The sequence below is a fragment of the Malaya genurostris genome, chromosome 1 (genome assembly GCF_030247185.1).
Source record: "Malaya genurostris strain Urasoe2022 chromosome 1, Malgen_1.1, whole genome shotgun sequence".
In the NCBI taxonomy this organism is placed as follows: Eukaryota; Metazoa; Arthropoda; class Insecta; order Diptera; family Culicidae; genus Malaya; species Malaya genurostris.
The window spans coordinates 119542674-120696106 of record NC_080570.1 but is presented as its reverse complement, the minus strand read 5'-3'; the positions used below and the strand labels follow the sequence as shown (position 1 = coordinate 120696106).

Genomic DNA, 1153433 nt, shown 5'->3' with positions numbered 1-1153433 from the left:
CAACGTTTCGGAACACTTAAATCCATTTGCAACACAAAATTTGATGCACGCACGTTGTTCTAAATATTCATCCATTATAAAAATCGCCACACGAAAATTTTTCAACTTCTTTGTATAGACGCCAAACAAAAACTATTCGTACGATATGCGTCAAAATTTGACAGAATGTGTATAAAAGTGTTACCAACGTTGAGAGAATAAAAGTTTACCGATTGGACAAGCGCGGGAATTTTAAAATGAAAATTCCGGTTCTTTTTTTATTATAAGGTACACTGAGGTCTTTTTTTATGCGGTTTTTATGCTACTTTTTTATACGAATTTTCAGAGTTACGTGGTTTTTTAGGCGAAGTTTCAGAATTATGCGGCTTTTGTTTATGCGAATTTTCACAGTTATGCGGTTTCCCTTCTGCGGTTTTTTTATGCGAAGTTTCAGAGTTATGCGGTTTTTTTATGCGAATTTTCAGAGTTATGCGGTACGTAAACTCACATAAAAAGACTTCAGTGTACACAAAAACACCGCAAAACTTCGGTAACTCGCATAAAAGAATAAATTAATTTATTTTTTTTAGATTTTCAAAATTTTCAATTTCATAACTTCTCAAATCTATACAAAAAACTTTTTTTTTTCTTTCACCAAGTGATGTGAACAAACATACGTTTTGTCGGTTACGTCACTTATACAATTATATCTCCAGAACCTGAAGCGACAGCGTATTGAACTTCGATCTTGATTCACATCCCAAAAGTGGCTATGAAACGAGCCTAAATTTGTTGAAGTCGGTTCCGGTATCTCCGAGAAAATTGAGCGAAGACAAAACAAAATTGCGTTTTGTCGGTTACGTCACTTATACCATACTATATCTGGAAACGAAAGCGACAGCCAATTGAACTTCGAACTTGATCCACAACCCAATAGTAGCTTTAAAAGAGCCTAAGTTTGTTGAAATCGTCTCAAGCATCTTCCTGTTCAAGAAATTTTCCGATCTCGTCGAGCCGAGTCGAACGATATATAACACTATGGGTCTCCGGAGCTCGGATCCATAATCGATTTCTCTAGCAATTCTATTATTTTTCTATAGAAAAATGTAAGACTCAAAAAGGTGAAAAACTGCTATAGTTTTTAAAAACTCGTATAAAACAGGCGGGCGGGTAATGACAGAGACACAACTGAAATACTTGTCTTGAATACGAATAAAATTGACACACATCGGAATATCTAAAATCGTTCACATTAGTTGATTGATTGTGTTTGCTAAGTTCAGATCAATTTAATGGAGCACCCCTCATAAATAAGCTAGAAAACCAATCGAAGCCAAATAAATAGTGAGTTGATAATTAGTTATGGTAATATTGAATTTTTTGCTCAATTTATTATTTTATTTTTTTAGTACTTCGTTAAGCTTATGTGAATTTTCCAGAAAAAAAACTCTCCTGAATAAGATTGAAAACAAATCGAAACACCGTGAGGCATCGGTTGCTAGTTCCGGTAATTTTGAATTTGTTTCTGAATCTATTTTTTTAAATTTTTTTGAGTACTTCGCTAAGTTCATATTAAGTTAACGAAACACTCCTCATAAATAAGCTTGATAACAAATTGGAACCCAGTCGATAATTTGTTGCAAATTAGTAACGATTATTTTGAATTTGTTGCTCAATTTTTGTTTCAGTAGTTTGCTAATTAATTATGGTAGTTTTGAATTTTTGGTCAATTTATTTAAATTTTGTTCGAGTATCTCGCTAAGTTCATGTGAATTTATCTAAGCACCCCTCCAAAATAAGCTTGAAAACAAATAGTTACGGTGGTTTTGAATTTGTTGCTCAATTATTTTTGTCATCTTTTAGTACTTTAAGTTTATATGAATTTTATGAAAAATCTCTCCCAAATAAGCTTCAAAACAAATCGAAACCCAGTTGATACTTTGTTGCTAATTAGTTGCATATTAGTTACGGTAAATTTGAATTTGTTGTTCAAATCTTTTCAGTACTTCACTAAGTTTATATGAATTTAACAAAGCACCGCTTCTAAGGAAGCGTGAACACAAATCGAAACCCAGTTGATAGTTTGTTTCTAATTAGTTACGGTTATTTTTAATTTGTTGCTCAATTTATTTAATTTTTTTTAATATTTCGTTAAATTGATATGAGTTTATGGAAAATTTCTTCAAAATAAGATTGAAAACGCTACGTTTATGTGAAGTTAACGAAACATCCCTTAAAATTAAATCGAAAACCAGTGGGTAATTTGTTGTTAATAAGTTACGCTAATTTCAAATTTGTTGCTCAATTTGTTTGGTAGTTCGCTAAATAATTACAGTAATTTTGAATTTTCGCTCAATTTATTTAAATTTTGTATGAGTATCTCGCTAAATTCATCTAAGCACCCCTCCTAAATAAGCTCGAAAACAAATTAATACTCAATAGATAATTTGTTACTAAATAGTTACGGTGGTTTTGAATTTTTTTGCTCAAACATTTTTTTTATTTCTCAGTACTTTAGGTTTATTCGAATTTTATGAAAAACCTCTCCTAAATAAGCTTGAAAACAAATCGAAACCCAGTTGATACTTTGCTGCTAATTAGTTGCATATTAGTTACGGTACATTTGAATTTGTTGTTCAAATCTTTTCAACACTTCACTAAGTTTATATGAATTTAACAAAGCACCGCTTCTAAAGAAGCGTGAACACAAATCGAAAACCCAGATGAAAGTTTGTGGCTAATTAGTTACGGTTATTTTTAATTTGTAGCTCAATTTATTTCTTTATCTTAGTATTTCGTAAAATTGATCTGAATTTTAAGGAAAATTTTTCCAAAATAAGAATGGAAACGCTACGTTCAAGTGAAGTTAACGAAGCATTCCTTAAAATCAAATCAAGACCCAGTGAATAATTTGTTGCTAATTAGTTACGATAATTGAGTTTGTTGCTCAATTTATTTATTTATTTATATATTTTTAGCACTTTGCTATGCCAATATGAATTAGACGAAGCACCTCCCTAAATAAACTTGAAAACAAATAGAATCCCGGTGGGTAGTTTGTTGCTAATTAGTTGTTGATTAGCTACGGTGGTTTTGAATTTGTTGCTCTATTTAATTTTTATTTTTTCGAGTACCTCGCTAAGTTTGTATGAATTTGACGGAGCACTCCTTCTAAACAAGCTAGGAAACAAATATAAACCCAGTGGACAATTTGTTGTTAATTAGTTACATATTAGTTGCAGTAATTTTGGATTTGTTGCTAAAATTACTTTTTATTTTTTCGAATACTTTACTAAGTTGTTGATGTTAACAAAGTATTTCTTCCAAATAAGATTAATAACAAATGGAAGCCTAGTCAATAATTTGTTGCTAATTAGTTGCGGAAATTTTGAATTTGTTGCTCATTTTATTTTTTAGTACTTAGCCAAGTTCATATGAATTTAAAGAAGTACCTCTCTTAAATAAGCTTGAAAACAAATAGAATCCCGGTGGGTAGTTTGTTGCTAATTAGTTGTTGATTAGCTACGGTGGTTTTGAATTTGTTGCTCTTTTTTTTCGAGTACCTCGCTAAGTTTGTATGAATTTGACGGAGCACTCCTCCTAAACAAGTTAGGAAACAAATCTAAACCCAGTGGACAATTTGTTGTTAATTAGTTGCTTATTAGTTGCAGTAATTTTAGATTTGTTGCTAAATTTAATTTTTATTTTTTCGAATAGTTTACTAAGTTGTTGATGTTAACGAAGTATTTCTTCCAAATAAGATTAAAAACAAATGGAAGCCTAGTCGATAATTTGTTGCGGAAGTTTTGAATTTTATGTTCATTTTATTTTTTAGTACTTAGGCAAGTTTATTTGAATTTAAAAAAGTACCTCTCTTAAATAAGCTTGAAAACAAATCGAGATCCAGTGGTTAATTTGTTGCTAATTAGTTAGGGTAGTTTTTAAGTTTGTTGCTCAATTGAAGAACTAAGTGCTGCTCATTCAGTGCGTCAGTGAGTGGTGTACGTATTTAGTGTGACTGATCGACTGTGTGTATGACATTTCAATTGGATGAAATGATACACGAATTAGCTTGAATTCAAGTAGTGTATGCGTCAAAGTTTACCGATCGTGCTTCGCTTTATACCAACTTTAAAGTTTTTTTTCCTCTGTAGAATCATTAGGAACTGTGAAATTTGTGCCCCGGGTAGCATTATCAACTAGTTCATGTGGACATGTATTGCCAGCTCTCATTAATGTCACGTGGTCTTCATTCAAGTCTCCATTCTACGCGATACTCTAAGAAATAGAGACTGAAAGGTAGATAGCTGCGATTCTATTCTACGAGGTATTCCACGGTTTACTCAATGTATAAACTTTTGAAATATATCGCACGCGGTACTCTCGCAGCGGTTGCAAATCCCTTTCGATGAAAACAACGTCTTAACGGACTATATTATAGTTTTTTTTTTATTCAATAATATAATGTTCAATGCACACTGCTTAAGCTCTAAGATGCCAAGGGTTTTTACTAATTTCAATTAACGACTAACTTAAAACTAGGGTTGTATCATTGGGTAATGTCATATTTGGGTCGCAGTGGTCGACTTTGGCAGATCCAGCCTCGGCATCGGCAGTGACCTGTGAATTGAATATTGCAGTCTTCCATACGGCGTTGGTGAATATCCATGTTGGCCGCATTCTTCGGTCCGTGTGGGTCCGCGGGGACTATATTATAGTTGTAATGAAGAGACCTTTTGATGTACTTGACTCTTAGTAACTGGACAAGCTCGATAAGAAAGGGGCATGCAACGCCCCTCATTTTTAATAATGCTAAAGTTATGAGAAATAGTTGAATATCTCGGATTTTGTAGCTCGAGGTTACTAAGCTCTACTTGGTTTAGTTTAATGATTTACTATTCAAACCTAAAACATATAAGTAATTTGAAAAGCAGTTCTACACAATCAACTGTGTGACATCGACACATAAATTATTCGAACTCAACAAATGTTACAATTTGACGACATGGGACAACCGATCATTAATCAAACCCACGGTGACGGTAGCGATTCGAATGGAATCTTTTGCGACTGTAGAGCATCAACCGAGACAAAACGTTTCTAGACTCATTGATACCGACCGCCGAAGTGCGCATCTTTCATGCGGTCACTGATTCGACAGCCGGCACCACGTAAATGTCGGTCTCACTCCCTTTAGGTGTTCCTACCGTCGGTGGACGGACATTGCTCCGTTGCTCAATGAAAATGCAAAAAACCATAAAACAAACAAAACGATGTCATTTGTCAAATGTGATTTCTTTTTTTTTCTTTTTGGTTGTTTGTTCAGATTTAGAAAATTTCCCATCCGGTCTACCTACTGGCCCTCTAACGATTGTCCACTTCTCCCCCCTGCTTCGGCCAGGGATTTCATGTGTCGGATCGAAGATCCATTGATGACACCGAAACTGTTTCGCAGAATTAGGGCCAGCAATTGGCACAGAAATTAATCACACAAGTGTCTCATTTTGCTATTCCCCGTGACAGAGAAGGCCAGGCTCACCGTCTGTCTGTCTGTACCTGACTGACCGAGCCTCCCTTAGACCTAAGCGGGTGGGCAAAATTCGCATCGAACAGGACCAATCGATTTGCCCGTGTCCTGGCTACGGATCGTTTATCTTTGGTTTGTCCTTTCCGATATTCGCACACACTCAGTGTCCGAGGATAAAAGCTGATAATGACGTTTTTGGTCAAACTGATCCGGCTCCGGTGCCAGTGTGTGCATAAGTGAGAGGGGAACAGAAAGCGATGCACTCTTCGACCTTCGGTCGAATGTGATTAATTGTTGTAAAGCTCGATGTTCGGACTCGATGTCGTAATCTATCGGAGGGAATATTTCGGATATTTACCGGCCCATATGTCGCAACACAAAACGCTTATCATTAACCAAACGCCACCGTTGGAACAGGAATTTCCCTGGCAAATCGTTAGATTTGTGGTGTGAACTTAGGAAGGTTTGGCTTTAGGGATTTTGGGTTGTTCAAACTGATAAATCGTATTCACTCGGAAGGTCGTATTCGGATCAAGCCGAGCTTCAGAAAGTGGAAATTCTAGCATCTCCAATAATAATTTTAACAGAAAAGCTTGAAGAAAAAAACAAACACCCGAAAGATTTCACTTCCGGTTGGGGTTTAAAGGGTTTCGAATTCTAAAGAAATTCTAGTCAAACAACGATAGCTGCCCAGATAAGAACCCACATAATTTACGACCGAGAGATTGACCTGCGATTGCTCAATTCAATGGTGGTTGTTGCTGTCGTAATAATTTCGGTGGAATCTTTTCACGTGCGGTTATCAGTTTCGATTTATTCCTTGACGCCAACCAAGAGTTGGGAACTGCCGAGAACCTTGAGCAGTCATAAAATACGTGGCCGACAGATTAGCGGTAAATTACACTTCGTCACCTTCCAATCTAAATTGGCTGATGAATTTTGGCGATAGTGTGCGGTTAAATAAGAAGAAGGGGGAATTTCCTTTTTGATTGGTAGTCTGCTACCAATGGGCAGTAAAAATTACACACAGCTGCGTAACTGCGGGTCGGTGGTTATCATATTCCCGACAAACGAAACGAATTTTGTCGTTGCAATAGGTTTAATCATCAGATAGTCGAGAAATCAGAAAACGCTAACTAAAGCTAACGTTTCTTCAACTCGCTCCGCCTAGATGCAATGTCTGCATCAAATGGATTCAAACAAGTCAGAAACCACACGAAACCGACGGAAACTAAGTGTATCTGTTTCGCTCCACGTTAGACACGTAGTTGGTTTGTACTAACATATCGACTTGTTTACACGGCTAAACAAACAAAACAAATTATTTAATTGATTCTCTATATCAGTGATTTCCAAACTGGTCCCTACTGCCCACCACTGGGCACTAGTTCAATTTTTTGCTCGGATGTAGGCGCCATTTTTTTGTATGGACAAGTTGGGGTTCCTTTTGTAACGTTGTGTCGACTTTTTTGCGATATCCGGCTTTCGATTTCCTCCAAATCTAAATTTGTTGGCTGTTCACGAACGATCTCCGAATACTTTCATTACATTAGTAACAGTTAATTCGATCACATTCTTCAATTTCGATAATTTTGCGAGTCAGTAGTATGAATTTTCACGATGCGCAAGCAAAATTTTGATATATCTTTGAGGCATTAGGAACATATCATAGCATCGGAAATTATATCGATATATTCTAAAAATGCTTTCTGAAAATGTCAATAAAATACAGATTTACAGAAGTTCGGTAAATGTAAGTTGATTTTGAACTTTATACTGTGATAACTTGCATAATTAGTGTAGGACAAAATGATTTTTTCTTATGTTTAGAGAAAACTTTCGCAAAAAAAAATATCGAACAATTAGATTAAATCAAAGAATTTTATGTGTAATTTAATGAGTTGAATTAAATGTCGTTTTTGGTTGAAAGTCACCAAAACTAATGTCGTTTGCTCTTGATACTGCTCCAAGGTAATTTCATAAAACGAACAATTTTCACGAAACTGAATCTCACGAGGCTGGGATCAAACCCGATATAAGAATAAGGTTCGAAACTAGCTCGAATTTCAGTGCAACTAGGTTATGGTGGAAACGGGGTTAAATTTGGCATTAAGCAAAAACGACTCAACTCAGCTGTGCAATTTTAGCAACCTGTAGCAGATCATCAATTAACCTTGGCACACATCTTCAGTAAGACAAACCATTTATTTTTCACGAGTCGAGCGACCAATCTGGCTCAAGAGAGACTTAGAAAAAGTGCGAATGATTTTTTGGATGCACTTTTTTCATATCATATTCTAAAAAAATATACACTGATAAAAAAAGTCCAACATATTTTTAAGGAAAAAAATACAGACTTTGTCTGTTCAATTTTTTAATAGTTACTAATTATACTGAAACTTTATATTAAACTGAGGCTTTTCCTTTGTTCTGTAAAATCATTTCATTACTTCTATGGACTATTTTTCAATACCATTAGGTTCAGCTCGACGAACTGAGTAAATGGCTGTGTGTATGTGTGTATGTATGTAACAAAATATCCACTTACTTTTTTCAGTGATGGCGTGTAACCGACTTTCACAAACTTAGTTTCAAATGAAAGGTCTTATAATCCCATAGCTTGCTATTGATTTTCATTTGAATCCGATTTCCGGTTCCGGAGTTACAGGGTTATATGTGAAAATTAAGGCAAAAATGTGATCACAATTCTCTCGGAAACGGTCTAACCGATTTTCGCAAACTAACACTTGAGTGAATGGTCTTGAAGATCTTTAAAAATTTCTGGAACATTTAATCCGTCTTCGAAACTAAAGCGCGATAAGTGGAAAATTTTCGATTTCTTGAGTATTATTTTCACAGAAGATGGTCAAAAACAGTTACATATTCCATAAAATTTATCAGTCAACTTGCAGTTCGTAGGTATAGGAAAACTTAATTCGGTACTACTAGTCTTCCTTTCCCTGTTCCGGAAGCACCGAAAGTAGTGAACAAAAACTCCAACTTAAACCGATTTTCACCAATCTTGAGTGAAATTAAAGGTCACATTGTCTCCAAAGATATTGCAAAATTTCATCCGGATTCGACTTCGTTCCGCAATTCCAGGGCGATGAGTGTCAAAACATTCAAACCGTCATCTAAAATGACGATACAAAACCGGTACGCACCGGTGCGTGCTGGTACGGAAGAAGAAAACACAACATGCCGACTGTTATATATCGTTCGAATCAGCTCGTTGAGTAAGTAAAATTCCTGTGTGTACGTAACATTGTTGTGAACTCTCTTTTCTCGGAGATGGTTAAACCGATTTTCTAACTATAAGAATTAAATAAAAGATTTTAATATGCCATAGAAAATTTCAGAATTTTAAATTCATCCGACCTCCGGCTCCGGAATTATAGGGTGACCTTGTCTGACCGATTTTCACAAACTTATGTCTGATAAAACTTGATAAAGTGTGACCGATTTACACAAAATTAGGTCTTATGGTCCTATAAAAAACTTTACAATTTCATCCGGTTATGATTTTCGGTTACGGAATTACAGGATGAAGGGCGTTAAAAATGTCACTTAAAGTGGCAAAGTAAAAAACTGGACTCGAAACTATTCCAATCGTTAGTCATTGTTAGTAGATAGTGTGCACCGCAAATATTGTTCAAATTCCCAAAATGGAGCTCGGTCTATTTTCTCAGAGATGGTTTGATCGATTATCACAAACTTACCCTATGATAAAAAAAGAACCGGAATTTTCATTTTAAAATTCCCGCGCTTGTCCAATCGGTAAACTTTTATTCTCTCAACGTTGGCAACACTTTTATACACATGCTGTCAAATTTTGACGCATATCGTACGATTAGTTTTTGTTTAGCGTCTATACAAAGAAGTTGAAAAATTTTCGTGTGGCGATTTTTATAATGGATGAAAATTTAGAACTACGTGCGTGCATCAAATTTGGATTGCAAATGGATTTAAGTCTTCCGAAACGTTGAAAATGTTAGAAAAGGCCTTTGGTGAATCGTGTCTAGGAAAAACACAGGCAAACGAGTGGTATAAACGCTTCAAAGGTGGTCATACAAGCTTGGATCATGATGAGATCCCTGGCAAAAGAAGGAAACATTGAATCGGCGAAGCAAATCGTGTTGCAAAATCGTTCTGTACCGATTAGAGAGATTGCTGTGTTGTTGGGCATCTCTTATGGATCAGCCGAACACATTTTAACTGATGTTTTGGGTTTGAAACGCGTCGCTTCTCGGCTGGAGCCAAAAAAGCTGAATTTCATTCAAAAACAACGTCGTGTTGATGTGGCCAAAGAGATGATTTCCAAACGTAGATAGTGACCCCACATTCATCGAATGCATCATAACTGGTGATGAGGTGTGGATCTATGAATATGACGTCGGAACCGCACAACAATCGACCGAATGGCGCTTCGAAGGCACGCACGTTGTTCTAAATTTCCATCCATTATAAAAATCGCCACACGAAAATTTTTCAACTTCCGAAGTTTACCGATTGGACAAGTGTGGGAATTTTAAAATGAAAATTCTGGTTCTTTTTTTATCATAAGGTATGTTCAAATGAAAGATCTTGTGGTCCCATATCGAATTCCTGATTTTTATCTGTATGCGACTTCCAGTTCCGGAACTACTGAGTTAACTATTAAAAATTTTTACCGTCACCTAAAGCGATGAAGCAAAAGGGGGTAAAATTCGTTTTAACTAGGCTCAAAACTGTTTCAATTTGTAGGTCATATTTGTTGCTTGCCATACAAACCAACTTTTCCGGTCTTTGGAATCCAGTTAAATTTTGCCTTTTTTCCATTGAGTAAAGAACAGTTTTTTTACAATTCCACAGTAGTATTTAAGATGGTATGAGTAATATGAGAAAGGCATCATTACACCACTAGGTGGATTAAAATAGGTTTTTCATAGAAAGAAGGTGTTCGATTTTTTTTTAATTTCAAATAGTAAAAACCACTGCTCAATCGATTTCAAATAACAGTTTAAGAAAATATTTATTATGGAACTCAGAGAGCATTTTTCGTTAAATAAATACTTGAATTAATGATTTATTTTAAGTTTTACGCTATTGCACTTACTCTTTTCAGAGACCGCTGAACCGATTTTCACAAACTTAGATTCAATTGAAAGTTGAAAATTGAAAATTCATTGGGGTCCGACTTCCGTTTCCGGAGTTATGTGTAAAGTAAGATTAAAATTTCAAACCATCATTTATTGCGACGATGCAAAATAAGTAAATTCCTAATAATTTTATATTTTACCCTGTTGATCGTTTTAATAGAATCTACGAATCCACGCGACAAACGACCAAAATTTTGTATGGAATTGGTTGGAATTACCAGAACTGGAAGCGTGTGTTCGAACACAAATTCTTACTGAAATAATATCCTCGGCTTTATTTAACAAAGCCAAAAGCATAACTCAATGGTTTTCTACTACTAGGATCCTTGTAGTGCGTTAAACTCAACTAAGCCAAAAGCAATATCGGACTCAAATGGCAGTAGGAAAGTGCCATCGAATAAACAACAAATGAAAATTTGCCAGTAGGGTGAAAGGTTCCAATAATGGAAAATTTACATCACATTATCCGTATCAGGCAGCTGCTGAAAGCAGCTTCGTTCGCCCAAGGATGCCGTGTAACCACAGAACTTGCCAACTCACGTCACGTTCGTTCGCAAAAGTCGATTTCCAATTCCGCTGAGCTACTGCAAAATTCGGAACAGCGTTTCTTTATTACTATTATTTTCCAATTCCCGGATTGCTGTCATCTGAAATTTATCCCGTAAGGCCACAGAGCTTGTTCCGCCGAAGGGTTTTGTGGTTGATTTATGGCCCGGTCCCTCGGCCCTCGGTATCAATTGAGAAGCCGTATGGTTGGAGTTTACTCGAAGGGGTTGGAGTTCCGACGTTTTTTTTCTTCGTTTCTTTAATGCGAAAAGTTTCAATCGAATTTCATGCCGGGATGACATTTGCGCTCAATAATCCCGGATCGCTGGGTAATTTAGTTTAGAATGTTGCACCAACAATGAAACATCGATTGGTCAAAGCATTGAACGATGCAACGGATCAAACTCTAGGCTCGATTTCATAGCCAGCAAATTCCTGCTGCAGCTCTGAGTTGAGCTGAGCTGAGCCAGGCAAGTTTGTTGTGCGAGAACAAACAACGAACGTAATCTGAGAGCTTGCCTACCGATGCAACTTAGTAGTGAAGTTCCGTTTCGATTTCGGACGGCTTCGGGAATGGTCCGTTGCAAGCTTTAGCTTTAACTTTCCGAGCATATCAAGTTCACCGTCGGTGCCCTCTGTCGCAGCAGGTGTAAGAAAACAAAAATCTATACCTAATCCACCTAGTGGTGGGATAATGGCTTTATCTTTTATCGAGTCTCATTAAAATATTTTTTACCTTTTTATTGAGATAATTTCTGACAATAATTTGGACTCAATTTTGACATTAATTTATTTACATTGAATCGGGTAGTTCACAAAAGTATGTCATATATTTTGGAACATTTCTCAGACCAAAAGTATCAGCAATAATACATTTGAACGTGATTAAAAATAACTATAAGTTAGAAGTAAAAATGCCATATCGTTCTGCATCCATCGGAACAATCAGTAATCAGAAGGAGCAATTACAGAAGAGTACGGTGGGTGCGGCAAAATGTGCCACTTGAGCATTTCCAAATATTTTTTAATGATTTTTACGACATGAGGCCGAGCGTTGTCATGCAGAAGTATAACATCATCATGTCTTTGTTTATTAGCTTAAGCGGCTCAAACGCAGCAGTTGCTACTTTTACTGATCGTCCGTTATATTGTCAGATGAATTTCATAATTATAAATAAATAAATAAATAAATAAATAAATAAATAGTTTCGGCTGGTTGTAGCAGCTCATACTACACAACACCCTTTTGAACCCACCAGATGCACAACATAACCTTAAAACCATTAATATTCAACTTTGGTGTTGATGTTGAGGTCGATGGCAACAATTGACCGGACATAGCGTAGTATTTTTGCCTTTCTCATATAGAAAGGTTATGCAATCACTGTGAAAACCGACTTTTGAACCGAGGCCCGGAGGGCCGAGTGTCATATACCATTCGACTCAGTTCGTCGAGTACGCAAAATGTCTGTGTGTGTGTGTGTGTATGTGTGTGTGTGTGTGTGTGTGTGTGTGTGTGTGTGTGTGTGTGTGTGTGTGTGTGTGTGTATGTGTGTGTGTGTATGTGCGTATGTGTGTATGTAACGTTTTTTTGCACTAACTTTTCTCGGAGATGGCTGAACCGATTTTCACAAACTTAGATTCAAATGAAAGGTCTTGAGGTCCCATACAAAATTCCTGAATATTATTTGGATCCGACTTCCGGTTCGAGAGTTATGGGGTAAAATGTGCAAAATAAAGAAAATATGTGTTTTAACTTTTCTCATAGATGGCGCGACCGATTTTCACAAACTTAAGTTCAAATGAAAGGTCCTGTGGTCCGATGCGTTATTCCTGAATTTCATGCGGATCCGACTTCCGGATCCGGAAATATAGGGTAAAGTGTGTTAAAAATTGTACACCATAACTGAAAATGGGGAAAAACCTTAAAAAATTTTCTAAATCGACCTCAAATCTTTTCCAATTTGATGGTTTTTATCAGTAGACGGTCAAACAAACCGAACCGATAGGATCAAATGAAAGTTCCTGTGTTCCCATACGTAATTCCTGAATTTTATTCGGATCCGACTTCCGGATCCGGAAATATAGGGTAAAGTGTGTTAAAAATTTTATACCATCACTGAAAAGAGCGAAAAACCGTAAAAAGTTTTCTAAATCGACCTCAAATCTTTTCCAATTGATAGTTTTTATCAGTAGACGGTCAAACAAATCTATTTCGATTATTCTTTTAAGAATAGAAGAAAAATAATTTTGAAGAATACCACAGTATTATATTGGTATGATAGTATTATTGATATGAGAAAGGCATCATTACACCACTAGGTGGATTAAGACAGGTTTTTCTTCTTGGGATTAGATATACTCTTAAAAGTTCGTTTTAGACCAATCATTGCACCGTTGTATCCATAATTAGTACGGCTTAGTGCTACAATAAAGTTGATATGCTGCTTGTAGGACAATTGCTTGTCTTAAATTGCACCCCGTGATCCTTAACACATGCTGTTATGTTGATTACTGCTTCACCAAGGCAGGAACTTTTTTGCATGTACCACGTTGATAATTGAGCCTTTGACATTGTTCAATGCCGTTCGATTTATCTCACACCACTTTAAAACAAAAACAAGCTGAAGTTGGAGAAAAACGGCATCCCCGTTACTTCGAACCATTTGGAATAGGTTGGGATCATCAGCGAAATATAGGCGTGGACATTCCAAAAAAAATCACAGTTTTAGGCAATTCTGTCGTGCAGTTTTTCGAGCAGTTCGCGAGCAGTTTTTGGTATGGTTTTAGAGCAGTTCTCATAGCAGATTTTAAAACAGTCTTATAGTAGTTTTTAGACAATTTTGCAGCGCAGTTTTTGGAGCAGTTTTTTCGAGCTATTTTTGGGACAGTTTTCGAACAGTTTTTTAGCAGTACTTGAAGCAGCTTTCGTGCAGTTTTATAATCAGTTCTCGGAGTAGTTTTAGAGCAGTTTTCAATAGTTTTTTGCTGCAGATTTTGAGGCAATTTTGCAGCGGAAATTTTGTAGTTCAGTTTTCGAGCAGTTTTTGGAGTTTTCGAACTGCCTTTTAGCAGTTTTGGATAAGTTTTCGTGCAGTTTTTAATCAGTTTTTAGAGTCGTGTTAGTTTTCAATTGGTTTTTTAGCAGTTTCCGTAGCAAAATTTTAAAGCAGTCTTCGAACAATTTTTTTGCAATTTTGTAGTGCAGTTTTTGAAGCAGTTTGCGAGCAGTTTTACGAAGTTATCGAAAAGTTTTTAAGAAGTTTTTGGAGAAGTTTTCATGCAATTTTCAATAAACTTTTCGAGTAGTTTTAGAGCAGTTTTCAATTGGTTTCCAAGCAGTTTCTGTAGCAGATTTTGAAGCGGTTTTCGAGCAGTTTTAGACAATTTTGTAGTGCAGGATTTGGAGAAGTTTTCGAAAAGCTTGATTTTTCAGGCAATATTATAGTGCAGTTTTTTTTAGCAACTTTTGAACAGTTTTCGAGCAGTTTTTGGAGTAATTTTCGAACAATTTTTGAGCAGTTGGAGTAGTTTTCGAGTAGCTTTTTAACAGTATTTGGAACAGTTTTCTTGCAGTTTTGTAATCAGTTTTGTATCAGATTTTTAAGCAGTTTTCGAGCAGATTTCAGACAATTTGGTTTTTGAAGTAGTTTCTAAAACCTCCTTGAACAGTTTTGGGATTAGCTTTCGGTGCAGTTTTCAAACAGCTTGTTAGCAGTATTCGGAGCAGTTTTCGTGCAGTTTTATAATCAATCGAGCGTTGTTAGGCAATTTTGTAGTGCAGTTTTGGAAGCAATTTTTGAGCAGTTTTTGGTGCAGTTTTCGAGCAGTGTTTAACAGTATCTGGAGCAGTTTTCGTGCAATTTTTGAATCAATTTTCGAACAGCTTTTTAGCAGTATGTGGAGCAGCTTCTGTGCTGTTTTATAATCAGTTTTTGGAGTAGTATTAGAGACGTTTTTAATTGGTTTTCAAAAAGTTTTGTAGATGATTTTTACGCAGTTTTCGAGTAGTATTTGCAATTTTTTGTGCAGTTTTTAGACCAGTTTTTGGAGTAGTTTGCGAGCAGTTTTCGAACAGCTTTTTAGCAGTATTTGGATCAATTTTCGTGCAGTTTTATAATCAGTTTTTGGAGTAGTTTTAGAGTAGTTTTTAATTGGTTTTTAAGCAGTTTTTGTAGCAGATTTTAGGCAGTCTTCGAGCAGTTTTTACAAAATTTTGTAGTGTAGTTTTTAGAGTAGTTTTCGAATAGCTTTTCAACAGTTTCCGAGCAGTATTTGGAGCAGTTTTGGTGCAATTTTATAATCAGTTTTTGGAGTAGTTTTAGAACAGTTTTTTAATTGGTTTTTGTAGCAAATTTTGAAGCAGTTTTATACTTAGTTTTTGGAGTAGTTTTCGATTAGTTTTCAATTGGTTTTTAAGCAGTTTTGTTGCATATTTTGAAGCAATCTTCGTTTTTGAGCAGTTTTTAGAGTAGTTTTTGAGCAGTCTTTAAAGTAGTTTGCAAGCAGTTTTCGAACAGCCTTTATTAAGTATTTGGAGCAGTTTCGAGCAGTTTTTATAATCAGTCTTTTTGTAGTTTCAGAGCAGTTTTCAATTGGTTTTTATGCAGTTTATGTAGCAGATTTTGAAGCTTTTTTTTCTTCGATAAGTTTTTTAGGCAATTTTGTAGCGCAGTTTTCGAGCAGTTTTTGTTGCAATTCTGGAACAACTTTTTAGCAGTATTCAGGCAATTTTGTAGTAATTTTCGAGCAGTTTTTGAAGCAGCTGTTGGAGTAGTTTTCGAGCAGTTTTTGAAGAAGTTTTCGAACAGCTTTTTAGCAGTATTTAGAGCAGTATACGTGCAATTTTAGGAGTAGCTTTAAATTGGGTTTTAAGCAGTTTTTGTTGCAGATTTTAAAAGTAGTTTTAGAAGTAGTTTTCAAAACGACTTCAAACAGTTTTTCAAACATTTTATTCGAGCAGCTTTTGGAGCAGTTTTTAAACGGCTTTTTAGCAGTATTTGAAGTAGTTTTCGTGCAGTTTTATAATCAGTCGAGTAGTTTTTAGATAATTTTGTAGTGCAGTTTTTGGAGCAGTTTTCGAGCAGCTTTCAAGAAGTTTTCGTTTTAGAGAAATTTTCAAATGGTTATAGCAATATAAGCGATATTTGAAGCAGATTTTGTAGCAGTCTTCAAGCAGCTTTTAGTCAATTTTGTAGTGCAGTTTTTGGAGCAGTTTTCAATTGGTTTGAAGGCAGCAGTTTTTGGCAATTTTGTAGTGCCGTTTTTGGAGCAGTTTTCGAACAGTTTTTTGAACTGTTTTTCGAGCTGTTTTTGAACAGCTTTTCAGCAGCATTTGGAGCAGTTTTATAATCAGTTTTTGCAGTAGTTTTCAATTGGTTTTTAGGTAGTTTTATCGAAACAAAATTATTTTAAACTCGAAGCAATATAAACTGAATAATAATGACAGTCTCAAGAAAGACTATCGACATTAGCTGGTACTGTTCCAATATCTTCGAAGCTTGGAATGTTAGCTAAATGATATTCGAGATCGACCCAGAGCTCAAATTCATTCTCGGAAGAACCTAAATTGATATCGTTAAATCCACATACAAAAGCCTAATCTTAATCCACCTAGTAGTGTGATAAGAAGCGGGTCATTTCGCCGAAAGCCATTTCGCCGAAAGTCGTTTCGCAGAATGCCATTTCGCCGAAAGTCGTTTCGCAGAATGCCATTTCGTCGAAAGTCATTTCGCAGAATGCCATTTCGCCGAATAGGTCATTTCGCCGAAAGTCGTTTCGCCGTACAATTGTAGGTCAACAAAACGGGCGTTAACGCTATCATCTTTAAATGACTGATTCGGGGAAATGGCATTCGGCGAAACGGCTTTCGGAGAAACGGCTTTCGGCGAAATGACCCTGATCCGTGTGATAATGTCTTTCTCTTGGCATTTAAATAGTTTCATTAGAACATTTGTAAGATTCAAGACCATTAGTACTGCGAGCTAATCAAATAACCTAATAGGTAGGTTTCAAACGAGTCTAAGTCTTTCAATATTGATTTTTTCATATCCGAGAAATTCGTTTGCTTTGAAAAACACTGGGATTTGTCGGTTACGTCCGTCGAACCAGAAATATTCGCCATATCTCTTCCAAATTTGATTGGCATTGTTAGCTTTCAAATAAGTTTATCAAAATTCATTGAGTCATTTGCGAGAAAATTCAGCCGATGAACAATGTGCGGTCAGTCGGTTACGTCACTTATACTATTATACCTTCAGAACCAGAAGTGAGAACCATTTTGTTTTCGAACTCCATTCCCGATTCAATAGAAGCGAATGAGCCTAGGCTTGTTAAGATCGGTTTTGCCATCTCTGAGAAATATAAGCGGTAAAAGAGCAATGTGTTTTGTCGGTTGCGTCACTTATACCATTAAATCTTTCAGCAGCTTTCCAATAATAACACTATGGATCTCAAAGGCTCCGTGCGGAGGTCGGTTTTTCCAGTAATTCTATTACTTTTCTATAGAGCAGAAGGGTAGAAAAACTGCTGGCCCACCCGCCGGTGTCGAATTCGATCGGAACGGCTGGGAATGCAACAGCAACAAGCACGGAATGCTACTGACGACCCCAGCTCCGGGGTTACGGGCACGGGGTGCGTCGTTAACCTGTGGTCAACCGAACCGATTCCGTTCCGAGGAATTTGTTGAATCGAGTGAAATTCGACTAAAATGAAAAAAAAAAAAAACGTTTTCTTGCGCAGTAGAGCTCCGAGCCGACAAGCCGACTGAAACATTTTTGAAAATGAACTGCTTTGTGATAATTTTGCTAAAGTTATCGGTGAAACGTACTGACGCGCAATTCCCCAGTCGACACGCGAACGTCGGCAAATTCCACGGCGGCTCGTGGGGACCTTGTTCCGATAACCTCTGGCTGACTAGCTGGGACTGGCTGACATGAGCATATCACCTTCTGTGCCAGCTCCGGTTGCCGGGGACCGATGCGGTCATTTGAAACTGTGTTTCCTCTGAATTATCGCACAAACTGCAAGTTTGTTGCATTCGCGGCCGTGGCTACATCGGTCGCCATTGCGCGGTTGCTACACGTGACGTGAGTAACGACCTAATCGCAGCACCGATGCACCGTTCGTTGTCGCACCACTCTAAATAAGCAAGCACACACAAAAACACCTGCCGAATTTAAATCCCGGCAGCTGTGAAACCGTGGAACAACAAACGCCAAAACGGGCATCATTATCTGGTGATGTGCTGCTGCTGCTGCTGGTGGTGCCCAGTTTCCCGGTCGAGGAAACCGGTTTAAATTAAATCCACAGCCCGCAGTTCCCAAAACGAGAAAAAAAAAGCCATCACGACTTTCCCTGTGCTCTGGACCAGCTCTGGACCAGCATCCTTTCCGGGCAGAAATTTCGCAAGATAACAAAACTGCTGCTGCTGCTGTGGCTGCTTCGGCGGAGGCTCCAGCGGCTGTCGTCCTGTTCTGTTTGCCTGCTGCCGGTCAAAAAGCCCATCAGATCAGCATTCAGGAAAGTGGCAGCTGGCGATTCGAGTTTTCGATTGCATGCGCGTAAACAAGCACATTTGGCGGATGAAGCCGCAGAAAAGGAACAAAAAGCCATGTAGTTGTAGTCCCCAAAACAAAAACATTGCGTGGCGAAAACACGCACCTCCAAAGGCAAAAAAAGTAACCCCAGAAAATTAAGTGGGTTTGAAGCTTACGGGTGGGAGGGTGTGGGGTAGCTTTATTCGACTTCCTTTTGAACAGCTCATTTTCGTCGTCGTCGTCGGCAGCTGGTGCATCTCCTGCATGAGTCCTGTTCTGTTCGCCTTGACCGGTACCTATGCGGGTCGGTCGGTGGCATCATTTCAATGCCGTATGTTTTGTTTTTAACAAACATCACAGGCAATCACCGAATGACATGTGCAAAAACAAAGCCAACAACTGGATCATTTTTTTTTTGTTTTGAGTTACCTTTCCTAGCATCAAACTCGTCACCATGGACGCCTACCTGTGGAAGAAACAAGAAAACAAAACTAATGACTCATTGAGGAAAACAATTTGGGAAAAACAAATTTTTTAATAACAAGTTGCAGAAAAATTTCGCCATCAGCTGCCCACAATTGACACTAACCAAGTTAATCATTTGTCCCCTTCCCTCCTCCCGTACGTTCTTTGTCCGTTCCGTTTGACAGTCATGTCCATTTTCGAATGTTGTTTGAATATTCAAAACCCCTTGGGAGTTCTCCACCCATTTCTAATTAGTAATTATTAGGGCTAGTGGAATTGTTTTTGTGTATGACCAATCATCCTGCCTTCCTTGTTCTCCTGAGTGCGATCTAAACGGGTCTAACTTCTTATACTGCCAATTGATGCCAATGTTTTTGTTTACATTGGAAAGAGCAAAAACAAAGTGCGAGGGGCGATGGTCCGATGGTAATAAACTGAAGGCCAAAATTCGGCAGATGGTTTTGGCATGCACTGGCTAAGACAGTGGTGTCTTTGGTTTTAGCATAGCCTGGAAAGTGATGGAAAATTCCAGAAGAAGAATTTGGTGAAATAGTTGCCCTCAATATCTCATTTCATAAGGCTCACGAAAAATTTAACTAAAGCAATGTCAATTTCTACAAAAATGGTTGCAGAACTCGGACGAGTTTTTTTTAGATTTCCCGTCAAGAAATGATAATCTTTCATGTAACCATAAGCATAAAGCGACAGCACTAAACTGGCATTAAATCAACACTAATACGATATAAATGTCGCATTGCAACCTTAACATTGCGTTCGAACCGGGAGCAGATCATTTCGTCGAAAGTAGTTTTGTTGAAAGAGTCGTTCCGCTGAAAGGGTCTCTTCTCCGAAAGGGTCATTTCTCCGAAAGAGCCATTTCGCAGAAATTCATTTATTTGTTTCTATGTCTCCTAGATAATTATTGTAGAGCAGTCTCATAACCGAAGCCATAATGGCTAAACGGCACGAAGCCACCGAAGTGAAGCCAGTTGAGTTGACCGCCGAACCGCTGTTCAAGCATTCTCTGTGAATTCGAAGTTAGTTCTACTTTTGTAGTTTTTCTATTAGTGCCGAATCAAGTTTATATGCCCACAAACTAACAAGTTCTGCAAATTAGAAGATGGATTTATGGGATTTGTACTTGTTTTTGTCATCGTTTGTGAAATAGAAAATTTCCCACTTATCGCTCTCTAGTTCCGAAATAAAACGTCGAATCCGGATAAAATGTTCTTGAAAATTTTAAATAATTAAAAGAACTTTCGTTTGAATTTTATTGTGAGAAAATCGGTTTAGCCATTTCCTAGTAAATTAGGTGCACATTTTGTACTTAATTTTTAACATATTACCCTATAACTCCGGAACCGAAAGTCGAATCCAAATGAAATTCAATAGCAGGCTAAGGAGTGTATCGAAAATGAGCTATCCACATACATTTGTGTTGTACGCGTTTATTTGTGGTGGTTTTTTATGCTCAGATCAGAGCATGCTGTGCGCTTGGCTGTCGGCTTTCGTTTGTTTACTTGTTTGTGCGGTTGAAATTCTGCATTTTCAAAATGTCGCGTATTTAAAAGGAAGTGAAAATTAAGGTTCTGAACACATGGCTAAGTGAGAAGGGTATTACTATGCGAAATTTGACGAAGCGGTTCGGAATTCATCATGCCAGTGTTAAAACCATCATTAACAAGTTTGTGAAACCCTATTCTTTGGATGAGCTACCAGAAAGAGGTATCCCAGTTCTTCCAACCCGAAACTGGACCAGAAAGTGGTATCTCTAATCATGAAGAACAAATTAATGTCAATACGTGATTTGGCCAAAAAAGCAGGAACGAGTGTCGGAATGATCCAGCGTATCAAGCGGGGAAATCACCTGAAGACCTACAAGCAGAAGCAGAAAATCTCGAAACAAAGTGTAGAACAGAAGAAGCGTCTTTTGCAGTGTCCAGATGCATGCGTTTTGATGGATGGTGAGACTTATGTAAATGAGGACTCAAAAACCCTTCCAGGTCCACAATACTTTACTGTCGTCGTTGGGGAGGATGTAAGCGATGCGGACAGGTCGATTCAAGTGGAGAAATTCGTTCGAAAGGTAATGGTATGGCAAGCAATATGTTCCTGTGGTTTGAAGTCAACCATTTTTTACACTACCGGAACTATGAATGCAGAAATCTATCGATTTGAGTGTCTCCAGAAGAGATTGTTGTCTTTATGTAAGAAGCATAGTACACCTCCACTGTTTTGGCCGGATTTAGCGTCGGCTCACTATGCCAAAACCACTCTCAATTGGCTTGCGGAAAAAGGTATAAATTTCGTTGAGAAAAATATCAATCCACCAAATTGCCCTCAGCTTCGACCCATCGAACGTTACTGGGCAATCGTGAAAAGGGTCTTCAAGAACTGGGAACATGCAGGAGTTCAAAAAAAAATTGGGCTCAAGCATCCCAAAAATGCGTTGCAACACTTGTCCGGAATTTGATGAAGAGTGTTCGATCAAAAGTTCGAATTTAGGGTCTAAACGATGAAAAAATGTTCATTTTTGTGATTTTTTTCCCGTATTATCGTTCAACAAAAAAAATTCAAATGTTTTGCATGATAAAAAGCATCATTCGAACAACATTTTGTATTTTTTTCATGGAAAAATATTGAGAATAAGTCGAAGAAGAGGTATTTTTCAGGACGCTTCTTAAAAATCATGATTTGCGGTGTCCACTGTATCTCAACGCAGCCTAATCAGAAGTGAACAAATCAAAGCAGCATAGTTAGAATAGAAGTTTTTCTAGACCCCAACGTTTCTGTTTGAGTTTTTTTTTAATTTTTTAAATTTTTGGTGGTTGTTCAAAGTGAAAATTACGATTTTTCACGAAAAAATTCGCCATTTTGTAACTGTTATACCTCCCCAAAGTAACAAACAACGAAAAGGAAGACGTTGGGGCCTGGTTTTTTATATGTAGAATGTGTGTGCAAAATTTGAAAAAAATTGATTCAGTAATTTTTGAATTACGATTGACACGGACGTTCAAAACCTACTTTCGAGAAAAGCGCGTTTAAAGTTTTTTGTCTATAAAGTCAATGGCCCGTAGGATCTAAACTTTTATAAAATTCATATTTTTCAAAATAATTTTTTATAATGAAACATTACAAGAATGTTTTGTCAAGTTTTGAAGTTAATCGAAGTAGAAATCTTGGACCTGTGCGCCGAGCTTTTGCTTCTTCGTTTCTTAAAATGTTTTACTATAAGAAAATATAAAGAAAATAATAAATGATTTTTCAAAAGTGTTAGACCCTAACTGCCCCTTAAAAGAACTGTACGATTCGGCGAAATGACCCTTTCGACGAAATCACACTCGGTGAAATTGCATTCGGCGAAATCGCATGCGGCGAAATGGCATTCGGCGAAATGGCCCTTTTGGTGAGATCGCATTCGGCAAAATGGCATTTGACGAAATTATCCTTTCGGTAAAATGACTTTCGGAGAAACGACTTCCCAGTGAAATGACCCCGAATCATATATTTTACATTGAAATGCCTAAAACACAGTTACGGAATATCATAGTTAGCTTGACATGATTATAAATAACTGATATAAAATGAAGAAGCATTAGCGATTTTATGCTATGAAAAAAAAATTAGTGCTTATACCGACCAGGTATAATGTTGACATGATGCCGATATATTGCTCAGGATTTTTATTTCTGGAAAATTTAGACAGTTCCGGTTGCCAGACGAAGACATAGCGCCTGTACGTGGAAAATACATTGACAAGTGGAGCAAACCCAGAAATGATTAGCAAATCATCAAACTTCACATACTTCGATTCGGATGAAACTTGCACGGATGCAGAGACCAATTCGACTCAAGACTGATTTTTAAAAAGGGTGTATGTATTTTTGCATGTATGTGGTTGTTTACATGAAATTTTCGAAATCGATAAAAAAAATTTGATACCAAAAGGCTTACAATTGCATGAAACGTCGAGATTCAATGTCATCTCGAAAAAATTTTTTTTTTGAAAAAATCGACATTTTGGGACTTAGAAAAAATATAATTGCCCCTATGGTGCTTTTTCAAGATCAAAAATTTTCAAACTTTAACCACTGGGCAGCACCCCTTACCCATGTCCGATTTAGCCCAAATTTTGCATGAGGACTTTTTTCGAGGTGTTTGAACTTTTGAACAGTAGCGCTTTATGAAATTAAAGGTGATCCCAAAATATTGGCACCCTTATATGTATAAGAGCGGTAAAAATCAACGTGTTTTGTCGGTTACGTCATTTATACAATCATATCTCCGGAACCAAAAGTCACAGCCATTTGATCTTCGAACTTTATCAATGATCCGACAGTAGCTTTCAAACGAGCATAAGTTTATTCAAATCGGTTCAGCCGCGTATAAATATACTTACCTAAAACACACATTTTGCTGCAAATTTTGTTAGTATGAATTGAAAAATGATGAAGTTACGGGTAAAACAATTTACCAATATTTAAAAAATTTCTCTTGTTTATCCAGCTAATTCTACTGTTTCAACAGACTCCGAAGCCGATTCATACCGTGGAGAACCATTGCACGGCTAGTATCGGTGTCATTTGATCATTAGGTTAGCTGATTTTGATCTTACTGTAAGCGGTTTACTTTGACAACTGTTTCGGACGAGGTATGAAAACGAACTGGACATTGGCTTTGAAACGAAACATTCGATATTATTACAGAAACCATAGATATGGATATTTGATCTTCCAATAGGATGAGATTTGGAGGTTGATAAAACTACGGTTTACAGGTGGTTGAACATGTAGCGATAATGCCGAAAATTCTTTATTAGTACAGTTTTTGCAATAACTATGTCCAGCCAGCGACTGGCACCATTAAGAAGGTGACAAGCGATTATAAATACACTCTCCTACTCAATACTTGATCGGAGAAATAGGTATAAAGCGAGAAGACTAGTGTTTGATGGACAGAGAAGATGTTTGGATGTAAGGTATCGGTCGGGTGACGGCCAGGATGTAGACCATGTTCGATGTACGTTGCTACTATGTCTGTTTCGAGTTCTGGAGTGGCTAAAACAAGATCAGAGTGGCGAAATGGTAGCGCGTATGCACGGATTGCATAGGAACGCAGGTTCGAGTCCTGTCTCTGAGCGTATCTTTTTCCAAAAATTCATCTTTTCTGTTAGTTTTTCTTTCACTTGGCTTCTCCAATATATATTTCCGCTCAGTCATTGCAAAAACTGAACTTAGTCATGGCGGCTTTACGTCAAACTAAAAATTAATAAATCGTCTTTATTAGTGTTTTTTTACAGAAACGATGTTGAGATGCTGCCGAATCACATTAAGTCTAGAGGTTCTGATAGGACATTGGATGCAAACTGCTTGTCATCTGCAGGAGATCGAAAATCTCTCTGTAATCGATTTGATGCAAACTTTTTATTGAGGCGGGACTGTTCGGTGGAAAATATTTGAATTATGCTTAACATAAATAATGAGAGAGCTTTTATACATTACAACATTAAATTTCGTTCTAACGCGATAATAAAATGATTTAAAATAATATTAGCTGTTTGTAGACTGTTTGAATATAAAATAAATAATGAAGAACACGTGTTTGAGTTCGTAAGAAGCATTTAATGTAGGTTTCAAATAAACGTCGGCTTGAAATTATCTGCATGACTCTCGGTAGGCTGTTATATTTTGCCGAACCTTATAAAAGGATTTTATTCTCACCAAAACTTGAATTTGCACGAGGCCGTGAGAGATGATTATCCTGTCTGTAAAAGTTGAAGCTTTTTATGTTTTGATTTTCATGCTCTACCCCAAAAAAAACAATCAAGTTGTTCAAGCCAGAGTGCATGTTGACAAAATAGAACGTAGTAAGATCTTTCGCGGGAGACAGCTTTCAGAGCTCCATACAAGTATGAAAATTTTCTTATCAATTTCTTTAATATGATATTCCCAAGACAACTTGGAATGACATTACCGCCCATGATAAGATTTTGAAGATTTGGAAGAATTTTTCTTGGCGATCTGAGCAGTTTTTTTTGTATGTTCAGAGAAAGCAGATTTTCAGAATATAATTCTTGTCGGGTCTGTAAGGTCTGTTCATATACTATATTATTGAGTTTCGGTTGACACTGGGCTAAAACAAAGCCGTATCATTCGCCAATAAGCTTGGAATACCAGAGAAATGATTTTTTCTAATGTTATTGATGTACAGTAGAAAAATCAAGGGTTCAATATTGCTTCCTTGGGGAACGACAGCGCTTGCTTGTCTTCACGAAATGGATTTTCCATCAAAAGAAACATATTGGGTTCCAAGTAACTACGAATTATGCAGTTAGCAACTCCTCTAAGTTTATTCTTTTTCAGTTTCTTTAGTAAAATTTCATGATTGGCATCGAAAGTCTTTATCAAATCTAAAAACGAAGCACCTACCTATAATTTTGTCTATGAGCTTCGTAATCCGTATTGCATATTATAAAGTATTCTATGTCTGTCCAACATGTTCCAGATTCGACTTATCAGTAATTTTTGAATTATTTTTTACGAATACTGAGATAGTAGCTATGGAACGACAATCATCAGGCCTTATTGGAAAGTTGTTTTAGAAACAAATCGTTTGTCTAGTGGAAGATGACTTAGAATGCCTTGAATTATCATTTTAGTTGAACTCCCAGTCGTTACAATCACTGCAGATAATGAAATTAGGCATTCGTTCAAGCATTTCCCGCAAAGAAACGATACTGTCTCTTATTGTGAAATTCAGGGATCGCGTAATATGCACTGCTAGGGATATGCGGGCATCGATATGCGATTAATACCAGTATTCATTTCAGATAAACACTTCCATCGGTTTGCATACTGGACCAACCACCTCGCTCTATGTCGTTGGAGCTTATTTCGTTCTGGTTTAAAAACCACGACACCAACCTGTCCTTCGGTAGGTCCGTAAACAAGACATAGTTCGCGATGAGTCACAGTAGCTAAAGGAACTTTTGCACACAAATGCCTATTACAGAGGAAAACCTTCAAGCTGGCGTCAATAACGATTATCGCGAAAAATGTGTACTGTACGCACTGATTGGCAAATGATTACGATACGAGGAGTGCACGCACAGATAAGCGTATTACGACACATCGATTTGGAAAAACAGCGAACGACCGTTATTTTTTTTACGCTTCGTACGTGCAACAAGGGGAAAACACACAACAACGTTCTTGGGAAGCGGATTAAAATATACTCTGTACATCTACCTGTTCAATTCAAAAGATGCCACTGAAGTCCTGAAAAAGCTACAGAAGTTCGTGGAATTTATTAATTAATACTTATTTTTAAATTCATTAAAACACATCTGTTATCAAGCGGTTCCGTGTTTCAACCGTTTTGTTAATTTTGTTCTTTTCACATTTGCCGGTGTTCCAACACCACAAAAAAACATTCGATTATCCAGACAAATTGAATACAACATTCACCACTAATTGCCGAACTCCGAAACACCATCTCTCTCTCTCCGGCCGCAATATATTCCCGAGGTGAGTACCTTCCCGGGGTTTTCTCGGAATTTACCACCATCAAGGAGTAGTAATTGGAGTACTATCATTAAAATTTTCGCAAGCTGCAACTTTGGTCAGGTTTTTGCTGGTTGATGAATTACCTTGATACCGAAAACAAAGTCTTGGTTCCTAATGGGAAGGAAGGGGTAGGATCAGGAAAGGATTCCTTCGAGTCGTGAATGAACTCCACCTTCTTTGCATGGTGTGTTATGTGGCGAGAAAGTGAACACTTGCCTAAGTGTCCATCTTCTGACTAAGCTAGTTTGGTTCATGTCCAGGCCGGCCAGGTCAGGTGATTCAGGGTTTCTCCTATTAGAAAAATTTGATTCCATCTTAAACAGCGATTCAATTGAGCAAATAAGCAAAAGTACAGACCGAACAGCTTTCAAACGCTCATATTTTTTCGTACCTCAGCGTCTCGCCATCCCGAGGTCCGTCCGCTAGGGGGTAAAATTTGCAAAAAGGAAATTACACATTAACGATGATGCACACCACACACACGACTTGGTGGTACTTGGAGAAGTAACACAAAGCCGAAAATTTCGCAAAACATCTGCTCTTCTTACGTTACACACGTTTTGCTTTCGACTTTAGTTGATGAATGTTTTTGTACTGGACCTAACCTAAAATACGCCTCTCTCCGAACACACCGTCGTTGATTCGGGTTCGGGTTGTGGATTCCTTTGACTGCGAAGGATTTTTCCCCTGACGGTTTGCAAAAATAAGAAAGCAACAAAAACAACAAAAAATGTGCAAAACATAAGAAATGAAACGATGCTGAAGAATAAAAACATTAATAAGGAAACATGCCAAGAATAAACAGAGCTGGTGAGTGGAAATTGGAGAAAGAAGTTCCTGGTCGTTGTTGCTATGTGCCACGGGTTCTGTCCTAGGAGAGGGGGAGGGGGTAGGGTGAGGCAGCAGGTACGGGACCATCGGTTATCGGTGCCGGGCTACCGGCTATCGCAAGGGTACGCAAAAAGACGAAAACAGTCCTTTTGAATTTTTGTAACGAAAGATGAGCTGGTTCTTGGACGGTTTTTTTCTTCCTATTTTTCTCTCTTTCTTCTGTTGTTGCTTCATTCGCATGTGTGTTTTTGGAACCGTTTCGAACGTAATGCTTTGTGTAATACTTTTTTTTTTCGTTCGCTTCCTTATGGGGCCCGGGTTTATTATGTTTTGTTATTACAACATTTTTTTTCGTTCTTCGAATTCCCTTCCTGGCGGCTCAGATGGGCGAAAAAGGAGGGCTTACTTTATTCCAATTCGAAAAATTGCTTCGTTATGAGCTCTCGGGTACAGTACCGGCGGCGGCAATGCATCGGAATTTGCGAAAGGATATTGCAGGTAAATTCGCTTGTTGGATGTTGGATGTTGGATGAGTGCCACTCGCCAAACATTGCTGCAATGTAAAAAGGTTTTGCATCCGAGGACGGGATGGCGGTGTCAGGAAAAAAAGTTTCTCTTTTTAACATTTCTATCCATAATTTTGTTGACGGTTCAGCCCGTCGTCTTTCTAAGACTAGGAATTATTCTCATTGTATTGGCACATCGAAAAACAAGATTAGAAACCTTTTTTTATCCACCTAGTGGTGTAATGATGCCTTTCTCAAATTACTTATGTTTTCAAAAACATCACTAGAAGATTCTGTCAAGTTTCTTTTTTTCAAACTTAAATAAACTTAACAACTTTCTTCGGTATAAACTACCATTACCTTTTCAATTTGTGAACATTTATGTCAAGATAATACAGATTTAAATGTGGCAACCCTGCACGCTATACAAATTTGAACAAAGTTCAAGCACATGCGTACCGATTTTGCATCATTTCGTATGACAGTTTGAAAGTTTCGATACTCATTGTCCTATAATTTCGGAACCGGAAGTCAGGTCTGGATGAAATTGAACAGTATCTGTTAAAACAATGAGTGTTTTAATTTGAATTATGATTTGTGAAAATCGGTTTAACCGTTGCTAAGAAATCGAAGTGAGTTCCATTTTTGGAGTTTTTCTTCATAATTTCTGGTGCATTCGGATGTGGAAACCGGGCACTAGTAGTCCCAAAGTAGATTTATGTATCCACAAACTAACAAGGTCTGCCAACTAGATGAATTTACCAGTAAATTTTCTAAAAATATGCATATGCATCGTTTCGTCATCGCTTGTGAAAAAATCCTCATGACATTGAAAATGTTTACTAATCTCACTGTAACGCCGAAACCGGAAGTCGGATCTGGATCAACTTTTCGAAGACTTTTTGAAAAATCTCAAGACCTTTCATTTGCATCATAGTTTGTAAAAATCGGTTGGGTAATTTCCGAGAAAAATGAATGCGCATTTCTCATAGATTTGCACATATTGCCTTGTAATTCCGGAACCGGAAGTCGGATCGGGATAAAATTCATTAGCGATCTATGGGACCATAAGACCTTTCATTTGAGTCTGAGTTTGTGAAAATCGGTTCAGCCATCTCTGAGAAAATCGAGTGACATTGTTTGTCACATACACACATACATACATACATACATACACACATACACACACAGCCATTTAGTCAGTTCGTCGAATGGTATATGACATTCGGCTCTCTGGGTCTCGGTTCAAAAGTTGGTTTTCACAGTGACTGTATAGCTTTTTTATATGAGAAAGGTAAAAATATGCACTCAATTTTCTTGGAAATAGATTATTCTAAAACTTGGAAATAGATTTTCTAAAACTCAAACGAAAGGTATTGAAGTATTTTGAAAATTTCTATAACATTTCATTCGGATCCAACCTACGGTTTCGGAACTATAGCGCGATAAATCTTCAATTTCATGAGTATTTTTTTCACAAACGATAGCAAAAAACATGGATCAGGGTCATTTCGCCGAAAGACATTTCGCCGAAAGCCGTTTCGCCGAAAGTCATTTCGCCGAAAGCCATTTCGCCGAAAGGGTTATTTCGCCGAAAGCCATTTCGCCGAAAGGGTTATTTCGCCGAATCCTGAAATCGTCTTGAATTCGTAATTAGAATTGATTTAAATTAAAGACAAATGAAAGATGATAGCGTTAACGCCCGTTTTGTTAACTTACCATTGTACTTCTTGAATAATGATTGATTGTTGTACTCTTGACTAAAGATTGATTCATGAACCTCAGAAAGTAATTCCCAAGAAAACTTGTTGACAATTAGCTAGTAAGCATGAAAGCATAGGTGTATCTACCAGGCAAATGTAGGTGGTATTTTCCGTTTATTAAGTGAAAATGAAAAAATACTAATGCGGCTACGCCACATCGTTCTAGTTCATGTGCTAACTAAAGCAAGGAAACCTAGCTTTGAGTAGACCGAGCAAACGAGGCGGTTACAGGTTTGTGTGCAAGTGGCCGCCGCTTCCGACGGCGGGTCGGCGGCCGACTCAGCTGGCGTCGGCTGCGCCACATCAGTTATACAGGAGACATAACATGCAGGAGATATGACCCTTACTGCAAAATGACCCTTTCGGCGAAATGACCCTTTCGGCGAAATGACCCTTTCGGCGAAACGACTTTCGGCGAAATGGCATTCGGCGAATTGGCATTCGGCGAAACGACTTTCGGCGAAATGGCTTTCGGCGATATGACCCGCTCCCAAAACCCTATAAAACTGACTGATAAATACAACTAGTTTGCTCTTGATTTAACTTAAAGCTCATATTGTCTCAAAAAGAAAATACTGTGTTTCATCTGGATCCAGGCGATGAGTGTTAAAGCCTTCAAACCGCCATATAAAATGACGATAAAAAGCCGGTAAGCAACGGTACGTGCTGGTACGGAAGAAGAAAACACAAAACACCTTTACAAACGATGCACGAACCGAAGCTGATTTCTCACTCACTTTCCTCATATATAGCGTGACCGATTTTCACGAACTTAGATTCAAATCAAAGTCCTTTCATCCGGATACAACTTTTGGTTCCGGAGTTACCGTAAAAAAATTCTAAACTGGGCTCGAAACTATTCCAACCGTTAGTCATTGTTAGTAGACGGCCTATCAAACTAATTCCGGCTATCCTGGTTCCCGATTTCCGATTCTGGAAGCATCGAAAATAGTGTTGAAATACTCCAAAATGGAACTCAGACTATTTTCTTAGAGATGGTTTGGCCGATTTTCATGAACTTAGGTTTAAGTAGAAGGTGTTATAATCCTATATGTTATCTTGTCATCTATGTTATGGTGTTATCCTAAACTTAGCGTTTAGTCTGATAGATAGAAAATAGATCCATTGATCAAACGTTCCCAGAATAATCGACGGAGTTTAGTTTAACCCCATTTTTTAGTAAGGAGAAATATAATAAGATATCGTAAACAAGAAAAATGTAAAATATCTCTAACAAACGATCTCACCAGTGTCATGCTTCTCCTATTCGCAACGCGAGATGACACACCACTACTGAACAAACATAAATAAAATTACACGATTGATTAGTAAATCTTTACATTCCATTTAAATCTGATAACACCGACATAGTTTAATTTTTGGGCGGTAAATTAGCAGTATCTGTCGCCTGAACACACATCAGCATTACTCAATGAATAACACTTTTAACACTTTTCACCAACCAAGACACACTTACCACAGTTCCACTAGCACTCAAACTAACTGTTTCGACAAATGACTTTACTATAAGTTGTTTGATACACTTTGAAATTTTTGAGAGCAACACTTAGGCACCGCATCGTACTCCCAGTGATGCCAATTCTCCTCTTATAAAATAATCAAATAATGGCTTTCAAACGCATCCAAAATTTTAGAAATCAATATTCACCAGAAGAACCCTCCCTTTTGAGATTCACAAAACTACGTATATAAACGAACGACTTTTTATACCAAAAAAAGGTCTTCCTTACAACAATCCGAAAGTTATTCTAATCGAGATATGTTAGGTCAACAGAGGACCAATAGTTCATCTATTCGCAAACATAGCTGAAAAAATCATTAGATTTGAAGAACAGATAGCACACCACCTTGTGCGGCTATGTAAGGAATAATTGAGTAAAACCTTTCTACCTAGAATCATCTTCATCCCAAGAAGCTGGTTGCGGAATCGTTCAGAAATGTCACCCTCAAGAGCACCACACTTGACTAAATTGTTCGCTTACTTGTTGCCTGTAAAACGATTCATTTTGAACAGTCCTGTTTATTGATTTGATTGAGCTCAAACTATCTGTGAAGAAGAAATAATGGTTCGGATTCCACGCATTTTACACTGCAAAGATGTATCACGAAAAAAAAAGTTGGAGCAAAAGATATTTAGATAAACATGAACATAGCGAAGCACCTATCTGCAATAACAACGTAAATAGGTGAATAATTTGTTGCGATGATTTGGATTTTATTGCTAATTTTTTTCTTCAAATTTCATGAATGCTTCACTAAGATTATATTAAGTTCACGAAACATACCTTCTAAAGGAGCTTGGAAACAAATCGAAATCCAGAAATAATTTGTTGCTATTTAGTGACAGTGGTTTTGGAATTGTTGCCCAGTATTTTTTGATTAATTTTACGAGTGCTTCCAGTTCCAGTTTATTAAGGAGGGGTGCTTCGTTAGGTGCAATTTACCTAGCGAAGTTTCGATTTGTGTTCTTCTTTAACTTCATATAAACTCGAAATATTAAAAAAATGAGTCACAAATTTAAAACCACCATAACTAATTATCAACCTATTTACATTATAACGGTTGTTCGCGATAAATTCTGGACAGATTAAATTTGGAATAAAACAAATTTGCTAATTATCTAAAAATTAACTACAGTTATGTAATTAGATTCCATGAAGAAAGTAGGAACTTTTGAGTTAACTCCAGCCATTGGAGTCTAGTATAGTTGTAGCCTGTTTTTTATATTGATAGAGTTCTCTCACTCTCACGAGAGCCAAATACCGCTCGGTAGGTCGCCTGTTTCGGTACATCATGGACTCCATTCGCTTACAACCATTTCGAAGCATCTCTGACGTAGTGACAAGATGCCAAATTAGGCCAGAATAGCGAGGGAGCTTCATAGCTGCGTATGAATGACAACAATCGCTTATTTAGGCATTCTTCACGATATATTTCCATGATAGCCATTGTGGTAGTGATGAAGCTTTGCCTTGTTCGACCGCAGCTGCATATTACCTGCTAAACCAAATTTTTTTTTTGAGAAACTTGACATTTTCTTTCGACCTGAAATGCTTCTCTACACCGTTCCGTTGCATGGTAGTATAAAAAGAAATTCCGGGAAGAAATTCAAACTCTGTCGGCACAGAAGTTTAATCGTCCATTATCACACAGGAAAACTTCGCCAAATATTCGCAATACAACTTGCTAGAACGGATTTTAGCCATCATATCATTACGGTTCGGTACATTATTCACCTTGAACGACTTCATACTTTGCCGGTGCTTAGAAGTGTGCACGAAAGTTTAAGATATTTTAATTTTTCTAGCCAAACTATGTACCGCTTGTTGATTAAATATTTAAGATGATATACGTATTTAAAGGTGTCCAGATTTTGTTGCGAACAAACCTTAGTTAGTTATAATATGCACTGAAAAAAAACAATACATCATCTTTGTCAAGATCAAATTTGTCGTTTAATAGCCGTAGTTCGACTCAAATGTACTGTCAGTTTATTAGTGCTACCAATACCAAAACTACTGGATTTCGAACAAAATTCAGCGGTCGTGTTATTTCTTGTCGACTGTAATCATTTTTGGAGTTCGACATAAACGTGGTTCTCAGTGTAAGGAATTGTATGCATCAGAAATATTCAACGATCATTCTGTTTATTAAGTTCAATTTGTCATTCAGAAACTGACAAAGTATTCAAAGTTACAATAGTCTCAGTTCGAAATAGTCAACAAAATCCGCAAATTGTATGGTTGTTAGGAAGAAGTTTGCAGAATCGTATTTTTTCACGGCAAGGTAGAAATAGTACGCACCATAAATACTCGGTACTATTGTTGTTCAAAGAATTCAATTGGTTTGTCGGAGTCAATTAGAAACTGTCGGAGTATTCAAAGTAACAATTGTCGGAGTTCAGTGTGTTGTTATACAGTTTACTTCTGTCATCGACACTAAAATGTCACATTCGGAAAAAATTATGTGAATAATACTTTCAATGTTTCAAATTGTACGTAAACACTCAACTAAGCTTGTCACCTTAAAATGGTCGGAGTATACGAAATTAGAATTACACATTACGTCATACGATTTTTGATATAATTTTATTCCTAATATTGTGTCTTAACGTATATAATTGTGAAGTAAAGCTCATTTATTCATTTATCTGGGAGCTGGGAAAAGCCCGATAATGTTGAAATTTGATAACCTCTTTCTCCAGCAGGCATGAAACCTCCTCATTATTTGTATCAACAGATAACAATGGCCCAACAAATACATTTAGACTTAACACTAACAATTTAAACTAAATTTATAACCCTATAACTGGATTAGGATCTCAAACAAACCTAACAAATTTATGTTGAATAACGCTCTATGTCGATTTGATAATGAAGTGTTCGGACAACAAAGCTCTCAGTAATGCGAAAAAAAAAACGAAACTTAAAAGCTTGGAAATCACATAAATTTGGTATCAAGAATGATACCTAAAGCTTTAACGGTAAACTCACGTTTCAGTACATTCTGCGAGGCTTTTAAAACCCTTCTATTGTTAATACACCAGTTCCCGAATAATTCAAATTGTGACTGCAAAAATCTTGTGTCGTCGGGAAATTTTACTAGATAATATAGCTTGAAATTATCTGCGAAAGATAGTTTGTGGCATTTAAATAGAAAGTTGAGATCACTGAGGTAGAGCAAGAATAACAATGGTCTCCAATGACTGTCTTGAGGGACTCCAGAGTCCACGGCAAACGGTGTTGTAGTGCAGTCACCGACATTTCACTGACATTTCCCGACCAATCAGATATGATTTAAGCCAGTTGAGTAAAGATCCACTGAATCCAAGGTTTTCGAGTTTAGCTAATACAATTTGGTGGTTTATCTTGTCGGAGGCTGCGAAGAAATAAAAACGTCTGCACAAACTTTCCAGGTTGTCACTGAAAAGTAAGCTGTTTTTGCCATCTGTTTTCTAAATTATTTCCCATTCCACAGAAGTGAAAAATTTATCATTATTTTGCAGATTGTGCAGGTCAGGATTTGGAACTGTCACTCTCCTAACTACTTGGGTGTGTAAAGATGAACTGACAAAAGTTATAAAAATCGAAAACATAATTAACACTTACTAAGACAGCTTCGGTAACAATGACGACTTCATTAGACTGTCGTAAAAATCGATTTAATGACTCGAAAAAAAATATAAAATAAAATAACACGCCAAGTCATTCCCAAAAGAACCCATTTATCATGCAATGCAAAGCTCAAAATCCAATAAAACCACTCATAAATGTCATCTCGGTGACAATGGACAAGCGGCAAAGAGGCGGCAAGGACCGCCGCTGTCAGAAATGAAAGGAAAAAAAACCATTCCACTCAAAGACTGCTTTCTAGTAGAAGTTTCCGAACGAAGTTTCCATTCGGACCCGGGGCCAAAGTGTCAGGCATCGCAGTGTGACATCTAATTTGAAAACAACGACGCCGCCGAACGAACGAACAAACGAACGCCCGGTAAGCCCGGGGTTATTGATTTGTAACTTCTATTTCGGTTTCGGAACCTTTCACCCATGGGGCCTCCTTTTCCGTCCGTCTGCCGCCGTACCGGTTGGTTATGGTTTTCCTGGAAGAAACCAAGTGGAGGCGAAAAAAAAAGTTTTTTCTCCACGATCATGAAATGGTACCTGCAGCTTGAACCGCAGGATGCATGCATGCATACATTTCTCAGTCAGCCCACAAGCCGTGCCCGGAAAGTGATGTGTTGCACAATTGAGTCACTCGTGAATGCGTGATTTTAAGGGTTGTTGGCAACACTCTCTTAGACAGCTGAGACAGAATCCGTGGAAAACTTTTCAAGTGGACACGTGAATTTTTTCACCTTCGACAGCATGACTACCGTTCAATAGGTGACTTGAGGAGCATGACTTGCTGGAAGTGTTTGTTGTTTTTTTTTCGCTTGTCACGTCACGTCATCAAAGGTGCTGCGTGAATTGAATGCGACCGCAGACAGGAGACAGAAAAAAAACTTTCCTGAGACAATTTCGTTTGGGTCGTTGGAAATTGGATGTGTCATGGCAGCTGATTTGCGTTTGTCATGTGTTTACGGTTTAAGAACTTCGACAAGATTCTGTGTTTTTTTTGGTTTGGAGATTTCTGTCCCGTGACTTTTTTTTTCCTACCAGGTGGACATGTCTCGAAAGAAAGTTCCGACTCTGATCAAATCTATCTTTGATGACAATCTTCGCAGCTGGTACACGATTCGGGTTATTGACATGACGACACTTCGTCTAGGAGGGAGAAATGTTCACCCTTCGTCGTCTTACAGACAACGTAAAACACAACAAGTTCGTTTCTCGTCTGGACGTGAACTATCTTGACGGAGAGACGGTCCAATCGCATAACAATTATGAACCAATTCGCAACAATATCTTTCAAAAATAGAAAAAAAACTCGATCCTGTTTGAATCCGCTCCGCTTCTTCCGAGAGCACCGATAGAAGTTTATGCAAATCTCGTTGTAAGTTTCTCTCCTTTTGTTCGATCGACCCTAGGCAACCCTTGGCTAAATATTTATGCTCCCTGACTAGCTAGGAATGGGGAAAAACTCCAGCTCAGACAGACAGACAGACAGACTGGCAAAACAGAACACAGGGGAACACCATTCAATCCGAGCGAAAAATAATTGCGCGATGGTGTCTCTAAAAACCGGAAACCGAACCGGTAATATTAATACGATGAAAAGCGAAAGTTATCCTCGGCCCCAGCCCCCTCTCAGTTCCAGCCGCATTGTTGTGTGCTTCGCTATCGCGCTGATCAGACTTCCAATTGTCCTTACGCTTTGTGTCGCGCCAATCTGCCCTGCAGTCACTTATTAGCGCATTTCCGGTTTCGGTTTTCCGACGGGTTTTCCTAGTCACAACCGATAAGACGAACACACACACACTGACATACAAGCAGACAGGAAATGTGGGAAAAGAGAGAAAGGGTTCTTTTCGGATTCTATTCAACGAGGAATCACGTGTTTACGAAATACAGTCTCTTAGAGGGTTGTGTGACACCATTATACTGTGATTTGAAATTAGTAATTTTTCAAATAAAATTACTCACTTACTAAAAAACTATAATCTGTTAACTGTAACGGGGTGAGGTACTGCGTACCAACCGACCGAACCTCGGACGGCAATGCAATTGCCTACTGCGACATTGTCATCTGTCACGTACTGCGACATTTCCCGCAGTCCCCGTCGCAGTGAGCGCTTCCCATTGGATGTGTGGTGACCGGGCTGGCTTGAAAATGGGTTGACCCAGCACTAGTTCGGTTGGCTCTAGCTAGTTCCTTCTCTGTTCGTCGGTCCGGAAATGGAAATTTAACTTGTTGGACTGCTGGGTTCGTCGTTGGCGCCAAGCCCGTGGTTGGATAGTCGATGGAAATGGTTCAGTCAAAACATGTGTCGAATGTTTTCTAAGGCTTTAATCAATCACATTTCACGATAATAATGTGCTCACAAGTTCCTATCTCATGCCTTACCATGTGCCTATATATTTATCTTTTACCTCAAAATAGGCCTAAGTTTCATTCGTGCGAAATTTCGTACCGGCGAACATTTTTTTTCAGGTCTGCGAACAGCCAGCAGTCACTGGGAGCCACATCAGGCGAATACGGTGGATGTGGAAGCAATTTTAATTCATGTAGTTTTGACATTGTTTTGATTGACTTGCCTCGTTTCTTTGCAATTTCAGCCTTCAAACGCTCCAATAACGCTATATAACATTCACTGTTAATGGTATTTCCATTCTCAAGATAGCCGATAAATATTACACAACACACATCTCAAAATACCGAGACCATAACCTTTCCAGCCGATTGTTGTGCTTTGGACGAGGTTCACCAGTTGCTGTCCACTCAGATGACGAACGTTTCGAGTCCGGAGTGAAGTGATGAATCCATGTTTCATCCATTGTCATATATCGACGCAAAAATTCCGGTTTGTTATGTTTAAACATTGCCAAACACTGCTCAGAATTATCAACACGTTCTCATTTTCGGTCAACAGTGAGCAAACGCAGCACCCGCATTGAACTTGAGCTTTCTCATAGTCATATGCTCACGCAATGTAAAGTTTTGAACACGTTCTTTTGATATCTTTACAATGTCAGCTAACTCACGCAACTTCACTTTTCGATTATTCAAAACGATTTTGTTGATGCTTTTTTATGTTTTCCCACGTTTTATTGTTGTTTCTGATGGAACGGAGTCTTGATAACACTTTTCAAGCCATTGCTTCGCTTGAACGATGTTTTTTTTTCATCAAGAAGCAGTGTAAAATTAAAACACGACATTGTTTTTGATCCATTGTTGTGAAAATAACAAAAGTAGCATCACTAATGAATGGAATATCATGAATTTTTTCCGGCTGTCTTTTAAAAGTAAGTAACACATGGATCAATAAGTCCCGAGACTAACAATGGAAACAACATTTTTTTCGCAAAATTTTTTTTTATTCATCAACATAATCACCTTTTAGGGTGATACAATGGTTCCAACGTTTTTCCAATTTTTCAATACCATGTTTATAAAAAAATTTATCTTTCGCTTCAAAATAAGCTTCAGTTTCAGCGATGACCTCCTCATTTGAGCCAAATCTTTTTCCCTGGAGCATTTTTTTAAGAACAGCAAAGAGCCAATAGTCACTGGGGGCTAAATCTGGCGAGTATGGGGGGTGGGGAAGCAGATCAAAGCCCAATTCGTTCGATTTCGCCATTGTTTTCATCGACTTGTGGCAGGGTGCATTTTGTTCTATCCCTTTTTCATGCTCAATTTTTCATGAAGGATAGTAAATACACTCCCATATGATATCTGTGTCATCTCAGCAATCTCACGGAGCTTCACTTTACGATCTTTTATTATAATTTTTGTCACTTCACTCACATTTTCCGGTGTAACGACTTACACAGGTCTACCCGAGCGTTCCGCGTCATTTGTGTCGGTACGACCACGTTTAAACTCGGCGAACCACCAACAAATCGTTGCTTTTGATGGACAAGAGTCCGGATAACGTTTTTCAATCCATTGTTTCGCTTGCACGGTGTTTTTACCCATTAAAAAACAATGTTTTATCAAAACATGAAACTCGGTTTTGTCGTGAATACGACTTACTTTACTATGGGGCGCCTTTTCAAAATTAGCCATATGGAAGAATGGGCAGAACTTAATCGTGAATATCTCGACTTGTATTAATGGTAGCAACATAATTCTTTCACCATTTCATCAAAAATATGATCAGGAATTCAGGATAATATTTTGAACAGTGTGCGATAACCACAAACAACTCAAAAATTAAGTTTTCTTAAAATTTGAAAACAACACGGAAAACACCTTACTTTCGCTTGGGTTTTCCGCGCAAGGACGACGATTTTGAGGTAGTCAGGCACATATCTTCAACTGAATGCGTATAAAAGGGGAATCGTGGTCGAAAATCGATCATTTCTTTTCGTGCGTTCGATGGAAGCAGACGTCGTGGGAGTGGAATCATCAACCAGCAGCGACGGACCAAATTGAGTTCCTCAATTTGGTCCTTGTGAATGCTAGAACCGAATCCCTACAGCATATTGATAATTTTTTTCAATAAATTATGCAAATCCGAAATGAAATAATCGACAATAAAATTCTGTATGCGGCTATTTTTATAGCCGTTAGGACCGCCCATTAGTGAAAAAGCTACAAACGAAATCACATAAAAGGAAATCTCTTAACAAAAATTCAATCAGTTTGGATTCAATCGCCACTGCGAGCAGATGTGTTGTGTGCCGTCTGCACGCTTTCGACAAGAGCGATTACGTCACAGCTGCCAGTCATTAGCATTGGGAAAAAAAAACAACGGTGGAGAGCATTGCACAATATCAGCCGTTCTAATGGCTCTAAAAGTTTTCTAAAGAACTATTAGGATTTGTTGTTTGCAAATCGTAGGGAAATATCCTCAGTTTACTGCAAATCAAGAATAGTTTGCTTAGATTTGTGCACTTTTCGCTGTGTGAAATTCACAGTAATCGAGATCAAGTGAAGCTTTCTTTGTTTTTGCGAAAAATGTGAAAAAGGGGAATGCGTGCATAATTCATACAATTGATATTCGGAAGTGTTAAGGAACATGTCAGTTGTTTTCGTATTCACGACATCCAGTTATGTCTCTGACATTACCCACCCGCCTTTTTTCCATTTTTTAAACAAACTACAAAACGACTTTACTCAGCTGTTTCGGATCGACTTAAAATTTTGACCCGTTTCAAACAAAGGTTAGTACTCTAGAAAGACGTGGTTACTGGTTTACTACGACCGCCATCTCTGCTTTAGTCTCGGGACTTATTGATCCATGTGTTATTAACTGAAAAAAGGTGACTGTAATAAAACTAGCGCCATCTATGTGTTAGCCTCAGGACTTTTCAATCCATGTGTTACGTTCTAGCTCATCTTAAAATTGCGAAATTGATGAAACGTATCTAGAACGAGCCAAACAAATCGTTTTGCCTTTCTCATATAGAAAGGTTATGCAATCACTTGAAAAACCGACCAGTGAAAATTGGCCCGGAGGGCCAAGTGTCATATACCATTCGACTCAGTTCATCGAGCTGTGTGTGTGTGTGCGTGTGTATGTGTCAAATAATCTCACTAGGTTCTCTCAGAGATGGCTGAACCGATTTTGACAAACTAGGATTCAAATGAAAGGTCTCGTGGTCCCATACGGAATTCCTGAATTTCATCCGGATCCGACTTCCGGTTCCGGAATTATAGGGTAAAGTGTGTTCAATATTGTACACCGTCACTTAAACCGGCGAAACAAAACACGTAAAATTTTTTCTAAACTGGTCTCAAAACTACACAAATCGATAGTCATTATCAGTAGGCAACTAAACAAACCGATTCCGGCTATCCTGGTTCCCGGTATCCGGTTCCGGAAGTACCGGAAATAGTGGTCATATATACCAAAATGGATCTCACTCACTTTTCTCAGCGATGGTTTCACTGATTTCCACAAACTTAGATTCAAATGAAATGTCTTCCGGTCTCATACAGAATTTCTGAATTTCATCCGGATCCGACTTCCGAATCCTGAGTTATAGGGTGCGTACTAGAAGAGTTTGTGTGTCATGTTAGTTGGTGGTAGTACGAACCGACTTCGATTATACCGGTTCTCGGGTTCCGGTGCCGGAAGTGTCGTTCTCTTAAGGATGGCTTACGCAATCAAAGCACTGTTTTATTATGTATGTTATGCATAAACAATCACTTGGTTTCTTTCAAAAATAGAAAAGAAAATTTTTCAATAGAATACCACAATATTATATGTACATGAGAAAGGCATCATTACACCACTAGGTGGATTAAAACAGGTTTTTCTTTGGCATATTGAATGCCGTTTTAATTCTGGTCTTTTTCGCGCTGAAAGCTGAAACGAAGGTAAAATCTAGATCGACTTTCTTCGGTCAGTCTTCAGTTTGGCAAACCATACTTGACGGATAGAGAGTCCGATTCGAGTTAAGCCTAATTTTTAAAAAGGGCGAATGCATTTTTTGTACGCACTTTTTTCGTATATCGTTGTATCCCGAAAACTTTTACTTGTACAAAAATGATGCCTAAGCTGTAGAAAAACTTTGAGAAGATTAAACATTAAAAAATTGAGTAGAATGTTTAATTAAATTATTATACTAAACAAAAAAGTAAAATACAAAAAAAATAAATGCTTCACCGTAACTAATTTGCAACTAATAAGCAACAAGTTAATCAATAGTTTTCGTTTTGTTTCAAAACTTATTAAGGAGGGGAGCTTCGTTAACTTCACATAAACTTAGCGAAGCACTCGAAAAAAAAAACAGCAAAAAAGCAAACCACCGTAACTAACTAGCAACTAATTATACTCAGCTAAGCGAAGCACTCGAAAAAATTCATGGAAATTTGAGCAGCAAATTAAAAAAAAAACTAATTAGCAACAAATAGTTCTCTGGACTTTGATAACTTTTCAAGCTTATTTCGAAGAAGTGCTTGTAGTGAAGCACTCGAAAAAATAGAAAAAAATTGAGCAAAAACTCCAGAACCAGCGTAGCTAATTTTCAACTAATTATTAACTGAGTTTCGATTTGTTTTCAAGCTTATTTCGAAGGGGCGCTTTGTTCATTTTATATGAACTTAGCGAAATATTCAAAGAAAAATTTGGGTAATAACTCCAAAACCACCCTAATTAATTAGCAACTAATTACCATTCGATTTGTTTTCGAACTTATTTAGACGTTATCTTCATATGAAAAATAAAAATTGAGTAACAAATTAAAAACCACTTGAACTAATTCGCAACTAATTAGTTACAAATCATTCACCAGGTTTTTATTTGGTTTCAGATTTACTTAGCATCGGCGCTTCGTTAATTTCATACGACTTTAGAGAGGAACTCGGAAAATTAAAAAAATTGAGCAACAAATTCTATTTATATTTTAGAAGTGCGATTCTAGGTCAACAAAACACTCATCTTTCAATTGGCATTATCTTGAATCAATTCCAGCTACGATATAGATGCAATTGCAGGAATTAACGAAATTGCCCATTTTGGCTTTCGGCGAAATGACATTCGATGAAATGACCCTTTCGACGAAATGGCTTTCGACAAAACGGTTTCCGTCGAAATGATTCTGATCCGAACTTAGCGAAGCACTCGGAAAAATAAAAAGAAAACTAACAACAAATAAACAAACCACCGCAACTAACTAGCAATTAATTATTCACTGAGTTTCGATTTGTTTTCAAGCTTATGTAGGAGAGGTGCTTCGTTAACATCATATTAGCTACAAATAATTCCCTACGCTTCGATTAGTTTTCAAACTTATTTCAAAGAGGTGCTTCGTCAATTTTATACAACCTTAGTGAAGCACTCGAAAAAAAAATAATTGAGCAACAATTAGAGACCACCGTGGCTAATTTGCAACAAATTAGTTTCGATTTATTTTCAAGTTTATTTAGAAATGGCGCTATGTTAATTTCATATGAGCTTAGCGAAGCAGTCGTAAAAATAACAAGAAGCAACAAATTCAAAACCATTGTAACTAATTAATAACTAATTGTCCACTGAGTTTGGATTTGTTTTCAAGCTTATTTTGGAAGGGTCCGTCGTTAACTTCATATGAACTTAGCGAAGCACTCGAAAAACTAAATGAAAGTTTGAGTAACAAATTCAAAGCCACCGTAAATAATTTGCAACTAATTAACAACATTTGCTTCCAGACTTATTTAGGAGGGGTGCTTCGTTAACTTCATATGAACATGGCAAAGTACTCAATAACATAAATGAAAAAAAAAATGGAGCACCAAATCAAACAAAAACCTCAGCTAATTTGTGACTAATTAGCAACATATTATTCAATGGAGCTCGATTAGTTCCAAAATTATTTAAGAGGGGTGCTCCACTAACTTCGAATGAACTTAGTAAAGTACTTGAAAAAATAACAAACAAACAAAAATAGCAACACATTCAAAACCTCCTCGGGAAAAATCGCATCTGAACAAAAATTGATGCAACCAATTCAAAACCACCGTAACCAATTAGAGACTAACTTGCAACAAATTAGTCACTGCGGTTTGCTTTGTTTTCAAGCTTTTTCAGGAGAAGTACTTAACTTCATATGAACTTAGCGAAGTACTGGAAAAAATAAAAAAGTTATGAGCAATAAATTGAAAACCACTGAGACTAATTAGTGACTTATAAACAACAAATCATACACAGGGTTTCGATTTGTTTTCATGCTTATTTAGGAGGGGTGCCTCGTTAACTTCATATAACCAAGCGAAAAAACAAATGAAAATTTGAGCAACAAACTCAAAGCCATCGTAACTAATTTGCAACTTATTAACAACAAATTATTCTCTGGGGTTTCATTTTTTTTTTCAAACCTATTAAGGAGGGCTGCTTCGTGTACTTTATATGAACTTAGCGAAGTATTCGAAAAAATAAATTCAGCAACAAATTCAAAACCACCAAATACACCTAACAGTGAGATGATACCTGTTTTGTTAATCTACATGTAATTTTTGGCATGAATATTCGTCGGTGTTGTTGGTTCTTAAATTAATTTCAAAGATTTTTTAAACTTTTTAGTTTTATTATAAATTATAGATTTTTTAAACTTTTTTTGAAGAAATTAAAATTTTCTTCTACATTTGAGGAAAATTTTTAGTACCTTATAATTTCGTTCCGCAAAATATGTTGTTTTTATTCATGCATTGCAACTTTTTAATGGATCTGGTTGTAACCCGTTTTCTTGTGAGGAAAAGTTATTCTCGTTGCTCTCCAACATAGGTTGGAGGGTTGTTGGCTCGCAAATCACATCTTTGTTTTTTGGTGTGTTTGGTGTCGTAGTTTTTGCGTCGTCTCTTGATCATGTCTTGATTAGTACTATTCGAAGCTCTCGAGTCAATGTTAGTTGAAGCAGTGGGTTTGCGTTGTTTCATAATAATTCAAGGTGATAGTTTAGGGAAGGGGAGACGTGATTGTAATGTGATAAAAATTGTTTTTGTTTAATTATAATGCTGTACTGGATTCGCTAGGTACCGGTGCAGTATCTTTCGCGGCTGTTTATAAGATTGACATGTAATCAGCTGATCCTCGTAGGTTACCAGTAATGCACAGATATGTCTACCACTTCGACCAGAATTAAATAAGATCACCTTATGTAGCCGTACATGTAACAATCGCATGTCATTCCGGAAACCAGGGAAAAATCCGCCACACGTATATTCTGACATATTTCCTCGAATGCAAAGATCACTAACGTGTGGAGGCAGGTCGAATTTTGACCATAACTACATATAGCTTGCCAATTCATATAATTTGTTCGGGAATTGGGACAGCTTCTTTGTCCGGAAAACGTCGGCAACGGTGTTCCTTCGTATTGCTGTATACAAATTAGCTGTTCCAAATCTTCGAGCTCATATGTTTTATCATCCATTCGGTAAAAAAAATGTTTTTGCAAAATAAATGTTTTTGTGAATAAAAAAATGTTTTAGCAAAAAATAAAGTGGTGTGAGCTTCTTTGCTCGGCTTTTTGCAGTAAAATCTTACTAATCATCACCTTTTTCACATTGTACGTCTTCAGTTCTTGCCTCTGCTGCTTCACTTGCTTTTTGTGAGGCAATTGATTCACAGATCGCATCTACGTCCATTGCTTCATTGTGAGGGTTGTTCTCTTGTCGTATCTCTGTTACTGTTTGCAATGAAGGTTTCACCACATCCTCAAGGTGACGTAATTGATAGAGCAGTTTCACAGATTGAATAAGGTTTGAATTTAAATCTAACAGATCCATACTCGCACCGCACGACAACTCCGTGCTGTCAGATGATGATATCTTATTTAAACTATTAAACAGCAATATTCATTCCAAGGGGGTAACGGAATAAATATGAAATAAATCAATCGTGCCGCTTTTTGTTTTGATCTACTGGCGTTGTGAAACAGATTTCCCGTGGTTGAACCAACTGTTTCAATATTATCAAAATTTAATTTCAAGAACCGATATGCGGTTTGCGCTTCGTCGAACTGTTACGAAATTTCCCATGGGGCACATAAGGACCGTACGGGAAAACCGGCGCTCGTATGAAATATTGTCCTAGCAGACTGACGACACTGGATGTGGCTGGCCGTATTTCGAACCTGCCACCACGAACGGGAGCACTCACTCGAGACAATGCCAGAGCTAGGCGGAAACTAGGAAGCCCGAAGAAAATGAAGGGGATCGATATTGACTATAAATATTTGACTTCCGAAGTTATAAATGTAATATTTAACGATCGTTTGATTAGGGTTTATGCGTTTTATAGTCGGTCGCTGCTGGGTCGCATAAAATGCAACTAATCCCCTTTCGGGACCGTTAGAAACCGACAGTGCGACAGTGCGCTTGGGGTGCGCTAATAACAACGTACAAGTGCCTCGCCGCACCCTTGCGTCATTTGGTTGTTCTTCTTGTTCTTCTGTGACCCAATCCATTCCCTAATCCTACGGGGACCGTAGGACTCCGGACAGACACCGGTGAGCTGCGTGCCGTCATGTTTTCCACAACTCATAAATCCCATCAAATTGTCATTAGCCTGCGGTTTACTAAATTTATTCAAACAACCATTGGACGTATTATTTCAACAGTAATAATCTTTAAGTTACGAGGATTAACACGACAGAACGTTCCCGAGTTGGTAGGGGGAAACAGGCAAATGGTTCAAAATTATGAGATTAGTGGTTTTTTATAGTAGGAAGTTCATTAATGTCTTACCAACTGCTCAAAAGTGTGGGGCTGTTTGAAAAACCAATTCATCGGTGTAGTGCAAAAACACTAAAGACTTCAAGCTACTACCTTGCGGGCTGACGGGGCTCAAAATACTTTCTAGACGAGTTTGCCAGAGTAGTCTAGAAACCGCTAATATCTTCATTTTATTTCGATTCCCATCAAATCCAACGAAAGGAAGGGAAACTCGACCGTGGAAAGGCAATCTGTCAAAATCAAACAGAAATCAATCGTCTAAGTGAACAAAAAAAAACAGCAACCTTCCGAGGGACGCTCGATTGCAATTAGTTCACTTTCTCCTGCGGAGCTTTCCCAGCAGTAATTTACCAGTACAAGTTGGTGAGGAGGGTTCAGGTAATTTCGAGGACAATAAAAACGTAATCAGCAGCTCGCTCGCATGCAACGGAATCTACCGCCGTCGGAGGGTCCTGTTTTGTTGGTACGCTTTGGCGCCTTTCTTCGAAAGTAAAAGAAACAGAAATCAAACAACAACAGCGAATTTGCTCCTAGCGCCGATTATGATGATGATGTTAGGAAATTTTTTGACGATCAACAAGCTCGAAGGGGTCCTAATCCTGAACCTAAGTTTTTCCGGAATCTTCGACTCGCAGCCATAATCCCCGTTTAATTAGTTGCCTGATTTTCGTTTGTTCTCGCTCATTCGTTCTAAAATAATTACTATAAATTCCAATAATCCGAGCTTATGCTAATGCTCGGACAGCTCGGAACTGGATTCGATTGGTTTTGCACGTGTAACCACCATTTGACACGGCAATATTGCTGTAGGTTAGGTTCTGAGGGAAGGGTTCGATTTGGGCAAATTTTCCGCAAATAATTACGTCATAAATTAGGCCAATTGCAAGCTGTTTTTGGAACGACGTGTGACATAACATTACTGTTGTAATGTGAATTCAAGCTGTTATGAAATTAAGATTATTGAAATCATCTATCAACTAGTTCCAAGTATAATTGGCCCAAATATAGAGGAAATTCCATAGGGTATGCGACAATTATGCGTAGAACGGCAGTTTAGGTCAGAGTGAGACTGCCGAAACAAATAAAATAGTGAACAAATTATTGGTTTCTAGTTACAGAGCAACAGTTTTGAGCAAAACAAAAACACATTTTTTCATTTTCTTCACGTTTCGCCTTGGTCTCATCAGTGCATTAGCAGTTCAACTTGAGCTTCCATTACCACCTAGCAGATCAACTTGAAGCATTAAGCAGACGCAAAGTTTACTCTACTTGAGTAATGCTCTAGAAACATAACACTGAAGCGTTATATCCTTTCTGATGGAATGGAATAATAAGCAACATCTGAAAAGTGGAACATATAGAATCTGGAACGCTTGGAAAATGGAACATTTTTGCGAATATTTAGGAAAATGGAATATAATATGAAATATTTAGGAACACCTAGTTACTGGAGCATTATATGGAAAAATAAGGAACACCTGGAAAGTGAAAAATATAGAATCTGGAACACCTGGAAAGTTGAAAATCATTGCGAATATTTAGGAAAATGGAATATAATATGAAATATTTAGGAACACCTAGTAAGTGGAGCACAATATGGAAAAATAAGGAACACCTGGAAAGTGAAACATATAGAACCTGGAACACCTGGAAAATTGAAAATCATTGCGAATCTTTAGGAAAATGGAATATAATATGAAATATTTAGGAACACCTAGTGAGTGGCGCATTATATGGAAAAATAAGAAACACCTGGAAAATGAAACATAGAATCTGGAACACCTGGAAAGTTGAAAATCTCTGCGAATATTTAAGAAAATGGAATATAATATGAAATATTTAGGAACACCTAGTAAATTGAGCATTATATGAAAAAATACGGAATACCTGGAAAGTGGAACATTATAGTGAATATTTAGGCAAATGGAATAATGGCCATTAATAAACTGGTGAGCCGAAGACGAAACGCCAAAAAAAATTAAAAACAGGTGCTTTTTGCACAAAACGATTCATTCAGTCAGAGTTCCTATATTCGCCCGGAGAAAATGGTTAATGTTTTTTGTCAAATGTTTATAAAACGACTTTATTCTAAAAGTCATTGTAAAAAGAAATTTTTCTGTCGCTTTTTTAATAAAACAATACCATTATTCAATAAATTAACAAATATATAAATGAAACTTAAACATATCGCAAATAGTACAACAAGCTGAAACATATTGTATTAGGATTGTGAAAACATAAATTATCATTTTTCATTTTTTTGTTTCAGTAGAAATGATTTTGAAACTTATGATACTAGCAATTTTAATAGAATGACTTACATTATAGTGCTTTCGCACGTACCAGTGCTTGAATGTTTTTCTAATGTTTCTTTCGGCAAATTGTTTTAATGATCAAATATACTGAGGTCTTTTTTTACGCGGTTTTTTATGCGATTTTTTTGTGTGACTTTTTTCGCGGATTTCCGAAGTTATTTTTTACGCGGATCTCCAAAGTTACGCGGTTTTCTTGGTTTGTCTAAGAAATCCATAAAGCGTCGAGATCTGGTATTATCCCGACATTTTTTTTAAGTCAACTTACTGACATTAAGAAAATTTTCGTTTTTTTTTTCTAGATTACATATGATCTCGACTTTTCGTGCATTTCCAAGACATTTGGCACGTAAAAAAAGTCGATTTAAAAAAGACTTTTTTTGAGATTACACCAAATCTGGACGTTTCATGCATTTTTAAAATATTTGGCATCAATTTTTTTTTGTTTTGCGGTTTTTTACACTAATTTTCGAAGTAAACGTTTTTTTGTTGCAGATTAACGAAGTTTCGTGGCTTACTAATCACAAATTCTGATTCTAACGTCATCCACAACCCCCAATTGTCCCCTGCATACAGGACACCTAAAAGGATATGGGACAATTAAGCGTAGAACGGCAGTTCAGGTAAGAGCAAAACTATCGAAAAAACAGAAATAAAAATAATGAGCATTCGCTGTATCCATCCTGATGACTCAGATGCTGGTCGTTTATGAACTGATGAGCCAAGGCAAAACGTGAAGAAATTTCATAAAAAATATGTGCTTTTTTCGGACAAAACGGATACCCTATAGCCAAGGTAAAATCGAACGATCTTCGGTACAGTAAATTGAAACTATTCTCCATTAGCAAATGCACCTGGTTCTAAAGCAAGTTTAGTTGCTTCAACTAAACAAAACGAGAAGTGTTATGTACAGTTTTTAGGGAATGCGAAACAATTCAATCTACTCAAGATATGCAATACACTGAGGTCGTACCGCGTCGTTCGGAGATACGTACCGCATTAAACCACCCCACAAATGTCCGAGAAATGCATGAAACATTGAGATATGATATAACCTAAACAAATTTTTGTTGAAAAAAAACGACTGAGAATTTGATACACCGCGTAACTTCGGAAATCCGCGTAGAAAAAATACGCAAAACTGAAAACAATTTTTGATATCAAATGTTTAGAAATGCATGAAACGTGCAGATCTAAAAAAATCGCCAGAGACGTGTCAGAAAGTTAGCTTGAAAAATATTTCGGAATAACACCAGATCTCGACGTTATTTCTACAAGAAAATCAAAAAAAAACTGATAACTTCGAAAATTCGCATAAAGAAAAACCGCGTAACTTCGGGAATCCGAGTCAAAAAAAAACGCGTAACTTCGGAAATCCGCGTAAAAAACACATAAAATTAGCAAATTCATTTGGATCTAATGCAAGTGTATTGGCTTCAACTAAATAAAACGAGAAGTGTTATCTATGGCAAACAATGCAATTTACTAAAGATATGCAATATGTACTATTTGGAACATCAAACGAAAATATCAATTATGACTAAACCGGTGTATGTAGATCAGTGGATATTAGATGTCGTCAGTCTGATTTTAGGGCGCTCTAATTTGAACCACATCGGCATCTGACAGTGAAGATAATTTACAATTTTTTTTACCAAAATTTCTTCTAAGATGTGTTTTATCACATCCAGAGTAGTTCAATGGGCAGAACGATTTGTGCCGGATTGGAGAAGGTTGCGAATTATGAATTGTCTTTGAAAATTTGTATCGCCAGGTTTCGTATTTCGTTATGTTTTTCATTTTACCAGTCAACTTTGTTCAGTCTGCGGAAAACCGTTGGGTAATGCATGTATCAAGGCTAAACATTGGCTGTATTATCATGCAAAGTATGACTTACGCTACAGTGTATTTTTCCAAGATTCGTTATAGTTTTTCTAAAAATTTGATGTGGGACTGAAACAAAAAATAGCTGACTGATTTTCATAGAACCTATTAGTTTCGCAAACTACTCTACATCATCTAAAAAACAGCTAATCGTTAGTAATACAGGTTTGTAAATTACCTTACTCGCGAATCCCTGATTTATAGGTAAAGATTTTTATTAACAATTATCACCACATACTAACAAACAGAAATATTGATTGTCGAAAGTCCTTCTGAGAAAATTCTAAATGTTTACATGGGATCCAAAAGTTTTCGTCTTAATTAAATTGAACGCATCGCAATTACAAGCTGACTTCGGTACGTCGTCGACCTCGAAAAGCATAATGCCTACTGTTTGATTTGCGATATTTACGGTTATCTGGTTTAGCTATCGAAGCAAGAGTAGCTATGCGTCAAAATTTTGCTCATGCATTTCGAAAATTCCAGCTACTCGCACGCCAAGGAATTGATATATGTGGCCAACATTAAATTACTAATGACACTATTCGGAGAACGTTTGTCGAACACCAGAAAGACTGCATCGGGAGGAAATCGAGCGCCGAATGTCGCAAAATCGTAGAAAAGATTGGCACGAATCCCAACTCCTGTATCAAAGAGATCGCAACCAAGCTGGAAGTGTTGGCTACAACCGTGTATCGTGAGGTGTAGTTAAAAAAGTTGTAGAGTTGAATCGTGCGATGAACAAATCAAGTCGGTCGAACACGTAAGCAGCTGATCAGGTTTAATTACACCGTACAGGATAAAGAAACCTCTAACAGGACTTTCGGAACAGGGATACTATACAGCTACTGGAAGAGAGAATTTCCACTACTTTGAGCTGTCGAAGTTCGCAAATAAATATCTCGTGTGGCAAGTCCAATAACTTGAAGAATGACATTCAAGTCAAGTCCGGAATCATCAACCAAAAAATGAAGGCTCCTGGGCAATCGTTTGCTTACTTTCCTCCATCCATCTAGCGATCCCTTCTATTTTGGCCGGATTTGTCTTCTCGGCATTACGGAATGGTATTCGACGAACAACGTCCTGTACGGTTGTAGATCTGAATCAGGATCAGTTTTTGTTATAACCAGAACAAGTTGCTAAATAAATACACTGTTTAACGTACAATGCAATTATAAAGGGTGATTTTTGAGCTGATATCTTTTTGGCAACACTGTTTTTGACAGATCACGCGTGAATTGCATCCTGTGTCATTGTCAAATTGGTTCAGTTTGCTCTATAATTTAATCATAAATCGACTTATGCCGTCTTACACTTGGTGAATGGGCACTAGCAAAGTCGGAGGAAGATCTATTTTTTCTATCGAAAAATTGTGTTCAGCGACGAAACTAATTTCTGGTTGAAAGGATACGTCAACAACCAAAATTGTCCCATCTGTAGTGAAGATCTGCCAGAAGCGTTGCATCGAAAAAGGTCACTTTTTGGTGTGGATTTTTGCACAAAATGGAAGCATGGCACATACCTGACATGTGGTTTCAACGAGACGGTGCCACATCCCACACGGCACGCGAAACAATGACCAAATTGAGAGCCGTCTTCGGTGAGCAGTTAATCTCACATTTTGGGCCCGTCAATTGGATTATTTCTCGTGGGGCCATGTTAAGGTTCATGTCGATAAGGATAAATTACCAACGATTGACGCAATGGAAGCCAATATTGAGGCATTTTTTTCATGAAATAGGATAACAGAGGTATTTTGGTCACTTCATATATTTTGGCCCACCTAACAAAGTTTATCGATTTTATCGGATTTAATTGATGTGAAGTAACTCATGTTATATAAATTTGAAGGTAAACACATTAAATTACCTATTGCGGAAGGGGTTTTCAAAGATATTACAACATTTGGTGGATATTTATTCAAAGTGGGCCAAAATAAAATCAATCCTAAAGTGGGCCAAAATACCTCTGTTACCCTACTGGCCGATATGTCGGAGAGAGTGTGCTAAAATTGGACCATCTAAAGAGTGTGCATGGACCATCTAAAGCGAAGCCGAGGCCAACATTTGCATGAATTCATTTTCAAACATTTAATTCCATTGATCGTTCTATCGATTCCAATAAGGATTTAATCAATTTTCTCAATTTTCTGTTTTTATTAAATTAAATTTTATACCTCTGTAAAAAAATTATGAATAAAAAACGACGTATATGTCTCGATGGAAAACTGTGTTCGATAGGAAGCGTTGTCTATACACGAGAACATACGATTATAACATATATCACTGATGTACAATGCAAAACTGTAATGTCCAAAGCGGCCTCCCTGCCCGACAAAAAAAAATCTATCTAAATTCGTCGTTCAATTTACGATAAACGGGGATGAAACTATTTGTGAATACAAATTCGAGACAAATCAGAACACAGTTAGACCCGAATTAGTCAGATAATTAATCAAATCTTACCGGACCGCTTGCGGCCTACATCAAAGACTGGGCCGCCCGAACCGCACTGGGTCCAGTATGGACATCGGTGCTTTACCAACCAACGGGACGGCCTTCTCCCTCTGCTGTCCGGAAAACGGAACCACGCCAAACAAGCATAGCGTCTACAGCTGGGTGAGATCTATTCGTCTTCGTCATCTTCCCAACACCAACCTCCACCCCACGTTGGGCGATGATTTTCCAGATGAGAAATATAACGACTGTCAGGATGACTTTTATTACTCTCACTTTGGTTTAATTATAGTTGTTTTCCGGTTTTTTTTTGCTTCAAGCGCCATCCGTCGAATCGAATTCCGTTGAGAAGAATTAGTTTGTCAGAACTTTCTAAACTGCAGTTCTTTCCAACGCCAACGCATGCTTTGCTAGGGGGAGGTGGAAGATTTTGGGAAGGAAGAATGCACGGTTCGCTACCGATTGGGATGTGAGCCGTCACCGAATCTCAAATCAACAAAGCCGAATGTCATAAAAAATTCTGTTAATGTTAATTGTTGAAATATTTTTCAATTTAACCGGCTTTCTTCAGGTAGATTTGAGTGTGAAGAACCAGTAAAACCGGAAACCTACACAAAAACCATTCACTAACAATTGGCCACGGCTAACAATCGGAATCATTGCACTTCGAAGCTTACTTACTAACATGCGTAATTCCTTCCCCAGGACCAGATGTTTCCGATGGGTAGGCAGTTCAGAAAAAAAAATAAACCAACTCATTATCCTTTTCCCAGCTCCTATGCCTTCTCTATCTTTCTACCATGAAAATGTTAACAATCGAACGATATTGCATGCGAAAGAGTACCTATTTCTTATGAAAATAAAAACGGAAAAATTTCCTTTCCGTCGTCGGAGAAAGCACCCACTTGAGTTGTCTTCGTCTTCGTCTTGCCTTGACAAGCCAAACAGAACCGAACCGAACCAAACCACTAACAGTAGATGGAAAGGATGAATCAGTTGCTTTTCCATTGAGCAGCATTTTTGGTTAATTGAATTCTCTTTAGAAAAGATTCTGCAACTACTTACCTTATTTACCTTCAACGGATTTTTCTTCTTCTTCTTCCCCGGACCCCGGCGGGAGAACACGCCAGAAGATGTATGAGAAGATTAATGAGATTTCAATGACCTTCTGGCGCAAGAGGAGAAATTCTAGGACCTACCTCAGCGACAGGCCGGCCGGATTATACGATATACCACTTGCAATGTGGCTTGGGAACAGAATTTATATGGGAAATCAAAGAAAGATAATATTTGTTCAGACCGTTTACTCCTTAAATTTGGTACCATTTATTCCTTAGTATGGTACCAAAAGCTAGACATTTTTCAGGAATGTAAATGTTCGATGATGATAAATTTAAATTCAGTTATGTGCCAAAAATTGGTTCGAAAAAGACGCGCTATTATGTGTACTCACTTTACGAACTAGAATTAATGGCATTTCCATACCTAACATGCAAAGCACGTCACATGACGAATAGCTTTAATGCTTCATTTTATTAGCGACACAATTCCCCAAACGCACTAAATCTCGTAATTTATGTTCAGAAAATAGTTGTAGAACCTATTAATCTAAACAAAGTTTTTTTATTTTCCAATTTTTTTCATTACTATCAAAAATTGTCGATAATAAATATCAAATAAATATTCAGACGTGAACGAGATGCAATCGCATTCGCTTTGATTAACAACACAGTGTCACAGAGTATGACAATGTAAAATAAAAAATTCCTTGTTAGACGGAAGTGCGAGTTCACGACCTTACATTCGAGAAAATATGTCACAGTACGGAGAAATTCTTTCCATCGAGAGGGAAGTGTGATGGAATTCTCTCCCCGCTATCCGGAAGGGCGTGCGAGTGTTACTACATAAGGCGATTCCATCTTACATAATATTTTATCAAAGCGGTAGGAGGCACCCTTGTAAATCGCTGGTAACCTACGAGAATCAGTTGACTCTATGTCAGTTTTGTGAACAAGCTGCTCACTACGATAAACGCTGCACTACAACTGCGACAAGGATATCTTCAACGAAATACAGGGACAAACAACCTTAACTAGATGAACCCAGTACGGAGAAGTGAACTTCGGCCTGACGCAATTCCTCACAGGCCACGGGTGCTTCAGATGGTACCTCCAAAGGTTCGGCCACGCGACATCCCCTGTATGTCCTGGTTGCCCAGACGAGATCGAGACGGCAGAACACGTCTTGTTCGCATGTTCCCGTTTCGCGGCTCAAAGGAGTGAGCTACTGGAGGCATGCGGCATTGACACCACACCGGAGAACCTGATCCAGAGAATGTACCACTGCGTAGAGAACTGGAACGCAGTGTCGACCGCGGCATCCCAAATTGCGGGCATATTGCAGCGGAAATGGAGTGCGGTACAACAACAGGCAGCCGCGATCGCTAGCCTCGTGCAACCGTAGTAGGCTCAAGAGGGATCAGCGAATAAACGTCGGTCCGGGAGAACCTCCTTCGCCGGGGAGCTCTTCGTCGGAGTAGCCTAGATTCATCGTCGGGGACTAGACGAGTAGTACGTAAAACTGTTAGGATCGTCGGGGCGCCAGTGAACCGGAAGCTATCCTCCAACCGGAATCACTGGATCGACCCAGGCATCCTCTCGGTCGGCCGTTGACGGATATCGAAAGCGTCGGTTTCGGGAGAGCCTCCTTCGTCGGGGAACTCTCCGTCGGTGTAGGCTAGATCCTTCGGCTGGGGGCTAGTCGAGTAGTCGCCACAACACCGATTCGAGTCGTCGAGGCGCCAGCGAACCGGAAGCCATGCTCCAACCGAAATCGCGGGACCGACCTCGACACTCCATCGGGTGTCCTGTGTGGTGTAAGAGACTCGGTGTCGGGAGATTCTCTTTCGCCGGGGAACTCTCCGTCGGAGTAGTCTAGATCCTTTGTCGGGGACTAGATGTGTAGATCGTCGCGTGGTACCGCTAGGATCGTCTGAGCGCCAGTGAACCGGAAGTCACGCTCCAATCAGAATCATTGGATCGACTTAGGCATCCTCTCGGTCGGGTCGTAGACGCGTACCGTAAGCGTCGGTTCGGGAGGACTTCCCTCGTCGGTGTAGACTAGATCTTTTGGCGGAGACTAGTCGAGTAGTTCCGCGACGTAGCATCAGTTTTGGGTCGTCGAGGCGCCAGTGAACCGGAAGTTACCCTCCAGCCGGCATCACTGGACCGACCTCGTCATCCGACTGGTCGATCCCTCGAGAGCAGGATGCTGATCCCCATTCTGCATAAATCTGAGGAGGGTGCTGTGAGCACCAATAGCCTTCCACCCCGAAGTAATACCTAGCGGTGGTGCCGGGGAGGTAGGGTTAGAGATCCAAGGTGTTTTAGTGGGTAGTTCCAATCAACAGTTGGGTAGTTCTGTGGAGAGTCCCACACTCCGTGCGTAAATGCATTTCACCTTGTAAAAATAGATAAACTCAGTACTCCAGAGTCAACAAACCAAATGAACAAAAAAAATTTTTTAGGCTAACGTACATATTTCGTCGCATAGGACGTTATAACGTGAATTTTCGTGGGCTGATGAGACCAAAATTGTGTAACATCCGAAACGAACTTTCAGTATGTTTACCGTTTACGGTCAAACTTATTTCATTTTTGTATAACTTAGTGAAATTCCGAAATCGAAAATCTGTTCGATTCTAAAAGGCTTAAAAATACACAAAACGTTAAGATCCCTATTATATTCGAAAAAATTCCGACCCTGGAAATCATGAAACAAAATTTCACATACCAAATACCATTGGTAGCAACAACTGTTCAGCAAATTTCATTAAAAGCTACCCTTCTTTGAACTTGAGTCAAAAATCAAGTTCAAAAAGTAAAATATCCCACAGTCGATTTTAAGAAAAAATCTTGTTTGCCTTTCTGATATGGAAAGGTGAAAATCGTATGTATGTATGTATGTGTGCATGTCAAATTTTTGTGCACTTGGAACTTTCCTCGTCGATGGTTGAATCGATTTTCATAAACTTGAATTTAAATAAAAAAAAGTTTTAAGGCATACTTAAACAGAACCCTTAGGGAAATCCGGTAATGTTTGCAATTTTATCTGCATCGGACTGCCGGTTCCGGAGTTAAAGCGTGTTTAGATGTAACATTTGAATATCATTTCTGTTTGTTTTTTTTTCAGAAATGACCATGTAAAGAGTAGCAGTTACCTTAAAATGGATTTAAAAGTTCCTCTAATTTGTGAATCTTGCAATCAGATGGCCAGATAATCCAGATAGCCAGATCTCATTTTAGTAATATTCGTTTCCGGTTTCGTAAGTGTCATAAACCGTGGTCAAGAACTATGAAATGGAACTCAGAAACGGTTAGACCGATTTCCACAATAAAAGATCTGACAGTACTTTAAACACATTCTAAAGTTTATTCCTCCGCTTGACTTTTGAACGTTTTATTTTAACTGCTACCTATTTCATAAAATCTTTCATGAACATGAACTTAGCGAGGCGCATATCGCCGATGAAAACGCATATAGGTGAATAATTTGTTGATAATAAGTGGCTAATTAGTTACGGTGATTTTGAATTTGTTGCTCATTTTTTTTAGTAATTTGCTAAGTTCATATGAAGTTATCGAAGCATCCCTCTCCAATAAGCTTGAAAACAAATTGGACCCCAGTGGATAATTTGTTGCTAATAAGTTGCTAATTAGTTACGGGTTTTGAATTTGTAGCTCAACTCTTTTAATATTTTTTTAAATACTTCGCCAACTTCACACTGGGTTCCGATTTGTTTTAATTTTTTTTTAGAAGGAGTCTTTGTAAACTTCATATGAATTTAGCAAAGTACTCAAAATTTTTTTAAAAAATGAGCAACAAACTCAAAATTACCGTAACTAGTTAGCAATTTATTGGTAACAAATTATCTACTGGGTTTCGAATTGTTTCGAAGCTTGTTTGGGAGGGAAGCTTCGTTAATTTCATATGAACTTAGCAAAGTACTCTGACAAAATTTTAAAAAAATTGAGCAATAAATTCAAAATTAACGTTACTAATTTGCAGCTTATTAGCAACAAACTATCCAATCGATTTGTTTTCAAACTTATTAGGGAGGGGTGCTTCGTCCACTTCATATGAACTCAGTAAAGTACTAACAAAAATTAACAAGATTGAGCAACGAATTTGAAAGTACTTATTGGCAAGAAATTATCCACTGGGATTCGAATCGTTTTTAAACTGATTTGGAAGAGGTACTTTGTTAACTTCATATGAACTTAACAAAGTACTCAGAAATTTTTTTAGAATACATTGAGCAACAAATTCTGAACTACCGTAACTAATTAGCAACTTAGTAGCAACAAATTATTCAACTTTTTGCATTATCATCGGCGATTAGTTCCCCCGCTTAAGTTCATGTTCATAAAACTGTTTGACTGTTGTTTTATGTTCAAATTTGTTACTAAAAGTTACTAAAACTAAAAGAAGTAAGATTTCTTCGTAAGTTCTTGTTTTAGGACTTTTATAGACCCCCAAAATATCTAACCCCTTAAGCTAATTTTGAGCTAAGGGTAGGTAACCAAATTTAATTTCATTACGTTTCGTCTTCGCCTCGTCCGTACACAACAGTTTATGTTGAACTGTTAGCAGCCATCAAGCAGTTCAACATAAACTTTTGAGCTTTGTACCTCCTTAGTTGAACTGCTAGGTGACGTAACAGTTCAACACAAACTGTTATGCACTGACGAGTCGAAGACAAAATGTGGAGAAGTTTAATTTGTAAAGTGTTGTTCAGAGCAACGAGACAAAATATGTGAAACAATGTTCAAATTGAGGTAAAAGCTCATGTCAATCACTGGCCATTGTAACAGACTTCGGCTATACCGGTTCCGGAAGTACCGGAAATGATGGTCACATAATCCAGAATGGAACTCACTCACTTTTCTCAGAGGTGGCTGAACTGATTTTCACAAACTTAGATTTTAATGAAAGGTCTTACAGTCTCATAGATATTTTTCGAATTTTGTCTGGATCCGACCTCCGGTTTCCGGATTACAGAGTGATGAGTGCTAAAAAATTCAAACCGTCCTTAAGGGCGATGATACAAAATTTAACTAGTCCAATTCAACTATTCTGGTTCACGAATTCTGGTTCAGGAAATAGCGGTAACTCACTTGGATATTTTGAATGCAGCTTAACCGATTTTCACTAAATTAGGTTCCAAAAAAAGGCCTTATGATTCCTTACAAAACTCCTGATACGACTTCCGGTTTTGAAATTACACAGAGAATCGTGTTTAAAATGTCAAACCGTCGCTTGAAGCACACTGCATCAAACGAATAAAAATCTTTCCAATTTGACTAAAAACTTATTGTTGCTAATTGGTTGTTAACAAACAAATCGAAATCTAATGGATAGTTTGCTGCTAAAAAGTTCCTAATTAGTTGCGGTAATTTTAAGTTTGTTGCTCAATTTTTTTAATTATTTTCTGAGTACTTCACTGAGTACAAGTGAAGTTAACGAGGCATTCCTCCCAAATAAGTTTGAAAACAACAAATCGAAACCCCGTGGTTAGTTTGTTGCTAATAAATTGCTAATTAGCTACGACAATTTTGAATTTGATTAGGAACTTTTTAGCAACTAATTAGGAGTTTAGGAACTTTTTAGCAACTTATTGGGAATTTAGGAACTTTTTAGCAACAAACTATCCATTACGTTTCGATTTGTTTCCAAACTTATTAGAGAAGGGTGCTTCGGTAGTTTCATACGAACTAAGCAAATTACTTTAAAAATACAAGAAAATGAGCTACATATTCAAAGTTACCGTAATTAATTAACAACTTATTAACAGCAAATTACTTAGAATTTATTTTAAATTGAGCAACAAATTTAAAATTACCGTAACAGATTAGCAACAAATTATCCACTGGGTTTCGATTCGTTTCCAAGCTTATTTGGGAGGGGTGCTTCGTTGACTTCATATGAACTTAGCGAAATACGAAAATAGAACAACAAATTCAAAGTTACCGAAACTAATTAGCAACAAACTATCCAGTAGGTTACGATTTGTTTTCAAGCGTTTAAAGGGGGGGTGGGGGGGTTGGTTTAGATGGTGTGCTTCTTTAGTTTTGTACGAACTAAGCGAAATACTAAAAAAAAATTAGCAATAAATTCAAAATTCCCGCAACCAATTAGCGACTGGTTAGTAACAAACTATTCACCAATTTGCGTTATCATCGGTAATAGGTTCCTCGCTAAGTTCAGGTTAATTTAATCTGCTTCAGGAGCAGTACAATCATTCCAACGATTATCTAATTTCGCGGATGCCATGCTTGTAGAAGAAGTTGTCTTCTGTCTCAAAATTATTTCTTTATTTGAGTGCCATGTGCATACCAAAATACTAAAGTCATAAGCCATCCGAGCTGACTGTTGTTCTTTGAGCCACTTCGGAACGTGGTTCACCGGTTGCAGATGATGATCGTTTTGATTCTGGAGTGAAGTGATGGATCCATGGTTCATCCATTGTCACATATCGATACAAAAACTCTGATTTATTACTTGTAAACATGGCCAAACACTGCTCTGAATCATAAACACGTTGTCGTTTTTGAGCGACTGTGAGTAAACGACTGTGAGTAAACGTCCATTTTGAAAAAAAGCTTTCTCATGCTCAAATGTTTATGTATAATTGTAAACAAACTGTCTCCTGATACCTTTACAGTCTCAGCAATTTCACGCAATATCAATTTACGATTAGAGACCTACCAACTCAATTGAGCGACCAGATCATTCTTCATCATCGGTATCTGTACGATTACCGTTTTTGTAATTTTTTACGTTTCGTTTGCAGAGCAGTTTACACATTATCGTTCGGCACGTCAGTAAAGACAACGCACTCTGTTGCAAAATAAAGTGTTTTGCAAACAGCAGAAACATTAAGCACGAAGCAGTTCAATTCTAACTACTCTGCACTGATGAGTCAAAGACGAAACGTAAAAATATTAAAAAGGGTTATGTGCCCCAGCTCAAAATTAGACTAACAGATCGGCTGAAAAGTTCGTATCGTTTCTATGAGAGGGCGCCACTAGAATTAAATCCATACCATTTTCAGTTAGTACCAACCTTCAAAAGATACGTGTAAAAATTTGACAGCTGTCTGATTTTTAGTTTGTGAGATATTGCATTTTGAGTGAAGCTACTTTGGTTATTGTGAAAAAAATGGAAAAAAAGGAATTTCGTGTGTTGATGAAACACTACTTTTTGATGAAAAAAAGTGCCGCCGATACCAAAAAATGGCTTGATGAGTGTTATCCAGACTCTGCACCGGGCGAAGCAACAATTCGTAAGTGGTTTGCAAAATTTCGTACTGGTCATATGAGCACCGAAGACGATGAACGCAGTGGACGTCCAAAAGAGGCTGTTACCGATGAAAACGTGAAAAAAATCCACAAAATGATTTTCAATGACCGTAAAGTGAAGTTGATCGAGATAGCTGACACCCTAAAGATATCAAAGGAACGTGTTGGACATATTATTCACGAATATTTGGATATGAGAAAGCTTTGTGCAAAATGGGTGCCGCGTGAGCTCACAATCGATCAAAAACAACAACGAATTGATGATTCTGAGCAGTGTTTGGAGCTGTTATATCGAAATAAAACCGATTTTTTTCGTCGATATATAACAATGGACGAAACATGGCTCCATCACTTCACTCCGGAGTCCAATCGACAGTCAGCTGAGTGGACTGCACGCGATGAACCGAACCCAAAGCGTGGAAAGACTCAACAATCGGCCGGTAAGGTTATGGCGTCTGTATTTTGGGATTCGCATGGTATAATTTTCATCGACTACCTTGAAAAGGGAAAAACCATCAACAGTGACTATTATATAGCGTTATTAGAGCGTTTGAAGGACGAAATTTAAAAAAAACGGCCTCATTTGAAGAAGAAAAAAGTTTTGTTTCATCAAGACAATGCACCGTGTCACAAGTCGATGAAAACCATGCTGAAATTGAACGAATTGGGCTTCGAATTGCTCCCTCATCCACCGTATTCTCCAGATTTGGGCCCCAGTGACTTTTTCCTGTTCTCAGACCTCAAGAGAATGCTCGCTGGTAAAAAATTTAGAAGCAATGAAGAGGTAATCGCTGAAACTGAGGCCTATTTTGAGGCAAAGGACAAATCGTACTACAAAAATGGTATCGAAAAGTTGGAAGATCGCTATAATCGCTGTATAGCCTCTGATGGCAATTATGTTGAATAATAAAAACGAATTTTGGCAAAAAAATGTGTGTTTCTATTAAACGATACGAACTTTTCAGCCGAACTGTTAAACCCTAAGTGACACGAAATTGTAGTTTCACTTAAATGACTGTCATTTTCTTCCAATTAATCGAAATGTCATGAAATTTGACAAATAGTCTTTTGAAAGTTGGTGTCTAATAAACGTCATATGGATTTGACAGTGATAGCGCTGCCATTTCGCAATGGCTCAGAATTTTTATGACTGCGTCCTGTTGTTTACACTCGTCTCTATCCACTTGTGCAGTTGTTTATTCGTTTTCATTAGTTTATTTCGGAATGCGTGGACTTTCAGCAGAACAACGTCGAATAATGGACAGAACGCGGACTGTCACTGAGAAAGATAGCAAAATTGGAAGGAGTAAGTGAAAAAGCCGTGCGATATGCAATCAGGAAGTTGGGTGAGGATAACACCTTTGATGATAAACCGAAAACGGGTCGAAAAAAAGGTCCTGCTAACTCTCAGTTGGATAAACGTATACTGAAGGCGTTCGAGCAAAAGAAGGAGGTTTCAGCTCGGGATGTGGCCAAAAAAGTGGGTACTGCGAAGTCAAATGTTCTTCGTGCTAGATAACGTTTGAATCTTCGATCCTATAAGAAGCAGAAACAACCAAAACGTAGTCCGAAACAAGACGCATCGATCAGGCCGAGGGTTCGAAAGCTGTACAATACGATTCTTGCTGGAAATTTGAACTGCATAATCATGGACGTGAAACTCGATTACAAATCCTTGCCGGGACCACAATATTATACGGTGCGAGAAGGGCAAGTGTTAAACCAGTCCGAGACATCGATTGAAATCGAAAAATTTGGTAAGAAAGCTATGTTCTGGAAAGCAATTTGTAGCTGCGGTAGGATTTCGAAACCCTTCATCACCACTGCTTCAATGAACAGCGAAATATACATCAAGGAATGTTTACGAAAACGACGTCTACCCATGATTCGAAGCCACAAGGATCCTGTTGTCTTCTGGCCAGATCTTGCTTCTTGCCACTACTCGAAATCAACGGTAGAATGGTATACTACCAAAAATTCGTCACTTTCGTCCCAAAGAACATGAATCCACCAAATTGCCCACAACTTCGACCAATTGAGGAATTTTGGGCATTAACGAAGGCACGTCTCAGGAAACATGTCTCGACAGCCGAAACCATTCAACAGTTGGAAAAAGATTGGAAAAAAGTGTCTAAACTTGTCGCCAAGAAGTCTGTACGGAATTTTATGAAGAACGTTCCCAAGAAGGTGCGCCAGCTAGTCTACAATGGCTAAGTAGCAAATGTTGAGAATAATATTCTGTTGTTGTAGTCTAATATTATCAGTATATCGAATAAAATTTGAATATCTAACACTTGTGAATTATTTACAGTGAAATCAAAGTGCGTCCATACTTTCTGAGGCAGTCTTTATTGTAAATCTTAAGTGTAAAATTCATCGTCATCCGACTCTTTGAGTTATTAAAATGTTGTAGTTCCATTTTTTGTTGTACTTCCATTTGGCTTGGCAGTTCAACATGAACTGCTTATGTACTGATGATCTGAAGGCGAAACATGAAAAAATGGAACATTCTAGAATCATTTCTCAGGAAGAAGAATTATTTTCTTGATAGTCTGACAACTTTCGCTCAATACAAATCAAATAGCAGCAACAAAAAAAATACAAATCATACCCCGGTGTCCGATCCGGACGGCAGATGTTTCCCGAAATGACTGATCCCAATCGATCCTGCAAACACGTGTGACAGTATGTCATCGAGTGCTCAATCAACTGCCATTCGAATCCCCGTGATCCTCGTCCCCGGTGAGCAAACAAACTTAGGCACAATTCCTTTCTGCTTTCTGCTGTGATGACAATCCGATAGACAGACAGGATCATGAGAGGACAGTGATCGATTTTTTTCTGCTTCTCGCTTTACATTCAAAATTAAAACTATTTCCCGATTATAATCCCTCGGAGCGGAGCGGATTGAATATTCTGATTCGAAAGGAGTCTTTCGGTCGTTGCGTCGGTCGAACAAAAGCAAATCGACAAAAAACGGTGTTCCCGAAGACGAAGGCGATGTGATCTGCTGCTGTCTGCTCTTATAGGATTCAGGTACATAATCAGGGGTTCGTTTTCGAAGAAAGGTACAGGAATTTAGATAATGGAAATGTTTTTTTTTCTTGATCGTGGGGTCCAACGTTTGGTGAGTAGCAATGAGCAACAGTTTCTGCGGCACTACTTTCGAGGGTCCCTCGTCAAAAGGGTCCTGATATCACTGCCAGCCATGCTACAGATCTGTCAAGGCCATCCGCATGCCAAAGAACATGCTGCCCCTGTTGCTGCTGCCGGCGGACAAGGGTAAGGAGAAAGGCATCATAAATTAGCCCTCATCTAAGGTAGGGTATTTCTACAGACAGACAACCAGGAAGAACCGAATGAAGGGAGAAATTGTGCCGAGAAAATCTTCCGAAGCTTATTAGAAATGATGCTAGGGACCCCTGGAAAGGGGGCCATAGCAAAATAGGAAACACCTTGAGGTAATTTCTTGCGAAAAAAAAGAACGAACGAACGACGATTCAAAAACTAAACTAGAGGTGAAGAATTTAGAACAAAGAAATCTGAGCAGATTTATCGCCTTAAGCTGCATTGTTACCGGCGGCTCGGATCGGCTTATAGACAACGTTTTCCAACAGAACCGAATGTGACCCCATAAATAAGAATTTGGGCTACGAGTTTTGCGAGAAAGATTGGCTGGCGAAGAAGAAGGAAGTGGTCCGTGATTTAGGAAGACCGAACACCACCGGTGACGCCAATTACCGTAATATTGTTCCTGGTTGTATAGTTTTTTTTACGTTTTTGGTTGGGTTGGTCGTCATCTTTGGCGTGAAAGCTGCTCGCGCATAGCAGAAATAATAGCAGTTCCCGGTTTTCTTGCGCGTTCTAACCTCAGAATCATCGGATCACCACGGATACGATCGGATACACTAAGTGTTGCCGGTGGATTTGACGTTTCCATCATCAAGTTTGACATTTTTAACCATTACCATCTTCAGAACATTCTATCATTTGAGCACAATTTGTTTTGTTTACATTGAGCACCTCAGCAACAAAATTGAATTGAATCGTGAACATTTCCGTGTAACAATTTATAACGATTGTCGTCGTGGATTTTCAAGACATAAGTTCTTCAATCAACTTAGTTCGACTTTTGGCAGTGTAGAACCATTCTAAGCGACTGTAAAGAACTGGTATAATGAATTCAATCGTGGTCGTAGTTGACTTGCCGATGAATTTGAAGAAGAGCGTCCAAAATCAGTTGTTTGGCCAGAAAACCTCGATGCTGTGAAAAATCGCCATTAGAGATGGAATGGAACATTTTGTTGTCAAAAAAGTTTTTCCACGTTGGATACCACATAGTTTGACAATCCATTTAAAAAAAAACTCGTATCGATTGGTGTAAAGAATTGCTGAAAAAAAAACAATCGCGGTGCGTCAAATTTGAATTTTAACATCTACACAGGTGACGTAACATGAATTTACTCATATGATCCCGAAACTAAACAGCAGTCGACTGTATGGGTGTTCCAAGAAGAACTGAATCCAACAAAAGTTGTTCGCGCATTTCAAAGCACTTCAAAGAAAATGGGGGTTTGTTTTTTTAAGTTTGTTCTAAGCGCACATGAATATTTTCAATTGTCTTCAACGCTTCAGCGCATTAGCAGTTTATATTGAGCTGCTCATGCCACCTCGCGGTTCAACATGTAAACCGTCACCCTGAACGCTATAGAATGGTTTTGAGATCGGATGTTTACGTTTTGCGTTATACGAAGTTTTATGTCAAAATTTTCAGTTTTTTGGCAGTGTCACAATTGACCTTGAAAGCAGAATATGTATTTAGATTTTAGACAGCACCCTTTTTCATGACGTTAAGATTTAAGCACGGTTCGTTTTTGGCAACATAATCGTTCGAACATGAAATATGTATTCAGGTGTACAACTTTGCTTCCGCCGTTTTTCCAAAATTAAAAGCTTTATTGCGAAAAAGTGCTTACAGATGTATTATTCAAAGTATTATCCGTCGCTAGCGACAACTTTCTCCCATCTTTCCGGCAATTTTTTGACACTATCCATGAAGTAATCCATTTTTTCAACTCTTCGAACGATTGAAAATGTTGATCTGTCAGGCCGTGTGCCATCGAACGGAGTAGGTGGAAGTCAGAAGGGACGACATCTGGAGAATACGGCGGGTGGGGCAGGACCTCGCATTTCAGCGTTTCCAGGTACTTTTTGACCACTTTTGCGACGTTAGGCCGAGCACTGTCGTGTTGGTGGATGACTTTGTCATGTCGCTCTTGATATTGTGGCCGCTTTTCTTTTTTTTTTTTTTTATATCGTTTATTTATACCCGGTTTTAACCTAGTTGCGGTCGTTCACCGGGTTTGTATCGTAATGGGATGGGGGGGGGGGCGCTTTTCTTTTAGCGCGCGACTAAGGCGCATCAGTTGCGTTCGGTAGCGATCTCCTGTGATGGTTTCACCCAGTTTTAAGAGCTCGTAGTAAACCACACCGAACTGATCCCACCAAATACAAATCATAACCTTGGCGCCGTGAATATTCGGTTTTGCCTTCGACGAAGCAGCATGACCGGGCTTTCCCATGATTTTCTGCGTTTTGGATTATCGTATCGAACCCACTTTTCATCACCGGTTACGATTCGATGTAAAAACCCCTTACGATTTTGTCTTTGAAGCAGTTGCTCACATACAAATAGACGGCGCTCGATGTCCCTCGGTTTCAACTAGTACGGAACCCAGTTTCCTTCTTTCTGAATCATGCCCAGGACCTTGAGACGTTTTGAAATGGCTTGCTGACTCACTACCAACGATTCGGCAAGCTCTTTTTGGGTTTGGCACGAATCTTCATCAAGCAATGCTTCTAGTTGTTCATCTTTGAAGGTTTTTTCTCTTCCACCACCATGTTTGTCTTCGACATCAAAATCACCATTTTTAAAACATTGAAACCACTCCCGACACGTTCTTTTACTCAGAGCAGCATCACCGTAAGTTTCTGAGAGCATTCGATGCGCTTCAGCTGCGTTTTTTCGGATTGTAACAGAAAAGTAAAACTTCCCGCAAATGGCGAGAATTGGGCACATAAATAGACAGCGTGAATAATACGAAAACAAGAACAACTGTCATTAAAACGGCGATGACAATTCGTTAGGCACTGTACACACTCCCTTTAAAGGCATTATCATCTATGTATTTTGACCAGCCTCAGCCGGTACAGCCACCTATCGGATGGCAGTATTTTCAAATTCAAAATAATTTCATATTCATGTTGATTTATACTGCTTGCAGCAATAATTACTGGAAGAACACAACTTCTTTCATTCTTATACCATTCGAAGATGTTCATCGAGAGAAACAAATTTATGTGTGAAAAATAATTTCATTCGTTTTTCTCGGAGATGGCTTAACTGATTTCTACAAACTTTGACTCGTATGAACATTACTATGCTCCCATAGAAGGTTTCTGAATTCCATTTGGATCCGACTTCTGGTTCCGGAGCTACGGGATGGTATACCTTATGATCAAAAAAGAACCGGAATTTTCATTTTAAAATTCCCGCGCTTGTCCAATCGGTAAACTTTTATTCTCTCAACGTTGGCAACACTTTTTTACACATTCTGTCAAATTTTGACGCATATCGTACGATTAGTTTTTGTTTGGCGTCTATACAAAGAAGTTGAAAAATTTTCGTGTGGCGATTTTTATAATGGATGAAAATTAAGAACAACGTGCGTGCATCAAATTTTGTGTTGCAAATGGATTTAAGTGTTCCAAAACGTTGAAAATGTTAGAAAAGGCCTTTGGTAAATCGTGTCTAGGAAAAACACAAGCCTACGAGTGGTATAAACGCTTCAAAGGTGGTCGTACAAGCTTGGATCATGACGAGTTCCCTGGCCGCCCAACAACATATGCTACTGAAGAAAACATTGAATCGGCGAAGCAAATCGTGTTGCAAAATCGTTCTGTGCTGATTAGAGAGATTGCTGTGTTGTTGGGCATCTCTTATGGATCAGCCGAACACATTTTAACTGATGTTTTGGGTTTGAAACGCGTCGTTTCTCGGCTGGTGCCAAAAAAGCTGAATTTCACGATAATGCGCCGGCTCACACAGCGTTGGTTGTGTCGCAGTTTTTGGCCAAAAACTCAACCAATGTCATCAACGAAGCACCGTACTCTCCAGATATGGCCCCGTGTGACTTTTTTCTCTTCCCCAGACTCAAATTGCCATTGCGGGGAACGCGTTTTGAGACCATAGAGACCATAAAAGAGAATTCGCTGCGTGGACTAAAAGCCATACCTTCGGCGCCCTATAAAACTTGTATGGATCAAGCGTTGGCATGCATGTATTGCCGCAGGAGGAGAGTACTTTGAAGGCGATAATAAAGAAATTTTTTAAAAATTGTAATTTTTCGTTTTTTAATAAAATTCCGGTTCTTCTTTGATCATAAGGTATGCAATAAAATTAAAATAATGTCACTCATTTTGTGGTAGATTTCGTCCATCTAACATTCCAATAAAAGGTCTTAAGGTCTCATAAAAACTGGTTGTCCGACCTCCGGTTCAGAAGATACAGGGTGATTAGTTTAAAAAATTAATATAAATTTGTCAGATTTATCGGGTTCACAGATTTTGAGAGTCGACGACCACATACACTTATTTCAGTTTTACAAAAAAAAGTGGAACGCACAACGGTTTCTTTAAGATGGCTACACTGAATTTAAAAAATTTCGAACCTAATGAAATGGTGAGCAATCCATTAGGCGAATTTAACTGATTTCGGCTACTTTTTTGGTTATGCTTGTCTTTGAATACCATTTCAGGAAGTACCATAAACAATGACATAAACTTTGAAGAACTTAAACTTCTACATCTCGTGGAATGATTAATCGATTGTCACACGTTACGATTCGTCTTGCAGTTCCAAAACTTTAATTACAATTCATTGAAAACGACGGTCATTAAAACAATTTCATGAAAACCAAACACAACGAAGAATATTCACGCGAAAAACACAAGCTGATTGCTAAAAAAGGTATCATCTCACTGCTAGGTGGATTGAGCACGTTTTTCAGTATAGAACGCAATGTGACCTTTGTATTCCTCCATAGAGCTCCATTACTCCATTACTGGAGAAACTGCAATCTCGATCGAAGCCCCTGAAACTCCTTTCGACTACACCTTTAGACACTCAGCTTGCTACACCTTTTCGACTTAGCTTGACGAGATCGGAAAATGTCAATGTGTGGTTACTGTTTTTTCTGAGATGGCGATTTTAACAATTTAAGGCTCGTTTAGAAATTTTTGCTCTTGATTCATCGATCAAGTTCGAAGAACGAATGGTTGTCACTTTCATTTCCGGTGATATAATGGTATAAGTGACTGAACCAACAGACCACACTTTTCGACGTAGGACTACGTCTTTTTCTACGATGCCCACTTGGGTGCATTTTCAAAATTTCACAACACGAAAGTATAACGAAATTATTCCAGAATTTTTACTATCTTCTTCCCTGATTGAATGTTTCCTCCAATTCTTTCACGAAACGAATGGAAGGAGTTGTAAATACCACGTTTATTACGTAAACATTGTTTGAATAGTGAAAAAGTAGGTCCCCTGTGGACCCTGTTACATTATTTCTAGTTTCAGAGTGCGCAGGCCGCCATCTACGCCAAGAAAGTGGAACTACACCCAACATTATTCAACTGGTACTGAGTCTGTGACGAATATGAGGCTACGTTTCTCAAGCCTAAATGCAGAAAAACAACAACTAGTTCTTCTTTGAGCATATCTGCTCTTGGACATTCGCAGTGTGAGTTTCGTTTCAAACATGGGCGATTGTGTCATCCAGCTGCTGGACGTTTCCATTGGAAAGAAAAACATCGATGGAGAATATTATACAAAATCAGCCGTTCTAATGGCTCTAAATGTTATATAAAGATCAATCCTCGAGAAACTTGAACCGATAGAAAAACTTGGAGTGGGTAATGTCAGAGACATAGCCGTGAGATTGAGGTAGGACTGCATTCGAGATGTGTATAGATATTAACTGGTTTGATACTGTTTGACCGTTTAAGATTTTGTAGTTCTGAAAAGGACCATTTGGTTTCGGAAGATGACGTTTGTATTCTAGGAATGATGGCGGCAATCTACGACAGATTTCTAAATAAGTTCTTTTAGAGGCAGCAGCCAAGAAGCAGAGCGCCATTCCAAGGCATTTGTAAGTTTGAGCATTGACCTAGAAGAAAACATTACATGTATATCATCGTAACACAGTCGTCGCACATATATTTCAATAGTTCACACATCTCAATGAAAGAAACTATCAAAATGCTGTACGGGATTCGTTTCTGGCTTTGACAAGGGCCAAAATGTGGAATTTTCTACGATATTAAATACTGTTTCTCGAACGCGATGCAGCCAAATGCTAGCTTTATTAACGTTCGTTCGGTGCGAATTGCATTTCTGAAGAAAAAAATCCGGTTTCATTCAGTGCAAAATGTGTCTCACAAAGTTGGGAAGTCAAAATCATACGTACAAAAAGTGGAGCGTAGGTAAGGACTGAAGACGTACAAAGTTGAAAACGTGCCGGACCTTGATGGCAAGCAAAATTTCACTGTAAAGGTTGTGCTAAAGCTACTTAGTACCATTATTTTGCAAAAAAAAATTACTTGTACCATGAGGGACAAACGACACATACGTGCTCGAAGACTTTCAGCAGTTTTCTGGTCTGACTTCTTATACCGCAATGCAAAGGAACGCCCTTACCGAAAATTTCCGGGTGCAAAGAAAGTGTCCAAATTCCCGAAGAAGTATTTGATTTGGCAGGCCATATGTAGTTGTGGTCGAAAATCTGAAAAGTTTCGCTTCTACTGGTTCTATCAAAAAGAATGTGTATCAGAAAAAAAAATGTCTACGAAAGCGGTTGCTATCACGAAGAAATCACAACTCTCCTGCTCTGTATTGGCGTGATTTGGAATATTGACACTATGTGAAATCCGTCCTGGAATCAAATACGTGCCACACGAGAAATTTTTTTGCGAACTTCGACAGTTCGAAGCATTTGAAAATCTTTTTTCTCAGTAGCCGTATAAAATTTCTGATAAGAATTCATCATCCTGTACACTGAAATCAAACTTTCATCAGCTGCTTGAGCGACCCACCGACTTGATTTGCTGATCGCACGGTTTGGAGTCGTTAAATCAAGTTCTGCTATTTTTTAATGCTATGTACAATTGTAGATGGTAATTCCAATTTGCTTGCGACATGTTGGCTGAAGAATTTGGGGTTCGGGCCAAAGCTCTTCTCTACTATTGTTGCATTCAGTGTTCGATTTCCCCCTGATTCAGTCTTCGTGGCGATCGACGAACGCTCTCCGAATACTATTATTACATTAGTAACAGTTAGTTTGGCCACACACTACTTTGCGGAGCGAGTAGCTTGGATTTTCGTGATGTACGAGCAAAATTTCGACTTTTATTTATCATTGAGAACTTTATCTCAACTTATGATTTGCGTAATTCGAGAAAACAAAAAACAACAAAAATTCTTATACACGAAAGTAGAAATCAAAAGTGGTAATAAAAATTTACAAATTTGAATGTTAAATTTTTTTCTAATTTTAAGCATACGAAAAACTCTATTAAAAAAAAAGAAATGGAAATTGAAACGAAAAACTCTATTGAAAAAAAAAAAGAAATGGAAATTGAAAATTGTTGGTCTAAATTCTGGATAAATAATGGATTTTTATAAAATTAAGCTGGATTCTGATTCGTGATCTTGGTGCTGGATTCTGTAACTGAATTTTGGACTTCTATACTGCAATAGGATTCTGAACCTGAATTCGGAATCTAGATTCTGAATTCAAATCTGAACCTGACCTGGATTCGGGAGCTGAATTCTAGAATTAAAATCCTGCAACTGAATTCTGATCCTGATTTTCGAGATACTGGCATTGAGATCCGGATCTGAATTCGAGAGATGGAATAAAAATACGAAAACCCGAAAATGCGAAAATACAAAAATTCGAAAATACGAAAATACAAAAATTCGAAAATACAAAAATATGAAAAAAAAACAGCAACACGAAAATATGAGAATATGCAGAAACGAAAGTGCGAATAAGAAAATACGAAAACACGAAAATACGAAAATTCGAAAATACGAATTACGAAAACAGGAAAATACGAAAATATGAAAATACGAAAATACGAAATACAAAACTACGAAAATACGAAAACACGAAAATACGAAAATTCGAAAATACGAATTACGAAAACATGAAAATACGAAATACAAAAATACGAAAACATGAAATACAAAAATACGAGAATACGAATATATGAAAATATGAAAACACGAAAATACGAATATATGAAAATATGAGAATATGGAGAAACGAAAATACGAATATGAAAATACGAAAATAGGAAAAAACGAAAACACGAAAATACGAATTACGAAAACACGAAATACAAAGTACGAAAATACGAAATACAAAAATACGAAATTACGAACACACGAAATACAAAAATACGAAAATACGAAAACACGATATACAAAAATACGAAAATACGAAAATACGAATATATGAAAATACGAAAATATGAAAACACGGAAATACGAAAATATGAATATATGAGAATATGGAGAAACGAAAGTACGAATATGAAAATACGAAAATAGGAAAAAACGAAAATACGAAATACAAAAATACGAAATTACGAATACACGAAATACAAAAATACGAAAATACGAAAACACGAAATACAAAAATACGAAAAGACGAAAATACGAATATATGAAAATACGAAAATATGAAAACACGGAAATACGAAAATATGAAAATATGAGAATATGGAGAAACGAAAGTACGAATATGAAAATACGGAAATAGGAAAAAACGAAAACACGAAATACAAAAATACGAAAATACGAAAATATGAAAATAGGAAATACAAAAATACGAGAATACGAATATATGAAAATACGAAAATATGAAAACACGAAAATACGAAAATATGAAAATATGAGAATATGGAGAAACGAAAGTACGAATATGAAAATACGAAAATAGGAAAAAACGAAAACACGAAAATACGAAAATACGAAATACAAAAATACTAAATTGCGAATACACGAAATACAAAAATACGAAAATACGAATACGAAAATGCAAAAATACGAAATACAAACAAAATGAAAATACGAGAATACGAATATATGAAAATACGAAAATATGAAAACACGAAAATAAGAAAATATGAGAATATTGAGAAACGAAAGTACGAATATGAAAATACAAAAATAGGAAAAAACGAAAACACGAAAATACGACTTACGAAAACACGAAAATACGAAATACGAAAATACGAAAATACGAAAAACGAAAATGCGAAAATACGAAAATACGAAATACAAAACTACGAAAATACGAGAATACGAATATATGAAAATACGAAAATATGAATACACGAAAATACAAAAATATGAAAATATGAGAATATTGAGAAACGAAAGTACGAATATGAAAATACAAAAATAGAGAAAAACGAAAACGCGAAAATACGAATTACGAAAACACGAAAATATGAAAATACGAAAACACGAAATACAAAAATACGAAAGTACGAAAATACGAAAACACGAAATACAAAAATACGATAATACGAATATATGAAAATACTAAAATATGAAAACACGAAAATTCGAAAATATGAAAATATGAGAATATGGAGAAACGAAAGTACGAACAAAAAAATGCGAAAATACGAAAATTCGAAAATACGAGAATACGAATACGAAAATGATAAAATACGACAATTCGAAAATACGAGAACACGAAAATGCGAAAATACGAAAAATCTGGCGGCGTCAAGCACGAAACGTACAAGAGAAGACCCCTGTTTTTTGTTCACCGTGCAAAATAGTTTCCATTTTCGGTAGATTTCTACTACGGGTCCGTAGATCTGTAGAAACTAACCGAATTCGTAGATCTACGGGGTATTTCCGTAAATCTGACATAGCTGCCACTCTGCAAAAGGAGTAGTTGATTATTCATCGAGCGGATGACAAAGCGAATATTTCGTCCTTGTTTTGTGCCAAAGATCTATGCTGTGCACGGTGAGGGTTTTTTTTTCACGCACAACACCAAGCATCCCTTTTACCGACCGAAGCCGAACTACTACTAGTGAGTGAAATGCGAGTCAAGTGGATGACTTCATTATCACACGCTGTGATTGGCTCGTGAAAACATAGGTCAGTTTAAACCGATTGTTCAATGGTGTACTATAGAAATTCTAAAACTATGTTGTAATACATGTTTAAACTAAATGTTCCCGGTTCGATTGGTAGTTAAATTGTATAAATCCATCAACAAATGACTGAGTTATAAAAGCGTTCAAAATTATGACAGCAAAGTTTTCAAATTTGTTATTGACAAATGATCTGACTGTGTAATGACGGCCGGCGTGGATCCAATATTAGCCGAATTTCTCTAAGACTCTTCGGCTGGGCAATGATATGTGAGATTTTGTTGTGGCTCTGTTGCAGTCTATTATTGTTTGCTCGATAGAATTTTGAGTTAACATCTTATTTTAACCTTGTAGAATTGGAAAGAAAACGAACCGCCTTTTCGCATTTTCTCTACATTATCTATATTTGACACTCAAGCTAACTGCAAACAAGCTTAATACCTTCAATCCAAAATTTTTCAACCTGTTGGCAGTAGAAAGAACTGACCGAACTGATACGAATTGAATGGTAAAAGATTTAAAAAAATTCAATTTTTGTTTTTCAGTCGATTTTAAGAAACGAAATTTTCGTTCATCAACCTAATTATAAAATACGAACCCCTAAGATGAGTTACGTTTCCGAAAGAACTCCATAATTGATGTGCCCTCCAAACACAAACACACACACGTTGTCAGACAGACCGAACCCTTAACGACTAATAACATTATCCAAACGGGTTCATTAATAAGTATTGCAATTACCCTACGGGCAATCTTTCTCATATTATTATTAAGAAAGTACTTTTACAAATCCTGAACCCTTCACCGACAGACAGCGGCATCTTTTTTCGCTTACGCCTTAATGATGTCGGCATTGTTCGCTCATATGTATGTATATTGAAAGACTCACCGTTCACCGTTCCGCCAAACTTCCGGAATCATCATCCGGGTAAGATAGAGCAAGGATTCACCTCTGCGGAACCCCAGTGGGTCTTGCGATTGCAATTGAAATAACAATCACCGAAAAGCGTTTGGGTCTGCCTTGCTCTGGGTATCGATTCATGTCCGAGGACATTACCGCAATCGCAGACGAGCCGAGAACAAGGAACAAGGGTTCGCGCGACCCTTCACGACTCTGTCGGCAGTCGGGAGTCGCATATTGATAGCAATCACTAATTTGCAATCTTACAACCCTCTCAAGAAGGACGAGGCAGGATTTGATGTGAGATACCAGATACCAGATTGATGCTCCTGGTTCTCGATGCTGTGGCCTGGCTCTCCGTCGGAGTTGTTTCTATTCGAACTATGATTTCTTGCTGTGATTCAAGGGTCCTGTCTGTCTGTCTCGTGCTTCCTAGAATCGATCGCACACTGCAACACCGGACGGACACACTACAGACAATTGCCTCCTGCAAGAAATGAATAGGACCGTATCTGCAATCCTCGCAGCAGCACCCTTCATCGGTTACAGCCATGTCACACTAAGTGGAAAGGTGTGTAATTAGTTTTATATGTTTTTCCGGTTTTTCTTAGGTTCTATTTCAAGACTTACGACACACGGTGGTTATTTTTTTTTTCGTTCTTCTAGCAAACTCGGTGTAAGTTTCCAAGGCTCAAGCAAAAAAAAAAGCCCGAGAAAGTTAGCCCGGAACAGAAGGAGGTTCACGCCATCGAATTACTCTTTGTGCACTGATTCTCTCTGCAATTGGCGTGTAATTTATTGGCCACCCCATTGAAAACCGATCTCCGGGGCGGACTGTTTTCGGTTAGCCCAACCCGAGGAGGAACGAGACCAGTTGAACGAGCAGCTGAAGAAGGAGAAAAGCCACTAATGAGCGGATAATTTTGGACTTTCTTTTCCCGGGAAATAGAAAAGCGGGAAAAGTATTCTAAGAGTTTGTCTTATCGCACCACAAACGAATTTAAATTCAAGTAGAGACTCGTTTTTCATGCTCACGATGACAAATGACATCCCGGAGCCTCGGCGAGGTGTTAAATTGTCTCCCACAGCCACAAGTCTTCGAAATCCCCTCCCCCACCCGCGAAATGGGAACACTGTCCGATAACAAATCGGAGTGGCCCTGCCCAACGGACGGACACAGCGTGTGAAAAAAAAACCGTAAACCATATGTTTGGAGCCGCCACAGGTTCCCATTTGTCCAATGGTGGACAATCAACAAGAAGACAGGATGTCTCGTTAAAATAGTTGGATGAGATAATGAATTTTCCTGTTTTGTTTTCGAGCGCTTCAAATGAGTGGTGTCGGCAAACGGTGGATTGCTTGTCTCATTACCGAAGCTCGGCGGTTTTTCTTTTTGTAGTGCGAGAACGAAACTGACGAATGCCAAGAAAATTGCGGTAATAACCATTTTACGAACCTTCACGATGAATAATGAAACCGTTTAATCGAAGGTTGGATCCAAAAATAAAACTGCTGAAACAAAACATAAAATTACCTTCCGAAAAAATTAACGATTCAATAACAATCTAGTAACTGAAGAACTCTTTCTCTTTGAAGAATTTTATCTCCTCGCTCATTTGATTGGAACAAACAGTGTCCAGATGTTGAGGAAGCATACAAAAAATTATTTTTAAAACCTAACGGAGCTTTGGAATTTTCTTTTTCTTGAAATATCGAAAACATCGAAGCATACTTCGTGCCAAAAAGTATAGCTTTTGGAGACATTGTAACCTGTTGATACAAAAAATGAGGAGGTTTTATGCCTGCTAAAGAGCGAGAGATTGTCAAATTTTACCCAGAATGAGATTTTTCATGCTCCAATAAAAACAAAATAAACAAATAAATTAACAAATAAACAAATAAATAAATAAACAAAAAAAAACAAACAGATAAACAAATAAACAAAATAAAAGAAATAAACAAATAAACAAATAAACAAAAAAACAAAAAAACAAATAAACAAATAAACAAATAAACAAATAAACAAATAAACAAATAAACAAATAAACAAATAAACAAATAAACAAATAAACAAATAAACAAATAAACAAATAAACAAATAAACAAATAAACAAATAAACAAATAAACAAATAAACAAATAAACAAATAAACAAATAAACAAATAAACAAATAAACAAATAAACAAATAAACAAATAAACAAATAAACAAATAAACAAATAAACAAATAAACAAATAAACAAATAAACAAATAAACAAATAAACAAATAAACAAATAAACAAATAAACAAATAAACAAATAAACAAATAAACAAATAAACAAATAAACAAATAAACAAATAAACAAATAAACAAATAAACAAATAAACAAATAAACAAATAAACAAATAAACAAATAAACAAATAAACAAATGAACAAATAAACAAATAAACAAATAAACAAATAAACAAATAAACAAATAAACAAATAAACAAATAAACAAATAAACAAATAAACAAATAAACAAATAAACAAATAAACAAATAAACAAATAAACAAATAAACAAATAAACAAATAAACAAATAAACAAATAAACAAATAAACAAATAAACAAATAAACAAATAAACAAATAAACAAATAAACAAATAAACAAATAAACAAATAAACAAATAAACAAATAAACAAATAAACAAATAAACAAATAAACAAATAAACAAATAAACAAATAAACAAATAAACAAATAAACAAATAAACAAATAAACAAATAAACAAATAAACAAATAAACAAATACACAAATTTACAAATAACGAAATAAACAAATAAACAAACAAACAAATAAACAAATAAATAGCGTTTTTTATGCGGTGTTTTTTGCGCGGCTTTTCAAAATTATCTAGTTTTCTTGTTTTATCTTAGAAATCTGGTGTTATTCCGAATTTTTTTTACGTCAACTCTCTGATGCTTAGAAAATTTTCGTTCTAAAAAAATACTTCTTTTAGAGTGCATCAGACCTCGACGTCCCAGTCGATTTTTTCAGAAATTATTTTTCTGAGATTACACGAGATTAAACGTCCAGAGATCTGGACGTTTCAAGGATTTTTGAGATATTTGGCATAAAAAAAAATTCTCAGGTGTTGCGGTTTTTTTATGCGGATTTTCAAAGTACGCGTTTTCTTACGCCAATTCCCGAAGTTACGTGGTTTTTTTTGGCGCGATTTTTTCACGTTGTTCGTATCCCCCAGTGTACATATATTTCAAAGAATTAATCTAATGTACCTAGCAAAACGATCGTATATGAATATTCGTCGGTGCTTTTAGTTTTGAAACTAATTTGAATGGTTTATAAATGCATTTAGTAATTCATTGGTAATTCTAAAAATTTTTGGTTTCTTTTACATGATTGGAAATTTTCAGTGTCCTCAAATTTTGTCCCTTCAAAATAACGATTAGGAACCGTTCATAAACCACGTAGACCAAAATTTAGAATTTTCCTTTTTCAGCAATTCGAAGACTGGGGCACGCAAACTCTTAACAGCTTGTACCGAATCCGCAGCAGGTCTGCAAGGTTGTTGGCGAAGTACTATCGATAAAAACATGTTAGGCAGCTAGTTGATTAATTTACCCTATTTAACTTGAATGTTATACACAAAAGTAACATCGAGTGCGGGATTTTGCTACGCCAACTCAAACGCGTCATTCAAACGCTGCGCCTGCTGTGTGTTTGAAACATGCCAAATCCTGCACTCCTGTTACTTCTATGAATCAAATTCATGCTAAATAGCGTTTTATTGGGCTTAATCAAAATAGTGCATAAACATCTACATCAGCATCAACCAGCTGGAAGTAAAACCAAAAGTCTTTTGTCGCTATAATCACTATTTGGTGTGAAATAGAGACGGGCAGAACAGTTCATTCCGAAGAACCGTTCAGTACTGCAGAGTTCTATTGAAAGAACTAGTTCTCCAGGGCCGTTCGTTCGTTCTTTTGATAGTGATAGTTTTGTTAGGTTAAGCTAGCAAAAAAAAAGGTCGCATAATTTTGAACTGAGGCTTCGTGATGAAGCTTTCTTATTAGAGAATTACCGTTCACGAAAAAAGAACTATTGATTATTCATTCTATCACAAGAACTAGTTCTTTTGAATCGCTGACAAACGAATTTGAAATATTTTTTTGTTAATTTTTACATTGCGTCAAATTAACAATACCAATATGATTATGATCCAAACTTATAATTTTCATAAGACCTTCTTCTAGCATTCATTTCTGATTATGAATACTATCATTAACCAAACAACCGGTTGCAAAATCGAACACGAGTATGGCGGTAGATCAGTACCGATTTTGATCGATGTGGCTTAAGGATTACTGATCAACTGATCTTAACAAGATCAGATCAGTAGTGAACTTCATTGGGAAAGATCACAAGCGATCTTCTTCGGCAGTGATCTCAATTTGACGATTTTTTTTATCTTGATTTTCCCAGCTCTGCTGAAAGTGACTTTTCGTAGACTTTTCGTTTTCACAAAACTGAATGGAGTGTTTGATGTTATACAAAGTTATTTATCATTAAAAACTACACAACTTTCCCGAATATGCTATGTCCCTATCATTTCAGTTTAATGAGAGAGAGCCATTTTTTATGTTTTTTTTCCACATAATTCTACCTTGTTTTTCCTCAAAAGGCGCAAAAAGGTGCATATAAGACCACTCACATATGAAACTACTTTAAAAGAACTTTTATACTGTGGTTGAATTACTTGTCTGCGATGCTGGTGAAGAGTCAACCATCATAAAATAAATGCAAATAACTTAAAAATGAGTTTTAATATTATTTTTCCAATTGATAAAAAATGCGTAAAAGCAATCAAATGTCATAATAAATATGAATAAATATATATTTTGAATAAATATGCCTTAAACCCAGCCCAGTTACAACTCCTACTGCCAGTTAGGCCTGGGGAACAGGGCTAGTTTCGGTCTCAGCGAAATCGATATTAAATCAATCGATTTTAGTTGGCAGATAAAACTGATCAAAGCAACCGTTTGTCACTCTGCGAAAAATCGAACTTTTCTTTAATCTTTTTAACGATATTTGTTATTTTCTCTGACCATGTTGAAATACTGAAAAAAATGATCTTATTTGTTATACCAGATGGAGTCGTTGTAGAAACCGCGTCCAAAACTCCATCTACAGTAACAAATACGTAACCACCACAAACCACACCGAAATATCGACTTACCGGACTTACCATCATCGCCGGTGATAATAAAATTACATCGATCACGTTAAGTGGTTCTGGTACGAACTAAAACAATCTAGCCAAGACCTACACCACCATTTCAGGCTAGCGTTCGCAATTGCCACAGAGCACATGACGATTTGTTTAAACAAACGCTTCGGCTCGAAACAACGGTCAAAGCGGAAAACAAAACAAACTCTCTCTCTCTCTGAAGCGCTCGTTTCTCGCATTCTTCTCTCACGTCGATGCAACCAGCTGATAGGCAAAGAGGTGAACAGCTGTTCCGGATCTGCACATACGTCAAACGCGTCACCACAACAGCGTAGGAGCAGACACATCGAAATCCATTTTAGAAAAAAACATTTCAATGTTTCACAGTGCGATGGCAAAGCGCTGCTACTAATCGTAGACTGTTTTTTTTGTGATAAGACAGTTCGTAATCAGTCCGAGGCGGTGAAGTGTGTTTGTGCTGTTTTGTTGATTGGTGGCACTTTCCTATCACCGTTCGGAGAATGTTCTCCAAGAGAAAATAATTGTTAATTTGTATGTCTAGTTGAGTCATGCAGGAATCAGAAATATTGGAAATAATTTTATGAAATCTTGTGGGGAAATACCTAGTAAAAATTGTTTTCAAAACAGTACATAAATGAACGAAAAACTCACCTTTTTTGTCCTCCCCTTAACCCAACAGCTACCCTAGCTAATGGCCGCCATTGCTAACCACCCCGGCGGTGGCAGCAGCCGCAGCAACCTCCGCACTGGTGATCAACGATGGCTGCCGGGAAAACTCCTTCCACAGCCGTTGGAATTCCAGCTGAAATGGAACGACCAGTTCCGGCAGCGACGTCAGCACCATATTATCCCAATTGCTGGAGAGGGCCTGCATGGTCCAATTGGTGGACCCACTGATCACTATACCGCCGAGCGGAAGCGGATCGGCCACCGCATCGCCACCCAATTTACGCTCATCCACTGCCCGCTTCTGCGAACGATCGCAGCGAACACAGCGGGAACCATCATCACTGCACTGCACTTTGCCCGCGTGGGCCGGACTGACACTGGCACTGCTGCCATCCGGGCTGGTGGTACCGGAAACCGAAACCGGAACCGGAACACTACACTGACCCGCACCGAGTGTGGCCGGAGCCCCACAGCAGAACCCATTTCTGCGCACTTTTTCACTGTGATAGCACCGGGCGCACAGCCAATCGCTGTCGATCAGACAGAACTTGTGGTGCATCAGGTAGGCACTGTTCTGCCGGTTGAAGCGCACCGGGATTCCTGTGGATGACAGAATGGAAGGAGAATTTTTAGTGATTAGAATTAGAATCACATCCCTTGAAAAGGGAACGTTAAATATAATTAAAGTAATTATTGGTTCTACGCATTGCTTCTAAGACTAAAATTGATATTTATCGGATATATTTAGAAAGCAAAATACTGTAGATCTTCAAAAAACAATAGAAAAACATTGAGTGAAGAAAATGGCGCTGTTCTGAAAAACGCTTAAGAAATTTGTTTCTAAATTCATGGAACAGTTTCTATGCAGTTTCTTGATTACTTGTCAAACAGGTGGTCGAACCGAGCTTAACAAACTTATATTCAAATAAGGTGTCTTATAACTCCTCATGATCCTATTTAATTTCGTCGAGTCTTAATTTACAAGCTTTTGAAATTGCCACGGTCTTTTTTCTTGGATGCTCGCTAAACCAATTCGGTTCACCAGGGAAGATTTGTGGAATGTGTTAAAAATGTTCTTTATTGAATAACGCTGATTCGCGAAACTAAAAAAAAAATGTTAGAACGACGGATACTGCGAATTTTCCGTCCAAAATTAAACTATGTCAACCGATCGAAGCGCCATCTGCATATCATTGTCGGTGTTATCAGGTTTATGTTACCAGATTTGAACGGAATGTGTGGAAATTTACAAGTCAATCGTGTGATTGAAGCTGAAAATCTAAAATTGGTTTGCAGCAAACCCATCTGCGAGTGTTCTTTATTTTATTTTATTTTTCCAGTAGTGAAGTGTCTTCTCTCTCGAATTTCACAATTTTACATTTTGCCTATTTACAATGTCTTATTATATTTCTCCGTACTAAAAATCCAGCTACACTAAACTCCTTCGATTATTCGGGGAACGTTTGATCAATGGATCTGTTTTCCTTCAGGTTAAACGCTAAGTTTAAGCCGCACGAGTGAAGATTGTAACCGTGCAGATATTTCTTGCGACCGTGCTTAACGTATGCAAGTATAGTTTAGACTGCTAGGAGGATCCATTTGTTTTTCTTTTTAAATTTTGTTTAGGGAGTACATTTTGACATTACTTCGTATCGCGTGAGGCGTTGACGGTGATATCTTGCCAGTATTATGGCTGTCTATTGAAAAAAAACAGAACACAATGAATTTAATGTATGAATTGATAGTGAACCTCCCGACAGCCGGCTGTCCGGAGTTTTACGAGTCTCGAAAGAAATTTAGTTTTTTCGTAGGAGCATCAGCAGAATTTCAATTTTCATTCTTTCATCGATGTATTGAAAATCTGTGACGCTTGGCTATAAAGAGCTTGAGCTTGAGCGACCACCCCTGGTTGCTACTACGTTACTGATCGGGATTAGCTGAAATTGTACAGGGAGTTTCTAGATGATCCGACCTGGGACTGGTAAATCATCCTTCAATGTACATCTTCTGGTAATCCCAGAATTCATCGATCAGTACCGGTGCCGGCCAGGCCCGAACGTAGATCTTCTAAGGAATGGAAAGGGATGTTAGTCCAACACTTGTTGTTACTAGAGGCCGTATATACTACTGCGCACTCCACAAGTGTCACGGGAGAAGGATATTTGTTAGTAAAAAATTCAGTATTGGTTTCGCGCGCGACTAGATATGTTCCGGTTTCAAGATGCTCGGATGCACCACTAAACTCACTGACTTCCCGAGTGAACGTTTCAATAATATCCTATATTGAAGTCCCGGGAAGTCTTGATTCGCACCTTTTTTCGAGGAAACTAAAGAAAAATTTGCAATACTATCGCGTAAAGAATAAAAACTTCCCTATTTTTTATAAATGAAATTACGTGATACAAAATAAACGAGTGAATAGGATTTAGACAAAATAGTTGATTCATTGCATTAACATATTCTAAACAGTTGTTATAAAATCATTTTAAATCACCAAATAAAGGTCAACAGATTTCACGCGCGTCTTGATTCTGTATTATTTCAGCTTTATTATTTTAATTATTTATTAAAATTATTAAATGGTTATATTGGTTGATCTGGGCAGCCGGCTACCGAGAAAAATATTAATTTATTGTTTGAAATATTAATATCAAGTGTGTTTTACTATGTATTCAATATACCGATATATGTTATCTCTGTTATTAACTTTGTAATATCAACGGATTAGTGCAATAGTTGATTTTTATCATTCAATTTATAATCCTGAAAGACAATCAATAACATGGAAAAAGAAAACATTCTAAATAAAACTTTTCTCCGTAGCTAGACGGAAATTTATAGGTTGAATGAAGAGATAATTTAGTAAAATAGAGTCGTCAGAAGTGAAATATTGAAAATATCTGACAACTGAAAGGAAAAAGAAACTCCTGCAATTGTCGCCTTTAACGACATGGAAGCAGAAACCCACTGGATCTATTATTGGTTCATTTTTTTTCCGCCGGATTCCACACGGCATCTAGGCTGGTACTGTCCGGAGAGAGCTAATAGGTACTATCAATCTCCTAGTGGACCCCAGCCCCTCTGTGACGCTTGGCTATAAAAAGAGACTAAAATATGACAAATCGCAGTAATTACACCCCTGGAGCTCTGTATGTAAACATTTGAATTGGTTCAAGACAATAGATGAAAGACGAACCAGATAGCAGAAATATCAATTACAGAATACACATAAATTAATAGTCTTCTCCTTCAGTTTTCATTTTTGATACTTTACTTCATTTATGATTCTATTCCTTCGAACTTGCTCACTACCAACAGCGAATACAATGAAGGAGCTTGAAACTGAGCAAGCAAAACTTCAAATGACTAGGTACGATTATTCAACTGACGATGAACTCTGGGAGCTTCACTTGAAAATGGAAGCAAAAGTCATGAATTTGTATCGATATGCTGACGGTCAGTGGCATCTGATATCATTCGATTGAAAATGAAATTTTACCGCACTGGCTACAAGCGGTAAGCAAGCAAGTTGTTTCAGAAAAACATTTGGCAAGTTTAATTGTTTTTTTTTTGAGTTTACAGACTTTTTCAACCGTGCTTGAATATATTTGAAAATTTTACTTTGTAAAATGAAGCTCACATACAGCTCTTGTGTACCGGCGCAAAGCTTTGAAAAGCCGATTTTTTCGATTTTCAATCGCTCCAATAATGTACACTTATACCTGCTGCCGATTGTGTCTTTTTTTTCGAGATAGTCCACGAAAAGTAGTATTCCGTGACAAATCTAAAGAATCGATTTCATGACCATTCCGCACCATTTAGCCTCCCTAGACCGCCTCGGAACACTCGTGCCGATTTCAGATACCAATCTGCATCAGCATAGCCAAACATGCTTCCGAAGTGTGCGTTCATCTTTTCAATCCTGGTATGTCGAAAAATTCTCTCGATGTTTCACTCGTCAGGACGCTCATTGATTGCCGATACAATTGATATTATCTTCATTTCTCCTGTCACGGCTTGATTGTGACTAAATTGTAATCGAACAGCATATAAATTAAATCGAATGGAATGAGGTACAAGTGCACAAGTTAACATTAGAACTACTCTAAGCTTTTTGTTTACTTATAGGCAGAAAATAATTTCATATCACTATGTACACTTGCTGCCAATACATTTCGTTCGAGAGTTATTTCTGGTGGACTTGACGGGTTGGGCAATGCTCCGAAAGGCGCTCATAATTCCGGTCAACCGGGAAGTGAAGTTACATCTTTCGTAGACATTTTTTATATTTGTTCGTGGATATATAGTGCACCGTAGTCACGACTGGTTCGAATTTTCTTCACTCGTTTCTAAGAAAAATGTCCAAATCCGAAAAACCTAATCGTAAGTTTAAAATGTGTGTTGTTCTATGACATCCGAAAATCTATTCAAATTCATATTTTTAATTAAAACTAAACAAACGCAAAAAATTACGGAACCATTCGTTAGATCTATTTGGTTTACAGTTTACGGTAATTCTTTGACAATTCAGCAATAACCGAACGATCGGTAATCAATTCAATTACCGAACTGATTACCGATCGTTCAGCTGTTGAAAGCTCGGTAAAAATCCGAATTCTGCAAAATTTTCTAAGTGTGTATGAAGTGATTATACACTTCTTTGGATTTTACAACTCTGTGTGAAAGTCGAATGTCATATCATTGTATACAAAGAGTTGAATGAGCAAACGTGAAAACCGAGAATGTAAACAAAGAAAATGTCTCTTGCTCTTACGATCTTTCGAAAAATCAACCGAGAAATATGACATAACCTTACAAAATAAACTGCAGGGTGAACGACGTTTGACAGTTACCAGTGATTTGTTCACTATTTTCTATGCGTGTGGTGCAGCCCGGTGGCAACAATAAGGCGCTCCAGCTAGTGCTATCGTAACCAACATCTCAGTCCTTCGGGGCCATCAAAGCTAGCAAGTCAGTGAGAGCAAAGTAAAGAAAATGAAGTAAAATACAACACTTCATCGATTGTGAAAGTCAGTATTACAATTTGGCACCGCACGTTTCATAGCGATATCACATTTATAATCAAACATAAAAAATCAATTTTCACAGCTAAATATCACAGATATTTAGCAACAACGTTCTTCGTTGTTTTCGTCTTTGCGGAAAAAGATGATGGTCACAAAAACATGGCGGCCTAGCAGAGACTTGGTGTGGTGAGTGAACAAATCACTGATAGCTATCAATCCTGAATCGCACTTTAGTCTATTCGTGACGTATTCTTGCAAAACCTGGAACTTCGACGACAATTCATTACTAACAGTGTTGCAATCGTTTATTTTGTGCACACGAAAACGAAAAATAACATAATTTTAGGTACTTTTTCACGCAATAGTGGGGTTATGTGCGGGAGCTTAATATTAAAGATATTAAGTGAAAGTTGAGTTGAGTAAACAGTTTTTCTAATACTTCTTATTCAACCTGAAATTTGGAATTCAAACGTTAATCCTAAGATTTCTGAAATCAAACTGTTTTTGTTCGTCAGTAGGTGCTGCAACGCCTATTAGGCGTCGAACCGAGCCGACCTGTTCGTTGACCTGACCAGCGCTCCAGCGATTAGACCGATCGTCGTGTTATCGATTGATAACAGCTGACACACGCACACCTTCGTTCGGCTGCCGTCATTCGCATCAGGTTCGGTCAGCCGCGCGAGCAGAACAACAATCTGCTATGGACGACTGGCAACGAACTGCAAGCAAACAAAAGAGGAAAGGAAGAAAAAAAAACTGCACCACCGTGCATTTTTTTATCTCGCTTTCGGTGATGGCGGTTATGGTTCTTTTTATTACTGGTCGGACAAAGCTAGCTGCTGCACACTGCACTCGCGGTTTCAGTTTTGTGTTTTGTCCGTCCGTTCGTCCATCCTGGGCAAGCAAAAATGTGTCACCTGATGTGATGGACAAGGTTTTTTTTTTTGCAGAAAAGAAAACTGTCAACTTTTCACAGCGACAGTTGTCAACCGCGGCGAGATGCACTTCGCGAAACCACGTGCATTCACCATCAGCGCAACTCTGGATACAGGGATATAAGGCAATGATGCAACCCTTTGTTGTTGTTAGTGCTTTTTTTTCTCTTGTTGCATGCTGGGGTGAGGTTAGAAAAATCTCGTGGTTAATTTGAATTCGTTTTTGGGCAAATATTTCAATTGGCAAACTGCATCGAATAAACTATCGGAAATAATCAATTAATGACGCAATAGTTTAATACAAAATCAAATAGTCAAAAAACCTTAGAAACCCTTTAAAGTGTATCTAAGCACAACTGTTCCCTGAGCAAACAGGTTGTAAGGTCAAGTTCTTTGTTTCCAGCAGCCGAAAATAGAACAATTTTTCACCTTCCAAGGGCACAGTGAATGTCAAGCCGTAAAAGCCTGCACCCTTGTCCCTGTACTGCTGGCCAAACATCTGAATAAACACCTCAACGAAAAAATTAAGGACAAAATCACTTACCTCCCTGTACCAGTTTGGTCATCTGCGATCCGGAACTGTACGCCATCGAAGAACATCCGACGACACGTACTTGAACACCGCGTTTCGCGGCTCGCAGCACCGCATCCCCGATACTGTCGACCGTAACGATGTACATACACAGATTGATCGATACGCGGGCCCGATCGAGTAGCCCGACCAACCGCCGGACATGTTCCGTTGTGAAGCTGGCCATCGTCGTACCGGGTTCGTTCGGTTTTATGCTTCGTTCGTTCGCGAAAAACACTTCCGTCCACTGGGCGGCCGCCAGTTGACGGGCCCGGCGACGCCTGCAGAACGACTTCCAACCGATGTACAGTTCATACAATATCTCGGAACCGACACCGACCGCGACGACGGCAGCGGACACGCGAACCCATCGCGGAATGGACGAGAACATTATTTTTTCTTCTTACTAGTCGTCGGTACGCAAAAAAACCACGAGGAGCAGATTCCAGGCAGAATTACACTGTCGGGTACGTTCGCGACGTTTTCGGCACCACTTTACCACCGAATACCGTATCTATGGTCGCGGACACAGGAGAACCAGTTCGCAAACGGAAAACGTTTCTCACCGGAAAGGCTGCAAAAAAATTGAAACAGCACACGGTTGAAAATTACTCGCTGGGTAGAACACGCACTACACTAAGGTGGAAAAAGAAAACAAAACTGACTTTTAATTTCATCTTAAAAACACAACACCAACATGTCAATGTCAGCTGTCATGTAACCAGTGCGAGGGTTAAATACAGCCCCCTGCTATGACGTCATGAAACTGTGGCCAGCATCATTCTGCAAAAACCAGAACAACGAAGAAGAATTGCTAACAAAAATTGGATATTACAAACTACTTGTTTATTCAGTACCCTTTAAAGCACTTCCCCGCAAATCATTGATCAGAATATCATCACTACGATAAGGAAATTAAGATTTTACTCTAATTGAAATGCTCGAATGTTTGTTTACCATACTCTGAGCGCTCTGATTGCCCACCAAATGCCCCAGATGTTGGTTACGATAGCACTTGCTGGAGTGCCCTATCTTTGCCACCAGGCTGGTTAAATAAGTTATTCGGTGGAGATGTGAGCCGGTTTTATTTTGAACTAAGTGTAGAAGAGAGAACACGATGAGAGTGGCGAAGTAAGAGCCCTCAGATAATTTTTCTGTTGTCCGTGAAGCGTCCGTGATGTTGTTAAATGTTATTTAAGGGCTGGGTTGGGTCTAACACTTTTTAGAAATCATTTATTATTTTCTTTCTATTTTTTTATAGTAAAACATTTCAAGAATATTCTGCGAAATTTTCAAGCCTATCGGAACAAAACTTAGCAAGTTATGGGCCTCTTTCTTTGCTTATCTCATACTACGAAGAAGTGAGAGTTTGCCAAACAGGCCCAAGATTTCTACTTTGATTGGCTTAAAAACTTGACAAAAGATTCTTGAAATGTTTCATTATATCAAATTTTAAAAGAAAAAATAGGATTTTTTGAAAATGTTAGACCCTACGGACTCTCTGGAGTGATAAATTGTTTCCATTGATTTTATAGACAAAAAACTTTGAACGCGTTTTTCTCCAAACCAGGGTTTGAAAGTCTGTGTTCATTGTTATTCAAAAGCTACTGCACTAATTCTTTTCAAATTTCACACTTTCTATAAATAAAAAACCTGAACTAAACGTTTTCCATTTCGTTGTTTGTTACTTTGGGGAGGTTTAGCAACTAAAAAATTGGCAGATTTTTTGTGTAAAAAATCGTAGTTTCCACTATAAACAACCACCAAAAATTCAAAATATTAAAAAAAATCAAACAAAAAAAAATTCTACTCTAACTAAAACTCTAACTATGCTGCTTTGATTTGTTCTGATTAGTCTGAGATACAGTGAACACCGCAAATCACGATTTTTAGGAAGCGTCCTCGAAAATACCTCATCACCGACTTATTTCTCAATATTTTTCCACGAAAAAATTAAAAATATTGTTCGAATGATGTTCTTTATTATACAAAACATTTGAATTTATTTTGTCGAACGATAGTACAACCGACGACACGACCAGGCACTCCGAAGTAAAATTGGCTATGAAATTGTCTGTTAACGATTCACCGCAAATATAGCGACCCCTTGATAATGATAAAAATAATCTTCTTGAGCAACACTGTTTAGGTTGCTACGAACTAGTTACCAAGGAGCTCCAAAGTAAATGAACAAACAATTTAAAAAAGGCGGGTGGGTAATGTCAGAGACATAACTGGATGTCGTGAATACGAAAACAACTGACATGTTCCTTAAAACTTCCGAATATCAATTAGTTGATCAATTGTATGAATTATGCAAGCATTCCCCTTTTTCACTTTTTTCGCAAAAACAAAGAATGCTTCACTTGATCTCGATTACTGTGAACTTCACACAGCGAATAGTGCACAAATCTAACCAAACTGTTCTTGATTTGCACTAAACTGAGGATAATTACCTTCGATTTGCAAACAACAAATCCTAATAGTTGATTAGAAAACTTTTAGAGCCATTAGAACGGCTGATTTTGTGTAATGCTCTCCACCGTTGTTTTTTCATCAATGCTAATGACTGGCAGCTGTGACATAATCGTTCTTGTTGAAAGCGAAACTAGCTGTGTAGACGACACAAAACACATCTGCTCGCAGTGGCGATAGAATCCAAACTGATTCAATGTTTGTTAAGAGGTTTCTTTTTATTTGATTTCGTTTGTAGCTTTTTCACTAATGGGCGGTCCTAACGGCTATAAAAATAGCCACATAAGGAATTTTAATGTCGATTATTTCATTTCGGATTTGCATTGATTTGAAAGAAACTATCAGGGTGCTGTACGGGATTCATTCCTGCCTTTCAGAAGGACCAAATTGTGGAACTCACTACGATATTAAGCACTGTTCGGAACATTTTGTTCGAACGATTTGTTGTACAGCAGCAGATATTTTGTTCTCTTCCTCAGAACGCGTTCTGATTGGCTTGTGTTGACATGGGTCAAATGAGACAGGTTTTTCGATAGTGTGCTATTGAAATACTTCAATGCTTTTGCTATACTCGTTAAAGTTGAAAAATTTCGATTCTATTGGTAGTTAGATTATATAAATGCTTTCACAGATCACTGAGCTATGAGCTTTAAAATGATGAATTATCTCTTTGATACTGGTTAATACCAAATATTTCAGAAAAATTTAATTTTGAATTATTTGAGATTATGTCACAACTGAAAATTTTATCACAAAATTGTGATCATATTTCCGATGGCATGTAGCAAAAATTATCTTGATTCGTTAGATACAACAGTAGATATTCACGATCAAAAACTTATCACTCTCTCAGAGGGTAAATTTTGAAAAGGCACCCCATAGTAAAGTGAGTCGTATTCACGACAAAAAACGCAAAAGATACGCGAATGGTACACATTTTTACAGATTTTGTTGAATATTTCAGTAGCTTCTACAGTGAAATCCAAAGAAGGTCATCTTTCCATTGTACGTAATGGAAATGCTAACAAGTCAACATGTTCTAGCTGCAATGGTTTCGTAAAAAATCAAATTCATGATCGAGAAATATAAACAATTTATCGATCGACCGTTTTAAATGTTCTAACGGTAATGATGTAGAATAAGGATACAAAAATAAGAAATAAATTTGTTCCCGACGGTCTGGATTGAATTCTAGAATGTATCTAAGCCAACCCGCGCCCTGATTCAAACATAAGTGCCCCCATTCTCGTTCGGTAGAATGGCGCTCCAATTTCGGGAAGGTCCCGGTACGACGGTTATTCAAGGTAGAACGTATACAATCGCTATCCTTCACAATACGGCCACTATGACCGGTACACGCTTGATAGTAGCTTCAAAAGAGATTGACGCATCGATCGGCGTGATTCACGAAATCACGTTCCGTATCATCGTACATATAGGAGGTCCAACCATTTCGACTATTTAGTCGTAAATAAGGGTTTCCTTCAGGAGCAGAACCTCCGCTTAAGTACCCGGTTTGAATACGTTAACGCACAAACTCTACTTCATTAGCTCGTGCGCCTCGATGATCAGCTGATGTGATTCGCGATCAGTCACGATAACCAGATGTTTCAAATAGGGATTTTCCGCATGCGAATTTTCTTCGCTTTTCTCAGCAAGCGAAATAAGACCAACGGATTCATTTATACCGAAGTATTTGATCTGCAATGGAGGGTAAAATAGAGTTAATGTCCTTGGTAAATTGGTGATTCATAGCTAGTACAAGCGAATATGCCCTGCTGCGCACATCTAGTCAAATAGCTGCTATATCTGCCTTTTCGGGGTGTTTTGGGTGAAACTCAATGCTAAGCTGGTCCTATTTTTTTGGTTCACAGAAATCCGCATCTAAGCGCATAAGCTTGGCTGTGATGACACTAAGATTTAATTCCTTTGATCGGTAATATTTTTGACGAGAGCTTTCGGTAATCTATAGAATTAAACGATATTTCGATACATGAGTTTTATTTTACAATATTTATGCAAATTTTTCTGGACGATCAGTTTTACGTAAATTTTCATTACAGAATTCTGTAAATAGATGTACATTTGATACGGTAAACCTAAATAGTCGCCGAGTACGGTAAAAACCATACTGTTCGTTTGGTAAAATTATCTTCCAATAACCGAACTTCTGTGATTGTAGTAAAATTAACTGTCAAACAGCTATTAACAGTTAAACGAAAAAAAATCTTGAAGAGTTCATCGAATGGATTGAGGTACAGGTGCTAAAGTTTTTAAAACATTAGAGCCACTAAAAGCTTTTTATTACTTATAGGCAGAAAATAATCTTGTATCACTTGTCCACTTGCTGGCAACACAAATCGTTCAAGGGTAATTTCTGGTGGACTCGACGGACTGTGCAGTGTTTTGGAATGCGCTCATAAATTTTTCGTTGAATAAAACCATTTTTTTTTGTATTTTGAAATCCGAAAATCCAGAATTTTAACCAAAGCAAAACAAACAAATTACCGAAAAATCTGTTACATCCATTTGGTTTACAGTTTACGGTAGTTGTTTGACAGTTCAGCAATTACCGAAAGATCAGTAATCAATTAAATTACCGAACATTCAGCTGTTGAAAATTCGGTAAAAAATTACCGAATACTGCGCAATTTTCTAAGTGTGTAGGTTCGATTTTGTATTGCGTTGGAGGATGAGAAGTAGGCACAATTCTGTATTTAGTTTTGGCAATATGTATTAAATCTGCATCATGCATGAAATCCGCATGGACGTATACAAATCAGTACATTACAGATAATTCTGTAACAATGGCAACTCTGTTTGTAAATGAAAAAAAAAATAAACAGTCTAGATCACAGACTGATTGTTTTTGATAGGGTAACGAGGCGCCATTATGACATATGCGAGTACTGTCCCAACTAAAGGAATATTCAAAATGACCGTTAAAATGATTAAAGAATCCAATTTGAGTGTCCTGTCTGTTGATCTGTGCTTGTACCTCAATTTTGAAACTGAATTCTGAAAAAAAAAATTCAGACCAGAATTCAGTTCCAAAATTTCTGTCCGGAAATCACATTTAGAATTTAATTTCAGGAGTCAGACTCAGAGTTGTGAAGATTCAGTTCTAGGTTCAGAATTCAGTTACAGGTAAAAATTGGGCTTCAGAATTCATATTCATTAACGTCACAGAAACTGAATGATCCATTTTATTCGTATTTGTACCCACCCGCCTTTTTCAGAGCAGCAGCACACCCAGTAAATTTGAATATTTGACGAAACGCATTTGAAGCCTATACGATTGCATTTCGAACAAGGTCGACGTCTAAATGTTTAAGTAGAGAAGAAAGCACAGCAAGAAGCAGCACGGATGTTCGATGCTTTCCCACATTATCGAAATGACGGAATGAGCAATGAATTCTTACTCGACTGCATGATTTTTTAATGCTCGATCGGTTCAGTGCTAGAATTTTCGCCTGAGTTGGCTGCTCGATCAACCTGATTGACAGTGACATTATAAATGTCATTGAATATTCGCTCATTTTATGAATGTGTTAGTGTGAAATTTAAGCGACTTAAGCCATTTCACTACACTCCAGCTAGAGGAATGGATGATGCTGACTAAGGTAGGCCGTTTTGTTAATTTCCAGCGAATTTCAATAGTTTATGTTGGGATTCTAAGAAGAACTGATTATTTACTAGTTCTGTATATCCGAAAAACATGAAGATTTAAATTTGTATATTTAGTTATATAATGTTTTCGTTTAAAAATAAACTAAAATCAGCACGAAAACGTTCAAAATCAGGAAAGAAGAAGAAGACGAATTGACAATTCAGTCCGCATCTTCCCACTTAGAAAAAAACGTTCAACGGTGGTCCTTCATTGGTCCAATACGTTGGATCATTGGTCCAATGAAAGTCCAATCAATCGTTCAACGGGAGGCCAACACGGGACCTTCGTTTGCCGATTTTGAAACAGACCGTTGAACCGAATGCCATTTTTTTCGTTCAACAAACCCGGCAGACAGAGGTCCATTGTTGAGCCATTTTTAACATGAGAAGTTGGAGCCCCGTTGGACTAGTTTTACTACAGAATTCCTGAAGTTTTTTCCACTTATTTGTTTAAACTAACAATACATACCTACACAATACTTCTACTTCACGTAGAATAACAACAAATTTTCTTTCTATGTAAAGGTAACACTTAATTTTCACACTATTTTTGCAAGAGAAAAAACAACAACAAACCGTTCCAGCAAATTGAACGAATATTTCGTGCAATATGTCGTTCAACAAACCAACAAAATTGAACGGCCTGCTGAGAGGGTCGCTATAAAAGCACTCGACTTAATTGAATAAAGCCTCTTTGTAAAACGTCAGTCATCGACTCAACAGTCAGTTCTCTGCTAAGTATTGAGAAAGCCATCACGTAGATTTCAGTGACCATTTTCGGCATGGAATGACAAAAGAAAGGAGGTGTTTGTAGCACTTATTAATACGCTATGTCAAGCTCACGGAAAGTTTTTACGTCCGGAACGTGTATACACACTAAGATTCAATTCCGTTGTTCGGTAATTTTCTTTGACGAAAACTTTCGGTAATCAATAGAAATTACCGATATTTCTGTACATGAATTTCATTTTACAAAAATTATGCAAGTTTTTACCGGACGATCAGTTTTACGCAAATTTTCATTACAGAATTCTGTAAATAGATATACAATTCATACGGTAAATCTGAATAGTCGCCGAGTACGGTAAAAACCATACCGTCCGTATGGTAAAATAATCTTCCAATAACCGAACTTCTGTAAATACTGATTGTCATGAAAACTAACTGTCAAACAGTTATTAAAATTTTCAGTAAGTGTCTTTTCATTTACTAATCGAAAAATATCTTGAAGGGTTCGTCGAATGAAATGAGGTACAAGTGCACCAGTTTTTAAAATATTAGAACTACTCAAAACTTTTTGTTTACTTATAGGCAGAACATAATTTCATATAATTCTGGTGGACTTGACAGGTTGTGCAATGCTCCGAAAGGCGCTCATAATTCCGGTCAACCGGGAAATGAAGTTACATTTTTTCTAGACATTTTTTATATTTTTTCGTGGATATATAGTGCACCGTAGTCACGACTGTTTCGAATTTTTTTACTCGTTTCTAAGAAAAATATCCTAATCCGAAAAACCTTATCATAAGTTTAAAGTTTAGTTTTATGAAATCCGAAAAATCATTCAAATTTAGAATTTTAACGAAAAGTAAACAAACACAAAAAATTACCGAGCAATCAGTTAGATCCATTTGGTTTACAGTTTACGGTAGTTATTTGACAATTCAGCAATAACCGAACGATCGGTATTCAATTCAATTACCGAACTGATTACCGAACGTTCAGCTGTTAAAAATTCGGTAAAAAATTACCGAATTCTGCGAAATTTTCTAAGTGTGTACGTTTCAAATATGAAAACCTTATACAAATCTCAATCACCGGCGAAGTCCCGTTGACGAAGGTTAAGAAAGTTTAAGGGTAGGTGTTTCGATATGAAAACAAACTAATTTAAAAACGGCGAATGAGATTTGAATGGAAATATTTATTTGCTAGTGAAAATCTCAACCAATTCTTTTATTTTTCATTTCGGAACAGTTTCTTTCGTGTTCTGCCGTTTCTAATTGGAATAGTTTTGAGCTTTAAAGTTTAAAAATTAGTTTACGTTTTTTACTTCGCCGCTTTTATTGACGATATAAATATTTCAACAATCTTCACCCTGTAATTCGAGAACCGGTTGTCGGATCTGGATGAAAGTCAGGAATTCAATATGGAACCAAAAGACCTTTCGTTCGAACCTAAGTTTGTAAAAATCGATGAAAGCATCGCTGAGAAAAGTGAGTGAGATCCGTTTTGGAATATATGACCACTATTTCCGGTTCTTCCGAAATCGGGAACCAGAATAGCCGAAATAGGTTTGATTGGTTGTCTACTAATAATGAATACCGATTGGAGTTGTTTCGAGACCAGCTAACATTTTTTCCTTTCTTGTTAGCCGCTTTAAGTAATGGTAACCTATTTTTAACACATTATACCCTATAATTCCGGAACCGGATGTCGGGTCCATATGAAATTAGTAATTTTTGTATGGGACCTTTCATTTGAACTTAAATTTGTGGAAATAGGCCACGTCATCTCTGAAAAAATTGAGGAAGTGATTTGAAATAGGATTATTAATCACCCTGTAATTCTGGAACCTGGAATGGGATTCGAATAAAATTTAGAAACATCGGGCTACAAGTTCAAATTACAATTTGGGGCTACGGGTCTAAAGTCGGGTTTTCCTCACAAATCAACCACTGTCACAATTTCCTAGTACATGTGTATATTTTTGTGCCGAATACATATTTAAATAAAACCTGACAACTCTGATTCGACGACAAAGAATTTATGAAAATATTTTTAAGGTGTCTGTTAGTTCTTTTTGAAAAATGAGGCGAGTTTAACCCAAGTAACAATCAAGTCTTAATGTATGCTTCATATGTGCATATAGAGCAAATTTTGGGACGATATCTTATATCAATAAACAGTTGACCTTATTGAATACAGCTTACGATGATATTATGAATGTATTTTTCGATTGCATTACAATAAAAACGATATTCTTATATTCTTAAATGATTCCATACCCTTCCATTTCTTTTGAACCCCCAGTGCACACTCTACTCGTCCCCCCGGATGGCCTTATATTTGCCGATTTCACCGGGGAACATTTCGCCAAGTTCTTTCAACAGGTTACTTTTGAATTTTCGATAGGAATCTATCTTTCCTTTGACTTCCTCGTTCTTCGTCAGCGCCTTGTCGATACAATCCTTGGTGTAGAGCTGCGGATTCCGACCTTGGTCGATGTAGTCGAACACCTCCAGCGGTACATTCACGTCCACCTGATTCTTTAGCTTATCGATCTCCTGCAGTCCGGTTACCAAAGATTGTCTACACGGGGGTAAGTGGCGAAAATAGGAATGGCTTGATAGTACTTTAGCGTGAAAAAAAACTTACATTTTCTGATTTAGCACATTCTGACCCTGCGGCTGAAAGTCACTGACGATGATCCGGATCTGGCGAACGTTTTCGATGAACATTTCCAAGTGGTTTTCCAGATTTTCTAGCGGAGAAGTCATAGTTTTTGTTATTTATTTCTTAGCCGAAGTGTACTGAACGCTGTTGTTTTGCTTCACTGACATAAAAAGCCTTTTCGGGAAAAAAGCAGCTGTCATTAAATTTTCAATAGAAGATGTGAGGCGGTATTTGTTTTTGTTTGTAGAATAAGTGCAGAAATCGTGTGGTTTTGCAAGAAAAACTGGTGTTTTTGGGCTAATTTTAATTTGTTTTTCTCCGTATTACGTACGTAAAATTACAGGGTTTTGATATTCACCGCTGTTTAAAATTCTTTTCTATAAATGCATTTTATTTTTTGAATGTAGAGAAACCATTATTATGTTCAAGTTCAATACCAATCTGGTAAGAAGGGGCATTCACACGAGTAGTAAACTCGCGACTACCAGCGAAACAAAACGTTGTCCGGAGATGATTGATCGTTTTATTCGAGTTGATCATGCGGGTGAACTTGGAGCCAATCAAATTTATAAGGGGCAATTAGCCGTGCTGGGTAGGTTTCACTAATCAAAATTCACTAAAGCTATACTAAACCCAATAAGTTATATAGAATAATTTTACATACTGCATTTGTTTACCAAACGTAATGAAATCCAGTTCACCTGATTAGAGGAATTCAATCTATTTTAAGCAATAATCGTAAACTAGCTATACAAATAAACCAATTTCTCTTCGTTAAACACAGGCCACACCAAAATGGGTAGGACTATCGAGCACATGTGGGAGCAAGAGAAAGTCCACAAAGCCGAGTTTGATCGGTTAATGCGTAAACATCGAGCACGCCCGACCGCTCTGCTCCCTCTTTGGAATGTAGCCGGATTCGCACTAGGTGTCGGAAGTGCCCTACTCGGCGAAAAGGCAGCCATGGCTTGTACCGTGGCTGTCGAGTCGGTAATTGTGGAGCACTATAACGATCAGCTGCGTCAGTTAATGGAGAATCCCCAGATCAAGGACCAGGAATTGCTGGAAGTCATCACCCGGTGCCGAGACGAAGAACAGGAGCATCACGATACCGGGCTGGATGAGGGAGCCGAACAGGCGCCTTTCTACAAAGCGCTCACCAACGTGATCCAATTTGGTTGCCGTGCGGCGATAAAAATAGCCGAACGGGTTTGAAAAGGGAAGGACGGGTAGTAAGATGCAGTGGTTGTGTTTAGTTTAATACTGAGAAACTATAAATTTTCGTTTATTTATCACAACAAAATACACATGTAGCTTTATTCTCTTCACGGGTGCATACCGGGAGAGGCATAGGAAATAAAACCAATCAAAAATCAAACCAACAAAAGCGCGGCACGGTTCAAATGCGTGTTTGTGTGCGTTGGTAAACTGCGGACCATTTGTGATCCCATTTTGGGATCATGAACTATCTTTTCGGCAGTCTGGAACTATTGCGTTTTTTCATTTCTCCTGAAAAATAGAAATAAATCCATTTAGAATCGATCGTTACTTTCGTTCGGATAACCTACGTCTATTGCAAAACTTTCCGAACCATCCACCATCGCAGCTGCAGGTGTGGTCCGGCATACAAGTCCCGTGTTTGCAAGGTTTTTTGCAGGTTGATCGCTGGCGTCGTCCTATTTGGCAGTGGTCCCCACTAAGGCCCGGTTTGCAGCGACATTTATTCACCCCTTTGCACTTTCCCTCGTGCAGGCAGGGAATGACACATTTCGCTAGATGAGAACATGGCAAAAGATTAAACTAGAACCAACGAAAGCACGTTCTAGTATACTCACAGAACTCACACCGCAGTCCATAGTAGCCTTTGGTGCACTCGCATTTGTCCTTCTGTATGCATTTTCCTCCGTTGAGACACTTTTCCGAACAGATCCCTGTAAAAATTGAGGAAAAATGTACTTGAAAATTATGCCAGAAATGTGATCATTTTATAAAATCCTATTTCTAGAAATGCAAAACTATTTCTTATGTGCATTTAAACGCTTTAATGTGATTTTAAATTGATGTTAATTTATCCAGATTTTCTTGTCATCTTATTTTCATAACAACCGTCTGTAACATCCCTGGCAAATTTCATAGATTGGCTATTTTTCATCGTAAACAAATCGACTTGTAACTCAATGGTGGGACAAAATGGTAAAAAATATTACGCTTCGGAAAAAATACCATAACATGATTGTTTCGAAATGTAATCACGAAATATTATAACCAATCATAGAGAATAAATTTAATTATATGTAGGTGTTACAAATTAACACACGAAAAAAAAAATACTGAAAATGTAACTTTTCGCCCCAGTCTCCTCTACATTTCGCTAATCATCATAGAATTCACACGTTTTTTTTAGAACGGCCAATAAGCCACCTGTCAACTTCCACTTTCGAAAGAAATTGCAAGCGAGTTATAAAAGATAGAGCATTAAATTTAACACCAGACGAAAGAGAAAAGTAGTGTTAAATTTAATACTCTATCCCGCATAGCGTTTTGGCTACCTGGGCAGCAATGGCCACCAGGCGACTACCAAAATTGATTCAGTGACGGTTGTCAAATCCAATTTGACAAAACAAAGCCTGTATCTAAGTTAGCCGAGCGTTTTCATCTTCTCACCTTCGCTGGAAATGTCAAATATTTCAATGTGGAAAAATCCTGGTGGATACGGTTGTATCGTTTGAGTTATATATCTGGCATCGGTGAGCAGTCGGTCACCAGAATGTCTGCCAGTCATATTTTTCCAGCTGGCAGCGTTTAGTCAGCCATCTGGCAGCCATGCGTATGCGGGATCTTTCATAGCTCGCTTGCAATTTCTTTCGAAAGTGGAAGTTGACAGGTGACTTATTAGCCGTTCTAAAAAAAACGCGTGAATTATACACGGAACCGCAAATCAACCTAATTTTAAGTACATTCCACCCAATTTGGGGGTTTCGGTCAATAAGCTAATTTTAGGTAAAGTTGCTTTAGGTAGTTTTCGTAAGACACGTGCAAAAAATACTCAAAGATGAGTTATATTTACTCTATAGTTGAGTCATATTGACTCAATTTCAGGTTAATACGGTTTACTTAATTTTAGCGTATTGAACGAAACTCTCGCTGTTGGGTGGTTTTGCTCTTTGTATTTTGACAACAATTGAAGGAGCGAATGAAAGGAAGTACTCAAAATTAAGTAAAAAGAAGTCAAATAATAGGTAGTTTTTATTTTCCGTGTACTAATTCACTAACGCACCATTGAACTTTTTGAAATGTAACAAACGTTACAATACATATTTTTATTTTTTGTCGATTTAAAGCTTTTAACTAAAAGCTATTCACCTCTTCAGGGTTGAAAAACTACCTGTCCATAAAATTGAGTGATTCTATCAACGCTTAGATTTTGGCCAAAATTTGTACAGTCGAATACTCGGTAAACTGCAAAATAATCCACAATATTCATTCTGACAGGTAATGCTCTTTGCCAGAGATAGTTTGGGTGCAAAAATACAAAAAAAAACAATTTAATTAATCGGAAAATAATTAATAACTCCATCGGAAGATAAGCTCCACACAGATTTTCTTCCCATGCGCGATTAGACCCCTGGGATTTTTATCGTGAATAATCGTCAAACATCGCAATAATTCATTTTTGATATAACGATACATATCGTTACATTAACATATAATGTCAACAAAATTTTAATTTGATTCAACAAAAATTTGTTTTGAAACAATTAACATTTGTTTGAAACAATCATGCTGCATTTTAAATCAATCGCATTCTGGTTTGAACTTAAGATATCTTGGTTCAAACAAACACTGACTGACTGGAACTACTATACATTTGGTCGAACCTCGATCTGGAAGGATTCATAGTGTGAGGAGTATCGTAGTACTAGCCATGTAATGATCATGTACACTAAGGGTTGGCCTTTCTGTTTCAACAGACTTCGCAGCCGATTCTAAGCGTACATAATCCATTACATTCCACAAAAGGAATTCAGCCATCCAAACGGCAACACTGGCAACCCTGCATAATGCTCTCGAGTGACGGTTATGCTGCCACTGCGTTGACGCATATGTTGCTGTCATTAGATTCTTTATAGGGCCATAAATTGAAGAACATCAATCTAGGTTGATTTTTCGAAAGACCATAGGAGCAAGTTACAGTTTCTCTTTATTTACTTTCTCTTCCATTAATTACCTAGCAGTTTTCACGTTTATCACTCCACTATTCGTATAAAATGATACCCGAAACCTTCAACTTTCAAACAGAATTTTTAAATCCAAGAAAAACTATAATCAATAATCAACAAAAACGACCTCAATATAAAACCACATTAAAGCGTTTAAATGCACATAAGATTTAATCGAAAGGGTGAAACATTGGCACAAACTTATTACGAACTCATAACACACATCGCAGTGTCCAACGTTGTTCTAACCAAGCGTGCACACTAAGATTTAATTCCTTTTACAAGGCAAATTTTTACCGGACGATCAGTTTTACGTAATCTTTCATTACAAATTTTTAAATAGATACACAATTCATACGGTAAATCTGAATAGTCTCCGAGTACGGTAAAACCCATCTGTCCATCCTCCAATAACTGAACCGATTGTCGTGAAACTAACTGTCAAACAGTTATTAAAATTTTTCAGTGTCTTTTTATTAACCAAACGAAAAACATCTTTAAGAGTTCATCGAATGGATTGAGGTACAGGTGATAAAGTTTACGAAACATTAGAACCACTAAAAGCTTTTTGTTTACTTATAGGCAGAAAATATCCTGCCTACACAAATCGTTCGAGGGTAATTTATGGTGGACTCGACGGATTGTGCAGTGCCACAACAGGTTGGAATTTTCTTCATTCGTTTTTGTGAATTTGTGTTGTTTTTTGAGATCCAAAAATCCAGAAACAATGAAAAAAAAACAAACAAAAAATTACCGAACAATCAGTTAGATCAATTTGGTTAACAGTTTACGGTAGTTGTTTGACAGTTCAGCAATTACCGAACGATCGGTTATCAATTTAATTACCGAACTGATTACCGTTCAGCTGTTCAACATTCAGTAAAAAATTGCCGAATTCTGCGAAATTTTCTAAGTGTGTATTGTGCAGTTAGAACTTGCGGACATATTTTTTTTTCCTAATATATCAACGTATGAAAAATAGTCACGGAGAAGAGTATTTTTCTCGAAAATCCGAAAACTCATTGAATTATGGATCTACAATAAATAATATGTTAACTGTTCTTTCCGTTAATTTATATCACTGAGCTTACCGAAGAGTTCGGGTTTGTTAGACAAGTCATCAAAATTATTAAATTGAGGAAAGCTTTATAATCAATTCAATTACCGAACCGAGTACCGAACGTGCAGTTGTTTAAAATTCGGTAAAAATATTTCCGAATTCGATGAAATTTTTTACGTGTGTACAGAATTCGATTACCGACACCTCATGTTTTTTTCGACAAATCGTGAAATCCAGAGATGCCAGGTCGTCTGTAAATTAGCAGATGCAAATTTGTCTGTAAATTTGGAGATTTGCCAGTTAAATTAGCAGATAGCAGTTAAGCTGCACATCGTTTTTCGTCTGCTGCAATAGTATTACCTAGCATCTTAAGTGATATACAGCACGTGGACAACTTGACCCGGGTTGGTGGTTCAATGCATAGGACGCTGGTCTTACAAGCCAGTTGTCGTATATTCGAGCTCCGATTCTTAGTGTCAGTAGGATCCATAGTACTAGCCATGCAATGTTTCTGTACACTAAGAATCGGCTGCGAAGTCTGTTGAAACAGAAAGGCCAAATTCCACAAAAGGAATGTAATGCCAAGACTTTGACTTTGGACAACTTGACAGCTTCCATATATTCGGCATATAAGTAAAAACATTCTTCACTGTCAGACATGGTGACTCCAAATAAACAACCACAATCAAGACTTTTGTTCAAAACGCCACCGAAATGAATGAACCAAATAATTTTTTCCTTCAATAATGGCTGTTTTTACTTAGATTTTTCCATTTCTATCATATTTTCTTCGGGTGACGGAAATCGAACACATTTTTTGAAATGACCAACCAACTAACCAAAAGTTCGGATAAAAGGGACTGATTTGGCTTAAGCAGCTCTCAAAGTTAATCAATAGCATTCTAAGCAGCCCATTTTTTAAGTAATTATCCACACTTGAAAGTTCGCGCGACGCAGCGGAACGAACTTCTAAGCTGCTTCTAGAATACATTGTTCAGCTTCTATGCAGCGAAAAAGTTCACGCGGAACTTGTTCTGTACTTTCAAGTTGCTAAAAGTACCACGTGCACTCTTAAGCAGCGAGAAAGTTCACGCGGAACTTGTTCTGTACTTCGAACTGTCAAAAATTGCCACGTGTTTTCTTAAGCAGCTAGAAAGTTCACGCGGAACTTGATCTGTACTTTCAAGTTCTCAAAAGTTCCGCGTGTACTTTTAAGCAGCAAGAAAGTGGATTTTTTAAGTAATTGCGGAACTTCTGGTTGCTTGGGCAAAAATGATCACTAATAAATCGGTAAAAATGCGTTTGCTGGAACGAATTTGCTTCCTCAACAAGTTGAGAGCTAATGATTTTAGCTTTCCATTGCTATATAAATGTCCCTATAATGTGCACTTAGTCAAAAGTTATAAGCCAAAAATAGGAGGGCACCGGTAACCTAACACCCTCCCCTACAATTTAGAACAGTCAGATCTCGATTATATCGGACTGCCATCTGACAACGACTTTATGCAATACAGTCGGCCAATTCACAAGTTCGCTCGTACCAAAACAATCTTTCGATTAACTATACACAATACGACTACTGCTTTAAAAACAACAATCCTATGATATGTTGTCTTGGAACAGTCAATTATTCAGATTGAAGGAACTAGATTTTCCTGCAGTTTAAAGTTGCAAGTTTCTGTTTATTTCAGATGAAGCAACAATTGGCTACTCATCAAACTCGATCTTTGGTTTGGTCCATACTAGAATAAAGCATGTTAAAACCGGAATGTGGTTTCTTTGAACTGGAGTAGAGTTTGTTGAATCAAATCAGAAATGTTATTGTCTCTATACAAGTAACCGAAATCATTTGAATGAAGTTCCCGATAATTTTATTGCTCATGTAAAGTCAGTATCTACTGTTCATTGGCATAAGGTTTTTTCCCCGCGGCTTGCATTATACATACATTGTTCGAAAATGCATATTGATAAAACTTAATCTGAAGTTTTCCAAAGTCGTACAGTCCGAGGCATCACTACCCAATCAGTTGAATGTTTAGCTCCAAAGAAGTAATTTTTTACGTCTGTTTGTCGGTTCTAGTTGAATAACACTGTGCTAGTTTATTTTAGTAATAAATGCTGTGAACTTACCACCCTCACAGTGTCGGCCTTGGTATCCTGGTGGGCAGGAACAATTTCCCGGTGCGGTGCAGTTCCCTCCGTTCATACACTGCGGATAGCACAGTGCGGTCTGGCAGTACTGGCCCATATAACCCTCCGGACAAACGCATATCTTGTCCTCGTTGCAGACGCCCCTGTTGGCACATTTTCGATCGCACTCGGGATCGGGTCCTTCATCGCGCGCGTGTGTGTGTGTGTGATTGTTCGTGCAATTCGTGTCAGTAAGATTCGTGGTTCATGGTTCGAACAGGGTAAACCAGGATAGGTTTCCGTTGGATGATTGATGAAAAAGTGGGATTTGTGGAAACGGGGACCGGGACAGGAAGTGTCATGGTCGAGTATGACAGAGACTTGAGAATAATTTTCAACCCTTTTTGGTTTTGTTTCGATTTGGTTTTTTTCTTAGTTTAGTTACCATGCGCTCAAGTTTTGCGTTTATAAGGATGAGGGCGGGTGTAGCACAGCATTTCTGCACCGATGGAGTCGAAATACAAGCGTTTCAGCGGTCACGCTAACGACAATAAATTTTGACGATTAGAAATGCTCTGGAGGTTCAAGGTTTCAAGCGATCTACTTCTCAAGAACGAAAAAAAAAAAACGGAGTACACAAGTTTACTAAGCGGCAGTTTGATCAAGCAGTACTACTGGAGAAACGAACGAATCAAGCAAGTAGCAAACCGTTCACAACGGCTGTGATTAACAATGGTAAACTTCACCCGCCAAGCACAACCGGAGCCAGCGGATTATGAAAAAAAAAATATTTATGTGAAGGTTAATTAAAATGCGCAGGCACGTTCCGATAATTGAGAACCCGAAAACGCAAGCACAATTCGGTTGACGAGTGACAGATGAGCAGAGCGGGAGAAGTAGAACGAGCGCAAAATAAACAAACGTACCGCAAGTATCGTTGCTATTCAATGGAATTTGGAATTCAATGTTGCCGATGCCGAAAAAACAGTGCACACGTGAGTCGTCGAATGCGGGAGAGCGGTTCGTTTGTCACTGATGCCGGTGTTCGCTCACGCAAAACCAAAAGAGAAGAAAATAACCACACAAGATAGAAGAGATAGATAGAGAGAGAGAATAAAAGAGAGTTGGAAAAAAGCGATAGTGATAGAGAGAAGATAGGGAGTCAGTAATATTAAGTAAAATAAAAGGCATACACTACCTTGCGAAGATGCTAGAGAAGAAGTTCTATCATACACACCTCTATGTGCACATTCCTTACGTAGCTTGATTCGGAGTGGCGTACCGGGGACCGGTTTGCCCTTGCGACTCTGTATCAGGAGTCCAATGCTGAACACCGCTATGCCCGACACATTGCCAGAACAGGGCAGTGTTACACTGAACTCTGCAAATAACCCATAACAAAATTAGTGCATTTACGCGCGGAACGCGACCGGCCAACGCTTACCCTTGGCATTCTTCGGAACTCGTCCACTGGTTTTGATCGAGATACTTGGAGGCTTCAACACCGATTCGTCCTCGGACATCAGCCGGTCAAAGTTGTAATGGTACTTCTTCGAGCCCGACTTCCAGGTGAAGTTAACGCAGCTGACCTCAGACGGAATAATCGGCAGGTACTGACTGAACATCGGGTCACGAATATGAGGTGAAACTCGGCCATTATCGATGGCGTAGATCTTCATTGCCACACCGCTAAAAATCTTCACCTGTTGTTCATTAATCCACAGCGATAGGTCGTCGTCATACGGATCCTGGTAGCTGTAGTAGTGATCCTGGCGGGTTCGAACGTATCCCACCGTCATCGCCAACATCAGTATTAGCGAGTATATGATTACGCTTCGTAGCAGAACACGTCTCGCCATTCCTACACCGATGGGACGAGGATCTCTGGCGAATGGGAAAACCTGTACGGAAACGGGTAAAGAAGGGGGGAGAAAATTGAAAACGATTATCCGTAACTCATCATGGGCAACATTGTGGCGAAGTTCGCTTCACACCGATTGTGTAACTGTCGAAGGGTCGATAAAAATCGATTTCGCCCGAAGCAACCCGATCGAGAAGAAGTGTCAATTCCATCTCTGAAAAAACGATTTCACATAAATCGTAATCGCCCAGCGGTTGTAACCTTCTCGCTTACGAAGAAATATAAATGGAACCGAACGAAAGCCTTTGCACTTCGTGAGCAGTGTAAACAGACGAGAAGAGAAGAAAGTGGCACATCCGCACCCTCTTATGAATGGACTAAACGCAGGCATCTCGTTAAACCAAACAATCAACAAGCCGACAAACGAACCGAATAATAATAGTAATAATAATGAGCAGCCGCGTGGTAAGTAAGAAGGGTGCCAAGTAAATAATCAAACAAACAAACAAAACAACAACAAAAATAAAACAAGACATGCTGCAAACTCGCGCTCAAGAACCGCAAGCAAAACATTCTACTACAGCGTGAACCTGTTCGCCTGTTACGATCGTTCTTAATATGGAAATTGTGAGTAGGCGAGAGCGAAGTTACCCGCCTGAGTCAGTCGGCTCATTGCAAGCCTTCAAAGCCTTCCATGCTGCATGCCGAAGGTGCAGAGCTGTCCCAATTTGTCAAACTTCAAGCCATACACGAGCATCCGATGTCCGTCCTCCGTCCGAGAGACCTGACTTTAGAATACTTTCATCAATCTTAATTATTCACTTCCTTTTTAATTTTGTTTAACTAATTATATTGGTCAGGCTCGGGACGCTCGGCCGCACCCCTTCACGGCCAAGTCGCGCGTGTACGATCGCTGACCGATCGAGTGCAGGCCGCGCTTGTTAGAGAGTTCGCGTATAGCATGAACGAAAAATGAAGTTAATCCACTTAAGTGTTTAATTATTGGTGCTTCTCTCTCTCTCTCTCTCTCTCTCTCGCTTTATCTTTTGTCGTGCCAGTTTCACGGCGGCAAGAGCCGAAACGAAGACTGCCGGTGACGATGTCATAGTAGTAGTGTTTCATAGGATATTTTGGTCGATTTGGATTCGAGTGTTTGAGCCACACTCCACACTCCCGTTTGAAGTTCCACTCACAGCCGCCTGATGACGCTGCGCTCTCAAACGATTCGCGGTCGAATATTTATTCCGCAGTTCTGTCATCTCGTTAAAACAAAACCTCTTCGCCTCTAAAACCCAGGCAGACTATCATCCGCCAACTGGCAAGAGTCAGATCCGCACAACTATTCAACGTTGGAACGCATCTGTGTCCATCGGAAACCTCCTGAACCCATCCCTGTGCCCATTCATCGCGTTGTTTCATTTTTTTTTGCACATCTTCGTGTCCCATCTTTTTCATGGTCCCTTCCCATTTTCTTCCGCCGGTCGACACTTCTCTTCCAACAGCGGTGCGGCTTGCGTTGCTTGGCTTGCTTTGGGGTTTGACTTTTCCTCCAGCCAGACGTGAAGGCGAATGTTTTCTTTTCAGTTTTACTGGTTAGCTTCTCATTTTGCGCGATTCGTGATCGAAAGATTTTTGCTCCCGCACAGCAAAAATTAAAACGCATCCAATAAATTTTATCCGAACGGACAGGAGGCAGTTGTTCCCTCTCTCTCTCCTAGAAAACGGGGAATCGTTTCGCATTTCAGTGCAGAAACTAAGCAGAGGCTACCACTGCTTGCGTTCGGATCGTCATTAGACGGTAGACAAGTAGACTTTAAAAATATACGCACACTATTAGTTTTGGATGGCTCCGCCTACTAGGTACTCGCTAGCGGCACAGGATCTCACTCAATCGGGACTTCAGAAAGCACAGAGTAACGAATGTTCCCGCGGATGCACCATTTCACTCCGAACCAAATTTGAAATGCAGAAGGATGCACAATGAACCTAACTCGCTGTTACAGAACCGTTCCCGACGACGCAAATTGCAGGACTGACCGATCAATTGAGCAAAGAGGATCACAAACGTTCTTAACTCCATTCAACCAGCGACGACAGAGAGTAAGAGAATAAACAACAAAGAGAGTGAGCGAATAGCTAGTAATAACAGAGAAACCGCATGGATAAATAACAGAAATGGATTGATCAAGTGTGGCAAGTTTCTGGCTTAACGTGGAATCCTTATAGAAAAGAATATTCAGAGTCAGAGAATCAGACTCGTCGTCTACCCGGTTTTTCGTTAGGAACAGCTGACTCTATCATAGTTTTTCATAAATTTAGTACTCATTGTTGAATATATATATATATATATATATATATATATATATATATATATATATATATATATATATATATATATATATATATATATATATATATATATATATATATATATATATATATATATATATATATATATATATATATATATATATATATATATATATATATATATATATATATATATATATATAATAGTACCTGTAATGCTTCTACAGTGCAGTTATAATTTTAGGCTACGAATTAATTAAACAATAATAAGGCAAGATTAAAAGAATTGTATAGAAACGACTGCATATAAATTTCCTGATTTACAATACCGCTCTTCTAGCTACGTGAACGGATCGCCTGTCACGCAAAAAAAATTCTTTGTGAGCTTGAGTGTGAAAAACTTTGTCACCTTTCCTCCTCCAGTTGCTGTATAATGTTTCTGTCCAAGAAGCTTTTTAAGGTCCTCGTTTCATTTTCCTGTACCACACATTCCAACTTCGTCGACATCTTCAGCTGGTTGTTTTAATTTGATACCATTACTTCATTTTCAAGACAATTCGACTAACGAGATTACAACTTAGGCCGTGGACCATCTCGCGAATTATTTTATTATTCAGAAAAAAATTTACAGTCGAGCATTCATTTTCTATCGCGTAGTTAAATTTAACTAAAACTGCAACGGAAGGAACGTTAGTTAATTTCAATACAGAGAACGTAAGAAGAACATCGAGAAAAAAGAACTATTATAATGTATTGAAACTTTGATTGGGGTATTTGCTTTGACTGAAAGTGTAAAAAGAAATAACAGAATAAATTTTCACTAGCGATCTAAAAACAGATTTTTTTTAATTATCGGAAAATAACTATCGAACTATCAAAAATATCTATGCTACAACAATTGTTTTTTTTTTTTTTGTTAACAACGACTCTCACGTTTAACTTAATTCAAGCATTCTATTTTTAGTATGACATGATACCTGTAACCAGAGTTGCTAACATTCCAGGTTTATGTTGAAACCAGATATTTTGTCAGATTTGGTAGATTTCACTAGATTTTCAAAATTTCTGTATATTAAATGCCAGATTTCTCAGCTTTATTTTAATAAACTCGGAAGAAATTATTCAAAATCGTCATATAAGAAAAAAAAACTTATTTGGGTTTATTTTCTACTGGAAATAATTTCAACTAAAGGATCAGAATATCAGAATTTTCATTGCAAGTTTTTTTCAGTGTCGGAAAATAACCATCGATTTGTCAAAAATAACCACGCTCTCGAGCAGAGATGCCAGATATTTTCATAGAAAATCTGTATTCCTTTGTATAAAAAATCTGTATTTATCTGTATTCACTAATGAAATAAAATTTCTGCAATAAAATTATGTTTAAAGATGTTATTCCAAAAGATTTTGTTATAAAATTGCAAATTTAATGAGCATTTTTTTATATCGTAAGTCATTGCCGCACTGACAGGAACATTCAACGATGAAATTTAATAGTTTTTGTTATCAACCACAATTGAATTGTATTTCATATACTTATTTCGTTTGAAAATGTTGACTTGGAATTCAAACATGGAATTCAAAAGCCCAATACGCAACGTCAAGTCAGGTCATACTTCTCAGTCTGACAATAAAGTATCATGATGCCATGACTTCCTTGAACATCAGTTCAAATTGGTTTCAAATTATAATATAAGTGTATTTCAGCGTTCATCATCAAATAGCTGCAAGAAAAATTTCCATTTTAATATGGGAAATCAAACACTAATAGATAGTTCAGACGTAAAAGTTTCATTATTCCTTTCTTACTTTTTGTGGCATCTGCATAAATCTGTATTAAATTTGGGAAATCTGTATAAAATCTGTACTCTGTATTAAATCTGTATGCGCATGTAAAAATCTGTATAATACAGATAAATCTGTATAAATGGCATCTCTGCTCTCGAGCAGGGCTATTTTTGACAACATTGAATTAATCGCTCGAGTGTCAGATTTTAACCAAAAGTTATAATTAACCGCAAAATGGTTAACAGCCTTAGTAATTTATAGTTAACTACAGCTAATCGCTTCTAAAAGGGAGATGTGGATTCACGGTGCAAATACAAGAAAGCTTTGGCATTTGGTAAAGATTATATGATGATCCAAATCAAACAAAAAATCTAACAATGTCTTTGTCTTCATTTAATTCTGATCAAAATATTATGGTTTTCTAAGACCTGTTGAAATAAAGTCGATTGGTTTTGAGTTTTTTTTTTATCAAAATGAAGTACAATCTACTGGTGATAAATCAGAACAGGAATCAGAACGTCTGCATCGTACTTAAAACTGCACACTTAAATTTTATTGCTAAATTTCGGCAAAATCATTGCCGAAATTTGCACAGCCGGTGCTGTACAAAATCGGAAGAAAAATGGTTACCTAGACCATAATTAGCCCACTCAGACAAAATCATGCGCATCGCTTAAGCATCGTAGATCTTCAATTAATTTGATTTCCTAATAAAAATCGTACACTCCTAACAAAGTGCAAATAACATGGTTTTATGAACACTTAAGTACGTCTCTAGCATCAGGTATTACACCAAAACGATTTTATGATATTAGCGGTATAACAAGTAAAGCTGAATAAAGAAACCCTTTAGTTGCAGGATCTTTGCTCCGAACATACTGCTGGGCGAATGGAATATGAAGGAGTTGTGTGTAACACTTATTAAAACACTATGACAACCTCACCTTTAAACTAATCTAAACTACAGGCGAAGTCCCGTTTACGTTGACGGAATTTAACTGATCGTCTGCATCGTACTTAAAACTGCACACTTAAATTTTATTGCTAAATTTCGGCAAAATCATTGCCGAAATTTGCACAGCCGAGGGCTCCGTAGCCGTCTCGGCAAAATGTATAATTACTGAAAATATATCTTTGTTTCTAGTAAAAAATAAATAAAAATATTTGTTTCTAGTTCTCGCCCCACCTGAAAATGAACAAATATTCAAAAGTATATATAAAAAGAACATTTTGATTCCACTTAGCTTTTCGCGTAATACTGAAATCTCTTTCAACCGCCAAATGCGTATATATTTTTAAGATCCATGAGAAATGGCGACGTTCGGTGCTGTACAAAATCGATAGGTGACATTAGATGACAAGTGTCGCGCCGAATATCAGTAACAGCTAACACAGGTCTTTTGTGAATTCAAAAAGAAGAGAGACTGGTCTTCCGCACTCGATGTTTTTCGGAAATCAAACAGCCTGCAACGAGACGGAAAAGTGTGATTTATTTGTGCATCACTTCAAGAATGCATTTCATGACAATTCTGCAACACAGATTCAAATTGACGAGGCAACTGCTGGTGTACCACGTGATATATTTAATTTCCATATTCCTCTCATAACTGAGTAAATAGTCGAGACAGCAATTCGAAAATTAAAGCTGTCGTTCGCTGCTGGTCCTGATGGTATTCCTTCATCTGTGTTGAAACGTTGCGCAGGAGCACTCAGTTATCCAATATCGAAATTGTTTAATCTTTCAACTTTACAAAGCGAGTTTCCTTCACGATGGAAGTTTTCTTATATGTTTCCGGTTCACAAAAAGGGCGATAAACGTGACATTTCCAACTATCGTGGTATTACGTCTTTGTGTGCATGTTCGAAGCTATTCGAAATTATCGTAAACGATATTTTGTTTGCCAGTAGCAAAACCTACATAGATAATGAACAGCACGGATTTTACCCGAAACGATCGGTTACATCGAATCTTATGATATTCACCTCAAAATGCGTGCAGACCATGGACTCTGGATGGCAAATCGATGCAGCATATATGGATCTTAAAGCGGCATTTGATCGAGTAGATCACAAAATACTTCTGTCCAAGCTTCAACTACTGGGTGTCTCAACAATGAGCGTAGAGTGGTTTAGATCGTATCTGACAAACCGTTCTGTACAGGTTAAAATCGGTTCTTCAACATCTGAAGTTTTCTCGAATTTTTCTGGAGTTCCGCAAGGCAGCAATCTTGGTCCGTTGCTGTTTTCGCTTTTCATGAATGATGTTTCACAGCTGTTACCACCGGAATCCAGATTATTTTATGCAGACGATGCAAAAATTATGAAGGTTATCAAGCGTCTCGCGGACTGTCTTGTACTACAACGTATGATACAAACGTTCGTAGATTGGTGTTCAAAAAATTGTTTGTGTCTGAGTATCGAGAAATGCTGCGTCATATCTTTCTATCGGAAAACTGATCCTATCTTGTATGGCTATGAAATCTCAGAAAGGTCCATGACACGAGTAGAATGTATAAAGGATCTTGGTGTCACTTTAGATCGTGAAATTACCTTTAGACTGCACTATGACGATATGTTGGCCAAAGCAAACCGTCAACTTGGTTTCATCTTCAAGGTAGCCAAAGAGTTTCGAGACCCACTTTGTTTAAGATCATTGTACTGTTCACTTGTACGTTCAATACTAGAGTCAAACGCTGTGATTTGGTGCCCCTACCATGCTTACTGGATCGCTAGGATTGAGACTATTCAACATAAATTTGTGAGGTACGCTCTGCGCCTGTTACCGTGGCGTGACCCTATGAACCTACCATCATACGAAGATAGCTGCCGTTTGTTGAATCTCGAGCCATTGGAGGTACGACGCATAACTGCTCAAGCAACTTTCGCTGCCAAACTACTTTTGGGCGACATAGATAGTCCAACGTTACTCATGCGCCCAAACCTCTACGCACCTGAAAGATCACTTCGCCAGCGGAACTTCCTGTCTCTTGAACCACGAAATAGATTGTATGGACAACATGAGCCTTTTCGGACAGTTTGTATGCGGTTCAACGAATTCTCTCAACTATTCGATTTTAATGTGTCGTCAACCGTGTTTTATAAACGTTTACTTGACAATTTCCACATAGTGAATAGCGATAGTTAGATTTAGTTTTTAAATTTTAATTGTTTGTTTTTATTCATTAAACCAACATATGTCAGATGAAGTTATACAAATATACAAATATACAAATATACAAATATACAAATATACACTGTTCGAAATCTCGGCAAACGGATTTTGCTGATATCGGTATATTAGTTGTTTACGGACAAGCTCAGCAACAAAATACACTTTACCGAGATATTAGAACTTTACAATAACGAATTCTCAGTTTCTCTTTCATCACTCTCTCTTTCGATTATTGTGATGTGATTAAAACGATTTTCTTTGATTTCACTACTCTGTTTGATAATTGAATGTTTCGGGTATCATTTTATGCAAAGAGTTGAGTAATAAACGTGGAAACCGCTCGGTAATTAATAGAAGAGAAAGTGAACAAAGAGAAACTGTCACTTGCTTATAAGCCCTAATGACAAATCAACCGAGAATTACTGAACAATCAGTGAAATGTCGTGTTGCCTGTCTAATTCGGTGTTTCATTATGCCGAGCTCGAGAAACGATTTTAAGTGTGTGTGTGTGTGTGTGTGTGTGTGTGTGTGTGTGTGTGTGTGTGTGTGTGTGTGTGTGTGTGTGTGTGTGTGTGTGTGTGTGTGTGTGTGTGTGTGTGTGTGTGTGTGTGTCTGTGAGTGTGTGTGTGTGTGTGTGTGTGTGTGTGTGTGTGTGTGTGTGTGTGTGTGTGTGTGTGTGTGTGTGTGTGTGTGTGTGTGTGTGTGTGGAAGGTGTTTCGTGATGAAAACAAACTATTTTCAAAATGACGAATGAGCATATGTAGTTGTAAGTGATCTGTCAGAAAGGTTCATATTAGATAAAGAAGACAATGAAAAATGCGGACTCAAGTTATCAAGTCAATTGGATTGACAGTATTGACAATGTCGCGGGTAAAGCGGCCCTTACACGTGACAATATTATTGTCAATACCATCAATCCAATTGGTTTGATAACTTGAGTCCGAGTTTTTCGAGAAATTCAAGCGTTTGGCGCTTTAAATATTGCAAATGAATATTAAAATATTGAGAGAAGAGGCCATTGTACATATTTAACAGTTTCTCTCTGGAGAGAAAGTATTGTCGGATTGATAAGCAGATTTTTTGACAATATTTTCGTCAATCCAATGAAGTTTCCATTACATGATCAAAAGTATTGTCAATACTCCTTGTATTGACAATATTATTGTCTCGTGTACGGGTCGCTATATATTGATCATTATGGTGACACTCCAAACTAACATGTTTTGACAATGAATTATGTCATAAAGTTACAAACTTTAGTCTCATGTTCGAAATCAACATACTCATACATAAGATTGAAATACACTGACACTCGCCCTTGTCATATGACCGTATACCAGGGCTTGTATTGTGAATCCTCAAACGAACGAAGCAACAAAAAATATCTGCTGTGAACACTTTGCTTGACATAGCTGAATGAGAGACCTATATTAGAGAGAAACTGGATGCGTGAGAGTATATGCTACTGAGCAGACCAATTCCCCTTGCCAAGTAAATTGTCTGTGCTCTCATTCTCAGTTAACACATGAACTAAGCAATCCATGACAATGTAATGAAATGAAGGGTTCACTCTCGTTAGTATTGTACGAGAAAGAAGACCATGCCTCACGGTGTGCTACAAGACGCGAAGCAACGTCATATAGGCAATGTTTACGGTTTATTTTTAAAAAGTAGGTTTACAGAAATCATTTTTAACATAATGTTCGCATTCCAAGACCAAATTTGATCACATTTCAAACAGACTTTAAACATTTTATAGCAGAAATTTTGCATTTGAGCCCATTTTCAAAACGATCCATTTGTTTCTTGGCAGTTTACACTGTGTACATATCCTAGAAACACTAAAAGCAATGTTCTTTAAATTAATATTCATCGGAACTAAAAGTTATGAAACTAGTTTCCTCATAGGCATCTACAATATGAGAACCATTCATCAAATGCTAACCTCATGAAGCATAGGTCTCAGCAAGCGGGCATATTCATGAACTAATGAACGAACGAAGCAGCTCTCCTGGCTTGGGTTGCGCTGTGAATTCTACCTGACATACGAATGTGTGTGAATAGCACAGATAGTGAAACCCTTTCGTTCATATTCGTTGCTTCAATATGCAAGCCCTGCCGTATACTCGATATTCATGCATAATTTTTTAAAGCACAAATGAAGCGTAATTGATTTCGTAGTGTGCCCACAAACATGAAACGAATTTACAAAGACACATATTAAAACCGTGTTGATTTTTAGGAGTGTATTTAATAAAACAATGTTGGAGGCAACCTCCCGCATACGCATGGCTGTCAGACGACTGACTAAACGCTGCCAGCTGGAAAAATATGGCTGGCAGACATTCTGGTGACCGGCTGCCTCACCGCTGCCAGGAATACAACTCAAACGATACAACCGTATCCACCAGGATTTTTCCACATTGAAATCTTTGACATTTTCAGCGAAGGTGAGAAGATGAAAACGCTCGGCTAACTTGGATACAGGCGACTTTGTTTTGTCAAATTGGATTTGACAACCGTAACTGAATCAATTTTGGTAGCCTTCTAGTGGCCATGGCTGCCCAGGTAGCCAAAACGGTATGCGGGCTAATTCTCTATAAATTTTATTTCTTTTGGCTCCGTGTATCATTTATTGTAAAAGGCCTTTCGCAAAGGATGCGAGTAGTGAAATCAAACACAACCAGCCCGATGGCAAAGATAGGGCGCTCCAGCAAGTGCTAGCGTAGCCAACATCTGGGGCATTTGGTGGGCAATCAGAGCGCTCAGAGTACGGTAAACAAACATTCGAGCATTTCAATTCTAGTAAAATCTTAATTTCCTTATCGTAGTGATGATATTCTGATCGATAATTTGCGGGGAAGTGCTTTAAAAGGCACTGAAGAAACAAATAGTTTGTGATATCCAGTTTTTGGTTAGCCATTCTTCTTCATTGTTTTGGTTTTTGCAGAATGATGCTGGCCACAGTTTCATGACGTCATAGCAGGAGGCTGAACACAACAGTCAAAAAATCAACACAAAAGTAAACGATTTCTGAAAAGCGAGCATGAATGCTTGAAACCGAAAAATAGCCGGGAAAAGCAACATTATATGATTGTGATTAAAGTGAATTATTTGTTGGAATACAAAAGTTATGCCTCGACCAACAGTAGTTTCACAGATGTCTGCCTCCCAAGCAGGTACGGCACGCGGGAGTCAACACAATTCCACTCAAGGGTCGGCTGGCAACCAGACGAATCAAAATCCACCCGCTCCCGACAGTGAATTGGATCACCTAGTAGTTAACATGGTCAAGGTCATTTTGAACCTTTCGGTTAACAAGCATCTCATCAAGAAAGCTGATTTAGCGAAAAATGCACTCGGAGGTAACAGTCGTGCCTTCTCGAAAGTTATCGGACCAGCCATGACGGAATTGAGTGAAGTATGCATCTGAGTACTTATCCGATTACAAAATTTATTATACTTTTCAATTGTGTAGGTCTATGGCTACAAGCTGATTGAAACGGAACGGAATAAAACATTCATACTGGTTTCCAATGTGCCATGCGGTTCGATTCTCGATTTAAACGAAGACTATCGACGAAAATACACACTGCTTTATTTAGTGCTTGGATATATATTCATGAAGAACGGAAGCGTGCCGGAACAAGGGCTGTGGGATTTCCTGGGGAAACTCAGCATCAACGACGAAGAGGATCATGCATTCTTCGGGAACGTCCGGAGGCTGATTGGGGAAACGTTTCCGAAGCAAGCCTACCTCGTCCGAACCAAACAGGTGGTAGAGGGAATGAACGAGGATCGGTTCGTCTATAGTTGGGGCGTACGAGCCCAGCACGAACTCAGCAAGAAGGACATTCTTGAGTCGATTTGTAAGTTGCTGGGGAAGCCGTCGATCTGCTACGTTACGCAACATACAATTGCCTACGGCGAAAGTCAGGACGATGAGGAAGATGAACCGATGGATGCCACACAGGCTTGAGTTGAATTGAGAGTAATATGATTTTTAGTTATTAAATTCGTTGAAGTATGGATTAATGCTATTCTATAGAATTTAAGAGCTCCGTGTACAAAGTGTTTTAATAATTAACAGTCCACTTTTCAAATGTACGAATTTGAAATTTCAACGAGCAGTTATGGTTAAGCTCAGAACTGATTTTCATCAAATAAATATAACTAAGAGCTGATTTCATATCTCATTTTGGACATTTTTTGTATCACAAAACGCCGCAAATTGTCGCCCGCTTAGCGAGCTATAACCCACATTATCAGATCCGGATCGGCGAGAAATTTGCATTCGGAATTTCATGTGGAAATCATAATGGATTCCGAATCAATTCCAACTCCAGTGCAACAACCGATTCCGAATGAACCGGTTCGCCGACAACCGGTTGATTCGGAAATCATTCGGAATTGAGTGAGACTGAAATCTGGCAACTCATTCGAGGTTTATATCTTTTTACCATATCATTTAATCCGACTGAAAGAGTGCTATTTACATATCACGAACTACTACAATTCTTCCCTCTTCAGTTAATTAATACAATCCTAAACTTTTAATACATTATGTACATTATATAATGAAACAATTCATTTTATATACAAAATTTGATAATATGAATTCATTGGTAAACAAAATTTTTATCTTTTTTCTTAACTTTTAATCTACTCGAACGCCTAATGTTAGGCAATGATTTTTGATCACTGGATAAGCAGTTCTTCTGCTGGCCATGTTCGACCTCAACTGGAACTTGTGATTTCCGAGTTTCGATGATCTCCTCCGACGAATCAAATCCATCAAAAATGAACGAATCCATAAAAATCTTCATCATTTTGCTTGTTGCGCTGCTTTGCGTTGTGTTGGTTGATATCGTCATCCTCACGTCTTCGCTTGCTCAGACGGACTGGCGGAAAATCGCCAAAAATAACTGACGCTCTCGACCGATGCTTTCCTTCCGCCAAACGGAGTTGATGCCTGTGAGCTGTCACCAAACGACCACCGAGCGAGATCTTAAACAAAATTTTGCGCAATCCAGACAAAAAAAAATTTCCTCAAAAAAAATATCTCAGCTCGGGGTAGCAGCGAAAACGGCACCGCAGCAGCAGCAACCAACAAGCAGATTGTCGTGTATCCAAAATCTGGCTTTGGGAACGGTTTTTCCCAGTATCCAAAAATCAGAATATTTCCAGAGATATTTTCGCTCAAAATCCTCCAATGCCGGTCACGCAGACAAATCCGCAACGCAGCGGCCAAATTTCCGCGCTCGGCCTGGTGACAAAAGAACAAACAATAAATTCTTTGAATTTGATACAATTGTGAATAAAATACGTTTACAGATATCACAAACAAATTTAGCGATATTATAAAATTCAACAGAACAAAGAAAAACTACCTCTTTGTATTAAAAATTTTAAATAAAAAAATTGATTTCAAATATAATTTACCAACTGGTATAATGGAATCCAAAATGGCTTACAAAAGAAGCAAATAAAACCGACGCCACCGACTCACCTGCAAACAAAATGTCCAGCATGTTTACGCAAATTGGTTCTGGTCAGCACTGCACTCGCGAATCACAGAATGGGAAGCTATCGGAAATACTAATTTAGATATTAACTAGAAAACACTTCGTATTGTGGACTGTATGATGCATATATTTTCACCGATCGGTGGTTGATACTCTACTGACTCGATTAATTGCTCTGTCTGAGCGAGGCTGGCGTGATCCTCATGGATCACTACTACTATAAACTTATCACAATAGGTAAAGTGGGTATAGTGACGGATTGATCTAAATTGGTACTGCAAATTCAATGCATGCAGATAAATACGTAACATACCGCCGGCCTTGAGTACCCTCAACATAACAGATGATAATCTATATAACAGATGATAAGTGAACATAACAGCAATTTAACAATACAATACTTATGATTTGGATTCGTAACACTTTAGTTGGATGATTGTTCCCTTTTTAGGGATTAGTATGTCATGCATATTCCAAATTGAAACCCGACTACACAGTCTTCCATGAATCCGATTCAGCAGTGATGTTGTAGGCACTTGACGATGAATCCGTGCACTGATGTCAAGCGTTCATGTGTTGTCCAACATCAATAGACCGCTGATAGGAATTACACCTTGGACCTGTAGAAGAATAGACGGCTTTAACCTGAACTCGATTTTTGTTCAGAAACCACGTAACTTAAAGATCGCCCCCTGGCGAAATAATGGACGTAGATTCCATTCGGTTGCCAAGTTAGCCCCGTGGGGGCATAAAATACCTTTGCTAAGATGCCGTTGTCCTATGACGATAGTGCCAGAAAATTCGTGGAGAACCTTGACACGGGATGAAGATATTACGGAGTCACCGAACTGTTCATGCAATGGAGGAAATCTGTTGAAAAAGGGGGAGCAGTATTGATCCAGGAAACGATAATTGGACGTAACGTAACTTAACAGTCAGCCCCCGTAGCATGTACGGTAATCGAACCGCACACTGCCGACAGTTGCCCCATTGGGGGCTATTCTTATCTTTTCAATCCGATACGATGATACTTGACATTGCACTTCTGCAGCATAATTGGTGAGTATTGTTCGAAGAGGTGCCTAATGAAGGAGAGCGTAACAGTAGGTCCGTTCATAGAGCATGTTTATTTTAACTTAACTGGAGGTTCGCCCCCTGGCATCAACGGCTATGTATTGCCGCTAGTTGCCACATGTGCCCCATTGGGGGCTTACAAGCGATCGTTGTTAACGGATTGTGGACCATTATCACTGATGGGAAGAATGCAGATTTTTTGAATTCCTCGACGATACGTTCCACATTTTGTACGGACGGTTACGACTCGTGTAATATTATCTGATCCAGGGTGCAGTTCTATTACACGAGCTAATTGCCACTTAAGAGGAGGTAAGTTTTCCTCCTTGATTAAGACCATGGTTCCAATATGGAGATTATTTTTCCTTCTGCTCCACTTATTTCGATTTTGGAGGTCCGATAAATAATCCGTTGACCATCGCTTCCAAATAGTTTGAGTGAATTGTTGAAGTCTTTGCCATTTACTTAATCGGTTATCCGGAATCTCAGTTAAATTTGGTTCCGGAATCGCGGTGAGCGATCTTTGAATTAAGAAGTGCCCAGGCGTTAGGGCCTCCAAATCGCGGTGATCGTTGCTCATCTGAGTAATTGGTCTTGAGTTCAGGCATGCCTCTATTTGAGTGACAACTGTTTGAAACTCATCGGCTCGTAGAATGCTGTTACCAATTACTTTCCTCATATGTCCTTTGAGAGATTTGACAGCAGCCTCCCATAATCCACCAAAGTTTGGCGATTTCGCAGGAATGAATTTGAACTCTATCGCCTCCTTAGCTGCTTCTGTTATTATGGAATTCCTGCATTGCTCTTCACGAAACAGTCGATGCAGTTCGCACAACTCCCTTCGAGCTCCTACGAAATTAGCTGCGTTGTCACAAATGATAATCTCCGGTTTTCCTCGTCGAGCAACAAATCTTTTGAGCGCAGCTATGAATGCTTCAGTCGTTAGGTCGAATACGATTTCTACGTGGACAGCCTTGACAACAAGACACACGAAAAGGCAAATGTAGCATTTCAATGGAACACCTTTCCGCTGTGAATTCCGAATATTAAATGGTCCGCAGTAATCGATTCCAACACGCAAAAATGCTGGGGCTGGAGTTACTCGCTCCGCGGGTAAATCTCCCATTAGCTGTTCGTGAACGCTTGGTTTTGCTCTGAAGCATGGTACACACTCATGCACCACCTTCCTTGCCAGATTTCTCCCATACAGCGGCCAGAATCGATCTTTCATGCAAGAAAGCATAAGTTGCGGTCCTCCGTGAAGAAGTCGGTGATGATAATCTGTCATAATGAGCTTTGTTAGTGGGTGTTTGCTGTCTAATATCACTGGATGCTTTCTTCCATATAATGCATTAGCATTCCTCAATCGACCGCCAACACGAATCAAGCCTTCTTCCAGAAAGGGATCCTTGGAATTGAGTCTTGAAGTGGCCTTAACCTGTCCAGACGCTGCAAGATCAGCTATTTCTACCGGAAAACTTTCGGATTGGGCAATCTTGACTAATGTATTCAAAGCGATTGCATGTTCTCTTGCAGTTAACATTCCCGTTCTTACTAGTGCCTTATTAATTTGTTTACAGTTGTGAGCGAATCGAGATATCCAGGCAGTTAGTCGCATCAACTTCAGCAGCGACGAGTGCAGTGAGAATATTTCGTTCGGAGGAAATATTTGCAATACTGCTGTCACTAAGGGCCTTTCTTCCAGTAGTACAGAATCAAACTGTTGTTCCAGAATTTCGGTGGTCTGAGGCCAGCACGAATTGTCCTGAAGAAAGTCAGCTCCGATCCACCACTCCTTGCGTTCAGCAAGCTCAGCTGGTGTTGCTCCTCTTGAGATGATGTCAGCTGGGTTGTTTATACCAGCCACGTGACTCCATATACCACCTCGAGTGATGTGCTGTATTTCTGATACCCTATTTGCCACAAATTGTTGCCATCTGGAAGGATGTGACGATAACCAACATTTTACAATGGTTGAGTCAGTCCAGAAATATGCCTTTGCCGGAATTTGAATACTCTTTGAGACTGTCTCGTATAAATGTGCAAGTAGTAAGGCAGATGATAACTCCAATCTTGGTATAGACAGCTTCCTCTTCCGTTTACTAAGGTCCTCTAACGGCGCGATTCGAGATTTTGCCATTACTAATCGCACTGTGACATGGCCATTCTGTGTAATGGATCGTAAATACAATGCTGCGCCGTATGCCTTTTCCGAAGCATCGCAAAATCCGTGAAGTTCGCATGTAATCACATTGTTGTCAAATGCAATCCAGCGAGGTACGGAGATTGAACTAAGTCTGTCTAGATCGCTTCTGAACGCTAGCCACTGTAACTGTAATTCCTGACTTAATGGTTCATCCCAAGAATACTTTCCTTTCCAAAGCTCTTGGAGAATCATTTTTGCTCGGACGATTACTGGCCCTGCCAGTCCGTAGGGATCGAAAAGTCGACCCACATCTGATAATACTACGCGATGAGTAATGGGAGTGGTTGGGTTCCAACGAGGCAACTTAAACCAGAACATATCCGAAGATGGTTCCCAGATAAGGCCCAGAGTTTTTACAGTTGATGTAGTGTCTATATCTAGGATTTCGCGCTCATCTCGAAGGTACGATGGGATTCCTTTCAGTATCCGAGATTCGTTAGAATTCAACTTTCTGAGATTAAATCCAGCTGATCCAAGAAGTGTCAAAACTTCATTGCACAATTTGACACCTTCCTCAACGGTGTGGGCTCCAGTGAGCATGTCATCTACATAAAAATGTTTCCTGATGACGTTGGCGGCGACTGGATGCAATCTTTCTCCATCTTCTGCACACTTGTTAAGACACCTTGTGGCTAAGTATGGTGCGGATGATGTTCCGTATGTTACAGTAGTTAGTTGATAAGTACGAAGAGGATCGTCAGGACTCTCTCTCCAAAGAATTCTTTGCAGCGGCTGATCTTGAGTGTGGACATTAATCATGCGGTACATTTTCTCTACATCACCTATGATTGCGAATTTGTAGAGTCGGAAACGAAGTAAGATAGAGATCAGATCTTCCTGCACTATTGGTCCTACCATAAGCGTGTCATTCAGTGATACTCCCGTGTCTGTTGCACACGAACCATCGAATACCACTCTCAGTTTTGTTGTGGTGCTGTCAGGTTTCATGACTGCGTGATGTGGCATATAATATGATGGTTTCTGTTCGCTATCAGTGTCATGAATTTGTTTCATGTGACGCATCAATATATATTCATGGATGAATTCGGTGTAAAGAGCCTTTATTTCCAAATTCGCGTTCAATCGTTTCTCGAGAGCCAGGAAACGTTTGGTAGCAATGGGTTTTGATTCACCTAGTTTTTCTATCATGAAATCCTTCTTTGGAAGTGCAACACGAAATCTTCCATCACTGTCTCTTGACGTCGTTCGCTCAAAGATTGATTCACACATTGATTCTTCGATGGACAGACAGCTTCTTGTATGACATGATTCCAATTCCCAGAATCTCGATAACTGTTCATAAACTTCATCAGTTGTTATCGACATTGCTACAACTACGTTGAACGAACTAACTGGTGACTCGCTAATCTCGCCTGCTACAATCCAACCAAGCTCGGTGTTACGAAGGATTGCTCCTGCTTCATGAAGTTTCAATTGTTCGTTTCGTAATAGCTCATAGAAGATTGATACACCCAATATCACGTCAACCGCTTCGGTCTCGAAAAAACCTTGGATCTGCTAGATGAATTCCTGACGGCATTTTCCAAGTACTGATATCAAGACTATGTTGTGGTAACTTCAGTGTAATTTGAGGCACCGCGTAAAATTTCATCTCATGTGTTTCGTATGATGAACAATGCGACAAAACCTTTGCCAGAACCGCCTGCTTAGAAACGGTCATTGAGTTTCCAATTCCCTTAACCGGCAAATTTTCACGAAGGCGTTTGAACTTGAGCTTCTGTGAAACATTCTCAGTGATCATGCAAATCTGTGAACCATTGTCTAGTAGTGCTCGAACGAAGATCGTATTTCCTGATCGGTCACCCAACTTAATGATAGCAGTAGAAAGAAGAGTAGTGTTTCGACGTTGTTCAGAGTTATGTGATGTAGCAGTGTGTAGTGATGTGACAGGTGTATTAGTGGGAGGTGGCTGTCGTGTGGATTGCGAGACATTGTTTTGAGCAGATGTTTGGTGTGGATTTGCTTGACTGTTATTCGTCCGGGATTGGGCAGGTCTGTGCGACTGTGACTGTGATTGCTGTTGTGAATTCGCGGCTTGAGGTCTTCTTGCATGGTCTTGACCTTGACCTTGTACCTGATTAGTTGTACCACTAAGCTGATTGGATATCACTGGATGCAATAACTGGTGGTGATGTTGACCACACTTATTGCAAGGGTTCCTGTTACATTCTGCTACAAAATGTCCGGGGAGTAGACAATTGATGCATAATCCTAGTCTACGAATGGCAGCTCTTCTGTCAATCACCCTCATTTTACCAAAACGTCGACACTGTTCTAACGAATGAGATCCACCGTTGCAGATTGCGCAATTACCAGTAGTAACTACTGTGTGAACCGCGGGGCCTTTAAACGGACGCTTGTACTCTATACCTCTGCGTGACGAAGTAGATTGCAAGATAGAACAGTGTTTTTCCAGAAATGCCACTAACGCTGCATACTTCGGTACATCCTTCGAACTATGATGAGTTTCCCAATGGCGTAGGGTATCGATGTCCAATTTTTGTGACATCATAAATGCCAGAAGAGTGCTCCAACCATCTGTGTTCTCACCAAGTTTTTCCAGTTGTTGAAGGTTGATTTTAAACGCCATTAGTACTGCATTCAACGCTTCGAACGATTCCGATCTCATAACTGGAACCATGAATAATGCCTTCAGATGTTCCTGAGCTATTAACTTGTGGTTTTCGTACTTCGTCTCAAGTAAGGTCCAGGCAATGTGATAGTTCGCAGCAGTAACCTGCACTTGATTGATCTGGGAAAGAGCTTCATCCCTCAAGGACGCTCGCAAGTAATTGAATTTATCTATTGTGGACAGATCTCCGTTGTCATGAATCAAGGACTTGAAATTATCACGAAAATTGATCCATTCATGCAGTTTTCCTGAGAACGTCGGAAGCTTCAGCTCCGGATATTTGGTGCGGGACACTTGAACTGAACCAGTAGCGAATAATTGATTATCAGTAGTTGATCTAGCGTTCTTCGTACACTTGCTAGTAAGAGCATTTTTGAGATAAAAGTAACAATTTTCGAATTCTTTAAATACTCTCGAACCTTCGTCATGCACCGCACGTGTCATAATCGCAGCTGCGCCTGCGACGTCTTCATCGCTATCGGCCTTTTCACCTTCCGCACATTCATCCAGAATTACTTCTATTTTCACTCTGACATCGCAGAATTTAATATATAGATCTTCTAACTGCATTAATCGTAATTCCACTATGCCTTTATCACGTTCTTCTTGGTAGTTTTCTACAAACTCCTTTATGTTTTCCAACGATAATTTTATCTGCCGTTCCTGTTTCGTCAACTGTCTTAGATCTGGCATCTTGTATATATGAAACTATCACTGAACCACTTAGACACTGTGACTCACTCCCGAGACCTCAAGCAACGCGACAAATTGACTGGTTTGACTGATGGGTTTAATAGAATTTTTTTATCCCGAAATTCAAATAACAGATCGCAAATGCCAAAGATTATCAACCGGAGAAATCAAATTGTATATATGTTTATATTTTAATATATCAGTATGTGTGAACAAATGATGTCTCGCATTCGTAGTGCCTCGTTATGAGTAAAGTAATTGCACTACCATTCAACTAATGCTTTATCGCATTCAATCACGCTAGACAATGCCACCTCAACCACTCACTCACACACACACACACACTTGCTACTTATCTGGTCCAGCATCCGATGAAACTATCCAGGTGACTGCTCGGTAGCTGATATCGTTGACGTTTGCTACAGTGATTCGGCCGGGAACAATAATTCGCCACACATGAATTTATCATGAACAAATAAACTTATAACTTCTGAACATTACAGCAATGGCTGACACTGAGTATCACATCGAACCACGTGTTATCCGACGCACTTTCGCGGTTTGCCTATCCGGCTCGAAGGACCAGAAAATGTTTACGCAAATTGGTTCTGGTCAGCACTGCACTCGCGAATCACAGAATGGGAAGCTATCGGAAATACTAATTTAGATATTAACTAGAAAACACTTCGTATTGTGGACTGTATGATGCATATATTTTCACCGATCGGTGGTTGATACTCTACTGACTCGATTAATTGCTCTGTCTGAGCGAGGCTGGCGTGATCCTCATGGATCACTACTACTATAAACTTATCACAATAGGTAAAGTGGGTATAGTGACGGATTGATCTAAATTGGTACTGCAAATTCAATGCATGCAGATAAATACGTAACACAGCACACCAAGCGTTTTAAACACTATTTTATCACCAGCGCACTACCGGGCAAAATTATACCCCCGGATTTTATATATCTTTTTCGCTTACTCACTACCGGGTAAAAACTCCCCCCGGATTTTATTAAAAAATTACTTTTTCTCGTCGCCACTGAAATCTACGTGATGGCTTTCTCAATACTTAGCAGAGAACTGACTGTTGAGTCGATGACCAGAGATGCCAGGTAAAAATTTCAAATATCTGCAGACAGGGTCTGTAAATCTGAAAAAAAATCTGCAGTCAGAAGTATGTCTTGCTGGCAGCAATTTCTATATAAAGTATGACACGCAAAACTGACTTGGTGAGCAAAAAAAAAAAAAAAAAAGGTCGCGGAAATTTCAAAATCCTGTAAATATAGACGAAAGTCTGTGAGAATTTCAAAAGTCTGCAAAAGTCTGCGAGAATTTTAAAAGTCTGTAAAAGTCTGCACAACGAAAAATGTCTGCAGCACTATACCCCAAATCTGCAGATTTACAGACAAATCTGCAGACCTGGCATCTCTGTCGATGACTGACGTTTTACAAAGAGGCTTTATTCAATTAAGTCGAGTGCTTTTATAGCGACTGAAATCTGGCAACTCATTCGAGGTTTATATCTTTTTACCGTATCATTTAAGCCGACTGAAAGAGTGCTTTACATATTACGAACTACTACAGTCACCTGATGAAACTAGTGTAAAAACTGTTGATATTTAGTGGATATCATGCTACATTTATCTGAAATGCACAAAATGAGATTCAATAAATAAAGAGCGATGGGAAGCTGGACTAACAGACAGGACACTCAAATTAGATTCTTTAACTATCCTTTATTGGGACTGTACTCGCATATGTCATGATGGCGCCACGTTATCATATCAAAAACATCCTGTCTGTCATCTAGACTGTGTTTATTTTTTTCATTTACCAACCGAGTTGCCATTCATACAGAATTACCTGTAATGTATTGATTTGTATACCTCCATGCGAATTTCATGCAGGATACAGATTTAATACATATTGCCAAAACTATATACACAATTGTGCCTACTTCTCATCCTCCAACGCAATACAAAATCGAACCCGTTTTGTTACAATATTTACTTGCTTCTGGTCTGCCGCCACTTAATTTCGGGTGAAAATTACCAACACAATCAAAAATAGTCTGGATGAACAACGTTGAGAAAAATAAATGTTTACCTTCCAACATCGCTAAAAAAGTTAAATATATTATCAACGTAATCCAATAATTTATTGTGACGATTCATTATCAAATATTTTGATGAAATCAGGCATCCCTGAAAGCAGCTGATCGGTGTTGACAAACGTGGGGAAACCAACTAGTGAAAACACTTTTTCGTAACACAAGGGGTGTACCGATAGTAAATAGTTCGCGCAGTACAATATAGGTGGCACTAGTGCATCACGAAAAAATATTTTTATAAGAATTTACTCATACTGTCATGTCTGTTAGTCTGTGGCTGGAATTCCTACTTAGAACGTTAAACCATGCAGTTTGATCATTGTGACTTCTCCGTAAACCCCTATTTGTGACCCGTATTCCGCCTGCTGAATATAGTATTAAATGGTGAGCTGTGTACCTCAGAATAAAGAGCTGGTAGGAACATAATAATTACCTCTTGATTCTTTGTGAATTTCTTATTTTCCACATAGATTCCAATTGAAACGCTGTTGACCGAATCAAATGTTTTCCACATACATTTGTGCTGTACTCATTCCCACTAGAACCTCAAGTATTTAACATATGTACCCAAGTAACCATATGCATTATATCACTACACATTTACAACTCTATTTTTACATTGTTAATGTAAAATTACACTAATCCTACATACTTCAAAGCAATGTGCATTAAATTTTCATTCAAAAAGTAACTGAGCATTATTTTACAACCTACAATCAGCGCTAATCTGAACATGCTATAAGCTAAGTGAAAAAAATATAGTCTTGCATCTTAGTGAATTCACAAATGAAATCTTTAAACAAATCGCTTTGATTATGTAGTGAAATGAAAAGGAATATTAAATTAAAGTGCTATTTACATATGTAATCGATCGATCGTGCAAGTTTTTATCAATGTAGACAATTTGACTCTTAATGTCAATGATTTGCCACAGTGGTATAGAAAGCTCAATGGAATGATTTGGAAATATCATTTTTCGAAGTTATGTCTATTATGTGTAGAATCTCATTCGATCTATTCAGTTCGTCTCTGTCGTCAATAACTGGTTAATTTCACGTCAATTGCAAGTACTTCTACAGTATTACCCTCTCAGCAGGCCGTACAATTTTGTTGGTTTTTGAGCGCTTGTTGAACGACATATTGCACGAAACATTCGTTGTTTTTTCTCTTGCAAAAATAGTGTGAAAATTAAGTGTTACCTTTACATAGAAAGAACATTTGTTGTTATTCTACGTGAAGTAGAAGTATTGTGCAGGTATGTATTGTTAGTTTAAACAAGTAAGTGGAAAAAAACTTCAGAAATTCTGCAGTAAAACTAGTCCAACGGGGCTCCAACTCCTCATGTTAAAAATGGCTCAACAATGGACCTCTGTCTGCCGGGTTTGTTGAACGAAAAAAATGGCATTCGGTTCAACGGTCTGTTTCAAAATCGGCAAACGAAGGTCCCGTGTTGGCCTCTCGTTGAACGATTGATTGGACTTTCATTGGACCAATGATCCAACGTATGAAGGATCACCGTTGAACGTTTTTTTCTAAGTGGGTAGTCTCGTCTTGTAAATAGACGATCAGCATAAGTTATATCGTAATATGTATACAGCCCTTATATATCGGCAATGAATGTTCGCATGATGCGCTTTGTTACAGTGCGATAAAAGAAACACTGCTCACATCTCACTACTTGCGAAAAAAAAAACAATTTCGCATCACTAAGGTGACAGCGGCAGCCTCAAACGAAAAAAAGTATCCTTCTCAGTATTTAGCGCTGTGAAACGGTGCACATTGCGGTCTATAAGTGATTTAAAGCAATTTTCATATCTAACAATCATTAGAACTTCGATTGCATTATGGCCCTCCACTTTGCTCTGCGTTCTTCGTGTCGTAGCTCCGGTAAGTTAAGAATTTATACAATTTTCGATTGCATAACACATATCTTCTATCTCCGTCGTACGTCAGCACCGCTTTTCAACACAATCATCAACGGAGGAAAGCTACCGGTGGTGAGCCGCTCGTTGACTTCTGGTCTGCCAAGATCTCTGCTGCTGGTTACTCCGAAAACCGTCCCAGCACTACTCAATGGACCGGTCAGACAGTTCACGGCTACCGCAGTTCGACGTTCAGCTGCCGGAAATCATGTCGCCATTTGGAGTGGTGAACGGGCCTTGGCAATTGGTATGCTGGGTATCATTCCGGTTGCTATTGCGTTCCCATCACAGGCCGGAGATGCTCTGATGGCCATTGCCATGGTGATGCACCAACACTGGTGAGTCAAATACGTGCAGCTTTTGTATAATCTATTTTGTTAAAATTGCTTTTTTTTTCTTGTTGCAGGGGTTTGGAAGCCATTGTCACTGACTACGTCCGTCCGATTCTGTTTGGAAACCTGGTGCCGAAGCTGGCTCACGGACTGCTGCTAGTAGTTTCTGTGGCCACCCTCGGAGGACTGTTCTACTTCATTCACAATGACATTGGAATTGCCAACAGCATCAGAAAAATCTGGGCCACCCAAACGAAAGCCTGAATGAGTGGCTGCTAAATGAAAGTTGAGCGATTCGGATCTGACAAACAGGATGTGATAAAATCGCAAAATTTGCATAACAGAAAAAAGCTATTTCTTATTAAAATATAGAGCTAAACTTGAAAGCATAATTCTTTGAAAACGATTCATTTGTTCGACTGTTGCCCGGCTTTGCATCTAATGTCTATTTACAGTTGAATGGTCCTTATTTGCATCAGTTCGTACTCGGTGGCCCTTGACCGGTCGGCGCTGCGGATGCTATTCGAGTATTATGGAATATCCTCAGAGCTTCCCACTGTTTGCTACCTAGTAGTACGTGTGGTCGACAGGCACGCATGTGTTCTACCGCTTGTTCCGGACTCCAGCCGTTTCGCTGCATTGAAAACAAGCAAAATGAAATTGCATATTAGCTCTGATCTCGAGACACTCAGGAAATATGTTAAAAATGGAATAGAACTAGACTTGATCTGGTCAACAGATAAATAAAAAAAACCCACCATCATCAGATAGCATCCAACTAGCGTTGCGCTTCGGGTTCGTCCAGCTTTGCAGTGAACATAGACAGTACCGACGCGATCCTCCCGGAAGCTGTCGTCGTTGTCGGAAGCGTTCAGTGTTTTGATTCGCCTTCCCAAAGGCAGAAATCGGTTGATAAATGTTACACCACTCCACAGTTTGTCCTGACATGGAGCCTCAAAGATGTCGGTAGTAGCCAACTGGAGAAATTCTACCCCCAGTTTGGCCCATTTGTCCCGATTGTTCGAGAACACCCACAGTTCGTAGTCTTCGTTCATAGAAACTACGGCTTTGATGTTCTCTTCCCGAATCATTTCTGGCGCTACCGAGCGAAACGGTAGCGCCCCTAGGATCATGTTTTCATCTATCCTATCGTACCAATTTCGTTTGGTCACCTTTTCCATAAACACGTTGTAGAACAGTGTCGGATAAAACGTGACCCGAGCGAACATTGCCTGTGATAAGAACAAAAAAAAACGGATAGAATCAGAATGGGCAGATTTGCATAATTCAGTTCCACAGGTATGTGTTTATCCACAACATATCATGAACGCGAAGAAACGACTAATCGAATGACGACACAAAAATTCCATTATGGTTAAACAGTGACGTACCTGACGCAGTTGTTGATTGTTCCGTTGTTGTCGCTAAAATCCAACGAATGATCGTATTTTTTAGACAAATATTGGCAACCAAAACCCATGCAGAGAACGAAACAAATAATTAATACAACATATAATCGTAGAATGACCAACGAACAACTACTACGGATCTAACTACGAAAAATAAAACCACAATCACACACGAACAAGCAAGCGACGAACTCGAACAATTCGGGTGGGTGCTTTCTAGTTATGATGACGAGCACACGGTTATGATACTGAGAAGTGAAAGTTTACTCTACCATCATCCTGAGCGAACTGAGTGCGAATGACTGAAGACGCTTGAAGAGTGCTTGCACGCGGCGGCTCTATCGCTGCTTGTGTGGAGTTCCTCTCTTTCGACCTGGTTTGACCAGGTGTAGTGCTTATGGAAGTTGATCGCGAGCGGCTTCTGTCAGAATTCGTAATTCTATGCTTAAATGATCATAAACTCCACAACATTGGTTGATCTGTTCATTGTCTTTGAACCGCTTCTAGTTTGTGAAACATTCATTGCAGAACGATAGATGGTATTATTTCATCCGTAACTTACCTTGTTATAATTGAATATTTGCTGCTATCTAGAGTTTTCAAACCTAACTGTACATTTAATCTGAACACAAAGTAAAAATCCGCCCCCAAAATCAGGGAACTGTGTATGATGTAAACATGCACCATATAAAACGTCAACTCCGACACCTCATCAACAACCGCGTAAACGTAATTGACACAAGTTGCACAGTGGGAGAAATGTAGAATCAGATTAATATGAGGATATATAGCTATAGCTAAATATATTTTTTCTATAAATATTTATTGAAATTTAAAATTAAATTATTAAAATTTAAATTGGGTGTTCAGCCACAAGTGGTGACTTTTCAGACCTATTATAACCAAATCATGTATTACCATGAAGACATCAATTGCTTCCGCAATTCTGTGATTTTTGTGTAGGAATAATTGTTAACCTACTTGTATTGTGTAATGGAGAAAAGGAGCTTATATACTAACTTACTAACTAATACATAGAGCGAATCTATTCAACTGAAGATTGCATCGATTGTTTGTCGGAAGTTGTTTGTAATATTATGTTACGTAACATCTCATGGTTCTAGATTTGTGAATCTGTTCAACTCATTTGTACTAAACTTGCTGAACAGGTTAATTTATTTGCTACTATTGCAAATGATTCACGATTATTTCGATGATGACCAGCAAGCCACAGCAGAAAAGGCTAGTTTTGAGAGCCATCGGATCCTGTTTTTCTCAGCATAGTGACTAGGGCAGAGTTCCGTTCCATCGAAGGTAAGTTAGAAATTGTTTCACTACAATAGTAAAATTGTTTGCTCATTTGAACTAATTTGACCTTTTCAAGCACTGAGTAAATGTTACTCAGAATTAGAAAAATACCACATTTACTCAAAATTGAGTTAAGTAGACTTTAGTTACTATAGTAGTTCAGTTTGTACAGCTGTTTGAAAAAATGTTCGAGAGTTCTTTCATCATGTGACAGTTTCTCTTTGTTTACTTTCTCTTCTATTACCTATTGAAGCAGTTTCCCCGTTTAACAATCAACTCCTTGTATAAAATGATATCTGAAACTTTCGATTTCCAATCAGCACCGTAAAATCTTCGAAAATTTTCATAATCGCATCGCATTATGATGCGGAAATTTCATAGGAGAACTGGCTGGAGGAGCTGACAAATATGACACGCAATCACAAGTAGTACGTTTCGTGACCATCCTTATGTAAAAACAAACTCCATAATTACTAAAAAGTAATGTCATTTTTAATGAACGTGTAAGGGCAGTAATATTATTGTCGTTTTCCAAATTCCAAAATTCTAAATTTGCATGGAGAATTCATCATTATTTACTCTTACACGCTCATTAAAAATGACATTACATTTTAGTAATGACACTTTTAATGATCGTGTAAGGGCCGCTTAGCCATCCGACACCGGTATGTGAGCACCAGCCATTTGAAAGTACACCGATTACGTTTAAACCCTCGCGTCTTCAGCCCCAAATACTGCGATGTTTTGATACTCATCGCGACTCTCAAATTGTGAAAATTACCTGCACTTGATGTCCCAAAACACTGTCTGCTGTATTTTAGCTAAACTGACAAGTTATTGTGAGAGAGTCGACCCAAAATTCACTAATTTTCGTACACTAAACGAGGCAAGCCGTAAAACAATTGCATTACTGATTGTTCGTTTACGTTGCAATCAGCTGATTTTGAAGTTCCTATTTTGATCTCATCGTGATAGCGTCGTGACAGGGGGCCGGGGCATCTATTAAAATGACATAAATAATTCTTATGTAAGGGCCGCAATTGGATACTATAAAATATAATATACCAGGACTGTATACAATTGAAATCTTTTAAATGTGAGTAATTGGAATTGCTAAAAATATATAAATTTTAGAAATAAATTGTTCCAAAAACAACCCTCTAAATTATTTTGAAAGAAATAATTTTACTCTTAAAAAGAACCAACAATGAATATAAAAATAATTTTAAGTTTTTAATTTGTCATTTATTTCAACTGCCAAGTTTATATAAATTCAAGGAACACAAAATATCATCTTTATCTAAAGTTAATTAATTTTAAACTGATTTTGCAAGTTAAATTGACTATGAAATGGTTCGTCAAGAAATTGATAGCAACGTACCTGTAAAATATTTGTAATAATATTTATTGGAACAAACTAATCCACTTAACAAAACCAAATATGTAGTTTCTATTCCCCGAGTTCGAAAAAAATCATAGATTTCTATTATATTACCTTTACTTAAAAAAGTAGTAAACGTCAGGCACACTTGAACAAGCTGATCGAATCATTAAGTCTAGCATAGCGGACAACTGAATCAGAGATGACAAGTTCTATTAGAAGTTAATCTCAAAGTTGAGCTAGTTTCTTTTCAGTACAAAGTACATTTTTCAAAGTGAACGAAAATGTGAATTATATGTATTTAGTGTGGTCAAAATATATTTCCATTCGAAAATATATTTAGAATGGCGGAAATGACCAAACCTTGCTACATGAAAACGTAAATTTTAAAAGCAGATTAAACAGTAATTCCCTATCTGAAATCGCTTTTAAAAATAAGTCCAATTTTATTCCACTATGATATAGGGTAGTGTTAGGAAACTCAGACAAATCAACCCATCTAACCCGAAATAGGCTCACCTAATTCATACTAAACTTGTTTAATCCCTGTTAAACTTTTCTAAATTTGCTAATCCTGCATAATCCTTCGTCAGTAATGTCTGTAGAATTGTAGTACTAGCCATGCAATGATTTTGAACGCTAAGCATCGGTTGCGAATTGTGTTTAAACAGAAAGGTCAAATTCCACAAAAGGAATGTATTGACAAGACTTATCATTTGCGTAATCCCTCGTAAACTTTTTAGATCCGTGTAATTATGTACTAGCAAAGACATCATATTAACAAGATATCCAGCTCTCACATTTCCCGAACAAATCATTGGCAACATCCTTTTTTGCGAGCATGTCGCCCCCAGACGAGCCTGCATCGAATCTTATACATAGAAGTAGGGGAGAAAAATGTCAAATTCGAGCGCGCCAAAATAGCAGAGTTGCGCACCCGTACAATTGACATGATATGTTGAATGTGATGCCGTGCGATGGCGTTGCTGAACTGAAGATTGACTTCGCTCCAAGCTGACTGGGTCTGGTACTAGGCACAAGGGGAGAGTCGCTTAACACAAACTATATTGTGCCTCTAAAAAAACACGTGATATACTGTGAGTCTAAGTGTGCCACGCTGTTCCCCATGAAACAAATACTTGTCAAAACTGAGCCCTTTGTGTGCCGCAACTGTGCAACTGTATGGAAACGAAAGTGCCAATATTGATAAATGCGCCAACGCATTGTGTTAATGTGTGATTGGCACATTGTTCTAAGCGTCCTCCCCTTGACTAGCCATGTTATGATTATGTACACTAAGAATCGGCTGGAGTGTCTGTTGAAACAGAAAGGCCAAGTTCCAAAAAAGGAATATAATACCAAGACTTTGCTTCTTTTACCATATTATACTACATGGTACTGTGAAGATGAGAAGCGATATCACATTTCAATTTTATACACCAGCTCCCTGCTTTCACGCACGGTTCACATCTTTCATACCTGTCAACGGCTATATGTTGTATAGAAAAGTGCGAAACATTCGCGGTGCGTCTCCGTGCGGGAAATTTTTTTTCCGGTTTGTTGAGTTATTTTCTGCGATTGTTTGTTAGATAGTGCTGTAAAAGTGTTCAAAGTTTGCTCCCGATTGGAATTACTAACGGAAAAGACAAAAATGGCAGAAGGTTAGTGGATTTTTACGTACAAAATTCATGTAGGAAAATACAATTCTTAGAGTAGGGTTATGTTTACACTACATTCGGTAATTTCCTTTTTTTATTTTCCGATTGAATCATTCCGATAGTTGGATCAGCCACTCCCGACGATATGTGGACGCCATTCAAGCATCTATACAACAGCATCGAAGCTTTTCTGCTTCCCTCAACACCGGTTGGCCAGCAACAGGAGCAGAATGTAGCCTGTTTGGATGCGTTGCTGCGTAAGCACAAACAGAATTTCACCACCCTGTTGCGGAATCCACCGAAAAATGCCAAAAGTCGTGAAGCTATCCGGCAGGGAATAACCGAAGGAATTACACTGCCCGAGTTTGGACATACAATACTGTCGAAGGATCTGGTGGATGAAAGTGTAATCATTTCCGATATGTACGATTTGAACGAGTACATTGCGTTGGAGTTGCTTTGTACCGCCCAGCAGCAGATGCCGAACCATCCGGGATTGCCGCGTGGTTTGGTTGCGGTTTTGTTATATTACGACGGACGAAAATCGTTGGTGGCCAGTTTGAAGGAATTGTTTCAAGCTCGGTCAGGGGTTAGTTGGTGCACGGATGCCCCGACTGAGATTACTCAGCTAATTACGACGTACACGGATTTGTTGGTGTCCGATGGAGTGCTGGAGAAAATTCTGGATTTGTTGGAAGAACTGGACGTGACGAAGGAACTGGATGTTCTAACGACAAACCGTGCGCTTGGTCCTCCGAAGCATCACCGTCAGGTGTTGGATTTGTTCGAGGAAATTCGACTGCTGTTAGCTACCTGTCTGTTCAATTGGGCGGCACAGTGCGGGCTGCCAAGGGGAACAACGTTGAAGTTGATCCGGCATTTGGCCAAGTACAAATCGACGGTGTCCAGTGGGGGAATCGATAATGTGACACTGGCACTGCAGATGGCACTGATGTACGGGCTGGATATGAGTGTGATTCAACGGCGGGAAGATGGTGAAGAGATTGTCAAACGTTTGGCTATGGTCAAGGATACGGAGTTTATAGAAACGGTGATGGAGGCACTGTCTGCCAGCTGGGAGTGCGAAGGGCTACGGTCGGTTTCGTTGTTTACGTTCGGTTTGGCGATTGCCACGTTGAGATTGGCTCCGCAAAGTTTGTATGCCAATTCCGCTCGGATTATCGATCAGGATGAGATGCTGGTGGATGCGGCTATTCAGGGACGAGTTTTTGATTTCATTCACTATACTTTGCTGGAGAATGAAATTATTTTCCGGACGGAGTTTTATTACCGCCGGATGCATGTACTTTTCACCGACTTTATTGAGTTGATGCATTCCAAAGTGACGGAACTGCGGGCGAGGGCGGATGAAACGGCCAGAACGGTGCAGGCTTTTCAACAGCAGGGACTGGATCCACCGGCAAATCTGTGTCGAAACTTTGAAGCCTTACTGCTGTCGGTTGGAAAGCTGTATCAGAACGATTGTTTGCGATTGACCCTATCACTGGAGTACTGGGGACCGATGGAAGTGGCTGCCAACTATCAGCGTGCCTCGTCGCGTTCCGTTTGTCTGTTCAAGTTTATCCGTCTAGCGGGAGAGCTGCTTCCACCGACTCTCTTCATACCGTATCTGAAAATGCTTTCCGGACTTTCCAGTTCTCCGCAGTCTGCTCGGAATGCTTTCAACCTGCTCAAACAGGGAGGCGGTCCAGCGGGAGCTTCCGCTACAATTTCCTGGGATCACTTTTTCAATTCCCTTTTCCGATACTATCAGAATTTACGTCAGGAACAGAATCCGGGAAGTGAAACCGTCTACCGCAATCGAGCTCTCAGTCGAAACATTAATCCACAGGAAATTGCCGGCCTGCAAGCGGTTCTTCAAGTTATCCGAGCTGTGGCCACGTACGACGAGGTGGCCCGTGTTGCTCTCTGTGAACATCCGAACTGGTCTCCGCTGCACGTTCTGCTGGGATTGATCAGCTGTTCGGTTCCAATTTCGCTGAAAGCCGAACTGGTGCAGACACTTGCTGCCCTTGGGAAGAGTAAAGAAACGGCTTTGCAACTGTGGAACAACTTGGAGGCTTCGCAGATCATTGCCACCATTCCGACTACCAGCACTTTCGTGAATCGTGGAATAGAATCTGAGCTGGAGGAAATCGAAAGTCGCAACGAAACTTACCCGTTAACCCTCGGGATGTTGGATTTGTTGCACAACCTGTGCCAAACTGCCATTCCGAAAGGGCTCGGAGCTGGACCTCGGAAACCCGGCCTCGACCCGTACGTTACTTTCATCATCGATGCCGTTTTTTTGCGCTTCTACAACCGAAACTACAAAAATCCAGCGGAAAAGTGGCAAATCGCTGCCAAGTGCCTACAACTACTGCACACATTTGTCAAACACTACCTCCCTTCACCGGTGGATTTTCCCTCGCCGAACCAAGCACGAGAGGAAAATTCCGCTCCTGGTTTTCATATTCTTTTGCAAGTGAACACTAAATCGGATTTCCTCCGGCTGCTGCTGCACATCATCGACGAATCCGTTAGCTTGTTCGATACCTACGCACCGTTTCCGGGGCGTAAATATCTGGAGACAACTTCACTGTACGCTCTGCAGATCATCGAACGTGCCCTCGAGACGCAGGAGGATTTTTTCAATGCCCATTTTGCTTCGAACTGTTCGATTCTGTTGGCCGGTGTTAACAAACTACTGCTCGGCATGAACCCACGCAGTGGAAAAGCGGATCACATGTTGAATGTCACCCGGTTCGTAACCTACAGTTCGTGGCTTCCGGAAAACGCACTGATAGCGGTTCGCATTCTAACTGCGATCATGCGCCAACCGAACGTAAACCAGCAGATTGTCGGACTGCTCACTCAAACCGATCGTATCCGCAATGAAATCCGGCAAGGCTTCGTAGAGTGTTTGGAGAGTGAAGCGGCTACACTGCCCGCCCATTCTGCTGCCAGTGGAGATGGCGGCCCCGCCGGGGAAGATTTCGATCAGGAAATAGATGATTTTTCGGCTGCAGCTGATGGTGCCGCCGGGTCCAGTGTGGAATTGCAAATCAAAGAAGCCATCGTGGGACTGCTGCACGAGTGTTTGCCTCAGCAGAGTACACCGAATTTGGCTCACTATTTGCTTGGCTTTGAACTGAACAAGGAGCTTCGATTGACCAATCTGCAGCAGCCGGGTGTGATGAACTTTCCCAGCAACTGTGCCAAGTCGCTGATTACGCTGTTGGATAATGCACTGGAGGTAAGTCGACGAGTCGGTTGGTTTGATTGTTTGCGATAAATTATGAATTTGCTTAGAGGTTCAAATTGAGCTGCTAGGCGGAAATGGCAGTTCAATTTGAATTGCTTTAAGTACTGTTTAGCCGAAGGCGAAACGTGAAGAAAATTGAAACAAAATGTGTGCTTTTTTGTACAAACCAAAAACCCCTAAATCTTCGGGATAAAGTTAGACAATTCTTAAACTAACAGTTCGGCTGAAAAGTTCGTATCGTTTAATAGAAACACACATTTTTTTGCCAAAATTCGTTTTTATTATTCAACATAATTGCCATTAGAGGCGATACAGCGATTATAGCGATCTTCCAACTTTTCGATACAATTTTTGTAGTACGATTTGTCCTTTGCCTCAAAATAGGCCTCAGTTTCAGCGATTACCTTTTCATTGCTTCTAATTTTTTTACCAGCGAGCATTCTCTTGATGTCTGAGAACAGGAAAAAGTCACTGGGGGCCAAATCTGGAGAATACGGTGGATGAGGGAGCAATTCGAAGCCCAATTCGTTCAATTTCAGCATGGTTTTCATCGACTTGTGACACGGTACGTTGTCTTGATGAAACAAAACTTTTTTTCTTCTTCAAATGAGGCCGTTTTTTTGATATTTCGTCCTTCAAACGCTCTAATAACGCTATATAATAGTCACTGTTGATGGTTTTTCCCTTTTCAAGGTAGTCGATTAAAATTATACCATGAGAATCCCAAAATACAGACGCCATAACCTTACCGGCCGATTGTTGAGTCTTTCCACGCTTTGGGTTCGGTTCATCGCGTGCAGTCCACTCAACTGACTGTCGATTGGACTCCGGAGTGAAGTGATGGAGCCATGTTTCGTCCATTGTTATATATCGACGAAAAAAATCGGTTTTATTTCGATATAACAGCTCCAAGCACTGCTCAGAATCATCAATTCGTTGTTGTTTTTGATCTAAGGTGAGCTCACGCGGCACCCATTTTGCACAAAGCTTTCTCATATCCAAATATTCGTGAATAATATGTCCAACACGTTCCTTTGATATCTTTAGGGTGTGAACTATCTCGATCAACTTCACTTTACGGTCATTGAAAATCATTTTGTGGATTTTTTTCACATTTTCATCGGTAACAGCCTCTTTTGGACGTCCACTGCGTTCATCGTCTTCGGTGCTCATATGACCAGTACGAAATTTTGCAAACCACTTACGAATTGTTGCTTCGCCCGGTGCAGAGTCTGGATAACACTCATCAAGCCATTTTTTGGTATCGGAGGCACTTTTTTTTTCATCAAAAAGTAGTGTTTCATCAACACACGAAATTCCTTTTTTTCCATTTTTTTCACAATAACAAAAGTAGCTTCACTCAAAATGCAATATCTCAGAAACTAATAATCAGACAGCTGTCAAATTTATACACGTATCTTTTGAAGGTTAGTACTAACTGAAAATGGTATGGATTTAATTCTAGTGGCGCCCTCTCATAGAAACGATACGAACTTTTCAGTCGATCTGTTAGGATCGAAAGTTGACACTTTCGCCGAGTTCAAGGACTCAAAATCTTACTTACCTTACCTAACAGCTATAGGCCTGGGGTGTCTTTTGCTATATCAAGCATACGTCTCCACATAACTCGGTCCATGGCTGCCCGTCGCCAGCCACTGAAGGCACGGATGCTTCTAAGATCACCCTCCACTTCATCGATCAACCTTGCTCGCTGCGCTCCTCTTCTTCTTGTACCAGTCGGATTAGATTCAAGAACCATTTTCTCTGGGCTGACGTCCGACATCCTTATGACATGCCCAGCCCATCGTAGACGTCCGATTTTAGCTGTCCGTGCGATGGGTGGTTCTCCTAACGGCTGTTGCAATTCGTGATTCATACACCGTCTCTACGTTCCGTCTACCATCTGCACTCCGCCATAGATGTTCTTCAGTACCTTTCTTTCGAAAACCCTAAGGGCGCATTGGTCCTCTGCCAACATAGTCCAGGTCTCGTGGCCATAGAGAACAACCGGTCTAATGAGCGTTTTGTAGATGGTCAATTTCGTACGGTGGCGTACTTTTCTCGATCGAAGGGTTTTTCTGAGTCCAAAGTACGCACGATTCCCTGCCAAAATACGTCTATGAATTTCTCTGCTGGTGTCATTATCGATGGTCACCAGTGAGCCCAAATACACGAACTCGTCAACCACCTCGATATCGTCACCGTTTATCAATATTCGTGGTGGGAGGCGTAGTGTTTCTTCTCTAGAGCCTCTTCCTCTCATGTATTATGTTTTCGACGCATTTATGGCCAGTCCGATACGCCTAGCTTCAGCTTTCAGTCCGATGTAGGTTTCCATCATCTTCTCAAGGTTACGTGTCACAATATAAATATCGTCAGCGAAGCCAAAAAGTTGTACGGACTTTCGGAAGATCGTGCCACTCGTGTCCTCGTCCTTCGAATCACAGCTTCCAGGGCAATATTGAACAAGATACAGGAAAGTCCATCACCTTGACGTAGCCCTCTTCAAGATTCGAAGGAACTCGAGAGCGTCCCAGATACTCGGACGTAGCACATCACTCTATCCATCGTTACTTTGACCAATCGCGTCAGTTTATCCGGGAAACCGAATTCGTGCATTATCTGCCATAGCTGTTCTCGATCGATTGTGTCGTATGCCGCTTTGAAGTCGACGACGGCGGCAAACAGACTAACCGTAGGCACAACACAACTGAACGTGATTCACTATGCGATCAGCAGTCAAATGTTAAGAATAACACTCCACACAAGCTCGGTCAGCAAATAGTCACTAACTGATAAAAGGCGGGTGGGTAATGTCAGAGACATAACTGGATGTCGTGAATACGAAAACAACTGACATGTTCCTTAACACTTCCGAATATCAATTAGTTGATCAATTGTATGAATTATGCCAGCATTCCCCTTTGCACATTTTTCGCAAAAACAAAGAAGGCTTCACTTTTTGTTGAGAGGCTTGTTTCTACCTGAATTCGTTTGTAGCTTTTTAACTAATGGGCGGTCCTAACGGCTATAAAAATAGCCGCATTCAGAATTTTAATGTTGATTATTTCATTTCAGATTTGCATAATTTATTGAAACAAACTATCGATATGCTGAAGGGACTCGTTTCTAGCATTCAGAAAGGTCAAATTGCGTAATTCTCTACGACATTAAACTCTGGAACATTTTTCGCAAAAACAAAGATCTCGTTTACTGTGAGTTTCACACAGCGAAAAGTGCACAAATTTAAGCAAACTGTTCTTGATTTGCAGTAAACTGAAGATATTTCCCTACGATCCTAATAGTTCTTTAGAAAACTATCCTAACAAATCCTAATAGTTCTTTAGAAAACAACAAATCCTAATAGTTCTTTAGAAAACTTTTAGACCCATTAGAACGGCTGATTTTGTGCAATGCTCTCCACCGTTGTTTTTTCCCATTGCTAATGACTGGCAGCTGTGACGTAATCGCTCTTGTCGAAAGCGAAACTAGCTGTGCAGACGACACAAAACACATCTGCTCGCAGTGGCGATAGAATCCTAACTGATTGAATTTTTGTTAAGAGATTTTCTTTTATGTGATTTCGTTTGTAGCTTTTTCACTAATGGGCGGTCCTAACGGCTATAAAAATAGCCGTACAGAATTTTAATGTCGATTATTTCATTTCGGATTTGCATAATTCATTGAAAGAAACTATCAATATGTTGTAGGGATTCGTTTCTAGCATTCACAAGGATCAAATTGAGGAACTCACTGCGATATTCACCACTTTTCGGAACATTTTTCCCGGACGATTTGTTGTACAGCAGCAGATATTTTGTTCTCTTCCTTATCACTGAGCTATGAGCTTTCAAAATACGAGAAAGGCAAACGCGCCATATGAATTATCCTCTTTGATACTCGTTTATACCAAACATTTCAGAAAAGTTTAATTTTGAATTATTTGAGATTATGTCACAAAACTGAAAATTTTATCATAAAATTGTGATCATATTTCCGATGGCATGTCGCAAGAATTATGTTGATTCATTAGATACAACAATAGATATTCACGATCAAAAACTTTAGTAAAGAACTAACGTGTAAACGGTTAAAAAACGCAAATAATACGGACTGCAAAAACACAACAAGCTCTGTTTGAACAGTGTTGCCAATAATTTTATCCATAATCAGGTCATCCAATTATGTCTCTGACATTACCCACTCGCTTATTTGTTCTTAATAGGGTTCTAAATGCTAAGAATCTGTCGTGGAATAACCAGGAAAATGACCAGAAAATATCAGTTCTTCATCATGAACTAACCGCTGGTTTTCTGCCAGTTTTATTTCCAAATAGATCAACTTGTTTATCTTATATGAGAAATCTTCTACAATCGAGCTGGTTCTAGCAGATCAATATCACGTTTGTAGGAAACTGATTACTCAGTACGGTGCAAAAAAGTTGTAGAGGAAATATTTTTGCTGATTGTTGATCGGTTCCGACCTACCAATACATGCACAACTTTAATAATAACCGCTATCTATTTCTATCTCTCACTTTTCAGTCATCGAAAGCCGGCAAACAGTTCGGTTTCGCTCAGGAACGGTTGATCGAAAATGCCTACACGCTGCTGTACTCGTTGTGCTACAATAGCCGTACCTCGGAGGTGATTTTGCGTTTCCTACGTTCCTGCAATGATTTTCTGTGCCGGCACGTGTCCGGTCTTCCGTTCGGCAACGCCAGAAGTCCGCACGTACTCAATCAGATGACCGGACTGCTGAAGTGTGTGGCCATCGAGTTGAAGCTGACGTCCGACAAAAATCAGGTGTCCCAATTCGGAAACATCTGTAAGATACTGCTCGGTGTGGTACAGCAGCAGGGCGCCGAACTGGTTCCGCTGGAAATGACCCATCACTATAGTACCGTGAATGCCAGTATGATGTCTACTGCGTTGGAAGCAACGACAGTGACAGTTCGAAAAGGGACGGAATCGGCAAAGTTGTTGCTCTGTCAGTTGTTGGATTGTTTGAATTTCGAGATTAAATCATTGGAGAAACCGAAATGGGATTACTTCGATAACTCACTGCTTCAGGGTCTACTGCAGAACTGTGAGATAGCGGTAGCTGGTGGTGGCGTGGGAGGCAGCGGCCTTAAATTGATCGATATCAAAAAGTTGCACGATGTGCTGAAAGATGAACTGAACTCGGTTCAAACGACGATTGCCGCAGGCCAGAGGGCTCACATCATGGCGGAGATCGAAACGATTCTGATGTACGCACTTCAGGTCAACAGTCAACGGAACTTGTGTGCATCGACGGTACGATTACTGGAAGCGTGGGGACAAGTTACGGAGGTTCTGTTTAGCGTAACACCTGCCATGTTTGTGTCGTTGGATGTCAAGCAAGGTTTGCTGGTTGAGATAGTGCAAGCCATTCTGGCGAAGGCTGTACCGAATCAGATCATGCCGGAACTGGCTAATTTGGCTTCGTCGACGGTGCTACTGTTGATGGTTAATTTGAGACATTGTTTCACGTTGAATAACAGTGGAGAAGCGGAAGCCCAACCGGATCAGAGTTCACTGATGAGCTCTTTCGGAGGTACCGTGGGACCCCGTGCGATCGGCGGCGGCGGCGCCAGTGGAAGAATGTTTTCACCGAAAACGAACACTCTGAGCTTACGGTACATTTTGCAGAATATTCTCGATTGGATTTTGATCAGTGGCGTGGGATCGCAAAAGTTGAGAATCAATTTGTACGCTGCTCTGCTGAATTACATGCACATCGTCAAAGGAAATCGGGACAAAAGTGAACAGCAGTTGCAGAATGTGCGGGATGAATTTTACGTTTCTCGGCTGGATAAAAGTTTGTCTTCTTCGAGCAGGAGTCACGATGTAACGGCAGACGAGTCGAACGCTCAGATCGAGATGGTTGTGGAAATTTTCCAACAGTTCGGCGATAAACTGATAGACATTCTATGTCACGATTGTACCGGCGGGCACGATATCTGTAAAATGTTGGCCCTGTCCTGTGTCGATATGCTGCTGGACATGGATTCCATGACCAACGTGATTCAGTTCATTTCGAAGCGTGGATATTTGTCTCACTTGATCGACAGTTTACTGAAAAATGATAGCAAACTCTGTCGAATCTTGGATAATCAACCGGAAAATATGAAAGCCTTGTACGTGTACGAGTCCAAAATGGCCATGCTAAGTCGAATCGCAGGATCCCACATCGGAGCCGAGTTGTTGCTGGAGGAAAAGGCACTCAGTGTTCTGGCGGGGATGAAAGTCTTCGACCTACATCCGGACTTTCAAGTACTGAACTATTCCTCCCACTATCCGGTTTCGTCTAGCTTCATTCCACCGATCGAAGTTCGCTATCAGCAAATACTTTTTCCGGCGCTTAGCCTATGTGAAGCAATTCTTTCAACGTTGGGCCAAGAAAATCATTCTGCCGTAACTCAAATCATTCACTTTCTGCTGTCCCACGGGGACACCATCGAAATCGTACTGCGCGCAGGAACACCATTTCTCAACATCGGTCTTCTGCAGGAACTGGCCGGTATAACTAGCTTGATTGCTCGGGCAGCCAATCAGGAAATATCCAACCTCATCACACCGAACGCCAACCAAGACCTAGGAGCACATCTCTATCGGCTGCAGAAGCTTATGTTAACGCTGTTTCCTCGGTTCACTCTCACCGAACAAACACTGAAAGAGCTTCATCAAAACATCCTGACCCATTGCAGTGAACGCGAACGTTCGGAACATCTGAAATACTTCCTGCAGATCGGTGCCAACTTGGCTCTGTACGCTCGCAATAGTATCTCCAACCATTCCGTCGATCATCGCACCATCAATGTGCTGTTTTCACCACAGATCAGCGAAACCAGTGTCCATCAGCAGGGCCGACCGGAGAATCGAGTCGCCCTGGACAGTTCGCACAGCAGTTTGAATATCGTAGTTTTGCAGCTGCGCTGTTCGGTCGAGTATTACAACAAAGGCAAGCTAGGCTACGAGGGTCTCCTGCGACAACGGAACTCACTTCCCGGCTTAAGTCTGGATGCTAATGGTAAGTGGTTTCGCGATAATCGATTTTTTTTACGATTCTAATTTATCTTGCATTCCAGTTCAAATCCAGCACGACAACCTAACGGAACGAATCGCTTGCAAACAGGAGGAACTGAAGCGGTGCGTTTTCATCACCGAACACTGCCTCTATTTGCTGTGGGCCCATCTAGACTTCTTCATGCTGCGAGCTATACCGGTCAATGCACTGCATCTGAGCGCCTCGTACGGATCGGAAAGTATGAACTGGAGTTTTGTTTACTTGTTTCGTTGGTTCTATTTTGTTCTCTCCGTTTCAGATTACCTCTCATCGCAATCCGAAGTCGGCTGGAAGATCACAGCCGACGATGTTGCCGTGCTGAAGAAAACCCTGATCGGGGTGTTCAACGAAACGTTCTGTAAACAGTTGCTTGCCACCGCACAGGATCATACGCGTGCTTCGGACAAGGGCTTCATCGAAGCGCTGATGCGACGAATCAAACGGCTGATTCAGTTCGTTCCGGTTAAGTAGTTTGTGGGTGCTGCTTGCGGTGCGAATTAATTTTTGTTTTTCTCTCAATGTTCATTTACTGCCAGTTTTTATGTTCATTCTTGAATGATTATTACACTGTTTCCGAGATGACGAAGGAAAAGTTTTCGTGCGTTTGAATATGAGTATAATATCACATTTCTTGGAATGATAAAATCATCAAAATTTCTCTACCCATTTGGTATTACATTTAGCATTGAAGACTGCCCAAGAAAGAATAGACGCACCTTTTTATTGGATATGTTGTTAATATTAGACTTCCGCTGCCGAGGTAGGTTTTCTAACATGTGCTCTTGTCACTGTTCAAAACTCTTCAATTGGTCAAATTTACGGTCGAATATAAGGCAACGCAATGCTAGCAAGTAAATTGAACAAGTAACTAAAATTATAACCTGGAATAAAATAAACTTTCAGCTTTAAGTTGTTGAGAAACGGATCGCAACTGTGAAGAACATTCTTTCCATCCCTCCGAATAGGTTTTGAAATCTTACCGCAACCACAAATAGCTTGCCAAACCATAGCTTTCTTAACAATTTTTCAACTTGAATCGACGCCTTGAACTGGTTCAATACTTGCCCTTCTCACACCGTAAAATATTGCGGTCACATCGAGGATTTGTACTCGAATTTCACATCGTTTTCGTCGTCCAAGATTGTACACTTTGACTTCCCAGTATGCATCGCATCGTACCGCTTTTGAACTTTGAACCTAACTGATGCTGCTTGATTAGTCTGTTTTTTGATACCCCGGTTGCACGATTGTCATCTGCATACTGTGGTAAAATAATCAAGCCACAAAAGGCTTTCAGTGGCTCTAATGTATTGAAAACTTTTGCACTTGTACCTCAATCCATTCGATGAACTCTTCAAGATTTTTTTCGTTAGATTAATAAAAAGACACTTACTGAAAATTTTCATAACTGTTTGTTAGTTTCACGACAATCAGATTCCATAGAAGTTCGGTTATTGGGAGATAATTTTACCATACGGATAGTATGGTTTTTACCGCCTTCGGCGACTATTCAGATTTACCGTATGAATTGTATACCTATTTCCAGAATTCTGTAATGAAAATTTACGTAAAACTGATTATCCGGTGAAAAATTGCATAATCATTGTAAAATAAAACTCATGTGACGAGATATCGGTCATTTCTAGTGATTACCGAATGGGTGCATTTTCCTTCTGAAAATTTCAAGGATAAACAAAGGTAGCAGAAATCCAAGAAAACACGACACATACAACTGGCTTGAAGCCGACATTTTTAGTTCTTTGGTTCTACTTCGCTGTGTTAAGCAATGTTCATATCTTTCTTCATGAGGTAGCATCAGAATAAGTCAATTGTTTCGTAAAAGTATAATCAAACTATAATAAACTGGATTTCATTTCTTATTCTAAGGAAAGTCAAACTATCGATTGTTAAAAAAAGACAAAGCTAAAATTATGTTTATATTAAATACAACGAAATTTTGAAAGGCTTCGATAGTATTCAAACCCTCACTTTACGCGCGTTATATATGTATATACATAGTCACGTCTATGTGCATATATACAAGGTGAGATGAAAAAACTGCAACAAAGTAAAACGCCATAATTTTTTCATTTTTTTTTTAAATTTTATTGAATGAAAGCAAAAAATGTCGGAAATAACATCAAATTTGAGAATCGGTTTAGATTTGTTCGAATTGGCCACCTTTGGCACGAACTATGGCCTTCAAACGGCCAATGAAACCATCACACGCTGCCCGAAAGTGGCTCTGCGGTATTTTGTCCCATTCTCGGCGAAGCGCTTGCTTGAAATGATCGACACTTTGGTATTTTTTAGTGCCAACCTTGCTTTCCAAAATACCCCAGGCACAATAGTCCAACGGATTGGCATCCGGAGATTTTGGTGGCCATTGTGCGGTGGAAATGAAGCGAGGAACCTCATTTCTTAACCATTCTTGGGTGGCGCGTGCTGAGTGCGATGGTGTTGAGTCCTGTTGGAATGTCCAAGGTCTGCGGCCGAAATGTTTGCGTGCCCAGGGCTTCAGAACTCCCTCCAAAATATTTTCGCGATAGATTTGCGCATTTATTTTGACCCCACGGTCGATGAATACGAGCGGCGAGCGACCATCGGCTGTTATGGCGGCCCACACCATCACCATGGCCGGCTTTTGAGTTCTGGTGGCCAACCGAAGTTGCAAATTTTCAGCTGACCTCTCTGGCAAGTAAACACGATCATTTTGTTTGTTTACAAACTGCTGGATAACGAATGGTTTCTCATCGGAGAAAACCAAATTCGGCAGTTCACCACTTTCGGCCAAGCGAAGCAACTCTTTAGCTTTTTCGAGTCTAACTTTTTTTTGCGCATCAGTAAGATCTTGCACTTTTTGGAACTTCAATGGCTTTAGTCCAAGCTCATTTTTCAATATTTGCCGAATGGCATATTGCGATATGTTCAGCTCACGAGCCATTTTTCGGCCACTGCGACGCGGATTTCGTTCAATTCGCTTCTTCACTTTTCGAACCATTTCTGCCGATGTTGCTGTTTTTTTTCGTCCACTTCCTTGACGTCGGGCTACGCTACCAGTATCACGGTAACGAGCGATGGTACGAGACACAAAAGATTTATTCACTTTTAAATGCTGGAGGGCTCTAACGATAGCCACTTGTGGTTTTCCAGCCAAATGCAAAGCAATCACACTATCACACTTGAATTCCATCACAAATAACTTTTTTTCTGAAAAATTCCCACCAAAATGCTTTTGTGCGCTTGTAAAAAATATAATGAGCTGTCACTAGAATAAATCTGACAGCTGTGGGACGAGCGGTTTAGAAATGACAGCAGTCTGAAGTTGGTTGCAGTTTTTTTCATCTCACCTATATATATATATGCACACGACGTAAAATACACTGGTGGCGTGTTAAGACAGTTTTGGTTGTGTTGGTAATTTTCTCACGAAAATAAGTATGGCGCGCCGGGTTTCAAGCATGTAAACATAAACAAACGACCATTTCAGATCGGGATTTCACTTCTAAGTTACTCCAGTTGTCGCGCAGCCTGGCGAATCTTTGGCACTAATTGAAAATCTGGACATTTTTTCTTCAAGGGCTTGCAAGGTAACGTCGAAATATAGAAAATTGTACACACATCCGATTCTGTTCATTTCGTTGAAGGAAGGATTTGGCGGATAGCACTGTGGTATCTTTTACAGTTATTATGGATAATGGAGTGATTGTGCTGTGGGTGGCATTTCAAATGCAGGTGATGAAAACGATTGAAACATCCCGGAACAAAACACCACATTTCACTGTCAATATTTTTGCAAACAGAACCAACTCTAAATATTTTCATAAAAGCAACTCCCGGAACGTCATTTGTTTATGTTTTTTCTTCTTCACGTCTCTCTGTTATTCCAAAATAAAATGACAACCGCACTAACACATAGAAAAACGCGATCACCAGGGTATTTTACATCGTGATATATGCATATGTTTATACATATTCCTAAACACATTATTTTTCATTTCATTTCAGCCAAATTTTGTGTTAGGGCACATTAGGGGAACGTGCCATTTGAGCCAATTTGTTCTGATTCCTGATTCCGTATCGCCTAAATAAAGTTATAAAACATTTTTGACGATTGAATACGGTTCGTTTTTGATATTTATTAAATAAAAGTGACAAGTTGCAAAGTGTAAAGATGATTATTTTAGATGTGCTCTTCGATTTTTGTTTAAGCTTGTTTGTAAACAGTACCGCTGAACTGTCAAGGATGAATACTTGTTCATTTGTGTCGTCACGATAAAAAACCTAATAACCGTTTTTATTATTTTTACGTCTCGTCTTCGACTCATCAGTGCATTATTTTTACCAATCTATGTATGTATAAAGATATACACATACATATATACATATATAATACGCGCCTTATGTTATCTTCACCCAGCTTCCTGGTCGCTTTTAGCAAGGCTTTCCCACTTGCTTCTTAAATTTTTGCTATCGGTCTCAGTGACAGCCCGGGATCTGTTTACCATATCTCAATATCTCGACGTTGTTTCGCTGGTACTTCACGCAAACTTCAAACTAATGAAAAAAAAAAGAAAGACTAAACAAGTGGTGAGAGAAAAATGTGAACAATAGGACGCAAGCAAAGAAATTCACAAAATTTTAATTATTGTGAAATGGCAGCGGTTTTTTCGACTGCCTCCGAACACTCTAGGAATTCTCGCCTCATTGAAAGGTTACACAAAAAGGTAATTTTCATGACTACTGCTTAAATAAATTGTTTGTTTTCACGTTTCGTCGTCGATTCATCAGTGCTTAATCAGTTCAAAACAGTGACACCTAGTTCAACTTGAACGGCTAAGCAGACTTAGTTTAAATCAACATGGGTAACAGGGTTCATTAATTACATTGTAATGCAATTAGATTTTTTATCGTGACGTTACGAATGAACAAGCATTCATCCTTGACAGTTCAGCGGTACTGTTAACAAACAAGCTTAAACAAAAATCGAAGAACACATCTTAAACAATCATCTTTGCAACTAGTCACTTTTATATAATAAATCTCAAAAACAAACCGTATCCAATCGTGAACAAATGTTTTAAAACTCTATTTAGGTGATATGGACCGTAAATGGTCTCATCCAATTTGTCAACAGAAAAGAAAAAAATCTCTGTTCACAAACATTACTGCCAAACTGTCAAAATGTGTTCATCAGATTGAGGTTAGCAGTGACAGTAAAAAACCTAATTATTTACCCCATCCTTAGCATGCTCCTGTCACGGTCGCCATGTGATATTCTTCAACTTTTCGTAAAAAAAACAACTACTCGGGTTAATGAATCGGACCGAAATGTTCCAGCTTTATTTTTCATAGTTAAACTCAGAGTGACTATAATCAGAGTGACGACAGCTGTTCGTTTGGAATGACAGCTACCAGTTCCAAACGAGCAAACGACCTGTCAATTCAATGTAAAGCTAATGGAATGTTTTGAATTGTTGCCAACATCACGGATGAGAAGTCGTCACTCTGGTTATAGACAGTCTAGTTAAACTAATCTCGCTTAACACAACTTTTTTTTGATGACGTATTTGAAGTTGGTAATATGAAATATCAAGTCCAACCAATGTTAAATTTTTTTTTGTACCTCGATCTCCGTTTGCTATTCGTACCTGCATGGAAAAGCCTGATAATTAACACGAAATCCCCATAGCAATATTCCCAATAACAACTCCGACAACGAATGAATGTATAATGGCGTGAATAGTGAACTATTATCTTACTCAATTCGCTGGATAGCAGTGAGAATATCTCTTCCCCAGTTAAAAAGGGTAACAACGAGATCCAGTATTGAAAATATTTATATATTTTTTGGGAATTCTATAGCAATCATATAATGCTATAAAATTTCCAAAAAATAATGATGAACGATGGCCGTTCGAGTACTAATTTAAGCACCAGACGAAAGAGAAAACATTTCATTTTCATTCACTTATAAAAAATCGTGGTTGAATAAATGAAGTATGAAAATTATACGAATTTTGATAATTTTATTCCAAAAATATTCCGGTGAAATGATTAACTTCAAAGAATGGAAGATTATTTTCCTCGGTGTCAGTGTGTAACGATTGCTTTGGCAACGCTCCCGTGATCAGCTGTTGTGTCGTTCACATTCACCTGCTTTGATAAGGGCAGTGTTTTTGTTTTGGTCGTACGTCCGAGTGATTTTATAAATAGTATAATAATTTGTTTTGCTTTTTATTTACTATGAGTAATGAAAGTTTTCCCGATGAAGGTAAATCGTGATATACGTGATTCTCTTTCTTTTACTTTGTTGGTTCAGACATATTGGTCCATATCAGACTATGTGGTACGTTGAGTAGATGTGAATTACATTTCATGTGGCAAAATGTAACCACCATGCATCAACACGTTCAGTGAATGTAAGAATTTATGTGTTTCAAGAGCGTTATGTTTTGGTTAATTCTTGTTGTGAATATGTTGACAATGTATTAAGTTAAATTGAATGAATTATGCAATTTTTCTTAATTTTAATCGACACAATAAGCCATATGAATGAAACGTAACAAGATTGAATTTCGATGGTAAATGCTACATGTGGATCACGTTTATGTTAAAAGAAAGGGCTTTACTATAAAAAAAACCTGCGAACATACTCTAAACTTGAGTTACCACCTATCTACTCATTTTTGCGTCAAGGGACAAAATTGTCAAAACTTGAGTAATTTTTACTCAAAATAAGAAAAAAATATTTTGTTCAAAATTTGAGTAAGTTCAACTCAAAATTTGAGTTACTTGCTCTCAAAATGAAGAAATTTTTCTTCGTTAATTTTCATACACAATGTTATTTTTCTTTCTTTTGAATAGGCAAAATAGTGATTCGCCTTTTGACTGAAACTGGAACAAATGTATCCCCAGCAAGCCGTTTTAGTTTTATTTATTCGAACAGTTCTACTGTCAAATTTAAAACTGGTATACGCCGCCGTTCTATTTTTTCTATATTTGATAAAACTGCTGCCAGTTTATTTTGTTATAAATTCTAGATGTAAATTTTAAAACTGTCCTAAATTATGCATCTAGAACTAGAACACTCCTGAACATGCCCTAAGCACTTAATTCACTCACTTTTCTACGACTAAAGCGACCAATACACGTTCAGTTTTCCGGACAGTTCGAATGAACCTTTGGACGGAATAAAGAACTGAACGATTATCTGAACTGAGCGTGTGTGGTGACGAGTCAGTGTTGCGTTTTGTCTTCATGTCAGTTTCTTCAATTTTTCATTATTCAGATGAAAAGATAACTGACAGACTGAACGAGTAACTGAAGAAGTCAGTTAATCGGATGAAACTGAGCTCAAGAGCTCGAGAGCCAGAGCGGATGAACTCTCCAGTCACTTCAGTTATTCGTTCAGTCATATTCATTCGCTCTTTTATAGTTTAACGATTCCCTCTTAGAAAAAAAAGTTCAACGGTGGTCATTTGTTGGTCAAATACGTTGGAACATTGGTCCAATGAAAGTCCAATCAATCGCTCAACGGGAGGCCAACACGGGACCTTCGTTTGACGATTTCGAAACAGACCGTTCAACCGAATGCCTTTTTTTCGTTCAACCCGGCAGACAGAGGACCATTTATGAGCCATTTTTAACATGAGGAGTTGGAGCCCCGTTGGACTACAACAACAAACCGTTCCAGCAAATTGAACGAATATTTCGTGCAATATGTCGTTCAACAAGCACTCAAAGACCAACAAAATAGAACGGCCTGCTGAGAGGGTTGCTTAAACGGGATCTCTTGTTAAGGTCTGAGGACAGAGGGTCGCGTGTTGAGTTTTAAATCGACCACGTGGCTCGCTCAATTCCCTTTGCGCGTCGTATTTCTCTTGTACTCTCTCGTATATGAGCAAACTGCACCGGGTTGCCAGCATACATTTTATTATTTTGATGAGAAGTTTTATCACATTAATCTATCGTATGGGTTGGACATTTCATGGATTCCAATGAACTATGAAAAAATATTCAACTTTCACAAAGATTGAATGTCTGTGTGTTTGGCAGCCTTGTCGAGCCAATTTTATTTCTCTCTCCTTTTTCAGAATGCTATTAGGAAACCAAAGCGAAAAAAATGGCGGATGCATTGAAACTGACTTTGTTTCACAGAAAAATACAAGACTTTATTTTTATCGCGATAACATATATGTTTTTATGTACTAATCGAATCCAAACTAAATTATCTAGACTTTGTCAAGGTAGATTTATGATACAAGCCTTCAAAGCCGAGATATTCGACGAACAAGTAGAGGTGTGCTTTTCCGAGCGTTCCATTTTTCTGCAGTTCTTCAGTCAGAAAAAAATACAGCACGACCGCTAAACTCAATGAATCATTCTGAAAATTTCTCAGAATATTCTCAACTAAATTTCGGATACTTTATCAGGTGGGGTTTTCTACATTCTGCACCGTTTCCAAGAAAATTTAATTTGAAACGGGAAAATAGCAAAAAAACCTACCACTTTACGATACTGGCCTCAGCCCTTAAATTCCGTTGCAGAACTTCGGGACCCGAGAAACCACGATTAAGTGTTCCTGATAAGGCATGTTGTATGTGTTTTTGAAAACTAGATGGTGCTCATTTTTCACCATTCTTTTTTTCGAAATGGTTCATGTCAATGGAATTTATTTGGTGTCAGCAAATAAACGAAAAAAAATCTGTTACTCTGCATTCAGTAATTCAATGATTGCACTCTGCCAATTGCAGTTCCCTGTCGATGACGCCAAAGCAGAGGAAACAACAACAGCATTGATAAGAAATTCTATTCAATCTACTCGAAAGTGCGGGAGTAGAGAATGTATGTCACATGTGCCTCCCACATCTCTCACATCCCATGCTGCCGTAGTAACAGTTTTTTTCTTCGATGCCAGACTCATTCTGTGCACTTTTGTAATCAGCCCTTCAGGGTGCCGTCCAGTTGCGACGAAACGTTGGGTTTAGTTTTTCACTCTCAACACAGAATGGCTCCGTTTTGGGCCGGTCCCTTCGATATGTAGGAAATGCAATCGAGGCGACATGAGAATCAAACTGCAGCAATTCTTAGTTAGTTGACCTAGTCCCTCGGTCGAAGGCAGCATCGCTAAGATTTGTAATTTTATTTTTTCTTTCAATTCTATTTGGATCCTGGTTGGATTTGGGTGTGTCCTCAACGATGTCCCGGCATTCGTTCAACGACAATCGATTGCGCCTCAAAGAAGGGTACGTATGTCAGCCAATAAACAGTATTGAGGATCTACTGAAGTTCGAGAAGAATCCCGTCAGTTGGCGAAATCTAGTGCTGCCGATTACGCCACGATCCAGGTCGCGATATCTCGGCGAGCGTTACCAGGAGATTGATTTCAACGCGGGAATCATTGACTTCGTTGATGATTTCCGAAGACCGCAGGTCCTGTTGTGCCATGATTTCAAGGGTAACTACCTAACCGATCGGTACATCAACGGAACGACGGGAGAAGAATGGGTTGACTATCGGTTCTACAATTGGGCAGCGGTGGATATCTTTTGCTATTTCAGTCATAATTTCGTGACCATTCCGACGCTGCAGTGGTTGAATTGTGCCCACAAAAATGGAGTCAAGGTGATCGGAACCTTCATCATCGAGGGAGGGAACGTGACGTTGCTGAAAAAGATTTTGCAGTCGAAAGAAATGCTGCAGACGGTTGCGGATGCGTTGGTGATCGTATCAAGGACATGTCAGTTTCATGTAAGTTCTTACCAATACTGAATAGTTTCCGCTGATTGACGGTTTTGTTTTTAACTCGCAGGGTTGGCTACTGAACATCGAGTGCACGTTGGACGAAAGCGAAGTTCCGCTGTTGAAAGACTTCGTTGCTTATCTTACTAAGAAGTCACACGAGCAGATTCCCGGTAGTAAGATTATTTGGTACGATGCGATCACGGAAAAGGGTTTGCTCAGTTGGCAAAACGAACTCAACAGTCAGAATCAGGGTTTTTTCGCGGCATGTGATGGCATCTTCTTGAACTACACCTGGTCGAAGCAGCACCTGGAACGATCGGAGAACTTCATACGGAACTATTATCCGGAGAGAAAACTGGACGTTTACGTCGGAATTGATGTGTTTGGGCGGGGACAGAAAGCGAAGCTGGACACTCATTCGACGTTGGCTACGATTATGGCATTCAAATTTTCCGTGGCGATTTTTGCTCCCGGCTGGACATTCGAGTCGCTGGAAGAATCGATGCGACGAGATCAGCTCGATCAGGATAGCAGCAACGTTCGGTTTCTGAAGCTGAACGATCGCTTCTGGAACATGCTGTGGAGGTACTTTTTCGTGCGTGGTCCTCGTGAGCTACCGTTCTACACTTCGTTCTGTCTTGGTTCCGGGAAGATACGGAACCGGTTGGGTAAACAGCAGACGCAATCGTGGTTCAACCTGTCCCGACAGGGTTTTCAACCGAGCATTCCTTACACACCACCGAAAGAGTACGAACAGGATCAGGTCGGTCCGGTCTACTGGACGCACAGTTTCGATAACGCCCTGGATGGAGGATCTTGCGTCAAAGTGGAAGAAATCTTTCCGAACAGTCGGCTGTTTGCGTGCGATTTTCCATGTGCATCCGATTTGATAGTGGCATATGCATTCCAGCGCAGCAGTGAACTCAGTGCGGATGTGAATTTATTACTGAAAGCCTACAACATTCGGTATCACGATTCGTTGAAGGTCGTTTGTGGTGCCGAAGATTGTCATATAAGCGGGCGGAGCAACGAAATGAAGGCTGTTCCGCTGGATAGCGAAGACTGTCGGATGCTACTGGAGCTGAAGGCCAACGTGAAGCTACCGGTGATGGCCAGTATCAACGGATGGGAGATAAGGTGAGTCGTTTACCTAAATAAGTAAATAAGCTCGAATTCAAAATACTCTGTTCCACCGACCCGGGTGCATTTTTTCTCGAAGAGATTTATAAGAAGATCCTTAAATAAGTATAACGGATTGTAATCAGATCATATTTTCGCAAGAAAGATCTTAACATATTATTGAATCTGAACTCGTAACATGACAGTTCAGGTCCGGAACCAGCTCCTGAACTTGGATTAGTAAAATGATAAATCCAGAAACTACTGGGCCTGGAATTTCCAGGATCTGGATCAGTAATATGATTGGTCCAAGTTCAAAGCCTAGATTTGGACCAGGACTAGTAATATGGTAGTTTTGGTTCAGGTCCAGATCCATGATCTGATAATCCATCTCCAGATAATCTGAAACTGAATTTAACTCTGGATCTGGAACTGAATTCTACAACTGAATTCTGAAACTGGCTTAAAGAGCTGCATTCAATTCTAGAGCTGAGAGAGTGGATTTGAATTGTGGATCTAAGCTTTGGAACTAAATTAATATGATACGTTTTGGTCTTGATCAATCGATGGATTCTGCACCAGAATCTGAAACTGAATTCTGGAACTGGACCTCGATTTTGGAATTTAATTCTGGATCCGGATCTCAATACTAAACTTGAATTCTCGAACTTAATTCTGTTCTTGGATTTAGGAGCTGATTCTGAAATTAAATTCTGGACCTGGATTCTGCAACTGAATTTGGAAGCTTGATTCTGTAGCTCGCTTTTAGAGCTGATTTCAAGAGCTGTGTTCTGGAACTGAATCGTGAATCTGAATTCTGGGACTAAATTCATATGATATGATTCATATCATATGGATGGATTCTGCAGATGAATCTAGGAATGAATTCTGTACCTAACCTAGAAATTTATAATTAAATCATGGATCTGGAGCTGGATTCTGAAACTGAATGCTGAAATTGGATTTTGAAACTGAATGCTGGAACTGGATTCTCGAACTCGATTCTGTTCCTGGATTCTGGAGCTGATTCTGGAACTGAAATCTAGACTTGAATTCTGCAACTGAACTCTGAAACTGGCTTAAAAAGCTGCATTCAATTCTAGATCTGTACTATGGTCTTAATTGTGGATCCAGGCTATGAAACAATAGATCAATGGATGAATTCTGCACTTGGAGCTAGATTTTGGAATTTAATTTTGAATCTGGAACTCAATGCTGAACTTGGATTCTCGAACTAAATTCTGTTCCTGGATTCAGGAGCTGATTCTGGGACTGAATTCTGGCCCTGGATTCTGCAACTGAATTCGGAAGCTGGATTCTGTAGCGCGCTTTCAGATTCCAAGAGCTGTGTTCTGAAACTGAATTGAGAATCTGAATTCTGGAACTAAATTAATATGATATACTCCACGGATGGATTCTGCAGATGAATCTAGGACTGAATTCTTCACCTAACCTTTTGGAATTAAATCATGGATCTGGAGCTGGATTCTGGAACTGAATGCTGGAATTGGATTCTCGAACTCGATTCTGTTTCTGGATTCTGGAGCTGATTCTGGAACTGAATTATGGACCTGGATTCTGCAACTGAATTCTGAAGTTGGACTCTGGGGTTGGCTTCTAGAGTTGTAAGTTGTCTGGAACTGAATTGCGGATCTGAATTATGAAGTTTTAGTATTAAATTCTGGACCTGGATTTTGGGACTGAATGTTAGAACTAAATTTTGGACCAGAATTCTAGAACTGAACTCTAAATCAGGATTTTTGAACTGAATTCTGGACCTGGATTTTGGAACTAAATTTCGGGACTGAATTCAGAACTTGCGTTTCTGGAACTAAACTCAAAATTGGAATTCTGAATCAGAATTCTAGTCCTGGATTCTACAGCATAGTTCTGGAGCTGCTTTCTAAACCTGAATTCTGGTGCTGGATTCTGTAAGCTCTATTTTTAAAAATAGAATTCTATACCTGGATTCTGGAACTAAATTCTGCACCTTCTTGAACAGGATTCTGGAGCTGAATTTTTGATCTGGATTCATTGACTGAGTTCTAGACCTGGATTTTGGGACTGCATTTTATGATTATTTCCGTACCAATATTCCGGAATGAATTTTAGAACTAAATTCTGGATCTAGATTTGACAACTGAATTCTGAAGCTGGATTCTGGGGCTGGTTTGAAGAGCTAAATTCTAGAACTGAATTCTGGTGTTGGATTCTGTAATCTGTATTTTAAGGAGTGTATCGAAAATAAGCTATCCACAATATTTCCTTTCAAATTATGATAAAAATCGATATTTTATTCAAACTAAAAATTGATCTTTTATCGTAGGAGGTTAAATTTGAGCATAATTAAAACCGGATGAAATTTAAGTTATTCCTTCACGAATTTTCGAACTTTTGATCGAACGCTCTTCATCAAGCTCCGGACAATTGTTGCATCGCATTTTTTGGACGCTTGAGTCCAATTTTTTTGAACTTCTGGATGTTCCCAGCTGCCTTACCAGTCTTCTTGAAGACCTTCTTCACAATTGCCCAGTAACGATCGATGGGTCAAAGCTGAGGGCAATTTCGTGAAGTGATATTTTTTTCAACGAAATTTATACCTTTTTCGCATGCCAATTGAGAGTGGTTTTGGCATAGTGAGCCGACGCTAAATCCAGCCAATACAGTGGAGGTGAACTATGCTCCTTATATAAAGGCAGCAATCTCTTCAGGAGACACTCGGATCGATAGATTTCTGCATTTATAGTTCCAGTAGTTTAAAAAATGGTTGACTTTAAACCACAAGAACATATTGCTTGCCATACCACTACCTTTCGACTGAATTTCTCCACTTGAATCGACCTGTCCGTATCGCTCACATCCTCCCCAACGACGGCAGTAAAGTATTGTGGACCAGGAAGAGTTTCTGAGTCTTCCTTTACATAAGACTCATCGTCCATCAAAACGCATGCATCCGGACACTGCAAAAGACGCGAATAAAATTTCCGAGCCCTTGTTGCTGCTCGCGTCTTCTGTTCTACACTTTGTTTCGAGATTTTCTGCTTCTTGTAGGTCTTCGGGTGATTTCGGAATGATCCAGCGCATTTCGAAACTCGTTCCTGCTTTTTGTCCAAATCACGTATTGACATTGATTCGTTCTTCATGATTAGAGATACCACTTTCTGGTCTGGTTGGAAGAACCGGGTTTTTCTGCCTCTTCCTGGTAGCTCATCCATAGAATAGTGTTCCCCGAACTTATTAATGATGGTTTTAACACTGGCATAGTAATACCCTTCTCACGAAGCCATGTGTCCAGAACATGAATTTTCACTTCCTTTTCAATACGCGACATTTTGAAAACACAGAATTTCAACCGACCAAACAAGTAAACAAACGAAAGCTGACAGCCATCCGCACAGCATGCAGAGCTAAAAAAGTCATTTTCATTGACTGAAGAATAGACGAAAATGACAAGAAATTACTGTCACTCTCAGCTTCGCTTGCAAACTATGAGAACGAAATCCAGTCAATGACATAAGCGGGACAGTAGTTTCAAAATCGTGTTTTTTCTTTCATTTGCCCTTTCATTCATTTGCAGTTTTCAGTGAAAATCCCATGTCGATATTCAACCAAAGCTGTGAGAATTGAAAACGACAGAAAAAGGTTTCACAATAAGTTTTGACTGTTGGTGCTCGAATTACTAGTAGTATTGGTTTCCAAAGAAGTTCTGGGATGTAATTACTTCGATCTGCCATATTTTAGTCACTTTTTATAGCCAAGCGTCACATATTTTCAATACATCGATGAAAGAATGAGAATTGAAATTCTGGTAAGGAATAAGGAATAAGGAATAAGGAATAAGGAATAAGGAATAAGGAATAAGGAATAAGGAATAAGGAATAAGGAATAAGGAATAAGGAATAAGGAATAAGGAATAAGGAATAAGGAATAAGGAATAAGGAATAAGGAATAAGGAATAAGGAATAAGGAATAAGGAATAAGGAATAAGGAATAAGGAATAAGGAATAAGGAATAAGGAATAAGGAATAAGGAATAAGGAATAAGGAATAAGGAATAAGGAATAAGGAATAAGGAATAAGGAATAAGGAATAAGGAATAAGGAATAAGGAATAAGGAATAAGGAATAAGGAATAAGGAATAAGGAATAAGGAATAAGGAATAAGGAATAAGGAATAAGGAATAAGGAATAAGGAATAAGGAATAAGGAATAAGGAATAAGGAATAAGGAATAAGGAATAAGGAATAAGGAATAAGGAATAAGGAATAAGGAATAAGGAATAAGGAATAAGGAATAAGGAATAAGGAATAAGGAATAAGGAATAAGGAATAAGGAATAAGGAATAAGGAATAAGGAATAAGGAATAAGGAATAAGGAATAAGGAATAAGGAATAAGGAATAAGGAATAAGGAATAAGGAATAAGGAATAAGGAATAAGGAATAAGGAATAAGGAATAAGGAATAAGGAATAAGGAATAAGGAATAAGGAATAAGGAATAAGGAATAAGGAATAAGGAATAAGGAATAAGGAATAAGGAATAAGGAATAAGGAATAAGGAATAAGGAATAAGGAATAAGGAATAAGGAATAAGGAATAAGGAATAAGGAATAAGGAATAAGGAATAAGGAATAAGGAATAAGGAATAAGGAATAAGGAATAAGGAATAAGGAATAAGGAATAAGGAATAAGGAATAAGGAATAAGGAATAAGGAATAAGGAATAAGGAATAAGGAATAAGGAATAAGGAATAAGGAATAAGGAATAAGGAATAAGGAATAAGGAATAAGGAATAAGGAATAAGGAATAAGGAATAAGGAATAAGGAATAAGGAATAAGGAATAAGGAATAAGGAATAAGGAATAAGGAATAAGGAATAAGTAATAAGGAATAAGGAATAAGGAATAAGGAATAAGGAATAAGAAATAAGGAATAAGGAATAAGGAATAAGGAATAAGGAATAAGGAATAAGGAATAAGGAATAAGGAATAAGGAATAAGGAATAAGGAATAAGGAATAAGGAATAAGGAATAAGGAATAAGGAATAAGGAATAAGGAATAAGGAATAAGGAATAAGGAATAAGGAATAAGGAATAAGGAATAAGGAATAAGGAATAAGGAATAAGGAATAAGGAATAAGGAATAAGGAATAAGGAATAAGGAATAAGGAATAAGGAATAAGGAATAAGGAATAAGGAATAAGGAATAAGGAATAAGGAATAAGGAATAAGGAATAAGGAATAAGGAATAAGGAATAAGGAATAAGGAATAAGGAATAAGGAATAAGGTATAAGGAATAAGGAATAAGGAATAAGGAATAAGGAATAAGGAATAAGGAATAAGGAATAAGGAATAAGGAATAAGGAATAAGGAATAAGGAATAAGGAATAAGGAATAAGAACATGTCCAAGGGTTGAAATAATCTTTTCATAAGATCTAATACCGGAACTAGGAATAAGGAATAAGGAATAAGGAATAAGGAATAAGGAATAAGGAATAAGGAATAAGGAATAAGGAATAAGGAATAAGGAATAAGGAATAAGGAATAAGGAATAAGGAATAAGGAATAAGGAATAAGGAATAAGGAATAAGGAATAAGGAATAAGGAATAAGGAATAAGGAATAAGGAATAAGGAATAAGGAATAAGGAATAAGGAATAAGGAATAAGGAATAAGGAATAAGGAATAAGGAATAAGGAATAAGGAATAAGGAATAAGGAATAAGAAATAAGGAATAAGGAATAAGGAATAAGGAATAAGGAATAAGGAATAAGGAATAAGGAATAAGGAATAAGGAATAAGGAATAAGGAATAAGGAATAAGGAATAAGGAATAAGGAATAAGGAATAAGGAATAAGGAATAAGGAATAAGGAATAAGGAATAAGGAATAAGGAATAAGGAATAAGGAATAAGGAATAAGGAATAAGGAATAAGGAATAAGGAACAAGGAATAAGGAATAAGGAATAATGACAAATACAATTTTTCTATTGTCTTCTTTATCAAATTTTAATATAAATATTCATTTCATTTTGGAACCATAACGTATCCCATCCAAATTTCTATAGTAATCTCTTCTTCCATTTTCCGCATTTTTTGAATGGTTGTTCCACTTTTAAATTTTTTTTTCTAATCTTTATCTCCTGTCTATTATGTTTTCATCTTGAATCCACGATTTCGTACTAGTTTTATATTTAATTTCTAATTTTTGTTCAGTTGTTTATTTTTGAGTTATCTTCTAACCTTGGTATAGACCAAGATTCTGAAACTGAGTTCTGGACCTGGATTCAAGAAATTTATTCTGGAGGTAGATTCTATAACATAATTCTGGAGCTGGATTCCGGAACTGAATTTTTGTTCAGAAAGTTAGGGTTGAATTCTAGAGCTAAATTTGTGGACTGAATTTTAGAACTAGATTTTGGGTCAGGACTCTGGAACTGAATTCGAAACCTGGAATTGAGTTCTAGACCTGAGTTCTGAAAATGAGTTTTGGAACTTACTTATGGAGCTGGATTGTGGAGCTGAAATTTGAATCTTTATTCTAGAACGGGATTTCGGAGTTGGATTATGAATTTCGGAACCGAATTCTTCGGAGCTGGATTCTGGAACTAAATATTTGTTCTGGATTCAGTGACTGAATTAATGACCTGGATTTTGGGACCAAATTCTGGATCTAAATTTTAAATAAGAACTCTGAAACTAGAACCTGGAAATCTGGAACAGAATTCTGGGCTTGAGTAATGGAACTGATTGTTGGGACTCACTGTGTTCTGTTTCAGGTTGCAGGAATTGAATTCTGAATCTGGATTCTGGAACTGAATTAAAGAAGTAAATTCTGAACCTGGATTGTGGAACTGAATTTTGGGATCTAACACTGGAACTATATTCTGGAACTTCATTTTCGAGTACTTCTTTAATTCAGTTTGATAAGGCGTTTGATTTGAGCAATTGAGTATGCAGTTCAAAAATCGGTTTTGAAGCATACAGAACATGTCCAAGGGTTGAAATAATCTTTTCATAAGATCTAATACCGGAACTAAAGTACACAGAGAATATCGTGTTCCGGAGTCATCGTTCACCGCCCAGCCCCGCCGCAATGAAATGTTTGTATCAAATGGATCCAAACATTAAAGAGAGACTTTCGATCTCTTGCGGATCGGCAAGCAATCTACGCATATTTAGTTTCATACATAAAACTATTGTTTTCGGTTCTTTCCATCTGTTACAGTTTGCATCCAATCTGAATATCATTGCTATAGAGGATCTTATTTTAAGAAGTAATTATAAGAATAAAAAAAATTATTAATACTCGAACTCTTTTCCATAAGACACGTGTTGGATGTTGAATTATTTAAAGGATGAAATAAAAATACGTGTTCGAACTCGCACGTAGCTTCTATGAATAATGAAAGAAATATTACGGATGGTACTAATATGGAAACTAATAAACAAGTTCGCAAAAAGTTTAGGTAGATTAGAAACAATTTCAAACATGGTTTGAACGGTATTGTAGACACTCCTGCTATACGATGACATACTAAACCTTTTGACTTGTTTCAAGCAATGCAAAGTCCTGGCATTACATTCCTTTTGTGAAATTTGGCCCTTCTGTTTCAACAGACTTCGCAGCCGATTCTTAGTGTACAGAATCATTGCATGGCTAGTACTATCGATCCTACTGACACTAAGAATCATGACTTGTTTCAAACACTCTTTTAATTGATTTCGCAATCTCAAATGGACACAAACCAATTTACTTCCTCTCATTCTGCTACTAACACCGTTCTATGGACCAAGGGTCTTCATGAAAACATGAGATAGGAACTCGTGAACGATCATTTTTGTAAATAAATCAATTGATATTCGAGGCTGTTGGAGAGTTTAATTTTTTAACGAGGATTTTTTATCACTGTTATTACTGAGATAATGTTATTCTTATCGGTTTCCAGTACGTGCTTTTAACAAACATGTCGAAAAAGTGACCTGAATCGATCAATCTTGCATTCCAAACCCGCGCTAACCGTTCTACTTCTCTTCACACCCGCAGGTACTACTACCTCTCGTTTGAGGTCATCCGTCAGCCGATGTCGATCGTGGACATTGGCATTGAGATGCGGAAAGATAACCCGACGGACTACGTTCTGCTTGGAGCACTTTTGGTACAGGTCGGCTTTCCGGCTAGCCGTGATCGCATAAAGAACCGAACGGTCATCGAGTTCGGCGTGTAAACATAGCATGGCTTTATTGCAGTTCTTCGTTAATGATGTGAAAGGCGGCCGGGAGGGTGCAGCAGTATATAGTGCAAATCGCACCGGAGGACGCCCGGACTATTCCGGAAGGTCAACTGGAAGCAGGTTAGTGTCTGTATATTTCTTACGCTATGAAATGCGATCATATTTCTTCGGTGATCATTTTATTTGTGCCGATTAATTAAACTTGTATTATGATTTAAAGTTCACAAATTCATTTCGATGACTTCCCTCGACTTTCAACAGAATCGAGATCACTGAATGTGTTAAATATTAGACTGCATAACATAACCGCTATTAGTGATGCAACAAAAAAAAACCGGCTGCCATTAAAAAATGGTACCCTCGTGCTCATCAAACTATGTTATTATGTCACCGACCAAAAACAAAAAAAAAAACAACAACATAGCTGTTATCACGGAGCCAGTAGACGAAACAAAAAAGCAGATCCTCTTGATTTGAGCACCCGTGACCCGAAACCCGAAACCCGAGCGAACATGGCTCATATCTGAGAAGGGAAAGTTGTTTTTTCGGTGGGACTGTCAACCATCCAAGTTGGCGTGGTGTTCATAAATTCTTTTCAACAATTTTTAAACGTCGAAATTAAACAAAACCCCTTCTAGTTTTGCTATTCCAATCATGCATGACGCTTTTTCTACGGAAAATAATCGTGGCCGCATCGAAAAGTTGCCGGGAGAAACGCCAATCGCAAAACAACTTATTCCAAACGTGACGCTCAAATTGGTACATGAGTGTTCGTTCCGTTGTGATGCTGTACCGGCACCTGAACCCATAAGCGTCAGGTACTTATATCGGTACCTGCCAGCATGCATGCGAAAGTGTGTTTAAATGCGCATCGCTTCAATAGCTCATAATAAACCGCAGCGGCACTCAGAGTTAATCAACTCAGCGCTTACCATCCATCAGAGAGAGAGAGAGACGAAAACGATCGAAGCTCGGTCACTCATCATTGTTATGAAGCGTCGCACACGAGTGATGCTACTCTCCTCGATGAAAGGTAACTCTGGCTGAGTGTGCGAGAGAGAGAGCGCACACCAGTAGTAAAGGTTGCAGTAGGCGCACTTCAGCAGCTCCAGCATCGTCGTAAAAGGTTGACTGGAAAGTGAAAGTAGCAACCAGTTTCGCGACCGTATAGCCACCTTATTGTTGTTTGCAATTAGATGTAGTGATTCTGGTTGAACGTCAGAATGGGTAATCAACAAACTCATCAGTAGATTGCACCGTCCGACAATTGAATTAGAAAATAAGCAAATTATTCATTTTATTGGGGACAAATGAAAGTAAATAAACGTGAAGATGATCATAGCAAACATAGCAAGTCGATGCCACAGCAACGCTGGCTGTCATCAGCTGGCAACCGTTTGTACGGTTGCTGAGCCTGAAAACATGTAAATTGCAGCCCTGATTGCTGTTGGGGGAAAGGTTTCCGCTGGGTCCGGATCTGACCTGATAAGGTGTGCATAATTTTTGTTGACGATCGATCCTCCGGCATCGAACCAAACCCGTTTCTCGCCACTTGTTGTGCAGTGGAATTTTGGCTCTCTTTCCTCACGGCAACCGGTGACGGGTTTTAAAGTGCGCACCGCATATGCATAACATCTCGTTTTTTTTTGGTAACTCTCGTTTCATTTGTTATGCAACTCGTGTACGGAACTTTCGAAAATCAACCAAGTCTTATTTGATCACACGGAACAAGCTGACGACGGTTGTTTGGATGTCGTAAAAAGTTGATCACAATGTGAGGCTGTTGTTTTCTACGCACAGCATAGAAGGGTGAATCGGGGTTTTGTTTGTGCGAAACGCGAGGTCGGATTACGTGAACATGTGCCCCGTGGGAACGCTTCGGTTTCGCGTCTATTGATAGAGGGGTTAATTGTTAGGTTATGTTGAATCATACTCGTGTCGATATGTGTAATCAGAAGATCAGACTCGAGGAAGTTATGGTTGTTTCAAAGTTTGTTCCATTTAAGATTTCCAAATACAGAACTATACCAAATCAGTAATTTATTGTTCTTTCATAGAGCACAATATTCTAGCTCGTTACTAGATAGTTTTTTTTTTCGAAATACCCACCATAGTTTAGTTTTACTTTCAAAGTACTCTAAAACCTTAAACAAATCTTATTGAGTTGTATGAAATGTACATTACGAAATTGTTAGGTTTCACAGAATCTAGTTAAGATCGGGGCAACACGTTACTGGTGACTTTTGCATAACTTTTGAGTGCGGTATGTTCTCGTAGCAGTATATTCAGCAAATTGACATACTGTGGTAATGTCTGTGGAAGTTCTTGTCCATCCAAAAACTCCTTGGAATATAGGCCTTGAGGTCTACCAACGAAATCGATGATATTAGTTTCTTTTCTCTTTTGTGGTCCATACTCGTGGTATCACATTCAACTAATTGGATCATTGTGATGAGTTATGAGGTAGTGCTTGTTCATCCAAAAACTACTTGGAGTATATGCCTTAAGATCTACCAGCGTAACCAAGTGAACTATCAAGATACTTGTGCACGGTTCATGTTTGTAATACCACATGCAAATAGCATTGCGTATTGTGAATATTCTTGGTTATCAAAAAAACTACCTCGAGTTCAGGCCTTAACAGCATAACAAAGTGTAATAACGAACTTATTGAACTTGGTCAATACTCGTGATTCCACTTACAATTCAGAGGTTTCTGTTAGTTTTTGGGGCACCCAAAAACTACCTGAAGCTCAGGTTTTAAGATCCACCAGCACAAGGAACTGCGTTAATGAACTTTTTGTCCTCGGTTCGTAATCTTGATATCACATACAACAAATAGGCCTATTGTGAATTAACTACGCCGAAAACTACCAGCAGTTCAGACCGTAAGATCTACCAAAATAACAAAGTGCATCAAAAAACATAATCTTCACGCTCCATACTCGCGATTCACTGAAGTTCTTGGATGACTGAAAATGCTCTTGATACAGATCAGAATAGACAAGTAAATAATGTGCAGCTCCCACCCAGAGGGGGGCCCAAGTGGCCCTGGCCCTTCCCGAAATCGGATACTTTCATCGATTGCTCTGATACATATTATTTACACATCCATTTTAAAGATGCAGAAAAAAGGTTTTTGTTCTTTGGAAAGACATTTTTGGGAGGCAAAATTGAAATAAATATTTTGGTGCTAGTGCTCCTTCCGAATTCATCGTGAAATACTGGTTTCGGAGAAAAGATTTCTGCCGCTGGGAGTGGCACATGTTGATTCTGAAATATAAAGGCGACCGCGAGCGATCATCGGAAGTATATTTGGCTAGGTTGATGCGGATTCGGTTGAACGGTTGGTAACCATTGACGAAACCACGATTCATTATTATAGGCCACAGAACAGAGTGATGATTGCCTGACAATGGCCTATAGTTGGCCCGAGTGCTTCGAAGCGGCCTCGGGGGCTAAATTGGACGAAGTGGTTATGAAGTTGGTTTTCTAGAATTGTCATAGTATAGTTTTCGTGGACAAACTCGAAAAAGGGAAAAACACCATTAGTGTGCATTACTGAAGCTATTGAAGAAAAATTCGATTTTTAGACAATGTATCTGTTTGCAAGACCGGCATTTCTGGAACCTGAGCCCTCTAAGTACGTTAAGGAGACTCTTCCTGTTGTTCATGAGTAGAAACAAGAAAGCCTTCTTAGGACCGCTCCTTCTGATGCTATTCGTGAATGGTTTATGCAGTGAATTGTCGTCATTTGTAGTAATGCATGCTGATCTCAAAGTATATTACATCATCACAAACTTTGTGGATTGTAAGGCTCTACAGAAGGGAATGGAAAGGGTCCTAATCAGTTACTGCGTTTTGTTACTGCGAATGCCTATGCAATTTTGGTACTCATTAAACGTAACATGTTCAGATCGCACTATTACGCAGTATTCTGGAATTCGGAGTTACAATCAATCTCATCAACCAAAACACTCCGCAAAATGGATGAGTTTTTATTCCGCGGATCTTTTTCCCCTTTCACTACCTAATACCACAGACTAACAGACATGACAGTATGAGTAAATTCTTATAAAAATAATTTTTCGTGATGCACTAGTTCCACCTATATTGTACTGCGCGAACTATTTACTACCTGTACATCCCTTGTGTTATGTACAAGTTTTTTTTACTAATTGGTTTTCCCTCGTTTGTCAACACCGATCAGCTGCTTGCAGGGATGCCTGATTTCATCCAAATATTTGAAAATGAATAGTCGCAATAAATTATTGGATTACGTTGATAATATATTCAACTTTTTCGCGATGTTGGAAGATAACCATTTATTTGACTCAGCGTTGTTCATCTAGACTATTTTTTATTGTGTTGGTAGTTTTCACCCGAAATTAAGTGGCGGCAGACCAGAAGCAAGTAAATATTGTAACAAAACGGGTTCGAGTTTGTATTGCGTTGGAGGATGAGAAGTAGGCACAATTATGTATATAGTTTTGGCAATATGTATTAAATCACCATTCCTTTCGTGACCGTCGTATCGATCGGATGGTAGTTTGCATTAGAGCAGCTGTGCGTTAATCCATTCTAATCCGTTTCAAGGTCATTTAATATCAGATCTTTTGTTCGTGAGCTTGTGCAGTAGATCAATACAGTATAAACAATAAATACCGTTAGACAGTGCCGGGTGCTATTGTGTTAAAACAATAAGAACAGTGAACCGACGTTTAGTGTGGTGCCGTGAACCGGTGCTGTGTGCATATTTATTCTCGGAGGTCGTTGTAACTAACGCTTGGCCTCAGCGGCCGAGTTGCTACGGATCATTAGCTAAGTATAATATTTTTTCCCTTCGTGTCCCTTTATCGTCTTATATTTTGACTCCCCCTATAATTTGCGCGGAACCTCAACCGCGCTATGGCAAGTCCATTAAATTCTCCCCTGCCCCCCGAAGATAAAATGGAAACAGATTTTAAATCTGCCCCAAATAGTAAGACTCACCGGGTTAAACAGTATCCCGAAGAGCCTTCACCCTCGGCCGGCCTTTATGTGGTTTATTTTCGGACCAAAGAGAAGAATAAACCGCTTAATATTTTGAAAATATCTAAAGACTTGGAGTCGAAATATACAACATTGAAATTTATTTCAAAAATTCGTCCCGATAAGCTCAGGGTCTCGTTGACCAGTCTGAAACATGCTAATGAGATCGCTCGAAACGATCACTTTACGCGGGACTACCGCGTTTATATACCAGCTCGCGAAGTCGAGATAGACGGAGTGATCACGGATCCAAGTCTGACATGCGAGGACATTCTCAAACATGGGGTCGGATGTTTTAAAGATCCCTTGCTTAAGAATGTCAAGATACTGGACTGCAAACGTTTGCATTCAGTATCGATCGCCGCGGATGGGACAAAGTCTTATCCCCACTCGGACTCGTATCGGGTGACCTTCTCCGGCTCGGCTTTGCCGAAATTCGTTCTCCTGGCCAGGGTTCGTCTACCTGTACGACTTTTCGTACCACGGGTAATGAATTGCACTAGTTGTCAACAACTAGGACACACAGCTTCCCATTGTGGAAATCGGCCCCGCTGCTCGAAGTGTGGAGAGAGTCATGCGGATGGCGTTTGCGACAGAGACATTGAAAAGTGTCTTTACTGTGGGGCGGCCCCGCATGACCTCACAGCATGTTCTGCGTATAAATTGCGTGGAGATCATTTGAAACGATCTCTCAAGCAACGATCAAACCGCTCGTTCGCAGAAATGCTGAAAATCGCCACACCACCTGAACAGAACCCCTACACCTGTTTGTCTGCGGACGATTGCGACTCTGACGATCCTCAAGAAGGTACATCTTCAACTGTCCCTCGTAGTTTTAGGAAGAGGAAAAATATATCATCTCCTAAACTCCCTAGAAAGGGTTCGAAGATATCTCTTGAAGGCCCTCCAAAAGTAACAGCAGAAGGAAGTGTTGGTAAAAAAAACGAAAAGAAGAAGCCAAAAGCTCCTAGTTCCGGAGACTTGAAATCGGAGAAAGAATATCCAACACTTCCGGGGACACCCAAAACCCCGAAAGTCCCCAAGGAACCAGAAAACACATCAAGTGCTGGACTTGTAAAATTCAGTGACATTGTGGACTTTATATTTTCCGTCTTCAACATTTCTGACCCCCTAAAAGGTATTTTGATGACTTTCCTGCCAAAAGTTAAAATGTTTTTGATGCAGCTGACTGCAAAATGGCCCCTCCTCTCAGCAATCGTTTCCTTCGATGGCTAATTTTTCGAACGAGGTCAAGGATTCGATCACTGTTTTACAGTGGAACTGTAGAAGTATCATCCCGAAAATAGATCCTTTTAAATACTTAGTAAATAATCTGAAATGTGACGCATTTGCATTGTGCGAAACTTGGTTAACTTCTGATGTATCACTAAACTTCCACGATTTTAACATTATTCGCCTGGATCGAGATAATCCCTACGGAGGAGTACTTTTGGGGATCAAAAAGTGCTATTCCTTCTTTCGAATTAACCTCCCCTCGATATCAGGTATTGAAGTTGTCGCATGTCATGTCACAATTAAAGGCAAGGACCTTTGTATTGCTTCCATCTATATTCCCCCTAGAGCCTCAGTTGGATACCACTGGCTCAGCAGTATCATGCAACTTCTTCCCGCACCGACGTTAGTTTTAGGAGACTTTAACTCTCACGGTGCGGGATGGGGTTGTCTGCATGATGATAACAGATCAGCTATGATCCATGATATTTGCGACAACTTCAATATGACAATCTTGAATACGGGAGAAATGACACGAATTCCCGCACCACCAGCAAGACCAAGTGCGCTGGACTTATCCCTCTGCTCGACATCGCTACGGTTGGATTGCACGTGGAAGGTAATCCCTGATCCCCACGGTAGCGATCATCTGCCTATCGTAATTTCAATCGCCAGCGGATTAAGACCATCGGAAACAATCAATGTTTTGTATGACCTCACACGAAATATTGATTGGAAATGCTACGCAATATCGATATCTGAGAAACTAGAAACAACACAAGAACTTCCTCCGGAGGAAGAGTATACGTTTATGGCTGGCTTGATTCTCGACACTGCGATTCAAGCTCAGACGAAACGTATACCCGGCGCGAATACTAACATTCGTCCTCCCAACCCGTGGTGGGACAAAGAGTGCTCATCACTGAACGCGGAAAGATCTTTAGCATTCAAAAAGTTCAGAAAATATGGAACACCTGATAATTATAGAAATTACGCAGCGCTAGATAAGCAAATGAAGAACTTAGTTAAAGCAAAGAAACTAGGTTACTGGCGACGGTTTGTTGACGGATTAACAAAAGAAACATCGATGAGCACTCTTTGGAACACAGCCCGACGAATGCGCAACCAAAACACAACGAACGAAAGCGAGGAATATTCTAACCGCTGGATATTCGATTTCGCTAAAAAAGTATGTCCTGATTCTGTTCCGGAACAGAAGATATGCCGCGCCGCGACTTCGAATACAAACGAAACACCGTTTTCGATGGTAGAGTTCTCACTTGCGCTCTTGTCGTGTAACAATAAGGCCCCGGGGTTAGACAGAATTAAATTCAACTTGTTGAAAAAGCTTCCTGACTCTGCCAAAAGGCGCTTGCTGAATTTGTTTAACAAGTTCCTCGAGGGTAATATTGTTCCACACGACTGGAGACAAGTGAGAGTTATCGCCATTCAAAAACCTGGGAAACCAGCCTCCGATCACAATTCGTATCGGCCGATTGCTATGCTTTCCTGTATCCGGAAGTTGTTCGAAAAAATGATTCTCTTCCGTCTAGACAATTGGGTCGAGACTAATGGTTTACTTTCAGATACACAATTCGGCTTCCGCAGGGGTAAAGGAACGAACGATTGTCTTGCGTTGCTCTCAACCGAAATTCAAATGGCATTTGTTCGTAAAGAACAAATGGCATCAGTATTTCTAGATATCAAGGGGGCTTTTGATTCAGTTTCTATAAATATCCTATCTAAGAAGCTGCACCAGCATGGTCTTTCGCCGGTTTTGAATACCTTTTTACATAATCTATTGTCCGAGAAACACATGTATTTTGCACATGGTGATTTGTCGACAATACGATTCAGTTACATGGGTCTTCCTCAGGGCTCATGCTTAAGCCCCCTTTTATACAACTTTTACGTAAACAACATTGATGAATGTATCAACACATCTTGCACGCTAAGACAACTTGCCGACGACAGCGTTGTGTCCATTATAGGACCCAAAGCTGCCGATCTCCAAGGACCATTACAAGATACCCTCGACAACTTGTCGACATGGGCTCTTCAAATGGGTATCGAGTTCTCTACGGAGAAAACTGAGCTGGTCGTATTTTCAAGAAAGCGAGAACCAGCACAACTACAGCTTCAACTAGGGGGTGGAACCATAGCTCAGGTCTTCACATTTAAATATCTCGGGGTCTGGTTCGACTCCAAAGGCACCTGGGGATGTCACATTAGATATCTGAAACAAAAATGCCAGCAGAGAATCAATTTTCTTCGCACAATAACCGGAACTTGGTGGGGTGCAAACCCAGGAGACCTGATCAGGCTGTACCAAACAACGATATTGTCCGTAATGGAATATGGATGCTTCTGCTTCCGATCTGCCGCGAACACCCATTTCATTAAACTGGAAAGAATTCAGTATCGTTGTTTGCGTATTGCCTTAGGTTGCATGCAGTCGACTCATACGATGAGTCTCGAAGTGCTCGCGGGCGTCTTACCGTTGAAAAACCGATTCTGGGATCTCTCATATCGATTGCTAATCCGATGCGATATCTTAAATCCGATGGTGATTGAAAACTTCGAAAGGCTTGTCGAGCTCAATTCTCAGACCCGTTTTATGTCCTTGTATTTTGATTACATGGCTCAGAATATTAATCCTTCTTCGTTTGTTTCCAACCGTGCTCATTTCTTGGATACTACTAATTCTACTGTGTTTTTCGACACATCCATGAGAGAAGAAATTCGTGGAATTCCGGACCACGTGCGCCCTCAAGTGGCCCCAAATATTTTTTATAATAAATTTAGAACAGTCAACTGTGAAAAGATGTTTTACACTGACGGATCAAACATCAACAGGTCCACAGGCTTCGGAATCTTCAATCAGAACATCACCGCTTCGTACAAACTCAGTGATCCGGCTTCAGTCTACGTCGCAGAATTAGCTGCTATTCAGTACACCCTCGAGATCATTGAAACCTTGCCCAAAGACCATTACTTCATTGTCACGGACAGTCTAAGCTCAATAGAAGCTCTCCGGGCAATGAAGTCAGGAAAGTATCCCCCATATTTCCTGGGGAAAATACGGGAACATTTGAGAACTTTATCTGAACGGTCTTATTTAATATCGTTAGTCTGGGTCCCTTCGCATTGTTCCATTCCGGGCAATGAAAAGGCAGACTCATTGGCTAAGGTGGGCGCATTAGAAGGTGATATTTATGAAAGACCAATCTGCTTCAATGAATTTTTCAGTATCTCTCGTCAGAAAACTCTCGAAAGTTGGCAAACTTCATGGAGCAATGGCGAACTGGGACGATGGCTGCATTCCATTATCCCTAGGGTATCGACGAAACCTTGGTTCAGGGGGATGAACGTGAGTCGTGACTTCATTCGTGTGATGTCTCGGCTCATGTCAAACCATTACACCTTCAACGCGCACCTCCGGCGTATTGGAATCGTGGAGAGCGGTCTCTGCGCTTGTGGTGACGGTTATCAGGACATCGAGCATGTCGTATGGACGTGTACGGAGTATCGTGACGCCAGGTCTTTATTAAAGGACTCCCTAAGGGCCCGAGGTAGACCACCTGAAGTTCCGGTCCGAGATGTGTTGGCTAGTCGGGATATCTCTTATATGCTTCTTATATACCAGTACCTCAAACACATTAATATCCAAGTGTAATCTGTTATACCTCGCTCAGAAAGTATAATCTCCACCTACAGGTTCGACACTAACATCCGCTCGATTCTCTCGATCACCGTCCCTGTCCACCATCTTCATTGGAACTAACAAGATCTTTTTTTGTCACTAACTTTTCGTTCCCCCCTTCCATGTCTCTTCACCATCTCGATGGCAACTAATTAGATCTCTGTAGTTTTCAGACATTTTGTTTCCATACCCCCTATTTACCTCGGTTTTCACAATATTTACTTTTTTTTATTTTCTCATCTCTTCGTAACATCACCATCACCGCCTACGGTCCTACGCTCCAGACGATGACCAGCATGCGGGCCACCCGCCGGGCCTTCGTAGCCTGGGGGTGTTTCCCGCGGACCCACACGAACCGAAAGGAAGCGGCCATATATAGCACCATTTGGAATTCATGCAATATTCAATTCACCGACACCTGCCGAATACCAGCTAAAAGCTTTTTTCAAAAATTCTAGACGACATAATCTAATGATACTATTCTAGTTTTAAGTTAGTCGTTAATTAAGATTAGGAAATACCCTTGGCATCTTAGAGCTTAAGCAGTGTGCCTGAAAATATATATTATACTATTGAAAAAAAAAAAAAAAAATATGTATTAAATCTGTATCCTGCATGAAATTCGCATGGATGTATACAAATCAATACATTACAGGTAATTTTGTATAATTGGCAACTCTGTTGGTAAATGAAAAAAATAAACACAGTCTAGATGACAGACAGGATGTTTTTGATAGGGTAACGTGGCGCCATCATGACACATGTGAGCACTGTCCCAAATAAAGGAATATTCGAAATGACCGTTAAAATGATTGAAGAATCTAATTTGAGTGTCCTGTCTGTTAGTCTGTGGTTCCAGGCCATAACAATCTCATGAATGTTCTAAGTTGACATCTGTGCAGTTACTTATGTTAGTAGGCTGTACAGAAGGAAAATTCTGATCGAAGAAAACAAAACATATGACACTTAAAATTTCGAATCGTTCATTATCCGGAACCGGATGTGACTGTATAGAAATTCTCACATTTGTGAAAATCATAGTAGCAATCTCTGAAAAAACCTTGAGAGCTACGTTTTTGGGAGTTTTTGACTGCTACCAAAAAGAATTTTCTGTTGCTCCATCGTCACTTCTAACGAAGAATTGAAATTTACAACACTCATCCATTCCAGACCCGAAAGTTTGATTTCGATAAAATTAAATAGGGTCATATTGGATTATAAGACGCTTCATTTGAATGTAAAATTGGTTTAACTGTCACTAAGAAATCGATGTGAAGTTCTATTTCGAAATTTTTGACCGCTCTTTCAGATAATTTCCGAACCGCTAGATTTTATTTAAATCTGTTCGACAAATAATCAACAAATTTGTATACTAGAAGAGTTTACTGAAAAAGCTTTCAAAGTATTTGCTCCTACTTACCTACTACTACTCTTCAAATTGGAATGTTCAACACCCATCACATCATAAACATCGCATAACTTTTTGCTTCAATCCCTCATAGTCCCATAAAAAATATGAGACTACTTAACTAATTTGTTAATTGATTTCAACGCGAATTCGGAAATTCTTTTTAATTGATATGTACTCACGCTTCCAAGAAATAAAAAGTACCGAAGGCACATCTAGGACTAGAAACTGCTTCTAGGTATGAACGTAGTTAGATTTTTTGTGTCATTTACATTAAAATCGAATGGAATTAAAAGATTGAAATTTGAAATAACGCGATGTTCGGACGACGGTTTTGTTGCAGTGAGCGACGAGGTAGGTACAAAATGTAAAAATCGACACATTTCATTTATTTAGCCTGTGCAGCTGACTTTCAATATCAGGAAAATTATTTATTTAAGATCTTTTTGATATATTCTTCCAACGAAATTATTATTAATTTGTGTGTTAAAATTAGTGTGTCGTGAATTCGTCGTACTTCAGTATAGGTGCACCATTACAATTCTGGTAGTAAAGAAACGAAATTTAGCACAATTCACAAAATATATCAACTAATGAGAACGATTTTAGATATTCAGACGTATGAGGTTTTATTCGTATTCACGTCATCCAGTTATATCTTTGACATTACCTACCCACTTTTTTCGCTTTTTTGTACAGATTGATTCTTCCGACTAATACAGCATCATTCTTTCCTTTATGAATTCAATATATGAATATGACTAATACAGAATTATTGGCAGCACTGATTGATAGTGAAAGGGACATCAGTTGTCAAGGGATACTGATTATGTTTACATCATTTTCGTTCGTTTTTGCGTGCCTTGCTGTAGCACTGCACCGGTGTAGTGCAATTGACAAACGAAAATTAGACATTATATTTTAAAATTAGACTATTTAATTCCCTGGGTTAGACGCGTTGTATGGGCATGTTTACTTCTCATGGGCCTGAACACGTGTGAACATGGTAATACCTAGCATCTACGATATCTGTAGAATACTTTTACGCGTTCATTTCCCTTTCCCTCCACACTGCCTGAAATGTGTCAAGGAAAAAGCCACTAAAGTATCGTAATGGAAGAGATAAACGCAACCTCCAAAAACATGCTGAAATATCATGTAGTAAAACTCAGGACGAAAACCCAAATCTTCAAGACATTCTCTAAGACTTGGTATGGTAAGGTACATCGGGCACGTTTAGATGTACCTCCCGTGATAAAGAACCTCATAGAAAAAAATGACACGCAAACACACAGTTAATTAATTACAACATTATCGTAAACCCACTAGTTTCCAATGAGTTACTTATATTTTTTCTAATTATATCGACGCAATTTGATCCAACTATGTTATTCAAATTGTGTAGAAAACAGTTCCCTGTCAAGGTTGCGTTGGCAATGAGAATAATCAAGGCCCAGGGTCAAATTCTAAATAAAGCAGACCTATCAAACCCAGTTTGCTCATACGGCCAATTATATGTACCTATATCTAGGGTTAAATCGACGACACGACCAGGCACTCCGAAGAAAAATCTGAACAAAAAGTGTTCGTGAGTGATTTACCGCCAGTTACCATAAATACAGCGACCCCTCGATAGTCATGAAAATAATCTTCTTGAGCAACACTGTTTAAGTTGCTATGAACTAGTTACCAAGGAGCGCTATAATAAATAAATAAATAAATCATTTGAGAAAGTTTTAAAACTTTTATATAAATTTAAATTTTGTTTCAACTTCCTTTTTAGATTTGCGCCAAACACAATAGTACAATAACCAAACCTGGTACTAGAAGTAAAGTTTGCGACAGAAAGGCGTCATCCTATATCATCCACAGCTACCCATTAGCTCTAACCGCAGTGTAGTCATTTAACTCATCCATGATGATGCTCTTCCTTTTTAGAAATATCCAGTCGATTTTCCGAAACACATCACTTTTGCTTAACATACTGTTAACCAACCCGGAAGTTAGTACCAGTCTTCATGAAATGAAAATGAGACTTCATTGTTAAATTGTATCTCACACTCTTTACATTCGACTACTTCAACATGTTCCAGCAGCCTACGGTAGACCGTAGTTACAGTCTCTTTTCTGTTTGAGACACAAATAATCAAATTGTTTGAAGGAGACCTGTTTGTACTTGAGGCTTTCGATGTGCACTTCAAAACCTATAATTGCGATCAGATTTAATATTCTGAGAAAGTTGATTCCCGTGCTGTTCAAGTCCATTTCATATTCAACAAAGTATACACGCACTTTGCGAAGACCTCAAATCACTGAGAGTAGAAGTAGAGGAGGAGTTTCCAAAATATGACAGCGCATTGTTTCACAACATGTATGCTGATTAGCAACGAGGGTTGAACCGACGACACGACCTGCCACTCGGCTATCAAAACTGTATCGCAAATTTAACTACCCCTCAGTAACTCGTAATGTCAAACCGAATCGTTCGAAAAATACTAAAAACTGGCAACTAAGAATAAACAACTGTACTTCTAATAATAGTTACCTTCACCGTAGAAACTGGTGTTTATTATCAAATCAAATTAATTTTGTCGAAATTCGATGAATATTTTTGTTGAGATAAACCATGAACGTTCAATAAACAAAATAAAATGATTTAATGTTCGAACAAAACGTCGTAAATTCTGGAGAATGAGAACAATACTGACTGAAAAGGTAGTGATTATCTTAGACAAACATCGTCAGTTCTTTATTGGGATGCCACGACTGAACCCATGTAGAAAATTCGAAGATAAGAAATTATTGCATGCTCTTCATATGCTTCAGATATTCAAAAATATGAATATGACATACTAAAAATATTCATAATTTTTAATTCTGATTCTGATCGAAAAACTTAACAAAAGATAGCATATGAACAAATTGGGATCAATTATTTGCATATTTATATATCTATATTAAAAATCAACTCGCGTGTTCTCAATGATAGTTTCATAAAATATATTAAAACAATTCAATTGAAAATTCGTTGCAGTTCAAAGGTAGCATCGTTTGCCTTCGTTATCTTGATTCAAATAAAACATTGTCAGTCACTCAAAAATTGAGTCGAACGGCTAACTAACTTTGTTTTAATTAATATAAAATTTTATTTCCTCAATGTTGCTTTTTTTTTTTTTTTTTTAAAATAACTATTTATTGGAATATGAGTTAAAATTAAATTATTAATGTAACCGTTGTTACCAATAAAATTGCAAAATATCTGGTTTTGGGTAAAATAATGATAGATAACGATAGATGGATAGGAGTAAATTTTTAAGTACATCGTCGCTATAAAAAAATAAATATGTATATACAAATACAACCCTGTTGGGTCAGTTCTCCTGATTGGTAGGAGTAGGGCTTAGGGAACTGAGTTGTCGCGGTGCAAATACTAAGGCGGAAATGGTACAAGAACTGGGACAGTCGAAAAGTGGAATGAATGGTTGGTGATAGGAGAGATCTCGAATTACAGCTCTCTTGGGTTCTGACCGTGGAAGTGAAAAGGTGGCTACGAGTACAGTTTGATAGTAGCATATAAAGTTCTTGAGTAAATTGTGTGATTTCGGACGGTCGAACCGGCTAAGAAAGCCCCGATCACTGGGTCTCTATCCGACACCAGTTAACCGTTAAGGATCGGAAAAGCGCCTGTTCTCGCCCTGTCTGGTTTTCTCCAGCACGGCTAACCGTAAAAGAGCCCGGCAGGCTGTCGTCGCGGGTCCGTCCGTCAAGCAGCAAACTTCACTCCGCCCGCTAATTCTCAAGGACGACCATCGTACACCCACCCGTGTTGAATCTGACATCTGCCAGTGTGCGGCAGAGGACTATCTAGCCACAAGGTTTCGTCATCGCCCGGAGCCATCAGAATTCGTCGATCATCTATCGAGCCATCACGTTCCATGTGCGCAAGGAATATCGCTACCGGTACCGCCCTAACCACACCGTTTAACTATACGATAGGAGCAGTCTAGAGTTAGGCAAATCACGTGGGTAATTATATTATTGTTAACTGCACATTATCATCTTTGCCTGAACCCAGATCCGAAAGCTCCCCCAAACAACTCAAATACGACCCTGGGACTCGAGGACCAAAAAAAAGAGGCCATGTGTGCCCACCCCGGAACGTGTATACCAGACGTTGGGGCTTAGAACTCGTTCTCCTCCAGAACAGGTTAATTTCATCCTCGGGGGCTAAGAGCAGCCGCGTCCCAAGAAGGTAACATTTGGCGCCCAACTAAAATTTCTTTACGTTTCCTAGGAGAAGTAAAAATATTCTCTGAATATTTTCACTTTTCAGTTGTGGGGGAGTTTTCGCTGCAAAATTTCATTTTTCACAAAAGACTATAGATTGCTGTTCGTTTCCGATTGGTTGGTGAAAAAAAAAAAAACAAGAGCAGTAAACTAAAATATAGCTGTGGAACCCCTAATTACCGATTCCGCGGTCGTGACAATTAAAAACACGCGAGGAACAGAGGAATTGTCGAAGACACGCATATCGTTACGATTTTAGGGCTTCTGTCTCTAATTAAATAAGAAGTATAGTTGAAAATCACTGAAATACTGGAATTTCGGATTGTGAGTCATTCAGCGTTTACACCAGTCGCATTAAGTGTTTATTCGAGTCTGTTAACGCAATTAAAAATCTGTTTTCACAATGCCGCGATTCTCCGATCCCGATTTGTTATCGTTATACAGAACCATGCGCGTTGATCATCTAACGCCGGATGAGCTGGACTATGAGCTGCTTCTGCGCGATATCGTTATCGTCGATGATGACTCTCGGTGCAAACGTCGTCGTCGTTTAAGCCAAATCCTAAAAGAAGAGAGAGCAGGTCATGAGTTCGTTGTTCACTATGAGCAAGATCCTGAAGCCGATCTTGATATTTGCAAAAAAATATCTAACGAAATACTTCGTATCCTATTCTCTAAAGTAAAAAATCGCAATTATTGCAAAGCACGATTGCTCCATTTAGGTAACCGAATCGTTTTAATTAAAAACCACAGCAGCGAACATGTGCAAGGACAATGTAACGAAGAATACAAAAAAGTCTTACAACTGTTCTCAGAATATTTCTGGGTTAAACCTAATTTATGTTCTGAGGATGATTTACTTTCTAGCAGCGACGAGTCACTGATGTCCGCTGATGATGTGAGAAGTAGATCATTTCCTCTTTGCATGGGGGCAATACGTAAACGGTCAAAACAAAATTTTATCACTAAAGAGGATTTCACTTCCGCCATGAAGGAAATCGGAGGGTTATTCCAAGACTTAACAAATCAATTAAAAAGCGTGAGGGAAGATTTGCGATCTCAGCCCCGCCCTTCATCATCGCTTTTGAAGGACATGGAGATTTCCGATATTATTCCTGAACTGCCAGTTTCCGTATCGGGTATTCAATATACGAACCCCACGAAAACCCCCAACGCAGACGTAAGCGAAAGCATATCGTGGTCTTACCCCATGTCAACCGATGTAGTTACTACCGCAGTGAGTAAAAGCATACCCTTTCCTCCACAGATACCCAGGTCAAATAGTGAAATATTTACTACAAAACCTTTCTATTTTCCGTCGAAAAATGTTTTCAATGAGAATGAATTTCCTCCAATAACTTCTCAAACCCCCAAACCACGTTGGTCGGGGTATGATACGTTCCATAAGCCATCATAAGATTTAAATTGGGTGTTCAGCCACAAGTGGTGACTTTTCAGCCCTGTTATATATATATATATATATATATATATATATATATATATATATATATATATATATATATATATATATATATATATATATATATATATATATATATATATATATATATATATATATATATATATATATATATATATATATATATATATATATATATATATATATATATATATATATATATATATATATATATGATTTGGTTATTACCATGAAGACATCATTTGCTTCGGCAATTCTGAGATTTTTGTGTAGGGAAAATTCTAAACCTACTTGTATTGTGTAATGGGGAAAAGGAACTTATATACTAACTTACTAACTAATACAGAGAGCGAATCGATTCAATTGAAGATTGCATCGATTTTTGTCGGAATTTGCTTATAATATTATGTGACATTACATCTAATGGTTCTATATTTGTGAGTCTGTGTAACTCATTTGTACTAAACCAGGGAGGACGCTTCAAAATCATTTTCAGAATTTTATTCTGAATCCTTTGAAGCGTTTTCTTCCTGGTGGAACAACAACTTGACCAAATTGATACTGCATAAAGCATGGCTGGCCTGAAAATTTGTTTATAAATTAACAACTTGTTTTTTAGACAGAGCTTATAATTTCTGTTTATAAGAGGATATAAACATTTAATATATTTATTACACTTTGCCTGGATTCCTTCAATGTGATCCTTGAAAGTTAGTTTTTTGTCATACGTTAAACCTAAGTATTTAGCTTGATCAGACCATGTCAATTCCAAGCCATTCAATTTGAGAATGTGATTATTGTTTGGTTTAAGAAAAGAAGCTCTTGGCTTGTGAGGAAAGATAATTAATTGCGTTTTTGCTGCATTTGGTTTAATTTTCCATTTTGACAGATAATCACTGAAAATATTTAAACTTCTTTGTAGGCGACTGCAGATCACTCTTAGATTTCTACCTGTGGCTAACAGACTTGTGTCGTCACAGAATAGCGATTTCTGACAACCAACGGGTAGATTTGGAAGATCAGAAGTGAAAATATTATACAAGATTGGAGCTACACTCGAACCCTGCGGAACACCGGCTCGTACGGGTAGCAATTCAGATTTACAATTCTGATAGCTAACCTGAAGAGTACTATCAGTTAAATAATTTTGAATCATTTTGATCAAATAAATAGGAAACTGGAAATCAGACATTTTTGCTATTAAACCTTTGTGCCAAACACTGTCGAATGCTTTTTCTATGTCTAGAAGAGCAACTCCAGTGGATAACCCAGAAGATTTATTTGATTTTATCATGTTCGTTACTCTGACAAGTTGATGAGTAGTTGAATGTTCATGACGAAATCCAAACTGCTCTGGTAAAAAAATTGAATTCTCATTTATATGAGTCATCATTCTTAACAAGATAATTTTTTCAAAAAGTTTACTGATAGAAGAAAGTAAGCTAATTGGGCGATAACTTGATGTTTCTGCTGGGTTTTTATCAGGTTTTAGGATAGGAATTACTTTAGCGTTTTTCCATCTTTTTGGGAAGTAAGCTAATGAAAAACACTTGTTGAAAATTTTAACCAGGAGTCTCAAGGCAACATCGGGAAGATTTTTAATAAGAATATTAAAAATTCCATCATTACCAGGAGCCTTCATGTTTTTGAGTTTCCTAATAATTGATTTAATTTCATCAAAATTCGTCTCAATAATGTCATCGTGTGATAACACTTGGGTTGAAATATGATCATACTTCAGTGAGACTTCATTTTCAATAGGACTCACAACGTTTAAATTAAAATTGTGGACACTCTCGAACTGCTGAGCTAGCTTTTGAGCTTTTTCACCATTTGTAAGAAGTATTTGATTTCCTTCCTTGAGAGCAGGAATTGGTTTCTGAGGTTTCTTAAGAACCTTAGAAAGTTTCCAGAAAGGTTTAGAATATGGTTTAATTTATTCAACTTCTTTAGCGAAATTTTCATTTCGCAAAAGAGTAAATCTATGTTTAATTTCTTTTTGTAAATCCTTAACTATGTTTTTCATAGCAGGATCACGAGAACGTTGATATTGTCGTCGACGAACATTCTTCAACCGAATGAGCAGTTGAAGATTGTCATCGATGATAGGAGAATTTAATTTAGTTTGAGCTTTGGGAACTGAAAGATTTCTAGCTTCGATAATATAATGATTCAAATTATCAATTGCTGTGTCGATGTCCGCAGAATTTTCTAAAATAGTTTCATGATCCACATGATTTTCAATGTGAGATCTGTAATCCAACCAATTAGCTCTATGATAGTTGAAAATAGAACTAATTGGATTAATTATAGCTTCGTTAGAAAGTCTGAATGTTACTGGAAGATGATCTGAGTCAAAGTCAGGATGTGTAATTGGTTCACTACAAATGTGACTTTGATCTGTTAGAACCAGATCAATTGTAGACGGGTTTTTCACGGAAGAGAAACAAGTAGGATTACTGGGATGAAGAACTGTGAAGTAACCAGCTGAGAGTTGATTATGCAGTATTTTACCATTACTGTTATTTTGCCTACAATTTTGCATTTAAGTCCCCTATTACGAAAAATTTCGATCGATATCTTGTAAGTTTTTGCAAATCGCCTTTAAAGAAATTTAATTGTTCGCCGGTGCATTGGAATGGCAAATATGCTCCAGCGATGAAATAAATTCCATGAATGGTTTCAACTTCGATTCCCAAGCTTTCAATAACTTTAGTATTGAAAGAAGGTAAAATTCGATGTTTAATTTGCCGTTGGACAAAAATGGCAACTCCACCACCAATTCCAGTAAACCTGTCAAATCGATGAACCACATAATGTGGATTACTTTTCAATTTTACATTTGGTTTAAGAAAAGTTTCTGTCACAATGGCAATATGAATTTTGTGAACTTTGAGAAAATTATAAAATTCATCTTCACTCGATTTCAAAGATCGAGCATTCCAATTTAAAATATTCAAATAATTATTTAACATCACTGTTAAATTTTAAATTCATTATAATATTATTTGCAAATTTCCATCCGATTTGAAATGCTTCAAAAAGTGATGAAGTCGAATTCATTTGGATGATCATTTGAAAAAGTTGATCTTGTAGGTAGATCATTTTATTTTCAGTTATATCGCCTAAATCGACTTCATTTAAAGAAGCGAATGGCATTGAAGGAATATTTGTAGGTAGACTGCCATTAGAAGAAGATGATTTGGCCGGTCTACCTATTAATAAATTGTTTTCGTTAGAAGAAGAACTGCAAGGCGGTCCTGTGTTTTGATTATTTACATTAGAAGAAATAGGAGATAGATTTCTACCTAATATACCAGCATAACTGACATTAGAAGAAGATGATGACGAGGTCGATCTACCTGTCAATAAATTGTTTTCGTTAGAAGACGAATTGGCAGGTGCCTTAGAAGAATTTTCAGGTATGTTCTGTAAATTTAAGGTCGTTGATTTGACTTGTTGTCTAAGCGAACGAGCGTTTAAAATTTTTTCCCTGACAGGACATTTCAAATAATTGGATTTATGATTTCCATTGCAATTTGAACATGAAAATTTATCAGTGGTTTCATTCATTGGACAAACGTCTTTCGAATGCGATTTACCACAATTCAAACACCGTATATCCATATGACAATTTTTGGTTCCATGGCCGAAGCCTTGGCAACGACGACATTGCGTTAAGTTTGCAATACGATTATGCCGTTTATAATGTTCCCAATGAATTTTAATGTGGGAAATGAAACGTACTTTTTCTGAAGTTTTCAATTTGTTTACATCACTTGGATTGAAGTGTATTAGGTAAAGTTCATGGGAAATTCCAGAGCGTGGTTTAGAAGTACCATTCGCTCTTTTTTTCATAAGTTTCCTCAATGTTGCTAATCTTTGATTCACATGATGAGCAAACACAATTCCAAGGATTGGCGAGGTTGATAACAGTTCTTCTCCTGCGAGATTGGCGAAATTTCTTTTTTCAGTTCTATATAAAAGCAATATTTCGTTAGCTACAAAATGAAATTTTTTCAATTAATAATGTGTTGTTACTCGTATGCATCTAGAGATAGATTCCTTGATGGCCATCATTATCACAGTCGTGATATCAACCCGATTCATCCGGTGTGCCAATACCTTTGATTCGTAATATTTTTTTAAAACCTCCTTTGCAAAATTTGTTGATTTCTTCGTTTAACACCTCTAGTACCGGTAATATCAAACCTGAAATCGAAAATGTTTTTCAATAAATTAGATTTTGGGCTTCGTTATCCAGCTAGGTGATTGTCTTTACCTAAGCCATCCTAAGTCATACAGAAACAATTTGTTAAACTGAGCCTGTATTCTCGAGAATAGTATCCCGCTGAATATATAACTTTTCCATTTGTTTATGTTTACTTGTACTGTTGGGATACCATGGTAACAAACTCGTAACAACCACAACAGTGTTGCTCAAGAAGATTATTTTCATCATTATCAAGGGGTCGCTATATTTGTGGTAACTGATGGTAAATCGCTCACGGACACTTTTTATTCCAATTTTTCCTCTGAGTATCTGGTCGTGTCGTCGGTTGAACGATTTGGAACAAGGTGCGAATTGAAATGGTTTTACGTTAGAATGTCATTAGAAAATAACAAATATGCTTTCAATAAATTCTGATGATCGGACTGATAAAAAGTTTCGCAATGACGGATTGAATGACTGCAAAACTTAACACTATTTAAAAACTCATTTACATAGCAGATAGTCATTATAGATCTAAGTATGCCCGGGTAGGTGTAAATAGCAAACAAAAGGCAAAATAATAACAAATTTTACCATCATATCTTAGCTTGATGTTTCTGTGTTGTCAGAGCGATACTTGATATTTTCGTGATATTTCATCAAGGGATCAAGACATTGTACAATATCTGTTCAACATCAAGATTAGTTATAATATCTTATTTCGTTATTGATGAGCTATTTCAATTTCATTAAGTAAATTGACCCAGTAGTTTTATCTTCAAATAAAATACCATTGAATAAACTGCATCAGAATCAGATAAGAGAAATACTTAAGATATTACTCTATTCTAAATGCTAGATTATAAAATAATTGACAAATTCATCTTCTATAAATATTTTGTTCTTGGTTTGATATTACAATGACAGAATTTTTTATTTTGTTGCTATTTTCTCATGCAAGCTTTGATATGATTTTTGATATTTTGACTCTTATTTCAAACTAAATAATGTTAATTTCTACCATTGAGATGTTTGATTTTAATGACAGAATTTGGTATTGGTTTGCAAATCACTTCTACCCGGGTGGTTACGTTGAACTATTTAACAAACATCCATGAATCTTGAATTGTCTGGAAGTCATTTTTAATATGTTCGAGAACCAGCAAACCTTAACGAAGACCTCTATCCGATTAAACTACATGATAATTTCACTCGAGGCAGTTTGTTTTGTTTACATTTCTCAAGTCTCCAATATGCAGTAACCAAGGTTATGGTAACTGTTATTTAAAATCAATAATCTATCAACTTGTGTTGCCAGTTTTAATAGTTTTTCGGGCGATTTCGTTTTGACATTACCAGTTACTGAGGGGTAGTTAAATTTGCGATACAGTTTCGATAGACGAGTGGCAGGTCGTGTCGTCGGTTAAATCCATCGCGACTGTTACAAATGCTATAGAAGAAACTTCAGAACAAGTAAGCATAAAAGTAAACAAATCGAAAAAGGGCAAAACTGTTTTTATGTTGATTTATTCAAGGGATATAGAAGGAATTGAAGATAAACTAACAATTCATCGACTAATCATAAATTGATTTGAGAATATACGATAATACTAAATACGATTTGAAACTTGAAATACGATTTGAAACCAAAGTCAAAACATTCATCGATGTTTTTTCTCCATTTGCTGTCAATGTTAGGTTCGCCTTTCTTTGAAAAAAACATCTGATTTATGACACATTTGATGTAGGCTATTTGATTTAATAATTCTTAGGTTAAGTGTAGTTTGTATGAAGGAAAATAACATGACTTTTGATATTCTATACTGTAGCATTTATTGGCATCCAAAACGAGTAAATATGATGGACTTTTATGATTCATTGCCAGAACGTATACATAAGTTTTGACGCAACGAAATAGATTTAAACAAAAATGAAGATGAATCACAAAGAATAATTTATTGAATCATGGAGACTTTCGCAAAAAAACGCATTTATTTCAAGGCGATTAGTTATAACTCATATTTGTATCTATACATTCGCGATAAAAATCGAAGCGCATGAAGTTTTTACATCCAGAAAAAGCCTCTAAACCGATATAACACACATATTCAGAAGAAGTTTGAATTCGGGTTCAAAATTTAGTTGCAGAACACAGGTTCAGTTCAACAATTCAGTTTCAGAATTCAGGTCCAGAATTCAACTGTAGCGTTCGGTTCCAACATTTGGTCCCGTAATTCCAGGTTATGTCTAACAGGGTTCTAAATGCTAAGCATCTTTCGAGGAATGACCAGAAAAATGTCCAGAAAGTACGAGTTCTTTATAAGGAGCTCTTCACTGATTTCTAGCTAGTTTTATTTCCCAATAGCCCAACTAGTTTATCTTCTATGAGAAACTTTTCTAAAAATGACAGTTTATTTATTGTGGAATTCATTCCATCCGAATACATTGAATGTTGATCGCAAAGCTGGTTTCAAAATTTTCGTGAATTTTAAATCATTTTGAAACAGATTTAACGCAGGTATATGCTGATTCTTTACTTTGCTAAACCTTATAAAGAATTGTCCAATTGGCAGGAATATGCTGTGATAGTGGTTTTCAGTAGGCTTTTGTGGAGCATTGAGTTTTAGTTCAAGATTCATGAGGATGATGAGTTGAGCGTATAAGCGGTGTGACGAGCTGTTCCGAAGAGATCTCGAGTAGGAAGTGAAGGCAAGTGTTTTGGATAAAAGTGCATATATCCACGGAATGGAGTATATCACACTGGTTAGGCACTGGCTTATGCACGCTCTTTGAAAATAACTCATAGTTTGAGTTGCGATTACTCAAATTCATAAACTGGAACAGTAAGAGTAAGCGTTGAGTTTTCAAACATTCGAGTGAAAAAAATACTTCTAGCAGTTCAGTGCGTTTTCATTCTCGTAATATTCATATCGAATTTAAGAATGCAAGAATGCGTCGTTTTTCATTGCCGTTTCTAGATCTGGTTTTTGAAACCATAAATTATCAATCATAGATGTTTTTAATATAAATTTTTGTGATTTTAATTATGTTAAGTGAAAAGTTCAACATAAGGATATCACAATCGTTCGACTCCAAACCTGTTAGAAGGAAACGATTTTGAATCACTTTTTTGGGCTTCCCATTTAAAAGAAAGAGTAATGACTGTATATAAACATAAACGTCTTTATTTTGAGTGCAAGGACCTTAAATTTTGAGTTAAACTCACTTAAATTAATTGAGTAAAAAATATTCAAATTTTAACAGCTTCGTCCCTTAACTCAAAAATGAGTAGATAGGTGAAAACTCAAGTTTAGAGTACGTGCACTTTTTATGAATTTGAGTGGTGTGTCACTCAATTTTAAGTTATGTTCAAAGAGGGTGTGAGTTTCGAGCAGTACACTGTAATTTTTTTACATGTGAATTTTCAAAGTTATGCGTTTTATATTCTGCTGTTTGGCAGGTATTTTTTATGAGTATTGTCCAGAATTTACGATCTTTTTGTGCCTTTTGGAGCGCGGCTGGGTCAATTTGTGTGCTGTATTTTTTAATATATTCATGCGTATTTTTAGGTGAATTTCTGAGTTCAAAGACTGACACGCAGAAAACAAACTCACATGAAAGCTAAAGTCGAAAGCAGAGAAAGTGTACGAATAGACAGGAAAAAAGTCCATGGTTTGGTGCCAGAGTGTATAGTTTCTAGTCTAGTTTAGTTTAATTATTTGGGCTATATTAGAATGGCTTTTATTGGTTTGTAAGAAAGCGTATTGTTTTGTTAAAACAAACATAAGCACTAATTCTCAAACCCGCTGGTTTACGGCCACTGTTTATTCTTTTATATATTTATACTATTCCGGAATGAACAACCGTGGTTTGGAACGGCTAGCACTAGATAGTTAGCGTTTGCCCAGACCCTGTCAGCTTGGAGCGAAATCAATCTTCCGTTCAACAACGCCATCGCACGGCATCACATTCAACATATCATGTCAATTGTATGGCTGCGCAGCCCTGCTATTTTGGCGCGCACGAATTTGACATTTCTCTCCCCTACTTCTATGTATGAGATTCGATGCGGACTCACCTGAGGGCGACATGCTCTCAAAAAAGATTGTTGCCAATAATTTGTTCGGGAAATGTGAGAGCTGGATATCTTGTTAATATGATGTCTTTGGTTTGCCTAACGGGCAACAAGATGCGAAAATTGTACCGACAAGTGCATCTCACAAAGAATCATCCATCAATTGAAAGATCAAAATGAGATCTCTTCGCGTAACTTTGCGTGGACGGTAAAATTTCACAGTCTTATAAATAACTAATTTAAGCAATTAAAATTCCCATCAAAACAAAAAGTGAGTGGGTCACCAAGCGCAAGTTCACCAGTTGGAACGATAGGCGTTATTTAACTTTTTGATTATTTTTATTCGAACGCCCACTTATTGTTGTTTCAATTTTACCACACCGCGAGGTGACCTGAAAAGTTTATGAATTGTCCATCACGAAAGTGCCAAGCTATGTGATCACACACACGCATGATCTGTCAGGCATGAGAGCCCGCCAATCCGACAGATCTAGTTGGCTGTGTGAAATTAATGGCGTTTTGATTACGCGTGTGAACAGTCACTGCGCCCGCAATGGACTCTTGACAGATGACACCCTGACGGTTTTGATTGTGTTTGCGAGATGTGTTTATTTTATATAGATTTGAAAGATATACAATCTAGTGTGTTATTAACATATTCAACATAATTTCTAGTTTTATAAAACCGGTAATCGTTACAGCTCTTTCCAGAACATTTCCCTTCACGCAAAACGGTAAGTAATTGTCTCTTTTTCTTCCGCATTGTTTTAAAGCCACTCAAAAGAACAACCTTTGCCATGTTCTTGTTACGACGGGTTTCTGACCTATCCCACTGTTCAGCTCACCGTAGCTGCAGCATTCATCAACCTTAACATGTTATTTCCGCATTACCTCGTGGTCTACACTCACCACTCACCGCCAGCGTCGCTTCTCGCTGAAACGATTAACATCGTCTGGTCGCAACATCATCAACATCATCATCATCATCATCGCCATTACTTCTTTGAAGATCGAGTAAACATCCGTTGAATGGTGGTGGAACTCATATTGGCAAGTCTCGCTCTGCTCTGCTGTCTGCCTTTCTCGAACCGGTAGTGACACAAAACTGAATGAGTGAAAGTGAAACAACTGTTGAGGAATTCGCTGATCCTCCGCGTCGCTCTACGAACGAAACTCATCGATCCTACAGCTTCTTGTCACCACGTTACCTTCTTCACTGAGGAATGTCATACTCTAGACTGTCACCGAGTGCCATGTTTTTATCACAGAGCGTTTTGTTTGTACCGGAAGTTTTTTTTCCGGTTGCTACGATAAGTAGCTAGGCGAAAACAGAGAAGGTCAGTCTTTGATGTCCGTCTCAGTAGAAATGCTTTAGTAGTAGTTTTTGCAGATATTTAGGAGGATTTTGTATGCGTTTTTTTGAATTTCAAAAAAAAAAAAAAAGCGAGCAAGTAGAACTTTCACCAAATTTCTCTAAGTCGTAATCCGTTTTTAATCAATGATGCTAAAAAAAGTTCATTCATACAGTTTCATCAACTCTTTCTCTTCTCCAGTCTTCGAACGATAAACTCAGTTGACAATTTAGCCTTCAACTTTTCTTTCTGTCTTGTTCACGTATCGAGAAAAACGCCGGCCCATACAACTGTTAAAATTGGGATACTGCTTAGTGGATCAAGATGAACTGCTATGTTGCACTAACATATCAATTTGAGCTGCTGTTCTCTGAAGAGCCGAAAACAAAACGTAAAGAAATATATGACTTTTTAGCACAAATAGATTTGTTTTATTCACAAAGCTTGAAATGAACAGACTGGAGAAAAGACCTGTTTTAATCCACCAAGTGCTCTTTCACTTTCTCATAAAACGCATATTTTTTAAAGCGATTTATTTATACCCGGTTTCAACTCATATCTTATATATTACTAAGCGATTCTTCAAAAGACTTTTCTTTGAATATTGAATAAGAACAAAAAAGTTTGTTTGGGCATACATTAGCATAACTTTTTCAATTTTTAACAGTTTTGAGCCAAGTTAATAGTAACTCTTCGTTTTTTTTGCATTTTCGCTCTAAATAACGGTTTAAAATTTCACACACATCTCGCCCTGTTGTTCCGGAAGTGAGATCCGAACGAAGGTCTAAGGCAGTCTATTTTTATAGACGTTAATGCTTTTATTTGCGTCTAAGTTTGTGAAAATCGACTCAGTTGTTTTTGAGAAAATTAAAAGTTTCGCCTAACCTACAAATTGAAACAGTTTTGAACCAAAAATATACACCCACTTTTCTCTGAGATGGCTTAACCGATTTTCACAAACTTAGATTTAGATGAAACGTCTTATGGTTTCATTTCAACTCGACTTGCGGTTCCGGAGTTATAGGGTAATATGTGAAAATATTGTATAAAATATGAACTCGATTTTCTCGGAAATGGCTTAACCGATTTTCAAGCGAAAAGTCGTAAAATTAATAAAATTTTTCTAGAACATTTCATCCGGATCCAACGTTCCGTTTCGGGTACGATAAGTGGAAATTTTCAATTTCATGTGATTTTTCATAAAAGATGGCAAACACAAGTACAAATCCCATAAAACTGACTGATAACCTTGATTCGGCACATATAGTTTTCCGTTTCCTTTTCCGGAAGCACCGAAGATATTGAACAAAACTCCAAAACTAGAACTCACTTCGATTTCTCAAAGATTTATGAACCGATTTTCACAAATTTTGATTAAAATTTAAGCTCATATTGTCTCATGAGCTATTGTGAAATTTCATCCGAAATTACAGGGCGATAAGTGTCAAAGCTTTTAAACCGCCATATAAAACTGACGATACAAAACCAGTACGCACCGGTACAAGCTGGCACGGAAGAAGAAAACACAACTCGCCGTCACGAAAAGCACACACATGGGGCTTTGTTCAATTTAGTAGACGCTATAAAGAAAACGAAAACCAACACCTAAGCTGATTAGACTGTCCTCAGATACAGCGTGACCGATTTTCACAAACTTATGCACAAATAAAGCTATGGAATTTCATCCGAATACAACTTTTGGTTCCGGAATCACAGGGTGAAAAATATTAAAAAAGGTATAGCGTCACACTAAGCTGCAAAGCCAAAAATGTGAAAAAAAATCTAAACTGGGCCCGAAACTATTCCAACCGTTAATCATTGATAGTAGACGGCCTATCATACTAATTTCGGTTGTCCTGGTTCCCGATTTCCGATTTCGGAAGCATCGATTAAATTGTTTAAATACTCCGAAATGAAACATAGACTATTTTCTCAGAGATGGTTTGGCCGATTTTCTTGAACTTCGGTTTAAGTATCTGAATCCGATTTCCGGTTCCGGAACTACTGGGTTAAGCGTTATAAAATTTTATACCACCACCTAAAGCGACGCAGCAAAAGAGGGAAAATTTCTTTTCAATAAGGTTCAAAACTGCTTCAATTTGTTGGTCATATTTTTTGCTGGTGATACGAACCAACTTCGGTTATTCCGGTCCTCGAAATTAGGTTTTGGAAGTGTTGGAAATAGTGGTCAAAAACTGCAAAAAGAATCTACCTTACTTTTCTTCTAGACTCCCGAATATATTTTCACAAAGTTATATATTCAAAGCAAAACGCTTGTGAAATTTTACTAGATTACGTTCGAATAAACTTTTCTGTTTCTATTCAATGAACAGTTGTTTATAGAACTCCACAGTAATATTTATGATGGCATGAGTAATATGAGAAAGGCATTATTGCACAACTAGGTGGATTAAAACAGGTTTTTGTTTAATATTCCATCTCGTTGGTAGCCTTTTCCTTGATGATGAGATGTTCCGATGGCTATTCACAGGGGTAATGGTTCACTATTCACGTTCTCGTCCATTGGTTCGGTGTCACTTTGTTGCCGTTATTTGTCCAGCCGATTTCCATGGGATCCATGCGTTTTGACCGAAGGTCTCTTAGGAAGGTATAGAATTGAATGTAGACACCACTATTCGAATTGTTCAGTTGAAAAAAAAGCACCTGCTTTAGTTCGTGGTAAATTTCTATAAATTTAAAAATATTGTTACTGTGCCTTAGTACAGCAACTGTGATAGTCTCTCGATTCTGGTTCCAGAAACAGTTATCCAGTTATATGTCCAATATGAAACTTGCATCGATTTCTCGTGAAATGTTAATGTGAAAGGTACCTTTACACCACTAGGTGAGTTAAAACAGGTTTTTATTTTTGGACCCAATGGACTGAACAGAGATAGCAGATCTCACTTTAACTCACAGGTTTTGCCTTTCTCATATAGAAAGGCTATGCAATTGCTGTGAAAACCGACTTTACAATCGAGGAGGGGTGAGTATCATATATCATTCGACTCAATTCGTCTATATCACAAAATGTCTGTGTGTAGTTGTGTGTGACAAATAATGTCACTAGATTTTCTCAGAGATGGCTGAACCGATTTTCACAAACTTAGATTCAAATGAAAGGTCTGATGGTCCCATAGACTGGTATTAAATTTTATCCCGATCCGACTTCCAGTTCCGGAATTACAGGGTGATATGCACCAAAAAACAGAAATAAAATTGTCACACACTTTTGTTAGAGATGACTGAGCTGATTTCCACAAACATAGATTAAAACGAAAGGTCTTATTGCCTCATACAATTTTCCTGAATTTCATTTAAATCCGACTTCCGGTTCCGGAATTACAAAGAAATATGAACAAATTTACTTTGTGAAAAAATGCGCAATTTGCTCGGAAATTTCTTAACCGATTTTCACAAACTAAAAAGCAAAAAAAGATCTTGAAATTTTTGAAAAAGTCCCCGAAAACTTTATCCAGATCCGACTTCCGGTTCCGGTATTACAGTGCGACAGAGTGAAAATTTTAAATTTCATGAGTATTTTTTTCACAACCGATAGCTAAACGAGGTGCACATTTTTATAAAACTTACTGGTAAATTCATCTAGTTAGTAGATATTGTTAGTTAGTGAGTATGGAAAACTACTTTGGGAATCCTAGTCCCCGGTTTCCGCTTCCGAAAGCACCGATAATAGTGAAGAAAAACTTCAAAAACGGAACTTACTTTGATTTCTCAGCAAACGGTTAAACCGATTTACACGAATCAAGATTCAAATAAAAGCTCTCATTGTCTTTAAATATACGGTGTAATTTGATCCAGATCTGACTTCCGGTTCTGAAATTATAGGGTGATGAGTGGCAAAATATTTAAATCGTCATTCAAAATGGCGATGCGAAACCGGTACGCGTCGGTACGTGCGGCTTTGCGTCGTTCACAGCGTGCTTTGTTCAATTTTGTATAGCGTGCAGGGTTGCCACATTCAAATCACGCGTTTTTTTTAGAACGGCCAATAAGCAACCTGTAAACTTCCACTTTCGAAAGAAATGGCGAGCGAGCTATGAAAGATAGAGTATTAAATTTAACACCAGACGAAAGAGAAAAATTTTCTCTGCCGTTTACAATTATGACTTACTCTCAGCGAGTGCCGAGTCATTCGAAAATACTCTTCAAAGTGAATGTTGACGGATGGCTCATTGGCCGTTCTAAAAAAAAGGCGTGAAATGTATATTTTTCAGATGAAAAATATGTAAATTTGTGATTCTTTTATTCAATTTGTGTCTGCTCGTTAGTGTTATTACAAAAACGATGCTTTTCTATAAAAGTACACTTATTGACTTTCTCATATAGAAAGTTTATGCACAATATACTAGTGAAATAAGTGCTATAGTGTTCCATATCATTCGACACAGTTCATCGAGTTGAGCAATGTTTGTGTGTCAAATAATGTCACTCATAAAATAAAAGATCTCATAGTTCCATAGGTTACTATTGAATTTCATCAGGCTTTCAAAGGGTTAAATGTGTTTAAAATTGCACACCGTCATTTAGAGCGACAATGCAAAAAAGGGTAAAATTCTTCTAGATTTAGCTCATAACTGATTCAATTTGTAGGCTATATTAGTTACTTACTAAACGAACCGACTTCGGCCAAACTGGTTCCAAGTTCCCGGTTACATCATAGGTTGTTGTTTAATTTCATCCGGGACCGACGTCCGGTTCCAGAACTATAAGGTAAAGTGTGTTTAATCATTTGACATAACTGTTTACAAATTAAATAGGTTATGTTAGTTCATTCCCAAAAAAAGTTTCTTATTTTCTTCAAGATTAAAAAAAAATTCTTGACATCATCTTCTGTCAATTTTTATGGCTGCGTCCTGTTGTTTACACTCTTTCCTAACCACTTGTGCAGTTGTTTATTCGTTTTCATTAGTTTGTTTCGAAGTGCGTGAACTTTCAGCAGAACAACGTCGAAAAATTGTGTACAAATGGTGCACAGAACGCGGACTGTCACTGAGAAAGATAGTAAGTGAAAAAACCGGGCGAAATGCAATCAAGAAGTTGTAGCTGCGGTAAGATTTCGAAACCCTTCATCACCACTGCTTCAATGAACAGCGAAATATACATCAAGGAATGTTTACAAAAACGACTTCTATCCATGATTCGAAGCCACAAGGATCCTGTTGTCTTCTGGTCAGATCTTGCTTCTTGCCACTACTCGAAATCAACGGTAGAATGGTATACTACCAAAAATGTCACCTTCGTCCCAAAAGACATGAATCCACCAAATTGCCCACAACTTCGACCAATTGAGGAATTTTGGACATTAACGAAGGCATATCTTAGGAAACAGTTCGAAAAAGATTGGAAAAAAGTGTCAAAACTTGTCACCAAGAAGTCTGTATTCGCAAGAAGGTGCGCCAGCTAGTCTACAATGGCTAAGTTGCAAATGTTGAGAATAATATTCTGTTGTTGTAGTCTAATATTATCAGTATACCGAATAAAATTTGAATATCTAACACTTGTGAATTATTTACAGTGAAATCAAAGTGCGTCCATACTTTCTGGGACAGTCTTTAGGAAATTATTAGGAAGAGGAAAAATGTTGAACGGGGCGTCAATCGCAAATGTCCAAACATTTACACAAACTTGTTCTAAAATTCAATCTCTAACGTTCACGTAGTGCTAGCGCAAATCATTTATTACTCTGGTTTTGATCGTGGTAAAGCAGAACTCCAATCATTTTACAAGCGTTGTTTGCCCTATTCAGGTACTCGCTAAATTAATGTAAACAAAGACCCAAATCGACTGGAACAGTTCTTTTCATACCTTCTATTCTTTGGGCTGTTTGTTAATGGTGTTGGGCACTCCCCGTTAAATTGCAGAAAATTGAAATAAATTTAATTAAACAGTTTTATAAAAGAACAATCAATACCGTATTGATGGTTTCCGTTCGGAATTCACGGTAAAAATGGTTTCCCATTAGGAACTGACAATCGAATGTAATGATGATTCATCAGGGTTGGGAAAATTTTCGGAAGCAAACATCACTGGGAAAGCTTGACGAGCTCGCTTAGATCATACACAAGAGAAAAAGAAACGACAACAAAAAAAGATCCACAACCCAGCACGTGCACATGTCTTGCATTAGCGCCATGTGCACAAGAGCAAACATTATTGGAGGAGACTTGAATGGCGGCACCGGTGGTGGGAGCTAACCCGACTACATTGTACCGTGCGCATTTGCACCTTAGACACCCTCAGAGCACGCAGGTGAAGGGCCTCTCTTGTGGTGTGGTAAAATTGCGCTTGAGTAACCCTGCTAGCTGCGGTCTGCGGCGGTAGTCGTCTGGTCGCGGGTACATGACAAAGCAAAGTTCAAATTTTTGCGCAAACGGTTTTCACTACGGGTAGGTGAAAATAATCGCGTTTAGCATAAACGAGAGAAAACAAGACCCCGTTGACGGTTTACGGATTGTGAAGTTTTGTGTTTCGCAGGTGCACGGCACTGCACTGCTCGGTACCGAAACAAACTAGTCCCGGATCTAGCGAATCAGTTCGAATGTGAACCGCAATACTAGGCCAAAGCTATAATCAGTAATGGTAACACTGTACAGTTGTAAACGCTCGGATGCTGTTATACTATACACCGAATACACCCTGCCGAAAATAAAATCTAGATTAATCAAACCAAGCAAACACACTTCCATTGTTTCCTATATTGGTCGTTGCATTAGGGGATTCATTGGATATGGGAGAGTGTAAAATTGGTTTACGGTATCGAGGAAATCGCAGTAGGCTAGAAGGCACTCCGATTCTGCCGGTCGAAGCAAACGTCAAATTGAACAAAATTGAGTCGCTTTGGTAAGGTGCACGGTGCTACATGGGACAAGTAAAAAAATGTGGTTGCATTGAGCTGGAGTGACATAAACAGTGCAGCCGGTTCGGATCGTGCATTGATTGCCAACGAACGGACCGCGCCGCCGGTGGTGCAAAGTGCCGAAGCGGAGAGGCATTCAGCTCGCAGAAGCAAATAAGAAGAAAAAAAACCGTAAGTTCACTGAAACTGATCCAACTAATTAGAAATAGAATATGTGTGTGAGAGAGTATGTTAATTAGAACCGTGGTTGAGGCTGAAACAACTGTGCCGAAACAGATTTCTATCCGATTTTTTGACGTGTGCTCGTTTCCCTGCTATTCCTATTCCACAGTTTCTCAGCCTCTCAGGTGCGGTAATCGTTGGTACTGTAGTTTAACGAACAAAAAGTAGGTAGATAGATTTGGAACTAGGCTATTCATGTGCAGAAATGTTCGTGTGGGTTGGACTGTTTCTTGACTCAGATTTTAACTGCTCTGCCTTGTTTCAGAAACCGTATCTCGTTTATGACTTGTGATAACTTTTAAGGCTAAATCTTGGCAGACAAATTACCCAGCCGAATGCTTTTGTGACGTCATAGTTTTTGCTTTATCTCGAAATCATCAGGAAAAGGTTTAACTGTTTAACGGGCAAAAATTTTATTGGCATATTTACGTTAAAAACAAATGCAGAGGAGCTGATCGTGTGAAAATGATATCAGGTGTACCACTTTGCTTCCGCCGTTGTCCGATAGGAGGCTGAACCTGCTGAGGCTGGTTAAAATACATAGATGATAATGCCTTTAAAGTGAGTGTGTACACTGCCTAACGAATTGTCATCGGCGGTTCAGTGACAGTTGTTTCGTGTTTTCGTATTATTCACACTCGAAAGTGTCTGTTTTTGTGCCCAATTCTCGCCATTTGCGGGAAGTTTTACTTTTATGTTACAATTCAAAAAAAAAATGCAACTGAAGCGCATCGAATGCTTTCAGAAACTTACGGTGATGCTGCTCTGAGTAAAAGAACGTGTCGGGAGTGGTTTCAACGTTTTAAAAATAGTGATTTCGATGTCGAAGACAAACATGATGGTGGAAGAGAAAAAACCTTCAAAGATGAATAACAATTTACTACGAACTCTTAAAACCGGGTGAAACCATCACAGGAGATCGCTACCGAACGCAACTGATGCGCCTTAGTCACGCGCTAAAAGAAAAGCGGCCACAGTATCAAGAGCGACATGGCAAAGTCATCCTCCAACACGACAATGCTCGGCCTCACGGACTCCTTTTTTCGAGCCGGGATCCGAAAATTTCCGGAAAGATGGGAGAAAGTTGTCGCTAGCGATGGACAATACTTTGAATAATACATCTGTAAGCACTTTTTCGCAATAAAGCTTCAAATTTTGAAAAAAAAAACGGCGGAAGCAAAGTTGTACACCTAATACCTTATGCAAGAGCTGTCAAATTGGTGGGTAAATTTTGAAAGAGTTACTGTTTTGAACAGTTTGTTTCAAGAAATGGTCAAATTCATTTGAAAAATCATGGCCGAAGTGAAAAAAGGCGGGTTGTTAATGTCAGGGACATAATGACTGTAGACCGTGAATACGAAAAAAACTAACATACTTGCATTCACTTCCGAATGTCAATAATCGATCGTATTAGTTGATTGATTGTGTGAATTTTGCTTCGCTTCCCGAATTGTAACGGTGCATCTATACTAAAGTATGATTTATTGACGACAAACATATTCTACCACTCATAAAACGTTGAGCAAATGAGAGTAAAACAATACAACAAACAATGTTATAGTTTTAGATTTGCACACTCAGAGGAGGAAAGCTTTGCCGAAACGATTTTGTGAAATTTATCCGATGTTTGCAACTATTAAGTACTTTCCCCACCATTTATTTATCTACACCAGGACCTGAATTCTAGACATACAAGAACTGGAACTGAATTAAATTACTAAATTCGGAATTTAGGAGTTGCAAACCTCTGGCACGGATCCAGATCAAGAACTCAGTTCATGAAATTAGTTCTAGAATTCTGGAACTGAACTCATTTCTAGACTCCAGGTTCCAGAATTTTGAACTTGAACTTCAACCAAATACAAAATAGTACCCCTAAGTCCCATACAAACGAACCGCCAATGTTTGGTTCACAACATGAACAAGTAAGCCTTGCAAATATCTCCCTTTCATTGCGATAGTTTTAAAATGTGGAAGGAGATCGTTTCTGGCAACGCTTTATGCTAGTTGCTACGGTGCAAAACAAACTTGTTTGTTTATGTTTATCGTTGCTGTACACCCAGATTGAACATAACTCAAAATTGAGTGACACATCACTCAAATTCATTAAAAGTGCACGTACTCTAAACTTGAGTTACCACCTATCTACTCATTTTTGAGTTAAGGGACGAAATTGTCGAAACTTGAGTAATTTTTACTCAAAATAAGAAAAAATATTTTGTTCAAAATTTGAGTAAGTTCAACTCAAAATTTGAGTTCCTTGCTCTCAAAATCAAGAAAATTTTCTTCGTTATTTTCATATTCTTATATTTATTCTTCTTTCTTTTGAATGCAATTTTTATCAATGAATTATTTTGATAACCCTATGTTGGGCTTTTCACTAAGCATAATTGAAACCACAAAACATCGATGATTGACGTTGATTCATGTTTTCAAAACCTAGAAACGGCAATGGAAAACGACGTATTCTTGCATTTTTTATTTCGATAAGAATATTCCGAGAATGAAAACGCACTGAACTGCGAGAAGTATTTTTTCACTCAAATGTTTAAAAACTCAACGCATACTCTAATATATGAATAAATGCGAGAGAACTCATGGCAACGAGTTTATTTCACTCGAATCCATACTCAAAATTTGACATATTGTTCCAGTTTATGAATTTGAGTAATCGCAACTCAAACCATGAGTTATGTTCAAAGAGCGTGTATTAAACTGCAACAATCCAGCCCGGTGGCAACAATAAGGCGCTCCAGCAAGTGCTATCGTAACCAACATCTCGGTTCATCGGGGCCTTCAAAGCTAGCAAGTCAATGAGAGCAAAATAAACAAAACGAAGTAAAATACAAAACATCATTGGATATGAAAATCTTGTAAGGTAGTTTTGAAAGAATATTCGTTGAATTATATGTAAAAGAGTGCTGACGATGCATATTGCCAGAAATGGTGTAGCAGGAGGAAGATTAGGCATCGAAATTCACAAAATGGAATGAAAATCAAACAGTTGAATAGGCAGCAAGTTCTATTTCTCTTTTCTAAGTATAAGTTTGCAGTGTGAAGCCAAATCGCATAGTAATGAAATTTATTCCAGATAATCTTCATTACCAGAATAACGGGTAATGTGAAGTGAATAAAGTATTAACCACAAAACCGAACAGTGTAGATTTTCAAAACCAATGTGTGTCTAAGCAACTATAGAATAATGAATTGTTTGGAGAGTAAGCTTTAGTTTGATGAGTATCTAGATCCCAGGAAGTAGCAAACGGTTGTCGTCGACATAGAACATATTGTGAACAATTTCCATAGCCACTAAATTACATCATCAATATGATAAATATGAATTTCCATTAGTTTTGAAAGTAAAGTGAAATGCAATACAAGGATTTGATGCTGTTTTATTAATTCGTCACTAAAACTGCAGACTCTCAATTTCCTTCAAACAGGATGAGCTTAGTCAATTTCTGACGATTTGTTGCTTTGAGAGGAATCATTGTTTTGGCATATTCATTTATGCGAATATCAAAAAAATAAGTTATAATTTTTTCGATGATCATGGGAACATGATCTGCAATAGTGCAGATACGATTATGTCGGAACATGGTATAGAATTCATTTTTAGTCGATGCTGCGGTACTAGCCACGAGAGTTTGGTAATGCTTCATTACGTTGAAATTATAAACATTTCCTACAATCGCCTACGATATAATAGAAATCGTTAGAAATGAAAAAAAAAATCTACCCAACATACTCACTCGGAACTGTAGTTCACTAATTCTGCAAATGGTTACACTAAAATTCGTTTTATCCGACACGATATCGGTTTTGCACTCTTGGCATTTTATAGTACGTAGAAGATTTTTTTGTAAGTTTATTGTATAACTTTTCAAAGCTGCTTCAATAAACTTATTTTCGGATAAAGATTTACTATTGGGCACTGGGCAGAAATTTTCTTTGTCAGACTGTTGGATTTCATCTTTTGAAACCGTAAGATAATCTTTAACGAATGTTTCAGTGCGGCTCTCGGTGTTCAATAATTGTGTATTATTAAAATTTAAACAGTTAGCTTCTCCTAAGCAAACTATTGTATTGTTTTTTATTAAACGTTTATAGCATGCTTTCAACTGACTGGCATTTGGATTGTCGTTGGAACCACCTTTAGCTCGTACAGCCCCAAAAAACGTTTCTAGATGGTCTTGACTCAATCGATATGTGTACAAACGGTCTAATGCTTCTTGATCCGACTTTTGTTCATCGAGTCCTTTAAAACAGTACGTACGGTATATATCACATATAGTCACAATATTCACCAAGAACCCTAAGAATCCCGTTTTATATCGAGAAGTAAGAAGACTCGTTCCATCCTGCAGTCTCATACTTCGAATGCAATGATCAGTGTATTCAAACGCATGATAATAAAGATCAAAATTTTGGTAAGACAAAGGTTTTTTAAAACCGTCATTCGAATCAATCATGCTGTTCAGAATATCGAACAGGTCATTAAATAAACCCAAGAACTCGACCGTTGGCAAACAATTCGCGAAATCTTCCTCGATTTCTTGTAAATGTTCTAAGGCTGAAGCAACGCTGTTACTAATGACCTGGGTGGCTAAAATTACCTTCATTTTCGAGTCATGGAAACAAATCTGTTTGTCAGTGAGTTTTGGGGCAAGCTTTATCCCGTTCAGTTGTTGATACTCTTTCAGCATGCGGACATATTCCCATTTGGCTTCACCGTTAGGAGTCATGATAACTTTCTGTGATTCTAGAGTATTTCTAACTAATTTGACCATATGAACTGCGTCGAGTAAAACATTCACTTTATACTCAGCACATGGATGTTTGAAAGCCGCCCGAAAGGATTCTTTCGAGTGAGCTTGTATGTCACATCCAAGTGCATTGGCCGTGGCGATGTTAGTTTTCGTACCATCAAAAGTGAATACTGGTATAATAATGCCAGTATGATGGAGACATTTCAAGATGGTTATTATGATCTCTTTCTTTTCTTGTGAATTCATTCCATTGATAAAAAAATAGGCAATTGGTATTTTCCAGCTCTCTTGCATGCCAGTCACCATAAAAACGAGTGCTTCTCGTGCGGCAGAAAGGCGATCTAAACTGTTTCTGTTAGCACTGTCTATATAGTGCTTCTGTACAACTCCTTCGGTGAAACGGTTCCAGATTATTTGCTGACGTATAGCGATTTCGTCCATCATCAAACATCCGAGAATTAATTTACCCTGGATAGCATACTCTTCCGCCTTTGCTTTGATGGCAGCAATCGATTCTGCGGTCATTCCTGGTTCTCCATCAATGCTTGAGTACCAACGAATGATTGTTCTTTCATGGGGCAATGTGTTATTAAAAGTTTTTCGTACAAAACGATAGGCGCTAGGAGAATAGAAATGAAGAGTTGTAGCGAAACTACGTAATTTATCACTGTACGGTTGTCTTGCTCTTCGGTACATTAATCGATTAAATAAATCATAGTTTGCCGAATTTTTCTGAAAAATGATTAATGAATATAAACATATTCGTTGATTCATAAGAATCGAGTTATTTTACCCTAAGTAATGACGAGCTCTCTTCTGACAAAAGTTGCTTCGTCTGGAGTTTACGATAAAGTTCTTCCATTTTTCGTACCTTGTCATGTAATCGTTTATTTTGTGCCCTAAGTCGTCTTACAGATTTCTGATTAGAGGTCATTCTGGCACGCAATTTCGGAACGAATTTCATCACATTTTCGGGAGTTAAATTTTCTTCAATCATATCTCCAGTATAACGGATTGTGCTAATCAAAAAATTATAATGCAAAATACTTCGTTACAGAAACAGGAAATGAATTATGTTACCTATTTCGAATGATGCGATCGAAAACCAGACCGTCTGGTGTACTTTCAAATTTATCGCTGAACGAAAACGCAACATCATTACTTTCGGGATGTCCAGAACCTGGTAGCAAAGATCTCGAAATATTGATTGCTTCGGATATAAGAGACTCGTTTTCGACTTCAAAAATAGTCGGAATGGCATCCAAATTGAGTCGTCGACGCGTCTGTGCATTCGGTCCCGTGGTGAAACAATCCGTGGTGAAATGTTTTGAACATATGCGTGCATTTTTAAATTTTGCCAACCTGGCATCATAATTATTCATTGAAACACTATCATTCACTATAGCATTAATCCACTTTGCACGTAATATAAGATCCAGCGGAATTTTATGCCTGGAGCAGCCCGAAGATCGATCGTGAAAGTCAGTATTACAATTCGGCCCCGCACATTTCATAACGACATCACAATTATAATCAAACGTACAAAAATCAACTTTGTTTACAAAAATCTCGAAGATATTCAGCATCAACCACCTTTTGTTTATGTTTACATACTTCTTCGTTGTTTTCGTCTTTGCCAAAAGATGATGGTCACAAGAACATGGCGGCCAAGCAGGGGGCTGGCAACAATCAGTCTAAACATCGCCGGAACTAGCACAAAAGATGAAAAATGAACACAAACACCCACGAATCTACAAATATCAATACAATCGAATATACAACGCGCTAGTAGTGTATTCATGGTGGCTTTACCATTCTAGATTATTGTTCAACTTACATTTCGCTAGTAATCTTGATTATCAGATAAAAACTGTTTGTTTATTTATTTTTCACTATAATAAACAGTAACTATGGTGAACTTGTTCTTACCCTTCAGTGTTGCTAGTTTTATAGAAAACTCGTTAAAGTACATTGTCACTCTAACAGTGTATCATGACAGTGTACCGCACGATGCAAAATGTGTCCTTGATAATTTGTCGAAGCATTCCGTATTATAATTTGTATTTGCTTCAACTCCGAATCTGATTAAAGGAACTGATTTCTGTCCCACCATCTAGTATCATAACCCCAGTTTCGAATTAAATTCCAGCTTGCAGGTTCTGAATTCTGGAAACGACCTCTGAAACTGAGTTTTGGAATTAACTTCTGAAACTGAATTCAGAAATTAAATTATGGTTCTGAAGTCAGCTCCAGAATTCCGATTCTAAAATTTTGTTCCAGAAACCAAATCGAGAATTCATATCATACATTTGGTTCCAGAATTCTAAAGTTTATATCCTGAATTAAAATTGGGGATACGAATTCCGAACATAAATTAAGCCTCAAAAATTTAGTAAAAACCAAAAATCGTTCAGTTTCTGAGTCTTAGTTTTAACTAAAGGGTGATTTTTTAAGAGGTGTAGAATTTAATTTAAAAAATATAGGAGAACTGATGAAATCTTTATTGGAATCGATAGAACGATCAATGTTTGAAGATGATTCCAAGCAAATATTGGCCGCGGCTCCGCTTTCGATGGCCCATGCACAAGGTCCAATTTTGGCACACTCTCTCCAACATATCGGCCTATAATCCACACCAAACAGTGACTTTTTTTGAATGCTTCTGTCTGGTCTTCACTCCCGATGCGGCAAGTTTGCTTGTTGACGTATCTTCCTCCAACTTTACCAGCGCCCATTCATGATTAAATTATAGACCAAACTGAACAAGTTTGACAATGACACACGATACGATTCACGCGTGATCTGTGGAAAAACCAGTGTTGCCAAAAAGATACCAGAAAAAATCACCCTTCATTGAACCTCTATCTGGGACTAAATTCGGAAACCGAAACTAAATTCTAAACATTAAATTAAATTCATATTTTAGGTGCACCAAAATGCAGGTTCTGAATTCAGTTCCGATATTCAGTTTTAAACGATATTCAGCTGAATATCGGAACTGAGACTACCTCAAAACCGTCGTCCGAGTGCGAAAAAGGCAAGCAAGCGTGAAGAGTTTCCTTCCTTGGTTCCGAAAGCTTAAGAGAACTGAATTTTTGAGTCAATAATGATTATCTCACAAGGTTGAAAGTTAAATTATAAATTGCTGATCATATTTCTGATTGCACGGATTAATAATTACGATGTTACGTTTAGTACAACTCAAGATATTCACAATTGAGTTCTACTCATTTTTTCACTGGGCGAATTTTGAAAAGGCGTCGTCCCATAGTGAAGTAAGACATACTCACGTCAAACATTGTTCTACTCTTAGATGGTAATGTAGATTTAAATTCATTGTGCGAAAACTAAAGTTTTGACATTGGACTACGGAAAACAGCACCGTTCAGACAGTGATCAGGTTTTGAACATCTACAGCTCAACCAATTTTAGACAAATTTTCGATATCATTGCACCTACTATTGGAAATATTCGAGTAGATAAATCGATATATTTTAGATATTTGGTGGTCACAACTTCAATAATTAACGAACAATGTTAAATTGCCCCTGCTTTTCAAGCCATGATTTTCCTTATTAAATACGACAGTTTCATAAACATTAGGGATCAGGATCATTTCGCCGAAAGCTGTTTCGCCGAAATGGTTTACTAGGGACATGACCCTTTCGGCGAAATGACTTTGGGCGAAATGGCGTTCGGCGAAATGACCCGCTCCCATTAACGAACAATGTTGAATTGCCCCTGCTTTTCAAGCCTCGACTTCCCTTATTAAAGACGACAGTTTCATATACATTAGTACTTGGTTTTCATAGAAATTCCGCTCTTCAAAACGAATCTAGATACAGGGTTGCGCAAAGGAACCTGACACATTTTGTTCTCCGGTTACACTTGAACCGAACAAATGAGGGAGAAACCGAACACGGCATCGGAAAGTAGAAGAGTGAAGGTTTATTTCTGTCTAGTAGTTTTCCATCATGGGACACTGGAGTGTCGCTCATAGCGTTTTTTATGTATAACTCGTTTTTGAAAAATCAGTCGTACGTTACAACTATTCGTGAGTTAAAAAAAACTTCTCCACAACCTGTAACGGATTCGTCTCGGTGTAATAACAACAATTTTGTGGAAGTGGGCTTCGTCGCTCATCATTATGTCGCTTAGAAAAATCTCACTACTGCCTAGCATTTCAAGCAAATTGTTAGCGAACGAAAAAACGAGCTCCATAATCCGCCGGTTTTAACTGCTGGGTGATGACGATCTTGTATGGATGAAATGACGAATCTTCCTTGACCATTCAATGGAATGTCGATGGAATTCTCTGGTGTCCGGACAGTCCGGACATGGCTCGGAGGTTTTATTTTGGCCAAACCATGCATGTTGAACATCGAACATCATTGACAGTGGTTTGTTCACACTTCTATAATGAGCTGCTAGTGTCGATCAAAGCAGTCGATCGCAATCGAAAGAAGAAGAAAAACTTCGGAGTAGGTAATGTCAGAGACATAACCGCGAGATTGACGTAGGGCTGCTGTCGATAAGGGGCAGCTCATTTTAAAAAGGTACATTTATTTTGGTACATTGTTCTACTAATAAATCATTCATTTCAAGTAAAATCTCATTAGTTCTTTGTAAAATGCGTTGAATTCTGAAAAGAAGTGTTCGTCATTCAAAAAAGTAGATCAATAATATCAAAATCGTTCGTTTTTCCCTGGCGCAGAAGGCTTCACTTTTTCCGTCCGTTCTGCAGCAGAGCTGCTCACAATGCGGATTGATTCAATACTGAAGCAATTTTGAGAAGGGCTTTCTTTTTACGTCATTTTGTTTGCAGCTTTTTGACAAATGGGCGGTCCTAACGGCTGCAAAAAACAGTAACATATTGATATTTGATAGAATAATTTTCGAATTTGCATATTTCAACGAAAGCATAGTGTGCTATATTGGATTCATTTCTGGCTTCCTGAACGGTCGGGCTGTGGAATTCTCCACGCTATTGAATACTGTCCGGTGCATTTTTCTGAATAGCAAAATGCTTGTTGAATGTTGATTTTATTTGCACTCGTTTGTTGCGAAGTTCGCACTGCCTTTTTTGTGTCAGCGGGACGAATTTGACGATCGAAATCCACAGAAATGTCGACAAAGAAATAATCGGAAGGGAGAAGAGCCACCGATATGAGATATTTCGATGTTGAATTTCCACTTTCATCAATAAAAATTTACTGAATAAATTCGCAACTGAATTTAAACTGAGAAATTATATATTTTCGATGCATATAGAGTGGTCAATATTTTTTTTTACTGCTATCAAATCGCTGCTCTGTTGATAATTGAATCAATAGCATTTTTAATTTGATAATTTTAGAAAAATTCTCGACGAGCGTAGAGTGGCTCTGTACAAGACACTGTATTTTGTATCTTTGGGAAATCAAATTATTCTTGATAAGAAATAGTTAAGGAGTATATAACTCAATGTGGTTTGTCAATTTATATGCATGAGGGTGCTCAAATTGGTGAAAACTTGAAATTTGTAACTTATCATCGGAGTTGGACAAAATACCAGTTTCGGTAGTTACGGCACGGTTTACGTAGTTTCAACAAATCTCTTGTTTGATGCCACAGTGTTCGATTTTGCAGCCGGTTGTTTGGTTCGCACAAAAATGAATGCAAGATGAAATTTTTATGAAAATAATCAGTTTGGGTCGTAATCACAATGATAATGTTAGTTTTACAGTTTTCACAACATAATAGTAAACGCAAAATTCCACACCAAATACTGATTATTCCGACAAAAAATTGTTGCAATTCCAGCTGATTGATTTACACTATTTAGATTAAACCGCATAAAACTCTATTTATTTGATTTATAGTAGTAACAGAAGCGCAGAACTTTTCAAGTCTCGAACACACAGCAGGCGCAGCGCATGAATTGGCATAGAGATATCCTGTGCTCCTGTTACTTATGCGTATGACATTCAAGCTAAATCGGGTCATATTTAAACATGCTTATTGAAAGGATTTTTGTTAATATTTTTATTATAATTACAATTATTATTATTATTTTTTTGACGACGTCCACCACTACGGTATTGCTGAATAAATTTCGAATACATCACCACTTGATCCACTTATCAATAGGGAATCAAATTGAAAGAGCTAAAAATTCAGAATCTTTTTTTATTTCAACCACCCTACGCGCACTGAACATTTTTAGAAAGGTTCAGTTTCGGTTTAAGGGCGAATTTATTCTTCATGTATTAATATTATAAAAAATTAAAATTATTTTCTGAAAAATCTTCTGTTAAAGAATCATATCAGATAGTTACTGTGCGAACTTTTTCCTCAAATATCATCGAGGAGAATGTGAACATTTCACAACTGATTTTTCGCCATGTGGGATCAGTTATAGTGAGAATCGCTTTTTCAAAAAATCAGTAGTGAACATTTCTTCAGTGAGTTTTCTGATTGGTAACTGAAAAATCACGATTTTCGAAAAATTGACTTTTTAAACTGGTTTATCTACCGAAAAATGACGAAACGCCTACTTTGTTGTTGGTGTTTCTTCAGTGGAAACACATATGATTATGTTTCCACTCAGTAATTGCAAAACTGAACTTAGTAATGGCGGATTTACGTCAAACATACTAAAACTAACGATTTGTTTTTAGTATTTGTTAAGACGTAGAGCCGTCTTGAGCAAGTTTTAATAAGATCAGTATCTAGCGGGGAAACAGATTGGAAAATTGACATATGAACACAATGATGCAATAAAATCCGCGAAAATGTTACCGCAGAGACGGGACTCGAACCCGTGGCTAACTCCTAACCGGGGAAATTGTTTTTACCGATTAAACTACCCTCCATATGCATCATTGTGTTCATATGTCAATTTTCCAATCTGTTTCTCCCATTAGATACTGATCATATTACAACTAAAACTAATAAATCGCTTATGTTATGGAGCTTCTTCAACAATTCATCATATTATGTCATATTGAACAGCAAAATGTGATAATATCTAAAGCTTTGATATTATCACACTTTTCTTTAAACCTTTGTGAAAAATTTAAACTATTTTCGAAAGATTGTGTAATACTATTCCGAACTCTGATCGAATCGTTTCTTCAACCCCAATTATCGGATCGGATCGGACATCTCGAATCAGACCTGAACTAGATAACCAACTAGGCGTCAGTATTGTTAGTTGCTATCAAGACCCCCGTTCCGAAATGGGACTTTTACGCGGACTCGTTACAGTTGCTCGAGCCCGAAAGCAAATTTGAGAAAAAAATGTATGCCAGCCAGCCAACCGAGAGTCTGAGTCTGAGCGGTGATTGATTTCGTTCCCGCGGCCAATTGTGCAAAACGCGCGATATGGGAAGAGCTCTGCGCTCGACGAATGAAGCCCAGGCAGGTAATGAGCTAGGCTTTCAGTTTTCACTGGAAACACTCATCCGCGAAGCCGCCACCCGGAAGAGATGGGTCAAATTAACTGTTTTCTATTTTTTCAGCTTACGCCTTGTGTGTGGTACTGACTCCGACTCTGACTCTTTAAAAATGTGTTGTGTTCCGATTGGAAAAAAATATTATCTGTTGTGTTGCTGGAGTAAACGCACGTCTGTGATTATTATTTTGGTTTTTTGTTTGCGTATGCGTATGTTAATAGGGGGTGAATAAGGCCGAGCCTCCCAAACAACACTGGTTTTCGGCCTAATTGATCCATCGTTAGACACAACCTGCACATGCTTACGAAATAGGTCAGTGAGTATAATGACTGCATTCGAACAAAAATTGAACTTACGAGCCAGTCTGAATGAGAAATCCAAACTAATAGGCTCAAGTGACGCGTCCATTGATGGCTTTGAGTTCATTCGATTCTCTGAGAAACGTTTCTGACGAGGCATCTCATTTGCTTAATATCGTTTCGGTGTCGGAGAAAACCCAAGAAAGCTGGATGCACTGCTAGCTCCCCAACTTTCGGCTCGTCATCAGATTGCTAAGTTTCCCTGACAGCCCCAAATTTATCCTGGTTTTTCTTTGTCAGACTGAGTGATCAAGTTCCGAAGTCGGGACTGAATGAGGCTGATTCTTGAGGTGGTTACTTCAGAAAACACAAAAAAGACCAGAAATTAGTTATATCTAATCGTAATTTGAAATTGCATGACATAGCTGAGGCTGTGATGACATCAGAAGATGGTGTATTTTCGATTATGCATAACATTTGTCGATTATGCATAACATTCGATTATGCATAACAGCTCTCTTCAAAGTGGGTTCCGCGTTTACTTACAGTCGGTCGGAAACAATAACGTGTTGATTTTTCAGTGCATTGTTTGGCCATGTTTACAATTATTTAATCAGATTTTTTGCGTCAATATGTGACAGTGGATGAAACATGGATCCATAATTTCACTCCAAAATCAAAACGATCATCAGATGAGTGGACTGCGGCCCAAGACAGTTCTTCGAATAACATTTAATAACGCAATTCGAGTTTTTCAGTTATTTTATTTTTCAAAAAGAGTCTTCCTTGAAAATAATCCATTCATCACCACTGCACAGGGCAGTGCATTTCGCCAGCAGCAAACAACACGAATAGCAAATTTAAATTATTTTAGATAGGGTAAGGGCTCCCTATTTCATCTCAGCTCCAATTTCCATCTCATTTCTTCACCTCATAACTTTGAACATTAATCATATCTTTAAACGTACCTGAACAAAATTCTGGAACGTTTTAAAACATTTATTCTAGGTTTGGCTACACTTTCCAATTGAACAAAATAATTAAAAAACCTCCAACGATCGCTTTTTTCATTTAAAACAAACTCACTTTTTGATTTAGGTACCACACTCGTCTGAAGTTTTACAATTCATCACGTTTCTGTATATTTACCAATCGATTCGTCTCAAAACATAATTACACAACTATTCAATGTTGGATGGCTTTATAGTTAGTAATGTTCACTTTCCATTTGTTTATTCAACGATTAAAGACTTCTGAAATTAACTGATAAGCAATAGAAGCAATGAAAAATATAAGATGAAAATTTGCCCCCAATTCACTTGATTGCGCTTTGTTTTCATCTCATTTCGTATCGCAAGGTTGCCAAGTTTTCTCAAAATGTAAAATAAAAACAAATATTTGTTCTTCTTTAAATTATCATCAGCAAGTATTTTTTGGGGTCCGTGACATTTTTTTAATTATATTATTGATATTGATATTTCAATAAAACTGTTTCGGATTCTAATATTACCAAATAGAGCGTGTTAAATACTAATCAAATAACCATTGTGGCAAATCTAGTAGCACTGGTTTCTTTCCGCTATACGTCACCATAACGCTGTTAAATGTGTGTGTTTCATCAGCGGCCCTTACACGAGTCATTAAAAATGTCATTACTAAAAAATAATATCATTTTAATGAACGTGTATGGTGCAGTAATGACGAGATTTCTATGAAATTTGAAATACATCATTACTTAGTCATCATTAAAAATGACAAAAAAATGCTCGTGTAATGGCCGCTATCGGTTGTGCACAGAGATGCCAGATATTTTAGTAGAAAATATGTATCTGCTCTATCTGTTTTCACTAATAAAATAAATAAAATTCAAATTCAAATCAAATTCAAATTGGTTTTAAATTTTAATATAAATGTTTATCAGTGTTCATCATCAAACATTTGCACAAAAGATTTCCATTTTAACATGTGATTTGCCGTTGATTAATAAATTTTTAAAGAAGTACTGCAATCAAATACTAATAGATACTCAGAGAGAAAAGTCTAACGTTTTACTTCTCACTTTTTATGAACCTTTACAAATCTGTATTAAATTTAGAAAATCTGTAATCTGAACGAACGCAAAAATCTATACAATGCAGATAAATCTGTATGGAATCAGAACAAATTGGCTCAAATGGCTCAAAATTATCACTCCACTAGATGGATTAAGAAGAGGTTTTCCTAGTACATTTTGCGTTCTTTCGCAAAACATTGTCGAAAAACTTTCAAACATCCGGTAGTTTAAAAAAAATCCATCATTTCTTCATCTTGTACAGTAGAGCAATGAAGTTCATCTGCCGTCAAATACGACATATCAAAACATAATAATTATAAAACATACCTTTTAGTTTTTTTTTGTGTTATTTTCAAAACATAAAAACCTGTTTAAATCCACTTAGTGGTGTATAGATGCCTTTCCCATATCACTCATATTTTCATAAGGAGTGTATCGAAAATAAACTATCCACATACATTTGTGTTGTACGCATGTATTTGTGATTGTTTTTTATGCTCAGATTGCAGCATGCTGTGCGTTTGGCTGTCAGCTTTCGATTCTTTACTTGTTTGTGCGGTTGAAATTCTGCGTTTTCAAAATGTCGCGTATTGAAAAGGAAGTGAAAATTAAAGTTCTGGATACATGGCTAAGTGAGAAGGGTATTACTTTAAAAAAAATGGCGAAGCGGATTGAAATTCATCATGCCAGTGTTAAAAACATAATTAATAAGTTTGGGGAACATTATTCTTAGGATGAGCTACCAGGAAGAGGCAGAAAACCCGGCTCTTCCAACCCGAAACTGGACCAGAAAGTGGTATATCTAATCATGAAGAACAAATCAATGACAATACGTGATTTGGCCAAAAAAGCAGGAACAAGTGTCGTAATGATCCAGTGTATCAAGAGGCGAAATCACTTGAAGACCTACAAAAAGCAGAAAATCTCGTAATGAAGTGTGGAACAGAAGAAGCGGGCAGCAACAGGGGTCCGGAAATTGAATTCGCATCTTTTACAGTGTCCGGATGCGTGCAATTTGATGGATGATGAGAATTAAGTAAAGGAGGACTCAAAAACCCTTCCAGGTCCACAATACTTTACTGTCGTCGTTGGGAAGGATGTGAGCGATGCGGACAGGTCGTTTCAAGTGGAGAAATTCGGTCGAAAGGTACTGGTATGGCAAGCAATATGTTCCTGTGGTATGAAGTCAACCATTTTTTACACTACCGGAACTATAAAGGCAGAAATCTATTGATCTGAGTGTCTCCAGAAGAGAATGCAGCCTTTATATAAGAAGCATAGTACACCTCCACTATTTTGACCGGATTTAGCGTCGGCTCACTATGCCAAAACCACTCTCAATTGGCTTGCGGAAAAGGGTATAAATTTCGTTGAGAAAAGTATCAATTCACCAAATCGCCCTAAGCTTCGACCGATCGAACGTTACTGGGCAATCGTGAAGAGGGTCTTCAAGAAGGCTGGTAAGGCAGCTGGGAACATGCAGGAGTTAAAAAAAAATTTGGGTTCAAGCGTCCAAAAAATGCGATGCAACACTTGTCCGGAACTTAATGAAGAACGTTCGATCAAAAGTTCGAAATTTCGTGAAGGAATAATTTCATCCGGTTTTCATTATGCTCAAGTTTAAACTCGTACACTAAAGGATCAATTTTTAGTTTGAATAAAATATCGTTTTTTATCATAATTTGAAAGAAAAATTTGTGGATAGCTTCTTTTCGATACACTCCGTAATTAGGCTGCTGAATAAATTACGAACTTTTGAGTTTACTCCAGCCATTAGAGTCTGTACATTTTTCACTGCAAAGGATTTAATAAAATAATTTATAATAAAAGAGTTCTCTCTTCACGAGAGCCCAATACCGCTCGATAGGTCGCAACACGGTACAATATGAACTCTATTCAATTAATTCTGTTTCAAAACATCTTTGACATAGTGACATAATGCCAAATCGAACCAGAATAGCGAGGGCTGTGATGGCTGCTTAGGTGTAGTATGAATCGCTTCTTTAGGCATTCCCGGCGAATGACCGTAACTAGGTTAAAGCCGGGTATAAATAAACGACATAAATTAAATTCATGAAGCGTTCTTCACGGTATATTTCCCTGTTTACCGTTCCGGTTAAGATGAACCTGCCAAACCATTTTTTTTTTTTGGAAAACTGAGATCCGTTTTTGTTCCGCTCCCAGCATTTCTGGCTAAGGTGTATCGGAAGATATAGTCACCTTCGTCATAGTCTCACGGACAGGCATGAGATAGGCGCCCTTATTCTGAATAACGTCGTATCGTTTTTTCCCTCGTATTTCATTTGTATTCCCAATAACGCTAGCAAAATCAAAGGTAGCTAGGATTCGATCGAACCATATTCGATCGAAAAACCAATACGTCGTTATTCAGAATAAGGGCGAGGAACTCGTGGAAATATAGATATCTCAGTTCTTGAGGACTTTCAATGTCACGCTTTAAAATTGTGCCTAAAAATGGTTTTAAAATTATAAAAAAATACGATAGAATTTTCTATGTTATTTCTTTAAAGTAAATTAGTATTATCTTTCTTGTAACCGGGAAGCATTTTTGGTAAAAGTTAAAAGTTTTGGTAGTGTCGTATTGTGATTCGAAGTAGTGATTAGATTATTAGCTTGAAATATCCGGGTCGTTTCATTCGAACAGAACAATTCTGGTGAAACATAATTCAATGGCAATTTAGTAATTATAAATAGTAAGTTAAATCATGCAGTATTTTAAAGCGTTTTTAAACAGTACTGAGTATTCATTTTTATTTATAATTACTAAATTAGTCATTGAATTGTGTTTCACCAGAATTGTTCTGTTCTAATGAAATGACCCGGATATTTCAACCTAATGATCTAATCGCTACCTCGAATCACGATTATCTCACATCAAACATTTTTTGGTTCCCATAGTTCACTGGTGACCTCCAATGTCTCGCCATCTCTGATCTTTTTAACGACTCAAAGCACACTCAGATGGCTCGCTAATTAAATTCTCACTACCGGACTACCGCCGGGCAATAAAAGCAACAACAACAACAATCACAATAACAACACAAGCCACCATCTTCGGCAAAAAACTTGATTTAATTCCATGTTTCTGCCGCATCGCTCGCAAACCGGCCCCTTAAAAGCAAATAAATGTCTAATTTTCATATAAGATCTTCCCCCCCGGACGAACCACCAGTTTCCGATCAGAACACTGGCGGTGGTTTGTGGCTGGCAACGACGCACAGGTTGCTTACAGGTTCTAGAAATTACTTCGTTTTGACCGCGGGGGGCCGCAGTAGTTGGCCTTGACTCAAAAATAAAATATTTGAAAGAAAACCGACGGCGGCTACGGCAAACTGGCGACGACGACAGGTCGAATCAATCTGCGGTTGCTGCGATTTCGAAGGGCAGACCTTCGAATATTTTTGTCATTTCGGCAGGTAAAATCGACGAGCCTATTGAGCACAAAACCGACGTACACACGTGCAGATTATTCAAACTCCTCTGCCAGTAGCGAAAACAGAAAAAAAAATTAAAATGCCGGGGGCATCAATTTCTTTCGTGTGCAATCCGTCGGTTCAGCTAGCGCACACTTCAATCGGCATTATTTGTTGATGGCATGTGGGAACCTCGCACGAGATGCCTTCGTGCAAGTCACCTGCACGGTACTTGCTTTATAGCTTTTTTTATTATTACTCCGCTGTGGCTACCATCATCGGATTAAAAACAGCATCGGCTCTTGCGGGTACCTTGAGTAGTTATGTTTTTTTTCTTTCGTTCAAATATATGTTATAATAAAACGCTTAAGTTTACGATGGAGCACCGCAACGTGAGAGTGAGAACCCACAGTGAGTGGGGGCACTCAAAGTTGCCTGCGCCACAACGGGATTTGGCTGAAAAGATGTACGCCGTTGCAAAGTTAGTGTTCAATAAACTGTGGCTTTGAGTAGACGCGAATCGCGACGTTGCTGCAGTCCTCCACCGCACCGTGCCTGCTTAGGTTTCAGTGAGTAAACAATCGCGAAACGTGAAAGGAACGGAATCTCTTGAACGTCTCGTGGGACGACACGTTTCAGAATTCAGGGCCCTCGATGCTTGAGCTAGCGTGAGTGACTTTTGGTGATTGTTTTCGGAGTAGCGTGTGCGGTTTTTCGTTCCCGCGTTGATTTAATGAATCCGCACAGCGCACCGTTGACTGGTTGGTTTTGTGTTCGGGCTTCTTCGAACACCGGATGGAACTAAGTGCACTTCGACGACGACCCGTGGAGAGTGCCGTGAAGAAGATGCTTACCCACCAATTGTGGTCGACTCGCGGTGAAGACGAAAAATTGTGAAATCGGAATAATCGAATGTGAAAATATTTGCCTCTCTCTATCTCTCTGTTGTTGTGTGCTTCCCTCGGAAACGGCTAAGACGGTGGTGATTTCGGTGACCGTTGGTTGGTTCGGGAATGTGCGGAAACCCACATGTGCGGTGAGCTTTTTTTTGCGGACTAGCAGCGCGTGTCGCCGGAGATATCAAATTTACACACATTCCTGGGTCCCCGGATCCGGACTGGACTGGACTGGGCGCTATTCGGTTGGACCTCTGCACCGTTCGTGTGATGGTGAACGTGCCTAGCATCGGTGATTAATTTTCCTATCGGACGACGACGGTGGCGTCAACGAAAGCTTCGATATCTCCGGTTTTGCCTTATTTTGTTTTTGCACTTTTCCACGCACGAGTAGTTCGTTGTTTTAGCGCGTCTGTTTGGTGGTGCTTCAGCCTCAACTTACCGGTGACTAGATCGTATTGGTTTCAGTTCAGTGCCACCCGATCGACCGTAGGCAAATAGTGGTGTGCATTATTCGTGTTATCCGCAACGTCTGTTTTTTTTCAGCTTCTATTTAGCCGATTCGGGACATCAATTGTTGTTGCCAGGGTTGGAGACCCGTCGAAAGCCCGCTGTAACGCTGTGATCATCATTAACATAGTTTTCTATCTGCTGGTGTGTGGTTGAAATACAGAAAGTGAAAAGAGCAGTGAACAAAGGAAAAACAAACCTCACAGTCGAATTAAGATTTTTTTTGGGGTGATTTGTTGACAGAAAAGAAATACAAGTGGAGCACTAAAAAGGTTTTTTTTAGAAATTAGCATCAACGTTGAGAGCAGCAAGCGGTGACATTGAAAGTGAAAGCCCGATTTTAGCTGACGTTTTGACGTTTGAAAGTGCTGCAGTCTTTAGAGTTTTTAAGGTAATTGAAAAGAATGTTTTATTTCTTTATATAATTTTTGGCTTGTTAAGATTTCGGTTGGATGTTTAATCATAAGTGATGACATTTCAGTCCTATTATTTACTATTGGGTTGCTACAACTAGAACGTCATTTGTTTCCGCAATTCTGTGATTTTTGTTGTAAGGAAAATTCAATACCTAAATGAGAAAAGGGCTTATACTTCGATAGCCCTTACGGAAATTAAAAAAATGCGAATAACTCGAGTTTCAGTCTACGAACGAGCTCCCATCTGCAAGCTCTTGACTAATATTGTGTCGAGCAACGAAAATTACATTTTGTAACATTCGCAAGAACCTATTCACATATTGGTACCGAGTTGTGAACCTACTGGTCTTGTGAAAAGAAGAGGAGGAACTTATAAACTAACCTACTAGCTAATATCTAGCACAGGACCAGACAACTATGTATCCGCCCTTAGAGCCAGTTATGGACCAGCTCAGGATGGGTTGAATTAGAATAAGCAGGTTCTCGACTTTGAAATTAATGCAACTGAAGGGTGAAATAAAAGTGTGAGAGAAAGCAAATATTATTAGTTGACTACTGTCTGCTATAAGCCGTAATAACTCAAGTTCTACGAATTATAACTTTTATAAAAATTGTAATTGATACTAGATCGAATGTTTATCATATTTTCTTTCTATTCTGGCATCATTGTCCGATAGGCTTTTCAAATTCACATCAGGGATCCACAAAAATTGAAGATGCATTCCTACTTGGATTAAGAAGCCAGTTGTCTGGTCCTGTCTTGAGCTAATACAAACAACGAATCGATTCGATTGATTATTGCATCAATTTCTGTCTTATTCCGCTATGTGACATTATATCCTATGTGTCTTTATTTCAGCTGTTTTTCAAAGAAGGGTGAATCTAACATTGACAGCAAATGGAGAAAAACGTCGATGAATGTTTCGATTTTGGTTTCAAATTCTATTTAAAAATTATCGTATATTCTCAGATCAATGTTTGATTAGTCGATGAACTGTTTGTTTATCTTTAAAAGGCTTGCAAATTTTACTACTTTCCTTGTATATCCACTGCATAAATCAACATAAAAAAAGTTTCGCCCTTTTTCGATTTGTTTGCTTTTATGCTTTCTGTGTGAATTATGGAGTTACGCCCTTGCGCATTCTTCGTGAAATTGGTTCGTTTTCGCGACTAAGGTAAATCTGGCTCGGAAACCATCTAAAATAAAGAAACTAAATAGTTTCGCCTTACTAGCAATTGAATCCGAATTTTTAGGTAAAATTGTAGGATTTTGAAGCATTTATGGTCCAATCCACGTGTGAATGTGTTGGTGTGGTTATTTTCAGCGGTTGTGTGGCGAATCCTAGTGTGAGTATGTCCAAATAACCCAGTGAATTTTGTCGAACCGCATCGTGCCAATTATTGAAGACATATATGCAATAAAAACACTGCAATGCCAAGAGAACAGTTGAGAAAGACATAAAATCGTTTACGATACTCTATAACACGTAATGTAACTGTCTTCTACTTGGTACATAAGTTCATATCTTACGAAACTATATGCATTTTCCGCAGTGTATGATTATGAGTCAAAAATGTTTTTACTTCAGTGTAAGATTGAACCCACAACAAACTTTGACTTCGGCTCGCACACATTCTAATTTCGTATATGGATAGGTCTGTGCACTCTGCATCGGTGTGTGTAACAGAGACGTCAAATTGCTCAATCGGTAGGAGAGAAAAACTGTTTACTTTTGTAAGAGTCGCCCTTCTTTGAAAAACAGCTGATTTGTGAGTCTCCGCATATCATTTGTATAAAACAAGGTGAACACTTTAAGATCATTGTCAGAGTTTTATTTTGAATCTTTGGAGGCGTTCCCGAGTAAAGTCAAACTCCAAAACGAGAATATATCGAAATCTGATTACAATAACAACATCAAAATGAAATCTTAATCAGGTTTCAGTTATTTTAATAATTTGACTAATTTCAAAATGCTATCGTCGAAATTTCAATGGCACAATTTTTTCTTCAATTCTAAGTTATTTGAGATTTTTACAAAAATATTTTACAAAAATGTAGGTGAGCTTTGTTGTAATTGACCGGAACTATAACTATGATCAACGAAAGGATTTTCGTCAGCATCTTTTCAGTATTTCTTCAGATTTCAGATGTCTTTCTCATAACGGTCAGCTTCTTCACTACAAGGTGGTAACATACTACCTTGATCGAAAAGCTCCCGGAATTTATACAGAAAACAAAAATAAAAGGATTATTCATCAAAATCGATATTGTCTCCTTCAAAGTACTGCCCATCGACTGTAACACACTTATGCCAGCGTTTGACCCAATCCTCGAAACATTTTTTATATTCAGTTTTCGGTATGACCACCAGAGCTATCTACATTTTTTTCATAATCTGATCTCGGGTTCTGAAACGCGTCCACTGAACGGTTTCTTGAGTTGACCGAATAGAAAATAGTCGTAGGGAGCCAAATCAGGTGAGTTCGGTGGTTACTGAATGGTATTCGTTTCGTTTTTAGCCAAATGCTCTCAAGGATAACGATGGCATTGTGTGACGGTGCGTTATCGTGGTGCAAGATCCACGAGCTGTGCCTACAAATCTGGTCTTTTTTGGCGAATAGCTTCACGCAAATGTCTCATAACACCCAAATGATTCTACTTGTTGACGTTCTGGCCTTGTGGAAGAAATTCATAATACACAACACCCTTGTAATCAATGAAAACGTTCGTGCTACTGATAAACGACTGTTATCTTCAGAGTATCGTTGCCGAAACACTCTTTTAACATTTCCAATTTCGTCGCACCATTGCAACCGTTTTTAACGCAAAGTTTAATGCAAACTCGTTGTTGCAAATTCAATTCCATTTTAAAAATTGTGCAAAATCGAGGATACGCACAAGCGCAGAAGTATTCAAAACAGCGTAACTTTTACAAACGTCCAGGTATCAAGCTGATAATTTGATACAGGGTGATTTTTTAAGAGCTTGAGAACTTTTTTAAACAATAAAACGCATAAAATTTGCAAAATCTCATCGGTTCTTTATTTTAAACGTTAGATTGGTACATGACATTTACTTTTTGAAGATAATTTAATTTAAATGTTGACCGCGGCTGCGTCTTAGGTGGTCCATTCGGAAAATCCGCTTTTTTATCGACAAATTTTGTTCAGCGATGAGGCTCATTTCTGGTTGAATGGCTACGTAAATAAGCAAAATTGCCGCATTTGGAGTGAAGAGCAACCAGAAGCCGTTCAAGAACTGCCCATGCATCCCGAAAAATGCACTGTTTGGTGTGGTTTGTACGCTGGTGGAATCATTGGACCGTATTTTTTCAAAGATGCTGTTGGACGCAACGTTACAGTGAATGGCGATCGCTATCGTTCGATGCTAACAAACTTTTTGTTGCCAAAAATGGAAGAACTGAACTTGGTTGACATGTGGTTTCAACAAGATGGCGCTACATGCCACACAGCTCGCGATTCTATGGCCATTTTGAGGGAAAACTTCGGAGAACAATTCATCTCAAGAAATGGACCGGTAAGTTGGCCACCAAGATCATGCGATTTGACGCCTTTAGACTATTTTTTGTGGGGCTACGTCAAGTCTAAAGTCTACAGAAATAAGCCAGTAACTATTCCAGCTTTGGAAGACAACATTTCCGAAGAAATTCGGGCTATTCCGGCCGAAATGCTCGAAAAAGTTGCCCAAAATTGGACTTTCCGAATGGACCACCTAAGACGCAGCCGCGGTCAACATTTAAATGAAATTATCTTCAAAAAGTAAATGTCATGTACCAATCTAACGTTTAAAATAAAGAACCGATGAGATTTTGCAAATTTTATGCGTTTCATTGTTTAAAAAAGTTCTCAAGCTCTTAAAAAATCACCCTATAGAATATCAATGACAGATATGGCAACCTAAAAAATATGAAAAATCTAATCGGATGACTGACGGATGACCACACAGTGGTGATTCCGGGAACTTTTCGATCATGGTAGTATTTATGTTTTGTTAATGATAAGGGCGATGAAAGTTTTTTTTCGACAACAAACTTCATATGTTTTTTACGACGTGCTTTATGTCCCGGGCTGGCGACTCAATGCATAGGGCGCAGGTCTTACAAGCCAGTTGTATGTTCGAGCCCTGACGTGGAAGGATTCTTAGTGTAAGTAGAATTTTTACAACGTATTTTATAATAACATTACTCAATCTCTAGGGGAATGATTAGGTGATTAGTGCGCACCTAAGCTTTTTCAAGTATTACAAATGAAATATTACTTTTTACAATCTGTGTTTGATTCAAAAATCAGTGCAAAATCTGACTCCTATTTCCTCAAGAGCACAGCAAAACTGGATAATTTTCGTGAGCAAAAAAAGTATCGTAACTGGGGCGCATGAACCCTTCTGGAAAAACATTGTCATGCTGTGTTCCCTAGCAAATTGAAAAGTTTTAGAGGCTTATTTCCAAAAAACCAGAAGTTCCACAAGTACTTAAAACATCCACGTTCTTGCTGCTTAAAAGTACGAATACAACTTTTGAAAACTTGAAAGTACAGAACACAGAAGTTCCACGTGCATTTTCTCGATGCTTAGAAACTGAACAATTAGCTTAGAATTTCGTTCAGTTGCGTCGCGTGAACTTCAAAGAGCGGATAATTACTTTAAAAATGGGCTGCATAGACTGGAGACAAATCAGTCCCTTTTATCCGAACTTTTGGTTAGTTGGGTTGCCATTCTGTGATCACTATCGTGAGTCTGTGTCAGCTTTTAAAGTAATGCAGAATATTGAAAATTTGTGAAACACAGACTAATCTGTTAATCTGGCATCTCTGCTCATGACAACAATAAATTTACTGATGGAATATGGATGCGTTTGCTTTCGTTCCGCTGCAAACTCTCATATTATCAAACTTGAGCGAATTCAGTATCGTTTATGAATTGCCTTAGGCTGCATGCATTCGACACATACAATGAGTCTTGAAGTTCTGGCGGGAGTTCTTCCATTGAAAGATCGTTTTTGGGAGCTTTCATTGCGACTGCTAATAAGATGTGAAGTACTGAATCCCCTGGTTATTAATAACTTCGAAAGGCTAGTTGAGCTTCAATCTCAAACAAGATTCATGACAGTATATTTTAACCATATGTCACAGGAAATCCACCTTTCAAGATATATTCCTATTCGTGTCAGCCTCCTAAATGTCCCTGACTCAACTTTATTTTTCGACACATCCATGCAGCGAGAAGTGCGTGGAATCCCGGAACAACTACGCTCGATGGTTATCCCAAAAATATTTACAAGTAAGTTCAGGCATATTGACTATGAGAAAATATTTTACACGGACGGATCACGAATTGAAGAGGCTACTGGGTTTGGTGTTTTCAACAATAATGTTACGTTTTCATTTGGCTTCAAGAACCTGCACCTGTTTATATAGCAGAGTTAGCAGCAGTTCATTATCGTTTGAGTGTAATCGTCACATTATCTCCAAACCATTATTTTCTCTTCACAGATAGTCTGAGTGCCATTGAAGCCATTCGCTCAAACGCTGCTGGCAAAAATGAACCGTTTTTCTTGGGCAAAATAAAACAGTGCCTGAAGCAGAGCTGCAAATTGTCATTCATGTCAAATGATTTTGACAGACTGACTAAAATCATCGTCAACTGTAATCGGTACGGTCAAATTGACTATCAAATGAGATACTCGATAGTTCTATGACCAAGTAGAAGTATACTCAGCCAAAGACAGGTGACGCGTTTTGTTCTCTCTCTCGTTCTTCTATTCTCTGTTGAAGTAACAAAAAATCCATGAGAGTACTAACATAAACATAAATTGATAAAGTTAATTGTTCTTTGTAATTGTTCATCGGATTTTGGAGTTTATTGGTGTACACGAGTTTAATTCAATGTTTATGTTGCTTGATTAATATTTAGTCACATCGTAATCAAGCAGTGACAGGAGAAATGAAGATAATATCAATTGCAATGACAATCAATGAGCGTCCTGGTGAGTATAATATCAAGAGAATTTAAGTTATGACAGATCGGCTCTCAGACACTTAGTGCAAAGTTGCTAGTTGATAGTGACATTTAGCAGCTCTGGCCTGCAGGACATATTGAACAATAATATCAAATCACTAGTCTGGGTCCGGGCTCATTGCTCCATTCCTGGCAATGAAAGAGCCGATATTTTAGCCAAGTGTGGTGTTATTGAGGGTGATATTTATGAGCGACCGATTGCTTTCAACGAATTCTATAGCTCGTCTCGCCAAAGAACACTTGCTAGCTGGAAAGCTTCTTGGGATAAAGATGATCTGGGTCGGAGGATGCATTCAATTATTCCTAAAATATCGACTAAGGCATGGTTCAGGGGACTGGATGTGAGTAGGGATTCATTCGTGTGATGTCCAGACTCATGTCCAATCACTACACGTTAGATGCACATCTCCTTCGAATTAGACTTTCCGAAACTAATCATTGTGCTTGTGGCGAAGGTTACCGCGATATTGATCATGTCGTTTGGACATGCGTGGAGTATCGTGATGTCAGATCTCAATTATTAAATTCCTTGCGTACCCAAGGTAGACTATCCAATGTCTCAGTTCGAGACATGCTTGCTTGTCGTGACCTTCCATACATGAAACTTCTTTATCATTTCATAAAAACAATTGAAGTTTCAATTTAATAATTGACCCTTTTGAGGGTTAGTTCAGACTCCTACTGCGTCTATTAGTTCATCCAATAGCAAAATTTTAATAAAAATGATGTGCTGATAAAAACAAACTCAAAATAGGTTACGAAATCAACAACAAAATGTATAAAAATTTCAGCTTATTTTATAATTTATAGCAGTTAATCGGTTGGTTCAAATAATGTTCTTAAGTAGATTTAATAATAAATAACGAAATACCTCATATGATATTTAAAAAATAAGAGGAATATGTTTTATTAAACTCAAATCGTTGTGACTATATCAGTATTATATTAGTATAAGAATTTCATGTAAAAGTGATGCTACGGCGAAGAAAAACTTATGTAAATTGCCTTAAGAAATAAACGTATTTATGGAAAAACAACAACAATAAACATCGATGCGAACTCGCCTGAGGGCTCCAGAAAAGGATGTTTCCAAAGATTACTATATCGAGTGATATCAGCGCTGGTATTATCTGTTCCACTAATTGTTTTGCTATTTCAAACTGGCCTAATTTTTCAGTTTGTAGCCGACGAAAACTTTGTAATATGGCTACGCAAAGCATACTATTCGAAAAAAATGAAATAATGATTTCTAATTACGATATTGATCTGAAATTGGATGTGAAAATTGAAACAAAATGGCGAAAATTTCGTTTTGGTCTAAAAATTGTTACTAAACCAAGAAAAATGCAATTCTATTACGAATAAACGATATAAAGCTTATTGTATACGACCAAAAGAGAATGTCAGATTTTATATTTATGTTTGCCGTATTGATAATAAAAAAATAAGGAAGATGAATTGTAGCCGAACGGGGTGAATAGGACCCACTTTCAATGTTTATCGCAAAAAAGCAGTGATAAGCATTTACAAAAGCTCCTAATGAAATGCGCACTAATATATGCCGCGCACTATTACCCGCTTTTGTCCTGTATTATTACATCAAAACATTTAACAGAAATGAGCGTTTGTTTATCTTCGATTTTGACAGTTTGGTCTTTCGCCGAAGTAAAAAGCAAAATATTCAATATGTAGGACTGAAGATTTTTTATGACAATTTTATATACGTATTTAAATATACATCTATTTTATGCTTATTGGGAAATCTTTTTCATGCAAACTACAGCAATTCAAGAATCGTATATCCATATGACAATTTTTAGCTCCATGACCGAAGTCTAGGCAACGACGACGTAGCGTTAGGTTTGCAGTGCCATTATACCATTTATAATTTTCCCACCGAATTTGCACGTAAAACGTATTTTTCTAAAAATTTTAAAATGTTCACTGTTGAAGTGTATTAGATGGAGTTTTTGGAAGATTATAGAGCGCGATTTATAAAAAATAAAAATATAATAAAAAAATGAAACTTCTCAGAAAATTGGAAAAAAATCACTAATGAACGCTTTTCGGTACCTCACTAATTATTCCTCATCCGATTCGATGCCCAATCCTAGAGTAAATGATTAAAAGCTGATTAAGGTGAAACCCAAACCGGCCGAAAATTTCAATGCTCACATAAATCATCTGAATAGGGAAAATTTCGGTTTTGTTATTATTTCTGCTGCTGCTGCTGTTGCTACTTCTATTGTTTTTCTTTGCTTTATGGTATCTCGCGCCTACGGTTACTATCCGCATCCGCAGTTGGCGGCGCCCATTTCTCCGCACTTACTTATTAATGTTGGTATGTGCGAGATCGGTACGTTGATTTTTTTTTCGCCGCTTTGCCAGAAACGAAGAAAATGAGATGCGCCACCAGCAGGTTGAATTGAGCAGATTACGTGTGTGTTGTAATTATCTGACACAACTCTCTGTTCGGTGAACGATTTGATGGCTGAGCCCTCGTTCAAGCAGGGAAGCTGCGGGGGTTCTCCGACCCCTGGCTACGTACATGTAAGTGCCGGGAAGCAGCGGCTTCCGCCGTACGAGCAGTTACCTAACTAGGTTGCGATAAGTTGGTCATAAGAGTGAGGGTTTTTTTTTGTTGTCTCGGTCTCTTCCGGAACGGATGCGTAAACCCACCCGTGTAAGATCAGGTAAAATTTGGGATGGGAAATTGAGAAGGTCTTGCTCTAGTTAGTTCGATGCTGCGACATCAAGCGGACTCCATTCAAGTGTCAATTGCTGTCGTATTCCAGGGAACCGGCGCAGTAGCGACCGAAACCGAAGCGTGAGATCTTGAAGCTGTGGCATAGATTCAATAGACCGTTCTCTATCGTCGTTTCAGAATGAGTTTGGTGACCTACCCGACGCTTAGTAGATTAATGTGCTCGAGTCAAAACTAACTTCAATTAAGTTCGACTGAATGACCACGAGTCAATGCGGATTGTCTGTTCATGAGTTAAATCCAAGAATGGGAATTAATTTTAACTAGAACTGGAAACTAATTAGAAACATTTGCTATTCAATTTAGTTGGATTTAGAACGTCGGCCTTTTTAGCTTAGAGATATAGAATAGACATTTATATTCTCGATGAACGTTTGTCAGTGCAAATTTTTAAATGTTTAGTCTTGACGGAAAAACATTTATTCCGAAAGTGCGCTTACATCTTGCAGAAGCGAACACATCTTGAAGTTTTAGTTTTTCATCTGATGATTCACTTTTACTCAAAACTTTGTATTTTCCATTGAAAAAGTTATAGAGTATTGAGTACAATGGCATTAAAATGAAACAATTCTCAGGTTCACCTAACAAATACAAGTTTTTCGATTATGGTGGATTCACCTAACTGAAATCTAACTGAAGTTAATGAAAAAAAAGTATCTATAATTATCTTTATAACACAATCTTGAACTGAGTTCATTTTCGATCCACCGCTCCGTTCGAAAATCGAGTTTCCGGTATGCGCACAAATCAACATCGACAAATGAATCAATTTTCATGTGTACAATATTGAAGTAATGCATTCGAATCACGTTAAAAGTGTCAAATCCATCATCAAATCACCGAGAAACAAACACTTGAAATTAGGTTCGAAAAATGTGTCGCCGAATGGTTCCAAATTGGCCTGCCAGTTACCGGAGAATTAAAATCTACAGGTAATTGGTATTCAATATACTCAATAGTGTGCAGACGGAAAATGGCATCCTCACAACGCACACAGTGCAAAAGTGACTATCCAGCGAGCGAATGGATGTAACTCGCTTTTGTCATTCGCTTAATAGACTAGCTACCTGGTTTGTTCGCAGGCAGTCTCTGACTAAAGTGTAAATTGGGACAAAGCATTTATTTATAGGTTCATACTGTGCAGAACTAAGCGATACGTTCTCACGCATGACGTGAGTTCTCCCTGCACCGATCAAAGCAAAACTGCTACTGAATAAAAATGCGAGGTGTGAAGCATCGATCGAAACCATCGGACGTACAAGAAAAAACAATCGGATGATATCATTATGGCATGCTGTGATTGGTTCGTGAAAACATAGGTCGATTCAAACCAATTTTTCAATTTTATGCTTTTGAAATACTGAAACAACACTGCATACAAGTTTAAGTTAAATGTTTCTGAATCGATTGGTTGTTAAATTATATCAATGCATTAACAAATAACTTTATCGTTCAAAATTATGACAGAAAAAGGTTACGCGGCTTTTTTTTAACTTTTAATTTACACCCAGCCTCGAATAGTGTTTGTTTTAAATGCCAAAAAACCAGATCTGGTTGTTAGAATTAATAAATAAAGGGTGATTTTTTTTAGATATAGGAGATATAGGATATCACGTATAATTCCACCAACCCACAATCCACACCAAACAGTGACTTTTTTGGGATGCATTGGTAGCTCTTGCAATGCTTCTGGCTGGTCTTCACTCCTGATGCGGCAATTTTGCTTGTTGACGTATCCATTCAACCTGAAATGAGCTTCATCGCTGAACACAGTTTTTCGTTAAAAAAGTGGATTTTTCTCCAACTTATTTGATAATGACCAAAGATACGTGATCAGTGTTGCCAAAAAGATACCAGCAAAAAAATCACCCTTTATGAAGCGCAAAGCATTGCTTTGCAATCGAAACAGTTCGAAAAATCCAGAACTCAAGTTCTACCGATTTTAAAAATATCCCGTGCTGCAATTAAAATGAATATGATATGGTATGAAGCATTGTTTATCGGAGCCCCCAAAATGTAGGCTTTAACTTTTTAGCTTTTTTTTATAAAAAATAAAAATAAACTTAAGAAATTTGTTCCAAAGCCCGGATGGCCGAGTGTCAAATACCAATCCACTATGGTCCGAAACTGGAAATTAGCGTGACAAAAATGTTTTCACTATTAAATATTAGTTTTTTGTAGTTGGTGTCTTCACAAAAGTTGTTTGTTATCAAATGGCGCTCCTTTTGATATAAAATATTGCTAGGGTGGTCCTTATTCAGATTGAAATCTGAAATCTAACTTTCTTAATTGAGCTCAAAAATGATTTTATTGTACGATAAAGTTGTAGGAAATTTTATTTTGAGCAACTTTGTTGAAAAAAGCACCTCTCTAGCTCTTCATTTGATCGAGTTACATCAATTTTCCCGAGTAAAAGTAGGGTGGCTCCTGAAAAATCCCTTTTTTTGTTCTAACTTTTTTGTGAAACGTTCTATGGAAAAGTTGTCTTTAGAAGAGTTGTTGAACTAATCATTGCGCATAATTTTGCCCAACCAAGCTTTTTCATATGAGCTACCAGTTATGATTGTTTTTTCATCGAAAACTAGTAACCGAACACCTTTTTTTGAAATGGCCAAAATTTATCACTTTACTAAATTAATAATAAAGTTTATTATTAATTTAGTAAAGTGATAAATTCTGGCCATTTCAAAAAAGGTGTTCGGTAATCGGCACCCCAAGAAATTCGTTAAAAATGGAAAAATATAAGTAAAGACTGCAATTATTCAAAGAAAAAACGGAATTTATTCTTTTCGGAGAGGTTTTGGACAAAAGTCTTCATTGCATGATGGTGACTTCGCCTTGGCTCTCCTCGGCCAATAATTTGAATGGTTGAAATAATTAAAATAATAAAAAAATTGATAATTACAGATGATTTACAGATAAATTTGCAGATTTGGAATCTCCGCATATCACTGACAATTTGTCACGATCTTAGGGTGCCGGTAACCGAAATCGGTAGACATTTTGAAAATTACTATAAAAAATATTGGTTGCGAAAATTTTCATAGCATGCGATAGTAAATCACAGAATAGATCGATTTTACTTCATAAATATTCAATCCACTCACCTTTTCGGTTGATGCTCTTCAATTTATGATACCATAAAAAAGTTAGAAAAAATTTTGTGTTGATTTTCACGTAATTAAAATTTGTTTTGAGTGCAGCAAAAAGTACAAGCGTCTGTTGGCTTCGATATTCGGCACAAAAAGAACGTGCTGCTATTACACACACATGACATTTGTCGGAATGACGCTATCTGCTTTCTGTCAAAAGTTATGGTGGGGTGCCGGCAACCGAACACCAAAATCCAAAAGCTTTTCGTTTTTTTTAATTAGATCCGACTTCCGATTCAGGAGATAAAGGGTTATAAGTGGAAAAATGTCCATTTCACATAAATTAATCGAGTTTATCGAGTTTGCAGATTTTGATAGTCGATGACCAAATAAGCTTATTTCAGTTTTAACGGTTTTCGATCCTGGAAGTAACCCAAAAAATTATTTAATAGCTGTTATCGCATTATGCTGTTATCGGTTCATAAAAATCAAACGACATTCGATGAAATGGTGGCTGAAGCAAACTAGTTTAACATAAAGCGTTAGTTGTGAACAGTGCGGTAAAATTTATGACCGTTGACTGTCAGCATATCCCATTCCTCATTCATTTTACTTTTATTGCTGAAACTCCCAGAATTCATCTTTAATTGAATAACCGTAGTGCCAAGTATTCCACCTGTTTCATTGTCTTCCTTGTCGTCACTGTGGGTAGTGAGCAAGTGCGAATGAATAGGCATAAACATCAACTCGATAACACAAAACTCTCTCCGGCTAAAATGATAAACTGAGGGTGGCGGTTTTCGTTTGAGTTTTCAATTATTACCAGCAAGTTAAAATCGATAATTTAGACTGTTTGAAATGTATTGAGATATGTTTTCGAAATGATAAAAATGAAAACTGAAAAAGGGAATAATTTATACATGTTTATTTTGTAATTGATTTTTCAGTTATCATGACTGATTTACCTTTCATCCATTTTCTTGAACTAATTCGAATGTTTACATGAACCTCATTTGAAGACCGCTCTCTCAAACAAGAGATTGAAAGATTGAGATCAACTGACGGTGGTTCAACTGAGCTTCGACTGAAAGAGAAACGAATGAAGGACGGGATGATGTTTATTCGGTGCGACAGCAAGGGTTGTGTGTAAGAATGTGAAGTTTACTGCAGTAGAGTGATCGTCAGTTTGTGCACACATTCGATTTCAATTGAATTGAATGAAGCTGTGAATCATGGAAATCAAGTAAAGACAAAAGCTTCGGTGAGTCGATTTTATCGTTGAATTTTTTTTACCACGAAAATATCTTATTGATTGTCCGTTCCAGAGACTCCAGAGTCCGGTATTAAACTAAGCCAGCGTTTTCAAGTATAGTTTTTTTTGCACCTAGCCAACAGAGAACCATAAAGTTCATAAAGTAAATTGATACTCGAACGCTCGAATAATTTTTTTCAAAATCCTGTGTAAATTTCAAATTTGCTATACGTTGGAAACACTACCAAATACAAATTATAATACGGAATTCTTCGACAAATTTTCAAGTACACATTTTGCATCGTGCGGTACACTGTCATGATACTTTGGCAGAGTGATAATGTACTTTAACAAATTTTCTATAAAACTAGCAACGCTGAAGGGTAGGAACAAGTTCACCATAGTTACTGTTTATTATAGTGAAAAATGAATAAACAAACAGTTTTTCTCTGATAATCAAGATTACAAGCGAAATGTAAGGTAAACAATAATCTAGAATGGTTAAGCCATCATGAATATTTTAGGTTGAAACGAACTGGTAAATATGTTTAACACTCTGCGTTCGCACATTAGTTGAAGGAGGAGCCGCGTGGTTGATCATGAATCATTGTAACGGGCGTTTTTTTTTTGTTGTCGTATACCATGCGTCTCCATATTTCAAAAGAAGGAGCCGCACGGAATTAATAGATCTCACACCTAGGTGAACGACTTCTACAGTTAAAACTAGAGTGAAATGAAGATAAACAAAAACGAGGTATGGTTCACTACTAGTTTTCTGTTTATTACTAATTACACCAATGTACTGAGAAGGTAATTCATATCGTGAAATAAACTAGCGGATTGTTTATTTGTAGATTCGTGGGTGTTTGTGTTCATTTTTCATCTTTTGTGCTAGTGCCGGCGATATTTAGACTGATTGTTGCAGTTTAATGTACGATTCAGACGATCCGGCTTGTTCCGTCACCGTCACCGGGACGTCAGCCTCCGTCAAAATTAGTCAAATGAGTTTTCCCTTTGCGCATTCACACGATCCAGCAGAGATCCGGAACGTCAACGTCCGTCAACGGCAAGCTCCGTCAACATTTCTCCGAAAGAATATTTGACGGACTGTGATTATCGCACACATGCACGATTCATATGATTACGGTATTGAGCTGACGTGTGTTATGTATGTATTCGGTGTCAAGATCTCACTCTTAAACGAAATATACCACATATAAGTAATTAAACTTATCAGTAGATTTGCAAAGTACGTTACGTTGTTGAGTGGAGCTGATTGTTTTGTTTTTTCCTCTTTCTAGTTAATTTTGAAAGTTATTTATTCGATTAAAAGGTAGGAAAACAACAGATCGATTGGCTTCAAAAGCTCCCAGATTTTGTATTAGTGGAATAAAATTGTGCGAAACTAAGTTCTTCAAATTCTGCGTGTAAGAAAATGACATGACGGACACGGATAGGAAACCGGATCGTGTGAATCAGAATGACGGTGACGGACGTTGACGTTCCGGTGACGGTGACGGAAGAAACCGGACCGTCTGAATCGTATTTAATACAGCAACGATAAACATAAACAAACAAGTTTGTTTTGCACCGTAGCAACTAGCATAAAGCGTTGCCAAAAACGATCTCCTTCCACATTTTCAAACTATTGCAATGAAAGGGAGATATTGGCTAGGCTTACTTGTTCAAACTGTGAACTAAACATTGGCGGTTCGTTTGTATGGGACTTAGGGGTATTATTATTATTATATTTGACACTACTGCCGCCCACTCGACTGTTCGCCGCGATCTTTCTAAACGTTCCACTACGTTCCGGAACGATAACAAAATCCGCCTGCCTGTTATAGAAATATTCCAACTACAATAATTTAAACTCTTATCACACGATTTTCCTAAGTGCTGAAGACAACATCATTGTCATGTCGCATAAATCACACGAGAATTCGATCGGAATAGAACAAAAACAAACTTGTCATTTTGAGCGCCCAAAATTGTGGGTCATGTGAAAGCGGCACCCAAATCGTGTTGGCACCCCGTGTCGATCGTGGTGACATCTGCAGGTGTTCGCCACGTTGAATGAGCAAATTTTACACATATAGTTCATATGTGAGCCTGAATATCTGTTTCGCGGTGGTAAAACATATAAGGCGTTGAGTTTTTTCTAGTTTTGCATTTTGAAAGTCAATAATATTGATTCGTTACTCGTGGTCTTATTGTTTTGTCTGGTACTGTAAGTATCAACTATAATTTATGAATGTTAAATCATTGAAATTGTTACGGAATCTTTATCATGTGGTAACCATCGCATTTGCGGGACAAAAACAGCGAATTTGCAATGCCCCATTGCGGGACAAGCAAATCAGGGCCTGTCAGAACCAACAAACCTTGCAATAAAACTGTGCTCGAAGCTAAGAGATTGCTCGGCGAGTAGCCTTTTTCGTCGTTTTAACATCAAACACAGCAAACCTCTAAGCAAAAGAGCCCTCTGTTCGTGGAACTGATGCAACCAACGGTAGCCTAAGGCGGTAGTTTCGTTACCTCATACCTCATAGCCCATTTTATTCGTCGTACGAATTAGGCACAGGCACAGTTAAAACAGTGCGGCAGTCTCTTATCCTTACCGAACGCATAACAATTCAAAATGGCAAACACGTTTCTTCTCGCTACGATGTGCGCCTCTACCAATGTCGATGCGCAACTAATTGCTCGAAAGTCGGGGTAACTCCTTACGGGACTCCTTCACCCGGTAGCACCGATGCAGGTTTATTACCATAGAGAGCTTATGACGCAAATCTATGCCTATTTCATTCCAACAACAACAACAACGACGACTGAACAGAGAGCAAAAAAAATGAAAATAAAGACACCGTCCGGTTCGACATCAAAGCGAACGATTGGAATGAAATTTGATAATCTTTCACATAAAATGGTACCCCAGGCCCGAACGGAACGGTCGCCATCGAACTGGCAACACTTCGTTTGCTGGTAACGTGCTAAAAGTTTGCTGCAATCTGCGTTCGCAGTTTTTTTTTCTTCACCCGATCATTATCGGGCTGTTTCATTTTTTGTCCAGTTTACCAACCAGCAATATCAGCACGGAACTTGTTTGATCACTTTCGCTTTTTTAGGATAAAACAAGTTATTAGGCTTAGAGTCGGTTGTTGCGGTGCATAGTTGTGGTTGCCAAAAGCAAGTAGCACGCGTGGTTTGCTGCGGTCGCTGGCCGCCATTCGGAGTGTTTATGATTGGTCCGCTTATCCGCTTGTCTCTCTTTCTCGGCGTGATGGTGATTGCATAATAAGTACCGCATGCTGCATACATTGAGGTTTGCGGCAGCAGCAGCAGCAGCAGCAGCAAATTCCAAAGATCCGCTCCTATTCCGATGATCGACAGCAACGGAGCAACGGTTCGTCGCGGTAGATCAGCAGATGATTACGATGGAAATTGAATATATAAACGCCGCGATGGTTAAACTAGTCACAGCATTCAACTGGACACTGACGGGGCTGCGGTTATGCAATCAGGGAGTCAAGCCATTTATGAGCGCCACAAATTGACCACTAATTTCGAATATCGATGAAAATAAACTAATCTGTTTGGTGATGGTTAAATTCCACGGCACCGAATTGCATAATCTGGAATGCAAAGTGAAATCAATCGAGAAGGTTTCACCGCACCGGGTCAGTCGAATTCCAACCCGTCCAAGGTGACAAGCACCTGTCATCAAGGCAGCACGTACACGACCCCATTTTGGGGACTCTGTACGCAGTGGGTTCCATATTCGTACCCGGGTTCCATTGTTTAGAGTTATAGCAGTTAGAAAACGATTGTGAAAAAGGCGGGTGGGTAATGTCAGAGACATAACTGGATGTCGTGAATACGAAAACAAATGACATGTTCCTTAACACTTCCGAATATCAAATAGTTGATCAATTGTATGAATTATGCAAGCATTCCCCTTTTCCACATTTTTCGCAAAAACAAAGAAGACTTCACTTGATCTCGATTACTGTGACTTTCACACAGCGAAAAGTGCAAGAATCTAACCAAACTGTTCTACATTTGCACTAAACTGAGGATATTTTCTTTCGATTTGCGAACAACACATCCTAATAGTTCTTCAGAAAACTTTTAGAGCCATTAGAACGGCTGATTTTTTATAATGCTTTCCAACGATGCTTATTCATCCATCGAAATGACTGGCAGCTGTGACGTAATCACTCTTATCGGAAGCGAAACTAGCTTTGCAAACGGCACAAAATACATCTGCTCGCATTGGCGATAGAATCCAAACTGATTAGATTTTTGTTAGGAGCTTTCTTTTACGTGATTTCGTTTGTAGCATTTTCACTAATGGGCGGTCCTAACGGCTATAAAAATAGTCGCATACAGAATATTAATGTCGATTATTTTATTTCGCATTTGCAAATTTATTGAAAAAAAAAACTATCAATATGCTGTAGGGATTCATTTCCAGCATTCAGAAGGGACAAATTGCGTAATTCTCTACGATATTAAACTCGGAACATTTTTCGCAAAAAAAAGCTTCACTTGATCTCGATTACTGTGAATTTCACACAGCGAAAAGTGCACAAATCTAACCAAATTGTTCTTGATTTGCACTAAACTGAGGATAATTACCTGCGATTTGCGAAAAACAAATCCTAATAGTTCTTTAGAAAAATTTTAGAGCCATTAGAACGGCTGATTTTTTATAATGCTCTCCAACGTTGCTTTTTCATCCATCGAAATGACTGGCAGCTGTGACGTAATCGCTCTTGTCGAAAGCGAAACTAGCTGTGCAGACGACACAAAACACATCTGCTCGCAGTGGCGATAGAATCCAAACTGATTCAATTTTTGTTAAGAGTTTCCTTTATGTGATTTCGTTTGTAGCTTTTTCACTAATGGGCGGTCCTAACGGCTATAAAAATAGCCGCATACAGAATTTTTATGTCGATTATTTCATTTCGGATTTGCATAATTTATTGAAAAAAAACTATCAATATGCTGTAGGGATTCATTTCCAGCATTCAGAAGGGTCAAATTGCGTAATTCTCTACGATATTAAACTCGGAACATTTTTCGCAAAAAAAGGCTTCACTTGATCTCGATTACTGTGAATTTCACACAGCGAAAAGTGCACAAATCTAACCAAATTGTTCTTGATTTGCACTAAACTGAGGATAATTACCTGCGATTTGCGAAAAACAAATCCTAATAGTTCTTTAGAAAAATTTTAGAGCCATTAGAACGGCTGATTTTTTATAATGCTCTCCAACGTTGCTTTTTCATCCATCGAAATGACTGGCAGCTGTGACGTAATCGCTCTTGTCGAAAGCGAAACTAGCTGTGCAGACGACACAAAACACATCTGCTCGCAGTGGCGATAGAATCCAAACTGATTCAATTTTTGTTAAGAGATTTCCTTTTATGTGATTTCGTTTGTAGCTTTTTCACTAATGGGCGGTCCTAACGGCTATAAAAATAGCCGCATATAGAATTTCAATGTCGATTATTTCATTTCGGATTTGCATAATTTATTGAAAGAGACTATCAATATGCTGTAGGGATTCGTTTCTAGCATTCAGAAGGACCAAATTGAGGAACTCACTACGATATTCACCACTTTTGGAAACATTTTTCTTGAACGATTTGTTGTACAGCAGCAGCTATTTTCTTCTCTTCCTCAGAACGCGTTCTGATTGGCTGGTGTTGACATGGGTCAAATGAGATAGGTTTTTCAATAGTGTACTATTGAAATACTTCAATGCTCTTGCTATACACGTTTAAGTTGAAAAATTTCGATTCTATTGGTAGTTAGATTATATAAATCCTTCCACAGATCACTGAGCTATGAGCTTTCAAAATACGAGAAAGGCAAACGCGCCATATGAATTATCCTCTTTGATACTCGTTTATACCAAACATTTCAGAAAAGTTTAATTTTGAACTATTTGAGATTATGTCACACAACTGAAAATTTTATCATAAAATTGTGATCATATTTCCGATGGCATGTAGCAAAAATTATGTTGATTCGTTAGATACAACAAGAGATATTCACGATCAAAAACTTATCACTCTCTCAGAGGGTAAATTTTGAAAAGGCACCCCATAGTAAAGTAAGTCGTATTCACGACAAAATTTCTCCCTAAATATCCATTCAAATTTGCATGGGTACATATTTATTAAACAACAAAGGCTTCGAGAAATCATCATTCGAATCTTTTCGCCCGGTTTCGGTGGAACGCAAACAAATTGACTGAACTTTCATTATTCTGCTTTCGAATGCCTACTTGGAAACTGAGGGTTTTTATTTTATTTTGTTTTTTTTTGTTCGATCCGCGACCGACTACTGCGTCGAAGTTTGGGAATTGCGTTGCAGACACACTTCGGTTGGCTTGGTTGAAGCCGTTGAATTCCCATCAAAATTCTGCTTGTGTCGCCAGTGTTGACACTTGATCGCTTCTTGCCACCTTCTAAAGCCAATGGCACCGATGGTGATAATTAATTCTGTATGCGAATCGAGAGTTCTCACGTCTTTGACGACGCCTTCGTTGAAGTTGAAGCGTAGAATTGCCACATTTTCTTGGTTGTTTGATTTGGAGAAGCTGTAAAGTGGCTGGAATGTGAGGTGTCGCCTTCGGTTAAAAGTTTCATCATCTTATTTGCTTATTTGTCACGTGGTGTTCAGAATACGAATTCGAATGTACAATGTGAATAGTAGTAGGCTGGGGTTGTTAACATACAAACGTTTGATGTGTGACAGGCGAACACGCAGCCTACTTACGTTCGATTTGTTACCTCCGTAAATACTTTAGAATCAAAACTAATTAATTAATTGGTTGTTTTTGGTTTGGAAAAAAAGGATTTTTTAAATTAATTTTGTGACACCTAAACCAACTCTAGTTGGTCACAAATTCAGATGTACTAAAACGTGCTGCAACTCAAAATGGTGTTTGAGGAGACACTTGTAGTAGATTTAAGTATATGTCCATGAAGAAAATTGAAATGCGTAACTGTTTCATGGTTGGGATAATTTCTGTGCCTCTTTGCACTTAGAACCGTCCCACCAAATACAAAGTAGCTACGGAATACTCCGACAATTTTTCAAGGACACTTTTAATAACTGTCAGGTTACACTGTCATAATGACACACTGAGCAAAATACCATAGTAACCGTAGCCTGTTTTCCATTGTCATTTCAACTATACGCTTAAATAGTAGCAACAATCATGATATATGACTATTCACCATCTGTATTGTATAAATTACTAGACAACAAACACTACGACTTGACTAAGCTATTTGTATTTATGACTTTTCTGGCATGGTCATCCTGACAATGGTAGTCATCTCAAATATAAGAACAAATAGTTAAAATCACAATTTCTAGTAAGGTGAAATGGGTCTCGAGCCTTGATATATATGAGGAGCTAAATATTTATTGCTACCATGTAAATATGTCCACAGTATAATAACGTTACCATAAATAGATACATGGTTTAAAAGAAATTATGAAGTTTGAAAACACTTCATGTAGTCCATATCAACAGAATTTTGTAGTAAGCACATTATCGTATAGTGTTTTTTACCCAACTTTTTTTTTCATTTGTGCTGACTCTACAAATTGTCAATAAACGGGTGTACTTTGTTATTGTCACATAAAGTTGCAATACTGCAGACAATTTCGTAACACATAAGTGATTGATTAAAAAAAAGTATATTGTGACTTATATTGTGCAATTTGGAAGGTCTTGCAGGTGAGTAAATTTTGTAACCTTACTAGTTTCCGTCATCGCAACTAAATTTTTCAACAATTTTCCCGCCAACGGCTGTTTTCTAGTGAAATCGACGTCCTGTATAATCTTTATTATTCGTTATCGGTCGCTGTAGAAACAACATCAAGCGATTTATGAAAACGACGAACATCATCCGATTCCCGGATTCAAATCGCTCGAATCCGACGGAAAAAATAACAATGACAGGTGGGTATTGAGGACTTGGCTATTAATTTCTTCCATACTGCTTATTTCTGCTTCAGGAAAAACTTCACCGAACAGAGCCTGAGATCAACAGTTGCAACCAAGCAAGGCTGCTCCGTGTCTACGTTGATAATCAATATTTCACCAGGCACATCATCATTTGATTTGATGCAAAAATAAAAAAGAATTCAATGAAACTATTTTGTTGTTCTTGTTCTAGAATTCAAATCCATAAAACTTTTTAACATTAGCTCATGTTTTGCTGATCTTCAGCATTGTTGAATCAACCACTGCCTTTAGATTAGAAATAACTAGAAGAGAAATGTCAAAAATACCATGGCTCTGGTTATAGCGAAAACTACAATGTAAATAAAGATTCGGTCATGGTTAGCCTAACCATCTCAATCGTATTAGTTATTCATGCAATATACTGTTCAATATTACTATTCTAGAGCCGATACCATTTATAGTAAACATGAACTTGACTATTGTTGAAATCATCTGATTTAATAGTCGGCTAAAAATCACTATACTCGCATGGTCAGGATGGCCCTCTATATAGTAACTGTTACCATAATATTTTTCTGAGTGCAGGGTAATTAAGAGATTTTTTTGTCACTTAGTACATATTCAATAGTGTTCTAGCTCTAGATGCATAATTTATGTCAGTTACAAAATTTAAATCTGAATTTTATAACACGAAAAACTGGCAGCCGCAGCAGTGTTTCACTCGTGTTTCAAATACAAAAAAGGCGGGTGAGTAATGTCACAGACATAACTGGAGGACGTGAATACGAATAAAACTGACATATTTCTTTCTCACTTCCGGATAGAGATAATCATTCGTATTAGATTGTGTATATTTTGCAACTTTCATTGCTTCGCTTCCAGAATTTTAACGATGCATCTATACTACAGTACGACTAATTGACGGCAAACATATTCTACCATACAATTAAATAACGCGGAACAAATACAGTTTTGTAGATTTAGATACTAGTAGAAATACTCAAAATCCTTTGGAAATATTTGAGTGGTTCTAAAAAACTGCTTTGCGTAATTTGTCCAATGTTTATAATTGCTAAAGTTTAAGAACTAATATATGAATCTGGGGCACGCTCCGAATTCAGCTGCAAATTTTCGGAATCTAGATCAAAAATCCAGGACATAAATTTAGTTCTAGAAGTAGAAAACTGAAGTTATTTTTAGAATTTTCCAAATTGCGTTATAGAAATAAATTCTGAACTTGAATTCCAAGTCTTAATATAGGAACTGTATTCAGTTCCAGCATCTAATTCCAGAAATCATGTCCACAATTTAGTTCCAATATATAGGTTCTGAATTCTGGAAATGAATGCTGAGACTGAATTGATGAATTAAATGCTGAAATTCAATTCGGGAATTAAAGTTTGGAATTCAGTTTTTAAATGAAGGTTCGGTGTTCAGACTCAATACACCCAAACCTCCATTTACGTAATTTATATATGTACATATGTATTAATATACGTACGCATGTGTGCAACTATTTGTATTTATTTATACATATAAATATTGGTGAAGTAAAAGCGATCATTTATATGTATAAATATATACACATATATGTAGACGGGTGAGTGTGTAAGCATACATACATACATATATATGGTTCGTAAATGGAGGTTTGGGTGTATTTAGTTTCAGAATCCAGATCTAAAATTCATATCCTGAATTTTATTCATGAATGCTGAAAAATCCTAAATCATATCTCTGGATTCGAATCCCTGAATAAGCAACTGAATTTGAAACCATTTTCAAAATCCTGAAATAGGATTCAGTTATAGAGTCATAGTTTTAAATTCTGAATCTGTGATCTGGAACGAAATTTTGAAATGAAAGTATGAAACTAAATTCGGAACTTAAAACTACAAGGATCAGCCCGATGGGGTTGTTCGAGCCATTGATGTGGAACAAGGAAACCAAAATTTCTAATGATCGACATTTTCAATTAATCGTCACACTTTTGAATCCGCAAATGCACGAGAGTCTGCGAACCCAGAATGTAGACTCTATTTGTCGCGATTTGAATTTGTTTTGTAGCCGACGAAATTACATCAATAGCCCAAATGTATGCAGTTATATGTTTGTACATGATTGCCATACGAATATCGATATTAAAGCTTCTCTTCGCCAAGCTTGTATTCAAGTTTTGTATGTAAGCAGTTATTTTTCTAGCGGTTCTCTACCTTTCTGCGATTTTGATTGAAGTGATAAACTTTTTCTCATTATCAATCGAGTTCATCTTATATAAATTATATATTAATCTTATGCACTCAAAAGCGATGCTTTCCCTTTGATATATCGCTTACTTCTTCAAAACCGTCGACTATGACAGGGAAATCCGGTATGCCGGAGATTTTTTGCAGACAAAATCGGACACTGCTAGCTATTAATCATTATTTCAATGATATACAATTAAAAAAAACATGACTATGAACATTCAAATCAATAAGTAGAAATATTTCCAATCAAATGGTGACATAATATTAATAATTGATACAAAATTGACTGAGCTGTAATTGTTCAAAACCTGACCACATTTTTCTTGAGTTTCTAATATATAGAAAACAAAAATGTGTTCCACATAAAAATAACTTCAGAATTCAGGTGGACCAGAATCTAGGTTCTGAGGTTAGTTCTTGAATTTAACTAAAAATTCAGTTCTCTACTACTGCTGGTTTATTGCTAGCCACGACGTCTGAATGCGAAGAAGAGCACCACCTGAGCAAATTTTTACCACCTCATTACCTGACCTGACTACCTCAAAACCGTCGTCATGGTGCGAAAAAGACAAGCAAACGAGATGAGTTTTCCTCGTTGTTTCCAAAAGTTTGAGAAAAAATAGATTTTGAGTTATTTATGGATTTTTTACACTGCTGAAAATTTAATCACAAATTCCTGATTATATTGCTGATAGCATGGAGAAAAAATTATGTTGTTGCGTTAAGTATAACAAGAGATATTCACGATCAAAAACTTATCACTCTCCCAGAGGTTAAATTTTGAAAAGGCGCTCCATAGTAAAGTAAGTCGTATTCACGACAAAAAAATAGAACGGCATCGTAGACCAGTTTTAAATTTGACAGAAGAACTGGTCGAATAAATAAAACTAGAACGGCTTGCTAAGGGCATATTCAGGAGTGTTCTAGTTCTAGATGCATAATTTATGTCAGTTTTAAAATTTAAATCTAGAAATTATAACAAAATAAACTGGCAGCCCTAGCAGCGTTTTATCTGTGTTTCAAATATAGAAAAAATAGAACGGCAATGTATACCAGTTTTAAATTTGACAGTAGAACTGGTCGAAAAAGTAAAACTAAAACGGATTGCTGGGGATACGTTTGTTTCAGTTTCATTTACATTATAGACCAGCCATATGAATCTTGCAGCTGCTGAATTTGCTCTAAGGATACGTTTGTTCCAGTTTCTGTTCTATTATAGATCTTCCATATAGAACTTCTAGCTGCTGAATTTGCTCCTTTCTAAGGGGCTCGCTCGTGCACAATTTTTTGTACCCCCTTCACAATGTTTTAGTAAAAAATAATAACTGAACTTTTATTAAGGTTTAACCTCTAAATTTTATTCAAATTTTGATTTTTTAGCTTCCAAATCTCAATCAAATTTTGCTAATAAATCTTTTCACAATTATGAACTTTACTGTTTGGGTCCATGGCAGAGAGATGATTTTGAAATTATCATGAGTCCAGTAGTTTATTTGAGTAGAAGTCATTATTTAATTCGTCTGCGAAAATTCTATCTCGCATTCTCTCGTTGTAACAGATATGGTATGGACAGTATTGATGAGGAGAGTTCAATTCAAATTAATGGGTTTATGGTCCCATACACCTGAATTTTATCCGGATCCGACTTCGGGTTCCTGAATTACATAGTGATGAGTGTTGAAAGTTTTTCAAACAGTCAAATAAGCAACGATTTAGAAAAGTAACGAAATTTTTAAAACTGATCTTGAAACTCGTTTGAAATTCTGGTTTTGTAAGTTGTTGGATAATGGGTGTTAAAAATTCCATCCTTCATATGGTTGATGACGCAAAAACAGGGACGATGTTATCAAGATTGGTATCAACATTATTCCGATTTGTTGGTCCGGTTAGTTGGTGACCAAACTCATTTACGAATTGATAAATATGATCATCTTAAAAATGCTCAAAAGAGTTACAATATTACAAAGGATTTGGCTAATGGAATATAATATTCTGTGATTTCAGCGTTTGCCGATTCCTCGGGCGTACGTGCTGATAGAATATGCTCAGCCATTTCTGATTTTAATGAACGAAGTAACGGATGAAATAACGAACCAGTTTTGCAAATGCGTTTTAGGAATCATAATCATGATTTGCATGTCAAAAAATCCAGAATTGATTTTTTGAATTTTTGGTGGAGGTTTTAAGTCAAAACTGCCAAACCTCTCCAAAGTAACAATAACCGAAGAGGAAAAAGTTGGGGCTGGGTATTTCATATGCAAAATTTGAGAATAACTGGTTAAATAGTTTTTAAATGACGATGGACACGGACGTTTGAAACGTGCTTTCCAGAAAAAAACGCGTTTAATTTTATTCGTATTTGTTAAAAAAAAAACATTTCAAGAATGTTTTTGTTAAATTTTCAAGTCAATCGAAGCAGAACTCTGTTAAAATATAGATTGTAAAACACCATAAATGATTTCACAATATAAATTAGTAAACAAACAATTTGACATTCACTGAAAGCTCTACACAATTACTGCTAATGACAACTGAATTATGAAAGCTTTACTGCGAAAGCTTTAATGTGACATTCGCCTTTGTGTAGACTTACACGCTGCGTGTAAACACATTAATATATGGTATATGTTAATGTCAAGTAGGACGGTGTACATTGTATCATCAGTAGGGCAGTGTTAATATAACGCATGAAATAATTAATATATCGATAATGTACTATGTTAGTATTTAGAGACTTGACGAATTGAATTCGAATAAAATCATCTTCAAACCTGTTACCAAAAGCGTTTTCGATATTCATTTGGTAATTTTCAACAAACTCTTGGGGCTGTGCGCCGAGCTCTTGTCTTTTCGCAGTATGAGATAAGAATAGATAACTTCCAGAGTTTTGTTCCGATAGGATGGAAAGTTTAACATAATGTTCTTGAAATATTTTACGATAAGAAAATACAAAGAAACAATAAATGATTTTTCAAAAGTGTTAGACCCCACCTGACAATTGAATGTTAAGTCACGCCTACGAAATCTTGAATTTTAAACAATAATTCTTATTTTTTTAGTTATAAGCCTTCAAACTTAAGTCTCTAACATTAAGAGTCTCGCTCAAGACACATGAGTACTACATGCAATGAGAAGTCCCGGTCCTAACAAAAGAAGTCGATTTTTTACCGTGAAAACTTTTGTAGATTTGTTAACGCTCTCAAAATAGGCTTCCGTTTCTGGTATGACCTTAGTATTCGACGAAAATTTCTTTCCCGGGAGAAACCTTTTCATGTTTGGAAATAGATAATAGTCACTGGGGGTGAGGTGTGGAGAATACGGGGGATGGTGAACTAGTCCGTACCGCAAACAATTGATTTTAATTTCGTCCATAGCTTGATGAAAACTAGAACTCGTCTGATACGATCAGCTGTTATTCAAACACTAGTGGATAGATTGTCATGAAATTTGGTATTGGGCCATCTAGAGACTTGTTCTCAACAAATATATACACGATTCGAAACTATTCACGTCTTTTCTGTGGCCTGGGACTTTTCATTCCATTTAGTATTATATTTTAGATATCTAATTTGGGAAAGTGAGTATTGAATTTTAAATGTTAAATCTTGTAGAAAAACAAATTGTTTCCTTCGATTTTTTAAACAATTACCTTTAAACGCGTGTTTCTCGAAAGCATCCGTATCCATCGTCATGTCAGAACTATTTTACTAAATATTTTTCAAATTTCTCACACACTTTCTACATGTAAAATACCCAACCCCAAAGTGTGAGTGTTTTTACACTAGAGTAAAAACAATTTTTCGATTTCGGAAACTCATAACTCCCAGAGAATCGATTTTTTCCAAAATATTTTTTTTCGAGATGACACTAGATCTCGACGTTTCAGACAATTTTAGAACATTTGGTACAGAACAAACTTTCGATTTCGGCACCACTTATCCAAATCAAATTTTACATATGGATTTTCTGAGAGGAGCTAAAACTTTTGAGCACTACCGCTTTACGAAATTAGATATGACTCTAAAATATTGTTACTCTAGTAAACAAGATTAAAACGGTTATGTGACCTTGGCATAAAATTTTACTAACTCCTGAATGCCTGGAATTTTGTTATACCTTCTGATCAAAATTGAACCGGATTGGTTCATTCAAACCGCGCGCGTGAACTCAATCGGTAATTATTTTTTTACTAGGTTGGTACAACCTTCCTTGACATTCCTGTTAAGTTTGTCAGCCGGATATGTCAATTAATGTGCGTTTATCAGCTGATTGTTTACGACACGAAAAATTTCTCTTCCTATTTTCACTATGGAAAAAGAGTTTGCTTGAAATTTTGTGTTTCAAATGGAATTTCGGATACGGAATCATTAAAAATGTTGCAGAAGTCTTTTGGAGAGTCCACTGTATCGAGAATGTGAGGTATATACTTGATTCTTGATTAGTCTTAAAATTTCTCAAATCTTTTTGAATCTTGAATCGTCTTGAACTATCATTTTTTTCAATTTTACTAAATCATTTGGAATTAGTTTTCTTTTTAAATCTTCTTCAATCTTGTTAAATATTTTGAATCTTCTACAACTTTTTTATGTTCTTAAACCTTGAATCTTCTTGTGTGTGGAACTCATAAATCTACTCAAGTCTTAAACCTTTTTGAGTTTTCTTGAACCTACTTGAATATTCGTGATACTTTTTGAGTTTTCTAGTAGCTTTTTGATGAGCTCTTTTGAAATTTCCTAAATATGTTATTCATAAGGAGCCTTAAGTCTTTTTTGCTTCATTTTTCAAAACCTTTTTGAATTTTACTAAATTGAATATTGTTGAATCTGCTGGAATCTAGAATCTTGAATCGTTTAAATTATTATAAATCTTATCTCCTTCAATACTCTAAACTACACTAAACTGAAACAAACGTATCCCCAGCAAGCCGTTTTAGTTTTATTTATTCGAACAGTTCTACTGTCAAATTTAAAACCGGTATTCGCTGCCGTTCTATTTTTACCAAGTTCCTGCTGGGCCGCCATGTATGTAAACATAAATAAAAATTTGTTGATGCAAAATATCTGTGATTTGTTGAAATAAAGTTGATTTTTATATGTTTGATAATAAATGTGATATCGTTATGAAAACTGCGGTGCCAAATTGTAATACTGACTTTCACAATCGATGAAGTGCTGTATTTTACTTCATTTTGTTTACTTTGCTCTCGCTGACTTGCTAGCTTTGAAGGCCCAAAGAACTGAGATGTTGGTTACGATAGCACTGACTAGAGCGCCTTATTGTTGCCAGCGGGCTGATTTTTTCTTTATTTGAAACAGATAAAACTCTGCTGGGGCTGCCAGTTTATTTTGTTATAATTTCTAGATATAAGTTTTAAAACTGACATCAATTCTGCATCTAGAACTAGAACACTCCTGGACATACTCTTACACCAATAAACTCCGAAGTCCGATGACTTTTTGCAAAGAACAATGCACTTTATCAATTTATGTTTATGTTAGTACTCTCACAGACTAACAGACAGGACACTGAAATTAGATTCTTCAATCATTTTAACGGTCATTTCGAATATTGCATTATTTGGGACAGTACCCACATGTGTCATGATGGCGCCACGTTACCCTATCAAAAACATCCTGTCTGTCATCTAGACTGTGTTTATTTTTTTCATTTACCAACAGAGTTGCCAATTATACAGAATTACCTGTAATGTATTGATTTGTATACATCCATGCGAATTTCATGCAGGATACAGATTTAATACATATTGCCAAAACTATATACATAATTGTGCTACTTCTCATCCTCCAACGCAATACAAAATCGAACCCGTTTTGTTACAATATTTACTTGCTTCTGGTCTGCCACCACTTAATTTCGAGTGAAAACTACCAACACAATAAAAAATAGTCTAGATGAACAACGTTGAGTCAAATAAATGGTTACCTTCCAAAATCGCGAAATAGTTAAATATATTATCAACGTAATCCAATAATTTATTGTGACTATTCATTTTCAAATATTTGGATGAAATCGGGCATCCCTGCAAGCAGCTGATCGGTGTTGACAAACGAGGGGAAACCAACTAGTAAAAAAAACTTGTACATAACATAAGGGGTGTACAGATACTAAATAGTTCGCGCAGTACAATATAGGTGGAACTAGTGCATCACGAAAAATTATTTTTATAAGAATTTACTCATACTGTCACATCTGTTAGTCTGTGGTACTCTCATTGCTTTTTTTTACTTCAACAGGGAATATGAGAATGAGAGAGAAAACAAAAAAGTCGCCTGTCTTTGACTGAGCATACTTTTACTTGGTATAGAACTATCGAGTGTCTCATTTGACAGTCACTCTCACCGTACCGATTACAGTTGACGATCATTTTAGTCAGTCTGTCAAGGTCATTTGACATGACTGACAAATTGCAACTCTGGTCTTGATTTGCTAGAATCCTTAGTTTGTCTGGATTTTGGATTCTTTATTCTGCTTGAATTTCCGTGAATCTTATTAAATCTTTTTTAGTATTCTACAATGCTCTCGATTCTGAATACTAATGAATTTATTTGAATCGTCACAAATTTGCATAATTCTCCATAAATCTTTTCAATGTTTTAAAATCTTCCTATATTTGAATTCTGAATTTAGAATGTTTTATCTTGATTCTTGGCCCATAATTATTATTCAATGTTTTTATGTTTGTATCATTGAATCTGGATTTAGTAGACTGATATCTGATACATTGAGTCTTCACTTTAGAATCTTAAATGTAGCATTTTGCATCTCTAGTGTTGAGTTTTGGGTTTTTAATCTTGGATTTTTCTTTCGTCAATTTTTATTCAACAAAACTCAATTCACCAACATGCACAATGAAGGAACACACACTCATTTGTCGAGCCTTCATTCGGATTCTTTAGATATGAAGATAATCTGAACAAATCAATCATATTGACGGGAACAAATCCAGTAACAGTGCTGTTGAACGCTGAGCGTTGATAGAATGAGATAGAAATTTCACAAAAAAAAACAGTTCATATCTCTCGATACGATATGGGATTCAATCAAATAAAACTGACGATTCGATGTTCTTACAATTTAAACGTACAATGCAGACTTTATGCTGCGGAAAACGGAAATGTTCATACAGTGCGTGACCTTTCTCAACATCTTGAAGAGTGTTTCCTTCGAGGAAAAGAGATGTAAGGATTCAAACTTTGTCAGTGTAAAAGCGAGCAGCCGAGCAGTACTATATCTACCGTCAGCAAGAAACGAAAGCCTGCATATAGCTAGACAAAAAGATAATATCAGAGTAGAAGCGAGAGATCGATTCTAATTGGTCTAAATTCTTTCTTGGCAGAGAAATAAAAATATTTTTATAAAAAAAGAATCTCTTTTCCACCGAGCATTCGATCGAAGGCTACTCTTCACCAAACTGGCAACTCTTGCTATGAACTCAGCCGGCAAACGAGGCGTCACCATAACAATTCCAGATTTATAAACGGTTGCCATGAATAATCATGAATCGAACATTCTGTGAGATAATGGTCTTCGGAGGCAGGCCCCGAAAGAAAGCCGCAAACAGTAACAAAACTAGCGCAACCAATACACGTTGTAAACCCCGAACGCGTTTACTCCAAACAATTCATTAACAGCTCGGTTTTGATTTTATTACTGCTGCTGCTGACCGAAGGAGAGGTGTCGGAATGTTCCGAATCTTCTTCGTCCATCGCTTGATTGTGATAGCAGTAGGCGATGCGAATAGTTGCCAAATTGGTACTTGACAGTAACACCTTAACGATGGTTTCCTACGGGGTGAGGTTTACACGTTCAACCTCGTTAGTTGGAATGTTTTGCTTTACAGCCGTTTTCGCACGGTTCGCAGTATTTTCGAAACATGGAAGAAATGCACAATTGATTTGGGTAAAAATGTCGCGGGTCACGTCGAATTTGGAAATAGAATTAAGTTGCAGAAACCACGGAGAAAACGAGTCTTTAAACCACCTTATTTTTCTAGGTTGAAAGAAAACACCCGCAAAACAAAAATCTATAGGAACTTAGTTGACTGACTGATAATTGACGATCGCATACCAAAAGAAACACTTTGGACTTCAAGTTGTGTAAAAATTTCCAATTAGATCATTTCTCCCTCACTATCGTTCACATATGCCGATCATCGCCGAGGAGTGAAATTTCGCAAGCTAGGAGCAAACTAGTTTTTTTTTTGGATTTGAAAAATGTGTTTGTTTGGTTCATTTGTTTCTGGCATAGCAATTACGAATGGGTAAACGTACGCCCAACCGATTCGATCAAGTGATTATGTTCGTCCATTAATTAGTGTAGGATTTTTGACCCCTGGTTTCGTGCAGTTCGAAATGGGCAGGTTTCCGGTTGATTACTAACGTGTAGGACTAAACTATAGCTATAAACTTTGAAAGTGAAAATAAATATTTTTGGAACGAGTTTGATTAGTAGATCACCCACAAATGTCGTACAAAGCGATTGTAGTATTCAAGCTTGTTAGTATTTGGACTTGACAACTAGAAATTGAAGAATAATAATAGAAAACATCCTAAAAATCCTATAAAATAATTATAATTATATAATTCAAGATGCTGTCTCGCTTAGCGGTATTCTTTGAAGAAGCAAGGGACATTTTAAGATGTGCTCACTAGGGTGGGACAAAATATTGATTTCAGCTCCACCAAACTTTTCATGTTCCTTTTGGGTTCCATAAGCACCATGCAAAATTTTAGCTCGATCGGAAAAACTACATATATTTTTGCGCCCGAGGTGTAAAGCATTTAGTATGAAGATATTCACTTTTTACAAAAAAAAACGTTCGCGGTCAGGGTTTGACTCTAAAAACTTCGAAGACCGCAAACCAATCCGACATTTGTAGAAAAAGTTATTAAAGAAAAAGCAAAAAAAGTCCGAACAATGCACAGTGGTCCCAATCATGTCAAAACACGCGTTTTTTTATTTATACATCAGGGGTTAATTTTGGAGCTTTCAGGTCTTCAGAAAAATTTCTGTTTGAAATAGTCCGCTTCTTTCAATATAATCAAAGTTGACGTTAATCTACCTACAAGTGAGCTAAAAAAACTATTTTGCATAAAATACGAGGTAGAGCATTTATGTCTTTAGAAAAAATGTAGATCATGTTTGAACAAGAAAACATGCCGAAGACATGAACACTTTAAAATGCATTGGTATCGAGATATGATGCACTGTTTATTAAGGACCCCCAAAATCAAGTATTTCCATCATAACTTTTTTTAATGAATTTTTAGACTTTTCGGATGTTCTACAATTATATTTTAATTATCAAAATACATATTTTTGTCAAAGACTGCATATTTTTAGGTTCACAAACAAAAAAGTTTTTGAGCAATCTAATTACAAAATACTACACATTCAAGAATCAATATCTCAAAGATGTGGAAATATGTGGAACCAATTTCAACAAAGTTTGAAAGTATGGCTAAACACTATTAGAAAAATTAGTAGTCACAACTTAAATTCACTTAAATTTATATGAAAACACACTTTAAAAAAAGCTTGTTCTAACATAACCCAATATGCATGTAGCACCTTAACATACAGTATTCGTTAACCTTGCACCTTAAATTCAATATTGATCATAGTAAGCGAGAAAATAGTAACAGAAAAAAAACAAAATAAACAAAAACGGAAAGGTTTCCTGATACAGTGTTCCTAACAATCAAAAGTGAAATACAAACCGCTAAACAGATTAACAATATTTAATTGAAGAAAACTTTGAAAACTTAGTCTACTTCAGGAAATTCTTTTTTCCTTTGTCTGAAGTTTTCATCTACTCCTATTTTCTCGCTTACTTTGATAAATATTGAAATTAAGGTGCAGTGTTAATGAACACTGTGTGGGTGCTAAATATATATTGTGGAATGTTAGGACATCCATTTTTTGAAAGTGTGTTTTCATATAAATTTAAGTGAATTTAAGTTGTGACTACTAATTTTTCTAATAGTGTTTTAGCCATACTTTCGAACTTTGTTGAAAGTGGTTCCACATATTTCCACATCTTCGAGATATTGATACTTGAATGTGTAGTATTTTGTAATAAAATTGCTCAAAAACTTTTTAGTTTGTGAACCTAAAAATATGCAGTCTTTGAAAAAAATATGTATTTTGATAATTAAAATATAATTGTAGAACATCCGAAAATTCTAAAAATTCATTGAAAAAAGTTATGAAATACTTGATTTTGGGGGTCCTTAATAAACAGTGCATCATATCTCGATACCAATGCATTTTAAAGTGTTCATGTCTTCGGCATGTTTTCTTGTTTAAACATGATCTACAATTTTTCTAAAGACATAAATGCTCTACTTCGTATTGTATGCAAAATAATTTTTTTAGCTCACTTGTAGGTGGATTAACGTCAACTTTGATTATATTGAAAGAAGCGGACTATTTCAAACAGAAATTCCTTTGAAGACCTGAGAGATCCAAAATTAACCCCTGAAGCACAAATAAAAAAAACGTGTGTTTTAACATGATTGGGACCACTGTGCAATGGCGCATTCCTTAATATATCTAGCACCACTGCTGCTAGTGAATTTTGTTTTCTTTTATTATGCTATAACGGTTGATCTAAGTTGTTTGATATCTTCGCATATGTTATTCACGTTACGAAGCGTTGTATACGTTATGTTTTTTGTATGTTCAAGGCATTACGAAGCGTTACTTACGTTACTTATTATTATTATTACGCTTATGGAGCGTTACGAAGCGTTACTTTTTTGCAAGTTGTAGATGTTACGAAGCGTTACATGCGTTACTTTTTTGTGAAGCATAGGCGTTAAATGCGATACTTTTTAGTAAGTTCCAGGCATTAACGGTGCGTTACGAGCGTTCATTTTTTGTAAGTTAAAAGCGTTGCTAGGCGTTACATGTGTTACTTTTTAGTAGGTTATAGGCGTTACGGAGCGTAACGTTGCTTTTTCGTAAGTTAAAGCCGTTACGAAGCTCTACATACGTTGCTTTTTTGTAAATCATAGGTGTAACGAAGTGTTACGAAGCGTTACTTTTAGTAAGTTATAGGCGTTACGAAGCTTTACGAAGCGTTACTTTTTCATAAGTTATAGGCGTTTCAAAGCGTTACATGCGTTACTTTGAGTAGGTCATGGGCGTTACGAAGCGTTACATGAGTCATTTTTTTGTAAGTTGAAGGCGTTATGAAGCATTACATGCGTAACTTTTTTGTGAGTTATGACGTTACGAAGCGTTACTTACGTTACTTATTATTATTATTACGCTTATGGAGCGTTACGAAGCGTTACTTTTTTGCAAGTTGTAGATGTTACGAAGCGTTACATGCGTTACTTTTTTGTGAAGCATAGGCGTTAAATGCGATACTTTTTAGTAAGTTCCAGGCATTAACGGTGCGTTACGAGCGTTCATTTTTTGTAAGTTAAAAGCGTTGCTAGGCGTTACATGTGTTACTTTTTAGTAGGTTATAGGCGTTACGGAGCGTAACGTTGCTTTTTCGTAAGTTAAAGCCGTTACGAAGGTCTACATACGTTGCTTTTTTGTAAATCATAGGTGTAACGAAGTGTTACGAAGCGTTACTTTTAGTAAGTTATAGGCGTTACGAAGCTTTACGAAGCGTTACTTTTTCATAAGTTATAGGCGTTTCAAAGCGTTACATGCGTTACTTTGAGTAGGTCATGGGCGTTACGAAGCGTTACATGAGTCATTTTTTTGTAAGTTGAAGGCGTTATGAAGCATTACATGCGTAACTTTTTTGTGAGTTATGACGTTACGAAGCGTTACTTTTTAGTAGGTTGAAGGAGTTACGAAGCGTTACACGTCACGGTCATAGGCGTTACATGCGTTACTTTTTAGTAAGCTATAGGCGCTACGCAGCGTTACGAAGCGTTACTTTTTGTAAGTGAAATGCGTGACTTTCAAGTAGGTAATAGGTGTTACGGAGTGTTACGAAGCGTTAGTTTATTGTAAGTTAAGGGTGTTACAAAGTGTTACTTGCGTTACTTTTTTGTAAGCTGTGGGTATGTTTTGTAAGCTGTAGCTATGTTACGAAGCGTTACATGCATTATTGTCGTGAATACGACTTACTTTACTATGGGGCGCCTTTTCAAAATTTACCCTCTGAGAGAGTGATAAGTTTTTGATCGTGAATATCTCCTGTTATATCTAACGAATCAACATAATTCTTGCTACATGCCATCGGAAATATGATCACAATTTTATGATAAAACTTTCAGTTGTGTGACATATTCTTAAATAGTTCACAATTAAACTTTTCTGAAATGTTTGGTATAAACGAGTATCAAAGAGGATAATTCATATGGCGCGTTTGCCTTTCTCGAATTTTGAAAGCTCATAGCTCAGTGATCTGTAGAAGGATTTATATAATCGAACTACCAATAGAATCGAAAATCTTCAACTTGAACGTGTATTACAACAATATTGAAGTTTTTCAATAGTACACTATTGAAAAACCTGTTTGATTTAACCCATGACAGCACCAGCCAATCAGAACGCGAGATGTCTGTATCTATACAAGAGCATCCATATAAAAGTTGAATGGTTCACTTTTCCTATCATTTGCTGAGCAACTCTTCCCGAAACAAGACACACGACAGCAACATCGAGGACCTGTCGTCTCATTGTTTCCCGATATGAATGCACGAGACACCGTCGGCACAATGACACCGAAAAAGGCAGCCAAAAAGTCCAGCAAGGCCCATTAGGTTTTGCACGAACATGACATAACCTCACAAAAATGAACAGAATGAACTTTTTTTGACAGTCGACGTGTACTTGTTTACAGTTTAAAAGTTCATCAGAAGTTCTTCGTTCAAATATAAAAATTGCAAGTCGCCTCACACTCAACAGATTCATACATATATCGCTCCTTGATGCTGGAAACACATACAGGGCAATCTTTTTAGTTATTTTCACTGTGGAATACGTTTTTAACAGGCACTTTTTCGTCATTTTTTCAATGTTTAACTTGCAGTCGCAAAACAAAACAAGTACACGGCAACTGTCAAAGATGAACTTGATTCATCGGCAGTTCATTTGTGTCGTCATCGTGCAAAACCTAATTGCCGAAACAAGACACACACGAGAACCATCTCAGATCTCAATTAGGTTTTGCACGAACATGACATAACCTCACATAAATGAACAGAATGAACTTTTTTTGACAGTCGACGTGTACTTGTTTACAGTTCAAAAGTTCATCACAAGTTCATCGTTCGAATGTAAAAGTTGCAAGTCGCCTCACACTCAACAGATTCATACATATATCGCTCCTTGATTCTGGAAACACATACAGGACAATCTTTGTAGTCATTTTCACTGTGGAATACGTTTTTAGCAGGCACTTTTTCGTCATTTTTTTCAATTTTTAACTTGCAGTCGCAAAACAAAACAAGTACACGGCAACTGTCAAAGATGAACTTGATTCATCGGCAGTTCATTTGTGTCGTCATCGTGCAAAACCTAATATTTCCTACCAAAAGATTCATCAAGATGGGAGTTAAAATAATTTGCACCGTCACTAACACATTCAATTACGAACGGCAATGCGAAAGCGAAAGTGATGATTTTGAACACATCTTTATACTAGTATACAAATATGCCGTGCGAAACAGAGTTGCCACAGATCAATATGTATTTTTGTTGCGAGTACTTTAGTATGCGGCCGAAAACAAAAATTGTTAGAACAAATGTTTCCACTTGATTTGCGCATTCTACTTTCCAGGCGTATCAGAACTGGCTAAACTTAAAGCAATTCTAAATATTTCTTTATCACAGTGATGTGGTCATCCTGAAAAGGACGGGGTTTTCAACGGATGGCCAGCTGCAGATGGCGAGGGATGATTTTCGTTTTCGTTGTCATGGGCAGCGTTACCGGTCAATTCCAACACTTCGGCAACCAAGTACTCCATCACTGCCGCCAGATAGACCGATGCACCAGCACTGACACGCTCGGCGTAGTTCCTCTCCCGAGGCAAACGATGGATTCTGCCGCCAACTGGGCACTTCAGACCAGCACGGTTTGAGCGGGACTTTATCTTGCCCTGAATTGTTCCTCCACAATATGCTGTTAGCAGCTCGACGACCCATTCAGTATTACTGGCTGCCGCTCTGCTAACTCTCTCTTTTATATCGTTTCACTGTTTCCCGTTCTGCGTATAGGAAAGGAATTCTAACAAAGGGGACGTCCTACCGTGCTACCACTAGCACGTATAAAAGGAAATGTGATGTGAGAAATAGCGTCATTTAAGTTAAAGCAGCTACTCTGTACGTACGAGACACCGTCAGAACGATGGCTCCGAAAACAGGTAGAAAAGCAGATTTGTACCGTCACTAACACATTCAATTACGAACGGCAATGCGAAAGTGATGATGTTGAACACATCTTTATACTACTATGGGGTCGTGTGAAAATATGCCATGCGAAACAGGGTTGCCATATATACAGGTTAATCTGTATTATTATTATTACTATCATTATTATTATTAGAATCACTCTTGCATACCGAAGATCGTAGATACATTTCAGACCAGGCCATTGCAATTGTCTCGTACTGAAATTTCGAGAAGAATCAGATATCTTCGAACTTCATAGCTTCAATAAAAATAAACTACAAATTTGTCGTACCTAGCTTCCTATATTAGCAAATTAAAAAGGAATTGTTTCAAGTTTGGAATATATAGTTGTAGAATAGTAGCTGTTTAATGTAACTAATCTGTACTTTAATGTAGGTGTATCGCTTCAAATTCTATTAGGGGCTGTCCATAAAAGACGTCACGCCGCAAGGGGGAGGGAGGTGTTTCCTAAAACGTGACCTTTTGTGACAGGGGGGAGGGGGGGAGGTTTTCGGAATGTGACGTCCAATATTTTCAATGAGCGCATTTTTGAAATACCTAATTATATTACTGCTTTGCCCTATTTCCTGAAAAAATCTCCACAATAAACGTTTACATTCTATAGGAAAACGTGTATTTGTAGATATAAAAGCTTTTTCTTGTAAATTCGGAAATGAGTGATGCAGGAAATCATTTCTGTTGTGATCAGCAAAAGTGCACGGAGGAGCGAGTAAATTAGCGAAATTTATAAATTTTGCCTAATATGAGTAAAAAGGAAAAAGATGCCTTCAAACAGTTTAACTTAAGATGTGCACTGACAATTTTTTCAGTAATTTGATTTTCTAGCAATGATAATAGTATATCATAATAATTTCTATTATCTGATTCTGATGCAGTTTATTCAATTATACTTAATTTGAAAAAGGGCGGGAGATTAACGATTTCAAACGTAGAACATGTCATGTCTTATCTTGATCATATGTGATTTTACTCCACCAACATAAAAGCTTATCGAATCATCCAATGATTGAACTTTCACTGATCAACTAATAATGAAAAGATTCTCCGGCAGTGATCTCGTTTTGATGAGGTTTTGGTCTTTATTTTCTCAGCCCTGTAAGCTACATTACGGAAATATTATTCTTTACCTAAAACAATAATATATCTGTGTAGCCCTAGGAGGACTAAAACAAATGATTTAAATGTTTCATCAATTCCAACCAAATACTTTTGTTAATTTATATAATTGATATTAATAAAATAATTCCGATGATTTTGTAGATTTATGGATATTTTTTAATCTAATGACAGCATGTAATAAATCGATTTTTCCCTCATATTTTTATGGTTTGTCATACATATTGAGATGAATTTTATTTATTTTGAATTCGTGACACGTGACATAGGGGGGAAGGGGGGTCTTTGCTTCTGTGACAATTTGTGACAAAGGGGGGATGGGGAGTCAAAAATCGTCAAAAAAAGCGTGACGTCTTTTATGGACAGCCCCTTAGTGAAAAAGAGGAAAGCTTGCACAATTCATACAATCAATCAACTAACTGATATTCGGAAAAGTGATGGGAGCGTGTCAGTTTTTTCGTATTCACGACATCCAGTTATGTCTCTGACATTACTCACCCGCCTTTTTTTTACTAGATTATAAACGTTACGGAGCGTTACAAAGTGTTATTTTTTTGTTAGTTAAAAGCGTTACGAAAAGTTACATGCGTTACTTTTTAGTAAGTTATGGGCGTTACAGAGTGTTACTTTTTCGTAAGTTAAAAGCGTTACGAGGCTTCACTTGCTTTACTTTTTCGTAAGTCATAGGCGTTACTTTTTGGTACGCTAAGGGCGTTACGAAGCGTTACATGCGTTACTTTTTTGTAAGCTATATGCGTTACGAGCCGTTACAAGCGTTACTTTTTTGTAAGTTAAAAGTGTTACGAAGTGTTATTTGCATTACTTTAAATTAACTTACGGAGTTACGAAGCGTTATATGCGTACCTTTTTTTAATCATAGGCGTTACGAAATGTTACACATGTTACTTTTTTGTGAGTTATGGCGTTACAAACCGTTACAAGCGTTACTCGTTTGTAAGTTACAAGCATTACGAGGTGTTATATACGTTACTTTTTGGTGAGTTTTAGGCATTATTGGTGTTACGAAGCGTTACATGTGTCACTTTTTAGTGAGTTATAAGCATTACGAAGCGTTGTATGCGTTACGGTTTTGTAAGTTATATGCGTTATGAAGTGTTTCATGCATGACTTTTTAGTAAGTTGAAGGCGTTACATGCGTTACTAGGTTGTAGGCGTTACAAAGCGTTACTTTTTTGTAAAATATAGGCGTTACAGGTGTTACTTTTTTATAAGTTTTGAGCGTTATGAAGCGTTACATGCGTTACTTTTTGTGAGTAATAGACGTTACGAAGCGTTACAAGCGTTACACGTTTGTAAGTTTCAAGCGTTACAATGCGTTATATGCGTTACTTTTTAGTAAGTTTTAGGATACATTCGTTACTTTAAATATGTTTTAGGCGTTACGAAACATGACCGATTTTATTTTTTTTTCAAGGTTCTATGATAGAACATGCTTTGATTGCCTCATGTGATGTGATTTGATTGCCTCACGTGATGTGATTTCAAGCAGGAATTAAAAAAAATGTCTTGTTTTCGTCAACAATTCCTCAAGACTTTTTTAATCAACCTAGTGGTGTAATGATGCCTTTTTCGTATCTCTTATATTTTCAAAAACAGCACTAAAAGATTCAGTCAAGATTCAAATTTGAATAAAAAATCAGAGGTTCAAGACACGACCGAGCACAATAACATTAAAAATGGAACGTTTCTAGGGTCTTCATAATAAATACAAAAATAAAGATGATAATGATGATGATACACTAAACTAAAAACTTTTTCAATTGACTAATTACAAACTTGCTCTAGTTGAGGCGCTTAGATTGTTAGCGAATGATAAAATTGACAATTGATAATTAATTATATTCAATTTTGATCATGTAAAATCGAAAGTAAACTTACCTTTAGTTTATCTTTGATACTATATGATATTGCATCTAATTGTACTGTATATGTGAGCCTGTGGAACTCATTTATACTACCAAATCGAGGAGGCCGCTTTTAGATAAGTTTCAGAATTTAATTTTGAATCTTTTGAAGCGTTTAATTCCTGATGGGACAACAACTTGTTCAGTCACATATAATGAAGAAGAAGTATCTATGATTATCATCATAACACAACTTTATACTGAATCCATTTTCGCGCCACCGTTTTGTTCGTATGGGAATGGAGATTTAAGTATGCAAACCGATCCGTTGACAAATTAAAACATTTTTAAGCTTACAATATTGAAGCTTTGGAATCATTTAAATGTGGAAAATCCATTAACAAATCATCGAGGAACAAGCGCTGCAAATTAGATCCGAATTAGATCTATTGCCGTTAATACTAAATTAGCCTGATAGTTACCAGAGAACCAAAATAAAATACTCAATTCAAATAAATTTTTCAATGGAATGCAATTGAAATATTCAAATGACGTTATCTCAAAAGTTTAAGTTAAATGTTTCCGAATCGATTGGTTGTTGAATTATATGAATCCATCAACAAATGACTGAGGTATGAGCGTTCAAAATTATGGCAGAAAAATGTTACGCGATTAGTTTTGCATGTTTTAATTTGACACCCAACCTCGGGAAGCGAAGTGTAAGGCATTTTTAATGGCAAAATCGACCAACAATTTGCTAAATACATGGGATATTTCAAAAGAACCGATAACCACGCTGATTCGGTTCTTCAATAGCTAGATGATATATAAGATATTCAAGCGAACACGAAGCGGTGTTGTGCAGACAGCAGGAAATTTCACCAACACATAATGCAAAAGCGACAATCCAGCAAGTGAACGCATATACAATCCAGTCATCAGCTCACTGGACGAGCTACTTGTTTCATTCGCAGTCAAACATCAACTAGGCAAAGAAATATTGTGCAGCCTATATTTATAGATTTCTCTTCATACTACGCAGAACGATGCGGTGTTTTTTATGCATGACGCAAAGCCTCCTATGCCGAACAAGAAGTTGACGTCATTTTGTAAAGCAGGGATTGGTGGATGAAAACATAGGTCGATTCCAATCATTTTTTCAATAGTATGCTATTGAAATACTGAAACGACGTCGTCATACATGTTTAAGTTAAAAGTTTCCGAATCGATTGGTTGTTAAAGTATAACAATCCATCAACAAATGACCGAGTTATTAACGTTCAAAATTATGACACAAAAAGGTTACGCGGCTATTTTTGAAACTTTTAATTGACACCCGGCCCCGTATAGTGAAGAGTAAGGCATTTTTAATGCCAATAAAAAAAAACTGGGATAAACTACCATCACCTTTTCACCTTTGTTATGTCAAGTTAATATAGATTTAAATGTGGAGACCCTGCACGTTATGCTATCGAACAGAGCACGCTTTGTGCTAGGCGGTGGCGTTTTCTTCTTCCGTACCTGCACATACCGATGCGCACCGATTGATTACCGCATCATTTTGTACGACAGTTTGAAAGTTTTAATACTCATTGCCCTATAATTTCGGAACCGGAAGTTAGATTCGGGTGAAATTGCACAGTATTTCTTAAGACACTGAGAGCTTTAATTTAAATAATCATGATTTGTGAAAATTGGTTTAACCGTTGCTGAGAAATCGAAGTGAGTTCCGGTTTTGGGGCTTTTCTTTACTATTCTTATTTAAAGTAGATTCATATATCCCCTAACTAATAAGGTTTGGTCATTTAGGGGTTAGCCAAATTTTGTGCTAGGGCACATAACCGTTTTCATTATTTTTACGTTTCGTCTTTGACTCATCACTCATCAATTTGAACTGCTCTGCACTGATGAGTCAAAGACGAAACGTAAAAATAAAAATAAGTAATAAGGTTTGCCAATTAGATGAATTTACCAGTAAATTTTATGAAAATTTCCACCTCATTTCCCCATCACGTTTGAAAAAAATAATCATGAAATAGAAAATTTTTCACTTATCGCGCTGTAATACCGGAACCAAAAGTCGGATCCTGATCAACTTTTCGGGGACTTTTTAAATAATTTCAAAACCTTTTATTTGCATCTTAATTTGTAAAAATCGGTTAAGAAATTTACGGGAAAATTGAGGACGTATTTTCTCATAGATTTGCACATATTGTCTTGTAATTCCGGAACCGAAAGTAGGATAATATAAAATTTAATAGCGCACTATGGGACCATAAGACCTTTCATTTAAATCTGAAATTTTGTGAAAATCGGTACAGCCATCTCTGAGAAAATCGAGTGCCATTATTTGTCACATACATATATACACTCAGAAATTTGCTCAGCTCGTAGATCTGAGTCTAAAGGTATATGTATGGTTCAAAAGTCGATTTTCACAGTGATTGTATAGCCTCTAGAATCTAGAAAATGTGCAGTTGCTTCCGTTTTTTCAGGCAGTTCATCTAAAGTTATCAATGTTAAATTGTTTGTTTATTTATTCTGGAGCTCCTTGGTAACTAGTTCGTAGCAACTTGAACAGTGTTGCGTGAGTAAGTTATTTTTATCTTTATCGAGGGAGCGTTATGTTTTTGGTGATAGGCGGTAAATTTTCAACGGACGGAGCTTTAATGCTAATTTTTCATCAAAGTGTGTATGACCAATTAGATAAGACTTCAGCCAATTCGAAAAAGAGCCCGAGAAAAATTTCCTCATTTGAATGAATAAAAAAATCGGAACCGGTTTTTTTTAATTTGGCCATTGCTCAATAGTCCAAACGGTACATTATTATTAATTGCGAAATCGATTACTAAAATTTTATTTACTGTAAGAATGACCTTGTGCTTCCAACCGAGCTGCTCCGAAACTTAAGATACTACCGCACAACAAAATAAAAGAACTAACTCAAACTGCGGCATCCACGACAATTAGCACCGATTATCGTGATGGACTCGTGGGCCATCTTCATTATGGCCGGCTCAGCATCCGTTTCTTCTCGATTCTTGATCGGCGGCGGTGACCTCCATTGAACCAAAACGAACAACCCCACCGGAAAAACAAACAACGGAACGTATCGTATGGGTATTTTGAACGGTAGCGTGCTAATTTGCCAAATGCAGGAAAATTCCAGTCCCGCACTAATTGCAGCGCCCCACTCTCGGCTGCTTTTACGCGTTTACGCGGCGGCTCGGAAAGCCATCATCCATCCATCCATCCATCATCTGGTGTGCGGAAAGAAACGATCCTCTATCGGGAATCGATCTATTCATTGTTTTTGCTACGCTTAGCTCCATTGTTTCTTGGCAACGTGGAACTGCCGCCTCTAGCTCGCTGGTTGCTAGCCAACCAATCTCTAAGCAACCGTTGGCTCGGAGTGCAAATTGACGTGTGCCGTGCACCAGTTGGTGGTTTTGGTTCCGCCTCGCCTCTGCCGATATGCTGATGGTGGTGGCTTTGCTACGCGAAAGCATGGGTGTGGATCGAAGCGTCGCTCGCCGGGGATTATTGTACTCAACTGTTGTTTTCCTATTATTTTGTTTTTCGTTGGTTTTTAACTTTTTGTGTCGGAAAACTCTTCGTTTGAGCTCTTAACAAGAGCATATGGGGCTGTATCAAAAAACGGCAATTATTTTCCAATCGGAGGGGCATTGACAGCAGGGATTGGCTTAGAAGGGTCATGACCGGGCGTGGCTCTATTCTATACGATTGCATAAGTATCGATCGATCACTGATCTTTTGTTTGTTTGTTTATTCTAATTTCATTTCAGCACCTGCCGGCTCTATGATCGTACGATAGCAGTCCCGTTTCCCACTTCCTCTGTGATCACCCAAGCTCATCCAATCCTGTCAGGATGGATCAATTAGAGCTCGAGATACGGAAAGAAATCGAGGAGTTGAACTCGAGCGTGTCACTCATCGATCGGCTCGATGGCGGCGACACGATGGATGGGGATAAACAGCAGGAGCTGCTGTCCTCGACCCGAGCCGTGTTCGAAAATATCAATTCGAGTCACGCGAAAAACAGCCTAACGGATTCACAGATTTCGATCATTTCGAAACATGACGGTTATCCAGACACGGGACATTTTTATGCCTCGCCAGCGATACCTCGCACCCCTACAACCGACGGTAGTGGATGTTTCGACAAACTGAACGGCGGCACAGCGATGCCATCGACTTCCGATGGTAGCAAAACTTTGCTGACCGACGGTAGCGGCGGTATGATGCGGGTTACTAGCGACAGTAGTAGTAGGGATACCAAAGTAGATTGTAAAGATGGCAGTAAGTGCAATAAAAAAGATATCAAGAAAGTCGACAAAAAGATGACAGCGAAACAGAAGAAGAAAGCGGCAGCTGCAGCTGCAGCTGCTGCCGCCTCCGCCGCCGCAGCTACCACAAATCACAAATTAGCAGGACCAGACCATTATTCTCCCAACGGTGGCAATTCCTCGTTAGTCAGTTTCCTGTTTCCACCGGGCTCTCCAAGTTCAAAGAAAAATAACCTCCCATCGACGGTGGTTCTCGGTGTCATGCAGCTGTTATTTGCCGTCGCCTTGGCCGCCCTCGGCGGTTTGGTGCTGGCACGGAATGCGTCCTTGTCGCTAGCCGGGACAGGTTTGTGGTGTGGTGCCATTGCCGGAATTGCCGGCTCCCTCGGACTGATGAACGTCAAAATGGCCAAGACGGGATTCCTGGCGGTGAACCTTATCTGCGTCGCGTCCAGCACACTCGGCCTGGCTCTGACCGGAATCGGTGCCGTGCGGGATGCAAACATGGCTCAGCAAGACGAGGTGAGTGGATCTGTCGAATGTTTATCACACCGAACTAATTGTTTTCCGTTTTCGGCCACAGTCCATTTGGTACGCGGTAACCGCCGGTTCCGGACTGCTAGTCACGCTGGCATTGCACTTTCTCGTCAGTGTATTCTCCGTGTACTATTCGGCGCTGAAGCTTTGCTCCAGGTAAGTGTCCTTAGCTTATTTGCTGGTGTTGGAAAATGACGTTATTTGATGATGATAGACTTTGAAGGACCCTACGTTTGAATTTGTGTGTAAATCAGTCAAAACTTGCATTCAAAACTTAAATCATGTTTCTATTTTACGTTCATTTCCTACAGTGTAAGGGAAAAATATTCCCTTATGCCTTCCATTTCTCGGTTAATTTTTCAGAAGGGCGTATAAGCAAGTGACAGTTTCTCTTTGTTTACTTTCTCTTCTATTAATTACCAAGCGGTTTCCACGTTTATCACTCAACTCTTTGCATGAAATGATACCTGAAACTTTCGACTTTCAAACAGAATAGTGATATTAAAGAAAATCTGTTTAATCACATCACAATAATCGAAAGATAAAGTGATTAAAGAGAAACTGTCACTTGCTTATACGCCCTAATGCAAAATTAACCGAGATTTGACTTCTCTCATCAAATTTTGCACTACCTACACTGATAAAAGGCGGATGGGTAACATAACGACATAACTGGATGTCTTGAATACGAAAACAACTGACATGTTACTTAACACTTCCGAATATCAATTAGTTGATCAATTGTATGAATTATGCAAGCATTCCCTTTTTCCACATTTTTCGCAAAAACAAAGAAGGCTTCACTTGATCTCGATTACTGTGAATTTCACACAGCGAAAAGTGCAAAAATCTAACCAAACTGTTCTAGATTTGCACTAAACTGAGGATATTTCCTTTCGATTTGCGAACAACAAATCCTAATAGTTCTTCAGAAAACTTTTAGAGCCATTAGAACGGCTGATTTTTTGTAATGCTCTCCACCGGAAGCGAAACTAGCTTTGCAAACGGCACAAAATACATCTGCTCGCATTGGCGATAGAATCCAAACTGATTAAATTTTTGTTAGAAGCTTTCTTTTACGTGATTTCGTTTGTAGCTTTTTCACTAATGGGCGGTCCTAACGGCTATAAAAATAGCCGCATACAGAATATTAATGTCGATTATTTCATTTCGGATTTGCATAATTTAACGAAAGCAACTATCAAAATGCTGTAGGGATTCGTTTCTAGCATTCAGAAGGACCAAATTGAGGAACTCACTACGATATTCACCATTTTCGGAACATTTTTCTCGAACAATTTGTTGTACAGCAGCAGATATTTTGTTCTCTTCCTCAGAACGCGTTCTGATTGGTTGGTGTTGACATGGGTCAAATGAGACAGGTTTTTCAATAGTATACTATTGAAATACTTCAATGCTGTTGCTATACACGCTTAAGTTGAAAAATTTCGATTCTATTGGTAGTTATTTTATATAAGTCCTTTCACAGATCACTGAGCTATGAGCTTTAAAAATACGAGCAAGGCAAACGCATATTATGGATTATCCCCTTTGATACTCGTTTATACCAAACATTTCAGAAAAGTTTAATTTTGAATTATTCGAGATTATGTCACACAACTGAAAATTTTATCATAAAATTGTGATAATATTTCCGATGGCATGTAGTAAAAATTATGTTGATTCGTTAGATACAACAAGAGATATTCACGATCAAAAACTTATCACTCTCTCAGAGGGTAAATATTGAAAAGGCACCCCATAGTAAAGTAAGTCGTATTCACGACAAAAATTTGTACGATCGATTCATATGTAAACAGCACTTCAATTTAATATGCTTTTTCATTTCAATACATAACCAAAGTGATTTGTTTTAAGATTCCATGTGACAGTTCACTAAGATGTATGATTAGATTATTTTTCACTTAGCTTCGATGTGTTTTTCCTTCAGATGTGATGTGTTTTGCAATTGAATTGAGCTACATGTGTTTAACACTTCATTTTCTAGTGGAAATGAGTACAGTACAAATGTATGTGCAAAACACTTGATTCGGTCAACTGTGTTTCAATAACAATGTAACATTCATATGAAATTCATATAGAATCTAAAGGTAACGATATATCTTATCGTTTTGATGTGCATTTCAGATCAACGTTGCCAGTTATACCGATTTCTCGGTATTTATACATATTTTTGACCGCAATACAGATATGTACTCCAAAAATACCGATAATCAGACCCTGTCAGCTTGAAGTGAAATCAATCTTCAGCTCAGCAACGCCATCGCACGGCATCACATTCAACATATCATGTCAATTGTATGGGTGCGCAGTGCTGCTATTTTCGCGCACACGAATTTGACATTTCTCTCCCCTACTTCTATGCGCGAGATGCGGACTCGCGAGATGCGGACACCATGATCGCAAAAAAGGATGTTGCCAATGATTTGTTCGGGAAATATTAGAGCTGGATATCTTGTTAATATGAAGTCTTTGCGATAATTCACGGATCATACAGATAAATGCCGATTTTGGTTGTTAGTTTGGATAGACATGAGAAAAGGTTGCTGTGAGACCCTTTGTTTTGCTCGCCAAAATGAGCTTGGGTGACATTTTCCTGGTACTTATGTAAAAAAGATTCTGATACCGATATGGTACAGATAGATTTTTGAGACAAATACAGATTTTTGGAAAAATGACCTGGCAACACTGTTACAGATAAATGTAGCATGATTTCCACTGGATATCAACAGTTTTGACGCTCATTTCATAAGTTAAGTCAATATTTTCCAAGGGGGATGACAGTATTGAGTTAATTCCGATTTCGAATGAGTAGACTTGTCTTGTGGCGAAAATTCACTTCAAAGGACTGTGACAACATTGATATTCTACGAAATGCAAATTATTCTTTATTAATGAAATCAGGATATTATATATTCTCATGCATCTCTGTATTATCGACTTATATCTTAACTGAGAGAAATAATTGACAGTTTGACTATGTTTCATTTGCTAAACAGAATGTTTTTATTTTCTGACTTTTCTCTCGTGTAATTTTACTCACCATTGTTACATACAGTTCTATGATTATTGAAAATCAAATCACGCTTTGTACCGTTCCTCCAATCAATAATTGTATCAGTTACCTACAATACTTACAGAGGCTATGAGCAACACAAAATAAGAACAACTTGTTAGATTAATAATTTTCCCTACCATTCCAAATATACGTTAGTGTATAATTATTTGGTTTCAATGTGACAAGTTCAGATTTCTTTTGAACATGAAATCACCTCACCGTTTGTCAATAACGTTTTTGTCATAGCAGTAACTATGCAACACAAGTGGTGGTTGATCAATGATTCACGGATATTCATAGAAAATCTGGATAAATTTATGATACACACAAAGTGATCTGAAAAGCGATGCTTACTTTTAGCATGCTTATTATAACAAGGAAAATGATGCATACGAGATTGAAGTTTAGCGAAGTGGAATTAAACTCAAGTAAATATATCATTAGTAACAATGAAATGAGTTACTGACAGCCCCCTTGATATTTTCATGAATTTCGTGTGTTCTACAATAAGGATCAATAAGTCCCAAATGAACAAGAAGAATGGAAACAACATTTTTTTTGCAAAATTTTTGTTTATTCATCAACATAATCACCTTTTAGGGTGATACAATGGTTCCAACGTTTTTTTTTTTTTTTGCTTTCTGAATCATCGACTCGTTGCTGTTTTTGTTCCATCGAAATCAATCGCGGCACCCACTTAGAAAAAAACCTTTTTCATGCACAATTTTTCATGAAGGATGTAAATATACTTCCATATGATATCTGTGTCATCTCAGTAATCTCACGGAGCTTCACTTTACGATCTTTCATTATAATTTTTGTCACTTCACTCACATTTTCCGGTGTAACGGCTTCCACAGGTCTACCCGAGCGTTCCGCGTCATTCGTGTCGGTACGACCACGTTTAAACTCGGCGAATCACCGACAAATCGTTGCTTTTGATGGACAAGAGTCCGGATAACATTTTTCAATCCATTGTTTCGCTTGTACGGTGTTTTTACCCATTAAAAAACAATGTTTTATCAAAACACGAAACTTGGTTTTTTCCATTTTTTAAACAAACTACAAAACGACTTTACTCCAACCTCGATAACTCAGCTGTTTCTGGTCGGATCGACTTAAAATTTTGACCCGTTTCAAGCAAAGGTTAGTACTCTAGAAATACGTGGTTACTGGTTTACTACGAGCGCCATCTCTGCTTTAGTCTCGGGACTTATTGATCCATTTGTTAGATACTTTTTGTGCAACTTAGGGTATTCGTGTTGGGTGGATGTAGTACATTCCTCTAAAAAGGAGAGGCAAAGTTTGTAACGGCGCAACTCCGGAACTACTGAACGGATTGCTATCAAATTTTGCACAAAGAAGCTTTTCAGAAATGATCATTAGGACATTTTCAGGGGGAAAAGTGTGTAGGAAGTGTCCTTTACATGGGGGAAGAGGGTCAATGACGAAATTTGAAGAGAATCGACATTTAGACTAGAAGGAGGGGTTTTTGAAAATAAATTTCAATCTCTCATTTTTTTATAAAACAAGAGAGTGGCAAGAATTTCAAGATCGTATTTTTCTTTAAATAATTACAAAAGATCTGGTTCCATTTTGCCGGGGAATTCATAGAACTAAGGGAAAATAATCTTTGTTTGCCTATGAAAATGAGTGTATTCAAGTCTCAGCATAACTACAAAACAACTAAACGAATAGCCACCAAGTTTGGCACATGTACCAAAAGTGGGAATCGATATTTTTTGAAAAGCACAGATACTTTCTACGTTACTCAGGGTAATCATGAAGGAGATCTGTAGTAACTTCACTGACAAAAGGAAGTTAAATCAAAATAGATTATAAAGTTATTTTGAGGGTGAGAGAGGGGCGCAAGTGCCCTGAACATGGAAAGTGTAAGGTATAATTGATCGGGTCTTACGAAAAATTGGTACTTCTTCAAGAGTACAGTATATTTCTAGCAAGTAAGTGAGGTTCACAAAAATATTCACAAGGGAGAGAGGGAATAAGCATTCTCAACATTGATCTGAATTGACGAAATCATACAATCAATGTGCATTTTATTGTGTAAATTGAGAAAACTGTCGACTCAAGGTGATGGAAATAGGATTACAACAACATTTGTATTAATTGAATAATTATACTATAGGTTTTCCTCTCCGATGAACGACCAAAATGGTTAAAACCTTGGTAAAATAAATTATATATAAACGTCATTCTATAGTACGAATGTAGTTATGATGTTAAACAACCTTTCGTTATAAAATAATCATTATCAGATGGAAAATTTTGAACAATTCATAATGTCATAAAATGTTTATAAAGAGGAGGGGGTAGCAAGTGATTATATCCATGGAAGCCAAAGGTATTATAGATCGATTTTGACGAGGAAGTATGGAAGTACGTTACAATCACATATACATATGAAACTCGGAGGTTACTAAGAAGGTATTTATAGAGAGAAAGGTGTTTTAAATGTTCCTAACAAAAGGGTTCAAATATAAAACTGACCCAATTTGTCGAGAATACCATAAAAATTATGATTATTGTGAGACCTGGGATGGGACACTGATCATTCGCAATCTGAACATGAACGGAGTATTGTTCGATCGGGTTTCCGTCTAAGTTATGTTTCACTACAAGAGTATTTCACTAAGCAGGACAAATTCGAGAATTTTTTTCGGCCTCCACTTCAAGAAACATTTCCGAGCAATGCCGGGTAATTCAGCTAGTTGGTTATATTATCAATGAAAAATAAATAAAAAAAAGCCAACGTAAGGAATTTAAATAACGGTTTATTTTGCTAATTCTATTGATTTCATGAGCGAACAGTAGCTTACTGGTTGTTGCTGTATTTTTTCTAGTGATCATAGATTGGGTTAACTAGAATAGTGCTATTTCTTGATATTATCATAGTTTATCTCAGTTTTGTTGCTGGCTCTACAATGTACTATTAATTATATTATATTATATTATTGTTTCTATTGTGAAATAAAATTAAAATCACGTCGGGAAATCGAAGAAAGCATACATTCTGGAAACGTAATTAAGTCAAAATAAATTACTAATCAGTTTCAATTGGTATTAGCAACTGTCGGGCTTTCAACACTTGGGGTGATCTCCGTCACATCGGACGGGGACAGTTCGGTTGAGGTGGAAAATGGAGGAATATCAACACCTTCCGGCTGTTGGAACAAACCACCGTTCACATCCAGTGTGTCCGCTTCGGATGTCGTAGGTTCTGCCGGAACAGCCGACCGGATCTCGGCAGCCGTGACGATCCCCGCCGGTGGCTTTGGTCGCTGTAGCGAACGTTTCCATTCGAGATACTCGAGATAGTACTGGTAAACTGGGATCACAATGACCGATATGTCGTCGACGGTAGCCGCTGCTCGGGAATCCGATAGCCGCCAGTGTCCGTTAATGTTTGCACGACCCCGAGATTTGGCCACAAGCTCCTGTGCGGCCATCGTATATCGGTGTCGTTCCGTCGGAAATTTCTTCAGTGTGTTAAAGACGGTGTTCGCAACCTTCTGGGAGTAAGTGACGTCCCAAAGACCGTCGGTTGCCATCACCAGAACCCCGTAGTCTCCATCGCTGTTGTCGCCGTCCGGGTCCGTTTCTATCGAGCTAAGATCGATGCAGGTAACGTCCGGATGACAGCTGAGGAATGGTTTGATAGGCAGACCACTTCCGAGTGCTTTCAAATCGTGATCTCCGAAACCACGAGTGACCCCGATGGTTCCCAGCAGACGACTACGTTTACCCTCACCGGTGACAATCGGCATCTTCAGGTCACTCCGTGCCAACGTTTTGTAGGTCCAGCCTTTCATGGTTCCCTGCCGGTATAGAATTCGAGTTCCCAAATCTTTAGTCATGGGCTTTTTTGCGTACTCCATTGCCACGTATTCGCCTCCCATTAAGTTCGGGTTGAGCTTTCCGACCGTGAGTAGTCTGGGACGTTCCGTTTCCGGCGTATGATCGAACGAACAGGGCTCTACATAAACAACGTAACCGTCGTCTTCTTCTTCCGGGTTGGCATCGCCATTGACACTTTCCTCGTGAATGCTCGGAGGTCGAACATTGGGTAGCTTCTTTTGGCTCACCCGTTTACAGAGGATACCCCGAGAGTCACCGGCATTCGCCACGAACAGTTTTCCGAGGATAAACAACGCCACCAACGCCGTGCAACCTCCCGCGTTCCGATATTTGTCCCGGTCTTCTGCCAGAACAGCATCCATATCAGCGAATGCTGCTTCCAGGGCACCCACAATCAGTTCATCTTTCGAGACCTGCTTGTGGAACAGTATCGGATGCGGTAGAATTGCATTCAGTCCAACTCCCGCTCCGGGTCCGGTATTCGAATCACTTCCTTCAACCCGAGGCATTAGCAGATCGATAATGTCTACCAATTTTTCGTGCAGAATGTAATGAAACTGATTGGAGGCGGCTAATGCGGCACCAAAGCCCGCGTGTCCATCGTAGATACCGAAGTACGTGTACGGCAAATCATGATACTGTTTGGATGGGTGCGAAAGTACCTGCCGGTGGAAAGCCGCCTGGTCTTCGTTCCATTCCGACTTGCCCGAATTGACACACTCGGCATAACCCGTATTCCATGGAAGCAGCGATAGGTCCCGCGGTACGATAATCGGTCGAACGTTGTGGTCAGCACTGGCCTTCAGTTCGTCGTACGTCAACAGCTGCAGAAACTGTGGGCGCGCATAGCGAAACTTTTCCGGTAGGTTACCTAAAACAAATCGAAGCCCATTTTTTATTCCATTGACTATTGAATCAAACTGTTTTTCACTAATTAGCAACAATTAGTGCATTTTTTTATAAAGTGCCACCACATAATCTTCAGTGATAAGCGCAACAACACACACCAACAAAACCAAAAAAAAAACCACTCGCCATTAGCCATTACTTTGCTCCATTACCTTTTCCTCCGTGATCGCTTCCGTCTCGGCTGCCATGGTGAGATCCCCCGCTGCTTCCTCCTCCGCCATCGCTTCCACTCGACGGAAGTGCTGGAATGTCCGGTCCGACCACAGTCAGCACACGATTTCGCAGTCGAGTAAACATCTTCTTCTTCCTGCTGCTACTGGGGCTGATTACGTTTTTGTGTTCCACCAGAAAACAACAAATATCTTACAGCGCAGAATTTCTTTCCTGCAAAGTGAAAACAAACGAAGAAAATCAAACCACAAGTGAACATTTAAATCTTCAATCTCGAACTCACCATTTAGCACTGTTCACCTTCCAGGCAAAAAAACACAATCCCGTTGCTTTCTGGAACGCAAAATAATTTCTCTTTGTACGCTGATTATTTCATGCAGCTACATCTTCCAACCGAATCGGTGCGAAAATCGATATTTGAAATCGGGAAGCAGCGAACACAGCGAATTTTGGAACCTTACACATATGTTATCTTCCACCTCATTTACACACTCGCTCTCGCGCGATCTCCTCTTCGTGTATGATTCAGCTTTGTCAGTAGAATGTTGAGGATTTATTTGCCTTCGACCACAACCATAAGGCGTTCGAGTGAAAATTGCTGCTGTTTTGATAGCAATTCTTCAAGATTTTTTTTTCACTTGCTGCGGCTTTCTGGTCTGTATGCAACTTACTGTACTGTGGTAATGACGTTGACTGTCAAACTCGAGTGATTGATCGTGGTGGCGCTTACAGCCACCGCGCATATGAGTAAAACTTTTGCTGTCGGAGTTGCTGTGGTACACGGAAAAATAAATACTGGTGCATATATTTGTTTTGTTGGAGGTATTTTGGACCGATCAAAACAGTTTTTGGATGTAATCCTGATTAAGATCATTATATTTCAGAATTTTGAAGTTTACTCGATTGATTAACCTGTTTAGAAATTTTCCACTAAAAAAAATCTTGGAGTAGTGCTTGGAAAAAAAATCCATAAAAAAATCTTGGAATCGAGCTAAACACTTGTAGTAGGAAATGTTAGAGACATAACCGCGAGATTGACGTAGGACTGCTGTCGACAAGGGGCAGATCTGTTTAAAAAAAATGCACATATATTTTGGTTCATTAGTAGAACAATAAATCATCCATTTCAAGTGAATTCTCATTAGTTCTTTGTAAAATGCGTTGAATTCTGAAAAGAAGCGAAGATTAACATTTCTGCAACTTGCAACACAGTTGACAATTATTTCCACGAGCGAAATTCCTAACAAATCGGGTGTCTCGATTTGTATATGTATTCACTACGTTGTGTTCATACTTTTATGAATTTTCCGCACTCCGAACGAAGCGAACGATGAACATAATATATCAAAAGTTCAAAAGAGCAGTACTAACGACTACAAAAAAAACCTGTTTTAATCCACCTAGTGGTGTAATGATGCCTTTCTCATGTACATATAATATTGTGGTATTCTATTCAAAAATTTTCTCTTCGATTTTTGAAAGAAACCAAGTGATTGTTTATGCATAACATACAGAATAAAACAGTGCTCTGATTGCGTAAGCCATCCTTAAGAGAACGAAATGGGTTCACTATTATATGCACTTCCGGCACCGGAACCCGAGAACCGGTATAATCGAAGTCGGTTCGTACGGCCACCAATTAACATGACACACAAACTCTTCTAGTACGCACCCTATAACTCAGGATTCGGAAGTCGGATCCGGATGAAATTCAAGAATTCCGTATGGGACCGGGAGACCTTTCATTTGAATCTAAGTTTGTGGAAATCGGTCAAACCATCGCTGAGAAAAGTGAGTGAGATCCATTTTGGTATATATGACCACTATTTCTGGTACTTCCGAAACCGGATACCGGGAACCAGGATAGCCGGAATCGGTTTAATTAGTTGCCTACTGATAATGACTATCGATTTGTGTAGTTTTGAGACCAGTTTAGAAAAATTTTCACGTTTTTTGTTTTGCCGGTTTAAGTGACGGTGTACAATATTGAACACACTTTACCCTATAATTCCGGATCCGGAAGTCGGATCCGGATGAAATTCAGGAATTCCGTATGGGACCGGAAGACCTTTCATTTGAATCTAAGTTTGTGGAAATCGGTATAACCATCGCTGAGAAAAGTGAGTGAGATCCATTTTGGTATATATGACCACTATTTCTGGTACTTCCGAAACCGGATACCGGGAACCAGGATAGCCGGAATCGGTTTAATTAGTTGCCTACTGATAATGACTATCGATTTGTGTAGTTTTGAGACCAGTTTAGAAAAATTTTCACGTTTTTTGTTTCGCCGGTTTAAGTGACGGTGTACAATATTGAACACACTTTACCCTATAATTCCGGAACCGGAAGTTGGATCCGGATAATATTCAGAAATTCCGTATGGGACCACGAGACCTTTCATTTGAATCTAAGTTTGTGGAAATCGGCCTAACCATCGCTGAGAAAAGTGAGTGAGATCCATTTTGGTATATATGACCACTATTTCTGGTACTTCCGAAACCGGATACCGGGAACCAGGATAGCCGGAATCGGTTTGTTTAGTTGCCTACTGATAATGACTATCGATTTGTGTAGTTTTGAGACCAGTTTAGAAAAATTTTCACGTTTTTTGTTTCGCCGGTTTAAGTGACGGATTACAATATTGAACACACTTTACCCTAGAATTCCGGAACCGGAAGTCGGATCTGGATGAAATTCAGGAATTCCGTATGGGACCACGAGACCTTTCATTTGAATCTAAGTTTGTGGAAATCGGCCTAACCATCGCTGAGAAAAGTGAGTGAGATCCATTTTGGTATATATGACCACTATTTCTGGTACTTCCGAAACCGGATACCGGGAACCAGGATAGCCGGAATCGGTTTGTTTAGTTGCCTACTGATAATGACTATCGATTTGTGTAGTTTTGAGACCAGTTTAGAAAAATTTTCACGTTTTTTGTTTCGCCGGTTTAAGTGACGGTGTACAATATTGAACACACTTTACCCTATAATTCCGGAACCGGAAGTCGGATCTGGATGAAATTCAGGAATTCCGTATGGGACCGGAAGACCTTTCATTTGAATCTAAGTTTGTGGAAATCGGTCTAACCATCGCTGAGAAAAGTGAGTGAGATCCATTTTGATACATATGACCACTATTTCTGGTACTTCCGAAACCGGATACCGGGAACCAGGATAGCCGGAATCGGTTTGTTTAGTTGCCTACTGATAATGACTATCGATTTGTGTAGTTTTGAGACCAGTTTAGAAAAATTTTCACGTTTTTTGTTTCGCCGGTTTAAGTGACGGTGTACAATATTGAACACACTTTACCCTATAATTCCGGAACCGGAAGTCGGATCTGGATGAAATTCAGGAATTCCGTATGGGACCGGAAGACCTTTCATTTGAATCTAAGTTTGTGGAAATCGGTCTAACCATCGCTGAGAAAAGTGAGTGAGATCCATTTTGATACATATGACCACTATTTCTGGTACTTCCGAAACCGGATACCGGGAACCAGGATAGCCGGAATCGGTTTGTTTAGTTGCCTACTGATAATGACTATCGATTTGTGTAGTTTTGAGACCAGTTTAGAAAAATTTTCACGTTTTTTGTTTCGCCGGTTTAAGTGACGGTGTACAATATTGAACACACTTTACCCTAGAATTCCGGAACCGGAAGTCGGATCTGGATGAAATTCAGGAATTCCGTATGGGACCGGAAGACCTTTCATTTGAATCTAAGTTTGTGGAAATCGGTCTAACCATCGCTGAGAAAAGTGAGTGAGATCCATTTTGATACATATGACCACTATTTCTGGTACTTCCGAAACCGGATACCGGGAACCAGGATAGCCGGAATCGGTTTATTTAGTTGCCTACTGATAATGACTATCGATTTGTGTAGTTTTGAGACCAGTTTAGAAAAATTTTCACGTTTTTTGTTTCGCCGGTTTAAGTGACGGTGTACAATATTGAACACACTTTACCCTATAATTCCGGAACCGGAAGTCGGATCTGGATGAAATTCAGGAATTCCGTATGGGACCGGAAGACCTTTCATTTGAATCTAAGTTTGTGGAAATCGGTCTAACCATCGCTGAGAAAAGTGAGTGAGATCCATTTTGATACATATGACCACTATTTCTGGTACTTCCGAAACCGGATACCGGGAACCAGGATAGCCGGAATCGGTTTGTTTAGTTGCCTACTGATAATGACTATCGATTTGTGTAGTTTTGAGACCAGTTTAGAAAAATTTTCACGTTTTTTGTTTCGCCGGTTTAAGTGACGGTGTACAATATTGAACACACTTTACCCTAGAATTCCGGAACCGGAAGTCGGATCTGGATGAAATTCAGGAATTCCGTATGGGACCGGAAGACCTTTCATTTGAATCTAAGTTTGTGGAAATCGGTCTAACCATCGCTGAGAAAAGTGAGTGAGATCCATTTTGATACATATGACCACTATTTCTGGTACTTCCGAAACCGGATACCGGGAACCAGGATAGCCGGAATCGGTTTGTTTAGTTGCCTACTGATAATGACTATCGATTTGTGTAGTTTTGAGACCAGTTTAGAAAAATTTTCACGTTTTTTGTTTCGCCGGTTTAAGTGACGGTGTACAATATTGAACACACTTTACCCTATAATTCCGGATCCGGAAGTCGGATCCGGATGAAATTCAGGAATTCCGTATTGGACCGGAAGACCTTTCATTTGAATCCTAGTTTGTCAAAATCGGTTCAGCCATCTCCGAGAAAACCAAGTGAGATTATTTGACACATACACACACACATACATACACACACACACACACACACACACACACACACACACACACACACACACACACACACACACACACACACACAGACATTGCTCAGCTCGATGAACTGAGTCGAATGGTATATGACACTTGGCCCTCCGGGCCAATTTTCACTAGTCGGTTTTTCAAGTGATTGCATAACCTTTCTATATGAGAAAGGCAAAACATAGAATTTTGTGGTTGATTACTGTTCACAAAAAAGTACGGGTGTGTAATGTCAGAGACATAACTGGATGTCGTGAATACGAATAAAACTGGCACGATTTCTTTATACTTTCGAATTCAAATTGATAGTTGATCGATTGTGTGAATTGTGAAACTTTCCCCTTTTTCACTACTAGAATTTTAAACGATGCACCTTAGTCTAGTACAGATTAGTTACATTAAACATTCTGAGACACTATTAAATATTATGAAATAACCAGAATAGTTCATTATAATAAAATAATGGTGGCTCTGATTTGAGCATTTTTTTACGAAAGCGTTCGTGATAAAGAGTGACGAGTTGAGTTCGAATTCCGATGGATACCGTGTACAGAATTCATTTCTGCCTTTTAGACTTTTAGCTCTGCTGTATGACGCGCAATCACTTTTGTTTGAATTGAAACTAGCTTTGCGAACAAACCCGCGAACACATCCGCTCGCAGTGCCAAATGATGCCAAACTGAATCAGTTTTTCTCAAGAGGTTTCTTTTTACGTGAATTCGTTTGTTGCTTTTTCACAAATGGGCGGTTCCAACGGCCACACAAATAGGCACTTATAGAATTTTGACGACGATAATCTTATTTCGGATTTGCATATTTCATTGAAAGAAATTATCAAAATGCTGGACAGGATTCATTTCTGCCTTTTAGACGGACCAAATTGTGGAATTCTCTACGATATTTAGCACAGTTCGGAACATTTTTCAAGAACGATTTCCACACAGCGATAGAAGTTCAAGGAGAAAATCAAATTATTTTAGATTTTCACTAAACTGATGATTTTTACCTTCGATTTGCAAAGAAGTAATCTTAATAGTTCTTTAGATAACATTTAGAGCCATTAGAACGGCTGATTTTATATAATGTTGTCCACTTTTCGATTTCTTTCTCTCCAATGCAAACGATCAGCAGCTCTGCTGCCTGACGCAACCTCTCTTGCTTGAATTGCGAACAAACCGCAACATATCCGCTCGCAGTGCCAAATGATGCCAAACTGGTGCCAAAGACACATTCTTGCCTTGACGACTGGAAGGCAAATGAGAACTACGACCTGAGCGTTTGAGCTTTTTAACCACGCAGAAGGTGCGCTCTCCGATGTCGCTGTTTGAATGCGTCTTCTCGCCCCGACTACTGCTTCCATCCAACGCACAAGAAGAAATGTTCAATTTTCGATCACGGTTCTCTTTTATAACGTTCAGTCGTTGTCAAAATCGTCGTCCTTCGCGAAAACCCCAAGCGAAAGTAAAAAGTTTTCCGCGTTGTTTTCAAGTTTCGAGAAAACTTAATTTTTGAGTTGTTTGTGGTTATCTCACACTGTTCAAAATATTATCCTCAATTCCTGATCATATTTTTGATGTAGCAGTGAAAGAATTATGTTGCTGCCATTAATACAAGTCGAGATATTCACGATTAAGTTCTGCCTATTTTTCTATATGGCTAATTTTGAAAAGGCGCCCCATAGTAAAGTAAGTCGTATTCACGACAAAAACGTTGGTTAATTTAAGAAGATCGTTGGAAATTTGAGAGCTATCGTTGGTTCTTTTTTTAATGGTTCTGCATTAGGTGTAAAATACTATTTGTTCCAATTAAAAGCACATTTTTGTTAGAATAATAGTGTAATCATAACAATATGAAAGCTATCTGCATATGATGCAAATAGAACAAGCATTTGAAATAAAAGGTTTTTCATTCAAAATACTATTAATACAAATGGTAAATGTATTCGAGGTTCGTTTGCATGAATTGGCAAGGCATATGAATTGAGTTTGATGAGAGAAGCTGAAAATAATAATGCATCAATCATTATTAAACTAATACAATAAACCGCAAAGCACTCCGCAGAGAAATTAATCAATCCCATCAGTAAATTTTCGAGAAGCGATATCACCATGTTCACATCAAAACAATATGTTAATCGAAATCAGACCCTGTCAGCTTGGAGCGAAATCAATCTTCAGTTCAGCAACGCCATCGCACGGTGTCACATTCAACTTATCATGTCAATTGTATGGGTGCGCAGTGCTGCTATTTTGGCGCGCACGAATTTGAAATTTCTCTCCTCTACTTCTCTGTACGAGATTCGATGCGGACTCGCTTGAGGGCGCCATGCTCGCAAATTATGTTGTTGCCAATAATTTGTTCGGGAAATGTAAGAGCTGGATATCTTGTTAATATGATGTCTTTGTCGAAATGAACACTGAAATGCATTTAGTCACTTTTGTGTAAATATACACTGTACCGATTCAGAGTTGCTTGGTTGTTCAAAAGTATTATCACTTTTAATTCAAAAGTTTATACTCTTAAATTCAATTGTTTCGGAATCAGAAAAACTTTCAATTGTAAATTTTTACACTTATTTCGAAAGTTTTCCTGGTTTTATTTATGATTTTTAGAAGCCTTTTAAAAGCAAAGATGAACGTTTTTATAGGCACAGTAATATCATATTTTTTGTTTGTGCATTTCGGATTATCATTTTTAATTTTTCGGGCCGATCAAATGGACTTTTTCTGTTACTCTGACGCAAACGACCAGCAGCTGAATGATGGAATCGCGGGACTCATTTCAGGCTTCCCTTAGGTGGTATTTCTTACGATATTGAACGTTGCTCGCATTTTTCTCGAATGCGAAACAGCCAAATGTTGGTTTTATTTGCATTCGTTTGGTGCGAATTATGCACAGCGAAAAGTGCACAACGCTAATCAAATTATTCTAGATTTGCACTAATCTGTTGACTTTTACATTTGGCAAAAGTACCACGCGTACTCTTAAGCAGCGAGAAAGTTCACACGGAACTTGTTCTGTACTTCGAACTGTCAAAAATTGCCACGTGTTTTCTTAAGCAGCTAGAAAGTTCACGCGGAACTTGATCTGTACTTTCAAGTTCTCAAAAGTTCCGCGTGTACTTTTAAGCAGCAAGAAAGTGGATTTTCGAAGTAATTGTGAAACTTCTGGTTGCTTGGGAAGAACTAGTTGAATAATACCGAGTGTAGTTCCACTTTCTTGATGTAGTTGGCGGTCTGCGCACTTGATGTGACTCCGTTCATGGATTATCACAGGCTGAAGCTAGTAAACGTCCAACAGGGTATGTTTATAGATTCGGTTGATTTTGATATTTCGTGTTTGGACCTATTTTTTCACAACAATGTTTTCGTAAGGTATTTATAACAATAATTTATTACCTGTAGCCCCTTATCACGGAAATGACTTAGTTCAATGAATTTAAGGAGGATTTCCCGTAAATAACGCTACATTAACTCGATTTTTTCATTACCAATCCACAAATTTAATGACTCTAAACTTTGTCTGAGCTCACGCAAGAGTTAGGAAAAAAGGAGTGAAATAAGCAAGTGTAAGCAAGTTTAGAAAGGATTGTGCGAAAAAAAAATTTACGAGAGATTACGCAGGATTAGCAAGTTTAGTGAAGTTTAACAGGAATTCGAACTTATTTCTGAAAATATTACTGAATTATGGTCTGAAACTTAGTTTCAATTATAGAATTTAGTTTAAAAATTCAAATTCAAGTTTAGAATTCATTTCCAAAATTGAGTTCCAAAGTCCAGGTCTAGAATTAAGATCCTGATCTCAATTTCAGATTTCGGCTTCCTAAATTCGGTTTCAGTTCCAGAATTCCGGAACACAATTTTGGCCTTGGATTCTGGACGAGGAACTGAATTTTAGATCTGGATTCTGGATATGAAAAAAATACTGTTGAAAATTCTATCAGAAATTGATGATCATATCTTCGATAACGTGGACACAAAAATATGTTGATATGTTAAATTCACGGATTAGTTCAACCAATTTCCTCTTTTTTACAGACCCTCTCACAAAACCCAGATGATGGAAAACATGATTAACAGTAGCTCCCCGGGATCGCAAGCGTTCCTGTCTCAGCAAAAAGTCGAAGACTACATCAACTCGCTACACGTTGATCCATCCATCAAGGATATGATGTTCCAGACGATGATGAACCGCGGCTACGGGTCCGTGTACGGCGAGAAACACCGTACCGATACGTTTAGCAATGGCACGGGTGCAGGTTCGCGCCCAGTTATGCTGGTTCCTGCCTGCGCTGGCAATGGGGTATGGAGTATGGGCAGGGGGATCGCGAAGTGCAAAATCTTAATTCTCCTATTCTTCTTTCCACAGCTTCCACAAATGATGCCGATGTACTCGACGCCTCCACCTCCGGCAATGTATCCTCCCAATATGATTCCACCGGGTGCTCACCAGTATCCTCCGATGTATCCGGAAAGTGCCCTGATGGAGGCACACATGGCACGTGTTAACCGGAAACGCTCCATACGAGCCAATTCCGAGCAAGGTTTAACACTGCCCGGAGAATACCGACATCACCGTCATCGCGGAGACGACCTGAGCCAACAGGAGAAGACATTTACGTACACGGGGCTGGATCGGGACATTGCCGATAGTTACCTTGCAAAGGAGGAGGAAAAAATGAACAGCAGCAGCATAGTCAGTTCCAATGGTGCTGTACATCACCATCCGATTCACTCGGGACCGGAGCAAAGCGACTCAACACAAACGCCTCCGCTCACCTACCACCATGATCTAATGCTGATTGATCACCGACACAATTTCGAACGGTACAACGATGTTCATATGTAGCCAGAAAGGAACGAACAACGGAAGATCCACTAGCTACGTAAGTACCGGAAACCAACCCAGCTCTGCTCAAGTTGATTTTAGTGCAACCCTAGAGGACATTATCTTTTCTCGTATATCTTGTGTATAGAACGATGTACATTTTAATCGCGTTTTAAATAAATTTTATAATTCATAAGAAAAACAATCAACCATAGATTAGAAATCCTCATCGCTTTGGTCCTGCTTGGCGCTGCGATTGAGGTTGGAATTTTCTCGGGCCAGTTTCGTCAAGCTCACGTCGTCTTCATCGTCGTCGTCTGTACGAAGCTCGTCAATTACTGCAATAAAACTCAAACAATTAAAAGGTAATGGTTTTACTTTTATATCACAAAAATCCTTACATCCGTTTCCATCCATTTCCAAATCGCTTTCGGATTCTGCTGAACTACCCAAGGAACTATCCAGAGGCCCGAGGTCATCGTTCATACCGCCAATCATTCGAACACGATCGCGACCACTCAACGACGGTGCCTGTCCTTCATCGTGCCGAGTACGGAAACGCGTTGATCCACGATCTCGGTTTAACAATTCACTCCGAAGAACTCGCTTTTCTGATTTCAATTTCACATCCTCGCGTTCATCAAAGTCATTGATCTCATCGTCGTTTTCATCTTCGGAATCCATCAAGCCCTCCGGCAGAATGGTCATGCTACTGTCCACCATTTTGGCGATCGGAGAAGTAGGTGTTGAGGCACGATTTCTTCCCATCAGCTGGGACTTCAGAGCATCCACGCAACGGATGCGGATGATGTACTGCTCGTACAAGTTTTTCAGTTCGACTTCGAACTTTTCGAATTCTTCCAGATATGCTGGACGAACTTTCTGCAGTGCTTGAAGGCGTTGTTTGGAACGTTCTAGTTCGGATGCTTTACGTTGTATTTTAGACGATAAATTTCCGTTTTCAGCATTCAACGTTTCCAAGGTAGATTTAGAGGCCTGCAACTTGGATTCCAACGAAGTAATCGCAGACTTTATAACCTTTTCGACCGTAGCCAGCTCTAGTGGACGATTTGATTGTATCGTTCGAGTTTCTCGATTAACCAGTTCCTTACGAAGTAGGTCATACAGTGCGGCACCACGATTCGTTAGCTCCGAGGACAACGCTCGCACCTTCTTAAGATCGTCCATTTTGTCGGACAAATCTATTTCCACGTGGGATTTGATCGATTCATCGTCTGCCCCGGTCACCTTTGGTGATGCGATCAGCAAAGAAGTAACCTTCAATAGCTCACTAGCCGTGGCAGCCGAGCTAGCATACAGCTTTCGGGGATTAACTTTGATACCCGCCTTGGTGACCAGGAATTCGGTGGCCGAACGAACGAACGCTACCCGGTCCGGTTCTGTTCGGGTTCCACCGGCCAGCAGCAGAGCCGGTTCCAATCGGCTGATAAGCCAGGTAAGAATGTCCGAGTAGGCATTGAAACTTTCCGGTCCACCGTACGGCGTGTTCAGTACCGAGATGGGAATGTTGTTCGGGTATCCGAGCAGCTTCAGGTGCTCCGAAAGGTCTGCGGAGTAGAAGAAGAAATATACATGAAGTCTTTGAACAACAACATCGTTTTCTTTATCGTGTTAAACATATCGAATTTTTGCGGATTTGATGCTGCAGAGTCGCATCGAAGGCTTGTTGAGGCATGTCGCACATCAAAGTCGATATCTCTGAACCGTTAAAACTATATTTTTCGTGTTGTTGATCACCCAACACGAAAAATATAGTTTTAACGGTTCAGAGATATCGATTTTGATGTGCGAAATCATCAAGAAAGTTAAAAGACGCTAAATTGCAAGGTAGCAATATTGAATGTTGCACAACAAACAATTTCTGACCGTTCAAAAACTATGGGCAAGGTCCAAAAGTGTGGAAAATGGGTGCCACATGAATTGAATGGAACGGCAGATGGAAAACCGAAAAACACTAGTGAAATTTAGATTCAAAGACGCGAAACAAAATAAGTTTACCTTGAATTGTTACTGACGTTAAAGAATGGATTTATTTTAAGAATACTAAACGAAAAAGACGGTTGGGTAATGTCAAAAAAAATAACATTGATATTAAATAATCTGTATTCTGGTCCTGAACATCGGAACTGAGTTCAAGAACTGAATTCTGAAACCGAATTCTTAACATGAATTGCTGAATTGATCACAGAGTCTATGCTCTGGAACTGAATTTTGGAACGGTTTTCCTCGATCTAAATTTTGGATCAGAACTCGAGACCAGGATTCTGGTTCAGTTCCGAAGTTTTTAAATTCTGATCCAGAATTAAGCTTCGCAATTCAGTTCTTGAAACATGATCCGGAATTGAGTTCAATAATCGTTAGAATGTAGTTCCTGAATTCAGCTACACTTCTAAAATTGTAGAACTGAATTTTGGAACCAGTTCTAGACCTGCATTCTGGAACTGAATTCTGAAACTGGATTTTGGATTGCTTTTTAGAACTGAACTCTGGTTATACAACTGAATTTTGGATCCGATTTCTGTTCCTGAATTTCATTCTGAAATTACAGAACTTAAGATTCAAAATTCAGTTTCAGCATTTTTAATGTGGATTCTGCGACTGAACTCTAAATCTGAATTTCGAACAAGAATTTTGTAACTATTCTGGTCTAAAACACAATTTCAATTTCAGAATTCAGTTTAGGAATTTATTTCCAAAATTCAGTTTCAGAGTCCAGGTCTAGATCCTGATCTCAGGTCCAGATCTCGCTTCCAACACCTAGTCATAATCAAGTTCTAAAATTCGGTTTCGTTTCACGGATTCTTCAACTTTGTGAATGTGAATTCCGGACAGGAGTTTTGGAGCTGTATTCTGGTCTGAAACTCTATTTCAGTTCCAGAATTCATTTCCGAAATTTTCAGTTCCAGAGTCCAGGTTTAAAATCAAGATCCGGATCTCAGTTTCAGATTTCACTTCCAAAACTCAGGCTCATACTCAAGTTCTAAAATTTAGTTTTGGTTTCAGCATTCTGGAACTTATTTCTGGCATTGGGTTCTTGAACTGAGTTCTAAATCTGAAATTTGGACAGGAATTTATGAACTGGATTCTGGTCTGAAACTTAATTTCAGTTCCAGAATTCAATTTCAAGATTCCAAGTTCAAAATTCATTTCCGGAATTTTCAGCTCCAGAGTCCAGGTGTATAATAAAGATCATGATCTCAGTTCCAGATTTCGCTTCCAAAACCTAGGCTCATAATCAAGTTCTCAAATTAGGTTTCGGTTCCAGAACTCTGGAACTTTATTCTGGCATTGGGGTTTGGAATTGAATTCTGAATCTGAATTCCGAACAGGAATTTAGAAACAGTATTCTGGTCTGAAATTTCAGTTCCAGAATTCAGTTTAGAAATTCCAAGTTCAGAATTCATTTCCGAAATTTAGTTTCAGAGTCCAGGTTTAAAATCAAGATCCTGATCTCAGTTCCAGATTTCGCTTCCAAAACCTAGGCTCATAATCAAGTTCTTAAATTAGGTTTCGGTTCCAGAGGTCTGGAACTTTATTCTGGCCTTGGGTTCTTGAACTGAATTCTAAACGTGAACTCCGCACAGGAAATTTGGAACTGTATTCTGGCCTGAAACTCAAGTCCAAATCTCCAAATCTTAATTCCGGACAGGAATTTTGGAACTGTATTCTGGTCTAAAACTGGATTTTAGTTTCAGGATTCAGTTCAGGCATTTATTTCCAAAATTCAGTTCCAGAGTCCAGGTCAAAAATTAAGATCTAGATTTCGCTTCCGAAACCTAGGCTCATAATTAAGTTTTTAAATAAGGCTTCGGTTCCAGAATTCTGGAGCTTTATTCTGGCATTGGGGTCTTGCATTGATGTCTAAATCTGAATTCCGGACAGGAATTTTGTAATTGTACTCTAGTTTGAAACTCAATTTCAATTCCAGAATTCAGTTTAAAAATTCCTAGTTCAGAATTCATTTCCGAAATTTAGTTTCAGAGTACAGGTTTGGAATCAAGATGCTGACCTCAGTTCCAAATTTCGGTTTCAAAATCTAGACTTACAATCAAGTTCCAAAATTCGGGTTTCGGTTCCATTCTTGGCGAGGATTCAGAAACAAAATTCGGGATCTGCAGTCCGGAAATGAAAAAAAATCTTATGCTGAATACTAAAAGTGAATTCCAGTTCCCAAAATTGAATTCTGATATGAACTGAACGAGTCAATAAGTGATGAGTAAAACAATTTATTTTGAAGAACCGTTTAGAATTTGACAGTTCCACCTCTCCTGAGTCGTTCATTAGTTTTTAAAAAAATTGTATGTTTCTGCAAAAATCAAATGGTGTATTATTAAAATACTAAAACAACGTTGCAATACATGTTTAAGTTAAATGTTTTTAAATAGTTTGGTAGTTAAATTATAAAGGGTGTTTTGTAAGACCTTAATGATTTGAAATTTAAATAAAAAACATGCCAAATTATGAAATTGCCAATTTATTTCACTACAACGACTTTTTCCAGAGTGGTAAAAAATTGAGGGTACTAAGGGGCTGCCCGAATAAAAAATATTGTAGAAAAACAATACGATTTACTGTTACAAAACCTGCCACAATTTTGCTTTGACCATTGAAAAATATTTTAATGTATTGTTATACACTATTCAATCAATTGTGAAAATGCTTTTTACAATAGAATGTATAGGTTGTTAAGTATCGTAACAATTCAAATCCTAAAGTTTTCTCATACATATTTTCTTGGAAAACAATAAAATGTACAGTGTGCATATTGTTTGAAACACCACGTGTACAATAAATTCAATTGTAGAATCGTAGGAACAATATATTGAATCGTTGGAAATGAAAAAAATCTTGTCAAGATACAATAAAATGTATTGTAACCCATATGTCTAATTGTGAATCAATTGTTTATGCTGTAAAATCAATGGTTTATTTTTTTACGGGTGTGGTCCACTAGGAGATTGATAGTACCTATTAGCTCTCTCCGGACAGTACCAGCCTAGATGCCGTGTGGAATCCGGCGGAAAAAAATGAACCAAGAATACATCCACTGGGTTCCTGCTTCCATGTCGTAAAAGGCGACAACTGCAGGAGTTTATTGTTCCTTTTAGTTATCAGATATTTTCAATGTTTCACTTCTGATTTACTACTTTCTATTTTACTAAATTCTATTTTACTAAATTATCTCTTCATTCAACCTATCAATTTCCGTCTAACTTCGAAAAAAAGTTTTATTTGGAATGTTTTCTTCTTCCATGTTATTGATTGTCTGTCAGGATTATAAATTGAATGATATATAAATAAATAATCTATAGCTATTGCGCAAATCCTTTGATATTACAAAGTTAATAACAGAGATAACATATATCGATATATTGAACGCGTAGTAAAAAACACTTGATATTTATATTTCAAACAATAAATTAATATTTTTCTCGGTAGCCGGCTGCCCAGATCAACCAATATAACCAATTAATAATTTTAATAAATAATTAAAATAATAAAGCGGAAATAATCAAGAATCAAGACGCGCGTGAAATCTGTTGACCTTTATTTGGTTATTTAAAATGATTTTATAATAACTGATCAGAATATGTCAATGCAATGAATCAATTATTTTGTCTAAATCCTATTCATTCGTTTATTTTGTATCACATTTTTTTTGTTTTTAATTTCATTTAAAAAAAATGGGAAAGTTTTTATTCTTTACGCGATAGTATTGCAAATTTTTCTTTAGTTTCCTCGGATAAGATCTGTGAATCAAGACTTGTTGAAACGTTCACTCGGGATGTCAGTGAGTTTAGTGGTACATCCGAGCATTTTGAAACCGAAACATACTGAGTCGCGCGCGAAACCAATACTAAAATTTGTACTAACAAATATCCTTCTCCCGTGACACTTGTGGAGTGCGCAGTAGTATATACGGCCTCTAGTAACAACAAGTGTTGGACTAACATCCCTTCCCATTCCTTAGACGATCTACGTTCGGGCCTGGCCGGCGTCGGTACTGATCAAAGAATTCTGGGATTACCAGAAGATGTACATTAAAGGATGATTTACCAGTCCCAGGTCGGATCATCTAGAAACTCCCTGTACAATTTCAGATAATCCCGATCAGTAACGGAGTAGCAACCAGGGGTGGTCGCTCAAGCTCAAGTGGTAAAAAATTGAGGGTACTCAATTTTCGAGCACTTGAGGGCGTATTTCAGCAATGACACGTCGAATATTGGTCTCCAAAGCATCAATCGTTACTGATTTATCCACATAAACCAATGACTTTGCGTGTCTCCATAAAAAATAAGCCAGTGGCGCCAAATCACACAAACGCAGAGGGCAATTCACCGGTCCATTTATCGAAATAATGTCGTTAAAATGTTCTTTCAATAAGTCGATTGTTTCTGCCGCAGTATGACAAGTGGCGCCATCCTGTTGAAACCACATTTCGTTCACATCCATATCTTGAAGATTTGATATCAAAAAAATCATTGATCATGGTTCTGTATCGATTTCCACTGGCGGTAACGCGGCGTCCTTCCTCATTTTTAAAGAAATAAGGATGGATGATTTTACCAGCCCATATACCGCACTGAACAGTACATTTATTTGGATGCATCGGTAATTCTTGAACGGTGTCCAAATACAGCAATTTTGTTTGTTGACGTATTTTTAGACAAAAATGCGCCTAATCACAGAAGAGAATTTTGCGCTACAAAAAGTTCTGATTGAACAGTGATTTTGAAAATAAATCTTCACGATTTGGAAGCGTTGTTCTGAAGTTAACATATTCATGATGATTTGCCAAACAATATTGAGTAAAGACGTCACTTTATACTGTTAAAACGGCTTTCAGACAATAGAGTAATCCCTTTTGAAAACCTCCTAAGCAAACACCCTTCATAAATCTATCAAAGAATGACTGAATGATGCTGGCAGCTATATTAAAATCAAAATAAATAGTTTTAGTTCAATGTAAACCTTGACAGTGAACCAAAGTCGCCGATCACTCTATCTTGAGTTTATCTTCAGTAAAAGTACTGATAAAAATTATCTCTTTCTTGCGAAATACATTAATTTTCGCTGCACTTACACACCAAATTTCTCTTTCGATGTTCAGTAATTAATTTCACTGTTAAGAATTGTAAAACATCATTTTCACCGGATGATCTGTAAAATTGATCCAATTCAGTCATCTATCAATAAACTACCGGATTTCGGTAAATTCAATAAAATATTAAGGAACATTCGCTTTTATGTTACAGACATGATCTGATACCTTGAAGTGTCATTCATTTTTCCTAATTCAGTAATAGATCTACCGAGTTTCAGTGAATCAATTAATAATAATGAAAAACTTCAGTAAACGTTACTGACTACTTTGGTGAGAATCATATCTGTCAAATTGATTTATTTTCGGAAGTGAAAACTTAGTCTAGCATCGAATAAATTGTACTTGAAACGCTCAAGTCGTTATATTTCCTGTAATTTCCTGATGCCAAGCAAGATATTCACTACATAAACTGTTAATGCAGCATAAAATTTATATTTTAGCTCTCTATCAAAATGGCTGGTGATCATAAACTTTACGCTACCGTCCACGATTATCAATGATATGAATCGTAATCATAATTTTGAATGAGTTTTTTCTAAATTTATATCATGGGTTTCTGACAAATTTCCTGAAAAACAGTAATAGCTCACGACGTTCATTTATTTACGGATTATTCGTAAATTCCATCGAACGTCGGTAATGAATGGCGAACAAGTCAGTATAATGTTGACAGGAGGATATTCAGAGAAACGTTTCCGATAGTTCAGCAAATGAAACTTTTACTGGACTGATTACTGAATGTTCAGCTGTTTGAAAGTCAGTAAAATTTTACCGACGTCCGTAAATTTGGTGTGTACACGATTCGACGTGCTCATTTATTTAGGCTGTGAACCATTTCGCGGTTAATTTTACCTTTTGGTTGAAATCTAACACTCGAGCGGTTATTTTGATGTTGTCAAAAATAACCCTGCTCGAGAGCATGCTTATTTTTGACAGATCGATACTTATTTTCCGACACTTGCAATGAAAATTGTAATATTAATTCTTTAGTTGAAATTATTTCCGGTGGAAAATAGTCTCAAACAACTTTCCATTCGTCAAACTTTGAAATGGGTTGCAGTTTAAGTTAAATTTTACTACTCGACAAAAACTAACCGCTGAAGTGTCAGATTTCAACCAAAAGTTAAAATTAACCGCGGAATGGTTCACAGCCTAAGAGTTTCATGAGGAATCCTTATCAAGGTAAACGATATGTGTATATGAGTTATCACATAATTCCAACTTACTCGTAAATCTTCACTGAATATTTCTAAGATATGCTGCGAAACATGTTAAAATCAAGCACTATCTTTCGATTATTTTGTGTATGGTAAGGAAATTTTAAACTACAAATTTTCACTGCACTTACCTCGAACATCTTTAAACGACATATCTTTTACTTTAAAAAATTCATTCAACGCAGTTGTCACTGAAAATAAAATCCAAGTTTGTTATATCAACTGGTTACCCCAGCAACGCTGTCGGACTCACGATCGTGGGTATTCATTTGCACTCGGGTCACTGTGGATTTCTGCGGCGATGCGCAAACAAGTGTATGTGATACCGACAAAACACCTGTCTGTGGGGCTCCACGCACGCGAACGGCAGAGCGAGATCGAACGAACGAACGTCCCGATGAGTGGGAGCGAGAACGAAAGAATCACAAACCCAAGTCGAAAAGGAAACGTCAAATCAAAACATTGAAAATTTCCAGACAAAACGGGTCGTCGCGAATTGGCCAGTGGAAAAACTTTATCTGTAAATGGTGTGATCGGGTACAATTTTACGGGTACAGTCGGATTACCGGGTGTGAAAGTGTCGCTGTGTGGTGATATACGGTCGGAAGTGGCTCGTTACGAATTGCGAATCCAGTCGCTGAAGAGCGCTAAAAGAAGGCATTGAAAAAGTAGTTTAATCATTTGTTGCTCCAATGATTTACAACAACGGAGGTGTTTTTTTTTTCATTTGTGCTCTCGACAAGTGATTTTGTATACTGGTTTTCGCCACACCACGGGTAGAAGTGAGCTGTTTTAATGTTTTCTGACGTGTTTCGGGAGTGAGTAGGCAGTGAGCAATCGTAGGGCGCGAGTACGGCACAAAGATCTTCAAGGATCACTCAAGGACTACTTGGGCAGTGTGAAGAGGAAACAGCCTACTACTGCAGTGGTGGTGACTGACTGCGCTTTCAAGTGCTCGACTAGCAGCACAACATCCTTCGTCGAGACCCTAAACTGCAGCCACCTCGCCTTCGAGCGAGCGTTCGAGCCAGTCACGGGTGGTCAGTCAGTCAGTGAGTAATAGCCATTCGATGGGATAAAACAAGATAAACGACGACGACGACGACGACGAACGACGGTGGCGATAAACCGAAGGTGAGGACTGCGAGTAATTTCTCGTAAATTGGCATCTTCCTCTAGGCTCATTTGCTGCCCGTGTTCCACAATCAGTCCGTCGTCGGCCGGGGCAGTATATTTATGTACCGGAAGACCATAGATGGGTTTGTGCGGTAAATAAAGATACAATTTCTTGATAGATTTGCCCGGTTGAAGGCACCTGAGCTAAATTAGTTATGGGAAGGATTTTTTTTGTACAGTGAATGTTGGGTCGTTCACCTAGTCATTTAAAAAAAAATCTAATGGACGGAGAAAACGTTGAAAATACTGCCATTCCAACTGTTTTGTTTTGTAACCTGACAGTGCTAAAAATGAATTCCTTCGCTCAGAACGAGAATGCTTACATCACAATAAATACCTAGACGGTTTGTAGTTTGATCACCGTGTCGGTTATAGACGATTGGCTTTAATTTCACAGTCCTATGATCTCATGGCATACTGTTTGTCATATAAAAATGTCATCCGTCGCAATGTTTTTTTTTCTTACATCGTAGCAATCCACCTAGGCTGGGCAAATCTTTCTTAAAATATTTTATTTCCGTCGACCTTCCCTCTGCCTGGCAGAATCCGTTCGGACTTGGGCAATAACTTCTTCGCTCCGACGAAGGCACTACTGCTTCATGACTATGTTTCATTTTTTTATTTTTCATTCATTTCATGTCTTACACGATATCGGCATCCATCCGCGCAAAACTCCAACGAGACCGCTCTCACCTTTCCTCCCCGGTTCCGCTTGCCTCGCCGTCCTCGATTTGTCACGGCTAATTTACAGGTGGTCGTAACGACTACTATTATTAGTCGCAAAGGGAAACAGCAGAACCGATCTACCTCACCGCCGTGCGCCCACGAGGAGGGTAAGCTTTCAAATTCGATTTTCTGCTTTACACTTGGCGGTTGGTAACCACCCGGATCACCCACCGTTCAGTGTCTCGTTCGCACTGGTAATATCGCGAGCCACCAGCAGCAGTTGAGCGGACCTCAGTCAGCCACAAGAGGACGACCGCGGGGTTGAATTAAATTGCTTTTGATATTATGTGTCGCGTATTTATCTTGTGCGCACGAGAAGTTCTTTCTGCCTGGTTGCGCTCTCGTGACAAGATTTATGATTAACTCTCGCGCGCTTGTGCTAACTTGGCTACGGTTCTTAGTTTACTTTTAAATCAACTCGACAATGATTCCGTCACTTGTCTCACGTCGTGCGACAATCCACCCAAGGAGGGACACTCCTGAACACGAACACACACACACATACAAACATTGATCGTACGGAGGTAATTGGATTAAAATTGATAAGGAGTTCAAAAGCGAAGCCAAAAGCCAGAACTGGTCAGACCCGAAATATCTCGTCGGATCCGATGCAATCCATGACAAGGAATTGATTTATGCACCGGTGCGCCGTGGTTTAGCGTCTAGCAGGCAGGCAGGCAGGCCGAAGTGTGCCGATTGTTATCGTCGGCGAGGTGTCGACCGGTTTGATGCATTGGCTTGTATTGTTGGTAAAAATTAATTTCGGCTTGCGATACTGTCAGTCTCGCAGTAATTATAATTGTTTTTGATTGTGGGTAGTAGCTCGGGATCGGGAGATAACAATCGAATCTTTTCAGGGTTATTTGCCCGAAAAAAAAGAAGGCTTATTTATGCTCTAGTTCTCCGGTGAACTGAAGAATGACTTTTGCCTAGTGAACATAACCAATTTGATTCGTTTTCGTTAGCAGGTTATGTTAGCATTAGCCTTGCTGAAACCGAGGAATTCTCTGCATTTCCACATGCATCACAGGAAGGGATAGTCGGTGTTAGTAAATGCCCTAATAATATGATCTTGTGTCTATTACTCTGGGCAGCCGGCTACCGAGAATGTGTTGAAATTGTATCATGTTTTGTGTTGATATGTGTTTTCTACTAAAAATTCAATGGATCCGAAATTCGTAAGACTCCTAACAGCCGTTTGTCAGAGGTACCGCCATTCAAACATTTGATCTTCCGAAAATCTAATCCAAAAGAGAGATTCCTCTATTATCTGACAGTTATTTTGACAGTGTGAAGCGATGCACAGTGGGGAAAAAACGATCAAAAACGCGACTTTGCTCAATAATTTTATAAAAACATGAGCAAATTTTTTCAAAATTAGTATTTCTTATGCAAATTTTTCTGTAGAATCGATTTATGATAATTAGAAGATCCGCAAAATTCACTATCATGCCCGTTATGCTCCAATTCCTCTACTTTCTGACTTTACTTTGAAAACTGTGAAACTCAGGAAAAAATTCAATTCCACCAATCGGAAGGTATTCCTGCCATGCTCATAAATTAGATAAATGGATTGTTTTTAATAAGATTGACCGCAAACAACTGTATTCTGTTTTACCCCCAGTCATCTTCTTCCGTGAATTTACAGAAAAAACTACAAGGATCAGCCCCATGGGGTTGTTCGAGCCATTGATGTGGAACAAGGCAACCAAAATTTCTAATGATCTACAATCAAACAGTTCAATCAATCGTCACACGTTTGAATTCGCAAATGCATAAGAGTCTGCTTAGATTGAACTTTATTATGGCGTTTTCGCTTGCGAAAACGGAAACTGACCCAGGGTAGTTTAATCAAATAAACACTTTTCACGCAACTGTGTTGTGTTCGCACCTAGCAACGGGGGTTTGAGCAAACCTGATATAAAAACCGAGTTTGAAACTGACTCGATTTTTAGTTCAACAACGTTTAAACTAGGTTCGAAACTACCTTCAAACAAACGGTTTGACAGCAGTTAACCGAAACACGCGAACCCAGAATATAGATTTTATTTGTCGTGATTTGTATTTGTTTTGTAGCCGACAAAATTAAACCAATAGCTTAAATGTATGCAATTATATGTTTGTACACGATACGGATATCGATATTTAGGCTTGCGATACGGATATCAATATTTAAGCTTCTCTTCGCCAAACTTGTGTTCAAGTTTTGTATGCAAGCAGTTGTTTTTATAGCGTGTCTCTACCATTACAACCATTCTGCGATTTCGGTTGAAGCGAGTTTCTTATTATCAATCGAGTTCATCTTATATAAATTGGAAATTAATCTTATACACTCAAAATTTACCCTGGGGTAGTTGTCAATTTCTCTGGCGAAACGACATAACATGGGATTTCATCCAATCTTGCATGACACAAGATCAGAGCATACCAATTAAAGCTTCAAATCGTTTTATGGCATTTTTTGTCTTGCTGTCTAGCAACAACCTACCTCTAGCATGCTACGCGTAGGACTGAAACGTTAGCTATAATTTTGCTTCTATTTATAGATTCGCGTGCTTCCAGGAGCTGCGCTTTAGCATCGATTGACCAATCAGAGCAATGCTTCCCTTTGATATATCGCTTACTCCTTCAAAACCGTCGACTATGGCAGAGAAATTCGATGTGCCGGAGATTTTTTGCAGATAAAATAGAACACTAGCTAGCTATTAATCAACATTTCAATGATACACAATTAAAAATACATGTCTATGAACATTCAAATCAATACGTAGAAATATTCCCAATCAAATGTCACCATTAATATTAATAATTTATATAAAATTGACTGAGCTGTAATTGTTCAAAACCTGACCACATTTCTACGTGTATTTTTCCTGAGTTTCTAGTTTGCACACCTATATAGAAAACAAAAATGTGTTCCACATTAAAAAAGTTCTACTGTTCGGTGTTTGGACCAATTTTGGTTAAACAAGACAGTTCTATGTTTCGTATATAACCTCAAATAATAATTTACAGATAGTGTTCATGATCGCATGCTTCGTGCTACATCGTTTACCCCAATTTTTCGACAAATATAATTTTATGTTGAATTCAGATTTACAATCCCGAAGCAGATCCAATATGACCTACCAATATTGGTTCATATTACGTGCAAAACATCTGTGATCCAATTAAACACAATGAGAATGATAGTACTAGCCTGTTTAACCCGTTTTACCCCAATTTAATTCATAAGTCGTATATCTGGTTAAACTTTCTTTCACATACCGAAAGCAGGCTGATCGCGGTTGATGAAAATCGATTGATATTACGAAAAAAGACCTGAAAATTGGATTACAAATGAATTCAATGTGGAGCAAAATCTTAAGACTCAGTTAAATTATAAATTGGGTTAAAACGGTATAGCAAGATTTGTGCGGTCATTGAATTTATTTGTAATCCTATATTCAGGTCTTTCTTCGTAATATCAATCGATTTTCATCAACCGCAATCAGCCTGTTTTCGGTATGCGAGAGAAAGTTTAACCAGAAATACGACTTTTGATATAAATTGGGGAAAAACGGGTTGAACAGGCTAGTACTGTCATTCCCATTGTGTTTAATTGGATCACAGATGTTTTGCACGTATTATGAACCAATATTGATAGATCGCATTGGATCTGCTTTTGGATTGTAGATCATATTTCAACTAAATATTATAACTAGAAAAGAAATGAGGTAAAACGGTCTGCTGTCAATGAAACTATATGCAATCGATTTGTTAGACTTTTTTACACCCTGGAAACACTCTATTCGCTCTTCTGCAAGTTCTTCGGTTTCATGTTATATAGTTAAGCTTGAATACAATGCAGTATAAAAAGGGAACTTGGGGTAAAATTAACATGATAGCGTTTCGTGCGGTCCTTCTAAATACATGGAATCGATTTTACTGACCATTTTACACCAAAAAAGTGCTTTGTGGTCAGCTGTATCACGCCTCCAAAAAAATCGTCGCGTTTTTGGTCCATTTTTCCCCACTATGCAATGTCTCAACTCAGTATTGTTTAGCAAATCATCATGTGTAGGTCAACTCCAGAACAGCGCTCCTTCCAATAATTACCGTTGCATCTCGATAAATATACAGTTTGGTGCGGTCTATTGGCAGGTGGAATCATCGGTCCTTATTTCTTAAAAAATGATGTCCTTCCTCATTATCGTGAATGGGAATCGATGCAGAATCATGATCAATGAATTTTTGTTGCCAAATCTTCCAAGATAAGGATGTGAACGAAATGTGGTTTCAACAGGATGGTGCCACTTGTCATACTGCGGCCGAAACAATCGGTTTATTGAAAGAACATTTCAACGACAACATTATTTCGAGAGATTGACCGATGAATTGGCCTCCGCGTTCGTGTGATTCGACGCCACACGATTATTTTCTGTGGAGGTACGTGAAGTCATTGCAACGGTTGATGCTTTAAAAACTAATATTCAACGTGTCATTGCTGAAATATACTCTCAAATGCTTGACAAAATGGTCGAAAATTGGACCTTTGTGAAAAATAATCGTGGCGGCTTTATGTTAAATTAGGAAGCTGAATTCAGTCAGGAATCCAATTTCAGAATCCAGAATAAGTATACAGCATTTGATTCGATTAATCACAAAATTCTACTTCAGAATTTAGGAATGTATGGACTCAGAGGAGTTGCAAACAGCGTAATTCGAAGTTACTTGGAAAACTAGAGTAGCTGGTACTCAATAGACCTCTTACGGTTAAAACGGGAGAGGGATAAACAGTACAAGAGATTCTGTAGAACTGACAACGATAGTCACTGGAGTAGAACGAAAATATTTATTCACGAGTCCTGAAGAAGACTAGATATGAATACATACAGAGGAAGATCGATTGAAATCAACAAAACAGCAGCGAGTTATGGAAAGTTCTCAAACAGTTGTTCAATCCTACCCATATGTTAGTGCATCGACAACCATAACTTTTGACGGCATAGAAGAGCATACAGAACAAATCATACCAGAAGCGTATATCGCAAAACCAACATATAGAAATACGGAATATTTTCAGTGATTCAGTGCAGTGGGCTTATGACATGTTTTGTACGCTAGTAGAACACTAGCTATGTTTGCTTATAAACCATGAGTATTTTTAATTGGCTGATATATGAGAAGATGCATTTGTGCATGTTTTTCAAGATGGTTCATTAAGTCATTCAATTTATAATCAAAATACTCTTATAATTGATTTTCTCGCATATTACGAAATTGCTCATTCTTTGTTACAGATCAAAAAGGCGGGTGGATAATGTCAGAGACATAACTGGATGTCGTGAATACGAAAACAACTGACATGTTCCTTAACACTTCCGAATATCAATTAGTTGATCAATTGTATGAACTATGCAAGCATTCCACTTTTCCACATTTTTCGCAAAACCAAAGAAGGCTTCACTTGATCTAGATTACTGTGAATTTCACACAGCGAAAAGTGCAAAAATCAAATCAAACAGTTCTAGATTTGCACTAAACTGAGGATATTTCCTTTCGATTTGCGAACTTCCTTTAGAAAACTTTTATAGCAATTTGAACGGCTGATTTTGTGTAATGCTCTCCACCGTTGCTTTTTCACCAATGCAAATGACTGGCAGCTGTGACGTAATCACTCTTGTCGGAAGCGAAACTAGCTTTGCAAACGACACAAAATACATCTGCTCGCAGTCGCGATAGAATCCAAACTGATCAAATTTTTGTTGAGAGGTTTGTTTTTACCTGATTTCGTTTGTAGCTTTTTCATTAATGGGCGGTCCTAACGGCTATAAAAATAGCGTTATACAGAATTTTAATGTCGATTATTTCATTTCGGATTTGCATTTCATTGAAAGAAACTATCAGGATACTGTACGGGACATTCCTACCTTCCAGAAGGACCAAATTGTGGAACTCACTACGATATTCAACACTTTTCGGTACATTTTTCTCGAACGATTTGTTGTACAGCAGCAGATATTTTGTTCTCTTCCTCAGAACGCATTATGATTGGCTGGTGTTGACATGGGTCAAATGAGACAGGTTTTTCAATAGTGTACTATTGAAATACTTCAATGCTTTTTCTTTACACGCTTAAGTTGAAAAATTTCGATTCTATTGGTAGTTAGATTATATAAATCCTTTCACAGATCACTGAGCTATGAGCTTTCAAAATTTGAAAAAGGCAAACGCGCCTTATGAATTATCCTCTTTGATACTCGTTTATACCAAACATTTCAGAAAAGTTTAATTTTGAATTATTTGAGATTATGTCACACAACTGAATATTTTATCATAAAATTGTGATCATATTTCCGATGGCATGTAGCAAAAATTATGTTGATTCGTTAGATACAACAAGAGATATTTACGATCAAAAACTTATCACTCTCTCAGAGGGTACTTTTTGAAAAGGCGCCCCATAGTAAAGTAAGTCGTATTCACGACAAAATAACACATGTAACGCTTTGTAACGCCCTACAAAAAAATAACACATGTAACGCTTCATAACGCCTTTAACTTACAAGAAAGTAACGCGTATAACGCTTCATAACGTCAATAACTTACAAAAAAGTAACCCATGTAACGCTTCGTAACGCCTTTAACTTACAAAAAAGTAATGCATGTAACGCTTCGTAACGCCCTAAACTTACAAAAAAGTAACGCATGTAACGCTTCATAACGCCTTTAACTTCCAAGAAAGTAACGCATGTATCGCTTCGTAACGCCAATGACTCACAAAAATAACGCTTCGTAACGCGTATAACTTACAAAAAAACGTATGTAACGCTTCGTAACGTCAATAACTTACAAAAAAGTAACGCTTCGTAACGCCTATAAATTACAGAAAAGTAATTCAAGTAACGCTTCGTAACGCCTATAACCAACAAAATATTAACGTTTGTAACGCTTCGTATAATGCCTATGACTCACAAAAAAGTAACATGTAGCGCTTCGTAACACCAATGACACAAGAAAGTAACGCATGTAACGCTTCGTAACACCTATAACTTACAAAAAAATAGCGCATGTAACGCTTTGTAACATTTATTACTCACAAAACAGCGACGTATACAACGCTTCGTAATTCGTTTACCGCAAAAATCTAACCCTTATAACAGTTTTAAACATTGATAATTTCCACAAAATAACTCATATGATTTGTAAACTTTAATTTAAGAAAATTATCGTATGCACTGCTTTCTAGCTTCTTTAACTTAACGCAACGCTTCCTATCTCACGATAACGTCGAGTGAAGCGCTTCGTCAAATGGAATTTTTTTTCCAAATTGTGTGGGCGGGATGGGTAAGTCGATGCCTTTCACGCAACCCGCCTGGGTTCGATTTCCAATCCCGCACATAGGGTCAGCTAGTCCGAAAAAACGAATGACATAAAGGTTAATTCCATAGTACCATTACTCCAAACTACGGTGATTCAGATAGGCCTCAAGAAACTTCTTAACATATATAGCTCCAAAAACTAAACTACTATTTTGTTGCTTTATCGGCAGTGGAGTTTTAACCATCACGTAACTCTCAAAACCTCTATCTCACGGTGTAATCTACAGGATCAAGCGTTTCATCCATAGTTGATCAGAGATATCAGAAAGCTTTAACCGACGACACGACCTGCCACTCGCCTATTGAAACTGTATCGCAAATCTAACTACCCCTCAGTAACTCAAAATGTCAAAATGAGTTTGCATAATTTTTCTGTGAATCTGGTAACACAGTTCGAAAAACTGTTGATTTTGAATAACATAACCATGGTTATTAGTTATTGAAGATAAGGTATGTAAACAAATCTAACTCTAAATCGTTTGCATACTGTGTTTTTTTATTGCGGAAATTGAAACAAAAAGGCGGGTGGGTAATGTCACAGACATAACTGGAGGACGTGTATACGAATAAAACTGACATATTTCTTTCTCACTTCCGGATAGAGATAATCATTCGTATTAGATTGTGTATATTTTGCCACTTTCTTTACTACAGTACGACTTATTGACGGCAAACATATTCTACCATACAATTAAATAACACGGAACAAATACAGTTTTGTAGATTTAGATACTAGTAGAAATACTCAAAATCCTTTGGAAATATTTGAGTGGTTCTAAAAAACCGCTTTGCGTAATTTGTCCAATGTTTATAACTGTTAAAATTCAAGAGCTAATATATAAATCTGGGGCACGCTCCAAATTCAACTGCAAATTTTTGGAATCTAGATCAAAAACCCAGGTCATAAGTTTAGTTCTAGAAGCAAGGAACTGAAGTTATTTTTAGAATTTTCCCAATTTCCTTATTTTAGAACTAAATTCTGAACTTGAATTCCAAGTCTTAATATAGAAACTGAACTCAGTTCCAGCATCTAATTCCAGAAATCATGTCCACAATTTAGTTCCAACATGTAGGTTCTGAATTCTTGAAATGAATGCTGAGACTGAATTGATGAATTAAATTCTGAAATTTAAATCAGGAATTAAAGTTTTGAATTCAGTTATTAAATGATTCGGTGTTCAGACCCAATATTTAGATTCAGAATCCAGATCTAAAATTCATATCCTGAATTTTGTTAATGAATTCTGAAAAATCCTGAATCATATCTCTGGATTCGAATCCCTGAATTTGAAACCATTTTCAAATTACTGAAATTGGATTCAGTTGGATTGGATTTAGTTAGTGATCTGGAACGAAATTTTGAAATAGAAGTATGAAACTAAATTCGGAACATAAAACTACAATGATCAGCCCCATGGGGTTGTTCGAGCCATTGATGTGGAACAAGGCAACCAAAATTTCTAATGATCGACATTTTCAATTAATCGTCACACTTTTGAATCCGCAAATGCACGAGAATCTGCTAACCCAGAATATAGACACTATTTGTCTTAATTTGTATTTCTTTGTAGCCGACGAAATTACATCAATAGCCCAAATGTATGCAATTATATGTGTGTACATGATTGCGATACGAATATCGATATTTAAGCTTCTCTTCGATAAACTTGTATTCAAGTTTTGTATGCAAGCAGTTATTTTTATAGCGGTTCTCTACCTTTCTGCGATTTCGATTGAAGTGATAAACGTTTTTCTCATTATCAATCGAGTTCATCTTATACAAATTAGAAATTAATCTTATGCACTCAAAAGCGATGCTTTCCCTTTGATATATCTCTTACTTCTTCAAAACCGTCGACTATAGCAGGGAAATCCGGTATGCCGGAGATTTTTTGCAGACAAAATAGGACACTGCTAGCTATTAACCATTATTTCAATGATATACAATTAAGAATAAAAGGCTATGAACATTCAAATCAATACGTAGAAATATTTCCAATCGAATGGTGACATAATATTAATAATTTATATAAAATTGACTGAGCTGTAATTGTTCAAAACCTGTTCTTGAGTTTCTAAAATATAGAAAACAAAAATGTGTTCCACATAAAAATTAACTCCAGAATTCAGGTGGACCAGAATCTAGGTTCTGAGATTAGTTCTTGAATTTAACTAAAATTCAGTTCTCTACTACTACTGGTTTACTGCTAGCCACGACGTCTGAATGCGAAGAAGAGCACCACCCGAGCATTTGAAGTTTTTACCACCTCATTATTACTTATGGTGGTGAAGAACCTCAGTACGATATCCAGTTCCGTCTAACGTACTAGAAAAAATGAATAATTCTCGGTCAAGATTTAACTATTACACTCGGCCAGTAGAACACCGCAACTGATATGTGCCTGACTACCTCAAAACCGTCGTCCTGGTGCGAAAAAGGCAAGCAAACGAGATGAGTTTTCCTCGTTGTTTCCAAAAGTTTGAGAAAAAATAGATTTTGAGTTATTTATGGTTTTGGCATTAAAAATGCCTTACTCTTCACTATATGGGGCCGGGTGTCAATTAAAAGTTTCAAAAATAGTCGCGTAACCTTTTTGTGTCATAATTTTGAACGTTAATAACTCGGTCATTTGTTGATGGATTGTTATAATTTAACAACCAATCGATTCGGAAACTTTTAACTTAAACATGTATGATGACGTCGTTTCAGTATTTCAATAGCATACTATTGAAAAAATGGTTGGAATCGATCTATGTTTTCATCCACCAATCCCTGTTGTACAAAATGACGTCAACTTCTTGTTCGGCATAGGAGGCTTTGCGTCATGCATAAAAAATACCACATCGTTCTGCGTAGTATGAAAAGAAATCTATAAATATAGGCTGCACAATATTTCTGTACCTAGTTGATGTTTGACTGCGAATGAAACAAGTAGCTCGTCCAGTGAGCTGATGACTGGATTGTATATGCGTTCACTTGCTGGATTGTCGCTTTTGCATTATGTGTTGGTGAAATTTCCTGCTATCAGTGCAACACCGTTTTCGCTTGAGTATCTTATATATCATCCAGTATTGAAGAACCGAATCAGTGTGATTACCGATTCTTTTGAAATATCCCATGTATTTAGCAAATTTTTGGTCAATTTTGTCATTAAAAATGCCTTACACTTCGCTGTCAATTTAAAACATGCAAAACTAGTCGCGTAAGATTTTTTTGTCATAATTTTGAACGCTTAAACTCAGTCATTTGTTGATGGATTTATATAATTCAACAACCAATCGATTCGGAAACATTTAACCAAAACTTATGAGATAACGTCATTTGAATATTTCAATTGCATAGCTTTGAAAAATTGGTTTGAATTGAGTATTTCATTTTGGTTCTCTGGTAACTATCAGGCCAATTTAGAATTATCGGCGATAGATTTTTCGGATCTAATTTGCAGCGCTTGTTCTTCGTTCATTTGTTAATGGGTTTTCCTAATTTAAATGATTCCAAAGCTTCAATATTGTAAGCTTAAAAATGCTTTAATTTTTCAACGGATCGGTTTGTATATTTAAATTCCCATTCCCATACGAACAAAACGTGACAATGCGACTGAACAAGTTGTTGTCCCACCAGGAATTAAACGGTTCAAAAGATTCAAAATTGAATTCTGAAACTTATCTAAAAGCGGCCTCCTCGGTTTAGTAGTATAAATGAGTTCCACAGGTTCACATATACAGCACAATTAGATGCAATATCGTATAGTATCAAAGATAAACACAAGATTAGTTTACCTGTGATTTTACATGAATTTGGCCAGTTTCAGTTCAATTATTATTTGCTTCAAAACAATAAGCGTCTGATGGCTACACGCGTTGTAACTATGACAATGTTCATTCATGTGTTAATAGCATCAAGTTACGATATGAACAAAATTTCGGAATTTCGTTGCGTATCCATTCCGTATATTCCTAATATGCCAAAGCGAAAATCAATGTAAGTAACTAAATATTTTATGCGGCCTGTTTCACATGTTTTCTTCCTCGTATTGTTGCCATATTATTAACCGACACTTTCCGAAGATTATCGACGATTCTGAAGGATTAATAAAATTACACCATTACTGAGATTACTGGTACAACATTCTTTTGGATCGATTAATTGTTTATAAAATTAATAAGTCCATTCAGTGAACGACCATTATTAGGTTAAAACTGGGGGTAAATAAACGATGTAAATCAAATCAAATTAATAAGTTTGTACGTTTCTCGAAAATTATCATCATAAAATAAAATAGTTTTATTTGTTCAGGTTTAAATCTTTAGGTTGTTTGTATCTAAAATTGAGCTTTCAAGTAACTTTGAAGTGTAGTGAAGTTTAGTGTATCATCATCATTATCATCTTTATTTTTGTATTTATTATGGAGACCCTAGAAACGTTTCATTTTTAATGTTATTGTGCTCGGTCGTGTCTTGAATACAACCCTCTAATTTTTTTTACACTGTTGAAAATTTAATCACAAATTCCTGATTATATTGCTGATAGCATGGAGAAAAAATTATATTGTTGCATTAAGTATAACAAGAGATATTCACGATCAAAAACTTATCACTCTCCCAGAGGGTAAATTTTGAAAAGGCGCCCCATAGTAAAGTAAGTCGTATTCACGACAAAAAGATATCTGCCATCGGTTCTGGTTCGAATTGACTTGTGTCAAGCAAATATAGTAACATGTTTATTCCTGATTTAACGAAACTTTTCTCCATTAAACTTCACTTTGAAGAGAAACGGTGTCTTATGAGTGAAAATTCTTGCACCGGTGACGAATAATAGGATCCGTTGGGGGGACTTTATAAATTACGCGTAAGCATATTAGCGACCCTTACACGAGTCATTCAAAATGTCATTACTAAAAAATAATATCATTTTAATGAACGTGTAATGGTGCACTAATGACGAGATTTCAAACAAATTTGAATTATATCATTAGTTAGTCATCATTTAAAATGACATTTTTAATGCTCGTGTAAGGGCCGCTATTGTCATGCCTAGCATGCATTTTAACCGAGAACTACTGGTCCTATATTTTAGCAGTTTAATTTATTATCACAATCAAATGTAGCGTTTTTGTAAATAAAATACTTTCATCTACTCTTACAATTGTAGTCATTTCATGTCCATCGCAGCAAAAAATGTAGAATAAACCCAAATTTCATGTTATCTTTTGTTCCAATGTTGATGTTGGTAGGTTCTACCGATGTTAATAAACGTGATCAGTTTTCCTGTATCTGGCTTTGAAAATACAGCATCCTGGTGTTTATGCAATTATTCCTAAAATTACAAAACTTGGGTTCGGAATACACGCTATAAAATGAATTTATTAAGGTAATTTTTTACACTTTTTTCTGTTTAAATGTAAAGTCTGTTATTGATGACATAAAAGAAGAAAATATATATTGTATGACACTATGAACTTTGTGATACAATTTTTCTGCGCCATATTAATTTTCTTAAGAACTTCCATATTCTTTAGTATTTTGAAAGATTTCCGGTTTTCGTTATATGTGTCGAAAAGTGCAACTAAATAGAGATATCACGGATTCTTATACTGATTGATGGTGTCTTTTTTAAAAACTACAAGAAATAGAAGCCCGTATTAGCTAAATGAAAATATATACAACTGTTAATTTCTTATTCTTAAAAAAAACCCGTAAAAACAAACTCCAAAATTTGATTAATCTCATGCTCTTTGCTAGCACTGATGATGTTTGGTTCTGTCGTTCATAGCAAATAGTTCCTCTTTCTCACTGAATTTACATAAAGTCCTCCACTAAATAAAATTTTAACTGAATTTTCACAGCTTTCTCCAACTGCTTATTTATTTACGTTAGGGCTCCTTGGCAACTAGTTCATAACATATGAAGCAGTGTTGCTCGAGAATATTATTTTTATCATTTGCAAGGGGTTACTCAATTTGTGGTAACTGATGGTAAATCGTTCAAGAACACTTTTCATGCCGATTTTTCTTCGGAGTGGCTGGTCGTGTCGTCGCTTTAACCTTTACTTTTCGCAACAAAGTCTACTCCTTCTTGTGAGGATCGTCATTATCGGTCCCCGTAACAGTTCGTGGTTACCTGGCAACCATTCGAGTAGCCTATAATTTGGGTAAACCTGTTGAATTTGATCCTGACATTTCTCAGGTCTATAATTTATTCATGGGCTTCATTAACTTGTTATGGGTTTTATAAGATCTCCGAATATTGCATCATAACCGATATCGATTTGTCATTCAATCATAGCCAATCCAGAAAAAAAATGTCAGCGGTCATCCACTTAACACCTAAATAATCAGAATTGGTTGTGACAGCCACCAAACCCTAGTTTTTTCAGTCATAATTAATAACCATGCATTGGATCATGCCCTAGCTTGAGCCTACATTGAGAAACTACGACAAGAAAAAAAAACAAAATAAGAGCCAACATAAACCGTGGGCTTCACCTTGTCTTTATATTGTCAATTCATTAATTTTTATTTTTTTTCTCTATTTCTGTGTTTCGTTACCTTTTTAGGAATGTGCACCAGCGTCGACCAGATCCAACCAACAATACACGATAGTAACAATAACAACAGCAACAACAACAAAGTTGCAATAGTAGTAGTAGTAGAAGTCAATACTAGCTTGCCTACAACCAGGTGGTGATCATCTGAAAACAATCGACATCGAACGTCAAGCGTCTGCGATGACCATTCAATATCAGTCATTTCCAGTAACCTGAAGCGACGGTGCACTCAGACTAGGGGTCGTATTCACCATCACACCGAGATTGACTACTGCGTTGGCAGCCATGTCCGAGGTAAGTTAGCGGCATGTTAGCGACTAACTAAGAATTTTAATTAAAATTTGGCTTAATTTCAAAGCGGAAAATACGTTTCTCTGCTCGCTAGAGCTGTGGTCCAACAACCACCATCAATCAGATTCGGCAATAAACTGAAATCGAGCGTTCCCAACAAATTAACCGGATCCTCCTGATGGATTGAAAATATTGAGTAAATTCAACCGAATCAAATCGTTCTGAGTCATACTGCGTTGACATCTGGCTCCTTGCTCGTCAGGCCCGGTCAGAGGCTTATCGCTTGAATCGGTTATGGATCAATCGATCTGGACCGGAAATGATCTAGTGCGGGGTCGCACAGACGACGACAAACGAATGTACAACCAAAGCCGCCAACGGTCGACGATTAGTGACCATCAGCTGACGGTCAGTGGACAGACAGTAAAATGCCTAATTAGTAGTAAAATCCGCTGGTCAGTTACGAAACACACGGCGCGGCCGGCGACGACAACAGCAACAAGTGTCAGCTTTTCAGCACTCAACAGGTTTGGACAGTTTCTGTCTAGAGAGAAAGATAGAGAGAGAGATCGGTCCGTTCTGCGTCCGGTCCGAGCTGATGTAATATGCTGTCAATTGCTATCGCGATCGCGCTTTTAGTACGTGCTGATGGATGGTAAACAGGCGCGAGATGTTTGTTCGAACTGCGGTGTTCGGTGGTCAGAGTCAAAACAAGTCGCAAATTGCTTACGGTATGGTTTTCTTCTGGTTCCGAGCGGAGTACTAGTGGCATAAGGATGGTGGTCCGGCTCCGGAAGAGAGCAGTAGAAGAAATTCGTACAAAAGCACAACAACAGAAGCAGCAGCAGCAGGTTTGTTGATTCGGTTTATCGTCGCTGCTGTAAATGTTGACCGAACCGATTTTCTGCTCTCTTAGTTAGAGGGATTTTGGTGTTGCCAAATTGAAAATTGATATCAAAAGTTATTGGAAGGACTTTTTTTTACTTTTTTATTTATGACTTCTGGTCAGTCAGTAATCAGTCAGTCGGTGCGGAAAAGTGAGACGTGACAAGGGTCATTTTAAGTAAGCAAAAGGTTTCTCGTATCTAAACTTTTACCTTCTACCAGAGGAGTCGGCACTTAGGCATCTTGGCGATACGAGTCATCCGAGTCTCTGATATGTCAGAAAGTAAAGGCAAAGTTTGCAATTTACTATCCGAACCGGTGAAAGTAAAGTTACGAGAAGTTGTCATTTTCCGTCGCTAGCGACAACTTTCTCCCATCTTTCCGGCAATTTTTGGATCCTGGCTCGAAAAAAGGAGTCCTCTTTTGACGCTATCCATGAAGCGATCCATTTTTCCAACTCTTCGAAAGATTGAAAATGTTAATCTGCCAGGCCGTGTGCCATCGAACGGAATGGGTCGGAAGTCAGAAGGGGCGACATCTGGGGAATACGGCGTGTGGGGCAAGACTTCCCATTCCAGTGTTTCCCGGTACTTTTTGACCACTTTTGCGACGTGAGGCCGAGCATTGTCGTGTTGGAGGATCTTTTAGCGCGCGACTAAGGCGCATCAGTGATGGTTTCACCCGGTTTTAAGAGCTCGTAGTAAATCACACCGAGCTGATCCCACCAAATACAAATCATAGCCTTGGCGCCGTGAATATTCGGTTTTGCTTTCGTCGAAGTAGCATGCCCGGGCTTTCCCCATGATTTTCTGCGTTTACGATTATCGTATCGAACCCACTTTTCATCACCGGTTACGATTCGATGTAAAAAACCCTTACAATTTTGTCATTGAAGCAGTTGCTCACATGCAAATAGACGGCGCTCGACGTCCCTCGGTTTCAACTCGTACGGCACCCAGTTTCCTTCTTTCTGAATCATACCCAGGGCCTTGAGACGTTTTGAAATGGCTTGCTGACTCACTCTCAACGATTCGGCAAGCTCGTCTTGGGTTTGGCATGATTTTTTTAGGTTTCAGGAAGGACTTACAACTAATCTTTTTTCGGCTGTAGTTTATGTGGGTCTCATTTCTCGGAAAGACAACGTATGGAACACTTGTAGAACTAAATTGATACTATTATTCTGCTGAAGGAAGTATGTTGATACGTTAAGGCGTTTAAGAGTTATGCAATGTTTTTGAGTTTTTTGAAGGTATTTTTAAAACTAATTTAAATAAGTTAAAAAAATAACACCCTCCCAATTTTCTCTTAAATTTTTACTTATATTATGACCTTTCAGGAACCGCATACGATACATTTTTCTCAATCTGGCATCTAATAAATTTTGATATTTGAAGCTCGACTAGTTTTTGATGAAAAAATAATCATAACTTTTTACTAGTAGCTCATATAAAAAAGTTTGGTAGAACAAAATTGTGCGCAATAATTAGTACAACAACTCTTCTCAAGACAACTTTTCTGTAGAACGTTTCACAAAAAAGTTAGAACAAAAAAAGTGAATTTTCAGGAGCCACCCTACTTTTATTCGGTAAAATTGATGTAATTCGATCAAATAAAAAGCTAGAGAGGTGGTTTTTTTTTTCAGAAAAGTTGCTCAAAATAAAATTTCCTACAACTTTATCGTACAAAAATCATTTTTTAGCTCAATTTCGAAAGTTAGATTTCAGATTTCAATCTAAATGAGGACCACCCTAGTAACATTTTTTATCAAAAGGATTACAAACAACTTTTGTGAAGACACCAACTACAAAAAACTAATATTTAATGGTGAAAATATTTTTGTCACGCTAATTTCCCATTTCGGACCATTGTGCATTGGACTATTTAGCTTGAATATTACACGCAGAAGTAACAGGAGCGCAGATTATCGATACGCCAATTCAAACGCGTCATTCAAACGCTGCGCCTGCTGTGTGTTTGAGACATAAAGACTGTCCCAGAAAGTATGGACGCACTTTGATTTCGCTGTAAATAAATGTAGTGTTAGATATTCAAATTTTATTCGATATACTGATAATATTAGACTACAACAACAGAATATTATTCTCAACATTTGCTACTTAGCCATTGTAGACTAGCTGGTGCACCTTCTTGCGAACTTCCCTCATTAAATTCCGTACAGACTTCTTGGTGACAAGTTTTGACATTTTTTTTCCAATCTCTTTCGAACTGTTGAATGGTTTCGGCTGCCGAGACATGTTTCCTAAGATGTGCCTTCGTTAATGCCCAAAATTCCTCAATTGGTCGAAGTTGTGGGCAATTTGGTGGATTCATGTCTTTTGGGACGAAAGTGACATTTTTGGTAGTATACCATTCTACCGTTGATTTCGAGTAGTGGCAAGAAGCAAGATCTGGCCAGAAGACAACAGGATCCTTGTGGCTTCGAATCATGGGTAGACGTCGTTTTCGTAAGCATTCCTTGATGTATATTTCGCTGTTCATTGAAGCAGTGGTGATGAAGGGTTTCGAAATCTTACCGCAGCTACAAATTGCTTGCCAGACCATAGCTTTCTTACCATATTTTTCGACTTCAATCGATGTCTCGGACTGGTATAACACTTGCCCTTCTCGCACCGTATAATATTGTGGTCCCGGCAAGGATTTGTAATCGAGTTTCACGTAGGTTTCGTCGTCCATGATTATGCAGTTCAAATTTCCAGCAAGAATCGTATTGTACTGCTTTCAAACCCTCGGCTTGATCGATGCTTTTTGTTTCGGACTACGTTTTGGTTGTTTCTGCTCATTATAGATTCGAAGATTCAAACGTTCTTTAGCACGAAAAACATTTGACTTCGAAGTGCCCATTTTTTTGGCCACATCCCGAACTGAAATCTCCTTCTTTTGCTCGAACGCCTTCAGTACACGTTTATCAAACTGAGGGTTAGCTGGACCTTTTTTTCGACCCGTTTTCGGTTTATCCTCAAAGGTGTTATCCTCACCGAACTTCCTGATTGCATTTCGCACGGCTTTTTCACTTACCCCTTCCATTTTTGCTATCTTTCTCAGTGACAGTCCGCGTTCTGTGCACCTTTTGTACACAATTTTTCGACGATGTTCTGCTGAAAGTCCACGCATAAACAACTGCACAAGTGGTTAGAGAAGAGTGTGAGCAACAGGACGCCGCCATAAAAATTGACAGATTCTGAACCATTGCGAAATGCCAGCGGTTTTTGGTTGCGTTCATCCTTTAACATCGAGTGTACAGACCGCCATCTACATCAAAATAGTGGAACTACTCCCGTGACCTGACATTATTCAACTGGTGCTCCTGTTCATGGCGAATTATTCAACTGGTGCTCCAGTTCATGGCGAATATGAGGTTCCGTTCCGTTCCGTGTTTAATATCGTAGAGAATTCCACAATTTGGTCCTTCAGAAAGCCAGAAATGCATCCCGTACAGCATTGATAGTTTCTTTCACTAAAATATTAAGATTGATGACATATTAAAGTATATGAGCGATTGTAAGACTTGCGTTGCGATTATATTTATGTAATGATTTCCTCTAGGTCTAGGTTCAAACTTATACAAATTACTTGTAATGGCACCCAACTTCCTGGTATAGAAAAGTAATCATCCGTAACAAGATAATCCTTTTCAATACTCCAAAGCCACTAACGGTCCGTTTCAGGACTCCAAAATTAACGTAAAGAACTTATTTAGAAAACTGTCTTAAACTGCCGCTCTAATTTGTAGAATACAAAACCGAATGGTCCTTTTTGGGACTATAAAATCTTATACGTCCAAAAGGTATCGAATCAGTTAATATCTATGCACATCTCGAATGCAGTCCTACGTCAATCTCGCGGCTATGTCTCTGACATAACCTACTCCAATTTGTTTTTATATGTTAAGATCTCGATTCTTCTTCTTGCGACCAATTCAGTCATATTCAGTCACTAATTTTAGTCTTTTTTAACGAAAGTATGATCTTTATGAAGACATGAATCGCAAAATTGAGATAATGGCATTTGAGATCTTCGAGCTATAGTCGAAGTAATGATGAAGTGCAATAATAGCTTCATTTCATTTAATTTTGATTTATCTGCCTTACAGTTCTCAAGAACTATTAGGATTTTGATTCGACGAACTGTCTCTCGTTTGTATTTCAAAACTCCGGACAGGTCACGAAAATCTGACTCTTCCCGCGTTCCCGGCAACACTGGATGCTAGCATAATACCGTCGCTATTCAAAACCATCGAACGGGGGGAGGCAATCCGCTACGCATTCGGATGACAATGAACTACACTCTCAGTCAGTATGAGCGCAAACTGCGACCGGTTCGAATCGTCCACGTCTACGGACCTGTTCGGCGGATCAGTTCCAAGTCCGAACCGACTGTAGACTACTATATCGAATATCTAGTTATTACAGGTCGTTACAGTTTGCTTTGATCGCGCTGCTGATGAACGATTATCGAACCACCGAATCAACAGAGACCGCAGTAGGCCAGATTTTTGCGGTGCGCACGATGATTATTGGATGTGTGTGTTTTTTTTTGCTAGCGGGTGCAACCGGGTATTGAGTGCAAGCACAGAACAGGAAAGTGGCGCCCATGCCCATGTGGTCTAACCGACGACGACGACGACGTGTGTGTAGTGCTTATCGTTAATATAAACAACTTTGCAACAACAAAAAAAAAAGAAACTTCAAATCCAAATTCGTACCAGCACCGTGCGGAATGAAGAAATTTTGCGAGATTTTCGGTTTCGAATTTCATTTCAATGTTTGGTTTAATTTGGCCCGTTCGGAATAATTGCTCGCGTGTTCACAAAACGAGAAAAACAAACGATTTTTTGACGCTTGGTGTGATATCGTTTATAATTAAAATATGCTGGAATGGTCCACAACCGGATGGTAGGGGTGGCATTGGCGGAAGAACCGGGACGACTCGGCGGCGAACAAACAAAGAAATAACGAATCATAAATTAGCATTGGAGACCAATTAGTGTTTTTTTCCTTTGTTTGAGTGTTGTTTTCGTCTTATCAGTCGTGGTTCGCATCGCTACACGGTTGATGTTTAAATGCTTAAACAGTTGAATGTGAAATTGCTGGAATAAATTGAATGCATCGCGCGCAAACCGACTCTACCACACTCAGGCAAAACGGTCTTCGAAAGTCATAAGAACGAATTATGACTTTCAGACATAAGGATTATAAACGTATTTCACAATTTTGTCTTATGATATAGAGGGGAAATTTTTCATGACTTCTATTCCAGATATCCATAAGCTAGTCTTATGAAATTCACAAAAATATTTGAATGAATTTCGTTGGTCACGGTTTATGATAATCATTTTATAAGTATCGTAAATTTTGCCATGCAATTTAATTGGAAATTTATTTTTATTTATACTTCATGTACCAACTGTTGAAAAAATACTTTGAAGATATTTTCATTCTGCAAACTATTCGCAACACATATATTTGTGATTTCGATGACTCATGATTCGCGTGACTAGGGTATACAAGTTGATCGTTTCGCGTTGATCAAAAGAACATTTATTCCCTTTTCGTTATGACATGGTGCATGCGGTTCTTCGAAATATCCTCTCCAAAGTAAATTTTAACAGTTGGATTCAATGCTGGAATGATGAAATATATGCGATTAGTTCTTTTATTAATTCGGACTGTCTTGAAGTAACCGGAGAGCTCGGATGCGAACTTCCTTCCTCGGTCGCATTTTTGTCAATTATGAAATCATAAGTCGAAATTATGACATTTTCACATAAGGGACTATTGATGAAATATATAGAGCGAATAATTATATCATGCATAGATAAAAAATTAAGAAAATCATAAGACTGTTAATGAAAATCTTCAGTTTCTAACGAAATTGATTTATAGTTGATTCATATGTCATAGTCTTATGAAACTCTTAATTTCTTTTTCCTCAGTGCAGACTAGCGGATACTCAATTAGAACAGTAGTCATCGTCGTCGTCGTTGTCGCTGTAGTCGTCGTGGTTTCCCGTTGCCAGGGCAGCCGAGTAACAGAACCGAACTATTGTCAGCCCGACTGGTGCAGGCCGGTGTTTTGTTCTGTCAGGCGACTGATTTGTGACCATGCAGCCAAATAATGTCGTTTTCGCTTGATGCCAAACCTAACCCAGTTTCCACTCTAACTGCTGTCAAACCGTTTGTTTGAAGCCAGTTCGAACCTAGTTTCAACTTTGTTGAACTGAAAATCGAGTCAGTTTCGCCCCTGGTTTTTATATCAGGTTTGCTAAAAACCCTCGTTGCTAAGTGCGAAATCAACACAGTTTCGTCAAAAGTGTTTGTTTGATGAAACTACCCTGGGTCAGTTTCAGTTTTTTCAAGCGAAAACGACATAAGAGAGAGAACGGACTTGAACTTGACTGAAGTACACTGTGCGAGCGTGCGGCGCGATGGAAGCAAACATCGCCGTCGAGTTGTCGTCGTCGTCGTTGATAGCGCAACGTTGTTTGTGGATTAACTGAAACACAGCCGGCCTCGGTAAGATATGCGAGTTTTTTTCCTATCGCGGTAGAATTTCAAGCCCCTGGTGTGCGGTGATGGAAAATTGATTGAAACATTAGTAGAAAATATCCACTGCTCTTAATTAGTACACTAAATCAGAGCAGTTTTTGTTAGTGTGTAATGCAAGTAAAAAGCAAACTAGAGATGGACAGAACAGTTCATTTTAAAGAGCGCAGCTCAGAACAAGATAGTTTTCAACGAAATAACTAGTTCTTTGAACTGTTCCTTCGTTCATTTGGACTTTCATAAAATTTTCTACGAAAAATGACAAAGAACAATTAGTTGCATAAATTCAGTTGTACAGTGACTGAATTGCAAGATCCTTCACGCTTGTGGACTATTTCAAAAGCTACAAATGCCACATTCCTACCGGTGAAAAACTATGCAGATAATTTGCAATATTCGTTCCGTTCGTTTGAAAAACATAGAAAACTAACATTCCTTCAAAACAAGAGCTCCGGATCACTCATTCTTTCTGAAGAACTATGAAAGTTTTTTTTTTGAACCGTTCGCGAACGAATTGCCCATCTCTCTGATGCCAACTGCAATAATTAGAATTGTTATTTTCATTTGCCGTTGTGAACAATAATTAGAATGTCACACAAGACGAAAACTCAAGTAAACAAAATTAGTGTTTCAATTAAACTTCTCAAAATAAACTCATCAAAATTGAAAACACTTTTTTTGAATCATGCTTATAAGTCACTACGTATTTGCTTGTCTGTTGGCATTCATAATTCACGTAGATTTGCTAGCTTTAATGAGAGTTTTCCTGGTGATTTACATTCGCTTGCGAAGGGAACGAAGCGGTAGGGGAGACCGGGGCTAAGCCGGTCACTTTCTGGAAATTTAAAAAAAGTTTTTACTCAAGTTACCTATGCCGTTGTATAGCTTCAACCGTCGGCTACAATTTCCGTAAAAAGTCGCAATAAAGTGACCAACCAACAATCCACAATGGAAACTTCACGCCCTGCAAATTCACAAATATTTGATATCGAAAACTGAAGACTGTTTGATTGTTTCGCTACAAAAAGGGCGACTTTTTTTGCTGGTATCTTTTTGGCAACACTGATTTTGACAGATCATGCGTGAATCGTGTCTTGTGTCATTGACCAAACTTGTTCAGTTTGGTCAGTAATTTAAGCATGAATTGACTTACAACGTTTAACATTTGGTGAATGGGCGCTGGCAAAATTGGATAAAGATCCATTTTTTGATGTGGAACGCATGTTTGTTTTCTATATAGGGGTGCAAGTTAGAAATTCAAGGGTAAATACAAGTAGGAATGTGGTCAGCTTTTGAACACTAACAGCTCAGTCAGTTTAGTTTCAATCAGTAATATTATTTCACCAATTGATTGATCATTTAAATGTTAATTAATAGCTAGCGGTGTCCTATTTTGTCTGTCAAAAATCTCCGGCACACTGGATTTCCCTAACGCACATGACGGTTTCGAAGGAATAAGCGATATATCAATGGGAAAACATCGCTCTGATTGGTCAGACGATGCACGCAAAGCAATAAATATACGCGAAATTATAGCTAACGTTTCAGTCCTACGTGTAGCATGCCAGAGGTAGGTTGTTGCTAGACAGCAAGACAGAAAGCGCTATAAAACGAATTGAAGCTTTAATTGGTATGCTCTGATCTTGTGTCATGCGAGCTCGGAGGAAATTCCATGTTATGTCGTTTTCGCCTGAGAAATTTGCAGCTACCCCAGGGTAAATTTTGAGTTCTTAAGAATTATTTCTAATTTTTATAAGATTAACTCGATTAATAATGAGAAAAAGTTTATTGCTTCAATCGAAATCGCAGAATGGTAGAGAAATTTAACGCTATAGAATTAACTGCTTGCATACAAAACTTGAACACAAGCTTGACGAAGTGAAGCTTAAATATCGAAATCCGTATCGCATGTATGTACAAAGATATAATAGCCTACATTAGGGATATTGATGTAATTTCGTCGGCTACAGAACAAATATAAATCAAGACAAGCAGAGTCTATATTCTGGCTTCGCGTGTTTGATGTTGGTTCCTAATAAAAATCAATCTAAGCAGACTCTCGTGCAATTGCGGATTCAAAAGTGTGACGATTAATTGAAATGTTAGATTGTCGATCATTAGACATTTTGGTTGCCTTGTTCCACATCAATGGTTCTGATCCTTGTAGTTTTTATCGAAACATTGTGTTCAACGACGAAGTTCATTTCAGGTTGAATGAATACATCAACAAGCAAAATTGCCGCATCTGGAGTGAAGACCCGCCAGAAGCATTGCAAGAGCTACCACTTCATACCAAAAAGTCATTATTTGGTATGGCCGGTGGCATTGTTCGTGAAAAACTGGCCGATATGTTGGAAAGAGTGTGCCAAAATTGGACCTCGCGCATGGGCCAACATTTACATGAAATTATCTTCAAACATTAAGTTATATTGATCGTTCTATCGATTCCAATGAATATCTCATCAATTTTCTCAAATTTGTTGTGTTTGTTATTAAAATTAAATCCTATACCTCTTAAAAAAATTACCATTAATAACAGATCGGCTGAAAAGTTCGTATCGTTTCTATGAGAGGGCGCCACTAGAATTAATTCCATACCATTTTCAGTTAGTACCAACCTTCAAAAGAAGCTACTTTTGTTATTGTGAAAAAAATGGAAAAAAAGGAATTTCGTGTGTTGATGAAACACTACTTTTTGATGAAAAAAAGTGCCGCCGATACCAAAAAATGGCTTGATGAATGTTATCCAGACTCTGCACCGGGCGAAGCAACAATTCGAAGTGGTTTGCAAAATTTCGTACTGGTCATATGAGCACCGAAGACGATGAACGCAGTGGACGTCCAAAAGAGGCTGTTACCGATGAAAACGTGAAAAAAATCCACAAAATGATTTTCAATGACCGTAAAGTGAAGTTGATCGAGATAGCTGACACCCTAAAGATATCAAAGGAACGTGTTGGACATATTATTCACGAATATTTGGATATGAGAAAGCTTTGTGCAAAATGGGTGCCGCGTGAGCTCACAATCGATCAAAAACAACAACGAATTGATGATTCTGAGCAGTGTTTGGAGCTGTTATATCGAAATAAAACCGATTTTTTTCGTCGATATATAACAATGGACGAAACATGGCTCCATAATTTCACTCCGGAGTCCAATCGACAGTCAGCTAAGTGGACTGCACGCGATGAACCGAACCCAAAGCGTGGAAAGACTCAACAATCGGCCGGTAAGGTTCTGGCGTCTGTATTTTGGGATTCGCATGGTATAATTTTCATCGACTACCTTGAAAAGGGAAAAACCATCAACAGTGACTATTATATAGCGTTATTAGAGCGTTTGTAGGACGAAATTTCAAAAAAACGGCCTTATTTGAAGAAGAAAAAAGTTTTGTTTCATCAAGACAATGCACCGTGTCACAAGTCGATAAAAACCATGCTGAAATTGAACGAATTGGGCTTCGAATTGCTCCCTCATCCACCGTATTCTCCAGATTTGGCCCCCAGTGATTTTTTCTATTAAACGATACGAACTTTTAAGCCGAACTGTTATCATAAGAATTTCTCTTATCTGATTCTGATGCAGTTCATTCAATTGTACTTCATTTGAAAAAGGGCGGGAGATCAACGATTTCAGACGTAGATCATGTCATGTCTTATCTTGATCATATGTGATTTTCCTCCACCAACATCAAAGCTTATCGAATCATCCAATGATTGAACTTACATAAATCAAGAATCATTTTAAGCTCAAAATCACTACCCATTGTGTGACGGAATATCAGTACCGATATTGATCGATGTGATTAAAAATTCACTGATCAACTGATCATGAAAAGATTCTCCGGCAGTGATCTCGTTTTGATGAGGTTTTGGTCTTTATTTTCTCAGCCCTGTATGCTACACTAAGGAAATATTATTCTTTACCTAAAACAATCTATTTATATAAAAACCTATTTTAATCCACCTTGTGGTGTAATGATGCCTTTCTCATATTACTCATTACATCATAAATATAACCGTGAAATTAGCAAAAACAACTGTTTATTGAATAGGAATAGGATAATTTGTTCGGATCTAATCTCACAAACTCTATAAATCCTGTTTAACCTGTAGTTCCGGAACCGAAAGTAGTATCCACAACAAATTAAGGGATTCCGTATGAAACTGTAAGACTTTTCTTTTGAACCTATAAGTTTGTGAAAATCTATTCGGCCATCTCCATGAAAAGTAAGTGAGATCCTTTTTGCAGTTTCTAATCACTATTTCCAATTCTCCCGAAACCGGATTCAGATGAACGGAATAGCCGGAGTTGGTTCGTTTGCTACCAACAAAAATGACCTACAAATTGGAACAGTTTTGAACGTAGTTAAACCTATACTTACTATCTCATGCTCTATTTCGTTTAAACCAATTAAACTAAATCTAACGAAACGAACCTGCGTTTCTGTTACTACTGCGTGCTAAACAACATGAATCAGCAGCATGAAACATGTAGTAGGATTGTTATTATTGTTATTGACATCACTACACAACGTGTACGAAATAGAACAAAGCACGCCTTGTTCGTTTTTTGTTTTCTTCTTCTTTCGGTGTTGGACATATTGTCACTCTATATGGCGATTTGAAAACTTTGACACTCATCGCCCTGCAACTGCGGAACCGGAAGACGGATCCGAATGAAATTTCACAGTAGGTTTAAAGACAGTATGAACTTTAATTCAAATCAAGATTTGTGAAAATCGGTTCAAGCATCGCAGAGAAATCGAAGTGAATTTAGTTTTAGGAGTTTTTCTTCTCCACTTTCGGTGCTCTCGGAACAGGAAAAGAGGGGACCAGTAGTGCCGAATTAAGTTTTTATGCCCACAAACTAACAAGCTCTGCAAACTAGAAGAATTCATCAGACAGTTTTATGGGATTTGTACCTGTTTTTAACCATCGTTCGTGGAAAAATACTAATAAAATTGGTAATTTTCCACTTATCATGCTTTAGTTCCGGAACCGGAAGTCGGATCCAGATAAAATGTTCCATAAATTTTTAGGGTATTATAAGACCTTTCATTTGAAACTAAGTTGGCGAAAATCGGTTGAGTTGTTCAAGAGATAATTGAGTGTAAACTTTTTCTCAAATTTTCACATATTACCATATAACTCCGGAACCGGAAGTCACATTCAAACGAAATTCAATAGCAAACTATGGGACCATAATACCTTTTATTTGAATCTTAGTTTGTGAAAATCGGTTAAGCCATCTCTGAAAAAAGTGAGTGCATATTTTTTTCACTTTGTTGGTACATATCATCCTATATCTCCGGAACCGGAAGTCGGATCGGAATGAAATTCAATAGCAGGCTATGGGACTATGAGACCTTTCATTTGAATCTTTGTTTGTTAAAATCGGTTTGGCCATCTCTGAGAAAAGTGAGTGCATATTTTTGTTACATACACACACACATACACACACACACGGACGGACACACACACGGGCGGACACACACACACACACACACAGACATTTGCTCAGCTCGTCGAGCTGAGTCGAATGGTATATGACATTCGGCCCTCCGGGTCTCGGTTAAAAAGTCGATTTTCACAGTGATTGCATAGCCTTTCTATATGAGAAAGGCAAAAAGGATGTAAGTTTATATGTTTGTAACGCCATAACTTCGGAACTACTGAACGGATTGCCACCAAACTTGGCACAGGTACTACTCGCATTCCAGAGATGGTTTATGTAGCATTTTTATAGGGGAGGGAGCATAACAAGTGTAATTAACAGGAGGGGGTCATGAAAAAATTCATATAACTTGACGATAATTGATACGTTTTGAAGACCATAGAAACATATTGCATACAGTAGATATGACTTTACGGGGGTGGATGTAGCAAGTTGCTTTAAAAAGAGGGGTGTAATGTTTGGAACGGTACAATTCTGAAACTATTGAACGGATTGCCACCAAACTTGGCACAGATACTTCTTGCTCTTCTGAGAAGGTCATAAGGATATTTTAATGGGGGAGGGAGCGTAGTAAGTGTCCCTAACAGGGGGGTCATGGAAAAATTTATCTAATTTGACGAGAATCGATACTTTTTTAGACCATAGAAACAGTTTGCATATATTATATGATTATATGGGTGGTGGATGTAGCCAGTGCCTTTAAAATGTGTAATGTTTGTATTGTAATAATTCCGGAACTAATTAACGGATTGCTATCAAACTTGGTACAGATACTTATTGCTCTTGAGAGATGATCATAAGGGTATTTTTGTGGGGGAGGGAGCGTAGCAAGTGTCCTCAACAAGAGAGAGGGGGGGGGGGTCATGAAAAAATTTGTCTAATTTGACGAAAATCGATACTTCTTGAAAACCATAGAAATAGCTATGATTATATGGGGGTTGGATGTACAATTAAAAAGGGGGGTGTAATGTTTTTAACGGCATAACTTGCTCTTCAGAGATGATCATTAGTACATTCTCAGGGGAGAGAGTGTGTAACAAGCGTTCTTAATTTGAGGAGGCCATGTCGAAATTTATCTTATTTAAAGAGAATTGATACTTTTTAAAACCATACATACATTTTGAAAAACTCAAATATGGTTTTAAGGATATTTGTGGGGGGTGGATATAATGAGTGCCTCTAAAAAGGGTAGTTTAATGTGAATTTTATAGAATTTTCCATAAAACGATACTTGCTGAGTACAGATATTATTTGCGCTTCAGATGATCCTAAGAGCATTTTTAAGAAGAGAATGGGAACGGGTGGATAAAGTAAGGGTCTCATCCAAGGGAGGAGCAAAGTTCAAATAGTTAATATAATCGAACGTAGCTCCAAAACAACTCAAACTCACCACACCTAACTAGGTTGGATATTTTAAGGTCGGAGAGTGGGGGAGGGGGTGGGGGGGGGGAGCAAAGTTCCATAGCAACTCAGTAAATTATCGCCAAATTTGGCACAGGTAATTTTTACTTTTCAGAGGTGGTCACGACAAGCTTAAATATTCATGACAAAGGTTTATTATAACATTTTCTTATTCGTCGTCAAACAAGATAGGTGGCGGATTCAGACTAGGAGAAGGGGATCTTGAAAATCAAATTTCATCTTGAATTTTTATAAAATAAGAGAGGGGCAAGAATGTCAAGATTGTGCTAGAAAGTATTGCTATAGTTAATTTGAATTAAGTAGTACTACTATTGTTAATTTTAATGAATTATTCGATACTTTTTGAAGAGCACAGATACTTCGTACCCTACTAAGAGGTGGTCATAAGGGTTATCATGGAGGAGAGCTGTAGTAAGTTCACTAATAAAAGGGGAGTTCAATATAAAATTTATTCTAGGAGAAACGATGCATCTTGAGAAATACAGATACTACTTTTATGTCAATGTAGATTAAAAGGTTATTTTAAGGGAGAGGGAGTGCAGCAAGTGCCCCAAACATGGGAAGTGTAAGGTAAAATTGATTGAATAGCAACATAAAACTGCTCAGAGTATTACACTAAGTAGGACAACTTCGGGAATTTTGTTCGGCCTTTTCTTCCCGAAACATTTCCGAGCAACGCCGGGTCATTCCGCTAGTAATATATCTATGTACCCCTAGGAGGAATAAAACAGATGATTGAAATGTTTCATCAATTCCAACCAAATACCTTTGTTAATTTATATAATTGATATTAATAAAATAATTCCGATGATTTTGTAGTTTTAGGAATATTTTTTAATCTAATGACAGCATGTAATAAATCGATTTTTCCCTCATATTTGTATGGTTTGTCATACATATTGAGAATGTATTGAATTCGTGACACGTGGGGGGTCTTTGCTTCTGTGACAATTTGTGACAAAGGGGGGATGGGGAGTCAAAAATCGTCAAAAAAGCGTCGCGTGGACAGCCCCCGAATAAAATTGCGGCATCCGAGGTGGTGATCCTACTGTTTCTTCACTAATTCTATCACTTTTCTATAGAGAAAGGCAAAAATGAGTTTCGTTGATACACGAATTGACTGGTATGCTAAATTAATCACAGAATATGCCTGTGTTTAGATGCTGACTCGTAATTCAATCGTTGTTGTTGTTGTCGCCTAACCGAATCAATAATCGAAAGCTCTTTAGTCTAACGAAAATAAAATCAAGGTCACGAATGCTTCCTAGCATAAACATAGGAATAAAGCGATTACGGTGAAAATAGAGCGTAAAGCGAAAATAAATAGCACTTAGCGAGCCGCGGGATGTGTGAGCTGCAGTCCCTGAACCTCCGCGCGGAAACCATCATAAATTGAGCGGTCACGTAATTCGATCACCGCGGCAGGTTTTTCGATATTGTCACACATCCGATCCGATGGCTATTGCGCCGAATGGCGGCCCCGCAGACGTGTTAATAATAGACAGAAAAAAAATCAATTCGAAGAAGGGACAGGGACAGGAGGAGCAGGTAATAAAATTATCACTCAGCATCGAGCCGTTCGGACGAGATTCGTTTCGGGGAAACAAAATAATAAACACAAACGCTCTTCGGTGTCCCTGCCGAAGGCTGATTTTGCCGGTTGGTTTCTTACACATCGCTAGCATTCTTTGCCAGCTTGATAGAGATTTACTGCCGAGAGAACGAGTTGAAGGTAGTACAAAATACCCGCCACCAATCAGTGACATAACGACCGATGTAACATGCCGGCCGCGACTGATAAGCAGCCGCCAGCGAACTAGTGCTTGTTGACAGCCCACTGAACGACGGGCGACTGACTTGGTCTAGTTTTTTTTATATTGTCGCTTGATTTCCGGACACCGGAGTCGACTCGCTCCACAGTCATATGATAGCGAAACGTACTTCCGATAGTATTATGGTGATAAGATCGCACTTTCTTATCTGGTTTTTGTTTCATTCTTTCCGCGTCATTTCAGTCAACATCCAACCATCGGCGGTCGACTTCGTTCGCGACTATGCCCCCGGTGATGACCGATAGCCAGCAGGGTTCGATTGAAGATATTCAGATTTCACTGGCGCCGTACATCCAGAGCTACCTGACGCAAACCAACCGGAGGCACTCGTGCTGCAGCGTGATGCTCCCGGTGACCTTCGAGCGGGCTGCCCCGCGGTCCTACTTTGATCCACGATTCGACTCACCGGTGCTGGAGGGACAGTTTCAGGCCAGTGTCTTCCCGCAGCTACGGCTTAAGTTCAGGTGAGTGGGCTTTCGGAGATTTAACCATTTAACAAAACCATTTACGCATTTTTTTTTCCACCATAGATTTGCCCTGTGCTATATCCTGCTCTGTTCGTTGGTGTGGCTTCTGTACTTTCTGTTCGACGGTGGACCCACCCACTACACACTGCTGACGGTTTCCATCGGTTTAATACTCGTGTTTGGCCTAGTCGGCATGTGGCTGACGCACACGGATATTTACCGGGCCTACACCAATGCCATTTCGTCGTGCTGTGCTGTCTTGCTGTGTCTGTTTTCGCTTACGTTGTTGCTGTTCAGTGGGCAAGCGCTTAGCCCACTCGGTCACTTTTCCATCTGCATCGAAATTGTGATGCTGATCTACACCATAATTCCGCTGCCACTGTGGATATGCTGCAGCGTTACGGCGGTCTATTCGGTGTGCTTCGAGGTGTTATCCTACTTCCATCAGGCCCACTATGACCCGCAGCCAAGCAACGAATTGGAACAGGACATGGTCGACAGCAGAAACTTCGTGTACAAGATTGTCGCCATTCGGATACTGATTCAGTTGTGTGTGCATTTACTTGGCATACATATACTGATAATGACCGTCGTCCGAATGCGGGGGACGTTTATGAAGGTAGGCCAGAATCTGTTGGTTCGGCGGCAGCTGGAAATGGAGAAGCAACTGAAGGAGAAGATGATTCACTCGATGATGCCGCCGAAGGTGGCGGATTTGTTGTTGAAGGAAAGTGGGAGCGTTGTGAAAGGTATGAGCTTTGATGCTCCGTGCGCTCCTGCGAAGCGAACAACGGCACAGGATCTGAAGAGCCTGTTCCGGCCGTTTCACATGAACAGTATGGACAATGTGAGTATTTTGTTTGCGGATATTGTCGGTTTTACGAAGATGTCTTCGACCAAAACGGCCGAACAATTGGTGGAAATATTGAACGATCTGTTCGAACGGTTCGACGATCTGTGCACGATCAATGGGTGCGAGAAAATTTCCACTCTCGGAGATTGTTACTATTGTGTTTCCGGTTGCCCGGAACCGCGTCCGGATCATGCCATTTGCTGTGTGGAAATGGGACTCGGTATGATCCAGTCGATTCGGGTGTTTGATGCCCAACGTCACGAGGGCATTAAAATGCGGGTCGGAGTGCACACGGGAACGGTGCTGTGCGGGATCGTTGGAACCAAGCGGGTCAAGTTCGACGTGTGGAGCAACGACGTTACCTTGGCTAACAGGTAAGTGACCAGTTGTGATGCTAGTTAATGAAGTTGGAACTTAATTGCTGCTTTTTTAAATATTCGAATTCTACATCCTAGTAAGACGAGATGAGTAAGGCGAATGCCTTTCTCGGAACCTGCAAGCGTTCGATTGGTTTTAATTGAGCGGTTTTAACCGCACCTACTGTCTGAAAGTGTCCCGAGAGACCAATAGTCTTAAGCTTGAGCTAACGCGATGTCATATTTATTACATTTGTACCATAATTGGATTTTTGCAATTAGTTGAAGTTGAACACTTTAACTTTTTCTCCGTTGTTTTTCAAAAGAAGTTGAACACTATAAACGTCTTAAAGTATTTTCATTATACTTTTATCCTCGTTCGAAAATGTTACTTTTCAACCTGAACTTTCTTCATTCGCGGCATAAAACGATCGCAGTAGGCGTGCTCATCGGACGCGAAAAAAATTCACAACCGTCAAAATTTTTCGAAAACTATCTTTTGTTCGCTTTCTTAGGAAATGTAATAAATGGAATTTTGATGATTGTAATTATATGGTGATTCTATGCTAAGTATGTTAAAAAAGAATTTTTATTTATTTTCCGTTTGAAGGCGCGTGGTTCGAATGTCCGTTTTAACTATTTATTGGAATATGAGTTAAAATTAAGTGGTGACTTTTCAGCCCTATTATAAATATGATTTGGTTATTACCATGAGGACATTATTTGCTTCCGCAATTCTGAGATTTTTGTGTAGGGAAAATTCTAAACCTACTTGTATTGTGTAATGGGGAAAAGGAACTTATATACTAACTTACTAACTAATACAGAGAGCGAATCGATTCAATTGAAGATTGCATCGATTTTTGTCGGAATTTGCTTATAATATTATGTGACATTACATCTAATGGTTCTATATTTGTGAGTCTGTGTAACTCATTTGTACTAAACCAGGGAGGACGCTTCAAAATCATTTTCAGAATTTTATTCTGAATCCTTTGAAGCGTTTTCTTCCTGGTGGAACAACAACTTGACCAAATTGATACTGCATAAAGCATGGCTGGCCTGAAAATTTGTTTATAAATTAACAACTTGTTTTTTAGACAGAGCTTATAATTTCTGTTTATAAGAGGATATAAACATTTAATATATTCATTACACTTTGCCTGGATTCCTTCAATGTGATCCTTGAAAGTTAGTTTTTTGTCATACGTTAAACCTAAGTATTTAGCTTGATCAGACCATGTCAATTCCAAGCCATTCAATTTGAGAATGTGATTATTGTTTGGTTTAAGAAAAGAAGCTCTTGGCTTATGAGGAAAGATAATTAATTGCGTTTTTGCTGCATTTGGTTTAATTTTCCATTTTGACAGATAATCACTGAAAATATTTAAACTTCTTTGTAGGCGACTGCAGATCACTCTTAGATTTCAACCCGTGGCTAACAGACTTGTGTCGTCACAGAATAGCGATTTCTGACAACCACCGGGTAGATTTGGAAGATCAGAAGTGAAAATAAATCACTTAATAGTAAATAGGAAACTGGAAATCAGACATTTTTGCTATTAAACCTTTGTGCCAAACACTGTCGAATGCTTTTTCTATGTCTAGAAGAGTAACTCCAGTGGATAACCTAGAAGATTTATTTGCTTTTATCATGTTCGTTAGTCTGACAAGTTGATGAGTAGTTGAATGTTCATGACGAAATCCAAACTGCTCTGGTAAAAAATTGAATTCTCATTTATATGAGACATCATTCTCAACAAGATAATTTTTTCAAAAAGTTTACTGATAGAAGAAAGTAAGCTAATTGGTCGATAACTTGATGTTTCTACTGGGTTTTTATCAGGTTTGAGGATAGGAATTACTTTAGCGTTTTTCCATCTTTTTGGGAAATAAGCTAATGAAAAACACTTGTTGAAAATTTTAACCAGGAGTCTCAAGGCAACATCGGGAAGATTTTTAATAAGAATATTAAAAATTCCATCCTTGCCAGGAGCCTTCATGTTTTTAATAATCCTAATAATTCCTAATAATTGACTTAATTTCATCAAAATTCGTCTCAATAATGTCATCTTGTGATAACACTTGGATTGAAATATGATCATATTTCAGTGAGACTTCATTTTCAATAGGACTCACAACGTTCAAATACAAATTGTGTACACTAGGGTGGGACAAAATATTGATTTCAGCTCCACTAAACTTTTCGTGTTCCTTTTGGGTCCCATAAGCACCATGCAAAATTTTAGCTTGATAGGAGAAACTATATTTTCGCGCCCGCGGTTCAAAGTTTGTATGGGATTTAGTATGGGAAAACTAACTTTTAACAAAAAAATCATCTGGAGGTCACCCTATATACTCAAAAAATCAGCGGGCATGTAATTTTTATAGGAAATTTAATGAGGAAGAAAACCTTCGAAGACTGTAACATAATCCGACATCTGTAAAAAATGTTATTAAAGAAAAACCGACACAAGGTCCGAACGATGGATCAACCAACTAGCAGCAGTGGTGCTAGATACATTAAGGAATGAGCCATCGTTCGGACCTTGTGTCGGTTTTTCTTTAATAACATTTTTTACAGATGTCGGATTATGTTACAGTCTTCGAAGGTTTTCTTCCTCATTAAATTTCCTATAAAAATTACATGCCCGCTGATTTTTTGAGTATATAGGGTGACCTCCAGATGATTTTTTTGTTAAAAGTTAGTTTTCCCATACTAAATCCCATACAAACTTTGAACCGCGGGCGCGAAAATATAGTTTCTCCTATCAAGCTAAAATTTTGCGTGGTGCTTATGGGATCCAAAAGGAACACGAAAAGTTTGGTGGAGCGAGAAAATAATTTTTCCCATACAACCTTGTCCCACCCTAGTGTACACTCTCGAACTGCTGAGCAAGTTTTTGAGCTTTTTCGCCATTTGTAAGAAGTATTTGATTTCCTTCCTTGAGAGCAGGAATTGGTTTCTGAGGTTTCTTAAGAACCTTAGAAAGTTTCCAGAAAGGTTTAGAATATGGTTTAATTTGTTCAACTTCATTAGCGAAATTTTCATTTCGCAAAAGAGTAAATCTATGTTTAATTTCTTTTTGTAAATCCTTAACTATGTTTTTCATAGCAGGATCACGAGAACGTTGATATTGTCGTCGACGAACATTCTTCAACCGAATGAGCAGTTGAAGATTGTCATCGATGATAGGAGAATTTAATTTAGTTTGAGCTTTGGGAACTGAAAGATTTCTAGCTTCGATAATATAATGATTCAAATTATCAATTGCTGTGTCCGATGTCCGCCGAATTTTCTAAAATAGTTTCATGATCCACATGATTTTCAATGTGAGATCTGTAATCCAACCAATTAGCTCTATGATAGTTGAATATAGTAGTAATTGGATTAATTAAAGCTTCGTTGGCAAGTCTGAATGTTACAGGAAGATGATCTGAGTCAAAGTCAGCATGTGTAATCGGTTCACTACAAATGTGACTTTGATCTGTTAGAACCAGATCAATTGTAGACGGGTTTTTCACGGAAGAGAAACAAGTAGGATTACTGGGATGAAGAACTGTGAAGTAACCAGCTGATAGTTGATTATGAAGTATTTTACCATTACTGTTATTTTGCCTACAATTCCACTGGACATGCTTAGCATTTAAGTCCCCTATTACGAAAAATTTCGATCGATATCTTGTAAGTTTTTGCAAATCGCCTTTAAAGAAATTTAATTGTTCGCCGGTGCATTGGAATGGCAAATATGCTCCAGCGATGAAATAAATTCCATGAATGGTTTCAACTTCGATTCCCAAGCTTTCAATAACTTTAGTATTGAAAAAAGGTAAAATTCGATGTTTATTTTCCCTTGGACAAAAATGTCAACTCCACCACCCATTCCAGTAAACCTGTCAAATCGATGAACCACACGATGTGGATTGCTTTTCAATTTGACATTTGGATTAAGAAAAGTTTCTGTCACAATGGCAATATGAATTTTGTGCACTTTGAGAAAATTATAAAATTCATCTTCACTCGATTTCAAAGATCGAGCATTCCAATTTAAAATATTCAAATAATTATTTAACATCATTGTTAAATTTTAAATTCATTATAATATTATTTGCAAATTTCCATCCGATTTGAAATGCTTCAAAAAATGATGAAGTCGAATTCATTTGGATGATCATTTGAAAAAGTTGATCTTGTAGGTAGATCATTTTATTTTCAGTTATATCGCCTAAATCGACTTCATTTAAAAAAGCGAATGGCATTGAAGAAATATTTGTAGGTAGACTGCCATTAGAAGAAGATGATTTGCCGGTCTACCTATTAATAAATTGTTTTCGTTAGAAGATGAACTGCAAGGCGGTCCTGTGTTTTGATTATTTACATTAGAAGAGTTAAGTGGTAGATTTCTACCTGTTATACTTGCATAAGTGACATTAGAAGAAGATGATGACGAGGTTGATCTACCTGTCAATAAATTGTTTTCGTTAGATGACGAATTGGCAGGCGTACCTGTTTTTTGTTTTAAATTCGAAGAAATAAGTGCCTTAGAAGTATTAAGCGTGCCATTTGTAACGGTTTTTTGATTTTCAGGAATGTTCTGTAAATTTAAGGTCGTTGATTTGACTTGTTGTTTAAGCGAACGAGCGTTTAAAATTTTTCCCTGACAGGACATTTCAAATAATTGGATTTATGATTTCCATCGCAATTTGAACATGAAAATTTATCAGTGGTTTCATTCATTGGACAAACGTCTTTCGAATGCGATTTACCACAATTCAAGCACCGTATATCCATATGACAATTTTTGGTTCCATGGCCGAAGCCTTGGCAACGACGACATTGCGTTAAGTTTGCAATACGATTATGCCGTTTATAATGTTCCCAATGAATTTTAACGTGGGAAATGAAACGTACTTTTTCTAAAGTTTTCAAATTGTTTACATCACTTCGATTGAAGTGTATTAGGTAAAGTTCATGGGAAATTCCAGAGCGTGGTTTAGAAGTACCATTCGCTCTTTTTTACATAAGTATTACTTGGGAAGGGGCAAAACCAAGCAATTCTTTTAGTTCACTTTTAATTTCATCAATACTTTGATCATTTGATAAGCCTTTCAAGACAGCTTTGAAGGGTCTGTCTGATTTTATATCATATGAATAAAATTTATGAAGTTTCTCGGACAAATATCGAAGAAGACGTTCGTAATCTTCCAATCCATCAACCAAGACTCGACATTCTCCTCTTCGTCAGATTTGAAACGAAACTTTTACTTCCGGGAGAAAAGTAGAAAGCTCAGTACGGAATGCTTTGAAGTCGGAAATCATCACCGTCGCTGGTGGCATAGATTGTTGTTTCTTCCCAGAACGACAAGCGTCCATTTTGGGAATTTTCGAAGATTTTTCTTCTATGTCGCTACAATCGGATTCAGGAAGAATCTTGTAAATATTGTTAGACGGCATAGGATCAACGGAAGGGAAATCCGTCCATTGTCTTTTATTTTTACATTCAGATTCTATAAAATCGTGAATGTTATTAGAAAAATGTTGAATAACGGATTGAGATTTATTCCGTATTGAATTATTTTTAGCTTTAGGCTTGTTGCCTTTCCGGTTGGACGTAGGCATTTTTGAAATGAATGGAATTTTGAATAATAGTTCTTTGAATAGATAGCCTTGAAAAAGGCTGATTAATTTCTTAGTCACTCTAATATCACTCTTTGTATCACTTAGTCACTCTAATATCACTCTTTGTATCACTTAGTCACTCTTTGTATAGCCTTGAGAAAGGCTGACTAATTAGTCTTTAAAAAGACTGTTAGTGATTCAGGTAGCCTTGAAAAAGACTGAAGCCTTGAATCAATGAAACTCTAGGTAGCCAAGCGAACGACTGTTCAACACCGACTGATATTACGAAACCTATTTTTGCCTTTCTCATATGGCAAGGCTATGCAATCGCAATCGGGCCGAGTTTCATATACCATTCGGCTCAGTTCGTCGAGATCACAAAATGTGTTTGTGTGTGTGTGTGTTTGTGTGTGTGTCACTAAATTGTCTGAGATGGCTGAACCGCCCTCAAATTCTTTAACCGATATTCACAAACTAAAATGCAAATGAATGTCTTAAAATTCTTTAAAAAAAAGTCCCCGAAAACTTGATCCAAATCCGACTTCCGGTTCCAGTATTACAGCGCGTTATGTGAATAAAATTCAATTTTATGAGTATTTCTTCACAAGTGATGGCGAAACGAGGTGCAGTTTTTTTATAAAACCTACTGGTAAATTCATCTAGTTAGACGATCTTGTAACTAACAACTAGGTGGATATGTGAAACTACCTTGGGTCTACTACACCTCGGTTTCCGCTTTCGAAAGCACGGTTAATAGCGAAGAAAAACTCCAAAAACGGAACTCACTGCGATTTCTAAGAAACGGTCAACGGATTTTTCCAAATCATGATTCAAATTGAAGCATTCATCGTCTTAAGAGATACTGTGCAATTTCATCCAGATCCGACTTCCGCTTTCGATGTTATATGGCATAGAAAATGACGATGCAAAACCGCTACGTGCTTATACGGAAGAAAAAACTAGAGGGTTGTATTCAAGACACGACCGAGCACAATAACAATAAAAATGGAACGTTTCTAGGGTCTTCATAATAAATACAAAAATTAAGATGATAATGATGATGATACACTAAACTAAAAACTTATTCAATTGACTAATTACAAACTTGCTCTAGTTTAAGCGCTTAGATTGTTAGCGAATGATAAAATTGACAATTAGATTCTTTCTTGATAATTGATTATATTCAATTTTGATCCCTTTGCACAAATTTTTACATTGTTAAGTTTTTGAATAACGTCCTTTAACTAGAAGTCAATTATGATGAATTCAAAGTTACTTGAAAGCTCAATTTTAGATACAAACAACCTAAAGATTTAAAACTGAACAAATGAAACCATTTTATTTTACGATAAAAATTTTCGAGAAACGTGCAAACTTATTAATTTTATAAACAGTTAATCGATCCAAGAGAAGATTTTATTTATTTTAACGAAGAAGATTTTATTTAGTTCAACGAAAAATATTGTACCAGTAAACTCAGTAATAGTGTAATTTTATCAATCCTTCTTCAAAATCGACGATAATCTTCGGAAAGTGTCGGTTAATAATATGGCAACAATACGAGGAAGAAAACATGTGAAACAGGCCGCATAAAATATTTAGTTACTTACATTGATTTTCGCTTCGGCATATTAGGAATATACGGAATGGATACGCAACAAAATTCCGAAATTTTGTTCATATTGTAACTTGATGTTATTAACACATGAATGAACATTGTCATAGTTACAACGCGTGTAGCCATCAGACGCTTATTGTTTTGAAGCAAATAATAATTGAACTGAAACTGGCCAAATTCATGTAAAATCACAGGTAAACTTATCTTGAGTTTATCTTTGATACTATACGATATTGCATCTAATTGTACTGTATATGTGAACCTGTGGAACTCATTTATACTACTAAACCGAGGAGGCCGCTTTTAGATAAGTTTCCGAATTTAATTTACAATTTGTTCACAACAATTTGTTCAGTCACATATAATGAAAAAGAAGTATCTATGATTATCATCATAACACAACTTTATACTGAAACCATTTTCGCGCCACCGTTTTGTTCGTATGGTAATGGAGATTTAAGTATACAAACCGATCCGTTGACAAATTAAAACATTTTTAAGCTTACAATATTGAAACTTTGGAATCATTTTAATGAGGAATATTCATCAACAAATCATCGAGGAACAAGCGCTGCAAATTAGATCCGAAAAATCTATCGCCGATAATTCTAAATTGGCCTGATAGTTACCAGAGAACCAAAATAAAATACTCAGTTCAAACCAATTTTTCAATGGTATGCAATTGAAATGTTCAAATGCCGTTATCTCATAAGTTTTGGTTAAATGTTTCCGAATCGATTGGTTGTTGAATTATATAAATCCATCAACAAATGACTGAGTTATAAGCGATCAAAATTATGACAAAAAAATCTTACGCGAAGTGTAAGACATTTTTAATGGCAAAATTGACCAAAAATTTGCTAAATACATGGGATATTTCAAAAGAATCGGTAATCACACTGATTCGGTTCTTCAATACTGGATGATATATAAGATACTCAAGCGAAAACGGTGTTGCACTGATAGCAGGAAATTTCACCAACACATAATGCAAAAGCGACAATCCAGCAAGTGAACGCATATACAATCCAGTCATCAGCTCACTGGACGAGCTACTTGTTTCATTCGCAGTCAAACATCAACTAGGCAAAGAAATATTGTGCAGCCTATATTTATAGATTTCTCTTCATACTACGCAGAACGATGCGGTGTTTTTTATGCATGACGCAAAGCCTCCTATGCCGAACAAGAAGTTGACGTCATTTTGTAAAGCAGGGATTGGTGGATGAAAACATAGGTCGATTCCAACCATTTTTTCAATAGTATGCTATTGAAATACTGAAACGAGTTTGAGAAGACTCAAACAGATGGTGACGACGTTTCTTTGTCGATTTCTTTACCTTCAGTCTCCGACACAGAGTTCCTGGATCCCTCCCTATGACCGCTTCCTGTTGCTGGTACTCCAGCACCGGCTCCAATGCCATCTCTTCATCCGTTGTTCATTTATTGTTGTTCTTGGATTAATCTTCTTCCTTCCGTTTATGACCAATTCTGGGGCCATAACCCGCTGCAAAGTAAAACATACAACTGGTTAAGTGGATTGACTAATCACTAAAGACTGTCCCAGAAAGTATGGACGCAACCAAAAACCGCTGCCATTTCGTAATGGTTTAGAATCTGTCAATTTTTATGGCTGCGTTCTGTTGTTGACACTCTTCTCTAACCACTTGTGCAGTTGTTCATTCGTTTTCATTATTTTGTTTCGAAATGCGTTGACTATCAGCAGAACAACGTCGAAAAATGGTGCACAGAACGCGGACTGTCACTGAAAAAGATAGCAAAAATGGAAGGAGTAAGTGAAAAAACCGTGCGAAATGCAATTAGGAAGTACGGTGAGGATAAACCGAAAACGGGTCGAAAAAAAGGTCCTGCTAACCCTCAGTTGGATAAACGTATACTGAAGGCGTTCGAGCAAAAGAAGGAGGTTTCAGTTCGGGATGTGGCCAAAAAAGTGGGCACTTCGAAGTCAAATGTTCTTCGTGCTAAAGAACGTTTGAATCTTCGAATCTATAAGAAGTAGAAACAACCAAAACGTAGTCCGAAACAAGAAGCATCGATCAGGCCGAGGGTTTGAAAGCTTTACAATACGATTCTTGCTGGAAATTTGAACTGCATAATCATGGACGACGAAACCTACGTGAAACTCGATTACAAATCCTTGCCGGGACCACATTATTATACGGTGCGAGAAGGGGAAGTGTTAAACCAGTCCGGGACATCGATTGAAGTCGAAAAATTTGGTAAGAAAGCTATGGTCTCGCAAGCTATTTGTAGCTGCGGTAAGATTTCTAAACCCTTCATCACCACTGCTTCAATGAACAGCAAAATATACGTCAAGGAATGTTTACAAAAAAGAACTTCTACCCATGATTCGAAGCCACAAGGATCCTGTTGTCTTCTGGTCAGATCTTGCTTCTTACCACTACTCGAAATCAACGGTAGAATGGTATACTACCAAAAATGTCACTTTCGTCCCAAAAGACATGAATCCACCAAATTGCCCACAACTTCGACCAATTGAGGAATTTTGGGCATTAACGAAGGCACATCTTAGGAAACATGTCTCGGCAGCCGAAACCTTTCAACAGTTCGAAAAAGATTGGAAAAAAGTGTCAAAACTTGTCGCCAAGAAGTCTGTACGGAATTTAATGAGGATCGTGCGCCTAGTCTACAATGTTTAGAATAATATTCTGTTGTAGTCTAATTTTATCAGTATATCGAATAAAATTTGAATATCTAACATTTGTGAATTATTTACTGCGAAATCAAAGTGAGTCCATTCTTTCTGCGACAGTCTTTAATGAATATTTATTTGAACCAACCTATGTTGCTAAGGCTACTTCGTTTACAACAAACATTCATTAAACTGAATCTGAAAATGACAGCTACTTTTGTGTAGAGATAGCGTTAATTGTAATGCTGTAATGGATTGTAATGAATTTCATCCAGGTCCAGCTTCTGATTCCGGAACTATAGGGTAGAGTTTAAAATTTCAAACCGTCATTCAGTGCGACGATGCAAAATAAAGAAAAATTAAATTCTCATTAACTTGACATAGCTGTTTACAAATTGAAAAGGTTATGTTAGTTTATGCCCAAAGAAAGTTTCTAGTTTTATTGATTGATTAGTAGATTACACTACTAGGTAGATTAAAATTGGGTTTAAATTTCCTTTCCCAGGATGGAATCTAGCGGACGACCAGATCAGGTGCATGTTTCGGAGGAGACATGCAGCTTTCTTGGCGATTCGTATCTCATCGAAGAAGGCGATGAAGTAGATGGTGAGCTAATCTGGTACGTAGTAGAATGACCTTCCGTTCTAATCGCTCTCGTTTCAGGTCACCGAACGTACTTCGTTCTTAGCAAGAAGCAAGATCTGGTTAGTTCAATTACGGAGGGCCTTTCGAGTATCGACCTTGCGGGGGAGACCGTCAACGCGTTGGTCTCTTCGGTCCTGGCAGTGGACAATTTCAAACGGCAACATGGTTGCGTCGGTGGATCGTTATCCCCGGCAACGGATTGCCTTTCGCAGAGTGCTACCAATTTGTCCTGCATTCAACCGGCCGTTCCACCGGCCTCTCCTGCTGGGCCTGTATCGACATCGCTTAATCCATCGCCGGTATCGAGTCCAAGACCCCGGTTGGCGTCACTTTCGAAGATGACTAAGTTCCTTAAGGGTAAGCATCACAACCAGCGGGACATAGAGAAACCCAAAATCATCGTCAGCACCAAATCGATGCCGAACGGGATCGATTCTGACGACGGAGAGGAGGATACGGGAGTTACGATAGTTAATGAGAAGGGATCAAAATTTAAGAGTTGGAAGGTAAGCAAACTATTGAAGAAGATTGAATCGTCAGGCGGTGGTCAGGTGACCTCACCTCTGGCTCCCGAGCTGGAAAACAAAGACTGTGATAGTAGTAGGAAAGGTGAAGAAAATGTGCCATGTGTATTAGAGCAAAGCGGTGGCTACCAGCAGTTGCCGATTGTGATCGTTACTCCAAGACCAAGCAGCATAATGCTAAACGTGTCGACCTGTTCGGTTACAGGCGGTGGAATGCGAACACGTGATCGGGAGGGTTCGAAGTCACTCAGTGCCGGAGGTGCCGGCGGAGGTATCGAAGATAGGCATTCGAGCCTAAGTCAGAACTCCGTTTTCGACGATATAATCGATGTGAAATCGTACATTTCGCAAAGTCGCAGCGATATATCTCCCTTCGATCGAACCGGTAGCTACCGGTCCCAGTGCGAGAAGGCGTCCCTAGTAGCGGATGGGCAATGCGGTAGACCTCGAAGTTCTACCATCGCGGCCAATAGTGTGGATTTGAATAGTCGCAACAGTTCGGTGTGTCACGGAGGCCGATTGCTTTGTGATGGAGCCAGCCTGTGTCCTTCGGCGACGTCCCGCAAAGATTCGGGTATTCGATCGAACAGCAGAAGATCCAGCATTCAACATCAAATCATGCTGATGAATCAAAGTGCGGCTCTGTCCGTGCACCGAGTGTCCGGTTATTTTACCAGTTCTCAGTCTAGTCTATCTGTGATGGTGGGAGCAGCGTCGGCGGCGGGTTCAGAACCGGCCGCAACACTGAAAACCAATGGAGATGTGCGGGATGTCCGGTGTGTTATCAAAGAACACCATCCGGATCCACTGGCAGCTTGTTTACAGCAGCTACGTAAACAATCTGACCTTCAACTGATTCGCTGCGTACGGGACAATGCCCGTAGCCAACGGAGTTATCTCGTGAAACCACCACTCCTACCCATCTCACTTCGTTTCAAATCTCGCCAGATGGAGCACGAGTTTCGTTCGAAGGCCCATCGTTTTGGCAGTGAGTCCGAACTGGAAGGTGGACCTCCGACACTTGCCACACCAAAATACAACACGTACATCGACATTTTCGTGTCTTTTCTCGTCTATCTAGCGACGTCAACGTCGCTGTTTCTTCTGTCGCCTTCGGTCTATCTGGAATCCTACAAGATCTGGGTGTGCATATTCGTTTGCTTCAGCACGGTACAGATATTCGCACTGTTCATCTGTTCCAAACAGGTCTGCCGGAGAACGCACCGACTGGTCCGGCCGTCACGAACCGTCAGCCGAAGTTGCTACGACACGATCCTGCGGTTGAACTGGTACCCGTGGCATATTTGCGGAGCTGCACTGATGTCACTGCCGGTCATTTCGATTCTGTCCAACTTTGCCATGATGGACGTCAGTAAGTTCCGTATTTTCGAGTTTCACTACGGTTTCCTAATGTTCATCTGCGTAATTCACTTCTGCAACTTCACACAGTTGAACTGTTGGATGCGGAACTGTCTGGCACTGGTTAGTTCGGTGACATTCGTTGGAATTGCCATCGGGCACATGTGGGAGATCAAAAATGCGGTGGGCGATGGCATCAGTAATGGAAACGGAACGCTGGTGGGTTCCAATCATCTGCTTCAGACACAGTTCGATTGGTTCAACGACTATCGGGTGGAGATTTATATGGACCTGTTTCTGCTGTTGGTGTTGGTATGGTTTTTGAACCGGGAGTTCGAAATCAGCTACCGGTTGAGTTTCTACGGAAGTGCGGTGGCAAACCAGGATAAAATTCGTGTTCAAAATATGAAAAACCAAGCGGACATGCTGCTGCACAATATCATTCCGAAGCACGTGGCGGAACAGCTGAAGAATACGGCAAAGTATTCGGAAAACCACAAAAGTATAGGAATAATTTTTGCGAGTATCGTGAACTTCAACGAGATGTACGACGAGTCGTACCTCGGTGGGAAGGAGTATCTGCGCGTACTTAACGAGCTGATCGGAGATTTTGACGAACTGCTCGCCCGACCGGAGTTTCTCTGTGTGGAAAAGATCAAAACCATTGGTAGTACGTTTATGGCGGCCTCCGGATTGGATCCGAGCTGTCGGGAAGATAACAACGAACATCTGCACACGCTGATGGATTTTGCCATCGCCATGCAGCAGGTTGTGGACTCGTTCAACCGAGATCTGCTGGAGTTCAATCTGATCATGCGAGTGGGGTATAATTTCGGTGATGTTACCGCGGGTGTGATCGGTACCAGCAAACTGTACTACGATATCTGGGGAGATGCCGTGAATGTAGCCTCCCGAATGGATTCCACCGGTGTTCCCGGACGGATACAGGTTGGCAGTGCGTGTGTTCCGGTACTGTCCGAACGGTACGATTTCGAGCCCCGTGGGAAAGTTTACGTCAAGGGGAAAGATCACATGGAGGTGTATCTGCTGGTAGGACCGAAACCAGATCTGCTGGGACCACCAGAGCTAGATTTAGATACGATGTAGATGAAGAACGGATGGGTGCTGTTGTTGCTAGAGCTAGGTCACGGTTTCGACCGAAACACACTCCGAGAGAAGTCGGTGTTTTAGAGTTAGGTAAGTTGGTTGGTTGGTTGGTTGGTTGGCTGGTGTGATTTTGATTAATCGGAAACGAATCGGATCGGTTGATAGTTTTATAGTTTTATTATTTTTTTTGTAAATTTGATTAGAGGTAGTGTAAAAATGGGCGTGAATTCAATTTAGTTTAGAGTTTTTATTTCTTAGGATGACGCGCGGCTACAGCATGTGATTATGTTTATGAAAAATAAACAAATATTGAATTGTTTTGACAAAGTGGAATGGGAGATTCAATCTTTGACGAGAATAGTGAAGATCCAATGTTATCAATATTTAGAGCTTTAAATTTCCGTTTAATTTGGAAACTTATTTTGGCACTAGTCTCCATATTTGTCTCTGACGAATAATTTTGCACGAAAATTGTCTAAAATTTCAATTCGAACAAAGTTTCCACAAGCTCTCAACTCAATTCGGTTCCCAAGATGGGCAACCTTTTTGCTTTCTGAGTTTTGTTTTGGTCAGTGGTGTCTCGTGACAAAATTTACGGGTAGTACACTGCTATCAGTCTGTAGTAGGTATTTTTATCGTGAATACGACTTACTTTACTATGGGGCGCCTTTTCAAAATTTACCCTCTGAGAGAGTGATAAGTTTTTGATCGTGAATATCTCTAGTTGTATCTAACGAATCAACATAATTTTTGCTACATGCCATCGGAAATATGATCACAATTTTATGATGAAATTTTCAGTTGTGTGACATAATCTCAAATAATTAAAAATTAAATTTAATGCTTAATATCGTAGTGAGTTCCACAATTTGGTCCTTCTGAAAGGCAGGAATGAATCCCGTACAGCATCCTGATAGTTTCTTTCAATGAAATGCAAATCTGAAATGAAATAATCGACATTAAAATTCTGTATGCGGCTATTTTTTATAGCCGTTAGAACCGGCTATTAGTGAAAAAGCTACAAATGAAATCAAGTAAAAACAAACCTCTTAACAAAATTGGATCAGTTTGGATTCTATCGCCACTGCGAGCAGATGTATTGTGTTTCGTTTGCAAAGCTAGGTTCGCTTCCGACAAGAGCGACTGCGTCACAGCTGCTAGTCGTTTGCATTGGTGAAAAAACAACAAAAAGATGACAACGGTGGGTAGCATCACACAAAATCAGCCGTTCTAATGGCTCTAAAAGATTTCTAAAGAACTATTAGGATTTCTTGCTCGCAAGTCGAAGGTGAATATCCTTAGTTTAGTGCAAATCTAGAACAGTTTGATTAGATTTTTGCACTTTTCGCTGTGTGAAATTCACAGTAATCGAGATCAAGTGAAGCCTTTTTGTTTTTGCGAAAAATGTCAAAAAGGGGAATGCTTGCTTAATTCATACAAATGATCAACTAATTGATATTCGGAAGTATTAGGGAACGTGTCAGTTGTTTTCGTATTCACGACATCCAGTTATGTCTCTGACATTACCCACCCGCCTGTTTTATTTTTTATTTCTAATTCAAAGCATACGATTAACAATAAATGCTGAAGAGAAAAATACATACCTAACAGCTATAGTCCTGGGGTGTCCTTTGCTGTATCAAGCATATGTTTCTACATAACTCGGTCCAGGGCTGCTCGTCGTTAGCCACTCAAGGCACGGATGCTTCGCTGCACTCCTCTTTTTTGTACCAGTCGGATTAGATTCAAGAACGATTTTCACTGGCATCTAATTACATGCCCAGCCCATCGTAGTCGTCCAATTTTATTTGTCTTTACGATGGGTGGTTCTCCTAGCTGCTGTTGCAATTCGTGGTTCATACGCCGTCTCTACGATACGTTTTCAATTTGCATCTTGCCATAGATGGTCCGCAGGACATTTCTTTCGAAAACACTTAGGGCGCGTTGGTCTTCCGCCAACATAGTCTAGGGGTCTCGTGGCTATAGAAAACAACCGGTCTAATAAGCGTTTTGTAGATGGTCAATTTCGTGCGGTGGCGTTCTTTTCTCGATCGGAGGGTTTTTCTGAGTCCAAAGTATGCACGTCTATGAATTTCTCTGCTGGTGTCATTGTCGGCGGTCACCAGTGAGCCCAAATACACAAACTCGTCAACCACCTCGATATCGTCACCGTCTATCAATATTCGTGGTGGGAGGCGTAGTGTTTCTTCTCTAGAGCCTCTTCCTCTCATGTATTTGGTTTTCGACGCATTTATGGCCAGTCCGATACGCCTAGCTTCAGCTTTCAGTCCGATGTAGGTTTCCAAAAAGTTGTACGGACTTTCGGAAGATCAATGAATAGGTGATGCGTGGGTACGTTGTGTTCACGACACTTCTGGAGTACTTGTCTTATCGCGAATATGTGATCCAGAGCGGCGCGGAATCCAGTAAATCCCGCTTGGTACGGCCCTACGAATTCCTTAGCTATTGGTGATAGACGACGGCAAAGGATTTGGGAGAGTACCTTGTAGGCGGCGTTCAACAATGTGATTGCGCGGTAAGTCTAGCTTATCGCCCTTTTTATAGACGGGACATACCACTCCATCCATCCATTCCTGCGATAGAATCTCCTCCTCCCAAATCCTAGAAATCATCCAGTGCAGCGCTCTAGCCAGATCCTCTCCTCCATGTTTGAGCAGCTCACCTGGTAACTGGTCATTGCCCGCGGCTTTGTTGTTCCTCAGCTTGCCGATCTCCTCACTTATCTCCGTCAGATCAGGTGCTGGGAATCTGTCGTCGGCTGATCGGAAAACCGTGTTCTGTCTGTTCCGCGCCTGTCTGTATCGTTCCTCTTTCGCTCTAGTGCGGTGTTGCAGCATCCTCGCCCTTGCTGCATTCTTCTCTTCGACCAACTGCTGACATTCGCCGTCAAACCAGTCATTTCCTCTATTCAATAACCTCGTACCTAGAACGGTTACAGCAGTGCTACTCATGATACTCATACTGATGATCCTCCAGCCGTCTTCAAGAGTCGCCGGGGCAAGCTGCTCTTCCGTTGGTAGCACTAGCTCCAGTTGTTGCGCGTATTCCTCTGCAGTACGAATGCTACGTAGCTGCTCGAGATTGAGTCCCGGCGTTCCTGTGTGACGAGTATTGTGCACCGTCGATAGTGGCCAGAATCAATATTGGCACTGCAGTAAATGCGGACATTGATGACGTCGGAGAAGAATCGCCCGTCGATGAGAACGTGGTCGATTTGATTTTCCGTATGTTGATCAGGTGATCTCCAGGTGGCTTTGTGGATATCTTTGCGGGGGAAGAAGGTGCTTCGAACTACCATTCCTCGAGAGGCTGCAAAGTTTACGCATCGTTGACCGTTGTCGTTTGTTACCGCATGCAGGCTCTCCAGCCCGATCACGGGCCTGTACATTGCCTCCCGGCCTACCTGAACATTCATGTCGCCGATGACGAGTTTTACATCCCGCCGTGGACAGCTGTCGTTCCAGGTGCGCGTAAAATGCTTCCTTCTCGTCATCGGGTCTCGTCTCATGTGGGCAGTGCACGTTGATGATGCTGTAATTGAAGAAACGGCCCTTGATCTTCAATACGCACATTCTATCACTGATTGGCTGCCACCCAATCACGCGCTGGCGCATCTTGCCCAACACTACACTACGTTCCTAGAACGCTGGCTGTGCCACAGCTCTGGTAGAAGGTGGCCGCTCGATGTCCACTTTTCCACACCTTCTGTCCCGTCCAACAAAGTTCCTGCAGTGCTACGACATCGAAGCCGCGGATTAGAAGCTCATCATGCAGCATTCGGTCGTATCCTGGGAAACCAAGCGATTTGCAGTTCCATGTGCCAAGCTTCCAATCGTAATCCTTATTTCGTCGCGTAGGTCTTTGCCGATAACTCCGAGTCGTACTAATATCCTGATTATTCGTAACAAGTGTTTTCCGGGCGGCTTGTTAGGCCTGCACGAACCTCCTGTCTCGCCGGAGGGCGAAAAATTTTCTTGTGGCGATTTTTATAATGGATGAAAATTAAGAACAACGTGCGTGCATCAAATTTTGTGTTGCAAATGGATTTAAGTGTTCCGAAACGTTGAAAATGTTAGAAAAGGCCTTTGGTGAATCGTGTCTAGGAAAAACACAGGCATACGAGTGGTAAAAATGCTTCAAAGGTGGTTGTACAAGCTTGGATCATGATGAGATCCCTGGCCGCCCAACAACATCTGCTCCTGAAGAAAACATTGAATTGGCGAAGCAAATCGTGTTGCAAAATCGTTCTGTACCGATTAGAGAGATTGCTGTGTTGTTGGGCATCTCTAATGGATCAGCCGAACACATTTTAACTGATGTTTTGGGTTTGAAATGCGTCGCTTCTCGGCTGGTGCCAAAAAAGCTGAATTTCATTCAAAAACAACGTCGTGTTGATGTGGCCAAAGAGATAATTTCCAACGCAGATAGTGACCAATATCTTCAACCTAGCACCGTATTCTCCAGATATGGCCCCGTGTGACTTTTTCCTCTTCCCCAGACTCAAATTGCCATTGCGGGGAACGCGTTTTGAGACCATAGAGACCATAAAAGAGAATTCGCTGCGTGAACTAAAGGCCATACCTTTGGCGGCCTATAAAACTTGTATGGAAAATTGGATCAAGCGTTGGCATGCATGTATTGCCGCAGGAGGAGAGTACTTTGAAGGCGATAACAAAGAAATTTATTAAAAATTGAAATTTTGCGTTTTTTAATAAAATTCCGGTACTCTTTTGCCTGCCAAATGAGACATTTCTATGTGACTTCTCGAAAGTTTCTTTTTGAAACGATCATCCAAATATTTTTTTGTTATTTTTCCGGTGTTCCGGATTTTCTGTTCTGGCGTTTTTTGGAAATCAGCTTGAACGAATGTTCCTTCATCCAGCGCACAGCATCTGCATTTGCTAAACATCTCCCTGTAGAGCATCCTAGCTCGAGTTACTTATGTTTTTTATGCATCTAATCCAGCATTTGTAACTAACTACAATGTTGGTTGATTTTCGTTTATAATCCAATGGACTTTATTTTCACTGGGCTACCAAAGATAGCCTCGCTGTGTCGCAATACCGAGCCGCCTCTATATGGATAGAATTTCTTTCTTTCTTGCCAAATACTTTCATCGCACCTAACACCCGTTGATTACTTCCCCTGAACTCGTTCGGAATCGAACGTAACTTTATCACCACGTCATAAGCAACCAGTCCGGTCAAAACGCTATCAGTGGTTTGTCACTGTGACATCTAGAGGCGCTGCTGCTATTAAAAGGCAATGCGTGAATGCTTCCTGTTTCTTCGCCTCTAGAAAACTTTAATATAAATGGAACGAGTTACGAAAAAAAAACACACAAACCAACTTTAACAGTAAGACAAAGATTTATGAATGTTTAACAACGCAACAGTTTATAATAATACTAGTAATAATTACAATAACAATACTGATGTTACAACAATAATACGCAAAAACAGAAAACTGTTAGAAACAAACAACAAATGTACTTTATGTGCCTTCTCTTCGAACACAACTACAACAACAACAAAAAATATTGATTCTTTCTCTCAAACGACAAAAAGTTACTTCAATAAGTAGGATCAACAATTTTTTGACTACTTTTGGCTACGATCACAATGCTCTTAACGTAGAATCATTCGCTGAACAGGACAACGATAAGATCGTCTTCTAGCTCATTCAGTACTCTTCAAATAGTAACGGTATTGCAGAAGAACAAAACAAAAACTGCACAATACTTTCAACTTGTGCCAATGGATATTCACAACTAGTACTACGAAGACTTCTCACAGAGAATAAAAAACGCATAACTCACTCACTCACACCGTGTAGAGCAAATCTCATCTTGCCATTAACACTTACTTAGGAGGTCTCTGCATGAACATAAAACAAGAACCACGTTCGGTGCGGTGAACGCGAACGTGGCGAAACAACTGTCAAAAAAAAAAACGAAAACAGATTTCAAATCATGTTAGCATTTCTATACTATTTTTTTCCCTCAGACTACAGAATAAGCAGTTCTCTTTTTTCGATGCATATAACTTCTCGTCGGTTTAATCACCCAGAAACAACAATAGAGCATATCATAAAAGTTAGAAAGAAACGAAAAAAAATTGCATCTATTTTATATGCGTTCGCAAACTGCAAACAACTACTAACAAAGCCTGTTTTATATGATCTTTGTATCCGGTATTCCCGCATTGATTCCCATCAATTTTTCTAAGACCGACTTAGTCACAATGAACAGAGAAAAAAATAATTAACTAACGATATTGAGATTAATATATACATCTTATAAAATCTATTGATATACACAAACTTAAGAGAATCAACTAGAAACAATTTATCGATCGCATATTGTTATCAGTGTACTTGTGTAAGTGTCTTTGCCTGCATACAGAAATACTAAGCAAATGTTGAAGGTATGAACCAAAGAAAATTTATCATCAAAAAACAGACACATTATTAAGATAGATATTTTTCTTTGAAATACACAATACAAAGTACGAGGTTTCCATGGGATTCTAGTGTAGCCCAACCAAAACAAAAAAAAACTGAAAACCTTAGTAGGCTGAAATATGAATAGACGTTGCAATGGCACCCGAGTGCATCACCAAATACTCTGTTTAGCACAGCTCGTACAAACACCCGTGCACGATTTTGCCGCGTGCGTATGTCGGTGCGTGCGTGTGTGTGTGTGAAGATTCTTTTTTATTATTCTCACAAATACATGCGTATACTTGCACATTCTCACGACGACACGCACTTGTGTGAAGATTGATTCATGATCGTGTAATTTTATTTCGTAAATGAATAGCGACAAAACAGAGGAATAGCAATCGAGTGGAATTGAATTCGCTCAAGATGTAACCGTACAGCCTTGTGCAAAAAAAAAACAAATAAAAATCAACTAGGAAAAATACACACACGTATAGAAGATTTCATTAATTTATAAATCTATTATTGTAATGTGAATAGCAAGAAAAGAACCAAACTTCTAGGAAATTAAGCGCTGTCAGATATTAAACAAAACTTTTTAAAAGATATAAACAAATCAAAGAGAAATGTGTCTATAGACGGTAGTCGGTCAAAATTCCTACTCATGAAATTTTGAAACACTACGATAAGATCTTTTAAAATTATACATCTACAGATAGAAAAAGAAAAATGATGATAAAAGATGATGAACGTGTTCTCTTATGTGAAAGAAATTCCCAATCGAATGATGACACTAATAAGCCAGTATTGCTACTGTGAAGATTGTTTAGTTGGCGAAAACACAAGCAAATGCCACTAGGATATTTGACATTGACAAGGACCTGTAGACCGCAGTCACTCCGTGGAGTGTTCAAAATGTACAGAGCAAGGGTGTGAAGATTACGAGAAAATCGAGATGTTAGAAACGACAAATTGTAAACATGCTGTCGTTGGGGAGTTTATAAAAAATGAGCTGGACATGTAGCATGAATGCCAGAAAAGGGAATATGTACAGTTAAGAACCTGGAAGAGGTCGATGAGTACCCGGGAATTCTACTACTACGTTTGATTCAATTACCGAACGTTCAGCTGTTGAAAGTTTGAAATTATCGAATTCTGCGAAAATTTCTAAGTGTGTAGATCACACCGTCCCGCTTGTGAGGAATTCTGGCAATCGTCAGAAGGCTGGCTGCATTCCGGCTGCTGTCAAAATTGTCCAGGCGAAATTGCGTCATTATTTCGGCGTACGTGTCTTGTTTATTTCCCTCCTCTTTCTTTTTTCTTTTTTTTTTATTCGACTTCATTTGATATTCGTCAATCCCGCATGTACGTACAAAAAACGAATCTTGAGACGAGGTAAATGAGTTTGAAATATGGGTATGTTTGGTAGTGAGAAAGTAACAGATCGGCTGAAAAGTTCGTATCGTTTCTATGAGAGGGCGCCACTAGAATTAAATCCATACCATTTTCAGTTAGTACCAATCTTCAAAAGATACGTGTATAAATTTGACAGCTGTCTGATTATTAGTTTGTGAGATATTGCATTTTGAGTGAAGCTACTTTTGTTATTGTAAAAAAAAATGGAAAAAAAGGAATTTCGTGTGTTGATGAAACACTACTTTTTGATGAAAAAAAGTGCCGCCGATACCAAAAAATGGCTGATGAGTGTTATCCAGACTCTGCACCGGGCGAAGCAACAATTCGTAAGTGGTTTGCAAAATTTCGTACCGGTCATATGAGCACCGAAGACGATGAACGCAGTGGACGTCCAAAAGAGGCTGTTACCGATGAAAACGTGAAAAAGATCCACAAAATGATTTTCAATGACCGTAAAGTGAAGTTGATCGAGATAGTTCACACCCTAAAGATATCAAAGGAACGTGTTGGACATATTATTCACGAATATTTGGATATGAGAAAGCTTTGTGCAAAATGGGTGCTGCGTGAGTTCACAATCGATCAAAAACAACAACGAATTGATGATTCTGAGCAGTGTTTGGAGCTGTTATATCGAAATGAAACCGATTTTTTTCGTCGATATATAACAATGGACGAAACATGGCTCCATCACTTCACTCCGGAGTCCAATCGACGGTCAGCTGAGTGGACTGCACGCGATGAACCGAACCGAAAGCGTGGAAAGGCTCAACAATCGGCCGGTAAGGTTCTGGCGTCTGTATTTTGGGATTCGCATGGTATAATTTTCATCGACTACCTTGAAAAGGGAAAAACCATCAACAGTGACTATTATATAGCGTTATTAGAGCGTTTGAAGGACGAAATTTAAAAAAAAACGGCCTTATTTGAAGAAGAAAAAAGTTTTGTTTCATCAAGACAATGCACCGTGTCACAAGTCGATGAAAACCATGCTGAAATTGAACGAATTGGGCTTCGAATTGCTCCCTCATCCACCGTATTCTCCAGATTTGGCCCCCAGTGACTTTTTCCTGTTCTCAGACCTCAAGAGAATGCTCGCTGGTAAAAAATTTAGAAGCAATGAAGAGGTAATCGCTGAAACTGAGGCCTATTTTGAGGCAAAGGACAAATCGTACTACAGAAATGGTATCGAAAAGTTGGAAAATAGCTATAATTGCTGTATCGCCTCTGATGGCAATTATGTTGAATAATGAAAACGAATTTTGGCAAAAAAATGTGTGTTTCTATTAAACGATACGAACTTTTCAGCCGAACTGTTAATGTTATTGGTAATAACATTTTTCATGATTAGTATATATGAAGGGCAATAACTTATTGCCTTTCATGTGTATCTTTTATTGAAAAAATAAATCCAAGACGCTTAAAATGTAGAACCGATTCAAAACGGCAGGCCCTGCGAAGCAGAACAGAGTCAAACCTACGTGAAATTGGGGATGAAACCGGGGTAAAATAATAATAATAATTGAAGAATCCAATCTGCGTGGTCACCACGTGATAGCGTTATGTTGATTGTTTTGACATATCCCATGTATTTAGAAAAAAATTTGACGAATTTTTCAATTTACTTGAGTTTGAAAGAATACAGATGGCAAAACCTCACAAATATGGGTAAGAAAAACGATTATTCACGTGTTGTCATCAAGCATATGATTTCAAATTGTCCTATACTCTTGACAATCTCGGATGAAATATGAAATTTTCAGTTCATATACAGATTTCATTTAGATGATAAAACATGAGTAAATAAACTAGTCATAAAACTTTTGATCATAATTTATCAATTAATCTCAAAATCCAACCCAAAAAACAAAGAATATCCCAGATATGAAAACAGTACCCAACCTCACTTCTTCGAATTTGGTATTTCATGTTACGATTTCTCCGTAAATATCAATCAAACATACCACGGAAAGTTACTGAATCATCAATGATCGATTTTTTTTACCAAATTTTCACACGTTTTTGTATGTTAGTATTCGATTCATAAGGAAAAAAAATCACCATCGCTTAGTTCAAAGCTCGCCACTCGGGCAGCGCAGCGATCGCAAAAGAGTTGATTGGATTCTACAATACAAAAAATACTTTAAATAGTAGTTCAATTTTTGAAGTTATATACGTTACAAAGTTTTTTTAGGCCAATCAGAGTCAACGCCTGAGTAAAGGTACTATGGAATTAACCTTAAGGTCACTCGCCTCTTTCGGCTAGAAAAAAAAACTACAAGGATCAGCCCCATGGGGTTGTTCGAGCCGTTGATGTGGAACAAGGCAACCAAAATTTCCAATGATTGACGTTTTCAATTAATCGTCACACTTTTTAATCCACCAATGCACAAGAGTCTGCTTAGATTGATCCTTATTAGGAATCAACATCGAACATGCGAAACCAGAATATAGACTATTTATCGTGATTTGTATTTGTTTCGTAGCCGACGAAATTACATCAATAGCCCAAATGTATACAATTAAATGTTTGTACATGCTTGCGATACGGATATCGATATTTAAGCTTCTCTTCACCAAGCTTGTGTTCAAATTTTGTATGCAAGCAGTTATTTTTATAGCGTTTCTCTACCATTACTACCATTTTGCGATTTTGGTTGAAGCGATAAAATATTTTTCATTATCAATCGAGTTCATCTTATATAAATTGAAAATTAATCTTATGCACTCGAAATTTACCCTGGGGTAGTGTCATTTTCTCAGGCGAAATGACATAACATGGGATTTCATCCAATCTTGCATGACACAAGCTCAGAGCATACCAATAAAAGCTTCAAATCGTTTATGGCACTTTTTGTCTTGCTGTGTAGCAACAACCTACCTCTAGCAAGCTACGCATGAGACTGAAACGTTAGCTATAATTTCGCTTCTATTTGTAGATTCGCGTGCTTCCAACAGTTTTGCTTTTGCTTCGATTGACCAATCAGAGCGCTGCTTTCGCTTTGATATATCGCTTACTCCTTCAAAACCGTCGACTATGGCAGGGAAATCCGGTTTGCCGGAGATTTTTTGCAGACAAAATAGGACACTGCTAGCTATTAATCAACATTTCAGTGATATACAATTAAAAATACATGGCTATGAACATTCAAATCAATGCGTAGAAATATTTCCAATCAAATGGTGACATGATATTAATAATTGATACAAAATTGACTGAGCTGTAATTGTTCAAAACCTGACCACATTTCTACGTGTACTTTTCTTGAGTTTCTAATTTGCACCGCTATATAGAAAACAAAAATGTGTTCCACATTAAAACATTCTGACCCTATGTGCGGAGGAATGTGGGAATCGGTGAGTGGCGTGAAAGACATTGACTCCAATTTGAAAAAATGTTCCATTTTTGACGAAGCGTTTCACTCGATATTATCGGGAGATTGAAAGCGTTACCTTAAGTTAAAGAAGCTCTTGAAAGCGTTACATATGAAAAAATTTTCTTTAATTTTGGGTTACTAATCATATAAGTTATTTTGTGGAAATTATGAATGTTAAAAAAGGTATAAGGGCAAGTAAACGAGTTACGATGCGTTACTTTTAAGAAAGTTATAGTTGTTGCGAAGTGTTATCTGCGTTATTTTTTAAAAGTTAAAGGCGTTACGAAGCGGTGCATGCGTTATTTTTTGGTAAGTTATAGGCGTTATGGAACGTTACGAAGTTTTACATTTTTATAAACTGAAGGCGTTACGAAGCGTTACATAAGTTACTTTTTAGTATGTTATAGGCGTTACATGCGTTACTTTGTAGTACGTTATAGTCGTTACGAAGTTTTATGATGCGTTACTTTTTAGTAATTCATAGGCGTTACGAAGCGTTACTTTTTTGCAAGTTATATGCGTTACGAAGCGATACTTTTTTGTGAATCAGGCGTTACGAAGCGTTACTTTTTTGTAAGTCATAGGCATTTCGAAGCGTTACATTCGTTACTTTTTAGTAAATTATAAGCGTTACGAAGCGTTACTTGCGTTACTTTTTTGTGGATCATAGGCGTTACGAAGCGTTACATGCGTTCTTTTCAGTAAGTTATAAGCGTTACGGAGTGTTTCGAGGCGTTACCTGATGGTACACACTTAAAACCATTTCTTGAGCTCGGCATAATAAAATGCCGAAACTGATCAGCAACACCTAAATTTGCTGATTGCTCAGTAATCAATACGCATGTTTCTGAACTTCGTTGAACGCATTCACTGATATTTCGGTAAAATGCTTCACTTTGCCGAAATTTAGCATAATTGCTTGCTGAATTTATCAGTAAACAACAGATATGCCGACATCAGCAGAGACGTTTGCCGAGATTTCGTAATATGCGCTAGCTGTTGCCGAGATTCAGCACGACAGCTGTCATTTATTGCCACGTTACATTTTCGCTACGCATTGCGCGATTATTTTCTAATGAAATTCTCGAGTGAAAAAATGGATAATTTTCGAAGAAACGTGGAACCAATTGCAAGTAAAAATATTGAATAAATATAGTGACATGTTTCGCTTTATAAAAAGCGACTTTATCAGATTACATTATAAGGGAAAAACACCCAACACGGGGCTCAAAGAGTCCTCGAGACAAAACTTTGGGGGATATGCGAAAAAATAACCCAATGCATGGACAAATTCAATAGATCAAAGTAAGTTTATTTTTTGAACAATACAGTATGTGCATCATTGAATATTGAAAATTTTTGTATATTTATTTTTATTTTCATATTTCCAGCTCGACTCAAGGTGGCCGCATCCGGAAACGCCGCTTTTTATTATGCTACATGTTTTAAGGTAGAGGCTTTAAGCACTACTGGCAATAAATTTGTAAGCCTCCTTTAAGTGTTAATAAAATGAACTTTTGATTCTGAATGGTGTGTTTATAATGTTTAGAAATTAGAAATAAAATTAATTGACTAGATTTTTAATTACTGATGATTCGGTAATTTATTTTTTTTCATTTTTTCGTTTTGTTGGATTGCCGAATATTCAGCGAACGTTTCACTGAGCAAACAGTAAATCTTATGCTGGCGATTTCGGCAATATTTGACGTTTGTCAAATTTGAGGGTGCCGAGGCGCTTAGTTATTTTATTTTTGCCGAGATGATTGCTGATTACTCGGCTGTGCGAATCTCGGCATTTTTTTGCCGAGACTCAGCTAAAAAATTTAAGTGTGTAGGTCCTACGAACTTTTGGAGTCCTGATAAGGACCGTTAATGGCTCAAGCATTTTGTTACGGATGATTACGTTTGTATTCAGGGGAGAAGGGCGCCATTCCAAGTCATTTGTAAGTTTGAACCTTGACTTAGAAGAAATCATTACATAAATATAATCGTAACACAGGTCGTACAGTCGCTCGTATATTTCAATATTTCGTACATCTCAATATTTGAGTGAAAGAAACTATCAAAATGCTGTACGGGACTCATTTCTTGCTTTTAGAAGAGCCAGATTGTGGAATTCTCTACGATATTAACAGATCGGCTGAAAAGTTCGTATCGTTTCTATGAGAGGGCGCCACTAGAATTAAATCCATACCATTTTCAGTTAGTACCAATCTTCAAAAGATACGTGTATAAATTTGACAGCTGTCTGATTATTAGTTTGTGAGATATTACATTTTGAGTGAAGCTACTTTTGTTATTGTGAGAAAAAAGGAAAAAAAGGAATTTCGTGTGTTGATGAAACACTACTTTTTGATGAAAAAAAGTGCCGCCGATACCAAAAAATGGCTTGATGAGTGTTATCCAGACTCTGCACCGGGCGAAGCAACAATTCGTAAGTGGTTTGCAAAATTTCGTACTGGTCATATGAGCACCGAAGACGATGAACGCAGTGGACGTCCAAAAGAGGCTGTTACCGATGAAAACGTGAAAAAAATCCACAAATGATTTTCAATGACCGTAAAGTGAAGTTTTTTTTTTTTTTTTTTTTTGTTTCAATTATAGAGGTTTTAACATTAATGTCATTCGCCTCTTCGGGCCAGAAAAACTTTCTGACCCTATGTGCGGGGTTGGGAATCGAACCCAGGCGGGCTGCGTGAAAGGCATCAACTTACCCATCACGCTATACCCGTCCCCTAAAAGTGAAGTTGATCGAGATAGCTGACACCCTAAAGATATCAAAGGAACGTGTTGGACATATTATTCACGAATATTTGGATATGAGAAAGCTTTGTGCGAAATGGGTGCCGCGTGAGCTCACAATCGATCAAAAACAACATCGAATTGATGATTCTGAGCAGTGTTTGGAGCTGTTATATCGAAATAAAACCGATTTTTTTCGTCGATATATAACAATGGACGAAACATGGCTCCATCACTTCACTCCGGAGTCCAATCGACAGCCAGCTGCGTGGACTGCACGCGATGAACCGAACCCAATGCGTTCTCAACAATCGGCCGGTAAGGTTATGGCGTCTGTATTTTGGGATTCGCATGGTATAATTTTCATCGACTACCTTGAAAAGGGAAAAACCATCAACAGTGACTATTATATAGCGTTATTAGAACGTTTGAAGAACGAAATTAAAAAAAACGGCCTCATTTGAAGAAGAAAAAAGTTTTGTTTCATCAAGACAATGCACCGTGTCACAAGTCGATAAAAACCATGCTGAAATTGAACGAATTGGGCTTCGAATTGCTCCCTCATCCACCGTATTCTCCAGATTATGCCCCCAGTGACTTTTTCCTTTTCTCAGACCTCGCTGGCAAAAAAAAATTAGAAGCAATGAAGAGGTAATCGCTGAAACTGAGGCCTATTTTGAGGCAAAGGATCAATCGTACTACAAAAATGGTATCGAAAAGTTGGAAGATCGCTATAATCGCCGTATCGCCTCTGGTGGCAATTATGTTGAATAATAAAAACGAATTTTGGCAAAAAAAATGTGTGTTTCTATTAAACGATACGAACTTTTCAGCCGAACTGTTGAACACTGTTCGGAAAATTTTTCTCGGACGTGAAGCAGAAAAATCCTAGCTTTATTTGCACTCGTTTGGTGCGAATATCGCACAGTGGAAAGTGCACAAAGCTAATCAAATTATTCTAGATTTGCACTAAACTGATTATTTTTTGTCTCCGACTTGCAAAGCAAGTGATAGAAGATTATTACCATTAGAACGGCTGATTTTGTATAATTACCCCCATCGTTGTCCACTTTTCGTTTCCTTTTTCTCCAATGCAAACAACCACCAGCAGGATGACTGAACTTAATTCTGAACCGAAATTTTTGATAGGGGTTTTTATTTTGGACTTGGACCTCGATTTTGGACCTGAATTCTGGACTGGGGCTTTAGACCGGGATTCTGGACCTGAATTCTAAACCCGGTTTCGGGATCTAGATTCTGATTTTGGACTTGAATACTGGACCTAGGCATGAACCATGATTTTGGACCAGGATCTGTATTATCAACCGAGATTCTAAACCTGAACACTGGACCGAGATTATGAACGGAGCTTCTGGGCCTGTATTTTGAACATGAATTCGAAACCGAAATTCTGCACCGGGTCTATAAACCGAGGTTCTGACCTTGATTCTGAACCGGAGTTCTAAAATTCGGATTGAAATTCTGGACCAGCATTTTCGTTTCGAATCTGGACCTGAATCAAAATTCTGAACAGGGACCTGATTTGTTTCAATGGTCCGGATTCAGAAGCTGAATTCTGGAACTAAATTTTATACAAGGACCCGGAATCTGGACATAGACCAGGATCATAATTTTGGACTATGGCTTGGGTTTCGGATCTGGATTGACCAGATCCTTCGTTTCGTCGTGGACCTGAATTATGAACGTTGACCTGGATTCTGGAAATTCTAAGCCGGAACTCTGGTGCTAATATCTTCACCTAGACTCAGGATCACGATTCTGAAACTGAATTACGGGGCCAGGATTCTAGAATTTGGTTTATGAGCCTGGACTAAGAACCTGAATTCTGAAGCGGTATTCTGAGCGGGGATTCTGGACCGAATTTCTGACCTGGAACTCTGGTCCGGGATCGTGATTCTGGACCTGAATCTGCATTATGAACCGGAATTCATGGACTGCACTCCTAGACTTGGATTATAGACCGGCACTTGTACTTTGGACTGAGATGACTTGGAACAGAATTCTAGATTTGATGCAGAATTCGTACTGGAGATAGGACTTGAGTTATGAGCCTAGATTATGAACCTGGTTAAGGGCCGTAATCCTGGATCTAAGTTCTGTACCAAAAGCAAAGTCTTGGCATTACATTCCTTTTGTGGAATTTGGCCTTTCTGTTTCAACAGACTTCGCAGCCGATTCTTAGCGTACAGAATCATTGCATGGCTAGTACTATGGATACTACTGACACTAAGAATCCTTCCAGCTCGGAAGTTCTGTGAGAGCTTCTCAATTTAAGACCTAGGCCTGGATCATAGAGATGGAACTGAATTCTGAATTCAGGACTTCTGGTTCTGGTTCTAGATTTTGGACCTAACATCTGGACCGGGATACGGAAACTGAATTCTGAATGAGATCTTTGCTTTCCGATCTGCATAATCCTAGTAGCCAGGAAGAGTGTGTGGCTGTCATCAATTTGTCACCTAAGAAAAAAATCAATTCAACACCCTCATTGCAGTGTTTTATTGGCAAACAATTCTCTTAGCTTCTGTTCTAAGTTCACAACAAAACCAGATGTGAAACAATTCCGAATTCAGCCTAAACATTTGCAGTTCCGATTATTACAGCCCTAATGTTAATCTTGTTTAGTGTCATCTACTTTTGTGTGTAAACTATTTCTACACTTTTTGTCTGTACAATATTTTGAGTGGTTTATTTTTCAAATCCGCAGTGACATGTTCGTATATTTCGGTTTCAATTTTGAGCATGCTAGTAGAAATAATACGTGGAAAGACAAAAATCAGTACGTTTTCATTTACTAATTCGCAAGTTACATATGTGTTTCGAAAAGGCACTTACTTAATCCTATCGGGAAGTATTTGGTCATACTCTTTGAACATGTATCTATTCTGGAAAATTTTCGATAAGAGATTAGGTTCAGGATTTTCATTGGCTACTTGGAGATAGATTCTACTTCATTTCTAAATTCGTCACTTTCGTTTTGATTATGTGGTAAACGATTCCTACCTGGCGCAATTTCCGACACTACAAAAATGATTAACTTGTTTTGGCATACATTTACATAATTGATTGTCGCTTTCAGAACCTAATTTTACGTTTGCCAAATTTTAAAAACGATAAAAAACATTTCAAAAACAAAATAAACATCACATTCTGCTATCAAAGCAAAAATTTTGTAGCTCCAAAATGCGTTAAAACTGGTTCGCCGCCCAACTATCAACAACTGGTGGCTGTGACCCTCTAGTAGTTATACATTCCGTCCACCAGAAAGTCCATCCGGCGATAGTGACGCGTTAGCCAGAATTCTTTCGCCCGCCGGTAAGACAACAGAAACAGCCCGATCAGCAGCGGTATCGCGAAGATCAGTGTTACCACCGGGATAACGAACTCCCGGTGACCGGCGGGAGGTCCTATCATTGCCACTGGGATGTATTCCTTGGACAGTTCAGCCAGTGGTTCTTCCACGTGTAGCCGTCCGTTTGCGTCACTGACACCGGCCGTCGTACCCAGTTTGGTAAGCAATACAGGTGAATCGTAGCCCGGTTTGGCCGCTTGGATTAATTTTGGTTCGTCGTCTACCGAATAGGTTATTTTTGGCTTCTTTGGGAACTTTGTTGTGGTGCTAGCGGTCGTCGTTGTCGTCGTCGTGGTGGTGGTTGCGGTCGTCGTCGTCGAACTGCTGGTGATTTTCCTCGTAGTTGTCTCAACTGCTGTTACATTGGAAGTGCTTGTTATTACTGCGGATGCATTGTTTGGGTGAATGGTAGCAGTAGGCGTTGTAGTGTTTGACTTGTTTATGTTTCCAGTACCCACTGCGATTGTATTATTGCTGTCAATGCCAACTTTGCTCGACTGTGGCAATGAAACGTTTTGCTGTTGCGCTTCACTGCTTTTTAACACTGCCGTTGCAGATATAGGCTCCGGGGTCAACACGGTTCCAGTCGTTGCATTTATGTCAACTCCTTTTCGAGCCATAATCCGTCCTTTTTTAGCATGTTCCTGATTCGGATGATCATCGGGAAATGAACTTTCCTCGAATGCTTCTATCACTTTCGAAACCGTGTCGTTTAACTTTGTCTGTAAAGCCAATTGGCTTTCGGTATGGTTGTTCGAAGTTTGGACCGTATTTTGTGGTTCTACGGAAACACCAGATGCTAGACCCAGAGGCAGTGCGAGTACCGAAATTGTCAGCAAAACAAATATCTTCAACTCCATTTTTATCGTAGATTCTCTCAGCCTTTGCGTACTATTTTCGTCTGCTAGTTTCGCATTATTATCAATATCAAACTGATACGCACTAATTGCAGTTTCACTTATCTAACAATTCAATGCCACTGAGTTTTGCTCACAAAGCACAACAGTAGTTTTGATGCTATTCGATTGAACGCGTTTTCCGTCAATATACGAGATTTACTGACCATTGAATAATATCTGTCAGCTATAGCTAGAGCCTCACTGAACTTCTCACTGCGACACTGCGAATCTCACTTCACCACGTGAGGAAAAAAAACAGATGGGAATGGAGAGGAGAGTGTTTTTTATTTTTATTTACGTCCTCTGTGTCTCTCTCTATTCGTGTGCATTACGAAGAGGTGGTAAGAATTTTGTCGTGTATATGTGTTGGTGATTCAGTAGAAGTCAGCCCACTGCTATGACGTCATGAAACTGTGGCCAGCATCATTATGCAAAAACCAAAACAATGAAGAAGAATGGCTAACAAAAAATTGGATATTACAAACTACTTGTCTATTCAGTACCCTTTACCGCACTTCCCCGCAAACTATCGATCAGAATATCATTACTACGATAAGGAAATTAAGATTTTACTCGATTTGAAATGCTCAAATGTTTGTTTACCAGACTCTGAGAGCTCTGATTACCCACCAAATGCCCTAGATGTTGGCTACGATAGCACTTGCTGCAGTGCCCTATCCTTGCTACCCCGCTGGTAGAAGTAGTTCAGAGTACACTGATGAAAATTTGCACGATCGATTCAGGGTAGAGTGTTCGGTTACCGGCACCCTTTTCTTTTAAGCTTATAACTTCTGACTAAGTGCACATTATGGTTGGTTGCGAAAATTTTGATAGTATCCGGTATTAAATCACGAAATAGATCGATTCCAATTCATAAATATTCAATCCACTCACCTTTTCGATTGATGCTCTTTAATTTATGATACTATAAAAAAAGTGAGAAAAAACTTGTGTCTGTTTGCTTCGATATTTGGCACAAAAAGAACGTGCTACTATTACACACACATGACATTTGTCGGAATAACGCTATCTGCTTCATGTCAAAAGTTACGGTGGGGTGCCGGCAACCGAACATCTTCCCCTAAACAGCACTTTAATCCAGTAGCCTTTTTCATTTCAATACAGAACCAATGCGATTTGTTTAAAGATTTCATGTGCAAATTCACTAAGATGCAGATTATTTTTCACTTATGTCGTTTTTCATTGATTCCACTCGCTCGGTGCCAGTGTTTTGCCCTGACAGCCGATCAATGAAACGGTTTTGTAAAGTTTGGTTTGCACGCATGCTGCTCGGAAAAGAAAACGGGTGCAAAACAGTTGCCCGCGAATTGCCCCGAAAGTGCATTTTTTTTCGTGCGGTGCAAATCAATGAAACACAGTGCACTTGTTTTGATTGCACGACTGCACGAAAAGTGCACGAATCGAGCGAAACACTCCACGAGTGTTCTCAATGAAAAACGACATTAGTTTTGATATGTTTTTCCGTTGGATGTGATGTTTTTCTGTTGAATTGAACTACGTGTTAAATTACACTTCATTTTCTAGTGGAAATAAATACTGCACAAATATGCTCAAAACACTCGGACAACCGTGTTTTAATTGACAAATCGACTTTTAGTGAAAATGAAAAAAAATATCGGTGACGACGAAATCGAGTTTGCCGGACGGACGCTACACCCTCATTCAACATAACTCAAAATTGAATGACACACCACTCGAATTCTCGGTTGATTTTTCAATAGGGCGTATAAGCAAGTGTCGGTTTCTCTTTAATCACTCTCTCTTTCGATTATTGTGATGTGATTAGAAAGATTTTCTTTGATATCACTATTCTGATTGAAAGTCGAAAGTTTCCGGTATCATTTCATGCAAAGAGTTGAGTTATAAACGTGGGAACCGCTTGGTAATTAATAGAAGAGAAAGTAAACAAAGAGAAACTGTCACTTGCTTATACGCCCTATTGAAAAATCAACCGAGAATTCATAAAAAGTGCACGTACTCTAAAGTTGAGTTACCACCTATCTACTCATTTTTGAGTTAAGAGACGAAGCTTTCGAAATTTGAGTACTTTTTTCTTCATAATACGGAGAAAATATTTTTTCAAAATTTGAGTAAGTTTAACTCAAAACATGAGTTCCTTGCACTCAAAATAAAGTCATTCTTCTTTCTTTTAAATTGAAAGCCCACACACCTAAAACCCAATTCTAGTGCTCGGTAAAATAAAATGCCGAGACATGTCGGCGGAACACAATTTTGCTGATAGCACAGTAATCAATGTAATGTTTTCCGAGATTCGTAATGTTTCAGTATATTCACTGGTTTTTCGGATTTTTGCATCTTTTTGTCGTGATTTGGCAAAATCTTGTGCAGAACTCATCGGAGATTCACAATTTTCTCGAGATCAGTAAATGCGTATGCCGAAACTTCGAAACATGTTTTGCCGAAATTCGGCTAGACAACTGTCATTTACGTTTTACATTTTCGCTTGGCACACGCAGTTATTTTCTAACGAAATATTCCGGAGAAAATTACCCGTGGTCTTTTGAAAAAATGGTATTATTCAAAAAGGAAAACGTGAGAATCTACGATGTTTTCAGTAAGTATAATAACTACAAATGATTGTTGATTATATATAGAAAGCTTCCTTCCACATCTTGCTTTCTCTGTCGGAAAGTCAGTGTAGGTTATGTAGAAGAACTTCTACGGTGTATCAACCAACACATGCGATAATCGTCGTTTAGTTCGAATTGTATATATTTTACAATTGTACGTCCTCTAAACATAAGTAAGGTATTGTACATTCTGTTTATGTTTATATTGAAATAAAATTAAATCTTAATCCTCAATTGAATGAGTACAATTAAAAATCGAATTCTTTGTTTACTTCTAATTGCTGAAGGCTTAGTAATTAATAAATTTCACTTCGTTGCTTTTTCCAAATATTCAGTAAAGGTTATGCCGAACAGACAGTTTGTCAAATTTGTGATTATCGAGACTTCGCAGTTCTATTTTTTTTCGAGCTGATTACCGAGTACTCGGCGGTGAAAATCTTGTGCAGCTCGCCGTCAGTACATAACTCATGGTTTGAGTTGCGATTACTCAAATCCATAAACTGGAATAATATATCAAAATTTGAGTATGGAATTGAGTAAAATTTGCACAGGCTATGAGTTCTCTCACATTTATTCATACAATAGAGTAAGCGTTGAGTTTTCAAACATTTGAGTGAACAAAAAAAATACTTGTAGCAGTTCAGTGCATTTTCTTTATCGGAAAATTCTTATCGAATTCAAGGATGCAAGAATACATCGTTTTTCATTGCCGTTAATAGATCTAGTTTTTGAAACCATAAATCATCAATCATGGATGTTTCCAATAGAAATTTTGTGGTTTCAATTATGCTAAGTGAGAAGTACAACATAAGAATATCAACATCGTTCAATTTCGACTCCAAACCGGTCAAAAGAAAACGGGTTTTAATCACTGGTCTGCACACTTACATTTTATCGCTGGATCTCGGCACAGCCGAGAAATCGGTAATCATCTCGGCAACATAATAATTACTGAGAATCTCGGCAATACCAAATTTGTTAACTGTCAATTATTGCCGAACTTGTCATCAGAAATTTTGCTGTTAGCTCGGCAGAAGTAATTATGATCGAATAATGAATATCCGAGTCATCAGTAATCGTCCATAGAAAGGATTTTTCTCTATTATTTCATGAAATAAATATCACAAAAGCTAAGGCGACGACACGACCTGCCACTCGTCTATATAAACTGTATCGAAAATCTAACTACCCCTCAGTAACTGGTAATGTCAAAACGAGGTTGCTTGAAAATCTATTGAAACTGGCAACAAAAGTCGAAAACTGTTGATTTTAGATAACAGTTACCAGAACCATGGCTACGTATGTTTTTTAATGGAACGTTCTATATAACCACATAACAAAAACAAGTTATATCTGTAAACCAAAAGAAATATGGATTTCTGTGAACCGAAAAAAATAGGATCAGCTTAGCATTTACCTTCGCCCAGAACACCCCGAAAAGGCAGACATATAGCAGTTATTTGACTAGATGTTCATAGCACAAGTTGAACGGGCGGCAGAAAATATTACATGCGATCGGATTGCAGATTGATTAGAAAACAGTAGCAGGGCATATTCGCTTGTACTAGCTATGAATCATCGTTTTACCATGGACCTTAACTCTATTTTACCCTCTATTGCAAATCAAATACTTCGGTATGAATAAATCCGTTGGTCTCGCTCGCCGAGAAAAGCGAAGAAAATTTGTATGCGGAAAAAATAGCGATCGTACACGTTATACCGTGAATAACCATCGTACAGGGACCTTTCCGAAATTGGATTACTGAAATTGGGCGCGGACTGGCCTATTTACATTCTAGAATTCTATCCTGACCGTCGGGAACAAATTTTACGACGAAGATCATTTGATTCTAGAGCGACGAAATGTTATGTTGGTCGCGATTTTGAATAAGACGGTGAGCTACTACCAACTTTTACAATCTTTTGTTTGATTTTTGTATCCGTATTATACATCATTACAGCTAGAACATTAAAAAACGCTCGATCGATAAATTGTTTTTATTTCTCGATCATGAATTCGATTTTTTTAACGAAAGTTTTGCAACTCCTGTCTTTGAGAGTCCACCACCGCATGCAGCTAGAACATGTTGACTGGTTAGTAATTCAATTGCGTAAAATGGAAAGATTTGATACCTTCTTCGGATTCCATAGAAGAAGTAACTGGTTCCATGCTTGAAGTACTAACAGATCCATATTTTCTACTATATTGAACAAAATCTGTACACAATATGTACCTTTCGCATATCTTGCGTTTTTAAATTGTTTGTTTATTTACTCTGGACCTCCTTGGTAACTAGTTCGTAGCAACATAAACAGTGTTGCTCAAGAAGATTATTTTTATCATTATCAAGGGGTCGCTATATTTGCGGTAACTGGCGGTGAATCGTTAGCGGACAATTTCATTGCCAATTTTTCTTCGAAGTGCCTGGTCGTGTCGTCGGCTAAGGTTTATTTGTTTATTATTTATACCTACCTGGAAATAAGAATACTTTTGTAAGTATATATATGAAAAGCAGAGGTTTTTATTTCACTTATCATTTCAAGAAATATAAGCACCTTCTCGTACCTTCATCCAATATATATTATTTTCTCGCTCCTCCAGCAATGACGTATACGTGATATTTTTCACATTCGACAATAGACACTAAATGACAAGTGTTTCACCGAGTTTCAGTAAAAGCTAAAACAATATTCGAAATCTCGGCAAACGGATTTGTTGATTTCGGTATATTTGTTGTTTACTGACAATCTCAGCTCAATATTTTTCCAAACTTCGGCAAAAGAACGCGCTTTACTGAGATATCAGAATATTACATAACCGAATTTTGGAAAATAGCTTATGGATTACTGAACAATCAGTAAAATGTCGTGTTGCCGATCTAATTCAGTATTCCATTATGCCGAGCTCAAGAATCTCTTTTAAGTGTGTGCGTTGCTAAATTTTACAAAAATCTCAATTTTTATTCGATATCTTCAAAATACAAACTTAAGACATAAATGAGTGAAATTTTGTAAGCTTCATTCCGGTTAATTCATAAATTTGGTAAATCCTAGTTGAAGTAATCACTGTAGGAATAATTTTAACGACATATTGCACGAAATATTCGTCCATTTTGCTGGAACGGTTTGTTGTTGTTTTGTCGTGAATACGACTTACTTTACTATGGGGCGCCTTTTCAAAACTTACCCTCTGAGAGAGTGATAAGTTTTTGATCGTGAATATCTATTTTTGTATCTAACGAATCAACATGCCATCATGCTACATGCCATCGGAAATATGATCACAATTTTATAATTCATAAGGCGCGTTTGCCTTTCTCGTATTTTTAAAGCTCATAGCTCAGTGATCTGTGAAAGGATTTATATAATCTAACTACCAATAGAATCGAAATTTTTCAACTTAAACGTGTATAGCAAAAGCATTGAAGTATTTCAATAGTACACTATTGAAAAACCTGTCTCATTTGACCCATGTCAACACCAGCCAATCAGAATGCGTTCTGAGGAAGAGACCAAAATATCTGCTGCTGTATAACAAATCGTTCTAGAAAAATGTTCCGAACAGTGTTTAATATCGTAATGAGTTCCTCAATTTGGTCTTTCTGAAAGGCAGAGATGAATCCGGTACAGCATCCGGATAGTTTCTTTCGATGAAATGCAAATCTGAAATGAAATATCGAAATTAAAATTCTACATGCTGCTATTTTTATAGCCGTTAGGACCGCCCATTAGTGAAAAAGCTACAAACGAAATCAGGTAAAACCAAACCTCTCAACAAAGATTAGATCAGTTTGGATTCTATCGCCACTGCGAGCAGATGTATTTTGTGTCGTTTGCAAAGCTAGTTTCGCTTCCGACAAGAGCGATTACGTCACAGCTGCTAGTCGTTTGCATTGGTGAAAAAGCAACGAAAAGAAGACAACGATGGAGAGCATCACACAAAATCAGCGTTCCAATGGCTCTAAAAATTTTCTAAAGAACTATTAGGCTTTTGTTCTTCGCAAATCGAAGGTAAACATCCTTCGTTTAGTGCAAATCTAGAACTGTTTGATTAGATTTGTGCATTTTTTGCTGTGTGAAATTCACAGAAATCGAGATTAAGTGAAGCCTTTTTTGTTTTTGCGAAAAATGTGAAAATGGGGAATGCTTGCATAATTCATACAATTAATCAACTAATTGATATTCGGAAGTGTTAAGGAACATGTCAGTTGTTTTCTTATTCACGACATCCAGTTATGTCTCTGACATTATCCACCCACCTTTTTTGTCTTGCAAAAATAGTGTGAAAATTAAGTGTTACCTTTACACAGAGATGTCTATCTCCTCTGTGTGACGAAGAGCAAGCAAAATTTCTCCCCTCGCACTGACAACTTCAACGAGAGCTCTTCTCTTTCACATTTATACACCACTGTTGTGTAAGTGTGCACGCATCATGAGTGCGTTTGTTTATTTCCTTTTACCTCTTCCACTGAATCGCACCAAAGTGCTAGAGCATTAGCTAATAAATTCTCTGAGGTGGATGCAGATACTTTCACAGAGGTGTACACGCCGGTGAGCACTCTGCTGTATGGTTTTCGTAGATGAAGCGTGGACACGCAAAATCAGCAAAATAAAACAATTTATCGTATAATTTTCGGTTTTCCTTGCAAATTTTTCATAGCAAGGCCAGATCTACTCTCTATTAATTGAAGTTCACAGAAGTGTTCGCTCGCCATCACGCGCCAGTGGTCACTTGGGAGTATTTAGACGAGAGCGCGTGTGAGCGATTCATGCGAAGAGAATGTGTTTCACTCGCGCCAGCTGCTTTAACCACAAGCACACACTCAAATGCTGTCTATTCGACACTGAGAAGAAGTGCGCTTTCCTCTTTGTGCGGTGCTTCGTTTTTTCATCCTCGGTGTGGCAAAAATCTGACTCTAGCGTGTATAACTTTGGTGAAATGCCATCTCTGCCTTTACATAGAAAGAAGATTTATTGTTATTCTACGTGAAGTAGAAGTATTGTGCAGGTATGTATTGTTAGTTTCAAAACGGTTCTGCCAATCTTGTATGGCAAGATTCCGACAGAAAAAACCGTTAATAACCGCTAGGCGAAATTCTCTGCCGGAAACGGTTGTTGCATTGTTGCCAGACTTTTGCAGACAGCCGTCTGGGGGGAAATCTGCCCGCCGCGTAGAAGTGGGTACTATTGACATGATATGTTGAATGTGATGCCGTGCGATGACTGACCAAGCTGACAGGGTCTGCTCCAGGGACAGGTGTTACTCAAGAGCCCCCAGATCACAAAATTAGAATATGTATTTCAAGTGCTGTTTCACGCCCTGGTTGTTTCAACTAGACTGTTGTTTGTTCAACTGTTGATATCTGTTGATTTTGCCATAACCATTCAGATAAACAAAATTGCTGTATTCGAATGCTGTCAGTTGGCTGATAACGAAGACAGTAGTTCTCTTCATTTCTGCAGAAAAGTTTCATGTTGAAAGTTTTAAATGACTTAAATTGAACGTCATTTTTGTCAGTTAAGTGGTTGCCGTTTTATGTACATAAAAGTATGCAGAAGAATATAACAATTAATTGCGAAATAAATTTTCCATGTACTCAATAGGCATTCTAAATGTTTCAATTTCATCTCTAAGTAATGTATTTTTAAAAACGCTATACGCTTAAAAAATGGCTGCTAAAGTGAAGTGATAGTATTGGTAGTTTCTTGCAAACGGAAATAGAAATGCTCTTCCAGCGAGTCATTCTGCAAGTGGAGTAATAATTTCCTAATGCCGAACATTTTGCTGGTTATTTGCATCGTGTCTATTGTTGAATTTCTATATCATCTTTGAGTTTAGTTTCAAACTAGCTTGAAGGTTTCGGTTCTCCGACTGTGCTCGACAATCTCACTCGGGTGCATTTGAGGAGAATGCGATCTTCATCTATAAACGGTGAAATTAATCTCGAAACGTGGATCAAATTTACAGTCAGGATTATGAAATGTCAGTTACTGATTTTAGAACGATAAAACTTTTAAAAATTCTAGGTAGTCAGCTACCCAGAGAAAAGAACCCAAGATAATATTTAGCTGCATTGGGATTTGTATTGATCAACATGCAGGTATCAATACAGATGATCTACAATGGCAGGGCAACCAATTTTGTTTAAATATACTGTTTCAACCAAAGGAAGAAAAACAAACACGATTGTCAGTCTATTTTGGGTTACTCTATTCTCTAAAAAATATCATGCTAAAAATATCATCTGAACGTTTCTAATTATTTTATAGTGTTAGATTAGTCGCGTTTTTGCGTGACCACCGCATCGGAATCGGGATGAATCTCTCGCACCGGAACAAACTTAGTTAGAATGTAGTCCCGTTCGGATTGTTTCGAGTTCATAAATAAGGTGTTTGTACCGTGCAGCCAATCCAGTACCCCTAGCACTCCGTAGCATTGAGTAAACCTGCAGAATACCAACAAAAACAAAACAAAATTAGCCTTTTTCGATAACTTCCCCGAACATTAACTCTTACGTTAAATGATGAAAGTCATGCTGCTCTGGACTCGGCAGAAACGGAAGATGATAGCCGGAGTGCACGTGAAGCGTGTTGGAAATGGCAAGCGTGAACCACAACCAAGCGACGGAGATGTGACATCCGGTGGCCCACACTCCCACTCCGATCGGAAGTAAATTACTCAACATATTCTCCACCGGATGGGAATACATGGCGGTGATGGCAATCGGAGCCGTCCACTCGTGGTGCTGCTTGTGAATGTACTTGTAGATGCGGCCATCATGCAGTAACCGATGGCTATAGTAGAAACCGAATTCCTCGATTACAACACAAACCACCAGCTGCCAGATGACCGTTTGGAAGGTCGGTAGATGGCGAATAGTTGCCGTGTTTTGTGGTTTGATCAGATGGTACAATCCGAGCAGCATCGGTAGTCCGGTGCAAATTTGGTTAAACAAAACTTGTTGGATGACCTTCTTGAGCCGGGTGCTGTCTACGGGTTCATTCGTACCCGGTTGGACCTTGTAACGACGTAGGAAAGCCGGTCGATTGGTTGCGTCAAACAGAGTGTACACGCTTCCGATGGTCCAGTAAAGGATCATGGTGTACACCAGGGTTCCGAATATCCACAGACGGAACGGATCATCGCCTGAAAAAAAAACAAAAACGGAATCATTATTTTCCTCGTAGATCCCGGTCGGAGTTAGCATAAATAAATTGCCATGAATAAAACTTTAGGTTAGTGCAATGTACTTTTGGATGTGTTGGAGTACTTGTTATAGAAACCTTTAGCTATAGAAAACAGCTATACAGGCTCACATATGAACTGTATGTAAAATTTGCTCAATTAGCTTGGCGAACACTTGCAGATGTCACCACGATCGACACGAGGTGCGACCACGATTTGGGTGCCGCTTTCACATGAGCCACAATTTTGGACGCAACATTCACTTCACGCTAGGTTTTTATTTTGCTGTTGGTAAAAATGGCAAATTTATTTTTGTTTTATTCCGATCGAATTCTCATGTGGTTTATGCGACATGGAAATAAAGTTGTCTTTAACACATAGGGAAATCGTTTGATAAGTGTTAAAATTGTTGTAGTTGGAATATTTATATAATAGGTAGGAGGATTCGTTCCGGAACGTAGCGGAACGTTTTGCAAGATCACGGCGAATAGTCGAGTAGGTGGCAGTAGTGTTTCCAACGTATAGCAAATTTGAAATTTACACAGGATTTTGAAAAGTTTTGTTCGAGCCAGTATATCTGTTATCTGTGGTGATAATCTTCATATTTGGTTTGAAGATTCGAAAAAAATGACGGGTTTTTATTTTTTTCTTATGAATCGAATACTAACATACAAAAACTCGTGAAAATTTGGTAAAAAATCGATCATTAATGATTCAGTAACTTTCCGCGGAATGTTCGATTGATATTTATGCAGAAATCGTAAGATAAAATATCAAATTCGAAAAAGTGAGGTTGGCTACTGTTTTCGTATCTGGGAAACTCTTTGTTTTTATGGTTGGATTTTCAGATGAAATGATAAATTATGATCAAAAGTTGTTTTACTCGTCTATTTACTCATGTTTTATCATCTAAATAAAATCTGTATGTGAACTGAAAATTTCAAATTTCATCCGAAATTTTCAAGTGAATAGGGGAATTTTAAATCATACGTTTGATGATAACACGTGAATAATCATTTTTTACCCATATTTGTAGGGTTTTGCCATCCATCACTCTACAATAAACTGGAATCACATCTTCATCCTGTAGTAGACGTTCTGGTAGTTCAAAAATTGCAGACAAATACAATTAGGTTTTACAAGAGTACATCACAAATGAAGTTCATCTTTGACATCTGACGGTGGTTTGTTTACATTTTCATTAACGCATAGTCAAATTAGAATGAACATGTAAACAGACCACCGACAGATGTCAAATGAAGTTTATTTAGCGAATTTTGTGAGGTTATGTTATGGTTATGTTCACGTAAAACCTTTTTGTTTTTGGATATGTAATCAAACCGCCGGCACTTCATTAGGTTTTTATCGTGACGTCCAAAAAGAAGAAGCGTTCCTCCTTAACAGTTGAGCAGTACTCCCTCAATGAACTTAGCATTATGTTTGTCTTTTATTAAACCAAGTTGCCTTTCGTCCCGGGTTGGCGGTTCAATGCATAGGACGCTGGTCTTACAAGCCAGTTGTCGTATGTTCGAGCCCCGACCTGGAAGGATTCTTAGTGTCAGTAGGATCCATAGTACTAGCCATGCAATGATTCTGTACACTAAGAATCGGCTGCGAAGTCTGTTGAAACAGAAAGGCCAAATTCCACAAAAGGAATGTAATGCCAAGACTTTGTTTTTGCCTTTCGAGTAAGTAAACAGTACTGCTGAAATGTCAAATAAATTGAGATTAGCAGTGACGGTCAAAAAAATCTAATTGGCTCGTTTTCTTCACGATATATCTATTCTCTACTATCAGGTGCACAACTTTGCTTCTGCCGTTTTTTTCCAACTTTCTCCCATCTTACCGGCACTTTTCGGATCCTGGCTCGAAAAAAGGAGTCCTCTTTTGACGCTATCCTTGAAGCAATTCATTTTTTCCAACTCTTCGAAGGATTGAAAATGTTGATCTGCCAGGCCGTGTGCCATCGAACGGAATAGGTGGAAGTCAGAAGGGGCGACATCTGGGGAATACGGCGGGTGGGGCAAGCCTTCCCATTTCAGCGTTTCCAGGTACTTTTTGACCACTTATGCAACGTGAGGCCGAGCATTGTCTTGTTGGAGGATGACTTTGCAATGTCGCTCTTGATATTGTGGCCGCTTTTCTTTTAGCGCGCGACTGAGGCGCATCAGTTGCGTTCTCCTGTGATGGTTTGGCACGAATCTTCATCAAGCAATGCTTCTAGTTGTTCATCTTTGAAGATTCTCTCTCTTCCACCACCAGGTTGGCTTCGACATCTAAATCACCATTTTGAAAACATTGAAACCACTCCCGGCATGTTCTTTTACTCAGAGCAGCATCACCGTAAGTTTCTGAGAGCATTCGATGCGCTTCAGCTGCATTTCTCGAATTGTATCAAAATAGTAAAACTTACCGCAAATGGCGAGAATTGGGCAAATAAATAGACATTTTCGAGCGATACTAATAATACGAAAACAAGAACAACTGTCACTGAAACGGCGATGACATTATCATCTATGTATTTTAACCACCCTCAGCCGGTACAGCCACCTATCGGAAAACGGCGAAAGCAAAGTTGTACACCTGATAGTTTTACTGTTAGATTTTAATATTATCAGTATCTAACGGGGAAACAGATTGGAAAACCGACATGTAAACACAATGATGTAATGAAAACCGCGAAAATGTTACCGCAGAGACGAGACTCGAACACGTAGCTAACTCCTAACCGGGGAAATTGTTTTACCAATTAAACTACCAAATATGAAAACACATGAAGAGAAAGTCCAATTGATTGGACGAAACTAAGCATGCTTCGCTCTACTTAGCCACCACGGTATTCACTTACAGTCCCGTATCGACGGAAACAAATTCAACAGAAACACATACAATGATCACGAGTCTATCTCTACTCACCTGTTTTTGCCTAACACAAATCGTTGAAGGTCAACTTGAAACTTGGTTCAAAACAGGCTTCAAACAAACGGTTCGACAGCAGTTAGAGCGGAAACTGGGTAAGGTTTAGAATCAAACGAAAACGACATTAGTGTCACCTCGACATTTTTTGTTTGAAAAATCTCGACTCTGGGGTTTTGAGATTTCCGAAATTGAAATTTTTTGTTGTTGAATGTCTTAGAATTGCAAGACATTTTTCTGAGATAACACCATGTCTCCACGTTTCAAGCAATTCTAGGACATTCGGCATTGAAAATTAAGGAGTAAGACTCTTTGCAAACGTATGAGTAATGTCAACAATGTGTGCGTAAAAACAAAGTCCGGCGCTTCTTTTCCTGATTTTAATCAATAAATCATCCATATGGTAGAAAAATAAACCAATCAGTTCATTGTGCTTAAAATTGCAATTAAAAAAATAAGCGAAAATCTTAGTTTAAAACTCTTGCTCGAAAAAAAATTGTTTCAGATTCAGCTTACTTCCACTTATACATTTGATTAGTAACAAACACATCCCTATATGGATTTCCTCTTGCAGAAATTATTGCAATATAAAGATTTACGTACCTTCTATAAGTAAGCCCGCAAAATAGGAACCGTTAATTTAACACGCGAGAGGCAATGGATATGGAATGTTGTCGTAAAACTATTCATTTTTCCGGAAAACTGCCTTTGTAACAGAAAATATTTAGTTTTGTTTATTTTATATAGCGCAATCTAATACAAATGCATTGAAGCAGTTTTGCTTTTTTCGTGGTAGCACAAAATTTTAGCGTTTCAAAAAATATTTTTTCGATTTTGGAAGTTCCATGTGGGTTCTCATCCATGGATTTGGAACTGAATTTTTCAACTGAACCTGATTTTTCGTTAGTCAACTGCAGTCTAGAATCTAGTCAAGGAAATCTGTTCTGGATTTCAGATCCAGAATACAGGTTCAAAACTCATTTTCAAATTTATGTTGCAGTGTTAGCATTCCGGATCAGAGTTCTGGTATTCAATTCTAAAAATGAAGCTGAATTCGGAAACGGAATTTTACTACTAACTTCTGCTAATTTTAATTCCAAAATCCAGTTCTAAAATTTAGATCCAAAATCCACGTATCAAGAAAAACTAAAAATGAATTATGGAATTAAATGGATGAATTTTATTGTGTAAATAAAACTGAATTTTGCCGTTCTCTATAGAAAAGTAATAGAATTGCTGGAAAAATCGTCCTTCGAACGAAACCTCGGAGATATAACGGCATAAGTAACGTAAACGTCAAAACTCATTACCGCTCAATTCGATACTTAAATTTGGTTGCGAGTCCGAAAAAATACAAAACGAGCGGTAAATTCAATTAATAATTATTCTGAAAATTTCACAAAATCTCAAAAATATTGTTCTCAGCCCAGCCCTGTAGCGATGGAAATCAAGACTTATATGGTTCTGTAAATCGCAGGCAGTTTCAATGTATCCGCTATTTTATCCTCTTTAGTTTTTTGGTAGTGTAGCCGAAGAAAATCTGTTATCAGATTTATATAGAATAAGTGAAAATTTACATGTCAATCGTGTGATTCAAGCTGAAAATCTAAAATTGGTTTGCAGCAAACCCATCCGCGGGTGTTTATTTTATTTTATTTTTTCAATAATTTTGAGTTATCTCGCGTTGTTTACAGCAATGCGAATAGGAGAAGCAGTATACCGATAAGATCGTTCTGAGATAATTTCCATTTATCTTATTTATAATGTCCTATTGAAATATAAGAGAAATATTCCTTACTAAAAATTTAATTTAATTTCGTATTTTGGTAGAAAGCACGTATTAATACAACACACGATTATATTGCAACGTATTCTCGGTAGCCGGCTGCCTAGAGCAATGAACACATGATTGATCAGTATGCAGGGATCAATGCAGTTTACACTATGTAAAACTATGTGCTATTCCAAAGCAAGTTCTTCCAGAGAAACATTTTGCAAGCTTAATTGGTTGTAATCAATAACGGAGTAGCAACACACGGGCGGTCTCTAATGGTCATGCTAAACCTTTCTATAGAGCAGGGCTTCCCAAACTATTTTGGGTCATGGACCCCTTTACTAAAATTAACTTAGGCCTCAGACCCCCATCTACAAATTCCTTTGAAAATACAATTTCCTACTTTTTTCATATTGATGTGAAATACTTGAATTTCTGCGGATGGTTAAATAAACATAACTTTTTTAGCGTAAATATTTCAAAAAACAACTTATATCAAACAATAGAGGGTCTTGAAATCAAGACCTCGTCGACCCCCCATAGTCAGTTTTCGTTCACATCGGCCCCCGCAAAAAGGATATCGACCCCAAAGGGTCTATATCGACCACTTTGGGAACCCCTGCTATAGAGAAAAACAAAACAGTTTGGGCATCAACTAGTATAACGTACAAATTGAAACAATCATTAGATCGGTTAAGCCATCTCTGAGATAATTTAGATACTTTCGGAACCGTAATCCGGGAACCGGTATAATCTAAGTCGTTTGCATTCAAAGTGTTTTCCTCTGATACAAATTTTGCTTTGCGAAATGCAAAGCCGGTTGTCGTTAGCGTTTCTGGTTGAATCACCAAAATGGCATTAGCAGTTCAATATAAACTACTAATGCACTGGTAAGTTAAAAACGAAAAGAAAAACAAGTAACGTAATCATATGGCACCAAAATCCCTGAATGATTACTATCATCTGTCGACGACCAGAAAGTTATCGTTTGTTTTCGTTTGGCACTTCAGTGAGGACATTGTTATTCGGTGCAAAGTATGATTCTTAAAAAGCTTAACATAAACCGCTAAACAGTCGTGAAGTAACGACTGTTTAGCGGTTTATGTTGAACCGCAAGGCGGCATTAGCAGTCGAATTGTTAATGATTTTTTTTGTAAAATGTTTCTACAATATTTTTTTGAGTGTAGAAAATCTAAAACGGCAATGATAAGTTTTTGCAATTGACATACGCGTCGGCCACGATTCCTTGTTTTGTCTGCCTCTGACAAGAAATAAATTACGGAAACGCTACCTTCACTAGCGCGTTTTACGATGTCAAACTGACTTAAAACGACCCTTGCCTGACTTGTCCGCACTTTATCTGCACATTCTTTCTCTTACTTGAGTACTATGGCTCTATAATTTTCATATTCTTTCTCTTCTAACAATCTCTAGTTAGTTAGTTGACATCGTTGATGAACAAAAAAAAAAAGGAAGCACTACTTCGAAGAGACAATATTATTGTCTATACAAGAAGTATGAACAATACTTTCGATCGTGCAGTGAAAACTGAACCACATCTGTCAATATTTTCTAAGCAAAGAGGAAACTTTTCGATATGTGTATTCAGTTCTTGCAATATTAAATGATCCAAACGGTTAATTTCTTCGAAAAGTTAGGAAATCATTTCATATACTTTTTTGATTCCTATATAGAAGCGCACTACTTTTGATTGACAATAATATTGACTCGTGTAAAGGGGTACTTAAGACTAGGCGATTTTTTAGGCAAAACTATTTTATAGCCCTTCACAATCGCTACAATCATTTTAACCCTGAAGATGACCGATAATTTTCTCCGACAAATGTAGCCAACAAAGAGCGCAATGTAGATGCACTTGCGCTTGCAGTCGCGCTCTTTATCATGGTCAAAACGGCAGGAAAACGTAATAATCAACTGGTCCACACTGCAAATAGGACTTCGACGAGCCAATATCGAGGGCAGATAGCGAAAACAAAACAAAATTGACTTGACTATCGGTGAGCTTAGATCTACCACTCTATGGGATTAAGTGCAAATGAACTGACGACCGACCACAATGGGTCGTAATCTAGGCGGCCCAATTAAAGAACAAGCATTTTCGGTGCGTACGTCAACAACACCGGTCAAGTTGCGTATTCCGAGCACGTCTCTTCGCAACAACCACAGTTTTTGCATTGCTTCCTTATGAGTCACCAATTTCTTCAAGTGTTTTTTTTTGTTCTTCTGTATATTGCTTATCAAACTCTACAGCGGCTCCAACGGGGTCATAACGAACAGGTTATCGATATTTTTTGTTCGCTGAACTCCGATAATTTTTGAATTAAAATCACTGGTTTTTTGGGCGACATTCGAAAACAAAATACAACCTGTTACTCTATTTTGACGCATCGGTGCCTACTTTGTTTATATTTTCACCCCCGAAAACGCCAACGCGACAACGCATCGCTTTGTCTGTGACAACAAGATCTAATTGGAAACACATTCGCACATCGCGATCACGACCTTGATTACGCGCTCAACTCAATTATTAGCGTTAAAAATACTCGAAACACTGTGCAAATTTATCCAACCACCATTCACTACTCACTCAGACCGTGACCTGCTAAAAGTGTGACGAACCTGTGACATCCAGGAAGCGATCCCACAGCGATTGCCACAAATCACCGGAGGCACCCCAAAACAGCCGAAAATGCCGGGCCGGTAGATCGAAAATTTCGATACCCGCCGACATGATGCTCTGCGACTGCGGGCCCGATGTCTTCAATATTCCGATAGCGAGCGAATCTTTCTAGCTTGGATGTGCTCCCGAATGGGTATAAGTCGGCCGTAGAACTGGAACAGTACTGGCACAACGCCAAGTGTACGGGAACTAGCGATGTTTTGAAGAATGACTTTTCCCCGATCGTGTATGGGTGGGGGTACAAGCAACAAATACTGCAACGATGAATTGCGACGATGGTTGGAGCCGCTTTCGCACATGCTTTTGCAACTAGCGCGCAGTGAATCTCGCTGTTGGCTGCGGGTTGTTTGCGATGATGTGTGTAAAGTCAGTTTACATTGCAATTAAATGAAAGAGTACTTGATCTGATATTGATTCTGAACAGGTCGAAGTAGGCGCTGGCCGGTGTTCTCATTCAGTTCTATCACGGTAATGCTCTATTGGTGCTTTTGATATGTGATTTTTTGTTATCTCGCGTGAAAACACAATGCATTCGATAGCAAAAATGTACAATGTATGCACAGAAAATAAAACCTGTTTCAATCCACCTAGTGGAGTAATGATACCTTTCTCGTATCACTCATGTTTTCATAGGCATACACTAGCATAACGTTTTCAATTTTTAACAGTTTTGGCCCAAATAATAAGAATTCTTCGATTTTTGCATTTTTGTTCCAAATGACGGAGCACTTTTTAAATTCACTTTGCACATTTTACCTCTTAACTCCGGAACCGGGAGTCGGTTCCAGATGAAATTCAATAGCAGGCCTTTGAATGTAAGTTGAAGAAAATAGATTGACCGCTCTCTGAGAAAATCGAGTGCACTTTTTCTTCATTTTTTTTCGCACATTTGGCACCCCGTTACTCTCGACAGGGATGTTCGATCCCGGTAATTTTTGTTACATATACACATACACACACACACATATATATATATATATATATATATATATATATATATATATATATATATATATATATATATATATATATATATATATATATATATATATATATATATATATATATATATATATATATATATATATATATATATATATATATATATATATATATATATATATATATATATATATATATATATATATATATATATATATATAACAGATCGGCTGGAAAGTTCGTATCATTTCTATGAGAGGGCGCCACTAGAATTAAATCCATACCATTTTCAAAAGATACGTGTATAAATTTGACAGCTGTCTGATTATTAGTTTTTAAGATATTGCATTTTGAGTGGAGCTACTTTTGTTATTGTGAAAAAAAATGGAAAAAAGGAACTTCGTGTGTTGATGAAACACTACTTTTTGATGAAAAGGCGGGTGAGTAATGTCAGAGACATAACTGGATGTCGTGAATACGAAAAAACTGACACGCTCCCATCACTTTTCCGAATATCAGTTAGTTGATTGATTGTATGAATTGTGCAAGCTTTCCTCTTTTTCACCAATAGAATTTGAAGCGATACACCTACATTAAAGTACAGATTAGTTACATTAAACAGCTACTATTCTACAACTATATATTCCAAACTTGAAACAATTCCTTTTTAATTTGCTAATATAGGAAGCTAGGTACGACAAATTTGTAGTTTATTTTTATTGAAGCTATGAAGTTCGAAGATATCTGATTCTTCTCGAAATTTCAGTACGAGACAATTGCAATGGCCTGGTCTGAAATGTATCTACGATCTTCGGTATGCAAGAGTGATTCTAATAATAATAATGATAGTAATAATAATAATACAGATTAACCTGTATATATGGCAACCCTGTTTCGCATGACATATTTTCACACGACCCCATACTAGTATAAAGATGTGTTCAACATCATCACTTTCGCTTTCGCATTGCCGTTCGTAATTGAATGTGTTAGTGACGGTACAAATCTGCTTTTCTACCTGTTTTCGGAGCCATCGTTCTGACGGTGTCTCGTACGTACAGAGTAGCTGCTTTAACTTAAATGACGCTATTTCTCACATCACATTTCCTTTTATACGTGCTAGTGGTAGCACGGTAGGACGTCCCCTTTGTTAGAATTCCTTTCCTATACGCAGAACGGGAAACAGTGAAACGATATAAAAGAGAGAGTTAGCAGAGCGGCAGCCAGTAATACTGAATGGATCGTCGAGCTGTTAACAGCATATTGTGGAGGAACAATTAAGGGCAAGGTAAAGTCCCGCTCAAACCGTGCTGGTCTGAAGTGCCCAGTTGGCGGCAGAATCCATCGTTTGCCTCGGAAGGGGAACTACGCCGAGCGTGTCAGTGCTGGTGCATCGGTCTATCTGGCGGCAGTGATGGAGTACTTGGTTGCCGAAGTGTTGGAGTTGACCGGTAACGCTGCCCATGACAACGAAAACGAAAATCATCCCTCGCCATCTGCAGCTGGCCATCCGTTGAAAACCCCGTCCTTTTCAGGATGACCGCATCACTGTGATAAAGAAATATTTAGAATTGCTTTAAGTTTAGCCAGTTCTGATACGCCTGGAAAGTAGAATGCGCAAATCAAGTGGAAACATTTGTTCTAACAATTTTTGTTTTCGGCCGCATACTAAAGTACTCGCGACAAAAATACATATTGATCTGTGGCAACTCTGTTTCGCACGGCATATTTGTAAACTAGTATAAAGATGTGTTCAAAATCATCACTTTCGCTTTCGCATTGCCGTTCGTAATTGAATGTGTTAGTGACGGTGCAAATTATTTTAACTCCCATCTTGATGAATCTTTTGGTAGGAAATATTGAGATCTGAGATGGTTCTCGTGTGTGTCTTGTTTCGGCAATGGGCCTTGCTGGACTTTTTGGCTGCCTTTTTCGGTGTCATTGTGCTGACGGTGTCTCGTGCATTCATATCGGGAAACAATGAGACGACAGGTCCTCGATGTTGCTGTCGTGTGTCTTGTTTCGGGAAGAGTTGCTCAGCAAATGATAGGCAAAGTGAACCATTCAACTTTTATATGGATGCTCTTGTATAGATACAGACATCTCGCGTTCTGATTGGCTGGTGCTGTCATGGGTTAAATCAAACAGGTTTTTCAATAGTGTACTATTGAAAAACTTCAATATTGTTGTAATACACGTTCAAGTTGAAGATTTTCGATTCTATTGGTAGTTAGATTATATAAATCCTTCTACAGATCACTGAGCTATGAGCTTTAAAAAAACGAGGAAGGCAAACGCGCCTTATGAATTATCCTCTTTGATACTCGTTTATACCAAACATTTCAGAAAATTTTAATTTTGAATTATTTGAGACTATGTCACAAAACTGAAAATTTTATCATAAAATTGTGATCATATTTCCATGTCGGCATGTCGCAAGAATTATGTTGATTCATTAGAAACAACAATAGATATTCACGATCAAAAACTTATCACTCTCTCAGAGGGTAAATTTTGAAAAGGCACCCCTTAGTAAAGTAAGTCGTATTCACGACAAAAAAAGTGCCGCCGATACCAAAAAATGGCTTCATGAGTATTATCCAGGGTCTGCACCGGGCGAAGCAACAATTCGTAAGTGGTTTGCAAAATTTCGTACTGGTCATATGAGCACCGAAGACGATGAACGCAGTGGACGTCCAAAAGAGGCTGTTACCGATGAAAACGTGAAAAAAAATCCACAAAACTGATTTTCAATGACCGTAAAGCTAAGTTGATCGAGATAGCTGACACCCTAAAGATATCAAAGGAACGTGTTGGACATATTATTCACGAATATTTGGATATGAGAAAGCTTTGTGCAAAATGGGTGCCGCGTGAGCTCACAATCGATCAAAAACAACAACGAACTGATGATTCTGAGCAGTGTTTGGAGCTGTTATATCGATATAAAACCGATTTTTTTCGTCGATATATAACAATGGACGAAACATGGCTCCATCACTTCACTCCGGAGTCCAATCGACAGTCAGCTGAGTGGACTGCACGCGATGAACCGAACCCAAAGCGTGGAAAGACTCAACAATCGGCCGGTAAGGTTATGGCGTCTGTATTTTGGGATTCGCATGGTATAATTTTCATCGACTACCTTGAAAAGGGAAAAACCATCAACAGTGACTATTATATAGCGTTATTAGAGCGTTTGAAGGACGAAATTTAAAAAAAAACGGCCTCATTTTAAGAAGAAAAAAGTTTTGTTTCATCAAGACAATGCACCTTGTCACAAGTCGATAAAAACCATGCTGAAATTGAACGAATTGGGCTTCGAATTGCTCCCTCATCCACCGTATTCTCCAGATTTGGCCCCCAGTGACTTTTTCCTGTTCTCAGACCTCAAGAGAATGCTCGCTGGCAAAAAAATTTTGAAGCAATGAAGAGGTAATCGCTGAAACTGAGGCCTATTTTGAGACAAAGGACAAATCGTACTACAAAAATGGTATCGAAAAGTTGGAAGATCGCTATAATCGCTGTATCGCCTCTGATGGCAATTATGTTGAATAATAAAAACGAATTTTGGCAAAAAAATGTGTGTTTCTATTAAACGATACGAACTTTTCAGCCGAACTGTTACATCCGGTAAACTCGTTCGAAATTCGACTCGGAATTCGTTTTGATTTCCAATTGGATTCCAAAAAAGATAAAATAATGCATTTCGGGTGGAATCAAACGACTCAAATTCCGGACGACTGACGACTGACGGCTTCCACTGGCAGGTGTATGTGTGTGACTGCGACTTCTTCGGCTAAATTCTGCTGTTCATCGCTCGCTTCATTCCAAAAGCTTTATTCCGTTGCTTCGAAAATGAAGGGAAAAGTGTAATGTTCATCTTTTATACCGATACAGTTGTACAGTAGCAGATATTTTATTCTCTTCCTCAGAACGCGTTCTGATTGGCTGGTGCTGAAATGGGTCAAATCAGACATGTTTTTCAATAGTGCACTATTGAAACATTTCAATGTTGTTGCAATACTCTTTCAAGTTACAAAATTTAGAATTTATGGGTAGTTAGATTATATAAATTCTTCTACTGATCATTGAGCTATGAGCTCTTTGATACCCGTTGACACCAAACATTTTACAAATTTGAATTATTTGATATTATGTCATATAACTGAAAATTTTATCATGAAATTATGATCTTATTTCCGATGGCATGTTGCAAATATTATGTTGATACGTTAGATACAACAAGAGATATTCACGAACAAAAACATATCACTCTTTCAGAGGGTAAATTTTGAAAAGACGCCCCATAGTAAAGTAAGTCGTATTCACGACAATAGTTATGTTTCGTTCCTTTCCAACGATTTATTTCAATAATAGAGTGACAACAAGGTTGGAGTAAACTAAAGACTGCCTTAATCATGCATAGGGAAACGGGGACAAAGCGGGAACATTTTGGTTTAATAATCGTTTTCACTATTTAATTGAGTATTCGTTATGCGTTGCGTTTTTTTAACCCCACGGGGCACTAAATAAAATTTCACTATAATGTCGTCTTCATTAACAAATGTTTATGAATTTGGTGGTGAGAATATCATTTTTACTTTTTCTCCTCCTGAATTAGAACGGTGTATCTATACCAATTAGGATGACAATGAAAATGTTAAGTTCTTCTGCACAACATTGAATAAAATACGTTACATACGTCTGTTACATTAGAGCGTGGTCACGATCACTCGCGATCGGTAAGGTGGAATGGTGTGTACAGAAAGCAGTAGTGTCATTCATGTAATGCGAGAATAAATCAGCTGACTATTGTTTACAATTTGATCTCAGCATTTTTCCAAAATGAGTACCGCGTACGCTTCGTGCTTCAAAGCAGTTTTTTTTTGCTCGCACCCGAAAGGTCCCAAAATGACCCAAGCTGCCGCGGCGAAATACATGCAAAAGTCGAATCAGTTTGTGAGTAAGTGGGTGAAGCGATTTAAGGAGGTGAAAAATGTCGACGACTTGCAAAATCGCGGTTCTGTCGGTATACTGTCGGAAAAAGACGAATAAGTAATTTGTGATTGGTTTTTGAAGAATCCGACATTAACTTTGCGCAAGTACGGAACTGTTCGAAGACATTTGATCGCAAATAATTTGAAATTACTTTGCCAAAACCGATGTTGAGTGAAATACATGTGCAAAAACGTCTTGGATGGGCAGAGGAGCAAAGTGGTGTCGTGACCTTTGGATTGGCCCTGTCAATCGCCCGATGCCAATCCAATTGAGAACGTTTGGGCTCAAATGAAGATGAAGCTTGGGAAGAACCAATCACACAATTTGAAGCAGCTTGTTTCCCGAATTCACAAAATTTGGAGGTCGTTTTCAAAAGAATACGCGCAAAATCCCGCTCAAAGTAAGCCTCGAAAGTGTTAAACCATTATTAACGCTGAAGGGGATTGGACTTACTATTAATGTATTCGCATGTATGTTTTTGATGTGATAAAACCATATTCAAAAGTATTTTCGTGTTGAGTCTTTTCATTTACTCATAACAGTGACCACGCTCTTAAAGACTGTCCCAGAAAGTATGGACGCATTTTGATTTCGCTGTAAATAATTCACAAGTGTTAGATATTCAAATTTTTTTCAATATACTGATAATATTAGACTACAACAACGGAATATTATTCTCAACATTTGCTACTTAGCCATTGTAGACTAGCTGGTGCGCCTTCTTGCGAACGTTCCTCATTAAATTCCGTACAGACTTCTTGGCGACGAGTTTTGACAATATTTTCCAATCTTTTTCGAACTGTTGAATGGTTTCGACTGCCAAGACATGTTTCCTAAGATGTGCCTTCGTTAATGCCCAAAATTCCTCAATTGGTCGAAGTTGTGGGCAATTTGGTGGATTCAATCTTTTGGGACGAAAGTGACATTTTTGATAGTATACCATTCTACCGTTGATTTCGAGTAGTGGCAAGAAGTAAGATCTGGCCAGAAGACAACAGGACTTTTTTTTTTCGTTGTGCTGCTGAAAGTCCACGAATTTCGAAACAAACTAATGAAAACGAATAAACAACTGCACAAGTGGTTAGAGAAGAGTGTAAACAACAGGACGTAGCCATAAAATTGACAGATTCTGAACCATTGCGAAATGGCAGCGGTTTTTGGTTGCGTCCATACTTTCTGGGACATTCTTCATGTAACAGACTGTATATGTTTCTGTCCCTATGTAGGTTGTATCGAACTGACTTCGTAAACCGAGTTTTTTGCCAATTTTGAAAATATGTGCTATGGCAATATTCTAATGCTGTATTTTTGAAACTGATATGACGAATAGTAGCTGCGGAACAATATTTTAACTCAATTCAAGATCCAAGATGGTGACGGTTTATTGAAATTCATTTAAATCCCTGGAAATATGAATATTTTCGGATCCAATTTGATGAGTGGATGCCGGAAAACGATGTTTGAAGTGGTTCTAAAATTCAAGTTGGCGACATCAGTTTAATAATATTTCTTTGAAACCCTTACAACGTGGATATACACGGAACGGATTTAATGAATAGATTCAAGAAAACGATGTTTTAGGTCGTTCCGAAATCCAAGATGAGGGTACCGTCATCTTGGATTTCGGAACGACCCAAAACAGTTTGTTGATATTTCTTGAAGTCGCTTATAATATGCGTATTTTCGGAACGGGTTTGATGAATAGATGCAGGAAATTTCAACGAATTAGAAGTCACTATGATGAAACTTCAGAACAAATTGGCTCAAATGGCCAATTTGTTCTGAAGTTTCATCATAGTGACTTCTAATTCGTTGAAATTTGTGGGCAATTTGGTGGAAACTTAGAACTACCTCAAACATTTTTTTCGCCTTCTAGTCATCAAATTTCATCCGATAACATTCATATTTTAGGGGGTCTCATGGAATCAGGGTCATTTCGTCGAAAGCCATTTCGCCGAATACCGTTTCGCCGAAAGGGTCATTTCGCCGAATCCTGAAATCGTCTTAAAATCGTAATTAGAATTGATTTAAAATAAAAACAAATGAAAGATGATAGCGTTAACGCCCGTTTTGTTGACCTACAATTGTACTTCTTGAATAAAGATTGATTCATGAACCTCAGAACAGAGTTCCCAAGAAAACTTGTTGACTATTAGCTACTAACCACCAAAGCAAACTTGTATCTACCAGGCAAATGTATGTGGTATTTTTCGTTTATTTAGAGAAAATGAAAAAATATCTAATGCGACTACGCCACATCGTTTTGGTTCATGTGCTGTCCGACCTCGCTACCGCTCGTTCGGACGTAACAAAGGCAAAGAAACCTAGCTTTGAGTAGACCGGGCAAACGAGGCGGTTAAAGGTTTGTATGCAAGAGGCCGTCGCTTCCGACGGCGGGTCGGCGGCCGACTCAGATGGCGTCGGCTCGACGGCTTTGTGCCGTCGAGCCATCTTGGCTTAGGTTATGTGGCTACGCCACATCAATTATACAGGAGACATGAGCCTTTCGGCGAAATGACTCGCTCCCGTCTCATGAAATATCAGTAAACCGGAAATCGCTAACTTGTATTTCGGCCACCTCAAACAGGAGCGGCGGAAGCACGATTGGGAGTATACTGAACTCCATACCAGGAAAATGACTGGGTGTGGGACTCCACACCTGAAAATTGTTTGATATCAGTTGTTATTTGACTTATCTTTTTTGCTGATTATATATCATCATGCTCGTTTACGTCCGTATCGACTATTCGATAAACACCTACTTTTGAACGAATTCATTGGAATGTGTACGAACGCGATTCCTGTGCAAAAGAAGGATCGGCGCAGGTAGTTTTAAGGAAGATTCCAAACATCACAGATATACATATGAACTGTGTGTAAAATTTGCTCAATCAGCGTGGTGAACACTTGCAGATGTCACCACGATTTGGGTGCCGCTTTCACATGAGCCACATTTTTGGGTGCAACATTTACTACACGCTAGATTTTTGTTTGCTGTTGGTTAAAATGTCAAGTTTATTATTGTTTTATTCCGATCGAATTTACGTGTGATTTATGCGACATGGAAACCAATTTGTCTCTAACACTTAGGGATGATAAGTATTAAAATTGTTATAGTTGCAATATGTCTATAACAAGTTTGAAGGTTTTTGTTATGGTTCCGGAACGTAGTGGAACGTTTTGAAAGATTGCGGTGGACAGTCGAGTAGGTGGCAGTAGTGTTTCCAACGTATAGCAAATTTGAAATTTACACAGGATTTTGAAAAGTTTTGTTCGAGTCTGTATATCTGTACTTAGACATAAGATAAGTAAAATCTTTATCAACGACGGCACGAATGATTGGTTTTTGACATATAAATTAGAAATCATTGGTTTTAGATGGCTACCTTGTGCATCATCCGACCTGGTTCTGTGTTTTCTGTTTGTTGTAGCTCAATCTGTGAAAGAGCACTCAAGTGTTTGACACATAACTGTGAGAAAAAAAGTTTCAATATGAGTGAAGATACTTATTTTAATTGGTTCGGCAACAACGTTCAATTTGTGTACTCACTATTCCCACAGGGATCAGCTGCCAACAACAAAAATATTTTCTCTTCTCCTCGGGAAATGTTATTTTCCTTTATCCGACTCCGTATCACTCTCGTGGTTGTTTTCGACAGTGCTGTTCTGCAGCTGATTGGGTTCACATCGGAAGAAAAAAGGCCAAACAAAGAGACTTCGTTGTTCAGTGTGAAAAACCACAACAAAGGATTACTGAAGTTAAACACCGAAAGGGTAGTGTTTTGGAGAATATAATTTTTCAATTACTCGTTTTTGGTCAGGAGTTTTCTGAACTACGACTGCTACAGGCCTACATATTTTTTCTAGTGAGTATGATTAATGCAATTACATTAAAGCTACGAAAATACGACTAATCAGATGATCGGTGTAGGACTTTCAATCTTGATAGAATTCATTATATAAGCTTTGTTGTCAAATTGTAAAAAGTGCGATACTATTTTTATTTCGCTCTCAATTGCGCCTTATTTTATTGTTTCACTTGACAAGTTATTAAGTTCATATCATTTTCCTGGGAGCGAAATCGTAGTTCCGTTTGGACTAGAATTGACCATTTTTAGTTAGTGATCCGGCCTAGATAAGCGTTTTTCGGATGATTTGTCTAGGAGACCGAGGGCCCCCACAACACCCTCTGTATTACGCCGGGGCAGTGCCATCAGCAGGCGGAATGGAAAAATCGATTTATCGATTTTCCCTTCTGCACATCAGCAGGCTGAGCAATCGTCATCACAACACGAGCCCTTTTTTTATTGGTCTTGCGGTTCTCCCTCTCTGTTTTCCTCTTATTAGCTCTCGATTTCTCGCGACTTTTCCGCCTATGGCAAAGTGATAGGAAAGAGAGGGAGTAGTTCAGATAGCATATTCAAACAACGTAGGTTTCCAAATAAAAACAAAAGCAAACGCACGTGGTTGTTTTACGGTAGTGCGATGCTACCTGTTGAATACAACTCTTGAACTCTTGTTTACAATGCTGAAATTTGTATATTATTTTTATTTCGAAGGCGTAAACATTTCCTAACGGACATCAGCTTCGAGAATGACGGATAGTTCCGAACGTGCTGAACCTGGGCCGTCGACTACGCCACCATCAACACCGACGAAACACGATGAGGAACCCCAAGAGGAAAGCTCGGAAACCAATCAACAGACGACTGCTTTGGAACCGCAAAATCCAAGGCTACTATCGTCGCTGTACAGTTTTCTCGTCATCGTCAGTATCTTTCTAGTAGGCTTTGCTGCGTTTCGAAACACGTTGACATGGTAAGGGATTTGTTTTTTTTTTGTCGTGTTGTTCGCAAAATTTCATCGTTATTTTTTATTTGTTTTTGACAGGCACTTACAACGCTTCTGGGGTGCATCCGGTGAACTATGGCAGTCCCAATGGGATCGCTTCATCGATTTCACGGGTAAGCTTCAGTGTCAGTGTCTCGCAGCATTGTATTATTCGGAAATAATTTCAGGTGAAGATCCTGCCACCCTGTGGGTTCTGAGTACCACGATCTTCACGATGTTTGTATACTGGTTTTTCGGAGGGATCTACACCATGTTTGATGTGACCTGCAAACCGGCTTGTATTCGACGGTACAAAATGCAACCGGGCACAAACGAACCGGTCGATCGCACCCGCCTGATGAAGGTTATCGCTACGGTTCTGATGAATCAAACCGTCGTCGGTATTCCGATGGCCGTGGTGATGTACCAGGCAATGCGCCTACGAGGTCTGAATGATCTGCGAGAGCTGCCTACATTCCACTGGGTTCTGGCTGAATTGGCTTTCTGTATCTTCATCGAGGAGATTGGGTTTTACTACGCACACCGGCTGTTGCACAATCGACATATCTACAAGTTCATCCACAAGCAGCATCACGAGTGGACCGCTCCGATTGCCATCACCGCCATCTACTGTCATCCGATTGAGCACGTGTTTAGCAATCTGGTGCCACCGTTTTTGGGCATCTTCATGCTCGGTAGCCACGTGGCCGTTGCTTGGTTGTGGTTTACTCTTGTCATTCTGTCGACGTTGAATGCCCACTCCGGGTACCATTTGCCGTTTTTCCCCAGTCCGGAGGCGCACGATTTTCATCATTTGAAGTGAGTACTATAGATTTGTTTTTATTAGGTGCTAAATTGTATAAAAAACTAGAAGGATCAAAACTATGGGGTTGTTCGAGCTGTTGATGTGGAACAAGGCCACTAAAATTTTAAATGATCGATATTTTCTATTCAACAATTTATTAAGTTGTCATAATGCGAGTTTGGTAAACGAATGGACAATGCGCAATTCAGGCCCCAATGTGGTTCATAGCCTATCCCTACTTCCCCGTGGTGTCGGCTGGAGTACGAGTAACGATAGGAAAGATCGGATAACCAACCACGGTGGAACCTTGGTCGTATGCTGACAGGGAAGGGGGGGTTTGCTTTCTCTTTACAAAGAGCAAGCCTACCCGTGCGTCTGTTCCCCATGTTAGGAGCGGCTGATTGCCGTCCTTGTGTAAGTGTGGGACTCTAAACGTTGCTGACACGATGGCCCTCAGGCTAGACAGGAGGTTGGTGCAGGCCTAACAAGCCGCCCGGAAAACACTTGTTACGCATAATCAGGATATCAATATGACTTGGAATAATCGGCAAAGACCTACGCGACGAAATAAGGACTACGATTGGAAGCTTGGCACATGGAACTGCAAATCGCTTGGCTTCCCAGGATATAATTGAATGCTGCATGATTAGCTTCCAATTAGCGGCTTCGATGTCGTAGCACTGCAGGAAAAGTGAACATCGAGCGGATACCTTCTACCAGAGCTGTTGCACAACCAACGTTCTAGGAACGGGATTTGTAGTGTTGGGCAAGATGCGCCAGTCCACGGCGGGATGTAAAACTCGTCATCGGCGACATGAATGCTCAGGTAGGCCGGGAGGCAATGTACAGGCCCGTGATCGGGCTGGAGAGCCTGCATGCGGTAACAAACGACAACGCTCAATGATGCGTAAACTTTGTAGCCTCCCGAGATATCCACAAAGCTACCTGGAGATCACAGGATCAACATACGGAAAATCAAATCGACCATGTTCTCATCGACGGGCGATTCTTCTCCGACGTAATCAATGTCTGCACTTACCGCAGTGCCAATATTGATTCTGACCACTACCTTGTCGCGGTTTGTATGCGCTCAAAACTATCGACGGTGCACAATACTCGTCGCACAGGAACGCCGGGACTCAATCTCGAGCAGCTACGTAGCATTCGTACTGCAGAGGAATACGCGCAACAACTGGAGCTAGTGCTACCAACGGAAGAGCAGCTTGGCGCGGCGACTCTTCAAGACGGCTGAAGGAATATAAGATCCGCCGTGAGTAGCACTGCTGCAACCGTTCTAGGTACAAGGTTATCGAATCGAGGAAATGACTGGTTTGACGGCGAATGTCAGCAGTTGGTCGAAGAGAAGAATGCAGCAAGGGCGAGGATGCTGCAACACCGCACGAGGGCGAACGAGGAACGATACAGACAGGCACGGAACAGACAGAACACGGTTTTCCGGAGGAAAAAGCGCCACCAGGAAGACCAAGATCGCGAGGCGATGGAACAGCTGTACCGCGTAAATGACACACGAAGGTTCTATGAGAAGGTGAACAGCTCACGTAGAAGCTACACGCCACAGGCCGAAATGTGCAGAGATACCAGTGGTAACCTTCTCACGAGCGAACGTGAGTTGATCTCAGGTGGAAGCAGTACTATGACGAGCATCTGAATGGCGAAGCACAAGATACAGAGAACGGTACAGGTATTAATCTGGGTGCACGCTCAGCCGACGACAGATTCCCAGCCCCTGATCTGTCGGAGATAAGTGAGGAGATCGGCAAGCTGAGGAACAACAAAGCCGCGAGCAATGAACAGTTGCCAGGCGAGCTGCTCAAACATGAAGGAGAGGCACTGGCTAGAGCGCTGCACTGGATGATTTCTAGGATTTAGGAGGAGGAGATTCTACCGGATGAGAGGAAGAGGCTCTAGAGAAGAAACACTACGCCTCCCACCACGAATATTGATAAACGGTGACGATATCGAGGTGGTTGACGAGTTTGTGTATTTGGGCTCACTGGTGACCGCCGATAATGACACCAGCAGAAAAACTCATAGACGTACTTTGGCAGGGAATCGTGCGTACTTTGGACTCAGAAAAACCCTCCGATCGAGAAAAGTACGCCACCGCACGAAATTGACCTACAAAACGCTCATTAGACCGGTTGTTCTCTGTGGCCACGAGACCTGGACTATGCTGGCGGAGGACCAACGCGTCCTCAGTGTTTTCGAAAGAAAGGTACTGAGGACCATCTATGGCGGAGTGCAGATGTAACAGCTGCTAGGAGAACCACCCAACGTACGGACAGCTAAAATCGGACGTCTACGAGGGGCTGGGCATGTCAGAAGGACTTCAGACGACAGCCCAGTTATTGGTTATTGAATCAAATCCGACTGGTACAAGAAGAGGGGCGCAACGAGCAAGGTGGATCGATCAAGTGGGGGGTGATATCAGAAGCGTCCGTGCCTTGAGTGGCTGGCGACGAGCAGCCATGGACCGAGTTATGTGGAGACGTGTTCTTGATACAGCAAAGGACACCCCAGGCCTATAGCTGTTAGGTAAGTAAGTATAATGCGAGTTTTCAAAGTTATGCGGACTTTACTTTAGCAAGCCGCGAGTTATTCTAGGTTTTTCATAAGCTCTAAAATGCGCCGTTTTGAACACAAAACGTAAGAAGGGCTCAACGCATAGAAAATCAGAAAAAATAAACGCACTTACGGTATTATTTCTAGTAAAATTATAAAAATTTAAGTGTGTAAATTTAAAAAATCTATGGTTTAATTAATTATTCAAGCAGGCATTGATCAGAGCGGTCGAAAAAAATTTTGGCTTGTAATTATTTAACTTCCGTTTACTTTGCTTTTTCTGGTCTGAAATGAAAGGTAAAATCAAGTACCTTTGGAGCATCAAAACCTTCAAATTATTTTATAGTTAGTGAAGAAAAAGTTACAAAAATAAATACAAAATAAAGTCACGCCATACATTAAAAGAAACGTGTCAAATATTTCGCTGTAGAAATATTGATATTCCGTGACGAAAACAAACCATTTAACCATTCTTTAAGCGGTTTTGCATTTGTGATGGTGACCAGTGAGCTTATACAAAAAGATTCTTATAGCGTTTTCGCTTGATACCAAAACTGATCCAATTTCAACCCAAGCTGCTGTCAAATCCATACAATTGACAGTAGTTGGAGTCGGCCCGCTATCACGACGCCATCTTGATGAGATCAAAATCGGAACAACAAAATCAGCTGATTGCAACGTAAACAAACAAACAGTAATGCATTTGTTTAACGTGTTTACCTTGTTTAGTGCACGAAAATTAGTGAATTTTGTGTCGACTCTCTCACAATAACTTGTCGGTTTACCTAAAATACAGCAGACAGTGTTTTGGGGCATTAAGTGGAGATAAGTATCAAAACATCGCAGTGTTTGGGGCTCGAAATGTGAGGGGCTCAACGTAATCGGTATACTTTCAAATGGCTTGTGTTCACATACCGGGGTCAGATGGCTGGTTGGAGTCGAAACCGGGTTGGGTTTAGCGAAAACGCCCATAATAATGGGTGCAAGGCAGGCCATGATTGCTACCTCCAGTTATGTACGGTCGGAAGATAAAACGTGTGAGCACGTTATTCCGAAACGTGTTTAGTGCGTGTAATTTTCTAGTATTTCGTGTGCAAGAAATAATTTTTCTCCAGTGTTTTGGCACAGTGAATGTAGTCCAGTGAAAGTGAAGTCCAATGGACTGTTAAACGGGTGCATCTCAAATGCGGTAACGTGAATCAAAAGAAAAAAGAAGAGAAAGATAGTTTAAAACCCTTCCGTCCCTCACTGGAGGATTCGAGAGGATTCTGAATGTCAGTTGAATTGTTACGCTAGACATGTATACAAGATTGCAAATTGAAAAGAACTGGACTCTGGGACTTTTCTGAAAATTTTTGAATCTTGAAAATATTACCAATTTTCAAACTTTGACCGAGAAGTGGGTTCGCGATATCAGCAAACCCGTGTGCCGAGATTTCGGACAGTGAGTGAAAGTCGATGAGACACTTGTCCTCTAATGTAAACCATATAAATTGGAAGTTTCTTTTATTTCGTAACAGGATAAGTAAAATCAATATCTATCTGCTTTCCTAATATAATTATTAATATCTGCTTATTTTGGCTTTAGCCGTGATGCTTTCTTTTTTGTAGCTAGATTAAAATGAGCATAATAAAACAACCTTTTTATCCCTCCTTTGCCTTTGTGACATTTTTTTCACACAACAATACCGAAAAATCTATTCTACATTCGATTACTGATGACTCAGGCATTCATGATTCAATACTAATCGCTTTTGCTGAACTAAGTTCGACAATAAATTACAGAGTCAATCGAAATTCTCAGTAATTATACATTTTACCGAGACGAATACCGAGCATTCGGCTGTGCAAATTTCGACATTGTTTTTGTCGAGATTCAGCAATAAAATTTAAGTGTTCATGGTCTGATTTGGTTCAAATTCCATTTTTAAAGACCTGAAGCTCATTGCTATCTCTTTCGTCAACTACCACCCCTCCACACAATCCACATAATCATACTTACCCGCTTGTGATCTGGCAAAAATGACTGGCAGGCAAAACCAGCCGTTTGGGGGGAAATCTGCCCGCCGCGTACAAGTGGGTAAGCTTATTTTAGCTGTCATAACTCAGGATGCCACTGAAAATACACGCTTACCCGCATAGCGTTTTGGCTACCTGGGCAGCCATGGCCACCAGAAGGCTACCAAAATTGATTCAGTGACGGTTGTCAAATCCAATTTGACAAAACAAAGTCGCCTGTATCCAAGTTAGCCGAGCGTTTTCATCTTCTCACCTTCGCTGAAAATGTCAAAGATTTCAATGTGAAAAAATCCTGGTGGATACGGTTGTATCGTTTGAGTTGTATATCTGGTAGCGGTGAGGCAGTCGGTCACCAGAATGTCTTCCAGCCATATTTTTCCAGCTGGTAGCGTTTAGTCAGCCATCTGGCAGCCATGCGTATGCGGGTACTTGTGGCTACCCAGTGAGTGAATCGAAAGTACTCATTTTCAACAACTGTGAACAGATGTCAAAAAATGAGTAGAATTTAAAACTGTCACTGTGTCAAAGTAACTTAACCGCGCCATCCGATATTTTCAAGTTTTTCCGGATGGACAAAATTAAAAGTGTTATAGACAGCGAGTCGTGTCAGGCTCTAGCTGGTAAGTAAAATACATTAAAATGCATTTTTACATTATGCAATGAAAATACATTTGAACTACGAATAGATTTCAAACGTCCCGTTTGTGGTTGCTTGGTGGATTGATGCCGAGAGAAGCAGAACTGTTCCGGATACATGTTTGAAAAAAACCATTGAATTAAACCTATTGCACATGTAGGTATTGCAATAAGTAATAAAGTAATGATGTACAGTAATGCAGTAATGACGAGCGTTTGAGCAGAAGTGTCATAACTTAGTAATGACACTTTTTAATGAGTCTAAAATTGAATTTTATCCGGATTCAACTCTCGATTCTGGAGTAAATGTGTAAAATGTGCAAAAACAGAAAACTTTTGCACTCGTTTTCGTTAATGAATGCTCGACCAATTTTCACTGACTTAAATTCTGTAATTAAAGCGTGTTTCTATACATGACACTGAAAAATCGAACGAAATATTTTCAACTAGCCGTGTAATTCTTCAGTTGGACAGGTGATTGGTTGATGACTAAATACAGTGATATCGGCTCTGCCGGATTTCAGCTCCCGAATTTCATCACAATTCACTCCGAATTTCACAAATTTAGTTTCAAATAAAAGATATTGTATTCCCAAAAGTAACTTTAGAATTTTGTCAGGATCCGGTTTCCCGTTTCGGGATTTATAGGAAAATAGCTGGAAATATTCATCTATATTTAGCCATTTCACCGAAAGGGTCATTTCACCGAAAGAGTTATTGGTCAACAGCCATTTCACCGAAAGACTCATTTAACCGAAAGAGTCATTTCGTAATTTCACCGAGAGAATCATTTTGCCGAAAGAGTCATTTCACCGAAAGGGTCATATTACAGAAAGGGTCATTTCACCGGAAGTGCCATTTCGTCGAAAGCCATTTCACCGAAAGAGTCATTTCGCCAAAAGCCATTTCACAGAAAGACTTATTTAACCGAGAGGACCATTTCGCCAAAATTGTCGTTTCACCGAAAGAGTCGTTTCGCTGATAGAGTCATTTCGTCAAAATCCATTTAACCGAAAAGGTAATTTCACCGAAAGGGCAATTTCACCGAAAAGTCGTTTCGCCGAAAGACTCATTTCACCGAACGGATCAATTCGCCGAAAGAGTCGTTTTGCCGAAAGAGTCATTTTACTGAATCGTACACTCGTCTTAATATCGTAATTGAAATTGAATGATTTTCAGTCTTCGAGAATTACCAAAATCAATTTTTGTTGTTGCTAAATTTCATAAAATCAGATGTTTCATTGAAAAGAAAATTGAAAAACCCTTCTTAATCCACCTAGTGGTGTGATAATACCTTTCTCTTCTTTCATAACAGTCTCATGAAAATATATTTCATACTTTTATTAAATAATTTCGGATACTAATTTTGACAACAATTGATTCAGATTGATTCGAGTAGTTCACAAAAGCATGCTTCAGTGTTTATGTCACACAGTCAGCATCATTTTTCCAAACTAGTGCTTGACATTTGCGTTGCCTATTTGTAATCAGTGATGCTAATCTAAAAAAAGCCTTCTTAGTCCACTTAGTGAAATTTTCATATATCTTGAAAAATCACCATAGGGGGGAGTACATGAAATTTTCGAAATCGAAAAAAAAAATTTGATGCCAAAAGGCTTAGAATTGCATGAAACGTCGAGATTTAGTGTCATCTCAAAAAAAAAATTTTTGAAAAAGTCGACTTTTTGGGACTTAGAAAAAATATGAAAATTTTTCTAAGTCCCAGAAAGTTGATTTTTTAAAAAAAATTTTTTTTTGAGATGACACTAAATTTTGATGTTTTATGCAGTTTTAAGAGTTTCGGCATCAAAAAAAATTTTCGATTTTGGAAATTTCATGTACTTCCCCCTATGGTGCTTTTTCAAGATCGAAAATTGTCAAACCTTTACCACCGGGCGAAAATAGAGATGTTCCCAAAATTTTGGCACTTATATATATATATATATATATATATATATATATATATATATATATATATATAAAAGCGGTAAAAATCATCGTGTTTTGTCGGTTACGTCACTTATACAATCATATCTCCGGAACCAAAATTCACAACCATTTGATATTCGAACTTGATCAATGGCCCGACAGTAGCTTTCAAACGAGCCTAAGTTTGTTAAAATCGGTTCAGCCATCTTTAAGAAAATTGAGCGCGTTCAATTACAACGATTTTTGTCGGTTACGTCACTTATACAATCATATCTCCGGAACCAAAATTCACAACCATTTGATCTTCGAACTTGATCAATGGCCCGACAGTAGCTTTCAAACGAGCCTAAGTTTGTTAAAATCGGTTCAGCCATCTTTAAGAAAATTGAGCGCGTTCAATTACAACGCTTTTCGTCGGTTACGTCACTTATACAATCAGATCTACGGAACCAAAAGTCTCAGCCATTTGATCTTCGAACTTGATCAATGGCTCGACAGTAGCTTTCAAACGAGCCCAAGTTTGTTAAAATCGGTTCAGCCATCTCTGAGAAAATTGAGCGCGTTCAAATATCTTCGAAAAGTGCACACACAAAGGCAAAAAAGCGTCTTTGTAGGACTTGTAATTAAAAAAGACTCTTCTAGGTTCATTTTAACCTGCAGTTTGAAACACCAGTCTCATCTAATTAAGAAGAATTCTTGGCATTCCATGGATTTTCATATTCTGACATAAAAACAATTTCGATTTCGGAAATTTTACTTAAAGTTCCATAAAATGTTCATATCAAATTCTCCAAAGTGATTCGGTAATTGCGGAAGATGAAGCAACTCAAAAAAGTATTCTTCTGTAATTTTCGATTTCGAATATTTCCTTTTTGGTGTAATTTTCCAATATTGAAAATCTCCAAACTTTGACCACGATGTGGCAGCACTTACCTATCTACGATTTTACTCAAATTGGGCATAGGAACTTTTTTTTTGCGGTGCTGAATCATTGGAACACTACCTATTCTTCTGTCATCGACAGTATCGGTTCGATAGAATGCGATTTCGTGGTCAAATTTTATCAGTGATGAAGAGAGAGCATTAATTCCAGATGTCTTTACCTGGTAGCGATAGAAAATAAGTCGATGATTGGGTATGGCTTAGTAGTTCAATTGGCAGAACAATTCCACGGAGCAATATTCAATTCAATCAAATATATAAATAGTCATGTAATTTTCAAACGCTTTTCGTTTCCAGATTCAACCAATGTTTCGGAATCCTCGGTGTGCTGGATCGCCTGCACGGAACCGATACTTTGTTCCGCAATACCAAAGCCTACGCCCGGCACATCATGATGTTAAGCTTTATGCCAGCACGGGAAGCATTCCCAGAACCGGCAAAGAAGGCCTTCTAAAGCTACAAACCAATGGACCGCGTCGCCGGCCCTACGATGATGAAAGACCTACCCTAAATAAAACAGAATACTACAGTCAAATCAGTCATTACAACAAAGCAGTTTATCTCTAATTGGTCGTTTTTTGAACAAAAAAAATAAAGTAAAACACCACTGAAAAGTGTTATGATCACTAAAGTGATGTGAGTACATAGAATTAGTTGCGCACACAAATAAACTTGCATTAAACTTACGCCACATATTGAAAGCACCATTGGCACCCTGAGCAAGGCAAGGTACACGGTAATCGTGTCTTGTTCAAAAATCTAAATAAATAATCTAAACTTCATCACAAACACTCACTCGCACCCACACACTAAACGAGACTGTGATGCAAAGCAAGATGGCGCCTATCTCTACCAAGACAGAGAGTAAGTAAAAGTGAGAGAGAAAGAACTGAAGGTTTTCACGCCCTTTTCCCCAAACAAAACCAAAAAAAAAATAAGAATAGCACTCCCTCTAGGTTAAGAATGTTCATCTTTACACCCATACATAAATACTAATTAAAACGCATTCTTCTGATAAAAGGAAATCTAACCGGTATGTCTCTTACTGGAACAAATCTATATATATTTTCAACGGATTTAGAGTATGAAATATACGGAATAATCCTCTCTGTGTAAAAAAAAACCACGCCATCTAACTGTTCAGTGTATAGAGAAATCCTTTCGGCCTACTGAAACAGACGAACGATATCGGCCAAACTATCGGCGTAGTAATCCGGCACACAATCCGGATCCTTCAGTTGCATCATTTCCTGCCGCGATGTTCCACCCGACAGGACGAGAAGCTTTTGGAATCCGCAGCAACTTCCGAATGCAACATCCTGGCCGGGCATATCTCCAACGAACAAAACACGCCGCGGACTTCCGACTGCGTACAGGACCAGAACCTGTTCCGCCAGAGGAACACCGGGTTTCCCCAAAACGATCGCTTTCCTGCCGGTTGCCTGTTCCAGTATGTCGAGGAAATATCCCGGACCGATCAGATCGAAGTCACGCTTTGCATGCAGCAATTTATCCGTTGCACCGGCAATCAACAGACAGTTTGGGTCATTTTTAAGGTACAACTCTGCTCGCAACAGCTTCGGATAGTTTGCATTGAAATCCACATCCACGATGACAGCTCGCACCGGACTCCGATCGTGGACGGTGGCAATGATCTTTTTGAAAGATTCTTCAACCGGATCGCTGGGTCCATCCAACAGTACGAATCCTGCCTCACGGAGAACCGTTTTAAAGCTTTCCGTGGCGATGCAGTAGATCAGACCTTCGAAGCTTACCGACTTGAGATACCGAACCACCGAAAGGGCCGGATGGATAATATCCGACGGTTCCAACGATACTCCAAGTGATTGAAACTGAGTGGCATAGCTATCGAACGATCGTACGCTGTTGTTCGTGATGTAGCGAATCGTTTTTCCGTGCGTTTGAAGGGTGGCCAGCGCTTCGGCCACTCCTGCGATGGGTTCGAAAACGGTCCAGAGGACACCTGTAAAGAGAAACGATTGAAATTGGAAAAACCTGTTTTAGTCCACCAAATGGTGTAATGATGCCTTTCTCATATCAATCATACTATCATATATAATACTGTGGTATTCTTCAAAATAATTTTCTTCGATTCCTAAAAGAATAACCGAAATCGGTTTGTTTGACCGTCCACTGATAAAAACTATCAATTGGAAAAAAATTGAGGTCGATTTAGAAAACTTTTTAAGGTTTTTCCCCATTTTCAGTGATGGTATACAATTTTTAACCCCACTTTACCCTATATTTCCGGATCCGGAAGTCGGATCCGCATGAAATTCAGGAATTACGTATGGGACTGCAGGACCTTTCATTTGAACCTAAGTTTGTGAAAATCGGTCGCGCCATCTATGAGAAAAGTTAGTGCACTTATTTTCACAATTTTTTGCACATTTTACCCCATAATTCCGGAACCGGAAGTCGGATCCAAATAATATTCAGGAATTTTGTATGGGACCACAATTCATTTCAATCTAAGTTTGTGAAAATCGGTTGATCTATCTCCGTGCAAAAAAACGTTACATACACAAATACGCACATACACACACAGAAATTTTGCGTACTCGACGAACTGAGTCGAATGGTATAATGACATTCGGCTCTCCGGGTCTCGGTTCAAAAGTCGGTTTTCACAGTGATTGCATAACCTTTCTATACGAGAAAGGCAAAAATAGAGCAGTTTAGATTTGAAAAATCATGATTGTGTACGAAATACTAGCGATCTCGTTGACGTGAAAAATGTAATAAATTTAGCAAGTGGATCAATAAGCTTCGAGACATACTAAGAAAAAGATATTGTTTTTAGCAAAACTCAACTTTATTCATCAGCCTAGTCTCCTTCTAGAGCAACACAATCAGTCCTGCGCTTTTCTAACATTTAAATACATTTCTTGTAAAACGATTTAGTTTTTGCCTCAAAATAAGCAAATATTTAAGTGATGGCTGTCCCGTTGTTTCCATTCCCACGGAATCTCGTTTCTTGGAGCGATTTTTTGGACCTGAAAACAGATAGTAGTCGCTGGGGGCCATATTCGAATACTATGGGGAGTGCGGCAGCAATTATAAGTCCAATTCATGCAGAGATCATTCTTTGTAATCGCATCGCGTAAGAACAGATGGACGGATTGACATGATTCTTTTTTTGTTTGATCAGTTTTTACCCCCACCGGGTTCGTACATCAAAAAAATTTGGAAAACTTACCGGAAAAGAGGGCAAAATCCATAAACTTGTTTTGTATGGACAATGGAATTTTCCACTGAAAAAGTCGCCTAGATCTATGTTACGATTGATGTTTGGCGCGCAACGAGTTGCATAAGTTTTTGGCCGTCGAAGGAAAAAATACTAGATCGTTGAGCAAATTGTTTGGCGCGCAACGAATAGTTTTGTGTTTCGAACCACGTGTTTAATTGAGTATCAAAATTATTACTTACTAGTGTCGTTTTTGCTTGAGAAAACTGAAACTGACCCAGGGTAGATTCATCAAACAAACACTTTTCACGAAACTGTGTTGGGACTTAGCAACGGGGGTTTGAGCAAGCCTGAAATAAAAACCAGGTTCGAAACTGACTCGATTTTCAGCTCAACAACGTTGAAACTAGGTTTGAAAATAGCTTCGAAACTAGCTTCAAACAAACAGTTTGACAGCAGTTAGGGTGGAAACTGGGTTAGGTTTGGCATTAAGCGAAAACGACATCAATGATTGGCGGAATACATATGACTGTTCTAGAAATACCACTGTAGGCAGAAGGAAAAGTTCTGATATCGTTCACCAGTTGATGGTTTGTGTGTAATGGAGTCAGATGAATAATATTGGTCATTGTGAATCAATGAAAAGTTTGTGCTGTAGAAGCGCTAAGGTCAAACTAAGAGATTTTCCTTACATTTTGCTTTCGAATGATTTAGATTACACAAAGCGCACATAACACATGGATCAATAAGTCCCAAGACTAACAATGGAAACAACATTTTTTTTGCAAAATTTTTTTTTATTCATCAACATAATCACCTTTTAGGGTGATACAATGGTTCCAACGTTTTTCCAATTTTTCAATACCATGTTTATAAAAAAAATTATCTTTCGCTTCGAAATAAGCTTCAGTTTCAGCGATGACCTTCTCATTTGAGCCAAATCTTTTTCTCTGGAGCATTTTTTTAAGATCAGCAAAGAGCCAGTAGTCATTGGGGGCTAGATCTGGCGAGTATGGGGGGTGGGAAAGCAGATCGAAGCCCAATTCGTTAAATTTCGCCATTATTTTCATCGACTTATGGCAGGCTGTTTTTGTTACATCGAAAGCAATCGCGGCACCCACTTGGAAAAAAACTTTTTCATGCTCAATTTTTCATGAAGGATAGTAAATACACTTCCATATGATATCTGTGTCATCTCAGCAATCTCACGGAGCTTCACTTTATGATCTTACATTATAATTTTTGTCACTTCACTCACATTTTCCGGTGTAACGGCTTCCACAGGTCTACCCGAGCGTTCCGCGTCATTTGTGTCGGAACGACCACGTTTAAACTCGGCGAACCACCGACAAATCGTTACTTTTGATGGACAAGAGTCCGGATAACATTTTTCAATCCATTGTTTCGCTTGCACGGTGTTTTTACCCATTAAAAAACAATGTTTTATCAAAACACGAAACTCGGTTTTTTCCATTTTTTAAACAAACTACAAAACGACTTTACTCCAACCTCGATAACTCAGCTGTTTCTGGTCGGATCGACTTAAAATTTTGACCCGTTTCAAGCAAAGGTTAGTACTCTAGAAAGACGTGGTTACTGGTTTACTACGAGCGCCATCTCTGCTTTAGTCTCGGGACTTATTGATCCATGTGTTAATAAGTAGAAATTAGATATAACTCGCTGCATCTGAATGCATGAACCGTGAGAGAATTTTTCTACATTTCTTCGCTCCACCTCATACGTTGAGTATTTCACGGCTCTTACCAAAATATATACAGTTTTGCAATGATCGGCGCTGTGTGGAATTTACCAAGCGAGAATCGCAAGTTGACGATTATCGCAGAAAATCGAATCGATAATTCGACTTGATCATTCTCATACACCGAAACCTCCATTTACGAACTAAACGGGGGTTCGTAAAAAGAGGTAGTTCGTAAAAAAAGTTTACGTTATTTGGGATTTGGTTCGTAAAAAAAGTTTACGTTATTTGGAATTTACTTCGTAAAAAAAGTTTTGTGTGATTATTGTGGAAACCGCGCATCATATGTTTATTTTCGGAACGGATGTGAAGAGTAAGTGCAAGAAATTGATGTTTGGGCTCGTTTCAAAATCCAAGATGGCGGCTTCCGGTTTATTGAGATTGCCTAAAACCCCTAACAATATGGGTATATTCGGAACGGAATTGATGAGTAGATGTCGGAAAACGATGTTTGAGGTAGTTTTGAAATTCAAGATGGCGACTTCCGGTTTGTTGATATTCCTTGAAAATCTTGCAATATGGGTATTTTCGGAACGGAATTGATGAGTAAATGTCAGAAAACGATGTTTGAAGTAGTTTTGAAATTCAAGATGGCGACTTCCGGTTTGTTGATATTCCTTGAAAATCTTGCAATATGGGTATTTTCGGAACGGAATTGATGAGTAAATGTCAGAAAACGATGTTTGAAGTAGTTTTGAAATTCAAGATGGCGACTTCCGGTTTGTTGATATTCCTTGAAAATCTTGCAATATGGGTATTTTCGGAACGGAATTGATGAGTAAATGTCAGAAAACGATGTTTGAAGTAGTTTTGAAATTCAAGATGGCGACTTCCGGTTTGTTGATATTCCTTGAAAATCTTGCAATATGGGTATTTTCGGAACGGAATTGATGAGTAAATGTCAGAAAACGATGTTTGAAGTAGTTTTGAAATTCAAGATGGCGACTTCCGGTTTGTTGATATTCCTTGAAAATCTTGCAATATGGGTATTTTCGGAACGGAATTGATGAGTAGATGTCGGAAAACGATGTTTGAGGTAGTTTTGAAATTCAAGATGGCGACTTCCGGTTTGTTGATATTCCTTGAAAACCCTTACAATATGGATATTTTCGGAACGCGATTGATGAGTAGATATCAGAAAACGATGTTTGAGTTGGTTCTGACGTTGAATATGGTGACTTCCGGTTTCTTGATATTCCTTGAAAACCCTTACAATATGGATATTTTCGGAACGGAATTGATGATTAGATGTCGGAAAATGATGTTTGAAGTGGTTCTGAAATCCAAGATGGCGACTTCCGGTTTGTTAATATTCCTTGAAAACCCTTACAATACCCATATCCGAAAATACCCATATTGTATGGGTTTTCGAGGAATATCAATCAACCAGAAGTCGCCATCTTGGATTTTCAAAATACCTCAAACATCATTTTCCGGAATCTACTCTTTAAACCCGTTCCAAAAATACCCATATTGTATGGGTTTTCAAGGAATATTAACAAACCGGAAGTCGTCATCTTGAATTTCAAAACTACTTCAAACATCGTTTTCTGACATCTAATCATCAATTCCGTTCCGAAAATACCCATATTGCAAGATTTTCAAGGAATATCAACAAACCGGAAGTCGCCATCTTGAATTTCAAAACTACTTCAAACATCGTTTTCTGACATCTAATCATCAATTCCGTTCCGAAAATACCCATATTGTATGGGTTTTCGAGGAATATCAATCAACCAGAAGTCGCCATCTTGGATTTTCAAAATACCTCAAACATCATTTTCCGGAATCTACTCTTTAAACCCGTTCCAAAAATACCCATATTGTATGGGTTTTCAAGGAATATCAACAAACCGGAAGTCGCCATCTTGAATTTCAAAACTACTTCAAACGTCGTTTTCTGACATTTACTCATCAATTCCGTTCCGAAAACACCCATATTGCAAGGGTTTTCAAGGAATATCAACAAACCTGAAGTCGCCATCTTGAATTTCAAAACTACTTCAAACATCATTTTCCGACATCTACTCATCAATTCCGTTCCGAAAATACCCATATTGTATGGGTTTTCGAGGAATATCAATCAACCAGAAGTCGCCATCTTGGATTTTCCAAATACCTCAAACATCATTTTCCGGAATCTACTCTTTAAACCCGTTCCAAAAATACCCATATTGTATGGGTTTTCAAGGAATATCAACAAACCGGAAGTCGCCATCTTGGATTTCAGAACCACCTCCAATATCGTTTTCCGACATCTACTAATTAACCCCGTTCCAAAAATACCCATATTGTGAGGGTTTTCGAGGAATATCAATCAACCAGAAGTCGCCATCTTGGATTTTCAAAATACCTCAAACATCATTTTCCGGAATCTACTCTTTAAACCCGTTCCAAAAATACCCATATTGTATGGGTTTTCAAGGAATATCAACAAACCGGAAGTCGCCATCTTGGATTTCAGAACCACCTCCAATATCGTTTTCCGACATCTACTAATTAACCCCGTTCCAAAAATACCCATATTGTGAGGGTTTTCAAGGAATATCAACAAACCGGAAGTCGCCATCTTGAATTTCAAAACTACTTCAAACGTCGTTTTCTGACATTTACTCATCAATTCCGTTCCGAAAACACCCATATTGCAAGGGTTTTCAAGGAATATCAACAAACCTGAAGTCGCCATCTTGAATTTCAAAACTACTTCAAACATCATTTTCCGACATCTACTCATCAATTCCGTTCCGAAAATACCCATATTGTATGGGTTTTCGAGGAATATCAATCAACCAGAAGTCGCCATCTTGGATTTTCAAAATACCTCAAACATCATTTTCCGGAATCTACTCTTTAAACCCGTTCCAAAAATACCCATATTGTGAGGGTTTTCAAGGAATATCAACAAACCGGAAGTCGCCATCTTGAATTTCAAAACTACTTCAAACGTCGTTTTCTGACATTTACTCATCAATTCCGTTCCGAAAACACCCATATTGCAAGGGTTTTCAAGGAATATCAACAAACCTGAAGTCGCCATCTTGAATTTCAAAACTACTTCAAACATCATTTTCCGACATCTACTCATCAATTCCGTTCCGAAAATACCCATATTGTATGGGTTTTCGAGGAATATCAATCAACCAGAAGTCGCCATCTTGGATTTTCAAAATACCTCAAACATCATTTTCCGGAATCTACTCTTTAAACCCGTTCCAAAAATACCCATATTGTATGGGTTTTCAAGGAATATCAACAAACCGGAAGTCGCCATCTTGGATTTCAGAACCACCTCCAATATCGTTTTCCGACATCTACTAATTAACCCCGTTCCAAAAATACCCATATTGTGAGGGTTTTCGAGGAATATCAATCAACCAGAAGTCGCCATCTTGGATTTTCAAAATACCTCAAACATCATTTTCCGGAATCTACTCTTTAAACCCGTTCCAAAAATACCCATATTGTATGGGTTTTCAAGGAATATCAACAAACCGGAAGTCGCCATCTTGGATTTCAGAACCACCTCCAATATCGTTTTCCGACATCTACTAATTAACCCCGTTCCAAAAATACCCATATTGTGAGGGTTTTCAAGGAATATCAACAAACCGGAAGTCGCCATCTTGAATTTCAAAACTACTTCAAACGTCGTTTTCTGACATTTACTCATCAATTCCGTTCCGAAAACACCCATATTGCAAGGGTTTTCAAGGAATATCAACAAACCTGAAGTCGCCATCTTGAATTTCAAAACAACTTCAAACATCATTTTCCGACATCTACTCATCAATTCCGTTCCGAAAATACCCATATTGTATGGGTTTTCGAGGAATATCAATCAACCAGAAGTCGCCATCTTGGATTTTCAAAATACCTCAAACATCATTTTCCGGAATCTACTCTTTAAACCCGTTCCAAAAATACCCATATTGTATGGGTTTTCAAGGAATATCAACAAACCGGAAGTCGCCATCTTGGATTTCAGAACCACCTCCAATATCGTTTTCCGACATCTACTAATTAACCCCGTTCCAAAAATACCCATATTGTGAGGGTTTTCGAGGAATATCAATCAACCAGAAGTCGCCATCTTGGATTTTCAAAATACCTCAAACATCATTTTCCGGAATCTACTCTTTAAACCCGTTCCAAAAATACCCATATTGTATGGGTTTTCAAGGAATATCAACAAACCGGAAGTCGCCATCTTGGATTTCAGAACCACCTCCAATATCGTTTTCCGACATCTACTAATTAACCCCGTTCCAAAAATACCCATATTGTGAGGGTTTTCAAGGAATATCAACAAACCGGAAGTCGCCATCTTGAATTTCAAAACTACTTCAAACGTCGTTTTCTGACATTTACTCATCAATTCCGTTCCGAAAACACCCATATTGCAAGGGTTTTCAAGGAATATCAACAAACCTGAAGTCGCCATCTTGAATTTCAAAACAACTTCAAACATCATTTTCCGACATCTACTCATCAATTCCGTTCCGAAAATACTCATATTGCATGGGTTTTCGAGGAATATCAATCAACCGGAAGTCGCCATCTTGGATTTTCAAAATACCTCAAACATCATTTTCCGGAATCTACTCTTTAAACCCGTTCCAAAAATACCCATATTGTAATAGTTTCCATGGAGTCGTAGGTTCGTAAAAAAAGTTTACGTTATTTGGGATTTGGTTCGTAAAAAGAGGTACGTAAAAAGAGGTAACGTATAAAAAGTGTTCGTAAACGGAGGTTTGGGTTTACTAGGTTATAGTATTTCAAAACCCTGGTGTAGAGCATCCACAGACATTTTCACAGACACAACTTGAACAAAGGTTATATGCACATAGTTAGAATTAGCAGCAATAGTAAAATGATTCTATCACAATTATCCACTGTCCGTATAGAATCGAATCGCAAAACAAAGATCTTTTCGCTGACCTAAGTAATTTCGCTTTCTTACCCCTTTTTTCAACATTTATTTCTCTCTGTTTCACTCTTCTTTTTCCGCAAAATTCACCACCACGGAGGGCCGCCCCAGTCGACGATCAACATGCGGGCCACTCGCCGGGTTCTCGTTGCCGCGAACCCACACAAAGAATGCGACCACCATCCGTGCGTACCAACGTCACCAGGCATCAACGTCACCAATTCAGCATACAAGTAGATAAAAAATGCCCTCAGCATCTTATAGCTTAACGCAGTGTGCCTTAATATAGGTTATTCAGAGACACAGCCAAATTTTGTGCTAGGGCACATAACCGATTCTGATATGTTTACGTTTCGCCTTTGACTTATCAGTGCGGTCTCGTTCGGCACGTCAGTATAGACATTGCATTTCGATGCAAAGGGAAAAAAGTGTTCTGTAAACAGCAGAAACTTTACGTCTGCTTAGCGGTTCAAATTGAACTGCCGAGTTTTGCATAAAGCAGTTCAATTTGAACTGCTATGCCCTGATGAGTCAAAGACGAAACGTAAACATATTAATATAGGTTATTGAATAAAGAAAATGAACCATGCCGATTTTTTGTTGCTGAGATAATATCCGACTCCTTTTGATGGCAATGATTGCATCGTGTGAAGAGTTGCTAGAGAGCGTTCTTTGATGCGATAAATGCCATTCTTGCTGCGAAGAATGTTCAAATAAGTAAGATCAATATCAACTTAAAATGTAAGCGTTGTCTCTCCAAGTCACCAAACGTTCCTTCGTCCCTACAAATATCCACTTTATTAGAGCTCTAAAGTACGTGTGGCGCTTTTTGGCAACTTGAACGTACAGAACAAGTTCTGAGAAAACAGTATCGATGCTTAAAAGCTGTACACATTTTCACATTAATTTTGGGTGATTTTTCTTTTTTTTTTTGGGCTAGATCAGTATAGAGAGAGTACGCTGAACAGTTAAGATCGCGGTCAATGAAGTTGAATAAAAAATAGTTATAGTTTCGGGATCCCACTTCTCCTCCGCAATTTTCAGGCGGGGCTCTCTTATGGAACTGACCACTAGTATCGTTCAAATCCTCGAAAAAAAGAGTAGTTTCCGCTTATCATCTACATAGCGATTTTGACATCTCTGAGAAAATCCAGTAGCTAACAAACTACAAATTGATACTGTTTTATGCCAGGTTTTAATAAAAAAAAATTCTGTTTTCTGCATCGTTGCTCTGAATGACGGTTTGTGAATTAAAACACACTTTACCGTTTAGTTTCGAAATTGAAAGTCGGATCTGGAAAATAATTAATAGCTGCCTTTGAGGGGACCTCAAGACCTCCTATTCGAGTCTAAATTTGCGAATGTCAGTTGAGCCATCTCTGAAAAAATGAAGTGAGTTTCGTGTTTTTGACCTTTACTCCTTGTACTTCTGGAATCAGCATAGTCGAAATTGGTTCGTTTGGTCAGCAACTATCACTTTAAGAAGAATTTTTCCTTATTTTTGCATCTTCGCTGTTAGTGATGGCTTGGAAATTTAAATATAATTCACCCTGTAGTTGCCGGAACCAGTAGTCTAATCCGGATAATATTCTCTAGCAACTTATGGGACCATAAGGGCCCTCCCTAATTTGCGTCTAAGTTTGTGGAAATCGGATTTGTCATCTCTGAGAAAATAAAGTGATTTTCGTTGTAAAGTGTTTGATCACTATTTCCGATACTTTGGGAACAAATAATTTGGATTCAGTATAGCCGCAATCGGCAGTGATCGCATTTCGCTAGAGTGATTTACCAGCCTGTAAGTTTCATGAATACACTGAGGATGCAGCCCGCGAACACCACACAAAAAGGAAAGTAATCTTTTTCGCAGTGTCGAAAAGACAGACTTTGAGTTTGCGATTGTGTTTTAAGAAGCTGCTGCGATTGAGCCACGTTCTCCTCACTCTCACGTGCTCTCGCCTAAATACACCCAAGTGCTCTGATGCGGTTACATGGAAACTTTGTAGGATGCAGATTCGGTTGAACTTTTGGTATCGGTTGGTAATTTTCGACACAACCTGGATTCATTATTACATGCCAGAGAACAGAATTACCTGTCAATGAACTGAATCCAGCACTCCGAAGCGAACTAGCGAGGCTCAGGAAGACCATGACGTCGGGATTCTGGGATTGTCATAGTATAGTTTTCGTGGATTACTTCGAAAAGGGAAAAAAACATGGACAGCAAGTTTTAGTGTACATTATCGGAGCGTTTAAAAGCCGAAATCGCAGCGACGTAACCGCTCATGAAGCGGAAAAAACGTTTTTTCGAGAGAATGCACTGGTCCTATAAAGCATTGATACCATGACTAAAGTCAACGATTTAGGATTTCAGTTGTTTTTAATCCATGTGGCTTCCTTGAATTATTATCTGTTTCCGAAGCTCAACCCGTCTCTGAGAACTCGAGGTGTAAGGAGTTTTCGACCGCTGATTCTGAAACCTGAAACTGTTGCAAAAGTATGAAATAGTGTTGGGGCATGTTCACCTGATTATTTCCGTTCCTCAAGAGTCGAAACAAGGGAGGCATCTCGGACCTCTCCTATTCATGCTGTTCGTGACTGATCTATGCAGTCAAAGATCGTCATGTAAAGTAATGTATACCGACGATCTTGAAATACATCGCACCATCACAAGCCTTAGGGGGTTGTTCTGCTTTACAAATGAAAATTAAGAGAGTCCTAGAAACCCCGGTAACCAATAAGCACTTACTACTGCCGTATTGTGACAGCAAATAATCGCTAATTGGCACTTGAAACTAAATTAGGGCAAACTTTGGCAAAATAGTGCTTATTTCTGGCTGGTGTGCTTTATGACAGCTGAATTCTGATTGATTTACAACAGATGAGCTTTCAGATTGCAGATATAGCGCAATAAGCATTTTTGGTGCTCATAAAAGGCTATTTTTATGTCATTATTAGTGCTTACTGGTTACCTGGGGATATTCGACAGAAATTGCATGGCACATTGACCGATTTATTTTTGAATACTCAATGAGGGAATCTCCAGTTGAGAAAATTTTGCCTGTGAAAAGCATGGGCATCAATCCCGATTGTAAGCTCCGCCTCATCGAACAAATTACTTTTTTAACAGCGGAAGCCTAAGCAGTTCTGCGGTTCATCGAACGATTTGTATAGTCTCAAGAACGTTTACATAGCATTAGTACGCATTATTCTTCAATACGATTTGGAGCACTTTGTATTTCCGAAACAGGAAACCGGACTCTAATAAATTTGAAAGAAATCTATGAAACCATAAGGACTGTCATCTGTGAAAATCGGCCTTGCTTTTGATCACTATTTCCGTTACGTCCGAAATCCGCAAACAGGTATAACTAAAAAGACAACTAACTCCTAAGACCTTGAAATAAAAACAGATTTGAACTAAATTGGGAAAAATCTTCTGTTTTTCAAATTGTCACTTCTTTTGATAATTTGAAATTTTCAACACTGATCATCGTGTAATTTTTGCGGATCAGGGAATTGGATCACTGTGAAATTTAACTGTATCGTATGGGATTATAAAATTCCTAATTTGTATATAAGTTCGTGAAAATCGGCATGGTTATCTCTAAGAAATCGTTTAGAACTCACAACGATTTCTCGATTTTTCGAAAATTTTGACCGCTCTTATAGGTGCTTTCGGAATCGATTATGGCAAATAGAAAAACCGTACGATAGTTGCAAGAATATTTCCGGGCTTGAATGCGTTCCATAATTTTCAATTCAAAAATGATGGGACGCATTCCTTTAAAAATGACACGAAAATCCGACGCGAATAATCGGTTCCGTATGTTTTTTTTTACTTACCATCACAATCGCAAATGACAGAGTCGAAAGAATCCACAAATTCTTTCCGTTCTTGGGGCGTGAGTTCCAGTATATGTCGGATCTGCTTCGAACACATATTGTTCTACGTTCACTGAAATGGCTAATCCAAGAGAAAAAAAGCCTCCAATTTTACCGAAGCGCATCAACTAACTGATCAACTGGTTCAACCCTCTGACGCTGACGTAAAGATGCTAGTCAGTAAGCGATCAATTGTATTATTGCCGCTTGATTGAATTACCATGCGGTGTCGACTGACTTTCCTCCGCCACCGATTCATGCGGACGAAAAACACGTGACCTGTTCTTGGCACTTGATTCTCGACGCTCAGCTAAGCTGAATTTCTTCTTTATCTATTAACTAACATCAACCGAACGAGATTGTGCTGTTTTAAAGGGTTTATTGAATTCATTCGATCTAAAGTTTAACCATTAAAGATGGTCGGGTTTCGGTTATTTGAAACCGACTCGAACCCGAACCCGACGGCTTGTCAAGTTCGAGTCGAGTACAAGTGAATTTTTTTTTCTTAAATGGATATGGGTCGAACCCATCAAATTCGGGTTGGACTCGTGTCTATATATCGAGTTTTTGAATCGGGTTCGGGCTTAACAATTTTCATATCCCTCCATCTCTATTAAAAATATTTCATTTCAGTTTAATTCAAAATTAGCAGATCGAGAATAGTTGTTTTCTTCTCGAATTTCACTGGGATTTGAAGCACTCAAAGTTGTCTTATTTACTTAAAAATGTTGTTCTTACGCAAAAGAAAAAAAAAATAACGCCAAAAACAATTCCAGTCATCATCGTAAAAAATATGTCTTGTTTTCCGGTCTCCCAAACCACAACCAACTAATCCTGAAAAGGCTCCTGTCGGCTCGAACCACTGTTCACTTCGTTGTCTTTGCTGAAACCGGCAATGCCTTAGACAGCAGGTTCTGCGAACCCACCGGAGCTGCTCTTCGACTGGACCACCTGGGAACAATTCTGCTGTAAGCTACCTGCCCTATTCCGTTTCTCCGTCCGAAGCCTTTCCTGCTGAATGACGAACTCATTCGTTAGGTATTGCTCCCGCTTGATCTGATCCTGCAGTCGACCGGGCACATCCGAAATGGCCCAAGCCACCACCATCTTCACGAAGCTGACAACGTTATGAAAGACCACAATGAAGAGCAACCAAGAGGTCATGATGTGCCAGTAAATCAGCGGTCGTTTATAGGGCCGCTCGTCCCACGGTGGATTACGGTACTCCGGGTATCGGCAAATTGTGACGTTTTCGAATCTCGATCGAATCGGTGCCACGCCGGCTTGAAAATCCCGTACATCAAAGTAGGCCAGTGCACAGTGGGAAAAAATCTATGAAAACCCGCAAAAAATTCTGTAACTCATGAACTAATTGAGATAGGTCAACAAACTAAAGCGTTTCATATGTAAAAATGTCCAAGAAAAATGGAAAGGTTTACAATGGCCGCACGAATCGCAATCCTGCTCGTTTTACCCCAAATGTACAACAGTGTTGGGGTATCCTATAACATTCGCTCTGTAACTTGAAAAGAAGTCGAGTGCGGTACTCTGGAATAGCCTACTTTCATGTAAAAAAGTCTGGAGAATCGAATGGAAGGACCTACACTGGCCGCACGAAACGTTTTGATGACTATTTTACCCTATTTCCTACATTTTATGATATTTTATTGTAAATCGGGCTTAAATCATGGTAAAACTTATTGGAAGTTTACCAAATTCAGCTTATCTTATGTAAATAAAGTCTGTAGAACCGTGCGGCCAGTGTAGGTTCTTCCATTCGATTCTACAGACTTTTTTACAAAAGATAAGCTAGATTTAATAAACTTCCAATTAATTTTACCGAGATTTAAGGACGATTTACAATAAGATATCATGAAATGGAGGAAATGGGGGAAAATAGCACCAAAACATTCCGTGCGGCCAGTCTACACTCTTCCATTCGATTCTCCAGACTTTTTTTACCTATTTTTATATATATAAAAAATAGGTATAGAATTCGCTCAAACTTTAGAAAATTTTTCCGAGGCCCGGAGGGCCGAATGACATATACCAATCGATTCAGCTCGACGAACTGAGCAAATGTCTGTGTGTGTGTGTGTGTGTGTGTGTGTATGTGTGTGTGTCTGTATGTGTGTTGTCAACTAAGAGGTCGAGATCTCAGAGATGGCTGAACCGATTTTGATCAAACTAGTCGCAAATGAAAGGTCTCCCCGTCACCCAAAACGCTATTGAATGGTTTTGAGATCGGATGTTTACTTTTTGAGTTATACAAAGTTTTATGTCAAAATTTTCAGTTTTTTGACAGTATCTGTGACAATTGACCTTGAAAACAGAATATGTTTTCAGACTTAGATTCCGCACGGTAATACCTATCCAACAAGCCATAGATTGTTAAAATCCTTCCATTTTTAACGGAGATATCGAAATTTTTCTGTAAGCGACTTTTCCCCCTATTCCAGCAGTAGGAGTTTTGAGCGCTGTATGACAAAGAAATGCTTGGGAGCAACGGAAAACACGATTTTTTGTACTGTTACATACAATTGTTTCTAAGTACCAAAAGGATTGTGTATAGCATCCTTTTTCATGACATTTAGCCTCGGACCGATTTTGGCACGGCTCGTTTTTGGCAACATAATCGTTCGAATATGACATATATAAACCAGATGATGGCAGAATTTTTTTTTAATTATTTTGTTTTAAACTACTTACAGCAATAAATGCTGGAACAACATAACATCCATATACCATTCGAATCAGTTCGTCGAGATCAGCAAATGCGTGTGTGACAAATAATTTCACTTAATTTTCTCGGAAAATTTCTTTTCCACAAATTCAGATTCATACGAAAAGTCGTATGCTCCCAAACAAAGTTCCTGCATTATGTTTGGTTCCGACCTCTGGTTCTGGAACTACAGGATGATATGTGAAACGAAATCAAAATTGTGTAACTCATTTTTCTCGTAGATGGCTGAACCGATCTAAGATTCAAATGAAATCTAAGAATCATCTAAGATTCAAATGAAAAGTTTCAAGGTTCTATAAAACATCTTGCTTTTCAGTCAGATCCAACTTCCGGTTTCGGGGATAGTATAAATATGTCTATTCCACATAAATTAATCAGGTTTATCGTGTTAGCAGATTTGGATAGTCAATAAAAAAATTAACTTTTTTCAGTTTGAGTGGTATTCAGTTGTCGACCAGAAGGCACCTAAAAATTTAATTCGTGCTATGATCTCTCAAAGATGTCTTAACTGATTTTCAAATATTTTGAAACAAATGTAAACTATACAGCTATTCAGGCGAATTTATCTGACTTCGGCCATACCGATTTTAGAATTCCGGTTCCAGTATAAAATCGTTTCTCAAAGCTCAATCGTTTTCTCAAAAAAAGCCTAATCAAATTTCATAAACAAAAATTCAAATTAAAACAAACTTATATACAAAAATTAATTAATTTTATCCAATTATGACTTCCGGTTCTCGAATTACATGATGAAATGTCCATAAAGTTACTGTTTTGAGATAATCAGTATGTCAAAGAAAAGGCGGATAAAACATCTATTTAGTCTAAGCAAAACCTTACATCGAGAAGCTGCCAAATTAAATTTTTAGTTTTTTCATACTTTCCTGCAAACGACAAGCACCAAACTTGCATAGCAGAAAGATCCTACGAAAAGATAGTGTTAGTGATAAAACTTTGGTTCAGAAAAGTCTTCAATGCTTAAGAAAGAAAAGGGGGCATTTTGGCTAGCAGGGGCGCTTTATAAGACTTTCCCCTACTACAGAAAACCCCAAAACTGCTGGGCATTTGGGGTAAAACGAGAAAGATGGCAATTCGTGCGGCCATTAAAAACCATTCCATTGAATTTCTTGGATTTTTTTTAACATAAGAAACACTCTTGTTTGTGACCTTTTTACGTGGTTCCCGATTTCTTTGCGGGTTTTCTTGTTTTTTTTCCACTGTGCAGTGTGTGGTTGACAAACCGGCGTCTGTTTCAGTCGGACTTACGCTGTAAATGTAGATCAGCCGGTGGATCAGGTTGGATGAGAAGGCAATGATAAATGCCTGAAAGTGTGTGAAAGAGAAGATAAATTAATCATCACCAATAAACAATGATGGTTTTTTGATGTGCAAAACGTTATGATTTTTTAAAGGGCAAGTGACAGTTTCTCGTTGTTTACTTTCCCTTTCGATTATTGTGACGCGACTATAAAAGCTTTCGTAGATTTTATAATTCTGTTTGGAATTTGAAGGATTCAGCTATCATTTTATACAAAGAGTTTAGTGGTGAACGTGAAAACCGCTTAGTAGGACTAAAGGTTGTCGAGGAAAGGTGTTTTTAGGAGGTTTATTATTTCAATAGGGATTACTCTGTTGTCTGGAAGTTGTTTTGACAGTGTAAAGTGACGTCCCTACTCAGTATTGTTTGGCAAATCATCATGCATAGGTTAACTCCAGAACAACGCTTCCATATCGTGGAAATTTATTTTTCAAAATCAGTGTTCAATTAAAACTGTTTATAGCGCAAAATTCTCTTCAGTAATGAGGCGCATTTTTGGTTGAATGCAAAATTGCCGTATTTGGAGGAAAGATGATCCACACGCCATTCCAGAATCATCGGTCCATATTTCTTTAAAAATGAGGAAGAACGAATCGTTACCATGAATGGAAATCGATACAGAGCCATGATCAATGGTGTTACCAACAGGATGGTGCCACTTGTCAAACTGCGGCCGAAATCATTGACTTATTGAAAGAACATTCAACGACAACATTATTCTTCGAAAAATGGACAGGAGGCTAACTCCGTGTTCGTGTTATTTGACGCCACTCGATTAATTTTTTGTGGGGATACGTGAAGTCATTGGTTTATGTGGATAAGCCAGCAACGATTGATGCTTTGAAAACCAATATTTAACGTGTCATTGCTGAAATACGCGCTCAAACGCTTGAAAAAGTGGTCAAAAATTGGGCCTCTAGAAAAATTTGTTGAAAACCAGAAAATTAGACCAGAAATCATCGGACCATGGTTGGCCTTCAGGAGAAGGAGTAACCGCGTTTGGAGACACCCTTTCTATTACATCAAGCATCAAGACTTGCGGCAACGAAAGATCTAGTCCGGTTTTCGCAAGTACAAACCACATGCCAAATGAGGAATTTCTTGGTGATCTTCTGTACCCGGAGGCTCTCAAGAACATCACACTTATCCTTGGAAGTTACATACAGGTACCCAAGAATCTGGTTGAAACCCGTCTTCACATAAGTCTCGACATCCATCACACAGTAGTGTGGTTTCGTTAGCTTTTGGCCGTGAAACCAAATACAAATAATAATACCCTTAGGTCCCATATAAACAGATCGTCGATGTTTGGTTCACATAATGAGCAAGTTAACCTAGCCTAATTTCTCAAAAAAATTATGTTTTCATTAATATCACTAAGGCGACGACACGACCTGCCACTCGTGGATCGAAACTGTATCGCAAATCTAACCACCCCTCAGTAACTGGTAATGTCAAAACGGAATCGCCTGAGAAAATATATAAACTGGCAACAATTATTGATGAATTATTGATTTTGAATAACAGTAACCAAAACTTTGGTTATTTGGATATTGAAGACTTGAGCAACGTAAACAAAACTAACTTCCTCGAGTTGAAGATCCTTATTTCGTGAATCTGGTTAGTTTGAAATGAAAAATTAAGTATTGAAAAACATATATAAATTATTTAATTTGCTGTATAGGTAGTATTGACGGTATCCTACCGCGCCGAATAAATGAAAGCATGACTGAAACAAAGAATGGAAAGGTTGAACGCTGAACTGAAGCAGGTCCCCTGCCAGGTATTCACTTTATTCTTCAAGGGATGTTGAATTTGAATTTTATGTGTGACTTTTCCTTCAAAGAACTGAAGAAGCTACATCGCAGTCACAGAATCAATTACGGCATGCACATTTTGAGCACATCGGTGTTATCGAGAATACAACTATAAACGACCTCGAAGTTTTTGCCTGTAATTCAAGTCTATATGCCTGTGACTGCCTAGAATCTTATACAAGGACCCTGCAAAATACTTCAGGAATGTGCATGTTAATCCAAGTGCCAACATTGCAGCATACTGTAGAATATGTGAAGTTAATTTGCAAGAAAAAGACAAACTTTTATTGTAATTGAAATATATTTAAATGATGATAATGACCACAAAGAAAAAATGGTTAGCAGGGTATATTGTACCGGAAAAAATATATTGCAAATATTCTTTCATATGCAGAAACAATCGCCCTTATTCTGAATAACGGCGTATTGGTTTTTCGATCGAATATGGTTCGGTCGAATCCTAGCTACACACTATACTTTTTTACGGGTGTCAGTAAAAATTTTACAGCTGAACAGTCAGTAAACAGTTCAGTAAAATTTAAATTTACTGAATGATTGGTAAACTGGATCACCACAACGAACTGTCAAAATTTACTGACTTATTCATCACCTAATACCGTTCGTTAAGTTCGGTAAAATTTGCAAAACAAATCGTAAAAATTGAATTTTCTGAATTCTTCTATATTACTAAATCTGTAGTATTTGATACCAAATACTAAGAAATTAAAAAGGATCAGCGAAAAATAATACACAGGTTTATTCGGTTATGTTAAGTTTAATGATTTTTGAATACATTACTTAAGACTACGCATAAATTTTTCTCCCGTCGTTGTTAAGGCAGTAATGCCCATGAGCGAATATATAAATATAAAAAAAAATTATCCGAAGGACGACAGTCGACTTTCGCCACATTGTAGCACTCAACCAGTATCTTGAAGAAATATTGATAGTCGCCACTTATTTTCAGGCTCCAGTTTCTCCAGATTATAAAGACTTCAGAGTTGTCCGCAAACATGTCTCCTTTAATATGTAATGTGTCATATGATTGCGGAAGGATGTCATCCTGTGATGTATAAAAAATATTGTTATTTTCGATGAAATTCTATACTGTATTATATTACCTGACACCATTCTAAGATGCCCTGGAGAGGATTATCGTTGGCAGCGCCGGATACACGCAATCGTTTTGCTCCGCGACTCGGATTTTTCATCCGAATTATAGCTAGAGCCCTCAAGAAGTCTGTATAGAAAATTTTCATATTAATTTCGAATATACGTTTTTGATACAATTTATTTACCGTTAGTGATGTGTGGTTACGTTTTATGTGCCACGTAATGTGCCGTACGAGCCCTTCCACGTATCCTGGAACAGGTTTACGACAAAAAAAGCAAGTGATACACTCGTCAGACATTTTCGTACTTTGCTAAAAATGAGAAAACTTTGAAAATATTATAAATGTACTTACTGAACAACTTCTTTACTTCTTCATCCGCAAGTAAGTCCAAAATATTGTCCATTTTAGCTGCAGTCTGCACTTTTCCGAAAAAAGCACTAATTTTTACCACTGTTAGTATTATTTGAACTTTAAAATGGCGACACTTTTGACAAGCCTTATTTTCTCCGAAAGCGTTCAGTGAAAATTACTGAAGCTCAGCACTGTTTACATATTTTTTCGGTGTTTATTCACTAACCACTGAGAATCGGTGATTTTTTTACGGAATGACTTGGACGTGATGACATTTCAATGTTTACAACATACGTCAGTAAAACAAAAAAACAAATTTTCAGCAAAATTATCATGGAATTACTGACAACTCGTGCATATTTTACTGATGTCGGTAGAATGAAATTATTTAACGATTTTTTCTGCTAAAATTTCCTTTTACAGATTAAAACTGTAAAAAAAATTACCGAACATCAAAATAAGAATTCAGTGTGTACCTTTGATTTTGCTAGCGTTATTAAGAATACGAATGAAATACGATCAAAAAAACGATACGTCGTTATTCAGAATAAGGGCGAATACACTTCTACACAATATTCATATTTGTTTCTTTGTAATGATTTTCTAAAGTAAAACTTTTTCAATTGTGCTCCAAATCATTGTATATTCGCCACTTCTGAATTTGTTCCAAATAGTTCAACCCTCAACCCAAACTTGAAGGAATTTTCATTCATTCTCCAAATTCATGATTTGGCCCAGTACTGTTGAACCTGGCCTTGGTGCAAGACAATACTGTAGTTCGAAATAATTAAAAACGTTCAATACAATCGAGAAGGTCACTTTCAAACTACTTACAGTGTCATAAACCCCAAAACTCTTCTGAAAACGATAGATTAAATAATAATATATTGCTATCCTTTCAAATACACGAGACAGCATGTTATGGAGATGCCCACTGATTATAATTTTTCGCACCAAATAAACCAACTTGTATAATTTATTCTAATTCCTCGGATCTAGCGTATCGCCTAGCGTTGCAAACATGAACATCTGTTTGTAGGGATGTTGAACGAAGGCTGGACTTTTATAATAGTAGGTTGTAGGAGTTTCGACATCATTATCTGTAGACGACTAACATTACCAAGCGTTATTAGTTATTGCTCGAACCGAATAGGCATCAAATTCTTTATCTCATTCTCGATCAATTGCAGTCCTCAGAGAGCCAAGAGTCCACACATGTTTTACCGGGTACAAGGTGTTTGAGGGTATGGTTCTTGCAAAAAGGCTCACGAGATCTCGGAGATCCATTGAGTTTACTGCACACTGGCATAATTTGCATTATGTCATGCAAAACTGACTCAATACATATTGCCTTCTTGAAGCGTCCCTCGCAGAGTAACTCAGCAAGATCTAGATGGCACTCAAGATAATTTCGAAGATAACATTTAATCAATACCATGAATTCTAAGAAAATCATTTACCAATATATATATTTGGTCCTACAGATGTTCTGAAATCACTAGGGAAAATAGTAGCGGTTTTATTCGACATTACGGTTTATTTATTTACTATGGGGCTCCTTGGTTACTAGTTCGTAGCAACTTGAACAGTGTTGCGCAAGAAGATTATTTTTATCATTTTCAAGGGGTCACTAGATTTGTGGTAACTGGTGGTAAATCACTGACGAACACTTTTTATCCCGATTTTTCTCAGAGTACCTGGTCGTGTCGTCGACTAAGGGGTTCTTCGAAAGTTTTTTTTAAATATTGAATAAGAACACAAAAATTTTGCTTGGGCATACATGAGCATAACTTATTCAATGAAACTCACATAAATTTCTTAGTGAAAACTTATTGTTTAAACACAGATAATAGTACGAGGAAATCAAATCAGCTGAGCGAGGGTGATGTTCAAGTAATTACCCAACGATTTCGGTATTCAATCGCTTCATTTATGCACGCTAATACTGTATACTATGCCGATTCCCGAAAACCGACATTGTGATCTTTCTGTCCCATTGAAACGCTGCTCGAGGCACTCGTACCACAGACTAACAAACAGGACACTCAAATTAGATTCTTCAATCATTTTAACGGTCATTTCGAATATTCCTTTATATGGGACAGTACTCACAAGTGTCATGATGGCGCCACGTTATCCTATCAAAAACATCCTGTCTGTCATCTAGACTGTGTTTATTTTTTTCATTAACCAACAGAGTTGCCATTCATACAGAATTACCTGTAATGTATTGATTTGTGTACGTGAATGCGAATTTCATGCAGGATACAGATTTAATACATATTGCCAAAACTATATACATAATTGTGCTACTTCTCATCCTCCAACGCAATACAAAATCGAACCCGTTTTGTTACAATATTTACTTGCTTCTGGTCTGCCGCCACTTAATTTCGGCTGAAAACTACCAACACAATAAAAAATAGTCTAGATGAACAACGTTGAGTCAAATAAATGGTTACCTTCCAACATCGCGAAAAAGTTAAATATATTATCAACGTAATCCAATAATTTATTGTGACGATTCATTTTCAAATATTTTGATGAAATCAGGCATCCCTGCAAGCAGCTGATCGGTGTTGACAAACGAGGGGAAACCAACTAGTAAAAAAACTTTTACGTAACACAAGGGGTGTACCGAAAGTAAATAGTTCGCGCAGTTTAGTCTATTGCTGGGTTATCATTCTGTTCTCTGGCGTATAATAATGGATTCAGCCAAACATGTACTCGAAGTGAGCTTGCGTTCGTCTTTCAAGCCCTAAATAAGTATGTGCGGGATTCAGTGGCAGGATATCTTTCTCATCTGCAGAGTCTTGCTTAACTAAGGCATGCTCGCGCATTTTTTTTTATCGGGTCGTCCGGTACAATTTTATGTATTATTATGTTCTGCTTTTTTCGTTTCTGTTTCTGATTTCGGGAGGGGCCAGGGAAATTCTCATACCAAGAAAAGTACTAATGATTCCTTCATGAATAGAATAGAACAGTTAATTCACTTGAATAAACTTGAATAATTCCTTCAAAATTAGATACAAGTTTTCGGTTCGACAAGATATTTTTTTTTTTTCATAAATACGTTTATTTCATAGGCAATATACATAAGTTTTTCTTCGCCGTGGCATCTACAATACATAGTACTTTAAACCTAATACATTTCGAATATCCTATTAGTATGTTGGTATTCATTAGTTAATCTAAACACTGTTTTTATCAAGCGAGTTGCTATTATAAATTACATTAAATGAAATACATTTATTTTGTACATGATCTTATAACTATTTCAGGTTTGTTTGTATCCGTTCATCACTTTTATTTAATATAAGATAGCTGGTTATTGGTTGAACTCATGGAAGAGAAAACAATCTAACATAAAATAAAATTTAAATTGGAACTCCAATGGACTTAATGAAATAATAAAGAAGTTTCATGTAAGGAACGTCACGACAAGCAAGAATGTCGCGAACTGGGACTTTGGATAGTCTACCATGGGTACACAAGGCATTTATTAGTTGAGATCTGACATCACGATACTCCACGCATGTCCAAACGACATGATCAATATCCCGATAACCTTCTCCACAAGCACAATGATTAGTCTCGGAGAGCCCAATTCGAAGGAGATGTGCGTCTAACGTGTAGTGATTGGACATGAGTCTGGACATCATACGAATGAAATCTCTACTCACATCCAATCCCCTGAACCATGCCTTTGTCGATATTTTAGGAATAATTGAGTGCATCCACCGACCCAGATCATCTTTATCCCAAGAAGCTTGCCAGCTGGCAAGTGTTCTTTGGCGAGACGCGCTATAGAATTCATTGAAAGCAATTGGTCTCTCATAAATTTCACCCTCAATAGCACCACGTTTGGCTAAAATATCGGCTCTTTCATTGCCTGGAATGGAGCAATGAGCCGGGACCCAAACTATTGTGATTTGATAATTATTATTCAATATGACGTTCAGGCACTGTTTTATTTTGCCCAAGAAAAAAGGTTCATTTTGGCAAGCAGCGTTTGAGCGAATAGCTTCAATTGCACTCAGACTATCTGTGAAAAGAAAATAATGGTTTGGAGATAATGTGACGATTACACTCAAGCTATAATGAACTGCTGCTAACTCTGCTATATAAACAGATGCAGGTTCTTGAAGCCTAAAGGAGACCGAAACATTATTGTTGAACATACCAAACCCTGTCGCTTCTTCAATTCGCGATCCGTCCGTGTAAAACATTTTCTCAGAGTCGATATGCCTGAACTTACTTGTAAATATTTTTGGGATTTCCAACGAGCGTAGGTGTTCCGGAATTCCACGCACTTCGCGCTGCATGGATGTGTCGAAAAATAAAGTTGAGTCAGGGACATTTAGGAGGCTGACACGGATAGGAATATATCTTGAAGGGTTGATTTCCTGTGACATATGGTTAAAATATACAGTCATGAATCTTGTTTGAGATTGAAGCTCAACTAGCCTTTCGAAGTTATTAATAACTAGGGGATTCAGTACCTCGCATCTTATTAGCAGTCGCGACGAAAGCTCCCAAAAACGATCCTTCAATGGAAGAACTCCCGCCAGAACTTCAAGACTCATTGTATGTGTCGAATGCATGCAGCCTAAAGCAATTCGCAAACAACGGTACTGAATTCGCTCCAGTTTGATAATATGAGAGTTTGCAGCGGAACGAAAGCAAACGCATCCATATTCCATCACTGAAAGTATCGTTGTTTGATACAATTTTATTTGATCTTGCGGATGAGCACCCCACCAAGATCCTGTTATTGTTCGAAGAAAATTTACTCTTTGTTGGCATTTCGTTATCAGATACCTAATGTGTCCTCCCCACGTGCATTTGGAATCGAACCACACCCCGAGGTATTTAAAAGTTAAAACCTGTTGGATCATTCTTCCCATCATATGGAGCTGAAGCTGCGCGGGATCATGCTTTCTTGAAAAGACGACTAACTCTGTTTTCTCCGCAGAGAATTCGATACCAAGATGAACAGCCCAATCGGACAAGTTATCTAAGGTATCTTGCAATGGTTTATGCAGATCAATAGCTTTGGGTCCAGTAACTGAAACTACGCCATCATCTGCTAATTGTCTTAGTGTACATGGGGATACTAGACAGCTGTCAATGTCATTCACGTAAAAATTATAGAGGAGCGGACTGAGGCAAGAGCCTTGCGGTAGACCCATGTAGCTAATTCTGAATGTTACCAAATCGCCATGTGAAAAATGCATGCGTTTCTCTGACAAAAGGTTGTGCAAATAATTATTTATAACCGCTGGGAGTCCATGTTGATGAAGCTTGTCTGAAAGAACATCAATGGAAACTGAATCAAATGCTCCTTTAATGTCTAAAAATACAGATGCCATTTGTTGCTTTTGAGCGAAGGCAATTTGGATGTCAGACGAAAGTAATGCAAGGCAATCATTCGTCCCTTTATTTCTACGGAAGCCAAACTGAGTATCTGACAACAAACCGTTCGTCTCGACCCAAGTGTCGAGACGTCGTAGAATAATTTTTTCGAACAATTTTCTGATGCAGGACAACATCGCGATGGGTCTATATGAGTTGTGATTGGAAGCTGGTTTCCCCGGCTTTTGAATTGCGATAACTTTCACTTGCCTCCAGTCAGGTGGAACAATATTTTGCTCAAGAAGCTTGTTGAACAATTCCAACAAACGTCTTTTTGCGAGGTCGGGCAGATTCTTCACCAAGTTGAATTTAATTCTGTCCAACCCAGGAGCGTTATTGTTACAAGACATGAGTGCTATGGAAAATTCCATCATTGAAAAGGGGCTATCAATGGAACCATTATTTGAAAAAGATTCCCTAATAAAGCTATGCGTAGGAACAGAATCTGGACAAACTTTCCTCGCAAAATCAAATATCCATCGGTTCGAGTATTCCTCACTCTCATTTCCTACGTTACGATTCCTCATTCGTCTGGCCGTATTCCAAAGAGTGCTCATTGAGGTTTCTCTTGACAAACCTTCGACAAAATGTCTCCAATAGCTACATTTCTTGGCCCGAAGTATGCTCTTGTACTTGGTTTCGCGTGCTTAGCATCTGAGCACTCTTTGTCCCACCAAGGGTTTGGAGGCCTTCTGTTAGACGATGGACCAAGAAATCGTTTGGTTTGGGCTTGTTCTGCGGCCTCCAGAATCGCACAAACGAGGAAGTCATATTCTTCAAGTGGGGGGAGCTCTTCCATTGAAGTTAAGGCACTTGAAATATTACTTTGGTATTTAATCCAGTCAATATTTTTTGTCAAATCATATGGAATATTAACTGAATTAGCAATGCCTTTTTTACTGCTAATTGAGATGATGATTGGTAAATGATCGCTACCGTGTAAATCAGGAAATACTTTCCAGGTGCAATCTAGTCGAATTGAAGTCGAGCAAAGAGATAAATCTAATGCACTTGGACGTGCAGGAGGTCTTGGGATCCGTGTCATGCTACCCATATTTAGTACCGTCATGCTAAAATTGTCGCAAATATTATATATTAAGGATGATCTGCTATCATTGTAAACGGAACCCCACATCATTCCGTGCGAATTGAAATCTCCTAAAATCAAACGTGGAGCAGGAAGGGCTTCGACAATTTCATTAAGCTGTCGTTGTCCAACTTGAGCTCTTGGAGGAATATATACTGAAGCAATGCAAATGTCCTTTCCTTTAATGTTTATTTGACAAGCAACAACTTCTATACTAGAAGTCGAAGGAATATTTAATCTATAAAAGGAATAACATTTCTTAATTCCTAAAAGCACTCCACCATACGGAGAGTCTCTATCGAGACGTATAATGTTAAAGTCATTAAAATTTAAGGCTATGTTTGATGTAAGCCATGTTTCGCACAAAGCAAATACATCACATTTTTGACTATGCAACAAAACTTTAAATGAATCAAGTTTTGGCATGATGCTTCGACAATTCCACTGCAGAACAGTGATTGAATCATTTGCGGCGGATGATAAATTATCCATCAAATGATACAAAACCTGAAAGAACTGGCCATTGAGCTGATAACTGTTTCAAAAAAGTTCTAGCTATTGGAAGGAATGCCGTTATGATAGTCTTTAGAGGTTCAGAAATATTGAATGCTGCGAAAATCCATTCTACAATTTCCGAAAACTTAAGTAATCCTGTTGGTGAATGTGAAACGGAGCCCACTGGATTATTGTCTTTTCTTGAGCTAGTTTCTGGATTGGTTTGTGAATTTGACAAACCAGGAGGCACAGTTTTTGGTTTTAAATTTGGCTTTTTAGCTTTAACACGGGGATCTTTTTTTGAAGATGTAATTTTAGGTGTCTTTTTAGGTATTTTGTGGTTTGTTAATCTCCTCTTAACAGACCCTTGAGGAGTGACAAACGAGGTATCTTCACTATTTCCGTCGGAGTCAGATTCCTCTGGCTCCATAAGATTTGAAAAACCGTTTTCGGTTTCCAAAGGGGAGACATGTATGACCGTTTTAAGCATTTCTGCATATGTGCGCTTAGACCGTGCTTTTAAAGAAAGCTTCATTTTGTCTTTACGCAACTTAAATGCAGCGCATACTGAAAGATCATCATGAGGTCTCTCCCCACAATAAACACATTTTTCAACATCTTTATCGCAAAGATTATCCTTATGAGGCCCTTGACATTTGATACATCTGGACTTATTACTACAGTAAGTAGCTGTATGCCCGAATTTTTTACAGTTCGTGCAATTCATAACATGCGGTACGAAAAGCCGAACAGGAAGACGAATTTTATTGATATAGACATGGCTAGGCAACGCAGATCCGGCAAATGTTACACGAAACGAATCTGAGGGACGATACGACTTTTTTCCATCGACAATAGATGCTGAGTACAATTGCTTGCACTCGAGTATCTTAACTCCCTCAAGCATGGAGTTTTTAAAACGACCAACTCCATTTTTAAGTAAATCATCGGCCGTCAGACTTGCTTCAGTCACAACACCGTCAATTTCCACCTCCTTCGATGGAATGTAAACTCGATATTCAACAGAAAATAATTTACAGGTTACAATTTCGTTCGCCTGTTTCAAGTCATTGACAACAACTCGAATTTTATCTCTATTAACTTTACATATTTCTTTAACTTCAGAGAAATGTGATGTCAAATCCTTGGTAATTTGCATCAAATTTAAAATCTTTACTTTTTTTCGAAGATAGACTATCCATGGCCCAGTGGTACCCTGTGGATAATGTTTAGCCCTCGGAGTATTTAAACTCTTACTAGTATCCGGAATCGGATTCGGATGATCTTCCATGAGATCATCCATTACATTAAATTTTTTTGTAAATTAATAATACCAAAATAAAAACTTATGTTTAGTAAAATTTCAGATATAAGAAATAAAAAATAAATTAAATTAAATCTACCTTGTAGCTGATGTCTCTGTTCCTTTATCGTGAAGAACGACGTGAAGCTCTTCCAACGATTTCCAATTGGCAGTCTTCTGCTGTTTCCAATTGGCAGTATTCTGTCGTTTACTGCTATCTCAGTTGCTCTGCCGTCGTTGTGAACACCACTGCACTTGCTGTGCTGCCTGTACCTGACCCCAGGTACAGTGCTTTTTCTCTTGGTGGCGATCAAATGCGATGCTTGCAGTGTAGCACCTCGCGATATATGCCGTCTCTTTTGATCCTACGCAGCGTACAAATTCTGGTACCTGGTAGATCAGCACTGGGTTGCTTTAGCACCTTTGTGCCTTTGCACCCCTTCGTCTTCGCACCTTTATGCGATGGCACCTCTGTGACTCGTCACTTCTATGCTCTCGCACCTCTGTGTTTCTACACCTCTGTGCGTATGAACGGGATGGCCTTCGTTGCTAGCTTTCCAGTCGGGAAACGCCCCGAATATTGCGTTTGCTATGGGCAGTTTAACTACCTGTAGCTTAGAATTGTCTCGGTAGCAGCCGTTAACTCACGAGCCAGTACAATCGAAACACAACCTCTTCGCTTGAATGGTTTTTACTGAATGTTTCGACAAGATATGTCATCATGCTAATTTTGATCAGTGTATTTCATGACATGGCTCTTCAATGTGTTAAGATTGTGATGCCAAAACTTTTGTAACGCTGATTAACGTCTATAATTTACAAAAAGTAACACATAACACTTCCTAAAACACAAAACGCACAAAAGAGTAACGGATGTAACACCTCGTAACGTATCCTATCAAAAATGTAACACATGTAACGTTTTTTAACACCTGCATTGTAACGCCTTTAACTTACAAAACATTAACGCATCTAGCGCTTCGTAACTTCTTTTACTTATAAAAAAGTAACGCATATGACTCATAAAAAAGTAACGTATCTAACGCTTCGTAACGCCTTTTACTCACGAAAAAGTAACGCTTCCTAACGCCTGTAATGTACAAAACAGTAACGCATGTAACGCTTTGTAATGTCATTGATTCACAAAAACGAAACGCATGTAACGCTTCTTTAAACCTAAAAGCAAAGTCCTGGCATAACATTCCTTTTGTGGAATTTGGCCTTTCTGTTTCAACAGACTTGGCAGCCTTAGTGTACAGAATCATTGCACTGGCTTGTAAGACCAGCGTCCTATGCATTGAACCGCCAACCCGGGACAATCTTTAAACCTACACACTAAAATTTTATTGCTGAATCTCGGCAAAAAAATGCCGAAATTTGCACAGCCGAGAGATCGGTAATCATCTCGGCAAAATAATAATTACTGAGAATCTCGGCACTACCAAATTTGTTAACTGTCAATTATTATCGAACTTGTCAGCAGCATTTTTGCTGTTAGCTCGGCAAAAGTGATTATGATCGAATAATGAATTGCCGAGTCATCAGTAATCGAACGTAGAAAGGATTTTTTGTTATTATTGTTCGAAATAAATATCACAAAATCTAAGGCTAGGGAAAGGGTGTTTTATTGATGTTCACTTTGATGCGGTATACAAAAAAAAAACTCAAAAGAAACATCACGGTTAAAAACAATTATTCCCAGTGATCTTCAATGCATCTACCTGAACATAAGAAGTCTTTTGTAAGAATATATCAACAGCAGAGTTTCTTATTTCACTTATCTTTTCAAGAAATATAAGAATCTTTTACCTTCATCCAATATATATTATTTTCCCGCTCCAACAGCAATGGCTACGTGGTGTTTTGCACATTCGACAAGAGACATTAAATGACAAGTGTTGCGCCGAATTTCAGTAAAAGCTAACACACTGTTCGAAATCTCGGCAAACGGATTTGCTGATTTCGGTATATTTGTTGTTTACTAACAAGCTCAGCATTATATTTTTCCAAACTTCGGCAAAAGAACGCACTTTACCGAGATACTAGAATATTACATTAACGAATTTCGGAAAAGAGCATATGGATTACTGAACAATCAGTAAAATGTCGTGTTGCCGATCTAATTCGGTATTTCATTATGCCGAACTCAAGAATCTGTTTTAAGTGTGTATAACTTACAAAAAAGTAACGCATCATAACGCTCCGTAACGCATATAACTAATCAAAAAGTAACACATGTAACACTATTTTACGCCTGATTCACAAAAATGTAACGCATGTAACGCTTCGTAACGCCATTAACTAACGAAAAATTAACGCTTCTTAACGCCTGTAATTCAGAACAAAGTAACGCATCTAAGGCTTCGTAACGTCTTCAGTTTACAAAAAAATAACACATCATTGCGCTCCGTAACGCATATAACTTATTAAAAAGTAACACATGTAACGCTTTGTAACACTTCGTAAAACCAATAAATTACAAAAAAGTAACGCTTCTTAACGCCTTAAACTTACAAAAAGTTACGTATGTAACGCTTCGTAACATCTATAATTTACAAAAAAGTAACTTACAAAAAAGTAACACATCCTAACACACAAAGCGTACAAAAGAGTAACGTATTTAACTCACAAAAAGTAACACATGAAATGCTCCGTAACGCTTATAACTTACTAAAAAGTAACGCTTTGTTACATTTGCTTCGGCCACGGGGAAAATCTCAAATAATCGCCAAGCACTGTATTCGCATTACATGCGCATATAATGTAGACATAAGGTTCCACTGCTCATAAGATAAACACGCATCAGAAAACACCAAGTTCAGCACTCACAACAACACCCGAAATACGAACTAGAATATTATCGCGAATACAAAATAGAATATTAATACGGAACACGCACCCCTTTACAATCCTTGTGTAGCTCCTTACAGGGTTTGCACATTTTGCCTCAATCAACACTTGCTCCGTTCACCAACTGCTTCAAACGGTAATATCCAATTGTTCTGTATTAATCGTCAGACCTGAAAATCTGACCGGATGTAATGGACTACATTCACTGCAACGGTGTCAGAGAACAGGATTTAAATCACTTCCGGAACAACTGCATTTGGGTGTTACTTTGAACCAGCTCTTATCACTTATGGCAAATAAAGCACTGAGCCTTCAACGGAAACAAGCGCCCGACGACTGCAGCGCTACGTTCGAACCGATATCGTACTCAACCGATATTTGCCGATGAATCGGGCTGGTGCGGCTCGACAAAGTTCACTGGGAATCGTAGTAGGAAAAGTTTCAATTCAATATACACAGAAATTGCATACACTTTAGGCTGATTGATCCGCGTGTGGTGAATAATGGTTTCTAATAAAAATAACATTCAACGATCGTAATTGTGCTGTTTAAAACGATTTATTTTATCTAGATACAAATAAATAATTGTTCATTTTATGTCCAATCAGTATGAATAGAGTATAGTCTAACAAATGTTTTTTGTTTGTTTTGTTCTGATTTGTCCACACAAATTTGTTGTGCAGTGAAACTGGTTCGTTCAAAATTGGCATTTCGAGAATTGTAATCCTCTTCTCGTGTTTTCCAGGCTTCGAAGAGCTGTGGAGTTTCAACTTAACTATTTACTGTAACAGTTTTTTTTCTTACACTTAACAAAAAAATAACACCAAAAGGCATATCAGTACGGTTTGATCGTTCGAGTCAGCAGCGCAAAATTTTGTCTTAGGTAACATTACACACACTCATTTTTCGAGCCGGGAACAACTCGCGCCCTAAACCCGGGAGGTGATAATTTCACACTCCTGAAAGGGCTCATGTCGGTACGGGTCACTGTTCTGTCGTCCTCTCTGTCTTATCGCGTACTCATCTTCGTCGTCTTCCGTCAGTCCGGAAGTGCCATCTCCTCCGTACTCACCGGGACTGCTCTGCTGTCTGACCACCTGGGTTCCGTTCCGCTGTAAGCTACTTGCCCTACAGCGTTTGTCCGTCCGAAGTTTCTCCTGCTGGATGATAAACTCATTCGTCAGATACTGTTCCCGCTTGATCTGATCCTGCAGCCGCCCGGGAGTGTCCGGAATGGCCCAAGCCACCACAATCTGCACGAAGCTGACCACGTTCTGATAGATCACAACGAAAGCCAACCGAATGGCCAGTATGTGCCAGTAAATCAGCGGTCGCTTATAGGCCCGCTCGACTCCGGGTGGATTCCGGTACTCCTGGTATCGACAAACCGTCACGTTCTCGAACTTTGATTCCATCGGTGCTACGCCGGCTTCAAAATCACTCACATTAAAATAAGCCAACGTGTGATTGACGAAACCTTCGTCCGTTCTGGTCGGACTGACCACGTACATGTAGACCAGCCGCGGGATAAAGTTGGACGAGAAGGCGATGATAAATGCCTGAAAAGGGGAATGGAAAAGTGGATGAGTTAATATTTATAGTACAACTTTGAAAATATGAGCAACGCTTACATAATTAATTTCCCTGAACTGAACATCCTAACCGAATTAATTAAATATTTATTTTCATGAAGAATGAAACGTCTTTGTGAAAACTATCTGGCAACGCCTTCTTCGATATTGGTAGAGTGCCCATGACCAGAGTGACGACAGCAGTTCGTTTGGAATGACAGCTTTGTTACAAACGAGCCAGGGACCTGTCAAATAGAATGTAAAGCTAACGAAACTGCCAACATTTCGAGCTAAATGTTTTGAATTGTTGCCAACAGTACGGATGAAATGTCGTCACTCTGGTTATAGGCACTCTAGATATTGGTAAATAAACACAAAACATATTTTGTCGGGCGACTTTTAGGCAGCCCCTATAACCAATATTTTGGTCAATCCAAAGTATTGGCAGTACTGTCAATCCAATAGGCTTGATATCCCAAGTAGCAATCCGCAACTAGTTCTGATACGACAAAGTCCAAAGTATGTTGCAACAAGAGCACGAATAAGTTTTTTATGTTATACTGGTTAAAACATGGTGCCAGCAATGTTTCATCATAACATAACTAGTTACGAAATAGTTATTTAGGTTTCCAATCATAACATCTTTGTGTCATATTGAATAAAATATAATTTATGAGCTATCGTTACTTATTCCAAACATATCTTTAATCACAACAATGCTTCTAGCTACTAGTTGAAAGTAAGTTTATTTGACTTCAATAGTAGCAACCCGTAACTAGTTTTGATACCACTTAACCTAACTGTGTTGCAACAAGAGCACGAACGTATTTTTTAATGTTATACTGGTTAAAACAAGGTGACAGCAGTGTTTCTTGATAACGTAAACATTGAACTAACTATCATTTGTAAGTTATCGTTACTTGATTCTAACATATTTCAATCACAGCTATGCTTTTAGCTACTAGTTAAAAAACAGGTTGCGAAACCATTATAAATGCGTAAGCGTAAATGTACATCGTTACGGTGAATTGATGTAGCAATAACTTAGATATTATAAGATTATAACATACAGTTTATGCATTGATTCAGATAGCTATCGGTAGGTTCTACCAACGTAATAGTAACGAAAATGCAACCTAGAAAACTTTTGTTGGCTTGAATATGGCGATCACACTATGGAGTCGCAAGAAGTGTATAAAACATAAATAAAATCAGAATATTACTATTTTTTTAAACTACTTTGACGAAAATAATGAAGGGCAAAATTGTCATTTTTGTTCTATGCACTGTTATAAACTCGAAGAAAACAATATAGCGATTGAACATCGATTGTGATAATATTATAGTTCTCATGATATATGAATTTAAAATGATGAGAAATCACGCTACTTGGAACAATTTTGAGCATTTTGAACATAGAATTATTTTGTTGTTTATTCTTTATATCTTTATAAACAGATTTTGATTGACGGTGCATAAAAAACAGTTAAGTAAAATTGAATTCCGCTCGACAGTTTAAAAATCGTTATGACATTTGTACCTTCTATCAAGTTTGTGATTTAAAGTACTCTTCTGCTTTTTTATCGATGATAGAAAAGTATTCTGGATTCATTCAATGTTTATAACGTGACGATAGTGACTAAGTTTCAACTAGTTTACTTGAAAACAAGTTATTTTCATGATATGAGAAGATAAGTTATTCCAGTATGGCATTACAACGTAACAACTTATTTTTAACCGACTTGACAACTAGTAGAAACTGCGCTGCGGTGCCTTTTCAAAATTTACCCGCTGAGAGAGTGATAAGTTTTTGATCGTGAATATCTCTTGTTGTATCTAACGAATCAACATAATTTTTGCTACATGCCATCGGAAATATGATCACAATTTGATGATAAAATTTTCAATTGTGTGACATAACCTCAAATAATTCAAAATTAAACTTTTCTTAAATGTTTGGTATAAACGAGTATCAAAGAGGATAATTCATAAGGCGCGTTTGCCTTTCTCATAGCTCAGTGATCTGTGAAAGGATTTATATAATCTAACTACCAATAGAATCGACATTTTTCAACTTAAACGTGTATAGCAAAAACATTGAAGTATTTCAATAGTACACTATTGAAAAACCTGTTTGATTTAACCCATGACAGCACCAGCTAATCAGAACGCGTTCTGAGGAAGAGAACAAAATATCTGCTGCTGTACAACAAATCGTTCGAAAAAAATGTTCCGAACAGTGCTTAATATCGTAGTTAGTTCCACAATTTGGTCCTTCTGAAAGGCAGGAATGAATCCCGTACAGCATCCTGATAGTTTCTTTCAATGAAATGCAAATCCGAAATTAAATAATCGACATTAAAATTCTATATGCTGCTATTTTTATAGCCGTTAGGACCGCTCATTATTGAAAAAGCTACAAACGAAATCACGTAAAAAGAAACCTCTTAACAAAAATTGGGTCAGTTTGGATTCTATCGCCACTGCGAGCAGATGTATTGTGTGTCGTTTGCAAAGCTAGTTTCGCTTCCGACAAAAGCGATTACGTCACAGCTGCCAGTCGTTTGCATTGGCGAAAAAACAACGAAAAGAGGACAAGGGTGGAGAGCATCACACAAAATCAACCGTTCTAATGGCTCTAAAAGTTTTCTAAAGAACTATAAGGATTTCTTCTTCGCAAATCGAAGATAAATATCCTCCGTTTAGTGCAAATCTAGAACAGTTTGATTAGATTTGTGCACTTTTCGCTGTGTGAAAGTCACAGTAATCGAGAGCAAGTGAAGCCTTCTTTGTTTTTGCGAAACATTTGAAAAAGGGGAATGCTTGCATAATTCATACAATTGATCAACTAATTGATATTCGGAAGTGTTAAGGAACATGTCAGGTGTTTTCGTATTCACGACATCCAGTTATGTCTCCGACATTACCCATCCGCCTTTTTTTGCTTGAACATCTTCTTGCTCGGTAAGCTTTTCCTTTTCGGTAAGAAGAATTTTAAGGCAGACCAGGATGAGGATGATCTGATTTACTCTTTTTAATTTCAGTTTCAATTATAATAGCGCCTTCTCCTGTTATCAGATTTTACTCTGAGTGTCTTTCTTTACCTCCTCATCTTTTATTCTTTTATTTGAAGCAGGAAAAATCCCACTGGAGTAAGTTTCTGTCAAACTCGCTCTCCAGCAGGCATAGAACCTCCTCATCTTATGCATCAACAGATTACAATCACCCAAATGATACATTTTCTTAAACCTAGTGCTTCTATAGCAACTAAATCTAATGGGACAATAACACGAGGAACGATTTCTTGGAGTTCGAAGAAAGAAATAGGATCGAGGATTACGACATCGAATGTCAAATTGTAACAATTGCAATAGCTCGGAGCAATCGATTAGCGACTGAAGTAGGTCTGATACAAAACTAGCCTTACAAATATCGCGAAGGACAGATGATAAATCGAGACCAATCAGTTTGCAGCGGTCATGGTCGACTCGGTAAGTTTAAAGGATATCTCCATGGAAGACGTCGGAGAGCGAATCGGACAGATGTGCATTGAATCGTTTCAATGCGTTGGATTTCGTTTTGGTAATAATGTACCCAGATAACAGCAGCACATTTGAGTGTTGAGCGAACAGAACCTTCAAGCAATGTACATCAGAGATTTTTTTAGTAACGGGGAAAATAAATCCTAATAGTTTAGAGGCTTTGGAGATAGTAAACTCTATGTGCTCCTTAAAATTTCACTTGGAATCCAGAAGAACACCCAGGTCCTTAACAGAACAGTTTGTGAAATATTATAGTCGAAATTGAATACAGACTTTTTGCGACTAAAAGAAGTGACGGAGCTACGGACTAAAAGAAGTGACACAGCTACAACCATTTCATTGATGTTACACCAATTAGTTAAATTTTCAAACTGTGCTTGTAGGAACTCTGAGTCAGCTGCAGATTTGATTACATGAAATAGTTTAAAGTCATCGGCGAACGATAGTTCCTTACACTTGATCGAAAAATTGAGATCGTTGAGATACAATAAAATTATAAACGGTTCAAAGTGACTTCCTTGAGGAACTCCAGAGGTAACAGCAAATGGTGAGGGTGTACAGTCTCCTATTTTCACTATCATTTCATGACCAGTCAGATATGATCGAAATCAATTTAAACGCACAAAACAGCATTTATACCCTTGTTCACATAGGATTTCTTCCAAATTCCAGGAAAAAATCCATAACGCAAAGAACAATTGAAAATGTTGGAGAGTGGAACCAACAAACTATTAGAAAAAATTTTTATCACCACGGAAGGAATCCCGTCGAGTCCAGCACTAAATGAACGTTTTAATTTTTTCTTCTTCGTTTCTTTTTCCTTGTCCAACATCGCTTCGTAAGCCTGCCGTGCAAATTTTGCTTTAGGAATGCGATTTTATCACTCACAAAATTTGTACTATCGAAGAATAGCATTCCATTTATTACGTTCTTTGCATGATTGAACGTATTATCACTGAGACGATATCTTCCATCAGACATTAATATCTTTGAGTGCGAAAATCTTCTTACGTTTTTTGCATTAGAGTGGGAAAACGCAATCACATATATTGAAAAGTTTTTTTTGTAATTCCTGGTAACAACTCTGCTGGAATAGCAATTTGTACCACTCGAGATCGGAGAGCATAAAATCGAAATATTGTCCATTGGAGAAAACATTTGATAGAACCGCCTGCTCGTAAATTTGGTTTTATCGAGGTCAATTGCTGAAACGTTCGCCAATCTTTATTTTTTTGAAATTTCATAAAACTCACAAGCTTCAAAAGGTTGCAAAGTACTTTTTTTCGAACTAATGATTCACAAATGTTAAAAGATAGTTCTTGAAATGTTTCTTGAAATTCTGAGCAGAAACCGCGCTAAATCCACGGAAACTGCAAAATCCGCGCGACCGTAACAACCCTGCATGAAGATCGGTCTCGCGAAACGATGGAACAGCTGTACCGCGTAAAAGATACACGGTAGTCCTATGGGAAGAGTGAATCGCTCACGTAGAAGCCACCACGGCACAGGGCGAAATGTGCAGAGATACCAGTGGTAACCTTCTCACGAACGAATGTGAGGTGATCGATAGGTGGAAGCAGTACTATGATGAGTATCTGAATGACGAAACGCAAGATACAGGGAACGATACAGAAATCAATCTGGGTGGACGCTCAGCGGACGACAAATTCCCAGCATCTGATCTGTCGGAGATAGGTGAGAAGATCCGCAAACTAAGGAACAACAAAACCGCGAGCAATGACTAATTGCCAGGCAAGCTGCTCAAACATAAAGAAGAGGCGCTGACTAGAGCGCTGCACTGGATGATTTCTAAGATTTGGAATGATGAGATTCTACCGCAGCAGAGGATGGAAGGTGTGGGATGTCCCAAAGTAATCCTCCCAAATCCTTTCCCGTCGGCTATCACCAATAGCTAAGGAATTCGTAGGGCCGTAGAAAGCGGAATTTACTGGAGCCTGCTCCACTACGGATCACATATTCGCTATAAGATCCGGTTTCGCGGATAAACTGACGCGATTGGTCAAAGCAACGATAGATAGAGTGATGTACTACGTCCGAATATCTGGGACGCTCTCGAATCTCGGAGAAGACTACGGTAAGATGATGGACTATCTTGTGTCTTGTTTAAAATTGCTTCGAAACGTGTTGTTCGAAGAGCGTACGAGTGGTGCGATCTTCCGAGAGTCCGTGCCACTTTTTGGCTTCGCTGACGAGGTCGATATTGTGATACATAACCTTGAGAAGATGATGGAAACATACATCAAACTGAAAGCTGAAGCTGGACTGGACATAAATGCGTCAAAAACAAAATACATGAGAGGAAGGGGCTCTAGAGAAGAAAAATTACGCCTCCCACCACGTATATTGATAAACGGTGACGATATCGAGGTGGTTGACAAGTTCTTGTGTCTGGGCTCACTGGTGACCACCGATAATGATACCAGTGGAGAAATTCAGAGGCGTACTTTGGCAGGAAATCATGCGTACTTTGGACTCAGAAAAACCCTTCGATCGAGAAAAGTACGTCGCCGCACGAAATTGACCATATACAAAACGCTCAGTGTACCGGTTGTTTTCTATGACCACGAGACGTAAACTATGTTGACAGAGGATCAACGCGCCCTCAGTATTTTTGGAAGAAAGGTGCTGCAGAAAATCTATGCGGAGTGCAGGAGGAAGACGGAACGGTGAGGTGGCGTATGAACCACGAATTGCAATAGCTGCTAGGAGAACCACTCATCGTACAGACAGCTGAAATTGGACGACTGCGATGGGCTGGGCATGTCATTAGGATGCCGGACGACAGCCCAGTGAAACTGGTTCTTGAATCAAATCCGACTGGGACAAGAAGAAAAGGAAGGCGACGACTATCCGTACCTTGAGTGGCTGGCGACGAGCAGCCATGGACCGAGTTATGTGGAGACGTATGCTTGATACAGCGTGTCCAGAGCGAAATAGTGAAGACAAAATAAGACAAGACATGGCATTTAACAAATCATCATTTATTAAAGACTGTCCCAGAAAGTATGGACGCAACCAAAAACCGCTGCCATTTCGCAATGGTTCAGAATCTGTCAATTTTTATGGCTGCGTCCTGTTGTTTACACTCTTCTCTAACCACTTGTTCCGTTTTTTATTCGTTTTCATTAGTTTGTTTCTAAATGCGTGGACTTTCAGCAGAACAACGTCGAAAAATTGTGTACAAACAGAACGCGGACTGTCACTGAGAAAGATAGCAAAAAAGGTAGGAGTAATTGAAAAAGCCGTGCGGAATGCAATCAGGAAGTTCGGTGAGGATAACACCTTTGAGGATAAACCGAAAACGGGTCGAAAAAAAGGTCCTGCTAACCCTCAGTTGGATAAACGTATACTGAAGGCGTTCGAGCAAAATAAGGAGGTTTCAGTTCAGGATGTGGCCAAAAAAGTGGGTACTTCGAAGTCAAATGTTCTTCGTGCTAAAGAACGTTTGAATCTTCGAACCTATAAAAAGCCCAACCAAAACGTAGTCCGAAACAAGAAGCATCGATCAGGCCGAGGGTGCATAATCATGGACGACGAATCCTACGTGAAACTTGATTACAAATCCTTCCCGGGACCACAATATTATACGGTGCGAGAAGGACTAGTGTTAAACCAGTCCGAGACATCGATTGAAGTTGAAAAATTTGATAAGAAAGCTATGGTCCGGCAAGCAATTTGTAGCTGCGGTAAGATTTCGTAACCCTTCATTACCACTGCTTCAATGAACAGCAAAATATACATCAAGGAATGTTTACAAAAACGACTTTCACTCATGATTCGAAGCCACAAGGATCCTGTTGTCTTCTGGCCAGATCTTACTTCTTGCCACTACTCGAAATCAACGGTAGAATGGTATACTACCAAAAATGTCACTTTCGTCCCAAAAGACATGAATCCACCAAATTGCCCACAACTTCGACCAATTGAGGAATTTTGGGCATTAACGAAGGCGCATCTTAAGAAACATGTCTCGGCAGCCGAAACCATTCAACAGTTCGAAAAAGATTGGAAAAAAGTGTCAAAACTTGTCGCCAAGAAGTCTGCGCCAACTAGTCTACAATGGCTAAGTAGCAAATGTTGAGAATAATATTATGTTTTTGTAGTCTAATATTATCAGTATATCGAATAAAATTTGAATATCTAACACTTGTGAATTATTTACAGCGAAATCAAAGTGCGTCCATACTTTCTGGGACAGTCTTTGAGCGGCTCAAAAATACCCATAAAGTAAACGATAGTCAGTAATGTTTAGAATCAGCTCAATTCAAAATTTCCTCCTCATCCCACCACAGAAAGATGAAAAACAAAACAAAGATAACCAACAAAATAATCCAAAAACCAGAAACAAATCTCGGGAGTCCACAAAAAGATTTGAAAAATTCAGATAAATAAACAGAAATAGAACAATTAAGGATCAAGAGTAAACCAAGTTAACTTGTGTTGGTAATTTGTGTATTACGTACAGTGCACCGAATTTTTCAAAGTGGATTGCACGATTGAGTTTCAAACAATCTTTTTTAACAATAATTTATTCTCAAATGAATATCAAGCCTGACATCTTGGATGAAATATCACTTTTGATCAATTTTTCACCAACGTTGAATGGAACATTACTTACATTTTATGAATATAGATTTTAATGCCCTAATAAAAACTTAGCAACACTGCTTCAATGCATTCGTATTAGATTGCGATACACAAAATAAAAAAAAAAACTAAATATTTTCTGTTACAAAAGCAGTTTGCCGGAAAAATAAATAGTTTTACGACAACATTCCATATCCATTGCCTTTCGCGTGTTAAATTAAAAGTCCCTTTTTTGCGGGTTTACTTATAGAAGGTACGTGAATCTTTATATCGCAATAATTTCTGCAAGAGGAAATCCATATAGAAATGTGTTTGTTGCTAATCAAATGTGTCAGTGGAAGTAAGCTGAAACTGAAATAATTTTTCTCGGGCAGTTTCAAGGAAAACGGAAGAGTTCTAGACTAAGATTTTCGCTTTTCTTGAATTGCAATTTTAAGCAGTATGAACCGATTGGTTTATTTTTCAACCATATGGAAGATTTATTGAGTAAAATCAGGAAAAAAAGCGCCGGAATTTGTTTTTACGCACACATTGTAGGCATTACTGATACGCTTGCAAAGAGTCTTGCTCCTTAATCAGCAGGTAAATAAGACATATATCAGCCACTGAATTGAAATAACATAGTCGCCATAAAAATCTATTCAAAACTCATTCATTAAAAGTACAAATCAGACTGACAAATTCGAACAAGATTTATTAGTTATCAACATAAGCTATGAATTATTATTGCATGCTCGAGGCATTTCACGTGGATTAGTTATACTGTTCTTGCTAAAGGCAACGAAGACTGGGTTTGAAAACTTTCCAACAAAAAAGTTTTTCTTTTGGAAATATGGTCCTTGAACCACAGCAATAGAGGCTTCACCTGTAGCAATCACGTGGTTTCAATAAAAAAGTTTGCTTCCGTCACTTCGATATGGTTGCCTAGCTTATCGATTAAGCTTTCTTTCCTTACCTTAAGTTGGAAGAATGAACATTGGGCGGCTATTTAGAATGCGCCGCTTGCGTAGATGCCGATTGCCTATTCTCTCCAATTCTGTCTCTCTTTGCTGTATCGTGACCTTTGGAATCGCGAAGCGACGATGCGACTTACTTTTCATGTTCTTGATATTCAAATATTGACCCGAAGTTCGTTGATTTGGGGATATGAGACGGTTAGATGTGGACTACTAAAGGGAAAACGAGAATTCGGTTCGATGCCGAGTAGTCCAATATGGGTTCGTAATGCGATTTCCGGTTTCTTGAATCCAAAATCTCGTATCTGAGGATTAACAGTTTCTCTGATCAATCATTTTAATTTGATCAGTGAAAGAGATCAGAATGGTTAAATTTGTGTAGTTCGTGTTCGAAACAGGTTAGTCTTATAACCTGAGACTTTTTTTAAAGCAGGCAAAGTTACAGAGTTTACTAATTCAATAGGTATTAAATAAAATAGGTATTAAATTAAATAGGTATTAGCGCAGTTAGGAGATAGTTGAAAGTGCGGAGACTTTACGTGGAAGTGCGAAGACCATCAAAAGGTAATAAAAAGGTTAACGTACGGCGTGTAGACAATAGCTTACAATGTCGATCAGCCGTACGACGGCTTTTAATTTCAGATTTTGCGCTTGGTGAAGCTACAACCGCACCGCCAGCAAAGTTCATTCGTCCACCTGCCACCACGTCTGATCCATCTTCTCGTGACCGTATGGTTAGTTGCCATCAAAACGAAGGACACAGCGATTCCACGTGTCATCTGCGGCCATCGCAAATTCGCCGCGTGCCGGACTCTGCTCCGTTTTTTTGTTGCTGGTACGCTGTTTTGAGGTCCAACACTACCAGCAGTTACCCTTCAACCCGAGGACCTCACCCGGAAAACCTGCGCTAGGAAGCGCAAATATCGACAGCGGCACATCTGCGCGGAATTAGTACCGTGCGCAGCAATACAACGTAGCAGGTAGCAGAAAGAAGGCTGGTCGACTGATAAGAGTGAGTAAACGCCTAAATCCCTGCGCAGGGGGATATAAAAGCTCCGAAATTATAGTACAGTCCAGAAACTCCACCCGCACTTGTTAGGGCCGTGAACCGGGAAATAAAATGTATTTTTTTGGTATATAGGAAATGTAATTAGGAGTAAGTTAGGATAATATATGTAGTGTGTCGAATTAATATTCGAATATAGTTTTAGTGGTTAGGAAATTCGAATAAATGTTCGAATTCAAATAGAAACCTTTAGGTGTTTGTTGGTCGAATAAATGTTCGATAGTGATTCACGTTTCTTAAGATTATGTATTGTCATTTGAACTAATATTCCGGTAGTTTTGTCTCTTTAAAGGGTCTCTGGTTCGCGGTCGTTTCGTTTATAGTTTGTGTTTTAGTACTCTGGGTTGGACTGCTCGGGAAAACAGTCCCCACTCTGGTTTCTTCGCTGGCTATTATTTGGTTGTTCTTAGGGATTCTGCCAGTGAGGAATCTGTGAGTTGGTTGGGGAATCGGTTGTCTATTCGCGGATTCGTTAGGTGATTATTAGGGATCGACCTTGGACTCGGAGTACCCTTTGACGTTTGCGTCTTCCGTTTCGTTTCCCCCAAGGTTATTGTAATCTGACCCGCTCTGAGGCGGAGTTTCTAGTCGGGGCAACCTTGAACGTGACAAGTGGTACTCGTAAGAGGTGGCGCTTAAGCCACTTGTTCGTAGATCTGGGAAACGATACAGCAGACAGTTTCGTAACACCGTAGTGCACGCTATACATCGTCTTGCAGAAGTTTGGATAGATTCAAAGTTGCTGTACGTTTATGCTGGAGATCGAGTTGTGCTACTCTAACCATAATCAATGAAACCAATGAGCACGCCATCACCAGCACTGATCATACAGCATTTAGATGAAACCAAATATATTGACTTACACACCATTGGAAAACCATGAAAAGTTTTTTTAGGATAGTTCAAGCATTTAAGATCTCACGAGAAGCGAAGAATGATAGCGTCACTGTGTCAGAGTTTCGATTAGCACAACAAGGGCAAAACCCAAGATATTCCGATCACGACTGCATTGTTTAACCTCATGCAGCGATTCAGTCATCTGCACGGAAATACACCTTGACTTGGGAGCTCCTATTTTTGTGGCCTTTACGACATGGAACAGGAAAACGAGTGGATCAATTCTTGGTTGAAAATAATTCCGCCAAAATACAAATCTAACCACTGATCAGAATACTTTCAATTGTTTCCCTCTGGTCTCGCTTACTGCTTACTCGGTAACATACAAAAATTATGGAACCTAACCCCACTGGACTAAATACTTACACTTGAAATAACGGCAATTTTCCCCAGCACATGCATTACGTTGTACCAAATGCCGATATCCCGCACCCGTTGCGGAACGGCCCGTTTGTAGTACAGGAGGAACTTTTTCGCATCCAGCCGGGTTTCGAAGACGTTGTTCAGCAGGGCAAACAATGGAGCCAGCGGGAAAGCCACCACAAAAATGGTGATGAAGCCATATTGAATAACTGAAAACGATTGTAAAACGTTATTAGCCCTTCCTCTAAAGTAATGACCCAAACGGCCTCAACTCACTCATTTTCAAGTATTCCTCAAACAAACTCCGATCGTGCCAGCTGATCAGGGTGAAATCTTTGGTCCATTGATTGCAACAGATCAGCTTTTCCCCGCTCTCGGAATCCTCCGATTCTATTCCAAGCACACTTCGAAACTCGCGAAATTTCTGCCAAAGAAACGGCAGCAAAATTTCCAGCACCAACGAAATCAACTGTTTGCCGATCATGATGATCGCCAACTGGATGCACAGTTCCATCAGACACCCGCCGGGACTGCATTCCTCCTGCCGGAAGGTCAGTATCCGGTTGTACTTTGCCGGATACCCGGTGAATTTGCCCTTCATGAAAGCGATGTAGAAGATCGAAGTGTAGTAATTGATGAACTGGAACAGGTAGATCTTCAGCGTAAGACTTTCGTTGTATTCGCTCTGCGTCCGCCGGTACTCGATATCGGTCATGTAAACCGCCACGTAGTCGTACAGGTAGTTTAGCACCGTCGAAACAAGCAGATTGATGACGGCAGCCGTTGCCGGCAGTAGCAGTAACTTGGTACTGACGGCATCCGGACTGCCGTAGATGTTGCGGGATGTCATCAGAGACATGCGGTAGATGACAATGCCGAACACGGCACCGATTGCGAGGACAATCTACGAGTAAAGATTCACAACATCAGTATCAACTTCAACCCATGTTGGTGTTTGAAAACCTACGAAAAGGAATATCACTGAGTAACTGTACAAAAAACTGGGCAAACGTTTGGTCCAAAATGGCGGAGACGGCTCTTGAGTGCCGGTGACAATGTTAAAAATTGTCTTTTTACTATCCTTCAGCCTGGCCAGATACTGAGGTCGGGGTGGTTCCGCAAGCGAACAATAATCGGTGACACCCCAGCTGTGCTGAATGGCGGAGGAGTACCTTTTCCACATTTCGAGGTAGAGCGTGGCTGCAATTGACCAACATCATTAGCATTCGAATTTCCAGGACATACTTACGGACCTTAATCACTTACCCCAGATAGACATGAACACTGCAAAAGCGATGGTAAAATTGTTATCAAAAATATGCGCCAGCTGCGAGGTCGTGCAGGTCGAATTCAGCTGCCAGTAATCGCATTTGGCATCGCACTGGGGGCACATAACCGTTCCGCTGTCGTTGCATATTTCCTGACTGATCCGGTTACTGCGGAACGTTAGCAGGCCGTAGAAGAAGCAAATCAGTCCCACGACCGAAGCGGAAATCAACATGTGCGTGTAGAATCCCAACCACGCGAAATACATGGCAACCTTCACCCCGAAGTACTCCTTGATGTGATCCAGCGGTTGATGCTTGATCCACCGTACGACCGAAGCCCACTCTTCGAGTAACAGCGTCCGTTGGCATTCCAATTCCGGTAGGTCCGGACTGCCGTCATGCAACGGATACGCATCCAAATACACTTCGTCGTTTAGCAGCTTCCGCAGGCCGATGTCAAACTTTTCATCCTCACTATCGCTAAAATACGTCCGCTGTAGGATGAAATAAGCTACCGAAATTCGAATGCTCGGCGTGAAAAAGTCTGCTCGAACGTCATCGAACAGATACGACTTCTCCCGACAGTATTCGTGCTTCAGCCGGTACTCCTTCTTCCGGAACTTGTCCCGATCGATGATGACGAACTTGAACATGGGACGCCGGAACAATTTCGCCAGCGTATCGCTGAGACTGAAATCCTTCGCCAGAATGTTTTCCTGTCCCTTCAGCTTAACGATCGGCATCTGCATCTTCATGATCTCGCAGTACCGCGAGACAACCTCCGGCGGGACGTGGATTTTGACGAAATGAATCCGCTGGGAACTTTCCAGCTCGATTTCCAGTCCCTCGTTGATCAAGTTCTGCTGAAAGGTGGCCCGCTTTCGTTTTGCCTCCTCGCACTGGGTCTGCCCGTTGAAGGCCAGAATGAAGTCGACTACACGTCGTCCGTCGTGGAAGCGGTTCCATGTCTGTGGGATAAACATTAATAGAAAACCGGAATTAGCGAATCTGTTGCTTCATCAATTCTGAACGGAAATGAGATGAGTACCGTTCGTTAGCCTTCTCTAGATCATTGTGGTTACATCATTTGCTGTACAAATTCCGTTAGGGTGGGTAAATGGCAGAGATTAGTAAGGTTCTACTGCAGAAATGATCTACGGTGTTACGACTTAATTCTGATTCCAAAAAAGATGTACCCCTCTTATAAAGATGTAGGCCCTTGAAACCATTAAAAATTAGTTTTTCTAGCGTGTGAACGTGATAATAGAGCATTTGTCAATGTTCAAAGCCATTCGATTTACCCAGAGCCGTAGTAAGGATGAGGCGAGTGAGCGAATTTTTGGGCAAGAGACGCCCTATTCTCGATTGTGGATTTACACTCATAAAAGAAAATTCTTATGGCGTTTTTCATTGAGAAACACTGGTGGCGTGGATTGCTCTGGTTTGGCACTTTCGAGCAGAAATGGCAATGAAACACCGTCAGAAACCAACCCATATGAATACTCGAATCTCACATCTCCGCATGAAAAATAAACTAAAATTCACTTTTACTTCACAAAGAATCGCAAAAATAGACTTAATTTATTATATTTTCTACTAAAATGAAAATAAGAAATTTTCGAAAAATGTTGACAGGAGTCAACATTTTTCACGTCCGACGCGCACGCCTACTGCGAACCTCTTAAAGAGTAAAAATTTGATTTTCTAAGGACATATTCAGTAGTGTTATCGTTCTAGATGCATAATTTATGTCAGTTTTAAAATTTAAATCTAGGAATTATAAAAAAATAAACTGGCAGCCCCAACAGCGTTTTATCTGTGTTTCAAATATAGAAAAAATAGAACGGCAATGTATACCAGTTTTAAATTTGACAGTAGAACTGGTCGAATAAATAAAACTTAAACGGATTGCTGGGGATACGTTTGTTTCAGTTTCATTTACATTATAGACCACCCATATGAATCTTGCGGCTGCTGAATTTGCTCTGAAAGCAAATTCAGCAGCTAGAAGTTTTATATGGAAGATCCATACACTCAAAATAATAATCATATTATAGTTACGTGAAAAGTTATGTGAATATTTTCCACCGTACTTTTCACGTAGGTTTTAATGGACTGGCATTTAAAAGCTGTTTAATGGATCATAATCCAGTAAAAGTTACGTGTTTCATAGGTATAATGTAATGTACTGTTCATATCACATTTACCTATCAGTTCATATCCAATTTAGATACCAGAGAATTGCTATTTTATGTATTGGTTAAAGTCAAAAGGGAGATTTCAGATTCTTATATAAATCTAGGAAATAAAAAATAAAACATTTATTTCAGAAAATTAGAATACTGATATACACTTGAAGAATTGTGTGTAATGAAATCAGATGAATAATATTGATCATTGTGGGCGCGAGTTTAAAAAATCAGAAAAATTTTGAAAAAATCAATGAATTTTTTTTTTTTTTTTAAAATAACTATTTATTGGAATATGAGTTAAAATTAAATTATTAAGATTTAAATTGGGTGTTCAGCCACAAGTGGTGACTTTTCAGCCCTGTTATATATATATATATATATATATATATATATATATATATATATATATATATATATATATATATATATATATATATATATATATATATATATATATATATATATATATATATATATATATATATATATATATATATATATATATATATATATATATATATATATATATATATATATATATATATATATATATATATATATATGATTTGGTTATTACCATGAAGACATCATTTGCTTCCGCAATTCTGAGATTTTTGTGTAGGGAAAATTCTAAACCTACTTGTATTGTGTAATGGGGAAAAGGAACTTATATACTAACTTACTAACTAATACAGAGAGCGAATCGATTCAATTGAAGATTGCATCGATTTTTGTCGGAATTTGCTTATAATATTATGTGACATTACATCTAATGGTTCTATATTTGTGAGTCTGTGTAACTCATTTGTACTAAACCAGGGAGGACGCTTCAGAATCATTTTCAGAATTTTATTCTGAATCCTTTGAAGCGTTTTCTTCCTGGTGGAACAACAGCTTGACCAAATTGGTACCGCATAAAGCATGGCTGGTCTGAAAATTTGTTTATAAATTAACAACTTGTTTTTTAGACAGAGCTTAAAATTTCTGTTTATAAGAGGATATAAACATTTAATATATTTATTACACTTTGCCTGGATTCCTTCAATGTGATCCTTGAAAGTGAGTTTTTTTTTGTCATACGGTAAACCTAAGTATTTAGCTTGATCAGACCATGTCAATTCCAAGCCATTCAATTTGAGAATGTGATTATTGTTTGGTTTTAGAAAAGAAGCTCTTGGCTTGTGAGGAAAGATAATTAATTGCGTTTTTGCTGCATTTGGTTTAATTTTCCATTTTGACAGATAATCACTGAAAATATTTAAACTTCTTTGTAGGCGACTGCAGATCACTCCTAGATTTCTACCTGTGGCTAACAGACTTGTGTCGTCACAGAATAGCGATTTCTGACAACCAACGGGTAGATTTGGAAGATCAGAAGTGAAAATATTATACAAGATTGGAGCTACGCTCGAACCCTGCGGCACACCTACTCGAACGGGGTAGCAATTCAGATTTACAATTCTGATAGCTAACCTGAAGAGTACGATCAGTTAAATAATTTTGAATCATTTTGATCAAATAAATAGGAAACTGGAAATCAAACATTTTTGCTATTAAACCTTTATGCCAAACACTGTCGAATGCTTTTTCTATGTCTAGAAGAGCAACTCCAGTGGATAATCCAGAAGATTTATTTGCTTTTATCATGTTCGTTACTCTGACAAGTTGATGAGTAGTTGAATGTTCATGACGAAATCCAAACTGCTCTGGTAAAAAAATTGAATTCTCATTTATATGAGACATCATTCTCAACAAGATAATTTTTTCAAAAAGTTTACTGATAGAAGAAAGTAAGCTAATTGGGCGATAACTTGATGTTTCTGCTGGGTTTTTATCAGGTTTTAGGATAGGAATTACTTTAGCGTTTTTCCATCTTTTTGGGAAGTAAGCTAATGAAAAACACTTGTTGAAAATTTTAACCAGGAGTCTCAAGGCAACATCGGGAAGATTTTTAATAAGAATATTAAAAATTCCATCATTACCAGGAGCCTTCATGTTTTTGAGTTTCCTAATAATTGATTTAATTTCATCAAAATTCGTCTCAAAAATGTCATCGTGTGATAACACTTGGGTTGAAATATGATCATACTTCAGTGAGACTTCATTTTCAATAGGACTCACAACGTTTAAATTAAAATTGTGGACACTCTCGAACTGCTGAGCTAGCTTTTGAGCTTTTTCACCATTTGTAAGAAGTATTTGATTTCCTTCCTTGAGAGCAGGAATTGGTTTCTGAGGTTTCTTAAGAACCTTAGAAAGTTTCCAGAAAGGTTTAGAATATGGTTTAATTTGTTCAACTTCTTTAGCGAAATTTTCATTTTGCAAACGAGTAAATCTATGTTTAATTTGTTTTTGTAAATCCTTAACTATGTTTTTCATAGCAGGATCACGAGAACGTTGATATTGTCGTCGACGAACATTCTTCAACCGAATGAGCAGTTGAAGATTGTCATCGATGATAGAAGAATTTAATTTAGTTTGAGCTTTGGGAACTGAAAGATTTCTAGCTTCGATAATATAATGATTCAAATTATCAATTGCTGTGTCGATGTCCGCAGAATTTTCTAAAATAGTTTCATGATCCACATGATTTTCAATGTGAGATCTGTAATCCAACCAATTAGCTCTATGATAGTTGAAAATAGAACTAATTGGATTAATTATAGCTTCGTTGGAAAGTCTGAATGTTACAGGAAGATGATCTGAGTCAAAATCAGCATGAGTAATCGGTTCACTACAAATGTGACTTTGATCTGTTAGAACCAGATCAATTGTAGACGGGTTTTTCACGGAAGAGAAACAAGTAGGATTACTGGGATGAAGAACTGTAAAGTAACCAGCTGAGAGTTGATTATGAAGTATTTTACCATTACTGTTATTTTGCCTACAATTCCACTGGACATGCTTAGCATTTAAGTCCCCTATTACGAAAAATTTCGATCGATATCTTGTAAGTTTTTGCAAATCGCCTTTAAAGAAATTTAATTGTTCGCCGGTGCATTGGAATGGCAAATATGCTCCAGCGATGAAATAAATTCCATGAATGGTTTCAACTTCGATTCCCAAGCTTTCAATAACTTTAGTATTGAAAGAAGGTAAAATTCGATGTTTAATTTGCCGTTGGACAAAAATGGCAACTCCACCACCAATTCCAGTAAACCTGTCAAATCGATGAACCACATAATGTGGATTACTTTTCAATTTTACATTTGGTTTAAGAAAAGTTTCTGTCACAATGGCAATATGAATTTTGTGAACTTTGAGAAAATTATAAAATTCATCTTCACTCGATTTCAAAGATCGAGCATTCCAATTTAAAATATTCAAATAATTATTTAACATCACTGTTAAATTTTAAATTCATTATAATATTATTTGCAAATTTCCATCCGATTTGAAATGCTTCAAAAAGTGATGAAGTCGAATTCATTTGGATGATCATTTGAAAAAGTTGATCTTGTAGGTAGATCATTTTATTTTCAGTTATATCGCCTAAATCGACTTCATTTAAAGAAGCGAATGGCATTGAAGGAATATTTGTAGGTAGACTGCCATTAGAAGAAGATGATTTGGCCGGTCTACCTATTAATAAATTGTTTTCGTTAGAAGAAGAACTGCAAGGCGGTCCTGTGTTTTGATTATTTACATTAGAAGAAATAGGAGATAGATTTCTACCTAATATACCAGCATAACTGACATTAGAAGAAGATGATGACGAGGTCGATCTACCTGTCAATAAATTGTTTTCGTTAGAAGACGAATTGGCAGGTGCCTTAGAAGAATTTTCAGGTATATTCTGTAAATTTAAGGTCGTTGATTTGACTTGTTGTCTAAGCGAACGAGCGTTTAAAATTTTTTCCCTGACAGGACATTTCAAATAATTGGATTTATGATTTCCATTGCAATTTGAACATGAAAATTTATCAGTGGTTTCATTCATTGGACAAACGTCTTTCGAATGCGATTTATCACAATTCAAACACCGTATATCCATATGACAATTTTTGGTTCCATGACCGAAGCCTTGGCAACGACGACATTGCGTTAAGTTAGCAATACGATTATGCCGTTTATAATGTTCCCAATGAATTTTAATGTGGGAAATGAAACGTACTTTTTCTAAAGTTTTCAAATTGTTTACATCACTTCGATTGAAGTGTATTAGGTAAAGTTCATGGGAAATTCCAGAGCGTGGTTTAGAAGTACCATTCGCTCTTTTTTTCATAAGTATTACTTGGGAAGGGGCAAAACCAAGCAATTCTTTTAGTTCATTTTTAATTTCATCAATACTTTGATCATTTGATAATCCTTTCAAGACAGCCTTGAAGGGTCTGTCTGATTTTATATCATATGAATAAAATTTATGAAGTTTTTCGGACAAATATCGAATAAGACGTTCGTAATCTTCCAATCCATCCACCAAGACTCGACATTCTCCTCTTCGTCCGATTTGAAATGAGACTTTTACTTCCGGGAGAAAAGTAGAAAGCTCAGTACGGAATGCTTTGAAGTCGGAAATCATCACCGTCACTGGTGGCATAGATTGATGTTTCTTCCCAGAACGACAAGCGTCCATTTTGGGAATTTTTGAAGAATTTTCTTCTATGTCGCTACAATCGGATTCAGGAAGAATCTCGTAAATATTGTTAGACGGCATAGGATCAGCGGAAGGGAAATCCGTCCGTTGTCTTTTATTTTTACATTCAGATTCTATAAGATCGTGAATGTTATTAGAAAAATGTTGAATAACGGATTGTGATTTATTCCGTATTGAATTATTTTTAGCCTTAGGCTTGTTGCCTTTCCGGTTGGACGCAGGCATTTTTGAAATTAATGAAATTTTAAATTAAATTAACTAGGCTAAATTAGTCTTCGATTAGACTCCTAGCTAGCCTTAAAAAAGGCTGATTAATTTCTTAGTCACTCTAATATCACTCTTTGTATCACTTAGTCACTTAGTTAGTGATTCAGGTAGCCTTGAAAAAGACTGAAGCCTTGAATCAATGAAACTCTAGGTAGCCAGAAAAAAATTCCAGGAGCCAAGAGCTATACGCGTGCGGTGCGAACGACTGTTCAACACCGACTGAAAGAATCAATGATAAGATTGTGCTGTAAAAACGCTAAGGTCTTTCTAAGAGATCTTCCTTGCATTTTACTTTCGAATGTTTTAGATTAGCACACATGAGGCGTTTAGATCAATGTTCAAGATGATTACCACAATGGATTGAGACTGCCATTTTCTGTTTCATATTCTGTGAAGAATGTTGAAATTGGGAAGGTAAATATCAAATTAAAATTTAAGCGTCGTCTCTCCAAGCAACCAAAAGATTCACAATACCTGAAAAGTATCGACTTTATCAGAGCTTTAATGTACGCGTGGTACTTTTTAGCAACTAGAACAAACAGAAATTGTTCCCAGGAAACTTTTCGCTGCTTTACCTTGTACAAGGAACTTCTGCAAAGTTTGTTCTGTTGCGTCGTATGAACATTCAAGTTTGAGTAATTTCTTAAAAACGGACTGTTGGGAATGTTTTGTATGATACTTAAGCCAAATCTGTTTTACGAGCTTTTGGTTACTTGGGCTAAAAACAAATTGTAAATATTTCTTACTCTACCGAATGAACAACTCTAGAAGAGAAACTCTGCAACATTGTGTTAAGGAGCAAGACTCTTTGCAAGCGTATGAGTAATGTCAACAATGTGTGCGTAAAAACAAATTCCGGCGCTTCTTTTCCTGATTTTACTCAATAAATTTTCCATATGGTTGTAAAATAATGCCTTAAATTGCAATTCAAGAAAAGCGAAAGTCTTAGTCTAAAACTCTTCCGTTTTCCTTAAAACTGCTCGAGGAAAATTATTTCAGTTTCAGCTTACTTGCGATATAAAGATTTACGTACCTTCTATTAGTAATCCGGCAAAAAAGGAACCATGAATTTAACACGCGAAAGGCAATGGATATAGAATGTTGTCGTAAATCTATTTATTTTTCCGGCAAACTGCTTTTGTAACAGAAAATATTTAGTTTTGTTTATTTTGTGTAGCGCAATCTAATACAAATGCATTGAAGCATTTTATTTGTTGCTAACTTTTTTATTAGGGAATTGAAATCTACATTCATAGAATGTAAGCAATTTTTCATCAAACGTTGGTGAAAAATTGATCAGAATGTTTGAATCTCAATCGTGCAATTCACTTTGATAAACTCGGTGCACAGCATATATGAATACACAGATCTATGGCTAAAATCTAAAATGTACGTAATACACAAATTACCAACACAAGTCAACTTGGTTTACTCTTGATCCTTAAGTTTATCAATCCAACACTATGGTCAGTGAGCTTTTTTATCGATTACCGGAAGTAAGAGTCACCTCTGGAACGGAAAACGTGGCACCTTATACCCATTCCGTCGAAGCCGTCAGAGAAGGATCTCTGTTCAGTTCATTGACTCAAAGGATTCTGCTGTCCGAAGACATAAATTCGAACAAAAAAAATGTGGGCGAGACGAAGTTCGACGGGTCAGCTAGTCTATCTATATCTATATATCTATCTATATATATATAAAAATGCAGAGATCATTCTTTGTAATCGCATCACGTAAGAACGGATGGACGGATTGAGATGCTTTTTTTTTTTTGTTTGATCAGTTTTTACCCCCACCGGGTTCGTACATCAAAAAAATTAGGAAAACTTACCGGAAAAGTGGGAAAAACCAATAAAATTATTTTGTATGGACAATGGAATTTTCCACTGAAAAAGTCGCCAATGATTGCTAGATCATCGATAGGTGTTTGGCGCATAACGAGTTGCATAAGTGTTTGGCCGTCGAAGAAAGGAATACTAGATCGTTGAAAGAATCTTTTGGCGCGCAACGAGTAGATTTGGGTGGAGATTTTACATGCATGATTGATTCGTCATTTGGAAACACGTGCTTAATAGGGTATCAAAATCATTACTTGCCAAATGACTGTTATAGCTATACCGTAAACAGAAATGTCATTTACCAGTAGATGTAGTTAGATGAATTATGTTGGCCATCGTGGGCGTGAGTTGAGCAAATCAAATTATGTAACGATTTTTTACGTATCACTGTTAGGATTCTGCTGTTGAAATAATGAGTTCAGATGAAAATATTTTACTGGCATTTAGCATGCTGAAGTTTGTTCAGCCGATTCGGGTGAGTTTTCAAGAGTGGTTTACTTCAAAACGGATGGTATTCATGACATTTGTAAGCTGCTTAAGTCAAATCATTTCCTTTTTCCGAACTTTGGATTATTTGACGAATTACCATATGGGAATCGTGAATATCATATCTGAAGGAGAAATCGTGGCATGTAAGAACCATTAGTTGTGAGATCTGCTGTTTTATACATTGGCAACGATAACGATAAGAAGAATACTGGTATAATCACTCCTCATGTTCACTCCGCTAGAACAGAACATATTGATTCTCAGGACTGAATACTAAGAAAAACGATGTGGAAAAAGGGTAATTTGAACTTCCGAATGTCCAAGTATTTTTCATTTTATCGCTAATTCGTTAATCGAAAATTGATCCTGTCATTATCCTGCTACGAACATTCATCAAACACGACTGAATAATATCACTAGCGGTGAAGCAAGTTATGGACAACCTTTCAAAATTAGTTTATTACTTTCGATAATCCCTAAGGATTTGCTATTAAATTTTTAAACGTCTTCAGTACAAATAAGTCTTAACATTCAATGACAAACAACCATCCCCGAGGGCTGCTTTTGGAAAGTATTGTGGGGTCAATTTAAAGTATTTATCTTGGTCATCTCTTTTTCATCCATCTGTTAATTTGTTTATTTGTTTATTTAGGAGCAAGGGAAAAGCCTGCTGGAGCTGAGATTTTGGTTCTCCTTCTCCAGCCGGCATAAAACCTTCTCATCTTTTGTATCAACAGATAACATTTGACCAAATGATACATAACGAAATCTTTAGTTACCCTTATTTAAACTACAAAGCTAACTAACAACTATTCATATCGTCTAATTATGTAAATAAAACTAGCGGGAAAAGATTCGGAGATAACGGGTTTTAATGGTGTTACGAGATAAATTGAAATCAAATTCATCAGAGCAAGTATTGAATACGCGGCACATACTCGAAAACGGTTCATTGAAGCCATAGTTCATAGTTCTAGCACGAGGAATTCTGAGAAAGGGATTAAACCGCAAATTACGCCGAAGAATGTCAAAACTTAGCTGTTGTAGGAGATCTGCACTATCAATTCGACAATGGATGTGGTCCGCGACGAAAACAGCTTTTTGTGTGGACACGGCGGACAGATAGCAAATCGAAGTGTATGAGCCTACAACGATTTTCGTAGCTTGGAAGATTAAATGGAACTCCCCAGGGCAGGCGACGCAAAGCAAAACGAATGAACTTGCGCTGAACAGTTTCAATGCGCAGCTTATCAGTTTGGTAATATGGTGCCCAAACAACAACAGCATACTCCAGTGTAGAACGAACTAGAGCGCAATATAAGCGATTTCAGGCAGTATATGTTATTGAAATTTTTTGAGATGCGAAAGATGAATCCTAGCATCTTTAATGCTTTAGAGATTCTATGTGATCTTTGAAACTAAGTTTTGAATCCAATAACACTCCTAGATCCTTATTTGATGTCTCCCGTTTTAGTACAGCTTGCGAAATAGTGTAATCATACATGATCGTGGTTCGTTTACAAGAGAAGGAGATAACGAAACATTTGAAGGCGTTTATAACCATTCTGTTGACGTTGCACACCAGTTAAAAAATACATCCAACTGTGACTGCAAGAAGTTTGAGTCTTTCAGATATTTGATGAGATGAAACAGCTTGAAATCGTAGGCGAATGATAGCTTCATGCATTGCATGCGAAATTTAGATCATTTAGATATAGCAGAAATAAGAATAGTCCTAGATGGCTTCCCTGAGGAATGCCAGAGCTGGACGATGAATGATGGAGTAACGCAGTCGCCAATTTTCACGGTCATACTACGACCAGTCAGATATGATTCAATCAAATCCATCATCCCACATGTCAAATCTTTAGTTTGAGAGAGATATACAATCTCTGTTCAATACACTGACTCGAAGGATGAGATGGCAATTGGTGCATTTGTTTAGTTTTTGCGTAACAAAAGCATTGAACATATCCACAATAATTCATGATGTTGGATATGAATTTGTCGTAATTCGTTTATTGTAAGCCAAGTAATCAGTAAAATAATGGAAAGAAACATTAACGTTTGACAACTCTGCTGTCCGAAAACACAAATTTAAAAAAATAATTTCAGGCGAGACGAAGTTCGACGGGCCAGCTAGTCTATATATATAAAAATGCAGAGATCATTTTTTGTAATCGCATCACGTAAGAACGGATGGACGGATTGAGATGATTTTTTTTTGTTTGATCAGTTTTTACCCCCACCGGGTTTGTACATCAAAAAAATTAGGAATACTTTTCGGAAAAGTAGGAAAAATCCATAAAGTTGTTTTGTATGGACAATGGAATTTTCCGCTGAAAAAGTCGCCTATGCTTGCTAGATCTACGATTGATGTTTGGCGCCCAACGTGTTGCATAAGTGTTTGGTCGCCGAAGAAAAGAATACTAGATCGTAGAAAAAATCGTTTGGCGCGCAACGAATAGTTTTGTGTGGAGATTTTCACATGTATACTTGGATCATGTAATTTGCCATTTCGAGCCACGTGCTTAATTGGATATCAAAATTATTGCTTGCCAAATGACTCAATAACGGAATGCATATGACTGTTCTAGAAAACCGCTGTAGGCAGGAGAAAAAGTTCTGATATCGTTTACCAGTTGATGGATTGTGTGTAATAGAGTTAGATAAATAATATTGGTCATTGTGAGCACGAGTTTAACAAATCAGAAAATTTTTAAAATAATCAATGAAAAGATTGTTCCGTAGAAGCGCTAATGTCAAACTAATAGATTTTCCTTGCATTTTGCTTTCTAATGATTTAGCGCACACAATAAGTGGCGCTGTTATTTTATATTTCATATTCTGAGAAGAATGTTCAAATTGGTAAGATCAATGTCAAACTAAAATTTAAAAGACGTCTCTCTAAGCAACCAATAGTTCCACAGTACCTGACAGGCCCGTGTGGGGTTTCAAGAGAGGGTTCAAGGGGTGGTTCATGGGAAGGTTCAAAAGAAGGGGGGTAGGTGTTCAAGAGGGGGACGGGGGAGGGGGGGTTCAATGAGGTTGGAGATTCAAGGGTGGGGAAGGCGCACAAATTTGAATGAAAAGTCAAGTTATTTGCGCTTTTATATAATAAGTACACTATTGTTCATGCAACCTAATGTTGAAAAATCTTCCATTGAAGGGGGAAGGGGTTTGAGAAGTCTTGAAGTCTTTATTGATTCAAAGGATGGGATGAAAATCTGTGCATTTGCTCAATTTTTTCTTAACAGAAGTGTTTCACATTTTCACATTAATTTTTGGTGATATTGCTTTTTTGAGCTAAAGCGAATGTCGAATTCCGTTCATTACAGGCTACAATTACGGAATCAAAACTATTCAACGTTTAGACCAGGGAATCGGAAAATCTTAATGATGGTTAAGTGTTTTGATGTGGAACACACCTTTGTTTTCTATATAGGGGTGCAAATTAAAAATTCAAGGGTAAACACAAGTAGAAATGTGGTCAGCTTTTGAACACTTACAGCTCAGTCAGTTTAGTTTTGATCAGTAATATTATTTCACCAAACGATAGGAAATATTTCTACGTATTGATTTGAATGTTCATAGCCATGTATTTTCAATAATATATGATTTAAATGTTGATTAATAGCTAGCAGTGTCCTATTTTGTCTGCAAAATATCTCCGGCATACTGGATTTCCTCAACGTAGACGACGGTTTTGAAGGAGTAAACGATATATCAATGAGAAAACATCGCTATGATTGGTCAATTGATGTAAAAGCGAAGCTGTTGGAAGCACGCGAAGCTATAAATATAAGCGAAATTATAGCTAACGTTTCCGTCCTACGTGTAACATGCCAGAGGTAGGTTGTTGCTAGACAGCAAGACACAAAGTGCCATAGAACGATTTGAAACTTTAATTGGTATGCTCTGATCTTGTGTCAGGCGAGTTCGGACGAAATTCCATGTTATGACGGGTAAATTTTGAATGTTTGAGATTAATTTCTAATTTATATAAGATGAACTCGAATAATAATGAGAAAAAGTTTATCGCTTCAATCGAAGTCGCAGAATGGTAGAGAAATTTAACGCTATAAAAGTAACTGCTTGCATACAAAACTTGAACACAAGCTTGACGAAGAGAAGCTTAAATATCCAAATCCGTATCGCAACTATGCACAAAGATATAATTGCATACATTTGGGATATTCGTCGGCTACAAAACAAATACAAATCCAGACAAACAGAGTCTATCGCCCTTACTCTGAATAACGGCTTATTGGTTTTTCGATCGAATATGGTTCGGTCGAATCCTAGCTACCTTTGATTTTGCTGGCGTTATAAAGAACACGAATGAAATACGATCAAAAAAACGATAAGTCGTTATTCAGAATAAGGACGTATATTTTGGGTTCACATATTTGGTGTTGGTTCCTAATAAAGATCAATCTAAGCAGACTCTCGTGCATTTGCGGATTCAAAAGTGTGACGATTGATTTTTGATTGAAAATGTCGATCATTAGAAATTTTGGTTGCCTTGTTCCACATCGATGGCTCGATTTTTTTTACAACTTCTCTCTATTGTACATTCGCTACTTAAGTGATGTTAATCCATCGATCGAAAATTAAAATTTTTTTCGACTTGTAAAAAAAAAAGATAATGTTTCCAAAGTGGGCATTCGACCAAACAAGTTTGGGAACCCTAAGTGATGGGGGTGCATCCCATGTAATTCTTTCTGCTTCCACGACACGACGATCTCTTCAATAATTTTGATGCCGAAATGCAACGTCCTGTGTCAGATTCCGGACACTAAATCCGTGGTCAGGCGCAACGTAAGCTTCGATAGCTTCATGGGAGAGCTCTGGCATTCCACGAAATATCGATACAACTGTTGAATTTGAGAATTACAGAGTGATTGAATGTGTGTCCTCATACTGCACGTGACAGAGTGATTCTTTCGATGTAGACATTTGTTTGGCACATCGCATGTACGGTAAAAACTACTCACACAGCTTGTTTCTTTGTCTACCAGTCGGTTTCGTGCACTTTATTAAAAATTAAACAGGGATAAGTTTTCTCGCTAGAATCACTAATAAAATAATGAATGAATACTACTGTTTCTCGACCGTAGTTGGGCACTCTAATTTGAAGGAAAATTTAAAATAAATTTCAATCCTTTTTTCATGAGTCTGCTAGTTTAGTTTAACCATTATAAGTTTGTCCTTGAATCTATCCAGAATACCGATCCGCTTTCAATATTTATGTCCCTTATTTCGTCTAGTTTATATTTGCCAAGAATACTAAATGTTTGTGCCAATTTTAGGGGAATAATTCAATCTCGAAAAACCTTCGAATAGCCAGCGAATGTAGACCACATTGTGTTCTTTATTCAAACTGTCTGCCTTACTACTGAATAGTAAACAGCTGCGAAAACATTAAAACTCATCCCAACGAAAATTATTTATCACCGGAACTCTGACCGACCCCGGTGCGTGTCTCGCTGCCCATAGCCGCACAACCTAAATGACTTTAATATTTTCGCACAGAATAACAGCATTACAGCAGAAATAATCTTTCAGTTCGTTTATCGCCAGAGCTCTCCTTCGGTCACAGGGAAAAAAGCTAAATATAAACACGCACCAGAAAGCACTCGCAACAGCCGAAGAAATCCATCTAGAATATTAACGTGGGGTAATAATACTGTAAACTTTCCAAAGCAGATAGTACAGAACACACGCACCCCTTTACAATCCTTGTGTAGCTCTTCACAGATTTTGCACATTTTGCCTCAATTAGCACCTGCTCCGCTCGTTAACTTCTGCTTTTTTTCTCCTGCCAGGCGATATCCACTTGTTGAGTATTAACCGACGGATGAACCTCACCGCTAGCTGCTAGTGAATCACAGTTGAAAATCTCACCGTTTTAGGATGAAACGTCTCGAAAGGAAAAAAAACAATACACTGTAGATCACTGCACTAGTCCGGTCCAGTGTCCCTGTCATCCTTGTCACATCCAGCTGTTTGCGTCGTGTTGGCGCCTTTACTTGGCACAATTTACACCGCCTACTGTTTCGATCTAGTCGATTGCCGAATCACTCACTGCACTGCTGGGCACCGGATGTAATTGAGTGGAATTCACCGCAACAATGAATGTGAATAGGATTCGAATCACTTCCGAAAAAAACTGACATCTTTGTGATTAAACTGACATCTCTTATCACTGACAAATATAGCACTGAGCCGCCGCACTGGCTGACGGCAAGCGGGACACTCTCTCCTTCGCAAAACACGCGTGTCGAATTGGACCCCCGACGAGGGAGGACAAAAATTTTCTTAGCCGTTCATCGGAGATTGCCAGCAAGAAATTTCGGACTGTAATTCGAAGCCAGTGGTGGCAGTCGGCTAACCGGCTGATTAGCTGTTCAGTGACTGAGCACGGCTACTCGCAATTCTCTTGCCAGTTTGGCAGATTTCTGAGAAGATGTCTCTTTCGATCGCAGTCTCTCAAATCACGAAAGAAGAGATTTCCTCGCCGGTCTCTGACTGACTGAATGACAACGACGACGACGACGACGACGACGTTGCTAGTGAGAAGAAATTTTGCCTGGCGTGACGAAGCTGCGCTTGTCGTAATGTGAAAACTTCGAAATTACCGAAGGTAGATGTAATTTGCTAATGAATATTCCTTCAGGGATTTCTCGTTTTCCTGGGAAATGCGCATGTTCCGATCGTGCCTCCGGACGGTTCATGAACTGCCTTAATTATGGGTTAAAATCATCTGGGAAGGGTAATTAGTAAACATGAAGGTACTGAATATGTTTAAAATATTTCGCCCCCGGATCTACAATCAATGGCTCGTGATTGGCGAAGCGGGCGTCAACCTTCATTTGACAAATTTTGACTTTGTTTACCGCAGTAAGCGGTGATGCTCTAGTTGACAACTTAAACCCGTACGTGATTGTGGGGTTAACATCGTTCACGACTAAGAAGCTTTCCGCCTTTTTCATGTATTCATGTGAGTTCTGAAAAAACACATGTTTCCCGAGCTATTTACTTTTCCATTGGATATATAATCTGTTCACCGATGCTGTCATTGTCAATGTTTACATCACCGATCGAATCCGTCTGCTAATGGACCAGCAGGATAGGCGTGCACATATTCGTGTAAGCTACTTTCAGCTGTGAATCACTTCGCGAATTATTTTAACTTTTGGTTCAAATTTGAGCTTCTATTTCCATTTCATCCATTCCCCTTTAAACTTTGAACATGAATCATATCTTTCAACGTACCTGAGTCAAACTGTGAAATGTTTAAAAATGTTTCTTTCAGTTTTTGTCACACTTTCCTACTTTAAAAATGGTTTAAATACATTTAGGGGTTAGCCAAATTTTGTGCTAGGGCACATAACCGTTTTTATTATTTTTACGTTTCGTCTTTGACTCATCAGTGCAGAGCAGTTCGGTTATGTGCCCTAGCACAAAATTTGGCTAACCCCTAAATGACCAAACCTGCATCGGCCAGAAATAGTCGAAAACACGTTTTCGTTCGGCACGTCAGAAAAGACATTGCACTCCGTTGCAAAACAAAAAGTGTTCTGTAAGTAGCAGAAACTTTACGTCTGCTTGGCGGTTCAAATTGAACTGCCGAGTTTAGCACTAAGCAGTTCAATTTGAACTGCTCTGCACTGATGAGTCAAAGACGAAACGTAAAAATAATAACAAATGATTTAAATAGTTCAGCGATCGGTTTTTCCATTAAAAAATAAATCAGTCATAATGTTGACTTTTCACTTGTTTAATCAACGATTGAAAAATTCTAAAATTACCCGCTAAGCAATAAAAATCTTCGAAAATATGAGATGAATATTTTCACTTAGTTCACTTGATCGCGTTTTGTTTTCATCTCATTCCAAATCGCAAGGTTGCCAAGTTTTCTCATAATTGTACGAATTGTTTTTCTTCTTTGAATTTATATTAACAAGCAATTCTGCAAATATCGTCTTTTTAAGAAGAACTCTGACATTTTGAACCTGAGAGTACAATAGTACAATATTTTGTTATGATACACAAAAATTGCTTCAGTATTGAATCAAACCGCACTGTGAGCAATTCTGCTGCGGGACGGATTGAAAAGTGAACTGCAAGCAAGCAGCACTTCGCAGGCCTACTTTCCTAGTGAAATCCTAATGAATGAAATCTGCTTTGTTTATCGTTCGCACCGTTGGATTCGTTCAGTGCGCTGTTCGCAGTAGAGATGGGCAATTCGTTCGCGAACGGTTCAAAAGAACTAGTTCTTTTGAAAGAATGAATGAGCAGTAGTTCTTTTTTCGAGAACGGTAGTTCCTCAGTTCAAAGTCGTGGGACCTTTTTTTTGCTCGCATAACCTTTTTTCGAGAACGGTAGTTCTGTAGTAAGAAAGCTGCATCACGAAAGCTCAGTTCTAATTCGTGGGACCTTTTTTTTCCTCGCCTAACCTAACGACACTAAGTTCTCATTTAGTCTTTGAACAAACAAACCAACTATGAAACGAACGAACGAACGGCTCTGGAGAACTAGTTCTTTCAATAGAGCTTTGCACCACTGAACGGTTCTTTGAAATGAACTGTTTTGCCCATCTCTAGTTCGCAGTGCAAGTTTCGCTTCAAACAAGGACGATTACATCATCACTAAGTTGCTGGTCCATTTTTTTCATGGAATATAAAGTCTATTCTTTATTCGATTTAAATAGAAAAACACTTTCATTTCTATAATTTCTGCCTTTCCCTATATAATTGCTGACGAAATCTACTATTGACTTAAACTTAGTTCCGTTATAAATTTTTCTATTCAGTTCGAAACATGTCTACATGTGTTACTCATGTTTATGTATGTGTATCTTTTCGCGTTTTAGCTTTCTCATATAGAAAGGCTATGCAATCACTGTGATAACCGACTTTCAAACGGAGGCAAGATTCCATTCGACTCAGTTCATCGAGATCACAAAATGTTTCTAATTTTATACAAGTTTGAAAATAAAATTTCTTTGCAGAATCTTCTAATGATATTTTTGAAAATATGAGAAAGGCGCGTATCTCAGTATGTATGTATGTATGTATCTCACAACACTTTTAAAACATGTATAATAAACGTCACAGTTAATTAGTGACCACTAGGTGGATTGAAATTTTATTTAAATGGATGGTTTTTGCCTTTCTCTATAGAAAGGTATTAGAATTGCTGGAAAAACCGACTTTCGAACGGAGCCTCGGAGACCCATAGTGTTATATACCATTCGACTCAGCACGACGAGATCGGAAAATGTCTGTGTGTGTGTGTGTGTATGTGTGTGTGTATGTGTGTGTGTATGTATGTGCACTTTTCGAAGATATTTGAACGCGCTCAATTTTCTCAGAGATGGCTCAACCGATTTTAACAAACTTGGGCTCGTTTGAAAGCTACTGTCGGGCCATTGATCAAGTTCGAAGATCAAATGGCTGTGACTTTTGGTTCCGGAGATATGATTGTATAAGTGACGTAACCGACAAAAATCGTGCTATTTGAACGCGCTCAATTTTCTCAGAGATGGCTGAACCGATTTTAACAAACTTGGGCTCGTTTGAAAGCTACTGTCGGGCCATTGATCAAGTTCAAAGATCAAATGGCTGTGACTTTTGGTTCCGGAGATATGATTGTATAAGTGACGTAACCGACAAAAATCGTGCTATTTGAACGCGCTCAATTTTCTCAGAGATGGCTGAACCGATTTTAACAAACTTGGGCTCGTTTGAAAGCTACTGTCGGGCCGTTGATCAGGTTCGAAGATCAAATGGTTGTGACTTTTGGTTCCAGATATATGATGGTATAAGTGACGTAACCGACAAAACACGTTGATTTTTACCGCTCTTATATATATAAGGGTGCCAAAATTTTGGGATCAACTCTATTTTCGTAAAGTTCTAGTGCTCAAAAGTTTAAGCACCTCGAAAAAAGCCTTCATGCAAAATTTGACCTAAATCGGACATGCTTAAGGGGTGCTGCCCGGTGGTAAAGGTTTGACAATTTTCGATCTTGAAAAAGCACCATAGGGGGGAGTACATGAAATTTCCAAAATCGAAAATTTTTTTTGATGCCAAAACTCTTAAAACTGCATAAAACATCGAAATTTAGTGTCATCTCAAAAAAAATTTTTTTTGAAAAAATCAACTTTCTGGGACTTTCAAATTTTCAAATTTTCATATTTTTTCTAAGTCCCAAAAAGTCGATTTTTTCAAAAAATTTTTTTTTCGAGATGACACTAAATCTCGACGTTTCATGCAATTCTAAGCCTTTTGGTATCAAAAATTTTTTTTCGATTTCGAAAATTTCATGTACTCTCCCCTATGGTGATTTTTCAAGATATATGAAAATTTCACTAAGTGGACTAAGAAGGCTTTTTTTTAGATTAGCATCACTGTTCTTATACAAATAGGCAACGCAAATGTCAAGCACTAGTTTGGAAAAATGATGCTGACTGTGTGACATAAACACTGAAGCATGCTTTTGTGAACTACTCGAATCAATCTGAATCAATTGGTGTCGAAATCAGTATCCGAACATATTTAATAAAAGTAATAAAATATAATAATATAGTAATAGTAATAAATTATAATAAAAGTAATAAAAATAGTAATAAAAATTAATAAAAGAAATATATTTTCATGAGACTGTTATGGAAGAAGAGAAAGGCATTATCACACCACTAGGTGGATTAAGAAGAGGTTTTTTCTATACGCTCACTTTTCTCGGAAATGGTGTAACCGATTTCAAAAAGCTTAGGCTCGTTGGAAAGCTACTATTGGGTTGTGGATCGAATTCGAAGAACAATTGACTGTCACTTTCGGTTCCAGAATTTTTTCCATTCGCACTTTTTTTCGAAAAGTAGCCAATGATGAAGTTCAACTGTATCATTGCTGATACTTTTGGATTCGAGAATGTCGTCGAATATGCGACGCAAGCGTTGAGTCACGCTTTTCTGAACTAACCAAAACAATCTGAACGAATTTGTGTTACAAATCAGCCCAAATTTGTGTCAGTAATTATCCTCATGAAAAATATAACTTTTTAAGACTGTTTGAATGACAAGAGAAAGGTATTATCACGCCACTAGGTGGATAAAGGAGAGATTTTTATCTTTTATTGTCAAAATATCGATTTCTGATGCTACGTTTTGTTATTTTTGATTGTTTCACGTAACGTAACACGTCAGACAATTTGACTATAACCGATAGTCTATTTTCCCTGGAAAAGGATTACATCGGAGGAAATTCCTGAATCGAAAAAAATAATTTTATGCCGAACCTGGATTTTTGAATGCGTTTTAGAACTGAATGCTGTAAATACAAACTCGGACACTAAATTTCCGACCGAGTTTTAGAACTGAACTCTGGTCTGAACCTAAATTTCAGTTTCTGAATTCAGTTTCAAAAACCATTTTGAAATCCAGAACTAATTTTCAAAATTTAGTTCCAAAGTCTAGGTCCAGAAACAAGATCCTGATCTCAATTTCAGATTTCGTTTTCAAAATCCAGGCTTAGAGTCGTGTGCTGAAATTCAGTTTATGTTTCAGAATTCTGGAACTAGATTCTGGCCTTGGATTATGGACGAGGAACTAAATTTGAATTTAGGATTCTAGAAATGGGAAAAAAACTGATTTGGATTTTGAAACTGAAATTCCGAACAGTTCTCTAGCGGTTTCGGAAACCTCAAAGTCACAGAGTCGATTTTCGTCAACAAAAATTTTTTCAGTACCACTTCTTCGACGATTCAAACGCTCTTTAGCTTAATGAACAATTTCGAATTGCCAATTTTTTTTTTTGGCCCCATTCCGCACTGAAACCTTCTTTCTTTGCTCAAACGCTCAAACGTTTATCCAAGCGAGAATTGGCATGACAATTTTATTATTATATATTTTCGGTTCGGTTTATCTTCTTCTGATAGCCCTTGGCAGATTTTTTAATATTTGTGACTTAGCTGACTGTTCACTTACAACCACAAATGCACATTTGCCGTTATGAAATTGCTTTGTTTTCATCACAAAACACTTTCCATCAAACAGTTATAAGTACGATGCAAACGGTCAGTCAATTTCCGGCAACGTTAACGGGACTACGTCTGTAGTTTAGATTAGTTTAAAACGAATACACGTTCCGAACGTTCCGTGTGGTTGACAAAGTGTTTTAATAAGTGTTTCAAACAGCTCCCTTTTCATTGCCATTCCTTCCCTGTAACGGTCACTTGATATAACGTGTGAATCATACTTTACCCGAATAACATATGATGTTTATTTTTATCATGAAATATCCTAGAGGTTTTTAATTTCTAGGCAATGATTATTTTTGCGTCGCGGTTTTCGACAGCTTCCATATTTTCGGGAACAGTCTTTTCAGTCCTTTACTAAATCTTAAGGATTGAAAAGACCGTTAATACGGATTCTCTTCCTTCCTTTTGAACGGTAAACAGGAATGTTCGTCAAATTCATTCGAAATCTAAAAAAACATACCCATCACAACATCGTGCAAGTATTTTACAACATACCTAGAAAGACATACCTTCCGTCCGTAGATCCACACAGTGGCACCAATTAAATAATTAATACCGCGTTTCAGACTAATATATGACAGAGGATTCTTTCTTATCTGCCGGTGTCGGGATTTAGCACTCTCTCACAGAACAAAATTCCCGAGCTCCTCTAGTTGACAACAGCTATCGAGTGTTCCGATATTCGTTATCGGTTCAACCTATTCCTACACAGGTGAATTTTGATTAGCGACGAAATCCAATCGTACGTTAAAGCTAAATAGCGAACAAATTGTGTTACGTGGGAACAACTGGAACGTTCCTTGCTGGCTTACAGAAACGTGAGATGATTCGATAAGGGGGGGCAAAACCTATCCAGATTCCTTATTGTTGATGAGAATATTTGAATGTTAATAACTTAATCCGTGTGAAATTCCAATCCCAATTGTTTAGCCATGGGATCGAGACAGCCATCGTTAATCGGAACGACTCAAAAGCGACGTTAGTAGGTATTATTCTAACTAGCTAACACCCGTATGAAAAGGAAATGAAAGATTCCATTTTGTCCACCACCCATTTGCGTAGAAGAACCGAACCTAATAGTAGTAGATAGATTAATGATCTCCCTGTGGACCCGTGGAAAATGTTAGTAGTAAATGACAGCTACTACGGGACAAACAACTTGAATAAAGAAATGACGCATGTTTTACCCTAGATTTCCACAGCGAATATGTAACTATCTGTCTTGGCTCATGCTTACGGTCATCATCGGTGTTAGTGGTAATGGTTTGAGGAGAAGAACGGAAAGTGGATGATGAATCATGTTTAACAACCACCTCTTCATTGTACTTGGTGGTCAATCCGGGCCGCTTCAGGATACCGCCAACACTGCCGCCACCGGCACTGTTCACCCGTGGTTCGTACGGTAAATTCACCAGACCACCGTTGGCACGGGAATCATTGAGCAGCGATTCGGTGGTGGTTTTGACACTAGTCAAACTGTCGTTGGCAACAGTGACACCTCCACCTCCAGTACCACCGTTTACCGAATCCAGCGGAAGCTCCTCCGCCGAATGGTACACGGTTTGTCGGGAAAGGTACAGGGATTTTCGATTGGTCCCATCGGAACTGACGGATACTGCGTCCAGGTAGATACTGTCCCGTTCATCCATGTCCTCGTAGTAGTCGTAATCGAGCGAACCGCTGGAGGTTGTAAACCGAGGAGGACGGTATTGGATGAGAGGTTGCTGGTGCTGCTGCTGCTGTTGATGGTGATGACTTTGTCGGTGAGAATTGACTGGGTCGTTCAGGTCGCGCTTCTCTCCATCTTCCAGTTGGCTCACTGTTTTGTGCGGGTGCGAGAAGAGAAAGAGATAGAGGAGACGATCAATATTGAATTAAGTTAGTGTGATTTCAGATTTTATGACGTTTAAATTTGGAAATATATATCATTTAGAATAACACTTGTACCTGTCACTTGTCGAAACGTTAACAGACATCAATCAAAGCAAGCGCCGTTCAAATAAACAAAATTAAAGTGACAGTGATATTATTTACGTGCGTTATCAGTGCATGACACGGTTTCCTTGGTAAAACCAGTAAAAAGAACTATGACATAAACACTTTTATTTCAACGGAGTTCCTGGAGAATAGATTAATCTTATCACGCTTCGTGGCCTAGGCGACGCAATGTGATCGTGATAGAAGGAATATTAAAATTGATGAAATGCTTAGGTTCAGGCCGAGATATTGCATGTTGCTTCACGATAAGGTTTTTAATCTCTCCAGTAATAAAAGACCTGTTAGTCGTGATTTTATAAGTTGAAATAATGAGTATTAGATGATTAAATTTCTCCAGCTTGAACCTTATTCTTCTTCTTCATGGAGCTCAACAGTACCCACACAGTACAAAAGCTAACAGTATCAATGCATTTGCTGGATGTTTTTGAAGACCATTTTCGAAGTCGCAGCTTTGAATTTGGCCAGAAAGTTTTTATTGGAAGAAATACTGAGGACTCATTAACTTGTGATCAAAATCGATCTTGTTGGCAGCATACCACTCCAGAACCAGTTGTCAGCAAGTCTTGCAATCGTCGGCAATCATCAACACTACGAACCGCAATATACAGCTTTAAATCATCTGCGTAAATTAATTTACGACCAGATCCCAAGAGCCATGAAACATCGTTTAGAAATAATACAAATAACAAGGGCCCTTAGTAACGGCCTTGCGGATCACCTGGTTTATTCGAGAATTCGCAGCCATGCAGCCAAATCGACCCAAAACAGCTAGTTTCGATCGTGCTTTCTCAAAATTGACAACAATCGTTTTTTGGAGGTGCTCAATTTTGTAAATCTCAGCGTATATGCTCTCTTTGGTTACGAATGTTTTACTTCGCTTTCCACAAGTGCATATGGCTTGCCAAATCATGTACTTCGAAACAACAGTTTCGACAGTTTCCTTCGTTTGAAACTCCAAAGCAAATTTGTACTTACTCGCAAATTTTTCCTGTTCCGGAACCGAATCGGTATTCTGGACGAAACTTCGCAAAACCTAATAATTTTTGTCCAAATCCCGGGTCAAAATGCTCGACTAGGAATGAACAATCACTCGATTTTCTCAGAGACGGTTCAACCGATGTTTTTCAACTTCAAAGTCCTTCTAGTCCTATTGAAGTCTATTGAATTTCATCTGGATTCGACTTCCTCTTCCAGAATCCAGAGTACGGGGTAAAATGTGCAAAATGAACTTAAAAAGTGAACTCGATTTTCTCACAGACCGCTCATTCAAATTTCGCAAGCTTTGATTCAAACAAACGGTCTTACAACCTCAAATTACCCCCGAATTTCATCCGGCTACTACTTCTGGTTCCGGAGTTACAGGCTGATGAGTAGCAAAATCTCATTTTCATAGCGTGTTTTTATACATGAGACGAAAAAATTGAAACCTTTGGGAATATTTTTAAGGAATCGATTTCGGAATTTATCCGATGTTTACAACTGTTGAGTACCTTTTGCCATCATTTTTTTTAATCTGCACCAGGACCAAAATTCTTGCACATGATTCAAGAACCGAAACTGAATTCAACAATTCGAATTACAGAACAGGCTCAGAATTCAGTTGAAATTCATGAATTTAGTTTTAGAATTATAAAACTGAACTCATTTTCAGAGTCCATAATTTCTAAAGCTGAATTCTGAATTTGTATTCCGAACTTGGATAAAGGAACTGAATTCTAGTTCTAGTTACAGAATCTAAGTTTCGAATTTAGTTCCAGCATGCAGTTTCTGAATGCTGAAAACGAAATCTGAAACTAAATTTAGAAATCAAATTATGAAGCTTAATTCAGGAATCAAATTTTGAAACTAAATTTAGGAACTAAATTTTGGCCCATAAGTCAGTTCCAAAATTCGGGTTCGGAGTTTAGGTCTAACACTTGGTTCTAGAACCCGGATCTGAAATTCTAGAGTTCCACACTCCAGAACTAAATTCAGGATATTAGGTCCAGAATCCTAAATCAGAATTTTGGATTCAAATTCCGAACATAAATTAAAGAGCTAATTTCAATTCCAAAATTCAGTTAAGAAACCAGTTTCAAGATCCAGAATTAGAATTCAGTTACAGAGTCATAGTTTTAAAAGCCAGTGATCACAAAACAACTAAGATGTTAGTTGTTTATCTGAATTTGATTGGTTAAAATTTGGTACAACTAAACGATTGTTTAGTCTTCTAACTAAACTGTCATTTTTTATTTATCGTACTGGCAGTTTAGCAATGACATTCAGCAAAGGCACACACCACAAACGAGTAATGAAACGTTACAATTGAGCAATGACATACACCCTAATACCGCTGACAGACATGTGATTTCCGTTCAATGATTTCTGTACAACGCTGTAAGCGTACAACGATGAGATGACATACATGTTTTGCGCACAGAAAGAATATACAGTGAAACGAAACAACTCAAAACTTAGCTTGATTTCCTAGCTCCGATGATCGATAATATAGAAACCAAAAATTTTTGCGGTTTGAAGTGTATTCCTAGCTACTGATTTATGCACGGAACGACCGGAATTAGCTTTGCGCCTAATTCGTATCACTGTTTTTGAATTAGTTGATTTTAACAACAAAATTTTCAAAATAACTATAAAATTAGTTAAAATTGAGAATTTACTCTACTGAAAAAAACTCTTTTTTTAGAGAATGTGTTTAGTTGGCGAATATTCTGGACACAAACCAGCAATATTTCAATCCAACACGAAATTCTCATTGACAACTAATTTTGTTATTACAATCAGAAAATTTGTTTCTATTTATCTATCACCATCATTACTGAAGGACAGCACAAAGAAAACAAAAATGAAATTGGTTTTATTAACAAATTTATTAGCCAAAAACTCATGAGAATTGTCAAAGCAAAACAATCAATTAAAAAGCTAAAAAGGACAGTCTTGTTGAAACTGCTTGCAAATTGTTTAGATGTTTTTCGCATGTGTTACAATATATCCATATATATAAATCTCTAAACCGATATGTAAAAATGATGTAAACTTTTAGTGGAAAGTGTATTTATTCAGAATTTGTGCGCATTTGAAGCGATTGTGCGTAATAATGTTTTTACGCGGAACAGTGAAGTGAGTTTCGAATGTTGCACTCTATTGTATATGTCAAATGATGTTTTTTGTATCTTCCAACCTTCTGGGCTACGCCGTCCGGTGTACTAATTGTATTCGGTTTTTGTTTTCAGTGAGAGAGTCGATTTCGCGAAGTCTAATGAAGAAAGCAGCGATTTAGAAGAAAAATTTTCAAAAACAAGTTAATGTTTCGCTTGTGTCTTTTCCTCCAATACAACATCGTATTTATACCATGCCAATACAGAAAAGACTACCGCGACTGAAATTTTTTTCGGTAGTAGTGTGCCATCTAGTGGCTAGTAGTCATTACGGTGTTAACGTTTTTTCGGTGACAGAGCGCCATATAGCTGCAAATTGCAGAAACCAATTCAACCATTTATGTTGGTTGAAAACAACGTTTTATTTCTCTAATTCAACTAAAAAATTAGTTAAATGGATATGAAGTGTACCTTAGCTAAGAAATGACAGCACGTTTAATTGGTGGATTCAACTAGAAAAATATCCATTTCAACAAATATTTTATTATTATTAAGAGAATTAGAATAAAAAAATCTAAATTAGCAAAAGAAAGAATTTTTTAGTTGTCTCAAAAAATAACTAACTAAAATCAGAAAATCAACTAATTTTTTCGCCAAAATGCTGAATTCGGTCTTTCCGTGCAGCAAAATGTTCACAGGGCTGTACGAAGTTTTGATGTGGAACACATCTTTGTTTTCTATATAGGGGTGCAAATTAGAAACTCGCGGAAAAATACACGTAGAAATGTGGTCAGGTTTTAAACACTTACAGCTCAGTATTTTTTTTTCAATTATTAATATTATTTCATTATTTGATTGGAAATATTTCTAAGATTCGATTTGAATGTATGAAGCCACGTATTTTCAATTATAAATGATTGAAATTTTGATTAGTAGCGAGCAGTGTCCTATTTTGTCTGCTAAAAATCTCCGGCATATCGGATTTCCCTGCCATAGTCGACGGTTTTGAAGGGATAAGCGATATATCAATGGGAAAGCATCGCTCTGATTGGTCAATCGATGCTAAAGCGAAGCTGTTGGAAACACGCGAATCTATAAATAGAAGCAAAATTATAGCACACGTTTCAGTCCTACGCGTAGCATGCTAGAGGTAGGTTATTGCTAAACAGCAAGACAAAAAGTGCCATAAAACGATTTGAAGCTTTAATTGCAATGCTCTGATTTTGTGTCATGCAAGCTCGAATGAAATTCCATGTTATGTCGTTTCGCCTGATAAATTGATAACTACCCAGGGTAAATGGTGAGTGCTTAAGATTAATTTCTAATTTATAATAAGATAAACTCGATTGATAATGAAATCGAAGAATGGTAGAGAAACTTAACACTATAAAAATAACTTCTTGCATACAAAACTTGAACACAAGCTTGGTGAAGAGGAGCTTTAATATCAAAATCGTATCGCTGGTATGTACAAAGATATAATTGTATACATTTGGGATTCTGGTGTAATTTCGTCGGCTATAAAACAAACAATGTTCGGTGTTGGTTCCTAATCAAGATCAATCTAAGCAGACTCTCGTGCAATTGCGAGTTCAAAAGTGTGACGATTGATTGAACTGTTTGATTGTAGATCATTAGAAATTTTGGTTGCCTTGTTCCACAGCAATGGCTCGAACAACCACATGGGGCTGATCCTTGTAGTTTTTACTCCACTTGAAAGGCATTTCTAATTCAGTTGAACTGTCCGAGAATACGTAACCTGCAGATGAAATTAAAACATTTATACTGTAGGAATATCTATCCAGTACAGGGAAAACTTGTTTTACAATTAACTCTTAAATTCTTCTGCATACTTTAACATAAATGAAACTGACATAACTGAAGTTCAATTGCCATTGAAAATTTTGAACATGAAAAGTTTCTAAAATTGTAGTAGCAAACAAGTAAGGCATCCCACTATCATATCACAAGTTACATAAACATATCTATGACTTTTATGTAATTGATGAATGAGAAAGCACAAAATATTCCACAATCGACAACAGTCAAGTCCAAAACAAAGTTACATATACTACTTGGTGTGATTGGATGAAATGGTCCTCGTGCATCGTAAGTCTTTGGGAACACCTTCCGAAGACTATGTCAATGTTAGAGAAAAATTGAACGTCAAAAAGACCTAAGTGGTTTGCCGAATCGAAGACACGTTCAAAGTATTTCCGACAATCCATGGTTGTTTCGTTTCATAACATGTCAATATCGAATACACACTTGTTGATAGCACATACCTTTTTGATACATGATGCTTGGGGGTTGCACGACAATCGTTCAGCTTTCTTTCTTCACTTATTTCGCCTAGCACCTTTCCACTCTGGGACTTGCTGTAAATCACTCGAATTTTCTGCAGTACAGTTTAGCATAAATCGTCTTCACTTATGGTGATTGTGGTGAGTTTATTTCCGGAAACAACTGCATAGTCCCTTCGATTCAGTACAGAACGACAGTACCGAATAAAGGAATCTTGTTTAAATGACACTTCCTGCACTTTTTGCTAAATGTTACTGCAGTGAAGTCAACCAGTGCGTATCGACAAACTTCATTCAATCACACACAATCTTACCTGGTGCAGTAACAACAATCGGATCGAAGCAAGCGATAGTCGTCAATTGAAAGTCCCAACCACGCCACCGTAGGTTGACGTTTTTTCCGAGATCGGATCAAATGGAATTTGAAATTGGGTGTCTTATAATAAACAATTCAAAGTGTGTTTACCAGATCCAAAAAAAAATTGACAACCAGTTCCAGTTGGATTTTGAAAGTCTGACCGATTCCAATAGGAAAATAAGCAACGTTATCGGTAGGTAAATATTTTTTATTAGGTAGGCAGGCAGTAAAATGGTGCGAAACTGCGGTGTGCAAATTTCCCGTAAAATATTCAAACGCTTGGACGCCTTTTCCGTTTGTACGGCGTACGCAAATGTGCATTCAGTTGTGGTGCATTGCTCATTGCCACCCACTACTGCCCGTCAAAAGGCTGCCGTCACGGCGAAGGGCTGTTCGAGTAAATAGGGAGACCTACTTTCGTCCACGTCGGCTACGGGGAAGGTCTATATGGAATACAATTGAAATTGTATAGTTTGGTGTTTTCTGCATGAAAATGACCTAAAAATTTGAGCACCACATAAGAGATAATGTTCTGACAGGCGATTGTCAAAAAAAACAACACTCGCTGGAACGGTGAAAAGTTAAGCACCCTAAACCAGAACCGCCGTCCGTCAGTAGGCTTTGACACGGTGCGTTGATCGCGTGCTATTTCAGTTATGTACATATTTTAAACCGGGGGTTGTCTGTTGTAAAGCACGGTCCGTAAGATTGCACACAATTAACTACCGTTTGGTGAATTGCACTTTTTACTATTTTACGCTCTATAGGATAGGACGACGGGGGTTCTAACCACTAACAAAACCCCTGATGCCCGACCCAAATCCAGCCGTCGGCAGTTACCGAGTTTCATGTTTTGCTTTTCAACATTTTAAACACAATCTCACTGCACTATTAAATAAATCGCCTGATAATCTCCGTTGACCACGGAATGGCCGACGGCTTTTTGGTTTATCACATTTTCGATAATATTCGAGTTCTGTTACCGAATCGATTCTTATCCTTCACCGGTTGTTATCACGAATTCACAAGTTTTTTTCTTCTTTTCTCCCCACTCGACTGCGATGATCTCACCTCAGTTTAGGTTTACTAATCCAGAAAACATTCGAAAAAGGGGGTTTCCAGTTACCAACTGACAGAATGACCGAGATGGCCCCAATTTCATTCTCCCTACTCGTCGTATCACAATAATGGAACGGTAATAAACAATCAACATCAATTTTGTGAAGCAACAACAAAAAAAACATGAAAATAGAACTTAAACGCGAGACGATGTGGCACACTACCGGAGGCGCACATCCGAACCGATTCGCGGTCGAGTTCCGATTGATGATGATGATGGTTTTTTTTTTTCATTTTTAATCCAAATTATGGATCCACCGGCAGAGGGGGTTTGCGGCAAACGGAGTGCAGTGTGTGCTGTCAAGCAGAGGCATATTATCAATATAGTGAAGTGAGAGCAACAGTAGAAGCAAAAATATGTATAAAAGGCTATCCGCATTAGGCCGATCCGAGCTCTCCGGCGTCTACTTTTTCTCTGCTTCGTCTATGGATGAGCTGCACATGCAGCTGTGTGCATGTGCAGCTCAGCCATAGCCGAAGCAGAGAAAAAGTCAACGCCGGAGAGCTCGGATCGGTCGGATCGGCCTAATGCGGATAGCGTTTAAAGCACGTAACCCCACTGACTGATCCTATGGACTATCCTCTATACACACTGCTGCAGGTGAAGTTAGTTGTTGTTGTGTGCTTGCTTACTTTTTACCTTTTCTCTGTAGTGGTCCGGCTAGTGATGACGGATGACGGACGGTACCGTGAGTAGTGCGTCGCGGCACGTAACTGCACCGGCCACCGCCGCAAATTGTGGTGCAGTATCCGACTTTTTTTTCGCGGTCTACCGGCGTTTTTTTTTGGAATCCTGTCAGGCACAACAACACCCACAAAAATCACCAGGCCAGTTGAATGTGTGTATTTTTTTTTTTGTAGTCAGGTAGCGAAACAAACCGTCGGAAATCGAGCTTTACCGAAAGGCAAAATATGAAAGATGACATTTCATTACTTTGCGATGATTCTCGGAAAGCATTTCTAAGTGTTGGTTTCATAATGATAATGGATTTCAATAAATGGAAAATGCTATGTATGATAGATTTGTTGCTACCAGGCTCTGCTCATAGGACGGAAACATCTGGAGACGTGTTTGAGACTACCGGAATCGGACTGTCATCTGACACATTTATAACATTAGATGACTTTTTAATTTTCGACATAATAATACACGGATGAGTTTTAAAGGTCAAGCTCATAGTAGAATTTTACGAGTGAAATTGGATAGTAGCACATCATCGCAATCCGCGAATTGTTCAGGAGTTCCACGAGGCAGTAACTTGGGACCTTTGCTTTTCACATTATTTTTTAACGATGTTTCAATCATGTTTCATGGTTTAAAGCTAATTTATGCCGAATTATGCAGACGACTACAACATCAACTTAGGCTTTTCATTGATTGGTGTTGCAAAAATGAATTAATGCTCATTAATGTTTCAAAATGCCTGGTAATTACGTACCATCGTACAATGAGTCCTTTAACATTCGACTACAGTATTGGTAGGAAAATCATGACTAGAGTAAACCAGGTGAGAAGAATTTCGAAAAGTACGGGTGTGCAATGTAACAGACATAACTGGATGTCGTGAATACGAATATAACTGAAACGCTTTCTTCTTACTTTCGAATATCAATTAGTTAGTTGATCACTTATATTAATTATGCCAGCTTTCCCCTTTATTACTACTAGAATTTTAAACGATGCACCTAAACTGAGTTGGTGCTATGCATTTTGTATAGCAAATTAATAGTTCCTACAACTACGAACTCCAACTGGTTGAAAAAAGGACCGTATACAGTACAGTAACGTAAAATTTCGCATAGTTCTTTGGGAATATGTTAATGGCTCTAAAAAGCCTAACTGACTCGAAGAATTCAGGAATTAGGGACTGGACCTGAGTGCATGAACTAAATCAGAACTTAGAACAGACTCCGAATTTAATTTCAATTTCGTTTCTAAACTAGTTTCGAAAATGAATCCAGTTCCAACATGCTGGAACTAAGTTCCTGAAACATAATTTTGAAACTAAACTCTCCTCCCGACAATTGAGGTCCAAATAAAAGCACGACCTAAGAGTTTGTGGCTTTAAACCACGCAAAAGGTCTGCTTTCATTGCCGACTGCTCCACCTGACGACCAAAGTCTAAATGAGAGAACGACCTAAGCGTTTGAGGTTTTGTACTACGCTAAAAGTCTGCTCTCATTACCGGCATCTGCTGCTCCCGACAGTCGAAGTCCGAATGAAATTATTTATTGTTTTTCACACAGTTGAAAATTTAATCACAAATTCCTGATCATATTTCCAATAGCTTGTAGAAAAAACAAAAATTGTTGGGTTAAGTACGTCAAGAGATATTCGCGATACAGTTCTGGCCCATTCTTGTACAGGGTAAAGTTTGAAAAGGCGCCCCATAGTAAAGTAAGTCGTATTCACGACAAAAGGCGTAGTACTGTTCACTTGTCCGGCCAATTATTGGGCATGCATCAGTGATTTGCTTCCCTTAACAAATTTCGTGGAGTTTGTGAATTGAAACAGTTCAAAAACGTTTTGTTCGGTTGGCACTGCGAAACTTACCATGGCGTGACCCCGCAAACTTGCCACCAAATTCGGAAAGATGTCAACTGTTAGGAATCGATACGTTGCAATGCCGACCCAAAATTCATCACAAAATTTATTAACGGGAAGATTGCTACGTTCCGAAGTCTGCTTCAGAACATATTTCCCAGAATTCTTTTTGGATACAAAGAGCCGATAGCAGCATGTATTCGAACGTGTACTTTTGTGGACAACTAATTCGAGTTTGAAGAATCATTTTTTGACTGAATGGGATATTGTAATCTTGAGTTTATCTTTGGTCAAATGGTGAGTTGCACTCACAAGTCGCTATCTCATGCCTCCACATGTGTCTTATGATGACCGGTGTCGACTGGGAGCTACCGCCTTCCACGGTAGTATCAGAATGAGAGGGTGCGAGCAAGCAAGGTTGCGATAACTCTACCGTAGACAGAATTGAACACCTGTCGCAGGTGTCAGTTACGTGGAGTGGCAGGTAAAAAAGAAACCTCCACGATGGCCCTTCGGCCAGACAGGAGATTGATGTAGGCCTAAAACCTAGGAGATGAATAAAAAGACTACGATTGGAAGCTTGGCACATGAAACTGCAAATTACTTGGCTTTCCAGGATACGACCGAATGCTACATGATGGGCTTTAAATTTGCGGCTTCGATGTTGTAGCACTGCAGGAAATTTGTTGGACGTGACAGGTGTGGAAAAGCGGGCATCGGACTACCTTCTACCAGAGCGATGGTACATCTGGTGTACTAGGAACTGGCTTTTTGACGTGAATCTGTGCATCGCCCATGGTCTAATCTGACCCTAAAATAATACAAACATGCTAAGCGCTCTGCTGTAAGAAAATTAACGAAGCATCCTTCGCTCTAATTGAGCTCTCATCATTAGGGCATGTTCAGGAGTGATCCAGTTCTAGATGCATTATTTATGTCAGTTTTAAAATTTAAATTATAACAAGAAAAATTGGCAGCCCCAGCAACGTTTTACTCGTGTTTCCAGTATACAAAAAATAGAACGGCATCGTATGCCAGTTTTAAATTTGACTGTAGAACTATTCGAATAAATAAAACTAAAACGGTTTGCTGGAGATACGTTTGTTCTAGATTTAGTTCTATTATAGATCACCCTTGTAGAACTTCCAACTGCTGAATTTGCTCTTATATTATTATAAACGACAGAACAAAATATTGTTCCATTCCCATCTCTTAGGAGTATCAACCCTTAAAGCGTCTGGAATCACGTAAACGAACAGAGGCAGGAATCAGGACTACTCAACCAGATGTTTCTTGGTTACGTAGAATCATCCGTGTTGCCTGAAATTTAAATCACATTTCAGCAGTGTATTCTGTGATGAAACCTTATCGAATGATCGGATCTCCAAAACTATTATTAAAAAAAAGTTCTAAAATGAAATTATCTTCTCTAACTAGGCCGGATTGGTATTATTGAAAGAGTGCTCGAACAGTCTTCTTATTCCACTGTCGATGCTGTTTAATATCTCACTAAACTCAGGAGCTTTTCCGGATATTTAGAAAAAAAAATCAAATATTTTTTCAGTTTTCAAGAAGCGATATAAAGCTGACGTATCTAATTATCGTGGGATAGCTGCACTATACGATGTGTCTAGGTTAGTTGAAAATATAGTTCTGGAGTTCATCAAGCAACTTTTATAATTCGATCTCTACAAGCGCGTCTCCAGGTTGATGCTATCTATACGGATTTTTCTGCAGTTACTAAACTTGAAAAACTTGGATTTAGTGGATCTACACTCAACTGGCTTCAGTCATATCTGGTCAGTCGGTTTCTGCACTACAACACCGTTTGTCGTAGGCTCTAAAGTCCCTCATGGCAGTCACTTGGGATCATTTCTATTCTTGCTCTGTCTCAATGATCTCCACTTTTTGTTGAAATAACACAAAAAATTCTGGAACTGGTGTATGGACAAAAGATTATGGTTTTAAATGCCTCGAAATGTTCCATTCTGTCGTTTACTCGCAAACACTCGCTAATTAGCTACGACTAGAACATTTCAAAAGTCATATCGATTATGTGATTTTTAAAGCATCCAAGCTTTCAGGTTTCGTTTTTCACATTGCTAAGAGCTTTTCCAATGTACATTGTCTGGCAGCATTATATTGTATTCTGGTCCGCTCGACGCTTGAGTATTCAGCTGTTGCTTGGTCACCTCATTATCAAATCGACATAGAATGGATCGTTGCTTGGATTTGTTAGATTTGCCCTGCGTAGTCTCCCATGGAGATATCCTACTAATCTTCCTAGTTACATAGATCGTTGTAAGCTTAAGGAGTGTATCGAAAATAAGCTATCCACAAATTTTTCTTTCAAATTATGATAAAAAACGATATTTTATTCGAACTAAAATTTGATCCTTTATTGTACGAGGGTAAACTTGAGCATAATAAACACCGGATGAAATTGAGGTTATTCCTTCACGAATTTTCGAACTTTTGATCGAACGCTCTTCATCAAGTTCAGGACAAGTGTTGCATCGCATTTTTTGGACGCTTGAGCCCAAATTTTTCTGAACTCCTGCATGTTTCCAGCTGCCTTCACGATTGCCCAGTAACGTTCGATGGATCGAAGCTGAGGGCAATTTGGTGGATTGATATTTTTCTCAACGAAATTTATACCCTTTTCCGCAAGTGGTTTTGGCATAGTGAGCCGATGCTAAATCCGGCCAAAACAGTGGAGGTGTACTATGTTTCTTATATAATGGCAGCAATCTTTTCTGGAGACACTCAGATCGATAGATTTCTGCATTTACAGTTCCTGTAGTGTAAACAATGGTTGACCTCAAACCACAGAAACATATTGCTTGCCATACCACTCCACTTGAATCGACCTGTCCGCATCGCTCACATCCTCCCAAACGACGACAGTAAAGTATTGTGGACCTGGAAGGGTTTTTGAGTCCTCCTTTACATAAGTCTCATCGTCCATCAAAACGCATGCATCCGGACACTGCAAAAGACGCGACTACAATTTCCGGGCTCTTGTTGCTGCTCGCTTCTTCTGTTCTACACTTTGTTTCGAGATTTTCTGCTTCTTGTAGGTCTTCAGGCGCCTCTTGATATACTGGATCATTGCGACACTCGTTCCTGCTTTTTTGGCCAAATCACGTATTGACATTGATTTGTTCATCATGATTAGAGATACCACTTTCTGGTCCAGTTTCGGGTTGGAAGAACCGAGTTTTCTGCCTCTTCCTGGTAGCTCATCCAAAGAATAGTGTTACCCAAACTTATTAATGGCGGTTTTGACACTGGCATGATGAATTCCAAACTGCTTCGCCCATTTTCGCATAGTAATACCCTTCTCACTTAGCCATGTGTCCAGAACCTTAATTTTCACTTCCTTTGCAATACGCGACATTTTGAAATCTCAGAATTTCAATCGCTGACAGCCAAATGCACAGCATGCTGTGATCTGAGCATAAAAACCCATCACAAATACATGCGTACAACACAAATGTATGTGGATAGCTAATTTTCGATACACTCCTTATTGACCTAGATCGGTTATTTGTTCGTAGGAATGTCTCCAAAGCTACTATCGATGCTGATTTGCGTCAATCATGTATCGACAGTCCCGAGCTTCTGCAGTGGATTAAACTGCGACATTCATCGACGTAATCTACGCTTCCACACCTATCTGAGATTACCTATTGCAAGAACAAATTATGGTTATAATGAACATTAAAAAAATGTTCCAATATCTTCGAATTTCATTTATCTCGAAATATGAATAAACGATTGTTTGATAGTCACTAGTTTTTGCACAGAGAACAGACATCCAAGCTAGTACAAACTTTTCCAAAAAAGCTGTTTAAAGCATACAAGTAAAAATCCGACTTTGTACGCATGCATTACCATTGTATGAAAGATCGAACGCAAGAGCCCATAAGAGATTGCAGAGCTGCTCGAAGCGCCTTTATAGGAGCATTGCTACTTGATGATCATTTTTTGAAACAATAGTTAAATTTCTTACACACATTAAAATCTCTACTTGGATGTCTGTTCTCTATGGTATTTGTTTGCAACCGCTAATGTTATATTTTCGTTCAACCCCCACTCCGTCTCTCCACCATCTCCTTCGGAAACTGACTAGATTCGCTCGTCGTAACTAATCCTTTCCTTTGTGTCCCGGGTTGGCGGTTTAATGCATAAGACGCTGGTCTTACAAGCCAGTTGTCGTATGTTCGAGCCCCGACCTGGAAGGATTCTTAGTGTCAGTAGAATCCATAGTACTAGCCATGCAATGATTCTGTACACTAAGAATCAGCTGCGAAGTCTGTTGAAACAGAAAGGCCAAATTCCACCAAAGGAATGTAATGCCAAGACTTTGCTTTAACTAATCCTTTCGTATCTCCTCTCATTCTCTCCGTCTTCTTTATCTCTATTGAAAACTAATCAGGTTCGCTCACCGAATTTAACCCGGTTGTCATTTTCTTTTTTGATATGGAACACATCTTTATTTTCTATATAGGCGTGCAAATCAGAAACTCAAAGAAAAATACACGTATAAATGTGGTCAGGTTTTAAACACTTACAACTCAGTATATTTTGTATCAATTATTAATATTATTTCATTATTTGATTGAAAATATTTCTAAAATTCGAATTGAATTGCCAAGTATTTTCAATTATAAATGATTGAAATTTATATTAGTAGCGAGCAGTGTCGTATTTTGTCTGTTAAAAATCTTCGGCATATCGGATTTCCCTGTCATAGACGACAGTTTTGAAGGGGTAAGCGATATATCAAAGGGAAAGTCTCGCTCTGATTGGTCAATCGATGCAAAAGCGAAGCTGTTGGAAGCACGCGAATCTATAAATAGAAGCAAAATTATAGTTAACGTTTCAGTCCTACGCGTAGCATGCTAGAGGTAGGTTGTTGCTAGACAGCAAGACAAAAAGGCGGGTGGGTAATGTCAGACATAACTGGATGTCGTGAATACGAAAAAACTGGCACGCTCCCATCACTTTTCCGAATATCAGTTAGTTGATTGATTATATGAATTGTGCAAGCTTTCCCCTTTTTCACTAATAGAGTTTGAAGCGATGCACCTCCATTAAAGTACAGATTAATTACATTAAACAGCTACTATTCTACAGCTATATATTTCAAACTTGAAACAATTCCTTTTTAATTTGCCAATATAGGAGGCTAGGTACGACAAATTTGTAGTTTATTATTATTGAAGCTATGAAGTTTGAAGATATCTGATTCTTCTCGAAATTTCAGTACGAAACAATTGAAATGGCCTGGTCTGAAATGTATCGACGATCTTCGGTATGCAAGTCATTTGAATAATAATAATGATAGTAATAATAATGATAATAATGATAATAATAATAATAATAATGATACAGATTAATCTGTACATATATGTATGTATAAATAAAATACAGATTAACCTGTATATATGGCAACCCTGTATCGCATGGCATATTTTTACACGACCCCATACTAGTATAAAGATGTGTTCAACATCATCACATTCGCTTTCGCATTGCCGTTCGTAATTGAATGTGTTAGTGACGGTACAAATCTGCCTTTTTTCCGGTTTTCGGTGCCATCTAACAGCTGACGGCGTCTCGTACGTTCAAAGTAGCTGCTTTAAGTACGATTCAGACGGTCCGGCTTCTTCCGTCACCGTCACCGGAACGTCAACGTCCGTCACCGTCATTCTGATTCACACGATCCGGTTTCCTATCCGTGTCCGTCATGTCATTTTCTAACACGTTGAATTTGAAGAACTTAGTTTCGCACAATTTTATTCCACTAATACAAAATCTGGGAGCTTTTGAAGCCAATCGATCTGTTGTTTTCCTACCTTTTAATCAAATAAATAACTTTCAAAATTAACTAGAAAGAGGAAAAAACAATACAATCAGTTCCACTCAACAACTTAACGTACTTTGCAAATCTACTGATAAGTTTAATTACTTATATATTTCGTTTAAGAGTGGGATCTTGACACCGAATACATACATAACAAACGTCAGCTCAATACCGTAATCATATGAATCGTGCACGTGTGCGATAATCACAGTCCGTCAAATATTCTTTCGGAGAAATGTTGACGGAGCTTGCCGTTGACGGACGTTGACGTTCCGGATCTCTGCTGGATCGTGTGAATACGCAAAGGGAAAACTCATTTGACTAATTTTGACGGAGGCTGACGTTCCGGTGACGGTGACGGAAGAAGCCGGATCGTCTGAATCGTACATTAACTTAAATGACGCTATTTCTCACATCACATTTCATTTTATACCTCTACTGGTAACGGTGTAGGGACCTCCCCTTCGCAGAATGGAAAACAGTGAGACCATATAAAAGAGAGAGTTAGTATAGCAGCAGCCAGTAATACTAAATTGGCTGTCGAGCTGTTAACAGCATTTGTGGAATTTTTACGCAGAAACACGCACACAGGAGGAAGAGTTAAGGGCAAGGCAAAGTCCCGCTCGAACCGTGCTGGTCTGCAGTTCCCAGTTGGCAAAATCCATCGTCTGCTCCGAAAGGGAAACTACGCAGAGCGTGTCGGTGCCGGTGCATCGGTCTATCTGGTGGCTGTGATGGAGTACTTGGCTGCCGAAGTGTTGGAATTGGCCGGTAATGCTGCCCGTGACAACAAGAAAACGAAAATCATCCCTCGCCATCTGCAGCTGGCCATCCGTAACGATGAGGAGTTGAAAACCCCGTCCTTTTCAGGACGACCACACCACTGTGATAAAGAAATATTCAGGATTGCTTTAAGTTTAGCTAGTTCTGATACGCCTAGAAAATAGAATGCGCAAATCAAGTGGAAACATTTGTTCATCTCTTTCATTTGTTCAACTCTGTTTCGCACGGCATATTTGTATACTAGTATAAAGATGTGTTCAAAATCATCACTTTCGCTTTCGCATTGCCGTTCGTAATTGAATGTGTTAGTGACGGTGCAAATTAATTTAGCTTCCATCTTGATGAATTTTTTGGTAGGAAATATTGAGATCTGATATGGTTCTCGTGTGTGTCTTGTTTCAGCAATGGGCCTTGCTGGACTTTTTGGCTGCCTTTTTCGGTGTCATTGTGTCTCGTGCATTCAGATCGGGAAACAGTGAGACGACAGGTCCTCGATGTTGCTCTCGTGTGTCTTGTTTCGGGAACAGTTGCTCAGCAAATGGTAGGAAAAATGAACCACTCAACTTTTATATGGATGCTCTTGTATAGATGCAGACATCTCGCGTTCTGATTGGCTGGTGCTTTCATGGGTTAAATCAAACAGGTTTTTTCAATAGTGTACTATTGAAAAACTTCAATGTTGTTGCAATACACGTTCAAGTTAAAAATTTGCGATTCTATTGGTAGTTAGATTATATGAATCCTTCTACAGATCACTGAGCTATGAGCTTTCAAAATACGAGAAAGGCAAACGCGCCTTATGAATTATCTTTGATACTCGTTTATACCAAACATTTCAAAAAAGTTTAATTTTGAACTATTTGAGAATATGTCACAGAACTGAAAATTTTATTATAAAATTGTGATCATATTTCCGATGACGTGTAGCAAGAATTATGTTGATTCATTAGATATAACATGAGATATTCACGATCAAAAACTTATCACTCTCTCAGAGGGTAAATTTTGAAAAGGCGCCCCATAGTAAAGTAAGTCGTATTCACGACAAAAGTGCCATAATACGATTTGAAGCTTTAATTGGTATGCTCTGATCTTGTGTCATGCAAGCTCGGATGAAATTCCATGTTATGTCGTGTCGCCTGAGAAATTGAAAACTACCCCACGGTAAATTTTGAGTGCTTAAGATTATTTTCTAATTTATATAAGGTGAACTCGACTGATAATGATAAAAAGTTTATCGCTTCAACCAAAATCGCAGAATGGTAGAGAAACTTAACGCTATAAAAATAACTGCTTGCATACACAACTTGAACACAAGCTTGGTGAAAACAAGCTTAAGGCCCTTATTACCGTTCTCACTTCCACTTTCACATTCACTTCACTTACATGTCACTTCACTTGATTTTACCTATTACCAGATCACGTCACTGTGGTGGAAAAAACTAATTTTTTCAACAAAATGTTGGTGGCGTGATGTTCATAATGACATCAAGTTCATCCAAGTAATTACTTTTGTCTCAGAACCTACTTCCGTAATAAGGACATACATTAACTTCACTTGATTTCCACCGTGAAGTGATACCCATAATAAGGGTCACAATCACTTCACTTGGTTTTCACCGTGTAGTGACACCGGTAATAAGGGCCTAAATATCAAAATCGTATCGCAAATATGGTCAAAGATATAATAGCATACATTTGGGATATTGGTGTAATTCCGTCGGCTATAAAACAAAAAATGTTCGGTTTTGGTTCCTAATCAAGATCAATCTAAGCAGACTCTCGTGCAATTGCGGATTCAAACGTGTGACGATTGAATGAACTGTTTGATTGTAGATCACTAGAAATTTTGGTTGCCTTGTTCCACATCAATGGCTCGAGCAACCGCATGGGGCTGACCCTTGTAGTTTTTCTCTGTCTTCCACCACCCATTTTTTGATCACTAATTAGATATACATGCTGATTCTAACCCCGTCGTTCATCCACGCTCGTTTACCACCCCCTCTACAGCCCTCATCTTCCATTTACCTATCCACATTTCTCTTCTCTCTCGCATTTTAAACAAGAACAATTGCTGCTCTGTAATGCTTGGTGTCATCAACTAGCTATGGGGTTTAGATTTAATTGTTAGTGTTAAGTCTAAATGTATCATTTGGATCAATGTAATCGATTAATACAAAAATAAGGAGGTTTTATGCCTGCTGGAGAGAGAGATTGCAAAGTTTCATCTTCAACGGGCTTTTCTCTGCACCCCAAAAAAGTAAATAAACAAATAAGTTAATATAAGTCTTCCATCATTAGTTTAACAAACGCTTATTTTCGCAGTATTGGAGCAGCGTCGAGACTAACAGCATTAACACTACTTCAACCATTTGTTATACAGTCCCACGAAAAATTTCAAATTTAAAATGCATAAAAAAAGATCCCGAAATACATTCAAGATCAACTTTTTTTCGATAACTAATTTTAAGTGGCTGTAAAAATAACAAGAATACAGAAAGATGGCGCTAATTCTATTTTGTCAAGTGACAAACTACAAAAGTTTCAGTAGGCTATGCTATCCGTACAGTATATTGCTACGTCAAATGAAGGAACGACGATGAAACGAAACCAGCTTCTTTTTCATCTCCACTTGACATAGGAAGTGTCACTTCCTACCGATAGTTGCGGCAAAGCAAAATCAACTGAACAGCTCTTGACACCATGGATCCACTCAAGTGATAAGATGGCATTAAACGATTGAACCGAACCTACTACTAAATGCTTTTATTCGGTTGTACGGTAATAACACCGGTTACCACTGTACTCAACAAGTTGTAATTGATACTTACAAATTGAAGTGCCACTTGCTAGTCAGTTACGGCAATTAAGTTTAATTTTTGTTCCGTTCATGCGTGAAGGGAAAAGTATTATGAATGTTAATGACTGGAATTAGTATTTAGCTACACTTTGGTTGAAAAGATCAGCGAATTTGAACTGTTTTAAAAAAGATTTATTCAAATATTTACTCCCAAAACACCACTTAAAATATTTTACTGAACAAAGTCCAACAGATGTGCCAACCGCTTCCGAGCTCCACACCTAATCAATTTGCTTTTTATAGATAAGCTAATTCCCGGTTACATGATTTCATTTGCAAAAGGTGATAAGCAACGGAAGCTTAATTATTAGTAGCTTAGATTGTTGATTTTGGTGTGCGATATCTCAAGCATATCAGTCGGCGCGCCTGTGGCGGTATGCACAGTCAATCGGTCACACAAGTTGTTTCCAGTCTGACGCCAGCGGACAGACAGACGTGTTGCCATTGAGATGACACATCGTCCGTCAATCAAGAACAATCGCAAATAGCAAATAGCGGGTTTGCTACTCATCTCGCCGGGGAAGAATTTTCAGAATGTGCCACTACATCCATGCAGTGGATGTCGGTGTCGGCGCAGAATGAAACTTATAACCATACAAGGCTGACATCTCACCAAGACATACCACCGACCACCGACTGGCAGGTTGTGAATGAGTGTGGCTCTCGTCTCTGTGAGAAGAAAGATGACCGTTCGAAAAAAAGGCAAATGACATCACCACTTCCGAAACCAGGAAGTACGACAGATTAGTTCCAAATTATTTGTTCTCCTCAGAGTCAATTTCCACCAACCGAGAAGGGTAATTTTAGATGGGGATACTAAAAATAGATCTGATCGTCACCAGAAGGGGAAGGGGACCTGCTTCAAACCGGTCCGCAGAAGGTTGAACTAAGTAGCGAACGAGAAAACGAAAAAAAAATGAGATTACCTACCTTACTGAGTTGAAAATCCCGCTTTCACCGGTTGTTCCAATTGTTAGGTTCTAGGCTACCAACAAACCGATACAATATTGATAAGATATCATCCGACTATTTACGTTTTTTTTCACTACCGTCACTCCGCGAACTTCGGTCCCAATCGCACGCACGAATAGAATTTGCTGATGATGGCGACGACGACGACGACTACGACGACGATGATGACTGCTTCTCCAGTCGACCGATTTGACTTGTTTTCCCATTCACGCAACAAATGAACTATTCTCTCCAGTTTGTGTGGTATTTGTGGAGTCACCGGCAAATCGTCCGTGTGTGCGACACCAGAAACGGTATGTATCATCTGAAGTTCTGCAGCTCCGCTAGAATAAGTTCCAAATTGTTTGGGCCACCGAGAAACTTTTCATTCAGAAAGTCCTGCAGGAATTGTCCTTTCTGAGATTTACCGTAAATCAGATGGCACAACAGGATGGTGTTGGAATCATACAAAAGTCCCTTCCGTTGCAATTTCTGGTGGTGGATTTTCAAAAGTTCAACATTTACTTCGTAAAACGGTTGAAATTCCATGAGATTCTGATATTCTTCCATGGATCCTAAATCTTTGGCAATCTTTCTCAGGGACAAAAGTTGTTGTTGTAGATATTCTTCAGTCCCAGCTTGCATGTGAACTGCCATACCGGCTAACACTTTGCACAAGAACTCTTCACCGATGGAACCAGCGCTTGACAGAAGAACCAACGAAGGCAGATCCCACTCGAAAGCCTTCTCGATAATCACCTTCGGATCCTGATCACGAAAATCTTCAACTTTTTCCAAGGCTTTCAAAAACCTCCCAACCTCTGGATCCGCATCCGCTTTTACCTTCAAATAATCCGTAGCACCCCTCCGCCAAACCGTTTCCATTCTCGTTTCACAAATCACTTTTTTAAAATCCTGTTTACTGTAAAACTTCTTATAGAACTCTTTCACAATCGCCAGACAACGTTCACCACCTTTGGCTAGCAGAATTCTTTTCGCAACCCAATTGACCACTCCACTGGCGGTGACCTCGTGCACTAGTTGCCACTTTGTCTGTTCGGCGGCAGTCCGGTCGTCGTTACTCCAATTAATTCGCAACAGTTCTTCCAGTTCACCGAAATTCTTCACAACGTCACGGCTTGCCTCCAGAGCCCGTGCCAGCAGGTGTCCCAGGAAGAGCATCTTTTCACAGCACTCCGAACACTGCTGGTCGGTTGCCGTCACCAGTACCGTTACGATTGCGTTCACATCGTCCGCCAGCAGGATCACGTTGGTAAAGTCATATTCTGCCAGGTTGGCCACCAGATAGATGGATTCGAATTTCATGGTTAATTCTAATCGAATAGGAACAATTTCTCTTTGAAATAAACACACTATCGCTACTAAAGCATCAACGTCGCATCAACCGCGCGAGCTGAACCAAAGAGCCAACTGTCAAAATCAGCTGTTTCCAATGATTTACTCGTGCTTTGAGAGAAATGTAATGGTATTTGTGTGATATCTGGTCGTGACTCGGTAATTCATTAAACATTCATTCGGTAACAGTAAAACGGCAGCAGCGTTACTCTTTTGGTGAGAAAACAGTGAGTTCCGTGGGAATTTAAATCACCTCAATTAGTAGTGCACACTGGGAGCGAACGTGTTTTCCATGGACTAGAATGTCACGTTTTAATGAAATCCTTTCACACTTACTTATTTTATGTTTTGTACAGATATTGCAACTAATGATTTGATATCAAATTTACAAGTTTTGTTAAAAAATTGTTGTTTTCAATTGAAAGTGGAAAACATTCTCTTACTTTTTTTCTAATTTGAAACAACAAACTAACGTAGATCAAATTTACGGAAGTATATCTGTTTGATACTGATTAGAGGCATTGAAATATTTAGAATGGAAAAGAAAATTTTTCAAATGCATCGATTTAAAAGTTAAATTCGTAACCAGAAACAGGCGCAGAATTCAGTTACAAAATTTAGGTTCGGAAACCAGATCAAGATTTCAGATAATTCTACACACTTAAAACCAATTCTCGAGCTCGGTGTAATTCAGTATTCAATATCATGTTTCCCGAGATTCGTTTAGTTATTTTACTGATTTTTTGGAGAAGCAAAATCTTGTGCTAACTCATCAGTGATTAACAATTATCCCGAAATCGATAAATGCGTTTGCCGAAATTTCGTAACATGTATAAGCTTTTGCAGAAATTATCCAAACGACTATCATTTGCTTTTTAACTTTTTTGCTTGGCACGAAAAATTTCGAAGAAATGTGGTCATTAGACAAATTGGAATTAGTCCAAAAGGAGAACGTGAGATTCTACTATTCAGTAAGTATAATAATTACAAATTATTGTTAATTGTTTATAGAATGCAAATCCTTCTTTCTCTGTCGGAAAGTTATTATGGGATAAGCTAAAAATTCAACAACATGTAAACAAGAACCTATAAAGAATCAAATAAAAAACAAAGATCGATGTCCATACTGCGCGACTCGAACCAAAAACCATCAGATCACATATCTGCTTGATGAATAACATAAATATATAAGACCATACAGCGACACTTGGTAGCCAAGTGCCACTCGGAGCCTGTAAAATTCTGTACGATGGGAATATTGCGTCATTTGAAAAGTTGAGTAGTTAAGAATTGTATCGTTTATAGAATTATGTCACCTGTAAAATTCATATTTTTTATGTGATTGATTAACTTAATGTTTACAGTTTAAAAAACGAATTCTTAGTTTACCTTCAATTTCTGGAAGATTTCGGTGATAACTGACGTTTACCAAATTTAAGGTTACCGAGACTTTAGTTTTGGTTCAGAATTCAGTTCTAAAATTCAACTTTGAAATTCAAATCAAATTTAGTTTAATCACAGACTAACAGACATGACAGTATGAGTAAATTCTTATAAAAATAATTTTTCGTGATGCACTAGTTCCACCTATATTGTACTGCGCGAACTATTTACTATCTGTACATCCCTTGTGTTATGTACAAGTTTTTTTTACTAGTTGGTTTCCCCTCGTTTGTCAACACCGATCAGCTGCTTGCAGGGATGCCTGATTTCATCCAAATATTTGAAAATGAATAGTCGCAATAAATTATTGGATTACGTTGATAATATATTCAACTTTTTCGCGATGTTGGAAGATAACCATTTATTTGACTCAGCGTTGTTCATCTAGACTATTTTTATTGTGTTGGTAGTTTTCACCCGAAATTAAGTGGCGGCAGACCAGAAGCAAGTAAATATTGTAACAAAACGGGTTCGATTTTGTATTGCGTTGGAGGATGAGAAGTAGGCACAATTATGTGTATAGTTTTGGCAATATGTATTAAATCTGTATCCTGCATGAAATTCGCATGGACGTAAACAAATCAATACATTACAGGTAATTCTGTATGAATGGCAACTCTGTTGGTAAATGAAAAAAATAAACAAAGTCTAGATGACAGACAGGATGTTTTTGATAGAGTAACGTGGCGCCATCATGACACATGTGAGTACTGTCCCAAATAAAGGAATATTCGAAATGACCGTTAAAATGATTGAAGAATCTAATTTGAGTGTCCTGTCTGTTAGTCTGTGGTTTAATCATATCCTGAATTTTGTTCCAGAATTCTGTAGTTGAAGTCCTGAATCAAATTTTAGGACTCGGATTCGAGACATAAATTAAGAAACTAAGTCAGTTTCAAAGTCAAGTCAAGAAACCAATTCCAGAAATCTAATTCCAGTCTCCAGAATTAGGATTCAGTTCGAGAGTCTTAGTTTTAAACCTGGAACTAAATTTTGGAACTGAATTCTGAAACCAAATTTTAAATCTAAAATTCAGTTCAGATTCCAGGTGGACTAGGTGGCTCTGAATTCGAAGCGCGATTGCTGACAATCTGTTGTTTCTGTTGCTGGTTGAGAATGCAACAGGTCAAAAGCGAACGTGAGTGCGACCTCAGTGTTTGATGTTTTATGCTACGCAATTGAATATGTTGAATTATACCATTGTTGAATGTGATGCCGTGCGATGGCGTTACTGAACTTGTTACGATACTGTTTATTATAACGAATTTATCTGTTAATTAGGGTAACAGAGGTATTTTGGCCCACTTTAGGATTGATTTTATTTTGGCCCACTTTTAATAAATATCCACCAAATGTTGTAATATCTTTGAAAAACCCTTCCGCAATAGGTAATTTAATGTGTTCACCTTCAAATTTATGTAACATGAGTTACTTAACATCGATTAAATCCGATAAAATCGATAAAGTTTGTTAGGTGGGCCAAAATATATGAAGTGGCCAAAATACCTCTGTTACCCTATACATTTATAAAATATAGAGCACTTGAGGTGCACGAGTATCTCTCTGACTATCAAGGAGAACTGAACTAGTGTGATCTCATGTCCGGTCACTTATACTAAAGTCTTTTAATACAACTCCAGATATTTGCATTTAAGTCCAACCCATTCTTTAACAGAGTGAATTTTACCAAAGCGCTCCAAAGTAAAGTAAGACGTATTCACGTCAACAATGTTTATCCTTTGAGCAAATTGAAATATTTACGTAACTGGTAACCCTGCTCACAATATTGACAACAATAAAAAAAAAGAAACAAAGCAAAACATTACAGGATTGTATCAAAGACACCATATTAACAAGATATCCAGCTCTCACATTTCCCGAACAAATCATTGGCAACATCCTTTTTTGCGAGCACGTCGCCCTCAGCTGAGTCCGCATCGAATCTCATACATAGAAGTAGGGGAGAGAAATGTCAAGTCGTGCGCGCCAAAATAGCATGGATGCGCACCCATACAATTGACATGATATGTTGAATGTGATGCCGTGCGATGGCGTTGTTGAACTGAAGATTGATTTCGCTCCAAGCTGACAGGGTCTGCCTACTTCTAAGTATGAGACTCGATGCGGAATCACCTGAGGGCGACATGCTCGCAAAAAAGGATGTTGCCAATGATTTGTCCGGGAAATGTGAGAGCTGGATATCTTGTTAATATGATGATGTCTTTGACATTACCCAACTAACCAAAAACTCGATTAAAAGGGACTGATTTGACCTAAGCAGTCATATTTTCTCACTGTTCATTAGCTCATCACTCACAATTCGGTGCAGTATCTCTCACGGCAGACTGTCAATGTGTATGGCTGTGTGAGTTGAGTTTCTCCGCATGAAATACTGCTCCAAATTGGGTGGCCAAAAAGGGGTGGTAAACAATCACCTGTCAGTTCATGTGATAATATTTTCATTGAAAAACAGTAGCTTGTTCAAAGTGCGACGAACTATTCGCTTGGCAAGGACAACCAACAGACAAAAGTATTGATCCGATTGACCTAATTTTTGCATCTCATCAGTTCATAGCTGGGAAACATGGATCCGAATGTGGATGATGCCAAAATCGTGAAAGAAACACTGCATGCAGGAAACAAAGTGGTACCATTCCAGGACGGAACCAAAGTTCGATTCCACTATCAAACGAAGAAACTGGACGGCACGGTCCTAGATGACAGTCGCAAACTGAACAAACCGATGGAGCTGGTGCTGGGGAAAAAGTTCAAACTGGAAGTGTGGGAAGTTTGCGTCCAGAGAATGGCTCTGCACGAGGTGGCCCGCTTTCGATGCGATCGGTCCCTCGTACAGCAGTACCCGTTCGTATCGAAAACGATCCGAGACTCGCTGAAACCGGCCGATCAACGAAAACATTGCTGCGGGATGACCATTCAGAACGAAGGCATCGGCTATAAGGATCTCGATGAAATTTTCAACAATCCGCAGGATCTGGAGTTTGTGCTGGAGATTTTATCGATCGAAAGTCCGGAAGAGTACCAGAAGGAATCGTGGCAGCTGAATGACGACGAAAAGTTGGAACAGGTCGGAAAGCTGAGAGAAAAGGGTAATGAATGCTACGCCAGAAAGGATTTTTCCGGGGCGGTAGATGCATATTCCTATGCGACGGGACTGGTGGAACAGCTGATGTTGAAGTAAGTTATAAACGTTTGAACATTTCAGAATTTTGATTTTTGGTTACTTTTCATAACAATAGGGAAAAACCGAACGACACGGAATGGTTGGAATTGGCAAAGATCAAGGTTCCCTTACTGCTGAACTTTTCCCAATGCAAACTGTTAGAGCACGATTACTACGCAGTGATCCTACACTGCAGTGAGGTGCTGGACAAATACGACAAAGGCAACGTGAAGGCGCTATTCCGCAGAGCTAAGGCACACGTCGGTGCTTGGAATCCCCGCGAGGCGCAGAGGGATTTTGAACGAGCGGCCGAACTGGATCCGGCGCTTGCCACCACCGTTAGTAAAGAGTTGAAAAACTTACAGGAACTGATACGAAAAAAAGACGTGGAAGATAAGCAGAAGTTTCAGAGAATGTTCTAAGTTCTAAGTGGGACTTTACAGTTTAATTCGTACAAATGGTTTTGTAATGTGCCGTGAGACTCTGTGAAATGTATGGTTGTTGCATTTAGATCAATATAAATGTTTGTATATATTTGTGCTAGAAAATAACGGATGAAATGAGCAAAATTTCCACACGAAGTTTTACTGGATCTAAACCTACCGAAATGAGCATCGGATCAGAGCGTTTTCTTATAAACAAATAGGTAATAGCATTATTGAGAAACAAGAGTAAGTATTCCAGAAAAAACCGTGAAAAATTTGCAATCAAAAAGCCCATTGTTTGACAGCTAAAATTGCTTTATTTCTCACAATATGTTTTGGTTGTAATAATATCCATACAATAACTTTCATGCTTCACTACGAAATCTTGTTGTTTATTTTTTTGTTCTGTTCATACACAGTCAACATAATGCGTAATATGTGTCATGTAAGCAGCAGTTTGGTTTTGTTTATTTATTTATTTATTTATGACATGTATTCTAAGGGGCAGCTAGGTCCTACGGTTACAGCGATTCAATACCATCTGTCAACAAATGCAATTTATAGGAATAGTTTTTCTTTTGACCCATCCCACATCAGCATGTAAGTTTTACATATTTAACAATTTTATGAAAGAGCTAATCGATAGAGTGACGCCATTGCAAATATCTGCGGGACTAATAGTAGGCTAAAACTGCTTTCCAATTGTTAGTACATCTGAAGTTCATCTATTGGTTCCAACTTCCCAGAAGTTACATTAAAAATACGTTTCACCGTTCTTTTTTTTTGAAAATCTATCATACTCCTTTCGAGTATGTTGATATGGTTTGTTTTGGATTATTAAGTCATCACAAATGGCACTAGAATTGCGTAGGGAAAACCGATTGAACCCATTGGCTAGGTGCGATGTCATCACCCCATCGATCGTTCTCTCAATGTTTATACTCCCCCTATAATCCGTCATCCAAAAAACATTGTCCGCATTGGGTATGGTTTCTAAGTCTACAAATTTTTGGAACACTACTTTTCTACCGTGAATAATTGCTTAATAAGTGTATAGTTTCTAGCTGATTGCCAGCCATGCCTCTTCCTTGATGGCCCCGCTCTCATTAAAATCACAGAAAACCAGATACCGCCGCTCGACAGAATTCGTGGTGACCGCGCCTATGACCTACTTCGACAAGTTGACGACATTCTGAAATAGGTCCGTACAGTCCTGGCCTAGAAGAAGGTTCTCCACCTGTTCATCCGAGAGGCCATCCCGCGCAGAATCCGACGAGCGTTGGAAGAGAAAAAAATCACTCCCCGTTCCAGAATTGCTCCCCGTACCATTACTCCCTCCGCCACTGCCAGGAAACCCATTGCCACCGGTGGAATCACCATCCCGGCCGAGTTCCGATTCACTGTTCCGTCGTTCCAGCGTTCGTCCGATCCGTTGAATGCCTTGGGTAAAAGCATCCTTCACCCGATCACCGGTATCGATGATGATGTCCAGACTCTGGCGTCTACCGGAACTGGTTCCCTCTGTTGCACCGCAACTGGAATCTCTCGTTACCGGCGAACATCCTCCCATCGAAATGGATGCCGACCGACCGATCGTACGACCAGTGATCCATCCAGCGATGCCTTCGTTCCGCTTGGCGGAGGCGTTTTGATTGGCGCTGTCATCGTAGATTTCCATCTTGATGATGCGTGCTTTGACTCTGTTGTAATCAGAACATTAGGATTTCTCATTCCTCTCGCTACGACAAACTATTCTTACCTTGGTCCCGAGTTAGTGTCGTCGGTGTCCGTTTCGGTTGAATCGGAAACCACCTCCGGTAGTATATTGCCACCATCATCATCCAGTGGCGAGTTTCGCTGCGAATACTCCGAACTTGTGCTGTTCGAGTGCGACAATCGAATCTCCGTCCATTGTTCAATGTCTTCCGAGGACATGTTGGTGATGTCATCGATCGTCCGATTCGGTGAGAAAAGATAGTTGTTATCGGAGTCACTTTCCGCACTGGGACTGGTCTTCCGGACGAAATCCCGCAACAAATGAGGACAGTCCAGTTTGTCCAGATACTTTTGCTTGAGTGGACTAGATTTCAGGCCCAGCTTGGCAGGAAACTCCAGATATTCATCATTGCACTCGATCCTCGCAGCAGGTGGAGATTTGCTGTACAGCTGCATCTGTCCCGGCAACGTGGTCGTGCTCCGTAGCTGATTGGTCGACGACGAAGAGGAGGAAGCGTCCTCGTCGATGCTGTTGGTACGAATCTTGCGCTGTTGATGGATTTCCTCCGAAATCCTCTCCAGATTGGTTAGTGCCTCATTGTAGGTCATTTTGGCTTCCGAAACCTTGGCCTCCAGGTCCAGCACCTTCTGTTTGTGCTCTAGCAGCAGAGCATTGTAGTTAGCTCGCAACTCGTAGTATGGTCTGAAAATAATTCTACTGTAGTATTTACCATCGAAAACGGTATTCTTCTAACTAAAAATACGAATGATGAATAGCCATACAAGCCAAGTACATACTTACAAAAACAATAACTCATTTTGATAAACTAGCAAATTCATCAGTAACAGGTTTCTGCGAACAGCCATACTACAAAACACCGAATAGGTCAAAACCAAAACCGAAAAAGTCAACTAAAATCAAACAATCTCGCTAGAAAACACGTCGGACCAGTCCTACCTAGACGCCCGGATCGCTCCCTTGAACTGCGAGTGCAGTTTAGTAACTCGGTTGTTCGCAACTTCCAGCTTCAGTTCACTGATCCGCAGCACATTCCGCATCTCCGTGCACTCATTCTGGGACTCGTTGACGCGGGTGGTCGCATGACTGAGCATCTCCTGGCAGGCCGTATCCAGCGTTGACTTCTCGCCGAGACCTTGTTCGGCTAGGAATACCATTTCCTTGGCCGCCGCATGCACCGATTTCGCCTTGTCGAAGTTCAGCACGGATTGTTGCGTTTCCTTGGTCAACTGTGTAAAGTGTGAAGATCGGATCAACGAAATGGAAAGCAACGTAGCAACCGGAATCTTACCTGTGCAGCGTACAGCCTGGCTTCATAGTACGGTTTGGCGGTTTCGATCGAGTTGCCCAGTTTCTTCGCGACCGCTTTGATCTTTTCCATGCTCTCTTTGAGTATCTCTCGGAACTCATTTCGGGCTTCCTTGAGGAGGAAAATAAGTCGATTAGATTTTTAGTTTCCAACAGGTGATTTACTAGTCAGGCTTACATCCAGTTCCACTTCATACTTGTTGATGTAGTCCGTGGCTTCATTCAGCTTCTCGAGTTCGATCTTTGAATGAAAGAAGTACAGTGCGATTATAATAAAGATCTATAGCAACAGTCTGGGTAGTTTTGATGCAGATTTGACGAGCAGAATTTGACATTTTTCCATGTAATGAAACCTGATCATAGTATACTTATTACTCTGTTAGCTGAGCTTGAATTTATTATTCTATAACTTTAAGGAACAAAACTAAGCCTTCGGAATATCGAAAGTCTGAGTCCATAAAATTGAAAGAGGTAAGGTTAGGTTAGATTGGGATATAAAGAAATAAACCTAGTAACACCTTAAGCGCAGTTTGCCGTGAAACAGGAATACTTCCAGGTCGGGGCTCGAAGGTACGATAACAGGCTTGTAAAACCAGCACCCTATGCATTGAACCGCCAACTCGGGACACTGCCTACAGTGGAGCATTTAGGTCTCCGGTTCAATGTTCAATGGATAGGGTGTTAATGTCAGAAGAATCGTAGAATCAGTCATGTAATAATGGGTTTGTACTCGGTTGCGAAGTCTGTCTAGTTTCCAAATTTAGCAATGCTAGAGGGAACGTGGGCGATGCGAAGGTTAGCTAATATGGTATACTGAGTTATGTAATATCAACAACTCCTAGTAACAATTTTTGTTACGGTAGCTTAGTTGTGACTAGTTTGACGATGACGATGTTTGCATGTTTTTGTGCTAATTTTAAACTGAATTCCACCATAGGCACAAGACAACTGCCAGGACCGTTTCAATGACAGCTGTCAATGCAAAAATGACATAAAATATTCGCCCGTCATCTAGTAACCCGCGCGTTTTCACTGACTGTTTTAGTTGCGCATGCCCACATTATCGAAATGACGGAATAAGTAATGAATTCTTACTCGACTGCTCGATTTTTCACTGCCCGATCGGTTTAGTGCTATAATTTTTGCCTAAGTGGGGTACTCGATCAACCCGATTAACAGTGACATTATAAATGTCATGGGATATTCGCTTATTTTATGAAGGCACGATGATCCTCCGGCGGACAGGGGGTTGACGTAGGCCTAATAAGCCGCCCATAAAACATTTATTACGAATAATACAGGAGAGAATACGACCCGGAACAATCGGCATAGACCCACGCGACGAAATAAGGACTACGATTGGAAACTTGGAACATGGAATTGCAAGTCGCTAAGTTTCGCAGGTTGCGACAGGACTAAATCCTCGCAGCTTCGACGTCGTAGCGCTGCAGAAGCTTTGTTGGATGGGACAGAAGGTGTGGAAAAGCGGACATCGAGCGGCTACCTTTTACCAAAGCTGTGGCACAACGAACGAGCTGGGAACTGGCTTTATAGTGCTGGGCAAGATGCGTTAGCGAGTGATTGGGTGGTAGCCGATCAACGCTAGGATGTGTAAGTTGAGAATTAAAGGTTTTTTCAATTACAGCATAATTAACGTGCACTGCCCACACGAAGGGAGACCCGATGACGAGAAAGAAGCGTTCTACGTGCAGCTGGAACAAGCATATGACGGCTGCCCACGTAGAGACGTAAAATTGTCATCGGTGGCATGAATGCCCCGGTGGAAAGGGAGGCAATGTACCGAGAATGAGAAGAATGCAGCTTGGGCGAGCAAGCTGTAACACCGGACGAGAGCAAATGAGGAGCGATACAGACAGGCGCGGAACAGACTAAACTCGGTATCCCGTTGAAAAAAGCACAAACAGGAAGATCGCGATCGCGAAGCGATGGAACAGCTGTTCCGTGCTAATGACACAAGGAAGTTCTACGAGAAGGTGAACCGTTCGCGCAGAGGCCATGTGCCACAGGCCGATATGTGCAAGGACACCAACGGGGATCTTCTCACGAACGACTGGGAGGTGATCGAGAGGTGGCGGCAGTATTTCGACGAGCACCTCAATGGCGATGTGGCGGAATACGAAAGTGTGGAGGACGATAGATTGCCGGTACCAGACCTCCAAAAAGTCGAGGAGATGGTGAGCCGGTTGAAAAAAAGTACGGGTGTGTAATGTCAGAGACATAACTGGATGTCGTGAATACGAATATGACACGCTTTATTTATGCTTCCGAATTCGAATTGGTAGTTCATCGATTGTTTGAATTGTGCAACTTTCCCCTCTTTCATTACTAGAAATTTAAACGATGCGCCTGACTAAATTACAGATTAGTTACATTCAACATTCTGAAACACAATTAAATATTATAAAATAAGGAGTATAGTTCTTTATAATAAAAAAATGGTGACGATTTGAGTTAGTTCAGCACGCAGACTAAATTCTAAACCCATATTCCAGAACTAAGCTCTAAAACATGAAGACGATTTTTCGCCATGACTACCAGAATGGGTTTTATAGAGTACAGTAAAGTAAATTTCTGCATAATTCTGTAGGAGTATTATTATGGATCTAAAAAGAACCGAATAGAAGAAGTCTGGAATGAAGAACAGGATCCTGAGTTCAAGAACTAAATTTAGAACCAATAACAGACTCAGAATCCAGTTTCAATTCTAGAATTGCAATTTCGAAACTCAAATTAGTTCCGGAATACAGTTCCAGAATCCAGTTTCAGCACGCAGGCTCTGAATTCTAAACCTATATTGCGGAACTAAAATCTGAAAATTGAACTTCTCGTTACGACTACCGAAAACCAAATGATGGCAGGTGCTCTCTCCGTCGCTGCTGGTTTGACTCCCGCGATAGCAGTCTTCTCGCCTTGATGGCCAGCAAGCGAATGAAAGTTGCTACCTGAGCGTTTGAGGATTTAACCACGCAGAAGGCGCTCTCTCCGTCGCTGCTGGTTGATGGTTTAACTCTCGCGATGGCAGTCTGCTCGCCTTGAAGGCCAGCAAGCAAATGAAAGTTGCTACCTGAGCGTTTGAGGATTTAACCACGCAGAAGGCGCTCTCTCCGTCGCTGCTGGTTGATGGTTTAACTCTCGCGATGGCAGTCTGCTCGCCTTGAAGGCCAGCAAGCGAATGAAAGTTGCTACCTGAGCGTTTGAGGTTTTAACCACGCAGAAGGCACTCTCTCCGTCGCTGCTGGTTGATGGTTTAACTCTCGCGATGGCAGTCTGCTCGCCTTGAAGGCCAGCAAGCAAATGAAAGTTGCTAACTGAGCGTTTGAGGTTTTAACCACGCAGAAGGCGCTCTCTCCGTCGCTGCTGGTTGAAGGTTTAACTCCCACGACGTCTGCTTCCATCGAACGCACGAAAAGAAATGATCGATTTTCACCACGGTTCCCCTTTTATACGCATTCAGTTGAAGATATGTGCCTGACTACCTCAAAATCGTCGTCCTTGCGCGAAAAACCCAAGCGAAAGTAAAGAGTTTTCCACATTATTTTGAAATTTTGAGAAAACTTAATTTTTGAGTTGTTTGTGATTATCTCACACTGTTCAAAATATTATCCTAAATTCCTGATCATATTTTTGATGAAATGGTGAAAGAATTATGTTGCTACCATTAATACAAGTCGAGATATTCACGATTAAGTTCTGCCCATTCTTCCATATGGCTAATTTTGAAAAGGCACCCCATAGTAAAGTAAGTCGTATTCACGACAAAATAATAAAGCCGCTGGCGTTGACCAACTACCAAGCGAGCTACTAAAACACGGTGGTAATGCACTAGTGAAAGCACTGCACTGGGTCGTTACCAAGATCTGGGAGGACGAGATTTTACCGGAGGAATGGATGGAAGGAATCGTGTGTCCCATCTACAAAAAGGGCGATAAGCTGGATTGCTGCAATTACCGCACGATAACTCTGCTGAACGCCGCCTACAAGGTACTCTCCCAAATCTTATGCCGTCGACTTTCACCGATTGCAAACGAATTCATGGAACAATATCAGGCAGGATTTATGGGCGAACGCGCTACCACGGACCAAGTGTTCGCCATCCGCCAGGTGTTGCAAAAGTGCCGCGAATACAATGTGCCCACACATCACTTATTCATCGATTTCAAATCAGCCTACGACACAATCGATCGAGAACAGCTATGGAAAATCATGCACGACTACGGATTCCCGGACAAACTGATACGATTGGTCAAGGCTACGATGGATCGAGTGATGTGCGTTGTTCGAGTATCGGGGATAAACTCGAGTCCCTTCGAAACTCGCAGATGGCTACGGCAAGGTGATGGCCTTTCGTGTCTGCTATTCAACATTGCTTTGGAGGGTGTGATAAGAAGAGCGAGGATAGACACGAGTGGCACGATTTTCAGAAAGTCCGTCCAGCTACTTGGTTTCGCTGATGATATTGATATTATAGCACGCAACTTTGAGAAGATGGAAGATACGTACATCGGACTAAAAGCTGAGGCCAAGCGGATCGGATTAGACATCAATGTGTCAAAGACAAAGTACATGAAAGGCAGGGGCTCGAGAGAAGATAACGTCAGCCACCCATTACGAGTTCTGATTTGTGGTGATGAAATCGAAATGGTCGACGAGTTCGTGTACTTGGGCTCACTGATGACTGCCGATAATGACACCAGCAGAGAAATTCAGAGACGCATACTGTCAGGAAATCGTGTTTACTTCGGACTGCGCAGGACGCTTCGATCGAGCAAAATTCGCCGTCGTACGAAGTTAACTATCTACAAAACACTGATTAGACCGGTTATCCTCTACGGGCACGAGTCCTGGACAATGCTTGCGGAGGATTAACGCGCACTAGGTGTTTTTGAACGGAAGTTGTTGCGAACCATCTTCGGCGGAGTGCGGATGGAAGACGGTACTTGGAGAAACTGCACCAGTTGCTGGGAGGACCAACCCTCGTCCAAACGGCCAAGGTCGGGCGGTTTTGGTGGGCCGGGCATGTTGTTAGAATATCGGAGAACAACCCGGTTTAAATGATCCTCGATAGTGACCTGCGACCTGTGGACCCTTCGCAGCTACCGAGGCTGGTGGCGAACAGCCATGAACCGAGTTGAATGGAGACGCCTCCTGTATACAGCAGAGACCCGCGTGGTCTACGACTGAAAGAGTAAGAACAAGTAATTTTGACAGCAGCTGGAATGCAGCCAGTCTTCTGACGGTTGCCAGAATTCCTCACAAGCGGATCCGATTGGTTCCGAAATCCGTCAGAATTGAGTGAAAAAAGCGTCAAGTTATCAATCATTTACTTCTTCTTTTTCTTCTTCTTCACCGATTTTGCACGTTTTTGTGATGATTTTAGGTTGAATTCGAAACAAAAATTTTATATAACTGAATATTCAAAATAAATCTTTAAGTTCTTCGGGTACATAGAACTAGCAAATGGCCAGTTCTTTCTAGACGACGGGATAGGTCTGCCTGAATTTTTAACCGGCATTCTGTCAGTATTCCGACAAGAGTCTGTTTCTGACGGATTATTACCATACAAGACTGGCAGAACCGTTTTGACTCGGTTCTACATTTTTAGCGCCTCTGGTAATATTTATAATATAATACCATAGCTTTTTTATTACCAAACATGATATGTAAGTCTTCATCTCTCGAACTACTCTTCTTTCAAACTCATTTACCTGGCCTCAAGACTCGCTTCTATTTTTGTATGTATATGCAGGAATGACGAACATCAAATGAAGTCGAACAAAAAAAAAAGAAGGAAGAACAAATTAGCAAGACACATCCGGTGAGAGAATGAGGCAATTTCGCCTGAGTAATTTTGACAGCAGCCGGAATATAGTCAGGCTTCTGCCAGTTGCCAGAATTCCTCACAAGCGGGCAAAAGCTTGAGCATGAAATGCGGGGCACCGCAAAATTCGTACCAAAACTCGTATTGGTTATTTCATTTCAAAATTTCCATCCGAAAAATACAAAATAAAAAAATAATGCATCTCGGTAATCAGCAATATGACAAACAATTGGCAAGCATATCCCTTAAAACCGACGGAACGGAACCAGGAGGTGGATACGATAGTCTCGTTTATGGTATTTGTCTGGTAGTGATGGCTGCCAGCAAAGACATCATATTCAAGATATCCAGCTCTCACATTTCCCGAACAAATCATTGGCAACATCCTTTTTTGCCGGCATGTCGCCCTCAGGTGAGTCCGCATCGAATCTCATACATAGAAGCAGGGGAGAGAAATGTCAAATTCGTCCGCGCCGAAATAGCTGGGCTGCGCACCCATACAATTGACATGATATGTTGAATGTGATGCCGTGCGATGGCGTTGATGAACTGAAGATTGATTTCGCTCTAAGCTGACAGGGTCTGCTGCCAGGTACAAGAACGATGGCCAGCTATTTTGCGCCCGCTGGCAGCCGTCTGAAAGCCACGTCTGTGCGGGAAGTGATAAATAAAACGAACATCTTTTCAAATAAAAAAACGGCTGTGCATTTCATTTCCTTGCATTGCGATAAACTGGCACCGGATCTGTTTGGGCTGTTTCTAACACAAAATTTTGCCTTAACATTATATATTGAAAGCTTTTCAGTATTTCAAGGCTATGTATTGGCAGGAAAGACATTGTTTTTTTCCCACTCAGCATACAATTGGAACCTACTTGGCGTAAAATATATGATATCTTGAGAATTTTTGTGTTTTCTTCACTTTTGGCAGTTTAACATAAATCGATAAGCAGGCGTAAGTTAATGCTACTTGCAAAATAGGCCAACACTTGGATGACTAACTTCTAACTAGCATATCAGTTCAACGTACACACTAAGATTTAATTCCTTTGTTCGGTAATATTTTTGACGAGAAATTTCGGTAATCTAAAGAAATGACCGATATTTCGGTACATGAGTTTTCTTTTACAATAATTATGCAAATTTTTATCGGACGTTTAGTCTTACGTAAATTTTCATTACAGAATTTTGTAAATAGATATACAATTCATACGGTAAATCTGAATAGTCGCCGAGTACGGTAAAAACCATACTGTCCGTAAGGTAAAATTATCTTCCAATAACCGAACTTCTGTGGAAACTGATTGTCATGAAACTAACTGTCAAAAAGTTTTTAGTAAGTGTATTTTTATTAACCAAACGAAAAAAAAATCTGGAAGAGTTCATCGAATGGATTGAGGTACAGGTGCAAAAGTTTTTTAACAATAGAACCACGAAAAGCTTTTTGTTTACTCTTAGACAGAAAATAATTTTGTATCACTTGTCCACTTGCTGCCTACACAAATCGTTCGAGGGTAATTTCTGGTGGAGTCGACGGATTGTGCAGTGTTTTGGAAGGCGCTCATAATTCCGATCAGCGGGAACATTTGACCCTTTTTTGTGGAATAAAACCATAGTCACAACAGTTGGAATTTTCTTCATTCAAAGTTTTTGTGAATTTGTGTTGTTTTTTGAAATCCGAAAATCCGCAGTGTGTGTAGTCTGTTCAGCACTTGAAGACGAAACGTACAACAGAAACGAAACTATGAATCCGCAACACAAAACCAACCAACCTTACCACTAAACGACTATTAATTAAAAAGCATTTTTCCATCGATAAATGACTCGGAAAAAGTTAGATAATTCTTCGAAGAGCTAAAATTCTTCTATGAGCATTCCCAATATAGATTTGAGAGTGCATTGGCATTTCTACCATTTTTCCGAACCGTGCAGCAAAAAGAAAACTATGTCTTAACCGAAAGTTTTCAACGATATTTTTTGTTTCTTATTTCAAAACGAAAATTCAATTCGAACACTCAGTGCTTGAAGATCGAATCCATAAACGGAAAACCCTGAATCAGAAATGTTAGGAAATTGGATTAGTGTTTCCTGACGATCGGATTGGCTCGTTTGTAATCACCTTAATGTACAATTTGCTTATCAAAAAACGATTTCGAACATCCTCGCTAAACTCCATCAATGTGTTCGTAACCTTCAGATCACAGCGCTTCAACCTGCTGTCAGGTCAAAACTAATAGAAATCCATGCTGAAACAATTTAATCACAGCAGGCCAAGCGGAGGGTGCAACGCTTCCTGCATTTCCACCCACCACCACCCAGACAGTATTGTACAACGTATAGAAAAGGATAGAAGGGTGGGGGTATCAAACAAAGTTCACCGTGTTGTTGGTATGAAATTTTTTTTTTCGCTCTCTGGTTTCGTGTAATAGTTTCCAATATTAATTGATGGTCTATCTTACCTGCACTCTAGGATCGACAGGTATGTTACTTTCCTGTTCCGGCGGTGACGACATGTTTTTTTTTTTTTGTGTTGGCTACAGATCGGATTTCTCCGTTCTGTTTCTCTGGGTTTGATAGTTGCGGGTTCTCCGCTGACGAGCCTACTGTCCTCGAATGTCGTCAGATTTTTCCTGTTGGTACTCCATGGCTTTCGTCGAACCAGTGCCCGGACTAATGGAACGGAAATGAGGTTTTTTCCTGTCGTGAGCTAGCGAAACGTTATTTAACGTTCTACTTTATTTTCTTGGATGAAACTCACAGCTAGTATAAATTGCAATTGCTAGCACTTGGATGATGATGTTGCAGTCAGTGGTGGCGAGGTGAAGGTTAAATTACTATCGCACGGTGAAGTGGAACCGTACGGTTATGAACTATTTTTCAGCACATCCAAAGTATGGCGGATCCGATTCTATGGGGGTGTTGCTCCCCCAAAAATTAAGCAATACTTTTCCACGGCTCCACACTCTCACCACTAACCGAGTCGAGCTAAGGACTGAAACCGATTCCGATGCGACCGAGAACTTTGTCAGCTGCGTTAAAGTTTGCGATTGGAACGGTGGAATAGTGACAACGCTCCCAGACTGGCAAATTGTTTCTGTGTGTGATACAGTGGGAACACAATTTGCTCCGAGGTGAGAATTCAAGCATGAATCGGGCGCATGCGTGCGGATCAACGCCGACCAGTAGTAGTACTGCGATGGGGTTGTTGTTTCCGCACGAACATTACATCATCCGTGACGATGCGAACCACCCGTCACTCCGCGAGGAAGAAATTCCGCGACAATCAGTCTGTTATTCCGACAGTTAAAAGAATAAAATATTTCAAACAATTCCAATTGGAATATGTCTGGAGCCAGAGCTCTCAGCCACGAAAAAGTCTGAGTCGAACTATCATTGAGAGCCATTCATTGTTTACTTTCTCTTTCGTTGAATACTCACGTCACTTTAACACCATTAAACATTCGTCATAATATACTTATTGAATATACTATTTGTTCATCTGTATTCAATTATAGAACAATGTCGAGAGCCAGTTGTTGTAAGTTCGAACATCGATCTGGAAGGATTCTTGGTATCAGAAGGATCGTAGCACTAGTCATTCAGTTGTCATTTATCCTTATCAATCTGTGGCGAAGACTTTTGGAAATGAAGGTTTAGTTCCGCGGAAGTAAAAGTCTCATTTCAAATCGGACGAAGAGGAGAATGTCGAGTCTTGGTTGACGAATTGGAAGATTACAAACGTCTTATCCGATATTTGTCCGAGAAACTTCATCAATTTTATTCATAAGATATAAAATCAGACAGAGCCTTCAAGGCTGTCTTGAAAGGCTTATCAAATGATCAAAGTACTGATGAAATTAAAAATGAACTAAAAGAATTGCTTGGTTTTGCCCCTTCCCAAGTAATACTTATGAAAAAAAGAGCGAATGGTACTTCTAAACCACGCTCTGGAATTTCCCATGAACTTTACCTAATACACTTCAATCGAAGTGATGTAAACAATTTGAAAACTTTAGAAAAAGTACGTTTCATTTCCCACATTAAAATCCATTGGGAACATTATAAACGGCATAATCGTATCGCGAACTTAACGCAATGTCGTCGTTGCCAAGACTTCGGCCATGGAACCAAAAATTGTCATATGGATATACGGTGTTTTAATTGTGGTAAATCGCATTCGAAAGACGTTTGTCCAATGAATGAAACCACTGATAAATTTTCGTGTTCAAATTGCGATGGAAATCATAAATCCAATTATTTGAAATGTCCTGTCAGGGAAAAAAGTTTAAACGCTCGTTCGCTTAGACAACAAGTCAAATCAACGACCTTAAATTTACAGAACATACCTGAAAATCAAAAAACCGTTACAAATGCCACGCCTAATTCTTCTAAGGCACTTATTTCTTCAAATTTAAAACAAAAAACAGGTACGCCTTCCAATTCGTCTTCTAACGAAAACAATTTATTTACAGGTGGATCAACCCCGTCATCATCTTCTTCTAATGTCAGTTACGATAGTGTAACAGGTAGAAATGTACCACTTAATTCTTATAATGTAAATATTCAAAACACAGGAACGCCTTGCAGTTCATCTTCTAACGAAAACAATTTATTAATAGGTAGATCGGCCAAAAAATCTTCTTCAAATGGCAGTTCTAATGGCAGTCTACCTACAAATATTCCTTCAATGCCATTCACTTCTTTAAATGAAGTCGATTTAGGCGATATAACTGAAAATAAAATGATCTACCTACAAGATCAACTTTTTCAAATGATCATCCGAATGAATACGACTTCATCACTTTTTGAAACATTTCAAATCGGATGGAAATTTGCAAATAATATTAAAATGAATTTAAAATATAACAGTGATGTTAAATAATTATTTGAATATTTTATATTGGATGCTCGATCTTTAAAATCGTGTGAAGGTGAATTTTATAATTTTCTCAAAAGTTCACAAAATTCATATTGCCATTGTGACAGAAACTTTTCTTAAACCAAATGTCAAATTGAAAAGTAACCACATTATGTGGATCATCGATTTGACAGGTATGGGTGGTGGAGTTTGGAGCCATTTTTTGTCCAACGGCAAATTAAACATCGAATTTTACCTTCTTTCAATACTAAAGTTATTGAAAGCTTGGGAATGGAAGTTGAAACCATTCATGGAATTTATTTCATCGCTGGAGCATATTTGCCATTCCAATGCACCGGCGAACAATTGAATTTCTTTAAAGGCGATTTGCAAAAACTCACAAGATATCGACCAAAATTTTTCGTAATAGGGGACTTAAATGCTAAGCATGTCCAGTGGAATTGTATTAAAATAGCCAAATTAAACCATATTCTAAACCTTTCTGGAAACTTTCTAAGGTTCTTAAGAAACCTCAGAAACCAATTCCTGCTCTCAAGGAAGGAAATCACAAATACTTCTTACAAATGGCGAAAAAGCTCAAAAACTTGCTCAGCAGTTCGAGAGTGTCCACAATTTTAATTTAAACGTTGTGAGTCCTATTGAAAACGAAGTCTCACTGAAATATGATCATATTTCAACTCAAGTGTTATTACAAGATGACATTGACATTTTAATATTTCAACTACACTTACTTCTACGCTTCCAATGAAAATTATAAGTTTTCACATGACTTTTATTAAACATCATCAGCATGCGATTAATAGAAAAATGTAATGAATATTAAAATTATATTGGCTTAAGTTTTATCGACTTTCCGCATAACTTGTATATGGTATGTTTATCAATATCATAAAGATTATGAAGATATAAAATTTATTGAACATCGTTTAGATTTTATGTAGAGTTCTATTAAAGGTCATAAGTTGTCATATGTCTTTTGTGAAATACCATCTTTGTACGATTCATAAGACACATCCAATCAATAAATTATGTAACGAGTTAGGTTTCATCGGATTTTAATATACAATATTTGGAATATTCTTATAACTTTCATTATGGTAACGTCTATTTAGATTTAACGCACACTTTAAATAAAGATTATAAGTTTTCATATAACCTCTATAAATTATATTCTGCATACGATTCATATAACAAATCTGATGAATATAAATAAGATTTTCATTTCAGTGTATATTTTACAACACGAAACAACCAGAAAGTGTTTTATTTCTTCTGAAAATAGCAAAATAGTCTGATTCAGCCTAACCCAGTAACCATTACCTGACATTTGCGGTCTTGGTAGTCGAGGGGTCGCCAATTTGTTATTATTATTATATATTGATTAATTTTCCGATATGTGTGTGCTTTGCTCTCACTAACACTATTATAGAATTGAAGCGCGAGAGACATCAACAGATTTTCATCCTCTCTCCTATGGTAAATAGATATGGAACGCACATCGAACAACGGGCAGTGTTACCGTATTTGTTTAGAATTATTAATTCTAGGTGAAAGTGCGGACAATTTTGAAACGAGTTTGAACTCTTCATTTTTCAATATGAACGATTTGACCTTTCTGGAAATTTTCGGATGGTTTGATGCTCTTCAGAATCTAATTATTACATAAACTAACGAAACGGATCATGGAATGAACGAAATAATTTCGCTACCCGTAAAAAAATAAACCATTGATTTTACAGCATAAACAATTGATTCTCAATTACATATATGGGTAACAATACATTTTATTGTATCTTGACAAGATTTTTTTCATTTCCAACAATTCAATATATTGTTTCTACGATTCTACAATTGAATTTATTGTACACGTGGTGTTTCAAACAATATGCAAACAGTACATATGATTGTTTTCCAAGAAAACATGTATGAGAAAATCTTATGATTTGAATTGTTACGATACTTAACAACCTATATATTCTATTGTAAAAAGCAAGTTAACATTTAATTGAATAGTGTATAACAATACATTAAAATATTTTTCAATGGTCACAGCCAAATTGTGGCAGGTTTTGTAACAGTAAATCGTATTGTTTTCCTACAATATTTTTTATTCGGGTATCGTTTTAGAGCTTTTGAGCGAAGTTTAATGTTTTATGACATAAAAGTTAACTGTCGGATGACTAGCATTTATGGGCTCCATATTACCAAACTCGATTAATATTTACACAGATTTGTCAAATTAGTATTTTACACAATTTCTGCTACAACCTCAACAATGTAATAAGCTACGTTTATACTGCACCCACGTTGAAATATTTCCTTGTTTAATATTTTCAATCTATTACAAACCAGGTGTTTTACTTAACAACCGGTAATTTAAACTTCATTCAAATGCATAATTTAAGCATTTCTAACGTAATCAGTTATATGGGTGCTATCGAATGAACGAAACATACGAAAATGGCACGAATGCAGGGTATAACAAATGTCAGCTAAATAGAACCGTGCGAAGTATTGATATTATTTTCCTTTTGTGAAGAAGCAATTCGCGACATAGAAGCGTTCATTGCTGCTACCAATGAAAGTTTAATCTGTGTGGGAAGTGGATATAAACAAAAAAGGACACTTTTTCGCAAAAATAAATGAGTTTGTTTTCTTATGTGTTAGAGATAAAAAGTTGAAACTTTTTTCATTTTGTTTTTTGAACTATTAGGATAATCAAAAAGCAAACTTCAATAAATGATTCAATACAGCCATCACATATTTGCATTTTCTTTTACTGACTAAGCAAGTACATAAAAATGGCCAAGCAGCGAGCTCACTTCTAGTGCAGTTTTTCATTGTATAAATACGCCAAATTCGTCGTTGAAGGCCTTATCATAAATCATCAGCCTCGAATGCTTTTTCGTATTCGACTATCAAACCGCTTCCTACATCCGGCTACTTCACCACCATAGTACAAAATCACTTCTGATGGCTCGTAATGTTAAATAAAAAATGCATATTTTCATATTCAAAGAATGTAATTCGATAAAAAAAATTAAGCGTCGAGTAGAAAACATGTAGTTCTCTGACCATTTGAACAACTTTCAGTAGATTTTCAATCATAAAAGTTGTTCTGAAATTTACAATCCTTCAGGTAACGATCACGGTTTTCAACAAGCGAAAATAGGCATCGCAGGAATATTTTATATTTTTTGATTGAATGATTATCTTCTAAGATTTTAAGAAACACTTGTACTCATCATCAGTGCGGTAAAATTTCATTTTCAATCGAATAAAATAAGATGAAAATGAAATTTATGGCCGCTGACAGTCAGCATATCCCTACTAATTCATTTGACTTTTGCTGCCATATTCAAGTGAAGCTCCCGGAATTCATCGTCAGTTGAATAATCGTATCTAGTCATTTGAAGTTTTGCTTGCTCAGTTTCGAGTGCCAAGTAGTCTACCTGCTTCAATGCCTTCGCTCTTGGTAGTAAGCAAATTCGAACGAATAGAATTATAAATGGAGTAAAGTATTAAAAATGAAAACTGAAGGAGGAAACAATTAATTTATGTGTATTCTGTGATTGATATTTCAGCTTTCCGGTTCATCTTTCATCTATTTTCTTGAACCAATTCGAATTTTTACATGAACCTCATTTTAAGGCCGCTCCCACACTATTGAAAGAGATATTTTGTCATTTCAAGAGATCAACTGACGGTGGTTAAAATGAGCTTCGATTGAAGAGAAACGAGTGATGAATTGAATGCTGCCCGTTCGGGCCGTCAGCAAACATTGTGTGTGTCAGAGAGTGAAGTTTACTGCATTAGAGAGATCGTCAATGTGTTCCACATTCAGTTTCAATTGAATTGAATGAAGTTTTACAGCACTGCTCATCATTTCAAAAATCATAGCGAAAGTCGATGAAAACGGTACGTTTGAAATAAGCACTACTTCTGTTTGTCTACTTTCACTTTACACACATAAGCTGTCAAACTCAACTTCGTTGTCGCTAGTTGCTTTTAAAAGTGAATATTGATATATTGGTTTTATCACAGATATGAATTCTGTATAAAATGTTCAAAACAACGAATGTAACAATGAGAGATTCTCTTTGTTTACTTTCTCTTTTGATTATTACGGCACTCTTAGCAATCCTTCTCTCCAATCATTTACCGATAATAATAACTAAAGCTATCATCTTTTAATCTGCTCTGGAGAAATTACCGAAAAAAGGAGGAATATTTCGCAATAATCGAAGGAGAAAGTAAACAAAGAGAATCTCTCATTGTTACATACGTCGTTTTGAACATTTTATAAAGAATTGGTATACTCGTTTTATTTCAGATATCGTGTTATATGTTCTGTATGGGATAATTGATATGATTGATCAGAAACTTTGGCAACCCAGACTTCCCGATTGAACGATACATCACTCACACATCGGGCGGCATATAGCAACGAGCAATGCGTTCTCCACAAAAATCGAGCGAGCGAGAGAGAGTGAGAAAGAGGTGACTTTTCCGAACATAATTATTTTTTTACAGACAGGCTACTCGGTCCATCGGTAAAATCATTAGTTTAGTCTACGGAGAGAACTCAAACGATTTGTAGCGTGTGTGAGACGTTCTTCGCGACTGTTCGACTCGTTTCAAAGTGTCTGCGGTGTTGACTGGGAAGAAATTTCCTATCATAAAAAGTTGTAGTGTTTCAGTGTTTTTGCGGATTTGACGGATATTCTTTTTGAAGTAAGTTATCCCCATTGCTTTCGGATATGGGTCCTGAAATTGGGAAAAGCATTCATTCAGTGTGTGTTTGGCAGGCTGCTTCTGTAGGTTATAAATTATAGTAGTGATTTTAGAATGGTATCTAACGACTGTGGAACGGAACTATAAAGTTTTTTTGCGAAGGTGGTTCGATTGAAAGTTTTGTGATTTAATAAGACGGATTCCGAGTAAGCATCGATCTTGAGCAGAAGAATTCGAGCCTCCGATTCGGTTCGACTGGCTTCCATATTCTTTTTCCGCCCGTTGTTGCGCACACCATTTCTATCGAAGTAACCAACGAGAGCAGGAAAAACCTGCAGGAATAAACTAGTGAGCGTGGATCAAGCAAGGGTGAACGGTTTGTTTACAACATCAGGCATTGACGTTTCCCAGCACCGTCCCGTCACGTTTGGATTAGAATCCTATTGGAAAAAAACCCAGCAGGCTACGTTACCCGTTTGAAGGAGTGATAATTAAAAACATTCGACTGGCATGAAGCGTAGGAATTGGCGTATCATCCGTTCACGGGAACGACACCGATTGAATTCCTGACGGTCTGCTGGGCACCGTCGTAGTAGTTGTATGAAGCATAATAAACACGCACACAGTTGCCGGTTTCTGGCTGCAAACGCCCAAGATTCCTGTTTTGTTCCGTGTCCAACATGAGGCTGGTTGTTTCCGATGATTTCGCTTGCTGGACAAAGCAGAGAAAGACTAATTAAGTTTTATTGAACTAATTTAGCGATTTGTTTGATTGATTTGATCCTTGCCGGACAGTCAATACCCTTGTTAAAACAATAACAAATAACATTTTAATTGAAGAACTATCGAGTTGGAAACTTAGACGAGACTACTCTTCGAGAACGAAAAAATCTGTATTTTACCGATTCGATATACTTTGAATCTTATCCACCGTTTGACTTGAATTGTGCCGCGGCCGAATTATAATTAACGATTCCACCCTACACTCTCACAGTGCAAGCAACCCTTGAAAGAAAGCCGTTACTAATCGCCCCGAAACTAAAACAAACGCTTAATTCGGTAGTATCACTTCATGGTTCATTGTACACTCGCGAGGACACTCGAAAGCGGCCACTTGATAAATTACCATCATTAATTGAACTACCGAAAATTGGCTTATATGACGCAATCCATCGGGGCCTTCTGTTTCACGATGTCAACAATGCGATTTTCGTTTGGTTGGCAGCACGCGACGATGTTGCTTAGAGTCGAGCCATACCATACGAGCCCCCAAGCTATCCCCGTACTATCCCCTCCTTCCCCCTTTTTTTTATCTCCGACGGTCTTCTTCATTCATATTCAATTGAGTTCAATTCTATATGTATCGTGTGGCAGCATTAATGTACTCGGCAAAAGTATTTTTAAACCGTCGAAATGCGTTGTCATCGCGATGAATGATTCGCATCTGTCCCTCGACAGAGGCGAGAATGGTTCATGCTTTTTTATATTTGCAAAATTCAAACTAGTACCGTCGGCGACAATCGAGACCCGATCTACTGGCGCTGATGTTTAAGATAGTAACGGTTTTACAGGATGCTGATGTCAGTGAGAATGTCGTTTTTTAACTGATTATCCATAGGGAAAATTCCATTCATTCCGAAAATAAAAGCAAAAATTAATCTAAAACAGAAATTGAAGTTAAAAAGAAACTGATTGCGATTTCGATTTCTACCAACATTTTTATAAAACTTTTTGACATATGAATCAACCGTATGGTAAAAGATCTCCACGTCGCATACGAACTAGAATATCTTGAAGTAGTTCTTACATTTTTGTAGTAGAATACGAATAAAACTAACACTCTTTTTTTATACTTCCGAATATCAATTAGTTGATCGATTGTTTGAATTATGCAAGCTTTCCCCTTTTTCACTTCTAGATCTTGAAACGATACACCTAAACTAAAGTACAGATTAGTTACATTGAACATTCTGACATACAATTAAATATTACGAAATAACCAGCATAGTTATTTATGATAAAATAATGGTGGTTCTAAAAAAAAACTTTTATGAAGGTGTTCGTGATGGAGAATGAGAGTTGAGTTCGAATCTATTCTGATTCTATTCTGATTATCTATTCGGTGCTATGTATGTTATATAGCGAATCAGCGGAAAATTCTACTACAAACTACAACTGGTTGAAAAATGGGCCGTATACAGTATGGTGAAGGAAAGTTTGGCATAGTTCTTTGGTTATACAATTATGGTTCAAAATAGCAACATGCAGTATTTTGATGTCGATTATATCATTTTGGATTTTAATATTACAGTTTCAAAGTGCAGTACTGGATTAATTTCTGGCATTCAGAAGGGCCAAATTATGCAATCCTCTAAGATATACAACACTGTTCGGATATAAACGATATTAAACACTGTTGCGAATTCTGCACTGCAAAAATTTCACAAAGCTAATCAAATTATCGCAGATTTGCACTACACTGATGGTTTTAATTACCGATTTGCAAAGAAGAAAGTTTTATGGCTCTCTAGATAAAATTTGGATCCATTAGAAGTTTTTACTGATGATGGTGGGAAAACTTCACCTCGACATCCAGTTCCGTCTAAAGCACTACAAGAAATGACCAATTTTCAATCAAAGTTTACCTTTTGTACTCGTCCAGTAGATAGTCGGAACTGATTTGTGCCTGACTAACTTAAAAACGTCGTCCGGGTGCGAAAAAGGCAAACAAGCGTGATGAAATTTCCTCATTTTTTTCAAAAAGTTTTAGAAAACATTTTTCAATTATTTATGGTTATCTCACGCTGTTGAAAATTGATTCACAAATTCCTGATCGTATTTTCGATTGCTTGTAGAATAAATTATGTTTTTGGGTTAAGCACATCAAGAGATATTCGCGATGAAGTTCTGCTTATCCTTGTACAGGGTTAATTCTATCTATGATCTATGAGATCTATGTAGATACAGGCATTTTTGGCGTACAAGGCAAAGTGCTCGAGTTCAGAGCGCCATGGCAATGTGATTTAAAAAAAATCGTTTGGCTGTTATTGACCAGCAAGCGCAAGCCGCTTAAGGCGAATTTTCTATATGGTTGAGAAATAATCAAATCAGTTCATTCAGCTTAGAATTGCAATTCAAGAAAAGTGAAAATCTTATTATAAAACTCTTCCGTTTTTCTGAAAACTGATCGAGTAAAATTATTACAGGTTCAGCTTACTTCCACTAACACATTTGATTAGCAAATACAGTCTAATACGCGAAAGGCAATGGATATGGAAGGTTTTCGTAAAACAATTTATTTTTCCGGAAAACTGCTTTTTAACAGAAAACATCGATCATTTAGGGGTTATCCTATTTTGTGCATAGGGCACGAGAGCAACAGCCGCCAGTAATGAGAGCAGACCTTTTGCGTAGTACAAAACCTCAAATGCACAGGTTGCAGAGCCAGTTTCCATTCAAAGAAGATCGAAAATTCGCAACAGTGCTTAATATCGTTTATTACATAAAGAACTATACTGGTTATTTCGTAATATTTAATTGTATGTCAAAATGTTTCATGTAATTAATCTGGGCTTTAGTTTAGATGTATCGTTTCAAATTCTAGGAGTAAAAAATGGGAAAGCTTGCACAAGAAAGAGTGTCAGTTTTATTCGTATTCACGACATCTAGTTATGCCTCTGACATAACACACCCGTACTTTTTTTTTGTTATGAACCGCGACAAAATTTGCTTATTCATTCCAAAAAGAATGGTTGATAAATAATCTTTTTTGTACATTCAACGTTTGCGTTTAAAAAATATGGACAAAAATCACCCGTACTGATGAAACTACCCATGCAGCATCAATCAGAATAACCCATGAGTCAGCAGGTAAAGTTTGACAGCTCTATCAGTCGAACTCCATCCAACAGTGAAGTAACTCGGTTCAGAAGTGTGCGCATTCATAGAACGGTACCCCATCGCGTCGAGAACGGATATCTTGCATCGATTTGTGAAAAACAATCAGAGCATCGGAAGAATTAATTTATTATATTTAAGATTTTAATGACGGCCGACGACTCTGCGCGACAAGACTGAGAAGAAATTGATAAAACGAAGAAAGAACTAAAAAATGATGCATATTTTATTTCGTCCGCCATGGAAAATGTTCCGATTAACTGCCACTCACAAGGGCGTAGAATTTTTTTGCAAGTAAACAATAACCTCAGCATTTAACGAAAATTTCTTTCCCTGGAGAAATCTTTCCAGGTTTGGAAATAGATAATAGTCGCTGGGGGCCAGGTCTTAAGAATACAGGAAATGGGGGCCAATCCGTACCTGAGTTTTTTTCCATTAAACTACTGCGCAATCAATTACATTATTCTTTTTTTTTATAAATCAAATTTAAATTGACAGTTCGCAATTACATCTTATCCAAGTCAGTCGATTAAACGAAACCGCTTACGTTCGGGACGGAAGAAACCAAGTACAGTATTGTGTAGTGAACAATACAACGACCTTGAAATGAGTGAATCAAATGAACAAAAGTCACCGCAGCCAAAACGAAAGAATACAATTATTGTTGACTTTAGGCAGTGCAAAATTCGACCTTCGATACGAGAACTCGAAGGTTTGCTTAAGGAGCAAACGAAACCAGTTGTACCTTATTACGGCCACGTTAATCTTAAGCGCATATTAGCCGAAATATATCTTTATGAATAAAAAAAATTGATCGTTGATTAAAATTTCTCAAACATTATCACTTGTTTCAGAACCCCGGAAACCAAGAAGCACCAATTCATGCCGTATTATGACAGCTAATAATCGCTAATTGGCATTTCAATCGCACTTGAGACTGATTTAAGGCCGACTTTGGCAAAATATACGGCTATTTATAGATCATGCTTCTTTATGGCTGGTGTGCATCCTAAATGCTGAATTCTGATTGATTTACAACAGATGAGCTTTCAGAATGCAGATATAGAGCTATAAGCATTTTTGGTGCTCATAAAAGACTATTTTAATTCCATTATTAGTGCTGACTGGTTATCTGGGAAGGTTCGAAATGATGACGAATTTCGCGCTAAATCGTATTCAGAGTTGACAGCACCCTGTCAGATTTTGATGAAATTTTCTGCACACGTAGATTGTCACAAAAAAAGCATTTTTTCCCCAAAAAAATTATGTCTTTTGAAAAGGGTCAAACTTTTTTTTTACCAACTTGCCTTTTCTAATATCTTTCGCAAATATGTTAAAGGAAAATTTTTATTTTTTTTTCAAATACTAAAAACCTATTTTAATCCTCCTAGTGGTGTAATGATGCCTTTCTCATTATACTCGTTTCATCATAAATATAACCGTGAAATTCGTATAAACAACTGTTTATTGAATAGAAATAGAAATTTTTTTCAGACCTAATCTCACAAACTCTACAAATCCTGTTTACCCTGTAGTTCCGGAACCGAGAGTTGTATCCACAACAAATTAAGGAATTCCGTATGAAACTGTAAGACTTTTCTTTTGAACCTTTGTGAAAATCGATTAGGCCATCTCCAAGAAAAGTGTGTGAGATCCTTTTTGCAGTTTTTAATCACTATTTCCAATTCAGATTCAGATGAACGACGGAATAGCCGAAGTTTGTTCATGCTCTATTTCGATTAAACCACTTAAACGAAACCTAACAAACGAAACGAAGCTGATTTTCTGTTACTTCTGTATATGTAAGTCAAGCTAAACAGCATGAATCAGCAGCATAAAACATGTAGTAGGATTATTATTATTATTATTGAAATCACTACACAACCAGTACAGTGTTACTGCACTACCGGCTGTGTGAATTGCATATTTTTTCAAATATTTTTCAATTCATTGACGTTCTTCTATCCTTTCGGTCACACTTATCATAAAGTAGCTAAAATTTTTATCAATCGCAGTACCATCTTTTACCATTATCACACACTAGTAGCAGACATCCGTAACAGTTTCGTTTTTTTTACAGTGTGTACGAAATAGAACAAAGCACGTCTCGTTCGTTTTGTGTTTTGTTCTTCTTTCGGTGTTGTACATATTGTCGCTCTATATGGCGATTTGAAAACTTTGACACTCATCTGAAAATCGGTTCAAGCATCGCAGAGAAATCGAAGTGAATTTAGTTTTAGGAGTTTTTCTTCTCCACTTTCGGTGCTCTCGGAACAGGAAAAGAGGGGACCAGTAGTGTCGAATAAATTTTTCATGCCCACAAACTAACAAGTTCTGCAAACTAGAAGAATTTAACAGACAGTTTTATGGGAATTGTACATGTTTTTAACCATCGTTCGTGGAAAACTACTAATGAAATTGGTTATTTTCCACATATCACACTTTAGTTCCGGAAACGAAAGTCGGATTCAGATAAAATGTTCTGCAATTTTTTAGGATATTATAGGACCTTTCATTTGAATCGTAGTTTGCGAAAATCGGTTGAGTAGTTCCAGAGATAATTGAGTGTAAACTTTTTCTCAAGTTTTCACATATTACCATATAACTCCGGATCCGCAAGTCGGATCGGAATGAAATTTAATAGCAGGCTATGGGACCATGAGACCTTTCATTTGAATCTTAGTTTGTGAAAATCGGTTCAGCCATCTCTGAGAAAAGGGAGTGCATATTTTTACCTTTTTTTTATAAATATAAAAAATAGGTATAGAATTCGCTCAAACTTTAGAAAAATTTTCCGAGGCCCGGAGGGCCAAATGTCATATACCAATCGATTCAGCTCGACGAACTGAGCAAATGTCCGATTGTCGAAATCCATCCATTTTTAGCGGAGATATCGAAATTTTTGTGTAAGCGACTTTTTCCTCTATTCCAGCAGTAGAAGTTTTGAGCGCTGTCTGGCAAAGAAATGCTTGGGATCAACATAAAACACTATTTTTTATACTGTTACACATTTGTTTCTAAGTACCCAAAAGATTGTGTACAGCACAATATTTTGCCTCGGGCCGATTTTGGCACGGTTCGTTTTTGGCAACATAATCGTTTCAATATCACATATGAAAACCAGATGATGGCAGAATTTTCGAGTTGAAAGCAATTCCATAATTAAATTGATTTAAACTACTTACAGCAAAAATGCTGGAAGAACATAACAGCCATATACCATTCGATTCAGTTCGTCGAGATCAGCAAATGCGTGTGTGGCAATTAATTTAAATCATTTTTTTCCGGAGATGACTCAACCGTTTTCTACAAACTCAGATTCATATGAAAAGTCGTATACTCCCAAACAAGGTTCCTGAATTATGTTTGGTTCCGACCTCTGGTTCCGGAACTACAGGATGATATGTGAAACGAAATTAAAACTATGTAACTAATTTTTCTCGTAGATGACTGAACCGATCTAAGATTCAAATGAAAAGTTTTAAGATTCTATAAAACAACTTGTTTTTCAGTCAGATCCAACTTCCGGTTTCGGAGATACAGGGTGATTAGTATAAAAATGGTTAGCAGATTTGGATAGTCGATAACCAAATAAACTTTTTTCATTTTTGGTTGTATTCAGTTTTCGTTCCGAAAGGCACCCAAAAATTTATTTCGCACTACGATTCCTCAAAGATGTCTACATTGATTTTCAAACATTTTGAAACGAATGTAAACTATACAGCAACTCAGGTGAAGTTGTCTGACTTCGGCTACACCGAATTTCGAATTCCGGTTCCAGTATCGAATCGTTTCTCAAAGCTCAATCGTTTTCTCAAAAAAGTCAAATCGAATTTCAGAAACAAAAGTTCAAATTAAAATAAATCCAATTCTGACTTCCGATTCTGAAATTGTAGGATGATGAATTTTAAAAATATTAGTCATATGGCCATACGTATCGGTTTGGGTTATGCTGGTTCCTGAATACTGGCTCTGAAAGTACCTTAAATTACCCTAAACTCTAAAGTGGAAATTACTTCGACATATCATGGAATGTTTAATCGATTGTTACACTTTTAGATTCAAATTCGATCCGATTTGCAGTTTCGACATTACAGAGTAATGAGTGAATAAAATCTCAAATTGCCACTTAAAACGACGAACATTAGAATAGATAGGGTAATAGATACATTTGCAGATAAATATAAATTCTGGGAAAAGTTCCAAACATATCTGGGGAATTAGAAAATTTTGTTTCTGTTAATCAGTTGACACCCTGGAATCCATTCTCTTCCCGAAAACTGTTTAGGTTAATGCTTTAAACATTGTCAGCAGAATCAATTATCGTGTTTGGCAAGCAATTCGTACCTGGGTTGTTTTTATTCATCGCATCTATTGAAGGTCGATTCAAAAAAACAATGTGAAATACCACAAACTTGATGCATATTTAGCCTTCACATGTCAGAGTCACCCCCCGTTAGGGTGCGCGAATTCTGTTGTTGTTCCTGTATTTAGCTTACAATTACCGATCGTGTGCTAACTGCAGTGGAATGACAGTGTGTTCCAATGCAAATCACGTGTTTCGACCGCTAGGAGGCATCCGTTGTTTTTCCCCGTATCGGTCGAGTAGTTTTCACGAGCAGTCAGAAAGCACCCCCCTCGCTATCCAATTTGTTTTGCAATAAATAAAATCGATTGATAATTGCAAAATTCAATAATTTCTGGGCGTCTTCTGTGTGTTTATGTGTTTTGTTCCGTCGCAATGGCAATGGCGACGGAAAACTGCATCACTTCTCGAGCTGCTAAAAATCGAACTACACATTCCGAACGGAAACGCGATACATTTTTCCGGTTTTGGCATTTAGCCAGACAAAATTTTGCAAACATGCTCCCTCCTTACCTACCCCCACCCTTTGCAGTCAGCCAACCTTTTAGCGACGGACGTCGGAGAAACATTAAAATCGTCCGCGACGCTGCGAACATGAAAATGAATGCTTTCACCCTCATTGTTTCCTGTGTTCGGATGAGGATGAGCAGGGGTTTAGGAAAAGGTCAACCCGATCTGAATCCGATGCCGTCGTCGTCGTCGTCGTCGGAAAGTCGCTACAGTCACATCCTCTTACGAAATTCTTTTTGTTCTTTTTTTTTTCTTCCAGTGACTAGGATCAGCAGCATCCAGCATCCGTTCACAGGACGACCAAATTACGACGAACTACATCGCCGAAACTGAAACCGAGAGCGCGGTGTTTTTTGTGTTTCTGTGTGTGTAACAACCTGCCATTGTGTGAGTGGCCAAACGTGCGGTGTATTTTCTGCAAGCTATTATTGTGACAACCAACCAAGCCTCCCTTCCACTTCTTCGGTGTCCCGACACACAGGTCACGTGAAAGTTCATCTGTGCGGAAATTCGGGAGCCATAAAATCCTGTAGCGTGGCCACGGTGGAAGTTTTGCGGTGGTTACAATAGTTTTGAAGTTCATTAACCAACCAAAGCCGAGGCTCGAAGGCAGAAAAGTGTGCGTGGGTGAAAATCATAATAATAATAATACCGAAAGAAAGGGGTAATGTCAAGTTGATGGGGTGTCACACGATGAGTGAGATGAAAGGAGCTCAACAATGTCAGTGTCAATGAAAAGCCCATCGTGTCGGATTCTGATATCGCTTTGATCGATCGAAAGGATTGTGCGGTGTGCGACGCAGTTTTCCTGTGCTCTTGATATAGTTTTTTTTTCATCTTCCGTTCGTTCGTTCGTCTGTGTATGTTTTTGCTGCTCCGTTTGCAGTCTCTGGTGTAGTCAAGGTTGATTACGTTTTTTTTGTTGTTGTTGCCATTGTGTCAGACTGGCAGATCGCAGGCAGTAGCAGGAGGACAGCAGAGAAAAAAACGGAATATTAATCCTGCGGCTGGTTGTTTTGCTGCAGTTGAAGCCCCGGCAGGCAGGCAGGCAGGCGGTGTTTTGCTCTATCGGCAAGGTAAGTGCGATTGACATGTTCGAACTGATAGCAAATAGTAGACATAGATGCCGAGAGTTTATCGCTGGCAGGCGGGAAATAATCAAAAGAAACGATTGCTCAGGATTTAGTTCTCTGTCATGTTAGAGAGAGCGCGCGCGAGAACTCTGCACTAATGAACCGTCAGCTTTTTTTTCCCCTATTCGTTGATGCGGACGAGAAGCTCAGCCGCCTGTTGATGATTTCTAGCAGGAAATTTTGCGATGTGATTTTTTTTACACTAAAAACTACAAACCTACAAGGGGGAAGACAATTTTCTACTTTAAAGTCATTGAACAAGGAAGCCAACTTCGACCCTTGATATTTGTGCTGTTCAATAACGATACATTTTATTTTTGACTGTCGGAAGGTAATGCTTTTACACCAGAAGTACACGATAGAATAATTTCTTGTACTTTATCCAATTATTTCTGAATATTCTTTACAAGCTGGCTTATGCTAGCTTTATTTTTCGATGGTAAATTTCTCAAAAGCAAAGCTTTTGAAATTATTCAAAACATGGAATATTTTAATTAGTTTCTTCGATTGAGTGTCTCAGTAGATAGAGTCCAGGGTGGCAAGTGACCGGGAAAATCGGGAAAACAGGGAAAAAGTCGGGAATTTGATTTCACCGGGAAAAAGTCGGGAATTTTAGTGAAAAACCGGGAAAAATATTACTAGCTCGCCTATGCGTAACAGTTGTTAGTATAATGATTTTTTTTCAACAATTGAAAAGTAGGAGACAATACCCAAGTTTTCGTTTGAGCGAAATGTTCAGTACAAGTGTTGAAATAACTTATTGTCCATTGGAAATTGGGCCAACACCCCATGTCTCGTTCAACGATTTTTAGAGGCTTGCAGGCAGTTTTAAATCAAGCAGGAAGCATCAGAGTTTTATTTTAGTTGTTATCAATAACAGCACAATGAAACATCATTTTGAAAAATAAGGATAATTTGAATGCTTCTGTTGGATTTTTCTAAAATTTTTGAATAAGTATTCAACACACTTGCAAAATTTATGGCAAAATCTCAGGGTAACATAGGGAAAATTTTTAATAAAATTATTGAACATTTTTAGGAGCCTTCATGTTTTTAAGTTACATCATAATTTGTCTCAGTAATTTAATCTTTAGGCAATACTTGTGTTATGCTTATATTTCTGTGAGATGTCAAAAGGACTCGCAAGATTGGAAGAGTTGTCGACTTTGATCTTATTCACCGTTTACAGGAAGTATTTGAGTTCCTTTTTGATAGTTGAAACTGGTTTCTGAGGACTAGTATAGAATCTTAGAAAGATTTAGAAAATGGATTGATTTGTTCAGTGAATCTATGTTTAATTTTCTTGTAATGGTAGGTTGATATTGATGTAGATGAATTGAATTTAGTTTGAGCTTTTGGAACTTCAATAAGGTAATGATTTAAATTATATACGGTCATATCTATTTTTCCCAAAACAATATCAGGGTTTACATTCCATAGTATTCTAGTCGATTAGTTCTAAGCTGGTAGAATGTATAACTAATTGAGCTAATCATTGCTTAATTTGAGACCCTGCATGTCATTGATTGATCTGCTAGAATCAGATCAATTGTAGAAAAATTTCTCATATAGATAAATTAGTTGAGCTATTGGAAATAAAACTGGTTTAAAACCTGCGGAGAGTTTATCATGAAAAACTCGTTCTTTCTGATTACTCTACGAGCATTTAGAATCCTATTAGGAAAAACAGATCGATATATTGTGCATTTTAACTGCTATCATTTGATTTATTTGCCCATCAACGCATTGTAATCGTAAACATTGTTTATTGACTAACAGATACATTAGAAAAAATTGGTGTTTTAAAAGAGCAAGTCGTGGGAGCCGAACGGTTTTGCGAAATCTTCTAATACACACATCTAATACATCTAATGATTTTAATTTCAATTCTATTACATGAAAATTTAAAATTTTTGGTCTGACAGGACTTTGTTAATAATTCGTTTTATGGTTTTCATCACAATCGCTGCATGATAATTCATTTGAGGGTATCGTTCATTGCACAGATGTGCTTGCAAGCAACATACTTTAAACAGTATATGTCCATATAACAATTTATTGCACCATGGCCGAAACCCTGGCAATGACGATATTATGTTAGATTCGCTGTGCCATCATCAGTGTTTGTTATTGCCGATAATTTGGCAGAAAGTGGCTCGATATTGCTCTACATTGTATACAACATTTTCAATCTGGTAGAAGATGCTACAAGAACTCTATGTCTCTCAATGCATGAACCGTGAGAGAATTCACTCCACTTCATTCTCTGAGTATTTCGCAGCCCCTAAACAAAATATGTACAGTCGGGCAACGAGGAATTTACCAAGAGAGAATTGCAAGTTGATAATTATCGCAGATAATTCGACTTGATTCTCATACTAGGTCACAATATACAGTATTTCAAAACCCTGGTCTGGAGCATTCGCAGCTATTTTCATAGATACAACTTATACAAAGGTTATATGCACATAGTTAGAATAAGCGGCAATAGTAAAATGATTCTATCGCAATTATCCACTGCCCGTATAGAATCGGATCGCAAAACGAGAATAAGCGATTGTTTGTTGCTTCAGAGAGGTCATCGAGAGAAATTCGCTTTCGCACTGGTGTCCATTCTATGTTATATGAACCATGAAGGTGTTTTGTTGCTGAGATGATATCCGTCTCTCTTTGATGGCACTGATTGAATCGTGTGAAGAGTTGCTAGCGAGCGTTCTTTGATACGATAAAAGCCATCCTCGGCCATCATGCCGTTTATAATTTTCCCGCCGAACTGAGATTTCCACTTTCACTTCCGGAAGGAACGAAGAAAAAAAATGTACAAAATGATTTGAAGTTGCAAGTATAGATTGTTGTTGTTTTTTTGCTGAGTGGCAACCGTCCGTTTTGGGATTGTTGTTCCTTATTGATTTATTTTCAGTCATATGTATACCAAAAAAATATTAAAAACAGTCATGTGCACTCGGAAGAAATCGGTTACGTGTAACCAAAACCCTTGAATGACTTGAAAAAGGCTTTATACTTTTCTTATATGCACATGTTATAATGAATATTTTCTATTTATACATCGAAATGCCTGGATAGTATGAGAAACCTCAATTAGCGGGCCTATTACAATGATCCTTTTTGGACATAGGATATCTGTTTAAAGTTTGAATTAAAAAATAAAAAAAAAACTAAACAGGAGCGATTTGAGCCTATTCCAAAAACCGGGAATTTTTATCTCGAAAAACCGGAAAAAACCCGCGAAATTGAAATCGTCAATTCACTTGCCACCCTGTAGAGTTTTTATGGAGCAAAATTTTTCGAAATTCTGAAGAAGCCTCCAGCAGCAGACGAAAGCTCTTTTCTTTTCACGCGGATTTCCACGGTCAAGCGTTTTTTTTCTCGAGAAATTTTTCGAGGTTACAAGTTTTTTTCACGCGGATTTCCGAAGTCGTGCGTTTTTCATGCGGATTTCCGAAGTCCCGTGGTATTTTTCACATAAATTTTCGAAGTTACGAGTTTTTGTCACGCGACTTCCGAAGTCACGCGTTTTTTTCACTCGGATTTTCGTAGTTACGAGGTTTTTTCCACGCGAATTTTCGAAGATATGTGATTTTTTTACGTGGATTTTGGAAGTCACGTGGAATTTTGCACACGGGTTTTTTTAAGTTACGAGTTTTTCTCGTGCGGATTTCTAAAGCTACACTGATTTCTGAAGTCATGCGGTTTTTAGAGCAGATTTCCGGGATCACCCGTTTTTTTCGTAAAATTTCGAAGTAACACGGTGTATTTCACGCGGATTTTCGAAGCTACGAGTTTTTTCATGCGGATTTTCGAAGCGACCTAGCTTTTTGAAGTCACGCGTTTTTTTACGCCGATTTCCGAAGTCACGTGTTTTTTTACGCAAATTTCCGAAGTTACGCGGTATTTTTCACACGGATTCCTGCAGTCTCTAGTCTTTTCTTTTCACGCGCATTTCCACAGTCACGCATTTTTTCCAACGAGAAATTTTCGAGACTATGCGGATTTCCGAAGTCCCGCGGTATTTTTACATAGATTTTCGAAGCTAAGCGTTTTTGTCACGCAGACTTCCGAAGTCACGCGTTTTTCACTTGGATTTTCGTAGTTACGAGGTGTTTTCTCGAAGGTATGGGTTTATTCACGCGGATTACCAAAGTCATGTGTTTTTTTACGCGGATTTCCGAAGTTACGTGGAATTTTGCACCCGGATCTTTTGAGTTACGAGTTTTTTGCATGCGGATTTCCAAAGCTACACGGAATTCTGAAGTCATGCGATTTATGAAAGTAGATTTCCGAAGTTGCGCTTTTTTACGTGGATTTTCAAAGTTACGAGTTTTTTCACGCGGGTATCCGAAGATATGTGGTTTTTTTACGCAGATTTCACGCGATTTTTTCGTGGTATTTACGTCACGCGATTTTTTCGTGGTATTTTTCACACTAATTTCCAAAGTTTCCGAAACTTCAGATTTCCGAAGACACGCGTTTTTTTTTTACGCGGATTTCCGAAGTTGAGCGGTATTTTTCACATATATTTGCGAAGTTACGAGTTATTTTCACGCAGATTGTTTTCATGCAATTTCCGAAGTCACACGTTTTTTTCGCGGTATTTTTTGCACAGATTTCCGAAGCTACGAGCTTTTTTTCACGTGAATTTCCGAAGCTACGCGGATTTCTGAAGTCACGCGGAGTTTTTCACACGGATTTTCGAAGTCATGCGGTTTTTTCCGGGGACTTTCGCAGACACAAACACAGTCATGTGTTTTTCACGCGGATTTCCGAAGCTAGGAGTTCTTTTCACGCGGATTTCCGAAGTCGTGCGATTTTTCTACGAGGAATTTGCAAAATCGTGAATTTTTCACGAGGGTTTCCGAAGTTAGGAATTTATTTTCACGCCAATATCGAGCTAGCAAATTTTTGAAAACACGCCAATTTTCTAAGTTTCGCAAACTTCCCAAGCCATATGTTTTTTTCTACGCGGATTTCTGAAGTCATGTGTTTTGAACGCGGTATTTTTCGCACAGAATCCCGATTTCACAAGCTTTTCTCATGCGGGTTTCCTAAGCTACGTAGATTTCTGAAGTCACGCGTTTTTTACGAATTATTTTCGTAACTACGAGGGTTTCCGAAATTATGCAGTATTTTTCACAAGCTTCGAGTTTTTTCTTCACGCGGATTTTCCTATTTTTTCGATTTTTTCACGCAATACCCAGAGTCACACGTTTTTTCGTGGTTTTTGCTCGCACAGATTTCCGAAGCTATGAGCTTTTTTCACATGGATTTCCAAAACTACGTGGGTTTCTGAAGTAACGCGAATTTTCGAAGCTACGCGGATTTGCAAAGTCACGCGTTTTTTTCGCGAATTTCCGATGTCTTGCGGTATTTTTCACACAGATTTTCGAAGCTACGAGTTTTTTTCATGCGGATTTTTCGCATGTGTTTTTGAAGCTACGAGTTTTTCGCGCAACTTGCGAGCCCGGTTTTTTACCTTTAACGACTTGGAGACCAAACTTTTTTGCATTTTTCTGTTTTTACAGATCCGGATTTTCACTGCGAGTGCACGACATTTTTTTCGCTCTTGCTCTTCTTTGGATTTGAATTTTCGATCTAAAGGCTTTTAGCATCATCAAAAATGGATTTTACACACTTAACAGACATACGTTCAACAGTTCATTGATGAAGTATTTTCAGATATAAACGTCTAAGTACGTTCCGTATTCAGATTTTACCGCGAACTAACCTTATTTGAAGCTTTACTGAACCAATGTGCTTCCAATTCGACACTGCCGGGAGCCAAAAACATTCCAAACTTGGCTTGACTCGACTTCGGAAGAGAAATTTTTGCTGTACTGTGATTCTAAAAATGTATGCTGTAATTTGGTTGCCTTAGTACATTTTTTTCATCTGGTCGCCTGTCATGAAACAATAATGCTCCTGAGTTTTTGAATATGAAACGAAGTCAATAGTTACACTTTCTCCACGTTTGAAACAATCAAGCTGCAAAGATTTTAACCTATGAAAAAGACGCTTGCTTTGAGATCTTCTTCCAAATCAGTCATAATTGAGCAGTTCCCGATGAAGCCAGTTTTTATCCAATCCCAAAAACCACCCATAATCTAAGTCCGACGATGTTTACAAACATTATCGATGAAGATCGGAATCAAAGCAGAGCATCGATTTCGGAATGTAAACAGTGACCAAATTTACACTCTCGCACCTTGGATTGTTCCGTTTGGTTTTTTCTTCTGTCGTTCTTGTTGTCGTGTTTATTTTTGAGCTGTGGTTACAACCCGAACTGCGATTAGACCGGGGCGCGTGGCTGAAAAACTCCTCCCCAAAAAAGCGCGTTGCGACGACGGCGGCTTCTTTCATTTCAAGTGTGGTTGCGACCAAATCTGTTGCTGCTGCTGCTGCTGGAACGGAAAATGTGTGAAACTTGACTTGACGTACGTCCATCGGTACATATTCGGCAGTGGTCGGTTAAAACTTGATTAAAATCTTGTTAGCGTGTGTTCGTCAGACACGCTAAATTGAGTTAATTCAGTCTGCGAGCACCGATCGTGGCGATAGCGACATTCCATTCCGGTTTGTTTTGTGTTTAGGACTTTGAACGAGGGTCTCGCATTTCCGAGGGTGCTCGGAATTCGTTTTTTTTGCTTAAGTGCTTTTATTGGAAGATAAATCTAATGATTGCTGTTGCATACAAGGCTCGAACAGGGTGCGATTCGGAGTGCTGCAAATCTACTCAAACCGGGGGGTGTGTGGAGGAAAATTACTGACCAAATTTGCTGGTTTGGTCAAATCGTAAGACCATTCCAAGATGCTGACGTTTTCCAAAAACAGAGTTTTGATTACGATTCCACCTTCCTAGCGATAATTGGTTATAATGTCCGATGCCCAGATCATTTTTTTCTTGAATCCAACTGATTCACTTTCGTTGCAAGAAATGTCGCAATCAAAGTGTGACTGTGACTGAGGGATTTTTCTCTGGCACAACAAAACACCGGGGAATGTTTTCGCTGACAGGAACAAATCAATCATGCGCTTATCCCTCGAATCGATTTAGTGGTGGTGCGCTCTCTCTATGTTTGTACACATGCGGCAAACGATTCTGCTATAGCGCGTCCACTTCAGAACAGACGCCGGCCTCAAACATGGATGGAGACTTCTTCCTTCTTGGACGGAAGGACGGTCGGACGGATGAAATGCGTAGGTGGGTCGGTCGCGAGATAAATCGGCGTCTTTCTGTGAAAAATTGCAAACGCATAGCCCCGGTCCGCAATTTACGGGCTAAGTTGAGCGCGTTTTCTCGAGGAGGATTTTCCGTCCGAACCGCTCGCATTCACGATGAACGTCAATTACCGGCACGGAACAACCGAACTAACTCGGAGTGACGCACGGAGAACCACAAAACAAAAGGAAAACATTTTTTTCCGATAAAAGTGTCACGATATTTATAGAAGAAAAAAAAAGCCGCTCGGTGCACGACGGGTTCGATGGAGAAGAAATTTTCCACTGATTTGGCACCGAGATTAGAAACGCTTTAATACTTTAATGAACCGTTTGGACTATGTTTCATCTCAGGTTATTGAGATTCTATGGGAACCTCGATGATTTTCTGTTATTCGCCGAATTACCAATGCGGAAAAGAGAAAGACAAACTGAAATTTTTGCTTACCAGTTGATTAGGTAGGGAAGGATGTAAAACTTTCTTCTGTCTTCCCATGTGAATGGCATGTGTCAGTTGTTTGCCACAAAAATGAAATAAACCCGGATGTCGAACCCCAATCAAGTGAACCTAACCCGAACGACTAAAGTTGAGAAAATTGAGTTATTTTAATTTCGTCTTATTTACTAAATGCCTCTTCTTCACTTGGTCAACCTGGAACAGCTGGATCGAAAAATTTACCAGTATTTCATTTATATTTACGTTTCGTCTTCAACTCATCAGTGCATTAGCAGTTTATGTTGAGCTGCTAATGCCACTTCGCAGTTCAACATGAATCACTAGATAGACGTAAAATAAGCCAGGTGCAACCTGTAAGAGCAATTGTTATGTACCGAAGTCAAATGTTTTTACTGACGAATCGAACGAACTTACCTGCAGATTTGATTTTAGATTTATTTAAATACTACCTTGATCAAAAACTTCCCGGGATTTGATCAGAATAAAATCGATGTTGTCCCCTTCAAAGTACTCTCCATTAATCGCAGCACACTTATGTCAGCGCTTGATCCAATCCTCGAAACATCAGAACCATTTGCGATTTTTTTCATTATCTCATCGATTTCTTGAGTCGACCGAATAGGAAAAAGTCGCAGGGAGCCGAATCAGATGAATTCGGTGGGTGCTGAATGGTATTCGTTTCTGTTTTAACCAACGGTGTAACGGTGCGTTATCGTGGTGCTAGATCCACGATTTGTTTGCCTACAAAACTGGTCTTTTTCGGCGAATTGCTTCACGCAAACGTCTCAAAACGCTCAAAAATACTCCTTGTTGAAGGTCTGGTCTTGTTGAAGTAATCCATGATACACGCCACCCTTGTAATCAATGAAAACTGTATCGCCTATCACTGAAAAAGGACTGTTTTCTTTTCTAACATTTGCAATGCCGTCGCTCCATTGAAACCATTTCTAATGCAAACTCGTTGTTGCAAATTCAATTCCATTTTGAAACTTGTACAAAATCGAGGACACGCACAATCGCAGACGTACTCTATACAACATAACGTGTACAAATGTCCAGGTATCCAGTTGAAAATTTGATAAAATTTCAATACCAGATATGGAAATCTAAAAACTTTTTAGTAAGTAATGTTAGAGACATAACCGCGAGATTGACGTAGGACTGCTGTCGACAAGAGGTAGATCACTTTAAAAATGAACATTTATGTTGGTACATTACCGTTTCAGTGACAGTTGTTCTTGTTTTCGTATTATACACGCTCGAAAATGTCTGTTTATATGCCCAATTTTCGCCATTTGCGGGAAGCTGTTACAATTCGAAAAAAATGCAGCTGAAGCGCATCGAATGCTCTCAGAAACTTACGGTGATGCTGTTCTGAGTAAAAGAACGTGTCGGGAGTGGTTTCAACGTTTTAAAAATGGTGATTTCGATGTCGAAGATAAACATGGTGGTGGAAGAGAAAAAACCTTCAAAGATGAACAATTAGAAGCTTGATGAAGATTTGTGCCAAACCCAAGAAGAGCTTGCCGAACCGTTGGGAGTGAGTCAGCAAGCCATTTCAAAACGTCTCAAGGCCCTGGGTATGATTCAGAAAGAAGGAAACTGGGTGCCGTACGAGTTGAAACCGAGGGGCATCGAGCGCCGTCTATTTGTATGTGAGCAACTGCTTCAAAGACAAAATCGTAAGGGGTTTTTACATCGAATCGTAACCGGTGGTTCGATATGATAATCCTAAACGCAGAAAATCATGGGGAAAGCCCGGGCATGCTACTTCGTCGAAGGCAAAACCGAATATTCACGGCGCTAAGGTGTTGATTTGTATTTTGGTGGGATCAGCTCGGTGTGATTTACTACGAGCTCTTAAAACCGGGTGAAACCATCACAGGAGATCGCTAACGAACGCAACTGATGCGCCTTAGTCGCGCGCTAAAAGAAAAGCGGCCACAATATAAAGAGTGACATGACAAAGTCATCCAGTCATTCAACACGACAATGCTCGGCCTCACGTAGCAAAAGTGGTCAAAAAGTACCCGGAAACGCTGAAATTGCAAGTCTTGCCCCACCCGCCGTATTCCCCAGATGTCGCCCCTTCTGACTTCCACCTATTCCGTTCGATGGCACACGGGCTGGCAGATCAACGTTTTCAATCCTTCGAAGAGTTGGAAAAAATGGATTGCTTCATGGATAGTGTCAAAAAAGGACTCCTTTTTTCGAGCCGTAAAATTGTAAAATGCTTTGAATTCTGAAAAAAAAACCGAAGGCTATCATTTCTCCAACTTTCTACACAGTTGACAATTATTTCCACGAGCAAAATTCCGAGTGAATCGATTGTCTCTCGTTTGATGAACGGCGCACAAAGTAAATCTGCCACATGTTTGTGTGCCCTTCCGTACAGCGCTAACGTTCCTCACCGAGTCGTGGCACCCATGAAGTTGGATTTTATAAAATCAAATTAATGTATAGGAGGAAATCCAATTTTCGTTTTTTGCTTGATTCTTTGTAGAGACACTGAAATTGGTTTGGAACTAAATGATTTGACCTATCATTTATGGCCCTTAGAACTGTATTCGTCCCATACTTTGCTGAATTTTTCGTTCTTGTTTGAAGCGAAAGCCGCACGACCTGCAGCTGAATGATATAATCGCGGGATTCATTTCAGGCTGTCTACGATATTTACATGCCGTATGCTGACTTTATTTGCATTCGTTTGGTGCGATTCAATTTGCACTCGACTGATGATTTTTACCTTAGATTTGGAAGGAAAGTAATATTAATAGATCTTTAGATAATATTTAGAGCCATTAGAACGGCTGATTTTGTATAATGTTCCCCATCGTTGTCCACTTTTCGTTTTCTTTTTCTCCAATGCAAACGACCAGAAGCTCTTGTTTGAAGCGAAACTCATGCTGTGAACGTCCACTAGCAGATATGTTCACAGAAGAACTAGTCGTTGTTTTTCTGCGCTTAGGCTTGAGGAACTCATATTCATTTAGGGGTTAGCCAAATTTTGTGCTAGGGAACATAACCGTTTTTATTATTTTTACGTTTCGTCTTTGACTCATCACAAAGACGAAACGTAAAAATAATAAAAACGGTTATGTGCCCTAGCACAAAATTTGGCTAACCCCTAAATGACCAAACCTGCATCGGCCAGAAATAGTCGAAAACACGTTTTCGTTTGGCACGTCAGAAAAGACATTGCACTTCGTTGCAAAACAAAAAGTGTTCTGTAAGTAGCAGAAACTTTACGTCTGCTTAGCGGTTCAAATTGAACTGTCGAGTTTAGCAGTAAGCAGTTCAATTTGAGCACCTCATATTCGCCATTGACTTAAGCACCAGTTGAATAATGCCGGGTGTAGTTCCACTGTGTTGGCGAAGGTGGCACTCGATGTGTCTCCGTTCATGGATTATCATAGACTGAAGCTAGCAAACGTGCATCAGGGTCCATTTATAGATTCGGTTGATTTTAATGTTTCGTGTTTGGACCTATCTGTTCACTATTTGAACAATGTTTTAGTAATAAACGTAGTATTAACAACAGTCGTACATCTTTTTCCACTCGTTTCGTAAAAGAACTTGAGAAATTACTCAAACAGGGAAAAAGTTTTTAGGAAAACAAATCTGGAGTAATTTCGTTACACTTCCGCGTTGTGAAGTTTCGTTTTGTGAATGCACCCAGGTGAGCATAGTAAAGAAAGACGTAGTCCTACGTCAAAAAATCAAATCGGGTGACTGAGAGCGCAACAAGGTGGTGATTCCAGTAACTTTTCGATCAAGGTATTATAAACCTAATTTTGGATCATTAGTCCCCTGTTTGCACTTCCGAAAGCATCGATAATAGTGAAGAGAAAAAATTCAAAAACGGAACTCATTTCGATTTTTCAACAACGGTTAAACCGACTTCCACAACTCTTGATTCAAATTAAAGCTCTCATTGTCTTAAAAGATACTGTTCAATTTCAACCCGGTCCGACTTCCGGTTCCGAAATTATTTTCAAACCGTCAAACAAAATAACGATACCAAACCGGTACGTACGGTACGTGCTGGTACGGAAGAAGAAAACACTATCGTCCTTCGAGCGAAGCAAACAACGTGTTTTGTCAAATTTCGAATAGCGTGCAGGCTTCTCACATTTAAAGCTATATTGTTAAGGAGAAAAATCTGTAAATCTGTATTGAATGATTAAAAAAGGGTAAAATTCTTCTAGATTTGACCTTAAAACTGATTTAATATGTTACTTACTAAACGCAACGTCTTCGGCTATACCGGTTCCCAGTTCCCGGTTCCGGAAATAGTGGTCAAAAACTCTAAAACGAAACTCACTCTCACTGGTCTCAGTGATGATTTGATAGATTTTCACTAACTTAGGCTCAAATAAAAGTTCCTAAAGTCTCGTAGGTTGCTGTTTCATTTCATTCTGGTCTGACTTCCGGTTCCAGATCTGTAGGATAAAGTGTGTTTAATTATTTAGTGCGACAATGCAAAATAAAGAAATTTTTTTATTAACTTGACATAAATTAAAAAAGGTTATGTCAGTTCATATCCAAAAAAATTTTCTAATTTTATTCAAGTTTGAAAAAAAATCTTCACAGAATCTTTTAGTGATACTTTTGAAAGTATAAATAATATGTGAAAGGTATCATTACACCACTAGGTGTTTTTTCTTAAATTTATTTTTTGAACTCTAAACTGGTTCTTGGAATAAGTTTTCTTGGGTTGTAAAGGTAATAAAACAAAAAGAAAATTGTTAAGCCATATTGCGAAATTGATGAACATTAACTAAGTGAAGCACATTGTCGGTGGTGATACTGCAAACAGGTGAATAATTCGTTGTTAATTAGTTGCGTTACGATAGTTTTGAATTTGTTGTTTAATTTTAATTTTATATTTTCGAATACTTCACAAAGTTCATATGAAATTAACAAATCACCCCTTCTAAATAAGCTTGAAAAAAAAAATGGAAACCGTATGGATAGTTTGTTGCTAATTGGTTACTAATCAGTAACATTGAGTAAACATATAAAAATCCAGGTGGTCGCAGCTGATATAGGCGCTTAGTTATAAAGCAATCATGATCATAACAGATCGACTAAAAAGTTCGTATCGTTTCTATGAGAGGGCGCCACTAGAATTAAATCCATACCATTTTCAGTTAGTACCAACCTTCAAAAGATACGTGTATAAATTTGACAGCTGATTATTAGTTTGTGAGATATTGCATTTTGAGTGAAGCTACTTTTGTTATTGTTAAAAAAATGGAAAAAAAGGAATTTCGTGTGTTGATGAAACACTGCTTTTTGATGAAAAAAGTGCCGCCGATATCAAAAAATGGCTTGATGAGTGTTATCCAGACTCTGCACCGGGCGAAGCAACAATTCATAACAATTTTGCAAACCACTGCAAAATTTCGTACTGGTCATATGAGCACCGAAGACGATGAACGCAGTGGACGTCCAAAAGAGGCTGTTACCGATGAAAACGTGAAAAAAATCCACAAAATGATTTTCAATGACCGTAAAGTGAAGTTGATCGAGATAGCTGACACCCTAAAGATATCAAAGGAACGTGTTGGACATATTATTCACGAATATTTGGATATGAGAAAGCTTTGTGCAAAATGGGTGCCGCGTGAGCTCACAATCGATCAAAAACAACAACGAATTGATGATTCTGAGCAGTGTTTGGAGCTGTTATATCGAAATAATAAATAAATAATTTTTCGTCGATATATAACAATGGACGAAACATGGCTCCATCTCTTCACTCCGGAGTCCAATCGACAGTCAGCTGAGTGGACTGCACGCGATGAACCGAACCCAAAGCGTGGAAAGACTCAACAATCGGCCGGTAAGGTTATGGCGTCTGTATTTTGGGATTCGCATGGTATAATTTTCATCGACTACCTTGAAAAGGGAAAAACCATCAACAGTGACTATTATATAGCGTTATTAGAGCGTTTGAAGGACGAAATTAAAAAAAAACGGCCTCATTTGAAGAAGAAAAAAGTTTTGTTTCATCAAGACAATGCACCGTGTCACAAGTCGATGAAAACCATGCTGAAATTGAACGAATTGGGCTTCGAATTGCTCCCTCATCCACCGTATTCTCCAGATTTGGCCCCCAGTGACTTTTTCCTGTTCTCAGACCTCAAGAGAATGCTCGCTGGCAAAAAAATTTAGAAGCAATGAAGAGGTAATCGCTGAAACTGAGGCCTATTTTGAGGCAAAGGACAAATCGTACTACAAAAATGGTATCGAAAAGTTGGAAGATCGTTGAATAATAAAAACGAATTTTGGCAAAAAAATGTGTGTTTCTATTAAACGATACGAACTTTTCAGCCGAACTGTTACATACGCACTGGGTTTCGATTCGATGTTTTTAGCTTATTTACGAGGGATCCTTTGTTAGCATCATATAAATCTAGCGAAGTCTTCTGTAACTAATTTGCAACAAATTATTTACCTGTTTGTGTTATAATCGGCGATAGGTTGCATCGCTATGTTTATAAATAAATTGTATTATAACGATCTTGAAAATTATAGAATTTTCCTTCTGTTGAGAATTTCTAAAAGAAATGCGGTTTTTATGAGTGGATTTTCGAAATTATGTGTTTTTTATGCGTTATAAAAAAACTTCGACGTAGTCCGGTCCGGCTTGGGAAAGGTTTAAAGGGATATGTGGGTGAATTGGATTGAAAGTTGCAAAAATAGGTAGCCGCATTCGAATTTTTTTCTGAAACTGGCAGGAGGATTTATTTTCTTCTTGTTTTGCCGAATGTCAAAAATCGTTGGACTCAGTTAGCCGAGATCGCAAATTTTATAATTATTTTTCACAAACTTAGATTTATATGAAAGGTTGTACAGGGTGTGCCACGAAAAATTTCGAACTTAAAAATACAATAATTTAAAAACGGTTTGATAGATTTCAATGATTACACATTCATTTGAAAGGCTGATTCATGAAATTTTTATGAAAAATAATTTCGTTCAAATGACCCCCACGGCTGTTTCTGTTTGTTTCTGACCTTATGTCATCAACTCGAATTTCGTGTTTGAGGTCTTGTTTCTGGATGGTTGGCATAACATTTATATTTAACCGCTCTCCAAAGAAAATAACTCAAATCGCAACTTCTGAGGCCAATTCACATCACCATTTCAGTTGATTATTCGATTTTCAAAAATTGTTCGCTAGCTGTATGGCACGTAGCGCCGTCCTGTTGAAACCAAACATGTTTCGTAAATATATTTCATGGATCGACCTTTCAAATAAATGTATAATCATTGAAATCTATCAAATTGTTTTTTAATTACTGTATTTTTTAATTCGAAATTTTTCGTAGAACACCCTGTACTTTTCCATTGAACGCTATTGAATTTTATCCGGATCCGACTTTCGGTTCCGGAATTACTATCATGCTGTGCAAAAAAAAATTATTCTCTACTTTCACGGTTTTGAGAAACTTGAAAATTGAAATGAAAATGGTCCCTTCGAACGAATTACGACTTAAAAACGAATATAATCCAGCAAATACTTTTTACAATGCACAATACCCGATCAGATGGCAATAACAGAATTATAACAACTGGAGTAATTTATTATTTCAGAAATATTTTGTAACAAATTTTGAAGTATTTTTGGCTGGTAAGCTGTTAGAATAACAAAAATCATAACAAAGAAGACTCTAGGGGGAACAAAATCGTAACAGATTTTGAAACGTTTGTATCACAATTATTATTAAATTTGATATACACTGAGGTCTTTTTTTTATGCGGTTTTTTTACGCGACTTTTTTTATGCGAATTTTCAGAGTTATGCGTTTTTTTATGCGAATTTTCAGAGTTATGCGGTTTCCCTTCTGCGGTCTTTTATTATGCGAAGTTTCAGAGTTATGCGGTTTTAGAGTTTTAGAGGTTTTTTTTATGCGAATTTCCAGAATTATGCGGTTTTTTTGATGCGGTTTTTTTATGCGTTTTTTTATGCGGTTTTTTTATGCGGTACGTAAATTCGCATAAAAAAAGACTTCAGTGTTTTTTTATGCGAATTATTTTAAATTTTATGAGTAACTACAGAAGTCCGAAAGCAGAAATTTATAACAATGGTTGTAATAAATTAGATAGCAAATTTAACACAGAAAAACTATATCACAGCTAACTTTTAGCATCGTGTCAATCCAAAATTGTTGAATGATTTTTTTTATTAAATTAATAATTTATTTAGTGATCTGGTTTCTTCTTTTAATTCTTTGAAACTCTGATCATTATTTCTCGATATGAAGCAACGGAAGAACTAATTTTTTCAAGTAATGAGCTTTTTCATGAGTCTTGCAAATGAAAATAAAACATCATAACTGATTTTGTTATTATATTGTTATCGTAAGTTTTACCTTTCAATTGTTTTCATTTGTTAAATATCTCAAAATAACACAAATTGTTATACATATCAACTGTTGATATACTTGTGTTATGATTTTGTTATGTGCATCTGATCGGGTATAACAGATCGGCTGAAAAGTTCGTATCGTTTCTATGAGAGGGCGCCACTAGAATTATATCCATACCATTTTCAGTTAGTACCAACCTTCAAAAGATACGTGTATAAATTTGACAGCTGTCTGATTATTAGTTTGTGAGATATTGCATTTTGAGTGAAGCTACTTTTGTTATTGTGAAAAAAATGGAAAAAAAGGAATTTACTTTTTGATGAAAAAAAGTGCCGCCGATACCAAAAAATGGCTTGATAAGTGTTATCCAGACTCTGCACCGGGCGAAGCAACAATTCGTAAGTGGTTTGCAAAATTTCGTACTGGTCATATGAGCACCGAAGACGATGAACGCAGTGGACGTCCAAAAGAGGCTGTTACCGATGAAAACGTGAAAAAAATCCACAAAATGATTTTCAATGACCGTAAAGTGAAGTTGATCGAGATAGCTGACACCCTAAAGATATCAAAGGAACGTGTTGGACATATTATTCACGAATATTTGGATATGAGAAAGCTTTGTGCAAAATGGGTGCCGCGTGAGCTCACAATCGATCAAAAACAACAACGAATTGATGATTCTGAGCAGTGTTTGGAGCTGTTATATCGAAATAAAACCGATTTTTTTCGTCGATATATAACAATGGACGAAACATGGCTCCATCGCTTCACTCCGGAGTCTAATCGACAGTCAGCTGAGTGGACTGCACGCGATGAACCGAACCCAAAGCGTGGAAAGACTCAACAATCGGCCGGTAAGGTTATTGCATCTGTATTTTGAGATTCGCATGGTATAATTTTCATCGACTACCTTGAAAAAGGAAAAACCATCAACAGTGACTATTATATAGCGTTATTAGAGCGTTTGAAGGACGAAATTAAAAAAAACGGCCTCATTTGAAGAAGAAAAAAGTTTTGTTTCATCAAGACAATGCACCGTGTCACAAGTCGATGAAAACCATACTGAAATTGAACGAATTGGGCTTCGAATTGCTCCCTCATCCACCGTATTCTCCAGATTTGGCCCCCAGTGGCTTTTTCCTGTTCTCAGACCTCAAGAGAATGCTCGCTGGTAAAAAATTTAGAAGCAATGAAGAGGTAATCGCTGAAACTGAGGCCTATTTTGAGGCAAAGGACAAATCGTACTACAAAAATGGTATCGAAAAGTTGGAAGATCGCTATAATCGCTGTATCGCCTCTGATGGCAATTATGTTGAATAATAAAAACGAATTTTGGCAAAAAAATGTGTGTTTCTATTAAACGATACGAACTTTTCAGCCGAACTGTTAGTGTCTTGGTAGTTGATAGTCAAAAAATTGATTTTGGATACACTGAGGTCTCGTTTTACGCGGTCTCGCAAAAAAATCACTTAACTTTGAAAATCTACATAAAAACCGCAAATTTTTTCTCTGATGCCAAATATCTTAGAAATGTATGATGCGGTCAGATGCACTCAAAAACTTTAAGACTTTAAGACAGAAAGATTTCCGATTTCCGAAATCGAAAAACTTTTTTTTATGTTAAATCTCTTAGAAATGCACGAAACGTCAATGTTTTGGGTAATTTTGACTCTGGAAATAAATTTTAAGCGTCAGGAGTTGCCTTAAAAAAAATCTGGATAACACCAGATCTCGACGTTTCATGCATCCCAAAGATAAAACAATAAAACCGGATAACTTCGGAAATCCGCTTAAAAAAAAAACACGTTACTTCGGAAACCCACGTAGAAAAAACCGCACAGAAAAAAAACCTCAGTGTTTATCGGTTCCCAGTACAGTTGTGGAAATACCGAAAATAGTGGTTCAAAAACTTTAAAATGAAACCCACATTATTTTCTTAAAGATAGCTGAACCGATTTTTACAAATTCAGATGCACAACAATGAAGAGCCAACATGTCGAATCACTCATTGATGTAAACAAAACTGCAACATCAGTAGACAGAGATTTACGCAAAAGCCGACGAAAAAGTACTTAGCCCTTCTGTCATGCAACAATGATGGCCTGGGGATAGAGAAAATCCAAATCAAATTATCAATAAACCTGATTAGATTTTCGGTGTATGTCTCATTAGCAGCAATATTACTGGCTTCTCATGATTGAAATTGGCTCGTATTCCTGAAAATAGTTCATTGACGGCAGTATTGCCTCCCCCCCCCTTAATGATTGTAGACAGACCGGATTTATTGCAATTGAAAACGAAACCGGGACAAGACGCGCCTCAGAACTCAGAACTCGAACTTAATTGACTTGTACTTTATCTTGTGTAATTGGTTGCAAATTGAATTCCATTAATCAGACTTCTATCTATCGTATGATTATCGGAAAATTGTGGAATGAAGTTATTGCCTGTGCTGATTTATGCAATGAGTTTTGCTCAATTAAAATGCATTCATCATTCATGCCCCTTGCCGCCTGAAGTGTACGGTTTAGAAACGTCCCACATCAGTCAGCATGGCGTAATGAGCAGAAAAGCATGCATTCCAATAATGCCAATGAGATAATTAAACCCCACTCGAATCCCATCCCAACGGAGGGCTACGGACGTCAACTGAAATTGTTCGATCCGAAAATTAACCAAAACCAATCAAAACTAATCGTTTTTATCCTATCCCAGCCTAGCCTAAGGGGCTTGATGAGTCTCCGGGTCCGGGTGGGGAAACTTTAACTGTCACTGTGTTACTTCATCAGAAGGCTAATCAGTTGCATATTCGCAGAACACTTTGCAAGCTCACATCGAGCTATTGCGAGGCACCTGTCCGATTGGCCACGGATTGTTTATTTAAATACATCGAGTTATCTCGTCGGTCGTCCGGCTACTGAAATGTAGGTACCTTGTTTCGAATCGTGTTCCAAAGCAGCAGTTCCAAAGGAGGTGACGGATTGATTTATACAGCCTAGGAGTCCGAGTCCGTCCCGATGCCTATGCCTTGAGTTGAGTTGAGTTAAGCAAATGAAACGCGCGAGAAAAAAAAACGGAGCTTAATCTGGTGCCTGTAACAAGGCATCAGCAGCAGGTTGTGACCTCTGCCTGCATACGACCGAGCAGGCGAACATGCGGATCACGAAGTTGCGGGTTGCGGTTTTTTCGTTGATCATAAATCAAGGGCAAAATTGCTTTCCTTGCCGGTTTGTTCGCCGGCAGTGGGACTATATTTCAATCGATTCGAAAAAAAACCAAAAGCACTCACCCATCAGACAGATCAAGCAAATCGTCCGCGACGAGCGAGAGAACCTCTTTGACTGATGCTGACCGAAGGCGAAGGTTTTGCGGTTTATGTGCTGTCAGTTTGCTGATTTGCTGATTGAGCATCGATTCAACGCCCCCTCCCGTCGGCCGGTGTAAATGTCAGGCTTCTTCATTAGAATCATCAGCGTCGTCGTCCGACTCGTCGTGATCACATTCAATCGAGAGTCTCGGTGGCGTGTGGCACGCAGATTGATTACCCACCAACGTCGTCGAGTCTTCCCAAGATCCAGATCCCGATACGAGATCCCGAGCTGGCAAAAACCGGCGGAGCTAATGAAGATAGGAGACAACAATATTTCCATTGACATGATTGACTCTTATCAAGTTTCAGTCCGGGTGTCACTGATGTGACCACCGTGTGTGTGCGCCCTCGGAGTGAACTGAAAACGATATCCATGGAAACAAAGAGCAGAGCTTCGTTCGGGCGTGTTCTGATCCCGACTGATTTTGCTGGCAACAATCGTATGATTAATACGATAAAAATGAACACGTTGGAGGCGAGCTTCTTACGTCTTCAATAGCATATATTTCCTGTAGGCGCCACCAACGTAAATCTCTAATAAAAAGTTAGTTTAAAAAACCAGAAGAAGTGCAACATTATGAACAGTACAATTGAGTCTAACTTGTTGTGCTTTGGACGTCAGCCGGTTCAACGTGAGGCGCTGCCAACCTGTAATTAGAACTACAGGGTCCGGCACTCGAAGTGTAACCAATTAAAAAGGCCATAAATTCAGTTTGGAAAATTACTTTTACTTAATTCAAAGTACAAAATGTGTGAAAATAATACAAAATTCAGAATCAATTCACTTTTGCTCGATATGACCACCTTTTGCCTTGACTATGGCCTTGAGACGGTCAAAAAACGAATCGCAAGCTGCCCGAATGGGACTTGCAGGTATTTTGGCCCACTCGCGGACAATAACTTTTTTCAGCGCCTCGAGACTGGTGTATCTTTTAGTTCGGACTTTGCTCTCCAAAATGACCCAAAGAGAATAATTCATTGGATTCGCATCTGGTGAATTCGAGAGCCATTGTGTGGACGAGATGAAGTTCGGAACGTTGTTTTTCAGCCATTCTTGGTTCACTCGAGCTTTGTGAGACGGTGCCGAGTCCTGCTGAGACGTCCATGGTCTGCCACCGAAATGTTTGTCTGCCCACGGCTTCAAAGCAACATCCAGAATACTTTCCCGAAAGTATGTCGCATTTACCTTGACGCCAGGCTCGATGAAAACGATTGGAGAGCGCCCATCTGCGGTTACAGCGGCCCAAACCATTATCTGTTGCGGGTGCTGCCTCCTGGTGGCCAATCGATGATTCAAATACTCGTATGAACGGTCGGTCAAGTAAACCCTATCGTTTTGAGAGTTTACGAATTGCTCAATTGGAACAATTTTCTCGTCAGAAAATACAATGTTCGGAAATTGATCGCTTTCGGCCAAACGAAGCAACTCCTTCGCTCTCTCAAGTCAAGATTTTTTTTTCGCGTTCACTTTTGGCAAAATGCTTTCTTGCGCTTGTAAACAATACAACTCCGAACTGTCATTTAGCAAATTTCTAGAGAGCTGATGCCCGTGCTTCAGCTGCGCGAGCGGTCTGAAGTTGGTTACACTTCGAGTGCCGGACCCTGTAATACTACCGGCGACGGTGATAATGATTGAGTTCCCACGCTTGTTGATGTGGATCGACATGCCGGACGAGTGTAAACAAATTAAGTGCTTGATTTTACAAAAGCGTTGAACATTGAGTAACGAATTCTTGTTCGATTCTCGACGTTTCCGAGCATTACTGATGATGACAGGAAGATTTTTGCATTCTTTTTTCCATTTCGCTATATAAAATATATGGAATTGCATAAAAATTATACATTTGACCTGAGCTTCAGTAATCCCAGTATTATATACCATTCGACTCAGCTCGATGAAATTGAAAAATGTATGTTTGTGCACTTCCCAGCGATTTTTCTTTGCTCATGGTTGATGGCTGAACTGATTTCAAGAAAGTGTTTTTAAGTTACCATTGGTTAATTGATCAAGATTGAAGATCGAATGGCGAACACTTCCGGTTCCAGAGATGTATTACCATGATCAAAAAGTTCCCGGAATTTATTCAGAAAATAAAAAAAATACCAGATGATTCATCCAAATCGATATTGTCCCTTTCAAAGTACACTACATCGACTGGAACACAATTATGCCAGCGTTTGATTTGATCCTGGAAACATTTTTAATATTCAGTTTTCTGTTTGGCTATCAGAACCATCTACGATTTTTTCCATAATCTCATCGATTTCTTGAGTCAACCGAATAGAAAAAAGTCGCAGGGAGCCAAATCAGGTGAATCCGGTGGGTGCTGAATCGAGAGCACGCACAATCGCAGATGTATTCAATACAGCGTAACTTTAACAAATATCCAGGTATCAAGCTGAAAATTTGATAGAATTCCAATGACAGATGTGGTAACCTAAAAAAAAACTTTTTTTTAGCCAACTAGTGGTGTAATGATGCTTTTCTCATATTACTTATATTTTCAGAAACATCACAAGAAGATTCTGTCAACATATTTTCTTTCAAACTTCAATAAAATCAAAAACTTTTCAATTTGTAAACAGTTATGTCATAGTAATATAGATTTAAATGTGGCAACCCTGCACGCTATACCAAATTGAACAAAGCACGCTGTGTGCTAGGCGGGTGCGTTTTTTTTCTTCTTCCGTACCAGCACGTACCGAAGCCTACCGATTTTGCATCATTTTGTATGACAGTTTGAAAATGTTGATGCCCATTGCCCTATTATTTCGGAACCGGAAGTCGGATCTGGATGAAATTTCACAGTATCTTTTAGAACACTAAGAGTTTAAAATTGTTTACTTATCGCGCTGTAATACCAAAAGTCGGATCTGGATCAACCTTTCGGGGACTTTTCAAAGAATTTCAAGTCCTTGTATATTCCCGTGAAAATCGATTGCATAGATTTGCACATATTTCCTTGTGATTCCGGAACCGGAAGTTGGATTGGGATAAAATTCAATAGCGATCTATGGGATCATAAGACCTTTCATTTGAATCTGAGTTTGTGAAAATCGGTTCAACCATCTCTAAGACACTCAAACACACACACAGACATTTTGTGATCTCGACGAACTGAGTCGAATGGTATGCGAAACTCGGCCCTCCGGTCCTTCGGTCGATAATCGTGTTCCACAGTGATTGCGTAGCCTTTCTACATGAGGAAGGCAAAAAGACTTTTGAAACTCATTTTTTTTCATTGAACACGAACTTAGCGAATCACATGTCACTGGGGAATAATTAGTTGCTAATTAGTTACGGTAATTTTGAATTTGTTGCTAAATTTATTTTTTATTTATTTATTTGTTTGTTTACTGAGGACCAAAACTCAATTGCAGAATTCAGTTCCAAAACCCAGGTCCTAAATTAGGGTCTGGAAATCAGTTCCAAAATATCATAACAGTCTCATATTATGGATTCGGATCTAGATTTATGTTCGGACCAGGTCTGGTTCCAGGATCTGCATCTCGATCTGGACTTGCACCAGTAAGATGATAAGTCCAGGTTCAACAACTCTCTGGAATGCGAGGGACAATTAATTCAACTATATTAAAAATCAGCGAGCATAAGCAAACATTTGCATTTGCATACACGTCATTCGATTGGGTCTCTGACATAACCCACCCGCCTTTTTTCTATCCGCTAAATTTTCTCAGAGTGCTGATCTGATTTCAACAGTCTTAGACTCGTTTGAAAGCTATGTGGCTTGAGCGCTGTAGCTCGCTCTTGTGAACGATCCGAATCAATATGAATGGGTTTATGTAAACAAATTAGCTCAAATTTGTGTCAGAAATTATCCTGATGAAAAAACTGTTTTAATCCACCTTGTGGTGTAATGATGCCTATCTCATATCAATCAAACTATCATGTGGTATTCTTCAAAATATTTTTTTTCGATTCTTAAAAGAATAGCCGAAATCGAGAGGCTAGGGTCCACTAGGAGATTGATAGTACCTTTTATCTCTCTCCGGACAGTACTAGCCTAGATGCCGTGTGGAATCCGGCGGAAAAAAATGAACCAAGAATAGATCCACTGGGTTCCTGCTTCCATGTCGTAAAAGGCGACAATCGCAGGAGTTTTTTTTTCCTTTCAGTTATCAGATATTTTCAATGTTTCACTTCTGATTACTCTATTTTACTAAATTATCTCTTCATTCAACCTATCAATTTCTGTCTAGCTTCGGAGAAAGGTTTATTTGTTTTTTTTTTCTTCCATGTTATTGATTGTCTTTCATGATTATAAATTGAATGATAAAAATCAACTATTGCGCAAATCCGTTGATATTACAAAGTTAATAACAGAGATAACATATATCCGTTATTGAATACATAGTAAAAAAAAACTCGATACTAATATTTCAAACAATAAATTATTATTTTTCTCAGTAGCCATCTGCCCAGATCAACCAATATAACCAATTAATAATTTTAATAAATAATTTAAATAAAAAAGTGGAAATAATAAAAAATTAACACGCGCGTGAAATTTGTTGACCTTTATTTGGTGATTTAAAATGATTTTATAACAACTGTTTAGAATATGCCAATGCAATGAATCAACTATTTTGTCTAAATCCTATTGACTCGTTTATTTTGTATTACGTATTTTCATTTATAAAAATAATACCGATACTGAAATTTTTACTAACAAATATCCTTCTCCCGTGACACTTGTGGAGTGCGCAGTAGTATATACGGCCTCTAGTAACAACAAGTGTTGGACTAACATCCCTTCCCATTCCTTAGACGATCTACGTTCGGGCCTGGCCGGCGCCGGTACTGATCAATGAATTCTGGGGTTACCAGAAGATGTACATTGAAGGATGATTTACCAGTCCCAGGTCGGATCATCTAGAAACTCCCTGTACAATTTCAGCTAATCCCGATCAGTAACGGAGTAGCAACCAGGGGTGGTCGCTCAAGCTTAAAAGAATAGCCGAAATCGGTTTGTTTGACCGTCTACTGATAAAAACTATCAATTGGAAAACATTTGAGGTCGATTTAGAAATTTTTTTAAGGATTTTCCCCATTTTCAGTAATGGTACACAATTTTTAACCCACTTTCCCCTTTATTTCCGGATCCGGAAGTCGGATCCGCATGAAATTCAGGAATTACGTATGGGACCACTAGACCTTTCATTTGAATCTAAGTTTGTGAAAATCGGTTCAGCCATCTCCGAGAAAAGTTAGTGCAAAAAATCGTTACATACACACATACGCACATACACACACAGACATTTTGCGTACTCGACGAACTGAGTCGAATGGTATATGACACTCGGCCCTCCGGGCGTCGGTTCAAAAGTCGGTTTTCACAGTGATTGCATAACCTTTCTATATGAGAAAGGCTAAAACATGTTCAAATGAAAGTGTTTGAATGACAAGAGGAAGGCATTATCACACCACTAGGTGGATTACGCATAGGTTTTGTTTTCTTTGAAAAACAATGTTTTATCAATACACGACACCCTTTTACCCTTTCTCATAAAGAAACGCTATGTCGAAAGTCTTGGCATTACATTCCTTTGTACAGAATCATTGCATGGCTAGTACTAACATATGGATCCTACTGACACTAAGAATCCTTCCAGGTCGGGGCTCGAACATACGACAACTGGCTTGTAAGACCAGCATCCTATGCATTGAACCGCCAACCCGGCGGAGAGACGAGTGTCGTATACCGTTTGACTCAGTTCGTTGAGATTAGAAAATGTGTGTGTATATGTAACAACAATATGCACTCGATTTTCTCGGTTATGGGTGGACCGATTTTTTCACAAACATAGATTCAATCGGAAGGCTTCTCGGTCCCAGAGCTTAGTATTGACTTTTATTCGTATCCGACTTTTGATTCCGGAGTAACAAGGTAAAATGTGATTTAAATTGAAAGGAATTGCACTCGAGTTTCTCAGAGACAACTCACCAATGTACATAAACAAAGATTTTTTTTGTGTCACGATTTTCTGAACTAACTTAGACTATCGAAAATCTAAGACGAAGAAGTAAGGTTATTCCTTGAATGGTTATCTAAGTCCACCAGTATTAGCTGAAACTTGTTTTCGTTCGGCACATCAGGAAAACTTCGCACTTCGGTTCTTATTACAAGTGTGATAGAAATAGCAATAACTTTACGCCTGCGTTCAATTTGAAATGCTCTGCTTTGACGAATCTTAAGACGAAACGTAAAGATAGTGAATCCAAATGAACTTGTGTTTAAAATCAGCCCGAATTCGTGTCCGAAATTATCCTAACGAAAAAATATGTGCTCAATTCTAGTAGTTATGTACCATGCGTTTTGTTCTAAAAGAAGTATAAGGGAGACGCATGGTTGATTGTTTTTCCTTCAGAATAAATTTAAACATTGTGCTTTTCTACATTTTTAAATTATATGAAACCGAAATTTATAGTTTGAATTTATATTAAAATCGGAAAAATGAAAAACAATAAGTGTCTAAATTAAAAAAAAACGTGAACCCTCCTAACAATGCCTAAAACTTCCCTTATTTTTTCAAAATTTTCGGCGGAACGGTGGCTTCAAAATCAACGATATCAATGGAACTGTTTCCCAACCAGAAACGCTTGTGTCAAACCTACACCCAAAAAGTAACTCAGGCGTTTTGACCCAGTTCAGATATTTTTCCAAACGCTTTTCACCAAGAAAATCACCAACACATTTGGTCTCTTCGCAATTTTCTCATCCCATTTTCTTTTTCGTTATAACTAAGGCTCGTATTTTTTTTTTTGACGAAAAACAGTACATTTGGCATAAAAATCAAAAAAATACAGTACATTTTGCAGTACGCATTTTAACTCAAAATAGTGTTCAAATGACAAAAGCCCATAAATTTGATTGGTATCTAACAAAAAAAAAAAGATTGGAAAAATAACATTCAAATATAACTGTGTAATGAAAACCGCGAAAAAACTACCGCATAGATGGGACTCGAACTCGTAACTGGCTCCTATCCGAGAAAAACGTTTCGCCAATTAAGGCCCGGTTCTTTCAAACAATTTTATAAACATCGATAACAAAAATTGTCCGTTAATTGCTAGAAAATAAAGACTGTCTCAGAACGCAACCAAAAACCACTGCCATTTCGCAATTGTTTAGAATCTGTCAATTTTGATGGCTGCGTCCTGTTGTTTACACTCTTCTCTAACCCCTTGTGCATTTGTTTATTCGTTTTCATTAGTTTGTTTCGAAATGCGTGAACTTTCAGCAGAACAACGTCGAAAAATTGTGTACAAATGGAGCACAGAACGCGGCAAGCAATTTGTAGCTGCGGTAAGATTTCGAAACCCTTCATCACCACTGCTTCAATGAACAGCGAAATATACATCAAGGAATGTTTATAAAAACGACTTCTACCCATGATTCGAAGCCACAAGGATCCTGTTGTCTTCTGGCCAGATCTTGCTTGTTGCCACTACTCGAAATCAACGGTAGAATGGTATACTACCAATAATGTCATTTTCGTCCCAAAAGACATAAATCCACCAAATTGAAGGGTGGCAAGTGACCGGGAAAATCGGGAAAACCGGGAAAAAGTCTGGAATTTGATTTCAGCGGAAAAAAACCGGGAAAAATATTACTAACTCTCCTATGAATAACAGTTGTTAGCATAATGATTTTTATTTCAACAATTGAAAAGTAGGAGAGGATTTTGCGTTTGAGCGAAATGTTCTGTACAAGTGTTGAAACAACTTATTGTCCATTGGAATTGGAATTGGGCCAACACCACATGTCTCGTGCAACGATTTTTAGAGGCTTGCAGGCAGTTTTGACCCTCAGGGTACGGACTGGGTTACCGTAACCCGAGCGAAATTTGAAAGAAGCGCCATACGAAGAGAAGTCGGCGAGGGGGGTCCGGACCAGGGGGGGGGGGGAAAAACTTATAGGTACACACTATTAAAGGCCCAAGCGGCAGAGTCAGTCTCCGCTTTGTGTCCGAGCTAGACACATATAAACATTGTGCTCGGGTGTGGTACACCCAGTCCGTATCGAACGTTACAAAATCCAAAATTTTCAAAAAAAAAAAGTTTTAATTTTCGTCTGTTTGGCGCTGAGGAATAAAAAGGTAAGTAAGAATACGTACTCTTTACTTAATTTTGTAGATTCTAACCTCAAAATAACGCGTTGTACATGGTGTAAGCGAAGTATTTTAGTAGATCTCAATCACTTGAACGTACGTCTTATATCGAAATCTTTGCTGCTCGTAGTGAATTATAACTCATTAAATTTTGTTTCTTGTAATTTTTTGTTAAAGAACACGCATTAAAAACATTAATTTTAACCTTTATCATCATAAATCAACGAAACAACGTTTTTTCGCTAACTCGAAAAAACGCGTATTTTCATTTTTCAAAAAAAATATAGTTTTTGGAATAAATCAAAAAACCGTTATGGACATTTGTAAGAACTACTTTTTACCTTTCAAATGCGAGTTACACAATGTTAATATTTTTTTTTCAAAAAGTTACAGCATTTTGAAAAAAAAAACGTTTTTTACAAAAAAAATTCAAGACCCGTTCACATTTTTCATTATAATTTTTTTTCAATCTGTTAAATGATTAATCTGACAACTCTATTATATTTTTGAGACAATTTCACACAAAATAAAAAAAAAATTATTCAAATTGACAAAGTACAGCTAGATATACACCCAATCAAAGTCGCCGGGTTAGGCTAACCCTGTCCGTACTGAACGTAACTTTTTTATAGTCCGTACCCTGAGGGTTAAATCAAACAGAAAGCATCAGAGTTTTTTTAGTTGTTATCAATAACAGCCTAATGAGAGGTCATTTTGATAAATAAGGATAAATTGGATGCTTCTGTTGGATTTTTAATAAATTTTTGAATAAGTATTTAACACACCTGCAAAATTTATGGCAAAATATCAAGGTAACATAGGGAACATTTTTAATAAAATTATTAAAACTGGTTTCTGAGGACCAGTATAGATTCTTAGAAAGATCTAGAAAATGAATTGATTTGTTTAGTGAATCTATGTTTAATTTCCTTTTAAAGGTCCTCAACTATTCCATAGTAGGATCACAAGAACGTTGATATTGACAGAGATGAAGGTGAATTGAATTTAATTTGAGCTGTTGGAACTTCAATAAAGTAATGATTTAAATTATATACGGCTATATCTTTATTTCCCAAAACAATTTCAGGGTTTACATTCGATAGTATTCTAGTCGATTAGTTCTAAGCTGGTAGAATATACAACTAATTGCCCTAATCATTTCTTAATCTGAAACCCTGAATGTTATTGATTGATCTGCTAGAATCGGATCAATTGTACAAAGATTGCTCATAGACGATAAATTAGTTGAGGTATTTGAAATAAAACTGGCTTAAAACCAGCGGAGAGTTCATCATGAAGAATTCTGATTATTTTTCTGATTACTCTACAAGCATTTAGAATTCTATTAGGAAAACATAGATTGATATGTTGTGCATTTTAACAGCTATTATTCGATTTATTTACCCATCAACGTATTGAAATCGTAAACATTGTTTATTGACAAACAGAAACATTAGAAAAAAAATGGTGTTTTAAAAAAGCAAGTCGTGGCAGCCGAACGGTTTTCCGAAATCTTAGGTATACGTACATCTAATGATTTTAAATTCAATTCTATTACATGAAAATTTCAAATTTTTGGTCTGACAGGACTTTGTTAATAGCCGGGTGGTTTATGGTTTTCATCACAATCACAGCATGATAATTCATCTGAGGGTATCGTCCATTGAACAGATGTGCTTGCAAGCAACATACTTTAAACAGTATATGTCCATATGACAATTTATTGTACCATGGCCGAAGCCCTGGCAATGACGATATAATGTTAGATTCGCTGTACCATCATCAGTGTTGGTGATTGCCGATAATTTGGCAGAAAGCGACTCGATATTTCTCTACATTGTATACAACATTTTCAATCTGGTAGAAGATGCTACAAGAACTCGCTGTCCCTCAATGCATGAACCGTGGGAGAATGTTTCTACATTTCTTCGCTTCATTTCATACTCTGAGTATTTCACAGCCCTTAACAAAATATATACAGTCCGGCAATGATCGGCGCTGTGAGGAACTTACCAAGAGAGAATCGCAAGTTGATAATTATCGCAGATAATTCAACTTGATGATTCTCATCCTAGGTTACAATATACAATATTTCAAAACCCTGGTGTGAAGCATTCACAGCTATTTTCATAGAAACAACTACAAAGGTTATATGCACATAGTTAGAATAAGCGGCAATACACGGAAAGACCGAAATCAGCATTTTGGCGAAAAAATTAGTTGATTTTCTGATTTTAGTTAGTTATTTTTTGAGACAACTAAAAAAATTTTACTTTTGCTAATTTAGATTTTTTATTTCTGATTCCCTTAATAATAATAAAATATTTGTTGAAATGGCTATTTTTTTAGTTGAATTCACTAATTCAACGTGCTGTCATTTCTTAGCTAAGGCACACTTGATTTCCATTCAACTAATTTTTTAGTTGAATTAGAGAAATAAAACGTTGTTTTCAACCAACATAAATGGTTTAATTGGCTTCGGCAATTTGCAGCTATGTGGCGCACTGTCACCGAAAAAAACGTTAACACCGTAATGACTATTAGCCACTAGATGGCACACTTCTACCGAAAAATATTTCAGTCGCGGTAGTCTCTTCTATATTGGCAGGTATAAATACGATGTTGTATTGGAGAAAAAGACATAAGGAAACATAAATTGCTTGTTGAAAATTTTTCTTCTAAATCGCTGCTTTCTTCATTCGACTTCGCAAAATCGACTCTCTCACTGAAAACTTTGAGCACTCGGAAAACAAAAACCGAATACAAGTAATTCACCGGACGGCGTAGCCCGGAAGGTTGGAAGATACAAAAACATCATTTGACATATACAATTAGAGCGCAACATTCGAAACTCACTTCACTGTTCCGCGTAAAAACATTATTTCGCACAATCGCTTCAAATGCGCACAAATTCTGAATAAATACACTTTCCACTAAGAAAGTACGTCATTTTTACAAATCGAATCAGAAATTTATATATGGATATATCGTAACACATGCAGAAAACATCAAAACAATTTGCAAGCAGTTTCAACAAGACTGTCCTTTTTAGCTTTTTAATGGATTATTTTGCTTTGACACTTCTCATGGGTTTTTGACTAATATACTTGTTAATTAAACCAATTTCATTTTTGTGTTCTTTGTGCTGTCCTTCAGTACTGATGGTGATAGAAAATAGAAACAAATTTTCTGATTTTAATAACAAATTAGTTGTCAATGAGTATTTCGTGTTGGATTGAAATATTGCTGGTTTTTGTCCAGGATATTCGCCAACTAAACAAATTCTCTAAAAATAAGAGTTTTTTCCAGTAAAGTAAATTCTCAATTTTAACTAATTTCATAGTTATTTTGGAAATTTTGTTGTTAAAATCAACTAATTCAAAAACAGTAATACGAATTAGGCACAGAGCTAATTTCGGTCGTTCCGTGTAGTAAAATGATTCTATCGCAATTATCCACTACCCGTATAGAATCGGATCACAAAACGAGAATAAGCGACAGTTTGTTGCTTTAGAGAGAATCCCCAACAGAAGCATGCTAACCCGTGATGCTCAGACAGGTCATCGAGAGAAATTCGCTTTCTCACTGATGTCCATTCTATGTTATATGAACCATGACGATGTTTTGTTGCTGAGATGATATCCGTCTCTCTTTGATGGCACTGATTGAATCGTGGGAAGAGTTGGTAGAGAGCGTTCTTTGATACGATAAAAGCCATCCTTGGCCATCTTTATAATTTTTCCGCCGAACTGAGATTTCCACCTTCACTTCCGGAAGGAGCGAAGAAAGCTCTGTGCAAAATGATTTGAAGTTGCAAGCATAGATTGTTGTTGTTTTTTTTCGAGTGGCAAGCGTCCGTTTTTGGGATTGTTGTTCCTTATTGGTTTATTTTCCATCATATGTATACCAAAAAAATAATAAAAACAGTCATGTGCACTCGGAAGAAGTCGGTTACGTGTAACCAAAATCCCTGAAAGACTTGAAAAAGGCTTTATACTTTTCTTATATGCACATGTTATAATGAATATTTTCTATTTATACATCGAAATGGCTGGAAAGTATTTGAATCCTCAATTAGCGGACCTATTACAAATATCCTTTTTGGACATGGGATATTTGTTTAAAGTTTGAATTAAAAAATGTTTAAAAAAACTAAACAGGGGCGTTTTGAGCCTATTTAAGAAACCGGGAATTTTTATCTAAAAAAACCGCGAAAAACCGGGAAATGGAAATCGGTAATTCACTTGCCACCCTGGATATTCTATAATTAAAATTTGGCTATCAGGTTCACAATTCGTTACCAGAATCTTGGTCTCGAATTCGTTTTCAGAACACAGATTCAGTGATCAGTTCAACAATCCAAGTCCATAATTCAGAGTTCGGTTTCCGAGTTCCAGAATTTGGCATCAATATTAAGTTTCAGAGTTCAGATCCAGAGATCAGTTTTAGAATTCGGCTTCAATAGTCGGCTCCATAATTCATATTATTCAACATCAAATGAACTGAAAAAAGAAAACATTTTATTCGTATTCACGGCATTCGGTTATGTATCTGACACTAGCCACCTGCCCTTTTTACCTTTTTTTATATATATAAAAAATAGGTATAGAATTCGCTCAAACTTTAGAAAATTTTTCCGAGACCCGGAGGGCCGAATGACATATACCAATCGATTCAGCTCGACGAACTGAGCAAATGTCCGTGTGTGTGTGTATGTGTGTTGTCAACTAAGAGGTCGAGATCTCAGAGATGGCTGGACCGATTTTGATCAAACTAGTCGCAAATGAAACGTCTCCCCGTCACCCAAAACGCTATTGAATGGTTTTGAGATCGGATGTTTACTTTTTGAGTTATACGAAGTTTTATGTCAAAATTTTCAGTTTTTTGACAGTATCTGTCACAATTGATCTTGAAAACAGAATATGTTTTCAGACTTAGATTCCGCACGGTAATACCCATCAAACAAGCCATAGATTGTTAAAATCCGTCCATTTTTAACGGAGATATCGAAATTTGTGTGTAAACGACTTTTTCCCCTATTCCAGCAGTAGAAGTTTTGAGCGCTGTATGACAAAGCAATGCTTGGGAGCAACGTGAAACACAATTTTTTATACTGTTACATACAATTGTTTCTAAGTACCAAAAAGACTGTGTACAGCATCCTTTTTCATGACATTTAGCCTCGGACCGATTTTAGCACGGCTCGTTTTTTGGCAACATAATCGTTCGAATATGACATATATAAACCAGATGATGGTAGAATTTTTTTTAATTATATTGTTTTAAACTGCTTACGGCAATAAATGCTGGAAGAACAAACCATCCATATACCATTCGAATCAGTTCGTCGAGATCAGCAAATGCGTGTGTGACAAATAATTTCACTCAATTTTCTCGGAGGTTTTTACAAACTCAGATTCATATGAAAAGTCGTATACTCCCAAACAAGGTTCCTAAATTACATTTGGACCCGACTTCTGGTTCCGGAACTACAGAATGATATGCGAAACGAAATTAAAACTGTGTAACTCATTTTTCTTGCGAATGGCTGAACCGATCTAAGATTCAAATGAAAAGTTTCAAGATTCTATAAAACACCTTGCTCTTCAGTCAGATCCAACTTCCGGTTTCGGGGATACAGGGTGATTGGTATAAAAATGTCTATTCCACATAAATTAATCAAGTTTATCGGGTTAGCAGATTTGGATAATCGATAAAAAAAATTAACTTTTTTCAGTTTTAGTGGTATTCAATTGTCGATTCAGAAGGCACCTAAAAATTTAATTAAATTTTGAAACAAATGTAAACTATACAGCTACTCATGTGAATTTATCTGACTTCGGCCATACCGATTTTAGAATTCCGGTTCCAGTATCGAATCGTTTTTCAAAGCATAATCGTTTTCTCAAAAAAAGCCAAGCCAAATTTCAGAAACAAACATTCAAATTAAAATAAACTTATATATAAAAATTAATTAATTTTATCCATCTCGTAAGAAAAGTCTATCTATCTCGTAAGAAAAGTAAATCGAAGTATTTTTGATTCTAACCTTACTTCATTTCTTCACATTTTTTTCAATACAAAATCTGAATTTTGTTATTCAAAGTCACACTTGGGTTGAAATTCCACGTGAACTCGTGGTGACGCCTTCAATCCCTTCGCATGCCATCGCCGTTATGAATGGCTATCCTTCCGATTGATTGCCAACATTCCACAAACTTTTCCCGAAGGTTGAGAATACACAAAAATACCGTTCCCGTGGCGTGGCGGGCGGAAATGCTAGAAATCCTTAGAAACGCGCGGACGGACGGACGGACGGGGTCGATCCAGCACATGTGCTGCGGACACGTGCCTTCGGCTTCTCAGGTGCTAATTCGAGCTCCGGTTCCCCTGAAGCTTGCCTAAAGGTTTGAGTTCCTGTTTTTCCCCGTTTGTATATTTCTGTATGTTCATTTTTGCCATTTCACCCTTACCGGCCCAATCGATCCAATCATTTTTCCCCGTGTGCCTGGTGCGGATGCACTTTGCCTTCGTTCTATCTGCGTTCCAATCTGCAGTTTTATCCGGTTTTATTACCGAGGAGCCCGGGAAGTTTATTAAGCCGATGATAAAAATAACTATTCCTCTAATGGGATTCAAGGTACGAATTTGCCGGGAGGGAATTTTGCTATCTCGGAATCGGAATCCACAGAGCCGTAGTTCATTACGTAAATGGATGTGTGTGTGTGTGTGTGTTTGGTTTGGCACGGGAGCAGAACTAGTTGAGAACTACAGTTTTGAAGGTCGTCTTTTGCCGATGGAAATTATTTTGAGTGCTCGGTTTTGGATCCAGTGATGTGTTATTATCACATCGATCTTCAGCTGAGTAAATCCAAACAGTTGTCGTAGACTATTTTGACTACAATCCGCATCCGGTTCGATCACAACAACCGAAACCGAAACCGAACCGATCCGACAAATGGTGGAATGCCTGATCAGTAGTCAATTCACGCATTCGATAAAAGAACCAACCTTGACGGGAAGGCGGATAGGTGCAGGACCGAAAGTCTCTCACAGGCAATTCCGTGGGAGGGAAAGGGTGCGGTGGAAACAAACGATCACCCGCGAAACGGACACGCTCGCGAATGGTAATAATCACTTCTTGACCAAAATCAGGGCCACCGCGGAATGCTATAAAGCACACTCTGTTATGGAATTCGGTGGCGGAGGCGGTTGCGGGTGATTGGTTCTAAAAGAAAAAAAAAACCGGCCCGTTAACAACAGGGCGGTAATGTTTCTGTTTTCATTTAACTCTTTTTTTCTGTCATCAAAGCCGTTGTCGTCAGCCAGTCAGTCAGTCAGCGCAAGAACAAACAATTTAATTGTGTGCAACAGTCAAGAGCCCGAGAGCCATTGTCGTCGCATCGACACGGCTGGGTTTTTAATTAATTCTTTGTTGGTTTTACCACCATGTTACTGCCTGTGTTTTATTTTTTGTTATTGTTTTTTACTGTTGTTTTTGTTGTTGTGTTATTTACTGCAACTGAATTCACAACGAGAAGATGATGAGGCACGCTCAGGGTGTCGCACAATGAAGTGCATTTCAATGAGAGTGCGCGCTCTGTCGGGAATTTACATCAGCAGAACCAAAGCGAGGACAGGCAGACGAAATTGCTTCCTCCCGGGATGCGACGACGACGACGACGACGATGATGTCCTCCAATTTTATAGCAGCGAATCAGCTCCTGGAGTGTACGGGACGAATGGACGGGACGAATCAATAAAAATGAAGGCAGAGAACCTTGTGCAATGTGTAATAATCTTGTTAACTAGGAAGCTCCAGTGGCGCATCCATGTCTATTGATAGTGATCTATTGCAATGCAGTTCGCTACCGGGAGGCGGTGGGATGTCCTCGTCGAACCACGTGCAGAATGTGAAAATAATCGATCGATTATAGGAACTTTGGCGGGGGTGTCACTTGAAAATGATTTGATTAATTTACCATTTATACTACTGTGGGCAAAAGATAGTAGGACTTTGTTCATAGTTTCAAAATTCTTTATTTGTTCTTCTAAATCTATTTCGTCCCTTTCGAAGTAATCTGTTAGACCCAAATCAGTTATAGAAGGATTTCTCATAAAAGATAAACTAGTTGGGCTGTTTGGAAATAAAACTGGTTAGAAATTAGCGAAGAGTTCATTATGAAGAACTCGTACTTTCTGGTCATTTTTGCTGCTTGTCCCACGAGAATTGCTAGGCATTTAGAAAAAAAAGATCGATATCTTATGCGTTTTTGGTAATTTAAAATCTCTTATTCAAGTGAAAAAAGGGCCGAATTGTTGAATTCTCTACGATAATAAACATTATACGAACTGATTTTTTTATCGACACGAAGCAGACTATATGCTTATTTGATTCGCACTCGTTTCATGCGAATTTCGCACTTCGAAAAGTGCCCAAAGCTAGTCAAATCATTCTAGATTTGTACTGAAGTTTATCTCTAATTTGCAGAAAAGTAGTTTTTAAAGTTCTTTAAACAGACAGAGAGAGAGATATTTAGAGCACTTAGAAGGGCTGATTCTGTAAAATGTTCTCAATGGTTGTTCACTTTTTGCTTCAATGCAAACGGCCAGCAGCTGGATGACGCAATCGCTCTAGTTCGAAGTGATATTGGCTCTGCGAACGTCCCGCAGCAGAACTGCTTCCTGTGCTCAGATTGATTCAATACTGAACTGAATGCTTGATACTGTAACTGAGCTCTGGACCTGAACCAACCGCAATGATGCACTTGCTTTACTTCCTGTTTAGTCAACTGTGCAGGCTACAATGAACGAGATATATCAAGTGTTAACCTTTTATATCTACCAAGTAGGAAACGCAGGAATGAAATGTCGCTTTTACTACATCAAAACCGTCGGCTCGGGAACGTCATGAGCTTTCTTCTTTAATACTAGTTGCTACGAAACATGTCGGAAAACCTCAAATTTGAATTATTTGTGATTATGTTCTACAACTGAAAATACTATCATAAGTTGATGATCATATTTCCGATGGCAGGTAGCATTAATTCTGCTGATAGGTTAGATACAACAAGAGATATTCACATAAATCAGTTCGTGCTGGCATCTCACCAGAAACAGTCGACAATTGCTTACGGTCGAGACGATAGAAACAAAGACAATACAGTGTAGTGCACAATAGAGTGAACGAAATGGGCAAATACGATTTAACAAAGCCTGAAACTTGGCCTACTAGGCCAAATTCAATTTGTATTGATTTCAAGCGCTGCAAAGTTAGGCCAGCAGCAACCGAAATTGAAATCTTGCTTAAGGAACGAATGCATCTAAACGTTACTGATGTAAGTGAGATTCAATTCAACAAGGCGTCTAACTGTGTGTACATTATGTTCAAACGTGAAAAAGATGCAATTGCATTTGCTTCGGTTAATAACGGGGTGCACAGTATTGATCATGACAATGTTAAATATAAAATCCCTGTGTACATGGTGGACAATGCCATAGAAGTACGCGTGCATGACCTTCCCCCGCAGACCAGCGATGGGTATGTTCGGGAAAGTATGTCGCAGTACGGTGAAGTTCTTTCCATCGAAAGGAAAGTATGGCGGAATTTTTTTCCGGGTATCCGGAATGGCGTGCGAATAGTACGTATGCAACTACGTAAAGCAATTCCATCTTACATCATTTGTGATCAAGACGGGATACATCCGTGTAAAACGCTGATTACGTATGAAAATCAACTGGTTACATGTCAGTTCTGTGAACAACCTGCACACTACGGCAAACCTTGCACTGAAACTGCAAAAAGGACATCTTCAAACAAAAATAAGGACAACCGCCCAACAACGGAAACTAGTGAGCGCAGTACTCCTGTTGTACCATCAAACCCACCAGCAACTGCAATTAATGCACAACAAGGCTCTACAGCAACTAACAACTAACCCAAGAATGCGAATTACAAGGAAAACGAAGAAAAAACGGAAACCAACAACGATACCACCGATGCAGCAATGGAGGACGAGACGAACCACGAACAAAGTGCCCTTCACTCATCGCAAGATAAAAATGGAAGCTTCTCTACCCCTAGAAAAAGAGTGACAACGAGATCCAACGGTAAAAAAATTATTTTATCTAATAAAAACATGGCTCATTCGGCCACGTAAAGCTTGTACGCAAATTGGCCTGAATAAAAAAATTTTTACAAAAAAAAAGAGATATTCACGATCGTAAACTTATCTAGGATAAATTTTGGCGCCCCATAGCAAAGTAAGTCGTATTCACGATGAAAAAAAAACGGTCTGCCTATTTTTTTAGCGTCGTTGATAAGACCTATCACTCAGCCTATCTGGCGGACTGTTTCTTGGTTAGTTATTACACCTACCGATTTTGTTTTTTCAATGGAAAAGAAATAGGGATCGATTTATTGGTTCTGAAAAAGATCGATTTATTGGTCCTAAAAATACCGATTAAATGAATTATATTTTTAATTGTTGACAATTCTCTCGAATGTGAAGTACCAGTCAGTGTAGTTTTCACCTACTTGGCGTGGATGAGGGAAAAAAATTTCGACTGCAGTTAATTAAAATCAAATTAGGGACACTGCATGCCCCCTTAGTTAGTGAACTAATGTCTCTTCGGTTCGGAAGAAATATTCCGAAAAAAAACTTGAAACTGATCTTCCTGGTATTGGTCCATGTTGATTAAATGAAACGTAACTTCTTATTCGATCTAATATGGCACCACATCCGATGATTATTTGCAACGTTTCCTTCATAATCCACTGTGTGAAATTTTCATAGATCTTAAAAAATCACCATAGGGGCAATTTTTTCTTGATGCCAAATGTCTTAGAAATGCATGAAACGTCGAGATTTAGTGTCATCTCGAAGAATTTTTTTATAAATCCACTTTCTGGGAAGAATCTCAAAATTCCCAGAAAGTCGATTTAAAAAAAATATTTAGAGATAACACTAAATCACGACTTATGATGATTTTTCAAAATCGAAAATATTCAAACCTTAACCGCCGTGTAGCACCTCTTACCCATATCCGATTTAGCTCAAATTTTGCATGGGGACTTTTTTCGAGGTATAAAGATCTAAATTCTACAAGAACCCCACTACTGATTCGATCGAAAATGATTGATGTAGACAGGCCCGTACCCAGGATTTCGTTTCGGGAAAAGCCTTAAGATAAAAAAAAATATGTTACTGAGGATCCCCTGCGCTTTTTACCGGTGTTTTCACAGACACTGGAACTATCATTATTAAGTATTTCAATTTAATTTGTAACTGCGACCGAGAGAAGGTTATTGTCATGCCTTTTCAGTCGCACATGTCCAAGATGACATTTCTTGAGCATAAAAAATTCACAAGACTTATGAAAGTTTTCGAGAAGTGGTCCGAGATAGCCCTTACTCCGATTCGGGGAGAACGGAAAACATGTTCTAAAGTTGTAGGTCATATCAGTTGAAACTTATTCTGGTTATACAGGTTTCGGTATCAGGTCCCGGAATTAGCGGTCTAGAATTCCAAAACGGAATTCACATCGATTTCTCAGAGATGACTTGAGGTTTGGGAACAGAGAAGAGTTCGAAGAGGCAAAATTAGGTGAACAAAGTGGATGGGTAAGTAACTGGATCTCTAAACCTTTAATTATAACCGTATCCTAAAAAAGTATACCATGACAATCCCAGAAACCCAGCCTTCCATGCACTCGTGCCGCTTCGAATCATTTTGTTCTCTAGCGTATAATAATAAACCCATTCAAACATGTACTCGAAGTGCACTTGCGTTCGTCTTTTGTCGTGAATACGACTTACTTTACTATGGGATGCATTTTGAAAATTTACCCTCTGAGAGAGTGATAAGTTTTTGATCGTGAATATCTCTAGTTGTACCTAACGTATCACCATAATTTTTGCTACATACCATCGGATATATGAACATCAATTTGTGATAACATTTTCAGTTGAATGACATAATCACAAATGATTCCAAATTAAAGTTTTTTGAAATGTTTGATATCAAAGAGGCAAACTCTTGAGGCCTTTTTCGCACCTTAACACTTAACACTTAATATATTTCGTTCATTTGAGCCTGCGCAATTGACTTTCAGGTCCAGCTCACAGTACCAAAAATTTCGTTTCCGTAATGAAGCAATTGCGGGATGTTCGGCAGTCAGGAATCAGGAATCAGAACAAATTGGCTCAAATGGCACGTTCCCCTTGATATTTGGAGATTTGTGCCTTGCCATCAATTTGTTTTTATCATCATTTTCCCGATATATAAGAGGGAAGGATTGAAAGGAAATGGTAAGGGTTGGACTAGGAGGATGGGAAAAATTGACGACACAAAAACACATAAAAGCAGAAGTAAATTCTGCACCCCTAAGGGATGCCGAACAATCTGCTGAGGATCACATTTAGTGGAAGCAGAAGTAAATTCTGAACCTCTACGAGGTCCCGAACAGTCTGCTGTTAATAAAACCTCCAACCCCCGAGAGGATTTAGAGATCTTACAAAAGCGACACCATTCTGAACTCCCGGAAGAATGCAGAACGATTCGCAGTATGTACGAGCAGAAGTAAATTCGGCACCCCCTAAAGGATGCCAAACAATCTGCTAAACCCTATTTAAGGTGAATACAGAAGGGATTCATTCACTCCAGGAAGAACGATGAACCCTTCTGACTATAGCTCCTTACCACATTGGGTGAGAAACGAGAGAATATCCTTCAATTTTAGCTCCGCATACACAGACTCAACCATGTATGGAGAACCAAAAACCCGGATACGTAGCTGCGTCAATGCGGGACAGTTACATATCAGATGATATGAAGTACCATAATCGCATTCACACAAATCACACGAATAATACTCAGCACGTTGAATAGTAGCCATGTGATAATTGAGTTTGCAATGTCCAGTCAGAGCTCTGACCAGAATACTGCAATGTTGCTTGGATAAATGCAGTAGACACTTTGACATTTTCAGATTTAAATCTGGTAGAAATGCTTTTGTCTGAGCGCAAGTTTGCAAGCTGCGCCAGTAGCTGGCATGTTTGGATGCAGCCCAAGAACGAATTTTGTGCTTTATCCAACTAGTTGAAAGTGGTAAAGCTGGTTCAGGACCAACGAAATCATTCGTTGCACCAGCTCTAGCCAACTCATCAGCCCATTCATTTCCAGTAATACCAGAATGGCCGGGTACCCATAAGAAGTAAACAGCATTTGAAATGCTGAGGTCTTCAATTTGAGTTCGACATGCGATCACTAGATTCGACCGTGAGTCATTCGAACTGAGTGCTTTTAAGGCTACCTGACTGTCGGAACAAAAATAAATTCGTTTACCACAGATCCTCTGCTGAAGTGCCGATTGTACTCCACACAGAATCGCGTAGATTTCTGCTTGGAACACAGTACAGTATCTACCAAGCGAATGAGACTGCTCCAGCCTCATTTCACGACAGTAGACACCAGCACCAGCACGACCTTTCAACAGAGAACCGTCCGTATAACAAACTATGTGTTCATCAAGTTGTCGTTCCAGACAACCAGACAACCATTCCTCACGAAGAGGATAGCTCACATGGAATGTTTTGAAAGGAAAACTGCATGTGAGAGTTAGGTCACTAGGAGCGAGTAAATACTCATCCCATGTAACCATTTGAGACCACAAGCGAGTGTGGCTGGTAGCATAATCTAATGGGTTACTGTTCCAAAGCCCTGTAACCTTAAGACGGTATGCACAAGATAATGCTTCTTGTTTTAGGAACACATGTAGTGGTTTAATGCACAGTAGCGCCTCTAGAGCAGCAGTAGGAGTTGTCGTGAATGCTCCTGTCATCGCCATTAGGACCATCCTTTGGAGATGATTTAGCTTTGACTGAACTGTCGCGACTTCTCCTTTCTGCCACCATACAAGACAACCATATGCTAAAATTGGTCTAACAATAGTTGTGTAGATCCAATGAATATATCTGGGTTTGAGTCCCCATGATTTTCCAAAAGCTCGTCTGCATTGGCCGAAAGCCATACAAGCTCTCTTAATCCTGAAGTCAATGTGAGCAGACCAATTCAGTTTTGAGTCAAGAATAACCCCGACGTATTTAACTTGATCGACCACAGTGACCTCTGAACCGAAGAACTGTAACGGACGAGCTCCTGTGATTATCCTACGATGAGTGAAAAGCACCATTGATGTTTTGCCCGGATTTACAGACAATCCAACCTGACAACACCATTGTTCAACAGATCGCAGGGCTTGCTGCATTAAATCAAAGAAAGTGTTAATGCTTATACCGGTCATCAATATATGATAATCGTCGGCAAAACCATAAGTCGGAAATCCAAGGTTATTAAGTTTCCTTAACAAACCATCAGCGACTAGGTTCCATAAAAGTGGGGATAGTACACCACCTTGAGGACACCCACAGACACTCAGCTTTCTAATCTCTGCTTGCCGAAGCGATGAACAAAGAAGTCGATTGCTAAGCATTGCGTGTATCCAATTTGTGATACTTGAAGGTATGCCATGACCACGGGCTGCTTCCAGAATTGAATTGAAAGACACGTTATCAAAGGCACCTTCAATATCTAGGAAAACTCCCAAGCAAGATTGCTTTTGTGAGAAAGCTTTTTCAATGTTGTACACAACATCATGTAACAGGGTTGTAGTGGACTTTCCACGCTGGTAAGCATGTTGCATTCCATGTAAAGGTTGCACGCCCAGACTAACATTCCTGATATAGTGATCGACTATGCGTTCCACTGTTTTAAGAAGAAATGAGCTAAGACTGATAGGCCTGAAACTCTTCGCTTCCTCATAAGTGTCGCGACCGCCTTTGGGAATAAATTTGACAATTATTTCCTGCCAGGCTCTTGGAATATATCCTGTCGCAAGACTAAAAGTAAGTATTTTCTTCAAAACATGTTTGAAATGTTCATACCCTTTCTGCAGTAACACTGGGAAAACTCCATCCTTTCCAGGAGATTTGTACGGAGCAAAACTCTCAACTGCCCATTTGACCGATTCAATCGTCACAACGCTTCGAGCAAGGGCCCAAGAATCGTAACTACCTGAAAAAGTCTCGGGAAGAGCTGTCGGTGATGGATCCATACATCCTGGAAAGTGAGTGTTAAAAAGGCAGTGAAGTACATCACTTTCATCAGACAAGTGTTCACCATCTGAAGTTCTTAAGAAACTGACATTAAAGTCCTTAGACTTCGAAAGTAACTTATTTAATCTGCTAGCCTCGTTGAGACTAGAGACATTTGTGCAGAGGCTTTTCCAACCACTTCGCTCAGACGATCGAAGAGCATTTTTGTAAGCCCTTCGAGCCAACACGAATGCCTCCGACCCATCTCTGCGTCGGTGGTTCCAAGCTCTTCTGCATAGTTTCCTTATCTAGCAAGTTCAGCATTCCACCAAGGAGTTCCTCTAGTAGCTCGCACAATCCGAAGTGGACAAGCCTCTTCATATGCTGCAACTATGAGTGAATTTGTCTCGTCGACAACATTTTCCAAATCAATTGGGGTTTCAATTGTTGGTTGGTACCCGTAAAATCTAGTCGCCAAGCCCTCTTCATAGAGGTCCCAGTTTGTAGATTTGGGATTACGATATGTGACAATATCAAATTTAACGTTTGAATGATCAAAGAATATGTACTTATGATCAGACAACGAAGGTTCGAGCTCATCGGAGACGAGCCAATTCACCAACTCATGCGCAATTCTATCAGAGCAGAGAGTTACGTCCAAAACCTCCTCTCTTCCAGATCTCGCAAAAGTTGGGCGGTTTCCTGCATTGACTATGTGCAGGTTTGTACTGCTCACGAATTCCATCATATCAGAGCCTCTCGAATTTATATCTGTGCTGCCCCAAATGATATGGTGAGCATTTATGTCACTGCCGATTACAAGCGGTATATCACTCTTGCAGCAGTATGATACAACCTTTTTGAAGTCATCGCTTGGCGAAGGTTGGTTATGCGGTAAATATGCCGAACAATAGACATATTTCCTGTCTATGCCATCAATAGTCATACCAACTGTGACAGCACAAATATCCCGAGTTGTGAGCTCCGATATGAGAGAAACATCGAGAGCACTATTTGCAAGTATGCATGCTCGAGGCATTTCACGTGGATTAGTCATACCGATCTTGTTGAAGGCAACAAAGACTGGGTTTAACAATTTTCCAACGTAGAAGTTTCCCTTTTGGAAATATGGTTCTTGAACCAAAGCTATAGAAGCTTTACCTTCTTGAAGAAGTCTGGATAGATTCATAGTTGCTGTACGTTTATGCTGAAGATTGATTTGTGCCACTCTAACCATTATAAATTAGAGTAACGAACATTCCACCTCCAGCACCAACCGTACAACAACTACAAGAAAACAAATATATTGGCTTATAATCGCCTATAGCGAACCATGTAAGGATTTTTTTAAATGTTATTATCATTTAAATCCCACGAGTTGCGAAGAAAGAAGTTGTCCACTGTGCCAGAGCTTCGCTTAACACAGTAAGGGAACACCCCAAGATATTCCGTTCACGACTGCATTGTTTAACCTCCTGCAGCCATTCAGCCATCGGCACGGAAATACACCTTGGCTTAGGAGTTCCTATTTTTGTGGCCTTTTACGACATGGAACAGGAAACCAGTGGAACAATTCTTGGTAAAAAATAATTCCGCCGGATGCCACACGGCTTACCTGTTTGGTGGACTTATACCACCGGTACAGGTGGACCGTAGCGTTATTCTTAGCCAGTTGGGAAACCGCTACCGACACTACACGGCTATCTAGGCTGCTCAGAGAGGGAAGTTGACATTGATGGTCAACTTCCATGGATGGCCGAGCAGCCATCCAGTCAGTTTCCCTTCAAAGAAGATCGATTGCGTCACTCCGCTGCTGGTAGTTTGCATTGAAGCAAAATACAACGAAAAGTGAACAGCGATGAGGAGCATTATGCAAAATCAGCTTTTCTAATGAATCCAAATGTTATCTAGGGAACTATGAATAGCATCGTTGCAAATACGAAGTAAAAATCATCAGTTTTTTGCACTTTTCGCACTACATAATTCGCACCAAAAAAGCAAAGTCTTGACATTACATTCCTTTCGTGGAATTTGGCCTTTCTGTTTTAACAGACTTCGCTGCCGATTCTTATAGCGTACAGAATCATTGCATGACTAGTGCTACGATCCTACTGACACTAAGAATCCTTCTAGGTCGGGGCTCGAACATATGACAACAGACTTGTAAGGCCAGCGCCGTATCCATTGAACCACCGACCCGGATACAAATTAGCACCAAACGAGTGCTAATAAAGTCGGCATTTTACTGCTTCGCGTTCGAGAGAATGCTCTGAACCAATGCCAATTTGAATGCCAGCAATAAATCCCGTACAGCATTTTAATAGTTTCTTTCACTGAAATATGCAAATCCGAAATGAAACATTAAAATTCTGTATGTTCCTATTTTTGTGGCCTTTGAAACCGCCCATTTGTGAATGAGCTACAAACGAAATCACGCGAAAACCAAAATGGCTTCAGTATTGAATCAATTCGCACAGGAAGCAGTTCTGCTGCAGGATATTCGCAGATGCAGTTTCCACTTTAAATTGCGATTGCGGCTTTCTGCTGCAGGTCGATTGCATTGGAGAAAAATACAAGTGAACAACGAACGGAAACATTATGCAAAATTAGCCCTTTCAATGGCTTCAAATTTTACCTAAAGAACTATTAGAATTATTTGTGTATTGGAATATACAAATCGGAGGTGAATGTAATCAGTTTACAGTCTGATAGATTATTATTAGAAATTTTTCGCTTTTTTCGCGGCTCTTCTTCAATTGGATTTTGTGTGGATTGGTTTGCATTTTGTTGACTTCAGAGTGTGCACGTGGTGTCAGATATTTTATTGTTCATTACATTTGCATTTAATTAGAGTAAGTTTTTCGAATGATATTGAATAAAAAAGTTTTTTAACGTGAATATCTTTTTTTTTTAATTGTAAAGAACTATACGAATTATTTCGTAATGAATATTTGTATGTCAGAATGTTCGATGTAACTAACCCATACTTTAGTAATGCATCGTTACTTTAGTAATGCATCGTTTTAAATTCTCGTATTGAACAAGAAGAAAACTTGTACAATTCACACAATCGATTAACTAACTGATTTTCGGATGGGTGAAGGAACGGGCCAGTTTTATTCGTACTCTCGTCATCCAGTTATGTCTCTGACTGACAAGAAAAGAATGAAAGAATTTCAGATGAAGCGATAAAATCTTTGGATACATACTCATTTATCTTGATTGTAAACTGGCAACTATTGAGATATGAACTAAACCAACACAGCATGTTAGAACTGAAGCCCAGTCTGTCCGTGTTATTCGAGCAGTTTTTGGTGTTGTTTTAGAGCATCTGTATCAGTATCTGTAGTTTATTTGGTCGGTCGCATGGGAGTTCCATGCTTCGTGATGTATTTGAAATTTATTCGGCAATACCTAGGTGATGGAATATATCGTTAATGAGCACAGCAAATAATATTAACATACATGCTGTGAGTAATAATATTTATAATGTTATGTTGTGCAGCTGATTAATATTACCGTATTTAGCTTGACCATACACAGTGGCCGTTATTACCGTTCTCACTCCACTTTCACTTCACTTCACTTACATGTCACTTCACTTGATTTTTCCTATTACCAGTATCACGCATAGTGAAGTGATCACTGTGGTGGAAAAAAATATTTTTTTCAACAAAATGTTGGTGGCGTGATGTTCATAATGACATCAAGTTCATTCAAGTAATTACTTTTGTCTCAGAAGCAACTTCCGTAATAAGGACCTACATTCACTTCGCTTGATTTCCACCGTGAAGTGATACCCATAATAAGGGTCAGTCACTTCACTTGGTTTTCACCGTGTAGTGACACCGGTAATAAGGGCCAGTAACAGGAGTAAAGGAATTGTCTACGCCAATTCAAAAGCTGCGCCTGTTGTGTGTTCGAGACATGCTAAATTCTGCGCTCCTGTTACTTCTATAAATTAAATTCATGCAAAATAGCATTATTGGGCTTACGCTTTTATCCTTTGTTGTAAATTTTTGTAGGATTCCTGTTGTCACTAATTACCACACCCCTCATTCACGATTTTCGACGTAAATCAGTCGGCACTCATGTCTGATCATACTCATATGTGATTTTCTTCCACAATGCTCAAATCTGATCGATTCGTCCAGTGATTTGATATTACGGGAACCAGTAATAATAGTAGCTCAAAATCACTACCGATTTTGTGTGACAAAAGATAAGTATTAACAGGGTGGAAAGTGACCGAGAAAAGCGGGAAAAAGTCGGGAATTTGGTTTCACCGGGCAAAAACAGGGAAATTGAAATCGGCAATTCACTTGCCACCCTAGTAACATTAGTTTTGATTGATGTCATTCAAAAATCACTGATAAACTGGTCTTAAGAAGATATCGGTTATTATTATATCGTTTCCTCTTAAGAAGATCAGATCAGTAGACTTATGAAGTGATGGTTTTTTGACCGGTAGGGTCTTACGCTTTTGAAAAATCATTTATTTATTCTTTGTATTTTGTAACAGTAAAACATTTCAAGTATATTTTGTCAAATTTTGTAGCCTATCGGAACAAAACGGTAGAAGTTATGGGTCTTTACACTATAAATACACTTAAGAAGAATATAAATTGTATTCGAAATGTGCATATGTGATGTTTATTATACAATATTTATAGTGTCGTGAGATACATAGTGAATTTGTATAGTGACGTGATATACTTATAACAGAATTAAATGGTAATATTTAAAAAAAATTTTCCTTGTAAAATCATTCTGTTCAAACACTCAAACGAAAAGTTAATGAATTATTATTATTAACGAATTTCGCACCAACTCGAATAAATGTTGGCAGCCTCCAGTTTAATGAATTAAAATCGATTCACAAAAAAAAACATTTTCGATTTTGATAAAAAAAATTCTAAAATGCATTGCAGATAAAAGTTTTTCTAATAAAAACTATTTCTCGTCCAAACTTAAAAGTCTTTTTATCGAAAACTAAACTTAACTGAATGTCATTATCATCCAAAATTTCAAAGAAACTCAGTTTTTGAGAAAATAGCACCGAATATCCTATTGCTAGTTATCCAATATTAGCAAAAAGTATCAGTGCTGGAAAAGAAAAAATATTTTCTAGAAAAACTTTTTCCCTTTAAAAATTCCCATCTTGCTAGATATGGAAGATTGACAGAGAAAATAATTACCTACCTCGGGGAAAAATTTTATTAAAATAAAGAATGGTGTTTTTTTGTTATTTGACTTCAAATTTTTACGATAAGTATTTTTTTTTTAGTATTTTCATTAGAAAATTTAATTGATATTGTGAAAATCGTAAGGCCAAACCTTTTTGTAGGATTTGTCATTTCTCGACTATATTTTTTTTGCAAAAAAAAAATAAGTCCAGCCCGTTTCAAAAAACAATCTAGATTAATTTTGGAATAACAATGTATACAAAGTGGCTCTTTGTTACAAAGTCTACATATCCAGAAAGTTTTTTTCGAATCTGAACGAGTGTTGCCAACTGCGAATACGATTTGGCGCGAAATTCGTCTATTCCAAAATACTAAGTCTAGTTTAAGGAGTGTATCAAAAAGTAGTTAGCAACATTGATTATTGAATAAAAAAGCGAAAAAAAAACATATTTTGACATCAGTTTTCGATATATTGTAGAAAAATTACATTTTCATGCATTTCACTGATTATATTGAAGAAAATCCTAGTTTTTGTGAAACGCTCGCACTTTGGACTTGACATTCTTCATTAAATTCTGCACAGTAACTTTTGTGACTTTCCTTCCGAAAGTGCCGCTTGACAATTGCCCAATACCTTTCAATTGGCCGAAGATCCGGGCAGTTCGGTGGGGTGATGTCCTTTTCCACGAATTGTACATTATTTTTTAACAACCACTGTAGAACGGAGTTGGCGTAGTGAGCTGAAGCCAAATCCCGGCCGGGCTGGCTGGGACCCGTTTTCCTACCGGATCGGGGCAAATCCTTCATGGAAAGGGTCTGACCGAACTTCTCGATAATATTTTTGACACTGGTGTGGTGCACTTTAACCCGTTTTGCAATTTCGTTGTACGTGACACCACTTTCTGAGCACCAAGTGTGCAGAATTTTCTTTCGCGTTTCCGGATCAATTCGACTCATCATTGAAACGATAAACCGTACCGAAACCAATCGATTGCGCAGCTGTTATTGACATGTAAACAAACATGTCACCGCAAAACACGCTGCAAAAAATTAAGCCATTTCAGAGTAATAACTGTTTGAATGTTGCTAACTACTTATCGATACACTCCTTATCTTATTTATTATTGAAAAAAAAAAAACGAATTGTCTATGTTTCGCCTGCAGTTGATAAGACCTATCACTCAGCCTATCTGGTGGACAGTTTCTTGGTCAGTTGTTACAACTACCGGTTTCCTTGTTTCAATGGAGAAAAATTGGGGATCGATTTATTGGTCCTAAAAAGGACCGATGGGAGAGTAATAAATTTTCGACTGTAATAACTCAAAATTAACTTTTCTCAATTTTTGGACTCAATGAGCATCTAAATTGAATTCTCATGTCTGAATGATGAATAATTGTAGAGGGTAAATCAGCCTTCAATCCGCTTCCGCTTCATCCATTCTAGTCTCCCGCACAAAGATTGCTTTTATCGTTTAAAAGAACGCTCTGTAGCAAGTCTTCACACGATTCAATCAGTGCCATCAAAGAGAGACGGATATCATCTCAGCAAAAAAAAAACAACATGGTTCATTTAACATAGAATGGACAGCAGTGCGAGAGCGAATTTCTCTTGGTGACCTGTCTGAGCATAACGGGTTAGCACGATGCTGTGGGGATTCGCTCTAAAGTATTCTATACGATTCTATAGATTCTATACGGGCAGTGAATAATTGCGATAGAATCATTTTACTATTGCCGCTTATTCTAACTGTGTGGATATATCCTCTGTATAAATTGTGTTTATGAAAATGTCTGTGAATGCTTCACACAAGGGTTTTGAAATATTGTAACCTTGTGAGAACCATCGATTCGATTTTTTGCGATAATTGTCAACTTGCGATTCTCTCTTGGTAAATTCCACACAGCACCGATCATTGCAAAACTGTATCTAGTTTGGTGAGGGTCGTGAAATACTCAGAGCATAAGGAGGAGCGAAGGAGCGAGTTCGAGAAATATCAGTAGCTCTCTGCCCAATTATCGGCCATCGCCAACACTGCTCCCACACTTCCCGTTTTACTGTTTGTTTCAGTGTTAGTTTTTTGGGATCGATTTATTTTTACTTAAAAACATCAATTAATTATGTTTCTTGGATGTTTAACAATCCGAGTCGGACGTTTAGCCACTGCTTCATAAGCACGACATTTCGGTCAGTCAAGAATTCAAAAAAATCAAGAATCAGAAATCAGTTCCAGGTTTCGAATTCCGTTTCAGAATGCAGGTTCAAAGATCAACTTGAGCATGCAGTTACTGAATTCAGCTTCAGAATCCAATTCCAGAATTCAGGTGTAGAACTTAGTTTAAGATATAGTTCAAAGTGTACATTTAGATTCAGTTCCAGAACTCAGTTCCGGAATTTAGTTGAAATTCAAAAAAATCCTATTCTTGTTAAATTGTACGCCTCAAATCTGACGTCTCGGGCGTAAACGAGTGACGACTACTGATTACTCTGTCGTCGGTATTTTTTCTGAGGCGAAAGATAAAAGAACGGGAATGTCATTTGACTCACGCAAGCAAAAAAAAAACGTTCAGCTTAGATCAAAGTTTTATCAGTTCTAGACAATCTGATTCGATTCGTTTCGAATAGAAGTAACTGCTGCATACAGTCGATGATGACGATTCCGCACTGCAGTGCAGTTTTGGCTTCAATCTGGTTTGGATGCTGTTGGAAGGGGTCTGTGCGATAGAAATATGGCAATGCTGAAACCAATTACTGATAAGACTCAGTTGAGGATGTGCAGGTTGCAGATTGTCAGAATCCCCCCCGGGGCTGCTTGAAAACGAGCGTGATTTTGAAGTGGAGATAGGATTTATAATTTAAATTAGACCTGGCGTTTTCGGATTCATGTTTTCGGGGCTTTTATTTTCCAACGAAACTATTTGTTTTAATAACTCATCAAACTTTTTCCTCTTATCCTTAGAAAATAAACACACGTTCATTAGTTATGTGGATGTTCTGTTTTTTTTCTCTCAAAACCCAAAAAAAATTTTTTTTGGTCCGAATCGAACCACACGCGGCACACGCGGGCGGCAATCCATCACCGCAAAACCAGGCGCCAATGATGTCATCCTGCCGCCACCATAGGCGACGACTCTGGTTAGTTAGTATTTTTTTAGTTAGTAAGTCAGTTGATGAGTTTCGGTTCTACTTCATCTAGCACTTGGAAAAGCATAGCAAAAATTGTTTTTTACTGGCAACAGGTGCCCGATGATGTGCGGCGGATGACCGGGCGTGTGTCCCCTCCGAATTCGACTCTATCAGTTACTTTTGTCGTGACAGCTTGCTCACCACCGCCGCTTCGAAATTGGTATGGAATTCGGTTGAAAACATAAACAAATTGTCACGGTGAGAAATTTCTCGTGATTCGTGACATTGAGTATTTTAAACCACTGACACGTGCGGATTAGTGAATCCTCGCATAAACATGGGATTAATCCCATCATTATGGGTATCAAAAACCGTTGGAATGTTAAATTTTCGTTCGTTGTTGGATGAGACTTGCCATGGCAAATTGCGAAACATTTTTCCCGCTTCAAGAGTTTATGCTTTTTTACAAAATTTCCACAACGATCTGGTTTTCTAGTGCAAGGCCTCAGCTCATTGTAAATAACAATTACAATAAAAATTCCGGTTCGTCTGAACGGTTCAAGTTGAAAAAAAAAATTTAAAAAATTGTTCTTGAAAAACAGTGAAAATGATGTCACTTTTTTTCTAGGTCACGTGAGCAATAAACTTGCGGTGTCGGGACTGAGTTGACCGATGCATCGCCACAATGATCGCTGATAGCCGGCCACCGCCTCCATCAAGACCACTGCGAGGATTGATCGGTTATTCGAAACGTCAGTCGAAGTGCGAAAAAGAAGCGCTGTGCACTTGTTGAATCAGCGAGACATCGCACCAAACAGCACAGCTCGTGTCATGTGAAGAGAGGGTGATAATAAATATAAATGTTTATTGTTTGTTATTTTTGGCCGATGCGTGCATTTATTCGAGTTTATTCCGAATGCGCGCATTCTGTCGCGAACTGCCGAAGGCCCGGTGGTGGTCAAAAGGCTGTGTTCGGAAGGCGATGAAGTGCAATCAATTATGGTACTTCAAACTGACTGAAGACTGACTGACTGACAGTCACGAGGATGATGCGGGTGCGCGTGACGGGCTTCGGACTTCAGTGGGCCGAACGGTTCTGATGACTGATTCTGTTGCACTCGAATATAATTGTATTACGGTTGCAAACTTTAATTGGATTTGTTGGTACGGTTTAGCAAACGGGTTTAGCAGTTCCTGTTATTTCCCTCCCTTGTCACTACAAATCATTCGGGAAAATTTTGTTGAGCTGCCTAAATTGAGTAATTGATTGTGTTATTCAACATTGAAGGGGAGCAGCTAGTCATCATCGAAAATTATTGAATGATTTTTAGCTAGCAAAAAAAACTATATATAATGGAAGTAGAACTCACGAGTAGCTCGATTCTGGAACTAAACTCTGGGTCTGGATTGTGGAAATAAACTCTTGAACAGTATTCTAGATGTACATTCTGGAACTAAATGCGAGACCAGGATCCTGGAACTGAATTCTGAACTTGAATTCTGGACATGGGTACTAAAAAAACTAAAACTGAATTCTATGCCAAAGATCTGAATTTTGAATCTTGATTAAGTTCTGAACCAGAATCTTACTACTGAATTCTTGATCTAGCTTCCAGTAATAATTTCTTGATCAGTATTCTAGAGAAGCATTCTTGAACTAAGTTCTGAACCAGAAATCTGGATCTGAATTCGAGACCTGTAACTCAATTCTGAAGCTGTAATCTAAAACTGAATTCTGAACTTTAATTCTAAAGCTTGATTCTGGAACTGAATTTGAGAATCAAATTCTTGTATTGAATTCGGCACTCAAAAAAAAAAAATTTATAGTTAACCTGATCCCTCATACGATACAAGTAGCATTAACTACATGTTCGAACTTGTTTTTTATTCATACCAAACCGCGTTATACTCTGTGGACTTTGTTTTTTGAGAAGATACTACAAACAACAGTCTTTACTACATTTTATTTATACGGCCCAATATATCAAGATCTAATTTGTCAAATTACAGAATATTTCATTTGTAATGACTTATGTTAATGTGCTTAATTATATGCCCCAGTTACCAGCCAAGAAACTGTATGCTTTCAGTCGGTGTTGAACAGTCGTTCGCACCGCACGCGTATAACTCTTGGCTCCTGGCATTTTTTTCTGGCTACCTAGAGTTTCATTGACTCATCAAGGCTTCAGTCTTTTTCAAGGCTACCTGAATCACTAACAGTCTTTTTAAAGAGGCTATACAGAGAGTGATATTCTAATATAATCAGTCTTTTTCAAGACTATGAAATTAATCAGCCTTTTTTAAGGCTAGCTATTCAAAGAACTATTCTTCGAACCAATCAGTCTTTATTAAGACTACCACAAAATCAGTCTTTATCAAGACTTTTTCAAACTAGGAATCTAATCGAAGACTAATTTAGTCTAGCTATTTTTTCAAATTTTATTCATTTCGAAAATGCCTGCGTCCAACCGAAAATGCAACAAGCCTAAGGCTAAAAATAATTCAATACGGAATAAATCACAATCCGTTATTCAACTTTTTCCTAATAACATTCACGATCTTATAGAATCTGAATGTAAAAATAAAAGACAACGGGCGGATTTCCCTTCCATTGATCCTATGCCGTCTAACAATATTTACGAGATTCTTCCTGAATCCGATTGTAGCGACATAGAAGAAAATTCTTCAAAAATTCCCAAAATGGACGCTTGTCGTTCTGGGAAGAAACATCAATCTATGCCACCAGTGACGGTGATGATTTCCGACTTCAAAGCATTCCGTACTGAGCTTTCTACTTTTCTCCCGGAAGTAAAAGTCTCATTTTAAATCGGACGAAGAGGAGAATGTCGAGTCTTGGTTGATGGATTGGAAGATTACGAACCTCTTATTCGATATTTGTCCAAGAAACTTCATAAATTTTATTCATATGATATAAAATCAGACAGACCCTTCAAAGCTGTCTTGAAAGGCTTATCAAATGATCAAAGTATTGATGAAATTAAAAATGAAATAAAAGAATTGCTTGGTTTTGCCCCTTCCCAAGTAATACTTATGAAAAAAAGAGCGAATGGTACTTCTGAACCACGCTCTGGAATTTCCCATGAACTTTACCTAATACACTTCAATCGAAGTGATGTTAACAATTTGAAAACTTTAGAAAAAGTACGTTTCATTTCCCACATTAAAATTCATTGGGAACATTATAAACGGCATAATCGTATTGCAAACTTAACGCAATGTCGTCGTTGCCAAGGCTTCGGCCATGGAACCAAAAATTGTCATATGGATATACGGTGTTTGAGTTGTGGTAAATCGCATTCGAAAGACGTTTGTCCAATGAATGAAACCACTGATAAATTTACATGTTCAAATTGCGATGAAAATCCAATTAATTAAATCCAATTATTTGAAATGTCCTGTCAGGGAAAAAATTTTAAACGCTCGTTTACTTAGAGAACAAGTCAAATCAACTACCTTAAATTTACAGAACATACCTGAAAATCAAAAAACCGTTACAAATGCCACGCCTAATTCTTCTAAGGCACTTATTTCTTCGAATTTGAAACAAAAAACGGGTACGCCTTCCAATTCGTCTTCTAACGAAAACAATTTATTGACAGGTTGATCGACCTCGTCATCATCTTCTTCTAATGTCAGTTATGCTAGTATAACAGGTAGAAATCTACCACTTTATTCTTCTAATGTAAATAATCAAAACACAGGACCGCCTTCCAATTCGTCTTCTAACGAAAACAATTTATTGACAGGTAGATCGACCTCGTCATCATCTTCTAATGACAGTTACGCTTTGTTAGATCGGCCAAATCATCTTCTTCTAATGGCAGTTCTAATGACAGTCTACCTTCCAATATTCCTTCAATGCCATTCGCTTCTTTACATGAAGTCGATTTAGGCGATATAACTGAAAATAAATCTACCTACACGATCAAATTTTTCAAATGATCATCCGAATGAATTCGACTTCATCACTTTTTGAAGCATTTCAAATCGGATGACAATTTGCCAATAATATTATAATGAACTTGAAATTTAACAGTGATGTTAAATAATTATTTGAGTATTTTAAATTGGAATGCTCGATCATTAAAATCGAGGGAAGATGAATTTTATAATTTTCTCAAAGTTCACAAAATTCATATTGCCATTGTGGAAGAAACTTTTCTTAAACCAAGTGTCAAATAGAAAAGTAATCCACATTATGTGGTTCATCGATTTGGCAGGTTTACTGGAATGGGTGGTAGAGTTGCCATTTTTGTCCAACGGCAAATTAAACATCGAATTTTACCTTCTTTCAATACTAAAGTTATTGAAAGCTTGGGAATCGAAGTTGAAACCATTCATGGAATTTATTTCATCGCTGGGGCATATTTGCCATTCCAATGCACCGGCAAACAATTGAATTTCTTTAAAGGCGATTTGCAAAAACTCACAAGATATCGATCGAAATTTTTCGTAATAGGGGACTTAAATGCTAAGCATGTCCAGTGGAATTGTAGGCAAAATAACAGTAATGGTAAAATAATTCATAATTAACTCTCTGCTGCTTTCTTAACAGGTCTTCATCCGAGTAATCCGACTTGTTTCTATTCCGTGAAAAACCCGTCTACAATTGATCTGGTTCTAACGGATCAAAGTCACATTTGTAGTGAACCGATTACACATGCTGACTTTGACTCAGATCATCTTCCTGTAACATTCAGACTTTCCAACGAAGCTTTAATTAATCCAATTAGTTCTATATTCAACTATCATAGAGCTAATTGGTTGGATTACAGATCTCACATTGAAAATCATGTCGATCATGAAACTATTTTAGAAAATTCTGCGAACATCGACACAGCAATTGATAATTTGAATCATCACATTATCGAAGTTAGAAATCTTTCAGTTCCCAAAACTCAAACTAAATTAAATTCTCCTATCACCGATGACAATCTTCAACTGCTCATTCGGCTGAAGAATGTTCGTCGACGACAATATCAACGTTCTCGTGATCCTGCTATGAAAAACATAGTTAAGGATTTACAAAAAGAAATTAAACATAGATTTACTCTTTTGCGAAATGAAAATTTCGCTAAAGAAGTTGAACAAATTAAACCCATTCCTGTTCTCAAGGAAGGAAATCAAATACTTTTTACAAATGGCGAAAAAGCTCAAAAACTTGCTCAGCAGTTCGAGTGTCCACAATTTTAATTTGAACGTTGTGAGTTCTATTGAAAATGAAGTGTCACTGAAATATGATCATATTTCAACTCAAGTGTTATTACCAAATGACATTATTGAGACGAATTTTGATGATATTAAATCAATTAAAAACATGAAGGCTCCTGGTAATGATGGAATTTTTAATATTCTTATTAAAAATCTTCCCGATGTTGCATTGGGACTCCTGGGTAAAATTTTCAACAAGCGTTCTTCATTAGCGTACTTCCCTAAGAGATGGAAAAACGCTAAAGTAATTATAACAAACACATCAAGTTATCGGCAGTTCGCTGTCACATCTCATCCAAGTCAGTCGATAAAACAAAACCGCTTACGTTCGGGACGGAAGAAACCAAGTACAGTATTGTGTAGTGAACAATAGAACGATCTCGAAATGAGTGAACCAAACGAACAAAAGCTACCGCCGCTACGAAAGAATACAGTTATTTTCGACTTCAGGCAGTGCAAAATTCAACCTTCTATACGAGAACTTGAAGATTTGCTTAAGGAGCAAATGCATCTTCACATTAAACGTGTGCATTTACTTCAACGGAATAAGATAAATAATGTTGTTTACATCCAGTTTTATAAAGAGTTGGATGTAAATCAATTCGCAAAAGACAATAACAATGTGCACTATGTGGAGCATGAAATCATCAAGTACAACATCCTCATAAGCCAAAAGCTTCTTTTCTTAAACCAAACAATAATCACATTCTCAAATTGAATGGCTTGGTATGGGCATGGTCTGATCAAGCTAAATACTTAGGTTTAACGTATGACAAAATACTCACTTTCAAGGATCACATTGAAGGAATCCAGGCAAAGTGTAATAAATATATTAAATGTTTATATCCTCTTATAAACAGAAAATCTAAGCTCTGTCTATAAAACAAATTGTTAATTTATAAACAAATTTTCAGACCAGCCATGCTTTATTCAGTAACAATTTGGTCAAGTTGTTGTTCCACCAGGAAGAAAACGCTTTAAAGTATTCAGAATAAAATTCTCAAAATGATTTTGAAGCGTCCTCCCTGGTTTAGTACAAATGAGTTACACAGACTCACAAATATAGAACCATTAGATGTAATGTCACATAATATTATAAGCAAATTCCGACAAAAATCGATGCAATCTTCAATTGAATCGATTCGCTCTCTGTATTAGTTAGTAAGTTAATATATAAGTTCCTTTTCCTTATTACACAATACAAGTAGGTTTAGAATTTTCCCTACACAAAAATCTCAGAATTGCGGAAGCAAATAATGTCCTCATGGTAATAACCAAATCATATATATAATAGGGCTGAAAAGTCACCACTTGTGGCTGAACACCCAATTTAAATCTTAATAATTTAATTTTAACTCATATTCCAATAAATAGTTATTAAAAAAAAAGAACGTTTGAAAGACAAGAGAAATACGCAGGTTCGAGTCCAGCCAACGATGTCCAGCCAGCGACTGGCACCATTAAGAAGGTGACAAGCGATTATAAATACACTCTCCTACTCAATGCTTGATCGGAGAAATAGGTATAAAGCGAGAGGACTAGTGTTTGATGAACAGAGAAGATGTTTGGATGTGAGATATCGGTCGGGTGAGACGGCCAGGATGTAGACCATGTTCGATGTACGTTGCTACTGTGTCTGTTTCGAGTTTTGCAGTGGCTAAAACAAGATCAGAGTGGCGAAATGGTAGCGCGTATGCACGGAATGCATAAGAACGCAGGTTCGAGTCCTGTCTCTGAGCGTATCTTTTTCCAAAAATTCATCTTTTCTGTTAGTTTTTCTTTCACTTGGCTTCTCCAATATATATTTCCGCTCAGTCATTGCAATAACTGAACATAGTCATGGCGGCTTTACGTCAAACTAAAAATTAATAAATCGTTAAAAACAATTGCGGTTTGATTTTCCGTAACAATCTGCTTCTGGTAGGAAAGAGCAGACAATCAATACAACCTTCATAGGGGTCTGTCGCTGACGATGTCCAGCCAGCGACTGGCACCATTAAGAAGGTGACAAGCGATTATAAATACACTCTCCTACTCAATGCTTGATCGGAGAAATAGGTATAATGCCAGCGACTGGCACCATTAAGAAGGTGACAAGCGATTATAAATACACTCTCCTACTCAATGCTTGATCGGAGAAATAGGTATAAAGCGAGAGGACTAGTGTTTGATGAACAGAGAAGATGTTTGGATGTGAGATATCGGTCGGGTGAGACGGCCAGGATGTAGACCATGTTCGATGTACGTTGCTACTGTGTCTGTTTCGAGTTTTGCAGTGGCTAAAACAAGATCAGAGTGGCGAAATGGTAGCGCGTATGCACGGAATGCATAAGAACGCAGGTTCGAGTCCTGTCTCTGAGCGTATCTTTTTCCAAAAATTCATCTTTTCTGTTAGTTTTTCTTTCACTTGGCTTCTCCAATATATATTTCCGCTCAGTCATTGCAATAACTGAAGAGAAATATATTGAAAATTGTGGTCTTATAACCTTACCAGAAGTAGTGCTGGAATCACTTGGAGCCGATGTGGAAGAATTATCAATTGAACATTTCTGTTTTTTTTCAGTTTTTTTTTGCAAACCTGACCTGTTGACCTGTTGACCTGTTGACCTGTTGACTTTTCTACGTTGCCAGAGATTTACATGGACTCAAATTGTGTTGACTTAGCGCAGCAAACGAAGGAATTGATTTCATTAGGCACGTAAGAATGACCACTTTTCCCTTTTTCTTTAGTAAGCATATAGAATTGCTGAAAAAAAAAACACTTTTGATCGAAGCCCTGGAGACTACCAGTGTTATACGCTATTAGACTCAGCCCGACGAGATCGGTGAGTGTCAGTGTGTACACCTTTCAATGATGCTTAAAGCAGTTAAAATTGAACTGCTATCTCCGCCTAATAGTTCAATATATGTGCTCTTTTGAACAGCTCGCATTTTTCTATTTCGATGCTAAATATCTCAGAATTGCATGAAACTGGGAACACTAGATCTCGACGTTCCATGCATTTCTAAGACATTTGGAATCTGAAACAAAATTTCGATTCACGAAATTTCACTTACCTCTCGATTTTGCTCAAATTTTGCATTGAGACTTATTTATAAGTGTTTAAACTTTTGAGGTCTACCACTTTACGAAATTAAAGATAAATCCCTAAACATTGGCACCCTAGTGTTCAAGTTCGATTCACTGCAAATTTTTATTGTCAGTTCCTAAACGTTCAGTCTGATGCTGCTGTTAGAATTGTATGAACACTGAACTAAATGATTTTTAATTGATTCTTTGCACTTTCATCATTTTAGCAAGCAGTTTAGTTCAATCTCATTTACTGTAAGATGAAGACGGAAAGGCTTGACATCAATGATAGCTGACTTTAACAGGAAAAGCCTCAGTTCTAACGTCGTTTAGTAATTGTATACGTTCGCAGTGGCCGATATGTGTTCCATACTTTATGTTTCGTCTTCGACTCGTCAGTACATAACAGTTTATGTTGAATTGTTATGTCATCTAGGTGTTCAACATAACATGTGTTGTCAAATGATTCTATGACTGTATTGCACGAGAAACTGAAGCAAACTGTAGATTCTCTTCTCGCTTGGAAATAATTTTCCACAAATTTTTTTAAACCAATTTTGGTTGATGGCTGCAGGAACGGAAATTTTATTCGAAGACTAATCCAAGTTTTTTCCAACTCAATCGAACTGTTTTTTCTTCTACCCGGTTAGTATCAAATGACACGTTCTTGACACGATGGAACATACTGCGCTTCATGAACCGTTCGTGTGATATTAATTTAATGTATAATAAACTCACTGTTCCGTAAAGTTGACGCACTCTCGGCGGTGTCGAATTAAAGAGCTAAAAACGACAACGACGTTCACCAACAAAATCAAGTTACACTGAACAAACTGATAATCCCGCCGACACCTTCTCCGTTGCACCTGCCCGTCACGCACCACCGTTGTATTTTGTTGTGGTGGGTGTCAGTCTTCGGATCGGACAATATTTTACGGTACAACGGTATTTTATGACCGCCAGCAACCAGAACTTGCGAGACGATTTGGTAGCATTCCTTTAACAATAACAAAAAAAAACAAATAAACCTACCCAGTTAAGTTGGTAATAACCTGGTCAGGTATCGGAACCCGAAATCTGTGATTGTAGGTAAAGTTATTTGACTCTTTCGGAAATATGACAATACGGCCTTTTGAATCTATTCTCCTATTCGAGCAAAAGAGAGATGAATCCCGAAAGATATTTTTACTCCGTGACAAATTGTGTTGCGTGGGTGTTCCAAGCTGAGATTTCACCTCAAACCACCGAACCGGAGGTACAATCTGCTGAACCTCGCCGGGTCAACACAGTTTAACAAGCGAATCCCGCATTTATATGGAAGAAATTTATTCTCGCTATTGCGGATGCGACACATTCCTCGTGCGATAAGACGAAACGTGAGGACTATCATAAACAATGGCGGATCGTTCGTTTGGATTCGCTCGAAAACAAGCTTAACTGTGTGTGTGTGCCTACCTGAAAAAAAAATTGCCGGCAACCGACAAATTATCCTTGTTTAAATATAACCATAATCTAGAGCCGCAAAGTGCTTTCCACTTTTGATCATCATCCTTTTGATAACGTTTTGATATTTGAAGAGTGACGAGACCCGATAAGATAGCACTGCTGCGAGGGCACCGCGGCGGAATCGAACCGGAAAGAGGAAAGCAGCTTGGCTTGGCTTGGCTGAAGAAGATGATGAGATTAAACTGTCAGATAGCGACCAATACTCGGTCTATATCGAATTCCGATATCGATAGAACGGGGCGTGGGAAAATTGTTAATTTCCTGTCCCGATTGCCGAACATGTTGTCGCTCTTTAGGTGACAACCGAACCAGAAGTAAAATTGCGTTATTAAATTCTTTGCTTGAGGGAAGCTGAAAATGGAATTTTGATTCCCAAGGGCGTAAAAATGTAATGTTGCTTTGAACAGAGCTTAAAATTTGCACCGTTTCTAGAATGAAAGAATACAATCCAACTACTTTATCTTATACGTAAATGATCGCATTCAAAACATACAAAACGAGAGAAAGCATTTTCGTCTTACCCTTCAACAAAAGAGAGTATCAATGCCAACATCACTGGTTTCTTTGTGATAAGATGAAATCAAAATATCATTTGCATGGAAAATTTAGTCTACTTGTAATTCTCATTTTTTCATTAAAAAACTGTTATTACACTCAAGAACAGTGATTCCCAAACTAGTCCCTACAGCCCACCAGTGCACAGTGGGAGAAAACCTATGAAAACCAGCAAAGTATTCTGTAACTCATGAACTAATTGAGATAGGTCAACAAACTAAAGCGTTTCTTATGTAAAAATGTCCAAGGAATGTAAAAATGCAAAAATGTCCAAAGAATGCTCGTTTTACCCCAAATGTACAGCATTTTTGGGGTTTCCTATAACATTCGCTCTGTAATTTGAAAACGGTATTCTGGAATTGCCTAGTTTCATGTAAAACAGTCTGGAGAATCGAATGGAAGAACCTACACTGGCCGTACGAATAGTTTTGGTGGCTATTTTACCCCAATTCCTCCATTTTATGGTATTTTATTGTTTATCAGATTTATACGTTAGTGAATATAACAGATGGATTTACAATGCACAGTGGTCCGAAACGGGAAATTAGCGTGACAAAAATATTTTCACTATTAAATATTAGTTTTTTTGTAGTTGGTGTCTTCACAAAAGTTGTTTGTTTTCAAATGGCGCTTATTTTGATGAAAAATGTTACTAGGGTGGTCCTCATTTAGATTGAAATCTGAAATCTAACTTTCTTAATTGAACTCCAAAATGATTTTGTTGTACAATAAAGTTGTAGGAAATTTTATTTTGAGCGACTTTGCTGAAAAAAGCACCTCTATCTTTTCATTTGATTGAGTTACATCAATTTTCCCGAATAAAAGTAGGGTGGCTCCTGAAAATTGACTTTTTTTGTTCTAACTTTTTTGTGAAACGTTCTAAGGAAAAGTTGTCTGAAGAAGAGTTGTTGTACTAATCATTGCGCATAATTTTGCTCAACTAAGCTTTTTCATATGAGCTACCAGTAAAAAGTTATGATAAGTTTTTCATCAAAAACTAGTCAAGCTTCAAATATCAATATTCATTAGATGCCAGATCGATAAAAATGTATCCTATGCGGTTCCTGGAGGATTAGAGATACTGTGTAATATGGTTATTTCAAACTAGTTGACCATGATAAATCTATGAACAGAAATTTTCATGATCTCGACAACCATTCCAACATGCTGGTGCAAGTTAGCAAAATGCAATTATTTTTATCCACATCGTGCCAAGACGCCTACGACACTGACCCTTCTTTCTCATCCACTTGTGTACCGAATAGCCTGTAAAAACTGGATAACGACGCTGAGTTTTGATTCGAATAAATACATTCTACTCATTTTAACAAACTAATGATTTTCTTGGGTTTCAGGAAGTGCTTTGACTTACTACAAATCTATTTTCGGCTGTAGTTTTTGTGTGTCTCATTTCTCGAATGGACAATGTATGGAACACTTGTAGAACTAATTTGATGCTATCATTTTGTCGAAGGAAGTATGTTGATACGTTAAGGCGTTTAAGAGTTATTCAATGTTTTTGAGTTTTTTTTAAGGTATTTTTAAAACTAATTTAAATAAGTTAAAAAAATAACACCCTTTCAATTTTCTCTTAAATTTTTACTTATATTATGACATTTCAAGAACCGCATAGGATACATTTTTATCGATCTGGCATCTAATGAATACGATTATTTGAAGTTTGACTAGTTTTTGATGAAAAAATAATCATAACTTTTTACTGGTAGCTCATATGAAAAAGCTTAGTTGAGCAAAATTATGCGCAATGATTAGTACAACAACTCTTCTGAAGACAACTTTTCTGTAGAACGTTTCACAAAAAAGTTAGAACAAAAAAAGTCAATTTTCAGGAGCCACCCTACTTTTATTCGGGAAAATTGATGTAACTCGATCAAATGAAAAGATAGAGAGGTGCTTTTTCAGCAAAGTTGCTCAAAATAAAATTTCCTACAACGTTATTCTACAGCAAAATTATTTTGGAGTTCAATTAAGAAAGTTAGATTTCAGATTTCAATCTAAATGAGGACCACCCTAGTAACATTTTTCATCAAAAGGAGCGCCATTTGAAAACAAACAACTTTTGTGAAGACACCAACTACAAAAAACTAATATTTAATAGTGAAAATATTTTTGCCACGCTAATTTCCCGTTTCGGACCATAGTGCAATGGCCGCACGAATCGCCATCCTACTCGTTTTACCCCAAAATGTACAGCATTTTTGGGGTTTCCTATAACATTCGCTCTGTAACTTGAAAAGAAGTTGAAAACGGTATTCTGGAATAGCCTAGTTTCATGTAAAACAGTCTGGAGAATCGAATGGAAGAACCTACACTGGCCGTACGAATCGTTTTGGTGGCTATTTTACCCCAATTCCTCCATTTTATGGTATTTTATTGTTTATCAGATTTATACGTTAGTGAATATTACAAATGGATAGTCTCCTGTTAGAAACTATTTAGTAATGGATCAGCATTCTTAATATAAATGATGAATTAATTTGTAATATGTAAAATTAGAGAAGCATCATTACTGGGTAGTTTTAAACTGCCTTTTTTTACTAGATCTTGTTGTTATTATTTGTCCTTGTACAGAGGAGGAGAAAGGAAGGTATTATTCGTTCTCATTTCGAAAATGATTTAGGTGTAGTTGGTTCACTCACCCTGTCATCGTCCATTGTTGGATTGTTGATTGTACAAAAACTATTCAAAAATAACGACGCTTTATTTTCTCATACGTTGTTGAGTATATTTTGATAAAACTAGATTCTTTGAATTTGAATAAAAATCTTAGAGTTTTAAAATTGTTTAATAAGGATTCCGTACAGGAGATGAGCGATTTTTTGGACATTGGAACATTCAACCATTTGGACATTGGACCGGCTCAACGTTGGATCGTTGCGGTCCATTGTTCAATAAATCGAACAAAATCAGTATTGAACAGTTCTGAAATACTTTTGTTGGACTTCTCACTGGGTACTTCTGGAAAAATCACTCTCTGAACAATGAGAAAATTTTATGAACCTACGATGATGATTCTTCCGTCTCGCATTGATGCTTTGATTCTTTCCGATGAGATGAGTTTCGATATTTATTGGCATCTAGTCTGACTTTGTACCTCGAACGAAGAGTTTTCAGTAACCGAAACCACCTGTTCGTTGAATATCTGATTTTATCCGTCCATGACCCGTTTCGGGACCGGGCGTTCAATCCACAGTGCAATTAGCCGCCGCCGCCTTTTTCGCACGTGTCGCAAGCAAAGAAAGAAAGAAAGCAAAAAAAAAAAACAACCGGAGCCAAAAAAAAATGTTTCTCCGTGAATTGCGCAACCAACCAACCACCCACCCACCTTTCCTTTCCGGTTACTAATTAGACACGGTTCAGACGGTAGAAGAAATATCAAACCGAACTCATTAAAAAATCTTGCATCAAAAGTCCCGTCCCGAAATGGAGACCCGGCCGCCATCTAAATGGGACAGCAGTGATCTTCGGAAATTTCAACCAAGAAATCGCTTGTCGCATTGCATCAGTGCGAAACAGGCGCGGTCCTTTGTGCTGGGAGTACGTCGGGGAGATGCGGGCGGGACCTTCATTTGCTTCGAAGAAAGTCAAAAAAGAAAAACGATCGGTTTAAATTTTGCACACATTCACTGCAACCCCTTGTGCTGTCTGTCGGATGAGTCTGTCTCTCCTGTCAATCTGTTTTGTTTGTTTGGTCGCATTTGGTTGGCAGAGAATCCAATCCCACGTCCTTCACCATTGAGTAAAAACAGTGTTTCGCTCTGACCCAAAATAAGTGCACGTGTCAGATGTTTTGCAAAATTTCATCCTAGGAAAAAAGGACAAAAAATACAATGCACTACACTAGACACTTTCCACCCAAGTTAATCCGGATGGATCTAATTTCAATTATTTTTTCAGATCTGTCGTCTAAAATCTCCTCGATACTGGAACTGCTGTACTGTTCAACATGTGGGCTCTTGAACTATTTGAATCTTCGACTTTTGAATTTGTGACTGCTTGAATATGGGACTACTTGACATTTTGACTATTAAAGTCCTGGACTATCCAGGTAACCCATAAGCACATGCCAATGCCGCATTATGACAGTATATAATCGCTAATTGGCATTTGGATGTCTCTTGAGACTGAATTATGACCGATTTTGGCAAAATATACTGCTATTCGTAGATTATGCATAATTTCTGATTGATTTACAACAGATAATTTTTCTAATTGCAGATATAAAGCTATAAGTATTTCCTGTGCTTATAAAATGCTATTTTACTGCCATTGTTAGTGCTTACTGGTTGCCTGGTTAAAGGGCTAGTGCCCAGTGAAGGATTGATAGTATCTATCAATTTTCTCCGGATAGATCAAGCCTAGAGTGGTATCCAACGACCAAAATATAGCTGGGAATAGATTCATCGGTTACCTGCTTTCAAGTCGTAAAAGGTCACAATCGGAAAATTGTCTCTTTTTACTGCTTTCAGTTACTTCTGTTATTCAGCAATATATTTATATCACGAAAATGTTCAACACACTGTTTTTAAACGTTTCCCGAACGAATTTGTTTTTTTTAAAAAAATTTTCAGTTTGAACTGATTGCAAAAAAAAAATTCAGCTTCCGCGGAAATCCGTAAGTATTAGTTTTAGTAGTGTAAACACTTCAAGATGAATACATTTACTGCTCTCCAAGATTGATAATTTTCATCACAATTGATCTTTTTGATGCCGTAGTCTTGAAGATGCATAATTCGTTGGGATTTTGTGTTACCTTGGAAAAGCATTTTTATTGTTCAAAAAATTGATAATTTTCATTCATTTGGACCCTCATTCATATGAAATGTCCAAACTCATTGACTCACTAGTCCCTATCATGCCTGATTAATCCATAAAATGTTATTGATTTAAACAACAAAATTTTTTAAACGAAAAATGCGCATCGTATAAAAGCAGATAACTTCGGGAATCCGCGTAAAAAAAACACCTATATTAGAAATCTTTTTTGAAATTGATCTTTTCGATGCTTGTCTTGAAGAAGCGTAATTCGTCGGGATTTTGTGTTACCTTGAAAAAGCATTTTTTTGTTCAAAAAGTTGTGTTATTTTGTCTCAAAATTTCGATTTTCTTGTTAATTTATTACTCGAGATAACCTCAGATCTCCATGATTCGCCGCATTTCTAAGACAGCCGATAATAAAAAACTGATGTTTCCGAAAAAAAACAACTGCAAAACTTCGAAACTCCATATCGAAAACACGCACAGTGGACACTTTGTTGCTCATAAGTTGCTAGTTAGTTACGGTAATTTTGAATTTGTTTCTCCATTTTTTTTTGGGTATTTTGCTAAGTTCATATGAAGTTAACGAAGTGGCCATTTTAAATAAGCTTGCCAACAACTCCAAACCCAGTGAATAATTTGTTGCTTATCAGTTGCTAATTAGTTACGGAATTTTGAATTTGTTGCTCAATTTGTTTGTGTATTTCGCTAAATTTATATGAAATTAACGAAGCAGCCTTCATAAGTGAACTGGAAAACAACTCGAAGCTCAGTGAATCATTTGTGGCTAATTTTTTAATTGGTTACGGTGATTTTGAATTCGTCGTTATTTTTTTTTTTATTATTTTGAGTACTTCGCTGTGTTCATATGAAGTTATGAATTAAGTTTTTATTAAATTAATGAAAAACCAATTCAAAATAAATAAATTGAATTTGTTTCTATTTTTTTAATTTTTCGAGTACTTCGCTAAGTTCATATGAAGTAATCTAAGCACTTTTTCTAAATAGGCTTGAAAGCAAACTCAATGGGTAATTTGTTGCTTCTTAGTTTCTAATTAGTTTCAGTGATTTGGAGTTCGTTGCTCAATCAGTTTATTTAATAGGGCTGCTTCGTTAACTTCATATGAATTGAGCGAAATACAAAAAAGAGCAACAAATTCAAAATTCTGTAACTAATTAGCAGCTAATAAGCAACAAATTATCCACTGGGTTTCAATTCCTTTCCAAACTTTTTTGGGAGGGGTGCTCCGTAAATTTTATACGAACTTTGCATAATACTAGAAATAAATATAAAAAATTGAGCAACAAAGTCAAAGCTACTGTAACTGTTTAGCAACAAATTATTCACCTATTTGTGTTACCATCAGCGGGTGTGCCTCGCTTAGTTAATGATCAAGTAATTCACTGCTCTGGGTGTCTTCTGTTCTTTCGAAACAGACCAATTCTTCTATTAAAAAAATGGATAATGTTGATTTCTGATTGTAAGTTTTCTACAAGAAAATATATTGCTAACATAAAATGTGAATTTTCCAGGTAATGAAAAACATAAAGACCTAACATGTCGAATAGCGAAATATTATATTAGATTATATGAGATCATATACCCGGTTCTTTTTGACCGGAAAATCTTCTAAGTTGTGTTTCATCGCATCCAGAGTAGTTCAATTGGCAGAACAATTTGCTCCGGATCGTTGAGCATGAACTTAGCGAGGCACCTTCCGCCAAAGATAACGCAAGTAGGTGAATAATTTGTTGCTAATTAGTTACGATAATTTCGAATTCGTTGCTCAATTTATTTTATGTTTTTTGTACTTTGCTGAAATCAAATTAAGATTACAATCTGATATTGCTGTGAAAAATGTATTGAAAATAAAATGTTCTACAATTGACTCCCGAAGTGATCGGTTTAGCTTTTTTTAAAAAAAAAGAACCTCCGCTTGAAGAAATTGTAAATTCAATTTCATAACATTTTACAATATTCATATTACAGAGAAAACGATTTCAATTTGAAAAATAACACAATCCACGTGGTTTATCGATTTGTTAGATAGTGCGATTTAGAATTTTTGTTACTCATATCACACATTCAGTTTTGAAACTACTCATTGTATTATTTACCTTAAAACTATGTTGAGCAAAAAAATTTTTACGTGAATACTTCAAGGATCACATACAAAGAGTCCAAATGAAATATAATTCTGTTATGACATAATCAGGAGATAGTAGGAGAATATAGGATCAAGAAAAAAAATTATGCATTTAATTCCACTTTATTAAACGTCACTAAAGTCACGAGACAGATAATTTTGTTATGTTTGATTGTATGATACTTGATTTTTAGATATTTATTTCGTTATTGGAAACTGCGGAAGGTCTTCATTGCACGATTAGCCATGGCACAGTTTCCAACAAGTAACTGTAGAGAGTTTGTTTGTTTTTGATAATAATAGAAATATCATTATTCAGTAAAATCTTATGTTGGCCTCCAAATTAGTGCCTTATACAAAATTATAGAAGTTCTATTTCGGTTTTAGTTTCTATTATATTGTAGCTCTAACGCCCTGTATATTGAATGTGACGGAATTATTTGGTATTTATGGTTCTTCTTGTATTTGTAAGAACTAATAGTGTGTATCATCAAAGTTGGTCTCAATCTTTTTGGTAGTTGACTTGGTTCGACACAACTTGTCTCGAAGTCAATACAAATACTATTAGTTTATTATAAATGATCAACATGAAATTAAAAGCAATTATTAGTGTCATCACATATGTTTATAATTATTAAGGTAACGATCGTCGAATGGCTTTGTAATCGGTATATAAATAGTTTCACGATCATGAGAAACAATAATAATTGACAAAAACTTGGGACTATTACTTCTCAAGCATAATAAACAACCCTACATTCGACCGAATGAAAAATACCAATTTGGCATTTCGAATGAGGTAAAATTTGTTTGGAAAAGTCGAACTCGATCGAAACACAAAATGAATTTATTATAGAACTACGGAATAGGAGTGAAAGTTACATATTTACGACACACAAAAACGCTCCATTAATAACCCTTTACAGTTTGATGGTTAATCAATAACATATTCTGGCAGGTATCAAAGTTGTCCCTAACGCTACAAATAACGATTGAAGTATAGCAAACACCGAAGAAATGTGCAGTGAATACAATTCAAAAAGATTCGAATCTTTCTTATAAGCTTCATTTAGGAATAAAATTTTTTCCTGGGCGGTCATTCAGTTGTACCGCCATACGTCACAGAGAACGAATCACCGTGAGTTGAAAATTCGACTCAACGCGAGTCATCAGCACCACTGAATAGCTTTCTACCTAAACGCTTCGAAACGAACTCACTGCGAGCCAACAGAGTACATATATGATGCTTGCTTGCTTTGCCAAACGGTACAATTCTCTGAGTGGAAGAAAAGAATGAATGAAGCAGACACGGAATATATAAAAACTGCTCGCCGCACGGGTAGAGCATCGCCGGTGAAAAGAATAGTTCACGAGTGATGTTTCATTGATAGGATCAGCAACCTTGCCTATAGCTTGCGACTGAATTTCATCCGGATCCGAATTCCGGTTCCAGAGATACGGGATAAATTGTGCAAAAAAAAAACAACAAAAAAGTGCACTCGATTTTCTCACAGACCGCTGGACCAATTATTACAAACTCAGATATAAAAAAAAGGTTCTTCCATTCCATAGTGCCCTACCGAATTTCATCCAGGTATGACTTTTTTTTTGTTTCAATTATAGAGACTTTAACATTAATGTCATTCGCCTCTTCGGGCCAGCAGAACTTTCTGACCCTATGTGCGGGGTTGGGAATCGAACCCAGGCGGGCTGCAGGTATGACTTCTGGTTCCGGAGTTACAAGCTGATAAGTATATGAATTTCATTTTCAAAACCGGAAATCACTAAAATTACTTAGAAACGACTGGACCGATTTTCACAAAATTAGATTCAAATGAAAAGTATTTTGTTCCCACAAATTATTGAAGAATTGCAACACGTCATTTAGAACAATAAGGGAAAAAACGATGCATATGAACTTAGTTAGGCACCTTTCGCCGATGATAACGCAATTATGTGCATAATTTGTTGCTAATTAGTTAAGGTAATTTTGAATTTGTTGTTCATTTAATTTTTTTTAGCACTCCGCTAAGGTCATATGAAGTTAACGAAGCTCGCCTTCTAAATAAGCTTAAAAACAAATCGAAATGCAGTGTAAAATTTGTTGCATTTTTGTTTCGGTAATTATGAATTTATTTCTCAAAATATTTTCTTTCTTTTTTTAAGAACTTCGCTAAGTTCAAATGAATTTATCCATCGGGTTTGGATTTGTTTTCAAGTTTATTTAGGAGGGATGCTTCGTTAGGTTCTTATAGACTTACCATAATATTTTCAAAGAAGTGTGCCACAAATTCAAGATTGCCGTAACTAATTAGCAACAAACTATCCACTGGGTTTCGATTTGTTTTTAAGCTTGGCTTCATTAACTTCATATGAATTTATGTTAGCTAAGTGTTCAAAAATAAAAAATAAAAAAAATTGAGCAGAAAATTCAAAAATACCGTAACTAATTAACAACTACTTAGCAACAATTTATTCAGTGGGTTTCGATTGGTTTTCTAGCTTATTCGGGAGGGATGCTTCGTTAACTTCATATGGACTTAGTGAAGTACTCAAAAAACTTTTAAAAAAATGAGCAACAAATTCAAATCTACCGCCACTTATTAGCAACTAATTAGCAACAAATTATGCATCTTTATGCGTTATCATCGGTGAGAGGTGCCTCGCTAAGTTCATGTTCATCAAAAATTGGAAATGAATTTGGCTCAAAGTTGTTTCAATTTATAGATTATGCAAGTTTCTGGTCAAACGAACCGATTTCAGCAACAACGGTACTCAGTTCCCGGTTCCGGAAGTGCCGTAAATAGTGGTTATAATTCAAAAACAGAGTTCTCTTCATCTTCTCAGATACGACTGAGTAGATTTTCACAAACGTAGACTGGTTTTACGCTTTCTTAGTGTACTGGTTTTAGTTTTGGTTTAAGGTTTTACGCTTTCATAGACTACTGATAATTCTTGTTTGGATTCGACTTCCGGTTTCGGAACAACAGGGTGAAGTATATTTGAAATTTCAAACCGTCGTTTAGAGCAACAATGTAAAAAAACCAAAGAATTCTTCAAATTTCCAATTAAAACAGCCTACTTCTATTTGACGTCGAATGAATTTCCTATCCACCAGGAAGCCTTTTGGAGCTTCTATTCTTCATGGTAAATTTTAACGATATCGATTTTTTACCATCAGGATTGCCGACATTTGTCTGCCGGATAAACAGCAACAAACCCATTCCGAATGGTTTTATTACTCGGAAAAACCGATCACCTTGATTTGAATTTTCATATTTCTCGATTGGAAATTGGTTTCCCCGTGTCCCAATCCCAATCGCTATCGTGTGACACGAGAGCCTTTCCTCCGTTCTCCAACATGATTGTTTTCCACTGAAATGGCGACGAGTTGATGGTGATTGCATATTCAGTCTCACTGCAGCAAGGCTTTATTATTTGTTGATACGATTTTTTTTACCGCCTGCTCGCTCCGGTATGACCCAATTTTCAGTCGTTTTCAGTAGACTGCAGTCATTTTATCAACAATATTTGTGTTATACTAGTTAGCTCCTTCCGTCCTCCGGAGGAAGGAACTCATATGCATAGTTCTAAACCAGAACCGTGGTCGGTTGTAAATCACCCACCACCACCCTTCATCATGTGTGTGTATGTGTGTAAATGATGAGCCCGGACAGTTTGAATTTAGTTTTATTGTGACCTCAGAAGAGACGTATCTGGATGACTTCAAAGGCGGTTCAGGTCCCATTCGCCACGTTCAACAATCCCTGTTGCATCAAACCAGCTACAGGATTATGACCTAACCAGGGCAGAGTGAAGGAATAAAAACGCATCGTACGGCACCCTGAGGAACCCCGTAGTCAAAACATCACACCGTTGGGACACATTTCAACGATTTTTATCCCGGTAATGTTTACGACTGCCGAGCACGGTATGCACGAAAATTTGTAAACAAACTCACACATGGAACCAGTTTTGTTACCAAACATATCGGTCTTGGACGGTTTTGGGTTTCCGATCCCATAATTGTTTTTTCTTTTTTTTATATTCAAGCAGTTTGGACCGATTTGGATACATTCATCGAATCCATAATACAAACATCATTGTCTACCGGGACTCTCTCGCGGGAATTGAATTCCCCGTTCGAAGCAGTGTTGAACGTCGTGCATTAATAAATTGCATTTGCCGCTCGCTCGCTCGCATCGCATCGCTATCATGGCCATCGGCGTCGTGTCCGGCGTTTTGTCGGTAAAGAGTTGGGTTGCGAGAAGAACGGGGTCATTCAAAAGGCTGAACGGCCAGATCGGTATCGCTGGACAGCTAACAACTCAATCAATAGCTAGCTCTCACTGAACATTCCGGTGGCGCACGGCACCGGTCCCGGAGAAGGCGACGCTCCTCGGAGGGGGAGGTGACTTTTAGTGCGAGTTTTAAAATTGATTTTGATTTGTTTGCCGCGGGCTGGCGGGCTGGTGGGCTGGAGTAGCCGGGTGGCAGTCGGTGAGCTAGGAATCCAGGTCCCGGTTTATTGTTGAAGCGTCTCTAATAATGTTGACAATTGAGTTGTGTTTTCACACGAATTCATTCATTCGATTGGTGACAAGCACGTAGTAGTTGCATCTGGAAATCATAGTTCGTGGCAGCATGAAATCAGATTAGAAACTAGGTCACAGTGTCGGCTTTATGATTCTGGGGAACTTTTGAACTTTCGATCCTTTCGAGCGGAATTGATTTCAAGTGAATTTGAAACGCTATGACGAGCGAAGTTCGTAGTTCAAAGCATTCGAATCATAGTTGAGTGAACCTAAAGCCAGTTCACGTTAAATTTCGGACATCATAATAATAGTAGGAAAAACCTGTTTTAATCCACATAGTAGTGTAATGATGCCTTTCTCATATCTATACTATCATTTATAATTATAATTTATAATTCTTCAAAATAATTTTCTTCGATTCTTAAAAGAATAACCGAAATCGGTTTGTTTGACCGTCTACTGATGAAAACTATCGATTGGAAAAGATTCGAGGTCGATTTAGATTTTTTAAAGGTTTTTCCCCATTTTCAGTGATGATATACAATTTTTAACCCACTTTACCCTATACTTCCGGATCCGGAAGTCGGATCCGCATGAAATTCAGGAATTACGGGACCACAGGACCTTTCATTTGAACCTAAGTTTGTGAAAATCGGTGGCGCCATTTATGAGAAAAGTTAGAACACATATTTTCTTTTTTTGCACATTTTACCCCATAACTCCCAAACCGGAAGTCGGATCCAAATAATATTCAGGAATTTTGTATGGAACCACAAAACATTTCATTTGAATCTTTGTTTGTAAAAATCGGTTCAGCCATCTCCGAGAAAAGTTATTTTCCCATTTTTGGTGCATATCACCCTGCAATTCCGGTAGCGAAAGTCGGATCCAAATCATATTCAGGAATTTTGTATGCGACTATGAGACCTTTCATTTAAATCTAAGATTGTGAAAATCGGTTTAGTAATCTCTGAGAAAAGTGAGTGACATTATTTCCACATATTTGGTGCATTTCACCCTGTAATTCCGGAACCGGAAGTCGGATTCAAATGAAATTTAGGAACTCTGTATGGGACCATGAGACCTTTCATTTGAATCTAAGTTTGTGAAAATCGGTTAAGCCATCTCCGAGAAAAGTGAGTGACAATATTTGTCACACACACACACACACACACACACACACACACACACACACACACACACACACACACACACACACACACACACATTTGCTCAGTTCGTCGAGCTGAGTCGAATGGTATATGACATTCGGCCCTCCGGGCCTCGGTTCAAAAGTCGGTTTTTGCAGTGATTGTATAGCCTTTATATATGAGAAAGGCAAATACAGTTCCACATAATTCTATTGAACCTTTGTGCCAAACACTGTCGAATGCTTTTTCTATGTCTAGAAGAGCAACTCCAGTGGATAATCCAGAAGATTTATTTGCTTTTATCATGTTCGTTACTCTGACAAGTTGATTAGTAGTTGAATGTTCATGACGAAACCCAAACTGCTCTGGTAAAAAATCGAATTTTCATTTATATGAGACATCATTCTCAACAAGATAATTTTCTCAAAAAAATTACTGATAGAAGAAAGAGAAATAACTGGTCGATAAATTGATTTTTTTATAAAGTTTTTTTATTCGGCTCTTTTGCACTTAAACTTAACGCGGCCGTTGTACAATAAAAACAATTTTTCGTCCACCTAGTGGTGAATCAAAAACTTTCTTCGGTATAAACTACCATCACCTTTTCAATTAGTAAACAGTTATATCAAGTTAATATAGATTTAAATGTGGCCACTCTGCACGCTATACAAAATTGAACAAAGCACGCTGTGTGCTAGGCGGGTGCGTTTTCTTCTTTTTCCGTACCGGCACGTAGCGACGCGTACCAGTTTTGCATCGTCATTTTAAATGACGACTCGAATGTTTTGACACTCATCGCCATATAGTTTCGGAACCGGAAGTCGGACCAGGATGGAATTGCACAGCATATTTAAAGACAATGAAAGCTTTAATTTGAATCATGATTTGTGAAAATCGGATTAACCGTTGCTGAGAAATCGAAGTGAGTTCCGTTTTTGGAGCATTTCTTCACTATTATCGGTGCGTTCGGAAGCGGAAGCCGGGCACTAGTAGTCCTAAAGCAGATTCATATATCCACCAACTAACAAGGTCTACCAGCTAAATGAATGTACCAGTAAATTTAAAAAAATGTGCACCTCGTCTCGCCATCACTTTTGAAAAAATACTCATGAAATTAAAAATTTTCACTGATTGCACTGTAGTACCGGAACCGGAATTCACATCTAGGTCAACTTTGCGGGGACTTTTTGAATAATTTCAAAACCTTTCATTTGCATTTTAGTTTGTAAAAATCGTTTGAGGAACTTCCAAGAAAATTGAATGCGCATTTTCTCATAGATTTGCACATATTACCTTGTAATTCCGGAATCGGAAGTCGGATCGCAATAAAATTCAATATCTATGGGACTATAAGAGCTTTCGTTTGAATCTAAGTTTGTGAAAATCGGCTCAGCCATCTCTGAAAAAATCGAGTGACATTATTTGTCACATACACATACATACATATAAACATACACACACACAGACATATGCTCAGTTCGTCGAGCTGAGTCGAATGGTATATGACAGTTTTCAGTTTTCACAGTGATTGTATAGCCTTCCTGTATGAGAAAGGCAAAATTTTTTTTTTTGCTGGATCTTGTAATTTTTTTCCTTGGAGGAGAGGGGCTGTTATCTAGCGAATGAAGGGGGAGCAGTGGTTCGCTGTTCACTTCATTGTTGTTGGTGGCTGTCACAGGTGTACTGGGGTTGTTTGGGGTTGGTGTGAAGAAAGCACCGTTGTCCTTAGGTGTAGTTATCTTCTTGTCCAATTTTTCGCATGGCTTACCATAGTGAACAGCTTTTTGGCAATATTGACATGTGGCCATCTGATTGTCATAGGTAACAAGTGATTTGCACGGCATTCTTGTATCCTGACCGAAAATCACATAAGAAGGTATAGCCTTCTTCATTCGCATGCGCAGCAAACGTACGCCATTTAGAATACCGGGGGAAAAGTTCCTCCACACTTTCTTTTCGATGGAAATAATCGATGGATCGGAGACGCTTGAGAGGTAAGATCATGCACACGCAATTCTATAGCACTATCTTCCATATAAGAAGTGTATCGATTATTGAATAAAAAAGCGAAATCGATCGATTATTGAATAAAAAACCGAAAAAAATATACTTTGACATCAGTTTTCGATATATTGTAGAAAAATTACATTTTTATGCATTTCACTGATTATATTGAGAAAATCCTAGTTTCTGTGAAATGCTCACACTTTGGACTTGACATTCTTCATTAAATTCTGCACAGTTACTTTTGTGACTTTCCTGGTGGCAGCTGTCCAGTTTTTTTAACTCCTGCATGTTTTGGGACACTGTTTCTTCCTTCCAAAAGTGCCGCTTGACAATTGCCCAATACCTTTCCATTGGCCGAAGATCCGGGCAGTTCGGTGGGTTGATGTCCTTTTCCACGAATTGTATATTATTTTTTGACAACCACTGTAGAACGGAGTTGGCGTAGTGGGCTGAAGCCAAATCCGACCAGAAGAGAGGAGGAGCCTTATGCTTTCTGTACAGTGGCAGCATTCTCTTCTTCAAACATTCTTCCTCGTACACCTTGGCGTTAATTGTACCCATCGTGAAGAAAATCGATGACCGCAAACCACAAGCACAAATTGCTTGCCAGACCAACACCTTCTGCCCAAACTTTTCCATCGCCAAAGGTTAAACTTATTTCCTCCTTTTCGTTACTTTGATTTATAAGCCCTGTGCTTGAGTTGCATAAACTACTAGAAGAAAGCACCATGCGTTTCCTTCTCTCAGAATTTGATGGGGACGCATGGTCGACTGTTTTTTTTTATATTTTAGAAAAAATCAAATATTTTGGTCGTCCACATTTTTTAAAAATATGAAAACATACCACTTTAACATGTCTAAAAATTCTTTATTTATCACTAAAAAATTCAGGGTGGTGCAAAAATTTGAAGAGAGAAAAAATATGTTTCAAAATTTTCTAGTATTTTTTAATGGAAAAAATACATTTTCAAAAATTGTGAAAAAAATTGTAAACCTTCCCCATAATGCCTTAAACATGCCTGATATTTTTCAAATTTTTCGAAGGAGCAGTTTCTTCAAAAAATCAAATAAAACAAAAATCAATAGAACCACCCTAGCTCCGTCAATATGACAATTAAAGAGTTGAAACTTTGAGAAAATTGTTTCCAGTCTACGACCTTTCGAATGTGGTATAACAAAAAGAATTCCCTTTGGGGGCAGATTTCACATGGTTATCCTGCTATAGCCTTTACACTTTTGAATCGTTCAATCAATTTTAGTTTATTATTCTTGAGATTCCGTTAAAAAATGTGGATTCCCGTCAGTTCGAGAACCGGAAGCGCTTTACCGAAGCTCCCCAAGGCCCATACTTTACTGCTCACACGTAGCTTGAAATTTCACGCTTCCCCAAGCCACATGTAATCCTCACGCATGACCGGCGGTGCACGTGTTGTGAAATTGCGCACCCGGCATGGATGTCCTACGGTCTTACGGTGGTGACGATGGGTGCTAAAAACAGGAAAAACGACACTCGTCTATTTTTAATTTCGCCCGCTTGTTCAAAGACCCATGAATATTCAACGACGATGCGGTCTGCTGGAAAAGTGGAAACCACTGTGGGACATTCGAAAAGCCTTCCCCAAGCTGTTGCGGAAAAGATTGTGCGAAATGGTGACCTTGTCGCACCCCGGCTTTTTCAAGGACAAGGTGTTAACATCTCACATTCGCGCATTTATTCCGAAACACGAAGAACGTCTTGTTTCGTACTGCCTCGAAAAAAAAACAAAAACAAATCATCCAATTTTCGTTCAGTAAAACTCTACCCCTCCGATTGCCGAATAGACTGTAAATCAGCATCTTCATAACTGTCCCGTCTATTTTTTCACCCGTGACGCATAAATTACGTCGCAAATTTGGCGATAGAAAAAAAAAACTCATCGTTTCTACTCCCCCATCGTTTATGGGGTGCGCACAAGAAGTAGGAACCGGTCAATAAAACTCACAACCGTGACGCGACGAAAGACTAAAACATCCGCGTTCGTGTGGGCCAATCTCGTCAGCAAAAATATTGCATATGAAAAAGTTTTTTTTCTCGCTAAAACACAAAACAAATACACCAAGGTAAACGGTACATGACAGGATTTTGATTAGCCGAAACAAATGTATGTTTGATTAGGTTCTTGTCATCCCTACAATATTGACGAATAACCTATTTACACAATTCCAATTCTAAAAATTAAAAAAAAACAATTCATTCGATACAGTCGAAGATTCGATAATCGAAATAATAGTAACAAAGTGAATTGAATCAATATGAATGAAGTATGTCGAAATAAAGAACAAAAGTCATCCAATTCGTTGGTTTTGTTGATAAGATCAGTTGAGGTGCATTCATGCTTTTTATTAAAAGGTCTAGAATCGGAAAAGTTAAGTTTTACTACACCACCAAACATGTTTTGATGAGAAAAAACGGGTGTAACGCTTTGTAATGAGTATAATGAGTGAAACTTCGTTACTTTAAAACCTCATCGAAAATTTCTTATGTTACGCTTCGTTACACCTATCCCATATTCGATTCCTGATTCCAGAGTTACAGGACGATAACAGTTCGGCTGGAAAATTCGTATCGTTTAATAGAAACACACATTTTTGCCAAAATTCGTTTTTATTATTCAACATAATTGCCATCAGAGGCGATACAGCGATTGTAGCGATCTTCCAACTTTTCGATACCATTTTTGTAGTACGATTTGTCTCTTGCCTCAAAATAGGCCTCAGTTTCAGCGATTACCTCTTCATTGCTTCTGAATTTTTTACCAGCGAGCATTCTCTTGAGGTCTGAGAACAGGAAAAAGTCACTGGGGGCCAAATCTGGAGAATACGGTGGATGAGGGAGCAATTCGAAGCCCAATTCGTTCAATTTCAGCATGGATTTCATCGACTTGTGACACGGTGCATTGTCTTAATGAAACAAAACTTTTTTCTTCTTCAAATGAGGCCTTTTTTTTGAAATTTCGTCCTTCAAACGCTCTAATAACGCTTTATAATAGTCACTGTTGATGGTTTTTCCCTTTTCAAGGTAGTCGATGAAAATTATACCATGCGAATCCCAAAATACAGACGCCTTAACCTTACCGGCCGATTGTTGAGTCTTTCCATGCTTTGGGTTCGGTTCATCGCGTGCAGTCCACTCAGCTGACTGTCGATTGGACTCCGGAGTGAAGTGATGGAGCCATGTTTCGTCCATTGTTATATATCGACGAAAAAAATGGTTTTATTTCGATATAACAGCTCCAAACACTGCTCAGAATCATCAATTCGTTGTTGTTTTTGATCGATTGTGAGCTCACGCGGCACCCATTTTGCACAAAGCTTTCTCATATCCAAATATTCGTGAATAATATGTCCAACACGTTCCTTTGATATCTTTAGGGTGTCAGCTATCTCGATCAACTTCACTTTACGGTCATTGAAAATCATTTTGTGGATTTTTTTCACGTTTTCATCGGTAACAGCCTCTTTTGGACGTCCACTGCGTTCATCATCTTCGGTGCGTTCATTCGTCTAATAATCAGACAGCTGTCAAATTTATACACGTATCTTTTGAAGGTTTGTACTAACTGAAAATGGTATGGATTTAATTCTAGTGGCGCCCTCTCATAGAAACGATACGAACCTTTCAGCCGATCGTTATGTGCCAGAAAATAAAAAATTTGCACACAGTTTTCATCAGGAATAAATTGGTCTCATGAATTGCCCTCCGGTTCCAAAATTACAATGTCTTAGGTAGAAAAAATTTATTTTAAAATCGTGTTTTCATTCATTACGATGTAAAAACCCTGTTTTAATCCACCTAGTGGTGTAATGATTCCTTTCTTATTCAATCAATCATTCTATCATGGTATTCTTCAAAATAAATCTTGAAGGAATAACCGGAATCGCTTTGTTTGGACGCCTACTGATAATGGTTACCGGAGCAGTTTTGATGTCGATTTAGAATTTTTTAAAGCAATTTGCTTCGGGAGCGCATCATTCCGCCCAAAGCCACTTCGCCAAAAGTTGTTTCGTCGAATAGGTCATTTCGCCGAAAGTCCTTTCACTGAAAGGGTCATTTTGCCGCAAGGGTCATTTCGCCGAAAGGGTATGTTATTTCTCTTGTATAACTGATGTGGCGCAGCCATGTAACCGAAGCCGAAGATGGATCGGCGGCACAAAGCCGCCGAGCCAACGCCAGCTGAGTCGGCCGCCGACCCGCCGCACAGTGGTCCAAAAGTGGAAAAATACGGTCAAAAGTCTGTAATGACTTTCACTGATTTTTAAGAGCTAACGTGTCTTCGAAGAAGTTTTACAAGATTATATTACGCTTCTTTTGAAAGTGGCACCTTAATTTTTGTTAAGGGGGTAGCACCAATTTCGAAAAAAAAATTTTTTTTTTCTTGGCAAAAAATTTTTTTTTGCCTATTTTTTTTATTATTTTGAAGAAAAAAATATTTGAACTATTTTTGCTGAATATATAAATAGTTTTAAAAAATTAGTTTTTGAGATATATTCATTTTATTTTAAAAACAAATTTTTTTGATTTATCTATGTAGAATCTACCTCTATTACCTAAGTGTCTCTATTCAGTAATAGCCGTTCAACCGAGAAGGTTGTGTATAGAAGCGTACAGTTTAATAACGCTGGTTAGTTTACACGCGTTAAATACGACAACGGTTGAACTACAGGTAGAGACCTGTTGGCAGCAGCCGTTAAAACGTATAGTCGTGCTGCATAAGAGAGCCCTAGTGCTGGGCCAAGCTGGTGAAGGAAACAACAAAGGGCGTTTCCCAAGCTCTACCCAGGCCACAATATACAGCCACAAGTGCTGAGCAGGAGAGTGCAAAGGCACATCGAAGAAGAAGAGTGCAAAGGCACACCGGTGCGAAGGCACTTCGGTGCAGAAGCATATCGGTGCAGAAGCACATCGGTGCGGAGCACAAGGAAGAAGGAGACAAGACAACTCGGTCTTTCCACTGGCATACAACACGCAGGTATACACCGGTGACCTGCGCTGGTTACAGCTGGCGAAGACAAAAGTAAATCGGAAATCGAGTGGTGCTGGATGTCAGGTAGCAGTAGCATCACATCCAACAATCAGCATCCAACAAGAACATCCAGAGCAACGAGGATCTACACGGCAATGCAACGGAGATAGACAACAATTTCAAGGTAGAAGTTTTTTCTTTTCCTTTTGATTGAGTACTGTGTAGTGTTGGTTTCATTTTTTTTATTTTTTTTAAAGTTTGATTAAAAATTTTAATGTGATGGATGAATCCATGGACGTAAATCCTAGCATGAATCCGATACCCCCACGAACGAAAAAATATCAGGAGAGCTCTTCTGGGCCTTGGATAGTCTTTTTTAGACGTATATCAAAGCCATTAAACATTTTACAAATTAATAAAGGTTTGACATCACGATACTCTTCAATCAAAGAGATCATAAAAGTAAATAACGATAAAATTCGTGTTGTGGTAAATAATTTGAATCACGCGAATGATATTGTCTCTTCGGAACATTTCATTAAAGAGTATAAAGTTTACATACCCTCCAAAGATGTCGAAATTGACGGTGTTGTTACCGAAGCGAGTCTTTCGGTAGATGATTTACTCAAGCATGGTGTTGGTCGTTTCAAGAACTCTATGCTTGAGGGTGTGAAAATACTGCAGTGCAAACAACTGTACTCAGTAGTTCATGAAGAGGGAAAAAAAGTTTATCGCCCATCAGACTCGTTTCGAGTGACATTTGCCGGGTCTGCGTTGCCGTCCCATGTCTATGTCGATAAAATTCGCCTCCCTGTTCGGCTTTTTGTTCCAAATGTAATGAATTGTACGAACTGCAAAAAATTCGGACACACAGCTACTTACTGTAGCAATAAACCAAAATGTATTAAGTGTGAAGGACCTCATAAAGATAATGATTGCAACAAGGAAATTGAAAAATGTATTTATTGTGGGGAAAGTCCTCATGAGGGTATTTCAGTATGCACTGCATTTAAAGTGCACAAAGACAAAATTAAGCTTTCTTTAAAAGCACGGTCTAAGCGCACATATGCAGAAATGCTTAAAACGGTCATTGATGTCCCCCCTTTGGAACCGAAAACGGGTTTTCAAATCTAGAGGAACCAGAGGACTCCGACTCTGACGAAAATAGTGAAGGTAATTCGTTTATCACTACCCAAGGGTCAGTTAAGAGAAAGAAGTCTTCTTCCAAATTACCAAAAAAGACTCCTAAAATTTCATCTTCAAAAAAAGATCCCCGTGTTAAACAAAAAAAGTCAAAACCAAAGACTGTGCCTCCTGGTTTGTCAAATTCACAAACCAATCCAGGATCTAGCACAGAAAAAGGTAATAATCCTGTGGGCTCTATTTCACAGCCACCAACAGGATTACTGAAGTTTTCGGAAATTGTTGAATGGATTTTCTCAGCATTCAATATATCTGAACCCTTAAAGACCCTCATAATGGCATTCCTTCCAATAGCTAGAAATTTTTTGAAGCAGTTATCAGCTCAATGGCCAATTGTCTCAGGTTTTGTATCTTTTGATGGATAATTTATCACCCGCCGCAAATGATACAATCACTGTCCTGCAGTGGAATTGTCGAAGCATCATGCCAAAACTTGATTCATTTAAAATTTTATTGCATAGTCAAAAATGTGATGTATTTGCTTTATGCGAAACATGGCTTACTTCAAACATAGCTTTAAATTTTAATGATTTTAACATTATACGTCTCGATAGAGACTCTCCGTATGGTGGAGTGCTTTTGGGAATTAAGAAATGCTATTCCTTTTATAGATTAAACATCCCTTCAACTTCTAGTATAGAAGTTGTTGCTTGCCAAATAAACATTAAAGGCAAAGATATTTGCATAGCTTCGGTTTATATTCCTCCAAAAGCACAAGTTGGACAGCGACAGCTTAATGAAATGGTTGAAGCCCTTCCTGCTCCACGATTGATTCTGGGGGATTTAAATTCGCACGGTACTATGTGGGGTTCCGTTTACAATGATAACAGATCATCTTTAATACAAAACATTTGTGACAATTTTAGCATGACGGTATTAAATATGGGTAGCATGACACGGATCCCAAGACCTCCTGCACGCCCAAGTGCATTAGATCCATCTCTTTGCTCAACATCAATTCGACTAGATTGCACCTGGAAAATATGGCCTGATTTACACGGTAGCGATCATTTACCAATCATCATCTCAATTAGCAATAGCAATTGCATTGCTACTTCAGCTAGTATTCCATATGATTTGACAAAAAATATCGACTGGATTAAATACCAAAGTAGTATCTCTAGTATTTTGAATTCAATGGAAGAGCTCCCTCCACTTGAAGAATATGACTTCCTCATTTGTTCGATTCTGGAGGCAGCAGAACAATCCCAAACTAAACGCTTTCCTGGGCCAACGACTAACAGAAGGCCTCCCAACCCCTGGTGAGACAAAGAGTGCTCAGAGGCTAAACTCGCAAAACAAAATGCTTGCAAGACGTTTCTAAAACGGGGAGGAGGAACTCCTCAGAATTTTGAAAAACTTATGGTTTTAGAAACCAAGTACAAGAGCATACTTCGAGCCAAAAAATGTAGCTATTGGAGAAATTTTGTCGAAGGTTTGTCAAGAGAAACCTCAATGAGCACTCTTTGGAACATGGCCAGACGAATGAGGAATCGTAACGTGGGCAACGAGAGTGATGAATACTCAAACCGATGGATATTTGACTTTGCTAGGAAAGTTTGCCCAGATTCTGTTCCTACGCAGAGCATTATTCGGGGATCTCCTCCAAATAATGGTTTTATTAATAACCCATTTTCAATGATGGAATTTTCTATAGCACTCTTGTCTTGTAAAAATAACGCTCCTGGGTTGGACAGAATTAAATTCAACTTGGTGAATAATCTGCCCGACCTCGCAAAAAGACGTTTGTTGGAATTGTTCAACAAGTTTCTTGAGCAAAATATTGTTCCACCTGACTGGAGACAAGTGAAAGTTATCGCCATTCAAAAGCCGGGGAAACCAGCTTCCAATCACAACTCATATAGACCCATTGCGATGTTGTCCTGCATCAGAAAATTGTTCGAAAAAATTATTCTACGACGTCTCGACACTTGGGTCGAGACGAACGGTTTGTTGTCAGATACTCAGTTTGGCTTCCGTAGAAATAAAGGGACGAATGATTGCCTTGCATTACTTTCGTCTGACATCCAAATTGCCTTCGCTCAAAAGCAACAAATGGCATCTGTATTTTTAGACATTAAAGGAGCATTTGATTCAGTTTCCATTGATGTTCTTTCAGACAAGCTCCACCAACATGGACTCCCAGCGGTTATAAATAATTATTTGCACAACCTTTTGTCAGAGAAACGCATGCATTTTTCATATGGCGATTTGGCAACACTCAGAATTAGTTACATGAGTCTCCCGCAAGGCTCATGCCTCAGTCCGCTCCTCTATAATTTTTACGTGAATGACATTGACAGCTGTCTTGTAACCCCATGTACACTAAGACAATTGGCAGATGATGGCGTGGTTTCAGTGGACCCAAAGCTATTGATCTGCATAAACCATTGCAAGATACCTTAGATAACTTGTCCGTTTGGGCTGTTCGTCTTGGTATCGAATTCTCTGCGGAGAAAACAGAGTTAGTCGTCTTTTCAAGAAAACATGATCCCGCGCAGCTTCAGCTCCATATGATGGGAAGAATGATCCAACAGGTTTTAACTTTTAAATACCTCGGGGTGTGGTTCGATTCCAAATGCACGTGGGGAGGACACATTAGGTATCTGATAACGAAATGCCAACAAAGAGTAAATTTTCTTCGAACAATAACAGGATCTTGGTGGGGTGCTCATCCGCAAGATCTAATAAAATTGTATCAGACAACGATACTTTCAGCGATGGAATATGGATGCGTTTGCTTTCGTTCCGCTGCAAACTCTCATATTATCAAACTTGAGCGAATTCAGTATCGTTGTTTGCGAATTGCCTTAGGCTGCATGCATTCGACACATACAATGAGTCTTGAAGTTCTGGCGGGAGTTCTTCCATTAAAAGATCGATTTTGGGAGCTTTCATCACGCCTGCTAATAAGATGTGAGGTGCTGAATCCCATGGTAATTAATAATTTCGAACGACTAGTCGAGCTTCGATCTCAAACAAAATTCATGACAGTATATTTTAACCATATGTCACAGGAAATCAACCCTTCAAGATATATTCCTATCCGTGTCAGCCTCCTAAATGTCCCTGACTCAACTTTATTTTTCGATACATCCATGCAGCGCGAAGTGCGTGGAATCCCGGATCGTCTACGCTCGACGGAAATCGCAAAAATATTTTCAAGTAAGTTCAGGCATATTGACTCTGAGAAAATGTTTTACACGGACGGATCGCGAATTGAAGAAGCGACAGGGTTTGGTATGTTCAACAATAATGTTTCGGCCTCATTTAGGCTTCAAGAACCTGCATCTGTTTATATAGCAGAGCTAGCAGCAGTTCATTATAGTTTGAGTGTAATCGTCACATTATCTCCAAACCATTATTTCCTCTTCACAGATAGTCTGAGTGCAATTGAAGCCATTCGCTCAAACATGACTGGCAAGACTGAACCGTTTTTCCTGGGCAAAATAAAAAAGTGCCTGAACGACATATTGAACAATAATTATCTAATCACTATAGTCTGGGTCCCGGCTCATTGCTCCATTCCTGGCAATGAAAGAGCCGATATTTTAGCCAAACGTGGTGCTATTGAGGGTGAAATTTATGAGAGACCGATTGCTTTCAACGAATTCTATAGCTCGTCTCGCCAAAGAACACTTGCCAGCTGGCAAGCTTCTTGGGATAAAGATGATCTGGGTCGGTGGATGCACTCAATTATTCCGAAAATATCGACAAAGACATGGTTCAGGGGACTGGATGTGAGTAGGGATTTCATTCGTGTGATGTCCAGACTCATGTCCAATCACTACACGTTAAATGCACATCTCCTTCGAATTGGGCTCTCCGAGACTAATCATTGTGCTTGCGGAGAAGGTTATCGGGATATTGATCATGTCGTTTGGACATGCGTGGGGTATCGTGATGTCAGATCTCAACTAATAAATTCTTTGCGTACCCAAGGTAGACTATTCAATGTCCCAGTTCGAGACATTCTTGCTTGTCGTGACCTTTCATACATGAAACTTATTTATCATTTCATAAAGAAAATTGAAGTTTCAATTTAATAAAGGCCCCTTTTAAGACTTAGTTCTAATTCCAGCTGCGTCCATGAGTTCAACCAATAGCTAAATTAGAATAAAAATTATGTAATGATACAAACAAACTCGAAACAGTTTATGAAATTATCAACAAAATGTCTGAAAATAACAGCTTATTTTATAATTTATAGAAGTTAATCGTTTGGTTCAAATAATATTTCCGAGTAGATTTCATAATTAATGACGAGTTACCTAAGATGATATTTAAGCTATAAGAGAATATGTTTTAATAAATACAAAACTTTGTGACTATGTTAGAATTAAATTAGGATAAGAATATTATGTAAAAGTGATGCTACGGCGAAGAAAAACTTATGTGAACTGCCTTAAGAAATAAACGTATTAATGAAAAAAAAACTAAGTGTCTACTATAAAGTGCGCGTAAACACGTATAACCTTGCTTATGCTTGCACGCGCAACTTAAGCAAATTGTTGGGATTTTTATTTTGTTTACATTTTGACAATTAACAATATTATAAAAAATCTAAGTGGAACTCGATGCAATTCTTTTAGGCCTTTTCAAAGTGGCTTTTGAATATTGAAAATCCGAAAAATTATCAAAAGTTCAACACATTAAAAAATATGAAAAAATGTTTTCCAATCAAAATATGAAAAAGTGTAAATAAATTGAGTTATCGCGAAGCAACACGTTTTGCCTTTCTCATATAGGAAGGTTATGCAATCACTGTGAAAACCGACTTTTGAACCGAGGCCCGGAGGGCCGAGTGTCATATACCATTCGACTCAGTTCGTCGAGTATGTGTGTGTGTGTATGTGTGTGTGTGTGTGTGTGTGTATGTGTGTGTGTGTGTGTATGTGCGTATGTGTGTATGTAACGTTTTTTTGCACTAACTTTTCTCGGAGATGGCTGAACCGATTTTCACAAACTTAGATTCAAATGAAAGGTCTTGTGGTTCCATACAAAATTCCTGAATATTATTTGAATCCGACTTCCGGCTCCGGAATTATGGAGTAAAATGTGCAAAAAAATGAAAATATGTTTTTTAGCTTTTCTCATAGATGGCGCGACCGATTTTCATAAACTTAGGTTCAAATGAAAGGTCCTGTGGTCCCATACGTAATTCCTGAATTTCATCTGGATCCGACTTCCGGATCCGGAAATATAAGGCAAAGTGTGTTAAAAATTGTATAACAGATCGGCTGAAAAGTTCGTATCGTTTCTATAAGAGGGCGCCACTAGAATTAAATCCATATCATTTTCAGTAAGTACCAACCTTCAAAAGATACGTGTATAAATTTGACAGCTGTCTGATTATTAGTTTGTGAGATATTGCATTTTGAGTGAAGCTACTTTTGTTATTGTGAAAAAAATGGAAAAAGGAATTTCGTGTGTTGATGAAACAATACTTTTTGATGCAAAAAAGTGCCGCCGATACCAAAAAATTGCTTGATGAGTGTTATCCAGACTCTGCACCGGGCGAAGCAACAATTCGTAACAATTTTGCAAACCACTGCAAAATTTCGTACTGGTCATATGAGCACCGAAGACGATGAACGCAGTGGACGTCCAAAAGAGGCTGTTACCGATGAAAACGTGAAAAAAATCCACAAAATGATTTTCAATGACCGTAAAGTGAAGTTGATCGAGATAGCTGACACCCTAAAGATATCAAAGGAACGTGTTGGACATATTATTTACGAATATTTGGATATGAGAAAGCTTTGTGCAAAATGGGTGCCGCGTGAGCTCACAATCGATCAAAAACAACAACGAAAAACTATGCTGAAATTGAACGAATTGGGCTTCGAATTGCTCCCTCATCCACCGTATTCTCCAGATTTGGCCCCCAGTGACTTTTTCCTGTTCTCAGACCTCAAGAGAATGCTCGCTGGTAAAAAATTTAGAAGCAATGAAGAGGTAATCGCTGAAACTGGGGCCTATTTTGAGGCAAAGGACAAATCGTACTACAAAAATGGTATCGAAAAGTTGGAAGATCGCTATAATCGCTGTATCGCCTCTGATGGCAATTATGTTGAATAATAAAAACGAATTTTGGCAAAAAAATGTGTGTTTCTATTAAACGATACGAACATTTCAGCCGAACTGTTACCATCACTGAAAAGGGCGAAAAAACGTAAAAAGTTTTTTAAATCGACCTCAAATCTTCTCCATTTAATCGAAACAAAATTGTTTTGAAGAATACCACAGTGTTATATATGATGGTATGATTGATATGAGAAAGGCATCATTACACCACTAGGTGGATTAAAACAGGTTTTTTAATCACTATTTTTACCTGGAGCTGTTAGCGGAATATATTCAATAGTTGCACTATTTATGTATAAGTTTGTTTTATAAAACCGATACACTGAAGAAGGATGTAAATAACATTCCGAAAAACGCGTATCTGTATTGTAACGTTTGTTATGCTTCATTAAAGTATAGTGACTTTGTGAAGGTGTAATAACGTGACAGTGAAATAGTGGAATTAAATGGTACATAAATAGTGCAACTATTGACGTTTTTTATTTAAGATGATATATTGAACGTGCGACGCTCACTTAGAGATGTGCGAAGCAGCTCATACCGGTGAGCAGCTCCGAACCGATCAGCTCACTAAAGGGAATCGATTCAATGTATCAGCTCATTTAAATTGAACTGAAGGTTTGTTTTGAGCACCGTTTTTTTTTTGCGCCGTTTTTCTTTCATTTGCATGATCGAAATCATTGATGCACAAAGAACAATGCTATGCGAACTAACATATTTGAGAATATCTGCAAAAATGGCGTCCCTGAACGTACCTTAGCCTACTGAGTGAGAGGTAAGATTTATTATTATTGACAATGGCTCATTCAATCTGTTAAAGAAGGAAAGATACACATTTGAAAGAACGAACAAAAGCTCATGAACACATTTCTTCTCATTTATAACTCGCTCTTCAAGAGCCGAAATCCGTTCAGCTCGTAGCTTGTTTCCACCTTACAGGCAGGGATGCCAGGTCATTTTTTAAAAAACCTGTCATCAAGCCAAAAACCTATCTGTGCAAAATCTGTGCACGTTTCCCCGTTTCCATAATAACTAATCCGAATCATTTTGGCAAGCAAAAAAAAAAGGTCTCACTATTTCCTAACGCTCTGTAATTTTTGGTACTAAACTGTAATTAATTTCAAAAATCTGTGATCGATTTCAGAATCCGTGTAAATCTGTGACCATTTTCAGAAATCTGTGAAAATCTGTGCCATTTTTCAAATCTGTGCAAAAGGTTGAAAATCTGTGAAACACAGATTAATCTGTGAACCTGGCATCTCTGCTTATCAGTGCGGTGAACTGGTGAGCTGCGGTTCTTTTAAAAAGAGCTGTGAGCCATCAGCTCTTTTTAAAGATTTGATTCACTGGAATAGCTCAGGAACGAATTACCCATTTCTACGCTCACTGCAAAAGTGAGTTACAGAAATAGCAGACGCGTGACACCCTCCGTTTCTTAAACATGCATGGTTTCAGCACGGCCATAGTGGAAATGAGTCACACGAATAGTACTCAGGGTTTCCTAGGTAAAAATAGGTAAAATGATGTATAACTTTTTCAGAAAAGAATAAACCTATGCATTCTTCTAGAAAATTATGGGATTTAATATTTTCTACAATTATTCCAAACAAAATACGTAAAAAAATAACTTGAAACAAGTTATGATTAGAAAACTAGTTTTAAGGGGGTTGTCATAATTCAATAACTAAAACTAACTTTGGAATGGCCTAAAAAAAAGTTCCATCGAGTTTCACTTAGACTTTTTTTATAGTATTGGGCATATCTTTTCCAATAAATTTTGTAAAAATCAGCTGCATAAAGTTGCATATTTCGCTTCGGTGTAAGGTTTTATCAAAGGTAAAAAACAGGTAAAATGTTGTACAACTTTGCCAGGAAACAACAAACATATGCACTACTTTAAACAAAAATATGGATTTTTTTATTTTCTTCAATTATTCCAAACAAAGTATGCATCAGTTTCACTTAAAGTATGCATAAAAAAATAACATGAAACAAGTTATGAATAAAAAAATTGATTTTAAGGGGGTTGCCACAAAAACGCTTTGTATATCCGAAACGGTGTGACCTACACTTTTGGTATATTTGACAAAGTAAATTATTTTTAATAGTTCTAAAAGTTTGTCTAAGAAAAAGTTTTTCTATCTCTTCAGAAAAAAAAAGTTATGGTTATATTTTTTGTCGAAGTAGGCCATGAACAATTAGGGATAGAATCAAATTACGCGGTATATATTTGTAAATAATTTCTTAAAAGCAACTATATGCATTAAAAGAACGGTTTGGCAGCTACTGATTTATGTCCACGTTTTTATTGATTCGAACCACTGTGCATCGGTTCAAGTTTCTCATTATGTATTCTGAAAAGAGTTGAAATCTAACGGCAATGAAAACTCATTTCACAAAATTCTTTTGTTCGAGAATCATTTCAGATAAACTGAGGTCTTTTTTTACGCGGTTTTTTAATGCTGTTTTTTACAAGGCTTTTTCCCGCGAATTTCCGAAGCTACGCGGATTTCCGAAGTTCCGCAATTTTTTTACGAGAATTTTGAACTTATGGAAAAATTGAACAAAAAAATTTTGGTGCCAAATGTCACAGAAATGCATGAAAAGTAGAAATCTGGTGTAATCTAAAAAACTTTTTTTTTAATCGAAAATTAAATCGAAAAAGTGTCAACCTAAAAAAAACATTCGGGATAAACAACAAACATAGATCTAGACGTTTTATGCATTTCTAAGACAAAATAAGACACCCGCGTAACTTCGGAAATCCGCGTAACTTTGGTAATCCGCATAAAAAACCGCATTAAAAAAAACATGTAAAAAAAAGATCTTAGTGTAGTGATAATGATGATTCCGTTGAAAAAAGAATAAATTTACAATAAGAAAAGAGTAAGCGTGTTAGATTTTGTCATATTCGCCTTGATCCGATTACATCACTGACATCAGCTACTCTCGTTTTGGAATCTAATCAATTTGGCATTTAGTTTGTGGAAATTTGATGGAAATATTTACTAACAGATGAGAAACAGTTTCCCCACGTTTACTAACAGGGCTATGAAAGCTCAGAAACTCATCTTTTCACTTCATACAAAAACTTGACGATCAGTAATTGAAACAATAATTCAAATTCATCAGCTCATGGTTGAAGTACGTTAGTTCTTTGAATGAAAACAACGAAAAGTGACGCTTGCTAAACAACTTTGCACTGACAAACTAAACAAATCATAAAATCTAAAACTCAAATCAATAACGACTAGTGGTGGCACTGCCAGCAAACAAACTCATTATCAATTCCACATTGGGACAATAATTTGTTTGTTTGTTTGTCTAGATAGGCTCGGTCCCCAATGCTCAAATAACAAACTAACTACTTACTTTACCCGGTTGTGAAGAGACAAACAAATACAAATTTACCCCCCCGCTCCCCCTCCCCATCTGTGTCGACGGTCAGCAGCGCCTAATGGATCCCGGTGCAAATTTCTTTTGTTATTGTCAATAGTTTCACCTAATGATGAGACTGACATACGATATGCGATATGCGTTTCTGCGTTCGGGGAAAGTATTGACAGGTTGTGGTTTCGGGTTTTTTTGACAGCTCTTCAAACAAATTGTTGCGGTATTCTGTTCGAGTGCTGCTCGGTAGCTTAAGTGGATTACTCCTTTGGTTCTTTTATTTTGTCCGGCCCTGATTGACGGTCCCGTCTGAGTGGCCGTACTCTACGTCTACGAATGAAGAAATATGTCTCCAATATTCCACTGCGATTCCACTCCCGGCACCCTCCCGCGCCCAGTTTTATCACTTGAGCTACCAGTGTTTTGTTTAGCTTATTCCAAAAATGAACATAACTCCACTGGAGTTTTGCATTTTTTTTCCTATAACCCAAGCCGCCGATATGCGATATGTTCCTCGCAAGGATGGGGCCTCGGTACTGAGGTACTGAGGACCGGACGGGCGGTCAAGTAAAACACTTGTGCTAAAGAGCTTGTCGCTGCATTACGACTTACAGCAAACATATGTCAAATTTAAACACGCTCACTTTCAGTACCCAGTCAGTCAGTCGGTCGGTTGGTCGGTCGGTCTGTTGGTTGGTTTCACGCTGAGCAATTGACGCACGACCTGCCGTAGAATGAGGTTACCCAGCGGGATATCTCGGAGAAGAGAGAGAGAAAAAAACTCCTGCCTGCCGTCGATCAGCAAAGATCAGATATTCTGTAACACTGTTTCGCTTGCAATGGCCACGTGAGAACATTTGTTTGTGATCTCGTTCGGGTTTGTGACAGATTACATGTAACTGCACTCAGGTTCCCGCCATTAAATGCGCGTCATTTTTGCCGTAGCATCCATCAACGACCGACCGACCGATCCCAGACCAGACCAGACTAATCAATCACAGTCGTCGTATGATGAGATGACCTACGACGCCAAACACAAACACACATAGTTAAATGTATTGTTCCAACATGAGCGAAGTTTGTTTATACTCCTTTCGGCACGGTCCCTCCGTCCTCATCAGCACTTTATTTGTTTACTAAAGAAACCGACGCGATCGGGCCAAGTGCCAAGTCACTAATTTAAAATGCAAATTGATCTTCTGATTTCAAACGCGTTAACGTTTTTTTCTCTCTCTCTTTTTCCCACTTTCAGGACAGGAAACACACACGCACACACCAACGGAGGATCATCTTCGCCCCCCGCACATCCGGCATCACCCTGGAACGCTTGTAGCTGGCGGCGGGGGCTGGGTGGCATTTTGCGTGCGCGGCCGACAGACCTAGGTCATGGATCACGCGGTTCACGCGGCCCGAGGAAGACCATGGAACAAACTGCGCTTCGAAAACAACGAGCTGGAATGTCTGTACCAGCGGTACACCCTCAAGCTGCAACGGTTCTCCGTGACCGGAGTGGTCGCCCTGGTGGTGGTCCTGTGCGGTGTCATGGCCGGGCTCAGCCTTGGCTACAATCAGGCACCGACGTTGCATGTAAGTTCCTTCTCGAATTAATCATTCCAAAAAAAGAACAAAATAATACTCATTTTCATTTTCAGAATGTTTTCAACTCCTTCATGAGCCTGCTGTTTGCCGTCATTCTGGCGCTGCTTCAGTTCCGGCTGATCCGGGATTCCCATCTGCCCTATCTCTGCTACGGGATACTGTTCTTTACGGCGGCCTTCTGTTTCATCTCGATGCCAACGGTGGGAATTGTTTTCCCGGTGGATACCCGGGAGGTGATGGCCGAAGGCGTCTGGCAGATTGTGTTTGTGGTTTTTCTCGCCTACGCCATGATGCCGCTGCAGATCTGGGAGGCGGTTCTGTTCGGGATCATTTTGCCGGCTATTCACGTCGGACTGACCGGGTACAACATCTACAATGGGAACTTTCAGTACCTGGCGTATCAACAGGTGAGTGAAGTGACATATGAGAGAAGGCTATCAGTCAGTTGATTCAATTGAATTGAGATTAGACTGAGAGTTTCCAATCTTTTTTTTTAAAATAACTATTTATTGGAATATGAGCTAAAATTAAATTGGGTGTTCAGCCACAAGTGGTGACTATTCAGCCCTATTATATACATGATTTGGTTATTACCAAGAGGACATCATTTGCTTCCGCAATTCTGAGATTTTTGTGAAGGGAAAATTCTAAACCTGCTTGTATTGTGTAATGGGGAAAAGGAACTTATACACTAACTTACTAACTAATACAGAGAGCGAATCGATTCAATTGAAGATTGAATCGATTTTTGTCGGAATTTGCTTCCAATATTATGTGACATTACATCTAATGGTTCTATATTTGTGAGTCTGTGTAACTCATTTGTACTAAACCAGGGAGGACGCTTCAAAATCATTTTCAGAATTTTATTCTGAATCCTTTGAAGCGTTTTCTTCCTTCTTGACCAAATTGGTACTGCATAAAGCATGGCTGGTCTGAAAATTTGTTTATAAATTAACAATTTGTTTTTTAGACAGAGCTTACAATTTCTGTTTATAAGAGGATATAAACATTTAATATATTTATTACACTTTGCCTGGATTCCTTCGATGTGATCCTTGAAAGTGAGTTTTTGTCATGCGTTAAACCTAAGTATTTAGCTTGATCAGACCATGTCAATTCCAAGCCATTCAATTTGAGAATGTGATTATTGTTTGGTTTAAGAAAAGAAGCTCTTGGCTTATGAGGAAAGATAATTAATTGCGTTTTTGCTGCATTTGGTTTAATTTTCCATTTTGACAGATAATCACTGAAAATATTTAAACTTCTTTGTAGGCGACTGCAGATCACTCCTAGATTTCTACCTGTGGCTAACAGACTTGTGTCGTCACAGAATAGCGATTTCTGACAACCAACGGGTAGATTTGGAAGATCAGAAGTGAAAATATTATACAAGATTGGAGCTACGCTCGAACCCTGCGGCACACCTACTCGAACGGGGTAGCAATTCAGATTTACAATTCTGATAGCTAACCTGAAGAGTACGATCAGTTAAATAATTTTGAATCATTTTGATCAAATAAATAGGAAACTGGAAATCAAACATTTTTGCTATTAAACCTTTATGCCAAACACTGTCGAATGCTTTTTCTATGTCTAGAAGAGCAACTCCAGTGGATAATCCAGAAGATTTATTTGCTTTTATCATGTTCGTTACTCTGACAAGTTGATGAGTAGTTGAATGTTCATGACGAAATCCAAACTGCTCTGGTAAAAAAATTGAATTCTCATTTATATGAGACATCATTCTCAACAAGATAATTTTTTCAAAAAGTTTACTGATAGAAGAAAGTAAGCTAATTGGGCGATAACTTGATGTTTCTGCTGGGTTTTTATCAGGTTTGAGGATAGGAATTACTTTAGCGTTTTTCCATCTTTTTGGGAAGTAAGCTAATGAAAAACACTTGTTGAAAATTTTAACCAGGAGTCTCAAGGCAACATCGGGAAGATTTTTAATAAGAATATTAAAAATTCCATCATTACCAGCAGCCTTCATGTTTTTAAGTTTCCTAATAATTGACTTAATTTCATCAAAATTCGTCTCAATAATGTCAACTTGTGATAACACTTGGGTTGAAATATGATCATATTTCAGTGAGACTTCATTTTCAATAGGACTCACAACGTTCAAATTAAAATTGTGTACACTCTCGAACTGCTGAGCAAGTTTTTGAGCTTTTTCGCCATTTGTAAGAAGCATTTTATTTCCTTCCTTGAGAGCAGGAATTGGTTTCTGAGGTTTCTTAAGAACCTTAGAAAGTTTTCAGAAAGATTTAGAATATGGTTTAATTTGTTCAACTTCTTTAGCGAAATTTTCGTTTCGCAAAAGAGTAAATCTATGTTTGATTTCTTTTTGTAAATCCTTAACTATGTTTTCCATAGCAGGATCACGAGAACGTTGATATTGTCATCGACGAACATTTTTCTACCGAATGAGCAGTTGAAGATGATAGGAGAATTTAATTTAGTTTGAGCTTTGGGAACTGAAAGATTTCTAGCTTCGATAATATAATGATTCAAATTATCAATTGCTGTGTCCGATGTCCGCCGAATTTTCTAAAATAGTTTCATGATCCACATGATTTTCAATGTGAGATCTGTAATCCAACCAATTAGCTCTATGATAGTTGAATATAGTAGTAATTGGATTAATTAAAGCTTCGTTGGCAAGTCTGAATGTTACAGGAAGATGATCTGAGTCAAAGTCAGCATGTGTAATCGGTTCACTACAAATGTGACTTTGATCTGTTAGAACCAGATCAATTGTAGACGGGTTTTTCACGGAAGAGAAACAAGTCGGATTACTGGGATGAAGAACTGTGAAGTAACCAGCTGAGAGTTGATTATGAAGTATTTTACCATTACTGTTATTTTGCCTACAATTCCACTGGACATGCTTATTTCGGTCGATATCTTGTGAGTTTTTGCAAATCGCCTTTTAAAAAATTTAATTGTTCGCCGGTGCATTGGAATGACAAATATGCTCCAGCGATGAAATAAATTCCATGAATGGTTTCAACTGCGATTCGCAAGTTTTCAATAACTTTAGTATTGAAAGAAGGTAAAATTCGATTTTTAATTTGCCGTTGGACCAAAATGGCCACTCCACCACCCATTCCAGTAAACCTGTCAAATCGATGAACCACATAATGTGGATTACTTTTCAATTTGACATTTGGTTTAAGAAAAGTTTCTGTCACAATGGCAATATGAATTTTGTGAACTTTGAGAAAATTATAAAATTCATCTTCACTCGATTTTAAAGATCGCGCATTCCAATTTAAAATATTCAAATAATTATTTAACATCACTGTTAAATTTTAAGGTCATAATATTATTTGCAAATTGCCATCCGATTTGAAATGCTTCAAAAAGTGATGAAGTCGAATTCATTCGGATGATCATTTGAAAAAGTTGATCTTGTAGGTAGATCATTTTTTTTCAGTTATATCGCCTAAATCAACTTCATTTAAAGAAGCGAATGGCATTGAAGAAATATTTGTAGGTAGACTGCCATTAGAAGAAGATGATATGGCCGATCTACCTATTAATAAATTGTTTTCGTTAGAAGATGAACTGCAAGGCGGTCCTGTGTTTTGATTATTTACATTAGAAGAATTAAGTGGTAAATTTCTACCTGTTATACTAGCATAACTGACATTAGAAGAAGATGATGACGAGGTCGATCTACCTGTCAATAGATTGTTTTCGTTAGAAGGCGAATTGGAAGGGTTTTTTGATTTTCAGGTATGTTCTGTAAATTTAAGGTCGTTGATTTGACTTGTTGTCTAAGCGAACGAGCGTTTAAATTTTTTTCCCTAACAGGACATTTCAAATAATTGGATTTATGATTTCCATCGCAATTTGAACATGAAAATTTATCAGTGGTTTCATTCATTGGACAAACGTCTTTCGAATGCGATTTACCACAATTCAAGCACCGCATATCCATATGACAATTTTTGGTTCCATGGCCGAAGCCTTGGCAACGACGACATTGCGTTAAGTTTGCAATACGATTATGCCGTTTATAATGTTCCCAATGAATTTTAATGTGGGAAATGAAACGTACTTTTTCTAAAGTTTTCAAATTGTTAACATCACTTCGATTAAAGTGTATTAAGTAAATTTCATAGGAAATTCCAGAGCGTGGTTTAGAAGTACCATTCGCTCTTTTTTTCATAAGTATTACTTGGGAAGGGGCAAAACCAAGCAATTCTTTTAGTTCATTTTTAATTTCATCAGTACTTTGATCATGTGATAAGCCTTTTAAGACAGCCTTGAAGGGTCTGTCTGATTTTATATCATATGGATAAAATTTATGAAGTTTCTTGGACAAATATCGGATAAGACGTTCAAATCTTCCAATCCATCAACCAAGACTCGACAATCACGTTTTCGTCCGATTTGAAATGAGACTTTTACTTCAGGGAGAAAAGTAGAAAGCTCAGTACGGAATGCTTTGAAGTTGGAGATCAACACCGTCACTGGAAGCATAGATTGTTGTTTCTTCTTAGAACGACAAGCGTCCATTTTGGGAATTTTTGAAGAATTTTCTTCTATATCGCTACAATCGGATTCAGGAAGAATCTCGTAACTATTGTTAGACGGCATAGAATTAACGGAAGGGAAATCCGTCCGTTGTCTTTTATTTTTACATTCAGATTCTATAAGATCGTGAATGTTATTAGAAAAATGTTGAATAACGGATTGTGATTTATTCCGTATTGGATTATTTTTAGCCTTAGGCTTGTTGCCTTTCCGGTTGGACGCAGGCATTTTTGAAATGAATGATATTTTAAATTAAATTAACTAGGCTAAATTAGTCTTCGACTCCTAGTTTGGAAAAGTTTTGATAAAGACTGATTTTGTGGTAGTCTTAATAAAAACTGATTAGTTCGAAGAATAGTTCTTTGAATAGCTAGCCCTAAAAAAGGCTGATTAATTTCTTAGTCACTCTAATATCACTCTTTGTATAGCCTTGAGAAAGGCTGACTAATTGTTAGTCTTTAAAAAGACTGTTAGTGATTCAGGTAGCCTTGAAAAAGGCTGAAGCCTTGAATCAATGAAACTATAGTTAGCCAAAAAAATAAATTCCAGGAGCCAAGAGCTATACGCGTGCGATGCGAACGACTGTTCAACAACGACTAATTTGGACGAACTTTGCGCACGTTTTCCACAGTTCGATAAAGTAAAGTTGAACAATGAACCGTATGTGTTCTATTCAAAATCAGAGTTCGTCGGAAAGAAGGTGCCAGAAATTCTGGAAATACTAATTGTTAGCAATATCGAAGATGTTTTTTCGGAGACCACTCGACTCAGTAGACTAATATTGACGTTACCCTCAACCAGCATCGGTTGAAAGAAGCTTCTCAATCTTGCGCAGGTTGAAAAACTACCTAAGATCAACGATGGGAGAGGAATTCAAAACAAATTGATGTCTCAGTTGCAACGTCGAAGCGGTTTTATTGATGAAGTTATTGACAGATTTGCTCGACGTGCAGAGCGCCGAATTTCTCTATTGTATCGATGATACGAAATACGTTTAATAAAAATTCCCATCCAATAGAACATTGTTATTTCATTGTATTGAAAACAAGCAAATATCCGTTCCTCAATTCTTACTTTTTACTTCAAACGAACTGTTACTTCTTATATCATATCACATAAGCAGTGCACAACCCGTAAATTTTGTCACGAGACGCCTCTGGATAGACACAGCTCTAAAACACGGTTAGAGATGGTAGAACGTTGCATTACTCTCGTTTCTTTTTAGTTGTTTTCAAGTGTTACATTTGAGGTAGGCATGCAAGATTCGAAGCGGTTCGTTATTAGTATCTTTTATTTTATAATTAGCATTCAAATGCAGGTTTAAACACCACTTGAAGAGTTAGTAAAATTTCAATCTTTTAATGCTGCCGGTTTTTTTTTCATTGTATCTGTGATGCGAATTCCATTTAAATCAATCAGTCAATGTTTATTTTTGGAATTGCATTACTGATTTTTAATATTTGTTTTTCCGAGAGCACGATGAAACCCACACCGATTTTCCAGCTGAACGAGCATAATTGTTTTCGGGCTTTTCCAGTTGACCTCGGGCTTCTATTTTGCTCGCAGCAAAATACACAATTATTTTGTAATTCGTTTGTAGTAAACACACTTAAAATTTTCACAAAATAATATAAATTTTGGTGGATTTGAGCTAATGTTGTTTTCAATTTATTAGTTTTCAAAAAAAAAATTAAAACTTGATTTCCAAACAATAACGTTTAAATAGTAAAGAATATTGACACAGTATTTCATGCCAACAAAAAAAATATTGCAACGCATATTAATCAGCCTTGTTATTGCACATCACTGAACAAATTTGTTTCTCTTTCTCTCTCTCTCTCTCTCTCTCTCTCTCTCTCTCGCACCTCGTTACAGCTGGCCGCTAACATTGTTATCTTCGTCGGGGTCAACGTGGCCGGACTGGTGGTGAACGTGATGATGGAACGTGCCCAGCGGCGGGCCTTCCTCGATACCCGGAACTGCATCGCGGCCCGGCTCGAGATGGAGGATGAAAACGAAAAGCTGGAACGGCTGTTGCTGTCGGTGCTGCCGCAGCACGTCGCCATGGAAATGAAGAACGATATTCTTTCGCCGGTCGAAGGTCAGTTCCACAAGATCTACATCCAGAAGCACGAAAACGTTAGCATACTGTTCGCGGACATCGTCGGTTTTACGGTGCTGGCATCGCAGTGCAGTGCCCAGGAGCTGGTGCGACTGCTGAACGAACTTTTCGGACGGTTCGATCAGCTGGCACACGACAACCATTGCTTGCGGATTAAGATTCTGGGCGATTGTTATTACTGCGTTTCGGGGATTCCGGAACCGAGAGCCGACCACGCCCGGTGTGCGGTGGAAATGGGTCTGGATATGATCGATGCCATCGCTTCGGTGGTGGAACAGACGGACGTCATTCTGAACATGCGAGTTGGCATCCATTCCGGTCGGGTGCTGTGTGGAGTGCTGGGATTACGGAAGTGGCAGTTCGATGTGTGGTCCAACGATGTTACGCTGGCCAATCACATGGAAAGCGGTGGAGAACCGGGACGGGTTCATGTGACCCGTGCAACGCTGGATGCTCTCGGTGGAGAGTACGAGGTCGAGGCCGGTCACGGAGATACGAGAGATTCCTATCTGCGGGATAATCAAATCGATACCTATTTCATTGTGCCACCTGCTCACAGAAGAAAGGTAATTATCCAAACGCTTGAGACACAGATCCTTCTCGTGGTTGCCGCCTGATAGTGGCTAATATTTGTGCTGTTTCCTTTCCCCCCACCCATCACGACCGGCCACTGTAAAAAAAAAACTAATCCAATGTCATTTCTGTTATATTTTCCGATGTGATTCCCGTGATCGTCACCCCCCTCAAAACAAAAAAACCAACCCATTGTTCAATCATCCCATGATACGTGTTCATGTTGAATGTATGACAGCCCCTGATGCTCAACACCCTGGGCGTTCGGTCGGCCCTGGGGGCGGCTAACCGGCGCAAGCTGTCCTTCCGGAACGTATCGAACGTGGTGGTTCAGTTGCTGCATACCATCAAGTACTCGGTGCCGGTGCCGTTCTCGCACATGGCAACCGGCGGATCACCGTATCCGGGCGGAACTGGACCGGGCGGTGGGAGTGCCGCCGCCGGCGGTGGAATGTTTCTCGACAAAAATGCTCGCAAGGTAAGTCGCCGTTGGTAGTTTGGAGGAGCGTATTTTTTTTTTTGCTTCTTTCTCAGCCAAAGCTAGAAATATACAATCCGTTGGCTGTTGCTGGCTGCTGATGGCTTTTCGATGTTGTGCGCTTCTGTTGTTTTGATTTTTTCTTTTCTTTATTTCATTCGTTTGCTTTCCGGGTTCTATCAAGCGCTGATTTCGCGAATTTTTTTTTTCGGACTCTTCAAATCTTTTCCTGTTGAATCTCTTCAAAAAAAAAATTGGCATGCGCAGATCTGCATCGATCGAATTGTAAAGTTTCGAACTATTGTATATTGTTTTTACAAACTCTACTCTTTTTACATTTATTTTTTTTTTGTTTTATTTTTGTTACATTCTAGGACCCGGTAAGTAGTTGTTGCCTAGTTCCCAAACTTTCCACCTTGTTTAGTTAGTTATAGCAAAAAACCACAGATGCTTTCGATGTTGTACTGAGAGACTGATGTTATCAATCGATTGAATTATGTTCATTGGAAATTCAGGCCCGACTATGTTCAAAACGTGATAGAATAGAATAGACGGTAATGTTACTACAGTCGTTGTCAATACGAGCAGATACTTTCGTTGTTTGTAGATGTGAGATAAAATGTAAATATATCCCTATTCTCAGTAAGCCACTCAATAAGTCGTGTGACTGACACACAGATGGCGCTATCATTGTCAAATCCATGTGACGTTTGTGAAGGTTAAGAAGTACCAACTTTCAAAAGACTATATGTGATATTTCATGACATTTCGATTAGTCAGCAAAAAGTGACTGTCAATTTTCAAACCAATTTCGTGTGTTGATTTATCATTGCTTCTTGATGAAAATAAAAATTGTACAAGCTCAGCAATGCACAGCGGGGAAAAAACCCCAGAAAACCCGCGAAGAAATCGGGAACCATGGAAAAAGGCAACAAACAAGAGTGTTTTGTTATGTAAAATAACCCAAGAAATTCAATGGAATGGTTTTTAATGGCCGCACGAATCGCCATTCTGCTCGTTTTACCCCAAATGCCCAGCAGTTTTAGGATTTTCTGTAGTATTTGTTCTGTAGCTTGATCAGAAATCGAGTGCGGTCTACTGAAATAGCTTGATTTTATGTAAAAATGTCTGTAGAATCGAATGGAAAAGTGTACACTGGCCGCACGAAACGTTTTGGTGGCTATTTTACCTCATTTCCTTCATTTCATGAGATTCTTACTGTAAATCTTCCTTAAATCTTGGTAAAACTTTTTGCAAGTTTTCTAAATCTAGCTTATCTTATGTAAAAAAAGTTTGTAAAATCGAATGCAAGAACTTATACTGGCCGCACGAAACGTTTTGTTGGCTTTCACCCCAATTCCTCCAATATGTGAAATTTTCATCTTAATCACTCTTAAGTCTTAAGCGAACCACGTTGAAAGCATACGAACACTATCTTATATTATGTAAAAAAGTCTGTAGAACCGAATGGAAGAACCTACACTGGCCGCACGAAACGTTCTGATAACTATTTTACCCCATTTCTCCATTTCATGATATCTTATTGTAAATCGTCCTTAAATCTCGCTAAAACTTATTGGAAGTTTACTAAATCTAGCTTATCTTATGTAAAACAGTCTGTAAAATCGAATACCAAAACTTATAACGTCCGCACGAAACGTTTTGATAACTATTTTACCAAGATTTAAGGACGATTTACAATAAGATATCATGAAATGGAGAAATGGGGTAAAATAGTCATCAGAACGTTTCGTGCGGCCAGTATAAGTTCTGGCATTGGATTCTACAGACTTTTTTACATGAAAGTAGGCTATTCCAGAATACCGCACTCAACTTCTTTTCAAGTTACAGAGCGAATGTTATAGGATATCCCAAAAATGCTGTACATTTGGGGTAAAACGAGCAGGATGGCGATTCGTGCGGCCATTGTAAACCATTCCATTGAATTCCCTGGAAATTTTTACATTAAGAAACGCTTTAGTTTGTTGACCTATCTCAATTAGTTCATGAATTACAGAATTTTTTGCGGGTTTTCTTAGATTTTTCTCACTGTGCAATGGTTTCAAAAGTGTTACCCGGACTCTGCCTCTATCGAAAAGAACCATTTGTCATTTGTTCAGACACGATGGTGAACGTGCTGGTCGCCCGGTTGAGGTGGTTACTCTATCTTATAGTAAATTGAAATTGCGTCAGATAGCTGAGGTCGTAAAGATTTTAGACTGCAGTGTGTTTACTCACAGTCGATCAAAAACAACAATTTGTTGATGATGATGACCATGTTCACTAGTAACAAAGCTGATTTTTGCGTCGATATATGACAATGAATGAAACAAGGATCCATTACTTTACTCCGTAATCGAAACAATCACCACCTGAGTGGATTGCTGGACAGTTTGGCTTCAGTATTTTGGGATGCACATGGTGCAATCGACCTGGAAGGATTCGTAGTGACAAATAGAATGCAATGATTTTGTATGCTAAGAGATCTGTTGAAACAGAAACGTCAAATTCAATAAATGGAAACGAATGCCAGGATTTTGGACTTTGATTGTACAATCTTCATCTACTATCTTGAAAAGTATTCTGAGAATATTTTACTCAATCAGTTCCGTTTTACGAAAGGTATTTTCATTACTTTTCCAGTGCTTCATCAAAGTTTTAGACTAGTAGCATTACCGTTCCGGATTTCTAAACCTTACGGAAAGCTATTGTCTTTGCACCCCAATGCTTTTGGGTACAGGTAAAAATGTTCTCTGTAAGCTTTTCAAGGGTTGCTCCTTTTGTTTGCCAAACAACAATTCGCCTAACGCTGAAAATTTACCGTTTTGAGTGAATTCCCAAAAAAAAAACACAATAGCTGGATGTCGGGAAGGTTATTTGAAGTCGTTTCGTTATCTAAAACCGAAAACAGAACAAACTGGCTCCGTTGGCACGTTCCCTTTGAATATTCGACGATTTGTGTTTGGCATCTCAAAGTGTATGCATTGGACGTTGGGTAATTTCGCCGAATCATGGGTAATTTCAATTAACACCTTAGTTCTGATTGATTATTCATTCAAAAAATCGTAATTTTAGAAAATGGGATTAATCTAGAACCAAAATGACACGTTTTAGAAAAATATACGATTTTGTGATTTTGATAAATCGTGGGGAATTTTGATCCACTTTTCAAATTGAGACAATTTAAAAAATTTTGATTCTCATAATCTTAAAAAAACTGTCTATTGAATGTAAACAGAAAAGGTTACTCGGGCATAACCTACAAATCGTAATAGTTTTGAGCTAAAATAAGTAGAATTTTTCCCGTTGTTGGCTGTGTCGCTCTAAGTTGTGGTTCGGATTCGGGCATCATTCAGAAATTTCATCTAGGACCGTAAAATCTTTCATTTGAATGTAACTTTGAAAGGATCGGTTCAGTTTTGAAGTTTTTGTCCACTCATTCCGGAACCGGATTGGCCAATGTCAGTTTGTATGACCTTGCTTGTCACGTATTCTTAAAAATTTTATATGGTTTTGAACCCAATTTAGACGATTTTTTCTTATTTTCACATCGTCGCTCTAAACGATAGCTTGAAATTTCAAACAATCATCACTCTGTAACCCGGAACCGGAGGTCTAATCTGGACAAAATTTAGGAATTCCGTAGAAGACCGTAAGACTATTTATTTGAATTTAAGTTTAAGAAAATCTATTGGGCCGTCGCAGAGAAAAGTGAGTGAGTTCCGTTTTGGAGTTTTTTTTAACACTAATTTCCGGTTCTTTCGGAATCAGATTCCAGAAATCGTCTATGGGACAATGGTGACAGTTACGACTAGAGATGGGCAAAACAGTTCATTTCAAAGAACCGTTCAGTGGTGCAAAGTTCTATTGAAAGAACTAGTTCTCCAGAGCCGTTCGTTCGTTCGTTCGTTTCATAGTTGGTTTGTTTGTTCAAAGACTAAATGAGAACTTAGTGTCGTTAGGTTAGGCGAGGAAAAAAAAAATCCCACGAATTAGAACTGAGCTTTCGTGATGCAGCTTTCTTACTACAGAACTACCGTTCTCGAAAAAAGGTTATGCGAACAAAAAAAATGGTAGTATTGCTAACGAATCATCATATGAAAAAGGCAATAAGGGACGTGGACGAGTTGAGTTCACCACGATCCGTTCTGGTAAATTGTGCGCCTACTGGAGGGAAAAATTAGCCCCGGAGATTTCATCGCTGAACACAGGTTCAAGTTTTTGCTGTAAAAAACGGGTATCGTTAAGATGAGAACGGGTCGTTTCGCCGAAAACCATTTCACCGAAAGTGGTTTCGTCGAATGCCATCTCACCGAATGGGTCATTTTTCCGAAAGTCGTTTCGCCGGAAGGGTCATTACACCGAAATGGCCATTTTTTGCCTTCATTTTATCAATCCCAATCACGATATTAGGACTATTGAAGAATTCTGCGGAATGGCATTCGAATAAACGGCTTTCGGCGAAAAGACCCTGATTCCGTTAAGATGGCAAATTGCAACGAACATTTTGAAATCGTTCGAGAGTTTCAGGTATTTCAAGAGATAACGGCCTTATTGATGTAAATCAAACATAGAAGCGGTTCAAAGTGACTTCCTTGCGGTGCGTCAGAGGTATCTCTTCCTCGTTCGCAAGACAGATATTTGAGCGTAGCCAAAACTCTGTCCTATATATTAAATCCAATCATCTCAAGTCATGCAATTTTTGACCAGTGTTTTATGGAATTTTACGAAGCAATGTAACTTCGGCCAGAAGGTCCAACTAATCCAACCGGTGATGTGATAATGCTTTTCTCTTGTCATTCACTGTCTTTATACACCTTCAGTACTTGATTTTGATCTCGACAAAAAAATATACTGAAAAAACACGGAAATTCATTATTCAGACGAAATTTTGGTGAACATTGTTTTCCCGATATACGGCTTTAACAGCAATCGACCATTTTACCGAAATCGGTAAATCGAAAGCTCGGTACACAGCTTTCAGACAACCGAAATTCGGTACATCATGAAAGTAACCATTTTGCTGAAGCTCAAAATCAAGCGACGTTATAAATACAGTTTATAAAAATGGAACAAGGCGTTGTTTTGTTTTATTGCAGAGATCATCACATTTAAGGGCTGAGGCCAGAAGGACCCGTATAAGTTTTGAATCAACCACGTGTCTCGCTCTGCGTATTACATTTCTCTCCATACTGTCTCGCATATGTGCAAAATGACTCTCGATGGGCCGGGTTGCCAGAAACGTTCCGATATTTTCGGTTACAAGTTTGACTACATCAATCGGTCGAATGTGATTGACATATATAAGCCTCAAAAGCGTTACGTTACCAGGAAACTGGAGCAGAATTAAAGGCGCGTGCATGGAAATCGACTTACCTTCACAAAAATAACATTCACTTCATTTTTATCGCAACGACAAGATATGTTTTTATGCACTAATTGCATCTAAATTAAATTATCTAGACATTGTCAGGATAGATTTTTGATCCATGCTTTTGAAGGCGAGATATTCAATGAACAAGTTGAAAGACGGCGTTTTCAGCTATGCAATTCTTCCTTCAGAAAAAAAAATTTCCCGACCGCTAAAGTCAATGAATCATTCTCAAATTTTCACAGAATAATCTAAACTAATTTTCTAAGAGATTGTTAGTTGGGTTTTTTGATATTCTTCACAGTTTCTGAGAAAATCAGATTTAAAGCGTGAAAAATGCCCCCTAAAACGCCCTAAAAAACACTGGCCTTAGACCTTAATATGCTTTCGCAGCAAAGAAGCTGTGCTGAGATACGTGCTGACAGTTTACTTTGCAATGACATGCTCACTATCAAACAGAGTTTAAACATGTTGATCCCAATTTAATGTTTTATGATTGTATGATTCCCAGATTCTCAGCGAGGTAAAATAATTTTTTTTATCTTGGAAACGTCACATTATGAAGGATCGTAAATCGTCAGCATCACCACCAGAATATGAAATACCATCGGAACGTTTACCTCTATCAAATATTTGCCCAGAGATTACGCAAAATCTGGGCGTTGGATAAATTTAAAACGAATTGAATGATGCGTGGGAAACAACAAAGTCCTTCATTCAGTCAGATTTAACACTCTTTTTCATTATCTCTTTACCACAAATGAAGAATCTAAGTGTGTAAAATTATTCTTTCGGTAAGATTATTTCTTACATGAATTTGGAATGATTTTAGACACAAACATTCGATGATTCGATTACGTCACTAATCGGAGAAAATTCCTTTTTGCCGGTAACGTCACACACCTAAAACTTCGGATTCTCGGAGGTAGCGGAAGTTTTGCAAAAGTAACCAAAAAAAGATGGGTGGGTAATATCAGAGGCATAACCTGATGACGTGAATACGAATAAAACGAATGGTTCAGTTTCTTTGATGTTAAAGAATGTGATCAGTAAATGTGACATATAATTTCACTCAATTTTACCGACCGATTTCTGCAAAGTTAGATTCATATGAAAAGTCCTGTGTTCCCATGCAATGTCCCTGGATTTCATATAGATCCGATCTCTGGTTTCGGAATAACGCAATTAAAATTAATGCCATTAATTTTTCTCGTAGATAGCTGAGCCGATTTTTTAATCAGATTCGACTTTCGGTTTAGGAGATCCCTATATCTCCTGTACCGGAAGTCGGATCTGAATGAAAAATCGTTTGATTAGCGTAAAAATGTAAATTTCACATAAATTGATCGGGTTTGCAGATTTTGCTGTTTTGCTGACCAAATAAACTTAGTTCAGTTTCACCGGTATTCGGTTTTCGATCCCGGAAGGTACCCAAAAATTTTATTTGAAACGCACCACGATTTTTCTAGAATGGCTACATTGATTTTCAAAAATTTCGAATCGAATAATTAGTTTTGCCTTTCTCATATAGAAAGGTTATGCAATCACTTGAAAAACCGACTAGTGAAATTTGGCCTGGACGGCCAAGTGTCATATACCATTCAACTCAGTTCATCGAGCTGAGCAATGTCTGTGTGTGTGTGTGTGTGTGTGTGTGTGTCAATTAATCTCACTAGGTTTTCTCGGAGATGGCTGAACCGATGAAAGGTCTTCCGGTCCCATACGGAATTCCTGAATTTCATCCGGATCCGACTTCCGGTTCCGGAGTTATAGGGTAAAGTGTGTTCAATATTATACACCGTCACTTAAACTGGCGGAACAAAAACCGTACAAAATGTTATAAACTGGACTCTAAACCGTTATTCCCAATCTTAGGGTCAATTGAAAGGTCTTATGGTCCTACCAAAAATTACTGTAAATTTTCGGATGCAACAAACATTTAAATCGTAATTTAGAGTGAGTACTAGTAGAGTTTGTATGTCATGTTAGTTGGTGGCCGTACGAACCGACTTTGATTATACCGGTTCTCGGGTTCCGATGCCGGAAGTGCATATAACAGTGAACCCACTTCGTTTTCTTAAGGCTGACCTACGCAATCAAAGCACTGTTTTATTCTGTATGTTATACTAGTTAATGCACAAACAATCTCTTGGTTTCTTTCAAAAATCGAAGAGAAAATTTTTGAATAGAATACCACAATATTATACATGAGAGAGGCATCATTACACCACTAGGTGGATTAAAACAGGTTTTTACAATTCAAACCGTCGTAAAAGATGGCCATAGCAAATAATCTTCAAATTTGGGCTCAAATCTATTCTAATTCAAGGCCATCGTTTTCGGTCCCTGAATACCGATTCAAGAAATACCGTGAATAAACTACCGTAAACCTAAAACTTCAAAGCGGAACTCACTGCAACTTAACACTAAAACACCGAAGAACATTTATACAAAAAAAAACACATGCAGATTGATGAAAAAAGGTATCATCTCACTGCTAGGTGGATTAAGCACGTTTTTTGTCAAAAACATTTCAAATTTCGATAAAACAGAACAAACTTATTTAGATTCGTAATATAACTTGTAATTGTCCATAATTGTTCGCTTGGAGCATTTTCAATGAAAAGCTGAGATCGTTGAGGTAGAATAAAAATTATAAATTATCCATAGTGACTTCCTTGTGGGACCCCGATTTTCATTGTCATTTCACGGCCAATGTAGACAATAGGCAAAAATGTTGATGAGAATAATTGACATCAAGAATATTTGGGACTGACTGCTCAATGTAAATACTCTCCTCGACATTGAGTGGCTGAACTTTACTGTTACAGTGTTGGAAGTTTGTTTTAGCTATTGCAGCTTTGGAAGTTTTAGGTCATCTCGCGCTAAAGATGAAGATTCATTGGGAATCTTCTATAAATTATTGATATAAATTATTGATATAAATTATTGATATCAACTCGCCAAGCATGGACAAAAATATATTTCAAAAATTCATGAGTAATTGTAAAATATTATTCACTTAAAGACTGTCCCAGAAAGTATGGACGCACTTTGATTTCGCTGTAAATAATTCACAAGTGTTAGATATTCAAATTTTATTCGATATACTGATAATATTAGACTACAACAACAGAATATCATTCTCAACATTTTCTACTTAGCCATTGTTGGCGCATCTTCTTGCGAACGTTCCTCATTAAATATAGACTTCTTAGCGACAAGTTTTGACACTTTTTTCCAATCTTTTTCGAACTGTTGAATGGTTTCGGCTGCCGAGACATGTTTCCTAAGATGTGCCTTCGTTAATGCCCAAAATTCCCAATTTCTTTTGGGACGAAAGTGACATTTTTGGTAGTATACCATTCTACCGCTGATTTCGAGTAGTGGCAAGAAGCAAGATCTAGCCAAAAGACAACAGGATCCTTGTGACTTCGAATCATGGGTAGAAGTCGTTTTTGTGAACATTCCTTGATGTATATTTCGCTGTTCATTGAAGCAGTGGTGATGAAGGGTTTCGAAATCTTACCGCAGCTACAAATTGCTTGCCAGACCATAGCTTTCTTACCAAATTTTCGACTTCAATCGATGTCTCGGACTGGTTTAACACTTGCCCTTCTCGCACCGTATAATATTGTGGTCCCGGCAAGGATTTGTAATCGAGTTTCACGTAGGTTTCGTCGTCCATGATTATGCAGTTCAAATTTCCAGCAAGAATCGTATTGTACAGCTTTCGAACCCTCGGCCTGATCGATGCTTCTTGTTTCTTGACTACGTTTTGGTTGTTTCTGCTTCTTATAGGTTCGCAGATTCAAACGTTCTTTAGTTCGAAGAACATTAGACTTCGAAGTGTCCACTTTTTTGGCCACATCCCGAACTGAAACCTTCTTCTTTTGCTCGAACGCCTTCAGTATAGGTTTATCCAACTGAGGGTTGGCAGGACCTTTTTTTCGACCCGTTTTCGGTTTATCCTCAAAGGTGTTATCCTCACCGAACTTCCTGATTGCATTTCGCACGGCTTTTTCACTTACTCCTTCCATTTTTGCTATCTTTCTCAGTGACAGTCCGCGTTCTGTGCACCATTTGTACACAATTTTTCGACGTTGTTCTGCTGAAAGTCCACGCATTCCGAAACAAACTAATGAAAACGAATAACCAACTGCACAAGTGGTTAGAGAAGAGTGTAAACAACAGGACGCAGCCATAAAAATTGACAGATTCTGAACCATTGCGAAATGACAGCGGTTTTTGGTTGCGTCCATACTTTCTGGGACAGTCTTTGTTTACTGAAACAATACGCACTTCACAAACTAGATATTTTAAGAGAACTTCTCACAAGTCAGTTGTAATCATATAAAAAAAATCTTGTTTAAATATTATTTAGTTCTTTGATAAAGCGATGCATAGTTGGAATCAGATAGGTGAAGTTTTGTTATAATGCCAAAGATTTTGATCTGTAAAAAAGAATGAACAGTTTCGCTATAGACTAGAAATTATAAGAGCGTTTTGATTATAAATTTAATAACTAAATTGACCGTCTTAAACAACATGCACAAATGAGTCTACCTCATAGTATTCAATTAAAAGTACTCGTAGTTCATAACCATATATAGTTAGTGTATTTTTTACTAACAAACAAAACATTTTCTAAGTCCACTACACTCTCACTGAAAATATTCCGCATTTCCGTATCGGTTTTGCACGATACGCTTCGTGGGATGATTTGTTCAGTTTATGCGGTTGAAATTTTGTGCGCTCTGTTTTGGCACTGAATTTCACCTTAAAGCTTGTTCGTACCAAACATTTAAGAAAACTTCATATTGGAGTTGTTTGTGGTTATCGCATATTACTGAAAACTTTATCCTAAATTGCTGACTATATTTCCCTTCATGTGGAGAAATCATTGTGTCGTAGCGTTAAATACTACAAGAGATATACGCGATTAAGTTCTATACACTCTTGTACATGCGCCCGTAGTAAAGTAAGACGTATTCACGTCAAAATTACTTCTAAATCGATTTAAAGACGTTATTTAAAAGAATGCCTTTACAATTTTGCATCTCGTTTTCCCTTTACATTCATAATTAAGCATCCATTGCCGGTACCATGATCAAGAAATTATGAAAATCATGAAACATGTCTTCGTGTTTATTACTGATGATTCTATGAGCAAAATGATGAGTTATTGCTCATGATGTGAATCATTTTGCTCATAGAATCATCAGTAATAGGCATGATCTCAAAAGAAGAAGGTACCGGCAACGGATTTGTATCCGTGTTGTGACATATTTTGTGCCCACTGAATATCACTCACTGCTTCTGAATTATCCGTACGAATCCCACTGAAATAGTGCCTCTATTTTTCTAAAATTTTGTCCGTTTAACTACATGAACATAGTGGTGAAATTTTCTATCGTCAAAAAATTGCTTTCCCATGAACATAGTTTAGGGACAAATTGATCACTTTCTATCTGGCAAAAAAAAACTAATCTCAAACATTACGAAAGCACTTAGTAGTTTCTAGAGATCCTAACTCAAAAGCACTCGCAGAACAAACAAACAAACAAACAACCAGAAAAAAAACACTTCCATCTCTCATCTTGCTTCTACTACCCCAACCACGTATTGTTGTTGTTGTTATTGTCGGCGTCGATGAAAACCATTCAGGTACTGCACTTGCAACGTATGCTGCACGCAAATCCGTTTCAAGCCACCGTTGCAGCAGCAGAAAACACGAGCCTGATCGGTACAGCCGACAGCGGCGGTGGTGGTGGTGGTGATCCAACCCGAATTAGAACCGGATGCCGCAGCGATTCCACCCAGTACAGCCCGGAAAACTTTACGCTAAGAGTGAGAGGATTGCTAGTTTTCATTTTGTTTCCTTGGATTACACGTGTTTTATTCTCTCTCTCTCTCTTTCTCTAAAGCATCTGTCACCGACTGCTATGATTGTTTTCTTTTTTTTGTGTCCACCAAACCGTTCACTCATCGCCGACACCTGCGACGAAACAAAAAAGCCTTCCGCCATCTCTGTTTTCTCTTCTGAGTGGTTTAGTTGTTTTCATTCTGCTGTCGCTATTTTTACTATGACTGTAATTTTTCCTTCCATCAAAGGATTTTTTTCTCTTTCATAACAAATTACTACCGGCTCACCACCTACCTTTAAGGCGCACTCTAGTAGCTTTTCCGCCACTTGTGGCGTCATCTTGCAAGCACAACACCTTGACGCACTTTGAAGCGCACACACACGCACTCGCAAACACATACCGTTGCTTATTCGCTGCACTGAACCAAAACTGCTTGTAATCTGCTCTGCTGGTTTTCTTTTTTGTCTCTAGAATGTCAATCATCTATGTTTAGTTTGTCACTTGACAGAAGCGCACGAGGTTTTTCATTAATCATGTTTTGTTTTCCGTGTATCTTCCCGGTGTTGCATTTTTCTGCTGCTGCGTGCAAATGAGAATGGACAATAATGGATTTTTCCTGTGGTTTTCTAATGGCTTTTGAAGATGCCATTTAAAAGTAGAAGAAAAACGCATTACTTTCCACAGTCTGTTTCCTAGGCCGGCCTTCAGTGGCTTGCCAAGTAAATGCTAGATCCCATGTCGTTAAAATACGGCAGCTAGTCGATAAAAATTGCTTCTGTTGATTGGCTAAAACGTCTATTTTCTTTAATTGTAGTCAGAAAACATAGAGTAAATTCAGCCAACATCAAAAGTTCACACACACTAAGAAGTTAAAATTAGTTACATCGCATTCAACTTTAAGTTAAAGGAAATCACTTCCTTTTCCCGTAGAAGGAAAATTAATTTTCTGCACGCAATCTGCACCGCTGTTGGGTGAAAAGAACCTAATAGCTTGTAATTTTCTGGCATCGTGTACGTCAGCGGCCTTCTATGCTTAGCTTGTCAACTTGATCTTTTCATTTTCAAACGGTTATTTTTCAACACCAACACAGGAGTATTACTGTCCAATTTCAAGCCTTTGCACTGAAATACATTCCGCCATTCGATTCGGAATTCGTTTGCCATGCACCATGCACGTAACATTTTCAACACTGCATCGCTCGATTACTGTTTGTTGTTGTTGATTTTTCACATCTTCGGATTAGCGTGTAGCTTATTTCGAATAGCGAATGCACTGTAGTGATTGATAATTTACTAACAACATTTTCGAACAACTTTCGAACTATAATTAGGTTTTGATATAACCTTACCATTGGGTTTTTTTTCTATTGACACTGCTGCAAACCTCAATGTTTTGACATTTCAGTAGAAATGTTTACATGTTCGTAAGGGAACTGCGATCAACATTAGCTAAAAAATGAACCAAACTCCACGTAAGCAGTTCTACTGAACTGGGTTTTACACTATGACGACACAAATGAACTGCCGATGAATCAAGTTCATCTTTGACAGCTGCCGGTGGTTTGTTTTGTTTTGCGACTGCAAAGTAAAAAGAACTAAAAAGATTGTCCTGTATACGTTTCCAGCATCAAGGAGCGATATTTGTATAAATCTGTTTAATGTGAGGCGACTTGCAATACTTAAATTCAAACGATGAACCTCTGATTATCTTTTAAACTGTAAACGAACCACCGGCGGCTGTCGAAAAAAGTTCATTCTGTTCATTTTGTGAGGTTATGTCATGTTCGTGCAAAACCTAGTTAATTTGCAGTCACAAAACAAAACAAACACACGGCAGCTGTCAAAGATGAACTTGATTCATCGGCAGTTCATTTGTGTCGTCATACGGATTTTTCCCATGACGCCAAAAAATCAATTCGTTTGTTCATTTTTGACAGTTCGCTTGTACTTTTCCATAGAGATCCTCGTGAACTGTCAGAAAAATACTGAGGTTAGCAGTGACAATAAAAGAAAACCTAATGCACATCCATGGATCACCGTATTCTATTATATTCGTATATTAAAACCTTTTTTCTCGACTTTCCATTCTATTTGCGTGTGCTGCCATCTATCGCAGAACAAGGTGACGGATAAGTTCAAGCGACCGTTCAAGAAACGTCACTCCAGCGTGTACCACCAGCCGTCGAATCGGGTCAACAAGTTCCTGTCCCAGGCGATCGAGGCCCGCAGTGTCGACCGGGAAAAGTCCGTTCACGTCAAGCGGATTTCGCTGCAGTTCCGCGAGAAGGAAAAGGAACGGCAGTACCATCAGGATTTCGATCTCGGCTTCACGACCGCCATGGGTTGCAGTTTGCTGCTGTTGATCCTCAGTGCTGGACTACAGGTTTGATGAAAGCTGTAATTAAAAAAAAGTTGACTTATTTAATGATTATTTGATTTTATTTGTAGATCTCTGCTTTACCACGTACATTAATACTGCTGCTCCTGTTTTTGACAGCTTTCGTATGGATAAGCTCAATCCTGATGCTTTTGCTGGCCGTTCGACTGAAGTGGATCTTTTGGGATCTATCACAGAGTTTCTCGCTTAGGCTGGCCATTACCGTGTTCACGATCGTGCTACTTTACTCGGTCGGTCAGGTCAATGTGGTGAGTATTCACTTTATTTCTAGAATAAATTGTCAGCTTCATTTGGGTATGGGTACACAAATATCTCCAGTCGAGTACTAAGCTATAGAAGAAGCGTTATTAGCATTATTTGTCGTTATGCATGCACGAGACATTCCACGTTAGTTAACATTCATCGAGTTAAAAAACTATGATTCGAGCTAACAACTTACAAAAAGGGAGGTGATTTAAAATCTGTATGAAGATAAATACGATATTAGACTGTGTGGTACAGAATACTAGAACCTACGCCAAGACAGACTTAAAACAGCTTCTTGTACAGGAATATTATAAGGCAACTGGAGGAACGAAGAAAGGGTAGGGGTATCAGAGATTTTCAAACACATTGACCTGCCGAATTTGGCAAAGAATTATCTTGTCTAGCAGGCAAATCCGTTTCTGTTATTTACAACACCAAAACGATCATCAAGCAGGAATATTATGTATAGAAGTGTTTGGAAAAACGTGTTTTGTTTTTCCTCAAGCAACACTGCAAATATTGTTCCATTCTTTTTTGGTGGGATTCGGCATTATGCCAACACACAGTGGTTCAAAAGCTTAATTTTACGATCTTAATCGATAACACGTTAAAAACGTAGTTTTCGAGGTACAGTATCTTCAGCAAAGTTGTTCAGAATGATAGCCGCCATCTTTTGAAAAATTTATTCATGTGATTAATCCCCCTAAAAGTGAAAATTATTTATGTGATTAATCCCCTTTATTTTGTCGTGAATACGACTTACTTTACTATGGGGTGCCTTTTCAAAATTTACCCTCTGAGAGAGTGATAAGTTTTTGATCGTGAATATCTCTTGTTGTATCTAACGAATCAACATAATTTTTGCTACATGCCATCGGAAATATGATCACAATTTTATGATAAAATTTTCAGTTGTGTGACATAATCTCAAATAGTTCAAAATTAAACTTTTCTGAAATGTTTGGTATAAACGAGTATCAAAGAGGATAATTCATATGGCGCGTTTGCCTTTCTCGTATTTTGAAAGCTCATAGCTCAGTGATCTGTGGAAGGATTTATATAATCTAACTACCAATAGAATCGAAATTTTTCAACTTAAACGTGTATAGCAAGAGCATTGAAGTATTTCAATAGTACACTATTGAAAAACCTATCTCATTTGACCCATGTCAACACCAGCCAATCAGAACGCGTTCTGAGGAAGAGAAGAAAATAGCTGCTGCTGTACAACAAATCGTTCAAGAAAAATGTTTCCAAAAGTGGTGAATATCGTAGTGAGTTCCTCAATTTGGTCCTTCTGAATGCTAGAAACGAATCCCTACAGCATATTGATAGTCTCTTTCAATAAATTATGCAAATCCGAAATGAAATAATCGACATTGAAATTCTATATGCGGCTATTTTTATAGCCGTTATGACCGCCCATTAGTGAAAAAGCTACAAACGAAATCACATAAAAGGAAATCTCTTAACAAAAATTGAATCAGTTTGGATTCTATGGCCACTGCGAGCAGATGTGTTTTGTGTCGTCTGCACAGCTAGTTTCGCTTTCGACAAGAGCGATTACGTCACAGCTGCCAGTCATTTCGATGGATGAAAAAGCAACGTTGGAGAGCATTATAAAAAATCAGCCGTTCTAATGGCTCTAAAATTTTTCTAAAGAACTATTAGGATTTGTTCTTCGCAAATCCAGGGATTATCCTCAGTTTAGTGCAAATCAAGAACAATTTGGTTAGATTTGTGCACTTTTCGCTGTGTGAAATTCACAGTAATCGAGATCAAGTGAAGCCTTTTTTTGCGAAAAATGTTCCGAGTTTAATATCGTAGAGAATTACGCAATTTGACCCTTCTGAATGTTGGAAATGAATCCCTACAGCATATTGATAGTTTTTTTTCAATAAATTATGCAAATCCGAAATGAAATAATCGACATTGAAATTCTATATGCGGCTATTTTTATAGCCGTTAGGACCGCCCATTAGTGAAAAAGCTACAAACGAAATCACATAAAAGGAAATCTCTTAACAAAAATTGAATCAGTTTGGATTCTATGGCCACTGCGAGCAGATGTGTTTTGTGTCGTCTGCACAGCTAGTTTCGCTTTCGACAAGAGCGATTACGTCACAGCTGCCAGTCATTTCGATGGATGAAAAAGCAACGTTGGAGAGCATTATAAAAAATCAGCCGTTCTAATGGCTCTAAAATTTTTCTAAAGAACTATTAGGATTTGTTTTTCGCAAATCGCAGGTAATTATCCTCAGTTTAGTGCAAATCAAGAACAATTTGGTTAGATTTGTGCACTTTTCGCTGTGTGAAATTCACAGTAATCGAGATCAAGTGAAGCCTTTTTTTGCGAAAAATGTTCCGAGTTTAATATCGTAGAGAATTACGCAATTTGACCCTTCTGAATGTTGGAAATGAATCCCTACAGCATATTGATAGTTTTTTTTCAATAAATTATGCAAATCCGAAATGAAATAATCGACATTGAAATTCTATATGCGGCTATTTTTATAGCCGTTAGGACCGCCCATTAGTGAAAAAGCTACAAACGAAATCACATAAAAGGAAATCTCTTAACAAAAATTGAATCAGTTTGGATTCTATGGCCACTGCGAGCAGATGTGTTTTGTGTCGTCTGCACAGCTAGTTTCGCTTTCGACAAGAGCGATTACGTCACAGCTGCCAGTCATTTCGATGGATGAAAAAGCAACGTTGGAGAGCATTATAAAAAATCAGCCGTTCTAATGGCTCTAAAATTTTTCTAAAGAACTATTAGGATTTGTTTTTCGCAAATCGCAGGTAATTATCCTCAGTTTAGTGCAAATCAAGAACAATTTGGTTAGATTTGTGCACTTTTCGCTGTGTGAAATTCACAGTAATCGAGATCAAGTGAAGCCTTTTTTTGAGAAAAATGTTCCGAGTTTAATATCGTAGAGAATTCCGCAATTTGACCCTTCTGAATGCTGGAAATTAATCCCTACAGCATATTGATAGTTTTTTTTTTTCAATAAATTTGCAAATGCGAAATAAAATAATCGACATTAATATTCTGTATGCGACTATTTTTATAGCCGTTAGGACCGCCCATTAGTGAAAATGCTACAAACGAAATCACGTAAAAGAAAGCTCCTAACAAAAATCTAATCAGTTTGGATTCTATCGCCAATGCGAGCAGATGTATTTTGTGCCGTTTGCAAAGCTAGTTTCGCTTCCGATAAGAGTGATTACGTCACAGCTGCCAGTCATTTCGATGGATGAATAAGCATCGTTGGAAAGCATTATAAAAAATCAGCCGTTCTAATGGCTCTAAAATTTTTCTAAAGAACTATTAGGATTTGTTTTTCGCAAACCGCAGGTAATTATCCTCAGTTTAGTGCAAATCAAGAACAATTTGGTTAGATTTGTGCACTTTTCGCTGTGTGAAATTCACAGTAATCGAGATCAAGTGAAGCTTTTTTTTGCGAAAAATGTTCCGAGTTTAATATCGTAGAGAATTACGCAATTTGTCCCTTCTGAATGCTGGAAATGAATCCCTACAGCATATTGATAGTTTTTTTTTTCAATAAATTTGCAAATGCGAAATAAAATAATCGACATTAATATTCTGTATGCGACTATTTTTATAGCCGTTAGGACCGCCCATTAGTGAAAATGCTACAAACGAAATCACGTAAAAGAAAGCTCCTAACAAAAATCTAATCAGTTTGGATTCTATCGCCAATGCGAGCAGATGTATTTTGTGCCGTTTGCAAAGCTAGTTTCGCTTCCGATAAGAGTGATTACGTCACAGCTGCCAGTCATTTCGATGGATGAATAAGCATCGTTGGAAAGCATTATAAAAAATCAGCCGTTCTAATGGCTCTAAAATTTTTCTAAAGAACTATTAGGATTTGTTTTTCGCAAACCGCAGGTAATTATCCTCAGTTTAGTGCAAATCAAGAACAATTTGGTTAGATTTGTGCACTTTTCGCTGTGTGAAATTCACAGTAATCGAGATCAAGTGAAGCTTTTTTTTGCGAAAAATGTTCCGAGTTTAATATCGTAGAGAATTACGCAATTTGTCCCTTCTGAATGCTGGAAATGAATCCCTACAGCATATTGATAGTTTTTTTTTTCAATAAATTTGCAAATCCGAAATGAAATAATCGACATAAAAATTCTGTATGCGGCTATTTTTATAGCCGTTAGGACCGCCCATTAGTGGAAAAGCTACAAACGAAATCAAATAAAAGGATATCTCTTAACAAAAATTGAATCAGTTTGGATTCTATCGCCACTGCGAGCAGATGTGTTTTGTGTCGTCTGCACAGCTAGTTTCGCTTTCGACAAGAGCGATTACGTCACAGCTGCCAGTCATTTCGATGGATGAAAAAGCAACGTTGGAGAGCATTATAAAAAATCAGCCGTTCTAATGGCTCTAAAATTTTTCTAAAGAACTATTAGGATTTGTTTTTCGCAAATCGCAGGTAATTATCCTCAGTTTAGTGCAAATCAAGAACAATTTGGTTAGATTTGTGCACTTTTCGCTGTGTGAAATTCACAGTAATCGAGATCAAGTGAAGCCTTTTTTTGCGAAAAATGTTCCGAGTTTAATATCGTAGAGAATTACGCAATTTGACCCTTCTGAATGCTGGAAATGAATCCCTACAGCATATTGATAGTTTTTTTTCAATAAATTATGCAAATCCGAAATGAAATAATCGACATAAAAATTCTGTATGCGGCTATTTTTATAGCCGTTAGGACCGCCCATTAGTGAAAAAGCTACAAACGAAATCACATAAAGGAAACTCTTAACAAAAATTGAATCAGTTTGGATTCTATCGCCACTGCGAGCAGATGTGTTTTGTGTCGTCTGCACAGCTAGTTTCGCTTTCGACAAGAGCGATTACGTCACAGCTGCCAGTCATTTCGATGGATGAAAAAGCAACGTTGGAGAGCATTATAAAAAATCAGCCGTTCTAATGGCTCTAAAATTTTTCTAAAGAACTATTAGGATTTGTTTTTCGCAAACCGCAGGTAATTATCCTCAGTTTAGTGCAAATCAAGAACAATTTGGTTAGATTTGTGCACTTTTCGCTGTGTGAAATTCACAGTAATCGAGATCAAGTGAAGCTTTTTTTTGCGAAAAATGTTCCGAGTTTAATATCGTAGAGAATTACGCAATTTGTCCCTTCTGAATGCTGGAAATGAATCCCTACAGCATATTGATAGTTTTTTTTTTCAATAAATTTGCAAATGCGAAATAAAATAATCGACATTAATATTCTGTATGCGACTATTTTTATAGCCGTTAGGACCGCCCATTAGTGAAAATGCTACAAACGAAATCACGTAAAAGAAAGCTCCTAACAAAAATCTAATCAGTTTGGATTCTATCGCCAATGCGAGCAGATGTATTTTGTGCCGTTTGCAAAGCTAGTTTCGCTTCCGATAAGAGTGATTACGTCACAGCTGCCAGTCATTTCGATGGATGAATAAGCATCGTTGGAAAGCATTATAAAAAATCAGCCGTTCTAATGGCTCTAAAAGTTTTCTGAAGAACTATTAGGATGTGTTGTTCGCAAATCGAAAGAAAATATCCTCAGTTTAGTGCAAATGTAGAACAGTTTGGTTAGATTCTTGCACTTTTCGCTGTGTGAAATTCACAGTAATCGAGATCAAGTGAAGCCTTCTTTGTTTTTGCGAAAAATGTGGAAAAGGGGAATGCTTGCATAATTCATACAATTGATCAACTATTTGATATTCGGAAGTGTTAAGGAACATGTCATTTGTTTTCGTATTCACGACATCCAGTTATGTCTCTGACATTACCCACCCGCCTTTTTTTTATATGATTTATTCCCCTAAACTTTTCTCTTTTTTTTTCTCGAAAGATGGTGCCTATCATTCTGAGCAAATTTGCTGAACATACTGTACCTAGAAAACCACGTGGTAATGATGTATCAATTAAGAGCGTAAAATTGGGCTTTTGAACCACTGTGCAATATAGAAAGGTAAGCCGCGTCATGGAGTGGTACAATGGCGCGTACCACTTCCAGTGTGTACCCGACAACAAAAATCCCGTCCAATACACCAGAGCTAAAGTGGAACACGCGAAAGACAGTTGTCAACGAGATGCCAAAGAAAGTTATCAGTCAGAAAGTGACCAAGGAGACAGTACAAACATTGATGTAGTGTAATGCAGATGTAGTGAAGATTTAAAGAGTAGCAATTTTCTCGACATTGGTTCAAATGTTTCTCTAATCTATACCGGATTAGTGAACAAATATTTAAAATTGAACCTACTTCGATTTCTCAAAGACGGCCAGGTCGCTTTCCACAGACTTGGATGGAAATGAAAGGTCTTAAAGTATTTAAAAATGCAAAGTCTTGGTATTACTCTTCTTTTGTGGAATTTGACCTTTCTATTTTAGTAGACTTCGCCACCGATTCATAGCGTTCAAAATCAATAATACTAGGATTCTACTGACAGTAAGAATCTCTCCAGGTCGGGACTCGAACATATGACAAACGGCATGTAAGCAGTGTTGGCGAAAAATCGAAATTTCGAAAAACGTCATTTTTATAAGTGATTTTCAGACCCAAAAAATCATCGATCACAAAACTCGCCTCAGAATAGTTCAGTACTGATTTTCTGCAAACGCTATTCTCACTGGAACTGATTTCTCATGGTAAAAAATCAATTGTGAAGAGTTCACTAGCGAACATTCTGCTGAATGATATTCAAGAAAAAAGGTCGCACATTGAATACGAGGTCTGTTCAAAAAGTTCCCGGAATTTTTTAATTGCGCGCATCTGGAGAGTCCGGTGGTCAAAATTTTTTTTTATTGTGTTGGTACATATGTCCCTAATGTATGGTGAAATTTTCAGCTGTATTCATTGTTTACATTCTGTCTTGTAGCGGCTGGTGTAGACGTGTTTTTTTGAGCTCGGCGATTTTTGTTAGTTTAAACAATGGAAGAATTGAAGAATTTGTATCAAATTTTGCGTGAGAGAGCCTACGGTGAGTCTGCCATGAAAAAAAAACAAGTGTTTACGAGTGGTATAAGCGTTTCCAAGATGGCCGCGAAGACGTTGAAGACGACGAACGCTCCGGTCGACCCAGCACGTCAATAATCGATGAAAATGTGGGAAAAGTGGAAAAAATGATTATGGATGATCGCCGAATCACTATTAGAGAAGTTGCTGATGAAGTTGGCATATCAGTTGGCTCATGCCATCATATTTTTTCAAATGTTTTGGGCATGAAACGAGTGGCAGCAAAATTCGTTCCAAAACTGCTGAATTTTGATCAAAAAAACAAACGCATTACCATCGCTCAGGAGCTGTTAAACGACGTCAACGACGATCCAAATTTACTTGAAAGGGTCATAACTGGTGATGAAACATGGGTGTACGGTTATGATGTCGAAACAAAAGCACAATCGTCCACGTGGAAGCACCCAACGTCACCAAGACAAAAATCGCCGAGCTCAAAAAAACACGTCTACACCAGCCGCTACAAGACAGAATGTAAACAATGAATACAGCTGAAAATTTCACCATACATTAGGGACATATGTACCAACACAATAAAAAAAAATTTTGACCACCGGACTCTCCAGACGCGCGCAATTAAAAAATTCCGGGAACTTTTTGAACAGACCTCGTATATGTCTGACATGACATTTTTCGGATATGAATTTTTATAGCCGTTGTATCTCAACCCTTTGCAGAATACATGATGAATAAATTCGCCGATGAACAAGAACTGAACCTTTCTGAACATGTTCGGTGCGCGTGGTATGGTTGATGAGTGGATCAATAGTGGCGATGTATTCGAGATTTACTCAGCAATACCGTGGTGGTGGAGTAATATCATTAATAATAATGATTAAAACACATTATGAAAAAACCAATCATAGCCAATTTAACTTGAATATCGTACGCAGAAGTAACAGGAGCGCAGGTTATCGCTTCACCAATTCTATTTGGAATGTGTAAAAACATATTGTTCCTATTGACCACCCTACGTGCATCGTGAAAACACTTCGAAACTGTACTTAAACTATTCCAATTAGTGGGTCTTGCTAGGATATTATAGTCCCAAGGAAAACACCAGAATTTTATCCGGATTCGACTTCCGGTTCCGGAATTATGGGGTGATAAGTGCTTGATCTTTCAAATCATTCAACGTTATTTTACGTTTCGTCTTTGACTCATCAGTGCGTAGTAGCTTATGTTCAGCTACTAGCGCGACCTGGCGGCTCAACATAAACCGCTACGCATACGTGAAGTTAATTCTATTTGCAAAACATTTTTTGCTATTACACCGAAGTATAATGTCCAAACTGACGTCTCGGACGAAACAGATTTCGGCTATCTAGCCGTGCAGATTTTGATAATTTGAAGGGGAAATAAGCTTATTTTCAATATAAGCTGCTACGCACTGATGAGTCAAAGACGAAACGTAAAATAACGCTGAAAATGGGTATATGCACCTTGCATAAATTTAGGGATTTTTCCCTTCAAATGTTCGAATCTTTGTTTAGAGCGACGATGTAAAAAAAACGGACACCATCTTTTAAATTGAGTCAGAATCTTATTCAATTTATTTATCATGCCGAATGAAATTCTTTTACTTTTCTCTGAGATTGCTGAACTGATTTTCCCAAAATGCCAATATCAAAATGTCAAGTTTTTTTTTTCGAAATTGAACATTTCATGCATTTCTATGACATCTGGAATCAAGCAAGTTTTTTCGATATCGTAAATATCATGTACTCCTTCCCCATCTTCGGTAGTTTCCAACTGGATATGGAAAATGTCCGCATGCATCTCAAAAAAGTCCCTATGCTAAATTTGAACCCCTTTGGCCGATTGAAAGGGGACCTGCCCGGCAGTCAAGGGTTCAGTTTTTGTAATAACTGAGTGGAAACATATATTGGAGAAATCAAAACAATGAGAAACTCACAGAAAAGATAATTTGTTCGAAAAGATACGTTCAGAGACAGGATACGAATCTGCGTTTTTATGCAATCCGTGCATACGCGTTACCATTTCGCCACCCTAAGCTGTGATAGACATTGCTGTACCACACGACTGGGTTTGGTAAGCGTACCTCGAACATTGTCTGAATGCTAGCCGCCTCACGACCGGTATCATATATGAAAACATCTTCTTTATTCATCAGACTATAAACACTAGTCTTCTCGCTCTATATATATTTTGCCACTCCAGCGCTGGGTAGGAGAGTATATTTATAATCACTTGCTGCCTTCTCCACTATACTCTACTGAGAAGTCGAAGATTGAAAATTGGTGATATTTAAGTTCCAGAGATCAGTTAAAAAAAGATTTTTTTTTTCGAAATAACATGAAATCTCCACGTTTCACGCATTTCCAAGACAACCATCCTAAAACAAATTGGTGGACTTCGGAATTTTAATGCATCCCACTCTGGTGATTTTCCGATATCGAAAAACTTTGAACTTGAACCTTTGGATATTATTTAATTGCCGGAAAAACCGACTATCGAATGGAGCTTCGGCGTACCACGGTGTTTTTCTGTCCGCTCAAAGGCTATAGCAGGATAAGCATGTGAAATCTGCTCCCAAAGGGAACTCATATTGTTATACCACATTCGAAAGGTCATAGACTGGAAACAATTTTCTCAAAGTTTCAACCCTTTAACTGCCATATTGACGGAGCTAGGGTGGTTCTATTGATTTTTATTTTATTTGATTTTTGAAGAAACTGCTTCTCCGAAAAATTTGAAAAAAATCAGGCATGTTTAAGGCATTATGGGGATGCTTTACAATTTTTTTCAAAATTTTTGAAGATGTATTTCTTTTATTAAAAAATACTAGAAAATTTTGAAACATATTTTTTCCCTCTTCCAATTTTTGCACCACCCTGGATTTTTTAGTGATAAATAAAGAATTTTTGGACATGTTAAAATGGTATGTTTCCATATTTTTTAAAAATGTGGACGACCAAAATAAATCAAATAAATACACCCAAGTGACCACTGGTGCGTGCTATTGAGCGAACACTTCTGTGATTTAATTTTGAAATTTATACGATGGCCTTGCTATGACAATCTATTTCGCAACAAGAAAAAACTAAGGTACACCAGAGTCCTCACCGGCGTGCACACTTCGGAGAAAATATCTTCATCCACCTCAGAGAATTTCAGAGCTCTGTTCTAGTAATTTGGTGTGATATAGTGCTAGAGTTGAAAGAGAATAAACACTCGCTCTCATGATGCGTGCACACTTTATGTAACAGTGGTGTATATGTGTGAAAGAGAAGAGCTCTCGGTGATGTTGTCAGTGCGATGGAATAAATTATACTTGCTCTTCGTCACACAGAGGAGATGGACATCTCTGGTGACAGCAATGTTTCTTCATAGCATAATTAGCTATCAAATAGTTATTTAAGTTTCCAGTCACATCTTTTTGTCATATTGAACTAATTATCATTTAGAAGTTATCGATACTTAATTCAAACATATCTTCAATCACAGCTATGCTTATAGTTACTAGTTGCTAACAAGTGTATGTGACGTTTCGAAATCATTATAAACCTGTTAGCGTATGTGCAAATCGTTCTTGTGAATTGATATAGCTCAAACATAGATTTCACAAGATTATAACATAAAATTTTTGCACTGATTCAGATAGCTAGACTTAACAGACTTAGACAAATTTGGGATAACCTAAATCGAAAAAACTTTCTTTGATGCCAAATGTCTTAGAATTGCACGAAACGTCAAGATTTAGATAATGAACAAACATTATAAACAATTTTATAAAATCTGTTTGAATCAGTACAAAAAACAACGATCAAGTAGGCATTATAGTGTCACCTCGAAAAAAAAATTTTTTTTGTTGAGAAAACGGCCAACTGAGACTAAAAAATTTTGAGATTTCTGAGTTTTTATTTTTTTTTGTGCAAAAAATCTTAGAATGCCATGAAACGTCAAGATTTAGTGTCATTTAAAAAAAAATTCTTAGATAATCGACTTTCTGGGACTTCCAAAATTTTGGCCAAAAGTCCTAGAATTGCATGAAACGTGGAGATGTGGTGTCATGTCGAAAAAAATTTAGGCAATTCGAAAAGAAAACATTTGATCAAAAACTAATTTTCGATTTCAGACATCTCAAAATTTTCCACTCGATATTTTTCAAGAAAATTTTTCGAGGTAACATCAAATCTCGATTTTTCATTTAATTCTGTGACATTTGGCATCAAAAAATTAAGTCCCAGAAAGTCGATGTTTTCAACAAAAATTTGCTTTCGAGATGACACTAAATCTCGACGTTTCATGTAAAAAAAAGTTTTCGAATTTTTCTCGGAAATCTCAAAATTTTCTTATTCCCAGAAAGTCAATTTTTCAAAAAAAAAAAAACGATATGGTGCCTACCGTTTTTTGTTTTGAGCTGATTCAAACAAATTTTATAAAATTGTTGCTATAACGTTTGTTCATTGGGGTGCCAGAATTTTAAAGGTAAAAGGTATATTTAAATTCATACTAGCAGGTGCAGCAGAACGCAAGCTACAGTGGAAACCAGTAAAATTCAATCTAATCTAACATTAGGTCATTACAAATGAAATTTGACATTTGACAAATTAGGTCTTCATGAATTACATCGTATGAGGAATTAAGTCACCTGCGAAATTCAAAATTTTTTAGTGTGTAGGTAAGGTGCGCCGGAGGTCAAAGTTTGAAGAAAAAAGTTGTAAAAAAAACACTCAAAAAACCGCGTAACATCGGAAATTCGCTTAGAAAATCCGGCAAACTGAAGAAAATTTTTCGTTGATGCCAAATGTCTTAGAAATGCATTAAGCGTCAAAATCTGGTGTAATCTCGAAAAATTTTTTTTTTTTGATAAAATATCGATTTTGGGATTTCCGATGTTGAGATTTGCTAAACCGATTTTTTTTTAATTGTCAAATGTCTCAGAAATGCATGAGACGTCAAAATTTGGTGTAATCTCGAAAAATATTTTTTTTTTTAATCTATTTTGGGACTTCCGATTTTTAGATTTCCGAAAGCGAAATTTTTGTTTATGTCAGATGTCTCAGAAATGCATGAAACGTCAAGATCTGATGTAACCTCGATTTTTTTTTTTGAAAGAAATCGATTTTGAGATTTCCGAAACAGATTTCGATTTTGGGATTTCCGATTTTGATATTTGCTAAACCGATTTTTCTTTAATGTCAGATGTCTCAAAAATACATGAAACGTCGAAATCTGGTGTAATCTTGAAAAATGTGTTTACGATTTTTTTTAAATAAATCTCTTTTGAGACTTCCGATTTTGAGATTTGCAATACCGTTTGATGTCTCTAAACATTTTTTTTTGAAAAAAAAAACGATTTTGGGATTTTTTTTAAATATATCTATTTTGGGCCTTCCGATTTGGAGATTTTCGAAACCGAATTTTATTTATGTCAGATGTCTCAAAAATGCATGAAATGTCGAAATCTGGTACAATCTTGAAAAATATTTTTTTGAAAAAAAAAATCGATTTTGGGACTTCCGATTTTGAAATGTCCGAATGCGAAATTTTTGTTTATGTCAGATGTCTCAGAAATGCATAAACGTCAAGACCTGGTGTAATCTCGAAAAAAAAATTTTTTTTTACTATCGATTTTGGGAATTCCGATTTTGAGATTTGCTAAACCGATTTTTTTTAATTGTCAGATGTCTCAGAAATGAATGAGACATAGACATCTGGTGTAATCTCAAAAAATATTTTTTTCAATCGATTTTTGGACTTCCGATTTGGAGATTTTCGAAGCTGTAAACTTTTTTTTGTCACATGTCTCAGAAATGCAGGAAACGTCAAGATCTCTTTTTTTTTTTTTTGAAAAAAATCGATTTTCGGACTTCCGATTTTGAGATTTGCGAAACCGACGAAACCGACTTTTTTAATGTCAGATGTCTCAAAAATTCATGAAACTTCGAGATCTGGTGTAATCTCGAAAAATATTTTTTTGAAAAAAAAATCGATTTTTGGACTTCCGATTTCGAGTCAGATGTCTCAGAAATCTCGAAAAAATAATTTTTTTTAAATCAATCGATTTTGGGATTTCCGATTTTTAGATTTCCGAAAGCGAAATTTTTTTTTCAGATGTCTTAGAAATACATTAAACGTCAAGATCTGGTGTAATCTCGATAAAAATGTTTTTTTTTTTTAAATCGATTTTGGGACTTCTGAAACCGAAATTTTTAATTATGTCAAATGTCTCAAAAATCTCTAAAAATATTTTTTTTGAAAAAAAATCGATTTTGAGGTTTTCGATTTTGAGAATTTTGAAACCGATTTTTTTATGACAGATGTCTCAGAAATGAATGAAATGTCGAAATCTGGTGTAATCTTAAAAAATATTTTTTGGAAAAAAATCGAAAATTTTCCAAGTGTCAGAGAGTTAACTCAAAAAACAAGAAAGCCGAAGTTATACTATGGAAATCCTCGTAACTTCGGAAATCCGCGTAAAAAAGACCTCAGTGTATTCGAAGAAAAGTTTTTTTGAAGAATCTGTTAGTTATATTAATGAAAACATGAGTTATATGAGAAAGGCATCATAATACCACTAGATGAATTAAAACAGTTTTTTTTTGTCCATCATCTCTTCATGTCAACCCACTGTGAATGAACTGTGACAGTTGTCAGCTACAACCAGAGATGCCAGATCTGCAGATTTGTCTGTAAATCTGCAGATCTTGTATATATTGCTGCAGACATTTTTTCTTGTGCAGACTTTTGAAAAACAAGTTTTTTGCAGACTTTCGTCAAAATTTACAGACTTTTTTCGCTAGGCAAGTCAGTTTTGTTTATAGAGAAACAGCTGCCAGTTTTTCGGATTTACAGACTTTTGCTACCCTGTCTGGAGATATTCGAAATTTTTACCTGGCATCTCTGGCTACAACAAACAAAATGATAACAATAAAAAACGAGAGAACTGTCATGTCAAGTGTCATTTTCTTTACACAATAAGAAGAACATTATTTGCCAGTTTACACTTTTCTCACATAGACTCAAAAGTTATTTGAACCGTTGTCGAAAACACTAAATCGTTTCTGAGATAAAGAAGATATTTTTGTTTAGACCACAGTCAAAATAATGAATTGATGATGCAATTTGTAGTTTTTGGACATGAAGATTGCTGACGTAAAATTTAAACCAAATCCTTCGAATACAAATGGAATTTCTCCAGATGTAAATAATACACTTCAAAGTAGTGAATGAGAAATTCTCATTAGCTCGTCTTAAGGGCTGAGGACAGTACCGTAAAGTGGTAGGTTTTTTGCAATTTTCCCGTTTCAAATTAAATTTTCTTGGAAACGGTGCAGAATATAGAACAACTCACCTGACAATGTCTTCGAAATTTAGTTGAGAATATTCTGTGAAATTTTCAGAATGATTCATTGAGCTTAGCGGTCTAGATAATTTAGTTTAGATGCGATAAGTACATAAAAACATGTAAGTTATCGCGATAAAAATAAAGTCTTGTATTTTTCTGTGAAACAAAGTCAGTTTCAATGCATCCACCATTTCTTTCGCTTTGGTTTCCTGCGTTCTGAAAAAGGAGCGTTCTGAAAAAGGAGAGAGAAATAAAATTGGCTCCACAAGGCTGCCAAACACACAGACATTCAATCTTTGTGAAAGTTGAATATTTTTTCATTGTTCATTGGAATCCATATAATGTCCAACCCATACGATAGATTAATGTGATAAAACTTCTCATCAAAATTTTAAAATGTATGCTGGCAACCTGGTACAGTTTGCTCATATACGAGAGAGTACAAGAGAAATACGATGCGCAAAGGGAATTGAGCGAGCCACGTGGTCGATTTAAAACTCAACACGTGGCGCTCTGTCCTCAGACCTTAACGTCCCGCGTTGGCGCCATCCGACTACCACTATTTGGGATCGATGCGTAACGCTCTAATCGAGAGTCTTTCGGTCCGGAATTGTCCGGAACCACCAATACAATGGTATTAGTTTTCTATTTAACGATCGTTTAATGGTTTCACTGGAAAATACTACAACTACGTGCCCTCACACAGAGTCGAGATCGACGCCGCTAAGGTATTTTCCTATTGGATTTTATTTAAGCATAAGTATTGGAATACACGGTTCGAGTGAAATTTTTTATAAACACCAGATCATCATTATTATACTATTATTTATATGAATTTTTTGTTCTTTTCCAGTTTACCTGTCTGTCGGACCATCCGTGCACGACCAATTTTACTACCAAAGCCGGAGCGGATTTACCACTGAAGGCAAATGGCAACCTTCATCAGGCATCCTCCGCTGTACTGGCCTCTCACGAGACGAGTCTACCTTTTGCGGGGAGTGAAACGCACGGTCCACCTCCGGAAGCAGCCATCATGAATAACTATGCCCACCGGAAGTGTGCTTTACCGCAGTACATTGCCCTATCGGCAGCCTTCTCCTTCCTAACGGTGTCCATTTTCCTAAGGTAACAAATGCCATTCGAAACGTTCGCCGCATACGTTAAACGATTTCAATGTTTTTTTTTAGATTACCGATCATGGTCAAGACATTCCTGATCACCCTGATGGGTGTGATGTACTGTCTGTTCATCGAACTGTCGCACACCAACATCTTCGACTGTTACGATCAGCGGGTCGAGTCGGCGATTCCCCTGCACACGATCTCGCTGGCGAGGATCGTCATCTTCATGATCGCCATATTGGCTCACGGACGGCAAGTGGAATGGACGGCCCGGTTGGACTTTTTGTGGCAACTGCAAGCATCACAGGAGAAAAAGGAAATGTCCGTACTGCAACAGTCGAACCGACGGATTCTGTACAATCTGCTGCCGTCGCATGTGGCGGCACACTTTTTGGATAATCAGTTCAGTCGGAATAATATGGTAAGTTGATTTGCTACTGATAGGATAATTGGGTAACAACAGTAGCTCCGCTTTTTCATCAACAGGGAACACTCGGTACCAATCAGGATCTGTATCATCAGAGCTACGGTAAGGTCGGGGTGATATTTGCCAGTGTTCCAAACTTCCATGAGTTTTATACCGAGTTGGATGGGTCGAATCAGGGTGTGGAATGTCTGCGGTTGCTAAACGAAATCATCGCCGACTTTGACGAGTTGCTGTGTGAGGATCGATTTCAGGCGATCGATAAAATCAAAACCGTTGGCAGTACCTATATGGCGGCTGTCGGATTGATTCCGGAGTTTAAAATGCTGCCCAACGATCAGGGATCGACGCGGAAATTGATGACGGCGTTGATCGATTTTGTTAAGGCGATGCGAATAACGTTGAAGAATATCAATGAAAATTCTTATAATAATTTTATGCTACGGGTTGGAGTCAACGTGGGACCGGTGGTGGCCGGAGTGATTGGGGCTCGTAAGCCTCAGTATGATATTTGGGGGAATACGGTTAATGTGGCCAGTCGAATGGATTCAACGGGGATCCCGGGGTACACACAGGTGACACAGGAAGTGATTGACAGTCTGCAGGGAAGTCATTTCGAGTTCCGGTGTCGAGGTCAAATCAAAGTGAAGGGTAAGGGAGATATGGTGACGTACTTTTTGTGTGAACAGAATGAAAATGCTTTGAATGGTGGAGGAGGAGGAGCAGGTGGTGTTGGAGGAACCGGAGGTGGTGCTAACGGGACAACAAACCGGGAACGACAGACACCAGTTCCGAACATAATTTCCAACTATCAAACCGACAACTTTCATCATTTGAACATCAATCATGCGAGTGCGAGTCAACAGGGATGCTACCAGGGACAGGCAGCACCGGTTCTTCAACCGCAAAGTTACTACATGAAACGGTCCGATATGGACAGTGGAAGTGTGAAGAACACCACCAAATGGCAAACCGGAAACGATAGTTCGTATTCGAAAAAGGAAAGCTATAATTTTTTGGAAAGTCCAAATTTACTGAATCAGCAACCTCCGATTGGGCAGCAGCACCATTATCAACAGCAACAACAACTGCAACAGCAGGCCCATCTGAAAGTTGCCTTCAAGCATAACAACATCAACAATAATAACCTAATCAGTTCCGGTTACCACCACGGGAATCAGATTAATCAACCGAATAGCACCAACAATAATTACAACAAACGGAATGAATATTTTTATAGCAACAATCCAACAGGTGGTGGGCAGCACCAACCGAGTTACAATATCCGTGAAAATTTCAACATCATCGAAAACCCGAACGTCAAGGATGTGGACGAAAACAATCTGAATAAGATGAATCATCATAATGGGCACAAGGTACGGAACAGCAAAAACCATCACCACCATCATCATCACCACCGACACGAAGCACCGATGGCACCCGGTAGCACCAATCACATATCGAACAACCGTAGCGGTGCCTACGTGACTGCATCGGAAAACGAACCGCTTCTAGGATCCGGAATGGTTGGAAATGCAATCATCAAACCGATCCAACAGATCCAACAAATCCCTAAGTACGAACCGCCACGTTATGCGACCGGCAGTGCCGCATTTCCCCATCATCAGACTAACAGCAACACCAACTACAACTTCCCGGTAGCTCCCAGTTACCAACAGGTAACGCAACCTGCCCATATGCAAATAAATGCCCGTCAGCACCAGCTTTATCAACAACAGCAGCAACAATTGCTGAAACAATACATCAAACCCCTGCCGAAGTTACCGCACGAGTTTGACGAATCTCGTGAAATGTCCTCCACGGATGATCTCAGTTCCCGACCGCGGTCGCCTTCGGTAAGTTCTTCGGATGAAAGTTACTCGAAAACTACCGAAGGTGAAGACCTGGACGGTCATTCTCCGCTTCCGCCACATCATCAACCGACTTACATGAACAATTTCAACAACCCGCTCCAGTATCTGTACCCGGGGGACATTCAGGTGGACCCGGGTAGCTCCCCTCCCAAAATAAGTCCGATTGATTTCGCCAACATGAAAGACTTCGAGGTTACCACGACGGCCGAAACGAAATCGTCCGCCGTACCGAACAAGGGTGAATCGTGCAACAGTTTCGAGTACCATGACAAAGTCGGAGGTCCGGCACCGCCACCGCTCTTCCCGAAATCACCGTTCGAACGGGAACTACAGCGACGATTGGCGGAATCACAATCGCGGCCGATGCTAGCCGGCAATAACAATTTGGACCATCAGCACCAACAGCAGCAACAGGACCAGCAGTTGCAGCAGCACCATCCGCCGGTACGAAGAGAATCCTGCGAGAAAGTAAAGAATGCTAACAATATGATGTTAGCCAAACATCCCGGAACGCTGGAAGCCATCAAGGAAGCAACCCGGAACAAGAATCCAAGCGAATCGAGCCATATGTGAGTAGAAACGCATTAAATTGATTTATTTGCTCATTTATTTCATTGATATGAAGTTTAAAATCAAGAAATTGTACGACTCCTGTTAACGATGTTCAGGTTTGTAGCAAACCTGAGTACGAACCCGTGTGCAAGTTTATCTTCGTAAAAGTGTACACAAGTTCAACGCATGTTTTCTTGAAGATTGGTGAACTCCCTTTTTGTGATTAGATTTCGCTGGTTGGGGTAGTGTCTAACAGCAGCTACTCTTAATCTTCTTAGCTCACGTAAATGACGATTGGATGTCATCATACAAAATTTTTCAAAAACCTAAAATTATTTTAAATTCGAAGAAAAATTACGTTCTCGACTATAACTTTTGATTGACCCGATAAATTTGGAAGAAAATTTCCCTAGAGCTCATTTATATTATAAGGAACTGAATGATCATAGTGACTAAAATACATTTTTGGATGTCTTCATACAGAAATTTTCAAAAATTTTAAATTGTTTTACATTCGATAAAAAAAATGTACGTTCTCGAACCATATCTTTTGATTGTCCTGAGAATTTGGATGAAAATTTTTCCAGACCTAGCTGATAGTGGAACTAAGTAGTGGAACTAAATGATCACAGTGACAAAAATAAGGGAGGTATTTTGGGGAAAGAGGAGGGGGGGGGGGGTTACATCGAATAATATTTATATTTCATTGTTTTCGATACATTTTAAAGAGACGAGAGAGGGGAGAGAAAGAGAGAGAGATAGATAGATAGATAGAGAGAGAGAGATAGATAGATAGATAGAGAGAGAGAGATAGATAGATAGATAGAGAGAGAGAGAGATAGAGAGAGAGACAGGTATGACAGAGTGAAGCTTAGTGTGGTATCTCGACTGGTTGTTGATCCTTACGGTGTCCCTTCTATCACTGGGATTAGCCGTCCTTCCTATTAGCCGTTCCGGGTGTCAAAAGTCGATGCTGCGTCTTCGCCGTAAATCAGGTTAAAAGGAGGGGTGAAGAAGTTGGTGGTGGTTTGGTAAAGTGGGTTGGGGGGTTGGTTATCTAGAGTAGGTTTAGGTTAGGGCGTCTTTTAGGAAAAGGATTAACATTGCAGTGTAGGCAGGAGGAAGGGCTGCCACGAGCGACGCAGTGTGCATGGGTTAGGCGGGTGTGGCCCATCCTGAGGCCTTCGTTTCGGGTCGATCTGGTCGGTCTGTCCATCGAATTAACTCCTCGTTAATGTTGGAGAGGTATCCTCCAGTGACCTAGGAGATGTTCCTGGAGCCTCTCCCGGAAGCCGGTGATCAAGTCTGCGGCAGGGATCTCCGATATGTGTCGTGGTGACTGTCTCTCCATGGCCGCCAGCTCATCAGCTTTCTCGTTCCCCGGGATCCCGCTATGTCCGGGGATCCAACACACTGTGGTTTGGTTGTTACTGTGTTGTTGAAGAGCCTGAATAAACGGGTGTCCGGATCTTTCGGCCTTCAGGGCGGTGATTCCGGGGTAGGCTACGGTGCAGGATGAAGCTTGGTCCCCACACCCCGATGCCGGTGCCGTAGACTGTTCGAGACCCGTTAGTGTAGAAATCGGTCAGCGCAGATTTGGAGATGTTGCTTCTTGCTTTAGCTGGGGGGTTGGCTCCGAAAGAGAGTGCCAAAGAAGTGGCGGTTTTTGGAAGGTCTGGCTGGTGCCAGTGCCTTTTTCAAATCCGGTGTAGGCGTAGCCTGGTGTAGGTGTAACCAGTTTTGGTAGGTTGCTACCGGTGAAGCTTTTGAACAACCTTTCAGCTTTCTTCATCGCGGTGAGTTTTTTCTAACCACCCCAGTGCTCGGCGGAATATAATCCAGCCCGAGTACCAACGGAATGGGAATACACCTGATTCGATGCATGCGGCTACTGCTAGGGTGCTAGGAAGTAGGCTCGAGGCAATTCTGACGGCTCTATTGTAGGTGAGCGAGAGTATCTTGATTAGATTTTCTCTGCCCACAGCCGTCGTCTCTATCTGAGCTAGAAGTATCCCTTGGTGTCGATTCCACCTTGGGTGCCTAGTACATATGGTTCGAATCAGTCTCAGACGGGATTCGCAATCTTTTTTGACTAGTCCGAAGTGGTGCGTGAAGTTCAGTTTCTGGTCGAAGTTAATGCCGAGAATTCTGGGGTACTTCAAGAGTGGCACTTGGACTGTACCTATTTTGATTGTGGAGTCGGTATCTCAGTGTCCCCGTTCAGACCCTAGTTAATTTTGTCCAGTATAGTGTCACAGAGTGACCCAAGATGGGTACCTTTGCCTTTACCTTGACGGAATCCAAATTGCCTGTGGTCTAGTAAACTGCGCTCTTCGAGAAAATTGACGAGGCGTCTGTTTACTAGTCTCTCCATTGTTTTCCCTACACAGAAGAGCAGGCTAATTGGGCGGAAGTTGCTGGTAGAAAAGGACCCCACACAGCCTTTGGGGATTGCAACAGTGATAGCTGTTTTCCAATTGTTAGGGATTTTTCCGGTAGACCATACCTTGTTGAAGAGGTTCAGAAGTACGATGCCACCTGAGGGCGAAAGATGCCGGAGCATATCGTTGTTGATTGCGTCCGGGCCCGTCGATTTTCCATTTGCGGAATTGAGAGCGAAGTTAAGCTCCTCTGCGGAAAAAAAGGTCTATTCCACACTTCGTTCTGGTCGGGTTGGATGGTTTCAGGTGGGTCCTTTCTGAATCTGCGCATGTGAAGAAAGGCTTCCGGTAATGCTGTGTCGGCGGAGAGCGATTCGTAGTATCACCCGAGGTGTTCTGCGATTTCGTTCTGGTCTGAAGTATGTATCCCGTTAACTTCGTTGACCCTCCTCCACAATTCTTTTGTGGAGGAGTCCGCTGAGATGCCATCGGGGAATCTTTTCCAGCTGTCGGCTTTCGCCTTGGCTATGATTTCTCGGGTGGCCTTCCTACGAGAACTCTCTGCCGCTGCCACTTCCGTAGACCATCAGTGGACTGCCCTTTTGGGTGGGTGACCACTGGTTCTCGGAATGTTTGCCTTTGCGGCCCTGAGGATAATGTCTTCCAACACCTCAACATAGGTGTCCCAGTCCTTGGGACTAGGGCCTCGATGTTGTCTTCATAATCTTTCCAGTTGGCTTTGTGGGTGAGCCATCTTCTCCTCCGCGACGCGATTGGGGGACGTTTATTCAGGGAGATACACATCGGTAGGTGGTCACTGCTTCCGGTTTACGCCAGGGACAGGTCCAGTGCCGATGTGCATGTTCCTCTGAAAAAGGTCTGACTCCCGTCGTTGAGGATTATGGCGTTGCAGTCTTCGGCTACGTTTACTACAACGTGCCGAACCCCATGCGCTGTGATGCGCGTTAAGACGAGGAAGGAAGGAGGAAGTTCCTGGAGGAAGGCCTTCAGTTTTCCGCCCACTCCCTTTACCCGTTCCGGGATATAAACCGACGCCACGGTGTAGGGGGTTGGGAGTTGTATGATAAATTCCAAAGCAAGAAAACTGGTCTTGGTTTTGCAGACCTGGAATGGAATGTCGTTTCTCACGGCGATCCCAATGGTCTGGTAAATATTGTCGCCAGTGGTCGTATTCCAGAAGTAACAGTTGGAAAGCCAGGGGCTTATGTCCCTGTTTTGCCTAGTGTGGGTCTCCTGGAGTGCGATCACGGTTGGGTTGAGGGTGGAGGACGAGGAGTTGGAGGTCTCTCAGGGTGTCATCCCTTCTGGGGTGGGGGGTTCGTCACTGGTGATGCTAAACGTGTCGATAGAGGAGAAAGATGAGTATTGAGGCTGTGTGAATGTCGTTGTTCATGGTTTGGGTTCAGATGCTGGGTGGGCTTTTGTTTTTAGACTTACCTTTTTGTCTCTTTTTTTTCGTTCTTGAGCCAGTTGGACCGGTGGAGAGGTTGCAGATTCCTGGGGGCTACCTTTTGTTTTGCTCTTACACTTGGGAAGTTCAGTAGCAGTGGTTTGCGATGTTTTGGCTATGTTTTAGACTAGAACGGCTGTCATCTTTGCTATTTTTTTTTTTGCTAGCGGAGTTTTGCTTCGGGTTGGCCGATTGTTTGGTCTGCAATTCAGTGACCTCTTTCCGCAACTTCTCCATCTCGAGGGCAGCTTTTTGGAGTGCGACCTTTAGTTCCTGTATCTCCTGGTCTTGGGTGTTATTAGGAGTGTTGTTTTGACTTTCAGGTGGGGTTGCCTCGCTCAGCTCGGAGTTGCCTAGTTTCTGCACGGAGGAGGGCTATGGTCCGGTCCTTCTCGTCGTTCTGGCCGGACCGCCGCTCCTTCAATTTGCTGGCGTAGGATTCTCCGGGCTGGCTGGCTTTCCTGAGGGCGCGTGCTTCTGGCAATGAGATGTCTTTGTCTCTTTTAATTTTCACTATTTCGGTTTCTTCGAGGTATTTTTCGCATTTCCTGAGGCGGGCGCCGTGGTCACCTCCGCAGTTAACGCGTTTTGGTTGGTTTGGGCATGGGCTGCCCTTCGGGGTTTCGTGCTCCTGGGCTACAAGTCAAGCAAAATTTGCATCCATGCCCAAACCTTCCGCATTGGTGGCGGGTAGTAAGCTTCCATCCGGGTCCGAACCATTTCTACTGCTCCGGTCGGTAAGATCCGGAGGAGAATAGAACGAGAAGGGGGGCGTTGACAATTACGCCGTCTCTTCTGGATATCGCAGACTCCTTGTTCGATAAATTTGAATGAAATTTTTTCCAGGACTAGCTTATTTTATTAGGAACTAAATTATCATAGTGACGAATATACAAAATTTTTCAAATATATAAAATTCTTTTATATTCGATGAAAAAATTAACGTTTTCGACTGTAACTTTTGAATGACCCGATAAATTTTGATGAAAATTTCCCCAAAGCTAGCTAATAGTATTAAGAACTGAATGATCACAGTGACAAAAATACTGTTTTGGATGTCTTCAAACAAAATTCTTCAAAAATTTGAACTATTTTTTTTTTCGATGAAAAAATTTACGTTTTGACTATAACTTTTGATTAATGCTATAAATTTGGATGAAAATTTCTCCAGCACTAGCTTATAATAACAGAAACTAAATTATCATAGTGACAAAAATACTTTTCTGGGTAACTTCATACAAAATTTGAAATAATTTTAAATTTTATGAAAAATTTTACGTTTTCGACTATAACTTTTGACTGACCCGATAAATTTGAATGAAATTTTTTCCAGGACTAATTTATTTTATAAACAACTAAATTATCATAGTGACAAAACTACTTTTCTGGGTAACTTCATACAAAATTTTTCAAAAATTTGAAATAATTTTAAATTTGATGAAAAAATTTACGTTTTCGACTATAACTTTTGACTGACCCGATAAATGGGGATGAAATTTTTTCCAGGGCTAGTTTATTTTATTAGGAAGTAAATTATCATAGTGACAAGATACCTTTCTGGGTGCCTTCATACAAAATTTTTCAAAAATTTAAATTATTTTAAATTTGATGGCAAAATTTACGTTTTCGACTATAACTTTTGACTGACCCGATAAATTTGAATGAAATTTTTTCCAGGACTAATTTATTTTATTAAGAACTAAATTATCATTGTGACAAAAATACTTTTCTGGGTAACTTCATACAAAATTTTTCAAAAATTTGAAATAATTTTAAATTTGATGAAAAAATTTACGTTTTCGACTATAACTTTTGACTGACCCGATAAATGGGGATGAAATTTTTTCCAGGGCTAGCTTATTTTATTAGGAAGTAAATTATCATTGTGACAAGATACCTTTCTGGGTGCCTTCAAACAAAATTTTTCAAAAATTAAAACTTTTTTTTTTCGATGAAAAAATTTACGTTTTTGACTATAACTTTTGATTAATCCAATAAATTTGGATGAAATTTCTCCAGCGCTAGCTTATATTAATAGAAACTAAATTATCATAGTGACAAAAATACTTTTCTGTGTAACTTCATACAAAATTTGAAATAATTTTAAATTTGATGAAACAATTTACGTTTTCGACTATAACTTTTGACTGACCTGATAAATTTGAATGAAATTTTTTCCAGCACTAATTTATTTTATTAAGAACTAAATTATCATAGTGCCAAAAATACTTTTCTGGGTAACTTCATACAAAATTTTCATAAATTTGAAATAATTTTAAATTTGATGAAAAAATTTACGTTTTCGACTATAACTTTTGATTGACTCGATAAACTTGGATGACAATTTTTCCATAGCAAGCTAATATTTTTAAGAACTGAATGATTACAGTAAAAAAATACCTTTCTGGGTGCCTTCATACAAAATTTTTCAAAAATTTAAATTTAGTTTAAATTTGATGAAAAAATTAACGTTTTCGACTATAATTTTTGATTGACCCGATAGATTTGAATGAAATTTTTTCTAGGACTAGCTTATTTTATTAGGAACTAAATTGTCATAGTGACTGGGCTCTTTATCACAAAATTTTTCAAAAATTCAATATTTTAAATTCGATGAAAAAAATTACTCTTTTGACTATAACTTTTGATTGACCCGATAAATTTAGATGAAAATTTCTCCAGAGCTAGCTAATAGTATTAGAAACTGAATGATCATAGTCACAAAAAACCTTTCTGATTGCCTTCATACAAAATTTTTCAAAAATTTGAAATTATTTTATATTTGATGAAAAAAATTACGTTTTCGACTATAACTTTTGATTAATCCTATAAATTTGGATGAAAATTTCTCCAGAGCTAGCTTATATTATTAGAAACTAAATTATCATGGTGATAAAAATACTTTTCTGGGTGACTTCATCCAAAATTTTCCAAAAATTTGAAATAATTTTAAATTTGATGAAAAAATTAGCTAGCTTATTTTATTAGGAACTAAATTGTCATAGTGACAAAAATACCTTTTTGGATGTCTTCATACAAATTTTTTCAAAAATTGAAGATTAATATTATTATTTTTATTCTAATCTAGGCAAACCTCCGACACCGAATCGTGTGAGATCATCCACGATTACCGGCAGTCAGCGCAAACACGGGGTTCTTCGATGGACAGCAACAACCAGCAGCAGCAGCACCATCTGCATCATAACCATCATCACAACAGCAGTCACCACGGTCAGCACGGAGGTCATCACCAGCAGCTACAGCAGTTAACGCATTCGCCTCGGCTGCACAAACGCCATAACCATAACCATCATCATCAACATCAGCAGCAACAACCACCAAAGTACAGTGCGACTAAGAAATCCTCTAACGAAACTTCGTCCAACATCGAAGCGGATGAAGATTTACGACTGTCGAATGAGGCAATCTATCGGGGCCGAGGGCGGGATTCCGACGATATGTTGGATGACGATCAACCCGATGAGGACGATGTGGATGAAGAGGAAGAATCCGAAGATGATGACGATGACGACGAGGAAGAGGAGCAAGACGACGAAAATGCTCGCCAGAGAAGGCTTGGCGCGGCAATCGCTGCTGAACGAAGGCGGAGTAATTCGGATGCTACGCGAAACTACATTTCCGATGAGCTGAAGTACGGGGCTGGCCATAACCGGACCGAACGGGAGCGAGATCTGAGCCATCACAGTCACAGCCACAGTCATCACAACAACAGTCACAGTTCCCATCACAATCATCAATCCTTGGACTCGAATCAGGTTGAAAGCCAGTCGGAGTGGAGTGATGACGAGTGTCGGGAGGAAGCGACCGGTTAGTTATTTGTTTGTATTGATGTATTTATAAATTTTCAATCCTCAATCCTCCAGGTGGTGCCGAGAGCACCGGCTACATCACGGACGAACCCGGCTTGGAGAACATATCGCTGCTGAACGAGGCCGGCCTGACGGATGCCGAAGGGGCCCTGTCGGATGTGAACTCGCTGTACAACGCACCGGACGTGGATGATACGTCCGTATCGTCCCGTGCCAGCAGCCGGCTGTTGAGTTTGGACTCGCTCAGTGGACTGTACGACTGTGATCTGGACTCGAAGCACGAGATGGCCATCGTGAGCGTGTCGCACAAGATTAGTAGTAAGTTTGGACCTTCGTCCGGTTGCAGTACCACTCCGCCGGCATCGACGACCACACCGACCGTATCGACTTCGGCTGCTGCTGCTTCTGGTGCTGTAGGTGCTGCGGCAGTAACCAGTGCTACGGCCACCAACTCGGCTTCAACGGGTTGATTGAAAGATTTTAAATAGAGACACTGAAGTCGACAGCCACAAAACACAACTCACATGCAACCTTAAAAGGTAGATAGTATTTGCAGATTGTTGCTGCGCAGAAGATGGTAATTATGTAAATTAGTAACTTATTCTTATTTGATAGTGGGGGGGAAGGTCGAAAGTCGAAAGTCTAATACAAAGCAGTGGCATTTCATTTCTCGCTTGTGCTATAATAGAGAATATGCATTTGTAACGTTATTTTATGGTAAACGTGAGGAACTCAAAACTATCGATTAATTTGTTGGCTATTTATACTAGCGAGTGCTGTTGTGATAAGACAGAAGTAGTTTTGGTGCATATTTGTACTGTTTACGTTTGTTTCTTGCGGCAATAATCAAAGGACAAATTTACCCTCGTTTTCAACGGGGAACATTTCGACTAGGTACTGAATTGGTTACATGAATGCTCGAATAGTCACCCACAGTCGTGTTTTCTGTATTGAAGAGATTGAATTTGAAGCTGCTGAGGGATGTGCTGAGCTCATATATTATAGTTTAAACAGGATTCTGTAGATGAAAAAGATTTCCATTCCGAACAAAAAAGACGAACGCGAACACAATTCCGAAGCATGTTCGCGTAATACTGATGCAGATTCGGTTGAACTTTTGGTGCCGGTTGGTAACTGTTGACGAAGCCTAGAACCATTATTATAGAAAACAGACTGATTACCCGACAATGGACTGAAGTCAGTTATTAACGGTAAAAAAACAAACCTGTTTTGTCGGTTACGTTACTTATACCATTATATCTCTGGAACCAAAATTCACAGTCTTTTGGATTTTCGAACCTGATCAATACTAGCCTTCAAACGAGTCTAGACTTGTTTCCGAGAAAACTGTGCGGAAAAAAAATCTTCGAAAGAAGCATACACGTAAATACATACACAGCCATTTACCGATCTCGTCGGGCAGAGTCGAACACTACGGGTCTCCGAGGCTCCGTTCGAAATCCAGAGCTTTCCTGCATTACCTTTCTATAGAGAAAGTTAAGTACGAAAAATGATGGAACTGTGTATTGATTTTCGCCTGTTTTGGAGGTAGGACTACGTCTTTCTTTTCTATACTCACCTGGGTGCATCTTCACGTACAAAGAAAGCCCTTCACAAAGATGCTTCTGTATTGAATCAATCCGCATTGTAAGCAGTTCTGCTGCAGGGCGGAAGAGAAAATTGCAAGCACTTCCCTGGCCTTCTGCGGTAGTAGGAAACGGACGTTTGGAATCTGCTATGATCATCATTCGCACCGTTGGATTTGTTTGGTGCAGAGCTAATAAAAGTTATTTTCATTGATCCAAAATAGACGTAAAAGACAAGAAGCTAATGTCATTCTCAGCTTCGCTTGCAAACTATGAGAAAGAAATACATGTGCAGACAACGACATAAGAGGAAAAGTAATTTCAAAATTGTGTTCTTTCTTTTCCATGTGTCCTTTCAGTCTTTTTCGGTTTTCAGTCCCATCGCAAACTGTGCAGTATTCAACCGTAGCTTTGAGAATCGATAATGACAGGAAACGATTCACAATGATTTTTACCTGTTGGTACTCGAATCTAATTACTTCTATTTATCATATTTTAACACGCTTTATAGCCAAGCGTCGCTGATTTTCAATACATCGATGAAAGAATGAGAATCGGAATTCTGCTGATGCTCCCTGCAGACGTTAGTTTGGTTTCGTTTTGTCATAAAGGAAAGAGTGACGTTGGCAATTATACTCTCTCTTTTTTCAATGAGAAACGAAAATGCTTCGTCTCTCTTCGTTTGGTTTGGATACGGTCACTTACGAATGAGACAACAAAATAACGAATGTTGACTATGTTGGATTAATTTCTTTCATTGAGAATGCGTGAAAACTTTAAGCTCTGGTTCGCAGTACGAGTTTCGCTTGAGAACGATTACATGGTCATTCCATTGCTGATTCTTTGCATTTTAGTAAAATGCACCGAAAAGTGAACGACACCGGAAAAAAATCAATTAATCAACCCTTCTGAAGGCTATAAAATTTTCCCAATGAGCTATTCTTCCATTGAAACATGTTTGCAAATCAAAAGTAAAATTACTAGTTTAGTGCAAATCCACCACAACATTATCAATTTAGTGCACCGTTCGCCATTCAAACTTCGCATCAAACAAATGCAAATAAATCCAACATTCAGCTGATTTGCATTCAAGAAAAAAGGAACCGAACAGTGTTAAATATCGAAAAAAATTCTATAACTCAGCACTTCTAAGGGCCAGAAATAAATTCCAAGTAACATTAAGACAGTTTCTTAAGCTGAAAAATGAACTAATCAAACTCAAAATTCTATATGTTGTTATTTTTGTAGACGTTAGGACCGCCCAATTTGACAAAATGTACAAGTGAAATCACGTCACAAAAATTGCTTCAGCATCGAATTAATCCGCACTGTAAGCAATTCAGAAAAAGTGAAGCATTTAGCGCTAGCGAAAAACGAACGACTTTGATCTACTTTGTTCATGGTTTCCCAGCGTTGGATATGTTGGAAGTACACCGTTCGCAGTGCGGCTATCGCTTCAAACAGGGGCGGAACATAAATCGAAGTATTTCTAAGAACTATAATTGAGAGTGCTACAATCCGCAATCACGGTCAAATCATTTAGCTCCTGGTCAGTGTTTCCACACCAAATGAAGCAAAGACGTTCAACTTCATGAGTGCCACGACTCGGTGCGGAACGTTAGCGCTGTAGGCACACAAGCAGGTAGCAGATTTACTTTGTGCGTCGTTCACCTGACGAGAGGCAACCAACCGATTTGTTCGGAAATTTGCTCGCGAAAATAATTGTCAACTGTGTCAAATGTCGAAGAACTGTTTACCTTCGGTTCTTTTCAGAAGCTAAAGCATTTTACAAAGAACTAAGGAGATTTTACTTAGCGATTTGCTTCTTGTCGACAGTAGTACTACGTTAATCTCGCGGTTATGTCACTGAAATTATGATCATTGCTCGATTATTGCGCTTTGTAGGGTTTCAACAAGTTCAAAAAATGTACACGGAACCACCCGCGATCCCATTTCAACCAGAATATTAGTTGATTTTCTGAATTCGGTTAAAATTTGGTACAACTAATCGATTGTTGTTTTAACTAAACTGTCATTTTTGATTTTCGATTAGCAGAAACGATGGTTGAAACAACTAATTTAACTGTTTGAAAAAAAAAATGCTGTCAATTAGTGAGGACACATACCTTTCAATTTCAACATATATTTTAGTTGAAATAACTGGTGTTGTTATTGAAACAAAATTCTGTTAGTTGAAAAATAAATCGGTTTTATTTGTTTTAGACATTGCAAATAGTTGAATCAATTCGAACAATGTTATTGATTTGCGAAAATTTTAGTCAATTTATATGAGCTTGGGTGCATCAACCGCTGGGAATTGGAATTTTGCGACGGCAATTCAAACGCGCCATTCAATCGCAGCGCGTTCTGTGTGTTTGAAACCCTTCGCTCTTGTTACTTTCATAAATTAAATTCATGTCAAAAAGCGTTTTATTGCTAATGCATGAATATCATCATCGGTATCAAACAGCTGGAAGTAAAACAGTCTGCTGGAAGTAAACCAATGATCGAATTTGAAGCACAAAATTTTTGCGCATACCTGAAAGATTACGAGATGATGATTAACATTTTCTAATTTGTCACCAAATCTTTTTCATCTTAAACAAGGTTAACTTTATCACAACACCTCTGTTAGCTAAACACTTGTTATCATAAATTTCTCAAATTGAACACAATTTCACCAAACGCTTCAACCATCGATGTTGTTTTCATTGACATTTTAAAACGACGCGAACAGATTTCAACTAAAAAAGTTGTTGATTTTGCATTGCAATTATTGTTTTGCTTTCAACTGTCTCCGGCATTTGACAGCATTCAAAACAACATATTTTTCAACTCCTTGAATATATGCAAATCAAAAACCATATTGGATTAATCAAAAATAAATTAGTTAAATCAACTATAGCAGAAATCAAAAACTGCGATATCGCAATTTTATGACCGAAGGATATTCCGTGTAGTTTTGAAATTTTGTTGCACTAACCTCTAACCCGCGCTATGCCAGGTCCATAGAGTCCACCTTCCTCTTTCTCCAAGAACACCTTTTTGACGGATCATCCTTTCCTCCGAGTTAGCCTAGCCTCCTTTGAGACAGTAGAGTGCGCTACTTCAACCTTACGTACGCGCACTTTATCTCGTGCGTCCGCCATTCTGTTTGCCTGCGGTCCGATTCTGATCTCCAACACATCCATGACTTCCAGTAATGGTGAGTAGTCTTCGTTGAAGACACACGCACTCAAAAAACCGCAACTAGCACGATTGTTTTCGCCGAACGAAAACGCCTTGGATTATCATCGCAACTCGTATCTTGGCTGAACTCATATCTGTTCGATAAGAAATTACGCGTGAAAATAGACCACAGCACATCATTCGAGATTTCCATTAAATCGGGTGTCCCACAGGGTAGGATTTTAGGACCTTTGCTATTCGTATTATTCTTCAACGATGTGGTGTTGCTTTTGGGAGCTGGATGTAAATTAGTCTACGCAGATGATTTAAAACTGCATCTCGTTGTTCGTAGTTTAGATGATTGCCGGCGACTATAATGTCTGCTAACATTGTTCACCAAACAAACTCATCATAAATGTAGCCAAGTGCCAAGTTATTACATTTCATCGGATTTTATCTCCAGTCATATTTGACTGTAACATTGACGGTACAATTATCTTTAGACTGGATCAAGTGTGTGATATATTGGTTCGGTGTTCGTCGGTCACAAATCGTTCCGAAAGCTACACGCCAATTGGATTTCATCGATAAGGTTGCAAGGGACTTTAAAGACCCGCTTTAAAGATCTGAAGGCTTTTTTTTTGCTCACTCATCCGCCCAATTCTCGAGAACACGTCGATAATCTGCTTCAGCACAGATTCCATAGAACTGGAACTGGAACTTTTCTGTAAGACTCAAGCGATCAGCAAAAATTTGACTATAGATAATTTGCTATAAGTTGTGTGTACTTTGTTTAGAACACACTTCTTCCTGTAGATCCGGAATACCGTTTTTTGGGCCTATTGTTTGTGAAAGTCGGTATATCCGATGTGAGTTTACGTGGTCTTCAACTTACGAGACTTGTAAACTAGAGGAATGAATTTACTAGCTTTGAAAAGTTAGATCATCTTTACATCTTTTTCTGTGAAGGCTTACTCTCAAACTTGCAGTTTTTCATCTCATCACCCTGTAATTCCGGAACCGAAAGTCAGATCCATATTGCATAGCCTTTCAATATGAAAAAGGCAAAAAAGCAAAGCCGTCGTATTGCATCCCTTCGGAGGAACTTGACCTTCTGTTTCAATCGAACCTTTGCATGATTACCCCTACTGACACTAAGAATCCTTCTAGGTCGCGGCTCGAACGTACGACAACTGGCTTGTAAGACCAGTGCCTAAAAACAACCCACCCGGGCTCATAAACTTTCTTGCATAAACTTAAATACACAGGGGAAAAAATTGAACTAGCTTAAAACGAATTTGAACTTTGATGAATGCCTTTCCTTTGTTCACTGGCTAATGAAATGAGCAAAACATTTCTTCCGACGGTTCATTGACGATATCAAAATCCAACAGCTCTGGGTTTCCAACTTACGATTTTGAGTTCTACAACGACATCTGCTATAAATGCTACCGATTGATAATATGCCGCTCATGCAAATGTTTCAGAACCGGTCGATTTAGCCAACTTTTCGATTCACGGCTGCCATCAAACACAGGGTGTCCCATGAAAAATTTCGAATCTAAAAATGCAATAATAAAAAGTAGGGTGGGTAATGTCGGAGACATAACTGGGAGTCGTGAATACGAATAAAACTGACGTTCTTCTATTCACACATTCGTTCGTTAGTTCCGAAGCCTGGGACTGCAATATGCAATATTCATGCTTGGAATCCAGTTCTTAAGTTCTCAACATGCTCATAAATTTAGTTCTATAATTCTGCAACTGAACTCATTAGAATCCAGCTTCCGAATTTATTGTTAAAACTCTAAAATCTAGTTCCAGAACCCAAGTTCTGAGCTCAATTCCAGCATGCAAGTCTGGAAATTAAGATTTAAGAATTAAATTCTTAAACTGAATTGAGGAATTAAAATATGGTTCAGAAGTCAATTCCAAAATTCTGGTTCGGAATTCAGATCAAAAATTTTGTTCCAGAATCCAGATCTAGAATTCACATCTTGAGTTTGTCCCGGAACTCTGTGATTGAATTCTTGTATAAAAATTCTAAATACGGATTCCGAACTTAAATTAAGGCGCTAAAATTTAGCATTTAGTTCCAAAACTCTAGTTCCAGTTGTAAAGTTTGAACCTGTATTCTGAAACGGAAATTATATTTTGAATCTTAAATTCAGAATTCAGGTGGACCAGAACTCAGCTTCTGATTTCAATTTCAGAATCCAATACAAATGAGGATTTACACTCCGCAGATGGTCTGTTTTGGCTGCTGCTGTTCGAAGGTACTCATTACGACCTCTAGTCCCGGCTGAAGCATGAAAAGAATTGATCGATTTTTGACCAAGGTTTAACATTTATACTCGCCCAGTTTAACATCGGAACTAAGACTATCTCGAAACTGTCGCCCGAGTGCGAAAAAGGCAAGCAAACGTGATAAGTTTTCCTAATTGTCTCTTAAAGTTTGAGAAAACTGAATTTTTGAGTTATTTTAGGGTTATTTAACACTGTTGAAAATTTAATCATAAATTGCTGATAATATCTCTGATGGCATGAAGAAAAAATTATGTTATTGCGTTTAGTACAATTCCAGATATTAACGATTGAGTTCTATCCATTCTTTCACAGGGCGAATTTTGAAAAGACACCTCATAGTAAAGTGAGACCTATTCAAGTCAAATAAAGGATTTCAATGATTATACATTTATTTGAAAGGTTGATTCATGCAACTTTTATGAAAATAATTTCATTCAAATGACCCCCACGACTTACTTGACAGTAGCCAATCCGATCCACCCAATTTTTGAGTACATTTTCAATTATTTCTGGCTTTATGTCATCAAATTTCGTGATTTAGGTCTTCAATTGTTTCTTTTATGCTCGGCGTCTTATCTTTAACCGCTCCCCAAAGAAAATAACCCAGCGATGTCAAATCGCAGCATTTCGGAGGCCAATTTACATTACCATTTCTGCCGATTATTCGATTAGACACCCTGTATAATTATGACGAAATTCTCAGCACTGAGAAAGGAAACATTTCACAACATCAACTGTCAGAACATTTCGGATCCAACAACTAGAAGCGCTACGGTGAAAGAGCTGGCCTTTCGGTTAGTCTATGTCCATCGATTTCCATCCATTATTCGTCAAATCAAATGAAATTTTCAACGTGGCACAAACCTTAAAAAGTAAAGCAGTAAATTCTTCTCCTTTTCCGCCCAGTGAACGGCGATTGAGTAACCAATTCAATACCTGCATCGAAAAAATAAAAAATCTTGTTGACAACTCGAATATGCATCACAAACGCCGCCTGCTTTGCTACTCCTGGTAGCATCCGTTGTTTACGTTCTCTGATTATGCAATAATTCAACATAAATGACAACACAATAGAAATGGTTTCATCTGAGTTGCTCAGTCAAATGTAGTTAATAAAAATAAACCGAACAACACCCCCTTAAACTATGTGATAAACCAAATATGCACTTCAAAATGCTGGAATTGTACAGATTATCAAAAACATGATTTCACCTACCTGACTTGGATTTCCTCGTATGTGAAAAATTCTAAATACCTATCCTCTTATCATAGCAGAAGAAAATCTTTCAGCACAAAAACAAAAACGGAAAACCGTAGATTATATCAGCACGCAAATACATTTAAAAAATTCCCATGGAAACGATATTAGGTGCCGCACTCTACTCATATAAACAAACAAACAAACAATACAAAAAAACACAGAACACCGAGGGAATCTTTAACTGAGGAAAAGACTTGAAAAACTGAGTGAGTGGAGAGGGTGGAAAACCAGAAATTCAACCAACGTAAGAGCACGAGATAATGATGTTAAGAGTAATCAAACCATTATAGACTAGTAAGCGTAAGCGTTTTATTTTTCTATTATCCGGGGCACCGCAAATGCCTTTTGTTGAAAACAAAATATATGAAAAACTAATTACTATTAGCTGTTTTATAATAGACTTTTTAGGTGTTTCAGTTCAAATGTATAGTAAACAAAACAAAAAAATTAATGCTCTCACTTTTACGAAACAATGGAACCGAAAATCTCTGTACAGTTTCAAACAAAAAAATAAAATGGTTCCAAGATGTAAAAAAAAACAAACCAAAAGTCGCTTGCGCAAACCCACCTCTTTTCCCCTCATCACTTTTAGGCTCAGACGACGACGAGACGAGAGTGTTGAAACAGAAATCATGGAGCAACAAAAAAAACAAGTAACTATTTGTTCTATACTTACATAAACCGACACAAGCAAACACAAGTCACGCTTTCTAAAAGCTGTCTGTCTATATCTATTTAAAATAGGATCTTAATATATTTTTACTAAACGACTTAACTTAAAATAATAACGACTACATTTAATAATAATAATTTATATCTGGCAAATGAATGATTAAATTTATTGAACCTTTATTGGAAACCCTCTGACAAACGAAGAAAGGTAAAATGAATGGCTTAGTCTGTAAGGAAACGAATAACAAATCGAATTCAAAATGATCACGCAAAAAAAAGTCTAGGCGGTTTTATCCTCACAACTCAAAACGGATATTTTTGGCGAGTGCGCCAACCCAAAAAGCTTACACATCACATCTATCTATCATTCAGCATCCTACCAAACAGGTGATCATGACTTAAAGAAGATTTGCCATTTGCTATCATCAACAGTGTAACAGTAACACAGTAAACAAAACAGTCAATTGTCGTGCTTGTCACCTCATACTTTGAAAATCTCGTTCCGATATTATGCTGTGCAAACATTGGATATTACAAACAATACAAAAAGAAAAACCCGATCAGGAAAAGGGCTTCATCGGCTGGAATTGTAAGTGAATCTTATGGAATTTATTCTTAGCAAACAGCAGCAGCAGTGTAGTAGCAGCTGTAATTGCTTCGAAGAGAAGTGTAGAGCAGAGCTGTTTCTATAATACAGAAATTACAGAGAAAAAAGTGAAGAAAACCGGCTGTTAAAATTTTACTTTGATGACTGTCACATAGCAATAGTAATAGAGATGGTTTTTCTTACCCTTTTCGTCTTCAGTCGGTGTTGAACAGTCGTTCGCACCGCACGCGTATAGCTCTTGGCTCCTGGAATTTTTTTCTGGCTACCTAGAGTTTCATTGATTCAAGGCTTCAGTCTTTTTCAAGGCTACCTGAATCACTGACTAAGTGATACAAAGAGTGATATTAGAGTGACTAAGTGATACAAAGAGTGATATTAGAGTGACTAAGAAATTAATCAGCCTTTTTTAAGGCTAGCTCTCTAATCGAAGACTAATTTAGCCTAGTTAATTTAATTTAAAATTTCATTAATTTCAAAAATGCCTGCGTCCAACCGGAAAGGCAACAAGCCTAAGGCTAAAAATAATTCAATACGGAATAAATCACAATCCGTTATTCAACATTTTTCTAATAACATTCACGATCTTATAGAATCTGAATGTAAAAATAAAAGACAACGGACGGATTTCCCTTCCGTTGATCCTATGCCGTCTAACAATATTTACGAGATTCTTCCTGAATCCGATTGTAGCGACATAGAAGAAAATTCTTCAAAAATTCCCAAAATGGACGCTTGTCGTTCTGGGAAGAAACATCAATCTATGCCACCAGTGACGGTGATGATTTCCGACTTCAAAGCATTCCGTACTGAGCTTTCTACTTTTCTCCCGGAAGTAAAAGTCTCATTTCAAATCGGACGAAGAGGAGAATGTCGAGTCTTGGTGGATGGATTGGAAGATTACGAACGTCTTATTCGATATTTGTCCGAGAAACTTCATAAATTTTATTCATATGATATAAAATCAGACAGACCCTTCAAGGCTGTCTTGAAAGGATTATCAAATGATCAAAGTATTGATGAAATTAAAAATGAAATAAAAGAATTGCTTGGTTTTGCCCCTTCCCAAGTAATACTTATGAAAAAAAGAGCGAATGGTACTTCTAAACCACGCTCTGGAATTTCCCATGAACTTTACCTAATACACTTCAATCGAAGTGATGTAAACAATTTGAAAACTTTAGAAAAAGTACGTTTCATTTCCCACATTAAAATTCATTGGGAACATTATAAACGGCATAATCGTATTGCAAACTTAACGCAATGTCGTCGTTGCCAAGGCTTCGGCCATGGAACCAAAAATTGTCATATGGATATACGGTGTTTGAATTGTGGTAAATCGCATTCGAAAGACGTTTGTCCAATGAATGAAACCACTGATAAATTTTCATGTTCAAATTGCAATGGAAATCATAAATCCAATTATTTGAAATGTCCTGTCAGGGAAAAAATTTTAAACGCTCGTTCGCTTAGACAACAAGTCAAATCAACGACCTTAAATTTACAGAACATACCTGAAAAACAAAAAACCGTTACAAATACCACGCCTAATTCTTCTAAGGCACTTATTTCTTCGAATTTGAAACAAAAAACGGGTACGCCTTCCAATTCGTCTTCTAACGAAAACAATTTATTGACAGGTAGATCGACCTCGTCATCATCTTCTTCTAATGTCAGTTATGCTAGTATAACAGGTAGAAATCTACCACTTTATTCTTCTAATGTAAATAATCAAAACACAGGACCGCCTTCCAATTCGTCTTCTAACGAAAACAATTTATTGACAGGTAGATCGACCTCGTCATCGTCTTCTAATGACAGTTACGCTTTGTTAGATCGGCAAAATCATCTTCTTCTAATGGCAGTTCTAATGACAGTCTACCTTCCAATATTCCTTCAATGCCATTCGCTTCTTTAAATGAAGTCGATTTAGGCGATATAACTGAAAATAAATCTACCTACACGATCAAATTTTTCAAATGATCATCCGAATGAATTCGACTTCATCACTTTTTGAAGCATTTCAAATCGGATGACAATTTGCCAATAATATTATAATGAACTTGAAATTTAACAGTGATGTTAAATAATTATTTGAGTATTTTAAATTGGAATGCTCGATCATTAAAATCGAGTGAAGATGAATTTTATAATTTTCTCAAAGTTCACAAAATTCATATTGCCATTGTGGAAGAAACTTTTCTTAAACCAAGTGTCAAATAGAAAAGTAATCCACATTATGTGGTTCATCGATTTGGCAGGTTTACTGGAATGGGTGGTAGAGTTGCCATTTTTGTCCAACGGCAAATTAAACATCGAATTTTACCTTCTTTCAATACTAAAGTTATTGAAAGCTTGGGAATCGAAGTTGAAACCATTCATGGAATTTATTCCATCGCTGGAGCATATTTGCCATTCCAATGCACCGGCGAACAATTAAGGCGATTTGCAAAAACCCACAAGATATCCAGTGGAATTGTAGGCAAAATAACAGTAATGGTAAAATACTTCATAATCAACTCTCAGCTGGTTACTTCACAGTTCTTCATCCCAGTAATCCTACTTGTTTCTCTTCCGTGAAAAACCCGTCTACAATTGATCTGGTTCTAACAGATCAAAGTCACATTTGTAGTGAACCGATTACACATGCTGACTTTGACTCAGATCATCTTCCAGTAACATTCAGACTTTCCAACGAAGCTATAATTAATCCAATTAGTTCTATATTCAACTATCATAGAGCTAATTGGTTGGATTACAGATCTCACATTGAAAATCATGTGGATCATGAAACTATTTTAGAAAATTCTGCGGACATCGACACAGCAATTGATAATTTGAATCATTACATTATCGAAGCTAGAAATCTTTCAGTTCCCAAAGCTCAAACTAAATTAAATTCTCCTATCATCGATGACAATCTTCAACTGCTCATTCTGTTGAAGAATGTTCGTCGACGACAATATCAACGTTCTCGTGATCCTGCTTTGAAAAACATAGTTAAGGATTTACAAAAGGAAATTAAACATAGATTTACTCTTTTGCGAAATGAAAATTTCGCTAAAGAAGTTGAACAAATTAAACCGTATTCTAAACCTTTTTGGAAACTTTCTAAGGTTCTTAACAAACCTCAGAAACCAATTCCTGCTCTCAAGGAAGGAAATCAAATACTTTTTACAAATGGCGAAAAAGCTCAAAAACTTGCTCAGCAGTTCGAGTGTCCACAATTTTAATTTGAACGTTGTGAGTTCTATTGAAAATGAAGTGTCACTGAAATATGATCATATTTCAACTCAAGTGTTATTACCAAATGACATTATTGAGACGAATTTTGATGATATTAAATCAATTAAAAACATGAAGGCTCCTGGTAATGATGGAATTTTTAATATTCTTATTTAAAATCTTCCCGATGTTGCATTGGGACTCCTGGGTAAAATTTTCAACAAGTGTTCTTCATTAGCGTACTTCCCTAAGAGATGGAAAAACGCTAAAGTAATTATAACAAACACATCAAGTTATCGGCAGTTCGCTGTCACATCTCATCCAAGTCAGTCGATAAAACAAAACCGCTTACGTTCGGGACGGAAGAAACCAAGTACAGTATTGTGTAGTGAACAATAGAACGATCTCGAAATGAGTGAACCAAACGAACAAAAGCTACCGCCGCTACGAAAGAATACAGTTATTTTTGACTTCAGGCAGTGCAAAATTCAACCTTCTATACGAGAACTTGAAGATTTGCTTAAGGAGCAAATGCATCTTCACATTAAACGTGTGCATTTACTTCAACGGAATAAGATAAATAATGTTGTTTACATCCAGTTTTATAAAGAGTTGGATGTAAATCAATTCGCAAAAGACAATAACAATGTGCACTATGTGGAGCATGAAATCATCAAGTACAACATCCTCATAAGCCAAGAGCTTCTTTTCTTAAACCAAACAATAATCACATTCTCAAATTGAATGGCTTGGAATTGACATGGTCTGATCAAGCTAAATACTTAGGTTTAACGTATGACAAAAAACTCACTTTCAAGGATCACATTGAAGGAATCCAGGCAAAGTGTAATAAATATATTAAATGCTTATATCCTCTTATAAACTGAAATCCTAAGCTCTGTCTAAAAAACAAATTGTTAATTTATAAACAAATTTTCAGACCAGCCATGCTTTATGCGGTACCAATTTGGTCAAGCTGTTGTTCCACCAGGAAGAAAACGCTTCAAAGGATTCAGAATAAAATTCTGAAAATGATTCTGAAGCGTCCTCCCTGGTTTAGTACAAATGAGTTACACAGACTCACAAATATAGAACCATTAGATGTAATGTCACATAATATTATAAGCAAATTCCGACAAAAATCGATGCAATCTTCAATTGAATCGATTCGCTCTCTGTATTAGTTAGTAAGTTAGTATATAAGTTCCTTTTCCCCATTACACAATACAAGTAGGTTTAGAATTTTCCCTACACAAAAATCTCAGAATTGCGGAAGCAAATGATGTCTTCATGGTAATAACCAAATCATATATATATATATATATATATAACAGGGCTGAAAAGTCACCACTTGTGGCTGAACACCCAATTTAAATCTTAATAATTTAATTTTAACTCATATTCCAATAAATAGTTATTTAAATAAATAAAATACCCTTTTCGTCTTCGATTGCTGCAAACTAAGAGCCCAATTTGAACCACTAAGCAGACAGTAAATTTCTGATCAGTAAGCAGTAATTGTGTTTAAATATGTTCCTTAAACTAAATAATCACTTCTCTTCTGCATATATATTGATTCGATCTAAATACAGAATAGGGTTGAATATTGCCAATACAATTTACTGTCACTTTAGTACATTATTTAAATCAGATGTGGAAATAAGCCCATTTTGCGCAGGAAAATGTGAATCAAGATTTCCGATTGTGAATCAGAAAACTGAGCGCCGTGAATTAAAAAATTGGGTAACAAAACTGTATATTACACAGAGTAGTAGCAGATCTTATCCATACGCGCTCTTTTTATTGCGAGACAAATTTGTTCTCATTCTCAGAAGACAACCATGCGCAGGCGAAGAGCATTAGTTGCTCTCATAAACTCGTTCGCGCATTTAAGGGCGTGGCTCGCTGTGCATATTACATTTCCCTTCATGCTCTCTCGCAAATGTGCAAAATGACTCTCGATGTGGCCGGGTGGCCAAGAAAGTTTTGATATTTTCGTTTACAAGTTTGACTACATCACATAAAAACCAAGAAAGCTACCGCTTGTTTGGCAGCCTTTTTGAACCGATTTTATTTCTCTCTCATGTTTCGTTACTTTACCAGAAAACTGGAGCAGAAAAAATGGCGCCGCCATAGAAATCGACTTACCTTCACAAAAATAACTTTCACTTCATTTTTATCGCGACAACATATATGTTTTATGCACTAATCGCATCTAAATAAAATTATCTAGACATTGTCAGGATAGATTTTTGATCCATGCTTTTAAAGGCGAGATATTCAATGAACAAATTGAAAGACGGCTTTTTCAGCTATGCAATTTTTCCTTCAGAAAAAAAACTCCCGAACCCTAAGTCAATGAATCATTCTGAAATTTTCACAGAATATTCTGAACAAAAAAAAAATATCAAAATCCTGCACTCCTGTTAGAGATTGTCAGTTGGGTTTTTTGATATTCGTCACCGTTTCTGAGAAAATCAGATTTGAAACCTGAAAATAGCCCTCTAAAATGCCCTAAAACACACTGACCTCAGCCTTTAAGTACCGCGGTAAAAACGGACGTAAAACGCTTCGTTCGTTCTCAGCGCGTTTAGCCAAGAACGGAGTTCGAGTGCTCCATTCGCATGAGAACAGGTGTAGAAACTTGTGCTAATTAACTCTCCGACAAGTTCCCGATCACAATATAATATTCATACAATTTTGTAATAATATTAAACCCTGCATTTTTCGTCAGTTGTGTTTTCTGAGACTTGTTCAATTACTTTCCTTGACGTACGGCACAATTGTTAATAATTAGGTTTTCAAAAGCGGGGAAAATATCTGTAACTATTCAATCATTCTAAAGTTTTTTTTATCGACTTCTTGAAAATCCTGATGAGATCTTGCTCAACCCCACCTTGAAATTTATTTAAAATTGTAATCCGGTTATCCCATTCAAAGTGAAAAAAACAATCATTAAATAAATAAAGATTACTACAGATCTAATCTTTTTTTTTTTATTCAATATTATAGTATAATTTTAAGGCACACTGCTTAAGCTCTAAGATGCCAAGGGTATTTACTAATCTTAATTACGACTAACTTAAAACTAGAATAGTATCATTATGTAATGTAGCGGTAGCGGATTCTCGAGAAGCTATCGGTAGTGGCCGGTGAATTGAATATCGCATGAGGGTCTTCCATATGCCGTTGGCGAAGATCCATGTTGGCCGCATCCTTCGGTCCGTGTGGGTCCGCGGGAAACACCCCCAGGCTACGAAGGCCCGGCGGGTGGCCCGCATGCTGGTTTTCGACTGGGGGCGGCCTTCCGTGGACGATGATGGTGATGTTACGGAAGAGAATGAAAAAAAAAGTAAATATTGTGGAAACGGGGTAAAAAGGGGATGTGGGAACAAAATGTTTGAAAACGATAAAGATCTAATTAGTTGCCATCGAGATGGTGAAGAGGCAGGGAAGAGGTAACGAAAAAGTTAGTGGCAAAAAAAGATCTTGTTAGTTCCAATGAAGATGGTGGACAGGGACGGGGATCGAGAGAATCGGGCGGATGTTAGTGTCGAACCTGTAGGTGGAGTTTATACTTTCTGAGCGAGGGATAACACATTACACTTGTATATCAATGTGTTTAAGGTACTGGTATATGAGAAGCATATATAAACTATCCCGACTCGCCAACACATCCCGAACCGGAACCTCAGGCGGTCTACCTCGGGCCCTAAGGGATTCCAGTAGCTTCGACCTGGCGTCACGATACTCTACGCACGACCACACGACATGCTCGATGTCCTGATAACCGTCGCCACAGGTGCAGAGACCGCTCTCCGCAAGCCCAACACGCCGGAGATGTGCGTTGAAGGTGTAGTGATTTGACATGAGCCGCGACATAACACGAATGAAATCGCGACTCACGTTCATCCCCCTGAACCAAGGTTTCGTCGAAACCCTAGGGATAATGGAATGTAGCCATCGTCCCAGTTCGCCATTGCTCCATGAAGTTTGCCAACTTTCGAGAGTTTTCTGACGAGAGATACTGAAAAATTCATTGAAGCAGATTGGTCTTTCATAAATATCACCTTCTAATGCGCCCACCTTAGCCAATGAGTCTGCCTTTTCATTGCCTGGAATGGAACAATGCGAAGGGACCCAGACTAACGATATTAAATAAGACCGTTCAGATAAAGTTCGCAAGTGTTCCCGTATTTTCCCCAGGAAATATGGGGGATACTTTCCTGGCTTCATTGCCCGGAGAGCTTCTATTGAGCTTAGACTGTCCGTGACAATGAAGTAATGGTCTTTGGGCAAGGTTTCAATGATCTCAAGGGTGTACTGAATAGCAGCTAATTCTGCGACGTAAACTGAAGCCGGATCACTGAGTTTGTAAGAAGCGGTGATGTTCTGATTGAAGATACCGAAGCCTGTGGACCCGTTGAGATTTGATCCGTCAGTGTAAAACATCTTTTCACAGTTGACTGTTCTAAATTTATTATAAAAATTATTTGGGGCCACTTGAGGGCGCACGTGATCCGGGATTCCACGAATTTCTTCTCTCATGGATGTGTCGAAAAACACAGTAGAATCAGAAGTATCCAAGAAATGAGCACGATTGGAAACAAACGAAGAAGGATTAATATTCTGAGCCATGTAATCAAAATACAAGGACATAAAACGGGTCTGAGAATTGAGCTCGACAAGCCTTTCGAAGTTTTCAATCACCATCGGATTCAAGATGTCGCATCGGATTAGCAATCGATATGAGAGATCCCAGAATCGGTTTTTCAACGGTAAGACGCCCGCGAGCACTTCGAGACTCATCGTATGAGTCGACTGCATGCAACCTAAGGCAATACGCAAACAACGATACTGTATTCTTTCCAGTTTAATGAAATGGGTGTTCGCGGCGGATCGGAAGCAAAAGCATTCGTATTCCATCACGGACAATATCGTTGTTTGGTACAGCCTGATCAGGTCTCCTGGGTGGGCACCCCACCATGATCCGGTTATTGTACGAAGAAAATTGATTCTCTGTTGGCATTTTTGTTTCAGATACCTAATGTGACATCCCCAGGTTCCTTTGGAGTCGAACCAGACCCCGAGATATTTGAATGTGAAGACCTGAGCTATGTTTTCACCCCCTAGTTGCTGGTTCTCGCTTCCTTGAAAATACAACCAGCTCAGTTTTCTCCGTAGAGAACTCGATACCCATTTGAAGAGCCCATGTCGACAAGTTGTCGAGGGTATCTTGCAATGGTCCTTGGAGATCGGCAGCTTTGGGTCCTATAATGGACACAACGCTGTCGTCGGCAAGTTGTCTTAGCGTGCAAGATGTGTTGATACATTCATCAATGTTGTTCACGTAAAAGTTGTATAAAAGGGGGCTTAAGCATGAGCCCTGAGGAAGACCCATGTAACTGAATCGTATTGTCGACAAATCACCATGCGCGAAATACATGTATTTCTCGGACAACAGATTATACAAAAAGTTATTCAAAATTGGTGAAAGACCATGCTGATGCAACTTCTCAGATAGGATGTTTATGGAAACTGAATCAAAAGCCCCCTTGATGTCTAGGAAAACTGACGCCATTTGTTCTTTACGAGCAAATGCCATTTGAATTTCGGTTGAGAGCAACGCAAGACAATCGTTCGTTCCTTTGCCCCTGCGGAAGCCGAATTGTGTATCTGAAAGTAAGCCATTAGTCTCGACCCAATTGTCTAGACGAAACAGAATCATTTTTTCGAACAATTTCCGGATACAGGAAAGCATAGCAATCGGCCGATACGAATTGTGATCGGAGGCTGGTTTCCCTGGTTTTTGAATGGCGATAACTCTTACTTGTCTCCAGTCATGTGGGACAATATTATCCTCAAGAAGCCTATTGAATAAATTCAATAAGCGCCTTTTGGCAGAGTCAGGCAAATTTTTCAACAAGTTGAATTTGATTTTGTCTAACCCCGGAGATTTATTGTTACACGATAAAAGCGCAAGTGAGAACTCGACCATCGAAAAAGGTGTTTCGTTTCTGTTTGATGAAGCGACGCGCATGATTGTCTGTTCCGGAACAGAGTCAGGACATACTTTTTTAGCGAAATCGAATATCCAGCGGTTAGAATATTCCTCGCTTTCGTTTGTGGTGTTTTTGTTGCGCATTCGTCGGGCTGTGTTCCAAAGAGTGCTCATTGATGTTTCTCTCGATAATCCGTCTACGAATCGACGCCAATAACCGCTTTTCTTCGCTTTAATCAAGCTTTTCATTTTAGCGTCTAATGCCGCGTAGTTTCTGAAATTATCAGGTGTTCCGTTTTTCCTAAACTCGACAAATGATGAAGTTCTCTCCGCGTTTAATTCTGAGCACTCTTTGTCCCACCACGGGTTGGGGGGACGGATGTTAGTTTTCGCGCCGGGTACACGTTTCGTCTGAGCTTGAGTCGCGGTGTCGAGAATCAAGCCAGCCAAAAACGTGTACTCTTCCTCCGGAGGAAGTTCTTGTGTTGTTTCTAGATTCTCAGATATCAAATTTGCGTAGCATTTCCAATCAATGTTTCGTGTGAGGTCATACGAAACATTGATTGTTTCCGATGGTCTTAATCCGGTGGCGATTGAAATTACGATAGGCAGATGATCGCTACCGTGGGGATCAGGGATTACCTTCCACGTGCAACCCAACCGTAGCGATGTCGAGCAAAGGGATAAGTCTAGCGCACTTGGTCTTGCTGGTGGTGCAGGAATTCGTGTCATTTCTCCCGTATTCAAGATTGTCATATTGAAGTTGTCGCAGATATCATCATCATAGTTGATCTGTTATCGTCGTGAAGACAGCCCCATCCCGTACCGTGTGAGTTAAAGTCTCCTAAAACCAACGTCGGTGCGGGAAGAAGCTCTATGATATCATTGAGCCGCCGATGCCCAACCGAGGCTCTTGGAGGAATGTAGATGGAAGCAATGCAAAGGTCCTTGCCTTTGATTGTAACATGACATGCGACAACTTCAATACCTGGTATCGAGGGGAGGTTAATGCGATAGAAAGAATAGCAATTTTTGATCCTCCTCCATAGGAATCATCTCGATCCAGACGAATAATGTTAAAATCGTGGAAGTTTAAGGGTATTTCAGAAGTTAGCCAAGTTTCGCACAATGCAAATGCGTCACATTTCAGATTATTTACTAGAAATTTGAAAGGATCTATTTTTGGGATGATACTTCTACAATTCCACTGTATAACAGTGATTGTATCCGTGACCTCGGTGGGTGTCTTAGCCATCGAAGGATACGATCGCTGAAAGAAGGGGCCATTTTGCAGTCAACTGCTTCAAGAATGTTTTAACTGTAGGAATAAAAGCCATTATCAGGCTTTTAAGAGGTTCAGAAATATTGAAAGTAGACATGATCCAGTCCACAATATCAGAGAATTTAACAAACCCAGTATTTGGTAAATTTTCTGACTGATCTTTAGGGACTTTCGGGGGTTTTGAAGTCCCAGGAAGTGATGGAAATTCTTGCTCGGAATTTAATTTTCCAAGGCCTGGAGCTTTTTTCTCTGGTTTTTTGCCATCACTACCAGTTGTTGTAATTTTTCGGAACCCATCAGAGGACATCTTCGAACCCTTACTAGGGAGCTTTTGAGAAGATTTATTTCTTCTCTTTCTAATTGATGAACTATGAGGGACAGCCGAAGATGTACCTTCGAGGGGGTCATCATATTCGCTCTCGTCAGTTGACAAGTAAGCGTAAGGATTTTCGGTAGGTGGCGTAGCACATTTCAACATTTCTGCAAAAGAGCGTTTGGAATGTTGCTTGAGTGAACGCTTCATTTTATCCTTACGCAATTTGTACACGGGACAATCAGAGAGGCATGCGGCCCCTCCTTACAGTAGAGACACTTTTCATTGTCTCCACTGCAGGAGTTATCCGCATGACTCCCTCCACACTTTATACACCGGGATTTATTGCAACAATGGGATGCTGTATGTCCCAATTGTTTGCAATTGGTGCAGTTCATGACCCGCGGCACAAAAAGACGAACAGGTAAACGGACTCGGTCCAGGAGGACGTAATTAGGCAAAGCCGAGCCAGCGAAAGTCACCCGATACGAGTCTGATGGGATATAGGACTTAGTCCCATCCTCAGCGGTCGATACTGAACGCAATTGCTTGCAGTCCAGTATCTTAACGTTCTTGAGTAGGGGGTTTTTAAAACCGCCTGCCCCATGCTTAAGAACGTCCTCGCAAGTCAGACTCGGATCGGTGATCACGCCGTCTATCTCGACTTCGCGAGCTGGTACGTATACGCGATACTCCCGCGTGAAATGCTCACTTCGAACGATCTCATTAGCCTGTTTTGCACTGGCTAACAAGACCCTAAGCTTGTCCGGGCGTACTTTCTCAATTTTTTGTACAGTATTGTATCGCGAGGACAGGTCATTAGAAAGTCTTAGAAGGTTCAATTTTTTTACCGTTGGCTTTGGTCCGGATGTAAACCGCATACGGTCCGGCCGGGAGTGCAAGCCCATCGGGATAGCTTCTAATGCGAGATTTATTGCCATCAGAAGCATCCATTTGATCATCTAGAGGAAGGTCAGGCAATTCTGTGCCTTTTGTCATGGCACGGAAATGTGTCCGTGCGGGTAAATATTAGGGGGCAATAAAAATCTAATGGTACTGAACAACAGGGAAAAAGAAAAAAAATACTTAGCTTTAGCTCTCGAAGGGTGATCGGCCGACAAGGCCCGGTCCTAGGCAACCGGTGAATATTCCAGTTCAATAAAGTGCAAAAAACCTCTTTGAGGAAAAAGCACTTTGTTTTTAGTCTCTCACTACACTGTCCAATGAAACCAATATTTTTATCACTATATATATTTATCACTGTTTCTAATGTACAACGATATATACGCAGCGCCCAGCGCTGGCGCTGGCTAACGGTACCACACGCAGTGCTGCTTTACCCAAGCTCACTCGACCGCACTGATGCAGACAATAGAATACGGAATGACCTTGATAACGGAATAAAACAATTCACCACGCGATTGGAGAAAGCAGAATTTACGTCCGATCGATCCGATAGTCACGGCACGAATGATCTAATCTTTTTGAAATTAGTTGGAACAGTGATCTTTGAATCACATCGATCAAAATCAATACTGATCGATGGTGAGTTTGAGCAACTATTATCACTGATTCCTGTATGATCAAATTACTGTACGATTCTATCAGCTTTGAACATTGCGGAAGAAAATCTCATATGAGCAAAATCAGACATGAGTACCGATTTATTTACGTCTAAAATCGTTGATCCCGATGAAGGGTGTGGAAATTAGTGACAACAGTAATCCTACAGTAATTTTTAATTTTTATCAATTTATATGCATGAGGGTGCTAAAATTGGGGAATATTGTCAATTTTTAATTTTCAGGAATGATCCTTTAAGAGTATTTGTCACCAGAGTATGGAAAAACACCGGTTTCGTTACTGCACGGTTTACGAAGTTTCAACGCATATTCTACTTTGATACAAACTGTATTCGATTCCGCAACCTGTTGTTTAATTGCAATAAAATGAAAACTAGATGAAAGGAAATGAATGCTAGATGATAATTTAGGGTTTATGATAATAATCAGTAATCAGATTGTAATCACATTGATAATGTTAATTTAACAGTTTTCACTGTGCAATAGCAATACGCAGTGCAAAATTAGTAAAAAATTGTACCAAACCAGATAGTGGTTATAGCGACAAAAGACTTTGTCTTACTTTCGGTTGTTGATGCTGATGATGATGTTCATACACTATTTAGATTAAACCCAATAAAGCGTTATTTGACATGAATTTGATTTATAGAAGTAACAGGAACGCAGCATGTGGTGCAGCGTTTGAATGGTGCGTTTGAATTTGACGTAGCAAAATCCTGCACTCCTGTTACTTCTGTGTATGATATTCAAACTAAATAGGGTAATATTAATTTGCTGCGTAGCACGCTTTGTGATTGGGTAGTTTATCTAATCATTAAAATCGTTATTCATCGCAGCATGCATGTTAATATTATTAGCTGTTTTTGTTGATATTACTGCACCACGACGGCATTACTGAGTAAATTTCAAATACATCACGAAATATGGAATTCCGATGCAACCAATGAAATAAACTAAAAAAACGAGCCTAAAATTATTGATACCGGATAATCCATATCCGAGAAAATTGAGCGGTAATCACTTTGTCACTACGTCACTTATACCATTGTAAAGGGTGATTTTTTAAGAGCTTGAGAACTTTTTTAAACAATAAAACGCATAAAATTTGCAAAATCTCATCGGTTCTTTATTTTAAACGTTAGATTGGTACATGACATTTACTTTTTGAAGATAATTTCATTTAAATGTTGACCACGGCTGCGTCTTAGGTGGTCCATTCGGAAAGTCCAATTTTGGGCAACTTTTTCGAGCATTTCGGCCGGAATAGCCCGAATTTCTTCGGAAATGTTGTCTTCCAAAGCTGGAATAGTTACTGGCTTATTTCTGTAGACTTTAGACTTGACGTAGCCCCACAAAAAATAGTCTAAAGGCGTCAAATCGCATGATCTTGGTGGCCAACTTACCGGTCCATTTCTTGAGATGAATTGTTCTCCGAAGTTTTCCCTCAAAATGGCCATAGAATCGCGAGCTGTGTGGCATGTAGCGCCATCTTGTTGAAACCACATGTCAACCGAGTTCAGTTCTTCCATTTTTGGCAACAAAAAGTTTGTTAGCATCGAACGATAGCGATTGCCATTCACTGTAACGTTGCGTCCAACAGCATCTTTGAAAAAATACGGTCCAATGATTCCACCAGCGTACAAACCACACCAAACAGTGCATTTTTCGGGATGCATGGGCAGTTCTTGAACGGCTTCTGGTTGCTCTTCACTCCAAATGCGGCAATTTTGCTTATTTACGTAGCCATTCAACCAGAAATGAGCCTCATCGCTGAACAAAATTTGTCGATAAAAAAGCGGATTTTCCGAATGGACCACCTAAGACGCAGCCGCGGTCAACATTTAAATGAAATTATCTTCAAAAAGTAAATGTCATGTACCAATCTAACGTTTAAAATAAAGAACCGATGAGATTTTGCAAATTTTATGCGTTTTATTGTTTAAAAAAGTTCTCAAGCTCTTAAAAAATCACCCTTTATTACCGGAACAGTAAGTGACAGCCATTTAAAATTCAAACCTGTTTAATGAACACAGAGTAGCATTAAAACGAGCCTAACTTTTTTAAAAGTTGAAATCAAACAGTGATACTGATAACGATGAAGAGATTTTTCAACAAAATTTATCTTATCAAAAACCATTCGTTTCAAAATTCATTATAATATCTACAATAAATATGTGACATGAAACGACAATTGTGACTATTTTTATTTACTGTGAATCAATATATTTGCTTATTTCCACCCCTGATTTAAATCCATCATACTAATTTTTGAACAAAATCAAGCGTTTAGAACGCTCTAGTTTCACCTAAGGTTCTGTCGCTACGCAGAGAATTATACGCGAATTTTCTTTAAATTATGATTTCATTAATAGGCCCTTCCCAATTTTAAATAGTACTTTTGTCTTGTAACAATGATGCTCCTGGGTTGGACAGAATTAAATTCAACTCGATGAAAAATCTGCTTGAGCTCGTTCGCACATGAAATGTCGTGTTGACTTTTTTTTCAATTTTTTGTTAATTATTAGCAACATTTGTAAGAATTTTAAGTTTTCTGTTTTCATTGGAAGAAAAGCGCAGCTAAAGCGAATCAAATACTTGTGGGTTTTTATGGTGATAATGTTCCAACTGCTAAATCATGCAGGGAATGGTTTCGACGTTTCAAGAATTAAGATTTCAACGTTGAAGACAGGCCTTGCTCTGGATAACCAAAAAAATCGAAGACAAACGGTTGGAGACATTATTCGATGAAGATCGGGTAACCAATTCTTCACAGAGAGCGAGTCAACCCGAGCGTCTGTTCCCCATGTTGGGGCGGCTCGAAACAGCGTCTGTTCCAGAGTTACCATATTTACAGATTTTTCTGTAAAACCACAGATATTTTTGCCTATTTTGCCACACAGATTCTGTGTCACAGAACACAGATTTTATCAAAATTCACAGATTTCTACAGATTTTTTTTGAATATTTCAGAAAAATTACAGATTTTCACAGATTATGATAAAAACATAGATTTTTTAAGTTTAAACACAGATTTTTAAATGGCAACTCTGGTTTGTTCTCCACGTTAGGAGCTGCTGATTACCGTCCTTGTGTCAGTGTGGAACTCTAAACAGTGCTGACACGATGGCCCTCCGGCGAGACAGAAGGTTGGTGCAGGCCTAACAAGCCGCCCGGAAGTTACGAATAAGCAAGAAAGAAATACGACTTGGAATAATCGACAAAGACTTACGCGACGAACAAAGGATTAAGGAGTGTATCGAAAATAACAGTTCGGCTGAAAAGTTCGTATCGTTTAATAGAAACACACATTTTTTTGCCGAAATTCGTTTTTACTATTCAACATAATTGCCATCAGAGGCGATACAGCGATTATAGCGATCTTCCAACTTTTCGATACCATTTTTGTAGTACGATTTGTCCTTTGCCTCAAAATAGGCCTCAGTTTCAGCGATTACCTCTTCATTGCTTTTAAATTTTTTACCAGCGAGCGTTCTCTTGAGGTCTGAGAACAGGAAAAAGTCACTGGGGGCCAAATCTGGAGAATACGGTGGATGAGGGAGCAATTCGAAGCCCAATTCGTTCAGTTTCAGCATGCTTTTTCGTTGTTGTTTTTGATCGTTTGTGAGCTCACGCGGCACCCATTTTGCACGAAGCTTTCTCATATCCAAATATTCGTGAATAATATGTCCAACACGTTCCTTTGATATCTTTAGGGTGTTAGCTATCTCGGTAACAGCCTCTTTTGGACGTCCATTGCGTTCATCGTCTTCGGTGCTCATATGACCAGTACGAAATTTTGCAAACCACTTACGAATTGTTGCTTCACCCGGTGCAGAGTCTGGATAACACTCATCAAGCCATTTTTTGGTATCGGCGGCACTTTTTTTCATCAAAAAGTTCATTGTTTCATCAACACACGAAATTCCTTTTTTTCCATTTTTTTTCACAATAACAAAAGTAGCTTCACTCAAAATGCAATATCTCACAAACTAATAATCAGACAACTGTCAAATTTATACACGTATCTTTTGAAGGTTGGTACAAACTGAAAATGGTATGGATTTAATTCTATTGGCGCCCTCTCATAGAAACGATACGAACTTTTCAGCCGATCTGTTAAGCTATCCACATACATTTGTGTTGTACGCATGTATTTGTGATGGTTTTTATGTTCAGATCACAGCACGCTGGGCGTTTGGCTGTCAGCTTTAGTTTGTTTACTTGTTTGTACGGTTGAAATTCTGCCTTTTCAAAATGTCGCTTGCACTTCCGGTGAAACCCTCAACGAGTGAACACGTCGTATCGTGTTAGTGCGGTGAAAATTCGAGTATTTCGCGAGAAAGAAAGGATTTTCATCCGTACTTCGGTGACTCCACGTTGTCACATAGCGAGGGTTTCACTTGTAGTCCAGTGAAAAGAAAGTCCATTGGACTATAAACGAAAGCTAACTGGCAATATAGCTAAATCGCTGTGCCATCAATCGGCGTCATCTCAAGTGAGGTGACGCCACCAGAAGTGAAGAAGAAGAAGAAGAAAATGTCGCTTATTGAAAATGAAGTGAAAATTAAGGTTCTGGACAGATGGCTAAGTGAGAAGGGCATGCGAAAATTGGCGAAGCGGTTTGGAATTCATGCCAGTGTTAAAACCATCATTAATAAGTTTGGGGAACACTATTCCTTGGATGAGCTACCAGGAAAAGGCAGAAAACCCGATTCTTCCAACACGAAACTGGACCAGAAAGTGGTATCTCTAATCATGAAGAACAAATCAATGTCAATACGTGATTTGGCAAAAAAAAGCAGGAACGAGTGTGGGAATGATCCAGAGTATCAAGAGGCGAAATCACCTGAAGACCTACAAGAAGCAGAAAATCTCGAAACAAAGTGTAGAACAGAAGAAGCGAGCAGCAACAAGGGCCCGGAAATTGTATTCGCGTCTTTTGCAGTGTCCGGATGCATGCGTTTTGATGGACGATGAGACTTATGTAAAGGAGGACTCAAAAACCCTTCCAGGTTCACAATACTTTACTGTCGTCGTTGGGGAGGATGTGAGCGATGCGGACAGGTCGATTCAAGTTGAGAAATTCGGTCGAAAGGTACTGGTATGGCAAGCAATATGTTCCTGTGTTTTGAAGTCAACCATTTTTTACACTACCGAAACTATAAATGAAGCAATCTATCGATCTGAGTGTCTCCAGAAGAGATTGCTGCCTTCATATAAGAAGCATAGTACACCTCCCTTGGGTTGGTAGGATTTAGCCTCGGCTCACTATGTCCAAACCACTCTCAATTGACTTGCGGTATAAATTTCGTTGAGAAAAATATCGAGCCCTCAACTTCCACCCATCAAACGTTACTGGGCAATCGTGAAGAGGGTCTTCAAGAAGACTGGTAAGGCAACTGGGAACATGAAGGAGTTCAAAAAAAAACTTGGGCTCAAGCGTTCAACAATGCGATGCACCACTTCTCCGGAACTGGATGAAGAGCGTTCGATCAATGTTCGAAAATTCGTGAAGAAATAACTTAAATTTCATCCGGTTTTCATTATGCTCAAGTTTAACCTGGTACAATAAAGGATCAATTTTTAGTTTGAATAAAATATCGTTTTTATTATAATTTGAAAGAAAAAATTGTGGATAGCTTATTTTCGATACACTCCTTACGATTGGAAGCTTGGAACATGGAACTGCAAATCGCTTGGCTTCCCAGGATACAACCGAATGCTGCATGATGAGCTTCAAATCCGCGGCTTCGATGTCGTAGCACTGCAGAAACTTTGTTGGACGGGACAGAAGGTGTGGAAAGGTGGACATCGAGCGGCTACCTTCCACCTGTGACACAACCAGCGTTCTAGGAACTGTGCGTAAACCTTGCGGCCTCCCGAGGAATGGTAGTTCGAAGCACCTTCTTCCCCCGCAAATATATCAAACTATATCAAACAAAGCCACCTGGAGATCACCTGATCACCATACGGAAAATCAAATCGACCACGTTCTCATCGCCGGGCGATTCTTCTCCGACGTCATCAATGTCCGCACTTACCGCAGTGCCAACATTTATTATGACCACTACCTTGTCGTGGTTTGTATGCGCTCAAAACTATCGACGGTGCACAACACTCGTCGCACAGGAACGCCGGGACTCAATCTCGAGCAGCTACGTAGCGTTCGTACTGCAGAGGAATACGCCCAACAACTGGAGCTAGTGCTACCAACAGAAGAGCAGCTTGAGGCGGCGACTCTTGAAGACGGCTGGAGGAACATAAGGTCTGCCGTGAGTAGCACTGCTGCAACCGTTCTAGGAACGAGGTTATCGAATCGAGGAAATGACTGGTTTGACGGCGAATGTCAGCAGTTGGTCGAAGAGAAGAATGCAGTAAGGGCGAGGATGCTGCAACACCGCACGAGGGCGAACGAGGAACGACACAGACAGACGCGAAACAGACAGAACTCTGTTTTCCGGAGGAAAAAGCGCCACCAGGAAGACCAAGATCGCGAAGCGATGGAACAGCTGTATCGCGCAAATGACACACGGAAGTTCTATGAAAAGGTGAACCGCTCACGCAGAGGCTACACGACACAGACCGAAATGTGCAGAGATACCAGTGGTAACCTTCTCACGAACGAACGTGAGGTGATCGACAGGTGGAGGCAGTACTATGACGAGCATCTGAATGGCGAAGCACAAGATACAGAGAACGGTACAGGTATTAATCTGGGTGCACACTCAGCCGACGACAGATTCCCAGCAATCGGCAAGCTGAGGAACAACAAAGCCGCGGGCAATGACCAGTTACCAGGCGAGCTGCTCAAACATGGAGGAGAGGCTTGTTGATACTTTCATCGAAATCTTTTACGTAAAAACTGTACTAAAGGGGGTTTAAGGAGTTACACCACTGTAGAAAAAAGAGGGCTTTTTTGGCGAATTATTTTGGGATCCGATCGATGAAAATGTGGGAAAAGTGGAAAAAATGATTATGGATGATCGCCGAATCATTATAAGAGAAGTTGCTGATGAAGTTGGCATATCAGTTGGCTTATGCCATCATATTTTTTCAAATGTTTTGGGCATGAAACGAGTGGCAGCAAAATTCGTTCCAAAACTGCTGAATTTTGATCGTTGCTTGTTCGTGATTTTTTGGCTAAAAACAAGACTTTAATCATGCCCCAACCTCCTTATTCACCAGATATCGCTCCGTGTAATTTTTTCCTGTTCCCAAAGTTAAAGAGACCCATGAAAGGACAGCGTTTTTCATCGATTGAAGAGATAAAGGTAGAATCGCTGAGAGTGCTACAGTGCATTACAAAAAGTGACTATCAGGGGTGTTTCGAAGACTGGAAAAAACGCTGGCATAAGTGTATTATATCTAGGGGGGATTACTTTGAAGGGGACCATATAGATGTAGACGAATAAATAAATATTTTTTTAGAAAAATGAGAATTCCGGGTACTTTTTGAACAGACCTCGTAAATTCAGCAAGCGCCTTTTGGCGGTGTAATATGCCGGTGTCAAAATTGTTTTGTGTCGGTTGATTGCGCAGCAGTGGAAACAGTATTTCACCTTGTTGACCACTATTCGAGGATTACTAGTGGAATTCCACAAAAAAATCATTTTACCGTACGTTATGCAGGTACCGGAGAGCACTAGCCTCGCTCTGCTCGTTGTCGGTCATTTCCATGTCTTCCTTCTCACACAACGGTTTCAAGTCAAGACCTGAATTTTGAACTTGGCTTTATAAAAGACATAACTCATACTCCTCAATTTTTACATTCCGCTCGAGTCAGGTAAATCCATTTACATTCATCTTGCCTTCGATATGCAGTAACCAAGGTTATGGTGACTGTTATTCAAAATCAATAAATATATCAACTTGTGCTGCCAGTTTAAAAAAATTCACTAGCGTTTCCGATTTGACATTTCCAGTTACTGAGGGGTAGTTAAATTTACGATGCAGTTTTGATAGACGAGTGGTAGGTCGTGTCGTCGCTGTCACTCTCAAAGTTTTAAAGGCGTTTTTCGTAAAAATGTGATAAAATGATCGACAACCAGATTTGCATGATATTTCGAGTTGATAATTTTTTACGCTTTTGCCAAAGAAATAGCGTTTTGGCTAGAGCTGGACAAAAACTCCCATTAGAACTAATTCTACCAACAAAAGTTTTTTTTTGAGTCGAATACAGTAGCATCTACCCTACGCTCCAATGAACGAATATCACGCTGCACGGGAGACTGCTGCCGCGAGCCCATCCTAGCGCAAAACTCTCTGCCGTTGTTTGACTGGATGATGTGCTACTATTCTATGGCATCATCGGGGCAAACTCATGAATGTATTTGTAAAAAACTACTACCATTCAGATTCTCGGTTCGATAGCGACATGCAACAGTCAACATTCAACCAAACCCAAGCATTCGCAGTTCTTCGCAGTCAGTCAGTCGCAGTTGACCATTGAATTCGTTCGGGTGTTTTGTGCCGTGTCCCGTTCCGGTCGTGACAATCCCGCCTACTACATAGTTTTCTAGTATTTCCCGTTCCTCATCCACTCGCTTCCCAACCCAAACGTGATTCCTGAGGTATTGCCGATTCCGTTGAAGGTCGGTCTGTCGGTGAATTATCGTGAAACAAAAAAGGTGTGTTAATCATTCGGTAATGTTTTACGTGTGAATGAGTTGTTTTCTGTTATCAACAAGATTCGTAACATTCCCCGAGAACCAGTGTGACAAATGCGGCTTTATCAGTGACATCGACGGACAGTACAATTCAATTAATACTGTCCTGTTTACCGCTAAGCAGTCGGTTGAGTCAGTGCCGATTTTCTTCGGAAACGGTTTCTGACTTGCATTCCGAAGTGTGGGTGTTGAGTCAGAAACAACAATCGGTCGGATTCCTATTTCGCTGATCGAAAATCCAGCCCCGTGCCCGCGCCAAAGTACATGCACATGTAATTCGACCAGATTTTCTTGACCCAAATTACTCGCCGAACACCGCCGGAGTCGGAGGGATGGGTGGCCTGTTTGCATTCAAACCAACAAACGCACCGATGATGATGTCAGCGCGGCAAAGGAATCGCTATTTTTAATCTTGCGCGCGTCTTCCGAATAACTCTACCCGGTGCCGATTGCTGGTGATGGTGGTTGGTCCGGTTGAGGAGTCGGCAGGAGTTTACAGGGTCGACCCGACGCGGTGGCGGCCATCCCATCCCTTATGCGATGGATGCGAGTAAAGAATCGAATAATAAATTTCCTAACCTTGGTGGGTGGTGTCGAGCTGCTTTCTCCCCCCTCCCTGAACGGGCGGGAGTGGTCTTCGGGAAAATTGCTACGTTTGAACAAAGAAGTGTCATTTCAAACTGAATTGACAAATGTTGGCGTCGTGTTTGTTGAATAAACACATTTTACAATTCCATCCAAGCAACCTTGCAAAACAAATCTGGCGATGTGCAGTGAGGTATGAGTTATTTTTGAAAGATAGGTAAGTGAGTAGCTTCCGCGCGACTGATTAATTTTTTTTTTCATTCAACTGATAATCGAATATCGGTGCGACCGCCGAGCTAAAGAAGAAGTTCAACCCTAAGACGTTTTTTTTCGAACCTGCCTTGGCACCAATGTCCGTAAAAGGAGTGCAGCAGAACACGTTCCACTCTCGCATGTGGTTTTGCTGTAGCCAAAGTGAGGTTAATCTGTTCTGTTTTTCGTATGTTTATTTCCAAGCATTTCGATCAACAATGCAAAGCAAAGTGCCAGAGGCGGAGGCAAACGCATCACTTGCATTTTACAATGACTGCCCCTGCGTGAAGCAGCCAAAGCGGGAAAGGTGCGGCATCTCCTCCGTCATGGATCACTACTTGCATGCTCATGTCGGTTCAAGTCGGTGAGAGAACAAGTACTAGGGTAGGGGAGACCGAACAAAGCTACCGTGAAGTTCCTCCTGCGACGGTTAAGGACAGACAGTAGTCGACCTTCCGGCACTTCCGTTGGGAAGCCAACGATACAAAAAAATACAACCTAGACGGCGGGTGGTCGATTTGAGTAATTGGTTTATGTTTTCGTGATTCGCGGGCGACAAGACTCAATGTGCTTTCGTCATCATCGTAGTAAACTCTATCGTCGGAAGAGCAAAACAGAAATGATGACATCATGATATCGTATTATAAGGAATTGATTGAAATTTTATGCACAGTTTGAAGGGCAATAAAACCAAACGAAAGATGGACGTTCCAAGACAGATGCCAGTTTGAAGATTTATGTGTTGTTCGTTATTTTTTAGGTGAACAGAGTTGTTGAAAAATTGCCCGTAGTTAATTTGTTTACTGGTTCTTCTAATTCTGTGATATTAGGGGAGACCGGGGCTAAACCGGACACTTTTTGAATACTGAAGAAAATACCTGTTCCTACAGAACCGAATGAAACACTATTTTTGATAGCTGTACACATATTTACGCTTCAAACTGGGATAATTCATGTTAATTATAATATGCCAGAATAATTACTTCAACCAGTACTTACAAAATAGTGTAACTAATTCAAACTGACCATCAGTGGCATAAAGAATCCAATAACCCTGTTATTACACTCGTTAAAGCATTAATGCAAATAAACTGTATCAAACATTTTCTTACCATCTAATTGTACAAAAAATCAATTATATTCGTATTATATCAGACTACGATCACTGCTTGCTCGAAGTCACTTATAGTATGTTCACATTGGCGCTGATATCAAGTGATATACGGATATACTTGATATCCGATGATATCATATGCGATATCACTTGATATCCCATACAATTTGATGTCAACGCGTATTATCATTTTGGCATGATATCCGGGATATCATGTACGATATCATGCCGAGTTGTCAAACATCGCAACTAGCAACACGGATAATGGCATTGAACGCACTCATTTATGAACGTCACTTCGAGAGTGACAATAAACAATCATTATAATTTCGAATTTTTCAACGAATACTGGCATTCGGAGACCATAAAATGCAAAACTTCAACTATTGATTTAATTTTAATAGAGAAAAGTAATATTATTGATCTTATTTCTAATGAGAACATTCAATATGACAACTTGATTGTCAAACGATATCATTTCGATCATATGTGAACGCTTCGACATGATATGCATATCATCTCGGTATATCAAGTGATATCAGCGCTAATGTGAACATGGTATTAGTCCTTCCTATCCGAAATGTCAGTGTTCGTTTCCATGGTTTCCTCGCTCAGCCGTGTTGCCAATCGTTTTGTCTCCGCGGCAACAATACCCATTACAAGTAGCAAATAATAATACCCCCAGGTTCTATACAAATGGATCGCCAATGTTTGGTTCAACAAATGAACAAGTTAGTCTAGCCCTTTCTAATATTTAGTAATTATATGTTAAATATGTTCAGAGATGCCATGTAAAAATTTCAAATATCCGGACAGAGTTGGAAAAGTCTGTATATCCGAAAAAAAAATCTGCATTGAGCTGTCTTGCTGGCAGCCATTTTTCTATAAAGAACGATACGCTAAACTGATTTGGTGAGCAAAAAAATTAGAGGGTTGTATTCAAGACACGACCGAGCACAATAACATTAAAAATGAAACGTTTCTAGGGTCTTCATAATTAATACAAAAATAAAAATGATAATGATGATGACACACTAGACTAAAAACATATTCAATTGACTAATTACAAACTTGCTCTAGTTTAAGCGCTGAGATTGTTAGCGAATGATAAAATTGACAATTAGAATCTTTCTTGATTATTGATTCTATTCAATTTTTATCCCTTTCCACAAATTTTTACACTGTTAAGTTTTTGAATAACGTCTTTTAACTAGAAGTCAATTATGATGAATTCAAAGTTACTCGAAAGATTAGATACAAACAACCTAAACATTTAAACCTGAACAAATAAAACTTTTATTTTATGATAATAATTTTCGAGAAACGTACAAACTTATTAATTTTATAAACAGTTAATCGATCCAAGAAAAGATTTTATTTATTTTAACGAAAGATGTTGTACCGGTACACTCAGTAATAGTGTAATTTTATTAATCCTTCTTCAAAATCGTCAATAATCTTCGGAAAATGTCGGTAAATAATATGGCAACAATACGAGGAAGGAAGCATGTGAAACAGTCCGCATAAAATATTTAGTTGCTTACATTGATTTTCGCTTTGGCATATTAGGAATATACGGAATGGATACGCAACAAAATTCCGAAATTTTGTTAATATTGTAACTTGATGTTATTAACACATGAATGTACATTGTCATAGTTACAACGCGTGTAGCCATCAGACACTTATTGTTTTGATGCAAAAAAATAATTGAACTGAAACTGGCGGTTAACCAAATTCTACGAGGGTTCCTATTCAAACGATACATGTAAAACCGCAGGTAAACTTACCTTGAATTTATCTTTGATACTATATGATATTGCATCTAATTGTACTGTATATGTGAGCCTGTGGAACTCATTTATACTACTAAACCGATGAGGCCGCTTTTAGATAAGTTTCAGAATTTAATTTTGAATCTTTCGAAGCGTTTAATTCCTGGTGAGACAACAACTTGTTCAGTCACATATAATGAAGAAGAAGTATCTATGATTATCATCATAACACAACTTTATACTGAATCCATTTTCGCGCCACCGTTTTGTTCGTATGGGAATGGAGATTCAAGTATACAAACCGATCCGTTGACAAATTAAAACATTTTTAAGCTTACAATATTGAAGCTTTGGAATCATTTAAATGAGGATAATCCATTAACAAATCATCGAGGTATGCAATTGAATTATTCAAATAACGTCATCTCATAAGTTTAAGTTAAATGTTTCCGAATCGATTGGTTGTTGAATTATATAAATCCATCAACAAATGACTAAGTTATAAGCGTTCAAAATTATGACAGAAAAATGTTACGCGATTAGTTTTGCATGTTTTAAATTGACACCCAGCCTCGGGAAGCGAAGTGTAAGGCATTTTTCATGGCAAAATCGACCAAAAATTTGCTAAATACAAGGGATATTTCAAAAGAATCGGTAACCACGCTAATTCGGTTCTTCAATAGCTAGATGATATATAAGATACTCAAGCGAACACGGTGTTGCGCAGACAACAGGAAATTTCACCAACACATAATGCAAAAGCGACAATCCAGCGAGCGAACGCATATACAATCCAGTCATCAGCTCACTGGACGAGCTACTTGTTTCATTCGCAGTCAAACATCAACTAGGTACAGAAATATTGTGCAGCCTATATTTATAGATTTCTTTTCATACTACGCAGAACGATGTGGTATTTTTTATGCATGACGCAAAGCCTCCTATGCCGAACAAGAAGTTGACGTCATTTTGTACAACAGGGATTGGTGGATGAAAACATAGATCGATTCCAACCATTTTTTCAATAGTATGCTATTGAAATACTGAAACGACGTCGTCATACATGTTTAAGTTAAAAGTTTCCGAATCGATTGGTTGTTAAATTATAACAATCCATCAACAAATGACCGAGTTATTATTTAGTTATTGCAAATGAGAGTTTCTCTTTCGATTATTACTGTCCTATCGGTAATCCCTCTCTCTAACTATTTACATAGAATAACGTCTGAACCCATCGACTTTCGATCTGTAGTTAAAAAATTGTTGGAAAATGCAGGAATATGCCGTAATAACTGAAAGAGTAATTAAACAAAGAGAACCTGTCAGTTGCACTTGGGACCTTTTCTAATGTTCATCGAGATTTGTCAAAAATAATTGAGCATGATGCCCACATAGAGGTGTAAACTTTTTACCTTTTTTTTATAGGGTAAGGGCTCCCTATTTCATCTCATTTGTAAGGACGTCGCCTTCAAACCCCGATTTAGCCACTAAAATCACTGTAATTATTTCATATTACTGCTTCATTCGCCTTGCTCCACGTTGAGAATAGATTCACATTTCATGAAAATTCAACTAATATATATAAAACAGCTAAAAACACTAATGATGTTTTCACTACTCTGCTCATAATTTCATCTCAATGGATTTTTATTCATCCTATCGTTGATCTTTTATTCATCCTATAAATTAGCAATGGCGACAGCAATCAAAACAAAATATTCCACTGTTACACTCTCACCCACATACGCATGGCTGCCAGATGGAAAAATATGGTTGGGCAGACATTCTGGTGACCGACTGACTCACCGCTGCCAGATATACAACTCAAACGATACAACCGTACCCACCAGGATATTTCCACATTATTATTATTGGTAAAAAATTTACTCGTTGAATTATCTAATTAATGGGGCAATGGCTTACGGAGATCTAAAGAACTATATTTCAACATCATTTTATTAGTGAAAACAGATAGAACAGATATAGACTTTCTATGCAAAGTAATACATATTTTCTATGAAAATACCTGGCATCTCTGTATACAGCCGATGAAACACACACACTTCACAGCGTTATGTTGGCGTATAGCGGAATGAAACCAGTGCTACTAGATTTGCCACAATGGTTATTTCATTAGTATTTAACACGTTCTTTCTGGTAATATTCGAAGCTGAAACAGTTTTATTGAAATATTAATATTAATAATATAATTAAACTAATGTCACGGATACCAAAAACATACTTTTTGATGATAATTTGAAGAAGATAAACAATTTTTGTTTTGTAACATTATGAGATAACTTGGCAACTTTGCGAAACCAAATGAGATGAAAACAAAGCGCAATCAAATGAACGAAGTGAAAAACTTTCATCTCATATTTTTGAAGACTTTTATTGCTTGTCGGGTAATTTTTGAAGTTTTTAATCGTTAACTAAACAAGTTGAAAGTGAACATTACTAATTATGAAGTCATCCAGCATTCAATGGTAGTGTTATTGTGCGAAATAGTGATCATGTTTTGAGACGAATCGATTAGTAGATAATCAGAAATATGACGAACTGTAAATCTTGAGACGAAAATGTGTCCTGTATTGAAAAGTGAAATTATTTTTTATGAAAAAAACTATCACCGAAGAATTTAAAACCATTTCTTTCAATAGGAAAGTGTGACAATAGCTTTTCAAATCATTTTAAAACATTGCACAGTTTGCTTCCGGTAGGTTGTAAAATATTATTCATGTTCAAAGTTATGAGGTGAAGGGATGAGATGGAAATAGGAGCTCAGATGAAATAGGGAGCCGTTGCCCTATAGTATAGAATTCGCTCAAACTTTCGAAAATTTTTCCGAGGGCCGGAGGGCCGAATGTCATATACCAATCGATTCAGCTCGACGAACTGAGCAAATGTCTGTGTGTGTATGTGTGTGTGTCTGTATGTGTGTTGTCAACTAAGAGGTCGAGATCTCAGAGATGGCTGGACCGATTTTGATCAAACTAGTCGCAAATGAAAGGTCTCCCCGTCACCCAGAACGCTATTGAATGGTTTTGGGATCGGATGTTTACTTTTTGAGTTATACGAAAATTTTCAGTTTTTTGACAGTATCTGTCACAATTGACCTTGAAAACAGAATATGTTTTCAGACTTAGATTCCGCACGACAATACCTATTCAACAAGCCATAGATTGTTAAAATCCGTCCATTTTTAACGGAGATATCGAAATTTTTGTGTTAACGACTTTTCCCCCTATTCCAGCAGTAGGAGTCTGCCCTATCCAAGCTGTTTGAAAAGTCAATACAAAGGCGAATTCTTGCTTTCGCAGATGAACAGGATATATTTCTGGAAGAACAGTTTGGGTTCCGGAAAGGAAGATCCACCATCCACCAACTCACAAGGGTTAACAACGTCATCCAGCAAAACAAATCAGTGTCCAAAACGACTGCCATGGCAATATTGGATATTGAAAAGGCATTCGATAATGTGTGGCACGATGGACTGGTGTTTAAACTGCATCGGTATAATTTTCCCATGTATCTTATTAAAATTATCAAAAATTATCTTGCAGATAGAGCATTCCAGGTTTCTCTGAATAATGCACTTTCAGAAAGATTTACTATTCCTGCTGGTGTACCCCAGGGAAGTATCCTAGGTCCCATTCTATACAACATTTTCACATCAGACATCCCACCTCTTCCAGGTGGTGGTGTTCTGTCACAATTTGCTGATGATACTGCCATTCTTTACAAAGGTCGTGTCATTAATGCTCTGAAAAATAAACTACAGACAGGTCTGGACGCTTTAACAGAATATTTTACAAGCTGGAAAATTGTGATCAATGCAGCAAAAACTCAGGTCATCTTGTTTCCACATTCAAGATCTCCAAAACTTGTTCCATCAGACGAATGCAGAATACGATTCGGTGATGAGGTCATTCAATGGTCCGATGAAGTTATCTATCTAGGACTCACCTTTGACAGACATCTGATATTCAGGTCACATGTTGACAAAATCGTTCAAAAATGCAGCATACTCATTAGGTCTCTGTATCCGCTGATTTGTAGAACATCTAAACTATGCCTGAAGAATCAGATGGCTGTCTATAAACAAATCATCTACCCCGCAATTGAATACGAAGTCCCTGTTTGGCGGGGATGTGCACGAACACACAAACTTAGGCTTCAGCGCATTCAAAGTAAGATCTTAAAGATGATTCTAAATCTACCCCCTTGGACAAGGACTAGTGAAGTACATGAGATGGCCTCCCTGGATATACTAGAACAAAAATTCGAACAATACTGCACGAAATTTGAAGAGAGGTGCTCAATCTCTGAAATACAAATAATTCAAAATTTGTACGTATTAGGTTAGGGATAGTTATAAGTAGGTAGACATTTTATAAATAATTAAAATAAATATTATGATTAAACATTAGTATGTAAAACAAGAGTAACTAACACACCTAATATTAATAACGAATCGTATGAACAACAAAGATGAAAGGCCAAAGGGTCAAAACACTTGTACTGTAAAATGTTGATGTAATACACAAAAATAAGATTAATAAACAGATATTTATGCAAAAAAAATTTTTTTCCTACCATTGCTCAGCAACTGTTCCCGAAACAAGACACACGAGAGCAACATCGAGGACCTGTCGTCTCACTGTTTCCCGTTGTGTGAACAGGAAAAGGAATTTTGGCAAAGGGGCTGTCCGTACACCGCTGCCAGTAGCAGGTATAAAATGAAATCTGATGTGAGAAATAGCGTCATTTAAGTTAAAGCAACTACTCTGAACGCACGAGACACCGTCAGCACGATGGCATTGAAAACCAGAGGAAAGGCAGCCAAACAGTCCAGCAAGGTCCATTCAAAGCACTTTTCAGTGCTTTTCAGACAATTCAAAGCACGTTTCAGTGCTAAAGATCATCATAAAGAACTAGTTGAATTTTGTCGTTTTCCTACCATTTTCTGAACAACTGTTACCGAAGACAAGACACACACGAGAACCATCTCAGATCTAAATGCAGATCTTGTTGATTGTGACAATTCAAGGCACTTTTTAGTGCCACAGATAATCATGAAGAGTTAATAAGTTTACAATATTTCCTACCAAAAGATTCATCAAGATGGAAATTAAAATAATTTGTACCGTCACTAACACATTCAATTACGAACGGCAATGCGAAAGCGAAAGTGATGATGTTGAACACATCTTCATACTAGTATGGGGTCGTGTGAAAATATGCCATGCGAAACAGGGTTGCCATATATACAGATTGATCTGCATCATTATTATTATTATTATTATTAAAATTACTCTTGCATACCGAAGATCGTCGATACATTTCAGATCAGGCCATTGCAATTGTCTCGTACTGAAATTTCTAGAAGAATCAGATATCTTCGAACTTCATAGTTTCAATAAAAATAAACTACAAATTTGTCGTACCCAGCCTCCTACATTGGCAAATTATAAAGGAATTGTTTCAAGTTTGGAATATATAGTTGTAGAATAGTAGCTGTTTAATGTAACTAATCTGTACTTTAATGTAGGTGTATCGCTTCAAATTCTATTAGTAAAAAAGAGGAAAGCTTGCACAATTCATACAATCAATCAACTAACTTATATTCGGAAAAGTGATGGGAGCGTGCCAGTTTTTTCGTATTCACGACATCCAGTTATGTCTCTGACATTACCCACCCGCCTTCTTTTCTGACGAAAGTAAATATCGCCTACAGAAAATAATGTAGAGTTACGCTTTTTTAGACCTATCGTCGTCACTTTCAAGAGTTATAAAGTAGTATTTAACTTTGCTCATAAATGTTATGAATAGTGCTGAAAAAACGAAACTTATAGCCTATGATTATAGCAGATCACTTCTGATATATATATATATATATATATATATATATATATATATATATATATATATATATATATATATATATATATATATATATATATATATATATATATATATATATATATATATATATATATATATATATATATATATATATATATATATATATATATATATATATGTATATAGAATATATCAACAAAATTAAATTGAAATGAACGGTGTATTACAAGTTACTTTGATTGCGATAATTTTTTTCATTGCGTTCTTGACAAAGAATTCAAATCAACTGCACATTATCCTTTCTCTCCGGGAAAGTTAGAACGTAAATGAAAATTATCATTTTTATAAATTGTCTATGAATTAAAAGTTCATATACTAAGCGATCTGCCTCTTACTGTGAGCTGTTTTGCGAATAGTTGAAACTTTTAGTCAAGTCATTTGAGATTTCAAAGCTCTGTGAGTAAAACTAAACTACCTTCTAAATCAATGTTACTGTTTGACATTTGAACTAAATAAGCAAAAGTGAGTACAAATTACTCAAATATCTGCGAAAATGGCATCCCTGAATGTATCTTAGCCTACTGAGTGAGAGGTTAGATTTCTCATTGACAATGACTCATTTAATCTGTTAAAGAAGGATAGCAGCACATTTGGAAGAACGAACGAATGCTCATGTACACATTTCATCTCATTTAGAACTCGCTTTTTAAGAGCCGAAGGTTCGTTCAGCTCGTAGCTTGTTTTCGCCCTACCAGTGCGGTGAGTTGGTGAGCTGCGGTTCTTTAAAAAAAATGCTGTGAGCTGTCTGCTCACTTTAAAGATTCGATTCACTGGAACAGCTCAGGAGCCCATTTCTAAGATTGTTTCGCTACATATAATGAAATATAAACCTAGTTTTAATAAGAAATAGGATAATAATATAGATATCATTATTAAGGTATATTTCAAGAATCTATTAAAAATTTCAAGTTGAAAATTATGTGGCCGTATTAGGCTGAACTGTTATGTCACCCTAAGACAAGACCTGACAACCGAGGGGGGCTGCTTTTGTTACAAATTTTATGTCAGAATAGACCAGTTTCTGATTGGCTGATTTTGGTGTTGTTGATAAGAAAAAAAGTTTTGCAGGGTACGCGAGCAATGATGGCAAGTATAGAGAAAATCAGGAAACAAGTTTATTAAAATGTATAATTTTGGGTCACCAGAGATAATGAAAATTTTCTAAGAATGTTTCATTGTTTTTTCGACCTCTCCTGTGTCGTGATTTGTTCTTGGATTTCTGCTATCTATGTTCATCCTTTCAATTTGCTGTAGCCGTTCTTCATGGAATTCTTCGAGTCAATCCTGTCATTTTTTGTTTCTGCTTTCAGACTACTAAGATTGAAGTTTGTATAACAATAATTACCGTTGTTTTATAGAATTTAGACTACAATCTATGAATATGCTAAGACTACTTTGTATCATTTATTTGAATAATTTGAGTTGTATCTGGATTACTAAGCAATTCAATTATTATAATATTTATTTCACGACATATATATTTTTTTATTAATTGCTCTCTCTGGTGGCTGGACTATTCTACCACAACCTGTAGGGGAAGGTGTTCGGTTGCCGACAGTGTTCAGTTGGTCGGCACCCCACTGTAACTTTTGACAGAAAGCAGATAGCGTCATTCCGACAAATGTTATGTGTGTGTAACAACAGCACGTTTTTTTTTGTGCCGAATACCAAAGCAAACAGACGCTTGTACTGAAGACTTTTTACATACTTTTGAAACTTCGATTGTTTGCCGACATTCGTCAGAACTTACACTTTTGAAAACTGGCGCGAACTTTTTGTTTTTGTTAGCTAAACTTATTGTATGTCCTGGCATCTCTGGTGATATGCAACTAGTGGACAACTTGACGGCTTCAATACATCCGTCATATAAGTGAAAACTTTGGTTCTCTGGTTCTGTTAGCCATTGCGACTTCAAACAAATCGTCCAAGTCAAGGAAAATGAATTTTAACGCACTGATTAATGCCATCAAACGTTGCTTAGTGGGTAAGAAGCCAATAAACTTCAGCAACGTATTCAATCCCGCGAAGCCGGTGGAAGATCGGCCTAATCAAAGGCGAAAGGCACCATCAGACAATGAATACTTTTGTCCAAAATGCCTCCGAAAAGAATAAATTTTGTTTTTTATTTGAAAAATTGCAGTTAGCTTAGTTAGGTAGGGACTTTAGCTTTCCATTGATGTATAGATGTCTGCATAATGTGCACTTAATCAGAGGATATAAGCTTAAAAGAAAAGGGTGCTGTTAACCGAACACTCTCCCCTACAAACAAATCGAAAAAGAGTGAAACTCTTTTTATGTTGATTTATTCAGTTGATATAGAAGAAAATTGGAAAAAAATTACAATCAATCACCTATCAATATTCACTTTGATGAGGAATTCCGAAAGACTTGGTACTCGCTGAAAGCAACTCATAACAGTAAACGACAAATTTTCTCTTTCGTCTGGTGTTGAAATTAATACTTTATTTTCTATAGCTCGCCTGTAATTCCTTTCAAAGTGGATGTAGAAAGGTTGATTATTGGCCGTTATGACAAAAAACGCGTGATACCTTTGAACAATATACCAACAATTCATTCATTTATTAAAAACTAGCTGACCCGTCGAACTTCGTCTCGCCCGTTTTTTTTATTTATGTTTTCGGACAGTAGAATTGTCAAACGTTATGCTGTTAATGTATCTTTCCATTATTTTACTGATTACTTGGCTGCGATGAATTCATAAAAAAATGTGAATATGTTAAAAGCTTTTGTTACGCAAAAATAAAGCGATTGCACCGCGAATCATCTTTTGAGTCAGTGCATCGAATAGCGATTGTTGATCTGTCTCAGACTATGGTTTCGACATATGGAATAAAAAGTGAAGCAAAAATAACTGAGATGACTACTTTAAATTAGAACAAATTTACAAAAGCTGCCCTCGCGACTTGTAGTTCGTCACTTTTCGCTAGTCTGGTGATATTATTTAATCGTGTTTGATGAATGTTCGTAGCGTGACAATCACAGGAAAAAAATTCCATTAACAATTTAGCGATAAAACTTTATTTTTACTTTTAATGTATGACTTCTGGTCAGTCAGTAACTATTTAGTAAATTTTTTGGTGTGGGGGAGTGGTGGGCAAAAAAAAATTAACATATCAGAGACTCGGATGTTTCGCATCGCTAAGTTCGACTCCTCTGGTAGACGGTAAAAGTTTAGATGCGAGAAATCTTCTTCTTACTTAAATGAACCTTGTTACGTCGAATTTTCCGCACTTTATCTTCAAATCCTTACTCCTCCTTGAGTACTATGGTTAGTTTGATATTGTTAAAAAATCGAATGATAAAATGAGTAATTCTTGGACATTCGAAAGTTCAAGTTAACATTCTCTTAAATATTGTATCCATTAACTTTCACATGAACACTGCATTCGTTTAATAGTTTTATCAATAGTCATCTCATTAGTCAACACCACATAATTTTGTTTAGTACCCCACCTACAATTGATGAATGGTGGAGTTCGGCACTGAGAATCTATATCAGAAAGTTTTATATGAAAATAATGTGCAGTTCTTCTGTTATAGAGGAGTGATTGTACCAGTATGCAGCTTATCGTTCGAGTCAATGCATAAAATCTCACAACTAATGGTTTTCAATCCACCAGAATTTACCCGACGCGAACGAACTTCGGCATGCTAAATTCAAAGCAAACCTCTATGATTGATCTCATTATTTAAACAGCAGCATCTTATCATTGATTCGTACAAAAATCGTTCTATTTATAAGGTGATTTGTTCAACTCACGCCTACGATGGCCAACAATAAACAACTAACTGATTACATTGCACACAATGCATCTTCTGGTAAACAGTATCAGAACTTTTGATCATGTTTACGGTATAGCTAGAACACCCAAATGCGTTCCTTCATTGAATCATTTGGCAATCAATAATGTTGATACCCAATTAAGCACGTGGCTCGAAATGACGAACCACATGAATTCACACAATACAACTCGTTGCGCGCCAAATGATTCTTTCAACGATCTAGTATTCCTTTCTTCGACGACCAAACACTTATGCAACTCGTTATGCGCCAAACACCTATCAATGATCTAGCAATCATTGGCGACTTTTCCAGTGGAAAATTCCATTGTCCATACAAAATAACTTTATTGGTTTTTCCCACTTTTCCGGTAAGTTTTCCTAATTTTTTTGATGTACGAACCCGGTGGGGGTAAAAACTGATCAAACAAAAAAAAAGCATCTCAATCCGTCCATCCGTTCTTACGTGATGCGATTACAAAGAATGATCTCTGCATTTTTATATATATAGATTGATCTGAGTACTATATATAAAGGGTGATTTTTAAAGAGCTGGAGGGTTAAATTTTTAAAAAGAAAAACTTAAGAAAATTGATGTTATCTTTATTGGAATCAAAACAACGATCGATATAATTTAATGATAGAAAGATGATTCAATTTTCGCACAATCTCTCTCTCTCTGCAACATATCGGCCGGTATTTCACGAATAATGCCACCGGCCCATAATCCACTCCAAACAGTAATTTTTTGGGATGCATTGGTGGCTCTTGAAATTCAGCTGGCTGGTCTTCACTCCAGATGCGGCAATTTTGCTTGTTGACGTATCCATTGAACCAGAAATGAGCTTCGTCGCTGGACACAATTTTGCGATAAAAAAAACTACAAGGATCAGCCCCATGGGGTTGTTCGAGCCGTTGATGTGGAACAAGGCAACCAAAATTTCTAATGATCTACAATCAAAAAGTTCAATCAATCCGAACCAACACCGAACATCATTTGTCTTGATTTGCATTTGTTTTATGACCGACGAAATTACACCATTATCCCAAATGCATGCAATTATATCTTTGTACATACTTGCGATTTCGATAATTAAGCTTCTCTTCGCCAAGCTTGTGTTCAAGTTTTTTATGCAAGCAGTTTTTTTAGCGTTAAGTTTCTCTACCATTCTGCGATTTCGGTTGAAGCGATAAACTATTTTTCATTATCAATCGAGTTCATCTAATATAAATTAGAAATTAATCTTAAGCACTCAAAATTTATCCAGGGGTAGTTGTCAATTTCTAATGAGGAAACGACATAACATGGAATTCCGAGCTTGCATGACATAAGATCAGAGTATACCAATTAAGGGCTGACGCAAGTGTGTTTAAGGGCGTTTTAAAGGGCTATTTTCACGCTTCAAATCTGATTTTCTCAGAAACGGTGACGAATATAAAAAAAACCCAACAGACAATCTCTAAGAAATTTAGTTTAGATTATTCTGTGAAAATTTCAGAATGATTGTTTGACTTTAGCAATTGGGAAAGTTTTTTTTCTGAATGAAGAGTTGCATAGCTGAAAACGGCAACTTTCAACTTGTTCATTGAAAATCTCGCCTTCAAAAGCATGGATCAAAAATCTATCTTGACAATGTCTAGATAATTTAGTTTAGATGCGATTAATGCATGAAATCATATATGTTGTCGTGATGAAAATTAAGTGAAAGTTATTTTTGTGGAGGTAAGTCGATTTCTATGTCGGCGCCATTTTAGTTCCCTGGTAACGTAACGAAACATGAGAGAGAAATAAATCGGCTCATCAAGGCTGCCAAACAAGCGGTAGCTTTATTGGATTTTATGTGATGTAGTCAAACTTGTAACCGAAAATATCAAAACTTTATTGGCCACCCGGCCACATCGAGAGTCATTTTACACATTTACGAGAGAGCATGAAGAGAAATGTAATACGCACAGCGAGCGACACGGTTTTACGCTAACAATTGGCAGCAGCCCTTGAAGCTTCAAATCGTTTTATGGCACGTTTTTGTCTTGCTGTCTAGCAACAACCTATCTCTAGCATGCTAGGAATAGGACTGAAACGTTAGCTTTTTTTTGCATAAATATCTGTTTATTAATCTTATTTTTGTGTATTACATCAACATTTTACAGTACAAGTGTTTTGACCCTTTGGCCTTTCATCTTTGTTGTTCATACGATTCGTTATTAATATTAGGTGTGTTAGTTACTCTTGTTTTACATACTAATGTTTAATCATAATATTTATTTTAATTATTTATAAAATGTCTACCTACTTATAACTATCCCTAACCTAATACGTACAAATTTTGAATTATTTGTATTTCAGAGATTGAGCACCTCTCTTCAAATTTCGTGCAGTATTGTTCGAATTTTTGTTCTAGTATATCCAGTGAGGCCATCTCATGTACTTCACTAGTCCTTGTCCAAGGGGGTAGATTTAGAATCATCTTTAAGATCTTACTTTGAATGCGCTGAAGCCTAAGTTTGTGTGTTCGTGCACATCCCCGCCAAACAGGGACTTCGTATTCAATTGCGGGGTAGATGATTTGTTTATAGACAGCCATCTGATTCTTCAGGCATAGTTTAGATGTTCTACAAATCAGCGGATACAGAGACCTAATGAGTATGCTGCATTTTTGAACGATTTTGTCAACATGTGACCTGAATATCAGATGTCTGTCAAAGGTGAGTCCTAGATAGATAACTTCATCGGACCATTGAATGACCTCATCACCGAATCGTATTCTGCATTCGTCTGATGGAACAAGTTTTGGAGATCTTGAATGTGGAAACAAGATGACCTGAGTTTTTGCTGCATTGATCACAATTTTCCAGCTTGTAAAATATTCTGTTAAAGCGTCCAGACCTGTCTGTAGTTTATTTTTCAGAGCATTAATGACACGACCTTTGTAAAGAATGGCAGTATCATCAGCAAATTGTGACAGAACACCACCACCTGGAAGAGGTGGGATGTCTGATGTGAAAATGTTGTATAGAATGGGACCTAGGATACTTCCCTGGGGTACACCAGCAGGAATAGTAAATCTTTCTGAAAGTGCATTATTCAGAGAAACCTGGAATGCTCTATCTGCAAGATAATTTTTGATAATTTTAATAAGATACATGGGAAAATTATACCGATGCAGTTTAAACACCAGTCCATCGTGCCACACATTATCGAATGCCTTTTCAATATCCAATATTGCCATGGCAGTCGTTTTGGACACTGATTTGTTTTGCTGGATGACGTTGTTAACCCTTGTGAGCTGGTGGATGGTGGATCTTCCTTTCCGGAACCCAAACTGTTCTTCCAGAAATATATCCTGTTCATCTGCGAAAGCAAGAATTCGCCTTTGTATTGACTTTTCAAACAGCTTGGATAGGGCAGAGAGTAAGCTGATGGGCCGATAGCTCTTGGAAAAGGAAGGATCTTTCCCCGGTTTCAAAACTGGGATAACTTTAGCTAACTTCCACATTGAAGGGAAGTAACCAAGCTCCCAGCACCTGTTAAAAAGTTTAGCTAAGAAGACAAATGAGCGAATACTCAAATGTTTCAGCTCAATGTTGAATGTGTTGTCGAAACCGGGGGCCTTCATATTTTTAGATTTTTTCACAAAAGCCATCAGCTCATTCGCAGTGACTCTACTTTCCTCAGGAACTAAGCTGTCTGATTGGTCAACCTCAGCTACGCTATCAGCAACGGCTCTTTCATATGGACTAACAATGTTGAGTCCTAAATTGTGAGAACACACAAACTGCTGGCCTAGCGCATTTGCCTTCTCTACTGGTGTGATTAAAGGTATTCCTTCAGCTGCGTCCTGGGGTGACATCAGAGGAGGAATAGGCTTCGGTTTTTTCTTAAGCACCTTCGTTAAGGACCAGAAGGGCTTTGAATGTGGGAGAATTTCTCGAAGCTTTTGCTGGAAGTTCCTGTTGCGAAGCTCAGATATCCTTTCCTGGATTATCCTAGTTAAGTTGTTATAAGTAGTCTTCCTATCTAGGATGCCAGTTCGTTGATACTGCCTCCGGTAGATATTCCGAAGTCGGATGAGTTTCTTGGTGACACTGTCGATTTGAAGAGAGGAACTCGGCATATGTTGTACTGGAACCGTCCTATCACGAGCGACTGTGATTGAATGCTGGAAGGAAGATAGGGCCGCATCGATTTCCATCGGGGAATCTAGTGGAACATTGATATTAATAAGTTGATCGGCGATTTGTTGAAATTGGACCCAATCGGTGCGATAATAGTTCCTCCGAGGTTGAATAGGCACTGTTTCTGGTGAAGATCCCAACGTCAATATTACTGGAAAGTGGTCAGAAGAGAGCTCGTTGGAGACAACCGGAGAGCTGTCTATAGCGATGTTGCTGATGAATATATCCAAAATGGAATGAACTCCCGATCTGGAAAGTCGCGTTGGTTGATCCGGAGCGAAGATGTTGTATTGTCCAGCTTCGTAATCTTCGGCAAGTACGAATCCGTTTCGATTCTGTCTTCTGTTTCCCCACAGCTCATGCCGTGCGTTCAGGTCCCCAGCAATGATGAATTTGTTCTGTCGTCGAGTGAGCATAGCCAGATCTCGCTTCAATGATGCACACGTACCATCTCGAAGATTGGTTTGTTTGGGGCAGTACGCTGCAATGATGATGATGGGTCCCATCGTCGTTGTAATCTCAATTCCGATGGCTTCTATGAGTTGCAATTTAAAGGCTGACAGAAGCCTGTGCTGAATGGATCGTTTAATGGCAATGGCAACTCCCCCTCCTCTGGTAGTTGCCCTGTCGAGCCTGTGAATCCTGTAATTGGAAATAAAAATAGAAATTTCAGGTTTAAGATGAGTTTCAGTTAAAATAGCAATATCGGCATTCTTCTCTTGAAGAAAGTCGGACAATTCAGCAGTTTTGCTCCTGAGTGAGCAAGCATTCCAATTTACTATAACCAACTCATTATATTGCATATTCGATGATGAATGTGCCTAAGGCGTTGATTTGCTCTAACCGCGTTCTGCAGTTTCGTAGTTTTGTTGTCATTGTTTCAAAAATGACGATCAGTTGTTCAGCAGAGAATAAATCACCAGAGTCATCCTTTGCTTGTGGTTGATTATTGCCCCATCCAGGAGGGATTCTTGAGGAAGATTCTTTTTGAGATCCAGCGGCTGAAGTCTTTGGATTGCTGCGAGGAAGTGGCGGCAAATTCGGAATATCCCTCTTCGGTGGGAGCCGTGGGAAATTAACTTCATCCTTCTGTGGAACATTCTTGCGCGTTGATTGCTTGCGGGACGCCTGTTGTCGAATTTTTGTGAACTCAGCACGTTTGGGACACGATTTGCTAGTAGATGGATGGTCGCCATCACAGTTCACACATTTTACAGCGATGTCATCTAGTAGGCAATCGTTGGTATTGTGTGGTTCGGCACATTTCCCGCACCGACTTTTCATGTGGCAATTCCTCGCTCCATGGCCGTAGTTCAAACAGTTCGTGCACTGTGTGACATCTCGATGTACCGGTTTATACTTTTGCCATTCGATGATTATGTGAAATAACGATTTAATCGTTTTCAGTTGACTCATGGTGATGGAGCCCTTCTCCAGATGAATCAGGTACAGTTGATCTCTAAACTTTTTATCCGTATTATGTCGCTTCATTTTGAACACCATCAAAGGCTTTAGTCCAGCCTCCGACAGTGCCTGCTTTAGTTCGGCTTCCATCATGTCGGGTAGTCCTCGAAGTACAACCTTCATAGGTTTGTTGGCGGCAATATCGTGTGTGAAGTATTCCGCTTTTGTCTGCTTCAGATAACATTCCACTCCTTTGTAGTGGTTCAAAGCCGGAACAGTTATTTTGTAGCCTTCAGTACATAAACGGATTGTTGCCTGTAGTCCTTTGCTGATCAGTGTGTTGAAATCCGAGCGTAGAGTTGGTGGGAAGCCCTTCAGGTAGAAAGGCGGCATTTTTTCCTTCTTCTGCAGTTCCTCTTCGACATCTACTGGCAGATCAGCATATTGGTTTTTACTCAGCAAACGGTCGTTTACCTGTACATCACTTGGCTTCAGACGCTTAGCATCCTTTGGATCCTTCTCGGATCTATGGCGGTTTTTACCCATAGCTTGGGTAGGTAGACAACTGCGAATAAAAAATAAAACAAAATCGAAATTAGTCGTAGTAGGTTATTCGTCTATCCACATCGAGTGTTAGATGACGAATGAAACGTTAGCTTTAATTTCGCTTCTATTTATAGATTCGCGTGCTTCCAACAGCTTCGCTTTTGCATCGATTGACCAATCAGAGCGATGCTCTCTCTTTGATACATCGCTTACTCCTTCAAAACCGTCGACTATGGCAGGGAAATCCGGTATGCTGGAGATTTTTTGCAGACAAAATAGGACACTGCTAGCTATTAATCAACATTTCAATGATATACAATTCAAAATACATGGCTATGAACATTCAAATCAATACGTAGAAATATTTCCTATCAAATGATGAAATAATATTAATAATTGATACAAAACAGACTGAGCTGTAAGTGTTTAAAACCTGACCACATTTCTACGTGTAGTTTGTGATTTGCACCCCTAATAAAGATGTGTTCCACATCAAAAGTGGAGCTTCCTCCAACTTTGTCAGCGCCCATTTATGAATAAATTATAGACCAAAAGACGATTCGTGATTAAATTATAGACCAAACTGAACAAGTTTGGCAATGACACAAGACACGATTCACGCGTGATCTTATTATTGCCAAAAAGATACCAGCTAAAAAATCACCCTTTACAATGATTTCCAAATAGGAATTGAAACTAAATTCAAAACATTCATTGGCGTTTTTGCCTTTCTCATATAGAACGATTATGCAATCACTGTGAAAACCGACTTTTGAACCGAGGCCCGGAGGGCCGAGTGTCATATACCATTCGACGCAGTTCGTCGAGTACGCAAAATGTCTGTGTGTGTTTATGTGCGTATGTGTGTATGTAACGTTTTTTTGCACTAACTTTTCTCGGAGATGGCTGAACCGATTTTCACAAACTTAGATTCAAATGAAAGGTCTTGTGGTCCCATACAAAATTCCTGAATATTTTTGGATCCGACTTTTGGTTCCGGAGTTATAGGGTAAAATGTGCGAAAATATGAAAATATGTTTTCTAGCTTTTCTAATAGATGGCACGACCGATTTTCATAAACTTAGGTTCAAATGAAAGGTCATGCGGTCCCATACGTAATTCCTGAATTTTATTTGGATTTGACTTCCGGATCCGGAAATATAAAGTAAAGTGTGTTAAAAATTGTATACCATCACCGAAAAGGGCGAAAAACCGTAAAAAGTTTTTTAAATCGACCTCAAATCTTCTCCAATCAATAGTTTTTATCATTAGCTGGTCAAACAAACCGATTTCGGTTATTATTTTTAGGGATCGAAGAAAATTATTTTTAAGAATACCACAGTATTATATATGATGGTATGATTGATATGAGAAATTATTACACTACTAGGTGGATTAAAACAGCTTTTTCCATTTGCTGTTAATATGAATTTTTCCTTCTTTGGTTGGTTTGGTTTACACTTGCTTAGAGATTAGAATAATCCAGCGTATTAATACTAAAATACATCTAAATTTTTGTCGTATTTATTCAGTCTGTAATATTTCCACACATTCTTTTCAAAGAAGGGCTGGTTTTCGGAAGCATTTCGTCGATATCAAATTCTATATTCGTATTCAATGGTTGAATTCAGGGCTAAAAAGAAAATCTAAGAATCCAACAATCCAAAACATTCATTAGTCGCACCTGCTACCGAAAATTGTTTCCCAACGTTAGACTCTCGAAGCATGATCGTGTTCACTTCACTCGCATTGACCTAAATATTTAACCACTCAAAAACAAGATTTGGCTTTAGCTACATCGCGTGGGAGTCATCGCGATCAGCACGTGTGGAAAATTCTGAACATTCTGCTGTTCATCTGCGCATACCAACGCATTGGTTTCGTAACTACATACCTACAAATCCCAAATCACTGTCAATTTTTCTTAATTTTTCACCCGACAGTTTTCACCACTTCACCCAGTGCATCTCGTAACTCACCTCAAACCTTACTAGTTTGCCAGCTGAACTGTCAAGATGTCGCACGCAGTCGTCATAACACGGACAACAACCACCACCACGAGTACCTCGAATGTCATTCTCAACACTGGCTATCTGAGAACGACACCCGGCCTACTGAAGCTTGCTCAATTGGTTAGTTTCTCACAATAATTTCTCTCTCTCACGACGTGAGTAAATTGACGTATATTTCTCTTTTTTTTTCTCACATCAGATCATTGGCGCCATCAATGTGGGATTGGTCGCGTGGCATCTCCGTCGTTATCACTCCGTCTATGCCAGCGGAAATCCCGAACTTTTCTTCCTGTTGATGGCCGTGGCCTTCCTGATCGGTACGTTCTGCCTATTGGTGTCCTGTTTGGTGTCACTCAGCACCGGTGGAATCATTTCCAAAACCATCTACGAACTGGTCTACCACACCATTGCCTTCCTGCTGTATCTGATAGCGTCCATCATTCTGCTGGTTGATGTCACCAACGGAAGATACTACTCGAATCTCAAGGATGCCTACATGGCTGCTTCCGTGAGTGTTTACTTGGCGCCTTTTTAGTGAGAATATTTCATCAAAACCTTTTTTGTTTTCAGATCATGGGAATAATCGTGTCAGCACTTTATCTGTTCAGTGCCTTGTTGGCTCAGCGATCCTACCGAGGAATCTAAAACACTGGTGTTCAAAACCAAACTGCAGTAATTTTCGAAGTCATTTACTATCCGTCTTTTAAGAGTCCTAGCAACAATACCCACAAACTATACTGTCTAAAAATTACGTTTAGGTGTTTCATGGCTACAAAACTAAAAGGAAAATCAGTGCCTCCAGCAGCTTGTGTAATGAAACAATACAAAAAAAGCTTTTTCAAATTTCAGGAGTTATGTTTTAAGGGAAAATCTGATTACGTTTTACATTAGAAGCACATTACATTTTAACTGCCAGTGAAGTGAAGTCACGCTCACGACGAACATCACTCGAAACAGAACCTCGTTAGGCAACAACTGCATAAGGAACAATAACAATCAAATTAGTTCGCACAATTGTAACCCTTAGATTGGAGATTTGATTTTTTTATATATATATCTATATATTACTGTAAGAAATAAATGTTTTTTCTTCCCTGTCGCCAGATGGGTGGATTGTCGAGAATGGAAAATTCTATCGAAGTAGTAGGAAAGAATTCGTGAAATCGCCCAGAAAAAATGGACTATTTTTATTTTCTGTTCAAGCGTTTATAATTCGGTTCTATTTGATAATTAAAATGACTTTCCAAAAGAAATATCTGCAATCTGTTTTCAAAATCTCTAGCTCTTAAATAATTTCTGCTTTTTCCTCGATGTACGCGACGTCTATAATTCTTATCGTGCCAGCAAGTAGGCACTGCTATTTCAGTGCGCACGAATTTGACATTTCTCTCCGTCTATTTCTATGGACGAGATTCGATGCGGACACGCCTGAGGGTGCCATGCTCCCATTAAAGTATGTCGCTAATGATTTGCACGTAAAATGTAAGAGCTGAATATCTTAGTAATATGCGGATGTTCCAAACATCCAGGATACATGCTGATGGACAACGAAACGTTTGTAGAACATGGAAATTATGCAGGACAACAAGTGTATGTTATTACGGCTGGAGAAGATTTATCCATCAGATATGAATTCGGTTTTGTTGACAAATTAGCAAGAAAATATTTCTTTTTTGTCATGTGATTTGCAGCTGCGAACGATAAACTAAAATATTCGTTACTAATGAGTCTTCGAACTGGAAGTACTCCGATGAAGTGTTCCTGATAATACACATTCTACCATTCACAAAAAAAAAAACATATTATGACTTTGTACAAATTTGGCTAGCTGCCACTACAGTCGAAAAACTCTTCAGTGGTACAATGACAATTGAATAGATTTCATCGTAAATTACCTCAACTCACCCAATTGCCGTTAAATTCGCCGATTGATCAAGTCTGAGATCTGTTTTCCATGTTGAACTTCCAAAGTTATGTTATGAGTTTTTTACATGGATTTCCGAAGTAGTGCTTTTTTCTACGCGGATTATCTGTTCTTTCCGCCTCGCCTTTATTATATGCGAATTGTTTTTACGCGAATCTCTGAAGAATTTTTTTTTCGCGCGGATGTCCGAAGTTACGCGATTTTTTGTTTTGCAAATTTCCGAAGTTACACCCTTTTGTCGTGAATACGACTTACTTTACTATGGGGCGCCTTTTCGAAATTAGCCATATGGAAGAATGGGCAGAACTTAATCGTGAATATCTCGACTTGTATTAATGGTAGCAACATAATTCTTTCACCATTTCATCAAAAATATGATCAGGAATTCAGGATAATATTTTGATCAGTGTGCGATAACCACAAACAACTCAAAAATTAAGTTTTCTTAAAATTTGAAAACAACGCGGAAAACACCTTACTTTCGCTTGGGTTTTTCGCGCAAGGACGACGATTTTGAGGTAGTCAGGCACATATCTTCAACTGAATGCGTATAAAAGGGGAACCGTGGTCAAAAATCGATCATTTCTTTTCGTGCGTTCGATGGAAGCAGACGTCGTGGGAGTGGAATCATCAACCAGCAGCGACGGACCAAATTGAGTTCCTCAATTTGGTCCTTGTGAATGCTAGAACAGAATCCCTACAGCATATTGATAATTTCTTTCAATAAATTATGCAAATCCGAAATGAAATAATCGACAATAAAATTCTGTATGTGGCTATTTTTATAGCCGTAAGGACCGCCCATTAGTGAAAAAGCTACAAACGAAATCACATAAAAGGAAATCTCTTAACAAAAATTCAATCAGTTTGGATTCAATCACCACTGCGAGCAGATGTGTTTTGTGTCGTCTGCACGCTTTCGACAACAGCGATTACGTCACAGTTGCCAGTCATTAGCATTGGGAAAAAAAACAACGGTGGAGAGCATTGCACAATATCAGCCGTTCTAATGGCTCTAAAAGTTTTCTAAAGAACTATTAGGATTTGTTGTTCGCAAATCGTAGGGAAATATCCTCAGTTTACTGCAAATCAAGAACATTTTGCTTAGATTTGTGCACTTTCCGCTGTGTGAAATTCATAGTAATCGAGATCAAGTGAAGCCTTTTTTTGCGAAAAATGTTCCAGAGTTTAATGTCGTAGAGAATTACGCAATTTGACTCTTCTGAATGCTGGAAACGAATCCCTACAGCATATTGATAGTTTCTTTCAATAAAATATGCAAATCCGAAATGAAATAATCGACATTAAAATTCTGTATGCGGCTATTTTTATAGCCGTTAGGACCGCCCATTAGTGAAAAAGCTACAAACGAAATCACATAAAAGGAAATCTCTTAACAAAAATTCAATCAGTTTGGATTCAATCGCCACTGCGAGCAGAGGTGTTTTGTGTCGTCTGCACGCTTTCGACAAGAGCGATTACGTCACAGCTGCCAGTCATTAGCATTGGAAAAAAAAAAACAACGGTGGAGAGCATTGCACAATATCAGCCGTTCTAATGGCTCTAAAAGTTTTCTAAAGAACTATTAGGATTTGTTGTTCGCAAATCGTAGGGAAATATCCTCAGTTTACTGCAAATCAAGAACAGTTTGCTTAGATTTGTGCACTTTTCGCTGTGTGAAATTCACAGTAATCGAGATCAAGTGAAGCCTTTTTTGCAAAAAATGTTTTAGAGTTTAATGTCGTAGAGAATTACGCAATTTGACTCTTCTGAATGCTGGAAACGAATCCCTACAGCATATTGATAGTTTCTTTCAATAAATTATGCAAATCCGAAATGAAATAATCGACAATAAAATTCTGTATGCGGCTAATTTTATAGCCGTTAGGACCGCCCATTAGTGAAAAAGCTACAAACGAAATCACATAAAAGGAAATCTCTTAACAAAAATTCAATCAGTTTGGATTCAATCGCCACTGCGAGCAGAGGTGTTTTGTGTCGTCTGCACGCTTTCGACAAGAGCGATTACGTCACAGCTGCCAGTCATTAGCATTGGGAAAAAAAACAACGGTGGAGAGCATTGCACAATATCAGCCGTTCTAATGGCTCTAAAAGTTTTCTAAAGAACTATTAGGATTTGTTGTTCGCAAATCGTAGGGAAATATCCTCAGTTTACTGCAAATCAAGAACATTTTGCTTAGATTTGTGCACTTTCCGCTGTGTGAAATTCATAGTAATCGAGATCAAGTGAAGCCTTTTTTTGCGAAAAATGTTCCAGAGTTTAATGTCGTAGAGAATTACGCAATTTGACTCTTCTGAATGCTGGAAACGAATCCCTACAGCATATTGATAGTTTCTTTCAATAAAATATGCAAATCCGAAATGAAATAATCGACATTAAAATTCTGTATGCGGCTATTTTTATAGCCGTTAGGACCGCCCATTAGTGAAAAAGCTACAAACGAAATCACATAAAAGGAAATCTCTTAACAAAAATTCAATCAGTTTGGATTCAATCGCCACTGCGAGCAGAGGTGTTTTGTGTCGTCTGCACGCTTTCGACAAGAGCGATTACGTCACAGCTGCCAGTCATTAGCATTGGGAAAAAAAACAACGGTGGAGAGCATTGCACAATATCAGCCGTTCTAATGGCTCTAAAAGTTTTCTAAAGAACTATTAGGATTTGTTGTTCGCAAATCGTAGGGAAATATCCTCAGTTTACTGCAAATCAAGAACATTTTGCTTAGATTTGTGCACTTTTCGCTGTGTGAAATTCATAGTAATCGAGATCAAGTGAAGCCTTTTTTTGCGAAAAATGTTCCAGAGTTTAATGTCGTAGAGAATTACGCAATTTGACTCTTCTGAATGCTGGAAACGAATCCCTACAGCATATTGATAGTTTCTTTCAATAAAATATGCAAATCCGAAATGAAATAATCGACATTAAAATTCTGTATGCGGCTATTTTTATAGCCGTTAGGACCGCCCATTAGTGAAAAAGCTACAAACGAAATCACATAAAAGGAAATCTCTTAACAAAAATTCAATCAGTTTGGATTCAATCGCCACTGCGAGCAGAGGTGTTTTGTGTCGTCTGCACGCTTTCGACAAGAGCGATTACGTCACAGCTGCCAGTCATTAGCATTGGGGAAAAACAACGGTGGAGAGCATTGCACAATATCAGCCGTTCTAATGGCTCTAAAAGTTTTCTAAAGAACTATTAGGATTTGTTGTTTGCAAATCGTAGGGAAATATCCTCAGTTTACTGCAAATCAAGAATAGTTTGCTTAGATTTGTGCACTTTTCGCTGTGTGAAATTCACAGTAATCGAGATCAAGTGAAGCTTTCTTTGTTTTTGCGAAAAATGTGAAAAAGGGGAATGCGTGCATAATTCATACAATTGATATTCGGAAGTGTTAAGGAGCATGTCAGTTGTTTTCGTATTCACGACATCCAGTTATGTCTCTGACATTACCCACCCGCCTTTTTTTTATATACGTTTTTTTTTTACAAAGTTACGTTTATTCGCGTATTTTCAAAATTACGCGATTTTTTACACCGATCTCCGAACATTTTCCATAATTCGGCCCTTTTTTACGCGGGTTTTCAAAGTTACACTATTTTATTAGCGAGTTAAAAAACACGTGGAATTTTGATAGATTTTCAAGGTTAGGGATTTCTTTTCACACGGATTTCTGAAACTATGCGTACTTTTACTCGAAGTTTCGAAGCTACTTCTTCACGAGGGGTTTCGAAGTTACGTGTTTTTTTTCGTGGATTTCCGAAGATTTTACAAAATTTAGCATATTATCGCGGATTTTTAAAAATTAGAATTTTTTACGCGGATTTCCGAAATTCACGTACGGTTTTTTTGCGATGATCTCGGAAGATACTCCGTAGTTTTCTTTCTCGCAGATTTCTAAAGTTACGCTTTTTTCTTTATTCGGATTCTTGAAGTTGCGCGGGTTTTCGAAGTTACGCGATTTTCTGATAAATTTCCAAAGCTAGGCATTTTTTTCATCCGGATTTCTTAAATTACGCGTTTTTTTACATGAATTTTTTTATGCTACTTTTTTCACGATGGTTTCCAAAGCTAAAGGTTCGCAATTTTTGATGCAGATTTCCGAACATTTATTATTATTATTATTATTTACACACAGATTTCTGAGATTACGTAGGTTTTTTTTCCGAAGCTAGAGTTTTTTCACGGGGCTTTTGAAGTGCGCGATTTTTTACGCCGATTTCCAAAGAATTTTCAGAATTAAGCTTTTTTAAACGGATTTCCAAAGTTACGCTATTTTAATCGCGAATTTTAAAATTTACGCGGAATTTCAATAGATTTTCGATGTTAGAAATTTTTTTCTCACGGATTTCTAAAATTATGCGGATTTTCTCTCGAATTTTCGAAACTACTTTTTTCATTAGGGGTTTAAAAGTTACGCACTTTTACACCGATTTTGTAAATTTCCATAGTTTTTTTCAAGGGAATTTCCAAAGTTACGCGGATATTTTTACGTGGATCTTCGAATAATTTCCAAAGTATCTTTTCTTCATGCGTATTTCTGCGATTTTTTAAGCACTATTCCGAAAAATTTCTGAAGTTGGGTATTTTTTTTCACGCGGATTTCTAAATTTACTCGAATTTTCAATGCTACTTATATTCACGAGGGTTTTCAAAGTTACGTGTTTTTTACGTGGATTTCCGAAGATATTACAAATTTAAGCCTTTTTTACGCGGATTTCCGAAGATACGTGGATTTTGAAAGAAGTTACGCTTTTTCTCATATGCGAAATATTAAAGTTACGCGGTTTTTTACGAAGTTACGTTTTTCTCGCGTATTTCCAAAGTATTTCCGAAGTTATTAAGAATTTTCAAAACTAGGCTTATTTATGCGGATTTCCGAAGTCACACGAAAAAAAAGTATTGACGAAGTTTTTATTCAGCTACGCGGTTCATTTTTCGCGTAGCTTCGAAAAACCGCGTCAAAAGCCGCGTATGTTCGGAAAACCCCGTGAAAAAAAACGTCTAACTTCGGAGAGTCTTCATGAATTCGCGTAAAAAAAAACTCCACATAACTTCGGAAACTCGTGTTATTCACACGCCAGTACTTCCGAAATCCGCATAAATGAACCTAGTTTTGAAAACTCTTCAGAAATCGACGAAAAATAATGTGTACTTTGAAAACCCCGTGAAAAACACGTAGCTTCGAAAATTCGTGTAAAAGTCTGTGTAATTTCAGAAATACGCATGGAAAATAATTCCTAATTTCGGAACTGCTTTTTTTGCACGCAAATTTCGAGTTTTTTTACGCGGGTTTTCGAAGAATTTTCGAAGTGCCGTTTCTTTTCATACGGAATTTCAAAGTTACGCGTTTTACACAAGTATTTTTTAAAATTTCTAAAGTTTTCACTCGAATTTCCGCCTATAGACGTTTTATTTACTCGCATTTCCGAAGTTTAATGATTTTTTTACGTGGATTTCTGAATTCTCGAAATTAAGGTTGCTGTCAGAGTTCAAGCGTCACGCGGAGTGTCAAGATGTGCGTTCGAGCTAGTTACATTTGATCAACCAGTCAGAATGAACGCGCTAACGCTCCGCTCCGCGTTTCGCGTTTACTCTGACAGTAACCTAAATCTGTTTTTCATGTTATTTTTACGCGAATCTCCGAAGAATTTTCATGATAAAAAATACGGATGTCCGAAGTTACGCCTTTTTGCCGTTCTCATATAGAAAGGCTATGCAATCACTGTGAAAACCGACTTTTTAACCGAGGCCCGGAGTCATATACCATTCGACTCAGCTCGACGAACTGAGCAAATGTCTGGGTGTGTATGTGTGTGTATGTATGTAACAAAAATATGCAAAATATGTAATATGAAAGGTCTCATAGTTTTCTAAACATTTCTAGAACCTTTTATTCAGATCTGACTTCCAGTTCCGGGAATAAAGCGTCATAAGCGTAAGATTACCAATTTCAGTAGTATTATTTCAAAAACGATGGTCAAAAGCATGTACAAATCCCTTAAAACTGTCTGATAAATTCTTCTAGAGTGCAGAACTTGTTAGTTTGTAAGCATAAAAGCTTAATTCGGCACTACTGGTTCCACCTTTTCCTGTTTCGAAAGTAGTAAAGAAAAACTCCAAAAGTAGAATTCACTTCGATTTTTCAGCGACGCATAAATCATAACTCTTAGATTAAATTAAAACTTAAATTGCCTCAGAAGCTACTGTGAAATTTCATCCGGATCCGGCTTCCGGTTCCGCAGTTACAGGGCGATGAGTGTCAAAGTTTTCAAATCGCCATATAGATTGACAATATGTACCACACCGAAAGAAGAAGAAAACACAAAACAAACGATGCGAGCTTTGTTCTATTTCGTACACGCTATGAAGAAATCGAAACGGTTACGAATGTCTGCTACTGGTGTGTAATATTGGTAAAAGGCGGTGCTGCGGTTGATAATAATTATAGCTATTTTATGATCAGTACGACCGTAAGAATAAACGAATGTCAATGAATTCAAATTTATATGAAAAAATATGAAATTCTCATATCCGGTAGTGCAGTAATACCGTGCCGGTGGTGTTATGATATCAATAATAATAATAATAATAATAATAATAAAAGTAAGATTCCTACTACATGTTTTAGGCTGCTTATTCATGCTGTTTCGTTTGACTTACATATGCAGAAGTAACAGAAACGCAGGTTAAATTTCGTTTAATAAATTTAGTCGAAATAGAGCATAAGATAGTACAGGGTCCGGCACTCGAAGTGTAACCAATTAAAAAGGCCATAAATTCAGTTTGGAAAATTACTTTTACTTAATTCAAAGTACAAAATGTGTAAAAATAATACAAAATTCAGAATCAATTCACTTTTGCTCGATATGACCACCTTTTGTCTTGACTTGATGACTTGAGAGAGCGAAGGAGTTGCTTCTTTTGGCCGAATGTGACTTGCAGGTATTTTGGCCCACTCGCGGACAATAACTTTTTTCAGTGCCTCGAGACTGGTGTATCTTTTAGTTCGGACTTTGCTCCCCAAAATGGCCCAAAGAGAATAATCCATTGGATTCGCATCTGGTGAATTCGAGAGCCATTGTGTGGACGTGATGAAGTTCGGAACGTTGTTTTTCAGCCATTCTTGGTTCACTCGAGCTTTGTGAGACGGTGCCGAGTCCTGCTGAAACGTCCATGGTCTGCCACCGAAATGTTTGTCTGCCCACGGCTTCAAAGCAACCTCCAGAATACTTTCCCGATAATATGTCGCATTTACCTTGACGCCAGGCTCGATGAAAACGATTGGAGAGCGCCCATCTGAGGTTACAGCGGTCCAAACCATTATCTGTTGCGGGTGCTGCCTCCTGATGGCCAATCGATGACTCCAATTCTCGTATGAACGGTCGGTCAAGTAAACCCTATCGTTTTGAGAGTTTACGAATTGCTCAATTGGAAAAATTTTCTCGTCAGAAAATACAATGTTCGGAAATTGACCGCTTTCGGCCAAACGAAGCAACTCCTTCGCTCTCTCAAGTCATCAAGTCAAGGCAAAAGGTGGTCATATCGTGCAAAAGTGAATTGATTCTGAATTTTGTATTATTTTTACACATTTTGTACTTTGAATTGAGTAAAAGTAATTTTCCAAACTGAATTTATGGCCTTTTTAATTGGTTACACTTCGAGTGCCGGACCCTGTAAGTCTAGGTTTAACTAGGTTCAAAACTGTTCCAATTTTTAGGTCATATTTGTTGCTGGCAAACAAGCCAACTTTGGCTATACCGGTCATCTGAATCCGGTTTCGGAAGAATTGGAAACGGTGATTGAAAACTGCAAAAAGGAGCCCACTCGCTTTCCTCCAAGATGGCCATATCGATTTTCACAAACTTATAGGTTTAAAGGAAAAGTCTAACAGTTTCATACGGAAGTTTGTTGTGGATACTACTTCCGGTTCCGGAACTACAGGGTAAACAGGATTTGTAGAGTTTGTGAGATTAAGTCCTAACAAACTTTCCTATTTCTATTCAATGAACCGTTGTTTTGCGAATTCCACCGTAATATTTTTGATGTTATGAGTAATATGAGAAAGGCATCATTACATCAACTAGGTGGATTAAAACAGGTTTTTCATGGGAGTTTTCAAAGTTACGCATTTGTTAATGTGGTTTTCCGAAGATTTGAAGTTTTTCTCCTCGCGGATTTCCGCAGTTACGCTAGTTTTTCGTTATTCGGGTTTCAGAAGATTTTTCTAAATTAGACGTTTTATTTTTCCCACGGATCATCTTTACAACTTTTTAATATGCAAACACGTTTTTTATGCGGTTTTCCGAAGAATTTTTAAAATTAGGCTTTTTTATGCGGATCTCCGGAGTTACGCGGTTATTTTTCTATGGATGTCGGAAGTATTTGTGAAGGTTTTTTTCCACGTGAATTTTCAAAGCTTCGCTGATTATCTAAGAGTTTCTGATATTCGATGTTTTTTTCTGGCATATTTCTAAAGTTACGAAGGGCGTTTTTTACGTGATTTTCCGAATTTACGCGGATTTTCGAAGTTACGGGTTTTCACGTAGATTTCCAAATTTAAAATAGGTTTGTACGTGGATTTACGAAGGATTTCCGAAATTACACGTTTTTTTTCAGATCTTCGACGTTGAGCGTTTTTTTTCATGCGGATTTCCGAGTTTATATGTTCTTATACAAATTTCCGAAGTAACGCGATTTTCCAAAATTACACGGATTCGGAACTCTTTGGCCGATATTAGGTGTTTTTTTCACTCAGATTTCCGAAGTAAAACGTTTTTTTTTTCTCGCGAAATTTCAAAGTTACTCGTTTTTCACGCAGATTTAAGATTTTTGTCGTTTTTTTCACGCTGATTTCCGACGAGTTTCAAATATTAGTTGTTTTTTCAATCAGCTTTCCAAAGTAACAAAAACTTTTTAACGCGGATTTTAGGAAAAATTCCAAACTTACACTAATTTTTCAGGAGGATTTTCAAAGTTAGGCGTTTTTTACACGAATCTCCGAAGTTATACGGCTTCTTGTGGATTTCCGAAGTTAGGATATTTTTCACATGGATTTCCGAAGTTACTTATTGTTTTTTCGGTTTTCCAAAGTAACGCGATTTTTTTCACGAATTTTTAAGGTTACGCTTTTTCATATGCGAATTATCAAAATAACACGTTTTTTTTTACTCGTATATCCGCGGTTTTTTTTTACCAGAATTTTTGAAGTCATGCTATTATTTCATTCGATTTTCAAAGTTACAGGTTAGACAGGTTTCAGAAATTAGACTTTTTTTCACGCGGGTTTTGCGAATTTACGTGGATTTGGTATGCAAATTTCCGAAGTATCGCGCGGATTTTTTGTCACCCTTTGGAGGATTTACAAATTTACGCGAATTTTCGATATTAAGCGTTTTTTCCACAGATATTTGCGAATTTTATATGCAAACTTCCAACGTAACGAGCTTCCAAAGTTTCGCGGATTTCCGAAGAGTTTGCAATATTACGTGTTTTTTCACGTAGATTTTCAAAGTTTAAAAAATTTTTTTGTGGATTTTCCAATAAATTACTGAAGTTATAATAATTGTTTGGCGGATTTTCAAAGTTAGTCGTTTTCTTTTTCACGTGGATTTTTTTCCCCGACCTGGAAGGATTCGTATTGTCAATAGAATCGTAGCACCAGCCATGCAATGGTTCTGTATACTCTGAATCGACTGCGAAGTCTGTTGAAACAGAAGGTCAAATTCCACTACAGGAATGTAATACCAAGGCTTTGCTTTTTACGCCAATTTACACTGTTACACGGCTTTTTGCTTATTCCCGAAGTTAAGCATTTTTTCACGCGGATTTCCGAAGTTACTTGCTTAGGCGGCTTTCAGAAGAAACGCGTTTTTTTTCGGGAATTTTAAAGTTATGTCTTTTTATACGCGATTTTTCAAAAGTACCCCTAAATGACATAATTTTAAGCTTTAACATTAGGGACTGCCAGTGTGCTGCAGCATAATTTTTGATCGGGAACAGGATTGTGAAATGATTTTTTGAAGCTATGTTCTTAAGAATAACAAGTTGCTTCACATTGTGCAAACTTTATTGATCCCTGCAAGCGAGACAGCTACCAAGACCAAATACAGATCTATTTAGGAAGGAAAGGAAAAGAATGTGAGTTCGATGCATGTTGCTACTAGAAAGTCTTATTATAACATTTTTTAAATTTGGTTTTAATTTTTGTAAATCCAGTTATAGTAGCGTGTTTGAACGTTTACGTCGCTTATTCGGTTACATGACCGGTAACCGGACGTATCAACAATAACACATTTGAACTTGACCCCTATGCAGCTTTTTAACGAGTTTTAGTGTGTCAAAAAATCCGCGCGAGTTTTAGTGTGTCAGATAAATTATCTCTGATGAATTTTTTCGGTTTTCTACGTTTATAACTCTGAAACCAGAGGTGTCATTTTCCCTTACAACTTATTCAATGACCAAACAGTAGCTTTTCAAACGAGCCTGAAATTGTTGAAGACGGTTTCTGCTGCGTGTTTAAAATCAGGAGTGATGTCCAAATATTGGGAAAAAGCGGGATATCGAAATCTTTCCTATGCACATTTCAACTAATGGCGTTTTCGTTTTTAATTTGCACTACACCGGTGCAGTGCTACACTGAGGCATGAATAAACGAACAAAAATGACGAAAACATAAACAGTAACCATTGACTACAATTAACGATTCCATTGCACAGAGCTACACCAAACTTTTGATGAGTGCTACACCAGTGGTATCGGTGCAGAAAAAGTGTAGCACTGGTGTAGTGCAATTGGTAAAAACGAACGGTTTAGGTGCAGCTTTCGCTACACCGGTGTAGTGCAATTTAAAAACGAAAACGACATAAGTATTGAAAAATTTCGCTATCAAACGGTATTTGGTACCGTTTAATGAATGCACGGTTTCCTAGCTGTAGTTTCTCACTGTGAAGACATATAATCAAAACAAACGAAACAAAGGTAAACAAATAATCATCGAATGCACCCATCAAAGACAACCATGACCTCCAAAGCATCAGCAGCATCAGCGCATTCTACGCAGCTATTTGTGCGTGCATCGCCAGCACGACCAACATGTGTCTCCGATTGCTTAGACTCCCAGCAAACTTCCCATACTGGTGAGGGTGGTTCGAAATTGGATTGTATTGCAACAATAGATTCTTCTAACAACGTCGTGATTTTAACAAGCTGACACAATTTTAGTTTTACTTAGATTCTGAATGTGTAATGTCAACTAATTTGCAGGGCTTACTTGTCATTGAACGACGTAAGAAATCACACCAGCACAACCCTTCGATTCACTAAAAACACGGTAGAATCAGAACGGAACTCGATGCACCGCCTCCGGAGATGCAACCGATGCTAAAGATTTCTTTACATTTTTCTTTACATGACATGCGCCCCCGTCTGATGCCGCATGTGCTCGACTCGGCTCGGCTCGGCTGCATGCCTAGACAGTGATTAAGAGTTCATCTGCCTTCGTATGTCACACCGTATGCGATGGTATTGATAGAAAAAAAGGGAACCGAGCAGTGCAAGAATGGATGCATTTGGAACGATATTTTCAGATACCGCGGAGATACCGTTTTTCCTGGAGGAGGTCTACGATTTTATACGATGTGACGAGAATCAACTTGAAATTTTAGTAACAATGAGATAGAAAAGAAAATGAAAAGATTGCAAAATTTGAGTAGGCTTTCGCAAGTTAAACAAAATTCAAAACATGGGGCTCTCAGCTTAGTTGGTACTTGTTGCCAAGTTTACACATTTGTCTGACATGCAAATGCAACTATGAAATGAAAACTACGAAATACGACTGATTAAAATCATTTCAAAATAAAACATTAGATATCCCGATATCCAGAGTTCAGTAAACCTGAAATAGGCAAATCACCCTAACAGGAAACTCCGAACAAGTAAAAGTAAACCGTTGAAAAATAACAAAACAAAATCTTAGGTGAATCTCGCATCCTCCCCTGCACGGATCCTGTTGTGTCTGTGTGCCTCCGACACGAAGCACGCACGGCTCACGAAACGGAGAGGTGACAGTCTGAAGAAAGCACTTGAAACGTGTAGATGTTTGTCTTCCACAACCAACCAAATCGGAGTGCCGGGCGTCGCGAGTGAAACCGTGAACGTGAAAAACGACGAATCAAGAAGAATTGGAATTGTGTGACAACGAACAAACGAACGAACGAACCGAAAAAAAAGAGGTGTCTAAAAATATACGCGGCACTGCCGATGCCCCCAACCGTCATCCGAATGCCGGTCGCCGGAGGAGCACGTGGTGGCGGAGGTCATTTCAACGAAGCCCAAAACCGCGGTCTGAAGGTGGGATGCTGTCGGGTTTGTACCTGTTTGAATTTGGATTTTTTCATGTCCAAGAACGGTATCCTAAAAATCTTCGAGATCATTTTGGGGTCGTTCTGTCAGACGCTGTTGATTCAGTTCGGCATGGATTCGGCAAAGGATATCGGTGAAGCGTTCCACGGGTTCCTGACGACGGTGTCGGCCTGTCTCACGACGACGACGATTCTGCTGCTGTGCTATGCGATCTCCTCGCGGTCCTTTCACCTGGTGCGCCAGTCCATTTTCGTAAGTATTTCGTCATGTTGGATCAGCCTCAGTGCAAGCGTCTGGAGTTTAATTAGGAGTTCAGCATGATTTTCAAATGGATTTCGAATCAGATGCCACAACCGGTTCGAGAAGAAATCGCTTGTTGCATTTGATTCGAAATCGTTTTTGGCTGGGGCTGGGAATTTGGTTCGATTTTCGTTGGGAAAGTCTCTACCGTGAAATGAAATTGATTTCTACGCAAAATATGCTGATACCAGATCATATTATTCGGTAAGAATTTTTTTCAAGTGTCTTTTTTTAAGGTCAGAAATTTTGTTTTGTTGTGTGCGGAAATCCAATTGGATTCCGGCAGCTGTTAAAAGAACGTTACCCATTTTCCCGTTTCTTGTGTTTTGATTCAATCTAGTTTCGTCGTACATATTTCAATAACTAAGAAATTTTAGAAGCCCTAGCGAATGATTTTAAATAAATGTTAAAAGAATAGCTACCAGCATCTAAATACCAAGAGCGAGCACAATATTTGTCAGTGACAGTAATTTTTATTTAATTTAGGAGTCAATCATAAAAAAAGAATCGAATCTGTCGTCATCAATGAGAATCTTAACTGAATATTGAGCGAAGTGGTGTTGTGCCAAATCCACCTAAAGCAGCGGTGATTTAGCTATTCTATTCCGTTAGACGTTGGGAATGGACACAGTTTTTACCACCCCGGTGGCACGATTGTCATCTGCCTACAAATGGTTTGAAGCCGAAAATTTTGGTTCTTTGGTTCTAGTTCTTCATGCGGTTGCACCAACATAAGGAATCGATTTCGAAGGAATGTAATCAAACTATAATAAACCACAATTTCTTTTTCTTATTCAAAAAGAGGGCAAATTACTTGTTTTATAGAGAATACTACACTAGGTTTGAAGAAATTAACTTTTGACACTAGTGTGGCTTGATTGTATGGTATGAACGTAGCTTAACATATTGTTGACAACAACGCCACCAAAACTAAATGCGTCGGTTTCAGGAACCAGCTTCCATAGCAGAGGGGTGGTGTTTACACATGCGGAGGGAAATAACAGGACATACGTTCACCCAGTCACGTACCCAGAGGGGGGGCCCGAGGGGCCCTGGCCCCTCCCGAAAACAAAAACATATAATTATTTAGAATGTCTCAGATATGTGTTACAGAAATAACAAGACAGTAAACGTAATGAAATGTAATACAACATCAGTTCCAGTGGAACAGTTTAAAGTGTATGTTAAAAACAGCTGTAAAAAGCACAAAGAGAATTAGGTACATAAGCAATCTTCAGTAACATTATTTTTTAATCTTTCGGCCCCTCCCGAAATGAAATCCTGGATACGGGCCTGCGTTCACCAACAAATATGCATACTATAGCTCAATTTTTGTGGGGACACGTAATGCATACAAAGAAACCGCATAACCTTAGAATTCGACATAAAAATACAGTTTTTTCTTGAAAAACATTTATAATTTCGCAAATGAAGGCTTGTTAATATCAGCGACCCAACCGGATGATGTGAATATATGAATAAAAAGCATTGTTCAAGTTCTTCAGTGTTAAGCACGGTTGAGAGCAATTATTTTGAGTGCGAAAAAGCTGCTGAAATTGGACTTGTGATATGGTAAGAGCCAGTTCCAGTTCCAAAATCTGGACCTGAGCCGGAATCTAGGTTCTGGTCTGTATTATGTAATTGAATTTTGGAGCTGGATTCAGGAACTGAACTCTGAGTTTTGATTCTGAATAGCAAAATTGAAACTGAATTCTAAACCAGGGATGTGAACCTGGTTTTTGAAATAGAATTTGGAACTTGCACTCTGGATCTGGCTGCAGGAACTGTTTTCTGAATTAGAATTCTGGGCATGGATTCAGAAATTGAAACCTGGTACTGAATGTTAGAGTTGAATTCTGGAACAGAACTCTGAACTTTGTTTTTTTTCTGGATCCGGTACTGCATTGTCGAACTAGTTGCTAGACCAGGATTCTGCAACTGAATTCCAGAATTAGATTTCCAGAGGCGATGAATTCTGAACCTGGATTTTGGACATGAATTTTGAACTGAATTTTAATTATGAACATGGATTCTAGAACTGAATGTTGCTGAATGTTCGAGCTGAATTCTGGCCCTGGATTTTAGGACTGAGTTTTACACTTCCAGGAATGAATTTTGGAACTGTTTTCTAGACATGGATTCTGGATGTGAGAATTGGAACTGAATTCCGGGCTAGAATTTTGGAACGGAATTCTGAACATAAATTCTGGACCTGGATTATGGAACTGAATTTTCAGCTTTTTTTATCCGCTCTTTCTATGGTATAACACATTGAACTTCATTCGGTATTTTTTCATTTTTTGACGAGTTTAGAACAGCCGAACTACCGAACATTCTCATTCTACAGATTTATCAGTACAAATAAACATTTGTTGATAGCAGTAAAGACTGTCCCAGAAAGTATGAACGCACTTTAATTTCGCTGTAAATAATTCACAAGTGTTCGATATTCAAATTTTATTCGATATACTGATAATTTTAGACTACAAAAACCTGTTTTAATCCACCTAGTGGTGTAATGATGCCTTTCTCATATCAATCATACCATCATATATAATACTGTGGTATTCTTCAAAATATTTTCTTCGATAAAAACTGATAAAAACTATTAATTGGAGGAGATTTAAGGTCGATTTAGAAAACTTTTTACGGTTTTTCGCCCTTTTCAGTGATGGTATACAATTTTTAACACACTTTACCTTATATTTCCGGATCCGGAAGTCGGATCCAGATGAAATTCATGAATTACGTATGGGACCACAGGACCTTTCATTTGAACCTAAGTTTATGAAAATCGGTCGTGCCATCTATGAGAAAAGCTAGAAAACATATTTTCATTTTTTGCACATTTTACCCAATAACTCCGGAACCGGAAGTCGGATCCAAACAATATTCAGGAATTTTGTATGGGACCACAAGACCTTTCATTTGAATCTAAGTTTGTGAAAATCAGCCATCTCCGAGAAAAGTTAGTGCAAAAAAACGTTACATACACACATACGCACATACACACACAGACATTTCGCGTACTCGACGAACTGAGTCGAATGGTATTGGACACTCGGCCCTCCGGGCCTCGGTTCAAAAGTCGGTTTTCACAGTGATTGCATAACCTTTCTATATGAGAAAGGCAAAACAGAATATTATTCTCAACATTTGCTACTTAGCCATTTTGTAGACTAGCTGGCACACCTTCATGCGAACGTTCCTCATTAAATTCCGTACAGACTTCTTGGCGACAAGTTTTGACAATTTTTGCCAATCTTTTTCGAACTGTTGAATGGTTTCGGCTCCCGAGACATGTTTCCTAAGATGTGCCTTCGTTAATGCCCAAAATTCCTCAATTAGTCGAAGTTGTTGGCAATTTGGTGGATTCATGTCTTTTGGGACGAAAGTGACATTTTTGGTAGTATACCATTCTACCGTTGATTTCGAGTAGTGGCAAGAAGCAAGATCTGGCCAGAAGACAACAGGATCCTTGTGGCTTCGAATCATGGGTAGAAGTCTTTTTTGTAAACATTCCTTGATGTATATTTCGCTGTTCATTGAAGCAGTGGTGATGAAGGGTTTCGAAATCTTGCCGCAGCTACAAATTGCTTGCCGCGTGGATATTTTTAGTAAGAAACAGTCGAAACATAAACGCCAACTTAGGAATAATTTAGCTGCATTGCTCGCAACTTTTTTTGGATGTTTTGGCGATTTGCCATAATCCATTAGCTGTGGAATAAACGAAATTCGAGAAAAATGAGGTTAAGATTGGACAACCATTTTTATTTTTTAACTGCATCCGTGTGCGATATAGAGATGTGAAATTGTTCAATTCGATAGTCCAGCGACAAAAGGGGCTACCTGTTAATGACAGCCTCTCTCTCTCTCTCTCTCTCTCTCTCTGTTTACTTCCTCTTTTGATTATTACGGAGCCATTATTGCAATTCTTTGAAAATTTCCAATATAAATTAAGGTTTTAACCTGAAAGTTTTGCGAAAGGCGTCAAATATAAAATCAATCCGGTAGAAAGTGAAAGAAAAAATAAACATAGAGAAACTTGCAGTTAGGCTCTTTTGTCGTGGGACTATCGAATTGTGGTCAAAACAGAAGATGTATAGACCACCCCACAGTGAGATTTTCGTTCAATAAGCAAAATTTTAGTAACCGCATTCAACCTAAAATTAATCTCATTTGACAGTCACTTTCACAGTATAGATTACAGTTAACGATGATTTTAGTCAGTCTTTCAAGATCATTCGACCATTCGGTCAAACTGGTGTAAGGCAGACCGGGGCTATACGCTCTAACGATTATAAATACACTCTCCTACTCAGTGCTTGAGCGGAAAAATAGGTATAGAGCGAGAAGACTATTGTTTGATGGACAGAGAAGATGTTTGGACACGGCGTGACGGTCAGGATGTAGACCATGTTCGATGTACGTTCTACCATGTCTAACCGTGTTTTAGAGCTGTGTCTATCACAAGGTTCAGAATGCACGGAACGCGTCAGAACGCAGGTTCGAGTCCTGTCTCTGAGCGTATCTTTTTCCAATAAATCATCTTTGATGTTAAGTTCCTCTTTCATTTGGTTTCTCCAATATATGTTTCCACTCAGCCATTGCAAAACTGATTATACAATGATACTTTGTATTATTCGATGTCTTTGTCTACAAAACCTCGTGCTTGACTCGAATATTAACTAAGGAGTGTATCGAAAATAAGCTATCCATATTTTTTTCTTTCAAAACTGCCAAACGCACAGCATGCTGTGATCTGAGCATAAAAAACCATCACAAATGCATGCGTACAACACGTAATCGTCTACTATAAAAATTCAGTCATCTTTGACAGATTGGTGGTGCTTTCAGTGAACAAACAAATAATTTTTATCGCTGTAGAAAATTACCTTTTAAATCTGTAATTGCCTTCAATCCACCAGATGATTTATTTCCCTGTTCGCTCTAATGCTTGTTATAAAAATGCTGAAAATTTAATACAACAGACAGCGAAGGGGTTAAAACAACTGTTCAACTTCTGGCAGAGATGCCAGGTAAAATTTTCAAGTTTGCATACTAGAACTCCTCCAATGCAATTGGTAATTGTATAAGTATGACGAGAAAAAAAACAAACAAGAAGCTCAACGCAATTTTAAAAAAGTTTCAAAAACCTGTTAAAAGTCTGCAAAATTGCAAAGTCTGCTTACAAAAGAAATCGGTAAATTTCCATGCAAATCTGCAACCTGGCACCAGTGATTCATTATTTCGCTATTCTGCGACGATTCTGGCGCATTTTATGCCCTGCTTAAAAGCACAATAAAAATATGCAGTATTTTATAGGACCGTAAGACTGGCCCTGTCATGTCATCCATTTTTGAGTATTATCTACCGTCGTTAATCGAAAATCGGGAACCAGGATAGCCAGAATCGGCTCGTTTGTCTACTGATAATGGCTACCGGCTACGAGGCCAGTTTAGAATTTATTTACCCTTTTTGTTTCGCCGCTTTATGTGACGATATAAAATTTGAAACATATTTTACTATATAACTCTGGAACCGGAAGAGATTGCATATATTGGCCGGGTTTGAACATATGTGGAACATATCAAATGCATAAAATGAAAATCTTCATTAGTGAATGAAGATAGCGTTAACTATTTTGTATTAAGTAGGTTCGTAAAAAAACTGTAGTCTTTAGGGGTTATCCATAAAAGAGGTCACGCCGCAAGGGGAAGGGGGGTATTTCACAAAACGTGACCTTTTGTGACAGGGGGAAGGGGGAGGGTTGTTGGAATGTGACGTCCAATTTTTTCAATGAGCGCATTTTTGAAATATCTAATTATATTACTGGTTTGCCCTATTTTCTGAAAAAATCTCCACAATAAACGTTTACATTCTATAGGAAAACGTAGATTTGTTGATGTAAAAGCTTCTTCTTGTAAAATAGGAAATGAATGACGCAGGAAATCATTTCTGTTGTGATCAGCAAGAGTGCACGGAGGGGTGAGTAAATTAGCGAAATTAATAAATTTTGCCTAATATAAGTAAAAAAAGATGCCTTCAAATGGTTTGACTTAAGTTATGCACTGACAATTTTAGTCAATGTATATAAGTTTGGGTGAATCAATCGATTGGAATTATGGATTTTTAAACTTTCGGAAATCTTATGATAGGTAGTAAGCAGATGTGGAATATAAACCACACAAAGAATGAAAGAATTTTAAAAAGTTTGTTTGGTCGGTCGCATTGAGAATAGTATATCATAAGAATTTCTCTTATCTTATTCATTCGAAAAAGGAACCACTGGATCAATTGTACTTAATGGAATTGGTATGCCTCATCAATAACGAAATAAGATATAATAACAAATCTTGATGCTAAATAGAGATTGTCTAATCTATCAAGAAGATTCTTTCGATTAAATATTAAGAAAATATGAAGTATTGCTATGACAGCACAGGAATATCAAGACAAGATATGATGGTAATATTTGTTCTCATTTTGATTTTCGTTTACTATTCACATCTACCCGGGAGGAGTACAAGTTTTGCTAGGGCAATTCAAACGCGCCTTTCAAACGCAGCGCCTGCTGTGTGCTCAAACTCTGTGCTCCTGTTACTTTCATAAATTAAATTCATGTTAATAAGCGTTTTATTTTATGCGAATGAAACAACGGTTGCGAAATCGAACACGGGATGCATCAAACGAGAATATATGTTGAAACTATACGTAAACCGCAACGTAACGAAACCGGTATTTTCCCCAACTCTATTGATAAGGAGTGTTAAAAGACAATTTCCCAAAGATACAAAATTGACAATGTTCCATGATTTTGAAAATGTCTCATTGACACGCGTAATCCTTAGTTATAAATTCCTGTAGGATTGCTGTTATTACTAATTTTTACACCCCTCAGCGGGGGATCAATGATTTCAAACATAGATCATGTCATGTCTTATCTTGATCATATGTGATTTTCCTCCACCAAGATCAAAGCTGATCGAATCATCCAATGATTGAACTTACATGAATCAAGAATCATTTTAGCTCAAAATCACTACCGATTTTGTGTGACGAAAGATCCGTACCGATTTTGATCGATGTAATTTAAAGATCACTGATCAGAAAAGATCCATATTGGGAAAGATCACAAGCGATCTTCTTCGGCAGTGATCTCGATTTGATGAGGTCTTGAATTTTATTTTCTCAGCCTTGTATGCTACACTAAACAAATATTATTCCTTAGTTAAAGAAATAATATATCTGTGTACCCCTAGGAGAATTAAAACAGATGATTTAAATGTTTCATCAATTCCAATCAAATACTTTTATTAAATTATATAATTAATATGATTAAAATAATTTTGATGGTTTTGTAGTTTTAGGAATATTTTTTAATCTAATGACAGCGATTTTTCCCTCATATTTGTATGGTTTGTCATACATATTGAGTATGTATTTAGATGAATTTTATTTATTTAGAATTCGGGACATGAAACATAAGGGGGGGTGGGAGGTCTTTGCTGCTGTGACAATTTGTGACCAAGGGTGGGTGGGGAGTCAAAAATTGCCAAAAAAGCGTGACGTCTTTTATGGACAGCCCCTTAGTGTTTTTACCTGTTTATATATATATATATATATATATATATATATATATATATATATATATATATATATATATATATATATATATATATATATATATATATATATATATATATATATATATATATATATATATATATATATATATATATATATATATATATATATATGTATATGAAAATTAGGTATAGAAAACGATCGAATTTTTATTCAGCGTCTTTTTGTTGAAAACTTAACTAAACTGGAATTCATTATCGTTCAAGATTCCAATTAAATGCAGTTACATTCAAATAAAGAGTGGTGTTTTAAATAATTTCACCTAAAATTTTTAAGATCGATTATTTCAGTGTAGGATTTGATAAGTTTTTATCTGTATTCGAAAATTAGACTAATTTTATGAGCATAAGTAGCACAACATTTTTTCATAGGATTTGTCATTTTTCGACTGTAATTTTTGCAAAAAAATGGTAAAAATGATCTAGCCCTTTTCAAAAGACAGTCTAGATCAATTTTGAAAAAAAAAACAAAGTAAGCAAAGTGGCTTTTTGTGACAATCTATATGATGCCGAGAAAGTTTAAATGAAATCTGAATACGGTTTGGTGCAAAATTCGTCTATTCGATTCCCACACTGAACAAAATATATTTAACAATTTGAAGTCGATTTACAAAAGTGCGCCATTATCGAATTCAATGAAATTTTGTCTCAAGGTAGGTTATTATGTTTCCTTCCAACCGTTTATGTATTGTAAGGTAGGCCTAATTAGGAAAAAAGTGCATAGAATTAATTTTTGCTTTTCTCATATAAAGGGTGATTTTTTAAGAGCTTGAGAACTTTTTTAAACAATAAAACGCATAAAATTTGCAAAATCTCATCGGTTCTTTATTTTAAACGTTAGATTGGTACATGACATTTACTTTTTGAAGATAATTTCATTTAAATGTTGACCGCGGCTGCGTCTTAGGTGGTCCATTCGGAAAGTCCAATTTTGGGCAACTTTTTCGAGCATTTCGGCCGGAATAGCCCGAATTTCTTCGGAAATGTTGTCTTCCAAAGCTGGAATAGTTACTGGCTTATTTCTGTAGACTTTAGACTTGACGTAGCCCCACAAAAAATAGTCTAAAGGCGTCAAATCGCATGATCTTGGTGGCCAACTTACCGGTCCATTTCTTGAGATGAATTGTTCTCCGAAGTTTTCCCTCAAAATGGCCATAGAATCGCGAGCTGTGTGGCATGTAGCGCCATCTTGTTGAAACCACATGTCAACCAAGTTCAGTTCTTCCATTTTTGGCAACAAAAAGTTTGTTAGCATCGAACGATAGCGATCGCCATTCACTGTAACGTTGCGTCCAACAGCATCTTTGAAAAAATACGGTCCAATGATTCCACCAGCGTACAAACCACACCAAACAGTGCATTTTTCGGGATGCATGGGCAGTTCTTGAACGGCTTCTGGTTGCTCTTCACTCCAAATGCGGCAATTTTGCTTATTTACGTAGCCATTCAACCAGAAATGAGCCTCATCGCTGAACAAAATTTGTCGATAAAAAAGCGGATTTTCCGAATGGACCACCTAAGACGCAGCCGCGGTCAACATTTAAATGAAATTATCTTCAAAAAGTAAATGTCATGTACCAATCTAACGTTTAAAATAAAGAACCGATGAGATTTTGCAAATTTTATGCGTTTTATTGTTTAAAAAAGTTCTCAAGCTCTTAAAAAATCACCCTTTAGAAAAGGTTATGCAATCACTGTGAAAACCGACTTTTGAACCGAGGCCCGTAGGGCCGAGTGTCATATACCATTCGACTCAGTTCGTCGAGTACGCAAAATATCTCTCTCTCTGTGTGTGTGTGTGTGTGTGTGTGAGTGTGTGTGTGTGCGTATGTGTGTATGTAACGTTTTTTTGCACTGACTTTTCTCGGATATTCCTGAATATTATTTGGATCCGACTTCCGGTTCCGGAATTATGGGGAAAAATGTGCATAAAATTGTGAAAATAAGTGCACTAACTTTTCTCATAGATGGCGCGACCGATTTTCACTTAGATTCAAATGAAAGGTCTTGGGGTCCCATACGTAATTCCTAAATTTCATGCGAAACCGACTTCCGGATCCGGAAGTATAGGGTAAAGTGGGTCAAAAATTGTATACCATCACTGAAAATGGGGAAAAACCTTAAAAAAATTTCTAAATCGACCTCAAATCTTTTCCAATTGATAGTTTTTATCAGTAGACGGTCAAACAAACCGATTTCGGTTATTCTTTCAAGTATCGCAGTATTATATATGATAGTATGATTGATATGAGAAAGGCATCATTACACCACTAGGTGGATTAAAACAGGTTTTTTTCTTGTCTATTACTGATACTTTTTGCGAATATCGGGTCACTAGCGATTCGTTATTTTTCGACAATAACTATTTGTAAAAAAAATAATACAAAAAGTTTGGCCCTTTTCAAAAGTCTAGATCAATTTTGGTAAAACAAAAACGAATCCCAGTACAAAAACTTATTATGGTAATTTCTTCACGTTTCGTCTTCGACTCACTAGTGCTTAAATCATCCCTTCTGACGTCCCGGACGTAAACGAGTAACGTAGGACTACTGTTTATTCTGGTTTGAATTGCTTTAATGACTTATGAGCGTGAAAGAACGTGAAGAAATCGAAAGATAATATGTGCTTGTTGTACAAATTTAAAAAAAAAACCCGAAAAGTTAGTTATGTTATAGAAAATATGCTTAAAATTTAAATCAATCCTTTATGTTCCATTTCACAGGAAGTGATGTACAACGGGATAGCCTGTTTCATGTACTTGAGTGCTTCGTCCTACCTGGGCTTTGCAGTGAACGTTTGGCTCTACCCCAAATTTCTACTGTTCAAATCAACGGGAGCAGTTCACAGTGCCTATCCGGCGATGACGGCTGTTTATGTAAGAGAGTCTAATCACATAAAAAACATTAGAATAGATCGTTTTAATTCTTTTTTGATTTTTTTCAGTACATGGGATCTATCGTAGGAATCGTTTACGGAATGGACGCATTTGTATCTTATCGCTATTTGAAGGGATATTCATAGGAACAAACTGACTAAGACCGACTGCTGTAGTTATTTATTTTCATATTATCTAAAGTGCAATATTAATTTTAGTGTGTAAAAATCAACTAGGTAACTAGGCATATATTTGTACTAGCATGAATATTACCAGGTATGCATTTATTTTGACAAAAAATAACAAAAAAACGCTGAAAGAAATAGATTTTGATTCCATTGAACTTGGAAAACCTTCTGTGGGGTACACACTTAGAGCTACAGTGATTTCAGTTCAATGCGTGGGGCCCTGATCTTACAAACCAGTTATCATATGCTCGAACCTCGACCTGGAAGGATTCTTACACGGATAAAAATCCACCGCCGGTACCATGATTAAGAAATTATGAAAATCATGAAACGTGTCTTCTCATGAGATCATACCTATTATTAACGATATTATAAAGTACATCTGCAATTGTGTGTGCCCTCGATTTTGCACAATTTTCAAACTGGAATTTAATTTGCAACAACGAGTTTGCATTAAAATTTGCGTTAAAAACGTTTTCAATGGTGCAAATGCTAGAAGTGGCCGTGAGTCTGTGAATGATGATGAGAGAAGCAATAGGTCAGCGACATCGCAAAACCGACGAAAACTTCAACAAAATCAAAAAATGGATGACCGTAGACCGCAAGCTGACTATTAGGAGTATTATTTGGGCGAAATGAGACGTTTGCGTAAAGTGATTCGACAAAAAAGACCAGATTTGTAGGCAAACAACTCGTGGATCTTATACCACGATTACGCAAAAATCTCAGATGGCTCTGATGACCATACCGAAGACAAATGTTTTGAGGATTGGTTCAAGCATTGGCATAGATACGTTTCAGTCGATGGGGAGTACTTTGAAGAGGATAATATCGATTTTGATGAATAATCTTGTACTGAGCTGAGCTGAGCTGAAGTAGATCGCCCGTAGTTGCACTTCGTGATTGACCGAATGGGTGGAAATGTACAATCAACCAAGAAAATGAAACTTGGGAGAAGCAAATCATTTTCACTGTACATACCCACTCACTCCTAAATTTTTATTAAATGATCAAAAACGACGTTGGCTACGACCAAAGGCTGTGCTACTGAGGGAAAGGAAGGAATGTTAGTCCGATACTCGTTGTTTCTAGAGACCGCGGGTACCACTGTATCTCCACGAGCATCACGGGATAGGAGATTTGTTAGTAGGGAGGGAAAGAGATCCGGATATGTTTTGGTAAACAATATGATCTCAACAAAACCTGATTTGCGATATTCAGGAGAAATATAATGAACAAGAAAAATATAAAATATCTCCAAAGAACGATCTCACCAGTATCCCTTTTCTCCTGCTCGCTCTACTGTCAGCAACGCGAGATGAAACACGACCACTGAAAGAATAAAATAAAAACACTCGCGAATGGGTTCGCTACATACCAACTCTAGACCTTCAGTCTGAATGACACGATCGACTGGTAAACTTTCACAAATTCCATAGAAATCCGATAAAACCGACAATGACATGCAGACGGCGCTTCGATCGATTAACAGGTTAACATCATTGAATTTTGGAACGGCAAATTCACAGTATTCGCCGCTTGAGCATCTTTAGTGTCGCGGATCAATATTATTCAATAAATAGCACTCTTACTGCTAAACACACACTTGTCACACCTGCACTATCACTCAAAATAACTATTTCAACCAAATTCCTAACTATACGTATAAAAACCTGTTTTAATCCACCTAGTGGTGTAATGATGCCTTTCTCATGTACATATAATATTGTGGTATTCCATTCAAAATTTATCTCTTCGGTTTTTGAAACAAACCAAGAGATTGTTTGTGCATTAACTAGTATAACATACAGAATAAAACAATGCTTTGATTGCGTGAGTCATCCACATTTCCACAAACCAAAGAACCGACCACCAACTAACATGACACACAAACTCTTCTAGTACGCACTCTAAATAACGATTTAAATGTTTTTTTTTTTTTTTTCATAAATACGTTTATTTCATAGGCAATATACATAAGTTTTTCTTCGCCGTGGCATCTACAATACATAGTACTTTAAACCTAATACATTTCGAATATCCTATTAGTATGTTGGTATTCATTAGTTAATCTAAACACTGTTTTTATCAAGCGAGTTGCTATTATAAATTACATTAAATGAAATACATTTATTTTGTACATGATCTTATAACTATTTCAGGTTTGTTTGTATCAGTTCATCACTTTTATTTAATATAAGATAGCTGGCTATTGGTTGAGCTCATGGAAGAGAAACAATCTAACATAAAATAAAATTTAAATTGGAACTCCAATGGACTTAATGAAATAATAAAGAAGTTTCATGTAAGGAACGTCACGACAAGCAAGAATGTCGCGAACTGGGACATTGGATAGTCTACCTTGGGTACGCAAGGAATTTATTAGTTGAGATCTGACATCACGATACTCCACGCATGTCCAAACAACATGGTCAATATCGCGGTAACCTTCGCCACAAGCACAATGATTAGTCTCGGAAAGTCCAATTCGAAGGAGATGTGCATCTAACGTGTAGTGATTGGACATGAGTCTGGACATCACACGAATGAAATCTCTACTCACATCCAGTCCCCTGAACCATGCCTTTGTCGATATTTTAGGAATAATTGAGTGCATCCACCGACCCAGATCATCTTTATCCCAAGAAGCTTGCCAGCTGGCAAGTGTTCTTTGGCGAGACGCGCTATAGAATTCATTGAAAGCAATTGGTCTCTCATAAATTTCACCCTCAATAGCACCACGTTTGGCTAAAATATCGGCTCTTTCATTGCCTGGAATGGAGCAATGAGCCGGAACCCAAACTATTGTGATTTGATAATTATTATTCAATATGACGTTCAGGCACTGTTTTATTTTGCCCAAGAAAAAAGGTTCATTTTTGCCAGCAGCCTTTGAGCGAATGGCTTCAATTGCACTCAGACTATCTGTGAAAAGAAAATAATGGTTTGGAGATAATGTGACGATTATACTCAAACTATAATGAACTGCTGCTAACTCTGCTATATAAACAGATGCAGGTTCTTGAAGCCTAAAGGAGACCGAAACATTATTGTTGAACATACCAAACCCTGTCGCTTCTTCAATTCGCGATCCGTCCGTGTAAAACATTTTCTCAGAGTCGATATGCCTGAACTTACTTGTAAATATTTTTGGGATTTCCAACGAGCGTAGGTGTTCCGGAATTCCACGCACTTCGCGCTGCATGGATGTGTCGAAAAATAAAGTTGAGTCAGGGACATTTAGGAGGCTGACACGGATAGGAATATATCTTGAAGGGTTGATTTCCTGTGACATATGGTTAAAATATACAGTCATGAATCTTGTTTGAGATTGAAGCTCAACTAGCCTTTCGAAGTTATTAATAACTAGGGGATTCAGTACCTCGCATCTTATTAGCAGTCGCGACGAAAGCTCCCAAAAACGATCCTTCAATGGAAGAACTCCCGCCAGAACTTCAAGACTCATTGTATGTGTCGAATGCATGCAGCCTAAAGCAATTCGCAAACAACGATATTGAATTCGCTCTAATTTGATAATATGAGAGTTTGCAGCGGAACGAAAGCAAACGCATCCATATTCCATCACTGAAAGTATCGTTGTCTGATACAATTTTATTAGATCTTCCGGATGAGCACCCCACCAAGATCCGGTTATTGTTCGAAGAAAATTTACTCTTTGTTGGCATTTTGTTATCAGAAACCTAATGTGTCCTCCCCACGTGCATTTGGAATCAAACCACACCCCGAGGTATTTGAAAGTCAAAACCTGTTGGATCATTCTTCCCATCATATGGAGCTGAAGCTGCGCGGGATCATGCTTTCTTGAAAAGACGACTAACTCTGTTTTCTCCGCAGAGAATTCGATACCAAGATGAACAGCCCAATCGGACAAGTTATCTAAGGTATCTTGCAATGGTTTATGCAGATCAATAGCTTTGGGTCCAGTAACTGAAACTACGCCATCATCTGCTAATTGTCTTAGTGTACATGGGGTTACTAGACAGCTGTCAATGTCATTCACGTAAAAATTATAGAGGAGCGGACTGAGGCATGAGCCTTGCGGGAGACCCATGTAGCTAATTCTGAATGTTGCCAAGTCGCCATGTAAAAAATGCATGCGTTTCTCTGACAAAAGGTTGTGCAAATAATTATTTATAACCGCTGGGAGTCCATGTTGATGAAGCTTGTCTGAAAGAACATCAATGGAAACTGAATCAAATGCTCCTTTAATGTCTAAAAATACAGATGCCATTTGTTGCTTTCGAGCGAAGGCAATTTGGATGTTAGACGAAAGTAATGCAAGGCAATCATTCGTCCCTTTATTTCTACGGAAGCCAAACTGAGTATCTGACAACAAACCGTTCGTCTCGACCCAAGTGTCGAGACGTCGTAGAATAATTTTTTCGAACAATTTTCTGATGCAGGACAACATCGCGATGGGTCTATATGAGTTGTGATTGGAAGCTGGTTTCCCCGGCTTTTGAATGGCGATAACTTTCACTTGCCTCCAGTCAGGTGGAACAATATTTTGCTCAAGAAGCTTGTTGAACAATTCCAACAAACGTCTTTTTGCGAGGTCGGGCAGATTCTTCACCAAGTTGAATTTAATTCTGTCCAACCCAGGAGCGTTATTGTTACAAGACATGAGTGCTATGGAAAATTCCATCATTGAAAAGGGGCTATCAATGGAACCATTATTTGAAAAAGATTCCCTAATAAAGCTATGCGTAGGAACAGAATCTGGACAAACTTTCCTCGCAAAATCAAATATCCATCGGTTCGAGTATTCCTCACTCTCATTTCCTACGTTACGATTCCTCATTCGTCTGGCCGTATTCCAAAGAGTGCTCATTGAGGTTTCTCTTGACAAACCTTCGACAAAATGTCTCCAATAGCTACATTTCTTGGCCCGAAGTATGCTCTTGTACTTGGTTTCTAAAGTCAAGAATTTTTCAAAATTCTGAGGAGTTCCTCCTCCTCGTTTTAAAAACATCTTGAAGGCATTTTGTTTCGCGTGCTTAGCATCTGAGCACTCTTTGTCCCACCAAGGGTTTGGAGGCCTTCTGTTAGACGATGGACCAAGAAATCGTTTGGTTTGGGCTTGTTCTGCGGCCTCCAGAATCGAACAAACGAGGAAGTCATATTCTTCAAGTGGGGGGAGCTCTTCCATTGAAGTTAAGGCACTTGAAATATTACTTTGGTATTTAATCCAGTCAATATTTTTTGTCAAATCATATGGAATATTAACTGAATTAGCAATGCCTTTGTTACTGCTAATTGAGATGATGATTGGTAAATGATCGCTACCGTGTAAATCAGGAAATACTTTCCAGGTGCAATCTAGTCGAATTGAAGTCGAGCAAAGAGATAAATCTAATGCACTTGGACGTGCAGGAGGTCTTGGGATCCGTGTCATGCTACCCATATTTAGTACCGTCATGCTAAAATTGTCGCAAATATTATATATTAAGGATGATCTGCTATCATTGTAAACGGAACCCCACATCATTCCGTGCGAATTGAAATCTCCTAAAATCAAACGTGGAGCAGGAAGGGCTTCGACAATTTCATTAAGCTGTCGTTGTCCAACTTGAGCTCTTGGAGGAATATATACTGAAGCAATGCAAATGTCCTTTCCTTTAATGTTTATTTGACAAGCAACAACTTCTATACTAGAAGTCGAAGGAATATTTAATCTATAAAAGGAATAACATTTCTTAATTCCTAAAAGCACTCCACCATACGGAGAGTCTCTATCGAGACGTATAATGTTAAAGTCATTAAAACTTAAGGCTATGTTTGATGTAAGCCATGTTTCGCACAAAGTAAATACATCACATTTTTGACTATGCAACAAAACTTTAAATGAATCAAGTTTTGGCATGATGCTTCGACAATTCCACTGCAGGACAGTGATTGAATCATTTGCGGCGGATGATAAATTATCCATCAAATGATACAAAACCTGAAAGAACTGGCCATTGAGCTGATAACTGTTTCAAAAAAGTTCTAGCTATTGGAAGGAATGCCGTTATGATAGTCTTTAGAGGTTCAGAAATATTGAATGCTGCGAAAATCCATTCTACAATTTCCGAAAACTTAAGTAATCCTGTTGGTGAATGTGAAACGGAGCCCACTGGATTATTGTCTTTCCTTGAGCTAGTTTCTGGATTGGTTTGTGAATTTGACAAACCAGGAGGCACAGTTTTTGGTTTTAAATTTGGCTTTTTAGCTTTAACACGGGGATCTTTTTTTGAAGATGTAATTTTAGGTGTCTTTTTAGGTATTTTGTGGTTTGTTAATCTCCTCTTAACAGACCCTTGAGGAGTGACAAACGAGGTAGTGAACTATTTCCGTCGGAGTCAGATTCCTCTGGCTCCATAAGATTTGAAAAACCGTTTTCGGTTTCCAAGGGGGAGACATGTATGACCGTTTTAAGCATTTCTGCATATGTGCGCTTAGACCGTGCTTTTAAAGAAAGCTTCATTTTGTCTTTACGCAACTTAAATGCAGCGCATACTGAAAGATCATCATGAGGTCTCTCCCCACAATAAACACATTTTTCAACATTTTTATCGCAAAGATTATCCTTATGAGGCCCTTGACATTTGATACATTTGGACTTATTACTACAGTAAGTAGCTGTATGCCCGAATTTTTTACAGTTCGTGCAATTCATAACATGCGGTACGAAAAGCCGAACAGGAAGACGAATTTTATCGATATAGACATGGCTAGGCAACGCAGATCCGGCAAATGTTACACGAAACGAATCTGAGGGACGATACGACTTTTTTCCATCGACAATAGATGCTGAGTACAATTGCTTGCACTCGAGTATCTTAACTCCCTCAAGCATGGAGTTTTTAAAACGACCAACTCCATTTTTAAGTAAATCATCGGCCGTCAGACTTGCTTCAGTCACGACACCGTCAATTTCCACCTCCTTCGATGGAATGTAAACTCGATATTCAACAGAAAATAATTTACAGGTTACAATTTCGTTCGCCTGTTTCAAGTCATTGACAACAACTCGAATTTTATCTCTATTAACTTTACATATTTCTTTAACTTCAGAGAAATGTGATGTCAAATCCTTGGTAATTTGCATCAAATTTAAAATCTTTTCTTTTTTTCGAAGATAGACTATCCATGGCCCAGTGGTACCCTGTGGATAATGTTTAGCCCTCGGAGTATTTAAACTCTTACTAGTATCCGGAATCGGATTCGGATGATCTTCCATGAGATCATCCATTACATTAAATTTTTTTGTAAATTAATAATACCAAAATAAAAACTTATGTTTAGTAAAATTTCAGATATAAGAAATAAAAAATAAATTAAATTAAATCTACCTTGTAGCTGATGTCTCTGTTCCTTTATCGTGAAGAACGACGTGAAGCTCTTCCAACGATTTCCAATTGGCAGTCTTCTGCTGTTTCCAATTGGCAGTCTTCTGTCGTTTACTGCTATCTCAGTTGCTCTGCCGTCGTTGTGAACACCACTGCACTTGCTGTGCTGCCTGTACCTGACCCCAGGTACAGTGCTTTTGCTCTTGGTGGCGATCAAATGCGATGCTTGCAGTGTAGCACCTCGCGATATATGCCGTCTCTTTTGATCCTACGCAGCGTACAAATTCTGGTACCTGGTAGATCAGCACTGGGTTGCTTTAGCACCTTTGTGCCTTTGCACCCCTTCGTCTTCGCACCTTTATGCGATGGCACCTCTGTGACTCGTCACTTCTATGCTCTCGCACCTCTGTGTTTCTACACCTCTGTGCGTATGAACGGGATGGCCTTCGTTGCTAGCTTTCCAGTCGGGAAACGCCCCGAATATTACGTTTGCTATGGGCAGTTTAACTACCTGAAGCTTAGAATTGTCTCGGTATCAGCCGTTAACTCACGAGCCAGTACAATCGAAACACAACCTCTTCGCTTGAATGGTTTTTACTGAATGATTTAAATGTTTGTTATATCCGAAAATATTTTAAGTGACGGTGTACAATATTGAACACACTTTACCCTATATTTCCGGAACCGGAAGTCGGATCCGGATGAAATTCAGGAATTCCGTATGGGACCACGAGACCTTTCATTTGAATCTAAGTTTGTGGAAATCGGTCAAACCATCGCTGAGAAAAGGGAGTGAGATCTATTTTGGTATATATGACCACTATTTCCGGTACTTCCGGAACCGGATACCGGGAACAAGGATAGCCGGAATCGGTTTGTTTAGTTGCCTACTGATAAAGACTTTCGATTTGTGTGGTTTTAAGACCAGTTTAGAAAATTTTTTACGTTTTTTGTTTCGCCGGTTTAAGTTACGGTGTACAATATTGAACACACTTTACCCTATAATTCCGGAACCGGAAGTCGGATCCGGATGAAATTCAGGAGACCTTTCATTTGAATCTAAGTTTGTGGAAATCGGTGAAACCATCGCTGAGAAAAGTGAGTGAGACCTATTTTGGTATATATGACCACTATTTCCGGTACTTCCGGAACCGGATACCGGAAACCAGGATAGCCGGAATCGGTTTGTTTAGTTGCCTACTGATAAAGACTTTCGATTTGTGTGGTTTTAAGACCAGTTTAGAAATTTTTTTACGTTTTTTGTTTCGCCGGTTTAAGTTACGGTGTACAATATTGAACACACTTTACCCTATAATTCCAGAACCGGAAGTCGGATCCGGATGAAATTCAGGAAATCCGTATAGGACCACGAGACCTTTCATTTGAATCTAAGTTTGTGGAAATCGGTGAAACCATCGCTGAGAAAAGTGAGTGAGACCTATTTTGGTATATATGACCACTATTTCCGGTACTTCCGGAACCGGATACCGGGAACAAGGATAGCCGGAATCGGTTTGTTTAGTTGCCTACTGATAAAGACTTTCGATTTGTGTGGTTTTAAGACCAGTTTAGAAATTTTTTTACGTTTTTTGTTTCGCCGGTTTAAGTTACGGTGTACAATATTGAACACACTTTACCCTATAATTCCGGAACCGGAAGTCGGATCCGGATGAAATTCAGGAGACCTTTCATTTGAATCTAAGTTTGTGGAAATCGGTCAAACCATCGCTGAGAAAAGGGAGTGAGATCTATTTTGGTATATATGACCACTATTTCCGGTACTTCCGGAACCGGATACCGGGAACCAGGATAGCCGGAATCGGTTTGTTTAGTTGCCTACTGATATTGACTTTCGATTTGTGTGGTTTTGAGAACAGTTTAGAAAATTTTTTACGATTTTTGTTTCGCCGGTTTAAGTTACGGTGTACAATATTGAACACACTTTACCCTATAATTCCGGAACCGGAAGTCGGATCCGGATGAAATTCAGGAGACCTTTCATTTGAATCTAAGTTTGTGGAAATCGGTCAAACCATCGCTGAGAAAAGTGAGTGAGACCTATTTTGGTATATATGACCACTATTTCCGGTACTTCCGGAACCGGATACCGGAAACCAGGATAGCCGGAATCGGTTTGTTTAGTTGCCTACTGATAAAGACTTTCGATTTGTGTGGTTTTAAGACCAGTTTAGAAATTTTTTTACGTTTTTTGTTTCGCCGGTTTAAGTTACGGTGTACAATATTGAACACACTTTACCCTATAAATCCGGAACCGGAAGTCGGATCCGAATGAAATTCAGGAAATCCGTATAGGACCACGAGACCTTTCATTTGAATCTAAGTTTGTGGAAATCGGTCAAACCATCGCTGAGAAAAGGGAGTGAGATCTATTTTGGTATATATGACCACTATTTCCGGTACTTCCGGAACCGGATACCGGGAACCAGGATAGCCGGAATCGGTTTGTTTAGTTGCCTACTGATATTGACTTTCGATTTGTGTGGTTTTGAGAACAGTTTAGAAAATTTTTTACGTTTTTTGTTTCGCCGGTTTAAGTTACGGTGTACAATATTGAACACACTTTACCCTATAATTCCGGAACCGGAAGTCGGATCCGGATGAAATTCAGGAGACCTTTCATTTGAATCTAAGTTTGTGGAAATCGGTGAAACCATCGCTGAGAAAAGTGAGTGAGACCTATTTTGGTATATATGACCACTATTTCCGGTACTTCCGGAACCGGATACCGGAAACCAGGATAGCCGGAATCGGTTTGTTTAGTTGCCTACTGATAAAGACTTTCGATTTGTGTGGTTTTAAGACCAGTTTAGAAATTTTTTTACGTTTTTTGTTTCGCCGGTTTAAGTTACGGTGTACAATATTGAACACACTTTACCCTATAATTCCAGAACCGGAAGTCGGATCCGGATGAAATTCAGGAATTCCGTATGGGACCACGAGACCTTTCATTTGAATCTAAGTTTGTGGAAATCGGTCAAACCATCGCTGAGAAAAGGGAGTGAGATCTATTTTGGTATATATGACCACTATTTCCGGTACTTCCGGAACCGGATACCGGGAACCAGGATAGCCGGAATCGGTTTGTTTAGTTGCCTACTGATAATGACTATCGATTTGTGTGGTTTTGAGAACAGTTTAGAAAATTTTTTACGATTTTTGTTTCGCCGGTTTAAGTGACGGTGTACAATATTGAACACACTTTACCCTATAATTCCGGAACCGGAAGTCGGATCCGGATGAAATTCAGGAGACCTTTCATTTGAATCTAAGTTTGTGGAAATCGGTCAAACCATCGCTGAGAAAAGTGAGTGAGACCTATTTTGGTATATATGACCACTATTTCCGGTACTTCCGGAACCGGATACCGGAAACCAGGATAGCCGGAATCGGTTTGTTTAGTTGCCTACTGATAAAGACTTTCGATTTGTGTGGTTTTAAGACCAGTTTAGAAATTTTTTTACGTTTTTTGTTTCGCCGGTTTAAGTTACGGTGTACAATATTGAACACACTTTACCCTATAATTCCGGAACCGGAAGTCGGATCCGAATGAAATTCAGGAAATCCGTATAGGACCACGAGACCTTTCATTTGAATCTAAGTTTGTGGAAATCGGTCAAACCATCGCTGAGAAAAGTGAGTGAGACCTATTTTGGTATATATGACCACTATTTCCGGTACTTCCGGAACCGGATACCGGAAACCAGGATAGCCGGAATCGGTTTGTTTAGTTGCCTACTGATAAAGACTTTCGATTTGTGTGGTTTTAAGACCAGTTTAGAAATTTTTTTACGTTTTTTGTTTCGCCGGTTTAAGTTACGGTGTACAATATTGAACACACTTTACCCTATAATTCCGGAACCGGAAGTCGGATCCGAATGAAATTCAGGAAATCCGTATAGGACCACGAGACCTTTCATTTGAATCTAAGTTTGTGGAAATCGGTCAAACCATCGCTGAGAAAAGAGAGTGAGATCTATTTTGGTATATATGACCACTATTTCCGGTACTTCCGGAACCGGATACCGGGAACAAGGATAGCCGGAATCGGTTTGTTTAGTTGCCTACTGATAAAGACTTTCGATTTGTGTGGTTTTAAGACCAGTTTAGAAATTTTTTTACGTTTTTTGTTTCGCCGGTTTAAGTTACGGTGTACAATATTGAACACACTTTACCCTATAATTCCAGAACCGGAAGTCGGATCCGGATGAAATTCAGGAAATCCGTATAGGACCACGAGACCTTTCATTTGAATCTAAGTTTGTGGAAATCGGTCAAACCATCGCTGAGAAAAGGGAGTGAGATCTATTTTGGTATATATGACCACTATTTCCGGTACTTCCGGAACCGCATACCGGGAACAAGGATAACCGGAATCGATTTGTTTAGTTGCCTACTGATAATGACTTTCGATTTGTGTGGTTTTAAGACCAGTTTAGAAATTTTTTTACGTTTTTTGTTTCGCCGGTTTAAGTTACGGTGTACAATATTGAACACACTTTACCCTATAATTCCGGAATCGGAAGTCGGATCCGGATGAAATTCAGGAAATCCGTATAGGACCACGAGACCTTTCATTTGAATCTAAGTTTGTGGAAATCGGTCAAACCATCGCTGAGAAAAGGGAGTGAGATCTATTTTGGTATATATGACCACTATTTCCGGTACTTCCGGAACCGGATACCGGAAACCAGGATAGCCGGAATCGGTTTGTTTAGTTGCCTACTGATAAAGACTTTCGATTTGTGTGGTTTTAAGACCAGTTTAGAAATTTTTTTACGTTTTTTGTTTCGCCGGTTTAAGTTACGGTGTACAATATTGAACACACTTTACCCTATAATTCCGGAATCGGAAGTCGGATCCGGATGAAATTCAGGAAATCCGTATAGGACCACGAGACCTTTCATTTGAATCTAAGTTTGTGGAAATCGGTCAATCCATCGCTGAGAAAAGGGAGTGAGATCTATTTTGGTATATATGACCACTATTTCCGGTACTTCCGGAACCGGATACCGGAAACCAGGATAGCCGGAATCGGTTTGTTTAGTTGCCTACTGATAAAGACTTTCGATTTGTGTGGTTTTGAGAACAGTTTAGAAAATTTTTTACGATTTTTGTTTCGCCGGTTTAAGTGACGGTGTACAATATTGAACACACTTTACCCTATAATTCCGGAACCGGAAGTCGGATCCGGATGAAATTCAGGAAATCCGTATAGGACCACGAGACCTTTCATTTGAATCTAAGTTTGTGGAAATCGGTCAAACCATCGCTGAGAAAAGGGAGTGAGATCTATTTTGGTATATATGACCACTATTTCCGGTACTTCCGGAACCGGATACCGGAAACCAGGATAGCCGGAATCGGTTTGTTTAGTTGCCTACTGATAAAGACTTTCGATTTGTGTGGTTTTGAGAACAGTTTAGAAAATTTTTTACGATTTTTGTTTCGCCGGTTTAAGTGACGGTGTACAATATTGAACACACTTTACCCTATAATTCCGGAACCGGAAGTCGGATCCGGATGAAATTCAGGAAATCCGTATAGGACCACGAGACCTTTCATTTGAATCTAAGTTTGTGGAAATCGGTCAAACCATCGCTGAGAAAAGGGAGTGAGATCTATTTTGGTATATATGACCACTATTTCCGGTACTTCCGGAACCGGATACCGGAAACCAGGATAGCCGGAATCGGTTTGTTTAGTTGCCTACTGATAAAGACTTTCGATTTGTGTGGTTTTGAGAACAGTTTAGAAAATTTTTTACGATTTTTGTTTCGCCGGTTTAAGTGACGGTGTACAATATTGAACACACTTTACCCTATAATTCCGGAACCGGAAGTCGGATCCGGATGAAATTCAGGAAATCCGTATAGGACCACGAGACCTTTCATTTGAATCTAAGTTTGTGGAAATCGGTCAAACCATCGCTGAGAAAAGGGAGTGAGATCTATTTTGGTATATATGACCACTATTTCCGGTACTTCCAGAACCGGATACCGGAAACCAGGATAGCCGGAATCGGTTTGTTTAGTTGCCTACTGATAAAGACTTTCGATTTGTGTGGTTTTGAGAACAGTTTAGAAAATTTTTTACGATTTTTGTTTCGCCGGTTTAAGTGACGGTGTACAATATTGAACACACTTTACCCTATAATTCCGGAACCGGAAGTCGGATCCGGATGAAATTCAGGAAATCCGTATAGGACCACGAGACCTTTCATTTGAATCTAAGTTTGTGGAAATCGGTGAAACCATCGCTGAGAAAAGGGAGTGAGATCTATTTTGGTATATATGACCACTATTTCCGGTACTTCCGGAACCGGATACCGGAAACCAGGATAGCCGGAATCGGTTTGTTTAGTTGCCTACTGATAAAGACTTTCGATTTGTGTGGTTTTGAGAACAGTTTAGAAAATTTTTTACGATTTTTGTTTCGCCGGTTTAAGTGACGGTGTACAATATTGAACACACTTTACCCTATAATTCCGGAACCGGAAGTCGGATCCGGATGAAATTCAGGAAATCCGTATAGGACCACGAGACCTTTCATTTGAATCTAAGTTTGTGGAAATCGGTCAAACCATCGCTGAGAAAAGGGAGTGAGATCTATTTTGGTATATATGACCACTATTTCCGGTACTTCCGGAACCGGATACCGGAAACCAGGATAGCCGGAATCGGTTTGTTTAGTTGCCTACTGATAAAGACTTTCGATTTGTGTGGTTTTGAGAACAGTTTAGAAAATTTTTTACGATTTTTGTTTCGCCGGTTTAAGTGACGGTGTACAATATTGAACACACTTTACCCTATAATTCCGGAACCGGAAGTCGGATCCGGATGAAATTCAGGAAATCCGTATAGGACCACGAGACCTTTCATTTGAATCTAAGTTTGTGGAAATCGGTCAATCCATCGCTGAGAAAAGGGGTGAGATCTATTTTGGTATATATGACCACTATTTCCGGTACTTCCGGAACCGGATACCGGAAACCAGGATAGCCGGAATCGGTTTGTTTAGTTGCCTACTGATAATGACTATCGATTTGTGTGGTTTTGAGAACAGTTTAGAAAATTTTTTACGTTTTTTGTATCGCCGGTTTAAGTTACGGTGTACAATATTGAACACACTTTACCCTATAATTCCGGAACCGGAAGTCGGATCCGGATGAAATTCAGGAGACCTTTCATTTGAATCTAAGTTTGTGGAAATCGGTCAAACCATCGCTGAGAAAAGTGAGTGAGACCTATTTTGGTATATATGACCACTATTTCCGGTACTTCCGGAACCGGATACCGGAAACCAGGATAGCCGGAATCGGTTTGTTTAGTTGCCTACTGATAATGACTATCGATTTGTGTGGTTTTGAGAACAGTTTAGAAAATTTTTTACGTTTTTTGTTTCGCCGGTTTAAGTTACGGTGTACAATATTGAACACACTTTACCCTATAATTCCGGAACCGGAAGTCGGATCCGGATGAAATTCAGGAGACCTTTCATTTGAATCTAAGTTTGTGGAAATCGGTCAAACCATCGCTGAGAAAAGTGAGTGAGACCTATTTTGGTATATATGACCACTATTTCCGGTACTTCCGGAACCGGATACCGGAAACCAGGATAGCCGGAATCGGTTTGTTTAGTTGCCTACTGATAAAGACTTTCGATTTGTGTGGTTTTAAGACCAGTTTAGAAATTTTTTTACGTTTTTTGTTTCGCCGGTTTAAGTTACGGTGTACAATATTGAACACACTTTACCCTATAATTCCGGAACCGGAAGTCGGATCCGAATGAAATTCAGGAAATCCGTATAGGACCACGAGACCTTTCATTTGAATCTAAGTTTGTGGAAATCGGTTAAACCATCGCTGAGAAAAGAGAGTGAGATCTATTTTGGTATATATGACCACTATTTCCGGTACTTCCGGAACCGGATACCGGAAACCAGGATAGCCGGAATCGGTTTGTTTAGTTGCCTACTGATAATGACTATCGATTTGTGTGGTTTTGAGAACAGTTTAGAAAATTTTTTACGATTTTTGTTTCGCCGGTTTAAGTGACGGTGTACAATATTGAACACACTTTACCCTATAATTCCGGAACCGGAAGTCGGATCCGGATGAAATTCAGGAAATCCGTATAGGACCACGAGACCTTTCATTTGAATCTAAGTTTGTGGAAATCGGTGAAACCATCGCTGAGAAAAGGGAGTGAGATCTATTTTGGTATATATGACCACTATTTCCGGTACTTCCGGAACCGGATACCGGAAACCAGGATAGCCGGAATCGGTTTGTTTAGTTGCCTACTGATAAAGACTTTCGATTTGTGTGGTTTTGAGAACAGTTTAGAAAATTTTTTACGATTTTTGTTTCGCCGGTTTAAGTGACGGTGTACAATATTGAACACACTTTACCCTATAATTCCGGAACCGGAAGTCGGATCCGGATGAAATTCAGGAAATCCGTATAGGACCACGAGACCTTTCATTTGAATCTAAGTTTGTGGAAATCGGTCAAACCATCGCTGAGAAAAGGGAGTGAGATCTATTTTGGTATATATGACCACTATTTCCGGTACTTCCGGAACCGGATACCGGAAACCAGGATAGCCGGAATCGGTTTGTTTAGTTGCCTACTGATAAAGACTTTCGATTTGTGTGGTTTTGAGAACAGTTTAGAAAATTTTTTACGATTTTTGTTTCGCCGGTTTAAGTGACGGTGTACAATATTGAACACACTTTACCCTATAATTCCGGAACCGGAAGTCGGATCCGGATGAAATTCAGGAAATCCGTATAGGACCACGAGACCTTTCATTTGAATCTAAGTTTGTGGAAATCGGTCAAACCATCGCTGAGAAAAGGGAGTGAGATCTATTTTGGTATATATGACCACTATTTCCGGTACTTCCAGAACCGGATACCGGAAACCAGGATAGCCGGAATCGGTTTGTTTAGTTGCCTACTGATAAAGACTTTCGATTTGTGTGGTTTTGAGAACAGTTTAGAAAATTTTTTACGATTTTTGTTTCGCCGGTTTAAGTGACGGTGTACAATATTGAACACACTTTACCCTATAATTCCGGAACCGGAAGTCGGATCCGGATGAAATTCAGGAAATCCGTATAGGACCACGAGACCTTTCATTTGAATCTAAGTTTGTGGAAATCGGTGAAACCATCGCTGAGAAAAGGGAGTGAGATCTATTTTGGTATATATGACCACTATTTCCGGTACTTCCGGAACCGGATACCGGAAACCAGGATAGCCGGAATCGGTTTGTTTAGTTGCCTACTGATAAAGACTTTCGATTTGTGTGGTTTTGAGAACAGTTTAGAAAATTTTTTACGATTTTTGTTTCGCCGGTTTAAGTGACGGTGTACAATATTGAACACACTTTACCCTATAATTCCGGAACCGGAAGTCGGATCCGGATGAAATTCAGGAAATCCGTATAGGACCACGAGACCTTTCATTTGAATCTAAGTTTGTGGAAATCGGTCAAACCATCGCTGAGAAAAGGGAGTGAGATCTATTTTGGTATATATGACCACTATTTCCGGTACTTCCGGAACCGGATACCGGAAACCAGGATAGCCGGAATCGGTTTGTTTAGTTGCCTACTGATAAAGACTTTCGATTTGTGTGGTTTTGAGAACAGTTTAGAAAATTTTTTACGATTTTTGTTTCGCCGGTTTAAGTGACGGTGTACAATATTGAACACACTTTACCCTATAATTCCGGAACCGGAAGTCGGATCCGGATGAAATTCAGGAAATCCGTATAGGACCACGAGACCTTTCATTTGAATCTAAGTTTGTGGAAATCGGTCAATCCATCGCTGAGAAAAGGGGTGAGATCTATTTTGGTATATATGACCACTATTTCCGGTACTTCCGGAACCGGATACCGGAAACCAGGATAGCCGGAATCGGTTTGTTTAGTTGCCTACTGATAATGACTATCGATTTGTGTGGTTTTGAGAACAGTTTAGAAAATTTTTTACGTTTTTTGTATCGCCGGTTTAAGTTACGGTGTACAATATTGAACACACTTTACCCTATAATTCCGGAACCGGAAGTCGGATCCGGATGAAATTCAGGAGACCTTTCATTTGAATCTAAGTTTGTGGAAATCGGTCAAACCATCGCTGAGAAAAGTGAGTGAGACCTATTTTGGTATATATGACCACTATTTCCGGTACTTCCGGAACCGGATACCGGAAACCAGGATAGCCGGAATCGGTTTGTTTAGTTGCCTACTGATAATGACTATCGATTTGTGTGGTTTTGAGAACAGTTTAGAAAATTTTTTACGTTTTTTGTTTCGCCGGTTTAAGTTACGGTGTACAATATTGAACACACTTTACCCTATAATTCCGGAACCGGAAGTCGGATCCGGATGAAATTCAGGAGACCTTTCATTTGAATCTAAGTTTGTGGAAATCGGTCAAACCATCGCTGAGAAAAGTGAGTGAGACCTATTTTGGTATATATGACCACTATTTCCGGTACTTCCGGAACCGGATACCGGAAACCAGGATAGCCGGAATCGGTTTGTTTAGTTGCCTACTGATAAAGACTTTCGATTTGTGTGGTTTTAAGACCAGTTTAGAAATTTTTTTACGTTTTTTGTTTCGCCGGTTTAAGTTACGGTGTACAATATTGAACACACTTTACCCTATAATTCCGGAACCGGAAGTCGGATCCGAATGAAATTCAGGAAATCCGTATAGGACCACGAGACCTTTCATTTGAATCTAAGTTTGTGGAAATCGGTTAAACCATCGCTGAGAAAAGAGAGTGAGATCTATTTTGGTATATATGACCACTATTTCCGGTACTTCCGGAACCGGATACCGGAAACCAGGATAGCCGGAATCGGTTTGTTTAGTTGCCTACTGATAAAGACTTTCGATTTGTGTGGTTTTAAGACCAGTTTAGAAATTTTTTTACGTTTTTTGTTTCGCCGGTTTAAGTGACGGTGTACAATATTGAACACACTTTACCCTATAATTCCGGAACCGGAAGTCGGATCCGGATGAAATTCAGGAAATCCGTATAGGACCACGAGACCTTTCATTTGAATCTAAGTTTGTGGAAATCGGTCAATCCATCGCTGAGAAAAGGGGTGAGATCTATTTTGGTATATATGACCACTATTTCCGGTACTTCCGGAACCGGATACCGGAAACCAGGATAGCCGGAATCGGTTTGTTTAGTTGCCTACTGATAATGACTATCGATTTGTGTGGTTTTGAGAACAGTTTAGAAAATTTTTTACGTTTTTTGTATCGCCGGTTTAAGTTACGGTGTACAATATTGAACACACTTTACCCTATAATTCCGGAACCGGAAGTCGGATCCGGATGAAATTCAGGAGACCTTTCATTTGAATCTAAGTTTGTGGAAATCGGTCAAACCATCGCTGAGAAAAGTGAGTGAGACCTATTTTGGTATATATGACCACTATTTCCGGTACTTCCGGAACCGGATACCGGAAACCAGGATAGCCGGAATCGGTTTGTTTAGTTGCCTACTGATAATGACTATCGATTTGTGTGGTTTTGAGAACAGTTTAGAAAATTTTTTACGTTTTTTGTTTCGCCGGTTTAAGTTACGGTGTACAATATTGAACACACTTTACCCTATAATTCCGGAACCGGAAGTCGGATCCGGATGAAATTCAGGAGACCTTTCATTTGAATCTAAGTTTGTGGAAATCGGTCAAACCATCGCTGAGAAAAGTGAGTGAGACCTATTTTGGTATATATGACCACTATTTCCGGTACTTCCGGAACCGGATACCGGAAACCAGGATAGCCGGAATCGGTTTGTTTAGTTGCCTACTGATAATGACTATCGATTTGTGTGGTTTTGAGAACAGTTTAGAAAATTTTTTACGTTTTTTGTTTCGCCGGTTTAAGTTACGGTGTACAATATTGAACACACTTTACCCTATAATTCCGGAACCGGAAGTCGGATCCGGATGAAATTCAGGAGACCTTTCATTTGAATCTAAGTTTGTGGAAATCGGTCAAACCATCGCTGAGAAAAGTGAGTGAGACCTATTTTGGTATATATGACCACTATTTCCGGTACTTCCGGAACCGGATACCGGAAACCAGGATAGCCGGAATCGGTTTGTTTAGTTGCCTACTGATAAAGACTTTCGATTTGTGTGGTTTTAAGACCAGTTTAGAAATTTTTTTACGTTTTTTGTTTCGCCGGTTTAAGTTACGGTGTACAATATTGAACACACTTTACCCTATAATTCCGGAACCGGAAGTCGGATCCGAATGAAATTCAGGAAATCCGTATAGGACCACGAGACCTTTCATTTGAATCTAAGTTTGTGGAAATCGGTTAAACCATCGCTGAGAAAAGAGAGTGAGATCTATTTTGGTATATATGACCACTATTTCCGGTACTTCCGGAACCGGATACCGGAAACCAGGATAGCCGGAATCGGTTTGTTTAGTTGCCTACTGATAATGACTTTCGATTGGTGTGGTTTTAAGACCAGTTTAGAAATTTTTTTACGTTTTTTGTTTCGCCGGTTTAAGTTACGGTGTACAATATTGAACACACTTTACCCTATAATTCCGGAATCGGAAGTCGGATCCGGATGAAATTCAGGAAATCCGTATAGGACCACGAGACCTTTCATTTGAATCTAAGTTTGTGGAAATCGGTCAATCCATCGCTGAGAAAAGGGAGTGAGATCTATTTTGGTATATATGACCACTATTTCCGGTACTTCCGGAACCGGATACCGGAAACCAGGATAGCCGGAATCGGTTTGTTTAGTTGCCTACTGATAAAGACTTTCGATTTGTGTGGTTTTAAGACCAGTTTAGAAATTTTTTTACGTTTTTTGTTTCGCCGGTTTAAGTTACGGTGTACAATATTGAACACACTTTACCCTATAATTCCAGAACCGGAAGTCGGATCCGGATGAAATTCAGGAAATCCGTATAGGACCACGAGACTTTTCATTTGAATCTAAGTTTGTGGAAATCGGTCAAACCATCGCTGAGAAAAGGGAGTGAGATCTATTTTGGTATATATGACCACTATTTCCGGTACTTCCGGAACCGCATACCGGGAACAAGGATAACCGGAATCGATTTGTTTAGTTGCCTACTGATAATGACTTTCGATTTGTGTGGTTTTAAGACCAGTTTAGAAATTTTTTTACGTTTTTTGTTTCGCCGGTTTAAGTTACGGTGTACAATATTGAACACACTTTACCCTATAATTCCGGAATCGGAAGTCGGATCCGGATGAAATTCAGGAAATCCGTATAGGACCACGAGACCTTTCATTTGAATCTAAGTTTGTGGAAATCGGTCAAACCATCGCTGAGAAAAGGGAGTGAGATCTATTTTGGTATATATGACCACTATTTCCGGTACTTCCGGAACCGGATACCGGAAACCAGGATAGCCGGAATCGGTTTGTTTAGTTGCCTACTGATAAAGACTTTCGATTTGTGTGGTTTTAAGACCAGTTTAGAAATTTTTTTACGTTTTTTGTTTCGCCGGTTTAAGTTACGGTGTACAATATTGAACACACTTTACCCTATAATTCCGGAATCGGAAGTCGGATCCGGATGAAATTCAGGAAATCCGTATAGGACCACGAGACCTTTCATTTGAATCTAAGTTTGTGGAAATCGGTCAAACCATCGCTGAGAAAAGGGAGTGAGATCTATTTTGGTATATATGACCACTATTTCCGGTACTTCCGGAACCGCATACCGGGAACAAGGATAACCGGAATCGATTTGTTTAGTTGCCTACTGATAATGACTTTCGATTTGTGTGGTTTTAAGACCAGTTTAGAAATTTTTTTACGTTTTTTGTTTCGCCGGTTTAAGTTACGGTGTACAATATTGAACACACTTTACCCTATAATTCCGGAATCGGAAGTCGGATCCGGATGAAATTCAGGAAATCCGTATAGGACCACGAGACTTTTCATTTGAATCTAAGTTTGTGGAAATCGGTCAAACCATCGCTGAGAAAAGGGAGTGAGATCTATTTTGGTATATATGACCACTATTTCCGGTACTTCCGGAACCGGATACCGGGAACCAGGATAGCCGGAATCGGTTTGTTTAGTTGCCTACTGATATTGACTTTCGATTTGTGTGGTTTTGAGAACAGTTTAGAAATTTTTTTACGTTTTTTGTTTCGCCGGTTTAAGTTACGGTGTACAATATTGAACACACTTTACCCTATAATTCCGGAACCGGAAGTCGGATCCGGATGAAATTCAGGAAATCCGTATAGGACCACGAGACCTTTCATTTGAATCTAAGTTTGTGGAAATCGGTCAAACCATCGCTGAGAAAAGAGAGTGAGATCTATTTTGGTATATATGACCACTATTTCCGGTACTTCCGGAACCGGATACCGGGAACCAGGATAGCCGGAATCGGTTTGTTTAGTTGCCTACTGATAAAGACTTTCGATTTGTGTGGTTTTAAGACCAGTTTAGAAATTTTTTTACGTTTTTTGTTTCGCCGGTTTAAGTTACGGTGTACAATATTGAACACACTTTACCCTATAATTCCGGAACCGGAAGTCGGATCCGAATGAAATTCAGGAAATCCGTATAGGACCACGAGACTTTTCATTTGAATCTAAGTTTGTGGAAATCGGTCAAACCATCGCTGAGAAAAGGGAGTGAGATCTATTTTGGTATATATGACCACTATTTCCGGTACTTCCGGAACCGGATACCGGGAACCAGGATAGCCGGAATCGGTTTGTTTAGTTGCCTACTGATATTGACTTTCGATTTGTGTGGTTTTGAGAACAGTTTAGAAATTTTTTTACGTTTTTTGTTTCGCCGGTTTAAGTTACGGTGTACAATATTGAACACACTTTACCCTATAATTCCGGAACCGGAAGTCGGATCCGGATGAAATTCAGGAAATCCGTATAGGACCACGAGACCTTTCATTTGAATCTAAGTTTGTGGAAATCGGTCAAACCATCGCTGAGAAAAGAGAGTGAGATCTATTTTGGTATATATGACCACTATTTCCGGTACTTCCGGAACCGGATACCGGAAACCAGGATAGCCGGAATCGGTTTGTTTAGTTGCCTACTGATATTGACTTTCGATTTGTGTGGTTTTGAGAACAGTTTAGAAATTTTTTTACGTTTTTTGTTTCGCCGGTTTAAGTTACGGTGTACAATATTGAACACACTTTACCCTATAATTCCGGAACCGGAAGTCGGATCCGGATGAAATTCAGGAAATCCGTATAGGACCACGAGACCTTTCATTTGAATCTAAGTTTGTGGAAATCGGTCAAACCATCGCTGAGAAAAGAGAGTGAGATCTATTTTGGTATATATGACCACTATTTCCGGTACTTCCGGAACCGGATACCGGGAACCAGGATAGCCGGAATCGGTTTGTTTAGTTGCCTACTGATATTGACTTTCGATTTGTGTGGTTTTGAGAACAGTTTAGAAATTTTTTTACGTTTTTTGTTTCGCCGGTTTAAGTTACGGTGTACAATATTGAACACACTTTACCCTATAATTCCGGAACCGGAAGTCGGATCCGGATGAAATTCAGGAAATCCGTATAGGACCACGAGACCTTTCATTTGAATCTAAGTTTGTGGAAATCGGTCAAACCATCGCTGAGAAAAGAGAGTGAGATCTATTTTGGTATATATGACCACTATTTCCGGTACTTCCGGAACCGGATACCGGGAACCAGGATAGCCGGAATCGGTTTGTTTAGTTGCCTACTGATAAAGACTTTCGATTTGTGTGGTTTTAAGACCAGTTTAGAAATTTTTTTACGTTTTTTGTTTCGCCGGTTTAAGTTACGGTGTACAATATTGAACACACTTTACCCTATAATTCCGGAACCGGAAGTCGGATCCGGATGAAATTCAGGAGACCTTTCATTTGAATCTAAGTTTGTGGAAATCGGTCAAACCATCGCTGAGAAAAGTGAGTGAGACCTATTTTGGTATATATGACCACTATTTCCGGTACTTCCGGAACCGGATACCGGAAACCAGGATAGCCGGAATCGGTTTGTTTAGTTGCCTACTGATAATGACTATCGATTTGTGTGGTTTTGAGAACAGTTTAGAAAATTTTTTACGTTTTTTGTTTCGCCGGTTTAAGTTACGGTGTACAATATTGAACACACTTTACCCTATAATTCCGGAACCGGAAGTCGGATCCGGATGAAATTCAGGAGACCTTTCATTTGAATCTAAGTTTGTGGAAATCGGTCAAACCATCGCTGAGAAAAGTGAGTGAGACCTATTTTGGTATATATGACCACTATTTCCGGTACTTCCGGAACCGGATACCGGAAACCAGGATAGCCGGAATCGGTTTGTTTAGTTGCCTACTGATAATGACTATCGATTTGTGTGGTTTTGAGAACAGTTTAGAAAATTTTTTACGTTTTTTGTTTCGCCGGTTTAAGTTACGGTGTACAATATTGAACACACTTTACCCTATAATTCCGGAACCGGAAGTCGGATCCGGATGAAATTCAGGAGACCTTTCATTTGAATCTAAGTTTGTGGAAATCGGTCAAACCATCGCTGAGAAAAGTGAGTGAGACCTATTTTGGTATATATGACCACTATTTCCGGTACTTCCGGAACCGGATACCGGAAACCAGGATAGCCGGAATCGGTTTGTTTAGTTGCCTACTGATAAAGACTTTCGATTTGTGTGGTTTTAAGACCAGTTTAGAAATTTTTTTACGTTTTTTGTTTCGCCGGTTTAAGTTACGGTGTACAATATTGAACACACTTTACCCTATAATTCCGGAACCGGAAGTCGGATCCGAATGAAATTCAGGAAATCCGTATAGGACCACGAGACCTTTCATTTGAATCTAAGTTTGTGGAAATCGGTTAAACCATCGCTGAGAAAAGAGAGTGAGATCTATTTTGGTATATATGACCACTATTTCCGGTACTTCCGGAACCGGATACCGGAAACCAGGATAGCCGGAATCGGTTTGTTTAGTTGCCTACTGATAATGACTTTCGATTGGTGTGGTTTTAAGACCAGTTTAGAAATTTTTTTACGTTTTTTGTTTCGCCGGTTTAAGTTACGGTGTACAATATTGAACACACTTTACCCTATAATTCCGGAATCGGAAGTCGGATCCGGATGAAATTCAGGAAATCCGTATAGGACCACGAGACCTTTCATTTGAATCTAAGTTTGTGGAAATCGGTCAATCCATCGCTGAGAAAAGGGAGTGAGATCTATTTTGGTATATATGACCACTATTTCCGGTACTTCCGGAACCGGATACCGGAAACCAGGATAGCCGGAATCGGTTTGTTTAGTTGCCTACTGATAAAGACTTTCGATTTGTGTGGTTTTAAGACCAGTTTAGAAATTTTTTTACGTTTTTTGTTTCGCCGGTTTAAGTTACGGTGTACAATATTGAACACACTTTACCCTATAATTCCAGAACCGGAAGTCGGATCCGGATGAAATTCAGGAAATCCGTATAGGACCACGAGACTTTTCATTTGAATCTAAGTTTGTGGAAATCGGTCAAACCATCGCTGAGAAAAGGGAGTGAGATCTATTTTGGTATATATGACCACTATTTCCGGTACTTCCGGAACCGCATACCGGGAACAAGGATAACCGGAATCGATTTGTTTAGTTGCCTACTGATAATGACTTTCGATTTGTGTGGTTTTAAGACCAGTTTAGAAATTTTTTTACGTTTTTTGTTTCGCCGGTTTAAGTTACGGTGTACAATATTGAACACACTTTACCCTATAATTCCGGAATCGGAAGTCGGATCCGGATGAAATTCAGGAAATCCGTATAGGACCACGAGACCTTTCATTTGAATCTAAGTTTGTGGAAATCGGTCAAACCATCGCTGAGAAAAGGGAGTGAGATCTATTTTGGTATATATGACCACTATTTCCGGTACTTCCGGAACCGGATACCGGAAACCAGGATAGCCGGAATCGGTTTGTTTAGTTGCCTACTGATAAAGACTTTCGATTTGTGTGGTTTTAAGACCAGTTTAGAAATTTTTTTACGTTTTTTGTTTCGCCGGTTTAAGTTACGGTGTACAATATTGAACACACTTTACCCTATAATTCCGGAATCGGAAGTCGGATCCGGATGAAATTCAGGAAATCCGTATAGGACCACGAGACCTTTCATTTGAATCTAAGTTTGTGGAAATCGGTCAAACCATCGCTGAGAAAAGGGAGTGAGATCTATTTTGGTATATATGACCACTATTTCCGGTACTTCCGGAACCGCATACCGGGAACAAGGATAACCGGAATCGATTTGTTTAGTTGCCTACTGATAATGACTTTCGATTTGTGTGGTTTTAAGACCAGTTTAGAAATTTTTTTACGTTTTTTGTTTCGCCGGTTTAAGTTACGGTGTACAATATTGAACACACTTTACCCTATAATTCCGGAATCGGAAGTCGGATCCGGATGAAATTCAGGAAATCCGTATAGGACCACGAGACTTTTCATTTGAATCTAAGTTTGTGGAAATCGGTCAAACCATCGCTGAGAAAAGGGAGTGAGATCTATTTTGGTATATATGACCACTATTTCCGGTACTTCCGGAACCGGATACCGGGAACCAGGATAGCCGGAATCGGTTTGTTTAGTTGCCTACTGATATTGACTTTCGATTTGTGTGGTTTTGAGAACAGTTTAGAAATTTTTTTACGTTTTTTGTTTCGCCGGTTTAAGTTACGGTGTACAATATTGAACACACTTTACCCTATAATTCCGGAACCGGAAGTCGGATCCGGATGAAATTCAGGAAATCCGTATAGGACCACGAGACCTTTCATTTGAATCTAAGTTTGTGGAAATCGGTCAAACCATCGCTGAGAAAAGAGAGTGAGATCTATTTTGGTATATATGACCACTATTTCCGGTACTTCCGGAACCGGATACCGGGAACCAGGATAGCCGGAATCGGTTTGTTTAGTTGCCTACTGATAAAGACTTTCGATTTGTGTGGTTTTAAGACCAGTTTAGAAATTTTTTTACGTTTTTTGTTTCGCCGGTTTAAGTTACGGTGTACAATATTGAACACACTTTACCCTATAATTCCGGAACCGGAAGTCGGATCCGAATGAAATTCAGGAAATCCGTATAGGACCACGAGACCTTTCATTTGAATCTAAGTTTGTGGAAATCGGTCAAACCATCGCTGAGAAAAGTGAGTGAGACCTATTTTGGTATATATGACCACTATTTCCGGTACTTCCGGAACCGGATACCGGAAACCAGGATAGCCGGAATCGGTTTGTTTAGTTGCCTACTGATAATGACTATCGATTTGTGTGGTTTTGAGAACAGTTTAGAAAATTTTTTACGATTTTTGTTTCGCCGGTTTAAGTGACGGTGTACAATATTGAACACACTTTACCCTATAATTCCGGAACCGGAAGTCGGATCCGGATGAAATTCAGGAGACCTTTCATTTGAATCTAAGTTTGTGGAAATCGGTCAAACCATCGCTGAGAAAAGTGAGTGAGACCTATTTTGGTATATATGACCACTATTTCCGGTACTTCCGGAACCGGATACCGGAAACCAGGATAGCCGGAATCGGTTTGTTTAGTTGCCTACTGATAAAGACTTTCGATTTGTGTGGTTTTAAGACCAGTTTAGAAATTTTTTTACGTTTTTTGTTTCGCCGGTTTAAGTTACGGTGTACAATATTGAACACACTTTACCCTATAATTCCGGAATCGGAAGTCGGATCCGGATGAAATTCAGGAAATCCGTATAGGACCACGAGACCTTTCATTTGAATCTAAGTTTGTGGAAATCGGTCAATCCATCGCTGAGAAAAGGGAGTGAGATCTATTTTGGTATATATGACCACTATTTCCGGTACTTCCGGAACCGGATACCGGAAACCAGGATAGCCGGAATCGGTTTGTTTAGTTGCCTACTGATAAAGACTTTCGATTTGTGTGGTTTTGAGAACAGTTTAGAAATTTTTTTACGATTTTTGTTTCGCCGGTTTAAGTGACGGTGTACAATATTGAACACACTTTACCCTATAATTCCGGAACCGGAAGTCGGATCCGGATGAAATTCAGGAAATCCGTATAGGACCACGAGACCTTTCATTTGAATCTAAGTTTGTGGAAATCGGTCAAACCATCGCTGAGAAAAGTGAGTGAGACCTATTTTGGTATATATGACCACTATTTCCGGTACTTCCGGAACCGGATACCGGAAACCAGGATAGCCGGAATCGGTTTGTTTAGTTGCCTACTGATAATGACTATCGATTTGTGTGGTTTTGAGAACAGTTTAGAAAATTTTTTACGTTTTTTGTTTCGCCGGTTTAAGTTACGGTGTACAATATTGAACACACTTTACCCTATAATTCCGGAACCGGAAGTCGGATCCGGATGAAATTCAGGAGACCTTTCATTTGAATCTAAGTTTGTGGAAATCGGTCAAACCATCGCTGAGAAAAGTGAGTGAGACCTATTTTGGTATATATGACCACTATTTCCGGTACTTCCGGAACCGGATACCGGAAACCAGGATAGCCGGAATCGGTTTGTTTAGTTGCCTACTGATAATGACTATCGATTTGTGTGGTTTTGAGAACAGTTTAGAAAATTTTTTACGTTTTTTGTTTCGCCGGTTTAAGTTACGGTGTACAATATTGAACACACTTTACCCTATAATTCCGGAACCGGAAGTCGGATCCGGATGAAATTCAGGAGACCTTTCATTTGAATCTAAGTTTGTGGAAATCGGTCAAACCATCGCTGAGAAGAGTGAGTGAGACCTATTTTGGTATATATGACCACTATTTCCGGTACTTCCGGAACCGGATACCGGAAACCAGGATAGCCGGAATCGGTTTGTTTAGTTGCCTACTGATAAAGACTTTCGATTTGTGTGGTTTTAAGACCAGTTTAGAAATTTTTTTACGTTTTTTGTTTCGCCGGTTTAAGTTACGGTGTACAATATTGAACACACTTTACCCTATAATTCCGGAACCGGAAGTCGGATCCGAATGAAATTCAGGAAATCCGTATAGGACCACGAGACCTTTCATTTGAATCTAAGTTTGTGGAAATCGGTTAAACCATCGCTGAGAAAAGAGAGTGAGATCTATTTTGGTATATATGACCACTATTTCCGGTACTTCCGGAACCGGATACCGGAAACCAGGATAGCCGGAATCGGTTTGTTTAGTTGCCTACTGATAATGACTTTCGATTTGTGTGGTTTTAAGACCAGTTTAGAAATTTTTTTACGTTTTTTGTTTCGCCGGTTTAAGTTACGGTGTACAATATTGAACACACTTTACCCTATAATTCCGGAATCGGAAGTCGGATCCGGATGAAATTCAGGAAATCCGTATAGGACCACGAGACCTTTCATTTGAATCTAAGTTTGTGGAAATCGGTCAATCCATCGCTGAGAAAAGGGAGTGAGATCTATTTTGGTATATATGACCACTATTTCCGGTACTTCCGGAACCGGATACCGGAAACCAGGATAGCCGGAATCGGTTTGTTTAGTTGCCTACTGATAAAGACTTTCGATTTGTGTGGTTTTAAGACCAGTTTAGAAATTTTTTTACGTTTTTTGTTTCGCCGGTTTAAGTTACGGTGTACAATATTGAACACACTTTACCCTATAATTCCAGAACCGGAAGTCGGATCCGGATGAAATTCAGGAAATCCGTATAGGACCACGAGACTTTTCATTTGAATCTAAGTTTGTGGAAATCGGTCAAACCATCGCTGAGAAAAGGGAGTGAGATCTATTTTGGTATATATGACCACTATTTCCGGTACTTCCGGAACCGCATACCGGGAACAAGGATAACCGGAATCGATTTATTTAGTTGCCTACTGATAATGACTTTCGATTTGTGTGGTTTTAAGACCAGTTTAGAATTTTTTTTACGTTTTTTGTTTCGCCGGTTTAAGTTACGGTGTACAATATTGAACACACTTTACCCTATAATTCCGGAATCGGAAGTCGGATCCGGATGAAATTCAGGAAATCCGTATAGGACCACGAGACCTTTCATTTGAATCTAAGTTTGTGGAAATCGGTCAAACCATCGCTGAGAAAAGGGAGTGAGATCTATTTTGGTATATATGACCACTATTTCCGGTACTTCCGGAACCGGATACCGGAAACCAGGATAGCCGGAATCGGTTTGTTTAGTTGCCTACTGATAAAGACTTTCGATTTGTGTGGTTTTAAGACCAGTTTAGAAATTTTTTTACGTTTTTTGTTTCGCCGGTTTAAGTTACGGTGTACAATATTGAACACACTTTACCCTATAATTCCGGAATCGGAAGTCGGATCCGGATGAAATTCAGGAAATCCGTATAGGACCACGAGACCTTTCATTTGAATCTAAGTTTGTGGAAATCGGTCAAACCATCGCTGAGAAAAGGGAGTGAGATCTATTTTGGTATATATGACCACTATTTCCGGTACTTCCGGAACCGGATACCGGGAACCAGGATAGCCGGAATCGGTTTGTTTAGTTGCCTACTGATATTGACTTTCGATTTGTGTGGTTTTGAGAACAGTTTAGAAATTTTTTTACGTTTTTTGTTTCGCCGGTTTAAGTTACGGTGTACAATATTGAACACACTTTACCCTATAATTCCGGAACCGGAAGTCGGATCCGGATGAAATTCAGGAAATCCGTATAGGACCACGAGACCTTTCATTTGAATCTAAGTTTGTGGAAATCGGTCAAACCATCGCTGAGAAAAGAGAGTGAGATCTATTTTGGTATATATGACCACTATTTCCGGTACTTCCGGAACCGGATACCGGGAACCAGGATAGCCGGAATCGGTTTGTTTAGTTGCCTACTGATAAAGACTTTCGATTTGTGTGGTTTTAAGACCAGTTTAGAAATTTTTTTACGTTTTTTGTTTCGCCGGTTTAAGTTACGGTGTACAATATTGAACACACTTTACCCTATAATTCCGGAACCGGAAGTCGGATCCGAATGAAATTCAGGAAATCCGTATAGGACCACGAGACCTTTCATTTGAATCTAAGTTTGTGGAAATCGGTCAAACCATCGCTGAGAAAAGTGAGTGAGACCTATTTTGGTATATATGACCACTATTTCCGGTACTTCCGGAACCGGATACCGGAAACCAGGATAGCCGGAATCGGTTTGTTTAGTTGCCTACTGATAATGACTATCGATTTGTGTGGTTTTGAGAACAGTTTAGAAAATTTTTTACGATTTTTGTTTCGCCGGTTTAAGTGACGGTGTACAATATTGAACACACTTTACCCTATAATTCCGGAACCGGAAGTCGGATCCGGATGAAATTCAGGAGACCTTTCATTTGAATCTAAGTTTGTGGAAATCGGTCAAACCATCGCTGAGAAAAGTGAGTGAGACCTATTTTGGTATATATGACCACTATTTCCGGTACTTCCGGAACCGGATACCGGAAACCAGGATAGCCGGAATCGGTTTGTTTAGTTGCCTACTGATAAAGACTTTCGATTTGTGTGGTTTTAAGACCAGTTTAGAAATTTTTTTACGTTTTTTGTTTCGCCGGTTTAAGTTACGGTGTACAATATTGAACACACTTTACCCTATAATTCCGGAACCGGAAGTCGGATCCGAATGAAATTCAGGAAATCCGTATAGGACCACGAGACCTTTCATTTGAATCTAAGTTTGTGGAAATCGGTCAAACCATCGCTGAGAAAAGTGAGTGAGACCTATTTTGGTATATATGACCACTATTTCCGGTACTTCCGGAACCGGATACCGGAAACCAGGATAGCCGGAATCGGTTTGTTTAGTTGCCTACTGATAATGACTATCGATTTGTGTGGTTTTGAGAACAGTTTAGAAAATTTTTTACGTTTTTTGTTTCGCCGGTTTAAGTTACGGTGTACAATATTGAACACACTTTACCCTATAATTCCGGAACCGGAAGTCGGATCCGGATGAAATTCAGGAGACCTTTCATTTGAATCTAAGTTTGTGGAAATCGGTCAAACCATCGCTGAGAAAAGTGAGTGAGACCTATTTTGGTATATATGACCACTATTTCCGGTACTTCCGGAACCGGATACCGGAAACCAGGATAGCCGGAATCGGTTTATTTAGTTGCCTACTGATAAAGACTTTCGATTTGTGTGGTTTTAAGACCAGTTTAGAAATTTTTTTACGTTTTTTGTTTCGCCGGTTTAAGTTACGGTGTACAATATTGAACACACTTTACCCTATAATTCCGGAATCGGAAGTCGGATCCGGATGAAATTCAGGAAATCCGTATAGGACCACGAGACCTTTCATTTGAATCTAAGTTTGTGGAAATCGGTCAAACCATCGCTGAGAAAAGGGAGTGAGATCTATTTTGGTATATATGACCACTATTTCCGGTACTTCCGGAACCGGATACCGGGAACAAGGATAGCCGGAATCGGTTTGTTTAGTTGCCTACTGATAAAGACTTTCGATTTGTGTGGTTTTAAGACCAGTTTAGAAATTTTTTTACGTTTTTTGTTTCGCCGGTTTAAGTTACGGTGTACAATATTGAACACACTTTACCCTATAATTCCGGAACCGGAAGTCGGATCCGGATGAAATTCAGGAGACCTTTCATTTGAATCTAAGTTTGTGGAAATCGGTCAAACCATCGCTGAGAAAAGAGAGTGAGATCTATTTTGGTATATATGACCACTATTTCCGGTACTTCCGGAACCGGATACCGGGAACAAGGATAGCCGGAATCGGTTTGTTTAGTTGCCTACTGATAAAGACTTTCGATTTGTGTGGTTTTAAGACCAGTTTAGAAATTTTTTTACGTTTTTTGTTTCGCCGGTTTAAGTTACGGTGTACAATATTGAACACACTTTACCCTATAATTCCGGAATCGGAAGTCGGATCCGGATGAAATTCAGGAAATCCGTATAGGACCACGAGACCTTTCATTTGAATCTAAGTTTGTGGAAATCGGTCAAACCATCGCTGAGAAAAGGGAGTGAGATCTATTTTGGTATATATGACCACTATTTCCGGTACTTCCGGAACCGGATACCGGAAACCAGGATAGCCGGAATCGGTTTATTTAGTTGCCTACTGATAAAGACTTTCGATTTGTGTGGTTTTAAGACCAGTTTAGAAATTTTTTTACGTTTTTTGTTTCGCCGGTTTAAGTTACGGTGTACAATATTGAACACACTTTACCCTATAATTCCGGAACCGGAAGTCGGATCCGGATGAAATTCAGGAAATCCGTATAGGACCACGAGACCTTTCATTTGAATCTAAGTTTGTGGAAATCGGTCAAACCATCGCTGAGAAAAGGGAGTGAGATCTATTTTGGTATATATGACCACTATTTCCGGTACTTCCGGAACCGGATACCGGAAACCAGGATAGCCGGAATCGGTTTGTTTAGTTGCCTACTGATAAAGACTTTCGATTTGTGTGGTTTTAAGACCAGTTTAGAAATTTTTTTACGTTTTTTGTTTCGCCGGTTTAAGTTACGGTGTACAATATTGAACACACTTTACCCTATAATTCCGGAACCGGAAGTCGGATCCGGATGAAATTCAGGAAATCCGTATAGGACCACGAGACCTTTCATTTGAATCTAAGTTTGTGGAAATCGGTCAAACCATCGCTGCGAAAAGGGAGTGAGATCTATTTTGGTATATATGACCACTATTTCCGGTACTTCCGGAACCGGATACCGGGAACAAGGATAGCCGGAATCGGTTTGTTTAGTTGCCTACTGATAAAGACTTTCGATTTGTGTGGTTTTAAGACCAGTTTAGAAATTTTTTTACGTTTTTTGTTTCGCCGGTTTAAGTTACGGTGTACAATATTGAACACACTTTACCCTATAATTCCGGAACCGGAAGTCGGATCCGGATGAAATTCAGGAAATCCGTATAGGACCACGAGACCTTTCATTTGAATCTAAGTTTGTGGAAATCGGTCAAACCATCGCTGAGAAAAGGGAGTGAGATCTATTTTGGTATATATGACCACTATTTCCGGTACTTCCGGAACCGGATACCGGAAACCAGGATAGCCGGAATCGGTTTGTTTAGTTGCCTACTGATAAAGACTTTCGATTTGTGTGGTTTTAAGACCAGTTTAGAAATTTTTTTACGTTTTTTGTTTCGCCGGTTTAAGTTACGGTGTACAATATTGAACACACTTTACCCTATAATTCCGGAACCGGAAGTCGGATCCGGATGAAATTCAGGAAATCCGTATAGGACCACGAGACCTTTCATTTGAATCTAAGTTTGTGGAAATCGGTCAAACCATCGCTGAGAAAAGGGAGTGAGATCTATTTTGGTATATATGACCACTATTTCCGGTACTTCCGGAACCGGATACCGGAAACCAGGATAGCCGGAATCGGTTTGTTTAGTTGCCTACTGATAAAGACTTTCGATTTGTGTGGTTTTAAGACCAGTTTAGAAATTTTTTTACGTTTTTTGTTTCGCCGGTTTAAGTTACGGTGTACAATATTGAACACACTTTACCCTATAATTCCGGAACCGGAAGTCGGATCCGAATGAAATTCAGGAAATCCGTATAGGACCACGAGACCTTTCATTTGAATCTAAGTTTGTGGAAATCGGTCAAACCATCGCTGAGAAAAGGGAGTGAGATCTATTTTGGTATATATGACCACTATTTCCGGTACTTCCGGAACCGGATACCGGGAACCAGGATAGCCGGAATCGGTTTGTTTAGTTGCCTACTGATATTGACTTTCGATTTGTGTGGTTTTGAGAACAGTTTAGAAATTTTTTTACGTTTTTTGTTTCGCCGGTTTAAGTTACGGTGTACAATATTGAACACACTTTACCCTATAATTCCGGAACCGGAAGTCGGATCCGGATGAAATTCAGGAAATCCGTAAAGGACCACGAGACCTTTCATTTGAATCTAAGTTTGTGGAAATCGGTCAAACCATCGCTGAGAAAAGGGAGTGAGATCTATTTTGGTATATATGACCACTATTTCCGGTACTTCCGGAACCGGATACCGGAAACCAGGATAGCCGGAATCGGTTTATTTAGTTGCCTACTGATAAAGACTTTCGATTTGTGTGGTTTTAAGACCAGTTTAGAAATTTTTTTACGTTTTTTGTTTCGCCGGTTTAAGTTACGGTGTACAATATTGAACACACTTTACCCTATAATTCCGGAATCGGAAGTCGGATCCGGATGAAATTCAGGAAATCCGTATAGGACCACGAGACCTTTCATTTGAATCTAAGTTTGTGGAAATCGGTCAAACCATCGCTGAGAAAAGGGAGTGAGATCTATTTTGGTATATATGACCACTATTTCCAGTACTTCCGGAACCGGATACCGGAAACCAGGATAGCCGGAATCGGTTTGTTTAGTTGCCTACTGATAAAGACTTTCGATTTGTGTGGTTTTAAGACCAGTTTAGAAATTTTTTTACGTTTTTTGTTTCGCCGGTTTAAGTTACGGTGTACAATATTGAACACACTTTACCCTATAATTCCGGAACCGGAAGTCGGATCCGGATGAAATTCAGGAAATCCGTATAGGACCACGAGACCTTTCATTTGAATCTAAGTTTGTGGAAATCGGTCAAACCATCGCTGAGAAAAGGGAGTGAGATCTATTTTGGTATATATGACCACTATTTCCGGTACTTCCGGAACCGGATACCGGAAACCAGGATAGCCGGAATCGGTTTGTTTAGTTGCCTACTGATAAAGACTTTCGATTTGTGTGGTTTTAAGACCAGTTTAGAAATTTTTTTACGTTTTTTGTTTCGCCGGTTTAAGTTACGGTGTACAATATTGAACACACTTTACCCTATAATTCCGGAACCGGAAGTCGGATCCGGATGAAATTCAGGAAATCCGTATAGGACCACGAGACCTTTCATTTGAATCTAAGTTTGTGGAAATCGGTCAAACCATCGCTGCGAAAAGGGAGTGAGATCTATTTTGGTATATATGACCACTATTTCCGGTACTTCCGGAACCGGATACCGGGAACAAGGATAGCCGGAATCGGTTTGTTTAGTTGCCTACTGATAAAGACTTTCGATTTGTGTGGTTTTAAGACCAGTTTAGAAATTTTTTTACGTTTTTTGTTTCGCCGGTTTAAGTTACGGTGTACAATATTGAACACACTTTACCCTATAATTCCGGAATCGGAAGTCGGATCCGGATGAAATTCAGGAAATCCGTATAGGACCACGAGACCTTTCATTTGAATATAAGTTTGTGGAAATCGGTCAAACCATCGCTGAGAAAAGGGAGTGAGATCTATTTTGGTATATATGACCACTATTTCCGGTACTTCCGGAACCGGATACCGGAAACCAGGATAGCCGGAATCGGTTTGTTTAGTTGCCTACTGATAAAGACTTTCGATTTGTGTGGTTTTAAGACCAGTTTAGAAATTTTTTTACGTTTTTTGTTTCGCCGGTTTAAGTTACGGTGTACAATATTGAACACACTTTACCCTATAATTCCGGAACCGGAAGTCGGATCCGGATGAAATTCAGGAAATCCGTATAGGACCACGAGACCTTTCATTTGAATCTAAGTTTGTGGAAATCGGTCAAACCATCGCTGAGAAAAGGGAGTGAGATCTATTTTGGTATATATGACCACTATTTCCGGTACTTCCGGAACCGGATACCGGAAACCAGGATAGCCGGAATCGGTTTGTTTAGTTGCCTACTGATAAAGACTTTCGATTTGTGTGGTTTTAAGACCAGTTTAGAAATTTTTTTACGTTTTTTGTTTCGCCGGTTTAAGTTACGGTGTACAATATTGAACACACTTTACCCTATAATTCCGGAACCGGAAGTCGGATCCGGATGAAATTCAGGAAATCCGTATAGGACCACGAGACCTTTCATTTGAATCTAAGTTTGTGGAAATCGGTCAAACCATCGCTGCGAAAAGGGAGTGAGATCTATTTTGGTATATATGACCACTATTTCCGGTACTTCCGGAACCGGATACCGGGAACAAGGAAAACCGGAATCGATTTGTTTAGTTGCCTACTGATAATGACTTTCGATTTGTGTGGTTTTGAGAACAGTTTAGAAAATTTTTTACGATTTTTGTTTCGCCGGTTTAAGTGACGGTGTACAATATTGAACACACTTTACCCTATAATTCCGGAACCGGAAGTCGGATCCGGATGAAATTCAGGAAATCCGTATAGGACCACGAGACCTTTCATTTGAATCTAAGTTTGTGGAAATCGGTCAAACCATCGCTGAGAAAAGGGAGTGAGATCTATTTTGGTATATATGACCACTATTTCCGGTACTTCCGGAACCGGATACCGGAAACCAGGATAGCCGGAATCGGTTTGTTTAGTTGCCTACTGATAATGACTATCGATTTGTGTGGTTTTGAGAACAGTTTAGAAAATTTTTTACGTTTTTTGTTTCGCCGGTTTAAGTGACGGTGTACAATATTGAACACACTTTACCCTATAATTCCGGAACCGGAAGTCGGATCCGGATGAAATTCAGGAATTCCGTATGGGACCACGAGACCTTTCATTTGAATCCAAGTTTGTCAAAATCGGTTCAGCCATCTCCGAGAAAACCTAGTGAGATTATTTGACACATACACACACACACACACATACATACACACACACACACACACACACACACAGACATTGCTCAGCTTGATGAACTGAGTCGAATGGTATACGACACTTGGCCCTCCGGGCCAATTTTCACTAGTCGGTTTTTCAAGTGATTGCATAACCTTTCTATATGAGAAAGGCAAAAAACACATTAAAATTATACTTTTTTGAGAGCAGCACCAGGACACCGCATCGCACTCACAGTGATGCCAACTCTCCTCCCGATTTTGATGAATAATCTTGTACTTTTTATTTTTTGAATAAATTCCGGGAACTTTTTGAAAATAATGCGTTTTGTCGGTTACGTCACTTATATCATTATATATACAACACCGGAAGTGACAACCAAGTGATCTTAAAGCTGAACTGATTCATCTCCCAGAATTAGCTTTCAAATGAGTGTCAGTTGCGGAGAGAAATATCTACAAATACACATACACACAGAGCTCTATTTAAAAGTCGTTTTTCCAACCATTATTTCTACAGAGAAAGGCAAAAAAGACACAGTAAGCATCGAACCGATTCGATACGCTCTTACCTTTTTCCGGCTGGTTCAAAACCGTTAATAATCGCTAGACTGAATTCTCTGTCGGGTACGGTGGCTGTACTTTTACCAGAACGTTGGAGGAATGCTACCAGAGTGCTGGCAGAAACAACCGATATGACATCGCACAGATCTTACTGAGATACAAATAATGTATAGATCGTGTTGCACGACAGAATAGTGCGATTGATTGTCTGCTACGTTGCACAATCATTGATACAGTCCGCACTACTCGTTGCGCATTTGTTGTCCAATTTACATTGCAGTGTGTTTATCTGAGTACAACGTTATGATACTTTTTCCGAACGGCGCTATTGACCTTCTAACGACAGTTCAACATGTAGATTCAAACAATGATGTTTTCGAATGAAGCTGTCAAAATATATGGGAATGTTTATTCTTCAGTAATTTTTTATTTATTTGTGGTTAAAATCCGAATAATCAAAAAATATTCTGTTGTAATTAAGAAAAAAAATCATTGATATTCTATCAATTAAAATTTCAACCATTTTTTGCCTTTCTCATATAGAAAGGTTATACAATCACTGTGAAAACCGACTTTTGAACCGAGGCCCGGAGGACCGAATGTCATATACCATTCGACTCAGTTCGTCGAGTACGCAAAATGTCTGTGTATGTATGTGCGTGTGTGTGCGTATGTGTGTATGTAACGTTTTTGTCGTGAATACGACTTACTTTACTATGGGGCGCCTTTTCAAAATTTACCCTCTGAGAGAGTGATAAGTTTTGAAAGCTCATAGCTCAGTGATCTGTAGAAGGATTTATATAATCTAACTACCAATAGAATCGAAAATTTTCAACTTGAACATGTATTGCAACAACATTGAAGTTTTTTAATAGTACACTATTGAAAACCCTGTTTAATTTAACTCATGACAGCACCAGCCAATCAGAACGCGAGATGTCTGCATCTATACAAGAGCAACCATATAAAAGTTGAGTGATTCATTTTTCCTACCATTTGCTGAGCAACTGTTCCCGAAACAAGACACACGAGAGCAACATCGAGGACCTGTCGTCTCACTGTTTCCCGTTCTGCGAACAAGAAAAGGAATTTTGGCAAAGAGGCTGTCCGTACACCGCTGCCAGTAGCAGGTATAAGATGAAATGTGATGTAAGAAATAGCGTCATTTAAGTTAAAGCAGCTACTCTGAACGCACGAGACACCGTCAGCACGATGACACCGAAAACCGGTAGAAAGGCAGCCAAAAAGTCCAGTAAGGCCCATTCAAAGCACTTTTCAGTGCTAAAGATCATCCTAAAGAACTATTTGAATTTTGTCGCTTTCCTACCGTTTTCTGAGCAACTGTTACCGAAACAAGACACACACGAGAACCATCTCAGATCTCAATATTTCCTACCAAAAGATTAATCAAGATGGAATTTGAAATAATTTGCACCGTCACTAACACATTCAATTACGAACGGCAATGCGAAAGTGAAAGTGATGATGTTGAATACATCTTTATACTAGTATGGGGTCGTGTGAAAATATGCCATGCGAAACAGGGTTGCCATATATACAGAATAATCTTTATAATAATAATAATAATAATAATAATAATAATAATAATAATAATAATAATAATAATAATTATAATAATTATTATTATTATTATTATTATTATTATTATTATTATTATTATCATTATTTTTATTAAAATTCTCAAATTACGTGTTGTCGTACCTAGCCTCCTATATTAGCAAATCAAAAATTGTTTCAAGTTTGGAATATATAGTTGTAGAATAGTAGCCATTCAATGTAACCAATCTGAACTTTATTGTAGGTGCATCGCTTTAAACTCTGTTAGTGAAAAAGGGGAAAGCTTGCACAATTCATACAATCAATCGACTAACTGATATTCGGAAAAGTGATGGGAGTGTGCCAGTTTTTTCGTATTCACGACATCCAGTTAAGTCTCTGACATTACCCACCCGCATTTTTTGCACTAACTTTTCTCGGAGATGGCTGAATCGATTTTCACAAACTTAGATTCAAATGAAAGCTCTTTAGGTCCCATACTAAATTTCTGAATTTCATTTCGGTTTGATTTCCGGTTCCGGAGTTAAGGGGGTAAAATGTGCAACAAAATTAAAATATGTTTTCTAACTTGGCGCGACCGATTTTCACAAACTTAAGTTCAAATGAAAGACCCTTCGGTCCCATACGGAATTCCTGAGTTTCATCCGGATCCGACTTCCGGATCCGGAAATGTAGGGTAAAATGTGTTAAAAATTTCATACCATCACTGAAAGAAGCGAAAAACCGTTAAACAAATTTCTAAATCGACCTCAAATCTTCTCCAATTGGTAGTTTTTATCAGTAGACGGTCAAACAAACCGATTTCAGTTATTTTTTCAAGAATCGAAGAAAATTATTTTGAAGAATACTACAGTACTATATGTTATATGATAGTATGATTGATATGAGAAAGGCATCATTGCACCACTAGGTGGATTAAAACAAGTTTTTTTAATATTCTGTTTGAGTTTTTGCTTTCTGAATGACCAAAGAATTGATAGAGTAGTTGTTGTTTTAACCTCTAATTTTGATTACGAAAATTGATGACATAACATCACTTAGCATCGATATGTAAATATGGTTCAGTATTGAGGAAATTAAAGGTTTACTTTTTATGCAAAAGTTTAACGAATGTAACAATTTTACCCCAGTTCGCTTTCTCATCTCATCCAAGTCAGTCGATAAAACAAAACCGCTTACGTTGGGAATAGAAGAAACCAAGTACAGTATTGTGTAGTGAACAATAGAACGATCTCGAAATGAGTGAACCAAACGAACAAAAGCTACCGCCGGTACGAAAGAATACAACTGTTGTTGACTTCAGGCAGTGCAAAATTCGACCTTCGATACGAGAACTTGAAGGTTTGCTTAAGGAGCAAATGCATCTTGACATTAAACGTGTGCATTTACTTCAATGCAATAAGACCAATAATGTTGTTTATATCCAGTTCTATAAAGAGTTGGATGCAATTCAATTCGCTAAAGACAATAATAATGTGCACTATGTGGAGCATGAAAATATCAAGTACAACATTCCATTATATATGGAAGATAGTGCTATAGAAGTGCGTGTGCATGATCTTCCCTCAAGCGTCAACGATTGTTATATTCGCGCAACTATGTCCCAATACAGAGAGATTCTCTCTATCGAAAAAGAAAAGTGGAAGAATTTTTTCCCCGGTATTCTAAATGGCGTACGTTTGTTACGCATGCGCTTGAGGAGGCCTATACCTTTTTATATGACATTCGGTCAGGATACAAGAATACCGTGCAAATCACTTGTTACCTATGACAATCAGATGGCCACATGTCAATATTGCCAAAAAGCTGTTCCTCACGGTAAGCCCTGTGATAAACTGGACTAGGAGACAACCACACCAAAGGACAACGGTGCTTCCTTCACATCAACCCCAAGCAACCCCAGTACAACTGTGACAGTCGCCAACAACAGGGAAATATCCCCTTCAACGAAACCATCCAACGTATCCCCTATAGAACAAAGTACACCAGCTACAGTTAACAGCTTACCATCCAACCAACCAACAATGTACAACAAGACGCATCTTCAGCAACTAGCAACGAAATCAACAACAATACCACCGATGCGACGATGAATGACGAGACGAACCGCGAACAAACTGCCCCTCAATCCTCGCAGGAGGAAAATGGAAGCTCCTCTCCCCCTAGAAAAAGGGTGACAACGAGATCCAATACAAAAAAAAATTATGTAAAATTATGCTAAATCGGCCACGTAAAGCTTGTACGCAAATAGGCCTGAATAAAATATCTTTTAAATAAAAACATTTTTACCCATTCCGTAGGTTTGTTTAAGGAAATATTACTATGTTAGTAACTATTTCCGCATTTAATACTCGACAGAAGGCGCGGAGTTGATTTGAATTTTGCGTTTGAAAGCCAATTGATTACATCGCAATTTTTTAAGCTTTCCGTTACATACATAAACCTAAAATAACAAATGAATGCATGGGAATTGAAAAGTTTCAAAAATAGCTGTGTAACCTTTTTCTGTCATAATTTTGAACGTTAATAACTCAGTCATTTGTAGATGGATTGATATAATTTAACAACCAATCGATTCGGAAACTTTTAACTTAAACATGTATGGCAACGTCGTTTCAGTATTGAGGTTGAAAAAGTTGGTTTGAATCGACCTATGTTTTCATCCACCAATCCCAGCTGATCAAAATGATGTCATTATCTTCGTTTGTCATAGGAGGCTTTACGTCATGCGTAAAACCACCGCATCGTTCTGCGTAGTATGAAGAGGAGCCTATAAATATATTCTGCATAATATTTCTTTGCCTAGTTTATGCTTGTCTGTGAATGAAACAAGTAGCTCGTCCAGTGAGGTGATGACTGGATTGTATACGCATTCGCTCACTGGATTGTCCCTTTTGCATTGTGTATTAGTGCACTTTCTTGCTGTCTGCGGCACACCGGCATCTTATATATCATCCAGCTATTGAAGAACCGAATCAGCGTGGTTACCGGTTCTTTTGAAATATCCCATGTATTTAGCAAATTTTTGGTCGATTTTTTTCTATATTCTATACTTGAGTTTGAACGAAAACAGGTAGTAAAACCTTACAAATATGGATAACAAAATTATTATTCATGTGTTGCAGTCAAACATATGATTTAAAACTATCCTATATACTCGGATTAAAATTTCCAGTTCACATACAGATTTGATTTAGGTTGGTAAAACATTAGCAATTAATATCTAACTACAACCTCAAAAACTAAGAATTTCCCAGGTTTGAAAACAGCGCCCAAAAAAATCGAATTTGAAAATTCGTTTTACGTTTTCCAAATAAATATTAATCAAAGCACGGAACGTGCGATCGCAAAAGAGTTGATTGAATTCTTTGATAGATATTGATGTTCCGGAGACTAACAGGTCAGTTTAAATCATTCTAAGATAGATGCTTAAATCGGAGTGGTTGTGTCTCAATTTGCCACATTTAACTTGATTCGTAAAGTTACTTCGAGATTGTACTCTTGAAAATGAATTCATTTGTCGATGGGACCGTGTGCACACTGTAATCTTCATTTACAAGCGATACGGAGGCTTGCAAATGGATTATCTTTTAACGTTAGCCCATAACTACTGTTATTGAACCGAAGAATAATCATGTAATCCAATTGAATGGTTAGAAACTGATATGGTCTGATCAAGTAAAATCCAAACTAAGTGTAACAAGAATAATAAATCGTTAAGCAGCACCAATTTGATCAAGTTTTTTTTCCACCAGGAGTAGAACGATTAAAAGATTCGGAATAAAATTCTGAAAATTATCTTAAAGCGGTCTCCTCGGTTTAGTACGAATGAGTTGCACAGACATACAGACAAATATTGAAAATTATTAGACACAATATCATCAAAAACTCAAGATAAGCTGATCTGCGCTTTCACATGTATTATTTTAAAAGGACCCCCCCCCCCCCCTCCCCCGAGAATCTCGGTTTACCGCCAGTCTAAATTCAATTATTATTTGAATCAAAATAAAAAGCGTCTGATCGCTAAATGCGTTGTGACTATGACAAAACTTGTTCGTATATTAATAACATCAAGCTACAATATGATCGAAATAGTGGAACTTTGTTGCGTATCCAGTGGTTAATACAAAATCCAATACAAAAAATGTGGGAAGGGGTAAAAAAAACCAATGATTATGACCAAAATTCATTTGTCAGTTCTACTATTCGCAAACAATTCAAGTGCCTAAACTAGATTAAGGATCAAGAGTAAACCAAGTTAACTTGTGTTGGCACTTTGTGTATTACGTACATTTCATTTAGTACGTATGCCATAGATCTGTGTATTCATGTATGCGGTGCACCGAGTTTATCAAAGTGGATTGCACGATTGAGTTTAAAGCAACCTTTTTTCACAATAATTTATTCTCAAATGAATGTTAAGCCTGATACCTTGGATTAAATATCAGTTTTGATCAATTTTTCACCAACGTTTGACGGAAAATTGCTTACATTTTATGAATGTAGATTTTAATTCCCTAATAAAAAAGTTAGCAACACTGCTTCAATGCATTTGTATTAGATTGCGCTACACAAAATAAACCAATCCAAATATTTTCTCTTACAAAAGCAGTTTGCCGGAAAAATAAATAGTTTTACGACAACATTCCATATCCATTGCCTTTCGCGTGTTAAATTAAAGGCTCCTATTTTGCGGGTTTTCTTCTATAAGTGAAGGTACGTAAATTTTTATATCGCTATAATTTCTGCAAAAGGAAATCCATATAGGAATGTGCTTGTTGCTAATCAAATGTGTCAGTGGAAGTAAGCTGAAACTGAAATGAAACGGAAGAGTTTTAGACTAAGATTTTCGCTTTTCTTGAACTGCAATTTTAAGCAGTATGAACCGATTGGTTTATTTTTCAACCATATAGAAGATTTATTGAGTAAAATCAGGAAAAGAAGCGTCGGAAATTGTTTTTACGCACACATTGTTGGCATTATTCATACGCTTGCAAAGAGTCTTGCTCCGTAAGGTTCTAATCGGTCACTTGAATAAGTTTTTAGTGCAGTGCATCCCCCATCATCTTGATTTCTGTTTTTATTATGGGCACTTTGTTTCATTTTTAATGTAATTGTGCTTGTTCGTGTCTTGCCTACAACCTTGTAATTTTTTTTTATTGAAATCTTGTTTATTGTAGTGATGATGCGAGTTGCTATTTTTTGAAATTTTCATTTAGAGCAATCCTTAAAATAAAAATAGATTCATGCTAATTCGATTTTTCATTTGAAAAAAGTAAACGAATGTAAACAATCATTCAATGTGTTTCGTGCGGCTGTCATCGCAGCAAGCCGTGACTTCCTATTCGATCCGCACTAGACGAGATACAATGCAACGGCACCTGTTGCTAGTTACTTGTAGCATCGCAAGACGTTGTTGCACGTTGACGTTGATGACGATGATGGTCGTCACGATCACCAACTGCACAAGTCATGAGTGTAGTAGTAGTAGTAGTAGTAGTAGTTGGTGTACGAAAGAAAAAAAACGGCAAAACAAAACAAAGTCATGGCGCGCGGCTGAGTTGCGCGCAATTTTTCTCAGTCTTACCCCAGACGATCAACGGTTCAGTTAAGAATCGCACCGACTAGAGGAAGTTAATACTGGGCAGTCCAGTGAAAATTTCAAATGCGTGATTAGCGTAACACGATATCGTAACCGTTAAGCGGAGGTCGGTTGGCTGGTGGCGTGACAGACACTGCCCGACGAAGACGACGACGACGACCGCGACGCCTTCTTGGACAGCGTGACACAGGACGGTCGGTCGGTCGGTTCGGGAGCGGATTACCGCTCAAACACCTGCTAATCGCTGTTGTTCTCCAGAACGAAAGAAAGTGCTGTAGTTAGTAGTAGCAGTTAGTAGACAAAGTGCAATTAGTGTAATCGATTAGGTGAGAGCAAAACTGATATCCCGAACCGGTTTAAATTGGTTCCGTCCTTGACGCAGGCAGAACAATGCTCATTCTATGGAAACGAGTGCATTGCATTTTATTAACTTTCTTCGGACTTGATTGAGGATTAAATAGTGTTGAATTGTCAGATGTTTAGTGAATGTTTTTGTAGAAGCGCAAAAGCAACAACAGATGGACGGTTCTGAGTTATTATTAGAACTTGGTTGACGCACAAAAGCAATCCATTGCTGACCGGTGTGAGTTCGGTTTTCGAGTGTAGAAGAACGACTGGGACGGGGGTGAGATCGAAGCAATCGTTGTGTATTTGGATCAGTATTTTTCGTTTGTTGTTGTTGGTTTCTGAAGGACCGGAAATTGGCGAAAATGGAGCTCGAGCCAAACGAACTTCTCCGAAGCAGTTTGGTGAAAGAGAATGAAGGTAAGTAGTTCTTCCGAGATCACGAAGCTAAATCGAAAGCGAATTGGACACTCCGTCGTTGATCAATCTGACGGATTGTGTAAATGCAAAAAAAAAACATTTCGCCGCTTTTGTTGTCGGGTTTGGTTCGAGTTGTTGAGATGATCGCTAAACAGGGTCATTTTATTCAGCTGGCATTGGCAATACTTTTGGTTTGGTTTCGATAGTTTTTTTTCGTGAGTTTATGTTTCGTTGCGTGACTTCTAGGGCAATATTTGTTCTGGTTTATGAAGTGTTGCGATGATGGAAATTGGCGAAAATATACCAAACCATCACGCTACTAGCTAGACCGAAGGGATGGTTCGTTAATTTTAGTAGCTAAAACTTGTGGTGCATCAAAGTATTGATGAAATCGACGTTCCACTGTTGTTTATATTAGAAGAACTATTCTTCGCAACGAAATTATTTCTTCGGATTCAATACGTCACTTCGCATATCGATGGGTTGCATGACCTTGAGCGAATCGATAGCTGATTTGTGTGGAATTTTCGTTTTTTTTCTTTTTGCCTACCAATTTGATTACTTGCCACTTGTTGTTCAGCACACTTGATTATATATATATACAGCGAGATTCACCCAACCGGCGGAACAAACGTGAAAGGCTCATTCATTAGATCATGCTGATTAGGCTAAGGTAATTTCAACGGTAACTGCGTTAAAGAAGGTCAGCACCAATCATGCGTTACGCTTCCAACACAGCACAGCCGCATGGCTTGGGCTGAGTCAGATTATGACAGATAATACATGCCTTATCTGTCGAAAAATCAACTGCAATTAATTCCGTTTTATTGTTTAGTGGTAGAATCATTTTCAAATTTGGACTGCGAAAAAACGATGGATTTTGAACATTAATCTTTTCTGTTGGATGTTGTTGCTGTGACCTATATTGAAATTTCAATTTACTGTTTGCACAATTGGGAATGGATTGGAATACTCTCGAATAATAGCAACATATCGAGGCACATAAAAGGAGTGTTGCAATTGAACTAAGATGTAAAAATATGTCATGTCAGTAATTTATAGCCAATTTAACTGTACTTGACATCAAAGCAGACATAGAGCTCACATTTAAATGTTAATCGAACTGATATCCAGTCTTCACTCCACAAAAATGCGGCATGCGTTGTTTTATGTCATGTGTAATTTTCAATTTTTTTTGGAGAGTGGAGTGTCAAAAAATGATCATCTCTACATGCTCATTCAATGTTACTCTCAAGTGATTAATTTGTACTCACTTTTGCTTATTTAGTAGAAATGTCAAAAAATGAGTAATATTGATTTAGAAGACTGAGTAATTTCTACTCAGTTTCTAAATTGCAAAAGTTTCACTCACATTGCTTTGAAAACGTTGTGTGAAAATTTACGTTCACTGATTTTTGTATATCTATTGAAAGGAAATTTGAAGGAAAATGGAGCAGGTTAGAGCCGCGGTGTTTTCATGATTGTAGGTTTTCGCTGCCACATCCGTGGATACGTGAAGTTAAAAGTTAAAAGCTCATTTTCAACAAATTCATAAACTAAATACGAGCAAAAATGAAGTACTGCCGTTCAAATGTTCGGAATGTTCCAACGTCGAAGACATACAATTGGTTTAATTGCAGTTAAACTCAAGTTCTATTCATTTCTATTAGCCTTAACTTATATTCTTAATTTGAAGATGTTTTTCCTTGATTTTGATTTGTTCCTATAATTACTTTCTATGGAAAAACTACAAAATGTAAAAAAAGAGAACTTTTGAGAAAATATTAAAAAAAAAGTTGCATTGTTTTTAATTTACACGCAGTTTTGTTTAAAGTAAAGAATTCCTTAGATAATTCGAATGATATTGAGTACTTTTACTCACTGGAGCTAATTTTCCCATTTGTAGCACTTAGTAAATGTTACTAAGAATTTGACAACTAACATATTTATTCAAAAGTGAGTAAACAAGCTTTACTCACTATAGAGTAGTTCCACTTTTAACGAAAGTGAGTGAAATTGTACACACTTTAGAGTAACATTAAACGAGCGTGTAAGCAAAAATGATTTAGCACCTCGAAAAAAGTTCATATGCTACTAAATATTCCACTGAATTGCGGTTCAGTATGAAGATTTTCGTTCATGAAACTTCTGAAATCGACAATTTTAACTTTTTTTTAAATATAAAATATGGGTATAGAATTCGCTCAAACTTTAGAAAAAATTTCCGAGGTCCGGAGGGCCGAGTTTCATATACCAATTCGAGTTATAGTTCTATGTCAAAATTTTCATTTTTTTGACAATATCTGTCACAATTGACCTTGAAAACAAAATATGTTTTTGCCTTTCTCATATAGAAAGGTAATGCAATCACTGTGAAAACCGACTTATACCATTCGACTCAGTTCGTCGAGTACCCCAATGTCTGTGTGTGTATATATGTGTGTGTGTGTGTGTGTGTGTATGTGCGTATGTGTGTATGTAACGTTTTTTTGCTCTAACTTTTCTCGGAGATGGCTGAACCGATTTTCACAAACTTAGAAATGAAAGGTCTTGTAGTCCCATACAAAACTTTCCGACTTCCGGCTCGGGAGTTATGGGGTAAAATGTGCAAAAAAAGAAAATATGTGTTCTAACTTATCTCATAGATAGCGCGACTGATTTTTACAAATTTAGGTTTAAATGATAGGTCCTGCGGTCCCATGGGTAATTCCTGAATTTCATGTGGATCCCACTTCCGGATCCGAAAATATAGGGTAAAGTGAAATCTTTTCCAATTGATAGTTTTTATCAGTAGACGGTCAAACAAACCGATTTCGGATATTTTGTTAAGAATCGAAGAAAATTATTTTGAAGAATACCACAGTATTATATATGATAGTATGATTGATATGAGAAAGGCATCATTACACCACTAGGTGGATTGAAACAAGTTTTTGACTTAGATTCCGCACGGTAATACCTATCCAACAAGCCATAGGTTGTTTAAATCCGTCAATTTTTAACGGAGATATCGATATTTTTGCTTAACCAATTTTTTGACTTATTCCAGTAGAAGAAGTTTTACGCGGTTGAAGATAAAGCGATGTTTCGCCGCAAAGTGGAACACAATTTTCAATACTGCTTTATGCAATTGTTTCTTAGCACCTAAAAGATAATGTACCTTTTTCATGACGTTTCGATTTTAGCACGGTTCGTTTTTGGCAACATAATCGTTCGAACATGGCATATGTATTAGAACGATGGAAAATTCAAAACAATTTCATATTCATTTTGATTTATGATATAAATAAAAGGTGATTTTTTTGAGGTTAGGATTTTCATGCATTAGTATTTGCTCAGATTTTTTGAGGTTATGATTTTCATGCATTATTATTTGCTCAGTATGCTCTGACATTTCATCATGAATAGACTTACTAACGAGCAACGCTTGCAAATCATTGAATTTTATTACCAAAATCAGTGTTCGGTTCGAAATGTGTTTCGCGCTTTACGCCCGATTTATGGTCTACATAATTCTGGTTGAATGGCTACGTAAATAAGCAAAATTGCCGCATTTGGAGTGAAGAGCAACCAGAAGCCGTTCAAGAACTGCCCATGCATCCCGAAAAATGCACTGTTTGGTGTGGTTTGTACGCTGGTGGAATCATTGGACCGTATTTTTTCAAAGATGCTGTTGGACGCAACGTTACAGTGAATGGCGATCGCTATCGTTCGATGCTAACAAACTTTTTGTTGCCAAAAATGGAAGAACTGAACTTGGTTGACATGTGGTTTCAACAAGATGGCGCTACATGCCACACAGCTCGCGATTCTATGGCCATTTTGAGGGAAAACTTCGGAGAACAATTCATCTCAAGAAATTAACCGGTAAGTTGGCCACCAAGATCATGCGATTTGACGCCTTTAGACTATTTTTTGTGGGGCTACGTCAAGTCTAAAGTCTACAGAAATAAGCCAGTAACTATTCCAGCTTTGGAAGACAACATTTCCGAAGAAATTCGGGCTATTCCGGCCGAAATGCTCGAAAAAGTTGCCCAAAATTGGACTTTCCGAATGGACCACCTAAGACGCAGCCGCGGTCAACATTTAAATGAAATTATCTTCAAAAAGTAAATGTCATGTACCAATCTAACGTTTAAAATAAAGAACCGATGAGATTTTGCAAATTTTATGCGTTTTATTGTTTAAAAAAGTTCTCAAGCTCTTAAAAAATCACCCTGTATATAAGAACACAACTTCTTACCCCCTTTATACCATTCAAAGAAGTTCGTCGAGATAAGCAAATTTGTGTGTGAAAAATAATTTCAATAATTTTTCTCGGAAATGACCTAACTGATTTCTATAAACTTAGACTCATACAAACTAGTCCTATGCTCCCATATAAGGTTTCTGATTTTCATTTGGATGCAACTTCTGGTTCCGGAATTACAAGATGCTATATGTAATGGAATTAAAATAATGTTACTCATTTTGCTTGTAGATGGCTGAACCGATTTCGTCCATCTAATATTCAAATGAAATGGCTTAAGGTTTCATAAAAACTACTTGTTTTTTTTTTAATCAGATTCGACTTCCGGTTCAGAAGATACAGGGTGATTAGTGTAAAAATTTCACATAAATGTGGGTTTATCGGCTTCACAGATTTTGATAGTCGATGACCAAATAAACTTATTTCAGTTTTACCGGTATTCGATTTTCGATCCCGGAAGGCACTCAAAAATTTCAATTTGATTTTCAAAAATTTCTAATCTAATGAATTGGTTAACAATCGAATTTAACTGACTTCGGCCGAATTTTTAGTCGAATTTAACTGACTTCGGCTACACCGATTTCCGAATTTCGAATTCCGTTCCCCAAAGTATCGAGAACAGAGAAGCTACTCTTCATCCTATAAATCCGGAACCGGAAGTCGGATGCAGATGAAATTCAGATATTTTGTAAAAAGCGGTCACGTCACCTCTGAGAAAAGTGGGAATTTAATTTTGGGAAAACCGGTTCAACCATTGCCGAGAAAAGTTAGTACAAATGTTTTCATTTTGTTGCATATTTTACCCCATAACTTCTGGATGTGCACCAAATGTCAGATCCAAACAAAATTCAGGAATTTTGTATGGAATCACAAAACATTTCATTCTAAGTTTGTGAAAATCACAAATACATTTTGCGTACTCGACGAACTAAGTCGAATGGTATAAAATACTCGGCTTCCGGGTCAAAACTCAATTTTCATATTGATTGCATAACCTTTCTATATAAGAGAGGTAAAAATGAAAATTTTGTATTAGTACTTGTGATTTTTGTTTAAACAAAAACGGCATTACCTAAAGAAGAACCTAAAATTAAACAAAAAAAACCTTTTTTTAACCAACTAGTGGTGTAATGATGCCTTTCTCATATTACTGATGTTTTTCACCTCGTTTCGCTATCGCTTGTGAAAAAACACTCATGAGAATGAACATTTTTCACTTATTGCGCTGTAATACCGGAGCCGGATTTCTGGATCAACTTCTCTGGGACTTTTTGATAAATTCACACACCTTTAATTTGCATCTTAGTTTGTAAAAATCACATTTTCTAATAGATTTGCACATATTGCCTTGTAATTCCGGCACCAAAAGTCGGATAAAGATAAAATCAAATAACGAGCTATGGGACTATAAGATCATTGATTTGAATCTGAGTTTGCGAAGATCGGTTCACCCATCTCTGAGAGAAACGAGTGACATTATTTGTCATATACACACATACGGACATTTTATGATCTCGACGAACTGAGTCGAATGGTATATCACACTCGGTCCTCCGGCACTCTATTCAAAAATCGGTTTTCACAGTGGTTGCACAGTCTTTCAATATGAGAAAGTAAAAAAAGCTATTAAAGGAAACCAGCACAGGGTCCGAACAAAGGCGCATTCTTTAGTACATCTAGCACCACTGCTGCTAGTGGTCGTAATATAACCTGACTTTCTTTAATTATGCTATAAAGGTTGAACTAAGTTGTTATCTTTTCAAATCGTTAAACAATTTTCAGTACGGATTTGACAGGTAAGTTTTACCACCATTCTGCCAAAATCCCCCCAAAAAAAAATCTGGCAATAATATAACTTCCGTTTCCGGTAGAAAATTTTACTTATCGGCTATTAACGATTTCGTTCCGACCAAACTTGTGCATGCAGGACTGAAAAAACTGTTTTGAATCGGTTCGACTTTTCCAGTGTAATAATGACGTCATCTTCTAATTAAAATCTTTGGTACTTAGCAATGTAATTGCTACGTAATAATTAATAATTATTTAATGTAATAGTTTTCATATTGTAGTTAATTAGAATTACAGATAACAGATATACAGGCTCGAACATAATTTTTCAAAATCCTGTGAGAATTTCAAATTTGCTATACTTTGGAAACACTACTGCCACCTACTCGACTGTTCACCGCGATCTTTCAAAACGTTCCACTACGTTCCGGAACCATAAAAAAACCTTCAAGCTTGTTATAGACATATTCCAACTATAACAATTTTAATACTTATCACACGATTTCCCTAAGTGTTAAAGACAAATTGGTTTCCATGTCGCATAAATCACACGAGAATTCGATCGGAATAAAACAAAAATAAACATTGTCTAAAACACTATTTATTTTCTTTATCCTGAAACACTTGAAAATATCGTATGGCGCGATCAAGGAGCAAGAGTATGGGCAAGCGTAAGAGTAATGTCAACAATGTGTGCGTAAAAACAAATTCCAGCGCTTCTTTTCCTGATTTCAATCAATAAATCTTCCATATGGTTGAAAAATAAACAAATCAGTGCATTCTGCTAAAAATTGCAATTCAAGAAAAGCGAAAATTTTAGTCTAAAACTCTTCCGTTTTCCTTAAAACTGCTCGAGAAAAATTATTTCAGTTTCAGCTTACTTCCACTGACACATTTGAATAGCAACAAACACATTTCTATATGGATTTCCTCTTCCAGAAATTATTGCTATATAAAGATTTACGTACCTTCTTTTAGCTATCCCGCAAAATAGGAACTTTTAATTTAACACGCGAAAGGCAATGGAGATGGAGTGTTGTCTTAAAATTATTTATTTTTCCGGGAAACTGCTTTTGTAACAGAAAATATTTAGTTTTGTTTATTTTGTGTACCGCAATCTAATACAAATGCATTGGAGCAGTGTTGCTAATTTTTTTTATTAGGGAATCGAAATCTACATTCACAAAATGTAAGCAATTTTCCGTCAAACGTTGGTGAAAAATTGATCAAAACTGATATTTCATTCAAAAAGTCAGGCTTAACATTCATTTGAGGAAAAATTATGTTTAAAAAAGATTGTTTGAAACTCAATCGTGCAAGTCACTTTAACAAAATGGTTGCCTTGCATATATGAATACACAGATCTATGGCATACGTACCAAATAAAATGTACGTAATACACAAATTACCAACACAAGTTAACTTGGTTTGCTATTGTTTCTTAAGTAACTTTGACTCAGTGATAGTTTTAAATTTTACTTACACAGTTCGAAAAATTCTCGTGTTTTTAAATCTTATCAGATGCACATAAATGGAGCGTCATATTTCACACAAATTTATATTTAAGAACATGAAAAAATGTGTGATTTGAAAATTACATGGCTTTAAAACGAATGGAATTAAAAACCAAAAGAGCGACAACAACAACGCAACTTGAACCGAAAAACATTAGATCACAAAACACACCAGTTAGTCAACTGAGCCACAGAAGCACATATCTGCTTGGCTGGTAAATCGTACATGTAAATTCATACAGTCTCACTTGCTAACTGAGTGCAAATTACACTCGAAACCAGTAAATTTCTGTACGAATGAAATATTGCGTCATTTGAGAAGATAAGTAGTTATGAATTGTATCGTTTGTAGAATTATGTCACCTGTAAAATTCATAATTTTTTCCTGTGTATCTTTTGACATCTGTTCACAGGTGTCGACAATGAATACTTTTGATCCACTCACTGAGTAGCAGGGCTTGCAAATTGAAGCAACGAATATGAACGAAAGGGTTTCACCATCTGTGCTATTCACACACATTCGTATGTCAGGTAGAATTCACAGCGCAACCCAAGCCAGGAGAGCTGCTTCGTTCGTTCATTAGTTCATGAATATGCCCGCTTGCTGAGACCTATGCTTCATGAGGTTGGCATTTGATGAATGGTTCTCATATTGTAGATGCCTATGAGGAAACTAGATTCATAACTTTTAGTTCCGATGAATATTAATTTAAAGAACATGGCTTTTAGTGTTTCTAGGATATATACACAGTGTAAACTGCCAAGAAACAAATTGATCGTTTAGAAAATGGGCTCAAATGCAAAACTTCTGCTATAAAATGTTTAAAGTATGTTCGAAATGTGATCAAATTTGGTCTTGGAATGCGAACATTATGTTAAAAATGATTTCTGTGAACCTACTTTTTAAAAATAAACCGTAAACATTGCTTATATGACTTTGCTTCGCGTCTTGTAGCACACCGTGAGGCAAGGTCTTCTTTCTCGTACAATACTAACGAGAGCGAACCCTTCATTTCATTACATTGTCATGGATTGCTTAGTTCATGTGTTAACTGAGACTGAGAGCACAGACAGTTTACTTGGCAAGGGGAATTGGTCTGCTCAGTAGCATATACTCTCACGCATCCAGTTTCTCTCTAATATAGGTCTCTCATTCAGCTATGTCAAGCAAAGTGTTCACAGCAGATATTTTTTGTTGCTTCGTTCGTTTGAGGATTCACAATACAAGCCCTGCTGAGTAGCCACAAGTAAGCGTGTGTCCTATTTTGACATTTCTCGTTAAACATTAGAAAAGCTTCCAAGGGCAGCAAATGACAGTTTCTCTTTGTTTAATTTCTCATTCAATCATTACGGCATATTCCTGTATTTTTCAACAATTTCTTAACTACTGATCGAAAGTCGATGGGTTCAGTCGTTATTTTATGTAAAGAGTTAGAGAGAGGGATTGCCTATAGGACAGTAATAATCGAAAGAGAAAGTAAACAAAGAGAAACTCTCATTTGCACTTAGGACCTTTTTCCGTATTTGAAGACAAACACGAGAAAAGGTCCTAAGTTCAAATGACAGTTTCTCTTTGTTTACTTTCTCTTTCGAGTATTACGGTCCAATCAGCAATCTTTCCATTCAACACTTCACATAGGATAATAGCAAAAACCATCAACTTTCGATATGCACTGTAGAATTCGTTGGAAGTTGCTGGAATTTGCCTTAATAATTGAAAGAGAAAGTAAACCTAGAGAAACTGTCATTTGCACTTGGGACCTTTTCTAATGTTCATCGAGATTTGTCTTCAGTTGCCAGTTTCCAGTAAGAGATGCCAGATACACAGATTTTCATTTTCTACACATACTGGCAATGAGCACCAAAGAGACTTCAATTTACTAGGAAAAATACAGAGCGGTTGGAAGTAGCGAGACCTTCTTTTTTGTGTACCAGAATGATTCCGATCAGCTAAGTAAGTAGCTATCTAACGGGAAACGTGCACAGATTTTGCACAGACAGTTTTGGGGCTTGATCTAAAAGTTATGGAAAAAATGACCTGGCAACCTTGTCTCCAGTCAATTTTCTATCGGCTGTCAGAATTTCTAAACAAAAAATGTTACAAATGTCTAGCCCAGTGATTACCAAAGGAGTCGATATCGAACCCCATTGCGTGACAGCACGAGGTAAGACGTATGAATCGTACTTAATCAATTTTTTCCACACATTCGTTACAGCTACAGCTAGTCCCACTGTAACAATGACCAGCACTAATATGCTAACATATTAATTTGTTCCAAAATGATGCAAACTACACGTGAGATGCCATAAAGTGGAACAGTCAAAACAATCTCGTTACAATATTTCTATTTGCAATAGCTCCCCGTGGGAATTCAGACGCTGCATGTCTCTGGGTCTTATCGAGATGCGCAAATGCTTCCAGACAGGCTATCCTAAAGTGTGTATCTTCCGCGGCTAGAGCAATGAATGCTGTTGCTATAGAGTTTCACAGACTACTAGATCTAGTAGTCGCATAGTACACGCAATGATTTTCACGCACATTCGAGCTTCGCGCTGTTCTGTCTGATCGATCGATCGCTGCATTCTGAAATGAATTCACTCGGAACCGATGGAATTCGGAATCATGTCCAGATGAGAAATGAACTCACCAGACGCGGTGATTGTTATCAACGTCAGCCTCAACTACGCACTCTGTCATGTCGGTGCATTCTTTTGTTAGTTTTTCATCTCAGATCATATTCCGTAATCATTCTAATCGAGTAGTTAGTTAAGCAGCAAACCAACCAAAATGTTGAAACGATACCGCCCTTCTTTCAGTGGTTGTTTGTTACTGCATAAATCGTTTGAATGAGGATAAATACCGCGTGCAATTTTCCAATTAGGAGCCGGCGAGCGGCGAATCTTTCATAATTATGTTGCATTCAGAGATGGAGAATAGAGGGGGCACTCTGATCAGGGCCGTCCTTAGCGAAAGGTGGATGACAAGAAAGTAGTGACGTTTCACCAAAAAAAAAAACGTTATCCTTGGGCATTTTTCTTTGCTTTTTGCTATGCAAACAGTGCATTGTAACAATTTCTGGAATCGACCCAGTTTGTGATCTGTCTGCTACGAGGGTTTTTTTTTGTTTCAATTATAGAGGTTTTACCAGCTAAGGTCATTCGCCTCTTCGGACCAGAAAATCTTTCTGACCCTATGTTCGGGGTTGGGAATCGAACCCAGGTGGGTGCTACGTAGTTGTTACCTATGTATTGAGCCTAAAACTGAAAACAAAGTTATATTTGATCGGAAATGGTTTTATTATTTTAACCTAGATGATCGATACACTTCTGCATACGCTTGAACCAATTTTCATATAATTTTTTCTACTCTTCTTGAGATACCCCCAAAACATGGTTTTTTAACACTTCACCAACTGCTTCAGGAGTATTGAAGCGTTCTTCACGTAGTTTATTCTTCACGAAAGGGAACAAATAGAAGTCATTAGGTGCCAAGTCAGGACTATACAGCGGGTGGCCCGTCAATTCGACGTTTTGGGTGGCTTCTATGAACCGATTTGTGAGAGCTTTTATTATCGTGATGACGAATGATTTGGCGTCTTGCGTATGTTTTCCTTATTTCACAAATGGTGGTGTACCAATCAGAATCGACGGTTTCACGATTCTCTAAAGCAACGGGAGCTATCATATGTCCGTTTATACCGAAAAAACGAGCTTCTTTGAACTGCTTTGAACTTTCGACTGCTGTTCCGTTGCGGGCTCATATGAGTCAATCCATGTTTTGTCACCTGTGTAGATGTTATGCACCAAATTTGAATCACCACGATTGAGTTGAACAAATTTTTTTCACGACTAAATGTTCATGCAAAATAACACATGAGCTTTTCGCTCTAAGATCGTCACATGACGATCTTCCATTATCAGATTTTTTACAGCATCAATCTTGTCTGGCAAAACAACTGATTTTGGACGGCTTTCTTTAAATTAATCGGCAAGCAGACTACGACCACGATTGAATTCGTTATACAAGTATTTTTTTACAGTCGCATAGGATGATGCTACACTGCCAAAAGTCAAACTAAATTGAATGAAGCACTCCTGTCTCCATGACGAAATTCGTAATAAATCATTGCATGAAAATGTTCACGACAAAAAACAAATAGCGCTCAAATGACAAAATGCTCTGAAGATGGTAATGATTAAAAATGTCACACTTTATCGTGGAAACGTCAAATCCACCCGGAAACACTTATGTCGTTTTCGCTTGATGCCAAACCTAACCCAGTTTCCACCCGAACTGCTGTCAAACCGTTTGTTTGAAGCTGCTTTCGAATCAAGTTTCAACGTTGTTGAACTGAAAATCGAGTCAGTTTCGATCCGCCTGGTTCTATCTTTTTCATATAGAAAAGCTATGCAATTACTTTGAAAACCGACTTTTGAACGGAAGTCCGGAGGGTCGTGTGTCATATGCCATTCGACTCAGTTCGTCGAGATCACAAAATGTCTGTGTGCATGTGATAGATATCACTCGATTTTCTCAGAGATGACTGAACCGATTTTCACAAACTCAGATTTAAATGAAAAGTCTTATGGTAATAGTGAAGAAAAGTTCCAAAAACGGAACTCACATCGATTTCTCAGCAACGATTGAACCGATTTTCACAAATCATGCTTCAAATTGAAGTTCTTAAATGTCCTAAAAGATACTGTGCAATTTGATCCAGATCCGACTTCCGGTTCCGAAATTATAGGGCGATGAGTGTCAAAACGGTACGTACCACCGCCCAGCACACAACGTGCCTTGTTCAATTTTGTATAGCGTGCCGGGTAGCCACATTTAAATCATCTATGTTAACTTGACATAACTTTGCACTGCTGGGGCAGCTGGTTTGAGCTACAGGAGCTCTTTCCTTGACCTGTCGGGGCTATTGATTGAATCTCAATACTTTCCATTGTCTCAAAATAAAAAAAAACAGGAGAAATTAATTAAAATTATTAACGTTATAGTACAAGGATACTCACGCTACAAATAACGACAGATTATCGTGCACCAATATATCAAAAAATCGTATAAAATGTTACTTTGATTATAAACAGTTGTTACTTTTCTGCTGCTTACCAATACATTGTGATGCAACACACAAAAAAATTTCACCCAACTGTAAGTTCTTTGAATAAACTCAATGGTTGAGTAAAAAATACTCATTTATTAAGGTACTTTTCACCCAACACAAAAAAACAATCGTGATTACTTAATGTTAGATAAATTAAACTCTTCCGTTGGGTTTTTTTTTTTGGCAGCGTGTAGAACTAACTTGAGAAATCTAATTAGAATGTTTACCACGAGACACCGCGATGGTCATGCTTCTTACATTTCCTTTGCGATTCGTTAATAAAACTTCAAAAGAAAAATTGCTTAACCTCTTTCACGCATTAGGATTGCAGAAAATCTTAAAAAATGCGTGGAAATTAAGACATAGATCCGTCTTGAGCTAGTTTTAAATACGATCAGTGACTAACGGGAAAACAGATTGAAAATAATGAAAACCGCGAAAATGTTACCGCAGAGACGGGACTCGAACCCGTAAGGAAGTAGCTACGGGTTCGAGTCCCGTCTCTGCGGTAACATTTTCGCGATTTTCATTACATAATGCATTCGCATGTCAATTTTCCAAACAGTTTTCCCCGATAGATACTGATCATATTTATGAATTTTCTGTTGTTATGAATTTCATGCTTACAAGAATACCTCATTATGAAAAAGGTACCAGAATTGACGTCTTCATAACTTACACAGAACAGTGCAATAATAATTTGTGCGAACCGCAAACAAGGTTTTTGAGAAACTTCTTTCATCCTCCAAATTGTTGTTCCATCAACCACGGGTAGTTGCTAATCATATGCATATTAGGTAAATGCAACGCAAAACGAACCTAGCTTATCGCGACAGTCTCCTGTACTATCGTCGTCGCATGTCGCATAGTCTGGAAGAACCACGTTGACATAGCATGTATGTTTGCGATCCAGGTAATTGATGGGACACATCGGGAAAATAATTGACGGTTTGCATTGTATAGCGCACCAGCGTCATGCACGAGAAGCTGGATTCTGGAAAATCGGCCCCGTGCTGCCACGTTGCTCCGATGCACAAAAACACGTGCCACGTGGATCGTCGAATTCTGGCAACGCTCGCTCGTGGCAACATAATAAACAAGCAGCGGTCTGGTTGTCACCAGAGCCATCTAGATCGGAGCACCACTTCCTGTCAGTCGGTCGGGTAACGTGAAAACCGAATAACGCTTGTGAAATAAAACTGCTTACAAAAGGTGCAATTTTTAATTCCGTTCGGGTCGGTTAAACTTTTCCCAATGGGCCATTAAAAATGCATTATTCGAATGAACCGGTGAGTACATTTAAAATGCTTCAACTCAGTCCGAAATACATTCAGGAGCACGTTCGCGAATTAGCAAAAAAAAAACGAACACACACGACTTCCTAACCACTTGGAATGTCATTCGTCTGAAAGATTGACAGCAGAAATTAGCAGATCTACTTTGTTTCAAAATTCTCGCAGCTACTTGATTGACTGGCAGAGCCTAATCGGCTTATCATCGGAATCCAGAATCCCGATTGATGGTTTTTGCTGTAGCATTTGGCATTCCTGAGCGTTTATTATAATGTATTGCGCAGTACCGGCTGGTGGTCGATAAAATTTACGTCACACTCCCGGCGACCTGGTTTTGTTTATGATACATTGGTTGTGTAGAATAAAAATTGAAGTTTCAATCACACAAAGCTTATATTATGGACATAAATTTCAATGCTGTTGCAAGCGTTGGGTTTTGCGTCGACATTCGTTAAGTTTTTGTAAGTCCCAACAAAGTGCATCATAGTTAACGATCGTATCCGTACGGTATTTTACAGTATTGTACTGTAGTTTTGCCCCAAATAGTGCGTACTGCTTTCTACCCATAAATGTACACTGTATGTAAATTTGCACTATATTTTCCCATAAAAATGTACTGTATTTTTCATATGAAAAATTAATACTGAATTTCGAGTCTTTAACGTATTGAATTTTGATTCACCGCAATACAAAACGTCGGAAAGAACAGTGACAACACGTAGCGAATATAAATAGAGGAGACCGGGGCGGAAATGGCCACTCGCCAATAATTCGAACACTATATGTCCAATTCCATCGGCTAAGCCCTTTTTTACGTGGGTCGGAGCATTCGCCACAATTGGCTTATGTTTATTTGACATGGATTAGGGTCATTTCGCCGAAAGGGTCATTTCGCTGATTCCTGCAATTGTCTTAATATTATAATTGGAATTGATATAAAATAAAAACAAATCAATGATAATACGTTAATGCCCGTTTTATTGACCAATTTTACTTCTTGAATAAAGATTGATTCTTGAACTTCAGAGCGGAGTTCCCAAAGAAACTTGTTTTTTTTAAATAACTATTTATTAGAATATGAGTTAAAATTAAATTATTAAGATTAAAATTGGGTGTGGTGACAAGTGGTGACTTTTCAGCCCTATTATATATGATTTAATTCTTACCATGAGGACATCATTTGCTTCCGCAATTCTTGTGTATGGAAAATTCTAAACCTACTTGTATTGTGTAATAGGGAAAATGAACTTATATACTAACTTACTAACTAATACAGAGAGCGAATCGATTCAATTGAAGATTGCATCGATTTTTGTCGGAATTTGCTTATAATATTATGTGACATTACATCTAATGGTTCTATATTTGTGAGTCTGTGTAACTCATTTGTACTAAACCAGGGAGGACGCTTCAAAATCATTTTCAGAATTTTATTCTGAATCCTTTGAAGCGTTTTCTTCCTGGTGGAACAACAACTTGACCAAATCGGTACTGCATAAAGCATGGCTGGTCTGAAAATTTGTTTATAAATTAACAATTTGTTTTTTAGACAGAGCTTAGAATTTCTGTTCATAAGAGGATATAAACATTTAATATATTTATTACACTTTGCCTGGATTCCTTCAATGTGATCCTTGAAAGTGAGTTTTTGTCATACGTTAAACCTAAGTATTTAGCTTGATCAGACCATGTCAATTCCAAGCCATTCAATTTGAGAATGTGATTATTGTTTGGTTTAAGAAAAGAAGCTCTTGGCTTATGAGAAAAGATAATTGCGTTTTTGCTGCATTTAGTTTAATTTTCCATTTAGACAGATAATCACTGAAAATATTTAAACTCCTTTGTAGGCGACTGCAGATCACTCTTAGATTTCTACCTGTGGCTAACAGACTTGTGTCGTCACAGAATAGCGATTTCTGACAACCAACGGGTAGATTTGGAAGATCAGAAGTGAAAATATTATACAAGATTGGAGCTACACTCGAACCCTGCGGAACACCGGCTCGTACGGGTAGCAATTCAGATTTACAATTCTGATAGCTAACCTGAAGAGTACGATCAGTTAAATAATTTTGAATCATTTTGATCAAATAAATAGGAAACTGGAAATCAGACATTTTTGCTATTAAACCTTTGTGCCAAACACTGTCGAATGCTTTTTCTATGTCTAGAAGAGCAACTCCAGTGGATAACCCAGAAGATTTATTTGATTTTATCATGTTCGTTACTCTGACAAGTTGATGAGTAGTTGAATGTTCATGACGAAATCCAAACTGCTCTGGTAAAAAAATTGAATTCTCATTTATATGAGTCATCATTCTTAACAAGATAATTTTTTCAAAAAGTTTACTGATAGAAGAAAGTAAGCTAATTGGTCGATAACTTGATGTTTCTGCTGGATTTTTATCAGGTTTGAGGATAGGAATTACTTTAGCGTTTTTCCATCTTTTTGGGAAGTAAGCTAATGAAAAACACTTTTAACCAGGAGTCTCAAGGCAACATCGGGAAGATTTTTAATAAGAATATGCAAAATTCCATCATTACCAGGAGCCTTCATGTTTTTGAGTTTCCTAATAATTGATTTAATTTCGTCAAAATTCGTCTCAATAATGTCATCGTGTGATAACACTTGGGTTGAAATATGCTCATATTTCAGTGAGACTTCATTTTCAATAGGACTCACAACGTTTAAATTAAAATTGTGGACACTCTCGAACTGCTGAGCAAGTTTTTGAGCTTTTTCACCATTTGTAAGAAGTATTTGATTTCCTTCCTTGAGAGCAGGAATTGGTTTCTGAGGTTTCTTAAGAACCTTAGAAAGTTTCCAGAAAGGTTTAGAATATGGTTTAATTTGTTCAACTTCTTTAGCGAAATTTTCATTTCGCAAAAGAGTAAATCTATGTTTAATTTCTTTTTGTAAATCCTTAACTATGTTTTTCATAGCAGGATCACTTCAGCCGAATGAGCAGTTGAAGATTGTCATCGATGATAGGAGAATTTAATTTAGTTTGAGCTTTGGGAACTGAAAGATTTCTAGCTTCAATAATATAATGATTCAAATTATCAATTGCTGTATCGATGTCCGCAAAATTTTCTAAAATAGTTTCATGATCCACATGATTTTCAATGTGAGATCTGTAATCCAACCAATTAGCTCTATGATAGTTGAATATAAAACTAATTGGATTAATTTCAGCTTCGTTGGCAAGTCTGAATGTTACAGGAAGATGATCTGAGTCAAAGTCAGCATGAGTAACCGGTTCACTACAAATGTGACTTTGATCTGTTAGAACCAGATCAATTGTAGACGGGTTTTTCACGGAAGAGAAACAAGTAGGATTACTGGGATGAAGAACTGTGAAGTAACCAGCTGAGAGTTGATTATGAAGTATTTTACCATTACTGTTATTTTGCCTACAATTCCACTGGACATGCTTAGCATTTAAGTCCCCTATTACGAAAAATTTCGGTCGATATCGTGTGAGTTTTTGCAAATCGCCTTTAAAGAAATTCAATTGTTCGCCGGTGCATTGGAATGGCAAATATGCTCCAGCGATGAAATAAATTCCATGAATGGTTTCAACTTCGATTCCCAAGCTTCAATAACTTTAGTATTGAAAGATGGTAAAATTCGACGTTTAATTTGCCGTTGGACAAAAATGGCAACTCCACCACACATTTCAGTAAACCTGTCAAATCGATGAACCACATAATGTGGATTACTTTTCAATTTGACATTTGGTTTAAGAAAAGTTTCTGTCACAGTGGCAATATGAATTTTGTGAACTTTGAAAAAATTTATCAAATTCATCTTCACTCGATTTTAAAGATCGAGCATTCCAATGTAAAATATTCAAATAATTATTTAACATCACTGTTAAATTTTAAATTCATTATAATATTATTTGAAAATGCCATTCGATTTGAAATGCTTCAAAAAGTGATGAAGTCGAATTCATTCGGATGATCATTTGAAAAAGTTTATCTTGGAGGTAGACCATTTTATTTTCAGTTATATCGCCTAAATCAACTTCATTTAAAGAAGCGAATGGCATTGAAGGAATATTTGTAGGTATACTGCCATTAGAAGAAGATGATATGGCCGATCTACCTATTAATAAATTGTTTTCGTTAGAAGATGAACTGCAAGGCGGTCTTGTGTTTTGATTATTTACATTAGAAGAGTTAAGTGGTAGATTTCTACCTGTTATACTAGCATAACTGACATTAGAAGAAGATGATTATGAGGTCGATCTACCTGTCAATAAATTGTTTTCGTTAGAACACGAATTGGAAGGCGTACCTGTTTTTTGTTTTAAATTCGAAGAAATAAGTGCCTTAGAAGAATTAGGTGTGGCGTTTGTAACGGTTTTTTTGATTTTCAGGTATGTTCTGTAAATTTAAGGTCGTTGATTTGACTTGTTATCTAAGCGAACGAGCGTTTAAAATTTTTTCTCTGACAGGACATTTCAAATAATTGGATTTATGATTTCCATTGCAATTTGAACATGAAAATTTATCAGTGGTTTCATTCATTGGGCAAACGTCTTTCGAATGCGATTTACCACAATTCAAACACCGTATACCCATACGACAATTTTTGGTTCCATGGCCGAAGCCTTGGCAACGACGACATTGCGTTAAGTTTGCAATACGATTATGCCGTTTATAATGTTCCCAATGGATTTTAATGTGGGAAATGAAACGTACTTTTTCTAAAGTTTTCAAATTGTTTACATCACTTCGGTTGAAGTGTATTAGGTAAAGTTCATTGGAAATTGCAGAGCGTGGTTTAGAAGTACCATTCGCTCTTTTTTTTCATAAGTACTACTTGGGAAGGGGCAAAACCAATCAATTCTTTTAGTTCATTTTTAATTTCATCGGTACTTTGATAATTTGATAAGCCTTTCAAGACAGCCTTGAAAAGTCTGTCTGATTTTATATCATATGAATAAAATTTATGAAGTTTCTCGGACAAATATCGGATAACACGTTCGTAATCTTCCAATCCATCAACCAAGACTCGACATTCTCCTCTTCGTCCGATTTGAAATGAGACTTTTACTTACTGGAGAAAAGTAGAAAGCTCAGTACGGAATGCTTTGAAGTCGGAAATCATCACCGTCACTGGTGGCATAGATTGTTGTTTCTTCCCAGAACGACAAGCGTCCATTTTGGGAATTTTTGAAGAATTTTCTTCTATGTCGCTACAATCGGATTCAGGAAGAATCTCGTAAATATTGTTAGACGGCATAGAATCAACGGAAGGGAAATCCGTCCGTTGTCTTTTATTTTTACATTCAGATTCTATAAGATCGTGAATGCTAGGCTTGTTGCTTTTCCGGTTGGACGCAGGCATTTTTGAAATGAATGAAATTTTATATTAAATTAACTAGGCTAAATTAGTCTTCGATTAGACTCCTAGTTTGGAAAAGTCTTGATAAAGACTGGTTAGTTAGAAGAATAGGTTTTTGAATAGCTAGCCTTGAAAAAGGCTGATTAATTTCTTAGTCACTCTAATATCACTCTTTGTATAGCCTTGAGAAAGGCTGACTAATTGTTAGTCTTTAAAAAGACTGTTAGTGATGCAGGTAGCCTTGAAAAAGACTGAAGCCTTGAATCAATGAAACTTTTGGTAGCCAGAAAAAATTTCCAGGAGCCAAGAGCTATACGCGTGCGGTGCGAACGACTGTTCAACACCGACTAAGACGTATTGAATTTTGATTCACCGCAATACAAAACGTCGGAAAGAACAGTGACAACACGTAGCGAATATAAATATGGGAGACCGGAGCGGAAATGGCCACTCGTCAATAATTCGAACATTATATGTCAAATTCAATCGGATAAGTTCTTTATACGTGGGTCAGAGAATTCGCTACAAATTGGCTTATGTTTATTTGACATGGATCAGGGTCATTTCGTCGAAAGCCGTTTCGCCGAAAGGATCATTTCGCTGATTCCTGCAATTGTTCTAATATTATAATTGGAATTGATTTAAAATAAAAACAAATCAATGATAATACGTTAATGCCCGTTTTGTTGACCTACAATTGTACTTTTTGAATAAATATTGATTCTTGTGTTCTTGAATAAAGATTGATTCTTGAACTTCAGAGCGGAGTTCCCAAAGAAACTTGTTGACTATTAGCCATTAAGCATCAAAGCAATTGCATAGGTGTATCTACCAAGCGAATGTATGAGGTATTTTCCGTTTACTAAGTGAAAAAATATCTAATGCGTCTTCGCCACATCGATTTGATTCGTGTGCTGTCCGACCTCTCTACCGCTCCTTCGGACCTAACTAAAGCAAAGAAACCTAGCTTTGAGTAGACCGGGCAATCAAGGCGGTTACAAACCAAAAGTGGACATTTTCGCCGCGGTCTTCCCTACATACCAATAGTAAATAGGATTGTCTCCTTCTCTTCTTCTCGTCATGGTTTTTTCATTATTCATTTCTGTTCGGAGCGCGTCACAAAAATTGTCTCCACCAGAACAGAAAATACTAAATCAAAATCATAGTCAAATATATCCGTTTCTTAAAAAAACTGAGTTTTTGAGGAAAAAAAGAGAAATAAAAAGATAAACTTAGGCTAGTTTAAAAGCTACTGGTTTGTGCAAAGTCTACGTAGTCATGAAATTTCCGAAATCGACAAACATTTTTTGATGCCAGAAGTCTTAGAATTGCATGAAACGTCGAGATTTAGTGTCATCTTGAAAAAAATTATTTTCGAAAAATCGACTTTCTGGCATCTCAAAAAAGTCCCAGAAAGCCGATTTTTTTTAAATTTTTTTTTTCTTAAATAACACTAAATCTCTACATTTCATGCTATTTTAAGATTTTTGGCATCAAAAAAAAATTTTCAATTTCAATTTTTTCCCTCCTACGGTGCTTTTTCAAGATCGAAAATTTTCAAACTTTAACCGCTGGGCAGCACCCCTTATCCGATGTAGCTCAAATTTTGCAGACTTTTGTCGAGGTGCTTAAACTTTTGAACAGTAGCGCTTTACGAAATTAGAGGTGGTCCCAAAATATTGGCACCCTTATATACATTAGAGCGGTAAAAAACAACGTGTTTTGTAGGTTACGTCACTTATACAATCATATCTCCGGAACCGAAAGTCACAGCCATTTGGTCGTCGAACTTGATCAATGGTCCGATAGTAGCTTTCAAACAAGCCCAAGTTTGTTAAAATCGGTTCGGCAATCTCTGAGAAAATTGAGCGTGTAAAAATATTTTCGAAAAGTGCACACACACACAGACATTTTCCGATCTCGTCGAACTGAGTCGAATGGTATATAACACTATTGGTCTCCGAAGCTCCGTTCGAAAGTCAGTTTTTCCAGCAATTCTAATACCTTTTTATAGAGAAAGGTAAAAACATAAGCTAGAAACTTAAAACTGTAAGTAAATAAAAACAGGAGAGTTGTAGAAACGTAATTCTAGAAAGTGGAAAATAATAGCTTAAAACTAGGAGGGCTAGAAACTAGAAATTATAAGCTAAAAGCTAACTCGAGAGATAATTAGAAAAAAGAAGCAAGATAATATAAATCAGATACAAGATCTAAAACCTAGAAGCAAGAAACTATAGAAACCAAAGGCTGAAAACTTGAAACCAGTAACTAAAAACTGTAAAGTAGCAACAAGAATGTAGAAATTGTTTGCTGGAAACTGATAGCAGATTTAATTTGGAAGCAAGAAAGTGAAAACTAGAAAGTAAACTGAATGAAAAAATAATAATATCATATACTAGAAACTCGAAAATTAGTAACAAGAAGCAGGTTGCTAGAAATCAAAATCTTGAATCTATAAACGAATAACTACCACCTCAAGCAAGAAACAAACAACTAGCGAAAATATTAGAAATTAGGGAAATAAAAAAAATGAATAGAAAAATTAGGAATTGGAAACTTAAAATAAAAGCCTATATTCAATAAACAAAATGCCAAAAACTGGAAATTGGTATTCAGTAACATAAAACTAGATAGAAGAAACTAGAGTCTAGAAATCATATACTAAAACTGGAAATAAGAAACTAAAACTCGAAAAGTAGAAGTCAAGAAGGGTTTAAGATCTCCTCGGTTTCGGTATTTGGCTATTCTACTTAGTTTACGTTTCGTCTAATTTTACTGATGGAAACAAAAACTAGAAAATGAATGAAACGAGTAAACAAGATCGCTAGGAACTAGACTAAAAACCAGAAACAATAAACCAGATGCTGAAAACTAGATACAAAAATCATAACCAGCATAGAACAAGAAACAGAAACCGGAAGCTTGTAGCCATAGCTAAAAACTAGAATCTAGTTAAAATAAACTGAAAATAGAAACTAACCAAAAACCAACAGAAGCTAGAAACTAAAGGTATTACAGGTTATAAATAAGTTCGGGCCATTTTTGTCAAAATTTCGACAAAAAGGGTTAATAATTCAATATTTAAAGTATTGTCCTACGATAGCCACCACTTTTTTCCCATCTTTCCGGTAATTCACGGATAACTTTTTCAAAAATTCGTACGATTCTGGCGCAATTCACGAATAGATCCATTTTTTTGACTTCATCATAATTGGAGAAGTGCTGGTCGGAGTAGTAATCGGAAGGAGCACTGTCTAGACTATGCGACGGGTGGGGTAGGACTTCCCGTTTGGGCGTTTCTAAATACGTTTTTACCGACTGTGCAACCATACGAGCGAGCATAATCATGTTGCAAAATTACTTAGTCATACATAACGGACGTACGGTGGCCATTTTTCTTGCAATGTTCGGCTCAAACGCATCAATTGTCGTCGCTAGACCTCCCCCGTGATCTTTCCATTTATTTGCAGTAGCTCATAATACACCACAGGCAGCTGGTCCCGCCAATATACAGAGCATAATCTTCAGGTTATGAACACTCTTAACGGCTTCGATGTAAAAAAAAGAACAGTTGGAGTAATTTTTCGTACGTGACGGAACGGTGTATGACGTCCCCTTGGTTTTAATTCATACGGCATCCAATTGCCTACCTTTCGGATCATTTCTATTGCTTCTGAACGTTGCTAAATGGATGAATGAGTAACTTCGAGTGATTTTACAAGTTTTTCTTGCGTTTGCCATGGATCTTGATCGAGCAATTCTTTATCTTTTGGCTTTGGTGGTGCTCCGGCTCGTTTTTCGCTTTCCAATACAAAATTTTCACTTCTAAATCGTCGGACATTTTCAGTTAGCAACAAAAAAAAAGCCCTCCATACGCTTCCATCAACACACTATGACTTTCGGTGGCTGTTTTCTTCATATTCGCCACGAGACTCAAAATTTTCGCCACGAGACTCAAAATTTGTGTGCTTGTTTCTGTGATTTGTGTGTTTTTCCCTGTACTTTCTGTGCTCGTTTCAGAATTTATTCCTGTGCGTTCTTTACCTCTTCCAGTATTTTCTGTATTTGGTCCTGTAACTTTTGTACTTATATCTGTACCATCTGGACATTCTGTACTTTTTTCTGCACTCAATTGTGCCTGTACTTCCTATATTTGTTTCCCTCATTTCTGTACTTGGTTTCGTACTTTCTGCACTTGTTCCTGTACCTTCTTTATTTTTTCCTGAACTTAGCTTCTGTACTTGTTCCTTTTATTTCTGTACCTGTAGATGTCCCTGTGAATTTCTCACAGCTCAAAAATTATCTTTGAATGGAAATTATTTCGAATACTCTTAAATTAGAATAATCGAATGACCCTCATGATTACTCGCGATCAATGAAGTAGAATGGTAGAGAGTTCTGTAAAAATGAATCACCTGATAATTGTTTTTGATTCGATCTCAACATTTTTCCCAATTTAAGTTACACTTCGCACTTTAAAGTAGTTTTTTCCTGCTCTTAAAAGTCCCAAATGATTCAAGCAAAATACAACCAAAATCAGTTTGGCGGTTTATGAGTTGCTAAATCTCGGTTCAATCGATGTTATATAAAAACAGGAGACCAAACCAATTAACCAAACTTGCAATTTGAAGCAATTGACGAAATTTGGAGGTCGTTTCGCGAAAAATTTACACAAAATCCCGTACAAAAAATCCTTCAAAGGTATAGCACGGGAAACGCTTATGAAAAATTTAAGCCGAAGAAAAAACAGAAAACATCCTTCTAATTCGAATGGTCTTAATTTGAAGTGGCAGCTGAGGTGTGCTGATCCTGTTGTCTCAGTGTATTGTGAAAGCAATAATTATATCTATCAAGAAGATACAATTCACATTTCTGGAATTTTAGGAAAACAACGAATCATAAAAAAAACGTTAATCACTTTCTTTTCTTATAGTCGTTTTATAATTTGACTTCACGGTGTTGAACCCAAATTTATATATCGAAAAATGGAAACCTGTATGCTGTTCATTTGGCGCCCTTATTTAATTGAACATGTGATTCGAAATAAAGAAACACGTGAATCAAGTAGGCTCAGTGAAATTTTTGCACAAAACAGCTCGTTTGGCGCCAAACGGTTTTATTAATAATCTAGTATTCATATTTTGCTCTCCAGCGAGCAGCAGCATTGCATAACTCGATACGCGCCAAACAATCATTGGAGATCTAGCATGCATTGAATGGAAAATTTCCAATTCTAAACGAACCAATTTTCTAGTTTTTCTCTACTTTCCCGAAGGATTTTCCTTATGTACTATAACCTAAAACCTCCGCATAAACGTCACCTTTCGAATAAAAAGAACCATTTGAAGATCGGCCCACGCATACCAGAGAACATTAGCAACACACACTTTTTTCGCTATTATTTTATATATAGAGATAATATAAGTACTTGCACCAGAAAACAAACCAAAAACTAGAAATAAGCAAAGAAATTTGAGACTAGTGTCTGAAACAAGAAGCCAGAAACAGAATACTAGAAACTAGGAATCAGATAAAAAGAAGCCAGGATCGAGTAACTTGAAGCCAGTAACTAGACAATGGAAACTAGACACCAGAACTTATTGTTGTAGTCTTGTTAAATTAGCAACTAACACATGGATCAATAAGTCCCGAGACTAAAGCAGAGATGGCGCTCGTAGTAAACCAGTAACCACGTCTTTCTAGAGAACTAACCTTTGCTTGAAACGGGTCAAAATTTTAAGTCGATCCGACCAGAAACAGCTGAGTTATCGAGGTTGGAGTAAAGTCGTTTTGTAGTTTGTTCAAAAAATGGAAAAAAACAAGTTTCGTGTTTTGATAAAACATTGTTTTTTAATGGGTAAAAACACCGTGCAAGCGAAACAATGGATTGAAAAATGTTATCCGGACTCTTGTCCATCAAAAGTAACGATTTGTCGGTGGTTCGCCGAGTTTAAACGTGGTCGTACCGACACAAATGACGCGGAACGCTCGGGTAGACCTGTGGAAGCCGTTACACCGGAAAATGTGAGTGAAGTGACAAAAATTATAATGAAAGATCGTAAATTGAAGCTCCGTGAGATTGCTGAGATGACACAGATATCATATGGAAGTGTATTTACTATCCTTCATGAAAAATTGAGCATGAAAAAGGTTTTTTTCCAAGTGGGTGCCGCGATTGCTTTCGATGGAACAAAATGCACCCTGCCACAAGTCGATGAAAACAATGGCGAAATTGAACGAATTGGGCTTTGATCTGCTTCCCCACCACCCATACTCACCATATTTAGCCCCCAGTGACTACTGGATCTTTGCTGATCTTAAAAAAATGCTCCAGGGAAAAAGATTTGGCTCAAATGAGGAGGTCATCGCTGAAACTGAAGCTTATTTTGAAGCGAAAGATAGATTTTTTTATAAACATGGTATTGAAAAATTGGAAAAACGTTGGAACCATTTGTTGGATCACCATTGTATCAAAACGACTTTGTGATTATGTTGATGAATAAAAAAAAATTTGCAAAAAAAATGTTGTTTCCATTGTTAATCTCGGGACTTAAAGATCCATGTGTTAGCATTCTGAATTTTGGATCCGGACTTAAATTCATTAAACTGCATTCCTCACCAAAACAGATGTGTAGGAATCATGTCTACTATTTGGTTAGGATATTTACATTTTAGTTGCGAAAATGGCATTCAAGTAAGAGAAACAACGGGTCAAAATTTTCCTCGCTGATCACGAAAATCCAAGCTACCCGCACTGATCGAAATGGTTGAACACAGTTAAATCGACTGTCATCGATGTAAAGAGTGTTCGTAAAACTTTTTTCAATAATATTAACTAAATCGAAAATCGGGAACAGAAAAATAATCGAACATGGGAGTGGACAGCTGTTTCAAGCGAAGCCCCATCCTCTCCGTCTGAGATGTCACTGAATATATCAACGAACTTTCTAGAACCAGTAGAACCAAGGACATTCACTGTGGATGGGTTATTCCAATCCGGCAGTCACGTTTTCTAGGCGTAGCTGAAAAAAATGAAACAAATCGGATCAATTCACAGTTCTCGGAAGCTTTCGCGTGAACAGCTATATTCATTCGTCAGCCGTCTGGTTCGTTCGGTGGCAGGTTTTGCATGCTTCACGTCAGGAAATGTCCGTATGATTCACACCCACAAACGATCGATCAAAAGTTCAACTCTCAAGCTACAGGCAATCGCACTAAAACCGTAAAAATAGCGATCCGAAAGCGGTGCCTAAAACGAAGAACCAGTTGACCTCAATCGATCGGATTTGTGGGGTTGTGTTTACATCTAGTCGGTGGAGGTGATTTACCTGAACGTGAATCATAGTAGTTCAACTTGAACTGATAAGCTTGAGTTCAATTTGATTAATAACTGTCCAGATGAACACAAAATAAAAGGAAAGATTTCCGCAAATGACGTTTTAGCGGTCGACAAAAATTCGACGTTTTAAAAACTCGCCATCTACTTCAAATCCCTTGACATTTTTTCGTTGAGCCAATAATGATCACAAAATTCACGTAACTGGCACGTAAGCACGCGACAAATTTCAAATGCTCTATAACACTTCACCAACAGCTGGAAAACTATTAGAAAATAAACACCACATTGTTTACAGTGTCGCTGTCAGCTGTAACTAATTAGCACATAAAATACGCCTCAGTGCATCTTGTCATCTTGAATGGAATGAGCGCGGTTTCGCTTACCGCCCAGACTGATCAACTGATCATTATGTTCCATTCCATGTTGCCACAATTTATGCAAGACTGAACTGAAAACTCCTTAGGTCGCGTTGGTTTGCATGAATTTGCAGTGTGGCAAAACCGAAATCGTGACTTGATCAACGGTTCAATTGGTTGGGCATAGAGAATCAAAGGTAAATAAATAAATAGAGGCCGATTCAGTTGTGAAATATCTTTCTCGTTCGTTACTCGTCAAAATCCAACAATTGTCGCCGGACTCGCTTGCATGTGCCTGGCAAATTTTCCCTCAGATGCCTGGCAGCGTCTGCCAGAAGGTATTGCCGGAATGCTGACCGAATTCCGACAAGAGTTTGGCAACAATGCAACAACCGTTTCCGGCAGAGAATTTCGCTTAGCGGTTATTAACGGCTCTGTTTTCCTGCCGGATTTTTGCCATACAAGACTGACAGTTAGTTAGTTAGTTTTGATCCGGTTTTTCATTTTTAGCACTACCAAACATGATATGCTAAGCTTCTTCTCTCAATATACCAGTATTTTCATTTCATTTACCCGATCGTAAGACTCGTTTTCATTTCTGGATATACATGCAGTGTTGACGAATATCAAATGAAGTCGAACAGTAAAAAGAAGAAAGAGCGATCTTGCAAGAAGTCATGTGTCGAGAGAATGACGCAATTTCACTTGAAAAATCTTGCCGGTCTTCTGCCGGCTGCCGGAGTTTCTCACAAGCGGGGATATCCGAGGTCGACACTTTTAAAACTCTTTTTTTTCCGGAGAAAATTCTGTTATACCATGTTCACATTAATACTGAGATCACTTGATGTTCACATATTAATGAAATGATATCGTTTGACGATTAAGTTGACATCTTATATGTTATCATTTGAAAAAAATACAGGGTTGTGTACAAGACACAACCGAGCTAAAGCTAATTTTAGGAAGTTAAAACCAGTCGGTGTTGAACAGTCGTTCGCACCGCACGCATATAGCTCTTGGCTCCTGGAAATTTTTTCTGGCTACCTAGAGTTTCATTGATTCAAGGCTTCAGTCTTTTTCAAGGCTACCTGAATCACTAACAGTCTTTTTAAAGACTAACAATTAGTCAGCCTTTCTCAAGGCTATACAAAGAGTGATATTAGAGTGACTAAGAGCCTTTTTTAAGGCTAGCTATTCAAAGAACTATTCTTCGAACTAAACAGTCTTTATTAAGACTACCACAAAATCAGTCTTTATCAAGACTTTTCCAAACTAGGAGTCTAATCGAAGACTAATTTAGCCTGGTTAATTTATTTTAAAATTTCATTAATTTCAAAAATGCCTGCGTCCAACCGGAAAGGCAACAAGCCTAAGGCTAAAAATAATTCAATACGGAATAAATCACAATCCGTTATTCAACATTTTCCAAATAACATTCACGATCTTATAGAATCTGAATGTAAAAATAAAAGACAACGGACGGAATTCCCTTCCGTTGATCCTATGCCGTCTAACAATATTTACGAGATTCTTCCTGAATCCGATTGTAGCGACATAGAAGAAAATTCTTCAAAAATTCCCTAAATGGACGCTTGTCGTTCTGGGAAGAAACATCAATCTATGCCACCAGTGACGGTGACGATTTCCGACTTCAAAGCATTCCGTACTAAGTTTTCTACTTTTCTCCCGGAAGTAAAAGTCTCATTTCAAATCGGACGAAGAGGAGAATGTCGAGTCTTGGTTGATGGATTGGAAGATTTGAACGTCTTATTCGATATTTGTCCGAGAAACTTCATAAATTTTATTCATATGATATAAAATCAGACAGACCCTTCAAGGCTGTCTTGAAAGGCTTATCAAATGATCAAAGTATTGATGAAATTAAAAATGAACTAAATGAATCGCTTGGTTTTGCCCCTTTCCAAGTAATACTTATGAAAAAAAGGAATTTCCCATGAACTTTACCTAATACACTTCAATCGAAGTGATGTAAACAATTTGAAAACTTTAGAAAAAGTACGTTTCATTTCCCACATTAAAATTCATTGGGAACATTATAAACGGCATAATCGTATTGCAAACTTAACGCAATGTCATCGTTGCCAAGGCTTCGGCCATGGAACCAAAAATTGTCATATGGATATGCGGTGCTTGAATTGTGGTAAATCGCATTCGAAAGACGTTTGTCCAATGAATGAAACCACTGATAAATTTTCATGTTCAAATTGCGATGGAAATCATAAATCCAATTATTCGAAATGTCCTGTCAGGGAAAAAATTTTAAACGCTCGTTCGCTTAGACAACAAGTCAAATCAACGACCTTAAATTTACAGAACATACCTGAAAATCAAAAAACCCTTCCAATTCGCCTTCTAACGAAAACAATCTATTGACAGGTAGATCGACCTCGTCACCATCTTCTTCTAATGTCAGTTATGCTAGTATAACAGGTAGAAATCTACCACTTAATTCTTCTAATGTAAATAATCAAAACACAGGACCGCCTTGCAGTTCATCTTCTAACGAAAACAATTTATTAATAGGTAGATCGGCCATATCATCATCTTCTAATGGCAGTCTACCTACATATTCCTTCAATGCCATTCGCTTCTTTAAATGAAGTTGAAACAAGATCAACTTTTTCAAATGATCATCCGAATGAATTTGACTTCATCACTTTTTGAAGCATTTCAAATCGAATGGCATTTTCAAATAATATTATAATGAATTTTAAATTTAACAGTGATGTTAAATAATTATTTGAATATTTTAAATTGGAATGCTCGATCTTTAAAATCGAGTGAAGATGAATTTGATAAATTTTCTCAAAGTTCACAAAATTCATATTGCCACTGTGACAGAAACTTTTCTTAAACCAAATGTCAAATTGAAAAGTAATCCACATTATGTGGTTCATCGACTTGACAGGTTTACTGGAATGGGTGGTGGAGTTTAGAGCCATTTTTTGTCCAACGGCAAATTAAACATCGAATTTTACCTTCTTTCAATACTAAAGTTATTGAAAGCTTGGGAATCGAAGTTGAAACCATTCATGGAATTTATTTCATCGCTGGAGCTTATTTGCCATTCCAATGCACCGGCGAACAATTGAATTTCTTTAAATGCGATTTGCAAAAACTCACAAGATATCGACCGAAATTTTTCGTAAAAGGGGACTGTAGGCAAAATAACAGTAATGGTAAAATACTTCATAATCAACTCTCAACTGGTTACTTCACAGTTCTTCATCCCAGTAATCCGATTTGCGTTTCTTCCGTGAAAAATCCCTCTACAATTGATCTGGTTCTAACGGATCAAAGTCACATTTGTAGTGAACCGATTACACATGCTGACTTTGACTCAGATCATCTTCCTGTAACATTCAGACTTTCCAACGAAGCTTTAATTAATCCAATTAGTTCTATATTCAACTATCATAGAGCTAATTGGTTGGATTACAGATCTCACATTGAAAATCATGTGGATCATGAAACTATTTTAGAAAATTCTGCGGACATCGATACAGCAATTGATAATTTGAATCATTATATTATTGAAGCTAGAAATCTTTCAGTTCCCAAAGCTCAAACTAAATTAAATTCTCCTATCATCGATGACAATCTTCAACTGCTCATTCGGCTGAAGAATGTTCGTCGACGACAATATCAACGTTCTCGTGATCCTGCTATGAAAAACATAGTTAAGGATTTACAAAAAGAAATTAAACATAGATTTACTCTTTTGCGAAATGAAAATTTCGCTAAAGAAGTTGAACAAATTAAACCATATTCTAAACTTTACTGAAAACTTTCTAAGGTTCTTAAGAAACCGCAGAAACCAATTCCTGCTCTCAAGGAAGGAAATCAAATACTTTTTACAAATGGCGAAAAGCTCAAAAACTTGCTCAGCAGTTCGAGAGGGTCCACAATTTTAATTTGAACGTTGTGAGTCCTATTGAAAATGAAGTCTCACTGAAATATGATCATATTTCAACCCAAGTGTTATCACAAGTTGACATTATTGAGACGAATTTTGATGAATTTAATTCAATTATTGGGAAACTTAAAAACATGAAGGCTCCTGGTAATGATGGAATTTTTAATATTCTTATTAAAAATCTTCCCGATGTTGCCTTGAGACTCCTGGTTAAAATTTTCAACAAGTGTTTTTCATTAGCTTACTTCCCAAAAAGATGGAAAAACGCTAAAGTAATTCCTATCCTGAAACCTGATAAAAATCCGGCAGAAACATCAAGTTATCGACCAATTAGCTTACTTTCTTCTATCAGTAAACTTTTTGAAAAAATTATCTTGTTGAGAATGATGACTCATATAAATGAGAATTCAATTTTTTTACCAGAGCAGTTTGGATTTCGTCATGAACATTCAACTACTCATCAACTTGTCAGAGTAACGAATATGATAAAAGCAAATAAATCTTCTGGATTATCCACTGGAGTTGCTCTTCTAGACATAGAAAAAGCATTCGACAGTGTTTGGCACAAAGGTTTAATAGCAAAAATGTCTGATTTCCAGTTTCCTATTTATTTGATAAAAATGATTCAAAATTATTTAACTGATCGTACTCTTCAGGTTAGCTATCAGAATTGTAAATCTGAATTGCTACCCGTACGAGCCGGTGTTCCGCAGGGTTCGAGCGTAGCTCCAATCTTGTATAATATTTTCACTTTTGATCTTCCAAATCTACCCGTTGGTTGTCAGAAATCGCTATTCTGTGACGACACAAGTCTGTTAGCCACAGGTAGAAATCTAAGAGTGATCTGCAGTCGCCTACAAAGAAGTTTAAATATTTTCAGTGATTATCTGTCAAAATGGAAAATTAAACCAAATGCAGCAAAAACGCAATTAATTATCTTTCCTCATAAGCCAAGAGCTTCTTTTCTTAAACCAAACAATAATCACATTCTCAAATTGAATGGCTAGGAATTGACATGGTCTGATCAAGCTAAGTACTAAGGTTTACCGTATGACAAAAAAAAACTCACTTTCAAGGATCACATTGAAGGAATCCAGGCAAAGTGTAATAAATATATTAAATGTTTATATCCTCTTATAAACAGAAATTCTAAGCTCTGTCAAAAAAAAAAACAAGTTCTTAATTTATAAACAAATTTCCAGACCAGCCATGCTTTATGCAGTATCAATTTGGTCAAGTTGTTGTTCCACCAGGAAGAAAACGCTTCAAAGGATTCAGAATAAAATTCTGAAAATGATTTTGAAGCGTCCTCCCTGGTTTAGTACAAATGAGTTATACAGACTTACAAATATAGAACCATTAGATGTAATGTCACATAATATTATAAGCAAATTCCGACAAAAATCGATCCAATCTTCAATTGAATCGATTCGCTCTCTGTATTAGTTAGTAAGTTAGTATATAAGTTCCTTTTCCCCATTACACAATACAAGTAGGTAACCAAATCATATATATATATATATATATATATATATATATATATATATATATATATATATATATATATATATATATATATATATATATATATATATATATATATATATATATATATATATATATAATAGGGCTGAAAAGTCACCACTTGTGGCTGAACACCCAATTTAAATCTTAATAATTTAATTTTAACTCATATTCCATTAAATAGTTATTTAAAAAGAGGAAGTTAAAACCTTCATTTATTAATATATCATCGTCAAGTGCATTCAAGAAAAGAAGAGAGTTGGCATCACTGGGAGCGCGATGCGGTGTCCTGGTGCCGCTCTAAAAAAGTATAATTTCAACGTGTTATTTGATACGTATAGTTAAAAATTTGGTTGAAATAGTTATTTTGAGTGACAGTGCAGGATTGGCAAGTGTGTGTTTAGTAGTGAGAGTGCTATTTATTGAATATGTTAATATTGTTCCGCGAAACTAAAGATGCTCAAGCGGCGGAGACTGAGAATTTACCGTTCCAAAATTCAATGATGTTAACCTGTTAACCGATCGAAGCGCCGTCTGCATGTCATTGTCGGTGTTGTCGGATTTCTATGGAATGTGTGAAAGTTTACAAGTCGATCGTGTCATTCAGACTGAAGGTCTAGGATTGGTCTGCAAAGGACCCATTCGTGAGTGTTTTTATTTTATTCTTTCAGTGGTCGTGTTTCATATCGCGTTGCTGACAGCAGAGCGAGCAGGAGAAAAGGGATACTGGTGAGATCGTTCCTTTTATATTTTTCTTACTTATTATATTTCTCCTGAGTATCGAAAATCAGGTTTTGTTGTATACCAATCATATGCGGATCTTCTTCTTTTCCTTCTAATACAATTCCTCTCCTGTGATACTCGTGTAGATGCAGTGGTACCCGCGGTCTCTAGAAACAACGAGTATCTGACTAACATTCCTTCCCTTACATTGCAAGTGCATTCAAGAAGTATGCATAATGATATTCATAACAAAATTCGAACTTCCGCTTCCGCTCGTAAATAGAGATTCCTGTTCACGACAAGCGCCACCGGTGATTTGTTTGCTATATTTGATGCCGTTGAATAACGGTCGCACGTGAAGTTCACAGCAGATTGGTGTTTCTGAAGAGCTTGTTTTCTAAGCCTGATGCATATCTACGCATTTTTTTCCTTTACCCAACTACTTCTTAGAACTTATGTATTTTGGTTCATTTCATCAGAAAACTACAGAAATTTGTAATGTAGAATTATTCAATTATAATCACCTAATTTTGGAATGTTAAATTAAAGAAAAATATTTTTCACCGATTTTCCTTATCGTAAATCTACAATGTAATTGACACCAATATTTACTTTCTGATAAACTGCATTTATACCTTAGAAATAAGTAGTACATGACTCATGGAATCACTGATGCTGTACGATATTCGAAGTACAAAGTACAGTTCACTGCAAAAAGTTAGAGATATGAATTGCTAAAGACTGTCTCAGAAAGTATGGACGGAACCAAAAACCGCTGCCATTTCGCAATGGTTCAGAATCTGTCAATTTTTATGGCTGCGTCCTGTTGTTTACACTCTTCTCCAACCAGTTGTGCAGTTGTTTATTCGTTTTCATTAGTTTGTTTCGAAATGCGTGGACTTTCAGCAGAACAACGTCGAAAAATTGTGTACAAATGGTGCACAGAACGCGGACTGTCACTGAGAAAGATAGCAACAATAGAAGGAGTAAGTGAAAAAGCCGTGCGAAATGCAATCAGAAAGTTCGGAGAGGATAACACCTTTGAGGATAAACTGAAAACGGGTCGCAAAAAAGGTCCGGCAAACCCTCAGTTGGATAAACGTATACTGAAGGCGTTCGAGCAAAAGAAGAAGGTTTCAGTTCGGGATGTGACCAAAAAAGTGGGCACTTCGAAGTCAAATGCTGGAAATTTCAACTGCATAATCATGGACGACGAAACCTACGTAAAACTCGATTACAAATCCTTGCCGAGACCACAATATTATACGGTGCGAGAAGGGCAAGTGTTAAACTAGTCAGAGACATCGATTGAAGTCGAAAAAATTGGTATGAAAGCTATGGTCTGGCAAGCTATTTGTAGCTGCGGTAAGATTTCGAAACCCTTCATCACCACTGCTTCAATGAACAGCGCAATATACATCAAGGAATGTTTACAAAAACGACTTCTATCCATGATTCGAAGCCACAAGGATCCTGTTGTCTTCTGGCCAGATCTTGCTTCTTGCCACTACTCGAAATCAACGGTAGAATGGTATACTACCAAAAATGTCACCTTCGTCCCAAAAGATATGAATCCACCAAATTGCCCACAACTTCGACCAATTGAGGAATTTTGGGCATTAACGAAGGCACATCTTAGGAAACATGTCTCGACAGCCGAAACCATTCAACAGTTCGAAAAAGATTGAAAAAAAGTGTCAAAACTTGTCGCTAAGGAGTCTGTACGGAATTTAATGAGGAACGTTCGCAAGAAGACTCGCCAGCTAGTCTACAAAATGGCTAAGTAGCAAATGTTGAGAATAATATTCGTTTGTTGTAGTCTAATATTATCAGTATATCGAATAAAATTTGAATATCTAACACTTGTGAATTATTTACAGCGAAAGCAAAGTGCGTCCATACTTTCTGGGACAGTCTTTCAGAGTACCGTTAGAAAAATCTATCGCAGATAGTTTTCAAATTGACCTGCTAATTACCGAAGAATCAAAATCCACGGGTAATTGGCATTCAATATACTCAAGTGAACACGGCATTAGCACATCGTACCAGAGATGTCATAATATCGATCGAATAATCGAGTGACTCGAAAAATCCTACATCCCTACACCGCACACATACAAAAGGGAATATCCAGTGAGCGAATGGATGTAATTTCCAGACATGCTACCTGTTTCGTTGGCAGCTGGATTTCATCTTAAGTCAAAATTGTAAAATAGCATATATTTATAGATTCCCTGTTGTGTGAAGGTTCATATGATGCAAAAGAGAGTAATACTTGTTTTTTTGCATGACGTAAATCCTCCCTACACCGATCCTAGGAGAATTGCTACTAAATGAAATTCGAGGAGTAAGCAACGATCGAAATCGTCGGCCTTACGAGCGAAATCAAACGGATGGCATCATGATGTCGTGCTGTGATTGGCTCGTGAAAACATAGGTCGATTCAACCCAATTTTTCAATAGTATACTATTGAAATACTGAAACGACGTTGCCATACATGTTAATAATGTTAAATGATTCCGAAGCGATTAGTTGTTAAATTACATAAATCCATCAACAAATGACTCGTTCAAACTTATGACAGAGAAAGGTACATTTTTTGAAATTTTTAGTTGACACCCGGCCTCGTATAGGAATTTTTAAAGCCAAAAATCGACTTTGAGAATTTTTAGATTTCCGAAATCGAAATTTTTTTTTATACCAAATGTTTTAGAAATGCATGAAATGTCGAGATCTGTTGTAATCTCAACAAATATTTTGTATAAGCAATCGAAAATTATTTTTGCCGGAGAGTAGACTAAAAACAAATTTCTGGATAACACCAGATCTCGCCGTTTCATCCATTTCTAAGACAAAACAAGAAAAAACCGGCATAACTTTGAAAATTCGGAAATCTGTTAAAAAAACCGCGTGACTTCGAAAGTCCGCATAAAAACGCATGAAAACCGTGCAAAAAGACCTTAGTGTGCGAGGAATGGTGGCAGAATTAAAGGGAAGGATTTTTACCGATTTTTGAACCGAGGGTCGAAAATCATATACCATTCGACTCAGCTCGTCGAACTAATCAACTGTCTGTGTGTGTATGTAACAAAAAATCACCCACTTTTCTCGGAGATGACTGAACGAACCGATTTTTCAGATTGGTTAGTTAGATTCAATTGAAAGGTCTCAAAGTTCCATAGCCTGCTATTGAATTTCAATTGCATTTGATTCCGGAGCTACAGGGTAATATGTGAAAATTAGAGAAAAGATATGCACTAATTTTTTTTAGGGAACCGGCTTAACTGATTTTCACAAACTAAGATTCAAATGAATGGTCTTATAGTTTCCTACAAATTTCCAGAACATTTTATCTGTATCCGAACTAAAGCGTGATAGGGGGAAATTACCAATTTCATGAGTGGTTTTTCACAAACGATAGCAAAACCAGGTACAAATTCCACGAAACTGTCTGATCAATTCTTCTAGTTTGCTGGACTTAACACATGGATCAATAAGTCCCGAGACTAGAGCAGAGATGGCGCTCGTAGTAAACCAGTAACCACGTCTTTCTAGAGTACTAACCTTTGCTTGAAACGAGTCAAAATTTTAAGTCGATCCGACCAGAAACAGCTGAGTTATCGAGGTTGGAGTAAAGTCGTTTTGTAGTTTGTTTAAAAAATGGAAAAAAACCGAGTTTCGTGTTTTGATAAAACATTGTTTTTTAATGGGTAAAAACACCGTGCAAGCGAAACAATGGATTGAAAAATGTTATCCGGACTCTTGTCCATCAAAAGGAACGATTTGTCGGTGGTTCGCCGAGTTTAAACGTGGTCGTTCCGACACAAATGACGCGGAACGCTCGGGTAGACCTGTGGAAGCCGTTACACCGGAAAATGTGAGTGAAGTGACAAAAATTATAATGAAAGACCGTAAAGTGAAGCTCCGTGAGATTGCTGAGATGACACAGATATCATATGGAAGTGTATTTACTATCCTTCATGAAAAATTGAGCATGGAAAAGGTTTTTTCCAAGTGGGTGCCGCGATTGCTTTCGATGGAACAAAAACAGCAACGAGTCGATGATTCAGAAAGCAGTTTATCGCTATTTACTCGCAACAAAAAAGATTTCTTGCGTCGTTACGCGACCATGGACGAAACATGGATACATCGCTACACTCCAGAGTGGAAGCGGCAGTCATCTGAGTGGCGCACAGCTGGCGAAAGCCGTCCGAAGCGTCCGAAAACGCAGCAGTGAGCTGGCAAAGTCATGGCGTCAGTTTTTTGGGATACGCATGGCGTGATTTTCATTGACTACCTCGAAAATGGTAAATCGATCAACAGTGATTATTATATTGACTTACTGGTGCGTTTGAAGGAGGAAATCGCAAAAAAACGACCGCACATGCAGAGAAAAAAATCCTTTTTCATCAAGACCCTGCCACAAGTCGATGAAAACAATGGCGAAATTGAACGAATTGGGCTTTGATCTGCTTCCCCACCCCCCATACTCGCCAGATTTAGCCCCCAGTGACTACTGGCTCTTTGCTGATCTTAAAAAAATGCTCCAGGGAAAAAGATTTGGCTCAAATGAGGAGGTCATCGCTGTAACTGAAGCTTATTTTGAAGCGAAAGATAATTTTTTTTATAAACATGGTATTGAAAAGTTGGAAAAACGTTGGAACCATTGTATCACCCTAAAAGGTGATTATGTTGATGAATAAAAAAAAATTATGCAAAAAAAATGTTGTTTCCATTGTTAGTCTCGGGACTTATTGATCCATGTGTTATTCGTTTGTGGAACTATAAACTTAATTCGGCACTACTGGTCCACTCTTTGCCTGTTCCAGAAGCACCAAAAATAGTGTAGAAAAGATTCAAAAATAGAACTCACTTCGATTTCTCAGCGAATCTGGAACCGATTTCCACAAATCCTTAACCAAGATTGTCTCAAAAGCTCACATTTTCTCAAAAGCTACTGTGAAATTTCATTCGGAACCAACTTTTGGTTCCGCAGTTACAGGGCGATGAGTGTCGAAGTTGGCAAACCACCATATAGAATGACAATACAACATCGGTACGTGCAACGTGGAAAAATAGAACACAAATCGAACAATGTTCAATGTTCTATTTCGTACACGCTATAAAAAAAAAACGAAATGGTGACGGATGTCTGCTACAAGTATGTGATATTGGTAAAAGATGATGCTGCGGTTGAAAAAACTTTTAGCTATTTTGTGATAAGTGCGACCCTAAGAATAACAGAATGTCAATGGATTGAAATTTTGTTTGAAAAAATAAACATGCTTCGGAACTTCAAGCTTCGCGATGTGAATACAATTTGCACAGCCGGTAGTGCAGTAATACCGTGGTGTAGTGATGTCAATTATAACAATAATAGTAATAATAATATTATTATTAATAATATTAATAATAATAATCCTACTACATGTTTTATGCTGCTGATTCATGCTGTTTAGCTTGACTTACATATGCAGAAAAAAAACAGAAACGCAGGTTGGCTTCGTTTGTTCAAAACTGTTCCAATTTGTAGGTCATATTTGTTGTTGGTCAGCCCGGGTTGGCGGTTCAACGCATAGGGCGCTGGTCTTACAAGCCAGTTGTCGTATGTTCGAGCTCCGACCTGGAAGGATTCATAGTGTCAGTAGGATCGAAATAGCAGCCATGAAATGTTCCTGTACGCTATGAATCGGCGGCGAAGTCTGTTGAAATAGAAAGGCCAAATTCCACAAAAGGAATGTAATGCCAAGACTTTGCATTTTTATTTGTAGCTGACTAATGAACCAACTTCGGCTATTCCGATCATTTGAATCCGGTTTCGGAAGTATTGGAGATAGTGTTCACAAACTGCAAAAAGGATCTCACTCACTTTTCTTGGAGATGGCCAAATCGATTTTCACAAACTTATATGTTCAAAAGAACAGTCTTTCAGTTTCATATGGAATTCCTAAATTTGTTGTGGATAATACTTCCGGTTCCGGAGCTACAGTCTAAACAGGATTGATAGATTTTGTTAGATTACGTTCGAACAAATTTTCCTATTTCTATTCAATGAACAGTTGTTTTTGTAAATTCCACAGTAATATTTATGATATTATGAGTAATATGAGAAAGACACTACATTCCGAAAGACTTCCAAATTAATCGGTTCTAGGCGAAGTATTACCAAAGATAAATAATAAAGACATGCATGTGCTTATAAATAATTTTGAAAAATGTGATTCGTCCTCGGTAGCTTCTGAAATGACCGCACTCACCGTTTGGTGGAGCGCGAGGTTAATTGCATTGTTATCATTTCAACCAAAGTGTGCCATAAAATCTCAATATATACAAATGAGCTACCGAATCGAAAGGGTTCTCACGGTTTGACATTTGCATTATGAATGTATGATGGGAACTCAGCAGTGCAACCAATTTATCACCATTGGTGCCAGTTCACGGAGGACCATAGATGTGCGCCAAAAAATGTCAAGCCGTGAGAACCCTTTCGATACGTTAACTCATTTGTACACACAGAGAAATGGAGCATGTTTAAAATAACAAAATAGTTAGTAGAATTTTCAATATGATTTATATTCATTTCAAGCTAGAATATGATAGTTTTGAACCAATTTCTCCCTTAAATATAAAAAATTTTCACTACTTGATTTGAATCTAAACTTTGGTTTAACCAAACGAAAAATTTATTTGCTCCTAATGAATTTTGTTTTTGATATAAATTAACTATTTATTACATGTCAATCAAAGTTGAATTGACGTTATCGAAATATCCGTGTTGACTCAATCATGCTGTATCTTTATTTCAAGAAAAAAATAGGTTCAATTTATCTATGATCTTATTTTTGTACTGATATAACTAAGTTTACTGTTCAAATGAACCGTAATAGTTTTATTTCCAATAGACAAGAGCATTTTTCCCGCGAGAATAATCCAGGGCATTTTTTTATCTCCCGCGGATAAAGTTTTTTACAAGTTTTATAAAAAACGTTTATCTGCTTCTTTAATTAACTAAGAGATTTTCAATAATTCAAGCGTATGTATCGATAATTGGAAAGATTTTGAAAATTGCATAACATAACACATTTTCTTTGCAAAAAATATTTCATGCAGGATCTCTATTTTGACTGATGGAGCACCGAATCGTTGGATGCTATAAAAATTAAAAAATCAGTGGGGTATGTAAATAATTCGATCGTCTAGCGACAAAACGGCTCACAGTCTTGAAAAAATTCAAAATTAAAAAAAATTCTATATTAGGAAATTGAAAACAAATAAAAGTAGTATGAAAAATTACTTCGTTAAATTAGTATGAAAGAAACTATTTTATTCCTGAAATCAAACAAAAATGTATGGTTTCAACAATCAAAAGCGTTCGTTGAAATAACTAATTTCAAGGAAATTTATTTCAACTAAAAGGTTTTGTGAATTCAAAGCGTTACAATTATTGACTTTAAATACTATTTAAAACTTATTTAAAACTATTTTTATATTTATTTAAAACTATATTTTCAGTGGAATTTACTGTGAAATTGTTTGTCAAGAGATTGACAGGAACGCACAAGTGAAATATTTGTTATTTTTATCACACTGTTTATTGAAACAAACTAATCCACCGAGAAATATAAACGATCATGTTTTGTAGTTTCAATTAGCAATATTTACAATATCAAACCAGATTTTTTTTTGTCACTATTTCAACAAAAATATTCGTTGGGTGAAACCCAAATTTGGTTATTTTTACAATTTTTTTCTCTGCGTGTATATATTGAGATTTCGTGGCACACTTTGGTCGAAATGATAACAATGCAATTAATCTCGCGCTCCACCAAGCGGTGAGTGCGGTCATTTTAGAAGGTACCGGGAACGGACCAGATTTTTTTTTAATATTTGTAAGCACATACATGTCTTTATTATTTATCTTTGGTATTACTCCGATTCGATTCCACAATTCTTCAGACTTCACATGGAATTCCAAATGAAAGTTTGTCACCAATTCTTCTTCGATTCTGAAGATAAGATTTGTCAGCTTTCCAACGAATAATCTTAAATATTCAATTGCAAGCTTCAACTTCTACGAACAAGTGTTTTAGTTACTTCATGATCAGTACAAACGACTGTCAATAACGGCCTATGTCGGATTATACCCATTCTATTTGAAAACAGATAATTTGATCAATTGGCATTTCCTGTTAGTGGATAGCAAAACATTCCAGACCCGTTTATGTTTATTAAACGCTTATCAATGAACCCTATGACATAGCAGTAAGCTTACAACTTGGAACGTCAAGGTCGCCGCCGAAAAGTTGTGCAATTTGCAGAAAATACCTCCGTGAAGTGTTTGTTTACGTTTAACGCAAAACACACCGGAAAGACCACTGACCTTTCGGAATCGTGACGATTGTCAAGCCGAAAACCCGTATGTACGTAATTGATATCAGGTTTACTTTTTCAGACACCTGTCGTGTCTGCTTAAAATGTCAATAACCATGCTAAAGAGTTATCATCAGACTATGTAAACAACTCGTTAAACGTACATTTTCGATCTGCAATGTTGTTGATTACTACACAAGTTGAAACCAAGTGCGCCTACTGTGTGTTTTTTTCTTCCTATAGTGCAATCCCAAACAGAGCGGCACGAGACGGTAAAATAAACACGGGGAGGAAATGTCTCACCATAGCAACACGGTGACAATCTGTCTGTTGGCCAATTTTATACATACTGGGCCGTATGAATAAAACGTAGCATGCTTGAATTTCGGTAGTAAATGCTACGTGTGGATCACGTTCCTGTCAAAACATGCTACAAACTGTAGTATTTACTACAAGTTTTCGGTAGGTAGCTCTAGAGGTTGCTACTCGTGTGTTTGCTGATAAAGTAAAGTACAGAAATTAAAAAAGTGGCATTTTTACAGATGTAAGTACGTTTCTTGCTTTGTGCATGCTTATGCCAGCTTTTCCGGCTCCGGGTCCATACAGCATGCAGTCAATGCTTAAATTCGGAAGTAGCATTAACTACATGTTCGAACTTGTTTTTTATTCATACCAAACCGCGTTATACTCTGGGAACTTTGTTTTTGAGAAGATACTACAAACAACAGATTTTACTACATTTTATTCATACGGCCCACTGTGTTCACGGCAGTACAGAGTTTGAACCATCTTCCGTCATCAACGAAGGTTTCTGTTTAATTTGATTGAATATCATGAAAAAAATACGAAACAAATAGGATGACGATACCCCCACTCATCTTAGCTCCAATAGTCATCTCACATGCGAAAACTACTGGCTAGAGTGAGATTTGCTGTCTCTGATCGATTGTTTGATTTTATAGGTACGATGAATAGAAATAGAAATAACCGATATTTCGGTACATGAGTTCTATTTTACAAAAATTATGCAAATTTTTACCGGATGATCAGTTTTACGCAAATTAGATATACAATTCATTTGGGTAAATCTGAACACTCACCGAGTGCGGTAAAACCCATACCGTCCGTATGGTAAAATTATCTTCCATTTACCGAACTTCTGTAAGTATTGATTGTCGTGAAAACTTACCGACAAACAGTTATTAACATTTTCAAAAAGTGTTTTACCATTTTATATATATATAAAAAATAGGTATAGAATTCGCTCAAACTTTCGAAAATTTTTCCGAGACCCGGAGGGCCGAATGACATATACCAATCGATTCAGCTCGACGAACTGAGCAAATGTCTGTGTGTGTGTGTGTGTGTGTGTGTGTATGTGTGTGTGTCTGTATGTGTGTTGTCAACTAAGAGGTCGAGATCTCAGAGATGGCTGGACCGATTTTGATCAAACTAGTCGCAAATGAAAGGTCTCCCCGTCACCCAAAACGCTATTGAATGGTTTTGAGATCGGATGTTTACTTTTTGAGTTATTCGAAGTTTTATGTCAAAATTTTCAGTTTTTTGACAGTATCTGCCACAATTGACCTTGAAAACAGAATATGTTTTCAGACTTAGATTCCGCACGATAATACATATTCAACAAGCCATAGATTGTTAAAATCCGTCCATTTTTAACGGAGATATTGAAATTTTTGTGTAAACGACTTTTCCCCCTATTCCAGCAGTAGGAGTTTTGAGCGCTGTATGACAAAGCAATGCTTGGGAGCAACGGAAAACACGACTTTTTATTCTGTTACATACAATTGTTTCTAAGTACCAAAAAGACTGTGTACAGCATCCTTTTTCATGACAATTTGCCTCGGACCGATTTTAGCACGGCTCGTTTTTGGCAACATAATCGTTCGAATATGACATATATATACCAGATGATGGCAGAATTTTTTTAATTATATTGTTTCAAACTACTGACAGCAATAAATGCTGAAAGAACATAACATCCATATACCATTCGAATCAGTTCGTCGAGATCAGCAAATGCGTGTGTGACAAATAATTTCACTTAATTTTCTCTGAAAATTTCTTTTCTACAAATTCAGATTCATACGAAAATTCGTATGCTCCCAAACAAAGTTCCTGAATTATGTTTGGTTCCGACCTCTGGTTCCGGAACTACAGGATGATATATGAAACGAAATCAAAATTGTATAACTCATTCTTCTCGTAGATGGCTGAACCGATCTAAGATTCAAATGAAATCTAAGAATCATCTAAGATGCAAATGAAATGTTTCAAGATTCTTTAAAACATCTTGCTCTTTAGTCAGATCCAACTTCCGGTTTCGGAGATACAGGGTGATTGGTATAAAAATGTCTATTCCACATAAATTAATCAGGTTTATCGGGTTAGCAGATTTGGGTAGTCGATAAAAAAAATTAACTTTTTTCAGTTTTAGTGGTATTCAGTTGTCAATTCAGAAGGCACCTAAAAATTTAATTCGTCCTATGATTTCTCAAAGATGTCTTCACTGATTTTCAAATATTTTGAAACAAATGTAAACTATACAGCTATTCAGGTGAATTTATCTGACTTCGGCCATACCGATTTTAGAATTCCGGTTCCAGTATAAAATCGTTTCTCAAAGCTCAATCGTTTTCTCAAAAAAGCCTAATCAAATTTCAGAAACAAAAATTCAAATTGAATTAAACTTATATACAAAATTAATTAGTTTTATACATACATACAAAAATTAATGAATTTTATCCAATTAAGCTTCAAAGTTGTACTCAAAACTGTAATTTATTCATCATATGGCCATATGAATCGGTTTGGGTTATGCTGGTTCCTGAATACCGGCTCTGGAAGTACCTTAAATTACCGTAAACTCTAAAGTGGAACTTACATATCATGGTATGTTTAATCGATTATCACACTTCTAGATTTAAATTCGATTGTATTTGCAGTTTCGACATTACAGAGTAATGAGTGATTACAATCTCAAATTGTCGCTTAAAATAATGTAATGAAAACTTAAACACCGAAGAATATTCATGCAAAAAACACATGCGGATTGATAAAAAAAGGTATCATCTCACTGCTAGGTGGATTAATCACGTTTTTTTATTACAAAACGAAAAAAAATCTTGAAGGGTCGAATGGAATGAGGTACAAGTGCACAAGTTTTTGAAACATTAGAACTACTCAAAGCATTTTGTTTACACTTTCTACACCGAGTAGCACATGTCACGTTTCGTAACACCTGTAACTTACAAAAAGGTAACACTTCGTAACACCTATAACTTACAATAAGTAACGCTTCGTAACACCTGTAACTTACGAAAAGTAACGCTTCGTAACGCCTGTAATTTACAAAATCGTAACGCCTGTAATTTACGCTTCGTAACAGCCTAAAACTAACTAAAAAGTAACACATGTAAAGCATCGTAACGCTTGTCACTTACAAACTAGTAACGCTTCGTAACGTCATAATTCACGAAAAAGTAACGCTTCGTAAGTCCTACAACGTACAATAAAGTAATGCATGTAATACTACGTAACGCCTTTATCTTGCAAAAAGTAACGCTCCGTAACGTCTATAACTTTCAAAGCAGTAACGCATGTGACGCATCGTAACGCCTATAGCTTACAAAAAAGTAACGCATTTAATGCTTCGTAACACCTAAGACTCACAAAAAAGTAACGCATGTAACGCTTCGTAACGCATATAATTTACAAAAAAAATAACGCATGTAACGATCCGTAACGCCCACGCCTTTCGATAATATCACTCACGAAAAAGTAACGTATGTAACGCTTCGTAACGCCTATAACTTACAAAAAAATAACGCAAGTAACGCTTCGTAATGCCTTTCACTCACGAAAAAATAACGTATGTAACACCTATAACTCACGAAAAAGTAACGCTTCGTAACGCATTTAACGCTTCGTAACGCCTGTAATTTGCAAAAAAGTAACGCAAATAACGCCTATAGCTTACTAGAAAATAACGCTTGTAACGCCTCGTAAAGCCTATAACTTACAAAAAAGTAACGCTTCGTGGCGCCTATAACTTACAAGAAAGTAACGTATGTAACGCTTCGTAACGCCTATAACTTACTAAAAAGTAACGCACGTAACGCTTTGTAACGCCTATGACTAACAAAAAAGTAACGCATGTAACGCTTCGTAACACCTATGACTAACGAAAAGGGTAACGCTTCGTAACACCTATGACTAACGAAAAGGGTAACGCTTCGTAACACCAATAATTCACAAAACAGTAACGTTTGTAACGCTTCGTAACGTCTATAACTTTCAAAACAGTAACGCATCGTAACGCCTATAACTTACAAAAAAGTAACGCATTTAATGCTTCGTAACGCCTAAGACTCACAAAAAAGTAACGAAAGTAACGCTTCGTTACACCTATAACAAAAAAATAACGAATAGAATGCTTCGTAACGCCTACAAATCACGAAAAAATAACGTATGTAACGCTTCATAACACCTTTGGTTAACGAAAAAGGCAACGCTTCGTAACACCTATAATTTACAAAACAGTAACGTTTGTAACGCTTCGTAACGCCTATAACTTATAAAAAAGTAATGCATTTAATGCATCGTAACGCATAAGACTCACAAAAAAGCAACGCATGTAACGCTTCGTAACGCCTATAACTTACAACAACAAAATAACGAATAGAATGCTTCGTAACGCCTATAAATCACGAAAAAATAACGTATGTAACGCTTCGTAACACCTATAACGTACTGAAAAGTAACGCATATAACGCTTCGTGACGCCTATAACTTATTGAAAAGTAACGCGTCGTAGCTCGTTTACCACAAGAATCTAACCCTTATAATGGTTTTTTACATTCATAATTTCCGGGGGCGGCCCGTTTGGCATAAGGTCATTTGGCATAATACCGTTTGGCATAACGCTATTTGGCATAATGATTATTTGGCATAACAGTTATTTGGCATAATGGTCTTTTGGCATAATGGTCTAAATTTTCGTTTCCGTTTCGATCGAGTTATGTTGTGCAAAGAAAACTCGAACGAAATATGTGAATTTTATATTCGGTCCAAATAGTTCGATAATATTAGGTGAAAAAGCATTATAACATATTTTTTTATATTTAAAATTCTGTAGTAAATAGCACACTATCATTTTATACAAGCAACTCACTTAGTGCTAGCACAATATTCTGTTCGTCATAGATGATTCAGGTCGAGACGGCCGTAACACCTAAGACTCACAAAAAAGTAACGCATGTAACGCTTCGTAACGCATATAATTTACAAAAAAAATAACGCATGTAACGATCCGTAACGCCCACGCCTTTCGATAATATCACTCACGAAAAAGTAACGTATGTAACGCTTCGTAACGCCTATAACTTACAAAAAAATAACGCAAGTAACGCTTCGTAATGCCTTTCACTCACGAAAAAATAACGTATGTAACACCTATAACTCACGAAAAAGTAACGCTTCGTAACGCATTTAACGCTTCGTAACGCCTGTAATTTGCAAAAAAGTAACGCAAATAACGCCTATAGCTTACTAGAAAATAACGCTTGTAACGCCTCGTAAAGCCTATAACTTACAAAAAAGTAACGCTTCGTGGCGCCTATAACTTACAAGAAAGTAACGTATGTAACGCTTCGTAACGCCTATAACTTACTAAAAAGTAACGCACGTAACGCTTTGTAACGCCTATGACTAACAAAAAAGTAACGCATGTAACGCTTCGTAACACCTATGACTAACGAAAAGGGTAACGCTTCGTAACACCTATGACTAACGAAAAGGGTAACGCTTCGTAACACCAATAATTCACAAAACAGTAACGTTTGTAACGCTTCGTAACGTCTATAACTTTCAAAACAGTAACGCATCGTAACGCCTATAACTTACAAAAAAGTAACGCATTTAATGCTTCGTAACGCCTAAGACTCACAAAAAAGTAACGAAAGTAACGCTTCGTTACACCTATAACAAAAAAATAACGAATAGAATGCTTCGTAACGCCTACAAATCACGAAAAAATAACGTATGTAACGCTTCATAACACCTTTGGTTAACGAAAAAGGCAACGCTTCGTAACACCTATAATTTACAAAACAGTAACGTTTGTAACGCTTCGTAACGCCTATAACTTATAAAAAAGTAATGCATTTAATGCATCGTAACGCATAAGACTCACAAAAAAGCAACGCATGTAACGCTTCGTAACGCCTATAACTTACAACAACAAAATAACGAATAGAATGCTTCGTAACGCCTATAAATCACGAAAAAATAACGTATGTAACGCTTCGTAACACCTATAACGTACTGAAAAGTAACGCATATAACGCTTCGTGACGCCTATAACTTATTGAAAAGTAACGCGTCGTAGCTCGTTTACCACAAGAATCTAACCCTTATAATGGTTTTTTACATTCATAATTTCCGGGGGCGGCCCGTTTGGCATAAGGTCATTTGGCATAATACCGTTTGGCATAACGCTATTTGGCATAATGATTATTTGGCATAACAGTTATTTGGCATAATGGTCTTTTGGCATAATGGTCTAAATTTTCGTTTCCGTTTCGATCGAGTTATGTTGTGCAAAGAAAACTCGAACGAAATATGTGAATTTTATATTCGGTCCAAATAGTTCGATAATATTAGGTGAAAAAGCATTATTACATATTTTTTTATATTTAAAATTCTGTAGTAAATAGCACACTATCATTTTATACAAGCAACTCACTTAGTGCTAGCACAATATTCTGTTCGTCATAGATGATTCAGGTCGAGACGGCCGAAGACCGCGAGTGCGCCGGCGACCCGCCGTCGGAAGCGCCGGCCACTGCGAGGGGGCAGCGCCCCCGCAGAAATCACCTCTGTCTAGTTGCCGGCGTTTGCCTGGATTACCCAAAGCTAGGAGCTATCCCTTAGTTAAGTCCGAACGAGCGGCAGCGAGGTCGGACAGCAGGTCATTAAAAACGATGAGGCGTAGCCGCATTAGACCTTGCAAAATTGCAGTAAATTAGAACAATTTCTATTAAGCAGCATGTTCATCTGTTATGCCAAATGACCATTATGCCAAATAAACATTATGCCAAATAACCATTATGCCAAATGTCATTATGCCAAACGGTATTATGCCAAACGGCTTTATGCCAAACGTGGTAGCCCCATAATTTCCACAAAATAACTTTCTAGCTTCTTCCAATTAGCGTAACGCTTTCCATCTTACGATAATATCGAGTGAAACGCTTCGTCAAATGAAACCTTATCGCATATTGGAGATGGCTACTAACTTTTGTTAATCCGCTCTAATTGTTTCTATCATTGTCGATGTTAGGCAAGAGAGAATATATCATATAATGCATAAACAACATTTAAAAAAATGCACTCAATCTAAAATCTTAGTGTGGTACTGAGTAAAAGTAACGAATGTCTGAGAAAGTACCAAGCATTCTACAATGCTATCTAAGAAAGAGAGCTACGATTAACATGCAACTAAATTACTAGGTGTGCAGATTTGGGACGATGTTGTCCACACCGTTTGCGCCTTCCAAAGGGACCTAAGAGGACATGATTCGGTCGCTTTTTGGTCAAATGACTCTAAAAGAGATAAGAGGTATCCATTTAATTGTTCCCCTTCTGAGCGTTGTTGCCTCCATTTTGTCAGACATCAGACCCATGTCACCATTGGTGTGCATCCTTTTTCATTGGGGTAAGAATACAGCCGAATGAGTAAAGCTATTTTCGGTAAAATTGAGTGGATAGAGAAAAAATATTGTGGTTTGTCGGTTTTTATTTGGCACTCAACAAGCGTAGAAGAGAACAATTGTGTTCTCACATTGAACAACAAACGGTTTCTCTAAAGACGATTCTAATAACTCCACTGTAATACTATGTTCACACTATGAGTTAAAACAAGTTTTAACTCTGATTTCATGTTTTAAGCGAAAAAACATGTTTTACTTTTCCATTATTTCATATTCAGAACCGTCACATTAAACCATGTTTTCCCTAAAAAACATGATATAATTGTCAGTAAAGCACAACCCTGCCAGCATTTTCCGCCAACTATGTCATATGACAAGCTGTTCAACAACAGTACTTTTCCATCAAAGTAGTTATGTAATTATAATAAAACAAAACTGGAAACTGGTACAACCATTTTTGTTTTTTGTATTAAAAGATGACTTTTTTGGTCATTTGCTGCTCAAAAATATTCATTTCTCTTAAATGGCCAACGTTTTGAACCAATAAAGCTCCGAAACTAGGAGAAGTACCTGGCCTATTTCTTACTTCCCGGATGTTGTCAACGTACTTTTTTCTTTTCTACCTGCGATATTAGCGTTTTTGCAGTTTGTTTCTAAACATACTCAATAACAAGAAATATGTCATGCGTACAATATAATTCTAGTTTGAACAGTGCGGTTTCAACTTCATATTACTATCGTTAAAACATGTAATTTGCTGCAGGTGCGAACATAGTATTATTACATCGGAAAAAATGGTAAACATATATATTTGATAACGAACAAATTCCCGGTCCAACTTGGAGCTGTATTATTACACGACAGAAGGGCAAGAGTAGTTATACTGAATATTTCTATTTCTGAATACTCAGAGAAGAATATACAAATGGAAACAAAACGCTACTAATAGCACTATCCCTGCCTGCCTCGTCTAGCACCGACATCGGCTAAAGCGCGCGAATACGGCGGCGTCCCGCGGAGAAAAGTTCAACATCTATAATTATTCAAATTGAAACCAGCCTTTGCATCCAACTTTTCCTACATTACATATGTATGACATGTATGACTGCTGGCTGCCATGATGATGAGCAGGTACCGTAATTACCGCCCTCAAACTAACGATAAATCACGACTGAGCCGTCTGAGACAGTGACTGCGGTTTTGCGCGATTGCGCACCGGACAGGAACAGATCTGGATTCCAGGAATAATGGCACGTTTCTAGATAAACAACCACATCGAATGAATAACATCTGCTACAAAGCCGTTTAGTGTTTTACTCGGGACCACGTTTTGTTTGCTGGGTCCATCTTGTGTTAATTTGCTTTTGATAGGATTCTAATCGGCGGGACAACATTTCAATGACAATTACTGTCAGAATAAGCCTGTTTGCTCAGTTAGACAAACTAGAAAAGGTAGAAAAATTTTACCGTGTAGCGTCTGATAGTTTTTCAAGCTACTTGCGGTTGTATCTTTGTTTACCGAAGACGACACAACCTCATGACAAATGTTTGTACGCGCAAAACTGTATCGCAGTAGGCTTAGAATACTGAAACCGCTTGCCTTACGAAGAAAGGCTTCAAATTATTTATTCCCTAGTGCTGGTTTCATAGAATTCTCCTTACGAAAAACTGTCACTAAAATTGAGGTTAGTTGTAACGTTAAAAACCCTATGAGCAGTTGCACTTTTTACACACTAATCGAAATTTAAATGAAACATAATTGTATTGCACTACTGTTTCTATCATAATTCTAATAGAATTATCTCACCAAGCCATTCCAATCTCGATAGCAAACCTAACAAATTAACTGATTCAAACCCGACGATTGTTGCCTACAGCAAAAGCCGATATGATCGCATAAAGATTTGACGGATAACCGTAATAAAACCGTATTTGACAAAGCGCCTACAACTCGCGGCGAACGACCTTGACGCCCAGTTTGTTTGCGGATGAACTAGAACGTGCAGAACTAGTCATGATTTCTTTTCAGGCGCGATCGAGCACGCAGCGCGCGCGCGTTCCGACCTGCCAGCCAAGCCAAGTCGATAAACAAGGGAAAAGTTTGCCTGGTGTGCATTGGTGATTGGTTCATTAATGCACAAACGCGCGGCGCGCGCCTGGCACCGTAATTACCATTTTTGTAGAACACACCGCGACAGAGATTAGAATTGGATCGATCATCAATCAGCGAGTAACGGACTTGATTCCGACGATAATTTACTGCTCATCTGACACCTGTAAGGAAATCAAATCGACAAGCGTGTTTTTTTTTCGGCCAGATTGCTGTGATTGTTGCTATTTATCAGCACACGATTTAATGACTTTTTCTGCCGGCTTCGTTTTTTTATTGCGCTCTTCGCCGATAACATTCCAACCGGTAACCATCGTAACCACTTAGTTTCGCTTGTAATTTCATTGTATTCTTTTTTTTTATTGCTGATTGCTGCCGCAGTGCTTCCCAAGTCGATAAGAACTAGACGCGCGACGCGGACCAACCCCGGACGAGTTTCGAGTTCATTCATGAAAATTTGAGCGCAGGGAATTCCGGGCCGAGCTTCGCTAAGCTGATAGTTTGTTAAATTCTAATTCAGTTCGCATGCAGATTTATGCACGACGAAATTCATAGTTGGGAAACACGAACCTACCTACTCGAGTCGATCTCGAGAGGAGTCGTCTCGTCTGTTGGTCTCGCGTCGTCCGTACCGAGCTGATGGAGGTGAGCCAGTGGCAACATGTAAAACGAAAGCGCAACTTGACAGCTGTTCGTGTGAGGTGGCTGACACTTGGCTGGTTGGTTTCGCGGAAATTGTGAATGTTGAACAGGTTTGACATGAGGATGAACATAAGGTTGCGAGCGATCTGCTACCGATAAAAATATGTTGATCTTCTTTATCTTCCATTCAGATCTATTTTATTTGAATGCCACATTTATCATGTCAACTCCATCATTCATATAATCTTTGTTTTTTCTCCCTTCGTACAGTTCCTATGGTCTCGATGGACGGAGAAGCTCACCCGGAAATAACACTGGCCGCTGTCGGAATGGGAGTTCTCGTAGCTTGTATCATCCTGATAACATTGATAGCTTACATCAGTCGAAGGAAAAGGTAGGTAGCCGAGGGTTCTACTGCAGGAATCCGAACAACTCGATCCTTTTACTATCAGCACATCAGAACCAATAATACGGAATTCTAAAAGAGAGATATTTTGTGGGGTAATGAAATGATATAAGAACTTCCAGTTCCTTGACCGATTGTTAAATTCATGGTCATGGCCTTGATCTATTGATCCGATCCACTTCATTCCACTTTCTGTATGACTTGTACCTAAAATGTTCGAATGAAATATAAAACTATAATTTTTGAACAAGTTTAGAGCTTAAATTGAGGTACAAAAACAATTGTTCTTTTTAAATGTCTACTGTTTAGGTATAGGTTTTGTGCATAGGGCACATAACCTTTTTTATATGCTTTATATTTAAACTGTTATCCACTGACGAATCGAAGACGAAACACGACTATATGAACATAGACGATATTTCCCATCTCCGAACCATGACTGAACGACTAGTAGATTTCCATGCCACTCGATCTTGGATTGCCGTTCCGTTGAGTTGTCAAACTCGAAGGTACTCTCTGGTCGTGGAAAAGTACATATCATTGAAGAGACTGGCTCGTGATATCCGTAACTTGTCCGATGAAATCACGTTGATAATGACGATACATCGCGAGTTTTTCTCGCGGATCGAAGATCCAAGCAGGATAGCAGTTCACGTGCATCAATTTTACCATTCATAATTTTTGTGACTGTTAAAGCTTGTTGAATACGACGGGTCACGCCATGGTATAATCCTGAGGGATCAGGGTCATTTCGCCGAAAGCCGTTTCGCCGAAAGTCATTTCACCGAAAGGGTTATTTTGCCGAATGCCATCTCGCCGAAAGCCATTTCACCGAAAGGGTCATTTCGCCGAATCCTAAAATCGTCTTGAAATCGTAATTAGAATTGATTTAAATTAAAGACAAACGAAAGATGACAGCGTTAACGCCCGTTTTGTTAACTTACCATTGTACTTCTTGAATAATGATTGATTGTTGTACTCTTGAATAAAGATTGATTCATTAACCTCAGAAAGTAGTTCCCAAGAAAACTTGTTGACTATTAGCTAGTAAGCATCAAAGCAATTGCATAGTAGATCCAGGCAAATGTAGGTGGTATTTTCCGTTTATTAAGTGAAAATGAAAAAATACTAATGCGGCTACGCCACATCATTTTAGTTCATGTGCTGTCCGACCTCGCTACCGCTCGTACGGACCTAACTAAAGCAAAGAAACCTAGCTTTGAGTAGACCAGGCAAACGAGGCGGTTACAGGTTTGTATGTAAGAGGCCGCCGCTTCCGACGGCGGGTCGGCGGCCGACTCAGCTGGCGTCGGTTATGTCATCTTGGCTTCGGTTATGTGGCTGCGCCACATCAGTTATACAGGAGACATAACATGCAGGAGATATGACCCTTACGGCAAAATTACCCTTTCGGCAAAATGACCCTTTCGGCGAGATGACCCTTTCGGCGAAATGACCCTTTCGGCGAAACGACTTTCGGCGAAATGACCTATTCGACGGAACGACTTTTGGCGAAACGGCATTCGGCGGAACGACTTTCGGCGAAATGGTTTTCGGCGATATGATCCGCTCCCAATCCTGAGAGCTATTCGTACGAACCTGTTCTAAACTCTATCCAGTTTCAGGTACCAAGTTCACTGATATGGATTCCAAACTGGCGCTGCAAATTCAAGAATTGGCCTAATTGAGGAGTAATAAAGAGATTTTAAGGACTGTATCGAAAATAAGCTATCCACATACATTGGTGTTGTACGCATGTATTTGTGATGGTTTTTTATGTTCAGATCACAGCATGCTGTGTGTTCCGGGTTTGGCTGTCAGCTTTCGATTGGTTACTTGTTTGTGCGGTTAAAATTCTGCGTTTTCAAAATGTCGCGTTTTGAAAAGGAAGTAAAAATTAAGGTTCTGGACACATGGCTAAATGAGAAGGGTATTACTATGCGCAAATTGGCGAAGCGGTTTGGAATTCATCATGCCAGTGTTGAAACCAACATTAATAAGTTTGGGGAACACTATTCTTTGGATGAGCTACCAGGAAGAGGCAGAAAACCCGGTTCTTACAACCCGAAACTGGATCAGAAAGTGGTATCTCTAATCATGAAGAACAAATCCACGTCAATACGTGATTTGGCTAAAAAAGTAGGAACAAGTGTCGGAATGATCCGTGTATCAAAAGGCGAAACCACTTGAAGACCTACAAGAAGGAAGCAGAAAATCTCGAAAGCCGATGCTAAATCCGGCCAAAAAAAGTGGAGGTGTACTATGCTTCTTATATAAAGGCAGCAATCTCTTCTGGAGACGCTCAGATCGATAGATTTCTGCATTTATAGTTCCGGTAATGTAAAAAATGGTTGACTTCAAACCACAGGAAAATATTGCTTATCATACCAGTACCTTTCGACCGAATTTCTCCACTTGAATCGACCTGTCCGCATCGCTCACATCCTCCCCAGCGACGACAGTTAAGCATTGTGGACCTGGAAGGGTTTTTGAGTCCTCTTTTACATAAGTCTCATCGTCCATTAAAACGCATGCATCCGGACACTGCAAAGACGCGAATACAATTTCCGGGCCCTTGTTGCTGAGCAGCTTCTTTTGTTCTACACTTTGTATCTAGATTTTCTGCTTCTTGTAGGTCTTCAAGTGATTTCGCTCTTGATTTATTTATTTATTTATTTATAATTATGAAATTCAACTTACAATAAAATGGTCTTAATCTTAATCTTAATGAAAATGTATCAGTCAAGTCATAAAATTGTAGAACGTAGTACTTTCTGCGAAAATTTGTGAGTTGGTTCACCAAAATCGAAAAGATGTTCAACAGTGCCAAACGTCCTCAAACAAGATGTTATCGGTTCGTAATACCCGAACGTCGTTCGATGAAACCTCGACTGCAGTAAACTGGTGGAGCGCAGCGATCGTTGTGAAGCATGGAAATCAAGAAGAGACAGAATCTTCGAAGAGTCGATATCACCGTTAATCAGTTTTGCCACGAAAACAGCTTGCTGAATTTTTCTGCGTTCAATGAATCGAGTCCGATCATTCGACAGCGCTCGGGATATGGTGGGTGGTCAAGCGGATTCCTCCAAGGAAGGTTTTTTATAGAGCAAGACGAACAAATCTTTTTATTAGTTTTACGTTTCGTCTTTAACTCATCAGTGCAGAGCAGTTCAAATTGAACTGCTTAGTGCTAAACTCGGCAGTTCAATTTGAACCGCTAAGCAGACGTAAAGACGGTTATGTGCCCTAGCATAAAATTTGGCTAACCCCTAAATGACCTAACCTGCATCGGCCAGAAATAGTCGAAAACACGTTTTCGTTCGGCACGTCAGAAAAGACATTGCACTCCGTTGCAAATCAAAAAAGTGTTCTGTAAGTAGCAGAAACTTTACGTCTGCTTAGCGGTTCAAATTGAACTGCCGAGTTTAGCACTAAGCAGTTCAATTTGAACTGCTCTGCACTGATGAGTCAAAGACGAAACGTAAAACTAATAAAAACGGTTATGTGCCCTAGCATAAAATTTGGCTAACCCCTAAATGAACAAATCTTTTCTGTACGCGTTCAATCCGTAAGTTCTAAACGAGCTGATACGGATTTCAAATTAGGCTAGCATTTTCCAGTATAGGACGAACCAAGGAGCAATATAACGCTTTCAAGCAATGCGAGTCTTTGAAGTCCCGCCCGATCTTCGCAAAGAAACCCAATTGCCGTGTTACCTTTGAAATTATAGATGCACGATGCAGATTGAAGGTAAGTTTGGCATCTAACAAAACACCAAGGTCATTAACATGGTCAACTCTCTGGATCGTTTGTCCATCAATTTCATAGTCGAATCGAATTGGATTCAGTATTCGGTGGAACGTTATGACCTGGCATTTTGCAATGCTGACAATAAGCCAGTTTCTATGACACCAGGCGACGAATGTATCAAGAATATTTTGAAGCCGGATGCAGTCGTCGGTAGAACGAACTTCAAGATACAATTTCAAATCATCGGCATATACTAATCTGCAACCAACACCGAGCAGCGAAACAGCATCATTGATGAACAGCAAAAACAAAAATGGATCCATATTACTGCCTTGATGAACTCCAGATAGATTTGAAAACGGAGATGATACACAGGAGCCTAGCTTTATTCGCAAAACTCTACCACATAAAGAAGAGCAAAGCCATTCAATAAACTTTTTTGTTGCACCCAGCCGCAAAATCTTGAATAAAAGTGGTCAATTCGGTCGAAAGCTGCTTTCAGGTCAGTGTATAATGCATCAACTTGTACTCTCTCCTCCAAACTCGAGATACAAGTGGAAGTGAAATCTAAGAGATTCGTGCTGACCGAACGACCTGGCATAAATCCATGCTGATCAGAGGAGATGTAATTTTTTGTACGAAAAAGTACCTCGGTGTTCACAATTATTTCAAATAGCTTAGATGCAGCAGATAAATTCGTTATGCCTCTGTAATTCCTTACGTCAAAACGATCGTCGCTCTTGTATACAGGAAACATAAAAGACTGCTTCCAAGTCACCGGAAAAATTCCTTACTCAAATGATTTATTAAATATAGTGCACAAAGGATCAGCTAAAACAGAAGCACAATGACTATACACCACAGAAGGAATACCATCTGGTCCGGGCGAAAACGATCGTTTTAACTTTTTCGCTAGATCATTCCGACACTCGTTCCTGCTTTTTTGGCCAAATCACGTATTTACATTGATTTGTTCTTCATGATTAGAGATACCACTTTCTGGTCCAGTTTCGGGTCGGAAAAATCGGGTTTTCTGGCTCTTCCTGGTAGTTAATCCAAAGAATAGTGGATTCCCCTAACTTATTAATGATGGTTTTAACACTGGCATGATGAATTCCAAACCGCTTCGCCAATTTTCGCATAGTAATACCCTTCTCACTTAGCCATGTGTCCAGAACCTTAATTTTTACTTCCTTTTCAAAACGCGACATTTTGAAAACGCAGAATTTCAACCGCACAAACAAGTAACCAATCGAAAGCTGACAGCCAAACGCGGAACACACAGCATGCTGTGATCTGAACATAAAAAACCATCACAAATACATGCGTACAACACAAATGTATGTGGATAGCTTATTTGCGATACACTCCTTAGACTTACATATGAGAAAAGTTTATCACTTTATAAAGTTTCACTTTACGTAAGTCGTTCACTTTATATATTGGTCGAACCGTCATCGAAAAATCAAAGTGTCCACTGAGGAGTTGTAATTGCTATTTACGGTACTGGTGGGATCGTGAACCGATGTAGCCGAAATGAGTGTTTCTGGTCATCCAATAACAAGATTTCCCAATTATATTATTTCAATCAGTTTTGAATAACTCGCTACTATTTGCATGGTCACCTATAAAAAAAAACTCTTCTTAATCCACCTAGTGGAGTGATAATGTCTTTCTCTTCTTACATAACAGTCTCATGAAAATATATTTCATACTTTTATTAAATAATTTCGGACACTAATTTTGACACCAATTGATTCAGATTGATTAGAGTAGTTCACAAAAGCATGCTTCAGTATTTATGTCACACAGTCAGCATCATTTTTCCAAACTAGTGTTTGACAGTTGCGTTGCCTATTTGTATGAGAACAGTGATGCTAATCTAAAAAACGAGTGACATTATTTTCACATTTCTTGTATACATCACCCTGTAATAACTGAACCGTAAGTCGGATCCGCATGATATTTCGGAACTTTGTATGGGACCATAAGTCCTTTCATTTGAATCTAAGTTTGTTAAAATCGGTTCAGCCATCTCGGAGTAATGTGAGTGACATTATTATCACATTTTTGATGTATTACTTTCACATTTTTTGTGCATATCACTCTGTATTTCCGGAATCAGAAGTATCCAAATATCTAAATGATGATATCTAAATGATATTCAGGAACTTCGTATAGAACCGTGAAACCTTTCATTTAAACCTGAGTTTGAGAAAATCGGTTTAGCCATCTCCGAGAAAAGTGAGTGACGTTATTTTCACATTTTAAATGCATTATTTTCCCATTTTTGGTGCATATCACCCTGTAATTCCGGAACCGGAAGTCGGATCCAAATGAATTCAGGAACTTTGTATGGAACCATGAGACCTTTCATTTGAATCTAAGTTTGTGAAAATCGGTTTGGCCATCTCCGAGAAAAGTGAGGGACAATATTTGTCACACACACAGACATTTGCTCAGTTCGTCGAGCTGAGTCGAATGGTATATGACATTCGGCCCTCCTGGCTTCGGTTCAACAGTCGGTTTTTGCAGTGGTTGTATAGCCTTTCTATATGAGAAAGGCAAAAACTCTCGAAAAGATGGAAAAACGCTAAAGTAATTCCTATCCTGAAACCTGATAAAAATCCAGCAGAAACATCAAGTTATCGACCAATTAGCTTACTTTCTTCTATCAGTAAATTTTTTGAAAAAATTATCTTGTTGAGAATGATGTCTCATATAAATGAGAAGTCAATTTTTTTACCAGAGCAGTTTGGATTTCGTCATGAACATTCAACTACTCATCAACTTGTCAGAGTAACGAACATGATAAAATCAAATAAATCTTCTGGGTTATCCACTGGAGTTGCTCTTCTAGACATAGAAAAAGCATTCGACAGTGTTTGGCACAAAGGTTTTATAGCAAAAATGTCTGATTTCCAGTTTCCCAATTATTTGATCAAAATGATTCAAAATTATTTAACTGATCGTACTCTTCAGGTTAGCTATCAGAATTGTAAATCTGAATTGCTACCCGTACGAGCCGGTGTTCCGCAGGGTTCGAGCGTAGCTCCAATCTTGTATAATATTTTCACTTCTGATCTTCCAAATCTACCCGTTGGTTGTCAGAAATCGCTATTCTGTGACGACACAAGTCTTTTAGCCACAGCACAGTGGTTCAAAAGCGCAATTTCACGCTCTTAATTGATAACTCATAGGATCGTGGTTTTTGAGGTACAGTACCTTCAGCAAAGTTGCTTAGAATGATAGACACCATCTTTTGGCAAATTTCATTTATGTGATTAATCCCCCTAAAAGTGAGATAAACATTTTATTTTACCTCAGGGCCAACATAGGGGCTAAGTTACTTCGACAAAGTTGTGCAAAAAGTTATTTCAAACAACTTTGCTGAAGGTACTATTCCCGTAACTTGAGTGTAATTCAAGATATAATGTATTTTCTGAAAAGGGTGTCCAATAACCAGTTTTTGTAAGAAAACATATATATTTTCAATTTATATGAGTTTTTCATGTTATACAAAGTTTTTCATCTTTAAAAACTACACAACTTTCTCGAACATACTATGCTGCTATCATTTCAGTTTAATGAAATAGAGCAATTTTTCATGTTTTTTTAAATAAAATTTCAGCTTGTTTATTATCCAAAGGCGCAGGAAGGTGCAGATGAGACTACTTACATATTAAAGTACTTCAAAAGAGCTTTCATACCGTGGTTGAATTACTCGTCTGCGATCGTCTGCAGGCTAGATATGTTCTTTTCAAATATCCTTGTCCTTGACATTATCAATGATAAGGTTTATTGTATTTCAGATCAGATTTCAGTATATATTCGTTACCATGGAAACTCTTACAATAAAAGGTTTTTATGGACATCGAAGTTCACAAATAGAAAAGTTTAGTAATAATTACAGACGGTTTTTTGAAAGTAACTGTCCGACGTTTTTTAAAAGTGAGATAAGAAGCCACTGCTTTGAAAAAAGTCAATTATCATGTCGAATTACGTTATGTTATTTTTTGGAAAATTTTTCTATAGAAAAGCTCTGCGGATAAATATCCTCTATTCATCAATAAATGTGGAGATCAATAAACGCTTACTATATTGTGCTGTTTATAGAGATAAAGAAGTGTCTTTTATGAATTGGTAATTAGTTTCATTGGATCCTTTGGTTACAAATATTCGTGAATGGGCAAACCAGTCCAAGAAGAATCTGTCGAACGATGCTAAGAGTCTTTTAGCTGGTTAAGAACATTGCCAGCTATCATAAAAATATACAAATAACTAAAAAATTTGTTTTAATCATACTTTTCTCTACCAGAAGATGACATAACTTAATTCGATTTGATGATGACTTTTTTGAAAGTTGTGACAAAACAGTTACTAAACTATTCAATTTATAGACTTCAATGTGCACAAAAAAGTAATATTTTGTGGCAAGTACCATAGTAATGAATATATACTGAAATCTGATCTGAAATACAATGAACCTCATCATATCTCGCCTGCAGACGATCGCAGACGAGTAATTCAACCACGATATGAAAGCTCTTTTGAAGTAGTTTAATATGTAAGTAGTCTCATCTGCACCTTCCTGCGCCTTTGGATAATAAACAAGCTGAAATTTTATTTAAAAAAACATGAAAAATTGCTCTATTTCATTAAACTGAAATGATAGCAGCATAGTATGTTCGAGAAAGTTGTGTAGTTTTTAAAGATGAAAAACTTTGTATAACATGAAAAACTCATATAAATTGAAAATATATATGTTTTCTTACAAAAACTGGTTATTGGACACCCTTTTCAGAAAATACATTATATCTTGAATTACACTCAAGTTACGGGAATAGTACCTTCAGCAAAGTTGTTTGAAATAACTTTTTGCACAACTTTGTCGAAGTAACTTAGCCCCTATGTTGGCCCTGAGCTAAAATAAAAATGTTTATCTCACTTTTAGGAGGATTAATCACATAAATGAAATTTGCCAAAAGATGGTGTCTATCATTCTAAGCAACTTTGCTGAAGATACTGTACCTCAAAAACCACGATCCTATGAGTTATCAATTAAGAGCGTGAAATTGCGCTTTTGAACCACTGTGCACAGGTAGAAATCTAAGGGAGAAGCAAGAGAGAAAGCGACAAGCGACGCAAAGCGAAGCGATGCGAAACTTGACAGTGATCGCCCACTCAAGTTCAGCAGAAAAATAACAAGTATGTACGACGCTCAAGGTAGATGATCATTCTAGTGATGAACGCCGGCGCGAGTGGTTTAATCTCTTTTCTTCGTGCGTGCACTCATTACGAGCTGTATTATTGAACTTTCGGAAGAGCTAGTTGAATAGTGATTTTGACGATTTTAGATCGTTTTTTTCGGATTACGTTGATTGTTAGCAGAAAAATTAGAGAAATTCTGCGTTTCTTACCGATATAATGGATTCGGAAGGAGGAGGCGGATCGCTGCCTCCAGATAAAGAAAACGATGCCGGCAAAAATGGCGAACACAAAATGGCGGATGATCAACCACGTGAATCTTATAAATATGTAGCAAGAGATACTGCACCATACCGTGTATACATCGAGTTAATCGGTAAAACGAATCGTATAAACAAGATCTCAGTTGGATCGATGCTGCGAAAAATCAAGAGTTTTCGGAACCATATTACAGATCTCAAGTATTTGGGGAGAAATAAGATCATCGTGTTCCTAAACTTCTGGATTACGGCAAATATGCTAGTTGAGGAACCTAAGATAGTAGAAAACTTTTCGTGCTGGCAACTTGCCAGAAAAAATGAAGGTGTTCGGAACATCAATTAAAATTCAACCGTACGCGCGCAGATTCGTATTCTGCAACAATTGCCATCGTTTTGGACACAAGGAAGAAAATTGCAAAGCTAAAAAGCGGTGTGCGAAATGTTCCCGCGTCCACGAAGAGAACGAAGATGAATGTAACAATTTTTATATATCTATAAAACTTTAAAAGGGTTTTCGGATTACTAATAAACACGCGTACAAGTTTAGAGATACAAAATACGAATGAGCCTGCTCATCGTTGTCGAACGCTTTATTCGCACGAATCGAACGCGCTCTCAATTTAGCATTGAGAAAGAGTTCCTCCTCTCAGTCTGGTATGCACCATCTAATTGGTCATTTCAACTTCTTCACCCTTTCAGATTTTGAGTATGATTCCTTTCAAATATAAACTTCGACATTTAATTACATAAAATGGTATAAATTTTCATAAGTTTTCAAGCAGTTATAAGCTTTATAGTTATTCGTAATTCACTTAATAATTTTACAAATTCATGAATCTTTAAAATTTGATTTTGCTTTTGCAATAAATTGATATTTCTATTCTCGAGCGATAATACATTATCATTTAAATCATTAATTTATTTTCTGTAAACTTTTTTTTTCTTCTTACTCAACCTATCTGATCTTCTCGGTCTCGTTTCTAATTTTAAGTTTGCATCACTTTCGGGTTTAAAATTTTCACTCGCAAATCCCCTAAAGGTTTCCCCGCCAATGGTCGAGAATCCTCGAAAACCGTTCCCCGTACCAAAATTGCTATCGTCGTGTCTTGGTATTTTGCTACTGATGACTTCATCGTTGTCTATTACGGAAGGAGCCCTCGCTCTTTTCCTTCCTTTTTCGCATGCATTTGATTTACTGTTCTTGTTCATATTTTCTGTAACAATGGGTAGGAGAATGTTCCCCCGAATTCGATGTTTTATTTCATTAGGTGCGTGCAGTTGACTGCGATGCGCCATCAGGGTAGCGTTTCCAATTTTCACCTGGAATGTGTTCAAGGAAAATCGTTTCAAAAATGTTGCTTTCAACCATCTAGAAAAATCGTTGGATTTATGATTTTTATAATAAACAACATCACCTACTACTAGCTTATCAATATTGTCTTGTTTTGTTGGTTTAACTAATGTTTCATTTGAATCCTCATTGAAACTCTTCGGTGCAGGGCTTAAAAATTGTTTGAAGTGTAGTTTGGGGTTGATCAAATCTATCAATAATTTTGGTCTGTATTTAAATATTCTTTCAGATGGAAATTTCCCATCAGAAGCTAAACAAGTGTTCCTATAATTAAATAAAAAAATATTTATCTGGTCCTCCAAGTCCAAATTCTTAACGTTTGACTCCAGAAGGAATGTCTTCAGTACCTCTTTCACGGTTCTTACCGACCTTTCGGCTTGTCCGTTGCTGGATGGATGGTAAGGTGGGCTTTTCCAAACTTTAATACCTTGTTTTTCTAAAAAGGAAACAAAATGTGCGGAATTGAATGGAGGACCACCGTCTGTTACTAAAATGTCTGGTAAACCAAACCTGGCAAAAAGGCTTATTAATTTTCGTAAAACTGCTTTCGTATCTGTACCATGTTTCATTTGCTCTATCTCTATCCACTTGGAATAACTATCAACAACTAACAAAAAAGTTTTTTGCTCAAAATAAAAGAAATCTGCATGAACTCTACTGAAAGGCCTTGTAGTAGGAGTCCAAGAAGAGCTGATTTTGGGTTTAGATACAATAGCCATTCTATTACATGGTTCACATGAGCCTACAAAAACTTCAATGTCTTTATTTATACCGAACCAGTAAACAGAGCGACGCGCAAATTGCTTCATTTTAACGATACCTGAATGATTCGCATGTAATAATTTTAGAATTGCGTGCTGCATTGATTGTGGAATAAGTACTCTATCCTGAAACAATAAACAACCATTATAGAATTCTAAATCTTGTTGGCTTGCATAGACGTTTTTGAGTTGTTTATCTACACGTTTTGGCCAGCCATTAATCAAATAACTCTTGATCTTTTGTAAAAATGTGTCTTTTTCTGTCTCAAGTGCCACACGTGTAAAATCAATCGGTAATTCATCGCTAAAATTAAACGAGAACAAAAGTCCGCATTACCCATGTTAGCGGCCGGTCTGTATCTAATTTCAAAATTATAAATAGACAATTCTAAAATATAGCGTTGCAACCTTGTTACAAAGATCGAATTTTTGCCAGTTTTACCAAAAATGCTCACTAAGGGTTTATGGTCGGTATAAACAATGAATTGATTTTTTTTTTTCATAAATACGTTTATTTCTTAAGGCAGTTTACATAAGTTTTTCTTCGCCGTAGCATCACTTTTACATAATATTCTTATCCTAATTTAATTCTAACATAGTCACAACGTTTTGAATTTATTTTTTTTTTTTTTCCCTTTATGGGCTGCTCTGGCCGAGGGGGGTGGTTACAACGATCCACACTTTCCATACCAGACGAACTAGGCTATGGTGCCCAAATGAACACTAGTAACGAATGAGGAAATCCTCCAGCATGTAACCCAAGCGACAGATTCCTTTGCGGCTATCAATTTGTAACGAAAGATACGAGTATCTTCTATTGCAAGTTCGCCAGAGAATTTGTCACTTGAGCAGGAAGTGTGTGCTTCACCCTGTAACCAGTCAATCATTGAGTCGTGCGTCTCTGTCGTATTCGTATTTTGTCATCCTACCAGCTGCTTCTGTGTCTTAAATGTCCTCGTCGATGAAACTTTGCAAATTTCGCATTGTATCCGCTTCGGTCTTGTCCCTGCTTTCCTAAATAGTCTTATATGTCTGAAGCGGTACAAACGATTATTACTTTAAAGTTCCTAAACAGATGTAGATATGTTTGATCTACTAACACTATCCATTCTAATCTGCTCTGATTAATTCTATCTTTGTCGAAGTTACGTTACATTTCCTTTTCCCCATTGCATCGCTTTTTTATTATGCCGGAGAAACCTGTTAATATCTCAATGTGATAATTTATCAAGAATAAAGAAATAAATATTTATAATATTACAATAACAACAACAATAATAATAATGATAATAATAAAAGTAATAATAAAAATAGAAATATTGTGACTTACCAAAAGTTAATATGTCATCAAAAGATTTATTACAATAACATACCAATGTTTCGTCGTTTCACTGGGGCTCTTGATTTGTTTTCAATTTCCTTTTGGTATTCCTGTAGCATCCTAGTATATCCATATCGTTTTTGTCTATAATCTTTTATTTTGATATTTTCTCGTGATAAGAATAAAAGAAAATTAGGTGTTAGTAAGCTTGTTAAATTATATAATGTAAGGATGCGCATTTAACACTAGATTGCCCAGGAAAGTCACAATATGTAAACAATGGAAGGACCGCGTGAAATTCTGTGAACTTTTTTAATTCTTTATTTAACGATATATGCACTTAGGAATACTGCACTAGCTTTTATTTATTCTGTCACAGTTTATATTATTGACTTTCTCTCTTTCCATCATTCTGACTGCCTTTGAGCAGTCTAGGTCTAAACTAAGTGTTGGGCCTTCTAGTGTTGAGCACGCATCCAGGAAACAAGAACTACATGTATTTCGTGAAGAAATACTAGGTGTGATTGGATGAAATGGTCCACGTGAACCGCTCTCTTCCAGAAACACACATCTCACACTCTTAGTTAGAAGGTGACATCTGTGTCCAAGTTTGAGAAATCTAAGTACATTCAAACCTTTCCCGATATGAGAGTGTATTCACACTTGATTAATCAGTTTCGTCATCATTGCAATTTGTAAACATTACCGATACCGAGCCGGATCGGAAAGGTTTGAAAGTTCTTAAACGGTTCATAGGATATCAATTTACTCCTATTCCTGATAACAATAGTCCTCCTTTTAGAATTAAATTCACCAAGCTCAGGACGAATGTGATATATTAATATTCATCCCAACTGGATCAAAATAATTCAAATTGGTGACCAATTCCAGGCATAAGAATGCTCGAAACCACCTAATGACCTATTGTCAATTTCAAGCATTATTAGTCCTGTCCACTCCGTGATCGATTCAGACAACACAATAATTTTCATCTTTTAAATTTATAAGCTAACGATCGATCTCGGTATGGTCAGACTTTGTAAATACGCGAAGTGTAAATTGACTCCCACCCCCATCCACCAAGCGGGGGTACGCACCCTGTAGCTCATCATCCAAAGCCTAGGGCACAACGTTTTGAATTTATTAAAACATATTCTCTTATAGCTTAAATATCATCTTAGGTAACTCGTCATTAATTATGAAATCTACTCGGAAATATTATTTGAACCAAATGATTAACTTCTATAAATTATAAAATAAGCTGTTATTTTCAGAACTTTTGTTGATAATTTCATACACTGTTTCGAGTTTGTTTGTATCATTACATTATTTTTATTCTAATTTAGCTATTGGTTGAACTCATGGACGCAGCTGGGATCAGAGCTAAGTCTTAAAAGGGGCCTTTATTAAATTGAAACTCCAATTTTCTTTATGAAATGATAAATAAGTTTCATGTATGAAAGGTCACGACAAGCAAGAATGTTAACAATGAATTGATGTCCATATAAATATTTATGGAATTTCTTGATGGTACAGACTAAAGCTAAAGCTTCCAGATGTAGAATAGGGTACTGTTTTTGAGCTGTGTTAAGCGAAAATGATGTGAATGAAATGGGTTTTTCTGCTCCTTCCACTATATGCGATATCACTCCCCCTAAACCGTAATTACAGGCGTCGCTAACCACAACAATGGGTTTGTATGGATCATAAAACTCTAAAATATTTGCATTGATCAACTCAGTTTTACTGTTTTCGAAGGCTCTGTTGCATTTATCATCCCATACAAATTGTGTTTCTTTTTTTAACAATTTGTATAGCCAGTATAATTTGCTGGACAAATTTGGAACAAATTTCCCATAGTAATTAATAAGCCCTAAAAACGATTTCAATTCTGAAACATTTTTGGGAACCTGCGAATCACGTATTGTTGCTATTTTATCTGGAGATGGCAGTATGCCTTTGTCTGAAATAATATGACCCAAATATGGTAGAGATGAAACGAAGAATTTGCATTTGTTCCAGTTTACCTTGATATTCGCTTTTTCTAATCTATCTAATACTTCAAAAAGTTTTTCCTTACATTCATTCACATTACGTCCTGCGACTAACACATCATCTAAATAGCATGAAACATTTTCCAAACCCACTAAAACTTGGTCCATCACTTGCTGGAAAATTGCAGCGCTAGATGAGGCCCCCTGGGGTAATCGGTTGTAAGTATAGAGACCTTTTATTGTATTTATCACCATGTATTTACGAGATTTCTCTGACAAGGATAGTTGAGTATACGCTCCTTCCAAATCGAGGGCGCAGCAAACTGTGCAGCCCGATAACCCCGCAAAAATATCTTGCGCGACAGGCAAGGGGTAAGTGTTTGGAATTATTATTTTATTGATTGTTACCTTGCAATCAATCACCAATCTAATCTCCTGATTTTTTTTATCACCGCTATAACAGGTGAGGCCCATTCACTTGTTTTAATTGGTGTGATAATGCCTTCATACTCTAATTTGTTCAAATGTTGGAGAACTTTTTCTCGCAATCTATAGGTAACATCATAATTTTTTTTAAAAATTGGAGTTTCGTCTTTAAGCACTAGATCGGCCTCAAAACCAATTATTGGCGAGGATAAATTGTCATTAAATACGTTTACATATTTTTGCTTGATATCACTTAGAAGTTCGTCGTTATATATTGAAACACTTAAATTATTGATCGAATTAAAACCAGTAAAATACTGTCTCCAGTCCGGATAAAACACATCAATCCATTTTCTGCCCATGAGTGGAATAAAATTTGAATCATAATCTAACACAACCAAACTCAAAACTTTTTCTATTCCTTTGAATAGCACATGCACTTTAACCTTTCCTAAAACATTCAGTCGGGAACCATTTACAACAACTAATCTCTTTTTGCAATTCACCAGCGACAAATTAAATAACCTGCAGAACATAGTTTTTCCCATTACTGTTACCGAGGAACCACAGTCAATTTCTATTTTAATATATTTTCCCTCTATTTGTAATTTTAGGTATAAAGGTTCACTTATTTTATTTATAGAATGTATCTGCATGCACTCAAATTCACCTGAGTCATTTTCGCTGGATGAATCCCTTTTCTGCATTGCCAGTTTGTTGAACATGTTCGTTACTTTGTCATCGCCAAAACTGACGTCCTTCAATTCATCTACAAATTTAACTGAATTACGCTTAATATTTTTCCGTTTAAAACAAGTACGAGTAATATGGCCCTTTATGCCGCAAAAATCGCATATCAAGTTTGCATAACGATTTCTGTGCGATTTTTGTGTGTGATAAGCGCGGTTGAAACTTTCACTTCTGCTTCTACTTCGGAACCTTTTGTTTTCATTATTTTTCCACTGTTCATACTGCTCCTTCCTTCCGAGCCTGGATTTTATTGGACCTTTTATTGATGCAATTTGATAATTATTATCACTGATCATTCGTGATCTGTTTCCCGCTAACTAATAAGTGACGATCATTTTTTCCGCGGTAGCTAAAGTTAAATTTTTTTCGTTTAATAATTTCTGTTGTAGTACTTTATCGCTTACACCCATAATAAGTTTATCTCTAATTGCGGTATCTCTGAATTCCCCAAAATTGCAGAACTCAGCCTTCAATTTGATCGCTAAAACGAAATCTCCAGCTTTTTGAATTCTGTTGTAAAATTTGTATCGTTGAATAAGGTCAGAGTCAACTTTGTCCAGTCTTTCTTTAAGTTTTTGTATTATTGTGTCATAACTTAGGGTCGCAATGTCGGTTGAAGGATATAGTAATTTCAATTCATCAAAAACGGTAGGCCCACTGAGTGTAATGAATAGTGCTTTTTTTTGTACAGCATCTTGTACCTCGTTCACCTCAAATAGATAGCTCAATCTTTCAATGTAGTTAGTGAACGACATGCCGCTTATAAATTGCTCTATAGAGCCAACTAATATTTTATTCGCCATCTATACGGTGTGAATAAATAATACCAAACAAAACGTATATATATACACAATGGAGCAATACAAATTATTCAACACAAAGATGAACAAATGGTGTTGTGAGAAATAGTGTGTGTGTAATTGTAAAAAGAGAATACACTTACCACTTATTACTTTTGATCCAAAAGCAGGGAAACGCTCTCTCTTTCTTCAAATCTGTTTTGCCAGTCTTTGCTAGTGAACTCTCACCGATTGGCAAATGATCGCACACACACAGCTCGAATGACTCGAAACACTGCTCTATATGCTCACTGTTAGAACTTTCAACGTATTGTGTGATTACACCACCACGTTTAAATAATATTATTTAGCCACACGCGGGTCGGCGTCCAAAATGGAGGAAATGGCGTCACTTAGACTTTCTGTCAGCCACTCACTTTTTTTCTAGATTTCTAGATTTTTTTTTTAACTCAATATATATATATATATATATATATATATATATATACAGATAATTTTTTTTATTGAAGATTCCTTTTTTTTCAGTTGAATTCACTTTTATCAATAACCTTTATTAAACACCACGGATCACTACCTTGTTAAACACCACGGTATCACTTGTTCGGCGAAGACAATTTTTTTTTGCGCACTATTTCATTTGTGCCCATAAAATAATGTTGCGCAAATATTAATCACTAGATCACTAATTACTTTGTCTTTACTTTTAATTTTATACTCGTCGCCAGTTTTTATATATCTATAAAACTTTAAAAGGGTTTTCGGATTACTAATAAACACGCGTACAAGTTTAGAGATACAAAATACGAATGAGCCTGCTCATCGTTGTCGAACGTTTTATTCGCACGAATCGAACGCGCTCTCAATTTAGCATTGAGAAAGAGTTCCTCCTCTCAGTCTGGTATGCACCATCTAATTGGTCATTTCAACAATGAGGTAAAATGTTTCCATTGCCGAAACTCGGATCACCGCACGACTGATCCAAAGTGCCCATCACGGCAGCGAGAGATAAGTATAAACACTATGATGTCAAAACGAAATCTAACTTACATTGAAGCCAAAGAGCTTATAACCCCAATCCCAACACAAAATCATTACGATATTTTGGCAAACATCACGGATTTTCCGAGCCTCCCAACCAGCTTTGCACAAATGACAGCTGGAAACCACAATGTGATAAATAATCAACAAACTCGAAAACATGAACGAATTCCAATCAAAAAGCCAGCCCCAAATAAAGATTTAACAGCAAAGAAAATGAAATTTTCTGACAAACACAAACAACTGATCAAAGATCAAAATTCACCAGGCGAATCAAAAGGAACAGGATTGAACAACCCTCTCACTACAAGCGAGAAGGAACGTTGGGACAACATCATCAAAAAAGCCAATGAAAACCCTCAAGAAACGGCGAACCGCAACGTACGGGGTGAACTCGCAAACTTCTACACAGCTTTGCTTCAATGCCCCGGGGTCACTAAAGAATTGCAGGAAAGAATAATGGAATGTTCCAAAAAATTTTTGAATCTTGATAGCATTATTGTTTAACAAGTCTTTACTTCACGGTATCAAAAAAATCGAATATAATTTTTTTTTCTCTTTAATAGGATTCTTATTAAATATGAGTCATTTCAGGTTTCTACAGTGTAACATACAGAGTCTTTCTAAACATAAAGATGAATTACAACGAGTATTAACTGTGGGAGACTATTCAGCAGCTCTCTTATCTGAGACGTGGTCACATGAGTTACAAGAAAAAACAAACAACTATAATATATCTCGGTACCATAGAATTATGCAATCCAGAACAGATGGCTATGGCGGTAGCGCTATATACCTTAAGCAAGAAATAGGTTACGCCAATGTGAAAATGCCCCCGCTTTCAAACGCGACACAAGCTGTGGCAATAAATGTAAAAATACTAGATTTAGTAATAGTCGCCTTATACATTGCACCTTCAATCTCTAAAATTGAATTGGAATCTGATCTCTCAGAAATTTTCAACTCAATCAAACCATATTCCAACGTATTGATAGGAGGAGACTTTAACTCCCACCATTACGCGTGGGGAAGTGAATTCATAGACGCAAAGGGTTCAATAGTAATGAACCTTATAAACGATAGTAACTTAATCCTTTTGAACGATAAATCTAAAACCTTTATTCCAATTCAGCTAAACAAAAGATCAACAGCAATTGACCTGACACTGTGTTCACCAAACTTACTTACGCTCTTCGAATGGAAAACTCTTGAATATGGCATAGGAAGCCATCACCTTATTATAGAACTTAAGCTCTTCCAGCACAGAGTCGATGATAAGAAATACATATTCATTCAAAAAAAAAATATACAATGAAGTTAGGGAATTGAATTTTGATAACATTAAAAATATTGAAGAGTTTCAAAAAAAAATATCTGACATATACGAGAAAAATAAAATTCCAAATAGATACACTCCAAAGCATTGGTGGTCAGAAACTTTATCGCATGCATGGGAAGAAAAAACAAAAGCCCGATCAGATTTCAATAAAAATTCAACAATTATTAAATTAAACCGATATAAAAAAGCACAAACTGTCTTCAATAAACTTAAAACCTATTTTAATCCACCTAGTGGTGCAATGATGCCTTTCTCATATTACTTATTACATCATAAATATAACCGTGAAATTCACAAAAACAACTGTTTATTGAATAGGATAATTTGTTCGGATCTAATCTAACAAACTCTATAAAACCTGTTTAACCTGTAGTTCCAGAACCGAAAGTAGTATCCACAACAAATTAAGGAATTCCGTATGAAACTGTAAGACTTTTATTTTGAACCTATAAGTTTGTGAAAATCGATTTGGCCATCTCCAAGAAAAGTGAGTGAGATCCTTTTTGCAGTTTTTGATCACTATTTCCAATTCTTCCGAAACCGGATTCAGATGAACGGAATAGCCGAAGTTGGTTCGTTTGCTACCAACAAATATGACCTACAAATTGGAACAGTTTTGAACGTAGTTAAACCTATACTTACTATCTCATGCTCTATTTCGATTAAACCAATTAAACTAAATCTAACGAAACGAACCTGCGCTTCTGTTACTACTGCGTGCTAAACAGCATGAATCAGTAGCATGAAACATGTAGTAGGATTGTTATTATTGTTATTGACATCACTACACAACGTGTACGAAATAGAACAAAGCACGCCTTGTTCGTTTTTTGTTTTCTTCTTCTTTCGGTGTTGGACATATTGTCACTCTATATGGCGATTTGAAAACTTTGACACTCATCGCCCTGCAACTGCGGAACCGGAAGACGGATCCGAATGAAATTTCACAGTAGGTTTAAAGACAGTATGAACTTTAATTCAAATCAAGATTTGTGAAAATCGGTTCAAGCATCGCAGAGAAATCGAAGTGAATTTAGTTTTAGGAGTTTTTCTTCTCCACTTTCGGTGCTCTCGGAACAGGAAAAGAGGGGACCAGTAGTGCCGAATTAAGTTTTTATGCCCACAAACTAACAAGCTCTGCAAACTAGAAGAATTCATCAGACAGTTTTATGGGATTTGTACCTGTTTTTAACCATCGTTCGTGGAAAAATACTAATAAAATTGGTAATTTTCCACTTATCACGCTGCAGTTCCGGAACCGGAAGTCGGATCTAGATAAAATGTTCCACAAGTTTTTAGGGTATTATAAGACTTTTCATTTGAATCTAAGTTTGCGAAAATCGGTTGAGTTGTTCTAGAGATAATTGAGTGTAAACTTTTTCTCAAATTTTCACATATTACCATATAACTCCGGAACCGGAAGTCACATTCAAACGAAATTCAATAGCAAGCTATGGGACCATAATACCTTTTATTTGAATCTTAGTTTGTGAAAATCGGTTCAGCCATCTCTGAAAAAAGTGAGTGCATATTATTTTCACTTTTTTGGTACATATCATCCTATATCTCCGGAACCGGAAGTCGGATCGGAATGAAATTCAATAGCAGGCTATGGGACCATGAGACCTTTCATTTGAATCTTTGTTTGTGAAAATCGGTTTGGCCATCTCTGAGAAAAGTGAGTGCATATTTTTGTTACATACACACACAGGCATGTCCAAACACTGCACTGCATTCCTTTTTTCCATTTTTTTCACAATAACAAAAGTAGCTTCACTCAAAATGCAATATCTCACAAACTAATAATCAGACAGCTGTCAAATTTATACACGTATCTTTTGAAGGTTGGTACTAACTGAAAATGGTATGGATTTAATTCTAGTGGCGCCCTCTCATAGAAACGATACGAACTTTTCAGCCGACCTGTTAAGAACTTTGGAAAAAACGAACCTTTTTTCACAGTCGACTCTACTTTTAAAATACAAGAAAATATAATCACTGTTGAAAAATTCAATAGCATTATTAATGCAAAAAAAGAAACGATCTTCTCCCGGAGAAGACAAAATAACGTATACACTACTGCGTCAACTAACACCGGAAGCCAAAGAAAAAATCACAACACATTTAAATGAGATATGGAAAGATTGCTACCTACCTTTATCTCTCAAGACTGTAAAGATAGTTGCAATTCCAAAAATAGGTAAAGACCAGTCGACAGTTGATGGTCAAAGGCCTATCTCCTTAGTGCCGGTTTTAACAAAAAAAATTAATTCAGCAGTTTTGATCAAATTGCAAAATTGGCTTGAGTTAGAACATGTAATTCCTGAGACATCCTTTGGGTTTCGAAAGAATATGTCAACAGTTACATGTACAAGCTTTTTAGTAAACCAAATTAAACAAAATAAAAGAGATCACCTCCTAACATCAGTGGTGTTCATGGATTTATCAAATGTGTTCAACGCTGTAAAAACGGAAATTTTAGAAAACACAATGATGAATTTGGGTGCACCCACCGATGTTAGAGCGTGGATAGCACAATTTCTAAGAAACAGGAAAATTACATTTGCATTAAAGGATCAAATAATTGAGAGATTTATTTCAAATGGCCTTCCACAAGGGGATGTTTTATCACCTACCTTATTTAATATATATATGTACCGCTGGATTACACAACATATTTGAAGATGATGTTATATTAATCCAATACGCAGATGATTTCGCTGTGATTACAAAGGCGAAAATTTTAGAATCATTGAACAATAAAACACAGCAAGCAATAAATACAATCTCAACGGAACTGAAAAATTTAAACTTTAAAATTAATCCTAGCAAAACTAAAGCAATACTTTTCCAAAGCAGTAACAATATATTAAACTTAAACATCAATAATACAAAAATAGAAACTGTTAAATCCCACCCATATCTTGGCATTACATTAGCTAGATATATGAGCTTCGGAATGAACGTGCGTGGATTGAGGACAAAAATTGATGCATTCTTCCTAGCTGTTTCGGATGCCGAATACGACATTATCGTCCTAACGGAAACCTGGCTGAATGATCAAATTTTCTCTGTGCAACTCTTCGGTCACCTGTATGCTGTTTACAGGAGTGATCGCTCCCCGCTGAACAGCCACAAAACACGCGGAGGAGGCGTACTGATCGCAGTATCGAAAAAATTTAGCAGTTCAATTGATCAAACAATCATATCTGTATCGCTTGAGCAGTTATGGGTATTGGTTGAACTCCCACGAGATTCGCTTAGTATCGGAGTAATCTACCTGCCCCCTGATCGTAAAAACGACTCGGTGAGTATCAATGAGCACATAGACTCCTTGAGTTCGATATCTTTCCGATTAAGCCCTCGCACTCCTGCGCTATTGTTCGGTGACTATAATCAATCCGGTTTACGATGGTGTTTTCCTGAAGGCGGATTACCTTTCGTAGATCCACTGCTGTCGCAAATTCCGACTGCCTGCAGCGCTCTTCTCGATGGGTTCAACCTGAATGGATTTACCCAGATTAATACATTGCTGAATCGAAACGATCGTCTGTTAGATTTAATACTCGCAAATGATGTCGCTTTACCGGTCATAAACGTTTTCTCGCCAGTTGAGCCACTGATTGACCTTGACGCGGACCATCCCGCTCTAGGCGTTGAGTTTAGGATACCAACGCCAATTGAGTACGACGAACCATCTATCTCATTCTCTCTTGACTTTCGTCGAGTCAATTATGCCGAACTGAACGATCTACTTTCCGTTATCGACTGGCGATTCATTGAAAGGACTGCTAATGTCAATGACGCTGTTGAATGTTTCTGCGATGCTGTAGAAAGTGTTGTTTCTCAAGCTGTTCCAGCTAGTCGTCCACCGCTAAAACCGCCGTGGTCTAATCCACGTTTACGTGCTCTTAAGCGAACACGTTCTGCCACCTTACGAAAATATTGTAACACTCGTTCGCAGTACATCAAACAACAACTGAATATAGTAACTAGACAGTATCGCCGTTACAACATTTTTCTATATCGTTGCTATATTAAACGTATTGGAATGAATCTTCGTCGAAACCCTAAACGTTTCTGGTCCTTCGTTAACTCAAAAAGGAGAGAGGTTGGCCTTCCGCACTCTATGTACTTAACCGATGAAACGGCCCGCAACGAAAAGGAAAAGTGCGATTTATTTGCCCGTCATTTTAAACAAACATTCAACGAAAGTTCTGCTACACTGATGCAAATAGACGAAGCAGTCACAGATGTGCCTCGTGATATTTTCAATTTCAATATTCCGCTTGTAACCGAAGAAATGGTTAGAGTCGCATTGAACAAATTGAAGTTGTCGTTCGCTGCTGGACCCGACGGTATTCCCTCATCTGTGCTGAAGCGTTGTGCAGGCGCTCTCAGTTATCCACTAGCAAGACTGTTTAACCTTTCAACTCTACAATGTGAGTTTCCTTCTCGATGGAAGTTCTCCTATCTGTTTCCTGTTCACAAAAAAGGTGATAAACGCAATGTCTCCAATTATCGAGGAATAACGTCTTTGTGTGCTTGCTCAAAGCTGTTCGAAATTATTGTGAACGATTCCCTCTTTGCCAGCTGTAGGAACTACATAGATAACGAGCAGCATGGGTTCTATCCGAAACGTTCGGTGTCATCTAATCTCATGTTGTTCACTTCGAAATGTGTGCAGAGTATGGAAGGCGGATGGCAAATCGACGCAGCATATATGGATCTCAAAGCAGCATTTGACCGAGTGGATCATGGAATTCTTCTATCAAAATTGCAACGACTGGGAATCTCATCGATGAGCGTGAAATGGTTCAGATCCTACCTAACAAACCGTTATGTCAGTGTAAAAGTTGGCTCCTCGACTTCAGAAGTTTTCTCAAACCTGTCCGGAGTTCCGCAAGGCAGTAATCTTGGACCGCTGCTGTTTTCGATTTTCATGAACAATTTTCTGCTACTATTACCACCGGAATGCAGACTCTCCTATGCCGATGACACAAAAATCTTTAAAGTTGTCAAATGTCTCCTGGATTGCATTGAGTTACAGGAAATGATTCAAACGTACGTTGAATGGTGCTCAAAGAACTATTTATGTTTAAGTATCGAGAAATGCTGTATCATCTCCTTCCATCGTAAAACTGATCCAGTCATATTCGATTATTTCATTGCGGGAAGATCTATGACACGAGTGGAGAATATAAAGGATCTTGGTGTCATTCTGGATCAAAAAATGACTTTTAGACTTCATTATGACGAAATTTTAGCCAAAGCCAATCGTCAACTCGGTTTCATCATGAAGATTGCCTCAGAGTTTCGGGATCCGTTGTGTTTGAGATCTTTGTATTGCTCACTTGTACGCTCTATACTCGAGTCAAACGCTGTGGTGTGGTGTCCTTACCATGCTCTCTGGAAAACTAGGATTGAAGCTGTTCAACGAAAATTTGTGCGATACGCTCTGCGACTGCTACCGTGGCGTGACCCCATGAATTTACCGCCCTATACCGATCGATGTCGTCTATTGAATCTTGAGCCATTGGAAACACGACGAATCATTGCTCAAGCTACATTTGCTGCTAAACTGCTTTTGGGGGATATTGACTGCCCACCTTTGCTAATGCGGTTAAATCTCTACGCACCGGAAAGATCACTTCGTCAACGCAACTTTCTGCTCCTGGAATCAAGGAATACGGTTTATGGACAGCATGAACCTTTTCGCTCTGTCTGTACGAGATTCAACGAGTTTTTCCAGTATTTCGATTTTAATGTGTCGTCCCGTGTGTTTCATCAACGTCTACTTGACCTTTTTCATATTGTGTATCGTGAAAATTAAATTTAGTGTACTTAGTTCATTAATTTTTATTCATTAAGACAAACTATGTCAGATGAATCATAAGAAACAAACAAATAAACAAATAAAAAACATTGAAATTGAAAATAATCGACAGATTAAACATGATTAATGTCATTTCCGGGTTGAAACATGGCGCCCACCCACAAACCATGACAACTATTTATAAAGCAATATGTCAGAGTGTTATTGAGTATGGAGCATCTATATTCAACAATACAAGCAAGTCAAACAAAACACTGTTAAATACTATAAATAACCAATGTTTGCGAACAATTACTGGCTGTACGAAAACTACTCCAATAAACTCTTTAATTGCGGTCGCCGCAACGCAAACCTTAGAAAGTAGACACGAATTAGTTACCTGTAGAGAAATTGCTAGATCCTTTTGCAATGGAAATATATTAGCTAGACAGTTACTATCCTTGAATGAACATACCAACCATGACAAATTAACATATCTAGAATCTCTCTTTGTCAAAGAACAAAATATATTCAAATCTATTTCACCGCTTACAGCTGTAAATAACGGTTTGCCTAAGATTGACGTCTGCTCAAAATTAGACACCGTTGAAACTACAAAAAATAACACCAATCCTATTAGACTTAAACAAGCAACATTGTTTCTTTTCAATGGAAAATATAAAAACAGACCCCGAATTTTTACCGATGCTTCAAAAATCGATCGAAATTGTGGCATAGGAATATATAATGAATACAACAATACTAGATATTCTTATAAATTAGAAATAGAGACATGTATCACTACGGCTGAGCTCATAGCCATCGATAAGGCACTTTCGATCATAGAACAAGAAAATATTAAAAGTGCTGTTATATACACTGACTCGAAATCCTCCTGTTTAATGATTGATTCTGCACAATATTCAACTAAAACAGCGATACTTATGAATCGAATTATAGGAAAAGCTATTAAATGGAACGTGACGCTTCAGTGGATCCCTACCCGAGCAAAGTCAAACATCAAAACGAGAGCAAATCGAAATCTTATTATGATAGCAACATCACATTGAAATCTTAATTTGATCTCAGCTCATTAATTTTTCAATTGATATCACATTATGTTATCATTTTGCTGTTAATTTTGGAAAAAAAACTTGGGAGGCAAAAATTTTGGGAAACTCCCAAAATGATTATTCAAAAGCAACAACATAATAACTGCATCAAAATAGGACTAATTTCATTAGGCGATACAAAAATACAAAAATAAATTTTAATGGAACAACCATAACCGTGATCAAGGAAAAGATTTTTGTCAACACTTTTGCAACCTTTACATCAATAATCCTCTATATGTTTACTTGCGAGATTATTGTTGTAACACCACATATCTGGAGGACATTGGATAGGTTGACGATCATTGGTGCCACGTTTATCTGAAGCTAGTTCATCTCCTTTAGCGATCTCCTGGCATACTGGGCCTTCACCAGATCCGGCCAAAAGGGGCATTCTCATCTCTCTGATCGTCAGCCACAGAAAGACCTTCGTCAGGAACTTGATATGAAAAATACATTTGACGTCCACGATTTCCTTCTGGTGGGGTACGTTAAATATCAGATTCTCTAACAGTTTTCGCGTTTAGTTAAAAAAAAAAGATGTTAAATGTTCTGACTATTATTTTCGGTTGTTGTTTTGACCGTTATTTGTGGTTCAGAATTCGAGTATCGGTATTGCCGAAGTGATTGTTTTTTCGTGCATCAATTAACAAGTCTTTTGAATAATATGCTCTTCTTTATATCATACTAGCTGAATTACCCGGCGTTGCTCGGAAATGTTTCGTGAATACAAGGCATTAAAAACAATTTTAGAAATTGTTCTGACCATTGAAATACTCAGAGCGTAGTGAAACACAGCACCTCTCCCACCCCCTCCTCATTAAAATATCTCTTATAGGAACCTATGAACAGCAAGAACTCAGGAATCAGGAATCAGAACAAATTGGCTCAAATGGCACGTTCCCCTTGATATTTGGAGATTTGTGCCTTGCCATCAATTTGTTTTTAACATCATTTTCCCGATATATAAGAGGGAAGGATTGAAAGGAAATGGTAAGGGTTGGACTAGGAGGATGGGAAAAATTGACGACACAAAAACACATAAAAGCAGAAGTAAATTCTGCACCCATAAGGGATGCTGAACAATCTGCTGAGGATCACATTTAGTGGAAGCAGAAGGAAATTCTGAACCTCTACGAGGTCCCGAACAGTCTGCTGTTAATAAAACCTCCAACCCCCGAGAGGATTTAGAGATCTTACAAAAGCGACACCATTCTGCACTCCCGGAAGAATGCAGAACGACTCGCAGTATGTACGAGCAGAAGTAAATTCGGTACCCCCCAGAGGATGCCAAACAATCTGCCAAACCCTATTTAAGGTGAATACAGAAGGGATTCATTCACTTCAGGAAGAACGATGAACTCTTCTGACTATAGCTCCTTACCACATTGGGTGAGAAACGAGAGAATATCCTTCAATTTTAGCTCCGCATACACAGACTCAACCATGTATGGAGAACCAAAAACCCGGATACGTAGCTGCGTCAATGCGGGACAGTTACATATCAGATGATATGAAGTACCACAATCGCATTCACACAAATCACACGAATAATACTCAGCACGTTGAATAGTAGCCATGTGATAATTGAGTTTGCAATGTCCAGTCAGAGCTCTGACCAGAACACTTCAATGATACTTGGAGAAATGCAGTAGACACTTTGACATTTTCAGATCTAAATCTGGTAGAAATGCTTTTGTCTGAGCGCAAGTTTGCAAGCTGCGCCAGTAGCTGGCATGTTTGGATGCAGCCCAAGAACGTATCTTGTGCTTTATCCAACTAGTTGAAAGTGGTAAAGCTGGTTCAGGACCAACGAAATCATTCGTTGCACCAGCTCTAGCCAACTCATCAGCCCATTCATTTCCAGTAATACCAGAATGGCCGGGTACCCATAAGAAGTAAACAGCATTTGAAATGCTGAGGTCTTCAATTTGAGTTCGACATGCGATCACTAGATTCGACCGTGAGTCATTCGAACTGAGTGCTTTTAAGGCTGCCTGACTGTCGGAACAAAAATAAATACGTTTACCACAGATCCTCTGCTGAAGTGCCGATTGTACTCCACACAGAATTGCGTAGATTTCTGCTTGGAACACAGTACAGTATCTACCAAGTGAATGAGACTGCTCCAGCCTATTTCACGACAGTAGATACCAGCACCAGCACGACCATTCAACAGAGAACCGTCCGTAAAACAAACTATGTGTTCATCAAGTTGTCGTTCCAGACAACCAGACAATCATTCCTAACGAAGAGGATAGCTCACTTTGAATGTTTTAAAAGGAAAACTGCATGTGAGAGTTAGGTCACTAGGAGCGAGTAAATACTCATCCCACGGAACCATTTGAGACCACAAGCGAGTGTGACTGGTAGCATATTCTAATGGGTTACTGTTCCAAAGCCCTGTAACCCTAAGACGGTATGCACAAGATAATGCTTCTTGTTTTAGGAACACATGTAGTGGTTTAATACGCATCTAGAGCAGCATTAGGAGTTGTCGTGAATGCTCCTGTCATCGCCATTAGGACCATCCTTAGGAGATGATTTAGCTTTGACTGAACTGTCGCGACTTCTCATTTCTGCCACCATACAAGACATCCATATGCTAAAATTGGTCTAACAATAGTTGTGTAGATCCAATGAATATATCTGGGTTTGAGTCCCCATGATTTTCTAAAAGCTCGTCTGCATTGGCCGAAAGCCATGCAAGCTCCTTCAATCCTGAAGTCAATGTGAGCAGACCAATTCAGTTTTGAGTCAAGAATAACCCCGACGTATTTAACTTGATCGACCACAGTGACCTCTGAACCAAAGAACTGCAACGGACGAGCTCCTGTAATTATCCTACGATGAGTGAAAAGCACCATTGATGTTTTGCCCGGATTCACAGATAATCCAACCTGACAACACCAACACAGATCGCAGGGCTTGCTGCATTAAATCAAAGAGAGTGTTAATGCTTATTCCGGTCATCAATATATGATAGTCGTCGGCAAAACCATAAGTCGGAAATCCAAGGTTACTAAGTTTCCTTAACAAACCATCAGCGACTAGGTTCCATAAAAGAGGGGATAGTACACCACCTTGAGGACACCCACAGACACTCAGCTTTCTAATCTCTGCTTGCCGAAGCGAAGAACAAAGAAGTCGATTGCTAAGCATTGCGTGTATCCAGTAAGGGAAAAACCCAAGATATTCCGTTCACGACTGCAATGTTTAACCTCCTGCAGCCATTCAGCCATCGGCACGGAAATACACCTTGACTTAGGAGTTCCTATTTTTGTGGCCTTTTACGACATGGAATAGGAAACCAGTGGATCAATTCTTGGTAAAAAATAATTCCGCCGGATGCCACACGGCTTACCTGTTTGGTGGACTTATACCACCGGTACAGGTGGACCGTAGCGTTATTCTTAGCCAGTTGGGAAACCGCTACCGACACTACACGGCTATCTAGGCTGCTCAGAGAGGGAAGTTGACATTGATGGTCAACTTCCATGGATGGCCGAGCAGCCGAAGTGATTGTTTTTTCGTGCATCAATTAACAAGTCTTTTGAATAATATGCTCTTCTTTATATCATACTAGCTGAATTACCCGGCGTTGCTCGGAAATGTTTCGTGAATACAAGGCATTAAAAACAATTTTAGAAATTGTTCTGACCATTGAAATACTCAGAGCGTAGTGAAACACAGCACCTCTCCCACCCCCTCCTCATTAAAATATCTCTTATAGGAACCTATGAACAGCAAGAACTACTTGTACCAAGAAAGTTAATAATCTATTGAGTTGTTTTGGAGTTATGTTCGATCATATATACAATTTATCCTTTGCATGTTTGAGTTTGATCTCCTGTTGAAGACCCTAGCTAGGCCTCCTTTCCCATAAAAATACACTTATGACCATCTCTGAAGAGCAAGAAGTATCTGTGCTAAATTTGATAGCAATGTTCAAAGGCACTTGCTGCATTCACCCCCCATATAAGCATATCTAAGATATGCAAAATGTTTCTATGGTCTTAAAAAACTATCGATTTCTTGTTCCCCCCCCTCCATCATCCCCCGGTAAAGGACACTTACTACGCTCTCTCTCTTTTATGACCATCTCTGAAGAGCAAGAAGTATCTGTGCCAAGTTTGGTGGCAATCCGTTCAGTAGTTTTGGAGTTATGCTGTTACTAACATTACACCCCCCGTTTTGAAGGCACTTGCTACATCTACCCCTCGTCAATTCTTGGGTATGCAAAATGTTTCTATGATCTTCAAAACGTGTCGATTCTCGTCAAGTTATATGAATTTTTTCATAACCACACAAACTCCCCCCCCCATCCCTTCTTTTTGTCCCAACCATTTAAAAATATCCCAAGGACCATCTCTAAAAAGTTTGAATATATGATTGTATTTTAGCGCCACCAAATGAAAGAATTTTATTAACTCCAATCAAAGACGTTATAAATCATCACGTTTCAGAGATATAGCGTAATATGTCTTCTATCAGAAACTTTCGAGCGCTGTAGGAGCGCTTGGCGGATAAATTCCTTACTAACATATTTTTCATATTGTAGACCTTGACATCCCGCACAACTTTCCTTAGAAAAAAAAGCTTTGAAGATTTCAGGTTCTGAGCTAGATCATATTATAGTCAAATATAGTCCACAGCGATTTTGCATTAATATTTGAAAAATTTAGAAAACTAGTTTGAAAACCCTATTCTCTAAATAATCAGATTTCCATGAATTATCTATGTTTAATAGATTTTATCTGAAGCAAGCAAATGAATTGCTTAATGTTCGCTCCGAAATTAATCTTCATCGAATGATCCCGAATTTAAGTCTACACAAGAATTAAAAACTTGCTAAATCAGTGTGATGCTGTCTGTGGGCAGAAGTGAGATACTCGTTAATTGTCCCAATTAGTCGAAATAAGTAAGATATTTTTTTGGAATCGAAATAACATATGATCTGAGATTGCTTATTGTCAGATTCCTAATTCACGTCTCCAGTAAGCCTTTGCTGTAAAAGACTTCACTCCAAAGCGCTCGCTCTTCTGAGCCTAGAAATTCGTATTTCAAAGTGATTACATACTCGAGTAGTGTGAGATCAAATAAATAACTCAATCTGATATTATGATGTTCACATGCTACAGCTTCTGGATACGAGAAAGACAAAGACCACATTTTCATACCTATCAAATAGCCGCACTGCCATTCACGAAGGCTGCGGGACGGATGCGACGAAACGACTGTACATCGGCTAAAACTACCTGTATACAGCTTCGTGAATCAACACTGCTTGTCATATGATCGAAAATTCTCCATCTACTTACAGCTTAACGTCACAGTCCATAGCACTCGCAGAGAGTTCGAAATCCAAATTACCTAGGTTCGAAACCCAAGTCTCTCTCTGTGGAGGTGTTGTGCTTTTTGACGCTTTTTTATTGTTGCAAGTAATATCGCCTAAAGGTATACTATCCCGGGTCTTTTGCCCAATCTATTTTTAGCTTATGCTCGCGACTTGTTTGTTTTCAGTAATGTCTTTTAAAAGCAAATCAATAACTGATTATGCATTCCAGGTTTGTTTTCGTTGTTTGATAATAACTTCAAATTGAAAACTAGTTTTGCTATCAACAAGAAAAAATCTATATCTTATTTAGATTTCAGTTTGCTTTCGCTGTTAGCAAAAATAGTTTTCTTTTTGCTATCATCGGAATATCTTTTTGCTTTCGATTTTGATGTTTTGCCACTTAAAACGACCAAAACAACAGCAAATTGTGTAATCGATAAATGCGAACATCACAACATCAAAATGAGTTTTCTATTTGATCTCACACTCTGCTCGGGTAGTCACACTAATATTTCAGGGAACGAAATAGCTGATAAGCTTGCCAAAGCAGCACTGAATGAGAGTAGAACAATATCAAACTGCATGATGCTTTCAGACGCGTTTGTTCTATTCAAAAATAGGGCAAACGATAGCACCAATCTATGGTACCGAGAGTATGCACACGAGAAAGGTAAAGCCTTCTATCAGTTTCAGCAAACTGTGAATAAAGAGGCATGGTATTTCAATAAAAATCTCAGTAATCAAAATGTGAGACTGCTGAATAGACTGATCACAGGGCACGATTGGTCAAAATTTTGGAAATTCAAAATGAAATTAATAGATGATGATATGTGCGATATCTGTGATGCACCAGAAACAGGAGAACATATCGTTTTGCATTGTTTGAAATTTGTTGTGGCTCGTTCAAAATATTGGTTCGATGGCAGATTCAGAAGTTTAATTGACTTGTTCAACAGTACAAACGTAGACACATTACGCGACATATGTAAATTTTTAAAAGAAATCGAAATAGATATATAAATAATGTAACTATCTGCAAAACAGAAATGACCTCACTTTGCGGCTAGCTGATGTGGGAGGGAACGAGGGAGCCTTGCACATACCGGGAAACCATGGTGCAACTCTCGAATAAAAGCTACAGGGCTTTATAGTCACAGTCACTCTGCCCTTTAACATTCGTTGTCCAAATGTCAGCAAAAGAAGAAGAAGAAGAAGAAGAAGGTTGTACAATTTCAGCTAATCCCGATCAATCATTATCCTGTGTTTATTGCTGCTCTGGGAAGCCAGCTACCGAGAATGTATTAAAATGTATTTGCACATTTGCACGAAAATATTCAATTTTCAGATGCTCTATCGATTTCGATCGAGTTTATTTATCACATTACAGTAGATTCGGGTGTCTACAGTGGAAGCTTGCACCGCCAATAATCGAATAATTAAAGTCAAATGCAATCTACTAACTAATGCATTCCGTTTTTTCTACTTCCAGACAACTCTACAACAACATCAAAAACGGTTCCCGAACGTTGAGCACATCCAGAAAGTCCAACAACGGATCAACGGAAGTGTTTACCATTTCGAATCAGGTTCCATCGCACAGCTGCCGAAGCTCCACGGTCACAGTCTGTACGGATGTGGTGACACGGATTTGATCGGAAACTTTCGATAAATTGTAATGACAATGACTTGCGCGTTTGTGATCGGAAACGGAGACTGAACACGGAACCTGAGTTTCAGTTGGAAAAAAATGACCTTTCTTTTAAGCTCTACAATGTAATAGAAGTTAAGTCAAACATTATCCGCAAATAGTAGCATTTAGACAGTTTGTGTATATTTTGTAGGTAAATGTATGCTCTAAAAACCATCAAATGGTTGATCACTATTAAACTGATAATAGAACTGTGTGTCTTAAGATTACTAAATTACTCGATCCGAAAAAAAAAACAATTGGCACAATAAAATTTGCAACTCTAGCACTTACCGAGAACCATCGCTAGCAGGGCCATTCGGACATACATACCGTACTCTGCCTGCCGGAAGTAGGCAGCCCTCGGATCGATGTCGATCTCTTTGCTAATTTCGAACACCCGGGGAAGCGGATGCATCACAATCATCCGGCGCTTGGCACGTGTCATTATTTGCGGCGTTAGAACCAACTGACCGCAGCACTGTTGGGATAATAGGATTAGATTTTTCCGATTCTCACATTCTGATTCAGAGTTCGATTACCTTGTCATATTCTGCATCCGAGTTGAACCGTTCCTTCTGGATTCGTGTCATGTAAAGGACATCCGTTTCGGCTATGGCATCATCTAAATTGTCGTAAACCTTTCGGGGCGGAATCGAATTTAAGGTTAGGGGTTAAAGCAATAACGAAACCCCGACGCTTACCTTCTGCGAAATCCCTTTGGAAGCAACGAACTTGCTAATGTTTTCCGGCATTCCCAAACTTTTCGGACTAACATACCGCAAGTGGACATTGTATAGGGTGAGCAGTCGAGCCAACGAATGAACCGTCCGGCCGTGCTTCAAATCTCCGGCCATCGTAATTGTAAGACCATTGACCGTACCGATTTCCTCGCGAATTGTAAAAATATCCAGCAACGCCTGAGTCGGATGCTCTCCGATTCCATCACCGGCGTTGATCAACGGTTTTCGACAGTGATGGGCAGCTTTCTACGGTGGAAAATCGAAATGATTAATTGACAAATGTGATACCGAAAGACAATAAAACTTACCGCCACCGCACCGGGTTCCGGATGCCGCAGTACAACCACATCCGAATACCCTGCCATCACCAGAATGCTATCCTCCAGTGATTCTCCCTTCTTTGCCGACGAACTGGTTTCGTCCATGTAGATCACCCGGCCGCCCAGTCGCTGCATGGCGGCAGCAAAGCTACAACTGGTTCTTGTGCTGACCTCGTAGAACACCGAAGCCATTACCTTCCCGCGCAGAAGATCATCCAGGGGTCGATCTTTCGTCACCCGTCCGCGCATTGTTTGCGCTACATTGAAGATCTCATTTAGTTGTTCCTTGCCGAACATACCGACACTGAGAACGTGTTTTCCTGTCAAGCTTCTCTCCTTCGGAGTTGGTGGCAGATGGGCTTCCTTCCCGTAGGCACTGGTAGAATCACAACGGATTCGGGGCAACGGCGAAACGGCTCGCATCGTCGGATCCCCAAAGTGAACTCCCAGTTTGTTGGCCAGATCATGACCACCCGTGGCCAACAGTTTACTGAACACGTCGTTGGTGTGTCCATCCGTGTCCCAATAATCCGCCGCACCCTGACGCGAAGTATCCAACGATTTGGTGATCGACAGCAAATCCAGCCCATCCAACGATGTGTTGATCTTTTCGACCGATGGTGCCACCGTGGGTTTCTTAAGTGGCCATTCACGCACATTTTGCCCGTAGCCGGGATTGACCAACACAACTCCGTCGACGAATGCCGTCTCACCTCGTAGCACTACCCGATGGACCCGTCCCTTCACTTTCATGCCGGCAAACGGCGTCCAACGGGCTTTCGAATGCGGTGGACACTCGGCAATGGTCCATTCTTCGTCGAAATCCACCTCAACGTAGGTATTCGGTTGTTCCGGTAGACTAAAAATTCGCTTAGGATTTTTGTAGAACTTGGCAATTAGATCCTCAACCGTTAGTCGACCCTCGTTGACGGCGTTCAGCAGGAGCGGAAGAATCGTTTCCAGTCCGGGAAAACCCGGTGGAGGTTTAGCCGATTCTTTCTCCTCTCGGGTGTGTGGCGCATGATCGGTGGCGAAGACATCAATAACGTCCAGATTATCCCAGAGGGCCTGTTGATCTTCCAGACTACCCAAAATCGGTCGAACTTCACCTCTGCCATGCCCTATCCGATCCAGATCGCTGGTCGAGAGGAACAGATGATGGGGACATACTTCGCAGGTAATTTTCAATCCTCGCTCTTTCGCAGCTTTGATGATCAGGATTTCTTCCTTGCGAGCAACGTGACAGATGTGGATCGGACGGTCTACCAACGAGGCCAGCAGGATGACGGCGGCAGTCGATTGACGTTCCGCGTGGATACACAACGGAGCACGTTTGGGCCAATGCGACAGGTGCTTCTGCCAAACCAGCATGTCCGTCAGCTTCAGAGTGGTGAACGTTTCATTGAGGTACATTTTCAGAGCGGCGGCCTGCGGAGCCAGTTCGTTGATTGTCGCGAAATTCGTGGAAGAAGCTCCCACGAAAAGAGCATAATCACAACGGGCTCCCTTCTGGGCTAGCTCCTGAGCCAGCAGAAACGCTTGCCGGTCCACAATCGAAGGTGTCGTGTTTGGCATAGCACAGATCAGGGTAATTCCTCCGGCCAGAGCAGCAGCCGTCGCCGTATCGAAATCCTCTTTGTAAGTTGCTCCTGGTTCTCTCACGTGCACGTGGACATCAATGAAACCCGGTAGCTTGACCATAGCCCTCGAGGACATACAATCGGTGTGTGTTTTCATGGGCGGAGCCCTTCCGATCCGATTCATCGCTTCGACCAACAGTTTCGTACATTTCACATCGGTAACCAACGGAATCGAATAATCCACGGCCAGCCGTCGAGTTCGGTAGCCATGGGTCATGAACGAGCTCACCCGCCTGGCCCCGCCTCCCCTCATCGGAAGATTGATAACCATATCGAACTGTTTGTTAGCCAGGAATTCCGCCAAATGACGCAGTTCACCGGCGCCTCCGTTCTCCTCGCCCGTGACAGCCGCATCAAAAGTCCACTGAACACATTCCACCTGTTTGAAAGAGAAATAAAAACAGCCCATGGTTTACATAAGAATTCTAACAACACGGAACTACCACACAGAACAAGCAATCGAGCAACCGCCATTGAGTCTATCGGAAAACAATCTTCAACGGGAAACCAGGCAGGCAATCATGATAATTGGCCACTACTTTTCCATAAATTGGCTTCCACACGAAAAAGAAGCGGTGGCATCCGCGAAACAGTCCGCTCTTATCAGTGGCAGATTTTGCGGAACTGATTGGGAAGATCTCTTGGACTCTAGTAGTGGGAAGGGGTTGAGAGTGTTTTTTTTCCACGTTTTTATGTCGGAGTTTTTTGGAACACTGCTGAATTGATTTTCTTTTCTTATCTAATGTTGTACAAAGCGATATATGAATAGTGGTACATTAAAATATGCAGGATCGTTTAATCAGAGGTAGTCTCATTTCAACCGGATTACTTGAGTCTAACAGTTCGATTCTTTGATATAGAATCACAAAACAAATAAAACGGCATCATTAGATTTTTTATCGTGACGTCACAAATGAACAAGCATTCATCCTTGACCGTTCAGCGGTACTGTTTAAAAACAAGCTTTAACGAAAATCGAAGAACACATTTTAAACAATCATCTTTACACTTCGAAACTATAATCTTATCTCAAAAACAAACCGTACTCAATCGTGAACAAATGTTTTCTAACTCTATTTCGGCGATATGGACCGTAAATGGTCTCATCCAATTCGTCAACAGACAAACAAAAAATCTCTGTTTACAAACAGCACTGCTGAACTGTCAAAATGTGTTCATCTGATTGAGGTTAGCAATGACGATAAAAAACCTAGTAGGCCAAGGAACGAAATGCTCAGATTCAATTATCGTCCCTAGCCAGGCAATGTAACAAACGATTGCTGCGATGGAGACGCACTTATTTTTGTGTATTTGAAAAGTCTCTCAGCCATTGCACTGTGGTCCGAAACGGGAAATTAGTTGGTGTCTTCACAAAAGTTGTTTGTAATCACCAGGCCCGCCGAGAAAATAAAACGGGGCTCGGGGGGATTTCAATACCGGCCCTCTTCGATAAGTGAGCTCTATCTTCACTCTATCTTGGAGAAGTGAATGAGCAAAACGGCATGATGATTTGAATTTGATTATGAGCAATAGGAAACATTTTTAAATCTTCGAATTCCTAGGTCCCCTGAAAAAGTCCGGGCCCGAGGGAACAAATCTCGTTTGTTGCACATCGCACATCATTTCTGAGATGGAGAAGGGTCATCAAACCGACTCTATCTATACCGATTTATCAGCTGCTTTCGACAAGATCAATCATGATATCGCTCTAGCGAAACTCAACCACCTTAGATTCCATGGTAGATTTGTAGACTGGATAAAGTCCTATCTCGTTGACCGCAAAATGTCGGTAAAAATTGGTGACACTGTTTCTAATTCGTTTTCCATCACTTATGATGTGCCACAAAGTAGTCACCTTTGACCTCTTCTGTTCCTGCTTTACATCAACGACGTTAATCTTTCCCTGAAGTGCTTGAAGCTCTCGTATGCAGACGACTTTAAACTGTTTTTAAAAATTGATAGCCAAAGCGATGCTAAATTTCTCCAACAACAACTTAATATTTTCGGAAATTGGTGTCAGGTCAACAGGATGGTACTAAATGCTTCAAAGTGTTCTATCATAACGTTCAGTCGCAAAAGAAAACCGATCATTTTCAACTATTCGCTTCATGGGACCGAGCTAAATAGAGTAAGCTGCATTAAAGATCTAGGAGTCCTACTTGATAGCCAATTAACTTTTTGCGATCATATATCATATATCGTTTCTAAGGCATCCAGACAACTCGGATTCATCTTCCGAATGACGAAATCATTCAGTAACATACACTGCTTGAAAGCATTTTATATTGCCCTGGTTCGCTCTGTTCTCGAGTTTTCTGCAGTTGTGTGGTCACCTTATTACCATAACGGGGTACAACGCATTGAAGCTGTGCAGCATAAATTCGTCCGTCAGCTGCCTTGGAGAGACCCCCATAACCTTCCCAGATACGAACTTAGATGTAATCCCATTGGACTTGAGTTGCTTAGTGATCGACGCAATGTTTCGAAAGCAATGTTTGTTACCGATTTAATTCTGGGAAACATCGACTGCTCCAGCCTTCTCGGACAACTCGATATAAATATCAAACGTAGAACTTTTCGGAATAACCCTTTTCTTGTCCCCCAGTTTGCTAGAACGATTTATGCGAAGGACGAACCTGTATCAAGCATGATTCGTATATTTAATCGTTGTTATACTATTTTTGATTTCAATCTGTCTCGTACTACTTTAAGACGCTCATTTATAGTATTTTTTAAGAACTTGATCTAAGAATGACATTACTTATAATTCGTATATTTGTATTCAAGTTTGTGAGTTCTAAGTATATTATGTTAGTTTGTAAGTGTATCTTGTATTTTATTATAATTAATTAATGTATCATTTGGATGTGATTATCTGTTGGTACAAAAGGTGAGGAGGTTTTATACTTACTGGAGAGAGATTCTTAATAAGTATCCAGTGGGCTTTTCCCTGCTTCAAATAAAAAAATAAATAAATAAATAAATAAATGAACATATATGTCAGGAAGCGCTTCCACTGGTTTCGAAGCTGCAGACAATGAGCTCGATTTTCCCTGCGAATCGCGACGTAGCGGTGGTGATGGACGACGAGATCTATCGCACTCTGCATGGCAACGACTGGCAGGGCACTTCGTATTTTACTTCCCCCACGTAGAAAGTGAACTCCGAGGTGAAATTCATTTTACACACCAAGTTCCATAAAAAGATGCTGATGTGGTTGAGAATTAGCGAGGAGAGGATGTCAAAGCAGCTCTTCTTTCGTTCCAGACTGGCCGTGAACGGGGAAATTTATAGTACGGAAAGCCTGCCGGAAGTTGCGTCGTTCATCAAGAAATACTATAAGGATCTGGCATAGGGCCCCCACTCGAAGCGAATATTGGAGGAGATTTAATTTTGTTTGATTCTTGAAAAACAAAAAGATTTATCCATCAACTAGTATAACCTACAGACTTGCAGGTACTTCCGAAATCGGTATCCGGGAACCGGTACAATCGAAGTCGGTTCAAGGAAAGTGACTGGGATCCATTTTTGAGTCGAAAACCGGGAATCGAAAAAGCCGACATTGATTTGTTTGGTCGTCTACTGACAATGGCAATCGATTGGAATAGTTTTGAGACAAGTTTAGAAATTAGTTTACGTGTCTTACTTACCGGTTTTAGTAACGGTATCAATAATTTAATAATTTTCACCCTGTAATTCCGCAATCGGATGATGGATCCGGATGAAATTCAGGAATTCAATACGAGATCACGAGACCTTTCATTTGAACCTATATTCATATGTGGAAAACAATCAAACCATCGCTGAGAAAAGTGAGTGAGATCCGTTTTGGAATAGATGACCATTATTTCCGATGCTTCTGGAATCGGATACCGAGAATCAGGATAGCCAGAATCGGTCAAAATACGATACTTAATCGGTAAGTACAGATATTATTTGCACTTCAGATAATCCTAAAAGTATTTTTAAGGGAGGAGGGATAATAAATTAAGGGTCTCATTCAAGGGGGTGCAAAGCTCAAATTGTTCAAATGATCGAACATAACTCCGAAACAACACCTAACTTGGCTTGGTTATTAATGATGTTCATAGGTTGCTATAAGAATTTTAAGGGGGGTATATAGTAAGTGTTTGCTAACAGGGGGAATTTGAAACAAAATGTTTCGAATTTTGCGAAAATCTAATTCAGACGTTCAGATTTTTCTCGATGAGCACAATTGCTCTAATTATATATCTTCAACTCAGCACGGTTTCATGCCAAAACGATCTACATCTACGAATCTTGTGTGTTATACTTCCTATGTTATTCAGTCGTTTCAGGCACCACAGCAGGTTGACGCTATATATACTGACTTCTCCTCTGCTTTTGATAAAATAAATCACCAAATAGCTTTTGCAAAACTAGGAAGACTTGGATTTAGCGGTCCTTTTTTTTTAACTGGCTGCAGTCTTATTTGATTAACCGTACTATGATAGTTAAAATCGGTGACTGCACCCTTTTCTTACCAACTCGGGGGTACCTCAAGGTAGTCACCTCGCACCCTTTTTATTTTTGCTGTACCTGAATGATTTGAACCTTGCGCTGCAATGTAAAAAACTATCATTCGCCGACGATTTTAAATTGTAAATTGAAGACCTGGAAGATGCCAGATTCCTGCAGAAACAGTTAGATATCTTCTCCAGTTGGTGCGACCTCAATAGAATGGTCTTGAACGCTTCAAAATGTTCCGTGATTTCTTTGTTGTATTCGACTATACCATTTCCCAGACTATTCTCAATCGAGAATCGACTGTCAAGGATTTAGGAGTTCTGTTGGATTCAAAACTTAATTTTAAGAATCACGTAGAGTATACGATCTCTAAGGCTTCCAAGATGCTAGGCTTAATATTTCGCATTACAAAGAACTTTAATAACATATATTGTCTTAAAGCACTATATTGTGCACTGGTTCGCTCTATACTCGAATATGCTGCAGTCGTTTGGGCTCCTTATTATCAACTCGACATCCAACGCATAGAAGCTATTCAGCATAAACTTATTCGGTTTGCCCTTCGCAGTCTTCCTTGGAGGGATCCCAACAACCTGCCCAGCTATAGTGAGCGCTGTAAACTTATCGATTTAGACTTGTTATCCGTGCGCCGAGACATTTGCAGAGCTATCTTCGTGGCGGATTTCTTTCAATCTCAAACCGATTGCCCCGAATTGTTACATAAACTGAACCTATCTATTAATTTTCGCAACCTCCGATCTCATCCATTTCTCAGAATTCAATCTGCTCGCAATTAATTACGGCTATATCGAACCGTTTTCTAGTATGTGCCGTCTATTTAATCGATGTTCTCACTTGTTCGATTTTCACTTATCTCGCAACACCGTGAAAAAATTATTTCTGAATTACTTCTCTACTTCTTAAGTATTAAGGTTAGTAATAGGGGTAGTTTTAATTATCAGTAATAAGTATACGACATGGTATCTGCTGGATTATTGTGATCTATCCCACTCCGTCTCTCCACAATCTCCATTGGAAATTAACTAGATTCGCTCGTCGGAATTAACTCGGTCGTCCCTTCTACTTTTTCCGTTTTTCGATCACTAACCAGATCTCCATGCCGATTCTAACCCCGTCGTTTTCTCTGTCTTCCACCATTTTTTTTGGTCACTAATTCGATCTACATGCCGATTCTAACACCGTCGTTAGCCCACTCTCGTTTACCACCCCATCCCCACACCAACCCTTATATAACATTTACCTATTCACTTTTTTTTCTTTTCTCTCACTTTTTAAGCAACAGCGCTATTACTACCCTGTAATAATTAGTGTCATCAACCAGTTATAGATAGGGTTATAGATTTAGTTTTAATTGTTAGTGTAAAGGCCAAATGTATCGGTTGGATCATTGTAATCTGTTGATACAAATGATGAGGAGGTTTTATGCCTGCTGGAGAGAGAGATTGCCAAATTTCATCTCCATTGGGCTTTTCCTTCCTCCAAAATAAAATAAATAAAATAAATAAAAAAATAAATAAAATTTATCTTATTTGTCGTCAAACAAGGGGAGAGATTTAGACTAAAAGGAGGAAGTTTTGAGATTCAATTTTTGTCCCATTATTTGTAAAACAAGAGAAGGGCAAGAATTTCAAAGTCGTGCAAGATAGTATTTCTATTGCTAATTCGGATGCAACGCAACTTGTAGCCTTTCTCTATAGAAAGGTATTAGAATTGCTGGAAACCCGACTTTTAAACGGAGCCTCGGAGACCCATAGTGTTATATACCATTCGACTCAGTTTGACAAGATCGGAAAATGTGTGTGTCGGACCATTGATCAAGTTCAAAGATCAAATATAGTATGTATGGTATAAGTGACGAAACCGACAAAACACGTTGTTTTTTACCGCTCTAATGTATATAAGGGTGCCAATATTCTGGGATCACCCCTAATTTCGTAAAGCGCTATTGTTCAGAAGTTTACGCATCTCGAAAAAAGTCCTCTTGCAAAATTTGAGCTAAATCTGACAAGGGTAAGGGGTGCGGTTAAAGTTTGAAAATTTTCGATCTTGAAAAGCACCATAGGGGGGAGTACATGAAATTTCCGAAATCGAACATATTTTTTGATGCCAAAAATCTTAAAATCGCATGAAACGTCGAGATTTAGTGTTATCTCAAAAAAATTTTTTTTGAAAAAATCGACTTTCTGGGACGTAGAAAAATTTTTGATATTTGTACTATTGTATGGTGCGTTATCAAATGTTATAAGAAAACATTGACGACGATTCGGAAGCCTCGAGCCAATCGTCGATGTGGAACTGTCGACCGGAAACTGCGCGGTAAAATTTTGAAGACGATTAAGAGGAATCCTAATCTGTCGGACCGTGATTTGGCCAGAAAATTCGGTGCTGCCCATAGTACCGTGCGGAGAACTCGACTCCGGGAAGGAATCAAGTCGTATCGAGCTAGCAAACAGCCAAATCGTACCATAAAACAGAATAGTGTGGTCAAAATTCGTGCTCGGAAACTAAATGACCAAGTTCGACGGGTGTCTTCTGATGGACAATGAAACCTATGTCAAGGCTGTCTTCGGACAAATCCCAGGTCAAAAATTTTACTTGGCAACGGCTCGGAGGGATGTTCCAGCCAACTTTAAATTTGTTTTTGCCGACAAATTTGCAAGAAAATTTTTGATTTGGCAGGGCATTTGCAGTTGTGGCAAAAAAACGAAAGTTTTCGTTGCAAATAATCGGAACTATAACATAAAGAGTGTCTCCAAAAACGAATTTTGCCGTTCATTCGATCCCACGACCATCCCGTAATGTTTTGGCCAGATTTGGCAAGCTGTCATTACAGCAAAGTCGTTCAAGAATATTATGCAGAGAAAGGGGTCCAGTTTGTTCCGAAAAACCTTAACCCACCCAACTGCCCCCAGTTCCGCCCTATTGAGAAATACTGGGCAATCATGAAGAGGAGACTCAAGGCAAAGGGAAAGGTTGTCAAAGACATCAAACCTGATGGAATAAGATAGCTAAAACGATGTACGTAGAAGGTGTGCGCCGCCTAATGAGCCGTGTTACAGAAAAAATTCCTTCGAAACCGTGACGAATAATTTTATCCGTATTTTTTCTTAAAAGTATGAAGAAAACGCTACATTTGTATAAAAAAAGATCTTGAATTCAATAATAAATAACTGAAATACAGGCAATTGTCTTTGTTTCAATTCTATCTGAAGCAAGCTTTACGTAAGTTTCATAACATAACTGCAAAACAACCAAACGAATCGCCAACAAGTTTGGCACATGTACCAAAGGTGGAAATCGACACTTTTCGAAGAGCACAGATACTTTCTACACTACTCAGAGGTCATCATAAGGGTAATCATGGAGGAGAGCTGTAGTAAGTTCACTAAAAAACGGGGAGTTCAATGTGAAATTTATTCGACGAGAAACGATGCTTCTTCACAAATACAGATAATACTTTTATATCAAAGAAAATTATAAGGTTATTTTAAGGGAAAGGGAGTGTAGCAAGTGCCCCAAACATGGTAAGTGTAAGGTAAAATTGATCGAATTTTACGGAAAACATAACAACAAAAAATTGACCCGATATGACGAGAATACCGTGAAAATTATTATTATTGTGAGATCTGAGAAGGGACACTGGCCGTTGCAGTCTGAGTTGTGCTTCATTACAATCTAAGTATTTCACTGGGCAGGACAATTTCGAGAACTTTTTTGCGGCCTCGCCTTTACGAAACATTTCCAGGCACCGCTGGGAAATTGAGCTAGTAATTTATATTCTAACTGAATGCTTGTAGAAATCATTTAAATTAATTTTAGAACTAACAACACAGACGGATGTTCATGCAAAATAATAAAAAGAGGTATCATTTCACTGCTAGGTGGATAAAGCGCGTTTTTATTATAGAACTTTGCTCACCCGGACCATTGCCTCTTGGTTTGTAGAACTCTTTTGGCAACACTGCTTCACATTCTTCAACAAACCATCAACAATCGGCGATGCGTCATCAGTCAAGAGAAAGAATGGTTCATAAAGGCCCAGTCTAAGTAACCTTTGAAAAAAAATCACAAACCAAACCATTCTCTCTCTCTCTCTCTTTCGTACCTTTCCGACAAGTTGGCTCACTATAAGCACCGTGTCCCATCACACTAATGGACGGACCCACCGCAGTGCTCACTGATAACGCGCTAGCGACGGAACGGCGAAACGAATTTTTTCACCACCATCGAACGTATCCACGTATTCAGTTTGGTTAGCTCAACTCTAGCGGGTGGCACGGAAATCCTCGAAATGGTTTCGTCCGTTGACGGTTTGTAGTGCGGTTCGAACGTCGTCAAACGTCAAACGTCAAAATGGGCCGTTCCGCCTCCAAGCAATCCACTCCGAACAACCCGTGGGAGGCGGAAATAGCCCGGAAGAAACGTCGCGAACAAAGTGCCCGGGATCGGGCCAAGGAAGTGAAAGCCGAACGGAAACAGCAGGAGAAACGGAAAAAACGGGCCGAAAAGGAAGCCAAGCGGGCTCAGAAAAAGAACCGGAAAAAACGAAAATCAAAACTGGAAGACCTGAAGGACAGTGAACCACCGCCGATCGTGCGGAAATCGAAGGCCAAACTGGAGGAAAGTGATTACGATTCGGAAGCGATTCGCCGGATGCAGGATCAGCTGGCGTTCAACAGTGATGTGTTCGTGCTGAACCAGCTTCTGCTCGGGGTGCAGTTCTACGGGAACTATGAAAGGTAGTTTCGGTTTATTCCTGGAAGTATGAAATCATTCTCTCATCTTGTTCGGTGGAAAGCTGGAAAGTGTTTTCAATGTAGCAACACCAAAAAAAAAAAATGGTTTGATTTGATTGGACCGAAAAGCAGTGTGAAACCGTGTTTCCTTGAAGTGAGATGTGCTGCCGCTGCTGCTGCGTTATCAGTCCCCGATTCGTTTGACGACAGTTGTTCGATAAGATGATCTCTGAAGGGTGTGCAAAAAATGAAAAATTAAGTGGTTTCGATAAAATCATGACAATTAATGCCAACTCATTTTCCACGGTGAAGGTGGGAAAAGTGTTGATTAGAGAGGCGAGGAAAATTGGTTTAGGAATCCAAAATCTACGGAAGATGAATTCGAATGTGCTTCTGTTGAAATTTACCATCAGGATTCGTTCAAAACATTTCGCAACTAGCGCTGAAAACAACGAAGCGTTCGAGATCGTCGAAGAGTTTGTTGTAGTTTTCAAGTGCATTTGTTCTACTATTGTTAGGCTACTGACCAGGAGAACGTGGAAAGTGAGAGACTTGAATTCCGAACACTAATCAAATCAACTTGACGGGGCAGAGTAAACAAACTTTGTGTTTGTTTGGATTGCAACATTGTTATTGACCTACTGATGTAGTATCCAGTGTTGATCAGATTAAACTACTTTCTGATAAGTTTGTGGAAATGGAATTCAGTCATGATATCATATGGTTTGCTAAATATTTACTATTTTTGTTCCTAACCGGTGAGACTATTGAGGAGAGTGTTGAATATACTTGGACGAAATAATCGGTATTTGCTAAACAAAATTAAGCTGAACATTTTATCAAAACTTAGACGATTTATATTTTTCATCACTGAAAAATCGTCAGAGAAAACATCCCGAAACTCTAACATTCTTCGTACCGTGACGATGCTCTACTAACTAACAACACATTGGAATACATTGCAGAAAGCAACCCGATTAGGTAGCGCGAAACACGTGCATGATACTGTGCACGAGCCGGTTCTAGTTTATACTGTATCACTATCTGCTGCTGCTGACCCCACACGACTATTTTAAACATCCGTCTCACTAATTCTTCTTGCTCTGTTTCTCGTTGAGACAGGACGGATAGAGAGTTTTTATACTTTGTCGTATGCCACAGTTACTACATAATAGGTTACTGGACTATTTTCAATCCGGGACGACGAGGGACAAGGATTCTCTCTCTTGCAACAGTTACTGAAAAATCAAACTGTGCTGGTTTTAACAATGTGTTTTTAATTTCGAGTTGTCTTGAACTCAGCTTTTCGTAGGTAGAAATTGCAAACAAATTATGAAAATTTTTAAGCCATCCTGCCTTACCTTGGTACAGAGTAGGGGGAATAAGTCAGACGAATGATTGGAGCAGTCATGAAGCAGTATGAACTTGAACCGGCACGTGCACAGTATCATGACGGTGTTTCGCGCTACTTTTTCGGGTTTCCTTCTAGAATGTACTCCCACATATACCAGAGTATAGTAGTTGGTAGAGCATCTCCACGGGGAAGGTTGAAAGTTCGGGTCTTTTCTCTGACGATTCTTCCTAATAAATTTTCATTTTTTAGCAGCATTCATCTATCCTCACTTCTTGTTTGATTATTGTTGCCAGTGATGAATACCCGATGTCATTTAGATTCTATTTTTATTTTAAAATTCTGACCTTTCTCCCGATCTGTTCTTTTAAAGATCAGTTTATCAGTGATCTTTGAATCACAACAATAAAAATCGCTACTAATCTCCCGTCACAGAAAATCGGTAGTGATTTTGAACTTAAATTATTCTTGATTCATGTAAGATCAATCATTGGGTGATTCGATCAGCTTTGAGCGTTGCGGGAGAAAATCACATATGAACAAGATCAAACATGAGTGTCAGATGATTTAAGTCTAAAATCGTTGATCCCCCAACGAGGGTTATGAAAATTAGTGCAACAGTAAGCCTACAGGAATAAGGAAAACGCGACATTTAAAATCATGAAAAGGGGAATTCCCTTCATTTCATGGATAATTAAGCTACCGGCAGTAAAATCACCACATAGTTGTTGAAGCGATGAAAAACTTTGTTTTATTTCCAGCTGGTTAAGATTCACACTCATGCACTATTTAGATTCAAATAAAGTGAAATTTTGCATGAATGTGTTTTGTAGAAGTAACAGGAGCGCAGAATTTTGCATGTCTCGAACACACAGCGGGCACCAGCGTTTGATTGTCCCGTTTGAATCGGCGCCTCTGTTACTTCTGTGCAAATTTTTCAAGCTTAATGTTTGCTTTGTGATTGGGCTTTTAATAATGTTCTCTATAGAAAGGTAATTAAATTGCTAGAAAGCCCGAACGCCTCTGGGCCCATAGGGTTATATATCATTCGACTCAGCTCGACGAGATCGGTTGATGTCTGTGTGTTTGTGTTCGTGCACTTTTCAAAGATGTTTTACCACTCAATTTTCTCGGTTTGAGATGGCTGAATCGATTTGAACAAGCTTTGATTTGTTTGAAAGCTACTACAGAACCATTGCTAAGGTTCGAAGATAAAATGGCTGTAACTACTGGTTCCATAGATATAATGATATAAGTGACATAACCAACAAAACGCGTTGTTTTTTACTGCTTAATCTTCTCAGAGATGGTTTAGCCGAGTTTTCCAAACCTAAGTTCGTTTCTGAAGATATAATGGTACAAGTGATGTAAACGACTAACCGCACATCTTTCATCGGTTAAATTTTCTCGAAGATGCCAGAACAAATTTCAATGAACTTAGGCTTATTTGGAAGCTAACATATGTTACTGCAGTCTACCAAGACCTATACCAACGCAATAAATGTGAAGAGTGATTTTTTTAAAGAGGTATAGGATTTGATTTTCAAAAAATAAACAAAAAATTTGAGAAAATTTATGAAATCTTTATTGAAATCTATTGGTATAGTCAATATAATTTTATGTTTGAAGATGATTTCATGCAAATGTTGGCCACGGTTCCGCTTTAGACTGCCCATGCGCGAAATCAAATTTTGGCACACTCTCTCCAATACATCAGCCGGTATTTCACAAATACTGCCACCGGCTCATAATCCACACCAAACAGTGACTTTTTGCCTTTCTCATATAGAAAGGTTATGCAATCACTGTGAAAATTGACTTTTGAACCGAGGCCCGGAGGGCCGAGTGTCATATACCATTCGTGTATGTGCGTATGTGTGTATGTATCGCTTTTTTACACAAACTTTGCTCGGAGATGGCTGAACCGATTTTCACAAACTTAGATTCAAAAGAAATGTCTTGTAGTCCCATACAAAATTCCTGAATATTATTTGGATCCGACTTTCGGTTCCTGAGTTATGGGGTAAAATATGCAAAAAATGAAAATATGTGTTCTAACTTTTCTCATAGATGGCGCGACCGATTTTCACAAACTTAGGTTCAAATGAAAGGTCTTGTAGTCCCATATCTGAAAAGGGTGAAAAATCGTAAAAAGTTTTCTAAATCGACCTCAAATATTCTCCAATTGATAGTTTTCATCAGTAAACGGTCAAACAAACCGATTCCGGTTGTTGTTTTAAGAATCAAAGAAAATTGTTTTGAAGAATACCACACAAATGAGAAAGGCATCATTACACCACTCTAGGTGGATTAAAGCAGGTTTTTGGGATGCATTGATAGCTTTTGCAATGCTTCTGGCTGGTATTCACTCCAAATATTGCTTGTTGACGTATCTATTCATTCAGAAGTTCTGCGCTGAAGGAACACATTTTTTCGATAAAAAAGTGGATTTTCCTCCAACTTTACCGACGCCTATTCATGATTAAATTATAGACTAAACGACGATCCATGATTAAATTAAAGACCAAACTGAATAGGTTTGACAATGACACAAGACACGATTCACGCGTTATCTGTCAAAAACAGTGTTGCCAAAAAGATATCAGCAAAAAATCATCATTTAAAACGTGAACAATGCCCTTTGATGTCACACGACCTTTGGAAACTATTGCAACTTAAATCCAATTATCAGAAAAAGTGAGAAAAAAAACATAATAACCTTAATCTCTTAGCTCCACTAAAACACGCTTTTAGGAAAGTTGACATAGTTAAAAGATCGAACAAGAAATACACAGCAAAAAAGAACGTAATCAGCGAAACGGTTGAATTTTACAATAATGATATAAATATACGTAAAACATACCCCACCTTTCAAGCTAACGTGTGAATTTATATTTGACTAAATGACTGCAATCTGTTGGCGGACAGTATGTCATCATTTTGTTTTGCTCTTTCGGCACGTCAGCATAGACATGGCACTTCGGTTCCCCGTAAGTGATTTATAAATAGCAAATACTTTACGTCTGCTCAGTGGTTTATGTTGAACCATTAGGTGGCGTTAGCAGTTCAACATGAACTGCTGACGCACTGGTGAGCTGAATGCGAAAAAAGATTTGTCCGAAACTATTGCTTGAGTGCCTGGAGTTGTAGCGTATGGCTATGCGTCCCAGGGTGCAAGCGGCGCACGGACAGCGCTCCATTCATCGCTGTGTGTGATGGAATCCCATCAAATTTTTACTCCAGGTACTCAAGCAATAGTTTCGGACAAATCTTCCATTCCGGTGTTAGAACTAACTGTATGAGAAAATATCAACACAATGATACACATTGCGTGAGAAACCGTCGTGGGCAGAATGTGACAACTTCTCGTAACTTTACTTTTGCCGGTTCGGACAGTAAATGGCAAACGAACTTTGCCTTTACTTTCTGACATATCAGAGACTCGGATGACTCGTATCGCTAAGATGCCTAAGTTCGACTCCTCTGGTAAAGGGTAAAAGTTTAGATACGAGAAGCCTTCTGCTTACTTAAAATGACCCTTGGCACGTCTCACTTTTCCGCACTTTCTTCTTCACATCCTTGCTCTTCCTTGAGTACTATGGCTCTATGATTTCATATTCTTTCTCCTCTTATAATCTCCAGTTAGTTTGATATCGTTAAAAAACCGAAAAAAGTAAAAATTACTGACTGACCAGAAGTCATAAATAAAAAAGTAAAAAGTTAGATTTACTGTAAAATTGAGTCATTTTGGCGATCATATATGTCGGTCTCAGAAGACGTAAGTTTACACGATTTTTTTCTAGGTGTGTAATATAACATAACAAAAATTTACTGAATTCCACTTGTCACTCTAAACTTTAGATAAATACTAATCTGATTATGGACCGAACCAAAACCAAAAACTAAATAAAACTCAGAATAAACTGAACAAATACAACCAACAATGTACATTGTACATTTAAGGCTTTAAAAATCATGCGAATTCACGTACCGCATAAATAACCGCATAAAAAAAACGGCATAACTCTGAAACTTCGCATAAAAAAGTCGCATAAAAAACCGCATAAAAAAAGACGGCATAAAAAAGACCTTAGTGTATTTGGAACCTGTTTAGCGGAAGCAATTCCGAATACAAGCAATATAAATCCGATCGAAAATGTTTCCTACACCCTAAAATTCAATTTTTCTTTGTCCAGCCTCTGAAAATGACAACATTTCTATAAAGCTTTTGAAAATAATCCCCGGTCTTTCTCATTCATTTGGGCACAAATTTTCAACAAAATTTTACCCTGGTATTCATTTCAAGTGCATAAACATAACCCTTGTAGTACCCATTTTCAAGAACGGAAACTGTTACAATCCTTGCAGACATCAAATAGCTGAGATCAACCATTATAGCACGTTAAAAGAAAGTTACATCCAGTGTTGGTGATTGCCGAAAATTTCACAGAAGCTGCTATATTGCTATCTATATTGTATACAACATTTTCAATCCGGTAGAAGATGCTACAAGAACTCGAGTCTCTCAATGCATGAACCGCGAGAGAATTTTTCTACATTCCTTCGCTCCACTTCATACTCTGAGTATTTCACGGCCCTTAAAAAAATTGCAGTCTGATAATGATCGCCGCTGTGTGGAATTTCCCAAGAGAGAATCGCAAGTTGACAATTATCGCAGAAAATCGAGTCGATGATTCGACTTGATGATTTTCATACTAGGTTGCAATATTTCAAAACCCTTGTGTGGAGCATTCACATACATTTTCATAGACACAACTTATACAAAGATTATATGCACATAGTTAGAATAAGCGGCAATAGTAAAATGATTCTATCGCAATTATCAACTGCCTGTATAGAATCGGATCGCGAAACGAGAATAAGCGACCGTTTGTTGCTTCAGAGAAGATCCCCACAGCGGCGTGCCGACCTTTGATTCTCAGAAATATCATCGAGAGAAATTCGCTCTCGCACTGGTGTCGATTCTATGTTAAATGAGCCATGCCGTTTTTTTGTTGTTGCGATGATTTCCAACTCTCTTTGATGGCACTGATTCAATCGTTGAAGAGTTGCCAGCGAACGTTCTTTGATACGATAAAAGCCATCCTTGGTTACATCACTTAATGATCACTAGCAGCAGTGGTGCTAGATATATCAATGAATGAGCCTTGTGTCGGTTTTCCTTTGATAACTTTTTATACAAATGTCGGATTGTTTTGCGGTCTTTGAACTTTTACTACTAAAATAACAAATATTCTGATTTTTAGTTAGTCTACTGATAAAAACTGTCAAATGGAGAAGATTTGAGGTCGATTTAGAAAACTTTTTACGATTTTTCGCCCTTGTCAGTGATGGTATAAAATGTTTAACACACTTTATGCTATATTTCCGGATCCGGATGAAATTCAGGAATTACGTATGGGACCACAGGACCTTTCATTTGAAACTAAGTTTGTAAAAATCGGTCCAGCCATTTCCGAGAAAAGTTAGTGCAAAAAACGATACATACACACACAGACATTTTGCGTACTCGACGAACAGAGTCGAATGGTATATGACACTCGGCCCTCCAGGCCTCGATTCAAATGTCGGTTTTCACAGTGATTGCATAACCTTTCTATATGAGAAAAGCGAAAAGTGGTACGTCGGTTACGTCACTTATACTATTATATCTCCGGAACCATGAGAGACAGCTTTTTGATCTTCAAACTTCATCAATGGTCCATTCGAAGTTTTCTAACGAACCTAAACTTTTGAAAATTGGTTCAGCTATCTTCGAGAAAATTGAGCGGTACAAAAATCTTTCAATGTTGCAATGTTTTCCAACAATTCTTTTATTATTAGAACAGTAAAAATCTAATGAAGAGATACTTCCGAATATCTCTGAGTTTCTTCAAACTATTTAGTATATAGAACATTAATGTAGTTTTCGCTTGATGCCAAACCTAACCCAGTTTCCACCCTAACAGCTGTCAATTATTTTTCATGTACCATTCATATAGAACTCGATTCACCGTCAGCTGCAGTTCAATGATTAGTTGAACCGAAACAATAAACGTCCAGTCGCACTACGGCAACTATAATGATGTTAGTTTTCATATTAGTAAAAAATCATGTTCAAATCAGAGCTTAAAATTGTCACGCATTCTCAATGAAAGAAACCATTCCAACAACTTCATTTTCAATATTTTACTGTCACATTCGTAAATGACCGACACCAGTACAAACGAGGAGAGACGAAGCATTTTCGTTTCTCATTGAAAAAATGAGAGAGTATAATTTGCAATGTCACTCTTTCCTATATGACAAGACGAAACCAAACTAGCGTCTTCAGGGAGCATTAGTGATGTCTGATTTTTCGCATTAGTCGATTGTTAGGTTTTCGATTAATAAAAGAAGAATCGACTAGTGTAATCGATTATTATTACGCATTAATCGATTAATGAAATTAATCCACCAAATAAATAAAGCAAGCAAAAATAAAAGAAAATGTGGTTGAAATGTTGAATTCAGAACCTGGAATCTATTCTACCTATATTCTGAGCTTCATTTCAGGTTTAGTTTTGTTTAAAAATTCAATTTCAGAATTTAGATCCAGATTACAGGTTCAGAAATTCAAACTATGACGTAGGAACTGAATGCTAATTCCGGATTCTGGAACTGATTTTTTGACTAGATTTGGGAACTGTATACCCTTAATTTACGTTCGGAATTCTAGTTTCACTTCATAATTCTGGTACATCCATTTTCAGCATTTACATTCAGAATTCAAAACAAACTAAATTCAGAACTTGGATTCTGGAACCAAAATATTGCGTGACACTTTATGCTTACTTCATTTACAGATCAATGCAAACAGTTATCAATTAAAAAAATTATCTTCTCCCACTTTAAGAGCAAAACAAACCAATGACGGTGAACCTGACAACACTTTTATATCCATTATTTATTATTGAATTTTAAAGTCTTGTGTTAACTTATGCCAATTTCAACCAATCGTGAGCTGGTCAAAAACTGACTCTAAAAGTGAATATAAAGTTGTCTGGTCCTGTCCTAGAGCTCAACCGACGACACGACCAGGTACTCCGAAGAACAATCAGAATAAAAAGTGATCGTGAGCGATTTACCGTCAGTTACCAGAAATATTGCGACCCCTTGATAATGATAAAAATAATGTTCTGGAGCAACACTGTTTAAGTTGCTATGAAGTAGTTACCTAGGAGCCCCACAATAAATAAACAAACCATTTGAAGAAGTTCTATAAATTAATATTAATATACATTTTGTTTCATCAGCGCAAAATTTGATTAAAACTCACTAATTATTCTGAAGAGATACACAATTTAAGGACAATAAATTGACGAAAAATGCTATTGGCGGAAAAAACGAAATAGTATGAAGAAAAGGATTGATAATCATGATCGTTTGATTGTGAAAGTTGTACGTTAACCATGACTGGAGACTTGTACCATTTCTATAAGATGAACATCACGCGCACTTTACGAAGGCCTCCAAATCACTGAGAGTAGAATTAGAGGAGTAACTGTAATTCAAAATATGACGGCGTGTTGTTTCACAACATGTACGCTGGTTGATAAGGAGGGTTGAACGATTTGGAACAAATAAAGAAGTGGCGAATGAAGAATGATTTGGCGAACAATTGAAATCGTTTTACTTCAGTTATTAGTCATTAGTCATTAGAAAAGAACAAATATGAGTTCTGTATTTGTACCGATGAAGTGCTACTCTGGAAAAAATTTAAAAAATAAAGTCAAACCTTAAAATACCTTTGATTCGCTGTAAACGATTTTTCTTTGCATGTCGTAGAATAGTATTGATATACCGATTTTACTCCGCTTTATCATTTATGTGTACTAAATTTTGATTATTGGACAGATGACTTCAAACTCCACCACCTTTTAAAAATTTATTAACAAAGTAGATAGTCTTGATCAATCTAAGTCGTTACATCGTTACCTAATACCGACAACACATTGAAAGTACCTAATACAATAAATCCTGGTCACATACGGCAACCATATAGCGCTGGTTTCAAAAGCCATTTTTTGCATGTTTGAGCCCCAGCCAACGCTGACGAAAGCCTCTTTCTGATCAAACTGATCGATCTACGGCTCTAACAGGTGATGAATACGGAGAACTTGCAACTAATTGCGAAAAAAAGATCTTCCCTTCGAGGCAGTTTGTATTTGTTTACATTTCTCAAGTCTTCAATATGCAGTAACCAAGGTGATGATAACTGTTATTCAAAATCAATAAATCATCATCTTGTGTTGCCAGTTTCAATAGTTTTTCCAACGATTTCATTTTGACATTACCAGTTACTGAGGGGTAGTCAAATTTGCGATACAGTTTCGATAGACGAGTGGCAGGTCGTGTCGTCGGCTCAACCCTAGGCTGCAGACAGAGTGAGCGCTAGAAGATGAGTCGAGCTTGATGCTGAAAATATATTTACAGCAAATCCAAGCATGCCTCTTACTTTTGGTCTGCTAACGTCAGGCACCTGCTCGGCTCGGCTTCTCGCGCTTACTCTATCTGCTCACTCACCTAAGGCTAAACGTTATCTACAAACTGATATAGATCTCGATTATTTGATTGCTATTAATCGATTAGCTCGATGAGTGGCACTGCCGTTAATCGATTACTTTAGTCTTTTAATCGATTATTTTGATTAATCGAGTAAAAAAATACATCACTAGGAGCATCAGCATAATTTCTCATTCTTTCATCGATGTATTGAAAATCTGTGACACTTAGCTAAAAAGAGTGACTAAAATATGACAAATCGATGTAATTACGTCCCAGAACCTTTTTGGAAACCAAAACTACTACAAATTCGAGGGCCAACAAGTAAAATTAATTGTGAAATCTTTTTCTGTCGCTTTCGATTCTCGAAGCTTCGGTTAAATACCGACACTGTATACTATGGGATTTTCACTGAAAACGCAAATGACTGAAAGGGCAAATGAAAGAAAGAACACCATTTTGAAACTACTGTTCCGCTTATGTCATTGACTGGGCATGGATTTCGTTCTCACAGTTTGCAAGCGAAGCTGAGAGTGACGTCAATTTCTCGTCATTTTCGTTTATTTTGAGTGAATGAAAATGACTTTTACTAGCCCTGGTTCAAATATGCATGATATCGAACAATCTCGCAGCACTTTCCACGGTTCTTTGTATTCGAATGTAGCAGTAATTTATTATACACGCTCTTTGAACATAACTCATGGTTTGAGTTGCGATTACTCAATTTCATAAACTGCAACAATATGTCAAAATTTGAGTATGGATTTGAGTAAAATAAACTTGTTGCAATGAGTTCTCTCGCATTTATTCATACATTAGAGTAAGCGTTGAGTTTTTAAACATTTGAGTGAAAAAATACTTCTTGCAGTTCAGTGCGTTTTCATTCTCGGAATATTCTTATCGAATTTAAGAATGCAAGAATACGTCGTTTTCCATTGCCGTTTCTAGTTCCGGTTTTGAAAACATGAATCAACGTCAATCATAGATGTTTTGTGGTTTCAATTATGCTTAGTGAAAAACGCAACATAAGAATATCAAAATAATTCAATTTTTACTCCAAAACGTTTAAAAGGAAACGGTTTTGAATCACTATTTTGCGCATTCAAAAGCAAGAAGAATAACTTTGTATATGAAAATTAACGAAGAAAAATTTCTTCATTTTGAGAGCAAGGAACTCAAATTTTGAACAAAATATTTTTTTCTTATTTTGAGTAAAAATTACTCAAGTTTTGACAATTTCGTCCCTTAACGCAAAAATGAGTAGATGGGTGGTAACTAAAGTTTAGAGTACGTGCACTTTTTATGAATTTGAGTGATGTGTCACTCAATTTTGATTCAACTAGTCTAATATTTAAACGGTGTAAGAAGCAATCAGATCAAACAAACGTGAAAACTTTGTTTATTTTCTTTCGGTGATGTAGCGTAACCATGGTATTTCTGCGACGCTTTTGTATGTTTATCAACAAGGGGCTAATAAAAGTATACTATTACAGAGTTCTCGGGTTCACCATTACTGAACAAGTATTGTTCTTTGTTGAAAAAACAATCACTTACAACTTTGACCACATCACTTCAAGTCAAAAATAGCAACTTGTTTTTTTTTTGAGGATCATGATCTTTATTTATCTTTATTAAACCGAGATCTTCTTGGCTTTTCCAGTAACTACCCATATCCAAGATAAAAACAAACATATAAAACACTTAACTCTTCCAGTTTTATGTTATTTGTTTTTTCCATTTCAATTTTTTTGTTCCTTTTGTGGTTTACCTACTTACGTTTCTACCTAGTTACGTTTGTATAAAAGGAACTTCACTGCAGCATTCTTTCAATAAACTTATAAAACCGATACACTGAAGAAGGATGTAAATAATATTCCGAAATACGTATCTGTATTATAACGTTTGGTACACTTTCGGAAAAATAGTGACTGTGAAAATAGTGACTTTGTGAGAGTGTAATGACGTGACATAGTGGAATTCAACGGTACAACAACAGTACTATTAGTGAGAATATTCTACTAACAGCTCAAACAGAAATTTAGTGATTTTTCCTTGATTATATAAAACTCAAGATTACGAACTCCCATATAGGAAGTTCGTAATCTTGAGTTTATCTTTGTTTTAACGTTATTGAACTGAAAATCGAGTCAGTTTCAAACCAGATTTTAGTATCAGGTTTGCTAAAACCCCCGTTGCTAAGTTCGAAACCAAAACAGTTTCGTGAAAAGTGTTTGTTTGATAACTATACCCCGGGCCAGTTTCAGTTTTCTAAAGCGAAAACGACATGAATATGTGACTCAACTGCCCTGCTAACGAAATATTCGATAATTCACCTATTCTCAGTATTGCACACATTCCTTCACAATGACGCATCGTAAACCACCGACGGAGGTCGGATACCTCCGAAACGACCTTCACTCCCAGGTTGACCGAGTAAAGGCAGTTTCGAACACCAGATACATTCTACTGAATGAACTATCTCTGGCTTCGGCTGATAGTGCAATTCTTCGTCGTCTGTCCTTCCACCAGTTCCCCACAGAGACATCCCGCACCGAAAATAATCTTATCAGTACAGACAAACATGTTTAACGACTAACCGCTATCTTTCCCCCGTTTTTTGCTTTCAGGGAAATGTGGGATGCAGTCGAAAGGAACCGACAGCTGGAGAACAAACACAACAGTAGGATCTCGCGGCACTGCAAAACGGTTATTCTGCCGGATCGACTGCAGGATGCAGTTGATCAGAGAGTTAAGTTTCTTCCGAAGTGAGTAATGACAATATGGTTGTTCGAAAAAAACCGACTAATTTTTTACGGTATTCTAGGCATGGAATTCGGAAGAACGAACTACAGCCTCTGCATTCGCAGACCTGCTACGTCATACACGACAACATCGAAATATCCAACCCGGGAGAGACTTCGGTGTACAGCATATTGACGGATGCTCCCATCTACAAGCTGGAAATCGAAGACGGCCTGGAGGAGAAGCTGAACAGTGCCGGAAAACGGCGTCGAGCTTACTGCCATCACGGGTACATCAAGCTGAAGAGTACCGAATACATCAAACCGAACAATCCGTCGCCTCTGGATGAGATAAACGAGAACGGAGCGAGTGTTTACGGTGATGAACCGAACGGATTGAGTAAACAACAACGGTCGAAGCAAAACAGGAAAAACAGTAGCACCAGTGAAAGTGATACCTTGGATGAAGAAGACGAGGTAGATGACGAGGAAGAGGACGTCCCAGTTGTTCGATTCGGCAAACTAAACTACCGAGATAGCGTAGCGAATAAACCGCTCAAAACGGCCAACGGTAGCATCTACGGAATGAATCTACGTTTACTTATTCCGTCGACCTCGACCAGTTCCACGTCTCCGCCGAGCAGTGAGTACGACTACGCCTACATCACGGCAATCAACACTCATCAACCGCTCAGTATAATGAAAGGAATGTGTGAGGAGCATCCGGTTAGCACCACGGTTCTACCGGACTATTGCGTGACCACCGTAAACTGTCCAACCGAACTGAACCAGGGTTACTACTCGGATGCTGAATCCGATGCCGACAAGCTGGGCTACCTAGCGAAAGGAGGTCTTGCGGTGAAAAGTAACCCCGTAGAATACATCACCGAACAACGGCAGTATCTGAACTCGAAAGGTTTCCTGGCCTACTTCATCAACCTATTCCAGAATACCCTGGCACAGGAGCTGGGAATAGCAACGGAAGATCTGGATAGGGCCACTTGGAAAGGAGCCGTGATCTATAGTGGTTGTTGGGAAATTATCCCGGCCATTCTTTGTCCTTGGCCACGGGAAGCGGTGGAATGGATTCACCGGAAACGTGAGGTTAAAGTGAACCCCTTGAACAAGCAAAAATTCCAATGGCCAACGCCTCCCATGATTCAGAAGGTCAAATCCTTCGGTTGTCACGTCATCCCTTCCGGGTATGCTCCGAAGCAGGGCAACAACCGGTACCGTCAACTGGAGTGGAAAATCGTATTTCCCGAAGCGGAACGCTATCTGGACAGTTGTCTGACGAATACCCAAACAAAAATCTACATGCTGACGAAACTCCTGTTCAAAACGTTTGTCGATCCGGCTTTCACTTCGGGGGTCAGCATGTTCGGTAACGAACACCTACGGGCCCATCTGTTCTGGCAATGCGAGTCCAACTACGCAGCCTGGCCGGAAGACTATCTCGGGGAAGCTTTGATGCGTTTCCTAAACGCCCTACTGGATCGCATTAAAACGCACAAACTGCCGGACTACTTCCTGCCCAGTCGGAATCTGTTCGAGAACATCCCCGAAAAGGTACTGGTGGAGTTACACAAACGGATCTTTCGGATTACCGAAAATCCGGTGATGCACATTCTGGTAGCGCTTCGGAACATGAAACTGCCCGGCGGGAATGTCACTTTCTATCCGAAGATCCGCATCAAGCGACTGTACTCGGTGTTGATCATCGAAAATCCTCTGAAGATTATCAATCCGCTGATCGGGGACGATAGCGAGAATCTGGCCGCCGAGGATTCCGCAGACGACGATGGGTACGAGAAAGAGGTTGCGGTTGGATCGATGGCATATTTCAACCAGCAGGAGGTGGAATCACGTAAACAGAGGACCCGAATCGTGCGGTTCATGGAGAAGGAAAAGAAGAAACAGGACCAGAAAACCATCGAAGAACGACGTGTTTCGGTGGATTCAATCGATTTGATGGTTAGTGGTCTCGGTCGAACAATTCGGGTGTAAATCTAGTTTAATCTAGTTCTTTTTCAATTCGCAGTTCAGTCCTCTGAAGCACATGGAAAACATTCGCCGTCAATTGATTTACAACATTTTTGTGCAGCACTTTATCGACATGGCCCAGACGTCGTACGTCTTTCGATCGCTCAATCAAGGATTGATCTATCTGAAACAGGCGGAACGGTTGTGTAGTCTACTGAGCGATGACCATGGAGTGGAGGAAGCTCGCAAGTTTCTGTCGAAGATCTACAGTTTGCGTGGGGAAATTCAGAAAACTATCCACCACACCAGTTACGGACCGGCTCTGCCCAAACGCTCCAGTATCGCTCAAAGTCCCCAGAATCGACGGGTACGCATGAAGTCACCGAAGCAGACGGGGCGTCCTTCGTACACGAACCTTAGTCCGGAGGTGCCCCAGTCCCCTGCGGATTCACCGTGGCAATCACCGGAAAATGACCGCCGACGACGAGCTGTCAAACGGGTTTCGGTGCAGGTTCATCCGGGACCGTCAAGCTCGCGGCTGAACGTGCCACCGACCACCGACCAGGACGACATTTCCCGACTGCTCGGGAATGTGTCCGTTGTTTCCTAGACGGCCTAGTTGTTAGATTTGTCTCGTGGTTCAGGAACTACTACTGTGATATCGAAAAGGTTTTCAATAAACGCTTAACCTAAGGTTTTACGTTAAGATTGAATGGTTGAGGACTGGAAGATTTTTTTTTTTTTTTGCGACACTGGAAGTTTATTTATCTAAATTGTATCTGTTCCACAAACCAATTTCTTCGAAATACTTCTCCAAGTTGATTCAATAATCCAATTAACTCTGTTTTGTAAAGCCTAGAAGCGTTTATGATGGTTTCGATTCTCTGCACGTTGGATTTTAGTATCGCATCTTCGAGCGCTACATTAAACAATCATTTAGGGAGTGCATTCCTCTGCTTCAATCCATCTAAGAAATAGTGGTCGTATACTTCAAAATGGAATGTACTCATTTTTCTCAGAGATGGCGTTACGATGTTCACAAGTTTAGGCCCAAGTTAAAGGTATTATTGTCCCATTGGCTACTATTGAATTTTACCCGGAACCGACTTTTGGTTCCTGAGCTACAGGGTGTATCGATTGGTAGGTTATGTTAGCTTACGCGCGATCAAACTTTCCTGTTCCTTTATTCAATAAACAGTTTTGTTTTCAGAGGCTGATTATATATTTTACATTGTTCATTAGAAACTACAGTTCATATTCCTAAAAATTTATAAATTCTGGACAAAGGAGCGCAATAGTAATTCGAGACAATTTTCAGAATTCAGGTTCAACATAAAAGTTTAGAACTCAAATCCAGAACCCAAATTTAGGTTAAAAAATTTGGTCCAGGTCCAGAGCTCAGGTCAAAGTTCAATATTCAAAACCAGAATCAAAACCAGATTCAAGGATCAGAATTCAGGTCCATGTACAGAGTCCAGGACTAAGTTCAGTGTATTGAGGGGCAGAATCAAAGTGCAGGCCAATAATTAAGATCCAGAATCTGTCGTAATCATCTTCTGCATCCGAGTACGCCAGAATCTAGGTTCAGAATTCAGTTTAAGATTCGTGAATTCGTGGTCCTGAATTCATTTCCATGATCACTCAGGTATAAAATCCAAATCCAGATTTAGAGTTGGTGTCTGAATTTTAAAACTGATTACTGAACCTGAATTTTTAACCTAGACCTGAGATCGAGTCCAGTATCCAGGAGTTAAAAGAACGGTTGAGAAAATAATCGATTAGAAAGTAAACATTGGAGCCGTATAATTCTTGAATTGGGCAAATTGGATTAGTTGATGACTAAATACATTGATTTTGGGTATACCAAATCTTCGTTCCAGATTCCGGAAGTGTCGAAAAAAAGTGATCATGTACTCCAAAGTAGAAATCACTAAAATTTCTTAGAAACGGCTGAACCGGTTTTCATAATCTTAGACTCGAATGAAAGGTCTTATGATCCCATACAAATTTTTTAAATTTTGTTTGGATAGTACATCCGGTTCCCAAGTTATTGGATAAAATGTGCAAAATAATGAAAATAACTGTGTTATTTTTTCTTAAAGCTGGTGCGACCGATTGCTACAAACTTAGATTTAAAGACTGTCCCAGAAAGTATGGACGCACTTTGATTTCGCTGTAAATAATTCACAAGTGTTTGATATTCAAATTTTATTCGATATACTGATAATATTAGACTACAACAACAGAATTTGTAGACTAGCTGGCGCTTTGACACTTTTTTCAAATCTTTTTCGTTTGACACTTTTTTCCAATCTTTTTCGAACTGTTGAATGGTTTCGGCTGCCGAGACATGTTTCCTAAGATGTGCCTTCGTTAAGTCCAAAATTCCTCAATTGGTCGAAGTTGTGAGCAATTTGGTGGATTCATGTCTTTTGGGACGAAAGTGACATTTTTGGTAGTATACCATTCTACCGTTGATTTCGAGTAGTGGCAGGAAGAAAGATCTGACCAGAAAACAAAACAGGCTTCGAATCATGGGTAGGAGTCGTTTTTGTAAACATTGCTTGATGTATATTTCGCTGTTCATTGAAGCAGTGGTGATGAAGGGTTTCGAAATCTTACTGCAGCTACAAATTGCTTGCCAGAACATAGCTTTCTTACCAAATTTTTCGACTTCAATCGATGTCTCGGACTGGTTTAACACTTGCCCTTCTCGCACCGTATGATATTGTGGTCCCGGCAAGGAATTGTAATCGAGTTTGAAAGTCCACGCATTTCGAAACAAACTAATGAAAACGGGTAAACAACTGCACAAGTGGTTAGGGAAGAGTGTAAACAACAGGACGTAGCTATAAAAATTGACAGATTCTGAACCATTGCGAAATGGCAGCGGTTTTTGGTTGCACCCATACTTTCTGGGACAGTCTTTAAATTCAAGGTCTTATATACAGAACATCTGAATTTCTTCTGGATCCGAATTCCGGTTTCGGTATAATAGGGTAAAGTGCGTTAAAAATTTTACAACATCACTTGAATGGGTGAAACGAACCCTTGAAAAATTGTCTAAACTGGTCTCAAAACTACTCCATTCGATAGTCATCATCAGTAGACGGCCGAAAAACTGATTCCGGGCATTATGGTTCCCGGTTTCCGATTCCGGACGCACCGGAAATAGTTGTCATATTGTCCCAAGTGGATCTTATTCACTTTTCTCAACGAAGGTTCGTCCGATTTTCACCAACTTAAATTCAAATGAAAGGTCCTGTGCTCCCATACAGAATTCCTGAATTTTCTCCGGATCCGAAATCCGGTTCCGGAATTATATGGTGCAGTGTGTTAAAAATTTAATACCATCACTTCAAAGGGGCTAAACAAAAAACCTAAAAAAATGCTCCAACCGGTAGTCATTATTAGAAGACGGTCAAACAAAGCGATTCCGGTGTACAACTTTGCTTCCGCCGTTTTTTTTTCAAAATTAAAAGCTTTATTGCGAAAAAGTGCTTACAGATGTATTATTCAAAGTATTGTCTGTCGCTAGCGACAACTTTCTCCATCTTTTTCCGGCAATTTTCGGATCCCGGCTCGAAAGAAGAATCCTCTTTTGACGCTATCCATGAGCAATCCATTTTTCCAACTCTTCGAAGGATTGAAAATGTTGATCTGCCAGGCCGTGTGCCATCGAACGGAATAGGTGGAAGTCAGAAGGGGCGACATCTGGGGAATACGGTGGGTGGGGCAAGACTTCCCATTTCAGCGTTTCCAGGTACTTTTTGACCACTTTTGCGATGTGAGGCCGAGCATTGTCGTGTTGGAGGATGACTTTGTCATGTCGCTCTTGAAATTGTGGCCGCTTTTCTTTTAGCGCACGACTAAGGTGCATGAGTTGCGTTCGGTAGCGATCTCCTGTGATGGTTTCACCTGGTTTTAAGAGCTCGTAGTAAATCACACCGAGCTGATCCCACCCCATACAAATCATAACCTTGGCGCCGTGAATATTCGGTTTTGCTTTCAAAGAAGTAGCATGCCCGGGCTTTCCCCATGATTTTGTGCGTTTAGGATTATCGTATCGAACCCACTTTTCATCACCGGTTACGATTCGATTTAAAAACCCCGTACGATTTTGTCTTTGAAGCAGTTGCTCACATACAAATAGACGGCGCTCGATGTCCCTCGGTTTCAACTCGTACGGCACCCAGTTTCCTTCTTTCTGAATCATGCCCAGGGCCTTGAGACGTTTTGAAATGGCTTGCTGACTCACTCCCAACGATTCGGCAAGCTTTTCTTGGGCTTTGGCACGAATCTTCATCAAGCAATGCTTCTACATAGTTGTTCATCTTTGAAGGTATTTTCCCTTCCACCATCATGTTTGTCTTCGACATCGAAATCACCATTTTTAAAACGATGAAACCACTCCCGACACATTCTTTTACTCAGAGCAGCATCACCGTAAGTTTCTGAGAGCATTCGATGCGCTTCAGCTGCATTTTTTTCGGATTGTAACAGAAAAGTAAAACTTCCCGCAAATGGCGAGAATTGGGCACATAAACAGACATTTTCGAGCGTGAATAATGTCACTGAAACGGCGATGACAATTCGTTAGGCACGGAAAACGGCGGAAGCAAAGCTGTACACCTGATATTTTCAAGCATACCACAATATGATTAATAAAGGGTGATTTTTTAAGAGCTTGAGAACTTTTTTAAACAATAAAACGCATAAAATTTGCAAAATCTCATCGGTTCTTTATTTTAAACGTTAGATTGGTACATGACATTTACTTTTTGAAGATAATTTCATTTAAATGTTGACCGCGGCTGCGTCTTAGGTGGTCCATTCGGAAAGTCCAATTTTGGGCAACTTTTTCGAGCATTTCGGCCGGAATAGCCCGAATTTCTTCGGAAATGTTGTCTTCCAAAGCTGGAATAGTTACTGGCTTATTTCTGTAGACTTTAGACTTGACGTAGCCCCACAAAAAATAGTCTAAAGGCGTCAAATCGCATGATCTTGGTGGCCAACTTACCGGTCCATTTCTTGAGATGAATTGTTCTCCGAAGTTTTCCCTCAAAATGGCCATAGAATCGCGAGCTGTGTGGCATGTAGCGCCATCTTGTTGAAACCACATGTCTACCAAGTTCAGTTCTTCCATTTTTGGCAACAAAAAGTTTGTTAGCATCGAACGATAGCGATCGCCATTCACTGTAACGTTGCGTCCAACAGCATCTTTGAAAAAATACGGTCCAATGATTCCACCAGCGTACAAACCACACCAAACAGTGCATTTTTCGGGATGCATGGGCAGTTCTTGAACGGCTTCTGGTTGCTCTTCACTCCAAATGCGGCAATTTTGCTTATTTACGTAGCCATTCAACCAGAAATGAGCCTCATCGCTGAACAAAATTTGTCGATAAAAAAGCGGATTTTCCGAATGGACCACCTAAGACGCAGCCGCGGTCAACATTTAAATGAAATTATCTTCAAAAAGTAAATGTCATGTACCAATCTAACGTTTAAAATAAAGAACCGATGAGATTTTGCAAATTTTATGCGTTTTATTGTTTAAAAAAGTTCTCAAGCTCTTAAAAAATCACCCTTTATGAGAAAGGCATCATTACATCACTAGGTGAATTAATACAGGTTTTGAAAAATATTCTTTAAATTGAAGTCAATTACGATGGTTTCAAAGTTACTTAAAAGATCAATTTTGGATACCAACAACCTCAAGATATGAATCTGGACGAATGGAACGATTTTATATCATAATAATTATTTTCAAGAAAGAGAACGTACAAATTTATTAATTTTAAAAACAGCAATTCTAGAGAAGATTTTGTATACTTTGATCGAAAAATGTTGAATCAGTAACCGTAACCAATAAACTCAGTAATAGTGTAATTATCGATCCTTCGTTAAAAAGCGTCGATAATCTTCGGAAAGTGTCCGAAAATACTATGGTAACAATACAGGTTGCTCCATCTTCCATTGAGTAAACTCAACGCTTATATCGAAAATAAAATATCGCGACGACATTGACATTGGCCATCCAGATCACCTCATTTAACCACCCCGGACTTCTTTTTGTGGGGTTATCTGAAAAGCAAGGTTTACGCCAACCAGCATAGAATTATTGACGAGCTCAAGGCAAGCATTCGTACTGAAATCGATGCTTATGACAACCCGAGATGCTAGAAAAGGTAATGGTAAAAAGGAGTCATTTTGTAATTGCTAATGAAGGTGGCTACTTAATTGATATTGTTTTCAAAAACTAGTTCAAACAAATTGTAAGGATCCAAACTGAATAAAAACACATCACTTATTAAAATCGATTGTTTTTTCTCAAAGTTATTCAATGTATACATACCGACATAAAAGATGGAGCACCCTGTATTTGTGAAACTTTTAAAAATAATATAAAAATACAGAATATCGGTCCAGAAATCAGGTTTATGAATCTAGTCTATGCTCACAGTTTGAGAGTTCAGGTCCAGAATTCAGATTCAGAATCGAAGTTTTGAATCCAGAATCCAAGCTCATCTAGGCGCGTAATCCAGGTCCAGGTTACAGGTTCAGAACTCAGTATTAGAATTCCGGTCTAGAACTCAGCTCCAGAATCTCAGGCCCTGTGTGCAGATTCAGGATCAGAATTCAAAACCGGAATCTAGATGTAGGTTAAAAATTCAGTGCCAGAATATAGGTCCAGAACTTCAAGTTCCATGGATCTGAATTTGAATCAGAATTTACCATATTACCGGTCCAAGTGCAGATCTGGACCTGAACCTGTACCTAGACTTCCAGTTACAGCACTGACACTATCCACCCGTTTTTTTTTCCTCTCTCATTCAAATCCGAATTTTCGTTCAGTTCGTAGCATGTTTTTCGCTGCTTGCTCGCAAATCGAAGATAAATATCCTCAGTTTAGTGCAAATCTAGAACAGTTTGATTAGATTTGTGCACTTTTCGCTGTGTGAAATTCACAGTAATCGAGATCAAGTGAAGCCTTCTTTGTTTTTGCGAAAAATGTGAATTCATACAATTGATCAACTAATTGATATTCGGAAGTGTTAAGGAACATGTCAGTTGTTTTCGTATTCACGACATCCAGTTATGTATCTGACATTACCCACCCGCCTTTTTCACATTATTATTTTCTGGTACATTTGTCAGATGAAGGGTGATTTTTATTAAAAGGCAGAGCAAACGTAAAAAGGCTTGTTTATTGAACGAAGTAGTGAATTGGAATGAAAATTTATTCTTCAAACATCAGGGATTACCTTGATTTGTTACATTACTGTAACTATGGACGACGTTTGGTCGGTTGTATTCTTAACACCTCCGCCCAACCGAATAATCCTAGCTTGTTCCTTAATTGTTCGAAAGGACCCAATCGCCAATCCTTTGGTGAAGATATCAGCAATTTGTTCTGATGTTGGCTTGTAAATTATTTTAAATACACCATCTTGAATCTTTTCACTTGAAAAACATTACCGGAAACCGATCGACGATCATCCTGGTCATTTCCCCAGTCAGCAAAGCCAACTAGTGGCTGTTCTTCACCATGCTGTTGATAAATCAAACCCATGTTCATTGTCCCCTTCAGATATCGCAATATACGCTCCAAGTGACACCAATGGACATCGGTTGGCATGGATTGACATCGACTAAATGTATTTACAGCAGCACTAATATCTGGTCGTGACGCAAGAGCTAGATATGTTAAGCAACCGACAAGTTCTTTATATGGCTTCTTTGTCACATCTTCACGCATCCTGCTCTCGAGTTTAAAATTAGGTTCCAATGGAACTGCCACCGGTTTGCAGTCTTCCATGCCAAACCTTTGCAATAGATCTGCGATATATTTGGGTTTACTAATTTTCATTGTACCTCCTCTCAAATCGCGATCTACTTTCAATCCAAGAAACAGTTTCAGATTCCCCATATCAGACATTTCGAATCGTTTCGATAATTGCCGTTTTAACTTCTCAATCAGGTCCATTTGATTTGACACCAGAATTATATCATCAACATATAACAGTAGTCGGTGTTGAACAGTCGTTCGCACCGCACGCATATAGCTCTTGGCTCCTGGAAATTTTTTCTGGCTACCTAGAGTTTCATTGATTCAAGGCTTCAGTCTTTTTCAAGGCTACCTGAATCACTAACAGTCTTTTTAAAGACTAACAATTAGTTAGCCTCTCTCAAGGCTATTCAAAGAGTGATATTAGATTGACTAAGAAATTAATCAGCCTTTTTTAAGGCTAGCTATTCAAAGAACTATTCTCCAAACTTCAAAATTCCATTCATTTCAAAAATGCCTGCGCCCAACCGGAAAGGCAACAAGCCTAAGGCTAAAAATAATTCAATACGGAATAAATCACAATCCGTTATTCAACATATTTCTAATAACATTCACGATCTTATAGAATCTGAATGTAAAAATAAAAGACAACGGACGGATTTCCCTTGCGTTGATCCTATGCCGTCTAACAATATTTACGAGATTCTTCCTGAATCCGATTGTAGCGACATAGAAGAAAATTCTTCAAAAATTCCCAAAATGGACGCTTGTCGTTCTGGGAAGAAACATCAATCTATGCCACCAGTGACGGTGATGATTTCCGACTTCAAAGCATTCCGTACTGAGCTTTCTACTTTCCTCCCGGAAGTAAAAGTCTCATTTCAAATCGGACGAAGAGGAGAATGTCGAGTCTTGGTTGATAGATTGGAAGATTACGAACGTCTTATTCGATATTTGTCCGAGAAACTTCATAAATTTTATTCATATGATATAAAATCAGACAGACCCTTCAAGGCTGTCTTGAAAGGCTTATCAAATGATCAAAGTATTGATGAAATTAAAAATGAACTAAAAGAATTGCTTGGTTTTGCCCCTTCCCAAGTAATACTTAAGAAAAAAAGAGCGAATGGTACTTCTAAACCACGCTCTGGAATTTCCCAGGAACTTTACCTAATACACTTCAATCGAAGTGATGTAAACAATTTGAAAACTTTAGAAAAAGTACGTTTCATTTCCCACATTAAAATTCATTGGGAACATAATCGACGGCATAATCGTATTGCAAACTTAACGCAATGTCGTCGTTGCCAAGGCTTCGGCCATGGAACCAAAAATTGTCATATGGATATACGGTGTTTGAGTTGTGGTAAATCGCATTCGAAAGACGTTTGTCCAATGAATGAAACCACTGATAAATTTTCATGTTCAAATTGCAATGGAAATCATAAATCCAATTATTTGAAATGTCCTGTCAGAGAAAAAATTTTAAACGCTCGTTCGCTTAGCTAACAAGTCAAATCAACGACCTTAAATTTACAGAACATACCTGAAAATCAAAAAACCGTTACAAACGCCACGCCTAATTCTTCTAAGGCACTTATTTCTTCGAATTTAAAACAAAAAAAAGGTACTCCCTCCAATTCGTCTTCTAACGAAAACAATTTATTGACAGGTAGATCGACCTCGTCATCATCTTCTTCTAATGTCAGTTATGCTAGTAAAACAGGTAGAAATCTACCACTTAACTCTTCTAATGTAAATAATCAAAACACAGAACCGCCTTGCAGTTCATCTTCTAACGAAAACAATTTATTAATGGGTAGACCGGCCAAATCATCTTCTTCTAATGCCAGTTCTAATGGCAGTCTACCTACAAATATTTCTTCAATGCCATTCGCTTCTTTAAATGAAATTGATTTAGGCGATATAACTGAAAATAAAATGATCTACCTACAAGAACAACTTTTTCAAATGATCATCCGAATGAATTCAACTTCATCATTTTAATATTATAATGAATTTAAAATTTAACAGTGATGTTAAATAATTATTTGAATATTTTACATTGGAATGCTCGATCTTTGAAATCGAGTGAAGATGAATTTTATAATTTTCTCAAAGTTCACAAAATCCATATTGCCATTGTGACAGAAACTTTTCTTAAACCAAATGTCAAATTGGAAAGTAGTCCACATTATGTGGTTCATCGATTTGACAGGTTTACTGGAATGGGTGGTGGAGTTGCCATTTTTGTCCAACGGCAAATTAAACATCGAATTTTACCTTCTTTCAATACTAAAGTTATTGAAAGCTTGGGAATCGAAGTTGAAACCATTCATGGAATTTATTCCATCGCTGGAGCATATTTGCCATTCCAATGCACCGGCGAACAATTAAGGCGATTTGCAAAAACCCACAAGATATCCAGTGGAATTGTAGGCAAAATAACAGTAATGGTAAAATACTTCATAATCAACTCTCAGCTGGTTACTTCACAGTTCTTCATCCGACTTGTTTCTCTTCCGTGAAAAACCCGTCTACAATTGATCTGGTTCTAACGGATCAAAGTCACATTTGTAGTGAACCGATTACACATGCTGACTTTGACTCAGATCATCTTCCAGTAACATTCAGACTTTCCAACGAAGCTATAATTAATCCAATTAGTTCTATATTCAACTATCATAGAGCTAATTGGTTGGATTACAGATCTCACATTGAAAATCATGTGGATCATGAAACTATTTTAGAAAATTCTGCGGACATCGACACAGCAATTTATAATTTGAATCATTACATTATCGAAGCTAGAAATATTTCAGTTCCCAAAGCTCAAACTAAATTAAATTCTGCTATCATCGAAGACAATCTTCTACTGCTCATTCGGTTCAATAATGTTCGTCGACGACAATATCAACGTTCTCGTGATCCTGCTATGAAAAACATAGTTAAGGATTTACAAAAACAAATTAAACATAGATTTACTCGTTTGCAAAATGAAAATTTCGCTAAAGAAGTTGAACAAATTAAACCATATTCTAAACCTTTCTGGAAACTTTTTAAGGTTCTTAAGAAACCTCAGAAACCAATTCCTGCTCTCGAGGAAGGAAATCAAATACTTCTTACAAATGGCGAAAAAGCTCAAAAACTTGCTCAGCAGTTCGAGAGGGTCCACAATTTCAATTTGAACGTTGTGAGTCCTATTGAAAATGAAGTCTCACTGAAATATGATCATATTTCAACCCAAGTGTTATCACCAGTTGACATTATTGAGACGAATTTTGATGAAATTAATTCAATTATTAGGAAACTCAAAAACATGAAGGCTCCTGGTAATGATGGAATTTTTAATATTCTTATTAAAAATCTTCCCGATGTTGCCTTGAGACTCCTGGTTGAAATTTTCAACAAGTGTTTTTCATTAGCTTACTTCCCAAAAAGATGGAAAAACGCTAAAGTAATTCCTATCCTGAAACCTGATAAAAACCCAGCAGAAACATCAAGTTATCGACCAATTAGCTTACTTTCTTCTATCAGTAAACTTTTTGAAAAAATTATCTTGTTGAGAATGATGTCTCATATGAATGAGAATTCAATTTTTTTACCAGAGCAGTTTGGATTTCGTCATGAACATTCAACTACTCATCAACTTGTCAGAGTAACGAACATGATAAAATCAAATAAATCTTCTGGGTTATCCACTGGAGTTGCTCTTCTAGACATAGAAAAAGCATTCGACAGTGTTTGGCACAAAGGTTTAATAGCAAAAATGTCTGATTTCCAGTTTCCTATTTATTTGATCAAAATGATTCAAAATTATTTAACTGATCGTACTCTTCAGGTCAACTATCAGAATTGTAAATTTGAATTGCTACCCGTACGAGCCGGTGTTCCGCAGGGTTCGAGTGTAGCTCCAATCTTGTATAATATTTTCACTTCTGATCTTCCAAATCTACCCGTTGGTTGTCAGAAATCGCTATTCTGTGACGACACAAGTCTGTTAGCCACAGGTAGAAATCTAAGAGTGATCTGCAGTCGCCTACAAAGGAGTTTAAATATTTTCAGTGATTATCTGTCTAAATGGAAATTAAACCAAATGCAGCAAAAACGCAATTATCTTTTCTCATAAGCCAAGAGCTTCTTTTCTTAAACCAAACAATAAACACATTCTCAAATTGAATGGCTAGGAATTGACATGGTCTGATCAAGCTAAATACTTAGGTTTAACGTATGACAAAAAACTCACTTTCAAGGATCACATAGAAGGAATCCAGGCAAAGTGTAATAAATATATTAAATGCTTATATCCTCTTATAAACTGAAATCCTAAGCTCTGTCTAAAAAACAAATTGTTAATTTATAAACAAATTTTCAGACCAGCCATGCTTTTTGCAGTACCAATTTGGTCGAGTTGTTGTTCCACCAGGAAGAAAACGCTTCAAAGGATTTAGAATAAAATTATGAAAATGATTTTGAAGCGTCTTCCCTGGTTTAGTACAAATGAGTTACACAGACTCACAAATATAGAACCATTAAATGTAATGTCACATAATATTATAAGCAAATTCCGACAAAAATCGATGCAATCTTCAATTGAATCGATTCGCTCTCTGTATTAGTTAGTAAGTTAGTATATAAGTTCCTTTTCCCCATTACACAATACAAGCAGGTTTAGAATTTTCCCTACACAAAAATCTCAGAATTGCGGAAGCAAATAATGTCCTCATGGTAATAACCAAATCATATATATAATAGGGCTGAAAAGTCACCACATGTGGCTGAACACCCAATTTAAATCTTAATAATTTAATTTTAACTCACATTCCAATAAAGTTATTAAAAAAAAATATAACAGTAAGTACAGGGTCCGGCACTCGAAGTGTAACCAACTTCAGACCTTGACGCCGGTAAATGCGACATATTCGCCCTTATTCTGAATAACGACGTATTGATTTTTCGATCGAATGTGGTTCGATCGAATCATAGCTACCTTTGATTTTGCTAGCGTTATGGAGAATACAAATGAAATACGAGGGAAAATACGATACGACGTTATTCAGAATAAGGGCGATTATCGGGAAAGTATTCTGGAGGTTGCTTTGAAGCCGTGGACAGACAAACATTTCGGTGGCAGACCATGGACGTTTCAGTAGGACTCGACACCGTCTCACAAAGCTCGAGTGAACCAAGAATGGCTGAAAAACAACGTTCCGAACTTTATCACGTCCACACAATGGCTCTCGAATTCACCAGATGCGAATCCAATGGATTATTCTCTTTGGGCCATTTTGGAGAGCAAAGTCCGAACTAAAAGATACACCAGTCTCGAGGCGCTGAAAAAAGTTATTGTCCGCGAGTGGGCCAAAATACACCTGCAAGTCACATTCGGGCAGCTTGCGATTCGTTTTTTGACCGTCTCAAGGCCATAGTCAAGGCAAAAGGTGGTCATATCGAGCAAAAGTGTATTGATTCTGAATTTTGTATTATTTTTACACATTTTGTACTTTGAATTAAGTAAAAGTAATTTTCCAAACTGAATTTATGGCCTTTTTAATTGGTTACACTTCGAGTGCCGGATCCTGTATACAACAGATTCATTTAACGTAATCTTATACAAACATGTGTCCACATTGGATCGCTTGAATCCGAGCTTCTCAATGAATAAATTAAATTTATCGTTCCAGCTTTTTGGAGCCTGTTTCAGACCGTATAATGACTTTTTCAGATGACATACAAGATGTGGATTTGTGTTCTCAAGCCCCTCTGGCTGTGGCATCTATATTTCCTCCTTCAGTGAACCGTTGAGGAAGGCAGTCCTCACGTCCATCTGGTGAATAAAGAATTTCTTCTTATTTGCCATAGTCAGAAGCGTTCTAACTGTGGTTATTTTGGCTACGGGTGCATAAGTATCCTTTGGCCACCAGACGCGCTTTGTAGCGATCTACGTTTCCACTTTGGTCTCGTTTTAACTTGAACACCCATTTGCAATCCACTCTGTGAGCTTCTTTCACGTTCCTTTTCCACCATAGGACGGTAATCAGGACAGTCAATCCGTTTGTGACCGAATTTACCACACTCGAAACATCTGAAGCCGTTCTTTCTCCCAGCGAACGCTGACTTCACTTACGGAATCTTCCGATTGATCAATTTGATTCGCACGTTTTACCGACTCATCCATTAGTCGTTTCTTCACATATTCCAATGCAAACTGTTCCGGTTGAATAGTTTCCAATGCTGTAATCAAGGCTTCGTACGACTTTGGTAGCGATAGTAACAATTGACAAACAACATCTTCCTCCTCGATTTTCACACCGGCAGCCTTAATTACTCGCAATACTTTTTCAAATTGTAATAAGTAGGCTTTCATGTTTCCGGCTTCTTTCAGTCGTAACTCCTGAAATTGCTTCTTCAAGAATAGCTTGGCGGCGATTCTAACATGTTCAAATGCATTTTTCAACGCGTCCCAAGCTTCTTTTGCCGTTCGTTTGTCCTTGACGTAGTCCAGCTGGTCCTCAGATATTCGATGAATGAGCAAATTTTTGCACTTTCGGTCTCTGGCCATTCGCTCTTCGAGTTTCTTCCTCTTTTCTTCCTTGATAGCCGCTGTGTCCTGCGGAAGTTCTATCGCGTACTCTTCGTTTTCTATGGCGTACTCTTCGTTTTCAGACAGTCCAGCAAATTTTTGTCTTCCATCAAAATTTCAATACGGAATTTCCAGTTTCCGAAATTGGTTCCATCAAACAACCACAACTTCTCTTCGAGGCTTCCGTTACTTCACTGGACCCATAACCTTTTGAAAGGTAGAGCAAACGTAAAAAGGCTTGTTTATTGAACGAAGTAGTGAATTGGAATGAAAATTTATTCTTCTAACATCAGGGATTACCTTGATTTCTTACATTACTGTAACTATGGACGACGTTTGGTCGGTTGTATTCTTAACAATTTTTGGCTGGTATCTTTTCGGCCACACCGTTTTCGACGGATCAAGCGTGAATCGTGTCTTGTGTCATTGTCAAACTTGTTCAGTTTGGACTTCAGTTCTGGAGTGAAGCCCAACCAGAACTAGTGCCAAATCTACCAATACTTCCCGAAAAAGTAACTATTTTGTTTGTGGATTATGGGCCGGAGTCATCATCGGGCCGACATGCCATGTTTCTGTCTGGACTGGGACTGTTCCTGTTACGGCCACTGTTTGTTCCACACAAAATCTAGCGAGGTTGGTTAGCTTATCTTCACCAATAAATCAAAGACGACGCGTGTAGGATGGGATAAAACTTCTGTGCAATAAAATTGAAGCTTGAACAAACCTATTGAAACTAACAACATCCGAGCAATTATCTGTTAAACATTGAGCTTATTCTAAACCGTATTATCAAATTATTGTTAAGCATTGTTTTCCGTGGAAAAAAAAACTGTAAATTATTAGATTTCATAGATCCGTCAAAGACGGTAATAAGCAGAAATACGGGAAATCTGTCGCTACCGTTCAAACTGATCACTTCATACTTTTGTGTTCTAGTAGTACATTAAACTTATTCGATTAATTATACAACAATACTTACATCGACTCCATGCTCGGTGTAGAAATCACCCGTTCCCATCGAAGCGTACAGCTTGTAGCCCATCTTGTGCAGTATTCTAATACATGGTAGAAGTTCCATTTTGTGCTAAAACCGGAACAAAACATAAGTTAAACCCCACAAACCAATGGCATTCAACACCCGATCATACCTTAAAACTTCCGATGCTGAGTAGGATGGCCCGTTTCGGAATCTGGAACCCGGTGGACATCATCGCCTTCAGGTACGCTTCGTACCGATTATCGCCAAAACAGGCAACCTCTCCGGTGGACGCCATTTCGACACCCAGCATAACATCCGCCCCGGCCAGACGCGAGAAACTGAACTGTGGCACCTTGACGCCAACTTTACCGCAACCGTGCAGCACATCGACCGGTTCTACGCTTAAACCCACGATCACTCTCGTTGCCATGGCGACGAAATCATGATTCAACGTTTTCGATACGAACGGGAAGGATCGGGAAACCCGCACGTTACACTCGATCACCTTGAGTTCGTTGTTTTTGGCAATCAGTTGCATATTGAACGGCCCAGTTACGTCCAACAGGGCTGCGATGTCCCTAGCGATTTGTTTGATACGTTCCAACGTTTCGGCGTTGATGTCCTGGGGAGGTGTTACCAACGTGGCATCACCGGAGTGTACTCCCGCGTTTTCGACATGTTCGCAAACCGCCATACAAAGAATCTCACCATCGGCTGCCACCGCATCCACATCGATTTCTTTTGCCTCGACCAGGAACTTCGATATGACGACCGGATGTTCTTTGCTTACATCCGAAGCATGCTTGAGATAGGTTTCCAGATCTTGGTTCGAGTAGGCAACGTTCATCGCAGCTCCCGACAGAACATACGAAGGTCGCACCAAACAGGGATAGCCAACTTCTTCGCAGAATTCGATGGCCGACTCCAGATTCGTCAGTTCTTTCCAACGGGGTTGAAGAATTCCTTTTCGGTCCAGCATACGGGAAAATTTAAATCGATTTTCCGCACCGTCAACCGATTCCGGCGAAGTACCCAAAATCCTAGCCTGCTGTCGATGTAAATCCATGGCAATGTTGTTCGGCAGCTGTCCACCCATAGACAGAATAATTCCTTCCGGTTGTTCGACATCGTAGATATCCATAACCACTTCGAACGAGATTTCCTCAAAGTACAACCGATCGCACATGTCGTAATCGGTGCTGACGGTTTCCGGATTATAGTTGACCATAATCGTTTTTCTTCCCAGGTTCCGAAGCTCCCGCAGACACCCGACGGCACACCAATCGAACTCCACGGAACTGCCGATGCGATACACCCCGGACCCGATGACCATCGTATACTGACCCGGGAAATCGATGTCATGCTCGGTGGCATTGTACGTCACGTACAGGTAGTTGGTGGAAGCCGGCCACTCCCCGGCAACCGTATCGATTTGCTTCACGAACGGCACCACACCGGTTTCCTTGCGCTGCAATCGAACCGCCAACTCCGTACTCTTGATCAACCCGGCAATTTGCTTATCCGAAAACCCGATTCGCTTCGCCTCCAGCAACATATCTCGGTCCGGAATGGTGGATAACTTCTCGATGCGATCGGTGAAATCGATAATGTTCTTCATCTTCCGCAGGAACCACCGATCGATTTGGGTTAGTGCGTAGATTTTCTCAACCGTGTAACCGGCTTTTAGGGCCGCAGCAAGTACAAACATTCGTTTATCCGTTGGTTGTTTCAGTTCCTGCTCGTTGACCTCCTCCAGGTACGGATCAAACCCATTCACGTTGTCCACCATCCGTAGAGCCTTCTGGAAAGCTTCCTCAAACTTCCGTCCAATCGCCATTACCTCTCCCACACTTTTCATCGAACTACCGATGTGTTTGCTGACTCGGGTAAACTTGGCCAAATCCCAACGGGGCATTTTCACCACACAATAATCCAAGCTCGGTTCGAAGCAAGCCGTCGTCACTCCGGTTACCGAGTTCTTGATCTCCGGCAGTGGAATCGCCAGTGAAAGCTTAGCCGCTACGTAAGCCAACGGATATCCGGTGGCTTTACTAGCTAACGCCGAACTTCGCGAAAGCCGAGCATTCACCTCGATGATGTAGTACTCCTCCGAATATGGATTCAACGCGTACTGGATATTGCACTCACCGACCACTCCAAAGTGTCGAATAACCTTAATGGCGGTCGTCCGAAGCATGTTGTACTCTCGGTTGGACAGTGTTTGCGAAGGTGCCACGACTATGCTTTCACCCGTGTGAATTCCCAGTGGATCAACATTTTCCATATTGCACACAGTAATGCAGTTATCGTACGCATCCCGAACGACTTCGTACTCAACCTCCTTCCAGCCTTTCAACGATTTGTCGATTATAAGTTGATTGGAGTGTGCCAGAGCCTGCTGGGCCAGCAGCTTGAGTTCTTCACAGTTACTAGCGAAACCCGACCCCAAACCACCCAGAGAAAACGCAGCCCTAGCCATAACCGGGTAGCCGATCTTGTCGGCTGCCTCGATAGCTTCCTGAACCGAGTAAACAGCCGCAGACGGGGCCACCTTTTCGCCGATTTCTGCCACACGTTCGGCGAAAATTTTTCGATCTTCCGTTTCAATAATCGACGTAATTGGAGTGCCCATAATTTTGATATTATATTTCTGAAAAACACCGGCTTTCTCCAGCTCGATACCACAGTTCAGCGCGGTCTGTCCACCGAATGTTAGCAGCACTCCACCCGGACGCTCCGCCTTGACAACCTGTTCCACGTATTCCAGTGTCAACGGAAGGAAATAAACCTTATCGGCCAGTCCCTTGGAAGTCTGTACGGTGGCAATGTTCGGATTAATCAGAACAGTTTGAATCTTTTCCTCCCGAAGAGCTTTGATCGCCTGAGATCCAGAATAATCGAACTCACCGGCTTGACCAATCGACAAACCTCCGGACCCCAGGATCAACACTTTCTTCGGTCTGCTAGTGTCAATTTCATGCTTTGGCTGATATCTCAAACTTTCTATTAGCTTCTCCTTGATTGATTTCGTTGAACTCCCACCGGTTTTGTATTCCTGCACCGTTTCCAGAAACACATCGAACAACACTTCCAAATCTTCCGGTCCGGCCGTATGTTCCGGATGAAATTGTACACTGAAAAATGGTTTCGATTCATGCACGATACCTTCGTTTGTACGATCGTTAATGTTGGTGAACAGCTCTTCCCATCCCGTTGGCAGCACTGCTGCATCCACCGCAAAACCATGGTTCTGCGATGTCATGTAGCATCGTTTGGTTCCCGTGTGAATACAGGGAAGATTGTGTCCACGGTTGCCGTATTTCATTTTGTAAGTTTCGCAACCGGCAGCCGTCGAAAGTAGCTGATGGCCAAGACAAATGCCGAATATCGGCTTGACAGGGCCGCCATTCAACAACAACAACCGAATATTCTCCACCGTTTCACGGCACATGACAGGATCACCGGGGCCATTGCTCAGAAATAGACCGTCGTAGGCGGTCGGATCAAGCACTGCATTCCAGGGAACAACGTCGACCCGTGCTCCTCGATTGACAAAACAGCGTACTTGGTTCAGTTTAAGACCACAATCAATTGCGCAGATGCGTGGCGAACCGGACTGATTGTAGGTGACCGTTTTGGCAAGCGATACTTCAGCAACCAAGTTGCGGAGATTCTGGTTTTGGAAGGACAGTCCGCTTGCACTTGTCACGTGACCCTGAACAATTTTACCTAGTTGAATGAGAAAACTTGAATCAATAAACGAACGAAATGGATAGTAAATCTTCAGATCTCACATACTCCTATTTGTATGAAACTTTGCGTATGTTTTCAGTATAGCAAAGCATTCGTTCTTCACGGATGCGGAGAGACCGATTCGTTTCAAGGCTGGTTCATAAAAAGGGCGTATGTATTTTTGGATAAGTGTAGCCTCACGCAGTTATGTCAGGCCGAATAAACAGAATAAGAACTGCAGAAATTATGTTGAGATGATTGCGAAAATAGAAAAAAATTCCTTAGAATCGTCCTAAATCCTTAGAATAAGCGACCGTTTGTTGCTTCAGAGAAGATCCCCACAGCAGCGTGCTAACCTTTGATTCTCAGAAATGTCATCGAGAGAAATTCGCTCTCGCACTGGTGTCGATTCTATGTTAAATGAGCCATACCGGGTTTTTGTTGTTGCGATGATTTCCAACTCTCTTTGATGTTCAACGATTCAATCGTTGAAGAGTTGCCAGTGAACGTTCTTTGATACGATAAAAGCCATCCTTGGTTCTATCTATATTGAACTATTCTGGGAAGAACCAAAACTTATCTCAGAAGACAGTCCGATAGAATTGAGTATCGTTTATCTTTCGATGGTTAATGGAGTGCTAGCTAAATCCTATCCGCATGTTTTCATGTCGCGAGCGAGTATTTTCAATCCATACCAAGGAATCAATATATTTTCGTTTCTATCGTTCACCCGATAAAGATATTTGACACAAAGAAATATGTATTTTGACGTGAATACGTCATATCAAAACTATCAAAGTGATAGGCAGAACCGTAGTGGGTGTTGCTGACGCCCGAGGCGAACTCAAAAATATGCGTCCCACCAATGTTTTAACACTCCAAATACCAAGCCTCAAAAAAAGTTGGAACGGTAACTTCGAACTGTCATAGCTCAGCTATTTTTGAACGAATCTCAAAGAATTTTACACGCTCGACTTTTGTGAAGCTCGTAGATTGATTCAAAAACTTTGTAGCAGACGATTAGTAAAGGAAAACCAATGAAAAACAGATTTTTCCCGTTCCAAGTTTTTTTTTCAAGCACGAAATATGCCCTATCTGCTTTCCTATTTCCTTTCCTTGGGCATAAACATATATTTTTTTTCTTGGCATGTGTTCATGTGTTTACATATGCAGGGTAGTTTTATTGGTAGAACGATTTCCCCGGTTAGGCGTTAACTACGGGTTCGATTCCCATTTCTGCAGTTTCGCAGTTTTTCATCACATAGTTGCATTCGCATGTCATTTTTGCAAAAACCGACTTTTGAACCGAGGCCCGGAGGGCCAAATGTCATATACCATTCGACTCAGCTCGACGAACTGAGCAAATGTCTGTGTGTGTGACAAATATTATCACTCACTTTTCTCGGAGATGGCTTAACCGATTTTCACAAACTTAGATTCAAATGAAAGGTCTCATGGTCTCATTTGATCCATGTCAACACCAGCCAATCAGAACGCGTGCTGAGGAAGAGAACAAAATATCTGCTGCTGTACAACAAATCGTTCGAGGGAAATGCTCCGAACAGTGGTTAATATCGTAGTGAGTTCCACAATTTTGTCCTTAAAAATCGACATTAAATTCAGTATGCGGCTGTTTTTATAGCCGTTAGGACCGCCCATTAGTGAAAAAGCTACAAACGAAATCACATAAAAGGAAACCTCTTAAGAAAAATTGAATCAGTTTGGATTCCATCGCCACTGCGAGCAGATGTATTATGTGTCGTTTGCACAGCTAGTTTCGCTTTCGACAAAAAACAACGGTGGAGAGCATTACACAAAATCAGTCGTTCTAATGGCTCTAAAAGTGTTCTAAAGAACTATTAGGATTTCTTGCTCGCAAATCGAAGGTAAATATTCTCAGTTTAGTGCAAATCTAGAACAGTTTGGTTAGATTTATGCACTTTTCGCTGTGTGGAATTTACAGTAATCGAGATCAAGTGAAGCCTACTTTGTTTTTGCGAAGAATGTGAAAAACGGGAATGCTTGCATGATTCATACAATTGATCAACTAATTGATTTTCGGAAGTGTTAAGGAACATGTCATGCGTTTTCTTATTCACGACATCCAGTTATGTCTCTGACATTACCCACCCGCCATTTAGATTAGCATCACTGTTCTCATACAAATAGGCAACGCAACTGTCTAGCACTAGTTTGGAAAAATGATGCTGACTGTGTGACATAAACACTGAAGCATGCTTTTGTGAACTACTCGAATCAATCTGAATCATCTGGTGTCAAAATTAGTGTCCGAAATTATTTAATAAAAGTATGAAATATATTTTCATGAGACTGTTATGTAAGAAGAGAAAGACATTATCACTCCACTAGGTGGATTAAGAAGGGTTTTTCAGTCTGTTTTCTCCGTTTGATATTGATCAAATTTTATTGTTTTAAAAAATTGACTTTGGGAGATTTCTGAAATCGAAAATTTTGTTTATGCCAAATGTCTTAGACATGCATCTAATATTTCGACATTAGCATAAAAAAGCCGGACATTAGCATAAAAACTTCGGAAACCCGCGTGATTTTAGAAATCAAGAAATGTAGAAAAACCGCAAAAAACACGTACAACAGGCCTCAGTGCATTTCTAAGCATTGATTCGAGTAGATATAACTACATATTTCAGATAATCGAAGGTGGAAATTTCAATTCATAAAATGTTTAATGTTCTTTGTATTCGAGACCATTGTAATGATTTTCTTTAACAGCAACGACAGTTTCGTATTCTCGAATTCATGGTTTTCATTCGCATTTCGTACATCATACCTTTAAGAAAATTACACGCATAAAAAAAGAATTAGTATAAAAAGATTTGTACTCTGTTCAGCTCGATAATGCCGTACAGAAAGTGGCTGTGCATTAGAGATGGTCGGGTATCGGGTATTTTACCCGAAACCCGACCCGTACCCGTACCCGACGGGTTTTTGGTCGGGTACGGGTAAAAATTTTTATTTTCAATCGGGTACGGGTCGGGTACGGGTAAAAAATTTTACTGCTCGCTCGGGTACGGGTCGGGTACGGGTAAAAAAATTTACTGCTCACACGGGTACGGGTCGGGTACGGGTAATTTTTTTTTTCTGATCGATTACCCGACCATTTGTACTTCACATAAATATATTTACACGTTGACGAGAATTTTTTATTGCAAAACAGTTCTTCCGAAAAATAAACAATTTGATTCAAGGGGTTTTGACATTTCCAGAAGAAAAAAAACATTTCTTTTCTCCATTAAAAAAGCGATCAATCATAGTTACGTGAAAAGTTATGTGAATATTTCCCGCCCTACTTTGTTTATAACATATTTAATAAGACACACTGCCTTAGCTCTAAGATGTTGCGGTCGGAATCTACTTTTCACGTAGGTTTTAATGGACTGCCATTTTAAAGCTGTTTAATGCACAATCCAGTAAAAATTATTTGATTCATATATAAAATGTAGTGTAGTACTTATATCACATTCAGATACCAGAAAACTTTTATATTGAATATTGGATGGAGATTTTCGAAATTTTCATATAATTCATTAAGATTCTTACCATAAAACATTTATTTCAGAAAATCTACATAGAAGTTCTTCCTATTCTTCATTTCTGGGTGGTGTCACCTCACTTGAAATGACACTGATTGATGGCACAGCAAGTTGGGCTATACTGCCAGTTAATTTTCGTTTCTTTTCACTGGACTGCAAGTGGAAATCTCGATGCGTGACAACGTGGAGTCGCAAAAGTACGGGTGAAAATCTTTTCTCGCGAAATACTCAAATTTTCACCGTGTTCACTCGTTGAGGGTTTCACCGGAGGCGGCACAGAAGTTCAATGGCTGTAAAAACCACCAGCTACCGTTAACATCGTGGGTGTGGGTTTGTGAGGCTTACAAAACGGGCACAGTTGACAGATAAATTTAAATCAAAATCATAATTCATTTTGCTTTGTAGTAAAAAATTGCAACCAAAAAAAAATTCCTGCGAATGTTCATACTACTTACACTTGAAGGACTCACTGTTCACCATTTTTAAAATTGATTTTTTCACACCGGGAATACACGTACATTGTTTGATGTTTGGTCAATACACGTAAACGAACTGATGATACTCTATTCATTTTAGGGGATGCTCGCATAACATTCGTTTTCGTCACGTATAATATTCAATTAGACATTTTGGAACCATTTTACGTGATTTTTCAAGTGAATTTTTATTTGTGTATGAAGATAATGAGCACGCTTACTTGTGGCTCTAAAAGCGGACCTTACACGATCATTAAAAGTGTCATTAATAAAAAAATAATATCATTTCAATGAACGTGTAATGGTCAGTAATGACGAGATTTCTGTCAAATTTGAAATACATCATTACTTAGTCATCATTAAAAATGACAAAAATAATGCTCGTGTAAGGGCCGCTAAAGAATCGAATCAAAAGTCACACAGTTTCGTAAAAACCATACCTACCAAAAATTTAATACAACGGGTATTACGACATTTTGGGTAAATATGCTTCTCGAAAAATTTGAGTTGATATTACTCCCTTTTGTTGACATTTGTAAATGAGTATAAAATACCAAAGACATTGAAAATCTGCAGGGTCCGCCATCTAACATTTATTTTTGAACTAGCGGTTATTTCGACATTAGTAACCTTAATGTCACTTCTGATTTGACAGAAACTTAGTTGTATCCTTCCGCTGAACGAAAATGGTTGTGTGTACGCTTGAGAAACGTGTGAAAATAGTGCAGTTTTACTTTGAAAATCATGGTAATGTTGCGGAATGTGTGCAAAAAAATCATCTTCTCGGATGAGGCGCATTTTCATCTCGGCGGGTTTGTTAATAAGCAAAATTGTCGCATCTGGGGGACGGAAAACCCGCACGTTATCGTGGAGAAGCCGATGCATCATGGTTTGGTTTGGTTTGGATGGTTTGGTGCATCATTGGCTCATTTATCTTCGTAAATGAGCAGGAGCCGTCGCCACGGTCAACGGCGAGAGCTACCGCACCATGATTAGCGATCCTGTTACTTGAAGAGGAAGACTTGGACACCATTTGGTTCCAACAAGACGGCGCTCCGAGCCACACAGCCAACGCTACGATCGATCTTCTGCGCACAGTCCTCGAAGATCGAATTATCAATCGAAATTCGAATGTTGTTTGGCCGCCTCGGAGCTGTGATTTGACGCCGTTAGACTATTATCTTTGGGGAGCTTTCAACGATAAGTGTTATGTGGACAAGCCAGAGACAATTCAAGCTTTGAAGGACAACATTCGTGCAGCCATAGCTGAAATAAAGCTGCGTACTGCAAGGCCAGCCGAGGCAGCCATTTGAATGAAATTATATTCGACAATTAATCGGAAGGATTGTACTTTAATATGAGAAAAATAAATTTTGAAATCGAATGAACCGTTTGTGTTTTATTGCATGTTTAAAAAAAAGTTACATGGCGGACCCTGTATTCATGCTTCACAATGTATTTATATTTTGTCGTGAATACGACTTACTTTACTATGGGGTGCCCTCTGAGAGAGTGATAAGTTTTTGATCGTGAATATCTCTTGTTGTATCTAACGAATCAACATAATTTTTGCTACATGCCATCGGAAATATGATCACAATTTTATGATAAAAATTTCAGTTGTGTGACATAATCTCAAATAATTCAAAATTAAACTTTTCTGAAATGTTTGGTATAAACCAGTATCATAGAGGATAATGCATAAGGCGCGTTTGCCTTTCTCGTATTTTGAAAGCTCATAGCTTAGTGATCTGTGAAAGGATTTATATAATTTAACTACCAATAGAATCGAAATTTTTCAACTTTAACGTGTATAGCAACAGCATTGAAATATTTCAATAGTACACTATTGAAAAACCTGTCTCATTTGACCCATGTCAACACCAGCCAATCAGAACGCGTTCTGAGTAAGAGAACCAAATATCTGCTGCTGTACAACAAATCGTTCGAGAAAACTGTTCCGAACAGTGTTTAATATCGTAGTGAGTTCCACAATTTGGTCCTTCTGAAAGGCAGGAATGAGTCCCGTACAGCATCCGGATAGTTTCTTTCAATGAAATGCAAATCCGAAATGAAATATCGAAATAAAAATTCTATATGCTGCTATTTTTATAGCCGTTAGGACCGCCCATTAGTGAAAAAGCTACAACCGAAATCAGGTAAAAACAAGCCTCTCAACAAAAATTGGATCAGTTTGGATTTTATCGCCACTACGAGCAGATGTATTTTGCGTCGTTTCTCCTCCGACAAGAGCGATTACGTCACAGCTGCCAGTCATTAGCATTGGTGAAAAAGCAACACTGGAGAGCATCACACAATACCAGCCGTTCTAATGGCTCTAAAAGTTTTCTAAAGAACTATTAGGGTTTCTTGCTCACATATCCTCAGTTTAGTGCACTTTTCGCTGTGTGAAATTCACAGTAATCTAGATCAAGTGAAGCCTTCTTTGTTTTTGCGAAAAATGTGGAAAAGGGGAATGCTTGCATAATTCATACAATTGATCAATTAATTGGTGTTCGGAAGTGTTAAGGAACATGTCAGTTGTTTTCGTATTCACGACATCCAGTTATGTCTCTGACATTACCCACCCGCCTTTTTAAATGTAAACAAGCATTTTAATGTATTTTACTTACCAACTAGAGCCTGGTACGGCTCGATATCTAAAACACTTTAATTTTTCCATACTGAATTTTGGTAAAATTTTTCCTACTCATTCGGGTCGGGTACGGGTACAGGTAATTTTTAATCGGGTACGGGTCGGGTACGGGTAAAATTTTTAATTTTTTTTTCGGGTACGGGTCGGGTACGGGTAATTTTTTTAAATTATTGATCGGGTACGGGTCGGGTACGGGTAATTTTTTTATTTTTTGATCGGGTACGGGTCGGGTACGGGTAAATTTTTTTGCTGATCACTCGGGTACGGGTCGGGTTCGGGTATAAGAATTTCTATACCCGACCATCTCTACTGTGCATACCCGGTTCTGCAGATTTATTCCAAGCGACGCACAGTGGTTCGAATCAATAAAAACGTGGACATAAATCAATAGCTTCCAAACCGTTCGTTTAATGCATATAGTTGCTTCCAGGGTTGCGAACGGTACTGGAGAATGATACGAAACAGCAGACATTCAAACCGCGCAAATGACAGCAGTCGCCGATTGTACTTCGCCACGACTGCAGGAGATGAAAAATGTCGTAGGTCTCATGACATTTTTTCTCGTGAATGTCGCCGTTTGCTCTCATCGATAGCTGTTCTTATCTATTCAATCTGAGAATGACTAGCTACAATAAACAGTAGCTCCTTCAATTTCAACAACTTTCGAGAGACAGTCGCCAGCAAGGCTTAACTTTGAAATTCGTTTTATGTCGATTCTCATGAGGTGTAGGGGGACATGCACAAGAAAGTCTTGCCTCCCAATGCAGACGGTTTTTTTGTGTATCCTTACGTGTTTTGTTTCTCTGCACTTCCGTTGGAAGGAAGCGGTTCAGTGAGAAAAGCAAAGGAAATGCTCTGACTTCCAGAATTTGGATGCACTTTTTCGATCAAACAATTAAACCCCGTTTAGCATGAACCAGAATTGTAGAAGTAATAGGAGCGCAAAACTTATTATCTCTGCTGTAAGATTTCTTGCCTTTGCGTCATATTCGAAAGGCAAAAGCTGCGCTCCTGATACTTCGTGTATGAAATTTATGTAAATAATTGTAATATTTTTGAATCATCTGCATGAACAAGCTTTGTGATTGATTTTTTTCAAAACTGAAATTGAACCGGTAATAAAAGCACCGCCGTTCGCATTAAATTTATCGCCACAGATCAATCACAGCGGATATAACAGTCTCGTTATGAAAATGTCATGACATTTTGAGCTCGTGACATTCTCGAAACCCGTGACCAAAAATAAACAAAGCAGCTACTTATCCAGTATGTATCTACACTACCACAAAGCGAACGCTGTGGCTTTGACTGCTGTGAGAGAGTGCGACGAAATTAACTGCTCTCATTGTTGCTGTCGTGTGTCGTGGCTCTCATGATTGCGCCAAGCTCTCGTGTTAGTGCGAGTTGGCTACTGTTGAACGTAGCAGCTGCGCATATCGTTGGCAGTGACTGTCTTATGATTGGCAACAGTATAAAAAAATGTCAAATTTTCGCACCCCTGGTTGCTTCTAAGAAATTATTTACAAATATATACCGCGTAATTTGATTCTACCCCTAATTGTTCATGACCTACTTTGACAAAAAATATAACCATAACTTTTTTTTCTGAAGAGATAGAAATTTTTTTTCTCATACAATGTTTTAGAACTCTTGAAAATAATTTACTTTGTCAAATATACCAAAAGTCTAGGTCGCACCGTTTCGGATATACAAAGCGTTTTTATGGGTTGCCTTAAAATCAGTTTTTTATTCATAACTTGTTTTGAGTTATTTTTTTATGCATACTTTCTTTGGAATAATTGAAGAAAATAGAAAATCCCATATTTTTGTTGAAGGTAGTGCATAGGTTTGTTGTTTACTGGCAAAGTTATACAATATTTTACCTTTTTTTTACCTATAATAAAACCTTACACCGAAGCGAAATATGCAACTTTATGCAGCTGATTTTTACAAAATTTATAGGAAAAGATATGCCCAATACTATGAAAAAAAATCTAAGTGGAACTCGATGGAACTTTTTTTTTAGGCCTTTTCAAAGTTAGTTTTAGTTATTGAATTATGACAACCCCCTTAAGACTAGTTTTCTAATCATAACTTGTTTCAAGTTGTTTTTTAATCCTTACTTTGTTTGGAATAGTTGTAGAAAATATAAAATCCCATAATTTTCTAGAAGGTAATGCATAGGGTTACTCTTTTCTGGAAAAGTTATACATCGTTTTACCTATTTTTACCTAAGAAACCTTGTACCGAAGCGAAATATGCAACTTAATGCAGCAAACTTTTACAATAGTTATAGGAAAATATATTCCTAATCCAATTTATTTTCCAATGAGAATATCCTGAGTACTATTCGTGTGACTCATTTTCACAATGGCCATGCTGAAACCATGAATGGTTAAGAAACGGAGGGCGTCTGCTATTTCTGTAACTCACTTTTGCAGTGAGCGAAGAGATGGGCAATTCGCTACTGAGCTATTCCAGTGAATCGAATCTTTAAAGTGAGCTTATAGCTCACAGCTATTTTTAAAAGAACCGCAGCTCACCAGTTCACAGCACTGGTAAACAGAGATGCCAGGTTCACAGATTAATTTGTGTTTCACAGATTTTCAACCTTTTGCACAGATTTAAAAAATGGCACAGATTAAAAAAATGGCACAAATTTTCACAGATTTCTGAAATCAATCACAGATTTTTAATATTGATCACAGTTTAGCACCAAAAATTACAGAGCGATAGGAAATAGTGAGACCTTTTTTTTGCTTACCAAAATGATTCCGATCAGCTATTATGGAAACGGGGAAACGTGCACAGATTTTGCACAAACAGGGTTTTTGCTCGATCACAGATTATTGAAAAAGTGACCTGGCACCCTGCTGGTAAGGTGGAAGCAAGCTACGAGCTGAACGGATCTTCGGCTCTTGAAGAGAGAGTTATCAATGAGAAGAAATGTGTGCATGAGCTCTTGTCAGTTCTTCAAAATGTGCATTTATCCTTCTTTAACAGATTGAATGAGCCATTGTCAATAAGAAATCTTACCTCTCACTCAGTAGGCTAAGGTACATTCAGGGATGCCACTTTTGCAGATATTCTCAAATGTGACATAATATTTTTTTATTTATTTATTTTGTCTTCGATTAGTGTAAAAACTATCGCACAGACTTATTATTATCTATCTAGTCTAGAAACATTAACTTAACAATATAATAATAATAATAATTCACAGACAAGTTAGTTCGCATAGCATTTTTCTTTGTGCATCAATGATTTCGATCATGCATATGAAAGAAAAACGGAGTAAGAAAAACGGCGCAAAAAACAGCGCTCAAAACAATCCTTCAGTTCAATCTAAATAAGCTGATGAGCTTGAGGTTCGGAGCTGCTCACCGGTATGAGCTGTTTCGCACATCTCTAAGTGAGCATCGCACGATCAACATATCGTCTTAAAAAACGTGTTGCTTCGCGATAACTCAATTTATTTACACGTTTAAAAATGAAATCTCTTCGTCAAGGTTTGTACTTTTATAATAATTTTCATATTTTGTTTGGAAAACATTTTTCCATTTTTTTAATATGTGTTGAACTTTTGATAATTTTTCGGATTTTCAATATTTAAAAGCCACTTTGAAAAGGCCTAAAAGAATTGCATCGAGTTCCACTTAGATTTTTTCTAATATTGGTAATTGTCAAAAAGTAAACAAAACAAAATTCACAACAATTTGCTTAAGTTACACGTGCAAGCATAAGCATGGTTATGCGTGTTTACGCGCACTTTGTAGTAGATACTTAGGTAATAGAGGTAGATTCTACGTAGATAAGTCCAAAAAACTGTTTTTAAAATAAAGTGAATATATCTCTAAAAATAATTTTTTTACATTATTTATATCTTCAGCAAAAATAATTCAAATATTTTTTCCTTCAAAATGAGATAGAAAACAAATTTTTTTTGGTGAAAAATAAATTATTTGTTTTCGAAATTGGTACTACCCCCTTAACAAAAATTAAGGTGCCACTTTCAAAAGAAGCGTAATAAAATCTTGTAAAACTTCTTCTAAGACATGTTAGCTCTTAAAAATCAGAGAAAGTCAGTACAGACTTTTGACCGTCTTTTTCCAGTTTTGAACCACTGTGCGACGTTTGTCTGGCATGGAACGGTTCTTTTCAGGGCATCTAAAGTTCTCAAAGAATCATGTTCGACAAATATTTTCGCACTGACACAAACAAGTTTCTATGAAACACAAAAATACTGCTGCTCAAATATTAATTAATTTGAACTGCTTTCAGACTTTTTGCACAAACCAACAAACACCTAAATGTTCACATTCTGCGTCGACCAGTAATAAGTCGTCACTCGCTTACGCCTGAGAAGTCAGAAATAATTGCTTGGTTTTGCCCCTTCCCAAGTGATACTTATAAATAAAAGAGCGAATGGTACTTCTAAACCACGCTCTGGAATTTCCCATGAACTTTACCTAATACACTTCAATCGAAGTGATGTAAACAATTTGAAAACTTTAGAAAAAGTACGTTTCATTTCCCACATTAAAACGGCATAATCGTATTGCAAACTTAACGCAGTGTCGTCGTTGCCAAAGCTTCGGTCATGGCACCAAAAATTGTCATATGGATAGACGGTGTTTGAATTGTGGTAAATCGCATTTGAAAGACGTTTGTCCAATGAATGAAACCACTGATAATTTTTCATGTTCAAATTGCGATGGAAATCATAAATCCAATTATTTGAAATGTCCTGTCAGGGAAAAAATTTTAAACGCTCGTTCGCTTCGACAACAAGTCAAATCAACGACCTTAAATTTACAGAACATACCTGAAAAAACAAAAAACCGTTACAAATGCCACGCCTAATTATACTAAGGCACTGATTTCTTCGAAACAAAAAACAGGTACACCTGCCAATTCGTCTTCTAACGAAAACAATTTATTGACAGGTAGATCGACCTCGTCATCATCTTCTTCTAATGTCAGTTATGCTGGTATATTAGGTAGAAATCTATCACCTATTTCTTCTAATGTAAATAATCAAAACACAGGACCGCCTTGCAGTCCATCTTCTAACGAAAACAATTTATTAATAGGTAGACCGGCCAAACCATCTTCTTCTAATGGCAGTCTACCTACAAATATTCCTTCAATGCCATTCGCTTCTTTAAATGAAGTCGATTTAGGCGATATAACTGAAAATAAAATGATCTACCTACAAGATCAACTTTTTCAAATGATCATCCAAATGAATTCGACTTCATCACTTTTTGAAGCATTTCAAATCGGATGGAAATTTGCAAATAATATTATAATGAATTTAAAATTTAACAGTGATGTTAAATAATTATTTGAATATTTTGAATTGGAATGCTCGATCTTTGAAATCGAGCGAAGATGAATTTTATAATTTTCTCAAAGTTCACAAAATTCATATTGCCATTGTGACAGAAACTTTTCTTAAACCAAATGTCAAATTGAAAAGTAATCCACATTATGTGGTTCATGGATTTGACAGGTTTACTGGAATGGGTGGTGGAGTTGCCATTTTTGTCCAACGGCAAATTAAACATCGAATTTTACCTTCTTTCAATACTAAAGTTATTGAAAGCTTGGGAATCGAAGTTGAAACCATTCATGGAATTTATTTCATCGCTGGAGCATATTTGCCATTCCAATGCACCGGCGAACAATTAAATTTCTTTAAAGGCGATTTGCAAAAACTCACAAGATATCGACCAAAATTTTTCGTAATAGGGGACTTAAATGCTAAGCATGTCCAGTGGAATTGTAGGCAAAATAACAGTAATGGTAAAATACTTCATAATCAACTCTCAGCTGGTTACTTCACAGTTCTTCATCCCAGTAATCCTACTTGTTTCTCTTCCGTGAAAAACCCGTCTACAATTGATCTGGTTCTAACAGATCAAAGTCACATTTGTAGTGAACCGATTACACATGCTGACTTTGACTCAGATCATCTTCCTGTAACATTCAGACTTGCCAACGGAGCTTTAATTAATCCAATTAGTTCTATATTCAACTATCATAGAGCTAATTGGTTGGATTACAGATCTCACATTGAAAATCATGTGGATCATGAAACTATTTTAGAAAATTCTGCGGACATCGACACAGCAATTGATATTTTGAATCATTACATTATCGAAGCTAGAAATCTTTCAGTTCCCAAAGCTCAAACTAAATTAAATTCTCCTATCATCGATGACAATCCTCAACTGCTCATTCGGCTGAAGAATGTTCGTCGACGACAATATCAACGTTCTCGTGATCCTGCTATGAAAAACATAGTTAAGGATTTACAAAAAGAAATTAAACAAAGATTTACTCTTTTGCGAAATGAAAATTGAAGAAGTTGAACAAATTAAACCATATTATAAACCTTTCGGGAAACTTTCAAAAGTTCTTAAGAAACCTCAGAAACCAATTCCTGCTCTCAAGGAAGGAAATCAAATACTTCTTACGAATGGCGAAAAAGCTCAAAAACTTGCTCAGCAGTTCGAGAGTGTCCACAATTTTAATTTGAACGTTGTGAGTCCTATTGAAAATGAAGTCTCACTGAAATATGATCATATTGTCCATTATTGAGACGAATTTTGACGAAATTAATTCAATTATTAGGAAACTCAAAAACATGAAGGCTCCTGGTAATGACGGAATTTTTAATATTCTTATTAAAAATCTTCCCGATGCTGCCTTGAGACTCCTGGTTAAAGTTTTCAACAAGTGTTTTTCATTAGCTTACTTCCCAAAAAGATGGAAAAACGCTAAAGTAATTCCTATCCTTAAACCTGATAAAAACCCAGCAGAAACATCAAGTTATCGACCAATTAGCTTACTTTCTTCTATCAGTAAACTTTTTGAAAAAATTATCTTGTTGAGAATGATGTCTCATATAAATGAGAATTCAATTTTTTTACCAGAGCAGTTTGGATTTCGTCATGAACATTCAACTACTCATCAACTTGTCAGAGTAACGAACATGATAAAATCAAATAAATCTTCTGGGTTATCCACTGGAGTTGCTCTTCTAGACATAGAAAAAGCATTCGACAGTGTTTGGCACAAAGGTTTAATAGTAAAAATGTTTGATTTCCAGTTTCCTATTTATTCGATCAAAATGATTCAAAATTATTTAACTGATCGTACTCTTCAGGTCAACTATCAGAATTGTAAATTTGAATTGCTACCCGTACGAGCCGGTGTTCCGCAGGGTTCGAGCGTAGCTCCAATCTTGTATAATATTTTCACTTCTGATCTTCCAAATCTACCCGTTGGTTGTCAGAAATCGCTATTCTGTGACGACACAAGTCTGTTAGCCACAGGTAGAAATCTAAGAGTGATCTGCAGTCGCCTACAAAGGAGTTTAAATATTTTCAGTGATTATCTGTCTAAATGGAAAATTAAACCAAATGCAGCAAAAACGCAATTATCTTTTCTCATAAGCCAAGAGCTTCTTTTCTTAAACCAAACAATAATCACATTCTCAAATTGAATGGCTAGGAATTGACATGGTCTGATCAAGCTAAGTACTAAGGTTTACCGTATGACAAAAAAAAACTCACTTTCAAGGATCACATTGAAGGAATCCAGGCAAAGTGTAATAAATATATTAAATGTTTATATCCTCTTATAAACAGAAATTCTAAGCTCTGTCAAAAAAAAACAAGTTCTTAATTTATAAACAAATTTCCAGACCAGCCATGCTTTATGCAGTATCAATTTGGTCAAGTTGTTGTTCCACCAGGAAGAAAACGCTTCAAAGGATTCAGAATAAAATTCTGAAAATGATTCTGAAGCGTCCTCCCTGGTTTAGTACAAATGAGTTACACAGACTCACAAATATAGAACCATTAGATGTAATGTCACATAATATTATAAGCAAATTCCGGCAAAAATCGATGCAATCTTCAATTGAATCGATTCGCTCTCTGTATTAGTTAGTAAGTTAGTATATAAGTTCCTTTTCCCCATTACACAATACAAGTAGGTTTAGAATTTTCCCTACACAAAAATCTCAGAATTGTGGAAGCAAATGATGTCATGGTAATAACCAAATCATATATATATAATAGGGCTGAAAAGTCACCACTTGTGGCTGAACACCCAATTTAAATCTTAATAATTTAATTTTAACTCATATTCCAATAAATAGTTATTAAAAAAAAAGTCAGAAATAATGTTTCACCTGTGTAATATTATTGAAGGGTTGTATAAATAGTACAAACTTTGCGTCTGCTTAGCGGAGATGACAAAAAAGCAAAGTCCTGGCATTACATTCCTTTTGTGGAATTTGGCCTTTCTGTTTCAACAGACATCGCAGCCGATTCTTAGTGTACAGAATCATTGCATGGCTAGTACTATGGATCCTACTGACACTAAGAATCCTTCCAGGTCGCGGCTCGAACATGGCAGCTCAATTTGAACTGCTTTAAGCACTGATGAGCCGAAGGCGAAACGCTAAGCAATTGTTAGGCGTGATTTTGATAATAGTTATTTAGTCCTTCTTCAACAGTTCGAACAACCCCAGTCGAATCGGTCCGTGCAAAATAAACGATTTGCCATACTGAATATGTTTACAGTTTCACCCAAATCTAAGAAAATCCTTCCTGTTTTCGATACTTTCCCTACTGGTAATTCCCAGAATTATTTAATTAAATGAACCCAAACATCTCTCACCCAAAATCGTTCCATTCTCGCGAATCTTCTTCGTCAAAGCGCGCGTGTCCAGTCCGCTGATTCCCGGTACCCGATGTTTCCGCATCCACTCCGATAGGGTAAGCTTACTTTGCCAGTGCGACGGTTCTTCGCAAATTTCTCCCACCACCAGCCCGGAGGTCCAGATGCGGTTGTTCGATTCAAAATGCAACATCAGACCACGTTCGTCCAGTTCCTCATCCGGGATGCCATAGTTTCCGATCAGTGGATAGGTCAGCACCAGAATCTGTCCGTGGTACGACGGATCGGTCATCGATTCCGGGTAGCCTACCATCCCCGTTTGGAACACCACTTCCCCGTCGGAATCGATTTCCGCACCGAAACTTTCGCCGTGTGCGATCGTTCCATCTTCGAGTACTAGCGAGGCAGGCATTCTAGCGGTGCCGGTTGATCTAAACAGAAGTAAATAAACAGAAAACGAAAAAACAACGTTCAGCGACCTTCAAAATTAAGCGTAACGTAAAATCATCTGGCCAGCGTAAAATTTACAACCACACAAGTTCATTCATGGGAGAAAATCAGCAAAATCAGTCAAAACAAATGCAGTGAGTGTGAGTGTGTGATTGGAACCAGCGTCTGTGAAGTTTGTAAACAAAACAAAACGGGCCACTGCACGCACACATCCACCACCGGCCTCGCGGTGTAAGCGAGACAGAACTAACGGTAAAATTGTTGTGAATACTTTCGTTTGATTAGTGCTACTTAATCAATTTTATTGCAAATTGTGCCTTACGGAACGTGAAACTGAGGGAAAAGTATCAAAACAAATGACAATTGGCGAATGTCATAGAAAAACACTAACCGATTGGAGTGCACTGCTTAGAACAGCTTCACGTTGAGGTCCGATTTAGGTTACCCAAAAATCAAACAAATTTCACTTGTTTCAATCGAAAATCACTTCCAAATGGTGCAGCGAATCAAACTTTTCAAATGCCGTAAAAGTTTTGCGTAAAACGAGTTGAAATCTGATGAAAAACTGCAACAATTACAAAAACACGTGGCACAGGCGTCACTTGCAGGAGCACTCCAGAAACAGTTCCGAACCGGTCGATAGTCGTGATCGGACTGAATCGGCCAGAGCAGAACGGGTGATAAAAACTAGCCAAAGAAGGATGCCTGGAAGAAGAACACCAGTCCGAGTGGGTTTTGTCGGACCGGTCAGGTGAGGATGGGGAAGAACGGATGTTGGAGGCAAATGAAATAAAACAAGGTAGTATACGATAATGGAAACGTCATTTGCAGTGGAAGTATTGTGTCGTTTAGAAGGGTGAAGTGAAGTGAAATTTTCCAATATACAATCTATGGATATAATTCTCGGTTAATTTTTCAAAAGGGCGTATAAGCAAGTGACAGTTTTTCTTTAATCACTCTCTCTTTCGATTATTGTGATGTGATTAAAAAATTTTTCTTTCATATCACTATTCTGTTTGGAAGTCGAAAGTTTCGGGTATCATTTCATGCAAAGAGTTGAGTGATAAACGTGGAAACCGCTTGGTAATTAATAGAAGAGAAAGTAAACAAAGAGAAACTGTCACTTGTCCTTTTGAAAAATTAACCGAGAATTATCAAATAATGAAAGAAACGTGAAATTACAACACAGGGTGTGAACAAAAAATTCGTGACAGAAGGAATCTTGGAGTATCTTTCCTTTCTATACGTGGGTGCATTTCTAAAATATCACAACCCGAGAGTGTAACGAAACAATAAATTTGATTTCTTAATAACGTTTTCCCGGTATAAGTATTTTGTTGAAAATTCCCGCAAAACGAGAGGAGGGGTTGTAAGACTGTTGTCAATATCACATTCATTACTTAACCGTTGTCTAAATAATGAGAAAGCGGTATTGGTATATTGGCGCAAAACTCAATTACTTATTATTTAGTAGTGATTTTCCACGATTTTGTCGTCATTACGACTTACTTTGCTATGGGGCGCCCTTTCAAAATTTAACCTGTACAAGAATGGGTAGAATTTAAACGTGAATATCTCTTGTTGTATTCAACGCAACAACATAATTTTTCCCCATATCATCAGAAATATAGTAAGCAATTTATAGTAATCAAAAAGTAGTTAGCAACATTGATTATTGAATAAAAAGCAAAAAAAACATATTTTGACATCAGTTTTCGATATATTGTAGAAAATTTACATTTTTATGCATTTCACTGATTATATTGAAGAAAATACTAGTTTCTGTGAAACGCTCGCACTTTGGACTTGACATTCTTCATTAAATTCTGCACAGTTACTTTTGTGACTTTCCTTCCGAAAGTGCCGCTTGACAATTGCCCAATACCTTTCAATTGGCCGAAGATCCGGGCAGTTCGGTGGGTTGATGTCCTTTTCCACGAATTATACATTAGTTTTTGACAACCACTGGAGAACGGAGTTGGCGTAGTGGGCTGGAGCCAAACCGGCCAGAAGAGAGGAGGAGCCTTATGCTTTCTGTGGCAGCATTCTCTTCTTCAAACATTCTTCCTCGTACACCTTGGCGTTAATTGTGCCCTTCATGAAGAAAATCGACGACCGCAAACCACAGGTACAAATTGCTTGCCAGACCAACACCTTCTGCCTAAACTTTTCCATCGCCACCGTGGTGTTAGCGTCGTCCAGGTTCTGGTACACCGATTTCGTATAATATTGCGGTCCAGGCAGCACTCGAGAGTCATCCTTGGCGTAGGTTTGATCGTCGATCAGGATGCATCCGTCTTTATTTTGTAGAATCCGGTTATACAGTTTTCGCGCTCTTGTTCCTACCGGATCGGGCCAAATCCTTCATGGAAAGGGTCTTACCGAACTTCTCGATAATATTTTTGACACTGGTGTGGTGCACTTTCACCCGTTTTGCAATTTCGTTGTACGTGACCCCACTTTCTGAGCACTCTGGTGAAATTCACTGCCAAAATGAGGCGTTCAAAATTTTCCTACCGCATGCGTATCGTGCAAAACTGACACATAGAAATACGGAATATTTTCTGTGATTGAATGCAGTTGATTTACATTTTTTGTTCGTTAGTAAAACTGACACTAACTGTGTATGGTTATAAACCAGGAGTTTTTTTCATTTTACTGATATGAGGGAGACACGTTTATGCAAGTTGTTTAAGACAGCCGATTTCATCGCTAAATTTATAACCAATCAATTATGCTCTTATAATTGGTATTTTCGCATGTAGCGAAATTGTTCATTTTTTGTTACAGACCACAATTTTTGGCACGATGACAACTCTTCACCTAACAGATTCCAACTATGCGCCATTTTATTTAAGAACTAAATAATATTCAAACAAGATTAGTTTTATATGGAATTCCACTTATTAGAGATTACTACTTCTTTTTCAGCATGAAATACGATTAAACATGGAACATTTTCAGAAATGTTCAGCTTTTTATGCACGAACATGTTTTGAAACAGAAATCAATGTAGTGTTGCCATCTGCAGTACTACAATGTTTAGCGTTCGAGTACCATGTATTTTGGAAACTTTACTTCTTGTTCTCAGCATTTAAAACATGGTATTGATCCAAGTAAAATGCTCAATTCAAAATAAACTTTAGTTTTCGCATAATGCAATGATTGTTGAAATAAATTTGTCCGTTATCGTCGGGAAAGAAATAAAAACATGAAATAATTTTCAATTTACTTAAATCTATTTAACATTAGGGTATGTTGAGGAGTATTCCAGTTCTAGATTTATTTCTATAATTTAATTCCTTCTGACTGTAGTATAAATGAAATATAGTCTTATATTATATGGACGAACTATATTCCGTGTTATGAATCGGCAAGATGGTTCGCCATTTTACGATATGCGAGAAGATAAGAGTGATAGTTTACCTCGATGATTTGTCCAATCAACTAGCAACACTGAAGATCATGAAAAGAAAACACCGTTTCCATAAGCGGCCCTTACACGAGAATTATTTTTGTTTTGGTGAACCGTGGTCGAAAATCGATATTTTTTTCTTGTGCGTACTTCAAACGCTCAGGTCGCAGCTCTCATTCGCATTTCGGACGTCACTACGAGGAGTCGGGTCGGGCTTAGAATTTAGTTTCGAAATTCAGTTACTTAGTTCCAGAATACAGCTTTAGAATCCATAGCATGCATGCGGTAACTGGATTCTGGAACTAGATTTCGGAATTGAAAACAGTTTCGAAATTAAAAATCTAGAACTAAATTGCAATTGAGCTGTAAATTTAGTTGTTGAACTCAGGTACAGATCCTAATTCCTGAATTCATCATTAATATATTCCCAAAGAACCCTTTTCATATGACAGACCTGTTGTATCATTGATCAAACCAGCAAATTTATGTTTTCTATACAAAAAGATTGTAATCACAAACGACAGGTTCTTTTCAGCACGATCATTATTTTATTACAAAGAACTATACTGATTATTCCGTAATATTGTATTGCGTGTCAGAATGATTGATGTAACTAATCCGTACTTTAGTTTAGGTGAATTGTTTCAAATTCTAGTAGTGAAAAAGGGGAAAGAATACACAGTTCTTCTATCAACTAATTGATATTCGGAAGTATGAAGGAAACGTAAGTTTTATTCGTATTCACGACATTCAGTTATGTCTCTGACATTACATACCCGTACTTTTAAATTTTCTTGCTAGACCCTAAATCACCAAAAAAAAACTTGCACTGGGGTCTCTTTTTACGCGTTTTTTTTTTAATGCGGTTTCTTTTTACGCGACTTTTTTACGCGGATTTCCGAAGTTACACCAGATCTGGACGTTTCATGCATTTCTAAGATATTTGGCATCAAACTTTTTTTATCCCCCGCGCAAAAAAGAGAACTCCAGTGTACATCCGAACTAGCACAAACTTTTTCAAAAAGCTGTGTAAAGCATACAAGTAAAAGCCCGTTAAAAACCGCCGTTGTGCGCGACTTTTCACGCATGAATTACCATTGTATGAAAGCTCGAACTCAAGAGCCCATAAGGGATTATTGGGTTATTCGAAGCGCCTTTTTTACACAAATTGAGATCTCTACTTTGATATCTGTTCTCTGTGCCTACTGCAGATCGAGCAAATTGAACATGACCTTTTGGCCAAGCTGCAGTCTCAAATCACTAAATTGGTGGAATAACACCATCGATGACATAATCGGCTTGTTGATACAATGATAGGACCATGCATTTCAAAACACTCACTGTCAGCATGTTCCGATGACACGAGCTGATCCAATATTGCTGGACTGCGTTTACCATCGATAGATCGAACGATGAAATAAATCTTCACATCTTGTTTACATCCATGCCGTACAGTTTGTAATGTGTCCTTGAAATATAAAAAAAGGCGGGTGGGTAATGTCAGAGACATAACTGGATGTCGTGAATACGAAAACAACTGACATGTTCCTTAACACTTCCGAATATCAATTGTATGAATTATGCACGCATTCCCCTTTTTCACATTTTTCGCAAAAACAAAGAAAGCTTCACTTGATCTCGATTACTGTGAATTTCACACAGCGAAAAGTGCACAAATCTAAGCAAACTGTTCTTGATTTGTAGTAAACTGAGGATATTTCCCTACGATTTGCAAACAACAAATCCTAATAGTTCTTTAGAAAACTTTTAGAGCCATTAGAACGGCTGATATTGTGCAATGCTCTCCACCGTTGTTTTTTCCCAATGCTAATGACTGGCAGCTGTGACGAATTCGCTCTTGTCGAAAGCGAAACTAGCTGTGCAGACGACACAAAACACATCTGCTCATAGGGGCGATAGAATCCAAACTGATTCAATTTTTGTTAAGAGATTTCCTTTTATGTGATTTCGTTTGTAGCTTTTTCACTAATGGGCGGTCCTAACGGCTATAAAAATAGCCGCATTCAGAATTTTAATGTTGATTATTTCATTTCGGATTTGCATAATTTATTGAAAGAAACTATCAATATGCTGAAGGGACTCGTTTCTAGCATTCAGAAAAGTCAAATTGCGTAATTCTCTACGACATTAAACTCTGGAACATTTTTCGCAAAAACAAAGAAGGCTTCACTTGATCTCGATTACTGTGAGTTTCACACAGCGAAAAGTGCACAAATCTAAGCAAACTGTTCTTGAATTGTAGTAAACTGAGGATATTTCCCTACGATTTGCGAACAACAAATCCTAATAGTTCTTTAGAAAACTTTTAGAGCCATTAGAACGGCTGATGTTGTGCAATGCTCTCCATCGTTGTTTTTTCCCAATGCTAATGACTGGCAGCTGTGACGTAATCGCTCTTGTCGAAAGCGTGCAGACGACACAAAACACATCTGCTCGCAGTGGCGATACAATCCAAACTGATTCAAGTTTTGTTGAGAGGCTTGTTTCTACCTGATTTCGTTTGTAGCTTTTTCACTAATGGGCGGTCCTAACGGCTATAAAAATAGCCGCATACAGAATTTTAATGTCGATTATTTCATTTCGGATTTGCATATTTTATTGAAAGAAACTATCAATATGCTGAAGGGACTCGTTTCTAGCATTCACAAGGACCAAATTGAGGAACTCACTGCGATATTCACCACTTTTCGGAACATTTTTCCCGGACGATTTGTTGTACAGCAGCAGATATTTTGTTCTCTTCCTTAGAACGCGTTCTGATTCTTATCACTCTCTCAGAGGGTAAATTTTGAAAAGGCACCCCATAGTAAAGTAAGTCGTATTCACGACAAAAATGGGTTGTATAGAGGTACAGTAAAGTAAATTCCGCATAATTCTTTAGGAGTATTATTATGGTTTTAAGAAGAACCGAATAGAAGTCTGGAATAGAGAACTGGACCCTGAGTTCAAGACCTAAATTTAGATCCAATAACAGACTCAGAATCCAGTTTCAGTCGCTGCTGGTTCTCGCCTTGATGGCCAGCAAGCGAATGAGAGATGCGACTTGAGCGTTTGAGGTTGTAACCACGCAGAAGGTGCATTCTCCGTCGCTGCTGGTTGATGATTCCACTCCCACGACGTCTGCTTCCATCGAACGCACGAAAAGAAATGATCGATTTTCGACCACGGTTCCCCTTTTATATGCATTCAGTTGAAGATATGTGCCTGACTACCTCAAAATCGTCGTCCTTGCGCGAAAAACCCAAGCGAAAGTAAAGAATTTTCCGCGTTGTTTTCAAATTTTAAGAAAACTTAATTTTTGAATTGTTTGTGGTTATCGCACACTGTTCAAAATATTATCCTGAATTCCTGATCATATTTTTGATGAAATGGTGAAAGAATTATGTTGCTACCATTAATACAAGTCGAGATATTCACGATTAAGTTCTGCCCATTCTTCCATATGGCTAATTTTGAAAAGGCGCCCCATAGTAAAGTAAGTCGTATTCACGACAAAAGCGAATCTAAGTTTCTCTCCTGGGGTGCTTCGAACGAGCTAGTGAAACTTAAGGATAATTTATGTCAGTCTTTAAATTCAAAATTTGAAATTATAACAACTGATTTGTCAAATATATGAAAAAATAGAACTACAAATTCCACAAAAGAAATATAATACCAAGGCTTCCATTTTTTTGATATTTCATGTAGAAAGTACCGTTCTTGTATGCGTAGACTAGTTGAAACGACGTTAATTATTCATTAAGAATCTGAGATCTTTTAAGGTTACTTTAGGGAAAATTATTCGCCTTTATGAATAGAATCGTATTCTGTTAGTAAATAAAATGAACTTCATCGGAAACATTAAACTGGAAAAATGCCTAAAATTATTCCTGCTGTTGCTACTTTACTTTTTAGTTCACACCTATGAAATTTACAACAAATGTAAACTTAAGGTTTAAGTCAAGGAGCGGTCGCTAAGAGCAGTTAATCAATCAAAAATTTTTTGTTTCTTGGAAATGTGTTCGACATGTTTTTATTAGTGTATAACTTTAGATTGCTCTATTGACTTCCTAGAACTTCGTCTTCGACACCGTTTTCCACATTTAACAGCTTCTTAGTTACAGTGTATAAGGCTATTTTACCAATAGTCATCTCATTAGTAGAGTCACCATATTATTTTGCCGATTACTCTAATTTAAATCAACGACTTACAGTACAATTGCTACGACTCTATGAAGCAATACCACCGAAAAAATAGTTTGAAAATCATTTCGTTTGTATTGGAGTTTAATTTTAACGGAGTATATGAAGTCTAATGATTTGCTACTCATTTCTGGAATCCCGCAATTGGGTTATATCGTTTTCGCATGATGCCAAACCTAATTCGATTTCCACCCTAACTACTGTCGCTGCTTCCTCCAATTATCGGTGTAGCGAAAACCTATGCTTTATAATTATTCTAATAATTCCGTGACAAATTTGGTATTTAATTTGTCCTGTCCAAATCTCATACTAAATAAACGCATAAGCAGATCAACTATTTTAAGTGTACTAAGACATCTGAATGAAACAGAATTCAGAATTCATCATTTGGAAGATCCGTTACTGAACCGCGGTGGGGTATCTAAAAAAGTCTACGAGGGGCGACGGGGGTAATAAAAAGTACCAACCAAGGCTTTATCAGCCAAAATATTATTTCTCAGGGGAATCCATATTATCGTTCTACATCCTAGCTCAGGAATCTCAATTATTCAATTGTCGCAACCTACAATCAGTGAAAATAATATTATCATAAATTGGTGCACTCCAACGAATCCTCAACTCGAGTGCACCTGCACTTAGCCTTACCAACTGTTGCAAATCGTAAAGTCATCCACAATCTACAACGTTGATGAGCAACCACTTGCTGGAGCCTCATCATACATCAACTGTGCCTGTATTGGTACGAACGATGTTAATTTGCACGTGCATCAGGCGAATGGAACGACATATGGTTGGCTCGCTCACTCACTCACTCGCTCACTCGCTCTTGCGAAGCGCAGCACACATCAGCTGTGCGGCAGACGCGAATGGACTATAGAGAACATGCGGGTTGCCGAGTGATAGGCGGTTTTCTTTTCTTTGTTGGCTCTGATTTTGATCGAGGAAAATCGTTTTATTTTTTTTTGCGAAATTTTCTTTATTCAATGTTTTTGGATTGCTTTAGGTTTGTTTCCCTTCACAAAAAAAGCAGTCTAGTTCAAGGTTTGAAGTGTTTAGCAACATAACAATTCGCATTTCCATTAAAAATATGTTTAAAACAGCATCCTTTAATCGTTAACTATTCACAATTATAACACGTAAAAATGATCATTCTCACAAGTGTTTTGCTTGCTTTTTTTGTTTGTTAAACTCTCGTTGGTTTGGGTAGTTTGTTTTTGGGTGGTGCATTGTTTAGACTAATTCAAGGTGTTCCTTTTTATACATCTAGTGATATAAAATTCACAAGTTTTCTTCCGAGATAAACAAATGGCAATAACAAGTATCTTTCCATCAACTGCAATCCCTCGTGCACTCCCTAACTGCTCACACAATCACATACACATTAAGCTTAATATTTGCACATAATTTGATCACCCCAGGCGGCGCCAATTTCGCCAACACTACACCGAAGCGGCAATAATTTCCCGAATCCATTGGCTGTTGGACGTAATTTTATCGTACATTCGTGGCCGTTCGATTCCGTTCGGGGCACAGGCTATCCGCCAGGAAGCTACCCCGACCAGGGCCCACTTACGTTCGGTTGCCAGCAAACAGACCACCGGACTTCCGGCGAATTCCTCTTCGCTGCAGTCCTGCTTGTGGTAGGCCGCCTCGGTACACATGCTATTCACCGTAGCAATCGAAACGTTCTCGCATGGCTTCATATCGCTGATCTTGAGCTGAACCCGCTGCAGATGATCACGCTGTCGGCTCCAACCCAACGTGTTACAGTTAGTCCACACGGTTGGTTTCGCTTTCGGCGGTTGAAAATTGTTACCGATGTGATTCAACGGGGAGATGTAATTGTTCGTCTGGGGTGAGTTCTCCGGCAGAGGGTACGCATTCCGGGCTCCACTGACCGCACCTACGGCTTCCGCCTTCGGAATCTGCGAACCTTCGTCGGCAAATTCGGCTGCAAATTCATTGATCGAGTAGCGCGATGATTCGGTCACTTCGCTGTAATCTTCGGACGTCGCGTCACTGTCATCGCCTGGAGTTTCAAAGTACTGTCGGTTTTCCTTGATACGTTTGGCACCGCTAGGACGTGTTTTGGAAAACCGTTCGGCATGGGGAGTCGGTGTCGCCTGGTCGCTCCGGTCGATGGTTTCCTTAAGTGGGATGTCCGGCAAGCAGATCGGTCGAACAAAGTCCGAGTAAGTTACCGAATGTTCCAGACGAACCAGCGCCGCCGTGCTGCCCTCGACCGGGGACTTTACCATACCGATCTGGAAAAAGAGTTGAGGTGTTCGTTAGTGGTTTTGAATAGAAAACGGAAAGAAAACCGTACAATTCGGCGTCGTTGGGTCCAAGGTGCATTGGAAGATAAACGAACGACCCCAAAAATGGCAATCCAAGTAGCCTTCGCTTGTCCCTGGAAGCAGGATTCCGTTGTCAGGACCCAATCGGATGATACCTGAAAGAAATGGGACGTTAAATGTGAACTTTAATGGAATTTTTTCGGCTAATTTATAGAATAAGGCAAATAGCACTTTTGTCATGCAATAACAAAGCTCCAGGGCATCGAGTTATTCAATTTACCTTGTCCCAAATCACTGGAGATAAGTGAGGGATATCGTCATTGAAAAACGTTAGAAACGGCCGATTTCTTTGCCGATTCCCACTGTCCGGAGACTGTTCGAGAAAATGATTCTCTTACGTCTAGACGATTGAGCTCTCATAAATAGCTTGCTCTCGGACACCCGATTCGGTTTTCGCGAAGGTAAGTTTGGAGAGTTGCTTTTTTCAACTTTTCTTTAATATGTCGGAAGCATCATAATGATGTATCATAAAAATTGTTTAACTACTGGAGGAATATTTGTCCATGTTGTTTAAGATGGTCAATTTATTCATTTGCTTTATAATCAAAATGCGATTTTTTTAATTCTTTGTTACAAATCAAAACCTTTGTAAAACTAGTAATATCTGGTTAGTGAAGTTCATATCATATCAGTAAATAAGTGAGTAACATTTTACCATTGCTCGTTATTTTAGAAGAGATTATACATATTATCTTTTTGTACTGTCTTTTTTAACTATCATTTTTTACTGTAATTCATTATTGTCTTTTTTGTACCGTTTTTTTGTACTGTTTTTTTTTGTACCATCTTTTTGTGCAGTCTTTATTGTCATTTTTGTGTTGTTTTTTTTTTGTATACAGTAGAAAAATGTCTTTTTTGTATTGTCGTTTTTAACTGTAATTTGTTACTGTCTTTTTGTATTGTTTTTACTTTGTACTGTCTTTTATGTACTGTTTTCATTGTACTGCAATTTTGTATTGCATATTTTTCTACTGTTTATTTTGTACTGTCTTTTTTGTACCGTCCTTTTGTACAGTCTTTATTGTCATTTTTGTACTGTCATTTTTCAACTATCATTTTTTACTGTAATTCATTATTGTCTTTTTTGTACCGTCTCTTTGTGCTGTTTTGTTTTGTACCGTTTTTTTGTGCTGTCTTTATTGTCATTTTGTACTGTCTTTTTTGTACTGTCATTTTTGTACTGTCATTTTTGTACTGTCTTTTTTTCGTATCTTTTTCGTGCCAGTTTTTTTGTATACAGTAGAAAAATATCTCTTTTGTATTGTCGTTTGTAACTGTAATTTGTTACTGTCTATTTGTATTGTTTTTTTTTGTACCGTCTTTTTGTACTGTTTTTTGTAATGTCTGTTTTGTACTATCCTTCTTGTACTGTATTTTTGTACAGTCTTTATTGTCATTTTTGTACTGTCATTTTTGTACTGTCTTTTTTGTACTGTATTTTTTGTACTGCCTTTTTTCGTATCTTTTTCGTGCTGGTTTTTTTGTACACAGTAGAAAAATGTCTCTTTTGTATTGTCGTTTTCTGTACTGTCTTTTTGTACCGTAATTTATTACTATCTTTTTTGTACTGTATTTTTCTAAATATCTTTTTCGTGTTGCCTTTTTTGTACACAGTAAAAAATGTCTTTTTTGTACTTTTTTTTTACTGTCTTTTTGTATTGTTTTTTTTTGCACTGTCTTTTATGTACTGTTTTTATTGTACTGCATTTTTGTGTTGCCTATTTTCCTACTGTCTATTTTGTACTGTCTGTTTTGTACCGTCTTTTTGTACCGTCTTTTTGCACTGTTTTTTTGTAATGTCTATTTCGTACTACAGTACAAATCCTTTTTGTACTGTAATTTTGTACAGTCTTTATTGTCATTTTTGTACTGTCTTTTTTGTATTGTCGTTTTATGTACTGTCTTTTTGTACTGTAATTTATTACTATCTTTTTTGTACTGTATTTTTTAACTATCTTTTTCGTGTTGCCTTTTCTGTACACAGTAAAAAAATGCCTTTTTTGTACCGTCTTTTTGTACTGTTTTTTGTAATGTCTGTTTTGTACTATCCTTCTTGTACTGTATTTTTGTACAGTCTTTATTGTCATTTTTGTACTGTCATTTTTGTACTGTCTTTTTTGTACTGTATTTTTTGTACTGCCTTTTTTTCGTATCTTTTCCGTGCTGGTTTTTTTGTACACAGTAGAAAAATTTCTCTTTTGTATTGTCGTTTTCAGTACTGTCTTTTTGTACTGTAATTTATTACTATCTTTTTTGTACTGTATTTTTTATACTATCCTTTTCGTGTTGCCATTTTTGTACACAGTAAAAAAAATGTCTTTTTTGTTTTGTCTTCTTTCGTACTGTCTTGTTTACTGGCTTTTTGTATTGTTTTTTTTTTGTACTTTCTTTTATGTACTGTTTTTATTGTACTGCATTTTTGTATTGCCTATTTTTCTACTGTTTGTTTTGTACTGTCTTTTTGTACCGTCTTTTTGTACTGTTTTTTTTGTAATGTTTTTTTTTGTGCTATCCTTTTTGTACTATCTTTTTTATACTGTCTATTCTGTACTGTTTTTTTTGTACCGTCTTTTCCTAGTCTTTATTGTCATTTTTGTACTGTCTTTTTTTGTATCTTTTTCGTGCTACCTTTTTTGTACACAGTATAAACATGTATTTTTTGTTGTCGTTTTTTGTACTGTATTTTTTACAATCTTTTTCGTGTTGCCTTTTTTGTACACAATAACTAAAAAAAAATGTATTTTTTTTTGTACTGTCTTATGTAATGCTTTTTTTTACTATTCCTCTACTCTCTATTTTGTACTGTCTTTTTTGTACTATAGTTTTTGCACTGTCTTGTTTGTAATGCATTTTTTGTACTGCCTTTTTTTTCGTATCTTTTTCGTGCTGTTTTTTTGTACACAGTAGAAAAATGTCTCTGTCGTTTTTTGTACTGTAATTTATTACTATCTTTTTTGTACTGTATTTTTTTTACTATCTTTTTCGTGTTACCTTTTTTGTACACAGTAAAAAAATGTCTTTTCTTGTATTGTCTTTTTTGTACTGTCTTTTTTTTAACTGTAATTTTGTACTGTAATTTATTACTTTTTTTGTACTATCTTATGTAATGTTTTTTTTACCGAACATTGTAGATAATTTCAATTTTAAGTTATTTGTGGATATCCCTCAATACTGAAAATTCTATTATAACTTGCTGAACATATTCCTGAGAGTATAGAGAACAAATTATGTTGCTGCCTCAAGTACAACAAGAGATATTCACGACTAAGTTTTACCCATTCTTGCACGGAGTAAATTTTGAAGAAACGCCCCATAGTAAAGTAAGTCGTATTCACGACTAAAAAATCATTTATTATTAGTTTGCTGGATTTAAACGTGATCGTACAGACCCCGATGATGGCTCTGATTCCGATTGGCCAATTGAGGTGGTTACTCTAGAGAACATAAAAAAACTTCACAAATTGATTATATCCAGGGCTTTTTCTTGTCACTCATCTCTAAGGGGTACGCTCGAGCGCAAATTTTTGTACCCCCTGCACTATAGATTAAGGAAAAAATATTGAAGTAATTTTCTTTTTCATTCTTTGAAAACATAATATTTTAGTAAAAGATAATAGCTAAACTTATTGGGTTTTATTATTATAAAATATTAACTTTTGTTTACAATCTACGTAATAAATCCTCCAAGTTTTTATAGTCGAACTTGATTACCGACGGTGTGCGACTAAAATAAATGACGAAGTTTTTGACAAACGTTCAAAACAATTCTGTTAATATTACACCAATCAGTCAATTTATTCAACTGATCTTGTAAGAATTCCGTGTCAGCTTAGTTTTGAAGTCGTCGGCGAACGATAGTTTCATACACTAGATCGAACAATTTAAATCGTTGAGATAGAGTAAAAATATAAATGGTCCAAGGTGACTTCCTTGAGGAGCTCCAGAGGTAACAGCCAATGGTAAAGTTATACATTCTTCTATTTTCACTGTCTCTTCGCGACCAGTAAAATATTATTGAAGCCAGTTCAATAATTCTACTTAACTTGGAAACTGTTAGGCTCCAAATCTAGTAACGAACGTATGATAGAGCACGTGTAGGATACTAAATTTGTAGATGTCGAACGATTCGACATGAATTCATGTTGAGTCTTAGACATATAATCAGAGAATTATTGCATTTGGGATGCTGTAAAAAGCGTAGTTTGCACTTACCAGTGTCCCGTCACAAACATGCGTATCGGCACGGAACAGTGCTGCCAGCCAGGGCCAATCACCGGGAGCAGCCATCTTCGAAAGACCGACATTTGGATTACTGGGCAGTGCCGACTGGACACCGCATTCCAACTGCCCGCAACCAACGTACAGCGACTGTTTGCTCTGGCAGGTGGTTCTAACGAAAGAAATCTCCGAAGCCCGTGGATCCAACACCCGCACATAGCTGGTATTCGGTTCCGTATCGTTTCGTACCTCCGAATATTCCACCCGTTCGAAACCAAGAGCTTTGCAAAGTGATTCGGCCACCGTATTCCGTACGTACTCGTTCGAATCCATACCGACGGAACACAGCTTTCCAGTGATGCCCTTTTCGGAGAAGACCGCATAACCTTCCGGGTAGAAACGAGGACGATAGGGAACAATCGGTGCCGGGAACGTCAGGTACGTCACTTGTGGTGAAATTGAAACTGAAAACAAAAAAACATTATTCAAACCTCTCATCCTTCCACCTCGTCCAAAATTCAATCAATATTTACGACAATCCTTTTCGTCAGCCCCATCCGGACAGTCCATTTTCCCATCACAGCGGGCGTTACGGGCGTAGCAAACCCGACCACGCCCACAGTAGATCGCTCCGTACGGACAAAACGTGCAGGTATTTTCATCCGACAAATCCGGACAGTCCGCCACTCCGTCGCACAACCGAGATGACATCGCATTCGTCTGTAGCTCCGTGGCACATCCCGGTCGATTGTAGCACGACTGAATGCTAGTGGTTTCCGGAAAGCGTTCACAGTCCAGGAACTTCTTGAACCGTTCCGGCAATCGATCACCGCAACCACTCCAGAATGCCTGACAATACTGGCGACACACGCGGCCCGGTGTCGGTTCTTCGATACGCCGATACTCGCAGGGAGGTTGCAACAAGCGACAGATAAAATCAAACGCCTGCCGGAAACATTCGGCATCGACCAGTTCGCGGAAGGAAATCAAATCCGTCTCGACTTCTTCGATCGAATTGTGCCCGAAATAGTTCGGATAAGTGGTCAAATTGTAACCAACCGATCGGCAGTAGTTCAAACGAAGCGGTTCACATTTGCGCGGAGGTCGAACGGTGGTAATTATTTCGTTGGGAATGTCATCCTTGCCGCCCAACGGAGACGACGATGTTCCCGGAATGTCATCAAACTGTCCCAGCACTTCCTTAATCACCAAACTGGACGGATCGATGGTCAGATTGCGGAAGTACCGGGGATGATCGGAGATAATTTCCTCCATCAGAATCGAATGAAGATCGGCACTCGAGACCAGTTCAGCGTACGGATCGAAGTACATGGCAAAGTGAAGCGTGACGTCTTCGCCTTCGTTGCTGCAATGAAGAATCAATCAATGAGTTCGATCGATCGCTAGATCGAATTACCACCTACCCATCCAAAGCGAGTATTTCACTGCCCTCGTACGGTTCCCGTAGATCCGATCGTCGCATAATCAGGTTGATTCGTTCTCGATAGTCCCGGGCACGGTGCTGAAATCGAAGCGAGTTTTGATCGGCCAACTCCGGTGTCCAGTGATCGCCCTCGATCACCCGCAATCGGCCACGGAATATCCGATCTGGCAGCGGCTCCGGTCGTAGGTAGGTGTCTGAAAGAAAGGGAGCTGATGAAATGAATTGATTCCATATGAGACCATAGTTTGGTTATGACACTGCAATCCAGTTGATAATACCGAAATGGAGACGAACAATGGTCCGCCGTTTTGAGATTGGATGCAAGGGCAAACTAAAAACAATGTTTGCCTTCTGGGTAGGGAGGAGTATGTTCTCACACATCGCCATAGAGGTCTGCATATCGAGGGAGAAGATTGTGGGAAATTCGTTGCCATAAGAGATAACAATCAACGGTGGAATAATTATGCGAATCGAAGCATGCTTTGAATTCGAATGTCGAAATGCCGATTGCGCGATATGATTTTTGTTGCATTCTAAAAATGTTGCACAATCGGAATGAGAGATTTTCCCTCTCCGCGTGTGTTCATTCAATGATACATTTTTAAACCCGAGTAAAATCAAACATCAAAATGTGAACAAATTGAAAGTTCATCAACTTTTCAATAGATATCACAATATGTTATAATTTCGCTGATTGATTTTGACAAAAAAAAACTTACGAGGCAAACGCTTTGTGAAAAATACATTTGAAATCATCGATTTTCTTCTGATGGCGTACGTTACTCTTCAGGTTCTCTACCAGTTTTCGTGTTTAGTTTTCAAAAAGACGAGTGGGTAATGTCGTTAATCGTACTAGTTAGTTGATTGATTATGTGAATTTTGCATACTTTCACAGAGCAAAAATTCTGTTTCATGCGGTTGGAATTTTCCTCGCCTTATTTTGGTACTGAATTTTACCTTAATGCTAGTTCATACCAAACACTTTAGAAAACTTCAATTTTATGTTATTTGTGATTATCTCATACTGCTGAAAATTGTATCATAAACTGCCGAAAATAATTTCGATCGAATGGAGAAAAAATCATGCTACTTCGTTAAATACAACAAAAAAAAATCACGATTAAGTTCTGCCCATTCTTGTACAGAGTGAATTTTGAAAAGGCGCCCCATAGTAATGTAAAACGTAGTCACGTCAAAAAATGTTGAATGTTATAATAATAGTCAATATTTTCGGTTGGTGTTTTGACCGTTATATTCTGTACTTCCAGAAATCGGAGATCGGTATGGCCAAAGGGATTGTTTTTTCGTGCATCAACTAACAAGTCTTTTATAATAGATCAACTTATTTCTAACTTTTCTTCTAAACAGTGAATTCTTTTTGTATTACAACAACAGCAATGATGAATCTTCATTTCAATGTTAAGTTTCTAGGGTAGATTTTTCAAATAGTTTTTTTTAAAGAATTTTCTTTGGAACAGCTTTTTCCGAGCAGTTTCTCGTATAGGTTTCTGGAGCAGTTACTTTCGAACAATTGTTTTTTTCGAACAGGTTTTTGAGTAGAATTGGATTTTTATAGGAGCTCCGCTCTTCAAAGCAGTTTTCCCAAAAAGTGTTATCGAGCAGCTTCTCGAGTTTTTCCGAGTAGCTTTTTTCTCGAGTAATTTTTAAAGAATTTTTTTCCTAACAGTTTTTTGAGTAGCATTCCGAATAGTTTGATTTAGCAGATTTATATTTTGATTTTCACGCTGTAATGTAGTTTCTCATGCGGTTTTTTTCCGATCGGTGGTTTCACGCACACAGATAAAAATATTTTGTGAATTTACATTTATTTTCATGCACATATTTGGAGCAGGCAATTGAATGGAAATTTACATTACAAAACGAAGCGGTTTGTAAATATACAGTCTTGTTCAATGGAAAACTAAATGAATTTTGATGTAATTTTACATCAATCATGGTTTTAAATCAGATTCTCGTTTCAACTGATGTCTTTTTCATAGTACTATCGGTTTACATGTCGTGTAAGTTTCATCTTTTGTTTCTGTGCATCTCCTCGATTAAGCATCTCGAGCAGTATCTCGATCATCATTTCAGACAGTTTTCTCGAGCATCTTTTTGAGAATTTTTTTCGAATAGTTTCACAAGCAGCTTTTTGCTAGCAGTATTTCGAGAAGTTTTTGATATTTATTTACAAAGGAATTCCGCACATTTTTGAGCAGTTTTGTTTCTGAGAAGAGATTTCGAGCAGTTTTGGAATAGTTCTCTAGATCAGTTATTCCAGAACGGTTTATTTCCAAGCAGATTTCAGAGCAATTTTTCAGAAAATTTTCTTTCGGACAGATTATTCAGAGATTTTTTTAAGCAGTTATTTTCAAGCAATTTTCTGGAGGTCTTTTTCACACAACGCTTTTGAAGTTTTTTCAAGTTCATGTTCAAGCAGTATTAAGAGCCGTTCCCTCGTGGAGTCTTTCGAGTAATTCTTTTTCTAGATTTTGTTTCTTGAGTTTTTTCAGTAGTTATTCGAGTAGTTTTGCAAGTAATTTTTCTAGCATTTTTTTATTTTGTTTTTGAAGGAATTCCGTATTTTAATGTTTTTTTTCGAACAGTTTCTCGAGCAGTTTCTGATATTGATTTTAATATGAATTCCACACTTTTGTCTTTTTTCGAACAGTTTTTTTCTGAGCAATTTTTTCGAACAGTTACCGATCGAAACTGTTCGAAAAAACTGTTCAGAAAAAAAAGTTCGGAAAGTATTTTAGATTTGGTTTCTTAAGCAGTTCAAGTAGTTATTATCGTTCAGTTTTTTTCGAGCTTTTTTCTCAAGCATTTTCCTAAGCTGCCTTTTTATACCGCAGGTGTTGAGAGCAGTTTTTTTCGACGGGGGTTTCGAGCATTGATTTGTTTACAATTCCAGTTAGATTTTCTAGTTAGAGGCAAAATTTTAGTGGAACTTAAAAATGATAATATTAAAAGCAACAACTTAATGAATGGAAGCCATTTTTAAAATGGAATTGAATTTGCAACAACGAGTTTTCATTTTCAGTCGAGAAAGAAGGCGATGCTCTCAGTTTTCCTTGATTATAAGTGTGCTGTGTATCATAAATTTTTACCACAAGGTCAGACAAGGGGATATTATTCGGGCGTCATGAGACGTTTGCGTGAAGCAATTCGCCGAAAAATACCAGATTTGTGAGCAAACAACTCGTGGATCTTGCACCACGATAACGCACCGTCACACAATGCTATCGTTATCAGCGAACATTTAGCTAAAAACGAAACGTTCAGCAACCGCCGAATTCACCTGATTTGGCTCCCTGCGACTAAATTTGACGGGGCGAATATTTCTGAGTACGCCTTCGGGCGCCAGGATCATTCACTCAATGTGAACAACTTTCACTCTGTGCGGTTCGTTAATGACGTAGAAAAGGTTGCTGTGCTTACCAGCAAGTTGATCTTCCGCGAATTCATTTTATGCAACGTTCGCCAATGATTCTTCAATGCAGTTTTGCGAGCAGTTTTAAGTTTTCTAGAGCAGTTACTTTCGAGTGGTTTTTGGAGCAGATTTTGATTTTTATAGAAATTCCACTCTTCGATGTAGCTTTTTCAAGCAGTGTTTTCGAGTAGTTTAACGAGTTCTTCCGAGTAGGTTTTTTCTCGAAGTTTCTACAATTAGCAGTTTGTTTGAACAGTTTTTTTTATTGTCATAAAAATCTCATTCTGTAATGTAGTTCCTCATGCGGTGGTTTCCGATCAGTGTTTTCGCGCAGTTTCTCGATCATCATTTCGAGCAGTTTTCTCGAGCATCTTTCTGAGAATTTTTTTCGAATAGTTTCACGAGCAGCTTTTTGCCAGCAGTATTTCGAGCAGTTTTTGATATTGATTTACATAGGAATTCTGCACTTTTATGCCTTTTTCGAGCAGTTTTGTTTTTGAGTAGTGATTTTGAGCAATTTTCTCGAGCAGTGATTTTAGAACGGTTTTGGAAATAAACCAGTTTTTAGAGCAAATTTTCTTTCGAACCGATTTTTCGGAGATTTTTTGAGCAGTTATTTTCAAGCAATTTTCTCGAATACTTTTTTCAGACAATGCTTTCGAAGTTTTTTGAGCCGATTTTTGGAGTTCTTGTTCAAGAAGTATTTCCGAACTGTTCCCTCGTGCAGTTTTTCAAATATTTTTTTTTATTTTTATGTTGGTTTCAAAGGAATTCCGCATTTTAATGTGATTGTTTTTTCTAATAGTTTCTCGACCAGTTTTTGAGTTTGGATCCGGGTTGGTGGTTCAATGCATACGATACTGGTCTTACAAGCCAGTTGTCATATGTTCGAGCCCCGAGCTGGAAGGATTCTTAGGATCGTTGCACTAGCCATGCAATGATTCTGTACGCTAAGAATCGGCTGCGAAGTTTGTTGAAACAGGAAGGTCAAATTCCACAAAAGGAATGTAATGTCAGGGCTTTGCTTTGCAGTTTGTGATATTGATTTTAAGAGGAACTCCGGACTTTAATGCCTTTGATCGAGGAGTTTTTTGAGAATTTTTCTCGAACAGTTGCCAAACGCCTGTACAAGGTAGTTTTTACGATTTGTTTTCTAGAGTAGTTCAAGCAGTTATTATCGAACAGTGGACTTCGAGCATTGTTAAAAAGTTTTCTCGAGAGCTTATTTTCGAGCAGTTATTTCTGACAGTTCTATCGAAGTTTTTCGAGCAGTTATATTCGACTGGTTCAAGTAGTGTTTTTGAGCAGTTTTCTCGAGTATTTATTCTGAAAGTTTCTCGTGCAGTTTTTTGAGTGTTTTTTTTCTAGCAGTATTTTCGAGCAGATTTTGATGTTCATAGAAATTTCACTTCTTAATACAGTATTTTTCAAGCAGCTTGCTCAAGCAGGTTTTTTCAAAAGTTTTCTCAAACATCTCGAGTATTTTTGCCTTTCTCATATAGAAAGGCTATGCAATCACTGTGAAAACCGACTTTTGAACCGAGGCTCGGAGGGCCGAGTGTCATATACCATTCGACTCAGTTCGTCGAGTACGCAAAACGTCTGTGTGTGTATGTGTGGTGTGTGTATGTGTGTATGTAACGTTTTTTGCACTAACTTTTCTCGGAGATGGCTGAACCGATTTTCACAAACTTAGATTCAAATGAAAGTTCTCGTGGTCCCATACAAAATTCCTGAATATTATTTGGATCCGACTTCCAGTTCCGGAATTATGGGGTAAAATATGCAAAAAATTGTGAAAATAAGTGCACTAATTTTTCTCATAGATGGCGCGACCGATTTTCACAAACTTAGGTTCAAATGAAAGGTCCTGTGGTCCCATACGTAATTCCTGAATTTCATCAGGATCCGACTTCCGGATCCGGAAATATAAGGTAAAGTGTGTTAAAAATTTTATACCATCACTGAAAAGAGCGAAAAACCGTAAAAAGTTTTCTATATCGACCTCAAATCTTTTCCAATTGATAGTATTTTATCGGTCAAACAAATCTATTTCGGTTATTCTTTTAAGAATCGAAGAAAAATAATTTTGAAGAATTCCACAGTATTATATATGATAGTATGATTGATATGAGAATCATTACACCACTAGGTGGATTAAAACAGGTTTTTCGAAAAGTTTTGAACAATTTTCTGGATCAGTTTTTCTAGCAGTGCTTCCATACTTCAACAAGTTTTGATATCGATTTTTATAAGAATTCCGCACTGTTTGTCTTTTTTCGAGTAGTTTTAAGCATTTTTGAAAAGCTCTTTTTTCAATCAGTTATCGAGCAGTTCTTTTTCCAACTGTTTTCTCGAGCATTTTTTCAAGCTGTGTTTTTCCAGTCCGCAGTCCGTGTTTCGAGTATTGTTAAGAAGTTTGCTCGAGAACTTATTTTTGAGCAGTTATTTCAGACAGTTCTATCGAAGCTCAGTTTTATTCGAGTGATTCAAGCAGTGTTTTTGAGTAGTTTTCTCAAGCATCTTTTCAAGTATTTATTCGAGCAGTTTTTCGAGTATTTTTTTCTAGCAGTATTTCTGAGCAGATTTTGATTTTCATAGAAATTCTGCTTTTTAATGCAGTTTTTTTCTAAGCAGGTTCTCGATCAGTTTTTCGAGAAACTGCTTGGAGAAAAAACTGCAGTTTTTTTAGAAGTTTTCTCGAGCACCTTCTCGACAAAAAAAAATTTTCGAATAGTTTCGAACAATTTTCTGGGCCAGTTTTTCTAGCAGTGCTTCCAACAGTATTTCGAGAGGTTTTCATATTGATTTTTATAGGAATTTCACACTTTTTTGTCTCTTTTCGAGTAGTTTTTTTTCCTGAGCAGTTTTTCAAGCTGTTATTATCGAGCTGATTTTACAGCAGTTTTTTAAGCTACGTCTTCCAGATCGCAGGTGTTTCTAGCAGTTTTCTTTCAAGGGGGGTTTCGAGATATGTTGAGCAGCTTTTTAGAGTTTTTGAACTATATTTTTTTTGAGCGATTTTGAGTAGTTTTTCGAGCTTTATTTCAATTATTGCTGACGAGCAGTTCTTTCGAGCACCTTCTAGAATATTGCAAGTAGTTTCTTGAGCAGTATTCGTGTAGTTTCCTAAGCATTTTTTCACAATGTACCGCTCTGTAATGTAGTTTCTCGAGTAATTTTTCCGTACGAAGGTTTTTCTAATAATTTCGCGCAGTTTTTTTTAGTAGCTTTTCCTAACAGTTTTCCAAGTAGTATTTTGATTTCGCTTTCTGATGCAGGTTTCCGAGCAGCTTTTTCATTTTTTTGTATGGTTATCTAAACATTTTTCCCGAGGCTTGTAGGCAAGCAATTTTTTCGTGCTGTTTTTGAACATTTTTTTCGTTTTTTATCAGTTTTTAAAGTAGTTTCTGAAGAAGTTTTTTGAGCAGCCGTTTTATACAGCTGCAAGAAATTATGAAATAGTTAAAGCAGTTTTAAAGAGCAGTTTTTTCGAACAGCTTTAAATATTTTTTTCGAGCAATTTTTCAAGTACTTTTAGCGATTTTTTCGAGCATTGTTAACAAGCAGATTTTCCAAGCTGTTTTTGAAAAGAGTTTTCGAACAGTTTTCTCGAGTAGTTCTTTGAACAATTTTCAAGCAGCTTTTCAAGTAATTTTTTGAGATGTTTTTCGAGCAAATTTTTGTTTTTTTGGGAGGATTTATCGAGTACACAGAAAGAAATAATGAAATTTACACGACATGTAAATCAATTGTGACATGGAATAGACATTGGTTGAATCGAGATTTTGGTTGAAAACCTTCATCGATGCAAAACTAAATTGGATTGCATTGAATTTTCAATGAATATAACTGTATCTTTCAATTAACGCTTAGTTTGCGATTAAATTCTATTGAAACCTACAGATTTGTAAAGTAACTTTATGTTTAAGTACCTGCTCCAAATATGTGCATGGAAATAGATGTAAATTCACAAAATATTTTTATCTGTGTAATGATTGAAGCAGTTAATGGGTCGATTTTTCGAGCATTTTATTAAACAGTTTTTTCGAGCCGGTTATCAGCAGTTTTTCTAGCAGCTTTTTAGTAGGTTTTTTAAGTAATTTCTATAATAGTTTTATCGAGTAATTTCTCGAGCATCGTTGAGGAACATTTTTTATCGTTTTTTCAAGCAATTTTCGATCAGTTTTTCAAGCTATTTTTTCGAGTAGTTTTCCAGAACAATTTTTCCGTTCAGTTTTCACGAACAGTATTTTTTGCAGTTCTTTGGCAAGTAATTTTTATATAGCTTTTTCGAATATTTTTTTGAGTATCGTTGACGAGCATTTTTACGTGTTTTTCAAACAGTTTTTTCAACCGGTATTTCTACCAATTTTGTTTCAAGGATGTTTTTTTTTTTATCAGTTTTCTGGAACAATTTTTCCGTTCAGTTTTCACGAATAGTATTTCTAGCATCGCTGATGAGCTTTTTTTAATCTGTTCTTCAAGCAGTTTTCGAGTAGTTTTTTTTAAACGGTGCTAATGTGCTCCACATAAAACAACAAGCATTGCTCAAATTCAGAATTCTCATTCGTACTCGAGTGTTCGATTTGTGCACACGCGCGTTTTTATAGTCGACATCGGTGAAGGTGCTTATCTCAGCAAGGGCTGTAGTATAAGCATTGTATTGTAACAACGAGAATAGTGGCTTTTACACAGCAAGCTTTGTGTATTGATTCCGCGTTGGAAGCAGCAGTGGACTCTTTTGTTCAACCAAGCAGTGTCGCACAATAACACATTTTTATTGTTTGCCGCCTACGAGCCTGCCGGTGAAAACAGATCAAGGTCACGCTGAGGAATCAGGAGGAATATATCACCTAACAGCTCATCGTGCCATACTAGCTAAGTACTTTTTTAAACTTTTTTTCTCTGATTTTCTATCTTTTTCACTTCTGTCGATATTTATTGTTAAAAGTGCGTGAGATTCTACTCCCGCACTTAAAAAAAAAATGTCCGCTAGTGACGTCACCATCGTCCCGGAGGAGGAACATATAGATGGCGAAGGCGAAGAGCATCTAATGTCCGACTCTGAATACGATATTCCTTTATCGGACAACTTCGCTCCCTCGCCTGAGAAACCTCCCCTTCGCCGTAAGGTTTACCAGGACGATGGTTCGGGGGGCACGTGGGTGGTGTACTTCCGGTCTATATCGAAACCTCTTAGAGTAATGAATATTGCTCGGGACCTGACGAAACACTACTCGGCAGTAAAGCATATAGACAAAGTGTCGCCAAATAAATTGCGCGTTGTTGTGTCCGACGTGAAGCAAGCAAATAAGATTGCTGCCGCAAGCTTTTCACGGGGGAGTACCGCGTGTACGTCCCGTCACATGTGGTGGAGATCGACGGTGTGGTACGGGACGAGAGTCTGACAATCGAAGATCTGTTGAAGGATGGGGAAGGCCGCTTCAAAACCTCCGACCTTCACCCAGTGAAAATATTGGAGTGCAAGCAATTGCACTCCAAGTCGATAGACGGTAAATTTTACCCATCAGACTCATTTCGCGTAACCTTTGCCGGATCTGCACTTCCAAATTATTTGCTAGTGGGAGGGGTTCGTCTACCTGTCCGGATGTACATACCACGACTAATGCACTGCTCGAATTGCAAAAAGTTTGGGCACACGGCAAACTTCTGCTGCAATAAACCGCGATGCGGTAAATGTGGGGAAGGTCATGAAGACAATTCCTGTAGAAAGACCGCTAATAAGTGCATTTACTGTAGCGAAAGTCTTCATGATCTCTCGGTGTGTCCAATATACATACAGCGGAAAGAAAAGTTCAAACGATCCGTGAAAGAGCGCTCTAGGCGGTCTTATGCGGATATACTAAAAAAACCTGTTTTAATCCACCTAGTGGTGTAATGATGCCTTTCTCATATCAATCAAACTATCATATATAATATTGTGATATTCTTCAAAATAATTTTCTTCGATTCTTAAAAGAATAACCGAAATCGATTTGTTTGACCGTCTACTGATGAAAACTATCAATTGGAAAAGATTTGAGGTCGATTTAGAAAAAAAATTTAAGGTGATGGTATACAATTTTTATTACACTTTACCCTATATTTCCGGATCCTGAAGTCGGATCCGCATGAAATTCAGGAATTACGCATGGGACCACAGGACCTTTCATTTGAACCTAAGTTTGTGAAAATCGGTCGCGCCATCTATGAGAAAAGTTAAAACACATATTTTCTTTTTTTTGCACATTTTACCCCATAACTCTCGAATCGGAAGTCGGATCCAAATGATATTCAGGAATTTTGTATGGGACCTCAAGACCTTTCATTTGAATCTAAGTTTATGAAAATCGATTTAGCCATCTCTGAGAAAAGTTAGTGCACTTATTTTCACAATTTTTTGCACATTTTACCCCATAATTCCGGAACCGGAAGTCGGATCCATATAATATTCAGGAATTTTGTATGGGACCACAAGACCTTTCATTTGAATCTTAGTTTGTGAAAATCGGTTCAGCCATCTCCGAGAAAAGTTAGTGCAAAAAAACGTTACATACACACATACACACACAGACATTTTGCGTACTCGACGAACTGAGTCGAATGGTATATGACACTCGGCCCTCCGGGCCTCGGTTCAAAAGTCGGTTTTCACAGTGATTGCATAACCTTTCTATATGAGAAAGGCAAAACAGTACAATCGAACCCTGAGAACCCGTTTGTCCTCTTGCCAGTTGACGAAGATATCTCTGACGACCCCGGCGAAGGACCATCTTACTCATTTACTGAAGGAAGCAGGAAAAGACCAAACATGGCTTCTCCAAAGCTACCGCGTAAAGGTCTTAGACTGACTTCGCCGCAGAATACTCCAATTGAAACAAAAAGCGCCGACTCAAAACCGAAGCAAATCCCTCCTGGTTTAAGCAAACTAAGAGATAAAAAGGAGTACCCAGCGCTTCCAGGGGCAACAAAGCACCCAAGTGACCCCAAATCACAGCAAGACAATCAGACAAAATCTGGGTTGCTGAGATTCTCTGATATTGTGGACTGGATTTTAACAGCCTTCAACATTAATGATCCTCTTAAAAGCTTACTAACTGCTTTAGTGCCAACAGTAAGAGCATTTTTGAAACAGTTGACTGATCAATGGCCCCTCCTTTCTGCGATCGTATCCTTCGATGGCTAACTCATCACTAGAAATCGAGGATATGATCACTGTGCTCCAATGGAACTGCAGAAGTATCATCCCAAAACTAGATTCTTTCAAATACCTGATAAACAACCGTAACTGCGACGCATTTAGCTTATGCGAAACATGGCTTACTTCTAACATCACCCTAGACTTCCACAGTTTCAACATTATTCGACTGGATCGGGAAGACTCTTACGAAGGGGTACTTTTGGGGATCAAAAAGTGCTATTCATTTCACCGTATTAACCTCTCCTCGATACCGGGAATTGAAGTTGTTGCTTGCGAAATCAATATTAAAGGCAAAGATCTATGTTTTGCTTCCATCTACATTCCTCCCAGAGTCTCGATAGGGCATCGTCGGCTTGCAGACATCATAGAACTTCTTCCTTCACCGCGACTGGTTTTAGGGGACTTTAACTCGCATGGTACAGGATGGGGCTGCTTATATGATGATAACCGTTCTTCGTTAATCCAAGATCTGTGTGACAACTTCAATATGACAATTCTAACAATTATATGTTCAGCGCGCATCTCCGTCGTGTGGGGCTTGCCGAGAGTGGTATCTGCGTTTGCGGTGAGGGTTATCATGACATCGAGCATGTTGTTTGGATTTGTGTCGAGTATTGTGATGCCAGGTTCCAACTCATAGGTTCCCTTCGAGCCCGAGGTATACCACCCTTCGTACCAGTCCGCGACGTCTTGGCAACTCGAAATCTTCCTTATATGACTCTCATCTACAACTTCTTGAAAACTATCAATGCTCAAATTTAGTGCTCTCTCTATCTCTTTCTCGTCTACAGCTCTATCGCACTCTTCTTTACGTTGCTGAAAGTATGGCCCGTATGAACGATGCTTCGGAGCTTGTACCTTCCTTGAACTGACTGAGTTGCTGGAAACTACCCAAAAACGTCACACGTACATCAGAGAACACCAACAAAGCATCCCAGCCAAGGAGGATAATCTCTCTCGTTACAATCTGAAGAACGTGAAGATCTAGAAAACTCTATAAAATTTGTGCCACAAACGAATGATGTATTGTAACTCAAAATCAATATTTTGTAAATCCCACCCTCCTCACATTCATTTACTAACTCTAGGGGAGTATGCCGCCCCCTTATACGGCGTCCCTTCTTCTCCTATAACAACAAGACAATCGGCCACGTTAAGCTAAAGCAAATGAGCCAAATAAAAAATTTTATTATAAAAAAAAATCAGAATTGAAAAGCACCAAGCAGTAGTCAGCAGAACGGTCATGACAATAAGCACCCTACAAATACTTACATCCAACATAAACAACAACACCGGCAAACAGCAGAATCAGCAGAAAGCCGGCAATCAGCGCACAGCCACACTTCTGGTTGTCACCGAGCTTTCGCCGGGTGAACCGGATGTCCGAATCACTCGACAGAACCGAGTCCGCCCGGCTGCTTTTCGAGTGCCGATGATGATGATGGTGGTGATGGTGATGATGTCCGTTCGCACCGCCCGACTTGTGTCCCGGCCCGGTCGTTCCGTTCCGCTGCTGGTGGTGGTGAGGTTTCGACTGGCTACTGTCCGAATTGGATCGATGTTTGCGGGACTTTTCCGGACTGGAACCGACGTGCACGGTTCGGTCCAGATCCAAGTGGTTCAGGTGGCTCAGATGGTTGTGGTGAAGCGGCGGCGGAAGATCATCGAAGTACGGCGGTTCATCTTCCGGTGGGGGCGGTGGCGGCAACGAATCACAGTCGTCCGATTCCGGATATTTTGTACTTTTCTGCTGAAAAAAAAAGAAGCAAAGGAAAGGATAATGATTCGTTAGTGATTTCATTTCATCCATGGAAGAAAGGAAGGAAGGAAGCACTTAGTGAAACAATTTTTTTTTTGCAAACGAGAAAGCACTTATTGCCGGAACAATGGGTTAGTAGGGTAAATAGTCCGAATTACTCCTCGTTCGGTTATTCGCGCAAATATTTTCGCACATTTTCGCTTTGAAGGCCGTTCTTCGGTGGATGGTGGACGGTAGATGCAAAAGAAAAGAAAACTTTCAGACACGAACAAGTGCCAAACTTGAATGAATGAATGAATGGAAACCGGCTCGAACGGATCGAAAGGCTCCGGGACTGACCGACCGGCGGGGTGAAGACACGAACGAAGTTTACTGATAATACAATAAATTATGAAAATTAAAGCATCCGAAAGAAACGCATACGGAATCAGTGCCTAGTCGAAAGCTCCAGCCCAGCCATCGGATCCAATTCCGCGTCGGTAGCACATTTTTAACTGTTTTTTTTTTAGTGTGGAACAAAAATTTCTCCTTTCTGCAGTCGGTCGGCAGCCGGCAGCCAGCTGCTCTGATCGACGTGAAACGGATTTTTTTTTTGTTATTATTCAACGAGATTTCTACTGGAAAGCAAAAATCAACGCTGTTTTGAGACTGATTTGCATAACAAACAATGAATGACGCACCGGGACCCGGATAACACCAGCATTCTGTTACGCAAGAAACAGGCTGATAGCCAATCAATTCAATGCAGTCGTCAGTTTTTTAAAAAGAGGCGCTCCATCCAACAGAAGCCGTTCGTTTTATTATCTGGGGTTCCGTTCACTATACGGGGAAGCTGCTCTTTATGTGACGGGATCTTGTAACATATGGATAATTATACAGATCATATGTTTGACTAAAATTTGTAGACTCGAAGAAATGTGAAACTTGAATGTTATGGACATCATTCACGGACTGGAATGAAATGCATGTTCTTACAATTTCATTTTTTTTCATACGCGTCATCAATTACGCCAGCTTGGGCACATAGCGAACCCCACTGAGTGGAACATTCTACTAGCACACATGTTTCTCTGAACAATCTGAAAAGGGTATGTAAAGGGTGATTTCATTGCTGGTATCTTTCTGGCAACACTGTTTTTGACAGATCACGCGTGAATCGTGTCTTGTGTCAATGTCATACTTGTCCGGTTTGCTCTATAATTTGATCATCTGGCAAAGTTGGAGGAAGAACTGGGTGCTATCGCCTTCTGCGTTAGTAGCAAAATGAGAGGGTGCGAATTTGTTTGTATGTAATAATTCATTTGAAACGCGAAAATTTTTCAAAATCGTTCAAATAGGTCAAATATTTCGTCTTGACGTCCTATTGCTGAAGTGTATTTAAAGCCTTAATGTGATTTCAAATTGTCAACTTGATTTCATTTAAAACTTGTATGCAGCTTTTCTTGCAAATCGTTAATTAGTATTTTGCATATCATCTTTATATAATTGAACGCACAAAGCAAAATTAAGACGCAAGAATAACTTCTTGTGTATAAATAACAGTTCTATTCTTATTATTAGTGTTTTATGCAGGAGCGTCTATAGAAAAAATATTCAGAAGTGTGCAATCTCATACTATGTTCCAAGGGTGTAATTGGCTAGTTTAGAAGACTAAAAGTTTGGAAGGTAAGAAATTTAATAAAACTGAAGAACATGAACTAAATATGCGTTGATTGCTTATCAATTTCAAAGGATAGAAAGTCTATCTGAAATGTTTGAATCCATTTGATGCAAACATTTTATTTAGGTAGGGCTGGTCGATGAAACGGTGACTTCGGAACGTGATTTGCTCTGTATACGAAATAGGTAATCGGAATTCGATTGAGTGAACATCTTCCTGACATGAAATCATCTTTTTTTCTGCAAACCGCTGCCAGAAACTGCCCGATCAGATGCACATAACAAAATCATAACACAAGTATATCAACAGTTGATATGTATAACAATTTGTGTTATTTTGAGATATTTAACAAATGAAAACAATTAAAAGTTAAAACTTGTGATAACAATATAATAACAAAATCAGTTATGATGTTTTATTTTCATTTGCAAGACTCGTGATGAAGTTCATTAATTGAAAAAATTATTTCTTTCGTTGCTTTATATCGAAATATAATGATCAGAATTTCAAAAAACTAAAAGAAGAAATCAGATTACTAAATAAATTATTCATTTAATAAAAAAAAACATTCAACAAGTTAGCTGAGATATAGTTTTTCTGTGTTAAATTAGCTATCCAATTTATTACAACTATTGTTATAAATTCCTGCTTTCGGATTTCTGTAGTTATACCAAATTCAATAATAATTGTGACACAACCGTTTCAAAATCCGTTACGATTTTGTTCCCGCTAGAGTCTTTTTTGTTATTTTAACAGCTTACCAGCCAAAAATATTTCAAAATTTGTTACAAAATATTTCTTAAATAAATTACTCCAGTTGTTATAATTTTGCTATTACCATCTGATCGGGTTTCTATAGAGAATGGTAAAAATAAATATAGAATTCACTCAAACTTTAGTAAATTTTTCCGAGGCCAGGAGGGCCAAGTGTCATATACGAATCGATTCAGCTCAACGAACTGAGCAAATGTTCGTGTGTGTGTGTTTGTATGTGTGTTGTCAACAAAGAGGTTGAGATCTCGGAGATGACTAGTTACGGAGAGAGTAAAGTTACAAGCGTTTGTAAATTACAATCGCTACACACGGTACTTTTTTGTGAGTCATAGGCGTTATGAAGCGTTACTTTTTATGAAAGTTAAAGGCGTTACAAATTGTTACATGCGTTACTTTTTAGTAAATTATAGGCGTTGCGGAGCGTTACATGCGTTACTTTTTAGTAAGGGTTAGGCGTTACGGAGCGTTACGTTTTAACCATTTTTTGTAAGTTAATTTTTTAGTAAGGTATAGGCATTACAGAGCATTACGAAGCGTTACTTTTTTGTAAGTTCAAGGTGTTACGAAGCCTTACATGCGTTACTTTTTAGTAAATTATATGCGTTACGAAGTGTTACTTTTTTGTAAATTGAAGGCGTTACGAAGCGTTACATTACATTACGTTACTTTTTTATAAGTTGTTGGCGTTACGGAGCATTACTTTGTATCAGCTGTACAACTTTGCTTCCGCCGTTATTTTCCAAAATTAAAAGCTTTATTGCGAAAAAGTGCTTACAGATGTATTATTCAAAGTATTGTCCAACGCTAGCGACAACTTTCTCCCAGCTTTCCGGCAATTTTCGGATCCCGGTTCGAAAAAAAGGAGTCCTCTTTTGACGCTATCCATGAAGCAATTCATTTTTCCAACTCTTCGAAGGATTGAAAATTTTGATCTGTCAGGCCGTGTGCCATCGAACGGAATAAGTGGAAGTCAGAAGGGGCGACATCTGGGGAATACGGCGGATGGGGCAAGACTTCCCATTTCAGCGTTTCCAGGTACTTTTTGACCACTTTTGCGATGTGAGGCCGAGCATTGTCGTGTTGGAGGATGACTTTGTCATGTTGCTCTTGAAATTGTGGCCGCTTTTCTTTTAGCGCGCGACTAAGGCGCATCAGTTGCGTTCGGTAGCGCTCTCCTGTGATGGTTTCACTCGATTTTAAGAGCTCTTCATCAAGCAATGCTTCTAGTTGTTCAGCTTTGAAGGTTTCTTCTCTTCCACCACCATGTCTGTCTTCAACGTCGAAATCACCATTTTTAAAACGTTGAAACCACTCCCAACACGTTTTTTTACTCAGAGCAGCATCACCGTAAGTTTCTGAAAGCATTCGATGCGCTTCAGCTGTATTTTTTTCGAATTGCAACAGAAAAGTAAAACATCTCGCAAATGGCGAGAATTGGGCACATAAACAGACATTTTCGAGCGTGAATAATACGAAAACAAGAACAACTGTCACTGAAACGGCGATGACAATTCGTTAGACACTGTACACACTCACTTTAAAGGCAATATCATCTATGTATTTTGACCAGCCTCAGCCGGTACAGCCACCTATCGGAAAACGGTGGAAGCAAAGTTGTACACCTGATATGTAAGTTAAAGGTGTTACGAAGCGTTACATGCGTTACTTTTTTGTAAGTTATTGGCGTTACGAAGCGTTACGACGCGTTACTTTTTGGTAAGTTTTGAGGTTACGAAGAGTTACATGCGTTACTTTTGTGTATGTTACGGATAGTTACTTTTTTGTAACTTAAAGGCGTTACGAAGCGTTACATGTGTTACTTTTTTGTAAGTTATAGGCGTTACTTTTTTGTGAGTTGTAGACGTTACGAAACATTACATGCGTTACTTTTTAGTAAGTCATAGGCGTTACGGAGCGTTACATACGTTACTTTTTAGTAAGTTACATGCGTTACGAAGCGTTACTTTTACGTTACGTTACGAAGCATTACATGCGATACTTTTTAGTAAGTCATAGGCGTTACGAAGCGTTACATTACGTTACGTTACTTTTTTGTAAGTAATGACGTTACGAAGCGTTACATGAGTTACTTTTTTGTGAGTTATTGGCGTTACGAAGCGTTACGTCACGTTACTTTTTTCCAAGTCATAGGCGTTACGAAGCGTTACTTGCGTTCTTTTTTTTTAAGTTATGCGTTACTTTTTGTAAGTTAAAGATGTTACAAAGCATAACTTTTTTGTAAGTTACATGCGTTATTTTTTTTATAAGTTGTAGGAGCTACAAATCGTTACATGCGTTAGTTTTTGTAAGTTACGAAGTGTTTTAGATGTTTTTGTTTTTTTTTGTAAGTTACAGGCGTTACGAAACGTGGCATGCGTTAGTCTTTTGTGAGTAGTGAGCGTTACGTGTGTTATTTTTTTTTGTATTACAGGCGTTACGAAATATTACATGTGTAATTTTTTTTGTGAGTTATAGGTGTTAAAAATCGTCACATGTGTAACTTTTTTTGTATGTTCTAGGTGTTACGAACTATACATGTGCTACATTTTTAAAAGATACAAGCGTTACACGGCTCAGTTATTGAAGTGGATTTTCAAAGTGACTAAATAATCGATTCTTCCAGAGCTAGCATCTTTATTTCTGACAGAATTATCGCCTCAAAACAGTATAATACCAAAGACATCATATTAACAAGATATCCAGCTCTCACATTTCACGAACAAATCATTGGCAACACCCTTTTTTGTGAACATGGCGCCCCCAGGCGAGTCCGTATCGAATCTCATACATAGAAATAGGGAAGAGAAGTGTCAAATTCGTGCGCGCCAAAATAGCAGCACTGCGCACCCATACAATTGACATGATATGTTGAATGTGATGCCGTGCGATGGCGTTGCTGAACTGAAGATTGATTTCGCTCCAAGCTGACAGGGTCTGATAATGCTGAATTTATTGAATGCGTGAAAAAGCATAACAAGTTTCGTATGATATCTGATCCTTCGCAAACTTCATCATGCATCATGATATCTCGCAAACACTTGAAGGAACATGCATTAATCTTGTGTTTGCAAAAAATATCTGAGTGGAAAACCGTAGATATATTTGGTGTTATTCCGATATTTTTAAAAGTAATATTGTTAAACTTATTTTTATGCAATGTTTTTTTTTTAATTTTGACACCAGATCTCGACGTTTCATGCATTGTTACTAAGACAAATGACATAAAAAAATATCAAAATTCTCAGTCGATTTTTTTCCAAATAAAATTTTTTTTTGAGGTTACACCACAGACTAACAGACAGGACACTCAAATTGGATTCTTTAATCATTTTAACGGTCATTTCGAATATTCCTTTAGTTGGGACAGTACTCGCATATGGCATGATGGCGCCATGTTACCCTATCAAAATCATCCCGTCTGTCATCTAGAATGTGTTTATTTTTTCCATTCACCAACAAAGTTGCCATTCATACTTATTTGTATACGTCCATGCGAATTTCGTGCAGGATACAGATTTAATACATATTGTCAAAACTATATACAGAATTGTGCCTACTTCTCATCCGAAATACAAAATTGAACCCGTCTTGTTACAATATTCACTTACTTCTGGTCTGCCGCCGTTTAATTTCGGGTGAAAATTACCAACACAATCCGAAATAGTCTAGATGAACAACGTTGAGTCAAATAAATGGTTACCTTCCAACATCGCTAAAAAAGGTAAATGTATTATCAACGTAATCGAATTATTTATTGTGACGATTCATTTTCAAATATTATGATGAAATCAGGCAAGCAGCTGATCGATGTTGACAAACTAGGGAGAACCAACTAGTAAAAAAACTTTCACATAACACAACCGATAGTAAATAGTTCGCGCAGTACAATATAGGTGGAACTAGTGAATCACGAAAATTTATATTTATAGGAATTTACTCATACTGTCATGTCTGTTAGTCTGTGGTTACACCAGACCTGGAACATGCATTTCTAAAACATTCAAAACAGGAAATTCTTTAGTTTTGCGGTTTTTTATCTACACGAATTTCCAAAGTTACGCGGTACGTATCCCCGGTGTAAAGAAAAGATTTTAGTGTATTTATAACGAATGATCCAACTGAAATTCAGGTGCTGAACTTGAACCCGTAATATGGTAAGTACAAGTCTGGATTCGGTTCCAGTTCCAGGATCGGTTTTTGAACCAGTAATAAGGTAGGTCCAAATCCTGGACGAGGATCTGGGTCTGGATTTGGACCCGGATCAGGACCAACAAAACGGCAAGTCCAGGTTCAAGTTCAGTTTCAGGTATCTATAGATGAATTCTAGGCAAGAAGCTGAGCTCTTACTTAGTTACTTGAAAGTATAGTTCTGGATTTCATCAAGCATAACTGCAATAACTATATCTAGGAAACACAACACGGTTTTATGCCAAACGATCAATTACAACGAACTTATTGTCCAAAACATCTTTTATAATTCGATCTCTACAAGCACGTCTTCGGGGTTGACGCTATCTATACAGATTTCTTCGCTGCCACCAAATTGCCGTTGCTAAACTCTAAAAACTTGGATTCAGTAGATCTTCATTCAACTGGCTTCAATCATATCTAATTGGACGGGAAATATTAGTGAAAATCGGTGACCGGACTACCACACCGTTTGCCGGAAGCTCTGGAGTCCCGCAAGGCAGCCACTTGGAACCATTTATATTCTTGCTCTACCTCAATGATCTCAACTTTCCATTGAAATGCCACAAACTATCTTTCGCAGATGATATTAAACAATTAACATACATCTAGTAAGATCGCCCGACGACACTGTATGTTTGCAGTTTTGCTAAGAGATTGCCAAACTTCACCTCCATCGGGCTTTTCTCTGTTCCCAAATAAATAAATAAAAAAATATTAGTTCTGGATCTAGAATCTGAATCTTAACCATGATTGTGGAGCGGATTTTGGACCTGAATTCTAAACCTAGATTCCAGGTCTGAATTCGGGACATGAAACCTGGACGTGGTCCTAGATTCTGGGCCAAAACTCTGTATCTGATCCCTAGACCTGAATTTCAACCTGAACTGCTATTCTGGACTTGGATCATACTCCAGAACTTTGATTTGTCTTCTGGACTTAAATTTTTGATCCAGAATTCTGGACTATAAGTCATAACCTGTACACTAGACATATGGCGTTATTGAAAAACGAGTTTTGTGCATTGTCCAAGTTTTGCTCTCTCGAGCAGAATGGCAGTCTTCTGACGATGTTTCATAGCAATTTCTACTCGAAAGTGCCAAACCAGAATAATCCACGCTACCAGTGTTTTTCAATCTTCTATTTCTGGATTCTGAACCTGATTTTTTGACATGACCCAAAGACTTGATCTGATTTATGAACTTGGGACAGATTTTTAGAACATTATCTGGATTCAGGACCTTTTGATTGATTGGTTTAAACATTGGAACTGAATTTTGAATCTCTGTCCTAGGACTGCGCATTACTTTGTCTTCTATTACACAACTCTGGCAAAACAATGCGTATTTCTAAGAGCCAGGTATGCACCAGCCGGGTGAGATATGGTGGTCCATGGGTAGCACCATCACCTCTCTGTTCTCTATATAATCAAATTAAAATATTGTCTAAAATATAAATACCGGAGTGTCAAATTTACACTAATAGTTCACATAATTTGCTAAGCATCGATTTCTACCACCAAATGTAAACTTTCAGGGTTGCCATCACAACGGCTGACAGACACCAAACGGCAAGCCCGCACAGGAAGTCCCACTCAATGCTGTTGAACTTTCCAACAAGTGATCTGCCTTTAGATTTAATTACCCCGAACCTATCATCATCTGATTGAACAAAATCTCGCCGGGTTTGTTCCCAGCCCAGCTTCCATCTCAAATAGAAAACTAATTTCCAACTAACCGAACTCAATCGGGTACCCATCAAAACCGTTTGCATACAATCCGCTAATTATAGGGCTTTCGATCGGTAGTCGATAGGACTGAGCTTCACCAGTCGGGCATCGGACCGGGTTCAGACAAAACGAATCTTTCCGAACAGCTGTAATTAGTTAGTCTGACGTACAGATTGTATGTGTATGTGTGTTTGTGTTTATTGTGTCTAACTTAGCAGCTCCCAGTAAAGGCCGAAGGCTAGTTCGTTTAAACGCGGACAGCCGCCTTATTATAGGAAGCGCTCGTGTTTTTTTTTAACACCAATCACTAGTTGATTGTTGTTGTTGTTTAAGCTGCTGCATCTTTCTGAACTGTTTACTTTGTGGCCGCAAATAAATCGCGAACACAGCATCACACGAAGCCTCCACTGCTGTAAAGTTGAAAACAATAATTATAATAAGCTATTATTATTATTTTTTCTGTTACAGCGCCATGCACCTGCCCAGATTAGATTATGCTAATGTGTTTCAATTTTCTTCTTTGAAACCTATGTTTAATGCTTTTTGGTTAAGCCAATTCTCACTCGTTTCGTCTCAGTAAAAGAAATGAAAGATGAGATGAAAGCTATAGTGTTTATAGAGATGTCAGTTTGGGTTTTCGAATGTCTACAGTTCAGATTGTAGAATTTTTGGCTTATTTACATAGTGTATGCCTGACAAATAGAATGAAACTATGACAATTGTAATACAAAACATAGTTGGCTGTTAGCTTCAGATACTTTCAACATACAAACAATCTGGCATCGCTGATTCCATCCTCAAACATCAAGCTTCGAACTACGTCGAAGCATGCTCTGATTTCGGTGAAAATTATAGCTGAGAAACATTAGAAATCTAATTTGTTAGCAAAATAGCAATTATGCCGCACCTGTCATTATGTTCCCGCGCTAATGCCTTCGACTCGTCGTCAGTCAATTTTATACGAAAATAAACAGTGCTTTACCCCCAGTCGTGAAATCGTTGCCGGGATGACGAAGCGGCGCTTCGAAAATGACATCGTAAGTGACAATACTCTCGCAGTCCATCGGCAAATCCGAATAATCTGCTTTACCGGAAAAGTAACCGGATTGTTTACTGCTTCGGTTATTTTCTTCCTCCCCGGAGGTTCCTGTGGAGGTCGAGCAGCAGCCGCACCGGTAATAGTTTTCTCCAATCTGAGAAGTCACTCTCCCGTAGCGATGCTTCAGTAAATGTCCCATCATTTGGTTCGTCACTTTTTATTGTGTCACTTTGCACGACGTTTTAGCTTTTCTCGGTTTGTGAGACTCCGGCTTAGGGGAGTTATTTCGCCGTAATCTGTAATTAGTCGGTAAAAACCATTTAGACGGATAAAGCACTGAGGCAGAGGTAGAAGCAGCAACTGTACTTCGTGGTCACGACATGACTCGGATGCAGAATTAGAAAGTAGTCCCGTGTAGCCGCCGTAGTAACGCAGTGACGACACCACTTTCTGTGGTCGAATGAGGATATGCCGACAGGAAATAGCTGCGTGTTTACACCTGTCAGTGCAAAGCTGAGTTATGAATGCCGAAAAATGTCGATGGTTGCAAATTATTGTGAAGTTAACATTAGACTGACATATATTGTGGTTTTCAGAGGGACATAGAATGCGACGAAATCGCCGCAGAATAGCGAAATAATGAGCGTCAGAATCACAGGTGCCAGGTTGCAGGCTTGCATATAAATTTCTCGATTTCTTTTGTAAGCAGATTCTGCAATTTTGCGGACCTTTTACAGGTTTTTGAAACTTTTATACATAATCGTCAAACTTACAAACTTTTAGTATTGCGTTGGGCTTCTTGTTTGTTTTTCCTCGTCATACATTCTGTTGTACTGAAGTTTACAGCATTGTTTTATCAAGCATAAAATTTAATTTTCAGTAATTTAATGAACGTGTAAGAGCAGTAATGATGAATTCTCTATACAAATTAAGAATGTCATTACTTTAGTAATCATTAAACATGACATTAATAATTCTCGTGTTAGGGCCGCTTAATGTGCGTACAAAACGGATCTTTAGGCCAGATGAATGAGATACAGTGGCGTACTTAGGAAAATTTGCTCCCGGGGCAAAACTATATTTGCCGCCTCTATCGTTGGTTTAGTGAGCAAAAAGTAAAAGTTTCTGCAACTCCGTCTCTGGAAAAGCAGTGTAATTTCTCTTCATAAATAGTTCTTAAGGGGCGGGCAGGGTCCAACACTTTTGAAAAATAATTTTTTTATTTCCTTTGTATTATCTTATAGTAGAACATTTCAAGAAAAATTCTGTGAAATTTTCAAGCCTATCAGAACGAAAGTCAGCAAGTTATGGGCCTTTACATTTGCTTATCTCATACTTCGAAGAAGTAAGAGCTCGACACACAGGCTTCTGCTTCGATTGACTTAAAAACTTGACAAAACATTCTTGAAATGTTTCATTATAACAAATAATAAAAGATAAAATATGATTTTTTTGAAAATGTTAGCGCTACAGGCTCCCTTGAGTAATAAATTGTTTAAACGCGTTTTGCTCGAAAGCAGGTTTTGAAAGTCCGTGTCCATCGTCATTCAAAATCTACTGAACAATTTTGTTTTCGAATTTTACACACACTTTCTACGTATAAAAAACCAGACCCCAACGTTTTCCTTTTCGTTGTTTGTTACTTTGGGGAGGTTTTACAGCTACAAAATGGCGATTTTTTCGTGAAAAATCGTAGTTTTCACTTTGAAACGTTGGGGTCTAGAAAAACTTCTACTTTATCTATGCTGCTTTGATTTGCTCAATTCCGATTAGGATGCGCTGAGATACAGTGGACACCTTTTCACCAACTTATTTCTCAATATTTTTCCACGAAAGAATTACAAAATGTTGTTTGAATGATGGTTTTTATCATGCAAAATATTTGAATTTATTTTGTTGCACAGTATTTTTGAAAAAAAATCTCTAAAATGCTGATTCTTTTCATTATTTAGACCCTAAATAGAAAATCGTCCTGCACATCTTATGGTCGTGAAAGGGTTAAGCTATTGTCACAGTTTCCCATTGAAAAAAAAATGGTTTAAATTCTTCAGTGATCGTTTTTTTTTCATTTAGAATGAACTCACTTTTCAATTTAGGAAACACTTTCGTCTCAAGTTTTATAGCTCGTCACGTTTCTGAATATTTACTAATTGATTCGTCTCAAAACATGAACACTATTTCAAATTTATTACAACACTATTGAATGTTGTATGACTTCATGAATAGTATCGTCAACTTAGTAAAGCAAAGTCTTGGCATTACATTCCTTTTGTGGAATTTGGCCTTTCTGTTTCAACAGACTTCGCAGCCGATTCTTAGTGTACAGAATCATTGCATGGCTAGTACTATGGATCCTACTGACACTAAGAATCCTTTCAGGTTGGGACTCGAACATACGACAACTGGCTTGTGAGACCAGCGTCCTATGCATTGAACCGCCAACCCGGGACAAACTTGCCACTTGTTTAATTGACGATTAAAAAACTTCTAAAATTGCCGACAAGCAATAAAAGTCTTCAAAATATGAGATGAAATTTTTTCAATTAATTCACTTGATTGCGCTTTGTTTTCATCTCATTTAGTATCGCAAGGTTGCCAGTTTTACTCATAAAGTTAAAAAATAGAAAAAAACCTGTTTTAATCCACCTAGTGGTGTAAGGTCTGCGAGTTCAGTAATGACACGAGTAATGATGGAATTCCGGATTTTCCATCATTACCAACATTATTTCTTCTTCTTATTTTTTTTGGAAGTGCTGAATATCGTCACTTGTATTGTATTAGATGAGAAAATTTGACAACCATGAAGTAAACATTCTCTTCAGAACTGTACGTGAAAAACAATCTGGAAATGACAAACCTTAACGTTTCAATGGCAAATAAAATTTATTTTCAGCTAAACGAAGATAAAGAATATTGCTAATATTCTTTAATTGCTGAGGGAAAGTTATTCTGGTTACAAGCCCCGTGCTGGAATAGTTACAAATACTCATCATTAATAATGAACGTGTAATGCTAAAAAGTAATGATGTACAGTAATGCAGTAACGACGAGCGTTTGAGCAGAAGTGTCATTACTTAGTAATGACACTTTTAATGATCGTGTAAGGGCCGCTATTAATTGGAGAAGATTTGAAGTCGATTTAGAAGAGTTTTTATGGTATTTCGCCCTTTTAAGTGATGATATACAATGTTTAACACCTTTACCTTATATTTCCGAATCCGGAAGTCGGATACAGATGAAATTCAGGAATTACATATGGGACCACAGGACCTTTCATTTGAACTTAAGTTTATGAAAATCGGTCGCGCCATCTATGTGAAAAGCTAGAAAACATATTTTCATTTTTTTTGCACACTTTACCCCATCACTCCGGAACCGGAAGTCGGATTCAAATAATATTCAGGAATTTTGTATGGGACCACAAGACCTTTCATTTTAATTTAAGTTTGTAAAAATCGGTTCAGCCATCTCCGAGAAAAGTTAGTGCAAAAAAAACGTTACATACACACACACACATTTTGCGTACTCGACGAACTGAGTCGAATGGTATATGACACTCGGTCCTCCGGGCCTCGGATCAAAAATCGGTTTTCACAGTGATTGCATAACCTTTCTATATGAGAAAGGCAAAAAATCAGTAAAATTGATAAAAAACTGTTTCGGCTTCGAATATTACCAGAAAGAGCGTGTTAAATACTAATCAATTAACCATTGTGGCAAATCTGGTTGCACTGGTTTCATTCCGATATATGAAGACAAATACGAGAAAAGGCCCTAAGTGCAAATGACAGTTTCTCTTTGTTTACTTTCTCTTTCGAGTATTACGGTCCAATCAGCAATCTTTCCATCTAACACTTCACATAGGATAATAGCAAAAACTATCAACTTTCGATATGCACTGTAGATTTTGTTGGGAATTACTGGAAATTGAATTACAAAGTGGAATTGATTTCAAACTGGTTCTAAAAATATCATGTGTTGTCTCACAGTTGGCATTAGGTCCTTTTAGGAAAAATATTGACATTATGAACCTGAGAGTGTAATAGTGCAATATTTTATTTTGATTGCTATCGCCATTGCTAATTAATAGGAAGAATATAAAACCAACGATAGGATGGATAAAAATCCATTGAGATGAAATTAGGAGCAAACAGTAGTGAACACATCATAAGTGTTTTTAGCTGTTTTATGAATATTAGTTTAATATTCAGAAATATGAAATAGTCGTAGTGATTTTAGTGGCTATCGGATTTTCAAGGCAACGTCCTTACGAATGAGATGAAATAGGGAGCCGTTGCCCTATACAGAATTAATCGTGGAGCTGAGATGAATGAGGATATCGTTACCCTATCTTGTATAGATAACAGTTCGGCTGAAAAGTTCGTATCGTTTAATAGAAACACATATTTTTTTTGCCAGAATTCGTTTTTATTATTCAAAATAATTGCCATCAGAGGCGATACAGCGATTATAGCGATCTTCCAACTTTTCGATACCATTTTTGTAGTAAGATTTGTCCTTTGCCTCAAAATAGGCCTCAGTTTCAGCGATTACCTCTTCATTGCTTCTAAAATTTTTACCAGCGAGCATTCTCTTGAGGTCTGAGAACAGGAAAAAGTCACTGGGGGCCAAACCTGGAGAATACGGTGGATGAGGGAGCAATTCGAAACCCAATTCGTTCAATTTCAGCATGGTTTTCATCGACTTGTGACACGGTGCATTGTCTTGATGAAACAAAACTTTTTTCTTCTTCAAATGAGGCCGTTTTTTTAAATTTCTTTCCTCAAACGCTCTAATGACGCTATATAATAGTCACTGTTGATGGTTTTCCCTTCACAAGGTAGTCGATGAAAATTATACCATGCGAATCCCAAAATACAGACGCCATAACCTTACCGGCCGATTGTTGAGTCTTTCCACGCTTTGGGTTCGGTTCATCGCGTGCAGTCCACTCAGCTGACTGTCGATTGGACTCCGGAGTGAAGTGATGGAGCCATGTTTCGTCCATTGTTATATATCGACGAAAAAAAAACGGTTTTATTTCGATATAACAGCTCCAAACACTGCTCAGAATCATCAATTCGTTGTTGTTTTTGATCGATTGTGAGCTCACGCGGCACCCATTTTGCACAAAGCTTTCTCATATCCAAATATTCGTGAATAATATGTCCAACACGTTCCTTTGATATCTTTAGGGTGTCAGCTATCTCGATCAACTTCACGTCATTGAAAATCATTTTGTGGATTTTTTTCACGTTTTCATCGGTAACAGCCTCTTTTGGACGTCCACTGCGTTCATCGTCTTCGGTGCTCATATGACCAGTGCGAAATTTTGCAAACCACTTACGAATTGTTGCTTCGCCCGGTGCAGAGTCTGGATAACACTCATCAAGCCATTTTTTGGTATCGGCGGCACTTTTTTTCATCAAAAAGTAGTGTTTCATCAACACACGAAATTCCTTTTTCTCCATTTTTTCACAATAATAAAAGTAGATTCACTCAAAATGCAATATCAATACAAACTAATAATCAGACAGCTGTCAAATTTATACACGTATCTTTTGAAGGTTGGTACTAACTGAAAATGGTATGGATTTAATTCTAGTGGCGCCCTTTCATAGAAACAATACGAACTTTTCAGCCGATCTGTTACTTAAGAATTCATTTGCAATGATCCTTTCTCTGGCAGATATTTCGAAAAAGTGGATGAGCTAGCGCCCACTGGTGGACACTTTGAGACATACTGAGTCTTAAATCTTTTACGCTTCTCCTATCTGAAATACTTGAAATTCATTTCATATCAGGCTGAAAATCGAACTGTTTATCTCCGACACGCTGGGTCGCATCGGTGCCATAACAAGCGGCTAATTTATCCTCTCCGCTGCGTATGATCCGATAACCTACTATAAAAATGAAACCGGTTACCTAATGGCCTTTTCCCGAGGTTACAAATTCGAACATTAGTTCCGCTAGTTGGTGAAAATTGGCGAAGCCAACCGAGCCCAGTCGACTGGACAGAAAACAATCGATTATACAATGTTTTTTTCAACAGGTTGCGTACGACTATTTCTGACCCGCGAAATATCGTTTAAATATCGCATGCATGGGACTCCGAGCCGGGCCGTAATCTAATTAATTTGCAATCAGCACTGTTTAACAAGCAATTGACAGCTCGTAATCATCGTGGTGGTGTGCGCTTCGTTCGGTTGGGTCGTTTGACGGTTTGGCTGGGTGCCGCGCGGAATCTTGTTTGCGGAACAAGGAAAGAAAATTTCGAAAACAAAGCAAACTGAAGAAAAAAATGGAACACGGAGTGATGCGTTCGCCCTGGTAACAAACAGGGTGCCACCGCATCGTGAACAGAAAAGCCACCGCACCGTGACACAGTTGGAAAAAGTGCGTAATCGCGGAGACGGTGTTTTCCCGTCGCCTCACGGCCTACTGATACTGTAGAAGAGTTTGTGGTTTTGATGCTTCCTTGTACTAGTTCAGTTGGAAAATTTCCGCAAGTTTCCACCCAGACCATTTAGTAATACTAGAGTGCCTATAACCAGAGTGACGACATCTCATCCGTAATGCTGGCAACAATTAAAAACATTCCATTAGCTCTACATTGAATTGACAGGTCGTTTGCTCGTTTGGAACTGGTAGCTGTCATTCCAAACGCACAGCTGTCGCCACTCTGATTATAGTCACTCTAAGTAATACGTTACGGGTGATAATCTGGTATGCTTGTGATTCGTCGGAAATGTATATGAAGATCAAAAATCACAGATTACTGAGATCAACGATCTTCGGTACCGTGTGACATATGTCATCGACTGTTGGATCATCAGTTCTTTCGGAAAAAATTTCACCAACAGAAAAACCAACTCGGACCTGACACTAATGCAGTGCGCTGCATTAGCTTAAAAGCTTCCTTTTTGGCCGATGAGCAATCAGCTGCATCGTCAAAGTGCATCAGCCTCCATCGCCTCCTCGCATCGGAATCCAACAGATTTTCCAAAGAAAACTTTTACACCACCCCAGGTCCGAGCCATTGTCCGATCGATGGTGCGATCAATTAAGCGCATGGTTGACCACCATCGATCGGTTAAGTTTTCTATGACGATGATGCACTCAACTCCTCTACTGGGTGCTATTCGATATCGATATGATCGATTGATTGCAATGCACGTTAATAGCGTTGTTCGAATCTCACGCTGCCAGGTGTGATAGTATCGCATTGGAATCGCACAAGAGTTCATCAAAATGATGATGATGATGAGTTTACAATGCAAAAGTGAGTTGCAAGTGCTAGGGCTTTATCAACCGTGAAGTACGCACATAATCACACTTTCAATTCGATTGATGAAGCTACACGTGTCTTCGGAATTGCATACCGGTCCAACAAATCCGAAACTGAATCTTTTATATCAGTTATTTATAATCGAAGATTGTGATCATAGCATAATCCGACTCAAATGTGTATGAATCGTATCGGTTGAGCATTTGCGAAAACAGGTTTTCTGTTGTTATCTGCACTGAATTCAGATTCAATTGAAAGGCCCCATGGTTCCACAAAACGCATCTGAATTTTAGTCGGATCCGACTTCTGGTTCCAGAGTTATGAAAGCAGAAAAGCTTATTTCGGTTCAATGGGTCTCCAATTTCCGGTTTCAGAAGTACCAGAAGTAGTGATTAAAAAATTCCGAAATAGAACTCACATCGTTTGTTAATCATATTTATTTAGGAGTAAGAGAAAAATACATCCAAATGATACATAACAATTATCATTATCATTTTATCACTATCCTAACAGTTCGGCTGAAAAGTTCGTATCGTTTAATAGAAACACACATTTTTTTGCCAAAATTCGTTTTTATTATTCAACATAATTGCCATCAGAGGCGATACAGCGATTATAGCGATCTTCCAACTTTTCGATACCATTTTTGTAGTAAGATTTGTCCTTTGCCTCAAAATAGGCCTCAGTTTCAGCGATTACCTCTTCATTGCTTCTAAATTTTTTACCAGCGAGCATTCTCTTGAGGTCTGAGAACAGGAAAAAGTCCCTGGGGGCCAAATCTGGAGAATACGGTGGATGAGGAAGCAATTCGAAGCCTAATTCGTTCAATTTCAGCATGGTTTTCATCGACTTGTGACAAGGTGCATTGTCTTGATGAAACAAAACTTTTTTCTTCTTCAAATGAGGCCATTTTTTAAAATTTCGTCCTTCAAATTTTAGTCACTGTTAATGGTTTTTCCCTTTTCAAGGTAGTCGATGAAAATTATACCATGCGAATCCCAAAATACAGACGCCATAACCTTACCGGCCGATTGTTGAGTCTTTCCACGCTTTGGGTTCGGTTCATCGCGTGCAGTCCACTCAGCTGACTGTCCATTGGACTCCGGAGTGAAGTGATGGAGCCATGTTTCGTCCATTGTTATATATCGACGAAAAAAATCGGTTTTATTTCGATATAACAGCTCCAAACACTGCTCAGAATCATCAATTCGTTGTTGTTTTTGATCGATTGTGAGCTCACGCGGCACCCATTTTGCAAAAAGCTTTCTCATATCCAAATATTCGTGAATAATATGTCCAACACGTTCCTTTGATATCTTTAGGGTGTCAGCTATCTCGATCAACTTCACTTTACGGTCATTGAAAATCATCAATCTTTTGGACGTCCACTGCGTTCATCGTCTTCGGTGCTCATATGACCAGTACGAAATTTTGCAAACCACTTACGAATTGTTGCTTCGCCCGGTGCAGAGTCTGGATAACACTCATCAAGCCATTTTTTGGTATCGGCGGCACTTTTTTTCATCAAAAAGTAGTGTTTCATCAATACACGAAATTTCTGTTTTTTCCCTTTTTTTTCACAATAACAAAAGTAGCTTCACTCAAAATGCAATATCTCACAAACTAATAATCAGACAGCTGTCAAATTCATACACGTATCTTTTGAAGGTTGGTACTAACTGAAAATGATATGGATTTAATTCTAGTGGCGCCCTCTCATAGAAACGATACGAACTTTTCAGCCGATCTGTTATTCTAAAGCTTTAATGCAAACGCTAGTCATGTAAATATACAAACGTAAACGCTATTAAAAATAGTAAAATTAATTAAGTTGACAGGAAAATAATCTAATAAATAGGTTTTTGACAGTTTTGCGAGATAAATGAAGATCGCATTCGTTATAACAACTGTTGAATGAGCGGCACATCCTGGAGATTGATTCATTGAAACCGTAGTTAGTTTTAGCCGGAGGAACTCGGAGAAAAGGATTGAATCGCGAATTACGACGATGGATGCCAAAATTCAGCAGTTGTTGGAGATTTGTGCAATCAATGCGGGATTGTATTAAATTCGCAACGGACAGCAAATCGAGATTTATGAGTCTACACCGATTTTTGTGGCTGGGAAGATTTGGTGCCCAAACAACGACAGCGTACTCAAGGGTTGCACTATTTAACGATTTCAAACAATATATGTTGTCGAATATTATACATGACCTTTGAAATTAAGTTTAGAATCCAGTAACACTCCTAAGTCCTTGATTGATTTAATTGAGACTGCAAGAAACCGGTGTCATCAGGATTCTTGATTAGATGAAGGAGTTTAAAATCATCGGCAAAAGATGCACTTCAAATCGTTGATATATAAACGAAATATGAACGACCTCAGATGGCTTCCTTGAGGGACTCCGGAGCTTGCGATGAATGATGACGTAACACAGTCACCTATTTTCACTGACACACTGCGACCCGTCAGTTTCTACCTCATGAGCTGTTTTTTGTGCGGTGATTTTATATGGACTTCCGGAGTTAGGAATTTTAGAACTAATGAGAGTTTGAAATTTGAACCGAAATCGAAATTTTCTTCCAATGTCAGGCATCGTAGAAATGCATGAAACTTAGAGATTGTGTGTTATCTAAACGGGAAATCTCCGGCGCTATGATAAAAAGTTGGTGTTTCCAGCAATTCTATATTCTATAAAAAAGGCAAAACTGGAAACTTTTCATAATCGTTCTATTTTTTCGAATTGGTTTGAATGTAAAGGGTGATTTTTTAAGAGGTATAGGATTCGATTAAAAAAAATAAGAAAATCGATGAAATCCTTATTGCAATACATAGAATGATCAATATAATTTAATGTTCGCAGATGCTTTCTTACAAATGTAGACCGCGGCTCCGCTTTAGATGGCTCATACGCTAGGTCCAATTTTGGCACACTCTTTCCAACACATACGTCAATCGTTGCTGGTTTATCTTTGTAGGCATAAGTTTTAGCATGGCCCTACAAGAAATAGTCCAAATCACACGATTAATACGGCCAATTGACGGGCCCAAAACGTGAGATAAACTGTTCACCGAAGGCGGCTCTCAATTTGGTCATTGTTTTGCGTGCTGTGTGGGACGTGGCACCGTCTTGTTGAAACCACATGTCTCTGGCTGGTCTTCACTCCAGATACGGCAATTTTGCTTGTTTATGTGTATCCATTCAACCAGAAATGAGCTTCGGCGCACAGTTTTTTGATAAAAAAGTGCATCTTCCTCCAACTTTGCCAGTGCCTATCCATGATTAAATTATAGACCAAACTGAACAAGTTTTACCCTTTATATCAAATACTACTCGGAATCAAAGGATTTCATTCAAGGAACTTTGACGAATCTATCTCTATTGTATCAGCTTGTAGCAAATCGTTTAACATATAAAGGAAGCCATCAAGCGTAATAAAATTTCCATGATTGGGACAATACGGTATGAACGACCGAAAACTTTCCAGATTTGATGCTCTAATAAGTTTTTTCACGTTTGAGTGTTTTCTTCAATTCTTTCAATGAACTAATAGAAGGACATGTAGGATTGTTGACGATATCATGCTTATTCGCAAACCTTATTCAAATAGTGACAAAATTAGTCCAAATACAAAATATAAAAATCAATCGAATCTAGAAGTATACCTTGTTGACAGCTTCAGTCTAAGTTAATCCATAACAAACCATTCAGTGAAAGCTGAAAACTACCAATTAGGCAATGCAGTGAACAAAACAAAAAATGTCTGTAAGAAAGATGCAAAAATGTACCATTTGAATCACTTAAATTGTAAACCATACAGCAATGTAACAAAAAGGAACAATAAAAATGGAATGGAAAAAAAAAATGGAAAAATAAGTTAATCCATGAACGGAGACATTTTTTTTTTTTTTTTTTTTCAAATAAAATTTTTATTAGGCTCATTTGCTTTAGCTTAACGTGGCCGATTGTCTTGTTGTTAGGGAGAGAGAAAGGGATGCCGTATTACGGGGCGGCATACTCCCCAGTTAGTAAGGGGACATAGGGAGGGTGGGACCTACACAGTATTGAATTGAAATTTGAATACATCATTGGTTTGTGGCATACATCATTTAGACACATTTTGCGTTCGATGAATCTTCATGTTTTTCAGCTTGTAGCAATGAAGAGATTATTCTGGATTGGGATGCTTCGTTGGTGTGTTCTGACGTTGATGTGACGTTTTTGGGTAGCTTCCAGCAACTCAGTCAGTTCAAGGCAGGTGCATGCTCCGAAGCATCGTTTACACAGGCCATACTTCCAGCAACGTAAAGAAGAGTGCGGTAGAGCTGTAGACGAGAAAGAGATAGGGAGAGCACTAAATTTGAGCATTGATAGTTTTCAAGAAGTTATAGATGAGAGTCATATAAGGAAGATTTCGAGTTGCCAAGACGTCGCGGACTGGTACGAAGGGTGGTATACCTCGGGCCCGAAGGGAACCTATGAGTTGGGACCTGGCATCACAATACTCGACACATGTCCAAACAACATGTTCGATGTCATGATAACCCTCACCGCAAACGCAGACACCACTCTCGGCGAGCCCCACACGACGGAGATGCGCGCTGAACATATAATGATTAGACATGAGCCTTGACATTACACGAATAAAGTCTCGGCTCACGTCTAACCCCCGGAACCAAGCTTTCGTCGATACCTGTGGGATTATTGAGTGTAACCATCGTCCCAGAGTTCCACTATTCCATGTATTCTGCCAGCTAGCTAGAGTTTTCTGACGACAGCAACTGAAAAATTCATTGAAGCAGATTGGTCTTTCATAGATATCACCTTCTAGTGCGCCCACCTTGGCTAACGAGTCCGCCCTCTCATTGCCCCGTATGGAACAATGTGAGGGGACCCAAACCAAGGTAATCTGGTATGATTTTGCAGATAAAGCACTCAATTGTTCCCGTACTTTCCCCAGGAAATACGGTGAGTGCTTTCCAGGCTTCACTGAACGGAGAGCCTCAATGGAACTGAGACTGTCCGATACAATGAAGTAGTGATCTGTGGGCAGAGTGTCAATGATCTCAAGGGTATACTGAATTGCAGCTAGTTCTGCGACGTAAACTGAAGCTGGATCACTGAGTTTATAGGAAGCGGTGAAATTTACATTGAATATACCGAAGCCAGTGGACCCGTCTAGATATGATCCGTCAGTGTAAAACATTTTATTACAGTCGACTTCTTTAAATTTATTATTAAAAATTTTTAGGATCTCTTGAGGGCGTACAGGATCCGGGATTCCACGAATTTCTTCTTTCATGGATGTGTCAAAAAACACAGTAGAATTAGAAGTATCCACAAAATGAACACGATTGGGAACAAACGAAGAAGGTTTTATATTCTGAGCCATGTAGTCAAAATACAAGGACATAAAACGGGTTTGTGAATTAAGCTCGACGAGCTTTTCAAAGTTTTCTATCACCATCGGATTCAAAATGTCGCATCGGATTAGCAGTCGATATGAGAGATCCCAGAACCTGTTTTTCAACGGTAAGACGCCCGCCAGCACTTCAAGACTCATCGTATGGGTTGATTGCATGCAACCTAAGGCAATACGCAAACAACGATACTGTATTCTTTCCAGTTTAATGAAATGAATATTCGTAGCGGAGCGGAAACAGAAACATCCATATTCCATTACTGACAATATCGTCGTTTTGTACAACCTGATCAGGTCTCCTGGGTGAGAGCCCCACCAAGTTCCGGTTATTGTACGAAGGAAATTGATTCTCTGTAGGCATTTTCGTTTCAAATACCTAATGTGACATCCCCAGGTACCTTTGGAATCGAACCAGACCCCGAGATATTTAAATGTGAAAACCTGAGCTATGGTTTCACCCCCTAGTTGAAGCTGTAATTGCGCAGGTTCTCGCTTCCTTGAAAATACAACCAGCTCAGTTTTCTCCGTAGAGAACTCGATACCCATTTGAAAAGCCCATGTCGACAAGTTATCGAGGGTATCTTGCAATGGTCCTTGGAGATCGGCAGCTTTGGGTCCTATAATAGACACAACGCTGTCGTCGGCAAGTTGTCTTAGCGTGCAAGATGTGTTGATACATTCATCAATGTTATTTACGTAAAAGTTGTATAAAAGGGGGCTTAAGCATGAGCCCTGAGGAAGACCCATGTAACTGAATCGCTTTGTCGTCAAATCACCATGCTCAAAATGCATGTGTTTCTCGGACAATAGATTATATAAAAAGTTGTTCAAAACTGGTGAAAGACCATGCTGATGCAACTTCTCAGATAGAACGTTAATGGAAACTGAATCGAATGCCCCCTTGATGTCGAGGAAAACTGATGCCATTTGTTCTTTACGAGCAAATGCCATTTGAATTTCTGTTGAGAGCAACGCTAGACAATCGTTCGTTCCTTTGCCCCTGCGGAACCCAAATTGTGTACCTGAAAGCAATCCATTTGTTTCGACCCAATTGTCTAGACGGAAGAGAATCATTTTTTCCAACAATTTCCGAATACAGGAAAGCATAGCAATCGGCCGATACGAATTGTGATCGGAGGCTGGTTTTCCAGGTTTTTGAATAGTAATAACTCTCACTTCTCTCCATTCGTGTGGGACAGTATTACCCTCGAGGAACTTGTTGAATAAATTCAACAAGCGCCTTTTGGCAGAGTCGGGCAGATTTTTCAACAAGTTGAATTTAATTCTGTCTAACCCCGGGGCTCTATTGTTACACGACAAGAGCGCAAGTGAGAACTCTACCATCGAAAACGATGTTTCGTTTGTATTCAATGTCGCGACGCGAGATATCTTTTGTTCCGGAACAGAATCAGGACATACTTTCTTAGCGAAATCAAATATCCAGCGGTTAGAATATTCCTCGCTTTCGTTCGCGTGATTTCGATTGCGCATGCGACGGGCCGTATTCCAAAGAGTGCTCATTGCTGTTTCTCTCGTTAATCCGTCAACAAACCTTCGCCAGTACCCGCTTTTCTTAGCTTTAATCAGACTTTTCATTTGAAATTCTAACGCCGCGTATTTCCGATAATTATCTGGAGTTCCGTTCCTTCTAAACGAGATGAAGGCTGAAGCTTTTTTCGTTTTCAGCTCTGAGCACTCTTTGTCCCACCATGGGTTGGGAGAACGTATACTAGTTTGCGCGCTAGGTAGTCGTTTCGTCTGAGCTTGAATTGCGGTGTCAAGAATCAAGCCAGCCAAAAATGTATACTCTTCCTCCGGAGGAAGCTCCTGTGATGTTTCTAGTTTCTCAGATATCGAGCTCGCGTAACGTTTCCAATCAATGTTTCGTGTGAAATCGTACGAAACATTGATTGTTTCCGATGGTCTTCCACGGTTGGTGATAGAAACTATGATCGGCAAGTGATCGCTACCGTGAGGATCACAGATTACCTTCCACTTGCAATCTAACTGTAGCGAAGTCGAGCAAAGGGATAAATCCAGCGCACTTGGTTGTGCTGGCGGTCTAGGGTTCCGTGTCATTTCTCCCGTGTTTAGAATTGTCAAATTGAAGTTGTCACACAGATCTTGGATTAACGAAGAACGATTATCATCATATAAGCAGCCCCATCCTGTACCATGCGAGTTAAAGTCCCCTAAAACCAGCCGCGGTGAAGGAAGAAGTTCTATGATGTCTGCAAGCCGACGATGCCCTATCGAGACTCTGGGAGGAATGTAGATAGAAGCTATACATAGATCTTTGCCTTTAATATTAATTTGGCAAGCAACAACTTCAATTCCCGGTGTCGAGGGGAGGTTAATACGATAAAATGAATAGCACTTTTTAATCCCTAAAAGTACCCCTCCATAAGAGTCTTCTCGGTCCAGGCGGATTATGTTAAAATTATGGAAGTCGAGGTTGATGTTAGAAGTAAGCCAAGTTTCACTCAAGGAGAATACATCGCAATTATGAGTATGTATTAAGTGTTTGAAAGAATCAAGTTTTGGGATGATACTTCTGCAATTCCACTGAAGCACAATGATCATATCTTCGATTCTCAGTGGTAAATTATCCATCAAAAGATACGATCGCTGCAAGGAGGGGCCATTGTTCAGTCAACTGTTTTAAAAATGTCCTTACTGTTGGCAGTAGAGCAGTTAGGAAGCTTTTCAGAGGATCAGTAATATTGAAGGCTGTTAATATCCAGTCCACGATATCAGAAAATTCCAATAATCCAGCGTTTGTTGGATTTTCTGGTTGTGCTTTGAGGTCATTCGGGTTTTTTGATGCCCCAGGAAGTGCTGGGTACTCCTTATCATCCCTAAGTTTTTTGAACCCAGGAGGTGTTTGCTTCGGTTTTGAGTCAGCACTTTTTGTTTCCGTTTGGTTCTTTTGTGACGAAGAGGACAGTCTGAGGCCTTTACGAGGAAGCTTGGGAGAAGCCAGATTTTGTCTTTTCCTGCTTCCTTCAACCTGTGTGTAGGAAGGTCCTTCGCCTGGGTCGTCAGAGTTATCCTCTTCAACTGGCAAGATTGCAAACGGGTTCTCAGGGGTCGATGGAGTGGTTCTTTTTAAGATTTCCGCATAAGAACGTTTGGAACGTTCTTTCACGGATCGCTTCAATTTCTCCGCACGCTGTATGTACGTAGGGCACACCGAAAGATCATGAGGATTCTCCCCGCAGTAGCAACACTTTTCCACTGCTCTTCTGCAGAGATCGTCCTCATGGGCCTCTCCGCATTTGCCGCATCGCAGTTTGTTGCAACAATAGGTTGCCGTATGACCTAGCTGTTTGCAGCTTGTACAATGCATTACCCGCGGTACATACAGCCGAACAGGTAGACGAACTCCACTCACTACCAAATAATTTGGAAGTGCAGATCCGGCAAAAGTCACGCGAAATGAGTCCGATTGGTAAAATTTACCATCTATCGATTTGGAGTGCAATTGCTTGCACTCCAAAATTTTCACTGGTTGAAGGTCGGGGTTTTTGAAACGGCCTACCCCGTCCTTCATCAGATCTTCGATTGTCAGACTTTCGTCACGGACCACACCGTCGATCTCCACCACATGAGACGGGACGTACACGCGGTACTCCTTCGTGAACAACTCGCTGGTAGCAATCTCGTTTGCTTGCTTCAGGTCGGACACAACAACGCGTAACTTGTTTGGCGAAACCTTATCTATTGTTTTTATTGCCGAGTAATGTTTTTCCAGGTCCCGAGCAATATTTAAAACTCTGAGAGACTTTAATTTGGGCCGGAAGTATACCACCCACGGACCCCCCGAGCCATCGTCTTGGTAAACTTTTTGGCGAGCAGGCAATATCTTAGAGGGAAATGGAGGCATCGGAGAGGGAGATGGCATCGGAGAGGGAGATGGTATCGGAGGGGGAGATGGTATCGGAGGGGGAGATGGTATCGGAGGGGTAGATGGCATCTCGGAAGCAAACTCAGCCTCTAAATGTTCTTCGTTCATTCGTTCAGCTTCGCCCTCCTCCGAGACACCCCCACTGTCATCAATATTCATATTTAAAGTGCGGGAGTAAAGAAGTCTCCCGCACTTGAAATGAGAAAGAAAGAAATAAAATGAAAAGAAAATATATGGATAGTAAAAGTTGAAAGAAAAAGTTTGAGAAAATACTTAACAGTATGTCACGGTAAGCTGTTAGGTGAGTTGCTCCTTCACTCCTTCGTTGTGCTTCAGCGTGACCTTGACTCAGGATTTAGCTGCTGCGATGCGGGTAGCAAACAATAGAAATAACTGCTGCCCGAGGATAGCACAATAGCGTCTACTGTCGATACCGATACAAAACCGGTGCACAGACAGAACTCACTTGCGGGGATGCTACTTTTTATCACTTTTATTTAATGCCTATACTACAGCCTCTGCTGTGATAGGCACCTTCGTCTTACCGATGTCGATTGTTAAAAAAACGCGTGTGCTCACTTCGAACATTCGGTTACGAATGATGAACGGAGACATATCGAGTACGCACTCTGCACTCTGGAATCTGTACTCTGCACACTGCATTCTGCATTTTGCACTCTGTACTCTGAACCAGGGGTGACAATAAGCATTTTTTTTTGTTACACAGTAAATAAAAATAGTCAGTATTATCAATTCACATCACATATTTATTGTAGATATTATAATGAATTTGGAAACGAATGATTTTTTGATAATTTTCTCGGATGTGGATTATCCAATATTTGTAATTTTAGGTACTTTAGGTGAGTTTATTTCGTCGGTTGCATCGAAATTCCATGTTTTGTGATGTATTTGAAATTAATTCATTAATACCGTCGTGAAGGAGTAATATCGTCCATAAAAACAGCTAAGCCATTGATTATAATTATAATGATAAGAGAGATATTTCCAATCACAAAGTGTACTACGCAGCTGATTAATGTTACCCTATTAAGCGTGTATATCATACACTGAAGTAACAGGAGTGCAGGATTTTGCTACGCTAATTCAAACGCACCATTCAAACACTGCGCCAAATGCAGCGCTCCTGTTACTTCTATAAATTGAGTTCCTGTCAAATAGCGTTTTATTGGGTGTAATCTAAATAGTGCATGAACATCATGATTAGCATCAACCAGCTGGAAGTAAAACAAAGTGCTTCGTCTTTATAATCACTGGTGTGGTATACTTTCTTACTAATTTTGCATTCCGTATTGCTATTGCACAGTGAAAACTGTTAAATTATTATTATCAAAGTGATTATGAACCAAACTGATTATTTTCCTAAACCCTTCATCTAACGTTCATTTCCCTTTATCTAGTAAGCATTTTATTGGCAATTAAACAACAGACTGCATTGTCTTAAAAAATACTATGTACTTTCATCCAGATCCGGCTTCCGGTTCCGAAATTACAGGATGATGAGTGTCAAAACTTTCAAACTGTCATACAAAATAATGCAAAACCGGCACGTATCGGTAGGTGCTGCTACGAAAGAAGAAAACACCACCTCCTTACAGGGTGCGTGCAGGGTTTCCACATTTTATGTATATTAACTTGACAACTGTTTACAAATCGAATAGGTTATGGTAGTTTATACACAAAGAAAGTTTTTGATTTTATTAGTATGAAAGAACAAATCTTGAGAGAATCTTCTAGTGATGTTTTGGAAAATATAAGTAATAGGAGAAAGGCGTCATTAAGGTGAAATGTAGTCTCACAAAAGGCGCGCAAAATTGTAACCGCTTGAGTTGACCGAATCGTCGCACAAAGCATAACAAAAAAACCGACACATAGAAACCAGGAATACAGGGTCCGGCACTCGAAGTGTAACCAATTAAAAAGGCCATAAATTCAGTTTGGAAAATTACTTTTACTTAATTCACAGTACAAAATGTGTAAAAATAATACAAAATTCAGAATCAATTCACTTTTGCTCGATATGACCACCTTTTGCCTTGACTTGATGACTTGAGAGAGCGAAGGAGTTGCTTCGTTTGGCCGAATGTGACTTGCAGGTATTTTGGCCGACTCGCGGACAATAACTTTTTTCAGCGCCTCGAGACTGGTGTATCTTTTAGTTCGGACTTTGCTCTCCAAAATGGCCCAAAGAGAATAATCCATTGGATTCGCATCTGGTGAATTCGAGAGCCATTGTGTGGACGTGATGAAGTTCGGAACGTTGTTTTTCAGCCATTCTTGGTTCACTCGAGCTTTGTGAGACGGTGCCGAGTCCTGCTGAAACGTCCATGGTCTGCCATGTTTGTCTGCCCACGGCTTCAAAGCAACCTCCAGAATACTTTCCCGATAATATGTCGCATTTACCTTGACGCCAGGCTCGATGAAAACGACTGGAGAGCGCCCATCTGCGGTTACAGCGGCCCAAACCATTATCTGTTGCGGGTGCTGCCTCCTGGTGGTCAATCGATGACTCAAATTCTCGTATGAACGGTCGGTCAAGTAAACCCTATCGTTTTGAGAGTTTACGAATTGCTCAATTGGAAAAATTTTCTCGTCAGAAAATACAATGTTTGGAAATTGACTGCTTTCGGCAAACCGAAGCAAATCCTTCGCTCTCTCAAGTCATCAAGTCAAGGCAAAAGGTGGTAATATCGAGCAAAAGTGAATTGATTCTGAATTTTGTATTATTTTTACACATTTTGTACTTTGAATTAAGTAGAAGTAATTTTCCAAACTGAATTTATGGCCTTTTTAATTGGTTACACTTCGAGTGCCGGACCCTGTATTTTCAGTGATTGAGCGCAGTGGGCTGAGCAATCGTTTTGTTGGCTTGTAAAAAAAAAACTCATGGATTAGTAACGGATATTTATTATTATTATTATTATATCGTTTATTTATCCCCGGTTTTAACCTAATTCTGGTCGTTCACCGGGTTTGTAACAGTTTGGGGTCGGGATTTGGGGGTGTTTGGGAAGTATAAGGTGAGGGATTTATAGGGAAGGAGGAGTTTTTACATCGAGTCAGTACATTACATGTTATACATTTCATAGATTTGCTAAGCTTAAGAAACGGATTTTTGAATCCTCTAATTTCTCTAAGCGCAATAAAAAGAGCGTGTAGGCATGAGGTCTGTCGCTACTCTGTGTAATATACAGTTCCTACAATTTGAAAAAAGAATCGAAATTTTAGTTTTGTTACCCAATTTCGTGTTCGTTTTTTTTTATTTACAATCGGAAATCTTGATTCACATTTCCATGCGCAAAATGGGCTTATTTCCACCTCTGCTCTGAACGTCATGAGAGGAGAATTACGTCCAGAAATATTAAACTGATGCTTCGCGTTCAAGAAAAATGTCATCAACAGCATTTGACAAAGGAGAATATAAACAGATCGGGTCACCGAGAAAAAAAATCAGTGGTTTATCTTGGTGCATCGTTAATTTCTCAAACATTCAGCTGCTTTTCGTTGGAATTTGAAAAAAAATACATCGAAAAGTGAACAACGACGGAGAAAATAAGACAAATCGGTCTATCTAAGGGCTATAACTGTTTACTAAAGAACGATAAGGATTGCTTTGCTGTGAAAATATCTAAATCGGAAGTAAAATTAAACAGTTTAGTGCCAATCTGTAAGAAATTGTTCACTTTAGTGCACCAAATGATAGCAAATAAAACTAACATTCGGCTGCTTGCAGAAAAAAATAAAATCCACAATACGACTCTCCTGAAAGGCAGAAATGATCTATCTGTATGTTGCTATTTTGAGGCCGTTGGGACCGCCCATTTGTCAAGAAGCCACAAACAAAATCACAAAGAAAACCCGTCACAAAATTGCATCAGTCAACTGAATCAATCCGCACTGTAAGCAGTTCTGCTGCGGGACGTTCGCAGTGCGGGCTTCGCTTCGAATAAGTGTGATTGCTTCATCCAGCAACGACGGAGGGTTTTTCACAAAGGGCTACAAATATATACTAAAGAGTTATAAGAATTACTTATCCTTTGAAATATAGCATATTCGAAAATGAAAATATATTACATTATTGGACTGGCGCCCTTCTTTTAGGAATACAAACGTAATTACACGTTTCCTTTCCAGGTCTTTTGTCGTGAATACTACTTGCTTTACTATGGGGCACCTTTTCAAAATTTACCCTGTATAAGAATGGGCAGAACTTTATCGAGAATATCTCTTGATGCACTTAACCCAACAACATAATTTTTTCTACAAACTATCGGAAATATGATCAGGAATTTGTGATTGAATTTTCAACAGGGTGAGATAACCATAAATAATTAAAAAACAACGTTTTCTCAAACTTTTGTAAATAATGAGGATAATTCATCACGTTTGCTGGCCTTTTTCGCACCCGGTTTTGAGGTAGTCAAGCACATATCAGTTCCGATTATCTATTGGATGAGTATGAAAAGTAATCTTTGATTGAAAATCGTTCGTTTCTTCTAGTGCTTCAGACGGAACTGGATGTCGAGGTGAGATTCTCCCACCAACATCAGTAAGAACAAACCAAGTATAAAGCGTGAAACGCTCAGGTCGTGCACTCATTTGGGCTTCGGTCATCAAGAGGAGCCGACGGCAATGAAAGCGCAGACATTTTACGTGGTACAAAACCTCAAACGCACAGGTCGCAGAGCCAGTTTCTCTTCAAAGAATTGCCGATTGATTGCATCATCCTACTGCTGGTCGTTTCCATTGGAGCAAAATGCAACAAAAAATGGACAATAATGGGGAACATTATGCAAAATTAGCCCTTCTAATGGCTCCAAATTTTATCTAAAGAACTATAAATATTGCTTCTTTGCAAATCGGTTATAAAAACCATCAGTGTAATGGGAAATCCGGGAGAATTTGATTAGCTTTGTGCAAGTTTTGCAGTGCCAAATTCGCAACAGTGTTTAATATCTTAGAGGATTACAAAATTTGGCCTTTCTGAATGCCAGAAATTGAAACGGTACCACCCATTGATAGTTTCTTTCACTGTAATATTCAAATCCAAAATTAAATAATCGACATCAAAATGTTGTTGTAATTTAGAACCTTAATTGTAGACCCAAAGAATTATGCGAAATTTCTCTTCACTATACTGTATACGGCCCATTTTCCAACCAGTTGTAGTTTGTAGTAGAATTTTCTGCTGATTTGCTATATAAAATGCATAACACCGACTCAGAATAGATTCGAACTCAACTCGTCACTCTCCATCACGAACGCCTTCATAAAATGTTTTTTTAGAGCCACCATTATTTTATCATAAAGAACTATACTGGTTATTTCGTAAAACTTTAATTGTATGTCAGAATGTTCAATGTAACTAATCTGTACTTTAGTTCAGGTGTATTGTTAGAAATTCTAGAAGTGGAAAAGGGGCAAGCTTGCACAATTCACACCATTGATCAACTAATTGATATTCGGAAGTATAAAGAAAGAGTGTCAGTGTTGTTCGTATTCACGACATCCAGTTATGTCTCTGACATTACACACCCGTACTTTTTCAGGACTCCAAAAGTAGCGGAAAGAGCTTTCTCAGAAAACTGTCCTAAACTACCGCCGTACTTCCTAGAAAACAAACACAATCTTTCGAAACCGAGTGGTTGTTTTCCGAACTACAAAATCTTGAACGGTATCAAATCACCTAATATCTATGTCGAATGCAGTCCTACGTCAATCTCGCGATAATATCTCTGACATTACCTACTCCAAGTAGCGCGTGCAGTAAATTAAACTAGGCTATCAGATGATCGCGATGATCAGATACTTTTTAATAACATTGACTGGTCCAAGCATAAATTGAAACTTTCTGTTTGCTAACATAAAATTATATAAAATACATAAAAAATAGATAATCAAAGAAACTCCACTCACCTTAAAATCCCATTCCTTGTCCTTATCCGTCCGTGGACTGTTTCCGCCGTTGTGATTGTTGTACCCGTTAAGATTGTTTACACTGTTGTTATTATTGACACTCACGTTGCTGATTCTTCGCGTGACAATGTTGTTGTTGCTATTGTTATTGCTACTGTTCTGGCCACTGTTCCTCCGATGATGATGATGATGGTGATGACCGGTTCTTCCGTTAACACCACCACCGCCGCCTCCGATGTCGTTGGAAGACGTCATAATGGCACACCACCGCACCGAATCGCACAATATCACTAATCACTCACTCACTCACGCACTCACTCAACTCAGCTCACCCGGTTAGTCACTCCGGCACCGTTCGGCGTGGTGAGAATCCAAACCGGGAAACAAAATTTCGTTAGCCTACTGTGGTTGTTTGTTTGTTTGTTTGGTTGTAGGAACGGACGTTATCGTATTTTTTTTTCGTTTTTCATCCACGGGGAGTTCGGGAACTTCCAACCGGGATCATTTTTTATAGATCCGACATCCAGCCGATTGCCGGTGCACGTGTTTTGGCAATTAGATCCGTTCAGTCGGAAGCGTTCTAGAATATAAACGAAAATAAAGGAAAAGAAGGTACAATTAGAGTGAATCGCTGGGATTTTAAGGCGTAAATTGCACTTTAATTCTAGGTAATCGCTTGTTTTTCTGTTAAATGAGCTGAAGAAAGCCCAAAATTAATGTTCGTGGTGAATTGTGGAGTGGAGATTAGGAATAAATTTACTTCCGTCTGGTTATTAGGAAACGTCATCGTTTCAATTCATTACCCATCGGGTGAGCGCGAAACTTGAACCGGGCTCTTCGAAAATGTCAAAAAACCATAGCTTGCGCAAGTTTTTCAACCAGTTGATTGACCTTTCCAAAGTCTGCTTCATTCAGTAGAAGAAAAAAAAACTCAATCTCTCCACAGCTGGCCGAGATTTACAACTTTCATTACGCCGATACATTTGCGGCATCAATCTTTTCAGCTCCGACGAATGCCGCCACCGCCGCCGCCTCTGCCTCAGCCGCCGTCGGCTCCTGACGCCACCGTAGTAGAGATACGATTGTAAACAGAGCGTACACACTAGCGCTAAGACGGTGTAATTACCACCCATATAAATTACGCTACACAATCGCACGGAACGGACCGTGATGCATGTTACCTACACGGGTTTCGCAACCTTTTCCCATCGGCCAACGTTGCGTTCGAATCGTTGAAACGGGCTGACGAATGGACACACGGAGCTCATCGGCCAATCGACCGGGATAGTGACGAAGATACGAGATACGGTGATACGAGTAGGAGGGTTACCGGCGGTCATTAAACGGAGGAACCCTCGACTCGAGATGACGATGATGACGACGACGACGACGAAGATGCGAAATACCTTCCTCCTCGTCCTCCTCCCCGCTTTGGTTGTTGCCTTGTGGTTAATCCGAACCTGAGCCGGATTCCCGCCAGTGAAATGGAAAGTGAAATGCCGCAGATCGTGTATCGCATCGTATTTTCGCGGAAACACAAGTACCAGTTATGCGGACAATGTCAAACGATTTCCAGTTTCTGTTATGTTTTCCAGGAACCTTACGATAAACTGGTTCTCAACTACAGAAAGGAGAAAGCTCGATTTTCATTGAGAACGGAACTCACTGAAAAATCAAATCTGATCAAAGGTAGTTTGATAAAATGTCACCCGCGGCGCAACAATCGACTAGAAGAGAAATCGCTTACTGGAGGACAAGTTCAAACAGGAATTCGATAACGCATTCTTTTTTTTAGGATTTGTATATAATTCGTATGTAATTACCTCCCCAGTACAAATCGCACAGCCAGAAGGTCATAAGGCCGCCTAACTTTCTTTTCGCGGGAAGTCATGATTGAAGTTGACGCATGCCGCCCAGTGGGTAATTTGCGAGTAGCGGGAGTGAAATTGAAATAACACCTGTTGTTTGACCACCCACTAGTTTCTCCGGATCTTACAGGCAAGCAAAAACTACCTAATTTTGAGTACTTTTCACTTAACTTCAAGGTTCGCGCCCGACGTTAAGAGTGTATGGAAGATAAGCTATCCACATGCACTTGTGTTGTACGCATGTATTTGTGATGGTTTTTTATGCTCAGATCACAGCATGCTGTGCGTTTGGCTGTCAACTTTCGTTTGTTTACGTGTTTGTGCGATTGAAATTCTGCGTTTTCGAAATGTCGCGTACTGAAAAGAAAGTGAAAATTAAGGTTCTGGACACATGGCTAAGTGAGAAGGGTATTACTGTGCGAAAATTGGCGAAGCGGTTTAAAATTCATCATGCCAGTGTTAAAACCATCATTAATAAGTTAGGGGAACACTATTCTTTGGATGATCTACCAGGAAGAGGCAGAAAGCTCCGGTTCTTCCAACGCGAAACTGGACCAGAAAGTGGTATCTCTAATCATGAAGAACAAATCAATGTCAATACGTGATTTGGCCAAAAAAGCAGGAACAAGTGTCGGATTGATCCAGCGTATCAAGAGGCGAAATCACCTGAAGACCAACAAGAAGCAGCAAATCTCGAAACAAAATGTAGAACAGAAGAATCGAGCAGCAACAAGGGTCCGGAAATTGTATTCGCGTCTTTTACAGTGTCCAGATGCGTGCGTTTTGATAGACGATGAGACTTATGTAAAGAAGGACTTAAAAATCCTTTCAGGTCCACAATACTTTACTGTCGTCGTTGGGGGGGATGTGAGCGATGCAGACAGTCGATTCAAATGTAGAAATTCGGTCGAAAGGTACTGGTTTGGCAAGCAATATGTTCCTGTGGTGTGAAGTCGATCATTTTTTTACACCACCGGATCTATAAATGCAGAGATCTATCGATCTGAGTGTCTCCAGAAGAGATTGCTGCCTTTATATAAGAAGCATAGTACACCTCCAATGTTTCGGTCGGATTTAGCGTCAGCTCACTATGCCAAAACCATTCTCAATTGGCTTGCGGAAAAGAGTACCAATTTCGTTGAGAAAAATATCAATCCACCAAATTGCCCTCAGCTTCGACCCATCGAACGTTACCAGGCAATCGTGAAGAGGGTCTTCAAGAAGACTGGTAAGGCAGCTGGGACAGGAGGAGTTCAACAAAATTTGGCCTCAAGCGTCCAAAAAATGCGATGCAACTGTTGTCCGGAACTTGATGAAGAGCGTTCGATCAAAAGTTCGAAAATTCGTTAAGGAGTAACTTAAATTTCATCCGGTTTTCATTATGCTCAAGTTTAACCTCGTACAATAAAGGATCAATTTTTAGTTTGAATAAAATATCGTTTTTTATCATAATTTGAAAGAAAAAATAGTGGATAGCTTATTTTCCATACACTCCTTATTTTACACTCAAAAAATAAATCACGTTACTCCTACCAGAAAGCATACATTAATTTCCTTCACAAAACTTTTCACGAAAATTCTATTGGGCATATATAATTCATCAAATTGAATATTTAATTAGTATAATATTTGACAAATAGAAGCTACGTGATTTTTATGTATTTACTTTTTGAAAATTATAGAATGATTAAGTGACGTATGTTCAAATTTAACATCGAAAAGCTGATTTTTCATCGGTTGCTTTGTTATTTTTAGTGTACAGTGAATTACAGCAAATTTAACGAATATCAAATTTGTTCCTGATTATAACAAATATCTTCGCAACAACGATCTTCTTGATCATCATATGTTACTTGCCTTTGCCTGTAGACACCAATTATTTTCTTGTTCCCTGCTTCTTGTTATTTATTTCATACTTCTGATTTTTAGATTTCAGAGTTTAGAGTTTAGATTTTATAGTTTAGAGTTTAGATTTTGGAGTTAAGAGTTTAGATTTTATAGTTAAGAGTTTAGAATTTAAAGTTTAGAGTTTGGATTTTAGAGTTTAGAGTTAAGATTTTGGAGTTTAGAGTTCAGAGTTTCGATTTTATAGTTTATAGTTTAGAATTTAGAGTTTAGAGTTCAGATTTTATAGTTGAGAGTTTAGATTTCATAGTTCAAAGTTTTGAGTTCGGATTTTTTGAGTTTAGAGTTTATAGTTAAGAGTTTAGATTTTATAGTCTAGAGTTTAGATTTTAGAGTTTAGAGTTAAGATTTTGGAGTTCAGAGTTTAAATTTTATAGTTTAGAATTTAGAGTTTATATTTTATAGCTTAGAATTTAGAGTTTAGAGTTCAGATTTTATAGTTGAGAGTTAAGATTTTATAGTTTAGATATTGGAGTTTAGATGTTTCGATTTTATAGTTTAGAGTTTTGATTGTAAAGTTAAGAGTTTAGAGTTTAGAGTTTATATTTTATAATTTATAGTTTAGAATTTAGAGTTTAGATTTTATATTTTATAGTTTAGAATTCAGAGTTTAGAGTTTAGATTTTATTGTTTAGAGCTTAGAGCTTAGAGTTTAGATTTTAGAGTTTAAATTTTACAGTTTCGATTCTATTGCTTACAGTTTGGATTCTGTAGTCTATAGTTTAGAATTTAGAGTTTAGATTTTATAGTTTAGAGTTTAAATTTTATAGTTTCGATTTTATTGTTTAGAGTTTGGATTCTATAGTCTATAGTTTAGAATTTAGAGTTGAGATTTTATAGTTTAGAGTTTAGGATTCAGAGTTTAGATTGTAGAGTTTGGAGTTTAGGTTTTATAGTTTAGAGTATAAATTTTAGATTTTACAGTCCAGAGTTTAGATTCTATAGTTCAGAGTTTAGATTGTAGAGTTAAGAGTTTAGAGTTTATATTTTATAGTTTATAGTTTAGAATTTAGAGTTCAGACTTTATAGTTTAGAGTTAAGAATTCAGAGTTCAGAGTTTAGATTTTAGAGTTAAGAGTTTGGAGTTTAAATTTTATAGTTTAGAGTTTAGAACTCAGATCTTATAGCTTAGAGTTTAGATTTTAGAGTTTCGATTTTATTGCTTAGAGTTTGGATTCTATAGTTTATAGTTTAGAATTTAGAGTTGAGTTTTTATAGTTTAGAGTTTAGAATTCAGAGTTTAGAGTTTAGATGGTAGAGTTTAGGTTTTATAGTTTAGAGTATAGAGTTTAGATTTTATTGTTTAGAGTTCAGAACTCAGAGCTTAGGGCTTAGAGTTTAGATTTTAGAGTTTAAATTTTAGAGTTTCGATTTTATTGCTTAGAGTTTGGATTCTATAGTCTATAGTTTAGAATTTAGAGTTTAGATTTTATAGTTTAGAGTTTAGAATTCAGAGTTTAGAGTTTAGATGGTAGAGTTTAGGTTTTATAGTTCAGAGTATAGAGTTTAGATTTTATAGTTTAGAGTTTAGATTTTGGAGTTTAGAGTTTAGATTTTATTGTTTAGAGTTCAGAACTCAGAGCTTAGGGCTTAGAGTTTAGATTTTAGAGTTTAAATTTTAGAGTTTCGATTTTATTGCTTAGAGTTTGGATTCTATAGGGTTCTATTGAGATTTTATAGTTTAGAGCTTAGGATTCAGAGTTAAGAGTTTAAATTTTAGAGTTTGGAGTTTAGAGTTTAAATTTTATAGTTTAGAGTTTAGATTTTAGAGTTTAGAGTTTAAATTCTATAGTTTAGAGTTTAGTTTTTATTGTTTAGAATTTAGATTTTATAGTTTAGAGTTAAGAGTTTTTAGTTTAGAGTTTAGATTTTAGAGTTCGAAGTTTAGAGTTTAAATTTTATAGTTTAGAGTTTAGATTTTATAGTTTAGAGTTTAGATTTTAGAGTTTCGATTTTATTGCTTAGAGTTTGGATTCTATAGTTTATAGTTTAGAATTTAGAGTTGAGATTTTATAGTTTAGAGTTTAGAATTCAGAGTTTAGAGTTCAGATTGTAGAGTTTAGAGTTTATGTTTTATAGTTTAGAGTATAGATTTTAGATTTGAGCTAGGAGTTTAGAGTTTAAATTTTATAGTTTAGATTTTATAGTTTAGACTTTAGATTTTAGAGTTTAGAGTTTAAATTCTATAGTTTAGAGTTTAGTTTTTATTGTTTAGAGTTTAGATTTTATAGTTTAGAGTTAAGAGTTTTTAGTTTAGAGTTCATATTTTATAGTTTAGAATTTAGAGTTTAGATTTTATTGGTTAGAGTTTGGATTCTATAGTTTAGAATTAAGAGTTGAGATTTTATAGTTTACAGTTTAGAATTCAGAGTTTAGAGTTTAGATTGTAGAGTTTAGAGTTTAGGTTTTATAGTTTAAAGTATAGATTTCAGATTTTAAAGTTCAGAGTTTAGATTTTAAAATTAAGAGTTCAGAGTTTAGATTTTCTAGTTTAGAGTTTAGTTATTATAGTTAAGAGTTATGATTTTATAGTTCAGACTTTAGATTTTAGAGTTTCGAGTTTAGATTTTATAGTTTAGAGTTTAGATTTTGGGGTTTAGAGTTTAGATTCTGTAGTTTTGATTTTAGAGTTAAGAGTTTAGAGTTTAAATTTTATAGTTTGGAGTTTAGATTTTATAGTTTATAGTTTAGATTTTAGAGTTTAGATTTTATAGTTTAGAGTTAAGAGTCTATAGTTTAGAATTAAGAGTTTAGATTTTATAGTTAAGAGTTAAGATTTTACAGTTCAGAGTTCAGATTTTAGAATTAAGAGTTCATAGCTTAGATTTTATAGTTCAGAGTTTAGATTTTATAGTCAAGAGTTATGATTTTAAAGTTCATAGTTTAGATTTTAGAGTTTCGAGTTTAGATTTTATAGTTTAGAGTTTAGATTTTTGGGCTTAGAGTTTAGATTTTGGAGTTTAGAGTTTAGATTCTGGAGTTTAGAGTTAGAGTTTAGATTTTAGAGTTTAAATTTTATAGTTTAGATTTTATAGTTTAGAGTTAAGAATTTGTAGTTTAGAATTTAGAGTTTAGATTTAGATTTTAGGATTTTAGGATTTTAGGATTTTAGGATTTTAGGATTTTAGGATTTTAGGATTTTAGGATTTTAGGATTTTAGGATTTTAGGGTTTTAGGATTTTAGGATTTTAGGATCTCAGGATTTTAGGATTTAGGAATTTCAAGATTTTAGGATTTTAGGATTCAGGGATTTTAAGATTTTAAGTGGTCCTTCTTCTCACTCTCTCAGATCTTACGTATCTTATTTCACGTTTCTAAATTTTATATTGTATTGTGTAATTTGTGCTCTTGTATCTTTGGTATCAAACCTGATTCCACTTTCAATTCGAACACAGTAATCGAATAATTTTTTTGATAAGCAAATGAACTGCTACCAGTTCGTCCCATTTCTGAAAATTTTAAACAGAAAATACACAAGATGTTTGATGTGAACTAGAAATTTTCTCTAACCGTGGAATTGCTCTACCAGTGAACACCTTTGAAACGGTAGAACCACATATCAGAAACAAATCGGTAAAATGAAGCCCTCAAAATGCACGCTCTTTATTCTTACTTGCTGTGTGGCCTCCTATCGCTAACAACAGTCACAACTATGCACACTCATCGACGTTTATTCCTCTTTGCACCAGAGTCCGAGTCATTTTAGATTTATTGGCGTTGATAGTTTTTACCACAAATTTCGTGGTGATTGTTTTATTTGTATATGTTTTATTTGGTCATAATTTCAATTTCTTTTCTGATGAATCGGTTCGGTATATGGATATATTCAAAATAAGAAACCGTTTCATGCTGTAGTAATAATTAACACATTATTGTTGACCTCGAAATTTTTCAAGCCCATATAGATTTTCTATCCAGTGTTAGCCTTTGAATGCTCTTTGCGAAAGCCCTAGTTGTTATCTATTCGCATCAATCATCCATTCGTCGGTCAGTTTCTTTTTTTTCTGTCGGTAAAATTGAAAGTTTTGTACTCTCAGTCGGAGTGACACAGTTAATTTGTCAGTTACTGTTCAATTGTATGCAAATTCTGTTGCGTTCCTCAATGGGAAAATTTGATTGAAAGTAAAATAAAAACGAATCACGCGTCTTCGGCAAATTAGCATTCAGCTTCAGGTGCGAAGTGAAAAATATGGTTATTTGTCTTGTTTATCACCTGAAGAGATCACATAAAAAAACTGGCATTTCCGTGTCTTGGAGATGCGTAATCAGTTTGAAAACATTTCCATTGCCTTAAACTTATCACGAAACAATCACGATAAGAAGGTGTATCCTATTGGGAATGGCTTTATAATAGCATTATAACCCCATTTGAGATCCTAATGCCGAACACGATACGACCCATGAAAAAACAAACCGAAGCTTTCGATCAACATTCCAACACTTCACAGAACGGCTCCCGTTTGCTGGAACCGGATCATCAATCTTGAAGAAATAAGTCAAACCCCTTACAGTGGTCCTATTTTCAATCAATTTATCATTGTTAAATAGTGCAAAAACAAGTGCATAAATTTGCTAACGCTTCCTTCCCATGGATCGGTTCCCGGGCAGTGAGTGAACCGATCCGGGCATTATTCGCTTGTTTACGGTTGCCGAACTGACCCATTTTTGGTTTCCTCATCATTCCACAGAAATATCGGTGTATTCGGTAGCCAAGTAGGCATATGGAGTTCCATTGGTAAACCGACGGCATTTGTTGTGCTATTTAAACTGACTGACCACCACCAGACAGTTATTCATCATCGGCCTCATCTTCGCCCGTCCGCCGGTCGCCCGGTGATCGGTCGCATTACTCATGCACGCCTCGTACGGATCGAGCGGACTGGCGAAAAGAAAGCTTCACTGCTGGAGGAGTCTCGGTTTCTTCTTCACCACGAAGAAAGCAAAACCGATAGATAAAAAGAAAAAAGAACTGAACCATGTGTCGAATGGTAATGAATCCGACCGCAGACCCGCAAGCGGAGTCCCGCGCGGGTGACCGTCCCGAATCACGGACAAACAAAGTGTCTGGTACGCGCGAGTATTACTTTCTGGCTTTCTTTAAATAGCAAATATTTGATTGGTTCACATCCCTATCTGGGCTTTTTTTGTCGGTGACAACTACGGTAAAGCGCGGGGCGGTTCTCAATCGACCAACTGTGAAAATGAAAAGTTTTACTTGTCAATTGGTGCACGGCCTCCTCTGATCGTTTGGTGTTTGTTCCAATCTGAATACCAATTGATGGCGGTTGTACTTTGAAAAGTTTTGTTTAAATTTGTGTTCTACGTTTTATTGCTATAATTACAATAATAAATAGGACACAACTATAAAGTGAGATTTTTTCTTCAAATATGTTAAATTTTGAGGTTTAGTGTGAAGATAGGAGGTGTTTTCTTCAAAATATTGAGCTATTGCAGAGTGGGTAAAAATGATCAGAAACGCGTTTTTACTCAAAACTTTCATAGAAATTCAAGCAAATATTTCTTATGCAAAAAAATATGTGGAATCGATTCCTGTCATGAAAATAGCTTTTAGCCAGAATGACCGCAAATTACTGTACACTCAATTCTCTTTTTGTGCGGTTTTTTATGCGACTTGTTATGCGATTTTTGACGTTGGTTTATTTGGTTAAAGACTCTCATGGTCTACAAACTAGAGAAAATCACTAGCCAATATAAAGAGGTAGTTTATGAAAAAAATGTTTTTGGAATTGACATTTTTACACTAAGCACCCTACCTCCGGAACCAGAGGTTTAATTCGAATGAAAATTGGAATATTCTTATGGCATCTTAAAACCTTTCATTTGAATCTAAATTTGTGAAAATCGGTTTAGAAATTGAGTGCATATTTTCGTTACATTCATACGCCATTTGCTCAGTTCGTCGAGCTGAGCAGAATGGTATATGACATTTCCACATTTCGGTTCAAAAGTTAATTTTCACAGTGATTGTATAGCCTTTCTATATGAGAAAGGCAAAACCTCTTCATAATCCACCTAGTGGTGTGATAATTTTCATTTAAATAGTCTCATTAAAACATTTGTAAGATTCTATCCTCGGCCATTAGTAGTATCATGAGCGTATCAAACAACCCAAAAGTAACTTTCAAGCGAGGCTAAGTCTTTCGAGATCGATTCTTTCACCTCCACGAAATTTTATTGAATTGACAAACACTGGGATTTGTCGGTTACGTCACATATAAGATTACATCCCTTGAACCGAAAATGTTCGCCATAACCCTTCTAAATTTTCAATAAGCCTAAGTTGATCGAAATTCGTTAAGTCATCTTCCAGAAAATTCCGTCTATGAAAAATGTGCGGTTAGTCGGTAGCAGTAAAAAACAACGCGTTTTGTCGGTTATGTCACTTATACCATTTTATCTCCGGAACCAAAAGTCACAGCCATTTGATCTTCGAACTCGATCAATGAATTAAAAGCAACTTTTTGGCGAACCCAAGCTTGTTGAAATCGGTTCAACCATCTCCGAGAAAATTGAGCGGTAAAATAATCGTTTAAAAGTGTCGGTTTTTTTTTTAGAAATTCTTTTAACGTTCTATGGAGAAAGGCAAAATGATCTCACATGACAAAAATAAATTGTGAAAAGTTCACTAGCGATTCTCGAACAGATGATTTTTGGGAAATGAATTTTCAAAACCGCTATATCTCAACCTTCTACAGATTTCATGATGAATGAATTCGCCGATGAACATAAAATGAACATTTCTGAAAATTTTCAGTGCGAGGTTGAAATGAAAAACAAATGCTAAATGTTTAGCACTTGCAATTTGATACTTTGTTGATGAGTGAATTAATAGTACTTGGGTTTTGATAATTTTTGAGATTTTCAGTTAGCGTAAAGCGGCTCAATATAGAAAAAATGGAACATTTCTGACTATTGTCGATGCGATGCTCTGTAGATTATTGAATAATCAGCTTTTTAGAAGATGGTATATGTTATCATAAAACTGATATACTGATGTAAACAACATTCCGAAATACGTTTCTGTATTGTGACGTTCAATATACACATTTAAAATTCTGTGAGGCAGTTCGTGTGCGCATCTCATCCGACACTGTCGAAAATTGCTTTCAGTCGAGACTGCAGAAACGAAGACAATACATTGTAGTAAACAATAGAGTGTGCGAAATGGACAAATTCGATATGTATTGATTTCAAACGCTACAAAGTTAGATCAGCAGCAAACGAAATTAAAATCTTGCTTAAAAAAGCGAATACATCTAGACGTTAATGATGTAAGTAAGATTCAATTCAACAAGGCGTCTAACTCTGTGTACATTATGTTTAAACGTGAAAGAGGTGCAATTGCATTCGTTTCGGTTAACTACAAGGTGCACTGTGTCGAGTATGACAATGTTAAATACAAAATCTCTGTATATGTAGTGGACGATGCCACAGAAGTACGTGACCTTTCCCCCCAGGCCAGTAATCATTTTGTTCGAAAAAATATGTCGCAGTACGAAGAAATTCTTTCCATCCATAATCCAATTGTTTCCCCGGTATCCGGAATGGCGTGCGAGTATTACGTATGCGACTGCATAAGGCAATTCAATCTAATGTAATTTGTGGTCGGGGCGGAAGGCATCCTTGTTAATCGCTGATTACCAATGAAAATCAGCTAAAGTAAACATACCTCAAACCAAAAGTATCAGCAATAACACATTTAAACTTGCTCATTGGTCACTTTCTGAAATAATTGTGCAGATGAAAAAAATAATTTATAGGTTAGGTAGTTTGTACGATTGAGCGGTAATGGGGTTGACGTTTACGTCTCTTATACCATTATAGCACCAGAATCGTAAGTGACAGCCATTTGAACTTCAAACCTATTTAATGAAACAATAATAGCATCCAAGCAAGCCAAACTTTGTTGAAATCGATTCAGCCGTCTCTGAGAAAATTGAAAATTGAAAATCGGTTACGTCACTTATACCATTATATCTCCGGAACCAGAAGTGACTTGAACATGATCAGTAATCCAATAAAAGCTTTGAAACGAGCTTAAGTATTTTGCCTTTCTGATATATAGAAAGGTTATGCAATCACTGTGAAAACCGACTTTTGAACCGAGGCCCGGATGACCGAGTGTCATATACCATTCGATTCAGTTTGTCGAGTACGCAAAATGTCCGTGTGTGTAACGTTTCTGTTGCACTAACGTTTCTCGGAGGTGGCTCAACCGATTTTTACAAACTTATATTCAATTAAACGGCCCATATATTCCTGAATTCCATCTTGATCTGACTTCCTGTTCCGAAACTACAGGGTGGTCAGTGTAAAATTTTCAATTTCAAATAACGATTTTAACAAACTTAGATTCAAATAAAAGTTCTCATAGTCCCATACAAAACTCCTAAGTTTTATCCGGATCCGTCTTTCGGTTTCGGAATTAAGAGATGAAGAATGTTGCAAAGTTCAGAGCGGCTCCCGACTTCCGGTTACGGAAGCATGGGAAATATTGTTCACATACTCTAAAATCGAGCTCACTTTTCTCAGCGATGGCCTCTCCTACTTTTGCAAATTAGTTTCAAGTAGAACGTCTTATGATTCCCTACGAAATTCTTGAATTTCATCCCGATCGAATTCCATGTTGATGAGTGTCACCATTTTCAAACCGTCTTATAAAGCGCAGCGGTACGTACATGCACCAGCGCGGAAGAAGAAAACACAATACCGCCTCTACGAACAATGCTTCGGATGTATATGAAATTTTCACAGCCGGCAGTACCGGTATTTGACCATCGTACCGGTGGTGTAGTGATATCAAAATACTGTAAACAGTATTTTGTTCAGGTTTTATGCAACTGATTCAAAAATAATATCCTGTTTGGCTTGAATTTCTTATACAAAAAAAAAACATAAATTCAGAATTTCGCTTTGTTCGTCTGTTTCCGATTAATTGGTTTAACAACTGAACTTCAAACAAATACTTCATCTCTATAATCAATATTCAAAATGAAAATGGAACAAATTCCTTAAAACTAGCCAGCAAATTCCTTTTCTTTTTGAATGTGGTTGAATTTCATCCGGATCCGACTTCCAGAATAAAAATGTACAACCTTCATATAATTGACGGCACAAAAATGGTACGAAATTTTCGAAGCAAATTGTAAAACTATTCGAACTAGTAAGGCTGGCTATTTAATTGCCGTAAAAACTTACTGCAATTGTGACAGTCTGCGGATTCCGGTACCGGAAACAATCATTCTAACGTACAATATGAAACATGCATTGGTTTCTCGTGAAATGTTAATGAGAAAGGTACCATTACACCACAAGGTGGATTAATACAAGTTTCTTAAAATCGATTCTGCCATATCTTAGAAAATTGAGTGGTAAACCTATCTCATCGAGCTGAGTCGAATGGTATATAGCACTAAAGGTCTCTTGAGCTCCGATCAAGAGACGGTTTCTCCAACTATTCTTTTACATTTCTGTGAAGAAATGCAAGACTGTTTCAGTTTTTAGGTTATATTAGTTGCCTGACAAAAAAGTCATCAAATTGTGAGATAACTAAGTCCTCACAAGTTCCTATCTCATGCCTCCCCGAGCGTCCTTGATGACATTTGATCAATGGAACGGCGTCGGCTGGGTGCTATCGCCTTCTGCGTTAGTAGCAGTACTATGACGAGCATCTGAACGATACAGGAATCAATCTGGGTGCACGCTCAGCCGACAACAGATTCCCAGCCTCTGATCTGTCGGAGATAAGTGAGGAGATCGGCAAGCTGAGGAACAACAAAGCCGCGGGCAATGATCAGTTGCCAGGTGAGCTGCTCAAACATGGAGGAGAGGCACTGGCTAGAGCGCTGCACTGGATGATTTCTAGGATTTGGGAGGAGGAGATTCTACCGCAGGAATGGGTGGATGGAGTGGTATGTCCCGTCTACAAAAAAGGCGATAAGCTAGATTGTTGCAATTACCGCGCAATCACATTGCTGAACGCCGCCTACAAGGTACTCTCCCAAATCCTTTGCCGTCGTCTATCACCAATAGCTAAGGAATTCGTAGGGCCGTACCAAGCGGGATTTACTGGAGCCCGCGCCACTACGGATCACATATTCGCGATAAGACAAATACTCCAGAAGTGTCGTGAATACAACGTACCCACGCATCACCTATTCATTGACTTCAAAGCGGCATACGACACAATCGATTGAGAACAGCTATGGCAGATAATGCACGAATACGGTTTCCCGGATAAACTGACGCGATTGGTCAAAGCAACGGTAGATAGAGTGATGTGCTACGTCCGAGTATCTGGGACGCTCTCGAGTCCTTTCGAATCTCGGAGAGGGCTACGTCAAGGTGATGGACTTTCTTGTATCTGGTTCAATATTGCCCTGGAAGGTGTGATTCGAAGAGCGAGAATCGACACGAGTGGCACGATCTTCCGAAAGTCCGTACAACTTTTTGGCTTCGCTGACGATATTGATATTGTGACACGTAACCTTGAGAAGATGACGGAAACCTACATCGGACTGAAAACTGAAGCTAGGCGTATTGGACTGGCAATAAATGCGTCGAAAACAAAATACATGAGAGGAAGAGGCTCTAGAGAAGAAACACTACGCCTCCCACCACGAATATTGATAGACGGTGACGATATCGAGGTGGTTGACGAGTTTGTGTATTTGGGCTCACTGGTGACCGCCGATAATGACACCAGCAGAGGAATTCATAGACATATTTTGGCAGGGAATCGTGCGTACTTTGGACTCTCAAAAACCCTTCGATCGAGAAAAGTACGCCACCGCACGAAATTGACCATCTACAAAACGCTTATTAGACCGGTTGTTCTCTATGGCCACGAGACCTGAACTATGTTGGCAGAGGACCAACGCGCCCTCATTGTTTTCGAAAGAAAGGTACTGAGGACCATCTATGGCGGAGTGCAGATGGAAGACGGAACGTGGAGACGGCGTATGAATCACGGATTGCAACAGCTGCTAGGAGAACCACTCATCGTACGGACAGCTAAAATCGGACGTCTACGATGGGCTGGGCATGTCATAAGGATGTCGGACGACAGCCCAGTGAAAATGGTTCTTGAATCTAATCCGACTGGTACAAGAAGAAGAGGAGCGCAGCGAGCAACGTGGATCGATCAAGTGGAGGGTGATCTCAGAAGCATCCGTGCCTTGAGTGGCTGGCGACGAGCAGCCATGGACCGAGTTATGTGGAGACGTATGCTTGATACAGCAAAGGACACCCCAGGCCTAAAGCTGTTAGGTAAGGTGAGTTAGTAGCAGAATGAGAGGGTGCGAAATTGCATATAAGTTAAAGCCCATCCTAAAGTGCAATATTTATCATAGTATGTTGCAACATGTGGTTCTGTTGTTTGTTGCATTATTTGTTATATATTGAATTGAATTATGTTGCATTGTATTATATATTGTTATTATTATTATTATAATTTTTTTTTTATTTAAAAGATATTTTATTCAGGCCTATTTGCTTCACGTGGCCGATTTAGCTGAGTTTTTAGATAAATTTTTTTTTGTATTGGATCTCGTCGTCACCCTTTTTCTAGGAAGAGAGGAGCTTCCATTTTCCTCCTGCGAGAATTGAGGGGCAGTTTGTCCGTGGTTCGACTCGTCATCCATTGCCGTGGTATTGTTGTTGATTTCGTTGATAGTTGCTGTAGATGCGCCTTGTTGTACATTGTTTGCTGTTGCTGGTGGGTTAGATGGTAAGCTGTTAATTGCAGCTGGTGTACTTTGTTCTATAGGGGTTACGTTGGATGGTTTCGTTGAAGAGATTGCTTCACTGTTGTTGGTAACTGTCACAGGTGTACTGGGGTTGCTTGGGGTTGATGTAGAGGAAGCACCGTTGTCCTTTGGTATAGTTGTCTCCTTGTCCGGTTTATCACATGGCTTGCCGTGGTGAACAGCTTTTTAGCAATATTGACATGTGGCCATCTGATTGTCATAGGTAACCAGTGATTTGCACGGTATTCTTGTATCCTGACCGAATGTCACATAAGAAGGTATAGGGCATGCGTAACAAATGTACGCCATTTAGAATACCGGGGAAAAAATTCTTCCATTTTTCTTTTTCGATAGAGAGAATCGCTCCGTATTGGGACATAGTTTTGCGAATATAAGGATCGATGACGCTCGAGGGTAGATCATGCACACGCACCTCTATAGCACTATCATCCATATATACTGGAATGTTGTACTTAATGTTCTCGTGCTCCACATAGTGCACATTGTTATTGTCTTTTGCGAATTGAAATGCATCCAACTCTTTATAAAACTGGATGTAAACAACTTTATTTGTCTTATTGCATTGAAGTAAATGCACACGTTTAATGTCAAGATGCATTTGCTGCCTGAAGTCAACAATAATTGTATTCTTTCGTACCGGCGGTAGCTTTTGTTCGTTTGGCTCACTCATTTCGAGGTCGTTCTGTTGTTCACTACACAATACTGTACTTGGTTTCTTCTGTCCCGAACGTAAGCGGTTTTGTTTTATCGACTGACTTGGATGAGATGTAAAACCGAACTGATTATTATTATTATTATTATTATTATTATTATTATTATTATTATTATTATTATTATTATTATTATTATTATTATTATTATTATTATTATTGTTATTATTATTATTATTATTATTATTATTATTATTAAAAAGAAATATATTTCCTGCAGTACTGCGACGAAAGAAGAGCATAACTTACACTGCGACATCAACTGTTATATATTGTATCTTAGCATATTACTTCATATATTATTGTCTTATATTATATTTTGTTATGTTATATTATGTTGTATGGTATTATATTATATTTTTTATATAAATTTATATTATATTAAATTATATTGTATTATGCTCAATTATATCGCCAACGGGGAGGAGCATCAGGGTATCTTACAAGTGAATGACTGGATGATGGAGTGGATTGCCAACCCGAGTCACGCGGGGAAGCTTTGTGTTTCTCCCTGAAGGTCTGAAATTAGTAAGACCCACCCTTCTAACAAACAAACCATCAGGCGGGTTTATGCTGGTGCAGCGAAATTCTTTATTATATGGCCGGATGTTCTTGCTGGAAGGCGCCGGGTCCTCAAAAACATTTCGGCCTTCTTAACAGCAGTTATATGAAAGCTATCTGATAATCAAATTCGGATCTACTGTAAGTCTACCCGCATACATTGGTAATGCCTTGGACTGGTGGCTTTACACATACACATACACATATATTAGTTGCCTGACAAAAAGTCTCTCTTGGTTTTGTTCAAAACATATTGAAAAGTATTTATAGGAACTTCACAGTAATATGTATAAGAATTTGAGGAGTATGAGAAAGACATCAACTCTCCACTAGGTGGATTAGAACAGGTTTTTTACATTCCCTTTCATTCAGAACATGTTTCAAATTGCTGACCCAGCCTTAAAGCTTGGAAGCACTCTCCATTCGAACAATTAATTTTCTTTTCCCAGATGTTCGATTTTGAGCATTAATCGTCATCAACGTATCGCTCGTCGCAATTTTCAAACCAAAGCGAAAGTAAAATCTACTCTTCTCTGGACTTCTCGTCACCCCCGCAAGCCCCGATGGTAAGAGATGATGCAAAATCATGCAGAAACCACTTGAAAAATATTACTTCTCTTGCTCAAAGCGAACGAAATTGCTTCTCGAATGCAACTCATTCAGCACTTTTCCTTACACGATTGAACTTCAATTGGCAAGGCATTTCTTCTTGTTGAACTGCTAGGTGGCTGAATAGTTCAACATGAACTGTTATGCACTGGCGAGTGTAAGACGAAAAGTAAAGTAAAATAATTAAAAATTCCTACTTTGATAGCAGAATCTGTTGAGTGAAGTCAGAGTACTACATTCCGCAGTGAAACTTGATCTTCTGGTGCTCAATCGATTCGTAACTGTGTGCATGATAATTACGATCCACGGACACAAAGAATCCCCCCAGATCGGGACTCGAACTTACAACAACTGGAGATGTCAAAGAGATAGTTAAGCATCGGATTTCGAAGCCCCAGAAACTTTCTTAGCGTTTGTATGGAAATGACAAATCGGGCCGAATAATGCCTATATCCGCCTTAGCACCGTTCAAAGTCAACAACCACGATTGGAAATCACTTCCATTCAAGTACACAACACGTTGGGAAGTTTCGTTTTTCCCTTCCCATCCCGACATGGACATGGCCTGTAGTGAAACTCTCAAGCCCTATAGTGAAAAATCTACCAGCGTCAAACCCGTCCGCTACCCGCATCCACGTCCACTATTGCAAGTTCCCGGGCTAGGAGACCCGACGAGCCGCCAGCAACTTTTACCTTCGATGGAAACCTGTGTGGAGATGGCTCTCGACGCAACTGGAGAGATTACCTAGGCACGGACCAGTTCAATTGATCGGTGCAATCGCAAAAACGACTCTCGAGCCAGTCAGCCATGAACCGGAAAGTCTAACACGTTTCGATATATGAAAGTGAATTGAATGGCTGTGTTTTGCCAGGACTGTCCGGCATTGCACGTGACAAGCCGATTATGGTTATGTAGTTTGCAGTTTTCGTGAAGAAACCACTCAGTGGCGGGAAGGTCTTGTTCTTTTTTATGTTCAATCATCGTGGTCGTTAACGAAGTGATAATTTGTCAAACCAAACTCATTTACATTAATGTTGCTTCGGGAAAAAAAGATAATTTCCTAACTAACCTCGTCGAAATCAAAATTGGTTCAGAATGTAGTCCATAGCTTCAAACGACTTGCCTAACAAGATAATTTTTGGTGTTGATTGCTATGATTGTATACCAGCATCCATTAGAGTTCGGCATCATACCGTACCCTAATTAGTGACCGGGAGCCGCACAGAATTAATTAACCCACTTACTTTGATAATTACAACCAAAAAAACACTGTACCTCCGAAAATTTGGACATGAAGCCATCATTATGCGTTAATCGTTCATCTTATTTTGATCGCGCTAACCAGACTGCAATTGTTAATCCACTTTGAATAGCGTTAACTACAAACAATACTAAAACCTTCGTTTGTAGCCGATGTAATGATTTCCGTAAACAGAAAAAAAACCGTTTTGGCGTCTTGTTGATCGGCAAATGAGGAAAAATCTTCTTCATTCTTTGAATAGTTTCTACATAGCGAGCTCAGATTAATCGGTCGGTCCGCCGTGCGTTTCCAACCGTTGGCCAATAGTTCAATTTGTACAACGCTAATAATTATGGCAAATCAATCAAACTGTCCGAGCGGTCCATCGATTCAATGTGGAAGCGAAAAGTGTGGTCGGTCGGTCTCCCGTTATGCAAACCCGGTTCGATTATTTCGACGCTGGTGAAACTGGCAATGCTGCCCAATGTCAGTTAATTAATGCTCCCGCTCAGCTTTTTTTTTCTTTCCATTGCTTTGTTTTATTCGAATGAGGGAAACAAACATGTGTCAACAATTGATACGTGATCGGCTCAACAATTAGCTTTCACATGAACTTGACTTAACCTCACAAAAAAAAAACGATGGATGAGCATCGTTCGAAAGCTGACGGTGGTTTGTTTACATATTCATTCTGATTTAATTTTGCGTGTCATTGGAAATGTAAACAAACCATCGATAGTCAGTCAAAAAGGGTTTGGCAAGAAATGTAATCTGGACATTGACAATCAGAGATGCCATTTATACATATTTATCTGTATTATAAAGATTTTCACACACGCATACAGATTTCATACAGATATTCTAAATTCAATACAGATTTATACAGATCTCACAAATAAATGGAAAGAACAAATTAAACTCCTTCGTCTCAACTCTGTTTGGTATCAGCGACGAGATAAAAGTTTCGAAATCGATTAACGAACCACAAATTTATCAGAAAATCTAAAAATTATGTAGGTCTTTGTTGTTCGGCACTGAATTATAACGATATTAATAATTGGAACTTAGTCAATGAAGGATTATAAAACACTACTATCAGATTGAGAGTTTAATGACAATTCTCAAGGTTACGTTTTAAGCGCCGAAATCACATAAAATTACGAAGTCACCAACATGAAAGTGTATGGAAATAAAATTTTGTTTTGTTGATTGGCACAATGACGCTGCCTTGAAATGTAGAGGCGCTGCTTGTTTAGATATGATACTCTCAGCAAGAGCTGGCAATTCGGCAGGAAATTTTTTAATTACTTCACCTTTCTAACGATTTCCTATAAACACATTTCTTTCGCAATTTCATTTAAAAAATCATAGTAGAAGTGGAAGAAAAAGTTTTAACTCTGATGTGGTAATGTTGATCCTCATTTATTATGCGAAAACTAACGTTTATTTAAAGATGAGCATTATACTTGGTTCAATAACATTTTTCAAATGCCCGGAAATAACAAATAAGATATCTAGAATAAATTGTATTCGATCGCTAAACATTCTATTATTCGAGTAATCGTTATTGCACTGGTTTCTGTTTAAAAAAAATGCTGGTCCGAAAAATACTAACATTATCCAATTTCACACATTTCTAAAGATTTCCCATTTTTAATTGTTGTTTACACTAAAAAAGTAGTAGTAATCATTTTGAAATTAATTTTCTTCTACTCCGAGTTTGTTTTCATTGCTGATAATTATTTGTACTATCGAATAAACAAAAAAAAATCGTTGCAAATCACTACCGCCGATATGAAAATTTTCGAAAGAATCCTTCTTCTCTTGGTTCCGTTTTTCATTGGCAGGTGTCGCTACCGGTAATTCAGCTTTGCGACAATTTGTCAATTCAGATTGATGATGAAAAATTACAAACATTTAATTTCGTCGTTCCAGAGTGAGTAATGAAGGTATGAATATTTAACACTCATTGAATTTTTCATTCTAAAACCATTGGATATTGCAATAACATTCTTTCCGTATTATTTCATTGTAAAACTTTCGATCTACACGCAGAGAAAAAAATTGTAAATATAATCAAATTTCGGTTGCACGCAACGATTTTTCGTTTTCGTTCGGCACGTCAGAAAAGACATTGCACTTCGTTGCAAAACAAAAAGTGTTCTGTAAATAGCAGAAACTTTACGTCTGCTTAGCGGTTCAAATTGAACTGCCGAGTTTAGCACTAAGCAGTTCAATTTGAACTGCTCTGCACTGATGAGTCAAAGACGAAACGTAAAAATAATGAAAACGGTTATGTGCCCTAGCACAAAATTTGGCTAACCCCTAAATGACCATACCTGCATCGGCCAGAAATAGTCGAAAACACGTTTTCGTTCGGCACGTCAGAAAAGACATTGCACTTCGTTGCAAAACAAAAAGTGTTCTGTAAATAGCAGAAACTTTACGTCTGCTTAGCGGTTCAAATTGAACTGCCGAGTTTAGCACTAAGCAGTTCAATTTGAACTGCTCTGCACTGATGAGTCAAAGACGAAACGTAAAAATAATGAAAACGGTTATGTGCCCTAGCACAAAATTTGGCTAACCCCTAAATGACCATACCTGCATCGGCCAGAAATAGTCGAAAACACGTTTTCGTTCGGCACGTCAGAAAAGACATTGCACTTCGTTGCAAAACAAAAAGTGTTCTGTAAATAGCAGAAACTTTACGTCTGCTTAGCGGTTCAAATTGAACTGCCGAGTTTAGCACTAAGCAGTTCAATTTGAACTGCTCTGCACTGATGAGTCAAAGACGAAACGTAAAAATAATGAAAACGGTTATGTGCCCTAGCACAAAATTTGGCTAACCCCTAAATGACCATACCTGCATCGGCCAGAAATAGTCGAAAACACGTTTTCGTTCGGCACGTCAGAAAAGACATTGCACTTCGTTGCAAAACAAAAAGTGTTCTGTAAATAGCAGAAACTTTACGTCTGCTTAGCGGTTCAAATTGAACTGCCGAGTTTAGCACTAAGCAGTTCAATTTGAACTGCTCTGCACTGATGAGTCAAAGACGAAACGTAAAAATAATGAAAACGGTTATGTGCCCTAGCACAAAATTTGGCTAACCCCTAAATGATTTTTTTTTGTTAAAATAGTGACAAAAGAAAATCTGTTTTGATATAGAAAACATTGCTGCTTGAAACTACAAAACATGATAATCAATTTTACTCAGAGGGTTAGTTTGTTTCAAACGGCATTTTGATAAAAACAACAAATATTTAACTTGTGCGTTTCTGTCAATTTCTTGACAAACAATTTCATAGTGAGTTCAATTTGAAAAATTTGTTATGAATGAACGAACTTTAGATAAAGTAAAGAATTGTTGCACTTTAAATTCACAAACTTTTCAGTCGAAGTAAATTTCCCTAAATTTAGCTATTTCAATTAACGTTTTTGTTTGTTGAGATCATACATTTTTATTTGTATTTAAGAATAAAATGATTTTTTCCAAACTAATTCACAAGGTCATATTTAATACTACTTTTATTTCGATTCACATTGTTTTCAAATTTCTACAAAATAATTATGTTTAGTTTTGAAACTTTTGAAGACTTTCGACCGTTTCGTCATGATCGAAGTATTAACATACCACAGTCAAGCCCTGTTTTTGCATAAAAAATGCTTAACACTTCACTATACAGGGCCGGGGGTCATGTAAAAGTTTCAAAAAAAGCCGCGTAACCTTCTTGCGTCATAATTTTGAACGTTAAAAACTCAGTCATTTGTTGATGGATTTATATAATTTAACAACCAATCGATTCGGAAACTTTTAACTTAAAAATGTATGACAACGTCGTTTCAGTATTTCAATAGCAAAGCAAAGTCTTGGCATTACATTCCTTTTTGTGGAATTTGGCCTTTCTGTTTCAACAGACTTCGCAGCCGATTCTTAGTGTACAGAATCATTGCATGGCTAGTACTATGGATCCTACTGACACTAAGAATCCTTCCAGGTCGGGGCTCGAACATACGACAACTGGCTTGTAAGACCAGCGTCCTATGCATTGAACCGCCAACCCGGGACATAACTATTGAAAAAATGGTTAGAATTGACCTATGTTTTCATCTACCAATCCCAGCTGACCAAATTGACGTCATTTTCTTGTTCGGCATAGGATGCTTTGCGTCATGCATAAAAACACCGCAGCATTCTGCGTAGTGTGAAGAAGAATCTATAAATATATACTGCAAATCATTTCTCGATTTCAGTTGATGTTTGACTGTGAAAGAAACAACTAGCTCGTCCAGTGAGGTGATGACGACTGGATTATACATGCGTTCGCTCGTTGGATTGTCGCTTTTGCTAACTCTTCACTGTACGAGGTCACCTTTAGCTTAACAAAATGCAAAAATAACCGCGAAATCCTTTTTCTATCATAATTTTGAACGTTTAGATCTCAGTCATTTGTTGATGAATTTATTGAATTTAACTACCAATCGATTCGAAAACACTTAACTTAAACTTATGCGGTAACGTGTTTTAAGCATTTCAATTGCATACCATTGAAAGATTGGATTGAATTGACCTATGTTTACACGAGCCAATGACAGTCGCAGTGAATGATGTCAAACTCCCGTCCGGTTTGCGCAGTATGAACTATAGCACAAAAGGAAATCTATAAATATATGCTCGAATACATTTCTGCTTTAGTTTACCCATGGCTTATCTTGATTCTCCGGTAACTAGCAGGCCAATTTAGAACTATCGGCGATAGATTTTTCGCCGATAGATTTTTAGGTTCAGTATAAAGTTGTGTTATGATGATAATCATAGGTACTTGTTTTTCATTAAATGTTCCTAAACACAATGAACTATCTCTCAGCATAATACCTTAAGTCCTATTATTGAACAAAACAATAATTGTGTAACCCAATTACATAGTTAGAAATTAATTCAGAATGTCATAGAAGGGATCCAGACTAAGTGTAACAAAAACAATGCAATGCAATGCAAATCGTTATGTAGTATCGATTTGGACAAGCTGTTGTCCCACCAGGAAACGCTTCAAAAGATTCGGAGCTTAGTACAAATAAGTTGCACAGACTCACATATATAAAATCATCAGATGCAATAAAATGTAGTATTAGAGATAAACTCAAGATAAGCTGATCTACGATTTTACATGTATCATTTGAATCCTCACTAAACTCGGGTCACTCTAATAGCTGTTTATAATATGAATAAGTTTGAATGTTATCTGTCTTGAAAATTATTCTGATATAAAATCGTTTCTTTTGTCCAGATTTATATCTTGAGGTTGTTCGTATCCAAAATGGATCTTTTAAGTAACTTTGAAATCATCATAATTGACTTTTATTTAAAGGATATTTTCAAAAATTTTGAAATTAAAAATTAGAGTAAGTTTGTAATTTGTCGCTGTTTAGTGCATTCACCATCATCATTATTATTGTATTTTTATGAATACCTTAGAATTATTTCGATTTTAATGTAATCGTGCTCGGTCGTGTCTTGCATACAACCCTTTAATTGTTTTTAATTTTTATAGCATCCAAACGATTCGGTGCTTCATCAGTCCGGTCAAAATAGAGAACCTGCATAAAATATTGTTCGATAAGAGAAAATGTGTTATGCAACGTGTTGCAAATTTCTAAAATATACTTAATTATCAATACATACACTTGAATTGTTGAAAAACGCATAGGAAATGAAAGAAGCAAAAAAAAAAAAATTCTTATGAAACGCGTACAAAATTTTTCCGCGGGAGACAAAAATGTGTTGGTTTCTCTGCGTGTAGTTGGGAATACAACCCTATCAGCAGGCCGTTCAATTTTGTTGATTTTTGAGCGCTTGTTGAACGATATATTGCACGAAATATTCGTTCAATTTGCTGGAACGGTTTGTTGTTGTTTTTTCTCTTGCAAAAATAGTGTGAAAATTAAGTGTTACCGTTCCATAGAAAGAAAATTTGTTGTTATTCTACGTGAAGTAGAAGTATTGTGCAGGTATGTATTGTTAGTTTAAACAAATAAGTGGAAAAAACTTCAGAAATTCTGAAGTAAAACTAGTCCAACGGGGCTCCAACTCCTCATGTTAAAAATGGCTCAACAATGGACCTCTGTCTGCCGGGTTTGTTGAACCAAAAAAATGGCATTCGGTTCAACGGTCTGTTTCAAAATCGGCAAACGAAGGTCCCGTGTTGGACTCCCGTTGAACGATTGATTGGACTCTCATTGGACCAATGATCCAACGTATTGGACCAATGAAGGACCACCGTTGAACGTTTTTTTCTAAGTGGGAAATAAATACAGATTTTTCATTCATGATAATACAGATATTCTACACGCTTAAAAATAGTTACTCAAAAATGAGTAAGATCTCACTCATCTACAGAAAAAGTGGAACAACTCTTATTTAGAGTAACTCCAAAGTTACTCAAATTTGAGTTCTTCCACTGGAAACGATATTTGGGTAAAATCTACTCATTTACTGAGTAATACTTAATTTGTACGTGTTTCAAAAATAGAGTAACTATCACTCAAATTTTGAGTGAAATTTTATTTCACATATACCAAATTTGCAAAAAAATTGCTCCTTTTCTGAGTGTATTGTATTAAAATATTAAGTAATTGAACTCAATACTATATCAAGTGGTGGTCGCTTGGAGTTGTGTGTCAATCGCAAATTAACATACATGTCAGTTATGCTCAGGCACCAATCATACACTTATTCCTCATAAATGACATTTGAGCATATTCGTTTCCATACTAAAGCACAACACGGAGTTTATCATTCCGGTTTTTGCAGACACAACACCGTTTGTGTTAAGCGACTCACCCTCGAAACACGCGATCTCACTAACAAAAAATACAACCTGTTGCTACAAATGGTTATTACAACTTTTAGACTGATCTTGCGAATAGTGACAAAAAAACGAGTTCTTGCGTTAAACTCAAATTTAGAGTAGAAGTTACTCAATATCATTGATGATAACTACTCAATTTTTGACGTTTCCATGTATCATTTGAAAATGAGTAACTAGTACTCAAACTCTGAGTAACTTTTTCTAAGCGTGTATGAAAATATCTGGCATCTCTGTTGACATCTCACAAAGATTTGTACACGCTTAGAAAAAGTTACTCAAAGTTTGAGTACTAGTTACTCATTTTCAAATGATACATGTCAAAAATTGAGTAGTTACTATAAATGATATTGTGTAACTATTAATCTATATTTGAGTTTAACGTAAGAACTTGTGTTTTTACATGTGCTATTTTTGTTAGTGAGATCGCATATTTCAAGGGTGAGTCGTTTAACACAAACGGTTTTGTGTCTGCAAAAACCGGAATGATACACTTGGTTGTGCCATCGACGCAGATATTGTGTTCAGGAGTATTGTGCTTCAGAATGGAAACGAATATGCTCAAATGTGTCATTTATGAGGAATAGGTCTCTGATTGGTGTCTGAACATAATTAATATGTGTGTTAAGGTGCGATTGACACACTACTCCAAGCGACCACCACTTGATATGATGTCTTGAAGTTAGAAATCAATTTTAAACGGAATTATTAAAAAACATAGTAGATTTATTTTAAGTATTGAGGGTCGATTAATAATTATTTTAATACAATATACTCAGAAAAGGAGCAATTTTAACGCAAATTTGATATAAGAATTATAAAATTTTACTTAAAATTTGAGTACTAATTACTAAATTTTTGGCTCATGTACAAATAAAACATTATTCAGAAAATAAGTAGATTTTACCCAAATATCGTAATAATGAGGTGCTCTAAATTCGAGTTGTTCCACTTTTTCTGTAGATGAGTGAGATTTTACTCATTTTTGAGTAACTATTTTTGAGCGTGTATACCCTGAAAAAAAAAACCTGCAATGCCGTGGAATATCAGCTGTTTTTGAAAGAAGGAGGAATTTTACAAAAGTAAATAAATCGAGTTTGTCTCTCCTACCAATGAATGCTTTGAAATCCTACAATTTTGCCTAGAAATTAGGATTCTAAAAAATCTCAATCTTAGTAATACAAAGAACTATAAAGGGCGAAACTGTCATTCCATTTGTTTACGTAAGTTTCACCCCCCGTGATCCATGACAACAAACAGGCCGATACTTCAATTGCTATTAATGAAGGGCGAACAATTTGTTTTCTTTATTTTAGATGAATTCCGAACCTTTTACTACTGGAAATAGTAAATGAGACGATAAAATTACGATAATTTTTAAATACGATTTGAAACCAAAGACGAAACATTAATCGATATTTTTCTCCATTTGCTGTCAATGTTAGATTCGCCATTCTTTGAAAAACAGCTGATATGATGACGATCCAGCCCAGCTCATTTTGTGAAATTGTGTGGTTTTTATCAAACATAAAGCTTGAGACTTTTTATATTTGGACACAATATTTATTCAACCGTTACTCTTCTAGGCTGTCTATTTCTATTTATTTATTTTGTTTTTATCGTTTTGCAAAAAAAAAATGTAGAAAAAGTGCAACCGATTTTCTTCAACTTAGATTCAAATAAAACACTTTTTTGTCTCATAGATTGCTATTGAATTTTATCTAGATTCGACTTCCGGTTCCGGAGTAAAGTGTGCAAAATGAACTAAAAAAGTGCACTCGAATTCCTCAGAGGCAGCTCATCCAATTTTGATTTTGGGTATACCGGATCATCGTTCCTGGTTCCTGAAGTACCGGAAAAATGCTCGTGTGCTCCGGAAATCACATCAATTTCTCAGAAGCGGCCAGACCGACCTTCGCAAACTCAGATTCAAATGAAAAGTATTATGTTTCTGTATGTTGATGAAGAATTTTATCCCGACCTGGCTTCCGGTTCCGGAAATACAGGGTAGATTGTATGAAATTGCAACCGGTCATAAGGAACGAAAATGCAAAAAAAAAACACAAAAATTCTTCTAAACTGAGTTCACAACTCTTTCAATTTATGGGTTATGACTAGCTACTGACCAAACAAACCGGTTTCAGCTATACAGGTTCCCAGCTCACTGTTCCAGAAGTAGTGGTCGGAAGCTCAAACACGAAACTCAAATAATAATATAAAAATAGACTGTTTTTTACCTTTGTTCGGATCTCATTTCCGGTTCCGAAGTTATAGGGCAAAATGTGTTAAAAATTTTAAACTATCACATGAAGGGGCGAAACAACAAAACTACTCCAATCATTATCGGTAGACAGCCAAACAAAACAATTCTGGTTATTCTTTCAAGAATCTAATTTTTTTTTAAGAATACCGCAGTATTCTGTATGATAGTATGATTGGTATGAGAAAGGCATCATTACAACGCCATGTTGATTAAAACAAGTTTTTTGGATGAATAACTTCGGTGTTTCTAGTTTTCATGAAATAACTTCAATGACCGTCGTTTTGAATGACAGTTTGGAATTTCAATCACTGCGAACTCAATTTCACACTCATCACCCTGTAGTCGGATTTGATTACAAATAATAAGAAGTTTTTACGGGATCTTAAGACCTTCCATATGAATCTTGAATGGAGAAAATTGGTCAGCCATGTACGAAGAAATTGAGCGAAATTATTTGTCACACACATTGGCTGATCTTGACGAACTGAGCCGAATGGTATATGTGTGTAAGAAGTTATGTTTCTTCTAGGAATAATTGCTGATGGCAGTTTATATCAATATAAATATGAAATTGTTTCGAATTCGAAAATACTGCCGTCTTTCTTATACATATGTCATATTCGAACGATTATGTTGCCAAAACGAACCGTGCTAAAATCGAAACGAGGCTGTGTCATGTCATGCAAAAGGGTGCTGCCCACAGTCCATTTTGTGCTTACGGTCATTAAAATTAGTTCATGAAAACTAAACACAACGAAGGTTATCACACGAAAAACACTGCTGATTGATAAAAAAAAGGTATCATCTCTCTAGAAGAGCCTTCTCTTTCTGTTATCTAGTCTTCCAGTCCTTAGCCTTCTAGCCTTCTGGACTTTTATCCATCCAGTTTTCATCTTTCTAGTCTTGTAGTTATCGAGTCTTTTAGTCGTTTTGTCTTTTGGTCTTCTAATACTCAAGTCTGTCTCAGTCAATAATCTTCTAGTCTTCTATTCCTTAATTTTCTAATATTTTAGCCTTCTAGTTCTCTAATCTTCTAGTCGTTCAGTCTTTTTGTCCTCCAGCACTCAAGTCAGCTTTTCTTTTTCTCTTCCTGTCTATTCCTTAGCATTCTAGCCTTCTAGCCCTCCAGTTTGCTAGTCTTCTAGACTTTTTTTTTTTTTATAATAAAAATTTTTATTGGGCTCATTTGCGTTAGCTTAACGTGGCCGATTGTCTTGTTGTTAGGTGGAAAAGAGTGGAAGCCGTATTATGGGGCGACCTGCTCCCCTAGAGTTAGTAAAGGAGTGTCAGGAGGGTGGGACCTATACTGTATTGATTTTGAACATATTTTGATATTACAAATCATTCATTAATAGCTTGCATCTTTTAAACACACTTTGCATTTCCGGGTTCTCGACGTTCTCCAGATTGTAACGAGGAAGAGACTATACTAAACTCGGATGCTTTGTTGGTGTACTTTGATGTTGGTGTGTCATTTATGGATGGTTTCCAGCAATTCAGCTTGACCAGTGTTTAGTTCGTTTGGGGTAGGACCACTGTAGAAGAAAGAAAGAGAAAGAGAGGGAACTAGATTTGCACGTTTATAGCTTTGAGGAAGTTATAGAGGTAGGTCATGTAAAGGAGATCTCTGGTTGCCAAAACGTCACGGACTGGAACATAAGGTGGTCTACCTTGGGCCCGAAGGGAATCAATTAGCTGGAGTCTGACGTCGCAATACTCGGAGCACACCCAAACAACATGCTCGATGTCATGATAACCGTCTCCGCAAACGCAAAGATTACTCTCACTAAGGCCAACACGATGAAGATGCGCTTTGAGCAAAGAGTGGTTGGACATAAGTCTTGACATTGTGCGAATAAAGTCCCGGCTCACATCCAACCCTCGGAACCAAGCTTTCGTCGATACCTGCGGTATAATGGAATGTAACCACCGTCCTAGATATCCATCATTCCAGGAGGTTTGCCAGCTGACGAGTGCCTCTTGACGAGAACGACTGAAAAATTCATTGAAGCAGATTGGTCTTTCATAGGTTTCACCTTGTAATGCGCCCACCTTGGCCAGTGAGTCCGCCATCTCATTACCCCTTACGGAACAATGTGATGGGACCCAAACCAAGGTAATCCGGTATGATTTTTCAGATAAAGCACTCAGTTGTTCCCGTATTTTCCCCAGGAAATACGGCGAGTACTTTCCAGGCTTCACTGAGCGAAGAGCCTCGATAGAGCTGAGACTGTCCGATACAATGAAGTAGTGGTCTGTGGGCAAAGTTTCAATGATCTCAAGGGTATACTGAATTGCAGCTAGTTCTGCGACGTAAACTGAAGCCGGATCACTGAGTTTATAGGAGGCGGTGAAATTTTCATTAAAAATACCGAAGCCAGTGGACCCGTCGAGATGTGATCCGTCAGTGTAAAACATTTTATTACAGTCGACTTCTCTAAATTTGTCATTAAAAATATTTGGGATCACTTGAGGGCATACGTGATCCGGGATTCCATAAATATCTTCTTTCATGGATGTGTCGAAAAACACCGTAGAATTAGAAGTATCATAGAAACGAACACTGTGAGGATTGTAGGAAGAAGAATTATTGTTACGTGACATGAAATCAAAGTACAATGTCATAAATCGGGTCTGAGAATTAAGCTCGACTAGCCGTTCAAAGTTATCGATAACCAACGGGTTTAAGACGCTACATCGAATGAGTTGTCGATATGAGAGATCCCACAAACGGTTTTTCAACGGGAGAATTCCCGCCAGTACCTCGAGACTCCCCGTATGAGTCGACTGCATACAACCCAAGGCTATACGCAAGCAACGATACTGGACTCTCTCCAGCTTGATAAAGTGTATTTTCGCGGCTGAACGGAAACAGAAACATCCATACTCCATCACTGACAATATCGTTGTTTGGTACAGCCTTATAAGATCTGTTGGGTGAGCTCCCCACCAAGTCCCGGTCACTGTACGTAGAAAGTTGATTCTTTTTTGGCATTTTCGTTTCAGATACCTAATGTGACATCCCCAGGTACCTTTGGAATCGAACCAGACTCCGAGGTATTTGAATGTGAAGGCCTGAGCTATGGTTTGACCCATTAGTTGAAGCTGTAGTTGTGCAGGTTCACGCTTCCTGGAAAATACTACCAACTCAGTTTTCTCCGTGGAGAATTCGATACCCAGCTTTAGAGCCCATGTAGACAAAGTGTCTAAGGTAGTTTGTAATGGTCCTTGCAGGTCGGTAGACTTGGATCCTATAATAGACACCACGCCATCATCTGCAAGTTGCCTTAACGTGCAAGAATTTTCAAGACATTTATCGATGTCATTGACGTAAAAGTTATAAAGAAGGGGGCTGAGGCATGAGCCCTGGGGAAGGCCCATGTAACTAATTCGTGAGGTCGTCAAGTCTTCATGTGTAAAAAACATGTGCTTTTCCGATAATAAGTTGTGCAAAAAATTGTTGAAAAGTGGGGAAAGACCATGCTTGTGCAGCTTCTCCGAGAGAATTTTTATGGAAACTGAATCAAAAGCCCCCTTTATGTCCAAGAATACTGATGCCATTTGCTTCTTGTGAGCGAATGCCATTTGAATTTCTGTAGAAAGCAGCGCAAGGCAATCGTTCGTTCCTTTGCCTTTACGGAAGCCAAATTGTGTATCTGAAAGCAAGCCACTTGTTTCCATCCATTCATCGAGACGAAACAGAATCATTTTTTCCAGCAGTTTCCGAATACAGGAAAGCATTGAAATCGGCCGATACGAGTTGTGGTTGGAGGCTGGTTTGTCCGGTTTCTGAATAGCGATAACCCTCACTTGTCTCCAGTCTTGAGGAACAAAGTTCTGTTCGACGAACTTGTTGAACAAGTTTAACAGACGTTTTTTCGCGATATCGGGAAGATTTTTAAGCAAGTTGAATTTAATTTTATCACACCCTGGGGCATTGTTGTTGCACGATAAGAGGGCTAGAGAAAACTCCGTCATCGTAAAGGGGGAATCGTTTTCACTGTATCGAGAGGACGCGACGCGATAGACATTCGATTCGCGAACAAAATCCGGGCAAACTTTCTTGGCGAAGTCAAATATCCAGCGATTTGAATATTCTACGGATTCGTTATTAGTGGTTGCATTTCTCATACGACGGGCTGTATTCCACAGAGTGGTCATCGATGTTTCCCTAGATAGGCCATTGACGAACCGACGCCAGTAACCTTTTTTTTTTTGCTTTAATCAGATTTTTCATGGTCTTTTCTAATGATGCATATTTTTCGTAGTCTTCGCGCTTGCCACTGTTCCCGAATTTTTTATACGCGGATGATTTTGTTTTATATATTTCCGAGCACTCTTTATCCCACCATGGGGTTGAAGGTCGCGTAGTGATTGTAGTTTTGGGTACTCGTTTGGTCTGGGCTTGAATCGCGGCGTTGAGGATCAAGTCAGCTAGGGATTTGTATTCTTCTTCAAGCGAATCTGGTTGTTTCGTTTCAAGAGCTTGGGATACCGCGATCGAGTAGGAATTCCAGTCGATGTTTTTCGTGAGATCATATGTCATATCGACTGATGTCGGTGTTTGTGCACCAGTGGATATTGAAACCAAAATCGGCAAGTGATCACTACCGTGGGGATCAGGGATTACCTTCCACTTGCAATCTAGCTGTAGTGATGTCGAGCAAAGGGATAAGTCCAGCGCACTAGAGCGGGCTGGCGGTCTTGGATTGCGTGTCATTTCACCCGTATTTAAAATTGTCATATTGAAGTTGTCGCACAGATCATAAATTAACGAAGAACGGTTATCATCATATAGGCAGCCCCACCCCGTACCATGCGAGTTAAAGTCTCCTAAAACTAACCGCGGAGTGGGAAGAAGCTCCATGATGTCTGCAAGTCGTCGATGCCCTATCGAGACTCTGGGAGGTATGTAGATAGAAGCTATACAAAGATCTTTGCCTCTAATTCTGATTTGGCAAGCAACAACTTCAATGCCCGGGATCAAGGGGAGGTTAATTCGATAAAATGAATAGCACTTTTTGATCCCTAAAAGAACCCCTCCATAGGAGTCTCCTCGATCCAGGCGTATAATGTTGAAATTGTGGAAGTCAAAGTTTATATTTGAAGTGAGCCATGTTTCACACAATGAAAATACGTCGCAGTTACGCGAATTTATCAAAAATTTGAAAGAATCTAATTTTGGGATGATACTTCTGCAATTCCACTGGAGTATAGTGATCATATTCTCGATTTCTGTAGGTATTTCAGCCATCGATAGATACGATCGCTGTAAGGAGGGGCCATTGTTCAGTCAACTGTTTTAAAAATGTTCTTACTGTTGGTAATAAAGCCGTTAGAATACTTTTAAGAGGATCAGTTATATTGAAGGCTGTTAATATCCAGTCCACGATATCAGAGAGTTTCAGTAATCCAACGTTTGTCGGGTTTTCTGGTTGTGTTTTGGGATCACTTGGGTTTTTCAGTGTCCCTGGAAGTGCTGGAAATTCCTGGTTGTAATTCGATTTTCGAAATCCAGGAGGTATTGGCTTCGGCTCTGTGACATTGTTGTTTTGGTTCCGTTTTAATATTTTAGTTTCTAGTATTTTAAGACCTTTGCGAGGAAGCTTAGGAGAGGACATAATTGGTCGTTTCCTGTTTGTTCCTAGCTGAACAGAAGAAGGTCCTTCGTCGGGGTCATTTAAAACATCAGCGTCAGTCGACAAAAAAGCGAATGGGTTGTCAGAGATATGTGGAGTAGCTCGTTTGAGGATTTCCGCGTAAGATCGTTTGGAGTGCTCCTTCACGGTTCGCTTGAGCTTTTCCTCGCGTTGTTTATATTTAGAGCACTCAAAAAGAGCATGCGGATTCTCACCACAGTAAATACACTTTTCGATTGACTTCCTGCAGGAGTCATCTCTGTGTCCCTCACCACATTTACCACATCGTGGTTTGTTACAACAGACTTGAGCCGTATGTCCCATCTGTTTGCAGTTTGAGCAGTGCATTACTTTCGGTACATACAACCGAACAGGTAGACGAACCCCTCCCACTACAACGTAATTCGGAAGTGCAGAACCGGCGAAGGTCACACGAAAAGAGTTTGATGGATGATACTTTCCATCTTGTGTCGATTTAGAGTGCAATTGCTTGCACTCCAATATCTTCACTGGTTGAAGGTCGGGATTTTTGAAGCGGCCAATCCCATCCTTCATCAGATCTTCGACAGTTAAACTTTCTTCGTGGACCACACCGTCGATCTCCACCATCCGAGAAGGTACGTAGACGCGATATTCCCTCGTGAAAATCTCATTGGTAGCAATGTCGTTTGCTTGTTTTAGATCAGTCACGACAACGCGCAGTTTGTTCGGAGATACTTTGTCCATGTGTTTTACTGCCGAGTAGTGTTTAGTCAGATCTCGAGAAATATTGAGGACTCTGAGGGATTTAGCTATGGGCCGGAAGTAAACCACCCACGGGCCATCCGATCCGTCATCCTGATAGACCTTCTGACGGATTGGTGGTTTTCCCAGAGGGGGAGCGGGGATATCCATTTCAGATGTATCACTATCAGGATATTCATCCAAACGTTCCTCATCTCTAGGTTTATCATCATCTTCCCCGAGGTTCCCCTCATCGGAAGACATATTTTTTGTGCAGGAGAAACAAAGTCTCCCACACTATCAAGGAAAATAGAAAAAATAGATAGGATAGTGAGAAGTAGGAAAAAAGTTGAAATATAAAATGAAAAAAACTACTTCACCGGTATGGTTTGTTGAGCTGATGGGTGAGTTGGTCCTTTGCTTGGATTATTTCTCTCGCGTGACCTTGATGATCCAGTCACTCACTGCTGGTGCCGATGCTATTGAAGCGACAGGTAGAAATGGTCGCAAGCAAGTGTGTATACCACTGTCTGCTGCCGGTGTTTATCACTCGATCAACCACTGGATCTAAGAGAACAAAAAAATGTTTCCTCCAGCCCTTGCTAGGGAAACACCTTCGCACTCGAGGTTTTGTAATCGATACCGTCCCGATACGGAGCGAAAAAACAACAAGTGTATCGCGGACGACTGCTCGGATACGAATGAGTCTTCTAGACTTGTAGTCTTTTATTATTCAAGTCTTTAGTCTTTTTTTCTTCCTGTCTACTAGTCCTTAGTCTTCTCATCTTCTATTTCTTAGCCTTCTAGACTTCTAGTCCTCCAGTTTTCTCGTCTTCTAATCTTCTAGTTTCCAAGTCTTCTAGTCTTCTATTCCTTAGTTCCATATTCCAATTTTATGTCTTCTAATTCCCTAGTACAGTAAAGTAAGTAAGTAAGTTCTCTAGTCTTCTAGTTTTCGAGTCTTTTAGTCGTTTTGTCTTTTGGTCTTCTAATACTCAAGTCTGCTAGTCTCTACCTGTCTCAGTCCTTAATCTTCTAGTCTTCTATTCCTTAATCTTCCTAATTAATAATTTTTTAGCCTTCTAGTTCTCTAATCTTCTAGTCGTTTAGTCTTTTGGTCCTCCAGCACTCAAGTCTGCTATCCTTCTTTTCTTCCTGTCATCTAGTTCTGCAGTCCTTAGTCTTCTAGTATTCTATTCCTTAACATTCTAGCCCTCCAGTTTGCTAGTGTTCTAGACTTGTAGTCTTCTAGTATTCACGTCTTTAGTCTTCTTTTCTTCCTGTCTTCTAGTCCTTGGTCTTCTAATCTTCGATTCCTTAGCTTTCTAGACTTGTAGTCCTCCACTTTTGTAGTCTCTAATCTTCTAGTTTTCAAGTCTTTTAGTCTTCTATTAATGAGTTCCTTATTTCAGTTTTTGAGTTTTCTTCTAGTTCTCTAGTAAAGTAAAGTAAGTAAGTAAGTTCTCTAGTCTTCTAGTTTTCGAATCTTTTAGTCGTTTTGTCTTTTGGTCTTCTAATACTCAAGTCGGTTAGTCTTTACCTGTCTCTAGTCTTCCAGTCCTTAATCTTATAGTCTTGTATTCCTTAGTCTTCTAGTATTTTATTCTTTTAATTCTCTAAACGGCTAGAAGCGTTTAGTCTTTTGGTCCTCCAGCACTCAAGTCTGCTATTCTTTTTCTCTTCCTGTCATCTAGTCTTCCAACCCTTAGCCTTCTAGACTTCTAGCCCTCTAGTTTTATAGTCTTCTAGACATACAGTCTTCTAGTATTCAAGTATTTAGTCTTCTTTTCTTCCTGTCGTCTAGTCCTTAGTCTTCTATTCCATAGCTTACTAGTCACTAGAAGAAGCTTTACACAAACAAATAGGAAATTATTTGCATCGCTATTCAGCATGTTTTTATCTGTGCTATCCCATTGTAACGGAAAAGTCATAAAATGACGCAATATTTTAAAGAGAGCCTTTTCACGCAACCAGCATCAGTGTTGTGTGAACTTCAACATTGCTCAGAAAAAATATAATGAAATTTTCGCGGCATGTAAATCAATAGGAATATGAAATGGCAGTAATAATCATTACAGTAAGTTTTATTATGTTCCCGTCTATCTGGTTAAGTCTCTGACATTACCTTGCCGTCGTTTTTTTTCAGTTTTCATACCGTTAATGTTCAAGAACCATTTCATGCAATCTAATTTGACCTTAAAACATTTTATTAGATATAATTCAAACCCATTACTAACCTTAGGAATCCGTCCGGTATGATAGGGATAAACGTTTCCTATTAGACAAAGTTGAAAAGTTCCGTAGCCTTTTTTTACACCCCAGCAATAAAGTAACTGGGAACTGGGCAACTGCCGTAATTTTCTCAGAATAATCTCCTCGGAGCTTGGACACGCGGAGGTGCACGCGTCAATCAAATCGTCTAATCTGGAAAAGAATGACGGTTTCCTAAGTAGCTCATTAGCTCATTGAAACAGTCTTAAACTTGAACCCTAAAACTCCAGCTCAGCCTGGAGGGGGGAGGGGGAAATAAAATGCAAGTAGATAAATGAACAATTTTTTTTCAGAAATCCGTTCCCTCGTTTTCCCAATGAGCGATGGGAACTAATCAGCACTGGCTACCACAAAAGATTAAATGAATGAGCAAAAAACAAAAAATCTCTATCTCAAAACCACGAATTTCCTCAGAGATGACAATGGCGATATTGCGAGCATCGTTGCGTTGAGTATTCGCGTCGTTCGTCCTCCGTCCCGCATCCGACGCTCTACAGGGGCAGTAATTGTCTCTTGTTATTCCGTTTTTTTCCAGCAGTCTGAGGTCAAATCTTCAAACCCACCGTGGCTCTGACGAAACTGTCGCCGTCTGCCGGTCTGCTGATGTTACAAGCGGCGATCGTATGATAATGCGCGCACACGAACACACTCACACACAGACATAAAGTGAGTGCCAGTCGTGACGAACCGTTACACTTTCCCACGCCCATTGCCGCCCGGGTTGGAGGTACCGAGATTGGCAACGCGGAATATGTGACCGTGCGAGGTTGCAGGTTAGCTTCTTTGCCTCATCATCATCATCATCATCGTTGTCGTCATGATCATCGCCGTATATGGGAAGCATAAAATTTGAAGTACCTCACTAACCACCGCGGGATAAATTGCCCTCAACAAGGGCCCGGAGTGGAAGCGAGCCCCGGCGAAACTGTTGTTATGGTTTTTTCGTTGTTGATATTGGTGTTATTCCGTTGTCATTTTGTTATTATTTACATGAGCTGAATTTTCCCGCGGCCAATGACATTACCGCACAGTCTAGAGTTCCCTTTTAAAATTATGATAGTTCTCTATTGTTTTTCGATGGACTACCCTACGTATAAAAACACATGAAGAGATAGCCCAATTATTTAGAAGAACCATGCATGCTTTGCTGTACTTGGTCACCACATCATACCAATATGTGATAGAAGCAGTGACGATTGTGATCTCGAACACAATATATTAACCTTCGATTGACTTTCAACGATTTGTGTTTTAGTTTATTAAGCTACGGAATCGAATGTCGTCTCTGCGGTAACATTTTCACTGTTTTCGTTACATAATTGTATTCGTATGTAAATTTTCCAATCTGTTTTCCCCGTTAGATACTAATCATATTGGAAATATTTTAACATTTAAAAATGAATACTGTGTCTGTTTTGATGTCAACTTCAGCCAAACTAGCTGTGTAGTTAATGATATGATAAATTTTCATTTGCTTTGAGATGTAAATTTGAGTGAACTGCGACACTTCTTTTATTTACATCTATAAAGACGTAAATTTACATGATTTTTTTTCTAAGTGTGTAGTGTGTATAAACCTCTCAGTGTTTCTTTTAAACGAACGGTTTTGCCCATCCTCACCGCACACGGAACGGTTTTTGATAGTCGAATTTTGTGATATTCATTGTAAACAGAAGTCTTTTTTATGCCGAAGATACGCATAATTTTGTAACCCCGCATAAAAACCACAAAACTTTTGAAATTCGCATTAAAAATGCGGAAATTTACATTTAACTTCGGAAATCTGCATAAAACACCGAATAATTTCGAAAATCCGCTTGAAAAACCCGCCAAACTTAAGAAAATCCGCATTAGAAAAACAAAAAACTTCGACAATCCGCATAAAAAACGCATACCTTCGGACAAAGCACAAGCCTTCAGAAATCCACATAAAAACCGCATAAAAATGAATAACTTCAAAAATTTGCACGAAAAACCTTATAAATTCGGAATCCCGCATAAAAACCACATAACATAACTTAGAAAAAAAACTGCATAAATTCGGAAATCCGCATGAAAAACATAAAACTTTGGAAATCTGCGTCAAAAAACCGCATAAATTCGGAAATCAGCTTAAAAATAGACTGCATAACTTCGGAAATCCGCGTCAAAAAACCGCCTAGACTCGGAAATACGCAAAAAAAATACTCAAAAACTAGGGGAACCCACATAAAAAAGACCACATAATTTTGGAAATCCGCATAAAAAGTACGTAATTTGAAAAAACCGCATCCAAAAAATTGCAAAAATTCGTAAGTTTGAATAAAACAAAACACATAGCTTAGGAAATCCGCATAGAAAAACCACATAAATGCGGTAATCCGCATAAAACACCGAATAATTTCGGAAAACTGCTTGAAAAAACCCGCGAAACTTCTGAAAACCCGCGTTGAAGAAACGCATAATTCCAGAAATCCGCATTAGAAAAACAAAAACGTCGAAAATCCGCATAAAAAACCTTCGGATAAAACAAAGCATATAAAAAACCGCATAAAAACGCATAACTTCAAATATTCGCATTGGAAAATCGTATAACTTCAGAAATTTTAATGGAAAACCTCAAAAATTCGAAGCCCCGCATAAAAAGACCGCAAGAAAACCGGAAATCCGCATAAAAGTACGCATAAATTTGAAAACCCGCATAAAAATACGCAAAAACTCGAAAAGCCGCTTAAAAAACATAAAACTTCGGAAATCTGCATAAAAAACACATTAAAAATCCGCATAAATTCGGAAATCCGCATGAAAAAAACGCGTGAATTGAGAAATCCGCATTACTTCGGAAAACCATATAAAAAAGACCACATAAATTCGGAAGGCCGCATAAAAAATATGCATAAATTCGGAAATCCGCATAAAAATCACCACATACTTTCGAAAATCCGCATAAATTCGGTAATCCACATGAAAAAACCGCACAGTTTCGACAATCCGCATAAAAACCGAATTAAATTGAGAAATTCACAAAAGTATACGCATAAATTAAAAAAAAACAGCCTAAAAAGACCACATGGATGTAGATTACTACATAAAAAACACATAACTTCGGAAATCTACATAGAAAACACATAAATTTAGAAATCCGCATCGAAAAAATCAAATGACTCTGGAAATCCGTGTTAAAAATACGCATATATTAGGAAAGCCGCATAAAAAGAAATTTCGAAAGTCCGTAGAAAAACCGCATAAATTCCAAAATCCGCATATCTTCAGAAATCTGACTTTAAAAAAAACTTCGGAAATCTGCAGAAAAAAAACGCATAAATTCGAAAATCCACGCAGCTTCGAAAATCTGCATATGAAACCAAGAAAATTCGAAAATCCGAATAAAAAGTACAAAACTTCGGAAATCCACATAACTTACATAACACATAACTTCGAAAACCTGCATAAAAGCATAAATTCGAAAATCCACAGAAATTCGAGAATCCGCATAAAAAAACACATAGCTTCAGAAATCTGCATCCCTAAAAATGCATTCGGAAATCCGCATAAAAATGAATAATAACTTCGAAAATCTGCATAAAAAAACCCATAAATTCGGAAATTTGTATAAAAAACCTCATTACTCCGCATTAAAAACACACTTAACCTCGGAACTCCGCATTTAAAATTCGCATAAATTCGGAAAATCGCATTAAAAAACCGCATGATTGCGGAAATCCGTATAGAAAATGCGCCCAAATTAGGAATCCCGCATAAAAAAGACCACATAAATTCGGAAATCCGGATCAAAAATCCGCATAAATTGGAAAATCCGCATAAACAATTCTCATGAATTCGGAAATCCTCATAAAAATCCACATAACTACGGAAATCCGCATGAAAAATCCACATAACTTCGGAAATCCGCATCAAACAACCGCATACATTCGAAAATCCCCATAAAAAGACCACATAGTTTCGAAACCCGCATAAAAAAACATAACTTCGGAAATCCGCATTGAAAACCCGCATAAATGCGGAAATTCATATAGAAAATGCGCCCAAATTAGGAATCCCGCATAAAAAAGACAACATAATTTCGGAAATCCGCATAAAAAAAACCGAATAAATTGGAAAATCCGCATAAAAAATTCTCATGAATTCGGAAATCCTCATATAAATCCACATAACTTCGGAAATCCGCATAAAAAATCACATTACTTTGGAAATCCGCATAAAAAATACGAATAAATTCGGAAACCCGTATACAAACGACCACGCAACTTCGGAAATCCACAAGAAAAATCCCTGAATTTGGAAACTCGTGTGAAAAGTGCGAATAATTCCCCGAAAGTATCCGCATAAAAAAGACCACATTACTTCAGAAATCTGCATAAGAAACCACATAACCTCTGAAATCCGCTTGAAAAATATCCAATAGAAATACGCAAAAATTTTGAAACCTGCATAAAAAACATAACAACATAACTGGAAAACTGGAACTTCGGAAATATGCATAAATTCTGAGACCCGCTTAAGAAAACAACATATCTTTGGAAATTCAAAATCAAAATAAAAAAAATCACAGAATTTCTTAAATCCGAATAAAACAAAAAACACATAAATTCGTAAACCCGCATTAAAAACCGCACATCTTCAAAACTACATATTTTTCGTTAGGATGTTTTCTGACTTGAATTTGGACCGATTTTTAACACAAAGGGTGCATACAAATAACTGCCCCCAAATAGAAATTAAATTGATATAACCTGTTTGATAGGATTTGTATTGGAGATGAATTTCTCAAAATTTTAACCCTTCAACTGCCGTATTTGTGGAGTTGTGTGGGTGGTTCTTCTGATTTTCATTTTATTGAAATTTTCCAAAAACCTCGTTAGTAACAAAATTGAAAGAAATCAGGAATAATTTCGGTATTATGGGAAACCTTTGATTTTTTCAGACTTGTTTGAAAATGTATTTCACGTAAAAAAAATGTTCAAAATTTTTGATTTTTCATTCGCACTTACATTTTTGCTACCACTCTAGATTTTACCTGTATTATTTTCAGATACTTTAAAAATGTGGACGAAAAATCACGCGTCTCCATAGAATTATCATCACAGAGGGATTTAGTTCTGAAATCATGCACCGTTCACCATCAGAACTAAATACGATGCGTCTTCATCTACAACTTGAATTCAGGTCTTGGGTATAGAAATAACTAATAATGATGAAATAGTTTCATTCCTAATGTTATTTACATACGCTTGAATGACAGCTAATTCATATTCGAATTTTATCCATACTTCAATAGTGTCTTTCAAACGAGCTTCAAATTGAGGAAATCGATTTAGCCATCTCCAAAAAAATTGTGCTGAGAGAAAAATCTTTAAAAATGTTCACACACACACACATAGTCATGTTCTGATCTCGTCAAGCTGAGTCGAATGGTATACAGCAATGGAGGTCTCCGATAAAAACTCGATTTATCCAGCAATTCTGCATCTAATAAAAGTGTATACAAAATATAATGTACCACTATTAAAATTTAACAAAACGAATAAACCTAGACTGATGTGGCTGCCCCACTTGGTTGACGGCTCTTCCGAAGGTGAGTTATCGGGAACACTTTCTGACTACTACGGTCTTGCACTGACTAATAAATGAAGAGTCGTAAAAAAACACCTTCCTTCTGTTGGGAAAGATCGATTTTTTTAACAGTTGTTCACGAAATGTTAAACTAAACTATAAATTTGACGAATAAATTTTGGCACTTGATGGAACTACTTCTGAGGCGACGGGTATAGCGTTATGGGTAAGTCGATGCCTTTCACGCTACGGACCTGGATTGGATTCCCAACCCCCCAGGGTCAGGGTCAGAAAGTTTGTTCTAACCCGAAGAGGTGAATGACCTTATGGTTAAAACCTCTATAATTGAAACAACAAAAACGACTTCTGAAGAAATTCTTCAAAGTTCGACTTTTATTATATTAGTAGAAGAATTTGCTCTGAAAATTTTATCAAAGCAAAATATTCAGAAATTTTTTTGTCGATCCGTTAGCACACTTGTTAATGTTGCTTGTAGAAATTAATCCAGGTTTTACCCCGAATGCAGTTGGGGTTGGAGCTAGGTTGAGTTTAGCTTCAAGCGAAAACGCCAATAATTTCATTCATCTATCATCATTCACTTTGAAGAGGAATTCCGCAAAACTCGGTACTCGCTGAGAGTAAGTCATAACTTTAAACGATAGAGAAAATTTAAAATTAATACTCTATTTCCCACAGATCGCCTTCAGTTTCTTTCAAAAATGGATGTTGAAAGGTTATCACAAAAAAAACGTGAGCTTTGTATTTGGGATGTACTTTTCAACACTCCAAGGTAGCTTTACGGCAGAGCGGTTCCACGGAGTAAAACCAACCATTTATTGCATTCATCTTGTTCAATCTTGGAACTTGTTGTAAAATTGATAATAACCGAGAAGAAAGATTTCATCCGTCAAACATCTTTCGCTGACAACAGTATCTAAAATGAAAATTATATGTAAACACTGACGTTGTCAGTTCAGACGAACGCCAACATAACTCAAAAAAAAAAAAGCTGACAAGATCAGTCACCAATGCCGTTCAAGTTCGCACCGCCCGACTACAACTGCATTGCATGACAATTGGGTTGGGAAAATATTTTCTTTTTTTCTGTTCATGCGTGCAGCATCTCTTCAGCTCCATTCAGCACCTTTACCACCTTGTAGTTTGACGTCGGGTGCATCATTTTTCTGCTGTTGCTGTTTCATCACATTTGCTAGGAAAAATCTGCGAAGGGTCTTATAACTGTTACGCGATCCGATCCACCGTCCGTACCGTGGCGTACAAACAAGAGCAGGTGTTGTTTATGTTTCTTCTTGCTTAGTTTTTCTTTTCCGTTGCATTCTTCTGATGGGCACCGGTTGGTTGCCAGAGAGCAATAAGAAAGAAGATAACGAACACTAGAAGCCGTGACGTATAGGATTATTTGTTTGTTTGTTTGTTCTGCTCAAAAGCTCGCCCCTCTGAGGGTTGCGTGCTTTTGCACTTGTCTGTTGGTTCGACCGGCGGTAAAACGGTTCACATTACTCATGTAACTTTTTATGTTCGTTCCCGCGCCTGTAGAAAGACGGTTTCCAACGGTTTGCAAGCCACCGGGGATTGCGATTGATTTGATTTAATTTTGTTTTGATAGTGCCCACTCTTTCTCTCTCTGTGGATGAAGTGATGCTTCTTGATGTTGACGTTAGGCACAGTGAAGCAATCGAGCATGGAAGAAGTGAGGTTATGATTTGGTTTAATTATGGCAGCCGCGAAGCTTTGTTTACTAATCGTAGAAGGCGATGGTTTTTTTTTCAATTATCGTAACAGTTAACCTCCATCGTTTTGACAGTTTACTGGAACTCTTTACAAAGATTTAGAATTTTTCGTCGCCACATGTTTTTGCTTGCCTCATATTAAATGCAAACATCGCCGAACTGTCAGTAAGGTTGACCTAAACTATGAGTTTTTTTTCTGTTTTATGAAGAAGAAAAGTTGACAAAACAGGGATCACATAACTGTATAAAATTGTCAACAGTAACGAGTTGACGGAAAACGAACGCTGCTGAGGAGAATAGTTAGTGGGAAAACAGTTCTTCGTATAAGTTTGAAAAAAAAAAACACTACGGACAATCCCAACGTCAAGTGGCCATTAGCAAACTTTCTTCTCGAACAAATAATACTACTCGCAGCATTTCCATGGTTCATTGCATCCACTGAAACGACCAGAAACTGTGCACCGTCCAAATTGTCAACTTTCGAAAACTCGAGCAGAACCAATCGATCTGAAGTAACTGAGGTGCCGTGTCAGAAAATTTCCCCTTGTAGTGGCGGGAAAATAATGCACTACACGGATCAAATTACCCCGGCCGGTTGGGCATTCGGCACACCGCGCCATACCGTACCCAGGCTTGCCACATTTAAATCTGCATTTTTCAGAAGAAAAATCTGTAAATCTGTATCGGGATCTCAAAAACCTGTATTGGAAATCTATATATATAGAAGTGATAAGAAATCGAAGCACAACGGAATGAAAAAGTCTTTAGAACCCAAATTTAAAGAAACCAAAACTTTTCTTAGTCTGAATTTTATGATTTTGTAGTTGAAAAAACGCTGGAAGTTGTTTTTGCTTTGGAGCCTTTCGTAATAATGATTTGACGAAAAACTTTCAAAATCCAATCTGAAAGTGAAACTTAATCTGATTGATCAATTGGTAATCTTTCTTCTTTATTATCTTACGTTATGGCCATCTTTTCATCTTATCAGAAGCAATTTTTGAAAGCATAAGCAATTTTTAATCCACGCTATCAAAAATCTGCACAAATCTGTATTTTTTGCCAAAAATCTGTAATCTGCATATACAGAATCTTGGTCACAAATTTATCTGAAAAATCTGTAAAATGCAGATTAATCTGCATATGTGGCAACCCTGACCGTACCGATCCAATTCCAGACCGGAACATTACAAATCTCGCTATGAATTTCGTACAATGGCTGTACAAATTTTCACCCACTCGCGATCGGCTAACCGAGTCAACGAATTGACTGACTTTCTTCGGTGCATTGACCCCCGGCTGGATTGCACAAAACTTTGTCGGAGTAAAAATTTAAGCCTACTGGGATCTCTGTTGTTGGTTTTGTTTTGCATGTAAATTCTCTTTCCGCAAATAAAACTGACGCAAAAAAGAAATGACAGTTCGACAGTCATGGGCATTGAATCTACGCTACGTGATCAGTTTCCAGTTCTCGTAAATGTAAACAACTAAGATAAAATACACCTTCTTGGGTGTGACCTTGTTGTGCATCAAGCTGACCGATGAATTCAGGTCCAGTTGAAAAAAGACCCCGCAAAATGCAATGTCTTCGTCGGCTCTCGGTCTAGAATTACACACCAGTGTACCCGGTCCTGTCCTGCTGCAGAGGTGTCACCTTTCAAATGACAGTTCACAACAACTGGGCGCCACAACATTTCATCACCTTTACCGGTTGTTTCGACAGGCGCAAATCAAGATGCCAGCTCATTGTGCTTCTATTTTGCGATTTTTTACTCCTGTTGGATTTATGACCGTCATCGTCGCGGTAGCGTGTCCGAAATCTGACAGTAAATTTTTTTTGACATCTGATACAGTGATGTGTGAGGTTACTATTGGCACAATGACGCTAAAATCAAATCTAGAGGCGCTGCAAGTTTAGAGATGATACTTTTGGCAAGAGTTGTCAAATCGGTAAAAAAATTTTTATTTACTCAATTTTTTCAACGATTTTTTTTTAAAACGAACAAATTCATTGAAAAATCGTAGTAGAAGTGAAAGAAAAAGTTTTCACTCTGAGGTGGTAATGGTGATCTTGATTTATTGTGCGAAAACTAACATTTATTTAGAATGAAGCATCATACTTGGTTCAATACCATTTTTGAAATGCCAGAAAATAACAAATAAAGTATTCAAAACAAATACCAGCATAGTGTTTGGCTACCTGGGCAGCCATGGCCACCAGAAGGCTACCAAAATTGATTCAGTTACGGTTCTCAAATCCAATTTGACAAAACAAAGTCGCCTGTATCCAAGTTAGCCGAGCGTTTTCATCTTCTCACCTTCGCTGAAAATGTCAAAGATTTCAATGTGGAAAAATCCTGGTGGATACGGTTGTATCGTTTGAGTTGTATTCCTGGCAGCGGTGAGGCAGCCGGTTACCAGAATGTCTGCCAGCCATATTTTTCCAGCTGGCAGCGTTTAGTCAGCCGTCTGGCAGCCATGCGTATGCGGGTAGTACTCGATCGCTAAACATTCTAGTACTCGAGAAATCAACACTACACTGGTTTCTGCTTAAAAAAGGCGGGTGGGTAATGTCAAAGACATAACTGGATGTCGTGAATACGAAAACAACAGACATGTTCCTTAACACTACCGAATATCAATTAGTTGATCAATTGTATGAATTATGCAAGCATTCCCCTTTTTCACATTTTTCGCAAAAACAAAGAAGGCTTCACTTGATCTCGATTACTGTGAATTTCACAGTGGAAAGTGCACAAATCTAATCAAACAGTTCTAGATTTGCACTAAACTGAGGATATTTACCTTCGATTTGGGAGCAAGAAATCCTAATAGTTCTTTATACCATGTTCACATTAGCGCTGATATCACTTGATACACCGAGATGATATGCATATCATGTCGAAGTGTTCACATATGATCGAAATGATATCGTTTGACAATCAAGTTGTCATATTGAATGTTCTCATTAGAAATAAGATCAATAATATTACCTTTCTCTATTAAAATTAAATCAATAATTGAAGTCTTGCATTTTATGGTCTCGGAACGCCAGTATTCGTTGAAAAATTTGAAATTATAATGATTGTTTATTGTCACTCTCGAAGTGACGTTCATAAATGAGTGCGTTCAATGCCATTGTCCGTGTTGCTAGTTGCGATTTTTGACAACTCGACATGATATCGTACATGATATCCCGGATATCATGCCAAAATGATAATACGCATTGACATCAAATTGTATGGGATATCAAGTGATATCGCACATGATATCATCGGATATCAAGTATATCCTTATATCACTTGATATCAGCGCTAATGTGAACATACTATTAGAAAACTTTCAGAGCCATTAGATCGGCTGATTTTGTGTGATGCTCCCCAGTGTTGTCCTCTGTCCGTTGTTTTTTCACCAATGCAAACGACTAGCAGCTGTGACGTAATCGCTCTTGTCGGAAGCAAAACTAGCTTTGCAAACGACACACAACACATTTGCTCGCAGTGGCGATAGAATCCAAACTGATCCAATTTTTGTTAAGAGGTTTCTTTTTACTCGATTTCGTTTGTAGCTTTTCCACTAATGGGTGATCCTAACGGCTATAAAAATAGCACCATATAGAATTTTAATGTCGATTATTTAATTTCGGATTTGCATTTCATTGAAAGAAACTATCAGGATGCTGTATGGGATTCATTCCTGCCTTTCAGAAGGACCAAATTGTCGAACTCACTACGATATTAAACACTGTTCGGAACATTTTCCCGAACGATTTGTTGTACAGCAGCAGATATTTTGTTCTCTTCCTCAGAACGCGTTCTGATTGGCTGGTATTGATATGGGCCAAATGAGACAGGTTTTTCAATAGTTTACTATTGAAATACTTCAATGCTGTTGCTATACACGTTTAAGTTGAAAAATGTCGATTCTATTGGTAGTTAAATTATATAAATCCTTTCACAGATCACTGAGCTATGAGCTTTCAAAATACGAGAAAGGCAAACGCGCCTTATGAATTATCCTCTTTGATACTCGTTTATACCAAATATTTCAAAAAAGTTTAATTTGAATTATTTGAGATTATGTCACACAACTGAAAACTTCATCAGAAAATTGTGATCATATTTCCGATGGCATGTAGAAAAAATTATGTTGATTCGTTAGATACCACAAGAGATATTCACGATCAAAAACTTATCACTCTCTCAGAGGGTAAATTTTGAAAAGGCGCCCCATAGTAAAGTAAGTCGTATTTACGACAAAAATGTTGGTCCGACAAAACCTAACCTTACCTAATGTTTAATCGATTTCTGATTTCCATGTTTCAACGTAGTTTACACTAGTAATCACTTTGAAGTCGATTTTCTTCTACTCCGAATTAATTCTCACTGCTGAAGTCTTCTTGTACTATTGAATAAACGAAATAATCTTTGCAAATCACTACTGCCGATATGAAAATTTTCGGAAGAACTCTCCTGTTCTTGGTTCCGTTTTTCATTCGCAGGTGTCGCTACTGGGAATTCAATTTTGCGACAATGTGCCAATCCAACCGATCAGACGTATTTCCCACTTGTACGCGGCGGCCAGATTTCCCACCAGACGGCTGGCTATGTCTGCCAGCCATTTTTGCCGGAATTCTGCCAAAAAATAGAACTCTGGCAACAATGCAACAACCGTTTCCGGCAAAGAATTTCGCCTAGCGGTTATTAACGGTTCTTCTCTGTCTGATTCTTGTCATACAAGATTGGCAGAACCGTTTTCAATCGGTTCTACATTTTAAGCGTCTTGGTTTTATTTTTTCAATAAAAGATACATATGAAAGGCAATAAATTGTTGCCCTTAATATATACTAATCATGGAAAATGTTATTGCCAATAACATTACTTTCTCACTACCAAACATACCCATATTTCAATCTCATTTACCTCGTCTCAAGATTCGTTTTTTGCACGTACATGCGGGATTGACGAATATCAAATGAAGTCGAATGAAAAAAAGAAAAGAGAAAGAGGAGGGAAATAAACAAGACACGTACGGCGAGATAATTACGCAATTTCGCCTGGACAATTTTGACACCAGCTGGAATGCAGCCAGCCTTCTGACGGTTGCCAGAATTCCTCACAAGCGGGTTTGTGCTCTCTGCGATACGCGAATGATTTTTGACGTTTGAGTAATTATGACATTAGAAATAATCGTGTGCCAGTACTATTTACACACTAAAAAAAAGTTTTACTCGAAATTTGGGCGGCTATTTGTAGAACATAACTTGTAGGGAATGTCGAACCAGTTCATATTTTCAAGTTCCTTACACTATACAATCACTGTGAAAACCGATTTTAAACCATTTGAGCAAATGTCTGTCTGTGTGTGTGTGTGTGTGTGTGTATGTGTGTGTGTATTTGTGTGACAAATAATGTCACTCGATTTTATAAGAGATGGCTGAACCGATTTTCACAAACTCTGATTCAAATGAAAGGTGTTATGGTCCCATAGTTCGCAATTGAATTCGATTTTATCTCGATCCGATTTCCGGTTCCGGAATTACAGGGCAATATGTGCAAATTTATGAGAAAATGCGCACTCAATTTTCTCGGAAATGTTTTTACCGATTTCTACAAACTAAGATGCAAAGGAAAGGTTTTGAAATTCTTTCAAAAGTCCCCGAAAAATAGATCCAGATCCAACTTTTGGTTCCGGTATTATGAGGCGATAAGTGAAAAGTTTTCAATTTCATGAAGATTGTTTCAAAAGTGATGGCGAAACGAGGGGCATATTTTTATAAAATTTACTGGTTAATTCATCTAGTTGGCAAATCTTGTTAATTAGTGGTTATATAAATCTACTTTGGAACTACTAGCCTCCGGTTTCCGCTTCCGAACGAACCGGTAGTAGTGAAGAAAAGCTCCAAAAACGGAACTCATTTCGATTTCTTAGAAACGGTTAAACCGATTTCCACAACTCGTGATTCAAATTGTAGTTCTCAGCCTTTTAAAATACAGTGTGAAATTTCATCTAGCTCCGACTTCCGGTTCCGACATTATAGGGTAATGAGTATCAAAACTTTCAAAATGTCATAGAAAATGGTACGGAAGAAAAAAACGCCACCGCCTAGCACACAGCGTGCTTTGTTCAATTTTGTATAGCGTGCAGGGTTGCCACATTTAAATCTATATTAACTTGACATAATTGTTTACTAATTGAAAAGGTAATGGTAGTTTATATCAAAGAAAGTTTCCGGTTTTATTCAAGTTTGAAAAAAAAATCTTCGCAAAATTTTCTAGTGAAGTCTTTGAAGTATCAGTAATATGAGAAAGGCATCATTACACCACTAGGTAGTTTAAAAAAGGTTTTTTCATTACGAAGTAATAAATGAACTCTTTTCATTAATATTTGTTCAAATTAATTTAATTTAGTCAAGTGTTCTTGGTATCAAAGTCCACCTAAAACCGAGAATTCACATTGATAACTGTTATCGATCGATAGATAAAGTCGATTATTGATTTCGACAATTTACCATTTTGCCTCCATTACCGATTGTAAAACATAGACACCACACCACCTTAACTTTTACTCGAAACGTCAATTTTTACGAACATAATCAACAAACTTTCTAGAGGCTTATTGTATATAAAGGTAAGGCTTATTGTATATAAAGGTCGTAAGAAATAACACAACAACAGAAAAATCCAGAATTGGAAGATACTTTTAGGTTATTCAATAAGCTCACAATGTTTATGACCAGTGATGCCATTTATACAGATTTATCTGTATCATACAAATTTCCTAAATTTTTCCTACAGATTTTAGAAAATTTAATAAAGAAAAATTAAACCTTTTCGTCTGAGCTATCTTATAGCGTTTGATTGCGGTGACGAGATAAAAGTTTATTAATTAAAGTACAAATCACAAATGAAAGTGAGAATCTTTGAGCAGATATTTGATGATGAACTCTGGAATTCGTTGAAGTCAATTTGAACCAATATTCAAGGAAGTCATAGCACCACGTAACTTTATTGTCAGGCTAAGGCCGCAGACAGAGTGAGCGCGAGAAAGCAGGGCCGAGCTTGGTGCTGACCAAAAAGAGTAATACACTTACAGTAAATCAAAAGGACTCTATCAGAATGAAAATTGAGCAGATTTATCGTTTGCACTATGACAGGGCCCCTTTGGTTTGTTGAAAGTGTGTCTCCTGCTTTTGGTCTGCTAATGTCATCCACCAGTTCGCTGCAGCTTCCCGCGCTACTCTGCCTGAGAGTTGTATGATCTGACTTGAAGTTAGACGTAGGAATTCCATGTCAACTTTTAAAACTAGATGGAACTGGAATTCAACTGTGGTGGTTATTTGTGAAATACGAAGATATGAAACATTAATGGTCATTAAAAACTTTTATTCTTTTTTTTTTTTTTTTTTTTTCTCTTTATGGGCTGCTCTGGCCGAGGGGGGTGGTTACAACGATCCACACTTTCCATACCAGACGAACTAGGCTATGGTGCCCAAATGAACACTAGTAACGAAGGAGGAAATTCTCCAGCATGTAACCCAAGCGACAGATTCCTTTGCGGCTATCAATTTGCAACGAAAGATACGAGTATCTTCTATTGCAAGTTCGCCAGAGAATTTGTCACTTGAGCAGGAAGTGTGTGCTTCACCCTGTAACCAGTCAATCATTGAGTCGTGCGTCTCTGTCGTATTCGTATTTTGTCATCCTACCAGCTGCTTCTGTGTCTTAAATGTCCTCGTCGATGAAACTTTGCAAATTTCGCATTGTATCCGCTTCGGTCTTGTCCCTGCTTTCCTAAATAGTCTTATATGTCTGAAGCGGTACAAACGATTATTACTTTAAAGTTCCTAAACAGATGTAGATATGTTTGATCTACTAACACTATCCATTCTAATCTGCTCTGATTAATTCTATCTTTGTCGAAGTTACGTTACATTTCCTTTTCCCCATTGCATCGCTTTTTTATTATGCCGGAGAAACCTGTTAATATCTCAATGTGATAATTTATCAAGAATAAAGAAATAAATATTTATAATATTACAATAACAACAACAATAATAATAATGATAATAATAAAAGTAATAATAAAAATAGAAATATTGTGACTTACCAAAAGTTAATATGTCATCAAAAGATTTATTACAATAACATACCAATGTTTCGTCGTTTCACTGGGGCTCTTGATTTGTTTTCAATTTCCTTTTGGTATTCCTGTAGCATCCTAGTATATCCATATCGTTTTTGTCTATAATCTTTTATTTTGATATTTTCTCGTGATAAGAATAAAAGAAAATTAGGTGTTAGTAAGCTTGTTAAATTATATAATGTAAGGATGCGCATTTAACACTAGATTGCCCAGGAAAGTCACAATATGTAAACAATGGAAGGACCGCGTGAAATTCTGTGAACTTTTTTAATTCTTTATTTAACGATATATGCACTTAGGAATACTGCACTAGCTTTTATTTATTCTGTCACAGTTTATATTATTGACTTTCTCTCTTACCATCATTTTGACTGCCTTTGAGCAGTCTAGGTCTAAACTAAGTGTTGGGCCTTCTAGTGTTGAGCACGCATCCAGGAAACAAGAACTACATGTATTTCGTGAAGAAATACTAGGTGTTATTGGATGAAATGGTCCACGTGAACCGCTCTCTTCCAGAAACACACATCTCACACTCTTAGTTAGAAGGTGACATCTGTGTCCAAGTTTGAGAAATCTAAGTACATTCAAACCTTTCCCGATATGAGAGTGTATTCACACTTGATTAATCAGTTTCGTCATCATTGCAATTTGTAAACATTACCAATACCGAGCCGGATCGGAAAGGTTTGAAAGTTCTTAAACGGTTCATAGGATATCAATTTACTCCTATTCCTGATAACAATAGTCCTCCTTTTAGAATTAAATTCACCAAGCTCAGGACGAATATGATATATTAATGTTCATCCCAACTGGATCAAAATAATTCAAATTGGTGACCAATTCCAGGCATAAGAATGCTCGAAACCACCTAATGACCTATTGTCAATTTCAAGCATTATTAGTCCTGTCCACTCCGTGATCGATTCAGACAACACAATAATTTTCATCTTTTAAATTTATAAGCTAACGATCGATCTCGGTATGGTCAGACTTTGTAAATACGCGAAGTGTAAATTGACTCCCACCCCCATCCACCAAGCGGGGGTACGCACCCTGTAGCTCATCATCCAAAGCCTAGGGCATTAAAAACTTTTATTCTATAACCATAATCTGCTGGGATATCGTTTAACATCATTTCATTAAATTTATACTTTCATTTTTTTAGTGAATACAGATAAATGCAGATTTTTTAAGCAGGACAATACAGAGAATATCTGGCATCTCTGTACGAACGCTTTTTGTTCAGAAAATGTAATCGTATAAATGGATTAATGAGGCAATTTGAATGAGAAGAAAAAGACATTATCACACCACTAGGTGGATTAAGAAGAGGTTTTTTTTTATGCTAGACTTGATAGTTTTGAGTTGTGAATGCCTCAAAGACTAGATGATATTGATGATTGATAAGATTTATACTGATACACCAAATGATGATAATGACAAATAATAAAGTCTATCCGTCATCATTTGCCGTAATCTTCATTTTATTTTAGATGTGTTGGATGAGATTGCATTGGCAAACTGATTTTATGCCAAAGTTAAGCCAGCGAACGGAGTTCAAAACTTCTCGAAACGGTTTTTTTCTTTTTATGATAGTAAATTATCTGTCAGTGAGCCTAATAACGAGTCGAGAAGTAGGCCTTTGCTAGCTAGGTGCAGATGCACTTCGGTGCGCTTCCTGATGCTAATGCAATGGGATCCTATCACGACACTGGTACTGGTATCTTATGCTTATCAAGGCAGAAGTTTTGATGTGTTTTTTTTTCGTATAAATTTGTTGTTATTTTCGGTCGGCACGCAGAGCACTTATGTCTATAGTCCATAGACAAATGTGCATTGTAATGCAACCGCATGTTGTGCAAAACTTTCTCCGACAGCTAATTGGGTGATGGCAATCTGCAGCAGCAGCAGCAGCACTGTTGCCGATCTGCACGTGGTTGCACATCATGCAGACGATGCGAATCGGTTAGGGTTTTCGGGGCTGATTGCACATTTCAGATAACGTTCGGTGGGAATTTTCGGCGTGGAAAAATAATTTATTCCGAAAGAAGCGAACGAACGAACGAACGACGCAATCCAACGGACCGCAACTTGACAGGGCCCCGTCAGATGGCAGTTTTGCTGTTTGAAGATTTCGAATTAATTTTGTTAAGCCAGAAATGGCAACACTTGATCCAATGCCTGCCGCAGAATTTTCCCAGCAGAGCACAAGAAGCCAACGTCACCGTTAGTGCGGTCCTAATTTATGACCATCTTAGCAAGCGGTGACATCCGCGTCTGTCTGGATCCAAAAAGGTGTCGCGGTTAAATCAAAAACTCATTAGGGTCACAAAATGCTTCTTTGACTTCGAGGTCAACTTACTTCACTTCCTCTTTTGGCATTGTCAAAATTCCCAGCGTAAAGTAATTGTTCCCTAAAAAAAATAACGAATTCAGGAATTAGCACCGACAATAAGAAATGGCTAAAGAAATGATTTTTTTTTTCTCAGGGGTAAATAATAATTAAAAACCATGCGGCTGCAATATTTCGGATCGGTCAGTCAGTCCAGCTTGAGAATTCCAGTAGGCACTATTAAGCCAAATTAGGCAGTCATTGGTGGCTGGAATGACGATAGAACAGTCTGTTGGTGAAAAACAGTGGAGTCGTGGATTTCGATGGTTGGACGGTTCGACGCTGCTGTTTTGTGAAAATGTTGATCACGGATAAACGCTTCGGTCAGAAGATTAATGACAAAGTGGATGTTTTTATTCCTGTCGAAGCAAACATCCAAACAGATTATAATGATGAACGATGCTACAAAATGTCTGGCTTTCAGGATTCAATTCTCTCTAATTCGTAGATCTGTATTCTTATGTTTGCTTAGCGGTTTCTATTGAACTACTGAGTGGCAAAGTAGTTCAACATAAACTGTTCTGCGGTGATGACTTGTAGCTCAGAAATTGTCGAATGTCTAACAAAATGTTGAAGAAGAAGTTGTAGTAAAACATTCTTTAAAAAGTGTACACGGAATAAATTGAATACTTTTTTTCGAATGAAAAAACTAACCGATAAATTCGAATTTAAGGAAACGTCATTTAAAATTTTTCTAAACAAATTTTATTTTAGACTTAAACTTGAAAAATGTGTTGTTAATTTGATGAATGTTTATTGAAAAGTAAAGAAGCTGCAACAGAAATAATAGTTTAAAAATATTTAGTCATGGTCTAAATATTTCGAAAACGGCAACTTACAGGAGAAGGGTCACTATGAGCAAAGTGATTGCTTTTTACGAGTAGAATCATATTCTATTGCTCAAATGACTATTTTCCATAGGAAACCTAAAGCTGAAAAAATGCTTAAACACTGTTTCGGCTTTTTTTTCAAAAAATATTTTTATTTCGGTTTTCTATTACTAGATCACTTTGTTTTCCTTTTCCTACGGATAAAGGCGATCTCGTTGGTATTGTTGATGGACTAAGGGCGGACGAAGATCGGCTGTTCTTCCCTGCGTCCATTGATTCGATGTCGCTTCTACGGACTAAAAATAAATCGAATAAAAAATCGGATAATTTTGAAAACTCTTATTAAGAAAACTGCACAACTTTGGCAGCTTGAATAAAAAAGCGCATAGATTGGAAAATTCGCATAATATAGAAAATTCGCAATAACTTTAAAATTTTGCGAAAAAACAAACCTGAGAACCCAAAAATATAACTTAAAAAACCTCAAAACTTTGAAAATTCATATAAACAAAACTGTATATTCATATAAAAACCGCACAATTTCTAAGATTCTTAACCTGAAAGTTTGCATAAAAAAAACGGATAACCTTGAAAGTTTACAAAATAAAAGAAATAATCAGAAATTTGCTAAAAAAAACCGCATAACTTTTAAAACTCGAGTAACGAAAACCTTTAAAAATTCGCATAAAAAATAACCGCATATCTTCGAAAATTCGTTTGAAAAACAGCATAAATTTGAAAATTTACGATAAAAAAGTGAAATTTCAAAAATTTGTATGAAAAACCGGCGTAATTTTGAAAATATGCAAAAAAACCGCTTAGCTTTGAAAGTTTGCATAAAACGCATGGACATTGATATTGACAGTTTGTAAAGAACTTCAAAACTTGCATAGTTTCGAAAATTCGCATAAAATTTTGTATTAAAAACCGCATAACTTTGAAAATTTACATGAAAAGCTTCGAAACTTTGAAAATTCGCATAAAAAACCATTTAAACTTCAAAATAATTTTGAAAATTTGCATAAAAAACCAGCATTATTTTGAAAATTCCCATGAAAAACTGAAAATTTGCATATAAAAACAGCATAACTTTCGCACAAGCTGAAAAATTTGCCTCAAAAACCGCCTAACTTCGAAAATTCGTGTAAAAAAACTTTGAGAATTCGTTCGAAAATCACATTTCTTCAAAAATTTGCATTTACAAAACCGAATTTCGGAAATTCGCATAAAAACCTCATAACTCATAACAAATAAATAAATAAATAAACTTCGTAAATTTGCATAACTTTGAAAATTCGCAAAAAAAAACTTCAAATTTAAAAATTCGCAAAAAGAACTGAAAATTCGCATAAAAACGGCACGAATTTGAAAATTTCCTGAAAACTGAAAATTTGCCTAAAAATACCGCCCAATTTCGAAAATTCGCATAAAAACCGCTTAAATTTAAATATTTGTACAGTTAAAAAAATCTCTGTGATTTTACATCTTATTAGATGCACAAAAATGGAGCGTCGCAGTTCACGCGAATTCACGTGGAAGAACATTTATTATTGTGTCTAAAACTCCATGATATGAAATTCGTTGAAATAAAAAAAGAATACTGAGATAGCAACCGCCACGACTTGAACCGAGAATCATTGGATCGCAAGTACATCTGTTAATCGACTGAGCCACAGAAGCATACCTTCTGCTTGGTTGGTAAAAGGTGCATTTAAATTCATACAGTCGCACCTGCTAACAGAATGCAAGTTAGTCAGTCAAAACCAGTAAAATTCAAGGTTATCTAACATTAAGTCAAAACAAATGAAATTTTCCGTCATTTGACGAATTAGGTCTTTATGAATTACATCGCATGAGGAATTCAGTCACCTGTATTATTCAGATTTTTTTGGTGTGTGCTTTAAAAATTCTCAAAACCTTAAAAATTCGCATAAAAAATCTGAAAATTTGCATAAAAATCGCATAACTTTCATAATTTGCAAAACAAATTTTGAGAACTTGCTTAAAAACCCACAAAACTACGAAAATTGGCATAAAAAACGCATAGCTTTGAAAGTTTGCATAAAACCGGATAACTTTGAAACCTCTAAACGGAAAAAAAACTTTCACCGCATAACTTTGAAAACTCTTATAAAAAAAACCGCAAAACTTCGAACATTAAAAGTTTTAAAAACTTTGAAAACTCGCATTGAAAAACTGAAATTTTGCTTAAAAAAACACATAACTTCGAAAATGCACATAAAAGCTGTACAACTTCGAAAATTCGCATGAAAACGAATAACTGAAAGTTTGCGTAAAAAACCTCAAAAATTAAAAAAATTACTTAAAAACCGCAAAACTTTAAAAGTTTGCAGGAAAGAACCTCAAAACTGAGAATTTGTTAAAAAACAGCATAACTTTGAAAATTCATAGAACAAAACCGTATAAAAAATTCGCATAAAAAATCGCATAACTCCAAAAATTTGACTCAAAATGTTGAAAATTCGCATAAAAACTGAAAATTTGCAATCAAACCGTATAATTTTTAAAATTTGCCCAAAGAAACCTTGAAATTTCAACCATTTTCTAAAAAAACCGCATAACTATTAAGGTTCACAAGAAATAAACGTCAAATTTAAAAAAAATTTATGAAAGACACGTATTATTCCAAAAATTCACATAAAAAATCTCATAACTTCAAAGTTTCCCTTGAAATAACTTTGAAAACTTGTATAAAAAAACGCACAAATTCGAAAATTCTCATGAAAAACTACATAATTTTGAATGTTTACAAAAAAAAAAAAACAAATATTTAGAAATTTACTTAAAAAACCGCAGAGCTTTGAACATTCGTATAATAAAATCCGAATAACATTTGAAAATTCGCATAAAAAACAGTCGCATGTCTTCGAAAATTAGTATAAAAAACCGCATTGCTTCGACACTTCGCAAAAATAACAACTTTGAAAGTTTGCATAAAAATATTAGCAATAAAACGCAAAATTTTGAATATTCGCTAGAATAGCTGCATGAAATTCACATAAAAACCGCATACTTTTAAAATTCGAATAAAAAACTGCCTAGCATTGAAAATTCGTATAAGAAACTGCAACCGTTTGTCTGAAAAATACTCAAAACGTTGAAAATTCGCATAGAAAACTGGAAAGTCTCAGGAAAAACCGCAACATTTGAAAAATTTGCTTGAAAAACAACATTACTTTTAAACATTAAAAACTTTGCATAACTTCGAAAATTCGCATACAAAACAGCATAACTATAAAAGTTTGCATTAAACAATCTCAAAACTTCGGAAATTTGCATCAAAAAAACTGAAAATTCGCATAAAAACCGTACAATTTTGAAAATAAAATGAAAATGAAATTCTAATGAAAACCCTCATAGCTTTGGAAGTTTGCATAAAAAACTCATAACTTTGAAATTTTAATCTTAAAACTTTAAAAATACGGTTATAAACCGCAAAACTTCGAAAATTTGCATAAAAACGCATAACTTTGAAAATTCGCACGAAAATATATCGCATAAAGAGGGAATTGAGTGTAATGAAATTAACAACAAAGGTGAATTTTAAGTCTACATTTAAAATAAACTTATTTAAAAAAAATTAAGGTGGTTTTTATTAGATTTTTTTTCAATTCTTGATAAAATATTGCACTATTTTTTCAGTGCATATTTTTTTAGGGTTTTCTATTGATTTCCTAGAACTTCTTCTTCGGTACCATTTTTATATGATTACGGGTATCCGAACTTCAGTGATATGAAAAAAAAACGCAGACGAAAAATCATTACACGGATAAAAATCCGTTTCCGGTTTTATGATTAAAAAATCATCAAACATATCCACTCATGAATTCAAACCTATTATTCACGATTCTATGAGCAGAAGAATTGATATGAAGAAATTTTGATTGGAGATGAATTATTTGTTCATGATATGAATCATTTTGCTCATGAAATCATGACTAATGGCATGTTTCATGATACGATGACTTTTTAATCATGGTACTGGCACTGGATTTGTATCCGCGTAGTTTTTTTTTTTATTTAAATAGTCTTGAATTGGATTGGTTTCTTCATCCGTGAAAAATAAAACGGAAAAATCAACTGTTTTTATAGTTAATTTTTTTCTTCGATTTACGACAAAGCTTCTTCATCCATCTTCATTTCCGACTGTGACTTGTAGGTAATTAGTGACAGAAAACTGTTGTAAATTTTTGCCTAATAAACTAAAAACAATTATTCAAACTGAACAAACAACAAAACTCACCAGGTTCGTATCTTATCTGGGCAAGAATGTAGCATCGGTGGAAGTTCTTCTTTCTCAAGATCATCTTGAGGCGCGGAAACACGCTAAGCTTCATTACAAAAAAAGGTACGCTGCATAAAATTGGTCCCGCTCGGGTGCTTTCCGAGTACAAAGTATTCCACTCTCCCAAGCCCCCCTCCCCTCCTTCCTTCGGACCATTCGAAACATTTTCTATTTATTTACTATTTTTCCTCGACTAACATCTATCTCCCATCAAGTGGAACTTTTCACTCGCAGCCGCAAGCTGATAATTGTAATTTTCATCCATCATCCATCGCTGCTTCCGATGGTTCTCTTTGTCTCTCTCTATCTCTATCTCTTTCTTTCTGCTACAGCTAGGATGCCAACGGATGACGAACCTGTCTACCGTCTTCCTGCGGTGTTGTGCTGAAAGAAAATTGGTACCCCGCGAAGAAGAATAAGTCCAATTAAAATCTATGTCATTTTTTCCCGGTAGGGGGCGGGTTCACTTCGCCACTCCGCAAAGGGCATTCCGACGGTCGCATACCGACGGAACTGGAAGCGGATTATATATTTTTTTTCCTCTCCCAAGCAAAGTTGATCGACCGAACTCTTGGCTTTTCAACTTGTTTTTTTTTTGCTTTGTTTATCGGTACCGTGCTGGGCGCAATTATTGACTTCTTTTGATTTTTCAGGAAAACAGAGCTGTTGTTGTTTTGGGGGAATTTATTAAACAAGGGGGCCCGAAAATGAATTCCTAGTTTGCTTGTTTGATATGATATATTTTGTTAAAGGGTCTACTATATTTCTTATCTAAAGACTGTCCCTGATAGTATGGACACAACTAAAAACCGCTGCCATTTCGCAATGGTTCAGAATCTGTCAATTTTTATGGCTGCGTCCTGTTGTTTACACTCTTTTCTAACTACTTGTGTAGTTGTTTATTCGTTTTCATTAGTTTGTTCCGGAATGCGTGAACTTTCAGCAGAACAACGTAGAACAGAACGCGGACTGTCACTGAGAAAGATAGCAAAAATGAAGGAGTAAGTGAAAAAGCCGTGCGAAATGCAATCAGGAAGTTCTGTGAGGATAACACCTTTGAGGATAAACCGAAAACTGGTCGAAAAAAGGTCCTGCTAACCCTCAGTTGGATAAACGTATACTGAAGGCGTTCGAGCAAAAGAAGGAGGTTTCAGTTCGGGATGTAGCCAAAAAAGTGGGCACTTCGAAGTCAAATGTTCTTCGTGCTTGAGAACGTTTGAATCTTCCAACCCTTTAAGAAAAAGAAACAACCAAAACGTAGTCCGAAACAAGAGGCAACGATCAGGCCTAGTGTTCGAAAGCTGTACAATACGATTCTTGCTGGAAATTTTAACTGCATAATCATGGACGACAAAACTTACGTGAAACTCAATGACAAATCCTTGCCGATACCACAATATTATACGGTGCGAGAAGGGCAAGTGTTAAACCAGTCCGAGACATCGATTGAAGTCGAAAAATTTGGTAAGAAAGCTATGGTCTGGTAAGCAATTTGTAGCTGCGGTAAGATTTCGAAACCCTTCATCACCACTGCTTCAATGAACAGCGAAATATACATCAAGGAATGTTTACAAAAACGACTTCTACCCATGATTCGAAGCCACAAGGATCCTGTTGTCTTCTGGCCAGATCTTGCTTCATGCCACTACTCGAAATCAACGGTAGAATGGTATACTACCAAAAATGTCACTTTCGTCCCAAAAGACATGAATCCGCCAAATTGCGCACAACTTCGACCAATTGAGGAATTTTGGGCATTAACGAAGGCACATCTTAGGAAACATGTCTCGGCAGCCGAAACCATTCAACAGTTCAAAAAAGATTGGAAAAAAGTGTCAAAACTTGTCGCCAAGAAGTCTGTACGGAATTTAATGAGGAACGTTCGCAAGTAGGTGCACGAGCTAGTCTACAATGGCTAAGTAGCAAATGTTGAGAATAATATTCTGTTGTTGTAGTCTAATATCATCAGTATATCGAATAAAATTTGAATATCTAACACTTGTGAATTATTTACAGCGAAATCAAAGTGCGTCCATACTTTCTGGGACAGTCTTTATATACGTAACGAAGTTTTTTGAGGCCTATCTGAGTCAACGTCTGAGTAAAGGTACTATGGAATTAACCAATCGCTTCTTCGGGCTAGAAAAACTTTCTGACCCTATGTGCGTGGTTGGGAATCGAACCCAGGCGGGTTGCGTGAAGAGATCGACTTATCCATCACTGTATACCCCGTCCGCAATTTGGAAAAATGTTCCATTTGACGAAGCGTTTCACTCGATATTATCGTAAGATGGGAAGCGTTACGTTAAGTTAAAGAAGCTAGAAAGTGTTGCATACAACAATTTACTTCAAATTTAGGGTTACAAATCATATGAGTTATTTTGTGGAAACTATAAATGTTAAAAACCGTTATAAGGGTTAGATTCTTGCGGTAAACGAGTTACGACGCTTGAAGTGATAGACGTTACATGCGTTACTTTTTTGATAGACGTTACATGCGTTACTTTTTTGTAAGTTATGAGCATTACGATGCATTCCTTTTTTATGCGTCATAGGCATTATGAAGCGTTATGTTGAACCGGATTTCGGATCGCGAAATGAGATACGAATCAATTGATCTTTAAACGAAACTACTTTATTGTGCAAGAAAAAAATGACTTCGACTCTTCTTCCACCACATATATTGGGACTACTGCTGCCTAACTCGGTGAATTTTGTACTGTCCTACTTCACATGCGAGGTCGATCAGCCAAGTGGCAGAGAGAGAGAGAGAGATTCATTATCAGCGTTGCATCTTCACTGAGATGAGCGAGAGTGATGTTTGGCCTGTGCTTTTTTCGCGTTGTGGGGTAAATGTGCCGGTTTCTGAACACGTTACATGCGTTCCATTTTTTTTAAAGTGATAGACGTTACGGAACGTTACATGCGTTGTTTTTTGTATGTTACAGGCGTTACATGCGTTACTTTTTTGTTAGTTATAGACATTACAACACATTGCATCAGATGTGCTACTTTTTTGAATGTTATAGACGTTTATGACGACGACGACGTTACGAAGCGTTACATGCTTTCCTTTTTGTGAGCTTTAGATGTTACGAATCGTAACATGAAGTATTTTTTGTGAGTCATGGGAGTTACTTTTTTGTAAGTCATAGGCGTTACTTTTTTGTAAGTTATAAGCGTTACGAAACGTTACATGCGTTATTTTTTTTGTAAATTATGAGCGTTACGAAGCGTTACATGCGTTTCTTTTTCAGGCGTTACAAGCGTTACTCAATTGTGAATTACATAACATTTTTTTGCGTTACAGGGAGAGGGGTTGGCACTTTGGCACCTCTTGAAATCAGAAACAGAAACGAAAGAAACTTGTAGTAGGTAATGTTAGAGATTGACGTAGGACTGCTGTCGACAAGGGGTAGATCACTTTAAAAATGCGCATCTATTTTGATACATTGTTTTACTAATCCATTTCAAGTAAAATCTCGTTAGATTTTTGTAAAATGCTTTGGATACTGAAAAGAACCGAAGTTACCATTTCTCCAACTTTCAACACAGCGGCCAATTATTTTCACGAGCAAATTTCCGAGCAAATTGGTTGCCCCTCGTTTAGCGAACGGCGCACAAAGTAAATCTGCCACTTGCTTGTGTGCCCTATCCTTTGTACAGCGCTAACGTTCCGCACCGAGTCGCGGCACCCATGAAGTTGGACGTCGTATGGATTACTGACGACACTTTTTCTGATTGAAATCGATTTTATAAAATCAAATTAATGTACATGAGGAAACCCAATTAACTCTTTGCTTTATTCTCTGTGGAAACACTGAAAATAATTAAATTAAAAATAAATAAATTTAAAGGTTGACTATTTCATTTCAGTTTTTAATTTTTCATTTTTCGGGCCGATTTGATGTATTTTTCCTGTTACTCGCACGACCAACACCTGAATTATGTAATCGCGGGATTCGTTTAAGGCTTTCAGAAGGTGCTAGTTTCTACAATACTGATATACCGTATGTTGGCTTACTTTGCATTCGTTTACCCACAACGAAAAGTTCACAACCTATCAAATTATCCTAGAGTTGCATTAAACTGATGATTTTTACCTTTGATTTGCATTCGCTGGGTGTGCGTAATTGAAGAAGATGCACGCGCAGCGGGAGTACAGAGAGCAATTGGAGAACGGCGGCTCAAGATCGAGTATCCTGGATAACTACAATTCGTTCGGTCATATTCCGGAGACGGGATGTGCAAACCTCAAAACTTCAAAAATTCGTTCGTAAACCACATTACTTCAAAAATTTGCATTTACAAAACCGAATAACTTTGGAAATTCGACTAGCTTTGAAAATTCGCATGAAAAACCGCATAGCTTGGAAAGTTTTAATTCTTTGAAAATTCGCATAACTTTGAAAACTCATAGAAAGAAAACTGCATAACTTCGAAAACCGCATAACTTTGAAAGTTTGAAAGTCAAATCCACATCAAATTTATGTTTGAAATAAACTTATTAAAAAAAATTGAGGTGGTTTTAATTAAAGACTGTCCCAGAAAGTATGGACGCACTTTGATTTCGCTGTAAATAATTCACAAGTGTTATATATTCAAATTTTATTCGATATACTGATAATATTAGACTACAACAACAGAATATTATTCTCAACATTTGCTACTTAGCCATTGTAGACTAGCTGGCGCACCTTCTTGCGAACGTTCCTCATTGAATTCCGTACAGACTTCTTGGCGACAAGTTGTGACACTTTTTTCCAATCTTTTTCGAAATTCCTCAATTAGTCGAAGTTGTGGGCAATTTGGTGGCTTCATGTCTTTTGGGACGAAAGTGACATTTTTGGTACTATACCATTCTACCGCTGATTTCGAGTAGTGCCAAGAAGTAATATCTGGCCAGAAGACAACAGGATCCTTGTGGCTTCGAATCATGGTTAGAAGTCGTTTTTGTAAACATTCCTTGATGTATATTTCGCTGTTCATTGAAGCAGTGACTTAGAAATCTTACCGAAGCTACAAATTGCTTGCCAGACCATAGCTTTCTTGCCAAATTTTTCGACTTCAATCAATGTCTTCGACTGGTTTAATACTTGCCCTTCTCGCACCGTATAATATTGTGGTCCCGGCAAGGATTTTTAATCGTGTTTCACGTAGGTTTCGTCGTCCATGATTATGCAGTTCAAATTTCCAGCAAGAATCGTATTCGGCCTGATCGATGCCTCTTGTTTCGGTCTACGTTTTGGTTGTTTCTGCTTCTTATAGGCTCGAAGATTCAAACGTTCTTTAGCACGAAGAACATTTGACTTCGAAGTGCCCACTTTTTTGGCCACATCCCGAACTGAAGCCTTCTTCTTTTGCTCAAACGCCTTCAGTATACGTTTATCCAAGTGAGTGTTAGCAGGACCTTCTTTTCGATCCGTTTTCGGTTTATCCTCAAAGGTGTTATCCTCGCCGAACTTCCTGATTGCATCTCGCACGGCTTTTTCATTTACTCCATCCATTTTTGCTATCTTTCTCAGTGACAGTCCACGTTCTGTGCACTATTTGTACACAATTTTTCGACGTTGTTCTGCTGAAAGTTCACGCATTTCGAAACAAACTAATGAAAACGAATAAACAACTGCACAAGTGGTTAGAGAAGAGTGTAAACAACATGACGCAGCCATAAAAATTGACAGATTCTGAACCATTGCGAAATGGCAGCGGTTTTTGGTTGCGTCCATACTTTCTGAGACAATCTTTAGATTGAAAAACTAAACTACTATTTTATGTATTATTATGATTGTCATTTATTTTACCCCGGTTTCAATCTGAATGAGTTAGCCCAAATTCGTGCTAGAATTTATCTTAATAAAGGATGCCAGTAATAGCGTTAGATCAAAACAAGTTGACCACTATTGAACTAGTTCAAATTTTCAAACTAAACCAAAAACACACTACCCTTGAAAAAAAAACAAAACGCGTGCTCGAAAAACGCGAAAATGCGCCGATTGCTAATTTGCTAATCGTTTGCGTGCTGGCAGCACCGCCTGCTACACGTGCAAATGTGATGAATGCTCAAGCGGCGCAAACCAAAAAAAAAAAAGACGGCAACACACGCAACGCGGTCTTCGCGACACTCCTTCTGGCTTCTTACTTCGTCGTTTAGAAAACTGTCACCAACAAATGGAGAAATGGTAGGAAAACAAAGCCCCACGAAACCAGGAAGGAGACACGACAACAACAAATGTGATGAGACGGTTAAAAACGAGCCAAAGAAGCTCTTGAGAAAAAAAAAGTGCCGAGTGCTCAAACGAAAGAGAAAACGCGGACTTGTGACAATTTGCAGAATGGTGCAGAAAAAAACAAAATAAAATAAAAACTTTTCTCTGACAGACCCTAATGGAATCCGAAGCAAGCGAAAAAAAAACAGATCCGGAAAGCGGAAGGTAGGACGAAGAAGACAGGGCCCATCATCGGCGTGATATCTGCCATATGCGTGTGTGTGTAGGAAGAAGTGTGTCACGATGACGGCATGAAATCGAAACCGTGCGCAAACGAAAGCCGCTCGTTGTCTTGTCTTGGGCTGGCGAAACGACCGTCGAGAGATTGTGCCCATCATGATGATGTACTTACAGGTTCCCTACCCCCGGCTCCGCTCCGCGGCGGCTGCTGCATCGGGAACTGCGACAATGTGCAGTTTAGTCACGGTACGATACCATCGCGCCGGAAAACTTCAAGAATCGGTACGTGAACATTGCATCGTAAGTACGTAGCTAAAACCAACCGAAAGCATGTCAGATTCGTCGTTCGGAAATTTTTGGCTGTGGGAAACAGATGGACCTCAATCTCCTAGTGGACGACCTCGGGGCTGATGTTGGTTAATGTGGTAACGCCCTGATTGGCGCGTTCCGGAAGGGCGGTATCCTTCCAAAAACGTATACCGTCTGTGGCCCAAAATAACACTTTTTAGTGCGACCCGACCCTCAACTGACCCGACATAATTATCTTGCAACGACGTCAACAAAAACAAAAATCCGTTCCAATCCGTTATTCTGACTCCCTCTGCCGCAGCATTCAAAGCTAATGACCACGATCGGACTGGGCCCTTGCAAAAAAAACTGAAAAAATTCAATCCGTATTGCATAAGAACCGTTGTTCTGAAGGGAGTGCAAAAGAAAGAAAGCCACCACAAACCGTCTCGGATCGACTTTGTGACCTTTTCCGAAATGGACAGTCGCGCACGTAGCAATCGAAAAACGAACTAAACTAAGTAGGCCCCGACCCGAAACGGCAACCCAGCCAACGAATGTAGTTCACCTTTATTCGGTTTCGGTTTCAGCGCCTGATCCGCGCTCAAATCCGCGTCAGCGTGTTGAAAACATATAAATTAAAATCGCTCTGGTTTTCACAAAGCCAGCAAATTCTGTGTGTAATCAGCGAGCACGAGGAAAACGGACCCCGGTGCGCCCGGTTCGAGATCAAAGTTTATTTGCTCCGCGATATGGCGCTGATTTTTTGCGGTTTTTTTTTCTTCTCTCTGCTAAACACCCCAACGAACACTGATTAATACCGCCCCGGGGTAGGTAAAAAGCCCACACGCGCCTGATCCGTCCGTCCGATCGAACGAGCCATTAGAACGTTTGGAAAGTTGCCCTCCCGGTTGTAAATACATGTCAGATTAGAATCTGGCCCGAGAAACACAGAAGTCTTAAACAGCTTGGGCCACACGAAAGCAGCTCGGCTTATCTTTCGGCCAATCTGCCGAACTGTTGCCCAGTTACGGAAGGATTTCGAAAGGCTGTCGCAGTGTTTTGCGGAGGTGGCTGACCCAGGAGCAGTGCGCACCTGTCCCGTAGGTGGAGCCCGTTTGGTGAGGTTGCCGGCAGAAAAAAAACCTTGTTCGTTACGACATAATTAGAATCAGTTCGATTCCATTCTAAGGCCCCAATACTATCATGAACTTCTCAGCTAGTATCATTCTTCGTTTATAAGTAAGCTACATCGATATGAACGTCGTCTATCAATATTCGTGGAGGGAGAGGGGTAGTGTTTCTTCTTCAAGATCTCTTACAATTATCGACGCATAGTCAAACCGATCCGACAAACGTAAAATTTAGTACAATGTATGTTTCCGTGTTTCTGAATATCAACGTCGTTAAAGAATGCAATTTCACAAATACTTCCACAAAATCAACAAAACAACTACAAGGGACAACCCTGTTTGGCATACACTGGGCTAAATTTTCATTTTCACATTATATGATATTCTAATGATTTTTCACTATTAGCCTTTCAAATATATAAGATAATCTTATGAACCATAAAACTCTTCGTAACGTTATTTTTACAAGATTTTCATATAACGAATGAAATTTCCAGTCTGAGTCAAATTTATTGGCACGCCCTATAACCATTACTAGATATCAACACAACATACATTGAAACAATTTATGAAGCGCATATTATATTCACTTCGAATTAATATAGATAGGTTTATCTATACCATATGACTAGTTTTATAAAATTTATATATAACTTTTAATGGAGGTCATCCCAGTTCTATATAGCAGTTATATATAAATCAAATGATTGCTATTTAATTGAATAAGTGATACATATAAGATTCAAATTAATTGAAATACTGGGTTTATGGTGCTTAAGGAAATCAAAAACAACAACAAAAATAATTGTCTTATCAAAAATTTATTGTTATATTTTTCGTATATAAAGAGTTTCATAATAACATATTATTTTAATATTTCAACTACACTTACTTCTTTGGGACTGGCTGATTTCATCTGATATTTACTGTTACCAGACGAATCAGATGCACTCCGAAAAGCTGCTAATCGGAAACTACTCCGTTAGGGAGCACCTCCTGATATTTGCGGTGGAGACGTGGGATCCAGAAACTAGAAATGAAAAAATTTAATCCTCATACTAGACATACAGAGTATTGAAACGTACCGGATATTTATTTCAGGGGCATATCCTTGAACAAAGTTGAATTAGCTGTCTTGTCAGCGATTTTAAATAAGAGAACTTCATAAAAAACTGTCTGCAGCAGTCGATGAATATCGAGGATACAACTCTTTCTTCAGCTTCAAGCAGTACGAGTCACAACTATTCTTCTGTAAAAACAAACTCCATTCTATGTCTAAGTTAAAATATTATTTCTTGTTATTTTCTTCAGCTGTCTCGATTTTGCCTTGTTGCAGATTGGATGTACACTTCCAATGAAAATTATAAGTTTTCACATGACTTTTATTAACATAACCAGATTAATAGAAAAATGTAATGAATATTAAAATTATATTGCCTTAGGTTTTATCGACTTTCCGCATAACTTGTATATGGTATGTTTATCAATATCATAAAGTTTATGAAGATATAAAATTTATTGAACATCATTTGGATTTCATGTAGAGTTTCATTAAAGGTCATAAGTTGTCATATGTCTTTTGTAAAATACAATCTGCGTACGATTCATAAGACACATCCAATGAATATAAATTATGTAACGAGTTAGGTTTCATCGGATTTCAATATACATTATATGGAATATTCTTATAACTTTCATTCTGGTAACGTCTATTTAGATTTAACGTACACTTTAAATAAAGATTACAAGTTTTCAAATAACCTCTATAAATTATATTCTGCATACGATTCATATGACAAATCTGATGAATTACAGATAGGCTGAAAAGTTCGTATCGTTTCTATGAGAGGGCGTCACTAGAATTGAATCCATACCAATTTCAGTTAGAACCAATCTTCAAAAGATACGTGTATAAATTTGACAGCTGTCTGATTATTAGTTTGTGAGATATTGCATTTCGAGTGAAGCTACTTTTGTTATTGTGAAAAAAATGGAAAAAAAGGAATTTCGTGTGTTGATGAAACACTACTTTTTGATGAAAAAAAGTGCCGCCGATACTAAAAAATGGCTTGAAGAGTGTTATCCAGACTCTGCACCGGGCGAAGCAACAATTCGTGAGTGGTTTGCAAAATTTCGTACTGGTCATATGAGCACCGAAGACGATAAACGCAGTGGACGTCCAAAAGAGGCTGTTACTGATGAAAACGTGAAAAAAATCCACAAAATGATTTCCAATGACCGTAAAGTGAAGTTGATCGAGATAGCTGACACCCTAAAGATATCAAAGGAACGTGTTGGACATATTATTCACGAATATTTGGATATGAGAAAGCTTTGTGCAAAATGGGTGCCGCGTGAGCTCACAATCGATCAAAAACAACGACGAATTGACGATTCTGAGCAGTGTTTGGAGTTGTTATATCGAAATAAAACCGATTTTTTTCGTCGATATATAACAATGGACGAAACATGGCTCCATTACTTCACTCCGGAGTCCAATCGACAGTCAGCTGAGTGGACTGCACGCGATGAACCAAACCCAAAGCGTGGAAAGACTCAACAATCGGCCGGTAAGGTTATGGCGTCTGTATTTTGGGATTCGCATGGTATAATTTTCATCGGCTACCTTGAAAAGGGGAAAACCATCAACAGTGACTATTATATAGCGTTATTAGAGCGTTTGAAGGACGAAATTTCAAAAAAACGGCCTCATTTGAAGAAGAAAAAAGGCGGGTGGGTAATGTCACAGACATAACTGGATCTCGTGAATACGAAAACAACTGACATGTTCCTCAACACTTCCGAATATCTATTAGTTGATCAATTGTATGAAATTATATGTAGAATTTGAAACGATGCATCTAAACTAAAGTACAGATCAGTTACATTTAACATTCTGAAACACAAATATTATGAAATAACCAGTATAGTTCTTTATAATAAAATAATGGTGGTTCAAATCAAATCAAATCCTAATAGTTCTTTAGAAAACTTTTGATCCATTAGAACGGCTGATTTTGTGTAATGCTCTCCACCGTTGTTTTTTTATCAATGCAAATGACTGGCAGCTGTGACGTAATCGCTTTTGTCGGAAGCGAAACTGGCTTTGCAAACGACACAAAATACATCTGCTCGCAGTGGCGATAGAATCCAAACTGATCCAATTTTTGTTAAGAGCTTTCTTTTTACGTGGTTTCGTTTGTAGCTTTTTCACTAATGGGCGGTCCTGACAGCTATAAAAATAGCCGCATAAAGAATTTTAATGTCGATTATTTCATATTTTGCATAATTTATTGAAAGAAACTATCAATATGCTGTAGGGATTCGTTTCTAGCATTCAGAAAGACCAAATTAAGGAGCCCACTACGATACTAAATACTTTTCGGAACATTTTTCACGAATGATTTGTTGTACAGCAGCAGATATTTTGTTCTCTTCCTCAGAACGCGTTCTGATTGGCTGGTGTTGACATGGGTCAAATGAGACAGGTTTTCCAATAGTGTACTATTGAAATACTTCAATGCTTTTGCTATACACGTTTAAGTTGAAAAATTTCGATTCTATTGGTAGTTAGATTATATAAATCCTTTCACAGATCACTGAGCTATGAGCTTTCAAAATACGAGAAAGGCAAACGCGCCTTATGAATTATCCTCTTTGATACTCGTTTATATCAAACATTTCAGAAAAGTTTAATTTTGAATTATTTGAGATTATGTCACACAACTGATAATTTTATCATAAAATTGTGATCATATTTCCGATGGCGTGTAGTAAAAATTATGTTGATTCGTTAGATACAACAAGAGATATTCACGATCAAAAACTTATCACGCTCTCAGAGGGTAAATTTTGAAAAAGCACCCCATAGTAAAGTAAGTCGTATTCACGACAAAAGTTTTGTTTCATTAAGACAATGCACCGTGTCACAAGTCGATGAAAACCTTGCTGGAATTGAACGAATTGGGCTTCGAATTGCTCCCTCATCCACCGTATTCTCCAGATTTGGCCCCCAGTGACTTTTTCCTGTTCTCAGACCTCAAGAGAATGCTCGCTGGTAAAAAATTTAGAAGCAATGAAGAGGTAATCGCTGAAACTGAGGCCTATTTTGAGGCAAAGGACAAATCGTACTACAAAAATGGTATCGAAAAGTTGGACGATCGCTATAATCGCTGTATCGCCTCTGATGGCAATTATGTTGAATAATAAAAACGAATTTTGGCGAAAAAATGTGTGTTTCTATTAAACGATACGAACTTTTCAGCCGAACTGTTAAACGTATTTATGGAAAAAAAAACTAGTCAGCCTTCTAACATGAATACTCAACAGACGCGAGATCGATGATAACCAATCATATACGGTTTCCGAAAGGTCATCAAATAAGGAAAGTATGAAGATAAAACTGGGAGGATGTTATTTTTTTAACTCATTTACATTAGTGTTCAAATTGTCTTACGAAAAATTGAAAAAGTCATATAATTCTTAAACACCAAAACGTAGCAAAACGATGGATTAAAATGTCTTATACATATTTTTTTCCAAAAATGATAAACAAGAAAACTACAGCAGATATTTTCGCTCAACAAATTATTGTTTTTTTAATTTTTGTCGCCGGCGACGAAAAGACGATTATTACAATTTTCGCAACGTAAATATTCTGAACGAATAATAGATATGAGATAATAGAGGATGGTACTACAAAAAAATTAAATAGCGAAAATAGAACAATGAGGAGCTGACCAACTGGAACACGATCTTGCCTAAAATTAATTTAATTTTTTCAACATTCTTGATTTCATTCTTGGATCTTGGGATCAGTACAAGTTTGGTAAATTTTTATTTAACTCTGTAACATAACGAAATCTAGTATCTTAACTAATATTAACCGTCTACTTTTCACTTTTCCAAGACGATATTTTGCTCTTGCTCCGATTTACACCAGCAATTGTCTCTGTCACCAGGAGACTCTCGTGAGTTCACAAAGTTGACAAAGTGTCAGTCACTCGCCTGCCATTATTTATCATTAGCATTATTTTATTTAGTACACAAACATCAACAGCTTGTCCAAAGTGACCCAATAAAAAGGCGAAAACGAAACCGTTTTGTTTTTTTTCGTGCGCTCTTTTGTGTATTCAAATCCATTGCCATTTCGTTTAAACAATCCTCGGCACTCGGCATCTGCGCAAACGTCAAGCGCCGCGTCACGTCAGCATGAAGTTCGCGTGGAGTCAGCAAAGCAAATGAAGGGTAAAATATCACCCGCAGAAGTGTTGCCACCTCGTCTGGGCCCAACTGGACAACCTGGAGGACACTTGAAGCGCAGAATCAGTTTCCCTTTCGACAAACCAACTAACCAACCAATTAGATGAAGAAGAAAAAATTAGTGAAGATCCGCGAGGTTCGTTGGCTGAAGGCTCATTCAAGTCACTTTGTTTTTGTTCAATCGAACTACCAACCAAACCGCCGAGCCGAGTGACGTTCGAGTGGCAACGCGTCGCTTTGAGTAAAGGTCGTGCGGTTTCCTACTCTGGTCGGGTTTGAGGTTAGGGCAGTGCGGAGTCTCCGCTCCCCGCCTGCTGATGTTTCGCAAAGGTTGCTATTTTTGTAGCACAAACACCGCAGCAGCAATCAAAGATGCAAACGCCGTATGTTTGAAGTATTTTTGCATATTTTGCAAAGGTGGAAACCCATCAAGCGGTTGGGTTTTGGTTTCGAGCTTAGGTGCGTTCGATGATTAGTGATGCAACGCGTACCAAATAAGGGTCTGCGCTTCATCCAAGTGACATCCGATGTAACCGATGATGAATCATATTTTTGACGTTCGCGCTTCGGTTAGTTAAAAAAAAAATCTGCTCGATTTAAGTTATAGACCCAAACGGAAATCGTTGATGCTTGCAGTTACGCAAACATTATTGGGGATTTAATCGGGTTCAAGTTACATATAAGTTACATGTCGGCTATCATAAAAATGTACTTTGATTCCTACTTTTCTTGTAACGATGTAACCGACGCAGCTGCTGCTACTCGCACCATACGCAACTTTCACGCGTTTCACCAAATCGGTAGGTACACTTTTTTAATTAAATCCAGCAAAATAACACCCGTCAACACTTCATCACACACACACGTAACTGTCTGGTGTCAAAACAAACGAGCTCGACTTGTCCAGGTCATCATAACGCACCGGGTGGACATTTCCACGAACAAGCGGCGGACAAACGCGGAACCTTCAACGAAAATGTTATACCGCTTTCATCATACTTAATGCAATGTGCCGTCTGTCAGGTGGTCGTCGTTACACACACCGAAATATGTAACACAGTAGGTTGTGAACCAGATTACATTATTGTTATGATGGTTGGCTACCAGAAGTTACTGGAAGGTGATCCTAACAATTTTAACAGGGTCCTAATTGTTCCGTTTGGTAGCCGTTAGAGTTGTAATCTCATACGAACTGCGGCTACACAGTAGGAAAAACTGGAAATAGAGCTCTACTAACTGCACTCGAGTTACCTTTGGGATGTAGATGAAATCGCGAAAAACTGAAAATTTCAGCAAAAACGTGCTTAATCCTTTTTTTTTCAATCCGCATGTGATTTTTGCACGCACATTCTTCGATGTTTTAGTTCTCATGACATTATTTTAATGACCTTCGTTTTAAGCGGCAATTTGAGATTTTAATCGCTCATTACTCAGTATTCTAATCTAATTCAGAAACCAGCATAACCCAAAACGATTCGTATGGCCATAAATTAATATGACGAATAGATTGCAATAGGTTTGAGTCCCACTTTGAAGCTTTTTGGGATTGTCATCTTCTATATCGGTTTGAATTTTGAAAACTCATCACCCTGCAGTTCCAAAATCGGAAGTCAGAATCGGATAAAATTACCCAGCTTTGTATGTGACTATAAGTCTTCTAATTTGAACTTTTGTTTATGAAATTCGATTTGGCCTTTTTGAGAAACGATTCGATAATGGAACCAGAAATCAAAAATCGAGTAACCGAAGTCAATTAAATCAACCTGAGGAGCTGTATAGTTTACATTTGATTCAAAATGTTTGAAAATCAGTGTAGACATCTTTGAGAAATCGTAGTGCGAATTTAATCGAAACTGAATACCGGTAAAGTTTATTTGGTTATCGATTATCCAAATCTGCAAAACCCGATAAACCTGATTGATTTATGTGAAATTGGCATTTTTATACTAATCATCCTGTATCTCCTAAACTGGAAGTCCTAACTGGATCTGACTAAAAAGCAAGATGTTTTGTAGGATCTCAAGACCTTTCATTTGAATCTTAGATCGATTCAGCCACCTACGAGAAAAAATAGATATATTAATTTCGTTTTACATGTCATCCTGTAGCTCCGGAACCAGAGGTCGGAACCAAACATAATTCAGGAACCTTGTTTGGGAGCATACGCCTTTTCATATGAATCTGAGTTTGTAGAAAACAGTTGAGTCATCTCCGAAAAAAATGAGTGAAACTATTTGTGACATACGCATTTACTGATTTCGATGAACTGTTTCGAATGGTATATGGGTGTTATGTTTCTCCAGTATTTATTGCTTTAAGTAGTTTAAATCAATATAATTATGGAATTGCTTTCAACTCGAAAATGCTGCCATCATCTGGTTTACATATGTGATATTGAAACGATTATGTTGCCAAAAACGAACCGTGCTAAAATCGGTCCGAAGCAAAATGTTATGAAAAATTAAATTGAAAAGTCACAGTCTTTTTGGTACTTAGAAATAGTTGTATGTAACAGTATAAAAAATCGTGTTTCACGTTGCTCCCAAGCATTGCTTTGTCATACAGCGCTCAAAACTCCTACTACTGGAATAAGGCGAAAAGTCGCTTACACGAAAATATCTATATCTCCGTTAAATGGACAGATTTTAACAAACTATGGCTTGTTGGATAGCTATTACCGTGCGATATCAAAGTCTAAAAACATATTCTGTTTTCAAGGTCAAATGTGACAGATACTGTCAAAAAACCGAAAATTTTGACATAAAACTTCGTATAACTCGAAAAATTAAACATCCGATGTCAAAAGCATTCAATAGCGTTCAGACTGACGGGGTGACCTTACATTTGCTAATAGTTTGATAAAAATCGGTCCAGTCATTTCTGAGATCTTGACCTCTTTGTTGACAGCACACACACGGACATTTGCTCAGTTCGTCGAGCTGAATCGATTGGTATATGACACTCGGCTCTCCGGGAGTTTGAGCGAATTCTATACTTATTATATATAGAAAAGGTAAAAAAGTAAGAGACAGAACTCGCGTCGAATTAGTCGCAGATACTCCGTTTTGACGTAGGACTACGTCTTTGTTTACTATGCTCACCTGGGTGCATTTCGAAATTTCACCAGGAAAGTGTAACGAAATTACTCCAGATTTGATTTCCTAATTGATTTTCCCCTGTTTGAGTATTTCTCTAATTCTTCCACGAACGGTCCAAACACGAAACATCAAAATCAACCGAACCTATAAACAGATCCCATTGCACGTTTGCTAGTTTCACTCTAAACGAGCGCAAATAAAGCTAGCATTTGGCTGATTCGTGCTCGAGAAAAATGTTCGTAGCTTTGTGAAAAAGCTACAAAGGAAATCACGGAAAAAGAAAGCTCTCAACCAAAACTTGTTTAGTATTAAATCAATTGACGCTGTGAGCAGTTCGAGCGATTGTGTCATCCAGCTGCTGGTCGTTTGCAGTGGAACAAAATACAACGAAAAGTAGACAACGATGGGAAACATTATACAAAATCAGCCCTTCTGATGGCTCCCAATGTTATCTAACGAACTATAAAGGTTGCTTCTTCTAAAAATCGGAAATGAAAATTATTCGTTTCGTTCAAATCTAGCATAGTTCGATTATCTTTGTGCACTTTTAGTAGTGCGAAATTCGTACCAAATGAGTGCAAATAAAGCCAGCATTCTCGTTCGAGAAAGATGCTTCGATCATTGTTTAATATCGTAAAGAATTCAACAATTTGATCCTTCTGAATGTCAGTAATGTATCCCGTACAGCATTTTGATCATTTCTTTCTCATAAATAGCGTTGGGATCGCCCATTTGTGAAAAAGCTACATACAAAATCACGTGAAAAGGAAGCTTTTAACCAAAATTGGTTCATTATGAAATCAATCGGCACAGTGAGCAATTCTGTTGCGGGACGTTCGCCGAGCCAGTTTCGCTTCTAACAAGAGCGTTTGTGTCATCCTGCTGCTGGTCGTTTGCATTTGGAGAAAAATACATCGAAAAGTGAACAACGACGGGGAACATTATACAAAATCAGCACTTCTACTGACTGCAAATTTTATCCAAAGAACTATTAGAATTACTTATCTGTTGAAATATGCAAATTGGAAGTGGATATAATCAGTTTAGTGACGGTTTACAGTCTGATAGATTCTAGTTAGAAATTTTTCGTCTATTTTTGACGTGAATACGTCTTACTTTACACTTGGGCGCCTATTGAAAATTTATCACATGGTTGAGTGATAATTTTTTTATCGTGAATATCTCTTTTTTTATTTAACGTATAAACATATTTTGTTCTCTAAGTCATCGGAGGTAAGATCAGTTTGGAATATAATTTTCAGTAGTACGACATGACCACAAATAACTCGAAAATAAAGTTCTTTAGTATGTTTTGATAAGTAAAGAAGATAAACTACTTTCATTGCGCAGTTGATTCGTTCAGCTCAGACCAAGTCCTAGTCCTAAATCCAATTCTAGAGTTCAGTTCTAACATTTAGTTTTAGAATCCACGAACGGATTTTCTTTTCTAAATCCAGCTCTAAAATTCAATACCTCGTCCAGAAACGAGTTCCAGAGCTCTGGAACTGAAACCGAATTTCCGCACTTGATTCTTGAAATCTGGACCCGCAAATTTCATTAATACATTCTAGACATGGATTTGAATTGTGAAACAGAATTCTGAAGCTGAATTTGAGGTTCTATTCAGAGTTCGGTTCCAAAATTTCTAACCGGAATTCAGAATTAGAAGATTTAGAATTCTGAAACTGAGTTCTGAACCACAGACCAAAAATTTATCTAAATTCAGGATCGACTTCAATTAGCACGGCACCTAATGTCCTACCTTTTGGATGAACCATAATGCGTTTTTTATTTAGGCTCTTTTTTATGACTGGATCTTGTTGTTACACTTTTCTTGGTGGGGGAGGGTTTATTGCTATCCGGTGAACTATTCTCGTCATCTTTCATTGGTGCGGTGTCGCTGGTGTTGGTGAAAACTTCGTTATGGGATTTTCCTAACGTATTACTGTTACATTTCCAGACTTAGGGTCCGGATGGCCATAGTGAACAGCTTTCTGACAAAATTGACATATGGCCAGTTGATTGTCGTAGGTTGTCAACGATTTACAAGGATTTCTTTCGTCCTAACCGAAAGCTTCATGATGTCTCGTCAATTTTGTCAATTTACATATTTTTTCATACATTCAGAGTAGGAAACTGAATAAAAAGGTTACTTTTCAGTTCGTTATTTTTCAAAACACTTTCAAAGCGAAACTAAGCGTTATTTAAAAACCACATAGTGGTGTAATGATCCCTTTCTGATATCAATCATGCTATTATACATAATACTGTGGTATTCTTCAAAATAATTTTCTTCGATTCTTGTAAGAATAACCTGAATCGGTTTGTTCGGCCATCTACTGATAATGACTACCGATCGGTTAAAGATTTTTTAACTATATTCCAGATCAAGATTCTAGAACTAAGTTTCGGAGCTGAATTCTGGATCCGAATGCTGGTGATCTAGAGTTCGGTGTTCAGTCCCGAACCAAAAAAAAATCCTTGTCTCGAATTTAGTTCCAGAACTCAGATTCAGTGATCAATTCTACAATCCATATCGAGAATTCAGTTCCCGAGTTCAGATTAATAATTAAATTCCAGAACATAGCATCAAAATTGAGTTTCAGAATTCGGTTCAAACATTCGGCTCCACAATTCAGCATCGGAATTCCAGGTCCAGAGTTCAGATTCTTTAATATCAAAGAAACTAAATCATATATTTTATTCGTATTCACATCATCCGGTTATGTCTCTAACATTACCCACCCACCTGTTTCAAAAACATCGAGTAATTATACTGTTTTCGATAGTAGTTTTCATTGCTGAATTTTCTTCCGTATTGATTCCGTTAGTTAGGTTCTAGAAACGTTTGATCCATTTTTAGGAAGATTGGTTGGAAAAACATAGCTCCCGATTCGCTCGGTGGTAGAGCAGTTCTTCTAATTGGATATATTGATAATTTTTCCATCAAACGACATTTTTTCAAACCATTTATTTTGAGCTTTTGAGTTAAGACACGATAACTAGTCTTGAACTCTCAGGGAATCGAATCCTAGATATTATATTACTTTTTCTATGTTCATTTTATTCAATTTCAATAACCAAATTAATGAACCTTGTACAATGTTTGAATCAACAATTTTGTGCGCAGAAATCCGTTTTTTCATATCTTCTTTCGATTTCATTTCCTCGTGATGTTTCCAGATGCGCCCAGTACTTTTCAATTGGCCGTGGTTCCGGTGCGTTCGGGAGTTGAAGTCCTTCGGCACGAAGTTTGTATAACGCCAAAACATCTTTCGACTGATGGCAAGAGGCAAAACCTAGCCAAAAAATCGTTGAGACCTCAGAAGTGGAAGTAGACGCATTTGGAGACATTCTTTCGTGTATACTTGCCTGTTGATCGTCCCAGTTGGCACAAATGGAGTGCTCCGCTATCCACATTAGCAAATTTCTTGCCAAACCGTTTATTTTTTTGGCAAATTTTAACATCATCTGATTCCTAACGTCTTCCAAGACATCAAACTTATGATGAGCAACAAGCAAAACAGGAATCCCAGAAGCTGCTGGAAGTCTGTTTTCACCTTTTCCGTTTGAACTTTATGCGTGTTTGTGCGTTTTTCACCTCAACTCTTACAGAACTGTTTGGAATTGTTTGTCTTGAAAGCTTGGACTATCCGATTGCGATCCTTTTCACTATACGAAGATCCATTTTTAACACTTTCGCCTTTCTCTATAGAAAGGTAGTAGAATTGCTGGAAAAACCGACCTTCAAACGGAGACCCATAGTGTTATATATCATTTGACTCAGCTTGGCGAGATCGGAAAATGGAATAGCAAATTTTTTACCGCTAAATTTTCTCAGATATGTCTGAACCGATTTCAATAAGCTTAGATTTATTTGAAAGCTACTATTGGACCGTTGATCAAGTTTGAAGAAGAGCCAGTTGATTGTCGTAGGTTATCAACGATTTACAAGGAATTCTTTCGTCCTAACCGAAGGCCACATACTTTCCTAATCTCTTCGTGCTGCTTTATGAAATCTCGTCTATTTTGTCAATTTACATATATTTTCGTACATTCGAAGCCTTTTTATTCAGTTTCCTACTGAATAAAAAGGTTACTTTTCAGTTCTTTATTTTTTAAAACACTTTCAAAGCGAAACTAAGCGTTATTTGAAAACCTGTTTTAATCCACCTAGTGGTGTAATGATCCCTTTCTGATATCAATCATGCTATCATAAATGATACTGTGATATTCTTTAAAATTTCTTCGATTCTTGAAAGAATATTTCTTCAATTCTTGAAAGAATAACCTGAATCGGTTTGTTCGATCGTCTACTGATATTGACTACCGAAATTACCGCAATTTTTTCCACTCAATTTTCTCAGAGATCGTAGAGTCGATTTCTACAAGTTTCGAAAATCAAATGGTTGTCGCTTCTGAAGATATAACTGTTTAAGTGACGTAACCGACTAACCGCACCTCTTTTCATCGGCTGAATTTTCTCGATGATGACTCAACGAATTTCGATAAATTTAGGCTTATTTGAAAGCTAACAACGTCAATCAAATTTGGAAGGGCTTTGGCGAACATTTCCAATGCGGGAGATATAATGTTATATGTGACGTAACCGACAAATCCCAGCGTTTTTAGAGTAACAAAATTTCTCAAAGATGCTTTCATCGGTTCGGTTTCGAAATACTTAGACTCGTTTGAAAGCTACAATTAGCTTATTTGATGAGAATTGAATTCTCATCAATTTCTTTAAAAAATACCTGCCCCGATTTTCAAAATCCTCTAATCAATTGAAAGGTCTCACAATTGCATCAGTTACTACTGAACTCACTCGGATCGAGCAAGTGCTATCAATTCTCATTGCTTGCTTTGATTTTCATCTCTTTCATGGTGTGATTTAAAAACAATCGTACACAACAAAAACAAAAAAGTAGAGGTTTTACGCCTATCGGAGAACTAACATCAACTGGCTTGAATTGTTGGAAATGGGAAGCCAAAAACCAAAATATTACCAATGATGGTGAAAACAAGCTTTGAAAAAATAAAAACAACAATGTTTAGTACCTTTACAAAAACTTCACGTTCAATTTCCAAGCACTCATTGGCCTCGATTGCGAGTAATCGCTAGCTATACAAACTTATCAACCCCGACGCTGATTACAAACTTTAAAAAGTGAGAGTACATCTGCAATGTTTTGTTTTTCCGTTTTTTGTGGGGGCTCTCAATTAAATTTTGCTATATCAAAAAAAAAAATGAGATGACGCAGACAACAAAGATCCGGTTCGGCAGAACTGCACTTCACTGCGCTCTGAATGACGCACCAACGGACAACGTTTTTTTGAGACGGCCCGAAAAGACGGCGGCGCTACGGACTGGACCCCGTCCGTTGGCGATGAGTTCGAAAATTAATTATCGACAAAAAGAAAAGAAAACTATCGTCATCACCTGAACCTCAGCAACATCAAAAAAATTAATTCAATTCGCTTCGAACCAGATCCGTATTGCGAAAGGTAACAACATCTTCGGTCGACGATCGTATGGCCGTAGGACGGCCAGTGACCCACGTTCGGTTTTTTTTATTTAATTTTTTTATTATTAATGCTGATTTGATGCACTTTTTTCCGCCGTTCCGATACGCTTTGGCCAAGCTTACGTAACAGAAATTTAAAATTTCGGATCGAATTTTTCAAATGTATGCATTTTGCATGCATGTTTTTTTTTCGTTTGTTCCGGAGTTGACCGTTGACCCCCTGGCGAACGAACGGTCGTAATGTAGTAATGGCGGCGAAATGGGACCGCTAGCTTTCGCCGAAATTTGGTAAATGACCAGATCCATTGTTTGCTGGCTGAAGTTAATAGAGCACAGACGCGTTTCGGGTGGAGAGTGGAGACCGAAGTGGTCCGAGAGCTTCAGATAGGAATTTAATTCGCTTCGGAAAGTAGCTGGTACCGATGCATGATTTTTTTTTCGGGCGAAATCGATGGTTTCACGTGTGTTCGTAATTAACTGTTTTGTTGCATCCCAATAGCCACTATTATGAACGAATCAAGGTGTTCGGGTTGAAATTTAAGGCACCCTTGAAGCAGAAAAATTTAATTTAATACAGTTTAAGTTATTTTTATAAAATTCGAACTGAAAAAAACCGTCAGTCATCACACTGAGAAAATTCTAAGAGAATGTTATCGAATAACTTTTCTTTTGGTAGTGTCTTTTTGAAAGGTTGCTCTGCTGTTAGCAACCATGGCTAGCTTCGATTATTATGCATTATGCATAATGTCTACACTCTCATTGAACATAACTAGAAAACACACAGTTCGAAAAATTCTTGTCATATTAAAGACTATCCCAGAAAGTATGGACGCAACTAAAATTCGCTGCCATTTCGCAATGACTCAGAATCTGTCAATTTTTATGATTGCGTCCTGTTGTTTACACTCTTCTCTAACCACTTGTGCAGTTGTTTATTCGTTTTCATTAGTTTTGTTTCGAAATGCGTGGACTTTCAGTAGAACAACGTCGAAAAATTGTGAACAAATGATGACGCGGACTGTCACTGAGAGAGATAGCAAAAATGGAACGAGTAAGTGAAAAAGCCGTGCGAAGCACAATCAGGAAGTTTAGGATAACACCTTTGAGGATAAACCTATACTGAAAGCGTTCGAGCAAACGAAGGAGGTTTCAGTTCGGAATGTGGCCAAAAAAGTGGGCACTTCGAAGTCAAATGTTCTTCGTGCTAAAGAACGTTTGAATCTTCGAACCTATAAGAAGCAGAAACAACCAAAACGTAGTCCGAAACAAGAAGCAGAAACAACCGAAACGTAGTCCGAGACATCGATTGGAGTCGAAAAATTTGGTAAGAAAGCTATGGTCTGGTAAGCAATTTGTAGCTGCGGTAAAATTTCGAAACCCTTCATCACCACTGCTTGAATGAACAGCGAAATATACATCAAGGAATGTTTACAAAAACGACTTCTACCCATGATTCGAAGCCACAAGGATCCTGTTGTCTTCTGGGCAGATCTTGCTTCTTGCCACTACTCGAAATCAACGGTAGAATGGTATACTACCAAAAATGTCACTTTCGTCCCAAATGAAATGAATTCACCAAATTGCCCACAAGTTCGACCAATTGAGGAATTTTGGGCATTAACGAAAGCACATCTTAGAAAACATGTCTCGGCAGCCGAAACCATTCAACAGTTCGAAAAATGTCAAAACTTGTCACCAAGAAGTCTGTACGGAATTTAATGAGGGAAGTTCGCAAGAAGGTGCGCCAGCTAGTCTACAATGGCTAAGTAGCAAATGTTGAGAATAATATTTTGTTTTTGTAGTCTAATATTATCAGTATATCGAACAAAATTTGAATATCTAACACTTGTGAATTATTTACAGCGAAATCAAAGTGCGTCCATACTTTCTAGGACAGTCTTTATTTGTTTGTCTGTTGACAATTTGGATGAGACCATTTACGGTCGATATCACCTAAATGGAGTTTTAAAACATTTGTTCACGATTGGATTCTGTTTGTTTTTGAGATTTATTAAATAACAGTGACTAGTTGCAAAATGTAAAGATAATTGTTTAAGATGTGTTCTTCGATTTTAGTTTAAGCTTGTTTGTAAACAGTAGCGCTGAACTGTTTACAAACAAGCTTAAACAAAAATCGAAGAACACATCTTATGGCGTTTTCGTTTTTAATTTGCAATACACTGGTGCAGTGCTACACTGAGGTATGAATAAACGAACAAAAATGACGAAAACATAAACAGTAACCATTGACTACAATTAACGATTCCATTGCACAGAGCTACACCAAACTTTTGATGAGTGCTACACCAGTGGTATCGGTGCAGAAAAAGTGTAGCACTGGTGTAGTGCAATTTAAAAATGAAAACGACATTAAACGATCATCTTTACACTTTGCAACTAGTCACTTTTATTTAATAAATCTTAAAAACAAGCCGTATCCAGAATTTCTGACGAAATTGCACCTATTTCCTGAATATGGAATTCCCATCAAATTAAAGAAGTAATTTTTCACATGTAGAAAGAAAAAGAGAATAATTTTCTCTTCAGCATTTTAGCGAAAGATATTCTTCTTTATCACTAAATTAACTTTATCAGCAAAAGTATTGAACAATGATTTCGTAGGAGTAATACAGGCATTATGATCTGCAAGTGGTACCGCCGGTAAGAGAAAATTAGGCAGCTTCGCCACCTTCGATTTTTGAGGACAATTAGCAATCCGTTAAATACTAGAAGGATGCTGCAACACCGCACTAGAGCGAACGAGGAACGATACAGACAGGCGCGGAACAGACAGAACACGGTTTTCCGGAGGAAAAAGCGCCACCAGGAAGACCAAGATCGCGAAGCGATGGAACAGCTGTACCGCGCAAATGACACACGGAAGTTCTATGAAAAGGTGAACCGCTCACGTAGAGGCTACACGACACAGACCGAAATGTGCAGAGATACCAGTGGTAACCTTCTCACGAACGAACGTGAGGTGATCGACAGGTGGAAGCAGTACTATGACGAGCATCTGAATGGCGAAGCACAGGATACAGAGAACGACACAGGAATCAATCTGGGTGCACGCTCAGCCGACGACAGATTCCCAGCTCCTAATCTGTCGGAGATAAGTGAGGAGATCGGCAAGCTGAGGAACAACAAAGCCGCGGGCAATGACCAGTTGCCAGGCGAGCTGCTCAAACATGGAGGAGAGGCACTGGCTAGAGCGCTGCACTGGCTGATTTCTAGGATTTGGGAGGAGGAGATTCTACCGCAGGAATGGATGGATGGAGTGGTATGTCCCGTCTACAAAAAGGGCGATAAACTAGACTGTTGCAATTACCGCGCAATCACATTGCTGAACGCCGCCTACAAGGTACTCTCCCAAATCCTTTGCCGTCGTCTATCACCAATAGCTAAGGAATTCGTAGGGCCGTACCAAGTGGAATTTACTGGAGCCCGCGCCACTACGGATCACATATTCATTGACTTCAAAGCGGCATACGACACAATCGATTGAGAACAGCTATGGCAGATAACGCACGAATACAGTTTCCCGGATAAACTGACGCGATTGGTCAAAGCAACGATGGATAGAGTGATGTGCTACGTCCGAGTATCTGGGACGCTCTCGAGTCCTTTCGAATCTCGGAGAGGGCTACGTCAAGGTGATGGACTTTCTTGTATCTTGTTCAATATTGCCCTGGAAGGTGTGATTCGAAGAGCGAGGATCGACACGAGTGGCACGATCTTCCGAAAGTCCGTACAACTTTTTGGCTTCGCTGACGATATTGATATTGTGACACGTAACCTTGAGAAGATGATGGAAACCTAGATCGGACTGAAAGCTGAAGCTAGGCGTATCGGACTGGCAATAAATGCGTCGAAAGCAAAATACATGAGAGGAAGAGGCTCTAGAGAAGAAACACTACGCCTCCCACCACGAATATTGATAGACGGTGACGATATCGAGGTGGTTGACGAGTTCGTGTATTTGGGCTCACTGGTGACCGCCGATAATGACACCAGCAGAGGAATTCATAGACATATTTTGGCAGGGAATCGTGCGTACTTTGGACTCTCAAAAACCCTTCGATCGAGAAAAGTACGCCACCGCACGAAATTGACCATCTACAAAACGCTCATTAGACCGGTTGTTCTCTATGGCCACGAGACCTGGACTATGCTGGCAGAGGACCAACGCGCCCTCAATGTTTTCGAAAGAAAGGTACTGAGGACCATCTATGGCGGAGTGTAGATGGAAGACGGAACGTGGAGACGGCGTATGAATCACGGATTGCAACAGCTGCTAGGAGAACCACCTATCGTACGGACAGCTAAAATCGGACGTCTACGATGGGCTGGGCAAGTCTTAAAGATGTCGGACGACAGCCCAGTGAAAAAGGTTTTTGAATCTAATCCGACTGGTACAAGAAGAAGAGGAGCGCAGCGAGCAAGGTGGATCGATCAAGTGGAGGGTGATCTCAGAAGCATCCGTGCCTTGAGTGGCTGGCGACGAGCAGCCATGGACCGAGTTATGTGGAGACGTATGCTTGATACAGGAAAGGACAGCCCAGGCGACGACACGACCAGGCACTCCGAAGAAAAATCAGCATTAAAACTGTTCGCTAACGATTCACCGCCAGTTACCACAAATCTAGCGACCCCTTGTAAATGATAAAAATAATCTTCTCGAGCAACACTGTTTAAGTTGCTATGGACTAGTTACCAAGGAACCCCAAAACAAATAAACATGTTTTGAAAGCGGTGGAATATTTCTATTAGTGTTAAACTTTGTCCAAATCAAGCAGAAATGCATTCAAATGAACTCGATTTTCGGAATTTAATCGAATCTATGGATGAAACCAACGAACGAGGACAATGATCTGCTTCCAGCGATTCATCCGTACACTTCAACTGCTAGCTTTTCTGGGCAGTAGGATTCGGTGTAATATGCCGGTGTCATAATTGTTTTGTGTCGGTTGATTGCGCAGCAGTGGAAACAGTATTTCACCTTGTTGACCACTATTCGAGGATTACTAGCGGAATTCCACAAAGAAATCATTTTACCGTACGTTATGCAGGTACCGCAGAGCACTAGCCTCGCTCAGCTCGTTGTCGGTCATTTCCATGTCTTCCTTCTCACACAACGGTTTCATGTCAAGACCTGAATTTTGAACTTGGCTTTATAAAAGACATAACTCATACTCCTCAATTTTTACATTCCGTTCGAGTCAGGTAAATCCATTAAAATGTTCCGTAATATAATAAGCGATCTGAAATTTATTTTGTTTACATTCATCTTGCCTTCGATATGCAGTAACCAAGGTTATGGTGACTGTTATTCAAAATCAATAAATATATCAACTTGTGCTGCCAGTTTAAAAAAAATCATTGGCGTTTCCGATTTGACATTTCCAGTTACTGAGGGGTAGTTAAATTTACGATACAGTTTTGATAGACGAGTGGCAGGTCGTGTCGTCGGCCCAGGCCTATAGCTATTAGGTAAGGTAAGGTAAATACTAGGATCGTTTCGATTTGTTAACCTAGAGAACACTATCAAAGCTATCCAGCGGAAAATCATTTCTTTTCTCTTTGTTATAAATTAATTTCATTTCTTCATCGTCGTTGGTTCGGAGTTCGCCCTGCAGAAAAGACAATTTTGTATGGAGAAAGACATTTTTAGATTTTCTTTTATCTACAATTACAAACACCAAAAACCTACCAAGTCGTGTGATGCCTTTCTTGTGTCGTTTAAATAGTCTCATAATAACATTTATAAGTTAATACTCGCAGTCAATAATATTCTGTCGTTCTACGCTTAATTGTCCGATATATCTAGGAAATTTCGTAAAATGTGGGACAGTTATGCCCGCTTGCATGCGTCTGGCAGATTTCTTCCCAGACATCTGGCAGTGTCTGCCAGAAGGTTTTATCGGAATGCTGGCAGAACTACGGCAAGAGTCTGGCAACAATGCAACAATCGTTTCCGGCAGAGAATTTCGCCTAGTGGTTATTAGCGGTTCTGTTTTCGCCGGATTTTTGCCGTACAAGACTGGAAGTACCGTTTTGGATCGGTTCTTCATTTTTAGAGCCTTTGGATTTATTTTTTTATTACAAGTTTAAATGAAGAGCAATAACATAGCTTTTGCACTACCAAACATGATATGCAAAGCTTGTATTCTCAATATACCAGTATTTTCATTTCATTTACCTGGTCTCAAGGCTCGTTTTCATTCTTGGATATACATGCGAATGTCTATGAAGTCGAACAGAAAAAAAGAAGGAAGAGCGATCTTGCAAGACGTGATGTGGCCAGAGAATGACGCTATTTCGCCTGCAAAATTGCAACGGTTTTTGGGGGGCGGCAAAACAATCCTTGAGACCTTTTTTTCGCTCACCAAATCAATTATTCCAGAGGTGGAGTTGAACCTTTGTTTTGTCGTGACGACTTACTTAACTATGGGGTGCCTTTTCAATATTTTCACTCTGAGAGAGTGATAAGTTTTTGATCGTGAATATCTCTTGTTGTATCTAACGAATCAACATAATTTTTGCTACATGCCATCGGAAATATGATCACAATTTTATGATAAAATTTTCAGTTGTGTGACATAATCTCAAATAGTTCCAAATTAAACCTTTCTGAAATGTTTGGTATAAACGAGTATCAAAGAGGATAATTCATAAGGCGCGTTTGCTCATAGCTCAGTGATCTGTGAAAGGATTTATATAATCTAACTACCAATAGAATCGAAATTTTTCAACTTAAACCTGTATAGCAAAAGCATTGAAGTATTTCAATAGTATACTATTGAAAAACCTGTCTCATTTGACCCATGTCAACACCAGCCAATCAGAACGCGTTCTGAGGAAGAGAACAAAATATCTGCTGCTGTACAACAAATCGTTCGAGAAAAATGTTCCGAAAAGTGGTGAATATCGTAGTGAGTTCCTCAATTTGGACCTTCTGAATGCTAGAAACAAATCCCTACAGCATATTGATAGTTTCTTTCAATAAATTATGCAAATCCGAAATGAAATAATCGACATTAAAATTCTGTATGCGGCTATTTTTATAGCCATTAGGACAGCCCATTAGTGAAAAAGCTACAAACGAAATCAGGTAGAAACAAACCTCTCAACAAAAATTGGTTTAGCTTGGATTTTATCGCCACTGCGAGCAGATGTGTTTTGTGTCGTTTGCAAAGCTAGTTTCGCTTTCGACAAGAGCGATTACGTCACAGCTGCCAGTCATTTACATTGGTGAAAAAGCAACGGTGGAGAGCATTACACAAAATCAGCCGTTCTAATGGCTCTAAAAGTTTTCTAAAGAACTATTAGGATTTGTTGTTCGCAAATCGAAAGGAAATATCCTCAGTTTAGTGCAAATCTAGAACAGTTTGGTTCGATTTTTGCACTTTTCGCTGTGTGAAATTCACAGTAATCGAGACCAAGTGTAGCCTTCTTTGTTTTTGTGTAAAATGTGGAAAAGGGGAATGCTTGCATAATTCATACAATTGATCAACTAATTGATATTCGGAAGTGTTAAGGAACATGCCAGTTGATTTCGAATTCACGACATCCAGTTATGTCTCTGACATTACCCACCCGCCTTTTTTTGCTCACTAAACCAACGATGGGGCCGGTAAATCTTATTTTGCTCCGGGCGCAAATTTTCCTAGACACGCCATTGGTCAGAACAGAAATATGCGTACAAATTATCCCCACAGTTTCTTGGTTCTTGTTCTTAATTTCTTGCCCGACTGTTACTTGGTGAGCATCTAAAATATATTATTTATCTAGCTAATATATTAACTCTTTTCACGTGAACATTACAGTTGATTATACTTAAATATTATCTGAGCTAAGGTATCATTGTAAAAATGATATGGGATAAACGTCTTTGACGACCGGAATTCGGCCGCACATCTAAAGCCACAAATCTTCACTTAAACCCGCGGATTATCCATCGACTAAAAAGTTAAAAGTTGAATCAACCCACTTAGACACAGTAATGCGCATCTCTGACGCATCGTCAATTTCCCTGTAATCAAATTCGTTGTTTCCGTAAAATTCCACGTTCAAATCGCTTGTTTCTCGAGCTTCTCTTTCTTCTACATCAGCTCCAATTTGTAGCACCGACATTCATTTGAAAACTTTTGTCCGTCAATATTTATCATTATTTCTCGTGAAACTCCACTATTTTAGCAACTTACTGCTAACGATTTTTTTCTGGAACGAATGTCCCACATTATCATGTGACAGAAAAAGTGGATCATAACTGTCTCTTTGTTGACTATTTCCATTAACCCTTTGATCTTGTTTTTTTTTGTTTGTCGTTCCTTTCGTTGGAATCTCTCCGCCGCAAACAGTGTTCATGATTGGGGCCAGCTTTTAGCAGAATTTCCGACAGCATAAACTTTCAACCCCACATAAAGGGCACATTCCCATCTGACGGCATCGATTCAGCAGCAGCAGCTCACTTTCAAGTTCATTCGCCAAGAACCAGATCGCGAGACGCACTCCCTTCACTTTTTTTTTCCTTCATTTTCGGCAGCATAAACAATTTCATGTGATCAAAAACCTTACAATTCAAACTTACCGTTGTTTCCTCACAGGCCGCTGCTAGCTGGTGAAGTTGAGACTGAAGTTGGCGAGAGGATCAAGTTGGCCTTGCCTTTGCAATTAACCGCTGCGGGGTGACGTTTGCTGGTACCAATCGATGCCGATCCCTGTTTCTCTGTACGCGCCTCGGAACTTCCTTCTAACGATATTTTCTTATAAGATTTCTCTCTCTTTCTCTCGCACAGCAACTGAGACAGAACGAGATTGTGGTCTGTAAACTTCTCGGTATGCGGCACGGGTACGGGGGCTTGGTCACGCTGGGCTACACACGACCGAACAAAAAAAAACTTTTTTCTTCCGTACGAAAATTCTCTCCGCTTCCGATTTTGGCAGTTTACCGGTTCAAGTAAAAAAAAAAACAATCCCATGTACTTTTCGTACGAAACGTATTTCATTCGTAAAAATCACCACCCTCACGGCACATTTTTTTTTTCGCAGCAATCACCGAATCATGCGGAAAAGCGCTGACTCGCGGATGAATGGAGTAAAAAAGAAAAACTGCACAATTTCACTAGCCTTTCTTCGGTGGCTGCTGCGCCAAACACCACACGCGAGCCAGGCGAAAAGATCCAAGTCTTATTTCCAAGCAGCCTATGAATTCCGTTCCACTCACTCGTCTGTGTCCGAAGCACTTTCCAAAAAGTTTAACTCCAATTTGCGCGCGCGCCTTCACTTCTGCCAAGTTCTTCTGTCGGCCTGCTGCAAACGATATACCACAAAAACACTCACACGGTTACGGATCGCACTAGTAGAATCGACATCCGAACGCGACGGCTTGCTACGATCAACTGACATTTGAGCTGGCTGCGCCTGCAAGTCTCGAAACTATGTGGTGAAGTTTGACTCGTCGGAATGGAACCCGTAAAGTGGTTGGTTGGTTGGATGGTCGGTGGGGTAGATTGCGCAAACAATGCTCTCCCGGAGGCGCGGCGCCTTCGTTCAGCTGTTGCATTTACTGTGGCGTCGTTTGCTCTCAATTCGAATTTTCCTACTCACGGAGAGAAACTTTTCTTATCAGTATGCTGTTGGATAGTGGCAAATGTGGTGGTCAAAACATGCGATGAAATGATTCCATTGTTCGATAGAATAATGCTATGATCTATCTATCTAGTATCTTTGTACAAGCGTTTTGAGCGCATCAACAGCTTCTTCAGGTGTCGAAAAACGTTGACCGCAAAGTTTATTGTTGACGTGTGGCAATAAGAAGTCATTGGGGGCTGAATCAAGGCAATATAGTCAGTGATATTTCTATGGATATCAAACCAAGTGATAGTGCAAAGTCATTTTTATTTCTTCTATTAGATGGTGTTATAAATTCATAATCGAAAATATTCTATGGTTTTCGATAGCTATCGAAACATCATCCTATCAAGGGAGGTAGGGTCTAAATGATGAAAAATAAAAACAATTTTTGAGATTTTTTCCAGAACTATCGTTTTACAAAATAATTTCAAACGTTTCGAACAATATTTTGTAATTTTTTCGTGAAGAAATATTGCGAAATAAGTTTGTGAAGAAGGTATTTTTGAGGACGCTTCTTAAAAATCATGATTTGCGGTGTCCAATGTATCTCAACGCAGACTAATCAGAAGTCAGCAAATCAAAGCAGCATATATAGAGTAGATGTTTTTCTAGAGTTCACTGTTTTTGTTTGATTTTTTTTAAATTTTCGATGGTGGTTTAAAGTCAAAGCTACGATTTTTCACAAAAAATTCCGCCATTTTGTAGCTATGAAACCTCCCCAAAGTAACAAACAACGAAAAGGAAAACGTTGGGGTCTGGTTTTATATATGTAAAAAGTGTGTGCAAAATTTTAAAGGAATTGGTGCAGTAGTTTTTGAATGACGATGGACACGGACTTTTTGTTTTTTGTCTATAAAATCAATGGAAACAATTTGTTACTCAAAGGAGCCAGTAGGGTCTAACATTTAAAAAAAATCATTTTTTTTTGTCAAGTTTTCAAAGTCAGTCGAAGAAGAAGTCTTGGGCCTATGCGCCGAGTTCTCATTTCTTCGCAGTATGAGATAATCAAAGATAAAGGCCCATAACTTGCTGAATTTTGTTCCGATAGGCTTGAAAATTTCACAGAATATTTCTTGAAATGTGTTATTATAAGTAAATACAAAGTAAAAAATAAATGATTTTTCAAAAGTGTTAGACCCTACCCGCCCCTTACCCTAATTATAGTATACGGAAAAGCCACCGATCGCAAAACAACTAAAATATTAGTTGTTTTTCTGATTTTGATTGTTTATTTTATTTGGGGGGGGGGGCGCAGCTAATCGTTCACTGCTTGAACAACGAATTTTTACCTAATTAACTGCTTATATCTTTATCACTAAACTCACAAATGATATAGAAATGAACCAAAAGATTACAATTCTCAAAAGGGAACTCACCAGAAAAATGGTCACAGGGAAATTTTTCCTTCACTTGCAGAATGGCTCGCTGGTAAACCTAATGCTACAGATACACTTTCAAGAAAATACAAATAGTACCACTTCACTTTAGCAGCAAATTTTTAAGCGTTAATCGGTTTTAATAACATTGACATGAACTGTCCTAGAATACATTACTCTCAGATGAAATTAAAACAATTATACTGTAGGAATATCTATTTAACACATGGAAAATTTCTGCATACTTTCACTTACATAAAACGACCACTACGTAACTAACATAAATGACGTTCATTTACCATTGAAAATTTTTAATATGAAACGCTTTTGGTGAAATGAAGAGGGGTTTTGTTCTGCGTTTTGCTGTCTTCGTTCTCCGCCAAGTGACAACATTTGAATACAACAATTTCGGTTACCTGAAGTGTTATGACAAAATCAACAGATATGTTAGTTGAATCAACAACATTTTAGTTGAAACAACTAGGGCGTGAAACAACAATTGCAATATTGTAATTTTGTGATCTGCGGGTTCTCCGTGTAGTTAGTCGGGCCTCGACAATTCATTCACCCCGATTCTGCAATCCGACGGATTTGCAATTCGAACGAATCTACACTTGTATCACTTGTATGACTCGATCGACTCTAGTTCGAAAAAACTTGAAATTTCGAGCACTAACCATCAGGGCTGTCAACGCTACTTACAAGTACTTACACGGTCTTTCTATATTTAAATTTTAAATTGCGATAGATAAGCATTATCACACCACTAGGTGGATCAAGAAGTGTTTTACCTTTTTTTATATATATAAAAAATAGGTATAGAATTCGCTCAAACTTTAGAAAAAATTTCCGAGTGTCGTATACCAATCGATTCAGCTCGACGAACTGAGCAAATATATGTATGTGTGTGTCTGCATGTGTGTGTCTGTATGTGTGTGGTCAACTAAGAGGTCGAGATCTCAGAGATGGCTGGTCCGAGTTTGATCAAACTAGTCGTAAATGAAAGGTCTCCCCGTCACCCAGAACGCTATTGAATGGTTTTGAGATCGGATGTTTACTTTTTGAGTTATACGAAGTTTTATGTCGAAATTTTCAGTTTTTGACAGTATCTGTCACAATTGACCTTGAAAACAGAATATGTGTCTATACTTATATTCCACACGGTAATAGCTACCCAACAAGCCATAGATTGTTAAAATCCGTCCATTTTCAACGGAGATATCGACATTTTTGTGTAAGCGACTTTTTCTCCTATTCCAGCAGTACATAGAAGTTTTGAGCGCTGTTTGGCAAAGAAATGCTTGGGAGCAACGGAAAACACGATTTTTTATACTGTTACATACAATTGTTGTACCTAAAAGACTGTGTACAGCATCCTTTTTCATGACAATTTGCGTCGGAGCGATTTTAGCACGGTTTCTTTTTTGGCAACATAATCGTTCGAATATGACATATGTTAACCAAATGATGGCAGCATTTTCGAGTTGAAAGTATTTCCAAAATTATATCGATTAAAACTACTTACAGCAACAAATGCTGGAAGAACATTACTCTCATATATCATTCGACTGAGATCAGCAAAAGCGTGTGCATCAAATAATTTAACTCAATTTTCTCGGAGATGGCTAAACCATTTTCTACAAACTCAGATTCATATGAAAAGTAGTATATTCCCATACAAGGTTCCTGAATTATGTTTAGATCCGACTTCTGGTTCCGAAACTATAGGATGATATGTGAAACGAAATAAAAATTGTGTAACTCATTTTTCTCGTAGATGGCTGAACCGATCTAAGATTCAAATGAAATCTAAGAATCATCTATGATTCAAATAAGAGGTCTTAAAATCCTATAAAACATCTTACTTTTTAGTCAGATCCGACTTCTGGTTTAGGAGATATAGGGTGATTAGTATAAAAATGTCCATTTCACATAAATTAATCAGGTTTATCGGGTTTGCAGATTTGGATAGTCGATTATCAAACAAAATGTGCCATAAAACGATTTGAAGCTTAATTGGTATTCTCTGATCTTGTGTCATGCAAGCTCGAATGAAATTCCATGTTATGTCGTTTCGCCTGAGAAATTGACAACTACCCCAGGGTTAATGTTGAGTGCGTAAGATTAATTTCTAATTTATATGAGAAAAACTCGATTGATAATGAGAAGAAGTTTATCGCTTCAACCGAAATCGCAGAATGTTAGAGAAACTTAACGCTATAAAGATCACTGCTTGCATACAAAACTTGAACACAAGCTTGACGAAGAGATGCTTTAATATCAAAATCCGTATCGCATGTATGGACAAAGATATAATTGCATACATTTGGGATATTGGTGTGATTTCGTCGGCTATGAAACAAACAATTTTCGGTGTTGATTCCCAATCAAGATCAATCTAAGCAGACTCTCGTGCAATTGCGGATTCTAAAGTGTGACGATTGATTGAACTGTTTGATTGGAGATCATTAGAAATTTATGTTGCCTTGTTCCACATCAATGGCTCGAACAACCTCATGGGGCTGATCCTTGTATTATTTAGATGATCGAAAATTCAAAGAAAGTTAAAAATGCCGTCCCACTTTCTCAACTTCAGTGCAAAAAAAAATTAGTCAAAAAATATGTAAAAAGATGCAAATTGTAAATGTTTTCATAAATTTCACGCTTTTCAAAAGTTATGTACGAATATATGAATTTCCTTTGGAGGCTTACTCGTCATTGATTACCAAATTTACAGAAGTTCAGCAATCGTAATTTAATTACAAACATCATGTTGTATTTTTGCCGTACTCGCTCATTATCTAGATTTACGTAAAAACTGTAAAAACTCGCATAATTTCTGTAGAACAATGATTTTTCTCTTATATTTACCAAAGCTATATTAAATTAAATCAAAGTTGGCCAGGCTAAATTTAATAAGTTGAATCAAATAACGTTTTCGCTCCAAGATAACTGAAACCAACCCAAGTAGAATCAGAACAAATCGGCTCAAGTGACACGTTCCTTGGTTATTTGAAGATTTGTGCCATACATTTCTCTCAAAACTGGGATAGGTTTTGATTCACGCGAAAACGCAATAAAACTTTAAGGACAGATAACCCAACCTATGTTTTCACACGAGGATTGGTTTGCTTCGAAGGTAAATCAATCAGGGAGTGTATCGAAAATAAGCTTTCACAAATTTTTCTTTCGAATTATGATAAAAATCGATATTTTATTCAAACTAAAAATTGATCCTTTATTGTACGAGGTTAAACTTGAGCATAATGAAAACCGGATGAAATTTAAGTTATTTCTTCACGAATTTTCTAACTTTTGATCTAACGCTCTTCATCAAGCTCCGGACAAGTGTTGCAACGCATTTTTTGGGCGCTTGAGCCCATTTTTTTTAACTCCTGCATGTTTGGTGGATTGATATTTTTCTCAACGAAATTTATACCCTTTTTCGCAAGCCTATTGAGAGTGGTTTTGGCATAGTGAGCCGACGCTAAATCCAGCCAAAACAGTGGAGGTGTACTATGCTTCTTATACAAAGGTAGCAATCTCTTCTGGAGACACTTAGATCGATAGATTTCTGCATTTAAAGTTCCGGTAGTGTAAAAACTGGTTAACTTTAAACCACAGGAACATATTGCTTGCCATACCTGTACCTTTCGACCGAATTCCTCCACTTGCATGGATCTGTCCGCATCGCTCATATCCTCCCCAACGATGACAGTAAAGTATTGTGGACTTGGAAGGGTTTTTGAGTCCTCCCTTACAAAAGTCTCATCGTCCATCAAAACGCATTCATCCGGACACTGCAAAAGACTCGCGACAATTTCCGGCAATTTTTGTTGCTGCTCGCTTCTTCTATTCTACACTTTGCTTCGAGATTTTCTGCTTCTTGTAGGTCTTCAGGTGATTTCGCCCCTTGATACGCTGGATCATTCCGACACTAGTTCCTGCTTTTTTGGCCAAATCACGTATTGACATTGATTTGTTTTTCATGATTAGAGATACCACTTTCTGGTTCAGTTTCGGGTTGGAAGAACCGGGTTTTCTGCCTCTTCCTGGTAGCTCATCAAAGGACTAGTGTTCCCCAAACTCATTAATGATGGTTTTAACACTGGCATGATGAATTCCAAACTGCTTCGCAAATTTTCGCATAGTAATACCCTTCTCACTTAGCCATGTGTCCAGAACTTTAATTTTCACTTCCTTTTCAATACGCGACATTTTGTAAACGCAGAATTTCAACCGCACAAACAAGTAAACAAACGAAAGCTGACAGTCAAACGCACAGCATGCTGTGATCTGAGCATAAAAAACCATCACAAATACATGCGTACAACACAAATGTATGTGGATAGCTTATTTTCGATATACTCCTTACTTTGAAGAAGAATTTCGAGCGATAGTATTACCTTGTTTTCAATTTCTAATGCAATATTGCGAATAAACTTGTGCATCTGTTGACATGAATTGACTCAGTACTGTTATAGAAAAAATTGAAGAGGAATTTGATGACAGATTTCTGCACTCCTGTGACTGTGTTTCTACGTCCAACCGTCTCTCGTGAAATGCGTGTAAACCAAGTACCAGCTCATACGTCCGTCGCTCTCTGCTGCTGTAGACCGAATGCCGCATGGGCTCGGTCCTTGCTTACACTCCGCTCATCGACCCATCATCGTTCACTTATTCCGAACACTGCCCTCGTTCGTTACAGGGTGTTTCTCAACCATGTATCGATCGGTGATTCTCGTCATTTTATCATCGTTACATCCCTCCCATTTCTTTTTAGTAATGTAAACACATTTATAGTTCAATCGCTCAGGTGTAATATATTTCCGCATATAGATGTAATTTATATTTATTACTTGCTCATCATTTTACAAAATCGTCTAACTTTATAGGTCGCTTCCGCATACGACTTGAAGTCCTCTCATTGGTTCTGCTACCCTCTAAATCAGCCGCTGTTCGTTTCATGGATACCTGGTCTGTTTCTGTATGTGTGTCCGAGCCACTTGACGAAACATTTTCTTTTAGCTTCTTCAAGTGTGAACTGTTGCGTTTATATATTTTTCCCGATTCTTTCGAGCGTAGTGTTATCTCACTTCCCTGGATATCCGTTACCTCGAGTTCTTCTGATCCGAAGTTTGGTCTGAATGCTCCGGGCTTAAGGTTCTTCATCAATACTACATCTCCTTCCCCCAAAGAATGCGGTGTAGCGTGTCTAGATTCGTCTGCTTGCGTTTTCCGTTGTTCTTTTTGAAACATATCTTTATCTCTGGATGACTCTAAATTCAAGCTCGGAGGATGGTGAATAGAAGGTATGCGATTCCGTATCTCCCTGCCCAACATCATTTGCCCTGGTGACACTCCTGTAGTCTCTTGTGGTGTAGAGTGGTACAGTATTAAGTACTCGTGCAGGTCAGTTACCCAATCGGTTCCCTGGATAATGCTGATTTTTATACATTTTCCTATATTCCGCATCTGTCTTTCTACTGCCCCATTTTGTTCTGGCCAATATGGCGTAGAAAGGTTTAAATGTATACCATAGCTCAGGCAAAAATTTCGAAATTCTGTTGCTTTAAATTGTGGTCCGTTATCTGATGTTATAGATCGAGGTATACCAAAGGAGCTAAACATTCTCAAAAGGGTTCCTATCACCTTTTGTGTTGTTGCTGGTTTCATTGGTTCGACCTGCACAAATCTGGAAGTGTAACTTACGACAACTAGTAATGAAATTTCTCCGGGAAGACCTTCCTTGAAGTCGATGGCTAAATCTTGCCAGGGAACACTCGGAATTCGTCGCCTCATGGGGTTGGGTTTGTCCGGGAGAGCGGTCATCTTACACGGTTTACAATTATGAATGGTTGTATCCACCAGTTTATCCATCAATGGAAACCATACCTTCGATCTAAGCATTGCCTTCATTGACATCCCTCCCTGATGACCTAAGTGTGCTAACTGTACCACATTTGCTCTCATATGCTTAGGTATAACGATTCCATCTCCTCGCAATATCAATTCACCGTAAACTGTCAAATCATCTTTAACTGTTGCTGATTTAAATTCATTAGGTACATCGTCCCAATTTCCTGAGTATAGTGCCTCTTGTACCTTCTGTAGTTCATCATCCTCTCATGTTGCCCTTTCCAGATCTGCTAGAGATAGTACCTTTGGTTTTATTTCGTCTGCTAACCAGCTTATGATGTCTGATCCCGTTTTATAATCTCTACCGTCTTGTGAAAGGCGAGAAAGCGGGTCTGCCAAATTTTCTTGTCCTGGCTCGTATTTCACTGAGAAATCGAAACACTGTAAGCGAAGGATCCACCTCTCTATACGTGCTGATGGTTTTGATTTTGCTCTATTGAATAAATATTCCAAGGGCTTACAATCAGTAACGAGTGTAAAGTATTTCCCATACAAGTACACGTACAGTTTTTCTACTGCCCATATAATGGCAAGACATTCCTTTTCTGTTTGGTAATACTTTTTTTCACATTCTGTTAAGCTCTTCGATATGCAACAAATCGTTCGCGATACATTGTCCTTCGTCTGAATTAATATAGCCCCTAATCCATAGGGGCTGGCATCGGTTACTAAAACGGTCTCATCATTAGGATCGTAATATCCCAGGTATCCAGCTCGCGCAATCATGTTTTTAACTGTATTTAGTTCTTGAGTTTGAGTGTCAGTCCAACCGAATGGCTGGTTTCTATTCAATAAGGATCGCATGTGAAATGTAAGAGCGGATAGATTCGGAATGAACTTTCCGACGAAGTTGAAAAGACCTAGTAGTGATCGCAATTCTGAAATAGATTTAGGCTGTTGAAGGTTTATTATAGCTTTAACTTTGTCATCCGTCGGGTGGATACCTTTGGTGGACATGACATGGCCCAAGAATTCTACGCTAGGTACCCCGAAAACTGACTTGTTTTTGTTGATTTTTAGGTTATATTTATCAATTCTGCGAAGAACTTCTTGCAGTGCTTCATCGTGTTCTTCGATCGTCTCGCCATGAATTAAAAAATCATCCATGTAGATTATGTGCCCTTTTATTCCTCTAAATAAGTTCTCAATTTCACGTTGGAAAAGTTCAGGGGCCGATTTTATCCCGAACATTAACCGACAAAATCTGTATACTCCACTTCTAGCAGTAAATGTTGTAATGTTTCTGCTGTTCTCATCAAGCTCGAAGTGGTAGTAAGCCGCTTCCAGATCGATCTTGGATAATTTTGCAACCTTTTTAATACCGGACATGACACCATCGATATTTGGCATGGGATAGTTCTCACGTATAATTGCTTTGTTGGCTGCTCTCATGTCAACGCATAGTCTAATTCGCCCATCAGATTTTCTAACTGGAACTAGAGGAGATACCCACGTTATTGGGGCGTTGGCACGCTCGATGATGTTTTTCTCCAACAACTCCTGAATCGTGCTTTCTACATCTGCTTCCATTGACATTGGGAAACGGCGAGCTGCTTGTGCCACTGGCAAGATCGTTGCATCAATTTGAATTGTCAGTCTGACATCTGGTATTTTTGGAAATTCTTCCTGATCTTGAGAATGTATATCTCTGCACTTCCCAACATCGATTCGATTTACATGATACCCTATTTTCAAAATCCCTAAAGCAAAAGCCGTTCCCTTACTTAATAAGTTGGTCTGCCCATCTGGGGAAACCAAAACGTGGGACCAGATTCCCGTTCGTTCACCGGGGATTTTAATTTCCGTTTCAAAGATTTCGCTGAAGAAAATATTACGGTTTGACGCAAAAGCCTTGAGAGTGATTTCTCCGTCTTGAGGTTTCCTTTCATTGATCAAGCGTGCTCCCCTACTTTTCAACTGCTTGTAGGTCTTCTGGTCAATAATATCGGCTGGGGAACCCGAATCAATTATCATGTTTATGTGTACTCCTCCCATGTCCATTTTCAAGATTGCATCGAGATCTCCCGATGCTTTCACAAAAAATACATTCCTCTCTATATCTGTTCCATCTTCAATGATTGCATGAACACGTTTCGCTCCAGCAGACTGTCTATTAGATGGTTCATGTTTTCGTTTGCGACAGCAAACCTTAAAATGTCCTTTCGCTCGGCATCCATAACATTCCATGTTACGTGCTGCGCATTTTTCAATTTCTCTCGCCAAATGACCTGGTCTGTTGCAGTTGTAACACTTTCTGGAGCTCCCTGGAAATCTGGATACTGCGGTATCTTTGTGGACAATCTTGTGGATAAAACTATTTTCCTCATGCGATGCAGAGGACTTATCATAGTCTTTCGTTTGTTTCAGAACCTCTTCGAGAGTTTTACCTAGTGCTACGGCTTCAGTTAATGACATTTCAGTTGTTAAAAGTTTTTTTCTGAGCTCAGTTGAGCTACAGCCTTCGATTATTTGGTCGACAATCATGTCGTCAACGTCCGTGAATACGCAACGATTGGCTTGATCGCGCAGACGAAATACGAATTCTTCAAATGATTCTTGATTAAGTTGTCGCATGGATCTCAAAAGATGACGTTCGAACCTTTTCCGAAGTTGAGGAGCGAAATACTCGTCGAGAGAGAGGATTGCGGATTCATATTTTAAAACAATGATCTCCTCTAGAGTTTCTCCGTTCTCATCAACCGTTTTTTGCACTTCCCACTTTACGACTTTGTCATAATATGACTGAAGATCGATCCCGCCTATCACTAATAGTAGATTAAATTTGTCTTCGTCGGTTTCTGTTTTGTTTGCCTTCAAAAAACACTCAAATGCTCTTTTCCATTTGATCCAATCATTCCTAGCGTCTGAGCTAATTTTGAATGGTGGCATCGCTGAAGCATCTATAACCAAACAAATAAATAAAATCAAGCTAATTTTATTTAGTTATTCCCGAATAAGCATTTTTCTCCACGCAATTCCCTGTCATAATCTCTTTATTTGCACGAAGCATAACTATCTATATTTTTTTTCCAGCACAGAGCTTTTCTTTTTCATGTACAGAACGCTACTCTCAGCTCAAGCTTTCCTTTCAACACCCGAAGTGTTACTTGAAGCACGAAGCAATTTTTTTTTTCAGTCTGAAACTTTTTTCTCTATACGCGAACTGTTACTCCAAGCACGAGGCACGAAGCCCTGCACGAAGCCCTGCACGAAGCCACCTCCAGCACGAAGCCACCTCCAGCACGAAGCCACCTCCAGCACGAAGCTGCTGTCAGCACAAGCTACTTCCAACACGAAGCTACTCCCAGCACGAAGCTTTACTCTATGATATTCGAATGCTTTTATAATTTTCAGTCGCCATCTTTTTTCCTCGCTAATGACGCCATGCGCTAGACTTTAGAAACTCGTTCATACGCATAAATTCGTATAAATACATAATATCCGAAACCCAATCTTCTTTACGTGAGTTTTTTTTTCAGTTTTCCTCATTAACTTACCGATTTTTACCGTCGTCGCCATTGTGACTGTGTTTCTACGTCCAACCGTCTCTCGTGAAATGCGTGTCAACCAAGTACCAGCTCATACGTCCGTCACTCTCTGCTGCTGTAGACCGAATGCCGCATGGGCTCGGTCCTTGCTTACACTCCGCTCATCGACCCATCATCGTTCACTTATTCCGAACACTGCCCTCGTTCGTTACAGGGTGTTTCTCAACCATGTATCGATCGGTGATTCTCGTCATTTTATCATCGTTACAACTCCAACATTTATAGTAAGCAAGTTAGAGCGGAAAAAAATTAGATATTGTTATGGCATTTTAAGATCTTTCATTACAATTTAAGTCTGTGAAAATCATTTCAGTATCATATTTAAAAAAAACTTATTTTAATCCACCTAGTGGTGTAATGATGCCTTTCTCATATTACTTATTACATCATAAATATAACCGTGAAATTCGCAAAAACAACTGTTTATTGAATAGAAATAGGAAAGTTTGTTCGAACCTAATCTAACAAACTCTATAAAATCTGTTTACCCTGTAGTTCCGGAACCGAAAGTAGTATCCACAACAAATTAAGGAATTCTGTATGAAACTGTAAGACTGTTCTTTTGAACCTATAAGTTTGTGAAAATCGATTTGGCCATCTCCAAGAAAAGCAAGTGAGATCCTTTTTGCAGTTTTTGATCACTATTTCCAATTCTTCCGAGACCGGATTCAGATAAACGGAATAGCCGAAGTTGGTTCGTTTGCTACCAACAAATATGACCTACGAATTGGAACAGTTTTGAACGTAGTTAAACCTATACTTACTATCTCATACTCTATTTCGATTAAACCAATTAAACGAAATCTAACCAACGAAACGAACCTGCGTTTTTGTTACTTCTGCATATGTAAGTCAAGCTAAACATAAGACCTTTCATTTGAATCTATCTTTGTGAAAGTCGGCTCTGCCATATCCGAGAAAATTCTGTGACAATTTTTGACGCACAGGAATGTACTAATCTCGACGAACTGATACGTGTGGTATAATATGACCCTCGTCCCTCCAGTTCTCTATGTTCTGATGGACGATGAAACGTGTGTAAATATGGACTTTGGACTGCTTTCCAGGCAGAAGTTTTATATGAATACGGCGCGAGGAAAAGTTCCCATTGTTATATTCGTGTTTTCACTGTAATTTTTTTCCGGAAAAGTTTGTTTCAAATGAGTATAAACCCCAATAAATCTCATCCTCAATGACAGAGTTTGGTTGACTGTAGTTCTTTTCGAAGAAGCGAAATGAAATAAAATGATCAATCTCAGGAATTTTTAAAACTTTATTAATACATATTTACGTTTTTGTGTGTGTTTTTCTTTTTAATATGTATGATTTCCGCCTGCAGTTTTCAGAAAATGAAGTCCTAGTGAAAGCATAAATTATCTCGTTACTGCAAATAGAGGGCTGTTTTGGATCTCTGAACGTAGGAAAGCAGCGAACCCGCGATCTGTTCTCTCCTTTTTTTCGCCGGTTCAAGCTTTCAACATTCCTAATTTACGTTTCCCGATCCAGGAAGAATAGTATACAGTACGGTATTCAATCTCTTTCTCTTTCTTTCTCTAGAAGTTGTGTTTTGTTGTAGTCTGGTATAAAAATATCACAAGAAGTTATTTCCGCCTCTCTTCCACATCCCTTTGCGTTCAGTAATTCTAGTTTTTGAGAAAACCATATCGTTGGAACAGGTTCAATATTTTTCGTTAAATTCACGTTTTTTTTTTCTCTTCAATAGTAGTAGTTAGTGCCTTGCCAATCCGTCGCGGCGCAGTTTTACGGTTTTTTTTTACGTTTATTTATATTCATTACTCCATTATTTACAACTTATGGTTCCGTTTTTGCTTAAAATATACACTTCTATAATAGCGAATGTTACAATAATTATCTTTATTATGGCCTGGTAAAATTCTGTTTCGCCTTCCTTCGCCTCACACAACTCCTGTTTTTTTTTGTTTTGTTTGTAATTCACAGTCTACAATTGGCGAATTCGTGTTCTGTTTGTAGATTGACTATTGATTTAAAATGTAACGAACTATTTTCGATGGCTATGTTCTTCAATGTCACTGGCATCTCGATACAATTGTTCGAATGTAAGGAAACACTAGAAAATTGACAGTATTCGATCAGTATCAGTAGAACTTATTCTGAAGAAACTGGATAACTAATTCAAGTCGCGAACGAAAACCAATTGACCTACTCTGTTGATATGTATTAGATTAGATTGACATCGATTAGGATCCTTCGTCCATTTCTACTCCGTTGATCAAGTTGCTACGTAGATAAAAAAAAACGATACATAAAACTATTAACCATAGAGCTGCGACACTCTCGAGTTCCGAGTGCGTAGGAAACGGCACAGTAAGTTAGGAATTAACAACGGTTATTTACAAAACAATCAATAATTAGAAGAATCGGGGAAGACAGGACAGGAAGCACGTTCAAACATCGATCGACATGACGTCCCCGTTGATGGACGCGTTCGTGTGCAGATGGTGGTGCTGGTGCTGATGATGATGATGGCCGTGCTGAACGGGATGTTGCTGTTGCTGCTGATGATGGTGATTGTTGTGGTGTGCGGCGGCGGTAGCCGGCAGTAACTTGTTTCCTTCGTCCAGGAAAGATTCGGTTTCGTCGTACAGATAGTGCGGTACGAGATTTTCCCGCCGACGGCGCTGCCGAATGACAACCCCCGCTAGCAGACTGACTAGTGCGAAGGAAGCAACCAAACTACCGGCGAAAATGACTGCGGAAGGGATTATTTTATCGTTAGAAAACAGTTCTCTGTAATCTTCGTTTGAGACTTGCTTTAAATACGGGCGGTACAATAAAGATAACAGCCTAACTTACCGAATAATGTAGCTGCCCGCGTTGACTCACCACCAGAATCGTCATCGTCACGGGAATCATTTCGCAGTATCGACAAAATATGCTTTCGATTACCCACTAGCTGAGGTGGACTGCGCAGTTCTAAAATTTCGCAAAACAAGTAATACAAATCGACTGTATCGAACGGTTCGACGGTCGTCCGTTCCCGTATCCGTGGTCCGTATCCGAAGAAAATCGGATGCATAATCGGAATGTCGTTGTCATACCCGTGCACTCCATATTTGGTGTCCGGGGTAACTGAAACAGAAAAAAAATCGACCATTTACTCACTCCTTCCAAAAAAAACATCGGCAATAAAACACTAACTTGAAACATTAAACGTCTTCCGGTAGAAATTGGCCAGACCCCACATGTCATCGAAACCGTAGCCCAGCTTCGCCACGGCCGTTATCGGTCCGGTTCGTTGGGAATTGTTAAAATGCCAGCGCGGTGGCAAATTTTCCAGCGTGTACACATCGAAGTTACCATTTCGAATCGAAGCATTCCACAGGGCCCGGTACAGATCGGCCGTCTGTTGTTTCACCTTCGGAACAATCTGCAGCACCGGAGTCGACCCGTAAACATCGTACTTGACATCGGCCGGTGCAAACCCAGTCAGATTGATAAAATTTTTCGGCATCACCGAGTCCATTCCGTGATCACTGAGATGCAGCACGTTTACCCGTTCCACCATTCCAAACTCTGCGATCTTTTCGTACAGGTACCGTGTCAAATCGTTCAGCTTCACAATCAACTGTGCCACCCGGTCCGACTCGGGGCTGTATATGTGACCATAGTAGTCTGGTTCTTCAATGTACAACAGCACCAAATTGGCTGGCTTGCTTGGATCTTGAATCCACTTGAAAACGGTATCTACTCTATCATTCCAGGGCGTTGTCAAATTGAACGGCTGAATGTGACTACAGCTGATGTTCGATTTTGTGTACGGAAAATTCGAACCGGGCCACATCATGCAACCAGAATGACCGCCACTTTGCTGGTTCAGTACCTGCAACAAATCGAATGTTTTTTGTTTTACAATCTCTAAACATCAAAACACTGATAAGACAAATTTCAACCCACCCATATCGGTACCAGCTCATCATCGAAATGGAACAGCTCATAGGAATAGTTCAGCTTCCCCCGGCCATGGTCGTACAGTCCGTTCGCCATGACACCGTGCTGATTCGGGTAGACCCCGGTAGCGATACTGTGATGGTTCGGAAAGGTCTTGGTTGGGAACACATTCCGCAGGTACTGGGCCGTGGTTCCGTTGCGACGAAGCTCGTTCATAAACGATGTAGTATTGCGCTGTAGGTACTCGGTTCGAAATGCGTCATACGAGACAATGATCAGCACGGAGGATGACGATCCCGCCGACGGACCACTGGAACCACTCGGGGACACGTTCCCAAACAGAGGCAGCAGTAGCAGAAACTGTACCACTAGCGTGGGCCACCATCCGCTCCAAATACTGCTTTTGCTGCTGCTGCAGCTGGCCCTGAATCGAAGGATCATTTTTTCGAAAAGGGGGCCACCAAACACAAAGCCAATTTTCCACTATAGTAAAATCTTCACTTCACTCGTCTGCTGCCGTTGCTCGGGACGAACAATAACATTGCTTTCGCTTTTTCACTGCTCCCAAGCACAAAAGCAGATCGATAGACTAGGACTTTGGCAGTTTTTCTTTTGCGATACAATGAAATTTCCAAATTCTTTTATTTTGATTTGATGGCTGTTTTTGTACGTTTTTTTGCTTTCTTTTCCCTTGTACTGATTATTGCTTCAAGCAGAGTAGCCAGAATGCATCATAAAATTTGTTAAGCAATACTGAGAATGGCTCAGTTTTCTATGAGTCAAAATGTTGGTTTTATACTTGATCACAGCAATTACGCCAAACAGACAAACATTGGCTTCTAATTTGTTGTAATCCAATTTAAAGTTGAATCCAAATCAATTTCGTATCGCATACGACAATTCAAAATGCTACCAATATGGAAATAAATTTCCAACATTGGCCACCCTGCACCGAACCCCGACTGAGCTGACTGACGTTTCAGTGATGTCACACAGTCAAGACGCACGACGCGTGAGGTTTTTTGTGATTGTCACCGGAAGCGCTGAAGTTGTTTGAAAGGATTTTGGATACGGCCGTCTGGGGCGTTCTGCCGTATAATCAAAGACACCGTTTTGATAAGGAGTTCAATTGGTGTCACTGATGAATTTGTTCGGCATTTTTACCACCAGAGTGCTCGATTGAAATTGAATTATTGATTTTTTTTAAGAATATTATGGCGTTTTTCATTGAAAAACACTGGTGGCGTGGATTGCTCTCGTTTTGCACTTTCGAGCAGAAATGGCAATGAAACACCGTCAAAATGTTGCATTTCTGCTCGAAAGTGCAAAATCAGAGCAATCCACGCCACCAGTGTTTTTCAATGAAAAACGCCATTAAAGACCAGTGCACAGTGGGAAAGAAGTACGGCCATACCCCATAATTTCATGAATATAAAAGAAAATTTCTTCTAGGTAGAAACAACGACACGACCTGCAACTCGCTATTAGAAACTGTATTACAAATTTAACTACCCCTCAGTAACTCGTAATGTCAAAATGAAATCGTTTGAAAAATGTTTAAAACTGGAAACTTAGCCTGAAAAACTGTTTTTATTTGGAATAGCAGCTACCGTTACCGTAGTAACAATTATTTACCTTAAGGCAGACCCTGTCAGCTTGGAGCGAAATCAATCTTCAGTTCAGCAACACCATCGCACGGCATCACATTCAACATATCATGTCAATTGTATGGGTGCGCAGTGCAGCTGTTTTGGCGCGCATGAATTTGACATTTCTCTTCCTACTTCTATGTACGAGATTCGATGCGGACTCGTCTGAGGGCGCCATGTTCGCAAAAAAGGGTGTTGCCAATGATTTGTTCGGGAAATGTGAGAGCTGGATATTTTGTTAATATGATGTCTCTGTAGCTGGCAAGCTTCTTGGGATAAAGATGATCTGAGTTGGTGGATGCACTCAATTATTCCTAAAATATCGTCAAAGGCATGGTTCAGGAGACTGGATGTGGACTTTCCGAGTGTGGCGAAGGTTATCGCGATATTGATCATGTCGCTTGGACATGCGTGGAGTATCGTGATGGCAGATCTCAACTAATAAATTCCTTGCGTACCCAAGGTAGACTATCCAATGTCTCAGTTCGCGAAATTCTTGCTTGTCGTGACCTTCCTTTCATGAAACTTCTTTATCATATCATTAAGTCCATTGGAGTTCCAATTTAAATTTTATTTTATGTTAGACTGTTTTCTCTTCCATGAGTTCAACCAATAGCCACCTATCTTATGTTGAATAAAAGTGATGAACTGATACAAACAAACTTGAAATAGTTATAAGATCATGTACAAAATGAATGTACTTTATTTAATGTAATTTATAATAGCAAATCGCTTGATAAAAATAGTGTTTAGATTAACTAATGAATACCAACATACTAATATGATATTCGAAATGTATTAGGTTTAAAGTACTATGTATTGTGGATGCCATGGCGAAAAAACTTATGTATATCAGGGATGGCTTTTATCGTATTAAAGAACGCTCACTAGCAACTCTTCACACGATTCAATCAGTGCCATCAAAGAGAGACGGTAATCATTGCAGCAACAAAAAAGCGGCATGGTTCATTTAACATAGAATTAGGTTTTGCACGAGCATGCCATAACCTCACAAAATGAAGAGAATGAACTTTTTTTGACAGCCGACGTGTATTTGTTTACAGTTTAAAAGTTCATCAGAGGTTCATCGTTTGAATTTAAAAATTGCAAATCGCCTCACACTAAGCAGATTTATACAAATATCGCTCCTTGATGCTGGGAACACATACAGGGCAATCTTTTTAATTATTTTCACTGTGGAATACGTTTTTAACAGGCACTTTTTCGTCATTTTTCAATTTTTAACTTGCAGTCGCAAAACAAAACAAGTACACGGCAACTGTCAAAGATAAACTTGATTCATCGGCAGTTCATTTGTGTCGTCATCGTGCAAAACTTAATAGTCACCAGTGCGAGAGCGAATTTCTCTCGATGACATTTCTGAGAATCAAAGGTTAGCTCGCTGCTGTGGGGATTCTCTCTGAAGCAACAAACGGTCGCTTATTCTCGTTTCGCGATCCGATTCTGTATGGGCAGTGGATAATTGCGATAGAATCATTTTGCTATTGCCGCTTATTCTAACTAATATGCATATTGTATAAGTTGTGTCTATGAAAATGTATGTGAATGCTCTACACAACTTGTCAACTTGCGATTCTCTCTTGGTAAATTCCACACAGCACCAATCATTATCAGACTGATTTTTTTAAGGATCGTGAAATACTCAGAATATGAAGTGGAGCGAAGAAATGTAGAAAAATTCTCTCGCGGTTCATGCATTGAGAGACTCGAGTTCTTGTAGCATCTTCTACCGGATTGAAAAAGTTGTGTGAAATATTCATAAATATCGAGCAGCTTCTGTCAAATTTTCGGCAATCACCAACACTGATGTATATTACCTATGAAATAAACGTATTTATGAAAAAAAGGAATTTAAAATGTAATGAAAAAAAAAATTGAACAGTTGAAAATGAAAATCCTTTTGGTTTTCTTAACTTTGGTCATAGTTTATATTCTGTTTTACCTTAATTCCAGTGGTTGTACACTGAGGTCTCTTTTTACGCGGGGGAAACGTACCACATAAAAAAACTGTACAATAAAAACCGCGTAACTTAGGAAATCCGCGTTAAAAAACTGCGTAACTTCGGAAATCCGCGTAAAAAAAACCGCAAAACTAAAGGAAATTTTTTTTCATGCAAATATCTTAGAATGCATGAACGTCCAGATCTGGTGTATTCTCGAAAAAATGTTTTTTGAAAAAATCGACTTTGGGACTTGAGACTTTGAGACCGCGTAACTTCGGAAATCCGCGTAGAAAAAAACCGCAAAATGTAAAAAAATTAATTTTGATGCCAAATGTCTTACAAATGCATGAAACGTGCAGATCTGGTGTAATCCGGAAAAAAAAATTGACTTTGGGACCTAGAGAATTTGAGAATCTGCGTAGTGTCTATCTAACTAGACGATCGTAGTAAACGGTAAACGAATAATCAATTACTCACTCGGATATATCTTACAAATGTTTAATTTTAAATTCCGAAAAGAATGCCAATTCTCTACAATGGCGGTGATTTGAAAAATGGTCACATCAGAGTTTTATTTTTATTTTTATTACTCTACGTATCATCTTCGATTTGTTTGACTCGTGCATTAATATATGCATAGCTGTCCAACTGGAGCCATAACACAAACGTGAAATATCCGACAAAATTTGAAAAAATTATCCAACGTTTTTAGTTTCTTTCGACCTGTTGAATTTTGATGGATGTAAACTTCCACCATCCAGTTATAATCTGACTCATATAAGACGACAATAAATAGTTTATTGAGGCATGCTGAAATTTAAAAACTGTGAGGAGTGATTGGTTAAATCAGATCTGATTTGCAAGTGTGTTTGTCGAAATGCTAAGATGACAAATGTTAGATGAATTTTGAAATAAGGCAACTCTGGCAACCTGACAACCAACTGTCTTACACTGATAGAAATCGACACGTTAGACGGAAGTACTTTACACTTAATTTCGTCTCATATGACTCGTTACTTAAATTGCAATATAAATCATTCCATCAATCGAACAGTAGATATACTACAAATGTATTACAACCCAATATTCAATTGACTTGACACTTACGATTTAGTTGTCATTTAAACTGCTGAAAATGCTTAGGCTTAATTACCATGTGGAATGCATGATGATGTTGTTTGCATAGCTTGAAAATGCAAATACATCTTATCAGTCATAAAAAAATTATATCAGTTCTTGGTGGATTTCACAAAAGGCTGCAGATTATTTTCTTTTCCGATTGTTAAGAAGCGATCACGAACGTTTTCATTAATTTCCCACTAATAACTTATATAAAGATACTCACTGTCCCAGCCTCACTTTTACGTATTAATGGGCCCGGGGGCAAGATTTATTTGGGTGCCCCAAACAGACGGAATGACCTTTTTTACTCGCTGAGTCCCGTCGAGTGCCACCTAAGACCGTGGGCTCCGGGGCACGTGCCCCCGCTGCCACTCTGTGAAAGCGGCCCTGCACTGTCCACAGTCTCTAAAATATGTAGTTCAAAGTTTGCTATTTGTTTGGTCACTATTCGGATAGTGTCATAACAAAATAGTTTTTTCATAGTGGAATCTAAAATAAACCAATCATTCATATTGGTACTGTAAAACGCATTGAAACAAATGAGAGTATATTGCCGTCCGTGCACAGGGCGGCTTCGATGTCGTAGCACTGCAGGAACTTTGTTGGATGGGACAGAAGGTGTGGAATAGTGGACATCGAGCCTTCTACCAGAGCTGTGGCACAACCAACGTTCTAGGAACGAGATTTGTAGTGTTGGGCAAGATGCGCCAGCGCGTGATTGGGTGGCTGCCAATCAGTGATAGAATGTGCGTATTGAAGATCAAGGGCCGTTTCTTCAATTACAGCATCATCAACGTGCACTGCCCACATGAGACGAGCCCCGATGACGAGAAGGAAGCATTCTACGCGCAGCTGGAACGAACCTACGACAGCTGTCCACGGCGGGATGTGAAACTCATCATCGGCGACATGAATGCTCAGGTAGGCCGGGATGCAATGTACAGACCCGTGATCGGGCTGGAGAGCCTGCACGCGGTAACAAACGAAAACGGTCAACGATGCGTAAACTTTGCAGCCTCCCGAGGAATGGTAGTTCGAAGCACCTTCTTCCCCCGTAAAGATATCCACAAAGCCACCTGGAGATCACCTGAACAACATACGGAAAATCAAATCGACCACGTTCTCATCGACGGGCGATTCTTCTCCGACGTCATCAATGTCCGCACTTACCGCAGTGCCAATATTGATTCTGACCACTACCTTGTCGCGGTTTGTATGCGCTCAAAACTATCGACGGTGCACAATAACAGTTCGGCAGAAAAGTTCGTATCGTTTAATAGAAACACACATTTTTTGCCAAAATTCGTTTTTATTCAACATAATTGCCATCAGAGGCGATACAGCGATTATAGCGATCTTCCAACTTTTCGATACCATTTTTGTAGTACGATTTGTCCATTGCCTCAAAATAGGCCTCAGTTTCAGCGAATACCTCTTCATTGCTTCTAAATTTTTTACCAGCGAGCATTCTCTTGAGGTCTGAGAACAGGAAAAAGTCACTGGGGGCCAAATCTGGAGAATACGGTGGATGAGGGAGCAATTCGAAGCCCAATTCGTTCAATTTCAGCATGGTTTTCATCGACTTGTGACACGGTGCATTGTCTTGATGAAACAAAACTTTTTTCTTCTTCAAATGAGGCCGTTTTTTTTTGAAATTTCGTCCTTCAAACGCTCTAATAACGCTATATAATAGTCTCTGTTGATGGTTTTTCCCTTTTCAAAGTAGTCGATGAAAATTATACCATGCGAATCCCAAAATACAGACGCCATAACCTTACCGGCCGATTGTTGAGTCTTTCCACGCTTTGGGTTCGGTTCATCGCGTGCAGTCCACTCAGCTAACTGTCGATTGGACTCCGGAGTGAAGTGATGGAGCCATGTTTCGTCCATTGTTATATATCGACGAAAAAAATCGGTTTTATTTCGATATAACAGCTCCAAACACTGCTCAGAATCATCAATTCGTTGTTGTTTTTGATCGATTGTGAGCTCACGCGGCACCCATTTTGCACGTGAATAATATGTCCAACACGTTCCTTTGATATCTTTAGGGTGTCAGCTATCTCGATCAACTTCACTTTACGGTCATTGAAAATCATGTTGTGGATTTTTTCACGTTTTCATCGGTAACAGCCTCTTTTGGACGTCCACTGCGTTCATCGTCTTCGGTGCTCATATGACCAGTACGAAATTTTGCAAACCACTTACGAATTGTTGCTTCGCCCGGTGCAGAGTCTGGATAACACTCATCAAGTCATTTTTTGGTATCGGCGGCACTTTTTTTCATCAAAAAGTAGTGTTTCATCAACACACGAAATTCCTTTTTTCCATTTTTTTCACAATAACAAAAGTAGCTTCACTCAAAATGCAATATCTCACAATCTAATAATCAGACAGCTGTCAAATTTATACACGTATCTTTTGAAGGTTGGTACTAACTGAAAATTGTATGGATTTAATTCTAGTGGCGCGCTCTCATAGAAACGATACGAACTTTTCAGCCGATCTGTTACTCGTCGCACAGGAACGCCGGGACTCAATCTCGAGCAGCATTCGTACTGCAGAGGAATACGCGCAACAACTGGAGCTAGTGCTACCAACGGAAGAGCAGCTTGGCGCGGTGACTCTTGAAGACGTCTGGAGGAACATAATGCACGAATACGGTTTCCCGGATAAACTGACGCGATTGGTCAAAGCAACGATGGATAGAGTGATGTGCTACGTCCGAGTATCTGGGACGCTCTCGAGTCCCTTCGAATCTTGGAGAGGGCTACGTCAAGGTGATGGACTTTCTTGTATCTTGTTCAATATTGCCCTAGAAGGTGTGATCCGAAGAGCGAGGATCGACACGAGTGGCACGATCTTCCGAAAGTTCGTGCAACTTTTTGGCTTCGCTGACGATATTGATATTGTGACACGTAACCTTGAGAAGATGATGGAAACCTACATCGGACTGAAAGCTGAAGCTAGGCGTATCGCCATAAATGCGTCAAAAACAAAATACATGAGAGGAAGAGGCTCTAGAGAAGAAACACTACACCTCCCACCACGAATATTGATAGACGGTGACGATATCGAGGTGGTTGACGAGTTCGTGTATTTGGGCTCACTGGTGACCGCCGATAATGACACCAGCAGAGAAATTCATAGACGCATTTTGGCAGGGAATCGTGCGTACTTTGGACTCAGAAAAACCCTCCGATCGAGAAAAGTACGCCACCGCACGAAATTGACCATCTACAAAACGCTCATTAGACCGGTTGTTCTCTATGGCCATGAGACCTGGACTATGTTGGCAGAGGACCAATGCGCCCTCAGTGTTTTCGAAAGAAAGGTACTGAGGACCATCTATGGCGGAGTGCAGATGGAAGACGGAACGTGGAGACGGCGTATGAATCACGAATTGCAACAGCTGCTAGGAGAACCACCCATCGTACGGACAGCTAAAATCGGACGTCTACGATGGGCTGGGCATGTCATAAGGATGTCGGACGAAAGCCCAGTGAAAATGGTTCTTGATTCTAATCCGACTGGTACAAGAAGAAGAGGAGTGCAGCGGGCAAGGTGGATCGATCAAGTGGAGGGTGATCTCAGAAGCATCCGTGCCTTGAGTGGCTGGCGACGAGCAACCATGGACCGAGTTATGTGGAGACGTATGCTTGATACAGCAAAGGACACCCCAGGCCTATAGCTGTTAGGTAAGGTAAGCACAGGGCGTGCCGGAAGGGTTTTTTTATATCCCTTCGGTCCAGTTCAGAGCCAGTTCAGTTCAGTACACGTACGCTAATATTATTCCACACGTATTCAATACGTGTATAATTTCACTAATCAGAGTAAAACATATTAACAAGTCGAATCCAAACAATTCGAAAGATCTTTGTTAGGGAAGCTCAGTTTTCAACCATTGAATTTAAACCCATTGAACCAATGCTTAGAGCAGAAATAGCACAATGGGGTTACCGTTACCCGTAACTGAGGTCTTCTTAACGTGGAGATATGGATCGCACAAAAAAGCGCGCAAAAAATAACTGCGCATCTTCGTTAATCCGCGAAAAAAAATCGCGAATTATCGGAAATCTGTGTAAAAAAAATTTTCGAAAGTTTGAGCGAATTCTATACCTATTTTTTATATATATAAAAAAAGGTAAAAAACCGCGTTACTTCGGAAATTCGCGTTAAAAAAAACCGCGTAACTGCGGAAATCCGCGTAAAAAGTAAAAAAGCTGCGTAAAAAGACACCCCAGTGTATTCTATTGTGTTTCGTAAAAGTCTTTTGTTGTCATTCTATTTTATTTCCATTCCGTACTTTCGCTGCTATGTTATTTTATTTCCTTAAATGTAAAAGTTAGTTGCATGTGTTTTTTTTTCTTACCCATGTTCCATTTTGTATCTAAGATTTCCTAAGAGTGTTAATTAAATTATTTTCCAATTTTTCAGCTTTCTTCTCTCAGTATTCATTCTTCTCTTTCTTCATTCTCAGTCATCCATTTCCGGAAAAAATGGATTAGCGTTTTTACCTTTTTTTATATATAAAAGGTGATTTTTTTGAGGTTAGGATTTTCATGCATTAGTATTTGCTCAGATTTTTTGAGGTTATGATTTTCATGCATTATTATTTGCTCAGTATGCTCTGACATTTCATCATGAATAGACTTACTAACGAGCAACGCTTGCAAATCAGTGAATGGGCCCTAGAAAAGTTGGCAGAAAATCCGCTTTTTTATCGACAAATTTTGTTCAGCGATGAGGCTCATTTCTGGTTGAATGGCTACGTAAATAAGCAAAATTGCCGCATTTGGAGTGAAGAGCAACCAGAAGCCGTTCAAGAACTGCCCATGCATCCCGAAAAATGCACTGTTTGATGTGGTTTGTACGCTGGTGGAATCATTGGACCGTATTTTTTCAAAGATGCTGTTGGACGCAACGTTACAGTGAATGGCGATCGCTATCGTTCGATGCTAACAAACTTTTTGTTGCCAAAAATGGAAGAACTGAACTTGGTTGACATGTGGTTTCAACAAGATGGCGCTACATGCCACACAGCTCGCGATTCTATGGCCATTTTGAGGGAAAACTTCGGAGAACAATTCATCTCAAGAAATGGACCGGTAAGTTGGCCACCAAGATCATGCGATTTGACGCCTTTAGACTATTTTTTGTGGGGCTACGTCAAGTCTAAAGTCTACAGAAATAAGCCAGTAACTATTCCAGCTTTGGAAGACAACATTTCCGAAGAAATTCGGGCTATTCCGGCCGAAATGCTCGAAAAAGTTGCCCAAAATTGGACTTTCCGAATGGACCACCTAAGACGCAGCCGCGGTCAACATTTAAATGAAATTATCTTCAAAAAGTAAATGTCATGTACCAATCTAACGTTTAAAATAAAGAACCGATGAGATTTTGCAAATTTTATGCGTTTTATTGTTTAAAAAAGTTCTCAAGCTCTTAAAAAATCACCCTGTATAAAAAATAGGTATAGAATTCGCTCAAACTTTCGAAAAATTTTCCGAGGCCCGGAGGGCCGAATGTCATATACCAATCGATTCAGCTCGACGAACTGAGCAAATGTCTGTGTGTGTGTCTGTATGTGTGTTGTCAACTAAGAGGTCGAGATCTCAGAGATGGCTGGACCGATTTTGATCAAACTAGTCGCAAATGAAAGGTCTCCCCGTCACCCAGAACGCTATTGAATGGTTTTGGGATCGGATGTTTACTTTTTGAGTTATTCGAAGTTTTATGTCAAAATTTTCAGTTTTTTGACAGTATCTGTCACATTTGACCTTGAAAACAGAATATGTTTCCAGACTTAGATTTCGCTCGGGAATACCTATCCAACAAGCCATAGATTGTTAAAATCCGTCCATTTTTAACTGAGATATCGATACTTTTGTGTAAGCCTTATTCCAGTAGAAGGAATTTTGAGCGCTGTATGAAAAAGCAATGCTTGGGAGCAACATGAAACACCATTTTTCCACTGTTACATATAATTGTTTCTAAGTACCAAAAAGACTGTGTACAGCATCTTTTTTATGACAATTTGCCTCGGACCAATTTTAGCACGGTTCATTTTTGGCAACATAATCTTTCGAATATGGCATATGTAAACCAGATGATACCAGCGTTATCGAGTTGGAAGTAATTCCATAATTATATTGATTTAAACTATTTACAGCAATAAATGCTGGAAGAGCATGACTTCCATATACCATACGACTCAGTTCGTCGAGATCAGCAAATGCGTGTGTGACAAATAATTTCACTCAATTTTCTCGGAGATGGTTAAACCGTTTTCTACAAACTCAGATTCATATGAAAAGTCGTATATTCCCAAACAAGGTTCCTGAATTACGTTTGGATCCGACTTCTGATTGCGGAACCACAGGATGATATGTGTAACGAAATTAATATAATGCAATTAATTTTTCTCGTAGATGGCTGAACCGATCAAAGATTCAAATGAAATCTAAGAATCATCCATGATTCAAATGAGAGGTCTTAAAATCCTATAAAACTTCTTACTTTTTAGTCAGATCCGACTTCTGGTTTAGAAAATGCAGGGTGATTAGCATAAAAATGTCAATTTCACATAAATTAATCAGGTTTATCGGGTTTGCAGATTTGGATAGTCGATTACCGAATAAATTTATTTCAGTTTGAGCGGTATTCGTTTTTGGATTCGGAATGTACCCCCAAATTTTAATTCACACTACAATTTCTCAAAGATGTCTACACACTCCTCAGGTGAATTTAACTGATTTCGGCTACACTGATTTTAGAGTTCCGGTTCCAGTATCAAATCGTTTCTCAAAGCTGAATCATTTTCTCAAAAAAGCCCAAATCGAACTTCAAAAACAAATATTACAGGACTTAAGGTCCCATACCAAATTGGTGAATTTTATCCGAATCTGGAATTACAGATGATGAGTTTATAAATTTCATGTAAATTGTTTGGCGTAATAATTTATGGCCATTCGAATCATTTTGGGCTATGCTAATTCCTGAATACCGGCTCTAGAAGTACCATTAATAATGACGAAAAACTCTAAAGTGGAACTTACTTCGACATCTCATGGAACGTTCAATCGATTGTCACACGCTAAGATTGAAATTCGATATGTTTTGCAGTTTCGGCATTACAGGGTAATGAGTGATTAAAATCTCAATTTGCCGTTTAAAACGACGATAATTAAAATAATGTCATGAGAACTAAAACACCTAAGAATATCCATGCAAAAACACATGCGTATTGATAAAAAAAAGGTATCATCTCACTGCTAGGTGGATTAATCACGTTTTTTAATAATATCTTTGTAAGACCGGTCACGATGGTTTGACGGAAAAGAACTGAGGACATGCGTTTTTATTTAAATTATATTGACACTTGGGTCCCATAAGTATTACTACTGTATATTGTACATACACACAGGCACACATACACATACATACCTACATGTATTCCACACGCAAGTATTACAACATTGAGTTACTATTTCTACTCCAATAGATCCTAACTAAAACTAGTGTGCCAATAGTCATCTCATTAGTAGAGTCACCATGTTATTTTAGCGATCACTCGACTTTCAATAAATGAATTGTGATAAAATCGAATACAAAGTCTTTGCCTCGTCTCTAAGAAGCAATAACGCATAGCAGTAGTTCGGAAGTGGTTCAATATTGCTGTTTTAGCGAAGCAAATAGCTCCAAATTTCATGTTACTTCTGAAATATATCTATCAAACAGAGATAACAGATCTCACTATAACTAATGGTTCTCGTATATGAAATGGATTTGAGATGGGGTACCGTTACCAAATTTCTATCTCTTCTAATGGTCGATCGTTAGTCCTGAGCTGAAACGCTGGCCCTTATTATTATTCTTGCATTCACTTACTCTTACATTTCACTCACACATCATCTCACCCATCAGGTCCCAAACGATACATCCTCACAGTACAAACTGGATGAACATCGTTTGATAGCTATCAGTGGTTTGCTCATTGGTTAAGTCATTATTATTTCGTTCTATTTTACAATATTCTATCTCATTCCACAGTAATCCATTGTACACAAACCACCAATAAACGTCAAATATGGACTCGATTTACCGTTCATTTGTTGTCATCGTGTGAAACCCAATTGGGATACGTTCACTCCACTTAATTTCCACTTCACACTGGTAATAAGGGCCGGTAGTATGAAAATAAAACATAAAAAAGAGCTCAGTTAAGCCCTACCGGCCTCTCCAAGCCCGGATGTTGGAGCGTACTGCAATCAACATCTTATTCATTTAATTCAATTATGGAACTAAAAGCTGGGGTGGAATCATGTAAGGTGATAAGTGACTATCACCTCCTGGTGATAACGAGGTGATCACCAGAATGTTTGGAATCACCGAAGGTGATCACTTTTACTATCACCATCAACGGTGATTGAGCCAACTTCACTCCATTTATCACCTGTCAAGAAACGTCAATTTTTCAGGAGTAAAATATGAATGTGGCGTATACCGTTGATATTAGGAGGAGTAACATATGAAAGTGGCGTATACCCATATAATATTTTAAAGTCTAAAGTTTTATTCCTTTAGTTTTCAATTTTTTTAATTAATTCGAGTCATGTTTATCAATGATGATTTGTATGGATCGAAGAGTAACGTTGAAAAAAATTACCTGCGCACAAACAAATAAAAAAAATCACTTGTTGGTTTAATTTAGCGCCGATTTTTATTTTTCAATGGAAATCAATGTCACAGTCAATTCTTTGGGATAAATTTGCTAGTTTTGAAATGACACAAATTGTTAGATCTTCTTGATGTTTCACAACGGATGGCATTCCTCTCGAATGAGAAAGATCCGTTAAATAATTTCTTGTATAGTTTTCATTCACTTTACGATTATGGCATTTCACAGAGCTTTCAAATGCTACCTCCATTTTGGAAATTTTACCCACCGGTACTACGAATATCCACTATGATTAGCAGCAACTAATTGTCCAAAAATATTGCCTTATTTAGTTCAACTCACAAGAAGAAAATTAAGAACGCAGTTGAACGAGACTGATATGTCGCTTACGAAGTCACGGCCATCTAATTCTACTGAAAATGTTAGCATAGATTTTTTTATGTTACGTTATGTACAACAGGAGATGTCTACATTCATAAACTTATCACTTTTCCAGAAAGCAATTTATCTTTGACTTTACGAATACCCCAATGATATTCCTTCAAATAATAATTATAACATAAATGAATTGATTTAATTGATAAATACTACCGTTCATTCTATGAATTCTTTAAACTATATAAACTAAGTTACTTTTCATTTTGGTATTTAATTTTGACATAATATGAGTACGAATTTCATTAAAAAAATTATCCTCTCCGACCAATATTGGTAGGTTATTTTTATATCAGTGGCTTAAAATTCACCTAACGGACAATAATTTATAAAGCCACTTCTCAAAAAATCAAATCACTACTGAAAGTGATAACTAAATTGCTATCACCTCCATTTTGACATGAAGGCGATTAAATCGTGGTGACTATCACCTTACGTAATGCCAACGTTTGATAGTGATGTTAGCCTCTCAGCAGTGGTGACAGAACTTGGTGATTATCACCTTACGTGATTCCAAATTTTCAAAAGTGATAATCACTTGGTGATAATCACCTTACATGATTCCACCCCTGTAACGCGTATCTTTATCAAATTGTAACGCTAATTGATTGTATGTGATGATGTTTGCAATACCGTCAAGCCCACCAACCAATGTACGTACAAATCTTCAAATTCCCATTCGTGATACACTCTCACTGCAAACTTACCGTTCTTAGAACTTAATCACAAACGAAAACTTTACTCACTATAAATCGGTACCCAGCACAAAAACTGCACATTTTTGCACAAAAAGATTCTGTTGACTTCAGTTCCAAATCCCAAGTGGACCTTACCATGACCGAAAATGGACTTTCAAAAAAGTAAATCTTCACCACCCAAACCCACCCAAGCAAATCCGATTGACTAGATACATTATTTATTGCAAACTGGAAGGCTACTCCCATTTCAATCTAAACGTTATTTACATGATTAGTACCACGATTTCAATCATGATTAGTTCAATATTCAAATGTATGACAAAAAACAAACAAACAAACAAACAATCACTCGAACAAGATCGTAATAATATTGCCTCACTTCAAACGACTAGAGTTTCTTTTGTAGTAAACTTCTTTTGCAAACTGTCTCTGTCCCTGTCTCAATCGGGACCCCTTCCCAGACACCCTGCATTTTCCTCAGCGGAAACTGAGAAACCTTCACCTAGTGGAACCGCCGGTACTTCCGGCGGCAGTACTTCACACGTCTGCACCGGCTGCTGCAGACCACTGTTGTTGGCTTGAATTCGCCGTCAAGTCATGATATTGTTACCGAAGTAGTTGAGATTGAAATCATCCTCGAACAGAATCTGATCTTCGTCCTGTCCGGAGCTCATGTTGATCCCGAGCTCGATCGGATCGATCGTTGTGATGTAGTAATCGGCTCCGGGAGCGGCATCTGGCCGGTGCCCGGCAACCGATCGTAGTCCGCACTCTTGAACTATTTCCTCCTTGGATACCGGGTTCAGGTAATCGGCTAAATAGTAATCTGAAACAATGGGGGTTTTGAGGTTACAGTGCACGACGGCAAACGGGAGGTTTTGAGCTATTTAATACCTGAATCTAACAGAGCATAGGCCTGAAAATTATTCGAACTGATTGGATGAACAATTTGCACCTCCACGTTACGACGGATTCCATTCAGAATCTCACCGGCGGACCGCTTCAGCTCCTCACTTTGAACTACCTCAAATTGATTGTTGGCATACATTGATTGCTGTCCCAGCGGGTGATGTAGACTGGACGGTCCAGGCTGAGGATTGCGGAAATCAATCGACTGTAATTGAAGGCATATAAAAAGGGTAACCAATGAAGGATCTCAAAGTCAGGTGCATTCGTTACGAACCTCAGAAATTGATCCATGCCCAGGTGAATGGGGTTCGTACTGTGCTAAACTGGCGGTGGCAGCCGCAATTTCTTCCTGACTCGGTGAACCGGGAGGTGGTTCCCGAGAGCTTTTGTTATTGGCGGCTTCCATTTTGAAGAACAGCTCCAACCGTTGACGTTTCTGCAATAGAGAAGATTCGGTAGTAGTAGTAAGCAGAAACTATAAACTGTCTAAAAATAGATTCCACTTACATGTTCCCACGCAAGGAAGTTGGCTTCTGAATCACGGCTCGAAATTGTCCACAGGTGACCAGCACCTTGCGGAGCCTTGTTGCCCTTACGGAAGTGCGGATTGATTGATAGGTTGTGCCGGACGGAGTTCTTCCACCGATCATCGTTGGATTTGTAGAACGGAAAGTGATCCCTAAAGATAGGAAAACAAAGCACAAACATTTGATTTAACTTCAACTTTAAGCGCGATATCACTAAAAAAAATTAGTCCCGATCACATGGCAAACATTCTCACGCTTCGATGGACATTTAAATAGCCCCTATCGGGTTTGGTAATCGGCAGCGATTCCACACCAGCGTGTCATGTGTTTGCAATTCCTTTTTGCTGCCCGGACCAGGATCAATGATGACGTTCAGTGAACCATGAAAAAGGTGCACTCGAATAGCCTTTACTCACCTGTGCCTTACGTTTGCATATATGCAACGTGTTTCCGCTTCCGAAGGCTCGCACGTGTGCACCACAATGGCGACGGACGGTTAAAAGTGCAGGGTAGGGTGCAAACCCCCCGCGATAGAATGTTTGCGCTGAAACCATTAATCATGCAGTACTAAACTAAAAGGTCTACTGCGGGCACCGTCGTGCTTCGGTTCGTCATATGGCACCAGGTAAAAAAAGGTTGGAGCTCGGACAGGTTCTGCTACTCCTGCCCTCACTCAACGAGCATTGCATTCTTAGACAGACACAGGAAACACCGGCAGGACACGGACTCGGACTCGATAGGCACGGGGAGACACCAACGTTTCGTTTCACCAACGCGAGACCAATATCCGCAGTCCATAAAAAGTAAATGTTTATTCATGTGGAAAGTCTATAGCGATAGTGTTTTTTGTTCGTTTTCTCTGTTCGGTCTATTCTATAATTTTTATGATCGCACACGAGAGACAATTTCTGTATGCGGGGTTGCCCGATGAATTCAATCCAAGTAGGCTGAAATTATAATCCCGTGTAAAATGGTGCAGGTTGCAATCGTAAATTTTGTTCACGGAGCTGATTGGTCATAGCTTCGCATTCGTTTCTAGTCAACTATAGCCGAGAACATTCAGAATTGGAAAATTTAGTTAAAGGCAAAATTGCAAAACGACTTATGTAAATACTCGTAGTACCTATACGCAAATTCAATCAAAAAACCCAGCAGAAGCATCTAATGATCGACTAATTAATTAACTTTCTTCCTTTAGTAAACTTTTCGAAAAATAATCTAAGTGAAAATAATGTCTCATAACAATAAGAATTCATTTTGATTAGTGTCTTCAGCATTCAACTACTCATCAACTTGTTAGACTAATAATCATAATAACACATTGGCAAAAAGTCCCTTTTCTGAAAAAGAAAACAACACTTTTTTGATGTGAACAGTTTTTTGAGTTAGTATGGAGAAATTCACTTTTTACACAAAAAAAATCAGCTGGAGATGAACCTATGAACTCTAAAAATCAGTGCATGTAATATTTTTGTAGGAAATTTATCGACATTTGTACAAAAAGTTATTAAAGGAAGACCGACTCAAGGTCCGAACAATGGCTGATTCTTTAATATATCTAGCATCACTGCTGCTAGTGGTGCACTGAAAATAGTTTTCTGGTAGATTCGTTAACAAAACTGTTTCTCAACCTACTATTCTGATGAATAGTAAGTTGTACCAGAGTTTTCTTCGATCAAACCAAACAATGTTTGAAAATACTATGAATTCCTTTTGATTTGTTTAGTAATTTTTAGTATTCGAATGAATTCCAGTGTCAATGAGACAACAAGAATATTTCTGTTAATTCTGCTATTTAACACTAGCTTTATTCTATATTTCACCATAATTATGGTTAAATTGAAATCATAATAATTACGATTTTCAAATAATTCTTATTCTTCTTCTTTTCTGGTTGGCGTCACCTCACTTGAGATGGCGCCGAATTGATGGCACAGCAACTAAAGCTATATTGCCAGTTAATTTTCGTTTATAGTCCAATTGAGCAATTTGACGTCTCATTTACTCACACCGATGCAGAGTGCGCAGATCTATTCATATACGAAATTAGAATGTGTGCGAGCCGAAGTCAAAGTTTGTTGTGGGTTCAATTTTACACTGAGGTAAAACATTTTTGACTCATATTCATACACTGCGAAAAATGCATATAGAATTTCGTAAGCTATGGACTAATGAACCAAGTAGAAGACAGTACCATTACGTGACATAGAGTTTCATGAACGATTTTATGTCTTTCTCAACTGTTCTCTTGGCATTGCAGTGTTTTTTATTGCATATATGTCTTCAATAATTGGCACGATGCGGCTCGACAAAATTCACTGGGTTATTTCGACACACTCACACTTGCATTAACCTTTCAACTGCTGAGAATAGCCACACCAACACATTCGCACGTGGATTGGACTATGGACTTTATTTTCACTTGACTACAAGCTTCTTTCTTGCGAAATACTCGAATTTTCTCCGGACTAATACGATGCAATACCGGAAGAATAATAATTCTTGATTCTTAATTTTGCCCTAAAGACAAGACCTGACAACTGGCTTCTTATTCTTCCTTTCAAATCATCTTTCTCGTCATTTTCGCCCTGTGGAATAAATACAGTGTAGCCATATTTACAGATTTTTTAATAATTTTATGGTAAGAAAAAAAAATTATTTAATTTAAATTTTTATACCCGGTTTTTGATTTGCAATTTACATGAAAAATGTTTTGGTGAATGCATTTTTTTATTATATATGAATGCTTAAAAACAATTAATCGAGCTTTGATGACAAAACAAGAAATATCTCATGTTGGACGCAAAATCGAATCCATTGTTGACGTATTACCGGATCTTTTGGAAACCGGAAAAGGTCAAGTTTGGATAGAAATGCTTAGTGCGACCACAGTTCATTCTTCTCGTAAAACTAAACACACTTTCGAGTTTACACTAATTCAAAAAATCTTTTTTGGTTACACTTTAATTCACTAAAAAGAAAAACGGCTTGATGCTGATTCTAATTACACAGTGCTGCCACTATAAACATTCAAAACAAATGAGATTGAAAAAAAAGTGAAACATTCTTTGAAAATTTTCATTTTCATTGGTGAGCTAAAATTATACATTTCAATAAACTTGTTTTCTGATTTTCTTTATACTTGGCATCATTGCTCGCGTACCCTGCAAAAGTTGTTACTTTTCACAATGTGCGGGTAGCAACATCAAAATCAGCCAATCAGAAACTGGTCCATTTTGGAACAAAAACATCATTTTTCATTTTTGAGAATTTTTTTTTTTTCAGAATTATCGAAATCTATGCACCACCTTCAACCAAAATATTCTATCTCATCAGGAAAAAAGGTTATGATTAACACATGGATCAATAAGTCCCGAGACTAAAGCAGAGATGGCGCTCGTAGTAAACCAGTAACCACGTATTTCTAGAGTACTAACCTTTGCTTGAAACGGGTCAAAATTTTAAGTCGATCCGACCAGAAACAGCTGAGTTATCGAGGTTGGAGTAAAGTCGTTTTGTAGTTTGTTAAAAAAATGGCAAAAATCGAGTTTCGTGTTTTAATAAAACATTGTTTTTTAATGAGTAAAAACACCGTGCAAGCGAAACAATGGATTGAAAAATGTTATCCGGACTCTTGTCCATCAAAAGCAACAATTTGTCGGTGGTTCGCCGAGTTTAAACGTGGTCGTACCGACACAAATGACGCGGAACGCTCGGGTAGACCTGTGGAAGCCGTTACACCGGAAAATGTGAGTGAAGTGACAAAAATTATAATGAAAGATCGTAAAGTGAAGCTCCGTGAGATTGCGGAGATGACACAGATATCATATGGAAGTGTATTTACTATCCTTCATGAAAAATTGAGCATGAAAAAGGTTTTTTCCAAGTGGGTGCCGCGATTGCTTTCGATGGAACAAAAACAGCAACGAGCCACCCTGCCACAAGTCGATGAAAACAATGGCGAAATTGAACGAATTGGGCTTTGATCTGCTTCCCCACCCCCCATACTCGCCAGATTTAGCCCCCAGTGACTGCTGGCTCTTTGCTGATATTAAAAAAATGCTCCAGGGAAAAAGATTTGGCTCAAATGAGGAGGTCATCGCTGAAACTGAAGCTTATTTTGAAGCGAAAGATAAATTGTTTTATAAACATGGTATTGAAAAATTGGAAAAACGTTGGAACCATTGTATCACCCTAAAAGGTGATTATGTTGATGAATAAAAAAAAAATTGCAAAAAAAATGTTGTTTCCATTGTTAGTCTCGGGACCTATTGATCCATGTGTTATATTTTTTGTCCAAGTAGGCCATGAATAATTAGTGATAGAATCAGATTACGCGGTGTATATTCGTGAATAATTTCTTAAAAGCAACATATGCATCAAAAGAACGGTTTGGCAGCTAGTGAAATAATTCAAATATATTATATATCAATATTGATCACTCCAGGGAAGCCACTACAAATCGAAAAAGACATCTCAGTTACACCATCTCGTGACGGAAAAGGGTACTAATTCAATGTAGTTTAATAGTTTGCATTTAGCAAGCACCAAAATCTGAAATTCCGAAACTAATTGAGCATGATGCTCACTTAGGGGTGAAAACTTTTCTATATTAAAGTGTTTTTTTTCAGATGAAACAAAATATCGCCTATAAACAATCAAAACAACAAACCGTTCAAAGTTCTGTGCAGAATTAGAATTTAACTTATCGTCTTCGCATTCCAGTGATGAAGTGGTGTTCAACTTTTCTAAAAAAAAACGATCTGATATTTTATATTTATATTACTGGATTCGAAAACCATCATCATCCTTAACTTGACTACAAGTGGATTGATTTCTAACAGTGAGAATATCTCAAACATTTTTCTATCAGGATTTCTTCTTCGCCTCAAACGACGCTTCAGCCTGAGCGATGGCTTAATCGTTCGATTCAAATTTCTTTCCAGCAAGTTTCTTCTATTTTTTAACTTTAAGAACAAAAAAAAATGGCTATGTGCTAGGGAATGTGTGAGACGGTGTACCGATGCTATTTAGCTATCATAACGATTGGCTTGTGGCAAGGTGCATTTGATCAGTTGTGAGTAACCATGACACTACCCGATCAACAAGGGATACAAAATTGTATCTGAGATTGTTTCGTTGTTTTTTCTAGTAAAATTTCTAGTTAAAACTCTAGGCTTTACCGTGCAAATCTTAAAAAAAAAGATTTTGTGAGGCAAAGATGAAATTCCATACTTTTAGGCGGTTTGACTTGTCATAACAAAAGCCATGGCAGCTACGATAACTGGCTTCGAACCTGGGAGTTTTGAATTGTTAACATACGCTGCGTTTGCGAAACAGTTTGTGAGTAAGTGGGTGAATCGTTTTGAAGAGGTGAAAAATGTCGACGACGGAAGCTTGGGTCATTTTGGGACCTTTTGGGTGCGAGCACGAAAAACTGCTTCGAAGCGGACACGGTACTCATTTTAGAAAAAATGTTGAGATCTAATTCTAAACAATAGTCAGCTGATTTATTCTCGCATTCCTTGAAGGACACAACTGCCCTGTGTGTTAAAAAAGTCACACCATTTCCCTTTACTGATCGTAACCACGTTTTTTATGTAACAGAATGTACAATGACTTATATTTGTTCTTGCTGAAAATCGGGCTAGACTGAGCTCCGTCGATTATTCGGGGAACGTTTGATCAAGGGATCTCTTTTTCTTCGGGTTAAACGTAAAGTTTAAGACACGCACGTGGAGTTTATAATCGCGCCCATAATTCTTGCGACCGTGCTTAACTAGGATGGATGTAAATATCGTTTAAACTGCGAGGAGGGTCCATTTAGTATTTCATTATTTTGGTTAGAGAGATATCGACATTACTTCGTATCGCGTAAGCCGTTGTTGTTCTATTGATGGTGATCGAGTGATATCTTGCTAGAATTACGGAAGTCTATTGAAAAAAAAAAACAGAACACAATGAATTAAATGTATGAATTGATGGCGAACCTCTCGACAGTCGGTTGCCCGAAGTTTCACGAGTTTCGAAAGGATTTTTTCATTTTAGTAGGAAACATATATTACTACAAAACGCGATAAAATTGCAACGTATTCTCGGTAGCCGGCTACCCAGAGCAATAATCACATGATAATATCAACCGAAACTTTACTAACAAACATCCCCTTCATGTGATGCACGTGTAAATGCAGAGGATTCCTCTGTTTTCTAGTAGCAACATGCATTAAACTAACAATTCTTCCTTCCCAAGTAGATCTGCATTCGGACGTGGCCGGCGTCGGTATTGATCAGCATTCAGGGATCAACGCAGCTTACTTAATATGAAACTACGTGCAACATTTTGCAAGCTTAATTGGTTCTGGCTCTAATGCTAATGCATTTAAATTTGAATTTGGGAATTGTATCAGCTTGATACAAAGAACCAATTCGGGTAAATTTCAAGGTAGAATTCGAATGATTGTTTCGAACCAATTTCTCCCTTCAACATCACCAATGATTTCTTTTTGATTTGAATTAAAATTTTGGTCCAGCCAAACCAAAACAAATATTTATCCGGTTGATTCTATTGTTGAATTTAATCAACCATTTCGTAATCTGAAAATAAGTTTGGAAGAAACGTAACCTAAAAAACAAACTTCAAATTGAAATCTTATCAATTTTTGGAATTCTAAAGTTTGTAAATTTAAAGTACGGCAAATAATAATTTTATCTGAAGTTCATTCATTTCAAGCTGGTTTTTCAATTAAAATATTTGTTATTTTTGTCAAAATAATGATTAAAATCATGATAAAAATTTATTATCTTGTTTTGTAGTTTCAAGTAACAATATTTGCAACATCCATTCACATTTTGCCATTTTGCCATTCATAACTAGTGCAGTGCTGTTCAGCAAGTCCGTGAGACATCTTAGAAAATATAGTCGGACGGGTCCCAGTCTGGGGAGTACGTCGGATAGGACAAAAACTCTCATCAGAGTTCCGAAATGATTATTTTGATCCCTTTCACAGTGGGTGCGGAAGTCTTGTCTTGCTGCAAAACGACTTTCTTATGTCTTGTATAGAATTATGGTAGTTTTTCGAGCACTGTTTGAATCTATTTTGTTTTTTTTTTGCTATCGGTAGCGATTAGTATTTACTGTTTCAAATTGTTTACGAGACACGTAGAACAAAACACCATATTGATAAAAATGTTCTTCCGGTAAAGATTAGATTTTTTTGTGATTTGATGGTAGATTTTCGCAGGTAGTAGAACTATTGTATCAATAATCACCTATTTAGTACAGTCGGCATATTATTTTGCCAATGACTTGACTTTCAATGAACAAAGTGTGTTCAAGTCGGGTACAATATCTCTATTGCGATTATGGAAAACTATATCAGGTCATTAATTTCACAGATAAATCAACTGAATTTGACATCAAAGTGTAAAAAATCTGATTTGAATGTTGATTGATGCAATATCAAGTCATCGCTTCAAAAATAAAGGCATGCTTTGATTTGCGTCGAATGTAATTTTCAATTTTTTCAAGAGTGCAATACAAGTAATGATGAAATTACACGTATAGAGTATGATGTTTTTTACGTACAAGTTTATTAAGTTCCCGAGTGCTTTCAATGTTCTTATTCTAAACAGATATAATGCGATCAGAGCTTAAAATTGTCACGCATTCTCAATGAAAGGAACCATTACAACAGTCTCTTTTTCAATGTTTTACTGTCTCATTCGTAAATGACCGACACCAGAACAAACGAAGAGAGACGAAGCATTTCTGTGACGCTTGGCTATAAAAAGTGACTAAAATATAGCAAATCGAGGTAGTTACATCCCAGAACCCCTTTGGAAACCAAAACTGCTACAAATTCGAGCACCAACAGGTAAAACTTATTGTGAAACCTTTTTCTGTCATTTTCAATTCTCACAGCTTCGGTTGAATATCGACACTGCATACTATGGGATTTTCACTGAAAACGGCAAATGACTGAAAGGGCAAATGAAAGAAAAAACGCAATTTTGAAACTACTGTCCCGCTTATGTCATTGACTGGACATAGATTTCGTTCTCATAGTTTGCAAGCGAAGCTGAGAGTGACAGTAATTTCTTGTCATTTTCGTCTATTTTTTGTCAATGAAAATGACTTTTATTAGCTCTGAATGCGATATTCGAAACACTGCACCGACCATCCAAACGCTCGTCAGCGATGAAATAGACTTATCTTGTGAAATCCACAAAACCCATCCCTTTGACAAATGGCTTTCTTCCGTGTTATGGGAGAAATGAATTTTATATTACAATTTACTCCGCATCGTGATTGATTCTAACCTCCTCACCCCCCCTCGCCACCGTGTTCAGTCCAGTTCGGTAAGGGTAAAAACTACCACCGCCCACTTCTTCCCCCGGGGCAGACACAGCTTACCGTCCAGTAGCTAGCTAGTTGATATTTCATATTTCCTATCCGCATTGGCCTACCCGGAGCCTTCCTGACTTGTCATTCCGGGTGACATACGATTCATGAGCGACCGCACGACCGTTCGAATGCGATGGAACCGGAACGGGCAGCCATTTATCGTACCAAGTAACTACATCCATTTTCATTGCTACAATATCCTCAATGGCATCCGTGCAAAAGTAGGATAACGAGAAAAAAGGGGGTGCCACCGCACAGGCGCGTCTTCATTTTCCTTTTGCGGCTCGGAAAACTAACTGATGAATATGATTTTTCCTTTCCCTCCTTCGCGTGTGCTGAAGGAGTGAAACGTCCGTGGAAAACTTGTCCCTATCTGAGTGATTTTTTTTGGGACTGGGCTAGATATGAAACTTTATGTTTTTCGGGGGAAAGTTTTTTCACGAAACTTTTGCTAGGTCAGAACTACGTTTTTATTTCCCATCGAACAGGGGAACAAGTTAGTAAAAGTAGTGATCACTAAACGCTGGCTTAATTGACTTCAGACACGAAAACCGAGCCTCAGAATAGAGATATTCGTTCATCCTCTGAGCGGTTGCATTGTCGTCATTGATCGATTGATGACAGCCGAAGGGAAAAATGTCATCACGCGACCCATTGGACGCATTTATCAAATTTGACGCGCAGTCACGAAGTCGAAGTCTGTTGCATAATTTCGATTTACATGAAAATATCGATCGAAATCAAAGCCCATAAGTTTCTCAAAAGAAGGTAAAAAGCGACGAGTTTCTTCCGATCGGTGTCAAACCAGCTGTCCAGCAAAGAACACATTTTTTTGAACATCAACCGGTGTCTAATTTGTTTCCTTTCTTCGTCGAAATATTTTCCTTTGTTCAGCTGTTCGTTTCGCTTCGATGCCCCGCTCATTCTATGTACTTGGAACCGATGCAGTCAGTGGGCAAATCGATATTTTGACGTTTCACGGAACCAAGCCAAGTCTCGTTAAATTTGCTTCAGAATTTGCTGTTTCTACTGGTTTCAATTGAAATCAATATGTCGGGTTGGTTCAATTACCTATCTTAGGCCCATTGATTTTGAGTAGTTTCTTTCGAACGTACACAGTTTCGACTAGAGTGCCTGCAAGTAGAGTGACGAAATATCATCTGTAAATGTTAACAACAACTCGTAACATTTAATCTAAAAGGTGAGCAATTCCGTAAGCTTCATCTAGGATTTGACAGGTCGTTTACTCGTTCGAAATGATACTTACAAATACAAGAAATGTTTCTTACAAATAAACAGCTGTCGTTTCTCTACTTACAGGCACTCGAGTTTCTATCTGCAGATGTAAGATATTTACTAAGTAAAATGTTTTCTTTTACTAGAGAGCGTTCCTTCGATTTTGATTAGTCTTCGTGAGTTTCGTTTCAGTTTCAGTTCCCAACTTAACGATGGCACAATATTTCACGATTGAACAAATTGGAGGACCATTTAGTGAATAGAGGTCTTTTTCCATAAAATACAACTTGAAATCAAGGTCTCACAATAAAGTATCACGACAATAGTTGTACTACATGGAATGAAAAGTCCCGGTCCTCTAACAGAAAAGACGTGAATAGTTTCAAGCTTCTAGATGGCGCCCAACACCAAATTTTATGACAATCTATCCACTGGTGTTTGAATAACAGCTGATCGTGTCAGACGAGTTCTAGTTTTCACCAAACTATGGCGCAACGATGAAATTGAATGATTTGCGATACGGATTGATCCACCAACCCCTCGTATTCTCCAGACCTGTCCCCCAGCGACTATTATCTATTTCCAAACGTGAAAAGGTTTCTCCAGGGAAAGAAATTTTCGTCGAATGATGAGGTCATTGCAGAAACCGAAACCTATTTTGAAGGCCTTGACAAATCTTTTTTTTTTGTCAAAGGGCATCCAAATGTTACGTGAGATTATACTGATGAATAAAAAAGTTTTCACGGTAAAAAATCGACTGTTTCTTTGTTTGGCCCAGGACTTCTCATTCTTTGTAGTATTTCGTCAAATTTTCGAAAAACTTTACTTTGATTGCGAATGTTCCAGATATTCTGTCTTGCAGAGCTTCATTTTATAAAGAGAACCTAAATTACTTAACCGCAGAAGGAAATTGCTTGCCAAATTATGAATTTACAAGCAAACAAATGATTAAAAACGGATTTATATCAGTCTGCTCGAGCCGAGAATACATGCAACTTTTTATCGTGAATACGACTCACTTTACTATGGTGCGTATTTTTAAATCTCAAATCTTAAAAGCCTGATAGACTGATGAAGAATATAAATAATATTCGAAATACGTATCTGTATTATAACGTTTGATAGTAGAATTAAACAGTACAGCTAACAGTACTATTATGTTTTTTTTAAATTTACCCTATACAAAAATGGGTAGAACTTTATCGTGAATTTCTCGTGTTGAATTTAACGCGGCAACATAATTTTTTCTCTAAACCATCAGAAGTATGTTCAGCAATTTATGATAAAATTTTCAGTAGTATATCCAAAAATATCCAAAGGTATCCAAAAACAACTCACAATAGAAGTTTTCTAAAATGTTTGGTAGAAACGAGCATTAAGGTGAACTTCAGTGTCAAAATAAGGCGCGCAAAATTCCAAACGGGAGCGGGCCATTTCGCCGAAAGTCGTTTCACCGCAAGGGTAATCCCGAATACATTCTATTATTATTATTTGTTTTATGCCCCCTGAAAAATTGACGAGCTATCCACATACATTTGTGTTGTACGCATATATTTGTGATGGTTTTTGTCGTGAACACGACTTACTTTACTATGGGGTGTCTTTTCAAAATTTACCCTCTGAGAGAGTGGTAAGTTTTAGATCGTGAATATATCTTGTTGTATCTAACGAATCAACATAATTTTTGCTACACGCCATCGGAAATATGATCACAATTTTATGACAAAATTATCAGTTGTGTGGCATAATCTCAAATAATTCAAAATTAAACTATTCTGAAATGTTTGGTATAAACGAGTATCAAAGAGGATAATTCATAAGGCGCGTTTGCTCATAGCTCAGTGATCTGTGAAAGGATTTATATAATCTAACTACCAATAGAATCGAAATTTTTCAATTTGAACGTGTATAGCAAAAGCATTGAAGTATTTCAATAGTACACTATTGAAAAACCTGTCTCATTTGACCCATGTCAACACCAGCCAATCAGAACGCATTCTGATGAAGAGAACAAAATATATGCTGCTGTATAACATGAATTTCGTTCGAGAAAAATGTTTCGAAAAGTGTTGAATATCGTAGTGAGTCCCTCAATTTGGTCCTTCTGAATGCTAGAAACGAATCCCTGCAGCATATTGATAGTTTCTTTCAATAAATTATGCAAATTCGAAATGAAATAATCAACATTAAAATTCTGTATGCGGCAATTTTTAAAGCCGTTAGGACCGCCTATTAGTGAAAAAGTTACAGACGAAATAACGTAAAAAGAAACCTCTTTACAAAAATTTGATCAGTTTAGATTCTATCGCCACTGCTGTATTTTGTGTCGTTTGCAAAGCTAGTTTCGCTTCCGACAAGAGCGATTACGTCACAGCTGTCAGTCATTTGCATTGATGAAAAAACAACGGCGGAGAGCATTACACAAAATCAGCCGTTCTAATGGCTCAAAAGTTTTCTAAAGAACTACTAGAATTTGTTGTTCGCAAATCCGGAGTCAAATATCCTCAGTTTAGTGCAAATCTAGAACAGTTTTCATATTGATAGTTTCGTTCAATAAATTAGGCCTATTGTATCATTGATCAACCCAGCGAATTAATGTTTTCTTTATTGGAAGATTATAATCGGTTGTAAACGCTGAACCTACACCAACCATATCAGTATCGTACCAACGTACAACAGTTCAGCTTGGAATTAGATGACGGAAGTCAACGGCATTCATCGGAATTCGAATTCAACTCATCACTCTCCATCACAAACGCTTTCATAAAAGGTTCTTTTCAGAGCCACCATTATTTTATTATAAAGAACTATACTGGTTATTTCATAATATTTGTGTTTCAGAATGTTAAATGTAACTATTCTGTTTGGGTTTATTAGTTTAGGTGCATGATTTCAAATTCTACATACAACATATCAGTTGTTTTCGTATTCACGACATCCAGTTAAGTCTCTGACATTACCCACTCGCCTTTTTTTTTATGATCAGATCACAACATGATGTGCGTTTAGCTGTCAGCTTTCGTTTGTTTACTGGTTTGTGCGGTTGAAATTCTGCGTTTTTTAAATGTCGCGTATTGAAAAGGAAGTGAAAATTAAGGTTCTGGACACATGTCTAAGTGAGAAGAGTATTACTATGCGAAAATTAGAATTCATCATGCCAGTATTAAAACCATCATTAATAAGTTTGGGGAACACTATTCTTTGGATGAGCTACCAAGAAGAGTCAGAAAACCGAAACTGGACCAGAAAGTGGTATCTCTAATCATGAAGAACAAATCAATGTCAATACGTGATTTGTCCAAAAAAGCAGGAACGAGTGTCGGATTGATCCAGCGTATCAGAAGGCGAAATCACCTGAAGACCAACAAGAAGCAGAAAAAAGTTGAAACAAAGTGTAGAACAGTAAAAAGCGAGCAGCAACAAGGGCCCGGAAATTGTATTCGCGTCTTTTGCAGTGTCCAGATGCGCGCGTTTTGATGGACGATGAGACTTGTGTAAAGAAGGATTCAGACTTTCAGGTCCACAATACTTTACTGTCATCGTTGAGGAGGACGTGAGCGATGCGAACAGGTACTGGTATGGCAAGCAATATGTTCCTGTGGTTTAAAGTCAATCATTTTTTACACTACCGGAACTATAAATGCAGAAATCTATCGATCTGAGTGTTTTCAGAAGAGATTGCTGCCTTTATATAAGAATCATAGTACACCTCCACTGTTTTGGCCGGATTTAGCATCGACTCACTATGCCAAAACCACTCTCAATTGGCTTCCGGAAAAGGGTATAAATTTCGTTGAGAAAAGTATCAATCCTCCAAATTGCCCTTAGCTTCGACCCATCGAACGTTACTGGGCAATCGTGAAGAGTGTCTTCAAGAAGACTGGTAGGGCAGCTGGGAACATGCAGAAGTTCAAAAAATCTGAGGTCAAGCGTCCAAAAAAATGCGATGCAACACTTGCCTGGAACTTGATGAAGAGCGTTCGATTAAAAGTTCGAAAATTCGTGAAGGGATAACTTAATTTACCTCCGGTTTTCATTATGCTCAAGTTCAACCTCGTACAATAAAGGATCAATTTTTAGTTTGAATAAAATATCGTTTCGTATCATAATTTGAAAGAAAATTTTATAAATAGCTTACTTTCGATACACTTCTTACAAACAAGGTTCCTTTGCTTTAGTTAGGTCCGAACTAGCGGTAGCGACGGCGGAGAGCACACGAACCAAAACGATGTGGCGAAACAGCATTAGATATTTTTTCATTTGCAATCAGTAAACGGAAAATATCACAAACATTTGCCGGGAAATGGCTTTCGACGAAACGGGTTTCGGCTAGTAAAACATACACTAACCATGAGTATTTTTATTAGACTAATATGAAGGAGACATATTTGTGCATGTTGTTTAAGACGGTCAATTTAGTCATTCAATTCATAATCAAAATGTTCTTATAATTGATTTTCTTGCTCATAGCGGAATCGTTCATTTGCATTTGCTACAGATAAAAATTTTTGACATGAGCTGTGTACTGCTCAATGGGTTCATAAGCGAAAGATGTGAACGCTGAGTGGGATACTTGCTGTGGTCGACTGATCACCAATACATTTATGTAATTCCTTACTAACTTCTTAATGCTCAGATACATGGTAGTTTCCAAACGACAAAACGTGTAGCAAAAATCTGGTTATTAACAACAATACACTATAAAACTTTATCAGTTGACGAATCCGCTTTTTTATTATTCCTATGAACATCGAAATTCCAAATTCAAACAGCCAAAACCGATCAGATTTGGAAAAATGTTGATTGATTGCATCCTCTTATTTTCAATTTATAACATACATTGCTATATGTTTCAGATACAACAAATTTACTAAATTAGTTTTTACACTTCCCGGAAGGTACCACAGGAAATACAAAAATATGAATATTTTACGTTGTTCATTGCAAATATTTGGTTTCATTTGATTTTTTTACAAGTGATCCGTCGGTTGTAGCCATCATTTTACTTACAGTATTATGAAAAATACAATTATTCCAAATTTTTGGTAAAATTAAAATACGCTCAAGCTAAAGAAAAAATTTCCGAAATGTGGAAAAGTTTGTCAGTTTTATTCGCATTTTCATCATCCAGTTATGTTTCTGACACTACCCACCCGTATTTTACCCGGGAAGCTGCACAAGCTCTATCGCAACTTACACTTCGCTGTCATCCGTCATGTTCTCTACCTACATTCCAACCGGGCATCTGTTCAAAAGTCGGTTTTCGCAGTGATTGCACAGCCTTTCTTTATGAGAACAGCAAAATGGAAAAAATAGACACTCACAGCGATGTCTAAACCGATTTTTACAAACCTTAATTTAAACAAAAGGTCTTATAGTTAGCTAACCTGATGTTGAACTTAATCTTGATCCGGTCTCCGGTTCCGGAGTTGCAGGACATATTGCAAATTTATAAGAAGATGCACACTCATTAAATTTCTCAACTGATTTTCACAAGCCAAGATGCAAATGAATGATCTTATAATTGTTTGAAAAACATTAATCTAGATTCGACTTACTGTTCCGGAATTAAAGCGTGATAAGTGAAAAATGTAGTAAATTCTTCTATTCTGCAGGTCTTGTTAGTTTGTAGATATATAAACCAACTTTTTCACTACTAGTCCCCGGTTCCCGCTTCCAAACGCACCGATATCAGTGAAGCATCGAAAGCGGAACTCACTCCGATTTCTAAGCAGAGGTTTGACCGATTTTCTCAAATCTTGAGATAAAACTAAAGCTCTCATTGTTTCATTAGGCCAGTGTACAATTTCATCCGGATCTGACTTCCGGTTTTGTAATCACAGGGCGATGATTGTCAAAACTGTCATACCGTCATATAAAATGACGATGCAAAACCGGTATGTATTGATACGGAGGAAGAAAACACTGTCGCCTTTACGAACGATCCACACAGCGAGGTTTGTCCGATTTCGTACACGCTATTAGAAAACGAAAATCTACACCATTTTTACCTTTTTTAAAAACAAAACTGAGTCCATCGGCACCGAGTACACATTCAATACTCGGTAGCTGCTTTTTTCAGTGAAAATAGCATTTCATCACCGCGGCACCTTAAGGTACTGCTGTCAAAAAATTTTATTCGTGCTGATATATAGGTAGAATGAGAATGTTCGCTAGATCGGCTATTCTAAACTCCGAATTAAGTTTAGATGAAAAATATACCGAATTAAGTTTAGTGTGCAGCACATAAAATTCAATCGTTTTAAGAATTTCGTTTACGATGGTATTTGGAAAAGCATGGTAATTTATGTGAACACTACCATGTAGGTCTAAACTATCGACTCAGTTATGTGTCATGCACCAAAATCAAGTACTTCGCTGAAGATATTCGGTCCCTTTTGGTGCGCATCATTTTTTGTTTTTGGTTTCAACACCTTGAAAATAGTTCTATCATTTTTATGACCGAACTTTCCCGTAACAACATGCCAATAGCTCGACATTTTCTCGATGCAGATGTACATAAATTGTCGCATTTGCCCTCAATTGCTCGCCTCTAGTCGAAACCCACCCATCGATCCCAATTGGTTGGTTGGCACGGCACTCGTCAAGAACGGTTCTACGGTCCTACGGGTTCTCTCCCCCTTCCATCTACACATCCTTCTTCAACCTCTACCTACCTCTGCGGCCATAATTTCACATCATATTCTTATCGCACACAAACCGTGCGATTGAGTCCAGCCGATACGAAGCCGTCGAAGTCGGAGTGCGCATGATCAGTGGCCCCACCCTCCCATGCAGCGCCTGGGGTGGAAAAGAAGGCGTTCAGAAGAGTTGGAAGTTGGCCATCGTTGCAGGTTTGCGTTATTGCCTGTCCACCATGCGGCGAGGGTGGTTAGACAAAATGGAACTAAATATGTATACGACAAAGAAAAAACAGACAGACAGACAGACAAGCGTAAAAACTGTAGAATGAAGTGAGTTGTGTTCTCGGTTAACACTGCAAATAGCCGATGCTTTCAGAAGCGGAAACCGGATACTAGTAGTCCCATAGTAGATTTATATATCTACCAATTAACTAGGTCTTCCAATTAGATGAATTTACCCATAATTTTATAAAAATGTGCACCTCGTTTCAGAGTCCCTTGTGAAAATCCACGTGAAATTGAATTGTTTTTACTAATCTCACTGTAATACCGGAACCGGAAGACCTTTCATTTGCATCTTAGTTTTTAAAAATCGGTTGGGAAATTGAATGCGGATTTTCTCAAAGATTGGCACATATTGCCTTGTAATTTCGGAACCAGAAGTCGGAGCGGGATAAAATTTAATAGCGATCTATGGGGCCGTAAGACCTTTTATTTGAACCTGAGTTTGTGAAAAGCGGTTCATCAGTCTCTGAGAAAATCGAGTGACATTATTTGTCACATACACACATACATACATCCATACACACATACACAGACATTTTCTCAGCTCGTCGAGCTGAGTCGAATGGTATATGACAATATTGCCCTCCGGGCCTCGGTTCAAAAGTCGGTTTTCACAGTGATTGTATAGTTGTTCTGTATGAGAAAGGCAAAAATTGAGCGAAGATTTTGCTTGAATTTTTGTGTTTCAAATCGAATTTCAGATATGGAATCATTAAAAATGTTGCAGAAGTGTTCTGGGGAGTCTACTCTGAAAATTGTGCATCAAAATCGTCGTATTCGCCAGATTTGACCCCCTGTGAGTTTTTCCTTTTTCCAAAACTAAAATATCCACTCCGGAGAACGCGCCATGACTCGATCGAGGACATAAACAGTAATTCGCTGAAGGAACTGAAAGCCATCCCGAGGCCTACAGAAAATAAGATTGACCGCTGGAATGTCAGTATTGGTTCAAAAGGAGCCCATTTTGAAAGCGAAAATAAAGAAATGTGCTAAGGTCCGGATCAATTTTGATCAGAAGATATTACCATTAGTGCTGTTTATGGTGCATTATTCTTATATTGTACGTATTTATCGCTTCAGTCTGAGTAAAATATTTCCTTTGTTTGGATTCGAACACATGACGACTCGTACCAGGCCCGAAAATGAAATTAAAATTTTAAAAGTTCGTTCGGCACATCAACAAAGACATGACACTTCGGTTAACTTTACGTCTGCTTAGCGGTTCAAGTTGAACTATTAAGGTTTGCACTAAGCAGTTCAATTTGAACTGCTCTGCACTGACAAGTCTAAGACGACAACGTAAAGAAAAGTTCAAATTAAAGATATAATATATTTTTTATCAGCCCTAAAGCAGTGATTTAATGTAACCAAAAATAACAGATATTCAGGCTCGAACAAGATTTTCCGAAATCCTGTGTAAATTTCAAATTTGCTGTACGTTGGAAACACTACTGCCACCTACTCGACTATTCGCCGCGATCTTTTAAAACGTTCCACTACGTTCCTGTACGATAACAAAATCCTTCTGCATGTTATAGAAATATTCCAACTACAAAAATTTTAACACTTATCATACGATTTCCTTAAGTGTTAAAGACAACCTTTTTTTTAATATTTCGTAAATCAGACAAGATCGGAATAAAACAAAAATAAACTTGTCATTTTTACCAACAGCAAAACAAAAATCTAGCTTGAAGTGAATGTAGCACCCAAAATTGTGAAAGCGGTACCTAAAACGTGGTAGCACTCCGTGTCGATCGTGATGACATCTGCAAGTGTTCGTCAGGCTGATTGAACAAATTTTACACACAGTTCATATGTGAGCCTGTATGTCTGTTTTCTGTGGGTCGAGTAATAATTTTTTTAAGGAAAACTCGAACTCGATCGAGATACAGAATGCAAAATTTCGCTTTCGATTGAAATAATTCGATTCAATCGAAATATAGAATAGGGGTGATTATCTTACAACATGATTCAAAAAAACTCAAAATTGAATAACAAAGAGGTCAAATAATACGTAGGGTAAGGGCTCCTTATTTCATCTGAGCTCCTATTTCCATCTCATCCCTTCACCTCATTACTTTGAACATGAGTAATATCTTACAACGTACATGAAACAAACTGTGAAATGTTTAAAAATGAATATTTAAGCTATTGTCACACTTTTTCATTGGAAGAAATAGTTTAAAATTCTTCGGTGATATTTTTTTTTTTCATTTAAAACAAACTCACTTTTCGATTTAAGACACATTTTCGTCCTAAAATTTACAGTTTGTCATGTTTCTGAATATCTACTAAACGATTCGTCCCAAAACATGATCACTGTTTCGCTGTTTTTTTTTTAAGTTCTCCAAATTAACTGCACAGTAAAATTTTAAATTTTAAATTAAGGGTAACGAAAACGATCCAAAAAAATTTAAACATCGAAATGATTCCTAACTGTTTCTAAAAATATCGTGTGTTGTCTCATAGTTGGCATTAGCCCCTTTTTAAGAAGAATTCTGACATTTTGAACCTGAGAGTGTAATAGTGCAATATTTTGGTTTTGATTGCTGTCGCCATTGCTAATTTATGGGATGAATAAAGGACCAAAGATAAGATGAATAAAAATCCTTTTAGATGAAATTAGGAACAGAGTAGTGAACACATCAGAAGTGTTTTTAGCTGATTTTTGAATATTATTTTAATTCCCAAGGAATGTGAATCAATTCCCAATGTGAAGCAAGGCGAATTAAGCAGGAATATGAAAAAATCGTAGTGATTTAGGTGACTGAATCAGGTTTTTAAGATAACGTCCTCACAAATGAGATGAAATAGGGAACTCTTACCCTACTTCTTGTATTTGCTGACAATTGAGGCAATACTAAGAGTAAAATATATAGTTAAAAAGTTCCAAACAAAATTGATGTAAGAAACTTTGTGAAACTGATTGAAACAAAACAAACTTTTCAACCATATATATCAGAGATTGAGAGCATTAAATATATTCGATATAAATTATCGGCGAGTTTTTGAAAATATTACGCGTCAGTTTGGTTGATGATTTCTATAGATTTTAGTATAATTTGCTCAAATGACTTGTATGAGACGCCCAAATCAGAAACCTTTAAACGCCTCATAAAAGAACCGATTCATTTCATCCCGGACCTACGCTCTCTTCCGCGACTTACTACGTGTTTCTTCGTATTTCACCTGTTGTTCGAAACCAATAAATACCGATTTGCGTGCAAAAATTTGTTTGTTTTCCACACTAATCAAACTACAATCAATCAACAACAACCCATTCATAGACTCTCTCAGAGGTAATGGTTAGTGCTAACTGTAGTTACCGTCTTTTTTGTGTTGTTTTCTCTGACACTTGGCCAAGGTCGTCTCCTTAGGAGCAAAACAGCAACCAGTTCCGTAATTCTGGAGCCACACATTCCATTCACCCGGTCTAGTCTAATCCGTCGTTCAATTCACTGTCGCTAACAACAAAAATAACAACAACAACACCGACTGTTCATTCAACAATTAGATATGCAATCTCACCTTTTCGTTGGTGAACTTTCTCCCATGGATGGATGTGTAACGCAATCACGAAAACAAACACGACTTTGGAGTAGCTAAGCTAGTCCCAGCCAACCAATCCGAGTTCCCGGAGATTTTCGCTTTTGTTTATAAACGCCAAACAGATTTTATACTGTTTATTCAATTACAACCTCATATCAGCTGTTTCTGGTCTCCCGGGGACGAGCCCTTTTCTGCCCGGGGACTTTGTTTATTGTTTGTAAATACTCCCGTCGGCGGTGTATGCAGTTGCGACGACGGCTATTTAGAAAAAAAAACAACCAACGGAAGCCTTTTCGCGGCAGCTGATGGCCCTCGTTCGGGTGTTGTGATGTGATGCGATGTGCAAAAGTTTACCTCCTCTTCCGCATTGTTCCCCAACCAAAAGATTGTGTGAGGCACTTTTCAACGCCCCCGTGAGGTCGAGGTGGATAAACAAATAGCAACATGTGTTCACCATTCCGAAAGAAGCCAGATCAACACCTGATCGGAAGTGGAACTTTGACTGTCGGCGCGACCTTCATGGAGAGTTCATGTTTGCCAGGGATGGGGACAATAGCAATCAAACAGTAGGTATACTTACGAGATCCATTGGTAGATTCCGGATACCGTGAGTTCCCCCTTATCCTCCAAGGCGTACTCGATGAGTTCCGTGTAGGTGAAAGGTGGCTTCTTGGTTCTGAAATTTATTCCAATCAAACAAACGAAAAAGTTATTATTATTATTATTATAAAACACATTTCAATTGTCTTTTACTTACATCTTTGTAGCAGTGTTTTCGATGGTCACGTTTTCAGCCACATTTATATCATCTTCTTCGATGGCACCACCACCGCCGACAGTCACCGAATCCGGACGATGCTCTAAATCGGTTATTCCAACCTGTGCAGCAGAAGAACTGGCGGCCGCGTTACCGCTGTGACCGGAACCGACGTTTCGCGGACCTTGTTTACGCTTGGCTTCCGGTGATAAATGTGGTAAATCTTCCAGTTTGAAATTGAACAGCCAAGACAGATTTTTATCCTCAATGTCTTCCGGAGTTTCGGGTGTCGCTGCCGGCAGCACTGGAATAGAAATGACAAGAGAGAACATTTTAGCAGTGCTATAATAAATCAACAACATGATTTTACATCTTATAAGATGCACATAAATGGAGCGTCGTATTTCACACAAATTTATATTCAAGAACATTGTGATTTGAAAATTACATGGCTTGAAATCGAATGAAACAAAAATCGATAGTAACAGCGCGCGACTTGAACCGAGAAACATTAGAACCCAAAGCACGCCAGTTAATCGACTGAATCACAGAGACACATATCTTTTTAATGAACAATTGATACATATAAATCCAAACAGCGGCACTTGGTAGTCGAGTGCTAATTACACTCGGAGTTTGTAAAATTCTGTACGAAAGGAATAATGCGTCTTTTGATAAGTTATGAATTTTTTCGTAATTTGTAGAATTACGTCACCTGTAAAATTCATATTTTTCATTCGCTTCCAGAATTATAATGCTGCTTTTATACTAAAGTGTGACTTATTGACGACAAATATATTCTACGAAACAATTAAATAACTTGGAAAAATACTTCATAAAAACCTTCGGGAATATTTTAATGGTTTCAAAATGAACCGATTCGCGGAATTTATCCAATGTCTACAACTGTTGAGTCTTTTTGCCACCATTTCTTTATCTACACCAAAACTAACTGGACCAGGACCGAATTCGAGAACTGAATTCAAGAGCTAAATTCGAAATCTTAGACAGGTTCAGAATTCAGTTGCAGATCCAGATCAAGAAAGCAGGTCATAAATTTAGCCCTAGAATTATGAAACTGAACTCTTTTTCTGAATCTAGGTTCCGAATTCTAAATTTGACTTTGGAACCCTAATTAGTAACTCAATTAAGTCCCAGAATCTAGCTCAAGAATCCTTGTTTCGAGTTTTGTTCCTAAATTCTGAAGTTGAAAACCGAAATCAGAATTCTGGATTCGAGTCCCGAACATAAATTAAGGAACTAATTTCAGACTAAGACTAATTCAAAATCATCGTCGCGGGTAAGAGAAAGGCAAGCAAGTGTTATGAGTTTTACTCATTGTTTTCAAAAGAAGAAAAAACTTAATTTTAGAGTTATTTCTGGTTATCTCACACCGTTAAAATTTTTATCACAAATAGCTGATCATATTTCTGAGCGTTAAGTACAACTCGAAATATTCAGGATTAAGTTCTATCCATTCTTCCACAGGTCGAATGTTGAAAAGGTGCCCCATAATAAAGTAAGACGTATTCTCGTCAAATATAAAAATAATTGTAGAAATACCGATTCGCGAGGATTCCAGTTTTTTTTTTCAAAGCTACCTTACCAAAGTTAGGCTATACAAAGAGTGATATTATGAGCTAATCAGTCTTTTTCAAGACATCAAGACTGATACATTAATCAGTCATTCATAAAGCTAAATATAAAAAAAACTAGTCGGAAATAAGGGACTTGAAAATCAGTTTTCCTTTCCGATTTTTTGCAAAACAAGAGAGTGGCATGAATTTGTGGTAGATATTATTTTATTGCTCATTTGAATGAAACGCAAAATTATTAAAATAAGTTCAAAATTTTAAAATAATCTCACTTTTCTCAAGTTTGTGAAAATCGGTTTCTGGCTGAACCAATTTTCACCAACTTAGATTCAAACGAAAGGTCTTATGATCCCATAGCTCGCTATTGAATTTTATCCCAATCCGACTTCCAGTTCCGGAATTACAAGGCAATATGTGCAAATATATGAGAAAATGCGCACTCAATTTTCTCGGAAATCTCTCATCCGATTTTTACAAACTATGATGCTAATGAAAGGTCTTGAGATTCTTCAAAAAGTCCTCGAAAAGTTGATCCAGATCCGACCTTCGGTTCCGATATTACAGCGCGATAAGTGAAAATTTTTCAATTTCATGAGTATTTTTTCAAGTCCCTGGTTTTCGCTTCCGAACGCACCGGTAATAGTGAAGAAAAGCTCCAAAAACGGAAGTCACTTCGATTTATCAGCAACGGTCAAACCGATTTCCACAAATCATAATTTAAATTAAAGCTGTCAGTGTTTTAAAAGATACTGTGCAATTTCATTCAGATCAGATTTCTGGTTCCGAAATTATAAAGCAATGAGTATGAAAACTTTCAAACTGTCCTACAAAATGATGCAAGGCCAGTACGCATCGGTTTTTTGGCCAATTGAAATTGATTTTTCTCCTTCTAAGGAGTGTATCGATAAGTAGTTAGCAACATTCAAACAGTTATTACTCTGAAATGGCTTAATTTTTTGCAGCGTGTTTTGCGGTGACATGTTTGTTTACATGTCAATAACAGCTGCGCAATCGATTGGTTTCGGTATGGTTTATCGTTTCAATGATGAGTCGAATTGATCCGGAAACGCAAAAGAAAATTCTGCACACTTCTGCAAGAGCGCGAAAACTGTATAACCGGATTCTACAGAATAAAGGTGGATGCATCCTGATCGACGACGAAACCTACGCCAAGGAAGACTCTCGAGCGCTGCCCGGACCGCAATATTATACGAAATCGGTGTACCAGGACCTGGACGACGCTGACACCACGGTGGCGATGGAAAAGTTTGGACAGAAGGTGTTGGTCTGGCAAGCAATTTGTACCTGTAGTTTGCGGTCGTCGATTTTCTTCACGAAGGGCACAATTAACGCCAAGGTGTACGAGGAAGAATGATTGAAGAAGAGAATGCTACCACTGTACAGAAAGCATAAGGCTCCTCCTCTCTTCTGGCCGGATTTGGCTTCAGCCCACTACGCCAACTCCGTTCTACAGTGGTTGTCAAAAAATAATGTTCAATTTGTGGAAAAGGACATCAACCCATCGAACTGCCCGGATATTCGGCCAATTGAAAGGTATTGGGCAATTGTCAAGCGGCACTTTCGGAAGGAAGGTACAGTGTCCCAAAACATGCAGGAGTTAAAAAAAACTGGACAGCTGCCACCAGGAAAGTCACAAAAGTAAACAACAATTTATCGAAAACTGATGCTAAAATATGTTTTTTTTTTTCGCTTTTTTATTCAATAATCAATGTTGCTAACTACTTTTCGATACACTCCTTGAGCAGCGAAGATAGCCGTATAGTGTCGGTAGCGGTTCTCAACTGGCTAAGAATAACACTACGGTCCAACTGTCCCGATGATATAAGTCCAAGCAGGTAAGCCATGTGGCATCTAGCGGTATTATTTCAACCAAGAATTGATCCACTGATTTCCTGTTCCATGTCGTAAAAGGCCACTAAAACGGGAGCTCGCAAGTCAAGGTGCATTACCGTGTCGATGACTGAATGACTGCAGGAGCCTGAAAAAGGCAATAGTGGAAGGAACATTTGTGGGCTTTGACCTCGTGGAGATCAAAACTCCGTCAGTCAGACTGGCTAATTTAAGGCATTGATAGAAGATATGTCTATTTTTCAGCATGTTTGCTGTACAACCGGTCTTCGCCGAGCACTGACTTTATATTTTTTATATTATAAGAATTCCAGTGGAGCTGTGTATCTGAGATTCAAATGCTTGGTTTCACCCAACGTTGAAAATTCGTATGCTGGAAATTTTCAGTCATCAACTATCTCGGACGAGTTGACTAGAGCTGGTACCACGAATGAAAGATCCAGCTTTATCACTGTCAACTAGTTGGATAAAGAACAGGATTCGTTCTAGGGCTGCAGCTATTGGCACAGCTTGCAAACTTGCTCAGACAATAGCATTTCTACCAGATTTGAATCTGAAAATGTTTAAATGTCTGTTGCATTTTTTCAAGCATCATTGCAGGATTCTGGTCAGATCTCTGACTGGACATTGCTAACTCAACCATCAGATGGCTATTATTCAACGTGCTGAGTATCATTTGTGTGATTTGTGTAAGTGCGATAGCGTACTTCATAGCAACTGTAACTGTCCCGCATTGACGCAACTACGTATCCGGGTTTCTGCTTCTCCATGCATGGTAGAATCTGCGTATGGTGAGCTAATATTGAAGGATATTCTATCGTTTCTCACCCATTATTGTAAGGAGCAAAACTCTGGAAGTTATGGGCAAGAGCTCGGCGCACAGACCTAAGAGTTCTGCTTCGATTGATTCGAAAGTTTTACAAAACATTCTTGAAATGTTTTATTATGACAAATTACAAAGAAATAATGTTATTGGCGTTCGGGTTTACATCTCATCCAAGTCAGTCGATAAAACAAAACCGCTTACGTTGGGAATAGAAGAAACCAAGTACAGTATTGTGTAGTGAACAATAGACCTCGAAAATGAGTGAACCAAACGAACAAAAGCAACCCCCGGTACGAAAGAATACAATTATTGTTGACTTCAGACAGTGCAAAATTCGACCTTCGATACGAGAACTTGAAGGTTTGCTTAACACTCCTAATACCAAGCCTAAAAAAGTTACGCGAAGCACCAAGCCTCAAAAAAAGTTGGAACGGTAACTTTGAGCTATCATACTTGACCAATTTCGATAAATTTTACACCCTCGAATTTTGTTTGTAGATTATTTTAAGTATATCATTATTGGCAATCTTTTAGGAAAAACTAATGAAAATCAGATTTTTCCCGTTCCAAGTTTTTTTTCGAGCTCAAAACGTGCCCTATCTGCATTCATGCGGCACCTGCATTGCGAATCGGATATTGAGAACTTCAACTTCACCGAGTCATAACTTTGTTGTTAGTCAACCGATCTTCAAAATTTGTTCACCATTGGAAAGGTAATACTTCCAGAAATAAAATGCACTGAAAAAAACGAAAAATAGGGTAGTCTACCCAAAGTTATAATGAAATCTGTAGATAGATGACCTAAGAAAATAATGACTTTCTACAATGATCGTAAATATCTCGAAATTCAAAGCGGTGACCTATATATATTTATACATCATTCGATTGCTAGTGATACCAGCTACAATTTTCGCTCAACTACCATTCCTACACAATCAAAAGAAAACATTGAGAAATCGATGAATTTATAAATATATATGAATTTTTCATTTTTTTCACATGTTTGTATATAACTCAAAAATTAAAGCGATGACATGTACATTTTTTTGATTCAAAATATTGAAACCATCACCAGAAACAATGTATTGATGATCAAAATTATATATCCGTTCAAAGAATCTCAAGAAAATTGGTACAAATACAGAGAATTTGTGTTATTGGGAAAATTTTGCCAAACAACAAGAAATCAAAACTTTTAAATTTTATGACATATATTTTTTTATTATTTTAGTTGGAAATTTATTATAAACAAAATTTACAAAAAAACTGAAACTTGGATTTCACTGAAAATTTTAAAATTTTTAGTAAATAACCTAAAACTCTTAAAATATTTTTGTATTGGACAAACGATCTAAACAATTTTTATGCACAACCCAAACGCATTTGATAACTACTAAAATTCTGATTTTGTTGTAGGTTTGCCGTAGAATCTCAAAAAATAGGTAAAAGATCGGAAATTTTAAAATTTCCGTGTTAAATTGCATTGCACAGTGGTCCGGATCCACAATTTAGGGGAACAAAAACCTTATGCTTTATAGCTGTGATGTCTTTAAAACAAATGATCAGTGAAGATAAGCCATATGTCGATGTACATGGTATTAGGGTGGCTCTTATTATTAAGGTGATCCAAAACTTATTTTCCGGATGTATTGAGATAGAGGACTGCATTTTTCGGCAAAATTGTAGATAAACTTATATCGAGCAGCTTTGCTGAGGACACCATAGTAGTATCTGCAACGGTTTTAGTGTTACAGCTATTTTTAAAGAGCAACTTAGGGTGTTCCTCAAAAAATCAGATTTTTTGCTCTAGTATTTATATTTTTCTCTTTTCGTTTTTTAATCTTTGAACATCTTTTAGAGTTTGTTAAAACCAATTTTTTAATGACTGGCGTGTTCAGGTAGCGTTTTCTGAACCGAAGTTATGAGCAAAACTAGTTCGAAAACAGGTTATTTTTAAACTGCTATATCTAACATTGAGGAAAACGAAGAAAATCCGTTCTGTTCTCCGTTTGACGTTATTTTCGAGCATGTTTTTAAATAAAGGCGGAGGAGATATTTTTAAAAAAAATTTTAAATTATGTTCATACATTGGGTTTTTTCGTTGAAAAATATTCGTATCAGTCATTTATTAGCTATATAAGGTATTTTTGTCTTCTGAAGTGTCAAATTAATTCAAGTGCATATTCGGGAAGAAATCGTTCTGCATTCTGCGGGGAATGCAGAATGGTGTCACTTTTGTAAAATCTCTAACGACTCTCGGTGGTTGGAGGTTTTATCAACCGTGCATTTTGGTACCTGCAGATCGTTCAGCATCCTTTCGGGGATGCAGGACGACTTATTCTCAATTCCCTTCCATGTTTCATCTCCAAATAACTAGGGGAACATGCCACTTGAGCCAATTAGTTCTGATAACATAGGTGCAGGGTTTCATTCAGTAAAAAGCATTCAAACGAAGAGGTTGTTTTTCGAGACGAAGACAACTGTAAGCTGCAAATAGATTGCTTGGTTGGTGCTAATCGCAAAGGCTGCTGCAAAGCCAATATTCGGGGCGATTCCAGTTTCATAAGTACCTGAAATAGTGGAAAAAGATGGCCTAACCGATTTGAGAACTGTTTCATTTTTTAGGTTACACTAGTTCATGCACTAGCTTTCATGTTTTTCAAAAATCAAACAAAACTGTTTGAAGAATACATTTTTATATGAGAATAAGAGAGATATGAGAAAGGCGTCATTACACAACTAGGTGGATAAAAACAAGTTTTACTTGATTTCGTACGATTTTTTGTGCTAAATTCAGAATTCTACTTTTTCTGAATTGTTTACTAATAGAAAATTCAAAAAATTTTCGGATTCTATACATTCCGAAATAATTCTAAGTTTGTGATATTTAAATTCTAATATTCTATCGATTATAATTGATGTCGTTTAGGATAGCGGAAAATTTAAGATGTATGTTTTTGTTCTTAATTGCTTGTAAAACAAAAATCAAGCAAAATTTATTTTTTAAATTGTGGTTGGTTTCTTTGGCCATGGGTTAGTATATGGAATTCATATAAATTAACGTTCTATTTCTTTTTGTACAAAGCCATTGAAATAATTTAAAATTTTCGTGTTGTCACAAAATTTATTTTATTAATAGAAACAAATTCTACGTCTCTTTGAAACAAAGGAAACCAAAACGGATTCCAATATTTTCACTTTGATTTGCAGAAATGTTGGAACGCAATATATATCAGAAATTTTGAAATTTCCGATCTTCTACCGATTTTTTGAGATTTTACGGAAAACCTAAAACAAAAAAAAACTAATTTTAGTAGTTGTCAATTCCGTTTGGGTTGTGCATAAAAATTGTTTAGATCTTTTGTCCAATACAAAAACATTATTATTTTTAGAGTTTGGGTATATTTACCAAAATTTTCAGTGAAATCCAAGTTTCAGTTTTTTTTTTGTAAATTTTGTTCATAATAAATTTCCAACTAAAATAATAAAAAATATATGTCATAAAATTTCAAAGTTTTGATTTGTTTTTTTTTGGCAAAATTTTCCCAATAATAGAAATTCTCTGTATTTGTACCAAATTTCTTGAGACTTTTTGAACGGATATATAATTTTGATCATCAATACATTGTTTCTGGTAATGATTCCAATATTCTGAATCAAAAAAATGTACATGTCATCGCTTTAATTTTTGAGTTATATACAAACATGTGAAAAAAGAGGAAAAATTCATATATATTTATAAATTCATCGATTGTTTAATGTTTTCTTTTGATTGTGCAGGAATGGTAGTTGAGCGAAAATTGTAGCTGGTATCACTAGCAATCGAATGATGTATAAATATATATAGGTCATCGCTTTGAATTTCGAGATATTTACGATCATTGTAAAAAGTCTCATCTTTTCTTAGGTCATCTATCTACAGTTTTCATTATAACTTTGGGTAGACGACCCTATTTTTAGTTTTTTTTTCAGTGCATTTTATTTGTGGAAGTAGTACCTTTCCAATGGTGAACAAATTTTGAAGATCGGTTGACTAACAACAAAGTTATGACTCGGTAAAGTTGAAGTATTCAATATTTTCTATGCGACGTTTATGCCATAGGAAAGAAAATTTGAAAGCAGATAGGGCATATTAGGCGCGTGAAAAAAACTTGGAACGGGAAAAATCAAATTTTCATTGGTTTTCCTTTGCCAATCGTCTGCTACAAAATTTTGGAATCAATCTACGAACTTCACAAAATTCGAGAGTGTAAAATTTATTGAGATTCGTTGAAAAACAGCTGAGCTATGACAGCTCAAAGTTACCGTTCCAACTTTTTTTGAGGCTTGGTATTTGGAGTGTTAAGGAGCAAATGCATCTTGACATTAAACGTGTGCATTTACTTTAATGCAATAAGACCAATAATGTTGTTTATATCCAGTTCTATAAAGAGTTGGATGCAATTCAATTCGCTAAAGACAATAATAACGTGTCAATAACTATGTGGAGCATGAAAATATCAAGTACAACATTCCAGTATATATGGATGATAGTGATATAGAAGTGCGTGTACATGATCTTCCCTCAAGCGTCATCGATCCTTATATTCGCAAAACCATGTCCCAATACGGAGAGATTCTCTCTATCGAAAAAGAAAAGTGGAAGAATTTTTTCCCCGGTATTCTAAAAGGCGTACGTTTGTTACGCATGCGCTTGAGGAGGCCTATACCTTCTTATGTGACATTCGGTCAGGATACAAGAATACCGTGCAAATCACTTGTTACCAATGACAATCAGATGGCCACATGTCAATATTGCCAAAAAGCTGTTCACTACGGTAAGCCATGTGATAAACCGGACAAGGAGACAACTATACCAAAGGACAACGGTGCTTCCTTCACATCAACCCCAAGCAACCCCAGTACACCTGTGACAGTCACCAACAACAAGGAAGTATCCCTTTCAACGAAACCATCCAACGTAACCCCTATAGAACAAAGTACACCAGCTGCAGTTAACAGCTTACCATCCAACCAACCAGCAACTGCAAACAATGTACAACAAGGCGCATCTACAGCAACTAGCAACGAAATCAACAACAATACCACGGCAATAGATGACGAGACGAACCACGAACAAACTGCCCTCAATCCTCGCAGGAGGAAAATGGAAGCTCTTCTCCCCCTAGAAAAAGGGTGACAACGAGATCCAATACAAAAAAAAATTTATCTAAAAACTCAGCTAAATCGGCCACGTAAAGCTTGTACGCAAATAGGCCTGAATAAAATATCTTTTAAATAAAAAATAATATTATTTTGGAGGTGGAGGCGTTTTGCTCGAATAGCAGGTTTTGAAAGCCCGTGTCCATCCACCAATTTTTTACAAATTTGGCCCACACTTATTACGTGTAAAATACCAGACCACAACGTTTCGTTTTTTGTTACTTTGGCAAGGTTTTACAGCTACAAAATGGCGGATTTTTCTCGTCAAAAATTGTATTTTTTACTTGAAACGACCACCAAAAATTAAAAAATCATGCAAAAATGTTGCGGTCTAGTAAAACATTTACTTTAACTATACTAGTTTGATTTGTTAACTTCTGATTAGTCTGCGCTGAGATACAGTGGACACCACAAATCATAATATCTAAGAAGCGCCCTTAAAAAATACTTCTTCACCAGCTTATTTCTCAATAATTTTCCATGAAAATTTTTCGGAATGTTGTTCGAATTATGCTTTGTATTATGCAAAACATTTGAATTTATTTGTTGAACGATCCAGATCCGATTTCCGGTTCAAGTTTCAAACTGTTATACAAAATGATGCGAAGCCGGTACGCATCGGTACGTACTGGTACGGAAGAAAAAAAACACCACCGCCTAGAACATAGCATGCTTTGTTGTTCAGCGGGCAGGGTTGCCACATTTAAACCTATATTAACTTGACATAACTGTTTACAAATTGAAAAGGTTATGGCAGTTTATACCAAAAGAAAGTTTTTGATTTTATTCAAGTTTGAAAAAAAAATCTTGACAGAATCATCTTGTGATATTTTTGGAAATATAAGTTATATGAGAAAGGCATTATTATACCATTAGGTGAATGGTGATGGCGAAACGAGGTGCAAACTTTTATAAAACCTACTGGTAAATTCATCATGTTAGCTGATCTTGTTAGTTGGTTGATATATAAACCTACTTTGGTATTACTAGTACTCGGTTTCCGCTTCCGAAAACACCGGTAATAGTAAAGAAAACCCTTCTTAATCCACCTAGTGGTGTGATAATGCCTTTCTCTGCTTTCCTATCAGTCTCATGAAAATATATTGCATACTTTTATTAAATAATTTCGGACACTAGTTTTGACACCAATTGATTCAGATTGACTCGAGTAGTTCACAAAAGCATGCTTCAGTGTTTATGTCACACAGTCAGCATCATTTTTCCAAACTAGTACTTGACATTTGCGCTGAGTATTTGTATGAGAAGAGTGATGCTAATCTAAAAAAAACCCTTCTTAGTTCACTTAGTGGAATTTTCATATATCTTGAAAAATCACCATAGGGGGGGACATGAAATTTTCGAAACCGAAAAAAAATTTTTGATGCCAAAAGTCTTAAAATTGCATGAAACGTCGAGATTTAGTGTCATCTCAAAAAAAAATTTTTTGAAAAAATCGATTTTTTGGGACTATCAAAATTTTCCCAGAGTTGATTTAAAAAAAAAAATTTTTTTTGAGACGACAATAAATCTCGACGTTTCATGCAGTTTTAAGAGTTTCGGCATCAAAAACAAATTTTCGATTTTGGAAATTTCATGTACTCCCCCCTATGGTGCTTTTTCAAGATCGAAAATTTTCAAAACTTACTGGCGGGTAGCATCCCTTACGCATGTCCGATTTAGCTCAAATTTTTCATGAAGACATTTTTCGAGGTGCTTAATCTTTTGAGCACTAGCGCTTTACGAAATTAGAGGTGATCGCAAAATATTGGCACCTTTATATATAGAAGAGCGGTAAAAATCAACGTGTTTTGTCGGTTACGTCACTTATACCATTATATCTCCGGAACCAAAAGTCACAGCCATTTGATATTCTAACTAGATTAATAAGCTGATAGTAGCTTTCAAACGAGCATAAGTTTGTTCAAATCGGTTCAGCCATCCCTGAGAAATTTGAGCGCGTTCAAATATCTTCGAAAAGTGCACACACATACACACACACAGACATTTCCCGATCTCGTCGAACTGAGTCGAATGGTATATAACACTATGGGTCTCCGGGGCTCTGTTCGAAAGTCGGTTTTTCCAGCAATTCTAATACCTTTCTATAGAGAAAGGCAAAAAGGAACTCACTTCGATTACTCAGCAACGGTTGAAAATGATTTTCACAAATCACGATTCAAATTAAAGCTCTCATCGTCTTAAAATATACTGTGCAATTTCATACAGATCCGACTTCCGGTTTCGAAGCTATATGGTGATGAATGTCAGAACTGACATTCATGTCAAAACTGACACATCAGCACGATGCAAAACCGCTACGTGCTGGCACGGAAGAAGAAAACACCACAACCTTTCGAACGAAGCACACAACGTGCTTTGTTCAATTTCGTATAGCGTGCATGGTTGTTCTCTAGTGCGATAAAACTTCATTTCAATCGAATATCATCAGAAGAAAATAAAATTTATGGCCGTTGACTGTCAGCATATTCCTTCTCATTCATTTTACTTTTGTTGCCGAAGTTCCCAGAATTTATCGTCAATTGAATAACCGGATCTAGCAAATTAAAGTTTTGCTTGCTCAGTTTGTAGTGCCAAGTAGTCGACTTGTTTCACTGTCTTTACTGTGAATAGTGAGCAAGTGCGAATGAATAGGTTGAATAAACATCAACTCGATAGCACAAACCTCTCTCAGATCATAATGATAAATAGAGGGTGGCGGTTCTCATTTGAGTTTTCAATTATCACCAGCAAGTAAAAACCGATAATTGCGACTGTTTGAAATGTATTGAGATGGGTTTCGAAATATTAAAAATGAAAACTGAAAGAGGGAACAGTTAATTCATTCATTTATTTTGTAATTGATATTTCAGTTACCATAACTGATTTCCCTTTTAACCATTATCTTGAACCAATTCGAATGAACCTCACTTGAGGTCCGCTCTCTCATTCAATTGTAACCGATATGTTGTTACTTCAAGAGATAAACTGACGATGATTAAAATGGAGCTTCGGTAGGTGGACGGGATGATGCCCATTCGGTGCGACAGTGAAGGTTGTGTGTTAGAATGTGAAGCTTTTATCTAGAATACCTATCCGTCTTTTCATTTCATATCTTTCCCTTCTCCCAGTAACTGCTTGCCGAAAAGTACCAATCAAAATCGGTATAGTAGATTTCTAGTTGGTCACACAAATACTGAACGAAACATTAAAACGACTTATTTAGTAAGAAGACTGCTATTCTAGACTGTTCCAGACAGCTATTCTAGACGGCTTAGAATATGCATTACAAAACTGAAATCATAATTCAATTTAAGTTAGTAAAAGAGGTGTATGAAACAAAAAAAAAACTACAAACAATAACTAACACTTTCAATGAATGCATGTCATGAGAATAAGTGATGAGAAACACGTATGAATAGAGCTCACCGCAACCTGGCTTGTTGAAAAACGAGAAATAACATTAATTAGGAAAAATATTTTTTTCAGATTGTAATATTCTTATTAGCTCGAAAAACTAGATAAGAAAAAAACTCCTTCGAAAAATTCAAAATATATAAAAACAATTTGTTGAACGAACTGAAAGTTCCGATAACTGAATGTAGGAAAAGAGAAACTCCTGCAGTTGTAGCCTTTTTCGAAATAGAAGCAGGAACCCAGTGAACTTTTGGCTTCATTTTGTTTCTGCCGCCGGCCTCTAGGCTGGTCTATTTGACCGTTTGAGACGTGAATGATAGAAGCGATTACCAAAATGTAATGTGACGAGATCGAATCTGTTAATTAGTTGTATAATGAAAGAATTGAGATTTATCGACCTTTGAAATAGAATTCCTATTCGATGTTATGTAATTATTTTCACGGAATTTCACTGAACGATCTGTAAAATTGATCCAATTCATAGTCATCTGTCAATTAACTACTGGATTTTGGAAAATTCTATGGAAATATTACGGAATATTCGTATTCTGACATGATCTGTTAACTTTCAAATGTCATTACTTTTTCCAAATTCAATAAAATATTTGCCAAATTTTAAGTGAATAAATTAATAACATTGAAGAACTTCTTACCTGTCAAATTGATTTATTTTCGGACGTGAAAATGTATAAATTTATACTGACATTGAGAAAATTGTACGTGCAATACTCAATTCGATATAATTCCTGTAATTTCTGATGATGATGATAAGCAAGATTTTTAGTATATAAACTTTTAATACAGTTAGAGTTACAGCTCTTTTCAAAATGGCTGGTGAAATTTATAGAAAAGTAGTAATAATACTCGACGTTCATTTATTTACGGATTATTTGTAAATTTCACCGATCGTCGGTAATGAACAATGAACAGGTTAGTATAGTTACGTTAGGATTATTCGGATTGTTCAGCTGTTTTCGGTAAAATTTTACCTACATCCGTGAATTTAGTGATTTAATGAGTAGTAGTTCTTTTGAAAAGATCATGAAAAACGGCCCATATTTGACCTTTCTACAAATGTGATTCTTATCCACGTCTCCTTATTCAAATTGAAAGTGATCTTTCTTGGACAAGAGTTTTTAGATTAACATCATGCTGTTCAAAATTAGATGTAACTCACATTCCTTCCATTGGGCTAAGAATCTATTAGGTCGGAAACAAAAACACGATTAGCACTTATTTCACGCCTCAGCGATTACGATTTTTCGTCGTTTTGTTTTGATCCTCTATGGTATGTCTCGAACAACAGTACACCCTCGCCCCTCCCGTAAACGATAATTTTCACTGATCACGTCAACACGTGCCACACCCCTTCGTTTGACCACTGACAATCATTACACGGAACAACCGGAAATTAAACTTTAAATACCGCTTTATCGCATTTAAAACAAAAACTTACCCCTTCGCGTGCCACTATTGACCGCACCATTTCCACCTGCACCACCACCACCAGCAGCACCAGAAGCAGTACCAGCCCCGATGGTAGGGGTCCTGCTGTCACAGTTGGACGTCACGATTGTCAACTCCTGAGTCTTCGTATGGCCATTGTTTTCATACGGATGCGAGTGGACAGGATGTGGATCGTACAATTGCGTATGCGAATGGTTTTGGTGGTGCTGCTGCCGATGGTTCGGATGATGATGAACCGTCGGTGGACGTTGCTGCCCCGGATGATGATGATCGGCACTGGTGATGGGAAAATGACTGTGACTATCGGTTTGCATCGTCACGGCTGGTTTCCGGTCCAAATCTAACAGCTCCTGAGTGCTGGTCCAAGTTGACGAGCTGATGTCAGTCAGGACAATGCCGTTGCTCGAGTTTGGAAGCTCCTGGATGCCGAGCTGTCCGTGCGGAACGGGAATGACTGGCACACTCTGTCCGCTGGAAACTTCATAAATATAGCCCATTGGATGTTGTTCCTGCGGCAGGTGGTCTTGATTATTGTTTCCATCACTTGCCGCAAGGACATTCGGATATTCGGACGAAGGACCGTGAAATGCCTGTCCGAATCCGTGAAAATGATCCTCATCATGCAGCGGAAAACTGTTTTCCTTTCGAACTTTGTGAATAGATTGGCCAGTTCCCTGATAATGGTAGGGCAGAAACCTTTCCTCACTGTGCTTTCGCTTTAGCTGTCGGATTTCCAAACTCGAATCCACCTGATCCGGATCATATTGGTCACTCACTGCACTGCCACAACTGGTCACAACGCCCGGATACGAAGGCGAAGATCTTCTCATTTCAGTGCGATTACTTGACACCACGCGAATTTTGAATGGTTCTAAAAGTTTGACAGTACCGCACCACGAGTTTAAAGGAAAAACACAAGGCACACTAGGACGAATGAAGGACTGAACAATATTTTCGAAATCAAACTTCACATTAAACCTCAGCTACTATGATGCACTTTTCCTTCACCGTTCGCGATAAGAAATTTTGCACATTCTTGACCCGATATCAAAATGGCCGCCGGAAATGTTACTAAGAAGAATTTGCAAACCAGTTTCTATCTTCATCGAAAACCTAACTTTAATGGCACGGATGAAATCTTTTGCTATGACCTGTGACCCACACGCACTAAATATCGTGGGGAAATTTATCCTAAAGTCAAATGTGTCCTTTAGCCCACGACCTACTTCTAGGATTATTAGTGGGGTCCCCAAGGGCTGCGGATGTTCCTTGTTCGATCAGGCCAACCGTCTGCGGTGAATGTTCGCGCTAGACTGAACGACCAGAAGTCCTTGCGAACCGAATCCTACCGATTGCGAACAGTGAAACAGTGGAAAACTTTGCTCACAACATGAGTGAGTCTGTATGTAAATAAATAAGTATCCTATTTTTCAGTAGTGTTTGTCTAGTTGCTGATGAAATGGCGAGCAAGTGACGCGGAAAAACTTCCATTTCCGGTTGAGTAAACCGAAGCGGGAACTGGAATGGCGGCGAGAGAGAGCGAACACGTGAGAACTAGAAACTGGTTGAATTGAATCGGTCGTTGGTGTCGGGGGTAGTCAATTGAAAATGTGAAGAACACATTTTCTCCACGAAACGTGGCCTTTATTTGAAATTTATCCTTCCGCCTTTGTTTTGTATCAATTAGAAATCCGAATTTAAACAGATATACGAATTTTTTTGTGGCTGATTTTGTTTAGAATAAATTCAAATTAATAATCGTGTTCAACTGCTATAAGCCATTTTACCGAAATCAGTGAATTAATAGGACATTGAAATAACAAATGCCCGTTTTGAATTCCTGTGTCAATCGATTTAGCATTTTTTTCAGTTAACTTGAGTTTAAAATGTGAAGTAGAGGTAAAAGATTAAAAAATTTGTATTCTTCACTATACTACATCGTTATTGTAAATTGTCTTATCTAGCAAATATTGGGTAAAAAAATAGGCAGCAATAGAGACTCAACAAAATATTATTTACCTGCCGGATAATCACAATGAGAATCGATTGGCTTGAAAAGTGTTTACGTGCAGTATTAGATTATAGGGGTGAGACTAAAATTTGAACTATTACAGTCATTCACAGTCAGATCATATACCAATTTATTTCTACTGTCTTCTGAGTTGTGTTTCATAACATCCACACCAGTTCAGTTGGCAGAACGATTTCCGCAACGGATTGGAGAAGGTTGCGAATCAATAGCTTGTGTCTCCAGTTTCCGTACTTCGTTACCGATTCATCTTGTCAATCAAATTTTAGTCTGTCATTCACCTAATAGAAAGTTCTATATTGGGTATGTTATTCTGTGAAATATTCGGACAAAACTGTGTATTTTGGTAAGATGCTTGTTCAAAGAACAAAGGGAAGTTCTTTACCAAATTTTTTCTGCAATTCGCAGACTCGTTGGTGCCATATAGATTTAAGCTAAAACTTATTTTATTAGTAAATTATTCAAGTTCTTTACTAACAATTATCGGTTTTTAACTACTTTTAACCGAGTAAGAAGCACTGACTCGATTCTTCAAATTTCAAACTGTGATACAATTGTAGGTTAAGTTAGATATTCTATAGCAATTATTGTGATAAGTTTACTTACTGTAACAAAATGTGACATTAGGGTATACTACACACTCATAACCAATTCTCGAGTTCGATAAAGAGAAATTCCGAGACAGATCGGCAACCCACTGTTTTGCTTATTGCTCAGTAATCAATTGGCACAATATCGCTAGAATGAAATGTAGAGGTGCTGCTTGTTTAGGCTTTTAACAAGAGCTGTCAAATCGTTGGGAAAATTTTTAATTACTTCACCTTTTTAACGATGTCTCATAAAAACATCATTTGAAAATTCATAGTTGTAGTGGAAGAAAAAGTTTTTACTTTGAGGTGATAATGGTGCTCTTAATTTATTGTGCGAAAACTAACGTTTATTTATAATGGAGCATTATACTTGATTCAATACCAAATTTTAAATGCCCGGAAATAACAAAAAGTAGTAGTAATAACTTTGAAATCGGTTTTCTACTACTCCGAGTTTACATTTTTTTGCTGATATCTATTTGTACAATTATTTAATAAACGAAAAAAGGCGGGTGGGTAATGTCAGAGACATAACTGGATGTCGTGAATACGAAAACAAATGACATGTTCCTTAACACTTCCGAATATCAAATAGTTGATCAATTGTATGAATTATGCAAGCATTCCCCTTTTCCACATTTTTCGCAAAAACAAAGAAGGCTTCACTTGATCTCGATTACTGTGAATTTCACACAGCGAAAAGTGCAAGAATCTAACCAAACTGTTCTACATTTGCACTAAACTGAGGATATTTTCTTTCGATTTGCGAACAACACATCCTAATAGTTCTTCAGAAAACTTTTAGAGCCATTAGAACGGCTGATTTTTTATAATGCTTTCCAACGATGCTTATTCATCCATCGAAATGACTGGCAGCTGTGACGTAATCACTCTTATCGGAAGCGAAACTAGCTTTGCAAACGGCACAAAATACATCTGCTCGCATTGGCGATAGAATCCAAACTGATTAGATTTTTGTTAGGAGCTTTCTTTTACGTGATTTCGTTTGTAGCATTTTCACTAATGGGCGGTCCTAACGGCTATAAAAATAGTCGCATACAGAATATTAATGTCGATTATTTTATTTCGCATTTGCAAATTTATTGAAAAAAAAAACTATCAATATGCTGTAGGGATTCATTTCCAGCATTCAGAAGGGACAAATTGCGTAATTCTCTACGATATTAAACTCGGAACATTTTTCCCAAAAAAAAGCTTCACTTGATCTCGATTACTGTGAATTTCACACAGCGAAAAGTGCACAAATCTAACCAAATTGTTCTTGATTTGCACTAAACTGAGGATAATTACCTGCGGTTTGCGAAAAACAAATCCTAATAGTTCTTTAGAAAAATTTTAGAGCCATTAGAACGGCTGATTTTTTATAATGCTCTCCAACGTTGCTTTTTCATCCATCGAAATGACTGGCAGCTGTGACGTAATCGCTCTTGTCGAAAGCGAAACTAGCTGTGCAGACGACACAAAACACATCTGCTCGCAGTGGCGATAGAATCCAAACTGATTCAATTTTTGTTAAGAGTTTCCTTTATGTGATTTCGTTTGTAGCTTTTTCACTAATGGGCGGTCCTAACGGCTATAAAAATAGCCGCATACAGAATTTTTATGTCGATTATTTCATTTCGGATTTGCATAATTTATTGAAAAAAAACTATCAATATGCTGTAGGGATTCATTTCCAGCATTCAGAAGGGTCAAATTGCGTAATTCTCTACGATATTAAACTCGGAACATTTTTCGCAAAAAAAGGCTTCACTTGATCTCGATTACTGTGAATTTCACACAGCGAAAAGTGCACAAATCTAACCAAATTTTTCTTGATTTGCACTAAACTGAGGATAATTACCTGCGATTTGCGAAAAACAAATCCTAATAGTTCTTTAGAAAAATTTTAGAGCCATTAGAACGGCTGATTTTTTATAATGCTCTCCAACGTTGCTTTTTCATCCATCGAAATGACTGGCAGCTGTGACGTAATCGCTCTTGTCGAAAGCGAAACTAGCTGTGCAGACGACACAAAACACATCTGCTCGCAGTGGCGATAGAATCCAAACTGATTCAATTTTTGTTAAGAGATTTCCTTTTATTTGATTTCGTTTGTAGCTTTTCCACTAATGGGCGGTCCTAACGGCTATAAAAATAGCCGCATACAGAATTTTTATGTCGATTATTTCATTTCGGATTTGCAAAATTTTTTGAAAAAAACTATCAATATGCTGTAGGGATTAATTTCCAGCATTCAGAAGGGTCAAATTGCGGAATTCTCTACGATATTAAACTCGGAACATTTTTCTCAAAAAAAGGCTTCACTTGATCTCGATTACTGTGAATTTCACACAGCGAAAAGTGCACAAATCTAACCAAATTGTTCTTGATTTGCACTAAACTGAGGATAATTACCTGCGATTTGCGAAAAACAAATCCTAATAGTTCTTTAGAAAAATTTTAGAGCCATTAGAACGGCTGATTTTTTATAATGCTCTCCAACGTTGCTTTTTCATCCATCGAAATGACTGGCAGCTGTGACGTAATCGCTCTTGTCGAAAGCGAAACTAGCTGTGCAGACGACACAAAACACATCTGCTCGCAGTGGCGATAGAATCCAAACTGATTCAATTTTTGTTAAGAGATTTCCTTTTATTTGATTTCGTTTGTAGCTTTTCCACTAATGGGCGGTCCTAACGGCTATAAAAATAGCCGCATACAGAATTTTTATGTCGATTATTTCATTTCGGATTTGCAAAATTTTTTGAAAAAAACTATCAATATGCTGTAGGGATTAATTTCCAGCATTCAGAAGGGTCAAATTGCGGAATTCTCTACGATATTAAACTCGGAACATTTTTCTCAAAAAAAGGCTTCACTTGATCTCGATTACTGTGAATTTCACACAGCGAAAAGTGCACAAATCTAACCAAATTGTTCTTGATTTGCACTAAACTGAGGATAATTACCTGCGATTTGCGAAAAACAAATCCTAATAGTTCTTTAGAAAAATTTTAGAGCCATTAGAACGGCTGATTTTTTATAATGCTCTCCAACGTTGCTTTTTCATCCATCGAAATGACTGGCAGCTGTGACGTAATCGCTCTTGTCGAAAGCGAAACTAGCTGTGCAGACGACACAAAACACATCTGCTCGCAGTGGCGATAGAATCCAAACTGATTCAATTTTTGTTAAGAGATTTCCTTTTATTTGATTTCGTTTGTAGCTTTTCCACTAATGGGCGGTCCTAACGGCTATAAAAATAGCCGCATACAGAATTTTTATGTCGATTATTTCATTTCGGATTTGCAAAATTTTTTGAAAAAAACTATCAATATGCTGTAGGGATTAATTTCCAGCATTCAGAAGGGTCAAATTGCGGAATTCTCTACGATATTAAACTCGGAACATTTTTCTCAAAAAAAGGCTTCACTTGATCTCGATTACTGTGAATTTCACACAGCGAAAAGTGCACAAATCTAACCAAATTGTTCTTGATTTGCACTAAACTGAGGATAATTACCTGCGATTTGCGAAAAACAAATCCTAATAGTTCTTTAGAAAAATTTTAGAGCCATTAGAACGGCTGATTTTTTATAATGCTCTCCAACGTTGCTTTTTCATCCATCGAAATGACTGGCAGCTGTGACGTAATCGCTCTTGTCGAAAGCGAAACTAGCTGTGCAGACGACACAAAACACATCTGCTCGCAGTGGCGATAGAATCCAAACTGATTCAATTTTTGTTAAGAGATTTCCTTTTATGTGATTTCGTTTGTAGCTTTTTCACTAATGGGCGGTCCTAACGGCTATAAAAATAGCCGCATATAGAATTTCAATGTCGATTATTTCATTTCGGATTTGCATAATTTATTGAAAGAGACTATCAATATGCTGTAGGGATTCGTTTCTAGCATTCAGAAGGACCAAATTGAGGAACTCACTACGATATTCACCACTTTTGGAAACATTTTTCTTGAACGATTTGTTGTACAGCAGCAGCTATTTTCTTCTCTTCCTCAGAACGCGTTCTGATTGGCTGGTGTTGACATGGGTCAAATGAGATAGGTTTTTCAATAGTGTACTATTGAAATACTTCAATGCTCTTGCTATACACGTTTAAGTTGAAAAATTTCGATTCTATTGGTAGTTAGATTATATAAATCCTTCCACAGATCACTGAGCTATGAGCTTTCAAAATACGAGAAAGGCAAACGCGCCATATGAATTATCCTCTTTGATACTCGTTTATACCAAACATTTCAGAAAAGTTTAATTTTGAACTATTTGAGATTATGTCACACAACTGAAAATTTTATCATAAAATTGTGATCATATTTCCGATGGCATGTAGCAAAAATTATGTTGATTCGTTAGATACAACAAGAGATATTCACGATCAAAAACTTATCACTCTCTCAGAGGGTAAATTTTGAAAAGGCACCCCATAGTAAAGTAAGTCGTATTCACGACAAAATCGTTGGAAATCACAACTGCCGATATGAAAATTTTCGGAATAACCCTCCTTTTCTTGGTTCCATTTTTCAATGATAGGTGTCGCTATCGGTAATTCAGTTTCGCGACAATGTGCCAATATTATGTTTCCCAAGATTGGTTTAGTAGAATTACCGATTTTTCGGTAAAATGCTTCTCTTCGCTGAGATTTTGCAAAATCTGTTGCTGATCGGTGGTTAACAATTATCCCGAAATTATTCAATGCATTGCAGAAATTTAAAGATATGTGTTAGCTTTCGCCGAAATTCGGCTAGACAACTGTTGTTCACTTTTTTTCATTTTCGCTTGGCACTACGCAGTAATTTTCTTTGGAATTCGTCCAAAAGGAAGTCGTGAGAATCTACGATCTATCCAGTAAGTATAATAATTACATATTATAGATGATTACCCAAGTAACAATTCGAATGCCTAATGGTTTTGATTGTAATTTATAGGAGTTTTGTAATTGATTTTTCAATCACTACCTGTTTTATGATGACTATATAATAAATGTCTCTTTTGACAAG

At 38.2% G+C, this 1153433-nt stretch overlaps 31 protein-coding genes across 64 annotated transcripts in view; 14 read left to right on the top strand and 17 right to left on the bottom strand.

The window, feature by feature from the left end:
- LOC131425649 (uncharacterized) overlaps positions 1-88407 on the bottom strand; it is a 276172-nt gene extending 187765 nt beyond the window's left edge. For all 4 annotated transcript variants that reach the window (XM_058587704.1, XM_058587705.1, XM_058587703.1 and 1 more), the window contains exons 1-2: positions 87711-88407; positions 81187-81804 (exon numbers count right to left, since the gene is read on the bottom strand). In XM_058587704.1, coding sequence (XP_058443687.1) covers positions 81224-81804; positions 87711-88128 — 999 coding nt within the window. In that variant the 5' untranslated portion in view covers positions 88129-88407 and the 3' untranslated portion in view covers positions 81187-81223. The remainder of the gene's footprint in view (positions 1-81186; positions 81805-87710) is intronic.
- Positions 88408-96793: 8386 nt separating this feature from the next.
- Positions 96794-97430, bottom strand: LOC131425647 (mediator of RNA polymerase II transcription subunit 10). The gene is made up of 2 exons (XM_058587701.1): positions 97257-97430; positions 96794-97190 (listed from the first exon to the last, which is right to left on the bottom strand). Exons 1-2 carry the CDS (start codon positions 97376-97378, stop codon positions 96920-96922), a joined length of 393 nt encoding a protein of 130 aa, XP_058443684.1. The 5' UTR covers positions 97379-97430; the 3' UTR covers positions 96794-96919.
- Positions 97431-97487: 57 nt separating this feature from the next.
- Positions 97488-98837, top strand: LOC131425646 (5-demethoxyubiquinone hydroxylase, mitochondrial). The gene is made up of 3 exons (XM_058587699.1): positions 97488-97601; positions 97682-97866; positions 98059-98837. Exons 2-3 carry the CDS (start codon positions 97695-97697, stop codon positions 98487-98489), a joined length of 603 nt encoding a protein of 200 aa, XP_058443682.1. The 5' UTR covers positions 97488-97601; positions 97682-97694; the 3' UTR covers positions 98490-98837.
- Positions 98526-108565, bottom strand: LOC131425645 (protein shifted-like). Of its 2 annotated transcripts, none has more exons than XM_058587697.1 (7): positions 108375-108565; positions 106129-106585; positions 105883-106065; positions 104685-104885; positions 99110-99205; positions 98843-99046; positions 98526-98783 (listed from the first exon to the last, which is right to left on the bottom strand). In XM_058587697.1, exons 2-7 carry the CDS (start codon positions 106541-106543, stop codon positions 98740-98742), a joined length of 1143 nt encoding a protein of 380 aa, XP_058443680.1. In that variant the 5' UTR covers positions 106544-106585; positions 108375-108565; the 3' UTR covers positions 98526-98739. The 2 variants fall into 2 exon arrangements, with proteins under 2 accessions (XP_058443680.1, XP_058443681.1); XM_058587698.1 differs by having other exon boundaries at positions 105922-106065.
- A 7988-nt stretch (positions 108566-116553) lies between these two features.
- Positions 116554-117964, top strand: LOC131425644 (non-structural maintenance of chromosomes element 3 homolog). The gene is made up of 3 exons (XM_058587696.1): positions 116554-116708; positions 116766-117236; positions 117294-117964. The coding sequence occupies exons 2-3, from the start codon at positions 116949-116951 to the stop codon at positions 117792-117794; spliced, it is 789 nt and encodes a 262-aa protein (XP_058443679.1). The 5' UTR covers positions 116554-116708; positions 116766-116948; the 3' UTR covers positions 117795-117964.
- A 134-nt stretch (positions 117965-118098) lies between these two features.
- LOC131425643 (uncharacterized) lies at positions 118099-123465 on the bottom strand. Its single transcript, XM_058587694.1, has 2 exons — positions 119325-123465; positions 118099-119081 (listed from the first exon to the last, which is right to left on the bottom strand). The coding sequence occupies exon 1, from the start codon at positions 123386-123388 to the stop codon at positions 120551-120553; it is 2838 nt and encodes a 945-aa protein (XP_058443677.1). The 5' UTR covers positions 123389-123465; the 3' UTR covers positions 118099-119081; positions 119325-120550.
- Positions 123466-124103: 638 nt separating this feature from the next.
- Positions 124104-125966, bottom strand: LOC131427965 (uncharacterized). Its single transcript, XM_058591583.1, has one exon. It carries the CDS (start codon positions 125964-125966, stop codon positions 124104-124106), a length of 1863 nt encoding a protein of 620 aa, XP_058447566.1.
- A 3790-nt stretch (positions 125967-129756) lies between these two features.
- On the top strand, positions 129757-130729 carry LOC131425642 (succinate dehydrogenase [ubiquinone] cytochrome b small subunit, mitochondrial). Its single transcript, XM_058587693.1, has 3 exons — positions 129757-129970; positions 130037-130343; positions 130412-130729. The coding sequence occupies exons 1-3, from the start codon at positions 129928-129930 to the stop codon at positions 130599-130601; spliced, it is 540 nt and encodes a 179-aa protein (XP_058443676.1). The 5' UTR covers positions 129757-129927; the 3' UTR covers positions 130602-130729.
- LOC131425640 (phosphatidylglycerophosphatase and protein-tyrosine phosphatase 1) lies at positions 130676-132458 on the bottom strand. 2 transcript variants are annotated; one of them, XM_058587691.1, is made up of 5 exons: positions 132309-132458; positions 132019-132249; positions 131729-131761; positions 131096-131569; positions 130676-130971 (listed from the first exon to the last, which is right to left on the bottom strand). In XM_058587691.1, the coding sequence occupies exons 2-5, from the start codon at positions 132022-132024 to the stop codon at positions 130813-130815; spliced, it is 672 nt and encodes a 223-aa protein (XP_058443674.1). In that variant the 5' UTR covers positions 132025-132249; positions 132309-132458; the 3' UTR covers positions 130676-130812. The 2 variants fall into 2 exon arrangements, with proteins under 2 accessions (XP_058443674.1, XP_058443675.1); XM_058587692.1 differs by lacking the exon at positions 131729-131761.
- A 3472-nt stretch (positions 132459-135930) lies between these two features.
- On the top strand, positions 135931-147028 carry LOC131425639 (nuclear pore complex protein Nup205). Its single transcript, XM_058587690.1, has 5 exons — positions 135931-136096; positions 136216-139349; positions 143903-146411; positions 146470-146646; positions 146707-147028. Exons 1-5 carry the CDS (start codon positions 136087-136089, stop codon positions 146916-146918), a joined length of 6042 nt encoding a protein of 2013 aa, XP_058443673.1. The 5' UTR covers positions 135931-136086; the 3' UTR covers positions 146919-147028.
- Positions 147029-152597: 5569 nt separating this feature from the next.
- On the top strand, positions 152598-165761 carry LOC131425638 (cytosolic endo-beta-N-acetylglucosaminidase). Of its 3 annotated transcripts, none has more exons than XM_058587688.1 (4): positions 152598-152721; positions 155692-156200; positions 156262-157331; positions 165356-165761. In XM_058587688.1, the coding sequence occupies exons 1-4, from the start codon at positions 152694-152696 to the stop codon at positions 165534-165536; spliced, it is 1788 nt and encodes a 595-aa protein (XP_058443671.1). In that variant the 5' UTR covers positions 152598-152693; the 3' UTR covers positions 165537-165761. The 3 variants fall into 3 exon arrangements, with proteins under 3 accessions (XP_058443671.1, XP_058443672.1, XP_058443670.1); XM_058587689.1 differs by having other exon boundaries at positions 152601-152721; positions 155695-156200; XM_058587687.1 differs by lacking the exon at positions 152598-152721 and having other exon boundaries at positions 155541-156200.
- A 52107-nt stretch (positions 165762-217868) lies between these two features.
- On the top strand, positions 217869-282846 carry LOC131425630 (uncharacterized). Of its 4 annotated transcripts, none has more exons than XM_058587676.1 (6): positions 217869-217944; positions 218818-219172; positions 263782-264804; positions 264866-264975; positions 281693-281957; positions 282024-282846. In XM_058587676.1, the coding sequence occupies exons 3-6, from the start codon at positions 263866-263868 to the stop codon at positions 282501-282503; spliced, it is 1794 nt and encodes a 597-aa protein (XP_058443659.1). In that variant the 5' UTR covers positions 217869-217944; positions 218818-219172; positions 263782-263865; the 3' UTR covers positions 282504-282846. The 4 variants fall into 4 exon arrangements, with proteins under 4 accessions (XP_058443659.1, XP_058443658.1, XP_058443657.1 ...); XM_058587675.1 differs by having other exon boundaries at positions 217878-218043; XM_058587674.1 differs by having other exon boundaries at positions 217878-218411.
- LOC131425629 (uncharacterized) lies at positions 222685-501812 on the bottom strand. 4 transcript variants are annotated; one of them, XR_009229012.1, is made up of 8 exons: positions 501057-501812; positions 492938-493000; positions 492743-492871; positions 492391-492680; positions 492235-492300; positions 491476-492135; positions 490392-491416; positions 222685-223085 (listed from the first exon to the last, which is right to left on the bottom strand). XR_009229012.1 is itself a non-coding variant. In XM_058587671.1 (8 exons), the coding sequence occupies exons 2-8, from the start codon at positions 501108-501110 to the stop codon at positions 490885-490887; spliced, it is 1794 nt and encodes a 597-aa protein (XP_058443654.1). In that variant the 5' UTR covers positions 501111-501304; positions 501356-501812; the 3' UTR covers positions 490011-490884. The 4 variants fall into 4 exon arrangements, 3 of the variants coding, with proteins under 3 accessions (XP_058443654.1, XP_058443655.1, XP_058443656.1); XM_058587671.1 differs by lacking the exon at positions 222685-223085 and having other exon boundaries at positions 490011-491416; positions 501057-501304; positions 501356-501812; XM_058587672.1 differs by lacking the exon at positions 222685-223085 and having other exon boundaries at positions 490011-491416; positions 501057-501294; positions 501356-501812.
- On the bottom strand, positions 270671-273543 carry LOC131425628 (protein phosphatase 1H). The gene is made up of 3 exons (XM_058587669.1): positions 273138-273543; positions 272836-273067; positions 270671-272645 (listed from the first exon to the last, which is right to left on the bottom strand). The coding sequence occupies exons 2-3, from the start codon at positions 272978-272980 to the stop codon at positions 270970-270972; spliced, it is 1821 nt and encodes a 606-aa protein (XP_058443652.1). The 5' UTR covers positions 272981-273067; positions 273138-273543; the 3' UTR covers positions 270671-270969.
- Positions 282690-284178, bottom strand: LOC131427960 (clusterin-associated protein 1). The gene is made up of 3 exons (XM_058591568.1): positions 284121-284178; positions 282884-284050; positions 282690-282820 (listed from the first exon to the last, which is right to left on the bottom strand). The coding sequence occupies exons 1-3, from the start codon at positions 284176-284178 to the stop codon at positions 282699-282701; spliced, it is 1347 nt and encodes a 448-aa protein (XP_058447551.1). The 3' UTR covers positions 282690-282698.
- Positions 291289-345521, top strand: LOC131425624 (adenylate cyclase type 9). Of its 9 annotated transcripts, none has more exons than XM_058587657.1 (6): positions 291289-291959; positions 306648-306932; positions 323274-323554; positions 323621-324784; positions 335184-335284; positions 335342-345521. In XM_058587657.1, the coding sequence occupies exons 2-6, from the start codon at positions 306924-306926 to the stop codon at positions 338311-338313; spliced, it is 4527 nt and encodes a 1508-aa protein (XP_058443640.1). In that variant the 5' UTR covers positions 291289-291959; positions 306648-306923; the 3' UTR covers positions 338314-345521. The 9 variants fall into 9 exon arrangements, with proteins under 9 accessions (XP_058443640.1, XP_058443637.1, XP_058443635.1 ...); XM_058587654.1 differs by lacking the exons at positions 291289-291959; positions 306648-306932 and adding exons at positions 312022-312244; positions 312376-312461; XM_058587658.1 differs by lacking the exons at positions 291289-291959; positions 306648-306932 and adding exons at positions 312023-312332; positions 313773-314346.
- Positions 354807-356807, bottom strand: LOC131425633 (uncharacterized). Its single transcript, XM_058587679.1, has one exon. It carries the CDS (start codon positions 356541-356543, stop codon positions 355569-355571), a length of 975 nt encoding a protein of 324 aa, XP_058443662.1. The 5' UTR covers positions 356544-356807; the 3' UTR covers positions 354807-355568.
- On the bottom strand, positions 365382-374052 carry LOC131425636 (fatty acid hydroxylase domain-containing protein 2-like). The gene is made up of 3 exons (XM_058587683.1): positions 373711-374052; positions 365711-366341; positions 365382-365640 (listed from the first exon to the last, which is right to left on the bottom strand). The coding sequence occupies exons 1-3, from the start codon at positions 373820-373822 to the stop codon at positions 365472-365474; spliced, it is 912 nt and encodes a 303-aa protein (XP_058443666.1). The 5' UTR covers positions 373823-374052; the 3' UTR covers positions 365382-365471.
- On the top strand, positions 383213-394060 carry LOC131425631 (fatty acid hydroxylase domain-containing protein 2). The gene is made up of 5 exons (XM_058587678.1): positions 383213-383580; positions 384274-384532; positions 384605-384678; positions 384733-385363; positions 393756-394060. Exons 2-5 carry the CDS (start codon positions 384309-384311, stop codon positions 393910-393912), a joined length of 1086 nt encoding a protein of 361 aa, XP_058443661.1. The 5' UTR covers positions 383213-383580; positions 384274-384308; the 3' UTR covers positions 393913-394060.
- Positions 394497-407385, bottom strand: LOC131425635 (uncharacterized). Its single transcript, XM_058587681.1, has 2 exons — positions 407196-407385; positions 394497-395442 (listed from the first exon to the last, which is right to left on the bottom strand). The coding sequence occupies exons 1-2, from the start codon at positions 407290-407292 to the stop codon at positions 394625-394627; spliced, it is 915 nt and encodes a 304-aa protein (XP_058443664.1). The 5' UTR covers positions 407293-407385; the 3' UTR covers positions 394497-394624.
- On the bottom strand, positions 426276-484707 carry LOC131425626 (anoctamin-1). Of its 8 annotated transcripts, none has more exons than XM_058587661.1 (8): positions 469138-470511; positions 468806-469078; positions 462615-463246; positions 439998-440967; positions 439699-439931; positions 439008-439635; positions 438735-438940; positions 426276-427287 (listed from the first exon to the last, which is right to left on the bottom strand). In XM_058587661.1, exons 2-8 carry the CDS (start codon positions 468816-468818, stop codon positions 426658-426660), a joined length of 3312 nt encoding a protein of 1103 aa, XP_058443644.1. In that variant the 5' UTR covers positions 468819-469078; positions 469138-470511; the 3' UTR covers positions 426276-426657. The 8 variants fall into 8 exon arrangements, with proteins under 8 accessions (XP_058443644.1, XP_058443645.1, XP_058443647.1 ...); XM_058587662.1 differs by having other exon boundaries at positions 468806-469137; positions 470253-470511; XM_058587664.1 differs by having other exon boundaries at positions 468806-468997; positions 470253-470511.
- LOC131425634 (AH receptor-interacting protein) lies at positions 488516-489850 on the top strand. The gene is made up of 3 exons (XM_058587680.1): positions 488516-488617; positions 488679-489305; positions 489368-489850. Exons 2-3 carry the CDS (start codon positions 488695-488697, stop codon positions 489711-489713), a joined length of 957 nt encoding a protein of 318 aa, XP_058443663.1. The 5' UTR covers positions 488516-488617; positions 488679-488694; the 3' UTR covers positions 489714-489850.
- Positions 501813-508034: 6222 nt separating the features above from the next.
- On the top strand, positions 508035-668694 carry LOC131425623 (Ca(2+)/calmodulin-responsive adenylate cyclase). The gene is made up of 13 exons (XM_058587651.1): positions 508035-508210; positions 517243-518059; positions 611012-611346; positions 611412-611765; positions 617785-618597; positions 618843-619082; positions 632437-632703; positions 632769-632966; positions 648177-648448; positions 648511-648865; positions 648931-651311; positions 658235-658974; positions 659031-668694. The coding sequence occupies exons 3-13, from the start codon at positions 611146-611148 to the stop codon at positions 659444-659446; spliced, it is 6237 nt and encodes a 2078-aa protein (XP_058443634.1). The 5' UTR covers positions 508035-508210; positions 517243-518059; positions 611012-611145; the 3' UTR covers positions 659447-668694.
- On the top strand, positions 659418-712357 carry LOC131425637 (uncharacterized). Of its 3 annotated transcripts, none has more exons than XM_058587686.1 (4): positions 659418-659515; positions 711166-711354; positions 711434-711742; positions 711805-712357. In XM_058587686.1, exons 2-4 carry the CDS (start codon positions 711238-711240, stop codon positions 711877-711879), a joined length of 501 nt encoding a protein of 166 aa, XP_058443669.1. In that variant the 5' UTR covers positions 659418-659515; positions 711166-711237; the 3' UTR covers positions 711880-712357. The 3 variants fall into 3 exon arrangements, with proteins under 3 accessions (XP_058443669.1, XP_058443667.1, XP_058443668.1); XM_058587684.1 differs by lacking the exon at positions 659418-659515 and adding an exon at positions 689404-689605; XM_058587685.1 differs by lacking the exon at positions 659418-659515 and adding an exon at positions 689709-690446.
- A 12904-nt stretch (positions 712358-725261) lies between these two features.
- On the top strand, positions 725262-736687 carry LOC131425622 (protein singles bar). 2 transcript variants are annotated; one of them, XM_058587650.1, is made up of 3 exons: positions 725262-725795; positions 736212-736364; positions 736433-736687. In XM_058587650.1, exons 1-3 carry the CDS (start codon positions 725442-725444, stop codon positions 736508-736510), a joined length of 585 nt encoding a protein of 194 aa, XP_058443633.1. In that variant the 5' UTR covers positions 725262-725441; the 3' UTR covers positions 736511-736687. The 2 variants fall into 2 exon arrangements, with proteins under 2 accessions (XP_058443633.1, XP_058443632.1); XM_058587649.1 differs by having other exon boundaries at positions 736212-736687.
- Positions 736688-781318: 44631 nt separating this feature from the next.
- Positions 781319-867707, top strand: LOC131425621 (uncharacterized). Its single transcript, XM_058587648.1, has 3 exons — positions 781319-782092; positions 834405-834528; positions 867293-867707. The coding sequence occupies exons 1-3, from the start codon at positions 782038-782040 to the stop codon at positions 867453-867455; spliced, it is 342 nt and encodes a 113-aa protein (XP_058443631.1). The 5' UTR covers positions 781319-782037; the 3' UTR covers positions 867456-867707.
- On the bottom strand, positions 867599-929636 carry LOC131425619 (CAD protein). The gene is made up of 8 exons (XM_058587645.1): positions 929386-929636; positions 928545-928975; positions 909581-913140; positions 909412-909516; positions 868542-870572; positions 868195-868479; positions 868033-868131; positions 867599-867971 (listed from the first exon to the last, which is right to left on the bottom strand). Exons 2-8 carry the CDS (start codon positions 928954-928956, stop codon positions 867774-867776), a joined length of 6690 nt encoding a protein of 2229 aa, XP_058443628.1. The 5' UTR covers positions 928957-928975; positions 929386-929636; the 3' UTR covers positions 867599-867773.
- Positions 878886-894772, top strand: LOC131425620 (uncharacterized). Of its 2 annotated transcripts, none has more exons than XM_058587647.1 (4): positions 878886-879441; positions 891961-892098; positions 892158-894048; positions 894116-894772. In XM_058587647.1, exons 1-4 carry the CDS (start codon positions 879056-879058, stop codon positions 894665-894667), a joined length of 2967 nt encoding a protein of 988 aa, XP_058443630.1. In that variant the 5' UTR covers positions 878886-879055; the 3' UTR covers positions 894668-894772. The 2 variants fall into 2 exon arrangements, with proteins under 2 accessions (XP_058443630.1, XP_058443629.1); XM_058587646.1 differs by having other exon boundaries at positions 894098-894772.
- A 7942-nt stretch (positions 929637-937578) lies between the features above and the next one.
- Positions 937579-1079552, bottom strand: LOC131425618 (uncharacterized). 2 transcript variants are annotated; one of them, XM_058587643.1, is made up of 8 exons: positions 1078738-1079552; positions 988976-989555; positions 956541-957018; positions 944612-944825; positions 943721-944553; positions 943182-943651; positions 938939-939064; positions 937579-938876 (listed from the first exon to the last, which is right to left on the bottom strand). In XM_058587643.1, the coding sequence occupies exons 2-8, from the start codon at positions 989228-989230 to the stop codon at positions 938052-938054; spliced, it is 3201 nt and encodes a 1066-aa protein (XP_058443626.1). In that variant the 5' UTR covers positions 989231-989555; positions 1078738-1079552; the 3' UTR covers positions 937579-938051. The 2 variants fall into 2 exon arrangements, with proteins under 2 accessions (XP_058443626.1, XP_058443627.1); XM_058587644.1 differs by having other exon boundaries at positions 956541-957015.
- A 12329-nt stretch (positions 1079553-1091881) lies between these two features.
- Positions 1091882-1095263, bottom strand: LOC131425617 (bis(5'-adenosyl)-triphosphatase enpp4-like). The gene is made up of 4 exons (XM_058587642.1): positions 1094563-1095263; positions 1093807-1094488; positions 1093462-1093737; positions 1091882-1093357 (listed from the first exon to the last, which is right to left on the bottom strand). The coding sequence occupies exons 1-4, from the start codon at positions 1094995-1094997 to the stop codon at positions 1093053-1093055; spliced, it is 1698 nt and encodes a 565-aa protein (XP_058443625.1). The 5' UTR covers positions 1094998-1095263; the 3' UTR covers positions 1091882-1093052.
- Positions 1095264-1109342: 14079 nt separating this feature from the next.
- LOC131425616 (uncharacterized) lies at positions 1109343-1147081 on the bottom strand. The gene is made up of 7 exons (XM_058587641.1): positions 1145781-1147081; positions 1131419-1131722; positions 1131242-1131337; positions 1110521-1110692; positions 1110288-1110449; positions 1109999-1110218; positions 1109343-1109930 (listed from the first exon to the last, which is right to left on the bottom strand). The coding sequence occupies exons 1-7, from the start codon at positions 1146619-1146621 to the stop codon at positions 1109695-1109697; spliced, it is 2031 nt and encodes a 676-aa protein (XP_058443624.1). The 5' UTR covers positions 1146622-1147081; the 3' UTR covers positions 1109343-1109694.
- Between the last annotated feature and the right edge of the window lie 6352 nt (positions 1147082-1153433).

Excerpts from the sequence above, each read along its gene's own strand:
- LOC131425647 (XM_058587701.1), bottom strand. The coding sequence starts at position 97,378 with ATGACTTCTCCGCTAGAAAATCTGGAAAACCACTTGGAAATGTTCATC. Across the intron at positions 97,191-97,256 it reads AATGTGCTAAATCAGAAAAT|ACAATCTTTGGTAACCGGAC; the intron begins GTAAGTTTTTTT and ends ACCCCCGTGTAG.
- LOC131425646 (XM_058587699.1), top strand. The coding sequence starts at position 97,695 with ATGTTCAAGTTCAATACCAATCTGGTAAGAAGGGGCATTCACACGAGT. Across the intron at positions 97,867-98,058 it reads GGGGCAATTAGCCGTGCTGG|GCCACACCAAAATGGGTAGG; the intron begins GTAGGTTTCACT and ends CGTTAAACACAG.
- LOC131425645 (XM_058587697.1), bottom strand. The coding sequence starts at position 106,543 with ATGGCGAGACGTGTTCTGCTACGAAGCGTAATCATATACTCGCTAATA. Across the intron at positions 104,886-105,882 it reads TTCTCTAGCATCTTCGCAAG|GACCCGATCCCGAGTGCGAT; the intron begins GTAGTGTATGCC and ends CGCGCGATGAAG. Across the intron at positions 99,206-104,684 it reads AGGCCGACACTGTGAGGGTG|GGATCTGTTCGGAAAAGTGT; the intron begins GTAAGTTCACAG and ends CAATTTTTACAG.
- LOC131425644 (XM_058587696.1), top strand. The coding sequence starts at position 116,949 with ATGCCTCGACCAACAGTAGTTTCACAGATGTCTGCCTCCCAAGCAGGT. Across the intron at positions 117,237-117,293 it reads CCATGACGGAATTGAGTGAA|GTCTATGGCTACAAGCTGAT; the intron begins GTATGCATCTGA and ends TCAATTGTGTAG.
- LOC131425643 (XM_058587694.1), bottom strand. The coding sequence starts at position 123,388 with ATGTACCGCATGATTAATGTCCACACTCAAGATCAGCCGCTGCAAAGA.
- LOC131427965 (XM_058591583.1), bottom strand. The coding sequence starts at position 125,966 with ATGCCAGATCTAAGACAGTTGACGAAACAGGAACGGCAGATAAAATTA.
- LOC131425642 (XM_058587693.1), top strand. The coding sequence starts at position 129,928 with ATGGCCCTCCACTTTGCTCTGCGTTCTTCGTGTCGTAGCTCCG. Across the intron at positions 129,971-130,036 it reads TTCTTCGTGTCGTAGCTCCG|CACCGCTTTTCAACACAATC; the intron begins GTAAGTTAAGAA and ends GTCGTACGTCAG. Across the intron at positions 130,344-130,411 it reads ATGGTGATGCACCAACACTG|GGGTTTGGAAGCCATTGTCA; the intron begins GTGAGTCAAATA and ends TTCTTGTTGCAG.
- LOC131425640 (XM_058587691.1), bottom strand. Across the intron at positions 131,570-131,728 it reads ACAATCAACAACTGCGTCAG|GCAATGTTCGCTCGGGTCAC; the intron begins GTACGTCACTGT and ends TTCTTATCACAG. Across the intron at positions 130,972-131,095 it reads TTGGATGCTATCTGATGATG|CGAAACGGCTGGAGTCCGGA; the intron begins GTGGGTTTTTTT and ends TTTTCAATGCAG.
- LOC131425639 (XM_058587690.1), top strand. Across the intron at positions 139,350-143,902 it reads TGTTGGATAATGCACTGGAG|TCATCGAAAGCCGGCAAACA; the intron begins GTAAGTCGACGA and ends CTCACTTTTCAG. Across the intron at positions 146,412-146,469 it reads CTTAAGTCTGGATGCTAATG|TTCAAATCCAGCACGACAAC; the intron begins GTAAGTGGTTTC and ends CTTGCATTCCAG.
- LOC131425638 (XM_058587687.1), top strand. The coding sequence starts at position 155,649 with ATGTCCCGGCATTCGTTCAACGACAATCGATTGCGCCTCAAAGAAGGG. Across the intron at positions 156,201-156,261 it reads CAAGGACATGTCAGTTTCAT|GGTTGGCTACTGAACATCGA; the intron begins GTAAGTTCTTAC and ends TTTAACTCGCAG. Across the intron at positions 157,332-165,355 it reads ATCAACGGATGGGAGATAAG|GTACTACTACCTCTCGTTTG; the intron begins GTGAGTCGTTTA and ends TCACACCCGCAG.
- LOC131425630 (XM_058587676.1), top strand. The coding sequence starts at position 263,866 with ATGGATCAATTAGAGCTCGAGATACGGAAAGAAATCGAGGAGTTGAAC. Across the intron at positions 264,805-264,865 it reads ACATGGCTCAGCAAGACGAG|TCCATTTGGTACGCGGTAAC; the intron begins GTGAGTGGATCT and ends TTTCGGCCACAG. Across the intron at positions 264,976-281,692 it reads GCGCTGAAGCTTTGCTCCAG|ACCCTCTCACAAAACCCAGA; the intron begins GTAAGTGTCCTT and ends TCTTTTTTACAG.
- LOC131425628 (XM_058587669.1), bottom strand. The coding sequence starts at position 272,980 with ATGTTTACTCGACTGCGAAATCGTGTGCTGACTGTGGTCGGACCGGAC. Across the intron at positions 272,646-272,835 it reads AAGCGATCACGGAGGAAAAG|GTAACCTACCGGAAAAGTTT; the intron begins GTAATGGAGCAA and ends GATTTGTTTTAG.
- LOC131427960 (XM_058591568.1), bottom strand. The coding sequence starts at position 284,178 with ATGCCTCAACAAGCCTTCGATGCGACTCTGCAGCATCAAATCCGCAAA. Across the intron at positions 284,051-284,120 it reads AATCCGCAAAAATTCGATAT|ACCTTTCGGAGCACCTGAAG; the intron begins GTTTAACACGAT and ends TCTACTCCGCAG. Across the intron at positions 282,821-282,883 it reads GGAAATGGATGGAAACGGAT|TAATTGACGAGCTTCGTACA; the intron begins GTAAGGATTTTT and ends GTTTTATTGCAG.
- LOC131425624 (XM_058587652.1), top strand. The coding sequence starts at position 312,276 with ATGAACGATTATCGAACCACCGAATCAACAGAGACCGCAGTAGGCCAG. Across the intron at positions 312,333-323,273 it reads CAGTAGGCCAGATTTTTGCG|TCAACATCCAACCATCGGCG; the intron begins GTGCGCACGATG and ends GCGTCATTTCAG. Across the intron at positions 324,785-335,183 it reads GACGTTACCTTGGCTAACAG|GATGGAATCTAGCGGACGAC; the intron begins GTAAGTGACCAG and ends TTCCTTTCCCAG.
- LOC131425633 (XM_058587679.1), bottom strand. The coding sequence starts at position 356,543 with ATGGAGTTGAAGATATTTGTTTTGCTGACAATTTCGGTACTCGCACTG.
- LOC131425636 (XM_058587683.1), bottom strand. The coding sequence starts at position 373,822 with ATGTCGGCGGGTATCGAAATTTTCGATCTACCGGCCCGGCATTTTCGG. Across the intron at positions 366,342-373,710 it reads TCGCTTCCTGGATGTCACAG|GCGATGATCCGTTCCGTCTG; the intron begins GTTCGTCACACT and ends TTTTTTTTTCAG. Across the intron at positions 365,641-365,710 it reads CATGACTTTCATCATTTAAC|GTTTACTCAATGCTACGGAG; the intron begins GTAAGAGTTAAT and ends GGTATTCTGCAG.
- LOC131425631 (XM_058587678.1), top strand. The coding sequence starts at position 384,309 with ATGACGGATAGTTCCGAACGTGCTGAACCTGGGCCGTCGACTACGCCA. Across the intron at positions 384,679-384,732 it reads TCGCTTCATCGATTTCACGG|GTGAAGATCCTGCCACCCTG; the intron begins GTAAGCTTCAGT and ends AAATAATTTCAG. Across the intron at positions 385,364-393,755 it reads CACGATTTTCATCATTTGAA|ATTCAACCAATGTTTCGGAA; the intron begins GTGAGTACTATA and ends TTTCGTTTCCAG.
- LOC131425635 (XM_058587681.1), bottom strand. The coding sequence starts at position 407,292 with ATGTGTTCGAAGCAGATCCGACATATACTGGAACTCACGCCCCAAGAA. Across the intron at positions 395,443-407,195 it reads TGTCATTTGCGATTGTGATG|GTGTCCTCTGGACCGTTTTC; the intron begins GTAAGTAAAAAA and ends TTCTCTTTACAG.
- LOC131425626 (XM_058587661.1), bottom strand. Across the intron at positions 439,932-439,997 it reads AGTGTTCATGTCTATCTGGG|CCACGCTCTACCTCGAAATG; the intron begins GTAAGTGATTAA and ends GGTCAATTGCAG. Across the intron at positions 438,941-439,007 it reads TGAGGAATACTTGAAAATGA|TTATTCAATATGGCTTCATC; the intron begins GTGAGTTGAGGC and ends AATCGTTTTCAG.
- LOC131425634 (XM_058587680.1), top strand. The coding sequence starts at position 488,695 with ATGGATCCGAATGTGGATGATGCCAAAATCGTGAAAGAAACACTGCAT. Across the intron at positions 489,306-489,367 it reads GTGGAACAGCTGATGTTGAA|GGAAAAACCGAACGACACGG; the intron begins GTAAGTTATAAA and ends TCATAACAATAG.
- LOC131425629 (XM_058587671.1), bottom strand. The coding sequence starts at position 501,110 with ATGTCGTCACCGCCGGAACAGGAAAGTAACATACCTGTCGATCCTAGA. Across the intron at positions 492,301-492,390 it reads GGAGCGATCCGGGCGTCTAG|TATGGCTGTTCGCAGAAACC; the intron begins GTAGGACTGGTC and ends GGTGTTTTGTAG. Across the intron at positions 491,417-491,475 it reads GACACTAACTCGGGACCAAG|AGTCAAAGCACGCATCATCA; the intron begins GTAAGAATAGTT and ends TGATTACAACAG.
- LOC131425623 (XM_058587651.1), top strand. The coding sequence starts at position 611,146 with ATGGATCACGCGGTTCACGCGGCCCGAGGAAGACCATGGAACAAACTG. Across the intron at positions 632,704-632,768 it reads TCCTCAGTGCTGGACTACAG|ATCTCTGCTTTACCACGTAC; the intron begins GTTTGATGAAAG and ends TTTTATTTGTAG. Across the intron at positions 651,312-658,234 it reads CCAAGCGAATCGAGCCATAT|GCAAACCTCCGACACCGAAT; the intron begins GTGAGTAGAAAC and ends ATTCTAATCTAG.
- LOC131425637 (XM_058587686.1), top strand. The coding sequence starts at position 711,238 with ATGTCGCACGCAGTCGTCATAACACGGACAACAACCACCACCACGAGT. Across the intron at positions 711,355-711,433 it reads TACTGAAGCTTGCTCAATTG|ATCATTGGCGCCATCAATGT; the intron begins GTTAGTTTCTCA and ends TTCTCACATCAG. Across the intron at positions 711,743-711,804 it reads ATGCCTACATGGCTGCTTCC|ATCATGGGAATAATCGTGTC; the intron begins GTGAGTGTTTAC and ends TTTTGTTTTCAG.
- LOC131425622 (XM_058587649.1), top strand. The coding sequence starts at position 725,442 with ATGCCCCCAACCGTCATCCGAATGCCGGTCGCCGGAGGAGCACGTGGT. Across the intron at positions 725,796-736,211 it reads TGGTGCGCCAGTCCATTTTC|GAAGTGATGTACAACGGGAT; the intron begins GTAAGTATTTCG and ends TCCATTTCACAG.
- LOC131425621 (XM_058587648.1), top strand. The coding sequence starts at position 782,038 with ATGGAGCTCGAGCCAAACGAACTTCTCCGAAGCAGTTTGGTGAAAGAG. Across the intron at positions 782,093-834,404 it reads TTTGGTGAAAGAGAATGAAG|TTCCTATGGTCTCGATGGAC; the intron begins GTAAGTAGTTCT and ends CCCTTCGTACAG. Across the intron at positions 834,529-867,292 it reads TACATCAGTCGAAGGAAAAG|ACAACTCTACAACAACATCA; the intron begins GTAGGTAGCCGA and ends TTCTACTTCCAG.
- LOC131425620 (XM_058587646.1), top strand. The coding sequence starts at position 879,056 with ATGGGCCGTTCCGCCTCCAAGCAATCCACTCCGAACAACCCGTGGGAG. Across the intron at positions 892,099-892,157 it reads AGAGTTAAGTTTCTTCCGAA|GCATGGAATTCGGAAGAACG; the intron begins GTGAGTAATGAC and ends ACGGTATTCTAG. Across the intron at positions 894,049-894,097 it reads TGGATTCAATCGATTTGATG|TTCTTTTTCAATTCGCAGTT; the intron begins GTTAGTGGTCTC and ends AGTTTAATCTAG.
- LOC131425619 (XM_058587645.1), bottom strand. The coding sequence starts at position 928,956 with ATGCCTGCCTCGCTAGTACTCGAAGATGGAACGATCGCACACGGCGAA. Across the intron at positions 913,141-928,544 it reads CGAGAATGGAACGATTTTGG|GTAAAATTGTTCAGGGTCAC; the intron begins GTGAGAGATGTT and ends TCATTCAACTAG. Across the intron at positions 870,573-909,411 it reads ACACCGAGCATGGAGTCGAT|GTGGAATGTGTTCAGTGGAC; the intron begins GTAAGTATTGTT and ends TCTTTCAAACAG.
- LOC131425618 (XM_058587643.1), bottom strand. The coding sequence starts at position 989,230 with ATGACGTCTTCCAACGACATCGGAGGCGGCGGTGGTGGTGTTAACGGA. Across the intron at positions 944,554-944,611 it reads GAAATACTCGCTTTGGATGG|CAACGAAGGCGAAGACGTCA; the intron begins GTAGGTGGTAAT and ends TCTTCATTGCAG. Across the intron at positions 939,065-943,181 it reads ATGTTTGTGACGGGACACTG|GTATCATCCGATTGGGTCCT; the intron begins GTAAGTGCAAAC and ends CATTTCTTTCAG.
- LOC131425617 (XM_058587642.1), bottom strand. The coding sequence starts at position 1,094,997 with ATGATCCTTCGATTCAGGGCCAGCTGCAGCAGCAGCAAAAGCAGTATT. Across the intron at positions 1,093,738-1,093,806 it reads GAAGACGTTTAATGTTTCAA|TTACCCCGGACACCAAATAT; the intron begins GTTAGTGTTTTA and ends TTTCTGTTTCAG. Across the intron at positions 1,093,358-1,093,461 it reads GCGGGCAGCTACATTATTCG|TCATTTTCGCCGGTAGTTTG; the intron begins GTAAGTTAGGCT and ends TCCCTTCCGCAG.
- LOC131425616 (XM_058587641.1), bottom strand. The coding sequence starts at position 1,146,621 with ATGAGAAGATCTTCGCCTTCGTATCCGGGCGTTGTGACCAGTTGTGGC. Across the intron at positions 1,131,338-1,131,418 it reads GAAAACACTGCTACAAAGAT|AACCAAGAAGCCACCTTTCA; the intron begins GTAAGTAAAAGA and ends AATAAATTTCAG. Across the intron at positions 1,110,693-1,131,241 it reads GGAATCTACCAATGGATCTC|GGATCACTTTCCGTTCTACA; the intron begins GTAAGTATACCT and ends TCCTATCTTTAG.